We start from the raw sequence: 1153433 nt of genomic DNA on the forward strand, positions 1-1153433 counted from the left end.
CCATGACAGCTGCTGGACTTGAGTGTGAAACGGTCAATGAATGTGCTCTGCTTCTATTTCTGAGCAGAATGCTTCAGAAAGCCTGCTGTTCTGTGAGCTTCGTTTACGGAAAGTAACAGTTTTCACTACTTTGTTCCGCCCTGCCGTACAATCAAGGGAAATACCCTTGGACACCAAAGCTTCAATGCGAATGAAACAGTGATTTCAAACATCATTACCAGCTGCCTCAGGTAATTTTTTCACAACTCTGCTATTTCCACCTTGCTGCACCATCACTTGTAATTCCTTTGCAATTTGCCTAGTCCAATTTGTATTTTCAGACTACGCAGTCATGCAGTGCTTCAGATATCTGTGTTCCTGTTGTATATGTTGGTAAACACAGCAAATCTTCCATAAAGTCACCTTGACGGCTATATCATCCATAAACGAATAGTATTGCACAATTTGGATAGCAAAATCCACAGCTGATTGTAACCGAGTAATATGCTGGGCTTCCAAATGCTCTGCAGTATCCCATATTGGCCGAGAAGTTGTGTTATTACACACACACAAAAACCACCATTTGGAAAATCAAGCCTTGGAGATCCTAAAATCGGGTGCGCTCCCTGCAGCATCCTTGACCAAAGGTCCCCCATTCTCCTCTCTCCTGCAGCCAGAAGTGTGGTTATATTGGGGGCAACCCAGTCTCCTCCCCAGAGCTGACTGCACTGGGCAGTGCTGGATGGATGTATCTTGCAAACACTGTAGGATGAAAGGAGCTATACAGGCCCTCAGGTTGCATGGCAATGGGCCCAGTACTAAACATGAATAGCAGTGTAAAATAATTACTGTTATTATACCGGCTGAGCAAGAAGCAAAGTTCGCCAAATCCGATAGAGGCTGCGCTGGCATTAATCTAAACCACCATTTAGTCATTCCCAAAAGTACCCTGCTGACTGGTCATGACCCCAGGCTCACCTGGATATAACCAAGGCAGCCTTGACTGACCTCTGTGGCTGGGCCAGCTGCCAATCCATTTTGATTTCAAGACAAGCATAGGCATGAAACATGGTGGAAAGCCAAGCAGAGGAAGCATTAAAGCATCCTTGCAGGGCATTAAGTGGGAAGCTCTCTGACAGCAAACAGGGAGCATTGTCTCCAACAGATTGCTTCATAACAAGCCCCAGGGTAATAGCATTCAGAGGCAATCAATGCAGAACGAGGGAGAGCACAGCGGGCAACAAATGAAAAGATAAACCATACCACCTTAACACAGACCCTGCTTAACATCTCCAAGAGGAACTAGCTTCTGTCACGCCTGGGCACCCAGAAACTGGTAGGCGATGATAATTAATGTGCAACTGACCTCTGAGGTTCGCTGGCATGTTTGTCTATTTGTCACCTTTCCCACTTAGTCAGAGCTGTTCTCTTTTCCTGCAAGCATCCCCTCCAGTATACTGCTCTGCCATTCTTCCCTAGCAGGACGCCTTGTTCCTCCACACCAGTCAGGTTGCAGTGCAATCACCCCTGGCTCCTTGGCTGGATCTCCACAAGCTAACCTCGTATGTGGCCTCGGGAGGCAACAGACTTTGTCCTGATAGAAGGAACTATTACTTCAGAGAGTGGAACTTACCACCACAAGAGCATGTTGGGGGATATGGGCTTTGAAGGATTTGAACGTTTAGATGGGTAATGCGAACATCCCAAGTGACAATAGGTTTGGAAGGTGTGTAAATCCTGCTGCTTCAGGAAATGATCAAAGCTCTGACTAATTAAGGGGGCTGAAGGAACTCCCCTTGGAGCAGGTTTCCACAATGATGCTATTCTACAGTCGCTCTTTGGAGTAGAACTGCAGGTTGAGTTGGATACTATAGAACATAAGGATGCAACTAGCAAATTACTCCAGTGTCATCTTTTTAGGCTTTCCCAAGCATCTGCCAACAGGATTTAAGCTCCTAAGGGCAGGGAACGGGTATTGCTGTCTGCTTGTAAAGTGCTGTTCACATTACTACACGATTGACTTTTTTCTTTATGTATATGAAGCCCCATAGTCGTCGTTCTGAACTGGCATTTCCAGTCTCAAAATTAAAAGCATCAGATTCCACTCTTGGTGACATTAACACGATTTGGGCCATGGCTTATCTGATGCATTCATGGATCGCTGTTGCTTATATTGCCACAGTTACTTTACACTGTATCATATCTGCAAATTGGATTATTCCAGGGGAGAAGGACAAAATATCTGACCAAGAATTAGCATTAGCATATGAGATTAACCTAGATATCCTGATCTGCTCAGAATCACCCTTGCAGGCTGCACTGTCTGCTTCCATTGTTGCTTGGACTTTGGTGGCTGTTTTCTGTGTCCCCAATAAGTCAAAATCTCACAATATTTGTGTAGAATTCCCTCAATGCTTCTGGATCCATGAAGGACTCTTTGCCACATCTCCCCTGCCTGGAATTTCTTTTAATCTTTTGCCAATTCTCTCTCCCTGGCATGTTTCTGCACTGAGTTCAAAGGACAAGGGTGAGGGGGTTTTTAATCTCCTCAGATGTCAGCTTGATGAGTTGACTTGCGGCTTCCCTTAGAGCAGGGGGTCTCAAACTGGGGGGTCGGGACCCCTCAGGGAGTTGCGAGGTTATTACATATGGCGTCGCGAGCTGTCAACCTCCACCCCAAATCCCACTTTGCCGCCAACATTTATAATGGTGTTAAATATATAAAAAAGTGTTTTTAATTTATAAGGTCGCACTCAGAGACTTGCTATGAGAAAGGGGTCACCAGTACAAAAGTTTGAGAGCCACTGTCTTAGAGTGCACGTCGTGTGGTCTCATGGCAGATGTCAACGCCATAGACAAATGGCTGTTTCCAGGGCTCACTCCAGTGAGAATCAGGTGTGTCAGGGACTCTGGGGAGACTTGAATCATCAGATACAACACTCCTTCCATCTGAGGATCTTTCCCCAAATTTCTTAATTTAACTTTAGACTGCCCCATGAGGTAGGGCGGAGATAGCAGAACTCTGCGCAACAGTTCAGAGCAGGAAAAGAAGAATCCTGTGTCCAGATTAAACTGCAGAGCTTTGTTACCTCCTCAGAGCTAACTAGCAATCCAGAGCGGTTACAGTTTATCCTCCTCACAAGAGTTGGCAGCTAGGATGCTGAATAGACAGGGGGAGACTGGTCTGTTGGGTAAGAGCCATGGAGCTGTGGTTCTGGGATGGGTTCAAGATCCCTGCACAGAGCAGGGTGAGGGAGAATAACAGCAACACCTGGCACTTTTCACCAGTAGATCTCAAAGCACTTAATAAATTAGGTCAACATCATTTTACAGATGGGGAAACTGAGGCACAGAGCAGGGCCATGACTTCCCCAGGGTCACCCAGGAGCAGAGCCAGGCATAGAATCCAGGACTCCTGGGTCCTAGTCTGGTGTGCTATCCACTAGGCCATGCTACCTCCCAACCAATCAGCAGCTGCTGCTGCTAATGCAGCCAGCTTTGGCTCTGAGAGCAGCTGCTGGCAGAGCTGTGAGGGTGGCATTGAGCATTAGCATTGTACTCCTACAGTAGCAACAGACTGAGCACTTTCACTCTGGGCTTAGCCATGGTGATGGTGTCCATATATAGTCCAGTGCTGGCCTTCTGTATGGGGGCCAATTGCACCCTGAATGAGCCAGAACTGCAAAAATAACGGTACATGCTCATGTCATTTAAAAATGGCGGTGCCCCGCAGACACGGGTGGGGCAGAGCTAAAGTTATCTGGGCTCTGGAACTTCCTGGAGTTGTTCGAGTGTGTTTTGTTTTCACGGGCTCACTTTTTTGCAAGCTGACTGCTCCTTTGAGCTAGTATTTTTGCATGGAGAGGAAGTGTCCTGATTACAATTGTATGTAATGTTGTTATTGTTTTCAGGCACCACAAAACTTGCCAGTGAGGAATCCAAGCAACTAAATACTTGGCTCTGGGCACCGTTCAGGCAGGTCCTAGCTCCCTGTGTGGGTTTGGGGCCCCACTTATTTCCACTGCATCTTCTTGTCACAGCCTGACCTTCTGGGGTCCCTTCCAACCCTTATATTCTATGATTCTATGAAGATAATAAGGTGATACGTAACAGTCAGCATGGATTTGTCAAGAATAAATCATGCCAAACCAACCTAATGGCTTTCTTTGACAGGGCAATAAACCTTGTGGATATGGGGAAGTGGTAGACATGGTATATCTTGACTTTAGTAAAGCTTTTGATACTGTCCTGCATGACCTTCTCATAAACAAACTAGCGGTCTACAACCTAGATGGAGCTACTAAAAGGTGGGTGCATAACTGATTGGAAAATTGTTCCCAGAGAGCAGTTATCAGTGGTTCACAGTCAAGCTGGAAGGGCATAACGAGTGGGGCCCTGCAGGACCCTGCTTTGTCAAGCCTGACCTTAAAAACCTCTAAGGAAGGAGATTCTACCACCTCCCTAGGTAACGCATTCCAGTGTTTCACCACCCTCTTAGTGAAAAAGTTTTTCCTAATATCCAATCTAAACCTCCCCCACTGCAGCTTGAGACCATTACTCCTCGTTCTGTCATCTGCTACCATTGAGAACAGTCTAGAGCCATCCTCTTTGGAACCCCCTTTCAGGTAGTTGAAAGCAGCTATCAAATCCCCCCTCATTCTCTTCTGCAGGCTAAACAATCCCAGCTCCCTCAGCCTCTCCTCATAAGTCATGTATTCCAGACCCCTAATCATTTTTGTTGCCCTTCGCTGGACTCTCTCCAATTTATCCACATCCTTCTTGTAGTGTGGGGCCCAAAACTGGACACAGTACTCCAGATGAGGCCTCACCAATGTCGAATAGAGGGGAACGATCACGTCCCTCGATCTGCTCGCTATGCCCCTACTTATACATCCCAAGATGCCATTGGCCTTCTTGGCAACAAGGGCACACTGCTGACTCATATCCAGCTTCTCGTCCACTGTCACCCCTAGGTCCTTTTCCGCAGAACTGCTGCCCAGCCATTCGGTCCCTAGTTTGTAGCTGTGCATTGGGTTCTTCCGTCCTAAGTGCAGGACCCTGCACTTATCCTTATTGAACCTCATCAGATTTCTTTTGGCCCAATCCTCCAATTTGTCTAGGTCCTTCTGTATCCTATCCCTCCCCTCCAGCATATCTACCACTCCTCCCAGTTTAGTATCATCCGCAAATTTGCTGAGAGTGCAATCCACACCATCCTCCAAATCATTTATGAAGATATTGAACAAAACCGGCCCCAGGACCGACCTTTGGGGCACTCCACTTGATACCGGCTGCCAACTAGACATGGAGCCATTGATAACTGCCCGTTGAGCCCGACAATCTAGCCAGCTTTCTACCCACCTTATAGTGCATTCTTCCAGCCCATACATCTTCTAGGTGTTTGCAAATTGGTTGCTTGATTATTTGCTCCATTATCTTTCTAAAGGACTGATAAGATCATTTTTGTTTTATTAACACTGCTAATCCTAACCATTTCAGTGACTGTTGATAGGTTTGTCAATGAATCTGGTTGTCATTGGACACATAGGCACCGACTCCGTGGGTGCTCCGGGGCTAGAGCACCCAGGGGGGAAAATTAGCAGGTGCTCTGCACCCACCAGCAGCCAAGCTCTCCCTCCTGCTCCCCCACCAAGCGTGCTGCATCCCCAATCCTCCCCCTCCCTCCCGGCGCTTCCTGCCCGCTACCTAACAGCTGTTTGGTGGCTCTTAGGACTTTCCAGGAGGGAGGGGGAAGAGTGGGGACGCAGCATGCTCAGGAGAGGAGGTGGAGAAGAGGCAGGGCAGGGGAGGGGACTTGGGGGAAGGAGGTGGAATCGGGGCGGGGCAGGGGTGAGAAAAGGTGGGGCAAGGGTGGGGCAGGGGCTGGAAGAGGCAGGGCAGGGGCGGGGCCAGGAGGGTCGAGCACCCACCGGGCAGAGGGGAAGTCGGCACCTATGATTGGACATATCTGTCATCAAATGAATGCCTCAGCATGTGAGCTTCTATTCACATAGCCCATTTTCCAGCCCTCATGAATTTGTAGAACAACTCGATAATGGGAACCAAGTGTAAACAGATTCAATGTTCTGTTCTGCAAACAGCCTGGTACAACTGCTTTGAGAGACCTGTGGACAGCCCCGCTCCTCTCAATTAGATTGCTAACATTCTACATCAGAGCCAGCGCTAGGCATAGCAGACTAAGCAATGGCATAGGGCCCCAAGCAGTTCTAGGGGGCCCCATTACTTATTAGTATGTGTTGTGTATGGCGCCTCCCAAAATATTCCTGCTTAGGGCCCTCAACGGGCTCGCACTGGCACTGTTTTATGTTGTCATCATTAGGTTTCAGCATCAACATTGTTAGCTGTGTCACCGCTGATTTCGGCAGAAAGATCCAGATGATGAGGAACTTCAGATGGCAAAGTGCTAGAATGACAAATTATTTAATGTAGATGTTCAAAGATTGTCAAGGGCCTGCAGAACATGGGATGGTCACTTTTTCAAAAGAAAAAACGATACTTTGTAAAAATCCAAGTAAGTAAATAAATATCACGGAGGCACCAAAGTTGTCCTGCAGGGAAAGCTGCACTGATGTTTGCCTTTACAGCAATGTCTAAATCTTGGGGGGCGGAGGGGAGGTGTTAATATTGGCAATATAGTGCCAAACTCCCATCTTTTCTCTTTTGAATATATAATCCATTTTCTGAGAGACAACAGGTAAATCTGCTAATTAGGTTATTGATCCATAGTATTTTAAGGCCAAAGGGACCACTATGACTATCTAGCCCCCAGGAATCTCAAGCTGGGGGTCACCAGCAGGCTGAGGGTGGTTGTGAGCACCATTCCTCACTTTATGGTTGGGGGGATAGAGGCCATTTTCTATTTCAGCAGGCGGTCACAGTTTGGAAAAAGTTGAGAACCAACAATTTAGTCGGACCTCCTGTATAACAGAGCCCCAGAATAGCACCATTAATTCCTGCAGTGGAGGGAATTGTTTTTTGCTACTTTGTTATCCAGCGCTCAAGCCCAATAAGCCCATAATAAGCTGCATTTTAAAATTACTCCTTTTCTGGGAGCAGGGAGGAAGTGGGAGAGAATGGAGTCTAATATAATAGATTATTCCAAAACCTAAGGCTAGTTGAAATGTTTATTCACAGACATGTTTTTGACGAGTGACACCTGTAGCCAGAACCACGTCCATTTCTGCTGCTGGGTTTGTCAGAGAATCATTGTTCCATGTAATGGATTTGGGGTTTTTTTTTGAAATTGCATCTACATAGACGTTCAAGTCAAGCATGTTAGTCTGAGTCTTGGCCATCGAGTTGCGGAGGGAAGAGCACTGTGCAAGCCCATGCGGGGAACCAGGCACTCCAGCCCAATGAGTGCAGCCTGCGAGTAGGTGGCCTGCATCTTCTGACTGGCCACAGCAGCAAAAGGGAGAGTCATGAAAGTCCCACTTATAGTCATTTGCAGCACATCTGATCACTCTACATTTCAATTGATTAAGCTTGGCCCACAGATGGGGCAGAAGTTAAAACCAGGGGGCTGGACTGTTGGATCTGTCATACGATAGGCATTGGCTCCTATGGCACCTGGAGATGACATCGAGTTCGTTAAAGGAATTGTCCAAACGGGCACGGCTTGGGCTAAAATGGTAGATTGGTGTGTTAGGCACATATTTAACCATAAGGAGCAGACTCTGCATGAGGACTTGTCAGAAGGGGGGGATGTTGGACAGGACTGGAAGCCAGACCAGGTTGGTTGGTTGGTGTCATGATACCAGTTATTATACCCACGGTTTCATTCGTCAATGGCGAACGGGTCGTGGAGAATGTCACTGCAGGATAAATCCCTAATAAAGAATGCTTTCTCTGCCAGCTTCCCATCAGGGCTGCCTTAGAACGCAGCCAGTTCTCTGCGTCACTGCCTAGCTGGCTGGGCTCCATGCAAGGACCCCTGCCTGGAACTTGTTCCTTGGACATTGAGAAATCTCTCGGAAAGGAGCTGCTCCCCGATATCTCTAAGGTACCTATCTAGCCCCTGTGAGCATAGTATCTGAGCACCTCACCATACCCTTGTGCTATTATTCTCATTGTACGGATGGGGAACAGGCACAGATCCTCATGCGTCTAACTCCCATTGGTTTCCCTGAAGTTAGGAACTTAAATACTTTTGTGAATCTGAGCCAAAGAGACTTGCCCAAGCTCATGGAGGGAAAGCTGTGGTGTAGCAGAGAACTGTACCCAGGTCTTCCACCAATGGACCATCATTCCTCACTGAGATCTCCAGGAGAACTCCCCGCTTTAGGTGAGCGGCATGGGAGCTCCTCAAGTGCAGACATGGGGAAACCCCTTTAGCAAATACTACCCCCCAGCAGCTTTGCACTCACCTTGTGGCTTTGGCCAAGACCTTGTGCTTTTCTGTGCCTCAGTTTCTCCATCCATAAAATGGGGATGAAGACTCTCATTGTGGTGCTCATGAGGCGGTGAAGTGCACTGAGATCCTGGAGCCAGGAGGAGACCACCAGAGGTGCCCTTGAATTTTAGGCTCCTTGGGACGGGTGTGTGTGTGTGTTTTGTGATACAAGAGCAGCCCACAGAACTTCATAGAATCATAGAATATCAGGGTTGGAAGGGACCTCAGGAGATCATCTAGTCCAACCCCCTCTTCCTCTTCTGCTGCTTAGCCCTGTCTAATTTTAAGCTGCAAGCTGCCCAGCGTAGGGCCGATACTGTTGCATGTCGGGCCACTGCCAGAACCCCATGGACGCTGAGGGTCTTCCAGAACAGCAGCAGCGTTGCCAGAGGGGGCAGGAGCGCACCTGCGGGGTGGGGGAGGAGATGCTTTTCCCTGGTGAATTGCCCCCAGGCTGTGCTGCACTGGGAGGTTGCATGCAACCAGGGCTGTCTCCTCCGGAGGGGCCTGTATCTTGGGGGTAAGGGGAGAGTGGGGAGAAAGATGTAGGGAAACAAAGAGACAGGCCTTAGTGCAGGGGATTTCTGTTAGCCCCACACCCCTCTTCAGATTGGATGCATTTTAAAGATTTATCATTTTTCCAACCCTAAAGCAGGGAAACAAGATCAATAGCCCCCGGCTCCCTTGGGAGAGAGGTAAACGGAAACCTTGGGAAAGGGAGACAGCTATGAATGGGGCTATTCTTATCTTGGGAGCAGCCCTTTCCCTCCGCGCCTATTGTTCATCCATGCACCCAGCACGGCGGCGGGGGGGGGGGGGAAGGGGAGGGAACCCCTCTGTGCTCCAACCTCCCCAGGATCAACCCCCTCCTGGCATCTCCCTTCTGCTCCCCCCACCCCAACTCTCACACACACACAGCTGGCCTAGGCTGCCAGCTGCTCTGTGCGCAAGCGTGGTCAGCAGGGGCGGACCGACCTCAGCCGTTTGCCCCAGCCCACGCTCCTCGCTTCCCCGCTCGTGTTAACTTTATATCGTGCCATTATTTCGCATCCCTCCCTCCCTCCCTCCTTTGCAAAGCAGCCCCGTTCTGCAGCCCTTCCTCCGGGGAGCCCTGCAGCCCCCCGCACAATTCGGATTACAATCCTTTCTTCCCTTTGGAGACGCCTTTGGCCAGCAAATAGCGGATCGCAGCCCCCTCCTCTCCCTAGGCACCCGGATGGCTGCTTGAAGGTGAGTTTAAGCAGCTCAGCTGAGCAGACCGGGGGGGGGGGGGGTGCGTATAAGTCCCTGTACCCGAACCCACCCCAAGCGTTAGTCGTTTTACAGGGGGAAATTGGTCAATTGCATTCCTCTGGCTGCAGCACTGGGGTGGGTGGGTGTGTAATTGACATGCTGCCTGGGACAAACCCAGGAGGGGCGTGCGGGTCTGGTTTTTGTTTTGCCTTTGTTTTTGTTTACTCCTGAGCTAAAAATAAAACGAAACCGGATTTAAAGGCCGCAACAAAAGGCGCCCATAAACTGGGCTCTTGTCCACCGCTGATCCAGAATCCACCTTTAAAGCACTGCAGGGAGCAGCCTCTTGTGCCTGAAATGTTCTGGATGTGTTTGAACTTGGACCTCTGTTTCTGCTTTTCTGATTTTAAGACTAGAAGGATCTAGTGAGAAATACTGCAGGTCTTTTTGATAGGCTCGTTTGGGGTATCTGGTTATCTAGACTTCTTAAGGGGGTGGGGGGAAAATAAACAGCCACCACCAAACTTCAGGCTTGGAAAAGATGAGATTCAGGAAGGGTGATGTATTGACTTGTGTCTAATCTGTGCATCGCATCACTGGCTGCTTGGTGTAGGAAACAGCTTCTAGTGGTTCTGAAACTAATGTTAATGGGGGAGCTAGTAGAAGGCATGTGAGAACAACGAGGTGCATGCTGAGTTAGTGGAACTTACTGCTAAAAGGAAATCACAGGAATGGGATGGACAGACACACACATGAGTTTGGTTTTCATTAGGCTCTGGCACTCAAAAAACGTGATCTTGCTGGATTCGAATATTAGCAATAGATCAGTATTATTATTTAAGCGGGTTTTGCATTGATTTTGTAGATCAGTGCTTATTCGGGAAAAGGAGCCCTAAAACCAGGACAGAGATTATTTTGGGGGCCTCTAAATGTGACCTGAAGAAGAGCTCTGTGTAGCTTGAAAGCTTGTCTCTCTCACCAACAGAAATTGGTCCAGTAAAATATGTCACCTGCCCCACCTTGTCTTTCTAAATGTGTCACCCCTTTAAGTATATGGCTAATAGTCGCACTTGGATATTTGGACAGGGGCATTGCAGATCTGTGTGTCCGCAAATAACCCCTCAGATTTGTGCTCTGGGCGCTATTGCAAATACAATTTGGTTTTTGGTTTTCAGTTTCTTCCTGTTTACTTGTTGCTTTGTGAAAGGGTGTCTCTGCTGAGGGTTCAGGTCGCTGGCATGCACACATATGAATGAGCTCTAGATGCTCCACTGCAGGAGGAACTGTTAAGAGCCATTGGAAATTCAGAAATCTTGGGAGGTGGGTGGGGAAGAAAGAAAGTTGTCCATTGGGGTCTTGCATGGGATGGATTTGTCAGGAAGAGGGCATGGCAAATTAAGGGATCAGAGCATCTAGGAGGAGGTTTGTGAAGTGTTTGAATGGACTAGATTCAATGCAGGCACGCAGCTGTGTGTATAACTATGCAAATATTAACCCTGTGTATGTGCATTAGAATCCTCCTACACCACCAGAAACAGTCCAGCACAGCAACCTGCTGACTTGTTGGTGACATGAGCTAATTTGTGTTGCCTCCCTCCATGGCTCCATATTTTGGGAGCGCTGATGCGCGTGTGTTTGGAACGTACTGATAATCTAGTAGCAAACACTAAGCATGATTGATTTGTAAATCAAACCAGCTTTCTTTACAAGGCCCCAACCCTTCTCAGGACCTCCTCTGACTGTGGCTCCTGAGAGGTTTCCTTGCCTAATAAGCCACTGTGCTTCTATGGCACCTTTTTGCTTGACACAAGGGCATAAGGATCCCTTCCCCTATGGGGCATCTGGTGCAGTGATAAGTGGCTTGCTCAAAGCCAAAGAGCAAACCAGTACCAGCTGGGAACGGAGCCCAGGTGTCCTGAGTCCCCCTCTCCTGCTGAGTCTGCTCAGTCATGTGTGCAGCTCCTGGGACTGAGTTGATAAGGGAAGTCGTTTGTGGGTGTAGATAAAGAGAAATGAGAAGGAAAGGGAAGTGGGCTGCCTCCTTTTGAGGTTACTGTCCCATCGCTGGGGCGGTGCTAGTCAGGGGCAAGGTTTTGTGTTTGTTTTTAATTTAAACTGGTGGCTCTGCCCTGTGAGGTAGACAGCCCCCACATGGGACTGATGGATCGTAAATATCGGGCAGTTCCGGCCTCTCACCAAAGGCATATGCATCCTCCCCGTGGCCGCCAGGGAAGGCTTCCTCATTCAGGCTGCACACTCCAGCCTGCTCTTTCTTAGGAGCTGGTGCGGCCTTGCTGAGAATGGCTTGACCTGCTGGTATTGCTGATGGGGGAGTATCTTTCTGCTGCTCTACAGGCTTTTCCTCTAAGGAGCAATTGAAAACACACATGGCCTGTTGGAGCCCAGGCAATTAGCTGTTGCCTGCTATGTCCAGTGAGGCATTTTCCTCTCAACAAACACACTTAAAATTGGGTTGGGCAATGCAGTGTCCCTGGCAATAGTGAAGCGATAGAATCTGGCTGTAATGAATATAAAGGGGGTGTTTTACTGAGGCTGCTGGATGCAGACAGATCTTGTCATCCTCTCCAGCTCCCAGGCTGGCTGTACTACCTAGCATCACCACTCGGGCTCTCCCGAAGTCCTGGCCTGAATTATATAGTCATGGACCTGTTGACTGCACTACTAGCAAGTGCCCCTGTGAAATGGCTCCAATGCCTGCTGATGGGCTGGAAGCAAAGAATACCCAGGTAGTTACATGTGAAGTGCCCATCAGGGACCAGAGGAAATCACTTGCCTGGGAAGTCTGACTGATGTAGGGCCAATAGCTGATTTAGTTGGGGATTGGTCCTGCTTTGAGCAGAGGGTGGGACTAGATGACCTCCTGAGGTCCCTTCCACCCCTGAGATTCTAGGATTCTATGATCGTTTGGACGAAGCAGCAGGGAAAAGCTCGCTAATGGGTACTGTGGGGTAGAGCTGCTTAGTGAGTTGGTTTGGGATGAAAACAGTGAGAACTCCAAGCTAATATGTGGGGTGGATGCGGGGGTGAGAAGGAACGTGATGTGCAGGGAGGAAGATGCTTTGGAGGTGGTGAGGAGGAGAAGCGATCTTGAGGTGGTGGTGGGTGCAAACAAGATGGGAACTTTCAGTGTGGCAGGAAGGGCTGTCCCCAACACCAATGCGTGGGGAACAGTGCATAAAGATCTGGGTAACTCTTATGCCAGGAAAGTCCTGCCAAGGGAGAGGGGCTCCTGACAAAGGAGAGAGTCAAGCGTGTGTCACCTCAGTGGTGGATGGGGAGCAGAGTTTGCATGCTCAGAATACGGGCCACATCTAGTGCCTCTCGTCTGATGTTCCCAAAGCACCTCACTCAGATGGGGGTGATCTTGGGCATACTGAGAGCAAAGTGGCTTCCAAAGGTCACCCAGCAATAGAACCATGTCTGGAGCCCAGGTCTCCTGACCCTGTGCTCTAACCACTAGCTCATGCTGCCCCATGTGACAGGCTGCTGTTGCCTTCATGCCTTGCATCCTGCTGCTGTCCCTTCCTATAATGGTCCTGATTTCCTACTCTGACCCTCCTCAAAACCCCCTATGCCTCCCTTATCCACCTCTCCTTGCCCCCACTTCTCCTTGCCTACTGCTTTCTGTCTGGACCAGCCTACCAGCGTCTCCCTGCTCCAAGCCCCGCCCGCCTCTTGTTCTCTCTCCTGCTGTCTTGCATACAAGAAAACAAACTGCAAGCTACATGCCAGATCTCAACAATGCAGGTTTCCAGGGCCTTGGCTTGTCTCTGCTGTGCCCGTAGTGTGTTAGCCAGCTCGTAAAATTCTGCAAAGCGCCATGCACGCTGATTAAAGAGGGAAGGAGAGGGATCGCACAGGGTGCTTTGGAAAGGAAGAGCTTAGAGGAATAGGATGAGACTGAACAAAGCAAAACTCTGGCTGGGGTGAAGGAGAGGAACCATTTCCTCATGCCAAGGTCAGTCACACTGTGGGACTGGTGTCCCAGGGGTAAGTCGTGGAATCTGGGTTGCTAGATGTTAGTCATTCACTGCCCAAGGCTTTATTTAGTCTGTGATGTGTAGATCAGTGGCTCTCAACCTTTCCAGATGACAGAACTCCTTCCAGGAGTCTGATATGTCTTGCGTACCCCTGAGTTTTACCTCACTTAAAAACTAGTAGCTTACAAAATCAGACATCAAAATACAAAAGTGTCCCAGCACACTATTACTGAAAAAATACTTATTTTCTCATTTTTACCATATAACTGCAAAAGAAATCAATTTAATATAAATATTGTACTTATCTTTCAGTGTATAGTACATAAAGCAATACAAACACATCATTTCCTGTATGAAATTTTAGTTTGTACTGACTTTGCTAGTGCTTTTATGTAGCCTGTTGTAAAACTAGGCAAATATCTCGATGAGTAGACGTATGCCCGGAAGACCTCTGCATAGCCTCAGGGATACATGTACCCCTGGTTGAGAACCACTCCTGGTTGAGAACCACTGGTGTAGGGGACGATCCTGCTGCTCTAGCTGGGTGTGCCTGGATGGTGGAATGCTCTGTGGGGCCAAGCTGCTCAGCTGGGCCTTGCAGCCCTTTTCTGGGTGCTCTAATGAGGAGATCTGCGGAGGGCGTGCACAATGGGAGACCTGGCGAGGGGCGTTGGAAGGAGACGTGGAGGGAGCCAAAAGAAAATGGAGCAGACAGATTGGGTGACTATAGAGCTAACTGGAGGCAGGGGGCTTCTAAGGGCTTGGTGTGACACTGTATCTCAGGGGAACAACCTTCACCCCCATGTTCATCCTTATAATATGATTCTGTGGTATCCAATGCAAAGTTTGTCATGTTGGGTGTCTTCGGAAGGCTCATGATGACTGAGCATTGTTGTTATAGTAATGTTATAGGTTGTAATATCATGTATATAGTTATGAGGCTGAAAATGTGTCCTCGTGGCTTAAAACAAGCCCAGGCAAAACTCTCCAGGAACAGAGGGGCAGTTCGCAACTCATCAGGGCATGTATGGGACAAACCCAGCCCAGCCTCACAGGAACAAAGGACACTGGCCTAGGCAGCAACAAAGGATCTGTTGGACTCTCCAGTGAGTCACCCCCATTCCCTCGGTCAGTTTGGGGCTACAATGAGGTAATGCTCACCTGACCCTGAATGGGGAGCAAAACCAAGAGGGAAGAAAGAACATGGTAAAAGGGAGAGACATTTGCCATGCTCTTCCTCGCTCTTCCACCTCCATCTCCAGACACCACCACCCAGCTACTGAAGCGCTGATCAAAGGGGAGAGCCTGGCTGAAGGGCAACCAGCAAGCCTGTGGTGAGAAGCATCTAAATTTGTAAGGGCGCTGAAAGTGTTAAGATCAGCTTAGAATGCATTTTGCTTTTATTTCATTTGACCAAATCCGACTTGTTAATCTTTGACTTCTAATCACTTAAAATCTATCTTTTATCGTTAATAAATTTGTTTGTTTATTCTACCTGAAACAGTGCATTTGTTTTGAAGCATGTTAGAGACTCCCCTTGGGATAACAAGCCTGGTAAATATCAATTTCTCTGTTAAATTGATGAATTCATATAAGCTTGCTGCGTCCAGTGGTCATAACTGGATACTGCAAGACGGAGGTTCCTAGAGTTGTGTCCGGGACTGGAGATATTGGCTAGTGTCATTCGGTTGCACAATCCAAGCAGCCGCTGGCCAAAAGTCCTCACTCATACTGGGAGCATCTTGCATGCTAGAGGCTGTGTATGAACAGCCCAGGAGTGGGAGTTCTCACCACAGAGCAGGGTAAGGCTGGCTCCCAGAGTCGAGGATTGGCATGACCGGTCCAGATGACACCAGGGGAACGTCACACTTGGGATGTCAGATGTATCCCAGAAGGCCCAGCTGTGCATGTGGTGGTTTGAGCTGGTAGGGTCACAGGATCTGTAGTCTCTGCCTACACCTTGCAGTGCAGGTACGCTTAAACTCTCCCTACGTTCAGAACCCTATTGGTGCATTTAGCTGCATTAAAGGAGACCCCCACACTGACAACGGTGACTGGAAAGAGCATGGCCTCCAGACACCCTCCCCTCCAGGTGACCAGGGCCTTCCCCAAGCTCACAGGGCCCTCCACCCTCTGCGAGAGTTGGAGCAAACAGGCCTGGTGAAGGGACGCAAACTCTGGCTGTGCTGGACCAGTGGAGCTGGCTGAGGGGTGTGAGTTCCAGAGCTGAGAGCCCTGCTCCCTGGCAATCAGGTCTAGAAGCAGTCTGGGCTGGGGGGGTGGAATGTCCCCTTGTAGTATTGAGTAGCCTGGGGCACAGTGGCCTAATGCACCCCCCTCTCCCTTCCACACACACCACTGAACAAGTAGGCGGCCACCTTCTGCAACAGCCGGAGCTTCTGGGTTGGTTGCAAAACATTAGCAGCATCCCTGCTAACTTTGCTGCTGATTCTTTGTGGGGCTGGGCCAGAGTGTCTGGTTGTCAATTAAGCTGGTCATAGAATCACTGAATATCAGGAGGTCATCTAGTCAACCCCCCTGCTCAAAGCAGGACCAATCCCCAACTAAATCATCTTAATTCAGCAGCAGGAACTGTGGCAGTGTGATCTCATGCAGACTAGAACTTTAGTTTCTGATGCAATGAGCCCTGTGTCAGCCTCTTTCCGTTTGTGGCTTTGCAGCTTTGGCCGGGTATTTTCCTGATCATTGTCGCTGACAACATCATGCTTCACAGAACCAACCAATGCCCACCCCTTCCCTTCCTCCTGCTAAGTAACTCAAGTGACAAGCCTCTTATCACAGGCAGTGTGCAGTTACACTCCACCTCAGGCAGATCATTTGCTCTCAGGATGGGTATGGACTAGTGCTGTGGTCCCTCTGACCCGATCTTCCACTCCTAGATGGGAGCTGCTCCCAGCCAAGAGACATTTGCTTCTAAGTCAATAGAAAAATGAGTAAGTGCCATGACTTTTACCTACAGATCTTACAATTCTGTCCTGAGGTACATGGATGCAGATTCAATCAATTGCTGCATATGCCAGAGGTTCGAGCCGTGGTTCTCAACCCGCAGGCTGCTGGTGGCCTAATCAGCACAGAGCTGTGGGCCCTATGACATCTTCAGAGCCATACAGGTAATATTGGATGCGGCCCACATATGTGGCCCTCCGTGGTAAATACATTAAGAACCACTGGGTTAGAGCAAAGCATGGAGACGTCTTCAGTGCTGGGGGTCTCTTCTGAGCTCTGCCATGGGGCTGCTGTGCCAGCTCACTCACATGAATGGTATCCGGAATGGGAGGTAGAATGCCTAGCACAGTGGGGTCTTAGTCTCTGATTGGGTTTCCTCGGTACAGATAACTTAATTCTAAGTGTTTAATGGGTGCTGCTGGGTGTTCAGCATCTTGGAAAATCAGGTCACTTTTATTTAGAGCTAAATACAGATTTAGGAGACTAGGTTCAGGTGGCTAATTTTGGCAAACCCTGGCCTTAATCCCTCTGTTCCTCAGTTTCCCCACCTGGTTAGCCACTATGGTGGTAAAAATGCCCTTGTCCCAGCTGCTGTAACATTCCCGCTGTTGCTGCCACCAGGGGGAGGTTTCCTGGTTATGGCTACTATAGATGTGGCATGTGGTCAGGGGCGGAGCTGGGCTAATGTTCCTTGGCTTTCAATTCATGCCACTTTTGCACCTCCCTGAAACTTTTCCTCCATGTTTTGGGCTGGAATTAACTCAAATTGTCAAAGAAAACTCAAGCCTAAACTGAGGAGCTGCACCTGGCTCTGCCTTGGAACTGTGCAAAATCTGCACAATTTGCCTGGCTGCCCATGAGCAGGGTGAGACGATGAGGTGATTAAAAAAAGATCAAGGCCTTGTCTTCACTCGTGTCCCCACTGGTGGGGTGGCATTGCTTGCTACTTTGTATGCAATCCGCTGTTTAGTGTCTTTGCATGTGCCCCTTCTGTGACTATTCTGACCACTTGTTTCTGCCTGCCGCTAAAATGGACTTGTCCTGAGCTCAGTGGGGACAGCTCTGTGTGGAAAGCCCTGGGTTTGAACCCGGCCAGCTGCCTATGATAGTGATGGTTACAGAAATGGTGCCCAGTAGCCAGCAGGTGCCTGGGTCAGACTTCCTCTCCCTTGGCAGGGTAAGTGCATGTAGATACAGCTGTAGTGTTGAGGTGCTACTGTTCTCGAGAATATAGTGACCAGCATTTGCTACTTCTTCTGAATCTCAGCAAGGCGTTAGTTAACAGGGCTGCTGGGATTCTTGAAGCTGTTTGCATGAAAGGGTTGGTTTTATGAAACTTTTGAAGAAGTTTTGAAATTAGTGGCGCATCCTGTTTCCACGTTTTCAACATGAAAAGTGTTTTGGGGGTTCTTTTTTTTTTTTGGTTCCTACTGATACTTATTTATTTTTATATTTTAGTTACCTCTTACTAAAAAAAGGTTAAATATAAAAAGGTCAACGTCGACACAAAATATTGTGCAATTATTAAAATTAAAATGTCTTGACTGACCCAATCGAATACTTCTGTTGTTATTGGTTCATGAATATTTTTGAGATTATCCTGATTTGAGACAGAGAAAATGTTTTGAAATCTCAGACTCTCCTGAGATGGGGAAGTCATTCCCTGTCTAGCTCTAATAATTAAGAGGAGATGATTAATTTCTAGAAATTAGTTTCTTCTCTGATGGGCAGTGGTGGTGAGAGCTCTGCAGTGCCTCAGCACTTTTGAAAAGCCACTTGATTTAAAAAAAAAAAAAAAGGCAAATTACAGACTCTGTCAACTGCTCTGCCATTCACAGCGTAAACTGCAAGCAACTCTTCTGATTTAAGTCCTAGACTTTAAGGTCACAAGGGATCATCGTGATCATCCAGCAAGGGTGCTGGAACAATTTGTATAGTGAAGGGTGCTGTAAACCCAAACTGCAAACCCTGTATATGATGGAAATCACTTCAAAAGCCCGGGGGTGCAGCAGCACCCCTAGTTCCAGCGTCTATGTCATCTAGTCTGACCCCCTGCACGTTGTAGGCCATAGAACCTCACTCACCCACTCCTGAAATAGACCCCTAACCCCTGGCTGAGTGAGTGAAGTCCTCAACTCATGGTTTAAAGACTTCAGGCTACAGAGAATTCACCATTTACTCTAGTTTAAACCTGCTAGTGACCTGTGCCCCATGCTGTAGAGGAAACTCCAGGGTCTCTGCCAGTCTGACATGGGGGAAAACTCCTTCCTGACCCCAATTATGGCAATTGGTTAGACCCTGAGCATGTGAGCAAGATCCACCAGCCAGACACCGGTGAAAGAATTCTCTGTAATAACTCAGCGCCCTCCCCATCTTGTGTCCTATCTCCATGGTCCCTGTGCATGACAGTCAAAGGCTTTGAGCTCCCGTTACAGACTAAATTTTTGACTAATTTTTTCTGCATACGCAGTGGAGTGGATTATGTAACCACATCTAAGCAACTTTCTCTTTCTACATTTGTTTAAAGAACAAGTAAGCAGCTGATCAGAAACTTAAAAGCTGCCATTTTTTGCTAAATGGCTGATTGCTGAACTTTTAGAAACAGAGGCACTGATTCGCCTCTTGGGATGCCAGTATAAATTGGGAGTAACGCACTGAAACTGACTGTTAAAATGTTGTAAAATGGATCTCGACCCTGGCTCAGGATGTATTCCAAACAGACTTTAGCAGTAGTGTTCGAGTAAAGCTGCCCCTTGATATGTTGGGGAAAAGGGTCTCTTTTGGTTCAGTTTCTTGTTTAATTTTTTAATAGGGGTTGATCTAGGGTGACTAGATAGCAAGTGTGAAAAATCGGGACGGGGGCGGGGAGTAATAGGCAACTATAAAAAAAAAAAGCCCCAAATATCGGGACTGTCCCTATAAAATTGGGACATCAGGTCACCCTAGGTTGATCAGAGGCATGTGCTTGTCTTGAATGTTCCTCTTCGTCCTGACTGTAGTGATGCATTGCTTTGTCTCTGTCTCGATCTAGCGCTGGTTTTAACTCCTCTTGTAGTGTTTTGTTTTTCCTTTTTCTCTGTGTTCTGTGGGAGGCGGTTTCTGCTTGGTGCAGCGTTGCTGGCATGCGCTAGGTGTTTGAACTTTGATCAGAGAGAGGAGGGATCTGAATAGGAGACCTGGAGCTAGGAGCTGCTGGATTCCATCTCTAGCCCTACCACTGACTTTCTTGGAAGTGCAACCTTGGCGTCCTCCAGGCAGTTGTGGACGTCTGCACTACAGCTGGGAGCGAGTCTCCTGGCCTGGGTAGACACACTCGAGCAAGTGCACTAAAAACAGCAGTGTAGACGCTGCAGCTCGGGTGGCGGCTCCGGCTCACCCGACTCCCTGGGTCTGAGCTTGGCTGGCTATCCTGAGTCTCCGCCAGCGTCCACCCAGCTATGTTTAGCGTGCTAGCTTGAGTCTGTGTTCCCGGGCTGCTGTCATTCCCAGCAGCAGTGTAGACAAACCTCAGCAGGCCTCAGTTCTGTCTCAGAAGTGCCACCCTGAGGAGCAAGAGCATAGTGCAGTGTCTATGGCCCGTTCAATCCTCTGCCTCCGCTTAGCCTGCCCGCAGGGGGTGTCACTTGTGATTGGTGGCTTGAGCGATATATGGTAGATGGCCATGGGCAGTGTATGAGTGCCCCCTCCCTTCGGGGAGGCTAGCCACGCAGCCCCACCCCTTCCACCCAAGCCCCACTCACCAGAGCTCCCCCGACGCTCGCCGGAGCCCCGAGCCCTCCATACTGCTGGAGTAGCCCTGGCCAAACAGCTCTGGTCCACTCACGGGCCCCAGCACAGGGTCGCTCGCCAACCCCAGCTTGGGGGAGAGGGCGCAGCATGAATGGGGTCAGGGCTTGGTTTAGGGGGGCTTAGCCTCCCCTGTCCTATTATACCCGCCACCTGTGGTAGAGGCCTGTCTGCCAGGGACCTGACTGAGACCTGCCAGACTCATTTCAGGTAGGCTGCTGGTCAGCCATTAGCTGGGGATACTGCCAACCTGGACTGGCTTAGTGCCAGTGAAGCACAGGTCAGAGAACTTGCCCCTCTGATTCAGTGCTAGCCCTTTTTCTGGAGAATCCCATGCACTTCGGTGTCTAGCCCATCCTTGTGTGTTGCTCTTCTGCCGGCGGTGGCTTGCTCACGTACCTCACTGCTGCTTTCTACTTTGATTGCATCGAACGGTCCTCGTGCCTTTGGCCTCCAGCCCAGCCTTGGTGCTCTCCCTGCTGGCGGGTCCGGGGTGCTTACTATATTTGTCAATTACCGTGTGCCTCGGGAATTCAGATTCCTCCCTGTTGCTCTGGTCTCATTTCCATCATTGAAAGACAAAGCTTGGTACATTTCCCTGATAAGACTTTGCTCCAAGTGCCCCAGTTTGGGTTTCTTTAGACTGTCAGAGATCTACCTCTCACTGGGAACCTGCTGAGCAATCTTATTGTACTGGCATTGTTTTGCAATCTCTTATTTCCTAAAGTGAAAACAAATCTGTGACATAATCCAGTTTATCTGACCTCTGTGTAACTGAAGGTTGGTCTTATTTCCCAGAGTCCTGTGAATTCTTCCCCATTTATCCAAGTCCCAGGATATGCCTGAGAAAAAACAGGATTGTGCTATTTGTGGCTAAGATTGCTCCCTGACCACTGAATTTTTTTCGTTTGCGGGAATGAAAGAATTACATTCATGACTGGGTGCTTAAAAGTGGCATCTAGTGTGGAAGCTACAAAATATACATGTTGGTATGGAGGGCAATACAGTGGTGCCTGGTCTTCACCCCTGCCAAAAAGTTAACCTGGATGGCAGAGAGAAGGGGCAAGCATCAAGAGGGCATGAAGTAGAGGGCAGGTGTGAAAGGAACTACTGTTTTGCTGTCAGGTGTAAATGGCTGCCATCAAGCGGGTCTTTGATCTATAGACAATTGCAGATCTGGTTAGTGCCCATGGGTATGCTAAGAATACTGCTTTCAGGCTAAATAACAGGAGTAATTAAATCCCTTTAGGTAGTGATACCTGGAAATGACCACCCAAGGCCTCGTGACAAGGCCTGATCAGAAGCTATAGTTGTGTGGGCTGAGCAGTTCCCTGATTGCAAATGCAGGGGATAGGGGATTGTTTGGCAAGGTATGTGTGTGAGGCAGAAAGCCAGCAGACAGAGAAGCAGTTGTGAGCATGGCCTGAGACTTGCAGAGCTCCTTGGGCACAGAGCTCGATGCAAAGGCAGGCATGGGGATTTCTGAGCAAGGGAACTTCCTGCTGTTTGGTTCCACTGGAAACAGGAGTTTGTGGACATTTCTTATAAATAGGGTAGAGCTAAATAATGTCCCTGACTCACATCATCCAAGGAATGTGTGGGCCCCTTACTGAATGAGGGAGGCAAACTAGTGACAGAGGATGTGGAAAAAGCTAATGTACTCAATGCTTTTTTTGCCTCTGTTTTCACTAACAAGGTCAGCTCCCAGACTGCTACGCTGGGCATCACAAAATGGGGAAGAGATGGACAGCCCTCTGTGGAGATAGAGGTGGTTAGGGACTATTTAGAAAAGCTGGACGTGCACAAGTCCATGGGGCCGGACGAGTTACATCCGAGAGTGCTGAAGGAACTGGCGGCTGTGATTGCAGAGCCATTGGCCATTATCTTTGAAAACTCGTGGCGAACCGGGGAAGTCCCGGATGACTGGAAAAAGGCTAATGTAGTGCCAATCTTTAAAAAAGGGAAGAAGGAGGATCCTGGGAACTACAGGCCAGTCAGCCTCACTTCAGTCCCTGGAAAAATCATGGAGCAGGTCCTCAAAGAATCAATCCTGAAGCACTTGCATGAGAGGAAAGTGATCAGGAACAGCCAGCATGGATTCACCAAGGGAAGGTCATGCCTGACTAATCTAATCGCCTTCTATGATGAGATTACTGGTTCTGTGGATGAAGGGAAAGCAGTGGATGTATTGTTTCTTGACTTTAGCAAAGCTTTTGACACGGTCTCCCACAGTATTCTTGTCAGCAAGTTAAGGAAGTATGGGCTGGATGAATGCACTACAAGGTGGGTAGAAAGCTGGCTAGATTGTCGGGCTCAACGGGTAGTTATCAATGGCTCCATGTCTAGTTGGCAGCCGGTATCAAGTGGAGTGCCCCAAGGGTCGGTCCTGGGGCCGGTTTTGTTCAATATCTTCATAAATGATCTGGAGGATGGTGTGGATTGCACTCTCAGCAAATTTGCGGATGATACTAAACTGGGAGGAGTGGTAGATATGCTGGAGGGGAGGGATAGGATACAGAAGGACCTAGACAAATTGGAGGATTGGGCCAAAAGAAATCTGATGAGGTTCAATAAGGATAAGTGCAGGGTCCTGCACTTAGGACGGAAGAACCCAATGCACAGCTACAGACTAGGGACCGAATGGCTAGGCAGCAGTTCTGCGGAAAAGGACCTAGGGGTGACAGTGGACGAGAAGCTGGATATGAGTCAGCAGTGTGCCCTTGTTGCCAAGAAGGCCAATGGCATTTTGGGATGTATAAGTAGGGGCATAGCAAGCAGATCGAGGGACGTGATCGTTCCCCTCTATTCGACATTGGTGAGGCCTCATCTGGAGTACTGTGTCCAGTTTTGGGCCCCACACTTCAAGAAGGATGTGGATAAATTGGAGAGAGTCCAGCGAAGGGCAACAAAAATGATTAGGGGTCTGGAACACATGAGTTATGAGGAGAGACTGAGGAAGCTGGGATTGTTTAGCCTGCAGAAGAGAAGAATGAGGGGGGATTTGATAGCTGCTTTCAACTACCTGAAAGGGGGTTCCAAAGAGGATGGCTCTAGACTGTTCTCAATGGTATCAGATGACAGAACGAGGAGTAATGGTCTCAAGCTGCAGTGGGGGAGGTTTAGATTGGATATTAGGAAAAACTTTTTCACTAAGAGGGTGGTGAAACACTGGAATGCGTTACCTAGGGAGGTGGTAAATCTCCTTCCTTAGAGGTTTTTAAGGTCAGGCTTGACAAAGCCCTGGCTGGGATGATTTAACTGGGATTTGGTCCTGCTTCGAGCAGGGGGTTGGACTAGATGACCTTCTGGGGTCCCTTCCAACCCTTATATTCTATGATTCTATGATTTCTCCTCTTAAAAGAACTAATCTTGCAAGGCTCTGAATATTGCCTAAGCTCTCAGGCCAAAGGGGCAGTGCTACTAACCGTAGCAGCCTGTGTGGAACTTGGAAGGAGGTACACAGGTTGCCAAAGGGAAGAGGTTGGAAGAGGCACCGAGAAGTCCATCTCTGTGCACTTGGCTAGAATGCTAGCTGCAGTTGCATAATCTCTGTAACTAGCTCTCTTAATAAAGAGCCAGGTGAGTTCTAGAAATGTGGTGTCCTCTCAGGTTATTACCCAGGACCCGGTACGTGAACCACTGAAGAGTAGCAGAAATGTCAGTGTAAAGGTTGGGTGCATCAGGAGTGCCTGAAATGCATTAACCTAAATTCTGGACCATACTCCCAGTTACCACTTGCAGTCTACTCTTGGAGCAAGGAAGCGAGAAATGACAAGGGTACTTCAGCCCTTCAAACAGCCGGTGAGTGAGAGGCCATTTTACAGCGACAGTGCAGGAGGAGTTGGAGCCATTCAGTTTGTCTCCAGCCCCAAGTGAGGTTGCCAAGGTACTGGAGAAAGATGGCAAAAAACTAAGTCTTGAATATGCACTTTCTACCCTTCTCATCAGGCTGAGTCCCACTGGAGGTGTGCAGCCGCGTTCTCTGAAGCCATGCGAGATGAGCGTTTCTCTTTTTTCCTGCTGTACTGCTGTGAAAGGGCCCTGGCACCTGCTCATGGGGAAAGCGCTGAGGAGGGAGAAGAATTGTCCTTCTTAACCTCGGAGGATAGGACAAGAAGCAATGGGCTTCAATTGCAGCGAGGGAGGTTTAGGCTGGACATTAGGAAAAACTTTCTAATTGTCAGGGTGGTTAAGCACGGGAATAAATTGCCTAGGGAGGTGGTGGAATCTCCATCATTGGAGATTTTTAAGAGCAGGTTGGACAAACACCTGTCAGGGATGGTCTAGATAATACTTAGTCCTGCCTTGAGTGCAGAGGACAGGACTAGATGAACTCTTGAGGTCCCTTCCAGTCCTATGGTTCTGTGATCATGGGGCTGGGAATTTCCCTTAAACATCAGTAACGCTGGGATACAATAACTTCTCTTCAAACCTCCAGGCAACAGAGGGAAAGACCCCTAAGTTTCAGGGAGTCTGATTCATCCTATCCAGGCAGGGGCAGTACACACCCCCATGTGTGGGACAGGTTTCCCACGTGTTTAGGGCTTCGTCTTTCTACAGGGGACGGGAAAACTAAATGAGTCTCTGGTTCATACTGTGGAAAACGGCCTTCAAAATGGCCATGCTCATGGGACTAAATCCAGGAAAGTTGTGTCTCCACCTTTGAAATGACTCCCTCCCTCACACCGAAACAAATGCCTGTAGGGAAGGAAGCGGCTTAAGTGGCTCCGTGAGAGGCGGCTGAACTTTGTCTGGTTGAAGATTATTGGTGAATAAAGCTAATAAAGGTATTCGGAGCGGAAAGCAGAGTCGCTGTGCTCTGACTGCGCATTGGCATCTCCTCTTAGGTGGTTGGGTTCTGTGCTGTCAGTTCCTTGAGTGTTTTCTGGCTCTCCCAGCATTTACTGTAGGCAGGACTCTCTAGCTGCCGACAAAGAAGACAGGGAACTGATTCTGGTGTGACCTAGGTTTACTTGTCATTCCTCTTTTCTCTGCCACTCCCCCGCTGCAGCAAGCTGGCTGCCCCGGCATGTGGCTCAGAGGTGCTGGTTCTGACATAAAAGCCTCATTTGCAGAGAGATTCCACAGTCTGTTTTTAGTGGAATTACTAATTTTTTTTTTCTGAGCAGCATCAGCATCTCTGATGCCACCCTCAGCATGGAATCAAAACAGCTCCTGCCGTGAAGAGCTGAGCAATGGGCACAAGGAGAGGATGCAGTGGGAAGCCCAAAGGAGAGGAGTTAAGTTCATGTAATCCACCGCTCAGCGTGCCACTCTCTGAGTCTGATCCATAGAGGCTATAAATCTGTTACAGCTCCTAGATTAGGTAAATCGCTCCTTCAGCCCAAACTGTAACGTGTTGTGAGCCCCGGACGTCCCCGGCTCAGTCCCCAGCCACGACAAAGGTGCCAGTTTTCACATTAGCCTTTTTCTTTTTAAAATGATTGACTCCCTCACGTGACCTCTCATCGCCTGGCTGGGTTAGGGCATCCCAGGAGGGCCGATGTCTGCAGCCGTCTGGGTTCTCCTCCAACTCTCTCCCTCTTGGTATGATCACTTTCACCCCTTGGGCCCAATTCTGCCCTTGGAGATGTGCGCACACCCTGCTCATCCAGGTCACGTGTCTGTGTCTCTGAAGGCTGGATTCCCCTGGGGAAAGTCTTATCTTCCTGCTCTGTGACCTACTGAGGACCTGAACTGTGAACGCTCTGCTACAGAATGTATCACTTACTCTGGAGTTCCACCCACAGGGACTAAGCACTATGCCTGGTAGTGTTTACAGGGTCGGGCCCTTAGTCACAGCTTTCCTGGTTAGGTACAAGTGCACACCTAAAGGCTGTGAGGGATGCATTGTTTTGCCCAGTCTCTCCCCATAGGAGATGGGGGTGGGGAAACCTAGACTATGCACAGGACTGGAAGGGACTCCCTAGGTTATCAAGTCCAGTCCCCTGCTATCACAGGCAACCCTGTTGTATCATCTCCTTCATAAATATATCCCGCTCCACCTTAAAACCAGTGAGGTTTGTTGCCTCCACTGCTCCTCTTGGGAGACTGTTCCAGAGGCTGCTTCCCGGCTTCCAGTTTCCAGCCTAAATTTACATATGGTCAGTTTGCCCCATCTGTTCTTGAGCCCGCATTATCCTTCAGCTTAAATAGCTCCTCACCTTCTCTGAAATTGACACTTCTGATGTATTACACAAAACCACCGGATCCCTCTGAGCCTTCTTTGTGCTAGGCTAAACAAGCCAAGCTCCGAGTGGTATTCTCTCTGCTTTTGTTTCTTGTGTCTGGCTTTTACACTAGTGCTCTTGCCTTTGAGTTGTGCTCTGCCCGGGCCTCATGCGCCGGTTCTCTGCAGTGTCATATCTGTCGTGCTGCGGTGGAGTGGTTTGTTCTGTAGTCTCTTATCTTACAGGATACACTTGCCCTCTGGGGCTGAGGTGTCATTCATTAGCGTTTGTGACGTCTCCTTGAGCGTCTCCCATGAAAGATGCTAGTGAAGGGCAAGTTATTTTTAAAAGTGTCTTGGCCAAAGTCCCAGGAGGGAGAGCCAGGAATGGAACCCAGGAGTCCTGCCATGCATTTTTGCTCCCTCTATGTACTCCTCTCTGAGAACCGCATTCCCTGAGATTGTTTGTTTTTAAATGAGCTCTCTGTTAATGAACACTTCTTCACTGCTTGCCAGTTTAACTTGTTGCAATCCTGGAGATAGTTTTGAAAGAAGAAATCCATTTACTCCCCCCAAACTTATCTTTCTAGTGTCTGAGCAATATCATTGGTCCGGTATCACCCAATTACAGTGCACCGCACTTCTATCTTTTGAGTTGCAATTGTGCAATAAAAACATCACACATTCTCCTAACAGCTGTTTGGAAAATGCCTGCAATCAAAGAGTTAAACAGCTTTGTTTTCCCTTTACAAAGATAACTCATGTATTTTTCCTCTGGTAAAATACATTCCTGCTGTGAGGTTTGAAGGTACAGTTGGCTCGGAAACCCCTGCAATGGTTTTCAGTGACTGACTAAGAATAAATAATGTCTTTAAAATGTTTGAAATTTTTCTCCCCTTTCCTGACTCCTGGCTCCTAGATGAACTGAGCATGGCCTAAATGCACCTGTACCAAGGACTGGCTGCACGGCCGTCTCCTGTGTAACATGGTCCTCTCTTGGTGAGCCACCGCAGTGCACCCTGGGAGTCCCTGCTGTGTTGCCTCATGGGAGATGCCGTCCAGCTGGGGACAAGAATGGGACTGTGACGAGGCCTCGTGGCAGCCCGCACACCAAAATAACAACTTCTTTCCCCTTATCAGGTGCTTGGGTTTTTGGATGGAAAGTTGGCATTTGCCTGCGGAAAGCGCACTTTGCAGTAAAAATTTAATTGAGTCAAAAACTCGATTTGCCTTCAGAAACCTGTTTTGGATGGAAAACTTTTCAACCAGTCCTAGTTTTAATCATGGTGTGGTGGACGCTAACGCTGTTTCGAGCTAGCCAGGCCAGTAACGAATCACAGCCTCGGTCGTAGCATGGACAGGGCCTGGGCAGGCACAGTGGACTCTTACTACCCAGGCACTTGATAATCAACACCATAAAATGGTTCAAGTGAGACTTAATAGCGGATGCTGTTGTCGGGTCTTGCATGGAATTCCGTACACTACATTTGCAGCTACATATGAGGCACCATAATATTTAAACTGTTGTCTAGCAAAAGCACATTTTAAGTTGATAATGATTTCCATTTATTTGGATAGTAATGACTGCAATAAATAAGCCCTTAAATTCTAACAAATTAGTTCTTCTGGTCCCTGTATTCTTTTTTTTTTTAGTACTGCCTGTGTTACTGTATAACAAAACCTAGACCGCTGTGTAACAACCAAGAAAACCAGCCAGGGCTGTAGGTGACCTGTGAAAATAGGAAATGATCTGTGGTCCCCAATAAGATAGTTGAGAATATAAGCAATGATTAAATCACTCCCTGTTACCCAATCTGGTGTGCCCAGTGGGATTGTTCTCTGCTCTGTCTGCAAACTCCTTGTGGCAGGGCTAACTTTGATGTTTCTTGGGGCTTAACCAATAAGAACCTCGGTGCTATTGCCACACTATAAAACAAGCGGAAGGAGTTGAACGTGACTTGAGGCATTACCTTGCCTTTCTAAATTATTGTGTGTCTGTTCTGTGCCTCAGTTTCCCCATTGGAAAAATGGGGCTAATGGTACTGACCTCCTTGGAAATGTGCCTTTTGAGATCTGTGGACGAAAGGGTGTAAAAGACCTAGAGAATATTATTTATTATTTTATTACTTGCTACCTTGAAGTGGCTCACACTACGGACTGGGAGAACTAGTGAGGTTCTGCTTCACGTCCCAGGTGGGTCAAATCTAGTTCCCACTGGGGTCAAAGGCAATCCCCTTTTTGACTGAATCAGAACCTGGCTCAGGCCCTAGTGTACTGTAGGATCTATAATATGTGCACCTGAATTCCTCACAGGAGTAGGATTCATTCACGTTTACCTGACCATGTGGCATTTTCTCCTTTATCAGGTCACTTCCTTTCCTTGGATGGACCCTGCTTACACCCTTAAGTCTACCTGTCAGAAACGTGGCTCCATGTGAAAATGGACCCAGAAGCCACCTTTCCGCTTCCTATGCAGCTGAATCCCACCTCCTGAAATGAGTGATAGAGAGAAGATGTTATCTTGTTAGCCCTGTAAAATTGATACAGCTACAGGAAGGGAAGGTGGATTCTCTTCTGCCTCACACGCCGTTTAATAAATTGGCAATACAGCTCTCATCGCAGGATCTTTATGGCAAGGGAGGGTGCTAAAAGTGGAAAGATCCCACTGGGTTTTCTACTCCTCACTGAAGATTTTGTGCTACGTATTCTGTTTTCGGTTATTGCAGTCCTTAGAATTAAAGGTATAGTTGTCTGTAGAGTCAAGCTGCCATTTTGTATTCTGTTCAGTGCAGACTGTTCACAGAGGAGACGCACTGTGAGCTCTTAAAGAGATCTCCTTTTCTCTCATTTTATTATTCTAAACCAAAAGGCGCTTATCTGGACTTTAGTAAGGCTTTTGATACTGTTTTGCATGACCTTCTCATAAACAAACTAGGGAAATACAACCTAGATGGAGCTACTATAAGGTGGGTGCATAACTGATTGGAAAATCGTTCCCAGAGAGTAGTTATCGGTGGTTCACAGTCATGTTGAAAGGGCATAATGAGTGGGGTCCCGGAGGGATCAGTTCTGGGTCTGGTTCTGTTCAATATCTTCATCAGTGATGTAGATAATGGCATAGAGAATACACCTATGAAGTTTGCAGACGATACCAAGCTGGGAGGGGTTGCAAGTGCTTTGGAGGATAGAATTAAAATTCCAAATCCATCTGGACAAACTGGAGAAATGGTCTGAAGTAAATAGGATGAAATTCAATCAGGACAAATGCAAAGTACTCCACTTAGGACGGAACAATCAGTTGCACACATACAAAGTGGGAAATGACCGCCTAGGAAGGAGTACTGCGGAAAGGGGTCTGGGGGTCCTAGTGTATCACAAGCTAAATATGAGTCAACATTGTAAAGCTGTTGCAAAAAAAGTGAACATCATTCTGGGGTGTATTAGCAGGAGTATTGTAAGCAAGACACGAGAAGTAATTCTTCCGCTCTACTCCGCGCTGATTCGGCCTCAACTGGAGTATTGTGTCCAGTTCTGAGCGCCACATTTCAGGAAAGATGTGGAGAAATTGGAAAAAGTCCAGAAAAGAGCAACAAAAATGATTAAAGGTCTAGAAAACATGACCTATGAGGGAATATTGAAGAAATTTATTTAGTTCGGAGAAGAGAAGACTGAGAGGGGACACAGCCGTTTTAAAGTACTTAAAATGTTGTTACAACAAGGAGGGATAGAAATTGTTCTTCTTAACCTCTGAGGATAGGACAAGAAGTAATGGGCTTAAATTGCAGCGAGGGCGGTGTAGGTTAGACATTAGGAAAAACTTCCTAATTGTCAGAGTGGTTAAGCACTGGAATAAATTACCCAGGGAGGTGGTGGAATCTCCATCATTGGGGATTTTTAAGAGCAGGTTGGACAAACACCTGTCAGGGATGGTCTGTATAATACTTAGCTCTGCCTTGAGTGCAGGGGACTGGACTAGATGACCTCTCGAGGTCCCTTCCAGTTCTATGATTCTATTTCTGTGGAGATGTATCCTGTTGATCTCTGTGTATGCGAGAAGATGAGTTTACACTCATGAAGACTGCTGAATCTCACAGAATAACCCAACTTTCCCTTTCATGTACACAAATTTCCCTTCTGAAAGCTGGAACCACTGCTTTCCATATCCTTCCTACCAGTGAGTTGAGTACAGTGACCTTTTGTTCCTCTTTGTTCCTCTTCCATTACCTGAGGAGATCACGCTCTGTTGTGTGACACCTTCAGATATGAATATTTTAATCTGTATGAAAATTCTGAATTTATTCTGGGAGCAGCGTTGCATAGAGGACTGAGCCCAGGGCTGGGGGACAGGATGTTCTGGCTCTGCCACTGACTAGCTCTGTGGACTTGGGGAAACTGAGGCACAGAGGGTCAGTAGGCTTCTATATCTGTAAAATGGGGGTAGTACTTTGTTAAAACAAATCTTACTGTTTGAAAATTATTTTTTTAGAGCATTCCCCCCCATTTTACAGATGGGCAAGTCAGTGACTTGCCTCATGCCTCAGTTTCCCCGAGGTCACACAGGAGGTTCAACTCCTGCTTGTTTTATAGTGTGGCAATAGCACAGAGGTTCTTATTGGTTAAGCCCCAAGAAACGTTAAAGTTAGCCCTGCCACAAGGAGTTTGCAGACAGAGCAGAGAACAATCCCACTGGGCACACCAGATTGGGTAACAGGGAGTGATTTAGTCATTGCTTATATTCTCAGCTATCTTATTGGGCACCACAGATCATTTCTTACTTTCACGCAGGAGGTGATAGCACTAGGAATAGAATCTGGGTCTCCTCATTCTGCCCACAGCGCGCTCACTGGCCCACACTGTCTCTCTAGGGGCAACCCATATCCTGGGGCCTGGAACCTTTCTGCTCTTGTCCCCTCCAGTTACTGGATGAGTGAGTCCAGAACCACGATGTGTTGGAGGATTTGTCAGAGATGCTGAGTTTGTGAGAACAACTCTTACTGATGGGATGAGATGAGTCTCCTAATGCATTCTGTAGCTGTGCGGGGGGGGGGGGGGGAGTGTTTCTGCAGCTCATTAAGCTATGGAGAGAGGAATACATATAAATTTGGGATTAGACCTAGGTCACAGAGGGGTTTGAAGATTAATTAGGTGATATCTGTAAAGCTCAGTGCAACTGACAAGTATTTTAATTGTTTATCGCCTACAGCCTGCTCCTAATCCCCAGTAATTAATATCTAATTTAGACTGTCAGTGCCCTGGGCCAGGAACATTGTCTTCCTACATGGTTGTGAAATGTCATCTACACCTATGGAGCAAGACACATACAGTAAACGATCAGTTTGGCTGGATCCTGCGAGATGCAGCGTGTCCTTGGCTGCTCCTAATGCCCATTGACTATGGGGATGCTCGTCACCCATGAATCCGGACTGGGCCTCAGCCATACCTCACTGCAAGGCAGTGCCAGTGGTGAATGATTTGCTTCCAAGTCTCAGTGCAATAGTGTCAGGGAAACAACATATAAAGCGGCAGGGGAACATGATGAATCCACAGATTGGCCGAGCCGCTAGAAGGGGGTTTGTCAACCCAAGAGCTCCCTCTGTCTAATAGCCCTGTCCCTGATCCTGGGAGCCTTATGCAGGGGTGTGGTCGGATCCTTTCACATTGTAGCGAGGATCCTGGTCAGACCCACAATTGTAAAAACGAAATGCTGGGAAGAACCCACCCCTCCTTTAAGATTCCTGAGTGACTAGATTTTCTTTATCCACTAGAGCAGTGTTTCTCAGTGTTTTGAGACCAGGGACTTGCTTTCTCAACTTGTTGATGGTTGAGAAACACTGCTCTAGAAGACTATCCCCTCTTCCTCTTCCCCAGCCCCCCCCAAAACAGTGCGGTCATGTCCTCATTAGGGAACAATAGACACGTGCGGGAAGCTGGGGTGTGTGTTTCATGCTCTTAAAGAGAGAGACACCGCAAGAAGTGTGCACCTAACAGATTACTTTGGTTTGCTTTGGGACAGGCAGGTTCTGACATCTCTAGGACTAAGAATTAACTTAGAAACTTAGTCCATTTGTTTGGTGAAATGCAGCACCCCAGGCATGGGGAAAACTGGAAGTGGAAGGGGCTCCGCGACTGGGTCTGTTCTGCTGCTCTTGCCACTGTTGAGGGTGGGATTTGGAAGGTGAGACTGGCCAGGTTAAACCATCCAGAGATGGATCCTTACTTGGCTGATCTGAGAATGTGTCCAGGATCGATTGATTGCAACCTGGGGCTCTGAATAACAAACTGTGGCTAGGGAGAGAGGAGGGGAGGTTGGGGTGCAGCCTGAGCAGTGTGAGATGGGTTCCTAGAGCATCCCATGCAAGTGGGGATGGAGGTTGGGCTGCTGGGGGATGGGGCAGGGAGAGATCTTTTGGGAGGGCCTTCGTTTAGGATGCGAACATGCCAGTTGTGAAGCGCCTCCTGCAGGCTGCTGCGGGGGGGACGGGGACGGAGCCACTTCGCAGAATCGGACCCTTAGAGCGTGAGGTGTCTTTCTATGTCGACCAATCTACCAGACCCCCCTCACGGTCCCCCTTTGTAAGGAAGGGAGATAGCGATGCCAACCCTCCAGGATTGTCCTGGAATCTTCTGTCATGTGATGAAACCTCCAGGAATATGGCCAACCACAACTGGCATCCCTGCGGGAGAGCATATTTCTTCAGCTGCTGTGGTCATGTGTGCCTTTCAGTTCCTGCCCTGGAGGGGGAGGGTGGCTCCTGGCACATGGGTAACCTCTTAAAGCCAGTGCTGAGAGGTCGAGGCCTGAGGGACAGATCATCCCAGGCTAGGGTAGCTCTGCAGCAAATTGTCACATGCCTTAAACTCAATCCAGGGAAGAGAAGTGGAGAAGTAATTATCTGCTTCCTGTAGTCCCTGCTCCCAGCCATTCCTCATCCTCGCTGACAGCTTTGACTGCCCCTCCTTTCTTCCCAGGATTGTATAATCCCAGGATTGTGTAACAATTAGCCATCTCTTTTGCTGATTGTGGAAACTGCACCTCTTTGTTTTCTCTGATTAGGAGCATTTGGTTCCTGCCTCAGGACTTTTTCAGGTGGCTCCATGAACCCTTTGAGGCTTTCCAGTTGGAGACATGCTTGGGGGCATCACTTTTCACGGCTCCTGGAGCTATGAGATGAGTTTGGCAGGTCTCAGTTCTGTTGGTGGTGGAGAGGAGGATCTTAAGTCACTAGTGCACTTTAGCGGAGTTACCTGGCTCAGCTGCTCCTTGGGAGTGAAACTCTGTGAGCTGCTTGCAGTGTGCTCACTATGTGCCAGTGGGAGGCGCTGTTTGCCCCGCAAATATGAGGTGTGTTTAACCCTTGTTCTAGCAGAGGATGCTACACACCTGGCAGACAGTGAGAGCTCATACACAGTGGGTATTAAACATGGCTTATCCTGTCCACACCAGCAAGGCAACAGTCTTGAGCAGTGTGTGGTTGGAGACAGGGAATGTGTGTAGACGCTCTTTGATTTTTACAGTGGAGGGACAACCACATGGAGTTGCTCACACTTTGCCTATCCAGCCTGACTAGTTTGCTGGAGGGGGCTGCTGGCTAGCTAACTTTTACAGGTACCTGGCTTTTGTTAACTGGCCCTGGGGCCCTTCCCAGCCCCAAAGTTGCAGGAAGAGGGGGAATGCCACATGCTTGATGACACTCTGGAATCCCCTGCTGGGATCCCCTTAGCTCCTACATACAAGACAGGTCACTTCCATTTTGTTGTTCATATGGAAAAGTATCCTGACTTTTGCATGGAAGTTTGGAGCCCTGGGAATGTCCCGATCAGAAGGTGCGAGTGGAGGTAGACAGCACACATAGAAGCAGGAAGGTCTGATGATGGCTGTGTGGGAGGACATGGTGGCAGGGAGCTGAAGAAGACCTCCCAGCGAAGGTGAGAGTGGGCCACTTGCCCATTTTCCTGCCCATCCCGTGATGCAGAGGCAGTCCTGTGGGGAAGTTGTTTATACCCAGGGTTACTGAAAAGGGATCACGTCAGACTGACTAAAGCCCTCGACTTGCCTCCAGAGCTGCAAATTCTGGAGGGAGCGGGAATCCTGAAAGCCTGGTGGGCAGTGAGGGGGAGGGAATGTTCGATCTCAGGTGGGAAATGGCTGACAACACCAAGATCTTGAACTGTTGCCACCCCAGACAGTCAGGCTGACAGAAGGAACAGAAGAATCTAAACCAAACAAAGGAAGGCACCAGCTCTCTTGACACCCAGAATGGCACTCACAGTCTTGTGTGTGCTGATGGAAATCACACATGCCCACCCAGTCATGGCCAGTGGAGGACCAGGCTCAGCAAGCAGACACTAGGTGGCTCCAGGCCACCCCAGTGGCTGACCAGGCCGCAGCAGAAGGAACTGTACAGAGGACGAGCAGCCATGTGATCACGAAGCCGTTGATGTTCAGAGCTAGTAGCTACTGACAGACATCCAATGAGAGGCACAGTAATCCTCTCGTTTGTCAGGTGTTCAGGTCATCTACTCACCTGTCTCCTAAGTCTCCCCGTGTCTTGTCTAATTGGCCATATTTGTGGCTGGTTGTGGTTAAGAAGATAAGAACGGCCATACAGGGTCAGACCGGTGGTCCACCTAGCCCAGGATCCTGTCTTCCAACAGTGGCAAGTGCCAGATGCTTCAGAGGAAATGAGCAGGAACACGGCAATTTTTGAGTGATCCGTCCCCGTCATCCTGTCTCAGCTTCTGGCAGTCAGAGGTTTAGGGACACCCAGAGCATGGGGTTGCATCCCTGCCCATCTTGGCTAATAGCCATTGATGGACCTTCGCCTCCATGAACTTATCTAATTCTTTTTTCACCCAGTTGTACTTTTGGCCTTCAGAACAACCCGTGGTAGCAAGCTTCACAGGTTCACTGTGCACTATGAAGAAGTACATTGAGCAGATGTTTTCAGAGAACTATCTACAATGACTCCGAGATCTTTCTTAAGTGCTAATTTAGACCCCGTCATTTTGGATGGATAGGTGGGATTATGTTTTCCATCGGGCATTATCCATTCTTTGCATTTATCAACACTGAATTTCATCTGCCAGTTTGTTGCCCAGTCACCCCGTTTTGTGAGATCCCTTTGTAACCCTTCACAGTCTGCTTTGAACTTAACTATCTTGATCAGTTTTGTATGACCTGCGAACATTGCCAATACACAGTTTTCCTGTTTTCCCAGATCATTTGTGCAATATTATGTTGCTGTTTTTTCCCCCAAAAGGAGGGGGAGATGTAATTGTAAGCCCCGCCTACCAAGTGTGGTGCTTTTCCCCCCACTAGCGGTGGCTGGGTTAGAGACATTGATGAGCCAGCTACAGCTTTGGCTAGGAGACCTGGTCTTCTAGCATAAGCAGCAGAGACTCTGACATTAATATCCAGATGTCCCAGATTCAAGCCCTGTAGCTGATGACCCATGCAGACTGTGGTATTACACAACCCCAGCCCCTGAAGCAAAGGGATACTGTGTTCAGTGCGTGCCTTCTCATTGCCTCACAAGTCCTCCCTGAATTACCTGCCACACTTCTTGTCAGACTTGTTTTCCTGGAGCCAGACACTAATCCCAAAAAAAGGGACGTTTTGAAGGGCCTCCCATGGCTGCTGGTTGGTTATTTTTTTTGCAACAACATACAACTGATGCTATTGTACAGTTAGTTATTTTAAGGATTAAGTTACAGGATATGGCAAATAACTTGGCCAAATCTCATATACACTTTGTTTTGTTTTTCTTCTTCTCTAAAGGAGACTCTGAAATACTCGAAATGTTAGCTTACAGCCAGATCTCCTGCGTGTTGGTGGTAGCTTTTGTATCAAAGCAGGGACTCTTTCAGATGGGGAACAATTTAAGCCTGATTTTGCTAGCCTAAGGTTCTTGCAGTAATTTTTTATGTTGGTATAGCATCTTCCATCCAGCAGGATCTCAGTGGGGTGGTTGTTTTTGAAATGCAGAATGGGACCTTGAGGGGAAGCGCTGTTCTAAAACTGGTTTCAGAGTAACAACCGTGTTAGTCTGTCTTTGCAAAAAGAAAAGGAGTACTTGTGGCACCTTAGAGACTAACCAATTTATTTGAGCATGAGCTTTCGTGAGCTACCAAATAAATTGGTTAGTCTCTAAGGTGCCACAAGTACTCCTTTTCTTTTTGTTCTAAAACTAACTTGCCAATGCTGAGTTCTTTGTCACTTTCAAGCCCTCCATTATAAGGAATGTCCCAACTTTTCAGTCCCACTCCCGTATTCTAACCACCAAACCAGCCTTTGTCTCGCTTAATTTTTTATTGACTTCCTAAAAAGGACTCATGTCATTTTTAAAAATTTCTTTCTTCTCCAATGCCACATAGGTTCTACTCAGCGCTTTGAAGCCCAAGCACTAATAGTAAAATAACTTGATTGTTTCAGAAACTGCTGACTCAGAGAGGAATGTGTGACGTTGCGTTCCATATATTTTATGGAAATATGCTTATGAGTGTAAATATGATGTAACTGAAATATTCTTTATGCAAAAGGTCTCTTGTAAGGTATCATAACAAAGGTTTCAGAGGAACAGCCATGTTAGTCTGTATTCGCAAAAAGAAAAGGAGTACTTGTGGCACCTTAGAGACTAACCAATTTATTTGAGCATGAGCTTTCGTGAGCTACAGCTCACTTCATCAGATGTTTACCGTGGAAACTGCAGCAGACTTTATATACACACAGAAATCATGAAACAATACCTCCTCCCACCCCACTGTCCTGCTGGTAATAGCTTATCTAAAGTGATCAACAGGTGGGCCATTTCCAGCACAAATCCAGGTTTTCTCACCCTCCACCCCCCCACACAAATTCACTCTCCTGCTGGTGCTAGCCCATCCAAAGTGACAACTCTTTACATAATCAAGTCGGGCTATTTCCTGCATAGATCAAGGTTTTCTCAAATCCCCCCCACCCCCATACACACACAAACTCACTCTCCTGCTGGTAATAGCTCATCTAAACTGACCACTCTCCAGGTTTAAATCCAAGTTAAACCAGAACATCTGGGGGGGGGGGGTAGGAAAAAACAAGAGGAAACAGGCTACCTTGCATAATGACTTAGCCACTCCCAGTCTCTATTTAAGCCTAAATTAATAGTATCCAATTTGCAAATGAATTCCAATTCAGCAGTTTCTCGCTGGAGTCTGGATTTGAAGTTTTTTTGTTTTAAGATAGCGACCTTCATGTCTGTGATTGCGTGACCAGAGAGATTGAAGTGTTCTCCGACTGGTTTATGAATGTTATAATTCTTGACATCTGATTTGTGTCCATTTATTCTTTTACGTAGAGACTGTCCAGTTTGACCAATGTACATGGCAGAGGGGCATTGCTGGCACATGATGGCATATATCACATTGGTGGATGTGCAGGTGAACGAGCCTCTGATAGTGTGGCTGATGTTATTAGGCCCTGTGATGGTGTCCCCTGAATAGATATGTGGGCACAATTGGCAACGGGCTTTGTTGCAAGGATAAGTTCCTGGGTTAGTGGTTCTGTTGTGTGGTATGTGGTTGTTGGTGAGTATTTGCTTCAGGTTGCGGGGCTGTCTGTAGGCAAGGACTGGCCTGTCTCCCAAGACTTGTGAGAGTGTTGGGTCATCCTTTAGGATAGGTTGTAGATCCTTAATAATGCGTTGGAGGGGTTTTAGTTGGGGGCTGAAGGTGACCGCTAGTGGCGTTCTGTTATTTTCTTTGTTAGGCCTGTCCTGTAGTAGGTAACTTCTGGGAACTCTTCTGGCTCTATCAATCTGTTTCTTTACTTCTGCAGGTGGGTATTGTAGTTGTAAGAAAGCTTGACAGAGATCTTGTAGGTGTTTGTCTCTGTCTGAGGGGTTGGAGCAAATGCGGTTGTATCGCAGAGCTTGGCTGTAGACGATGGATCGAGTGGTGTGGTCAGGGTGAAAGCTGGAGGCATGCAGGTAGGAATAGCGGTCAGTAGGTTTCCGGTATAGGGTGGTGTTTATGTGGCCATTGTTTATTAGCACTGTAGTGTCCAGGAAGTGGATCTCTTGTGTGGACTGGACCAGGCTGAGGTTGGTGGTGGGATGGAAATTGTTGAAATCATGGTGGAATTCCTCAAGGGCTTCTTTTCCATGGGTCCAGATGATGAAGATGTCATCAATATAGCGCAAGTAGAGTAGGGGCTTTAGGGGACGAGAGCTGAGGAAGCGTTGTTCTAAATCAGCCATAAAAATGTTGGCATACTGTGGGGCCATGCGGGTACCCATAGCAGTGCCGCTGATCTGAAGGTATACATTGTCCCCAAATGTGAAATAGTTATGGGTAAGGACAAAGTCACAAAGTTCAGCCACCAGGTTAGCCGTGACATTATCGGGGATAGTGTTCTTGACGGCCTGTAGTCCATCTTTGTGTGGAATGTTGGTGTAGAGGGCTTCCACATCCATAGTAGCCAGGATGGTGTTATCAGGAAGATCACCGATGGATTGAAGTTTCCTCAGGAAGTCAGTGGTGTCTCGAAGGTAGCTGGGAGTGCTGGTAGCGTAGGGCCTGAGGAGGGAGTCTACATAGCCAGACAATCCTGCTGTCAGGGTGCCAATGCCTGAGATGATGGGGCGCCCAGGATTTCCAGGTTTATGGATCTTGGGTAGTAGATAGAATATCCCAGGTCGGGGTTCCAGGGGTGTGTCTGTGCGGATTTGATCTTGTGCTTTTTCAGGAAGTTTCTTGAGCAAATGCTGTAGTTGCTTTTGGTAACTTTTTTTTTTTTTTGCTTTTTTTGCTTTTGTAGTTTGCTTTTGGTAACTCGTTGCCAATTGTGCCCACATATCTATTCAGGGGACACCATCACAGGGCCTAATAACATCAGCCACACTATCAGAGGCTCGTTCACCTGCACATCCACCAATGTGATATATGCCATCATGTGCCAGCAATGCCCCTCTGCCATGTACATTGGTCAAACTGGACAGTCTCTACGTAAAAGAATAAATGGACACAAATCAGATGTCAAGAATTATAACATTCATAAACCAGTCGGAGAACACTTCAATCTCTCTGGTCACGCAATCACAGACATGAAGGTCGCTATCTTAAAACAAAAAAACTTCAAATCCAGACTCCAGCGAGAAACTGCTGAATTGGAATTCATTTGCAAATTGGATACTATTAATTTAGGCTTAAATAGAGACTGGGAGTGGCTAAGTCATTATGCAAGGTAGCCTGTTTCCTCTTGTTTTTTCCTACCCCCCCCCCCCCCCCAGATGTTCTGGTTTAACTTGGATTTAAACCTGGAGAGTGGTCAGTTTAGATGAGCTATTACCAGCAGGAGAGTGAGTTTGTGTGTGTATGGGGGTGGGGGGGATTTGAGAAAACCTTGATCTATGCAGGAAATAGCCCGACTTGATTATGTAAAGAGTTGTCACTTTGGATGGGCTAGCACCAGCAGGAGAGTGAATTTGTGTGGGGGGGTGGAGGGTGAGAAAACCTGGATTTGTGCTGGAAATGGCCCACCTGTTGATCACTTTAGATAAGCTATTACCAGCAGGACAGTGGGGTGGGAGGAGGTATTGTTTCATGATTTCTGTGTGTATATAAAGTCTGCTGCAGTTTCCACGGTAAACATCTGATGAAGTGAGCTGTAGCTCACGAAAGCTCATGCTCAAATAAATTGGTTAGTCTCTAAGGTGCCACAAGTACTCCTTTTCTTATAACAAAGGTTATAACCTATTGAATATATTTCTCCTACTTGTATGCATGTATCATTCTTGTATCTGAAGCTAGAAATGTGAAGTATATCTCTGAGGTCCTATTGTAATTAGGCAAAGTGTGGGCCATTAATGGTGGTTTAGAATCTTGATGGCTCCCACTGACTAGGACAATTTGGTTGTAAATGGTTTATTTACCTGCAAACCTTCCTGTATACGCGTGGGCCAACCCAGGAAGAATGGAGACTAGGGGGGGTCTTACAGTGACATGTGATCATGTCACATGATACTGGAATCCATCTTAATCCTTGTTCTTTTCCATTGATGAGGCAGGGGTCGGGATAAGCACAGACAAAAGATTCCCACCTTGTGCCACAGCTATAAAAGAGGGTGGGGCAGGACAATGGGGAATGCCAGTCATGAGAAAACCCCTGCCTACCACCTGAGATGTCTGCTGGATCTAACAAAGACTGTACCAGGGGAAAGGATTGGGCCCAGACTAAGAAGGAGTCTAGTCTGTGAAAGAAGCTTATTGAGGGTGAGATATTACCTGTAATCAGTTTCTTAATGTATTAGGCTTAGACTTGCGTGTTTTGTTTTGTTTTGCTCTGTGACTTACTTTGTTCTGGCTGTTATTACTTGATACCACTTAAATCCTACTTTTTATACTTAATAAAATCACTTTTGTTTATTAATAAACCCAGAATGAGTGATTAATACCTGGGGGAGCAAACAGCTGTGCATATCTCTCTATCAGTGATATAGAGGGCGAACAATTTAAAAATTTATCCTGTATAAGCTTTATACAGAGTAAAGCGGATTTATTTGGGGTTTGGATCCAATTGGGAGCTGGGTGTCTGAGTGCTGGAGACAGGTAACCTGCTGAGCTGTTTTTAGTTAAAGTCTGCAGCTTTGGGGGTGTGGCCCAGACCTTGGTTCTGTGTGGAAAGCAGGCTAGCAGGTCTGGCTCAACAAAGCAGGGTTCTGGAGTCCCAAGCTGGCAGGGAAAACGGGCTCAGAGGTAATTTCAGCACGTCAGGTGACCGTCCCAAGGGGATCTCTGTGGCCGACCCCTTCACAGAATGAAACTCACTTTTGGAAGTTGCTGTGTCTTTGCTGGGTTCAGAGGTGGACCCGCTGGTCTGAGTTTTGCACGGTGCTTTGCTGCTCAGATGTCGGCTCCACAAAGCTGCTGCATGGACAACAGCACCAAGGAAGGGCCGTCTCAGAAATGGAGTGAAATGCAACCTAACCTGGGCACAGGATGTTCCGCTTCTTTGGGAGTTCCTTAACCATTATTTTCTTTGCAAACACTGAAGCTGACCCTGATGAATTTTGAACTTTTGGTCCTAGGAAGACAGTGGTTTTGGTGGTGGTAATTATTTGTATTGCAGTAGCGCCAAGGTGCTCCAGTCAAAGACCAGGGCCGCGCTGTTCTAGGATCTTTACAAACACAGACGTGTGGTTAAGTCTTTAAGCCATACCCTCTGCGACATGGATTTCTAATTTTCATGTTTTTTTATAGAGAAGATTAAAATAAATATTATACCTATAAATAAAAGCACAGATTTTTTTAAAGAAAATACGCTAAAATCAAGAAAACAGTATTCTCTTCCCCCTCCCTAAAGTTATATACAGAAATGGTGGTAAAGAAGGGTCACTTACTAAATCTTTGTAACTGAAAACTTGTGTCTGGAATGAGAGGATCATTTACTTTCTTTAGGGGCAAATTTTGTTTTGTATGTTTAAAAAAATTTTTTTTGGTAAATATTTTTTTGTTTGCCTTCTAAACGAGTCCTTAACCTGAGCTCACAGTGTTGGAATTCACTTCTGTGGATGGGTGTGGCTCCTTGGCCACAATTATTTCCATCTGTAACTCTCACTTCTGTTGTTCCTCTTGCAACATTTCTCCAAAGCCTCTCCCACCCCCCAAATCTAGCAAAATCCATCCGTTATAGTTAATCTCTCCAGCTGTAAATGACCCAGTGGCTACCACTGGGATTAAACTGTTGAGAATCATCCATGTGGCTTGTGTTGACCGCAATTGTAGCAAAAAATGTATGTGTTTTGGTTGTGGACTTGTATGGCTCTATTTCTGTGTGTTTTGTTCTCCCCTGAGGCCCTCCAAGCTGTATACAATACTGATTTTTCCATAGGGATATGGCACATGAAGCCAGTTCATCCCTGATCTAACTTCGCTGAAGTCAATGGAGTAATATTGGGGATGAATTTGACCCTTTATGTTGCTAGAGAGAGGTCAGAACTAGAGCCTTGAATCTTAAAACCAGGGAGAAGCGGAGGTCTGATTTGCATCCCTGGTTCTGAACCCGCCCCTCTGGCTCTGCTTAGTTTGATTCAGAGAATTTTCTATTCCCAGTTTCAGTTTGGTTTTGGTTGAACTATAAGCACAGCTGATCTCACAAGTCTTGTGCCAAAGTTCTGGTGAGAATTTCGCACAGTTGAACGCTAACCCTCCGTCTGATTCTGCTTCAATCCCTAGATCAAGCCCAATTCTGAACAGAGCCAAACCCCACCTCCAGTGAACATAAGCTATTTGGCGTCTTCCCAGAGTGAAGAAAAGCTAATGCAGGCAGGTCCTTAGAGTAGCAGCCGTGTTAGTCTGTATTCGCAAAAAGAAAAGGAGGGCTTGTGGCACCTTAGAGACTAAGGCGGGTCCTGTAACTTCAGACATTCCTGGGCCCTTTCCGTACCAAAGTACCAGTGGGGCATATTTTAAATTTCCTTTTACAAATAAAATCATTGATGAGCTTAAGGCTGAACTGTAGCAGCAGTCAGTCTGGCACAGATGGATGGGCCTGTAACCATAGGCCCTGATTAGCGAAGCACTTGATCATGGTGTTAACTTTTAAGCACTTGAAGTCAATGGGACTTAAGCACATGCTTAATGTTAAACGTATGCTGAAGTACTTTGCTCTGTTGGGACCAGAACAGGGATCTCACAGGCAGCTGCTCTGCAAGCTTCCCTCACTTTGCCTGCTGGAAGTGCCCTCTCCTTGACTTGGAGGGACTGCTCTAGGAATGAGGGGACTTCAGTCTCCATGGCCCATTCAAACTTTGTTGTCTCTCAGCTGGCAAAGAAGATAGCCCATTAGTGATGGTGACTTTGTGACTTGGATGCTTAGCCAATGCTGACTGGACTGAGTCTTCTGAGTCATGCAGAAACAATAATTTACTTGCCAAATTGTGCCTTTTTCCCTGCTCATGAATTGTCTATGAACTGATTTGCAAAATTCCTGATTTCATTTCTCATTCAAAATTACTTCTGATTTTTGTCAGCAGACATTCCTATGATGAAATGTTGTGGGTTGGGTGGTCCCATAACTCATGCAATCAAGGGAACAGAAACAGACCAGTGTAACTAGCCAATGTCCCATGGCTTGGGAATTTTAGTCTCACAATTTGACGTTAATTTCTGGCAAATATTCAAGTTTAAAATTAGCTCTGAGTGTTCGCACCAGTAAAGGAGAAACACTCATCTTTGTGGAAAGAACCAAGAATACAATGAATCTGATTTGGCTTTCAAATTCATGAATAAATGTGTATTCCCATAACATGTTTCACCTCTCTGCCCAATTCATTTCATGCAGAGGTCAATCCCTGCAACACCTTCAACTCACTAGTGTCCTGATATGAGATTTAAACTGATAAACTACTGCCACTTAGCTCATTACTAGTCCTCTTAGCCATCCACTACCTCCTTGTGTAGGTACCTTAAATACCACAGCACTTCTGACCGGGTGAAAGAAGCAAGCTTTCCTCTTAACTGGTGCAAATTCTTTGGCTGCAGTAATAGTAGTCAACTCAAAATGAGTGCTGATGTGGAGATGCCGGCAAATTCCTGTGGAACCTCCCTGGAACGTATCCTCATAGTCTGGGAGACTAAAGCAACCTGACGTTCCCAATTTAATGCTCCTGATTTCTCACAGGTGCAACCGAGTGAATGCAGCTACTGAAATACTGTTGGCTTGATTCTCAGCATTTCAGGCTTTGACAATGTTGTCAGCTAATCTCTGGCTCTTAGTTCAACGCGTTCAATTGTTGCACTTGTTGGTGGAGTCAGAATTGGCAGGAAACGAGATCTTAACTGGGTCACGTCTTCTAGAAGGAATTATCTTTCTGGTGCCACCTGATCGTAGAATTCTGATGGTTCACTTCTCTCTAGCCATTAGTATGGCATTCATCATGGTAGTATGTGAATCTGTGCTGGGCTTCTGTCCTCACTGCTGGGAGCATGGTGCTGCTGTGATAACAGGCTGTAGCTCTTCTTTTGATGCTGGGATCATTTAGACAACCTGGCAGTGCAGGGTGCTTCCTAGATAACTGAGCCATCTAGAGCAATGCTTTTCATTCTCTCCACAACTCCCCTTTACAGGGAAAAGGGAGGACATGCAGCTGGTGAAATATGGACTAATGCATCCTAAGTGATAAGACGTTCACATGGCATGCTCTGGATTTAGTACCATCTGCTGCCTGTCAGGTTATCAGGACCATTCTCTTGGCCAATATGTACTGTTCTGGAGGTTGGCATAAGCCTTGGCTGCTGATGAGAAGACTATTGTTCGTGTTGTAGCAACTAGCTCCTGGGATCTTCTCTGCCCCACCAAAAAATAAGTGTAGCTCTTCCCCATTTTATTCTTCTTTGAGATGTTTGCAAGTGAGCTTAGGCCAGGATATCCTGGGCTTTGATCCAGGGTTTTCGCTCTCTTTGGGACACGGGCAAGTGAGTTCTCTTCCAATCTGCTTCTGTTCCCCTCTGTCGGACAAACAACCTTGTGTCCAACTGCTGTTAGTGTCTCCTGGCATCTGTTTGCCTTTCCCCGGGCCTCTACATTGCTGAAATAATTCATTGCTCCCTTCCAGTCCCTAAGCTTCCCCTTCCGAACTATGGAGCCTCTTCCAGGTCCTGGGAAGTTGTTGGGGCTGTGTATGTTGGGCAGAGGAACCCAGGTGGCTTGTGCATGATGTAAGTATTGCTTTGACATCAGGTTTTCTGCAGTCTCTGCCCAACCAGAATCTTCCCTGTGTGCATTTCGTGGAAGGAGCTGGGAGACTAGCAGTGTGGGGGCTGATGGACAGGCCAGCGTGGGGCTGTTCAGTGAAGGCTCAACCTCCACTACCGTTTTCCCCAGAGTATACGGTAATGGAGCTGTGGAATTTAGATTCACAAAGGGCTTTAGTGCCCAGGAAATCATTGGGATTCACACAGCCTGAGTTAGGTGCTCGCGCTGCCGATCCGGTGAATGGAGGGAGATTGGCACCTCAGAATGGGATTCACAGAAGCCAGCACGCTGAGCAGAGAGCCGCCTAGGCTAGCCAATGGAAGATGCCAAAGAGAAGGGTATGACCTAAGCTCCATCCCCTCTCAAGTAGTTCAGTGGCTAAATTAAGCTATAGCTGCCTTCTGCTTCAGCTGTGAACCCTCTCCTGGCCTCAGGTGCCTAAAGCATTTCTTGTAGCTCAGGAGTTAGGGGACTTACCCAGGATGGGGGAGACCCCCTGTTTGAGTCCCCCCTCCGAGATGGGATTTGAACTGGGCTCAGGTGAACAGGTGAGGGTCCTACCCACAGAGCTATGGGACAGTCAGATATGGGGCTTCTTCTGTATCTCCTGTTGATGCTGTTCAACTGTGGCTAAACAAATAAATAGCCATTGGAGCCTGGGTCTCCCCCAGGCACGCCCGCCCTACCAGGCTACAGAGTCATTCCCTCATGGCCCAATGACTCTTTAATTATCCGAATTATTAACAGCTTCCACAGGAGAGATTTAGCCGCATCAGACTCTCCAATAGCCTAGTGGTTAGAGCGCTCACCCAACAGGTGGTAGATCCCTGTCAAATCCCTTCTCCTCATCAGGCAGGGTGGGACTTGAGGATGTCTCCAACATCCTGGGTGAATATCCTCACCACCGGGCTAAAGTTACAAGGGAGGTCCCCCCTCACCTCCGGTTTTGTGTGGAGCTAGATGTGCTCTATTGGACTGGGCCCCGCAGGCAGGTTAAGCAGAGGAACACCCTGTCTCCCCCAGTTGGTGAATTGCTCTGGGACGAGGGGTCTGGGTGGCTGGAGTGAGTGCCCGGGCCCAGAGGCAGAAACATAGGCACCGAGGGAACTTTTATTGCAAAGCGTAGGTGCCTGCAGTGTTCGGCAGCGGCCGAGCGGGAGTTCTGGGAAAACCATGGCGCCTAAATCTGGGACTTAGGCACCTAACTGCCGCTTTAGGCACCTAAGCCCCTTTGTGAATCTAACCCTCACCGTCCCTGGGCTCCACGCTGCGGCCAATGGAAGCATCACGCTTACAACCACAATCAAATCCAGATTTTCTTCAAACAGCATGGGTTACTGCCACAGGAGCTCAAGGGACTAGCCCTTAGCCGTGCAGGGCCGGAGACACACAGCTAAAAGCTCTGGTTCCCTTCCGTAGAGGGCAGTGGCCTGCTAAGTCATTCCAATCCTGGGCATTTCAGCAGTGCAGATCACTTGGTAAGGATTTGGATCGGGGCATATCCCAGCTGCGTCCCGGTCGTGACTGACTGCACAGTCTCGAGTGACAAATGGAGCAGAAATTGGCTCGCGGGACAGTGCCAGATCTCTCAGTTCATGCATCTTAGCATTGCGTACGGTAGGGAATTTGGCCAATGCTGATCAGTGTCGTAATTACTAAACCCTGTGCTTCTGTAAACACCAAGCCCTTTAGAAGAAGGCTGTGTGGCAGCACTCTGGTGAGGATCATTTCAGCTGGGTTGTGGGTTAAGGAGGGGAACTCAAGTGGAAAATATTGGGGTGTTTTGGGGAGTTCCCCTCTTACCTTTCTCCTTCTTCCCAACCCTTGCTAGTGCTTAGATTGGTGAAAGGGAGGAGTGTAGAGCAGAGAACTGGGAGTCTGGACTCCCAGCTCCACCTCTGACTAGCTGGCTGACCCTGGGAAACTTCTATCGGTAGGTTTCAGAGTAGCAGCTGTGTTAGTCTGTATCTGCAAAAAGAAAAGGAGGACTTGTGGCACCTTAGAGACTAACAAATTTATTTGAGCATAAGCTTTCGTGAGCTCCAGCTCACTTCATCGGATGCATTCAGTGGAAAATACAGTGGGGAGATTTATATACACAGAGAACATGAAACAATGGGTGTTACCATACACACTGTAAGGAGAGTGATCAGGTATGGTAACACCCATTGTTTCATGTTCTCTAAATCTCCCCACTGTGTTTTCCACTGAATACATCCAACGAAGTGAGCTGTAGTTCACGAAAGCTTATGCTCAAATAAATTCGTTAGTCTCTAAGGTACCACAAGTACTCCTTTTCTTTTTTCTATACTGTAGTTTCCTTCTCTGTACAGTGGTTTTCCCTTCCCAGCACCTCCCATCCCCAGCCATGGGCCAGGAACCCATTGGTCTAGGCGTTGTACAAGCAGAGAACAAAAAGATGGTCCCTAGCATTCTGTATGATACACACCCCTCTTGTGTGTGGATTTAGGATGCACTTCATTTCCATTCTGTGGGATCTAGCTGGTGTCTGTCTCTGTGAACACCTTTCCCAGCCCCCATGCTCCTGATCCCCTGCGGCTGACCCATGGACCGGGATGTTTCAATGTCTGGCTCCTTTAATGGCAATCCTGATTGTGTGCCGCTCGCATTCCCCTTGCTGCACAGATGGGCCCTAGATTTACTGTGCTGTTCTCTCCATTCACATCTGTGCGGAGCTGAAATCTGAGAGTGCTGGGCCCCGTCTCCTAAGCTTGTTTTGGCTATCTCGATGGCTGGATTGCTGCTGGCCTCCTGCTTCCACCCAGGTGACGTTTGTCACACGAATGTGCCCTTTATCTATGCTAATTAGATTCTTCCTCATCAGCTCATCCCCATCTCAGGCAAGCCAATTTTTGCTAACATGTTAAAGTAAGCATCCCTTCTCCTTGACACATTTCACTCCCTGTTTAGTTCTGGCTTAGGGCATTTATGTCAAATACCGATGGGTTGTCTCGAGCATGGTAGCTTGAGGCATGCACTTTATTTATTGTAGCATCAGTGCGTGGCTTTTCAGAGTGGCTGGTGACAACCCCAGGGGCCGACAGCCGTTCTCTAGCCACAGAGCCAGCAGAGTGTGGGCAGTGGCAGGGCACTGAAAATGGGCCTTTTCCCCAGCTCTAATGAACCGCCTTCGGGGAGCTGTCTGTGTAGCTCAAGTGGCCTTGGCCTGTCTCTTGATAGCAATTGTGATGTGGATGCGCCCGCTAGGCACTGGACTGGGGGAGTCCTCTCATTCCACTTGCACTATATTTGGCCCCAGCTGATCAGATGGAACATGCTCATTCTGCAGGCGCATGGACAGATGAGAAAACCCATAAAAACCCCCCAGAAAAATCCGTAGGGAGCCCCCAAGCTCGACCCCTGGTCCTTAATCTTCAGAGCCACGGGCCCCCTCCCCTTGAGCTGAAGGAGATCACCTTTAGCTGACTGTAGGAGCGGGGCCTTTTAGTCTCTCTAGGCCCAGTTGCTAAAGGTCTGCTCCAAAAACACCCACGCATCCAGAACATTATCCTGATACTTGCCCGCCAGCAGCCTAGAAGGGGCAGGTGCCATGTCCGAGCCATCCAGTCAATTGTCAGCCATTCTGAAGCCAGTGTCCCCTTTCTGCCACGTAGTAGCAGGTGTCTCTGGCCTTGCAGCTGGTGGAGGAGAAATCAGTGACGTGGAATCGGGGAGTATATATAGATGTAGCTTGTATGTGTGTGAATAAAGCACCAGTCCCGGAATGAGGTGGTCAACCAACATGCAGGGCAGACCCTGCTGCCAGGAATCTCTGCGCCAGGGCCCACTTCCCAGGGGGCAGCTGTGGCTCAGGGTTTGACTCTAATCAGAGCCCCAGACAGCGAGTGAACTCTCCTGCTGCTCACACAGCTTCTCCTCTCCCCAAGCTGCCTCTACACCAAGACCTTGCAAAAGTCAGAACTACCATAGCACGTCTTCCCAAGAGTCAAAACTTGCTTGTAGGCTAAGAAAATGACCTTGGAACGGGAGGAGCACTGTCTGCCGTAACAACAGGCTGTGACTAGTTGCTCCTTAGTGGACCTAAATCTAACCCCGACCCCCACTCTATCCCCTGGTGTCCAGTGCTTCATTTTAAATGGGACTGGGTTTCCCTTTTCTGTTCAGGGTTTCAGGTACAGAGACCTTGGCCTGCTTAGTCCCATGACAAACAATCGCCGTTAAAAATCTCTTCAGCCTTTCATAAAGATAAAGAAAAAGGAGGAAGAGGTAAAGCATTTGCCATGTGAAGTATTCAGCAAGGCGCCCTTTCCCTCGACCCAGAGGGAGCTGTAATAACCGTCCTGTTGGGGGGAAAGAAAAGAGGGGAGTTGAGACAGTCTGGAGGTCTTCTTGAAGTCCAGTCCTGCTTCCTTGAAGACAAAGCAAGACACAGACAAAAGGGGACAGATAAGGGCAGTGAAGATAGAAACTGCAGCTTCTGGGGCTGCCTCTCAAGGGGTGAGGGCAGGGCGTGGCGGCATGCCCACGCTAGCTTTGAGCAAGCTCACTGAAGGGAGCAATGCAGACGTGGTGGCCTAAGCTCGCTACCAGAGTACAGTCCTGCCCGGGACGCTAGGTGTGCACTCAGCTGGCTCACCTGGGCTGCCACGGCTACCCTGCTATTTTTACTGAGCTAGCCCAGCTGAGCCTACATGGGTTGTCCTGGCTGGATTTATGGCTCAGTGCAGCAATCTATAACCCACTAACCCTCCTTTGTCCTACCACTGCAGTGGTGCTAACTGCCCCTTTCACCTTGATTAGTCTCTTACAACATGTCAACTCCTTATGCTAAACCAGAGGTCGGCACACGTGCCGAAGGTGGTACCCGAGCTGATTTTAGTGGCACTGTGCTGCCAGCCGGGGTCCCGGCTGCCGGCCCCACTCAGCCCGCTGCTGGCCTGGATGGACGGAACCCCGGGCTGAGCGGGGCTGGCGGCCGGGACCCCGGCTGGCAGGGGCCGGCGGCCGGGACCCCAGACCGGCAGCGGGCTGAGCGGCTCAGCCTGCTGCCCGTCTGGGGTTGTGTCTGCCGCCCCTGTAAATGTAAAATATATTACTGGCAAGCGAAACCTTAAATTACAGTAAATAAATGAAGACTTGGCACGCCACTTCTCGAAGATTGCCGACTCCTGTGCGAAACAATCTGTTCCAAACTTCCACCTTGTAGTTAGCATGGCCTGGTCTACACTACGGACCTAGCGCGGTATAACTACATCGCTCAGGGGTGTGAAAATCCACACCCAGGAGCAACGTAGTAATACCAACCTAACCCCGCTGTGTAGACAGCGCCGGGTCATAGCTACTGGTTTTCAGGGAGGTGGATTAATTATGCTGACGGGAGAAGCTCTGCAGTTGGCATAGGAACATCTCTAGTTAAGTGCGACAGCGTTTTAAGTGTAGACCTGCTCTACTTCTCCTAGACCTGGAGATGAGCTCTGTGCAAGCTCAAAAGCTTGTCTCGCTCCCCAGCAGAAGTTATTACCTCGCTTTCCTTGTTTCGCCTGTGCCCTTTAACAGTTACTCTTGGAAGGAAGTATATACTGAGGGGAAGCTGCTGCAGCCTCTGTAGTGCAGCCCTGTTCCACTTGTGCTTCTCCATCAGCCGGGCGAGTCCCTGGGCTTTATGCCTGCATACAGCCTGGAATGGCCTCTTCAGCCAAAGTCACAGGGACTGTGCCCAGAACTGTCTTATCCGCCCACTTGGTGAGCTTTGGCAGGTGGATGAGGTGAGGTGAGAGGCAGCCCCGAGGCCTAATCCCAGCGTTGACATAAGCTCTCTGTGTGGTGTCGGGGAAGTTGTGGCGCTCCCCTGGCTTGGATTTCCTCCTCTGTGGAATGGGGGAGCGCTCCTTGACTCTGCAGCCCACGCCCCGGGAGCCCTGCTCAGCTGATCTGAACCAGCCGTGGCGGTGCAGTGGGGTTTTTTTATCACACAGACTTGGGACCAGCGGGCAGAGCATGCCTGTCAGCTCCTTTGATTTAGGAGAGACTTTTGCTGGTCCCCAAAAAAGGTGGGACAAACAAATCCAGGAGTGGAAGTCGAGGCTGGGTCCCCTCCCAAACAAAATCAGTTGGGGTTTATGGGCTATCCTAGGGCACCCCCGATGCTTCCGTACTGTGAATTTATTGCTGTGTTTCTGTTCAGGAGAGACCTGGTTTTGTGCCATTGATGCTGGCAGGCCAGTCAAAAGAAATTTGGTGCCCGATAAATCCATGTTCACTGGGGCTCCACCTCCTGCCATTTCACCCCAGTTATAGATGTTTTGGGGGGTCCTGAGTTCAGGGCCCAAGTACTGTTGTCCCCTCCTTTCTCCCACTTCTGTCTGCCCTGGCTGTGACTGCCTGCAAGCAGAGTACTGGCCCTTTAACTGTAAGCCAGGAGCCTCTCTGTCAGAGCATCACTGTGGGAAGACATTAAACCTTTTAAAAAGGAATAAATAAATGGAGGAAACGCACTGCCGTCCCCGGGGCTGGGAGTGAAAGCTGCCGTGTCTGCTGGATTGAAGAGCTATGGCAAATCCTCCCAGCACTGGAGAGCGAGTACCACAGTGGTTCAGCAGGGCCTGCTAGGGAAGCAGTATCCCCTGTGCTTTAAATAAAGGCTAATTCTGTAGCTCTCAATGCTGGGCTTTTCTCTTCACCCGTGCAGGGGATATTTGAAGCTGCTGTTGCAAATCTCGGTTTTCTTGCTGCTGGGTGTCTTTGGCAATGTGTCTGCTGCATGCCTGCTTAGCTGTGCATGGTTCAGTTGAGTGTTGTCTGCACACCTGCTCTGTGAAATCCCAAAGGCTTGGTATTTTGAGGTTGCAGACCTCTGCCGGGCCATTCTGGCCTGTCATCTTGCAGGTTTGCCTCATCCAAAGCCATAACTGCTTTTTGTACGGTGTTGCTCAAATCTGGAGGTCGTGCCAGATGTCAGATGGGAGAGCTTGGGTTCTCCTAGACCTCTTGTCTTCAGTCAGGTGGATGGTAGAGGATGGGGAGAGGGAAGGAGCGAAGCAGGGCAGGGAAAGATAGCCAGGGGAAGTCAGAAAAGGAATGAACCCCAAGTCAGGAGATTTTTAAAACCTCTGTTTTTTTTAGCCCTTAAGCATCACATTTTAAGCTGTTCTCTGCAGCCACGTGGGGTAGATTTTATTTATTTATTAAATGAAAACTGCAATTTCGCCATCTTTGCTTGTCTCCAGCAGGGGGCTTTAAGCAGCGGAACACCAAATATCGCGAGATTCATGATAAAATCATGGGATTGTCAAGACTGGGTCTGCAGCATCCAAAAGGGATTGGAGTGGGAGGGGAGGGATGGCCCTTTCCCTGTCTGTTTGGGAAATCAAATCCTTGTGAAAACAGAGTGGAAGTGCTGGAGGAAACCATCTGTCTGTAAAATTCCAAACCACCCTTCCTGCTGCTGGCTCTATTCTGTATCTCAATGCATGTTGTCTTTGGTAATACTCTTGGCATGTTTCACTTGGTTTAATTTCCCTGAGACCTTTCCTCTTGGCTTTCCCCTCCTCCTGCTAAAACCCTCTGTCTAAGGCACTTTGCTGACCTATCCTGTCTCGATTTGCCTGCCCTCTATATGCCTTTTTGTCTCCCCCTGCTCTTCTCCTTCTCCTTCTCTGTTCCCTCCCTTTCTAGCTTCCCCATGCCCGATCCTCTTAGGATCAGGACAAAGTGTGTGTCCTGCTCACCCTCCCAATCAGGCTGATGGTGAATTAACCGGTGTTACACTCAAGTGAGTTGACTGCCCTGCTTTTACAGTACAATGTTGCTTAGGGGATAGAGCAGTGGACTGGGACTCAGGCAATCTAGGTGCGATTCCCAGCTCTGCCACTATCTTGCTGGTTGACCTTGGGCATATCACTTTACTCCCCGTACCTCAGTTTCCCCTTCTGTAAATGAGGATAACACTGCCTGCCTCCTTTGTAAAGTGCGGAGGCCAGCCCACTGGAGGGATTGCCTCTCTCTCTCTCTCTTCCATACTACCAGCCTGCTGGGGCGCTCAATTCGATCCCCCTCGTTATAAAAGAAGGGGTGGCTGGCAAAGTGTTCTCTGTGAGGGCTTGGGACTCTGGACTTTGCTCTTCCCTTTGGGTCGAAGTTTGCTGACCTTCCAGGCTGCAAACGACAGCTGTTTGCCAGGGATCTGGGAGAGGGCTGAGGGTGTGTTCCCGCAGCCATGAAGGGGAGAAAGGAGTAATTGTAGGCAGCTAGTGCCCAGGGTCTAACTCCAGGCCACAAGAGGGAAAGGGCCTCTTGCTGTGGGTGTCAGCTGCTGCATTATAACTATCGGTGGGGGATGGGCATGGACACGAACCCCCATGTGCACCGCTGCTGACCACGTGCATGCAGCACTGGAGAATGCAGCTTGTGATCTTAACCGTTAGTAGGCTATTTACGCAGCCCTCCCCCGTCAGATGTCAGTAATCTTCGGACTTATGCTCGGTTCAGGCCGCTGAAGGGGGAGAGAGACTGGTGGAGGTCAGTGATGTACGTGTAAGCACCCAAGCGTCCCATGGCCTGGCGAAGAAGAGGCTGGGCGTTCTCTGTCTGTGAAGGCCCTGTACGATGAGGGTCTGCCCAGAGCTAGGTTCCTGCACTTCCCAGTCCCAACCAACTGCTGGGCCTGTGGGTCCTCAGTGGGATTTAGAAAGAAATCACTCCAGCTGTGAGTACTTGCAAGCAAAGGCTGGAAGAGGCCGATACTTGGTGGAGGTGCCGCACGTGAAGTGAGGTGTGAATGCTCACTGTATGTTCCCACAGCTTCAAGTCCCAGCTCCAGGCCTGTAGCTTATACTGAGCGTGATGCCTTCGAGCCTCTGGATTGGTGCAGTATTTCTGCACCAGTTTGTCTACACTGCAGTCAGGGCATCTGACTACCTGACATGCCCGAGCTAGCTTTACATTGGGTCCCCAAGCAGCGAAGCCGTGGTACAAACCTGCCTGGATCCCTGGGTAACATTCGCGGAGCTAGCCCTCTCTGCTGTGACTTCACTGCTCCAAGACCCGAGCTAGCTAGACTGAAGCTAACCCAGGGATGTCTGCACGAGCTGCAGTCACATCCCGTAACTGCAGTAAAGCCAGCCCCTGGAACTACGTCAGGATAAACTGGACCATTGCATACACTGCATGGCAAACCTCTGAGCCAGTCACCAGCCTCAATCTCTCATAGCCTGGTGTCCATGCCCCACAAGCCACCATCCCCATTGGTACTGATGGAGTCTCAGCAAAGGCTCCCTCCAGGAATGAATGGGCCATGGAGGCTGAACTCCTTCTGGTGCAGGGATCTCACTTTAAAAGAAGACCGAGGTGCATTGGTAGGGAGCTGTGGTGGGAACTTCCCCTGCTGCCGTACCCGTCCTGAGGCTAAGGAGAGGAGTTCAAGGCCAGGTCTGTCAATGGAACACCTTTCACCAGCACTAAATTCACCTTAAAAATAAAATATCGGGGGGCAGCTTTATTTATTTATTTATTTATTTATTTTGGTCATTGTTCTACTAACCTGGGCTCGCGTTGCCTGAAGAACTTCTGTAAGGTGCTTTTGAGGTGGAGAAGCATCTGTGCCTGCATTTGACAGCTGGGGAAACTGAGGAGACACGTGCATGGCCTGCTTTCCAGGGACATTGAGCACCCACAGCTCCTGTCGGAAGGCTGCTTTGGGTAGTCAGCACTTCTGGAAATCAGGCCCAAGGTCACACAATGAGCCACTGGGATGGCCAGGAAAAGAACCCAGGTGTCCTGCTGTAATAGCCAGGCTGTAGCATTCTGCTCGGCCTGGCCTGCTTTCTCCCCAGTAAGGTGGAAGCACCTGGGGAAAGAGAGTAAATGTCCCTTGGCATCTGGTCTCTTTTCTCATGCATGCAGCCTCCCTGAGCTCTGTGGTGTGGTATCTAGATGCTGTGGGCACAGGATCGGTGGCACATACCCCTCCTGTGCACGTGTGCTCACAGCCATTCCTGGAACCCAATCCCTTCGCCAGAGAGGCTGGTGACTCTTGATGTGTCCGTACTGTTCTCTGTAGAGCCCCAGCATCCCCTGAGGGCAGAGTGCAGTGTGAACGTAGGAGGAATGCTGGGGTGTGAATGACGGAGATCAGAGAGGCACAGATGAGACAACCTCAGCAGAGCAGCCGGTGTGGCGCTTTGAGGGGACTGGCAGAGAATCAGGGAAGGTGAACCAGGGCTGTGAAAGTGAGTTGTGCTGAGATTCCCACCCCGTGGCACCAGCTGGAGAAGTACCTTCTGTCCACACGCTGGGGCTTTGGCTCCTGATCTGACTGCATCAGTCAGCCCTCTTCGGTGCAGCAAACAAGGTGGGACAGACAGTAGGCAGGAAGGAAACTAGGATAAACCTACTGGAGGTGCTGTTTCTCCTCTGTTTTTTTTTACCTCCCCTGCTGGGGCGGGGAGGAGCTGTGGTGAAGGGGTTAGAGGCAGTGCCTTTACACTCCTTGTGCAGAACCCCCTAAGGAATCTGCTGGTTTATTTATTTTTGGAGGTTCCTTCCAAAGCCATAAAACAGGAGTCTTGGCCACACATGGGATCTTTAAAGTCCAGGCCAGGGTAGCCTCAGTGCCCTGGCCTTCTTGTGGAACAAAAAATTCTGAGTTCGGCAATGTCAGAATGTCAATTTGAACGGAAATGTTTTGGTTTGAATCAACACTTGGACATGGAATGTTTCATTTTGTTTCAAAATGTTAACATGAGAAACTTAATTGAAAGTGACATTTTTTCCTCTGGAAAATTTCAGTGAACTCATTTTCTGTTGTTTATTTTTTATTCTGGTTGCTGGGCACTGTTTAACGAGCTGCTGTGCTCCACCCCAGAGGAGGCTGCATTCCAGTGGTGGCAGATATCCCTCCTCTAAAGTGCCCCTGAAATCCTTGGGGAGGAAAAGTGCTCAAAATTGCAAACTCTTATGACTGGATTACTCCTTACCCAGCTCACATTGCACTTTGTGGGAAACTGTCCTACGCGCTAATCATGGCAGCCTTCCCCCAGGGTGAGAGAGGTGGTGTTAAGAGACCAGAAAGCTCTTATTTATTTTTGCATTATGCCCCCTCCTCCAGCTCTGACTGAGGAACCAGGAATGCTACGGCTTTGTCTCCCCAGATCCTTTTGGGGAAAATCTCCCACTATTGCTGTAGCATCCATGCCCCTCCACTGAGGAGAATAATAGGGGGAGCTGTAGAGTAGACAGACAACTAGTGACTGCTGGCATTCCAAACCTTGTGTGATTTGGACCTGACCAGAGCAGAGCTCAATGATACAGTGAGCATTAAAGTGTGGCTCTGCTAAAGGTGGCATTGTGGCTTTGTAGTGGTTGTATCTCCAGATGCAGCTGTGCTCAGTTTACAAGTGAAGAACTTTCCACTGTCAGTCCTGCAGCGCTCTCAGGGACTCTCAAGCAGCCCTCTGTTTTTAACTTCTTCCGTTGACTTCAGTGATTCTGGTGCCACCCTCGGTGCCTTCAGTGGGTTTTCATGGGTGTGATGGGTCGGAACTCTTCTGATAATGTTCAAGAAGGAGTAGATTCTGGCTCCCTCACCCTGGATCTAAGGGTATTCTACACTGGAGGTGTTATTTCTAGCTCGGATAGACATACCCACACTAGTGGTGGGACAGGTGGGAGGTAAGTCAGGCTAGCTGCTCTGAGTACAATGCCGTAGGTAGCATTTAAGATTTTAAAAAGGTCTAATCGGTGTGGCCAGTAAGAACTACCCAACTGCTCTGGCTGCCATGCGCCATTCTGTGTTTGTACAAATATAAGGTCCCTTAACATCTTTGCGAAGGGCGTGACTAGATCCGAACACTGTAGGCTTAGGTCTGTGCTTCCAAAATTTGTTTAGGATGGCAGCTCTGCCAGGGATTCAGCAATCTGGATTCAGCAATCTGCTGTCTGGGTATTTAGCACCAATAAACTGAATTCGGTTTGCGGGTAGAATACTTCTCCTGTCTGCTTCCTCGAAAAGATCTGAAAGCGCTTCATAGGCGAGCATGAATTAAGCCGCTCAGTAGCTATGTGTGGAAGGCAAATATTATCTGTGTGGAGAAACTGAGGTACAGAGGGAGCCTGGACCTGTCTGCAGTCTACTGGCCTGCTCTACCCCCGTGTCTCACAAATCACTCCTCTGCACTGTATAGCCTCTGTCACCGTTTCACATGCTGACCTCCCAAGTGGCCTATGCTAGCACCACAAGGGAGTTAATGCGGTGCCGTGCCGTGAAATCGATTTCATTGCGAGAGCTCTCATGAATGTAATCAGCAGGGGGTGTTACTCTGTCTCTTATTTCACATAAACGAGATTAAGCAATTTAACAGCCTGTGCAGAGGTTTGTTTGGGGGTGAGGAGGAGACTGGAGATTGAGACACACATGCTTTGAAGCTTTGGTGTGATCTAATTGGGGTGGGGATGGGTATTCCACCAGCGAGGATGGGAAAATACCATGAAGAGTCTAGGGCCTAGAAATCTAGTTTACGCTTTTATGTCGAGTTGGTCGAGTTCAGGATCCTGACACAAGGAAGAAAGGGAAGCAGCAGAATACGGACCCTAGACTTCAGAAAAGCAGACTTTGACACCCTCAGGGAACTGATGGGCAAGATCCCCTAGGAGAATAACATGAGGGGGAAAGGAGTCCAGGAGAGCTGGCTGTATTTTAAAGAATCCTTATTGAGGTTACAGGGACAAACCATCCCGAAGTGTAGAAAGAATAGTAAATATGGCAGGCGACCAGCTTGGCTTAACAGTGAAATCCTTGCTGATCTTAACCACAAAAAAGAAGCTTACAAGAAGTGGAAGATTGGACAAATGACCAGGGATGAGTATAAAAATATTGCTCGGGCATGCAGGAGTGATATCAGGAAGGCCAAATCACACCTGGAGTTGCAGCTAGCAAGAGATGTTAAGAGTAACAAGAAGGGTTTCTTCAGGTATGTTAGCAACAAGAAGAAAGTCAAGGAAAGTGTGGGCCCCTTACTGAATGAGGGAGGCAACCTAGTGACAGAGGATGTGGAAAAAGCTAATGTACTCAATGCTTTTTTTGCCTCTGTCTTCACGAACAAGGTCAGCTCCCAGACTACTGCACTGGGCAGCACAGCATGGGGAGGAGGTGAGCAGCCCTCTGTGGAGAAAGAAGTGGTTCGGGACTATTCAGAAAAGCTGGACATGCACAAGTCCATGGGGCCGGATGCGTTCCATCAGAGAGTGCTAAAGGAGTTGGCGGATGTGATTGCAGAGCCATTGGCCATTATCTTTGAAAACTCATGGCAATCGGGGGAAGCCCCGGACGACTGGAAAAAGGCTAATGTAGTGCCCATCTTTAAAAAAGGGAAGAAGGAGGATCCTGGGAACTACAGGCCAGTCAGCCTCACCTCAGTCCCTGGAAAAATCATGGAGCGGGTCCTCAAGGAATCAATTCTGAAGCACTTGGAGGAGTGGAAAGTGATCAGGAACAGTCAGCATGGATTCACCAAGGGCAAGTCATGCCTGACTAATCTAATTGCCTTCTATGACGAGATAACAGGTTCCGTGGATGAAGGGAAAGCAGTGGACGTGTTGTTCCTTGACTTTAGCAAAGCTTTTGACACTGTCTCCCACAGTATTCTTGTCAGCAAGTTAAAGAAGTATGGGCTGGATGAACGGACTATAAGGTGGATAGAAAGTTGGCTAGATCGTCGGGCTCAGCGGGTAGTAATCAATGGCTCCATGTCTAGTTGGCAGCTGGTATCAAGTGGAGTGCCCCAAGGGTCGGTCCTGGGGTTGGTTTTGTTCAATATCTTCATAAATGATCTGGAGGATGGAGGACGGAAGAATCCAATGCACCACTACAGACTAGGGACCGAATGGCTAGGCAGCAGTTCTGTAGAAAAAGACCTAGGGGTTGCAGTGGACGAGAAGCTGGATATGAGTCAACAGTGTGCCCTTGTTGCCAAGAGGGCCAATGGCATTTTGGGATGTATAAGTAGGGGCATTGCCAGCAGATCGAGGGACGTGATCGTTCCCCTCTATTCAACACTGGTGAGGCCTCATCCTGGAGTTTTGGGCCCCACACTACAAGAAGGATGTGGAAAAATTGGAAAGAGGCCAGTGGAGGGCAACAAAAATGATTAGGGGACTGGAACACATGACTTATGAGGAGAGGCTGAGGGAGCTGGGGATGTTTAGTCTGCAGAAGAGAAGAATGAGGGGGGATTTGATAGCTGCTTTCAACTACCTGAAAGGGGGTTCCAAAGAGGATGGCTCTAGACTGTTCTCAGTGGTGGCAGATGACAGAACAAGGAGTAATGGTCTCAAGTTGCGGTGGGGGAGATTTAGGTTGGATATTAGGAAAAACTTTTTCACTAGGAGGGTGGTGAAACACTGGAATGCCTTATCTAGGGAGGTGGTGGAATCTCCTTCCTTAGAAGTTTTTAAGGTCAGGCTTGAGAAAGCCTTGGCTGGGATGATTTAATTGGGGATCGGTCCTGCTTTGAGCAGGGGGTTGGACTAGATGACCTCCTGAGGTCCCTTCCAACCCTGATATTCTATGATTCTATGTACAATTAGGCAGAAACCTGCGTTACAGTCCTGCAACATTTGACATTTTGAAACAATTCCTGTTTTGCATCAGGAGAGAGAGAGCGAGCGAGCAAGAGAGAGACAGATTCACTCCCAGGAAACCTAGTGGTTGGGCTACTCACCTACTACATAGGAGACCCAGGTTAGGTCCCTGCTCCAAATTGGGCAGAGTAGGGATCTGAACCTGGATATCCCACGTGAATGCCCAAACCACCAGGCTATTGGCTATTCTGAGGTGGTCTCTCTGGTTTAGACCTTAATTCCTTACTGGATTTGAGAAACCTCGCTGAAGAAAGTGTTGTCAAAACTGCAAAAAGTTCTGTTTTCAACAAGTCAGTCCTTTTCTGACAGACTGTTTTGTTGAGGAATTCCTGAATTCCAAGTCAACCCAACGGCCCTCATCCTAGTAGCATTTTACATAATCTTTACTGTATTTATCTTCACAAGATCCCTGGGAGGTAGGGCCGGGCTGTTGTCCCTATTGTACAGATAGGGAACAGAGAGATTCGGTGACTTGTCTAAAGTCACACAGGGAGTCATTGACAGAACAAGGAACTGAACCTGCATCTTCCAATTTGTAGGCTAGTGCCCTAACCAGTGGAACAGTGTCCTCCTCTGAATGTCACAATGGGAACAGCTAAATGGCCGTTGGAAAGTGGAATTTCACATATTATGTAGTGAGACAGGAGGGTCTTGTGGTTAAGGCACTGGACTGGGAGCCAGGGGATCTGGATTTAGTTTCCAGCTCTGCTACAGATTATTCATGTGACACTCGGCAGGCAGGAGGCCTAGCTGTTCCAAGTGCAAGTTGTCCTCCCGACAGTTTTCTGAATGAATTCAGCATAAAACACTGAATGCCTCCAGCATTGACTCCCGGCAAAAGAACAGCTTTGACTGTGCCTATGCTGGAGCTGGCTGAAAACTGTCCATCAAAACTTTTATTGATGGAAAATTGGGTTTTTGACTAAATGCATTTCTGTTGTGACAAACGTCTGCTTTCTAAAGGGAACTTTTGCGGGGGTCAAAAATGGAATGTCTGAAAGCCAAAAAATTCTCAATTTTCATCCCAAAGCCCAAATATTTAGTTTCTGAAACACTGCTGTGGTGCTTCATGGGAGTTGCAGTTCAGATGCCTCATGCTCCCGTTCTCTTCTGTGGGCTGGGCCCCAGCTGGACTTCTTTTCCCAGGATGCACCTTGGCCAAGTGACTGCCATGATGCCCTGCCTAGAGGGTAGGCTGTGGTGCATCATGGGAGATGTAATTCAAGCAGGCTGCCCAGTCTCTAGAGGAGACTCCCATGAGGACGGGGACGACATTTCTGAATTGAATATTTTAGTTATTACTTTTTTCCTCCCTAAAACCTCAAAATTTTCAATGGAGGAAAAGCCCGTTTTCCAACCAGCTCTAATCTTTGTTCATTTGCTTAGTCTCTTCTCTCTAAATACTGTTCTCCTACTGAACCGTCATGGCATTGGACTGTTTGCTCCTGGTAAGCACAGAAAGCTTTTTGTTAGGCATAGCAGTGCGTCTTGAAAGAATGTTGCTTGAAATGAAAAACAGGACTTCTCAGGTGCCCTGAAAATTTCCTGGAACATGGGTCATGGTGTGGAAAACCAGGATGCTTTGTGTGTGTGTTTAGTTCATTGTTGCCAGCTCTCACAATTTGAGAGTGAGTTTCACACTAGTTGAAGGCTTTTTTTCTTTTATTTTCTTGGAATGCTCCTGCTTCTGGAGTCGTGTGATCGTGAGTTTGCTTTTTAAAAGAAAAGGAAAACAATCTCTAACCCTTGTGGTTGCAGAGAAAAGCTTGAGAAATGTGACCCACAAAGGCTCAAAAAGCAGCAGGCAAATGAAACCCTCAAATGTATAAATACACTTTAAAATCTCATGATCTTTAAGCCAATGTCAAGGTTTGTGCGGGAGGACCCTTGATTCATGATTTATCAACGCGTAGGGCTGGCAGTAGAGTCATATGGGGCCTGACCTAAGCAGTATGGAGTGTCTGAGCTCTCTTGACTCCCTCTGAGTGCAGCCAGATTCCCTTCCCTGGGCCTACCTACTCGGCCTGACGAACGGAGCGTGGGGCTTCCTGCCTGTGGAGCTAAGGTTACTGCAGCCTCTGTGCCAGCTGCTCCCTCCAGCTCCATGGCACGCAAGGCCAGAATGACAGGTTTCAGAGCAGCAGCCGTGTTAGTCTGTATCCGCAAAAAGAACAGGAGGACTTGTGGCACCTTAGAGACTAACCCATAAGCTTTCGTGAGCTACAGCTCACTTCATGGGATGCATTCAGGCCAGAACGTTGCTGGCACCTGCCCAGCTCTTCATGCTCTCCCGCTGGTGTTGGTCTCGTTCATAATGTCCGTGGGGCTCTGGCACCAGGCCCAGTACCTGCCGTGGCAGGAGAGGAAGGGAGGTCATGGGGGGGGGGGCAGGCGGGGGCCGCTGTTGCTGCCAGTGGCACATCCACTCCCTCACACCCTCATTACGACCTGCTGGTGAAGCCCGCAGATGAGACCCTGCCTGAGCCCCAGTCTGGGGTAGTCTTCTGACCCCTACTGCAGGCTAGGGGTTCAAATCTAGCTCAGGCTAGTGGTGAGCAGATGCCCTCAAGCATCTCATAGCTGGGATTCTGGCTCCCTGAGGACAGGTATCTGTGGCACTAATGGGGACCTCTCAGCAGGGAGACCAAGGGGGAAATGGCATCTGAATCCTCTCTCCCCCTACGGACGGTCCCTCCAGGGCAATGACTTATGGCACTAGGGAGCAGTGAGTGGGGGAAGTGAGCCGTGCTGTGCCTGTTCTCTGGATGCCATGGGGGCATCAGTCCCTGCAGGTGAAAATACCCTCTGAGCCCGCTTCTCGTGTTCTGTTCATTCTGCTGTCCAGGCAGCAGCTGGTGGAAGTGCTACCTAGTGGCTAGAGCAAGAGGGATTGGGAGCCAGGGATCCTGCCACTGCTCTGCTGTGTGACCTTGGGCCAGTCTCTATGTAGAGATCGCTGGAAAGGCGGTGTTATATGGGAGGACAAAGAAGTCTTGTTGGTGGGGGAAGAGAACTCAATAGATGGTCCCTCTGGTTCAGGGGGCACAAGGCAACAGAGATCCCAGCTTAGGTTCTCCTCTCCTGTGTTGCTAGGCCAGGAAGCAGCCTCTTCCTCCGCCCAGCTCTCTCCCCCCAGATACTCACTGGCTTCCCCTTTTGGGTCAGTCTCTGTTTCACTTCTCATTCCACCAGTTCTAGACTGCGAAGACCCCACATGATTCTAATCTGTGCAAGCTCCTCCCCTCCACCCCACCTCTTGAGAAGATTTATCATCTTCATTCAGGTTTGTTCTGTGCAGCTGGCAAATCCCGTCCATGGAGCAGAGCCCTTTAGCTCACATACTCCTTCCTTTGGAGCTGTGAACTGGCCTTGCTTGCATGGAGGTCAAAGCATCCTGTGTTGTTTTATCTGCACTAAGGTGAGGGGTGTGAAATGAGGCTTTTTGGCTGTGTTGAATGCACATAGTTGTGTGACTATGGGTTAGGCTGCAGGGTCCGCTAGATCCTTAAGAAAAACACCAAGCACAAGAGTGCCTCCTGTAGGTTGAACCTGGGAAAACATGTCAGGCTTCGGGAGAAAGGTGCAGGTGGAAGAGGGGTGTGCAGCATCTTCTCATGTCACCTCCGGTTGCAGAGCAGCGTCGCACACTGGAGACCTGGCAAGGCTTTGCGTTATCACAAATGCCCAACCTACTTCTCCAACCCTCCCATCTCTCTCCCTCACCCTCACCTTTTTATGCCACCTCCCAGCACGAGTGGTGTTGGTGCAAATGTCACTTGCAGGGCACCCAGAGTTTACAGGCTGTAAATCAGATTTCTGTATTCTGGAGAAACTCTTCTACTGGGGTTACGGCCCTACCGCAGGCTGCTTCTCAGTTCCTCTAAGTGAATTTTGTGCTGGCCACGGCGTGTGGGCTCAGAAGCCCTGAATGTAGAGTGGTGAGTGGAACTGGGAAGAGAAAAGGTCAGGTTTTGGGAGAGCTTCCGCATGTAACACTGGCCTCTTGGCATACCTAATAAAGATCTCTCTCCTACAACTCTGCCTGCCAGCTTGCATCGTTCATTGCTAAAGAAGCACTGAGGATCCAAAGTCCTCTGTATAGCCAGAGGAGTGGTACAGCCCGGGCAGTGGCAGGACAAGCTTCCCCCCGGCTGCAGTGCGCCTCACCCACTTCTGCAGCTCCTAATGAAGCCCTCCAGCCTGGGGGAGTTTACTCCTCATAACTTGGCCTCCCTGTTGAGCCTGCCAGCTAGGGCGTGGATACCCAGCCACTAGGTGCCAGGGCTGCTTGATGTGCTTTGCTCAAATATTTTTCAACATAATGCCGCCTCTTTCCGAAGAAAGGAAACGTTCTGGTTTTTCCCTGAAAAACTAAGTTTTTTTACACATATATATATATATATATATATATATATATATATATATATATAAACCTGAAAAGTGTTTGTGTTTTCTTCTCCCTTTTCTCCATTGTGCCACTGGAAAAGATGGGGAGAAAAGAGTGAGAACGGGGAGAGGGGAAGGAACCCCTAAAGCCAAAAATGGAAATGTTCATGGTTTGGTTTTTCAGCGGAAAATGAAAACTTTTGCAGAAATTTAAAAAGAAACAACTGCAAAAAAAAATCATATTTTTTTCCCAGCTCTCCTAGGGAGCCCTCCTAAGCTCATTTGACATAGACACCTCAAATAGTGCATCAGATGGTGGGAATCTTCGTTCACCACTAAAATATTATGGGTATAAACTCCCTAGAGCGTTGTCTCCAGCTACTGTTGACTGCTCTCCAAATCAGAGGCTTTTAATCCCTAAATGTGCAAGCTCCTTGTTATCCGTGAGCTCTGTGGCTTAGACCCCCAGCTAGTATAAACTGGTATAGCTCAGTTGAATTACGAAAGAGGGAAGTCGGTCCAATGGCTAAGGCACTAACTGATCATTCAGGAGACCTGGGTTCTGTCACATACTCTCTGTGTGACCTTGGGCAAGCCACTTAGAGTATGTCTATGCAGCAAAGAAAAACCCACGTCTGGCTGATGCTAGCTGACTTAGGCTTGCAGGGCTGGTGCTGCCAGGCTGTTTAATTCCTCTGTAGACTTCGGGGATTGGGCTGGAGCCCGAGCTCTGGGACCCTCCCACCCTGCAGTGTCCTAGAGCCTGGACGCCAGTCTGAGCCTAGAAGTCTACACAGCAATGAAACAGCCCCGCGAGCCTGAGTCGGCTAGCGGAGGCCAGCCCCACGGTTGTCTAGCTGCTGTGTAGACATACCCTTAGTCTCTCCATGCCTGAGTTCTCCAGCTGTAAAAAGGGGTTAATAGCCAGGACCTACCTTGCAGGGGTGTTGTGAGGCTAAATACAGTAAAGATTGAGGGGCCACAGTTCCTGGCCAATGGGAGCTGCTGAGATGGCGCTGGGGGTAGGGGCAGCGGGCAGAGCCCCCATGGCTGTCCCTCCACCTAGGAGCCAGAGGGAGTTGCCAGCAGCTTCCCGGGCGTCGCACAGGGCCGGATAGGGAACCTATCTGCACCACCAACCGGACTTTTGACAGCCTGGTCAGCGGTGCTGACCGGAGTCACCAGGGTCCCTTTTCAACTGGCAACCCTATGGTAATGGGGGCTGTGTAAGTACCAAAGCTCACCAGACTTCAGTGCAGCTGCTCCTGTTTACAGCAGCTGGGCATTTGCCCTTACATTCTCTCGTGGTCTGCGAGCAGAACCCCGCGATATACATTTTTTGCTGACTGAAGACCTGGAACGAAGTGCTCAGCTCTTCCAGGCCCTGATCTTGCACGCCATGTGTGGTTCCCCTAATCCTGGGGTTCCCTTGGAATCCCGACAGGCCACAGAGAATGTACGTACCAGCTTGAAATACGTGCGCTGTCAGCGGTGTCATGTCTCCTCCAGAGCGGGGATCCAGTCCAGGCCCTGTGGTTACCAGCTGGGTTTTGCATGTAATGCAGTGGACGATAAATTTCTCCATCCACAGCTCTCTGTCTGCTCCTTGTCAGAGTGGTGGTGGAGCTGGGTTCCTGGAGCCTGGTAGAACTCTCATCCCGCTTCCTTCAACCCACTTTATTTTACTCTTCTCTATGTGAAATGTCACCAATTCTTAGTTTGTTTTGGGCCTTGGCCTACAAATCTCTCTCTCCCTTTTTCAGAGCCAAACTTAACAGCCTAAAGCCCCGGCAGGGACAGTTAAGCTGCTCATAAAACAACGGTTAATTGTGGCAGTGGTAAGGAGATTATTTCCCTGAGCCATGTTCAGTTCAGTCGCATTTCCTGCTTTTGTTTTGTGTGCATCTGGGTTTTCCCTGCCCAGGACTCCAGGCCCCTCTCTTCCTTCCTGCTTGGAAAGGATTGGGCCTCGATCCAGCCGATGGCTGAGGGAGGGCCAGATGCTGGCCGGGACTGTATTCTTCAGCGGTGAGATTTGAGGCTGTGCTGTTTCCTTCCCCTGCAGAGGGGGCTGCGAGGCATGAAGCACAACGTCAAGGGTCTGTGCAAGGAGTCTCCCCTGGAGAGTTCTCAGTCCCTGGCCTGCCCTGAGCTGGGCACGGTGTGATTTTAGCGCAGGGTGACTAGACAGCAAAGCGTGAAAAATCGGGACCGGGGGGGGGTGGGGGGGGTGGGTAATAGGAGCCAATATAAGTAAAAGACCCAAAAATCGGGACTGTCCCTATAAAATCAGGACATCTGGTTGCTCTGTTTTAGCCGTTGCTGTAAAATGGCTTCAAGCACCAGGTTGTGAGGGTTGCTGCAGTTAGGTGTTGCCAGTGATGCCCCCCGCACTCACTAGTTCTGTGTATCTCCCTTGGCTCTGTGCCAGGGCGGCCAATAATGGCTGAGTTATCTGTGTGGGTTTTTTTAATGTGTCTGGATGCCATGGGACTGCAGAGGAGACATCCTGGGGATGTCAGGGCCTGACCCGGGGGTCTAATTCTGGTACTTTCAGTGTCCTGAGCCCCCTTAATTTGTGTCTCAGGCCAGAGACCTGCTGTGGGAGAGAGCAGTGGTAGTATTACGTGTATTACAACACAGAATCACAGAAGATCAGGGTGGGAAGAGACCTCAGGAGGCTCTAGTCCAACCCCCAGCTCAAAGCAGGACTAACCCCAACTAAATCGTCCCAGCCAGGGCTTTGTCAACAGTGGTTAGGAGCCTGAGTCCTGGACCAAGCTGCCCTTGTGCCCGGCACTAAACAAAGCCAGTCCTGGGCTGGGTTTTGTTGGAGTTGGTAGCCCATTGCCGACCCGTGGTGCCCCCCCTTCCCCTGGCTGCTCTTTGGAGAGGTTTGTATGTCCCACACACCCAGGCCCTGCTCCCCTGTCTGTGGAGAGGAGGGTGGGAGTCTGCGGAGCAGTGGAGTTCCTGGGTGACTGCTCCTCTGGGCGCTTGCCACGTAAAAGTGGTGGCTTCACATTATTCCCATTCTGTGGTTTTGTTGTAGGTTTTGCTTTTCTTCCCTCTCCATCCCCCCTGCCTGCTGTGCGGAGGGGCAGGGGAGAGGGAGGGTTATGGCATTACGGCGCTAGTGGGTCCCTCGGCACACGCTCCTTGTTCCACATGGTGGTTTTCCCTGCCTGCCGACTGTACAGGGACAGTATGAGCCTGTGGCATAGGCTGCTGAGGGAAAGGCCTGTCTTTTGGGGCCTTGAAAACCTAGCTGGGCAAAGCCCTGGAAAATGCCCAGTCCACTAAAGAACCATCCAGCGTTGGCCCATAGGGGGCACGCTGCGTGTCCAAATAGGTCTTTGCCATCTCTCCAGGCTGTGTGATGGGGTGTCTCACTTAACAGAGTTGAGTGGTGCCAATAGTCAGGCTGATGTTGCTTCAGTGTCTGTCCCCCTGAAGACTAATTCTCTTGGGACTGACGGTTCCTCTCAAATGCTTTATGGCAAGATGCTGCCGCGGATCTGAACCCCAAACACCCCCGCCCTTCCTTCCCCTAGAGTTCCCCTGCCTCCCATCAGGCATTTTAATCCCGGATGGCTAGAGTTGGGGTTACGTTACCCTACAGCCTCCTTGCTGGCCACAACTGTGCAGGTGACCAGCGGCTCAGTACCAGCGCGATAGCCCATGTGTTTCTTGCCAGGGTATGGCAACGCAGGCTGGTGTTCTCGGAATACGGCTTTGACTGGAGACCCTCAAGGGATACGCTGCTGAATTCAAGCCTTAAGGTGGCATGATGCAGCAGTGGGAGGAGACGACTGGGGAGAGATGGAAGACAGGGGTTCCTTTACCTGGCTCCCTGTGTTACTTTGAGGCACAGAAGTGAAAGGACTTAGGCCAGATTCCCCATTTTAAAAACAAAGATCATAGTGCTGCACTAACTTGCAGTGGTTGTTGTAGAGCTAAACCAGCTCGTGTTTATAAGCTGCCTTGAATGCTGGGGAGGGAAGGAGCTTTGCAATGTTAAGTATTGCTGTGCAAATTGGATTGGGGACTGGGCTATTTGGTGAAATTTCTAGGAGTCCGGTGGCACCTTAAAGACTAACAGATTTATTTGGACAGAAGCTTTGTGGGTAAAAAACCCACTTCTTCAGATGCAGATTTCTGCATTTCTGCTTCCTACCCTAGCAGGAAATGCTGAGGCATCCAGGTGGGGTTATTTTAAGGCTGGAGATATCCATGGCGCATGTTGCCCGGGAATGTCTCTTAGAGTGGCTTCTTTTCACCATATAGGGCAGGTGGGTGCTACTCACTCATAGAAGAGGGCAGCTTGACGCTTGGTCTCACAGAGCATGAAATGGGGTGGGGTTCCTAAATAGAGTCTATAACCAAGACTTTCCCTGGGCAGCACTTGTACCTGCTGTGAGCTGATAAGTGTAGACTAATCCCATTACGCACTGCAGACAAAGGCTCTCCCCCCCCAATTAATTTCTTAATTAATTAATTTCTAACTAATTTCGTAGTGTAGACCAGGCCTTAGTCTGTGCTTTCATTCCTAAACAGGGTGGAATACATTGATCCAACACCTTCTCTAATAATAATGATGATGATGATACCTAGCTCTTATCCATGGATCTCAGAGGGCTTTGCAAAGAAAGTAAACATCATTATCCCTGAAATACAGTTGGGGAAACTGAGGAACACGGTGACAACGAGACTTGCGCAAGATCACCCAGAAAGCCCGTGGCGCAGTTGTGAATCTCCAGACTTAAAGCCCAAGGCTCTGGCCACTAGGCAGCACTGATGTTTGAGAGAGAGGTTTTGACTGTCTCGCTTAGTTTTTGGATGTAATAAAAATATGCTAAAAGAATGTTTAGGTTGCAAAGTCAACCTCTGAAAAGTCACATACCAGAATAAAAGTGGTCTGTGCTGCCTTAATTTGACCCACTTGTGTGTATGCATTGTGATCGGTTTTAATTACATGATTGCACACTGTTTTTCCGCTCCACAGGTCCTCTGCCTCCTTCACTGAACAGGATGGACAGTGCTCACTGACTGGGTAGCTATTTATATTTCTTTTTATCCTCCTCATTCACTGTGTGGCCCTATGCATTATTTACTGTCTACCATCCAAACCCTGCCTTGAATACAGAATTATTAATTTCCTCATGGGCTTTTCCATGGTGCTCTCCTTAATGTATTGAAGCCAGTTCAGTGTTTGTACGGAACTATCTTCACAATACCCTTTGAGAGGGAAAGTGGTGTGTTATCTGCATTTTAAAGATGGACACCGAGACCCAGTGATTGAAGCCAAAATTGTCACTTGTTATCTAATCTTGGGTGTCCAGTGTGAGAAGCGAGTCCTTAGCATTTTATAGCACATCAGAGCAGAGCTCCTGTCTACCACAGGTTTGAGTGCTCAGCACGTCTGCAGCTCAGACCACAGGCGACTCACTTTGTGCCCCCAGCAGATGAGGACCACACGGTGGCCTGTGAAAACTTTGGTTCATGTTACTTGCGCAGCATCGCACAGGATCTCTACAGCAGAGTCACTTTCCTTTAGCCAAGAGACCGTCCTTTCTTTCCTCCCAACCCCGCCTTATTCATTGTGCACCTTCCAACTTCTGCAACAAATGAGACAAGGGGCCTATAGACAGTGTTCTCCTTCACTGCTCAACCCTGGTTTATCCCCAGGGCGAGTCCATCCTGTGCACTGAATGAGGCAGGTGTCATGTGGAAAAATTGTCTGTGATCGTGTAATTAAAGACTGTCATAATGGACAGCCTCACTTCTGATCTCTCCTAGCTTTTGAGGACTTGACTTTGCAAGCCTGATTGTGTTCTTTGAATGTAGATTTTTGAAGGTAACATAAGTATATAGATTTTCTTGTAAGAACAGTTATCAATGACATGTGTCAACTCTTCTCACCTGGCCCTCAGCTGAGCCATCATGAATGGACCGATCTCTCAAAGATGTTGATGCAGAGTTGGATCTGGAGGGCGGATCTGAAGGGGGCTTTGCGGAACGGCTCAGGGCGGGTGTTCCGGGAGGGAGGGTCAGTGTGGGAGAGTACGTGAGAAGCTGATGAAACTGGCATCCAGAGGAGAAGAGAGGCAGAGCTGTGTAAGGTGTTGCAGGCCAGGAGCCTGAAGTCGGGAGGTGTTAGGGGTGGGGATGATGTGGCTGGAGCCAGGGCAAGGGAGATAATGAAAAAAGGCAGCTGCTAATAAGGCACAATTACAGTAAAACTTTTAACATACTATATCATACATGACTTATTCAGGATCAGGTTAATATTCAAAGAATCCAGGTAAGGTTCTGGCTTGCTGGCTGGGGAGCCCTCCCCTTCTGCATATGTTAAAAAGGGTAACCAAACTTCTAACTATTTATCATCTTTTTGGCGCTTCTATTGCGTGTACTCACTTGGTGTGAAAGCTTCTCCATCACAAGGACAGTCCATATTTGACTATACCACAAGTTCAAGTGTTGAGGAAAAGAGTGTTTCCATATGGGGAACTGAGGTGCAGAGGGAGAAGGTGACTTGCCCAAGGTCACACATGAAATCAGGGGCAGAGCTGGATGTTTGAGTCCAAATCTCCTGTGTCCCAGTCTAGTGCCTTGACCCCAGAGTCATCCTTCCTCTCACCCCTCCCTGTAGCATCTCTGAAACTATTCTTTGTGGCTCTTAATTTCTTAGAGATTGAAATTTACTGAGTGTGTGTTACTTAAACCTTTTTGCTATAGCAGCAACTGCCAATGGAAAAACTTTTAACATTTGCTGCTGCTACAGAATTGCTCTTGGGTTGGGGACTTATCCCAAGATAAGTTTGTTTGTTTGCTTTTTAGAGTTTTTTGCCTAAGTGAATTGACTAGAATACAAAAAAACCCAACCGAAGACTGCCCTACTTGTAAATGTAAAGAAAGCGTTAACATTTAAGACACAGTATGAACCCCACAATTAATGGCTTTTGCAATAAAGAGAATAAAAAATTTAAACGAGACAATCCATAGCTTTGTGACAGCTGAAGTTCAGAGATGAGTCTGTAGCCTCTGCATTAGCAGTGCCAAGTTCACTCCCTCCCCATTCTGCCCACCTCCTTCCTGACTTTCTTTTCTCAGTGTAAAACTGTCATTTTTGTCATGTTCTTTTGCTACACACACAGTTTTTCGTCATATGAAATAAACTTTTTAAAAGTTTAACATGTAAACCAGGACATGGGGATTGGAGAACTGCCCTGGATTTTAGGGGAATAGCAATAACTGACTGAAATCTTTTTTTTTTCTTCTTCAGTGAAACGGGTTTGTAGGTAGCCATTCTTTATTAGGTGTCATGGGCAAGCGCGTTTGTCATCCAGAAACACTTTTTCCCACTTTGAGGAATTATTTCTTCCGTACAGTGGGCTTCAGAAATGATCAACAAGATTAACAAAAACATTGGGGAGGGGGGGTTACCTGTTTGGCGATATTTTGTAGCTGTCCCTCCAAAAGCAGAGTTACATTTGTTTGGTTTTTGGTTTTGTTTCTCATTACATTCGAGGGGACCTGAAGAATTATTTGTGTTTTTATTTAACACTTTTTACATTTACTTTTACACCAGCTGTAACCCGAGATGCTTTACAACATTAAATAACGAGAAATTACTGAAGTTACGGTGATTAAAGCCCTAATGCAGAGGGCCTGGGGAGAAACTTAAAGGCCCAGCTGAAGTGGAAGAGGGAATGATTGAAGAGGGATTCAAGGGCTACTTTTGGATGGCCTAGATCAGTGGTTCTCAACCAGGGGTATATATACCCCCAGGGATACATAAAGGTGTGCTGGTCGTCTGGGAATTAGGATTTCCAGTCTCTGAGCGCCTCCTGCCGGCCGGTGTCTCTCCTGCCTGAGGCCCCCATGTCGCTCCTGGACCCTGGTGCCCTTTACCTTGAGGTTCTGCCCCCAGCAGTACCCCCACATTCTGGGTCTCCCCTCCCAGGGGAACCCCCAACCCCTATGCCCAACTTGCCTCAGTGGCTACTGCCAGTCGTCATAGAATCATAGAATCATAGAATATAAGGGTTGGAAGGGACCCCAGAAGGTCATCTAGTCCAACCCCCTGCTCGAAGCAGGACCAATTCCCAGTTAAATCATCCCAGCCAGGGCTTTGTCAAGCCTGACCTTAAAAACCGCTAAGGAAGGAGATTCTACCACCTCCCTAGGTAACGCATTCCAGTGTTTCACCACCCTCTTAGTGAAAAAGTTTTTCCTAATATCCAATCTAAACCTCCCCCACTGCAGCTTGAGACCATTACTCCTCGTTCTGTCATCTGATACCATTGAGAACAGTCTAGAGCCATCCTCTTTGGAACCCCCTTTCAGGTAGTTGAAAGCAGCTATCAAATCCCCCCTCATTCTTCTCTTCTGCAGGCTAAACAATCCCAGCTCCCTCAGCCTCTCCTCATAAGTCATGTGTTCCAGACCCCTAATCATTTTTGTTGCCCTTCGCTGGACTCTCTCCAATTTATCCACATCCTTCTTGAAGTGTGGGGCCCAAAACTGAATCGTGCAGTGAGAGACATCCTATTTCATCTCCATGGAGGCCGTTGGGGTCTCCTCTCTTCCTGGAGACATCAGCCAAGGTCGAGGAGGAAAACCTGTCTGGGTAAAATCAGAACCAGCCGGAACATTTATCAGAGTTTTGAACCAAAGTTGGAATTAATTCCATGGCTCAAGAGTGGAGTTTAGGACTCAGCAAGGATCTTTATTCATCTCAGCTGCTATTTAATGTGATCTGATCTCCTATGTATCTAATGTCTCCATTACCATCATAGAATCATAGAATATCAGGGTTGGAAGGGACCCCAGAAGGTCATCTAGTCCAACCCCCTGCTCGAAGCAGGACCAATTCCCAGTTAAATCATCCCAGCCAGGGCTTTGTCAAGCCTGACCTTAAAAACCTCTAAGGAAGGAGATTCTACCACCTCCCTAGGTAACGCATTCCAGTGTTTCACCACCCTCTTAGTGAAAAAGTTTTTCCTAATATCCAATCTAAACCTCCCCCACTGCAGCTTGAGACCATTACTCCTCGTTCTGTCATCTGCTACCATTGAGAACAGTCTAGAGCCATCCTCTTTGGAACCCCCTTTCAGGTAGTTGAAAGCAGCTGTCTATCCAGGCATGAAGGTAATCAGAATGATGTGACTCTTATACCTCATGACATGCTAGGGCTGGAGAGCTCTTTGTCAGACCATGGGCAAAAGCTTTCAGTATCAGCCAACATTTCCCAAGCACTGGGATCTGATACTTTCAAAAAACAAAAAAACCCTACTTTAAAAAAAAAAAGAAAAAGGAAAAAAAAAAGTCCCTGTCCTGGGTTGAAGTATTTTGCCATTTGTTCCAGCCAGGTGTTGAAAATCTCGCTCATCACGTCTTCTTAAAAGAGCTCCATCTTTCAAACTGTCACTGCTCAGCAGCTCTGCGGAGGTCTCTTTCCATAATGACAGTCCTTTTGAGGATATTTTTATGCTAGAAAGGGTTGTGAATGAAGTTGTGTGAGGCCAGAACCTTCCTGTGACTTACATGCTGATTTTGCTGAATCCATAGTTGCTGATTTGTGCTCTGAGGAAGGGCAGCAGGAACTGGCCTGACTGTTGGTCTCTAATCGATAACACATGAACGGCCAGACTGGGTCAGACCAATGGTCCATCTAGCCCAGGATCCTGTCTTCTGACAGTGGCCAATGCCAGGTGCTTTAGGGAATGAACAGAACAGGTAACCATCAAGTGATCCATCCCCTGTAGATATTGCATCTTCTAGTAGCAATGTGGCCTCTGATGTTTTATCATCTGAATGTTACCAACACAGCCCTGCTCCCATTGCCATCTCTGGAAGTTTTGCCGTTGGCTTCTCTGGAAGTAGAAATTAGCCTTTGATCTTGGTTGATTGGGTGGATTTCATGACTGTGGTTGGGAGACAGGGAATGCTGATGTCTGTCTCTCCTACATCCCAAGGCCGAAGGGTGTCAGGCGCCAACCTCCTCAGGAGGATGCCGGCTGATCCAGGGGTCTGTCACTGAGTTCCTTTTAAAATAGCACCGCCCCTGCCCCTTGCTGTGGGACCATCTATGTGACAGCCTCAATCATGTTTGTTAGTGCTCGTCCCCTGACAGCTTGGAGAGTAGATTGGACCTGCCAGTGACCCTTTTCAAAGAGAGGAATAGGCCATCGAGCAGGCAGGCCTCCTGGGTGTGCAAGGAGAGAGTAGGGAGCCCCCCACCCCACGCAGCACCAGAGCTGCCCTCCTGTGGGAAGGGCTATCCTAGGCCTCGCGTGGACGAAGAACAAACCCACCCTCCTTCCCCTAGCACCCACCCCCTGGGTGCCCGGCAGTGTTCTACGTGGCTGTGTGCAGAGCAGCTGGAGCCATTGGCTGGGAGTGATGCCCTCGCTGTCCTGGGTCTGCAGGAATAGCCACGCTTCAGCCCTCCACCTGGCAGCCTGCTGACGCTTGCTTACCTAGGACCCATGAAGCCCAGTTTGAGGCTCTGCCCCTGCAGTTCTATTGGTGGAGTCCCGGACCAGCTGATCCGCTGCTGGCTTAAGTTGGGCTAGCCATCAGCACAGGAACTAGTCTGAACAACTGTGCGCTTTGTGCTTTCTGCTCCCACGGCTTGAATTCCTGGCATTCTGACCCGGCCTGGCTCCTGGCATCGGATTGGTGGTTCTGACCTCCAGTTTGTCTCCTGATCCTGCCCCAGCTGACTCCTGTCTTGTGACTGAGGACTCTGGCTCTGACTACTGGGTCTGGCTGTCCACCACCCAGCTGTGACACTTGCTGCGTTGCGGAATCGTGACTAAGTGGGGGGCTTTGATCACGACGCACCTGGATGTGTGGGGATTTCATAGATTCCAAGGCCATCGGTATCCTCTGGTCAGACCTCCTGAATAACTAGGGCCCGACCACATTCACGGCCCATTTTGGTCAATTTCATAGTCACGGGATTTTTAAAATGTCATGGTTTCCAATATTTAAATCTGAAATTTCCCGGTGGTGTAACCATGGGACTGCCAGCCCAAAGGGAGGTGGTGGTGGGGTTGCAAGGCTGTTGTCGGGTGGTTGCAGTATCACCATCCTCACTTCTGTGCTGCTGCTGCTGGCGGCCGCGCTGCCTTCAGAGCTGGGCTCCTGGCCAGCAGCCGCCGCGCTCCACCCGCCCAGCTCTGAAGCAGTGCAGAAGTAAGGGGGGCAGCATTGCTACCCCCTTACCATAGCCAGATTTCCCGGGAAACGCCAGATTTCATGGTCCGTGCTGTGTTTTTCACAGCTGTGAATTTGCTAGGGCCCCCTCTATCATAGAGGACTCCCCTGAATTCATACCTGTTGAACTTGAGCAGATCTCTTTGAAAAACATCTAATCTTGATTTATCAGGTGCCAGTGATGAAGAATCCTTCCCAAGCCTGGATGAGTTGTTCCCAGGGGGTGGCTGCATCATGGCCCAGCCATGTCAGTGCTGTGACGGATTCCTTTTGCTGGACGGTAGCGTGAGGCCATCAGTAAACGAGAGGACTTATTGCTCAATGAGCCAGATTAGCTGGAGAGCGTGGGCGGGGGGGAGCCCGGTGGAAATGGGGTGCTGTGTCCTGCTTTTCACGGTGCTCTTTCTGGCTTCCCTGGATCCTGTAGCCTTTTCCCTTCTCTCTGGTATGAAAGATCTTGGTGAACAAGGCGTTAAAGATCCTGGCGCGTCTCCTGGCATGTCACCTAGAACCCAGGGTCTAACTTGGGTAGGAGGCAGCGCTTAATTTGTAATGAAAGGTGCTGGGGCTCAAACAATTTTGTTACATTCATAACGGATGCAGCAAGCCCAGAGGTGCCTGACAAGCCTTGGCAAAAATTAAACACTGGTAGGAGGCAGACGTAGTGTGTCTGTCCACCCCAGCTCTGAGGGGGCGCCCGGCTGCAGCCCAGGCTGTGTTGGCTCTGCGCTTGAGAACCCTGCCTTTTGGCAGGCAGCCGAGTGAAGCCCAGGGGGGCGGAGGAAGCCCCACTTCTTGCTCCGCTTGCAGACAGATTCCGTGGGAGAGGTTTGCTCTTTTGGCGGCATATTGTAGCTTGCCAGCTCTCTGAGGGCTGTGACGGGCAGGCCGCGCGCTCCGACTCCGTGGTGATTCTCCCCCCTGAAGCAGCACAGGGAGGGCCGAGTGCTGGGCTTGGCAGCGTCTGAGCAGAGAGCCTCAGCCAGGCTTGGTTTCCTCAGGGTTTGACCTGGGTCCTGTCAGCCTTGAAGCAAAACTGTAGCTCGGTGCTGTCATCATCTCAGAGGGGGTGGGGGTCCTAACGCAGTTGGTGGGGCAGAGAGGAGGAGAGGGGAGTGAATAATGGATTTTTTCAGTCCACTGGCCAGTCTGACAAAATGAAGAAGAAAAATATGGAGGGTTGGGGGAGGGGAGGGTGTGAATGAAACATTTCATTTGGATTTCAAGTGGGTTTCACTTTTTTCAAAAACCATCTTTTGGTAAAATTGCCAAACAAATAGTGGATTCAGGAACTCCAAACCTTATGGTTTGAAAATGTCGGAAAAAAACGTTGTCACTCTTTTTTGGAATTTTTGTCCTTTTTTGACCATGCACGATTTGGTGAAACTGGCACGAATTCGAGAAAGGGGATTGGGGTCACTGAATCTGCATTTTTTTGCCGGATGGGGGGCGGGTGTCAAGAAAAGAAGGTTTTGGATGAAATATTTCGCTCAGCTCTAGGGGCGTCTCGCATCTCTCTCCTCCTTTTCCCTCCTGTTGAGGTGTTTGTCGTTCGCTGACTCTGGAGCTGCCTTTACCCATCTCTCTGGCTTCCCCTGGATGGGACATGGAGAATTGGGGATGGTAAAAGATTGGCCTGCTCAGGACGTTTGCTGTGCAGAGGAGACTGTGTGTGGTGGTGAGTGTACACACCCTTTGGAAGGAGCTCCTGTGGGCTGGGAGCATTTGGGATGGCAGAGGAATCCGTCTCTTGGAAACGCTCTGGTCAGATTGGGAGGAATCCAATGGCTTCTGCCTATTGAGCATACGCCCCCTCTTGTGTTAATTATTTTGCAGCTGCTGAATGCACTGGGTGCATCTGGGAAATGCCTAGGCAGCCCGCATGCCATGCGACGTACCTGGCATGGTCTTTTAGTATGGTCAACTGGAATGGTCTTTTAGCAGAACACCAGAGTTGTCTATGTGGAGATGATGAGGGGATGGAGGCAGGGTCAGTTCTAGGGTCCCATTATTGTGAGGCAAGTGGGTATTTTGGGGCCCTGGATGTTGCTATTTAAAAAACCAACAACCTTCCAGCAGTCCAGCAGCTAGTAGGATCCCTGGCAAATCTTGGATTTTGAGTTTAAAAAGGCCAAATTTGGTTACTGTGCCAGGACTATGTCATTGTCACTTCCACTGCTTAACATTGGATAACTTGGCACATACTTGGCCCTTTCGAACAATAATTTGGAGCCCTTGAAAATCATCTGCAGGGGTGAGTGTGAATGTCCCCTTAGTCCCGGTAACACCAGGCCTGGATGGAGGGGTGTGGGGCACCATGCATGGTCTGCTTCCTTTATGAAATGCTTTATCCCATTCAGGCTTTCCAAGAAGTTCCTACTGGTCTTTCAGAGAGTTGTTACGTGTGAATTTATTTTCCAGGCCTTTGATCGGTCTCTGATGTAATTATCCTCTCAGCTTGTGGGTTTCTTGAGATTGCTGTATGATGCCAGGGCTATTCTACTTCTAATGTCTCCCACATGGCAGACTTGTGCATCCAGGGGGGAAAAACATAGCAATTCCAGAGCACCTTTTTATTAGAGGATCTCAAAGCACTCTGCAAATCTGTAATTAAAGCTCTCCACGCTCCCCAGGTGGTAGATGTGTGGTGTTCCCATTTTAATTGGTGGGAAAACCCAGGCACAGAGGTTGAGTTTCTTGCTTTGCAGAAGCTGAAGTGCCCCTGCTGGCTCTTCTAGTTAAACGGGTTCATAGCCAGGGCAATGAGCAGGGGAGAGGTCTGAGAAACACTTGCATGATAAAGAACTGAGCAGCATTGCTTCAGTGATGGGGATGCATTCCAGGGTGGATGGTTGTGGCTCTCTGAGGAGGGGAGGGGAATTCCTGTTGGGAGCTAGGGAGGGGCTGGCCCTTCCAGTCTTTGGGCAGTGGGGCACGGCTAGGTACAGTGAGAGGAGCTGGGAAGCAGGTTAGTGAGATGGGGGAAGTTATTCATTCTCCGTCTCATGCACTTACTGGTGCAAGTGGAGAGGGGTTCCAGCTTTCCAGTGTGGTGACTCGTCCTTGGACCTGGCCTTCCGCTGCTTGGCTCTGGGGATGCATATACAGGTAAGCTGTGCAAGTCCACAGCATGAGCATCAGAGCCTTCTACTGCTGCTCACTTGCAATGTTACTTATTAGCCGTAGGGACCTGTTTTTCGGCGTGATAATACCCTATTTGTGAGTTCCGGCCCTCGTTCGGTGATGGCTCAGTCACAGATGGTCAGCAAGGATTGAACTCTGGTCCTTTGGCAGGAAAATCATGCTGGCACTTGAGTGAAAAGAGTAACTCCATTAGCTGGTAACTGTAGCAGGCTCTGACTATATGGTGTGGATCACCGGCCGGAGGAAGACATGGCCTACTTACCATAGCACACTTGAACATGCTGTTGGCCTGCTCAAAAATATTCTTCTGGGCGAGGTGATGAGCAATAACCATGATGTTCCCTCTTCTTCCCCTCCCCCAAATTTCAAATGCCTCCCGCTGCACCCTGGGCTACGCTCTCCACATGCTCAGTGAGTGCATTCAGGTACAGAGTGCATGGGCTTCTGTAATGCTGACAGACCCTGGTCGTCAGCTGGTGGGATCGAACCTGGGGCCTCTGGAGCTTAGTGCAGTCTCTCTCTCTCTGTCTCTCTTGCTCGTCTGGGTGCAACTAGATGGGACAGAACATCATACCCAGGAGGTGTGTGGGTTACACTTCCAGCATAGCGTCCTCAATGCATGTTTGTTTTCGAGTGCTCCTGCTTTCCCTCCTTGCATAAAAATTGAGAACATTTGCCTTGAAACAGAGAAAAGAAACTAATCCATTCCTCAGTTCAGCTCATGCCTTTCGGCGCAGGTACCTTTGGTGCACGGGCCTGGGGCTTATATCAGGCTAAAGTGTGACATTTACAGGGAGACCCTTGTTAAAATACAGCAGCATATCACTCTTCTGTAGCAAGTCCTGGATTGTTACTAGTCCTATGGTGGGAGCACCGGCCCTGAATGGCTGCAGTGCTAGAAACGGCAATTAATCTCTACGCTATACGCTATAAAAACAGCCTCTCTTCCTGAAAGCCCAGAACCCATAATCCTGCCTTAACAAGGACGATGCAAGCTCTGCTTTTTAGTGAAATGCTTTATCCCATTCAGATTTTCTTCCAGGAACTTCCTGTTGGTCTTTCAGAGAGTTGCTACTTGTATATTTATTTTCCAGGCTTTTGCTCTGTCTCTAATGTTAATTTCCTCTCAGCTTGTTCAATTGTATTTTATTTTATTTTTAGTATTATCCTAATGTCTCCCATATGGCAAACTTGTGCATTCGGATGGAAAAACTGTATTGCACTTCCAGAGCACCCTTTTATTACAGGATCTCAAAGCACATTGTAAATCTGTAATTAAATCTCTCAACACTCTCCAAATGGCAGATGAATAGTGTTTCTATTCTAATTGGTGGGGAAACTGAGGCACCGTGGTTGAGTTGCTGACCCAAGGCTGCAGTGAGGCAGGAATAGACCCAGAGAGCCCTGCTCATTTGTCGGTTCAAACATTAGACGCTGCTGCCCGGAGAGGAGGACTCCAGGTTCCAATCACTTCATCGCTGCAACTTTCATTTTTGGATAGAATTCTCTGACAGCGTGGTGGAGTTCTAATTTGTTTAAATCAAAGGCAGGGGGAGCCCTTTGGAATCTAAAGGACCTTCATTTCCTGTCTAGATTAGAACAATGGCAATATGGGTTGAATTTTAAGCCTACAGTATATCCTGCTGGTAGTGCCCATTTATGAGTGTGACATTGCTGATGACTGGCAGCAGTGTTCATTCTTTGTTTCTTTCTCTGGTGTATGCATTGCCATGTACTGTCTCTCCCTTGCTCCTTCTGGTAGTTTGCAGTTACCCAGAGCTGAATTGCTGACTGAACAATGCTTGCTTTCAGTGATTAGGAAAAACTCTAGAGGGACTTTTGGGTTAAATTTATCTCCATATCTAGGGCTCAGTCCTGGAAATCCTTATTCAAGTGGGCCCCGATTCAGCAAGGCACTTAAGTTAAAATAACAAGGAGTCCTTGTGGCATCTTAGAGACGAACAAATTTATCTGGGCATAAGCTTTCGTGGGTTAGAACCCACTTCATCAGATGCATGGCGTGAAAATACAGGAGCAGATATAAATACATGAAAGGATGGGGGTTGGTTTGCCAAATGTGAGGTAAGTTTAAGGAGATAAATCAATTAACAGCAGGATAGCAAGGGAGGAAAAATAACTTTTGAAGTGGTGAGAGTAGCCCATTACAGACAGTTGACAAGAAGGTGTGAGTAACAGTAGGGAGAAATTAGTACTGGGGAAATTAAGTTTAGGTTTTGTAATGACCCAACCACTCCCAGTCTTTATTCAGGCCTAATTTGATGGTGTCCAGTTTGCAAATTAATTCCAGTTCTGCAGCTTCACGTTGGAGTCTGTTTTTGAAGTTTTTGTTGTTGAAGAATTGCCACTTTTAGGTGTGTTACTGAGTGACCAGAGAGACTGAAATGTTCTTCTACTGGTTTTTGAATGTTATGAATCCTGATGTCAGATTTGCGTCCATTTATTCTTTTGCATAGAGACTGTCTGGTTTGGCCAATGTACATGGCAGAGGGGCATTGCTGGCACATGATGGCATATATCACATTGGTAGATGTGCAGGTGAACGAGCCTCTGATAGTGTGGCTGATATGATTAGGCCCTGTGATGGTGTCCCTTGAATAGACATGTGGACAGAGTTGGCACTAGGGTTTGTAGCAGGGTTTGGTTCCTGGGTTGGTGTTTTTGTTGTGTGGTGTGTAGTTGCTGGTGAGTATTTGCTTCAAGTTGGGGGGCTGTCTGTAAGCGAGGACTGACCTGTCTCCCAAAGTTTAAAATGTAAGCTTCTGCTTAAATTCCATTGATTGTGATGAATGCTTAAGTGCTGGTTTGAATGAGAGCCATGGGTAATCGCGCTGATTAGCTAGCTACATGAGGAATGCTCATGTACATGAGTAAGAGTTTCCTTAGATTTTTAATTTGTTGACCAATCCCTCTGTTTTACTCCAGCTCAGACAACTAGAACTGTATCTCTGAATCATTTATGTGTTCTTCTCCTTTAAAATTCCAGTGAAGGTACTGAAGTAAAGAAGCATTCCCCTGCAGTGCTTGCAACCCAAACTTTCCATGCTCATGTAGGAAAACTACAATGTGAAACTGACTTGAACAATAAAACAGGGAGCAGAAGGGAAGCCAACCAGCCTACTTGTCATGTTCATGCAAAAAGTAAATGACAGAGACAGGAAAAATAAACCGTACCTAGAAATTCTTTTGGTTTCACACTCCTTAGGGTGATATTAACAGATCTTTTGAAATATTTTTAAATGGTCCTAGAGTGATCACAGAAAAGAAAAATAAAAAGCATTAATGGTCTAATAGCTACCGTAGTAGACTCCGAAGCAGGACTCTTGTTTGTATTCCTTGCTTTGCTGCAGAGTTTATTACTACTTATTTTCATAGTGCGTAGAAGCTCTATGATAGACCAGGACCCCATTATCCTGGGTGCTGTGCAAACACAAAACAAAAAGATAGCCCCTTCTTTCTCCAAGGATCTTACAATCTAAGTCACTGTGAGACCTCGGGCAAGTCCCTTGACTTTCCTACAAGTCAGTTTCCCCATCTGTAAATACAGAGAACTACTCCAGAGGGGTGTTGAGGCTTAATTATCTGTAGAGTTTGGAGTGTTGCATGTGAACCCCTAAACAAGTCTCCCTCCTACTGGTCTGTAGCACCCTCTAGCCTGCGTGTGGTTCTGGTTTCCGTCTGCATGTGGTTGGTGGTGTGGGAGTGATGATCTGTGTTGTCTGATGCTCCACATGGTGTTCCCCTGAGTGGTCTGTGTCATGCTGAGCTGCAGTCTGAGCTGTTGAAAATTCAAATACAGAGTCCAGTAAATACTATTTGACTCAAGTAGCTTTTGTTATCGCCTTGATGTCGCCTGTTTGGAGACTCCTGGTGGGAAACCCACTAGTACAGGCTGAACTGTTGTGCTTCTGCTGGCTTTTTGTCGATGGTGCGTGGCCTCCTGCATCGTAAACGTTAACCCGCGAGTGGCAGATGCTGGCCCCATCTTGCTCGGTTTGAAGCTTGCTCCCAACAGTGCGCGTGGACTCTGGGAGTGCAGAGCCCCAGCCGCAAGGGATCTCTCTTTAGAGCTGGCTTTTGTCCCGTCTTTTAATAAGTCGCTGATCTCTGAAGGTGAAGTGTTTCTGTGCTGCCGTTTATCCCCTCTCCCATGCCGGCTTGTTTGTAGGACCACATGTGGGCTTCGGCAGTGCCCACGGTTCGTAGGCTCACTCGTAAGGGCTGACTCTCTGGAAAAGATCCTGGAAGCATTTTTGTGGGTCTCTTGGAGGATGTGCATAGCTACACAGAGAAACCTGGGGAAATGAGTGGGCAACATTTGGCTCTTCTGATTGTTCTAGTAACTTCTGTCTGCTCCTTGCAGGTGTGCAGACTCCCTGGGAGCCCTGCTCTCGTGACTGGGTACATTAGAGGGTGATGAACGAACCTTGAGAGGGCAACATACAGCTGTATGTAACATCTGGTCACCAAACCATGCCCAGTGACCAAGGGCCACTTCCTCTTGCTTGTGCGTGATCTGTGGTAACTCTCAGAGCAGGGGTGGTAGCCCCTTGACATGCCCTTTCCACTGACAAAGGGTGGGAGAGAGAGGCAGTCACACGGCGCGTCAATGGCAGAGCAGGGATAGAACATACATCTCCTTCCTCCCAGTCTGGTGCCCTCTCCGCTGCCTAGTCAAGTCACGAGCACCTGGCGGCAATGCTGATCCCTACAAGCAGGGGAGATGCTGTGCTGGACAGGGCAGCTAATCCTCGCAGTGGAAGAACAATGTTAGCACTAGCAGGGCAGCCCTCTGTGGCTCATACCCTTTTGCGCTACATACCAGAGCGGAGCTGCGAGAGAGCCCTACATGCAGAAGCTGCTGCTGGAAACGCATTTGCTTGGGGCCCCTGATCCAGGTCTTAGTCCTCCTCTGCCTCTGTGAGGGCATGTGATATTAACCACATGCACTAATCTGCTGAGCTCAGGGAACCGGCTGCCCAGTGCAGCCCAGCTCCTGGAAAGCTGGCAGTGCCTTGTACGCCAGTGGAAACAAAGACTGAATTCTGCGTCTGAGCCGGTCAACAGATGGCAGGAATTAGGAGTGAGACGGTGACAGTTTCTTTGGGTAGCAGCAGCTCAGGCTGCTGGGTAAGGGCAAGCAAAGCCAGTCCAGACCGCGGGAAGAGCGTGGAGGGGACTGCAGCTGGGGTGGATGGCCAGAGAAATTCTGCATCTTTGCCCAACCAGCCCACTCTGAGCTAACACCCATCAGCACTGCCCCGGAGGGTCCCACCCTGCCCTCCATGTGGCATCCTTCCCAAGCTCTCATGATGGGGTGGAGCTGGTTGCATTGGACTTAGGCGCTCGGCACTCTGCTGTGCTGTCTGGTCCTGCAGAGTAAAGCCAGCACTGTGCTGCCCAGACAGCGACCTGCGTGCGCTTCCTCCCTCTGGGCTGGATTGAGGTGCTGCCGAGCGGCAGGAATCCACAACCCTCAGACAATCTGGTTGCTCTTGGTGCCCGTGCAAGGTGGGAACCGGCTGGGCCTGTGGGATCTCCCATGGTGATGACAGCCTGATGATTCGGTATGCTAGGTCCCACATGCCATATGGAGCAGTTGGGTGGGGGGTAGCCGTGGGCACAGGAACAGGCATGCGGGGGAGAGGTGTTGGAGGACCAATGGGAAGTGCCTATGCCAGCAAATGAAGCTATTGGGGCTGCCTGGACTGACTGTGGTGCCATGTGACTGCTGGGGATGGCCTGGGATCCCGTGTGCAGTAGGAAGCGCTAGCCTCCGGACCACCGAACTCTGCTCGTGTTCCATCTCTGTGGACCCCTGGAGCAGGTTCTGGTGGTTGTGGGCGGTGACAAGGAGTCCGACCCCCTGGGTTCTGTTCCCACTGACCCGGTGGGCGGGACGCTCGCCTGCCTTCCAGGGAAGCTGTGGTGCTCCGGGCGACGTGGCCCTGAGGCGGAAGGGAAGGAGGAGAAGAGCTGTCACGGAGTCACCGGGCGATGCTCTGGAACTACTCCATACGAAGCCAGTCAGGACTCTGAGGAAGCCTCCTCTCCCCAGGGCAAGAAGCTTACACAGCGTCGACCTTCCAGGGGCTGACCTCGGAGCATTCAGCATCCCGGTCCACACTGTGCGCTTCCCACAGCGAGTCCGCACAGGCGGGGCTCCTGGGGAAGCCAGTGGGTCCTGCACCCCAATTCCACAGTCAGACGTGACTCTCAGCCAGCCAGTAAAACAGAAGGTTTCTTAGACCACAGGAACATGGTCTAAAACAGAGCTTGTAGGTACAGAGAACAGGATCCCTCAGTCAGGTCCATCTTGGGGGGGCAAGGAGGCCAAAGCCCCATCTGAGCCTCCCCCCATTTCCCCAGCCAGCTCCAAACTGTAACTGTCCAGCCCCTCCTCTGGCCTTTGTCTCTTTCCCCGGCCAGGAGGCCACCCGATCTCTTTGTTCTCCAACACCTTCAGTTGGCACCTTTGCAGAGGAGCAGCCCAGGCCATCAGTTGCCAGGAGACAGGGTGTCGGCCATTCTTTGTGCAGACACCATCACACTGGCCCCCAAGGGCTCTGCCACAATCACACCCCCTTATCCCACCCCTGGTATACTTAAGAACTGCATAGGGGAAACTGAGGCACTCACACAGTATTCAGAGAAAACATTAAGAACATTCCCACTTTGTCACAAGCGCGTGGCAGCCTGGCAGCAGAAGTGCTTTGTGCATGGAATGGGTGCAGCACGGATGTCAGCAATTTCTGCCTCTGGCAGGTGGGGAGCGCTCCAGCAGCTAGAGGGGCCGGCTGTGGGGGTCTTTGATATGGGCGCTTGTCCACTACCAGTGGGAGTGAGACCACTCGTGCTGGCCAGTCATCAGTCTGGGCAAGGTGGGCTCTAGATCAGTGCTGGACTTGTACTGGTGCCAGGGAGGGGAAAGGTAACCCAAATCCCTTCCCTGATGGGAGACTTTCAGTAATGCTCCATTTACACACCAGAATTCTGTCTCCTGCCCCCCTCTCCCTCAACCTGGCAAACAAGCGAGTGACCCGTCTGTCTCGGCCGGGATAGGCAGAGAGCTGGTGGTTCTTCTAACCCTGGCAGCTCTGGGCCAGGGAGGGTCAGGAGGGAATCTCTCTCCCTGCTAGACTCCAATTTTGCTTCCTGCCACGCTCTAGTCTCTCGCTGTCTGTGCTCATTACTTATCCCCTGATTGCTGCATGAGCCGCCCTCAGGGCTCCCCCTTCGGCAGGAACTTGTGGTGCTCAGAAATGTAGGAGAACTTTTCAGCAAGAGAAGCGCGGCCTGTTTTTCTCTTAACCCTTCGGGGCTGGCCTTTCCTATGGAGGCACTGAACAGGGGGCTAGGAGGCCAGGGTATTGACTATGGGTTACTTCCCAATCAGGGTAGCATCCCATTGCGCTAGGCGCTGGACGCAGGGAACGGAAGACGGCCCTGCCCCAAAGAGCTGGTAAGGCGGCTATGGTAAACGGGGGCAGGGTAGGAGGGGCTGGCGGCAGTGCATTGGGCATGCAGGCACCCATTGGGAACAGACTTACTGAGCTGTTGTCTGCTGTGTTAGCTGCGGGGTTCTGCATTCAGCGGGGTTGCAAGCAGGTGACCCATCACTCACTGCCAGGCTGTCGTCCTCTTTCTTAGAGCCCTTTTCCCCCCGGTCCAGGATTCTTGGTGTCTCTGGCCAGCAGCATGAGGCTGTATTCCCCTCCTCCTGCCCTGCAGCGAGCCAGGGACAGCCAGGTGTGCTGGCTCCCGCTCCCAGAACTGCCCTTCCGCTGGGATTCCCAGAGAGGCCTCAGCAGTGCTCAGGGGAGCGCCTCATGGGCTTCAGACCTTCGGCTCTTGCCGTTCCAGATGTTCCCAGCTTCTCCTACTCGGGGTTGTGTAACAATTGAGTCAACTTGAATCCTTTCCCACTGGAGAGTGGAGTAGTGGGGCCCTCCCTCCGTCTGCCTCACTTAACCCCTTGCTGGTGGGACGTCAGATTTTGGCAAGATGGGTATATAGGGCAGCAGCAGTGACCCAGCTGGGGAGGGGGGTGCCACCAGTCCAGGTTTTCCCAGGATCGTCCCCTTTTTTAAGGTAGCTGTCCCAGGAAATCTATAAGGGTGCTCAGTGCGGGGCTGGGGTGGGGTGCGTGTGCTCTGAGACTGGCTGAGGAAGGAGAAAGCATCGATCTTCCCCTAAGAGAACATACCCGATTTCCATTAAGCCGCCCAGAAGAAGCCTTGCCTCATTGAACGCAGCCGCTGGCGGCCTGGTACTTATACGGCACAAGTGAGAGCGGGTTTGGAGTGACCCATCAGGCAGTGGCCCTGGGAGGGGAGGCTGGAATGGATAGAAGATAACAAGAGACGGTGCCCTCTGCTCTGTGTGTGGGTTGTTTCTGAAATGAGCAATGGTACCAAGTAAAGGGTGGGAAACGCGGACTTTCCGCGCTGGTGGCAGGGATTTTTCCTGTGCACAAGATGAATGCTCTGCTCTTTAATGAAAGCAAGAGTCACAGCAGTGCAATAATTCCTAGGCTGGTAATGCCTAGCAGGTAGATATTCAGTATTCTCTTTTCTCATAAAGTGCTCCGTAACCCTGAGGACGGTCTTTGCAGCCTGCCTCTGTCTGTCTCTATCTAAAACACAGGCTCTGGCTCCTTCCCTCTGCAGCCCATGGGAGAATTCCCACAGGGCGGGGGCAGAGTAGGATGGCCATGAACAAGCTCCATTGTCAGTGGTGTGCTGGGAGTAGGGCCACAGTGGGCACCACAAAGACAGGTCTGTGTGGTGCTGCCACCCATTGGCAGCCTGGTGTGGGCTACATGAGAGCAGTTTCAGCCGCTGAGCAGGCCAGACTTGGCTCAAAGCCACCTGAGCATCCCCTGTGCCTGGGATGCCAGGTTTGTGCTGCATTTCCGAGAGGCACCCACGGAAATTACTTCATCCAACAATGAAATGTGGCTGTTTCTGGAGTGGGATGTCACAGCTGTTCAACAGCACTCAGCTCTGCACAACAGCTCAGGAGAGGAACTGATGAAAAGAGCCTTAACTGCAGGAGGCATGTACATAAGAACGACTATACTGGGTCAGCCCAAAGGTCCATCTAGCCCAGTATCCTGTCTTCCCACAGTGGCCAATGCCAGGTGCCCCAGAGGGAATGAACAGAACAGGGAATCATCAAGTGATCCATCCCCTGTCACCCATTCCTAGCTTCTGACAAATAGAGGTTAGGGACACCATTCCTGCCCATCCTAGCTAATAGCCATTGATGGACCTGTCTTCCATGAATTTATCTAGTTCTTTTTTGAACCCTGTTATAGTCTTGGCCTTCACAACATCCTCTGGCAAAGAGTTCCACTGGTTGACTGTGTGTTGTATGAAGAAATACTTCCTTTTATTTGTTTTAAACCTGCTACCTATTCATTTCATTTGGTGACCCCTAGTTCTTGTGTTATGAGAAGGAGTAAATAACACTTCCTTATTTACTTTCTTCTTACCAATCGTGATTCTATAGACCTCTACCATATCGCCCTTAGTCATCTCTTTTCCAAGCTGAAAAGTCCCGGTCTTATTAATCTCTTATTAATCATATGGCAGCCATTCCATACCCCTAATAATTTTTGTTGCCCTTTTCTGAACCTTTCCCAATTCCAATATATCTTTTTTGAGATGGGGCGACCACATCTGCATGCAGTATTCAAGATGTGGGCATACCATGGATTTATATGGAGGCAACATATTTTCTGTCTTATTATCTATCCCTTTCCTAATGATTCCCAACATTCTGTTCACTTTTTTAACTGCCGCTGCACATTGAGTGGATGTTTTCAGAGAACGATGCACAATGACTCCAAGATCTCTTTCTTGAGTGGTAACAGCTAATTTAGACCGCATCATTTTATATGTATAGTTGGGATTATGTTTTCCAATGTGCATTACTTTTCATTTACCAACATTGAATTTCATCTGCCATTTTGTCGCCCAGTCACCCAGTTTTGAGAGATCCTTTTGTAGCTCTTCGCAGTCTGCCTGGGACTTAACTATCTTGAGCAATTTTGTATCATCTGTATATTTTGCCACCTCACTGTTTACCCCTTTTTCCAGATCATTTATCAATATATTGAATAGGACTGGGCCCAGTACATCCTTGGGGGGACACCACTATTTACCTCTCTCCATTCTGAAAATTGACCATTTATACCTACCCTTCGTTTTCTATCTTTTAACCAGTTACCAATCCACGAGAGCACCTTCCCTCTTATCCCATGACAGCTTACTTCACTTAAGAGCCTTTGGTGAGGAACCTTGTCAAAGGCTTTCTGAAAATATAAGTACACTGTATCCACTGGATCCCCCTTGTCCACATGCTTGTTGACCCTCTCAAAGAATTCTAGTAGATTGGTGAGGTGTGATTTCCCTTTACAAAAACCATGTTGACTCTTCCCCAACAAATTATGTTCATCTATGTGTCTGACAATTCTGTTCTTTACTACAGTTTCAACCAGTTTTCCTGGTACTGAAGTCAGGCTTACAGGCCTCTAATTGCCGGGATCACCTCTGGAGCCCTTTTTAAAAATTGGCGTTATGTTAGCTATCCTCCAGTCATTTGGTACAGAAGCTGATTTAAATGATAGGTTCAAACTACAGTTAGTCATTCTGCAATTTCATATTTGAGTTCCTTCAGAACTCTTGGGTGAATACCTTCCGGTCCTGATGGCTTCTTATTGTTTAGTTTATCAATCTGTTCCAAAACCTCCTCTAATGACACCTCAATCTGGGACAGTTCCTCAGATTTGTCACCTAAAAAGAATGGCTCAGGTTTGGGAATCTCCCGAACACATTTCCCTAATCACATCCTCAGCCGTGAAGACCAATGCAAAGAATTTATTTAGTTTCTCCACAATGGCCTTATCGTTCTTGAGTGCTTCTTTAGCCTCTCGATCGTCCAGTGCCCCCACTGGTTGTTTAGCAGGCTTCCTGCTTCTGTTGTACTTAAAAATTTTTTACTATTACTTTGAGTCTTTGGCTAGCTGTTCTTCACATTCTTTTTTGGCTTTCCTAATTATATTTTTGTACTTCACTTGCCAGAGTTAATGCCCCTTTCTATTTTCTTCACTAGGATTTCACTTCCACGATTAATTACTCACCCCAGCACGAGCTGTCGGGACCTTTGTGGCCTGGGTCATCAGAAAGCTGGGTGCTCAGCGTCCTCTGGCACTGGGGCACTGGCTTGGTGGGAAGAGCACCACCGCCTGAAACCTGAGCGTCACTTTCCGCAGCACCTGCCTGTTCCTACTGGTCTAAGGTGTCTTCAGGGTAGCGCTGCCCAACAGTTTAGCTCTTAGATTTCAAGGAAACCTCCTAGTCAAAGCCTAGCCAGGCCCCTCTCATGTGATCTCGGCTGGGGGTAGCATGGCGACAGGCTGTAGGACCACAGTTGCTGGTTTAGCCGTGGTCACCAGCAAGTTCTGTTGCCCCCATGCAGGACCATGAAGAGAACTTGCAGCTTTCAGCTCCCCAAACCCGCATTGTACCCAGTCCCTAGAGGGGCTGCTCCGCCAGAACATACAGCTGGTCCCCGGTATACATCAGGGTTGTGTTCTTGAAAAGGGCGACGGACACCAAAACGGCGGATACCGGGGACCCACCAGTACAGTATTCCTCTGCGCGAGCCCCGTCCCTGCTCCTCCCTCTCCTGTAGGCGCGGTGTGAGGGTTCCTTCCCCACTCTGAACTCTGGGGTACAGATGTGGGGACCCGCATGAAAGACCCCTTAAGCTTATTTTTACCAGCTTAGGTAAAAAATTTCCCAAAGGCACAAATTCTACCTTGTCCTTGAACAGTATGCTGCCACCACCAAGTGATTTAGACAAAGAAAAAGGGAAAGGACCACTTGGAGTTCCTGTTCCTTAAAATATCCCCCCAAGCCCCTTCACCCCCTTTCCTGGGGAGGCTTGAGAATAATATACCCTAAATGGCCCCCTCAAGGATTGAACTCACAAGCCTGGGTTTAGCAGGCCAATGCTCAAACCACAGAGCTCTCCCTCCCCGAAAAGGGACAGCAATCTGTTTCCACCCGGTTTCGAACCAGGGACCTTTCGCGTGTTTGGTGAATTGATTACCACTACACTACGGAAACCCAACTTGACACCTGAGTAGAATAGATTCCAATGCCCTAGAGGCTGCTTACTCCAGATGCTTACTCCAGATGCACTTACCAGTTGCTAGTGACAGATTAAAGAAGCTTGCTGGGTGGGATGTATTGAGTCCAACTGGTTCAACCACCCCAGTTTCCTTTCTGTGGCCCTTTAAGATGAAATGTAACATTCAGGCCTTGACCACCTGTGACATTAAGGATCCAATGGCATGTTTCGTGAGTGATGGGGGGCTTGCCCTGGGGTCCTGGCCAAATCCCCACTTGCTCCCTCTTAGCTTCCCCCTGCAGTTTCAAGTGGAACTGGTTTTCTTCTTCATTCCCTGCCCTAAACTCCCATATCGTGTACCTGAGAGCGGCTGCAATTCCCTGCAGAGGTGACTGTGTTTCCATGTGAGGTGAAGCTGGGGTGGTATCATAAATCCATGTCACTGAGTGGGGTAGAATAAAGTTTATACTGGCATGCCCTTTGGGTGGATCTTCATAACTCAACGGTGGCTCCACCAGTGTCCCCACCCTCTCGGATCCCTCTCATTTGATGTGTTTATTGCATTGATGTACATGAGGTTTACAAGGGGTGTGTGTGTGTGTGTGTGTGAGAACTAGTTGTGGTGCTGTTTTCAGCTGGCACACGCTTATTGGATCTGTTGAAGCTTCCAAGCCACGCTTTTCAGGACACATTTCATTTATGCAGCAGTGCCAATCCCTGCTAAGTAAATTGTCCCGTGGCTGTTTGTTTGAGCATGCTGACGTTACCATGTGAAAATGCGTCGATTACATAGTTACGTAGGCCGGGTAAACTGCTCTTCAGTCTGTTTATGGAACACATGCACCAACTGATTGACCAATAAATGGAGCCGTGCTGTGTGAGCTTTGCATTGCTTGGGATGAAAGCTACCGTGTGCATGCTAAGCGATGGTCTACAGCAGCCGTCTGAGACGTAATTCCAGACCTGCTACGTAGCACCAGAGCATGGAGCTGGAGCTGCTGGATCACAGACCTCAGTCTCAGGGCAGTGTTGCTATGGGGGTGGTCCAACACTGAGGAGGCTTTGTATCCCTCAGTGACCAAGCACGGTGAGGAGCACGCTGTACCCCCAGCCTGCTGGAGAGGAGCAGCACAGAGCAGGGTCTACTTCATTGGGCAATTTTACATCTGAATTCATGAGCCATGAGTTGGGATCTGTATCTCCTACCTAAGGTCACGTTGGGAGGGTCCGGTTCTAGATAGGGCCTGTCTCTCCGACGAATATCTGTAAACTGCTTTGGGGGGCTTACATGGCATAAAGATGTTTGAAATACTGTCATCCGTAGTTATAGAAGACATCACCAGGTGGTGCTGTTAGTCATTCAGGTTCTTTCTTAGCATGAGAGCAAATGTTCATCCCTGGGAAGACATGTTTTTTTAGTTTTTAGTTCGGTCCGTTTCTGTGTAGAAAGAGCTGTGTGAGCCGCGGGAGAGTTTGCGCTCTGTATTAGGATGTAACTAGAGTAAATTCTTGGGGCAGAGCTGCTTCCTGGGAACAAGGCATTGGTGTGGGGCTGTGATTCCCAGTAGAGGGGATTGCCCTGTATGCTGTTTGACCATCTCCTTCCAGGGCTGTTGGATGGGTGTAAAGAAGACAAGTTACGCTTAGAATAAGCCCAGATTCCACACTGCTGATTTCTTTTCCACCAGGAAGCTGACTTAGCAGGTAGGTGACTGTGGCCTTGTATTGCTCAGCACAAGGAACAGACACTGGTGTCAGAAGGGCCAACACGAGCAAATGGGATAACCCAGAGAAGCTATGTGGCTAGGGATTGTGTGCCCTACAAGCTGCAGTGTCACGGCTTTCAGGGTCGAGCCCAGTGGTGTTTTGTCTTAATTTTAGCCAGTCCCTGCTGAGAGAGCTGGCCTCCAACAGAGCAGGTGAAATCAACAGCAAGCTGGTGCCCCCAAGGCCGAACTCCCACGGGTGTGTCATGTTGCTAGCCTGCCCTTTTCCCTCCTGGCCTTCCAAGGAGTTCTCCCCATCTGTACTAGTCCTTGAGCCAGCTCTTTCCCTGGCATGGAGTTGAGGGTCAGTGAGTGGAAGGAGTCCTGCGAGAGTGGAGGTTGCAGGCTGCCCAGCGCCCACGCTTCTCCTCACCTCCCTGCCCCCTGGAATTTGGCAGAGGAGAGGGGTGATTCTGCGCATGTCTCTGTTTCTCTGTGCCTCAGTTTCTCCATGCACAAACTGTGGATAAGACCTAACTTTGTAAGCCAGGCTTAGGGAGGGTGTTTTAGACACAGCCTGTTTCTGAATGTGGAACATGCCCATGGCTGAGTGGTTAAAAAAAAGCCCTCCTGTGAGCTCTTAGTTTCTGATCTGTGGGTGTAATGACTTCATTACATGCTGCTGCTAGTAAAGACATAGTCCCAATGTTGTCTAGTAAAATAGAAATAAACTAGGCTCCAGAAACAGTAACTTTATTTTCCTTTTACACCATTTTCACCAATTAGGGTTTAAGGATTTTTTTGCATTGCTGGGGTGACTACAAAGTCTGGCCTCTCTTTCCCTGGTGGGAGTGGATTACTCCCAGGGTCTGCATTACTGAAAACACAGAGCTCTGATTGCCTTTTCCCTTGCAGGATCTGCCAGGGGGAGGCTGCATTCACAGTACTGTCTGCAGTCACTGGAGATTTCCTGGAAGACATGAAATTGACCATCTGTTGTGCAAAGCCTAAAATCTCCCTTACCAATGTGAAATTCTAATTTTCTGCCAGTGTTGAGCTTTGTGCAAACATGGCTTGGAATCCAGGGGCCACACTCTCAGCTGATGTAAATTGGTGTAGTTTCGTCGGCTTCACAAACCTGAAGACGTTGCCCAGCGATGGGCTTGGTCTGACAGAGTGAAGGGAATGTGGTGATTGTCCCGCAGGCAAGCATGGAACACAGTCCAGATTGGAGGAGTGTTGCGGGCAAGGCTCGAGTGATTCCTTTCTCACGCTCTGCAGGAATGCTAAATGCAGGTGTATAAAACTGGTGAAACTGCATCTACGCAGCAAAATGAAATCAGATGAACAAAACCTTTTTGATAGTAAAAATTCCAGAATGTGTGCTTTTTGTATCATCTTTTTTTAATTCCTTTTTCCCGACAACTTAAAGCACTTCAGGGCAAGAAAGATACGTTTGTTCTATTTATAGCTAGCACCACAGCTGAGCAATGTAGTTTGCAGCACAGCTTAGCGATGCACAAACTTGGAGTGCTAGGCAATGTTTATAAAGAAATATTTCAGAATTGGTGAGGAAGGCAGGGCATTACATTTGGGGCTGGGAATCACAGCCCCCGTTCCAACTGTAGACATACCCAAAGGGTATGGCAGTGTAACAGATCTTTGTGTGGGTGGAAACAATATGGTAGAGACCTTGCAGATTCTCGGAGAATTCAGGATGTTCTAGGCATGCTCAAAAAGAACAGGAGGACTTGTGGCACCTTAGCGACTAACACATTTATTTATCTAGGCATGTTCAGAAGCTTGTGTGCATGTGTATGTTTAGATTTGTCACCTGTGTACAAAGCCCAGGCTGTGGGATGAGAGACGATCCAGTCTGGACCTCAAGGTTGAATGTCTGTGGAAGTGATCCACCTTGCTGCCGATTTTTTTGGAGGTTGTCCTTGTAGATAAGAAGCGAGCTTACCAAGTCTGAGATAACTAGTTCAAGTTTCCAGGTATCAGCGGTGGGATTTGTGTTGGCACCACATTTCGGTTTTATGTATCTTATTCTTTTCCTATTGGTGCAGATGTGGATTTTTTGTAACATCAGTTTCACACCCGCTGACGGAGCGACTGTTCCTGCTCCCTAGCATGCTAAAGCTGCAGTGGAAATGGTGGAGGGGCTGTCCTATTACATTGATTTTATTGAAACTTTCTGGACAAGATCTTCCCCTTCTTCATTGTTGCAATTTTCCATAGCACAAAGTCTAACAAACCAAAAAGTAAGTGGAAATTTTTCTTAAGGTATGTGCTGTAACCTTTCGACCCTCTCGTATGGAACATGGTTGATCATAAACACATTTCACTGGGTCAGTTTTGGTGCTGACCTAAAAAATTTCCTTTTTTTTTTTTTTTTGCTTTGAGCAAAGGAATTTCCCCCCCAAGGGAAAAAACAAAGTTATGCAGGTCTCTGGTCTCCTCCCAACCCCTGTGGGGCTCTTATGTGGCCTCTGTCACTTTGGTATTTGCACATTGCGCTCCTTACTGTGTGTGATTGTTTCCAAGAACCCGGTGAAGTAGGACTGGCTTGTTATTCTGGTTTAACAGATGTGTCACACCGATTAAGAGATGTCTCTTCAAAAGAGATGATGGGTGCTGAACCGTTCTGAAAACCTGTCCCCAAGTGCAGGTGCTGAGCACCTGGAATGTGGCCTTGTGTGGCTCCCTCAAGCTTTCAGAAGGATTGTCTGACTGGGCTGTGAACCCCACCCAGTTCAAAGCCTCAGCCACAGACCCTCCTTTCTGAGGCTGCCGCAGGCCCCTCCTTGGGGCAAACAGCATGTGTGTAATGCCAGTCCCTGATCTCTCCTTCCATCCCAGATCCTCCCACAGGATCCGGGAGCTTGCTGTTTGGGCACCCAATGAGCTTATTTTTGTTTTGGGATCTGCTATGCAAATCTCCTTCCCGCATGTCCAATCCCAGGAACCCACCCTGCAGGTAATTCCAATATGCAACAGCCTCCAACTAAAAGAAGAGTCCAGTTGGAAACCCGTTACCGAAGAGCCAGTATATTTCCTTCGTAGTCAGACCAAGTATAAAGGGTGGGTTTAACATCTCTTTCCCTCTGGAGACTCAGGCCCAGTGGATCCTCAAAGGTATTTAAGTGTCCAACTCCAATGGGAGTTAGGTACCTTAAAACCTTTGAGGATCTGGGCCTCGCTCTCCCATGGGGAAGTTTGGATGTCGCATGTGGCTTTCTCCTTGGCAAAGTAGCAAACCTGCCGGAGTTCTAAACTCTCTCTCCTTCCTTGGCTGCCCTTTTGCAGCTGGCACTGATGAGCTCCAAATCATAGAATCATAGAATATAAGGGTTGGAAGGGACCCCAGAAGGTCATCTAGTCCAACCCCCTGCTCGAAGCAGGACCAATTCCCAGTTAAATCATCCCAGCCAGGGCTTTGTCAAGCCTGACCTTAAAAACCTCTAAGGAAGGAGATTCTACCACCTCCCTAGGTAACGCATTCCAGTGTTTCACCACCCTCTTAGTGAAAAAGTTTTTCCTAATATCCAATCTAAACCTCCCCCACTGCAACTTGAGACCATTACTCCTCGTTCTGTCATCTGATACCATTGAGAACAGTCTAGAGCCATCCTCTTTGGAACCTCCTTTCAGGTAGTTGAAAGCAGCTATCAAATCCCCCCTCATTCTTCTCTTCTGCAGGCTAAACAATCCCAGCTCCCTCAGCCTCTCCTCATAAGTCATGTGTTCCAGACCCCTAATCATTTTTGTTGCCCTTCGCTGGACTCTCTCCAATTTATCCACATCCTTCTTGAAGTGTGGGGCCCAAAACTGGACACAGTACTCCAGATGAGGCCTCACCAATGTCGAATAGAGTGGAACGATCACGTCCCTCGATCTGCTCGCTATGCCCCTACTTATACATCCCAAAATGCCATTGGCCTTCTTGGCAACAAGGGCACACTGCTGACTCATATCCAGCTTCTCGTCCACTGTCACCCCTAGGTCCTTTTCCGCAGAACTGCTGCCTAGCCATTCGGTCCCTAGTCTGTAGCTGTGCATTGGGTTCTTCCGTCCTAAGTGCAGGACCCTGCACTTATCCTTATTGAACCTCATCAGATTTCTTTTGGCCCAATCCTCCAATTTGTCTAGGTCCTTCTGTATCCTTTCCCTCCCCTCCAGCGTATCTACCACTCCTCCCAGTTTAGTATCATCCGCAAATTTGCTGAGAGTGCAATCCACACCATCCTCCAGATCATTTATGAAGATATTGAACAAAACCGGCCCCAGGACCGACCCTTGGGGCACTCCACTTGATACTGGCTGCCAACTAGACATGGAGCCATTGATCACTACCCGTTGAGCCCGACAATCTAGCCAGCTTTCTACCCACCTTATAGTGCATTCATCCCTCTGCTGTTCTAGTCCCCTGCTCTTTGGTACAGCTCTGAATCCGGTCATGAGCTCCCCCACAGCTCTGCTGATGTCCCACAATCTTGACCTGCAACACCCCTGCTAGTCCAATCCTGACCCGTCCCTTCCACACAGCTCTGCTCGTGTGCGTCAGTCCGGCCGTGCAGTGTTGACTCCACGTCAGATGGATCCTGCCTGTTTCATCCCATTGTGTCCTGTTACAAATGAACCCCGCCTCTGTTGTGGGAGGCCTGAACAAATTACTTGCACTCTTGTACCTTGCCACTAGCCTCGTTGTTCCCTCATAGATGAATGTGTCACTATGTCTATTCTCCATCACTGGCCATTTTAAAATCTAGATTGGAGGTTAGGCTAAAAGCTCTGCTCTAGGAATTATTTCGGGGCCGTTCTCTGGCCTGCGTCATACAGGAGGTAGGACAGATGGTCACCATGGTCCCTGCTGGCCTTGGAATCCATGACTATTTAAAAACCATTTTCGAATGTTTAACAATGAGCTGGTGAAGCTTGTACTTGTGAAATCGCCTCCCGCGCAGATCCCAGCTCTCAAACCTGAGGGGCTGAAACTGAAAAACTCCTTCCGGAGTGTCTCTGAACTCTTTAAATATTGAACCAAGTCTCTCCTCTCTTTTCCAGCGTTGAATGTTTCTATTTTTTCTCCACTTAGGCTGTGGGAGAGAGAAATTCATTCAAACTTCATGCTTTAATTCCCCGCCCCTCCCCACCTTCTCCCCTGCAGCAGCTGTACAAATATAAAAGGAGTACTAGTGGCACCTTAGAGACTAACCAATTTAGTCCTCCTTTTCTTTTTGCGAATACGGACTAACACGGCTGCTTCTCTGAAAGCTGTACAAATATAGTTCTTAACCAGCTGAACAAAGGTCAGACATAAAATAAAATACACCCCCCCCCCCAACCCCTCTCTGATAGCTCAGCCTGGATTCTGTAATGTTACTTAGAATCCTAGACTATCAGGGTTGGAAGAGACCTCAGGAGGTCATCTAGTCCAACCCCCTGCTCAAAGCAGGACCAACACCCACTAAAAATCAACATCCCCACTAAAACTACATCCCCCAGCCTGCCTGCCAGCTCCTTTCAGCTGGGGCTGGGTGAGTGGAGCTCCTCTTAGACCAGGGGTCGGCAACCTTTCAGAAGTGGTGTGCCGAGTCTTCATTCATTCATTCTAATTTAACGTTTCACGTGCCAGTAATACATTTTCACGTTTTTAGAAGGTCTCTTTCTATAAGTCTTTAATATATAACTGAACTATCGTTGTATGTAAAGTAAATAAGGTTTTTAAAAATGTTTCGGAAGCTTCATTTAAAATGAAATGAAAATGCAGAGCCCCCGGACCGGTGGCCAGGACCTGGGCGGTGTGAGTGTCACTGAAAATCCGCCTTTGGCGCCCGTGCCGTAGGTTGCCTACCCCGTCTTAGACACTGCAGAGTCCAACACCCCGCCACCCCCAAAACCAAACACATCTCTTCAGCCAGGTGACCACCGCGGTGGAGCAGAGTGACTGCACTGGCTTGGTGGCTGTTGGCACCCGGCATAGGCAGCCCCTAACCAGCGTGGCTCCTCCCGGATTGCGGGGAGGGGAGATCCTTGTCTCAGGAAGCTATTCTGCAAGGATGTGCATGGTAGGGAGATGCTTCCTACTGGGGCGGGGTAGAAACTGCTGTACAGCCACTCCAGCAGCAGGAGGGCAGGTGCCGTTGTGCCCTCTGCCAGGGATAAACAACTGTGATTCTACTTCCGGAGCCCCGCCTGCCTCGTTCTTCCAGGGCCTGGGCCTGGCTGAGACACAGACTGTGAGGTCACGTAACAACATCCAGGACTCAGCCCTTCAGCTGCCTGGTACAAAGCAGTGGCTATGGGGCAGAACGCACCCGTCACGCTGCCGTTCGAGGAGTGCTGGGTATGTCAGAATGCAGCTGCTGGACTGAAAGCGTTGAGGTTAGGGCATGCCTGGGTGTGTGGCTGAATGGGCTATATTGAGCTCTGCCGTGAGCAAGCCTGCCTTGGTAAACCTTAGAGGGGATCAGGGTCTTGCATGAGAGAAACCTTCTGTCCCTGCTGAATGATGTGACTCACACAGTACTTGTCCTTTCCAGGCATGCGTTCAGCCTCTGTGTGCCCTTCCTCAGAACTGCTTGTTTTGGATACTGATCTCCCACCTGTGTTCCAGGTAAAGGTGGACTTCTGGGATGATCTCTGTGCTCTGCAATATTTCAGATGTCTAGCAATTTGTGTACACAGTCAGTAATTGGGGTATGACCATGGGGTGATGTCAAGGCTGATTCCCCACTCTGGCACTTTGACTGCAGAAGGTGGGGGCCCGCAAGGATTCTAAAAATTAATACTGGCCACTCATAGAATCATAGAATATCAGGGTTGGAAGGGACCCCTGAAGGTCATCTAGTCCAACCCCCTGCTCAAAGCAGGACCAATCCCCAATTAAATCATCCCAGCCAGGGCTTTGTCAAGCCTGACCTTAAAAACCTCTAAGGAAGGAGATTCTACCACCTCCCTAGGTAACGCATTCCAGTGTTTCACCACCCTCCTAGTGAAAAAGTTTTTCCTAATATCCAACCTAAATCTCCCCCACTGCAACTTGAGACCATTACTCCTTGTTCTGTCCTCTTCTACCATTGAGAATAGTCTAGAACCATCCTCTCTGGAACCACCTCTTAGGTAGTTGAAAGCAGCTATCAAATCCCCCCTCATTCTTCTCTTCTGCAGACTGAACAATCCCAGTTCCCTCAGCCTCTCCTCATAAGTCATGTGTTCCAGACCCCTAATCATTTTTGTTGCCCTTCGCTGGACTCTCTCCAATTTATCCACATCCTTCTTGTAGTGTGGGGCCCAAAACTGGACACAGTACTCCAGATGAGGCCTCACCAATGCCGAATAGAGGGGAACGATCACGTCCCTCGATCTGCTCGCTATGCCCCTACTTATACATCCCAAAATGCCATTGGCCTTCTTGGCAACAAGGGCACACTGCTGACTCATATCCAGCTTCTCGTCCACTGTAACCCCTAGGTCCTTTTCCGCAGAACTGCTGCCTAGCCATTCGGTCCCTAGTCTGTAGCGGTGCATTGGGTTCCTCCGTCCTAAGTGCAGGACCCTGCACTTATCCTTACTGAACCTCATCAGATTTCTTTTGGCCCAATCCTCCAATTTGTCTAGGTCCCTCTGTATCCTATCCCTGCCCTCCAGTGTATCTACCACTCCTCCTAGTTTAGTATCATCCGCAAATTTGCTGAGAGTGCAATCCACACCATCCTCCAGATCATTTATGAAGATATTGAACTCCATACTTGTATTCAACTTCCAAGGTTAGAGCTTTTTTTAGATGCTGCCACCACCCAATTGCAAAAACCCCTTTGAGAGCCCAAGAAGGCGCACTTGGGAATTCCTTCCTGGGGTGTTCCCTCAAGCCCTTTCACCACCTCTGTGGGGAAGAGCTGAGAAGGAAATCAATTGTTGCCACCAGCTAATTAAACTGCATAAGAGGTGCATAAACCTCTTAGGGACACACAGATCCAGTCCTGTTCTTAAAAAAAGGTAAATTTTATTAAAAACAAAAAGAAAGAAAAGACATCTGGAGCTTAGGCTTTTTGATAGGTTTAAAAAACAACAATTACAAGGATTAAGCATCAAGATTGCTTCTTGAGCTCCAGTTTAAAGGTTACACGCAAAACAAAAGCACCTGGGGTGACCACAGAAGAGTCTACAAGCCATAAAGAAATAAAAGGAGGTAACCTGATCGCGTCTTCCTAGACATTCCCTGATCTACTGACATATCGGGGGTTTCAGATGAGTAGTTTCTAGGTAGGATCTGATGATTTTCATACCTCGTCCTTCCTGCTCTCCGGAAGAACAACACAGACCAACAAAGGGGAAGTTTTTTCCCAATTTTAAAAAGTTCTAGCCTTCCCATTGGCTCTTTTGGTCAGGTGCCCACTGCCTCCCTTTTACCTATGGACTTTTAAACCCTTTACAGGTAAAGCAAGTAGAGAGCAGCCACTAACAGGGATTTTATCGCTCGCTGGCTGGCTGGGTGCCCATAAAAGGGAGCTCCTCTCCCCCCCCCGCCCCTTATTTATCACAGGTGGTTACCCATAAGGGTTGGAGACTCCCACCCTATCTGCTGTCTGAATAATGTGTGTGCGTTGGAACAAGGCAAAGGTCAGCCAGCCCCCGAGGCAGGACCTCTGTGATTATCAATGCAAGAGACTCAGTGACTGCCCATGGGATGCTGGGCACCATGTGTTACTTTAGCCTGGTTTTTAAGGGGAACGCTCCCTAAGCAAGTCTCTCGTGACACCATAGACGTTTCAGTAGCATTAACTCAACCTATATGCCAGGTGCAGTCTGAAATTTCTAGTTATTTCTGTCTAAAAATACTGGCCTTGTAATTTAGTTCCAAAAACCTTTTCTGCAGCCCACAGCAGGGCTTTTTCCCTTGAAAAGGCAAATCTGTTTTAGTCAAGTGATGAACTGAAATTAACCAGAATTAATGCAGAGTAAAATGTGAGAACGTTAACCTCCCTTTACATTTGTGTTGCATTCTCTGGAAAATGCCTATATATTGTCTTTGCATACAGACTAACACGGCTGTTCCTCTGAAGCCTGTTTTTGGATTTCCTTTTTCACTTCTCCTCTAGAAATGCATGAAAGCAAAGGCTTTAGAACAGTGGTTCGCAACCAGGGGTATGCACACAGGTCTTCCGGGGGTACATCAACTCATCTAGAGATTTGCCTCGTTGTACAACAGGCTACATAAAAAGCACTAGTGAAGTCAGTACAAACTCAAATGTCCTACAGACAATGACTTGTTTGTCCTGCTCTATATACTATACTATACACTGAAATGTAAGTACAATATTTATATTCCAGATGATTTATTTTATAATTATATGGTAAAAATGAGAAAGTCTGTGCTTTTTCTGTCATAGTGAACTGTGACGCTTTTTTGCATTTTTATGTCTGATTCTGTAGGCAAGTAGTTTTTAAGTGAGGTGAAACTTGGGGGTATGCGAGACAAATCAGACTCCAGAAAGGGGTACAGTCATCTGGCAAGGTGGAGAGCCACTGGTTTAGAAGAGTCAGAGAGGACCCCAGGTTTGCACTTGCAATGGAAATGCACAAGTAGGAGATTTTTCTCCGCACAGCGACTTTAATTTATGCTTCACAGCATGCCCGAGACAGTCTGCACTCCCTATCCGGCCACCATGCACTGGCGGTGTGTGTATGTGTGAGCACTGGTGACCTCTGCTGGAGCAGGACAAATTAGTGGTGGTTCTAAGGGAGCTGCTCCTTTCTGCTTGCCAAGCGAGCACGGCTGGTGCTGGGTAGAGATGGGGCATTGATTAGGGCTGAGCTGTATTTCAGACAGTAAATCCATTATGCTAAGCTGATTTGTTTTCCTCGCTCGTCTAGCTGTATCCGTGTAGCCAATAAAGATGCCAGGCCACGTTCTGCTTGCGACAGGAGCACCTGTACCCTGACCCTAATTCCCACCGAGGCTGGGCACTTGCGGAGGGTTAGTAACTGGAGCAGCATTAACATCAAGGAGAACAACACTTGGCGGGGCTAGAGTGCCTCAGTTTCCCTCAGCGGGAAGCCCAAGGGCACAGAGTGAGTCCGTGCAGAGCCAGGAATAGGACCCAGGAGTTCTGACTCCAGTGCTCTGCTTTGACCGTTAGACGGTGTGTTTGCCATGCGTAACCATGGGATACCGCAAAACCTGTCTTCTCTGTGGGACTTGCCCATTCGCAATCATGGGCCATGACCTCAACAGCCAGTTGTTACCCTCCATCCCCTGGCCCTCTGACAGATTTCAACTTCTCTGAGACAAGCATTGCAAGCAGAAGCTAAGAGGGCGGGCAGGCTGCTGCAGCATGCAGCGGAAGAGCGAGTGTTAACTCGCTCTCCAAAGTGTAATGGGAGCTAGTTTGGCCCTTGTATCCATAGCCTCTTCCCCCTCCTTTATAAAATAGTTCTGGAGTAAGAGACCAGAGTGTGCTCAAGAGGAACTGTTAGCAATCAGCTACAGTATGGTATATCCTTGCTAATGGGGCCACTGGCCGGACTGAGACCTTAATGTTGATGGTGTTGACCAGCTGTTGTATCATGGAATCTTGTTACTTCAGTATTCCAGATGTGTAACCTGTTTGGGGACTGTTTTCACTGCAGTCCAGTCCAAGAAGTCCTCATAGCGGATCTCACATGTGCGTGCATGTGTTGTGAACGTATTAATGGGCTGTATTTATTAATGCCACGCTGAGGTTGAGATTGGAGCTTCCTGGAAGTCATATGAGGTTCCCAGAGCAGCTGTAACTCGGTGCGCCAGGGTGTTACAATGGGAGCTTTCATTGCATGACCGTCATAAGACACTGCGTAATGTGCAAGAGAAAGTTGGGTCTGAATACAAGTTAGCTCCCCTTGGGCTCTTGTTTTATCAGCTCCTCCCAAGGTAAGCAGAGTCCAGCTTGGTCATTGCTGCAGTGGGAACCTTGAGGGAACATGTCTAGCCTTCTAGGAAGAGCCGGCTGGTACCTGTTAAGTGGCACTCTTTCCTTCTGAGCCTGTACTGCACGCAGGGACCCTATGACGTGGCAGGGAGGGGTCGTCTTGGCAGATATGTAAAACCAAAGGCTGGAACTAAAGGTCCCAGGAGATTCAGAGGAACAGCTGAACAATAATGTTGTGCTGAAAATTACCCTAGGATGATTATTGGTGCCATTGTGGTGTGCAATAAAAGGTTTTATTGGCTCTTCCTTGACAATATTTGCATAACAGTTATGTGAGTAATACATTTCTGTGATTCCTGCTGACACGCTCCACTGACCAATGAAATGCAGCCGCTTCTGTGATGGATTCTGTGTCAGCTGATTGCCAGCTTGCAGCTGTGATAAACGGGTTCTTGGATGGGGCACCAGGTTGAGGAGGGCTTGGGTTCTATTCCTGGCTCTGCTAGTGATTTGCTATCACCTTGGTCACGTTGCTCACGTTTCTCTGTCTTGGTTTCCCTCTCTGTAAAATGGGGATAATGCTACCTTCACTTTGAGATCTAAGGATGAAAAATGCCACAAGTGCTTATTCAACCTCCTCCACATCTATCTTCCTCATCCTCGCCCTCCCGTTCTTTGGATTCTCTTGTCATTTACCCCCCTGCCTCTCTAATGTTAGCAAATCCCAGTGCTACAGGGATGAGGTCATATTCTGCATTTTCCCATGTGGTGTGTGCAGGCCGGCTATTTGTTCTTTGATGTGTGTGCCCAGACGGGGTCCTCTTTGCATTCCACACATGCTGCTGCCTCAGGGGCACCACACATCTTGCAGCCTGTCACTCAGGTAACAAATGCAGGCAGGAGCTGGAGTTGACTAGCAGCTGGCTCTAGGAACAACGTGTGATCAGAGTTTATGGAGCAGCCTCTGGGCTTGAGGGTTTGAATCCTGTTTTGAGTGGGTAAAAAGCAGAGCCCAGTTGGAATGAAGCTCAGGGTATGTTCCCCCTGCCTGGTTACAGTACATTGACTATATACAACACAGGAGGTGTTATAAGCTATTCGGTAACATCTCCTGTCCTTCACTGCTGCGGTGGGGACTTGAGCCAAACCTGCCCTGGGCTGCTCTGATGGAACCTCTGCTATCTGCTTCCTCTGGTGTTCTAAGCGTTCATGTTTGTCAGAGTGAACCTGGGATTTGCTAGGGGGAACTTCTGCTGTACTCTGAGGACTACGGAAAGGAGGCCGGCTTAGGTGGCTTTGCTTACGTTGTATTTTGCCTGGAATCCTTGCAAACCGTGCTCTATCCATACGTACCTTCCACATGTGTGTTGCACTCCTGAGTTGTTTGCCACTGAGACCTGGATAGCTGCATGTTTCCCTTAAGGGCTTACTGGTGATCTGGTCACCCCCTTGTTATAGACTCTTTACTTTGATGGCTGTTTGGTGTTCATGTGAAACAATCTGGGTTTCTTTCTTCTAGTGGCACAGGTCCACGTTCTTCTCCTATGCCTCCCTTAACTCCAGTCTTGGCAGGAAGACCAGAAGGAATGAGTTGAGTGTTTGGAACTCCTCTAGACGGGGTCCCTCCCAGGCTGTTCGAGCAGGGCTTTGTGGGGTGGGGTGTGTGTGTGTCTGTGTGTATGGAAAGCTGGCACTGTTGCGGTTCTCTGGCTTTCATTGCTCTCTGTCCATCCACAGGACAATTAAACTCCAGTGATGTCACTCTGAAACATTCCAGCAGCACTAAATGAGTTTCTCTGCTGTGGGCAAGCAACTGGAGAAGAGCTAAGCTGTGCGGTAATGGCTAGTGTGGGCAGGGGGCCTGGTTAATAAGATCATGCTCTCTTTGAGCTACTAATCGAATGGGCAGCTGATGGCAATGCGACAGATCTAATTCTAATCATGACTGTCGCAAAGGTACTGGATTGTAGAACGGGGGAGGCTTGCTGAGCGATCCGAGGAGCACTGCCTGGCAGGGTGGATAAATGGCTGGCTCACAAACGGGTTGTTGGATTGGGAGGACGTCAGGTGGCTCAGGATGTGATACGGAGACAGGATTCACACACTTGTCTAATGACCTTGAAGGCTAACTCTGCGCTGCCTACGTTTCTGGCCCTCTCCAAGCGGGGCGGTCTAGTAAACATAGATGATCTATTTAAAAATACGGGGAGGGGAGACACTGAAGTGGCACCCCATTCAGAGCAGGGAGATGAGGTTTGATGGGGTGGAGCGAGCCAGGGAAAGAACAACTCTCAGTGGAGACATAGAATTAGAGTCATCCAAAGCTCCACTCCCAAGGAGAATGAGGATGATGGTGGGCAACAAACTCACTGCATCCCACCACTTCTTTTCTGGAAATCCCGGATACCGCTGTGAGAAGCTGGCCTCATTTCATGCTGCACCATGGCTGCTGGGCCTTCCCTGCAGGGAAGACACTTGCTGGTCCTTCTTTGACTCTTACCTGTGTTTCTAAACTGGCTCTTGCAGTAACAGCTGTGATGAACGTGACCTCTAGATTAGCATCTGACAAGCTTTGCGTGACTCAGACTCATCGAGTCATGCAACACCCTGTGAAGTAGGTACATGATGATGATGATGTTTGTTGGATCCGTTTTACAGATGGGGAACCAGAGGCAGAGAGAGGTTAAAAGAGTAGTCCAAAGTGATTCAGTGGCCAGCTGGGCGCAGGAGTCCTGCTCTAACTACTAGGTGCTACTGCCTTCCATTGCTGACAAGGACAGCATGCAATAGCATGTAAGTGGGGCTGCAGTTCTCACTAAAACCTAAAAGTGGGAAGCGATGTTGCATGTCCCATTAGACTCCAAGAGGAGGAAGCAGAGCAATAGGAGTTAGGAACCCCCCCTGGAGGTCAGCTAAAGTTGGGATGGCTCACAAGGTAGTTATAGCAACCCCAGCAGAGGTGAGGAAAGTGAGAGAAGATGGTTGTTGATCGTAGTTAGGGAAGTCTTGGCCTACTGAAAGATGCTTTCTCCTTCACTGGTTTGTAATGTCCAGAGCAACTCTGCTTCCATTGTTTCCCTTAGCAGGCTAAATTCCAGTCCAAATAGATCCTGCCGCACCTTTGCCAGGACTCGCAATGGATGCCTATGGACCACAAGGTCAATCAACGGAGGCCAACATACCAGAGAGGTCCCCGTCCTCTCTAGTGCCGTGGGTATTAGCTGATTGCCCTGGGGGGATCTTAGCATCAGGATCCCCACAGCATCTCTAATGCTCCATGCACTGAGATGCTGATACATTACCAGAGACGCTGCACCGGGACTGTGCCTGCGGCTCTCCACAAGAGCAGCCTGCGGGTGCAGGGAAAGGAGGGTGTGTGTGCATAAAACTTTATGCCTAGGATCTGGTTCTTTTAATTCCTCTCTTAAACGTCCCAGAGTAGCAGAGGTCTGGGTCAGCAAGAGGGAACCCCTTGGGCCAAGACACAAAACTTACCAGAAGAAGCCAGGCAATTCAGCTCAGTTTGTTTTCCCTTGGGGCTCTTAAGTGTGCCATGCCCCTTTGATGAACTAGGTATAGCAGAGCATCTGACCTGTTTGTTGGAATCTAAGCAGAATCTAATTAAAATCTAAGCAGCCAGGAGGCAAGCAGGGCGTGTCGTTATTGCTATGGTAGATTAATATATGTAAACATCCTCTCGACAAGACTAGGCTAAGCCACCCTGGGCTGGGCAGTTTCAGGGTGACTCAAAATCAGCCAAAGAGTCTTTCAGCCTGCTGCTTACAGGTGGGGATGCAGCTTCTCACCAGCAGCACAGATGGCTCTGAGTTTCAGGCACCAGACGCCCCCTGATGATCTCCGGTAGCAGCTTCTGTTTCTGCTCAAGAGCTGGGATTGGTAGCATCTTCCAAGGTGAAATAACAAGCCCTGCATGGGGGCTCTGATTGGATTGCCCCTAATTGCACACGACTAGATCAAGGTAGCAGGAGCAATGGAAGAGATGGGGGGGGGGAATTGTCTGTTCAGAGGTTGAATTCACAGCTCAGCCGGTGTGTGGTGAGATGCATGGTGACATTCGTGTCCTCTAACTCCTCAGCCCCAGCACAGTGGGTTCTAGTGGCCCTGAATACAAGAAGCAATTAAGTGATGCACAATTTACTCCTGAGGGAATTCTGCGCCTAAAAATTTTGTGCACAATATTTTAAAATTCTGCAAGTTTTATTTGTCAATAAATAAATGCAGAGGCCACTGGCTGCATGAAAGTGGGAGATCACCCTGCAGCCCCACCACCACCACCCACCCCTGGGACACAGACTCAGCAGTGAGGCTGCACCCGACCCTGACACAGCACAAGACCTGGCCCTGCTCCTCTGTGCCAAGTGCACCAGGTGTGGGGCAGGCAGGCTCAACCAGGCAGGATCTAAATGTGAAGGGGCTCAGTGTGGGGTGAGAGGGTTCTGTGTGGGACAGTCTGGGTGCAGGCACCTCAGTGGGGGGATCTGGATGCACAGAGGCTCATTGGGAGTGGGGTTCCAGGTGCAGGGGCAATGAGACCCTGCATGGTTTTCAGGTGAAGGTGGTTGGGGCTCAGCGGAGGGGTCTGGGTGTAGGGGGTCTCAGCTGGGAGGTCTGGGTGCTGGGGGAGTGGGGTTGGGTGGGGGGCTGGGTGCAGCTTGTTAGAGGTCAGTGGCATGGGGGTCTGGATGTGGGGGCTCAGGGTGGTGCAGGGGGGTGGGGCTCATCAGGGTGGGGGTGTGAGTACAGGGAGCTCGGGGAGGGGCGGGGTAGTCTGGGTGAAAAGGCGGAGGTCTGGAGACAGGGGGTCTGGGTTCAGGGGGGCTCCACATGCAGTGGTTGAGGTTCAGTGGGGTAGGGTTTTGGGTATGGAGGGCTCGGGGGGTACGGGGTGAGGCTTGGTGGGTGTGTCTAGGTATGGGAGGTCTGGATGGACGGGGGAGCAGCTCCGGTACAGTGATCTCTCCCCCTGCAGGTGAGGAGCGATGGGGGCAGGAAGCAGGGGAGGATGCTGAGCTTCCTGCAGCTGGGGGAGGTTTCTGAGTGTGGGTCTGACGCAGCCCCAGCCACTCCTTTCAGGGGAAGAGGAAGTCCAGTCCTCTCCTGCCTCCAGCTCAGCCGGAACTAGCAGCTGATCCTGGCTCAGGATAGGAGCCACTGGCTAGGGTGTCCCCAGCTCCACAGTGATTTACCTCTCCGCCGGCTGCTCCGGGTGCCTGAAACGATGTATCTGCTCTGCTAGAGAGTGGTGCGTGACTGCTCTTGCAGCTTCCCTTTCCTTCCCTGCCAGAAAGTCATTTTTCTGCGGGGAAGCAAAGAAATCTGCAGGGGACATGAATTCTGCGCATGCACAGTGGGACGGAATTCCCCCGGCAGTAACAATTCCCTGTATGCCACTGCACTGAGTACTCCTCCTGTCTCTTGTCTTCCTTTGATAGGGGACGGAAGAGTGGGATTGTAAAGCCCCACCCTGCGGAGGCGCTGCCATCTCGGCTTTGGAATGAGGGGACGGACGTAAGTAGCCTCCTTTTCTCCCTCCCAGCTGTTACTTTTATTCTTTAACTTTCCTCCAAAGGAAAGGAGGGCAGAGCGGTGCAGATGTCGCTTTTGGCAGCACGAGAACGAAGCCACTGTGTGCTCTGAGTGCTAGGGCCGTGGTTCCATAAGTGACCCTGCTCCCCCTTAGTGCGATGGGAAGGGCCAGGTGGTCATGACCCCTGTGCATGAACCCCTGGGGTTGAGAACCCCTGCACTGGGGAATAACCAGTAATTGTGTTGCCTGGAAAGAAGGCCCCAACCACACGCTTTTCTTCCAGTAACTTTTCATCCTCTTCTTTTTTGATAATGGTTCTTCAGAACCTGTGACCCCATGGAAACGCCAGCCTTCTGTTTACTATTAGCATCTGGAAGGCACCCATCACCAGCAAAAAAACAACCATGGGCTCTGGGTCTGTGGGGTGTGAAAGCCAGCCTTGCCCTCCCTCCGAACTCCAGACTGATCGAACCTGGATTTGATCCTATTCTGTATTGTTTAGCGGCCCATGCATTGACCTGCTGGAGCAGGGACATCTACGTTCACATATGACAGCAAGGATGCAGAGAGACACCTCTCCCCCCGCCCCACCCCCCGACCCGTTCCACGTGAAAGTGATTTTACATATTTCGCTCTGTGTGAGGGGCAGTCAGACTGTGCAGGCTGCATGGTCCGTTTCTGAATAACAGGATCACAGAGCTGTCACTTGGCCCCTTGAGGATGCTTGCATGAGTGTTCTATGCAATTTCAGGTCAGATTAGTGACTTGCTGGGAAATTTAAATCATGAATCTAGTGCAGTCATTAAGGTGTGATTAATGCGTGCGCGTGCATGACCTTGGCGAACTCCCCGACAGCAAAGTAGCTGAGCAAAATGTTATCTGCTACCTCTGGCCAGTGAATTACTGAGTATCACGGTGAAATGCTTCCTTATTTCTGGTTTCAGAGTAGCAGCCGTGTTAGTCTGTATCCGTAAAAAGAAAAGGAGGACTTGTGGCACTTTAGAGACTAACCAATTTATTAGAGCATAAGCTTTTGTGAGCTACAGCTCACTTCATCGGATGCGTGCAGTGATAGCTCACCTTTCCTGGTCACTCTTGTTACAGCCTGTATGGTAATACCCATTGTTTCATGTTCTCTGTGTATATAAAATCTCCCCACTGTATTTTCCACTGCATGCATCCGATGAAGTGATCTGTAGCTCACGAAAGCTTATGCGCTAATAAATTTGTGCATCTCTAAGGTGCCACAAGACCTCCTGTTCTTTTTCCTTATTTCTGTTATTCATTAACAGAAATCATATGCAAATTCTTCCCTGGAAACAGGGTTTTACCGAATAGAACGGGTTGCGTCTGGCAAAAGATCTCCAGGTACAATCCCCTTGAGAGAAGCAGCAAGCGGCAGGGGGCACTCGCAAGGATGCATGGGCGTGGGTGGCTGTAGCAAGACTGGTTTTCTAGGGTAGTGGCAATTTCTCCCCTCTGCTCAGTGAGAGCAGAAGGTGGGCAGAACGCAATATTGAGCATCTGCGAGTGAGGTAGAATCCCGCTCCGGCTGAGCGAAAGGTGCCTGGAGAGGCAGTGCAGTTTCACTGCTGAACGGCGCAGAAGCGATGCTCATGTCACTTTGCTGTCGGGGAGTTCGCCAGGGTCACTACTGTGGAGTTTCACTGTGTGCAGTAATTAAAGTGAGCTAGACGGTGCAGTGACATTGGGGCGGGGTGGAAATGAGCTGCCATGTGGGGTACTGGTGAGCTGGCCTGAGTTCTGCGTCTCAGTGTGCAGTCTGAGAATCAGTTCAGCGATATACGGCGCCCTTGGTCTCTTTTCTCTGCTCCACCCCCGTTGGTCTGTGCTCTCTCCAGCTGCCCACTGTGCACAGGCTGCCCCCTTGGGGTTTGTCCTGTGGTGTCCTCTGAACACAACACGCAATGGTTATTGCATTTCCTTCCCAGCTTTCCTGCTGCTTGGGCTAACGCCAGCCGGTGTGCTCTGATCAGCGCCGATCACAGTCCACCTGCCTTGGCTCTGAGTCAGAGAAGTCCTTACCTATTTAGCAAACCACTTAAACTCACATCTGACTTTAGGAATGTGCCTAAGTCCCTTTGAAGTCAATGGGATTTAAGCAAATGCTTCAGAGCTTTGCTGAACTGGGTCTGCTGGGAGTGGAGGACTGATTCTTAAGCTGGCCCTGTTGGCTTTCAAACTGGGCAGAGACCTGTCCCTGTGAGGCCTCCTTATCACGCCTCATCCTTATCTGTGCTCTGATCCATCTGCGGTGTCAGGGCCCTATCTCTGTGCCATAGGTTGGCAACTGTCTAAGGGCCCCACCCGTGGACCAGGAGCCCATGGTGCTAGGCTCTGTACAAGAGAGGCAGACCCATTGTTTTGTAATCGCAGTGCCAAATCTAGTGTCAAAAGTGAGATGCTGTGACTGAGCCGAGGCTGCAGTTCTCCCTTCCCCTCCCTCAAATCACTGGCCTCTTCTAGACTAGTGTGCACTGTTGTAATGTCAGCCCAGCACACGGTACGCCCAAGGGAATCCACATTGTGGTGCCAAAAGGAACAATCCCAAGCTGTCACTCGTGCTGCTCTGACAATCGGTGGAACCAAAGGCAGGGAGCATTACATCCCTCAGAAATCTCTTCTGCTCCCTGCCCTTGGATGCTAACAGCAGCCGTAGTGTTACCTAGTGGTTAGAGCAGCATACTGCAACTCAGCACTCCTGGGTTCTGCTCTTTCCCTGCTATGTTATCATGAGCAAGTCACTGAAATCACTGCACAGCAGAAGTTACCCACCTGTAAAATGAGTGGAGCAGCCTGTTCCTGCTTCGCAGGGGTGTTAATGAATAAATGAATGTAAATTGCTTTAAGATGCCCAGATGGAGGTCTCTCTGGAATGGCAAAGTGTTATTGCTATGGCTCCCTTCAGTGCCGCAAACAGCTTGGAAGTGTCAGGAACATAAAAGTACGTCTCCAATAACTCAAACTGCGCCTAAGCCAGATCCAGCTGCAGCCTGCACCGGGGAAACTTCCACCTCTGGAACTATTCTGATATAGCTACAGGGGCTAGGGGTGGGGAACCCCTACAGCTATACAGGGTGGGAGGGAGCCTTTAATGTAGACCCCCCCTGGAGCACTGCAAAACGGACCTACCCTAGCAACTTCCATCGCAGTTTGCACTTGTCACCTTCTGGGTGTAAAACAACCCAGTGTAGATAGAGCTTTCCTGTATAGATCAGGGTGTTGGGGCCAGGAGAGCCACTGATCATCTTGCTGCTAGCCAGTCTCTGCCACTCTAGAGGAGAGCGAAGAGACCCCTTAATTCTCATGTTTCTTGTGTGGAGGTAGGGGAAGACTCAATGGCAAACATCAATTCAGCTCTAGTTTGTAGTGGAGCGATTAATGTGCCAGAGGAGAGGACTGATTTCAGGTGGCAACGAGGCTACAGGACTAGGTGAGCCCTTAACCAAGAACCTGTTCTCCTGCAAATTTCATAGATAATAAAGACCAAGGGTTTTATTAATGTTGTCTTTGTATTAATGAAGACCAAAAGCTTCAAGTACATGGAGCATAGCAACAGGATGATGCAGTGCACTCGGCACTCCCAGACAAGAAAATCAGGGCTCTTCCCCGACTTTGTCCTTTTCCCTGAGGTGTAGTATGTCTCTTAAAGCAACACAAAACAAAAATAAAGCAAAACTGTGATTATTCATAGAGACCTGGGAGGGAAGCTCAAATGCATTGTTGGGCCATTGATCTGCTCAGCCAATAGGGATTTAGGCTGAATTCCAGTTCAGAGGCTCTGAAACCTGCTCTTGACAAACCCTTTTCCTTCCCATTGGGTGGATTTTAGAGGTGTGAATGTTTTTGTTTCCAGTGACAGCTGAACAGAAACGTGACCTACTTTTACGCACTGCCACTGTGCTTAACTATACAGACTGAGTTTCTGCTGGATCTCTTTGGGGGCCAAACCACAAGAAGGGGTGAAATGCACCATGTCTGTGGTTATGCAATTGTGTTAGCTGGTGCCTGCACCACCACCCAAGTGGAGTTGGTTTACAGGAGTGCTCTCGCTATTTTGGGGAAGCTCCCCAGCTTTGACGTGACGTAATGCACTGAGAACTGTGAGCACAGAGTGGAATCTAAAGGGTGGGTGAAGGTGACTTGAGTATTCCTCTGTCTCCTTAAACGAGAATGAATGTAAGGTCTGGGTGTGTTGGGCTTGGAGAGGAGGGATGTGATCCGTGAAGGGTCTCAGCATTTATCTCTGCTTTGGAAAGCTGTGATCTTCTGGAAATTAACTTATCAATGAAATACAATGAAGCATGTTTTGACTGCCTGACACTTGTAAGCAGCATCATGTACTCTTGACTCAAACCTGTACAAGGTTGGGAGGAGTGGAGGAGATGAGTGTTCTTGCCAGATCAGTTTAATTAAATAACTGGTATCTGCATAGCCATTAATGTGCATGACAGGAGGTGGGACAGTAGAAATATATTTTAAGGTGACTTGTTCTCTTTAAACGGTAAGTTTGCATTTATTAAAACTGCTGCTTGCTCATATAAATTACTCTGGGATGCTTCTCTGGAAGACGTTACCTTTGAAAGCCCAACCTTAGGGTGTTGCTGATTCCCTCCCCACCGAAATCTCCTAGGTTCCACCCAGTGATCATCCTTGTTACCCTCACGTAACAGCAGGGAGCAGGGCTGGGCCTCCTGGTGCTTTTGCCACGAGCCCTCTCCCTCTGAATTGAAGCCCCTGAATTGAGGTGAGTTCAGCTCAGTCCCAGGGTCTCAACTTGCTCGGGGGTCAGGCTCCCACCTAGCTATCTCCTGCCATCCCATGGAGAGAAACAGACCTGGATTGTGTGTCTCTGATCCCTGGGGCATGCCGTGTTAAGTCTAAAACTTTTTCTGTCGGGGCTTAAACCCAGCTCAGTAACGATCTCTCTCGCTGCCATCCTGAGTATTCTGTTGCATTACAATATGGAGAATGCCAGCATTGTAAGGGTTAACCACCAGCTGTTCCCTCTTTGGGGAGAGGATAAAAGTTTGGCACCCTCGGTCCACTGATCCGGAACCGGAGGGTCGTGTCTGCCCCTCTGTTACAGACAACCTGCTGCAGCCAATCGAAACTCAGGCCTGTTCAAATCGCTGTGTGTGTGTGTCTGTCTCTGCTGTGAAATATCCCCAGTGGGTGACTCCCAAAGCCATACAGGCCAGCCCGTAAACAGGGCAACGAGGCAACGGTGATAAACACAGAGGGAGTATCCAGGGGCAGGTGGAGAGACGAGGTAACTGGAGTCCCTGAGTAAACACCTGCCTGGCTGGAGGCGTGCGGAGATTAAGAGGACAGCCCTTGGAATTAGTGGAGTTTGATGTGCAGGTGGTGAAAGCCGCAGGTAGGAGAAACCACACATCTGTCTGGGAGTGCTGCAGGGGGTCGCTGTGGGGAGATGGGATGGTGATCGTGAAGGTCAGATCTTTAGGAAATCCAGGTAGTTACAAAACCCCAGGTAGTGAGGGAGGGGAGGCTTAATAGTAGGGATCCCCTTGATCAGCTTTTCATCAGGTGGCTAGGTCTCTGTATGTGCTCTGTAGAGCCCCCCCAATCCAAGGGCTAAATTAGTATGTTCCTTCTCTAACCTAGTCCTTGAGTATGACCCGTGTGCCAAGGTCTGTTAGCCCATGACCCTACCCCCAAAGAGCTTTCGCCTGGCAAGGACTAATCAGCCACACTTCTAAAAGTGGCCTCTGATTAGGGGAGCCCAGCTTGAGGCCCCTTTGTGAGGTGCTGAGCACCTGCATTTCCCATTGACGTCAGCTGGAGCGCCCTGAAAATCACATTCCACATGCCTCCCACTCATTGCTTAACGTTCCCTGGCTGGAGTCCTAATAGCCGCTCCAAATCCACTCGCGTTACTCAGGGTGGAGCCCCTCCACGGTCAATAGCAGGTATGTAAAGGCTGGCAGAGCTGGAATGAGAAACAGCCTGAGTACCCTGCCCCAGAGATCAGGGTTGGTCTGGCCAATAGACGGGAGTGCCTCCCATGCCGTATCCTACCTCATCCCGCCCCTGTGAGCAGGGAAGTATTAACTCCCCATTTGATACAGAACGAGGCAGAGAGAGACGTAAGAGCCAGATTTTCAAAGGCCCCTAAAGAGGCAGATAGGCACTGTTGAAAATCACCCAAGGCCCCTAAATACCTTTGAAAATCTGGCCCAAGGTCAGGGCAGGGAATTGGGGTCCCACGCTGGCTACCACACTATAGCATCACCGCTCCTGTAACGCTCAGAGAACCACGGTGGGGGAGATAACATCTTCTATTGGACCAACTTCTGTTGATGAGAGAGACATGCTTTCGAGCCACACGATTCCCTCCCTCACCTTGTCTCTCTAATATCTGGGAACCAACACGGCTACACCACCACATATTACCTCAAATGGGGTGAATGGGAAACAGAATCGTGGTTTGTTTGGGGAGCACTGGATGTCCGTCCTTACTAAATAACTAAATTTAACAGTCCCGCGTGTGTGCAACGGGAATATATATACCCTACCAGGAATATATTTTTATAGCAGAGGGAGAACAGCAACGAAATCCAAAAGATGTCCTAATAACAAGGTCCAATTATCGTGCAAAGAAATAAGTGGGTACATTCCAATCTCTGAAACATAATAACAGACTAATTAATCAAACAGGAACTGCCACCTTGCCGTTCTGCAGAGCTAGTTTAAGACCTGGGAAATTGAGCTCAGCATTTGAACGCATGGCAGACTCGGGAAATGCTCACGATTCGTGTGAGGTAAGCTCCGATGGCTTTTTATTATTAGAACTACTTGGTTTTGTTATAAAGGAGCTGTGATTATTGACAGTGGTTTTGTAGACTTTGACTTTAGAAGGTGGCCAGTGATTTGGGGAGTCTTGGTAACTGGGTGTCTGACTTGGGACATGGTAAATATCAAGTCACACTTGAGCAGCTTGATCTGCCTGCACCTAAGATGAATTTGTCAGGAAAGGTAAATGGGATGTTAGCTCCCACCACCTGCTCAGGTACTTTTACAACTGGCAGTAGGCGTGAACACCTTTGGGAGATCCAAGTATTCTGCAGTGCCCGCACCCTGTGCAGGAGTTCTCGAATCACAGAGACTGGAGAGACCGGATCCCATTCCAGTAGGATCATCTGTGTCCTTCACCCTGCAGTGCAGGGTTAGCCTCAGCACTCCAGCATGGTGTGTTTCTCAAGTTCTCTGCCCATGTAACTTCAAATGTTACCACCACTTCCCTTAGGATACTGTGGCAAAGCCTGCTAGATCTCACACTCAGGATGTTTTTCATGATCATTCAGTCTATATTTTCTTTTAGCTGACCTTTGCATAGACTGGCCTGTGTGCTTGGAGATGGTCAAATGCAGCTCTGTCTGATGGGCCGTTCACAGAGTGAAACAGTTATGGGCATTCCTAGAAAGGCTTTGTGATGTTGCTGGCTAATACAGTGCGCTCCGCTCCATCCGGATACACTTATAGGGAGATCTCAGGGAATCCAAGCAGCCTGATAACGAATGGTGGTGGCTGGGGCTTAATTAGAACAGGTACAAAATCAGGATTTTAAAAATAAATCTAAACAAACTTTAAAAACCTGGTTGTTGCCTTATTTGAAAACTTGCCTTACCTCTAACTACTCGGACTTTCTAGCCCCACCCTCTTGTTCTCCTTCTACATCCATACCTGCCTGCAGTTCACCAATAGCATTGATGTCTGTGCAGTGACGTATCTGACCAATAGGGGGCAATACTATCTGCTAGGCCTAACACTGAATATCGTTATCAGTCCCTGCTCGGGGATAGGAAATAATCGGGCCCTTCATGTGCCTTATATTCAGTTGACAGTCTCTGGCTCTAGAAGAAATCATGCACTTTTCCTTTAAGAAGCCTAATGCAGCAGCATTGGCATTTATGGCACATAAGAAGACCCCCAATGCAGCCTGGTACTTCGTGTGGCTGGCGAAAGGTTTGGACTAGTGATGGGTCTGCACCAAACCTGAGATCCAAAAATCTTGCAAACTTTCGTGGTTTCATAGCGTGTAATGCCAGATGGGACCATTAGATCATCTAATCTGGCCTCCTGTATATCACAGGCTATTAAATTCCACCCTGTTACTCCTGTGTTGAGCCCAATAGCTGCAGTTAGACCAAAGCATTTAAGTCCTCAGAAAACTGAACTGTTGTGAGTGCCCAGTCCCCAAAGTCCCTGCAATGGCAGGGAATTGGTTAGGTGAGACTTGCTCAGGTGATCCCAGCGTGCTGCAGAAGAAGGTGGAAAACCCCCCACGGTCCCATACAAGCTGAGCTGGGGAAAAATTCCTTCCTTATCCCAGATCTGGTGATCGGCTTGACCAGGAGCATGTGAGCAAGGCTCACCAGCCAGGCATCTAAGACAGGATTGTCCATGTCACTTTGGAGCACTTGTCCTCCCATAGGTGCCGACTCCGTGAGTGCTCCGGGGAGTTTGTACTTTATGGCAGGTGGCATCTAGTTCTGGGACTTGGGCCCAGCTCTCCCTGGATACTGGGTGCTCTTCAGGGTAGGCTTTTCATGCTCTATTTCAAAGGCAGTGGAATGGTGGCTCTGTTCAGATTGGCGTGTAGAGACCTCCAAGAAGCTTTGGCTAAGCTCAGTGAAGTGAGTCCAAGTGCCGTTGAGCTCCAAATAGGTTGTGAATCTCACATGATTGAACTGACTCTACCCCTGCTTCTAGCCAGGTTGGACTCCTGCACCAGAGGCCCTTCTCTCTGGGACTGCTTTTGCTGGAGTGATGCATTGCTGAAAGAAGGCAAAGAAAAAACTGACCTCTCTCTCTCTCTCTGCAGTGTGAGAGATGGCAGAGTTCTTGGAGCTACTGTGAGCCAGTTCTTTGCTATTATCCACTCTGGGTTTTCCTGTCCCTTAAGTTTCCTTTACTCAGCACTTTACATTTTTCAGAGCACTGTCTGAATATGAATCTGCCTATCACCCCATGAAGAAGTAATAGTGTCCCTGTTCTGCAGCTGGAGAACTGACGTAGGGAGGTTAAGTGACTTGCTAAAGTCTACGTGGTGACTCAGTGGCAGAACCAGGGTTTGAATTTGGGAGTGCCTGGCTCTCAGCTAAATATTGGGACACAAAGAGTCTGTGCGGTTCAGCTGGGAAGTGAAAGGCCAAGCACCTGAAGTGTGTTTTAATATATTCAAAGGACCATGCTGCATGGTCTCCCATGGCCACTTACTTCTTGTAATGAAACAGCACATTGGAAAGTTCCAGTGGATTAAACTACTTTGTTCATCCTCCGATCCCCCTCTGTGTGTATCTGCCCCTTGCTGTTATACAGCAGTGAATTCCACTCACCAACTCCTTTCACTTGTGAGAGTGGCTGTTCGGGAATTAGGGAGAAATCCACTAGCCTGAATGTGTTGTATGTATGCAGCCCTGGAACTGTTAGGAGCTTGTTTTCTCGGTATTGCAGCTCTTAGCTCCTAGGAGCCTGTTTTCTTAAGAGGCAGCTCAGGTTATGTGAGGCAGAGTTGATGCAGCATGTTGCAGAGGGGAGACTTGCCCGCTGTGTGTGTGCTCGCTTGTTCTGATTCTGTTATTTTCCTGAATCTGAAAGATTTGAACAGAAAAGTGTAGAGTGATGGTTGCTTTTTGAGTAGTGAAAATATACAAGTGAGTTCAATACTTGAGGGCTGTGTGTCCACACTGTGAAAAGGATTTTGACAAAGTGGAAAGGGATCAGAAAAGAGCTACAAGAATGATCCGAGGTCTGGGAAACCTGCCCTACAGTGAAAGACTAAAGGAACTCAATCTATTTAGCTTAATAAAGACGTTTAAGAGGTAATTTAATCTCTAAACACCTGGATGGGGAGATGATATCAGAGGATGCTTTAATCTATCAAATGCAGAGTGAGATCCAATGGCTGGAGCTGGATAAAATCAGACTAGAAATAAGGTGCAGATTTTTAACAGCAAAGATAATTAACCCAGGGATGTGATGGATCCTCCATTGCTTGAAGTCTTCAAAAAGCTACACTCCAATTCAGCCAGAAGTTATGGGCGTCATGCAGGAATCACTGGGTGAAAAGCTAGGACGACTGACTAAATAAAGGGTCAGAATGGTCTCTTCTGGTCTTAAAATCTGAGTCTTTGAAAACAACAGTGAAGAAGGTGGTGGTTTTATTAGCAGGTGTTATGAAAATTGGGCATATAGATTATCATCTCTTTCCTGATTTGGAAACCAGTTCATTGAGACTTTGTAGGAGGGTAGTAAATTACAACAGCAGAATAATGCAGTTTACTTCTCTATGTACCATTTGCTATAGACATGATCACTGGCACGTAGCCCTTTGTGAAGATATAAACAGCGCACATTTATTTAATGCATGCGATAACATACAGAAGTGAAAATAATCTCTGAGAATGTTGCACCAATAACTAAACATAGTGATTCACCTCTCCTGCCAGTTGGGGTCACTTCTCAGTGAAAACTGGCTGTGAAAGGTCCTCAGAGCATGACTAAGCCTTCCAGTCATCTTTACTCAAGATGAATGTGCAGGCTTTTTACTTGGACCCTAAATCACTTCCTCTAAATCCTTGGATGGTGATATATTGGTTAGACAATAAATGTTCTCCCATGTGCCCCAGTTCAGACCCCAGGAAATCACATAATGAGCCTGAGTACACAGCCCGTTTGTCTGAGGATCTCAAAGCATTCCGCAAACAATCATTCTCACTCCTCTTCCCTCTGCCCGGTGATGTAGGTATTAGCCTCAATTTAGAGACTGGTAATCTGAAGCAGAGAGGGCTTGCGGCCCGCAGTGCCCACTGATTCTGGATGCCCAACCTGGGACATCTGGAGCCTGATTTCTAGCGGTGCTGAGTACTCTCAGCTCTTGCTGACTTTGGTCAGAATTGTGAGTGCTCAAAATCTCTGCAAATTAGCCCCTGGATGCCTCCAGTTGTGCACCCAAAATGAGTGGGCACTTCTGGAAGCATGATCCAAAACGTGGGGCCTGACATCAGAGAGGTGAAGGGTATAGCTGGGATTAGAAGTTGCTAGGGGGTGTGGCGGCTCCTGCTGTAATAAGTAGACTGTTCTCATGCTCTATCTGTGGAAAAGCACAGTTCATCCCCCTCCTGTAATATGAGCCTATAGGGAGAGACCGGGAATTCACACACCCCTTTGGCTGAGTATAAGATTAGAAAAGGTGTTTGTTTTCTAAGAAGGGGAAAAAGAACCCCCTCTTCTCCCTCCTCGCCCTCCCCAACGCTCTTGGCAAATATAAAATGCTTCCTACAGACCTTCCCTGATGTAATCTTCCATGCCTCCTCCTCAGCAATGGCATTAAACTTGGCAAAGCTGTTGCTAGTGTACTAGGCACTAAATATGTCCGTAAATATATTTTAGCTACTACAAATCCATTTTAATTTAGTACAAAATAAGACGCAAGCTAAAACCTGAGAAGTGTGGGTCCACCAAACAAGGGACATAGACGTTATGATATTGACAAGCTAAAGTCCCTTGAAATACAGAAAGCTTTTGTTATGCAGTTAAAGAACAGGTTTCAAGCACTTGTAGACCTTGATGAAGAAGAGGGGAATGCAGATGAGGAGATCAACAAGAAGTGGGACAAAGTAACAGCACTTTATAAACAGAGCAGTGAAGCCTGTCTAGGCTATAGGAAGAAGAGAAGGAAGGAGTGGATTACACCCAGCTCATGGAACGCCATAGAAACCAGACGAGCTCTGACGAAAGAAGTGTTAGACACAAACTCCCAGAAGCTAAAGGACAAATATCACAAGCAGTATAGCAAGGCATACCGGGAGGTCAAACGCCTTGTGAGAGCGGACAAACGACATTATATTGATAATCTGGCAACACAAGCTGATGGTGCAGCTGCTGATGGTGAACAAGGAACCTTCTACAAAATGATGCAGCTTATCAGTGGTAAATGACAGACACCAACAAACACTCTCATCAGGAACAAATAAGAACACCTACTAACAACTGACAAAGAACAAGAAATGCACTGAATAGAGCATTTCAAAGAATTGCTCAACAGGGAGCAACCGAAAGAGGAAGCAAACATCCAGGAGGCAGAAGAAAATCTTGATTTCAACACAGACACCCCAACTCAGGAAGAGATCATTCAAGCCATCAAATCCTTAAAAAATGGGAAAGCTCCTGGCAAGGATAACTTGAATGCAGAATTGTTCATGGTAAATCCTAAATTACCAGTATCTATCCTTGCCCCTCTATTTATATCAGTCTGGGAAAGGGGAAAAGTGCCAGGTGAGTGGACCAATGGGGTTACAGTGAAGATATGAAAGAAAGGAACTCTCAGTGATTGTAATAACTGGCAAGGTATCACACTTTTATCTGTGTCAAGCAAAGTATTGTGTAAAATCATAGTCCGGCATATATCAGAGGCAGTTTATAGCATTCTCAGAAAAGAGCAAGCTGGTTTTCAGAAAGGACATGGATGCACAGACCAGATCTTCGCTGTACAAAACATAATAGAACAGTGCTTAGAATGGCAACGGCAACTCTACATACATTTGATAGACTTTGAGAAGTCTTTTGATAGCATTCACAGGACCAGCCTAGGGCACATTCTACAGGCATATGGAACCCCTCTCCGTATGATCAATGTCATTAAAAGCTTCTATTTCAACTTTGCGTGCCGTGTTGATCACGGTGAGCTCAGTTTTGAAGTAAAAAAAGGAGTATGTCAGGGATGTGTCGTGTCTGCAATCCCCTTCAGCATTGCCTTCGACTGGGTAATGCAGCGTACAACGGAAGACATGCCAAAAGGCATTAAATGGGACACCCTTCTCGTCCCTTGAAGACCTGGACTTTGCAGATGATGTCACTCTCCTATCACATACCCAATACCATATACAAGAAAAAAGAATTTGACTCAGCTCATTCAGCTAGCAAATTGGACTGAAAATCACCTGCAATAAGACAGAGATCATGACCTTTAATATTGCCTCACCCTCACCAGTACAGATAGAGGATTATGTTCTCACCAGTGTAGAAACATTCCTATGCTTGGGCAGCACCATCAGCCAGGATGGTGGAACAAGCCAGGACATCCGGAACAAAATCAGTAAAGCCAGGAACGCCTTCAGGAGCTTAAATACGGTCTGGAAATCATCAAAATACAACACCAAAACCAAACTCAAGATTTATCAGCGCTGCCTACTTTCAACACTACTTTATAGTGCAGAATGCTGGGGAATGAGGAAGTCTGACATGTCCAAACTGTCTTCATTCCATACAACCTGCCTCAGAAAAATTCTCTGTAACTTTTGGCCCAGAACAATCTCAAACCAAGATCTGAGCACCATCGTTGCCAGGAGGCGTTGGAGATGGATCAGTCGTGTGCTTCGGATGGAATCTGATTCTGTCACCAGAGTAGCAATAAGATGGACACCTGAAGGCAAGCAAAAACGAGGCTGCCCGAAAACAACCTGGTGAAGAGCTGTGGAAGCGGAGCTGGAAAATCTGGGGCACAGCTGGGGAACCATTGAAAGACTTGCCAGAAACAGACCGCAGTGGAGGAGTTTCGTCGCTGCCCTAAATGCCAAAGGTGTCATAGGAACATGATGATGAAGACAAATACGTTTTAATTGAGTACAAAATAACATCATAAATTAAAGTGTTGTGTCCAAAATGTCAAAACCAAAAAATGGTAACCAAGAAACGTCATGAAATACGTAAGGTGGGGTGTAAGTTGTGTATTCCAGTTGTTTGTCTTCGCCTATAAAGGTCAGGGTACTTCACCATAATCTTTTGGGTGGCCTCGAGGACAGCAGAAATTCCTGCTGCGGAAGGTGCCAATCATTGCCACCAAACACACACGGAGCCAGGCACTAAACCTGTGCCGAGGGGCCAATAAACCTGGCCGAGTGGATTTGCCACCGAACTGCACCTGTTGTCTATCTTTATGAGTCGCTTCAAGGCTGCCTTATCTGCTGTTAATAGTGATAAAATGGAAGCTCAAAGGACAGAGGCACTGGGCAGCCTAAACAGTGTTACTGTGGCAACAATAGTCCATCCTTCATCACTTAACACTGGGCAGTACAATCACAGTCTGCTGAGCCAGCTACCTGCTGGGACAACACATGAAAAGAACACACACACATACACAAGCCAACTGACGTCAACCTCGACCTGCTACTAGGTATGGAAAACCACACACTGCCTGGTGTTCACTAGGGTTTTACCTCTTGTTACCGTGCATTAGCTCCCATGCAGTAAGAAAGCACCTTTGTTCCTAGTGATGACACACCCTAAATCTTTTCTCACCCCCTAGGGTTGAATGTCCTGTCGCGTGTGCCCTGTCCTCTCTCTCGGCTGTTTGTCTACACGCCCATGTGCTAATTTCTTGGATGGACTATGCCCGAGCGATTAGTATGAGGATCGCTAGGGCTGCTGCATTTCACCCCCAGGCTGTGGCTCTGTCTGGGCTGGCTCTTTGTAGCCAAATGAGGCTGTAATGAGCGTTGGGAGTTCTCTCTAGTCAGGAACTTTTATGTTTGTTCCGTCCCCAATCCCTTTTGTATAAATTGTTCCCGGCAATGGATTCCTGTGCAGACGTATGCTAATAGTGCTTTGTTCTTGGGTTCAGTCCTTGCCTGCTTATTGACTTTTATTTATTTTTTTTAAATAGCTAGCAAGTATCAATTCAAAGGTCAGGGAGATAAAACAGCAACATCATTTAGTGCTACAGCCTGAATCAATACAACAGATGTGTGGCGAGCAGGAGCCGTGGGCACATTAGTGGAGTCTTTCCCCCCTGGGTGTACAAGTAAAGCTCTGAGCTTCTCTTAGTGGCGTTAAACCCTTCCTGGTGCATTTTGGTATTGAAGCTTGAACGGTAGCAGGACCCGACCGTTTCACAGATCGCACCGTCCTCCTCCCGGTGTGTCTCTCCCAGATGGTTTGAACCCTGAGCACGCTTCCTTTCCTTGCAAGATACTGGAGAGGAGTTGTACTTTCAGAGACACCAGCCCTCCTTCCCATGCAATAGGGGCTGGAACATGGCCTTCTCCACTTGAAGCCAGACTCTCAGCTGACCTTGCTGGTCACGCACATGCGTAACCCCTCCAGGCTTCCCATTACGCTCCCAGCTCCTTCATGAACGCTTTCCCCAGGGCACTAACTGGCCCTCTGCTTCTGTCACCGGGGCTGGCCCGATCTGCGGAAGGAAATGAATTGCATTGGTTTCCAAGACTGCTGGCGTCGAATGCACCTGCTGCGAGGCTGGGGCACCGTTTCTGGGACCAAAGCCAGTGCTGCGGGCAGGGGCGGCTCTACCGATTTTGCCGCCCCAAGCCGCCGCCGCCGCAATAAAAAGCTGCCACCAAAAGCCGCCACGGCGGGAAGAGCGGCGGAGCGGCCGCCGAATGGCCGCTGCGGGACACAGCCGGCCGCCCCATTCTAGATGCCGCTCCAAGAAAGCTGGTGCCTGGAGCCAGCCCTGGCTGCAGGCCTTGAATAACTGGTGGACGCTGGGGTGAAAAGTGCGCTTGGCCGGCAGGGCGAGCGAAGCAGGAGTGAGTGCTGTGGCTCTGAATGAGGACTGCACATCGCTGGAGCGCTGGGTCCTGGTGGGAGTTGGACTCAGGTGTGAAATTCAACTGCGTTGAATGTTTTGAAAAGTAAATAGTCCTTGGGATACAGAATGTTCAGCCACGCATTTGTTTCATGTAATGAATTCCCTATAATTGCCCCCATCCCACCTACAAATTAGCTAATTATCTTTAATTAGCTCTTTGATCACACTTGCGCCCTGGTTGTGTTTGGATTGCACAGTTTCCGCTTGGCCATTAGAATCTACTTTGTGACGGTGGTGTCTCCTGGTTCCTGTAGGAGTCCCCTCCCCTGCCGGATGCATCTCGCTCTTGTGCTGAGTGTAAAATTCTCCTTTGCTCCATTGCCCCATGTCACTCCTTACTGCCTCGGAGCCTGCAGTGTCCATTCTTGTTTCTTTCTGCTGTTGAGAGATTAAAACAATTTGATTCTCGTTCCCAGAACACACTGCTCGGCACAGTTTGGCTAAAAGATCGCGGTCAGACAGAACTGGCTGGTGAATCTTGTCCATATGCTCAGGTTTTAGCTGATTGCCATATTTGGGGTCGGGAAGGAATTTTCCTCCAGGGCAGATTGGAAGAGGCCCTGGGGGCTTTTTGCCTTCCTCTGTAGCATGGGGCACGGGTCACTTGCTGGAGGATTCTCTGCTCCTTGAAGTCTTTAAACCATGATTTGAGGACTTCAATAGCTCAGACATAGGTGAGAGGCTTTTCGCAGGAGTGGGTGGGTGAAATTCTGTGGTCTGCGTTGTGCAGGAGGTCAGACTAGATGATCATAATGGTCCCTTCTGACCTTAGTATCTATGAATCTATGAACTACTAGGCTGAGCTAGTATGAAAGGAAAGTGCTGCATTTAAGGACAGGCTGTTGAATTGGTCTGTGGCTTGTCTCCGGAAACCTGGGGGGAAGCAGCTGAAATGCAGAAACCTATTGCATAGAAATGGCTTTTGCTTGCACCTGTAGAGTTTAGTCTTGTATGCAGAAAATCTGTTGTTTTGACGGTTCAAGATGGTTGCTGATGTTTCTCTGCTTTCATGTCTAGTGATGGAGACGGTCAAAAACCACAGCAAGAACAGTGAGAAACTATTGTAATTTCTATTTGCATATGTTCCCAGTCCTTCTGCACCCCATCTGACAGGTGACTCCTTTTATAGTTTATGGGTGCTCCGACTACTGAACAGATAGCCATGTAAATCCGCATTTAGCCAACTTTAGACACTTCGCTTGTGTGTGGGTAATATACAAACCCTCAGATGATGTAAATTGGCCTGGAGTGATGCTGGTTTACTCCAGCTGAGTATCTGGTCCATGATTAGGCTTGTCGGAATTCAATTTTTATTTATGATCTTGACAGATAATATTGATTTTTATTTTTAAGCATTTATTTTTATTTTGATCGATTTTAAAAGTGTCACAGTTGCACAAAATGATGGGTTTTAAGCCCCCCCCCCCTTTTTTAAGATTTGTATTGATTTTAAATTCTCACAGTTGTGGGGAATTATGGAGCATCGGCCAATGGAGGGGTCAGACAATAATTATTGAACGACAGTAGATGCTGAGATTCAAAAAGTTAAAGCTTTATAATGGTTCAAACCCAACTGTCATCATCACATGTCAGAATTTTAGCCTTAAATCGAACTCTCATACGTTCTCAAGCAGCGTTTTTCTTACTTTGCCTCTTTTTAAATAATGATTCTCATCAGTGGAAATATTCTTTTCATTGGTTTGTGTGCATATAGTGATATTGATGTTTACTGATAAATCTAATCCCCCGGGCCTACCCATTATGTATATTATTGGTATATTTTCAGGCTGTCTGATTATATAGCTTTTACTTGATCTTGGATTTTTTGGCATGTCTCTAATCTAACAATAACACTGTATCAGAGTCTGGCAAAGCAACAGTGTATTTTCTGTCTCTGTCATATTTCAGCCATATCTGAGAGTGAAGTGACGGACTCTCAGGCAGGACTGCAATTGAATATAATGCGAGAGCACCTGGCTTGAGCATAGGTGAAAGAGGATGCATTGCCTTTTCATTTAGAATTGGTCTAACAGGTACCTAATTGCGTTATGGAAGCTCATTAATTGCCTTTTTAGACATGTCTTACCCAGTGTTCCCTCTTCTGTTGAGGCCTCAGCTGCACTGTAAAGGTCTCTTCCAATTTCTTGTAAACTGGAAACACTACAGGGGCGCTGAATGCCTCCGACTGCTCACTAAATGAAAAACAACATTGAAGGGTAGCTCTGACACTGGAGTTAACTTGAGAGAGTTTCCACGGGTGAAGATGGGCTCGGCCGGAACTTCTCCCTTCCCTTTGTGATTGCTGTAGACTTTGCCTGAGTCTGCCAGCAATACTCATGTTTGGTAGACCTGCAAGAGGTTCTATTGAAATCCATGGGACTACACAAGTGAGTGCTATTCAGCATGAGTAAGGGTGGCAGAATCAGGCCCTTTGTGTGAGTGGCTGTGTGTGGAGGGGTTGGTCCGTCACTGCTAACTTTCCCATTATGCTTGGTCTTGCAGTGAAGTTATAATGAAGAAAGATGGTGTGAGGTAAGGTCTGGCTCTGGGAGTCAGGTCTCCTGGGTAGCCTGGTAACATTTCTGGTTCTGCCACAAACTCATTGTATGTGATATTTTAACGCATGCACGGCCTTGGTGACCGTCCTCAATGAAGGTGGCCAAATAAAACAAAACGAGGCATTGAGAATAGTGACTGAGCTTCTGTTGCATTGGGGCTGTTTGTGATGGCCTGGGTATGAGTCCTTCAGTGGCAAAGCTCTAAATCCATATTGAAAACTGGTTGCTGTGGGTTCGCAACGAAATTCATTGTGCACTTAAACTATGCACGTGCTCTCTTGATTTTGGGGGCTAAGCGCCAACTGGTTCTCAAAGCAGTTCCTCCTTGGCACACCTGCCCGCCCCTGGAGGACAGGAGTCTGCATTTCCTTTAAAAAGCAAAGGAGGACTTGTGGCACCTTAGAGAATAACAAATTTATTTGAGCATAAGCTTTTGTTAGTCTCTAAGGTGCCACAAGAACTCCTTTTCCTTTTGCAGATACAGACTCACACGGCTGCTACTCTGAAACCTGCATTTCCTTTGACACAGTTAATCAGAGGCAGGTAAAGCCGAGCAGGGAGTGCCAGCAAACGGCTGGAAATGTCTCCATCAACTGCTGCCGGAGGAATGGGGGTAGCTGGGCAGGGAAGTGAATGTGGAATTAATTCCTTCCCTTGATTAAAAAATTGTTCTCTCTTGCCACAGAGGGCAGGACAAGTGGCAGTGGGTGCAAACGACAGCACAGCAGATTTAGATTAAATCTCAGGAAAACCTTCCTAACTGTAAGCCCAGTAGGACTGTGGAACAGATGCCTTGAGAGGACATGAGACTTCACTGGAAGTTTTCAAAAGGAGGCTGGATAGCCATCTGCCTTGGAGGGTTTAGACACCTCGCTCCCCTGGCATGGGCACAATTGCGTCTTACTCTGTCTGGCTCTCTCTTGGCTTTGAGATGCTAGCAGTATTTTTTAACGGCCCTTGTCGGTTTCTCGTGGTGGGAAGGGAAATGCAATGAAGGGTTTAATCAGCGCCATCTCCCCACACAACTGTCCCTTTCCACGCACCCTCAGTGGAACAGCTTGTTTCCTTCAGTGGACAGGGTGGGAAATGGGGGCACGAAGTCTCTCACTCCTAAATCTGAACCTGGAAGCTGTTCCCAGGGAAGCTTTGCCTGCCCTGCTCTGGGTTGGATGCATTTTATCTTCACATGCTGCTGTCACCTGTGACGGCTTTCCATGTCAGGTGTCTCCAGATCCACTGCTGGTGACCACTTGATGCCTGTTGTCAGTAGGCGTGTGTGTGTGTGTGTGTGTTCTTTCCGTGTGCCTTCCCAGCTCTATGCAGACGGCTGGTTCAGCAGACCTCGAGAGTACTACCCAGTGTGGTCAAGTCTTGGCGGCTGGAAAGTCGTTGCCTTGGTAGCACTGTTTAGACTGCTCGGTGAGTCTGTCCTTGAAGCTTCAATGTTGTTAGCAGACAGGACAGCGAGTTAGTTCTGCAGGCTTCGATGTTACTCGTAAAGCGCGGTTCAGTGACAATGGCCCCAGGCCAGGTTTGTTGCCCCAAAGACACAGTCCTAGCGCTCTGGCTCCATGGTTACAGGTACGCTTACACCTGAGTGCCCTGTGGCAAGGAACGGCTCAGTCAGCAGCAGGACTCCCCACAAAGAACTATGGGGAAGAACCCAGACATTACAGGCCAAAGCAAACAGGTTTCATGTGCCTGGCTAGCTATCTCATGACATCTGGTTATTACCTCCCTTGATCCTGATAGCTTGAATAAACATCCCTCTTCATTGTGTTGTCAAACCATTTTGTACAAATACATCCCAATCTAGTACTAGCTGGAATATATTTATGTAAATATCTAGCGCCTAGTACACTACCAGCAGCTTTGCCAAGTTCATCTGCTGGACAGTGATCTTGTGAGCATCTGCTTTAATACATGGTCCGACTGGTTCACAGCCTCTGGTTCAGGCCTCAATTCTTGCACCAGGCCCAATGCTCCAGGCTCTCTTCATGAAATAATGTCTTTGTCCAGTTTCCAGTCAGATGTTTACATCGCAGCCCCCCTCCCTGCACCCCACAGCTGGTACTGACAGTACCCCCTCCTTGGCGATTTCCATAGATAAGCCAAGAACTGACTAGGGCGTGAAGAGCTAGCAGTGGCCTTGTGGTGTGAAGGGAAGCGCCAGTCCGGGGCTGAGGCATGTTGCTGGGTTAGCTAGCACTGCTGCCCATGTGGGACCTGCCCTAGAGAGAGAACCATGGTCACCATAGCTGTCTTCAGGACAAGTCAGGGACACGAGTGTGCGCTGGCATCCCAGGGTGTTTGTTCCTGTTCCTTCATCAGTCGGACAGGCAATGACCGATCCGGAGAGAGGAGCAACATCTGAGGATGAACGTTCCTGGTTCCTCCTCAATGCAATCTGAGCTGGTTCGCGCCTCATCCGGTCTCCTTGGCTGTTCTTGTTATACCAATAAAATAAAAACCAGCAGGATCTTATTGAAGGGAAAAAGGCAAAATACCACATTTATTGTGAATACAGAAAGAATCATAGTAAGCAGTTAGTTATAGCTATAACATTCCATTCAATCTCATATTTATTCACACACACACAGAGGTTCTGCAAGGTTGTTATCATAGTTACCAGCCTTAGAGTTGCTCGTGCCAAGCCACTGGCCAGGTGGCCTGGACATGAGGAGGGAGCAGGGCCTTGTCAGATGCTCATCTGACGCTCCTGGAAGTTGGTTTGCAGAATCAGACCCCAAAGTTCTCACTTTCTAGAGTCTATTTTTATAGGAATTTCTTCCTATGTCAGTCTATGGGAATTGCTTCATCATGCTGTTGCTGAATCAGTCGGCAGATAGCACATTCCTGACGGCTCCGTGCTGCTAGATGTTATCTTGTTCTTTGGTTCTCCCATTCTTGAGGCTGTTGAGTGGATTCCAGTCTGCCCTCCGGGGGTCCTCTGGTTATTTCCACTTGACGCCTTCTTCAGCCGATGGACACTGGATTCTTAGGCTGGCACCTTCCTGATCATTCAGTTATTATCCACACCAAGCATCCATCCACGTACATCCTCGATCTCTAATTTTAATCACAATTGTTAATACAACAAAAGGGTGGGGAGTCTCTGGGTGCTGTTTCTGTTGTTACAGAGTATTGCTTTGAGTCTCTCTGTGTGTGAATTGCTTTGAGAACAGACTCTGTCTTAGAATGTACTAACGCAATTAGCAACTTGCAAGTTTCACACATAGAGGGAGAGAAACAGTACCAAAAATCAAGAGACCTCTTAATTAGTAATACACTGGAATTTAAACTATGGAGAATCAAACTCATTTGTGATTTTAATACAGAACTTCTTTAATATGATCCAACATTCTGAGGCTTCCAAGATGAGGGAAGTTCTGTTTCTCTCTTGGCTTTCCATAAAACCAGTACAGTGGTATGAGCACAAACAGGGGGACGAGCTGTAACAGGCTGGGAAGTGGAGCAGATCCTGGGTGGAGTGTAGATACCACAGTTGCTAACACAGGAACAGAATTGAGAAGAGTAAAACTAACCCGATGAAAGGGAATCGAGAGAGAATAATGTAGAATACTTGACTCTTCAAAGCATTGGTTAATCTGTGCAGCCTTCTGTGAGGGAGAGAAGTATCATCAACCCCAGTTTTACAGAAGGGGAAAACTGGGACGGGGGGATTGAACCTGGAAGTCAGATTGGGGGTGGGGAGGAAGGTGGTGGTTCTCCAAGCTCCGTCCGCATAATAAGCTTCACCCCGTGATTTGCCAAATGGAGATGCTGCTCACTGTAGATTGTGCAGGTGTTCCAAGGATGATCATGTGTACTCGGAGCTCCACTGCTCTCCTTGAGCTTGGCTCCCCCACTTCAGTATGCCCATGGCCCCTGCTAGGCTCCTTGGGCTTGGATCAGAAGGGAGGACGTGCCCTTCCCCTCTGATTTGCTGCTTGGCTTGTACTGAGCATGCTCAGTCACGCGGCTGAAGTCAGCTGTTCTCACTCTGCCCTGCCCCTACACACGCACTGTCAGCAGGCCTGGGTCATCTCTGGCTGGGATCCTTTGTGGTTGGAAGGGAAAAATTCAGTAGTGCCCTCTTCCAAATGCCACTCGCTTGTGGCACGAAAATGAGACACCACTTGCAGTAAATTGTGCAGATCAGTGCCTCTTTCTCTGCCTTCGTGCTGGAGGAGGGAGAGAATGAGCTCGCATGGGCTATCAGAGGTAACCCCACGCTGCTGCGAGGAATGGGGTAGGTCACGCCTCTGAGCTGCTATTCTAGGCTGGCTGCAGAGTCATGACAAAGCCCTGGCTGGGATGATTTAACTGGGAATTGGTCCTGCTTCGAGCAGGGGGTTGGACTAGATGACCTTCTGGGGTCCCTTCCAACCCTGATATTCTATTCTATGATCTCTCCATTGGTTCTGCTCTGCTTATATTTTTGAGGGCTTGATGCAGCCATTAGTGCTGCGGAGATGTTTATATGAACGTGGAGATTCTGGAGAACAAGGAGGTCACTTCAGAGCAGCGCCAGTGTGGCGGATGGGCGTGCACTGGCTTAGCCAGGAGCACACGGGCTCAGACTGGTGGAGGGGATGAGTACCTCCGCCGAAGTCACTGAAAATCCGGCCCATTGTGAGCAAGGGGACACTAAAAATAGAACATAGCTACTGCAGCGTGAGAGGCGGGAGGAGCTGACCATGCTGAGTAGGTACTTAGTGTCCTGGACAGCACCAGCCTCAGGACAGTTAGCCCCTCATGCCGCTATGGCCAGGTTCTGTTAGCACACTAGCTGGACCAGAGCTGGCACAGGTTTGACTCCTCGAGCTGAAAAAGTTGTATCTTCCCGCTCTAGTGTAGACATACCCTACGTGGCAGAACCAGGGATGGCACTCGGGACTTCCCGGCTCCCAGTCCCTTGCTCAGCAGGTCCCTTCGTCCCTTGTCTAACAACAACACGCAGCACGTTCTAGAGCAAGAAAGCCCAAGTCTTTGCCCTGCCGTTATCATCTGATGCCCTGGGTTTGTGTCTAAAGGCCACCTCAAACATGACAGACTCCCGCTCCACGCCCTTTTCCAGGTAACTGTATTCATCTGGCACCTCTCCAGCCACTGCAGCGAGAGAAGCATGTTGATATGTGCATGTAACTGCATAGTAGAAACCTTTATTAGTCAGACGTGCCCATCCCTAGCAAGCCGATCAGATCTATGCCCTCCCCCCTGCGCCACCACCACCCAAACCAGCTTATAAAAGAACAGAAGCAGGGACACAGTCCCAGAATGTGATTGAAAACGACAGCCCGCTTCTCCCCTCTCTGGGCCAACAGTGCTCTGGGCCCGGAGCTGCAGACCCGGAGAATACAGAAAGGGAGCCGTGCACTGACCGCCATAGCTTTGGGAGAGGAGGGCTGAAGCTGTGGGAACCTTTCCAGTGATTATGGTAAGAGGGATGACAATTTTCAGGCAATTCTTACCATGCCAGGTACAGAAGGGCTTTTTGTTTATTAGAAGAAAACTAGGCTTGGCTTTAATATTGGAGTGATCCTCTTACCCAGGGGAACACCGTGCCGTCACTGGCAGGCAGAAACTTCAATAGGACGCTTGCATTTCTGGCTGCTGCAATCTTCTCTCTCTGAGGCACTTTTCGGGCCACGTTACCGTGGCATCTGAGCGCCTCCCGCACCCCCAGTCCTCTGATCCCCAGGATACAGATGGGGAAACGAAGCCAGAGAGAGACTAAGGCTATGTCTACACTGCAGATTTCTGCTGGCGTGGCTCTGTCAGGCAGGGGCGGGAAGAAGTGTGAGGCCTGTGCGAGCAAAGCGCCTAGCAGAGATGCGGCCGTACCAGCAGGAGGGCACTTTTGCTGGTATTGCTTACTTTTTTTGCGGGGGGAAGGGAACTGGTGAAAGTGCAGCTTTCTTAGTATAAGCTACATCCGTACTAGGAGCACTTTGCCGGTGTAGCATACTATCTCTTTGTTGTGTGTGTGTGTGTGTACATGTCACCGGGCACAATGGGGTCCTGCTCTGTGACTGGACGACGGTGCTGCTGGAATCCCAATGTACCCATATCGGTAGGGTAAAGTTCTCCTAGTGCAGATGCGGCCTATGTCCATGCTTCTCAAGCTCTCTGATGTGGGGGACCGGCAAATTTTTTTCCTAATGTGCGTGCAGATCGGCAGCCGATGACTCACAGACCAGCACCGGTCCGCAGACCACCATTTTGAGTAGCACTCGCCTACACGACGTACACAAGATTGGACAGAACGCCTTCTTTGGAGCTGAGAATTGAACCGTGGTCTCTCAAATTTTAGTCTAGCACCCTACTCCTGGATTGTCCTCCCTCTTAAGAGGGATCTAATCCATCAGGCATACCATAATGTCCGGGGCACCTATGTAAATAATGGTATCTCGCATTTGCTATTTTGACATTTTGAAATTCACTGCTTCGGACTTTCAGCTACTCCAGAAAGGGAGAAGATAGAAAGCCAATTCTTATGCTTGGTTTGAACTTAGGGCTGATTTCCCAAAGGACAGGGCCTGAGTTGCAGCCACAAATTAATGCCAGAGTCTGTTGCCCCTGCATATCTGCATTTATACACCCACGTGTGGGTTTTGGAGAGGCAGGCACAATATGGCTCCTTTGATGCTTTGGCCTGTGTCAGTCCATGGAGTACTGGGTTTGTCCGCACACAAATTGTTTGGGAAGAGCTATTCTGAAATAACCCCATGTCTGGATACCTTTATCCCAGAATAAGAATGTCTTGTTCCTGTTTAGCTTAGCCCACTTTCAAAGTAGACAAGTGCTTAGATTAATCCACTGATGTTTTTCTAGTGCCTTTCATTCCCGAGAGTCCCAAGCTGGAATGATTTCATCCACCGATGAACTGCAGCTACTTCTAGGGTGGAACACAGTAGCTGTTTAACAGCACATAGCAACATTTTGCAGGAGTGTAGGATTCAAAGTGAAGAACAACTCTGTATCCAGTTGAAACTGTAAGGGGAACTTAAAAGGGACAAATGTAACCACCTAAACTGAAACTTGGGTGGGATACCTGGGGTTAGCATGAGGGTGGCTGAGACAAGTAGTCGACCATGGGAGTTGTCATTCTGCTGGGTCAAGTGTGTCTATCAACTTGTTTCCTGCATTGGGTAGCAATAAATAATCAGATGGCCTGGCTGGACTGCTTTGAGTGCTGACTGTTAACGCTATCTTATCCTCCGGTTCCTGCCTCAGAGCTCTCCTTTGCCATGTTGCCTACAAAAACTTTAAATTGGTGAGGCCCGTGGTGTGCTGTGGCCACTGCCCATCATGCTGGCCAGTATTGCCTCACGGTTGCCTTATTCTCCTTGTCTGTTTCCATCTGCTGTCTCTTGCTTTACACTTAGATTGTAAGCTTCTTCGGGCGGGGACTGTCTTTTGCTTCTGTGTTTGTACATCGCCTTGCCCGGTGGAGTCCTGATCCAGGTCTCGGGCTCTGAGGTGCTACGGTCATCCAAACAGTGATGTTACCCCTTTTTACCCAAGTTTTAGCCAAAAAATTTGGTTCCAGAGTAGCAGCCGTGTTAAGCTGTATCCGCAAAAAGAAAAGGAGGACTTGTGGCACCTTAGAGACTAACACATTTATCTGAGCATAAGCTTTCGTGAGCTACAGCTCACTTCATCAGATGCATGCAGTGGAAAATACAGTGGGGAGATTTTATATACACAGAGAATATGAAACAATGGATACAGACTGTAACAAGAGTGATCAGGTAAGGTGAGCTATTACCAAAGATTGGGACACATCCACTCCCAGTCCACCCCTGGTCTTTGGACTGGGAGTGGATGTGTCATTACACAAAGTAAAACTATTTCCCTATGTTTATTCCCCCGCATCCTCCCCCGCCCCGCAACTGTTTCTCACAGGTTCTTGTCAACTGCTGGAAATGACCCACCTTGATTATCACTACAAAAGGTTTTTTTTTTCTTTCTCTCTCTCCTGCTGGTAATAGCTCACCTTACCTGATCACTCTTGTTACAGTGTGTATGGTAACACCCATTGTTTCGTGTTCTCTGTGTATATAAAATCTCCCCACTGTATTTTCCACTGCATGCATCCGATGAAGTGAGCTGTAGCTCACGAAAGCTTATGCTTTAATAAATTGGTTAGTCTCTAAGGTGCCACAAGTCCTCCTGTTCTTTTTCCAAAAAATTTGGAGCCTGATAGGCTATAGGTTGCTATAAAGTATACTATAAAGTACCCTGCACTTTGGAGGGGCTGGAGATCCAGGTACCTGCAGCAGCTTGCTAGGTTCTTTTCCTTCCTCTCAAGCTGCCTGTGGGGAAGGGGTTTCTCTAGCCAAGGGGATGCTCTGTGTCCTGTCTGCTGGTTGGAAGGTGAATCTCATTTGCAATAACCCTGTTTGGTTCATACACAGGCAGCTTGTAGGATTCCTGCTCTTTGGAGTTTGATCCTGACTTTGCTCTGTGCACAGTGCTCTTTAGGTCTGCATCCCACCTGTCTCTCACTCTGTGTACAAGCACTCAGCGGTAGTAGGGTGACCAGATGTCCCAAGTTTATAGGGAGAGTCCTGTTTGTTGGGATTTTTTCTTATATAGGCACCTATTACCACCTACCCTCTGTCCCATTTTTTTCACAGTTACTATCTGATCACCCTACTCAGTGGGGGTGCATCAGTTATGTGTACCGCAGCGTTGTTCTGTGCTTACGCACCCCAAAGTCTGCACTCTCTGCTCTCAGTCCTGCTGCATGCTGCACCCCACAGCTGCTTTCTATGTTCCCCTCGCTCTCCTTCTTCTCTACCTTTGCCACATGCCCAAGCCTTACCCCTGTCACTTCAAGCTTTTAACTTTGCTAAAGTTTAAAAGCAGCACACTCCCTTAAGTTTGGCATAGAAACATATTTTTGTAGGTCCTACTAAAATAGCAGCTGTTGCTTTTGTGGTTTGTGTGATGAGTGATATATTATTGAGTGGGCAGGGACAACTCCAGTCCTTTGCAATCTGGAGGGCTTTTGCCGTCCCATCATTCTGATCTGAAATTAGATCGCAATCTGGCCCCGGAAACTTGTGTTGTTTAATTAAAAGTGACGTGCGGGAGTCGCCTTCCTCCAGGCAGATTTCAGAGCCACTGCCAACCCCAGCTTGCATTTCTGATAGCTGATCTGCTCTTAATCACTCCAGCATTCCCAAGAATGAATCCCTAATTTAAAGCAGATGAGAGATAATGTGAGAATTTCCAGATTATAGAAAGCAGAGGTTTGGGCTGATGTATAGAAAGCAGACGAGCTCTGCGTCCCACATCCGCTCTCCTGCAGCACACCGTCTCTTACAAGGGATGGTGGGGAAAGGACTTCTGCAGGCACCCTTTGCTGCCCGGGGTCCCCAGAGCATTGCAGGCCCTGTCGTTTTAATGTTAAATCTTCCCCTCATCTATTTCTCCTCCCCCTCGCCCCCCAACTGAGAGACACGTCCTGAGGAGAGGGAAACAAGCACCAGCTCCCCGGAGACAGCTGCGCTGCATGAAGTTGCCATGTTATTTTGAGGGTTCTTTGGACTTTCCCCAGTGCAGGTGAAGAGGTGATTTTAGTCTGTGACCCTGTGCCGGGGGTGTGTGGGAAGCAACTGCCCAAACCGGTCGGCTGGGTGGGTGAGGAGTGCGGGATCCCGTATGCCGATCCCGCTGGGGTTTAATGTCTAACCCTGTCTGCGATGCTTGCTCCCCTGCCTGCTACTGTGTGGCTAAGGACTTCCCTTGGCCCCTGGGGAAGACCGAATGGCTGAGATTCCTCAGGTGCAAGGAGGTAAAAAAGCCTATTGGCTCTACAGGCATGTGATGCAAAACACTGCGTGTGCTGGGGGTATAAAATCTCAGCTCCCATCCTGTCTAAACTCTTCCAAATGTTCCATTCCCAGCACACCCCTGCTGCAGTGGATTTGGGAGACTGGTCGCCAATTAGGTCTGCCCCCATCTGGGTGGTACATCTTGCTCAGGGGTGGGGAGAGGGAGACTGGGAGTGGGATGAGGGGGACTCTGAAGGAAAGCACTTTGAGTCACATTGTGAGATGTGCTCTCTGTAGCCCTCTCCTTGTGGTGAGAAGTTTGTGTTTTTCCAGACTAGATGGGGGGGGGGATCCTCTCCTTAATATAAGGCTCTGACTGCGGCATTAACAGTCTGGGCTGGGGTGAGTGGTTGTGAAGTAGCTACTGCTTCAGAAGGTCATTTCGTGCCCCAGGGTATCCCAGGCTGCACTGAAAGGTGGTAATCTCTGGCTAAATTACCTTTCCCAGGAAAATCTGTTAACTCTCTTGATTTGGGTAGCTCCAGATTTAAACCCCAGCACATGACTCCATGGGATGAGCCCCAAAGGGTGCTATTGAAATACTCCTTTCCTTGACTGTGGGGGATGACCACACTGTAGTTATGGGGGTGGGGAAGGGCCCCATTGTTACACTTTGCCCTGGTCCACACTAGGAGTTTAGGTCGAATTTAGCAGCATTAAATCGATGTAAACCTGCACCCGTCCACACGATGAAGCCCTTTTTTTCGACTTAAAGGGCTCTTAAAATCGATTTCCTTAATCCACCTCTGACAAGTGGATTAGCGCTTAAATCGGCCTTGCCGGGTCGAATTTGGGGTACTGTGGATGCAATTAGGCGGTATTGGCCTCCGGGAGCTATCCCAGAGTGCTCTATTGTGACCGCTGTGGACAGCACTCTCAACTCAGATGTACTGGCCAAGTAGACAGGAAAAGGCCCACGAACTTTTGAATTTCAGTTTCCTGTTTGCATGGTCACCTGCAGCTTGCCACGCTGGCCAGAGCTCATCAACAGAGGTGACCATGATGGAGTCCCAGAATCTCAAAATCCAGCATGGACCGAACGGGAGGTACGGGATCTGATCGCTGTATGGGGAGAGGAATCTGTGCTATCAGAACTCCGTTCCAGTTTTCGAAATGCCAAAACATTGTCAAAATCTCCCAGGGCATGAAGGACAGAGGCCATAACAGGGACCCGAAGCAATGCCGCATGAAGCTTAAGGAGCTGAGGCAAGCCTACCAGAAAACCAGAGAGGCAAACGGCCGCTCCGGGTCAAAGCCCCAAACATGCCGCTTCTATGATGAGCTGCATGCCATTTTAGGGGGTTCAGCCACCACTACCCCAGCCGTGTTGTTTGACTCCTTCAATGGAGATGGAGGCAGCACAGAGGCAGGTTTGGGGGACGAGGAAGATGATGATGATGAAGTTGTAGATAGCTCACAGCAAGCAAGCGGAGAAACCGGTTTTCCTGACAGCCAGGAACTGCTTCTCACCCTGGACCTGGAGGCAGTGTCCCCCCCCCCCCCCCCCCCCAGACCCACCCGAGGCTGCCTCCCGGACCCATCAGGCGGAGAAGAGATCTCCGGTGAGTGTACCTTTTAAAATACCATACATGGTTTAAAAGCAAGCATGTTTAATGATTAATTTGCCCTGGCATTTGCAGTTCTCCTGGATGTATTCCCAAAGCCTTTGCAAAAGGTTTCTGGGGAGGGCAGCCTTATTGCGTCCTCTATGGTAGGACACTTTACCACACCAAGCCAGTAGCACGTACTCAGGAATCATTGTAGAACAAAGCATTGCAGTGTATGTTTGCTGGCATTCAAACAACATCCCTTCTTTATCTCTCTGTGTTATTCTCAGGAGAGTGAGATATCATTCATGGTCACCTGGTTGAAATAGGGTGCTTTTCTTAAGAGGACATGCAAAGGTACCCGTTCCTGCTGGGCTGTTTGCCTGTGGCTGAACAGAAATGTTCCCCGCTGTTAGGCGGGGGGTGAGGGGCTAGCCACGTGGTGGGGGGAGGCAAAATGTGACCTTGGAACGAAAGCACATGTGCTGTGTCTGTAATGTTAACAGCAAGGTTTACCGTGAAAGAGTGTAGCCATTGTTCTAGAAAATGTGTTTTTTTAAATTCCACTGCCTCTTTTTTTTTTTTCCCCACCAGCTGCATGTGTTTCAATGATCACAGGATCTTCTCCTTCCCAGAGGCTAGTGAAGATTAGAAGGCGAAAAAAATGCACTCGCGATGAAATGTTCTCCGAGCTCATGCCGTCCTCCCACACTGACAGAGCACAGACGAATGCGTGGAGGCAGACAATGTCAGAGTGCAGGAAAGCACAAAATGACCGGGAGGAGAGGTGGCGGGCTGAAGAGAGTAAGTGGCGGGCTGAAGACAAGGCTGAAGCTGAAAGGTGGTGGCAGGGTGATGAGAGGAGGCAGGATTCAATGCTGAGGCTGCTGGAGGATCAAACCAGTGTGCTCCAGTGTATGGCTGACCCGCAGGAAAGGCAGCAGGAGCACAGACCGCCACTACAGCCCCTGTGTAACCAACCGCCCTCCTCCCCAAGTTCCATAGCCTCCACACCCAGACGCCCAAGAACGCGGTGGGGGGGGCCTCTGGCCCCCCAGCCACTCCACCCCAGAGGATTGCCCAAGCAACAGAAGGCTGGCATTCAATAAGTTTTAAAGTTTTAAACTTTTAAAGTGCTGTGTGGCCTTGTCCTTCCCTCCTCCACCATCCCTCCTGGTGCTTCTCTCCTCCACCACCCCTCCTGGGCTACCTTGGTAGTTATCCCCCTATTTGTGTGATGAATGAATAAAGAATGCATGAATGTGAAGCAACAATGACTTTATTGCCTCTGCAAGCGGTGATCGAAGGGAGGAGGGGAGGTTGCTTAGCTTACAGGGAAGTAGAGTGAACCCAGGAGCGGTGGGTTTCATCAAGGAGAAACAACCAGAACTTTCACACTGTAGCCTGTCCAGTCATGAAACTGGTTTTCAAAGCTTCTCTGATGCGCACCGCACCCTCCTGTGCTCTTCTAACCGCCCTGGTGTCTGGCTGTGCGAAACCAGCAGCCAGGCGATTTGCCTCAACCTCCCACCCCGCCATAAATGTCTCCCGCTAACTCTCGCAGATATTGTGGAGCACACAGCAAGCAGTAATAACAGTGGGAATATTGGTTTCGCTGAGGTCTAAGCTAGTCAGTAAATTGCGCCAGTGCGCTTTTAAACGTCCAAATGCACATTCTACCACCATTCTGCACTTGCTCAGCCTGTAGTTGAACAGCTCCTGACCACTGTCCAGGCTGCCTGTGTACGGCTTCATGAGCCATGGCATTAAGGGTTAGACCGGGTCCTCAAGGATAACTATAGGCATTTCAACGTCCCCAACGGTTATTTTCTGGTCTGGGAATAAAGTCCCTTCTTGCAGCTTTTGAAACAGACCAGAGTTCCTGAAGATGCGAGCATCATGCACCTTTCCCGGCCATCCCACGTTAATGTTGGTGAAACGTCCCTTGTGATCCACCAGAGCTTGCAGCACTATCGAAAAGTACCCCTTGCGGTTTATGTACTCGGCGGCTTGGTGCTCCGGTGCCAAGATAGGGATATGGGTTCCGTCTACGGCCCCACCACAGTTAGGGAATCCCATTGCAGCAAAGCCATCCACTATGACCTGCACATTTCCCAGGGTCACTACCCTTGATATCAGCAGATCTTTGATTGCGTTGGCTACTTGGATCACAGCAGCCCCCACAGTAGATTTGCCCACTCCAAATTGATTCCCGACTGACCGGTAGCTGTCTGGCGTTGCAAGCTTCCACAGGGCTATCGCCACTCGCTTCTCAACTGTGAGGGCTGCTCTCATCTCGGTATTCTTGCGCCTCAGGGCAGGGGAAAGCAAGTCACAAAGTTCCATGAAAGTGCCCTTACACATGCGAAAGTTTTGCAGCCACTGGGAATCGTCCCAGACCTGCAACACTATGCGGTCCCACCAGTCTGTGCTTGTTTCCCGAGCCCAGAATCGGCGTTCCACAGCATGAACCTGCCCCATTAGCACCATGATGCCCACATTGCCAGGGCCCGTGCTTTGAGATAAGTCTGTGTCCATGTCCTCATCGCTCACGTTACCGCGCTGACGTCGCCTACTCGCCCGGTATCGCTTTGCCAGGTTCCGGTGCTGCATATACTGCTGGATAATGCGCGTGGTGTTTAATGTGCTCCTAATTGCCAAAGTGAGCTGAGCGGCCTCCATGCTTGCCTTGGTATGGTGTCCGCACAGAAAAAAGGCGCGGAACGATTGTCTGCTGTTGCCCTGACGGAGGGAGGGGCGACTGACGACATGGCTTACAGGGTTGGCTTACAGGGAATTAAAATCAACAAAGGGGGTGGCTTTGCGAGAAACTGAATGGCCCCCTCAAGGATAGAACTCAAAACCTCAAGGATAGAACTCAAAACTGGGTTTGGCAGGCCGTTGATTTCACAGAGGGAAGGAAGAGAAAATGAATACAAAACAAATCTGGTCTATTTCTTGTTTTGAGCCACTTCATCTATCTTTATACATCTTGTTGGCAGCAGACTGTGCAGTACGACCGCTAGCTGTCATCATCTCCTGGGTGCTCGGCAGAAGACGGTGCAGTATGACAACTAAGGTGAAACTTAAAAGGGAAATGACCAGGCTGAGTCACTCCCATGTTTGCCCAGGTGCCCGATTAAAAGAGCACCCAGGACTACGTTGATGACTGCTACCAGTCATACTGCACCGTCTGCTGCCACAAGGCAATTAACTGCTGCTGTGTAGCAATGCAGTACCGCGTCTGCCAGCATCCAGGAGACATACGGTGACAGTTTGCTGAGTGGGCTCCATGCTTGCTGTGGTATGGTGTCTGCACGGGTAACTCAAGAAAAAAGGCACGAAACGATTGTCTGCCCTTGCTTTCACGGAGGGAAGGAGGGAGGGAACGGGGGCCTGACGATATGTACCCAGAACCGCCCGCAACAATGTTTTAGCCCCATCAGGCACTGGGATTTCTACCCAGAATTCAGATGGGCAGTGGAGACTGCGGGAACTGTGGGATAGCCACCCACAGTGCAACGCTCCAGAAGTCGACGGTTGCCTCGGTACTGTGGATGCACTCCGCCGACTACATGCACTTAGAGCACTTGTGTGGGGACACACACAATCAACTGTATAAAACCGCTTTCTACAAAACCGACTTCTATAAAGTCGACCTAATTTCGTAATGTAGACATACCCTTAGTCTCTGATCCCTTTCCATCTGCTCTTCCTTAACCCACTGAAGCTCTTCAGGAGCTGACACTGCTATGGGAGTGTAAACTGGATTCTACTCTGCCTAATGCTTCCCATTATTTCTTATCCAAATCCGTTCTGTGACCAGTAGAGCTGTCAGCTCAAGTTCTGAGAGCAGAATGCTTAATAATTGTGACCAGAGCTGGATGAATAACTAATTTATAGCTTCAGTGGCCATTCTGAAGAATCAGCAAAACAGTTCAATTCAACCTGAACCCAATCCCAACATTCTGAAGTTTTCTAGTGAATTGAAAATGTTTTCTTTGAGCCCAAACTCATATATTGTTTGATCAGAAATCCTGTGTTTCCGGGCACGTTTAAAAAGCTAGATTCACAGAAGGGCCAGTGGTGGCTCAGGACTTTTAGCCAAGTGGTTAGAGCACTCACCTGGGATGTGGGAGACCCTGATTCAATTCCCCTCTCCGCCTGAGGAAGAGCAGCGATTTCAGCTGAGGTCTCCCACATCGCCCTGACTCCTGTTAAAAGGGGGTGAACCTGGCCCCGGATGGGGAAAGGGATACGTCATACGCACCACAGGAATAGAGCACTACCCTGGGGATGGGTGTTAGTATCTCAGTGCATGACCTTCTGCCGGGATGAAACCGGCGTGGTTTTGGACGGTAAGGAACAGCACCAAGCTGATTGTTCCCTCTGCGTGTGCGAGAGACTTAAAATGTGAGTTTAAAGCTCATTACCCGTCTGGTTGTTCTGCAGGCTGAGGTGGGGCTTTGATTTTTAATGCTAATAAAAGCAAACACTTTTTTTTTTTTAATCAGCTGGGAAAGAGTATTTTAAATGAGAGTGGTGCAAACAGAGGATGAAAAGATACAGCACACTGTCACGTCGTGGCCATAGCATTGCATTTCCCAGAACTCTGTTTCCCTCTGTACCTAGGGCTCCACCCCGGAGGATGGCCAGAGTCCCACGAGAGGCACTCCGCACCTTGCAGGGTCAAGCCCAGCATGGTGCCGGCACTGAAGGAGATGGGAGTCTTTAGAGTGGGCCTGATCCATAACTCATTGACATCAATGGAAAAGCTCCCATTGATTGGCTGACTCTTGGCCTTCGACATGCCCTTTAAAATGGGGACTGTGGAATGGACTGCTGCTGGCTAAACCCCAAGTGGCTAAGAGGAGGCAGCTAATAACTGCAGGAGCCTAAAAGTTAAATGCCGTACATGGGCCCCTTGTGAGATCACTACAGAATGGGAGGGTGTCGTGGAAGGATCCATGGGAGATAGGAATCCTAGTGCTGTGGGCTGCCCAGAATCACCTGGGTGTTAGAGAAGGTGCAAGAGGTGGTAGCTGACATGTCTATATGCTCCCTTCCTGTGTGAGGGCATGAATTAGAAGCTGGACCCTGTGCTTGCGCTCCCATTGCTGACTAGTGCCTGCTTCGTCTGGTGGCCCTTCCCCTCCCCATTGCAGGAGACCACAGCACAGAGCCAGGGTGATGCTGGCAGTAAAATATATTTGCTTTTTGCATACCTGCCCCTAACAGCTCTCTTCAGGGTGTCGCTTAGTCAACAAACTCAGCATTCCTCTGACAACTTTGCTTCCTGGCTTGGTGGGAACTTACAGGAAGGAAACGGTGGGACTGAAAAGTCCCTTAGGTATGTTGTGTCCTTATGCTGACCTTGTGATGCACAGGCTCTGCCCTTTCTGTGTAGCCATAACTAGACATTTAAATGCTTCCTTATTTTACTGTGAAAATCAGCCATGGTAAACGTCTCCGCAGACAGGCTGGCACGTCGTAGGTACCACTGCGCCACATGCCCTGCCCACTCAGCACTGCAGGGGCTCAGATCCCCTTTCCCTCTCCACAAAGCAGAGGACTGTCTCACTGAGGAGACTCTCCATGAGCTCCTAACAGTATGGGGTCTACAAATAGAACTGGTCAAACAAAGAAGTTTGATGAGGATTTGGCAAACAGGTCTTTTTGTTTTTGTTTTTATTTTCAAGCTAGACTGATTTTTCCCCTCCTTCCCAAGTTTTAATTTTTTCCTTTTGAAATCACTAATTTGCTGTATTTTTGCGAGTTTCAGGGAGCAGAGTTAAGGTTGGATGGGGTTGGAAATGAGTGATGAGAGTCCCAGGACATTAGAGACACAAGGCAGGTGAGGTAATAGCTTTTATGAGACCAATTTCTGTTGGTGAGAGAGAGAAGCTTTTGAGCTTACACAGAGCTCTTCTTCAGGGCTGGGAAAGGTTCCCGAGTGTCACAGATAAAGGGACCATCAAGATGAAGTGGCCTGTTCACACCCCTGTAGTCATAGGACCAAAGGGTGGGGGTGAGTGGGTTTCAGATTGTCCTAGTGAGCCATAAATCCAGAAGGATTCCCTTGCAGTAGGAATTGGCTGGCTCTCTTCTGTTTAATTCCAGGCATTTTAATGTTAGGTGGGGTTTTTTTCCTTGAAGCTGTCGAATTTTATTGGTGTCATACCATGTTCTGGGTGCTAGCTGGACACATTCTCAAACATAACTCTCTTCCTTTTTACCAAAGTACTTTTGTTTAGACATTGGATGAAATTCTTACAAGTGCAAGAGGCCTTGTGACGCCTAGCTAGTCCTTGTGCTCGTCTGCAAAGAGGGGGATTTCACCGTTTACTCTGCTCCAGGGTCCTAATTCTACCCCTTTATCCCACCTGAAACAATTCTCCTCTTCCTCCTTTGCACTTCCAGACTTCGGATGCCTGCTCCGAGCGCCACCCTCCCTGAACCTGTGCTGACTAGCTTTGCCTTCAGCTGCCTGGTGACTGTTGTGCTACCTTGCTCAGGTGAAATTTGCTTTGCTTTGTCAAAGTCACGCTTGTTGGCAGGTCAGTGAAGCCCTTAACAGCTCAGCCGCCGGTGCATCTGAAAGAAAACAGTCCTGCAGGGACCTATAGTAAAGAACAGACTTGTCAGACACATAGATGAACATAATTTGTTGGGAAAGAGTCAACATGGTTTTTGTAAAGGGAAATCACGCCTCACCAATCTACTAGAATTCTTTGAGGGGGGTCAACAAGCATGTGGACAAGAGGGATCCAGTGGATATAGTGTATTTAGATTTTCAGAAAGCCTTTGAAAAGGTCCCTCACCAAAGGCTCTTAAGCAAAGTAAGCAGTCATGGGATAAGAGGGAAGGTCCTCTCAGGGATTGGTAACTGGTTAAAAGATAGGAAACAAAGGGCAGGAATAAATGGTCAGTTTTCAGAATGGAGAGAGGTAAATAGTGGTGTCCCCCAGGAGTCTGTACTGGGCCAGTCCTATTCAACGTATTCATAAATGATCTGGAAAAAGGGATAAACAGTGAGGTGGCAAAATTTGCAGATGATACAAAATTGCTGAAGATAGTTAAGTCCAAAGCAGACTGCGAAGAGCTACAAAGGGGTCTCATAAAACTGGGTGAGTGGGCAACAAAATGGCAGATGAAATTCAGTGTTGATAAATGCTAAGTAATGCACAGTGGAAAACATAATCCCAACTATACATATAAAATGATGGGGTCTGAATTAGCTGTTACCACTCAAGAAAAAGATCTTGGAGTCATTGTGGATAGTTCCCTGGAAACATCCACTCAGTGTGCAGCGGCAGTCAAAAAAGTGAACAGAATGTTGGGCATCATTAAGAAAAGGATCGATAATAAGACAGAAAATATCCTATTGCCTCAATATAAATCTGTGGTACACCCACACCTCGAATACTGAGGGCAGATGTGGTCACCCCTTCTCAAAAAAGATGTACTGGAATTGCAAAAGGTACTGAAAAGGGCAACAAAAATGATTAGGGGGATGGAACAGCTGCTCTATGAGGAGAGATTAATAAGACTGGGACTTTTCAGCTTGGAAAAGAGTCGACTAAGGGGGGATATGATAGAGGTCTATAAAATCATGACTGGTGAGGAGAAAGTAAAGAAGGAAGTGTTATTTACTCCTTCTCATAACACAAGAACTAGGGGTCACCCAATTAAATTAATAGGCAGCATGTTTAAAACAAACAAAAGGAAGTATTTCTTCACATAACACACAGTCAACCAGTGGAACTCCTTGCCAGAGGATTTTGTGAAGGCCAAGACTATAACAGGGTTCAAAAAAGAACTAGATAAATTCATGGAGCATAGGTCCATCAATGGCTATTAGCTAGGATGGGCAGGAATGGTGTCCCTAACCTCTGTTTGCCAGAAGCTAGGAATGGGTGACAGGGGATGGATCGCTGGATGATTACCTGTTCTGTTCATTCCCTCTGGGGCACCTGGCATTGGCCACTGTGGGAAGACAGGATACGGGGCTAGATGGACCTTTGGTCTGACCCAGTTGGGCTGTTCTTAAGTTCTTATGACCTCTGTGTTCAGTCAGGAGACTGCTGCAAGGCATGGCTTGTTACATTGCCTGGTCATGTGATGGCTGAGCTCAGTTTCACGCTGCCAGCTCTTCCTGCCACAGCTGTGTTGGGGCAACAACGCCCACTGTGATTTGCACCTGTGACTGGGCCAGTACATGCAGGGACTCTGGAAGCATCTGTCTCATCGTTCCCAACACTGTGGGTGGGTTGCAGGAGCTATGGGGTACCTTCCCAATCTGAGGCACTGCAGTGTGGGATGCAGGAGGACAGGTTGAATCAATGCAGCTGCAGAGCTCATGGCTTCTGTGCCACAAGAAGGGAAATGGTTATACATTGTCATAGGTTTTAAGGCCAGATCACCATGGTGATCCTCTACTCAATTGTGGTCACCAGGGCAGATCTTCAGAAAGGCATCCAGTTTTGAACTTAGCCCCACTGATGCAGGAGTCTGAGCCACCAACAGAGCTACGTCGAACGATGCCAACTGCAGATCTGGGCCTGTAGGTTTAACCCGCTGGTTGCATGCTGTTGGTCTGGTGGGTTGCCAGACTGAGTGCATGGCACCAAGGCTTTTGTTGGGGTCAGTTGTATTGAGGAATGTAATGGGCATATTTCTGACAGAAGTAGTAGCGGGGGTTGTTCATATGCCTAGGCAGACTTCTTACAGACTGGGAAAATAAGAGACACTTTTAATTCAGAGATGCCCAAGAAGACAATAAAGAAAAGTGCCCTGACAGTACGATGTGATTTTAGATTGACAGCTCTTTGGGGCGGGGACTACCTTTTTGCTCTGTGTTTGTACAGCACCTAGCACCCTGGGGTGCTGGTCCATGAATAGGGTAGGTGCTACCACAATACAGAAAAGAATCATCATTGACCTCCCGGTGATCTTTGGATATGCACATGGGCTAGTTTCCAGAGTCCACCAGGCCATGTGAAGCCTGAGCTGTGCTCTTCTGCATTGATTCGATTACCCTTGCTGCCCAGTCGCTTGATGACTTTTTTGTTTTGAGGATTGACTTTTGGGGTTTTTTTTCCCCTTCAGAAGTGACCGAGAGTTGCACCCACAGGATTTTAGCGTGTGGCAAACAAGCGATTGTTTGCCCATGCACACTGGGTTACTGTTATCCTACATCGGATTACTCAAGGCGCTCTTCAAACAAATCCAAATAAACAGCTGTAGGCGCTCATGCGCGTACTTGTACGTGGGCCCAGTTTACCTGTCTCCCATGCGTAACTGGGCGGAGTCTCCTCTGGAACTGGTCCCCCATGTAGAGGATCAGCTCCAGGCCTGTGCATCAATTAAGTCCCACTTAGCGGGCTTTTGTTGGCCTTCTGCATCCTTTTCTGGGGCACAATCCAGGCCCTGCTTTGTAGAATCCTTCCCATGGAAGATGCTATCCAACATAAGTGCTAGCTGGCCATCTTAATTGGGGATTAGAGGGTGTGTTCGGGGAGGGGAAGTCACTGAATAGATGCTCTGGGTTTTTTTGGCTTATTTATTTCTTGAAATATTAATATATCTAACCGGGTGATTTGCGCTAACAGGATTATCTGTGGCTCTGCATGCCTGTTACAAACACGTTAAACTGCTTTATGGCAAGGAGAGCAGTCAGGGCTGGTAACCAAGGTTTTATACCATACAAAACCTCTTTTGTTTCAAACCGTGGACAGGCTGGATCTCCCCCTTTCCTCGAGGAGGAGTGGCGTCAAAATCAGGAAGAAAAGCAGCAGGGTGGGAAGTGTAAGAGAGAGGCCAGGTTCTGTCACAGTGAATCCCCAGGGTTCTTAAAGAAGGGGCAGTGTTGTTGTGGTGTTTGTACCAGGGTGGTGCTGGAGGCCCCCCCCCATCAGGAAGCAGTGCTGGATCTTGTTGGGAAATTTTCGTAAGAACGTTAGAACGGCCACACTGGGTCAGACCCGTTCATCTATCCCAGCATCTTGTCTTCCAACAGTGACTGGTGCCAGGTGCATCAGAGGGAATGAACAGAACAGGGCAGTCATCAAGTGATCCATCCCCTGTGCCACCCATTCCCAGCTTCAAGCAATCAGAGGTTTAGGGCCACCCAGAGCATGGGGCTGCATCTCTCACCGTCTTGGCTAATAGCCATTGATGGATCTATCTGCCTAATTCTTTTCTGAACCCAGTTATTTTTATGGCCTTCACATCATCCCCTGGCAACAAATTCCACAGGTCGACTGTGTGTTGTGGGTCCTTATGTTTGTTTTAAGCCTTCTACCTATTAATTTCATTGGGTGACTCCTGGTTCTTGGGTTATGAGAAGGGTAATCAATACTTCCCTATTCATTTCTCCTCACCAGTCATGATTTTCTAGACTTCTGTCATATCCTCTTTAGTCATCTCTTTTGTAAGCTGAACAGTCCCAGTCTTATTAAGCTCTCCTCATATGGAAGCCGTTCCATACCCCCAATCATTTTTGGTGCCCTTCTCTGCACCTTTTCCATTTCTAATCTATCTTTTTTGAAATGGGCCACCAGAACGGCACACAGTATTCAAGGTGTGGGCTTACCACTGATTTATATAATGACATTATGATAATATGGCAGTAAGTATCTATTCCTTTTCTAATGGTTCCTAACATTCTGTTCACTTTTTTGACTGATGCTTCATGTTGGGCAGATCTTTTCAGAGAACTATCCAGGATGACTCCAAGATCTCCTTCTGGAGTGGTAACAGTTCATTTAGACCCTCCTTATTTTGTATGCATAGTGGGATTATGTTTTCCAATGTGCATTACTTTCATTTATCAAATTGAATTTCATCTGCCATTTTGTTACCCAGACACCCAGCTATGTGAGATGCCTTTGTAACTCTTCACAGTCAGCTTTGGACTTAACCATCTTGAGTAATTTTATATCATCTGCAAATTTGCCAACTCACTGTTTACCTCCTTTTCTGGATCATTTATGAATATGTTGAACAGCACAGATCCCAGTACAGATCCTTGGGTGACCCTGCTATTTACTGCTTTTTCCACTGTGAAAACTGACCATTTATTCTTACCCTTTGTTTCTTAACTTTTAACCAGTTACTGATCCATGAGAAAAAATAATGAGGAGTACTTGTGGCACCAAAAGGACTGAAGGTAAATAGTCTCTAAGGTGCCACAAGTACTCCTTTTCTTTTTGTGGCACCTTAGAGACTAACAAATTTATTTGAGCATAAGCTTTCGTGGGCTAAAACTCACTTCAGAGGATGCATGCAGTGGAAAGTACAGTAGGAAGATATATATATATATATATATATGTATGCACAGAGAACATGAAACAATGGGTTTTGCCATACCCACTATAATGAGAATGATCAGGTAAGGTGAGCTATTACCAGCAGGAGGAAAAAAAACTTTTATAGTGATAATCAGGATGGCCCATTTCCAACAGTTGACAAGAAGGTGTGAGTAATAGTAAGGGGGAAAATAAGCATGGGGAAGTAGTTTTACTTTGTGTAATGAGTCATCCGCTCCCAGTCTTTATTCAAGCCTCATTTCATGGTGTCCAGTTTGCAAATTAATTCCAATTCAGCAGTCTCTCGATGGAGTCTGTTTTTGAAGTTTTTTTGTTGAAGTATTGCAACTTTCATGACTGCCCGCTTTGCTTAAGAGCTTTTGGTGTGGGACCTTCAGAACTCTTGGGTGAATACCACTAGGTCCTGGTGATGTATTACTGTTTAATTTATCAGTTTGTTCCAAAACCTCCTCTACTGACACCTCAATCTGGGACAGTTCCTCAGATTTGTCACCTAACAAGAATGGTTTAGGCGTTGGAATCCCTCTCAGCCTCTGCAGTGAAGACCAACGCAAAGAATTCATTTAATTTCTCAGCCACAGCCTTGTCTTCCTTGAGTGCTCCTTTTGTACCCCGATCATCCAGTGGCCCCACTGAATATTTGGCAGGTTTTCTGCTTCTGATGTACTTTTTTTTTGCTGTTAGTTTTTGTGTCTTTTGTGTCTAGTTGCACTGCAAATTCTTTTTTGGCCTGCCTCATTATACTTTTACAGTTTTAACTTGCCGGAGTTTATGCTCCTTTCCATTTTCCTCAGTAGGATTTGACTTCCAATTTTTAAAAAGATTCCTTTTTGCCTCTAACTGCCTCTTTTACTCTATTGTTTAGCAATGGTGACATTTTGTTGATCCTATCACTGTTTTTTTTAAATTTGGGATATACATTTAATGTGAGCCTCTATTATGGTGTTTTTAAATAGTTTCCATGGAGCTTGCAGGTATTACACTCTTGTGAGCGTTCCGTTTAATTTCCATTTAACTAGCTTCCTCATATTTGCATAGTTCTTCTTGAAGTTAAATGCTACGGTGGTTCTTTGGTATTGTTCCTCTTACAAGGATGTTAAACTTAATTACATTGTGGTCGCTATTACTGAGCAGTTCAGCTATATTCACCTCTTGGACCAGAACTTCTGCTCCATTTAGGACTAAATCAAGAATTGCCTCTGCCCTTGTGGGATCCAGGACTAGCTGCTCCAAGAAGCAGTCATTAGTGGTGTGTGGAAATTTTATTTTTGCATCCTGTCCTGAGGTGACATGTTCCCAATAAATATGCTAATAGTTGAAAACCCCTATTATCACTGAGTTTTCTGTTTCTGTAGCCCCTCTGGTGTCCCTGAGCATTTCATAACCTTGGTCACCATCCCGGTTAGGTGTTTGGTAGTATATTCTGATTGCTATACTCTTATTATTCAAGCGTGGAATTTCAATTCCATAGAAATTCTGTTTCAACTAATCATTTTCTGTCAAAAGATCCTAGTGCATCAAAACCGAAGCTGTTCTCCAAATGGCTGGATATGAATCTCCCAACTTGAAAAAATTTTGAAATTATTGAAATGTATCTTTGATATTTTTGAAATGAAAAATTCTGGTTTTCTGATCTGAAACTCTGTCTCATTCAGAAGTTTCAGTGAATCAGACACACACACACAAAAATGGCAACACCAAAACACAACATTTTGAAATGAAGTATTTCATTGGACACAAACCAAAATTTTGTTTGGGTTTTTGGTTCCCAAATAATTGAGGTTTTGACTTTGTCCCAGTTTGAGAGGGGGGGAAAAAAAAATTGAACTCTTGACTAAGGGACGGGAAAACCATTTTCACCCAGCTTTACACAGGACCCCAGTGTGCTAGGCACTGTGTGTGTCTGCATGCATGCAGTATCGGCGTTAGGAGACATCGCCTGCCCCGAAGAGTTCACAGCGGAAGGTCCTGATCCTGCACTCTAATCCTCATGTGCAGACCCTGATACCTGTATAGTCCCAGTAAAGTCATTGGGGCAAAGTACAGGGGCAGGGGACTGCCCATGTGGATCAGTTTGTGGGTGTAGCAAGCTGGGGGAGGAGGGCGGACAGCTGTTACATGTACTGCATCCAGCGTCCTCCGTGAACAGAGATCACAGACTGACTCAAAGCCATTTGATTGCCCAATTGATGGGACCAAATGTCTCTCAATCAAAAGGGTCTGGCTGTGAAACTAGCTTCCAGTGGAGTTCAGACTAACCCTGATGCTGGCTGTATTGAGATGCTCTGCAAAGCTGTCCCACTAAGAGAAGGACAGACCCCCCACTCCTTCATAAGAATGACCATACTGGGTCAGACCAAAGGTCCATCAAGCCCAGTATCCTGTCCTCTGACAGTGGCCAATGGTAGGTGCCCCAAAGGGAATGAACAAAACAGGTAATCATCCAGCGATCCATGCCCTGTCACCCAATCCCAGCTTCTGGCAAACAGAGGGTAGGGACACCCTCCAAACGTGTATACCCCAATCCTAGCCCTCTCCTTCCACAGGACAGGGAGAAGAGCAGAAGACTTAAAGTCCACTTGGGACCTCGAGATGTAGCCATTAGTTATCTTGGAAGAGCTTGGATCCTGCAGGGATGGGTACTGAGATGCAGTATGTTGCTCTACCGACTCCTAGTCTACTTGTGCCCCTCCTCCTTGTTTGTTATGAATACTTTGCTCTTCTCACCCATGGATGTCAAAGCACTTTACAGAAGCAAGTCAGAATACCATCTCCATTTTACAGATGGGGGATGTGACTTCCCTAAGGTCCCCCAGTGAGCCGGGAATAGAATTCAGGTCTCCAGATTCACTGTCCAGAGCCCACTCTGATGTATTAGGCCATGACAAGGTGGCAATGAGCTACCAATGCAATGTGGCCATGACAAAGGCAAATGTGGTCCGAGGATGCATCTGGTGAGGTATTTCCAGTAGAAATGGGGATGTATTAATGCCATTGTAAGAGACACTGGTGAGACCTCATCTGGAATACTGGCTACAGTTCTGGTCACCCATGTTCAAGAAAGACGAATGCAAACTAGAACAGGCTCAGAGGAGGGCTACTAAGTTGGTCAGGGGAATGGAGAGCCTAAGAGTTGGGCTTGTTTAGCCTAGCAAAGCAGAGGCTCAGAGGGGATCTGATTGTTCTCCATAAATGCATTGGGGGTACGCGCCAGGGAGGCGGAAGAGCTACTGAAGCTAAAGGACAATGTTGGCACAAGAACAAATGGGGCTAAAGTGGCCATGAGTAAATTTATGCCGGAAATTAGAGGCAGGTTTCTAACAGTCAGAGGAGAGAGGCTCTGGCACAGCTTCCCACTAGGAGCAGTGGGGGCAACAAACCGGACTGGATTTAAGGTGAAGCATGCTATGTTTATGAAGGGAATTATTTGATGGGGTAGCCTGGGATAGCAGGGGACTGGACTTGATGATCCAAGAGGCCCCTTCCAGTCCTATGTTTGCATGATTCTAGTAGGTGAAGTGATCTCTTTTATTGGCCCAAGTTCTGTTGGCAGAGATGCGTTTTGCAGCTCCACAGAGCTCTTCTTCAGGTCAAACGGAAGCTTACCGGCTGAAGTTGGTCTGTAGCGAGGAGATGCTTCACCAGTGCGGCGCCTCCTGCTGGTCGTCTCGGGAATTAGCTCTTTCCCGCCCGGAGCGCCCTCTGCAGACAGGTGTCTCGCCTGCCGCTGGCGCCCATGTCCCTCCTGGACCCCGGTGCCCCTTTACCTCAGGGTTCTGCCCCAGCAGTACCCCCATGCTCTGGGTCTCCCCTCCCAGGGGAACCCCCAACCCTCTAAACCCACCTTGCCTCAGTGGCTCCTGCCAGTCGTCCTCTAGCCCCCGCTCACTGGGGCAGACTGCAGTGTAATGGCCACTCATCACTGGCAAGGGGGCAGGACCTGCTGCCTTTGCCTAGGCCCGGGCTGCTTTTACTCCTTTTCTGCAGGAGCGGGGCAGCCACCCCACTGCATGGCCCAACCAAAGCCATTGCCTCACCCACCTGCAGCGGTACAACCAAGTGACTAATTGTCGCTCCTTATTGCATGCTCTGTGTGTGTTCTTCAGATTCCTTTCATCCAGGGCTCCGGTTCTGTTGTTCGTTCGCCTTACAGTTCAGTTGTGTTTATTCTGTATTTGATGGGCTATCAACGTTCTCTCTTATTAAACGTTTCCTTGATTCATGACTGTGGGTTTGCTTTTAAAGAGCCAATCACATTTATATGACATGACTAAACAAAGGCAGAGGTTGGGGGCCCGGAAAGAACACAGGAATCCTTCACAGGCGTGTTGCTAACCACAATAATTCTTGACATTGCTACTCTGTAGCGCTTCTCACCTTCAAATCGCTGTCGAGCCCGCAAGCTATGAATTGCTTCCTCCCCCTGGCAGGCAGGTAGTATGCTAATCCTACAGCTGGGGAAACTCGACAAAACAATGAAGTTACGAGTGTGCCTTCTTCAATAAATTGGCCTGGTTTTGCTCTTGTTTCGACCAGTGTCACTGCGGTGATGTCCGTGGAATTGCTTATGATTTTCACCCATGGCAGCCCCGGTATTGTCACCTATAGACACAGGTATTTGTGTACACCACAAGTCTATGTGTGGTGTGGGTCCAACTCGAGTGCTGATTTTCTCTTGGTTACTCTTTTTCTTACTTCGTGAAGGGTTTCCAATGAGATGAGAGCTGGTGAAGGGGCCAGATGGACCACCCAGGAGACCAAAGTGTTCTGTTTACCCACAGCACAGCTGCTGTGCAGACACTGCAAAGGTGCTAACTGCCCCTCCAGGATGCTTCTGTGCTGCTCTAGGGACCAGCCCTAGGTGTCAGACCCCCGATACAGCCAGCCCTCGACCTATCTGTAGAGATGGCCGGCTGCTGCCAATTGTGCGTGTGGGAAATGTGGACAAGACTGAGACCCAGCAAACTCATTTCACGTAGACCACTGAACGGCCATGCTGGACATTCAGAGCTATAGCCCAGGTTTCAGTCCTATTTACTGGTGTGTGAGGTCTGGTTAGGACGGCCCCAGAGTGCATGGATCTCCAACCTGCTACAGTGCAACAGAGCTGGATGCTATCTTTATGTTCTTGTCTCTCGGGAGCTGCTCTTATCCCATCCAGTGGAGGAAGCATTGGGCTGGGAACAAACCAGGCTGGGACAATAAGAACCCAACTCTTCTGGGTCTTTTTGGGAGTGGGAAAGGGGACGTTTGAGACAGCTTCATGAACTCAGTTTTCTTAGGATGGGGGAATCCCATGGAAAGGTTTGTGCCTGGTGACGTCTCCAGCCTCTGCAAGAGGAGGGGATATTTTGCAAGCTGAACCTTGCTCTTGAGAACCTTCCATCCCAGGTGGGTGTGGGAAGCAGGAATGTCGTGCAAAGCAGCTGAATGTGTAGAGGTTCGGTTGAACCCAGTGTCCTAGGTGGTGAGGTTCAGCGATCATTGGTTATTGTGTAGCACAACGACTTACAAAACAAACCTCACGCGTTCCTCCATCTTTTTTGATGCCATTCTTCATTTTGAAGCATTTTTTGCCATGGCTGTAGATTAGTAGGTGCAGCGTGTGGGTGGTTGGGATTACAGAGGAAGACTCTGGTCTAGTGACCAAAGAATGGAGCTGGAAGGCAAGGATCCAGGTTCTGTCTCTAGATCTCCCACTGACTTGGGGCTAGGTATTTGACTTCTATACCTCACTTTCCCTGACTGTAAAATGGGGACACTCTTGCTGACCTACTGTTGAGGATGGGCTGAGGCAGAATTAGGGTTTGGTTAGCACTGTGAGTTCCCAGCAAAGAAATGTGGCAGAAAAGTGCCAATGTTCTATATTAAGATCTCCTCACCTGGTGAGCGTTTTAGGTGGATGATCCACCCTGGTGCTCAGGGTGCATCCAACCCAGCTGCAAAGACTCCCTTCAGCTGTGTGGCTTCACTGGGCAATGAGACAGATGGGCAGTGATGTTGTGGGTAATTAGAGCACACCCTTTTGGGTGGGGTCCAGAGGCACACAGCTGAATGCCCGGTGAGTATAATCAGCTGAGATTAAACTCACTGGCAGTGAACCCTGCCCCTCCAGAAACGCACTTCCTGCATTGTTTTGCATTTGCAGTGACACAATACATGGGGTAAAAGGCAGACGCCCACTGTCCGTGGTGGCCTAGCTGTAATGTCAGCCAGAGGGCTCAGCTCTGAACTTCCACTCTGAACATCTTTGTTGGCAAATGCCCATGTGTTGATCCCCAAATGGCCTGTGAAAATGGTTTTGGTCTATCAGAAACCTGCCTGCCAAGCAAGATTCTATCCTTTGCTGCCAGCTTGCATAGCGGGCTGCTGGGGAACCAGCACTTCCTGGGTCCACAGCTCCAGGGCAGCCTAGCCTTGTGGACAGTGCCAGGCTGGGGACCCCAGACCTTCCTAGAGTCCAGAGCTGCAAGGCAGTCCTGCCATGCCAGGGTTTCCAGGCTCACTGCTGTGGATCTGGGTTCCTGAAAGCCCCAGCTCTAATCAGGATTGACTCCCAGATCTGCAGCAGGGAACCTGCGGACAATGAGGACTTTCAGACTCCCTGCCCTAGAGTTGCAGACCCCAGGAGCCCCAACAGCTGCTGACTGAAATTTTCTTGTCAGGTTTACAGCCCTAGTGAAACTGACAAGACTGTCAGTCAGCAGCTGCCCTGGTTCTGGGGAGCAGGTCTTGTTTGGGGTCGGTATTTCCAAAACCTTTTTTTTTTTTTTTTTTTTTTAAGATTTGTGGTTCATGGGAAATTTTGAAAAAAAAAAACCAGTTTACATTCAAAGTGTGGAACGAAAACAATCAAAATATTGACATGTCCCAGGAACCAGAAATCCCTGGTTTTGGGCAGCTCCTTGGTGAAGTATCACATTGCTCAGCAATGCCCCCTCCAGTTGATCTGTAGAATGGCGTGTATGGGCTATGAGAAGAGTCGAATCTTCTCCGCCTGGGCAGGACAGAAGGTAGGCATGCACCCTGTTGACCTGCAAAATGGCCTTGCAGCGCAGGTGTAGGTGAAATGGTGGCAAAGGGGTAAGGCTGTAGCCTTTGATACTGGAGGGCGTGGGTTCCAATCCTAGCGCTGCTGTGGAGCAGCGTGGCCTTTTATCAGACTTAGATGGCTATAATGGTCCTTTTTGGCCTTGGAATCCATGTAGGTAAGGAGTGGGGAAGAGTCGGACGGAGACAATTGCTGGAGTTAAACTCCTGTCCAAGGTGGGTGTGAAGAGGAAATCTTATTCCAGGGCATATTTATCAGCAGAGACTTTCTGGGGCTGTTCTCTGGAGCATTAAGCAGGTATTATTATCTGCTAGGATGGAGTAGGTGAGTCCTGCACACTCAATCCCCTGCAGTTGGTAAGGTCACCCTTGGTCCTTTGTTACTTCTCGGGTGTCTTATCGATGGCCTGGGCAGCCCTGCTGGTGGTCAGATAGCAGAAGGCTCAAGAGATTGCTCATAAGAGGTGGCTGTTGCAGATGGGCCGAGGCTGGAAGGGACTGTGAGTTACCCCTCTCTGCCACTGATGGGGCCTCGGGCATTGGTGCACCTCGGTCCCGTCTCTTCTCTGCACACAATAGCTTAGTCTCCTGAGGTTAGCCATACTGGGGTGTCATTTCACCTGTTGGGTTTAGTGCGTGGGTGCTGGCTGATGGTGGCCTGTGATATATAGGAGGTCAGACTAGATGATCGAGTGATCACTTCAGCTCTTAAAACGCTGCGATTCTTGAACACAGGGCAAAGAGCCAGGCCCAGACCCAGAAAGATTATGATGTAAGTACAAGGCAGGAGAGAATGGCTGGCTACAGCCAGACAGGGGAGAACAAGGAAACAATGAGGCCATATTGGTGACAGGCAATGGTCACAGCACCCCAGCTGATTGGGTCCTGGCAAGTGAAGTATCCTCTTCCCCTGCATGTGGTGGTTCTAGATCCAAGATAAGGCACGTTGACGGGGCAGTGCAGGGGTAAAGAGAAGAACAAAGCCTCTCTAAGCCTGTCCTTTTGGCACCTGTTCCCCAGCACTTACATTCACTTAGCGAGGGAATAAATTCCAGGGCGTGTTGAGGCTCTGAGGAGCCGCATGGTTATGAAATTAATTTGTTCCGTCCTGTAATGATTCGTGGCATATCCCCAGCAACTTAGGATGGGAATTGCTCGTAACAAGCGGTGCCTCCCCCCCCCGAATAAAGGTGGCTTTAGATTAGTTTTGTTTGGCTTTTGCTGGCCAAGATGGTGACTGCTGAGTGCAGGTGGGAAGGGGGGTGAAATGAGGATTGTGTGGCAAAGTAAACATTGACCTTAGAGTGGTCAGGGAGTGGGGAGAGCTTAACCACTGGCTCCCACTGCCCTGGAAGAGTTTTAGACTGCTCAGGGATGTGAGAACGCTCAGCTTTGTCCTGCCAGTGACTAAGGATCAGCAAGACGGATGCATGGAGCCAAGGTCATTTTGGAAGAATGTCCTGGCCTGGTTTGCTGGCACCCTTCCCTGCTTCTCCAGAGGGGTGTCTGCCTCTGCGGAGATCCACGGCAGCCTAAAGATTTCAAGGAAACATGACTTAATTATGGAATCATTCAGGAACCCAAGTAATAAATCAAGCGACTGAGCTGTTGAAAATCACTCGGCTTGTAGACACCTGCTCTGAAAAAAGTAAACATGCTGTACATGGGTGGGGAAGGCCTGCTCATTATATTTCCTTAATTAACCACAAAGAGATCATTAGGAAGGTGGTTTCAAACCTTTTCCACTGAGCTCTTCCACCCTGGTGCAGTCACCCGATGCGTCGCAGGGCGGCTTTCCGAAGAACTCAGAGTGAGTGCACAAGTCTTTAGAAAACACACAGCACCAGCCAAGCCTCTTTCCAAGTGGATGGCTGGATCAAAGGAATCTGGTTCTTTCCGAGTACGTGGAATCCGACGTGATGTGTGCTGCTTTAATGCCTGCCTGTTCGGTCTGATCTGCTTGGCTCCTTGGTGATGCATCAGCTCTGCAGCTGTCTGCTTGGTTCAGGAGCTGCAAAGCCCATCTGGTGCGTGGTGCAGACCCAGAGTCTGTCAGTCTGGGTGGTCGCTGTCTCTCACTTTGTGTGTGTGTGTGGAATTATTTTTTAAAAATGTGAATTGAAAATGAAGGTGGCTTACCCCCATGCTGCAAAGTTAGGACGAGGGAAAGTATTCCCATCTAATTTATTTTGATAACAACATGGAGAGAACTCTTCAATGGGGAAAACTTTCTCTGTGCAGCCTTGAGCTTCTAACTCTTCATGTTTTAACTCAGAACCTCATAAATAATCTATGTTTAGCTGTACTGTGCATCAGGGATTCCATGGGAAGTGAAGTACAGTTGTTAGCCTCTATCTACAATACCCTGTGGAATAATATGCAGCTGCATCAATATAATGTTATGTGAATATGGATTAGAAGCGCATATGTATAGTTAGGTGGGTTTTTTTTAGTAAGTGCTTAACAGTTGACCTACAGCATTTCATGGCATATAACATTTGTGAACTACCCCTAAGCTCATCTGTAGGACATCTGAAGTCCTGTTTCTGTAACATTAATACATTTTGTTCATATGGAACAAAACACATTTTTTCAAAGAGAAATTTCAACGGTTTTGATTTTTTTCGTGCTGAAGGGCATGTATAATTTAAACACCCATCTGTAATCTCTCTGCATAGAAATCTTCCAAAGTCTCATTTTCAACCGTGACTTACGCTCCTAATTCACAGAGGCACTTTTGAATCCCTGAGTGTGTGACCAGATGATATATATGATCAGCATCTGCCTGCCTCTGTGTGTGTGTGTGTGTGTGATTGCTAACATAAAATCTTAACTGCTATCATCACTATGACACAGGCCACACTAATGCAAGTGCTTCCGTGGCACTGAATACCTGTAGGCAGGACTTTCAGTGCCACATAGCATGGAGGGGGAGGGATGTGTGCAGGGTGACCAGATGTTCTGCCTGGCAGGTACGACTCAAAGCGTCTTCCTCTTCCCACTCTAGGTGACCAGCAGTGGCCGCGATGAGAGCAATAGCCACCGGGTGGCGCCTCACCTGCTGATAAAAATGATCAACAAGTCCCGTAAGTCCTTGTCGCTTTGCGTTCTTTCCCTGAGACGGGTTTGCAGGGTCATGGATGATTCATATACAGAATGGTATTTAATACTGACTGGTAGCACTATGGCAACCCCCCAAACTGGGGAAGGGACAAGGTGGGTGTCAGAAACCAAGGCAAGGATGGCTGGGCCCAACAGTCAGAGCCAGAATCAGGAGTCAAGAGCAGGATCGGCACAAGGCAGGAGTAGGGCTGGGAGCCAGGCTGGACCCAGAGAGGGCTGGAGCAGGCTGAGGCCTGTGGTCTGTCCCCACTGTCAGGCAGGGGAGGGTTCCAAGCTATGAAGTGAGCTGGGCGTGTCTCCAGAGTAGTTTATATACCTGCCCTGAGAGTCACCAGACCGGCTCCTGGCTCCTGGATTGGCTGGAGCCTAGCGTGTGGTTGAACCAGGCTCAACCAGGGGGTTGGAGAAGGGGAAATAAAAAAAGCACCCCCCTGTGAATCTACAGCCCATATGAGACTGGACTAGGATGTAATTCCCAGAGGTCCCTGCTGGAGCTTCTACTCCCTGTACTTGGTAGCTACATGTTATAGTGATGGGCAAATATAAACAGGTAGTAGGTGGGTGATGGGGGGCGGGGGGAATGCTGTAAATCCTCCCATCTTACGTGGACACCAGCTGCTACTAGGTTAGTGGGCAGAGACGTGAGGAGACTCTTGTGGCTGGCCAGTGGCAGGCAGGGTACACTGAGCCAGGGAAGGGGTTATGACAGGCTGGGGCAGGGTGTGTCGGCCGGGATCAGTTTGTGATTGGTTAGATGACTCTGGATGAGCGAACGCAAGGGCTGAGTAGGGCAGGCAGATCAGGTCTAGTTTGGTTGTAAAAACCAATAAAGCTAGATTAAACAGCCCAGCCTGAGGTGAACATATCACTAGCTGCACCCGGATATAAGAGTCTGGGCCAGCTAAGGGGCTTGGCAGATTGCTCTGTTTCACAGCGTGTGAGCATGAGCCTCTGAGCAGGAAGTGTCTGTTCCACAGAAACGATAAATTTCTCTCAGATGCATATTTCTTTGGCTGAGCTTATTCAGTGGGTGGGACTCGTGACTCAGATAGCCACACTTCACCAGCTGCTTTATCTTTCATAACCCAGCTGTGTGCTCCTGTCGCCAGCCTTACCTGGTCAGGTGTGCCATTTCTGGGCCTCCCTGCTGATGGGTGCTAATGGCGTCCGCGCTTCATCGTTATACCAATGAGCACAGCTTCCTCTCTGTCATCTTCTTGTGTGACACACACTTCTCTAGTGTGTTTCTCGTGCTGGCTGCTGCTTGAGCAGACGTTTCTTTTCACATCATGTGTCACTGCAAACTCTGGGCTCCATGCTGTTGTTCCCCTTTAGCTGCTTTCTGTGCATGTGGCTTCCTTTTCTTCTCCTGTTGCACCAACCCAAGTCTGGTCTCTGGTCTGGCAACCAGACACCCCGTCAGAGTAATTTACATTGAAGTTATCTCAGTAGCCTGATGAAGCATAACAAGTTTCTCCAATGTAAGCTCTGATGCTCTTAATGACAGTTCCGTGTCTTTGACCTGTATTCTGGCTACAGGTTGACCTCAAATCATGGAGGAGTTCAGTCTCCTAAATTGCAGAATTGGACCTTCAGTCTCCCACCAGTCACTGATGGAGCAGATACGTTGGTCTATTGCTGCACCTTGCACTGAAATACGGACTTGTCAAACTTTATTTTTCCCCAAGTGATCGAATATGCGTTGTGGGGGGAGGATAGCTCAGTGGTTTGAGCATTGGCCTGCTAAACCCAGGGTTGTGAGTTCAATCCTTGAGGGGGCCATTTAGGGATCTGGGGCAAAAATTGGGGATTGGTCCTGCTTTGAGCAGGGGGTTGGACTAGATACCTCCTGAGGTCCCTTCCAATCCTGATATTCTATGATTATAAATGTTACTTTTCCACACACCCTGCAAACAGGCACTTTGAGCCTGAATGACTTTTATTCTAGTTTGAGAAAAGTCAGAACAAAAGGAAACTAAAGGTAAAATCTCTATATGAGAGAGAGGGAGAGAGCTCAGCATGGGCCACCCTCTGTAACGTGCTGCAGGAGTTGCACATCCTACAATGGCAACTTCTCCCTGCAGAAGGGCAGGCTCCTTAGATGTTTAATGGTGCCAGCAGAAGGAGGGAGGTGCTGAGTTTCATAGATTCATAGATATTTAGGTCAGAAGGGACCATTATGATCATCTAGTCTGACCTCCTGCACAACGCAAGGCACAAAATTTCACCCACCACTCCTGGGTGGGCTGATTGGCCAGACCCATTGGAACCAAAAGTTCAAATCCCAGTAGCATCACCTCAGGCAATTCCCCATTGTGGGGAGAAAAATTCTGCTAATAGAGAGCTCTTTAATCTAGCAGACATAACAAGACCTGTTGTGGGCTGTGAGCTGAAACAAGATAAATTCAGGCTCGAAATTAGATGCAAACTTTTAAGTGGAAAGCAATTAACCATGGGAGCAACTTATCTAGGGTTGTGGTGGGTTTGCCATAATCCTGAAGTCTTTAAACGAAGATTGGATGTCTTTTTCTGAAATCCTGCTCCAGCTCAACGACTAGAACTGAGCTTGTTGCAATAATGAGGGAGAGAAATTTCAGGCCTGTGTTGTGCAGGAGAAGGATCATAATGGTCCCTTCTGGCCCAAAAAAATCTATGAAATGAAAGAAAGAGTTAGTTGCATTCTCCATACAGGCACAGCAAAAAAAATGGAACAGCTGCTGCTCTGGAGAAAGCAGGGTTAATGAGAAATCACTGCCAGAGGGCCAAATTCCCTGCTAGTGTAAATGGGCAAAACTCCACTGAAGTCAGCGAAGAAGAGAATTTGATCCAGAAATTGCATCTCCTCTTCCATTGGAATATGTCTGCATTTTCTTCACATTTTAATTTTTGGGAAGGGTTAGTTAGGACTGGCGTGAATCTGGCCCTGTAATTTCCAGCGGTTTACTTTGGAACTGGCATTATACCATAGACACCAGGGGAAGGAGGAGAACTGATCTGCACACCACTAAAGCATTTGACACGCTGCCCCATGAAACCTTATTCAAAAAATGAATTCAAATTGGCTTTGCCTGTGAATTGAGATCTGGCTAAAAGGATGTAAACCAAGGTCCATGTATTGAGCTGATGGGAGGGTTGCATGTTGTGTGGTCCCAGCCCCGTGGTCCCAGCATTACAGCGTGTCCTCTGTCTCTCATAGGATGGAAGATGATCTTAGGGCTGGCGTTCTTTCTGGTGATGGCGTGGTACTCTATATCCCGCGAAGAAAGGTACATACATCTGTGAGTGTCTTTTTAAAAGTTTTAGTGGGGGCAAGAGGCTTTTCTCTTCTGCCCTTTCCTGATGGTTTCAGGCTGCCTCACTCTGAGACTAAGACACAGTGCGTGGAAGAGACACACTCTCGATCTCAGGAACAGTGTGGAGCTGGAGTTGGGGATAGCTAAATGACCCTGCTTCCAGCCAGATAAAAGGGAGGCCTATCTAGTCTGGATCAGCTGGTGAGATTCACCTCCTCAGTTCATCCTACAGGATAAAGACGATTATAATTCACCAGTAAGTGCTGTCTTGTTGTGATGACATTGCATAACCATGCATTGGGGGTTCCCCTTCCCAAGCTATCATGATTTCTGGGGGACAGCTCAGTGCTTGTCCAAGGTGAATTTGGGATGACCCTGAAAAACCTGGGCTGTAGATCATGGTGAGTGAGCCCACCTGTTGATCACTTTAGATAAGCTATTACCAGCAGGACAGTGGGGTGGGAGGAGGTATTGTTTCATATTCTCTGTGTATATATAAAGTCTGCTGCAGTTTCCACGGTATGCATCTGATGAAGTGAGCTGTAGCTCACGAAAGCTCATGCTCAAATAAATTGGTTAGTCTCTAAGGTGCCACAAGTCCTCCTTTTCTTTTCGTCTCAGCCTTGTCTTCACTAAAAGGTGCATTCTTACCATGTTAGCTAAGACTGATAACTTACATGAGGTAGACTCCCAGAGAAGGCTGTTTGTAGTTTTAAATGCGTGTTAGGAGGTTGAGTTAAACGACGGGGTTAGTTCACAGGATATGAGAATGCACCTTTTCCTGTACTCGACGACGCACCCAAAGGGTTAAAGAAGAAGTATAGAGGATAAGCAGTCAAAAAAGATGTCAGGCAGTTTTCTTTGGTGCTTCTGCCTAGAGCTGAAGACGTGAGTGACGTCTCTGCATGCTGCTATCTCTCTATAGGGTGGGCTTAAGAGCCTAGTATTTGAGCATGTAGCAGTCAGTAGAGAGAGGGGTGCTATTACCCACAAAGCATATTCTTAATTTAGTATACTTGGAGATTCCCTCAGGCTCTGCCATAGCTCCTCTGGCAACTTGTCACGAGGATGACCTGCAATAAGGTCTGCTAGTAGCACATGGCCTGGAGCTGACTTGGGACCCGAGCCCTCGGTTACTGTCTGGCAGTGACATGCTCTGCCCTCGCGTGGACTCGCGCCTGCTTGCCGGACGTGGAAAGGACGGCTCGTCATGCGGGCGGAGCCCGGGCTGGGGAAATCACCATCTCCACTGCTTGCCTTACAGTTTTTCTTTCCCCGTGCAAGATGTGGGAATGACGTGTCCCCGAGGAGAGATGGAAAAGAAAGCCACGCTGCTCATAGGAAAGTGAGTAGCTGTCCTGAGCAGGAGCTGGGCCTTTGCAGGGCTGCTCTTTGCTCCCAGAGGATGGGTGGCATGTGGGAACTGGGGGAGGATTGGCACTGCGGGCTCTGGGGGTGAGGCAAGGGCGGAGAATAGACTGTGAAGTCAGCTGAAGATGCCAGTTCAGTTCAGGTTTGCATGTCCCTCTGGCTAATCCCGCTCTGTGTTCCTTGCAGTTACACGCGGGACCATCCCATGTTTTTACACCTAAACGATTACTTTTGGGTGAAGAACCGGTCGCCGTATGAGCTGCCGTATGGGACTAAAGGAAGCGGTAAGCAAACCTGATTTCTCTGCTCTGCAGCACCAATCCCTGGGGTTTGGCTAATTGCAGCATGGCACATAATAAAGGAAATGTGTTCCCCTTCACACCTGCTTTTTCTGTCTCTTCTGCTGCCTCCTATTTCTTACTTGCAATCTAACCAATGTGGCTTGATCTGCTCTCTCCCGTGGCCTCTTGGCTCTGCCCTGGACTTGCTTATGGTTTGCATGGCCCTTCTGTGAGCGTGTTGCAAATAACTTCTTGTCAGCTGACCCCTGTTTTCGTCTAGGAAATTACCCCCAAACAGATGAATTCTTACAAAGGTGTTGGTGATTGCTTGCCCAGGTTGTGAGAAAAACTTTCAGCCAGTCGGGCGTTCACAAACGGTTTGCAGCAACTTGTTGGTTGCCCATGATCCGTGAGTGGTTGTCAGTCACACGATACTGTTTCTGCTCCCTAACTGGATGACTAAGTCTCTTTTTAAAAAGGTGAATAAAGTCTATTTTATGTCGATTAAAAATAGTAAAAAGGTGCCTGTCCCAATCTGTAGGAGCCTTAACATCATTTATAACCCCGCAAAGTCTGGCAACGTGGAAGTAATAGTGACTGCTTTTGGTCATGTATATGCCTCCGGTTCCTGTGTGCAATGTGTCCCTCTCTGTGCCCAAGCAACACCGGATGTGGATCTCTTTTATCCCCTAGCAACTGCTCCTGGGAGATGGCAGCAGTCCTCTCCTTCCCCTCCCTCCCGGCTTTTGGCTCCCCTCCAGGAGGGAGAGATAGGGTCATAGAAACATGGGTCTAGAAGGGGCCTCGAGAGGTCATCAAGTCCAGCCCCCCTGTGTTGTGGCAGGGCCAAGTAAAGCTACGCCATCCCTGACAGGCGTTTGTCGAACCTGGCTTTAAAAACCTTCAATGATGGGGATTCCTTGGATGCCTTCCTTGGATGCCTATCCTGGAGCTTAACTGGCCTTAGAGTTAGAAAGAAAGTTTTTCCTGTTATCTAACCTAAATCTCCCTTGCGGCAGATTAAGCCCATTGCTACTTTTCCATGTCCACTGGCGGTAGGACAACATTTGACCACGGTCCTCTTTATAACATCCCTTAACATAGCTGAACTCCGTTATCAGGTCCCCTCTGTCTTCTTTTCTCAAGACTAAACATGCCCAGATTTTTAGCTTTTCCTCCTAGGTCAGGTTTTCTAAACCTTTAATCATTCTTGTTGCTCTCCTCTGGACTCTCTTCAGTTTGTCCACTTCGCTTCTAGTGTGGCACCCAGACTTGGACACAGTACTGCAGCCGAGCCTCACCAGTGCCGACTGGAGTGGGACAGTTACCTTCTGTGTCTTACATACAACGCTTCTGTTAACACACCCCAGAATGTCGTTAGCCTTTTTTGCAACTGCATCACATTGTTGACTCCTATTCAATTTGTGATCCACTGTAGCCCCCAGATCCTTTTCAGCAGTACGACCACCTAGCCGCTGATTTCCCATTTTTGTGGTTGTGCATTTGATTTTTCCTTCCTAAGTGAAGTACTTTGCACTTGTCTGCACTGAATTTCATCTTGTTAAATTCAGACCAGTTCTCCAGTTTGTCAAAGTCCGTTTCAATTCTAAACCTGTCCTCCAAAGTGCTTGCAACCCCTCCCAGCTTGGTGTCATCTGCATATACTCTCTACTCCATTAGCCAAGTCATTAAAAAAAATACCAGACCCAGGACTGACCCCTGCGGGACCCCGCTAGATACACCCTCCCAGTTGGACAGTGAACCATTGATAACAACTTTCTGAGTCCGGTCTTTCAACCAGTTGTGCACCCACCTTATAGTAATTTCATCAAGACCACATTTCCCTAGTTTGCTTATGAAAGTCTCATGTGGGTCTGTGTCAAAAGCCTTACTAAAATCAAGATGTATCACATCCACTGCTACCCCCATTCATTAGGCCAGAAACTCTTTCAAAGAAGGATATCAGGTTGGTTTGGCATGATTTGTTCTTGACCGATCCATGCTGGCTAGTCCTTATTATCCTTTTATCCTCTAGGTGCTTACAAATTGATTGTTTAATCATTTGTTCCCGAATTTTTCAGATACTGAAGTTAGTCTGCCCAGTCTGTGGTTCCCCATGTTCTCCTGATCCCCCTTTTTAAAAACAGGAACTATGTTTATCCTTCTCCAGCCTTCTGGGACTCACCCATCTTCCATGGATTCTGGAAGATAATTGCTAATGGTTCCAAGATTGCTTCAGCTCGTTCCTTAAGTACCTAGGATGAATTTCATCAGGCCCTGCTGACTTGGATACATCTAACTTATCAAAATAGTCCTTAATCTGTTCTTTCCCTATTTTGGCTTGCGTTCCTTCCCTCTTGTGAATATTAATTGTTTTGAGTGTCTGGTCACCATTAATCTTTTTAGTGAAGACTGAAGCAAAATAGGCATTCAACACCTCAGCCTTCTTCATGTCGTCAGTTATTAGCTCTCTTTCCCTGCCAAGTAGAGGACCTACGCTTGCCACTGACTTTCTCTTGCTCCTAATGTATTTAAAGAACCTCTTCTTATTGCCTTTCATGTCCCTGGCTAGGTGTTACTCATTTTGTGCCTTAGCCTTTCTGATTTTGTCCCTACATGTCTGTGCTGTTCTTTTGTACTCCTCCTTAGCAATTTGGCCATGTTTCCACTTTTTGTAGGATTCTTTTTTGATTTTCAGGTCATCAAAGGGCTCCTGATGGAGCCATATTGGTCTCTCTTAATTTTTCCTGTCTTTCCTTCGCACTGGCATAGTTTGCAGTTGCGCATTCAGTTGAGAACCTGCCAGCTCTCTTGAACATCTACCCAAGTCCTCACTCCTGGCAGGAGCAGTTCACTTCGGGGTGTGGATGGCAGGGAGGGGTCCGACGGTGGAGATGTGAGAGACTTCAGCCATCATCTGCCAATGAACATGGTTGCTCCCAGCTCCTCCTTGCCTGCCTGCCCCATGGGTGCTGATGTGTGTGGTGAACCCCACTGCAGCTGGGAGGTGTATAGCCTCTGGGGGAAGCTCTGGGCAGCGCTGTGTGTTAATAGTTGGTAGAGATCTGCTGGTGCAGATGCAGGCTCCTCTGGAGAGAGCGAGAGTCTTCTGTCGTTGCTGTCATTATTTATTTGTAGCACTTAGGGGCCCCAGTCATGGCCCAACACCCCGTTGTGCCGGGTACTGTGCAAACTGCCCCAAAACACTTGCAATCTAAGTCTAAGACAAGAAACAACAGGTGGATGCAGACAGAAGAGGGTGCCCAAGAAAGCAGGAACAGAGTGCATTTGGGAGCAGCCCTGGGGCTCGTGAGTGCTGACGCTAGAGGGCAGGTTAACAGGACAGCTGCTAAGGAAGGCTCTATCCAGTCTTTCTCAGTGCTCCTGCTTCGAGGCACCTAAGTGCATCGTGTTGTTTATTCCCACCGCTGCCTGATCTATAAGTACATAGAATCATAGAATATCAGGGTTGGAAGGGACCTCAGGAGGTTATCTAGTCCAACCCCCTGCTCAAAGCAGGACCGATCCCCAATTAAATCATCCTAGCCAGGGCTTTGTCAAGCCTGACCTTAAAAACTTCTAAGGAAGGAGATTCCACCACCTCCCTAGGTAACGCATTCCAGTGTTTCACCACCCTCCTAGTGAAAATGTTTTTCCTAATATCCAACCTAAATCTCCCCCACTGCAACTTGAGACCATTACTCCTTGTTCTGTCATTTGCTACCACTGAGAACAGTCTAGATCCATCCTCTTTGGAACCCCCTTTCAGGTAGCTGAAAGCAGCTGTCAAATCCCCCCTCATTCTTCTCTTCCATAGACTAAACATCCCCAGTTCCCTCAGCCTTTCCTCATAACTCACGTGTTCCAGTCCCCTAATCATTTTTGTTGCCCTAAGCTGGACTCTTTCCAATTTTTCCACATCCTTCTTGTAGTGCGGGGCCCAAAACTGGACACAGTACTCCAGATGAGGCCTCACCAGTGTCGAATAGAGGGGAACGATCACGTCCCTCAATCTGCTGGCAGTGCCCCTACTTATACATCCCAAAATGCCATTGGCCTTCTTGGCAACAAGGGCACACTGTTGACTCATATCCAGCTTCTCGTCCACTGTAACCCCTAGGTCCTTTTCTGCAGAACTGCTGCCGAGCCATTCAGTCCCTAGTCTGTAGCTGTGCATTGGATTCTTCCGTCCTAAGTGCAAGACTCTGCACTTGTCCTTGTTGAACCTCATCAGATTTCTTTTGGCCCAATCCTCCAATCTGTCTAGGTCCCTCTGTATCCTTTCCCTACCCTCCAGCGTATCTACCACTCCTCCCAGTTTAGTGTCACCTGCAAACTTGCTGAGAGTGCAATCCACACCATCCTCCAGATCATTTATGAAGATATTGAACAAAACCGGCCCCAGGACCGACCCTTGGGGCACTCCACTTGATACCGGCTGCCAACTAGACATGGAGCCATTGATCACTACCCGTTGAGCCCGACAATCTAGCCAGCTTTCTATCCACCTTATAGTCCATTCATCCAGCCCATACTTCATGGCTGCCTCTGTCTCCCTTGCCAGCCTCAGAGGCACTGAACCGTTCTTGTTAAGTTGTTACACTCTTTCCTTCCTGCTGTACAGCTCATGAGCCATCTTGCGTGGCTGCCACGGCCTCGAGGAGAAAGCTCCGGTATGTGCTGCAGGGTCCGTCTACTGGGAAAGACGTGAGGGCGCTCAGAGCATCTTTGCTACTTGCACTGACCTCTCTCTCTACCTGACCTCCCCAGCCCTGCCAGTCAGCACATGGCAGAGGGGACTGCGTGTGGAAGGTGGCCAGGCCCAATTGCTTTTGTCCAGAGGGAGGATGGGGGTGGAGACTTTGATGGTGGGAAAGGGGATGATCCCAGGGAAACAGCCCTTCAAAAGAAGAATTCCCTCTCTGGTTGCCATGTGGTGCATGGGGGTAGCCTGGGGTCTTGTGCCTAACATGGGGATTTCATGGCTTCTGGGGAGGACTGATCTCACTAACTGCCCCCTCGCATTCCTTTGCAGAAGACATTCTCCTTCGGGTGTTAGCGATCACCAGCTACTCGGTGCCCGAAAGCATCCAAAGGTAATTCCAGTGCATCTAATGTTTCTTCCCGTGCTGCCATTGTCAGGTGAATGATCATCACAGAGCTGTGGAAGGGGCTGGACTGAGAGCTCTGGAGACTCAAGTCTACTCTTTACCTACCAGTCAGGCACAGGGCACAGTGGCAGGGCTAGCTCCTTTCTGCCCCCCATGTGTTGTCTAATACCAGTGTGCCCTTGTGAGGGGTTCAAGCCCCACAGCCCATCCGGCCCTTGGCTTCTCTGCTGGGCCACTTAGAGCAATCTGTGAGTCGAGGGATTTGGTGTCTGGATCTCCAGGCTAGGGCCTTGAGTTTTCAGAGTCACTTCATGTAGGTCACCGGTGCTCAGGTGGCATTTGGAGACATTCAGTTACTGCCAGCCTGGACTCACGCTAGATGAGAAGATCCCTAGCAAAGATTTTGATGAACCAAAAATTGGATTTAAACCCAGCAGAGCCCCCTCTCCGAGTGAACACAGGAAGCTCTTGGCCTGAATACCAAGGAGGCTGAAGTCCATTTATATTGGCCTATGTGTGTCTCTTTTTCCTTCTTGGTCCCCTTGTGGATGTTGATAAATCATCTGACCAGGCTCTGCATCAAGACAAAGAGACAATGGAGTCATCTTCTCCATCAGGTGGGGTTGGGTTGTCATGCAAACATCCACCATCTGTGTCTGTCCGAGGCAGCGCGAAGGTCCACATGTTTATCATCTTCTTGGGTACAATCCGTCTCTTCCTCCTCTTTCCTGGGAGTCTCTTTCCTATCACCCTCTCCCCCCATGCCCATCGTCACCAGGTACTTTTCATTCATCCTAAATTGACCGCCAGCCCCTAGCCCTCTGGAGGACAGCTCAGGTGCTGGCTGCCAGAAAATCCAGCAGCCAAGTGGGTGAACTCCTGCCCTAGGGCTGAGATGTCCTCCCATCCTTAGTTCCTGGTGGAGAAGCATTCAGGTCGCTCTCACCTCTCCTTAGAACCAACATCTACTACTGCCCTTTGGAAACTTGCCAAAAGGAAGAAACTGCTTGCACAGACTTAGTCCCCTTGCACCAGAGACTCAGCGTATCAGTCGGTGTCCCTGATGTACACCGCAGTGAGAGGGCCTCTCCCCCTTGAACTAAGCGCATGCCCACTGTCTCCCCACCGTCTTGCTGTAGATCTGGTGGACCGCCAGCACGTGGCACGGAGTGTTGCCACTGCCCAGCGCCGGGCTTTAACCCATGGAGGGGGGTTTGAGGTCTGAGTTTTCCGTCTCCTACGTAGGCTGCCCTGCCCACCCGACGAGCTGCCATTGCCCTGAGCTGCGCCCTTTCACAAATACCTCTGGCGTGAGTGCGTCCGCTGGGGTGTTGGACTGTTGGAGACCCTGGCCTTCCGTGTGTGTTGGGAGCGCAGAGCCAATCCCCACCCCGGTGCCCTCTTGATCACTAACATCCCCGAACTGCCCCATTCTCCTTCCCTTGGTGTGTATGGGGGGCTTTGCCCAGATCTCTTCCCCATCTGTACCCCTGCCTCATCTCTCCTCCCCTCCCTGGCGTTGTCCCACATACGCCCCCTCTCCTGCTGCTTCCTCTCCCCATGTGAACTGTGAGACGAGAGGGAGAGAGGGGTGGGCAGAGTCAAGCCCAACACAGGCAAGTTTCTCCATGTGGCTCGGCCCCCCTGCCTTGCCAGTCCTTGGGTCTCTGCTGACGCCCCTCAATCCTGCCCTGCAGCCCCGCTGCTATTCCAGTCCTTGGGCCCCTTGTGAGCCGAGGTTGCCAAACTGCATGCCAGGCTGATGAGCAGATTTATGACGTGCACCAGGGAGTGGGTTGGATGAGACCCCTCCTCCCCCCAGTGTGCCGCTTCCTGGCAGCCAATGGCAGGATTGGGTTTCCGAGCCCCTGGTAGACTTGCGATCTGTAGCCCAGCCCCGCGCTGACAGACGTGCTCCAGGACATGATGTCATGGTGCTGCAGCCCCAGCCAGCGGCCTGGCTGTTTGTTTGCACTAAAATGAAGTACATTGCTGGACTCTCTCTGGGGACGTACGGCAAAACAAGCCATTGATTTCTGGCAGGCGGGTAACGAGCTGCAGGGTCAGTCTGCTGTGGAATGGTGACTCGCTGCAGCGCCCGTGATTCTGTCTGACAGCCGAGCTCTGGCTCTCTCTTGCTCTGGTCTGTCTGCTTGTCTGAGCTAGTCAAGCGCGGACCATGCGAGGCGTGGGTCATAAATACAGTGTGAGTGACCCCTCCCACCCCCTTCCTACAACCCCAGCAGATCTGGGGCACTGTTGTAGCAGAGCAAAGGAACAGGATCCACGCATCCAGCCCACCTAGAATCAGGAACGAGAACCAGATCTCAGGAGTCCCAACAAAACTCCAGTGCAGGGCTGAACAGTGTAACCAGATACTTCCTCGTGTGGCTGTCATCTCCAGCAGCTGGGCCGTTGGGGCAGAGGCTGCTGTCCCTAGGACAGAAGGGAAAACCAAACCTGGGGTCAAGCCAGGACTTACGGAACATGCTGCAGAGGCAGCCGCTGGGCCAGTTAGAGGCCTGTCTCTGACACAATAAAATACTAACGCCTAGCTCATCTCTTCCGTAGATCTCCATGAGCTCTACAAAGGAGGTCCGTATCACTCGCCCCATTGTGCAGACGGGGAAACTGAGGCACAGAGAGATGTGACTTGCCCAAGGTCACCCAGCAGCTGAGCTGGGAATAGAACCAAGGATCCCTGCGACTCTGTGGGGTGTTCGAGTCGCTAGGCCACGCTGCCGGCTTTAGAGCAGCAGCAGCCACCTCCCTGTTGCACCCTGGCGAGCTGGAGCGTGGGGCTGTTTGCGCCATCCAGGCCTGTTTGTGGTTTGCTAGGGGAGGTGCAGTGTGCAGGCTCAGCCCCTATGTTTGCCTGCGTTTCAGTGCACTATCTATGAGCTCTGGGATGAAATCCAACCTCTCATCCCATTTTATGAGGGTATCTAACGGCTTGGCGTTTGCCTCGCAGCTCTCCAGGTAGCCGGAGGCAGCAGTGGAAGGGAAGAAACTGGTCCAAACAAGCTGCTGCCACAGAGTCATCTCTCTGAAGTGGCTTGAACTGGTGGAAGAATTGGGTTGACTGGGTGAAGCAGCTTCCACCAGTTGCCTAGAGATCTTTCTGACAGTGGTCCAATTGCAGAGCTGGCTTATCACATGGATGCTTCTTTCCACCCCAGCTTCTGGAACCAGCAGGTTTCTTTTCCTCATCAGGCAGGTTGGCACTTTGTTTTCACCTGCCGACCTCAGCCGTTACCGCCGGAATGGTGCCTGGGGCCTGCGGGAGGATGCTGCCTCTGCACTTCCGTAGTATCACCCGTCTGACGGGCTCGGGAACTTCTTTAGACCTCACAGCCTCCCTGTGCTGCTGGGGTGGCATCCCCAGCTCACACATGAGAAAACTGGGGCACAGAGAGGCAGAGACTTACCCAGGATCACACATGGAGTCTGTGTCACACCAGGGAACAGAATCCCAGGCCAGTGTCTTTCCTGTGGAACGATATGTAACTCATGCTAAGGGTGTAGTTCACCTAAGAGGATAAGAGCCTACTTCTGTGCCACTTTAGAGGAGGTACTCCTGTAGCTCAAGTGGTGAGGGCTCTTGCTTTTAGTGATGAAAGTCTCAAGTTCAGTCCCTGCTGTCCACTGAGCAGAGGGCTTATTATACGCACCTGCCACCTTCTTTGGGTGTTAACATGTGTTGTTTGCAGTCTAATGTGCTGATAAAGGGTCTCTCTTGTCTCTGGGTCTCCACTTGGAATCTAGCTGTGTTGGTAGTGACTGGGTGTCATTGCTACTCAGGGGTCTGTGTGAAATGGGTTTGTGATTTCAGTTTAGTTCCTAGTGGGTGGCGGGGGGGCAAGTGTCTACATCAGACAAATGGCCCTACTGACTAGGCCAAGGGAGAGCGGCAATGGGAATTCACCCCTGCATTTCCCCTGGAATCCATCGGTAAAAATGCTGTGCTCGCAGATTCATAGATCTTAAGGCAGAAGGGTCCATTGCCATCTTGTCTGACCTCTTGCATCGCAAAGCCATAGAATTACGTGCAAAACTTCACCCCCCGGGGCAGCAAGAAGCTCGACCCTAGAGGGTGCCAAGGAGTCGAGGCTGTTTTGTTGCCTCTAAAAATGTGTAAAGAACTAAACTGTTCTATGTAAAGTGGGAGAGAATCCCCCAGAGATGAAAAGGGCAGTGAGGGCGTTTGGTTGAGATTATCTTTTCTTTTGCAGCATGACGTGCCGAAGATGTGCAGTGGTGGGGAACGGACACCGGCTCCGAAACAGCTCCATGGGGGAAGCAATCAACAAATATGACGTAGTAATCAGGTAAGGCACTAAGGAGATTCAGTACAATGGGGGTTAGTCTTCCTCCCCACAAGGACCCATCACATCTGTTTGGACACAGTGGAATATGTTTGCAGATACCTGGGGACAGACTGAGATAAACGCTCTGGGATCCATGCTACGTTAATGGGATGGAGGAAAACGGAATGCATTCTTTTCGTGTTGAGAGATCAGAATTGATGCGGCATGTGAGCCTCGTATCTTTCCCTTTTCCTTTGACTTCACGTTGGAGTGCGTGAAAGGAGGCAGAGCCAGGGAGCAGGGCTAGCCCGGACGAGAGCTGGCCAAGACATTTTGCCATTTGATTGAATTCTGAATCGGAATCAAATGTTATCAGAATGGCTGGCGAATGGGAAATCCTGAACAAAGATTCAGTGCAGAAGCATGGACCCATGGCATTTCCCAAATGTTCATACCAGTTTCACTGTGGCTGTTAGCAGCTGGCCCGGGACTCTGAGAGCTCTGGGGTCCCTGGCCCTGGGGCTACCCTTTGAGCTGCAGAACCTGGAAATCCAGGGTCCCTGGGCAGCTCATATGGGGCAGCCTGTTCCAGGACCTCCAGGCTATCAGCTTGATGGCAGTGACCCTGAGAGACCCCAGCATTTCCAGACTCCAGGCTGAGGATCTCGGAGCCAAGCTCCAGTTAGAGTCAGGGCTTTCAAGAGTGCCAGGTTCCTGGCACCACAGCAGAGAGCTTGGAAGCCTGGAGAGCCCGCAGGGTCCTGGCTCCATGGGAGGCAGCCTGGAAGCTCTGACATAACAGGGCTGCCTTTGAGACACTGGCCCTGGAAATCTGGGGTCCCTGGGGCAGCCCATGTAGTGGGGATGCTCTGGAGATGTGGACCCAGGCAGACCATGTGGTAGGGATGCCTTGGCAATTTGGACCCTGGAAGTCTGCGGTCCCCGGTGCCAGAGCAGTCCAGATGGCAGGGCTCCCCAGTAGCCCATGTGGCAAGCTGACAGAGAAGCAGGCTGCTGGGCTTTCCTGGGAGCTGGAATTGCCAGCACCAGTGAGAAGCAAGTACTCAGACTCCTTAGGCCAGTTCCTCAGCTCTGATCTGAACGGAAATGCACAGATTTACACAAGGGATGTGGGAGATCCAGGTTAGTCCAACCTGGAAATTCTACTTTATTCAGGCCCTTCTGCCATGCTTGTCACTGTAGTGTGTGAGCACCTTGCAATCATGCATTAAGCAACGTGACTAACATCTATCCTGTGTTTGCTCTCTCATCCTGTCCCAGGGAGAGATGTGTTGGCAGGAGAGGGGTTGGGTTTGGGTGGTTTTATGGAAATATACACTCACGTTCAGCAGGATCTGTTAGGGAAGGCAGGTCAAAGCAATGCGTCTGGCACCCAAGTGGGAGGTGGGGGCTTTGGGATGGGCCTTACTTCCCAGGGGAGTTCATTCCTGAAGGATCCTGTCCCCTAACCTAACATCTATCATGTCAAAGTGTGGCGAGCAGGTGGCTCGAATCCCTGAAGGGGTCTCTGCTGGGGACAGGAAGCCAGGTGCTAATGGGACAGGTCATGGGGAAAGTGGGACGCGTGTGAAATATCCCCTTCCTCATCTTGCGCTCCCTCCCCACAGGTTGAACAACGCGCCGGTTCATGGGTACGAGGCGGACGTGGGCTCCAAAACCACCATGCGGCTGTTTTACCCAGAGTCCGCACACTTCAACCCCAGGCGGGAAAACAACCCGGATACTCTGCTGGTGCTGGTGCCCTTTAAACCCATGGATTTCCAGTGGCTGGAGACGATCCTCAATGACAAGAAGCGAGTAAGTGCCGCAGGGAGAGCAGGGGGCCACGTCTGGCCTCTCCTCTGCCTTGTTTCGCTCTCGCCGCTGGGTGGAAGGCTGGGGCAGCCCTAGTGGGGAAAGAATAGCCCCTGACTTTCCTGTTGTCCTTTTCCAGGTTCGCAAGGGGTTCTGGAAGCAGCCCCCTTTAATCTGGGATGCCAATCCTGAGCAAGTGCGCATTCTGAACCCTTACTTTATGGAAATTACTGCTGCCAAATTGCTTAATCTTTCCATGAAGCAGCCGCGGAAGATTAAACAGGTAAGGGAGCCGGTGTGCTGGGGGCAGAGAGAGCAAGGCAGACTTGTGGTGCCCTGGATCTAAATCACAGGGCAGACCCGACTGGAACTCGCTAAGGGGGCATGGTGCCATTCCGCTGCACTGCCCCCCCTCCTTTTTCCCCATTGTGCCCCATCAACTTGTTGAGTAGCCCAGGGCTGGGTCCACATGGCTTGGAAAATTACTGCTCTTTCCAAGGCAGGAGGAGACCAAGGTGAAGGCCACTTGGGTGATTCTTACGGTGCTTTGTAGATAAAATGCTAGGTGATCCATCCACCCGCAGTACAGGGCCTCCCGGGTCGGGGGAGATGCTGGCAACCCACTCACCTCTGTTTCCCTGCATCCTTGAGATTATATGCACACTGCTTTGTTGGGGGGAAAGTTGGCCACGGTTGGGAACTGATTGTGGCTGGAGTCTAAAGCAGAGGAGCTGCTCTTCTGGAGGGAGAAGCTAGCAAGTGGCTTCTGCACAAGGATGAAGATCTTTCTGCACTGAATCCTTCTATTGTTTGTTTGGCCAGTGCAGCCTAATTATTAGGGTATGTGTGTGTGTGTTAGCTGAAAAGATTTTCCTTGTTGTCCATCACTTGTGAGAAATCAGACAAACCCATGACGTTTGGCGGAAGTTGCGAAGGTCTGCGGAGTTCAGAGTGGAATTCTCTTCTCATCCTTTCCCGTAGTGGCACTGTGATGCCGTACATTTTGCATCTCCAAAACACTTGGGAATGATTGACTAGCAAATGCCCCCCCAGACCTGCAAGAAATCTGATGGGGTCCTCGTTTATAGCTCGAGAAACTGAGGTTCAGAGGGTTAAATGTCCCAGAGCCAGTCAGTGTTTCACAAATAATCGTATAGCTTCATAGACTGTAAGGCTAGAAAGGTTCCACTGTGATCATCGAGTCTGACCTCCTGCATAGGCCGGGACAAAGAACTGCCCTAAATTCATTGCTGTTTGAACTACAGCAGATTGTCTAGAAAAACATCCAGTCTTGATTTAAAAATGTACCCTGATGGAGACTCCACCACAGTTGTTCCAATGCTTAATTACCTTTAGTGTGAAAAACCTCTGCCTTATTTCTAGCCTTCATTTGTCTAACTTCAACTTCCAGCCACTGGAGACCTTTGTCTGCTAGAGTGAAGAGCCTGCTCTTCTCAAATTTCTGTTTCCCACGTAGGTAGTTGCAGACCGTGCTCGAGTCACCTTTTAACCTTATCTTTGATAAACGAAAGCATTTGAGCTGCTTGAGTGTTTCACTAGAAGGCAGGTTTTCCAATCTTTGAATCCTTCCCATGGCTCTTCTCAGACCCCTCTCCAATTTATCAGCATCCTTGTTGAACGGTGGACACCAGAACTGGACCCAGTATTCCAGTAGCAGTCGCACCAATGCCAAACAGAGAGGTAATAGAACCCCTCCTATTCAATATGCCCCCGTTTATATTTCCAAAGATCGCATTAGGCCTTTGGGCCACAGCATCACACAGGGAGCTCGTGTTCATTGACTATCCCCCACAGCCCCCACGCCCTTTTCAAAATAGCTGCTTCCAAGGAGCAAATCTTTGGCATACATTGACCTCGTGTTGATGTTGCTGAATTCTACGTGTGGAAGAGCGTATAACCGAGGCGTGAGTAAACCTGTGCAGAGCTGCAGGGACTCTAAATCTAGCGATGAGGGGGGATCGGGGTAAGCAGATGTCCAAATGGAACAGCGTCATTCGGGGATGGGGGGCTGCCACAGCCAGAGAGGAATATCTTCCTCTCCCTGGAAGCGAATAGAAGTTGGCTGAGGGGGCAATAAGTTGTTCTTCTGTTCTCTGGTCTCTCTCCATCAAGGCTCACATCCTCCCAGCCATGTCAAGCAGAGGGAAATGTCCCAAGCATGGAAATCTTATAGGTCAGGGTAGAAGTAACTTACTAAAGGATCTGCAAAGAGAGATCCCCAGACTAGCTTGGCTAGGGGAAGATCATTTCCAGCTGAGACCAGCTCAGCATGGCTCCGACCAACTTAGCCGGGGGAGAAGCTCCTTCCAGAGCAGCTGGCTGTTTGAAGGAAGGTGTGCGCTCTACTTTAGTGTTGCCACGCCCAGAGAAACTGTTTGTATGACTTTCTCCTTGTTCCCATAAATGGATTTCCATGCAAGCGTCTCCATTGTCCTCCACATTTCGTCCAGCATGTGCTACTTTGGGAGGGGAGGGTATAATGTCCCAGGCTTCACCCCTCCAGGTTCCTTATTGGGGCTTTGGATCAGCTAAAGAAGAGAATTTTTGTCCCAGATTCACACTGAGCCTGGTGCATGCTGGGACAGGACTTTGGGAGTTTAAGCAGTGCTGTTTGGATATCTGTGCATTGCAGTCATGGGCAATAAGCTTTCCTTCAACTATCCATTCTCAGTGCCTTGATCTATGGCAGATCCTAACAACCTGGCACACCGTCATGGGGGCTCTCCCCATTGGGAGATTTTTCAAGGAGCTACTTGGAAAATCCATGTGTGTCTTGGAGTTCACGACCCAATATTCCCTCTCTTGTCTAGTCCAGATGTTTTATACCCTGTCAAGGCTGAATCCCCACTCTGTCACACTGAGTGCAAAAGTGGGGGCCTGCAAGGATTTTAAAAATGAATACTGGCCACTCCAGGCTTGTATTACACTCCCAAGGTTACAGCTTCTCTCTGACCTTGGCTTGGGTAAACGCTGTCGCCACCCAAATGCAAAAAAAAACCCAAAACCCCTTTGAACCCAGGAAGGAGCTCTTGGGAATTCCCCCCTGTGGGGTACCCTCAAGCCCTTTCACCCCTCCGGGGAGAGCTGAAAAAGAAAACCAAGGAAATTAGCTGTGGCTACCAGCTAATCAAACATGTGCGCAAACCTCTCAGGACACCAAAAATTCAATTCTGTTCTTAAAAAAGGTAAATTGTATTAAAAACAAAAAGAAAGACAATACATCTGGAACGTAGACTCTTGCTAGATTTTAAAAGAGCAATTCCAAAAATCAAGCACCCAAAATAGCTTTCTTGGGGCTTCAGCTTAAAGGTTATAAGCAAACAAAAGCATCAGAGGGGATCCACAAGCCAATAAGAAATAAAATAAATAACCCTAATTGCGTCTTCCTAGACATTCCCTTAATTTACTTCCATATCTGAGGCTCCAGATAAGTAGGTTTGAGGTATGAATTGATAATCTATAATCATACCTGGCTTAAAGCTGGTTGCAGCATTACTGCTCCCTGTCCCTGCAGCCCAGAGAACAACAGACAAAGGGAAAGTTTCTTTCCCAATTTTCAAAAGTTCTACCTTCCCATGGGCTCTTTTGGTCAGGTACCTGCTCCCTTTTCTTTACCTGAGGGACCTTTTAACCCTTTACGGGTAAAGCAAGCAGAGAACTGACCAAGAGGGATTTTACAGATAACTGGCTGGCTGGGTGTCCATCAAAGGGAGCTAGTCTCCCCCCCTTCATGTATCATGTACCCCATGAGGCAGGTGGTGATTATATGCAGGACAAAACTGAGTCCCACTTTGTAATGGCGGCAGCCCTATAGCTAGAAGCTGCCCTTCCTAAGGGGGGAACCTTCATTCTAAGTCACGCGTATATGACAAATTGCGTCCATGTATCACAAGGCACCATGGTCATCGGTGAGCCTAGACCCAGTGTTCACACGGCTCTGATGATCGCGCGTACTAAGCCTCGGTGTTATACACAGGACCTGACCCCAAAGAGAGAAGGGAGGAGAAAACCACTCTGAACTGAACCCAGCATGTATGGGTTTTTTTATCACCCTGAGCCCTTCTGACTCTCTCTTTCATCTCTCTCCCTCTAGAAACCAACAACAGGATTATTAGCCATCACCTTGGCATTGCACTTCTGTGACCTGGTACATATCGCAGGCTTTGGGTACCCCAATTCTGCCAATAAGAAACAGACTATACACTACTACGAGCAAATCACACTTAAATCAATGGCCGTAAGTGACCGCACTCTTTCCCCTCTGGTGGTGATCATGGTTTGCTGTTACTTTCCTGTGTGAATCTCTGGGCTTTACAAACGTACAAACGTCACCAGAGGAAACTGTGTTATTAACGTATAAGCGGTAAGCTGTCTGGATTCGGTATGTAATAGAACTAGGGGTTACACAGTCCCTTCATGTGCTGTGGGCACTATCCATGATCATACCCATAAATAGCTTTGATGCATTCCATCCAGAAGAGAGCAGTGGTGCATATGACAGTGATGATCCATAAAAACTCTTCCATTCCCTTGGCATTTGGAGTATTCCCCAGAGTAAGTAGAGGGGATACCTAGGAAATACTCTAGGTAGTAGCACTATCTGTATTATGCTAGTGTCTAGGAACAGTAAGCAAAGATCAGGGCCTGCCATGTGTTAGGCCCTGTACAGACAGCAGAACACCTAGCTTGCCATATCCTTGGGACAAGAACCATCTTTTCATTCTGTCTGTACAGCACCTTGCACACTGGGGTCTAGGTCCATGACTGGTGCTCTGAGATGCTACTGCAATACAATTAATAAATTGCCAGTGACACCAGAGAGATGGTGTCATCTAAAGCAGGGTTTCTCAACCCATGGGTCAGGACCCAAAATTGGGTCACCAGAATGTTTCAAAGGATCACATGGCAGCTCCTGCGGCTCCTGTCCCACGGGGCTGGCTGGTCTCACCTCTTCACTCCAGGCACTGCAGCCTCTGGGGTCCCAGCACCACTCAGGTTTGGCCCAGCCGTCTTGATTCAATCCTTGAGGGGACCATTTAGGGGTCTGGGGCAAAAACTGGGGATTGGTCCTGCTTTGAGCAGGGGGTTGGACTAGATGACCTCCTGAGGTCCCTTCCAACCCTAACCTTCTATGATTCTATGATTCTATGATGGGAGCCCAGGTAGGCCAAAACTGAGTGAGTGGCACTGCGACCCCTTGAACCGGGTCACAACTCCACTTGCACAAATTTGGTCCAGTCAGGGAGATGGGGCCAAACCAGAGCGGCGTTGCAACCCCACAGGTTGCAGCACCCAGAGGGGAGAGCCAAGCCCAGCCAGCCCCATAGCACAGGAGATGCAGGAGCTGCCACTGTGGGGTGAGTGCGGGGCAGGACCTGACCAAAACCAGCTCAGGGCCTCCACCCCCAGACTATTTACTGGCTCGTGACAGGCCATAAACATTTACAGATGGGTCTTGAGCCCATAAAGGTTGAGAACCACTGATCTAAAGCACAAGTGCAACGTGAAGCCAGGCTGAATCTCAGTGGTGAGTTATTGGACGTGAGTTTCCTGTGGCACAGACAAGAAAGCCCACATCGTTCCCCAGCTGGCACGTGTTACATAAAACACAAATTCTCAGAACAAGTCTGTGTAAAAGCCTCGGAGCAAGTGTTTTTGCACACAGTCCCTGTGCTGCGTAAAGTGCAAACTTGCCTCCTTCCTTTGGCTTGATGAGCACAGACATTAGCAATGACCTAATACACAGCTCAGCTCAAAACATCTCTCCACACTGGGCTGCTCCTAGGGCTCCTCCTTCAGGGCTGCTCAGCTCACACCCTAGATCCTTCATCCTGAGAGAGCTCCCTTACTACCCCCTCTAGATAGGAGTTATCTGCCTCAGGGAGTCAGCCAAATCCACTTACCCCTTTCCCGGTGGGACTAACCTCTGCAAACACTGCCAACCTGATAGAATTCGTGGGGTTGTAAATACAACAGCAAAGATTTCCCCAGCCCAGAATTTAGTCTGTGAGCAGCTTAGTAGATAAAGGAGGAGACACCGGCCTGTTTCACTGTTGAATCAATGCAAAATGAACAATCCCTTTTCTTGCTGACCAAGCTTCCAAGCTTTCTTATCTCCAAGGTGGCTAATTACCAACGGACCCATTTTATCAGTGGGTTCAGTGAGGCCGAGTGGTTTATTCTGTGGATTCCTGAAATGCTACTTTGCGGTTGTAGGCATTAAATACTAAACTCTTAAAACAATGACAGTCCCTTTTTAAAGCTGCAGCTCCCCCCACCCCCCTGAGTATCACAAAGGGCGAACCGCAACAGGGCTGGGTGGAGCGGCATCTGATGAGCTCTCTTTTGTCTGTTTCGCAGGCATCGGAGCACAATGTCTCGCACGAGGCATTAGCAATAAAAAGGATGCTTGAATTAGGCATCGTCAAGAACCTTACGCACTTCTGATGGGATGTGGACTGGAATTTCCCCGCATTGCCTTGGCCTTCGCCTTGGCTGCCTGTCGCCCAGCGTGTCTCAACATCCACCGGGCCGGAGATACCGCTGCTTCGCCACAGGGCCCCGAATGGGCCCCTTGCTCGTGGTGAGGGCTGGCTGCTGGGGACAGCGCTGGTCCTGGAGAAAGTGGGCAGAGGGGGAGAGGGCTGCAGAGTCCCCCTTGGCCAGGCTGACTTGGCTTTCGGCCACGTCGTGTCAAGGCTCAGAAGCAGAGCATCCGAAATCCTTACAGTTGTGGGGTGGCTGGATCCCTTTGCGGCCAAGCCATCGCTGACTTGCCGACTTTTAGGGCAGCGCAGAGGGTGCCCCCGTGGGATGGGCCCTCATGGCTTGCTGCTGCACCCCCCTCTTCAGCCTGCCCGCTCTGTGTAGGGGACCGGGGCTGTTTGCCGCTCTGTTGAACTGAACGCTGGACAGGTGAAGAATTGTCAACTGCTCGCCAGATCAGTTTGCTCTCAGTCCGAATGAGGCAGCTGGGCTGGTTTGACCCCCCCCACACCAGCCCTCCTCCCAGGGTGGGGGGCTGTCTCTGGGGGTGCAGTGCGTGGGAATGCTGCTGTAGGTGAAAGTTGTAATGGTGTCCTTTTTTAAACGTTTATTTGGGGGGGAGGGGAACCGTGCAGTATTTTGCTGATGGGGTTTTAGTCTGACCCTCCTTCCCCCCCAATGCTGCTTCCCAGTGGGAATGGGGAGGTGGCGATCAAAGTGGGGGCAGAGTGGTGGGAGCATTAAATTATTCTTTGCTGACAGAGCACAGCTGCCTGCTTCACCCCCAGCAGCCCTCGGGCAGTGAAGGAGAGGAGTTTGAATTCTGTTCTGTAAGGGGGCCTAGCATGGGGAGCTAAGGTGACCCCTGGTTTGGAGGAGGAATCGTGGCTGCTCCAGGAATGAGCTGTCCCCAGGGCCGCCTCCACTGTGGGGCTGAGATCGGATGGGGGACGCCCTCCGCTCGGCCGCACTCGAGGATGTGAAGTAGGAATAAATAGGGTTTCCTTTTCCTTTTGAAAAGGGGCCAGACCGACAGCCTGGGGAATGCAGCACTCAGTTTATCCACAAAACAGGTACCACCATGGACGGTGGGTGAACGCCCCCTTCAGGGAGGCTATGCCTCCCCCTGCTCCCCTCCTAGCCCACTGGAGCCCCAAGCGTGCCCCCCCACCAACCACAGCCGGAGGAGCCTCAGCCGACCCGCCCTGACTCACCGGCCCGAGCTGAGCCCCCGTCGGCTTCGGGGAGAGGGGGAGCACCGTCCATGGGGCAGAGCGTGGGCAGGGCCATGGCCTGGGTTAGGGGAGGCTTAGCTTCCGTTGGCCTATGACACCCACCACCCATTGGGTACCACACAGGCTGTTGGACTGCACCCTGCTCCCAGCCAACGTGTCTTAGCCCTAAACTTGCAGGGCTCAGACAGGAGGTGAGTCTCCATAGCCCGCCCTCCAAGCTGTCTCCTCTCTGCCGAGATTGCCAACTATCGGGCTCTGGGCACACGTTTCCTGGGAGCTGGTCTTTTAGATCCTGAGGCGGGGTTGGGGGCAGGCATGCTGCGAAAGCCCAGATCTCTCTTTGGGGTGAGTGAGAATAGGGGGAAATGTTCTTCTTCAAGGTGTTGACCCAAAGGGTCTTGGACTTGGTGGGACAGAGCAGAAATGAGTCTCCTGAGCAGGCAGTGCTGTGGCTCAATGCTAGTTAATTTAACGAACTAATTTAAATGATTATTTATCCGAGAAGTAATGTTGTTTTCATTGAACTGCCCTGTGGGGTGGGTAAGGAGCCGTGGGGTTGAAACTGTATCATCCTTCTGCTTTGCCTGAAGGGGGAGTGACCTTTGGGGATACTCCCTCCTAACCCAGCTCCAATACAGAGCAAGTACCCAGCCCCCTCTTATCCTCCATAGTGGCACAGGCTTGGGGTAGCAGCTTTGTCCCTCGGGTGTCTGTAGGGTTTTGACTTCATCACTAACCATCTAACCGCACTCATGGACTCCCGTTGATTTAGCAAGTGCTGGATTAGGGCCCAAAGCTCTTCCTGCCACTGCACCCCTTCTCCCTTGTAGCACAGTTGGGCACGTGTCAGATGGCTTGTACCACTAGGGGGCATGGCTAGGGAAGGAGCGTGTGTGTGTGTTGTGTCCATCCCTGCTGCCCCCTGCTGGAGGGTGTGTGTGTGTGTGTGTGTGTCCGTCCCAGTTGCCCCTGCTGTAGGGGGGTGTGTATGTATACATACATGTCCCAGGGCTGCTTGGTTCTCAGTACTCGCAGCAGCCGGCTATCGCCTGCTGAGAGAAGCCATGAAATCCCTGCCTGGAAGCCCAGCCTGTCCAATGGGCGCAGTGCTGGATGCCCAGGGTATTGTGTGTGTCCTGCCCCCGCCTCGTCCGGAACCCCACCCATGGGCTCCTGCTCCAAGAGCCCCTGTCCAGGGGGCCAACTCAGAGGAGGTGGCTGAGCACTGGGTGTACTGGGGACAAGAAGGGGTAGGTGGGGGCTGATGCAGGGACCAGGGTGAAAATGGGGCTGGGCGCTGGGTATTGCTAGGTGGGGAGAAGAGCTCCGCCCTCCCTTCACCGTGGAATGGCTGCAGGGTGACTACGGTAGCCCAATGGCTGTAGCTGCCCTCTGCAGGGCCCGTACCCCTCCAGCACAGCGGGCGCTGTGTGGACACGTATGAGAATGGTCCCCGTTCCACAGGGCTTGTGGTCTCAGCAGAACATCCCCACTCTCCTTCCTACAGTACACCCACTGCTGGGTACTGCACAGTGCTGCTGAATGCCATGCTCAGGCAGGCAAGGAATGGGAGCCCCGCCAGCTCCCTCTGTCAAGCTCTGAAGGGTGGCGGGAGATTTCTCAGCTGCCTCTTTGGACTTGTCCCTGGTGTCTCGGTGCCCCGCACCATGGCTGCTTGGTACCTCGTGGTGATGGCAGTGGTGGAACCCATGTGCCCCTGCTCCGAAAGCGCAGGCCCCTGCTGCTGGGTTTCCAAAGCTTTTGGCATTTCATAGGTTTTTTAGGTGGAGGGAGGTGTGGAAGGGGAGAGGGAGATGTAGAAGGAAATCATGATAGACGACTTCTGCCCCTGCTCTCCGAGCCCCATGTACCATACCCCATGTACCACAGTGTGGTCCTCCCTGGGTCTGGTAGAGCTGTTCCCGAACTTGGGATGGGTGATGCCTGTGTGTCTAGACCTGACCCCCTGGGGGCGGAACATTGAAATATTTACTGTACAGTATCGGTCAACTCTAAACTCTGTCATGCTCACTGGTCTTTGGAGCGCGAGCGATCTCAGAATCCCAGTTGCCTCCGAAGATGACTGATGTATTGCACCATGGTTCTATTGTAAAGACTTTTTGAAAAGAGTTTTTTTAATAAAAGAATTCTTGCTCCAAAGACTGTACATAGGTAAATCTGCAAGATGTGCTGATTATCCCTTACTGTCTAGATTGTATGTATTGTAAATCTAGATTGCAGTTTAAAAAAAAAAATCTGGTCTGAAGAAGGAAACATATGCTTGAAAAAGGCAAAACAAAGAACTTCATTTGTGGATAAAACCCTAAAAAAGGCGTTTGGTGGCTAAGTTTCATTTTTCTTTTACACTGTGTGTTTGAGTGTGTGTGTGAGCGAGAGAGACTGCAGTGTCAGTGAAAGAAGCCAGGCCAGCAGCCCAGTACTTATCCATACGTCAACTTTCAAAGCGGTTCAAAGGTCACATTTAGCACTGCCTTCTGGATAATAGGAACATCTGTAGCCAATGTGGCTTTGGAAACAGTCAAACCACTGCTGAGAAAATTAGAATTTGTCAATTCAAAAATAGAATCAAATAATAAAAGTACAAACTAATCAATCTGTAAAGAACGATAGACGTGTTTACCAGGCTCTTAATCCTCAAAATGTTTTGCAGCTAGCCTCAGATGTGTGCGTATTATCCCTCATTGTACAGGTGGGCAAACTGCGGCAGAGAGAGGCAGCGATATGCCAAGCTGGTTGGAAAAATGGCAAAAGATCCATCATTTTTTTCCTATAAAACAAATGTCATAGTAATATTAAATCCTTGCAAACCACTGCCTAGCGGTAGTGCTATGCGGAAGGGGAGCAGCACTTAACGCTGCCCGCTCTGTGTGTTGGTGGGATGGTGGTACCCGACGCAGGCTATGCGTGGGTTAAATGTGGCTGTGAGGCCAATTCTGTTAGCGGGCTGCACCTGGCGGCAGATCCAGGCTCAATTGATCATGAGGCCCAGCTGGGCAGAAACAGCCTGGCTTGTCCAAGGAGAAGTTTGTAGCTGAAGGGAGCTATGAAGGGGGGTGTCTGCAGCTACTATCTGGGAACAGAGAAGTGGTGAGGAGGAAACCCAGGGGTGAGGAAACTCTGAATCTAGCCCTGGAAGAAGGGCCAACCCCGAGAAGTTGTGAGGAAGGGAGGCTGGGTAGGAAGGAGCCCAGGGAAACAGCAGCAAGGACAGGGATGGGGCAGACGGTGGCTGTTGGTTATAGGCTCCCTGGGCTGGAAGCCTGCGTAGAGGGAGGGCCTGGCTTCCCTACCAGCCACTGCCCAAAGAGGCGTGAGCCCAGAGTGCGGGCCGGAGACCAGACATGACGCCTAGGAATTACTTGTCGGACTTTTGTTTGTTGAACTTGGTTACCCCGAAAGGGGCAGACCAATGTCGTCACCTGGCCGGCGGGAAGAGAGGCCACCACGGTACCGGAACGACCGTCGTCGGGGGGGACACCCTACAGGGAGGGAGCCTTGACGCCGCCCCCCGCTCCTGCGGTGAGTGAGCCCTTTGCAGTCAGGGTCTGTCGCTCTGTTGTCGGTTTGTGCAGTGCCCAGCACAACTGGTGCCCAGTCAGCCCAGTATCCCGGCTGGTGTAGAGCGCGGCAGTGACTGGTGCCGGGGAGCGCAGGCTTTTGGGGGGGGCCTCTCGCCGCCTTCCCAGCTGCGCAACGAAGCGTGAAAGCCGGGCCCGGGCTGAACTTAAAACGGGACTTGCAGGGGTTAAATTGAGAGGGGCAGTTCCCCCCACCCTTTTCCCTCTGGCTTGGCGAAGCAGCACCCCTAGAGGACTGCACCCCGCATTGACTGGTGGCATGAGAGCACCCCCTGCTGTTTAACTGCGGCTGGCGTGCCGTGGTCTAGCCGTGGCGCCCTGTGCACCTGGTTCCCGGCCAGGGTGGAGGGAGCGGGCGGGCGTGGGGAACTGCCGTTGTGTGTCTTTGGTGACTGGCCTTTGCCGCACGAAATGGGGAAAGATCCAAATGGAACAGAGCCGGGTGTGAACGCTGCCTTGTTAGAACTACCCGGGGACTTCACACGCTGACCCCCACCTCAAACCGCAGGCCTAAGCCTGCCCCCCCGTTCCAGGCCATGTGAGCGTGTGACTGTCGCTTTAACGGGGGGGCGGGGTGCCAACACTGGCGTGGGGCACCAGATAAACTCTGTTGCTAGGGCAGGAAAAGGCCGGTTCACCCTCCTGCTGGGGTTCTCAGCCTCTTTCTTTCGGAGCCCCCCTCTACATGCTATGAAAAACTCCAGGGCCCGGGCGGGGGGGGGACCCTTGGGCACAGGCGTCGGGTCAGCTCCGCGTGGCAGGGACCAGGAAGGGAGCACCACCCCTGCCCCCCGACTCAGCTCAGCAGGTCACCCAGCCTCTCTGGGTTGTGGGGGGACTCAGCTCAAAGAGTTTGAAAACAGGTCAGGGTGCGGGGGGGGGGGGGGGGAGAACTCCATGCAGGCAGGAGGGAGCTGAGGGTATGGGGGGGCTAGGGGCTGAGTGAAGGCAGGGGGGAGCTCAGGGTGCAGGGAGTGGGGAGCTAGGGGCTGTGTGCGGGCAGGGGGGTAGCTCAGAGTGCAGGGAGGGGGTAGCTAGGGGCTGTGTGCGGGCGGGGGGGTAGCTCAGAGTGCAGGGAGGGGGTAGCTAGGGGCTGTGTGCGGGCGGGGGGGTAGCTCAGAGTGCAGGGAGGGGGTAGCTAGGGGCTGTGTGCGGGCGGGGGGGTAGCTCAGAGTGCAGGGAGGGGGTAGCGAGGGGCTGTGTGCGGGCGGGGGGGTAGCTCAGAGTGCAGGGAGGGGGTAGCGAGGGGCTGTGTGCGGGCGGGGGGGGGTAGCTCAGAGTGCAGGGAGGGGGTAGCTAGGGGCTGAGTGAAGGCAGGGGGGTAGCTCAGGGTGCAGGGAGGGGGTAGCTAGGGGCTGTGTGCGGGCGGGGGGATAGCTCAGGGTGCAGGGAGGGGGTAACTAGGGGCTGTGTGAGGGCGGGGGGTAGCTCAGGGTGCAGGGAGGGGGTAACTAGGGGCTGTGTGAGGGCGGGGGGTAGCTCAGGGTGCAGGGAGGGGGTAGCGAGGGGCTGTGTGTGGGTAGGGGGGGTAGCTCAGAGTGCAGGGAGGGGGTAGCTAGGGGCTGTGTGCGGGCGGGGGGGGTAGCTCAGGGTGCAGGGAGGGGGTTGGTAGGGGCTGTGTGCGGGAGGGGGGTAGCTCAGGGTGCAGGGAGGGGGTAGCTAGGGGCTGAGTGAAGGCGGGGGGGGTAGCTCAGGGTGCAGACGGGGTAGCGAGGGGCTGTGTGCGGGCGGGGGGGGGTAGCTCAGGGTGCAGGGAGGGGGTAGCGAGGGGCTGTGTGCGGGCGGGGGGGTAGCTCAGGGTGCAGGGAGGGGGTAGCTAGGGGCTGAGTGAAGGCGGGGGGGTAGCTCAGGGTGCAGACGGGGTAGCTGGGGGCTGTGTGCCAGGAGGGCTCCCCCTGCGATGGCTGCTCCCCAAGGGCTCCGCTGGCACCGGAGCTGGGTCTCTCACCCGGGCGGCTCTTACTGGTTGCGTGAGCAAAGGGGGCTGGGAGCTGAGGAGCAGCCGCTACCCTGGGTACCAGCAGCAGAGGGAGGAATGCTGTGGCTGCCCGCTCCATGGCACCACCAAGCAGAGGAGCAGCTGCCCCACATTGCCCGGCTCTGGCTTCCCACCTACCACCTGGCCAGAGGGCTGGGCCTGGGGGAGAGGAGGAGGCGGGGGCGGAGCTGACCCTGGACTGCCCCCCTCTGGGGAAGGCACGGCAGTTTCGGGAGCTACAGCCTCGTGCCCCCTGCAACTCTACCCATGGGGTTCACAGCTTCTGGCTGTGGGGAGTGCCGGAGCTGGGGGCTCCGGGTTTCAGCCGTGGGGCTCCACAGCCCCCCTGAAAGGGCTCATGGACCCCCCGCTCCCAGGGGGCTGCAGACCCCTGGCTGAGAATCACTGCGCTGGATGGGGACAGTGGGGAGTGTGGGACACTGTGGGAGATCTGTCTGCGCCCGCCCTGGCAGCCTCAGGGAGGTTGATCTTAGCCCATGTGCCAATAGTTTCCTTCCAAAACGGCTCTTTGGAATCTTCCTCTGGTAAACTGAGGCACGCAGCCTTTCTAGCCAGATGGCTGGCCACCGTTGTGCATATTGCATAGCTCCTAGGAGCCCCAGGCCTGGGCCCCACTGCGCTTGGCACTGTACAGAAATACAATGAAAAGACGCGCCCTGCCCTGAAGAGTTTGCAGTCTAAGCCTAAGGTGGGGGAAGCACAAGGTAATTGAATATGATCTGTCTAAGGATGACTCCTAGACTGGGGGCGGGGTATAGTTCTGCAGGTGTCTGTGGGACTGTGAAATTCTAGAATAGGTCTCTGTGGTATATGGGGAGCAGGGGCTGGTCTACGCACGGTTTAGCTGCAGTTGGTTGGGAATCAATCCACTTCACTTAAATTGATGTAACACACGGTCTGTTGCAAATCAACTTTTAGCTAAACTTATTGCAGCCCAAAAGCCTGATACAAACTGACAAACTGCAGGGAGTGGTTTTGCTTTGAGCAGGGGGTTGGACTAGATGACCTCCTGAGGTCCCTTCCAACCCTGATGGTCTATGATTCTATGGTATGACTTCAACGAAACCAATGTAATCGACTCTTCACCCAGTATGACTGTCCATTCGTGGCTGAACCCAACTAACTAAATCAATGCGTGCCTTTAGTTAAACTGATGCAATGTTATGCAGAAGGGAAGTTTGACCATACAGGAGAGCGGAGACATCTATTCTTTACCAAACTGCACAGAGAAACCCGATTCTTTCTCTTTTTGATGTGTGTATTTCCTGATGCCTTGTGATGTGCAAATCCATTCTCTGCCGGGGGAAATTCCAGCTAGGGGCACATTTCTCTCGCTGTGTGGACATCTCTCGGCTGTAACCACAGCATCTGTTTCACTTATCTGGATATAGGCAGCCCGCTGACCAGATTGCAAGGCTTGTCTAGACCTCCTGCAGTGGAAAATATTTGTGGATATAACTATTATCCAGAAAACTATCTTTGGTTCAGAAATTGGGGTCATTTTTTCCATAGTGCATTCCTCTGTAAGGGCCCGTTGAACTCAGGAACCAAGTTCCCATTGATCGAAATGTTGGAGCCCTAATGAGGCTTGGCCAATTCATCACATGAAATTTACCAGCCAAGGGACAAGACTAATTAGCCTGCCTTTCTCATGATGAGCAACTTACTCGCTTGTCAAACAAACTCTGGCTCTTTGAGGGAGTAGACTTTTGCAAGGCTGCTTTCGAAGGCCAGCTGTGGGGGACAGGCCCAGAGCTTGCTGTGAAAGGGCATAACAAACAGAAGCCACTTGTTGCCCTGCTGCCTGCGAATCCTTTCTCATTCCCATGTATTTTTAAATTATTGTTGCCTATTCTAGGAAAGCGCTGCCCTGGAATTATGGCTCTTTAGCTCTTCACGGGGTCTATTCTCTTCCAGCCCGTCTAGTCCACTAAAAATACATTCAACCCCAAGGGAAGGGGTTGGGGCAACAGGCCCATTTCCTGCCCCCCCTCCCCGAGTTCAGCTCTCCCATAGAAGCACAGAGCTGCCAATCTGTGATCCCAAAAGGGAAGAGCCCGTGTTCTCACTCCTTCCACACGGCATTAGATCAGTACACAGAGCATGTGCCAGTTTTCCAATGGTTGGTAGGTTTTTGGTTTTTTTACTCTTTCACTTCTCTGCTTTCAAAATAAATCAATGGGAAGTGACAGATCTGTGGCTGCTTTTCTCTGGGAGGGAGCAAAGCTTAGCCCCATTGGCACTGGGATTGGAGCTGTCTGCCTTCTGCTCCAACTCGGCTGTCTGTCTGCGTGTGAGAGAGGGTGCGCCTTTCCCCCTCCCTCAATGCCGCAAAGTACCTCCCCCCAGGGAATAAAAAGTTTAACGAGAGAAAGCCCTGAGACAGCTGGTTGGGATTTTGTCACTAAAACTGCCTGCCCCCCGCCAACAGAAAACACAGATTCATCTAAACCAAAACTTTTCACAGGAAAATGTGTTGGGAATTCGGGGAGGGGAGAGACAGGCAGACATACACCCTAGAACAGCCCGGTGGTTAGGGCCCAGACTGCGAATGTAGGAGATCTGGCATTTGTCCAGCCTCTGCCTGATCTCAAGCAGCATCTTGCGCCCCGGTGTGTGGAGGTGTGCAACTTGTTTCTCGGTGTCATGGCGGCAATTTGAAGAAAAAATTGGGTTTGGGTCGCCCTGAAATGAAAACTTTTTCAGCTGTAACCCCCCCCCCTTTTTTTGTAAACAAATGAAGGTAAAATTCAAACCACGGTGGCCTTTCCGATCGACAAAACGTTTTAAAAAAATCAGCGTGAACCGTTTTGACTTTTCTGCAATTTTTTTTCCGACCGAAACAATTCAGCAAAATCAGCACAGATTTGCAGAACGTTTTGGTCGGCCCAAAGCTGCATTCTTTCGATTGAAATAAGGGGTAGTCCAAAAAACATTCGCCCTGCTCCACCAGTGAGGGCCCTGAGCAGCAGGTGATTGGTCTCCAAATAGCCCTGTCCCGTTCGTTCCCTCTGAAGCACCTGGCACTGGCTGCTGTCAGTAGACAGGACACTGGGCTCGATGGTCTGAGCCAGTGAGGCCGTTCTTACGGCGACTCTGGGCTCACTCTGTGTGTGATGTTTAGTGATGCACCTCGTAAGGGCTCAGGCTCATCCTGGTGAGGCCAAACCCTAACATCTGCCCTTTGTGTGATTGAAGCTCCTCCTCCTAGAGCCTTGACTCCTCCCCCCTGTTCTGGGCAGAGCGGCTCCCTTGGGAGCTTCCTCCTCAGCAATCCCAGCCCTATGAGCTGCTCAGCACCAGCTCTCTGCCTGCCGGGCTGCCACCATCCTTCTTCCTTTGTCAAATGCATGGCAGGGGGATGACTGGCACAGGGGCAATGGGTCTATGGCGCCCTCCTCTCTAGGTCCCACGTTCAAAGCCACGGGCGGCTGGTTGTCTAGCAGCTTTGGCCTCTGTCCGGGCACAGGTGTCCACGCCTGACAAGGAGCAACGTGATCAGAGTGGGGCTGCGAGGAAAGAGCTGGGGCCAGCCCGGTCGCCTTGAAGCTCTGACAAAGGGCCCAACTCCTTCCCCTCCCCACAGCTCTTCCTCCTGGGTTCTCATGGGCAGCTCCGGCGGGGACCCCGTCTGCAGCAGAGGTGGCCCTGAGACACAGACCCGAGTCTCTGTGGAGAGCTGGAGCAGAACTGAGCAGTGGGAGGCTATTTCTAACATCCTCCATGACCAGAGACTGATGCCAGGGGAGGGGTGGGGGGGATCTGTCTTGTGGCCTCTGACTCGGGAGACTCTGGGTTCAAGGCTTGGCCCTGTCACACTTAAATCTCCCTGCCTCAGTTTCCCAGCTGGGTCAGAGGGGTAATGAGCCTCCCTTTGTCTGTTCTGGGCACTGGCTCTACAGGGTGGGGGCTGTCTCTGTACTGCACCGAGCACACCCCTTCAGTTAGAGCCACTAGGTGCTACCACCCTGCTGTTGTACCAACAGTGTAAGGTATTCATCTGGCCCCCATCACCACCACACCTGAGTGCCGCACAGTCTTTACTGCATTTAACCGCCAGCACCCCGGGAAGCAGGGCAGGGCTACTCTCCCACATTGTACAGCGGGGAAACCGAGGCACAGAGAGGCCAAGTGACTTGCCCATGGACATTTGAGTGATCTGTGGCAGAGCAGGGTCTCCCAGGTTTGAGGCTAGTGCCCTAACCACTCTAAGCAACAGGGTTAAGGAGAACCCATGAGGGACTGACAGTCTTATTCACAGTACGTGAAACAAGAACAAACCCAACACTACTCCAGTCCGCTGCTGTATACAGGCTTGCTCTGCTTCCCAGCACAGGCCTCCCTGGCTTGGAGGGAGGTGAAATTTTGACTGTCCATGAAGCATGATGATTGTATTAGATTAAGTGGACACAATCATTTCCTCACTGTTGTTTTGTGCATGGGATGATTTAGTTGGTGTTGGTCCTGCTTTGAGCAGGGGGTTGGACTAGAGTCTATGTGTGCGTGAATTCCAGCCAGGACATTTTTGTTTTAAACTGGGTGCTTATGTTACAAGCACGTGTATCAAACACCCAGTTCTTTTGGCTGATTCTCCCTGGAGGGACCCATTAGTTGTGTTTTGTCAGGAGTATCACACTGCCCAGTACTCTCTCTCATTTCCTTGTGCTACAGTGTCTCTATCCACCGAAAGTCCCTTGTCTTACGCTTAGACTGTAAGTTCTTTGGGGGCAGGGACTGCATCATTGTACAACATCTAGAGTAGTGAAGTGGTCATGGCAGGGTTAACTGGGTTAGCCAGAGTGTTATACTGTTTTTTCCGGGTGAGATGCCACCTCTAGCCAGGCTGTGAGCTGCCAGGGCAGGGCCCAGCTTCCGAGTGCCACGCCTGGAGTCACGTTTCTTCGGGGTCCTGAAGAATTTAAGGTTTAATGAAACAAACAAGCGCTCAAAAGGCAGCTCCCCAAGCAAATTGGTTAATTTGCAGCCAGTTTAATTGCCCATCACTGTTGCTTGTTGCATATTAATGAACAGATGGTTGGAAAAGCTCCTGCCATAGACGGAGGCCTCCGAAATATCTGGCAGGCAGCTGGGCCTCTGAACAAATCATTAACTGCTCGCGAGGGGCAATCGGCTGCCACGTATTAGCATATTAATCAAACTTCATGAATTATGTGTGGGGGCTGAGGTGGGGTCCTCCCCAGGCAGCAGCTGTGCGGACAGGGGGTGGGAAAGGGGTGTAACTGCAGTTACAGCACAGGGCCAGCAGGTGGCAGCAACACCTTGGAAAAGCGAGCGGCATTTAATGGTTTGTTTGCCACTGTGCCAGGGTGAAAAAGAAAATCTCCCGCTCTGCATGTTAAATCCCAGCCTGCGGCTTGGGCCGCTGCAGGAGAATGGCCTACGCCCCTGCCAAGCTGTGCGAGGGAGGCGCCCGCGTTTCCTGCCGGCGGCTGCTAATTTTGCAAAGGTGGTATTGCAAATACTCCTCGAAGATGGGGCCCTAGGCAGAGCTTATTGACGCCCACGCCCTCCCGATTCTTGGCTGGCCCAGGGACTAGGCTCTTCCGTTTCCCAGAGCAGGACATGAGACTTGGACTCCGGTCAGGTCTCGTGTAACCCCTCCTGTGCCATCGGGCCAGGGACCCACCCAGGCTCTCCCCTTTCCCGCAAGCCTGGTTAATTTTCACCCAGCCGGTTGGAAAGATGGAAAGAGCAGACCGGGGGAGCAGGCGGATGTGACCGGAGCCTGAGAGTGTCTGCGGGAGGGGGAGACAGTGACACGTCGAGGGTGTGGACTTGAAGAGAGGGGTGAAATTAAGAAAGCGGGAGGGGGGGTGTTAATGTGGATCTCAGGAACAGTATCCTGGGAGGCCAGTGTACTGGGGAGTCCATGGGATGGAAATGGGGAAGCCCCATTGCTGGGGGATCTGATTAGACAAAAGCGCTGGCAATGACCTCGTGCTGACCCAGGGGCTGGGCTAGATGGGCTGGGGTTGGGCTCCTGCCCCATCTCTTGTTCAGGGCAGTAGAGATTTCGAGTGCTAGAGAAATGCTCAGGAGCATTGTTCTTCCCTGACCTGTGAGCGGGCAGCCCCCGGCCAGCGTTGGAAGGGCTAGTGTCTCTGGTGGGGTATATCTGGGTCAGCTCAATGGCCCAGGTAAACGGGGGGTGGGGGGGATATAGGGGTAAGAGGGGCAAAGCCTGTTTCGACCTTCAGATGGGTCCCTGGGGCTCAGAGGAGGTTGGGTTGGCCCATTGCTCTGTGAGGTCTGATACTGGGCAGTGTCTGAAAACCCGCCCTCCATCCCCCCACACTCCCCGTGTGCTGCACCAGGGGAGGGGGCATGATTCCTTCAGCACCTTGGTGATGTTTAGCTTATGCCCCATAGCGTGAGAACATAAGCACGGCCATACTGGTCAGACCAAAGGTCCATGTAGGCCAGGATCCTGTCTTCCAACAGTGGCCAGTGCCAGGTGTCCCAGAAGGAATGAACAGAGCAGGGCGATTATCGAGTGATCCCTCCCCTGTAGTCCAGTCCCTGCATCTGCCAGTCAGAGGCTTAGGGACTGGGGTTGTGTCCCTGCCCATTCTGGCTAATAGCCACTGGTGGACCTATCCTCTATGCACTTCTCTAGTTCTTCTTTGAAACCTGTTATAGTCTTGGCCTTCTCAACATCCTCTGGCAAGGAGTTCCACAGATTGATTGTGTGAAGAAATACTTCCTTTTGTTTGTTTTAAACCTGTTGCCTATTAGTTTATTTGGGTGACCCCTCGTTCTTGTGTTATGGGAAGGAGTAAATAACACTTCCTTCTTTACTTTCTCCACACGTCATGATTTTATAGACCTCTATCATATCCCCCCTACTTAGTCATCTCTTTTCCAAGATGAGCACTCCCAGACGTTTTAATCTCTCCTCATTTGGAAGCTGTTCCCTCTCCCTGATCGCTTTTGTTGCCCTTCTCTGTACTTTTCAAATTCTAATATATCTTTCCTGAGATGGGGCGACCAGAACTGTGCACAGTATTCAAGGTGTGGGCGTACCATGGATTTATATCGTGGCATTATATTTACTGTCTCATTATCTGTTCCTTTCCTAATGGTCCCTAACATTGTTAGCTTGTATTATGACTGTTGCTGTTCATGAGCAGATGTTTTCAGAGAACTAGGAACGCCAAAAATCTTTCTTGAGTGGTAACAGCTAATTTAGACCCCCATCGTTTTGTATGCGTAGTTGGGCTTATGTTTCCCAATGTGCATTATTTTGAATTTATCAACATTCAATTTCATCTGCCATTTTGTTGACCAGTCGCCCAGTTTTGTGACATCCCTGTGTAACTCTTCACAGTCAGCTCTGGACTTAAAAAAATCATTCAAGATAGTTATCATTTACAAACTTCAACACCTCACTGTTTACCCCCTTTTCCAGATCATTTATGACTATGTTGAACAGCACTGGTCCCAGTACAGACTCTTGGAGGACCCTGCTATTTGCCATTCTCCATTGTGAAAAAAGACCATTTATTCCTACCCTTTGTCTCCTATCTTTTAACTAGTTATTGATTCATGAAAAAACCTTTCCCTCTTATCCCATGACAGCTTACTTGGCTTAAGAGTCTGGGGTGAGGGACCTTGGCAATGGCTTTCTGAAAGTCCAAGTACACTATATCCACTGGATCGCCTTGTCCACATGCTTGTTGATCCGCTCAAAGAACTCCAGTAGATTGGGGAGGCGTGATTTCCCTTTACAAAAGCCATGTTGACTCTTTCCTAGCACGTTATCATCTATGTGTCTGATAATTCTGTTCTTTACAATAGTTTCAACCAATTTGCCTGGTACTGAAGTCAGGCTTCCTCGCCTGTGATTGCCGGGATCCCCTTAGGACCCTTTTTAAAAAACCAGCTGTATGTTAGCTACTCTCCAGTCATAGAATCCTAGAATATCAGGGTGGGAAGGGACCTCAGGAGGTCATCTAGTCCCACCCCCTGCTCAAAGCAGGACCAATCCCCAACTAAATCATCCCAGCCAGGGCTTTGTCAAGCCTGACCTTAAAAACTAAGGAATGAGATTCTACCGCCTCCCTAGGTAACGCATTCCAGTGTTTCACCACCCTCCTCGTGAAAAAGTTTTTCCTAATATCCAACCTAAACCTCCCCCACTGCAACTTGAGACCATTACTTCTTGTCCTGTCATCTTCTACCACTGAGAATAGTCTAGAACCATCCTCTCTGGAACCACCTCTCAGGTAGTTGAAAGCAGCTATCAAATCCCCCCTCATTCTTCTCTTCTGCAGACTAAACAATCCCAGCTCCCTCAGCCTCTCCTCATAAGTCATGTGTTCCAGACCCCTAATCATTTTTGTTGCCCTAAGCTGGACTCTCTCCAATTTATCCACATCCTTCTTGTAGTGCGGGGCCCAAAACTGGACACAGTACTCCAGGTGAGGCCTCACCAATGTCGAATAGAGGGGAATGATCACATCCCTCGATCTGCTCGCTATGCCCCTACTTATACATCCCAAAATGCCATTGGCCTTCTTGGCAACAAGGACACATTGTTGACTCATATCCAGCTTCTCGTCCACTGTCACCCCTAGGTCTTTTTCCGCAGAACTGCTGCCTAGCCATTCGGTCCCTAGTCTGTAGCGGTGCATTGGGTTCTTCCGTCCTAAGTGCAGGACTCTGCACTTATCCTTGTTGAACCTCATCAGATTTCTTTTGGCCCAATCCTCCAATTTGTCTAGGTCCCTCTGTATCCTATCCCTGCCCTCCAGCATATCTACCACTCCTCCTAGTTTAGTATCATCCACAAATTTGCTGAGAGTGCAATCCACACCATCCTCCAGATCATTTATGAAAATATTGAACAAAACCGGCCCCAGGACCGACCCTTGGGGCACTCCACTTGATACCAGCTGCCAACTAGACATGGAGCCATTGATCACTACCCATTGAGCCTGACAATCTAGCCAACTTTCTACCCACCTTATAGTGCATTCATCCAGCCCATACTACTTTAACTCGCTGACAAGAATACTGTGGGAGACCGCGTCAAAAGCTTTGCTAAAGTCAAGAAACAATACGTCCACTGCTTTCCCTTCATCCACAGAACCAGTAATCTCATCATAGTCATCTGATACAGAGGCTCATTTAAGTGGTAGGTTACATACCACAGTTACTAGTTCTGTAATTTCATATTTGAGTTCCTTCAGGAACTTTTGGGTGAATACCGTCTGGTCCTGCTGATGTATTACTGTTTAATTTATCAGTTTGTTGCAAAATCTCCTCCATTGACACCTCAACCTGGGACAGTTCCTCAGATCTGTCACCTAAAAAGAACAACTCAGGTGTGGGAATCTCCCTCTCAACCTCTGCAGTGAAGACCGACACAAATAATTCCTTTAGTTTGTCAGCAACAGCCTTGTCTTCCTTGAGTGCTCCTTTAACACCTCGATTGTCCAGGAGCCCCATTGATTGTTTGGCAGGCTTCCTGCTTCTGATGTTCTTCTTCTTCTTCTTTTTTTTTTTACTAGTTGCTCTGCAAATTCTTTTTTGGTCTTCCTCATTATACTTTTAGCCTTGACTTGCCAGAGTTTATGCTCCTTTCTATTTTCTCAGTAGGATTTGACTTCCGATTTTTAAAAGATGTCTTTTTGTCTCTCACTATCTATTTTACTCTTGTTTATCCAGGGTGGCATTTTTTTGGTCCTCTTGTTTGTTTGTTTGGGGTGGGGGGAGTATACATTTAACTTGAAGCACTATTATGGTGTTTTTAAATAGTTTCCATGCAGTTTGCAGGCATTTCATTCTGGTGACTGTTCCTTTTAATTTCTATTTAACTAGCCTTCTCATATTTGTGGTGTTCCCATTTTTATTATCCAAGCATGGAACTTCCATAGAGATTCTAGGGTACAGTTTGATTCATTTAAGATTTTTACTATATTTGTCTCTATGGGTTCTTTCACATCTAGTGCCACTAGATGCCACATCCCCCACAGCCACATGCCACATCCCCCACCAGCATGACCTACTTGGTCATTCCTGTATATTTTATACCCTGGTAATACTGTGTCCCATTGATTATCGTCATTCTGCCAAGTTTCTGTGATGCCTATTATATCAATATCCTCATCTAATACCAGGCACTCAGGTTTGCCCATATTCATATTTAGACTTCTTGTGTTTGTCGTACACAAGCACTTACTGAAATGTGTCAATATTTAGCTGTCTGCATTTGTGTGATGTAACTGGATGGGATTCTTTTCTTCATCTGTTTCTTTTCACTTTCAACCTGGACTTCATCAACTTCTGTCCTCTCCTCTTTACCAGCATATAGAGAATCCCTGGTAATAGATCCTCCCCTAAGGGAGCAAATGGCTTGATTTTTCCCTTGTCACGTTTGGCCCCACTTCTCCTTTGCTGGGAGGCCTGCAAGGTTGTCACCTGGGCCTTTTCCTCCACAGCCAGCTTCCATCCATCCCCACGGCTCTGCCCTGGAGCTGCACTGATGGCGTTTGGCCTGTGTGGTGTTGGGTGTGATTGGAGGTGGGGTGATCTCAGAAGCAGCAGGATGCAGCAGCCGTGGGCTCCGGCCAGTGATGGATTTCACCCCCCCCTCCAGTGTCGGAGGCAGAGCTGACAAACACACCAAGGCCCTAGTTCCACAGTCAGGCTCCGAACCTCAGCAGAAATAATGTGGCTTCTGATTCCTAGAGGCAGGGAGATTTGCAGGGCCCTTGGGCCGTGAGCATCCTCTGGCACCCCTTGAGGGTACGTGTCTGTTACAACATGGGGTACGTGCTAGAGAAACAATACTAATGCTGAGCTCTTGTCAGCTGTAGACCTCAGAGCACTTTACAGAGGAGGTCACTCAGTCTCATTAGCCCCATTGTACAGACAGGGATACTGAGGCCTGGAGCCTGGGAAGTGATTTCATAGAATCATAGAATATAAGGGTTGGAAGGGACCCCAGAAGGTCATCTAGTCCAACCCCCTGCTCAAAGCAGGACCAATTCCCAGTTAAATCATCCCAGCCAGGGCTTTGTCAAGCCTGACCTTAAAAACCTCTAAGGAAGGAGATTCTACCACCTCCCTAGGTAACGCATTCCAGTGTTTCACCACCCTCATAGTGAAAAAGTTTTTCCTAATATCCAATCTAAACCTCCCCCACTGCAGCTTGAGACCATTACTCCTCGTTCTGTCATCTGATACCATTGAGAACAGTCTAGAGCCATCCTCTTTGGAACCCCCTTTCAGGTAGTTGAAAACAGCTATCAAATCCCCCCTCATTCTTCTCTTCTGCAGGCTAAACAATCCCAGCTCCCTCAGCCTCTCCTCATAACTCATGTGTTCCAGACCCCTAATCATTTTTGTTGCCCTTCGCTGGACTCTCTCCAATTTATCCACATCCTTCTTGAAGTGTGGGGCCCAAAACTGGACACAGTACTCCAGATGAGGCCTCACCAATGTCGAATAGAGGGGAACGATCACGTCCCTCGATCTGCTCGCTATGCCCCTACTTATACATCCCAAAATGCCATTGGCCTTCTTGGCAACAAGGGCACACTGCTGGCTCATATCCAGCTTCTCGTCCACTGTCACCCCTAGGTCCTTTTCCGCAGAACTGCTGCCTAGCCATTCGGTCCCTAGTCTGTAGCTGTGCATTGGGTTCTTCCGTCCTAAGTGCAGGACCCTGCACTTATCCTTATTGAACCTCATCAGATTTCTTTTGGCCCAATCCTCCAATTTGTCTAGGTCCTTCTGTATCCTATCCCTCCCCTCCAGCGTATCTACCACTCCTCCCAGTTTAGTATCATCCGCAAATTTGCTGAGAGTGCAATCCACACCATCCTCCAGATCATTTATGAAGATATTGAACAAAACCGGCCCCAGGACCGACCCTTGGGGCACTCCACTTGATACCGGCTGCCAACTAGACATGGAGCCATTGATCACTACCCGTTGAGCCCGACAATCTAGCCAGCTTTCTACCCACCTTGTAGTGCATTCATCCAGCCCATACTTCCTTAACTTGCTGACAAGAATACTGTGGGAGACCGTGTCAAAAGCTTTGCTAAAGTCAAGAAACAATACATCCACTGCTTTCCCTTCATCCACAGAACCAGTAATCTCATCATAAAAGGCAATTAGATTAGTCAGGCATGACCTTCCCTTGGTGAATCCATGCTGGCTGTTCCTGATCACTTTCCTCTCATGCAAGTGCTTCAGGATTGATTCTTTGAGGACCTGCTCCATGATTTTTCCAGGGACTGAAGTGAGGCTGACTGGCCTGTAGTTCCCAGGATCCTCCTTCTTCCCTTTTTTAAAGATTGGCACTACATTAGCCTTTTTCCAGTCATCCGGGACTTCCCCCGTTCGCCACGAGTTTTCAAAGATAATGGCCAATGGCTCTGCAATCACAGCCGCCAGTTCCTTCAGCACTCTCGGATGCAACTCGTCCGGCCCCATGGACTTGTGCACGTCCAGCTTTTCTAAAAAGTCCCTAACCACCTCTATCTCCACAGAGGGCTGGCCATCTCTTCCCCATTTTGTGATGCCCAGCGTAGCAGTCTGGGAGCTGACCTTATTAGTGAAGACAGAGGCAAAAAAAGCATTGAGTACATTAGCTTTTTCCACATCCTCTGTCACTAGTTTGCCTCCCTCATTCAGTAAGGGGCCCACACATTCCTTGGCTTTCTTCTTGTTGCCAACATACCTGAAGAAACCCTTCTTGTTACTCTTGACATCTCTGGCTAGCTGCAGCTCCAGGTGCGATTTGGCCCTCCTGATAACATTCCTACATGCCCTAGCAATATTTTTATACTCTTCCCTGGTCATATGTCCAACCTTCCACTTCTTGTAAGCTTCTTTTTTATGTTTAAGATCCGCTAAGATTTCACCATTAAGCCAAGCTGGTCGCCTGCCATATTTACTATTCTTTCGACTCATCGGGATGGTTTGTCCCTGTAACCTCAACAGGGATTCCTTGAAATACAGCCAGCTCTCCTGGACTCCTTTCCCCTTCAAGTTAGTCCCCCAGGGGATCCTGGCCATCCGTTCCCTGAGGGAGTCGAAGTCTGCTTTCCTGAAGTCCAGGGTCCGTATCCTACTGCTTACCTTTCTTCCCTGTGTCAGGATCCTGAACTCAACCAACTCATGGTCACTGCCTCCCAGATTCCCATCCACTTTTGCTTCCCCCACTAATTCTACCCGGTTTGTGAGCAGCAGGTCAAGAAAAGCGCCCCCCCTAGTTGGCTCCTCGAGCACTTGCGCCAGGAAATTGTCCCCTACGCTTTCCAAAAACTTCCTGGATTGTCTATGCACCGCTGTATTGCTCTGATTTAACCAAGGTCACCCAGCAACAGGCCGTTGCTCTATCCACTAGCTCATACTGCCTAGTGGATAGTAAGAGACTGATGGTTATTTCCTTGTCCCAACCACAGAGTTCCCTTTGCTGGCCCTGCGGGGTTAGAAGCAGCTGCACATTGACGCTCTCAGCAGCCAGCGCTGACATATCACTGCAAACCCAGGGCCCTCCCCAAGGGCTGGTAGCGTGGAGGGGGGCAGTGTGGCAGGGAAGGGGAAATAACCCTGCGGTCTTCAGCATTCTGCATCTGTTTTCCCCTGCTAAGGTGTGGGATCCTAGCACAGGAATGAAGGGATCGCCAGGCAGGAGCAGGCCCCGGCTCCGTCTAGCCCGGTATCCTGACAATGGCCAGCACTGCCCTTCCTGCCGGTGCCTGGTTCGCAAAGCCCCTGGGGAAGGAAGGTGCTGCTGTGGCAGGGTGCGATTATTTTAGTGAGGCGCCTGAAGCAGAGCACCTGCTTTGAACCCCCCATGTCTGCTGGATTTGGGGCCGTTTTGCAAATAACCCCTCACTCTGTAACCAGTTGATGCAAAGCCCTGGATCCAAGAAGCCCTCCTGGGCCAGATTTAGGCTTTCAGTGTGAGTTAGGCACCTACATCCTTTAATGACAGGTTTCAGAGGAGCAGCCGTGTTAGTCTGTATCCGCAAAAAGAAAAGGAGGACTTGTGGCACCTTAGAGACCGTCTCTAAGGTGCCACAAGTCCTCCTTTTCTTTTTACATCCTTTAAAAAGATCTTGGGCCCAGAGCCTTTTGGCATTTGCAGTCTGGATCCTGAGCCCCATGCTGCAGCTTGAGCTTATCCCAGTTAATAAACAACTGCCCCCCTCAGGCTGAGGCTGCAGGGATCAGGCTAATGAATGTGGGGGGCAGGCTGCTGGGAAGTTGATGCACCATGGGTCCTGACTGCCCCCTTGTGGCCAAATATTAGAGTACAGCTACCTCCTTGGAATCCCCCATCGGTCGGTGTATCGCCCAGCCGAGACCCCTGCAGTTCAGGGCAGGTGGGTCTGGCTGTAGGAGCCCAGCAGGGTTGGGACCTGGAGGTCAGCGGCCAGGAACTTCCAATAGCTGGAGCTGCCCTTCTTTGTCATTCAAACACCTTCTCCATGGGCCTGTGGGGCAAGTGTCACCCATCCCCACCCGTGTGGTGTCCCGTCTCCCTCTAGTGGTGGCTGGATCACACACGGCATTTGGGGAGCCTGGCTAACAGAGCCACCCGGGTCCCCTCGCTCAGGCAGTCGGAGCGCCTGCTTTAAGAGCTGGAGGTGCCTGGTTCAGTCCCTGCTGCCTATGACACATGCCTCTAATGCTGTGAGAGTGCCTGTCCCCTCATCCCGCCATCGGCCCCTCATGGTCCTGCTTCTGCCCCCTTTCACTCCCATGCACTTCCTGCAATTCGGGGCCTCTCTGCAGCATGTTTAACCAAGTGGATTTAGGGCCTGACCCTGCAGTCGCTGGAAACACAAGTGCCGGTGATTTCGGAGCAGAGAGGCACGGCACAGACACGGGGAGGTAGCCTGGCCCAGTGGATAGTGCGCCCATGGAGGATTCCAGAGACCAGGGCTCTGTTCCTGGCAGTGTCGGTGATGGGCTGTGTGGTCTCTGGGAAGTCATTGCCCCTCTCTGTGTTGGATCCTTGGTCTATTTTGATTGCGAGCTCTTTGGGTGGAGGCTGGTGTATGCCCATGGCCCAGATCTTAGTTGGGTTCCTGGGGTCGCTGTGATACTAGAACATGACCCTACCTCAGGCCCCATGTCATGTGCAGCCCCCTGCTCTGGAGGGACCAGGTCCAGGCAGGAGGTCAGTTGCTGTGGCCCATTTGATCCTTGCCTCTCTGCTGAGATGGTCAGGGACAGTGCTGCCCTGTGTGATGTGGCCACTGGCCCACTGGGAACGGGCCTGAAACTCCACAGGCTTTCGGCAGTGAAGTCTCTAGAGGGTGGAAGACCCACGATCCATTGCCAAGCCCCTGAGATATCCAGGACCTGGGGTGTGCTGTGTGGTCAGAGCTTGCTGGGTCTGACTCGCAAGGGGTCTCGCTCAGCAGTGCCTGCCTTCGCTGGTGATAAGGAGATGAGGGATGCAGAGGAAGCAGCAGGACTGATCTGTTTCAGTGGAGATTGCTGCATTACCATCTCTCCCACTGGGTCCTGATTGCCCGGGGAAGAGACTCTCCCATCACCTCTTGCTGCGCGGTTTAATTACTCTCCAGCTAATGACCCAGACCGTTGCTGTTGTGGACCGAAGGCCCCATCCTGGAGGTAGCTGGAGGGCCCCTTTGCACCGCAATGCGGACAGCTGCCTCGTTCTCCAGTCTGTGTCATCGTCGCCTGCCAGCTCTCCCGTCACCCACCCTGGGCCTCAGGGCTCAGCTCTGGATCCACGCAGGAGCTGCTGGGAGCTAAACCTGGGTCTGAGTGACCCATGCTGGCTCCTCGTGGAGGACTGGGGGACTTGGCTACTAGGGAAACTGGTCAAGAGACCCCAAGGGCTAGAGCCAGGGACACCAGACTGGTCTCTCACTCCTAGTATGCCTGCATTGTATGCCTTGCCTGAGCAGCGGCTTTACAGAGAGAATGCGGGAGAGAGGACTGATTTTATATTTGGTTTGTTTGTTTTTAACTCTGTCCCCCTCTGCCTGCTCTGGGTGTGGAGGTGGTACCCTGCTGCCGAAATTCTCCCATGCACACCGTATTGCCAACATCAGGCATTCGAAAAATCAGATCAGTTTAAACACCAGGAGGCTTTTAAAAAAGGATACCTTTTGGGCTCGTTTTCTGGTTTCTGAGCCTTTTGGGTTGTGTTTTCCAGCTTTTCCCTTTAACCACCAGGGCTCGCAACGTACATTTTTAACAAAAGGAAAGCTGAGATTCTCAGTCCATCACTCCAGCAGTTGGAGTTTTGGGACAAATCTCAGACAAAATCATGAGAATTAGCCACCCCGTGTACCCAGGAAACCAGCAGGAATGAGCCCAGGGCCTCTTATTCCAGGAACCGGGGAACAAGGATATTGCCCATGCGCTTCACATGAATGAAATATCTGAATAGAAGAATTGCCCAGCTCTCCCACATGGAAGCACTCCGAGGATGTTCCTTGACACATGAGTCGTCCAGGGAAGCAGGACCGATACATACGCTTGGGGGTGGGCTGCGCCTGTGCATTGCTTTGGGTGGTATCCGTATTAGCCATCACTGTCCTCTGGGCAAACTTCCTGCAGCTACTCTTCATGCACGAGTCCCATCAGGCCCAAAGCCAGAACCCCCACCCCCAGCACCCAGCCACGCCCCGAGCAGAATGCTGCCTGCCAGCTGTCTCCGTAACAGAACTTCTATCAATGGAGTTTTGGCCTGCAGCTCCCAAATTCACAAGCCAGGCTGGATTCAGGAGCGGTTTCCAGGGCTGCTCAAAGGGGGGCTGGGATTGGGCCAGCTCTAGTGGAAGTCAGGGCAGAACATGCCTGTTTGAGCAGGAAACCGGGACAAACATTTGACCGACCGAGGCCACAAAGACCCAGGAGTCTGGTTTTCAAGCAATTAGCCTCCTATCAGCTTCAAAATTGCCAGCATCCACCAGAGCCCTGACTCTCCTGGGGCCTAGCCAGGTTCTTCCCATCGAGGCTTACTGGCATTCTCTTCTCTAGACATGGCCCATTCTCACCTGCCTTTGCCTCCTGTCATCTGGGATGCGGCTGAGTTCCAGCTGTGGAACCCAGAAAGACTTCTTTAGAGCATAGCTCAGGGGAGGTCGTGGAAGTTCCTTCCCTGGAGGTTGTCAAAAGGAGGCTAGATAGCCGTCTCCTTGGATGGGTTAGACACAGCAAATCCTGCATCGTGGCAGGGGGTTAGAGTAGATGACTCTTGTGGTCCCTAACCCTAATGATGCACTGTCTGTGAATTCTTCTCTCGGTGGGCTGGCTAACTCTAGAGCTTGACGCCGAGCTGAGCAGGTGGCTGGGGTGACGCTGCGGTGTGGGGTGGTGGAAGGGAGACTCGGAAAAGTGGAGGCCATCTCAGTACTCTTAGAAAGGGCCAGGGGTGTAAGGTCCCTGCCTCTGCATGTGAGAAGAAAGTGAGTTTCCCCAGTGATCCCAGAGCTTGTCCGCTGGCTGGCTGGAGAGATGCTGAGAGCCTGGTGACAAAACGGAGGCTACCAGAAGGGTCTGTCGGGGTGACCGAGTGCTTTTCTGGTCTGGCAGGGGTGTGGAGACACTAGGTCCTCTCCAGCTGCCTCGCCCCAGTGCTGTCCAGGCGTGGTTTGTAGCCTAAGGGTTAGATCTGGGACGGCACTGTGCATACTGGGGGATAATACTGACTCGCCTCCTTAGGGGCCTGGTACAGCTGAACTCACTAGTAGCTGTTTGTAAAGCTGCAAACACACCAGGGCCGTGTGAAGTGTTTCAAACTCCACAGTCGATTGGGCCAGCGGTTCCTGGACGTTCCAGCCCAGAGTGTGGTCTACCAGCCGATCGCCGCAGGCCCTTCTCCACTGCAGGTGGGAGCTAACCTTCCCAGCTCGAGGAGGCGTACCCGCACGAGCTGTGGTCGAGCGAGCAGGTGGGGTTAGCCGCGCCCATCCAAGGTGCTAGGGACTTTCAGTGCACTAGCTTGATCACAGTTAGCATGGGTATTTCCACGTCCCGCTTGACGTGTAAATGGCCTCTGTCTGGCAGGCCTCCCCCCTCAGCTACAGGGGAAAGTGTGTGTGTGTTGGGGGGGGTAACCCCTTCTAATAGGGTGTAGTAGTTGGATATATGGGATGACGTCTCCACAGACCACCAGCAAATGCTCCACAGGTCGCAGTTTAGGAACCATTACTCTATTCCCTCTGCTTCTCAGGCCTGTATTTTCCCGTTAATCCTTTAAATCTTCACCCGTTGCATGCCTCAACCCTCACAGCTGGGACTGGGACAGCAGCGAGGCCTGAGCAGAGACCGTCCCAAAGACGTTTACACTTAGTACAAGAAACTGGAGGTGGCCAGACGACTCCTTCAGCCCCATGCTGCCGACCTGGCTCCGGGGAGCTGGAGGCAACGGACTCCGTCCCATCGCCCGGTCGCCAGCCACCCAAAAGTCACACGTGTCGTGTCTTATAGCAGGGGGCAGCTGTGTGGTGGGGTGCGGTGATCCCTAGCTATTGAGAGCTGGTGTCCGTTCCAGAACCCTGGGAATGCTCCCTGGTTTCTTTATGCCTGAGAGTATTGCACATAAAGCCAAATTCTCCCCTCGACACTTGAGTAAATCAGGACTAACTCCTCTGAAGCTAAGGGAGTTATTTTGGAGTTACACGGCAGGAATGGAGAGCAGAATCTGGCCCTTTTTACAATTAAAGGGAAACTCTCCTGGGATGGTTTAATCCCAAATATAAATTTCCTTGTTTTTTACAAATCCTTTAACACCCCCTAGGGTCAACTGAACTGTTCTTATGACTTGTATTTATTTATTTCCCAATTCCAGCTAACACAGGCTTGTGAGGGTTTGGTTTTTAATGGTGGTTTAGATTTAAAGAGTGGCATTTGCAACCCAGCAATGAGAGGCAGAAAGAACTGAGGATAAATTTTTTTTAAAGATGCCTAAGTGACTTAGGTGCTTAAATGGCATTTACAGAAGTAACTTAGGCACTTAGGGGCAAATTTATGAAGGCAGTAAGGTGCCTAAAGACGCAGATAGGTGACTGGATGCTTTTGCAAATCTTACTAGGCACTTAAGTCCCATTGACTTTCAATAACATTTAGGTTCTAAAGTGACTTAGGGGCTTTTGAAAAATTTACCCTTAGTCAGTTCAGTTTGACTTGAGTGATGAAGTACAGGAACCAAAAGCAAACAGATGGTGAAAAGTAAAGTTGAATTTTTTTTCCCACAGGCTGCCTCAGTTTTAATAAACGGGAGCAAGGGAGGATTTTTCATCTAGAATTCATTTTTAATTTTGAATGCAAGATTTTAGGGGCAGGGCTGGTCTCCTTCCGTTTGGGCGGTGCCCTGTCCAATGGGGGCCCTAGATCCTACCATAATAAACATGGCTCAATAGGATAAATGGATCAAGTTCTGCCCTGTTACTTCTCATGAGAAGCAGGGCAGCGCCCCTAGATGTGTCCGCTGTAGCAATAAACCTCTGACCCTTCTGAAGTGTCCCATGGCATCTGATGTGTTTAATGTGAGTCCACAGCTAGGGCAGGCCTGAATCTCCCTCCCAGCCCGCTCCCAAATGCTGCCCAGGAGCCTCTGTGTTCATATAGTGCCTAGCACAATGGGGCCAAAGCCCTGTAATATGAAAGTTAAATGAGAACAATGGGCCAGGCCAGATCCCCACAGCTAAATCAACCTCACACTCTGGCCTATTGGCATGAGATTGTCAAACTGATTCCCATCTTTGCCAAGGGAATGACTGTATCAAATCTGACCCAGCCGGGATCAGCAAGGCCTGGCCTGCCCTAAGGAGCCTCCATTTTGAAAGCACAGAAGCAGAGTGAAATTGGGGGTACGTGCCCTCCCGGAATGGACATGTTTATTTCATAGCTTCCAAATAACCTGAAAGGGACCAGAAGCAGAGGAGCTTGTTACATCTCTTGTATTAATCTTCCAGTTGTGCTACTGGGGTGACACACAAGCGACAGTAAGAGATTGCTCTCTGCTGGCATGCCCCCCCGCTTTGGGAGGGTCTGCTCTGTGACTGTCATACCTAACTCAGATACAGACAGTCCTCCGTTGTGCTGTGTCCAACAACAGTTCCTGGCTCGTGGCAGAGTCCCCTGGTGCATGAGATCCGCTGTGGAGCAGCGGGGCGGGCCCCCACGCACTGGGTCAGTCCCAAGACACCCTGTAATATGATGGACACTGAACACCGAACGAAATAAGAAAACCCGATTTAACAGCGTCGGTGCGCCTATGTTACACCACCGCCCGTTACGCTTCTGATGCGCTGTCTTAAATGAAGCCACACCCTCTCGTGGTCAGAAAACACGGCTCCGAGTCATGGGATCGCGAGTGGCGGGATGGGCGTGTCGGTGGGTCTGAGATGCAAGCTCCCTGGAGCGTCCCACTGCTGCAATACAGCGGAAGTCGGAGGAAGGGCGCTGGGAGAAGGTCTCTGAGCCGACTCCCTCATCGGCTTCCAGAGGGAAAGCAGCCCCCGTGGGAGGGCTTGCAGAGGAGAGGAAAGGCGAGGTGTTGGGGAGGGGAAACCAATGGGGTGTAGCCGGTGTGGCCCCGTCATCGAGTGTGGGGAGGCCACCGTGCTGCTAGCCCCTGGGCCGGTGGGAAGCTTCCCCTGTGGCCTGACAGGTGAGGAGAGTTCTTGTTAAGTGAAGTAAGTGCTGAAAGGCCGGAAGGCTCACGTGAGGAGGGGCCATGGGCACAGGGTGGTTCTCGGCCCAAACGAAAAACTCGAGAGGGGCGCACTGAGTGCCACAGGGCTCCCGGCACTCTTCGGGGCACGCGTGGCAGGCGTCTCTCTCCCCAAAGGGGGCACCGAGGAAAATGCCCCGGAAGAGGCTTCCGGTCCCGGGGGGGTGGGGATGCTGGGTGGCAAGGCGCGCCCCTTCCCCTCCCCACAGCCCCAGCCTCCAGGTCCAACCTTCCTTGTGGTTTGTGCTTGAATCGGTTTGGTCTCGGCTGCCGTAGTCTCCCACCCCGCAATGGTCCCGCGTTTGACATTGCCCCACGGGGCTAGGAAGGAGACTGCAAGTCTTCGGTGGGGGGGGGGAACAGAGCTGCCCAAGACACCCCTCCCTGCCCCAGGCACCCCACAGGAGCCATGGGGTGTCATTTTACTGTGGACAAAAGTGCTTTGGAAAATAAACTCACTAGAACCAGAATAAAGCCTGGGCCAAGATCATTTCTGCAGCTCCCAGCTGCTGGGGGCTCCCCAGCATCCAATGCCTCGGCTCCTGGCCATCCGCCCCCGCCCAGCCCCCACTGTCGGCCACGTCCCAGCCGCTCACACGTGCGTCTGCATTCTCCTCTGCAGGGGCCGGCTGGGGTCTGAGTTCTGGGACGAGGACTGTGAGTGGTGGGAGGAGGAGGCCGAGGCCTTGCTGGCCTTGTCGAACTGGACGTAGCCGTCCTGCTTGCCGCTGCTGCTGACGCTGCTGTCGCACTGCGTGTCGAGGAAGGAGCTGCTGTCGCTCATGGAGCCCCGCTGGAACTCCCGCTCGCACAGCTCGATGGAGCTGCTGCCCATGCCCAGCACGAAGCGCTGGCTGTAGTCGTAGAGCCGGTTCTGCCCGCTCAGGGTGGTGTAGATGTTGGTGAAGGACATGCCCGTGGGCACCCGCTGCTTGTTGGCGGGCCTCAGGTCGGGCTGGCAGCCCGAGAGAGAGATGGTGGGGGTGGAGTGGTGGTCCTTGAAGGTGTTCACGCTGTAGTAGCCATTGGTGGGGTCCTTAAGGGAGAGACAAATTACTGTGACACAGCAGCCCTTTGGGGGTCTGTCAGCAACGCGTGTCAGGCCTGACATGCTCGCTACACCTAACACTGAAATATAAACCCAGAAGGTGGCATTCAGTGTAGCACTGGGAAACTAATAACTCACTGCTCATTAGCATTCTTGTGTGCTGTGTGTAGAGAGGTATGGATATGTGCTAGAATTATGTCCTTAAAATGTGTTTGGCAAACAAGGCATAAGCCCAGTCTGCCCTAGACAAAGGAGTGGATATTTGCTTCTTTGACCAGGTTGGTTGTTGGGCAGGGACAACGAAGGTACATTTACATAAAAGGTAAACAAAGCCACCAACCCAGTGAGTGGGGCAGATACCCTCTTACCTATAAAGATAGGGGGTCTGCGCCTCAAGTGATAAGCAACTGACGCAGCTGATTGAATGCAATATTACTGTGCCATACAAGTGTATCGAGTAAGGTCTTTTATGAAAACCTGTAATGCAATAGTGATTCAGATCAGTGGCTCTCAACCTTTCCAGACTTCTGTACCCCTTTCAGGAGTCTGATTTGTCTTGTGTACCCCAAGTTTCACCTCACTTAAAAATTACTTGCTTAAAACTCAGACATAAAAATACAAACTTGTCACAGCACACAACTGAAAAATTGCTGACTTTCTCATTTTTACCATATAATTCAGTTGGAATATAAATATTGTACTGACATTTCAGTGTATAGTATATAGAGCAGTATAAACACATCATTGTATGACATTCTAGTTTGTACTAATTTTGCTAGTGCTTTTCATGTAGCCTGTTGTAAAACTAGGCAAATATCTAGATGAGTTGTTGTACCCCCTGGAAGACCACTACATAACCCTGGTTGAGACCCACTGCTTCAGATCATTGTGAATTGTCCATATTAACACAGTGTGAGGAATTATGGATGATCACTGCTATTCTTTAAAGTCTGTGACCAAACACAAGGAGAAGCAGGTTTTCTCCAGGCAGGAGGGAAGGCAGCTATCTACCTGTCTGCAATGAAATTAAGCAGTGTGGAATCAAAACAATGGAAGCCCCATTTACATAGGAATCAACGGTGGGATGGGAAGTCAACAGGAAGGGAAGAACAGCCGAGTCAATGAACTTTGGGAAGACAGCCTGGTGTCTATAGCCCTGCAGGAGAGATGCTTGGTCTGGGTTTATTTTTCAAAGGTTACTGGACTATAAAGAGAAAGGGGAGCGAACCCCATAGCTGTCCATCACATGGGGGATTAAAGGGACTGGAGCTCTTGAAATCACAGAATGTTGGGTCCTTCAGCCAGGAAGGTTGATATCTCTGGGAAATGAAGATAGGTGAGAGGCTGCTCAAGCATAGATTGTCACTTGCTAAAGTGAAGTTTTAGAAGTGTATTTTTACTTTTGTTTGTGTGTAAGCCTTTCTATCTTTACTCTTTCTATTTGATAGCACTTACGCTGATGGCTTCTTGTTCATTTTACTTTTACTATATAGCAATTCAGGGCTGTGATTGAAATAAGAGTGTCTGTCAACCCCCTGGGAACTTAATGAGCTGTCATGTAGTCTCTTTACAGGAGCAAAGAAGTTAATAAGGTTCTGTGAGTGCTATAGTCAGGTGGCCTGGACGCTGCAGGGCAGATGGTTTGGGGGAAATTTGGGAGCAAGTGGGTGTTAGGCTGCAAAAAGTAACTGGCTGGTGGAAGCCAGGGTGTGACCTCCATGCTTGTGGGCTGGCTGTTGATGTCAGCGCTGTGCATAACATTGAAGGCACCCAGAATTGTAGGGCAGGCGTGACACAATCCCTTACTGGTCTCGGCTGACTAGTTCCCAATGTATAACTGGGACACGGAGCACTGGGGAACCTCATGATCACTGACCCCCGCTGTCCTGGGCCCCTTCCATCCAATGACCTTTTGGCTTGAGATTTCCTCTGGAATCGAGTATCCGCTCCATTTCCTCCCCTGCGTATTTCAGTACCTAACTCCTATTGAAACCAAAGGGAGTGAGGCACCTAAATACGTTTGAGGATCTGGCCCTACCTTACTTGATTTATACTGTTTCAAAATGAAGCGTTTCTAGGGCTGCGTCTGATAGATTTATGGAAAGACCAATCACAGAGGACACGGGCTGTGAGCTGGAATCTTGTGACCAGTCACTGCTCTTGGTGCTTTGGGGGAGCATGGCAAAGGTCCAGTGTGCACTACACCATGGCCCCAGGTCAGGGACAACTGTTCTGTACCTGGGCCCCCAGGCAGGTTCTGACTTGTGGGCCCTTGGCAGGCTCATCCTGCTGCTCTAGGACCTGCAGTCTGTTTTGACGGTGCCACCATTCCACTGAGACCTGCCAAACTCACGGCACACCAGCCAGGGAACAGCTGGCAGACACTGCTGACCTGGATCAGCTGTAGCTGGGGAACTGGAGGCAATGGGGTTCCACATCCCATTCCCTGTTCCCTGAGCCATCCAGAAGTCCCAAAGGAATCCAGTGCTTGTGAGGATGGGGGTGGGAGGGAGCGTTTGGTAGCTTTGCTGCTCGTATCCTTCAGATGACTTCCCTCCAAGAAGCTGCAGCTGGCCTGGCCCCAAGCTCATGCAGGTGCAGGTTCTGCTCCCGCTGCCTTGTGATGCAAGGGTCTCTGCCGTAAGTCGCCACTGGCTTTTGCTGCTGCCTCTGTCCTTATGGAGCCATGTTCCCCTTCAGCAGCCAGATAGAGAGGGCTCAGGGAACCAACAAGGGCTGAGACAGCTGCGTGCTGGAGAGATGAAGACTACTTCTCTGTTGCTATGGAAACAGCTCGGCTAAATATGATACCTTACTTAGTTATTTCCCCACTCCCAGAAGACAAGGGCAATGAGCCCCTTCCCTGGGGGGTGCTGTCACGCCAAGAGGGTATCAGGCCAAGGGCCTGGGAGTTGAAAGGCCCAAGCTGGTTTTCAGAGGTGCCGCGCCCCTGTGGCTCTCACGTGCGGCACCAGGCTGTGGGAGCCTCTTCGTGTCTTGGAGAGACCAGTGCATTGTGACCAGCATGGGACAGGGAGGCTGGGGAAGGGGCGACCAGGGGACACATTACCCATTCTCGCCCTCAAATAAACAGTGGGACCAGCATGTGAGAGAGCTTCTCACCCACTTTGCAGACCCCAGGCCTGTTCCTGGGTTACAATGAGTTTTGGGGACATTGGAATACCCCTCCCTTCCCCCCCATCCCCGCACCTCCAAAAGTCACTGCAAATAGTGTTTCTAACTAAACTGCCTCTGGTTGCTCCCCTCCCACTGGGCCTCTCTCTCCTTTGCCCTGAGGCTGCATTAGACTGTTCTGCCAGAGGGGCCTGAACACCTACTTTAAGTCCGCTTCGTGCTGCCAGAGCGGTGCAAAGGGATCTTAGTATAAATGAGACTCAGGCCCTAATTCTCCAGCCTCAACTCCCATGCCTCCTGGCTTGGGTCTCTGACTGTATTTACACCCCCTGCGCTGAAGACCTGGGGGACAAGAGGAGGGAGAAGTTTCTTGGAGGCCATGCCACGATCAGGTGTGAATCAAGGAGGGGAACGGGACTAACCCATCTTCCCAGCCCGGGGGGAGTGTGTGTGTGTGGGGGGGAGGAGAGGCGGGAGGGGGTTGGCTGCAGCCTGACGCTGCTGCAGAAGAGAGTCATGGCCTCTGCTTTGGGAGGCCGAGTCGGCGGGCAGGTGTGCGAAGGCGAAAGCTCTTCCACAGCCGGCCTTGCAAAGAGAACGGCTGGGGCACCTCCCGCAGAACACCCGCTGGGAGGCTGGGGTTTGTCCACGCTGACGGGCAGCAGCCCGATCTGCTGCAGCCTGGCGTGGCTGCATGTGGAGGGGAAGGTGGCAGTACACATGACTGATGTCACCCCGGGGTGTGGGTAAGCCGCCTCCCTAAGCGCCGGTGTGGACAGCACTGTGTCAGCAGGAGAGCTGCTTCTGCCACGGTAGCTACTGCCCTGGGTGGAGGCGGTCTCATTGTGCCGATGGGAGAACGCTCTCCCGCCGTCGGTACAGAACGTCTTCACCAGCCGTGCTACAGCAGGGTCGCTTCTCGTGTAGCCTAGCCCCGGGGCGCGTCTGGTGGAGGTGGCTGCTTCCAGCCGATGGGGCCAGGTTCGCAAGTGTTCCGCACTCCCAGCTGGGGCCCGACTTCCAAAGGAGCGCTCCTCCCAGTGCGCCAAGCTCTTTGGATAATCTGGCGGTGCGTGCCTGGGAGGTGTGCAGCGCACAACCCTCTGTGCATGCGGTGAGTGCTGAGAGGCTTGTGCGACGTGTGGGTGAGCCCAGAGGAACGACCGGATGCTATCACACCTGCCTATTGTGTCTCGTATTGCAGCTGCTTCCTGGGAGCTGGGCTCTGAAATGTTGCTTCTCGTGGCTGCTGCCTGAAGCAGTAGGGCCCAGTGGGCAGGGTACTGGGTTGGCCGTCAGCAAACATCCGTTCTATTTCTGGCTGTGCCTGGGAGCTTGGAGAAGTGTCTGCCTGTCCTTGTTTCCCTTCTCTCTTGTCTGTTCACACTGTAAGCTCTTCGGGTCAGAGACTACCTCCGCCTAGGTGTGTGTGTGGCACCTGATATCAGTTGGCATGTCTAGGGGCTACTGCAAGTCACGCATGATACTAAGGGGTTTAGGTGCCTGAGGCTGGAGCCAGGCCGCTGCTCACCTTCAGGTTCTGGAACTCCTTCTCCTCCTCCTTGAGCACCTCCAGCTGCTTGAGGACAGAATCCTGCTGGAACTCACCTCTGTCCATCTGCAAAACAAGACCAAGTCCCAGTGAGTTTGAGGGTGGGGCCTCAGTGGATCTAGCCCTGTCAGTGCAGTGCCCAGAGGGCTGAGTTACACCACAAACCTTCCCAGCTCTGGGCACATGCTCCCTCACCTGCAGGTGGAGCAATATCACCTGCACCCTGGGCTGTTCCCTCTCTCACCCCCCAGGAAGTCCTTAATCACCCCACTTCAGGTAGGGAGCTTCCCCAAATGTCCCCCAACCTCCTAGATGAGGCAGCACTGGCTGCAAGAGATCAGAGCATACTCACCTGCGTGACACTCCCTTCTGTGCTACCAGCAGGGGAGGTTTTGCTGCTCATCCCATCCAGGGTCTGCTCCCCTCGGGGGAAGGGCACAAGTATCTGCTGTGCCTCCACCCAGCCTTTCCTCCCGCTCTTTGGGCAAGGTCTTAGAGTGACCAGATGTCCCAATTTTATAGGGACAGTCCCGATTTTTGGGTCTTTTTCTCACATAGGCTCCTATTATCCCCCACCCCCGTCCTGATTTTTTGCATTTGCTGTCTGGTCACCCTACCAGGTCTCCAAGCAGGCTGCTGGCAGAACCAGGACTAGGACCCAGAGCCTCACAGTTCCAATGCAGTGCTCCAGCCAGCAGGCCCCACTGGCTTCCGCACGTGTGTGCGAGGGAGGGAGGTGTCACCCCCAGTTTGCAAGCTGGGAGCCGAGGCACAGGCTAGATGACAGGACTTGTACAGCGCCACACAGTATCTGAACCAGGAACTGAATCGAGGTGGCTTGAGCCAATCCAACCTCTCGCCACTCGCGCACCCCCTGCTACCCACTCTGGGCTGCAGCGACACAGGCAGGCAGCTGGGCAGTGGCTGAGCGTGTCCACCTTGCAGTGCCAAATGCAGCGGGATCTGGTAGCTGAGCTGGGAGAGCAGTTCCAGTTGCTGAGTGAGCGGGTGGGACGCTTATACCCTGTTCAGGTCTCTAGCAAGACCACCTCAAACCCAGGAGCAGGTATAATTCCAGCCAGAGGGGGCAGGTGCACATTTGTGCACACGCAAGTGTGTGCTGATTCCTACTGACACCAGCAAGAGCGTCGTTCCCAGTACCACAACTGTGGTTCATTATTCATCTTGAATGACTCATGAGTAAGGATCCGATTCGGTCATGGATTCTGTGACTTTAATGGGCCTCCGTGACTTCTTTGGCTTCAGCCCGAGGCAGCGGCAGGGCTGGAGCAGCAGTCAGCCCCTGCTCAGGAGCAGCTCCTGGGGTCGGGTCAGCCCCCGGGGCCGCCGGAGCAGTGGCCATGGGGGCTGGCGGCCAGCCCCCGCTGCAGGAGCCGTGGTGGAGCTGGAGCAGTGGCCAGCAGTCAGCCCCTGTCAGGGCTCCAACTGTTAGCCCCATCCCCAGGGTATTTTTAGTAAAAGTCAAGGACAGGTCACGGGCTTCCGTGGATTTTTGTTTATTGCCCACGACCTGTCTCTGACTTTTACTAAAAATACCAGTGACAAAAATCTTAACCTTACTCATGAGTCTTCATGACTCAGTCTATGCATTGCTCCAGGCACAGAGGAGTGAGGAATTCTCCTGACTTTGAACCTCATTAATAACAGATAGTGGGGTAAGCAGCAAATGCCTTTGGCATAGAGCCCAGTAGGGCTGAGCTTAGGAAGAGAGAGAGGCTGATTTATCTGAAAGCACCAAGTTATCAGACAGCTGATAATTCCCCCCTCCCCACCCACCCCCGTTGTTTCTGTGCTCTTGAGAAAGGCCATGGAGGAGGCCTCTAAATGGCACAGGCAGGGCAGGAGATTTCTAATGGCCGGACATGGCTCCTTGCATGGCTTAGTCCAAAACAATGATGGTCAGGGATTGCAGATGGCTGGCGGCACTGTCCCAATCTGACCCAGCAATGCAGCCCCAAGACTGGGTGGTCTTTGGTTGAGTAGCTAAGGGGTCCCTGCCCAGACTGATGGGCCTGGAATTTGATCTGCTCCTGTCGACCCCATCACTCAGCTCAAGATCTAACTTCAAAACATAGGCTTCAACACAAGTCTTTTAAAAGGAGAGAAAACTCTGGGTGCCCCGGTGCTAACAAAGCAGCACATACAACCTGGAAGTCAAAACAGACCCTACAAAAACAAACCGCTGTGTGCAGCCCTGACGAAGGCCCAGAGAGGGGAATTGATGTCCCCAAGGTCACCCAGCAGGTCAGCGGCTGAGCTGGGGACTCAAACCCAGCTCCTCTGGGCGTAAGTCAGCGCCCCTGCAAGCAGACCATGCTGCTTCCCCTGAGTGACAGGGAAATGGCTCTTTGCTTCCCACTCTTTTCCCACCCAGGGGCTAACGGTTAAACTAATGACAGTGGCCTGTGGCTGGCTTTGCTTTTGCAAAGATTGGAAGGCAGCGTACCTCCTCGCTAATCTGAATTTGGCTGCCAACAGCGTTTCAAAATCCCAGGTCGGTTTTGGTCTTTTCTTAGTGCTGTAATTAACTCCAAAGCCTGTGATTTTTCTGACTCCGGCTCCTCTCGAAGGTTGGAATCCCGGAGGCTTTACTGAGCCCGTCTTTGACAGCTTACGGCTGACTTTCCAAAGTACCATGGGGGGAAGGTCGATGGGACAGATTTTTTTTTAAAAAAAAACATCCCCCTTGCTTGCTCCAAGATTTCCTGACCCTCTCCACCCCGTCCCAAGACAGGCACCCCTGTCAGAGAGAGACATGAGGAATCTGAGTCTCTTCTCCCAGCCTCACTTGGTTTTCTTTGAAGACTGGCTGGGGCAAGGTATGCATTAATTAGAATATGGCTCTAATTACCCTTCCCTCAGAAAGGTGGGTCTGAATAATTATCCACCACTTTCCCGGCTGCCTTTTATCTTCAGAGAAATTGATTTAGTCTCTAGTCTTCACATTTTCTCTTTGCGGCTGTAGCCCAGACCTTCTGTTGGACTTACTGCCACTCAGTGCCTAATCTAATCACAATTGGAAATCTACATTAAAGTGCTGATTATTACCTGACTTCTTCTGCTTCTTTTGCTGGTAAGTGGTAGTGGAAATTTACCCTGCAGCACTTTCTGCTGATCTCTGAAAAGCCTTTGATATGGCCATTTAATGCAATAAATTAAGGTACTTGAGTTTTGCTGGAAAAAAGCCTATAACCTCCATTGATTTACCAGGGTAAATACATGTGTCACAAAGGATTAAATTCAGGGCAGATAAAATACCAAAAGGAGGAATGCTCGCTCTATGGGCTGCATGGCGGTTTTAGTGCCATCTTAAATTCTTACGTTAAATTGAAGGGATGCTGTTAGGACTGTTAGATTCCACATTCAGAGCCTGTTTGTGTGTACAGCTTTATAAACCTCCTCGAAATGTTTCATGTTTTTCTGCCACTTCAGAAAGTGCAGGGTTTAGTTTTCTTTCATTTGTGAGGCTTAGCCATTCTCCTGCAGTGTCTGTAACCAAAGACTGCTAGTGTAGGAGAGACATGCAAATGCAACTGATGATACGATGAAACTTCCTAGTCAAGCTACACTGGCCCACCTGCAAACAAACCGCATAGGTGGTGAATTGCAAACCAGACTGAAAACAACAAGAAACTTTTCCATATTAAGAAGCGGAGGCACCATTCGTAACACACGTTTGGGGGTTCTTTTAAATAAATGGCAGTAGTTCTCAAACTGGTTTCTGGACTGTTGCAATGCACTTTGTGTATGATTTTACCCTGCAGTGGCTGCTCAAAGAGAGGGTAAGGGACCTTCTAGTGCTACCAGTTATGGGAGCGTTTCTTCGGCTCATGTGGTAGGGGAACAGAAGGACCAGCGAGCTGCTCTTATGCGTGTGTAAGTAATGTAATAACGGCGCTGCCTGCATGCCTGCAGTGTATTGACTCTTCACCCTCCATGGAGCCCTTTCATTCTGAGACTCAGTGGCTGCGAGAGGAACAGGGGTGTTGTCTGATGATCTCTCCCCTGTGAAGTGGCTGGCAAACTGAACAGGCTGGAGACCTCCTGATATAGAAGAGCTACCTTGAACAGAGGACTGGGTGGGACCTCTGGGTCAATGAGTCCCGTCCCCTGCTATCACAGGCAGCCCAATCATGGGATCCCGTTCAGATACTCATCAAGTGCCATCTTAAAACTAGTAGGGTGTTTGACCCTCACTGCCCCCATTGGGAGGCTGTTCTAGAACCAAAGTCCTCTGATGGTTAGTGATTGTCTAATTTCCAGCTTGCATTGGCGTTTGCTTGCACGTGATGGTGTTAAGGTGCCATGTGGAATGTGGACTGCAGCATCTTGCCCAGTGGCTTCGAGGCAGCTGTGGATGGTGCTGGGCAGGAATTCATGCTGCCCTGCTCAGCCTGGCCTGGAGGAGCTTGGCGGCACGGGCATCCGCCCAGGGCAAGGAGGAAGGCGATGGGTGTTGCATTGCTATGTGAGTACCTCCTGCAGGCCGATTGGAGAGGGAGTGCGGCCATCGGACATGGCTCTCCTGAGGTGTAGCACTGTTCTGAGCCAGGCAGGGGGTGTCCCAGAGTTGTGAATATAAAGAATACAGTCACTTGGCTGAAGAGTGATGCTGGGGCAGGAATCAGCATTATTTCCTGCAGATCCATACGCACAGCCGACTCGGCCCCAGGTGGAGACTGTGGTCTGCAATGTGCAGGAGTTAGACTAGATGATCATGATGGTCCCTTCTGGCCTTAACTTCTAGGAGACTCTTGGCTTCACTGGTGTGAAACCTGCTTACGCCAATGCTTAGGCTGAGGCAGGGTTTTGTCTGCCCCCTTGCTGCCGCCTGCAGACACACTGTGGAGGGAATCGTAGCTGAGCTGGCTAACCAGGGAAGGGAAAGTGATGAGACAAACTAATATTCATGCAGGCTCCTCAGAGAGGACTTAGAATATCAGGGTTGGAAGGGACCTCAGGAGGTATCTAGTCCAACCCCCTGCTCAAAGCAGGACCAATCCCCAATTTTTGCCCCAGATCCTAAATGGCCCCCTCAAGGATTGAACTCCCAATCCTGGGTTTAGCAGGCCAATGCTCAAACCACTGAGCTATCCCTCCCCCAAGCAACAGACTGTGAAATCTCCAACCCTAGCCCAAATGATGATAACGCTTTGTCATTCTCTGCTGCTTTCCATCTGACCTGCTTCTTCTCCTGGATTCCCTGTTCTTCCCTGGGGGCTGCGCTGTGCCGTGGCGGGAGGGCGTGTGAGTTCCATTGACCCTCAGAGCTGTGCTGTGGGGAGCTCGAACTCCTTGTAGGGCTACCTGCGTTGGACAGCCCAAAGGGCAGGGGCCAGACGGAGTACCGTCCACTGGCCCTCCAGGGTGGGGGTTGAGAGCTAGAACAACTACCTATCCTGGTGAAACCGTGACCTTTATTGAAACACAACAAGGGAGCCATTCTGGCAAAGAGCACAGTTGTCCGGGAGGGTGGAGCCTTGTTCATACGCTGAGTGATGTCTGACCGTACGGGAAGGATTTAGAAACAGATTTATTACCTGTACTGAGGTAGCATCTCGGAGCCCACATCATGGACTAGGACCCCACTGGGCAAGGCGCTGTACAAACGGAGCAAAAAGACATGCCCTGCCCCGAAGTCGTGCTTTACTGATTGGGTAAGCCATACCACCCTGGGAGGGAGTGGGTGAATATTATCAACCAGAGGGGTAAACTGAGGCACCGAGTTGAGTGACTTCCCAAGTTCACTGTGATTTCATGACAGGACTGGGGGTACACATAGGCATCCTAGTGTCCAGTTCCCCTCATTTCCTTCTTATGAAACAGTCCCCTTTACTCTTCTTCCAGGGGTTGATGTGGTCTTGGGGCCAGAGTCCTAACAGTGAGGCTTAGTCAGCTGACAAAATGCTCAAAGTCCGATTCTGTGCCATGTCGTCCACATTAATTACAGAGAGGTGGCTCTTCACTCTAGTCTGGTAATATTACCTGTTAGCTGCTGTGACTTCCTAGTGCTGCGAGGGGGCAGTGCATCCCCATTAGCTGAGAGCCGCTTGGGGGTGGGTGTGTGTGAGACCGAGTGAGAGCCCCATGACCGAGATGAGGGTTGGCACCATAAAGGAGCAGTTCATAAAGCAAATTCACATCAGCTAATTTATAATTCCTGAATTAAGCCAGTCATTAACATGACCTTTATTAACGTTTACACTGTGGCTCAGTTCGGTATAATCTCACTTCATCATTAGCAGGCGGGGGAAATTCATTTGCTTTCCTTTCTCTCTCTCTCTCATCCGACGGCAAATAGGTGGTTCTGTGATTCCTGCCTGGGCCCTGGTGCAAAGCGATGCCCTGCCCCAGACCAGAAGCACAGCCGGGCTAGCTCCCAATGTTGTAAGGTGCTGAATTGACAGCCCTGGAGCAAGGAGTCCTCCGTTTAGCCACAGAGCAAACCTGGGGTGGGCAGGGAATGCATGGATGGAATGGGCCAAGGAGACAGAACTCGGGCCCCTAGATTCCTATCCCCTCCCTGGGCAGGGCTGGCAGCTGTTGGGGGCTGCAGGAAGGAAGCTTGCCAGGCTATACTTCGATGGCAGGAATTAATGACGCCCGTCCCCCTCTTTTAACTGAACCGTTCTGATTTCTTTTCCGTCTGCTACTGCACAGACTGGAGAAGGACAGAGCCAGTGTGAACAGCCCCCGGATTGCTGCATGCATATCAAACACCATCCAGAGCGACGGTGTATAAATAGCATGTTAACGAGGAGGCGCTTAGTTTAAACAGGTGGGTACATGTATCAATACATGGAGTGGGGCTAGACGTTGACTTCATTCCTACGATTCATGGGAATTATTCATGCACGTATGGGGGGTGGGGTGAGGGATGGAGGTGTGGTGAAGGGGAATGAGAGAGAGAGATGGTCTGAGCACAGGCTTGGGAGCCAGGAACTCCTCAATTCCAGTTTTAGCTTTGGCACTGAGGACTAGCTGTTCAGATTTGGGATTTACCGTCTCTTCCTTGGTTTCCTCACCTGTAAAATGGCGATCACACTGCTCACCTACCTACTTGGCCCAAAGATGCTGGAAGCATTAAGGCTTGTAAAGCACATGGAAGGAGTGTGGTGTAGTGGTGAAAGCATAGGACTGGCGGTGAGTGACGTGTCCTCTCTGTGTCCCTGTTTGCCCATCTGTCAATGAGGGGCTAATATTTCCTATCCCAGGGGTGGGGGTGGGGGTTGGTTAATGGGCTGATATTTGGAAAGCCCCTGGGATCCTCAGATGAAAGGAGCTATCTGAGCAGTATGTTAGTCTTATGAGGCTGGAAAGTGCTAGCTTACTTGACTTACTGCGTCGTCAAGGAGAGACGAGACATGGGGCCAAGGACAGAAATATCTGCATTAAGTGCTGGCAAAAACATTGATGTTACCATTTATATCGAAGAAATGTCATGAAAAGCATAGAAAGGAATAAAGCTGGAGCAGTGCCCATGGGCAGAGGCTTTCTACTGGCACATTAAGGCACCAACCTCATCCCTGGCATGACTCCACTGAGTCTGGTGGCGTTACCTCTTGGGGGCACTTGGGCAGAGAGGTTTTGTGCTGAACGCCAGGTGCGTCAAATGGAGAGGTGACCTAGGTAGTTCATCGTCCGCATCCATGAGCGGGTGGAATGCAGGCCTGGCTTATGCTCAGAGATAGCCCTGAGACATATTTGGTAGGGTTCTCTCCCCCTCCCCCCGAACGGAATTATTTGACAAATTTCAGAGTAACAGCCGTGTTCATGCATCCGATGAAGTGAGCTGTAGCTCACGAAAGCTCATGCTCAAATAAATTGGTTAGTCTCTAAGGTGCCACAAGTACTCCTTCCCTATTTGACAAATGTGGATTTTAATTATTTGCTCCGCTTTTTTAGAGATCCCACAGTCCTTTTCATTGTGAAGAGATGGGAATCAAGTGTACCAGGTTCTGCACCAACCACCCTGGATTGTGCAGGATGTTGGGGTAGTAGGGGACAGGTCGTGGGCATGTGGTTTCCTTGGGAATTATAGGAACCCCCAAGGCTGCTCTAGCTTACACTGGGGTTGAGAATGGTATAGATCAGGCCACAGAATTGGGTAGCCAGAACTGGTTCTCTGACAGGCCTCTGATCTCCTGCATCAAGTGGATCTCAGTGCAGGGCAGAATCTGGGCCAGAATATTATGGCCTCTCAATGCCTCTCTTTCTGCATTGGGAGACACTAGCCAAGCCAGTGGGAGTCCACAGGGTCCATGCTGTGGTATTGAGGCCTATGCCTTTAAGGGCTGAGCTCCCAGACAGAGTGTCTGGGCTGAGTGCTGTGAAGTTTTTGTCATGCACAGCTAGTTGAAAGCAGATACAGAATAAAGCAGATAATACTTAGCCATGCCTTGAGTGCGGGAGACTGGCCTAGAAGACCTCTTGAGGTCCCTTCCAGTCCTACACTTCTATGATACTCACCCCCAAGCGTAGACTGGGGCAAGCCAGGATTTGCAGTGTTTCCAGGCATGCATTGTTCCAATGGGCTGACTCAACCAAGGACAGCGTAGGCCGGGAAGACCGAGCCCCCTTCCAAACCCTAATGATGACCCCTGCGAGTCGAGGGTGGGGGCACAGCTCTGGCTGCAGTGCTAGCCCTGGGAGGTGGGTAAAAACAGGGCTTCAGCTTGCAGGGCTGGCAGGCTGGAAATCACACTCAGGACGGACTCCTTTGTCTGTAGCTGTCTCACTCCCGCACCGACCATGTGCTGGGACCCGAGAGAGCTCATGATCTAAGCAAGCCCAGCCCAGCCGAGATAGGTCCACGGGACAGAAGGAGCTAGGATGTGCTTTTTAATAGCTAATATTTTATCCTTGGCGCTCTCCTGGGTGGCAGCGAGGGAAAGCTTTGATGAGCAGCGCTACGGGGCGCTAATGCCCTAGCTGGACTCACAGCCCTCTGTTGCTCCCAGGACCAGGAGAAGAGCTTTCTCTGCGAGCCGACGAGGGGGAGTTTTGCGCTGTTAGTTAAATACACACTTTCTGTGTGTTCCAGCTCTCTGCCAGTGTCTGGCCCTGGGTTCCTGGCCACCATATGGACTAAGACACCAATATGCTTTTGTCCTTTGGTCATGCTGTTGTCACGCAGATGGCTGGTGATAAAGCTACCCACAGACCTGTTAAAGCTGAGTGGCTGCCATGAACTTATTGCCTGGACTGCTGAATTCAAGGACATATCCGGATCTTGGGAACACTAAGACAGTCCCTAATTCTGCCTGGCAGCACTGTCTGCCAGCATCCATTGTCTGTCGTTCTCAGGACTAGTTATGGCTGCACAGGGAGCCAGCCGGAGACCCTTCCCACGGCCAAGGGAACAGTTGCAGTTTGAGGCGGCTGTTGATTTTCCCCTTCCAGCTTGGATGCCTCTGCTGTTGGTTGGCTCTGTTTTGGTAGAGAAATTTACAGCTTTTGGCTGAACCAAGCCTAGTCCTTCAGGGTGTCAGCTCAGAGAGAGAGGATTTAGCCAGGTGCATTGTGGGAGAGATTTTGGACTGGCTGCTGCTGGAAGCAGAATATCCCATGAAATGGCTGGTGCTCCTCTGAGAGGGAGGGAGGCAGGCATGTCATTGCCACCAAGACAACCACTGAGAGGAGCCAGTGTAGGTCCAAACGGAGCCTGGGCAGGAGTAGGAGGAGAAGGGGCAAAGAGCCATCCCCTCCCATTGGGTCCCTGTGCTGATGCCAGGTGGGTAGCACGGACACTGTTCCAGGGGTGGGGAGGGACAGGGTATGGGTGGCGACGCCCTCCGGTTGAGTTAGCACCTGATGAGCATTCACCTAAGGAGCTGTACGCCGGAAGCCATTTGCAGAGCACCATCATTCACAGGCTCCTCCTACCAAAGCCAGACACCAGGTTCCATGTTTTCCATTTGTTAACCGTTTACACACATTGTACACAAACAACGTTAAAAGAACATTTTTAAGGCTGCAAAGCCAAGCGCTCAGAAGTTAGAAAAGGCTAGAATTAAGGTGGCCTGGGTGACTTTCATTTGGCCCCCTTGCGCCTATGCACCATCATGATAGGACACAGCCTCATACTATTTCCCACACTTCCCACTCTCACTCACAGGCTTCCACTCCCCCTCATTTCCCACGCCTGCTTCCAGTCCCAGTCTCTCCCCAGCCGAACTCTCTGGCTCTGCCTCCAGTCCCATTCTTCCCATTCTCCCCAGGTCCAGCTCTTGTCTCTCTGCATTCAAATCCGGCAGCTTTCTTGGCTCAGTTGGGGGGATCACTGAGTGCACAGGTTCCCCGCTCTCCGTTCTGGTGTCTGGATCCAGCCTGTAGCACCCCAGAGCTACAATTGTATGGAACATCCTGCTTAGCACCAGGATGGAGCATTCTCAGTGCAAAGGGAAACATCAGTAATTTTAACTCTGAAGCTCGAGCAAGTATCTATGGAGCATGTGTGAACTGCACTATTTCAAAGGCTTATAATTTGGGTGGATTTTCACAGTGATGGCAAAAGGCCCATCCCTGACCCCAAGGCCACCCCCTTCTGCCAAATTTCCAGTCCCTGCTCCAAAGCATGAGGGCAATAGCACTGCCCAAAGGAAAGGTTGCCAGAATTTTTTTAACATGGGCCAAACAACATATGGCTTGGGAAACGTCAGGCCAAATGGTAAAGTTTGGAAAAGTTTTTGCCACTAAAAATAGCATCTTATAATGGGAAGTGTCAGCAACTTTAATAAGCACTTGTGCTGGGGCTGTTCACTGCACACCTGCCCTGAAGGGGTTAAAGTTGCTCAGAAGGGGCCAATTAACTTTACAGGCTGCACCTGGGGGAGAGCCAGGGCCTGATGAAGGTTAATTGATGATGAAGCCCAGCTGGGCAGGAAGCCAGGAAGATGAGAGCAGAAGGGGGCTGCAGGGAGAGACTAGGCACAGAGAAGTGGGAAGCGAAAGCCCTGGGATCCTGTTTTTGATGGAAAAGGTTTATCCAGAGGAGTTTCAGGGAAGGAATCCCCAGGAGAGATCAGTAAGGGTTGAGACAGTGTAGACTTTGGCTACTGATTATAGTGTCCCTGGGCTGGAACCCGGAGCGGGTGCAGGGCCCGGGTTCCCCTAGCAGCCGCTGGGAAGTGGCTCAGGACTGTTGAAGGCGACAGCTGGTCTGGCAAGATATTGATACCCTGGAAGGGGAAAACCATATAGTGACCTGCCTGGAGGGCTGAGTCCTGAAGTCCTGGAGAGCGCAAGGGGCCACAGCCCCTGAGACTTGAAAGCCACAGCCCTGCTTCCTGTCTATTAATCTGACATATCATTACTATTGTATCAGCTCACCTCGCAATACCTCTGTGGGGCAGGGCTGTGTCGTTATTCCCCCTTTCACAGGTGATGCTGTGTGACTTGCCCAAAGTCACGCATGCAGCATGGGCTGGAACAGGAAGCTGAACCCAGGTTTCCATGGTAGTGCCTTAACCACTGGGCCTTCCTGCCTCTTTCCTAGCCTGCCTGACTTGTGCAGTCTAATCCTGTGCATGCTGAAGGATTCATTCATTTAATGCTGCAAAATGAAGCCGCTTTCATCTGGGGTGTTAAATTCAACCGACCGGATATTAAATTCTTTGGCTTCATTATTGAAGACAATATGTTTTTAAGAGTTCTCCCTGCAGATTTCCATGTCAGGTCCCTAGCCGATAGGCAGTGATGAATTTGTCCAGATTGGCACATTCAAAGTTACACACCTGCCGAGACCTGATAGGTATTTTTTTCTCCTGGAATTTAATTATAATGTTTCCTGCTTGTAGTATAATTGGATGACACTTCTTGGTGGCTTTAAACTTGTGCAGGTCAAAACCTAACAGAGCGGCTGGATGTCGGTTAATAGATTCCAAAGGCTGCAGCTTTGTCTGATTCCCTGACGAGGGCTCACTTTGGGACTGGCTGCGGTAAAAACAAACCAACAAAAACCCCAGTGGAGATTTTCAAAGCCGGCTAGAGCTTTATCTGGACAGTTGGATGGTTAACAAGGATATGCAAAGTTAGAGTAGTAAACAGTAAAACCAAGCCTTAGACGGGATATAAAAAACCCTCCTTCCGCGTTGAACCAGTCCCTAACTCTTAAGGTTTAGGGGGGGTTATCCCACATTTTTTTACTAGATGGATCATGGGGCTGATCCCGGCGTTTCTGATGTTGAATGCAGGAACAGCAGAGCAACATACAGACGTGACAAATTAAGTCCTGCAATAAGCTGATTTTATTTATTTATTTATTTTTAGGTGAGCCCTTTTCTTCCTTGTGGAACCAGGGAATAAAGTTCTTTCTATAAACAATTAAATGTGCCTTTGGCCAGAGAGAGAGCCAGAATGGCACTATAGCCCAGGGGATGGGACACTCAGCTTGGGCCACCCACATGCCAGGTGAGTTCCCTCTATTTAATTTATACCAGGTGGAATCTCTTCAACAGGGAGGCTAATCTCAGAATTCCCAAGTCCTGTGGTTAGGATGCATTTTTTAGAGACAATAAATGAGAGTTCAGATTCCTCCTCTAAATCTGGCAGAGAAGGGCTGTGAACCTGGGTCTCCTACAGCTTGGGTTAGTGCTCTGATCACTTGGCCATAGGGGGCTTCCAACTCCTCACTTTTTGGGAGAAGTGGCTTAGGCCCGTAACCCCAGGAGAAAGTCCATGGCTGAAAGAGTGATACTGTCACCTCCTGTGACTTGCACGCTATGCCTCTGTTAATGCAACCTAAAACTGGATTTGCTTTTTTTGCAACAGCATCACATTGCTGACTCCTGTTGCGGTTGTGATCCACCACAACTCCCAGATCCTTCTCAGTCAGTTATCCCCCATGCTGTATTTCTGCATTTGTTTTTTCTTCCTTAAGTGTAGCACCTTACATTTGTCTTTGCTGAATTTCATTTTGTCATATCTAGCCCCGTTCTCTCTTTGAATTTTAGCTCTATCCTTTGAAGTATTGGCAACCCCACCCAGCTTTGTGCCACTTGCAAATCCGATTAGCGTCAGCCGCTTTCTTGGTAACAGAAGGGACAATCTTTAACAGGGCAGAATGGCCAGTATCCTCAGTGTGCCAAACATTGAGGCCCCTGCGAGACTGAGGCATCAAGTGAATAGGACCGACTCTTGCACTGAAAAGCAAAGCTGGTGAAGCGGAGTCACAGAGGCCCGGGGAGGACACTGCCTCAGTGCCAGAGGTGGGAACAGAACTAAGGTCTCGTGCCTCTACCCACTAGATTATGCTGCTCCCTGTATTAGAGCTGGAAGAGATCTACTAGGTAATTCAGTCTATGCCCCTAACCCAGTGCATGATGACTGACGGCAGTGCCTTGTCCAGTCTGGATTTAAAATGTTGATGCGGTTTCACCTCTTCCCTTGGGAGACAATTCCATAGCCTGATACACTTCACCATCTGGAAATGTTTCCTGATACTTCAGAAAGGGAAAATTGACACTGATTTCATCCCTTTGCCCCTGGTTCTACCCCTGTAGCCACACTAACGAATCCCTCTGGTCTCGGTGGCCTGCCAGCCTCCCTGCTGTGATGTCCCAATGTACGATGCCTCTTTTATTCTCTCCTCTTAAATCTGTGCTCCGCCATGCTGAGTGGCCCTTCTCTAAACACCCTCTGAGCATTCTCAATGCTCTCTGGTCGTGGACATCCTATCCCCCATGACCTCTCCCCAGAGCAGTGTACGGGGTGACCATCATCTCCCTGATTTATGGCCCAAAGCCTCTGGAATTATGCTCAGGATGGCACTGACCTTTTCTCCTACCGTCTCCCACTGCAAACTCCTTTCCCCAAGGTCTGGCTTGTTCTTCCTGCTTCCAAAATTTCACCCTCCCATGGAGGCCCTAGAGCCCGAATTATTCCCCCACCTCCCCCAGCTGAGTCTTATGGTATTTCCCACCCACAGGCCTAACCTCTGTGTGTCCCTTTGAATGATCGCTCTGCCCTCTCTGATGTTCACACCTCACAAGCTAATATCAGCTGTGAATTTCTTCAACCTGGTGAGTACTCTACATGGAGCTCATTAAAGCAGATGTTAAATAAAATCGCTCTCACTGCATCATCAACAACAGAGCGCCCCACATCTCATCTCCCCTCCACCCCAAACTCGATATAGTGCTGTTTATCATTAGCCTTCTTACTGGCCTTCAATCCACATGCCAGCCAGGGTGCATGTCCACACCTGTCTGAATTACTTCTATGAAACTTCAGGAGATGTTGTGTCAAATGCTCTCCTCAAATCCAATGTATTCCAGCCAGCGTCACCCCTCTATCTGCTCAGTTGTAATTCTGTCCGCAAAGCAATCGTGTTTGCCTGGTACGAGCTGCTCCTTATAGCACCAGGCTAAGGAGTTTGCCCTCTCTGAGTTTTCTCTTGCTATGGATTCCCTGACTGGCTAGCAATTGCCAGGATTATGCTTTTTCCTTTGCCTGAAAGTTGGTATCATTTGTAATTCTCCAGCTGTCTATGACCTCCACATCTCTCCCTTGGTGTTTCACAAACAATTACTCATGTGTCTATAAGTTCATTACCATCTTAGGCTATACATCATGCTGTCTGGCCGTCTGAGTTGCATCCGTGCATCTTGTCTAAGCCCTGCCTCCCCTGCATTGTTATGTTACCCATTTTCCAGTATCACCTACGATGGGTCAGAGAGCCCCCTTAAAGAAGACAGGCACCATATGAAGGGTGGGGGAGGAGGACATCTGAGCCAGAAAAACACTGTCAGCATCAGTAATGTTTCACATGTTCAAGTGATACAGACGCAGGATCAGTACAATTTGCGTCAACGTGTAATACGTGCGCACACACTTTTCCTATCCCTATGACACACACCTGCACTAAGAGGCTGCATTACTTCTCCATTACCCCACTTACTCTCTTTCATTGCTCTTGTCAAAGACAGATTTATTTATTTTTAAGTCTGGAGTTCAGGACCTCATTGATTTTTAGAGGCATAATTGATTTCATCCTTTGCCTCATTTACCAATGTGCCTCCTCTAATATGCCTTTTGCCTTGATAGACTTGTAAAAGCAGTTTTAGTGCCCTTGCCCTGTTTGACTTGCTCTTACTGGTTTGGATGGGGGCACGGTCTCTCTTTTCCCTTCACAGCGTTATGGGCCGGATTTTACAAAGTTGCTCAGCACAGTATGTGGGTGCTGACTCAGCCCTTTTGAAAATCTGGTCCTTACTTCGGGGTCTTAATGGAAGCTAAGCTCTTCTGAAGATTGGCACCCAGTTGCAGGTGCCGAACACCTGAAAAATCAGACCCCACATGAGCCCTTTTCCACATCTGGGAGGTTCTTTTACCCTTAGATTTTGAGCCAGTGATTCCCTCCCAAAACTGATCTCAGCAACTTTGTCTAAGCATGATCTAAATAGAATGGAGGCTTATGGGAAGATTCTGGGTGAGAAATAAGAGTAAGTGTCTCCTGTCCTACATTGTCTCCAGGTTTCCCCTAGAGGGCTCCATAGCACATCCACACAACTTTTTATTTTTTCATGACCATCCCTTTCTCACCTCTGCCATCCACAATGACCTCACTAGGCGTGAGCACCGTGGTTAGTTTCCCTCTTATTTCCCACCTCATTGCAACTTGCATCTCTGCCAGCGGGCTGTCATGGCTGCTCCTTAGCAAGGATGAATTTTATCTGTCATTCCGCTGACAAACTTGGAGTCTCTTGCTAGGAACCTCTTTAGCAGCTGGAGACTGGCCATGCAATAGTCTGAGCATGGAGCTGTTGCCGGAAAGCACAGGGCATCAGGGGAATCTGCGGGGGTGAACCAGGGGCTCTGCTCGCTCCCCTCCTACTGCAGCAGAGTTAAAGGAAACATTTGCTAACAGCAAGAGGCAGTTGGCTGGGGAATAGTCTCCCCAAGGGCCAAAGCATCAGAAAATGGCCTGCTATAAACAATGCTGGACAATCAGTGAGGAATATACAGCAGGAGAGTGACTGTACTTTGCACTGTCCAGAGGTGAAGAATGTTACCTTAACTCTGTACCTGCTCCCTCTGTCTGAGTCATGGGGCTGCAGCATGGTCTAGTGCAGGGAATGGCAACCTGCGGCCCGCCAGGGCAAGCCCCCTGGCAGGCCTCTTTGTTTACCTGCTGCGTCTGCAGGTTCAGCCGATCGTGGCTCCCACTGGCTGCGATTCGTCGCTACAGGCCAATGAGGCCTGCAGGAAGTGGTGGCCAGCATGTCTCTCGGCCTGCACCGCTTCCCGCCCCCCCCTTGCCCCCCCACATTGGCCTGGAGCGGTGAACCACAGCCAGTGGGAGCCGCGATCGGCCGAACCGGTGGACTTGGCAGGTAAACAAACCAGCCCGGCCTGCCAGGGGGCTTACCAAAGGTTGCTGATCCCTGGTCTAGCAACTGGACAGGGACTTGGGAAACCTCGATTCAACTCCTGGCTCTCTGTGACCTGGAGTGAATCACCTCGTCTAGTTAGCTTGAGGTCTTTCGAGCAGGAACTGTCCCTTACGATGTATAGTGCCCAAGGCACTGTAAGCCCGAGCTCAGCTGAGGCCTCCGTAATGCTACTAGCAATAATAGCTACTGAAACAGTTAGCTCTGGGCAGCTGTGGGAGAGTCAGCAAGACTTGTTATGCTTTATGCAGTCTTCACTGATGCTGATTTAACAGGCAGGATGTACCCAGCTAGGGTTTCAGAGCCCACAATGGATTTGAGACTCCGATAGTTAAGAAAAATGACCAATCTAGCACTGTTATAGCATTTTCCATACACAGGCCTTAAAATATTTTATAAAGGAGGGTCTCTATCATATAGAGATTTTTTTTTTTTTTAAGGCCAGAAGGGACTTAAATCCTCTAGCCTGGCCTCTTGCGTAGCATACACCATTACATTTCACCCCGTTACTCAAGCCCAATAACGTGTCTTTGACTAAAGCACCTCCCAGAAAGGCCTCCGGTGTTAATTCGAAAACTTCAAGAGCTGGAGAAACCGCCACTTCTCCTTCTCGTTTGTTCCAAATGGTTAATCACCCTCACGTAAAAGCTTGTGCCTTCTGTCTGGCTTTAATCTAGTGGAGAAAGGCAAAACAAGAACTAATGGCTGGAAGTTAAAGAACACTTTCATACTTGGTATGTTCTCCTAAAGAAGGTGCAGAAACCTGGTAATAAGAACTGCCATACTGGGTCACACGAATGGTCCATCTAGCCCACTATCTGTCATCTGACAGTGGCTGGTGCCAGATACTTTTGGAAGGAATGAACAGAACAGGGTAATTATTGTGATCTGTCTTCCAGTCCCAGCTCTGGCAGTCAGAGGTTTAGGGATACCCAGAACATGGGGTCCCATCCCTGACCATCTTGGCTAATAGCCATTGATGGATCTATTCTCCCTGAATGTATCTAATTTTTTTTTTTTTAAATCCAGGTGTAGTTTTGGCCTTCAACATTCGCAGACAGTGAGTTCCACAGTTGGGGTTGGTCCTGCTTTGAGCAGGGGATTGGACTAGATGACCTCCTGAGGTCTCTTCCAACACTAATATTCTATGATGCTGTGACTGCTGTGTGAAGCTGACCATCAAGCTGCCTCTGTCTTTTTGATAAACTAACAAATTGAGCTCTTTAACTCTCTCCTGTAAGGCATTTTTTTCCAGGGCTCAATTTTTGTGGCTCTATTCTGCACCCTCTCCAATTTTTCAACATCATTTTAAAAATGTGGACACCAGACCTGGTCACAGTATTCCAGCATGGGAGCAGGATTTTATAATTGTACTATAAGAATAGAGGTACTAATGTATGTCTTGATTTCATTTTAAGACTGACCCTCTGGGACATTGGTAGGAATGCATCTGATAGACTGCCAGTGTCTGTACTGATAAGGCAGGGACAGACCAGAACAATCCTTATGACTGATTATGGTCACCCTTTTGTTTTAGGATAAGTTATAATGTCTACTATGGTTTCCTCTCTGGATTACAAATTAGTTACTCTAGTTAAATATACATTTCTTTGATTTAAGGTTTAGTGAGTAAAAGACAGGATCTTGTATTGTGTCTATGTTAATTAGATTAAAGGAATGTTAAAGGCCTGAGCCACAATGTAAACTGTTTTGACCACAAGATTTAGTGAAGTTTAATGTATTTTGCTGAATATAAAATACTGCTGTCTTCTCTGTGAGAGATTGATTGTGTAAATGAGGAATGCATGCATCAGGAAAAGAGAAGGTGTGAAAGCCACCACAGACATCCAAGAAAAAGTGAGAGACTTGGAAACACAAGGAGACAATCAGAAAACATCCATTGTATCTGATGCTAAACATGTTAGCAGCATTAACAACTTCAGAGGTGAGGCAGGCACCCCTGGAAGGCAAGACAACAAATAGGAGATAACGATGGGAAGCCTGACAACAACCATCAAATGATAACAGCAGAAAACCCCAAGATTACCACCACTTAAGGAGGACATTGCAAAATGCATGGACTCAAATGGGAATTTACAAGTATAAAGCTGGGGTGTTTTGCCATGAAACTCTGGGTTCAGTCCTGCAAAACCTCGGAGCATCGGATTGTGAGCGACAGAACCGAGCTCCTCACTCGTGTTCAGTCTAACTGGCCATTAGATTGACTTGAGCTACAACAGACCGGTGACTATAAAAACATCAGGTTTCAGAGTAACAGCCGTGTTAGTCTGTATTTGCAAAAAGAAAAGGAGGACTTGTGGCACCTTAGAGACTAACCAATTTATCTGAGCATGAGCTTTCGTGAGGGCATAAACAGGGCAGGGATTTTCCCTCTCTATACATGCCCAAGGACTGTATTAGCCCTTTTTGCTACAGCATTAGCCCTTGGAACTCATGTTCAGTTGGGTGACCTTTAAAACATTTTTTTAGAATCACTTTTTCCAGGATATAGTCTCCCATTCCTTGTTCCTAGCTGGATGACCTTGTATTTGGCAGGAATGGGCCTAGCTTACAAAGCAATCTCTGACTGCTCCCCTCATTCTTTACCACTCGGCAATTCTCTATGTGATCCATAATCTTATTAGCAGTGATTTTATATTTACCTCCAGAGAGCGGATAAAAAGCATTGGGGCCCAGCACCAATCTCTGGAATTCTACTGTGATTCCTCAATAACAGCGACTTTTTGAGAGCTGTTGGTTATTTAAAGTGGGCTTTATTGTTCATTAGTTCCACTTCAAAGGCAGGGATAACAGAATCATTCAGCAGGGACATACCTTTCCCCACATCACATCAACAGAGCCCAGCGCAGACCCCTGGCCTCCCTGTCCTATGGTTGTGCCCTCAGAGGAAGCTGTTTCTCTTAGAATCCTCCTCTTTGACTTGTAAAGTCCTTGGGGATAGTGCATCTGCATCCTTTGCTGTTTGCATAGCTCCTGGCATTCCCAGGGCACTGCTAGAAATATTTATATACTGAATAATCTAATCGGACATCACACAGGAGAGCCCTGCAATCACATCTCACGTTCCTAGGTGCCCCCTTTAAAATCTGGATCAGCTGCTGGGTATCTTCCATTTTATATATTTGATCTTAGCTCCTGTGCACGGGGAAGTGTGTTAGCACCTTGGAAAATTAAGGCCTAAACATAAAATTCCCCATTCAGTTAGTGGCCATTCTAGCACAGTGTCAGAATAATGAGGAATAGCTGATCTCTGCACTCTTCCAGCTTTCGGACTGATTTTAAGGCTTCCTAGGCGTACATATGTATAGTCTAAAATCAATTCTACCCATCCCACAAAGCTCTGTCTCAATCTGGTGCTTCCACTGATAATTCAGAGAGAAGCCTTCTGCACAGGGAGAGTGAATGCACTGTGATAAGCCCTGGCTGGTAATTTAAAGCAGTAGGAGAGGTGTGAAAGCCATCACAGACATCAGGAGGGTTTCAGGGTGTGTGTGTGTGGGGGGGAATACCCCACCAAACAACTGTGCAAACATGCAACAAACTGTCTGTTTGCATTTCCCTTTAACTTCTGCTTTTATGGCTGGATGGCTTGTTACGCTTCAGTTTTCTTTCCCGGTACGTTTTGCTTGTTAGTCATTTACAACACGACACTAGCAAGTGACCGCAAGGGCAGAGCTGCTCTTGGACATGGAGAACGGCAGAGGCATGAGCTCATCCTTGCCCTTGCATAGCAAGAGATAGGTTGAGCCCAGGAGGCTCCTCTGGGTTTTTCCATTGGCAGTGGGGTGACCCATCCTGCAGGAGAAATCTTAGATCAGGCCCACAAATGCCCAGAGTCTCCTGTGTTCACAGGGTGCCCCCCGCATCCTATTCAGCTCCGTGCCTGTGGCTGCCTCTCTCCAACTTTTTCACAGGGTGGGTGGGCTCCCCACTGTGGATGATGCATCTGAAGAAAATGTAGCACAGATTCAAGCTAGGGTAACTTCCCCCGCAATCCCCATGGAGCATGATGTATGTATCCCCAGCTTGCTTCCTCAATCACATGGATCTCTAACCCTGGGCAAATGGAGAGGAAGTGGATGCAGCCCTAAACCCTACTATCCCCCATTTCTGTACAAGCAGGGGAAGATCTGTGGATGGAGGTTTCGTCTCCACATGCTGGCCACTGGCCTCCAGTTATAAAGACCTGTAATAGCAATAATTCTCCCTAAGCAGGTGCTGATTGCTGTGCAGGCACCTTGGCTTAGGGAATCTTGATTTGAGGAGGTTGAACTAGCAGACCCAGCAAGTCCCTGGGGCACAGACCATGCCAGTCAGTGCAAGTTTATGCCAGTCAATATACTCTAGCCATGACCCACCTGGGGGAGGAAAGGAAGAGTCATGTCTCCGTAACCAACCCAAAACGGGCAAGTGGGGTGCAGAACCCTTTTCTTCCTCAGCTGGACTAAGATGCCCGCTCCCACCAGCTCATTTCACAAGGCTCCCCAACAGCCTTCTGGGGGTAAGGACGTTCCATCACAAATGACTCAGGCTAGTTTTGAACCAATGACTGCACACAAAAAAACCAACCTCCATGGCAGGGAGACTCAGAGCCCAGGTCTACTGCCTCAGGCTTGTGCTAGGGTACTTAAAAATAGCCATTCCTCCTTGGAGTGAAGCTCGGGCTCTGAAACCCAACTCCCCTCGCCGTGTCTTTGTTGCAGGTTAGACATACCCTTCGAGGTCAGAGCCCCCGCCCCTCGTCTGAGCCACTCTGTCCACTGGACAAAGATGCAGGCTGTATTAACCCCCATTGGTAACAGGCCAGGGTCTCCTGGAGGTCTTTATTAACCCAGAAAGACAGCACCTCCAGGTGCCTAAGGCTGCCTAGCATCATGGTGGGGCATTGGCTCACTCCTGTCTGAGAGGAGTGCGCCGCCTTCTGGCTCACCCATGCCACTTCCTGCAGTTCTCCCAACTCTCTCGGGAACTCTGATGGCTCAGCTAATGCCCCCTAAGCGGTGAGAGCCTGAGGCTACTGCAGCTGCAAGTTATGACATTGGCATGGTGGGAGGGCAGGACACGAGCAAAAATTAACCACCTCTACCTACAAATGACTACATGCAAATCTATTTCTTGTGCACATATAAATCTCCAAGGATTTTTTTCAGCCTAGCACAGTTGTTCCCCACTAATTAGTTTATTATTCTATATTGTTTGACCTACTGTGCCTCCACGTTTGCAGCAATTTCCTTCTTGCGGTGGCAAACTTTCCTTGCAATTAGCCCTGGGGGCTGCTGAGTTACGCTAATAAACCTCTCCTGGCTCTTCCTCTTCATTAGCAAAGTTGCACGTGAGGAGTTTTTATGGCAGTGAAACTTACAAGTCGGTGTGAGATCTTGGCAGAGCAGCCATTGCCTTCGGCAGGCATTAGTGCACCGACCTGCACGTGCCTGCCCTCATTATTGTCAAAGGTTACACGGAGTAACACATGAAAGGCAATGAATCCTTACCATGAGCTGCTTGATAGTTGGGTGTTCCTCTGTCTCCCTGCCTGAGGCAGGCTCCTTATGTACAATCTCTACACGGATGTCGTTCTTGGCTGAAACCACGCCTTTCAGATCTGAGCAAAGAGAGAGCGAAGCTGTTATTTGCAGGCAGTCATGACAGCCGAGCAAACCCCCTCCCAACATATGTGATTGCCGATAACGACTGTCAACATAAATAGATCCTACAGTAAAGAAATTGACTCTCTCTCAATGACATGTTTGCTGTTTGCAACTGGCGAACCGCAATGTGTTCTGCAAACATTAATTGAGCTTTGCAACACTCGACCAGGTACTTAAGTAATACGTAGCGGATGATTAGTACACCACTGAAATGCAGCCACCTCTGAGATGGAGCAGAGCAGCTATTTAACAGCGCACAGCAACACTGCACAGCTTCTTGATCACAGGAAGTGAGGAATTATAGTGTGTCCAGTTGAATATAATCCTTTAGATCAGCGTTTCCCAAACCTTTTTTGGCCACGGAACACCTGGTATACGGAACACTTCGAATATTATTTTGTAGTCGTTTGGTTTTCAAATAAAAAATTGCGTTATTTATGCTCAAATATATTTTATTTTATAAAACAAAGCAAAATACAAATTTAAAATAACTGGAACACGCGTATAAAGGAGTACAACCCCCTTTTTTTTAATTACGATTCTGTCACGGAACACCTACTCCCATGGGGCGTAACTCCAGTGTTCCACGGAACACAGTCTGGGAAACGCTGCTTTAGATCAAGTGTTAGAGGCCTGCAGCCTAGAATTAGTACTGCAGTCTCTGTTCATGAGCGAGGGGGAGGGGTGATCACGGTACCAGCTTTGAAATGCGGGAAAGTTCAGAATGATGATTATAAAAAGGTTAGAGCATTTGGGAGCTAGGCAGTCTGTGTGCGCTTCCATGTTGACCTGAAGGATCAAAATGTGACCTCTACAACACCAGCAGGAAGCAGAATGCAGATAGGCCACTGAAACCTCCCTGTGTGTGATCACGCTGGAAGAAGGTGAGCAGGGAGATAAAGTAATCTCTAGGGGTTGCAAAAGGACAAGCTTCAGTTTTTACTTTCTCTAGTACCATATTTTCATTTACTGTCTGTCTAATACATCTTAAGTATTATCAACTGGGAGGGCTGCTGCTCTCAATCCATTAAGCCCAAGGTTTTGTACAGCACCAGTGACTGGGTACAGCAGGCTAAGAAGTTTGGTTCAGTTAAGTACCCAAATGGTGGAAGCCTCATCCAAACCTCTGACATCTATAACACTGGACTGGGAGTATAACTGGGCAGGAATTTTTCAATGGAAAATGCTGGTTTGTCAAAATCAAAACATGTTGCTGTGAAGGAATTGCTGGTCAAAGCCAGCGAAAGCGAAGCAATAGCTGAATGGTTACACACCCCGCTCCCCCATCCAGCCCCACTCCATTCCCCCAACTGCAGAAGATCGTTATGTTCTGATGCAGAACAAAATCAAATTTCAAAACCCCCAGTGTTTCGCAAAACGTAATTCTTGTTTCCCAGCCGGTCCGAACTGAGAGTTAAAAGAAACATTTTCATGCTACTTCTGGCACATCCTCCTTTTGCTTGGGTTGGGAAGCCCACAAGAAAAGCCTTCCCGATGTGCTTCAGGGCCTGGATGACACTAGAGCATGCAGAGGCCTTTGCAACAAGGGGCTAAGTAATGAACAAGGCGTTAGCCACTGTTTTGGGACCCCAACTGAGGCCTGTGCAATTGCCATACAGCCCCACATGCATTAGTACAGCATGCAGAAGGGAAATGGGATTTAGAGGCAGGGTTGTTTCGGGAACAACGACTTCCTTTTGGTTCCCAAAGGATGGCAGTAGCTCTTTGAAAAATAAAACCAAAGCCCCAAACAGCAGGCCTTACAGGAGGCTGAGGCTGAGATGACAAGCAGAGATGGACGTGAATCTAAACAGCCCAATCCAAACAGCCCTAAACTTTGAAGTTTGGCTCCAGACTGAGAGCTGGATCTGCATAACAGGACTGGCTCTTGTCTCTCCAATGGGTTGAACCAAACCCCTAGATTCAAACACCACCTAACCTTTGGCCCCTTCAGATCTGCACCCAAACGTGCTCAGGCCTCCTCCAACAATGATACACTTAGAACCAACTAGATTTTGCAGGCGTTCCAAACAGATTGGTTTAGTTAAATGTCCTTTGCAGCTGGCTCTCAAACTGTTAGCCAGTGGGCTGAATCCCATTTGAAAGCTAAAAATACATCCCCTGCTTTCCCATGAAAGCAGCTACTGTAACTGGCCACAGGAGGGTGTGCAGCTGGGAGGGCAGGTGTGTGCGCATGATCAGAAAGGGGTCGGGAAATGACCCTAGGGCACAGTTGTTCTCCCTTGGAGTGGACCAGATGATAAAGTCTCATGGTTCCATAATACTACACCTCTTGGTTCCTCACTGATCCCCTCAGGAGCTCAGAGAGACAAGTGCTGGGGGGGTCTGATGCTGTGCAGCAGTGACAAAGCTAAGCGCCCTCAGTGGCTCACAGGATTTGGCCCTGTTCAGTCAGAAAAGCCAGAAGGAAAACTGCAGTTAATTATCATAATTAGAGCTGGGTGAAATTGTTTAGACAAACCTTTTTTCAGGTGACAAAGGCAGATTTGGGCCAACTGAAACACTTTGCGAATTCATGTTGAATTTGTTTGGTTTTTTGTTTTTTAACAGAAAGAACCTCACCCCAATTGAAATGCTTCATTTTGACATTTTTGAAATGGAAGTTTTCAGGTTTTCGATTCGCACTTTTTGTTTGAATTTTACTTTGATTTGAGAGAGGAATCCCGTGGCACCTTAAAGACTAACAGATTTATTTGGGCATAAGCTTTCATGGGTAAAAAACCCACTTCTTCAGATGCATGGAGTGAAAATTACAGATGTAGGCATAAATATAGTGGCAACATGAAGAGACGGGGAGTTACCTCACAAGTGGAGAACCAGTGTTGGCAAGGCCATTCAGTCAGGGTGGATGTGGGCCACTCCCAATAACTGATGAAGAGGTGTTAATACCAAGAGAGGGAAAATTGCTTTTGTACAGAGCCAACCACTCCCAGTCCCTATTCAAGCCCAAATTCATGGTGTTAAATTTGCAAATGAATTGTAGCTCTGCAGTTTCTCTTTGAAGTCTGTTTTTGAAGTTATTTTGTTGAAGGATGGCTACTTTTAAATCTGCTATAGAGTGTCGAGGGAGATTGAAGTGTTCTCCTACTGGCTTTTGTATGTTATCATTCCTGATGTCTGATTTGTGTCCATTTATTCTTTTGCATAGAGACTGTCCGGTTTGGCCAATCTACATGGCAGAGGGGCATTGCTGGCACATGATGGCATATATCACATTGATATATGTGCAGGTGAATGATGTGCAGGTGAATGAGCCCCTGATGGTGTGGCTCATGTGGTTGTGTCCTCTGATGGTGTCACTAGAGTAGATATGGGGACAGAGTAGGCAACAGGGTTTGTTACAGGGATTGGTTCCTGGGTTAGTGTTTCTGTGGTGTGGTGTGTGGTTGCTGGTGAGTATTCACTTCAGGGTGGGGGGCTGTCTGTAAGCGAGGACTGGCCTGTCTCCCAAGATCTGTGAGAATTATGCCACACACTCTGAAAGAAACTGAGGAACCACCTGATCAGCATCCTTTACAGCAGACAGGAGAAGATTAAGAATGAGCTCTCAAAACTGGAGACTCTCATATAAAACCAACCTTCCACACAAACTTCCACATGGCTTGACTTTACAAAAACGGGACAAGCCATTTACAACGCACACTTTACTTCTCTTCAGAGGAAAAAGGACCGTAAACTATCTAAACTCCTACATTCCACAGGGGGCTACAACCGTGGTACCCTTAACTCACCCAACAATATTGTTAATCTATCCAGCCACACACTTAGCCCTATCTTGGGGACTCTCTTTCCCCCCATGAACATGATACAATTCTGCAGTGATCTGGAAGCTTACTTTCACCATGTCTGACTCAAGGAATATTTTCAACACACCACTGAACAGCGCACCGATCCACAGGAACCCTCCTACCAACACTACAAAAAGAAGAATTCTGTGTGGACTCCTCCTAATGGTCAAAATGACAGACTGGACTTCTACATAGAGTGCTTCCACAGACATGCACAGGCTGAAATTGTGAACAAACAGCATCACTTGCCCCATAACCTCAGCTATACAGAACGCAACGCCATCCGCAGCTTCAGAAACAACTCTGACATTATAATCAAAGGGGCTGACAAAGGAGGTGCTGTCGTCATAATGAACAGGACGGATTATGAACAGAGGCTGCCAGGCAACTCTCCAACACCACATTCTACAGGCCACTATTCTCTGATCCCACTGAGGAGAACCTATGCCATAGCTCAAGAAACTCCCTGCTACACAGCACAGGAACAAATCTACACAGACACATCCCTAAAGACCCGACCAGGGGTCTTCTATCTGCTACCCAAGATCCATAAACCTAGAGACCCTGGACGCCCCATCATCTCAGGCATTGGCACTCTTACAACAGGATTATCTGGCTATTTGGACTCTCTCCTCAGACCCTATGTTACCAGCGCTCCTAGCTATCTTCGAGACACCATGACTTCCTGAGGAACCTGCAATGCATTGGTGATCTTCCTGAAAACACCATCCTGGCCACCATGGATGAAGAAGCTCTTTACACCAATATTCCACATGAGGATGGACTACAAGATGTCAGGAACAGTATCCCTGATGAGGCTACAGCACACCTGGTGGAGTGAGTGTGTCCTCACCCACAACCACTTCAGATTTGGGGACAATTTATACCTTCAAGTCAGCGGTACTGCTATGGGTACCCACATGGCCCCACGGTATGCAAACATTTTTATGGCTGACTTAGAACAACGCTAACACTTCCAGCTCTACATTTCTATGATTAATCCTGAAACAGGGCAGGTCCCATCACTGCACAGGCCAGTCCCTCCATGTTTCTTCACTGCTCATTTAATTTCCGCAATGGCAAAATGTGCTGGATTGATAGGTGTGGGGTCGGAAATCTTCAGACCACACAACAAAGGCAGCACAGTGCAGCCATCCTCCATATGGCCCTGGAGGGGGTCTTCACTAGGCAACAGAGGGCATTTACACCTGCTTGGCCCATCCCCCCTTTGGCTGTCCTTCTGAGGCTGCCAAAGGCAGCTTGTTATGGGCACTGTCGTGTCTATCAGTAGCCGAGACCCACTTGATGCAGGGAGCTCAGCAGTTCTCAGAACTTTTTTGGGACCTACTGAATTGGGCTGGATTTGAACCTATTATAGCTGAAAGATTCCTTAGCTCGTTATCTCCTCCTTTGTGTCACTCCATCACTCTAGTTATATACTTTCCTTTAACCCTCTCCTGATAATGTATTCCTCTAAATCCAAACCTCACCCTCTACCCCCCAATCCCACTCAGGCTGGCACCCAGGTAAACCCCTGAAAGCAGCAGCATGAATGTTCCAAGTCTTGGGATGCCAGAAGAATGATTTTGCTCTGTTTTTTCTGTTGCTGTTTCTTACAGTTCCTTTTTGCTGTCCTAGAGTAAGAAAAATGTTCGTCGGGCCGAGGCCACAGCATTTAATCACAAGGAAAAGCCAATTATTACCTTGTAGAGCCCTTTCTCAGGGGCTTATCCTTAAATAACTTGTGGCCTGGTCTTGTCATAAAAGAAACAATAACAGAGGTGTATTAAACTAGTTCAAAAGAATCGGCCCCCCGGGTAACGCTGCTTCCTGTATCTTTAATTTGTTGGTGATGTGCTTCTGCGTAAAGCAGTAACAGGCACTGCCTGCCCCAGTCCCCGCTGTACAGGCCATAGCTGCGTCAGGCTTTTCCTGCTCTCTTGAGAGGAAATGGGGTCCCACTAGGAGATTGCAAGAGCATCTCAGCTCCGCGATGGAGAAACTGTGACTTTATTACTGGGTCACCTAGCGCCCGCCGTGAGGAGCAGCGCAGGATTGTTTGCTGCTGAAATTCTACTATTGTTTTAAAAGATTCAACCGCTGATCCCTTCATTAGCCTCCTGGAGAGGCTAATAGACCATTTTAGTCCTGGTCTACACTAAAAAGTGAGGTTGGTGCAGCTACATAGCTTGGGTCTGAGAAATCAATGGGAGAATTCTTCTGTCAACCACCGCTACCACCTCTTTGGGCGGTGAGGTACCTATGCTAACAGGAGATCCCCTCCTGTCGCTGTAGTGAAGGTCAACACCGAAGTGCTATGGGATGCCACTGTATCATTTCAACCGTAGACAAGCCCTTACCGTTAGGGAATTACTGCTGCTATTCAGCCCAAATCGGTCTGTCTAGCCCATGGTATCTTTGCTAATTTCATCCCGTTATCCAAAGTTATAACTAAGGCTCCATGTTTGTAATGGAGGTCACGGATTCAGTCCTCCAGATGCAAATGCCCTCAACTGGGCATCTGCAAAGTACATGCAAGATTTGTTGAAATGACTATAACTATCAGATCTGCTCTGTAAAAATGACATGCTAAAACGAGGGAGATTCCACGTTTAATGTCTCTCATTGACTCCAGTTTAACAATATCCAGTTTACAAGATTAATTGTTGCCATTCTTATAAATTACCCCTGGGATCTGAGAGTCAAGCTGGGTTGTTTTTTTGTTTGTTTCATCACCAGTACTGAAGGTTCTACAGGCCAACTCCTTCCCTCAGCGACACCCATGAAACACCAGAGCCTTCAAATTATGTCACCTGTGGGACCCCCCACTGCCTGCAGGTGTAACTGATTGGAACTTGCTAAACCATTCTGTTGTTAATGCACAAAAAGAAACAGACTCCTAGTGACCTCTCCCAGAGCTGAGCTTGCTCTGCTGGGCTAACAGCAGCACAGCACAATAAAAGGTACCTATGTCACTAAAGGCAGCAGCTTTGATGCTGAATACAAGCAGAGTAGCTCTGTTGAGTAGGAAGGTGCCATTTTTGCACACTAGAACCACTTTGTTCCAATACCTCTCCCGCAGAGAAGCTCTATTCTGCAGCTCCAAGCACAGCTTTAGGGGATATGGCGCGGGGGGGAGGGATAGCTCAGTGGTTTGAGCATTGGCCTGCTAAACCCAGGATTGTGAGTTCAATCCTTGAGGGGGCCATTTAGGGATCTAGGGCAAAAATTAGGGATTGGTCCTGCTTTGAGCAGGGGGTTGGACTAGATGACCTCCTGAGGTCCCTTCCAACCCTGATAGTCTATGATTCTATGATATATACTGGACCACCTTTTCCCTTAGCAACCACTATCAGGTACAGGTTATCCAGTGCCCTGCACCCAGGAGCTCCCATCATGACACATTGGGCCAGATTTTCTGAAGATGTGCACCCAAGTCTTTTAAAAATCTGCCCATAGGGATCTTTTGAAAATCCGGTCCTGTACGCTCCGGAGTTTCACAGCTCTAAACCACCCCTCTCTGCCATTTTGTCAATGAGGGAAGCCAGCCTAGTCAACCATCAGCCACATCACTGCTACCCCAAGCATGGCCGCGAAGCACAAAGGTTACACGCAGCCTTTCTCTGGCATTCTGAGCAGCTCGTTTCATTAGCACAACTGCCTCCCGCAGGTGTTGTTTAGCAAGCGCCAGCCCAGCTGAGTGACTGCACAGCTGTGTCCCTGCGACAGCATCTGCTGCCCAAGCAGGCTTTAACCCCACAAAGCTGGAGAGCTCCCTTCTGTTTGAGCGGGGAACAGAACTGTTGGAGCAGGTTCCCAGATGGAAGGCAGGCTGTGTGACAGATGGCTGCACAGGAACAAATGCCCTGCACTGAGCTTGGGCGTTTGAGCTGTTTTTCTCATTTATTTATTGATATTGGACCATGATCTGAACATCTTTTGGCTTCGGCCTGTTAAAACTGAAGTTATTCAAAGGAAATCTTGCTTTTTGGCTAAGGTCAATTACATCTCTGATGTGGCCTCCACCAGGGGACTCTCTCCTAGCTTTGTAGGGGGACAGGCTCTGTGATCTAACTGGCATGCACCAATCCTAAAACCAAGGCGTACCAGAGTCCCAGTTAAGCATGTGGGAGGTCCAGGTTGGGCGCCAATCCTGCCCAGATGTTTGTCTCGAGTTGAGCAAAGTATCTATTGACACATGGCCCCTGTATCTATTGACACATGGCCCCATGGCACATGTAGTACCTGTATACCTCTAACATCAGTGGCTTTATCCTCCACACCCGTATGAGATGGAGAAATATTATCACCTTCATTTACAGATTGGGAAACTGAGGAATGGCAAGGGGAAGTGACTTGCCCCAGGTCACACAGAGAGTTCAGTGGCAGAGCCAGGAGCTGAACCCAGCTCTCCTGAGTGTAGCGCTTTAATCGCAACTGCCTATTCTTCTTGGTTTCATGTGGGCAATGCGTTTGATGGCAGGAATCAGGCCCTGCATACAGACCCTACAACTCAGCACTTGGTCTGCTGGGCTAAGAACAAGATCTGCCCTGCTGTGAAGGGCTCCCATCTGTTAATAAGTGAGGTGGATATTTATTCATCTGCTTTTCCCTTGCTGTATATTTCCTAGGCCCTACACCCCTGTATTCACACACTACTGCAGTGCTATTTGGACAAAATATGCCTTGTGAGGTCTCACTTAAAACTGATAGCACACTGGTCATTAATATCATCGTAAAATACATGCGTTAGCCTTGTATGTGAAGTTATGAATTCCCGCCGTATAACATAACTAGACTAAGTTTAGGAAGACAGCCTAGCCTCAGTAAAGGTGATAAGAAGGGCTGTCCTAGACAAAGGACCATTTACACTTTAGCCATAAACAAAGCTAGCAAGCAAACTAGTGGGGTTTGCTTTGAGCCGGAACTCAAGCGCCAGAAAATTAACATGGCTCCGCAGAGAGGCCCAGGAGACTGAGCTCCCAGGAGGCCTCCCTGTCTTTGAGAACAAAGGCAATTCTTTGCAAGTATGTGGGACAGAGAGATGCCTGCTTTAATCTTCTTATGAAGACAAGGGAAACCAGCACCTCATACTTCTGTGGAAGTCCTGACAGAGAGACAGTCAGCCATGCTGGGCCAAAAGTAATTGGTGAGCGAAACCATCTTAAACTAAGACTGTAGCTTCCTCTATTAGCAAAAAGAACAGGAGTACTTGTGGCAACTTAGAGACTAACAAAAGTACTCCTGTTCTTTTTGTGAATACAGACTAACACGGCTGCTACTCTGAAACCTTCCTCCATTAGATGTGTTTTCACTTCTATTTGCTGATAACCATCTCTGCCATTATTTATTGTACTTGGCATCACTTAACCTATGTCCTGTTGTGAATAAACTTTAATCTAAACCAACCCAAGACTGTGTTTGAAATGAAGGAATTGTTAAATCCCGTTAAGGTGGCAAACTGCTGGGTATGGTCTCTTAAAGGTGCAAGCAAAGCTTATTATTTGTTAGCACGCTCCAGGACGGGGGCTGGCCACTTCCACACAGGGATTTTGGGGACAGTCAGAACTGGAGGCGTGACCAAAGCTGGTGGACTGCAGGGTGGGGCTGTTGTTTGGTAGGCAGGCTGCTGAGGCCCGAAGCACTGCCCCACGGCTGCGCAGCACACAGACATGCAGGATTCAGCATGCTTGTCTGTTGGCTGGCTGTGGCAGAGCAGCGGAGCATTTAAGGCACTCAGGGTTACAGGCAGGTAGTGACACAGCCCTCACTGCTCTGGACTGCACCCCAAAAGGCGACAGCCATACATTTCACGTGTAGCTTGCTTCATGCTCACGCGGTGGGGCCAAGATCTGTTCTCGGTTATTGCCATGCAACACCACTGAAATCCTTGGAAGCTCTGTATGTTCAGACTGGGTCATTTCTTGAGGTGCCTACCCCTGAAGCACCCAAGTTTAAAATTGCTTAAGCACAGCAGCAGTGCAAGCCTCCCCCTCCCACCACCACCCCATTTTCCCATACCCCACTGGGTATGGAGGTCAGAGTAACCGTTGTCACTGATCGCACATCTGGGCTAGGCAGGGTAACAGCTGTTATCTCCATTATACAGGAGTGCTGAGGCACAAAGAGACGAAAGCCCAGATCCTCAGAGGTGCCATTGAAACCAATGGGCGGAAGGTGCCTAAACTCCTTTGAGGATGTAGGAAAAAGTGGATATGTTCCTTTGCTGAAGGGCACAAGGAATCTTTGAGAGCTAAGGCTGACGAGGCCAAGCAGACCTACCAACGCACAGAGAGCCAGACAGCAGGCAACCGCTGAATTCTACTCCAAAGGTTGGCGAGAGCAGGCAGTGGCATGCCAGTTGCTATTCCAACTGTCGTAGCCTTTGAGTAACTGACACGTTCAGTCTCTGGCGTTGCTTCCCACTCTAAGCCCTGGCACCTCCATTGCATATCTGATCTATCATCACCGCATTAATGTGAGAGTGTATGTCCCGTAAAGAACCCAGCACCATCTGGTTCCATCAAAGAAGCAGCCTATAATGAGCCACATGCATTCCCTCCTTGGAATGGTGCAGTGTGTGGCTATCTACAAGCGATGGGGAAAAGCATGGCTGATTATGTCTGACCATTGACATGGTAACAGCAATTTGGCCCATTTTCTGTCAGGCTGCTTGAATCACACATTGTCGCTGAATGAGTCCAGCGAAACTGAACTGGCTCATCCCTGGTCCATCAGAAATACTTACAAAAATGCAACATGAATGACTGCCCAAGATTTAATTTGCTAATATCTGCAAGAGCTGCTAATGGGGTTGGGAGAGTTCAAAACCAGACGTCATTATTGCTCTTAAAAGTGCACACGTTTCTGCTGTACGAGGCCAGCCATTTGTTACCCAAGTCCAGGAGGAATTGGGGCTCTTTGATTTCTTTGCAAACAATCAAAAAGGAAAACCAACTGTGTTTCACTGGCAACTAAACAAAGAGCTTATGAACAGCTCTGGCGGGGCTGTTTTTATTGCAGAGTCCCTATAGTGGGAAGCACTGGCAAGGATTGCTTGTTCTCTACTGCTGTCTTAGATGCTCAAAACAATCACGCTCCTTTCCCTGATGGTTTGATCCTTTTTCATTTAGCCAACCATCATGCTTTAATTTCTCTGTTTTTTTTAATGAAGCAACATGATCCTGAGCTGTTTACCCCTTCATTCCTTTACCTGTGCCTTTTATGTCATTTTAATTTATATTCCCATTGCAGCAAAGCACATAACAACCTAGGCCCAACATAAACACTAGAGACTGGAATTTCTTATTATGAACATGCATATTTTATAATGACAAAGTGGACTAAAAAAATAGAATCTGGAACACACTTTGCACCCGTTCCAAGTTCGGAGGCCGAAACTACTTCAGTATTTGTATCCTGCCTGTATGACATAAACTTTACATGAGGGAGTATCATCCAGTGATTAGAGTAGGGTGCTGGGGCTCCTAGATTCCATTCCCAGCTCTGTCACTGATTCTTTGTATGATGTTGAAAGGCACTCAGCTGCCCCATGCCTCAGTTTCCCCCTCACTAAAGCAGAGGTGTTTTGTTGCTTAACAAATGACAGCCAGAATGACTCTATAATTTAAATCAACACAACGGAGATCAGAATTTGGCCCATCTGGTTTTTAAAGTGCATTCAAATCCTCTCCTGGAAGGTGCCTTGGGAGTGAAAAGTAGTGTTGAATGTTCTGTACCCACGTGATAGACAGATTGCCTCGGTGTCAGGCTGGTGAATTCAGTATGGAATTCCTTTGTGAATTACCCTGTTCGTCTGCATTCCCTGCAGAGTAGACAAGCCTCAGACCCCCAGGAGTGCACCAGCCAGTGGCCTGCAGACCCTTCGCTGGATGAAGCCACCTCAGTGTTGCTCTAGGAACAGATTAGCCAGCCGTTAGGCTGCTGATGGATTGTAGGTCAGGTTGCCGCCACCTCTGCACAACATCTCTCTGAGAGAAGAGTTTAGCCCAGCCTGTTAGCTCAGGGGGCTGGCCCTGGGATAGGTGACTTGTTGCTGCTACAGACTCAACCCAGAGCTGAGGGACCCAAAGAATTTGTTACCATTGATTGATTGTTTGGCTTGGTTGATCTCAGACAAGTTCTTAGCAGGCAGGTGTCCCCATCAGCCTACAGACATACACCTGGCAGGGCCATGGATTTGCACTCCCCTTTCATCCTGAGATCAAGGGAAGGACAGCACCTGGGAAGCTGTGTATACACAGGTGAGCTCGGTTTCCAGGACTCTCAGTCCAACCCCAGCGGTTGTGTTTAAAATGAAAGAAAGGGAAGGCACTTACTTCTCTGCGAGCGTGCACAGCAGAAGGCTACGATGGTGGCCATCAGCACCAGGAATGCCACGCCGGCTCCCACAGCGACGCCTATGATCACCGCCATCGGCACTGACTCTGCAAGAGGAACGAGGGAGCCAATGAAGTGCAGAAGTGTCTGAGTACCACCTTCCCCTGCCCTACTGCCTAACCGCCCTGGCTGCCATAACTCCGCTCCTGGAGAGTGTTGGGTTTGCGCACTGGCTTCTTAGGCTCTCCTGCCCAATAACTATGCTGGTCTTGAACCGGGTTGATGATGCCTAGTGCACACAAATGAGCTTGACTGTAACTTGACTGTCCTCGGGAGGACACAGGGTGTCGGAGAGGAGACATGTACAAGTATGACTCGCTTAGCTGGCCCTTGGATAGCTCCGTTGCTCTGCTCTAAATGGGGAAGGGGGTGGGATTCCAAAGACTCCTCCGAAACATACAGGTCAGCTGCATTGGCTGAGCTGTGTTGGGAGGCTAAGATTAGAAGAGCAGGGTGCTGCAACTCGAGATGAAGGTGCCTCGGCTGGGCTCCAGATTGGAACGGCGGAGCTGGTGGAGTGATCAGGGAGAGGGTGCTCCATGCTCGCGTATTTATGCCCATGATGAATTTGTTTTTTAGATCCCCGTTGGGATTTTCAGCCTGCAAAGCTGATTTTTGGAAGTCGTGCCAGACCACATTTTGCAACAGAAAAAAAAAATCATTTTTAGGGAAGTTTGTAAGTCGGTCCCAACAATCTTGTGATCCCCTGGCAAATCTCACCCAATCACTTCTACTGACTAGCCCCTGTTAATATTGCCATTATTTAACACAATTATTTCTAGTTGTCTACATTTAATGCTGCCCAGGTCTGACCCAAACCTCACTGAAGGCAGAGGAAAGACTCCCACTGACGTCAATGGGTTTTGGGTAAGGGCTCATTTAAATAGCGGGTAAATGGCAGAGTCCACAGCCTTGCAGTGAGATCCATTTCTTCAGGAGTTGCATCATGCTGCACCATCAAAGCGCCTTTCTAAATGACGACTGATCCGTCTCATTCTGGGGACTGCACCGCCAGAGATCTCTCTGCCCTCATGGCAAAAGACGCTGTGCGTGCTGCTAACTTAACTGGGCTTGTTCCATTTTAGATACTAGCTACCCATTACTGCCAAAGAGCAGTAGAAGGCAAGCAGAGGGGACTAAGACAAGGAAGGCAGCCCAGGAATTACTGCAGGAATGAAACAGTGAAGCCGGAATCAGATTTATGTCACTTTCTTCTTGTTATTTTTAGAGATGGGATCAACCAAACTATGGCTTCAGCACATCCTTCCCTACGTTTATTAGGAACTGGGGAAACTTTTGGGAAAGAGAGATCTATACAGGAAGGATGGGTTCCACCTAAACCAAAATGGAACCAGATTGCTGGTACTTAAAATTAAAAAGGTCGTAGAGCAGTTTTTAAACTAAGGGCTGGGGGAAAGCCGACAGGTGCGGAGGAGCACATGGTTCAGACAGAGACATCCCTTAGAGGAGGATCTATTAATGGAGATTCTCTACGTCCTAGTAAGGAGGAGAGGATGGAAGATGATAAAATACAGGTAGGATCTGATGAGAAACAGTCAAACGAAGAAGAGTCCCATTCAATTACATCATGTAATGGCAGACAGCTAAAAAGTGACAAGTTTTTAAAGTGCTTATATACAAATGCTAGAAGTCTAAATAATAAGATGGGTGAACTAAAGTGCCTCGTGTTAAATGAGCATATTGATATAATAGGCATCATGGAAACTTGGTAGAATGAGGAAAATCAATGAGACACAGTAATACCAGGGTACAAAATATATCGGAAGGTCAGTAAAGGTCATGCTGGTAGGGGACTGGCACTATATGTGAAAGAAAGAGTAGAATCACATGAAGTAAAAATCTTAAATGAACCAAATTATACCATAGACTCTCTATGATAGTAATTCCATGCTTGAATAATAAGAATATAGCAGTAGGGATATATTACTGACCACCTGAGCAGGATGGGGATAGCGACTGTGAAATGCTTAGGGAGATTAGAGAGGTTATAAAAATAAAAAACTCAATAATAATGTGGGATTTCAACTATCCCCATATTGACTGGGTACCTGTCACTTCAGGATGGGATGCAGAGATAAAGTTTCTTAACACCTTAAATAACTGCTTCTTGGAGCAGCTAGTCCTGGAACCCACCAGAGGAGAGGCAATTCTTGATTTGAACGTAAGTGGAGCTCAGGATCTGGTCCAAGAGGTGAATGTAGCTGGACCGCTTGGTACTAGTGACCGTAATATAATGAAATTTAACATCCCTGTGGTGGTGAAAGCATCACAGCAGCCCAACACTGTAGCATTTAATTTCAGAAAGGGGAACGACACAAAAGTGAGGGGGTAGGTTAAACGGAAATTAAAAGGTGCAGCACCAAAAGTGAAATCCCTGTGCGCTGCATGGAAACTTTTTAAAGACACCCTAATAGAGGCTCAATTTAAATGTATACCCCAAATAAAAAACATAGTAAGAGAACCAAAAATGTGCCACCGTGGCTAATCAACAAAGTAAAAGAAGCAGTGACAGGCACAAAAGGCATCTTTTAAAAAGTGGAAGTTAAATCCCAATGAGGTAAATAGAAAGGAGGATAAACTCTGGCAAATGTAGTGTAAAAATATAATTAGGAAGGCCAAAAAAGAATGTGAAGAACAGCTAGCCAAAGACTCAAAAAGTAATAGCAAATTTGTTTTTAAGTACATCAGAAGCAAGAAGCCTGCTAAACAACCAGTAGGGGCACTGGACGATTGAGACGCTAAAGAAGCACTCAAGGATGATAAGGCCATTGCGGAGAAACTAAACGAATTATTTGCATTGGTCTTCATGGCTGAGGATGTGAGAGGGATTCCAAAACATGAGCCATTCTTTTTAGATGATAAATCTGAGGAACTGTCCCAGATTGAAGTGTAATTAGAGGTGGTTTTGGAACAAATTAATAAACTAAACAGTAATAAGTTACCAGGACCAGATGGTATTCACCCAAGAGTTCTGAAGTAATTCAAATGTGAAATTGCAGAACGACTAACTGTAGTCTGTAACCTATCATTTAAATCAGCTTCTGTACCAAATGACTGGAGGATAGCTAATGTGATGCCAATTTTTAAAAAGGGTTCCAGAAGTGATCCCAGCAATTACAGGCTAGTAAGCCTGACTTCAGTACCGGGCAAATTGGTTGAAACTATAGTAAAGAACAGAATTGTCAGACATATAGATGAACATAATTTGTTGGGGAAGAGTCAATGTGGTTTTTGTAAAAGGAAATCACGCCTCACCAATCTACTAGAATTCTTTGAGAGGGTCAACAAGCATGTGGACTAGGGGGAATCCAGCGGATACAGTGTACTTAGATTTTCAAAAAGCCTTTGCCAAGGTCCCTCACCAAAGGCTCTTAAGCAAAGTAAGCTGTCCTGGGATAAGAGGGAAGGTGCTCTCATGGATTGGTAACTGGTTAAAAGATAGGAAACAAAGGGCAGGAATAAATGGTCAGTCTTCAGAATGGAGAGAGGTAAATAGTGGGTCCCGCCAGGGGTCTGTACTGGGCCAGTCCTATTCAACATATTCATAAATTATCTGGAAAAATAGGTAAACAGTGAGGTGGCAAAATTTGCAGATGATACAAAATTACTCAAGATAGTTAAGTCCAAAGCAGACTGCGAAGAGCTACAAAAGGATCTCATAAAACGGCAGATTAAATTCAATGTTGATAAATGAAAAGTAATGCCCACTGGAAAACATAATCCCAACTATACATATAAAATGATTGGGTCTAAATTAGCTGTTACCACCCAAGAAAGAGATCTTGGAGTCACTTGTGGATAGTTCCCTGAAAACATCCACTCAATGTGCAGCGGCAGTCAAAAAGGCGAACAGAATGTTGGGAATAATTAGGAAAGGGATAGATAATAAGACAGAAAATAGCACATTGCCTCTCTGTAAATCCATGGTACGCCCACATCTTGAATACTGCTTGCAGATGTGGTCACCCCATCTCAAAAAAGATATATTGGAATTGGAAAAGGTTCAGAAAAGGGCAACAGAAATGATTAGGGGTATGGAACAGCTTCCATATGAGGCGAGATTAATAAGACTAGGACTTTTCAGCTTGGACAAGAGACAACTAAGGGGGGATATGATAGAGGTCTAAAAATTATGACTGGTGTGGAGAAAGTAAATAAGGAAGTGTTATTTTCTCATAACACAAGAACTAGAGGGCACCAAATGAAGTTAATAGGCAGCAGGTTTAAAACAAACAAAAGGAAGTATTTCTTCACACAACGCACTGTCAACCTGTGGAACTCTTGGTCTTCACAACATCCTCTGGCAAAGACTATAACAGGGTTCAAAAAAGAACTAGATACATTCATGGAGGATAGGTCCATCAACGGCTATTAACCAGGATTGGCAGGGAAGGTGTCCCTAGCCTCTCTTTGCCAGAAGCTGGGAATGGGTAACAGGGGATGGATCACTTGATGATTCCCTGTTCTGTTCATTCCCTCTGGGGCACCTGGCATCGGCCACTGTCGGAAGACAGGATACTAGGCTAGAAGAATCTTTAGTCTGACCCAGTATGGCCATTCTTATGTTCTTATGTATGCCCCTCACAAACCTAGGGGGGATCTGGGTCTAACGTTTGCAAATGAACCCCAGATCCGACCGGTGCCCTCACCAAATGCTGAGGATTTGAGACAGGCATTCAAAACCCCAGCTGGAGCCCTGAGGGTCTCAATGGTGTGCAATAGCCAACAGCATCAGGCACCACAGCCTGGTGACAGAGGGCAAAGCAGGGCCACGTTTACAGGGTGTTGTGAATGCCACATATGCATCCACTGTAAGAAGCTTGTGAAAGCCGGAGGGCTGGTTCCCAGGATTCCCTGTTCTATTAGTGACTTACAGAGCCCCCCACTTCTGTGGTAGCTGAGCTACTGTACTTCACCCCATTGTACAGACGGGGTGCTGATGCTCAGAGAAACTACGGAACTTGCCCAAGGAAATAATAAGCCTGTGGCCGAGCAAGGTCTTGAAGCCAGGTCTATTCGTCCTAGCTTAGCAACTTAACCACTGGGCCATCCTTCCTCCCTATTGGCTGGCCTGGGAGGATCGATGGGGCCCCTTGGGATCCAGGTGACTTTAAGACTGACCCTTTCTACTCTGTAGCTGCTCCCAGCTGCCTTTACTAGCACAGAGATGGTTACATTTGTTAACTGCACAGGAGCCGAATCAGCTACGGGGCAGTGAGCTGGGTTCTCTTCTGCCTTGGGCATCAGCAGCCGAATGCTCAGCTCCGCTCCAGCCGTGGGGTTAGTTTTCCTTGCTGCTGATGTGAGGAGCGGTTAGGGAAACAAGGCCCTTCGACTTGGCAAATGAGCCAATTTGATCTGGAATCACGGAGAGAGAATGAATATATGAAATGCCACAGTGCCACCGGGAACGATTCCTTCTCGCTGAACCTTGACTCTTTTGTGCGTGCCCTCCTGGGGGCTTTCCCCAGTCACCGCTGTCTGCCGTTATTACAGGAACACAGTGACGATCACCCACTGGAAAGCCTTAGTGGTCCCTGCATAAATCAGCTGCTGCGTCGAGGCTGAGGGTTTGAGACACTCGCAGGTGCCGTTTGGGTTTGGAGAACGTGGCCTGGGCTCACAAAACACCTTCTCCTCTAATCTAAACCTAGCGCTCTCATTGCCTCCAGAAGTGAGTCAAACTGTAGCTAAGGGGAGGGCTGAGCTCTGTTTGAGGACTGGTCAAATCTCCCCAAGCTTATGGTGGTGACATGAGAGAGTTGCATGGGGTAAACAGTAATATGGTAAATTGACCCAGGGTAGCTCCATCCGTAAATGCACCACCATGCTGTTCTACTGTCTCAAACACAGGAGATGGGGGGGAACCTGGAGAAACTGCAAGCACGAAGCTTAGCAGGGCCAGATTGATAGTCCACTTCCGACCAGGAGTTTATGGGATGGGAGTGGTGGACCATCGTGTCTCAATTTTTAGGGCTACTCATGGCTGCGTGTCTCCACTGCAATACATGTTATCAGCAACCCTGGGCTCTGCTCTGAAGCTCAGCGCAGCTTCCTCATGGGGCAATGACAGAGGCGTGGGGCTGTATGAATGGGGAGCATGGCAAGGGGAAAAATCTGTAGTTCAGACCGAGCTGAATTTGTAGTGAAGACAATCTAAACTGTGCACACCTCCTCCCCTCTGAGTTCGGTTTAGGAATAATTCATTTTGGTTTGGAAAAAACCGATTTGCAATAGACAATCTAAATCAATACACGCCACTTTTAAACCCAAATCAGTGCCCACCTAGTAGTTTGCATGACTTTGGTTTAAATAACTGCAAGCTAAATCGGTTTCAATACACACCTGAAGTCCAGTTAGTGCCACTTTCTCATGTGGACACATTCTATTGGCCTGTTTACTCTGTCCTGGGCTATGGTGCCATCACAACGGGTGTGCAATCCATTGATATCATGAGGATCTGTCTCTTTCCCTCTCTACTCCTTTGCTCAGGCCAGATCTACACTACGGGTATGACTTTGGTATAATTATGTTGCTCAGGGCTGTGAAAAATCCACACCCCTTAGTGACAGTTATCCTGACCTTAACACCCCAGGCAGGCAGCCCCTCTCATGCAAGTGAATTAGCTAAGCCAACGGGAGACGCTCTCCCCTCAGCACAGTGTCTTCACTAAAGCACCGCAGCCGTGCCAATGCAGCATTTTAAGGGTAGACCTGCCCTCAGTCTCATCCAAAGGGATCAACACCCAATACCATGGCCCCAGTGCCACTAACCCAAGTTCAGGCTGAACTTTCAAACCCACGGCATTCCAGTGGGCTCAGAGTTAGGCAAAAAGATCTTTGCCCATCCCTAGTTCATCTTGAACTTCTGGTGGCGGCATAGAGTGGAAGCTAATTCTCACAGCCCTCCCTTCTCAAGAAGCGGAGGGATTAGTCAGTGAAAATAAGTTACTTTCTAGATGCAAATTGGTTCTGCTCATGTGGGTCTGCCTTGTAAATGAACACTTTTCTAGGAAGTCTAGAGAAAAAAAAATGTCCCCATGCTTCACTCGTCTGTGCAAATGGAGATTGTTAATACTGGTGGACACAGATCCATAGATTATAAAACCAGAATGGACCACTGTGATCACCTAGTCTGACCTCCTGTGTAACAGAGGCCAGAGGTCTTCCCTGAATTAATTCCTGTTTGAACTAGAGCAGATCTTTTAGGAAAACATCCAATCTTGATGTAAAAATCGATATACACAGTGAGGACATGAGATTGAACAACAGACCTTCCTGGAAACCCAAGGGAAGTGACTTAGGGCAAGAGCAAGCATCCACTAAGAGTGTCGGAGGGGTTCTCCTCTGACTGATCTGGGTCAAAGGTCAAAGCCGAGACCTTATTGCAAGTTTAGCAGGGAAATGATCTTTCCAGTGGCCCACGCAGTTACTACTAGTCTAGGAGTGGATCAAGGTCAAGCCTCCATCTGTTCCGAATCCTTGGACACCTTTGTATATTTCACTCTCCTCCCTGTAGAAGTAAAGAGGGCAGAAGGAGATTTCCAGGCGGGGTTGTCCTGTCTCACTGATGTATACTTGTATTTACTGGCTGCCGCAGGCATTTGTTGTAGTTCTCAGACCACATGAGGGCGGATAGTTCCCTCCAACTTCCAGTCTAGGCTGGCCCTGGCAGGGCCATGGGGGTGCATAATACAAGAGGCCATTCAGGGCAGCCAAGGGATTAGGGGAGAGACATGCACTATTCACCATGGACACTGGTTTCTATAGATTGCTCCCGCATGTCTTTGAGTGATAAGGCGGTAGGGCAATACTGTTATAGAAATGCCCATGAGAAAAAACCTAGCAGTTACTGATCCCATCTACATTTTTAAGGACAACTAGTTGTGGCTACTTCAAGGGTCCTTTGCTCATTCAGTGTTTTAGAGCATACACCAGCTATCACAGGTGTATTCCCCTGTTTTCTTTTGCCCTCAGTAGGGCTGGACAAGCAATTTACTTGGTGGATTTAGCCTGTTTCTTCTGTTTGTGGATTATCCGCAGACAGATTTAATCTTCGTTATTTAGGTGGTTGTTTGAAATGAGTCAGTGCATGGTTTATGACAATGCATTTCAGCCCCTGGCTTGCTCGCAAGGTGTCTGCTGAGTGTTAATGCGTGTATATGTAATTTGCTATTCATGCCATGTGACTGGCCACTTCATTCACATGGTACTGTTTCTGCTCCCTGCCTGGATGACTGCCAAACCTGCAAAGAGCTTCCCCAATGACCGTGTGAACATTGCCAGCAACACTCCTTGTGCAGATGCATATTCACATGAGCCCCCAGGACACTTCTGGCAAATATTTTTGCCTATAAAACCTTTCTCAAAGCTCATAGAAAGGACTACAAAGGGGTGGCGAGGCCCATCCATGAGTGCATGTTTACAGTCACTATTTGAATGGATGTTTGCAAACATTTTCAGCCAGCTCTACACCACAAAATTGTATCTGAGATCATCTCTGAGGGCTTTGAATGAATACAGTGTTAAGGTCAAGGACTAGCAACTTTACTGAATGTGTCCAGCTGGGCTCAATGCTTGCAGCTGAAGTCACTGAATGTAACCATCCCGTTGCAGGTGTCAGCGTTACAGGTTGAACCAGGCCCTTCAGCATCAAAGCACAGTCCTCTACCACTCGAGCTAAAGCAGTAAAGCTCCATTTGTCAGTAGCAGTAGTAGGCTGTCATCCTCTGGTGGATCAGCCACAAGAGAAGGCCATGACACTCTTTGCCAGGAAAGAACACCCCTAATATCATATCCCAGCATGCATCAAAATTTGGTGTACAACTTCCCTGCTGGTTGTTCTAACATCCTGTCCAAGAATGCTGAGAGGGACCTGCCCCAGAGAACATTACACCCAGCTTGCCCCCATCTACAGCAGATCCCTACCTTGACTTGGATCAGTCAGATTTACTCCCAGACTTCTAGCCTTCCAAACTGTATTGCAAGCATATTGGAGAGGAGCGCTCCTCTTAACCCTAGTTTACCTTTGGCATCGCTAACATGCCCCTTGCTGGACAGTCACAGTGTCTGCAAATCTCACCACTTTGCTAGACACTGTTCCTTCTGGGTAACTTGCTGTGTCAAGGGCTCCAGATGGCTCCCAACACAGCCACCGGTGGCGCTCTATACCCTCCGTGCCTCCTGTGTAGAATCGGAGATGGCTACTTTAAGCTGCTGAAGCCAACTTAATGGGCAGGTAGCATCTGTGAGCCTTCCTCATATGCCCTACGCTCAATTTCCCAAGCCCTGCTTCCTTCTTTAGAGTGAGTCCCTAAATATGGCTGCTGGAGCCTTCACCCTCTCTTTTGCCACTTCTCTACCATTCTGCTTCCAGACAACTCTGCCTGCTGGTGGTCAGTGCAGAGATAACCTATTAGCCCAGTCACCTATCGCTCACCAGATCTGCTGTGCATGCAGCCCGCACTTCGCTATCCCCAATATCCAACGGGCACCCTTGCATTCTGCGTGCAGCAGTTTTACCAAATGAGGTTTCAAATATGAGCAAACTCTTAAGAGTTATTACAAACTCGTCTCCCTAAAGCCAGTCTTTGGAACATTGCACCAAGCCACCTTTGAATGGATCCTGCTAATACCACAGACACATCTCGCCATGTTCTACTGCATACACCGTGTCCTTCTTTGTACCTTCACTGAGAAGGCTTGTGCCCTCGCTTAGATGGACGGCGTCCATTAGAGCTTGTGAGTGGGTTGATATAAGCCACAATGCACAGGAAGGTCAACTGATTAGAAAGATGAGAGGGTAAGGGGTGAGCCATGGACATCCAGGGAGAATCAGAAGAGAGGTTTGGTCACCCACTTCTTTGAGCAACCTGAATGGGAAATCTTGTGCTAGGCAAAGCTCAAGCAGACGATGAAAACTCATCGTGAAGAGCAGACATCACAGAGCTTCTGCAATTACTTGTTCGTCTTAGAGAAACAAGCAACGCCAGGTGAGTGGAGAGATGGGAGCCTGGAGACACTGTCAATGCCTGCTAGTTCATCATCAAGGGAGCAGGGAGTGAGATCCAGAGGCAAGTGAGGGACTCTTAATGATAGGGTTTGGTCCTGGACAAGTGATGTGGCCAGCAGCGGATGGAGCATGACACAGGGAATGGGAAAAGCTGGCTCCTGGCAGAGATAACGCCAAGGGCTCTCCTGGGATGGAAGACACAGTCACTTACAATGGAAAGGCACAATGAGATGGTCAGGTGGCCAGGGATGGTAATGGGTGGGCCAGAGTAACAGTGAACAGAGCTGACAAAGAGCCCAGTGCTGCAATTTGCTGACTCATCAGCTCCAGTCCCCTGGGAAGCCTAATCCAGGCTTCATGGAGGGTGCTGTGGTTCAGGGAGATGAGAAATACAGCTAACAACAGTTTGTGACAAAGGCAATGCATCCTGCATCTGCCCCATTTCAGGTCCATTCCTGTCCCACCTAATGCTGACAGTGGCTAACTCCCTCCGACTAAGGTGGGGAAAGATGGCTGGAAGTTCATTGCCCCTCTTGAAATTCACTGGTTTGTCTGTGTGTTTCCCCATAATAATACTTAGCATTTATACAGAGCATCTAGTCTGTAAACTCCACAGCACTTTACAAAAGGGTCTAAGTATTAACAGATGGGGAAACCGAGGCACCAAGAGGTCACATGCAGAGCTGGGATTAGAATCCAGGGCTCCTGTTCACTGGTGCATGCCGTCTCTCAGAGCCTTTGAGAGATCTCTTCCTGCCCTCCCGCTGTCTGTCTCAGGAAAGGTAAAGCTAGAAGGAGGCTGCTGAATGCTAAGGTGTGAAAAACGCAGCTGGGGGCAAGTCACATATTCACCTTCAGCTCATGATTCCATACCTGCTTCCATACCAGCTCCTGATTTCATTTCCGTACCTGTTTGAAAATAAAGCAAGCGTCTACAGCCTTGCCAAGCCCAAGTGCACACGTCAGTATCTCTGAGCAGGCAGGCTCTTTGCTGCTGGAGGATGGAATGGTGCATGGACGTTCCCCTGAAATAGATATTCTCTACCACCCTAGTCTGAGGTTCCACTGCATGGGGACCGGGAGCTACCATCTGGGACTACACTGCAGATTGCTGGGATATGACTTCAGAGTAGTGTAGAGACCCCACCTCATGGATTCGGCACCGTTGTACAGCAGGGACAACCACTAGGATTCAGTTCTGCTTTCCTATAGGTTCAACCATTGGGAATCACTCCCCTGGGCAGGGATCTAACTCCACTGCCATGTCACCTGCTAGGCCCCTTCTCCATCTCCAGCAGAGTCAACAGTGCCCTTGCAGGACCCAACTAAAGAGTCCTGCATGGTTGCCCACACCCACTGGTGTCCAGCTCCACCCCATGCAGTGGCATGGGCTGGGACCCAGACCCATTGCCCTGCAGAGCTGCCCACTGGGACCCAGTTTGTTGGTTCTGTCCACTAGGAACTCACCTCATTGCCATGCACAGGCTCTGATTGGCAGACGATCGGAAAAAACACGGTCTGTTTGCATTGGAAGAAGTGCGAGGCCAATTTTGAGGGGTTCATTTAGCTCTGATTTAATCTGGATGGCAGCCTTGCCCATATAAATCAGAGCTTAATGAGAACAATCCACCTGCCTGCCTGGGCATTTAATAACATAGACTAGAACTGGAGTCCCTCCAGGAGCAAAACATTCTCTACAAAGGCAGAGCCCCCAGCGTGGAAGCCCCCACACTGCCCCAGAATTACTCAGAGAGCTGCTTAACCCTTTCTAGGAGCTGCCCTTCCCTTCCACTCTGACTGCCATGGGTTCCATCTGTCCAGCCCTCCCAAAACTTGCATCTCCGATGGGCACTCTGCTTGAAGCTTCGAACACCAAGCTGGCCCACTTGGGTCTGTGTCCTGCTTCGCAGAGCAACGAGATGCTGTCAGCTTGCATCGCATGGACTCAGTGAGAATTGCTGACCAGGTTTCATTAGCAGGCTCTGCCACTGCAACAGATTTGTGCTTTGGGCCCTCTTACGTGGACGGTCACTGGAGCATGTAGCCTCCTCCAGTCCTCAGCAACAGCACTGCAGTGTGTGGTGGAACAGGGGCTTCTGAGCAGCGCACACGTCAATTAACTCCCAATGGCCTTTACCCTTCCACTTCTGCTTCACTTGAGAGGGCTCAGCCCTGAGCCAACACCCCTTGACTTCAATGAGTGGCAAGGGCGTTTACAGACTACTCAGACCGAGTGAGCCACACAAAAAGCTAGTGACACCTCCCAGCCGTCACACTGTGCAGCTGGCATCGGCTCTGCAGAGCGTTTCCCATCTCCCAGAGACATAAAGCTTTGGGAGCTAGGGCCATCCAACAAGCCTTCCCAGTGTCTTCCTAAAAAACATCCCAGTTGCCCTTTGACATGTCTCCTGGATATCATAGCACCTCCCTGGTCTTCTGGAGCAGCCAGCTGCTAATTCGCAACGCCCAGGAGCCGCTGCTGGTTTCTAAGCACCGTGTCTGTGGCTCCCACCTTGTTCTTTCAGCCGGATGATCTCAGTGTCTGAGCCGAAGCTGTTCCAGGCAGTACAGTTGTAAATGGTCTGGAAATCAGCTCGGACGATGTTGCTGATGGTCAGTGTCGAGATGACGCCTTCCTCTGTGCTGACCGTCTCCACTGTATAGCGCCCTGAGGTCCCAGACTCCAGCACGTTCTCCTTCCAGGACCAGGCCTGCAAATCAACAAGAGGGGTTAGTTTTGTTCATTTAGGGCCTAATTCTTTTAGAAGAGCCTCAACTTGGCCTGGGGTGTGCACCCCTACATAACGGTGGGCACAGACTGTAGCCTGAGGATGTCTAATGTGCAAGGGGAGTCAGTTAGGGGGGGACTTTCAAAAGCATTTATGAGATTTAGGAGCATGAGTCCCACTGAAAGACACAGGAACCTGTGCTCCTAAGTCACTTAGGTGCTTTGGAAAATTCCACTCTGGACGTTGACGTGCCAGTGGCTAAACTGCAGCCACTAAATTTCAAATGCAGTTGTTTCTAGGTGCAAACTGAGGCACAAATTCAGAAGCCAATCAGCAAGATACCCAGATCGGGCACTTCTTGTCCAGTTCTAAGGGTAAGTGGTGTAGAGGATTACAACAGGCCCTGTGTTTGCTATACTGGGGAAACTGAACAGACAGCTTGGCTTGAGACTGGAATGATTAAAATGCTGTAAAAATGCATTCATGTTCAATGTGGGGGACATGGCAGGATTCTATTCTGCTCCATGCATCATCAACCCAGCTGCCAGCTCACTCCAGCCTTCAGACTCTTTCCTGGGCCGGGACAGAAGGATCCCTTGGGAGCTGGATTTTCTGATCCCAGGTGCAGTTTGTAGCACTGGCCCTGAATATTAGCAAATATTCCTGACTTGTAACCTGTGTCTCTCTGTCTGGGCTCAACGAGCGGGGACGAATATGGAGCCCCACAGCCTAGATCTTTACAATTGCTGCAGTGGCAGCTTCATGCTGGTGCTTTAGGAGCTGTGGAGGCATTCTGTGCTGGGGTGGGTGTGAATGCGATCAAAGACCTGGTCAAACTGTTCACTGCAAGTAAGTTAGCTACACTCGGTGCTTCGATGACCCCCAGAACTACAGCATCGGAGCATCCACAGCGCCCCTGTGCAGCAGGGCTGTATGATTATCCCCATTGTGTGGATGGGGAACTGAGCCCCAGAGAGACTAAAGGCTAGATTCACAAAGGGATTTAGATACCCTGCTGCCCAGTGGAACTCTCAGCTCTGAGTCAGATGGCCAGGCTCCCCATGCATTGTGAGGGGTGTGTGTGTCGGGGGGCAAGTTAGGTGTCTAAGAAAAGGATTCTCAGAAGCCAGCACGCTGAGCGGGGAGCTAACCAGGAGTGAAAATGCAGAGGAAAAGGGTGGGGCTTACGGTCCAGATTCACAATGACATTTAGGTGCCTAACTCCCTGGTCTGGGCCTTAGGTGCCTGAATGAGAGGCTGGAAGCAAGCACCTGTCTCCACTTGGCATTCTCAGCCATGAGCCCCATCCTGGAGCTGGGCAAAGTCCCTTTGTGACTCTAGCTGTCTCACCACTGCACCAGCCTCCCTTCTCTGGCTAGTTTACACTGTTTGGTCACAAATCGTATGTGATGCCATCCTGATTTCTGCCAACCAGTTTATGTGAGCAAATGCCAGCCGCTGGGGGGCTTCAGGAATGAGGTCTGGCAGCAGCGCTGGCCCGGTCTCCAGCCTATGAGCGCAGCAGCTGGACCACCTGATTGTCTGAGGAAGTCAGACAGCCTGCTCTTAAACCCAACAGCAACCACTGATCACTGGCTGCTCAGTGGACATGCCCGCATCTGCAACCTCTCCTGTGCTTGCCCTTTTCCTAGCCTTGCTCCAGCCCTGATCCTGCCTTGCTCCCAGCCTTGCTCCTCCTGGCCTGCCCAGTCCTGCTCCCCTGCTTGTTCCCGCCTCTGCTCTGATTCCTAGTCCCTACCTCCGGCTCTGACCCTTGGCTCTGATTCCTGGTCCCTGCCTCCGGCTCTGACCCTTGGCTCTGATTCCTGGTCTCTGCCTCCGGATGTTTAAGGTCAGGCTTGGTAAAGCCCTGGCTGGGATGATTTAGTTGGGATTGGTACTGCTATGGGCAGGGGATTGGACTAGATGGCCTCCAGAGGTCCCTTCCAACTCTGTTATTCTATGATTCTATATTCATGCATCAATTCCTTTGAGCACATGTGACCGGGGGTGTTTATGTGAAGCACAGCCTTCATCCCAACAACCACCCACGGCCACAAATGCCCTGCACAGAAAACTGCAAGGATGTGGTTGAACCGAACAGCCATTTGAGGTTCCAACTGTGCTGCTCGCCTTTGACCAGCTCTGGGGAACAGCCTGAAAGCATGCAGCTAGGTTGTTCCATGCTTGGGTGCAGGTGTGCGAGTTATTCCATGTTTGAAGGCGTGTACATGTGAGGGAGGCTGGGCTGTTCCGTGCCCAGATGCTGTGATTTAAAGGCTGGAGGAAGGTGTTTTCCTTTCACAACACTGGGTTTAGTATTAGAGAGACAAAGTGGGCTGTAGCCCACGAAAGCTTATGCTCTAATAAATTTGTTAGTCTCTAAGGTGCCACAAGTCCTCCTGTTCTTTTTAAGCTGGGGGAGGGAATCTCTTTTATTGGATCAGCTCCTGTTGGGGAGAGAGACAAGCTCTGGAGCTACACGGAGCTCTTCCTCAGGTCTTGAACCTGGGTACAGTATACTCAAAGAAGGAGCAGCCCAGTTTCCCAGTGTATGGGATGCAGGGCTCCGCCAGAACCTTTTTCCATAAGCAGCCAAGGGCTTTTTCATCCCCTGGTTACAGAACATGCTCCATTTCTGGCTTTGCAAAACCTTGTGAATTTCCCAGCCAGTCAAAAGTGCAGAACCACTGCCTGGGGCTCCAAAGCGCTTTGCTTATTACCAAGGTGATTAAATGCCACCAGGACTTCTCCTTTAATGAATTCACACAGGATTAGAGTGTGGCCCACAAACCGAACCTCATTATCTAGCACAGGGCTGGCCAGGAGCTATGACAGGAGGGGCAGCAGCCTCTCTCCCGCTGTACGAGCCCATTCAGTATGGGGATAGGGATGGGCCTACTCACGATTCTGTCTGGCGGAGGGGTGCTGCGGATGAAACACTTGATCTGTCCCTTTTCCCCATGCAGGGCGTGCTGCGTCTGAGTGCTCGAAATTATGGGAGGGCCTGAAAGAGAGAAGAAGGGGTGAAACCTGGCTGACTTCCCCCTACCTTCTTCCACATGCAGGGGGACTCCACAGCAGGAAATATTGTGTGACGCTAATGAAGAGCAACCAGCACAGTATCCCCCACAGGGAAGGTTTTTTTTTGGGGGGGGGAGGACGGCTATCAGAGATGCTATGTTACAGATGCACTCTTCTCCAGAGAGAGAGAGAGAGATCTCAGATCAAACCTTCAGGGCAGCAGAGATCTGCATCACGGACACAGTGCAGACCAAAGATCCTGTATGGGGACCAAAAGCTCTGCTTTCAGGCCAGACTGTTTCCTTTCAGTGGGGCTTGTAGGGATACACATCAGGGCTGTGCTGCTTCTGCTGAGCGGTGTGACACAAATCCTGGGGATCTGCACGGTGGATACAGCGCTCCCCAGCTCTCTCCAAGCCCACAGTGGCATCATTGACACAAACTGTAAGAGACCCTCACTTTCCCTCTCTAAGGCAGTTCCCGCACGGTGCTAAGCTGTCCTTCCCGTTCCGTTCCGAATTCTCTCCCATCTCAGGCGCCCTGTGGGCGGCCAGCAGAGAGAGCTCTTGCACAATGCAAGAGGCACCCTGTCTCTTGCTCGCCCTAGAGGCGAAAGCCCCACAGGCTGTTCGCAGCCCTCGTTATTTCTCGCTTTCGGTAATAAGGCCCTGTGATGGGGTCGTGCAGGGAGTGCAGTGGCAGCCTTGCTTGAGCAGCTATTCCCATTCCTCATCGCCTGCTTTCATTAGGGGACGATTTACACTAATTCCTCCCCGTTGGCTTGTGGGGCGGAGACTGAACGAGCCAGATGCAAAGAAAGCTGGCAAGGGCTGCGAGCGCCAATGGCCAGGGGTGTCTGTGTCCCGCAGACCGTACGATCCACCCCAGGCTCGGCGACTGCCCGCACGCGGCTCTCCATGCCTCCTTCGCGAGCCTGGGCGCATCAGTTCCAGTCACACAGAGCGAATGTGCCATGCAGGCAGCCTAGGAGCAGAACCCGTCCCCGGGACGTGCCTCCTGTGTCACTTGGGAACAGAGGGCCAGATTTACAAAGGGCCTTAGGTGCCTAAAAATGCAGCGAGGCGCCTAGTGGAGCTTTCAAAATGTCTAAACACGTTACGTGCCTAACTCCCACGGTTAGAATGGTCAACGGGAGTTAGGCTTGTACCCTGCTTAGGTGTCTTTGAAAATCCCATGAGGGATTATAGTGGCATCACTACGATGTAGTAGGTCTGCCGGCTTAACCCCAGAGCCTACAGCCAAGTTTTTTAACTGGGGAAGGAAAACCACCTGCCTTAAGCGCTGGTTGCTAGGTCATAAGGACATAAGAACAGCCATACTGGGTCAGACCAAAGATCCATCTAGCCCAGGATCCTGTCTTCCGATGGTGGCCAATGCCAGGTGCCCCAGAGGGAATGACCAGAACAGGGAATCATCAAGTGATCCGTCCCCTGTCACCCGTTCCCAGCTTCTCATCGACGGAACAATGCTTCTGCACCTGGGGCTAGGCTGGCATAGCTATGTGCCAGAGGGTGTGGATTTTTCACACCCCTGAGCACCTTCACTATGCCAACCTAAAGCTTTAAGTGTAGGCCTGTCCCTAGTCTAAGCCTTGGGAGACCAGGGTTCAAGTCACTGTACTGGTACAGACTTCCTGTGTGACCTGGGGCAAATCACTTTGCCTCTGTGCCTCAGTTCCCCATCTGTACAATGGGGAATAGCACTGCCCTGCCTCTCAGAAGTGTTGAGGATAAACACAGTAATTTTGTGGAGATCCTCATACTCATATACTACAGTAACAGGGGCCATGTAAGTACCATAGATGGCTGTTATCACTGCACTCAGTCACTATGATTTCCAGGGTTCTTAAAAGGGCTTATAAACTCATCAGGTTGGAAATAAAACTGACCCATTCTGACCCAGCCCTTAGCCACAAAGTGAGGTCCCAGATCCCCTGTTTCCACCGAGCCGCATGCTACCATCTGCAAGTAGTGGCTTCAATTTGATTTTAGCCACTTGGAGATAGATGGAAGATCTTGTAACTAAAGCACAGGTCTGGGTGTGGGGATCTGGGTTCTGATTCTGACTCTAAATCACTTCCCTTCCATGCCTCATTTGCCCATATGGAAAATGGGCATGGTAATACAATAAGAATTGTTGGCACTGTGTTTTGAGATCCTCCAGCAGAAAGGGTTACAGAAGCACAGAGTATTATTTAATGGCGCCACATGATTATTATACAAACAGAGCTGAGGTCATCTAGTCCATCCCCAGCCAGTGCAGAATTGCTCTCCAGAGCACATTTTTCTAGCACACATATATATAGTGTATTGTCTCTTGCGTGCGACAGAGCTTGTTGGATACAGCCAGGTTCTTCTCGGCCCATTTGTTCGATGGAGCTCAGAGTCAGCGGCAAAGGGAGCTCAAGGGGCAAACATCAGCACTGACATCTTTCACAGGAAGCGGGTTGTTTTTGTGCTTTTGATCAGAACGAGGGAGATTTCAACCTCGGGACTGCAAAACATTTTATTTAATTCTTTACATTAAAAATATACAGGGCTTGTGGGGCAAGCGAGCCATTCCGTGGGGACGCGGGGGGCCAGGCTGCTTACTCGGTGGCTTGTTTTTCATTTTCTGCCTGCTTCGGGGGTGGATCAGGGCCCCTTCATGTGTGCAGCCACCTCTGGAAGGGTGTGGGAGGTGGGGATGGAGCTGAGCTACAAAACGGTTGCAGGGCAGGTGGGCTCAGTATCATCCCGGTGGGGTGTGTCAGAGCGGCGTGCTCTCTGGCTCTCCAAGCACGGAATGGTTAGAACTTCACCCTCTCCTGCTCCACTGCTCCCCGTGTCTGTGCCATGTAAGAACTGCTGCTGTCTGGCAGGCCAAGAACATGGGAATCCAGCAGCGCTTGGTCTGCTGGGTGGCATGGAGAGGAGGGGAAGGTTAGGCTTCCTGCCACTCTCACAGCACTCCCGTGCCAGTGTGGGGGAAGCGAATGCAAATGAGGGAATGGCTACCAGCTATGCTCTGGAGCTGCCACTGCATAATTAACTTTCTGTGGTGCGGCTTAGAAAGAAAGGGGCTCACTCTTTGATGGTGCATGGTTTGCCTTTGGAGCATTTAACCTTCAAGGTGGGAGAGGTCAGGCCCCTAGGTCTTCCAGTGAGGACCTGGAAATGAACGGGGATTGAGGGAGAATGATTCCAGGGGAACAGAAAAAGTGCTGGCATCATAATTACTGTTTATTAGCCCCTTAATTAAAATAGATTTACATTTCTGTGAGCTGCTGCTGCGGCTGCTGGCAGACGGGGAAACAGCAACAAGCCAGGATCCAGGCACGGTCTGTGCATCAGGGTGAAGGCAATTAGCTCCTCTGACGGGGGCTGCAGTTGGCAGGATGCAGGTTGTCCCTGAATTAAACATTCTGCACGCTCGCGTCTTGCTCAGCTGAGCCGGAACGTGCTCTGAACGCCTATGGCATGGCGGGGCCTCTCTGCCAAGCACAGCAAGGCAAAATGGACTGGCAGAGGCAAGAGCGGTGAGTCATACTTTGCTCCTAATGACCTACCGGGCTGCTGAGCCTTGTTTTGAATTCACATCTGTGGATTACGTTGGAAGACTTCTCCTCCCCCCAACCCATAAACACACACGCACGCACACACACACACAACTTTTCATGCGTAGACACACACGAACACAAATATTCATGCACATTCACACTTTCTTCATGAATAAACACATATGCATGCATATATATATATATACACATATTCATACACACATTCACAGATAGATTTGTGCACACATACACACACACACAGGTGTAATGCATGCAGAAAACACACCTACACTCTCACTCAAACATATATATTTGCACATACACACACATACTTATTCTCCATCTGCCACTCTCACACACTCACCACACAGAAATCCTCACTCCCACAACATGCTTTTGAACAGAGCTAGTTGCAGTCTGTAAAGAAAAGTCGATATGTGCATTTGGATTTTCAGAAGATTGCGCTTTGGCTGACTTAGCACCATTTTAGGATTCCCTTTCCTCACACATTCTAATGAAGGAATGGTTGTTTAAAAGGAGACTTTTAAGCAAATACTGTAGAATATTTGCAACAAGCACATTTTGAATTTGCAAACATGAACACGTCTCGTATGGAAAAGTCCTGCAGAATTTAATAAAAAATTCTTAATAAATTCTATAGAACCTGTAAAACTGAAGAGTGAAATTTACCCCTCTATTGAATTCTCAACCAGAGAACAGGAATACATGATGTGACGACATTGTCCAGTCAAAACAGCTCACCTATTCAAGACTCAGGAGAAAATGCATGCAAACAAGCCCCAGCCTAAGAATTAGTCACAGAAATTATTTGATGAATAATTCTGAATACAGAATACACTGGAGAAAGTCAAGATTTGTTGATGGCTAATTCCCAAGCAGAGGTGAAAGTCACGGAATGACTCATAAGAGAAAATGGAAAACATTATTTTGCAACACTTTCCAGAGAAGTAATTTTCACTGACATCTTCTGCCCAGGTCTGGTTCCAAATTAGTCTCCCCGCTCTGCTCTTACTTAAGCAGTCCTTTGCATTCACCTATATACCTATGCCATTGCGCCTCCCTACACATTCACACCCACTCTCGCACATATGCTTTCACAGATACATACTGGCTCCTTAAAAGCAGGCAAAGGATAGTCTTTTCACAGCACTGGCCTGCGCCTCTGCCACAGGTTTAGGCCAAGATTTTCAAAAATAATGACTAGTCATTTGGGATACCTCCATTTTTGGATGTATGACTTGATTTTCAGGCAGTGACGAACATGCAGCCTCTGGGATTCAGGCCCCTGAAAGCTGTCTGGAGCTGGGCACCTGAACATCATTGGTCAATTTTGAAGAACCTTGACCTTAAATCTCTCTGTGCTTCAGTTTCCCTATCAGTAAAAGGGGGACAAAGATAATCCGGCTTAGGGGGCTGTGAGGATAAATTCCTCAATGTCTGTTAGGTGCTCACACCCTACAGTGCTGGGAGCCCTAGAAAGGCACGTTAATAAATAAGCTTGATGTGATTAGAATATAAGGAAGCATTCCTTCGCTTATTCAGAAACTATGAGTGTGAGGGACCCAATGATGAGAGGGGTTTGTCGCTCCTAACAGAACACAGCTTTATCCAAACAGAGTAGCCATCTCTAACGGAGGCTTTGGCTACAGTAGAAAGGGTTTGGCGGTACATCTCTTTGGAGTTTCTGTTGGGAACTCTATAATGTTGTTTTGCTTGTACAGATTATAGTGTTTCTCTAGCTTTTTGATACCTGGAACCAGCTTGCTGCCTTCCTAAACTGTCTCGGGGAGATCTCCGGGACCGGCGCTGGTCCACAGACCAATCATAGAGAAACCAGTCCCGTGAACAAAATATACCAGCAAAAGCACTTTCCCCCAAGTACAACAGCACCTAAGTCAGGGCTTTTGCCAACATAACTATGTTGGTTGGGTTGGGGAAAAAAAAATCACACCCCTGACCGACCGCACGTTTTCAGTTAGGGGTGGGTGAACTCCAATGGCTCAAGCAGCTTCATGAGCATTGAGAAATAGCCCTATTTGGGATCATTATTCAAACTGTGAGGCCTGGAAGCTGGGCAGGAAAATATCACCAGAGCAAGTCCCTCTCCTAAGGCTTCCCTTCCTGTCGAAGGTGAAACCAGGATGGATTGAACTCATTGTGATCATCTGTGTTGGTTTTATCAGAGAGTTCACCCAGCTCAGCCAACATTCACTTATGCTTCATGCCCCCATCTCTCTCTCCCCCTCTCCTTTCCCTTTCTGTGTGTGGGCAAACTGATACATGTTGGTTTTATTTTTTAACCCTCCCAGTTAAAAACTCTGTTATCCTGAGTGTGTTCTACTTTCTATATGCTACCTTTTGGCACCCTGAGGAGAATTAGGACCTGAGGGTGAAGCAGAAGTAGGACAGAGAACCCTGGATTCCCTACACAGGTCCGCACTCTGCTTGACTGCCTTCCTGTGCAACATTCATTTTTAAATTGGCCATGTATGAGTGTGCGTGTGTTTGTGTGAATTTAGTGCTGGAGAAGAAGGCTACTAGTTTGACCCCAATGAAAGGAGGGATGAGCCTACTGGACCTCTGGCAAAAGGTGTGCGGGTCCCCAGAAGGGCTTTCCTACAGGAATGACAATGGCTGCCCTCTCAGAAGAGGAGAGGGCCCCAAAAGAAACCAAGAGTCACCTGTGTGGGAGCAATGGAAAGAGCAGGGATGGGGCCACAAGTGTAATGGAAGACAGAAAACCCCAGACACCCACTTCTAGGTGCTGGACGGAGAGCCCTAAAGACTGAGGCTTTTTGGTTTGACTTATAACTGGTACAGCCTTGCTTCCGCACTCCCCTTCCCAGAGACCCATCTAGTGGGGAGCCCAGGAACCCAGTTCTTGACCCCTTTGCTGAGATTACCAACCTGTAGTCATCTAACTGATTGCCATATTTGGGCTCGGGAAGGAATTTCCCTCCGGGTCAGCTTGGCAGAAACCTGGGGTGGGGTGGGGTGGTGGTGTTCTCTTTTCTCTGCAGTATGGGGTATGGCTCACTTGCAGGTTTAAACTAGTGTAAACGGTGGATTCTCTGTAACTTGAAGTCGTTAAACCATTATTTGAGGACTTCAGTGACTCAGCCAGAGGTTACAGGCTTATCCAGCCAGCATCTTTCACCTGGGCTCCCATCCACGCATGTGCATTTATACAAAACAAATCCAAGTTTAAAAAGGCGGGAGGGGAAGGTCATTTCAGCCTCCGAAAGAAGAAGGGAGATATTTTCAGTGGGAGTGAAAAAATGTTTTAGGTGCTTTTCAAAATGTCTCCTGCCCTAGCTATGCAAACGGCTCCTGAGGCTCCCCTCCGCACACATCAAAGACAGAGCAAACGCAGCACCCCTGAAAATCAGGTCCTAGGCATCTCCGGTTTGGATCTGGACAATGGAGACACGCAACTCAGAGGCCACTTTTGCAAACATGGCTGTAAGTGACTTGCCCAGCATAGTGCGATGATTGGAACCGGAGAAAGAAGCTCAACTCCGAGGGACGTAGCTGGGTGTGACTTCCGAAATGCAAGGGCTAGGCTGCTTTGCACATTGTCACGCTGGCCTCCTGGCATGATTGCTTCCCTGCAGCTCCGCTTGCCTGCCTGCATCACTCGTTGCTCATGAAACACCCAAGGTCAGCCAGCAGAACCAAGAACAGAGCTCAGCTTTTCAGGCTGGGCTTTCGCTACAGGACTTAGCCTGCCCATACATGTCAGCAGTTAAATGCTAGTTCCAAGTTCTGGGAACACTGCAAGGCTGGGTGACATCAAAGAAAGAAAAAAAGCCTAAGTTGAGAAAAATGGCTTAAATGATAATAAAATAATAAATAATAATAATAAAAGGGTCATTTTCCCCATGGATAATGGATTTTAAATGGCACAAACGCCAGCAGCTTTGGGTCTGATTATTGCCTCAGGAGTTCGGAGTCAGAGGCTTAGCATCATGCTAACAGCATACGACTAAAGACCATTTCGTGAAATAATAGTGTAAAGTTGAAGCCTGTTTGCATCTGGGACTGGAGTTTGAGTCTCCAACAGGAGGTGACTGCTCATGAAGGCTGCCAATCTCCTGGCTTGGGATTCAGTGCTAAGTGTCAGACAGCCCACAGGCAGTAAAAGGCTTTAAACAGGGTTGCTATGGATATAAATGGCGGTGCTATCGGTTGCGGTTATTTTTAGCCTCGCAGTGCCAATTGATTTGTGCAGCCCCAGAGGGTCACACAAAAGAGAAGGCAGGTTGCTGACTCTGGAGCCTTTAAGGAATCAAAGGAAGGTCCGAACTTCCCCGGGGCACCCGAGTCAATATCCGCCTTTCCTTTGAGGTCTTTGCAGCACTAAAATCTCTTGGTGGGGGAGGTTTCATTTTAACTCCTTCCGTTCAGCAGAAGTTCTAGACGATGAGCAGATAGCGGGTCCCGTTCCAGTGGGTTGCGCTGGTCACTGGTATGCCCAGCAATAAGCATCGGCAATGCAAGGTTCATTTTGATGCAGTAAGGCAGGTAGATAGACCACACCGTAATTCCTTGACCGTGCCAGGACTTCCAGTTCTCCCTGCTTGTTTCCCAGGCTTCTTGCCTTTGTGTATAAGCACTTGAGATAACTCGCTGATCGTCCCTCTTTCTCAGCATGAGGCAGGAGCCCTCAGTCTCTCACAGCACACTGCCTCACCTTGAACTCAGGCCCTGGGATGAAAAGGCAGAGAGGTTACAAAGTGAGCTATCAAGTTATAATACAGCAGCCTCTTCCATTAACTAGCTCTCTGTTGTCGATCCATCCACACTAGGCTGATGGGGTTCCTTGGGTCTCTGACCCAGTGAGTCCAGGGTAATGAGAGGGAACCCTCATTGCAGGTGCTGTGGTCTGTCGTTCCCCACGCTGAGCTCAGGTAATACAGGCCCCCAGTTCTGCCGCACTGCAACAAATGGCAGATGTTCGCTCCAGGGGCTCAGCCAGCTTGGACTAGCTGATGAATCAATAGCTGCCCTGCTGCTCCACAAGGAGATTTTGTCTCCTGCTCCTACGCCATCAAGGTGGAAGGGAGCTCCAGATGCCTGCTCGTGCCACGGGGGCAGTCACAGAACCTTGTGTTAACGTTACTATCTGGCGCCCTCAATATAATGAAGAGAAGAAGGGATCTAGATAGACGGGGATGCCTGTCAAGGTCGCCAGCTGGTCGCCCCTGCTGCAGATTGGTTTGCACCGTGTCTCGCCTTCCAGCCGATCGCTCATTTATCCTTATTATTGCAATGGCCCGTTCCCTGATCAGACTGCCCCATCAGAAGGCAGCAGACACGCTCTATCAGAGGCTGGCAGCAGCCGAAGCACAAATTGTTGTCTGAGCTGTGAATTGTTTTTCAGAGAGAGAGGATTTATTGCATGTGCTTCCTCCCTGTGAGGAACGGGTTTGTGCTGAGCAGCTAGGACAATGCCCCCGTTCCTGGCCTTTAATACCCTCAGCCCCTGCCCTTCCAGGCACAGAATAGTATCATTATTTATTCCCTGTGGTCAAGGTAGTGCCTAGAAGCCTCAGTCATGGACCAGACCCCACTGCGCTAGGCGCTGTACGAACACGGAGCAAAAAGTCAGTCCCTGTCCCAAAGAGCACTTGTCCATCTGTAGCACCTCTCAGAGTCTGTCCTGACTAGGCTGAAAGGTGTGGTGAAGATGTCAGTTAGCCCGTTCCAGCTCTCTAGTGTAGACGAGGCAGTGTTGGTTTTACCATGTGTGAACTGGCTGAACTGGAGCTTGGAAGGGCTTCAGGGGCACTTTAGCACATGTTTAAAATGAAACACATGGTTAATTTCTCTCCTGAAGAGCGACAGTTTCCTGGTTCAGGGCCACCATGCTTATAAATAGACATTATGCTTCGTAACACTGCTGGTAGGTAGGCGGGCTTTCCATTTTACAGATGGGGAAACCGAGGTATGGACTGGTTCGGAGATGTACCCTAGGCTGCCCAATGAGCCCTGAATTTGGCCCCATGACTAGAGTCTTTCCATGTCACTGTACTGTCTTCCTAGCTTGTTTTTGATACAGAAGGGTCACAACCCACTGAGCACCTATTTCTTTAATGGTGGGCGCAGGCAAAGGCAACCCGAAAAGAGCTGGGGGAGGAAGAACTAGGAGAGTCTGTTGTGATGGTGGCACAGCCATTAAGGGTGGTCAGAAAGCTCAATAGGCGTTTGGCTGGGTCTGGTTGCTGCTGATTCCTGGCACCCTTTTTGTCTCTGCAGAATGCCGCTAATCTGCATAATCCTCCCTTCTGTTAGCAGAGGCTCTGAATCCTACCTGTCTTTGGTCTGAGACTCCAGCTTCTGGAGGATTCCACGCTGGCCTCCAAACTCAGTGAAATGCTGACCAGGCCATGGTCACAGGATAGTGACATGGAATGGGAGGGAGGGGAGGAAAGGCGAGCTGGAATGGCAAGGTGCAAAGCAGGGCTCCATCGCTGTTCCTCAAAGGTCTCATAGACAGGGCACCTGGACTGGGAGTCAGGAGACCTGACTTGGCCAGTGGATTGCTGGGTGATCTTTGACAAGTCACTTCCCCTGGCAAGTCACTTCCCCTCCCTGAGCCTATCCCCATCTGTAAAATGGAGAAAATGAACCTGACCTCCTTTGTAAAGAGCTTTGAGATCTATGTAAAATGTGCTAGATAAGAGTTAGGTGTTTATGAATAGTCGTATAGCTCCTAGAAGCCCCAACCCCACTGTGCGAGGTGCAGTCCAAACACACAACAAAGAGACAGGGCTAGATCCACAAAGGGATTCATGCATCTAGCTGCCACTTTGGGCACCTAAGTCCATAAGTCAGAGCCTCAAAACACCTCCTCAGCTGATGCCTAAACTTCCATCCGTAACGTTCCCTGAATGTCTGCTGGTGCACAAAGCTGCCAAGCTCATGCTTAGGCCCCCGCAAGATTCCCTAGAATTCAGGCTGCACTGTCATTCACAGAACCCCTGCTCAGCGGTGAGAGCACTCAGCCCTGCCCAGTGATGAGAGCACTCAGCCAGATTCAGCCTCAACCCTCTGCTTTGCTGGATTTGGAGCAGGGACTTGTACTCCTGTCTCCCCAGCGAGTGCCCGGACTGCGCTCTCTGCCCCAGTGCATACAAAGGGGACAGCTTCAACGTGGTAGCTGCTAGCCTGGGGGTTAGGGTGCTGCATTAGGGGATTTGGGTTCACGTGCTTGTTTTGAATCAGGCAGAGAAGGGATTTGACCACACGCCACTCATGTAGCAGGTGAATGCACTAACCACTAGCCACCTCTTCCTTGGCTTGTTGTGAGACAGGGCTGGCCGGGGGTATGTGCCTCTCTCCAGGAGAGGGTTCGCAGCTCAGAACCCCAAGCAAAGGGAGGTACCTCCCACCAGCTCGGACTTAGGTGATTTCACTACGTTTGAATGGCAGGGCTTAGGCCCCATCCCTTTCATGGCATTTCTGTTCCAATAGCCCAGGCAGCTCCTGGCTCAGCATGCTGCCTTCAGTGAATCCCTTTCTCAGGTGCCTAACTCTGCCCTGGCATTATCTAGGGAGCCTGGGTAACTAACTTGCGGCTGTGGATTCTGCTGGGCAGCAGGGCACCTAAATGTTAGGCATTGCAGTGCTGAGCCGAAGTCCCTATTGTGGATCTAGCCCACAGTCTCTGCCCCAAGGAGTTTACAATCTAAGGATAAGACAACAGGTAGGAAGGCAGGAGAGCCCAAGGTAACGAGAGGATTGTATTATAATCCCGATTTGGATCCAATTAAAAATATGAGATGCCAATTTTCTGTCTAAAATAACAGTGGGCCAGATTTTCCGAAGAGCTCAGAAGAGTGAGAGATTATATGAACGCAGCGAGATAGAGATAGAAGGGATGTATGGCAATTGATAGATAGATAGGCAGGCTCAAGCTGCCAAATTCAGATGTGGACACAGATTTCAAATAGCCCAACACTCGTGGGTTCTTGGGTCTGGGATTTTGATTTGGGACATAATCTGTTTAGTTTCTTTCGTGGCTCTTACTGTGGCATCTGGGTACCTTGTACGGAGAGGGGCCACTTGCAGACATCAGAGCCAGATTCAGGTCAGGAACACCTGTAAAGTTCAGGGGCATTCTGATCAGAAGTTTTGCTTCAGGACCATCTTTCCCTGAGATACAACCGCATTTGCTCCAACCCCTCAGACAAACACCTACAGGATCTCTATCAAGCATTCTTACAACTACAATACCTACCTGCTGAAGTGAAGAAACAAATTGACAGAGCCAGAAGAGTACCCAGAAGTTACCTCCTACAGGACAGGCCCAACAAAGAAAATAACAGAACGCCACTAGCCATCACCTTCAGCCCCCAACTAAAACCTCTCCAACGCATCATCAAGGATCTACAACCTATCCTGAAGGACGACCCATCACTCTCACAGATCTTGGGAGACAGGCCAGTCCTTGCCTACAGACAGCCTCCCAATCTGAAGCAAATACTCACCAGCAACCACACACCACAACCACTAACCCAGGAACCTATCCTTGCAACAAAGCCCGTTGCCAACTGTGTCCACATATCTATTCAGGGGACACCATCATAGGGCCTAATCACATCAGCCACACTATCAGAGGCTCGTTCACCTGCACATCTACCAATGTGATATATGCCATCATGTGCCAGCAATGCCCCTCTGCCATGTACATTGGTCAAACTGGACAGTCTCTACGTAAAAGAATAAATGGACACAAATCAGGCGTCAAGAATTAGAACATTCAAAAACCAGCCGGAGAACCCTTCAATCTCTCTGGTCACTCGATTACAGACCTAAAAGTGGCAATTCTTCAACAAAAAACTTCAAAAACAGACTCCAACGATAGACTGCTGAATTGGAATTAATTTGCAAACTGGATACAATTAACTTAGGCTTGAATGAAGACTGGGAGTGGACGGGTCATTACACAAAGTAAAACTATTTCCCCTTGTTTATTTCCCCTCCTACTGTTCTTGTAAAGTGCTGGAAATGGCCCACCTTGATTATCACTACAAAAGGTCCGTCCGTCCGTCCGTCCGTCCCCCCGGCCCCGCTCTCCTGGTGGTAATAGCTCACCTTTCCTGATCACTCTTGTTACAGTCTGTATGGTAATACCCATTGTTTCATGTTCTCTGTGTATATAAAATCTCCCCACTATATTTTCCACTGAATGCATCCGATGAAGTGAGCTGTAGCTCACGAAAGCTTATGCTCTAATAAATTTGTTAGTCTCTAAGGTACCACAAGTCCTCCTTTTCTTTCCCTGTGACACACATCTGCCTCCAGTGGCATCTTCTCCTTATTCTGTCAAACCCAGTTACTCTCAAAGACCAGCTGTCAAAAATATAAAGGGAAGGGTAACCACCTTTCTGTTTTCAGAACTATAAAATCCCTCCTGGCCAGAGGCAAAACCCTTTCACCTGTAAAGGGTTAAGAAGCTAAGATAACCTCGCTGGCACCTGACCAAAATGACCAATGAGGAGACAAGATACTTTCAAAGCTGGCGGGGGAACAAAGGGTCGGTCGGTCTCTCTGTCTGTCTGTGTGATGCTTTTGCCGGGAACAGAACAGGAATGGAGTATTAGAACTTATTAGTAAGTAACCTAGCTAGAAATGCGTTAGATTTCCTTTTGTTTAATGGCTGGTAGAATAGCTGTGCTCAATGGAACGTATATTCCTGTTTTTGTGTCTTTTTGTAACTTAAGGTTTTGCCGAGAGGGATTCTCTATGTTTTGAATCTGATTACCCTGTAAGGTATATACCAGCCTGATTTTACAGAGGTGATTCTTTTACTTTTTCTTTAATTTACATTCTTCTTTTAAGAACCTGATTGCATTTTCATTGCTCTTAAGATCCAAGGGTTTGGGTCTGTGTTCACCTATGCAAATTGGTGAGGATTTTTATCAAGCCTTCCCCAGGAAAGGGGGTGTAGGGCTTGCGGGGATATTTTGGGGGGCAGACGTCTCCAAGTGGGCTCTTTCCCTGTTCTTTGTTTAACACGCTTGGTGGTGGCAGCATAGGGTTCAAGGACAAGGCAAAGTTTGTACCTTGAAGAAGTTTTTAACCTAAGCTGGTAACAATAAGCTTAGGGGGTCTTTCATGCAGATCCCCACATCTGTACCCTAGAGTTCAGAGTGGGGAAGGAACCTTGACACCAGCTCACAAAGAGGTAAAACACAGCAGATTTGCTGCTACGTACACCCCTAATTTTGTGTGCATATGCTAAGAAGCGCATAGGGAATCGAGTCCCAGCAGGTCTGCAAAGTCAAGAAGCTGAGGTGGGATAATTCCTGAGTGGCACCAACTTTATTTGCTCCCCTGACAGCACTGTAATGTAAAAATCAAAGCTTGTTTCAGCTCCAGAGGACATGGGGGAAGCATTTCCCATCCCGCTCCCCACACACATGGCTTTGGTACATTACTCACTTGATCTGAATTCTGGGGGTGTATGTGACTGGTGGCAGGAGGCGAGCAGGTTCTTTGCCATTTTTTAATTTGCTGCTTTGTGTCCTTCAAGCGATTTTAATTGTAATTAAAATCCAGCCGCCAAATGGAATGGAGCGTGCGAGAGCCTGTGGGCAGGGTGGAAGTCAAGGGAGTGGTTGGCTTTCCACGGCCCTGCAGTCTTGCCCTGCAGTTTTCTTCTTAGCATTATCTGCATTGCAAATTAAACTCTGCTGCTGCGTGTGCTGCTTCCCCTCTAGCTCTCTTTTCTTCATGACAGTGAATTGGGCCTGAAGCCTGTTGTTTTGCCAGACAGGTGACAGACTATGCAAATTTCACACTCTCTTTACATAGTTCCCAGTTAACCCAGCACTGATCCTCCATGCAGCATAGTTCAGTGGACGGGGCATGAAGCTGGGAGTCAGGAGACCCAGCTTGTCATGGATATGTGGGGTGACCTTGGTCAAGTCACGGCCTCTCCATGTGCCTCAGTTTCTCCATCTATGAAATGCTGCTGAGACTTACCTTTCCTTTGTAAAGCACTTTGAGACACATGAGTTACAAAGGGCTGTATAAGAGCTAGGGATTATTACGTTCTCTTCGGGACTGTCGTCAGTTACATCAAGGGCTAGATTCACAAGGGGTGCCGTGGGTGCCTAACTACCACTTTAGGCACCACTGGCATTCACAAAACTCCTGCTCAGCTGACTCCTAACCCTGGAGGCACCCATGGTGCTGCAGTTTCCAATGGTAAAGTCCCGGAGGTGCCTCGGTTTGAGCAGAGCCACCAAAGTCCTGGCACCGTCCAACAGCTCAGTCCCTATGGCATGCCTAAGCCCTGGAGGAATTTACGAAGTAGGCGTTCCCCTGTCTATTTCACTTTCGGGGCCTGATTTGGTAGTTACCTGAGTCCCCCCTGCAACTCTAGCTATCCCCCAAATACTTCGGGGTGAGGAAAAGTGAAGAAGAGCCAGAGAATGGTCTAGACAGGGATCCAGGTTCGATTCCCTGCTCTGCAGGCCATGACTCAGCCACTTTTTCCTACTGGACCATGGGCAAGCCATTTCAGCCCAGAAGCCTCACTGATTACTATGGCGCCTAAATACCTTTGAGGATCTGAGCCTCAGTGTTTAAGTTTCCCACTTACAATACAGATTACAACAGAGATTACACTGTCCTACCTCCTAGGATAACAGTTATCCTCACAGTGAGGATAAATACATTAAAGATTGCGAGGTGCTCAGATATCTTGGTGATGGGGACCAGATAAGTAACGTAGATAGAAAAAAAAATAACCTCCCACAGCTAATAGATACATATACCTCTTTTAGCTAAAAGTATATTTTGCAATTCGGAAGAGACTTTTACCCAAGGATCTCCAGTTATTTTACAGAGGCTAAATTAATTCAATCTCACCCCATTATCATCATCAGTATTATTGCCAATGGGATAGGTGCCTTTCACTCCCAGGCCACTGGCTGAAACCCATTCCTAGATGGTAGCGACAGAAAGCTGTTGCCATCTGATAGCAGTTTGGTGGCCTATGGGAAATGCATTTAAAGGATCCAGCTTAGATGCTAGTGTCCACACTGTAAGAACGTTGCTGGAAGGCTCAGAAAGGCCATGGAATCTGAGTTCTTCCACTCCTCGAGTGAGGGCAGGTTGAGGTGCCTTGACAGTATAATGGGGTGGGGGAATCCTGTGTTCCTTCAGTTTGAAGGATAAATACAGACTGGGATTCTCAAAAAAGCCTAAGTGGGTTAGATGTCCAAATACCATTTGATTTCAGGTCTCCACATCTCAAGTCAGCACCTTTCACCAGCACTGAATTCCCAGGATAGCTGTTGTGCGTTTTGAAAGTTCAGTGATTGGCTAAGCATCATTGGCTGATCCCAACTTCTCTGGGCTTGAAACAGAACTAGGTTTCTCGTGTGATATTCTCTACCCTCCTGCACGGGTTTGTGCCAGGAACACCCACCCCCTAAACAACTAAATTAGCCGTTACCGCTCTAGAACGAGATCTTGGAGTTACCATGGATAGTTCTCTGAAAACTTCAGCTCAATGCACAGCAGCGGTCAAAAAGGCGAGCAGAATGTTTAGGAACTATTACGAAAGGAATAGGAAATAAGACAGAAAATATCACTATGCCACTATATAAATCCATGGTGCACCCACACCTTGAATACTGTGTCCAGTTCCAGTCGCTCCATCTCAAAAAGGAGAGAGTGGAACTGGAGACCATTCAGAGAAGGGTAACAAAGCTGATGAAGAGTATGGAACGACTTCCGCATGAGGAGAGACTGAAAAGATTAGGGTGATTCAGGCTAGAAAAGAGATGATGAAGGCGAAATATGAGAACGGTCTATAAAATCATGACTGGTGTGGAAACAGTGAATAGGGAAGTGTTATCTACCCTGCCCCACAAAACCAAACGCAAGGGTCATGCGATGAAATTAATAGGCAGCAAACAAGAGGAAGCATTTTTTTCACATAACACACAATTAACTGGTGGAACTCATTGCCATGGGATGGTGCGATGGCCAAAGTAGAACTCGGTTCAAAAAAGAACTAGATACGTTCATAGAGGATAGGCCCATCAATGACTATTCGCCAAGATGGTCAGGGATACAACCCCTCGCTCAGGTGATCCTAAATCTCTGAATGCCAGAAGAGGAAGACAGGGGTGGATCACTCCAACTGGCTTGTTCTGTAAACTCCCCCTGAAGCTCTGGTACTGGCCACTAGTGGAGAAAGAATACTGGGCTAGATGGAGCATTGGTCTGACCCAGTATGGCCGTTTTTATGTGCTTAAACAGGCTGCATTTCCAAACTAGGTAGCATGAGGGGGTGAAGATTCACAGAAAAAAAGTGAATCATATTGTTTCAATCTTCAGGAAAAATATAGTTTGCCCTCGGGGCAAACTTCCAGCCTGGACGTTTATCTTACGTACACTGGGTCAGCCCATCCCTAGACAAGAACTCAACAATGTTTCCACAATGCCATGAATCGATTTGTCCCTCTGAGGTACAACCAACACAGTGTCCATAGAAAGTGGAGCAATTGTAATACGTCTGGTTAGGAACCTTGCAGGTGTATCTGAGGGTGGCATTTGCCCTCAGAATGACTGTCCAATTGGACAGACCAAACCTGCTCACCCATGAGCTATTAATTTAACAGGGACAAAACAGCGAGGCTATCATCACTTTCCGACAGAATAATGATAAAGAGATGACAGGTACCATTGACAGTCAGAGACACCTCCCGTTCGCCGGCGCCCACCCGCGGAACCACTGCTCGGCAGACGTATTTCCCCGCATCCTCCTGGCGGACACCTTTTAATGTTAAAGTGTTCTCGTTGCTCAGGACCTGAAAGAGAGGAAAGGCATATTTTAAAGAAGGGCAATGCAAATTTGTCCAGAAACGTTAATGTGTTCTGAAAAACCAGAGAAACATTTACAGTTCAGTGCTCAGGGTTTCAGCCCCAATGCTACAGGTATGCTATAAATGTAATCCTGTTCATTAGAGCTGGGTGGGAAATGGCTTTCCCATCCTATGTATATTTTTGAGAGTTCAAAATTTGTTCTTATCCCAAATCAGGACAAAAAGTTGAAGTCTCAAAACTTTTCATGAACCAAAGAACTGAATTTTTCTTCAGATCAAGTCAATCAAAATGTTTTGTTTAGATCATTTCAAAATATTTTCTTTCGATTAACACCTCCCCCCCCACCTTTTTTCAGTCTAATTAGCTTAAATTTTGAAATAAAAAGTCATTTCCAGACTTGAATTTTTTCTTTAGAAAATGTCAAAACAAAATGTTTTGACAATTTTGAAACTCTTTGTCCAAAAATGTTTTGTCAGGAGATTCATTGAAATTGACCCTGTTTCACAAACAGCTTTGGTTTCAAAGTGCTGGCATTTTTCAATGAACAAATGTTTTGTTGAAACATTTGGGATCAGCACTAATGCTAATATAATGTAACTCTCTGTCCCACTCTCGTGACTGGGCCATATCCAGCATATATACATATACAGACTCTGTTACTGCCTCCCAGCAAAGAGACTAGTCATTGGTTCATTCAAAGAATAATTCTAAAAAGAACGTTATTTTTTAAAAGTTTTCAAGCCCAAAGGCTTGGGTCCTGCACAGAAAAGATAACTAGAACCAGTTGCCAGAAAAAGAGAAAAATAATACAATTTCTTAATGGTGTGGGAAATGTCTTCCCATTTTTCAAAATTAGATTTTTTTTTTGAAGTTTGAAATTTCAAAATTTGAAACTTTCCATTAGCTCTAGGGTTGGTGAAGACATGGGGGGATGGGGGGAATGATATGCACATATTCTGTTTAATCTGTTCCCCATTTTATCCTAAAATTTAATCATTCAAAACCGTCACCGTTTCGAAATCTGAAACAGGTCCACTAATTTTCAGAATGACTAAATCTAGGAAAATTTGCAAAGAGCTAATCACCCAATAATTAGTGTGAGACTCAGAAAGTCTTGCAACCCACCTATATTATGTGATCCCTACAAAACACAAATTGACAAAGAAATCAGGTCTGCAATGTCAAATAGAAAGATGCCACACGTGAACTTTGGGGAGCATTAGAGCGGAGTGCACTCCTGAATGGCAGGCCCTTGGCTGTGAACAGCCAACCTCCCATCCCTTTGAGAGTAAAGTCAGCCCTGTTGCCTTGAAGCAGTTGGCCTTACAGGTATTTTGCCACAATACCATTCAAAGCTTGATATAAATGTAACCCATGATAACAGTGTGTGGCTCCTTGTCCCCCTCTACTGGCTGGGCCATGGATAGCAGACCACTAGTTGCATCCGATGAAGTGAGCTGGAGCTCACGAAAGCTCATGCTCAAATAAATTGGTTAGTCTCTAAGGTGCCACAAGTCCTCCTTTTCTTTTAGTCTGCCACTGTCTCTCAACTCAGACACTAATGTTTCAGCTCATGCTTTTAGATCTTGCACTCCTGCGTTCCACTCCACAAATGACCGGCGCGTGAGTGTCATCACATAAGGATGACTTCACGAGTCTGGCAGAGGCTTGTTGTTCATCCATTGCTATCCTAGTGCTTTGTCATTGGCTGACCAACAAGCACAGGTGACAGCTGGCAGGTACAGCCTCAGTGAGCTCCAACAAACCAAGGGCCAGGCCTTCTAACAGTAGGCTCACTGACTGCAACATAGTGCCAACGAGAGCCACCAGACATAAGAGATGGCTTAGCTGTGTCAAAGGCATGCCAGCCGGAGGACTTCATGCAACCAGCGTGTGCTTGGCCTGTGGCAAGGCACGTGCACAAAGCATGCAGCGCCACACCCCTGTGCCTGCCCAGACTCGGAGCTGGTAGGAGCAGCACGTATGAGCACACTAGGCATTAGCTGTTCAGATAATCTGCACTCTCAGCACTCGATTAGAAACGTTTGCTGCTTGAGGTGGAAATGTTAGTGCATGAACTGCACTCTCGGGAAGTGGAGGTCCCACATGTGTGGAGAGGGGTCTAGACCCCTGATGATGTGAGCGCAAACAAGTAGATGTAATTATGTTTTATATTCTCTGTACGATCTGTACAATGCAAAGTGAGGCCAGTGTGCCGAGGAGAGAGCAGACCCCAGCGTGCATTGTGCATGCTTTGCTGGCCAAGCTAATGACCTTAGAACGTGCCCCTTTCTGTCACATCATAGGGACACTTTAATACTCTGGAAGCTAGGAAGGAGGGAAATCAAATGAGTTCATTGATGCATTTGCCGAGATGCAGTCACAGAACTTTTCACCCAAGGATCTCAAAGCACGTTCCAAACACTGACTCAGCCTGATGGCATGCTATAACGAGGGATTATTACCCCTATTTTGCAAATCATGGAACTGGGACGCCGTGAGATAACGTCAATGGCAGAGCTTGGAAAAGAACGCAGGAGCCTTGATTCTCAGGCCCTGTTCTAATCGCTAGCTTGCACTGTCTCCCTAACTAAACAGGGCCACACACTCAGATCTTGGGGGCAGAGTGGGGCTGCCAATGAGCCCCCTATTCCAAACCCCAAGGTCAGAGGAAGAGCAGAATCACATGCTATCAGTTACGTGCAAGCTGTTGTTTTGAGATCCTCTTTCCTGGCAACTTGGGGTTTGCATCAACCTGCTGTCTTTGACTCTTCCCCAGAAACATGCTGAAAGCTGGAACTTTCGACGCACTGCCCTACTGCCCCATCGGTGCAATTAGCAGGTTTATTAAAACTGGAAAAGTGCTGAAGCAAAGCGGGCTGATGCAGGCAGTCAGCAAAATCTCAGCCCTTGCAGCATTTAGAAATGTGATGAGTCTAAACCAAATAGTGGCTTTTGGAGTCAAGTATTTCTAATTACCTGTGGAGGCAGCTCATGCCAATGGCTAATTTCCCACCTATACAACCGAATCTGTCAGGGTGGGCAGGTTGCCAAAGGGGACTGGAGACAATTTTTCTCAGTAGCTGGGCGGGACCTCCCCAGATGGGCCAGAGAGATGCGGTACCTGTTCTGCTCTCCCTGCCGACAGTCAGCTCTTAGAGTTGCCAACTGTGTCCACATATCTATTCAGGGGACACCATCATAGGGCCTAATCACATCAGCCACACTATAAGAGGCTCGTTCACCTGCACATCTACCAATGTGATATATGCCATCATGTGCCAGCAATGCCCCTCTGCCATGTACATTGGCCAAACTGGACAGTCTCTATGTAAAAGAATAAATGGAAGCAAATCAGACGTCACGAATTATAACATTCAAAAACCAGTCGGAGAACACTTCAATGTCTCTGGTCACTCCATTACAGACCTAAAAGTGGCAATTCTTCAACAAAAAAACTTGTGGACTCTGCACCTGGGAAAGGTGTCATGGTCCAGCAGCGACCCGAGTTACTGCAAAGGGACATCCCAATCCATCTGCCCTCGTCCTAAAATGGCACTAGCTACTCCCCCACAAGGAGGAAGATTCATAGACTTATAGAAGGGTGGGGACAGGAGAATGGAGGGCAGAGGGGAAATGGGGATTTCCCTGGAGGGACTGAGCAGAGGAATCCTCAGGACCACTTGGAGGACGGTGAGGAAGAACCCATGCTTCACAGGTTGCACCATGCTTTGCCTATGTTTTGCAGTGCATGCATCCCACTCTTCACACTGCTCCAAAGCAGCCAGAGGTGACTCTCAGCATGGTGAGATGTCAGTGGCCAAGGGAGCATTGAAGCAGGGCCAGGAGGAGCAGAAGAGCATTGGAGATAGCTGGGAATTTAGCCAGGTGGGCTAGAGGAATACGTATGTACCCCACATACGCACTCTCATATGGAAAGGGCTGAGAGAGCAGCCAGAAGGTTTGGTGAAGCACAAGAGCAGGATCAGGAGGTCCAATATCGAGCCAAGTTCAGGGTCTTGATCCTTATCTTCAAGGTGCTCAATGGCCTGGGTCCAGTGTGTATTTCAGATTGTCTGTAGCTCCAGCATGAAGTCTGTGGTCAACAATTCTAATCGCATGTCACAGTGGAACTTTTTACAATAAAGGTAAAACTCGTCTGTGCAGGAGACAGAGCTTTTTGAGGGGTGGTCTGAGACTGGCATGATGTCCCATAGGAACTAAGGACCATCACAAACCTCATTACCCTTCATTGCAAGGGCAAAGTGCACTTCTCTGACCTGCCTTATTCTCACAGGTCCAGAGAGCAGCATGGACATTTATTCAGACAAATACGTAAATAAACCCCTACCAAAATAACAAACCCCATAGCACACACAATCCTCCCCCTGGGGAGGTGATGAGAGAAAGAATGAACCGTACGGTGACAAATGTTAATGCACAGCCGGAGCTCAGATACTCTGGTGATGAGGGCGGTATAAGAACCTATATAGAATAGGATAGCCCCCAATTCACCACCATTTATTATTGTATTATTCAACTAGAACAGTCACTGCTGTAGGGACAGTTGCATCATGGGCATGTTCCTAGAGGGCTGCTTATATCAGTACAGATACAAATGAATCTACACAGGTATTTTGTCGGTAAAACTACACTGGCAGAGGGCTTGTGCCATTTGGGGAACTGGTCAACTTCGCTGGCAAAAGTTGAGGGTTTTGTTGGATGGACTCAAAATTGAGTATGGATGGCACTGGTATATATTTCAGATGTCCTAAGTTTGTGGATCTCTGCTCCACAGCTGAGATGGATGTTTGCCTACGACACCTGTTTCACGAAGGGATAATTCCTTACGGAGCCAGAGACAGCAGGGTCTCCTGGACTCTTCAGGGGACCAGGGTGGTTATACAGGAGCCAGAGGACAGTTTGACCCTGTGAACCCTGCACTCTCATTGAGGTCAATGGAAACAACATGCAGGACTGGGCCATAACTAAGCTATTCTAGGTGCTGAGTTCCATAACTCTGCCTGATTTTGGTGCTGCTCACCATGGAACTGTGGTTTATCATTTGTTTTACAGTAAGCACCAATCTCCACTGGAGCCCCTGCACTTGGCAAGAGACAGTCCATCCCCCAAAGAGGTTATGATGGAAATAGACTCTCAGAAGGCATGTGATTTGCCCACGGTCACACACTAGGTTAGTGGCAGAGACTGGCACAGAACCCAATTCTCCCGAATCCCAGTCCAACGACATGTCCATTTGCCTAGCATGGCCCTCCAGGGCTCACCCCTGATTCAGAACATAGTGCAGCAAGACCCGGGTGACTGAGATTCTTACCACGCCTGAGCCCCGCTTCATCCAGACGATGGTCAGTGATGGGTTCCCAGTCCAAGCACAGCTGAACACTGCATCTGACCCCAGGTCGACAAGGAGGGACTGCGGTTCTGTTGCCATCCTGGGACCAACTGTGCATAGGAGACAAGCAGAGAAGGTGACTGTGTGGAGAAACAGAGTCAGATCCACTGACCAGCACTATCCCCAGCCTGATGAATGACAGGCCAAAGGTTCAACCAATCAGAAGCTCCTGGGCCAAAGTGGCTATCAGGATGATGCAGACCCCTGAGCTTCCACCATCTCCCCCCTCCTTGAAGCATGCTCTGTTTTCACAGGAATGTAGGGCTGTAAAGAATCTCAAGAGGTCCCCAGGTCCAGCCCCCTGTGCAGAAACAGGACCAAGTAAACCTAGACTGCCCTGTGCAACCTGTTCTTAAACACCTCCAATGATGGGGATTCCACAACCTTCCCTGGAAGCCTGTTCCAAAGCTTAACTACAGTTATAATTAGAAAGCTTTCCCTTGTTTCTAACCTAAATCTCCCTTGCTGCACATTACACCCCTTACTTCTTTTCCTACCTTCAGCAGACCCAAAGAACAATTGATCCCCGTCCTCTTTATAGCAGCCCTTCCCAGACTTGAAGACTTATCGAGTCCCGCCCTCAGTCATCTTTTCTTCTGACGAAACGTGCCCTGTTTTTTAACCTTTCCTCCTAGGTCAGGTTTTCAAAACCTTTGATGAGTTTTCTTGCTCTCCTCTGGACTCTCCCCAGTTTATCCACATTTTACTGAAAAGCGTGGGGCCCAGAGCTGGACCCAGTACTCCAGCTGAGGCCTCGCCAGTGCCAAGCAGAGGACGACAATTACCTCCCGTGTCTTACACACGACACTCCTGCTAATACACCCTACTAGCCTTTTTTGCAACCGTACCACAGCTTCCCTGCTATTCACCAGGCCAATAACCCTGTCAAAGAATGAAGTTAGGTTAGTTTGGCAGGATTTGATCTTGACTGGCTATTCCTTATAAACCCCTGAAGGTGATGACAAATGGATGCTCACTAGTTTTTCTTAGGCTACATCTACACGAGAGACCTTAAGCGGCATAGCTTTACTGATGCAGCTGCGCTGCTGCCAGATCTCTCGTGTAGCTGCTCCGTGCCAATGGGAGAAAGCTCTCCCGTCATCATGATTAAACCATCCCCACAGAGATGCTCTCCCACTGACATAGCACCGTGCACACTACCGCTTATGCCAGCGAAACCTATGTTGCTCAGGGGTGTGTTTTGTTCAGGGATGTGTTTTTTTCACCCCCCCCGAGCAACGTAAGTTTTGTCAACATGAGAGGTAGTGCATGCATGGCCTAAGTAGATTTCCAGGTATCAAAGTTAAGCTGATTGGGCTAAAATTCTCTGAGCATGATCGATAAATACATCTCTCTGACAAGCCAGGAGAGCCAGGACTAGAAACCTGATTCTACAGCCCCAGGAAAGAGGCCTCTGCCTGTACCCCATGGAACAGAACCCCACTGGGTCCATTAATTTAGAGGTAAGAAAATAATCTGCACGGTCAACAATTCAGTGCAGTGTTAACAAAACCCTTAATAGCTAAATCACCAGGAAGCCCCGTTTTCTCTGACTCCAGGCTGCGATTGCCAAGGCCGTCTAGCAGATTGGGATTTCCGTTTCCCATTATTTTTAGGCAACTTTGAAAGTCCCAGAACTGATTGCAAAATTAACCTATGCGGAGGTGCGCTTTGGAGCCGATTTTAAGCTGTTCCTTTGGGGCTGGTCTGTGTTCCTGAGGATGCAGAAGCAGAGAAGAACTTACAGTAGACATCCACCGTCCTGCTGATGTTGGTACTTCCCAAAGCATTGGTCACCTCACAGGATACTGGCTCAAAGAAGAAGGTGTGGTCCACAATGGTCTCATAGGAGTCGCCCGATGCTTCCTTTATAACTTGACCTTTTTTTGCCCATCTGTAGAATAAAAAAATAGCAAGGTTGTCTTATTCTGGCAGATCTCATAGAGAGACAAGGTGGGTGAGGTGAGATCTTTTATTGGACCAACTTCTGTTGAGGAGAGAGAGAGACAAGCATTGGAACTGCACGGAACTCGTCTTCAGGTCTCCTGAGTTCTGTGTACCTAGTAAGCTTGTCTCTTTCACCAACAGAAGCTGGTCCAATAAAAGATTTTACCTCACCCACCTTGTCTCTCATACTAGAGACCAACATGGCTACAACAACACTGCAAACACTCATAAAGAAAGTATCAATTCCTCTACCCCAGTCATGGCTTCTGATAAATAAGAAGAGCTGACCTTTATAGGACATTTTTCATGTCACAAGATCCCAAAAGCCGGTACAACAGCATGCTTCTCTCAGCACTTAAATGCAACTGTCCCAAAGACTACAGCAGCTGTTGCATTATGTAACAATTTAGGAGAGGAAGGTGTGAAGAATTTGGTATCCAGTTTAAATGGCTGGAGGGATTTTAGGTAGCAGAATAGGCCATGCTTTCTGTGGTGAAAACCAGAGGAACGACACCAGGGATGGAACTGGGATTCTAATTTCCTGAGTCAGGATATCAGGGTTAACACACACAAAGGTCCACAGAATCTTGAATGCTCACAAATGGTCAGGACATTGGTTGTATTTAGACTTGAAGGATTCAATCTTTTATCAGTAAATGTTGGTGAACATATCGTTCACCGCACGCACACAGATCGACAGAGAAATATTTCCATCGATAATACTCGAAATGTACAGACAAGCAAAGAAAGAAACATGCTGCATGATAACCTATTTGAGTTGGATTTAAGGATATTTACTTTGCATGTTTTCACGTAACGTTGCCAGTTGTGTTTTAATGGTCTTAGAACTTTAACTTTTTGAATCTCAACGTCTACTGTCGTTAAATAATTAGCCTGACCCCTCTATCGTCTGACTTCTCACAATTCTCCTCAGCTATGAACATTTAAAATGGACAGAAATGAATAAAGATGCTTAAAGTTAAACACTGACATTATCCATCAAAATGATAAACAATGTAAATGGAATTCTGCCAAGCCTCATTGTATTTTACATCTGGGAGGGGGCACCCCTGAGACCCCATTGTCCCCTAGCACCAGGCTGGGGTATTGAATCTAGACTGACAGAGAGGGATAAGAGATCCCAACCTCTGCTCCCTGCTGAGACACCAACTCACATCCTGGGATTTCCTTGGAAGTGTCGCATGCAGTTACTGCTCTGGATAAACCCGTATAACATGTGAAAGCCAATAGCAATGACAGACACAATCTGCATCTGACTATCCAAAGGGCTGCTCATTCAGGGCCTAGGCCAAAACCCACTGAAGTGAGTGGAAAGACTCTGACTGACTGCAACGGCCTTGGGATCGCTCTGCTATTGACAAAGCCAGGCTGGATTTGGGTGCCATACAGATAATACAGGTGGGGCCCAAGAGGACACGCACTAGGCCTTATTGTTTAACCGCCTGGCTACCGTTAAGCCTTCGCGCTCCAGCCACGCCGCTGAGTACCACAGCCCCTACGTTTCCGCTAATGACAACGGGCTGCCAACAGGTGCAATGGAAAACCCGGCAGCAATGGATACGATTGATGGAGAATCCCTCCTCCCAAGCACAGAACAGTCCGAGTCCAACAAAGGTGTTCAGGAGTTCGCATCCTCAGCTGAGTCTGTGTCTGTGACCAGGCCTGCAGGCTGCGGCAGGGGACAACAGCCCTGGCCGCTGCTTGTTCTCATAGCAATTCCAGCAGGCAGGAGTGGCCAGCCCACACCTCCCTCCCCTCTCTGGGTTCACGGGGCTCCCCTGCATTTTCAGCTATGGAGCTGAGGGCCTGTCTGCAGTCGGGGTTTTTGCACCAACATGGTTACAACCCCCCTCACCCCTCCCAACATAAATATGTTGCACTGGTGCAAAGCAGGACTTGCACTACTGTGATTTTCCCTAAAAATCAGCGCTGTGCACCAAGTCCTAAGGTGGACATGTCTGAGCAGGATGTAGACTGGTGTGTCGGGAGAAAAATCCAGATCAGTGGCTAGTGACTGAAGACCTTAGCTGTTGGTTGCTTGCTGCTTGGGTCTCACTATTGCAACACAGAATGCCCTTTTGCAGAAGAACATCCTGTGTTTGGACATGATCATACTCAGCATGTAAGGCACCCTAAGGGCTCAGTAGTGCAGATGTTAAAACATCAGCCTTGCTTTGGGGACCTGGGCTGAAGCCCTGATGAGGTCATGACTGAGATCATGAATTTGAGGATTTCATCCTAGTCCTTAACAAGACATTTTTCTGTATCACAAAACTGCAACACAAGTGATCACCTCTGTTTAAAGGGACTGACTATAACAAGGAGGCTGCAGATCAGGCCTGAGGGGGTGCAGGACAGGAATAGCAGGGGAGATCCAGGCCAGGATTGAGATATCTTGGCAGATCTGGGGGACAGGGAGGAAACTTGTTCAGAGCTGCACCTGCTTCCAGGAAGAGCCATTAGTCTCTAGCTTTCATCAGCACCACACTGGCCCTTCATTCCTTGCCAAAAGGAATGCATCCCGGTCTATCGTCTGCTGTCCCATACTCGCTGTGCAGCTCACTCATTACTGCCTGCCACAGGCGCTGATTTAAACCATTCGCGAGTTGCTCTGCGTCCCAGTAAACATCTCAGCGCTCCTTTATTGGGGCAGACTCCTCCGGGGAAGGTTTGCAGTGAGAAACACCTTTCACTTGGATGCAAACAGCTTCAAATTTGCAAACACTGAAGAGTCAGCGGTGGAGGAAGCTGCAAACCAATCTCTGGGGGATTGGACCATCTGTACCACGGGCTCCTGCAAAGTCAGCCTGTAAGGTTCATCCCTCTGTTAACTGAATCCAGGCTGCGTTAGCTGAACCTTTCTGTCTCCAAAGTTAATTTAAGATAGCAAAGGTTTTCAAGGCACCCAGCACTATGGCATAGATGCACCTATTTAATTTGTTAGAAAAGTGGGTGTGTGTGCAGCAGGATGTGTGCTTTTGGCATACTGTAATGCACAAACCATCAGAACCACAGGTGAACTGAGTTTGGTGGTCTCAGTTTTGTAATCTCTAGTAAATATTTGCCCATAGGGCATTACCGCAGCAGAGTTGGCAGTCTGCAGGCATGAGATGCACCAGCATGTTTCAGAGTAGGACTGGGGGGCACTGGAAGAGATTTGTGCCAGAGCTGGAGCAGCAGAGGCTGGTATGCAGGTCAGGAACGCGGTGCATTGGCAGAGCTGGACTGGAATAGGGAGGGACGTGGCACATCAGGAACACGGTGCATTAGCAGAGCTCGGGGAGTTGGGGGGATGTTTGTGCAATGCCTGCCAATCAATGCAATCAGTCTTTCACTATCAAAAACACTAACCCCCCAGCTCACCCCTCCCTTTTTTTTGATTAAAGGGAACTTTATCCCTTTAAGGCAGCTGAAATAACATTACACTGAAAAGCCAAGCTGGCATTTGCTACACTGCAACGTGCAAATTGTCTTTGCGGACAAGCTGTCAACTCAGCACTTGAATTAAGCTGCTGTTTGCCAAACAATGAGCAACTGTGACCTAACAGGGCACCATCTGGCAACCTGCCACTCTGGGGCTGTTGGGAGAGTGAGTGGAGGAAGGGGGCGGGGGAGCCTATCAGGGTGTCTGAAACTCCAGCTGCTCTTCAGTGGCAGGGAAAGTAGTAAACACCTCAAAACAAAAAGTTAAATCAAAGGCAGTGACAATCCTCTGATGAGTCTCAATTCTCATTATCTCTGGGGGACCCACATCTCATCCACTCAGACAGGGGAGGGAGGATCAGGTCCTGCTGCCCCGTGGATGAAGTAAAGATGCCTTCTCCCTGTGTCCCAACCCAGGTGCCGGTAAATAGCAGTACCATGACCAGCCCCACCCTCCTCGAACAGCTGAGTGTGCGATCACCTGAAGTTCTGCAACAGCTTCTGTACTAGGAGCCCGTGCTTGGGGCAGGGCAGTTTTTCTTCCCTCCCAAGTCCTCTCCCTTTCCACCTCTCTGCTGTCCCCCCCGCCACTCCATTCGAGTCCTTCTCTTGGGGGTTGTTGTCTTTGCCTCCTCTCTTTCTTTCTGTCCTCCCAGCCAGGCTGGCCAAAGCTTGTCCCTTCTTCCTCACTGGCATTTCTAGCATCTGCAGCTCCCTGTCCCCACAGCTCAGACCCAGACAGCGACATTATAACAACAGCAACAATGGATCATACAGCAAGTCGAGGGCAGACGTAGAACCGGACTCTGGTCTGAGCACTAGCAGCATCCCCGATATTCCAGACCACATCGCTGTCATGGCCAGGCAGCTCAGATAGACAGCCGCGCCCTCCCACCGCGGTGCTCTCTGGGAGCTGCAATGGAGTGCCCGCAGCTCCAGTGGAAGTCAGTGGGAGCCACAGGGTGTCAGCACCTTGGACAGCCCGGCCTGAGTGGGAATGAAACGAGAACCTGAGAAGAATTTCTGAGTGTTACAGCCCTGGAGGAGCTCCCCTCCAGGATGCTCACCAGGCTGCTGAACTGGACTCAAGTGTTGGGTCCCAAGTAGTCTTGGCTTAGAATCATAGAATCATATCAGGGTTGGAAGGGACCCCAGAAGGTCATCTAGTCCAACCCCCTGCTCGAAGCAGGACCAATTCCCAGTTAAATCATCCCAGCCAGGGCTTTGTCAAGCCTGACCTTAAAAACCTCAAAGGAAGGAGATTCTACCACCTCCCTAGGTAACGCATTCCAGTGTTTCACCACCCTCCTAGTGAAAAAGTTTTTCCTAATATCCAATCTAAACATCCCCCACTGCAGCTTGAGACCATTACTCCTTGTCCTGTCCTCTTCCACCACTGAGAATAGTCTAGAACCATCCTCTTTGGAACCCCCTTTCAGGTAGTTGAAAGCAGCTATCAAATCCCCCCTCATTCTTCTCTTCTGCAGGCTAAACAATCCCAGCTCCCTCAGCCTCTCCTCATAAGTCATGTGTTCCAGACCCCTAATCATTTTTGTTGCCCTTCGCTGGACTCTCTCCAATTTATCCACATCCTTCTTGTAGTGTGGGGCCCAAAACTGGACACAGTACTCCAGATGAGGCCTCACCAATGTCGAATAGAGGGGAACGATCACGTCCCTCGATCTGCTCGCTATGCCCCTATTTATACATCCCAAAATGCCATTGGCCTTCTTGGCAACAAGGGCACACTGCTGACTCATATCCAGCTTCTCGTCCACTGTCACCCCTAGGTCCTTTTCCGCAGAACTGCTGCCTAGCCATTCGGTCCCTAGTCTGTAGCTGTGCATTGGGTTCTTCCGTCCTAAGTGCAGGACCCTGCACTTATCCTTATTGAACCTCATCAGATTTCTTTTGGCCCAATCCTCCAATTTGTCTAGGTCCTTCTGTATCCTATCCCTCCCCTCCAGCGTATCTACCACTCCTCCCAGTTTAGTATCATCCGCAAATTTGCTGAGAGTGCAATCCACACCATCCTCCAAATCATTTATGAAGATATTGAACAAAACCGGCCCCAGGACCGACCCTTGGGGCACTCCACTTGATACCGGCTGCCAACTAGACATGGAGCCATTGATCACTACCCGTTGAGCCCGACAATCTAGCCAGCTTTCTACCCACCTTATAGTGCATTCATCCAGCCCATACTTCCTTAACTTGCTGACAAGAATACCGTGGGAGACCGTGTCAAAAGCTTTGCTAAAGTCAAGAAACAATACATCCACTGCTTTCCCTTCATCCACAGAACCAGTAATCTCATCATAAAAGGCGATTAGATTAGTCAGGCATGACCTTCCCTTGGTGAATCCATGCTGGCTGTTCCTGATCACTTTCCTCTCATGCAAGTGCTTCAGGATTGATTCTTTGAGGACCTGCTCCATGATTTTTCCAGGGACTGAGGTGAGGCTGACTGGCCTGTAGTTCCCAGGATCCTCCTTCTTCCCTTTTTTAAAGATTGGCACTACATTAGCCTTTTTCCAGTCATCCGGGACTTCCCCCGTTCGCCACGAGTTTTCAAAGATAATGGCCAATGGCTCTGCAATCACAGTCGCCAACTCCTTCAGCACTCTCGGATGCAACTCGTCCGGCCCCATGGACTTGTGCACGTCCAGCTTTTCTAAATAGTCCCTAACCACCTCTATCTCCACAGAGGGCTGGCCATCTCTTCCCCATTTTGTGATGCCCAGCGCAGCAGTCTGGGAGCTGACCTTGTTAGTGAAAACAGAGGCAAAAAAAGCATTGAGTACATTAGCTTTTTCCACATCCTCTGTCACTAGGTTGCCTCCCTCATTCAGTAAGGGGCCCACACTTTCCCTGGCTTTCTTCTTGTTGCCAACATACCTGAAGAAACCCTTCTTGTTACTCTTAACATCTCTTGCTAGCTGCAGCTCCAGGTGCGATTTGGCCCTCCTGATATCATTCCTACATGCCCGAGCAATATTTTTATACTCTTCCCTGGTCATATGTCCAACCTTCCACTTCTTGTAAGCTTCTTTTTTATGTTTTATGCTTGCGGGGGCTGCGCACGGTTTAGGCCCTGTCTGTGGGCCTCCAGGTGCAGACCCTTTGTCTGACACCCCTCCTGGCAGTGGAGGCCCCCTAGTGCTGACTCCCCAGCTGCTCTGGCATGCTCCAGAGTTCCAGTGAAGCTGGGGACCCTCTGGTTTGCTGTTTCCCTCTTTGGGGGCTTTGTGACAGTGTAAGAGAGTAACACACACTCTGCGAAGGAATTTCGAAACACACACACTTTACACACAGAGAAAGCACAAGAGAGATACAGCTCTCTGGAAAAATAAACGCCTGCATGTGAGACTGCCTCAGTTTCCTCCCTCCTCCTGAACGCCCTGTGGAGCTTAGTGTCTTCCAGAGTCCTGGCCTCTTGTGCGCACCCCTCTCCTCTTTCCCAGTCTTGTTTTCTGGTTCTGCTCAAGCACACACAGATGCCCTCTTGCTTATAAGCAGAGTTTTGGTCATGAGTCCCAGTGGCAGACCTCATCCCCCAGCCATGCTGCAGTCATTTGCACAACCTGCTTAGTTTGTGGGGAAGGGGTGGAGCCAAAAAGAGAAACTACCAGTTAATATCCTTCCAGGGAGTCCCCACTGTCCTGAAGAGGCAAGATTCTTCAACTGTTAATGTCTGTCCCATCCAGGGCCACACATCCTGGGGCCTGACCCTGTCCCCTTAACACAAGATGTATGATGCAAGGAGGCAGTGGAAGACAACCACAGGAGCATGAATGTACAGAATTCATACAATCCAGGTAGAATTCACAAGTTCATATGGACGGATCCCGGAGCGTCACATTGGGATTGGGTGTATCTTGCACTGGCAGCCCGCTCAGCAGAGAGGGGGTCACGTGGCCTTCACTCCTGTGCGGGCTTTTACTGGGTGGGGACGGGAGATGTTTTGGCAGAATTGCTGTAGGAGTGTCCACGGACCACCTGTGCATGGTTAAGTGAAGCTCACTGAACCAGGATGGATGACCTAGGAGGTTTCACACACCATCTGATGACACAAGAATTTTGAAAGAGTTATTAGCAGTACAAATGTGAGCCTATTTGTATGCACTTGCTTGCTCTCCTACCTCATTTATCTTCGTGCCTCTAACAGATGCTGACTGGCCACTTGAGTTTCTCTGCCCTGCTGGGTTAGGGGTTTTTCAAATCAACTTCCCCCCTCCCTCCTTCACTAATTAATCAAGTGACTTTGCTTTTATTTCTGCGGCTGTGTTTAGGGTGTTAATGAGCAAAGCCCCTCATCTCTTTAGGATGAAATCAGCTCCTCGCTAGATAAGGAAGAAGAATACCAGCCTTTCACCGTACTAGAGACTCACCATCTTCCTCAAAATCTCAACATGCTGGAGAATCATTAATTAATTAACACAAGTCGCTATTATCTTCAATGCTCTACCGCGGGGGAAACTGCAGCTGGAGAAGACAAGTGGCTTACCAAAGGTCATACAGCAAGTCACTGCCAGCACTGGGAATAGAGCCCACAAGGCCTGACTCTCATTCCCCTGTGCTAACCATTATACTACACCCCCACTTGATACCAGCTAGGGGTTCAGAGGAGTCACAGATCAGGCCTCCCTGCCTCCCACCTCTCCAGATGTTGCCCACCTCTCTCTTGTCAAAGCTCCTGGAGCACCCCATCCATTCTTGTTGCCTTGACTCCCTTTCCCTTCTCCTGGATTCTCTGCAACCACAGCTTCTGCTTTGTCCACTCCACTGAGCCTGCCCTTACCAAGGTCACTAAAGTCATCCCCAAGGGTCTCTTTTCCCTTCTCATCCTCCTTGGCCTCTACAACGTGTTCAGAACAGCCAGTTACTCCATCCTTCCTGAGCCCTGGTCTACACTAGGACTTTAGATCGAATTTAGCAGCGTTAAATCGATTTAAACCTGCACCCGTCCACACAATGAAGCCCTTTATTTCGACTTAAAGGGCTCTTAAAATCGATTTCCTTACTCCACCCCTGACAAGTGGATTAGCGCTTAAATCGACGTTGCCGGCTCGAATTTGGGGTACTGTGGACACAATTCGATGGTATTGGCCTCCGGGAGCTATCCCAGAGTGCTCCATTCTGACCGCTCTGGACAGCGCTCGCAACTCAGATGCACTGGCCAGGTAGACAGGAAAAGAACCGCGAACTTTTGAATCTCATTTCCTGTTTGGCCAGCGTGGCAAGCTGCAGGTGACCATGCAGAGCTCATCAGCAGAGGTGACCATGATGGAGTCCCAGAATCGCAAAAGAGCTCCAGCATGGACTGAACGGGAGGTACGGGATCTGATCGCTGTTTGGGGAGAGGAATCCGTGCTATCAGAACTCCGTTCCAGTTTTCGAAATGCCAAAACCTTTCTGAAAATCTCCCAGGGCATGAAGGACAGAGGCCATAACAGGGACCCGAAGCAGTGCCGCGTGAAACTGAAGGAGCTGAGGCAAGCCTACCAGAAAACCAGAGAGGCGAACGGCCGCTCTGGGTCAGAGCCCCAAACATGCCGCTTCTATGATGAGCTGCATGCCATTTTAGGGGGTTCAGCCACCACTACCCCAGCCGTGTTGTTTGACTCCTTCAATGGAGATGGAGGCAATACAGAAGTAGGTTTTGGGGACGAAGAAGATGATGATGAGGAGGTTGTAGATAGCTCACAGCAAGCAAGCGGAGAAACCGGTTTTCCCGACAGCCAGGAACTGTTTCTCACCCTAGACCTGGAGCCAGTACCCCCCGAACCCACCCAAGGCTGCCTCCTGGACTCAGCAGGCGGAGAAGGGACCTCTGGTGAGTGTACCTTTTAAAATGCTATACATGGTTTAAAAGCAAGCATGTGAAAGGATTACTTTGCCCTGGCATTTGCGGTTCTGCCTTTGCAAAAGGTTTCTGGGGAGGGCAGCCTTATTTCGTCCTTCATGGTAGGACACTTTACCACTCCAGGCCAGCAACACGTACTGGGGAATCACTGTAGAACAAAGCATTGCAGTGTATGTTTGCTGGCATTCAACCAAAATCCGTTCACGCGGTGGGAGGAGGCAAAATGCGACCTTGTAACGAAAGCACATGTGCTATGTATGTAATGTTAACTTTCAAGGTTTACCCTGAAAGAGTGTAGCCACTGTTTTATAAAATGTGTCTTTTTAAATACCGCTGTCCCTTTTTTTTTCTCCACCAGCTGCATGTGTTTCAATGATCACAGGATCTTCTCCTTCCCAGAGGCTAGTGAAGCTTAGAAAGAAAAAAAAACGCACTCGCGATGAAATGTTCTCCGAGCTCATGCTGTCCTCCCACACTGACAGAGCACAGACGAATGCGTGGAGGCAAATAATGTCAGAGTGCAGGAAAGCACAAAATGACCGGGAGGAGAGGTGGAGGGCTGAAGAGAGTAAGTGGCGGGCTGAAGAGAGTAAGTGGCGGGCTGAAGACAGGGCTGAAGCTCAAAGGTGGCGGCAGCGTGATGAGAGGAGGCAGGATTCAATGCTGAGGCTGCTGCAGGACCAAACCAGTATGCTCCAGTGTATGGTTGAGCTGCAGCAAAGGCAGCTGGAGCACAGACTGCCACTGCAGCCCCTCTGTAACCAACCGCCCTCCTCCCCAAGTTCCATAGCCTCCACACCCAGACGCCCAAGAACACGGTGGGGAGGCCTCCGGCCAACCAGCCACTCCCCCACAGAGGATTGCCCAAAAAAAAGAAGGCTGTCATTCAATAAATTTTAAAGTTGTAAACTTTTAAAGTGCTGTGCTTAAAGTGCTGTGTGGCATTTTCCTTCCCTCCTCCACCACCCCTCCTGGGATACCTTGGTAGTCATCCCCCTATTTGTGTGATGAATGAATAACGAATGCATGACTGTGAAGCAGCAATGACTTTATTGGCTCTGCAAGCAATGATTAAAGGGAGGAGGGGAGGGTGGTTAGCTTACAGGGAAGTAGAGTGAACCAAGGGGCGGGGGGGTTCATCAAGGAGAAACAAACAGAACTTTTACACCGTAGCCTGGCCAGTCATGAAACTGTTTTTCAAAGCTTCTCTGATGCGTACCGCGCCCTCCTGTGCTCTTCTAACCGCCCTGGTGTCTGGCTGCGCGTAACCAGCAGCCAGGCGATTTGCCTCAACCTCCCACCCCGCCATAAACGTCTCCCCCTTACTCTCACAGATATTGTGGAGCACACAGCAAGCAGTAATAACAGTGGGAATATTGGTTTCGCTGAGGTCTAAGCGAGTCAATAAACTGCGCCAGCGCGCCTTTAAACGTCCAAATGCACATTCTACCACCATTCTGCACTTGCTCAGCCTGTAGTTGAACAGCTCCTGACCACTGTCCAGGCTGCCTGTGTACGGCTTCATGAGCCATGGCATTAAGGGGTAGGCTGGGTCCCCAAGGATACATATAGGCATTTCAACATCCCCAACAGTTATTTTCTGGTCTGGGAATAAAGTCCCTTCCTGCAGCTTTTGAAACAGACCAGAGTTCCTGAAGATGCGAGCATCATGCACCTTTCCCGGCCATCCCACGTTGATGTTGGTGAAACGTCCCTTGTGATCCACCAGAGCTTGCAGCACTATTGAAAAGTACCCCTTGCGGTTTATGTACTCGGCGGCTTGGTGCTCCGGTGCCAAGATAGGGATATGGGTTCCATCTATAGCCCCACCACAGTTAGGGAATCCCATTGCAGCAAAGCCATCCACTATGACCTGCACATTTCCCAGGGTCACTACCCTTGATATCAGCAGATCTTTGATTGCGTGGGCTACTTGCATCACAGCAGCCCCCACAGTAGATTTGCCCACTCCAAATTGATTCCCAACTGACCGGTAGCTGTCTGGCGTTGCAAGCTTCCACAGGGCTATCGCCACTCGCTTCTCAACTGTGAGGGCTGCTCTCATCTTGGTATTCATGCGCTTCAGGACAGGGGAAAGCAAGTCACAAAGTTCCATGAAAGTGCCCTTACGCATGCGAAAGTTTCGTAGCCACTGGGAATCGTCCCAGACCTGCAACACTATGCGGTCCCACCAGTCTGTGCTTGTTTCCCGAGCCCAGAATCGGCGTTCCACAGCATGAACCTGCCCCATTAGCACCATGATGCATGCATTGTCAGGGCCCATGCTTTCAGAGAAATCTGTGTCCATGTCCTGATCACTCACGGGACCGCGCTGACGTCGCCTCCTCGCCCGGTATCGCGTTGCCATGTTCTGGTGCTGCATATACTGCTGAATAATGCGTGTGGTGGTTAATGTGCTCCTAATTGCCAAAGTGAGCTGAGCGGGCTCCATGCTTGCCGTGGTATGGCGTCCGCACAGAAAAAAGGCGCGGAACGATTGTCTGCCGTTGCTCTGACGGAGGGAGGGGCGACTGACGACACGGCTTACAGGGTTGGCTTCAGGGAGCTAAAATCAACAAAGGGGGTGCCTGTACATCAAGGAGTATTTCAGGCAGGACTGCACGGAGGGTTCCAATAAGAAATGGTGCACCTAAGTTATCGTTGTTATTGGAACAAGGAGGTTAGCCTGGCCTCTGATTGATACATGGCTAGATTTACCTCGCTGCACCTTCTCTGTGAGTGACTGCAGTGTGACCTAGAGGAATGAGTCCCCTAGACAGGGGAGGAGGCAAATGAGTACAAAACAAATCTGGTCTATTTCTTGTTTTGACCCACTCCATCTATCTTTTACATCTTTGGCTGGCAGCAGACGGACTGCATGCCATCCACATCTCATGACTGCTCGGCAGAAGATGGTACAGCACGACTGCTAGCAGTCCGTATCGCCTGCCCGCTCACCATAAGACGGTTCAATAGGACTGACTGCAGGACTAAAGAGAATGACCTGGTCAAGTCACTCCAAATTTAGTCCCTGTGCCCATGTCTGCCCAGGCGCTCCTGATCGACCTCACAGAGGCGACCAGGAGCACCTCAGACATGACGATGACGGCTACCAGTCGTACTGTACCGTCTGCTGCCACAAGGCAAGGGGTTGCTGCTACTGTGTAGCAATGCCGTACCGCGTCTGCCAGCACCCAGGAGACATAGGGTGACGGTTACCTGAGCGGGCTCCATGCTTGCCATGGTATGGCGTCTGCACAGGTAACTCAGGAAAAAAGGCGCGAAATGATTGTCTGCCCTTGCTTTCACGGGGGGAGGGAGGGAACGGGAGGCTGACGATATGTACCCAGAACCACCCGCGACAATGTTTTAGCCCCATCAGGCATTGGGATCTCAACCCAGAATTCCAATGGGCAGCGGAGACTGCGGGAACTGTGGGATAGCTACCCACAGTGCAACGCTCCGGAAGTCGACGCTTGCCTCGGTACTGTGGAAGCGCTCCGCCGAGTTAATGCACTTAATGCACTTAGAGCATTTACTGTGGGGACACACACACTCGAATTTATAAAACCGATTTCTAAAAAACCGACTTCTATAAATTCGACCTTATTCCGTAGTGTAGACATACCCTGAGCCCTGGTCTACACTAGGACTTTAGATCGAATTTAGCAGCGTTAAATCGATTTAAACCTGCACCCGTCCACACAATGAAGCCCTTTATTTCGACTTAAAGGGCTCTTAAAATCGATTTCCTTACTCCACCCCTGACAAGTGGATTAGCGCTTAAATCGACGTTGCCGGCTCGAATTTGGGGTACTGTGGACACAATTCGATGGTATTGGCCTCCGGGAGCTATCCCAGAGTGCTCCATTCTGACCGCTCTGGACAGCGCTCGCAACTCAGATGCACTGGCCAGGTAGACAGGAAAAGAACCGCGAACTTTTGAATCTCATTTCCTGTTTGGCCAGCGTGGCAAGCTGCAGGTGACCATGCAGAGCTCATCAGCAGAGGTGACCATGATGGAGTCCCAGAATCGCAAAAGAGCTCCAGCATGGACTGAACGGGAGGTACGGGATCTGATCGCTGTTTGGGGAGAGGAATCCGTGCTATCAGAACTCCGTTCCAGTTTTCGAAATGCCAAAACCTTTCTGAAAATCTCCCAGGGCATGAAGGACAGAGGCCATAACAGGGACCCGAAGCAGTGCCGCGTGAAACTGAAGGAGCTGAGGCAAGCCTACCAGAAAACCAGAGAGGCGAACGGCCGCTCTGGGTCAGAGCCCCAAACATGCCGCTTCTATGATGAGCTGCATGCCATTTTAGGGGGTTCAGCCACCACTACCCCAGCCGTGTTGTTTGACTCCTTCAATGGAGATGGAGGCAATACAGAAGTAGGTTTTGGGGACGAAGAAGATGATGATGAGGAGGTTGTAGATAGCTCACAGCAAGCAAGCGGAGAAACCGGTTTTCCCGACAGCCAGGAACTGTTTCTCACCCTAGACCTGGAGCCAGTACCCCCCGAACCCACCCAAGGCTGCCTCCTGGACTCAGCAGGCGGAGAAGGGACCTCTGGTGAGTGTACCTTTTAAAATGCTATACATGGTTTAAAAGCAAGCATGTGAAAGGATTACTTTGCCCTGGCATTTGCGGTTCTGCCTTTGCAAAAGGTTTCTGGGGAGGGCAGCCTTATTTCGTCCTTCATGGTAGGACACTTTACCACTCCAGGCCAGCAACACGTACTGGGGAATCACTGTAGAACAAAGCATTGCAGTGTATGTTTGCTGGCATTCAACCAAAATCCGTTCACGCGGTGGGAGGAGGCAAAATGCGACCTTGTAACGAAAGCACATGTGCTATGTATGTAATGTTAACTTTCAAGGTTTACCCTGAAAGAGTGTAGCCACTGTTTTATAAAATGTGTCTTTTTAAATACCGCTGTCCCTTTTTTTTTCTCCACCAGCTGCATGTGTTTCAATGATCACAGGATCTTCTCCTTCCCAGAGGCTAGTGAAGCTTAGAAAGAAAAAAAAACGCACTCGCGATGAAATGTTCTCCGAGCTCATGCTGTCCTCCCACACTGACAGAGCACAGACGAATGCGTGGAGGCAAATAATGTCAGAGTGCAGGAAAGCACAAAATGACCGGGAGGAGAGGTGGAGGGCTGAAGAGAGTAAGTGGCGGGCTGAAGAGAGTAAGTGGCGGGCTGAAGACAGGGCTGAAGCTCAAAGGTGGCGGCAGCGTGATGAGAGGAGGCAGGATTCAATGCTGAGGCTGCTGCAGGACCAAACCAGTATGCTCCAGTGTATGGTTGAGCTGCAGCAAAGGCAGCTGGAGCACAGACTGCCACTGCAGCCCCTCTGTAACCAACCGCCCTCCTCCCCAAGTTCCATAGCCTCCACACCCAGACGCCCAAGAACACGGTGGGGAGGCCTCCGGCCAACCAGCCACTCCCCCACAGAGGATTGCCCAAAAAAAAGAAGGCTGTCATTCAATAAATTTTAAAGTTGTAAACTTTTAAAGTGCTGTGCTTAAAGTGCTGTGTGGCATTTTCCTTCCCTCCTCCACCACCCCTCCTGGGATACCTTGGTAGTCATCCCCCTATTTGTGTGATGAATGAATAACGAATGCATGACTGTGAAGCAGCAATGACTTTATTGGCTCTGCAAGCAATGATTAAAGGGAGGAGGGGAGGGTGGTTAGCTTACAGGGAAGTAGAGTGAACCAAGGGGCGGGGGGGTTCATCAAGGAGAAACAAACAGAACTTTTACACCGTAGCCTGGCCAGTCATGAAACTGTTTTTCAAAGCTTCTCTGATGCGTACCGCGCCCTCCTGTGCTCTTCTAACCGCCCTGGTGTCTGGCTGCGCGTAACCAGCAGCCAGGCGATTTGCCTCAACCTCCCACCCCGCCATAAACGTCTCCCCCTTACTCTCACAGATATTGTGGAGCACACAGCAAGCAGTAATAACAGTGGGAATATTGGTTTCGCTGAGGTCTAAGCGAGTCAATAAACTGCGCCAGCGCGCCTTTAAACGTCCAAATGCACATTCTACCACCATTCTGCACTTGCTCAGCCTGTAGTTGAACAGCTCCTGACCACTGTCCAGGCTGCCTGTGTACGGCTTCATGAGCCATGGCATTAAGGGGTAGGCTGGGTCCCCAAGGATACATATAGGCATTTCAACATCCCCAACAGTTATTTTCTGGTCTGGGAATAAAGTCCCTTCCTGCAGCTTTTGAAACAGACCAGAGTTCCTGAAGATGCGAGCATCATGCACCTTTCCCGGCCATCCCACGTTGATGTTGGTGAAACGTCCCTTGTGATCCACCAGAGCTTGCAGCACTATTGAAAAGTACCCCTTGCGGTTTATGTACTCGGCGGCTTGGTGCTCCGGTGCCAAGATAGGGATATGGGTTCCATCTATAGCCCCACCACAGTTAGGGAATCCCATTGCAGCAAAGCCATCCACTATGACCTGCACATTTCCCAGGGTCACTACCCTTGATATCAGCAGATCTTTGATTGCGTGGGCTACTTGCATCACAGCAGCCCCCACAGTAGATTTGCCCACTCCAAATTGATTCCCAACTGACCGGTAGCTGTCTGGCGTTGCAAGCTTCCACAGGGCTATCGCCACTCGCTTCTCAACTGTGAGGGCTGCTCTCATCTTGGTATTCATGCGCTTCAGGACAGGGGAAAGCAAGTCACAAAGTTCCATGAAAGTGCCCTTACGCATGCGAAAGTTTCGTAGCCACTGGGAATCGTCCCAGACCTGCAACACTATGCGGTCCCACCAGTCTGTGCTTGTTTCCCGAGCCCAGAATCGGCGTTCCACAGCATGAACCTGCCCCATTAGCACCATGATGCATGCATTGTCAGGGCCCATGCTTTCAGAGAAATCTGTGTCCATGTCCTGATCACTCACGGGACCGCGCTGACGTCGCCTCCTCGCCCGGTATCGCGTTGCCATGTTCTGGTGCTGCATATACTGCTGAATAATGCGTGTGGTGGTTAATGTGCTCCTAATTGCCAAAGTGAGCTGAGCGGGCTCCATGCTTGCCGTGGTATGGCGTCCGCACAGAAAAAAGGCGCGGAACGATTGTCTGCCGTTGCTCTGACGGAGGGAGGGGCGACTGACGACACGGCTTACAGGGTTGGCTTCAGGGAGCTAAAATCAACAAAGGGGGTGCCTGTACATCAAGGAGTATTTCAGGCAGGACTGCACGGAGGGTTCCAATAAGAAATGGTGCACCTAAGTTATCGTTGTTATTGGAACAAGGAGGTTAGCCTGGCCTCTGATTGATACATGGCTAGATTTACCTCGCTGCACCTTCTCTGTGAGTGACTGCAGTGTGACCTAGAGGAATGAGTCCCCTAGACAGGGGAGGAGGCAAATGAGTACAAAACAAATCTGGTCTATTTCTTGTTTTGACCCACTCCATCTATCTTTTACATCTTTGGCTGGCAGCAGACGGTGCAGAAGGACTGCATGCCATCCACATCTCATGGCTGCTTGGCAGAAGATGGTACAGTACGCCTGCTAGCCATCCCCATCTCTTGCCTGCCTGGCAGAAGATGGTGCAATACGACTGCTAGCAATCCTCATCTCTTGCCTGCCTGGCAGAAGATGGTACAGTACGACTGCTAGCAGTCCGTATCGCCTGCCTGCTCACCATAAGACGGTTCAATAGGACTGACTGCAGGACTAAAGAGAATGACCTGGTCAAGTCACTCCAAATTTAGTCCCTGCGCCCATGTCTGCCCAGGCGCTCCCAGCCGACGCGGCCAGGAGCACCTCGGACACGATGAGGACGACTACCAATCGTATTGCACCGTCTGCTGCCAGAAGGCAAGGGGTTGCTGCTACTGTGCAGCAAAGCCGTACCGCGTCTGCCAGCACCCAGGAGACATAGGGTGACGGTTACCTGAGCGGGCTCCATGCTTGCTGTGGTATGGCGTCTGCACAGGTAACTCAGGAAAAAAGGCGCGAAATGATTGTCTGCCCTTGCTTTCACGGAGGGAGGGAGGGAACGGGGGCCTGACGACACGTACCCAGAACCACCCGCGACAATGTTTTAGCCCCATCAGAGCGCTCCATTGTGACTGCTCTGGACAGCACTCTCAGATGCCCGATTGTTTGCCATTGCTCTGACGCTGGGAGGGGCGCTTACAGGGTTGGCTTCAGGGAGCTAAAATCAACAAAGGGGGTGGCTTTACATCAAGGAGTATTTCAGGCAGGACTTCACAGAGGGTTCCAATAAGAAATGGTGCACCTAAGTTATTGTCCTTATTGGAGCAAGAAGGTTAGCCTGGCCTCTGATTGATACATGGCTAGATTTACCTCGCTGCATCTTGACTGCAGTGTGATCTAGAAGAATGAGTCCCCTAGACAGGGGAGGGGGGGGAAGCAAATGAGTACAAAACAAATCTGGTCTATTTCTTGTTTTGACCCACTCCATCTATCTTTTACATCTTTGGCTGGCAGCAGACGGACTGCATGCCATCCACATCTCATGACTGCTCGGCAGAAGATGGTACAGCACGACTGCTAGCAGTCCGTATCGCCTGCCCGCTCACCATAAGACGGTTCAATAGGACTGACTGCAGGACTAAAGAGAATGACCTGGTCAAGTCACTCCAAATTTAGTCCCTGTGCCCATGTCTGCCCAGGCGCTCCTGATCGACCTCACAGAGGCGACCAGGAGCACCTCAGACATGACGATGACGGCTACCAGTCGTACTGTACCGTCTGCTGCCACAAGGCAAGGGGTTGCTGCTACTGTGTAGCAATGCCGTACCGCGTCTGCCAGCACCCAGGAGACATAGGGTGACGGTTACCTGAGCGGGCTCCATGCTTGCCATGGTATGGCGTCTGCACAGGTAACTCAGGAAAAAAGGCGCGAAATGATTGTCTGCCCTTGCTTTCACGGGGGGAGGGAGGGAACGGGAGGCTGACGATATGTACCCAGAACCACCCGCGACAATGTTTTAGCCCCATCAGGCATTGGGATCTCAACCCAGAATTCCAATGGGCAGCGGAGACTGCGGGAACTGTGGGATAGCTACCCACAGTGCAACGCTCCGGAAGTCGACGCTTGCCTCGGTACTGTGGAAGCGCTCCGCCGAGTTAATGCACTTAATGCACTTAGAGCATTTACTGTGGGGACACACACACTCGAATTTATAAAACCGATTTCTAAAAAACCGACTTCTATAAATTCGACCTTATTCCGTAGTGTAGACATACCCTGAGTCTCTCCCCCTGGGTGTCTCCATCTCTATGCTGGACTGCCTCTCCAGTGGCTCCTCAGGGGCTGCTGTTCCATGTCCCATTGGACACAGCTCAAGGTCCACCTAACAGCTCAGGGTCCCAGAAAGAGATGCCACACGTCCCAGACTGGTTTTCCTATTAGCCAAAGTTCCTCCACCCCCTACTGATCTGTGTGTGGGGACCCTTACCCATGCAGAGCCTCAGGGAGGTCAGTGTGGCTGAGGAATTGAATCTTTCTATCGGTTTTATACTGCTGCCCACCACTGTAGTGTGTGAGCACCTTTCATGTAAAATCAATAGCAACAGTCCCTAGTGGGCTGCCTATATGGATTGGCTTGCGGGACTGAGGCATTAGTCACCACCCATGCCCCAGCTCTCACTGGCTCACAGTCTTTTCCTTCCCCCAAAAGATGTACAACCGTAAGGCTATTGTCTCTTTAAGTGCCCTCCTCCTTGGCATAAATGTTCTTGGACTCCTCTGAGGCTGGCCTTTGTCGGCATGTCCTCCCCAACTCTGTTACACCAGATCTGTGCATACATTTCACGTTGCTTACTCGTTTTCTGGTGTGGTCCTGAAGCTACACAAGAGCTTATTCTGAGAGAGCATTTCTGACCCAGACATAAACAGGAGACATTGGAATTCTCACAAGCATGGTGGTTCTTGAGGCCAAGCAAGTCCAGACAAATTCAGATAAGAATCTGATCTATAGGACACTTGCCTGAACAAAAGTGAGGTTTTTCCAACTCTGATCTGCTCCCACATTCATTTTGGGCTCCTCATGTCACCAATACTGCTCTATTCCTTGTAACTCTTCTGCAAGCTTAGCAGTGTCCCTTGCAGAGCTGTCAGAATAACTCTTCAGTTGTCTGCTGGATGCTATCTCTTTCTTGCTATAATTACTGGTTCATCATTGTCCATAAAGGAGAACATCTGCTGGCACTCCCACTGCAGCTGTCTCCTGAGGGCTTTTCTCCCTCCAGCGACTGCTCCAGGAGAGGCTGGTATATATTTGTGATGTCCTCTGATTGTAATTCACCAAGGCTTTGTGTAGCTCTCTGTGTTCAGTTGACGTAAGTCCTCATTTCCCCCGCATTTATCCTGTTGTTCAAAAACCACAAATCCTCACCACAGCAGAAATCACCCACATCCACACACACAGAATACCAGTGTTGGCAAACTGGAAATATTTTGTAGTTTTGCCTTAAATATTTCTGTTCTATTCAGGTACCTTTAGTGCCCTCATCATGACACCATCTCACAACCATTAATGGATTTTTAACCAGATGAAATTCAATGCTGATAAATGCAAAGTAATGCCCATTGGAAAACATCCCAACTATACATATAAAATGATTGCGTCTAAATTAGCTGTTACCACTCAAGAAATAGATCTTGAATAGATCATACAATAGATCATTAGATCAACAGATCAAAATAGATCATTGTGGATAGTTCTCTGAAAACATCCACTCAATGTGCGGTGGTGTAGCCAGACAGCCGCCCCCCCCCCCTCCTCAGACCAGCATTGCTGGAAACACAGGAGGAAGCCAGAACAGGGCACTTAACATATATTCCAGCACAGCCTTTGATGCTGTGAAAGCACAGGTGTGCTGCTACAATGTGCCTCTGGGAACAGATACAACGATTAAGCTCACAGCAGGCAGAGGCCCTGTGACAGACATGGCTCTTAGCCCCTACTGAATAGCGTGATGCACACACACCAACATCCTAGGTGGTAAAATATTTACCCTGATAAAAGAAATGTCCAGTAGTCGACACTTATTGTTTCTCTCCCTTGCAAAAGTAAACTACTCTTGCGAAAGCTGGCGTCACCCAGACAGACCAGCCTCAATTTGGCATAAGAAAGGAGAAAGAGAATAAAGGAGTACAGAGGTATAAGTAGGGGACCTACAGCACCATGATTTTTGAGTGCTTTTCACTATCTATCTGCTGGTCAGATAAGTGACAGCCTCCCAAGGCTTCTGCAGCTAAGAGGGTCCCTACGCCTTGTCCCTTATTCGTCTTTCTGCGGAATTGAGTGACCGATCCTGGCTTGGCACCGCTGGAATCGAGAGATGCAAGGAGGGTAAGAAGCACCCACACCTGATCTCCTACCTTTAGTATACACATATTTTGAAATAGAGCTCTATACTTTGTTTTCTTTCTTTGGGATTGTGGCTTCAGTTTTGTAACTTGTTTGTGTGTGTTACATCTCTACATTTAAATAAGTAGGCACTAGCAATTTTGTAACCACATGATTAGAATCTAGCTTAATAAATTTTGGTAACCATTTGTGCATAAGCCTGACTTGTTTTCTCTGGTTTACTATAAAGCAGCCAACACAATTAAAGAACCTCAGCCGTTTTGGCTCTAAAGCCTGGCCATTAGGTGAGAGTACTAAGAGCCTAGCGTTGAGTTGTGCCGCCTCCACGGGGCAAACTCTTGGGGCACCTGTCAGTCAATCCTGGCTGCCCGCTGCGAAGGAGCTCTGAGCTCTAGCAGTTAAAGTCACGGGTGTGGAGAGGCTCTTAGTGCTGCCATTGGGGCACCTGTCAGTCAGTATTGACTGCCCGCTGCGAAGGAGCTCTGAGCTCTAGCAGTTAAAGTCACGGGTGGTTAGGACCTTGGGGCATCCGTCAGCCTAGCCCGGGCTGCCCGCCGCGAAGGGACAGTGCGTCCTAGCGGTTAAAGTCACGGATGGTATAAACGGGCATAGCTGGCACCTCACCAAACATCCTTGGCCGTCGGCTAACAGGTGGCAGCCAAAAAAGCAAACAGAATGTTGGGAATCATTAGGAAAGGGATAGATAATAAGACAGAAAATATCATGTTGCCTCTATATAAATCCATGGTATGCCCACATCTTGAATACTGCGTACAGATGTGGTCGCCCCATCTAAAAAACAAAGAAAAAGATATATTGGAATTAGAAAAAGTAGAGAAAAGGGCAAAAAATGATTAGGGGTATGGAACGGCTTCCATAAGAGGAGAGATGAATAAGACTGGGACTTTTCAGTTTGGAAAAGAGACAACCAAAGGGGGATATGATAAAGGTCTATAAAATTAAGACTGGTGTGGCGAATGTAAATAAGGAAGTGTTATTTACTCCTTCTCATAACACAAGAACTAGGGGTCACCAAATGAAATGAATAGGCAGCAGGTTTAAAACAAACAAAAGGAAGTATTTCTTCACACAACGTACAGTCAACCTGTGGAATTCTTTGCCAGAGGATGTTGTGAAGGCCAAGACTATAACTGCGTTCAAGAAAGAACTAGAGAAGTTCCTTGAGAATAGGTCCATCAGTGGTTATTAGCGTGGATGGGAAGGGATGCAAAACCACGGTCTGAAGTATCCCCTAGTCTTTGTTTGCCAGAAGCTGGGAATGGGCAACAGGAGATTGATCACTCGATTACCTGTTCTGTTCATTCTCTCTGAAGCATCTGGTGTTGACCACTGTCAGAAGACAGGATACCAGGCTAGATGGACCATTGGTCTGACCCATTATGGCTGTTCTTATGTTCTGTGACCTCTGTGAGGGAGTGAAATATTATCTTGATTTAATAGGTGCAGACTGAGGCCTCACTTCCATACTTGCCAATGAACAGCAACAGAAACACAGGACGAGAGGCATATCTAATAGAAACTGCAGAGATTGGCAGAAAATGATAGGTCAAGATGGAATTTGTCCAGGACACCAGAGTTCATACCCCATCTCCTGGGAAAAATAAAATGGGTCGCTAGTGCACACAAGTAGTCTTGATCTTGGTTTGATGAGCAGGAAAAACCACAAGAAACTGCCCCTCCAATAACCCATGCTATCCTGCTAGGGCCCCCAAACACCCACTACTGAATCACCAATCTGTTACTTTATACTGGCTTCCCTCATCCAGCTACTGGAGCCTGTCTGTCCCTGCTAAGCTTGGCTGTCTAACTGGCTCACAGCACAAATGGGTTCAGCAGGAGGCTATGTACACGGTTATTTTACATTTTTGTGAATAATGGCTTATTTATATCTAGTTATATCTACAAGATAGAGCCAAAACCCCAATCCTGAGAACTCAAGAGACACAAAGTCTGTGAGCAATCTATTTCCATTATGAAAAGCAAGAAGCTGGGGTGTGATATGATGCAGGTCCTCTCTGTTGAGTGATCCCCCAGGGGTCGTATGGCTGACCGTCTGGACTAGACTCTGGATAGTGCTACAGCAGGGCAGAAATTGTTACAAAAACATGTCTACCATTCCATTCAAGATGGGAAACTTCAGCAGGGTATTCAAGAAGCCCTATCTCCTAGCCCCATCTTGTGGTGGGGTTTCATGTGGGTGGTAAGGGCCAGAATGCACTGATGGAGGTGAGAGAGATTGCATAAGTCTGATCCACACATTAAACTAGAGAGACAAAAGCACCTCTGAAGAGCACAGAGCCCTGTTGCTACTGCACATGGAATATTACTGAGTTTCAGAAGGATGTAGAAAAGTGAGCTGCAGAAATGACACACAGATTAGAGGATAAATCATATGAGGAGAGACTAAGGGGAGGTAAATTTATATAGTCTAGAAAAGACCCTGGGCAACATGATCGCAATCTATAAATACCTTCAACGTAACACTAGAAATGAAAGGAGGGAATGGTCTATAATCTCAGAAGATGGTAGAACGAGGAGTATTGGCCTGAAGCCAAGGGAGGAAATAATGAGGCTTGCTAGATATTAGGCAAAAGTTCTTAACCGCAAGAGCAATTGTGACAGTGGAATAGACTCCCCAGGGAGACGGCTGAGGTACCATCACTGCAGATGCTCACTAGCAGGTTAGAGGAGATGCTGGCATGAATGATGGAAGGAGATAGTCTTGCAGAAAAGCAGGGAGTTGGGTTGGAGAGCTCAGACAACTTTTTCTGACCCAGATTAGGTAGGTGGGTAGGTAGGGGAAAGGAAAGGAAAGACCTGAAGTTACAGATTGGTTCTCTCTTCTGCTCTGGAGGATGTAACCAAAAGCAGCACTTGAGGGATAAGGGAGAAAGAATTTGCCCTCGGTCAAAATGTTTCTGAAGAGGGAACAAGTGATCAAAAATCAGGTGAGGTGCTTGCAGGTATAGTTCCATATAAGGCTTCAAGACTGGAGGCCTTTCTGGAAGATGCTTTAGTCAAACACAAGTTATTGGGCTCGATACAGGCGTAACTGGGTGAAATGCTCTGGTCTGTGGTACGCTGGAGGACAGACGAGATGATCTAATGACATTTTTGAATCTGTTGGTAACCACTGATGTGAGGGAGGATAAGGGCTTTGCAAAGAACTAAATCAGTTCCCAAGAGGTGGCTGACTCACCTGTGTAATATCCTCATCCCAGGACATCTGTTCATGCAAAGCAGACTGAATAAAGGTGAGGAAGGGAGCAGGTTTGGTAACCTCTGAGCAAAACTTGAACTAAACCCAATCATCATCTCAGCCACACTTTGTTACATTTTATCATTTATAATAGTTAATAAAAAGTCAATAATCTGTGGCAGCTGACTAACCATTTATTAACATATACTAATAATGTACTAATCATCTATAAACTATTTATAAATGGAACCTTAATGGAAAGTGTGACTGTAATTTTTCTGGAAGTTCAAAACAATTTGACCAACTTTTTCATGCACTTTTACACACCAGGATTCTGGGTTTGTAGACCCAGAGGTTTTGAACAAGCCTCTAAAGCAGATCTTTCATAGATCATCTGTTATTAATAATATGCCATTCAGGAGCAGGACTGGGGCATTGAAGGATTATGGACAATCTCTGAAAAGAAGGCTGTATCTGGAAGGTGGAAACACGAGCAGAGCTAAATGAACAGAATGTATTTCTGTGTCATGATGCAAAACATACCAGCTAATGTTCACACATTTTGGGAGCAGTGATTAATTTAGCATTAGTTTTCACATTTCCCCCCAAATTCACAGTCATTTCCATGATGTTTTCCAAGTTCCCAAGAAATTTAATAAAATCACACACAAATTTTGCCTTTTTGTTACGAGACAATGAGGCTGATCGAGAGTCCAACAAACAGAAATTGATTTCAGTGGGCTTTGGATTAGGCCCTATGTAAATGTATGCCAATGAAAACAGCTTTTTGCTGTTGCAAAAAAGGGGGTCATTAGGTAAGATGACAGTGTGGTTTTAACCTGAGTGAAAGAAACCCAGCCCCCATCTCTGGTGAAAATGGCCAGAGCAAGGGTGGGAAGAATAGTCTGGGTCAATTAAGTCATTTGCTTAGGGTCCCGCAGAAAGTCTGCAATTGAACCCAATCCACTAGATGTGCATTTCCCCATCCTCCAGGTTGAATTTCATTTTGTTATTTTCCTGCCCATATTTCTAACCTCTCTCAGTCCCTCCACAGTTATTTGCTCTGTCCTCCCTGGGGCATGCGGCATCTCCCAATTCAGTATCTTCTGCAAATTTAATTGGCGCGCATGATGGAGGAAAACAAGTTCCAACCAGGAAACAGATTTTCAGTTCCAAGCTTCAAAGGGGTTATTACAGACAGCAAGGAGGAAACAATGATTAAAAAACTATGAAAAATACCTTTGCTGGGTCCTTTTAAGCATTAAACACTTATAAATAAGGAGAAAAAAGAACTCCTACACGCAGATATTCCCTGGAGAAGCAGCATTTTTCTGGGTGAACTGATTACTTTCCAGCTAAAAGTGCAAGTTAACAATGCCCTCACTCCCCCCACTCTGGGAGATGTTTGCTTGTGAATGAAGGGGTTTTAAAACATGTCACTTCTGTTTTCTGCAGACTGGCCTGATATTTAAAGGGAATGTAACGTGGAGCATGACATCCCAAAGGACTGAACTCCGGGCTCACAGGAAGAGCACATTCCAAATCCAGCATTAGGAGTCTTTGCTTTCTTCCGTGTGTTTTAATGCTAAGATCATTGGAGACTCAAGAGGTCTGCACGCACAGAACCGGCATAGCCCAGGTAGAAGCAATGCATGGTCACCTGCCAGTGTGCCTCAAACCAAGGGTGACCAGATGTCCCTATTTTATAGGGACACTCCTGATATCTGGGGTTTTGTCTTATTACCCCCTACCCAATTTTTCACACTTGCTCTCTGTTCACCCTACTCAAGCCTGACCTGGAAGGTCTACTTGTAAGGGCAGAAGAGGCATGCGAGCTCCATGACTTAACGAGTCCTCGGCCTCTTTGGCAACAAAAGGAGAAATCAACATGATTATGGTGGTGGTTTTCTTAACTGTGGGCCCTGGCCCTGGACTGAGAGCCAACAAACAACTTCACAGTAGTCCCCGAACAGCTGCTGAAAGGTGCCAGTGTTTGTCTAGGACTAACCAGTGCAGGAATCTGGTGTGCTAATTGCAAGGGTGTGCCATTAACAATTGCCCTGAACACAGCCACAAGAAATCCCAGAGCAGGTGCTTAGCAGAAACATCTGTGCAGCACGGTTACAAATGCACATGGCGAAAGGGCAGGATGAAATCCAGGATCTTCTCCTCCCAAAACACATGTGTAATCCAGCATGCCAGACCTTGCCCTCTACCAGTAGAGAACAGTGAGACAAACACAAGAGATGCTCTGTTGTCTGTCTCGCCAGCACTGAGCTCAAGACTGAATTCTGAGTTACATACAGAAGGCTAAGGAGTACTTGTGGCACCTTAGAGACTAACAAATTTATTTTGAAGCATAAGCTTACAGAAGGCTGTCAGACCTTGCATCTGTCACAAGGTGACAGCACTTTGACCGTCCCTGGTGATTACTACACCACCACATCACACATTGCTAGGGAGCCTGCTAACAGTGGGTAGGGGAGCAATGAGGTTTTTGGACTGGTGAGTCTTGGGGGGCAGGGCCAGTTCCGATCCTCTCATTCCTCATTGGAAGGGCCAGAGGAGAGGGTGGAGCTGGGGAATATCTCCTGAACACGGCCATCTTTGCCTGCTCCAGTGGCTGGGTTTGGAGCGCCCAGGCTGCGGGGGTTCTCCTGAGCTGGGGAGTGGACTGGTGCCTTCCCCTCTGACCTCCCCGAACCCAGTGACCGCTTGTGGCTCCTCTTTGCTTCTGGGCACCCACAGCCCTGCCCATCCCAAAGATCAGGAGCCCACCCCCACCATGATGAGGCCTGTTTTAGGGCTTCAGCGAGTGCTGGCAATGGGGCCATTGCAAGGCAGAGGTCACAGAGCGCCCCACAGATCCAGGCACCCTACGCATGCAGGAAACAGCTGGCTGCTGCCATCTCTTAGCTGGAAGCCAAGCTGCTTCGGTGGAGTTTACACCCCATCCAGTGGCGTCTTCCCTTTGCTACCCAAACTTTTTATCTTTTCCTTTCATACATAGAGAAAAACCTGTAGGGCCGGACCCTCAGCGGGGATAAATGGGCACAGATCTACTGATTTCAATGGAACGACATAGATTTACCCCAGCCGGCCCTAGCGTTTTTTGGTTTAAGAGACTTTAATTTCAGACTCAGGAAAATAAGAAGGAAAAAAGAACAAATACAATGTCTATCACCCCCCCACCCCCCCAATTCATTCTGCCCCTGAGACACAAACTGGTAGCCCTCCCGTGTAGCAGGGAGGGAGACAGCGCACAGAAACAGAACGGTGTCTCTCCTTCCCATTACATAGCTACATATGCCACAGACCTTGGGCCAGGCTCTTCTCTCACCTACACCAGTTTGGCACCCGTGTAAACCTACTGAGTTAAATGGAGTCACTCTGGATTTACACCAGTGCCAGTGAGAAAAGAATCAGGCCCCCTAAGCTTCACATGAATCAGCATCCTACCAGCAAAAACTGCATCAATCTTTACCAACCCTGGAGTGGGGCAGGCCCTTAATATTGGAAAAGTCTAAACAAATGTTTCTAGTAAAAAAATGAAGCATTCATCCTGATATGTGGAAGATAGAGTGACTGATCTGCATCATCACAGACAGACAGATAGATAGCACCTCATTCATACTTCAGATGCCTTTGGCATAAGCTATACATACCATCACATTACAAAAAAGTTAAACAAGACCATTTTGTTCCTCCTAGCTACTGCAGCATTAACATCTGCTTCCCCCTGGTGAGCCTTCAGGGCTGGAAGAGCCTAGAACTGCTTCCAAAGATGGAGTTATACAGCAATTTGAGTCCACCACTTCAAGTCAGCAATGCAATGTCCATTTAAAGCACTGCCATTCAGAACCCGTGACCCCAATCCCTCAGGAAAGCTGTTTACAATGACCTAAGTCTGTCCGGCCTAAACTTATTTGTGTGTATCAACAATCTTTAAATTTTTCATTGTTGCATCCATTATTCAGCACCACAGATTTTAGTCAGATGATTGTTTTTAGCTTGGGAAGCCACAATCAATACACCTTGTAGACTGAGCGGCTGAGATCACACGACATGGGCATATCACCACATGTCACTAGAGCTGGGTGCTTTCCTAACTCGAATCAGGGTCAAAAGTCAAAATCTCAAAAATTGGCATGAACTGAAAATCCAAAACCAATTTCAGTTGGGTCAATCAAACATTTCCTTTGGATTACTTCAAAGCATTTCTTTACAATTTTGGCCTTATTTATCTATTTATTTCAGGGCAGGTGGAAGGTCCAGGGCTCCATGGGTGGCTCTTACCATGGCCAGCTCTTACCATGGCCCAGCTCCAGCTTCTGGCCTCGCCAGGGGGTGGGATTTAGGGGAAAGAGGAGGAGCAGGGGGTGGGCCCCCAGGAAAGACGAAGGGCAGGACCACAGAGGAGGGCGGGGCTCCTGCATGTGTCTTGCCTTTGCCTTTTGAAAAGGTGATCACCCTAAACCTCATGTGCATCACAGCCATTCCCTGAATATTTGTGAGAACAAAAACCTGCATGAATGTTCACAGGCGAGTGAACAAAAAGGGCCATAACCAGGTTTGCAAGTCAAATGTAGTGAACATGTTCGTAAATCTATCTATTGCCCAATATAAAAGCAGGCCAGATACCTGAAGATGCTAAGTATTATTATTAGGTTATTCTATATATTGCAAGGATACTATGGGGTTTTTAGTAATTCTCTGTGCCTGGCAACTTCTCACTGATGCAACTCCCATTATTTCCAAGTATCTGAAGTCATGTTAAGCCATTCCCTTTTCCCCTGCTTTAAACCTACAAGCTTCTGCTTCACCTCTTAATTTATCGGCATTTGGGAGCTCATCCTGGATAACTCGAAACCAGATGCTTTAATACACTGGCTTTATTTTTAAAAAATCTAGGAAAGATTTGTTTTCAAGGACAGTTCTTCAGGAGGCTCGGTTTTTTGTTCCCTACTTGTACCACCAAAGCTCGGCTTCTGTCCAACTTCATCCCAGCTCCCTCCTCCAGTCAGCGATCCCTTAACGAAAATGAGTTCTAATTGGTACAGTTTTGTAATTGCTCTTTCCAGAGGCGCCCGCTCCATCAACTACTAGCTGGCAATTACATCAATTATATTGATTTCAGTTTGTTGTCATCAATACTGCGCTGCAGAGAAATGCAAAACTAGTCCAGGCCTGTCTCTCTGATCGGCTGACATTGCTTAAGCAGGAGCTAAAGTCACTTTAAAGCTGTCTCCTTGTTCAGGCCCCAAAGGTTACTTTTGGAGTTTGAGGCTGGGCAGACTAGACAATAATTGATCAATGTACAATTTCTGAAACCAAAATAAAGGGCACTACGCACTCATGCAGGCATATAAAGACTAAAATTACCTAGGGCCTGATCTGAAGCTCATAGATTTTAAGGCCACAGAACCTCGCCCGCCCACTCCTTCAATAGATCCTTAACCTCTGGCTGAGTTACTGAAAGACTCAAATCATGGTTTAAAGACTTCAAGCTACAGAGAATCCACCATTTACTCTACTTCAAACCAGCAAGTGACCCGTGTCCCACACTGAAACGGAAGGTGAAAACGGTCCTGGGTCTCTGCCAATCTGACCTGGGGGAAAATTCCTTCCTGACCCCAAATATGGTGATCAGTTAGACCCTGAGCATGTGGGCAAGACCCACCAGCCAGACACCTGGGAAAGAATTCTCTGTAATAACTCGGAGCCCTCCCCATCTAGTGCCCCATCTCTGGCCACTGGAGATATTGGCTAATATGCCATTGTAGGCAACCTCATCATACCATCTCCTCCATGAATTTATCAAGCTCAGTCTTAAAGCAAATGGAAGTCAGTGGAAAATCTGCTAATCTGGAGACAGTTAGTGAGCACTTATCATCCTATGAAGTGACTCGCCTGAGTAAGGATCACAGCAGGCAACTGGGTGTCAGGATCCTGGGTTCTAGTCCCAGTTCTGTCCTGTCTCACTGTGGGTGAAATTCACCCCTGTGCAAAGGTAGGGCTACCTGGGCCTCTGCATGGGGGTGAATTCACCCCAATGGCTCAGCTAGGGCAGTTCACTGAATGTCTCCCTGCCTCAGTGTAGTCCTCTGTAAAATGGGGCAATAGCATTTCCCAGCTTGAACAACTAATGCGTGTGAGGCACTGAAGTCATTGGGTGAGAGGGGACATTAGTAGAGTTAATTATTTTTACCGAGGCAGAGCCTGTGGCTTGCATTGTGCAGCAAGCTGTAAACACACACTTGCTGCCCTGCACCACACAGCCCGCATACTCCATAGGTACAATCGCTGCAGTGAAGGGTGGGCATGACCGCTCTAACTCCTCACTTCCCTGCTGTGCGGCTGATTCCTCCACAAGTTACTGCCAGCCTTTTACCATGTGGCTGCTAGCTTGGCCAACCCAGCAAGGATTGAACCAGGGACCTCTCGAGCTAAACGCATACACTGCTACAGCTTGAGTTAGACCTCCGAGGCTAGGGAGCTGTAACAACACACATCCTCTGTGGATCGGGTGCAGAATGGCACCTAACCTATACCATACACATACCAGTAGGCTGCATACTTCCTCCGGAGAAAGGAAGCTCATCCTGAACCTTTGAAGCCTCTAGACGTTCCCGTCCTGGATGAGCCCCCACGTACGTCACAGCCTCTTTTTTGGCCAACACACCCAAGACAGGCATCCTACTAGAATGGCCATTCTGATTAAGCATTTTCCAGCTACATGGATTGCGCTGTGATTTGTAATTAACAATACAAAATAAAACATAGGCTTGCTGCATAAATTGTGTTTGCTCAGAAGGATGGAAAATGAATAAATATTTTGTTTGGCCACATTTTAATGGCTAAATGAAAGTACAGAGAACACCCCAAATACCTTAAATAAATGCCTGACTCAGGAAATGAATTAATTAGCACTTAATTCCTAGGAATGGCTGTTGATTGCTACAAATTGAGTGCAGAATGGATTTGTTGATTTATTACCAGCAACAGTTTCAATTACTAGCATTGGGATGTGAAAGTCCTTCCTCCCCAGATGAAGAAGTGAGCGCTTCATCTAAATGTAATAACTCCCAGCACCTGCCATCAGCAGGACTTGAACATGGGACATTCTGTTGCACAGTATAGCCCTCTGCTAGTACAGCTGAAGGACGGCTAGACCTATAAAGGGATGTCAGCACTGTGCTGTCTAATGCATAGGCACCTTGCCGCCTAGTGGGATTCACAGCCCCGAGGTAGGCGCCCTTGCTCCCAGAGCATTGCATGGGGAGAGTTAGGTACCTAAGCAAGGGATCTCCAGATGCCAAGCGAGCAGGGAGCTGCCTATGCTAAACAGGAATGAAATGCAAAGGAAAGGGGTGGGACTTAGTGTTCAGTTCCACAAGGTTCTTGGGCCTCTAACTCGCACTGGTCTAGGCCTTTGGCCAGAGGGAGAAATACTTTTGTGGATCTAGCCCTAACTCTTTACATTGACAGTAACAGTAAAAAATTATCCTCTATGTCGACTAGTCACTGGAGGGAGACATGACACACCCACACACACTCACTTTACAAGCACTGCTTCCAAAACACCTAGGCTTCCTAGAGTGACTGGTTCTAATCCACATGGAAGAGTTCAACCCTGGAGCCTTCCCAGGGTCCCCCCAGGATCATGCAGTTTATATCACTGTGGTCTTTCATTTTTGGCCTTAGAAACCTCACAGTGCAAGAAATGGTGATAGGCTGGGTTTGAACCAGCCCCCCAATCCCACCGCAGCAGCTCAGCTCTTTGAACTAAAGGCATATTATTATTAGTCAGTCACAGCAGAGATGCTGATAACTCTCTAGGGGTAACAACCTGAACCACAGAGTATCAGCAGGGTTTGGAACCCAGCACCAAAAGCACTGACCTCTCTCATATGAGACAAAGGAGCAACTCCATTAGCAGGTAGCAGTATTAGGCAGTTATCCTCTGTGTGGACTAGACGCTTGAGGGGAACTGAACACACATATTACAAGAGTTTTACACTGGGCACTGCAGGGCAAGGCCTTGGTCTGCTAATGGCTGCATGGAGAGGTGATCAGTTACTGGGAACTGAGCATCGAATCTATAATAACAATAGTAATCACCCAAATACCCTGAGAGAACCTGCTTCAATACAGAAATAAATACACCTCTGACTGCACAACGCCAGCTGTCACCTATCACCCCACACTGGAACCCATACAGGGTATCCTGAAACAACTACAACCCATACTTGATTGGGACCCCATCTTGAAAGAAATTATTCCTGAATTCCCTCTTCCGGCCTTCAAACAACCCTCTTCAAGCTCATCATCAGAAGCAAGCTCCCCACAGACCAGGACACACCAACTCAAAATGGCACCAGAGCCTTCCAGACCAACAGCTGAAAAACCTGCAAACACAACCCCCCCCCACAACCCCACCTTTCGAGATCCCTGGGTCCTACACATGCCTATCACAACATGTGGCGTACCTTGTCCAGTGCAGTAAATGCACCAATAGTAACGATGTGAGTGAAACCAATCAATCACTGCACTCTCAGATGAACTCACGCAAGAAAATGATAAAATACAAAAACACCATGTCGTCTCTGGGCGAACACTTTTCACAGAGTGATCGCTCTATAGCTGACCTCTCAGTCCTCATCCTCAAAGGAAACCTGCACAACTCTTTCAAAAGACAAGCCTGGGGGATTAAATTCATTACTCTGCTAGACAATAAAAATCACAGACTGAACAAGACACTGGATTGATGGCTTATTTTGCAACAATCTGTAACCCAGTGGGTCTCAGTCAGGGGTTTATGTACCTCTGGGGGCATGCAGAGGTCTTCCAGGGGGTACGTCAACTCATCTAGATATTTGCTTAGTTTTACAAAAGGCTACATAATAAGCACTATTGAAGTCAGTACAAACGAAAATGTCATACAGACAAAGACTTGTTTGTCCTGCTCTATATACTATACTCTGAAAGGTAAGTACAGTAGTTATATTCCAATTGATTTATTTTATAATTATATGGTAAAATGAGAAAGGAAGGAATTTTTTCAGTACTAGTGTGGCTGTGACACTTTTCTATTTTGATGTCTGATTTTGTAAGCGAGCAGTTTATAAGTGAGGTGAAATTTGGGGTATGCAAGACAAATCAGCCTCCTGAAAAGGGTACAGTCGTCTGGGAAGGTTGAGAGCCACTGCTGTAACCCATTAACAACTCTCCCCCATCTCCTTTCCCCAGCACCCTTCCTTTCCTCCCTATGACTGGAGGGGTAGTAAGGGGCCACTTTGCCTTGAATGGTCCCCTAAAATATGTGTTTGCTACTTGTGTTAAACCATCTGTTCCACCTTGTATTTAGCTGTAACACTCTGAGTTAGGCTATATTTATGCTAGAGACCTTACGTCAGGACACCTGTATTGATGCAGCTGCAAGACCTCTTGTGTAGCCGCTCTCTGCCGATGGGAGAGGGCTCTCTTGTGGACACAATTAAACCACCCCCAAAGAGCAGCGGGAGAAGCTCTCCTGCTGACATAGCACTGTGCACGCTACCATTTATGCCAGTGAAATTTATGCCGCTCCAGGGTGTGGTTTTTTCACACTCCTGAGTGACAAATTCTGCCGATGTAAGTGGTAGTGTAGACATGGCCTTAGTTTCCCAGACCTGAAGAAGAGCTCTGTGTAGCTTAAAAGCTTGTCCCACTTCCCAACAGAAGCTGGGCCAGTAAAAGATATTACCTCACCTATCTCGTCTCTCTAATAGGAATCACTGACATTTCTATTGTGTCTTTTATAACTAGGATCCCAAAGCCTTTCGTAACTGTAATGTAATAGAGACGGTGCAGCCATTTCTGGGGTGGAGGACAGCAGTCAAATCAGACATGGCAAATTGCCCAACAGTGGGGCAGGGGGCATTTCAGTGAAGAGGACCTGTACAAACCCCACCGCTCATAAGATGAGCAACTCAACAGTGTTTAATATCCCCACAGAGCACCAGTGCAGGAATGTCTCCCTAGAAAGGCTTGTACATCATGTAAACAGCTGATCTCCATCAGGAGGACCAAGAGCTGAGGTGAGCCAGCTATGATTCAAACTCTGCTCCTTGTGTGACCCCTTACACCGTTACTCAGTGCACAGTGGGTGCAAAACACTTCCTGAGGAGACTTTTTCACTCCCGTACTCCCATGATAGCATTCACTCTGCCCTTGGGCAAACGGCGATCCCAGGTGCCCGGCGGTGGTGGGGATCAGTCCAAGGTTGGAAGAGGGCAGCAGGCTATTCTGGCAGTCAGCACAGATGAGGGATAAAGCTTGCCTACTTGTGGGGCTGCTTCCCTGGCAGAGGGCATCACGGGCTGCAAACAAAGCGGTGTGCAGCACCAGGACATCAGCCAGGTCTGCACAGCCACACTACAGTATCAGCTTTCAGACCATCCGCTGCAGCATGCCGAGGGGCTGTCTAGTGTGGAAGTCACAAAGCCACTGTTCCATTGGAGCTAGAATTGTCAATTCATTGTCCCCTTCCTCCTAGAGCCATTTGCCTTGTGACGTTCTTCCTTTCTTCCCTTCACCAGAGACCCCTGTGCTCTGAGCTTCACTTGCACAGCCCCCATGTCAGCTGGTGACAGGCCCCGGTGTGCTAAGCCAGTTGGATATGTTCTTGCCGAGCACCTCCTGTGAGTGACAGGCTATCGGGAGATGATTGACGAGGCATCTGGGGCCAAGTGTGCGTCACACTTCCCCCGAATGGATCCGGGGTGATGCATTGCCCAAATTATTTCTTTATTAAGAGTAAATTTCCATAATGGTGATATATTGTGTCACTCCTCTTCTCCTGCCTGCTGCCTGCCTCCCTCCTAATGAAGACATGTGGTTCCTGCAAAGCCCTCTATTGTTCCTTAGCCATATGTTAGACTCGTTCCCTCAATGCCAGTGCAGCTGGGCTCATTTATCAGCTGGTACAGGCTTTAAGTAATCTCCACGCCATCTAAATTACACAGCTGGGCCTTCCAGATCAGATCATCGGAGCGTTAATCAAGTCCAGGAGGGCGAGGCCCTGAGTAAAGCACTTATGTTCCCAGCCACCAACTTGCTTCCCCAGGGAATGTGGGTATGGAAGCAGGATTCAATGGGGGAGAAGGGGGTTTAAGAGCTTAGTTTCCATGCACAGAGCAGATCAGCATTGCTGCTGCATACACCCCTGTCCTCAGCTGGCCCGGATGTTATAGTTCAGAAGAGACACTCCTGAGCCTCTAATAGAAGGATCCAGCTGGGTGGCAGTGGCTCTTGTCCTTCCTATCCTCAGCATGGGCTGGAGGTTCAGAAGGTGCTCAGCACTGGCCCACCTCTACTCCCACTGAAGTCAGTGAAGCATTGGCCCAACTCTGCTCCCATTTGAGTCAAGGCTAAAATCTCTGTTGACATCACTGGGAGCAAACAGGCCAAGGTTAAGCTTTCTGCACAATTCAAGGGTGGAAAAAACAGTTTCATAGATTCATAGATATTAAGGTCAGAAGGGACAATTATGATCATCTAGTCTGACCTCCTGCACAACACAGGCCACAGAATCTCACACACCCACTCCTGTGAAAAACCTCTCACCTATGTCAGAGCTATTGAGGTCCTCAAATCGTGGTTTAAAGACTTCAAAGAGCAGAGAATCCTCCAGCAAGTGACACATGCCCCATGCTACAGAGGAAGGCGAAAAACCTCCAGGGCATCTTCCAATTTGCCCTGGAGGAAAATTCCTTCCTGACCCCAAATATGGCGATCAGCTAAACCCTGAGCATATGGGCAAGATTCACCAGCCAGATACTACAGAAAATTCTTTCCTGGGTAACTCAGATCCCACCCCATCTAATATCCCATCACAGGCCGTGGGGCCTATTTACCATGAATATTTACCTTCTCGTAACTGCTGTTCTTCAAGATGTGGTGTTCATGTCCAACGACTGGAAAAAGGCTAATGTAGTGCCCATTTTTAAAAAAGGGAAGAAGGAGGATCCTGGGAACTACAGGCCAGTCAGCCTCACCTCAGTCCCTGGAAAAATCATGGAGCAGGTCCTCAAGGAATCAATTCTGAAGCACTTAGAGGAGAGGAAAGTGATCAGGAACAGTCAGCATGGATTCACCAAGGGCAAGTCATGCCTGACTAATCTAATTGTCTTCTATGATGAGATAACTGGCTCTGTGGATGAGGGGAAAGCGGTGGACCTGTAGTTCCTTGACTTTAGCAAAGCTTTTGACACGGTCTCCCACAGTATTCTTGCCAGCAAGTTAAAGAAATATGGGCTGGATGAATGGACTATAAGGTGGGTAGAAAGTTGGCTAGATTGTTAGGCTCAACGGGTAGTGATCAATGGCTCCATGTCTAGTTGGCAGCCGGTATCTAGCAGAGTGCCCCAAGGGTCGGTCCTGGGGCCGGTTTTGTTCAACATCTTCATTAATGATCTGGAGGATGGTGTGGATTGCACCCTCAGCAAGTTTGCAGATGACACTAAACTGGGAGGAGAGGTAGATATGCTGGAGGGTAGGAAAAGGATACAGAGGGCCCTAGACAAATTGGAGGATTGGGCCAAAAGAAATCTGATGAGGTTCAACAAGGACAAGTGCAGAGTCCTGCACTTAGGACGGAAGAATCCCATGCACTGCTACAGACTAGGGACCGAATGGCTCGGCAGCAGTTCTGCAGAACAGGACCTAGGGGTTACAGTGGATGAGAAGCTGGATATGTCAACAGTGTGCCCTTGTTGCCAAGAAGGCCAACTGCATTTTGGGAGGTATATGTAGGGGCATTGCCAGCACATCGAGGGACGTGATCGTTCCCCTCTATTCGACATTGGTGAGGCCTCATCTGGAGTACTGTGTCCAGTTTTGGGCCCCACACTACAAGAAGGATGTGGAAAAATTGGGAAGAGTCCAGCGGAAGGCAACAAAAATGATTAGGGGTCTGGAACACATGAGTTATGAGGAGAGGCTGAGGGAACTGGGATTGTTTAGTCTGCGGAAGAGAATGAGGGGGGATTTGATAGCTGCTTTCAACTACCTGAAAGGGGGTTCCAAAGAGGATGGCTCTAGACTGTTCTCAGTGGTGGCAGATGACAGAACAAGGAGTAATGGTCTCAAGTTGCAGTGGGGGAGATTTAGGTTGGATATTAGGAAAAACTTTTTTCACTAGGAGGGTGTTGAAGCACTGTAATGGGTTACCTAGGGAGGTGGTGGAATCTCCTTCCTTTGAGGTTTTCAAGGTCAGGCTTGACAAAGCCCTGGCTGGGATGATTTAGTTGGGGATTGGTCCTGCTTTGAGCAGGGGGTTGGACTAGATGACCTCCTGAGGTCCCTTCCAACCCTGATATTCTATGATTCTATGATTCCAATCAGGTATGTGCGCGCTGCATGCACAGTCGTCAGAAAGTTTTCCCTTAGCAGCTCCCATCTGTGGAGCCCCCTGGAGTGGCGCCTTCATGGGGCTCAATATATGACCCTGCTGACCCGGCTCCTCCTCAGTTCCTTCTTGCTGGCTACTCTGACAGAGGGGTCGGGGCGGGGGTATTGGAATGGACATGAACACCACATCTCATAGAATACAGTCACGAGAAGGTGAGTAACCGTTTTTTTTCCGTCAAGTGCTTGCTCATGTCAATTCCAATCAGGTGACTCCCAAGCTCCACCCCGGAGGTGGGGTCGGAGTTTAGGAAACGCCGATTGGAGCACCGCTCTGCTGAATGCTGCATCGTCTCTGGTGTGCTGGGTAACAGCATGAGAGGTGAACGTATGCACCGAGGACCACATTGCTGCCCTGCAAATTTCTTGTACTGGGACCTGGGCCAGGAACACCACTGACAAGGCCTGTGCCCTAGTGGAATGTGCCGTAAGTGCCAGGGCTGTGACCTTGACCAGCTCATAGCATATGCAGATGCAGGACATGATCCAGGAAGATATTCTTTGAGATGAGACCAGGAGTCCTTTCACCTGGTCTGCTACAGCTACAAACAGCTGGTTTGACTTACTGAACAGCTTACTGCGCTTGATGTAGAAGGCTAGCGCCCGCCAAACATCCAATGAGTGTAGCTCTGCTCACGGCTACTGGCATGAGGCTTAGGATAGAAGATAGGTAGAAAAATGTCTTGGCTAGTATGAAAGTGTGACGCTACCTTGGGAAGAAAGACTGGGTGAGGCCTGAGTTGCACCGTATCCTTGTGGAAGTCTGTGTAGGATGGACTGGAAATAAGGGCCTTTAGCTCTGACACACTCCTGGCTGATGTGATGGCGACCAGGAAGGCTACCTTCCATGATACATAGAGAAGGGAGCAAGTTGCTAACGGTTCAAAAGGGGGCCCCATTAATTTGGAGAGGACCAGATTGAGGTCCCATGATGGGACAGACTGTCTGGTCTGAGGATGTAGGCATTCCAGACCCTTGAGGAAACAGCCTACCATGGGTTAGCAAATACGGATCTGCCAGACATTCCCAGCTAGAAGGCTGAGATAGCAGCAAGATGTACCTTGATGGATGCTGCTGCGAGCCCTTGATCTTTCAAGTACAGAAGTTACTCGAGAATGACTGGTATAGATGCCTGTAGTGGAGATGTATGCTGCTGGGCACACTAACATATGAATCTTTTCCACTTAGCTAGATATGTGGCCGCAGTGGATGGTTTCCTACTGCAAAGTAGGACCACTCTTACTGGTTCTGAGCACAGAAGCTCCATGGGGTTTAACCATGAAGCTTCCAGGCCATGAGATTATAGAATCATAGAATATCAGGGTTGGAACGGACCTCAGGAGGTCATCTAGTCCAACCCCCTGCTCAAAGCAGGACCAATCCTGTTGTGGGTGCTTGGCAGCTCCGAAATTCAGGCCACTAGTCTCCCAGTGGGCTCCTCTTGCACACTGCTGGGGAATCTCACTGTGGTTTTCAAGCCAGCTGAGGTTCTTCTGTGTTTTGCCAAGGTCTAGTGAGCCAGCTGCATCCCAGGGCTGATTAGCAGTTCGCATCCTTTTGCAACAACAGGGCTGGGGCGACGGAACGGGGATGTTGCAAATCATGATGCAGGCGCATGGGGATTTTGCATATCGGGCTTGAGGCCCACTGGCAGAATTGTGAAGGGGAGCCCAGAGGTGCTGCATCCCCTGACTGCTTTCGCACTGGCAGAGCTGCGTGTGAGGAAGTTTGCCTAGAAACTGGCTGGAGCCAGCCCTGTCAATCTTTCCCTTTCCAAGTTCCCTGCCATGAAAACAAAGAAAAACGGCAATTTCCCCTAAATTTCAGGAGATGCAAGAACTGCAGACACGTTTGGGGTTTGATGGGCTGCTGTGCAACATGTCGGTTCCCTTCAGTGCTCGATTGTTTTTAAACATGCTCAGGCTTTGATGATGATGATGATAATAACTCCTTGCTGTACAGAAGAGCCCTCCGTCTTGATTTCCCATGCAATCTAAACTTGATCATTCCTCCTCCTATGAGTCCCAGGGAGCTCGCACGGCTTGATTGCTCATCAGCCGGCAAGTCTTAAAGGGGTAAATGCACTAAATATACAGGCCCTGACTCATTTCCACAACATCCTCTCAGCACTTGGGGGGAGTGGGAGGCAGTGGGGGGACTCCGGATTCTCAAGTAGAACGGGTTGGGAATTTTCTGATGAAATATGGTTTTGTTTGAAGATGCTGACTGGTTGAACCCAAACCATTTTGTGGAAACGTATCAGGTTGGGTGAACTTTCAATGAACCACAGGCTGGTTCTAATGGAAACCTGCCGAGTTTCTTGCCAGCTCACCAGGCCACTGCTAAGGACCATGAGCTTCGACGGTCCGTGGCACTGGGGCATCCCCACTAGTTTCAGGGAAGCGTATTTAATGAGTCAGTGTTTCCAAGTCAAATATTTGACAGAATTTCCAGTTCATGGGAAATTGAGAGAGTTCCTGCAAACCGGAAATTCCAAGTTTCGGCAAGCTCTGCTCTCCAACTGTCCCAGCGTAATTCGGAGCAGCGTAGGGGCAGCTCTTATTTACACCTGCTGGCTCAAGTCCCCAAGAGCCTGTATGCTAGTTGAATACTGACGGAGAACAATTGCACTCTGCTCTGCCATCAGCACATGTGCCGGGGGTGGGGGGAGGGAGGAGTAGAGGGCAGCCGGTGTAGGAGTCATTTACTAGGTGTGGTTGGGAAATTATTTTTCCCCTATGAAAATTGTCAATGACAATGAAAAAGATCATTGTTGACAAAATTATCTCTTTGATTTTTTTTTTTAATGAAACTCATTTTTTTTGGTAGAAATGTCATTTATTGAAAAAAAAGCTTTGATGGGAATTTCAATCACTTTGCTACTTTGTGCCAGTTGAGAGCCGCTAGGCCAGGAGAAGTCTCAGAGGGCCAACCAGGACCCAATTCTGCCACTTTGCATCAGCCACGTGGCTGGACCAGAGAGAAAGAAGCTGGTCTGTTGGGTGCGTGTGCATTTCTATATACACAACCTCCCACTAGCCCACTACAAAACTGTGCCAGCTGCATCCCTGCCACCGTGAACTGTGGGCTGGACCCATCTCACAAGCTGAGCAAGGTCTCCAGTTAGATGGATAGTTCCCAGGACAACTCCATGACAGCAACTGGTGCTGGCTGCTGCCCCCCGATGCCAACACTCCAGCATGTTCCAAGGTGGTCAGTGATCCTGGTTTTACCAACGAGGTGTAAGGTCCTAATCGCTGCTAGGAATTAGAGATTTCACGCTGTTTTTTCACAGGTGTTGGGGTGTTAGCCCTGGTGTTCTAGGCAGAATCCATTGTGGGTGTTTAATTTCAAAGCATATGTCCTCCATCTGAGGATCTATTAGCTAGATGTGTGTCACAGCACTCTTGTGAGTTGCACCAGTATTACCCCCATTATACAGATGGGGAAATTGAGGCAGAGAGTGGGGAAGTGACATGCCCAATGCAGAGCTTTGAACAGAACCAAAAACACCTGGGCGTTAGACACAAGGACACTCTTCCTCCTTTCCTGACCAAACTGATGAGAAACACAGTGGATGAGGTTCATGACCTTTAAGTTGCAGGTTCCATTTGGCCACAAATTCAGCATGAAACAGTCCAAACACCTGTGTTTTCCACTTGGTTTCACAGCAAAAAGCTGCGAGGTGTAATTCTCACCTGGTTTCAGAGACACACCATGAGTCATGGTAGGTTTGCTCCAAACTCTGCACCTAACACAAAATGCAAAGGGCCCATGAGATCCCTGGTCTGTCTCTGAGCACCAGGTTGCCTTCAAATCATCTTTGTGCTTGACATTCACCCCAGTCCACAGGCTGCACCTCTTACAACCAGCTTTGTGCTGTCACCCTGGCCGGGGTGAATTTCAACCAGAGACAACTATGTTGCAGGCCTTCTCACCGCACAGTACACGGAAGTAGGCCCTGAGATGCGATTTCATTCTTCCTGCCTACATCCTATCGCCTTAATGCACCATACAATAGACTTCTCTAATAGGTTTATTTTCTTTTCTTTAAACAGATTGGGTAATCCAATTTAATCACATGGTGCATGTGTTTTAAAATCCATATAACAGGATTACTCTTTAGTTAGTTTCCCCACCCCACCCTTAACTGAATTTGTTTAGTCAGATTTATTGTGACTGGCATGTAAATCCACTAATTTGTCTAACGTGTTTATTCTTGTGCTTAATGTGTAGTTAAGTGAACTTCCGTGTGCTGAGTATCTAATCCAAGACTCCTAAGGGGAATTAAAGCAGATGGGATGTTCTCACGTTCCTTCTGATAGCAGAATTAGCCTTAGCAGTTTCAGCTGCTTCTCTCCTCCATTTCCAGGAAGATAAGAATTGACTTAGTGGATCAGTCCCATGATTCATGTTGCCCAATATCCTGTCTTTAACAGTGGTTAATACCAGCTCCACAGATGCATAGATTCCAAGGCCAGAAGGGAACATTGTGATCTTCTAGTCTGACCTCCTGTGTAACACGGGCCAGAGACCTGCCCCTTAATAATTCCTAGAGCACAGCTTTTAGAAAAACAGCCAATCTTGACTTGAAAATTGTCAGAGATGGAGAATCCACCGTGACTCTCAGTAAATTATTACAATGGTTAATTACTCTCACAGTTAAAAATGTATGTCTTATTTCCAGTCTAAATTTGTCTAGCTTCAACTTCCAGCCATTGAATCGTGTTAGACTTTCCTCTGCTACATTGAAGAGTCCATTATTAAATATTTGTTCCCCATGTAGATACTTATAGACTGTAATCAAGTTACCCCTTAGTCTTCTCTTTGTTGAGCTAAATAGACAGAGCTCTTTCAGTCCATCTCTATAAAGCAGATTCTCTAATCCTTAATTATTCTGTGGCTCTTCTCTGAACCCTCTGCAACTGATCAACATCCCTCTCGAATTGTGGACACCAGAACTGGACACAGGATTCCAGCACTGGTCATACCAGTGCCAAATACAGAAGCAAAATAACCTCTCTATTCATACTCCCGGTTTATGCATCCCATGATCGCATTCGCTCTTTTTGCCACAGTGTCACATTGGGAGCTCATGTTCAGCTGCTTATCCACCGTGACCCTCAATTCTTTTTCAGAGTCACTGCTTTCCAGGACAGGGTTCCCATTCTGTACGTATGGCCTACCTTTTTTGTTCCCAGATGTATACATTTAGCCGTATTAAAACACATATTGTTTGCTTGCACTCAGTTTACCAAGCGATCTAAATCACTCTGAATCAGTGACGTGTCTCCTTCATTATTTACTACTACTCCAATTTCTGTCTTATCTGCAAACTTTATCAGTGATGATTTTATGTTAAATAGCGTAAGGCCAAAAACCAATCCCTGTGGGACCCCACTTGAAACACACCCACACAATGACAATTCCCTGCTTACAATTACATTTTGAGAACTATCAGTTATAAAATTGATTAAAAAATTGGCTATGTGCCACATTCATTTTACATCGTTCTAGGTTTTTTTTTTTAACTCAAAATGGCATATAGTACCAAGAACAATGCCTTACAGACGTCTAACTATATTATGTCAACACCATTACCTTTAACCACCAACCTTGTAATCTCATCAAAACTATATCTAGTTAGTTTGACAGGATCTATTTTCCATAAACCATGTCAATTTTCATTAATTACATTACCCTCCTTTAATTCTTAATTAATCAAATCCCGTATCAACAGCACCATTATCTTGCCCAGGATTGAGGTCGGGCTGACAGACTTACAAAAAGTGGTCATCCGGTTTACCTTTTTAAAAATTGGCATAGCATTTGCTTTCTTCCAGTTTTCTGGAACTTCCACAGTACTCCAAGACTTATTGAACATTAACACTAACGGTCCAGTGGGCTTCTCAGCCAGCTCTTTAAAAACTCTTGGAGGCAAGTTATTTGGACCTGGCCGATTTAAAAATGTCTGACTTTATTAGCTTCTGTTTAACATCCTTCAGAGATACTAGTGGAATGGAAAGAGAGTCTTATCATCACCACATAAGACTATATCATCTGTTTTTTCCCCAAATACAGAACAGAAATATTTATTGAACACTTTCATCTTTTCTGCATTATTATTGATAATTCTACCATTTCCATCTAGTAATGGACCAATACCAGTGTCAAGATTATTTTTGTTACTAATATATTTTAAAAACTCTTTATTGTCCTGAACTCTGCTGGCCATAAATTTCTCCTTTTGTCCTTTGCTTCCCATATCAATTTTCTACAATTCCTAGCTTCTGATTTATATTCATTACTATCAACTTCACTTTTTTTCCAGCTGTTATGTATTAATTTTATAGCTATTTTTATACAGTTTTCCCATCTAAAATAGGTTTTTCAACCAGGACTACCTTCTTCATTTATTGTACCATTCTGAGCACCTAATACGGTGTCCCAATGATCACACACATTTTTCTGTTAAATTCTTCCTCTCAGCTAATTTGGCTCATAATTGTTTTCAGCTTTGTAAAATTGGCCCTACTGAAGCACCAAACATTAGATATAGATATATATTTTACTGGTCTGCACTTTATTCTGCTTGCACAGTGTAATCATGATCACTTGTAAGCTAAGCTACCGTATATTTTTAGTTCTGTGATCAGTTCCTCTTTATCTGTTAAGACAAGGTCAAATAATGTATTCCCCCATGTTGGCTGCAACACTTTTTGAGCTAGGAAATTGACATTTATATGGTAGAGAAGACAGAACTTGGGGGTCACATTTAATATTAATGGTGCATACATAAATTCTTTATAAAGGGTTAATAAATGAGTAATAGGTATTACAACCCATAAACAATCTGTTATAGACGATCATAAGGACATCATTAGAAAGTGTCAGAGATAGTTACAAGCCAAGCAAACTAAATAAGAGACCTGTTGGACTCTCCAACAATCTATAACAACAGATTAACAATTTATTACAGCATCTATTAATCATTTATTGACACTTTATAAAGTATTTATCAATTGATCCTTACAGTGAAGTATGAACAGACTTGGAAATGAACAATACAGAGGTTTTATTTTACTTATCTTCTTGAGGTTGCCTGACTAACACAAACCCTGTGGTTCTCTCTGGCTCTCTAGCTCCCAGCTATAGAAGGGGCTGCTGTCTACACTGAATAGTATATATAGTTGCTGGGCCCCTTAAGCCCCCATTTTGGCTTCTATCTGTTTTGCCTGGACTTTGGCTAGTCCCCACCTAGGTGAGACAGAGCTTCATCTTTGGCAGATCATCAGTCAAGCCCTTCAAGAACAGTAATTATTCAGAGTATAATCACGCCTACATCAAGTTATTCAAATTATGAATCTCAGCATATGCAACTGTATTACAGAGCCCTCTGCCCAGTGGTGAATACCAGTCACTACTAATTATTTGGGAATCTTCTTTTAAAATAATGCCAAGAGCAGAGATTTATGGGTAATCTAAGAGGTCATCCTGTTTGTTGAGTAGGCAGCAGCTTGGGGGAGGAGGGGCTCACAACTCATGGGCTGTAGTTATGACCTTATATCCACACAATAGCTTCCCCAGCACTCTTCAGGCAAAATAAGGAGAGATAAATATGAGTTCACTGGAGGCTGTCTTCACTGAAAAATTCTCAGGAATTTTTAAACTTAAAATATTGACATCTCCGTTTTTGCAGACACACTTTTGATATTTATCAGGTGTTTACTATCGATCTGTCTTACACTCCAAAGCCCAGGGCTGTTTTCAAACTGGAGTTTGGTTACATTAAGAATCCGACTCCCCCAAACACAGCTTGCACAAGCTCCAATGGGGCAGCATCTTCCAGAGCGCACCAAACCCTCCTGGGACCACACACTGCTTGCCAGGGCTGTATCCCCTCTCATCTCTTCAGCACTGCTCAAATCTTGAAAGAGATGGGATGCAGGAGAACTACCCTGGCATTCCAGCTTGTATTTAACCATAACATTCACACTCACATGAAAATGCTCCAGCTTCCACACACATTCACTTCTCAGTACGACGCTGTCACCTATACATAGGCTTCAAGAGAAAGTGAAAAGGGCCAACATTTCCAAAAATAGGAGCCTAAAGAAAGGCTCCTAAATCCTTAGACCCTAAATAAATAACCAGATTTAAAAAGTGTTGAGCACGCAACAGCTCCTCTCAAAGTCAAGGGGAGCCAAATTAGGCCACTTATTTAGGAGCCTAAATATGGACTTAGGGGCCTAACTTTAGTCTTCTAGCTTTGAAAATCTTGGCCAAAACTTCTGCAAACGATTTTTTGAACCATCCTATGGAGAATCTCTGTAGAATGCGCTTTAATGTCTACAGAAGCCTGTTGGCTTCTTCCTGTTAAATTCCACAGGCCATTGCCATCGGGATCCCGCATTAAGTCGGGGCCCCTGTGCTGATGTGCGAACACCCAGCATGCATGGGAACGCCTCTGTGGGACATGAGGCCATGGAGGGGCTGGGGAGAGGCTTCCTGAGGCAAGGTTTCCGGATAGAATACTAACCACCAAGTAACAGTGTGAACGAAGCAGAAACTAACCCATCCCGACTGGACACATGCCTAGCGCATGTGAGCTGTAAGGGACTGACAGCCCTGGACACTGCGGCTCCCTGTCTAGCCGCAGAACAGGCACAACACATGTAGCGGCAACATGAGATTTCTCTATGTACCACCCTGTAGACGTGCCTCAACTCCAACCCGTCGGGGATCCTCAGGGTGAGGAGCTCCACATCCTTGGACCCATTCATCTCATGTCCTCTCTAGTGGAACTGCCAACAAGGGACTATTTGTGCCAGTCACTGGGGTATTTTTTTTAAATTATGGAGACTTTTATACTAGACACAGGACCAGGGCCACCCATCTCATTTCACATAGGCCGCCAAGCAGCCATCCCACAATCACTAATTTCCATCGCTACTGATCCAATCAAGATGTAGCTCCAACAACCACGGAAAGGGCATGGCAAGAGCTTCCTTGCTGTCTTGGCCCAGCTTCTCCAGAGCCTTCTACTACTGACTGAGGCTTAGATCCCCCAGGAGCAGCACACTGGAAGCTTGTACCTTTTAAACGTTCCCCGTGGCAGTGGGTTTGGTGACGTTCTTGGCTGTAGATTCCTCATGTCTCCCCCGGCTCCTCAGAACACATGTGGGTCTCTCACTTGTCACTTTCTTTTGTCATCTCCTTGGTTTGTGGATCTCCAGGGCTCATCCCATGGAATCTAGTTGAAACTAGTCTCTCTCCGTTGTCACAGGCTCTAAGCAAGTACTTTTTCTAGGAGACTGCTGTGAGCTCTGAGACCTTTCTATGCTGAACATGCTCAGTCTGACACCACAAGCCTGAAATGCCATAGATTGCGGCAGAACAACCTCCTCCCACCTCCGGGGTCGGAAAGCTTTACCTCTGTGTTATGTCTGGCCCCCACCAGCCTAAGGAGGCCTTAAAATCAAACATGGATCTGGTGAATTAATTAATTTGGATCCAGTTAGAGATGCTGCTTCTCAGATGACATGCTTAGCCTTCGTCCTTAACAGGGACAAGTGAAGCAATTTGGATAAAATAATCAGACCTGGGACATTTAACTATGACCTTAGGTTCTGCTTCTTAGCAACCCCTCAGGCTGCCAGCAAAAATTTGCCCTTCTCCGGCAGTTGCCAGTAAGCAAAAGGCTGGTCTGTGAGGCTGCCACTGGGGAAGGAAGTGCTGGGACATGCCTTCCCTGGCTGCAGCCATGCAAACCTGCTGGGCTGCAGCCCCACGAGGATGCACTGAGCACTGACCACTGGCAGAGTTGAGGGGCTGCAGCCAGGGAAGTCATGTCACAGTGCTTCCTTCTGGAGCTGCAGCCTCGCAAACCTGCCTGCAGCTGGGGCCTGTCTTCCAAAAGACATTGCTAATAAGCAGCATGCCGTGGCCCATTTCTGAAACCCATTAAAGTCAACGGGAAGTGATTGGTTCCCGGCTAAATGTTGCTATTATCCGGAAGTTGTCAATATCTGGGGTGCTAGTCTGTTTTTCTCATTCCTGCAGGGGAGCCTGGTGCTTTACAGACGAATGTGGGGCCCGTGCCCAGATGCCCTTGTAATCCAAGGTCAAAATCTTGAGTTTGTGGCTTGTTTTTCTGGTCGCCCAGGAGTTCTCTAGGAGTTTGCCTAAGCACTGACGAGGGTGGAAGGCAATTGAGTTCCTATGAGCTCAGAATCTGACTCATTGACTTTTTAAGCATCAGGCAAGTGGGGCCAAAGCCTCATCTGGTATAAAGTGATGTAGTGGAGTTAAGTTGTTTATGCTAGCTGAGCATCTGGTCCAGTACGTTCTTCCTTCTTTGTCAAACATCCCTAAGGGAAGCTACCGCCCTGACCCCACTCCTGCCCCCCCTTTAAAGCCCAGCTGGTGCAGCGATGCCCTGGATGTTTGCAAACTGCAGGGCCATCTGCTGCTCAAGCCTTTTTCCTGCCCTCCCACCCCCGGATTCATTATTTATAAAGCGTTTCCAAGCTGACCCCAACAGACAAACCAGTTACAGCGCGCCTGTGTGATATTTGCCCAAGCAGAGAGCGACAGACACAAGTCAACAGCGTGCATATGGCAAACTGAACTCGGCTTTCTGCCTCTGGCCAACGCAAAGTCACATGCAGAGAGAAAATGGTCAATGCCCATGTGTTCCACCTAGCAACAGGGGCATGCAAACCCAACAGAGTTACTCCAGGCTGCCCGTCGTGTCCCTGAGATCCAAATCCAGCTCAGAGCACTTGCTCACCCCTGCTCTGTCGGGCTTTGCAGCAGCCCGCAGGAATTCATTCAGCTTATATTACATCCCACCCGGAGGGTGCATTTTAAAGGGTGGGCTGGGGCAATGGTTCTGCAGAAGGGACAATATTGATGTTTATTTTTAAGCTTTTATTTTTCTTTATCAATTTAAATGTTCACAGTTGCAGGAAATTGTGTGTGTGAGAGAGAGGGCTGGTCTACACTAAAAAATTAGATCGGTCCAGCTACGCTGCTCAGGGGTGTGAAAAATCCACCCCCCTAAGCAAGTAGTTGAGCCGTCCTAAGTCCCTGTGTAGGTCAATGGAAGAATTCTTCTGTCGAACTAGCTACCGCCTTTCAGGGAGGTGGATCTACTACAGTGACAGCAGAGCCCCTCCCTACACTGACGTGTAGACACAGCCTCAGACAATGCGGGGTTAAGACAATAATTATTAAACGACAGTAGATGATGAGATTCAAAGTTAAAGCTTTCTAGCTGCTAAAACACAAATCGTCAAACACTTCAATCAGACTCTAAGAAGTTCTCAAGCAGCATATTTCTTACTTTGCTCTCTGCGCATTTCCATCTTCACTGATGGAAATACTTTGCATGTCCGCTAACGTTGACATTCGCTAACGTTGACATTTACCAATAAAAACTGAAACCCCCCCCCCCATGCCAACTCACAGCTCTTCTGTACCTTCTCCAGTGCTGGGGTGGGTGTTTTGCAACTAGCTGGGTTCTGGGAGAGCCTCTCCAATAATACCCCCTCCTGGATCGCGCCCATTCTCAGCCATCTCCATGTCCCCCTCTTTCCTCCACGCACTCCAGGAAGCACCCCCCATCCCTTTTGCACAAAAAGGACTGGCGCTGAAGCCATGCCAAATCAATGTCTGATTTCAGCTCAGCAGCTGTAAGGGGATGAATTATTTATATTGCAGTAACAAAAAGCTTAGCATATTTTAAGTTGTCTGAAACAATTTCAATGCAACCTTGTTCGCTCTTCTTTAAGAAACACGCTGAGATGTCTCAGAAGCGAGTTAAGGAGGAAACCATTCAGAAATGGCAAACAAAATGGAATGAATGAGTGAGCAAGAATTCTGTTTATTGTAGGATTTTACATAGCTGCCCATCATGGTAGTATCTGGGCACCTTCCATGTAAAATCAGTGGTGACTTGATTTCTTCCCACTTTGCTCGGCATATCAGTCCCTACTTCTTTCCTTCCCTGGTACTTCCTCTCTGACCAAGAGCATCAGAGCACACGGGTCACCGCTATGCCACTACGGAGACTTCACCCTGTCATGTCCACATCGGCAGTAGATACACCTGGGCTATGTAGTGGAAATACAATGGATGTGGACAGGAGGAGGTATGCAAGTAGCCATGGTGCCAGTGATGGCTGGAGGTCATGGACTTTACCACCTATTTCGAGGATTTACAGCGTGGACCTGATTTTGAGAGGCTGTTCCTGCATGTAGGTTTGCTAGGCATGCCTTCGGGACGCTGCAGGGTAACGTTCCACGGCAACCTGGTGATCTCTGTGTCACAATGTGGTGGCGTTGCATGGCATGGTGACTGTGCAGTGTTTGGTCGTCTTGGTGCAAATGTCGTGATGTTACGGCTTTGTCTTACAGTAGGAACTTTCACAGGTACCAGAGCAGCTTATGGAGAAGACCCTCCAAGGCAAATGATGTTTGACCTCATTCTGAAACTTACTCAGGCTGAGCAACACTTACTCGGGGGGTTGGACTAGATGACCTCCTGAGGTCCCTTCCAACCCTGATATTCTATGATTCTAAACTCATGGGAGTAATTCCACTGAGCTTAATAGGACTGATCTCCGCTCATCCTGAGCAACAGTTACACGGGCCCCATATGGAGTCTGCTATTTCAAATGGTCTTGGCCTGCACATCTTCACAAACTCATTGCAAGCAGAGTGGGAAAGAACGGGCTACTAAAAATGCAGATATTGTACCCTTCTGTTGAGCACATTCTTGTTCCAGTGGCATAGACAGCCTTGGCCTTATTTTTGAAGGTGCTCTTCATTATTACTATGATGGTAGTGCCTAGAGACCCCAACCATTAAGTTAGGTGCTGGAGAAGCACAAGGGAAGAGACAGGCCCTGCCCTGAAGAACAAGAATGTTAATAGACAAGATGGATGAAGGGTGGATTTGCCCAAAGTGATGCAGCAGGTCAGTGGCCAAGCTAAGAATAGAACCCAGGTGCCTTGGGTGCCCATCTAGAGTGCTAGCCGCTGCATCTCACTGCTTCTCCTATTGCCATCAATGGAAGTGTGCGCAGAACGCTGGAACTCAGACTGCTCTGGAATTCGGGGACAGCTCCTGGCCCTGCATCCCTGGCTTGGATGTGCCAGCAGGAGAGCTGAAGGAGCTAAGCGTGATCCAAAGTACAAAGGTACAGGGCTGCGTCATGCAGAGACAGGCAGGCGAGAGGAGCGGAGGGACTCAACGGTGGGTGCTTTTGCTTTCACATTTTCAATTTAGCCGCAGCAGCTCTAATTTCGTAGATCTAAGGACGCCTCGTGAGACTGTGAGGGAACGAGATATAAGAAACATGAGGAAAAAAAACCCAGTAATCTTGTAAAAGTCAGTTTTGAAAAATCAATTTTCTTGTGTGACAAGATTTGCTTAAGGCTTTTCCTTCTGTGAAATCAGTCCATCATCCTTCGGGAGCACATGAAGGAAGTGCCAAGTGCAGTCTGGAATAATTTAGATTAAAGGCTGATAAATTAGGCTTTAGGACCCCAGTTGTCCCCTTCCTACAGAAAGAAAAACCACAAAGACAATCAAGAACTCTCCCCTTCAACCACCTACTGAGCATAGTTGAGGGTCGCCCCGACCATGTGGTGTGTCTCTTGCCCAAAGGAGATGGTGACTGAAGGGCCTGAGAAGAAGAAGGAAAGTGCCACCCCATTACCCTTTTTAAAAGTGAAATTGGCCACGTCACATCTTTTCAGATCTCTCCTATTTCTAAGGGAGCTTCAAAGGAACGTTAGAAGTTTTCTGTTCAGTGGCCACAAAGGCATCATTTACAGCCATTGTTTGGTCAATGTTACAAAGCATTGACGGACATGCTCTGGAAAGCTTTGGAAGTGGGGTTCTGTTAAGCCTAGGAAAATTCAGCTGCTGAATCCGAACTCCTTTGTTTCAGAAAGGTGGGTGGAAATCTTGTGAGGTTCCTGATTTCAGTCCGTTCGGAGGTCCAACCTGTCAGGATTTGCAGCCTGTCATGGAGCAATCAGCTCTTTAATGGGAATAAGAGCTTGGCTTGCCCACAATAACCCGCTGAACCCCACCCGGAAGCAACTGGATACTCCACTCAGCTGGGGTGGAGTACCCGATCCCTGCAAGGAGGCTACTTGAGCAGTCTAAATGGGGCTTCACCAGCCTGCAAGGAAGGAAGGACCGCAAGAGTAGGTAGAGGCCTGTAATGAAAAGGTAGCTCCAAAGGCTGGAGCAGGGGATTGAGGACACTCAGAGACAGTATCCTTCCAGGGTGGGAGTAGTCACTTGAGAGACAACCCTAAAGAAGAGATTGGTAACCCTCTGCTTGGACAGAGGAGAACAAGTGGGGCTGGCAGGCAAGGGGCTTGGGACTGCTTCTGAGGAGAGAAGAGCAGAGCGAGACGCGCACACTAGGGACTATTTCTAAAAGTAAGATTTACTTGTGTTGATTTCCATGGCCAATGAAGGAAGTCCTCAGGTCGAGGTGTTTCTTTAAGGAAAGTTTGTTTGGACTAGTTTATCGCGGGTGAAGGGGAAACTGAGGCACAACCCCAGGAGAGGCTCGTGGACAAACCGGAAAATCTATCTGGACATGCCACGCAGCGCCCGAAAGCTGTATCTTACCAGCCCACCAGTGAAACTCCATTGCCACCAGTGGAGTGACTCCTGGTTTGAAGCCGTGCAACCGAGATGAGAGTCAGGCCGAAGCTGTGCAGCTGTAAGTGAATTTGTTTCGTTGGGTTGATCAGCTGTGGCCCAGTTGACCTGATTATGTGGATTCTTTACAGGAAAGGCCCTTGGCTTCCTTCAGACTCTCCTGAGCACCAGTATCCTTAGCAAAGCCTCAGATGGAAGAGCAGGGACGTGGGAAGGTATTTAGCACATGGAGTTTCCCGTCAATTCCTACTCGTTCCTTCTTTTGCTGGAAACAAATGGCTTTGGGCTCCCCCCCAGCTGCGCTGTTGTTTCGTTTGTCTGCCTGTATGCCTGGTGTGTCACAGTCCTGCGTCCTTCCTCTGACCGCTGCATCAAGGACCATCCGCTGCTGGTTTCATTGGCCTGACGGGAGGCAGAGGGAACCCATGCAAGTACTCCACAAGCTCCACATGGCTTAGCATGCCGAGCCACCCCAAACGGCCCACGTTTCAGTGAGACGGGCACTCTGCTAGTGTTACAGTAAGGACACGCAGGGGGAAGTGGAGAAGGAGCCATAGGTTTAAGCCCAGAAGGGACCATTATAATCCTTCAGGCTGATATTCTGCAGAACACAGGTCAGAAATCCTCCCCCCGCAATTCCTGCATCCAGCCCGTAACCTGTGATGAGTGAGGGCTGGTCTTTCAGGAAGACAAGAGACCTTAGAGGCCGGAGGCGATGGGATCACTGAGAACTTGTAGAGGGACTGCACCGCTTCGTTGCAGGAGCCACACAAGATGTGGGGGCTGAGGTGCACAGCAGAGGGACATGTTGCAGACAACAAGGAAGTGGGGATCACAGAGAGACAAGCGATCACAGATGTGATGGGGCATGGCCAGATTGGCATAGTAGCCCCTTGAAAGCCCCCTTTGCACCTGGTACTCTGAATGCTCTCCATGCACTGACACATACTGGCTTTAGCAAGGACTCAGGCTGTAGCTTGGCTCTCCAGCTGTGTCCAATGAGCTCTGTTGTTTCCCATCTGTGGGAGGGACTCCATCATGTTGCTGGCTCGTTTGACAGCAGGTTCATTTTGTACCGTTAATCATTTTTGCAGTAGGAAACGGTGATCACAAGAAGAAAGCACTTTCCCTTTTTCAGTCTCTTCCCAGGAACCAAATTCGCTCTCCTGTACACTCTCTCCTAATTAGTTTGAACCACATCTGAATGTCTCCTGCGTGCTTGTTCCCATTACCCTGACAAGCTGGGTAAGAAGGAGACAAATCCCTAACACCTCTCTTCTCCAAGCACAGAGAGCGGCACTGCTCTTCAAACTCCATCCTCCTGGACTGCCGCTGGAGCCAGCCGTGCCGGCAGATTCCCTGCAGCAGCCTGGCCTCATTTCCCAGTGCAAAGAGACTCGCTTCTTTTGGTTTTTTTATAGCTCGTCTCAACCTCGCTTCTGCCAGCCACCCACCCACACTCCGCTCCCCATCCTAGGGAACTGGCAGGTGGGGCTGACGCATCACAAAGGAGATCAGATGAATTCAGTTCCACTTATTTTTTTATTTCCCCGGCTTTCATTTTCACTTCAGAGCAGAGGTCCAGTTGCCTGGGATGAAGCTACAAAGACAAAACTGGGCTGGGAAATAGCAAAACAGCCATGGAAATGTTGCCATGCCTGTAACTGGAGACCTCAGACAGTTTTGCATTTATTTCAACTCCTACTTTAGCTGCATTGGCCTGTGTCGATAAATTTGATTTCTTCTGTGGCTGCCGTGAAATGTTCTGTGCTAGTTGTTGGCTGTGGCTGGCCAGAGATGTAGCAGGAAAGGTGACACAGCCATGCAGGTGGAGTGCCAACGTAGCTTCCTGGCACCATATGAAGACAGATTCAGCCTTCAGAGGAGGCGGAACCAGACGGGACCGTTGCTATTCTGTGGGAACTGGGGAGGCAGCAAGGATGTGGCTCATAGGGGCCGGGTCTGAGCTCTGGTACTCTGATGTAAGCTGAGAAGCCAGGGGAGCTGTTCCAGGTTGACACTGGGATCTGGGTCTGGGGGCTTGCTGCCTCTCAGGAAGGGCACAACAAGACGGGCTGAATACCACCCTGCAGACTGAGAGCTCCCCTTTCAGATTGCTGGGGAGAAGGAGGGACTTGAGATTCTGTCATGTGTTGTTCCAGGAAAATCCAGCAGACGATGTGCTTCTGGGTGCTGCTGGGCCCCAGCACTGGGAGTCCCATTGTACCGCCATGCACCCGGCACCAATCCCCTCCCTACACAGCCACTTACTGAAACACATTGTTCTACCCACCACCCAGGAAGCACAAAGCAAATGTCTCTGCAGCCTCCAGTGACCAGCGCAGACACTAGCAAATATCTATAAAGAGGATGGAAGGCAGACATACAGAGCTTGTCTGCCAGGATGCCCCAAAGCTACTGCTTCCCTGCCCAGGCCTTACTTCTAGGTATAATGGGCTTGATTCTCATTTACCTGGGTGCCCCTAATCACTGCTCTGGCAATGTAAAGGGCTCTCTAAGTGAGGTAAGTCACCAGTGCAATAGGGAGGCAGTGTGGCCTAGTGGATGAAACACTGGCCTGTCACTCGGGAGACCTTGGCTATATCCTGCTTTGCTGCTGTGTGATCTTGGGCAAGTCTCCGTGCCTCAGTTTCCCCATCTGTCAAATGGGGCTAGCAATGACCTCCCTTTCTAAAATGCTTTATGAGAGCAGTGGAAAGAGGCTGTAAATAAAAACAACCCCCCGACAGCTGCTCTGTCCTCTGAGCAATGCCCATACCATGGCATTTCCTAACCCACAGTAGGGTTCTGGTCTGGAGCAGTGGCTAAGGAATTTCTTGTCTGGGGTTCCCTAACTAGCTGGCCTGGGGCGGGGCACACCCTGCTGGCCAAGTTGGGAACAGTAGGGAAAACTTCATGTTTTCATGAGCTGTAGAGGAAGGCAAAACTGCAGCCTCTCTCTCGAGAAGTAAGTCACTCGCTCAGTCTCTTGCAGGGTGGGTTTTAGGCACCTCCACTGGCCGTGAGCGCCCCCTCTGCCTTGCTGGTGCCGGGGCCTCGGTTGGCACACTGTATTTGGGTGTCCTGGCGTGATGGCATCGAGCCTTCATCTTCTGCTGAGATGTGCTCAGCTCTATGTCTCTGGGCATTTCTACAGTGCAATCGGAGGTGTGACTGCAGTGTGGGCAGGGAGACCTGAGCTAGCTTTAAAAACAGCAGCGAAGATTCAGCTGCACAGACGTCGACTCGGGCTAGCAATGCACGTACGTACACAGGGGGCCTTGTGCCATCAGAGTACAGAGATGTCTGTCTCGCCCTCTTCAGAACAGACAAAGAAACCCACACCCAGTGGGTCCAGTTTTCCTCTTATGCTGGCGTGAATCAGGAATAACTCCTGCAAAGCCACTGGCAGAAACACAGGTGTGGAAATGGCATAATCAGGTCCAGCCACTCCCAGAGCTCTTCCTTTAGATCTGCGCAGGTCAGGATCAGAAGCCAGGTCCATCTAACTAAGAGATGACATCAGTTAGACAGGGCAGTCCCCCAGTGGCAGCCCTGGGACTGGAATCTGCAGCACTGGCAGCCACAGCCGGGTGCTGCCTTCCCCTGCATTTCCATGCGGCCTGGGCTAGGTTTGCGTATTTTCTCTTTGTGTTTCATGCAGATGCCCTGATCTGCAAACCAGCTGTTCTGGTGATTACATTTTAATGTCTCAAGCTGGGAGTTTGCATTTCGGCTCCATGATCAAACGCGTTAGCCGTTAAACAGATACAACCGGCTTTGAAGTTAACACACTACTAATGCAAATGGGGGTGCATGTGTAGTTCACACCTCCCCAGTGCTGTTGTCTCAGTCTGCTTTGCTCCATGTTCCAAACCCTGGACAGCCCCTTTTAAACATTAATATAGATGTGATTGTTATTTAATAAGAGCCTAATATAGCAGGTCCCTCTTAATTAGCCCAGCTTGCTGGGGGAAACAAAAAAAATGGTGCCCATTAAGTAACGGTCCCAGCAATTAGGGGATCTGGAGCAACACAAATGTTTGCTTTTATTTTGTGAATTGCTTGGGCGGAGGGGAGGGGGAAAGGTAAGCAACATATAGAAGAGTCAACCCCTTTGACTGAGGTGTTCTTTCCCACCAGGCTCCAAAAAGAACTCTGCAAAAAGTTTCAGAGTGGAAAAAAGGCAAAGCTTTGGAGTTTGAGCTTTCCTGTGGAGCCACAAAAACAAAAACTGGAAGCAGAACCCAGCAGCAGGAGCACGTTTTATATGGTATACAGTGCAATCACTTGTGTCAAAACCCAACCCATGTATGTTTTTACTTTATATTTTTGTGCAAAGCTCCTAAATTCTTTGTGCGATTTTTCTCCCAGTCTAGTTCCCACCCGCCCCAACACCACAGTTCAGGATTTAGCTACAATTCTACAATAAAGAGTCAGTGCTCATGAATGACACTACAATAACCATAACCTGAAGAAGAGCTCTGTGTAAGCTCAAAGTTGTCTCTCTCACCAACAGAATTTGGTTCAATAAAAGATATTACCTTCCCCACCGTGTCTCTCTAGTACCATAACAAAGCAGCACACCCAGTCCAGAACTTGTAAGCCATCTGACAATAAGAAAATAGACACAGTTCCAAAGCTGGCCTCTGATATTGGGTGCCTCGATCTGGCTTTCCGAGGTGCTGAGCACCTGCATTTCCATTGAAGTCAATGGGAGAGCTGAATATTCTGCACTTCTGAAAATCAGGCTCAGGGCATCTTGACATGGGCATCGAAAATTTGAAATACCCCGAGTCAGAGTCCACTTTTGAAAACTTGGGTCCAAAGGCCAGATTTCCAGAGGATTTCCAGAGTGCCCAGAGCTGCCACTGACGTCATCGGAGATTGCTTGGTCTTCGCAAGGGTGAAAATCAGGCAAACTCACCCAGGAATGGAGGCACCCAAAATTAGAGTCAATTTTTTTGAAAATTTGGGTTATAATGTGTCCAGCCCATCTCACAGGAACACCTGTGTGACACCAAGACAAATGGATGAACGAATGGATACAGGAAAGGAAGAGAAATTCTGATAAGGAACCATAGTCCAGATCCAAGCAACTTTTTAAAATAAACAACCGTGCAAGGGAAGCATTAAATCAATAACTCTCCAGTGGTTTAGCAATGCCCCGGGCTGGGCAGTCTACAAGGATTGAATCCAGGATCTCTGGCTTCAGCTGAAGGAAGAGTGACTTAGCGACTGTGACAGACTCATAAACCTCCATACGTAGCCTGACCACTAGCCTTGTGGTGCTTCTCCCTAGCAGGTTCTCTAGAGGCTCCCATCCCAACCCACCGTAGTGGTAGGCACTGTTCAGTGAGAACGTCCCTGAGACAGAGATGTCAAATGTGCCAGCCCTTTGCTTTTGGGTTGTTTGTCCCAGACATGTTCCTTCAGAGGCAGCTGGGGAGTGACCGCCAGTCCTGCATCCTAGGCTGGGTGATGTGCACAGGAAAAAGGTGGGACCACGCCTGTTCCTTTTGCTAACAGCCGCCAATTGTGGGTTTTTTTTGTTTTCCTCTAAGCAAATTGGAAGAGGAGGGGGGCAGGGGAATCATCTCCTGTCAGAGGTGTATTCAGGCCCCACTGACTTTAAAGGAAACCTCTTAAGAAGCAGTTGAGTTTTTATTAATATTCGATGAGCCAACCATTCTGTTGGTTCAGAGATAAAACAGCGTTTTCTAGACAGTGTCTTGGAAGAAGGTCCTGTGCAGAATGTAGCTCCCTAAGCAAACAAACAAATGGAGCCCCTTGCACCCCACCCCCTCCTGCTGCCAGCTGGGAAGTGCAATGAATCATGGACATACAATGTGGTGGACATTTTGTGGATGAAAGTGAGGGCTGAGGGGAGCTATCACAGGAGGGCTATGAGCCTTTGGTTCACTCCTCTACAGCTCTAGCATTTAGTCTGGTCATCCAATCAGGCGCCATCTGGGGTCTGGTGAGACCCATTAGTGGGGTTTTCTTGCCGGAGATGAACCCCAGCTGCTGCATTTTGCGGGAGCAGCCCCGGTGTCTCCCCTGATGCGACTATGCAAAAGGAAAGTCCCTTCTTTGCCAGCTCAGGAAGCTGGGTTCCAACCCAGTGAGGATCCCCTCTGACCTCACCCCACCGACGTCCTGTGGAGTTGCAATCTGCAGGAGCTCAAGGCCCTAGTAGACATGCATGGCCTGTAGCCATATGGCTTGGGCTTTGATAGGACAAACTAAGCCAGGCTGGAGGAGACCATCAAAGTCTCTAGGCACTGCAGGGAGTGGTGCTGTCACTAGGAACATCCATCCCTGTGAGTCAATAATGAATCAATGCCTCATAGGTTGCTGCAGATAGAAGAGGGAGAATTTTCGTACTATTACTGGGATCATGTCCGATCCCCATGTGGCCACTAAAGAACCCATCACACTTTCTGGGTTCTTCCAGTTTTGGTTATGTCATTCCGCTGACCTAAACCCCTGCTGCAGTTTCCACTGGAACTGCTTCATCACTTCCTCTCCTAAACTGCTACCTAGCGTTGTAATGTGCTGTTGGGCAACTGCTGTACTCCACTGCAGAGACAGCTGCCTTTCAGCAATAGGTGAAATCTCTCTCCATTCAGTGCCTTATTTTCAGAGATGCTATTCACCCAGAACTCCAGCTGAAGTTGATGGGAGCAGTGGGTGCTTGCTGCTGGTCCCCAATGTATAAAGAGCAAATGTCGTTTTTAAAGGTCTCGGGTAGCCTTGGGGATGGGAAACACTATATCAGTGTGAGAGAGCGAGATATTTATTATTGCCCTGTCGGTACCAACTCCCCATCCCTTCACAAAAATAATAAAAATCCTAACAAGCCAAAAGGCTTTGCCTCTTGCAATATTAAACCTGCTCATTTTATTCTGCCACTTTAATGCTTCTCCTTCTCACTGTGAGTGATAAATAATAACAGCAAAAAAACACCCCACAGACACACAACTGACATCAAAAGCCAAGAGAAGATTGGTAAACAGAAAGATCTGAAGAGAGCAAAGAGGAGGCTCGGTTGAGAGTCAGTTCACGTAGCTCTGACTTCTGTTGTTTCCCATTAATTTTACCCACTATCACAGGTGGTGGAACAACGAGGGCAGCTAATTACTCCCTCTCTCTCTTCTCTTGTTTGCTTGGAGCAAAATAAACTAGCTAAATTCCAAATCCTCCTCCAGCCCCCAATCCCAGAATTGTCCATTGAGGGAATGGAGCACTTGGGGGAGTGTATTGGAGGATGATTGGTTTTGTAATTTATGCACTCATATACTTCCTGCTTGGACTCGCTGGAGTAGCCATTTCCCATTGCTTCTCCACGCCGCTCCTCCCACGGCTTCTCAGTATTCGATCCCAGGCCCAGAAGCTGATCTCTCAAAACCCACTCTTCCACACTGCTTCCTCCTGGGACTTTATCCTCCAACACGTCAGCTTATAAGGGAACCAACACTGGAGACAAAGGGAAGGGGATGGCGAGGCCCCATGCCACCAAAGCAACGCAGCCCATATGGGAATAAGGGCTTGATTCAACTTCCCCTGAGGTCAGTGGAAAGACTCCTATGGCTTTCAATGGGAGCCGGAGTCTACCCTAAATGGTGCAGTACTAAAGCCGGACGAGAGGTGATCTTGCATTGGCTGGCACCAGCATGGTATTCACGGGCACCCAAAAGAGTCCCGTCTCCTCCTCAGTCTGAAAGAAGGGCACTCCACTAGCAATGCAGGACATTGAAGGGTCGCCAGAGGGGTGGGGAAGACAGTGAAATGGGGGGGGGGAATGTGTATGTGGGGGGGAGTTGGGAGGTATGTCACAATTTCTTGGGACCATGAGATTCAATTAGAACCCCCTCCCCCCACCTCAACGAGAATTAATTACAATAGAAGAACTATTCAGAACAAAGCGTCTGAAGCAGCACCCACAGGCACTGTCCAACTCCCACGGACAGGGAGCTGGGATTCGAATGCTGCTCCAAGAGCACAAGCCTCGATGAGGGGAACGAAAGGGCAGCCTGCAGAGATCTGACTAGCCACAGTGCCCATGGCCCCTGTGTGAGCCTAGCCCCGGGGAACAAGCCAGACCCACCTCTCTGGAAGGGGGATTGCAGCCAGCTTTGATTTCGACTAGCCTCTTGAGTGCAGCCCACCCAGGCCCCTGGCTACCTGCCCGGGCAGCTTTGTGACTCCAGCTAGCTTTGACTGAGTTAGATCAGCGCTAACTCGGGGGCGTCTACATGTGCAGCAATCACACCTTCCAAATGCAATGGAGACGCACCCTGTTGGGTACATCCACATGGCAGCTGGCAGCGTGCTGCCCAGCCCAAGCAGACACACAGATGCTAGCGCTGCTCGAGCTGGCATGCTGAAAGTAGCGGTTTGGCCCTGGTGGCCACCCACCTATATCCCCGGGGGGCTGGGCAGATTTGTCCTGGGGTGGCTAGCCCAAGCCGCCATCTCTGAGACTCCCAGCTCCACTGCTATTTTATCTGCTCTCTCCAGGAAGCCCACTCCCAGCTGCAGTGTAGACATACCCTGTGCATGACGGCTAACACCAGGGATGGATCCGGGGACCTCTAGCAGTAAAGAGCAAGCTTGACAGCTCCAGCACCCGGCACTGGCCTCCCGTTCTCCCTGCATCTGGCCCAGAGGGGGATACACAGCACACACTGACCAGCAGGTTATCTAGAGACCAGGTAACCTAGGCCACTTCCATTCCCCATTCTCTCATCGTCCTGCTCTCATGTGAGTAAAGGAGAAGGGGCCAATGGGGCGGGTGGCTTAACACCTGTAGCTTCCACTCCCACTGGTGCTGACGTGCAGCAGCCTCACCCAGCCTACTGCGCCCAGCCAAGCTTTGCAGAATCCGGCCCCTTGCGTTAAGAGTTGATCGCATTCCTTCGGGAGCCTGGCTTCTCTCCCTGGACTGTGAGGTTAGGGGAGGGGGTGAAGAGCTTTTGTTCCACTTCTCCAGCTTCAGGAACAGAGAGCCAACCTTTCCTGCTTGTCAGCTCCTTCCCCTTTGCAGAGGGCATTTGTCTCTGTTAGCTGAGCAGGGTTTTCCATAAAGCTGTAATGGGCATTCTGCAAGCCAGGGCAGAGCCAGCGCCTTCCAGAGAGTCCCTCCTCATCGGTGCAAGATGACACCAAGTAAGATGCATGAAGCTATTAAACACTCAGGCCCGTTTGCTTTGCTCAAACTAAATGGGTTGAAAGGCCCAGACTGGTTCAATTTGGCCTCTTTTTCTGGGCTCATGCCACTGCACTACATCACTGCGTACAAGCACAGGACGTGCTCTGGGGGCTGCCGGCTGCAGGGAGCGCCTGCCCTAGGCAGGCCCCAGGGAATGTTCAGGAACAAGCCCAGCAATCCCACCCACGCAGTATAGTTCCTCTTTAACCCTTCTGGCAGGCTAGCAGTGTCAGGAGGAGAGTGACAGCCTTTACTTGTGCACAGAACAGCTTCCCCATGCAGCCCCTGATTAGGGTCCAGGCCTCACCTCCAGAGGTACGAAGGCTCCAGGTTAAGGCACTGGGCCTTGGTTCAAGGCCCAGCTCTGCTACAAACTTCTTGGGAGACCTTGGCCAAGTCACTTTGTCAGTCCCTCTGACACTTTGTCAGTCCCCTGTAAATGTGGCCGATAAGGCTTCCGGTCCCGTTAGCGTATAAGATCTCCAGGCTAGAGACTGCTTTGTGCTACAGCGTGGCCCTGATCTCCAGTTGAACGTATCCAGCTTCAGTACTTACCTGCTCCTTGTTACCGTAGTGCCCGAGCACCTCACAGCCTTTAAACATATTCATCCTCACACACCTGCTGTGCAGTCGGGCAGTGCTGTCAGCCCCAGGACGCAGCTGGGGAATTTAGGCACAGACAGGCTAAGACCCAGACCCTCAGAGGTATTTAGGCGCCTAACGCCCATTGAAATCACTGGGAGGATCTGGGCCTAAGTGTCTGGCTCAAGGTCATACAGGGAATCAGTGGCAGGCCAGGGCACTGAAGCCAAGACCCAGGCTAGCATCCCAACCACTGAGCCGTCCTTCTGTCACGTGCTACGCTGCCCTTCAGGAACCGCCGTGATACACAGAAGGGTATAAAGTGGAGAAAACTGGGCCACTGTCAGGGATGCTTTGGCCCCTCCCTCCAGACCAAACCAAAATGACACCTCAACCTCCACCCCAATCACAGGAATTGCAATAGTCACTAAAGCCAACATTGCTTTCAGCCTCATCTTCCAGCTCCGTGCCTGACCTGGTATAAACTGAGACTGGGGAGAGCAGCGTCAACACGGAGGCTGCCTTCGGTGAACGACTTTCTCTGAAGTGGGTGTATCCTTGGGATTTAAGCTCAGGTAGGACCGCCAGTTGACTGGGATCCTCAAGTGGGAAAACAAGCGGAGTAGTACCATCTTCAGAGAGAACCAGCCCCACTCTCACCCCACCACCCCGGCAGAGAAAACGCACTCACCGGGAAAGCCAGTTGGAAGGTTTCCGATGGAAAGTTTTTCCTTCGGAAAAGGAGGTTTTTGTCAGAATCAAAACATTTTGTGGCAACATTGATTGCGATAATGTTTTTGTTGAATAAGAGATCAGATCATAGAGCTCTGATGACCTCTTCAGGATGGCGAGTTTTGATTGCCCAGTCTGAAACAAATTTTCCTTTCCATTTTTAAAAATTGCATATTGGAGAAAATAATGTAAAAGATTTAAAAATTGAAATAGGAAAAAAGTTCTCATTTTAGCCAAACAAAATGTTTCCATCAACCTGAAATGGCTTTTCCCCCTCAAATTTTGTTTCATGGGAAACGTCAGAATGTTTCATTTTGGAACAGAATTTTTTTTTGCAGTCATGAAGTTTCCGATGAAATCATAGAATCATAGAATATCAGGGTTGGAAGGGACCTCAGGAGGTCATCTAGTCCAACCCCCTGCTCAAAGCAGGACCAATCCCCAATTTTTGCCCCAGATCCCAAATGGCCCCCTCAAGGATTGAACTCACAACCCTGGGTTTAGCAAGCCAATGCTCAAACCACTGAGCTATCCCTCCCTTTCCCGGAGGAAACTCCGGGTCCTGCACAGCTCTACTCACCGGCCTTCAGAATAACTGAATAGTCCTGCTGCCTTGTACAAGGCAGGGGGCAAGTTTACTGGTTTATTATTTACAATATACCCACTTCATGGATGCCTTCCATCTGAGGACCTCAAAGCACTTAACGAAGAAGGCAAGCATGCCAGCTGGGATAGCAGGGCTGAAAACGCAGTAACGGGCATAGAACAGCCTCCCTGTGGCCCAGTGGGAGGATTCTATCTCACACCAGTCCACAAGGGGAGAAAATGACAGAACTTGGCAATGCCCCGTTTCCCATCATCCTCATCACTAAAGGACACTCACCCCAGCTTGTCCACACTTGAAGCTGAGCTTTGCCCTGCCAATGCACGTGTCTGAGCAGATTTCAGAGCACTTTCTGTAACCCATGGGATGTAGATGTGTGTTAACCCTCCATGTGGGTCCAAACCTATACCTCTCAACACTGTGACACAGACCTCCATAACTTGAGCTAAAGCAGCAACTTTGTCAACAGGCAGCATTAGTAGGCTGTTATCTTCTATTAGGACTAGCTTCTGGAGGGAGAAACACCACCTTCTTTACAAACACATTACATGTGTATGTGCCCGTGTGTCCCCATGAGGGTGCACACAATAGCCAATGCGTGTATGCAGAATAGGGTTGCCAACCCCCCAGGATTGTCCTGGAGTCTCCCAGAATTAAAGGTTAGTTTTTAATTAAAGATTATGTCATGTGTTGAAACTTCCAGGAACACGTCCAACCAAAATTGGCAACTCCAATGCAGAAAGTACTGTAGAATGCCTGTGTTTGGAAGGATGCATGTGTATGCAACAACAGGAGCATGTATGAGGATGCATGTGTCCCCTTTTCTGTACAAGAGTGTGTGCGCGTGTGTGTGTGCAAGGAAAGGGGTGCCTGAGTGGGCATGTGGCAGGGGCTTGCTCACAAGAGCGTGCCAATGTTTGTTAGTGCAGGTATGTGTGCAGGGTGAGGCTCCATGTCACATGCACAGCGCGTTGCAAGGCTTGTGCAGGTGACGCGGCGTGGCATGCACTCAGGTGCAAACGCCTTTTTGTGACCTCGTCGTGCTTAGAGAATGGAGACACTGGTTTTGCAAAACAGAGTCCCGGTGCGGAGCCAAGACAGGCGACAGCTTGCACAGGTTATTCATGGCAAAGATGACAGTGCCGAGTCTGCAGTGGATCCCTGCCCAGAAAAAGGCATTTGTATTGTTTAGACATTTCCCTCTGTGTTTAAAGTTGTTTACCGACGAACATATTGGGAGGTATAAAAAAAGAAATGTTGGCCGGAGACCAAGACCTGACATTTCTATCAGAGGATGAGAGAAGCCCCACAACATAAATCAGAGCAGCTCAGTCTCCTGGAGAAAAAAATAACTCTTCTTCCATCTGATCCTAGTTTGATTTTATTAATTAATTTATTTATTTCAAAGAACAGGATGCTCGTTGTTTCCGGTCTTGCATGACACCTAAGGAGTCTTTCACCTCCTCTGCAGGCCAGGTCTATTCTTTCTCGGGGGGATTGAATTACCCAGACCACATGGCCCTGGGGCCTTCGGGATTTCACCCAAGCGCTGATTTCGTATTCACCTATTTTCTGATGACTCCGTGGGCTCTGTCTGCATCTAAGACTTTACACATGTTCCACTCCTTAATATGGTTTCCCTTCAAAAGCAGAGGCAAGGTTCAGAAAGTTGGTTGGTTTGTACTTTCCAGGCTCACAGCTCTGAGTCCATGAACTGCTCGGATAAAGTCTGCTGATTTTTGTAATAAGAAAATGCGACTCTCTCCCCTCTTTTTCAGAGCCCTGGAGAGCCACCACATCTTTTATCCCTGTGCTTGGCTGATGGTCATGCGGCTTGTCCCCATTTGAATGCCTGCAGATGACATCTAGAACTGTGCAAAGGGATGTTTTCACCCACTGCTGTGAACTGGAGCCAAGGCCAGATGTTACCATGGTGTTGGGGCCGTGGTGTGGGAAGTGCCACGTGACTAGGGATTTTGGTTGTACAACCCGAGGCACCTTAAAGTGACCCAGTACTAGGCACTTTCTGAAAATTTAGGCCCCTTTAAGGAGTCTCAGGTTGGACACCCAAAATACGCAAGCGCTTTGAAAATCTTGGCCACTGAGGTTTGGATGAGATATATAGTCAAAGTCCTGACTGCTTACCATCATTAATGATCCCTATAATGCCATCAACCCCAAGGTCCTGGTCATATTCCAGTTTTGGAACGCATTTCTTGCCTGTTCACTTCTCCGTACAGTTTCAAATGGATATATTATTGGGGTTTTTCTTCTTCTTCTTCTTCATCATATCCTCTCCTAAACAGCTGTGTCCTGTCCTGACAGCTGCTGTGTTCCCCTACAGAGACAGCTGCATTTCAGCGGTGGGAGAACTGACTCTTTTGCATAGTCTGTCAAGTGCTTTGGGATTCTTTGGCATGAAACCGAAAGGCCCTAAATCAATCATAGCTGTTAGATGAAAGAAAGCCCTGGAATGGTGGCAAAATCCCCTTAGCTTGTAATTGTGGTGAGAAAAAAGCTTCGAGTGATGTTAATCCGTTAAGGGAGCTTAAGAAACCCAAACAAATGAAGTGCTCACATTTTTCAGGCTCCTTTTCTTTGAAAAACAAACCAACAACAAAACAATTTTCTATGCAAAAAATACAACCCATCAAATGACCAATTAATTTGTATAGAAAGTCCATCACGCATTGGATCATAAAATGCTTTGGACTGAGTGAGAGAGAGAGAGCTTTATAGAGCTGCAAATGCTGACACCAAGACAACTAGGGAGGGTGAGAGGATGAATGGCGCTGAGGTGGGGGGGAAGGGAAGGGAAGGGAAAGCAGGGGAGCTAGGAAACCAGTGCTACAGCTGCAGGGAGGATGACTGGAAGGAGACAGGAATGGGGCAGAGGAGTGTGATATTTAGACTCAACGTGGTGATTAAAGAACAGAGGGACAGCTCTTTGTGCTGTTACAAGGGAGCAAAGCTGTCCTAAAACCTGTTTGAGCCCCTGCCCTGGGAGAGTCCCTAATGGAATGAAGCTCCTATGCCACACACCGCATGCTGTGGCCAGAGCAGTGGGCCTGGCCAGAGGAAAGGGGGCATGGCTGGGCATCCCTTGCACCCTGGTGATACCACAGGCTGGGGCATTGGGAGACAATGCAAATTAGAGCAGCCCTCAAACTGCTCTAACATGCACCAGTGGTGAGTGGAATCTAGCCCAGCACTGAGTGCCCCAGGGCCACTGAGATGCAAAGGTGTCATAAAGCCATTTCAGCAACCCCTCCGTAGCTGCACTAAGCTGAAGCTGAGGAAAAGGCTAGTTCAAGCAGTCTTGAACTCTGGGGTTGTGTCAGGCTGCGGCCAATGTCTTGTCCCTCAGCTAAGGTGGGTTGTTCTCCCTTTGACTGTGCGAGTGAATCCATCATGGTGTAACGTCTCCTGGGAAAGTTCACCAAAGCTATTTTCCCAGCTTGGCATGTGCTTCATCTTTTTTTTTTTTACCATACATAAGAAAACTAAGCTACTTGTATCTTTGACATTAACTGACTTCTCAAATGAATAACTCTTCTTTGTAACTAGGAATGCAATTATTGCTTTATTGCGCTGATGGCAAGATTTCCAGCCAACAGGAATAGCTGCTACCAGCACACTCGATTGTGCTAATTAAGCTGTAAAAGTCTAACAGGAGGTAAAAAGAACAGGAGTACTCGTGGCACCTTAGAGACTAAGAAATTGATTTGAGCATAAGCTTTCGTGAGCTACAGCTCACTTCATCGGATGCATTTTTTTTGTCAGTTTTTTTCCCCCACTGGATGCATCTGATGAAGTGAGCTGTAGCTCACGAAAGCTTATGCTCAAATCAATTTCTTAGTCTCTAAGGTGCCACAAGTCCTCCTGTTCTTTTTGCGGATGCAGCCTAACACGGCTGCTCCTCTGAAACCTGACAGGAGGCAGGTCATGATAACCTGTCCCCGGAGGTGCTGCTCAGTTAACTTGACCTGGTTTTGTTGTAAAAGTATAAATGATGGGGTGTGTGTGTGTAACACCCAGTGAGGAGCGATGAGCAGCTGAGTACAGGTGTGAACATGAAAGCCGCTGCAATGCTGAAGGAAGCCAACAAGAGAAGCGATGTTGGCTGGTGCACTGGCTCTCAATCTTTTTTCATTTGTGGACCCCTTGGGAATCTATTGTCTGTGTATATAGTTGAATTCTGTACAGTCAGTTTTCAATCTAAGTCATTCATCGACCCCTTAGGCATAATCCCCAGATTATGTCCACGGAGCACAGGTTGAGACCCACTGATCTATAGGTAGGGCACTGGAGTGGTGGTCAGGAGACCTGGGTTTTGTTCCTGGTCCTGCTGTGCGACTTTGTCGCTTCCTCTCTGTGTGCCTGTGCTTCCATTCCCACCCTTTGTCTACTGAGACTGTAAACTCTTTGTGGCAGAGATGTTTCACTATGTATCTTTCCTTCCAGAGTCTGGTGGTGTCACTGAGCCATACTCAGCAGCCCCTTCCATGACTTGAGGCTGTGTCCAGCAGCCTCAATGAAGAAATCCTTTGGATTCACTACAACTGAGTCTTATCTCTTCTATACCACTGTCATTCCCTGCACCGGCCAGAGGGGACACTAGGTGTTTCTGTCCTTCTTCCACTGTTCGCCTAGTGTTATCTCAGGAGCAAGAGCTCCAAACTCTCCTTGAGAGAGTTGAGAGACATTGCTAGGCTTGGCTGATCCCCGTTGGTTTGTTTGGGAAGCCCTGATGTTTGGTTGGTGCAGACTTTGTTGGGGGGGGGGTTGGGGGTTAAAACAGAGGCTCCCCAACTTCCCTCCTCTGAACCTGCACGTGGCCCATCAGAGCACCCCTCAGAACTGACCGCCCTGTATTTTCCACGGCAAAGCTAGATCCACCAGCAGCTCAAGATAGCAGGTGTGTATACAACAGCTTTGCTCTGAGGGAAGCAGTTCAAAGCATGTGCAATCAGATTCCACTGTCTTCATTTTCCTCGCCCTTGTCTATCCAGTCACAGTCCCTACTGCCGGAGCACAGAGCACCATGTGCCAGGGATGGGGCTGTCACAGGATTTCCAGGCACATGAGGTGTGTTCTGGCCACTGTCTAGACAGCTCTTCCTACTCTCTCCTCACATGTTGGCTTGTGGCAACTAGAACAGATGCATGCAACCCAACAGTAGAGTTCTCAGATTCCAGGACTGTGAGTTTTATTGACCAGGTCTACACTCATGGATACACACACCACCCTGACTACACTCCCAAAGTCCTGTCCCAGCCGGCACTGGGCTCAATATAAAATCTGGGAGGGATTCTCTGGATGGGCAGCCATGCCCTGGTTGTTCCAACGTCTTGCTCAGGAAACTAGAAGAGAGATCCTGCTGGACATTGTGTGTCTTGCAAGATACTGGAGTCAAGACTCCAACTGAGAGCTCTCTGTCGTCTATAAGCATCAGCTCTGCTAGGGGACCAAAAAGGATTCAAATGCATGACACATGTAATGTCCAGGGGGATCTCTGAGATTAAATTTGACTCAACTGGAAGTTTATCTTTATAGTTCTTATACGTCTGATCAGCTTAAGGGTACACAAGAGTCAAACCACAAGGTCCAGCATGTGGACTGATCCAAAATGCAGCTTCCCTAGGGAGGAGCCAGTCCAGCCTCGGTATCCTGGGTTGGTTTGGGGAAGCACATAGAATCATAGAATATCAGGGTTGGAAGGGACTTCAGGAGGTCATCTAGTCCAACCCCCTGCTCAAAGCAGGACCAATCCCCAACTAGATCATCCATTCTCACATGTAGAGAATGGATGATGAGGTAATTAATAGGCAGGTCTACAGCACCCTTTGATGATCTCAAAACGTTTGACACAGGGACCAGATTGGGGGGAAAAAATTGATAGTACTGTCCCAGGCTCCACCCCTAACCCTTGCTTACGTAACGATGCCAAAATGAGTTACCAATGGGAGCAGATTGTGCAGATCTTGATAATATGATTGGCCCTCTCCTTTCTCATACGCTTTGATCATCAATGAAGTGGTTAATGACACCACAAATACGTAACATTTATATACTAACACCTCAGAGTTACAAACACCAGAGTTACAAACTGACCAGTCCAGACCTCATTTGGAACTGGAAGTACACAATCAGGCAGCAGCAGAGACAAAAAAGCAGTGCAACACAGTACAGTACTGTGTTAAACGTAAGCTACTAAAAGAAAATAAAGGCAAAGCAGCATTTTTCTTCTGCACAGTAAAGTTTCAAAGCTCTATTAAGTGAATGTTCAGTTGTAAACTTTTGAAAGAACCACCATAATGTTTTGTTCAGAGTTACGAACAACCTCCATTCTGAGGTGTTTGTAACTCAAAGGTTCTATGGTATACCGCTTCACAGGTGGAAAACACTGTACCGTAATTAGTCATTGGCTAATTAAGTCACACGTTATATGCAAGAGGTAGGCAGGGAAGTATTATTCTACGGAAGAGGAAATTGAGACAGGAAGGTGAAATGACTTGCTCGTCATCACACTGTGAAAGGCTGGGTTAGAACTCAGAGCCTCTTGATTCCCTAACCCGTGCACATTCCACAGTTCATGCTGCACCACTCTGGCCATTTAAATCAGTGCCCCTGGGATTCAGCGTTAACACTCCTAGGATAAATGGGTCTGCTCACACCTCTTCCAGAGCTATTGTAGCAGGCTGTCCATAGATTCAGGCAGACACCACAGCACCGCTATGCAATCAGTCACATTCTGAGCATTTTCTACCCAGTCATAAGGGCTAGAAGGTTTTGATTTTTTTAAACTCATAAGCTTAGATGCTGGGGGGCAAGATGGACCCTCAAGAAAAGTGACCCCTGGTGTTGAACCAGTCTGACCCTGACTCTTGAAATCATTAATTAATTTACCACTAAGAGACCCCCTGGGAGGAAGGTATCATTTCTGAGGCACAGACAGATTCAATGACTTTCTCCAAGGTAATTGGCAAATTTAAGACTGGAACACAGAAGCCCTGGCTCCCAAGCCTCCTCTCTAACCTCTTGTCCAGATATTAGCAACTTTTTCTGGCCTGTGATCCCAGACTCTGCGACCTTCTCCATCTAGCTGGATCTGGCCAAGATCCTCCCCATATTTGGAGCAGGGCGGTTGTGAGTTGTGCTGGTTGGGAAATTGTTGAGGAAACTTTTTTTTGACCAAAAAATGCCAATTTTTCTAAAACTGGTCATGAAACAGGGTCAAACTTGATGAATCCCCTGAAATGAAAATTTTTTGGAAAAGAAAAGTTTGGAAATTGTCAAAATGTTTCGTTTTGACATCTTTTGGTTGTTTGAGTTGAAGTGACTTTCCAATTCTAAATTTTAGTCCATTTAAATTTTAAAAAGGTTTTTAAAAGTAAAAATAAAAATGAAACGTGTTGAAACTGACTTGATCAAAACAAAAGGTTTTGATTGACTTCACATAATTTTTTTTTTCCAGTTTGTTGGTTTGCAAAAATATTTGAGATTTTTGAATTTTTGGAATGCAAAAAAATGTTGAAATCTCAGAAATTCTGTCAGGAGAGGAAAAACATTGCCTGCCCACCCCCAGTCTTGAGTGAACCCCTGGCCCCATTCTTGACCCCCAGTTTGAGCACCCCTACTCTACGCCAGTGGCTCTCAACCTTTCCAGATGACTGTACCCCTTTCAGGAGGCTGATTTGCCTTGCGTACCCCCAAGTTTCACCAAACTTAAAAACTACTTGCTTACAAAATCAGACATAAAAATACAAAAGTGTCACAGCACACTAGTACTGAAAAATTGCTTTCTTTCACATTTTTACCATATAATTATAAAATAAATCAATTGGAATATAAATATTGTACTTACATTTCAGTGTATAGTACATACAGTGGTGTAAACAAGTCATTGTCTGTATGAAATTTTAGTTTGTATGGTCTTCACTAGTGCTTTTTATGTAGCCTGTTGTAAAACTAGGCAAATATCTAGATGAGCTGTTGTACCCCCTAGAAGACCTCTCTGTGTACCCTAAGGGGACACGTATCCCTGGTTGAGAACCACTGCTCTACGCTATGCAGCCGTCAATGATCCTGCATTTTGCCTTATACTGTTCCTATTAAACAGCCTTTGCCCATGGGTACCAAGAGTGCAATAGAAGCCCAGAGATGCTAATGAAGTTATATCTTTCAAAAAGACTGTAAAAAACATACAAGCCCCAAATTCTCCCATAATAAACTGTTCATTCAGTGTGTGTTTTGATAGTTATGTCCTCAACCATATGGTTACACCACCGTGCTGCCAGGGCTCTAATCCCCTCTAAAGTGCCAGTGAATCTCTGACCAAGGATTTTGGTGTGTGCAGCAAAATGCATCCGGCGGCCGATGCAGAGATGGAGTCCATTAACATACAACATCACTATCAATGGGAGAGATTGTGGCTGGAGCACCAGACAGCCTCTCTGGCTGCAGCAGCCCTGCTCAGCCAGGAGAGGGAATGGGTATGCAGGAGCAGGTCCATTCCATTCCAGGAGGGAGTAGTGGTAGCTCTATACCCCAGCTAATGCATCGCATGGTCAGTGCAGCTGGGGCAAAGCCCAGCTTATCCAATCCACAAGAGCAGCTGCCAGTGTGTAGCCACCCATGGTAATAAACACAGCAATACACAACAGCTCCAAAACCACTGGTTGCACTCAGGCAAGCTACAGGAAGCAGCTCCATACGGCCAGCCAGTACAGCACACCAACATGAGCATGACTCCAGTAGGGGCAGTGTTAAACAGACTCCATAATGAACAGAGGCCAGCTCCTTGCGGGCAATCTTACCTGTACTGGGTTGCTGCTGGGTTGGCCTTGGCAGAGCAGTGAAACTTCACCGTGTTGTCCTCAAGCACTGGCTGGGGCTCTACGGACAAGTTGACGAGAGGCGGGTCTGCAAGGAGACATCGACAATCCATCAGCTGTCACATGGATAAGTGTATTTCGCTGCCAGGGAACGTGAATCGCTCAGCCCCTGCCATGCCTTCTGCTGCAGTGGGTGAACGCTAACTGGCAGGTATGTGACCCAAGTGATTGATTTAACCCTTTCACACCAGAAGTCCAGAGTCCCCAAAGCGTTTGGCGAAGCCATGTGCTCTTTGGGATACAGCAGAAATTGGGGAGTTGGGGCTTACGGGCTCTGTTCCCAACTCTGCCATTTATTTGCTGCATGAGTCTCAGGGTCTCTTTCCCAAATCTGTGCAGGGCCTTTCCACCCCCAGTGCGGCTCAAGGGGCGTCTTTCTTCGCTCCAAGAGACAGAAGGACTAAGAGGCCTTTACCAGGTTCAGAGCCTGCTGTTCCGGAGATCAGCTCAGCGATGGGCTGAAGAGGATGCTTTGGATGGAGCAAGTGCCAGCAAACACTGGGGCATCTGCTGAGTTCAGCAAGGATGGTGTGAAAGGCAGCACAGGGGGGCATTTGCAGCATTGGGGTTAGTTCACAAGTACACTCTGCTCTCCTCAGAGCTTCATGTGTTATTTATATTGCAGGATTATTTGTATAGCAGCAGGAGCTCAGGCCCCATTGTGAAAGGGGCTGTACACATGCATTGTTCAAGACAGTTCTTACCCTAAACTGCTTAGTCTAAATAGACGAGGCAGAGAAAGGAAACAGAACAGAGCAGGGACTAACTTATCCAAGGTCACACAGCAGAACGGCAAAGACAACCCAGGTCTCGGCAGCCCCCAGCTTAGCCACTGGATCACACTGCGGCCCTAGTTTTGGCCACACACCCATCAGGAGCTGCTTGTCTATGGCTGGACTTCTCCTAATTCTGGCTGCGGAGGATGTACCTCAGGGATCCTAACAAAACAGGTCAGCTTTTAGCGTATCACCCCCATGTGTTTCCTACATTTCTCTCTCCTCTCTAAGGAGACTATTAGCAAAAGAACCCAGACAGTTAGGCCTCTTACATATAGGTACTCAGACTACATCACCAATCTATCTATCTGCAGCACTCACGGATCACTCAGTAGCTCATCATCATTTGCACTCTCCCTGGGAGGTGAGGCATGATGCTCACTGGATCCTCCAGCCAGTCAAAATCCAGTTCAGGCCTGACATTTTTCTCTTTCCCCCGTCTCTTCTCCTGCCTGGTTTTTGGCCCTGTCTGTTATCTGGGCAAACACTGGGGCAGAGGCATTGGCTGACCCCTGGCTTCGGAGGCTAATAATTCAGAGATCATCCCAGCTGGAGACAACTCAAGATAAAGAGCTGAAAGACAGATAAAGAAACTAGAACCATCCCCTGCTAAATGACACAGCACAGCAATTATCCTAATGCACACACACATCACGCACAGCCACACACACACAGATATGCACACACTGCACACATCACAGCTCACACAGACACACAAAAACTAGCGTACACACCTCTCTCTCTCATACACAAACGCACAACCTGGGCATGTATACACAGGGGCCCACACAAAGACACGTGTCGCACCCTAACATACAGCCACACAATATTCACTCCTAGGCACACTGTGCATAGACACACCCACCCACCCACCCACAAGGCAGCAAGCCAGACTTGTGCAACGTATGCTGAGAATGTGTTTCTCTTCTAGAGCTGCTGAGCCCTCTTGCAATCACAGAACTCAGGCAACAAGCAGCCAGGATGCATTCCTGTCGGCCCAGAGTCCACATGCTGATCTGCTGCTTACATGTTTGCCCACTACCACACCACACGGACCATCCGCTCCTGCTCTACGGCACTCTGCTCTATCCAAGGCCTCGGAGGCGGATGGCTGATTTACAGAGGTGTTGAGCAACTGCTGCTCCCATCAGTTTTACTTGGAGTTCTGCACCTCTGCAAACCAGGCCCTGGGGTTTCAGTGGGGTCCATCTAAGCCATGTGGGATGGGGACTTTTCCAAGGGAGACTTTCAGTGGTCTGTTTAATGGCCTGGGGCGAGATCCGATGCTCCCACATTGTTCATGTTAATAACTTATGCACTGAACCAAAAATCAGCTAAGGGTCCAGCACGGGGACTTGCTAGCTTGCTTTCATTTCTAAAGCGAATGGCTCAGGACTTTTACAGCCCATAAGCTCGGAGCACTTCAGGATCCTGCTGGGATGCAGGCTTTGTGATCCCCATTTTACTCACAGGGAAACTCGGCCACAGTATTGGAAACGTGACTTGTGCAAGTACCCACAGATGTGGGCACAGAACCCAGGAGGCCTGGGGCTCACTGGGACCATCCTGTTGCCACCATCATTCCCAGGATTAGAGCCATCAAGAGTGAAGGCCTCTGTTTATCCCCCACATGTGCCCTGCACACTTCAGCAGCTGGCCAGCTCTCCCTTCATTCTCTCACTAATGGGTCCCACCCTTGACCTGGGAGAATTAGCTCTTGGGGAATTCTGTTTTCAAGGCCCATTTAGATCTCAGCCTCTGTGTAAAGGCCAGCAGAAGCACCAGTGATTGCCAATGGGGATGGTGATCTTATAATCTAGACACTTGTTCACTGGCAATGGGTTGGAGGCAACCAAGCCACCCAACAGTGGACAGAAAGTAACAACAGAAAGTGATCACTAGTGACCTGAGCCCCTCTATCTTGAGGGCCTTCACTGTTGGAGAAGAGAGAATTTCAAGCCTTTGTTGGCGGAAGAAAGTAAAGCCCTGAGACAGAGTGTGCTTGGGGGTTGGCCCATGACTTTTGGAATGAACTCGCTTAGGAATGAAGACCCATCACAAATCTTCCCACCTTCCATGCCAAAGGCAAAGTGTATTTCTTTGATCTGCAATTCTCTAACATCAGCTTAGAGTAACAGCTATATATCCGCCCCCTCCAAAACAAAGCACTCCCCTGAACACGCTTCTCCCCCTAGGGAGAGGATGAGAAGACAAACACATGACACACATGTGGACACGTCACTTATTTCACTACTGGAAGGCACTCAGCCCCAGATAGGCACCTAAATACCTTTGCCTAACTCCCACTGATTTCTATGGGAGTTGGGCACCTAAATATCTTTGAGGATCTGGGCCTCAGATGCTGCAGAGATGAGCATGGGATAAGAACCTATTTAGTTTAGAATAGAAGAACCATCCTATTAGTTAGATGGGCCTCCTCTAACAGTGACATCACTTTGCATTTCTTTAGTGCCTCTCCTCCCAAAGGATCAAGAAGCACTTTCCAAGCCAGCTGTGCCCATCACATTCCTACACTGCATGGTACTTGATAATATTCCCCTGCTGGCTAGGAGTTCTTAAATCTACCACGATGTAATCCACATACGAGCTCAGACATGACATTTCACATAAAAAAAAAAAATGGAGGCTTGTGACTCCCATTTAAGGGAATAAACTGTCTTGCTTTGAAATGTTCCTGTCTCACACTGCACTCTGTAATGATGATTTTTTGTGCATCTATTACCTTGAAAGTGGCATTTACTCTCTTTCATCAGCCTAATCATCCCTGCCAAGTCCTAACTGGTGTCACAGACCTTTCTTTAGACTGATACTCTGTATTTTGCCTTTTATATGATAAGAGTCTAAAATACTTACTACCCAACATTTAGAAGAGAGGTAAAGAAAAAGAAAAGAAAAGAAAAGAAAAGAAAAGAAAGCTTCAACAAGGGTTGGACATTTATATGGCTATGAAGACTACCCAGACTTAGTTAATGACAGGGTTATTACACCCCAAGCTTCAGGGTTTAAGCTGATCTCTAATGAACTGAGACCGGGATTGGGGAAGATGATCCCACATCTACTACTGTGGGGTTCTTACATCTTCTACTGAAGCATCTGGCCACTGTACGAGACAGGATATTGGACTACAAGGACCCTGGGTCTGATCCACTTTCACATGTCTTATATTGCTTAGCAAAAGCTCTATAGAGCTTGGCTTTATCAACAAGTCTTCTAGGAAGCCAAGGCATTTCCCAATGTGATGTCCTAGCTTTCTCTGTGTCTGTGTCGCTGCCTGCTAGTGTCTGGACCACAGAGAGGATAAGGGATCTACTCCTAGTTCCAATGAAAGGTTTTTGTTTCGTTCACGTGAAGCAGCAGGGATCCAGGCCGTGGTCCAAGGTTGGTGTAGAGACTTTGTTTATAGAACATGGATTCCTTACACTGTGATCTAAGTACCCAGAAATACAAAAGGAGCTCACGACTCAGAGCTCAGTAAGGGTGAGGTTCAATCAGGCCTAGGAGGGTACAGCTGCCTTTGTGAAGAGGCAGGTCCGCAGGGGGACATCCATCCGGGATAGATCTGGATGCTGGGATAGGCATGGCCAGAAAGTCAGTTCTTTTGTATGCTTTGGAGCCTCCACTGGGGTTAGAAATCAGCCCTCTGCAAGCCAATTTCATGTGCCGCAATCACAGAGGGGAAGTCAGCTGACCACTGCCACCACCTGCACAGATTCCTCATCCTCCACTAGCAGCTTGTTTTCCTATGGGACCTACTACTAAAAGCAGGGGGATCCTCCCACTGCCCTCTTGGAGACCAGTACAAGCGCTCTAGGATTGCACCTGTGCTTGTGTGGGAAATATCAGTGATGCTGCCCCAGGGGAGGCCACCTTTGGTCTGAAGGCACGGCTGAGAGAGACCTCAGCTGGGATTCTCAACGCTGCCTGTGGGATTTGGATGCCAAGAGCCTATTAAAATGAATGGGAATTGGGTGCTGAAATCCCCTAGGCAGCTTTGAGAATCCCAGCTGTGGTCTCTCTCAGCCATGGTCTCAGCCTTCACACCAATCTCATTCAGCTGCCCTCCTGGCCGACATACTGGGGGCTGAATAGGGGACTTCCGGAGCTATGGGCATGAGCTGCTGCAGCTTGAGCTAACGAGCCAAGGCTCCACAGCTGGGGCTATAACAGACTGGCATTGGCCCAGAGAACGACCTGGAACACACGCTCACCAGTGGCTGACACCAGCATGCGTGGCTCCACTATTCACCAGGGTGGCACCTAAAAGTGGGATGAGTTTCAGAGCTCCCACAGCTCCTGTTGACTTGAGTGGGGACATGGGAACCCTGGGTCATGAGGCTGCTTTTATTTTAGGTGCCTAAATGTGGGGATTTAGGAGCCTAGCTTTAGTCACTCAGAGGGCAAGGTTCTGGCCTTTGTGTATCACACTGGAACCAGGCAGCAGGGCATGAAAAGTAACAAAGGGAGAAGCAGTTGACTAAATTCTTCTGAACCTAGGAAACTGGCTTCCTTTGAATGCTGATTGGAACACATTGCAATGATGCAGCTTCCATCCAAGGAGCTTCTTAACTGTACCCGCCTAGGGGCCCACTGACGTAGGTGAGCATAGCTAGCCCGTTGTATGGAGGGAGGCACTGCTATTAACCCCACATTTCACCCCAGGCATGGAGAGAGTAAAGCCTGGATTGCTCCTCGCCCTGTAGGGATATGCAGGGCATAAGGAGCTTCCCCCTTGTAGAGGGGGATAGACATCATCGCCGTCCTTGTGCTCCCACACACAAGGGCCAGAGGAGCCTAGAGTCCCCAAAGGTCCTCCCATATAGCTCAAGCCATGACCCTGCTGCTTCTTGCATGATCGTCAGTGGAAGAGCCAGGAACAGAATGCCAGGGTCCTGGCTGCAGGCCCATTGGCTTAGCCAAACTGGACATTAGTCACAAATCTGTGACGGTGATTTAACCATTTGAACACTCCACCAAGGGAAGCGGGGGATTCCCCATCTCTTGTTGTTTTCAAATCAAGCCTGGAGGCCTTCCTGGAAGAAGCTTTAACCAAGCACAAGATATGGGGCTGGGTATAGGAGTAAGTGCATGAAATTCTATCGCTGGTGATAGACAGGAAGATCTAATGGTCCCTTTTGGCTTTAAACTCTACACATCCTTGTATCTACGAACCGAAACGTCCTTCCTCCCTCCCAAGGGTGTCCAATGGTCCTGACTGTATCACAAAGGTATTATGATCCAGGTGGCTAGCACATCCACTGTGTTTGCTTCCCCTTAGCTCACGTTTCACTAGCTCTCTCTAGCCTCCTTCTGTCATACTTCTTTCAAACAGGGCTCAGAGAGAGACAGAGAGAGAGCAGTTCAGCACTCCACTGGACGTATGCAGGCAGAGTCTTTTTGGTGACAAACTTGACAGCTGCCTCTCATTAATGCTAAGCAGCAGAGTGGGCAGAGCTAGTGGTGGTGGTCAGGGGCATCAGTCCCCAAAGAAGTGGCAGGTCTCCAGGAGATGGGAGCAGAGTCTCATTGCTCGGAGCTCACCAGCTTGTCATCCAACGGGGTGTCATTTGTTCATGAGATACCTGCCTCGCTTGTGAAGAGGAAAACACAAAACCCCTTTAGAGTGGCGCAGAATGGGGCTCGTTTGCATGGTGTGTTCTGCAGTGGGTGTCCGTGCTGAATTTGGTTTGTGCTCACCCTTTCCCTGCTAGATATCTGTGGGACTTCCATGAGGAACATTGGTAGGGGGAACCTGTCATTGACAATGTACCATCTCTGCATTCCCAGGGATGCCAGTCGGGCACTTTTTCCGGGCAGATGTACACTGGAGGGTGCGCTGGTCCTGTAGGCTGAGCAGAGAAGCCGTAAAGTGGTTTGTTGAAAACTCCCAGAGCAGCCAGTTCCCCTCCGCCTTGTGAAAGAACAGGCTCCTGCATCTATAGAGATGCTGAGTTATGGGCGTTCCTCACATGTGCAATAACCCAAGTGCTCGTCTCATATGATAGAGTCAGGCTAGCTGAACCAGACAGCACAGAACAGATGGTGGTGAGATGGATATCCAGGCAAGACAACACAAGAAAGATGCTCCCCAGCTTGGCATTCCCATCAGAAATTTGGAGATGAAGAATGAGACATCTTTAAGGATCCAACAAGCTGCTTTCCCTAGCTTCTCTCTTTAAATTTAGCTTTTTCAGTTAACTTCATGGTGGTGGAAACGTTAACAGCCTTGAAGAATGATATCCTCCTATGATCGACTATTCCCCTGTGTTCACACCCTAAAAGCCACTATTGTAATAATGTTTGTCCAAGGTATGCCTTCTGAAGTATCATTTAAAAACTCCTAATTTGCTGATCGGTAATGTCATGGCAAAATGCACATAGCAGTGTTGTGTGTGAAATTATAAACATAAACTGAGATCACGACTAAAAGTATGTTTTCCAGAGAAGTCTAGGGAGTGGCTAAACCAGTTCCTTGGAGACAGAGGGGAAGCTGATGCCTCAGCCAAGTGTAAACAAGGCTAATAGATCATTACCTGCTAGTGGCTATTCTTTGGCAGGGAAGGGACTGGGGCAAAACATCTTAGCAAAGAATCAGCATGGAGTTCCTGCTTGTTGCCTTGCTCCCAGCTGGAAATGCTTCTCAGCGGGGGGACTGGCACCCCAAGATACCCCTTTCTCTCTGCCTATGGCATTCACTGCACCTAAAGAGAAAAAGGTAGTAAGCGTTGGACTATGGGGGAGGGGTTCAGCCAGGAAGACTGCTGAAAACATGTGGTGAGAAACTTTGCTTGAATCTGATACAGTTTGTTAAGCTAGGTATTAGTAAATGCCTTATCTTTATTTTTCTTGTAACCATTTCTGACTGTTATGCCTCATTACTTGTATTCATTGAAAATCTCTCTTTATAGTTAATAAACTTGTTTTACTGTTTTATCTAATCCAGTGTGCGTAAATTGAAGTGTCTGAATAACTATTTGAATTAATGAGCTGGCTTATTGTTCCCGTAAAGGAATAATGAACTTAAAATATTTTGCACGGTCCAGGAGAGGGCTGGGCAGCACAGGACATACAATGCTGGGGGGAAATCTGGGACTGGGGTGTGTTGGGGTCACCCTGTAGTATAACCCAGGCTGGTGACAGCCAGAGTGTAACCCAAGTGTGGTTAACAGGCTGCAGTTATACCCAGATACTCAGGGTAGGGCTTGTATGCTGAGAGGCTGTGAATGTTCCAGGTGGGAGCTACTTCAGCCACACATTGAAAGGCACCCAAGGTTGCAGGGCAGGGGTGATATGTTAGTCTAGATTGTACCTTGGTATGTCACACCTCCATCTACCCACACACAGGTACAGAATGAGTATGTTTCACCCCCACCCCACTGTACTGTCTTGCCTTGGCCCTGAGCTGGGAGGACCCTCCCCCCCAGGGGGATTCATAGATTATGAGGCTAGAAGGGACCATTTGGCTCATCTTAATGTGAGCTTCTGTGTGACCCCAGGCTATAGAACCTCAGAGATTCCTGGCTAACATGCACTTTCCGTGCTCCTCTTGGGGTGGTGCTCTGTCTCCTACTGGTGGCTAGGTCACACCTAGCAGGCAATGAGCTACTAGCTCAGACAACCGAGGTTTATACTCTTAGAAACATAGATCCCAGGTCCAATTCCTGCTGCTGCTGCCTCATCCAGGAGGGCGGTATTACCAGAACAATCCATTTCACCTAAGCCACTGAGCCCCCATCCGACAGCACTTTCCAGTGATAAGAGCTGCAGCCGAGGCTAGTGCACCCACAATGGGCTGAACGCCAGAGAAGAGGCTGGGGAGGAAGAAAGCTCTCCTGCAAAAATAGGCATTGTTGGTCCTTGGTGCCTTCAGGATTGGGTCCAAAGTAAGACAGATGCTGCTCCAGGCTCTCCCTGGTGGTTCCTTAGGGCACACCAAGCGAATCAGAGCTGTGCGGAGCTCACCTCAGACGGAAGACATCCTTTCTGCAGGACCTCACTGGGCTGAGCTCGCTGAGAAGCAAAACAAGGGAGCGGCAGAGTTAGCCCCTGTGAGTGAGCTTGGCAGGATTCATAGGAGTGGGGAGGTCATGCAGAGAGGTGGTCATCTCAGAGGGACAGAAGACAGTAAGACAGAAGAATAAATATCTGGACAGCAAAGCAGGATGCTGAGCTACCTTCTCCTTCACCGGGCTCCCACCTCATTAGGTGGGCAGAATTTACGCTGCCAGCTCCCTGCTTTGTTGTGAGCACAGCCACCTGCCTCCTTGATGGGAAATTACAAGTATTTTCAATTTACCCTAATCTCATTTAAAAATGTGCAATTCAAATGGCAATAAAGGCAGAGCAGTTGGGAATATAAATGAGATGTGCTAACACAACAGCTCAGAGATATATAGCGCGCTCCTAATTCATTTGCAGGTGTCCTGACACTTCCCCATTGTTATACAACAACAGCTAATCACCTTCCTTTGTTAAATATGAATCACACTTCTCTTTAGTAGCTTCCCCATTGTTTGATGGTTTAGTAGCTGTGTTTAGGATTTATAGAGGAGCCTCTTTGTATAAAAAGGAGCAGGGCTCCCTTCTGCACTTAAAAAATGTAGATAAAAAGAAGAAGGAGAAAATGAATTAAAAAGTCTTTGATCTTTCCTGTCCCAAATGGGATTGTGCTTTCTAATGCTCTGGTAATGTTCCAGAGATTCCCCGTAACAAAGGGAGACACCTGCAAATATTTTTAAAAAGACATTTACATAAATGATAACTCACCATAATGTAATGCTACTCAGTTACAATTATAATTCCTTCCTGGCTGCTTGCAATTAATTCGAATGATTGAATTGACTTGACCCAGCCGGCAGCCAGCTGGGAGGAGTGCATACATGCATGTCCACGTATACACATATATTGCATAATCTCATTCACCAAACATTATTTGGTATGAACAGGATCAAGACTACTGGCTTGGGCCCCGATTCAGGAAGGCAAATGCCTATCTTTGAGCCCCTGAGTACTCATTGGCTTCAGTGACTTGGAGGTATGTTTCACTGCGGAGTTAGCAAGGGCTCTTACTTGGGTGTTGTCCCTAATCCCGCTCCTGTCCACACACAGAACCCTCTCACCTGAGTTCAGTGCTGCTAAACCCAGGCCAGCTGGCCGGGTGAGGGGTAAAGGCTAAAGCCCAGGTGCTGCTTCCTCTAGGGCTAGTAGTGAGGACACAGGCTACATGCCTTGCCTGCCAGTAGTCCTCCAATTGCCCCCTTGTGCCCGAAAGGACAGACACATTCTCTCACAATTCTTTGGGAAAAAAGCTAAGCTGCTCAGCTTCTTGGAAAGTTAGAGACTAACAAATTTATTTGAGCAGAAGCTTTTGTGAGCTACAGCTCACTTCATCGGATGCATACAGGGGAACATACAGTGGGGAGATTTTACATATACAGAGAACATGACACAATGGGTGTTACCATACCCAGTGTTACGAGAGTGATCAGGTAAGATGAGCTGTTACCAGCAGGAGAGCGGGGGGGGGGGGGGGGAAGGGGGGGTGAGAAACCTTTTGTAGTGATAATCAAGGTGGGCCATTTCCAGCAGTTGACAAGAACCTGGGAGGAACAGTCGGGGGTGGGGTGGGGGTGGGAGGGAGGAGACTAAACATGGGGAAATAGTTTTACTTTGTGTAATGACACATCCACTGCCAGTCTTTATTCAAGCCTAAGTTAATTGTATCCAGTTTGCAAATTAATTCCAATTCAGCAGTCTCTCGTTGGAGTATGTTTTTGAAGTTTTTTTGTTAAAGAATTGCCACTTTTAGGTCTAACCAATTTATTTGAGCATAAGCTTTCGTGAGCTACAGCTCAAGTGAGCAGTAGCTCACGAAAGCTTATGCTCAAATAAATTGGTTAGTCTCTAAGGTGCCACAAGTCCTCCTGTTCTTTTTGCAAATACAGACTAACATGGCTGTTACTCTGAAACTTTTAGGTCTGTAATAGAGTGACCAAAGAGATTGAAGTGTTCTCCAACTGGTTTTTGAATGTTATCATTCTTGACGTCTGATTTGTGTCCATTTATTCTTTTACGTAGACTGGAAATAGCCCACCTTGATTATCACTAGAAAAGGTTTCACCCCCGCCCCGCTCTCCTGCTGGTAATAGCTCACCTTACCTGTTCACTCTTGTTACAGTCTGTACAGTAACACCCATTGTTTCATGTTCTCTGTGTATATAAAATCTCCCCACTATATTTTCCACTGAATGCATCCGATGAAGTGAGCTGCAGCTCATGAAAGCTTATGCTCAAATAAATTGATTAGTCTCTAAGGTGCCACAAGTACTCCTGTTCTTTTTGCAGATACAGACTAACACGGCTGCTACTCTGAAACCTGTCAGCTTCTTTGGCAGCTTTAAGATCCATGCGATATGTCCGCAGAAGTCCTAGCACCCCAAGAGGGGAAGAGCAGCACCAACGAAGATGCAGCCATGCGGGGTAGGGTGACGCAGTGTGGCTGCTCACATTCGGGCTAGGCTAGCCTAGGTGCTGGTCACCTGAGTTAACGCTGCAGTGAAGGCAGACTCTTAGATACGTGCTTAAGAAGTTTGCTGGATCTCCATTGACTCTATTACTCTGTTTGCGGGGAGAGTCAAAGCTTACACATGCAGGGCATGTGTGGAGCTGGAAGCAGGGGAAAGAACATATATGCTGCCTCCAGGGACCCAAGGAGCAAGGCAAGTACAAGCAGAGGGGCAGACTCTCATGCCCTTGCTCATGTTGACCAGTACCTTGTAAGGTGCTGTGAAACAAAAGGATATCAGAGAGTCTGACCAAAGCTGGAGTCCTCTGCAGTGCCATGCAACTAGCCCACCAGCCACCTGCATCAGAAGTTTGGTGTATGACCTCCTTGCTCTAAACAGCCATGTCAGTGGGTGGGAAGTGTGTGCGCGCGGAAGCTGTTAGTGACGTGTGTGTTTGTGGCGCATGGATGGAGGTTCCCTGTTAATCAGGAGGAGGAAGGAATCTGTGCTGTTCCCCGGTGTAGCTCAGGAGCAAAGAAAGCCGTCACGATTCCCTGTGGGATGGATGATTTCACCAGAGAGCATGGTGCAGCTCTTATTGCACCCTACTGCACCACTGACATCTTGAGCCGTCTTGTTGAGAGTGAGGCCCCCTTCAAGGGGGCCCCCAGGATTAGCAGCATCATTTGAAAGAGCACTGATTCTAACACTTGCACTGAGCGGAGGGGGAGGAAGAGCAGCAAGGCAGCACCTTCTGCCCATCTAGGGGAGAAACCGCCATGACAAATGGGAGACGCACAGCCCCTTCAGTACCCGCTTGCTGTTACAACGTCCTACAATGCTCCAGCTTACGTGTGGAAAGCAGCGATCCGGTTAGAGACGCAGCGAACTGGGAACAGTTACGAGGCAAAGGCGCTGGGAGGGCTCTCGCACGAATGTCCATGAAATGCTTACAGATCCCTGCATGAAAGGTGACTCATAGCTACCTTTATCCCCTTCACCCTCACTACCACTTTGAGCCTCTGCTCATGCCAGGACCAGTTTTCATCTCCACCCGCTCTTGCCTAGAGAGGAAGGATGGTCTGGCGGCCTAGGTGCTAGTGTGGGACTCAGGAGACCAAGTTAAATTCTTTGCTTGAACATCTGTGATCTTGGCCAAGTCACTTAGTCTCTCTGTGAGTCAGTTCCCCCACTATACAGTGGGGAACGCAGCCCAGCCCTGCCCTGCCTCCCAGGCATGTTGCGAGTATAAATACGATCTGAAGTTCTCAGATACTTTGGTACCAGGAACTGTCGTTACATCGGTTAGAATCCCACGCCCCTGACCTTGCTGTCACTGACTTCCCCTGAATTCTCATTCCTTTACCTCCATCTCACTTAAAGAAAAGCACAAACCTACAGGCCCATTAAAAAAGGCATTGAAATGAGCAACCACATGGTGCGCAGAGGCGCTGAGCTTCCACAAACGGGTCTGGCGAAGCAGCGAGCCAGCCCGTCTCCATCCTGGCACACAGGATGTGAATTTCAATACAGCCACTAGGCTCCGGCAGTATAAATAGTTTATGGCATATCAAACTATTCAACATGATTTTAATCCCACTTGTGATGTTCAGCGCATAACTCACAGGAGTCTGGCTTTGATGTGGCTGGTGGAATGGAAATCACATTGAACAGACGTTCCAGCTGGAGTCACTTAGTGTTTCCATTACAAACCCTGGTGGGGTTTTAGGTTGGTTTTTTGGAAGGGGGAGGTGGGCTCATGACTCAGCTATTTTATTTGGAAGGCAGATCCTGAATCCAGATGTGTGGTATTTAAAGCAAACTTTCGCTACCATCAGATAGACTAGGGGTCCCCCCCATCACTGGATGGGGTGAACAGTCTTGTTATGGCATAAGAACCTTTTTTGATGCTCTTTTAAGTGAAAAAAAATAAGAAGTTGATTTGCTATCAAGTGATTTATTAGGCTGTTGGTTCATGGGATGGACTCGTTCCTTGGAGTGCTTATTGTTAAAGGAAATGTCTTTCAACCCGGGACAGTAACTACTGTGCAGCTATATCAAAGCTAACATGCAGCATAGCGTGTGCAGTGGAAACTGGACGACACAGACTCCAGGCCAAATGCCCTGGGAGACATATGGGCCATGCAAGGTCTGGGTTTCAGTGGAATTGGTATGACTGTCTCTGAGGAGGGAAGCCAGGAGTTTCAAAGTGCTGTGTGCTATGGAGATGTTCTCTTCCCCAGCCATAGCATGCATTGAGCAAGTAGGAGTAGGGCTAGGCCAGGGGACCGTAGGGCTGTAGCTCTGCAGCTCGGTGGATGTATTGGCCAAATCCGCTGTGCAGGGGCCATGCAGCAGGGAAGGGTGCTTGCCAGGCCTGGGCCGTCAGCAAGGAGGCTCTGAGCCCCCACGCTGACTTCTGCTATCTCTAGCTCCACCATGAGAGCACAGCTCTTCCTGAAGCTGTGATGCCAGGGAATTGCTCCCTGCACACCAGTAGTGGGGTTTGGGGGGAGGCGGGGAAATTCTACCAGGCAGAGGGGAAAGCCAGGGTATTAATGCTGATGGGGTCTGGCATGTTTAGGGGAAGGAGAGATGCTGCTGCCCATTCTCACCCCAACCCCATGGGGTTCCCACACAGGCTTTTGCGGAGTCACTAGGGAATGTTACAGCACTGGGAGGAGCATCAAACTTCCCCCACTGCTCAGGCATAGGATAGCCAGGTTCTCAGCATCTCCACCCATGGCATGTTTAGATTTTAAAAACCAGGCATTTTCAGAGCATTAAAGCAAATCTTTCTGGAGTACACATCCACCAATCCATGAGTAGTGGCTTCTACTGAGTTAGCCCAGCCTATTATGCAAATAAGGAGGCAGATCTATGTAGACCTCTTCTTGGGTGCCTAAACTAGCCCCTTTAAGAGTAAGACAAGGGCCAGTGGCTCCAGTCTTTCTGCCTTCTGTCTTCTCCAACTACCATGACCTGGCTATATTCTGCTTTCTCCTTGGTCTCCTCCATGCATGCAAGTGTGGTGTAGATATTTAAAGCTGGGTGAACACTGGATTTTCCACGTTGTGGGAAATTCCAAGATTTTGAATTTTTTTCTGTTCCAAAACAGGAATGAAAAACAAAACAAAATACAAAATTTGCCATGAAACAAAAAATTTCAGGGGAAAAAAAATCATTTCATGGCAATCGAAAGGTGGTGTTCAAATTCTCTTTTTAAAAAACAATTTTATATTATTGTCTGTGTGGATGGTGGTGCCAGGAGGGCTTTGGCTTTCTCATCCATGGGATGCTGTTGCGAGAAGGACTGATGAGCAGAGATGGGGACCACCTAGCAAGGAACTGGAAGAGTATCTTTGGATACAGACTGGCTAACTTAGTGAGGGCAGCTTTAAACTAGGTTCAACAGGGGCAGGAGACACAAGCTCACAGGTAAGTCCAAAACATGGAGACCTAGGTGAAGGTTCAGAAGCTGGGGGAACATGGACAATCACAGCAGGGACAAAGGAGCAAGGAGGAACTATAGAGGGGAAATATAATGTACATCGTAGATGTCGGTACACTAATGCAAGAAGCATGGGGAATAAACAAGAAGAACTACAAATTCTAGTGAACAACCACAATTATGCCATAATTGGCATCACGGAGACTTCATGGGATAATTCATATGACTGGAATATTGCTATAGAAGGGTACAGCTTTTTAAGGAAGGACAGGCAGGGGAAAAGGGAAGAGTTGTGGTTTTGGGTAGCAAAGATACACTTGGTTGAGACAGAAGTGGGAGGCATACCTCTTGAGAGTCTTAGGGTAAAGATAAAAGAGGCAAAAAAAATAAGGGTGATGTCACGGTAGGGTCTACTTAGACCACCTAACTAGGAAGAAGTCATGGATGAGGCTGTTTTTAAACAACTAACAAAATCATCCAAAGCACAGGATTCGACAGTGATGGAGGATTTCAACTACCCAGACACCTGTTGGGAAAATATAGCGGGGCTCAGATTATCCAACAAGTTCTTAAAAAGTTATCTCCAATGCATTGCATTACTGAAGGTGGAGAAAGTGACTAGGGGAGAGGCTGTTCTAGATTTGATTCTGACAAACAGGGAGGAACTGGTTGAGAATTTGAAGGTGGAAGGCAGCATGGGTAAAAGTGATCATGAAATGATGAGTTCATTATTCTAAGGAATGGTAGGAGGGAAAACAGCTGAATATAGACAATAGACTTCAAGGTGGCAGACTTTAGAAAACTCAGAATTGGTAGGCAAGATCCCGTGGGAAGCAAGTCTAAGGGAAAAAAGAATTCAGGCGAGTTGGCAGTTTTTTTGTTTTACAGAGACATTATTAAGGGCACAACAGCAAACTATCCCAATGCATAGGAAAGAGATTAAGTGTGGTAAGAGACCATCCTGGCTTAATCAGGAGACCTTCAATTACCTGAAACTCAAAAGAGTCATACAAAAAGTGGAAACTAGGTCAAATTATGAGGGATGAATATATAAAAAAAAAATGAACACAAGCAGCTAAGGACAACATTAGAAATGCGAAGGCAAATAACGACATTAAACTAGCTAGGGACAAAGAACAACAAGAAAACATTTTAAAAATACATGACAGGAAGACCAAGTACAGGGTAGGCCCATTTCTCAATGAGGAGGAAAGACAATAACAGAAAACAAAGCAATGGTCAAAGTGTTAAATGTCTTTTTTGTTTCAGTTTTCACACACACAAAAAAGTTAGTGAATGGATGACTAACACAGTGAACATCACTGTAAACGGGGTAGGATCTGAGGCTAAAATAGGAAAAGAAAAAATTAAGACAAGTTTCTTAGACAAGTTAGATGTCTTCAAGTCAGTAGATCCTGATGAAATACATCCTAGAATACTTTAAGAATGGTCTGAAGAGATTTCTGAGCCTATGAGTGATTATCTTTGAGAACTCATGGACGACAGGATAGATCCCAGAGAACTGATAAAAGGGCAAATATAGGCCCTATCCATAAAAAGGGGAATAAAGACAATCCAGGGAATTATAGACCAGTCAGCTTAACTTTGGTATCTGGAAAGATAATGGAGCAAATAACCAAACCATTTGTAAGCAAGCACCTAGAAGAAAATAAGGGAACAGTCAATAATGGATCTGTCAAGAACAAACCATGTCAAACCAACCTAATATCCTTCTTTGACAGGGTAACAAGCCTGGTGGATAGAGGGAAGCAGTACATGTGATCTATCTTGATTTGAATAAGGCTTTTGATACTGTCAACATGACCTTCTCATAAACAAACTAGAGAAATATAGCCTAACGAACCTACTATAAGGTGGGTGCACAATAGGTTGGAAAAGTGTACTCAGAGAGCAGTTATAAGTGGCTCACAATCAAGCTGGAAGGGCATACTGAGTGTGGCCCTGCAGGGATCTGTCCCGGTTTTGGTGCTATTCAATATCTTCATAAATGATTTGGATAATCATACTTAGAGCATACTTAGAGAGTAAAGTTTCAGAGGATACCAAGATGGGATGGGTTGCAAGTGCTTAGGAGGACAGGATTAGAATTTGAAATGATCTTGACAAACTGGAGATATGGTTCGAAGCAAATAGGATGAAATTCAATAAGAACAAATGCAAAGTACTAAACTTAGGAAGGAACAATCAATTACACAAATACAAAATGGGAAATGACTTCGTAGGAAGGAGTACTGCAGAAAGGGATTGGGGGTCATAGTGGATCACAAACTAAATAGGAGTCAACAATGTAATACTGTTGCAAAAAAAGCAAATATCATTCTGGGAATATATTAGATGAAGTGTTGTAAGCAAGACAAGAAGTAATTCTTCCACTCTACTTAGCACTGATAAGGCCTCAACTGGAGTATTGTGTCCAGTTCTGGGCACCACACTTTGGGAAATATGTGGACCAATTCAAGAAAGTCCTGAGGAGAGCAACAGAAATGATTAAAGGTCTAGAAAAAATGACCTACAAGGAAAGAAAATTGGATTTGTTTAGACTGGTGAAGAGAAGACAGAGGGGGGAACATGGTAATAGTCTTCAAGTACCTAAAAGACTGTTATAAAGAGGAGGGTGATAAATTGTTCTCCTTAACCACTGAGAAGTAGTAATGGGCTTAAATTGTACCAAGGCAGATTTAAGTTGGACATTAGAAAAAACTTCCTACATGTCAGGGTAGCTAAGCACTAGAATAAATTGCCTAGGGAGGTGGTGGAATCTCCATCATTGGAGTTTTTTAAGAGCAGGTTAGACAAACACCTGTCAGAGATGGTCTGGATAATACTTAGTTCTGCCTCACACCTGTCGAGGTCCCTTCCAGTCCTATATTTCTAGGATTTAAAAAAGTTGAAATGAAGAGTCATTTTTAAACGGAAAATCAAAATGCTCCATTCCGCCCCGCCCCCACAAACAAAATGTTGTCAAAATTAACATTACCGCAAAACGTTTCCCTTTTGACAAATCCAAAGGAAAAGCATTCCATCTGGAAATCTCCAGCCAGCTCCATTGCTGTCACATGGTACTATCTGAGAAGCTGATGCGGCCATGCAAACAGACAGTCACATAATGGCGTACACACAAGGCAGCAGAGTGGGGGGAGGGTGCAAGCAATAGGTGCTTAGCCCTGATATTCTGCAACTGTGATATTCTTTTAATGTAGTTTCTTAACGGAATTGTCTAGGTTAAAACAGTTCTATAAACTGGGTTTATTCCTCTAGACACCCCAGGATAGTCCGCGGAGATCCTCCCCTCTGGGACCCTTTACATCTTGTAAAAAGAGCTGGAGTAGCATGAAGAGGCCCTAAAAGCCCCATAACTGGCCAGGGGAGGATTTCTCCAGTGTAGGCACTGTGGAAGACCACCATCAGATTGCCCTTCGACTGGAGGAACCCCTTGCAAGCCCACGTGGAGGGGACATGCTGGGGGTAGGACTAGGGATGGGAAAATGTGTTGTAGGTAGGTCTGCAGCACACGGTGTGGATTCTAGGCAGTACTGTGTGGACAGGTTGTGGCAATGCAGCTAGGCTCCCAGAGCGGTTTTAGGTTATGCCAGGGGGCCCTCCAGCCCTCAGAGCAGCCCAAGCTGGGGAGGGTGCATCAAGCCATCTTAGCCCTCCCTTGCCCCATGGAAAACAGGCACAGCACAGAATCTCACGCAAGGTGCACAGTGAACCCAAGGACTTCTGCTTGCAAGGATGCTAAAAACTTTCTGCGGGGATGCACTACATTTTCAACGGCACAGGTCAATGCCCATTACATTAGACAGCAAAGGCTCAGTTCTTCCAGGGCAGACCGCACAGACCCCGAAATCATCAAAATCCATGGGATTACTCAGGTGCTTCTGGGAAGAGCACTCAGCACCTTGCAGGACGGACCTCAGAGTGGGCAGGAAATGCTGCCTAGCTCGTTAGGCCACGCATGCATGGTCTGGGCTACAGACTACAGACTGCTTCTCAGTCACACTAAGACCCCTTTACACTGCTGTGGCAGCCCAAAGGCTCAGTAAGGAAGGTGAACATTTCACTCACATTAAGGCTTCTTTACTTTGGTGGTGTGTGTGTGTAAAAGAGCCTTGCTGCAATTGAGAATCGGGCCCACAGCACCACCTGTATGTGAAATTTGATTTCCAAACCCTCGTAAGCTCACTCAAATCAAACCCAATTTTCCCAGCAACACTTTTCTTCAACGTGGGCTATTTCCAAGCTGAACTTCAATGCTCAGACCCCTGACATGTTGATGCTGGAGCTGTTCAAATAAAGGGATCCAAGCACTTTTTTGTTTCTATAACGGGGACTGGGAATGTTTCCCTCTGTCCTCTCATTCAAAAAGGGTCAGACATTTTTTGCTCAAACCGCCGGGGGGGGAATCAGGTAGAGACGGGACCTGGAAAGCTTCAGCCTGGGAGATGAAAGGTTTGGAACATTGCGGAGGATTGAAAACAAGGAGTTAAAATGGAAACATTTGTGCTACTTTAGCTATAGCTGCCATTAGCACACCAGCTGCGGCACACGCCTCCGTGCACGTCGGACAAAACTGACCAGGGAACACAAGGCCCATGCGCCATCCAAGTCCTAGCTCTGCACAGGGGGATTTGACACCACCTCCCCATTGCAGAGATCCCTTCCAGAGCCTTATGCACTATGTATCTGCCCGCTTTAACTCCTAGAGCTTGCTTCTGCACTGCCATGCACCATGCAAAGCCATTGACACCAGTGCCGAGCAGCGGTATACAACACTCCCCTTCTAACTGGGCAGCATTTCACATCTGCCTTGCACAGGTATCACAGTGATGAGGGCCATATAAAGTACCTGGGTGCACAGCTAGCTAGGTAGACAGAATGAAAAGGGAGAGCTAGTGAGTGCCTGCCTGCAAGTAGCTTGATAGCTAGATGGACTTAAATGATGGCACAGGACCCGCTACATCTGAGTGGCCAGTGGTGGCTGCAAGTAGCCAGCTGTGGTTCCTTGGTCCCTGGCCGCTTGGTCCTGGCCGACATTAGAGCAGCAGGAGGACTACTCTAAATTCCACCGCTGATGTCAGCTCCAGAAGGGAGCTAGTCGAGGCCCAAGCTTAGTAGAGTTTGGCTCCCTCTTGTCCCGCCCCATCTTGCCCCCACTTTGTCTACTGGCATGCCCCATCCTCCTGCTTACCCCAGTAAAGGAGCTGGTGTAGGAGGCAGTTAAGCTGCCTCCAGCAGCTTAACACCTACATAGGGACAATTCCCCAGGGGGATCTCCAGCCAATTTAAGTTCAGTGGAAAGTGAATGTAGCCAAGTGGAAAATCCATCTCTCAGGGTGTAAGGCAGTGGGGAACCAGGCTGTGTATGCTGAAGGGATGCAGAGAGGCTGGAGTACATTCTGTCTTCAGGGGTGAAATTCACCCCAGCGCAGGCTGATTAATCTGTCTTGCTGTTATTGTACCCCTCCATCTTCCATCCAGCGCTGTTAAATTGATATCCTCATTAGAGCCCATTAAAAGCAACATTCTTTTAATGGCTGGATGGGATTATTATTATTACTTTCACAGCATGGTGTATTTAATGGTTTGGAGTAGAAATTGGTCTTCTTTATTGGGTCTCTCCCTTTTGAAATGGATTCCACCATGCTTGGAGATTCAGATCACGTTGCCTGCCCCGTTCTATACAGCGCAGTCTAATGATGTCTCTGGCTTTCTGTTGTTATTATTGTGTGTGTGGGGATGCATGTGCAACTGTTGTAGCCAATTGCTATCTGTGAAATAACCCGTGCCATTATCTCATCTGATCTCACCGATTCTGTCAGGACATACCACAGAGCCACCCAAGAACCTGTTAATCTTCCAGCAGAAAAGCTGGGAGTCTTAAATGGAGACTTTTCTGCTGCACTCGACTTTGCTAAGCTATGTTTTAATTGGACTCTGGAAAGCAGCTGCCAGCCCAATATTTAACACCCTGCAATTGCAAATTGTTGGCAAATGCAGCTGCAAGAATTGTGTGTGCAGATGAAGCGGGGCTAGGGGAAGGGCCAGCCTGAGCCTGACAGCAGCAGATATTGAAAGGGAGTTAGGGTGGGTGCATCTCAGATAGATGCTGTGGCCTAGACTGAAATCTATACTTAGGGGAGCTATATAAAGTTTGGCCTGTCTTGTTCTCTGCACGTGCCTGTCCGCATCAGCTGGAGTTTTAAACTGGTCATATTAGACTGGGACTGAATGAGACTAGGATATTTATGCAAGCCTTTAAAAAGCTGTAGGTGGGGGAATCACAGACATGGCTACAGAAATTCTGTGTTGTGGGCTAGGCCACTCCATCATGGGGATGGGTATTAAACGTATTTAAAAAAAGCTGTCCCAGCCTTGAAATTTTTTAACAAACTAATGAAATTCCCTCTCAGATTAATAGATTCTAAGGCCAGAAGGTAGCTCTGTGAGCATCTAATCTGAACACCTATCTAACACATGCCAGAGAACTGCCCCTAAATAATTCCTAGAGCAGAGCTTTTAGAAAACCCTCCAATCTGGATTTAAAATTGGTCAGTGATGAAGAATCTACTGTGACTCTTAGTAAACTGTACCAATGGTTGATCACTCTCACTCTTGAATATTTACACCTTATTTCCAGTCTGAATTGGTCAAGCTTCAACTTCCAGCCATTGGATAGTGTTAGACCTTCCTCTGCTAGATTGAAGAGCCCATTATTAAATATTTGTTCCCCATGTAGGTACTTACAGACTGTGATCAAGTCACCCCTTAACCTTCTCTTTGTTAAGCTAAATAAGTTGAGCTCCTAGAGTCTGTCATTATAAGGCAGGTTTTCTAACCTTTTAAACTATGAGCAATGATGGACCTGATGCTTCTTTGAGGCCTCTTTAAATCCAGGTACAGAGCCCTCAGCCTCTAAGTCATGGGTGCAAATCCAGATCATGCATCACTGGTGAATGAACCTGCTCATATCACCTGTGCTTTATATGGAATAGTTTGGTGGTCTCAGACAGGTGCCCGGTCAACAAAACGACCATCATAATTGGCATGGTTGCTGGCGACACTAGGAACATAGACTATACGGAGGGCATAAGCATGGAGACCCTAGGTACTCCCACAGCTAGGGACAGGCTGAGCAGTTTGTGTAGAATCAGAATCTTTGCTCCCAAGCTGAATCTCAGCAAGTCAAGGTACTCTCCCATCCCCACCATGTTATTTGGTTCATTTTCTCACTGCTTCTGTGGTTGTTGGTTCTGTGGAAATTCCAGGATACCCTGAGAATGGCCCTTCTGATGGGATCTGGCCTGGGATCCCCCACCCTCAGGAGATAGCCTGTCTACATGGAACATTCAGATCAGTTTTGCAGCTCCAAGAACGTTCAAGAGACTGGAGAAGTTCTGGGGAGATGTCCAGACTTCTGAATGCTGTGTCAGATCAGTGCCCTGAACTGATCACCATTGGCTACTCGTAAGACTGCAAATACAGAGATACACTGGAGCCAAACGCCAAACTCAGAGCCTGATCTGGTTTGGAACTTTGCACTTAGGGCCCCACTCTAGCCAAACTCAGTCATTCAGGCACCAGGGAATCCCCAGGGCAGGGCGGCATTACAAAACACACATGGCTGGTCTGGCCGGTCACACACTCACGCTGTATGTCGATGGTCACGGACGTCTCCTTCCCGCTGGGAACGGCTTTGTTGGTGGCCCGGCAGACGATGTTCTGCCCGTTCTCAATGTTGGAGGGGCCGATAAAAAGGGTGCTCACGATGCTCTCCCTCTTGCCATCTCGGAGAAGTGTCTGCAGGGGGAGAAGCAGGGATGAAAGTTGGTTACTCTTGAAAGGGGCAATACATTCTTTACTCTTAGCTGTGTTTATTATGTTAGAGCTTAGGGACCAACAAGCATGAAGCCAGGTTATGGTAGTGGTAGGCACTGTACAGACAGAGCGGTAGACGGTCCTTGCATGAAGATCTTACAATCTAAATGACTGCAATTCCTATGGGGTTTGCAAAGGAGTTGATGGTGGTTAGGTGCACAAACTCCAATGAGTTTCAATGGGAGTTGGGTGCCTAACTCCAATAGGCTCCTTTAAAACCGTGCAGTGCCTTTCACCCAAGGATGACAGCTCTGGTGAGATTCATCCCACTCGCCATCCCAGGCAGGGAGATGTTTGTATTGTCAACTGAACAGACCTTGCAGCCATCAGGGGTTTCACAGCCAGTGGCCTGCTTCTTGCTCCTTGGGTCACCTCACACACCTGTGCCAAGCAAGTGTGAAACACTGCCATGCCAATCCAGTAGCATTTCACACCCACTTTGCACAACAGGAAATGAACAAGTATGCTGCCAGGCAGCGCGGGAATCAGGGCCTGAAGACTACAAGGGACCATAAGATTCCTAGAGAAGCAGCATAAAGTCACCAATTGCTGCAATGCATGGCACTGTGCAAACTGCAATTTTGCCTCCCGTGCAGTTTGCTTAGAGTGAAGGAAAGAAGCAAGCTGTGTGATCTTGGGCTTGGAGTAGAGAGTGGAGTGCCAGCGGCCAAACCCAGCCCAGGCAAAACATCACTCAAGTCAGAATCAGGCCCGAGGACTCCTAGGTTCTATTTTTGGGTCTTCCTGGGGCTCATTCTGTAGCCTTTGGAGAATCAGCCCTTTGTGAATCCATCTCTGAATTTCCACAGGGGGGGAAAAAAAAAAATCACACCACCTCACTAGCCATCAAGAGAACGAATGCTTGCATTAATTAATTCTTATTATTGAGGTTTCTTTCGTTCTGGACCTCTAATGTAGGCTAATCAGACAGGTAATGCATGCCATGAGAGAGAATATTAAAAGGCCATTAACGAGCTGCCTTGCAAGCTCTGCAGTGGACGATGTGTTCAGAAAGGGTTGATGCCACCAGCAGCGGTGGCATTCCTGTGCCACGCCCCGGGTGTAAATCGTAACCACTCTGATTTGCTAGTGTTACACACCCACTTTGCAGCGGTGCAAATGGTGACCCAAGGTGCAGGGCAATGGAGCATCACGCCCTGTATCTAGCTCTACGCCCCGCCCTGGCACAAGGCAAATCTGCGGTTTTCCTTTCTCCTTGCCCTCCTATGGCACTGTATAAGGAGTGATAATGTATAACCCTCATCTTGATCAGCCCCAAGAAGCAGGGGAGGCCATCAGAGGCGCTAGCGAGGCAGCTGAGGACGCTCCACTCCAATGCTGCAGTTATCCCCCGTCGCACACAGGCTCAACCTTCGGATCTGCCTGTTCATGGGCAGGGAGGAAGGTCTTTGTGAAAGGCCTGGCGTAGCGAGTAGAAATCTTCTGCTGGGCGGATCTGATTTATGGCCCTCCGGCAGCATGGCCGACCAAAACGTTCAAAAAACCACCCATCAGGCCTCCAGAAAACCATGCGATGGGTGTAAAAATCAGGAGGTTTTTAAAAGAAATAATAAACGTTCAGTTCTTTTATTTGCCTTTAGGATTCTGAACGTTTAGGATACACTTACGTCACGGTTTCAAGTCTCTGCAACCAGGAATGCTAGAAACCTGACTCCAGGAGCTGGGGCTTTAAGAAAAACACCAATTATTGCGAGACTTGTAATAAAATCATGAGAGCTGACGACATTGCCACAGGGCTGTAGGCACAACCTGGCCCCATCTGGCATGGAAAGTCTCTTGCATGATGCCTCCCCAGTATGACAGCCCTTTTCCTCCAAGCCCTTCCATGCCAGCTGCTTAAGATGCACTGGGAGTCTCGGCTTCTCATTTGAGATGGGGCCACACTTTGTATGCAGCGAGTGCGCTTAGGCTTTGGAATTAATGCAAACACAAACACAGATATATTTGAAAAAGGGCTGATATTCCTTCACTGCCACGGCAATTGGCAGGTCTGAAACGAAGAGGGCTTAACTCTCTCTTCCCCAGCGCTGGGACTGACCCAGCCCTCAGCGGAGAAGAAGATTTGGAGCGATTGCAATTAGTTACAAACGATTACATGTTAATGGCCTAGATTTTAATTAATTTCACCCAAATTGGTGCAGAGAGGGGTCAGTTCTTTCAGGTTTTAATTAGCGCCATCTGCCGCGTGGCATCCTGGGAAGTGGGGGCAGGAAGGGGCAGCTGTGGATTTGATTTTGTTTTTTGCTCGGTCCCCGTTTCAGGGTGCAAGAGGGAGAGTGAGGCAATGCTAATCAGGGGAGTAATATTATCATGGGGGCTGGACGAGCAGGGTTTGTAGGGGGCTATGGGGATTGCAGATTTGTCCTTGCTCAGATGCACATGCTGCAGGCAGGTTACCCTTTCACAGCTGTGGTGCTCAACAGCCTGCTTGTTCCTTGCTGGAGACTGCTGCCGGCAGGGGAAATGAAATGTCTCAGGATTTGGGTGCAATAAAGCAGGAATCCTTCTGTGACACTGCAGGCAAATCAGATAGCAGCTAGGGACAGAAAGGTCATAATCCCTATGCAAATGAGATGCTCCCTTCTCCAGTAGCCTCCAGATGGCCTGTGGGGCCAGGCTGGCTCATCTGGGGGGAGCTATAGGCAGGGATGGAGGCAGCTGGGCACAGGGGAGATGGATCTCCCCAGGGGCTGCAATCGGATGATGATTCGTGGGTCTCACAAATTTGTTTTCCATCCGGCCAACACTTCCTGGAGCTGCCCAAGAGCTTCCAAACAGCCCCTGTCTGTCACACCCAGCCCTCCCAGTGCCCTTCCAGGCAGGTACATCTCTCCCCCCCACGCCAGGGCTAGTCGGTTTAGGCTGTGGTTGGTTTCTTAAGGAAATACCCCCCACCCCACACACACACACACACTTACTTCTCTTCATCGCTCTCAGGTTTACATGGGGAATCTCCTTGTGGTATCTAAGCCCTGCTTTCACCACCAGCATTGGACGCCTCTCCCCGCCTCATCTAGATCTCTGTAGCATCCCCGCTACCTCAGCTTGCGTGGCAGGCTGTGAACCCTGACAGCATCGCCTGACACTGCTGCCTTCCTGCTCGTCTGAGATTCTCTGCTTGTGTCAGTTTGAGGTCCACCGCTACCATCCTGACAGGCCGGGCCCCAGCGCTCACTCCAGAACTGGGCCTCTGGTGCCTGTCCTCACTATCCCTGCTGAGATCTCAAGAGTCATTCCCCTCATCTGGTTTCTCCTGGCCTCCGTTCGGTAGCTCTGCAGGACAGTTGGGCTCCAGGACCCAAGGGAGTTCATCCCCCCATGGCCCAGGAAACTCCTTGCTGCTGACACCACCCTCTGTGATGGAATTTAATGGAACATGGACCCCTCTGCCTTTGGCTCCTCATTACCTGTTGCAAGAACCAGTGTCTTGTATTGGTCTGGGAGCCATCACTTTGGGCAAGATGGTGACTAGGGTGGTGATGGAGAGAAGGAAGCAGCAGAGCCAGCCTCTCGGGGGACCCCAGACGCTGTGGCATGTGCTACATCCCAGCTGTTTTCCAGGAAGAACAGCAGTGACAGCTCTCTGCCCGGGCTCTAAGATCCATTCTGGAACAGCTCCTGCTCTAGGCCACCCTGTCAGTTGATGTCGCAGTAGCACTGACTCTGCAGCAGAGCTGGGTGAAATGTTTTCAGCAAATAGTAAATTCACTGAAAAATGCATTTTGAGGTACTGAAACAACCTGCAAATTCAGGTTGAATTGGGCAACTCGTTTCGGCCAAAAACAAAAATATTTTTTCCCCTAAGGAAAAGTCATAACAGTTCATTTCAACCATTTTGAAACAAAACATTTGGACTTTTCATTTAGAAATGTAGCAATACTTATTTTTTCACCTTGGACTTGCCCCAACCAACCAAGGAGGCATGTGTGTCTATCTACTCCCCTCATCAAGATGGAGGAAGGCTACAGGAGGGGCGTCAACAATCAACCTGCAGCTTCTGTATGTCCAAACCATCAGTGCCATCTACCAAGCTTCCTGCCTTAAAGCTCTGGCCGCTGCAAAAAAGCCGACAACTATTCCTCGGGGATTTCATCAACAATTCTTTCCTGGATGGTCATCTGATGCAACCAGACTATACCAGGAATTTAAATCCACCAACAACGAGCAGGTTATTGAAAAAACTAGAGCTCTTCTAGATCAAACCAGGCAAGAGTGATGGAAAGAAACTGTTTCCAAATTGTATTTCACAAAGCCCAGTCTCAAAGCCTAACAAACTATTACGAGATTGAGGGGAGATTCTCGTTGGGACAAGAGAGTTATACCCAGTTATTGCATCCCAGCTGGTGGTCAATGGCAGAGCTCATAATCAAGACAAAGCCTTCAGACATGCAGTTGAAATGGTGGCTGCTGTGAGATGGCAGGTTTGAGCATGGACGTGAACCTGATGACTCCTTTTACCGATCAAGAGCATCACAACTTCAGGTCAGATCCCACTGAAATCTATGGACAGAGCCCTAAAACCCAGCCTTGTCCTTCCACACAATCTCACCACTTGGATGCAAAAGTCTTCTCCTGGAGAACAGGCATGAGCAAATTCAGCTGGAAACCAGCTTTGTACAGTGAGCTAGGATTTAAAAACAGGCTTATAATGGAAAAAGAATGGTTTTGTAGGCGTAACTGTGGAGTCATTACTGGAGCTCCACAATGCAGTGAAATAGTAAAAATAAATAGTAAAATAATTTGGTCTTGGGAGAAGAGATACCTATACACATAGGCAGCACTGTGATCCCTGAGGTGACTCCTGAATTGCACCAGGGATGAGTTTGTCTCTGTACCTTTCCACCTTTCCAATGCAGAGGAAATATAAGAGCCACAGGAGGCCAATGCAGCTGCACAAGGAGCTTTTTGGCTATCTAAAGCCCAAAAGGGATACATACAGGAAATGGGAGGAGGGGCATGTCACCAAGGAAGCATACATGGGAATAGCGCAAGAATGTGGGGACAAAAAAAACAGGAAAGCCAAGGCAAAGAACTGTCAAGGAATGTACAGCCCCTTCCTGTTGTCTCTAACAAATATCAGACAAAAAGAGAAAGATCAAGGATGGCGTGTGTCCACTGCTCAATGGAGAAGGTGAGCTGGGGACAGAAGGCAGAGCTGCTCAGTGCCTACTTTGCTTCAGTCTTCTCTCAAAAGATAATGTGACTGGATGACTAGCAAAGTTACCAAAGACCACAGCCTTGGATGGGTTAGACACAACAAATCCTGCGTCTTGGCAGGGGGTTAGACTAGATGATCCCTGCAGTCCCCTCTGACCCCATGTTTCTATATTAGTGCAGTAAAAGCTGTTCAAACATGAGCCACGTTTCAGAACCAAGTTTCACTATCACAGTTATAACACTGAGCACTTTCCTACATCTTCAACTAATACAACCCATCCACCCATGGCACTGTAGGTATTTATGGTCACCCCATTTTAGAGATCAGGAACCTGGGGTTAGGTGCCACAAACTACCCAGTGGCACAAAGGTCAGAGGTGAAACTTGGCTCCTAGAGCTGCATTCAGCCCCCTGGAACCAGCCTCTCTCTGTTTTACTTCTTAGTGAAATCTTATCAGTCCAAGCCTACAATAATTGCAAGCCAGCAGTTCAGCCTCTGGCTCACAGTGTCACCAGCATAATTGGGATGGAAACTGCTAAAACAGGAACCATTTGTTCTCTGCTTGCCAAAGGTTGCTGCTGAACTCGTTCAATTTGATGTGCTATTCAGGCACGAGAGAGACAATCCCCTTCCCTCCCAAGAGACTCATTTCCTCCAAATTGCCCAGCCAACCAGCTTCTTAGCATCACAGAGAGCAATCTGTTCTAGCCGGTTTGGACCCAGAGCCTGCCATGCTGTGGCCAGTTCTGGCCTCAGGGCTGCACCGGAGAGCTGTTGTGTTCTGTTAGGTGGCAACCATCCACTGGTGCATTTACACTTCCCTGAGGACAACTCAGGCTGAAGTCAATGGGAGTTAGGCACCTGTATACCTTTGAGTATTGGGCCACTGTGCTTTTAGATACGTGGTGAGGAGCACATCAAATAGATGACTTGCTCAGCACTGCTGAGAGGCAGAGCACTGAGCTCTCTGGGCTGGAGGTAACCAATAAGTCAAATTCACAGCTGAGTCTGCCCTTGACTGCAACTCACAGCTGCTTACACCCTTCCGGCAGCTGCTTTTCTTGCCCCACTCCTCCCCTTGGCAGGGCAGCTGCGTTCACTCCAGTAGGCCATGTTCAGAGATGACACGTAAGGTCGCACGTTAATAAGTAGGTAAGTCTAAGTCAGCCTAAGTTGGTGTAAATCATTTACTGAAGGGCTTGGAGAAGCTTTGAGTCCGCTCTGAATATGCCCTTCTGGCTCCCCACTGATCTCTGCTCCCCCAGCAGCCAGGGGTATGGAAGCTGAGGGAGCAGCACCGAGAAACTTGGGGCCAGAACATCCGCTGGTGTAAGTCAACAGAGTACCACTGAGTCACTGGGGTTATGCCAAGTGACACCAGTTGAGGAGGACATTGCTCCTGATGCGTAAGAGCCACAGTTCTGCTCTGGCCAGTACTGAGTGAAGAACACCTCTGCGAGGCGAGCGGAAGAGCAATTCCACACCCCCATCCCAAACTCCAGCCCACCTGACCTTGGAGTAGGTGGCTCCATTGATCACTTCTCCATTCCGCATCCAGACGATGGAGGCTGCTGGTTTGGCGTTGTCAGCATGGCAGGTCAGGTTCAGGGGATCCCCAGCTCTCAGGCTAATGACCGGGCCCCCAGTAATTACTGGGTCATCTGGAGGAACTGCAAAGAAATCAGACAAGAGAAAGAATGTAGTTTATAAGTTTCAGCCAAGCTACCCTTTGCTTGCAAAGTCTGTGCCTGCAGTGGTAGTTAGCAGGGCACACGTGGTGAAAATGGCAATCATGGGCTAAATTACGCTCTGGTACAGTCATGGAACCCCAAGGCAGTCAGCTTCAGTCAGGCTGTGGCTGATGGCAGAATATAGCCCAATCTTTGTACCATTCAACTTGATTTTCTTTTGTTGCCTGCATCTTAGCTGCGTCCCAGAGTCAAAAATATGGCAGCAATGGCACACTGATACTTAAGAGGCATAGACAAAGGAGACAAGGGATAAGTTTTCAGCAGAGGTTTGAAATGAGATGAAGAATTGATTGCTTGGTGAGATGTAGGAAAGCGTGAGCTGGTAGAGGAGAAGGCTCTCATACAAAACAGGGGCCAGAAGGAAAGAGGCTGGGATAAAGGCAACACAGGAAGGAGAGAGACAGATTAAACAAGAAAGAATGACAAAGGCCTAGGAGGTTGCTTGGATAAGTCCATGACCTTATGCTACAAAACAAAAGAGCAGCACGTGCACTTTCAGCCTAACAGGAAAGGAGAGAGCACAGCGTGTGCATCCCCTCTGTAACAGTCTGCAACAGCTCTGAAAACAAAATGGCTGCTAAGCTCTGCATGCAGAAAGAGTTCTTAGAAATTGAAAGGGCAGCACCCAGAAAACAAAGACATACCACACTCAGGTGACTTCTAAACACATGAAGGGCAGTTTAGAAGCGCGACCTAGAAAGAACAAGATGTGAAACCCGAAGGACTGGCCACCGAAAACCCAGCGCTGTGCTGGCAAATGTACAGTCTTTCCCCCCTTAACTTATCTTTAAAAGCCTGATTAATGCCCAGCCTGCAGAAAGGTGGCGGAGGTGGGGGGGGAAGGAGGGGTTTGCAGAGCACCTGATGCTGTGAGGATCTGGGGTTTGTTGAGTGTATGCGGTAACAGTGTCTGTTTTTTATAAACACAAATATTTAAACTTCTCAGAGAGTTCGATCCTGGAAGCTTGAGGTCTCCACAGCCAGACAGAGAGGGATGTGGGTGCTTGTAAATGGTTAACATGTTAACTGTTAAAGGTTTATGGAAGTTCATCCACTTGAAATTTGGAACAACAACAGCTGTGTGATCTCAGGGAAGAGATGGCTATTTGCAACGGAGATTGGTATGCTAGATCACAGTGAGTCTGGGGTATTTGCAGGAGTTTAAGCAGTCGCGAGGGGATTCGGCAGAGAAGAGAGGCTCCGTGTTGAAACCTTTATTAACAACTGTGCCTGAAATGGCTCAAAATGCTGGAACCAACACCAACATGTTTCCCCCATTTATTTATTTATAATGTTGCTGACTGCACTCACCTAGTGAAACATACACTGCTCATTTTATGAGGGCCCCAGGGAGAAAACTGTCATGCAATCTAGTGTACTCCATTCAAGAGCGAAGCAATGCAAGGTGCTCGGTCTAACAGAACAGAAAAGAGCAGCGAGCAGACACAATTTCAGTCCATTTTACACACTGACAGGGAGAAATGATTTCTTATAATCAGACTATGGGCCAAATTCATCCCTAGCTGCAAATTCACTGCAGTCAGCGGAGACACACCAGAAATTCATCTGGCCCAACATTTCTGTCTGTGACCAGAGACAAGATCCTCAGTTGATAGGATATGAATCAATGTTACTTTGTCGAACTCAATGGAACTACACCAATTTACACCCATTGAGGATCAAGTCCACAGGAGTTTATACCAGCTGTCTAAGCCTGCGCCCCCCTACCCCTAAATACCAGGTACCCAGAATAACTTTTCTCATGGCACAAAACTAAGATTGCTTCACACTTCTGGGTGTTTATACTTCACCCAGCATCATGGTATCTAGTAGCCAGGGGCTGATCTGGATGTGGATTTTAAGCACTGCAAAGTGTGTGGTGAGTGTTCAGAACTGGTGTTTTGGTTCAGCCCATTAGAGCGATGGACAGGTGTTTGGAAAAGTCATCTCTACATTCAGATTTCAACGCTCCAAAGACCGAGAGGGCTGGAATATGGGAGTTTGGATATAGACTAGTTACATCAAGTACGTTCTATCTAAAGCACCCGAAGGCCTCCATTAACCTAGTACTTAAGTACCTCACAGTCTTCTATGTCTCCTCACATGCCCCGGTCAGACAGGGAAGTGCTGTTATCCCTGTTTTACAGATGGAAAACTGAGGCACAGAGTGACTAAGTGACTTGACTAAGGTCAAACAGGAAGTTTGCACCAGAGCAGGAATTTGAACGCAGCTTGCCAAGTTCTAGGCTGCTGCCCTAACTCCTAAAGCATCTTTCCTCTCTGCAAATTAGCATGCTGCACTGGGATGGCAGGGGTGTATAAAGTGATTTGCACTCGCTCCTCCTCAACCAGAAGCTTGCCAAATAACTTCCACGCAGATTGCCAGACATCGTGGTCCCAATCTGACAGTGGTGTGAGTGGGCACAATTCCCATAGACATCAACAAGGGGCACACCCATTTGTGCCAGGGCTGAGGAGGGTCCTGCGCCATCCTAAAGACATTTCCCTACATGCAGAGAGTTTCTAGGAGAGTAGGGTTTATAGCATAAGCAGCTGTAGGTCACACAGCTCGGCTGGACTAGTCAAAACATTTACATCATGCTGGCAAATGAATTTGAGGCGAGGAATTGGATGCAGGCAGCCCTGTGCAGAGTCCAGTCATGGGGAAGGGGAGTGGCACTGTATTTATGGTTTCTCTGTTGCTTTAACGTGACAAAGTTACTGTCGCCTCTTCTCTGCCTCTTGTTACGCGTAGGGTTGCCAGGTCCCACGCAGACGGATGGAGACGCCCTCATTTGGCATTCGTTTGAAGGGAGGTTTTCAAGCATCTCCCTCTGAAGAAAGATTTTGCTGTGAGTGATGAGGAGACGTTTCAGATCTCAGCCTTCCTTTGAAATTCCCATCAATCAAGCTGTCATAGCCTGACAGCCTGCTACGAGGGGTGCCTCTCATTAGGGGCCCCAGCCTAGCTCTATCACATACAGCAGGGATTCGTCCATTTCTGGAGCTGTGAATCCTTTCTGAGCAGAGATGTGGCGTGATGGAAACTGGGCAGAGGCAGCCAGAGGTTGTTCCCATCCGCTGGCCACAGTGACACGAGCGTCATGGGGCTCAGCCCAGCTCTGCATCTCCAAACACCACCAGCACATTGGCACGAATTGGAGATTTCAGCCCAGAGGCCAAGAACTGAATGGGTCATCAACCCTGAACTTCCCTCTCTCTCTCTCGCATGTGTGTGTGGGGGGTGGTGTTTCACGGCTCTCAGCTCAGGTATTGGGTGCATCAACTAGGTGTTCCATGCTCTGGACCTGCTCTGGGGCGATAACCAGAGGGCTTTGCTCTCCATGGCTGCTAATCCAGCACCTTTGTCCAGCTCCAAACCGACATCTAGCAGGGCTTATTGAAAAGGTGGCTTATGCCACAAAGAGCACTGAATGCCCTCTCATTGCAAACAGACCTCACCATATTTCAGATGGTGCTTGGATTTGGCTTGAAGTCCCTTATGACAGGTAGAGCTGGAGCTGAAGATGAGAGCGAGTGCGTGGTGGGGGTGGGAAGGGTTGTGCTGTTCCCTGGGCCCAAGTAGAAGATTTATTTAGAACAAGACAGAAAGGTGCTCAGATGGCTGATCTGTCAACAGACGGACAGGAAAGGGAGTCATTGCCTCGTCCAGGCAGATGACTGGAGGGAAGGTGGGACATAAGATTCCTTCTCCACTGGACAGGCAGGGTGGACAGCCGCCCACCTCCCTGCCTTGGGGAGCAGATGCTGCTGCAGAGAAGCTACTCAGTTACACAGGGAGCTCACTGTGCTGGGATGGGGCCCAGCTATGACCCACTCTGGGAGCTCGCGGGCACCAGCTGAACAACGTGACCGCGAACGTTTGAAACGGACCGAGCCCTGTCTGGCACCCACATGTGCGTCTCTGTTTCAGCACCTGGGGTTCCTGTATTTTGGGCTGAGAAGAAGGTACTCGGCAGGCTTTGCTGGCTTCTCTACCCCTGAGCTAAGCTCAGGAGATGGGGAGGGAGCATGCTCCCCAACACCTCAGAACTGGTTACGGCGGCCAAGTTGCTCCCCCTGCCCCCAACACGCCCCTCCTGTCTGGCTGTGGCACTGCAGCAACTTTTGCTTCAGCCTCTCATTCTACAGGGATCCATATTCTCCACCTATTCGTAGGACAGATTCCAAGAGTGTGCAGAGACATATAGTACCATAGGAACGGGACAGCATGGGAATGAGACTGTACATGAACAATCCATGTGTGAAAAGAAAAGGGGGACTTGTGGCACCTTAGAGACTAACCAATTTATTTGAGCATAAGCTTTCATGAGCTACAGCTCACTTCATCAGTTGCACCGGTTGCATCCGATGAAGTGAGCTGTAGCTCACGAAAGCTTATGCTCAAATAAATTGGTTAGTCTCTAAGGTGCCACAAGTCCTCCTTTTCTTTTTGCGAATACAGACTAACACGGCTGTTACTCTAAAATCCATGTGTGGTTACTTGCTCTCGCTGTGGATCATAGAGGGAACGTGCTCAGATCTCGTTGAGGTTCATGGAACACACAAGCAGCCCAAAGAGGGGGAGGAAACAAGGACTTACAAATCACCAGCAATAATTACAGCAACAATCCTCTTCCCTAACTGGAACAATAATCAACATCATCATCATTTAGCTCTTCTGTAGCATCTTTCAGGTGAGGATTTCAAAGGGTCTGACATGCTGTAATGAATTTAAGCTTACAAAAGTTACAAAATGTTTATAAAAGTATTATTCCTCCTTTTACAGATGGGAAAGGAGACGCCTAACCTAGAGTGGGCAGCAGGGTTCATTGCTTATATTTTAGCCCTCAGCCGTGAGGAAACTTTTGCAGTGGAAAGGCAGATGGCAAGTGAATTTAGGCACCTAGAGGGTGGTGAAGCCAGGCAGGAGTTTTGTGGATCATGGTGGTGCCATGCACAGGGACTTAGATGCCTAAATCTGGAGTTTAGGCACCCAAATTGCTTTGTGGATCACATCCTTAATTCCTCACCTGTACGGGTCAGGGGCTGCTTTTTATCTAGCTGTCTATCTGAATAGCTTTTCTGTGGCTCCCATCATCCTAAAAAGCTGTACAGTGAGGGCATTTTTAGGCAAGGAGGTTTCCTCTAGTCTGTTCTTCTGGAACAGAAAAAAATCCCTCTTTCCTACAGGAAGCTTGCAGGGCAAAATGGGGGACCTGTCACATGCAGACACTTAATATTCCCCATTGATGTCTGTACAAGGCCAATCCTGGGAAATGAAATTGAAAACTTTTTAGCAGCCGTGTGTTCTAATCATATTCTCTCCACATGGCCCATCCTGTCTCTGAGGTGTCTGACAAAAGGACATAGGTCATTGGTGGGGAGGGAAGGAGAAAAACACACCTAAGCACAGAACTGTTTTTCTCCCACATACTGTAAGTAACTTGTTTTCTAACCTATTGTTCTACTCCTGTTTCAGTCTATTGGATTAGCAGTGAGTCACAGAGAGCTGATAAGGAGATAAGAAGCACAGTGAGAGAGAGAGAGAGAGAGAGAGAGAATGGGTCCTGATTACATCTTCCCAAATAAGCAGTTATCATCCCCCGGTTATTCATGTAGCCATGAATTATTGATTGGCTCCCAGCTCATTAACCAGGAGATCTGGTTGGGGAGGGGCGGACCTGATGAATAGAAATCAGCAGTGGCTCTCAACATCTGTAACTTTTATGAAATGAGGAAGGACTCATTACTTTGCCATTCAAACTCTGGCACAGAAAAGAGAGTGAGAAGCCTTTAAGACAGAGCCGTGATCCATTATTCATCCATTGCACTCCCAAGATTTGGTTATTATTATAAGACACCACTATAGAATTTGGTCTCCTAATTTTTAATCATGGAGAGGGTGGAAGTATGAGCCTTTTGTGATGAACTCAAAGATAGAACCAACCCCTTTCTATTTTATTGGCAGCAAGGGGAATGGAATTAACTATTAAGGGTCTGAAAAAATTAAAGAACGAAAATGGAAGAGACTTATCACAGGATGACTTTGTGACCTACTGCTGGCAGAGCTGGAATGCTCGGCATCTGCACAAATGCGGCTGTTTATGTTTACACATGCAGTCACACACATGCACCTTCTGACACCCCTATGCACAGATACATGTGTGCACCTGCACAGACATACACCCGCACACATAGACACATGCTCCTGCATACACAGAAGCACATGCACAACATACACGCAAACCCATGTGCACACACAATACCCTCACAGAAATGCACAATCATGGAGTGAGTGTGGCATTCCATTGAGCTCCTGTAAAGAGACATGCCCTTTGTGCAGGACACATGGCCTTTTAGGGCTTCAGGAGTGTAAAGGGCCCAGCCCTGGGTGGCACCGTACTGTACTCTGGAGCTTAGCCTGCATCGCTGCCCCGATGCTGCAGCTACACTGCACGGATTCTCAAGCTAGCACTGATCTAGCCGTAGCAATGCTAATTCAAGTATATCTACACATTCTGCAATCACATATCCTGAATGGAACGTCCTAAGAGCCCTTAGCTCTTGCTCAGTATCCTCCCTCTTCTTTGGTATATTTGAGGTAACTGTGCAGAGAAACAACATGGCTATTGTTACTCACATTAGCTTTGTAGCTAGCTCCGGTATGTCTATAAAGCTGCAATCACACTCCTTGCCTGTAATGTAGGCAGACTGTCAGTGTGAATCACCACAATATGCCCTTGACCGAAAGGGACAGGGGCAACTTGTGAAAACAGCCAAGGATCTCCATGGTCTGCAGAGCCAGGGAGAAGTAAGAAAGAGCTTTTGGAAAGGCACATTTTAAGACACATCTGAAGAAATGACTAAAAAAGAAATGCATATTGTACAGGTACCATGCTTTTGGCACCATCATAAATTAACTGATTAGTTAGAGGTCTTCCTGCCTGGACCCAAGCCCTGCAAACTCTAACACATGTGAGTTGGCAATGGGGCTACATGCATGTGTACAGTTCCTCAGACCCATAAATGTTTGCCATATCAGGACTGAATTAGTATCCCATGTGTAACAGGGCTGGCCACCACCCAAGCATCTGCTAGTGGCCAGGGGTGTTTCTGCTGTGCCCTGGGCCTGTTTTCCCCTTCACTAAACTCCACTGTCCCTTTGGGGCTGGCTTTTTATTAAATTAATAAACTTCTCAAGCAAACACAAACATAACCTTCCACCCCAGCTTCAGTTAGACTGAATCCCTCCTACCTGAAAGACTGTTCCTTCCTCAGAGACCAGTGCAGGAGACTCCATTCTCCTACAGCTTCACTGCCCCAGCCCCTAGCTTCCTGCTGCTGCCTGGGAGCACCTGATTCAACCCAGGTGCAGCTCATCCTGTACTCAGGGCTGACTCAGCTCCCCTTCACCCCGTTACACCCAGCCCAGTGCTAGGACACAGGGCTGCTAGAGAAGCCATCCTTTGAACAAGACATAAAAAGGACGTCCCTGAACATTCTTGGCCACTAACTAGCAAGTTGGTGCTGCAATCAGAGATGTCTTTAATTATTATCAATATTTCTCCGAATAGCAGAGTTCCCTGGGGAGAAGCCAGCTCCTGAAAGTGGAGAGAGAAAAACAACCACCTCCCTCTAATTAATTCTGATTGCTTTTTTTTTCCCCCTGCATCGCATTATTTATCAATTTGTGCAACATGCCTTTTCTTTTGAAAAAAGTATTAACAGAATCATCCCAGATGCTCACTAATGGGAAGAGGCCGCATGGTTGCTGGAGTGGAAATGTATAAATATATCGGCCTCTGTGGATTTCAAGGAGTAAATATATATATATCTAAACAGATGAAGTGAGACTTTGAACAAGCATCTCTGGAGGCCCTATTGGCATGGAAAGGGCTGAAGATACACTCCCAGGGCACAGATTCATTGGTAGGTGGGGATGGTTCTGAAGGGGAGTGGGATGTTCAGTGCTCTGAGACTTACGAGGTCAGAATATTAGAAATTTGTGGGAATTATTATTGCTAGCACAATGACAACGGCTCCTAGAGACCTCAACTGAGATCGGAGCCCCAGACACCGAGTAAAAGACAGCCCCTGTCCCATAGAGCTTGCTATCTAAATAGACGAGACAGGCAAAAAGTAGGAGGGGAAACAGAGGCACAAAGACTTGCCCAAGGTCCAACTAGACAATACACGGTCTCCTGGAGAATACAGTTGGTCTCTGGCTACACATGGAAACATCCACAAATCCTGATGGCTCTCTGCTCTTTAGCACAGACAATTCTCTGGCCAAAATGGGGAAGCGAGCTGGCTGCAAGGCTCCTGTTTACACACAGTCTGGGAGCAGAACCTTGTGAATTAGGTGCCCACCATGCACCAGGAGCATGGAAAAGCAAACAGTCCAGGTCAAAGTCCTGGTACAACCCATATGCTGAAAATTACCCAGCTAAACTCTTCCTAAAACCTTATGAGCAACACATGCATCAGGATGGATCTGAAAATTATGTGCTAACCTAGGTCCAGGTTTGATACCATGCTTCAATTGTCAGCTCTTTGGGGGCAGGGACCATCTTTGTGTTGTGTGTTTGTACAACGCCTGGCATAGTGGGGTCCTGAGCCACAACTGGGCTCCTATGTGCTATCACAATACAGGTAATCAATAATCACATTGCCCCTGTGGTATAGCTCCTTTCTGATTGATTTCTATGATACTGCTCGTGCAGTGGGGTGCTACTGAGTGTGAGTACAAGTATCATCACCTGCTCCTTGGGAACTGCCAGGCTGGATCAGACCCGAGGTCCATCTCATCTAGTGTCTTGTCTCCAAAGGGGGGGCAGTCCCGGATTCTTCAGAGAAAGTGCAAGAAACCCCATAGTGCTAACTAAAAATGGGCTAATTTTGAATAAATCTTGCCAGCTCCACCCTCTCTCCCCGAGTATCTCAAGTATTGCTTGGCAGAATTAGGATTTGGGAGCTCTGCTCAGGCCCCGGCAATGTGCTTGTGTATTCATGTAGTGCGCTGTGGGCTTGTCAACGAGGCATGTTTGTCTCCTGAAGACAAGGCAAGTTTATGAAGGCATCCTAGTACACTTGCTCTGGGTGATTGTTTTCACATGCCCCCCCTGATCTGCATACAATCGCTTGCTGTGTTAAAGTCTTTGCAATGCCGTGTCTCTGCAAGGAGCATTCTCCAGTATGAACCAATCTAATCTATTGCATGTGAATCCTGGTGCATTTTGGGACCAGGCTTGCCTGACGTCAAATTACTTTTGTGAAGTTGGGATTTTAAACCGCAGGCTGTACTGTCTCCTCCTCCCCTCCGTCGGAAGGTGCTGCATAGCTTGGAAGGAAGCAGCCACTTGTTCTCTGCTTGGGATCAAGCGTAAACATGAGTGTTGGGGTGAATTCAACAATAAGCTCAGTGTTAATGACAACTTTAACGGAACAAAGAATTAATGAGCTACTGTACCTTTTTTCTGTGATCCACGCACACATAACACAGCATGGGGCTGGCACGTCCTATTCACCGCCTAGCAATTGTACAGGTCTGCCTTTGCTTTGAAGCTAACAGTTGTTACTCCCATTAGCATAACGAGGGGCTAGGCAAGTGCATTAAAAGAGGAGGAGGGGATGCTCATGTTGATCCATCTCTGGAAACCACAACCACAGCATACAGGTTATAGTTATGTGTGACCTAAAGGAATTTTAGCTCCTGAGCTGAAGTCTGAGGTCAGGTGATCCATTCAAATAGCACAAAATAGGGAAAGGGGAATGCAAGCAGGTACTGACCAGGAACAGGACCAGCATGTCTCCTGTCAGCTCGGACAGGAGACAGCTCCCTTTTGACTCCATCCGGGAGAGCTGACTTCTATAAACTATGAGGGTCTGGTTTGAAACTCGCAGCACTGGTCAACACCCAGTGTTCAAAACTCAAGAGTCAGGACACCCAAAAAGACAAGAATGTAAAAATACTGCACTGGGAATTCTTTTTGACATCTGGGTTCTGCACCTTTAGGATTCGTGGTTTCCAGCATTTCTCCAGAACCCCGAGGGATAGAAGCAGCTCGCTTTTCTGTGTAACAAAAGCTGAGATTCTGATGTACCCGAACAACGCCAGGGTCAAGAGCTTTATGAACAGCACGAAATATTGCAAGACTCACAGTAAAACTGTGGGAGTTTGCAACCCTGAATTCTCATCTGAGGCTAACTATCGGTTGCACTTCTACAGAACCTTCTCTCTGAGTGTCTCAATAAACAGACAGTCCCCCCCACGGCCCCCTGTCCCCCTCAGCAGCAGGAATCCAGGATGACAATGAGGGTGAGTGTATCACCCCAGGCAGGCCACACAGGGAGTCAGTTGCCCCAGGAGTCCTGATTTCCAGGCCCCTGCTAAAGCCAATAACTTTCCCCACAGTCACATGGTAGGTTCAGTGCTGTTTGGGGAATTTTGCTCATTGGACAGGTCCACTCCAGCGTCTGGCTCTGCGTCCGCACACACAGTAAGAAGCAGCAAATCTTCTGCAGGTGCTTACAAGACAGTTCCTTTAAGGTCAAGTGATCCCATGCATATACTGAAGTTAACCCTTCTCAGCTCAGATTGAAGAGACCCTTTGCACTGACATATCAGAATGGCTCACAGAAAACAGAGAGGCAGCTCCCTTTCCAGACCTCCCAACAATCCCGGGTTTCATGGGACTGTCCCCCTTTGACCACACAACGCCCTGTCCTGCTTGAAGCGGCTCCTGTCCCATGGGGCTGGCTAGGCTCGGATCCCCACTCCAGGCGTTGCAACCTGGCCCCCTGGTTGCAACACAACTCACTCAAATTTGACCTAACTGCCTGCTCATTAGGGAGCATGGAGCGGAGCCCAGCCAGCCCTGCAGGTCAGTGAGTGAGGGGTGGGCTCGCTCTGCATCCCCCCAGGCCTCCTAGCCTATGGGTGCAGGACTCAGCCTGCTTAAGCCACTTGAAATGTTGGGAGGTGTGCCCTCCTCACAAGCACAGGCTCCTACTGCTTCAGATGGAGGAGAAAGGCAGTTAGCAGTGTAAGGCCTAAGACCCACCGCTGTGTGGTTTCTATTCCCTCCAGCAGAGGCCAGCAGCACACAGTACTCCCATCATTACGATGCCTGGTTCCAGTAGAGCTGAAGGCCAGCAAGAAGCAGTTCATAAACTAACAGGCTGATTTTCATCTGCCTTCCGTCTTGGTGAACCATTGCTCTGCAGGAGACCCTGAGCAGAGCTTGTCAGAAATCAAAAGACGAATTTAAGGAGCCTCCTGTGCCCCTCCCTCTCATGTAATACAGATGGTAACAAATGCCAGCCCACCTTGGGCGCTGCACATCTCCATTGGCCACTGTGGTTTCAAAGCAAATATTGGCACCACTTAACTCTGTGCAGTCCCCATCTTTGCACTGCTAATCCCACCCAGCCCTTCCCCAATGGATGTCAGACTCACTGCTGCGTGGTGGGAGCTCGCTGTGACAGCTGCCTTGCAGGTCGTGCATTGGGAAGATTATAAAACATAGCACACGAAGACTAAAACAATATATTATTCCTCTCCAGGCTCTCCCCTGCAGCAAACCAGTCCTGCTCTTTGTATCAGATCCCATTGCAACGCCACATTATGTAAATGAAACCTGGACTGCCCAATGAATTAGACCAGCTGCACTGCCTTTGCCCTGTTTCTTAATGCTAAGGACTGGGTGAGTTTGAACTATGCAGTGTTCGTTGTTGGGAGCTCTGAGTTTTACAAGCTTAGCAACGTGGTAAAGAACTAAAAGGACAACAGGTTATTTTGTAGGCCAAAAGTAGTATGGAAGCACTTCCTATTTACATAGGCAGTGCATTGGGGTTCACTTAACTGATGTGTAACTGCACAGGAACTGCATGGTCCTTGCAACCTACACAATATCAACAGGTGAACAAGCTGGACTCTTGCTGATAAGTAGTGCGGTCCATGGGCCTCGTCAGTCAATGTCAATGTGCGTTTTGATTGAATAGGAGCAGCAGGATTGGACCTACCACCAGCCCTCTGCCATCACAGGGCATTCCCCTCGCCAGACCCATTTGATTCTCCTCTGCATGAAGAGTTGTTGCAGCTGGATGCTCCACAGCTGCATCTGCTAAGTTCTGCAACCTACCCCGAAGGAACAGGGATTGACGCTGGCCACAGCCTGAGAAGTGCAGGGCAGCTGTTGATGCCCTCAGAAAGCCGTGTGGCTGCTGTCGACTGGAGAAGGGAGATGAAACAGATGTGAGCAAACAGCACAGCCTGGGGGAGACACGCTAAAAAAGAAACCAAAAGGAATGAGGAGAGAGCAGAGAAAAATAGCGCTGACAGATTACATAGTGCTTCTCTTTCTTGGCCCTATTTCCAGTCTTTCTGTGAGGGCGAGTGTGTGTAGGTGGGTCAGTAAGAATGATGCCTCACGTCCACCACTAGAGGGAGGAAGGAAACGTCTCTCAGCACCGAGAATGGGGCTTGCAGAGATGGTGTTGGAAAGAGAATTCTTTCCTGCCTGCCTGTCGGAAGAGGGACAGCACTGGATCAATTCAGAACCCAATATGAAAATCTTGATAGAGCCATCTATCTAGCCAGCGAGAGAGACAGAGAGAGGGAGAGGAGCTGGTTGGGAAGTGATTTTTTTCCCCACATAACATTTTTAACAAAAACTACATTTTTCATCTTTCTCAAAAATGTCTTCATGTTTTTTTTGTTTGTTTTAACCAAAAAAATGGAATAAAGCCACCGAATTTTTTTTTTACAAGGAGGGGAGGGGATTTTTTTGTTTTTTTGAACATTTCCATTTCATCAAAAAGCCAGTTATTGTTGAAAAAAGGTCTGGGGAAAAAATGTCTAGTATTCCCCATAGATAGATAGATGGTACACATGCTGATGGCTAGCTAATGATTTCTTATTTGGAATATTATCTCTGCTCACAAAAGAGCAAGAACCTTAACCCCAGAAAATTTCTGGAGCTGCCAGATACTAGCTCAGTCAAGCCCTGAGCTGATCTCTGTCAGATGGATCAGAAAAAAATTACCCCAACCCCTGTCTTAGGTCTTGTGAGAACCTTCTGAAGAAGCCCTTGGCCTGTTAAACTCTCCCTGCAGCATGAGGCTTAGTGCCTGGCCGCATTCTGTTTTGTTTGTGTCTGGGATGCCCTCAGAGTGGGTCTCTTTAAACTGCAAGGTACTGGCAGCTATTAATGAGAGAGGTCAGCGTCTGACTCTTGGTGACTGCACTGATGGCTCCAGTTCTGGCTGTCAAGAAGGTCAGGAGAGAACTAACCAGATCTGGCAGGGATGGGGAGAGAGTAAACAAGAAAAAGCTGTGGGCTCTGTCCACCTATGTATGTATATAGCCCCATCCCCATAGCCACTGAGCACCCACAAGCGTTAATGAATGTAGTCGCATTAATAGCCCCATTTTACAGAGGAGAAACTGAGGCACAGAGAAACTAAGTGATAGCCCAGGGTCACATAGGGAGTCTGTGGCAGAGCTGGGAATTGAACAGAAATCCCCCGAAGCCCTGTCCAGTGCCTTGACTGCAAGACCACATGTGCCCCGAAGCTGCACTGCTCCGATTACTGAGATACTACCTCCAAAAACTACTGTGCTCCTGAGCCAGCGAAGCAGGACTCCCTTAGAACTGATGGGTAGGGCTGACTTATAGCTTGGGCCCATCTAGGTTGCATATGGTTGGACTTGAACTATTGACCAAGTAGGGAAAAAGGCGCCCTGTAGCCACCATCAACACCTGGAGCCACCCACTCCCAGCCTTATCCTTGAGCAGGAGGGAACAATTTGTGATAACAGCGATATCTATATAAAATAGAGTGACAGCCCCTCCTGGTAAGCAGGGCTCCTGGTTGCAGACTGACAGATCAGAGAATGCAAAAGGAAAAGAAAAATGGAATTCGTTATTTTTTCCATATGTCAAACATTTTCAAACTGTTCTAAAAATAAAAAGAAGAAAGGAAAAGGTTTATTATTTTTCACCGGAACAAAAAGGAAGATCTCAAATGAATCCTGCTTTCCAGCCCTCGCTCCAACAGGCTGCTGCTCCTGGGAGTCACTTTTAGATCTCCTCTCTTGCTGGCAGGTTGGGAGAGCTTCTGCATATTCTAATGAGACTGGAAGGACAAAGAGTCCCATCAGTGCCACTTAGCCCATCCCTCCCTGCTCACATATTGTTGCTTCAAGGTCTCATTTGCTGCTTGCTGGGATGCAACTAATTAGCTTGCACATCCACGGAACTAAATAAAATAGAAAATAAATGAACACATGCAATAATTTTTCCACGCACTTTTGGTGGAGCTGATGTCACCACTGTGGGGCTTGGCATTATAGACCAATGGTCATTCTCCAGTTTGCACTGAAGGGACACCTCAGTCTGTGGTAGGCTGCAGCCTGTCTCAAGCTCTTGTTGCTTTAATGCAAAGCACATCACACATTTCTGTCCGCAGGAATGGGGCAGAGGTGGGAGCGTGGTTGAGTGGATAGGGAGGGCTTAGCAGTCAGCTAGAATTAAGTTCCAGTACTGATTCTTATATTGTTGCGCTGAGTGACCGTGTCCAAGTCATTCAAGATGAGAAGGAGGAGAGCCCCGGTGTGCACTGATGGATATTGGGTACTCTGTCACTTTCGGAGATTGAGAAATCACAGGCACACTTTGTCAAGCCTAGACTTCAGTTCAAAGATAAGTTTCTCCTATTCTGAGTCAGGAAGGATTGATTTTTTTTAAAGGTGAAAGGATGCTTTTCTTTTTCTCTCCTCTCTCTTTCTTAAAGGCCAAACCTTTATCTGAAAAACCAGGCGCCGCACGCTCTCCTCTAAATCACCCTCACCCCCCTGGAGTGGCTAGTTATTATTGCTCTTCTCTCTCAGCTGGACTCTGGAAAAAAGTCAGAAAGTCTGGCTCTGGCTGTAGGGACATCGGAAGAGTTGGAGGGCCATGGGAACAGGCTAGGCAGTGTTAAAACCAGTCTGGGGAATGATTCACCAGGCCAGTGCTCATTCCAAGAATGTGGGCTCTTGGTCCATAAAGAAAACCTGGTTTTCTCACATTTATTCCTTATAAAAGATTATGTGCTGAATCATCTCTCCTTGACCCATACCCTGAGTTTCTTCTGCCTTCCCCAGTTCCTCCTGCTCAAGGGCAACTAGAGTGAAAGGAAGTGACAAGCTTTGGTGATCAAGTCTTTTCCTACTGTGGTTCCGGCAGTGCCCCACATGGACTCACAGGGGCACAAGCCCGGCAGAGGCTAGACAGATTCCCATCCCTCAAGGAGGTTGTTTTCTGTGTGGTGGTAAAGCATGAAGGTTCTTTATTCAGGGATGGGCCTGAACTGGAACCCTAGCATCCCTTGCTAATTTTTGATCCATACAATCAAAAGACTCACTGAACTTTGGGAAGGTTCCAATTTGAACTTTACAGCTTGGCCTCACCTCTATGGCCAGAGCAATCACAAAAGTATTGGCCTGAAGTCCCACTGATTTATGCAACTGCCCTCAGTAGGGTGGTTTCGGGTCACTTAGCAGTAGGTGGGAAAGTTCACCACCTGGCATCAGCGAGCCCCAGATGCCTGCAGCCCCAGATGCCTGCTTGTGCCACAATATTTGGATTCAGCTCAAGACAGCTGTGCATTTCTGGAGCGTTTGGACTTGGGGGTTTGATTAAGGTGCATTGTTAGTTTACAGCTGCTGGAAACTGGATATAGACACTTCAGATCTGTCATCCTACAGCTTCTGTCTACCTAGCCATCTGTTCATCCATCTAGACATGGCCGATGCTCCTGTCTGCAGTTCATTGGTTATAAGCCTTTGGAGAATCTCAGCTAGGGGCATCTGGACTGAATGTCAATGGATATTTTTCCAGTCTTTCTCATGATGCAAGTGACATTTTTACATCTAACATGGATTTAAATCACTGATGAACCAACCATAAATCACCTTCCTTCTTCCCATCCCATCTGAAAATTTTTCTTTTCGCTTTAGTGTTTGATTGAGTCTCTTGGAAAAACCCTGTCTATGAAGGAAGCTTTAAAAAATCAGTTGCATTGTGTTGCACTGGATTCAGGTGCCCATGTGTTAGTTTGGGTAGGGAGATGTAGGTTCCAGCTTGATATATGTCTTTATCACTGCTCACAAATCCAAGGCACAAATGCTGTATGGATTGGTTAAATTGAAAATGTTGTTCACAGTGGAGTTATAGCTATGTTGGTCCCAGGATATGAGAGAGACAAAGTGAGTGAGGTAATATCTTTCGTTGGACCAACTTCTGTTGGTGAAAGAGACAAGCTTTTGAGCTACACAGAGCTCTTCTTCTGGCCTGGAAAAGGTATTAGGGTATCACAGCTAAATGCAAGGTGGAACAGATTGTTTAACATGAGTAGTTAACACATATTCTAAGGGACCATTCAAGATGAAGTGGCCCATTAACAACACTGCAGTCATAGGACAAAAAGGGGGTCAGTGGGTTACAGATTGTTGTAGTAAACCATAAGTCCAGTGTCTTTATTAAGACCATAATTTTTAGTGTCTAGCAAAGTTATGAATTTAAGCTCCCAGGCTCATCTTTGGAAGGTGTTGTGCAGTTTCCTTTGAGGATGAGGACTGAGAGGTCAGATATTGAGTGATCGTTTTGTGAAAAGTGTTAGCCTATGGGTTTTTGACTTAATGAGTTTTCTGTGTGAGTTCATCTGTGAGTGTAGTGATTGTCTGGTTTCACCCGTATAGTTGTTATTGGGGCATTTAATGCACTGGATGAGGTACACCACGTGTTGTGATAGGCATGTGTAGGACCAATGGAACTTGAAAGCTGTGTTGTGGGGGGTTACTGATCATCATAGCAGTGGATATATGTCTGCGGGTTTTGCATCAGTTGAATATCCCATACTTTCTCTTTGGAGTATATTCTGTGGTATCTGAGTGCCTGGCTGTAGACAGCAGATTTCTTGGTGTGTTTGGGCTGGCATTGGACAAAGGTCCAGCTTGCTCCAGGACACAACCAACTTCCTCCAGAAACTCTGCAACTTCTAACAGCCTCCCTCAGAACATCATCCTTGCCACCATGTTTGTCACCTTCCTAGACACCAACATGCCTCACGACAGCATCGATACTTGAGATACATGGATGATATTTTCATTCTCTGACCAGATGACTTAAACTTCCCCATAAATATCCACCACAGCTTCAACAACCACCACCCATCAATCAAAGATTAGAACACTCTAGAACACTCCCACACTAGCAGCAACTTCCTGGACACCACGATCAGCTTCAGCAATGAAACCCCACAGAGAGAAACCCACGGATCATCACACTTACCATCACAGATCCAGTAACCAACCCAAGCACACCAAGAAATCTGTTATCTACAGCCAAGCACTCAGATACCACAGAATATGTTCCGAGAAGAAATTCCAGGCTACACACTTTAACACATTTAAAACTTCCTTTCCCAAACAAGGATACTACACCAGAGAATGAGATCACACCATAGATTGGGCTACCCGAATACCCCATGAAAACCTGCTTCAATACAGAAAAATAACCCTCAGCTGCACACCCCTAATTGTCACCTACCACCCCACACTGGAACCCATATGGGGTATCATTAAACAATTATAACCCATACTTGATGGGGACCATATCCTGAAAGAAATCTTTCCCAAGCCCCCTCTTCTGGCCTTCAAATAAACCCCCAAACTCACCAAGCTCAGCAGAAGAAGAAGCTCCCCACAGACCAGGACCCCCCATCTCAAAACGGCATCAGCCCTGCCATAACAACAGATGCAAAACCTGCAGACATATCTCCATTGTTACAATGACCAACACCCCCCCCAACAGACGTTTCACGATCCGTGGGTCCTACACATGCCTATCACAACATGCGGTGCAGCTTATGCAATGTGCTAAATGCTGCAATAACAACTATGTGGGTGAAACCAGACAATCACTAAGCTCACAAACGAACTCACACAGAAAAATTATAAAAGACAAAATCTCCGTATCACCCCAGGGTGAACATTTTTCACAAAACAATCACTTGATATCTGGCCTCTCAGGCCTTATCCTCAACGGAATAAAAGGTTCTGCACACCTTTCAAAGATGAGCCTGGGAGCTTAAATTCATAACTTTGCTAGATACTAAAAATCATGGTTTTAATAAAGACACTGGGGGGATGGCTACACTTGCGAGTTAGAGAGCATTAAAGCAGCCCCTTGCGCTCTAACTCAAGATGCGTCCACACCGGCAAGGCACGTAGAGCGCACTGACTCCGTGGCTGGAGTGCTCCTGGTACTCCACCTCTGCAAGACGCATAACACTTGGTGTACCCTGGCTGGATGCCCTGGCCTGTTAATGCATTCTGATCGGCCTCCAGAAGTGTCCCACAATGCCTGTTCTAGCCACTCTGGTCATCACTTTGAACTCTACTGCCCTGCCCTCATTATTTTGGGAAGGAAATTATTCAGTGTGGGATCATGGGGCAAGGAGGGTTAGGGCTGCATGCATGCCTAGATGCGGAACAGAGCAATGATGTGCTCTCTCACATTGTGGTAATCGGCCTCAGTGATCTCTTCAAAGGTCTCATCCAGAACTTGGGCAATGCGCTTGCGCAGGTTTCTTGGAAGTGCTACTGTACTCCTTGTCTCGGTCAGGCTAACATGTCCGCACCACTGTGCCGTGAGGGGCAGGGAGACCATTGCTGCACACAGGCAAGCTGCATATGGGCCAGGGCGGAAGCCACATTGCAGTAGAAGACCCTCCCTTGCTTCCCAGGTCACCCTCAGCAGCGAGATATCTTCGAGGACGAACTCCTGTGGAAAATGTGGGGACAATGTTCAGTATAGGGGCCGCCTGCCGCTGTTGGCTCTCCCCAAGGCACAGAACCCCGGAGGACTGTTCGGCCGTGAAACAATCAGTCCCCCTTGACCCTGTGCTTACTCACCATTTTGGGGCTCCTGTGGGTTATATGTGCTCACTTTGGGATGGGCGAATCCTGCTATCGTTAGACTGTGCTTGTCTTTTTGTACGGGCGAATCACTGCTCTGTCTGGTATGAACAATGCTGCCTCTGTTAAGTGTTGCATTTTGCCTTTACAGGTGCAACTTTGAGATCTCAGCTATCCATGTTATCACCGGCCGAAAGACTCCAAAGAATTAGGAAGAGGCCACATAAAAGCAAAGAAGACATGCTGCATGAAGTCATGCAGCAGTCCCTTAATGTAAATCAAAAAGTGCAGGAGTGGAGGGAGAGTGAAAGGAGGATCCGCCAACAGAATGCAGATCACTGGCACCAAAGCACGGAGTGCCGGCAACAAAGCACGGAGTGGCTGATAATCATTATGGAGCACCAAGCAGACTCGATCCGGGCGCTTGTAGCCATGCAGGCAGAGCACACCACGCCCATCGCTCCCTGCAGCCCTTGTCCCAAAACTCTTTCCCTTGTGCCCCCCATGTCACCTCCAACCCACTTTCCCCAACATCCGGGTTCTTATCGCCACCAGCTGCCTCCAACACCTGTAGCTTCACCACCCAGCCCTGCAAACTATGACCCTTACCCACTGCACTCAACCCCCATCACCATGCAGTGTAGCCATCCTGAAGTGCAGACAGGAAGGCTGAGTATGAGAACAGGACATATGCAAATCTGTGATTGAACCGTTCCCCACCTCATTGCCTTTTCTGTTTCCAAAGCAGTTGTGTTTCTTTTCAATACTTGAATTTTATTTTAAATAAATGGCTTTTTTGGCTTTGAAAACATTCTTTATTATTGCATTAAGTAAAAGATACCTTAGCCCAGGAAAACAACCGGCACTGCAAGCCAGTGTAGCAAGCACAGATTCCTACTAACACTGGAACCACTGCACTTCACTCCCGTGCAGGACACCAAACATTACTGGTGGCTTTCAGCCTCAAATTGCTCCCTCAAGGCATCCCTAATCCTTGCATCCCCGCGCTGGGCCCCTCTAATAGCCTTGCTCCCTGGCTGTTCAAATTCATCCTCCAGGTGTTGAACCTCCGAGTTCCATGCCTGAGTGAATCTTTCACCCTTCCTTTCACAAATGTTACGGCGGGTACAGCACGCGGATATAACCGTGGGGATATTGTCATCGGCCAGGTCCAGTTTCCCATACAGAGAGCGCCAGCGGCCCTTTAAATGGCCAAAAGCACACTCCACAGTCATTCTGCACCAACTCAGCCTGTTGTTGAACCGCTTCTTGCTGCTGTCAAGGCTCCTGGTGTATGGTTTCATGAGCCACGGCATTAAAGGGTAAGCAGGGTCTCCAAGGATCACAATGGGCATTTCAACTTCCCCTACGGTGATCTTCTGGTCTGGGAAAAAAGTCCCGGCTTGCAGCTTCCTGAACAGGCCAGTGTTCCGAAAGATGCGTGTGTCATGTACCTTTCTGGGCTAGCCTGCCTTAATGTCAATGAAATGTCTACGGTGATCCACAAGTGCCTGGAGAACCATAGAGAAATACCCTTTCCGCTTAATGTACTCGGAGGCTAGGCGGGCTGGTGCCAGAATTGGAATATGCGTCTCATCTATCGCCCCTCCGCAGTTAGGGAAACCCATTTGTGCAAAGCCAGCCACAATGTCATGCACATTACCCAGAGTCACGGCTCTTCTGAGCAGGATGCGGTTAATGGCCCTGCAAACTTGCATGCTCAGTGGTTTGAGCATTGGCCTGCTAAACCCAGGGTTGTGAGTTCAATCCTTGAGGGGGCCATTTAGGGATTGGGGCAAAAATTGGGGATTGGTCCTGCTTTGAGCAGGGGTTTGGACTAGATGACCTCCTGAGATCCCTTCCAACCCTGATATTCTGTGATTCTGTGATTCCAATGGTCGACTTTCCCACTCCAAACTGGTTAGTGACCGATCGCTAGCTGTCTAGAGTTGCCAGCTTCCAGACTGCAATAGCCACCTGCTTCTCCACTGTCAGGGCAGCTCTCAATCTTGTGTCCCTGAGCTGCAGGATGGGGGCGAGCTCCTCACACAATCCCATGGAAGTGGCTTTTCTCATCCGAAAGTTCTGCAGCCACTTCTTGTCATCCCAGACTTTCAGGAAGATGTGATCCCACCACTCAGTGCTTGTTTCCCGAGCCCAAAAGCAGCGTTACACAGTGGTGAGCATGTCCGTGAATGCCACGAGCAATCTCGTGTCATATGTGTTACATGAGTTGATATCTTCGTCGGACTCCTCACTGTCAGTTTGTATCTCAAGGAGTAGCTTGGCTGCCAAACGTGACGTGCTGGCGAGACCCATCAGCATATTCCTCAGCACTTCGGGATCCATTCCCACAGATCGAAAGGGAAGACAGAGTGCACAGTACAACAAATGGTGAAAGATGGCGCCAAATGTGGACGGAAGCACAGGGATTGCTGGGTTGCGAAGCAATGCATCATGGGGCATTGGGACAGGACCCAGAATGCCCAGCACCCTCCGCCCCCTTCCCACAAGCCACAGCGCCAGAATGGGAAGAGGTGCTCTGTGGGATAGCTGCCCATAATGCACCGCTCCCAATGCCGCTGCAAGTACCGCAAATGTGGCCACCCCAGTGTGCTTACAGCTGACAGTGTGGACACACTGCAGCGCTTTCCCTACTGCACTCTCCGAGGGCTGGTTTAACTCACAGCACTCTACATCTGCAAGTGTAGCCATACCCTGGGTTTATGGCTTATAACAGCAACCTGTAACCCTCTAACCCCCCTTTTTTGTCCTATGAGGTGTCCAGAGGTGTTAATGGACCACTTCATCGTGAATGGTCCCTTAGAATATGTGTTAACTACTTATGCTAAACAATCTGTCCCACCTTGTATTGAGCTGTGACACTCTGAGTACCTTCCCCAGACCTGAAGAAGGGCTCTGTGTAGCTCAAAAGCTTGTCTCTTTCATCAACAGAAGTTGGTTGAACAAACAATATTACCTCACCCACCTTGGCTCTCTAAAATGAAAATGTATCACCTTGTGCTTATCTGTTGGCTGCACTGAGAAAATGCATACTGGCTGGTTGGAAGTGAAATGCATTGATCTTGGCTCCAGCTGCACCCTCACAGGTTAATATGCCATCACAATAACATGAAGGTTCTACCTCTGGGGTTAGCTACTATCTGGGCACAGTGCAAGTATTCAGAAGTACAATAATCCTCCCACACCCGTAACTGCTAGCCATCCAAGCAAATCTGATGGAACTGGAGATAATTGGCCAAACCAGACAGTCTCTACACAAAAAGAATAAATGGACACAAATCCGACATTCAAAAACCAGTACGAGAACACTTCAATCTCCCTGGACACTCAATAACAGATGTAAAAGTGGCAATTCTTCAACAAAAAAACTTCAAAAACAGACTCCAATGTGAAGCTGCAGAACTGGAATTAATTTGCAAACTGGACACCATCACATTAGGTCTGAATAAAGACTGGGAGTGGTTGGGTCATTACAAAACCTAAACCTATTTTTCCCCATACTAATTTCCCCCTACTGTTACTCACACCTTCTTGTCAACTGTTTGAAATGGGCCACTCTCATTACCACTACAAATGTTATTTTTCCTCCCTTGGTATCCTACTGTTAATTGAATTGTCTCATTAGACCGACCTCACACTTGGTAAGGCAATTCCCATCTTTAAATGAATTTATAGCTGCTCCTGTATTTTCCACTCCATGCATCTGATGAAGTGGGTTCTAGGCCATGAAAGCTTATGCCCAAATAAATGTATTAGTCTCTAAGGTGCCACAAGGACGCCTCGTTATTATGGCTGAAGTTGATAATTTGATTGACTGTATCCTTAACCAGCATCACTCTTTTACTGTGGCCACACAAACCATCTGGGCTCAAGTTCCCAGCTGCCTCCAATACCCACCGGGCACAGCCAAGGGAGGCAGTGTGTTGCAGAGAAGCTGGTGGCAACTCCCTGATCCTAGAACTGGTTGTATGCTGGCTCTGGTGTATTACAGAGCATTTTCAAAGCACCTCTAAATGATGCCAGCTGGCTATTGCCCCCAAAAACTGATACAGCAACTGGGAATAGTCAGTGGGCAGTTGGTGCTCCAGCCATGTCTTTTTTCCATACACACCATCGATATGACTGCTGTCCTGGAATCTAGGGGTAGGGCTCTCCTGGCTGGTTGCCTGTCTAGGGACTCCTTTACACTGGGGAATCCTTAGCTGGGGAGATCTGCTGAGTTTATGGCAGATCAGATTCTAGCCCTTCGTCTACTCTGATTATAATTTACTTGGCTACTCCGATGTATTGCACTTGAACATCTGCAGCACAGAAAGAATTCTTAAGTCGTCCATATGCTGTTATGTCAACCCAATTGGGATTTTATTCGGCACAAGTGTGACGGCAACCTGACAAAATGCTACAAAAAAAGGAAAAAATGCAACATTTTAAGTGCCATGCCTAGATTCCCATTTTAAGACAAAACAAGAGAAACATGATTTTATTCTCATGATGGAACCCAAATGGAACCTCAGATTCAAATCCTCCTAGATTTTAGGGACTGGAATCCTGGAGTCACAGACTTCCCGGAGTTCCAAACCTTTCCAAAGTCTTACTCAACTCTCCAGAACCAAACCTAACTCTTTGGTTTTGGCCTAGGTTGGATAGAAAAATGAAAAGAACTGTTTTATGGATCTGGTTCAGATACTTCCCAAGATGGTGGAAATCCCATGGGACCAGCTGATCTTGTGACATTTCCACCATGTTCAATCAAAATCTCATGGCATGGGAACAGCTCAGCATTATTTAACAGCTGTTGTACCTGAACCCACCCCTTAGCCATGACTTAGCCTGAAACCCAAACTCATTCCCCAGCCTAAACCTTGAGATCCAACTCCATCTCCAGGCTCCAGCTTCACAGAGTTTAAGGCCAGATGGGACCAGTATGATAGGAAGTTAGGCACTGCCAGGCTACAGCAGTGGTACATCCATAGAATCATAGAATCATAGAATATCAAGGTTGGAAGGGACCTCAGGAGGTCATCTTGTCCAACCCCTGCTCAGAGCAGGACCAATCCTCAATTTTTGCCCCAGATCCCTAAATGGCCCCCTCAAGGATTGAACTCACAACCCTGGGTTTAGCAGGCCAATGCTCCAACCACTGAGCTATCCCTCCCCCCCATATATCCAGTCCAATATCCTGCCTCTGACATGGCCAACACCAGGTAAAAGACCCCCTTCCCCCACAGTAATACTTGTGGAGTAATCTACCTCCAAATTAGAGCTCATCCTGATCCCTAATAGTTAGAGATTGGCTTTAAGCCCTGAAGCAAGAGATTTAATATGCCTTCCAAAAATTGTCATTAATTATAACTCTCGATGTTCTTGTTATTCACAGCAATGTCCAATGCCTTTTTGAATTTTGTCCTCAATGGTTTCCTGTGGCAGTGAGTTCCACAATCTAATCACATGCTGAGTGAAAAAAGTGTTTCCTTTTACTGATTTTGAATTTCCTAAATTTTAATTTCAGTGAATATCCTGTTGCTTTTGTGTGATAAGACAGGGAGAACAGAAGGTCCCGATCTCCTTTCCTTGTACCATTAATTATTTATAGATTTTTATCATGTCCCCTCTTATTTGTTTCCTTTCTAAGGTAAACAATCCCAATCTTTTCAATCTTGTTTCATGGGGAGGTTTTCCAGGCCTTTGCTCACAGTGGTCTCTAAATCCCGCTAGGACACACCTCTGCTGCCAGGCCCACCTCATTCTAAGCTCGTGATGAATCTTATTACAAAACTGCATGATGTAAAAAGGGTCACAATGGCAGGATTTCTTTCCAAATTCTGAGAGAAGAAGAAAAAGAAAGCTGGGAAGCTGCTGGAAGCCAGGCCTGTTTGTACAGGGCCTAGCACAACGAAGCCCTGGTCTATGACAAGGGCTCCCAGGAGCTATGATGATAACAATACATAATAACTAAATACGAAGAGGAAAGGGTGGTGGTGGGGAGAAAAAGTGGCAGACACAGAGAGAGAGAGTGAGAGAGAGATGGGAAGAAGGGCAGAGTGTGAGTGATAAAGCGAACAAGTGAGATAAAGCAACCCAAGGAGAGAGAATGGTTGTGCTAATTGCAGATGCTCAGCAGCACACAATCTCCTCTCAGCAGATCGCTGCCAGACAGACCCTGACACTCACAGGAGAAAATAGCATGTTGTGGTTTCCTATCAAGCTCTGATAAATAGATTCTGAAAGGTGCTTTCTTTACAAGTGGTTTACAGCTCAACAACTGTTAACAGTAAAATATCAAGATGCTAAAGGTGCTCCTAGTCTCGCTGCGGAGAGACCTATAATTCATTAACCACGGGAGTCCTCTGCCAGCCTAAGGAGATGACATTTCTATTGGTTGCAATTTCACTTTGAGTGGTTTGAATATACATGGATGTTCCACAGGCTTTGCCCATCTGGCCACACACAGAAGGTTAGGTGCCAACCAACTGCGGTTAGCCTCTTCTCTCCTAAACTTCCGCTCACCAAAGTTCTGCCTAGGGCTGGTCAAAACTTTTCAATTGAACCTGATTTTTGACAGAAAATTGAGGTTTTGACCAAACTCATTTTTTAGCTAAACTAAACTTGTTTATTTTCTGTGGCAAATTTGGATTTTTCATCAAAAAAACAGACACCCGAGAACCAAAATATTTGGATTTGGAAATAGCAAGGCTAAGGACTCCCATGAAGCAGTACCTCTCCCCTGCAAGAAGGGAGACCATGATGCATCATGGGAGATGTAGTCTGACCAGGAAGCTCAGCCATTTGAGAAGAATAGAAGCTTGAACTACAATTCCCATGAGGCACTGCGAGGCATTTCAGAATTAAAATGATTCTATCACCTGAAATTTTTCAGTATTCAAATTTCTGCTGAAAATTGCAATTTTTTATAAAAAAATCCTTTTTTTTACTGGCTCCAGTACTGTATCTCTGAATCCTTTCTGTGCCCCAAAGCAACACCTCTGAAAATGCCATCACCCTGCTAGAACATAGGGATTGGCTGATCCTGTGATATCACTGTTCGTTCTACGGTACCAGCTTTCACAAACATTGTCCCCCAAAACAACTGCAAAACAAAATACCCTCCCTACCACAGCACCTGGAGATTGGGGTATTCCAGCAATCTGCAGCTGTAATATTCCAAAGTGCTAGGGATTTGATCTCCAGCTCCTCTCCAGCTCAGGGCCACATAGGAGTGACCCAGCTAGGCCTGGCCATTCAGGTCTCACAAGAACCAGAACAAGCTTGAATATGACGCTATTTGTGTTTATGGTTTATTGGCTTTTCGTTCCCTTGGGAAGTCATTTTGAGGGCCAAAATAAGCCCAGAGCTGATCTTTTCACACTATTCCCACCATTCAGAAACAGAAAGTGCTGGAGGAAAGCTGCTCTCAATTAATTTGGCCCATCACTGGCTCCCTGAGGCATTAAAACATGAACAGAGAAATAAAGAAAAATACTCGATCCCCAGCCCTTGCCTGCGTCCTTACAGCCTGGAGGTGACACGCTCAGAATGCTGAGATGCTCAGGGAGCTTGTGACAGCAGCATTTGCTTTGAACGCTCCCTCTTCATCTCCAAGCCTATTTGGCACGTTTCCCACTATGGCGGAACATGGCAATGAAACGCTGTGAGTGTTGCCTGGGGAATCTCCAGAGGGTCCATTTGTTCTGCCAGGAAAGTGGTGAACGAGGCACAGTTTGTTCTCGGTGACGGATGCCAGCCAGGGCCTCAGGATTCCTTTGAATTTCCCACCAAGGCCTCTGTTTTTGGAAGCCCAATTTGAAGCACCTCAAGCCTGGTGTTCAGAGGTGCCTGCCATCCAGTTGGGCTCGTGGAAGCCGCAGTGCCTTTGAAATCCAGGCCCGTGTGCCTCACAATGGGAACCCAAAACTGAAGACACTGACAATCAGGGGCCGCTCCTGGAGTTTGGCTGATGGCACTTGTGGGACTCTGAGAGGAGTTATGGGAGGGCGGCCTCAGAACAGTACAGGGAGGGAAGGGCATGTTGTGGGTTTGGAACGTGAAACATCAGGGGTGCTTAGCACGGCACATGGGTACGTGAAAGCCTGCCGGGGGCTCAGAATTCATCAACATTGAATTTCATCTGCTGTTTTGTTGCCCAGTCACCCAGCTTTGTGAGATCCCTTTGTAACTCTTCGCAGTCACTTTGGATTTAACTCTCTTGGGTAACTTTTATTACCTGCAAGCTTTGCCACCTCGCTGTTTATCCCTTTTTCCAGATCATTTATGAATATGTTAAACAGCACTGGTAGCAATGCAGATCCCTGGGGGACCCTGCTATTTACTTTTCTCCACTGTGAGAACTGACCATTTATTCCTACTCTTTGTTTCCTATCTTTTAACCAGTTACCAGTCCATGAGAGGACCTGCCTTCTTATCCCTGTCTAATTATACCTTTACACTTGACTTGCCAGAGTTTATGCTCCTTTCTATTTTCCTCAGTAGGATCTGACTTCCAATTTTTAAAGGATGATCTTTTTGCCTCTAACTACTTCTTCTACTCTGTTGTTTAGCCAATAGGATCATTTTTGGTCCTCTTACTGTTTTTTTTTTTTTTTTGGCATACATATAATTTGAACCGTTGTTATGGTGTTTTTAAAAAGTTTCCATGCAGTTGCAGGCATTCCACTTTCATGGCTCTTCCTTTTAATGTCTATTTAACTTGCCTCCTCATTTTTGTGTAGTTCCCCTTTTTGAAGTTAAATGCTACTGTGATAGTTTACTGAGCAGTTCAGCTATATTCACTTTTTGGACTAGACCCTGTGTTCCACTTATTACTCAGTCAAGAATTGCCTCTCTCCCTTGTGGGTTCCAGGACCAGCTGCTCCTAGAAGTAGTCATTAGTGGTGTCTAGAAATTTTATCTCTGCATCCCATCCTGAAGCGATGTGATCCCAGTCAATATGGGGATAGTTGAATCCCCCCCCCCCCGTTATTATTGAATTTTCTATTTTTGCAGCCTCTCTAATCTCCCTGAGCATTTCACAACCCCTGTCACCATGCTGGTCAGGTGGCAAACAGTATATTCCTACTGCTGTACTCTTATTATTTAAGCATGGGATTTCTATCCATAGATATTCTATGGCACTGTTTGATTCATTTAAGATTTTTACTATATTTCATTCTATGCTTTCTTTCACATCTAGTGCCATTCCCCTACTAGTGCAACCCGCTCCGTCAGCCCTATATGTTTTGTACCCTGATATTACTGGTTCCCATTGAGTATCACTGTTCCAGAAAGTTTCTGTGATGCCTATTATATCAATATCCTCATTTAATACCAGGCACTAGATTCATCCATCTTAGTATTTAGACTTCTTGTATTTGTACACAAGCACTTATAAAATGTGTTAATATTTAGTTGTCTGCCTTCATATGATATAACTGAATAGGATTCTTTTTCATTTGACTGTTTCTCTTCAGTTCCTACCTGTACTATATCAACTTCTATCCTCTCCTCTTTACTAGGATATAAAGTATTCTCCTTAATAAATCCTCCCCTAAGGGATGTGTCTCTCTGAACTGTGTGCTCCTCTGAACCTGTTGGCTTTCCCTCACATCTTAGTTTAAAAACTCCTCTACTACCTCTTTAATTTTACACACAGCAATCTGGTTCTGGTTTGGTGCAGGTGAAGCCCATCCTTCCTGAATATACTCCTCCTTTACCAAAAGGCTCCCCACTTCCTAATAATCCTAACCCCTCCTCCCTACACCATCATCTCATCCACACATTGAGACCCCGCAATTCTGCCTGTCTAGTTCCAAACTGCCTGGAGCGTGGAATTAGAAGCATTTCAGAGAATGCTACCATGGAGGTCCTGGACTTTAATCTCTTACTTAGTAGCCTAAATTTAGCCTCCAGGATCTCTCTTCTACCTTTCTCTATGTCATTTGTTCCTACATGTACGCCAACAACCGGCTTCTTCCCAGCACTGCACATACATCTGTCTAGATGTCTCAAGCTATCTGCAACCTTTGCTCCTTCCTGGTAATTCACCATGAGGGTCTCCCGGTCATAACAAACCCAACTATCTATATTTCTAATAGTCAAATCCCCTATTACTATTGCCTGTCTCTTCCTAATAACTGGGGTCCCTTCCCCTGTCAGGGAATCCTCAGTGTGAGAGGAAACCATGACATCATACGGAAGGAGGGTCCCAACTTTGGGACTGTTTCTCTCTGCTCCTGCTATGCACTTATCTTTATTGAATTTCATCTTGTTGAATTCAGACCAATTCTTCAATTTGTCAAGATAATTTTGGATTCTAATCCTGTCCTCCAAAGTGTTGAAACCCATCCCAACTTTGGTTTGTCTGCAAATTTTGTAAGTATACTCTCCACTCTATTAGCCAAGCCATTAATGAAAACATTGACCCAGGACTGACCCCGTGGGACCCAACTTGATACACCATCCCACTTCGACAGGAAACCACTGATAATTACTCGCTGAGTATGGTCTTTCAATAAGATGTGCACCCACCTTATAGTAATTTCATCTAGACCACATTTCCCTGGTTTGCTTATAAGAAGGTCACGTGGGACTGTGCCAAAAGCCTTACTAAAATCAAGATATACAAGTCTACTGTTCCCCCTCACCCACCAGTCCAGAAACCTTGTCAAAGAAGGAAGTTAGGTTGGTTTAGCATGATTTATTCTTGACAAATCCATGTGGCTACTCCTTATAACCATATTATCCTCTGAGCGTTTACAAATTGATTGTGTAATAATTTGTTCCAGTTTATCTTTCCAGGTATCGAAGTTGGGCTGACTGGGCTATAATTCCCTGGGTCCTCTTTGTTCCTCTTTTTAAAGACAGGTGCTATGTTTGCCGTTCTCTAGTCTTTTAGGGCCTCACCTGTCGTCCATGAGTTCTCAAAGGTAATTGCTAACGATTCCGAGATTGCTTCAGCTAGTTCCTTACGTACCCTAGGATGAATTTCATCAGGCCCCACTGACCTGAATGCACCTAACTTATCTAAATATTCTTTAACCTGTTCTTTCCATATTTTGACTGGAGATCCTTCCCCCTTGTTGTTAACATTAATTGTGTTGAGTATCTGGTCACCATTAACCTTTTTTAGTGAAGACTGAAGCAAAATGGGCATTCAATACCTCAGCCTTCTTGATGTCATCAGTTATTAGCGCTCCTTCCCTGCTCAGTAGAGGAACTACACTTTCCTTCATCTTTCTCTTGTCCTAATGTATTCAAAGAACCCCTTATTGCCTTTTATGTCCCTTGCTGTGAGTAACTCATTTTGTGCCTTAGCCTTTCAGATTTTGTCTCTATAGGCTTGTGCTATTCTTTTGTATTCCTCCTTAGCAATTCATTCATGTTTCCACTTTTTGTAGGATTTCTTTTTCATGTCTAGGTCATGATTCTTCCTATATTTCCTTTGAATCGGGATAGTTTGCAGTTGTGCCTTTAATATTGTCTCCTTGAGAAACTGCCAGCTCTCCTGAACTCCTTTACCCCTTAGATTTTGTTCCCATGGACCATTACCTACCAGTTCTCTATGTTTATTGAAGTTTGCTTTTTCAAGTCCACTGTCCTTATTCTGCTGCTCTCACTCCTTCCTTTCCTTAGAATTATGAAAACTATCATTTCATGATGACTTTCACCCAACTTGCCATCTACCTTCAGATTCACTACCAATTCCTCCCAGGCGGTTAAAATGAAGTCTAAAATGGCTTCCCCCCTGCTTATTTCCTCCATTTTCTGAAACAAAAAGTTGTCCCTTATACTTTCCAAGAACTTATTGGAAATTTTGTGTTTTGCTGTAATAATTCATAGGTGCACTAAAACACACAGTCATAGTAAAACATGTACAGTAAGCACTACACAATTCCTAATGGCATCCAAAGCTTCGGGCCCAGAGAACAATCCAGTACAGAACACTACTGTGGCTGACCATTAAAATGCTCTTTCAAAGCCTCCCTCAAGCACATAGCTCCACGTTGAGCTCTTGTAATGGCCCTTGTGTCTGACTATTCCAAGTCAGCAGAGAGCCGCTCCACCTCCTCCCTGGCAGCAGACTTTGCCTCACCAATATTATTATGCAGACCACAACATGCTGGTATAACCACTGGGATATTTTTCTCACTGAGATCCAATCAAGTGTTTAAACACCATCAGCATCCCTTCAGTCTACCAAAAGCACATTCAACTGTCATTTTGCACCTGCTGAGCTGGTAGTTGAATCTTTCCTTGGTGGCCAGTGTCCAGCTTCATGAGCCATGGGAACAAGAGGTAGGCTGGGTCCCCTAGATTCACTATTAGCATTTCAATATTGCCAGTGGTAACCCACTGGCAAGGAAAGAAAGTCCCTGCTTGCAGCTTTATGAACATGCCTGTCTTCTTAAAGATGTGAGTGTCATGCACCTTCTCTGATCAGGTCATACTGATATTGGTGAAGCATCCCCAGTGATCCACCAACACTTGCATAGCCATAGAAAAATAGCCCTTTCTGTTGATGAACTCTATGGCAAGGTGAGCTGGTGCCAAAATAGGAATATGCCTGCTGTCTATCGCTCCACCACAGTTCAGGAACCTTATTGCTCTATCTCCATCCATTATGTCCTGCACATTGGCGAGAATCACAGTCATGCGTAGCATGAGATGATTAATGGCCCTACACACTTATGTGGCAATGTCCCCCACTGTGGATTTTCCAACTCCAAAATGACTTCCTACTGACTTGTAGCAATCTGGCTTTGCAAGCTTCCAGAGTGTGATCACCACTCACTTCTCCACTGTCAATGCAGCTCTCATTCTGGGGTCCCTGTGCTGGAGGGCTGGGGTGAGCTCGGCACACAGATGCAGGCATGTGGCCTTGTGCATCCAAAAGTTCTGCAGCCACTGATCATCACCCAAATCTGCATTAGGATGTGATCCCACCAGTTGATGCTCATTTCTTGGGCCCAGAACCAGCACTCTACCATATGCAGCTGCTCCATGAACACCATCACCAATCTTGAATTGTTTTTTGCTATGTCTTTCAGCAATCTGTCCTTAAAGAAATCATCATGACTCCCATTGGTGTGATACTTCCTGCAGGCCTGCAAATACAGATGAACCGGGCTCCTGTATTCGCAACGTTCATGAGAACAGTGCAGAACTCTGCGGGCTCCATGCTTCTGTTGGAGATGGAGGACAGCGACAAGTGCTGCACGGATTTGTGAGATTTTTTTTTAAAAAGGTGCAAAAATTATGGGCTATGGATGGCATTTTGGGATGGAGAACATTGCATTCTGGGAACTTGACCCCTAAATCTCTGAGTGAATCCTTTCTATCTCACAACACATCGTGAAAATTTCCCAAAAAGCATTGTGTTGGATGGTGGTTCATGGCACACTGGGATACGTACCCATTGTGCACTGTACTTTGCATGGACCCAAACACTCCTGGTGAGTATGCACAGCACCGTATGCTGACATAACTTAGGTCAACCAAAGTTTGTAGTGTAGACGTGGTCTCAGAGCCACACTAGTTCTCAGCCTGCCTCTCCAGAAAGTTTTTCTTTCTCTCTTTCTCTCTCAAAGACATGGGGGAATAAGATAGCATTTCAACGTGAAGCTCATAGTCTGCCAGTCATTGCTGAGATGCTCTGGCTAATTATTTTTATTCTTAGCGAGCCGTATGGCACGCAGGAGGCGCAGAAAATGGAACATTCTCTCTCTGTCTCTATCTCCAGCGTGGGCTAATGATGCCTGTAAATTACAGCAGTGTGTCGGGGATCAGCATTACTAATGAGGCTGAGTGTCAGAGAGGCTGTGATTTCTGATGGGATGTACAACTTTTATGATTCTTCCTTCTACTCCCTACCCTGCTGGGAATTTTGGGATATTTTTCCAGAAAATTATGATTTCCTTCACCGCCCCCCTATTATTTTCATGGTAAGGAAGATAAAGTGGCAGCTCCAGAATATGAGTGGCAAGTGTGACATGAGAAAGGAACAGTGCTCTTGAATGCATGTTGGAGGCATGGTCTCACTGGAGAAATTGCGTTCCTAAGAGCAGTCTCTTTCTATAAAGAAAAGGAGGACTTGTGGCACCTTAGAGACTAACCAATTTATTTGAGCATACGCTTTCGTGAGCGACAGCTCACTTCATCGGATGCATACTGTGGAAAGTATTGCAGCAAAGGTGGGGCAAGAAGATTAGGGGGTGGTCTAGATGGTTTGGAGGAGAAGTTCTCAACCAGTGCCAGAGCCTGACCCCTATGTGACAGAACAAAGGTTCTGGTCCCCTCTCACATCTATCCACACAAAAGGGACAATGGTCAGAACGCAGTGAAACCCATTTGGGACCTTATACCCCATGTCCCCCCGTTTGAGAATCCATGGTTCAGAGGTCTGGTGATGGACTACAGAATGTGCCACCTCTGGGCTGCCAACAGAAACCTGACCCAAGCTGGTGGGCAGTAATTTACTTTTGATGACCATTCAGTGGCCTATGTGAAATGAGATCCTTTCTGATCTAAGTGTCCATTATGTAACCGAGGCTAAGACAGAGTACATCTTTATCCCGCTTTAGAGGCTAGATCCTGTGCAGAGGTTGATGACTTGGCTACCTTCTCTGAACTAACAGATGTGCTCCTTTAGCCCAAACAATAGAGATACCAAATCCGTGAACCTCTATGCTCAGTCTAACCACTAGAGGGGGACAAGACACAGTGGTAGTGTGGGTGGCACTTGCAATGCTGGGCTCATGTCCTTCAGTTCTGAGCACCTTCTCAAACGATATTAATCCAATTGGTACACTTGGGTATTCAAGCCTTTGTGGGAACGGAAGGATTCCTGGCAAAAATGCTGGAGCCAATCCAGTGACGCAATGAGAAAAACACCATTGTCTTGTCCGACCAGTCATAAATGAAACAGCATAGCTCCACTTCTGATTATTTGCAACCCCACGCATAGAATAAAGAATGCCAAAAATGGTTTTTTTTTGATCCATTCAAATAAGAAATAAGGTCAAGACTCACTGCTATGCTACAGGCAAAACATGAAGCTAAATCTGCCAGATGAATTATTTATTTCTAATTCTTCACTTTTTCAATAATTATTCCTTTCTGCTGAAATTGCAAAATTGTAAAAATTTCAGGCAGCTCTAAAAATTATGTTGTAGAAACAGATTGAGGGCCCTAGAGATGAAACAAACTGCTTCTTCTCCATCACTTTCCCACCTCCCAGACCAGGGCAGGACTGTTTGCAGTAGTATTCACCATTACTTGGTCTGATCTAGTTTTAAATGAGTCAGGTAATGGGGCCTCCACTGCTTCCCTTAGGAGACTGTCCCAGAGCCTGACAGAAATGCTTGCTAGAACAATTTCCACCTGGGAACCTCCAAGTGGTTTATAACGGTGACAGCATTATCCCTATTTTACCAGAGGGGAAAGTGTAATCACAGAGAGGTGGAGTGACTCACCCAAGGTCACCCAGTGAATGTCAGTAGCAGAGCTGAGAACAGAATCTACGAGTCCTGACTTTCAATCCCACAGCCTTGACACTGCACCTGTGCAATATTTCCCAATACTCATCTTCCATTTCCCTTTGCTCAGTCTCCTACTACTACTCCTAGCCATCTCCCCTACACGATTCCTCTTCCCTCTGACTGTTTACACCCTTCAGATATTTGTAGATGGTGCTCCAGTTCCCGGATACTTTGATCCTTTTATTTTTAAACAAGGAGGAGCTCAGGATTAGGACAACTAGAATGTGCATACATTCAGAGCCAGGCTGTGAGTCACGCCTAGGACTTCAGAGCAGCAGTAACCTGATTTCATCTAAACTCAGCTGTTCATTGCTGAAACTCTTTCAGTGTCCTGGAGAAGCTGGAGGGACTTGGGCAATATTCCACCCCAGGGCTGTTTCCTAACCCCTAATGCAGCTGTGCGTGTGTTCGATAGCATTTGTCTCCGCACAGCTGGATGTAAAATACCATTTGCATTAGATTAAAGTCTCGAGTAAATTGAAATCAAAGGAACAGCTGCTGCTTTTTCATTAAGCTCCTGCCGACTGGGAGGTGGGTGGGTGGGGAAGGGTGATGGTAGGGAAGCGGCTGGGGAGGGAAGGGCTGGATTACACCTGCATGAGAGCTCAACACAACATTGCTGGCTCTCAGTTTGTGTGCTAGCATAAGGCATTGTGCTAACCCTTGTGACTGGTGGCCAGGAACTCACAGAGGTTGGCATTCTGACTGTATAGGAGCATCTGAATGCCTGATGCTGGGCTGTTGTCAAACAGCAGCATCTGTCTGATCAGCCCCTCCAAGCTGGGTTCTGCTTTCCAAAGCCCCAGGGGTGGGTTAGTGCCAGGGATATCTGTGCCTTTTGCTTAGCTCTTAAGGGCACTGGGGTATCCAGCCTTTTCCTTTCCGAGGAGTGGATTGTAACAGGCCTGGCCAGGAAAGCCCAAGTCTCACCTCTACTTGTCAGGCTACCAGCCGTCTATCTAGTGTGACGGGGCAAGGCCAGATGGCTATAGAAAAGTAGTGGGAGATAGATTTATTAGCTTCAGGCTAAACAAATCCCTGGTACCAGGATAAGTGAAATGGCAGCTGCTCCAGATCAATTAAGACACCTGGGGCCAATTAAGAACTTTCCAGAAGGCAGGGAGAATGCTAGGTTGATTGGGACACCTGAAGCCAATCAGGGGCTGACTGAAACTAGTTAAAAGCCTCCCAGTCAGTCAGGTGGGTGGACATGTCAGGAGCTGTGGGAGGAAGTTGCGTTGTTGGAGAGGCTGAGTAGTACACACCATATCAGGCACAAGGAAGGAGGCCCTGAGGTAAGGGTGAAGTGGAGCTTGAGGAAGTGAGGGCTGCTGTGGGGGAAGTAGCCCAGGGAATTCTATATGTCATGTTTCTAAAAGGTCAGCTACCATAGCTGATACTAATAGGGTCCCTGGGCTGGAGCCTGGAGTAAAGGGTGGGCCCAGGCTCCCCCAACAACCTTTGCCCCCTGATTAATCACTGAGACTGAGAGACAACAGAGACTGTGCAAGGAAGGATAACTTCTCCTCACCTCCCTCACTGGCTTATGATGAAAATGGCTCAGTAGACTGTGATCCTTGTCTCTGGAGAGAGATGGGTTACATGGAGGGTCACAGTGAGCCTCTGAGGCTAGCAAAATCCGCCAGGAAACGTGGGACCCACGGAGGCAAGGACAGAACTTTGTCACACTAGGTTATTACATGGCCCTCATCACTCCAGCATCGGAGCAATTCATCCTAGACACAGCAGGACCACCCTGATCAACAGCATGAGTCTGCCCCTAGGGCCCAGAGACTACAGCAGACTGGAGCACCTCGGCTCCCATCCAGGGCCCCATCACTGTTCAGTGCACATCCTGCAGCTGGGGATCTCCTGGTCTTCAGGAAGCAGCATCACCGGGGAAGCCAAAATGCTGCATCTCCCTGCTGCAGCTGTGCTGAGGTTACTTTTCACTGGCTGAGCTAGCAGGAGCTACAATGAGCTTGTCTCGACTCCCCTTGCTGAGCCAGTAGAAGCTGCATTACAGTGGCTTTAGACTGGCTTAGGCAGAGGAAACATCCAGCTCAAACCAAGTTAGCTCAGCTTCCAGTGGGTCATGCAGGTGGAGAGGCTGAGATACTACACAGAGGAGTGTGGTATAAATGCTCAGACACGCAGGCGAACAGATCAAATAGAGGCAGCTTTTAGCAATAAGTGTTGTTTTTCTTAAAGCCCCAGAGCCTGAATTTAGTGGCTACGTGACCATCTCAGCTTCCATTGAAAATACAAAGGAAGTTTCTGGCCCCCATGGCTCATGGCTGGGGAGAAAAGCTTGAGAAAGTGGCCCCATAAAGCTCCAACACTGGTAGACAAATAACAAGAACCTTAAAACGGTTATTTGGCCTGTGTTCTGCAGGAGGCCAGATTAGATGATCACATGATCTTTGATCACTTGGGGTTGTCACTCCACCGTTGATATGCCTCTCCACTGTGCTCATTATTGCTGTACATCAGAAGCTGCTGCTCTAAACTGCTCTGAGCTGGAAGTGTGTTTGTAGAAAGGTTCGCACTGGATATGCATAGGTGGCCATCTTGGAATCCCTTGTATTTCCCTCCTCTTGTTTATACAAGTCTCAATCATCCAACCAGGAACAACAACACGTGACTTGGGTCTGCGTTAGGGTGACCAGACAGCAAGTGTGAAAAATCAGGACAAAGGATGGGGGATAATAGAAGCCTATATAAGAAAAAGACCCCAAAATCGGGACTGTCCCTATAAAATCAGGACATCTGGTCACCCTAGTCTGCGTTCACCCCTGTGCAAAGGGCCTATGAGCAATTTAAGTCTTAAGAAACATAAGTGTTGTGTCAGCCTCGCACAGAGGTGAATTTCACTCTAGGCAGATAGTTCGTGAATGAACCCGAGGCTGAAATATGTGCACAGATTGTGTGGGAGAATTCCATGAATGCGCACTTTCATGTCAAACACCAGAGTCTGGTCCTGGATTGTCTGCACATAGAAAAACACAGGAGAGTTATTCACCATGGAGAGTTGTCCCCTGGAGCTCTCTCTCTACTTATATATGGCATGTCCATGCAGTCACACTGCAGAATAGCGGAGGGCTGTACTGTATGCATGCAGCCATAGATTCATTATACTAGCTCACCTTTGTCCCCTCACCAGCGTCTCTGACACTATATGATTCAAAATAAACACGTTATTCTGAGCCTAGTGCCTGAGCCGGAGATCTATTAATGCAGCTCTAGGTCTCGTGAGGAGAGAAGCACAACTCAGTGAGTCAAATCTAACTGTGAAAAATCATTCCTAAGCCAATTTCTGCCAGGGATGAAAATTCCTAGAAAAAAAGTCTTCTAACCTTTTACCTTTTTCCCCACTGCCTTACACACACACACACACACACACACACTTCCTTTAAACAGACCCCCTCAACCTGCAAAAGCCCAAAACCACGGTGCGTGACAAAGAGGCCAAGTTAACAAAATTATTCACACAGGAAACTGAAAAAGCCCCAGGATTCATTCCTTTAATGTAAATGGCTCTTTCGGTAGCTTCAGTGTCATGATTCGTTTTTGCTAATGGAGCTCTCAGGGCCACATCGGCATCTCTCTGTAAGGCCTCAGAGACATCAATCTGCTCAGAATGGAGCAGAACCCCCTTGATTGTGAGCCGCCACCTCCATACAAGTCAATACTTGGCTCGGAACTATTCCTCTCCTCGGTCAGCTCAGCCTTAACCATCAGCTCAGCTCCTGAATAGAAAGGGCCCAACACAACCATTGGGTACTCAGCATTTCCTCCATTCTGGCTGCTAAGCCATTCCATAGGGAAGCAGACAAACGTCATTGAACTCTGCTGGAGTGCCGGGCACTGTGTGTATTGTAAAGAGACCAGGATTAATACACTGATTTCTCTGCCCTTCTGTTCTCTACTCACCCTGCTTTGCTGAATGATACACTTTATACAGCAATGCAGAAAGCAATTAAGGCTGACAATGTGCCACGAAGACCTGCTGGGGACCCTAACTGGGAGCAGGATGTTGAGCAAGTCTGAGGGGTCAGCGCAGTGGCAGAAGGAACAGGACTGCATGATGAAAACATGTGACTTGTTACAATGGCAAAAGGAGCATGCTGCTTCCCACTTGTGCTTATTTACTCTAGCTCAGTTAACTCTTTAATGCCTGCCAATTGCAACATGCTCATGTGGGAGCTGGCTGAAACATGGGAAACTGGTTTCATGAAAATATTCCAAGTTGTTTCTGTATCACAAGCTTTGAAACGGCCCCATTTCCCACCAATTTTCTGTTTGTTTTCAAAATGATCAGAATTGTTTTAGCAATTCAGATTGAAAGAGTTTTCATTCGCCAAAAATTCACATTTACAGATTGAAAATTGTGTTTTTGATAAACGAAAAATTCGGAGAATGATTTCTATAGAAAACATTAATGAAAACGGTCGCCAAAACAGAAAATAGTGACAATTTGCCACTGATTTCAATGTGACTACTTGAGGGGTAAGGTACTACTCAATGTGAGTAAAGAAGGCACAGCTTGGCTCTATGTAAGTGCAACGTATTTCTACTATTACTCGTATCAAATCCAACATGTCCCTTTTCCAGATCTCATTCATTCTTCTCCTAGAACCGGCTCTGCACATGCCAGGAGCTGGTTCTGGAATTACCAAATGCCTTCAACAACTACTACACAGGATAAGCCATTCCTTTGAAAGATGGTTAACTTCCTTTTGGCTCTGGGATTTTGGACCCTGGTCTTTTAAGTTATTTCACATTAGTCAGGCGAAACTCCTTGCATAAGGGAGCCGGGATAGATAGATAGATAGATAGATATAGATGAGCTCCTATGGCATCAGACAGAGAGGTATGTGTGGCAACAGACAGACAGGTAGATGCAGCTGGGGAAAAGAGAAGAGGAAAAAAACCCTCTAAAGGTAAAGGGAAAAAAAGCAGAGGAGAACAACTCAGGAAAGAAAATATCTGTGAGGAAAAGTGGGGTATAAAAAATGCAAAAGGTAAGAAGGATTGAAAGCAAGACAGACAGCTGGAGGTTTCTCTGCTTCAGACAGTGTGGCTGTCCTGGGGATTTGGCTATTTCTGGCAACAAAAATGGGTAAATTACTACAACTTTGAGGGGTAGAGAGACACCTTCCCTCTGGAAGTGATGGGGTACTCTAGTGTGATTATGAAAGGCTGACAGATGTGGTTTTCTGAGAAAGGGAAAGCTGGTAACCATGATTTGCAGTCCTCTTGGAGGTCTGCCTCTTTAATTGGTCTTGCCAGGGGTCTGCCAGCTAAGAAAGAAACTGGGATGTGGGGCACAGCAAATGGTGCATTGGGCTAAATAAGTGACCAGGTCACTTCACTGCTGCATTAACCCTTTTGATGCCACTGTAAATGCAGCGGGGATTCATTTCAAAGGGCATTTCAGTCTGGTGCTTAGTATGGGTCATTATTTAACCACCTAGCTGTTCCTTTGTGTATGCTCCCCTCTGATTTGCCCATATTTAGAATGGATGTAATCCTGGCCCCATTGAAGTCAATATGGAGTTTTGCCATGGACTTCAAAGGGGCCAGGATTTCAGCCACTGTACCCAGATGAGAAATCCGTGGTATTCAGTGTTCAGAGGAACAGCCGTGTTAGTCTGTATTCGCAAAAAGAAAAGGAAAAGGAGTACTTGTGGCACCTTAGAGACTAAGAAAACCTGGATCTATGCAGGAAATAGCCCGACTTGATTATGTAAAGAGTTGTCACTTTGGATGGGCTAGCACCAGCAGGAGAGTGAATTTGTGTGGGGGGGTGGAGGGTGAGAAAACCTGGATTTGTGCTGGAAATGGCCCACCTGTTGATCACTTTAGATAAGCTGTTACCAGCAGGACAGTGGGGTGGGAGGAGGTATTGTTTCATATTCTCTGTGTGTATATAAAGTCTGCTGCAGTTTCCACGGTATGCATCTGATGAAGTGAGCTGTAGCTCACGAAAGCTCATGCTCAAATAAATTGGTTAGTCTCTAAGGTGCCACAAGTACTCCTTTTCTTTTTGTGGTATTCAGTGATCACTCAGTGCTTAAGTGCTTGCAAGTGATGTACTTTGTTCTGGGTCCAATTCCAACTGGTTGTGTGAAACAACAAGAGCTTCACAGAGCCCTGTCCAGACTCTCCCTCTGGTATGCTCAGCCCTTAAAGGCACAGTCCCCAATACCAATTTTAGCTTGGCGGGAAGATGTGGTATTGGGGTTTGTGCCTTTAAGGACTCTACATCCCAGACAGAGAGAGAGAGAGTGTGTGGATGAGGTGTGGTGAATCTCTGCCCTTAAAGGCACCCTCCCAATAACCCAAGGTCTGCTAAGATTAGTCTCATTTAAGTTTTACCTGACTATTGTGGAATCACTTAAAGCACCAGTTCAGAAGAGCTAGTCAACAGAATGCTACATGTTTTCCACAGGAAAAATTTAAAGTAAACAAAACAAAATCATTTTGTTCAAACATTTTTATGGAATTTTTCTGTTTTCGATTAAACAAAAACTTCAAATTTGGAGGGTTTTATTTATTCCTCCCGCCTCATCCATTTCTATACCCCGCTCTTTTTTTCTCCACTGGAAAAGGGGAAGGAAAGGGAAAAAAAGAAGAGAAAGAAGGGAGAAAAGATCAACTACAAAGTTTTCAAAAATTTTCAGTTGTTCATCAAAAAGAAAAAAAAACATAAAATTTTGACCGAAACAAACATTTTCTGCAAAAAATTTTAATTTTAGTCAAAAAGTTTTTTCCTCACTGGACCCAAAAATGTCTTGGCAAAAATAATGTGCGAGACAGCCAGATAAATGCCATTATCTGTTCCGTCTGCCTCAAGCATTGGTGACACCTAGTGGCCAATTAGTCTAATCCTAGGGGACTAGTACTACCAACCCTGGACACCATAAGGACTTGATCAGTTATTTGGTAGTGAAATCTGTTTTGTTAGTTTGTTGTCCATGCACTCTAGGTATTAAAATACAGTAGTTCAGGAAGGTTAGGCTGCACATACAGGTTTGTTATTGTAGGGTTGCTAATTAATGAACTGCTAGAAAGGGTTGTGCGGGTTTCAGCAAAACAAACCTGAAAAGACTGTACATCAAATTATTCTACATGATTCTCTAATTGACACATCAGACAGTGATCTGCTTGTAGAGCCACCAATAACCCCCAGATCTCACTGCCTACATGCTCTAACCACTAGACAATGCCGCCTTCCCTTAAATCTCTTTGCAAACCATTGTGTGAGAGTAACTAAACACCCTTTCGCTCTTTGGGAGTTGATTTTCTTTGGGCACCAAGGAATGGAAGTTGATTTGGGTGTGAAAACTAGTGTAAAACCTCCACATTGCACCTCATTATGTTAATTCTAGCTCCGGAGTGGGAAATTTCTTCCTAGCCCTGCACTGGTAATCAGTTTATACCCTGATGCATTAGGATTGATTGCCCTTCTAACTTATCCTAAACTGCTGTGATTGTAGTTGTTATTGCGAGAAATTCACTCCTGTGCAGAGTGCGAACACGAGTCCTATGCACTAAGTTTTAAATAGGAATTAAGTGGTGCATAAACCTTGAGCTTGCCCTTTGCACAGGGATGAATTGCAGTCAGAGTCTTTGAGAGGCTAATTAAAGCTGCGGCTCACCAGAAAGGGGGGGTTTATGAAGGCTCAGGACAGAATAAGGGTGTTCATGGTGGATATTGTCCTATAGCTTTGTGGCTCTGGACCTTAACAGCTAGTGAGTTAGCTGAGGAAAGCCAATCAGGGAGCTGACTGGGAGTGAAAGATGAATGTTGATTAGGCTAGCTAAACAGAAGTGAATCAAAGCTGAGAAACCATTTGCCATTGCTTCCGTAGGTCTTGTCCAGTAAACCAAGGCAACCAGTAGAAAGTATTCGGAATAAACTCAGAGGCAAGAAAAGAAAGAGAAATAGATGGGGAAAGGGGGGGCGGGAATGCTGTTCTTAATTTACTCTAGTTAATTTTTGCTTAATTTGATCACAACTTTCTTCCGTAAATATCAGCCCTTCTTTAATAAGTCAGAATTTTCCACAGAGGCTGAAACTGCAATCTAATCACCCAGTGTATCATAAAAGACTTTTGCTGTTAATTGTTAGGAGGAACCAGAGCTATTCTGTGTGTCAGGTATGGGATTGCAAAGAGAGATCATTATAATCAGATGTAATTAGTAATTATAACCAATCTCGTCTAGAAATTGTTTTTAGTTAACTATTCCTATAGTTCTTCTAATAGTCTTTCATTGCCATTGTCATGAGGGGGCTAGATTGTGTACTGGGGCCGTGATGTGTCTCATTAAGGTGATTGTGTCTGCAGGGCTACAGCTCAGGTCTGCCAATGCCACTCGTGTAAGTCTGAGTTACTGTTACTGGGTTTTCACATTTCACTTGCGCTCAAGGCCTGAGCTGAAGGACCTGGAGACAATGGAAAGAATCTCCCTGACTTCAATGTGCTTTGGCTCATAGAATCATAGAATATTAGGGTTGGAAGAGACCTCAGGAGGTCATCTAGTCCAATCCCCTGCTCAAAGCAGGACCAACCCCAACTAAATGATTCCAGCCAAGGCTTTGTCAAGCCGGGCCTTAAAAACCTTTAAGGATGGAGATTCCACCACCTCCCTAGGTAACCCATTCCAGTGCTTCACCACCCTCAGGTTTATACCAAGCCGTAGGCAGCAGGGAACAAGGGAGTCCCTCCCAATGCAAGCAGAATAAGGGCTGTGTGGAGGAGAGTAGGAAGTCAGACCATGCCCAGGTGGCTGGGTGGAGGAGAGTATGGTGGGCTTTTTGGGAGAAGCTGGAGAATCACTGAACATCCTCTCTAAGGGACCTTCTGCTGTGCATGAAGCTTCCGGGGACGGCAGTGGAAGCTAAGTCAGGGAACTGAGGCCAGAATATGGCCTGAAGTGTTAAGAAGGAGGAGGAGTTTGGACCTACGGGTCAATTTTCACTGCTCACGCAAACCTGACATCTCAGTTGGACAGGGCAGGTCCGCTGGCCTATTGCTCTACACAGATTTTTTTTTTTTTTGCACTGTCTCTGAAACTAACCAGCAAGATATTGACAAATGCAGGAGAGTTCAGACAAGAGCAAGAAAATATTATCCGGGGGCTGCAGGTATTGACTGATGAGGAAAGATGAAAAAGAGCTAAATACAGCTAGCCTGGCTAAGGGGAGGTTTGGGAGCACAGGATAACAGCCTGCAGACATCTGAAGGGTGGCAGCACCAAAGCAAAGGGATTCTTTAGTGTGAAACAGGGGGTCAGACTAGGTGAGGAATGGGTTGAACTTGAAAAAAGGGAGAATTTAAAATGAGCATCTGGGAAAACTGGCTGACTTTGACATGGATCAAGCTGAGGAGTTGTCTCTCCAGGGAAGTGGTGGAGTCCCGATCCCTTAGAATATTTAAAATGGGACAAAAGACCAGGATATGGACATGATGGAATAATCACGTACCAGCTGGAGGATGGACTAAATGACCTAAAAGCTCTTTTCCCCCTCTGATTTCTAGGGGTCCCCCCACCAGGTCCACAGAACACCCTACTTTCAGCTGGATACACCCACATTCTTATTTCATCTAAACTTCCACTGTCTCTTGCTGCACTCGGATTACTGCCCTGCAGACAGTGCCCATGATGTTCACATGGGTGTCACAGACACGTCCTAGCTAGTCACTGTCTAGACAGGCAAATCTAGTTAGTGGAGGTTAAGGTCTAGTCCTGCACAGGGAGCGTCTGTAGAGGGTGGTTCAGGAGAGGCGTGGGGAGGGTACAAAGTAGAGTAGAATGAATGAGTGCAGGGAAAGTGGGCATATAAGGGAGCAGGGTTTGAATGCTCTATTAGAGAGAAGACAAGGAGTCATGCCGCCAGGGCTGCTGCAAACCTTAGCTGCCTTCACTGTGGTCCACTGTGCGGTTTGGCATGGCCTCGGCTCTAGTGATGGCTAAAGCATGCACAGGTGCAAGGGTGGTCAGGAGTGGAAGTGCCCATGAGTTCGCTGGGGGAAAAGGGCTGTATGGTAAAGCACAGAGGAGGGGAGCGTGACCAGCAGCAAAATAGTACGATAACTGCTTTGAAAACTGTACAACAGGATCATTTCACCTACCAACGCAGCCATCTCTGGGGAGAAACAAAGCAGCAGTTCATCAGCACAGGGCAATATCAGACAACACTGTAGGAACAGGAAGTGAAGAAGCTACATGGGGCAGTTTTACCAGATGAAGGTAATTACTTGTCCTGTCCCAGGGCATGGGTTTAACACCAGGACTGTTTCGGGAAGTTCCATGTTGTCTTTGGAGACCACAGGGGGTCAGGGACTCACCTTTATTACTGATTTGAAAGATAGCACATAGCGCCCATTCATACATGGCTACTGCCAACTCAGGGAAGAGCGTTCTCTACAGACACAACCCCATTGCTCTCTGCAGCACCATGGAGGTTTCCTATCCAACTACCGACCTAGCCTTGAGTGACCATGTGTCTGTCCTGTGATGGGAACTAATTTAGTCCTGATTCCCTTTGCAGTGGCTGGGAAGCCCTGCCTTGGATGATCCTGCTGGGAAGGGTCCTCCTAAAGTACACTTGTCTTTCCTCTTGTTGTGGCATAAACGTTTCTCGTGCAATGGAGAGGTTCAGTTACTATGGCGATGAGCTCCAATATAAGAACATATATAGACAGACAGACATGTACCATGCTTACAGAATACAACTATTTGTCCCCCCCCCCCACCCCCTCCCCGGTGGTGAGACCATGTATAGAGGCTTAGAAGTCTGCTGCTGCCTCCAAGCTAGAGGGCCAGAGTCTTTCAGCTCGAGCACTGAAGACAGGGCTTTTTTACTCAGCTGCCCAGGGGGCAGTCTGCACAGAGAAGCGTGTGTCATTGCAATTGGATCGATAGGTTTAACTTCACATTGCTACAGAGCAATCAGTGAGAGAGGATCTGCACACAAACAAGCAAGCTGAGGCCCGCCAAATTCATTTCAGTTGTGGCCTGGGTTTAAATGCACTTTCTCAAGGTGAAGCAACTTCCAGTGCATCATCGCTGCAGCTCCCCCTGTTTTGATAAGAGCCTCTATCACTTAGATGGTGCCATCTTTAACACCCTCCAGTTCAAGGCCCCTCCAAGGTAAAGTGATTCAATTAAACCCTGGTTCATATAGAGTGCTAAAAACCAGGGGAGAAAAATAAAATCCTCTTGAGGATAATTTTCTTCTATGGATTTTTACGACCAGCGGCTGGAGAATCACTTTCTCGTTTTTGTGCTGTCTCTCCAGTCAATAAATAAGAGAGAAATAAAGGATTTTAGAGAAAATAGAATGCAGTCAAAAGGTAAATTGTGGTCTTAAAAGCCCCTAAGAGACTGTCGCTGACTTTGAAATGTTTCCTAGTTTGAGACTATTTCTTCCTGACTACATGGTTTCCGTTTCCCAATTTGCATCTCTGGGAGGTAATCTTTAAAACTGATTTCCCCCCGGTTGCATTTCATCGGCAGAGAACCTAAACAGGCTGTTGCATTACAGTAATAACATCAACATTTCAACCATCTTTACCTTAATTATTTCTCTGTCTTGCCAATGGAACCAGTTAAACAAGATTTATTTTGGTGAGATGAAAAGACTCAGGGTTGTGTGTGCATGTTGAAGATAATCTGTGAAAGCTGATTTCCCTCTTGTTATGTGTCACCGGCATTAAAAATATATACAAAAGGTTCAGGACATTTAAGTAATAATAATTTCAGCATTTCACCTGTCTCTTCCTTAATTAATTCTCTCTTACAGCCTTGCCACCTGAACCTGTGTAGATAAGATTTTAGTGTGGATAAGGAGCAGTGGCCTCTATTCTCGTAAGCAGCTTTTTCCAATGTAACAGAAAAGAATTCGGCACTTAAGCTGTTCTCATATTTACTCTGGATTTGCCCACAGCCTCTCAGCAGTGGACTTGGGACTTCAGAACTTGTAAAGTTTTGCAAAATACTAATGAATACGAAAACAAAACAATTTTAAAAATAGGCAGCAAAATTTGTGCCCAAAGCAATTAGAGGAATGCTGAGCGCTGTAGCGCTTGGCCCAAGTATCCTTATTTCAGTGCCAACAAGTACTGCAAGCGGAAAATGGGGACTTTGCCTTATTTTTTCAGATTTATACTAAAGCAGCACCTCCAGGCCACAAATGAGATCTGGGCTCCGCCGTGCTGGCCAGTCGATTCCTTTCTGACTTATGCTACGTGGATATAAGAGAGACAAAGTGGGTGCTATAATATCTGATTTTGGACCAACTTCTGTTGGAGAGAGACAAGCTTTAGAGTCACACAAAGTTCTTTTTCAGTTTGGGGAAAGGTCCTCCGAGCATCCCAGCTAAATGCAAGGTAGAACAGATTGTTTAGCTTAAAGTAGTTAGCACATTTTCTAAGGGACCGTTGTCTCCAATAAGAGCTGTTTCCTCCCACTTGCTCTCTCTAACATCCTGGGATTGACACAGCTACACCTACACTGCGTACATTGGTAAGGCGATTTACTTGTGTCCATATGAGAGGGTTCCACTGATTTAATTAATCGGGTTTCTAAAAGTGATGTAACTTTTCAGTGCAGAAAACCCTAAGGCAGGGCTGTCCCTGCTAACATGAGATGTCCAAGCTCTTTCTTGAATTGCTGTTAGAGGGACCTGAGAATGGGAGTCACAAAAGCCAGCATGGTGAGCTGGAAGCCACCTAAGCTTGTGAGTAGGAAATGCCACAGAGCGGGTTATGTCCTAAGCCCCCCATTTCCCTTCAAAGGTTAGACACCTAACTCCAGGCTGCTTCCACTCAGGAATCAGAGCTATGAACCTTCTCCTAGATTTAGGTGCCTAAGCCGAGACAGCACTTTCTCAAGACAAAGCAAGAAGTGGTTCCCAATGATTAAAGCACTCACCCAGGATGTGGGAAGACCAGGTTTAAATCTACACTCTGTCTGCTGTGCAGCAAGCATTTGTAGGTGGGTCTCCCGCCTCCCAGGTGAATTCCCCAATTGCTGGGTTATCCCAGAGCCAGCTCCAGAATGCCCCAGCTGTTCCACTCAGTATGAATAATTACCTGCAAGAGTGGGTCTCCACCTCCCAGGTGAGTTTTGTGACCACTGGGCTATAGAGGCCCTCTCTGTCCCCCCGGTTATTTCATTATTTGCACACAGGAGAACAGCTTCAACAGGAGAGATTCAGAGAGCTCTGACCCAGAATACCCCATAGGAAAGTGCCCTGGCTAGGAGGTGGGAGACCCAAAATCAAATTTCTTCACCATATAAGTCAAAGTGAGGATTTGCACCTGTATTTCCCACAGCCTGCATCAGTGCACTAGCCACTGGGCTGGAGGTCACAAGGCGGCAGAATGTTCTTTTCCTCAGGTGCTAGTTTAGGCATGCTCAGAGCACACCTACTAGATCAGGCCCCAAAGGCAAGACAGGCAGGGGAATGCCTAGCAGGGGAATCCCTCCAGGGCTTAAGTGTAGTTCAATGCTGAGCTGCTGGGCAGCCAGTGTCAGGACTTAGGCAGCTGAGTGCATGCCCAGGTGCGAAAATGTAGGTACCTTGGGGACTTTACCAGTGGAAGGTGTTAAAATGTAGGTGCTGAGCAATTTCAGCCATCCACAGGGTTAGGTGGCAGTGAGCAAGGGCATTGTGAATGCCAGTGGCACCTAAATATTGGACTTAAGCCCCTGAAGTGGCAGCTAGATGAGACCCATCTGTTCTGGTTACCAGGTAGAGTCAGCAGAAGAGCTCTGCAGCTCCACATAGTGCCCTTGGGTTTGATGCCTTATCACAGACCATTTACAAAGACAGGGGCTGCATGTTAAATTCCAGTCCAGCCTTCCTCAAAGGTGGAGGTGGGAGTTTGTATTTTGGGGTGTGTTTTGTGGCCTGTTAAAGATAAAGGGGGCATTTGTAGCATTGATAACCAGGTGCAAATGTCAACAGAGGCCAAGAGCACTTTGATATGGGGCCCTGGTTGCTGCAAGAGTGCCTGCAGAATCCCTGCCAAGCAGCGTGTTCTCAGCTGCCCACGCTCGCCCCACATGCCTGCATATGGGAAGCCTGCTTGTGTACAAACATTTGCAAACACCTTGATCGACTTGTGAAAGCACAACAGGTTTTTGGAAGCCGGCTGCAGTGGGGGCTCACTTCCTTATTTGTTCTTTTTTTGCTTCTAAGAGTTTCCCATTAAAAAATAAAACCACAAACAGATTCAGTCAGAATAATGCACCAAGCCCAAAGCGGACAAGAGTAAAACAACTGGTCAATCCCCAGGATAATGAGACTTCATATGATGGAAAATGGATCTGTTTAGGCTGGGGATGCTGGTGTGAGGGACAGAAGAGAGGCAGAGCTGCTACTGGATTGGCTGATGCCTTGCAATCCTGCCCTGTGCAATGCAACATAGTCTATGTCAATATTTCAAAAACAAATTAGAAAGCTCTTTGAATTAGATGCTCGGATGTTTCTCTCTCTCTAAATGCATGTGTTGCACAGAGTCTATTTGTATGATAAGATTTCCCTTCTTCCCTAGCTCAGGCAGTTTGCAAGAATAAGAACCATGAAGGTACTTAGGCACCTAAATCCTGGTTTTGGGCACCACTGTGATTCACAAAACTCCCTCTCGGCTGCTGACAAACCCTGTAGAGGCCCCTAAACTCACTCTGTGGCTACGTTTTTGCAGTAATGGATCCCTAGGTGCCTATGTTTTGCCTCTGGGCATGCATACTGCTGCTTCCCTCTAGGCACCCGGACACCCATCTCCCGCCTAAGCCCCAGTGTGAGTCACAAGCCAGGAAAGACAGGCATTCAACTACCTAAGTGGTGTGCGGGGATCGATCTGGCAGGCGTGCTCAGAGGCTACCTACTGGATCGGTCCCTCAGGCGAGTCCACACAAAACAGCTGTGGGGATAAGGCGAACCTCACTCAAATCTTTAGTCGTTAGGGTGATCGCCTGGGCTGTGGGAGACCCCAAGTTCAATTCCCCCCTCCTCCTGAAAGGGAAAAGGGGAATTAAACAAGCTTCTGCTGCCTCTCAGCTGAGTGCTCTAACCACTGTGCTATGCAATAGTCTGATGGAGGGTGCCCTTAACCTTCCCTACTGAAGCTGTTCCACTTTAATTAAACGATGGAATACTCAGATATTATTTGACCAGAGCACTAGTTAGTGGTTAGGGTGATCCCTTGAGCGGTGGTAGATCTCTGCTCACACTCCTTCTGTTCTCAGGCAGAGAGGGGACTTGAACTGGGGTTCCCCCATCTCCTAGCTGAATGCACTAAGGGAGGGCCTGCTAGCTGTTTTGCTTCAGCTCTCACACACAATTTGGGCAGCTGAATGCCCATCTTCCACCAGAGCGAGGTGCCTCCCTGCAGCCCGGACTTGGGTGCCTATCTCTGTGAGACGTTCAGGGTTTAGCACATCTGCCTCTGGTTGGCATCTGCCATTAGCTAGCTTAGGCAGCTCCCTGCCTAGCTCACTGTCTGGGTGGATCACAGTCTAAGATGTCTGTGTCTCCCCATTTGTCGCTTAGGAGCCTAGACGCAACATTTGAGTTGTGCTGGGATGCCAAGGGAACGGGAACGGCGTCTCATGGTACTTCCAGTTCTGATATTCTGGCACTTCTTGAGCGCTGCACTCACCCACTGCCATGGGGCTTAGCACAAGCTTTGTGGATCAGAGTTGTTCTTGGGCTCTTTCTAGGGGCCTACAATTTAGGCACTGTGACACACAGCATTGCAACACGTAAGTCCCTCAGTGGATCCCACCCCAAATGTCTCACTGCTAACTCCTAGGCCAGCACTCTGAAAAACATTTCCTCATTTGCTCTTGCTTTTTACAAATTCAGGAAGAATCTTCCCTGCCTTTCTTTCTTTCTGGCAAAAAGAACAGGAGGACTTGTGGCACCTGAGAGACTAACCAATTTATCTGAGCATAAGCTTTCGTGAGCTACAGCATCCGATGAAGTGAGCTGTAGCTCACGAAAGCTTAGGCTCAAATAAATTGGTTAGTCTCTCAGGTGCCACAAGTCCTCCTTTTCTTTTTGCGAATACAGACTAACACGGCTGTTACTCTGAAACCTTTCTTTCTGACATAATTGGTATGAGGACATGTAATACTCCATGGACTGCATGATGATAATGGCAATGTGTTTCAGTGCGTGGTTCTCGCCCGTGTGTGATGGAGTGAGGGGTACAGGAGCATGTGTGTGTAGGAAAAAGAAAAGGAGGACTTGTGGCACCTTAGAGACTAACCAATTGCTGCCACAAGTCCTCCTTTTCTTTTTGCGAATACAGACTAACACGGCTGTTACTCTGAAACCTGTGTGTAGGAAGATGAGGTTGTGTGTGTTAGGGGGAGATAAGTGGATTTGTGTGAAGGGAGACGAGTGTGTGTGTTGGTTTGTGTGTCCATGGCATGAATGCACAAATTCCTCTAAGATCCTCCTACACGCGAGGAGATTTTGGGGGCTGAGCGCACCTGAGAGTGTGAAAAAGGAGAAACAAAGCCTTCCCAGAGAACGCTTCTCCTCCATATGGTACTGAACTACATCGCCCCTTCTGCTGTCTGTGCCCTTCCACCCAGCCTTACAGCCGGAGGGGAGTTAATAGAAGAAACCCAGCTGTGTCTGCAAGAATGGTGCTGGACTCAACCCCTTTGCCTCTTCAGTCAGAGCTGTCCTGCCAAGTCGTTTCACTTACTGATGCTTCTCCAGCTCTCTCTTTTCAGGGCCTCACCTCCCTGTTTCAGAACGAGTCTAGTTATATTGGGGCTGCATGTGTAAGTACAGCCTCCCGCAAGCCTAATCATCTAAAGTGGCTCTTTGAATAACAGTTCTCGGTGACTGTAGTTTCCTGTAATTTCCGAAAGGAAACAAATCCATGCAGACTGCAATTTTGTGCCTATGAATTTTGAATGAATATTGCTAAGTGCCTTTTGTGAGGACTCAATTTCCTTCTCTCTTCCTTCCTTGCTTCTCTTCTCCAGCCTAGCAGATCCCGGTGGAAAAAAAGACACCAACCCATTCAGGGCCCAGCAGGAAACGTCATTCTGTCAGGCTAGTTAGACACTGGATTTAGAATAAAATCTGGGGCCTTGTGTGATTCCACAGAATTTATCTCATGGGTCCTTCAGTGCAGGTGGACGGGCCCTCTAGGAACTGCAGAAGAGTGGGACACTTTAAAGAGTCCTCAGGACCTTTTCATGGCAAGGCTTTGCAGCAGACAGGGGTGTGGAGGAAAGCAGACACATTTTTAACCCACTATAGGGAATGATCCTGCATTGCTAGGGGATGGAGGACTTGAGCAGAGGTCCTTTAGTATGTGTAGGGTGCTGGGGCTGCCCTCCTCATATGTACCACATTGTGCCCCTTCCTCAAACATCAGTGCTGGCTCCCAATTCGGTCAAGTTGCAGCTCAGATTGGAGTCCATACAGCTGGACCCCCCCTTCCCACCTTCATCACTGGAGTCTCTCCACAGCATCTGCCCACTGAATCATGGGCATGAGAACCTTCTCTTCTGCAGCTTTTGCTATCCTGCACTTCAGCCACTCTCCAGCTCAATTCAATTCAATTCTCACTGGTGAGTGAGGGAAAGAAACAAGTTTCTGACTCCCAGGCTAACTAGCAAGGCCTGAAGACCTCCTTCATGGGCTTCATCCCAAGGGGGCACTTGGGCTCTGACCCTACCATTGACCCTGAGGTTGGCTTTGTTATAGTGGGCCCTAGGCTGCGGAGCTGTCTTCTCTGCTATCCAGCTCATTCCCTTCCTACTCCTAAACAACACAAGCTAAAGGACTTCCATCCTCCAATGTTGTTTTTCTGTAACTACAATCCCCCTTATATTTAATACCTTCCTCCTTTCAATTCCCTCCCCCAACCCCGCATTGTATCGTTTTACCACTGTGCAGTTATCTTTATGACATTTTTGTTTTTAAAGTGTTTTTACCATCTGATTTGATGACAAAATTACTGTACAGCACCCAAAGTGCCCCGGCAGCGAGGAGGAAAGGGTACTTTATAAATGCAGTTATGATGTACTCTGGAACATCTTGCTGTCTGGCTCGAGAGGTGGCTGCCGTGGGTGTATTTGTACACAAAGCACTTTGTGATCCTGGTGGATAAAAAGCGCTATATAAATGTAAATCATTATCATTATCATTAAATACCTTCTGCAGCTTTAAAATCTACCAGACGGAATAAAATGCAAGCAGGGCAGCTGGTATCCGGTATTTAGTCACTGAACCAAATTAAGGAGGTGGATTTGGTCTCTTCTTTTTTTTTCTAAGCAAATAAATGTGATAGCATAAAATACTTTATTTTCCCTCTGCAATTTCTCCTGCTGCTGCAGGTTTGAATGCTACTCTTTGCTTACCTCCAGAACTCCAGGCAGAGCTCCCTGAAGGCAAACTGAGCTGATAGGTGTAGGAATATCGATATACGGTACCAGAGTGTCTCACAATAACTCTGTGCAGTAGGAAAGTACTGTTATTCCACACACAAACAAAGTGACTTGTCCAAGGTCACCCAGGAAGTCTGGGGAAGAGCAGAGAATGAAACCCAGCTCTTCCAGGCCTCAAGCTGGAGTGCTAACCACTAGATCATCCTTCTTTTCCTGCAATCAAATGGGCAGGGGATGCTGACAGCTTGCAGAGTACATGGTTACATTTCCTGGTTTTCCCTTTCAGTTGAATCAGTAAGTCTGATTTTCCTTTTTACCACTCCAAACAGGTGGCTTCTGCCAGCAGCTGCTCTCAACCCTGCCGTGTCACCTCAGCGGGGAGGTGTTTCTACCATTGCAGCCCAAACTGCAGGCCACAACATGCCAAGCATTAGGGTTTTGCTTGGGGCGCCGCTTCCCCTTCCAGCGTACAGTTCAATAGCAGCCTTAGAAATAGCGACAGGTTCTCCAGTCACCGCTGGGGAGCCAGCTGCAGTGACTAGCAGTGAAAAGAATTAACCTCGTTGAGGGCTGCACCTTCCCAGCCACCAAACCGGAATGTGGACAGCACAAGCAGGGGAAGGACAAGCACACAGCAGCAGGTGAGTGGAGGAGTCAGGGGACTGGCACCTTTTACCTGAGTCACTCCAGGGTTGGCTGGTAGCCACTAGGAGGCGCTGTTACCCTAGGATGCCTGAGCAGTGTGAAATGAGTTCGATGGGTGGCGAGCGTCTCAGTCCAATGTCTACTGAACAGGTGTCTGCATCACAAAAGCGACATCTGCAAATGAAATCAATTGGCATTGCCTCATGGAGGAAGGATGAGCTTATGGTTGCGGAACAGGCCCTGTGCAGCTGGATTCAACTCCCAGCCCCACCACACATTTCTATGTGATTCCAGGCAAGTCGCCCCAGTTCCCCGTCTGTGAATTGGGGATAACAGCTCGGGCTAGATGATCACAATGGTCCCTTCTGACCTTCCAGCATCTGAGTCTGTGACACTCTCCCCATCTGGGTCAAAGAATGAACGGGCCCGGAAGAACAAACAACCCCCTCGCCCGAAAGCATGAAGGCTGATAAGGCCCAACGGCAAAGCAGCACAAAGAGGCTTGTCAGTGGCACTGTGTTACCTTGCCCTTGCAACTCACGGGCAGTACATGGTCCAGGAGCACATCACACAAGCATATGGGCTATTGCACAAATGCATCTGCTTGAACGTCCTACAGTCATTGCCAGCGGTGATGCTGCACTGAGCTTAAGAGCAGTCAAAGATGAGGGAGGTGAGTAGGGTGGGACTCAGGACACCTGGGTTCTATATCTGGCCTCTGGTAAGTCACTTCCTGTCTCTGTTCCCCTTCTCCCCCCTTAGGCTGCAGGGAGTGCCTCTTATGGGTCTGTACAGCACCGAGCACAATGGACCCCCAATCTCAGCTGGGATCTCTAAGTGCTGCTCTAATACAAATGCCACTGCTGCTCAGTGGTGTGGGGATGGGAAGGGTTTGGAGATCCCACTCCTTATTCCATGGTAGCAGGCAGACTAAACAAGGCCCAAACACCCACTTCAGAACCACCCCCCTGAGCCTAGTAAAACTGGTAGAAAGGTTTATGAACTAAACCTGACGAATGCCATGCAGCTCCAGGCATGGCCTCACCTATCAGCAAGCCCACACTATGCCAGCTAATGCTTCTGATCCCAGGTAACAGCCATGGTGCATTACCACGAGACCTGCATTGAAGGCAAGTCCCAGACAAACAGCTCAGGATACCTCAACCTCAGAGCTCCAGCTGTCGGGGATGGGCAGCCCCTGGTACATGGCCCAGGAAGATCACAGCAGTTCAAAAACGTCTAACAAACCATGTTCTATTTCCCTTCGCTCATGCGAGGGGGGCGTTGGCAATCTAAGAGCTCTGGCAGAGCGGTGGGGCTTGCTGCAGGCTCCCTGTGGTATGCCCCACCTGATGGTAATGGAACCTGCCCCGTTAATCTGTGTTGCTGTTAAAATGAGCAGCATACCCTGCCTGCGCCTCCTACACTGCAGCAATATTTAGTTAAACAAAACAACCCTTTCCTGCTTTTCCCCCCAGACTCTGGTAAGTTGCAGCCTCCTGTTGCCCAGGGGAGGTCTTCCATTCAGCTGCGTTTGCCTTTCTTATTTCATGCTGTAATGGAGATTCATCACAGCTTTTAAATCCATAATTTGCCATGAATCACTTGTCTCTCTCTCTCTCTCTCTGCGGAGGTCAGCGTTGAGTGTGTTAAGGAAGTCTGATTTTCTAAATGAAACATTCCGGCTTTTCAGTTCAAAACGACTTTTCATTTTGAAATTCAAGCTAATTAGACCGATTTTTTTTTTTATTTTAAGCGGAGAAAAAGGTCTATCGCAGGAGTGGGTGAGGGAGGTCCTGTGGCCTGAAATGTGCAGGAGGTCAGATTGGATGGTCCCTTCTGGCCTTCACATCTGGAGGTTGAGATCAAAATGAAACAGTTCAAAATAATTGAAACAAAACATTTGTGTTTTTCAGTTCACAAATATTTTTGAGATTTCAACTTTTCGTCCCAAGTCAAGAAGAGAAAATAATTTCAAGCTCTCAAAAATATCCCTGGGATAGGCCAAATGTTTCCTGCTCAGCTCTACCCCCCTCACCTTTTGCAGACTGGAGGGCCAAGTTAGACTCTAAACCTGCTTACAGGGAGGCAGCATATCCCAGGGGAGACAGCACTGGCTTGGGAGACCGTGATTCTATTCCTTGCTCTGCTGGTGACCTGCTAGGTGAATCATTTCCCCCTTGTTTCCTCTCCCACCCTTGGTTTGTCTTGCCTATGTAGACTGTAAGCTCTTCATGGCAGGGGCCCTGGCTTATTATGTGTATGTACAGCACCTAGCACAAAGTGGTCTTAATCTCACTAGGGTACGTCTACACTGCTCACGGCTGTGAGCCTCCCAACCTGGGTCGATAGACTTTGGTTTGTGGGGCTCACACTAGCGCTCTGAAAACAGCTGTGCTTTGAAGCTGAGGCTGGAGTTCAGGTTCTGAAGGGGGCCCCCTCTCGGGAGGGGTGGGCTTCAGAGCCCACGCTCCAGCCCAAGCTGCAACTTCGAACCACTACACAGCTATTTTCAGTCGATCGATCCAGGCTGGGAGGCTCAGTGCCACAGGCTGTGTAGATGGATTTCTAGGTGCTACTGTAATAGAAATCATTATTAATAACTAGGGTCAGGCCTACACTAGAAGAGATTAGTCAGTACAGCTATACCAGCAAACTCTTCCAGTGTAGATGCAGCTTGTATGGGCAAGAGTGCTTTTGCTGGTATAGCTTATATTGGTTCCCTGAGTGAAATAATTTCTATCGGTGTAACTGGATCTACAGTAAGGATTTGGCTGGTATAAAAATATGCAAAAAAAAAAAAATCACATTCCTAAGTGACATTACTATACGGGTGGAAGTTTCTAATGTAGACTTGGCTTTAGGCTTTACACACACACACACACACACACCCTGATCCTGCTCTGCAAGTGCAAGATGCTCCCAGATCAGAATGGTCATGTTTCACATGCACTCTGCACTCCCTTTGCACATGGGGCAGGGCAGTAGGGAGTTTGGAGCAGTAGCTCTTGCCCCTGCAGGCCTATTGTCCAAACCATGGGAGGCTGGGACTGCCTTGAGATTTGTGCTTTGTATAATGCAGACTTGAGTGAATGGTTCGACACAGACGCTGGCCTCAAACAAGGATGCATTCTCTCGCCTCTCCTGCTTGGCATGACCATTGACTTTGTGATGAGAAAAAGCACAGATGGATACAACACAGGCATTGTATGGCTCAGCAGCAGTAGCATACTAGAAGATCTAGCTTTTGCTGACTCCAGAGCTCTTCTAAGTGACAACTGAACCATCCTGCAAAGACTGGAAGTCTGTCCAGCATCACAGAAAAGGCAGGGTTAATAATCAGGTAGGAAAAAACAAACCTAATGAGAGCCCCAGCAAATCCCAACTCAGGTATTATGTGAGAAGGCAAAGGAATACAAGAGGTGATCCAATTCACATAACCCTGGCAGCAGTGTGCAAGCCAATGGGGATACCCAGAAGGAAATAATGCCCTAATCTGGCAAGACAGCAACTTCATGCACCAGCTTAAACACCATTTGGTTGTTGAAACTCTACAACTTAAAGACCCAACTATGAATCTTCATTGCAAATATTATTTCCACCTTAACTTATGGATGTGAAAGCTGGAAACCCACCCTAGATGCAGACAGACAGCTGAGTGCCTTCAAAACCAAACACTCTAAAGTTCTCCAGAAAAGAGGAGGGAAGTATCTGGCATGTGTGTTCAGAATGAAGTCAGGCTGGCGTGCCATGGCAGGGCTGCCATGGGGCAGCTGGAGAAACATGCAAAAGGAGTGACTGAAAGAACACAACTCAGAGACGGGACAGGTAAAGGACTTAACAACATAGAGGATGTACGAAGAATGGTCCATGATACACAGGGGTGGCGAAGCCTTGTTTGTGCCCTAAGCAATGTCAGAGGGCAAGGGAAGGATTCAGATAAAATACAGACCCCCCCAAAACATCGGCGTATGAGTCCTTTGCTTCAGGGAGTTAGTCCTAGTGATGTCAAGGGGATGGCGGCCATGACCGTAGAATACCGTAGTAGCTTCATTCCTAGGTTAGAATAGGAAGGGGGCCAGGGCTGAGGTGCATTGGTGGAGCTGTGTGTGTATGTAGGGCCTCGGACTGGACCAGCAAGCAGGTTACAGGTCAGGGTAGCACAGAATGGGAGGCCCCAGGCTATGGAGCTTGACTGAGCGGCACTGTCCAAAGCCAGCCCTCACTGCGTCTGACTGAAACGAGTTTGCTGCTAGTTTGTTAGTTTCACAGTCACTAGATTCAATCCCACAAAAGGTCAAGAGCTGAGATCAGGAGCAGGAGGCCTCTGCAAAGAGGCTTCCAGGGAGAAAAGCCAGAGTGACGGCCCCTCGTAGTCCCCCCCTTCCCATTTACTTTTCTTTTTTCATGGCTGCTCCTGCCCCTTTTGAGCCTTTGTTTCATTTTTCATTAGGCAGGATCAATAGGAAAGCGGGGGCTGTCACTCAGGTGATGTCACACTTCAAGGGCTTCATTCTTCTCTGTCACCTGACAAGGGTAGAGGGAGTCAATACTTCTGTCAGGTCACTAACAACCCACCAAGTTCTTAACAGTGACTGATCCCTGGCTACGGCCTCTGCAGATCTCAGGGATGCACGGACATGTTATGCTGTAGTCCAGAGCGAAAAGGGGAGGCTCGCCCTGTGTGCGCATGTGTGAGTGCAGGTGGTTACTGAGTGAGCAATACAGAAGGGATTTGGGGATTTCCACAGACAGCTAGAAGCCCCTGCTTCCTTCCTTCTTGCTTTTCTGTGCAAGATGGTAAATGATTCTCTCTTGCTAAAGCTGTATGAATTTGGAAGTGCTGGAGCCCTTACTTATGTTTGCAAATGCTCCCCCATCTGAGCCTTCAATCACCCTCCCCTCTAGCTATGCAGTGTAGCTGGGCTCAGGCTTTCTAAAATGTCAGCATCGGTCATGGGCATTTTTAAAAAAAACAACCTCATTAAAGATTTTCCAGCCCCTCCAGAGCAAAGTGGGTAAGAGGTGAGCGGGTCCCCCACCGCCACTTGCAGATAGCTCAGGATCTGTGCACCAGCGGCAGCCACACTGATTGCTCTCCCCTCTCAACCACGCTCAACTCCTCCCAACGTGGCGAAACAGCGCTCTTTTTAAGGGCCAACGTGGACGTATCTAGATACACACTTGGCGCACAGGGCGACACGTGTTAATTGCACAGCTACCACATCCATCACCACTAGGAAGAATTGCCCTGCAGCCCCTCTTTGAGTGATGCCAGGGTGTGCACAGGAGCTAGATGTCTGCCACCTGGGTGGATGGATGAATAGTAGGCACTGAAGAGGTTAATGAGATATGAGCTGCTGCTCCCACTGTGTCCTAAGGTACTATTTAAATAAGAATCAGAAAGGCTCTTTATTCTGCTTATAACTGAGCTGAGAGTTTCATGTCATCACATGACTCCAGAGGCTGGGGCTTAAAGAAGAGCACCAAATATCACAAGACTCGCAATTAAATCACAAGAGTCGGCAATATTGAATCTGAGTTCAAGGACTCCAGCAGCTTGGCACCTATAAACTTTCCAGCACCACTGCTTTCAAGATATCCTCCTTCTCTGGTGGTGCAGCCATTTGAACATCCCGCTGAAGGATCAGCTGGCTTGGTGCATGTTAGGTACCACCCTAACATCCTTGCAAGGAATTTATTATTTTTTTAATATGCTCAATAAAGGTCTTGGGAGCCATTTTTTAGTTTTGAGTCACAACACAGCAGATTAATTGTGCCTGTTTCACTCTCTGTCAGACGAGGGCAATCTTTATCTCCCATCACGGTGCGGTAGGAAGCAACCCGGAGGCTGGTCTGTATCTGCAAAGGCTCCAGATTGCCCTATCTCATGCTGGAAAAGCCCCTCTGGCGTTCTCCAAGTAAGTCTTTTTGCATTCTCATGGCAATTGGACATGCCATGCTAATTGCTGTCACCTCAGCTCTGGAACTGCATGTGCAATAAGTAAAATGGTACAAGGAACAGCCCTGAGAATGAAGGGTGGATTTTTTATGTTAAACAAAAAGGGATCTAAGCCGGAGCAGAGCTGGGAAATGGCCCATCTTTGTCATTTATTCCTTACTCCTTTACATTCCTTCTTTCCAGTTTATTTACTACACACTTGTTGTGCACAGTAATGAATTTGGCAGGGAACAGGGCCGCCGGATAAATGAAATACAGCACTTCATGCTTGTACTGTGTGGCCGGCTAAGATGCACTTAATAGGGATATAAGTAAATCAATTTCATCTCTCTTCTCCCAAAGAAGAAAAGCAGACCATGTGCATGTGCTGACTTCACTTCTCATCCTCTTCTCAGGGAACAAGCCTTTGAAGCACAGAAATGAACGCCCTGGCTGCGAGATGCCCTTGTTCAGAGTGAACTGGGCAGCACAGAAAGCAAAGCTACCATCCGTAGATGTAAGGAATGGAGAACACTCACTGCCACAGGTAATCCCCTGCCAATGGAGAGTTATTCCCTACAGTGTATTCTCCAGTGCTTTGAACATGCTGACCAGTATTGTCTCACTGCTACTTCACTGTTGACGGGACATCAAATATTGAAGTTATTTGGGTTTGGCCTTTATGTTGCTTGATATTTTAGTTTCATTGTGAATAAACCTGCTTGACATTTTTCCACTGAAGAACTGTCCCATTGGAAAATGTGGTTTGTCAAAACTGAATTTTTTTGGTGGGAAAAATGTCAATTTCAATGCAAAGTTTTGATTTTCCAGCTGGAAAATCAAAATGAAAATGTTTGCTTTGAATTACTATTTCCAAGTACACTGGCATTTTTCAGTCACAATTTTCATTCAAAATGTTTCATTTCAGTCAAAAATGTTCATTTGGACATATCCAAATAGAATTTTTTCTGACTTTTTCATTCTGTGAAAATATTTGATAGGTTGACTTTTTGTCCTAATTCGGGACAAAAACAAATGTTGAAACTTTGCCATGGGATAGAAATTCCATTTTCCGATCCATTCTAGTTTCACATTCAGTTGAATAGATAGGAAACGGACGTATTAAAAAGTAAAAAGGCAGAAGTCTAACGTCACCATATATGGTTATGATCAATCTAATAATGCTTAGTAACAGCATACTTTGTGCATGGTACACTGTTAAGGCTTCAATAAAAAGCTACATTCAAATGACACAGTTTAACTTGAAACCACTTGACCACCCATGCAGTCCTCGCTTTCTTCGCCTGCTTCTGGTTAGATGTCATATTAAAAGACAGCAGCTCTGTGTTTGAATTGACTTAATCTGTCGCATTAAATAATTCATGTTGATTTAGGAAAGCTTTATTTCTAGTGGGACTTGCAAGAACGCAGAGTTAATATTAGAAGAGCCCTTGGAGTGGGAGGCAGGGGAATGGATGAGAAAAGGTGAATGTAAAAATTAATTGTATATCAATTATTAAGACTATATTTCTGAAACGGACTCTTTCCCCTCCTTATCAGACCTCTTCAGCCCCTGCAGCAGCCCCTGCCTCGGTCTTAGCCAAGTCCCTTAGCAACATCTCACCCAGAGGAAACCTCTCCCTGTTCCAAGCTGCAGAAATAACATTGCAAACAGGGCTGTGTCTTCTGCTGAGCATTAGTTACAAGGCAGAGCTGGAGGCACCAAGTCCCAGCACTGGGATCCCTGCAAGCGGTCTTTCCATCACTGACAGTGCAGATCCTTTGGTGCTCATGTGGATCTCACATGTGCTATCCGAGCTACTGAGGAGACTGTGATTTTACTCCTTGCCTCCTAGTCGCTGTCGGATCACTGATCAAGGGCAATTGGCAGCTGGGGACCAAGGGAATGTGTGCCTTAGACCTTACTCAATACACGTGGCTCTCATTAGTTATAGTACTGCAGCTGAACATGGGCTGATGGGCACCAGATGCTGATATCCTGCACTACTGGCTGGCAGAGGGATCCAGCTCTGGCTCGTCTCCTCCTTAACCCTCTCGCAAAATGTGCATCACACCCACCTAGTTCCAGTGTTCTCCCCTATTGCCTTCTGCAAATACAGACTTCCCATGGCCCCCCAGCCCATTCAGACAGGATGTAAACAAGACAGTAATAGAATCTAGCGCAGATACCCCATATTCAGCTACTTCTACAGGCCAACCTGCCGCCTTCTTGCTCTAGCTTGGAGTGGGCAGGATTTGGCACAGCTTACATAGTGGCTAGAGCAGAGCGAGAGAGAAGACTGGAGTGTGCTCCTTTCAGTCCCACTTCCCAGTGGCCAGAGGTCATTCACGGGGCCCACAAACACACATCCTTCAGCAGCCAGACTCCAGCTGACCTCTACCTGGGGGTCAGCTAGCTAGCAAAGCTTTCGTTCCTGTGAATGCCTGGACCAAGGCAGCATTCTCCCTGCCTGATGCTCTCCTGAGGTACCCACGCTGGCAATGGAGGGCCAGGGAATGAAACAGGGACCTAAACAAACAAGGGCTACAGAATAGGTAAGATCCCTGCTTGTCCACTAGGCCAGCAGCCAATGGCAGAGGCAGGGCGTGGGGTCAGTTTGGAATGCAGGTTACCAGCACCGTCTGGCTGTTTCTCCTTCTTCAGGGAATCCCGGGGATGCCCGCCCTTTCCCTTTGGCATCAGGGCTCTTTGTAGGGTGCCACCCACAGGGCAGAGAGTGTTCCTAAGAAATTATTGAGTGATCCATCCAAGAAAGAGGACACTTCCCACCCTGTAGCAGCAGAGGAATACCCAGTCATTTCCTGAAAGCCCCGTGAAACACATGGCTTGTTTGCCTGCCCCCACGTGTACATGCGTGTGTGATGGCACCTTCCAGAGGGTAAGGGACCTACTACTATCATTCACTAGGGGAGTTTCCATTCAGCGAAATAACCAAGGCTGGTGTAATGGGACCTGAAGGGACAGGGTTCATTTCTAGTGTCAGCTCTGTGTGTGGTTTATACACTGGTGTCTATAGTTTGTAGGACATAGATTCATTACAGGGACCAGGTTTAAATTCAGCTGGAGCTGTCCAAATCAGCACTCCAGTAAATATTTTCAAACGTGCGGGGCAGAAGCCCCGAGCCCCGGCACCTCCCGCGGGGCAGAAGCCCCGAGCTCTGGGGCTCCAGGAACTGCTCTATGAGAATTTAAGCCATGACAGGGACTCACTGCCATGGGGAAGGGCAGTTGTGTGATGGCTGGCTGGGTGATGGTGGCCTCAATGGAGGCCTTAATTGAACTTTCTGAACTTCAAAAAAGTTGGGCAAAACTTTTTTTTGGGAAGGGGCCAGATCGCTGGCCCACTACTAGTTTTTTTGTCAATTAAAAGAGCCCACTGGCTCGCAAAAGAGACCCAGGGAGGGCAGTAGAGTGGCAGAGAATGGGGGCTCACGTGCCCAGGAACAAAGCCAGTAGATCTACTTTCAGGCCTACCAGTGTCAGCTGGGGCCTTTTACGAGAGTTTCTCCTAATGCCCAGGCTAATGCAGTGAAGCTGAGCCATGCTCCCTGCAGCAGTCACAATGGGGCAACGTTCTAGTTCAATGCAATTTGGCTCTCACAGTCTGAGGCTGTCAAATATCATCTGCTGTCAGAAGGGAAAGAAAGCTGTTGTCTGGGGCAGCGTGATTCTCCTCAGACTTTGGTCAGAGTCTGGATTCTACTCCTGGATTGTCAGTGAGTTGTGATATGACCAAGGACAAGTCACTTCCTCTCACTCTATGCCTCAGTTTACCTCTCTGTAAAACAGGGATGATAATACTCATTATGAGGCCTCATTAAGAGACAGGAGCTCCTGAAAGGACTGGGCACCGGGGGCTTACTGCTGCCACCATCCATTCTGTGCTCCCTTTTCTAATGGCCTCGTCCTTGGTTCTCCCACGCCGTGAGGGACTTGGAGGTGATGTCTGGATGTATCATGGGTAGCGCCTCAAATTCATGTAAGGCAGGGATAATAAAAACCCCTCCCAGCCTGCCACGTCCCTTTGATGAGGCCTGCCAAGAAAGTCAGCAGCACTAACACCAGGGCTCCCCGCAGTCTAGTCACTCGTTTGGAAACATGGCTTGCCTGACCTGGATTCCTCCACCCTCTTGCCACAGGCTCTGGGTACGCCCCTGGCCAGCATGGGCGAATGCTTCACAACTCCTTTGCCAGATCAGTGAAGCAAACTGAGGTTTGCCTCTTCCACCCCCACTCCTCTCCCTCCTGGGGCAGCAACTGCTCTGTTCAAAGTTTCTCCTCGCTCGGCTGCATTCAAGATCTGGAAACTCAACACTAATTAATGTGTCTGCAAATCCCAGTTGGGCTGGCAGGGACTGGAATTCATTCATGGTCCCCTGAGTGCAGCAGGATCTACAAGCTAGCCCTCTGGCTCCTTAAATCGCACAGCTGGCAGATGCATATTTTAACAACACACATCTGTTGGCTATATAATCTCTTGTATTTGCCCTCCCTGCTTTGCGCTTTGATGGAAGACTGGAGGGAACTCTCCAGCGGTTACAGCCAAAGTGTTTGCTTTGCAATTTTGCCCGATTGCCGTCTGATTTTATTTTTAAATTTCTCCGAGTCCTAATCAGGCTCTTACTTTATTTAATTAATACCCTATCTTAGTTAAATAGATCATGAATTACGAAGATCTTACATTAAAGATGTGCCAGGTAGCAAATAGCCCTCCAGTGGCTTGCAGGAGTCTGCTTTGCTCAGTTCTCTTACCAAATGTACAGATTTGTACATGCAGCCTACAGGGATGTTTTATGAGCAGCGAATCAAGCTGCCTTTTACCCTCATTTTGTGTAACCTGCCCCCTTCCCTCCCCGCCTGTGCCTGTTCCAGTCTGTTTCAGATGTAGGGCATGGGTCACTGAGGCTTGAAGAGAGGAGCGGGGGAAAGGAGAGCACCACAGCCGTCCTGTGTGGGAGCAGAGGGGCAGGCTGAGATTCTGAGGAAGCACAGGGCAGGAGGAGGGGGAACTAAAAGGATTTTATACCACCTATGCACTGCTGCAGGGTGGGGTGTGGCCACCAGCATAAATTACAGCAGCTCTCATATAGGACAGGGTCCAGAAGGCTGCCTAGAGGCCATGGTTCAGCTCAGAACTCCCTGTAGTGCTATGCCTACGGGCCCACCCTGTCCCAGCACGTCCCCTAGGTCAGGGCTCACACCATCTACAGCTGCCCTGTGTTGTTCCTGCACCAGGGAAATTCACTCCCACCCCTTATACATGCTCCAGCTGCACACAGGACCCACCACAAGGCCCAAATCAGCACCACGTGCTCCCAATGCAATCTTCTGGGCTGGATCCGGTTTTTGGCCCATTAGATCAGCCGGTCTGATCTCTTGTATAGAACAGGCTGTTAAATTGCACCCAGGTACCTCTATCTTGACCCCAAAGACTCTAGTTAGACTGAAGCATTTCAGGCTTCAGGGGACTAAAGGGTAAGCCACAGCCAGCGACCAGGAGAGACCAAGATGCCATGACAGCCTGAGCCCCTGCAATGATCCAGCAGGGTTCTAGGAGGATTGGTCAGCTGGAAGTGGCTACCTTCAGATGAGAGCAATAACCAAATTGATTAGGTGAGATGTGCCCAAATGATACCAGCAGGCTGCAAGGGAAAGTAAAAAAAAAAAAATCATCCACAGTGCCTTTGAAATAATGCAAAACAGAGAATTTCCCTCCAACATTCACTCCCCTTGGAACTTATAGGTATTGGTTTCCACCATGCAAGTGTAACCCACGTTAACTCAGTGGAGGGCTCTGGCCCTGTCTAATGGGTGGATAACATACTGGGATTAATAAGTTTGCTGCTTCCAAATTTCCATTAAGAGCTGATCCTTTGGCTCAGCCTGTAACCGGCTGGTGCTTTCAGATCCATGGGTTCCAAATTCAAACCCCTGAGATGATCCAACTGGGGATACTTTCCCTGAATGTCTGCAGGATCCCACTTTACTGGCACAGCTGTTTAAATCACGTGTGCACATATCTGTGGGCTCATCCATTCAGGGAAGAGAAAAATACCATGTGATTTATCTGACCTATTGCAAATTCCTGATACAGCTCAAGGAGCACAGAACTAGCCATGCGTAATCTATAGAATTAATAGAAGACAGTGCCAGAATGTTTGAGTGGTTATGATTTTCAAATCAAGCTGCAGAAATAACAACCCACTCATGGATATTCCAAAAGCAAAACGAAAACAATAGAAGCTGCCGGATCCCTGTTTGGATAAATGTCTCACGTTCTCAAAGGTGCCAGAGCCCTGTGCATGGATTTGTGACTCAGCTGGAGGCATTCTTCTAGGCCGTTAATATGGTCCTAATAATCCAGCACAGGTCGAGAAAGACTGATCAGTGGGAAGTGGCTAGCTTCAGATGAGAGCTAAAATGAAAGTCCTGACCATTAGTACTCAGGAAGGATCTTGAGGCATCTCTTGCTAGATTAGTGTCCTGGCCAGGGTCCTATTAGAGTTGTTATGTCCCACTATCATACATTCCACTATGTGGCTTCTGCTGGATATGAGAGACTTAACTTCCTGTCCTAAACTCTGTGTTGTGTAATGTGCACTGTTAAACAGCTGCTGCGTCCCCATCTCCCCTCCCCACCCCCTGCAGAGGTGGCTGCTTCTCAGCGTGATAAGATGTATAAAGCCCACACTGGAACTGAAGGGGTTAAGAAGCAGTTCTGTGCCCAGGTGACTACACCTGCAGAGTCTGCTTCAGGCACAGCTTAAAAGGGAGCCAGACCATTCAGAAGGGGGCAGACAGGGGAGGACAGATTTACCCTGAGAGCTCCTGAACCAGGATGCTGCAGAAGCCTTCGCTGCCAGGAAGGGGCTAGCAGCTAAGCCCAGCCAGGCTGGAGGTTGAGTTGTTTTTTCTTTTCTATCTTACGTGGGCCTTAAAGATTTTGGGGGAGGTGGATGATAGGAAGTGGCCCAGGCAGGCAGCTTTGAAGAACTCCAAGGTGCTTAAAGTTGTTGCCTCTCATGGGGTACTAGGCTGGAGCCTGGTGGAATGCAAGGGCCCTGGTTCCCCTACCAACCGCTGTTGTTACAGAGGGGGCATAAATCTCAGTAAGAAGAGGGCAGAGATGCTGGAAGCCCCAGGGCCGGGGTGAGCCACCAACAGGGACCAGGAGGTGTACTAAAGGCCCTCCCTGTTGTGAGGACATGAGATTTTATATAAGAACATAAGAACAGCCATACTGGGTCAGACCAAAGATCCACCTAGCCCAGTATCCTGTCTTCTGACAGTGGCCAATGCCAGGTGCCCCAGAGGGAATGAACAGAACAGGAGATCATCAAGTGATCCATCCCCTGTCGCCCATTCCCTGCTTCTGGCAAACAGAGGCTAAGGCCACCATCCCTGCCCATCCTGGCTAATAGCCATTGATGGACCTATGCTCCACGAATTTATCTTGTTCTTTTTGAACTCCGTTATAGTCTTGACCCTCACAACATCCTCTGGCAAGGAGTTCCACAGGTTGACTGTGTGTTGGGTGAAAAATACTTCCTTTTGTTGGTTTCAAACCTGCTGCCTGTATTTCCTTGAACTCTGTTACTCTAGAAGGGGACAAACTAAACTGGTGACCCGGTCAGAGGGCCAAGTCACTGGCTAACACAAACTGGGCGCTCACAGTGCCGGAGTGCTTGCTAGCAAGACCCACCAGAGACGGGAGAAAGTGGAGGCCCAGAGACCTAACCACAAGGTGATACCCCCAGTAAGCCCACCATCCCCCCATCATTATCAGCATCATGACTCTTGATTGTGTAAAGCAGGTGTGGCTAACCTGGGGCTCCGGAGCCACATGCAGCTCTTCAAAAGTTAATATGCGGCTCCTTGTATAGGCACTGACTCCAGGATTGGAGCTGCAGGTGCCAACTTTCCAATGTGCCTCATTGCTCAACATCTGGCTTTGCCACAGGCCCTGCTCCCACTCCACTCCTTCCTGCCCCCTCCCCTGAGCCTGCCATGCCCTTGGTCCTCCCTCCTCAACCCCAGAGCCTCCTGCATGCCACAAAACAGCTGATCAGGAGGTGTGGCTCCTTCTGGCTCCTTCTCAGGCTCATGTTGGCCACCCCGGTGTAAAGTTTGGAAAAAGCCATGGGGTGAAATGTGCTGTAAAAGTGTTTCCTATTGTTCCAGGTAAGGCTGCAGAAACCCTGTGCTAGGCATCCATCATTAACACAGGTATATGGGGCTGAGAGATATTTGAATGGAGGCAGAAGTGGGAATAGTAGGGAAAATTTTCTTTTTCGTTCTCTGGGAGCGAAACTCTTATCCCAAAAGCAAGCGGCGGTAAGTGATACTAACAGGCTCATCTGTTTGAGTGTTTGGACTTCCAAGGTTTATGGAATGATCCGTTCCACTACATTTAACAGTGTAGATTTGAAAACAACGTGACAAAATCTTAAATATTTAATTAAAATATGGTGTAAGCTTGTCAGCGGAGCTGGGAAAGTAGGAGGCACCAGACCCGTAAAGCTGTTGTCAGACATGAGTGACAGGAGTTAAAAAATGAGTTAGACAGCATTTGGGAATTTCCTGGTAGCAACCGTGCATAAAGTTAATGCCCCTAAGTGTGGAATTAGACAGCACAGACTCATGCGAGCAGGAAATACAAGGCTGAGCTATGGGAGGGGGTGAGCAGGAGTACTTTCTGAGGGCAGAATGGCTCATGAAGCAGAAGATGGAGGGAGACTGGAGTTTAGAAAAGCCAGGCGATGGTGGAGGCAATAAACTGATGACAATTATTGCAAACCCCATCCCCAACCAACTAGCACATAGAGGCAAACGTAAGGGTTTGCAAGGAAACCCAGCACTATGTGATACATGTCCAAGTCAGTACAGACTCAAAGCCCAGATGGGGCTCTGGCAAACAAACAGGTTCCCCGTCTCCTACACAAGTCTGGGAAGGGTTTAGGGTTCTGCCTCCTGGCTGCGTAGAACCTGCAGTCTCAGCCCAAGACCAGGTGAAACTGGGAAGCTTGGGTGGAGTATCACACTGGGCTTTGTCGGAACCTCAGAACTCAGCCCAGGGTTAATGGCAGCCAAAGAACACTTTAGAAAAAGACCAGCCCCCTGACATGAAGCCAGAGAGATCCCAGGAGTGTGGGCACAAACCATCTTGGAAAAGTCTATTCCCTTCCAAGGGTTTTATTGTTTCCATTGACTTGTGTAGGTAATCCAGTCTACGAGCAAGGGGCACACAGTACATCACAGAACAAGGCCACACAGCTTTAAGGAAAATCCTCACCTTATTTGCATGGGCTAATCAAAGGGAGACTGGGGACACATGGTGGAGTCTGACTGACGAGCCTAAGGGGCCTTCAGCGAAAGATTAATCTCTATTAGCTGCACCAGTAGAGGGCCTATGACACACAGTTTGAGCAGCTTGGATTCTATCCCATGGAGGACACCACTACACACATGCAGGAGCCAGTTGACCACAACTTAATGAGCCAGGCCCTCAACTGGTGTATATTAGCTCAATGGAGCTATGCTGATTTCTAGCAGCTGAGGATCTGGCCTGCTACCCTGCATTTGGAACAGCTGCAGATCTCTCAGGCGCACTTCCAGGTGGGATGCAGCAACACACTCCCAGTTAGGAAGGAACTTGAAGCACCTTTCCTTCCAGCAGTGTGTGGAAACCCACCACCCCTGGCATAATGGAACAGTTCTCTAGAAGGAGATACAGCTGTGTAAAACCCAGGGGTGAGGAGGATTCAGAGGCAAACTCGCTGCAAGGAAGGGTCACCATGGTACAGGGAAACTATTTAGAAGAGTGTTCCAGCCAGCCCCAAGTCCTTTGTCTTTGTACAGAGCTGTACATAGTTTGTGGACTCAGAGCTGCTGGTTATTTGTACAGTGGTATGGTTTTATAGTGGCCGTGTACACAGTTTTATTAGATTGTAGGCCTAAAAAACAGCTGCAATAGCTTTGCCTCCCTCTATAAATGCAGCGAGCGCCCCTGTAAATAAAGAGAAATCACTGCCACTGAAGGGAATGGCTTGGTCTCATTACCAGTCCCCACATGGTGCCTGTGTCCATATCACCACCACCAGCAGAGAGAAAGACAATTAGTTCTCGGGCATTGCCGTCCTCACTCTCAATGCTCCACCTGTGGAGCTCCACCCGGACCCTGTTGCTTTAATGTGACTGTGTTAATGGTTCTTTCCTTGGGCAAGCCCCAGCAATAAATCTCTTGGAGTGCATCATGGACTCCGATAAACAGTAATAAAACTTCCAAGGCAACCACCTCCTATAAGCCTCAGGGTAACTTTCTTCCAACTTTTAGAGATTGCCTGCTTGCTATTAATACACTTGAAAGGCTCCAGCTTCTGTGTTTTATAAAGTCATTACACTTATGTACCTCTTGGATCAATGAGAAAGAAGTCTGAAGGGAAATACAGGCCTGGAAGCTGGTGGAGTGGATCTGCTGGGTCAGCAGTGGGGGGAAGAAACAGGCCTGGCAGAATTCCAAGTTTGTTTTGTTTTATAATTTTGACAGATATTGATGTTTGTTTTTAAGCATTTTTTTCTACTTTTATCAATTTCAACTCTCAAAACTGGGTGAAATTGTGGGGAAGGTCAGTGAGTGGGGAGAATCAGACAATTTTTGATGACTGTAGTAGATGTCGAGATTAAAAAAGTTAAAACTTAACCATTAAAACAAATTGCAACATCACATGCCCAAATAGATAAAGTAAATATCCTTAAATCAAACTCCACTAAGCTCTCAAGCAGCATGTTTCTTACTGGGCCTGTCTGTACATTTCTATTATCATCGATGGAAATAATTTTGTGGTTGGTTTGTGTGTGTACAGTGAAATCAATGTCAGCAAATGTTGATTTCACTGTACACCCACAAACCAGCCACAAAAGATTTCCAGCGATAATAGTAGGAATATACAGACAGACAGGCAGGCACAGTAAGAAAAATGCTTATTGGAGTTTGATTTAAGGATAATTACTTTGTATATTTTGGCATGTGATGTTGCAATTTGGGAGGTACAGGGGAGGCACAACCAATCCCAAATAAGGATCTACCTGCGCTGAAATATGTCAAGGGTTTGGGAATGTAGGAGGGATCTACTAAAGAAACAGCACCAAATTTGCTTCTCTAGTCTCATGTACTGTAGGAACTGTAACCTCTGTGTTACAGTATATGGAATCACAGATCTTCTTAAATCAAAGACATTAAACAAAACAACTGAAAATAATAGACACCAACAAACAGGCTTCCACATAGCTCAAGTCTCAGCTGTGCTTCCTTTGTTTACCAGAGACCATACCCTGTCTGGAATGCTATATAGCACACACAGACATCTAGTGTCTGAATAATATACTGCAAGTAAACATACTGTAACACTAGGATGTCAGTGGTATTCCTATCCCCGCTACATGTCTGGTAGGGTGTTTTGTGTACCATAGGCTGGAGGCATGTGCTGTAGATGGCTCTTGCCCTTGGTGGGCCCCCAGCCACGCTCCCAGACTTTGAGTATGAGTACTTTTCAACCAAAAAATGGCTTTTCAATTTTCATGGAAAAAACATTCATTTTGGTAGAAATTTTCCAGTTCTTTGATTTGGGGGGGGGGGAGGGAAGCGAACAAAAACGTAAGTGTAAAAAAATGGGGAAAAGAGAAGGAAGGGGGTGGACAAAAATGGTTTCCATTTAACTGAAAAAACAAAAGCAAAAAAATTCAAATGCTTTTTTCCCCCTTTTCATTGGTATTTTTCTGTGGAAAAATAAAGAATATCTTCCCATTAACTCTACCAAAAAATGATCAAATCAGCAGTTCCCAACCCTTAGGGGCAGCGCAGTACAAGGAATATGGTAACAGCACCCCATGAGTTCCTGCAGCTGTTGACCTTTAAATTCCTGCCACTGATACTGTTGGTCTCCTGCTAGAAAGCACAACAGACAGCTAGCTATAGGGCTGAAAGCCAGGCAGGGAAGCAGCCAAGGGCCCAGCCTTCTCTCTGCAGCCAGTGCCCAAGTTGCTGCCTCCAGGCTACTGCTCCTGTTCGCGTGCAGCCTCTGGCTCTGCCCACAACCCAGGATCCTCCAAGCTCAGGATGCTACTTTCGTTTTGTCTCCTTTGGCCCTTATGGGGCCCTCTACAGGCAGGATGTTAAGCTGGGTAATACAGTGACCAGGAAAGAGCTAGCGGAAGTGATTTTACATCCTGACTCCACTTGGCCAGTCAAATCAGCAGTCTTCACTGCCAGCTGTGATACTTGGCATTTCCATATGTCTGCCACGTAAGGATCCCAAAGCACACACAAACATGGGCAGCTATTATTACACGTATTTTACAGAGGGGTATAATCAGACTCCTCAGATTTTGCCCTGACTTACAGCCATTGTGCAACCCCACTGAATTTGTCTCAGAGAAGTTATGGCCAACATTCTCAAATTAAAATGAGGTGCGTTAGTCCATATTTAGACACTTAAGTAAGGGATCTGATCGTCAGAGATGACGCTTGCCTACCTGGTAATGGCACCCAATTTGAAATCTCTGTCCTTAGTGACAGGTTTCAGAGGAACAGCCGTGTTAGTCTGTATTCGCAAAAAGAAAAGGAGTACTTGTGGCACCTTAGAGACTAACCAATTTATTTGAGCATGAGCTTTTGTGAGCTACAGCTCACTTCATCAGATGCATACCGTGGAAACTGCAGCAGACTTTATATATACACAGAGAATATGAAACAATACCTCCTCCCACCCCACTGTCCTGCTGGTAATAGCTTATCTAAAGTGATCAACAGGTGGGCCATTTCCAGCACAAATCCAGGTTTTCTCACCCTCCACCCCCCCACACAAATTCACTCTCCTGCTGGTGCTAGCCCATCCAAAGTGACAACTCTTTACATAATCAAGTCGGGCTATTTCCTGCATAAATCCAGGTTTTCTCACATCCCCCCCACCCCCATACACACACAAACTCACTCTCCTGCTGGTAATAGCTCACCTAAACTGACCACTCTCCAAGTTTAAATCCAAGTTAAACCAGAACATCTGGGGGGGTGGGGTAGGAAAAAACAAGAGGAAACAGGCTACCTTGCATGGTACCTTGCATGGTAGCCTGTTTCCTCTTGTTTTTTCCTACCCCACCCCACCCCCCCAGATGTTCTGGTTTAACTTGGATTTAAACTTGGAGAGTGGTCAGTTTAGGTGAGCTATTACCAGCAGGAGAGTGAGTTTGTGTGTGTATGGGGGTGGGGGGGATGTGAGAACCTGGATTTATGCAGGAAATAGCCCGACTTGATTATGTAAAGAGTTGTCACTTTGGATGGGCTAGCACCAGCAGGAGAGTGAATTTGTGTGGGGGAGTGGAGGGTGAGAAAACCTGGATTTGTGCTGGAAATGGCCCACCTGTTGATCACTTTAGATAAGCTATTACCAGCAGGACAGTGGGGTGGGAGGAGGTATTGTTTCATATTCTCTGTGTATATATAAAGTCTGCTGCAGTTTCCACGGTATGCATCTGATGAAGTGAGCTGTAGCTCACGAAAGCTCATGCTCAAATAAATTGGTTAGTCTCTAAGGTGCCACAAGTATTCCTTTTCTTTTTGTCCTTAGTGACTTAGCCAAGATCATGCTATTTGTCTGAGCAAGACTCGACTCCCTGATCTACACTCAATGCAGCAGAGCCAGTGACTCAGGACAAGTCTCAGAGCGCTCTCCCATCAGCATAATTACTCCACCTCTGAGAGAGATGGAAACTATGTCGGTGGAAGAGGGTCTTCCGCAGACATAGTGCCAGTGTGGACAGCGCTTATGTTGATGTAACTTACGTCACTTCGGGGGGTGTCTTTTTCACACCCCTGAACAATTTAAATTACATTGACTTAAGTGATAACTAGACCAGCCGCTCAATGTGCAGCGGCAGTCAAAAAAAGCTAACAAAACGTTGGGAATCATTAAGAAAAGGATAGATAAGATAGAAAATATATTGCTTCTATATAAATCCATGGTACGCCCACAACTTGAATACTGTGTGCAGATGAGGTGCCCCATCTCAAAAAAGATATATTGGAATTGGAAAAGGTTCAGAAAAAGGGAACAAAAAGATTAGAGGTATGGAACAGCTTCCACATGAGGAGAGAGGAATAAGACTCGGACTTTTCAGCTTGGAAAAGAGATGACTAAGGGGGGATATGGTAGAGGTCTATAAAATCATGACTGGTGTGGAGAAAGTAAATAAGGAAGTGTTATTTACTCCTACTCAAAACATAAGAACTAGGGGTCACCAAATGAAATAAATAGGCAGCAGGTTTAAAACAAATAAAAGGAAGTACTTCTTCACACAACACACAGTCAACCTGTGGAACTCTTTGCCAGAGGAAGTTGTGAAGGCCAAGACCATAACAGGGTTCAAAAAAGAACTGGATAATTCATGGAACATAGGTCCATCAATGGCTATTAGCCAAGATGGGCAGGGATGGTGTCCCCCTGTTGCCCATTCCCAGCTTCTGGCCAACAGAGGCTAGGATGGATCACATAATGATTACCTGTTCTGTTCATTCCCTCTGGGGAACCTGGCATTGGCCACTGTCAGAAGACAGGATACTGGGCTAGGTGGACCTTTGGTCTGACCCAATATGGCTGTTCTTATGTAGCCTGTCACATTCCCCTCACCCAGTGCACTGTAACTGAGGAATACTCTACCCATCTCATCATGGAGATGCTTGTGGAGCTCACTTAACTCAGAAATAAAGCAGGCCAGTTGAATCCGCATGAACAAGATTTGAATTAAAGAGAAATATCTGCACTGGTGGCATTATACTCTGGTAACTACCTGAAATTTCTCTCCATTTTCCTGTATAAATATGCCCTTTGCTTCCCTAATGCACAGTAAATTGTACCTGTAGCTCAATGCACCAAATGTTATCAACCGATTGTTAGGCAGCAGACCTCTCTCTCAGTACACAGGGCTCCTGCTCATTACATACCCACTGAATTTCCCTACTGAGGGCCGGCCAGAGTCACTAAATGTAGTCTGTGGCTAGCTTCATCTTCATTCCTGATGACAGACAGATGGACAAGGTGTCCTAATACAAAGGTACTCAAACTTTTGTCAATGGACCGCTAATGATTCATCGGATTTACTACAGACACCTCCTTAGCCAATCTTAAATTTCCCCTGACCACCTGCATAAATACATGTAAAGTTAAGAGGAACACATTGCCAGGAGTTTGCAAATCTCATATTCCAGTGTGCTATAACTTTAATATACTTAAAAGAAGAAAGATACTACAAATGTGAGCCGCTGAACAGCCTAGGTAAATGTGCCAATTAGCAAGTACCATGTATATTCACTTGAACATCTATCTAACACGTTCCATAACCCCACAGATAATAATGATTTCCCTTTGATCCATAAAAACGTCTTACTGCTCAAATCGACATGTTGCAATAGCTCTCAGTTCTGACGTATGCTTATGCACCCTGGGACTAAATTCATTTTGGAATCTTTAGTTCTAATTAAAGAACATTATTTCTTTTGTATGTCTTCTGTAACATATTATTATTACACAACACAAGAAGGAGACACAGATTAGGGAAGATGCAGAGAAGTAGCTAGCATGGGGTGATTTAAGTGGAGAAGGAGTATAGGGCATGAATAATAGGACTGTGTTACTTTCCTGTTCACTTCCAGATTTCTTTCATGCTTTAGAGGCTGTTTGAGTTCAAAGAATTATTCTTTGGAAATTATATCTATAAATTAGAAGTAATTTTCTCTGGTAGATATACTCCATTGATGCACAATTTAAATGTTATTAATGAAGTGGGTTTTTTTGCTCACTAATAATTAGAACTGATCAAAACATTTCCATCAAAGTGGTTTTTTTTAAAAAAAAGAAATTATCTTTTTTCCACAAAAATAAAGGAAAATTTCCACAGGAATTCCACCCAAATCCCAAAAGCATTTGCTTTTTAAAAACTGAAAATTTTTACCAAAAAATTGGGAATGTTTTGGTTTTTCATTGGGAAAAAAAAAATCAGAAAAATTCTGGGTTTTTTTGTGAAGCAAAACATTTCTTTTGAAATTTCAAGCAAAATACTTACATTTCCTCAGCAGCTTCACTAAGGCCTAGTCTGCACTAGAAAGTTTTACTAGCAAACCTCCTGCCGACACATATCCACATTTAATTTTGTGTCCTTATAACAACACCCACCACTTTTACCAGCATAGTTATTCCCCTTCCCACAGGGACACAAGCCCCTCACCAGCACAGTATATTGGCACAGTGCCAGTAAACCTGTACAGAAAGTCCTTCCATTACAATCCCACAATGCACATTCCCTTCAGCAGTGGGCTGTGCATTAGGGAGGGGGAGAGAGAGAGAGAGATCGACCTCTTGTGAATGGCCTGAGGGTAAAGAACCTACTACTACTACCAGCCTTGAGAAATCTGTCTCTTGAAGTGGTAGACTCTTATGGCCCAATCCAGCCAAGCAGGTAAGCATGATGTATGTAACTTTAAGCAGGTGACTGAGCCCTGAGTCAGAGTGCTGGGAATCAGCAGCTGAGCCAGCACTCTGATCACTTAAACAGCAATTAATTCCTCTGGGAGTGGACCTAATTAGCAGATTAGAATGGGCTGCAGAGGACTAAAAGCTAATTAGTACATTAACGCAGAGGGTAGGAGGCAGCACAGGAAAGATGTGCTGGGCAGAGAGGCAAGCTAGTGAAGCCAGAACCAAGAAGGATCTCTGGGTGGGGAGATCTCTTCCCTTTCCTCTCCTGGACAGAAGACTGAGGAAGGGCAGATGTGGTGTATGGATGAGTAATGGTGGTGGGAAGAACAATGTAAATAGACAACTGAATACTCTGTATAGACAGAGCAGAAGATAGGATGGGACCTCGTGCTGTCACAATCCCACTGAAGTCACGGACTGCTTATGTGCTTAACGTTATGTGTGTGCTTAGTGCTTTGCTGAATTGGCACCTATACTTGCAGAGCTGAAGTACCAGGGTTCTAGCTCTGTATGTGTGATTTATCCTAAGATTACTTCAGCTGTGTATGGGTCATGGGCTCCTTATACATTCCCTCTTCAGATCAATATGCTGCGCAGATAGCTCGGACCATGAGTTCCTTTCTGAACCAGCTGGTTTACCAAAGAAATACATTTTGAAAAAGCCACTCATTGCAATCCCAAGGAAGAAAACAAAATAACTCCCCCAGCGTGCCCATGCCAGAGGGAGACAGGACTTACCAAGAACAGTCAGCCGGGCTGGTCTGGATCGGATGGCCGCCTGAATGGCCTGGCACTCATAAATGGCATCATCTTGGAGATCTGCCCTCAGGATTTTCAGGTGATGTTCTCCCGACAAATGGTCCCCCACAACCAAATAGCGCGGATAGCCTGCAAAATACAAGTAAGGCTGTAGCCAGGCAGTAATAGCTAGATAATTAAGAGTTTGTAATGTAAATCAAGATTCCCAGACTTTCCCCAGCACAGGGCCTGTGACCAGCTATCAGGTTCTAGGCACCTTAACAGAGGTGCAGAGCCATTCTGCTGACTCATCATGGTAGCCAGATCGCGTGGGTCTCATTGTAGGATACTGAGAATTCCTTTAAGATGAAGGAGAGCTAGATGTGGGGATAGCAGGTGCTGCAGGGACACCCCTAGGAGTTCAGGAAGGGATTCAAGCTAAGGAATAAAAAGGAACACCCCAGAAAGGGGGTGAGCTTTAAGCAACAACTGAGCTATGTTGCTAGTGTGGCTGTTTACAGGGCCACACTGGCAGTTTATCAGGAGTTCAAGGGTCACACTTAATGTGTATCTGAGAAGGAGGGTCTCAGCAGAAAGTGAAGCGAATTCATGCTTATCAGCTCATTGAAACCTGAAAGGAAACCAAACATGGGAATGAATCAGACCTGGGGCCTGCCGCATCTGTAACAGGCAGTCCTTTCCCAGGATCTCTGCCTCTTGCTGTCATTGCCCTGATATTTGCATTGGTTAGAAATATCATGCTGCAAAAGGCTTCCAAGGTGAGCAACTCCACTAATCCCACTATTCGTGGTTCTGCCACTGCCCTGCCGGGTGACCTAGTTCATTAACGTCTCCAAAGCGCTCAGACTGAAGGTGCTAAAAGCAGCAAGTTTGAGGGCCCTGATCCAATACACAGGATACAGCTGTTGAACTTGAAGCAAGTACTTCCATTATTTTCAATGAGCTTAAAGTGCAGCATGTGCTTAACGAGCTTCTGGAGCAAGGCCTAATGAGGAATTGAGAGTCATAACCATCACCAACTTCATTTTGCTGGTAGCCTGAACTATGTTGGAGCAAAGGATTCTATTGCCCAGGTCTTCCCTAGCTGATGATGATTAATGCACCGTGTGGTGCAGGCATCTTGGCACTCTCGTGTTTTTGTTGTGTTGCAAGCTCTCAAAAGCAGGATTTGCTCTCCTGAACTGTAAGAAATACAAATGATGGGTTTGTTTGTAGTTAGCTAATTAGGTGACTAGCTGAGCTGGTATCATGCAAGCTGGCAATTTCTCTTGCTAAAGCAGACCCAGATTTGCTAATTGTCCAAGTTGTTTGCACGAGCCAGGAGCTTCAGTGGAGTTGTTACCCGCTCACCATGCAATGTCTTGCAGGGAAAGTTCAGATCTCTAACGTACATGGAAATGTACTGCATCAAGCTTTGAAATGGCTTTAAAGAAGGGATTGCACATGCAGGCAAGTCTGAGACAAGAGCAGTGACTAAGGAAAGAAGGAAGCATGCGTTAGACCTTAGTCTAAAGTCACCGAAAATGATAATGTGGGTTCGCTTCTCACCTCTTCCACTAACTTGCGCTCAGAAATGATTGTCCACTATCAGAAGCGGCCAGTGCTTTTGTGCACTCTGGGGCCCCATTTTCACAGGTGCTGAGCACCCACAGCTTCCATGAAGCTCAATAGGAACTGTTGGTGCTCAGCCCTTCTGTAAATCAGGCCCTATGGGTTTCAGATTTGGCATGCAAAAATGGAGACACGTTGCTTTTGTTTATGGTGTTCTCTGGTATGAAAAGTTTTCAGTATTATCACATGGGTCAGTGTTTGCAATACACACAGATGGAAAAACACAAGACATTTAAATAGGCAGCATCTGAAATTGCCATGCAGATATCATGAATGACAGCCTGTTTTGCAACATTTGCATACATATTTCCCAAACACTATGTGCCACAGGCAACACCTGGATAAACATTCATTTTTCTTCAGGAGCAGCTTGTAAAGATGCAATGGTTTGCACCTGCACTTCAGACATTGTTTCCTTTCCATGCCCCAGCCAGATGAGTTTACTTGGAGGGCAGGAGGGATGGGGAAAAGTTGTCAGCACTATCTACTATAGTAGATCCATAATTAACAAAGCATTTAAGCACATGCTTAACTTTAAGCTCATGCGTCATTTCTATCTGTCACTGGGATTTAAGCACATGCTTAAAGTTAACCACTTGGGCTCAGATCTTCAAAGGTACTTAGGCACCTAAGTCTTGAGTTTAGGTGCCAAAATCTCAGTTTTGGCTCTACTGCAATCAACAAAACTTCTGCTGAACCCGGTAGGCACCTAAACACGGCGCCTGCATTTTCAGGGTAAAAGTTCTCTTGGCACCTGTAGTAGGAAGAGAGCCTGAGACATAAGCCCTTGTATCAGAGGGCTGCTATGAGGCAGGACCTACTCACAGAATTTGGCAAAAACAGGTCTGATACTGCAGAAATACACATTCCTAAGAAGTGCGAAGTACAGAGAACTCACCCAAACACATCCCAATATTAAGGATGGCACAAAAACATTCGCCAGGGATAACAGAAACACACTGACCCCTCCTAAAAGATAAGGTCAGGATAACAGTATGTAACTTGTTTATATCAGGGTACAAATATGTATCTCAGAAGGAGTATCTTTGGCCAATCTAGGGGACTGTGGAAAGTCCCACCACTGATTGAGCTGTGTCCATTGTCATGGGCATACATGTCTTAGTATCCTCATAGAGCCTTCCAGGTGCTATTACTGTGTTTCGTCGACAATAAAACTGGCTGGGTGCCTTCATACCTTAATGGAGCTTTGTGGTCATTGGACGGTTTGCTCAAGGTCTCCTGTGCCAAATGGCTGCACAGAGCTGGGACAACACACAGGGAGAACACACCCATGCAACCAAATATCTAACCACATTTCTTTCTCTAGGCATGCACACTGCTGCCTCCTGCTAGGCCTCCAGACACTTATCTCCTATGCTGCAGAGCGATACACAAAGTGGAGGAAGGCAGGTGTTCGGCAGCCTGAATTCCATGGGTGATCCAGTAGGTGTGCTCATAGGCTACCTACCAGACTGGGTCAGATTCAAAATCCGGAGAGGGGCGGGGGAAGAGGTCATGGTGGCCACCTTACCTTTTGCAGCACCGTCTCCTTCTCTGGAGACTGTGTGTGGGACAAGGCAGGTGCTTAACTCAATCCCTCAAGAAACAGCATAAGCACCCTGACTTCAGGCATTTGTGGTTCACAGAGCTAGACACCTCCCAGCAGCTGGATTTAGGCATGGAACTCCAATGGGAGGGGGCAGGGCTTAGCACACGCCTCTCTCGTCAGCATCTCCCATTGGCTAGTTTAGGTGGCTCCCTGTTGTCTTTTGTGGATCCTGGCACCTATATCTTCCCATTCATTGTACAGGGAGCCTAGGTGCCTAAGTTGGCTTTGTGGATTGGAGTGTTGTTCCTGTGCTTTTCTAGGCACCTAAAAGTTCCTCGGTGGCTCCCACCCTTGGTTCAGTGCTTTGCTCAGAGTCTCATTTACCAGGTGACAGGGGGAGTAGAACTCAGGAATAGAACTGGTGGAAAAAATTTGTCCCAAAACTACAAACGATTTTCCTCTGAAAAGTAGCATTTGCGTTGAAATTTTGGGTGGGGGCTGTTGAACTTTTTTCCCCCCCAGTTTGAGAGTGTTAGATGCAACCCCCCCAAATCCCATGAAATGGTTCACCAGAAATGAACATTGTTCATGGGAAATAAAAGAGATTTCTTGACCAGCTTTATTTAGGAGTCTTGTCCATCTGCATTAACCTTTCAACTGCCATGTGCCTTGTGTGTGATTAAATAATTCCAGCCTGTGGGTAACCAAGTGGCAAAGTAAAGATCTTGGGTAATATTTTCAAAGGTACCTAAGTGACTTAGGAGCCAAAGACCAATTTTAAAAAGGGATTTAGGCACAGAGGAGCCCAAGTTCCATCGATTTTCAGTGAGGCTCAGGGTATATCTACAATGCAATTAGACACCCGCAGCTGGCCTGTGCCAGACGAGGGGCTCAGTGGGCTGTTTAATTGTGGTGTAGACATTCGGGCTCAGGCTGGAGCCCAGGCTCTAGGACCCTGCAAGGTGGGAGGGTCCCAGAGCTCAGGCTGCAGCCCAAGTATCTACACCACAATTAAACATCCCCTTAGCCCAAGTCAGCTGGCATGGGCCTTCTGTGGGTGTCTAACTGCAGCGCAGCCATACCTTAGGCTAATAGGCCCAGTTCCTTAAAAGGATTCTTAAATGGGAGTTAGGTGGCTAAATACCTCTGGGCATCGGGGCTTTAATACCACTTAACAGTCTTTGAAATTTTTACCCCTTCTTTAAATAGTGCACATTTCGCCCTTGCATCAGTCTCAGTCTGTCTGCCTCGCAGACCTGCCCATTGCTGACAGCTCATCTGTTGAGTGGAAGAGGACAGAGGAATCTTGCAAGGCTTACTTGAGAGATCCCGGCCTACTCCTAGGGCGAGTCCATCTTTAATCCACAGCACAATGCCATTGTACTCAGGGATTGCACACAGCAGAGTCACGGGCTGTCCGGCTATTACCACCTGATCTTGAGGCTGCTGCGTAAAGGAAGATGCTTGGCCTGGAGAAAGACAAAAAACAGCAAGAAGGTCAAATGCTGCACCCAAAAGCCTGCAAAGATGTATTGTGTTTAAAATGCAATTCAGAGGCTTGGGGTGCAAGATCATGTATCCCCTTCATTAGCAACCCAGGACTAAATTCTGTGACCCTTATTGCTGTGATTATGAACAAGCCACTTATAATCCCAGGCAGAGTTCAGCATGGATTGGCTCCTAACTGGGAGAGAAATTCATGACATGGTGTTTTCTCCTGGTCTGTTTTATTCAGTGTTTGCACACATTCTGTTCACTTTCAACAGAGCTGGCAAACCCAGCAGCAAAGAGTTCCCCAGGTAATTCCATTCACTGAACCCCAGCTATGATGCCCATTCTCCAGCCTCTTCACCAGCTGCTTCCAGCTCACCCTGTTCACTGCTTGTAGAACCTCTGACCCCTAAATCCTTAGCCCAAAGACACACTACCTCCCACACAGCCTATGCCCCACTTGAATCCCATTTTAGCTTTCCATTGAGGATTTAATGGCACTGGGCACAGAGAAGAATTTCATCCAGTCTGAGACAGTTTGGCCCATGTGGAGTGTGTCTGGATTTGGCACCCAGGAAAAAAGATGTTCAGACCTACTGAAGCACTCAGAGCTCCTTCTGAAAGTGCTATTGACTGCTAGCTCAGGGTAGACACTCTGAAAGGTGTATGTGTTGGGCAGGGGAGAGGGGGTTGACCACAGCTCAATGCATTTAGATTTATGTTTTAAGAGGTGCCTGTTAATTCTGAGTTTCTACCTTGAGACACCTTGGGTCTGATGTTCTGAGCTGCTGGGCACCCATGCTTCAATGGGATCTGTGACTGAGTGCTGCCCAAGGTGACTCAACTGGGCACCTGGAAATGGAGGCACCTGAAATTAATTGGCAGTTTAAAAAAAATCTGGGGCCCACTGCTGTTTACTGTGCTCTTCTCCCATTGATTCAGCACCTGGCATTTCATTATTCATATAATCATTTGGGGGCAGATCTCTGGCCTGCACTATGCAGGAGATCAGACTAGATGGTCACAATGGTCCCTTCTGGCTTTGGAATCTATAAATTAGCACCGTCGCCATAACAATCCAAGGGCTTTCCCAACAGCAAAAACTGTCCTTATTCTGTTGCTACATCCATTTGAATAACACCTCTTTCCACTTGCTTGGATCCATCGCCAAACTGCTTTCAATGGGCGTGAACAATTCGTGCTCAGCCGCAGCATACAATGGAGGGTATTTTTTAATTGCCCAAAGTTGAAGGAAAATCCCTGTAGCTCTTTTTGTGTTAAAGGAGAGAAAAAAATTGAGTTAAGGGGGGGGATCCCAACCAGACGAACACATTTTTTTCAGCTTCAGAAATAAGTCCAACTTTATTTTTGCTCAAATGGCTGAATGAAACAAGCCACTCGGCACTGCACACATCACTAGCCTTCCTGGAGGCACAACCCCATAGGTAAAGTGTGTGTGTGTGTGTGGGGAGGGGGAGCAATGGAGAGAGACAAAGAATCATTACACATCCCAAAGTTAAAAGCGATTGAAATGTTTCCTCTGAACATGCTCTGTTGGGGTCTGCTAAGATTTCAGCAGCCTAATGAGGCCTCACCCCCACTCTATGGCATCACCAGGGGGCAGAGAAAATGGCGCACATTGCTGACACGCACTGGGACTGCTGGGATAACATGCATGAGGGAGATTGTAAGTGCCTCATTAACAACTAGACAGCATCCCTTTGTATCCAGAGATAAATGCAAAAACTGCTCAATTATCAGAGGCAGCTACCTTGATACCTAATATTAGAGGACCCTGGTCCTCTTTGCTGCAGATACTGGCTCCCACTTCTCTCTTGTTTTCTAATTCAGGACGCATAATTGAGAATCTATTATGGAATAAAGCTATCGAGAGCCCTAATTTACCACTAGTGTTTAAGCAATGATCCTCTCTTTTCCACTGGCTTCAGATTGGAACCTCTCAGCATCTGCTGGCGTCTTTGCATACACCGGAAATCAGACAGAAATAATGGTCCCCATTCAACAAAGCAGTTAAGCAAGTGCTTAAATTTAAAATTTGTGAACAATCCTCTCCCTATTTAGCAGAGCACTTTAGCGCATGTGACAGCCACCGTGTTGAACGGGGCAGCTCTAGAGCGAATAGCACAAGCTGCTCTAGTTTGAGTTAAGCGCTATAACTGGGGCTGTAGCGGACTCGTATCCTCTGTGGAATGGGCACAGAAGAGACAGGAACTGACACACCCACCATTGAGTCACACGTGTTTAGCTTCAGGTGCTTTGATTTCAGTGGAACGTAAGCATGTGCTAATAGCTGAGCACCCACTTAAGTGCTTTGCTGAATCAGGGCCATCAATATAACATTGAGCCCTATTAGCAAAACCCGCTTTAGTATTAGACATTTCCAGAAGATTATTATGGAGGCACCCGAATGTTGCATGGCTTGATTCTAAGGATGGTCCTTTGGTGATAAGCTCAGGTCCAGATTAGAACACCCATTTGGTGTTTTGGATCAGACCACATCTTGCTTCCAGATATGAGCTAGAAAAAACATGTATTAGAAAAGTGAAAATAAAAACATGTTCTGACAAAGTAGACCTGAATAGAATCTATATTTGGGACCCCATACTGATAGGGTTTGTGGTGTGGTGGTTAGTGTGTTTATGTATCATTCTGCACTGGTGGAGGGGAAATTTACAAAGAAAAAAGCTTTCGGCATGATTGTCAAACGTTCTGGACACTTGCACCTCCCACTGACTTTAACAGGAGATGCAAGTGCATCTCTGAAACTCAGGCCAGCAAATTCCAGTGAAATCAATGATGATCAAACAAACCACATGTGACACATGTTGGCTACTGCACTTCTGGAAGGTCTCCAGCTATTACAGTGAGGAGGACAGTATAAAAACACAGCTAAAACTCCCATCCAGGCTCTCATCTCACATCTTGATCACTGCAACATCCTGCTCTCTGGCTTTGGTAGATGCAGTCTTATCCCACTCAAACTGCTGCTGCAAAGATCATCACCTGGACTGCCACTTTGACCGCATTATCCCTCTTTGCATACCTCCACTGGCTCCCTCCTCCCTGTCACATCAAACAAACTGCTCGGCTTCACTTTCAAGGCCCTTCATGGGCAATTCCCCCAACCCATCAGCTCTCGTTTGCTTCCAAGCTATCGATGCTCACCTCCAATTGGCTCATGATGCCAGCCTTCACCACCCATGTTACATTTTCAAACAGATCCTCAGAGCTTCCTCCCATGCTACCCTTCACACCTGGGTGGAGCCCCACCACCCCCATAAACATTTGCAAAGCTACCTCATTATCCTCTTCCAAATTCCTCCTCCCAACTCTCCTTTGCTGTGATGCCTCCAAAAATCCTGACGCCGGTTAGGCTGCTGCTTTGCTAGTCCACTGCCTATCATGGTGACCAGTGTTGTCTCTGTTTACTGGTGTTCCTCCATCAGTCTCTATCCATCTCCGGTCTTCTATTTAGATTGTTAGCTCTTTGGTTTGCGCCAGTGCAAAATGTGTTCAGTGTGGGTATAAATTGCTACCAGATCAGAAAACAGCCTGTAAATGACTGTACAAGGTAGAAGACCAGGGAGAATCAGGCCCCTCTATGTAGCAGCACAATTAGGAACTATCATCTGATGGCTGGACCATACTCTTGTGAACTCTATATGCTTGAGGATTAACTTGGCCTACCATTATGCTTCTTTCTATAGTGAAGAAGGTTCGCCAGGTGCTCTACAGACATGTAAATGCAAGGTCTCTGCTCTGAGCAGTTTACAACTCTCAGCAGGCAATAGCTTAGGGGTGATATACTGAGTCAATGTATTTTAAAATATTTGTCAGAGGTGCCAAGAGGCCAGACAGGTGCCACTTGTCATGTCAGAAATCTAAATAGATAGGAAGCAGCAGCGAGTGGTGATGTCCAGCACGCAACCCCTTAGGGTCACAGTTTTAGTTTAGAGCACTTTTCCCCCTCATCTATTTGTAAATCCCAGCAGCAGACCTAGCTTTGCCACAAAATCTACACATTGCTACTAGCTGGCATTCACTGGACTAGTAACTGCCAGTTTATTCCAATGCACCTGTCTCTGCTGTTACCTTGTCCTGCCATTCCCCACTCCTCTTGGTTGTGTTTATTCACCTGGGACCATGTCTAGTTGGCAGCCGGTGTCAAGTGGAGTGCCCCAGGGGTCGATCCTGGGGCCGGTTTTGTTCAATATCTTCATAAATGATCTGGAGGATGGTGTAGATTGCACTCTCAGCAAATTTGCGGATGATACTAAACTGGGAGGAGTGGTAGATACACTGGAGGGGAGGGATAGGATACAGAAGGACCTAGACAAATTGGAGGATTGGGCCAAAAGAAATCTGATGAGGTTCAATAAGGATAAGTGCAGGGTCCTGCACTTAGGACGGAAGAATCCAATGCACCGCTACAGACTAGGGGCCGAATGGCTAGGCAGCAGTTCTGCGGAAAAGGACCTAGGGGTGACAGTGGACGAGAAGCTGGATATGAGTCAGCAGTGTGCCCTTGTTGCCAAGAAGGCCAATGGCATTTTGGGATGTATAAGTAGGGGCATAGCGAGCAGATCGAGGGACGTGATCGTTCCCCTCTATTCGACATTGGTGAGGCCTCATCTGGAGTACTGTGTCCAGTTTTGGGCCCCACACTACAAGAAGGATGTGGATAAATTGGAGAGAGTCCAGCGAAGGGCAACAAAAATGATTAGGGGTCTAGAACACATGACTTATGAGGAGAGGCTGAGGGAGCTGGGATTGTTTAGTCTGCAGAAGAGAAGAATGAGGGGGGATTTGATAGCTGCTTTCAACTACCTGAAAAGGGGTTCCAAAGAGGATGGCTCTAGACTGTTCTCAATGGTAGCAGATGACAGAACGAGGAGTAATGGTCTCAAGTTGCAGTGGGGGAGGTTTAGATTGGATATTAGGAAAAACTTTTTCACTAAGAGGGTGGTGAAACACTGGAATGCGTTACTTAGGGAGGTGGTAGAATCTCCTTCCTTAGAGGTTTTTAAGGTCAGGCTTGACAAAGCCCTGGCTGGGATGATTTAACTGGGAATTGGTCCTGCTTCGAGCAGGGGGTTGGACTAGATGACCTTCTGGGGTCCCTTCCAACCCTGATATTCTATGATTCTATGACCTAAACCTGCATTATGGGAATCAATGGGAGATTCTGGTCTGTTTCCTCTATTGTGAAGTTTGTCTTGTGTTATTTGTACAGCAATAAGGGCCCTAGCCCCCATGTGGGGTCCTTCAGCACAACCATATTAAAAACAATCCAGAATAATAATTTATAATAATATACTTTGTCAAGTACGTAAAAGGTTGTTACAAGGAGGTAGGAGAAAAATTGTTTTTCTTAACCTCGGAGGATAGGACAAGCAGCAATGGGCTTAAATTGCAGCAAGGGAGGTTTAGGTTGAACACTAGGAAAAACTTTGTCAGGGTGGTTAAGCACTGGAATAAATTGCCTAGGGAGGTGGTGGAATCTCCATCATTGGGGATTTTTAAGAGCAGGTTGGACAAACACCTGTCAGGGATGGTCTGGAGAATACTTAGTCCTGTCATGAGTGCAGGGGTCTTGACTAGATGACCTCTCGAGGTCCCTTCCAGTCCTATGATTTTTTGCTAATGCTGGTGTGCAGGGTGGACTGAAGTTGCCTGGATAACCTGAAGGACGATTGATTGGAAGCAAGGGGAACCAGGTTACGGAGTGGATTGCATGTCTACTTGGAGGTTAAATGGAGCAGGACTAGAGGAAATATACAACACTACCCTCTATGGACTGGAAGCCATAGGGCAAAGCACACACAAATCCTAATTGGAGGCCTTGTGTGCACCAGGGTAACAAAAGATTTTTTTTTCTTAATTTAGTTAAACCAAGGTAAACCTCTTTGTGGACACTTATAAATCAGGTTTTAATTGATTTAAATCAATTTAGCTTAATTCAATCAGGATTTAAGGTAAATCTATATAAACCAGATTTAAGTGGGATGACAGAAGGGTTTTGCAGCTAAGCTGGTTTTCAACCAGCTTTTAGTCCTTGTCTATAAGGGAAAGTTGCATCAGTTAATTAAAATCAGTTTTTAAAATAGATATAGTTAAGCCCGTGACAGCCAGAGTGTGGCTGCTCATATTTCAATTTAAGAACAGCTTACTTTAATTTAACTTAAACATGTTCCCAATGGACTCAGGAAAAAATAAAAGCCACCATCAAGATGAAAATCAGACCATCCACACAGGAGTTTGTACCAGTGTCACTCGATTTATTTTCACACCTTAGGTTATACTGGTGCAACTTTTCCATGTAGACAAGGCTTCAGCTACACCAGTGCAACTTTGTGTGTAGACAAGATCCTGGTAACATCTTTTCCAAGGTATTTCTAGGGCATGTAGCACCTTGGTACCTGCACGCCTAACAGAGACTCTTATTCTGCTCATGCTGCAGAAGCCTGAGTTTTTAAAGGCAAAGGTCTTGGGTTCTAACCTTGATGCTGCACTGCATGTGTTTGGGCTGCTGACCATGTGTCTGTACAGGTAGGCAGAGGCTCCTTACGGTCTCACTTTCTAATGAGGCTGCTGCAGGCCAATCAGCTGAGGTTTTTCCCTAGGAGTTCATGAGGTGGTTAGTCTCCTTTACAAGAGGAAGTCAGAGTCCTAAGGGACAGAGAGACTTGGCTGATCTGTAGTGCTGGCAGCACGGGGACAAGGGAATTCTTTAATCCAAGCATACCTTAGAGCACAGGGATGAGATTTGGGGCCTTGGAAACAAACCTCTGACTACTTCTGAGCCTCCCATCATAGGAAGCGGAAGATTTGTTGCACAACAGTATCACATTTCCTTGACCTGATGAGATTCCAGTTCAGTCTCCGAGGAGTCTCATTAACAATCAGATTGGCCTTGAATCCTGCTAGTAACACTTTTTTATTCTGATTTAAGCTTTACAAATTTGATTTCATAGGAAATTCTAATCAGCTCTGGGTTTTGTTCCCCCCCTTATTCCCGGGGTTTTTGAGTCAGAATGGAAAAAGCGCTGTGGGCACCAAAGGAAAAAAAAGGGGGAAGGAGGTAAACGAGAAAGCAAGAGGGAGGAGGCAAGTGAGTTTTGCAATTTTTTCTTCTTTCCCCACTGCTAACTGCGATTTCATGGCTTGCTCCTTAATCTCAACAATTCTCCAGGCAACTCAGTTGACTGGGGATAGGCTGGAGCGTGGCAATAACCAAAAAAGATTGTTTTATCAGCAAGAATGATCAGGTTGTCAGCTGGGAGCTGCCAGAGTTGTAATGAGAAGGCAGAGACACAAAGTGGTGTTCATGCCCTCTGAAAATGTCCATTAAGCAGAGACTTCATTTGGTAATTGCTATCAAAAATGAAGCCTTTCCCCCCCCCTCTTTGTTTCTTGATTTGTTTCAGAGGACAGCTGACGTCCATGGAAAATTAGAGAGAAAATTCAGCATATGGCTCCTGTCTTTTCCCTCCTTCTGTTTTGTTTGATGCAGATAACTGTTACATGAAACCAATTTTCACCCAAGGTCCCATCAACACTACAAATATCACCAACTCAGGGATTCAGTTACAAACTGGATGAAGGGTGGAGGGTAGATGGGACTTAACTGTATCTCTCTAAGCAGGCTAAAGTGTAGGGGTCAGTCCAGAGTTATCTCAGGTTATGAGGCCAGTCCATAGAACAGCTTTTAACTATCTTGTAATAAAGTCAAGGTGACAAGTGTTCTGTAAATGAATTTCCTGATTCCGAGTCCTTCAGTGGATGGAGTCTAAGTCAAGGTTGCCTCCAGTAAAGCCACTGAACAAGTGTGCAGAATCCTCACATGAGATGCGCTTTCCCACTTAGTGCAACTTGGGGATAAGACGGATTATTTTCATTGCTAGTGAACTCCAGAATCACACAAAGGCAGTGTGTGATGTGTGCAAGGAAGAGACATGCTCCTACTGTCCTCAATCTCCAGGACCTCACTTTAGCAGAATGTTTCTGTTCAAGCCATCAGCAGTGGAAGAACTTTTAACGGTGTTGCCATCTATACTGCCAACACTAGGCTCCACAGTTATTGCCCCGAAACAAATGGGGCAGCTCACACCTCTGGGCTGTTGCTTCAGGCTGGCTGCGTGCAGACTCACAGGCCTGGGCTACACTCTGCACCAGTGGAAGCTACAGTGTAGACAGTGTTCTGGGAGCAAAGAGAGGACAGACCGAGGCCATGGGCTTCTGAAGACAGCTAGAAAGTGGCTCATGTTTGGAAGTCCCTCTTTTTGTTAAGTCCCTCATACAACACACCCTAATCCTCTCTCGGAAATGGAGGACCAAGCACTCTATAGGCCCAGTTCGGTGCTACCCTGTACTTTGGATTTGGACCATTTACAATGGTGCAAAGTGGATATAAAATGCTGTGCCTGTGGTCCTAATTTGATGTAGGGACCTTTAGCATGCGCCAGCAGGATCTACACAGGGCAGTTAGACCACAACATGTAGACAAGCCCTAAAAAACGGACACTTTTTCCAGCCCAGTGCTATAGAGGGAGATTGTCAAAAGTCACAAAGGGCAGTTGGAAAAATCAGTGGAATGTTCAACAATAGTTCAATGTAAAATTCCAATTTCAGCTTGAACTAATTCTTTCAAAACTACTTACATTGCCACAGATTCTTAAACTGACAGAGTCCCCTCTGTTTGCAGGCCAGGATCTCAACTGGTGTAAATCAGGGTAGCTCTTCTGCACTCAAGACACTTATGCCCTTTCTATATGGGATACCTCATTGAAGCTACCCTGATTTACAACTGATTTACAACTGGTGTAAATCAGGGTAGCTCTTCTGCACTCAAGACACTTATGCCCTTTCTATATGGGATACCTCATTGAAGCTACCCTGATTTACATCTGCTGAGGATCCAGTCCCAGGTCTTTCAGGAGTGCCAATCAGTCTTGCAGACCACATTGTCACTGCTAAAGCATTTTGCTTCCTTATGCAGGGGTTCCAAGAGTGTTTCTCCGCACCCAGGGAAGCAACCACGGAAGACATACTGTATTTATCATTATAGCCTGGAAAGGCAGTTTCATAATGTCCTAGAGTTTGTTACAAGAAAGCATTAGATCAGCTAGTTCGACCTCCTGTATATCACCAGCCATTTAAATTTCACTCAGATACCCCTACACTGAGCCCCAAGACTTTAGTTAGACTACAGTATTTCAGTCCCCAAGAGATTAAACAGTTGTGTGCCCCAGGCAGAGGACAGGAGAGACTAAACCACCAAAGCCCCTGCAATGGTAGGAAACCGATAAGCAGTTCTGCTCCAGTTCCACATTCAGAAGTTTTTCCTTCACAACCCAAAAGGCTGGGAAACTTAAACAAACAGAAACTTAAATTTGGTCGGCACAGTGGGGAGTCAACCTGACCCCAGGGACAATTTGAACCACCATCCATTTCTATTCATCTAGCAGAAAAGATACAAGTAGAAACCAATATTATGATTTTGTGCATTTGTTTATGATTTAAAATATGCAAATCAACATGCAAATGCAATGCTAACTATGCTGCTTGGCAATTTTCCAACACAGTACCCATGTGGAATCTGCACTCAGAAGCTGCCCTTTTGATGAGTGCAGTTGTCAGGAATGGGTCAATTTGCTATTGCAGGAAGCGTTTTGATGTCAGAGTTGGAGAGGCTCTTGATCCAAGAGTTTCATCTTATTCTGTTTGTAGGCTTTGCACACTACTCAGCAGAGCTATTTATACAGCCATGTCATTCTAAAAACTGCTTCCTCTGTTGGTATTCTTCCACCTTCTTAAGGAAAGTAGTCTCCCTAAACCCAAAATCAGCAGAAATTTCTACTACTGTTGAAATCCCAAATGCCTGTCCTACCCTAAAGTTTTTGACACCCTGACATGAAAACGGAGCTGCAGAATGGCTGGGAAGCCCCAGCTGCAGAGATCAGCAGCAGTGCTGAGAAGGATGGCCCTTCTCCCAAGCCCTGATCAAGACATGAAAGGCCTCTCCACTCTTCCTCTAGGAGAGCAGGCAGGAAATCCCATCCCTACCTCTGCTGCCAGCTGTACCCCAGCTAGAGGATGGGGATGCCATGAGGACTGCATGGGTTCCAGAAGGCAGGGACACAGGCCCTGAAGAGTCTGAGCTCCAGGCTCAGGGACAGGCCTAGGGAGCCGAAGTGTGTGTGGCCCCTTTGAGACCATACAACGCTTGAGGATTGGCCAGAGCCCAGAGGGAAGGAGGCATCTGATCAGAGATGGAGGGGCTGATGCTGCGGGCACGGTGTTTGCACCACAAGGGGATTGCTGCTGCCGAAGCAGATTGTGTATGATGAGAGCACCGTTGGGGTGATTTCTGGGTGAACTTCTGCCTCCCCAAAGGCTGTCATCCAAATCGAGGGGTTGGAGTTTGGAACTAGCAAGGGGGCCCCCTCCCCATGTGGGACCTCTTCTTTCTGGAGAGCAGGAAGAGTGGCATTACTGGGGACCAGTATGAGCTGTTGGCTTCTGCTGTGCGGTCGTGCACGGCTAACGTAAACAGCCAACAAGGGCTACTGGCACTACAAAGCCGAGGAACTAAGCTGAGCACCACCCATTGGTAACTTATCAACTCTTTTCAAAGGGTACATCTACACTGCACACTCCTTTGGGGGGCATGGGGAGCACATCCAGTACAGGGATAACTAGCAGTGTAGACCGTGAGGCACGGTGATGAATAAGGACATGCCTAAACCCTGTGCCTGCTGCATGGGAGCAGAATCTGGCCCTACATGAGGGAATGAGATGGTAGAAATGCCCCAACTGAAGTAAACGGGTGGGAGTAGCCCAGTGATGCTTTGTCTGTGGGCCACTCTGGCAGGTGCAAGGATGGACTGCACTGTGTGCTCAGAGCAAACTGCATGGCAGGCAAAAGCAGGGCTGATGTCCTCCAGGCCGCTATCTGAGCGAGTCGACTGAAAGTGGGGGGCAGAGGGGGATCCTAGATGCAAGACCCAGGAGAAACACAAGTAGCTTCATGAGGCTGGGCATGCTATGCAAACTCTATCTCCTTTCTCCTCTGGCAGAGGCTAAGCACCCTTGACTCCCACTGAGTTTCAGCTGCTCTACACCTCCCAGGATCAGAACCCATCAGATGGACCAGGGGAGGAAAGAGTTCACTACTGGACTCATCTCTCCTCCAGCAATAGGACTGGGGAAAGAAGGAACTCATGGCTGGGTTTCCAGGTGTGCCTTTTTCTATGGACCCGATACATGAATGGGCTCATTCTCTAGAGACAATCAGATCAGCCCTTTTCTTAGAGCCAAGGACAATGAGCTCCCCAAATAAGGTCTGTTGCACTTTAAAAAAACATATGCCTGCGTCAATTTTTCAGATGGCTCAAAGACAAGCAGACAAAAATGCTATGTTATTTACGACACTCCATGGAATCGTCAGAGAAAAGTATGGTGCAAACAGGGAGAAAACAGAGCAGAGCAGGTAATAGCTGGGTGGATGGCAATAGCATACTCCCCCTCTCATTATCCTCCTGCCTGCCTCTGTCTGTCAATTACCTCGCACGGTAACCAGGAACCACCAAATGCAACTTTGATTGTGCACTACATTGTAAGCTGCAGCAGCAGCCATCACCACTATGCCTGGTTATCTCAGATACCCAAGGCATGGTGCACCATAGGAACAGAGGGCTGGGAGAGGTCAGTAGGCTAGGAAAACCTTCTTATAAAGCAAGGATTAACACTACAAATACCGGGAAGAAAAGGTTTCTAGCACCTTATGACAAGAGAAGCAAGAATGCTAACTTTCCAGCAAGAGCAGGCGAGACACAGGTGAGAGGGGGAGAGCTGGTAGCTGAAGAGCCAGGAGCTTGAATGGGGCTATTGAGTGGCCCAGCTGATGAAGAGGATGAACTGAGTAAGACTTGAGAAGTCAAGCTGGTTGAAAAATTTTGCTTCCTTTTTTGCCAAAAATTTAGAATGAAAGGATCTTGTTCACCCCCAGATCCCTTTCTGCACTACTTCTTCCTTGGTAGTCATTTCTCATTTTGTAAGTGTGCAATTGATTGTTCCTTCCTAAGTGGAGTACTCTGCATTTGTCCTTATTGAATTTCATCCTATATTTTAGACCATTTTTCCAGTTTGTCCAGATCATTTTGAACTCTAATCCTGTCCTCCAAAGCGCTTGCAACCCCTCCCAACTTGGTAGCATCTGCAAACTTTATGAGTAATTACCAGCAGGAGAGCGGGTGAGGGGTAGGGGGGGAACCTTTTGTAGTGATAATCAAGGTGGGCCATTTCCAGCAGTTGACAAGAACGTCTGAGGAACAGTGGGCCGGGGGAGGGGAGATAAACAAGGGGAAATAAGAAAAGGAGTACTTGTGGCACCTTAGAGACTAACCAATTTGAGCATGAGCTTTCGTGAGCTACAGCTCACTTCATCAGATGTATACCGTGGAAACTGCAGCAGACTTTATATATACACAGAGAATATGAAACAATACCTCCTCCCACCCCACTGTCCTGCTGGTAATAGCTTATCTAAAGTGATCATCAGGTGGGCCATTTCCAGCACAAATCCAGGTTCTCACCCTCCACCCCCCCACACAAATTCACTCTCCTGCTGGTGCTAGCCCATCCAAAGTGACAACTCTTTACATAATCAAGTCGGGCTATTTCCTGCATAAATCCAGGTTCTCACACCCCCACCCCCACCCCCATACACACACAAACTCACTCTCCTGCTGGTAACAGCTCATCTAAACTGACCACTCTCCAAGTTTAAATCCAAGTTAAACCAGAACATCGGGGGGGGGGGGGGTAGGAAAAAGCAAGAGGAAACAGGCTACCTTGCATAATGACTTAGCCACTCCCAGTCTCTATTTAAGCCTAAATTAATAGTATCCAATTTGCAAATGAATTCCAATTCAGCAGTTTCTCGCTGGAGTCTGGATTTGAAGTTTTTTTGTTTTAAGATAGCGACCTTCATGTCTGTGATTGCGTGACCAGAGAGATTGAAGTGTTCTCCGACTGGTTTATGAATGTTATAATTCTTGACATCTGATTTGTGTCCATTTATTCTTTTACGTAGAGACTGTCCAGTTTGACCAATGTACATGGCAGAGGGGCATTGCTGGCACATGATGGCATATATCACATTGGTGGATGTGCAGGTGAACGAGCCTCTGATAGTGTGGCTGATGTTATTAGGCCCTATGATGGTGTCCCCTGAATAGATATGTGGACACAGTTGACAACGGGCTTTGTTGCAAGGATAGGCTCCTGGGTTAGTGGTTCTGTTGTGTGGTGTGTGGTTGCTGGTGAGTATTTGCTTCAGGTTGGGGGGCTGTCTGTAGGCAAGGACTGGCCTGTCTCCCAAGATTTGTGAGAGTGTTGGGTCGTCCTTCAGGATAGGTTGTAGATCCTTGATAATGCGTTGGAGGGGTTTTAGTTGGGGGCTGAAGGTGACCGCTAGTGGCGTTCTGTTATTTTCTTTGTTAGGCCTGTCCTGTAGTAGGTAACTTCTGGGAACTCTTCTGGCTCTATCAATCTGTTTCTTTACTTCTGCAGGTGGGTATTGTAGTTGTAAGGAAGCTTGACAGAGATCTTGTAGGTGTTTGTCTCTGTCTGAGGGGTTGGAGTAAATGCGGTTGTATCGCAGAGCTTGGCTGTAGACAATGGATCATGTGGTGTGGTCAGGGTGAAAGCTGGAGGCATGCAGGTAGGAATAACGGTCAGTAGGTTTCCGGTATAGGGTGGTGTTTATGTGGCCATTATTTATTAGCACTGTAGTGTCCAGGAAGTGGATCTCTTGTGTGGACTGGACCAGGCTGAGGTTGGTGGTGGGATGGAAATTGTTGAAATCATGGTGGAATTCCTCAAGGGCTTCTTTTCCATGGGTCCAGATGATGAAGATGTCATCAATATAGCGCAAGTAGAGTAGGGGCTTTAGGGGACGAGAGCTGAGGAAGCGTTGTTCTAAATCAGCCATAAAAATGTTGGCATACTGTGGGGCCATGCGGGTACCCATAGCAGTGCCGCTGATCTGAAGGTATACATTGTCCCCAAATGTGAAATAGTTATGGGTAAGGACAAAGTCAAAGTTCAGCCACCAGGTTAGCCGTGACATTATCGGGGATAGTGTTCTTGACGGCTTGTAGTCCATCTTTGTGTGGAATGTTGGTGTAGAGGGCTTCTACATCCATAGTAGCCAGGATGGTGTTATCAGGAAGATCACCGATGGATTGAAGTTTCCTCAGGAAGTCAGTGGTGTCTCGAAGGTAGCTGGGAGTGCTGGTAGCGTAGGGCCTGAGGAGGGAGTCTACATAGCCAGACAATCCTGCTGTCAGGGTGCCAATGCCTGAGATGATGGGGCGCCCAGGATTTCCAGGTTTATGGATCTTGGGTAGTAGATAGAATATCCCAGGTCGGGGTTCCAGGGGTGTGTCTGTGCAGATTTGATCTTGTGCTTTTTCAGGAAGTTTCTTGAGCAAATGCTGTAGTTGCTTTTGGTAACTCTCAGTGGGATCATAGGGTAATGGCTTGTAGAAACTCGTGTTGGAGAGCTGCCGAGCAGCCTCTTCTTCATATTCCGACCTATTCATGATGACAACAGCACCTCCTTTGTCAGCCTCACTCCCATTCTTTATTCAAGCCTAAGTTAATGGTATCCAGTTTGCAAATTAATTCCAATTCAGCAGTCTCTCCTTGGAGTCTGTTTTTGAAGTTTTTTTGTTGAAGTATTGCCACTTTTAGGTTTGTAATCGCGTGACCAGAGATCGAAGTGTTCTCCAACTGGTTTTTGAATGTTATAATTCTTGACGTCCAAATTTGTGTCCATTTATTCTTGATGGTAGCTATTTGCATAACAGTGCTTACAGAAGAAACATCAGTATCCCACTGTCTGTTAAGTTGCTTCAAAGATGAGAAAGGGAAATTCTGAATAAGGCATTAGACCTTTTAGAAATATTTTTGTCTATTAGTCACATAGGCAAGAGATCTGAACTATTGAGTCTTCCACTTGCTTTGATACCTGCATGGAATCCCAGCACTGCTTTCAAAGTAACTGAGTAGTTTGATCATCCACTCTGGTATTAGCTACCAATTGGGAAAGGTATAGGAGTACACTTACCATGGGATATTTATTGCCAGCATCTTTGCAGCACAGGCCTAGAGAATTACCTCTTGTGAAATTAAATGCCTGTTCCCCTTGTTTTCTAGCAGAGCAGATACAAGCTAATGTGTTGCACAGGAGGAGGAAAAATAAAACAGTCCCCAAAAGCAACGTTAAAGTGACGCTGAAGTGAGCTGTAGCTCACAAAAGCTTATGCTCAAATAAATTGGTTAGTCTCTAAGGTTCCACAAGTCCTCCTTTTCTTTTTGCGAATACAGACGAACACGGCTGCTACTCTGAAAAGTGACCTTAGGGACTGGACTAACGGAAAAAAACCCACTGGAAATTCATGGGGGTTGGGGGGTGAAAAACCGTTGTGCCCTGCTATCTAAGCCTATACTTCTTTTATATGCATTTGGTGACAGTCTGCTCTCAGAGTCAGCACTGAGCCAGTACCCCAGCCCTACAGTTATGGCCTGCTGGTCATGGTCTTTCCATAGCTTTGCTCTCCCACTGCTATGCTGTCTGTATGATGCCCTGAACGTGCTACAGTTTTAATTGGAGGAATAGGCTGTCTGTTGTGAAGTCGGGAGTAAGGCCGAAGGACAGGAAGGGTAGTTTTGTGGTGGAGTGGGACTCTGAAGAAATAGTTCATGGTTCCCTCGTGAAAGTTGCTTAACATCTGTGTGTCTCACTTTCCGATTTCTAAAATGGGGATGGGGATAATACTACTTCTTTTGCTCCATCTTGGCTATTTAGACTTCAAGCTCTTTGGGACACTATCTGTGTATGTACAATGGGCCCTGATCTCACCTGGTGGTCCTCTAGGTGCTCCTATAATACAGATGTTGTAGAAGTGGGAGATACACAGTGAGCGGACATGGGGAGCAGGGAAGGGGCTGCATTTGCAGTGAACAGCTTTCATGGCCAGTTTCACTTTGACTCTTCCCTAAGCTAGGGATCATGGCTAATGCGGGCTTTCAAGGATGAAGCACCACCGGGAGGAGCTCACAAACTGCGGCAATCCCATCAAGGCTCCCTGGTCATTGCAGGAAGGCAGTGAGAAGATATTTTTCCAGGGAGAGACAAGCATCTGAGCTCTGCACGCCTAGCAGGCTATGATCCTTCTTCCAAGGTTGCCTGGAGAACATGGGTCACACCTGTTGTGCCGATAATGAAAAGCAATGGTGCTGCAGGTACCCAAGGTGACTTCAAAAGCACTATAAATCCTGTGCATCATGATTACCTGAAAGAGGAGATGCTTCGTCTCATCAGCACAAGGGAAGAGATTTTCTCACATCGATTCAGTCAACAGCCCTATCTCCAGCTGGAAATTGACAATGACTGTAAAAAATATTTGCCATCAGCACTCATAAGGAACCTCTCCCAGACCAATACATTACCATTTGCTATTCTGTTAAAGTGCAGCCATTCTGGCAGGATGCCACAATGCCCAGGCTGTAGGGCTCACTTGGGAGCTTAGGGTTAAAACAGATGCTGTTTCCATAATTCCAGTTAAGTTGGTCTTCTGCATTTCTGCTACAGATACTTTCCTGATCTTAAGGGTTTCTGGCTTATGGGTCAGTATCTGGAAGCTCTGGGTAAGGTCTTCTCAGCTCAAGGACATTCATAGACATCTGGGAGTGGAAACATCCATATGCCAACCCCTATTCTCCCCCACAAGAGAATAGCCAGAGGCTTTTTTAAAAAAAAAGCCCTGGTGAAATAGGCATGCTTGACATTCACAAGATAAAAACAGCTGTGATGCAAGCTTCCCAGAGAACAGTCTCCTAGGACTTCCCAGCCAATATGCCTCCATCCTGACCCGGAGTGCCCACCTCTTTGGGTGACTTTTCTGAGTACCTCTTTCTTCAGACGCCATTCAATGCCTCTGTTGAGCCTGAAACAAAGGCTCAGCTAAGGGTCATGCCGATCAGTCCGCTAGAAATTGGGCTGAGACCCCTTCCTAACTCATTGCACGCAGGTGTCCAACAACTGGGACTGCATTTGAAAGGATGCTCTCTGGAATCGTTAGCCCATTCCTAGTCCTTTGAGAAGCAGTGCTCATCCAAGAGACGTTAGTCCTTTAACTCTCAGAGACCTTGGCTTTAAGCTGGAAGGTTTGTCAGTAGTATAGGCTGCCCCAAATCCATCTGGCTGCTGTTATAAGAACGGCCAGACTGGGTCAGACCAAAGGTCCATCTAGCCCAGTATCCTGTCTCCCGAAAGTGGCCAAAGCCAGGTTCTTCAGAGGGAATGAACAGCACAAGCAATCATTGAGTGATCCATCCCCCATCAGCCATTCCCAGCTTCTGGAATTCAGAGGCTAGGGACACCCAGAGCATGGAGTTGTATCCCTGAACATCTTGGCTAACAGCCAGTTCTGGGGGCCTGAGCCTGGATGAGATGCGGAATGCAAACTGCTAGCAAAGGATGTGGTCCCTGGGAGTCAGGCTGGTGTAGCCACTCTGGCATGGCATCATAGCTGAAGGACTCCATTTATGGAAGAGCAGGAAGTGCTAGGTACAAGACAAGGCTGAAGATGACAAGCTCCAGATTTGGGACATTTTTATGCCCCCATCACCACCATAGGATCTGAGCCTCCCCTGAATGTACCCTCCCGGTGCTCCTGAGTGGGAGGGTAGGGCTCTTATCACCATTGTACAGGAGAGGAACTGAGGCACAGAGAGACTAAGTGGCTTGATGGAAGTCTGTGGCAGAGCTGAAAGAGAACCCAGCTCTCCTAAGACTCTTGATTCATGCTCCAGTGTCTTAACTCACTCTAAGGCCACAAGACCCTGGTTGAACCAGTGCCCTCTGCAGGATGGAATCAGAAGTTACTGAAACGTACATCGTAAGTCCTATCCCGCTAACAGTGATTCTCTCCTAGCTCAAGAGGTAGGCACCTAGATGTCTGACACAGGAGGATCCAACATCTAACCTGGCTGATATATTTACATTTTGAGAGACCATAGTTCGCAAAAGTGTTAAGCATGTTTCTAGTGGAACCTTAAAGGGATTAGTTATATCACAGCATAAAGGCAATGGAATTTTACCATCAGAGACGTCATTACAGTATGCTGCTGCTTAACCATGCTGAGGAGTAGGGTGAGATTGCTACAAGTTGTGTGTGTGTGTGACAGACAATCAGGTTTGAGGGTTAAGCGACGTGAAAATCAGCAATTTATTATTTTGTTTTTTCCAAATGGAAATGACAGTAAATAGGTGTTTTGTTTTTTTTAAATGTAGGGCTTCATGCTTAGGCTGTTCTTTGGAATAATGCATTTTTAACTCTAAACTTAAGTCACCAGTAGGGGTGTGCACAAGGGGGGGACAAGCAGGGATAATCAGCAGGGGATGCAGAATTCCTCCAGCCCCTGGGCCCCAGTGAGGGGTGCAAAACTCCTCCTGCCCCAGTGCTGCAGTGGGGAGAGCGGACTGCTTCAGCCCCAGAGCTGCGAGCTCCGCCCTCCCCGCCACAGCCCCAGGGCTGAAGGCGCACTCTTGCCCTCGCCCTCTCCACCACGGCCCTGGCGCAGGGGAAGTGCTGCGCCCTCTACTGGTGCCGCCCCAAAAACGTGGTAAAATTTAAATTCCTGCGCACACCCCTTGTCACCACAACGCATCAGGCACCTGGAAAAACAGAGATGCGTAAGAGAAGTTTGGGTGAGTAGCAACCTAAGGTGAATCAACAAGATAGCATTATCCAAAGCCCAATTAGTGGTAAAGAATGGGAATGGCCTAAAACATTAGAGTAGGACTCAGAAGATTGGAGGTCAGTTCCCATGTCTCCTGTTTCCCCATGGGGAAGTGAGTTCACCTGTTTCTCATCTGTATTAGTGATAGCAATATTTGTTTTGGCCACTTGGCATACAAGTTCTTTGGGGCAGAGACAGTCTCTTACTCATTGCGTATGCAGCACCCAGCATAATGGAGCCCTGATCTCAGTTGGGGCCTCTAGGGGCAACTGAAATACAAATAGGTAGCAGGCAAGCACAGTGCAAAGTCCATCAATGGAGCTACACAAGTGGAGAGTATGGCCCCAAATCCTTGAGAGAAGCAGCACCCCTACCCTTATATCCCAGCTTGTAAGCAAGAAAAGCTCAGCTCTGTTTCTCTTCCCCCTTCCTGCTGCGGTTCCAAACCCTGTTATCAGCTCTGGGAGACAAGCCCCTGCCATGAGAAACGGACTGATTCTGCTAGGTCTGAGCGAGATAAGTGGATTTTGCTCACCCACCCACACTTTATACGGTGAGTGCTTTGCAGCTCCAAATGCCCCTGGAGCCTCTCTCCAGAGGCTGAGCCATGTCTCACCTTGGTCTTACTTTCCAGCTTTCCCTCCTGAACCTTTACAAATGCACAAAACCACTGAAGCCATCCCTGTGCAGTAGATGGGATGGGGATGATGATATGATGTGCGGCTTTTCTGTGGTTGAGCAGATACTCGCATGGCACCTATACAGGGAGAGACGTGTGCGGCAGAACTGTCCCTTCTGCCTGCTGGGTCTGTACCTCCAGGACAGCTGTCTGTGATCACTTACTGTTCAAGAAAGAGACCAATAATTTCCCTGACAAGAGTTACAGATGGCTGCACTAGAGAAAGATTGCTGAGCAGCCATGCTTAATGTACCAATCTTGGGTAATGCTAGAAGTTGCAAGGTGAGGAGGGGGGCCTGGCTCTCCTCTTTCTCTACCATACCAGTGTCACTCAAGAGTGAGCTCTCTCAAGTCAGCAGGCCTGATTCTGCCTTCACTTGTGCTTAACATCAAAGCAGGTTTTGCCTGGGGAAAAGCAGCAGGGTCTGGCTTGTCTAAGGATGCTGAAATCACAGCACATGTCAACTCCAGCTCTGAACTGCCCAGAGTGAAGTTCAGAGATCCTCTCTAAGGATCACTAAAGTTTATGGAACAAAAAGTATGTCCCTATGTTGCTCTCATCCCGCGCACACCTCTCAGTCATTAATGGGTGTTATCCTTACACCCGGCCTCAGATATAGAGGTATCAACTCCATTTGGACCCAAAGGACAGGGCACTTTTTCTAAAAGCTCTGCTCTAGGAATTATTATGGGGCAGGTCTCTGGCCTGTGTTTTGTGGGAGGTCAGACTAGATGATCACAGTGGTCCCTTCTAACCGTGGAACCTACGACACATGAAAGGACTTGCTTAAGGCCACACCAGGAGTCTGGCCCAGGTCTCCGGAGTTCCAGTCCAGTGTGCCTCCCTCTTCTCAGAGGAGTAGAATGGGGCATTCAGCCAGTGGCCTGAATAGTAGGGAAGGGATTGCACTTCCAGGAGACAGGATCCCTTCCTGAGGCTACCTCTATACTGCAGGAGCTACTGCAGCTCCGCTGCAAGAGCACATGCCGACTACTCTGTAAAAGAAAAGTCCATCCCAGATTGGATTTAAATCTGTTTAACCGTAGAATTTTTGCTGGTTTCTTTTCAGTGGTCTGGTTCTGAGAAACCCCAACTCAGGGGGAGATTAGTGGATTCTAGCCTGCTGGGTTAAAGAGTGACATGTATAAATAAAACTAATTGCTACTGAACCCCTACTGGGCCTGGATACATGCCTGCACAGGGTGCCAAGCCTTCCTTCCCTTGAGGAATGGGGTATTGTTGGGTATCATAGAATATCAGCGTGGGAAGGGACCTCAGGAGGTCATCTTGTCCAACCCCCTGCTCAAAGCAGGACCAATCCCCAATTTTTGCCCCAAATCCCTAAATGGGCCCCTCAAGGATTGAACTCACAACCCTGGGTTTAGCAGGCCAATGCTCAAACCACTGAGCTATCCCTCCCCCCAAGGGGTAGATGGGCTCTCCCCCAGAAACCTGATGGAGAAGTTTCCTCTGACTCCAGAGCTTAGGGGGGAAATTCATGAGAATTTACAGAACAGAGAAAATTATACAAAATAAATCTATTCATGGAAAACCATTGTAATTCATCTTTTTCCACTTGTTTCCTATTCCAGTTCCCCCTGGGAATTCTCTCCTGGGCAGAGGACCCAGGGGTTCCGATCAGAGTTTGAGTTGGAGGCTAGGTCAGGACTGGGTTGCAGAAGCAAATGAATCAAATTCTTGTGAGATTTCAGTCTCAAATGGCAGAAATCCCCTAGGATCATTTCCAGCATACTGAAACCTTCTCAAGGCCTAATGGTCTCTGACAGCTGGGAAAAAAAAAATCTCCAGAAAAACACTGGTTTCAGAGTAACAGCCGTGTTAGTCTGTATTCGCAAAAAGAAAAGGAGGACTTGTGGCACCTTAGAGACTAACCAATTTATTTGAGCATAAGCTTTCGTGAGCTACAGCTCACTTCATCGGATGCATCGGTTGCATCCGATGAAGTGAGCTGTAGCTCACGAAAGCTTATGCTCAAATAAATTGGTTAGTCTCTAAGGTGCCACAAGTCCTCCTTTTCTTTTTGCAGAAAAACACTGGGTGTTTGTGGGACATTTCAGCCATGGCTGAATCTGAATAGAGGCCCCTTTTGGGACGAGAACTACTGGGAAAGTCTCAGATGTTAGCAACAAGAAGGTGGTCAGGGAAAGTGTGGGACCCTTACTGAATGGGGGAGGCAACAGAGTGACAGATGACGTGGAAAAAAGCTGAAGTACTCAATGCCTTTTTTGCCCTCTGTCTTCAAAGACAAGGTCACCTCCCGGACTGCTACACTGGGCATCACAGTATGGGGAGGAGGTTAGCAGCCCTCAGTGGTGAAAGAACAGGTTAATGACTATTTAGAAAAGCTGGACATGCACAAGTCAATGGATCCAGATCTAATGCATCCAAGGGTGCTGAGGGAGTTCGCTGATGTGATTGCAGAGCCATTGGCCATTATCTTTGAAAATTTGTGGCGATCCGGGGAGGTCCCGGATGATTGGAAAGGCAAATATAGTGCCCATATTTTAAAAAGAGAAGAACGAACCTGGGGAACTACAGCCTCACTTCAGTCCCCAGCAAAATCATGGAGCAGGTGCTCAAGGAATCCATTTTGAAGCACTTGGAGGAGAGGAAGGTGATCAAGAACATGGATTTACCAAGGGCAAGTCATGCCTGACCAACCTGATTGCCTTCTATGATGAGATAACTGGCTCTGTGGATATGGGGAAAGTGGTGGATGTGATACATCTTGACTTTAGCAAAGCTTTTGATAAGGTCTCCCACAGTATTCTTGCCAGCAAGTTAAAAAAGTATGGACTGGAGGAATGGACTACAAGGTGGATAGAAAGCTGACTAGATTGTCAGGCTTAATGGGTAGTGATCAACGGCTCAATGTCTAGCTGGCAGCTGGTATCAAGCAGAGTGCCCCAGGGGTCGGTCCTGGGGCTGGTTTTGTTCAATATCTTCATTAATGATCTGGATGATGGGGATGAATTGCACCCTCAGCAAGTTTGCACATGACACTAAGCTGGAGAGAGAGGTAGATATGCTGGAGGGTAGGGATAGGGTCCAGACTGACCTAGACAAATTGGAGGATTGGGCCAAAAGAAATCTGATGAGGTTCAACAAGGACAAGTGCAGAGTCCTGCACTTAGGACGGAAGAATCCCATGCACCGCTACAGGCGGGGGACCGACTGGCTAAGCAGCAGTTCTGCAGAAAAGGACCTGGGGATTACAGTGGATGAGAAGCTGGATACGAGTCAACAGTGTGCCCTTGTTGCCAAGAAGGCCAACGGCATATTGGGCTATATTAATAGGAGCATTGCCAGCATATCAAGGAAAGTGATTATTCCCCTCTATTTGGCACTGGTGAAGCCTCACCTCATAGAATATCAGGGTTGGAAGGGACCTCAGGAGGTCATCTAGTCCAACCCCCTGCTCAAAGCAGGACCAATCATAGCAGCCTTCAACTGCCTGAAGGGGGGGTTCCAAAGAGGTTGGAGTTAGGCTGTTTTCAGTGGTGGCAAATGACAGAACAAGGAGCAATGGTCGCAAGTTGCAGTGGGGGAGTCTAGGTTGGATATTAGGAAACACTTTCATGAGGAGGGTGGTGAAGCACAGGAATGGGTTATCTAGGGAGGTTGTGGAAACTCCATCCTTAGAGGTTTTTAAGGCCCAGCTTGACAAAGCCCTCGCTGGGATGATTTAGTTAGTGTTGGTCCTGCTTTGAGCAGGGGGTTGGACCAGATGACCTCTGGAGGTCTCTTTCAACCCTAATATTCTATGATTCTATGATGCAAGGAACCAAATCCTCCTCGGAAAGCAGAAGGGAGTGGGGCTATGAATTCCCAGTTTTGGCCCATCACTAGTTATTAGTAGTATTTTCAGACGGAGCTGCCACTGCTTTTGGCTTCAGCAAAGAAGGTTTTCTGCCTTCAGCAAGGTGCTAACCTAACCTATTTTGGCCTCAGAGGAAAGACACAACCATCATAATAATTTTTTAAAAGCAATGTGCACTACTTTTGCCTTATGCAATCCTATAAATTACTCGGCACCCAGCTGCCAGCTCTGACTAAGCTCAACATTGCCTGCAGTAATTTTGATCAGATGCACTTTATCTGCTTCATATTTGTGTTTCTGGGCTCTTCGGTAACTTATAAATGTCATTGCAGTGTTTATTTGTTATAATGAAACTTAATGGCATTTGAAACCAATGACTATGCTTGGGGGCTGCAGGTTTGAAGTGATCTCTTCATCTCAGGAGCAGGATGCCCAAAGATAACATTAAATTACCCCGTAGGAATGGAAGATGTATGCACAGAGATATTCCTGTCTCTGTATTATTCATTGGAGAGAGGACTAGCAATAAGCTCCAGAGCCTAAGGCTATGAGCTCAAAGCATTGTCACCCACTGAAAGTGAATATTTCCATCCAAGGGGAACTAGTTGTCAAGCTATAAGCCCAAATTCCACCCCATCTGTTTTATTAAGCCTTCTGAGGAATTCTAGGTCTGTTTCATATGAAAGGCATGCTGGGACCAGCTGGGAGGGACAGAACCAGACAAAGAAATCAAGTCTTGAGCTACCTGTGTGGAGGAAAGAGTGGATTTGGTGTGGTACAGAGAAGGGGCCAGTTGAACATGCTGAGCTTACTGTAAAGGGCATTATTGTAATTGATATTACATTAGCACAAACGAGGACAAGACCTCATTGTGCTAGGGGCTGTATATACACAAATAAGAGACCGTCCCTGCCCCAAAGAGTTTACAGTCTAAACAGACCTGGCAGAGGAGAGACACTCACTCAAGGTTACATAGCAAGTCAATAGCACAACCAGGGCTTTAACGCAAGTGCAGTGCATTATCCACTGGGCCACACTCCTCTGTGTAGGTACCATACAAACTGTATATAAAACAGCTGGACAGGAAAGCGATTTTGCAATCTGTGAAAAATGTCAAGATTCTAAATTTTTGCCCCCATCCTGAATCAGGATGAAAAAATCTCAAACATTTTTCACTAAATGAAAAATCCAGAAAAAAAAAGTGTCAGGCTGATCAAAACATTTTGTTTTGATAAATTCAAGATGTTTCATTCAGATTTTGATCTTTATTTTCATTTTTGTAAATAAAAATCTAAATGAAAAGTCAAAACATTTCAATCCAAAGACGTTGAAATGGGACATTTTTGAAATTCTCTTTTCCCCAGTTTTTTTTTCTAAACAAAAAATTCATCAAAACCAACACTTCCCGCGATCCATGTGACAAACTCAACACCACGCTTCATGCTAATTGGCCTACTCAGAACAGAGGCCGAAATCTGCACAGGCCTTAGATTCTAACCTACAGCACTTACCCCTAGAGGAAATTCCCCCGGTATGGGTGTGAGCAACACTTGCAGGGCAGTGTGCGTGGGAAGTGTGCGTGCCCTTCTAGAGAGGCTTGGAAAAAAGGTTTTTCTGCTGAAAATTGACAAAAAAAGCAAAACAAATTAAAAAAATTGTGCATGAAAAATTTCCAGTGAAAGTGTCAAGTAAAAACTGAAAACTTCTGGCCAAAAGCTGAAAAATTCATTTCAGAAATGCCACTGCAATATCTTGTGGGCGCTGGCATTGGGTGTTCATATCCCCATTCTCCTCTCTGGATCTGGTGCATAGCCAGCTTACGTCTCTCAGTGTCCATCATGGCCTTCCCACTAGCTGAGTCAGCATGGTGCATCATAGCAGTCCCTGGCTGAGGTACATTATGGGTTATGTAGTCTGGCTGGAGAACACAGCCCATAAAAGAGATTGGGTCCAAGAGACGCCCAAACTACAACTCCCATCAGGCATTGTAGTGCCATCATCAAATTGAAATTTTTAGTTTATGCTCTGAAAACCAAAATCATCTCACTTTTTGGGAATCCTGTGTTTTGACAAAGTCGAAGTTATCCAAGGAAAACAAATACATTTTTTTAAAATACACAAAAAAGGCCATTTTTCATTGAAAAACAATGTAGACGGACCAGCCCTATGCCCTATCAATAAACAGACAACTTAATTTACCGTAGCTCTGTGGCCCATTGCCTTTCACCACTTAGCCCACACAAGCTGAGGTTTATGATCACATGCAAATTATTCACAAACATGCAAATTATCCCATTAAATAATTTGCATAAACAATCTTACAAAAAGTTGTACAAAAGCTGGTAGCAGTGCCACACTACAGGTTCGCTAGGGCGGGGACTGGCTTCTTTAATCACACACTTCCACAGCATTGTGTACAAATTAGTGTTTATTACACACACACGCCCCCACAACAGCTGAGCCACCAGATGTATTATGCTTACAGGTTCAGTTCACCCCTATGTGGAGGTTCAACACGAGGTTTAGGAGCCCCTAAGTCCAACATCCACTCTGGCTCTCGGTGCTGGGGTGCATTTCACCCCTGCTGCCAACCTGCCCCATTTAGCCCTGGCTGCAGCCAGTCTGACAATGACTGAGAAGCTCCAGCCCTAATTTTTTTTCCATCCCTGCCCAGAGGAAAATCCCCTCTGATTGGCTGATTTCCCCACCTCCAGGGGAAGAGCAGCCAGTCAGAGCTGCTGTGGGAGGCAAGTAGAGCTCTCCCCAAAAGCTCTTTGGAGGGAGTGGGGGTAAGAAAGGGAGCAGTCAACACCATTCTCACTGGAGGAGAGGTGGGCAGAGGGGCAGAAAAAGCCCAGAATCTTAGGGCACCTTCTCTCCCTTCTCACCAGCTTCCCTCCTGTAAGCAACAGGCCAGGCTACATATGGCCTGGGAAGGGGAAGTGAAGTGTGAAAAACTCCTGGAGCTGCAGAAGGAGCAGAGGTGGCATAACTGATTAATTGAGGCTTGTGGGGAAGTTAATGTGAGCACTGGGGGTGCATAATGAATTGCTGGGTTGGAGAATGGGCATATGTGAGTGGGTTGGGAGGCAGAATTAATTAGAAATTTGGGGTTTACGGAGAAGCTGGGCACTCTGGGCCATCAGGAAGCATGTTTACACAAGCCTATGTAATCTGTCTTTGCAGCGAGAGCTGCAGCAATGAGGGCTACAATCGGAGAGCTGGCGACACTAATTGCCACACACATGCTGTGGAGGGAAGCAGGAGGTCAAAAAAAAAATAATTAAAGGCTGTCCTATAATTCTTAAGGAAAAAACTCATGGTTTTTGGACCAATCTCAGGATTTTGGGGGGCCGACTCTTGATTTCTGGGGTTGGCAATGCTGTCTCTCTCCAAACGAATCACCGGGTAATTACATTTCTGAAAGCCATGTCCTTCTCGATGGATTTAATAGGATGCCCCTGCAGATAGACAGGTCCAGTGCAGACCAACTGGGTCACTTAGCCTGACCCACTGCACCCTGCAGGGCTGTTCACGAACATCAGATCCGGAGTCTCCGCACCCCCAGCAGTATTGTGTCATGGGGCGGGGGGGTCTGAGCTCCATGAGCTTTGGCTCTTCCAAACTCTCCCCTCCTCATTACACTCCACCTAAATGTCTCCTTCCTTCATTTCAGGCCATGGTTCCTTGCCCTCCCTTCTTCTGAGACCGTGAATAATTTCTTCCCTTCATTTCTACTGCTGCAGGTATTTATAGACTTGCAGAGAGTCTCCCCTTGAGCCGTCCCCAGACTGTACATATTCACCTCCCTCAGCCTCTCCTCGTATGACTTACCCTCTAATCCTCGTGTCACGGCTGCTGCCATTGTTAGTACTACATCTTCCCTGCACTGTGGGGACCCGTGCTGTGCATACCGCTCCAGGAGCGGCTGCACCAGAGCTCATGTAGAGCAGCAAAATTCCTGATGCCTTATTGCCTCAGAATCCGTTGAAGCGAAACGCTCACAGCAACAAAATAGGAACATCTTTCCCTGGGCATCCCTTTGCCACCAGAAACACTGTCACCTGGGATGTTCAGAACCCCAACGTGTAAGAGCTCGTTTGTCTTGACTACCTCAGGCTATTGAGCTGCCTCTCCACCTTCAGCCTGCGTACATACATACCTAGCTGCCGTGGCCGTACCGTCTGGGCACCTCAGACATGAGTGACATTCTCTTCTCACCCTGAGCGTTAGGAACGTGTCACTATCCTCCTTTTACAGATGGGGAACAGTTACAGGTAGACTATGGGCTCGATTTTTAAGAGATCGGGAAATCTGGCCCCGATGGCAGGTGCTGACATCTCTTTAAAATCTGGACCTTCCTCTCACCGTGTTTCTCCTGCCCAAGGTCAGACAGAACCTCTGTGGGAGAACTCAATCTCCTGTACCCCAATCTAACACCAACCACACAATCATCTCCTCTCAGAGCCATATCCTTGCTCCTTCCATACTCCCCACTCCCCTCGGCTCCCTAGCCGCACTTCTTAGCGCCAGAATGTCTTTGTCCCGCCCCTCCTTAGCTCAGAGCAGGCACAGAGCCTCACACAGTCACCAGCCCTGCGTGCCCATCCTTCCCCCACTCACTGCTTCCATATCCTATTCCCCCAGCCTGGACTTGTGACGTGCCCTGGCTGTGAGGCAGGTTGCGAACCCAAAGGGAGGAGGATTTGGTCATGTCTAGACAGTAGGCAAAGGAGAGGGAGGGGGCTTGAGGCAGGGTGGGGTATGTTTCTCCCACATAGCCCTGTACTGCCCAGCCTTCCATGGTCACCAACCCTCCCCATCCGGTACAGCACTCCTGCACAGTGGGCCACCTCTATTCCAAGCTATCAGATTGCATCTGGGGATCAGCTAGTTTCCTAGGGTTTAAATTGCTTCACCCAACTTCAGAAGGCAGGTGATATTTCCACAATCCCCAGCACGACATTTTACAGCGACAATGTGCAGGGCATCTGCAAGCCACAGGCTCTCCTGCATCACAACACAAACCCCGGTCCTAACCCTGCCAGAATAGCATCTCCAGGGACATTGTATGGGGAGTTTATACAGGTGGAAGGTGACTGCTAAAGTGGGTCAAAAAATGGAACCAAATGTTTGTCCAAATGTATTCACTAACCAAAGAGGGAAAGGAATTGGAGGTAGCTTATTTGATTCATGCTATTGGACTATCTGAACAAAAAGTGGAAACAGTAATTGGCAGATAAGGTATCTGCTAACTGACAGGATTTGATTAGTCTTCCATTATTTGGGATTCTTATTTGACCAGCTCTAAGACATGTATCATACTGGGGCATTAGCTCAGTGCTGAATGTGATGGACAAGCATCTCATGTTAAAATACCAGGATCTGGACTTTCCTTTGAGATCTCTAAGTCAACAATTTACAGGCTCTAGTCTTGCCTAACCAGCCGTGACACTGATTAATGACATGGAAAGGGGACCAGAGAAGGTCACCTGCATGACCTTGCCTGAAAAGCCAAATGGGGATCCAGCAATGTGCATGGCATTTTACTGACCTACAACTTTTGAATCACCCTTGGCAAAATGGGGTTCTAGTTGCCGAGGGGATTAATGGAGCAGAAAGAGTTTTATGGAAAGAGGGTAGTGGAAGAGGCAGCATAGGCTAGAGGGTAAACATCATAGGCTGGGCTTCTCCTCAGCTGCCAGGCCCAGTCACTTTCTTAACAAAACCAACCAAAGTCTTTACTCACTCCTTATTTTCAGGTTCCAGCTCCACCCTCCTCAGGAACCTCTGGCCGGTGCCCACTTCTAGTCAGTTCAGCTTCCTCTCTGGGACAGCAGCCCCAGGGCAGTCTCCCTGAGCTCTTGGCCCACTTGCTTGAGGGGAAACCACCACAGGAATTAGCACCACATCAATGTAGTTTTCCCTCCCCAGGCCCAGTCTGTCTCAATCAATTCCTCCTCCAGCTGCCCAGCAGCAGCCCTTTATAGGCCCGGGTGTAGCCCTGCCACTTTAATTGGCTGGACCGGGCTCACCTGTATTGGTTCAGGGGCACTAAATGTAATCTAGCCACAGGGACCAGCTACCCTGTGATTGCAAGAAACTCAATGGGGAATTAGGCTATCCCAGTTCTAATCCTGGCTCTGCTGGTGACCTGGGACAAATCACTTTGCCTCTGGTTTGCATTTCCGATCTTGGCTGTTCTTTGGTAGCAGGGGAGCTATGTGTTTTGACAGTGTCCAGCAGCACAATGGGGGTTGGGGAAACTAGACACAACTGTAATACAATTAGCAACAACAGTGGTCTGCCCAACCCCTCCAGCAAAGCAGTCCCAGCTCTACCAGGACACCCTGTCCTAACTAAAACCCCCTCTCTGCTTCCACGTAGAATTTCGAACTCTGCTGTGGCTGTTTCAAAGTTCCTCTTCATGTCCTGGTCTGAACTGAAGGTGAGGAAGTCCGGGGACGTTTCTTTCCATTTCACCCTAAATATTTCATTTAGCACTTGCTTCTAAAAATATCAATTTCTTCCTTTTCTTTTTTTTTTAAGCTAGAGGCTCATACACCACACAGCTCATCCTTTATGAATATTGATGAGAATTATTAGTCATGGAATATTTCATTTCCCTCCTCCTCCCCCAATCTCTATAAAACCCAGGTCTTTGCAAAGGGGAAAAGTCATCAAAAGTTATGAATCTCGATATGCTTCAGGATTAGATTCATTAATATATTTATAGAATTATTGTATACCTACATGATCAAATACTATACATAGAAGCACCCCCACATATAGGGCATTAGAGGCAGGATTGCTACACTATAGTTAAATGCTACTGTCTGTGGGTTAAATTCACCTGTATGCACAGGACTTAACTACTGCACAAGCCATGTGTTGATCCTCTGAACAGGGGTGAAGTTCACTCCGTCTATCCCCATACGTACCAGCTCCCTATCATTTATATTTCTTACACGTCTGCCCCCTTGCCAGCTAAGTGCTCATGTGGCCTTCTCCAACCTAATCTCGGAGCACCTCCAGATATATGGATTTTTATCCTGATTATTAGAGCTGGGCAGTTTTTGGACAAACATTTTATCTGATGAAAAATGTAGTTTCAGTCAATCCAAAACTCTTCTTGAATTTGACAGGAATAGTTTTGGCCAGAAGAGGAGGAGGAAGAGGTGCGGCTGCTGCTGTTCCTCCAGCTTTGGCTGACCCCTACTCTATTAGTGTATATGTGTGAATTCTGCAGTGAGTTTCTGGCCACAACTGCAAGGTAGATTTGCTTAAGTTGGCCCATGATCCACCTGCTGTTTATCACAAGAAAGGGGGCGTCTCTGAACACAACTCTCAAGCTGGTATTGCTCCAGTGACTTCAATCCCATCTGCTCTGTATGTCTCTACGTGTGTGTGAGAGAGAACATACATGCACCCATTGACTTCAATGACACCGATTTACACCAGAGGAGGATATGGGCCATAATGAATATACATAAGACGTAGGCAGACATAAGCTAGAAATTTGTTTGCTGTGGTGGGAAGGTTAGCAGGTGCTGTTGTACCCTGTGGAAATCTCCATTGCAATGCAATTGCTGGACCCCACTGGGACCTGCAAAACTCTGGAGAAATCAGTGTGTCCGTTCCCAATGTCTCATAGGGTCCATGCACCCACTCACACATGCATATATAAGCTTTATGAACCAGAGTCCGGAGTTTCCTTCTTGGGAGCAATGTCTTCAAGGTAAATTAAGAAGCTGAAGTGGGAGCTTGAGCACAGTAATGTCCTATCACTGATGCTTGGAGGACTTGCTAGAGGATTTATGGCATCATTTGAAGCTGGCTTAATGGTATAAACAGACCGGCATGTCCAGGTTCTGGTCTAGCGGAGACTGTGTCAATGAAGTGACCTGCATTGCTTATGATATATTAGCCACTGGCAAATGTTTTGTCCTGGTACCCATAAAAACACAGGAGGGAAAGTAAAATCCCCCCACTTGTCAAAAGGATGCTAAGGGCCATCGCAACAGCTCTCTTCAGGGAGAGGAGAAATCCATAAACATGTGCTCTTGGGGATAATTCTGAAGGTAGGTTAGGAGCAGGGTATTGGTGATAAACCTACAGTGCCAGGAGTAGCTATTCTGACAAAGGGCTCACGCTTTTCTTTTCCCTTTCCCATACATTTTTTTAAACTAGGAAATTAAATGCCCAAAGCTACAAGAATACAATATTAAGGACGGTTAAACACTCAAAAGTCAGGAATTGTCAATGTTAAGGTGGAACACATAACCTTAACTCTGCCTCCGTTTTGTATGCATTATGATACAGGGTAAAGTTTTCAAAATAACCTAAGTGACTCAGGACCCTAACTCCCATTTTACGAAGTGACTAGGGGCTAGATTTAAAAAGGTATTTAGGCACCTCAAGATGCAGATAGGCGTGAAGGAAGTTTCATTCTTAAACACTTTGGAAAATCCCACTTTAAAAAACTGGCCCTAAGTGATTTAGACGCCTAAGTCCCATTACAGTAAATAGTACGTAGCTTCCGAAATCACTTTTAAAAATTTTACCTGCAACCTTTAACTAGATGATCACAGGTTATCTTATACTTGTGGATCTAAGATTATGGGGAAATGTTCAAATTCTATTACATTATTTGAGAGAGAGTTCACTATCTTTTTCTGTATTTTCAGAGGAACCTAAACTCAAATCAATGTATACAATTCATAAATATTGTAACAATTCTGAAGCCTCCACGACTTCACAGGTGTCACTATACTGCACACCATGTCCACTCTTCAGGAGCATCAGGGATAAAATTCAGATCCTTCTGCTCCAAAAAGCACAGGTCCCTACTGCTTTACCTACCTTGCTAATAACATTATAGGCACTATGAAACAAAATGGAGCAGTTCCAATTCTATCCAGTAGATGGCAGTCGTGCCCACATACATTCCTCCCACATCAGCACATTTATTGCAAGTGCACATGGGTAAGTTGTGTGTGTAATTGGTTTAAGCGCAGCTCAGAAGCAGCATCTGTTTTTTCAGTGAGGTGCCTGCTTTTTACCCAGCTTTCCAGCTGGCCTGACAGAGGCAAAATGTCTGCCTGACACTTGACAAAGCACAGGCTTGTTTGTTTGTTCTCAGATTTAACTTCCATCATTGCCTTGTTTGCCTAACATGCAAGGGATGCATCAGGGATGTTTCAGTGCGGCCCCCACTGATGAGGATGCACCTTAAGCAACTTCTCTGGCGCTTACTGCTTCTTCTCCTCCTGCAGATGCCTTTGTTAGATAAACAACAAAAGCCTCAGCACCGTTTATACAGCAGATGCCTTTCCTAATCACTTGCAATTGCATCTTCTCGGCAAGATGAAAGCGACAATGCTTGGGGTAAAGCGAGCTCTCCCATCACGCAGCTGCCAAGCTGCAGAGAAGGCAGACCTTTTATGGCTGATATAGTGGCAAGGTTTATAGACAAAGCTCGCACTGTGCCCTGCTGCTGGCTTTGGAGATCAGCTAATGAAGGGATCATGAACAATATGGCTCCAAGCAGATTGCATGCTCGGGTTCCCATTGCTTTTGTGGGGAATCCCATCCCCCAGCAGCAAACAGAGCGCCACGGGTCCTGCTCCTTCACAAATGGATGAAGAATGTTCTGAGTGACTAACCTGCTTAGGTATGAGACCAGACCAACTCCTGTGGGGCCCCTTCTTTGTCAGGCACCGTAGGTTCCATTAGATCTAAAAGCAGGTCAAGCACGATGGATCCTGGTAGCTCTTAATGCGGGAATGCACAAAAGTTCTGGTTCCTTCAACAGGCAGGTTACTAGTGAAGAATGGCAACTCTTCCCTGTTGTGCCCAAAGGCTGGACTGAACTGAGGTTCCTGCAGCTGTGAGGCACGTGTCTAGGGGCCAGCAGCCCAACCGTTAGAGCTGGGAGGGTTCGTATTGCAGAGGCTGTGGGTTTGATTGTCTGGGGGATGCCCCCCAACAAGGTTTGGGCTGGGACTCCCGCCCAGACTACCTCTCTTCAGGGTGGAATTCTGCTCAGAAGGCTCCGGTTCAGGCCAATGCTCCCTCTGAAGCCCTGTAATTCCCTGAGGTGAGTAGCTGCCTTCCAGTGCCAGTGCTGATGGCCGGTATAAATTGTGGCACATTGGGTGGAGGGGAGGGTCTCAGAGCAGTTATCAGAGCAGGATGTTTCCCTGTGAGAGGCTCATCTGCTGAACACTGAAGGGTTTGTGTCCCCCCACCCAACCAGGGCTGTGGTGAGCTAGTGTAAGCCCCTTCCCCTGGGGTAGATCCAGTTGCTTTGGGACCTAATGTGTGGGTTGGTGTGTAACAGCAGCCAGCTCCTTCTGGATGAACCAGCTACTTTCTCCAATAGTGGAAGTTACTTTCCTGACTCCTCAGAAACCCAGTGTCATGGGGCAGCCGGACAGGACGTGGCTGAGACATGTGAGACCAGAGACAGACTGGCCAAGCCACAGAAGGGACCTTCTAGCCCTCACAAAGGAACACTGTGATTGTACAACGCTGAGAATTCCTCAACATCATCCGCCTCCCCCAACCGCTCACTTCCCCAGAGCGACTTATGCCTTACCTTACAGAACACAACTTGATTGTCCTTCTAGCTGCAGAGCTCCCGGCCGAGAGTCAGGGGTACATGGCAGCATCAAGGGAAGCAGAATGGGATGGAATCAAACACTGGGAAACACTTATTGTAATTATTGTATAGTGCGAGTCCGAGCGGTAACAATCAATCCAGCCACTGATGGGCTGAGCCACACCCTGGATCAGAGTGCCTTCAGAACCCAAATGTAGATCCAAGTTTTCCAGGTTCCTTTTTCACAATGGGCCAAACCAAATGCCTTTGGAGCCAACTCCCTTTGGACTTTGGTCTGTTGGATTCTGGATCAGAATCTTGTCACTTGATCTCACTTCTCCTTCCTATCCCTGACAGTGGAGCATCCCAGCTTCAACTGGCACAAACATACCTCTCCCTGCACAGAGTGGAGCTGCAAAGCTATCTGCAACCTTCATTCCTGCAAGAGCTGCAGATTGTGTTTGAGAAGCTATTAAGCACCAGTCCAATAGAGCAACCTTTCATTGACAAGCCACTTGGCCCTTTAAATGATCTCTGAATAGCGTTTTCCTTTTATTGCTTTGTGCAGTTGAGCAGCCTTGGCTTCAGGTTATTTTGGCTTATGATAAACTCTGGATCTATAAAGCTCCCATTCGCTTTGGTCTCTCTTTTGATCTCTCTTGTCCATTTGCTTCCTTTACAAGTTTTAAATTAAAAAAAAAAAAGCACACAGAGAAAAAGATACCAAATTAACAGGAAAACAAATGAAAATGAGTATGTTGTATCTCTCTTTGATGACAGCCACCGTTATTAGCTACCCTTACACCGGACAGACAGTCTGCTCAGCAGCACAAGTGGGCTTTTATATTTATTCTAAATTAGAAACAAAATAATGGAAGCCTCAAATGGAAGCATCAACTAATTGCACTAATATCTCACTAATTCCAGCATCAGGGAGGGGGAATAATGACTTTTTGCTATTTTACCAATTGTTCAATTTAGACCAAGGTGCATTATGAGCTTTCTTTCTGTTCTGTGATCTATGGTGCAGGCTGAGATTCCAGTTCAATTATTAATATGCAGGAGTTATAATTATTCTGATGACTGGTATGAGATAATTATAAACCATAAAAACAGCTTTCATCTGCATGCACAATTCAGTTTTTTTCCTTCTTTTTCTTTGCGCTGTGAATCTGAATCTTATCTGTAAACTGGGGACACGCAAGAGTTCAGAATGATGCACTTAAAAAAAAAAAAAAAGCAAACCTAGACACACTGTGTTGATTTGGTGCTCATGAAAGTGTGGAGCAGATAACACCAGCCAGAAACAGGAGCAGCGGGGCAGCCGCACATTCTGCCAGGCAATCTCCGTTCTCATCTGTAACAGCTCTGCTACTCCCAGGCACTTGCATATCCGTGTCTATGCATGTCCATCTTGAACTGAAGCAGTCTTGTTATTCCTATCCTGAGCAGCTTGGCCAATGTTCCTTTCATTCTGAGCAGTACTATCCCCTGCTGTTCCAGTCCTGAGAAATGTCAGTCCACCTCAGTCCTGACCTACAATCCCCACTGCTATCTAAGTCCTGGGTGCTCACTCAGCTCTGCCCAACGTATCTCATTCCTGATCTGCCATCCCCTCTGCTATTCCAATTCTGGACCAGCATGCAATAGTGCGAATGCATCACAGTCCTGATCCGCAGGTCCTTTGCTATTCCCGTCCCAGGCCCTCCCTCAGTTCTGCCACTGTACCTCAACTCTGCTCTGTAGTCACATCTACTATTTGAGCCCTGCACTGGCTCTGACTAGAGAGCCAAAATTAGAATCATCAAATCGTAGGACTGGAAGGGACCTCAGGAGGTCTTCTAGTCTAGTCCCTTGCACGCATGGCAGGACTACGTATTATCATAAATTCTATGATGCTTTCCCATTGTAGGTAGATATTTAATGAAGATGAATATGTGAGACCACAAAATGAATTTGTATGTGGGGTCCCGATTTCTAGCTATTCTCCTGGGTTAGCAGGGGTGGAAATATACCTCATGTATAGCAGTACAGTACACCTCCCCAGGAACTCAAATGTCTAAGGATTTGTCTCTCTTTTTTTTCTTTCACAGGCCTTCTTTTGCCATGGTTGGGAGCTTCCAGTGGGAATGTTTGAAACGATAAAGTATGGTCTTCTCACGGCACATCATCCAGGCACTGAAATGCCACGAAGTGAGGTTATCTCCAGAAAGGGCTCGAGGAGGCATTTAATTTGTCTATTTCCATGGCACTCCCTATCCTAGTTATCTGAACCCCTTATACAAGCTCCCAGAAAACATCGGAGACAGATTGAAAAGACACACGTGCAAACATCAGATTGCTCCCCACCACTCTCTTCATTGTCCTCAGAGAACAGAGGGCAAGAGATTGTTTTTAAAGAAATGTCATTCACCTCTCAAAGCATTGCTCTAGAACATCAGTGTGCATTCAGCTGGTGGGAGAGGGGGACTCACTGGGGACCCCCACCCCTCACTGAAGCTTCACCCAAAACTCTAGATGAGCCTGAAGTTGCCCCTCTTTCCATGTCGAAAATCACATACTCTGCAGTCTGCTAACTGCTTTTCCCAATCGGTTTTCATTTTCATTCTGGCAGAAATGCCAGTAGATGCCATTACAAACCTTCAACAGGTTTCTGCCAGTTTCTCTATTGGTTTCTCATGGGGGACCAATAACCCCAGAAATCTGTACGCCAGTAAATCAGTTGCTCCATTCCTAAACGTAGTTGGCCAACTGGAACCAACTGCAAATGCTAATGTGGGATTTCCAGCTCTGTACTTCACAGGGCCTGCTGAAAGAACTCCAGATCTCATGAGCCAGGCGATATGGGTTGGGTATGTACCCCATCTTGGCAAACTGAGAGTTGTATTGACTTCAGGTAATGAGCTAAACCTTTTGGGTGCTTGACACCCCACAATCTTTGGAGATTTTCCCACTACTGGTTACCCACTTGTAGATCTGACCGGTAGCCCCATGATATCTGAGTGGTCTTTAGTGATAATCCCTTCTGTTAGACTATGACACCCTCAGTAGGAGAGCTTGCTTTACATGTTTGCCAGTGGGTAATATCTGACAGGCCTCATTCTCTCAGTAAAACAGGGTGCAGTGTACATTGCTACATGGGAACCATTGGTCAGCACATAATGGCTGCCTCTGGCTGCAATGCCACCGTTTAACTCAGTGCTCTGTATAGTGCATTCAGATACCTTAAGTCAGCGGTTCTCAAACTTTTATACTAGTGACCCCTTTCACACAGCAAGCCCCTGAGTGCGACCCCCCCTTATAAATTAAATATACTTTTAAAATATATTTAACCCATTATACATTCTGGAGGCAAAGCGGGGTTGGGGTGGAGGTTGACCGCTCGTGACCCCCCATGTAATAACCTCACCACCCCCTGAAGCAGGGTTTTGGAGCCGTGCTCTGGCTCTGCTTCAGCTCCAGGCAAAAACCTGCAGCTCCACTGCTCTGGAACCGTTCTGCGCTCCAGCTCCGGGCTCCGCTCCAAAGCCCTGTCCTGAAGGGTCCCGACCCCTAGTTTGAGAACCCCTGCCTTAAGTGTAGAAGATGCTATTTAAACCAAGTTCTACATAGCTATCATGTAGGGGGAAGAATGCTGCCGGAGACCTGTGCACCGAACTTAAATATCTCTGCTGTGGGATCACCAGTGACGTGCTAGTGGATATTCTAACGAGAAGTCACTGATTCATAGGGAACTGTACAGCAACATGGCAAAGCCGTGGCATAGGGTCCAGAGACCTGGATTCTAGTCTGCTTCTGCCCCTGACTTGCTGTGTGACCCTTGGCAAAACAGTTAGGTTTTGCCTTGACTAGAGATGGGGCTAGCAAGGCATGGAGGAGGAGTTCACGCTTCTCTGAGCAGCAGTGTTTCATCCTACTGTGTGCACCTTTGTTTCATGGAAATCAATCTGCACAGGCGGGAGAACATGCTGCACTGACCAGCTCTTCCTTGACTTACCAGCAGCCTCTCTCCCCACCAGGCCTGTCAGCTGCAAAGAGTGTTCTGCCGAGTGGGTGCTGGCAGATTCACAGCATAAGCTATTACCAGCAGGACAGTGGGGTGGGAGGAGGTATTTTTTCATATTCTCTGTGTATAAATAAAGTCTGCTGCAGTTTCCACGGCATGCATCCGATGAAGTGAGCTGTAGCTCACGAAAGCTCATGCTCAAATAAATTGGTTAGTCTCTCAGGTGCCACAAGTACTCCTTTTCTTTTTGCGAATACAGACTAACACGGCTGTTACTCTGAAGCATGGGGAGGGTTCCACACAGCTGCCATTGCCCTCCGCAGGGGGCTGGCCTGCCTTTCTGCAGCTGTGTTTCCCTCCCCACCACGGAAGGGAGCATACAAGCCTCCCTCTGCAGAAGGCTTGAGCAGAGCATGAGAAAGGAAAGCTGGGAGAGCGAGCATGGCATGTGCATTCTCCTGCAAATGGGAAGCAGTCAGGGGCACCGTCTAGCAGCCGGCGGCTTGCCGGAACAGGTGGTGGAGGAGTAGGCTGACACCTCCTAGCTTAATAGTTCCCGCTAGTCACTTTGTGAATGGCAGCCAAAAAATGCCATGATTGCAGCAGCGACGGCCGCTAATGACTCGGTATAGATCTGGCAAGACAACAAAGGCAGGAGAAGAGAGAGAGGGAGCAGAAAAGACTCCTGAATTTCTACTTTTGGCCGGTGAGAAGTAAATGGAAGGAAAGTACAGGAAGGGGGCAGGTGGGAGCCAGTTGGGAATAATGCCAGCCTGACGTGGGGATGAGTTGCTGGTGTAACCAAGGAGGGGGTTTCACGTACCAGCCATTGGGTTGAAGGGAGCCCTCATTGCCGGAACTGGGGATTTACTGTAGACCTTTGGCTTTGGAAGATGGTTGGACTGAACAGAGCGAGAGGATTCAGTTCTTATAATTTTAGAGCAGATCTGGAGCTTATTACCTAAGCCAAAATTTTGAAACTTGGGGACGTAACATCAGCCATCTGTGTCCGTATCATGGCTCCTAAGTAAGTGGCCGGAAGTCAATACAAGCTGCAAGAGCACAGAACCTCTGAGCCGCAGGGCATTCAGTTGGATGCCATACAATGGCTTAGGTGCCTGGCTTTATGCGCTCAAGATTGGAAATGCTGCCCCTAGTCCGTGCTCGGACAGAACCTCCGCTGAAGCCAACGGGGAGTTCTGCCGGAGAAAGGATCCGGCCCTTAATGACTAAATGGCACATTCCTCTTGATTATGTATCTGTTTCTGAATGTTAACAAACAGTCTGCAGTGTTTGACTGAGTGGGTTATTAACAGAATGAAGACAGATGGTAAAGGATTAACTCTAACGCTTCTTTATTGCAAGGCTGTCACTACAGAGAGCTCAGCGCTCTCCCTCTGACTACAACCGTCACCAGCTTAATTCCCCACTACAACTCAGAGCCACACGCCACCTAGTGATCCAGGCACAAAGAACACCCGATCGTTAATCAGAGTGTGGGGACAATCAGAAAGTGACTGTGTCAGAATGGCACCTTCTCGTGCTCCCCATGCACCCTTGAGTTGTATCCAACCAGGCTTTTACTGCCATAAGCTTTGCAGAGCTGACATAGCCGGAGGCAGAGAGCTAGATTCTCTTCTGCCCTGTGCATCAGAGCCCATATAGCTGGATTTGATTCTTCCGTGTGCATCATCACCAGTGTTAGGGGCACTGAAACTTGATTCTGTAATGCCAGATGTTGGGTTGCAGCTCCCAGCTTTTCCTGCGGGACACCAAGACTTTGTCTAGACTTAAGCTTTTGTAACATGTGTTAACTGATTGCCAGTTAACACATGCTAACTAACACAATTGGAAATGCTAATGTAGACACTCCACAAATGTGTGTTCATGGACACTCTAGAGTGTCAGATCGGAACAAATATCTCAGAAGTATCTACATTCATATTTACAATCATGTTAATTAACATGTGTTAACTGACAATCAATTAACATGTGCTATAACACTATTAATACTCTAGTCCAGACAAGTCCATAGAATACTCATTCTAGAGCTGACACAGGGGGATAAAGAGTAAGACCCGATCTACCTGCAGATTTCATACTGGTATAACTATGTCAGTTAGAGTTGTAATTTTTGACTGGTTTAGTTATGTCGGTACAACCCCTAGTGTAGACGCACTTGTTCTAGTATAAAAGTATCTATACCAGTAGCACTTATACCCATCCTGCACAGGACTAGCTACACTAATATAAGCACTTCTATAACTGTGAGCACACGAGGGGGCATTGTACCCCTCTGAGCACAGTTAAAGTGATACAACTGTTGTGTGTAGGCAAGGCTACATTTCTCTGACTACAGCTGCACTACACTTTAAAAGCATTACCGTTAGGCGCCAGCATGGTTCTAGTGATGGATGTAATTACCCATTTCCACGATGATGGAGACCCCATGATGCATAATTAGCAGATTGCTCCATTGTCTGCGTCTGTTTTTAATTCCTTCGGACACCCCATAATTATTAATAGGACTATTCATTAGCGTTCTAATGCAATAAAGAGGAAAATCTTTTATTTGGCAAAATTCAAAAGGCAAAGCATCTCTCTTTGTATCCCTGTGGTGTATTTGGTCCAAAGAGTCTGGCTCAAGCTATCAGAATCGTAGACCAGTGAAGTAAGTACCAAGGGTTCTTAGCTGCTCTAGTAAGGATGACCAGATCTCAGAAGTCCACACTGGTTCAGATTAGCTGCAAAGTTTGGATCTGGAACTCAACAAAGTTTAGGGGTGTTTGGGTCTGGAATTTTCATCCAGGACCATTTTCAGTACAAATAGATCAATGGTGGAGTACGTAGCTATGGAAAGCCTATGACTTTGTTTTTATTTTACTGCATCTTTAAATCTAAGGAGCCTACTGTCTGCAAACATTGGTAGCTATTTGCTTGTGCAGAATGAGACAAATACACTGTGTTCATTCTCTCCCCCTCACAAAGACTTTATTTTTGTTCTTTCAGATTTCTCTTTTCTTAGTCTAACATAAAACCACATTGACGCTGAAATTAGCTAGCTGATTAGGGAGAAACATAACTGGAATTCTCTAGAGGTTGGATGCTTATCCAGAGGAAGGTTGATTCTGCAGGATCGGGTTCTCCCAGGAGATTCCCGAGTGTTGCCACAATCCCGCTGTACCTCAAATACCTCTCAGAATGTTTCTACACTGCTGATTCTGGTTCCAGACACTAGTAGGAAGGCCAAGGGGCATGAAAATATTGCAGAAATCAGGCAAACTAAGCTCTGGATTCTGCCACCCTTACTCCGATAGAGTATGCCCTTAGTGTGAGTCTTCACTATGGGAAAAGGTGTTAGCTAACACACGGTAACTAACACGAGGTAAAATCCTAGTGAAGACAAGGCAATTTGTCGTTTTCACACGAGTTAGCAGGTTGAGGATTTGGGTCAGTTCTTGTTCAACCCAACCCGTTCCATCCCTTCCCTAGCAGTAATCCTACTATGGCCAAACTCTCCTCACTGTGCATTTGACACGAATCTCCCGTTTAGTGCTGCTTTAGGAACACTTTAGGAATCCCTCTCTGTTGATTCTCTGACCTGGCATAAAACACAGAGGTGCTGCAGTGCGGCTGCCCCTGTCCTGGGGTTTGCTTCACAAACAACTCAAGCGTGGAAGTTGCCAGAAATTGGGATGTTCACTCTTCTGAGTGTAAATATTTTTTACTATTTAATTATTTTGACTCATAATTATTCATCATTTTTGGATGGATTACCCATTGATAGTACAGCACTTTGGAGATGGATGGAATATATAACAACACTTTACATGTCTCTCTGGGTTCTTGCAGTGTGCAAACACCTCGCACGCATTAAAGAAGCCATCCTCACTGGGAGGCAATATTAGCCCCAATTTAAGATGGGGAACTGAGGCACAGAGGATCAGATTTTCAAAGGTATTTAGATACCTACATATGTGGATGGATGGGGTTTTCTAAAGCACCAGAGCAGGTTTGGTGCCTAACTCCCCTATGATCTCCATGGGAGTTAGGCACTTATATACCTTTGAAGATACGGACCTTAGGATCCTAAATTTCATTGACTTTCAATGAAACTTAGCCTGTTGCTTTTGAAAGTTGGACTTAGGCACTTTTGAAAATTGCATCCGAAATGATTTGCCCATTTGAACCCAGCTCTCCTAAGTCAGAAGTCCTTATGCTACCCCGAAGAGCAGCCATCTTATGGACAGGCTTTCACGTGTATGAATAAAATAAAAAATACTAAGCACACTTACTGTCTTTTCCACAAGGGAAGTACTTTTTACACACACTGATTAATCACTACAGCATCTCTTGGCAAGGGAAAGTGTCCCATTTTATACATAGGAAACTGAGGCATAGAGAGGTAAAGTGACATGTCCAAGGTTACAGTGAGTAAGTGGTCGAGTTGGGACTAGAATTCATATCACCCCTCTCACGCTTTTCTAGTCTCACTCCTAGACTGGATTGCCACATCAGAAAAGAAATCTTGATCCATGGAAATCTGTAGAAGCTTTGTCATTGTCAGCACTGGATCAGGCCCTTGATGGACTCAAAACACATGTAAGCCCCGGTAAGGGCTAAAGATTGTCACAGTTTGGGTTTCAGGAGACACAGTGTAATGAATCCTGATGCCAGTGTGTAGCCAAAAAAAAAAAAAAATTTTCAATGAAGAATGCAGATTCGGCAACACCAAAACATTTCACGAATTCATGTTGGTTTGCCAAATTGTTTCAATAAGGAAAAACCCTAAAAAAATTCCAAAAAAGTCAAAACATTCTGATTCAACATATTTAAAATGAAACGTTTTAATTCTTCTGTTCCAAGTGACTTTCTTTAATTTTATTTTTAAAAGGAATGAAAAACGGTCAAAATTGAAATGAAACATTTCATTTGACCTGAAAAAATATTTTGTTTGATTTTTGTTTTGCCACAAAAAAAAAAAAAAAAAAAAAGGTTCCATCCAAAATGATTTCCCCCTCCCCTGATTATTTGGAATTGCCAGGGGACTGAAAAATCCATTATTCACAAGCTCTATGTGGAACAGCAGCAAACCATCTGGTGGCTGCTTCTGCAGTCTCAGAACTCCACCAGCCCACGTGGCACCTGCATGTCCTCTCCATGGGGCAGAGAGCGCAATCGGTGGATCTGTGGAGTGCTTCTCTACTGGTCCTCCCTCCGCTCTCCTGTACTGGGTCATGCAGGGGCTCTGGTTTTGCTGCTGTCAGGAATCTTTGTTCTTATTGAGGAGGGGACAAGGATTTTCCCCTTATTCATAGCAACACACATGGTAGAAAGCATTTGTATCCTTCATCTAGAGACTTGCTCTGGGAAGGGTTGATAGAAGAAGGGGTTGGGGGAGAGAAGACGTGTGGGGGAAAGGGGAATAAAAGGAGAGGAGGGGATAATAATGGGGGGCAGGGGGAAAGAGATGGGGAGAAGTAGAAGCTGTCAAAGAAAGTTGGCAGAGGTGGGAAGTACAAGAAGTGAGGGGTTGTGGGGAGAGCCCGGTGGCATGTGGGGCAGTCACTTACCTTCAGTCATTCTCCGATACTTCTCCTTGTACATGAACCCCAGCACGAGGCAGCATCCTCTTCTCGGGAGACCCAGTTCTAAAAGTGAAAGAGCGACAACCACATTAGTTGGCAGGCCAGCCAGGAGAGAGCCAAAGGTGCCCACGGTGGGTGGGATAGGGTAAAGGGGGTGTCGCCTGCCGACCCCGCCATCAGTGCAATGCAAAGGGGTTGTCAAGGCGGAGGTCTCCTCTGCAAGAAGGGAGTGGCCAGCGAAAGCAGATTGAACAGTTTCTCCAGAGAAGGGTCTGAGCGTCCCATCCCCAATGGGAAAGCCATTCCCTCCGCATCCCATCTCTCAGGTGCTTGCCTCTCCTGCCGCTTCTATGCTGGGTGCAATGTACTGTGTGTCTCTGCCCTTCCATAACGTGCAGCAGTGACGAGGACTCAGCTTCTTAATCCCTTTCGCTCCGCAGACTGTGTGATAAAATATAATGTAGGGTCGTGAAGGAGAGATAAACCTGACTTGAGGCTTCTTGCCCTTTCAAAACAAACAGCTGGCCCTCACAGTGGCACAATGCCAAGGCCCCAGGCAGCCTGTTGCTTTGATCCCTCAATTTCTTACAGGGGGTGACTGACTATCAGTAAAAAGCAGAGAAGCAGTTCTCAGCATGGATTTTCCAGAAGTGCGTTGTGTGTGTGTGTGTGCATTTCTCCCCACGTGTCTATCTCGCCACACAACAAAAAGCCCTCGTTCTTCAAAGAAATTCTCCTGTACCACGGTAGAGAAAATTAAGATACCATGTCCCAGCCGCAGCTTGCCTTTGGGGGCCTCCCCCATTCTACAGAACCATGCAGATCAAAGCCCCTTTGATGTTTACTTAGTGCCTCTGTGGTCCCTTAATACAGCTCCCATTTGTCACCAGAAGAGCACTTCTGATGTCACAAAGCAGTGTAGGTATGAGAAAGGGGAAGACAGCAAAGTGCAATGGCTTAAAGTGCTGGGAGCTTTACAGCAGAGAGCACTATACACAGCAATCTATCTACGGTACTCACGAGACCCCCTCTTCTGTAGTATTGGAGCACCTCACAATCTTTAATGCACTATGCTCACATCGCCCCCCTGAGGTTGGGAAGCGATATTATCCCCCTTTTACAGTCAACCTTTGCTCTTGCTGAGCAGCACTTACTTCTGTGCATAAACCTATTGGACTTGTGCAACCTGGGTAAGGATCACAGAGTCAGCCCATGAGGGGTACAGTGGGATTGCCTTTCTCATTTACGTGTGGTACATAGTGATAGAGAGCACTTATGCAGCACCAACCACCCAAGTATCCAAAGGCCTTCCCAGGCACTAACTGATTGGCCTTCACAGTGCCCTGGGCAGGCAGGCATTAGTGTCCTCAGATGATAAGGGGGAAACCAAGTCACGGATTCTCAGAGATATTGAGATGCCTAATTGCAAGTGATTTGATAGGGAGTTTGCCATCTAAATACGTTGAGGATCTGGACCAGAGCACAATGAAACCAATAGAAAGACGCCCATTGACGTCAATGGACTTTGGATCAGGCCCAGAAGCAATTTGTCCAATGTCACATAGAACCTCATCCTGAGGCTGAGAATCTTCACTTCTCGCTACCTTCGGCCCCACTTCAGGAAGGTACTTAACCAACTGCCCATCTTTAAGCATGTAAATAATCCCATTGAAATCAATGCTTAGAGTTCGGCACGCTCTTGGATGGTTTCCTGAATTGGGGTCTTTCCTGGCAGTTGAGAGCAGGATCGGCTCCACAGTAAATCAGCAGCACAGTGAGGCTTAGACACTGGGACTCCTGTCTCCCAGTCCCAGGCTCAAACCACAAGACCAAGGCCATGCTGGTCATTGCTATCTTCGTATTCAGCAAATATAATTCATATATATAGTTCAAAATATATATATTCAAATATAGTTCATTTGGGCTATTCCAGTTAAATAAAAAATAGACGGGGTGGTTATTAGTGGAATAATAGATGCCTTCTGCTAACTTCTGTTGGTCACCCCTAGTGCCTGGTGACTTCAAATGGAGGATGGCCCCAGGAGCTGTAAACTCAATAGCTCAGCGCTCCTTTCCAAATACAAGGTGCCAACTAGAAAAAGTAGCACCTAGCTGAAAACACACACACACACACACACACACACACACACACACACACACACACACTCACTCTTTCTCTCTCTCTCCCCCAAAATAAGACAGAGCTATTTATCTGATGGAATTATCTAAAAGCTCTAACACTGTTTAAATATATAAAACCCATAGAAGTAAGCAAGATGCATTTAAGCCTTTATTGATAGGAAAGCAAAATACTATTGATACCTATCGAGCCTGCAATGAACATCATGCTATCAAAGTGTAATGAAAGTAACAGAATTAGGTTAATCACAAAAGCAGTCAGTTCCACTGTGGAGTCAAACAAATCAGTGTTTTTCTGTTACTGAGTCTGAAGTGCAATTGCATATTTCTTTTCTGCAAACACCTCCCACACACACACATTTGCTGCTGTTGAATGTGTTTTCACTAGCACAAGGTGAACTTCAAAAGAGGTCAGAAAGGTGGATGCTTCCAACCTGTGAGGTTTAGGTCTGGACCAGAACTTGTCCAGAGTTTGGATCAATTTGTTCCAGTCTGGGCTCCATCTCCAGCTTGCCCCATAGTGGGGCTATGATAATGAATGCTTATTAAGCCATTTGAGATCCTAAAATGAAAGGAGCACAGCATTCTAATAATTTATGCTGCAAATTTGTGAGACCTCGATAAAGTTTTTATAGCTAACGGCACCTTTAAATACTTAAGAGCACCTTTAAAGATAAAGTGCTTTGAGGTGGCTCTGTGCGACCTCTAAGCTCTCAGTTGCCTAAAGATTGCTTGCCACTTCAAACCCTTCAGGGTATGTCTACACTGCACACTAAGCCCGGGCTCTGACTCAGGTTTGAGCCCAAGCCCCACTTCTGTCCACACACAGATCTGTCTGACTCAGGTCAGCAAGCATTCAGGACCTGGATCCTGGCACCTTGCTGGGGGGGGGGTCAGCGCCGAGTCCCAATGTGACTCGGGTCCAAGCCGTGTCATTTTGCAGTGTGGACGCAGGTCAAGCCCAAACCGGAGTTAGAAGGTCTGTGTAGTGCAGTATGGGAGCACTAGCATGGCTGTGAGACCCGAGTCCGGCAACTGCAGTAGGTGCTCAAGTTCAGGCTTGGAAGCATTGTGTCCACAGCCAGTTTACAATGCAGCGTAGACTCCCTTCTAGTGGCTAATGGCAAAGGACGGCTAAGACAGTTAAGCACACATCCAACATCTGAAATCCTCTGGCATCAGGGCACTGCAACAATCCCACTGGAAAAAGGTTGTAACGCACCTGTGTCCATATCCCCTAACTTTGAAACTATCCAACAATCCACATTTTCTTCCCATGTGGCTTAATTTCTCTCCCTCTGTGAGAACTATAAAAGAAGTCTCGTCTGACATTTCCCATCTCGGTCATTTGTGTTGGGTGAAACAAAATAGTTCATTTGGAATATATCTTGAGGCGTGTCGATTTTTTCCACATTTTGATGAACTCAAAAGCAACTACACCGATTCATCACAGACCTTCTTATAAAAATGGAGACAAAGAACAGAAAAGGTCAGATCAAAGACTGGCACGGAGGGGGTTGCTAGAGTGGAAATTAGAATGCGACCACAACTCTAACACTCACTCCTCACTTATGCAATAACGAAGATTATTTGAACGAGCACCAAAATGCAGCTGCCTCTGGGGTGGGGATGGCCATCTTTGTAATGGCCCCAACATTGCCACGCAGCAGTTTTAGGGTTAGGAAATGAAGAATAAGTTACTAACTGAAAGCCAGAAGGGGAATTCAGGTGGGAAAAATATATGGTGTTGACTGAAGTTGGAATCTACAGGGAATAACGTGAGAGGCAGGAGATGACACATGTGATTTAGAAGAGGAGCTGTCGCTTTGCTGTGCCAAATTACAGAAGCCTCCTGCTTTTCCTCATCAGATTTTTTTCTCACTTTCATTTGCAATTTAATTACCTCCTTTCAAGGCAATTACAATACCCATAAATCATGCAGGGAGCAAGGTTTCTGATCAACTAGCATACTAAAGGCTGGAGCAAAGGAGTAGTAAAGGGTTATTAGCACGATCATCCTATGTACTATTGTGTAGCTGTATCCCACCAGGAATGATAATAAATGTTTAATAGCCCAATAATACCTGTTTAATAATTTTTCCAGCTCATCCTGACTAATTGCAAGTTTATTAAAGAACAATAAACTTTATAATCAGTGTAAAGGCATAATTGCAATTCCATTGCTTATTTAATACTGAGTTAATTATATTACAACTAAGTTATTTTTTCCCATACATATTAAATATCAATTAGTTGTTTTAAACTATTGATTTGTATTTAATTAACTATGCTATTATATACCAATTAAGGTCTTATAAGAGAAGCTGAAACAGCTGGTCTCTTAAATTAAATTTTAAAATACATGGTATTAAAATAAGTATCACGTTTTCATTTTCTCACGTTTTCGCTCTGCAGAGATGGTAATTTATTCTCTGCCAATGGTTTTACATTACCGTGTTGTATGCATGAGTTTCATTCAAGGGCTTCATCTTCCATTCATTGGGAGAGCGGGACAGCGATCTCTAGGGTAGTGAGGTCCTAGTGGCCAGCACCTGTGACACTGTAATATGATGGCTGGGTCCAATCACAAGACCAGAGTAGGCCTCCATACAATCTTGCTTTGTGATCTCAGAGGCAAAGCAGGGTTAGACCCAGTCAGTACTTGTTTGGGAGAATGCCAAAGGACATGAAGGTCTTAGAGGAAGTGGTGGTGATGAGTCACTGGATCATGTTCTTCCTTTCTTCTGGGGGCACAACGTTGACTGCGGTTAATGATTTTGTGTTTTTTTTCCAGGTAATTGATAAAGATGTTAAATAGCATAGGGCCAAGAAATCATCCCTGCCGGATGCCACTAGAAATACATCCATTCAATGATAATTCCCCATTTACAATTACATTGAGACTGTCAGTTAGCCAGTCTTTAATACATGTAATATGTGCCACATTGAATTTGTATCATTCTCATTTTTTAATCAAAAAGGCATGTGGTGCCAAGTCAAACACCTTGCAGAAGTCTAAGTATAGTACAACAACACTATTACTTTTATTAACCAAACTTGTAATCTCATAAAGAATATATGAAGCTAGGCTGGCAGGATTTATTTTCCATAAAACCATGGTCATTGGCATTAATTATATTGCCCTCATTTAATTCTTTATTAATCCTTATTATTTATTTCCTTCTATCAGTATTAAATGGGCTGCATTTCAATTTCACTGAACTTTGCTTTTAGCTCGTATGGAGTTAAATAAATATCCCACTGCACTTTTTTCTGAGGCATTAGCCCGCCCGGCGGACCTGGCCGAATTCCAAAGTAGTTAATTACATTCTTCCTCACCACGTCCTCCGTGTACTTTCTGTGAACCCGCCACAGAATTCTTCATGTCCTGCCCTTAACACTTGGCAAAGTTGCCGTGTAGCTCTTAAACAGCTGCTCCATTTGAACAGCAGGTGAATGGATCCTTCCACGTATTATTTGTATGTTGCTTTGCTAAGTCTGCAAAGTGACTGGAGATCTTTGGAGATGAAAAGAAGCTACGTTCATGTTATTATTATTAAATCTGCTCCTGCTTAATTTATAAAAACATATTAAAAAAAGAAAGCCTCCCACATGAGAAAATGGGCACATTACAATTTGAAATGAGAATGAGGCGGCGACAAGAGTAAAATGCTTTAGCGATACTGTATTTTACTTTATAGTGCACTGCAGAAAGGTTGCATTTATAAATGTATTTATTGTATTATCCACTTGCAAACCACCTTGTCATCCATTTATTGCACAAATAAAATCTTAAAAGCAGAGGATTAGTTGAGTGTGTCCCTATGGGACCACAATCTGACTTTAAAGAATCCATAGCTGGAGATAAACAGGCAGTGCAAAGGTTTTTGCCGGCTGATTGCCCTGTCCTAAAGTGCTGCTGGGGGGAGGGATTATTCTTCACCTGTCCATGGATGTGGAAGTCCTGTTCATGTTCATAAGCGTTGATGTACACAGCGGATCTTCAGGGGAGAAATCTACCCCTGGGCAGAGGCCTATGTGCCCATTAAAAGTCCTACTAAAGCAAAGTCCTTGGAGTAGCCTTCTGCACAGGGGTGAGTTTCACCCTTGAGTGGCACAGCTGAACTTCATATTCTGAAGGGGCATTTCTAAGGAAGGGACACCTCAGAGCGGCCTGGATCAAGATCCAAACTTCCCTTATCTTCAGGAGTGTGTGGACCTGGCATTTCTATTTGGTCCCATCTCAGATTTCAGTGCCTGTGCAATTCCCTGCATCCCCAGGCTGGTCCAGTCCCAATACTATTGACAGTAAAGGATGGAAATTTTGGAACCAGTCCATGGATAGATTTCTTTAAGGTGTACCCTTTGTGCCCTCCCAATCCTGGGCCGCTTCGGGGCTGAAGAGGCCTGTAGAAGAATGACTCACTGACCGGCATGCCCCCTCATGGCTGGGTGTGGCAGACGCTACTCCTCTGGCGCTCCCTGCTGACAACCACTCCGGCTCTGTGATGGTCAATGTCTTCTCGTGACTCAGCCCTCCAGCCAGGCCACATTCCGTCCCGGGGCAACGAGTCCCGCAAAACAGTAGTCCATTGCCCTTACACCTGATCTTCAGCCCCGACTCTGGACTCAGTAGTCCTTACACCCCTGATATCTGGGGCCTTTCACTCCACCTTCCTCAGTGGCTGCTGTTATGGACCGGGATGTAGGCAGTCTGGCCTAACAGACCAGGTGTCAGGTCTAGTGGGCAGAGCAGGCGTCCAGGTCAGGGAACGAAGCCGAGGGTCAGCATCAGAGTCAACTGCCAGGTATCAGAGCCAGGGGTCAAGCCAGAGTCAGAGCCAGGGATCGAAGCTGCCCCTGCTATCCCTGATAGCTTTAATTTAGCTAGTGTGGGTAATAGCCATTCCCGTACAAGTCCATGGGGGACTTTTGTATGTGCTCTCGTTTCTGGCCCATGCCGGGATCCGTGCTGCTGCATCTTCACTGCTATTTTAGCCATGCTACCTCAATTAAGCTCATGTGGGCCTGTCCACCCATGCTACACCTTAATTTGAGGTGTAGACTCACGCTTTGATGGCCTTGGAGGGGTCTGTCTAAACCATGGCAGCCTCCCTGGGCTCTGCAGACTGTGGCTCTGCCTCAGACTTGCCCCTCCCACCTCTGGCATATGAGAAAGTCCTCAAAGGACAGCCTTATGGCTGTCTCTCGGCAATGCCTGCACTGGGAGAATCCTGCCTGGCCAGAACTGGTGCTTTTAGGGCTCCTTAGTGCCATTCAGGCCCTTCTACCCAGTGTAAAGGGAAAAGAGGACCTCTCCCCACCCTTCTGCAATCTCTCTGCATGCGGCAGTCTCTCCACTTCTCGAATCATTTTCATCACCTCTCCCTGGACCCCTTCTATTTCTGCTGTATCTTTTCCCAGACGCTTTCTTAGAACTGAAAATCAGCACTCAAGTTGATGGCATGCCACTGATTTCCATAATGGCATGATATCACAGTGGTATTATTTTCTATCCTATTTATTCATCCTAACATTTTTGTTTGTTTGCTTTTGGACTACACTGAGTGGAGTTTTTCACTGAATTGTGCCCAGTGACGCTTCCGTCTTTTTCCTGAGTGGTTAAAATTCAGTTACAACCTAGCAATGTGGAGGAATAGTCCAAATTATTCCTCTTGAACGGCATTATTTTCACAGCATTTTTCAATGCTGAATCTCATCTGCCAGTGGAAGATTGGACAAATGACCAGGGAGGAGTACAAAAATATTGCTCAGGCATGCAGGAGTGAAATCAGGAAGGCCAAATCACACTTGGAGTTACAGCTAGCAAGAGATGTTAAGAGAACAAGAAGGATTTCTTCAGGTATGTTAGCAACAAGAAGAAAGTCAAGGAAAGTGTGGGCCCCTTACTGAATGAGGGAGGCAACCTAGTGACTGAGGATGTGGAAAAAGCTAATGTACTCAATGCTTTTTTTGCCTCTGTCTTCACGAACGAGGTCAGCTCCCAGACTACTGCACTGGCGATCAGGGGAGGTCCCGTATGACTGGAAAAAGGCTAATGTAGTGCCCATCTTTAAAAAAGGGAAGAAAGAGGATCCGGGGAACTACAGGCCAGTCAGCCTCACCTCAGTCCCTGGAAAAAATCATGGAGCAAGTCCTCAAGGAATCAATTCTGAAGCACTTAGAGGAGAGGAAAGTGATCAGGAACAGTCAGCATGGATTCACCAAGGGCAAGTCATGCCTGACTAATCTAATTGCCTTCTATCACCAGATAACTGGCTCTGTGGATGAGGGGAAAGCAGTGGACATGTTATTCTTTGACTTTAGCAAAGCTTCTGGTACGGTCTCCCACAGTATTCTTGCCAGCAACTTAAAGAAGTATGGGATGGATGAATGGACTGTAAGGTGGATAGAAAACTGGCTAGATTGTCAGGCTCAATGGGTAGTTATCAATGGCTCCATGTCTAGTTGGCAGCCGGTTATCAAGCGGAGTGCCCCAAGGGTCGGTCCTGGGGCCGGTTTTGTTCAACATCTTCATTAATGATCTGGATGATGGGGATGAATTGCACCCTCAGCAAGTTCGCACATGACACTAAGCTGGAGAGAGAGGTAATAAGCTAGAGAGTAGGGATAGGGTCCAGACTGACCTAGACAAATTGGAGGATTGGGCCAAAAGAAATCTGATGAGGTTCAACAAGGACAAGTGCAGAGTCCTGCACTTAGGATGGAAGACTCCCATGCACTGCTACAGGCTGGGGACCGACTGGCTAAGCGGCAGTTCTGCAGAAAAGGACAGGGGGATTACAGGGGATGAGAAGCTGGATATGAGTCAGCAGTGTGCCCTTGTTGCCAAGAAGGCCAATGGCATTTTGGGATGTATAAGTAGGGGCATAGCCAGAACATAGAGGGATGTGATCGTTCCCCTCTATTTGACATTGGTGAGGCCTCATCTGGAGCACTGTGTCCAGTTTTGGGCCCCACACTACAAGAAGGATGTGGAAAAATTGGAAAGCATCCAGCAGAGGGCAACAAAAATGATTAGGGGACTGGAACACATGACTTATGAGGAGAGGCTGAGGGAACTGGGATTGTTTAGTCTGCAGAAGAGAAGAATGAGGGGGGATTTGATAGCTGCTTTCAACTACCTGAGAGGTGGTTCCAGAGAGGATGGTTCTAGACTATTCTCAGTGGTAGAAGAGGACAGGACAAGGAGTAATGGTCTCAAGTTGCAGTGGGGGAGGTTTAGGTTGGATATTAGGAAAATCTTTTTCACAAGGAGGGTGGTGAAGCCCTGGCATGCGTTACCTAGGGAGGTGGTGGAATCTCCTTCCTTTGAGGTTTTTAAGGTGAGGCTTGACAAAGCCCTGGCTGGGATGATTTAGTTGCAGACTAGACAACCTTCTGAGGTCCCTTCCAACCCTGGTATTCTATGATTCTATGATTGTGTTGTCCATTCATATAGCTTAGCTAGGGCCCTCTAAAGTTCCTCATGGTCTTCCTGCTTCAAATGCAGGCCCAGATCTTCATCAAGAGCCAAGTGTGGGTAGTTCCATTAACTTCTATAAAACTACACGAACAGATGATTTGGCCTGCATTTAAAGACTTTCCTGTGGATTTGTTGCATCTGTTTCTACAGTCAGCCCCCAAATCAAGCCTCATGCTTCAAGGCATTGTCTCACTGCCTGGAGGACAGGAGAAGGCCTCTGATTCCCAAGCCCAGGATAAAATGCTGAAGCGTTAAGCATTGGCCACTGTGGTTAGATGGACCGGTGGCCCCTTTCCTTCTTCAGTGGCCTCTTGACTCTTCCAGTCCATGATTAAGAGAAATTCAAGGCAATATGAGACCTTTCCTTCCACCCCACCTGCCCCTCCCTGGCACTTTGCAGGGACCACCTCAGACACCTTTCAGTCCCCCTCCCTCTAGGTGCCATCCACACCCTGCTGGAGTGGACGCAGGTTGCTGAGGGTTCACTGTCTCTTTAAAGAGGAGCCTGTGTCAGGTCAGACAGGGTCAGCCGGGGGAGGCCAGTGGATAGTCACATCTGTTTCATTCACACTTCAGTGGCGGTGCTTTGCCAGCCAACAGGGCTGTGTCCACCGCAAGAACCTTTTTGACTCCTCCAGGGCAGAAAGAACAAGGACAGGACAGGCTGTGCAGACAGCTCACTCAGCATCTCTTTGCTCCGTCCATCTGCTCTGCCTCCCGCAGGCATTCCTCTTGCGCGTCCAGAGTCTCACCGAGCTGTCTATCTCCTGCCTCCTCATCTGCTTGGCAGCTCAGTCCCGAACTCCTGGTTGCTTGGGGAGTAGCCTGACAAGGGCTGCAGCAGCACTGATGTCTCCCTAGCTGCTTCCCTCCCTGCCTCAGCTTCTGATATGGAGGACCAAGAACTTCCACCAAAGAAAGGGGTGTGTGTGTGTGTGCCCAGGAAACTGGTGTCATCCTACTGGAGAGGGCTACAAAACAGGGTGTGTGTCAAACACACTGAACCTATTAGAACAGCAGTATGCATTTCTCTAGTGCCCTCCAACCTGAAGGATCCGCAAAGCACTTTGTAAACAATGTTCCTATCGCAGTCAAAGGTCAAATCCCTATGATCAGGTTCTGTGCACTGGGAAAACCTCACCTGCCACTTGAAATGCAGCCACCTCTGGCACGGAACACAGCAGCTGTTTAACAACAGGCAGCAACTCTCTGCCGCAGCTTAGGATGACGCAACATGAAAAAGCAAACCTGTATCCAATTGGGACTGCAGGGGGAAAGTTACGGGGGATAAAATGGAATGGCCCAAACTGGGGATTGGCCAGGATGTCAAGGGTAACCTTCCTATTCTTGTGAAAAGTGTGCTGGCTCTTTAATGGCCACAACGGCAGCAGCACGGGCTCCCAACTCTGGGGAGGAATTTCCAGGGGCCTGCTCTGATAGTGTTTGAATAGGTCCCTTTTACTCCCAGGGATGGAAGGAAGAAATTTAAAGCCAACCTTCCTCTCTTTTCTTTTGTGGAACATATGAAAACTGGCTCAGGAAAACCTAGTGCAAAAATCAGAAAGGAAGGAAAACTATTTTGGAAACAAAAAAAGATTTCGTTTGAATCCAGGTGTAAAATCAGGCAGTGGCATGGGGTTCTCATTTCCTCCAAAGTCACCAGTGTCAGTTTCAGATGCCCTGAATATTGTATTCTCACTGAATTTGTGCCATCAGTTATGCAAACAACACTGTATTATCTAGACCCCCAGTGAGACAGACTAGTATCCAGGGATTGCAGAGTCATTTATTTATTTATTTCAGTGGATATGAAAATGTGCCCAAATGCAGCTCTAGGCACCTGTACAAAGATAGGAAATATGTTCCCATTACACTCCTCCCAGAGCACTAGCCTAAAACTCTGCCCACCCAGGCCACTACCTCCCTGCTAGGAAAAGCCTGGGTGACAGAGAGACTTTGCAGCATGCCTGAAAGTCAGCAGATTCAGACCAAAGTGGGAAGAGTCCAGCTCCAGAGTCTCAGATCCCTTACTGAAAACCTGGGAAAGGACCATGAAATATGCCCTTTGCTTGACTGGCATGGAGAACTGCCCTGGTTACTGGTCTCTTCAAGCCCAGCTGTTCTGGAGCCTTCAAACTCAGGTGTCCTGAGTCCTTCAAACCCAATTGACACGGGCCCTTTAAGCCCATCCCAAAACAGAGTAAGCATCAAAATGCATTCAGTCTATCATTTGAAGATGACACGGCACAGCAGTCTGAGGCAGGGAACCCTGTGGTCCTTCTATTACAGAGAAATCATGCTCCAGCCTCGCAAATGACATTACTACTCTATATCTTATAATTAAATTGTATTTGCCGGTTACCTCACAGCATGTCTGCAATTCTTGTTCATCCGAGGTCTTTTTTTTCAATCTTCAACTTCTATTTTGTTTTTTTCTAAGATCTTTTTCCCCCCTTCCCAACTCTCAGCAATTTCACAAAACTCCCTAAGTCGGGTTTCTCTCAGAGAGATAAAAGAGACACACAGAGATTGCGTGTGCTATGAAAAATCAGAGGAAGGCACTGGAATATCTCTTGTTTTTCTCTCAGATTTCATGAGATTTGGAGTCTGGAGGTTTTCAGATAGGACTTTGGTTGTCGGATGTCCTGATGAAAGGACAGCTGGGGTGATGGTCTGATGGTGTAAATGAAGTTACCCATGACCCCTTGAAAGTATCACAGAATCATGGCACAGTTTAGCAAGAGTGGATATCTTTGATCGGGAGAGACCACTGACTGGCGTAGCAGTGGGTGGGGTGGATCGGGATCTAAGTGCATCTGCCGAACTGTGTTGTGGGACATCGGACTGAAGAGCAAGTGGTGCTCAAGAACAGAGGTGCACCCAGAGCTGTGTTGGTGGGGCACTGCTTTTGAGAAGCATGGCTGCTACAGGTCAGGATTGGCAGAGTGGCTCAGCGGTGTTGAGGGCATAGATCTGGGGATAGGGAGGAGGATGCAATCCACGTTCCTTTTCTTTGGCTTCCACTAAAATTCACTCAAACTGTAGAAATAAATTGGAAAGGGCAGCTGGAAAGCACAGCCCCACCCACTGGGAATGAATAAGGCACTGATTACATGTAAGGGGCGAAAGCTGCACGAATGAAGGGATTTTCTGCTCATTCCAGCTCCATCCCTTTCCTGCAGACATGCTGCTTTGATTGGGGTACTGAAGCATTACAGCGTGCCAGCAGGGAGGGTCATTCCGATGTTGGGCAGTGATAGAAAAAGAAAGTGAATGGTCGGTGAACATTTAAGTTCCACACTGCTGGATGCTGATTGTTAAGATGCATAGCATGGGTTCCCCAAACACCAAACAGTGGAAGACCCCACCTGGCCAAAGGAAATGACACTATCATTATGGTGATCAGGCCATAGTTATTCTGCTACAGTACAGGAAGAGAGACTCACAGTTGGTGCTAGACTTTCTGCTTCAGTTCAGATAAGCACTCAGAAGACCCCATGCTTGGTTTGCAAAGGTACTGAGCATCCACAATGCCAGATGAAGTTGATGGGAGCTGCTCTGGGAATCAGGTCCAGTGTGCTTAAGTAAAATTCTCTGCAAAATTGGGCCCATAAATATTCCAGCATTTCCCCTGGGAGCCCTGGGTTGTCAGCTTCCAGGTGGACCTAAAATTTCCCAAGAGCAGCCATTCTGCAGGAGCTTCGGCCCAGATTCTCAACAGTATTTAGGTGCCTAACTCCCACTGCTTTCAGTTGAAGTTCGGTGCCTAAAAACCTTTTAGTATTTGCCTCTTTGACACTCGTGCTTTCAGACCCCACAAGCATAAAATTTTATCCAGACATCAGAAGGGTTTAGGGTTCAGTGCAAGGGATGGACGGAGGTTTGGATTAGTTCACATTCTTTCAAAACTTGTTTGGCCCACCCTAGCTAGGACATGACCAAGCACAATGTTATCCCAACTGTGCATTGTCCACTCTGCTATGGTCGAATAGCAGGCCTGTTTCTGCACCCATCAAAGTCAATATCATAGTGCCAGATCAAAGCTTAGCTGTAGGGTTCTCCACTGGGAGGTAGGGTACAACACTGAGGCTTAGACCTCCGTTCTAGGCCTCACTTGGCTTGCTGCATAATTTTGGACAAGTTGCTGTGCCTCATTTTCTCCCTCTCTACAATGTTCTTAATGACTCTGACCACCTTTGGCCTCAAAAGCCTGTCTCATTAGCCAGATCCTATACGTCAGCCTCCTGCTGTTCACTAACAGTACGTCTGGCTGGGGAGTGGAGGTGAGCAATGGACAAACTGCTAGTGGTACAGAGGTTCCGTTTCGCAAAGTAACCTAGCAGAGAAACTCTTCCCGCTGGCTGGGGAAGTGGGGCAGGGCAGCTGGACAGGGGGCATCTCACACTCCATTTGAGAATGCTGTGATTTCACAGGTTCATGCTGCCTTAGGCTGAGGGTGTCAGCACTCACATGCTAAGCAGTGGGTGGCTGAGTCCAGACTTGGCGAGGAGACCTCCAAGGAAAATTCAAGTGCTGCAGGGAGAGGTGTGGAACTAGGAAGTCTCTCTGGGCTACCAGTCCCAGAGGGGAGCCCAAATGCTGTCCACTGGTTGAGACACGAAACTGGGGTCTTGAGCTGGCTGTCAGCCCATGGTGCTTTTCACAAAGACTGGGGTGTTAGTTCCATTGTCTTAAGTAAACTTCTGTTGGGGTAATTACATCAAGCCTTCCTGCAGTGTCCCTGCAATTTCAGCTGGAGACAGGACTCCTCTTCACTTCCTTTCCTAAGCAGCAGTGCAGCAATGCTGATAAGTAGCTGCCACATCGCACCCCAGAGGTGGCTGCATTTCAGTAGCAGGGCAAAGAGATTCCCGTAGACACAAAGAGCCAGATCCCATTGGAGCTATGTGGATTTACACCAGCTAAGGATCTGGCATGATGTTCGCCAAACATTTTGGGCTGAAAGGAGGCTAATACCACAGCATCAGTCTATCACACAGCACTGCAGCAATCAGAGTGGGGGAGACAGGTATAAAAGCAACCTGGGAAACTCAAAATCAGCACAAGGGCTGGGAGCTCAGAGGCTGAAGCGTTGATCATCACTCTCCTTGATGGCTGCAGTGCAGACCGAGGCATGCAACACACAGCGGGAGTGGGGAGCAGTGGATGTCTCTTTTATAGACTACACTGTCTCAGCACGTTACGGGCCTTGACTAAGTTAAACTCCCGGCTTGAAGCTGGTGCCTTTATGTACCTTTTACTTGCAGCCGCTCCTCACATCTGCTGCCAGCCCGTGTAACTTATTGCAGGTACTTTGGCTTCCATTGCCAGGGGGCCATTTTCCCAGTGTTGGCTGTAATGTGAATGATATGTGACAATAGCTCCCCTGCTTCTCTCGGTGTCAGTGTGCTTCTACTGAGCACACACAGTCTCAGTGCCATTAAAAGTAATGGAGTGAGATTGTCCAGGCCATTACTTTCAATGGCTCCGTTTCAGACAGACAGCCTAAAGCACTGGTATCCTCAAAATAGCAAGCTGGGTGGCTCCAACCTTCTCTGCTTCATTATCACAGTCACGCACTCCAAATCACCAGAGCTTGATTGGAAAGACCGCCAGGTTTGTGTCTGATTGACCTAAATGCTCCAGGAAAAGTACAAATATTCTTTGCACCTTTGACAAACATTTCTTTGCCCAGCAATTATTTTTTTTTTGCATGAAAAGAAATTTCAGGATAATGGGTTCTTCAAAACCAAGCCTAAATCCTTTTAAGAGAGAGAGACGGAAAACACACACATACACTACCTGACGGAAACACGTTGTGAGGCCATTGTATGTTCAGGAGGTGATGGCCCTATTTGGAGATTAAGAACATAAAAACGGCCAGACTGGGTCAGACCAACGGTCCATCTAGCCCAGGATCCTGTCTTCCAACAGTGGCTGTTGCCAGATGCTTCAGAGGGAATGAACAGAACAGGGCAATTATGGAGTGATCCATCCCTTCATCAACTCCTAGCATGTGGCAGTCAGAGATTCAGGGATAACCAGAGCATGGGGTTGCATACCTGACCGTCTTGATTAATAGCCATTGATGGACTTATCCTCTGTGAACTTATCTAATTATTTTTAACCCAGTTATACTTTTGGCCTTTACAACATCCCCTGGCAATGAGTTCCACAGGTTGACTGTGCACAGGGGAGGCAAGTTTGTATAATTTTTGGTGGTGCCCAGAACAGGTCCAAGTTCTGCCTGCCCCACACACCTGCCTAAGGCTCTGGAAGGGAGTTTGGGTGCGGGAGGGGAGGGGGCTCTGGGAGGGAGTTTGGGTGCAGGCTCTCGGCTGAGGCAGGGGTTGCAAGAGGGGGTGTGGGGGCCAGGCTCTGGGAGGGAGTTTGGGTGCGGGAGGGGTACGGGCTCTGGGATGAGGCAGAGGGTTGGAGTACAGGAGAGGGTGTGGGGGGTGGGCTCTGGCAGGGAGTTTGCATGTGGGGTGCAGGCTCTGGGCTGGGGCAGGGGGTTGGGGTGCGGGAGAGGGTGAGGAGAGTGGCGCTTACCTAGGGTGGCTCCCGAAAGTGACCTGCACAGTCCTCTGGCAGCAGCTTCTAGGCGGGGGACTGGAGGCTCTCCACGTGCCACTGCCCACAGGCACCGCCCCTGCATCTCCCACTGGCCACAGTTCCCAGCCAATGGGAGCTGCGGAGTCGGCACTCAGGGCAGGGGCAGCATGCAGAGACACCCCCCAGGACGCAGGGATGTGCCAGCCACTTCCAGGAGTGGAACAGAGCAAGGGCGGGCAGGAAGCCACCTTAGCCGCACTGCGCTGCTGGTTGTGGTGGCGGCTGGGGGCCTTTGGGCCCTTTTAAATCGCCATGGGGTGGCAGGTGGGGCCAGGGGACACTGCGGGGGAGGTAAGCGGGGGCGGTAGGCGGGGGACAGACTCGACCCCAAACATTGGTGGAACCGGGCCCCCGGGCCCTGAATATTCCTGGAGCAGGGCACCACAGGCCCATATAACTCGCTGCCCCGACTGTGCGTTCTGTGAAGAAGTACTTCTTTATGATTGTTTTAAAATTGCTGCCCATTAATTTCATTGGGCGACCCCTGGTTCTTGTGTGATGGGAAGGGGTAACTAACACGTTCCTATTCAGTTTCTCCATGCGGGTCATGATTTTATAGACCTCTGTCATATCCCCCCTCAGACTCTTCTCTAAGCTGAACAGCCCCAGCATTTTTAATCTCTCTTTAGACGGAAGCTGTTCCGTACCCCTCATCATTTGCGTTGCCCTTCTCTGTACTTTTTCCTAATGTATCTTTTCAGCTGGCCTCGATACTACTGCAAATATAGTTCTTGGTAGAGCTGGTCAGGAATATTTTTATCAAAAATTCATTTAGACAGAAAATGCAGTTTCCACAAAATCAAAATTTCTGACCAAGCTGCATGGTGCATCTGGTTTGGTGCATCATGGGAAATGTAGTCCACAGGCACCCAAACTGCAACTCCCATCAGGCAGATGCAATTTAACTGACTGGAAACAAAACATTTTAACATCTTTCAGAACTTTTCGTTCCACCAAAAATTGATATTTCAATGTTTTTTTCTAAATTTTTCAAAAAATGTGAACATACCAATATTTCCTGCAGGACACACATTCTGAGTTCTGGTGATTTCCAGCTCTGGAGTTGCCATTTGCATCAGGGGGTCAGAAAGGTATGGCATAGTTAGGTCTTTGCTCGAACCATGTGTCCACATGCAGCCTCAGTGGCCCTGTGGCATGGTGTGGTGGTGGGCTGCAGGTGGCCTGTGGTGTGTTAATAGGGTGGTCAGGTGTCCAGTTTTCAGCCAGAAAGTCCGGTTGAAAAGGGGACCTGACAGTCAGATATACTGACTGGACACCCAAAGTCCTGTTACTGAAGGTGGGGGAGGCAGGGAGGTGCCAGGTTATCACCCACACCAGCCCCTACTTGGCTGGTGCCGCCTCCTACCTGCGTCAGGTAGCTGCAGCTCCCAGCCCCGGCTCTGCAGGCGAGTCCCTCCCAAGCTGGACGGACGGCGGGGGGGAGGGAAAAGCAGTGAGTGATGGGGGAAGGGAGGAAGAGGAGCGAATGGGGGGTGGGGAACTGGGGGAAGAGGCGGGGCCTCAGGGAAGGGTCAGGGCAGGGGCGGGGTCTCAGGGGAAGGGGCGGGGCCGGGGAGGTTCTGGCACTCCTGCTGGAGTGTTCAATTTTTAAATATTACCGAGTTGGCAACCCTCTGCGTTAATGCACTAGCCTTTCGCCTATGGGACCTTCATTGAAATCCTGGCTTATGCCACGCAGGTGAAAATGAGTCTGGGGGAATCTCATCCCAAACTCATATTTGAATGACAGGCAAATCCCCAGACAATTGGGTAAGAGCGATCAGCCAACGTCAGCCAAGGTGGAGGCCAAGAAGTGAAGCAGCTGCAGGGGGTGCTATGGGATAGGATTGAGGGGCATTGGCAAAGCTGTGTGGTGATCCTACGACTGGACTAGCAAGGGGAGCTGCAGGGCAGAACTGAGGGGCACTGGGAAAATTAGGGGTCAGTAGGGAGCCCCGGAATGGAAGAGCAGAAAATGCTGCAGGCCCTGGTTGTACTGGCAGTGGTGTGGGAAGCCCGGACTGGAGTAGCAGGATGCAGTGGGGGAAACCAGCAATGGGGATGATTTAGTAGGGGGTGGTTATGCATTCTAGGCTCTGTTCTTGTGGGCACAGCGGGTGGCATGGTTTTTAGGGACTCACATGAAGACCAGGAGATGGGCTGGTAGCCTGGGATGGTGGGTGGAGAGCCTGGAAAAGGATGTGGAAATAGGCGTGGGAAGGAAGAAGCCAACAGGGGCACTGAGACTGCATTACAGCTGGGGCACAGGGGAACTCAGTGATTGTGCTGCGTGGGCAGAGGTCCCCAAGGGCGACCCCAACCAGATGGCCACGGCTCGGAGATAAAAAGCAAAGCGGCCATTTGTAGGAAGTGCCAGTCCCTGCCCTTGCTGAGGGAATGAAGATGTCTGTGTGATTCTGCTAGCTCCTTAGCAAGCAGTGAAATCCCACCTGGCAGGCAGTGCTGCTCAGTGACAGGCTGAATTACATTATATCTGGGCAGTTTCACACATCTGGCTATTGTGCTGTGGAGCACTGCTGCAGAAGAAGTAAAGAGGCCTGAGTGGGGTGTTGTTTTCCCTCCCTAGGACTTAACACTTTGCCGGTCAGTGAGTGGGTTGTCAGTGAGTGGCAGCATGTGTCCTGGATCCAGATGTTAGCCAGGATACAGGGCCTGATGGATGGATGAGTAGATGCAGAATGGCAGATCTGTATTCCCGTTGCAAAGGGAAGGCGATGCAGGACCCAATCCAGAGGCCACTGAAGCTGGGGATGTCTTTGTGCTGACTTTAATGGGCTCTGGAGCAAGCCCCTCGTCAGCAGGTATTTGGGGTGAGGGATGAAAGAGGGGAAACCCTGCTAACTTGTTGGGCCTGTTCCCCACCTCTATAGACTGGCCCCTGTCTTCTTTGGAGGGAAAGAGGACAATTCTGCTCAAGCAAACTCTCCAGTTGTATAGGCACTAACTAGAGCAGTCACTGTCTTTATATGAGTGTGAGTGCGTGCATGTCTGAGTGAGTGTGCATATGTGTGTGTGAGTATGCACAGGGCAAGTGAGTGTTTGTGTACAGCTGCATGTTGGAAGGTGGGTGTGTGCCTGTGTGTGAGGGTGGCCCGCACCTGTTTGTGTCTGTGAGCATGTGTATGTGTGCATGGCTGTGTATCTCTGGGTGTGCACATGGGTCTCTGAGTGTGGCACACACAAGTGTGTGTGTGTGAGAGAGAGAGAGAGAGAGAAAGTTAGTGTACGTGTGTGTGCATGGGATGCATTGGTGCAGCTCAGTGGAGGTCCACGCAGTGACACTTCCATCCCCTTTCTGCTGAGCTCAAAGGCCTGCTGAAGGGAGCAGTGGTCCCCAGAGGACACAGCCGTTACTCACCCTGCTATTCATGGCATTCACCCTGCACATGGCATCAAAGCAAACAGCCACTACCTCAGCACAGAGCCCCCAGCAGGTGTGCACAGGGACAGTGGGGGTGCCTGCGGCCCCAGCCCACTAAGAGACTCAGGCAGAAAGAGAACAACTGTCCCCGCCACTCACACACAGGACAAAAGTGAGATGACTCCGCTCCAATTGTAATTTAATATCATGGAAGGTACTTTTCCGAAGCTGAACGGCTGCAGCTGACTTCTCTCAGCCTGAGGCTTAGCTATAAAGCATCACCTTCCTGCTGTAGCAGACCAGGGAGGCTGCCTGCACAACCCTGGTTGGACCTGTCACGCAGGCAAGTCCCTCCATGGCTTGCCCCCATCACGATGCCCAGTTTACTCAAAGATGCCGAGGTCCTGAAGCTCTCACCTCTGTCCAGTCCAGGACAGGAGGTAATATATTTTTCAGCTGCTGGAGCAGAGTGCAGTAACGGTGGGATTAGCATCTTTTTCTCCACTGCACATTTCATCTGTAAACTAAGATTAAATACCTAGAGGAGAAAGCCACAGGAACAGGGAACTTTAATATTTTTCACTGCCGAGTTCACACGAATGAACAAACAGCTCAGATCTGAAGTCAGAGGTCGGAGGTGGCTTGTGGAAAGAGCTTTCCGCGTGTGCCAGTTCAAGGGACCTGACTTGGAAAAGTTTCCCTCCCGCTTTGACAGGCAAGACACCTTCAACCTCTTGCACGCCAGATGGTTGGTGTCTCTGCCCTGGAAGGAAACACCTACCATCCCTGCCAAAGGGAGACAAGGAGGGAGGGTGTGGAAACACCATATGGTGAAATACAAGGTGAAATAAATCAGGAAGAAGCAGAGTTGGGCTGATGAATCAGACCATTGGTCTGCCTGCTCTTGAGTGCCAACAACTTCAGAGGAAGTCGGGACTGCTCCATAAAGTGCCTTTAGTACACAACTGTGGTACTCAGGAAAGGGTCAGGGCATCCTGACTGCTGAGGGACAGCCACTTATGCCCTGAAGCCTGTGACTTGATTGACCTTATCCTGGCATGAAAATCTACTAATATTCATGAAATTATCCAGCCTATTTAAAAATCCAGATGCCCCACCCGGACCGCTATGTATCATGCAAGGAAATGCTCAGACGTGCCCAGGGCCCTCGTTCGGAGCTCCTGGACTTGTGCACATTGTGCCCTATCTGGCTGAGGTGTGAACTCTACTCCATTTTCCGGGATGTTTGAGACATGGTGGTCACCTTACGGTTCTAGGTGCCTCCCATGAAGTAACTGAGAGCCATCAGCTGTAGAGCTTGTCTAAAGGACTGCATTGACTAAGCTAGTTATTATGGTGCCCCACAATCCATCCATCCGCCCCTACTATACCACCCACCACGGCCCCTATTTATTTTGATTTCATCATGGAAACATAGGTGGCGCTAGAGCTCCTGGAGGCTCAGCCCCCGCCCCTCGCAATCTACCAGCTCACCGTCTTTTCTCCGGTTTTGGCTGTGCCACCCCACGCGCATGCCCAGCTTGGCGGGCGAAGTTCCACATCCAGTGGCACAAGGGCCAGAAAGGGAGCAGGGCGGGGCAACACAGGGGGCAGGATCCTGCCTGCACGCAAAGGTGTCCATCAAGTGATGCTGTGGCGGGCTCCTCCAAAGTCTGCAAGGAGCAAGAGCTGACGGGCCAGGGTGAGGAGCCGGGCCCAGGCCAGCAGGAAAGCAGCTGCCATGATGGGATGAGTGTGAGGCGGGTCACTCTCCAAGCACACCCTGCCTGGGGATTAATAGCACAGTAGCTGTTCAGTTTCACTCAGCTTCCCCAAAGAACATTGTCACCCACTGCCTACACACATAAATATCAGAGGATGTCAACCCCCGGTCATGGCGCCCAGATGCATTATAAAAATACCACTATGTGGAGGCTAAACCAGTGGTAGCAAACCAACTAGTCCTTTCTCTGCACAAAAGCAGCCGGTCAGCATGAATGTCCCTTGGCTGACCTCCTGCAAAACCCACCATCACCACCACCAAAAGGTGCCAAGTCGGTCAATGCCATAGGGTCACCAGCCGCTCCTCATTCGTGGAAAGAGTCACCCCGCCCCCACAAGCATAATGGGATTTGCAGAGGAGTCACCGCAGCGGAAGTCAGTGCTGAGTAGCTGGTGCCACAGTGTCTTATCCAGCCATAAGCGTCTCCTGCCTCGTCACTGGTCTTGCACATAGGCTGGTCATGCTTGTTCTATCTGCATGGAAAATCTGGCGTGTTTTTACCACCGTTGCAGGAGGGAGAATAATTTATGCCCCAGCCACACTGGCAATGAAAGGGTGTGAGCTGAAACCATTTCAGAGATCTGGGTCTGCATCTAATTTTTTAAAAAATAACAGTTTCTCAGAATTCACGGGTCTGTGGAAACCCCAAGCACCCTCGTCTGCAAATCTCCTAGCTGCAATAACCTTCAAACAAAAGAAAATGAGCATATTGTACAAGCAAAAACCACTCTCTTAAAGGTTCGGTTCAAGAGTGTGTTTTAGCAGCCGTCACACTGACCCAGTGCAGAGTGCTTGGATTAAGAACCTAGGCAGGTGGCATTGAAGGGATAATGATGTTATCTATAAGACATATCTTATCTATGAGACACAGGAAGTCTGACTTAGGACCTTTCCCTGAGATATCTTCAAAAGAACACCGACAAAAATAAACTCCTGTGTGAGAGCTGTGATTATTCCCAAACAGATTCTGTTGGAACGACCCAACTTTCCAAGCAGGCAAGATGATTTGGGGCAAATCAGGGGTACTTCAGAACTAGCAGAGAGCGTATCTCAGCAGGGTTTGGGGTTCAGCCTTCGGGAGTTCCTCTGGGCCATCTGGAACTTGTGAATCAGCAACAAGCAGCCCGGGATGAGTTTCCCTAGCTGCATTTCACCATGTCTAGTCCTGCCTGGAGCCCCAGAATTGACTAAGTGGTGGAAACTCTCCAAAAAGGAACTGATCTGGGCATTCCTGTGTGTCTTGACTTCTAAAAATAAGCAAAACCTGGGACACGGGATGATGTGTATTGTTTAGAACTGGTTTGCCCATTACTCCTCTGCACACAATGGGGAAGCGGGGGGGGGGGAAAGGGGGGAGAGGCCAGATGAATGCCTTGCATATACATAGGCTTGGCAGAATTTAATTTGAATTATTTTGCCATTTTGATGATTAATATTTATTTTTATTTTAAATTCCCTCCTCATTTTTAACTGTTTTAATTCTTACAGTTGCAGGAAATTAACAGGGGAGGAGTTAGGGTTGGGGTGAGGCCCGTGCTGACAGTGGGTTTGCAGGGGGCTTCCTGCGTGTCCGAGGGGCCCAAGACACCTGGGCACAAGATTCAGGGAAGGCTGTGGTTCTGATTGAGCAGAGCAAAGACTCCTGGCCAGGGATGAAAGAAGGAGTATGAGTCCCTGGCTGTGGGGCTGCAAAGGGCTCCACACCCGATCCCTGCAAGCACAAGGTCTAGGGGGGTGGGCGGGGAGGAACGAGGCTGCACTACGCCCCGACCATTACGGGTGGATATTTCTTTTGTCGATTTCAGTAGGTCAGCAGAAATTGACATTTGTCGACATCTATCAATTGAAATCAAATCCTGCCAAGCCTACACATAAATATTTTGCTACCTCCAGCCTCTTCCAAGCACAGGAAAAGCTAGGATTTTTGTCACCATTCAACAACAGGACCCGGACATCGGTGCTTCCAGGAATAAGGATGTAGGACCTTCCATGGGAGAAAGGAGAGATCTCCCAGAGAGAGTTCCCTTCCCCATGCGATCCCAGCGGGCAAGCCCATTGTTAACTCTTCTGCACATCGTCGGTGGGGGGGAGGGGGGAGAGGGGATGATGTTGCCCATGTAAAGACTGAGAAAGAACTGAATAAGATGCGAAGGACTGAGACCATAGTTACTGAAAAATGCTCCTAACTATTCCACTGAAACGAGGCGGTCAATATTACTTAGTTCTGAAGTAGACCACAAAGCACACTGTAGAGAAGGGTCAGTAGCATTATCATTATTTTATAGATGGAAGAACTGAGAAGAATTAAGTTGTCTAAGATCACACAGCAGGGAATAGATCCCAAGTTTTGCAGCATTCTATTCTATTCCGAAGTTCTTAAACTGCACTTACTGATAACCATTGAACTTCTCTGCTTCCTCTATATAACATTTCAGGAAACTAGCACATACTTTCTATAACTTTATGACTCATTTTAAAATAAATCTCTCCTTCCCGTACCTGCCTGGACCTGAGTGCAGGACCTCACCTTTCTGTGTTTTCTCAGACCATCACTCACCTCTCAAACAGCACAATGGACTGAATCTCACATGCTGCACTGGGAGTTGGGGATGCTGAAAGGGAAAACCAGAGTTTCTGAGCTGTGGTCTTGGAGGGTTAACGCAAGCCTCTCTGTACACTTTTAGAATATATTTATTTGTCATTTTTGGGTCGACATTTGTATTGTGCTGAGCTGGTACCTCAAATGCTCTAGTTTAAAATTACCTAGTCAATCCTTGGTTTAAAAATAAACATCAGGTCACCTTTAACAAAATAAACACAGGATTTTCCATTCCGGATTATATACTGTATTTACCCATGTACCTGGTATGGCTTTATTTTTTGTGCGCTACACCTTTAAATCACTAAGGACTCTGTCTGCAGAGACAGACAGCTATTTGTGTTCAGTTCAGTGCAGACTGCTGCAGAGGGGACACACGCACTGTGCACTCTCTCTGACCATTTACTTTTGTTCTTTTTGAGGCATCTGAACTAGGCAGGTTGCTGGTTGAGTGTTGGGACAACAAAAAGGGTTAGATATCCAAAAACACAAAGGACCATTAGGGGCCTGATCCACACTGAAAGTCAACGGGAATTGAGTGCCTCATTCCCATTTGTGGGAAATATTTTCCCCGAAGTCTTTGGTTGCTGAATGGAAAAAAACCCAAACAAACAACACATTGGACCATTGGTCCCTCCATTGGGACGGTAGCTAACAGAGATGCTTTAGGAGATGGAGTAATGCCACCGCATAACCCATCCTGCATCAGGTAACTAGAGCCCTCCTTTCTTCTTTCTCATGTTGGCCTCTAAATCTCCTATAGAAAGCGAGGGGTTTCCATTGCATTTCCAAGGAGCAAAGGAAGATGCACTGGGAATGCTGATCGACCGGCAGGTGCTATCTGCCTTTCAAAGGACGTTGCATGCCATTGTTTTAATCAATAATGTATTATTTCCTCCATGTTTTATATCCTCCTGTTTATGATGTGTACATAGGGATTTCCCGTGATCTGAATGTGTTCATTAAATGTAGCTGACACACGGCATGTGAAAGCTGCTGCCTGGCTCTGCAGTCCCTTTGGGAAATGGAACTGCTGCTTCCGTCACAAAGACATTTTCACGAGCAAATGTGGAAAGAGAAAGGAAAGGAAAAAAAGCACACAATGGCGCAGAGGTCAAAGCGGGACTCCATGCACAGAAAACAGGGGGCGCCCTAATGCTAGGATCTCGTGGATATCATTGTGAAGGGAATATTAAATATTGTTATAACCTTACATGGAGACGCTGCTCACACAGAACAGAGGAAAGAGCTCTTCCCCCTTCTTTGAAAGGCATTCATGGACCTCTCTGAGGCTCTCTCTGCTTTATCTCTGAGACAGGGCGGTGTAACAAGAACTCCCATCCTTTGCAGTTAAAAAGCCTTTTGTCCCGTTCCTGTCTATTTGAGGAGATGGAAATCGAGGTCTTGACCCACTGTGGCCATGAAATATCTCATGGCACTGTTCACAGGAGGAATAATAACGATGCTACTTCACCCTTCTATCCTCATCCCCACTCGGGGTTACTGAGGTATAGAGCAGTGACGTGCCCTGGTTAAGACAGTGGAGGATCTAGGAACAGAACACAGAGCTCTCAGTCCCTGTAAACTTAGGGTCTGTCTACATTGCTGTCACAGGGCGTGACTGCAGCTTGTGTAGACACACCCAAGCTAGCTTTAATCTAGCTATCTTGGGTCCATGGCAGGGAAGCCCCGGTAGCACGGGCTTCAGTGTGGGCTGTTCAAGCCTGCCCAGAGCCCTCGGTTATTACTTGGGCAGCTAGCCCATGCCGAAGTCTGTGCTGCTGTGAGTTCACTGCTCTGGTACCTAAGCGAGCTAGATTGAAGCTAGCTGGGGTACATCCACACAAACTGCAGTCATGCCCTGTGATTGCAGCACAGCCATTCCCTAGGGGGTTTACACTGCCACGTATCGCTAGAGTATCTAAGGCTACGTCTACCCTTGGAGCTGGGGGTGTGATTGCCAGCTTGAGGAGACATATCTGTGCTCGCGCTCCTCGAGCCAGCATGCTAGAAATAACAGCGTAGCTGCAGTAGCTAGATGTCCTGAGTACAAATCCGCCCGGGGCCCACGGATGGGTGTGTGGGGCGGCTAGCCCATAATGCCGCTCCCTGCTGCCGGTGCTACCCTGGCACTGCTCTGATTTTTACCATGCTACCTCTGAGACGTGAGCTTTTCTCCTCTCTCTGCCATTGACTCTTTCTACATCAGTGGGCAAGTAACCTCACTTCTCCACGCCTCTCTGGAAAAACACTCTTCATCTCCTCTCAAAGAGGCCTAGACATTCCATTCCAAGTGCTTGTCAAACACTTTGAAATGATATCAACACACAAGGGATTGTTATTCCTCGCCTCCCCTTAGCTGTTGTGTGGCGTTATTGTGCTGCGTCAAACAGCTGTTGCGTTCCAGCTCGGAGCTGCCTGCTCCTCGGCCATGAATTGAGTCCTCAAACAGAAATGGATAAATATCTCAATAAATAAAGCAGATAGACAGCTGCATCAGCCTAATCAGTTGCGTAATGTCTGGGAAACGCTTGGAAGTCCTTCTGTAGTAAAGGCACCATGTTAATGTAAATGGTGATGATAATCATTAAATGCCTTCTGCATCTTTGAAACCTACTGATGGAACATTATACAAGTTGGGCATCTGGTTTTCAGCCTTTATAGGCTGAAAAAAAAATCAGGAAGGTGTATTTTTGGCAAATAAATGTGATCCCATAAAGCCTGGCCTGATTCCAACTTGCCTAATAGCATTTCTCCTCTCCAAACTCCCTGTCACTTCAAGTGCACAATCCCTCTCCTCAGCGCCCTGTGGCACAGTGGGTTTCTCTTCGCTATCGCCCATATGGGTGCATGGATAACTCAGGGAGGCAGCATGGCCTAGAAGGCAGGATGCTGAACTGGGAGTCAGAAGAGCTTGGTTCCATCAGCCCCGTTGCACAGAGGAGGAAAAGCGAACCAGGGGGATATGACTTGTTCAGGGTCACCAAGTGCATCAGGCCTGGTCTCCAGATAGGTGAAAAATTCACACCCCTGGGAGCCACACCATAGCTAGGCTGACCTCACCCCGGTGTAGATGCGGATAGGTAAATGGAAGAATTCTTCTGCCATCAACTGCTACAGCCGCTCGGGGAGGTGGATTAACTACGTCAATGGAAAACCCTCCTTCCCCGTGGTGGGAAGCGTCTACCCTACGGCCCTGTAGCTGTAGTGCCTGGAGCATAGTCATGGCCTCAGTGGCAGAAGACTAGAACCCTGGTGTCCTGATTCCCAGAGCTCTGTTCTAAGCACCAGAGCTTCAGATGTACTGTGCCTCCCAGGAATTGCAGCTCATGCTGGGGGAGGGCAGGTTCTGAGTTCTGCTCCTTGTCCCTGGAGCAACTTACACCAATCCCTGGGACTGCTCCAGGTTACATGCGCTGTGCATGCCCCTCGGGGACTGCTCTGGGGCCCAGCATAGCTGCAGTGTGCTGTGCTCTGGCCACACCAGAACTGCCCAACAGCCCAGGTCAGCCCTGTGCTAGGGCCTGCACCCATGGGTGGAATTAGTCACCTGTGGCCCTCCCTCCACCGCTGACTTCACAGCGTGCAGGGCTGGGGAACGTAGCACCAATGGGAGCAGCCGGCACAAGCCACTGAATCAAAAATATTGGTGCTCCTTTATCTATCTGAAGGGGGCACCATCTAGGAGATGCTAATTTAACATATCTCTGCCCTCCGAATGGCTTTTCCTTTTCACTAAATTGAAGGCACAGCACAATATATGTGGCTGATTAGGCTGTGTAATACAGTCCCTGCAAATTTAGATTAGGCATAATTATAACTTAAATAAAATAGTCTGAACACAGTTCTTATAGCCATCTATCTTTCCTCCCCTTCGTACTGCAAGATGGAAAATGAGTGGGAGGAACAGAGGGCTTTGTCAGCAGAACCAGTCTGGAGGAAGACCATAGGCATGAGGCTTTCCCTTGCCCACTGCAGGACACAGACCCATTGAAATTCAGGGCGGGAAGGGACTCAAGAGGTCATCTAGTCCAGCCCCCTGCACTGAGGCAGGACCAAGTAAACCTAGACCAGCCATGACAGGTGTTTGCCCAACGTGTTCTTAAAATCTCCAGTGACAGGGATTCCACAACCTCCCTGAGTAACCTATTCCAGTGCTTAACTATCCTTATAGTTAGAAAGTTCTTCCTAATATCTAACCAAAACCTCCCTTGCTGCAGACTAAGCCGGATATGTCTTGTCCTACCTTCAGTGGCCATGAAGAACAACTGATCATCAGTCTCTTTCAGACAGCCCTTAACGTATTTGAAGTCTGTTATCAGGTTCGCCCCTCAGTCTCTCTCCAATTTACCCACATCTTTCCTAACGTGTGGCACCCAGAACTGGACCCAGTGCTCCAGCTGAGGCCTCGCCCGTGCCGAGTAGAGTGGGACAATCATCTCCCATGTCTTATATACTACACTCGTCTCAATACACATCAGAATTACATTTGCCTTTTTTGCCCCTGCACCACACTTTTGGTTCATATTCAATTTGTGATGCACTGTAGCCCTGAGATACTTTCCCGCAGTATTACCACCTCCCCAGTTATTCCCAAATTTGTAGTTGTACATTTGATTTTTCCTTCCTAAGTGTAGTACTTTGCACTTGTCTGTACTGAATTTCATCTTGTTGATTTCATAACAATTCTGCAATTTTTCAAGGTCATTCTAATCCTGTCCTCCAAGGTGCTTGCAACCCCTCCCAGCTTGGTGTCATCTGAAAATTTTATAAGCATACTCTCTGCTCCATTAGCCAAGTCATTAATGAAAATATCAAATGGACTGGGACTCAGGACTGACCCTTGCGGTATCCCATTACATATGACCACCCAGTTTGACAGTGAGCCATTAGTAATTACTCTTTGAGTATGGATTTTCAACCATTTTGGGACCCCATCTTACAGTTCATCATGAACAACTTCCATTAGGAGAACAGTGCCCCTGTAATGCTGGGATGGAATTGTACATGGAATAGGAATGCTCCTTCCACCTCTCCTGCCTTTGGAAATGGATGGTGCCAGCAGGGTCACTTGATGCAGCCATGGCTCATGGGGCTAAAATCTTACCAGCTCTTACAAGCTAAGCAAGGTTGATTCTAGTCAGCACCTGGACAGGAGACCTTCAGTAAAAGCCCAAAGTTCTGCAAGAAGTTCAGATTTGCAGTAAACTTTTCGCAACCTGGGCTGAGCTTTGACTAGATAACAAACCATGAACCCAGATGAGCCGGCTAGCAAACAATCCCCAAATCAGCCCCCTGAGCACCACATGTGGACCACTTTATGTGCCCCAGTGGCTGTTCCATCAGCCATAAGCATGCTCAAAAACCAGCTGGTGTCTTTGCTAAGCTCGTAAACCTGGAGATCTTGGAGGAGATTATTTAAATCCCAAGCAATGTTGACCACCTGAGGAACAATGAGTTTGCCCAACCCCAGGTCCCAGCCATTTATGAGAACTACATGTTGCGTTAATTTTTCCCGTTGCTAGAGATACATTTTACATTTTTGGATGCCTTGGTCATTACCTTCATGGAACCATACAAATTAGAGATGGAGAAGGCCTATGAGGCTATGAATGTCTACACAGGGGCCCCAGGCCAGTGAAGATGGATGCCTACAGCATATATTTTTGAGTGCCTTTCTCAATCTAGTTTTAAAAGACTCAAATGATGGGGTGAGGAATCAATTACCCAGTTAGGGGACAAGGTGGGTTGTGTTACAGAAACGCTCAATAGCTGTATATAGATAATACGTAACATAACTCTTGGGTTTTTTAGAACCACTGAAACTTGTTGCTGAGCCCTGCCAAGAGCTTCCTTTGTGCTGTTCTTTACATCACCTCTTAAGAGTTTAGATGTGTTAGTGGCAAGTAGCTGAATAGATCTTCCATCTCTTCCCACGCACAGATTATTCACACCATGGTAGCTCTCATCATTAGGAAATTTCACTCATTAGGGGTTTTTTCCTTTCCATGGTTCCATGTAAGCACACCTCCCTTTAAAGCACAGCCAAGCGCGGCACCTTAGGGAACATCTTACAAAGAGATGTAGAACCACATAGGGCAAAGATGACATTTCAGGGGAAAACGGGCAATGAGAGAGCTTCACTAGGCTGCAAAAAGAGAACACACAGACTTAATGAACTGTAAATGGCTGACCTCTGGGGGGCCCCAATAATTTACCACTTACTAAACCATTAACACCTCCTAAGCAGGAGAGCAGATCAAACTGAAGGTGATTACAGCTCTTGCAATCGAGGGGCATTAGACAATGGCTACAGATGGGCTCACAGTGTGTTAGTTAGAAATGCACTAAGCTGATCAGCAGAAAGGTGCATGGGGCCAGCAGCAGCCTCCTGGAAGGGCTGAAGGGGCCTCCCCGATGCGGGCCCTGAATACTGAAGACAAAGGCAAAAGCAAAGTGGGAGCGGCTCCAGTGCTGGCTGTCATGGGCTGGTGCAGATGGAAAGGATTTGCAGTACTTTTCCAGAGGATCGGGTTATCCAAATCCATCTTGCTGCTTAGAAACCAGCACTGGGTGTTATTACCTCTGATGTACAGCCCTCTCTCTGGGAATGTGCAGAGAGGATCTTTGACTCAGCTTGTGTTACGCGCACCGTTGTACATCCCATCTGGCATGTTGGCAGCGAGAATTTGTTTCCCCACAATACACCCCCCCACCACATGCACACCCAGCACAGACCTCCTCTCCCCCCTCCACAGAGTACCCTTCCATATACACACACACACAACCACACATACTACCCCCTCACACACGAAGTACCACACACATACACAACTTCGCACACAGAGTACTAGTCACATACAAACACACCAGCTACCTCCTGCCCCCAGTGCGACTCTCCACAGCCCCAAACACACCCATACCCATGCACACACACCCAGGACTCTCCACAAACCTGGCGATCCACTCACGCACACGCACAGCTCTCCACAAACCTAGTGTACCACTCACACATACACACAGCTTTGCATACACCCACACAGAGTAACACACCCACACATGCATACACACACAGGGTACTACACACACACGACTCTCCACACACTCAGAGTACCATACACACAGATATGGATATTCCCACATCCACACAAAGTACCGCGCACATGTGCACATACACACACACACAGAGTACCACAGTCCCTCAGCGTACACACAGAGTACCATGTGCATGCACAATACCACACACACACTCTTTTTACGGTCACAAACCCACTCTCCTGCTGGTAATAGCTTATCTAAAGTGATCACTCTCCTTACATTGTGTATGATAATCAAGGTGGGCCATTTCCAGCACAAATCCATGTCTGAGGAAGGGGGTGGGGGGTAAATGTAGGGCTGGATTAAGGCTAAACTGACTGCGACTGCAACCTTCGGAAATGAAGGTCAGCACTGGTGCTTTGGGGTGTGATTTGCAGTCATTTCTGCCTTGATGGGAAAGTACTGGAGGGGAAAATTACTCACAAGTCACCAGTGTCCTGGCTCCAAGCAGCTGAAGCCTGAGATTTAGGCATGGCAGGGGGAGGCGTCTCCAATGGACGGTCTCCGCCCAGTCCTGCTCTAGTGGTGGTGGGGAGGACAGAGAAAGAGGCTACCTGGCTTCAGTCCTCAGTGCACTTTCAGCAGACATCCGAGGAGTTACATGGCAGCCTGAGCATGGCACATCCGGCTGGCTAAAGGACACTAGGATATGGACCTGATCGTATGACTCCCCTGACTCTGGGAGGAACAGCTGTGTCACTCAGAGCAGAACTCAGACGAGCATTTTATGTTCTGGGATGGACAGCAGCACCAAGGAAGGAACATTAGTATTGGCTAGAGTTAGGCATCACGGTAATTCCTGTGTAAGCCCCACAGCTCCACCAAAGCACCTCACAGACCAGGACCCGTGCCCCCCAATTCCGACTCGCTGGACCCCTTGCTATTGCAGTCCTGAGTTCACTCCACTGCAGCTCAGCCAATGCACCTAACTCAGAGCCTGCGACACGCCCTGCTATCCCAGCCCTGGCTTCCCGCACAGAGCTCGGCCAAGGCACCTCACTCTCCGGCCCCCTGTTCAGCCCAGGCAAAACACCTCATTTCATGATCAGCAGAGCCCTCTGCTATTGTACTTCTGGGTGCCCATGCTAACTGGGGCAAACGCTGTGACAATTTACCGTCACAGACTCCTCCGTCCATTCCCAGGGAGACAGCAATGAAAGGGGCTACTTGGAAAGGAAAGAAGTTTAGTTAGCGAGAGCTCACTCCAGTTAAGGTAGGAATGTGCCCTCACACTCTCCTTCCATTGACAATGGTGCTGTGGTCTTGCATCTGTGGCTGGATAATTGAGACCCATGGAGCAAGAAAAGCTGAACCTGACCTCACTGAGTGCCTCTGACATCCCAACATGTGCCTTTTGGGCTGCACATATTATGGCTTCCCATTGTGCAATGTTAGAAATGAGCATAAGCATGGCCACACTGGGTCAGATCAACAGTACATCTAGCCCAGGATCCTGTCTCCTGACATTGGCTGGTGACAGATACTTCACGGGGAATGAACAGAACAGGGCGATTATTGAATGATCCATCCCCTGTCATCCAGTCCCAGCTACTGGCAGTCAGAGGGTTAAGGACCCCCAGAGAATGACCCAAAATGCACCTCTCTGCTATTACATGGTGCGTCTAATCCATGTGTAGCAAACAAAGGACACAAATTCCAGGCAAATCACTTTACCATACACACACAGGTAAAGTGAACACATGCACACACCATCTAACAATAGCACTTAGGGATTTACAACATCTTTTCTTTGGTTTCCCATTTGCAAGGATAAATTCTCTGCTAGTGTAAATGGCAAAAATCCATAGAAGTCAATGGAGCTGGGCCCATTTTACCCCCAAAGAGAATTTGGTCCATGATTTCCGGCCACACAATAGTGCCAGGTGAGCTGTGCATGAAGGACTCAAAAATGCTAGGGACTAATTTGCAAAAGATCTTTTTTGCAGGGAGAAAGGCTGAGGAGCTTGTGCAGGCCGGGCTTGGAGTCATCGTATTACAGGTTCCCCATTGTGTCCAGGGATTCTCATCACAGCGTCTCCCCACCAGTTCACTAGGTAATTTCCTGACTCATCAGTCACCACCTGCCTTATTCAGCCATAGTGAACTAGTGACTCGAAAATTGTCTTTATTTAGTTCTGTTATCAGGAGCTCGCAGAGCCTTTCTGCTTTCCACTCCAGTTGCTTTCAGTCCAGCCGTGGGACGCAGGAACATCACAACAGCCTGCAAGGCTGACAAACCCCCGCATGCCTCCCGAGAAAAACCAGGGATGTCATGAGAATGTGCCAACACTGAAGTGGAGCACACACAGCCAGCCAAGCGTGCAAACACTTACGCTGGGAACGTGCTTCTTTATTATAGTTTTGCACCAACAGCAAGAGCTCTCCTCAGTCTAGTCTGGCAGTAAGGTGACCAGGGTTTTCCTGAATACATTCAGGCCCAGATCCTCAGTGGGTGCAAACAGATGTAGCTCCTTTGACTTCAGAGGAGCTACACAGATTTACACCCACTGAGCATCTGGCCCTTAGATTTGTGGAACTAAATAGATTACATGGCTTGTATGTTCCAGTCTTTGACTGTCCTGCTACAGAGACTAATTCTGGTCCCAATGCACAATTAATGACTAATTCGGCCTCAGGATCTGTAGGATCAGTCACAAGGGTAACACAATGCAACTAGCTTACAATGCACCAAATTCACCGGTAACATAATGCAACTAGTTTACAATGCACCGAATTACAATGCACCAACTTCACAAGTCACACAGTGTGTTCCCAGTGCAATACGTGTGCAGTGTAATGCAAGTTGTTCGCAAAACAAATCAAGGTGCTTACTCCCATGGACTCATTGCATCCCATTTTCAACACAACGCAACACAACAGGATTTGCAACGGAAGGCATAATGTACACAGTGCAACATGTTTGCCACTCCTCTGTGTCCGAGGAGAATGAGAATGGGCTGAGTCCCTAAATCCTCAGTAGACCCTGCATCAATGCCCAGACACATTCTCACCTCCGCCACAAGCTGGCTGGCACTAAATGGACCCACCTATCAATAAAACACAGCAGTTATTAGCTGGAATTTTAGTGCAGGGCTTTCACAGTAGAGACTGCATTGACTCAGCAGATAGGTGACAGCAAGCTGTACATAGCAGCAAAGATCCCACTGGCGCCTGAGTTTGGATGAGTCATTGGAGTTCAAGGTCCACTCTCCCTCAGCCCAAGAGTGAGTCTGAAGCATCCCATCAGGAGGTGTCAGGGCAGAGGACTCCCTTCTCTCCCCAGCACATCTGCCAGCTTTCCTGACCCCCATCCAGCATTGGGCCCTCCCTCAGGCACCTTCCTGCAGGCAAGGAAGGCTGGATGGGACTCTGCCTCAAGCTAAGCAAACATGGCTTCTCCGGGAAGCAGCATTGTTAAGAGGATGGGGAGGGACTCGGAATGAGGAGACCTGGGTTCTCCTTCCATTTCTGCTGCTCACTCTGGATAAGTCACAATCCCTCACTGAAGGTCAGTTTCCTCATCTATGCAATGGAGACAATGATTCCCACCTGCCTACATCAAGTGCTTCTTTGAGATTGATGGATGAGAAGTGCACTTGGAGTGTTAAATATTATTATTTCTAACCTAACTCAGATTGGTGCCCAGATGCCACAGAGATGGGCACAGTATAAAAACCTACCCACGCTTAACACTACGGTATCAGAGCCACAAAGCAACACAATGCCAATCCCTCCCCAATGCTCCGGAGTCAGGGGCACAGCTTCCCTAGCCCACCCAGTCCTGGGGCCCCCGGTAGGTCTACACTGCCCAGGTCAATTGATTCAGGCTCACAGGGCTTGGGCTGCAGGGCTAAAATAGCAGTGTAGACTGTCCCATTTGGGCTGTAGCCAGACTCCAAGACCTTCCCGCCCTCGCTGGGTTTCAGAGCCAGGGCTCCAGCTCGAGTGGGAACATCTACACTGCTATTTTTAGCCCTGCAGCCCTTGCCCCGCGAGCCCAAGTCAATTGACCAGGGCTCTGAGCCTCGGTGCTGTGGGGTTGGTTTTTTCATTTGGTTTTCTTTTTGCAGTGTAGCCCTACCCTGAGAGGCCAGCAACCAACCTTGGGGCTCCTGCATGGCAGCACTCTGCTACTCATGCATGAACAACAGAATTTATGGATGTGCAAATAAACGACGATGTAATGCCATTAATTTACACCCCCTCCTTGTCCATGTAATGTTTCCCAAACTACAGGGCATGGGCGACTTCCACTAATCTCCCCTGCCTCAGCCGGTGACATTGTGCAAACCCCTGGTAACGGCAGGCTCCTGTTAATATTTGCATTAAGAAGCCCGCTGACAGACGAGCTTGGATGTAACCGGCTTTACTGTCTTGGTTTACAGCACACGTTTGCAAAGTGCTTACTGATTAAGAAACAAGACACTTGCAAACAAGGGGAAAACCGCTAGATTAAATGCACAGTGCAGAATTTCTAATGTCCACTGAGCCTGTGTATCAATCAGGTTTCCTCCATTATGGTATTACTCAAAAGGGCCCATCAACTTATACAGAAATGAAACTTCCATTAACCCCTCACCCCACAACACGGAGACAACTTTCTTCATACTTGCTAGCTTATGTTTATGACAAAACCCTTCTGAATGCCAGTTGTCTCTCCGAGTCTGCAGGGCAGACACATCATGGCTGTGAATTAGTCCACTCCTCCCGGTGCTGTGTTTACTTGGAAGCCTGACCAGGACAGAAAATCAAAATCTCAAAAACCTTCACAAACTGGAAAGTCTGAAAAAAAATTGGTTCAGGTCAGTGAAAACATTTCACTGCCTAATTTTAAAATGTTTACTTTCCATTTCTACCATTTGCAAATTTGCAATTCTTTTTTTTAATATCATCAGCTTAAATTATTTTCAAGTCGAAAAGTACGTGACTTTTTCCCACCAAAAGTTTGTGTTTTGATGAACTGGCCTTTTCCTGCCAAAAAAAAGCGTTGTCAAAAATTTTCCAACCAGGTCTAGTTGTGTGAATAAATCAGTTGAAGATTGTGAGGTGCTCAGATGCCATGGTGACGCAGGTGGGCAGTGTAAGTCCCTTAGACAGAGTTATGCTGCTAAAACCCTTGGTCATGCAGAAAGGTTTAGCACAGCCTGGGGATTTGGTTAAAACCCAGGCAGTCCTCATCTTCAGCGTGGGTTGTAACTAGGGTGACCAGACAGCAAGTGTGAAAAATCGGGACAGGGGGTGGGGGTAATAGGAGCCTATATAAGAAAGAGACCCAAAAATTGGGACTGTCCCTATAAAATCAGGACATCTGGTCACCCTAGTTGTAACATAGATGGAAGAGAGCTGTCTGGTAACCTGATCCCCTGGCATAGTTGAACATGTATGGCAAACAGGACTGATCTGAGATGGGCATTTCTCTGTAGGCGGCTTTCTGCAGGTCATGAGGTGGTGTGAAGCAGCGAAGAGAGCAGGGGGGCATTTTATTCTAAATACATATTTAAAAAGCAGCTTTTGGGATCCAGACATGGCTATCAATCACCCAGCGTTTTACAGCCCAGGGCTGAGAACATCAGACTCGAAAAAGGACATAAGGGGATCTAGGGAAAGCAAATTGCGAGGCAGTAGCAGCAGGAAGGCGTCTTGCTCATGCAGGGAGTGTGTGAATTGTGAAGACGGCCCACTGGGCTAGGCCACAGAGGCAAACACATGAATAATACAGCAGGCGAGTAAAGGCCTTTCCCAGGAGGGGTAGGAATGAGGGGAACGCATAGGGCTCTCGCTCCTTCACACACTTGGCATGTCAGGACCTGCGCATGCCCGTATCTCCTCAGCGCCAGGCGGGTAGACAGAGCTCTAGAGAAAAGCAGGAAATGGACCCCGGCACTGGTATACGCTGCGTGTCCCCCATCCATGGCGCATGTAAGTTTGGTACAGTCGCACAGTGTAGAGCTTTCTGCTCTGGAGTACCCTGGTTCAATCCTCAGCCCCCATCACCACCGGATCTGCTCCTCAGGTCTAATAACAGCCATGCAAGGCCTGAGCCAAATCCCACCTAAATCCATGGGAGTCATTTCAATGGGCTCTGGATCAGACCTGCAGCAAGCTGATCTCAGAGGCGCTTGTAGCTGGGTGGCAGCATTCTCTGTATCTTCACCCCTTTCTGATTCCCTCAACACTCCCTGCAGTGACATCCGCCCCTCTAAAGCACTCCCTCAGATTTGGCCTGGCTGTTGCCCCATCATGATGATGGAACCACAACTGTGGGTGAGTGCAAATTATAGAACTTAAAAAGACATTCACAGGGCTCTACCTATCAGCACCTCTCCATCTGTTGGCTTGAGAGCCTTGCAAGGTTGCCCTCTTCCTACAGCTGCCTACCTATGTCTTCACATCTTGTCCAGCTCTGTGGTACCTCAGAACATATCCCCAGTCCTGAGTGTGTGCCCATACTCACTGAGGGGGAATTTAATGCCAGCCATAGAGTGGCAATGAAACTTCCCCCACACTGGGCCTTGCCACTAGCGTGAACGTGTGCCCTCTAGAGGTCCATCAATCGATGGCCCCTTCCATCCACGGCATCTTGACTGAGACTGTCCACCAGTGTGATCTGTCTGTTGATGTGGCCAAGAAGAACCTGAGCTGAAGCCTCCATCACTGGCCACCAAACAACCATCAGATGCTTTCCGTTACTTCCCTGGGCCAGATCTGAATGGGTGACCTAGACTCTGAAGGCCCAATCCTCTGAGCCACCATGCTCCCTAGCACACAGTGCTCCTAGACTCAGAGACTTTAAGGCCAGAAAGGACCATCATTATCATTTAGTCTGACCTCCTGCACATTGCAGGCCACAGAACCTCACCCATCCACTCCGAAATAGACCCCTAACCTGAATGGAAGCTGACAGGCTCTTAACTACTACGATGCCCATAGGCCCCACTGAAATGAATGCTGGAGCGGCTGCCATTTTACTGCCACTTCTATTAGCTGGAATATGGCTTTAATGTGGCAGAAGAGAAGTCTGCGGTACTTGTGCCAGGGAACAAGGACGCATCTTCCCACCAAAGTTTTTTTTTTGATTTCACTGCCGTGGAGATTGTCAGGAGGTTTCTAGTCATGCTTGTTTCCGGGTGGCTGCTGAATATGCATGAGTTTGCAGACGCTTTGTGCATTGCTATGCTGTAACTGGAAGGGTTGGTGCCAAGTTCTCTGGGATGTGGAGAGAGTGGAGGGGTATCAGGGCTAGCACACACTTCAAAAACACTTGAAGCGTGATCTCCTCAGTTGGTGTGGGAGGCATCCCTTTGGACATGACCAGAAGATCTGGCTTTTGATTTGCAGATGACTTGGCTTCCTGTTCAAAGGGTGAGATTCCTGTGTCCACCCCCAGAGCAGCAGACATTTCTACCGGAGTCTGTCCCCCGCTACACAACCACTCTGGCATTCTACAGCAACATCACAATGAGAGCACAATATTCAGATGGGGTTTGCTACTCAGCTCTGGGCTGCCCCTTTCCTGCACCTCTTTAGCCAGGCCACCCCACATGTCTCTTGAAACCCAGGCCATCCTCTCCTTGCTCTCCTCACTGAAATGCCACTGGTGTCTTTGCCCCTTCTCCTTACTTTTCCTTCCCATGATCAGCTGCTCCAGCCCCTACCCTCAACCCCTGCACCCCTGTCACAACACTGGGTCCATGGCACAAATGCTCTAAGCATGGAGAAGGCAGCAGAGTTTGCCTTTCTCCATGGGGCTGGCTGGCTGGCTGCCTGCCTGCCTGGGGTAGATCTGGTGGTTTCTACAGGCTTGTTGAGGGAATGTTTGGAGGGGAATTTGTATAAGAGCCAAAAGTTGTTTTCTGCAGCATGTGAGACCAGACTGTTTAACGTGGGAAATGTGGCTTGTTCCTGATGCTGGTCTCATTCAGTAGGAGGCTGCTGTTGGCTCTTTAAGAAGGAAGCAGGACCTGTTTGCTTTCAGCAGGGAGCCTGTCAGAGGCACAATGTCATTTCATCATGATCATTTGCAGGACTCTAGCCCCTAGCGGCCCCACTGCACTAGGCATTACATGCACTTAGGGAGAGGCAGTCCCTGCTCCAGAGGACTCACTGCCTAACAGAAAAGAAGTAATTTACTGATGGGGAAATGAGACAGAGATGAAGCAGCTTCTCTACGGTCAGGCAGGGAGTCTGTGACAAACCCAGGAATTGAACGCGGCTCTCCTGAGACCTTGGCCAGTGCTCACTCAGGCACAACACGACCCTAGTCAACACAATGACACTGGACATCAGGGTTGCTGTCCCCACATCCTCTAGAGCAATGGGATTCTCCCCACGCCATTTCTGAATGCTGCCAGATACCTTGTCAAAGGAGCCTGTTGATGGAGACACAAGTCAAAGGGAAATTGGAAAAAGCCTGCCCCACACCTCCAGTCACAATTACAGCCAAGACGGGAAGCAGGGCTTGGGGTCATTTTTCTAAGTCTCCTTGAACAATGCAGCAGGACTAACCCGCCACGTTCAGCAGAGACCAGCCTCATTTGCTTCCAAGGAGGATTTTCCGTCCATCTCGCTTGTATAAAAAGAAAGGGATGAATAAATTGAGATTTATGGGATGCCAGGACAGCTGACTTTTTTTGCACCAGAACTCAATATTTTTTCACAGCAACTGTTTGAAGGCTGCAGATGGAGTGTTAAGAGCAGCTGGGATCTCCTCAGAGAGAGGAGTAATAAACGGCAGGCTGAAGTGGGGGGCGGAGGGGTAGGGTGGGGGTTCATCGCTCCAAGACGGCAGCAGACTGTGATGGGACCATGTTCATAGCCTTGGACTCCAGTCAGCTATTATCACTGTGGTGCTCACAACCTCAAAAGGATCAGATTGGTTTTTTGGCTTGGAGAGACCTACCGGGACATGTCCCTTTGGGGAGCACTCCAGTCTGGATACATATTCTACAGCTCAAGCAGAAGAATCAGTCTGCTTCTTTTGGTAATCCCTGGAAGTGGGTCAGACCTTTCCTTGGTATTTTAAAGCAGGAGGAAGGCAACACATATTTCCTGGCAGGCAGCTTCCGGAGGCTTCCCTAGCTGATGAGCAGCGGATGTGACAAATGACCTCATATAGGGATCACCATTAAAGATGCAGGGACAAATTCTCAGCCGGTGTAAATGAGCCACATTGAGTTCTATAGAGCTAGGATGATTTTCAGCCACTTAGGATCTGGCCTATAACATTTGCCATGGCACAAAGTTGGACTTCATCACTGCATCACACCTTTTGGAACAGGAAATAACTGCTCCCTGAAATCAAATAATTCCATGCCACAGGGAAGGCTGCAATGAGCTCTGTAGATCTCTCCCACGTCTGGTTCCTGGGAGGCAAATGCTCTCACCTAGCCATTCTCAGCCTGTGCTCTGTGCACCACTGCTGGTCCATGGAAAGCTGGCTGTCAGATCATGCTGGCTCCTCCCACTTGTTTCTAGCTATCAAACCATAAAACAAGAAGCTAAGAACACACAAAACTCTTCCCCAGTGCTAATTCTCCATGCCAATGGTAGCAGTGATCGATTGCCACAAAAACGTATGTGATGGGAAATGGGGCTGAGTCCCAGTGACTGCAATGGGTGCTGTCCCTGGTACTGACGGCCCGACCAGACCAGTGGGAGAACAGCTTTCACGGCACCTGCTACCCAACCCGGCAGGTTCCAGATGGGCCACTCAAGAGTGTGTGTCTCTCTAGCCTGCGCCCCGACTACAAAACTCCTGTGAATTGTCCCTCCCCCGCACCGCTTTCCCAGCCCAAGGAAAATGGTATAAACCTCTCATTGTATGGAGACACCATTAACCCTCTCCCAGCCTTAGCAGGGAATTAACACATTGCCTTGCCATCGACAAGGCAACGCTCCCCAAGCTGCTGCTTTGTCAGCACTTCCAGCGCTGATTAATTCTAGATCAAGTTTGCCAATTCTGGGTCCCCTCACGTCTGAGGACATTTCTCACAAGCCCTTCCCAATTTCCTGCCTCCCTGACGTCCTTGTCAGCGACAGATGGTTCCAGCCCAGCTGGCTTGTGCCATCAGTTCCCCTCTTCACGGTGCTGCCCAGGTGCCTCGATGCAGCAAGGGGCTCTGGGTACCCAGTGCTGCAGTGGCTCTGTGTCACAGGGCACAAACTAATAAAGGAAGGGCCAAACTGGGCTCGGGTTACAGGCTGGCCTCTTCACCCACTGGCTGGGAGAAGACAGAGATTGTCTGTCTCGGAAATGCTGACAGAGAACAAAGCCAGCTTTGAGCAGGGAGCTTTGCTGCACAAAAGCCTCAGCCTCTTCAAAGACAAAATGAAACTGTTTCTTACTCACTTCTTCTCTGCCTTGCTATTCTCTTCCCCTCCCTTCCTGTCTTTCTTGTTCTCACTCTCCTGCATCCTCTGCCTCTAGCCCTCCTTTTCTATCTCTGTCTTGTGCCCAGCTCTCCTACCTCACCCTACTTCTACACACTCTCTCTCTCTAAGGATGAGGATTCTTTCACTAGGGGTTTTTTTTTAGCACCCCTCCTCTTCTTCCCTGATAGACTAAATTTAGCTGCTTCTTGTCACTTGGTGCAGTGACTTTTGCCTGCTCCCCTCTAGGCTTTGGTGTTTGCAAACAAAAGCCCCACGACACAAGGAGCATCGCCCACCTCCTCTCTAGAGCAAGGATCAGGCTCTGGAAAGCACTGCTCTGTTGCAGACAGTGCTCAGAGAGGCCAACACCCCTTCCCCACCACTATTGCTGGACAGGGAGCATGGAGACGTCTCCCTCTACATGCTCTCAATGTGGCCAGCCAATATGGACAGGAGGAGCGATTTGAATATTGATCTGTCTCTTCTGTACCAGACTGCAGAGTGAGAGCAATTCCTCGGCCTCTGGCTTGGACTGCAGGCATGACAAATGGACATAAATGCTAGAATTCGATGCCAAGGTCAGGGAAGATGAGTCCAAAGTGCTGACAAAGCACTTACCTGCTGGAAGGCTACTGCTATAGCTGGATGGTCCTGGTGCAAACAGGGACCGATCTGTGGCAATGCCTGGGAAGGCACTGCTCAGGAATGAGAGCAGAGATCTCTCTCCCTTTAACTCCACAGCCGGCCTGAAGGGAAGCATCACCACTGCAAACTGATGGCTGAATTTAAAAGATAGTGGGCATGATCTACTCCTGTCCAGAAGGTCAGTACAAGGACTAGAGTGTGACTTAATTGGCACCTAGGCCTTGTTCTGGGTATTTGCACGGGGGTGAATTTCTCCCTTGGGTGCCTTGGATGTGGGAGACAAACAGGGACATTTGCTAGTGGGCTATTCTGCAGCTGAGGTTTGTGGATGGATGGACATCACAGGATCATGGGGCGAGGCTGCTGGGAACTGCTCACCCTCTTTCAGAAGGCAGAAGCATCTCCCGGCTAGTCACAGTCATCCCCCCAGGCTCTAGATGTACAAATGCCCACACCATACAGGTATGCACACCTAGACATAAACACAACCGATAAATGTTTGCACACACACAATTAACATATGCACATATACAAGCCCAGCATGTAAGCAGTACACACACGTGTACAAACTGTGTGCCTACACACACGCACACACAGATACTTAGAAATACAATAAAACCTCATGCATGAGCCATAGGTCCATCCTCCCAATGCATGCCCTTCGCACAGCTACAGATGCATGTGCATCAACATAGAGAACACACAAATGCATAAACACCCATCGGCTTGATTTTCAGTTCCCAGTTTGCATCTTAGCTGGGACTCAGAAGCTATTACTAAGTTAACATCCTGCATTCTCTGTGTCACCTTTGAACAACCCCCTCCCATGTCCCCTTTCAACTCCATGGTCCTTCAGATTTGCATGATCATCTCCTCTGCCCTACCAATTTCCATGGATGCATCCCTGTTGTGTGTGTAGGGGGGACAGGGGGAGGCAGGAGTCCTTCTTTATATCTCCACTAAATCTCAAGTGGGGGGAGGCAGCGATAACTATTTAATTGTCTGCTTCAGAACTCATGAATGTCCACACTGACTCAGCAGCAGGCGACTTCTGACCAAAGCAGCTTGATTAGCAAATGCAGATTTCTCTCTCCCTGAGGTATGAGCTGTTGAAGTCAGGTCCCTGTCACCTCCATAGACCTGCTCCGTCAAGCAGCTGTCCTCAACGCTTGTTTTAATGAAGTCCCATTGATTGATTGCTCTCTGCCCTTCCAGCAGTGTAGCTGTCACCCTAACCGGCCCTCCCCTGCCTGTAGCATTATCACAGGGGTCTCAGCTTGCACTGGCCCAAGGCCTGTGTCTCAGCTGCAGATACCTTCACAGCAGCATGGAACTGCAGAAGCACCAGCGAGCTGACAAGCCTGAGCTCCCGTCAATGCAGGGGAGCTGACTGTCTCATCTGAATTAAGTGCCCATGTTTAGTTTTTAATTAAGCCCCCACCGTCTTTTTGAAAGGTCACGGATGACACAGTCCCCTTGAACGCTCATTTGCAGAGTTATTCCAAGTCAAGAGTTCCAAGGTGGGAGGCCTATCACTCAAACTGTCATGGGAATGGAGCCCTCAAAAGTGATGGATCCAAAAGAACAGTGAGGATGGACTTTTGAGAGTCCAAATTCAATCGGTGTAGAAGTGAGGGCCCCACTCAACTTTAACAAACGCCTTCTTGGCACCAGGGAAGGGCCAGGTGGTGGGTGGAGTTTGCCCTTTGTTTGTTCCCCAGTAAGATGATATAATATTCTTTTCCTCATACTGGGCTATATTATCCCTTCAGGGCTAGATACCAGAGTGATGGGCATTTCGCTTAACTCTGAGACTCGTACTTAGTTGCACAGATATTGGTGTGGGGCTATATTCCCATGCACTTACAACTGGCAGTATAGGAGCCCTGCTTAAAGTGGGTGGAGTTGTGAGGGGGAGGTCACAGACCCAGCAAAATTTTAAGCTCTGTTTTACCAAGTGCATGAAAATTTATTTCGGCTGGGATTATGATACACCGCCCGCCACCATATGCTTTTTACTGACTACTTTAAGGACCGTATAAGACCCAATCGCGGGTAGGTCTCCTGAATAGTAATATCACTGCCATTTAATATTTATGTAACTGCTACAACGGGTGAGACACTGACAGAGACACAGCCCCTGCCTCGAAGAATTTACATTTAGAGCTGGGGGAAAAATTTTCATCAAAACGTTTTTTGCAACAGAATTGGCCTTTCAAACTAGATTTTCATGGGAAAAATGTCTGTCTTAGTCTAAATGTTCTGATGAGACGATTCACAAGGAAAATTTTTCATTTCAGTTCAAATCGAATGGAATTTTTCATTTTGTTAGAAATTTTTCCTGGAAAAGAATTTCCATTTTTCAACCTGTCCAATTTACATTCAAATGAGATGATCGACCTGTGAGGGATGGCGGGTGGAAAAGAATAGAAGTTGCTGCTCTATTTATCTCAGGCAGACCCTGGAACAAAGAGACTTTCCCAAGGTCACTGATGGAGCAGTGACAGAACAGGAAATTGAAACGGAGAGGTGCACTCCCTAACCAGTAGACCATCCTACCCTGCCCAGCTCCTAGCCTGCCCCCCTCACTCATCCACCCAACCATACCACTACCCCTAGTGAGTTAACAACTCCTGGAGAGGAAGAGTAGGCTGTGAAGGCCTCACAGGAGAGGACTTGGAGGAAGTAGGGTGCAGGGAGAAGGAAGGGGGAGAGCAGTGCTTAATTTGTAAAGAAAGAAGAGCTGGGGCTCAAGCAATAATGATAATATCATTCCTAGAACAAAACAGGGTCCTCTGTGCAGCGTGACCTCACATGCATCATACATATGAGATCACACTTTGCACACCACTGACAGAAGACGTGCCCGGGTTGAGTCATGTTGTGTTAATTCAGATGGAATATATGGACTAAAGGTGTTAACATACCTAAGTCACTGTCCAACATTAAACAGTGTTCAACAAGGGTCAGGGTTTGGTATACAGAGACCTCTGCGTGCTTAGTACCCTGCTTAGCAAACCCACCATTACAAATTCTCTTAATCTTTTATAAAAGATACAGAAAAGAAGGAAAACCAGTTAAAACCTTTGAAATGTGAAGTATTAAGTATTGCTTTTATTTTAATGGCACTTTTTGTTCCTTTTCCCTGGAGAGGGATTTAGAGGGAAAACTCCCTTGTTTGACAGTCTTTTAGAGGGCATTGAAGACGGTATTAGCTGTCTATTGGGGTAAAAGAGAAGAAGCAAGTTGAGATGAGCTGGAACTGTTGTTGTTAAAGTCTGATCCTGTTTTATCTCAGCTGGAGCTGATGGGGTGATGTCCTCTGGGTCTCTCTCTCTGGCCCAGTCTGGTAAGGACATCCCTCAGGATTAAGATGATGAAGGTCTCGGGACCCAGGAGAGGATGGGGGTGGCAGCCATGAAGGTGAAGCTCTCTCCAGTAGCCTCCGTTCTTCCATATTTTCAATCCAAAGTCTCTTGTTTAAGTGCCCAAAAGGGAGTGGTGAGCGGAATGGCCCATTCCCTCATTATTTTGTCCACCAACTAGGCCTTATATTTGATTTGTAGTGCCAATCTTTAAAAAAGGGAAGAAGGAGGATCTTGGGAACTACAGACCAGTCAGCCTCACCTCAGTCCCCGGAAAAATCATGGAGCATGTCCTCAAGGAATCAATCCTGAAGCACTTACACGAGAGGAAAGTGATCAGGAACAGTCAGCATGGATTCACCAAGGGAAGGTCATGCCTGACTAATCTAATCACCTTCTATGATGAGATTACTGGTTTGTGGATGAAGGGAAAGCAGTGGATGTACTGTTTCTTGACTTTAGCAAAGCTTTTGACACGGTCTCCCACAGTATTCTTGTCAGCAAATTAAAGAAGTATGGGCTGGATGAATGCACTATAAGGTGGGTAGAAAGTTGGCTAGATTGTCGGGCTCAACGGGTAGTGATCAATGGCTCCATGTCTAGCTGGCAGCCGGTATCAAGTGGAGTGCCCCAAGGGTCGGTCCTGGGGCCAGTTTTGTTCAATATCTTCATAAATGATCTGGAGGATGGTGTAGATTGCACTCTCAGCAAATTTGCGGATGATACTAAACTAGGAGGAGTGGTAGATACGCTGGAGGGCAGGGATAGGATACAGAGGGACCTAGACAAATTGGAGGATTGGGCCAAAAGAAATCTGATGAGGTTCAATAAGGATAAGTGCAGGGTCCTGCACTTAGGATGGAAGAATCCAATGCACAGCTACAGACTAGGGACCGAATGGCTAGGCAGCAGTTCTGATTGTTCCCCTCTATTCGACATTGGTGAGGCCTCATCTGGAGTACTGTGTCCAGTTTTGGGCCCCACACTACAAGAAGGATGTGGATAAATTGGAAAGAGTCCAGTGAAGGGCAACAAAAATGATTAGGGGTCTGGAACACATGACTTATGAGGAGAGGCTGAGGGAACTGGGATTGTTCAGTCTGCAGAAGAGAAGAATGAGGGGGGATTTGATAGCTGCTTTCGACTACCTGAGAGGTGGTTCCAAAGAGGATGGTTCTAGACTATTCTCAGTGGTAGAAGAGGACAGGACAAGGAGTAATGGTCTCAAGTTGCAGTGGGGGAGGTTTAGGTTGGATATTAGGAAAAACTTTTTCACTAGGAGGGTGGTGAAACACTGGAATGGGTTACCTAGGGAGGTGGAAGAATCTCCTTCCTTAGAAGTTTTTAAGGTCCGGCTTGACAAAGCCCTGGCTGGGATGATTTAATTGGGGATGGGTCCTGCTTTGAGCAGGGGGTTGGACTAGATGACCTCTTGAGGTCCCTTCCAACCCTGATGTTCTATGATTCCATGATTCTATATGCCAGTTCTGGTTTATTAATTTCCAGTTCCACATCTTCTGTTTTTGCCAATCATGATTTTAACACAGTCTGAGTTATATCAGCAGGCCTTTTTGTTTAGACTAATTCTGTTCCTCTGGCTCCTTTTTGTATCTTTTCCCACTAACATTTGCTATTGCATGTTACTGTGACGTCTTATGAACTTTCACATCCTTTTTCCTGTTGAGCTCATAATTAGACTAAATCTGTAGGCCCGATTCTCACAACAAGGCAAGCCCCGGCACAAACTGAGCTCTGGGGAAGAGGCATGGCAGAGCAGGGCTGGGAGGCAATTCCTGGCACATGGGCACCATTGAGGAAAGCCTGGAGACAGGACATGGAGGGAGAGGTTGGTGATGCAGTTTGCACGTGCAAAGGGTATGGAAGAGGGAGTGAAAGCAGAGGCAGGTAGGAGTAGGGAGGAGGGGTAAAGCTGGGGAGGGGATGCTTACATTGTATTAAGAAGGAAAAGCATTCCCCCCTGGGCAGAAGGCCAGCCTGAGCCCTAGACACTGCTCAAATCCCACTTCGGCCCTTGAGGCAGCCGGGATTGCTGGGTTTTCAGTTGTAATGGCATCCCGTACCCTCTCCAGGGTGACACATTGCACCGGTCAGGCTCTACCTTGTCCAGGAGGTGTGACTGCAACTCAGGTAGGCATGCTCGCACTGGCTTTAATCTAGCTAGCTCCGGTACCAACAGCAATGAAGAGGCAGCAGTGCAGGCTCCCATGCAGGCTGTACAAGTCTGCCTGGTATCCTGAGTACTTACGCGCATTCCTGGCCAATGCTGAGATTCGTGCCACCACATCTCTGCTGCTATTTTTAGCTGTGCTGGCTAGAAGAAAGCTAGCATGGGGCTGCCTATGCCAGCTGCAATCACACCTCCAACTGCACCGTAGACGTACTCGCAGCGGCTGGCTTGCAAAGCTGCTCTGAAAAGCCTTGACAATCTGATAGGGCCCCCATGGAGAGGGAATTGACACTTGAAAATATTTCTAGAGCCTCCAAACTGCTTCAGCTGTCTCTCTAGTATCCCTCCACCCCTGTACTATTTCCTGCCACTGAAGAGAGCTCTTCTTCAGCTACAAAGATTCAGTTCAAGCATTCTCAGTTTGCTTCTATCCCCTTCATTTCTAGGAGAGTCCTGGTGCTCATCTTTTTCTCTCAGACGTTCCTTCAGATCCCCGGGCATCCTGTTTCAGCCTTGTCTTGGAGTGGCTTTGAGACCATCACCAAAGACTGGGGGCCTGATTCACCCTGTGCTTTGTACAGTCATTACCAACCCCAAACATTCAAAAATCATGATTCAGGCCCCCTGAAATCATGAGATTGGTTTAAAAGTCCACAAGAACTTTAAAAAAAATCACACTGTTTGTCTTCCAGCCTTGCAAAATTTAAGGCTCATGTTTTCTGGCTTTTCTCCACAACCATGGGGGCTAGAAACTGTTTTTTTTTTAAATGAAAGCTGAGATTCTTGCCTGATCACATGATTCCAGGAGCTGGGACTTGGAGAAAAACACCAAATATTGAGAGACCTGTGATAAAATCTCAAGAGGAGACACCAGTAAAGCAAATATTAAAGTATACAGACCTTAATCTCATTTACATTGTGGCCCTTTGATAGAAAGATAAATAGGTAGATTTGCCCTTATATTAAAATAAGAAGCTAGAACCTCATCTGACATAAATTGGCATAGCTTCACTGAAGTGAACAGATCTATGCCAATTTATGGTAGTTGAGGCTATGGCCCAAGATTTTCAGTGTTCTACAGTGGAGACTCCAAACACAGAAGTATCATTATGGTAACGCTGTGGTGTTTGGAACAATTACCGTAGAACCCTGTATTGCTTTTTTATATAGGTCTCTCCCAATTTTCCATATCCCGGAGAGTTCAGATAAATTCCCAACAGGTGTCCAAAGTGATCACAGACCCCAATGACCATCTCTACAACCACATCGACCTCTTACTAACCACAAAGCCATTTTTTTTGTCCACCGTTCTGTCTCCTTTCCATTGCATAAGAACATCAGAACGGCCAGACTGGGTCAGACCAAAGGTCCATCTAGCCCAGGATCCTATCTTCTGACAGTGGCCAATGCCAGGTGCTTCAGAGGGAATGAACAGAACAGGGAATCATCAAGTGATCTGTCCCCTGTCGCCCATTCCCAGCTTCTGGCAACAGAGGCTAGGGACACCATTCCTGCCCTTCAGAAGGGAGAGATTTAGTTTCTGTTCCCTTGTTTAGTAACATCCATTTGTGACACTGGATTCACAGGGGAGCATTCAGTAAGCACTTCTACGCTGGACCCTCCCTTGTAGCATTGTAGCTGTTAGCACAGAATCTGAGATATACATGGCTGCCTTCACCTAATCTAAAACTGTATCAAATGGCTTTTAACCTTGCCCAAGTGAATTCAATTTGGCCACTGGATGAGGATCCAATTCCCTGGGCTAGAACAGAAAAACCACTTACTAAAGCGATGCTCCCAGGGGACTAGCTTCTGAAAGAAAACTCAGAGAAGATTTCCAGACCACTAATCTTGTGATAGCTCATGCAAGACAAATCTGGAATGATGAGGTCATTTTGTAAAACATAAGCACACCCAAGGAAACACGGGAGTAGCATCACAAGTACTTTTGAAGGGGTTTCATTAGCAAGGCTCAGGAGATAGGTAATTCTGGGGGGAAAATAGTCTCAGAAGGGAGCTGTAAGCTTTGAGGATCTTTGTATGTTTCATAAGGTTTGACAAGTAAAGTAGGTATATAAAAAGAGAATGATAAGTACTTACAACGGAGATGGACAACATGATCAGAGCCTAAGTGTGCAGGATGACTGGGGAGTTCAGTAATGAGAGATGGAGAATTTTCACTAACTTACCCATTCAAATCAAGCCCAGCTTAGTAGTTCTGATCATTTATCTATCTATCTATCATCTACCTATCTATCTATCTATTACTCCTAGGGGAATTTTGTGCCACTGCGTGTGCGCAGAATTCATGTCCCCTGCAGATTTATTTGCTTTCCCACAGAAAAATGACTTTCTGACAGGGAAGCAAAAGGAAGCTGCAAGAGCAGTCACGCACCACTCCTTAGCAGAGCAGAAACATCGTTTCAGACACCCAGAGCAGCGGGTGGAGAGGTAAATCACCGGGGGGCTGGGGATAACTGAGCCAGGATCAGCTGCTAGTCCCGGCTGAGCTGGAGGCAGGAGAGGACAGGACTTCTCTTCCCCTGCAAGCAGTGTCTGGGGCTGTGTCAGACCCATCCCCAGAAACCTCCCCCAGCTGCAGGAAACTCAGCATCCTCTCCTGCTTTCCCCCCTCACTCCTCAACTGTGGGAGGAGGGGTCACTGTATGGGGAGTTGCTCCCCCATCCACCCAACCCCCATGCATCTGGACCTCCCATACCCAGACATCCCTGCCAAGCCTCACCGGGTACATCCAGAACCCCCCTAGCCCTTCATACCTGAACTTCACCCCACTGAACCTCAGTCCCTGCATCTGGAGACCCCTGCCTCTGGACCCCCTGCCTCCGGACCCCTCCAGACCCCCACCTCTGCACCCAGACCAGCTCCCACTGAGCTCTCTACACTCAAACCCCCACCCTGCACCATCCAGATCCCCACACCACTGACCCACAACTAACTGCGCCCAGACCCTACCCCACCAACCCCCACTTCCCCAACACCCAGACCCCCCCACTGAGACCCCCACATCCCTCCGCTGAGCCCCAACCACCCTCACCTGGAAACCCCTGCAGAGTCCCATTGCCCCTCCACCTGGAACCCCCAACGAGCCCCTGTGCATCCACACAACCCTCCATGTAGATCCCCCACTGAGCTGCCTGCACCCAGATTGTCCCACACAGAATCCTCTCACCCCACACCTGGATCCCCCACACTGAGCCCCTCCACTCTTGGATCCTGCCTGGTTGAGCCTGCCTGCTCCACACCTGGTGCACAGAGGGGCAGGGCTCCAAGGTGTTTCTGGGGCAGGCCCAGGCCTTGTGCTGTCTCACTGTCGGGTGCAACCTCACCATTGAGCCCATGTCCGAGGGGTGGGGGGACTGCAGGGTGATCTCCCATCTTCAGCAAGCCAGTGGCCTGTGCTCCCCACTACCATGCTGGAGCCTCTGCATTTATATATTGACAAATAAAACTTGCAGAATTTTGCAGAATTTTAAAATATTGTGCACAGAATGTTAATTTTTTTGGTGCAGAATGCCCTCAGGAGTAATCTATCCACCCTCCACGATATATTCTTTCCTTCCTATCTATCCACCATGCATACTGTCTCTCTATCTATGTTTTGGGAATGTATGACCATTCTGAGCTTTAGATCAATAATATCCGCAAAGATATTATCAGAGCATACAGCATCCCCCTGCCCTGCACAAGCATCACTGACAGGAAGACCCCGCCTCTCATGAAAACTCTACTCCTCCCCTACATCTCGCCATCCCTACCTTGGCTGGCCGTCTCTTTGCACCTTTAGTCACACACAAAGGTGTCTCTGTTGTGGGCTACAGGGAAATCGCCAATAGCTGTCACTTGGATTAGGGCTTTGGCACGCTTTCCAGCCTTCCCACTAGCAGAGGTGGAAGTGGTCACTAACTATTACACAGCTTGGTGTAGTCAGTAGAGTCACAGAGCTGAAGACCAGATCACCTGGACTGACCTCTTGCATATCACAGGCCACCAGCACCACCCAGCATCTGCATGCTCAACCCAGCAACCAAAATGAGACCAAAGTATTACAGCCCATAGGAGACTAGACAACAGGCAGAGCCCCTCTTCCATCAGAGGCAGGGGCAACCCAGGTTGCGTGAGTCAGTCTGTCAGATAGAAAGCTGGAGAGAACCACAGCAGACTTAATGAAGAAGCCCCTTTACATTTATTATAGCCAGGTCCGGTCTCTTCTCTACCACAAGGGAGACTACAGGGACCAGGGCAATGGAATGGACACACACAGCAGCTAAGACCTCTCCGTGTTTTCTTCCCCTGAACTGGGCTCTGACGCCGCTCTTGGCAGACAGCCTCGTCCGGGTGTGCTGACGGGTTAACAGAACAGAGTCTTCCCTGACAGGCAGGCGCCCGTGCAGTGGCTGGATTCCTCTGGCTCAGCCACGGCAGGGAAAGCAGCGTGCGGACCCCGCTGCACTACTGACTCCCATCCGCAGTTCATTGAATCGCCCGCTATTAGACTTTGTTTAAGCCGATAAGCGATGGCTGCCACGCGAGTATCTAGTACGGTGACAGCTAACACGCTTCCTGCCGAGCAGTTTTGCCCCGGAGGCTGCGGTGCAGCCCTGCTCCCTGCGCAGACTCCCCCTGGAGTGGTTTTTGGGTCGGGCCCGAGTGGTGCCTAATTTCCCGACTGCTCAGGGCACATCAGTTTGCACACACGGGGTGTGCGGGAAGGGATGCTACTTTCATCTGCCTGCCAACATGTCTCCTTTCCACTACGAGACTAGATGCTACCCTTTGACCCTACAATCCCCTCAGCTCTCATCCACCCCTTCCCCAGTCTGGCTCCCCCCTTTCACCTCAGGCCAGCTCACCATCTCCCGCCCCATCCAACCTTCCTCCCCCTAGGCTGGCCACGCTCTCCCCGTTGTATCAGGACCACAGTCACGGCGCCCCCTGCCTGTGCTCTAGGGACACTCCCCCTTGTAGAGCTGCCACTACAGCAGAGTGGGGCAGACCCTCCCTTCATGAGGAGGCTGAGGATGGTTCTGCCTTGTGATGGGGGCGGGGAAGGCACTTGTTTCACTATAAAGTTGACTGCATTGAAACAAAATGGGCCTCGCCACTGCAGTTCCCTCCGCACAGCTCTCTGCCTGCCCCATGCAGAGTCAGGGCTAGAGTGAGCGCAAAGCCTGGGGCTCTGCACCGTGCCCATATAGAGGAGCCACGTCCGCCTCCCAGAGAGAGACATGGCTTGTCTTTGTATGGCAGGATCATTATTAGTGGCAGTTAAGGGACAGATGCTGACAGAGATGTAGGGAAAAGGCTGGCTTGCCTCACTCAGGATGGGTTGGTTGTGAGAGGGCCTGATGTCTGGATTGCACTGCAAACGTTACACAGGGATTGTCGGTGTTCATAGAATCATAGAATATCGGGGTTGGAAGAGACCTCAGGAGGTCATCTAGTCCAGTCTCCTGCTTGAAGCAGGACCAACCCCCACTAAATCATCCCAGCCAGGGCTTTGTCAAGCCGGGCCTTAAAAACCTCTAAGGATGGAGATTCCACCCCCTTCCTAGGTAACCCATTCCAGTGCTTCACCACCCTCTAGTGAAATAGTGTTTCCTAATATCCAACCTAGACCTCCCCCACTGCAACTTGAGACCATTGCTTCTTGTTCTGTCATCTGCCACCACTGAGAAGAGCCCAGATCCATCCTCTTTGGAACCTCCCTTCAGGTAGCTGAAGGCTGCTATCAGATCGCCCCTCACTCTTCTCTTCTGTAGACTAAATAACCCCAGTTCCCTCAGCCTCTCCTCGTAAATCATGTGCCCCAGCCCCCTAAAAATTTTTGTTGTGTGAACTGGGTGCAGAGAGACAAACAGAGAGGGAAAGAAAGTTAAGTGAGACAGACAGAGGGAAAGAAAATCAGACAGCTAGAGAAAGAAAGAAAGAAAGAAAGAAAGAAAGAAAGAGTGAGACAGGCCAGCTGACAGAGAGAGACAAAGAAAGCGAGCCTGAGCACTCAACAACTTCATTTTGCAAATGAGTCTAAACTGGGGCTGCAGGCCGCTCCCCTCCCCTGAGCTGTGTTGTTGCTGTGCGGCAGCGTGGCTAATGAGGCATCTGCTCTGTTTGACAGCCCGCATCTGCTGCCACTTGCCTGCTTCTGCCAACCTCCCAGCAGCCCCCGCTGCACCAGGCCCAGCCGCTTGCACAGAAGCAGCTCTCCCTTCCAGTCAGGTGTGTGCCCTGTGCAGCCACCTGCCGCCTCCCAGGGATCCCTCCAGTGGCCTCGTGCCAGGTGAGGGACCAATGCTGATGCCACGGTGGGAGTGGGGGCAATGAAGGGATGCGGGGGTTGGGGGGTGTGGAGAATGTGGCTAAATGAGGGAGATCCCTCCTGAGACACCCTGAAAATGAAGCAGCTCCTTTAAAAAGAGAAAGACACAGAACGTGTTGCAGTGATTCAAGGGCCTTTGCTCCAAAACACGCCTGAGTCTGTCTCTAATTATCAGTATCAGAGCATAAAATTTTATGTTTTCCCGTCTTCTCCCTGCTCTCCTTTTGTATTTAATGTAATCTTCCCGATTTTACAATGAGATGCCAGGCCCGGCATTAAAATATAATATTCAATTAATGCCGAACCACATGAAAGGGCAGCGTGGGGATGAGGGAGGGGAGCCAAACTGCTCTTTCTCAGCAGGGAGATGGGAAATAGACTGATTGGGAGAGGCTTTAAAGGAGGTAAAACTGCACAGTAAAATCAGGGATGGAGCTGAAGCAAAATCCCAGATTGGAACAACCTGGATGTTAGGGGAAAATCTGGCTCCATGTACAGCCAATCTCTAGCCAAGTTGGGAGTGAAGAAGGGGATGCTCTGCCTGGTGAGAAGCAGAGGCTTCCTTCTGCTTTGCTTGACAGGCATGTGTTTGGGCTTGGTCAGATTTCAGCAGCCAAGCTGAGTCCAGTGGTGGTCCATTCTGAATGGCTGGAAATGGTATTAGATTCACTAACTGCTGCTCTTCCCTCTGAGGGAGGGATGAACTCGGGTGCTAGCCAGGGGGTGCTGTGTTTCCGAAGGGACTCATTTTCGGAGGAGATTTTAAAGCAAGGTCCTGACCAGTATTGGTCACTGGAGATCCCATGACACTTTTGTAAAAATAGGCATCTTAAATGTGGTGTCTTTGCAAAACTGTAGTTAATTTAATTCTCTAACAGTTTTAACTAAATATGTTAATCTGACCTACATGGGAGTGTAGAACTGCAGTATGCCATTATGCAATTGACGTGTTCCGCCCCAGAGACGGCTGCATTTCAGCAGTGGAAAAGTATATAAAAAAAGACTATTGTAAAATCAGTTCAAGATGCTTATGAAGCACTGAGTGATTCATCAAAAATGACTAATGAAATGTGCTCAATAAACGGCACAAAATCTGACAGCAATTTGTACATTTCATCCAAACTGAAATGCTCTTCGTTCATTTTTGCCATCTTTAATATTAGACAATGAAAAAAAAAGTGGTACAGGGAGATATTGACATGCTATCATTAGTGATAAACTGCATAACATTGAAGTAACTGGGTCAGACAAGCAATGGCTACAAATCCAAGAAAGACTGATTCTAGTTTTGTGACTAACTTCAAGGTAGGGACTCAGGACACCTTGGTTCTATTCCTAGCTCTACTATTGACTCATGTGGCCTTGGGCAAGTCACTGTCTCGCCTGGTGCCTCAGTTTCCCCAGTGGTAAAATGGGAATAATACTGCATCCCTACTTCACAGTTTGGTTCATTCATTCTGGTAAAGCACTCTCAGAGGGGAGGAGCTACATAATAATACTTAGGGTTCCCATAGAGTTTTTCATTCACAGATCTCAATAGGTGTTTAAAAAAAGAAAATCTTTATCATTATCCCCATTCTATAGATGGAGAGAATGAGGTACAGAGAGGGAAGTGACATACCCAAGGTCACCCTAAGCATAAGTGGCAGAAAAAGTCTCATGAAAGACAGTCCTGTCCTCTAGGTCTACTAGCATGGTAGTGTCTCAGGACCAACCAAGATTTAGGCCCGATTGTGCCGGGAACTGTTACAGACAGTCCTCTTCTAGCAATGTCTAATGTCACCGCATATACCTACTGTGATCATTGTCAATGTACAGCTGGATATGGCATGAGTCCTGATTTGTATTGTGTTAGATCCAGTCTTGCTCTTCTGCTTTTCATAGCCCCATACAGCTTCCCCTCTAACCCTGGCCCCATGTGACTCTCCTCAGTTCACCCTCGCCCGAGCCATCTCTCCCTGGCCCTAACCCAATACTACTTATATCAATTAGACTAATCCAGTACGGTCTGAAAGAGTCTTAAATCCTCCCTAGATATTTCCATATTTCTGAGGTTTAATGCATCACATTTAATGTGGTCCATTTGGAAGCCAGCAGGAAAAGTCATTTCTAGGTACAGGGAACGTGAGCAGTGAAGCTCCCTCGTTCCCCATATCTCAATCCACCTGAGTCCCTGGAACCATACTGAACATGGGAGAGAGAAGCACTGTCCAATTGAAACTCACCAGCTGGAGGATTATGGGCAGGAAAAAATGAGCTTGCACGAGTCCAGGGCTGATGGATGGAATTTGGGAGTCCCAGTCCAAGCTAAGGGAGAACGTACTGTGCTAAACACACATTCTGCACTGGGCACTTCATCTTCGGGAGACAACTCAGGGGCTTTAATAATGTTGACTGTTGTTAATGAAAATGGTCTGTTTCACTTAATAAACACAATGCATTCTCAAGCCATCAATCTCAGTTTTCTTCTTCAGGTAATGCCAGACAGGCTTAGTCAAGAGCATCAGAGACAAGAACACTTGTTAGTGTGAAGGTAGCCAAGGTTGCAGGTGGAGTGAAGTCTGGTAACAGCTTCTCCTGCCTTTATTGGGGTGTCCTGGGGCTAGCTCATTGGGCATCACTTTGATAAGGAGCCCCAGCATCTAAAAAGTATTCATCAAAGTCAGCCTATGCAATTATTGTTATTATTTATGAGTATGCCAATTGCTTTTTGTTCATATCGGTTGTTCATACATGTACAGAAGACACCCAGAGAATGACATCCTGCTGCCTGCCTTTTGCAGTAGATGTCTTGCTCATGGGGGAGAGCAAAGAGGAAGTGAAAGAAAATTTAGAGAGATGGAAGTGTGTACTTGAAAGAAATGGCATGAAAATGAGCAGAAATAAAACAGAGTAGATGGGCTGTAGATTCAATGAGATCTTGCAGGAAGACAATGAGACTGTACATCTGGAGGGGCCAGCCACTACCAAAGCTACAGAAGTTCAAGTACCTAGGTTTCGACAGTACAGGATAATAGTAAACTCAGCAATGAACTTATAAGCCGAACAGGAAAGGCCTGGACTAAATGGAGAGAAGTGAGCAGAGTGACCTGCGCCAGGACAATGCCTATCAAATTGAAAAGTCAGATCTACAAGAATTTCCAGTTTCCTTTGCCTCTTCAATCCTTAGCATAACAAAGGGGCTAGTTTTAGGCAGATATCAAATGGGCTAAGAACGCTAACTCCATTGTAACTCAATGGAACAATTCAGCGCAGTCACCGGCAGGTAACTGAAAGCAATTGTGGCCCACTATCAGGGTAGAAGCCTCAGACACCCCACACCCTGGAAGGAGAAAAAAAGCAAGAGGTCTTGCCCAACGAATGATTGTGCTAAAATGAATTGTAAACAGTCATACCGCAGAGATATGCGGTCTGAGAGGAGGAGATGGGGCACGGGAGAGGTGTGGGAGGACAGACGTTTGAGACAGGGACCATCTTTTTATCTGGGTTTTATACAGCACCTGGCACATGGGGTTCTGTTTTTTTGTCTGGGTTTTAAACAGCATCTGGCAGACTGGGGCTTCTATACCCCAATAATAATAAGAATATACATAATAAACAGGGCAATTCACTATTCTAAATGTCTGCTTAGACCAGGACCTTACAGAGCAGGTCCATCCGGAGCAAGATATGGGCTAGCAAAGTACTTTGTGAGACCTGGGTAGCTTCAACCCTAAACCTGCTCTCCTTTTGTGCCACATCCTCAGCTCCTCCCATGCACCCATGGCTATCAACACGCAAGTGAGCTCATTAAAGCCAGCAATGCCTGATGCAGCTTTGGTCTCAGAATAGCCATTTGCACCTCTGTCTGATAACAAGAAGGAGCCAGCACATTCGCTGGATGTGTCATTGCAAGCAGGTGCAAGTAACATTCCACTGGCTCAACAGCTTTGTTAATTACTGCATCCCTTCATGATGCCCAGTAATTACAGCACTATGTTGGTGCTATGATGGCATGCAGCTACAGATAAAGGCCTGTTTGGTATTTTCTACTATAAAGCCTCTTTCTTCAAGGGATTCATTATAATTCAGCTATTTCAAGACGCCGAGAGACAAACAAACAAGTTCTGTCTGCCCAGATGGGATTTTGTTGCTGTTTCGTTTTAATTTGGAATGGTTACAAATGGGGGATTGGATCACCTAGGAACAGGATACACAGCTTCTCCCCGTAAATCACGGGTTCAACGTGGGGCCAGGAGGCACCGACTGACCGTCCCTGCTTAGAGCAAAATGGCTTATAGCAAAATGGCTTATGTGAAAAGAGTTTGAGGGCTTTCTAGGGGAAAAGTCTAGATTGTATACACTGAAATTCTATCTGCAGTTATGCCTCTGGTTGGCAGTCAGGCCAAGGTCTGAGCCAGTATGGAAGCTCCATCTGTCCAGCTCAGGGCTGGTGTACAAAGAGGGAGGGGTGTAATGGAGGGAGGAGAGAACTTTAACTTGCCGCTGCTCAGATGGTATCGGACCATATCTGAGATACAGTGAAGAAGTTCAGACAACATTAAGCATTTCAGGCTGCTGTGAGACAGCCTAGCTATAGAGAGACAGGATGGTCTAGTGGATAGGGCACATGCCAGGGATTTAAGAGACATGGGTTCGATCACCTGCTTTTCAATAGACTCCTGTGTGATAGTAGGTCGGTCACTTAGTCTCTCTGTAACACAGATAAAAGCCTTTTCCTGCCTCCCAGGAGTGTTGTAAGGATAAACACACCATATGTTTTGAGGCACTGAGATATCACAGTGATGGGCATAGAGGTAGAGGTATGGACCGAATGCTTATCTATCTATTACTGTTTTTTCTAAGGTGCCAATCACTTCAGGGGCATACAATAAGTAAAGACTGTGCCCTAAAAGATCTAAAATGATTTAATTCTCAGAGCTAGATCTTTACAGCAGCTTAGAATCTGGCCCTCCATGTCTCACTCTTTTAGTGTGCACAGTCCTATTCATTTTAGTACATTCATTTTTCTTTCTTTGGTCACTCTCGAAGAGCAAAGTCACATGAACTGTAAAATTGGCACTTTCAGAACCATTTCCGAGCGTTAGGCTCATGTAGGGACCCCAGCTCATCCCCTAGTCACACGCCTTTGGAAAACAGATGAAAAGCTATCTGAATCAGTAATTTCTCTTTTAGTTCTTACCAAAGTCCATTCATGGCACATAACAGTAATTCTGAATTTTCAGTTTGCAGCCTGCACCTGATTTTCGATGGTGTTTTCCATCCCTAGTATTTGCCAGATAGTTCAGATGAAGAATTTTCAAACTATAAGCTGTTCGTGGCTGTGGTCAGCTAAGTCACATGGTATCATTGATGCTCCCTGACTGGATAACTGAAACATTTCAAACAGGAGATAACAAAGAGCAAATAACTGAGTTCCTGGGATTTTTTGGCTGGCTCACTGGGAATCATGAGCAATGCAATGGATATCCTTTGGTTAGCCAAATACTCCTGAACAAGGAATAATGCGATGCCATGGTTCATGGCGAACCCAGCTTGCTGCTTTTGATCACGACACTACTCATGAATTAGCTTGTTTATTCGTCAGCTCTGTTTCTTACTGTCTGCTTTGGTCATGCTTACTCACCCTGAGTAACACTGATTTTAATGGAGCTTTACAGTATTCAAGAAAACTACTCACAGAGCAGTATACTACTCAGTGTGGTGGCAGAACCCAGCCTTGGATTTCCCGGCTTTCCTAAGGTATGTCTACAGGTAATTTCTAGCTCAGCTAGACATACCTGCATTAGCTTTGATTGAGCAGCCCTGAATACATATCTAGGGCTTCAGGGACAGCTTGTCCCTCCTGCCGCTGCAGCTACACTGCTATTGTGAGCGGCCTAGCGGGATCAGAGCTAGCGCAGGTATGTCTACTCAAACAAAAAATTACCCCTTCCAGCTCCACTGCAGGCATGCCTATTGTCTACACTCGCAGTGCTGAACTGATGGCAGCACTGGTGGGGATTATTTTACACGAACAAAGGCCCTCAAAATCTCTCCTCAGTGCTCATTCCAGCAAGCCCTATTGAGTCCAGCGGGTGTTGTATGACAGAAGGAAGTCTGCTGAATTTGGCTGAGTGCTTTGATCATCCAAACATGAGGACAGAGCACTCATCAGACAATCAGCCCTCTTAAGTTTTTTCTACACACTTCACAATCATCCAATTGATGTGCAATTATCTCCAAAATACTTTGCTGTCCATTACTCCCCTCTTGTTATTTTAGATTTTCTTTTGCCGTTCTGTGCCAGATAATCTCAATTTCCCCCCCAATTTATTTCAGCGGATAGTTGTTTGCAATCATCTCCCATTAAATGGAAGAACTCTGCAAAGAAACAAGCAAAACAAACAAACATCTCTCCCCCCTCACAATGTGCTCTTGACAAGCTGCCATACATTATCTGGTCAAATAAGCCCCACCACAACACAGGAGTTATATTATTCCCTTCAAAAATATGCACTTATTAAAATGTAAAACAGTCTGATCACATTGAGGAAATACATATTACATAGATAGGTTTTCTTTCATTATCCTGGCCTGTAAAATATACCACTTATTTATTTCAGATTACTTTTTAAAGGAATGTGTTCAGGGCTTTAATTTCGTTTTAGGAATTGCTTTTCGGCTCTTGATTTGCGACAGTGTTCCTTTTACAGAATAATTTCCAGGTAGTAAACAGAGCTTATCTTTCCATTGGAAACAGAGCCCTGACACTCGGGGGGCGGGGGGCTGGGGCATTTCCCAGGGGAGAGGCAGAAAATGATGAGTACATCAGCCCTACATGTGACACTTGAATATGGAGTGTTTCAGATTCATTGGCCTAGGCCAGGAAGTAAATTTTAAGATGGTTTAGAAGATTTGCAGCACACAATTCTTTTCAGCTATGAGGAGAAAGATGAAGCATTGCCAAGCCCAGGTGTTAAAAAACCATGAGTTTGCCCTGCCCCTAAAAATTGTGAGACTGGCTTAAAAATCATGAGGAGGTTTTTAATAGTAAATGCAGGGGCTCTTTTTATTTGGGGGTTCTGGGTTTTGAGCTTTTAGGGATCATGTTTTCAAGCTTTTCTCTGGAATCACAAGGGCTCAAAACTTACTTTTTAAAAGAAATGAAAGCTCAGTTAATCACATAGCTTCAGGACCTGGGGCTATAAGAAAACCACCAACTATTGCAAAGCTCAGACTAAAATCACATGAGCTGTCAACACCATAGAAGAGAGGTAATAAGTGTGGATAAAGGTCATACTAGCTATCTTAGGTACCTATCTGGCTATATATATATTGCTGTGGTGTCTGAACACCTTACAGCTAGGTCTGGGCAGAAAATGGTTCTCCTGTCCCATGAGAATTTTCGAGATTTCAAAAATTTTTCCCTTCCAGAATAGAGATGAAAAGTTGGAATCTCAAAAATTCAGGAACAGAATAATGAAAGAACCGACAAACTGAATAAAACTTCGGTTTTGGTCAACCATAATTTTAATTTTAGGAATAGGGAGACACTGGGGCTAGGATACTGCTGGGAGGATGTAGGGGTCTCTGCCCAGGTCCCCCCCAAGACATAACTCTTGGTCCTGTCTGGTACCCGCATGGCAGTGGCCAGGGCCTCAGCATTTGGGATTTGATAGCTGCTTTCAACTACCTGAGAGGTGGTTCCAGAGAGGATGGTTCTAGACTATTCTCAGTGGTGGAAGAGGACAGGACAAGGAGGAATGGTCTCAAGTTGCAGTGGGGGAGGTTTAGATTGGATATTAGGAAAAACTTTTTCACGAGGAGGGTGGTGAAACACTGGAATGCGTTGCCTAGGGAGGTGGTGGAATCTCCTTCCTTAGAAGTTTTTAAGGTCAGGCTTGACAAAGCCCTGGCTGGGATGATTTAATTGGAGATTGGTCCTGCTTTTGAGCAGGGGGTTGGACTAGATGACCTCCTGAGGTCCCTTCCAACCCTGATATTCTATGATTCTATGATTCTCCAAGGTGCCCCTTGACCTGGAGGCAGTGGTGCAGGGCTGCCAGGCAGTGCTGGGGGGCCAGATGTGGAGCCTGTGCTGGAGGCCGGCAGATGGAGTGGAACATCTGGCAGCAGCTGGCTGGGCTGGTGAATTACATGGGGGGCAGGTGACCTCTGCTGACATCCCACCAGTCCTGGACACTGACCTATAACAGCTGGCAGCCAGTGCCTGGCTCTGGACTATGTGCAGGGGGAGCTGGTGACTGGGATGCCAGGGACAGCAGCAGCAGCTGCTCTAACTGCAGTCAGAGGTGGGGAGACTGACACGGAGAGCCCAGAGCAGCCAGTGAAGAGGAGCTGGAGTAAAAGTGCCCCGCACTGGCCTCTGCAGCGTGAATAATGGGGCCTGCATTGAATGACTTGCCAGACATGAAGCAAACCATGTGAAGCAAAAGGAAGGAGAAGGTGTGACAATTGCAGTGAGGCGAATGACGCCGCCGCTTGAACCGCAAACGGCAGAGCCGAACTCCACACCTCCCCCGAAACCTACATTACCAACTTCTCTTCTGTCATCTCCCTGCCACTCAAATGCGGAACAACGAGGTTGTAGACACCTCCATTAAACTCTTTTGGTGTCAAACCTGCACATTCCTACTACTCGTAACTTCCTTATTGATACCACGCTCAGAGCATGGATCCTGGCCACATCTGCTCCCATGGATGGAAAAATAAATGCTCTGAGTTTGTGAAATTTTCCCCTAAGTATGTGATCCATATTTTGAGTTTTAAGTATAAATTCCCAAGCACATGATTATTTTTGTACAATTATTTCAGTATCATAACTAATGTAAAAGTCTTGGCTGGGTTCTCTGAATGTCTAGGGTATATAAGTTAGTTAACATCTTCTTATCTACTTAATACGTTTTTCAGAACCCCTGGGTTTTCCATGGTAAATCAGAACTCCTGATGTTCCAGGGCGCAGCCAGTCTGGAGTCTTCTGACCAGCTTAATTGTTCTCTTGAAGGCTAAAAACAGCCCGTGCGCAATTACAAAGGAAAAATCTTCTAATCCTGACTTCCATTTTCTGAAACATCGCCCCCATAATTTCCCACAACTGTGAAAATGTAAATAGATAAAAATGCTTAAAAATAAACATCGACATTATCCCCTGAAATGATAAACAAAAAAAAAAAATCAAATTCTGCCAAGTCTACCCATCATGCATTTCAAAACTGTCGTTCTCTGTCCCTCCAGTGTCCTCTTCCCCCTTCCTTCAGCAGTGACATTATGTTTTATTTGCATATTGCAATGAACAGGTTTGTGTGAATATGATTGCTACTGCCCTCTGTTGGGTGGAATCAAAACTGCTCACTGTGCGTCACCTGCCCTATACGGCTTGCAGCTAACTGAGGTGAAATGAAAGGGGCCTGGGAGCAGGAGGATCTGAGCTCTATCCCCACTGTTGCCATGGTGCTCTGAGTGACCATAATATGCAGCAGGATCAGAGGGAGTTGGCAGGGATTGGTTACAACACACTCAATACAGGCTATGTCTATGAGCTCGGGGTATGACTTCCCTGTTCGTGTGCACACAGGTTAGCTCTCACTGAGCTAGTGCAAGTGAATATGAACACCAGTGTAGCCGTGGTCGCATGGGCAGAAGCAAGCGAGGCACGGTTCAGCTGTGCCGAGTACATACCCACCGGTTTACAATGAGAGCTAGCGTGAGCGTGTGCACACGAGCAGGGGAACTGCCCCCCTCGCTCACAGCATAGGCTCCACCTCCCCTTAGATTCCATGGGTGAGTGTGTCTGGACAGAAATCTCTCATTGGGGGATTCCAGATTCCAGATCAGATCAAAGCACAAACAAGGCCTATTTTCCACTTCTGCTTCAGAGGCAGCACAAACCTCACACAAACAGTCCGGCTCACAAGATTTCCACCAGGAGGGCTCACGGCCGTGCCTGAGTGGCTAGTGAGATTTCTGAGCCATCAAACCTGGAGCCTCCAACCCAAACTCCAGCCTACATCCAGTGTAAACACAGCCTCTTTCAGCCCTTCTCTGGTACACATACCAACACCTAGCTCTCACATAGTGTTTTTCATCCAGTGATCTCGAAGCACTTTACAGAGGAGGGCAGTATCATTACCCTCATTTTGCAGATGCATAAACTGAGGTATCGGGAGAGTAACAACTTGCTCAAGGTCACACCGTTTTGCAGAGGCAGGAATTTAACCCATATCGCCTGAGAGCAAATCCTGGGCGCAGTCCACTAGACTACACTGTTTCCCCTAAGCCCTACGCTCTCAAAGCACTGTGACAGGATACCAGATAGGTACAGGAACAAAATATTCCCAAAGCATCAAGAAGGACTATAAAGAAGTCAAATAACCGGAGGGCCCAAGGGCGAGTGAAATATTGGATTTGCAAGACGAGGAAGAGAAGAGGCATAAAAGTGAAGAGTATTAAGAAGAGGAAAAGGATCCCCCCCCCCACTTGCCAGCTCTCTCTTGTAATACCTGGGTTCTGAATGAATTGTGTCAGGACCACAGTCTCTGCGGTTGTGTCTACATCTCCAAAGGCATTCTTCACCCTATTAGTGCAGCACCATTTCCCTATTTTGGATCTCAGCTGCTCTCCTATAACATTTCTACAGCCCATTTATACGGCAGTGTAGGGAAAGCATCCTATGCAAAATTTGTACTGTAGCACTTTACTCACCACTAAAACACAACCACCTCTGGGGCAGAAAGCAAGAGCTGTTTAACAGCACTCAGCAACGCTACACTAAACATACGTGATGTGAGAAAGCTTCCTGTATCCAAACTGGAAATGCTGAAGGAATTTAGCAAAGCAGCATGCAATTAGGTCAGGATTCCGGGGACCCCACCACTAGTCTTGTGGGAAATTCCATAGGATCCCTAGCGAGCGCCAGTCCTCAGGTCTGCGGCATCCCAAAGAGACACTGCACCCAAGTGGCAGCACTTCCAGCAGCACAGCACCCATTCGACTACTACAGCTGCTGGAGTGCTCACTCCGGTCCTAGCTCAGCAAAGTATTTAAGCACCTGCTTAATGATAAACACCGGGGTAGTCCCCTCCTTGGGCCTTAAAGTTGGGTGGGAGCTTAAGTACATGGCCTTAGGGGGAACAGTGCCACTGATTGAACCAGCCCCACTTCCTACACTACCAGGGCTTTCCTCGGCTGTCTCCCCTCCCAGTATGAATAATCCCCAATTCGATTTAGCTTCTGAGCTCTTACAAAGTCACGCAGCCTGGGACGACATGGGGGCAGGCAAATGACTCACTGATTAACACTAAATAATAATTCTTCATACAGTACAAGAGGAATTTGAGGGGGCGGGGGCTGACTTTCTAGTTGATTTATTGACGTCTGTTCTCCCTTCCAAGAGCTCCCCTACTGGATTCCCCATAATTGCTAATGGAAGCTGTGTGCAAGAGTTGAAAGGATATTTTCATTGTCTGGCAGAGGGAATTAAAAACACAACAAAGGAGCCTACTCACATGAGATGTTAAATGAGTAAGCGGGATTAAAATGGTTGGTTTTCTGGAGGAACATGGTTTCCTCTCACTACGCCCCATCACATACTTATTGCATTAACAGTGCTGTTTAGCGAACGTAGCATAGGGTGTGGGGAGGGTGTGTGTGATCAGAACTTTCATTCCCGTGATGAAGTATTGCAGGGACTATGAAATGGATGATGTCAAGTAATCTAGGCCAAGAATGTCGATCTTGGAGGAGGGAAGGGACACTACCCAGTGCACAGTCCCCTCTGGAGCTGGAGACCCAAGCAAAAGAGTGTAACCCACCCCAGTGCAGGCTGTGGCTGCAAGAGCCATGGTGCACCCGCCCTTGCCAGATGTCTGGTAGGGTGCTCTGTGCACCGCAAGCTGGGAGATTATGCTCTGTAGCTGCTCCAGGCGCTCGGCTCTGTTGGCTCTAGCCATGGTGGGCCCCAGAAACATTCCCAGATTTGGGGGATAAATGAGGCTTCATTTACGATGGCTGCCAGAAACTAAAAGGTGCAAATACCCCCGGCAAAACTATTGTAATGGTTATAGATCAACTGAACAGTTCCTAAACCAGCCCCTAGGGGCAGCCCATTCCAAAGCATAAGAGTAACTTTTTTCAGAGTAGCAGCTGTGTTAGTCTGTATTCGCAAAAAGAAGAGGAGGACTTGTGGCACCTTAGAGACCAACCAATTTATCTGAGCATAGGCTTTCATGAGCTACGGCTCACAAAAGCTTATGCTCAAATAAATTGGTTAGTCTCTAAGGTGCCACAAGTCCTCCTTTTCTTTATAAGGGTAACTGTGTCTCATTGTAACCTCTCCACACTATCCTGCTCCCTGCAGCGTGCTTCTCCGTATCTTTCTGCTGCAGCTACGGTCACCTCCTGTCAATAACTAGATGTGTCTCTGCCCAGTTCTCAACCTTCCCATCCCAGCTGTCCGGCTACACCGCTTCCCCTCTGCAGCCAGCTCCCAGGCTGCTGCCGCCAGCTGGCTGTACTAGCTCAGATGTCTGCGTAGAGCAGTGGGGGGAAGATACCCACGAGCGAGCCAGCTGTCTCTTTACAGGAGCATTGGAGGAGTGCACGAGAACCAGGAAGTGAAAGTGACCATGCCTGTTTAACTTGCCCCCCAGAGTGGAAGTGGGAAAGGTCAAGCAGCAGCACCAGGGATGGAAAGTAAATTAGAGGCCAGATCAGAGGGAAAAATCTCTATGTAAAGCAGAGAGGAACTCCCCCTCTCTCCCAGCATCCCTATAGCTCCACCCTTCTCCTTGGCTGGTGCAGTGATCCTGTCGCAAACTACTGTAACAACTGACCCAGAACATGTCTTCTGTGGATTGTCCCCACAAAGGGGATAGGAAATCCCACAACTTTGCACTGGAAATAATTATTCAGTAGAGGCGAAGGGAGGAGCTGAACTAGAAGGAGTTTCAGACTATGAAAGCCAGGACTCTCAGGAGGAGATGTGCCTGAGGACCAACATGCAGATTCCCCATGCCCCTGATTTTCCTCCTGGTCCTGTGACAAGATGGCTCCAGCAGGCCACTGACTCTACAGCTATGCCTCTCCCCATGGGGAAGGGCTTTCAGCACCCTTTTCAGAGGGTGAGTGTATGTGGTTCAGTATTAATTTGTCTGCTTCCTTGTCGATTATGGAGTCATCACCCCATGACCTACCCATGCCACACCTGCAGCACATGGCCCCCAGGAAACATCCTGCAGGGTTAGGAGAAGATTGCTACTACTTACTAAAAACACATGTTAGCAAAGACTGGTGTAGGGGGACCTTGTGTGAGGACCCATCTGCATAGGTCATCAGCAGGGTTTGAACTCAGGAACCTTAGCATAAACCTCTGCCACTGGAGCTTAGCTGGCAGCAGTAGTAGGCTACTATCTTCTACTGACACAGCCACAAGAGCAGGACAGGTCACACTCTACATTAGGCTACACCATACTTGGAGTGAGGCTAAACATATGAATTCAGTCTCGAGAGTTCTCTGTTTGGTCCCTCCCACAAACTCTTACACCACCTCCTTAAAAATTAAATCCAGATCTGTGCTGCATTCAGTTGCACAAGATCAATTCAGAATGAGGGGCTGTTTATTAAATTAAGACACTTTATCTTAACATGCACCTTACTGGACCATCCTCTAGTTTTAAAGACAACATCCACCCTTTTGATTTGAGCTATTAAATAGGTGATGAGATGGTCACATAAAATGTGGTTTTTTTTCCAAACCATCTTTCTAAACTCTCACTTTAGGATCCAAGCTTATGAAAAATCATTATTAAAATCGAGACCCCCCCAGGAGTTTTGCTAAGTGTTTGCTTTTTGATGCAGTGGCAAAGATTGCCCAGAATATCATTTTGTGTGTTCAAAGACTCAAGAATGTGCTAAGTGGGAAAAGTGTGTATGGTGGGGGGAACAGCTAATGGTAAGCGATATCTTAAAAGCACAGGAGAGGCTGAAAATGTGAATCCATGTAGAAAATAATATACTATTATTTAAAAGAGTAAATTGCCAAAATGACAGTATTTTGCGATTCTTTCTCTACAAGACTCATCCCAGCTGAACCCCTGATGTGCAAGGTGGGTTGTTTTTTAAAAATTTTTATAGAGATACTATTAAACCTACAGAAATATCCTAGTTATTTACCAAGTGATTAAACCACAGTCATTTATTATCGTTTTACTAGAACATTGTTTTCTTGGGTCTCCAGGGTTTTATTGCTTCCAGTATAACACTCACCCCTCCTTCAATAATAATCCCCTTTGCTTTGACTATATTGCCTTATATTTTTAGATTTCTTTTAACGTTTTGCATAAAATTCAAACTCTAATGGGCTTTATGAGATGCACTGTCATGGATCCAAACCCTTATGAAGATAATTATCTTGTTCATTTGTGTTTTCATTACACTGAGAAATACTTCCCCTCCACCACCTCCACATTTTCCTCCCAAACCAAATGGCAGGGGTCTAATTTATTTTTTTCCCTTTTCCAATGAAAGAATGATGCACAGACTAGCACTATCCTCCTCTTTTGTTTAATAGAAAACAGTTGATTAATCTCTTGGGGTGGGGGGCAGACGAGCAGAGAAGATAGTACATTTTCAGCATAGTGTGCAATACAGCTGGCATGAAAACACCTGGGCCTGGTGGAGAGGGGGGTAAACCAGGAGTTGCTTTGCCCATGGAGTTACACGGGAGCTGAACTCACTGGGAGAGAGAGAAGAAGAAGCCTCTGTGTCCCCTGCAGCAAAACCTGGGCAAATGTTTCAAAACAACATTTTCATAAGCCCACATAAAAGCAAAACATGGCACGTCCCAGCATGAGTTCAGTGCTGCGAAAAGGGACCGGCCTATCTAAATCCTGGATTGGCGGGTGGAGCCCAACAGAACAAGAAAAGGCCCCTCCCCTTCAGAGAATGTTTGGGTGCAGATCAGTGGATTCAAATGAGGGCTTTAGAAGGGGGACACTGAGCAAAGAGCCCCAAAGAACACCCAGTGCCCCAAGGAGTCTAAGGTGCCACAAATGGATCCACCCAGAGGAGCTCTGCCCAGATGTGTTAATGGACAAAGGCCCAGCAAAAGTTCCCACAGCCACAGAGACCTTCCCCCGCCAATCCTGCTTCCTTCTCCTGGCCCAGATTGAGAATTCGGGGGCTCCTTCACCTTCCATAAACTAGATAGCAAAGCACCCTGCCCCACTCACAGATCCCCAAATGCCCCTCTCACCTCTCTCCACACATACCCCACCCCCAACAGATCCCTGGATGTCCCTCCCATCCCATATATACCCCAAAAGCCCTCCACCCTCCATTTATGCTGACAGCCCCTCTACACCTGTCTTCCACCTCATCCCACTCACTGCAGCCCCCAACGCCTTGGCGCGAGTGGCGTTGCAACCAGGGCACTGCAAATTGGTTGGGTGTTTTGTTTGTTGTTTTTCCCAGTCATGGAGGTCCCCAGAGATGGGGGCCCAGCGCAAGTGCACCCAGTGCACATTGGTTAAGCTGGGCCTGTGGTGGCCATCTTGACTAGTGCCAGGAGGGGGCGAACAGGGAGGTCTCCGGACTTTTGGGAGGCAAGGACAGGGAGCCCTGGAGACTGTTTAGCCATGAAATAGTGGCAGGATGAGCAACAGCAGGGCATATATTACCCACACTGCCCCCACAAGGTGCCTCGACCCTGACACGGAGGGATCCCCTCTCAAGGCGAGAGATGAGTTGAGTCTCAATGAGCCATTCAGTCTTTGGTCTTTCTCCTGTGACTGCCAAGAAAGAAGCCACTTGTGGGGAGGAAGTTGCATTGTGGATATAATGTACTGATTTATGTGCGTTGTCGCCCTCTCGTAGTTGGTCCAAAGAAAGGCTCAGGGACTTCAGTACGTCCACATATCATGGCCCTTCATTCGCACAAATGGTAGCGACCCGCCAGCTGGAACGGCGTGTGCAGGACTCTAGTCCCACCTCCCCGTGTGCGTGTTACTTACATAACCATGGCAATAGCTGCTCTTTGCACAGATAGATTCATGCCGTACACAACTTTCTTCTGGTCCCAGGGCTGGTACTGGCAAACCCCTACGACGCCGGAGAGCTGTTCATTCCCAAACTGAGCTGAAACCGAACCAGCTCCCATCACACAGCCATGAGATGATTTTACCCTCCCTGGAGACAAATTCACTATTGTCCCCACCACGAGGCCACAGCGGCTGGCGGAAGTGGGGATGCCTGACTGCGTATTGAATTTTTTTGATGCTTTTGAGAGGCAAGCTAGTATTAGCACAGCAGAAATAAGGAGTCTGTGCACGGCCTGGTGCTGCCTGCCTAACTCTCCGCACACTGCCGCCAAGGTCTGACGGTTAGCAATGAAGGTGCAGACTCAAGCTGTCTTTTATTGCTGGGCTTCCAGTGCACCTTCTCCAGTGGGAAAGAAGAGAAAGCCAGAGAAGAAACAGCGGGGAAGTCAGATAGACTTGTGCTACAGCCTGTGGGCAGCCAGGCACGATTACTTGTATAAGTAGGGGCATAGCGAGCAGATCGAGGGACGTGATCGTCCCCCTCTGTTCGACATTGGTGAGGCCTCATCTGGAGTACTGTGTCCAGTTTTGGGCCCCACACTTCAAGAAGGATGTGGATAAATTGGAGAGAGTCCAGCGAAGGGCAACAAAAATGATTAGGGGTCTGGAACACATGACTTATGAGGAGAGGCTGAGGGAGCTGGGATTGTTTAGCCTGCAGAAGAGAAGAATGAGGGGGGATTTGATAGCTGCTTTCAACTACCTGAGAGGTGGTTCCAGAGAGGATGGCTCTAGACTATTCTCAGTGGTGGAAGAGGACAGGACAAGGAGGAATGGTCTCAAGTTGCAGTGGGGGAGGTTTAGATTGGATATTAGGAAAAACTTTTTCACGAGGAGGGTGGTGAAACACTGGAATGCGTTGCCTAGGGAGGTGGTGGAATCTCCTTCCTTAGAAGTTTTTAAGGTCAGGCTTGACAAAGCCCTGGCTGGGATGATTTAATTGGGGATGGGTCCTGCTTTTGAGCAGGGGGTTGGACTAGATGACCTCCTGAGGTCCCTTCCAACCCTGATATTCTATGATTGTATGATTAGGGTGAAGGGAAGTGAGTATAAGAAGCAGGGTATGGAATCAGCATCCAAGCTTTTACTTTCCTTTGTTTTTGTTATGGATAGCAGAACGGAGAAGCCAGTCTGGGCAGCATTAGGGACCGGGTGCTGAATACGTCTGACTAGCCATGGACTTGGACCCAAATCCAGGATCTCTAAGGAGGACGCAAACCCAGACCTACTTCTGAATTTCACAGCTGCGCCCTCTGATGTCCCTGGCTACTCTTTAAATTAAGTCACTGAGATTTGAAAGCATGTTGCACTAACTATGATCTTCACTGATCATGTCTGCACTGCATGGGTATCCACATAGCACTGACTAAATTCCTAAGCTCCTATGCCTCCACGGATTGGGTTCAGTGCAAAACCTGGGATGGATTCTCTAGGGAGAAATCTCTGGTCTGGAATCTGGGGAGGTGGGTGCCTGCTCCCTGCGGCGAGGTACAGGGGCGCCAAGCGACACCAGGTTAATCCGCCCCGGGGCCGGGGGCGCCTCCTGCGATTTGGGGGGCCGCGGACACCTGACGTCCAGTGTGGACTGTGAAGCCCCTTTCAGATCCCAGGCATAATTTCCCCCCTCTCTTAAACCCAGGAAACCCTACCAAAGCCAATGGAGTTGTATGGGGTTAACTGAGAGGAGAATTTGCTTGCTTATACATATAAAGGGCTGAATCCAAAACAGCACGTCTCTGATCACTGGACTCCAGGTCTGGATCAGGATCTAAATTTTCCACTCTGGACCCAGAGAAAGATTGTTCTTGTGGTTAAGGTATGAGTCAAAACTCACAATAGCTGGCTTCATTTCCTGCCTCTACCGCTACCTTCCTGTGTGATCTTAGGCAAGTCACTTAGGCTCTCTCTGTGCAGCAGTTCCCTATCTATAAGATGGGGCAGTGGCATTGTTTTTTCCTCCCACTGTCTATCTTGTCTATTTAAATGATTAACTCTTTAGAGCTGGGATTATCTTTTATAATGTGTATGTACAGCTCCTAGCACACTGCAATATTAAACCTCAGCTGGAGCCTCCAGATACTTCTGTAACACAAATAATAAATAGAGCACAGAATCAGTTGCCCAGCCCTGGTATCTTTGGCCAAGCTTTTCCCAAGTGACTAGTGGTCTGGAGGGCCTAATCTGAGACACTTTAAAGAGGACTGATTTTCACCCGGTGAAAACCAGGGCTCTTTAAAGGATCTCAGGTCAGGCACCCAGAATCAGAGGGTTATCCCCTCCTACGTTTTACTGGCCATAAGGGCGAGTGACATGGGGGAGGGGGCAGAGAGGAGTGAATGGGGGGGCAGGGTCTTGGGGGGAAGAGGCAGCGTGGGGGCAGGGCCTCGGGGGAAGGGGTGGCACAGGGTGTGGGGCCACGGTTCGGGTGCTGGTGGCCCTCCCACTTTCTGGGAGCTTCCACCACTCCTGTGACTCCTGAATATCTTGCCCCTTCCTTCTTGATTTCTTTCACTTTCAGGAGAAAAAATCCCCAAATCTTTCCCAGAAAAATGTAAATATGTATCATTTGCTTGGGAAACACGCCCTCAGAATCTGAAGGAGTAATTGTGTAACCAGTAGATGGAGCAGGCTATTCTTCCATGGGAAAAAATACATATGTATACATTTATAAACGCCATAAAGGAGGGGTATTATTTCCACCTGCTGTACACACAAAACTCCTTGTAGAACAATGGCAGTTATAGGCACAGATCAACAACCTGCATCCTATTACACTCATGTCTCTCGCTGAGCCCCTGTAGTCTAGTGTATCGGGTATCGGTAAATAAATCTCCTATTGATTCATAGCAGTATTGCAGCAGGAAGTCGTGGAGACAAATACTGTGTCTGGATTATAAAACGGGTTGGGGGAAATTATGCCCATTAATCATATTTCAGAACTCTACAGACGAAGGGCCAAATTCTTCCCTTGAGTTCCACGGCAGCAATTCTGTTCAAGTCAGTGGAGTAGCACTGATGTAACTGAGATCAGAATTTAGTCAGAAGACTATAAGGGTAATTGAACCTCATGCTTCAGAGTACCAGCTGATTGCCTGAAAAGGTTAGAGGCTCTCTATCACACGCACACACATGGTACTGCACAACAGGGTGCGTGTGTGTGTGTGTGTGTGAGAGAGAGAGAGAGAGAGATGGATAGATTCACTAACCCTCCCACTGTTTGAGATCATCCCACCTTTACCAGAGCAGGTCTCCATACCACAAAAATTGCTTGCAAGATGTCCACAGCTCCCTGAATCTGTTCCGGGCTCTTCCAAATGCCTTACATTGCAATGCAATGCTATATGACACAGCACAATGCTGTTTCAATGCAGTGTGATGCTATTGACATGCGACCCGATGACATTTTGACGCAGCAGTATTGGGCTGCCAGAGAGGAGGGTGACAATTCTGATACAAGGCAACAAAGTTGCATCGAAAGATGATCACGCTGTCTCTCGTCGCACCAATGCAGGAAAAGAGTTTGCCCTGCTGGACAAACTTACAAAAGGGCTACTCTAATAGAGAGCTTCCATATTGCCTTGAAACATCAGACACTGGCTACACCTCATGGCAAGCTTCCAAGCTATATGGACCAATGGTCTGAGGCAGCATGGGTAGCATGGATCATTAGGATGAACACTTACTACAGCACATTCCAGCAGTAGCTGATAATCAGCTGCTTTACTTGGAAATATACAGTGAAAGGGCTGAAACCAGTCTGTGAACTCAAGAAGATCTAACTAAGCCACCAGAGTACCCTGGGAACGATCCTCAGTACCCCGAAATTTGGAAATGCCAGGCGATGTGACAGTGAGCTTCCCTCGTTTGCACAGCCTAGAGTTTGTCATGTAGAGGCGTGTGGCAGGGAAGGGAGGGATTCTTTCCTCTGAAATCAGGGACCATGCACAGAAAAGGAGGCAGTACCACCTCGTCAGTAGATGGGATGGGAGAAAGTCCAAGGCTCTCAGAGCACTGACACGGGTCTGGCCTCGGCCTGTCAGAAGAACAGCTCTGGGTTTTGGAGGTGAACATCTGTCCTCAGCAAACCCCACAGTATTCTGTGCCATACAAAGTGAGGGCTGTGTTTTAGAAGATCTTTGTTCCAGGTCCAGGCCATTTCTTATGTCATCAATAATGAAAAATATGGGCTTGACAGAACACAGACGCGTATCATTGCCTCCTGTTCCTCATTAATAAGCTGCTAGGAGGCTGGCTCAGGAATGGGAATGGAGCCTTTGACATCTAGCTTGCTGGGTTAAACCCAGCCCACGCTGGCAGTGGTTGAAAGTCACTGGCAGCAACCTGGCGGTCTGCCTGAAATGAGTTGGTGGGTCTCAGCCCAACTCCCAGAGGACAGGTGCCAATGGCACAAAACCAAGGCCATACAACTGGCAGTCTCAGAGTTGGACAGAGCGGTCACAGCAGAAAGTCCCATTTTGCACCTCTGTCTGGGCACAGCTGAGCCATGTGATGGAGGAAGGGTGGGGGGGGGGGGAAGAGATGGGAAGACTGCACTGAGGAGAGAGGGCAGGGTAGCCCAACAGAGAGGAAGGGTGGTCCAGTGGTTAGGGCACAAATCTAGCATTTGGCAAACCCACATTCAGTTCCCTCCCCTGCCACAGATTTCCTGTGTTACCTTGACACTTAGCGTCTCTATGCTTCCATTCCACATGGGAATGATGGCACTGCCCTACTTCCTGGGGTGGTCTGAGAATAAAACCCACTTAATTGTGAAAAGTGCTATACTCTACAGCTCTCAATTCATCAGCATCTGCGATCACTGCATTCATTCCAGAAAGGTCTGCCTTGCTGGCAGGTTGCTATGAACTTTTCATGCACCGCAAGGGGACATCCTTCAGTTCAAGCTAATGTCTCTTTCCTTCCATAGTGGATGTTTCTTATCCCAGACTAAAATTAATAATAGTGGTCTGTGAATTTCAGATTCTCATGCCAGGCTGCAATGCCTCTCTGCTGTTGCTCTCTGAAGTAGCAGCCTGCCTTCTGATCAACTCACTCATAATATGCCCATGCCCCCAGCACACAGCACCACAACGATTCTCACCACTGTGTGCAAGTTGATGCAATGGGACTTTATTGCCAGAGGTGACTAGATCCCCCTGAAGAAGGGTTCCAGTCCTAGGACCCAATTCTGTGAGGTGCAGAGCACCTCTTTGCCAAGGGCCCTCAACTCACACTAACTTTGGAGAGAGTCATGGGTGCTTGGCATGTTGTAGGATCAGGTCCATACTTTCTAGAAGTCCTTACACTTAATGTAGCCTGCGCTACAGCAGACATTAGCTGGCAGAGAACTCAGTACAAGTCTGCCGCGATGAATCATGGGTTTTCCAGATTGCAGGAGCCCACAGGCAGTGTTAGCAAACAGGAAAACTGGAAAGAATGGAACAAATAAACAAACAGGTGCCACAACTTAAACAGACTCTCTATACTCATTGAGCAAGCATCCAGATTCCAGCTTGCAGTTCAGTGAAGGTGCCCTGTTCTGATGCAGCATCTTTCATCTAGGGATCACAAAGCACCTTACAAACAATAATTGCATCACTTTGGAGGTGGGTCTGTATCATTATCCCCATTTTATAGATGGGGAAACTGAGATACAGGGGAGTGGAATGACTTGCCCAAGATCATAGGATGCATCAGTGACAGAGCTGAGAACAGAACCTAGCGATCCTGATTGCAACATCACCTGGTCTAACCACTAGACCATACTTCCTGTTTCAATGCAGTATTAACATTTGGGCTTGGGCTGGGTGTATATGGGGGCTAGATCTTCAGTTGGCGCAAACTGGTCCAGCTCCATGGAAGTCCATGGAGCTATACTGATTTACACCAGCTGAGGATCTAGCCCCCCACTGATCTCCATCCCATCCACGCAAGTCAGCCCATCAGTGCATGATTAAGCATGTCTGGTACGAAATACACTACTCAAGGTCCTTGCGTGCATGGAGTATCCCTAGCTTAGGAGCCATCCCTAACTGTATCAGTGATGAGGAAGGGGATGAAGAAAGAATCCTGACCAGCAGCGAATGACTTTGGGTCAGGCATCCTGAGCCTGCAACGTCTTTCAGTGCCAAAGGCACTTGACCTTCACAGTGAAATGCTGAAGGCCAGAAGGTGAAGATAGGTTTCTTCCAGAAGGCAGCGTCCTGTCTTTGTCCTTTCTTCAGGGGAGCTAGAAGGCGGAAACCTCATGTCTGGATTTTCTCCCAGACAGCAAAAGCCCGTTTGGACCAGCTTGGGGACATCAGAAATAGACCTTGAACCATTCAGGAGAGTGGAGCAGAGATATTGGCACCAACACCTCACCGTCAAAACACGTTTCTCTTTAATCAAAAATGTCATGTGTGCCCCTCTCCCTGCGCTGTGACTGATGTTGCCAATTCTGCTGTGCTTAAATGTGTCACAGCGAAGCACATCACATCCTAATTAACACATCTTGTCAGGTCCAGCAGTTGGCTGCACTAACATGTTTATAGCAGCTGCCACTGGGACCCAGCACAGGAGCTGAGGCCGCCCTGCTCGGTGATGAGGCGCTATGGTGGTGAGTTTATTTAAGGGAGCAGGGATGGAGCATTGTCATAATAAGGGAAACTAAGGCAGCCGCTGGGCTGACCCCTGCGGTCATGCTCGCGTCTAGAGTGAGGACACAGTGACAGAACAAAGCAGGCTTTGCTCTGTTCTATAATAATGAGATAAAGGAGGCGCACTCTATTCCGTGCTCAGCGGGGTTTCATAATAACACTTTGCACTTTTACAGCACCACCGTCTGCAAAACACTTCACAAGAGAAGAATGAATTTACCTCCCCATCATCCCTGGGAGATGGGGACTGCAGACCGAGGAAGGGAAGTACAGAGGGCGAGCAGGGTGGGTGCCAGAGCCTGGGCTCCAGCCCGAGCAAGAATGTCTACAATTCTAGTTGTAGTCCTGTAGTGCGAGCTCCATAAGCCCGAGTCAGTTGACCTGGGCCCTGAGACTCGCTGCTGTAGGGTTTTTTTGCAGCGTGGAAATACCCAGAGAGGTTAAGTAACTAGCCCAAGGTCACACAAACACTAGGTGTCTTTCAGTTCTCACTATTAGGCAGAACTGCCTGACAAATTCAGGAAGAGAACACGGCTGTCCTGACTCATAGCCCTCTGCTAATTATCAGACAATACAGCCTGCCATATTTAGGAATAGAACCCAGACATCCTTGCTCCTTATCCCCTATTTTAATTATTAAACAACACTGCTTGCCTGGGACTGCGGAATAGAAGTCAGGCATCCTGATTGCTGGCCCTCTGCTCTAACTATTAAAGAACACTGCTTCTCCCAGCCAGGCACACAACTCAGGATTGAGACTTCCAAGCCTCTGTTCTAGTGATCAGGCAATGCTACAGCTAGAGCTGTGCAAAATATTCACAACCACAAGAGATACACATGGCTCGCTCCATCAATTGTGGAAATACAGACACCTCTGGGGTGGAACATAGAGGCTTTATAACAGTGCACAGTAACACTGGACAACAGTTTAAGTCCATGTTTAGGTACTACCGTGATGATAATTATAGAATAGATAGGTAGTGGAAGAGTGGTAGTGAAGAGTATCAGATGGGTAGCCATGTTAGTCTGTAGCCACAAAAACAACAAGGAGTCTGGTGGCACCTTAAAGACTAACAGATTTATTTGGGCATAAGCTTTCATGGGGAGACTCCATGCATCTGAAGAAGTGGGGTTTTTTACCCACAAAAGCTTATGCCCAAATAAATCTGTTAGTCTTTAAGGTGCCACCAGATTCCACGTTGTTTTTAGGTAGTGAAGAATGCCATATCCAACTGAAAATGCATGAGGAATCAATGGAGGCAGAATGTAATAATCAGAGCTGCTCAGAAAATGGCCCACAACAGATGTCGATTTTTTGGCGAAAAATTGAAATCCAAAATATTTCAACTAAAAATGAAAATATTTTAATTTTGAAATGCTACCGTGGTGCCTCATGCCCTCCTATAGGCCAGGCTGGACTGAATCTCCCATGATACACCCCGGTCCCCCTCTTGGTGAGAAGATGCCTTACATTATGGCAGATGCATGGCCATAGTGCATCATGGGAGATAAAGTCTGGCTGAGGAGCCTGACCCAAAAAAGAGAATGAGAGCATAAGACATTTGACTACAACTCCCAGGAGGCACTGTGGGAGCGTTACCAAGTCAAAATATTTCAGTTTTCAGCCTATATATAAGTATTTTGCTGAGAAATTGAATTTTTCCACAGAAAGCCAACACTTTTTGTGAAAAAATTGCCAGAATCCGAATTTTCCATCACAAAAACAATACAGATGGAAATTTTTCAACCAGCCCTAGTAATAACCTGGAGTTGTAATTTGCCTGGAATGACTGAGTTTACCCCCTCTCTCCTACAAAGGATGCAGTGGGGTACTTAGTGACCATCTGCCATCAAGATCTTTGTTTTCTGCTTCCTTGGAAAGAGCACACCTCCAGCAGCACGTGACCCTTCTTGGCACCATATTGGTGCATAGGCGCAGTAGCAACTCTGAGTACAGCGTGCCTCACCAGACTTTGCTCAGTCCTAGTACAGTTTGTAAAGCCCAATGGGATCTAGCTATTTGGATGAAAAGCCCCATGTAAATGTAAGGTGAATAAGACAAATTCACCACTGAAGTTAATGGACGGAAGAGTGGACTTGTGGGTGAATTCTTAGCTTGGCACGCTAGCGAGCTGAGTGTGCTTCCTGTGGGACCATGGGAAAATCACTTAGTCTCTCTCGGCATTATTTCCCCATCTGTGAAATCAGAAGGATGAGAACGCTCCAGTTCTTCCACCCTGGGTCTATCTTGTCTATGTACATTGTAAGCAATTTGGGGTGTAGATTTTCTGTCACTATGCACAGAGTCGCTAGAACAAGGGGGCCCCAAACTGAAATAGATCATAATCTACCAGAAGTGGATTTAGTCCATCCTCATACAGCACTATCCACATTGTCAGAAACCAATTACTGTTACCATCCCACCACTTTCCCTTTCCATTTCTCTCTTGCCCAAATGGGGGTTGCTTGGCATGCTAGAAAATAATCAAACAAACAGCTGCTGAAGTGGAGACTGTGACGTTGCACTCCATACGTTTTATGGAAATATGCTAATGAGTGTGAATATAATGTAATTGGAATACGCTTCATGCAAAAGGTCTCTTAGAATCATAGAATATCAGGGTTGGAAGGGACCTCAGAAGGTCATCTAGTCCAACCCCCTGCTCAAAGCAGGACCAATCCCCAACTAAATCATCCCAGCCAGGGCTTTGTCAAGCCTGACCTTAAAAAATCTAAGGAAGGAGATTCCACCACCTCCCTAGGTAACGCATTCCAGTGTTTCACCACCCTCCTAGTGAAAAAGTTTTCCTAATATCCAACCTAAACGTCCCCCACTGCAACTTGAGACCTCTTGTAAGGTATCATTACAAAGCTTATAATCTACTCAGTGTGTTCATCCTATTTGTATGAATGTATCATTCTTGTACCTAAAACTAGAAATATGAAGTATAACTTTAAGGTCCTATTGTAATTATGCAAAGCATGGGCCATTAATGGTGGTTTAGAATCTTGATGGCTCTCATTGACTAGGACAATTGCCTGTAAATGGCTCTGTTTACCTGCAAGCCTCCACTGCATATGTGTGGGCCAGTCCTGAAAGAATGGAGGGGGGCTCACAGGACATGTGAACATGTCACATGACACCGAAAACCATCTTTAACCTGGTGCTTTTCCATTTAGAAGGAGGGGTGGGAACCCAAAGAGAGACAAAGGATTTCTGCCTTGTGCCAAAACTACAAAAGGGTGTGGAAGAGAACCAAAGGGGGGGCCAGTCATGAGAAATACCGCCTGAGCTGAAACCAACGAGAACTGTACTGGAGAAAGGATTGGGCCCAGGCTAAGAAGGAGTCTAGTCTCTGAAAAAAACTTACTGGAACATCTCTAAGGGTGAGATTTACCTGTATTCAGTTTCTTAATGTATTAGGCTTACACTTGCATGTTTTGTTTTATTTTGCTTGGTAACTTACTTTGTTCTGTCTGCTATTACTTAAAACCACTTAAATCCTACTTTTTATACTTAATAAAATCACTTTTGTTTCTTAATTAACCCAGAGTAAGTGATTAATACCTCGGGAAGCAACCAGCGGTGCATATCTCTCTATCAGTGTTATAGAGGGCAGACAATTTATGAGTTTACCCTGTATAAGCTTTATAAAGAGTAAAACAGATTTATTTGGGGTTTGGATCCCATTGGGAGCTGGGAGTCTGGGTGCTGGAGATAGGTGACCTGCTGAGCACTTTTGGTTTAAATCTGCAGCTTTGAGGGCATGTGGGTCTGTGTTGCAGCAGGCTTGCATTTCTGGCTCAACAAGGCAGGGTTCTGGAGGCCCAAACTGGCAGAGAAAACGGGCTCAGAGGTAAATTCAGCATGTCAGGTGACAGTCCCAAGGGGGTTTCTGTGACCGAACCCATCACAAAGACTTTTCAAGTGATTCCATGTGCCAAATCAGTGGAATTTGTAAATCTTTGATAATAAACATTTAAGAGTGAAGTCTAATGAAGGATTCTAGGAGCTGCAAATGAAGGCAAGATGTGCTTTTTAAGTAAAACTCTAATGTATTTTTGTCTCTCTCCCCTCACAAAGTGGGAAAGTGGGGGTTTCTCATTCTGAGATCCGCGCTGTCCAGCTGTAATGTTCCCTTTGATTAAGTGCGGTTTTAATTCTTGTTCCTTTGGGTGCTGCCATTGTAACCTTTGTTTAGGATCTAAAGTAGGGGACCCCTGCCCATTGTCCGGCAGTGTGTGTGAATAGGGAGATGGATGGAATGCACAGCTTCAAGAGTGATGGCTGGAAAACCAAAAGACCAAGGCAATGCCACTTGCTACAGAGCCCTGAGCTCCACGTTCCAACACTGGGCTTTCCTTGAATTGGTGCAGATGGGGAGTCAATCAGGAGAGGAGAGGGAAGAGTCAAGTTTGGTCATGGTAACCATTTCCTTTGCTGTGTGCCTCTCTCATTGGCTATCAGGATCCCAAATTCTTAACTCAAAGGGTTACATGGATGGAACAAGGCGCAGTCAGACTCATGCAAGGGGACAGCGAGAAGATATAATTTGATTGATTTTTAATAAATTAATGGCATTTCCCATTTGCTGTTTCTGTACTCTCAATTAGCCAATGCTTGTAGCAATCATATTCGATTCCTGTTAATTATTTTTTACAATAAAGAAGTCCTACCACTTTCAGAGCAGAAGAGGGCACGGTATGGCTTTGGCTTAGGAGACTGGTCAAGGAGAGACTTCCACCTCTCACTTCAAACCTAGAGCTGGTTGGAAAACAGATTTTTCCATTCCTGTGAAAAATATTGAGATTTACAGAAAAAAATCACCCCAAATTGGGATGATAAGCCAAAATTTTGCAAAACAAAGATTGGGTTTTGGTTTTTTTTCATTTCTGGTCAATTGAAACATTTTGTTGTGATAAATTTGAAACATTTCATTTACATTTTGACTATTATAATTTTTAAAGTTTTCCCATAAAGTACACTTTGAAACAAAAAGTCATCTTGAAATGAAAACAATCAAAGCTTTCCATTCCGAAAGGCCAAAACCGGACATTTGGCCAATTTTTTGAGGTTTTTTTTTTTTTTGAAAAGGGTTTTGTCGAAATTGCATTATGTGATGGAAAACCAGTTAGACATCAATATTTTGACTAACTCTAGTTAAACCTGGGCCAGGTCAGTAGTGACCAAATGTCACTCTCCTCCCACAGCTTCGGGGTAGTTCCTATGAAACGAGTAGAGCTCACAGCTTCCTCCGCAATAGGCAAAAATCCAAAAGGCCCAATCCACCACTGCTACCTGGCACCCTAGTTGGCATTCTGAGCAGAGAGAGCAAAGACTGAAAGGAAATGGTGTCTGAGCTGCCCTTTCACCCACGGTTCCTCATGCTCAGGGAGAGACAAATCCATATACAGCAGTGGACAGAACTTGCCCTGCCCTGGTATCTCCCTAACTCTTCTTCTCTCCCCTGGCCTTCTGCCACACATGCACATTCCAGCCCAGGCCTCCTCCCACCGTGGGGTACAGAGTTGGGTATCTAGATTCAGGATGGGCTCTGGCTGCATGCAGATTGCTGTATTCTGTTCTCTCTGCCCCTCTTGGAGATTTTTGTCATATTAAGGTCTGATCCAAAGCCTACTGAAATCAATGGTAGACTTTCCACTGACTTCATGCCTTGAACTTCATGGGGAAAAAATGACTTTACTGTCACAGGAGTCAACAATCAAACCACCCATCCTCACAGGTAGAGACATGCACAGTGATTCCATATTCAGAGGTCTCCAACCATGCTAAGTCCAGATCTACAGCAACTTGTGGCTACAACTGCAGCAAAGGGATGAGGGTAAAATGTCTTTTTAAATTAAAAAAAAAACAACAACCCAAAACTCTATGAAACAGATTATTAATTCATTGTGCAATTAAATTAAATTCTCTAGAACAGTCACAATATTTGGCACGGAGTGACTCGTAACAAGCAAGGCATTAACAATGTGGTGTTATCTTTCCCGAGTGAGGAGTTACTGGGACAGATACGCTGGCAATTGTACAAATTGTATTTCTCTCTCTTCCTTTTCTCTGTCATTGCTGAATGTTCCCTTCTGAGTGCTTGTCTTTGGCATGTTTATCTGTGTTTTGACCTTTCTGCTGAAGTGTTTCTAAAGATCTGCCCCTGTGTCAGCAGAAATGGGCCAACTTTAGTTGGGGGAAATCTCAAACATTTCAGAAGTTTGATTCAGAGAAATACAGATTCAAAGCTCCACTGAAGCCATAAGGAAGACCCCCATTGACTTCAATGGCCTTTGACTCAAGCTCCATACGTCATCCTAATTTTGTGGGCTGGAAATCAGGAAAGTCACTCCTATTCTCTGTCTGGGACACACAATAGTTCAATCTCCTGAGGACTGAAATGCCTCAGTTTATCCAAAGTCATTGGGCTCAATATAGGGCAATTTGGGTGAAACTGACAGGAGGTCAGAGGATGGTTTAAAGGTCCCTTTGCCCTTAAACTCCTCTATGAAACTATGAAAGATCAGGGTTTCCCAAGGGGTTTCCCTGTGCTTCTTGTTCTGACAGAGCCTGAAACATTGTGAACTCGGCATTTCCTGTGAATTTCATTGCAAGCGGTCGTCAACTGGTTAATGACACCCCTATTCTAGTCTATTCCAGTTCTTACACTACACCTATCACAGTATTGGCTGCACCTCGGTTACTGACTATTGGATTTAGTGGGAGCTGCAAGTGGGCACTCAGCACCTCTAAAGATCAGGCCATGCACATTTTGTGTCCTTCCCCTCCCCACAACACCACACTGGGGAACTGGATTCAGAATGGAATCAGAGGGAAGGGCATTCCCCTTCCTGAGTCTCCACTCCCCAATTCCTGCAGCCCCCTGGGTCTCCCATCAAATGCTGACCACTCCCCACCCCGCTTAGCGAGGAGCGCTTCCAAGATCAGAGCACTCTCCAGGATGAAAGGAGAGCCTCTGCCGTTTGCCTGCAGCAAGCAGTGATCTCCTTTGGCACACCAATACAGCTTAAACGAGGTGCGAATGCAAGGAGTGCATGGCGCCCTCACCCACAGACACACAGTCAATACGGCGCAAAATGCCTCCGCATCGTAGGTGCCTTCTGATACACTTCCGCCAGCTGCCTGGCACGTGGGCAGGTGATGCTGCCAGCCCAAATATGTGCAGCATTCAGGCTCTTGCATGATGTATCAGTAGCCACCAGACAGCTGGCTATCTCTTCCCGAGTATAAAATAGCAGCCATCTCTCTCTCTCTCTCATCCACGCCAAGAGCAGTCTCCTTGTATTAGACTACTGGAAGGCCATCAGAAGGATCTTGCTTGAAAGTGGTGGGAGTTGGAACATCCCGAGGCAATGTTATGATTGTTCTATAAGGTCAGGAGGATGCTTAATACTGCAGACTTGGAACAGCAAGTATCTAGCAGATTATTTATCACCCCTGGAGTCCATTTGTTATGGTCTGCAATGCTGGAATGGGAAACAAGGCAGGGGTACTTAGGGAGAGAAGCACCCCTGGCTTGAAGTGGTTTCCATCATATACAGGGTTTTCTGTTTCAATCAATGGCTCTCAGCACCCCCACTATACAAATTGTTCCGATGCCACTGAAACAAGGTGGAAATTGCAAGAGGATGAAAGCCAACAGAACTGGCTTCTAATCCCAGTTCTGCCACGGACCCACCATGTGACCTCAGGCATGTCAATTAACATTACTGTGCCTTGGTTTACCCTTCTGTACAGTGGGTATAGAGGAGAGTAACCTGTCATCCATGTGACAACCCCAACAGGCTTGCTGCTTATTTGTGGCACTATGAAAGGAACAAGCATTTGCAAAGGAGCACCCTCCAGATGCGTGATAGGATGAACCAATCAGAGGGTGCATAGATGGGGCTGAGGCACAGGATAGGCAGTCAGGGCCCAAGGGTTCTACTCTCTGTTGTTGTATTATGCCTACTCTACACCATGGTAGATGAGCGGATATTTATGGATCAGTAGCTCACTTCCAGTGAAACCTCACCCCTGTACAGAAAGGCATGCACCATCCATGTTCCACCACAGCCCTACTTTGAGGCTTAGGTGGGACTCAGGTGGTGCCGAGACCTTGTGTCAGTGAACTTCCCCCTTCCTGTGTGACTTTGTGTGAGTCAATTTATTCCTCTGACTCAGGCTATTCAGGGAAAGTGGCATGGTTTGGTGTTAGAACAGCTGCCTAGGAACCTTGGTTCTCTCCTTGGGTCTGCTACTCATTCACCCTGTGAGTGTGTTGGGGAGTCGCTTCTCGGCTGATTGTCATCTCCTTTTGAAAAACAAGCCAGGAGTGTCTCTAGACTCTCTTGCCCCTCTGGAGAGTTTGTCTTCACTGTGGTGTTAACCTGAACTACTCCTCTTGAGTTAGCCCAGCTCGAGTAAGCACAGCTATGCTGTGCTATAACGCTGGGGTGGCTGTGTGCCCACTGGTGCTGTACTTGCTTGCGCAGGGCACTGAGATGCCTGCGGGCACATCCCCCAGACTTTAGTGCTCCAGGAAGCTGAGCTGCTCTAAAAATTCTTTGCCAGTGAATTGTGGGAGAACTTGTCTGTCCTCCCTGGGCCCATGGGGGTGGGGAATTGTGGGAAGGCACAGGAGGACTAGCAGCCCTCGAGTGCCACTAGCCTGTGTCCACATTACAGAATGAGCATGTTAGCAGCTGATGAATTGTGCACACTCGAGATTTAGTCCATCCCCCCGGATGGGTCAGCTGACTTGAGTTAAAGCACCAGCTTGCTTGAGTGAAGGGGCTGTGTGTGTGGATGGGAACTGAGTTAGGGGCAACACTCGTTATAACCGGTGTTCCCCTTGCAGTGAAGACAAGCCCTCTGTTAAATGGGGATCAGAGGGATCTTTGTGATTCTCACTTAATTGTCTGGAAAGCTCTTTCAGATCTGGAGATGAAACAGGCTATGGAGATGCACCGGGTCACTATTATTATGGCTTTCCATCGGAATCACCAGGATTCCCCCGTGGGAGCGTAATGTATTCTGTCAATTATAAGAAAGTGGCGCTAAGCTGAATGGGACCCTGATAATGAGGGCTCCTTTCATTTCCATGTGCCCATGCACAGGCCAGTTCAGAGGCAGATAAATGAAGGTCTCCCACTCCACAGATGGCATTTGAGAATTCTTTAAGCAGAATAATTTTATGGTTCTTGACTCAGGAAGTCGGTTTGAACTTTGGTTTCAGAGATAAAAGGGCTGACAAAGCATCCCCACAGGACACCCAGCCTCGTTTGCATTCATAAATGTGCAGCAACCCACTTCTTCACACTAGGAATTACCTTCGCTCAAAGGTTTTTCTATCGTCACTTATCATCTAATGAGCAGTGTAAGAAACTTCATTTCAAGGGAAGGGGGGAAAATCCCCGCTCAGTGGCTGCCTCTGAATGGGATTCAATTTCTGTGGCTTTTTCATATCATGGTGCTGAATAGAAAAGATATAAGAGCAAAGAGCTGAAAGCAGCGCCTGGCCCTTTAGGTGGAGATGGGAGTGGACCGTCTGCAAACTATGCGGCCCACCTGAGAGGGCAGAGGTGGTGGCACAGGCAGGCAGCACCCATACTGAGCCGAGAGGCAGCAGGAGACGGGAAATGCCATCTGTATCCATAACGGTAATTATCCCCTGGGAAGGTCAGCTTCCATTCTTGCCAACCTGTACAGCCCATCATCATAATAATCGTTTACGTTTGGCGCCTCTCATTCCAAAGTACTTTGCAAGACATGTGCAAGGGATTTCTTCCCCTGCTCTCTGCTAAAACATAGGCACTTCTTGGAGGGTGGTACACAGTGGCTATTTAACTGGGATCAGCAACGCTACACAGCTGCCTGAGGCTGATAGGCGGCGGTGTCCAATCCAAGCTGCATTATTATTATTAATTTGTATTGTAGTGGTCAAAGAAGCCAGCCAGGCATGGCTCCATGTTGTGCTCAGCACTGAACAAACCTGCCCCAAAGAGCTTAGAATCTCAGACTGAAACAAGAGGCAGTAAGTAACCAGGGAAAAGAGCAGGCGGGAAGGAGAGGGGCAAGAGAGGGCGAGGCCAGCGGAAGTGAGGCCACGTGATGCTTACGGAAGCTAACAACTCTGAGGCTCCAACGCACCTGGAAGTTTAACAACAAACAAACGGAATCAGCCACCCAGACAGCATTACCACTAAGCTATCCCTCACTTCCTGGATGGGACGGTCCAGCGGCTAGGGCATGGGACCAGGAGTCAGCAGACCTGGGATCCATTCTCCGACTGAGCACTGACCCGCTGGGTGTCCTGGTCTGTCTCTTTTGTACACTTAGGGTGACAATTTCGAAATGCGCCTGCATGCCACTGACTTTCAATGAGACCATGCTCCTGAATGACTAGCCACTTGGGAAAAAAATCTCCCCCTTTGAGGGCAGGGACTGTCTCTCATACTGCCTTTGCTCAGAGCAGGAAAAGTGGTGGGGCTCAGCCAGCCTGTGGTAGCGAAGCCCGACATTAACGCAGCCTCGCTCCTAGCCTACACTAAGCCCCAGGTGTTTCTATAGCACCTGGGACAACAGGGCCCAGATCTTGGCTGAGCATGCTAGGTGCTACCGTAATACAAACAATAGAGAGTAACAATAACTCATGCAGCCGCTGCTGCAGAGGTGGATCTTGAGGAGGGATCTGAAGGAGGAGAGGAGCTTGGCTTTACAGATCAGCTCAGGAAGGAGGCACCAGCCGGGAGGGCCAGCATGAAGGAAAGACGCCACCTTCTTTGCTTTAGACCCTGGATACCATTTTCTGCCTGCTGACAGTCTGCTTACTGCCCTCTCTCCTTCCACCCCTCTGCCACTCCATTGCTAGCTTCACAGCTCCTGCCCTCCATGCAGCTCACCTGCCCCTCAACACTCCTCTTCTCCCACTCCGCTCCTATTACCTCTCAATCTTTCGGCCACCTCCCTATGTTTCCAGTTTGTTTGTGTAGTGCCCTTGGCAGCACCTAGGTTGAGGGCATTAGATGCCCAGCTCCTGCTGAAACCCAGTGTGACTTGGGCACCAAACTCCCTTTGAAAAATCGCAGCTTTTCTGCATTGTCCCTTTCACGTTTCCCCTGTTGAATGCACACATCCTTACCTCTAGGGGGCCCCCTCATGCCTGGACATGGCATTGCAGGGAACTTTGCTTCTCACTCCCCCGCTGGTGGCCACTTTCTCAGCCGTGGGGACCACACCCAGCCCATCTCTTCCCTGGACTCCCTCACTGGGGTCTTCTGTGGCTCAACCCTCCAGCCGAGTCATACAACGGTCCAGTCCCCTTTCCGCATTCAGCTCTAAACTAAAGATCCTTCGCCCCTTCTGGGCTTGACTTCAATTTCCTTCCCCTTGTAGGCCCCAACTCAGGTCTCGACTCCATCAATGATATCTGTCCCCTCCATAATCTCTCCCCAGCTGAATTCCCTCAGTCTATTATATAGCTTAGCTCTGCCTTCTCTATTCAGGAGGTAGTTAGGTACTCTCCCCGTCCCAGTGCAGAGCATGACTAATTGGATCTTTTCCCTTGCCTTGCAGGTGATGGGGGTGAAGACCCATCACACCCACCATATAGTCAATCAGCACCCGATCCTGCTCCAATGGGACTTTTACCACTGATTCCAATGGGGTACTGTCACTTTCCCCTGTTGTTTGTGCGGTTCTTTCACATGGCAAGGAAGGAGAGAAAAAAGAATGATTGAAAAAGCCACAAAAGTTGTCATGGGCACTCAGCTGCTGATTCATTTTTGGACACTGCCTAGATTCCAGGTTATCATTGTCTCTCTACGCAGAACAGACCTGTGCTGAAGCCTGGGTTGCACCAGGTGCCAGTTACCGAACTTCTGTATTTGTCGTAAAAAATGGCACGTTGCAAATCTCAGATTGAACTCTACTCTCCATAGGCACCACCTTTCTCGGAACTCAGACATCCAGGACTTGTACTGGTTATGTTCAAAACTGGATAAGGATAGAGGTTCAGCTTTTCAAAGCAGCGCAGAGGATTTAGCCACATAACTCTCATCAATTTGAAAGGCAGCTGAGTAGTTAAATCCCCTGCACTGCATTTGAAGATCTCTGCCCCATACTATAGAAACTGCCGCTTATTAAAAGTAGAAAAACAAACGGCTCTCTCCACAGAAGGCAGGAGACCACAAATGAGAATGCAAGGTGCTGCAGAGAGTGGGGCGGATGATCCAGTAGGGAGCACTTTTGCTCTCTATTCAGTGTTGAACTGCTAGTGTAGCAGTAGACTGGTCATCCGTTTGTCGTCATGCCGTTTTGATGAAACTGGGAAAAACAATTGTCAACTCATATCGATTTTGACCAAATTTTGTTTTGAAAAAAACTGGAAACAATCTTTTGAAAATGTCAACAGGGAACTCTCGTTTCAACATTGGCAGAGCAGAAAGTTTCAATTTTTTTGACTTTTCATTTTGAAATGTATTTTAGATTTTTTAACCAGTTGAAATTGAAACCAAATGTGTAGAATTTATCAACTTGAAATTTGGGTTATTTTGTTCTTTTTTTCATGAAAATTTTTGAAACTTCTACTTAAAAAAAGCTGTCTCCAATTTGGGACAATTTTCACAGGACACAAAAATACATTTTCCAACCATCTCTCCCCAGCAGGATGATAAAGGACTTTGCTGTTAGACATGCTGTGTTTTAGGAAACTCATAACATCTAGGTTTCAGAGTAACAGCCGTGTTAGTCTGCATTCGCAAAAAGAAAAAGGAGTACTTGTGGCACCTTAGAGACTAACCAATTTATTTGAGCATGAGCTTTCGTGAGCTACAGCTCACTTCATCGGATGCATACCGTGGAAACTGCAGCAGACTTTATATACACACAGAGAATATGAAACAATACCTCCTCCCACCCCACTGTCCTGCTGGTAATAGCTTATCTAAAGTGATCATCAAGTTGGGCCATTTCCAGCACAAATCCAGGTTTTCTCACCCCCCCCCCCCCACAAATTCACTCTCCTGCTGGTGATAGCCCATCCAAAGTGACAACTCTCTACACAATGTGCATGATAATCAAGTTGGGCCATTTCCTGCACAAATCCAGGTTCTTTCACCCCCCCCCCCCCCCATACACACACAAACTCACTCTCCTGCTGGTAATAGCTCATCCAAACTGACCACTCTCCAAGTTTAAATCCAAGTTAAACCAGAACATCGGGGGGGGGGGGGAGGGGAGGAAAAAACAAGGGGAAATAGGCTACCTTGCATAATGACTTAGCCACTCCCAGTCTCTATTTAAGCCTAAATTAATAGTATCCAATTTGCAAATGAATTCCAATTCAGCAGTTTCTTGCTGGAGTCTGGATTTGAAGTTTTTTTGTTTTAAGATAGCGACCTTCATGTCTGTGATTGCGTGACCAGAGAGATTGAAGTGTTCTCCGACTGGTTTATGAATGTTATAATTCTTGACATCTGATTTGTGTCCATTTATTCTTTTAACATCTAAGTACTGACCACCCCTGGTCTTTAAAGACCTCATGGCATTTTCCACAACATTAAGGGAATTAATTCTTGTTTTCTGGCCAAATGCCCACTCTGGCAATTACACCTAGATCTATGTAAATTGCACGAGCAATTTCATCTTGAACCCAGACCATGTGTATTCATACGGTACAGCAAGCAACATAAGACTGCAAGTTCAACCCATCGGAAATTTTGTGGGAGTACCCCATTTGCAACAGGCCACACCTAACCCTTTCACTGAAGTGTCACGAAGAAATATAATGTGCCAGTGCAACATCATGGCGCTGGGATATTGCATTTTGATTTGATGGCATTACAGCAAGATGATGGTGTCTCTTGGGAACATTGTTGCAACCCAGTGATGTTTTGCCACAGCCTCATTGTACTGCCCCATGAGACTTTGGTGCATGCGCGCCAAGTAGCAGCTCAACCAAGTTTTCTTCTGTAGGTGAACATCTTTAGGAGACGCTCCTAGAAACTCTGCATCTTTTAGCCAGAACTTCAGTGATCTTAGCCACTACAACCAGATCTGGACAGAAACTATATAACTGCATAGTTCACCCCCCCATACACACACACGTCTCTGAGGACATTATCTGCTAGAGAAATGAATTACAGTGAACTAAAATGGCCTTAATACATTAAAGCACACCCAGAGTATATCATTAATCTAATTATTGAGAAAATGTACGGGGAGAAGACTCCTTTGGAGCGCTCCTCAAGGTGAAGAGCCACCAGCCCTTAATTTTGGTCTTGCAGCAAAGCAACAAAAACACTATTTTGTCTGAAGTACAATCAAGGTCGTGGAAAGTGCAGGAGCAGTGAGACATGGAGTTTCCCATTTATCCATTCGATGGATCTCAGTCACCCCCCTTCCAGACTCAGAGCAGTTCAAGGAGATGGTTTCATTGACCTAGTTTGATTTATTTTGACACTTTTCAAGCCTGGAGTGGATGCTACAACCCAGTAGCCCATCAAGAGTGACACTTCACTGATAATTGAATGGGAGGCTTAGGACCTGCAGTTCAGATGCTGCAGACAGAGCTCCAGTAGGATGTTACTTCAGTACCAAATGGTTACTACTCAGAATCTCACTTTATAAGGTGCATTGACAACCTGTCTTCTGCTGCTGATAATGATAAAATCCTTAGGTTTGTCTCTCCATCATTGAAATGTGTGGCTTTAAAAAAGACTTTTGTTTGACAAAACACACTGAAAGCTGTTTACTTTTTAAAATGCATCTAAATATGTTAATATGCTAGGCCCCAATTCAGCAAAGGCCTTAAGCATGTGCTTAACTTTCAGAGCATAAATCCACCACTATTCAGCAAAGCACTTATACACGTGCTTAATGTTATGCATTTTATTAGTTTTAACATAAAAAAAACCCACTCGTGCTTAAAGTTAAACACATATTTAAGTATTTTGGTGAATTAGGGATTTAAAAACAGATCTCAGCTCTTCTCTAATGTCCAACTCCGCAACTTCTGATCCTGCAGTGCTACAGAGGGCACTAAGAAGTATAAATCCAGGGCAATATTTTGAATATATCAGGGTCTTAGAAACTGGAGATTTGATCTACTAATCCAAAGTGTATTTTAGCAATAGATGTGTCAACTGAAGTGGTCTGTGTAATTAGTATTCTCGCCAGCATTGATTCTGTTCAAATATATTGCACACATCAATCACCCACTTCCTCGACTCATCTGTCTAGGTCAGTCAATTACAAACTTATTTTCCAGTCATGAGTGTTCTTGCGAAACAGACACAAGGAAGAAGCGAAACTCATTTCGGGGTTTGACCTCTCTGGCTAGCTATTTAGTAGACTAGTTTACTTATTTTTCATAGCCATCCATTCAAATCTGACCCATAGAATTGAAAGATCACTTCTTTAATTGCAAATGGTTGAATACAGATGTCCATTAATTTATGTTAAATTACAGTAAAACATCTATGGCAGGAACATGATGTGACATCCACATGAATACTAAATAAATTCATTGTGATCAGCGCTACAACAATGAATATGAAATGAATTCATAATGATAAGACAATTAATCCTCTACCTTTCTATGCCTTTAGATGATACACTACATGGTCTTATTTCCTTCACAATGCCGTGTAAAATAAATGAAGGAATTTTTCAGCCAGCCAGTTTGTTCAAATGGCCTTTTTTTTCATGCAGTCAGACTGTTCCAATTCTTCTTTTAAAGAAGTTGATTAATGCAACCAGTGGCGTGGCTTTGGTTCATGTGCTGCTTCCCACCAATCAATCAATCAATCAATCAATCAATCAATCAATGAATAATAGTCAGCACTTATCAAATATTAATGAATTGATCTTATTATAGAAGACGAGTGGAACACTTTTAGATTTGGATCTTTGATGGAACTTTTTGTTAAAGGGCCATGATAAAAATCTTTTAAAAACATTATTTCTTACCAATGTTACTAATGATAATGTCATAAATTCAAAGATTGTAAGGTTTGAAAGGAATATTATAATCTTGTCTGACACAGAACATAGACTTTTACCCAGTGAAGTTAACTTCATACAACTGAAAAGATTTTTAAAATAGAAACTGACTTTGCACAAACTACCTTTTGCTGTACAATTCATCAAAGGCCTCATCTATATTGAGGAAAAGCATCATGTTAAAAGACATGTTAGCCAACATAACATTAATTGTGAGTTTGCCCTTTGTATGGACAAGGAGAAGTTGGGTTTACAATTGTGTTATCTCATCATGGTTAACCCTGGAGAGGACCTTAGGTTCAACTCTCACCAGCTAGCATGTTTGGAAACTCAACTTGTCCTTGTCGACACTAGATGCTAAGGGTGAAATCCCGGCCCCATTGAAGTCAATGAGAGTCTTCTCACACTTTCATTGAAATTAAGAGAAATACCAAAATGGAAATATTTCTGTTCATACGGCCATGTGTCCCTGAACACTGGGAATGACTGTGAATAGTCAGAGCACCATGTTTATACTGTTCGAAAGACAACACCAGCCCACATGAACTTCTGATCAACATGGTGTGCAAAACAGGTGCCGTAGCAAGACTTGTCCACACCAGTGCTTCCAATGTTGTCAGCACTGGTGTAGCTGAACCAGAGTTAGCCCCAATGAGAAAATGAAAAATAGAGAAGACACCCCTACCAGCCAGCAATAATGACTATGTTTGGCACAGGAGCCTAGCAGAAAGGGGTCCTGCTCTTAGTTGGGGACTTTAGGCCTCACCTCAGTATAAATAAAACTAATCATCACTAAAGCTACGTCTACCCTTGGAGTTGGGGGTGTGATTCCCAGCTGAAGCAGACATACTCATGCTAGCGCTCATTAAGCTAGCACAGTAAAAACAGTCGTGTAGCTGGGGTAGCATAAGCAGAGGTGAGCGGCGGCATGGACTAGTGGCCCCAAGTACAAACTCACCTGGACCCTGTGGGTGCTCATGTGGGGCAGCCAGCGTGTGCTGCTGCCCACCGCTGCCCACGCTGCCATGGCTACACTACTATTTTAGCAGGCCAACCCAATGACAGCTAGCCTGAGTATGTCTATGAGAGCTGGGAATCACACCCTTAGCTCCAAGTGCAGACATATCCTAAAAACCAGCAATCAGCTAGGGAGCTGGGCTTTCGGTGATGCTTTCCAAGTTGATGAAGTCTTGACCCTACCTGATCATGAAAGACTATGATCCTTTTTGCAATAGTAGGGGTGTTGACCTCAGTCTCCTGGCTAGATGCTAGCTGATGGCCACCATTTGTCAATTAAAAAAAATCCATCAAAATATTATATATTTTTTTAATTTCAAAAGTTCAGAAAAAACAGTCAAATTAAATTATTACTGTGTGTGTTGGGGAGAGGGATGGAGGAGGAGTTAAACCAGCTCTTGTGAGATCCAGTTGAGATGCTTTTGATTTAGAAGAAAAAATTATGACATTTCAAATTTTCAATTTTTAAAAAAAATCAGGGTTAAAAAAACAAAACAATTTTTTTTAAAATACATTTTCCCCCAACCAGCTTTACTCATTTCTATTCTGCCTTCATGAATTCCACCTACAGATTGAACTGGACACAGGCTCCTTCTCTCCCTCCCCTCAAACTGCTGGGCAGAGTTGCTGGGCAGCGTTAAGCAGCGGCTGGTGGAAGAAGTGATGATCCCTATATGTTGTTTGTAAAGTACTCTGGGATTATTTGAGGTGAAAAGGCCTGTTTGAAATGCAAACTATTGTTATCATTACAGCTCTGGTCCTTTAAAATTCTACCCGCCTCTTGCTGAAATAATCGCAACTCAACAGTGCCCTCTGTTGACTATACCGTGGGTTGTGGCAGGCAACCCACCACAGACTTTGATTCACTGAATGATGGTCAAGTCCTAAACTGCTACACAATGTGTGGCAACACTGTATTAGGGACCTGATCCAGAACCTACTGAAGTTAATGGAAGGCTTTCCATTGACTGGAATGAGCATTTGATCAAATCCTTGATAACCACTACTACTGAAGGCTCTACTTGCTTGAGTGAAGTGTTTTCTCCAGAAGCCATTGTACAGGCTACAAGATGTCCTCTTGAACTGTGCTAACAGAGGTGCTGAGAACCAGCCACTCCCATCAGCTCCTGGCCTAAAGAGTCAGAGTCCTGACTCTTGACATTTATCTCCAGGATTACGTTTCTTGGCCAAGCAACTACCCCAACTGTCATTCATATTTAATCACAGAACAAACTTGAAATTGGGTGTTCAGTAATCAGGGTTTTCTCAATTACAGGGGAACAGCCAAATTCTCCAAGGCTGGTTGGCTGAGCAGGACTCATGTGCATATTAGTAAGTGCTCTTATTAGCCCTGCTGAGTTGCTCTTTTCCTCCCTACGGCTCTGCTCTGTTGGAGCTACTAAAAGGTTCAGTCTTTCAGAGCACAGGGACTCTATAGAGCTGAGTTCCTGCTCCTGCATGGCTAAGGAGCTGCAGCAGCATCAGTGCCCCTCAGGGTACATAGCGAACGAGTTTAACAGGGACTTTGGGGTTAACTGGTACTTGGTGCCTCGAAGCTGTACTGTGGGTGGTCTGTGGAACTCAGAACCACATGATATCACTGAATCAAATAATTTAGGACCCAATGCTGCAAGCTGCCGTGCACCTTGATTGCCGTGCACCTTTGATTTCAGGGGACTGGCAAACTATTGTTTAAGTAAATTAGACCAGCACTATACTCCCTAAGGGAAAAAAATGCTGAGGGTGATGATGGGATCAAGTTGAAATATCCTTCTCTGTAGTCGTAGTATTGCAGAGTAAAATAGACAATGCAAGGCAGGGAATGGAGTCTGGCCTTTTCTGCTATGGGAGTTCTAATGCACGGGTATGTGTATACAGTAATTAGGGCATTCTGAACGTATGAAGGGTGAAGTGTGAATTCCTTCTAGTCTAGCAGGAATTGAAGGTCATGCCATATGCTACTGAAGAGGCAATTTACCCTAGATTTGTAATAAGGTCTCACATTTGACCTATTAGCTGAGTGTTACATGGCATTAATAATCTCTCTACAGATAATATAGAGACAAACAAAAGTAGAGTATGGAGGCTGATCTTCTAGAAGTGAATTAATTTGCAAGGTCTAGTCTATTGGAAAAGTTCTAATTTTTAAAGTAAAACTAACTATATTTAAACTGAATGCCCATCCCTTGGATGGATGGCTGAAAGTGGGTGGGTGTGTATAGGGATTCACATGTAATAGGGATTAATTAAATTATTCATTTCACATGTAATTTGTGATTAATTTAGCCCTTTCTTCTATTAAAGCACCAAGCCAAAGGTTCCATAAAAGTGTTAACTATTCATAAGTATTCGCTGAGCAGTTTAGATGAATAATTTCTAGTGGTTGGTTTGTTTCCCAATTTGTTTCAGAGGTCATTCACATGCCATATCCGTGGTGTGCAGTTGGTCCTAAGTCTCATGGTATTATGCTTCCTCATTGGATGAGTGGAACTTTTTTAAACAGAAGAACAACCAATAGCCAACAATTAATCATGTACTTCCTGGTATGAATTACGAAACAAATAATCATGTTAGAATTCGTAAAACTTATGGGATTCATGGATGTTTTCATGAGAACATAGTGCTGGCCTGTAGACTTACAAATAATGAATTATTTGACTTCAAAGACAGGGGCTCAGCAAAATCAGCCCACTTCTTCACATATATGTTATGTGTATTCACTATTTGGCCAGCTGCTGGGGCAAGGTTTTCAAAGGCACGAATGGCAGTGCCTGAGGGTATGTCTACACTTGGAGCCGGAAGGTAAATACCAGCTCCAGGAGGCATGCCTGCACTAGCTCTGATTGACTTAGCATGCTAAAAATAGAAGTGTAGCCAGGAAAGTGAGAACCCCTTCCACTGCTACGCACTGATTTTAGCACACTAACTCAATCAGAGATAGTGCAGGTATGTCTCCTTGAGCTGGAATTTACACCTGTAGCTCAAAGAGTAGGCATACCCTGACACTCTTTGGCTTTCAATGGAAGCTAGATGCTTAACTTCTATCTGCAACTCTAAAAACTTGAATGTGTAACATAGACACATGCCTGTTCCATTGAAATCCTCGCATGTTAAGCATTAGGTCAGGTCTTTTTTTGTTGGCATAGCTATATGGTTAGGAGGGTGATTTTTTTGTGACACAGACATGCTGGCAAAACTCACCTAGCGTAGACTCATTATACTGGCATTAAAGTGCTTTTTGCACGTATAGCTTATTTCCCCAGCCAAACCAGAATAAACTGTACTGGCAAAAGCACTGGTATATTGATAAAACTGCATCTAAAAAGGTTTTGCTGGTATAGCTATACTGTCAGTAATTTTAAGTGTGGACCTGGCTTTAGAGAATGGACATTTCAAACACTCTGCCATGCTTTACCATCACATTGTGTCTGTAAATAGTGCTGGTTGAAAATGTTCTGATACAGCAGCTTTTCTGTCAAAAATGCTGAGTCAGTGAAACCAAAATGTTTCACTGAAATGTATCAATTTTGTCAATATTGTCAACAAAATATTATCAGAATGCTTGGTTTTGATAAGATCAAAATGCTTCATTTACATTTTAATAATACAATATGGGCATTCGTTGAAATGAAACATATGGATAAGGTCATTTTAATATTCCCCAAATGAAATTTTTTAAGTTTTATTTTGCAGAAAACTTTGACTTTTTGTTCCAGTTTTGTTCCAGTTTCGACCAGCTCTAGCTGTAAACCAAGACCTCTGTGCTAAGCTAACCACTGAAGAGGTAAATCTTTAAAGCAATGGGTGGGAGGAATGCACAAGTAAAGAAAAAAGAAAAGGAGGACTTGTGGCACCTTAGAGACTAACCAATTTATTTGCGCATAAGCTTTCGTGAGCTACAGTTCACTTCATCGGATGCATACTGTGGAAAATACAGAAGATGTTCTTATACATACAAACCATGAAAAAATGGGTGTTTACCACTACAAAAGGTTTTCTCTCCTCCCACCCCACTCTCCTGCTGGTAATAGCTTATCTAAAGTGATCACTGTGCTTACAATGTGTATGATAATCAAGGTGGACCATTTCCAGCACAAATCTAGGGTTTAACAAGAATGTCTGAGGTACGGGGGTGGGGGGGGCCCTGTTTCCCAAGATTTGTGAGAGTGTTGGGTCATCCTTTAGGATAGGTTGTAGAGCCTTAATAATCATGGTGGATTTCAACAATTTCCATCCCACCATCAACCTCAGCCTGGTCCAGTCCACACAAGAGATCCGCTTCCTGGACACTACAGTGCTAATAAACGATGGTCACATAAACACCACCCTATACCGGAAACCTACTGACCGCTATTCCTACCTACATGCCTCCAGCTTTCACCCTGACCACACCATATGGGTTTGTTGGGGCGGGTGGGGAGAAAACCTGGATTTGTGCTGGAAATGGCCCAACTTGATTATCATACACATTGTAAGTACAGTGATCACTTTAGATAAGCTATTACCAGCAGGAGAGTGGGGTGGGAGGAGAGAAAACCTTTTGTAGTGGTAAACACCCATTTTTTCATGGTTTGTATGTATAAGAACATCTTCTGTATTTTCCACAGTATGCATCCGATGAAGTGAGCTGTAGCTCACGAAAGCTTATGCTCAAATAAATTGGTTAGTCTCTAAGGTGCCACAAGTCCTCCTTTGCTTTTTGCGAATACAGACTAACACGGCTGTTACTCTGAAACAAGTAAAGAAATCTTCTTAGCATGCAAAGTAACAGCACTTTATGTGAGCTTTGCCTCACCCCGTGCAATGCTCAAGCTAACTAACCCATAATCCATGGGGATTATTATAATAATGGATTATTCCATTATCAACTCCCACTGCCCCATCACATACTAGGCCCAGAGGTAGACAGGTCAGCAGGGACTCAACTTGTGACTGCTGCTTGAGCTAGGAGACCGTCTTCCCTTTGACAAGGATATGGCAAGCTCATGAACCTCTATATGTGTGCAAGCCACCAGGAGGAGAGTGCCACACTCGATGAGTGTGGATTACACAGGTCTCACTGGAGAAGACTGGTATACAGTGGTGAAACTCTCTTCTGCATGGTCAGCTCTATAGTCTTTATTACTGGTATGTTTTTAACTTGCTTAACTATTGTTCTTGCAGTGGGTGAGGAGTTACCAATCTATGGCAGAGGTTGTTCCAATAAGCCTGGGAATTCAGTTTGGAAAGGACCGTGCTTTGATGTAATCTGACCCCTTGTCACTAAAGGCTCTGGGGTGTTCAGATCTGGCACAGTCCCACTTGTGTCTTCTATTAAGCTATCTCATGTTACTGAAACAGTCTGATAAGAGAGAACATGTTCCCATCTTCCTAGCGCATTTTATTTCATTCCTCACTGGAAAATGTCACTTTTGCTTTGAAAGGACATTTCCAGTTGAAACATGGAAGAAAAATTCTGACCACAACAAAAAAACACTCTGCACTTTTCTGTGCTATTTTTCCAGGAGTAACAAAGAAAAGCAATAATTTGTATGCGATGGATGACAAAGGGCTCTTCTGCTAATGCATGCTTTCTGTATTACGGGGAGTGCTTGCTGGCTTGCCTTCGTCTTCTATGACAAAGTTGAAGACTGGATGGCAACAGGCTATGCCTCTTCTAAGACATTTGCTTAGGAGGAGTGATGGCCTTGATGGTGATTGCATAGGAGCTGTATTAGTGGGGAGACTATTCTTGGCCTTGCATGGGATTTATGGGTGAACTTGGGCAATTCACTTCACCTCCCCAGGCCAAATTCATCCTTGGCATGAAATCACTAGAGTTACATCAGGGACAACTCCGTTTAGGGGCTATGAGCACCTCCCAATTGTCTGTCATTTTACCCTCACAACTGTCTGTCAGCTAGGGAAGTCCTTACCCCCATTTTACAGATGGGAGCAGAAGCAGAGAGATTAACAACCAGGCCAAGGTCCCCAGTTAGTGTGTCAGTTCTTTAGGGCAGTGACTAGCCTTGTTACAGGTGTGTACGATGCTCAGCACAGTGGGGGCCTGAGTCTGGACTAGGGCCTCAAGGGGCTACCACAATACACATAACAAGTCCCTGAGCCTGTCTGTGGAAATGCCAGGAACTGGACCTGACTATCCTAAGTCATGAGACAATCCTGAGCAGGTGACTCATTTCATGACGTAGGTGACCACCCTCTTCTAGAGCTGGGATAACTCCTACCAGCTCCACGGGAGCGCTGGGTGGTGGCTCAATTCCTTACACTTTGAGATCCTCGGAAGACAAAGTATGACAATGACTCTGAGCCGTTCACTGAATAAAGAATTCCGTGCTAGCGTTACACAGAATAACACTGCTTAGAAAACAAACCAACCTTTTTGAATGCAAGCTCAAAGGAGGTGGGGGATCTTGCTATCACCCCTGCTGGAAAATTATGGCCCCTAAAGGGCACAATCAGCTAGCCGGGGTTCCAGCCATGCTAATGCCTATGTGGCAATCAGAAGCAAGTTCTAGTCGGGGTGTACTTTACTCTTTAGCAATAAGTGCTCCCGATCACCACTAGCCATCATGCATTGTACTGTAATGATTGTTTCTCGTGCCCTACCATGGCTGGCAGTGTCTGTGCCCATCCCCAGCTCAGAGACCGGATTTTGCTCTGTCTAGAGAGCAGTCAGCCCCAAATCCCAAAACAAAAGTCATCTTCTTCTCTCTACGCACTTTGCCTAGATCTAGTTAATTGTGCTTGAAGAAAACCTAACGGACTATAAAGTGGATAATGCGTTCAGTTCAGTATAATAAAGCTAAGCAGGCAAGATGGGGTCAGGCCAGGGGCCTTTCTTTCTATTTGTAACTATGCTCTGTGTTCTCAGCCGGTGCAGAATAACCATTGAGCTCCCAAGAAAGCACCTCTGACATGCCTGTGAATACAAATTCAATTCATCCGCATCATTCCCACTTTAGTACACAGCAGATTTAATTCACAGTGATAGGACATGTCATTGTCACCGAGACAGGTCTCACTCCAGATCAGCAATAATGGAAGCGGAAAATGCTAGGGAGGTAAGTAAATCTTGACATTCATGGCTCGGGCTAGGGATTCAGTGGGTTTTAGCCTCTTGGGGCCCACCCACCTTTTCCCTTTTCAAATAGCTCCTTGGCTCCCCAATACTAGCTACCCCTAGATTCACCATGAGAGGGAAGCAAATAGATAGTCCCAGGAACATTCAACCCCCAAGCCAAAGGCAATCTACCATGACTAACCAGGAATGCTTAGTGGCACAGCAGGTGGTTTCTGCCCATACGTACCTGGGATGGTTGGCAGAACTGGAGGCACCTGGCACGTGTCATGCAGCAATAAAGTGGTGAATGCATCATGGCTCACTGCGCAATCAATGTTTTCGATGCCTATACGTTCCCTGATCATTCTAACAGGAGACACAGCAAAAGGGCAGGCATTTGGTGCTAAAGAGCAGAAGTAATTTTCTTTAAAATGAGATTTGAAAACCTAGGATTGCTTAAAGCAATTCTTCCACAACCATCCCCTCTCGGTCACTACCACATCTTGGAGCGCAATAAACTCACCAGTTGTGACTCATCATAAGAAAGGAAGCCACGAATTAGAAAGAAACAAACCCTGATTCCATTCTTTAAGAATACAACAGAACCATAAGACACATGTGCCCTCTTTCTCTGAGCTCTGCCAAGGGCAGGAGAGCTTGTTTCCAAAGCAAAGAGAGCTCAGAGAGAATCTGCTGAAAATCCACAGGGCAGCCCCAGAAACGTGCATCAGATGGTTGGGGCCGTGAGGACTTCTAAAGAGCTTCTATGAGTCACCGAGCAAAGGATATTTACATGAAAATGAGAACTTTAATAAAATAAGGACATTGCTAATTGTTCCCCAGCTCAAATCATAATCGTCTCCCTGGGACGCCATTAAAATAGTTTCACGGAAACTAGAGATGGGAAAATCCTATCTCAGTCATCTGCTTCTGCCCAAGGTCGCTGCAGGATTCTTCCAGACAGTAGGTCTCATTCTCCTCTGACACTGGTGTAAGTCAGGGGCAACTCCGCTGAAGCCTTGGAGCATAGCTAGTAAGAACGAGAGGAGAACTAGGCTCAATATACTGCCTAGCACTTCATTCTGTTTGGGTTCAGATGCCTTGTCTCCCTGACATTGGGACTTCCATTCCCTTGGGAAACCATCCCATAACTTAACAGATCTCACCCAAGAGAAGCATTTCCACCCAGCCACCAGCTTTTAACCATCAGTCCTTATTAACGACCCTAGGAAATGTACAAGGACTGTCATGCATTGGCTGGGAGGTGGCTGGGATAATCTCTGACTCCTATGATCCCTGCTGCACCACGCTTGTGGGCGTTTAGCCTATGGCCTTGAATGCAGGAGCTCTGGGAGCAGCCACAGTATAAACTGCCACAGCCCGTGCCTTCTCACAAGGTGCTGACAGGCGGGACTCTGCACACACGGACTCAGTAGCAGTGAGTGGTGCAGCAGGCAGGCAGAGCTGTAGGAATGAGATATTTATTAAGCGTGCTGAGAGGCCAGTGTTGCATGCAGAGGCATTAGAGGTAGAGGAGCCAGCAGCCTGAGTGCCGCTTGCATTTCAGAGACCCCGGCGACACAGCGAACTAGGTCCTTCCAGAACCCTGACTCTTTTTCCTCCAGTTCCACTCATCATACTACATGCCTGATTCTCCAGTGCATGCACCTGGCATCAGGATGCTCTGCTGGCACTGAATAGCCTTAAACCCAGCAGCTCCAGCCACAGAAGGACTCCTCCTGTGTAGCAGAATCCTCAGGTAGCTTAGAGCTGGGGTAGCAGCTGCTCTGCTGTTTCTGGGGAAAGAGGGCTGGGCTCCCTTACTGCCAGGCTGATCCCCAGCTCCAGGAGTGACAGACCAGTACCCAGACAGCCCAAAGCCATAACAGTGCAAACCAACCTTTACAACCCACCTTCAGCTAGGCTGAGCGCTCCTTGGCTGTATCCCAGGGTCTGGTCCCCTGCCTTCTAGAAGAGGGGATCTCCCCAAGTCCCATAGAACTTGGGGGTTGTATTTTGTAACAGTGTAACAGTGTATTGATTGGGGGTTGTATTTTGTAACAGTGTATCGATTAGGCAGTTATTCCAAATTTTAGAACCGTGTCTACAAGATAATTTAATTGTCTGCCTTTCTTTAAACTGTGTGTGGTGGGAGAGCACATGAAAGCTCTACCCCTTCAGCTGTTCTCCACTGACTTGTACATCTGCCCAGGGCCCAGCAATTTGAGACCAGGTTCTGGGTTTAGATTTGGCTCATAGTGAAGCAGAATGAAAGCCCCAAATGGAATCATTGCCTGGCAACACCAGAATCGCAATCATGTCTAGAATAAGCTTCTACTGCGACCTGTGTTAGTCATTGAAATCCCGTAATGTCTCTATAAGAGGGTTTCTATGCGCATACAATGTCGGGCATGGAAATAAATACAAAATATTGCATCCTCTGGGGCTCAGCTGTGCAACCTTGATTCACAGAGGTGAGCACTTGCATGATTCCAGTGAGTTACATGCGTTTATTGCTATTTACCTATGGGTGAAATACATCCCTGGGACTTAATTGGTGCATAGGCTGTGTACTGGCTCCCTGCACCGGGGGGTCATACGAACTGGACAACTGAACCCTGAATGTTTGAATTTTGAGTCTTTTCTGCTTTAAAACTTTGTTACATTAAGTTTATTGTAATTAATAAGGCTATCAATGAGCTATGCCAGCGGGATCTTTAACTCCTGACTGTCAAAAGGGTAGAGACCATAAAAGCAGTCCACTAGCTGCTCAGGCTAAGGGTTCAGCAATAGGCCAATAACCTATCCTCAAAAACCAATGAAATGACAGAAACACAACAAAAGAGCCATTCTGGCAAACAGCATAATACTCAAGGATGGCAAAGCCATGTTTGTGCCCGAAGTGACGTCTGACAGAGCAGGAAGGATTCAGTTTCAGATCGATTTTGCATGGAAGGCATTCAGATATTACAGTGATGAGCAGCTGTATAAAACTCAAAGATAATTGTAATGCTATTGACTGATCTATGTCTATTCAAAAAGGGATGACTAAGCTAAAGGAACACTTACTCACGTGGATGAGCACTTATGTGAGTATCTCCACAGGAGCCTCACACGAGCAGTTCATGGGTGTGAGTAGGTTTCCACAACCAACCGTTCTCTTATGCCATCGCCCAACATAGCAATGGTCAGCCATGCTGGAGCACGTTTGGAGACTGGAAATGGAATTCATCTCTGATCTAATAAAAGTCACAAATCACAGAGGCTCTTATTAAAGTCACCAGAGCTTGGTTTCACAGTGGCCAATTTCACAAGACATACAATAGTGCTTCCTGGAGCCTTGGAGACCATAATTGAGTCTTTAGGATAAATCCTACTGCTTTGGTCGCACTTTAAAAATGAGTGTTGGTAGTTCATGCCTAATTACTCCTGAATTAGCTAGGTAATTCATCAGGTCTGATTATGGGTGCATAATGAATTTACCAAATCCATGTGTATTAGAGAGATATTAATTCCATACAAAATCCCACAATTCATTCATGTGCCATTTGTTTTCATTCCCCCTTTCCTTTAAAAAAAATAAGCTAATTAGTTCAAATTATTTGTACTTGACTAAGGGCTTGAAACACACATGCAGAATGATTAGCTTATAACTCAGTAGACGGGAAAGCGCAGAGCCGACATTAATTGTGACGGAAGGTTCATAAAGAATTAATATCTCTCAACCATCTCTGTTTTCAGTAATAATAGTAAGTCTAATCGTGATGAGTGGATAGAACAATGTGAAGCCCCTAACTAATGCAGCTGTACATGAATTACTAAAACGAATATCTTAAAGGCTCAGCACTTGCTTTGAAGTTGAATGCAGCAGAAAGTTCTGTCTCCTTCCTATGGAACATCAGGCCCCTTCCTTCAGATTTCACCAACTTTTATTTCTTACATGGTCTTCCCTCCATCACCAGAAAGGGAGATAATGGATAGAAGTGGATTATATAGGAAACAGTAGTAGAAAAATAAATGTGTGCTTTATTCTTGAAGACAGGACTATAAGGTGGTCCATTGTAGACCTGTTGTCTATAACATTTGATTGGGATACATCTGGCCATAGGACGTACTAGACCAACGGTCCATCAAGTCCTCTATCATTCCCCAGTGCCCGATGCTTCAGAGAGAGATGAACCCGTTCCCTTGATAGTGCCCCCAGCCAACTGGACAATACTGCAAGTTGAGTATAAAATCCTTCCCACAATCAGCTGATGACCTGAATCACGAGCTCTGCCTCCCCTGATCGTAGATTACTATTCACTGGGGGTGAAAGTGACCCTTGCCCAGAGGCACAGCACAAGGACTAGGCACTACTTTAAATTTCAGTGCCAGCACCCTGCATAGGAAGGAATTTCACCCTTAGGTGTAACTGAGCAGAAAAAGGTTTGTTTGTTTGCTTTCTCACTGCCCATCCCCTGAACTCAGCTAGCAATTACTTTCTTCCAACACCCCCACCTTCAACATGTATTTCCACGTCCTTAGGCTTTGTCACAACCGGACATGGGCATGACTCAGGCTGGGTCAGGAGACCAGAGTCTGAGACAGGCCAGAGGGCAACCAAGAGTCTGGGGGTCAGGAGCCAGGCACGGTCAGATTATCAGGAGATCAGTCAGGCAGTAGGAACAGGTAGCACAGAGAAAGCAATCCTAAGTAGAGGAAACCCAGCTATATGGACATCTTCCTGTTTCTGTGCTTGATTTAAGTACAAGCAGGAAACCAATCAGGACCCCCAGAGTGTTGCCAATCAGATCCCAGGACTGGCGTCCTCTGTTGGACTTCAGTTTCTAGTTCTGGCGTTACATATGCATGTAAGTGTGTGAGGGAACACACAACTTTTGCAACACAAAATTGGTTTCAGGTTCAAATCAAGCTATGGCCAACATCCTCCACTGAGAGAAGGCCAGATTTTTCCCCAGTGGTTCATGCCCTCGCTGTGCTGGTCTGGTGTATCCTATCTTACCCAGAGAGAATGCATGTCCATTGGGGAGAAAGTGGTTTTTCCTTGGAGGGCACAAAACCCCAGCCCAGTCCCTTGCTCAGTATGTTTTCCATACTCAATCATCACACTTTAATAACAAACCCTTGGCATAATTTGATGACTGAGTTGCATAATTTAGCAAGCAAGGAGTACAACTAACTGGTCAATCGGCCTGTATTTCAGGGCATGGGTCTCCCAGTGCTCGTCTAATTGGAGCCAGAGTTGACCAAGCCCTTCCTTGTTCCCCCAGTCTGGCACCCCAACCTGGCAACCTACATCCCTTCCCCCACCTCTTCTTTCACACACACACACACACACACACACACACACCCCTACCTCTTCCTGGCAGACTTGCCTTCTTCCCTGATCAGGGTGGATGTGGAACACTTGATTTTGTGCTTTTTACCCACGAAAGCTTATGCCCAAATAAATCTGTTAGTCGTTAAGGTGCCACCGGACTCCTTGTTGTTTTTGTGGATACAGACTAACACGGCTACCCCCTGATACTTGATTCTGTGCTGAGTATCTGATTGAGTGACATCCAGTACTTAACCTATTGATCCCTCACACTTTACCAGGCTCTTTCTCCCCCTCCTCCCAGTTGACTTTAATTACCAGGCAATGCACCTTCCTAACAGGCATTTACATTTTGTTTGGTTTGCTGATTCCTGAGGCATTCACATTGACAGAAAATGGAGCTCACTTCACAGCCTCTCCCATGCTCTGCTCAGGGTGTGGGTGTGGGTGTGAGTGAGAGAGAGAGAATTTTGCACTATTACACACTGTGTTAAGCATAGCAATCTGGATAGCGTGCCCTTACACTGGATACCAGTGTCTGCTCCAAAGCCCATTGAAGCCAATGGAAGAACTCTGATTGACCTCAGTGGGGTCTGGATCAGACCCACATTGTCTGCCTGTGTAGATACATAAAGGCATATACAGTGTACTTCTCTGCTCAATCCTTCAACTTACTCCATGAGTGTAGGTGGAATTTGGCGCCATGCTCTCTTTTAAACAAAACAGCACCCCAACCCCGTGTAATTCCATCCCTCAAAAGGCCACACCTCCATTTCTGCTCAGCTATCTGTAGCTGGTGCCTTTCGTTATCAAACACACCCCAGAACTCTTGACATCAGCTGCATCAGGGCTTCCAAAGAGGAGCTGCTGCAGCAGCTGGTGCAAAAAGATGACAGGGTACACCGAAGAGCCAAGAGGGCCAGCTGAACAGGAAAATGGGATGGGGTGCGGGGCACTGTTTTGCAGGAAAGGCAGAATTTCTGCCTCCAGAGAAGAGGCATGTTGAGAGCACTGTGTTGTCTGAGAGACCCCAACAGTCTATTCTGTTAAGGACCCCTTCGGTGGAGAGCCCTAGGCAACGTAGATGTAAAGCGTTAGATGTGTGGATGATTTAGTCGGGGACCAACCCTGATATTCTATGATTCTATGATTCTACCTGCTTTGCCTAAGGCTGCCCCCCATAGACAGGATGTCTGGAATACGTCCAGCTCCACCCAAAGAGAAGGGAAATGTTTGGCTGTGCTGGTATATAGAAGACAACTAAACCCAAAGCTCCATGTTGCCAGGTAAGGGGCTTCAATTCTGTAACTCTGCAAAGGATAAGTGACAAAATGAGATTTTTAACCCAGTTCCGAGAGGAAAGGTGCCTCTCTCTGTCACGTCCGCATTCAGTAACATACTCTACGTGGCACAAACATCTATACAAGTGGGCCTGCAGAATGTGTGAAATCCCAGCAACCCAGTCACACAGCCCAAGGGGGGAGCTGATGTGCCATGAATTGTTAAGGGCATAAAAGGCTCAGAGCATGATAAGTGAAGTGGGAAGGAGGCAGCAGCCCTGGCAAAGAACACAGCCTGATTGAAAAGCCAAGCAGTGCTGTCCTTAAAGCACAAATCACCATTAGCCAGCCAGCCATTGGGCCTGATTCCCTTCCGACATCTGTGCATATCAGGAACAAGTCAGTGGGAGTCAATGGAGTTACACTGGTATAAAAGTGGAGGGAGATCACAACTGGAACCACTGATTTCAGTGGAATTTCTCCTCATTTACACCAGCAAGAGAAAGAAAAGAATCAGGCCCGGAGTATCTAACAACTCATCTACTGGGGCATGAGACTTGGATCATCAAAATGTGCAGCTTGTCCATTAACACCTCTGTGATTAGTCAGCCATGAGCACAGCTCAGAACTGAGCCTCTAAGGGACAGAGGACTCAGTTAGGGTCTGCTTCAACTCACAGCAAAGTCAGTGGGATCCATTCCTTCGCACTGGGAGTTGGACCCTATCCTTAACATGGCACATAAAGTTCTTGGGTGGAATCCTAGCCCCGCTGAAGTCATTGGCAAAATTCCTGTTGCCTCCCATGCGGCCAGGATGTCACCTGTCATAACTAGAACATACAGCTGACTTGGGAAAAAGCTAAGCATCCCCAAGATTCATCACAGATTCAGCCCAGATCCTACATGTATTGAAAAGGAACTAGTCACATGTGCAGCACAAAAAGGAAAGGTGCAGTAAACAAGCACAGACTGTGTGTGTGTGAGAGAGAGAGAGAGAGACCTTTGACTTCAATGGCACCCCAAAGGGAGATTTGTATATCTTCATTCAGGGCTCTGCTCTCTTCTCCCAGATCCACACCACATTGTGTAGCTATGTTCCTTGAGCAATCTGCCATATAGTATGCAAATACACACACAGGAGTAGAATTTTCAGGCACCTCACCCATGGCAGATTAGAACCAATTGCTACACTCGAAAATACAGAAATTAAGGGCTGGATTTCTGCACCGGCCTGCACCTGGCACAGCCATCTTCAGCTGTGCAAAATGAATGTAAAACAGTAGCAGACCAGAATGGCTGCATTTCACACCCACTTTGCATGGGGGCAAAGGACCATACAAGGAAGGAGGCAATGGGGAATCAAGCTCCAAGGTTCTGGTTTGTTGAGAACACCACTCATTTGCCTTTAGACACAGGTTTATGGTGGCTCTCTCTTCCTGTGTGATTTGTGCTAGGCTAGTTCACTTGCCCCATGTGACATAGAACCATCTCTCTCCTGGCCTATATCCATTCAACTTCTATACAATAAAATGTTTTGGAACCAAAAATGTATATTTTATTCATTTACACTATAAAACTGGAACCCAAAGCCTTGGAAGAGGAGAGAATGAAAGACAAATGTATATGGGGAAAGAGAGAGTGATTGATTGACTTTCCAGGTACTTTGATCTATAGCTCCTGGAGGTGAAAGCCTCACTCAGACTCAAAGCCATTGATTTTCTCTTAAAATTGCTCACCTATGCTATGCATATAAATAAAGAATACCAGGTGTGATGAAAGATGTACATCATAAAATGATCAAAAAGAACATGTCTGTTTATGACAGAGAAAAAACATTAACTCAATGGAGAGGGGTAAGTGATGAGTGTTTCACATGGGCAAATCTCACTGTTCAGCATGAAAGAGGCATTAAACAAGGGTAGAACCCCTTCCCGAACAGAGATGGCTGGAGAAACGTGTGTGTCTGCATGCTAAGAAGGAAAACGAAGATGGGATCTGAGAGATCATTCAAGACTGGACTAACCAGTTCTGACAAGAAGAAGAATAGACCTCAAACTCAAACCAAATCCTGAAATAAACTTTTGCACTTTTGTGGGACAAGAATTTGCAAAATATAATTTCAAGCTCAGCTGGAAGAAGGAACCCTCATCTCTTCCCAATCCAGTTTTGCAGGCTCAAGAAGTTGGAATTAGCATCTGAACATTTAGGTGCTTATACAAACAAATGCTTGTTGAACTTTGAAGGTCATGTATCATGGGCCATAATGGGATCCTTACGCCCAAGAGTTGGTGGATAACGCCACAGGTAAATCCTAACATGAGATACAATATACAGTGTACCAGTATATAGCATGTAAATATATAGGAAAAGCATTAGAAATTTAGGATAAAAAAAGCTATTCATTTCTGGAATAGGTTGCAAGGCATACCTGAGGCTTAATAAATAATCATCATAATAAACACATTCCAGTTACATAGCGGGGTTCACTTTCACCTCAGATCTTAACTAAGCACAGAGAGATGTGAGGCAAGATTTTCAGGAGTTCAGTACCCACAGTTGGGGCCCAGTTTTCAAGATAATTCAGCCTCTGGATTTTTGACAGTGCTCAGCACCCACTTGTTCCCATTACAGTGCTTATAGCCAGATTCTTCTGAAGAATTCAGCACCCAATGTGCCTTACAAACAGTCAGTGGCAGAACTGAGACTAGAGTTCAGGTTTTCTGCCCCTCAAACTTGCTCAAAACTTCTCAAACACAACAAGGACTGTCCTGCAATACGACGTTTTACAATGACTAACCTGTGACCATAATGTCTAAGTATTTAAGAGAGACATGGTGGGGGAGGTAATATCTTTTATTGGACCAACTTCTGTTGGCGAGAGAGACAAGTTTTCGAGCTACACAGAGCTCTTCTTCAGGGCTGGGAAAGGTACACCCAGCATCCCAGTAAAATACAAAGTGGAACTGATTGTTTAGCATAGGTAGTTAACACATTATATTTGGCTCAAAAGCTTGTCTCTCTCACCAACAGAAGTTGGTCCAATAAAAGACATTCCCTTACCCACCTAGTCTCTCTCATATCCTGGGACCAACATGGCCACAACTACACTGCATACATAAGTATCAAAGAGACATTACTGTGGAAGGGGTCAGGATTAAATGGAAGACCATGTGTGGCAATGGGTAACACAAAGGGCTGGAACGCATGTATCTTTAACAACTCCTCTCGGCACTGAGCCCTACACGAAAAGTGCCTTGTGATGACAAGTGGGGCAGGGAATCTGGGATTTCAGCTCAAAGCCTCTATGCAAATGCCATTTTATATATATATGTGTGCACGAGAAGGTGACTGGGGAATACCCTGGGAATTCCAAAGCCAGCCTGCAGTGAAATCAAATCACAGCTCAGTTTCTTTGTTACATTTCCCATTAATATCCAAGTTGTTAGCTCAGCACATCACACAGTCTTTGCTGGAGAGCCACCATTTCGCTGCTCTGCTTTCAGAACTGGCTGTAATTTCAGCGTTGATTTGCACCCCAGCAATGGCTGACACAACTTTGGCCTAATTAATTCCTTTGGAGCCCTTTCTTAGGCCTTTTCATGGCAGCGATAAAGAGACTGAGTGCCTGTGTGAGACTAAAGTGTCTCTCAGCGCTCAATGAGACAAGCTTCAGAGCCACAAAGCTTTGCCAATATCACTGAGTGAGGCACAAACAACAGCGTGACATGCTCCATTCACAGTGCAGCTATCAACCATGGAAATCAGTCCACATTGGCTGCGAGCCACATCCATGGTGTCACGCAGGTCTGGCTCACAGGCAACACAAGGCCTGGTGTTTGATTCACCACCCTGATTCACTCAGGTGCGGAGGGAACATTAGATATGAGGTGATGGGGGACATACAGGTGTAGAGGTGAACATGGGATACCACAGATTTCATCTCCATGTTATGGACTACTTAGGCCCAGATTCATAGCATGGAGTTGCCTCACCTTCTGGATTGTATATCCTCCTTCATCCTGTATTCCAAGGCCAGCTCTGTGGACTGGGGGGGCCCTGACTCCTTTGGGGCTATAAGAGGAACCAGTCCCTCTACATAGCTCTTCCGTGGGAGGCACAAATGGGGAAGGTTATTGGTACCCCCAACAGTCATAGCTACTTATATGGTCTCCATCACCTATTATCTGAGCCCCTCACAGTCTCCACAGCTATCCCTATGAGGTAGAGACGTGTTGGTGTCCCCAGTTTATAGATGGAGAACTAGGGCACAGACTGGTTAAGTGACTTACCCAAGATCACACAAGGGGTCTGCGGTACAGCTGTGACTTGAACCTAGATTTCCTGAGTTCTAGACTAGCCCCTTAGCCATTGGACCATCCTTCCTTACACCCAGCCATTCCACAGCTGGGCATGTTATTACCCTACAGAAAAGGACAAGTGCACACAGCCTGGAAGATACACTTTGGCCATCCCGAAAAAAACCTTTTCAAAGTCCAAATTTTCTGGCGACTAAGGAGTGAATTACATACTTCATGCTGCCTAGTGTTACACCCTCCACTGGCTTTGTTACGCCTCAATGGACAGCATTAACACTCGAGGTAGGCAACAGTCTGCACCAGTATCCCATTTCATTGTATTTTACAGCACAGACTTTCAATAGGTGAATAAAGGGGGGATAGATGGCATTTCATGTGAGAGACACGCCAAGAAAAGCTGTTTTCAGGGAGGTTTTTTTCTGCATCTGTTAAATAGCAGCCGAGTGATTCCTTGAAGGCCTGGTTCTCTCAACAAAAGGCACGATTGACAGCCCTTGGGTACCACGTTTCAAAGCAAACATGACTCACAACCTTTAGGTGGATACCAGGGGTGCATAGACAAGCAAAGGATAATGGTTTCTCTATGAACATTTGGAGCAGACTCAGAGGAGATAAACAAGATTATTTAATTTGTCAATATTGTCTCCTTTTATCTCCCCCGCCCCGCATTCCAATTCGAACAAAAACAGTACATGGGGTATAAAAAGGCAGCAGCAGGGCTGGGTTCTTGATTTCATGCACACTGATGTAATTCTGCTTGCTTCCAATGGAACAGTGCCTGATTTACACAAATGTAACTGAGAGCAGAATCAACCCAACATGAAACCGGCAGCCAAGCAAATGAAACAGAGAACAGAAAGTTGAAGGGAATAAAAGCAATCAGGTAGTTTGCTGCTAATGAATTCAATGGCAGTAAAGCCCATTTCCTTCTGCTGGTTTTTCTATAAACAATTTACAGTGTAAATGTGTTTTCAGGGTATACAAATTGTCCTGTATTAAGATACTTGACAAACAGTTTCTAGATAAAGACGGGCTATGAAGTCTTCAAATAGTCTCGTTGTGTGTGTTTTATTTCAAGGAAACAAACTGTGTGTGTTGTGAGTGGGTCAAAATCCTAAGCGAGGTTTGCAGGAGGGAATTATTATGTAGTTAGAACAAATCTGAAAAGACTGTACATAATTAAAGGCACACCTCTCAACAGACAGTACTACCTGGTTGAATGGTACCTTATACTTGTGGCATATAAATATACAGTATTGTTGTGCAATAAGGTATTCATACAAAGAGTGAGATCTTTGGGCGAGATGTTCAACTGGTGTAAACTGGCTACGCTCCACCAGTTTCACTGGAGCTATGCCAATTTTCATCAGTTGAGTATCTGATACAGCATTTTAAAAATGCTTTGTACTACATGCTCAAGCATGGACTTGATGTATGCTTATGCGGGGTGATTGTGGAGTGGAAGGAGCACCCGCCTCCTTACTCCCCGTCTAGGTTACTCACATCACTGGAGCTTGTGTGGGGAGGATGATTGCTCCCACACAGGTAGGTGAGGAGTGGGCAGCCTGGACTTTATCCCCTTCCCCACAGCCCAGAGCCAATGCAAAGAGGGAAGCAATTTGGGACAGCAAAAGGGCTGGGATGGAATCCACCCCATGGAACAGGAACTGACTGTGATTCTCAGTCACCCTCTGGTTCCTGTCCCGTTACTGGGACAGCACAGCTACATGCTACCCCTTATTCAGGTGGGACTCCAGGGCTGAGCTGCTAGCGAACTTTTCAAAAAAACATTTTATTGCTGTAAAAAAAAAACAATTTGTCACAACTGACACTATTGGCAAAACAGGGTCAGTTTCGATGAATCACTCAAAAAATGTGCCAACGCTGACATTTTTGAACTGGCGTGTTTCAGTTTTTTGAGTCAAAATGAATTTTTGTTTTGAAATTTAAGTAAATTTAGACTAAAAAAAAGGTTAAAAAAATAAAAAATGGTTGAAAACTAAATAAAACATTTAGAAATGATCAAAACAAGGCTTTTCCATTGACCTGATATATTTTTTCAAACTTTTGGATCAGAAAAATTTCAGAGATTTTGACTTTTCCACCTAATTTGGGTTGGGACATTGTTTTAACATGTCAAAAAATTTTATGGGCTGGGAAAACTCTTTTGCGCTGTTTCCCTACCCATTGTGGGATTGTGGGATTACAATCCAGCCCATAACATAAAAGATACACCTAGCTGAAATAAAATGTATTTTTATGGCAATCTTATGATTATTAAACACTGGGGGCTGCCAATACTGGGTCCGGCTCGCTTCCCGTCAGCTAAAGGCGGATCTGGGGCATGAGGGTTTATATGAAGGTTTTGTTCACACAAAGAGCAGCCATATACTCATGAGAGTTTTTTAAATCTTATCTTAAGGGAAAGCAAGCAAACAAAAGAGAAGGAAATTGAAGTCTCCATGACTTTAAGGCAGAGAGGCCCTGGAAATGGTGGGAATGGCTGGTTTGACAAAGCATAATTCATTTGTAGGGGTAATTAAAATTTTTCCAAGGAAATGTTTTTTCAGCAGAAAACAGCCATTTCATCAAAATCAGCAGGAAATGTTCATTTCCAGGTTCGGGGGGGTGGGGGGTGGAATTGAAAATAAATGAAAAATTTCAGCTGATTCAGCAAAACATTTTGATGCCAAAAATGATCAGCTGACTGGCCAGACATTTTTCTGGTTTTGGATACTAAAAACTCAATTGTGTGTCTGTGTTTTCAATGAAAAGTCCAACCATTATGTAGTAAAATTTCAAGGGAAAAAGACAATTTTTTACTTTCTTCAAAAGTTTCTATGGGGAAGCCCCCCTTCCCCACTTCCCAACCAGCCACACTCATGTGTATAGTCGGCAAAGGGGAACTCAGGAGGGCAGGGAAGGGCTGGGGGAAAGTGTGATGTTCCATGGTGTGGGAGCTCTCAAAGGAAGATTACAGGGTGGGCCTTCTGTTCAGGCCTTGATTCAGGAAAGCACTGAAGTTAAGCATGTGCTTAAGTGCTATCCTGAATTGGGTCCTTAAACTGTACTGGCTAGAAGAGATGACTGGGGATGCTGGACTGTTGGTGCACCTTATGCATGTAGCACAGCGATACATCTCTCAAGAAGCGATACATCTCATCTTTCAAGGAATCCCTGTTGAGGTTACAGGGACAAACCATCCCAATGTGTCGAAAGAATAGTAAATATGGCAGGCAACCAGCTTGGCTTAACGGTGAAATCCTAGCGGATCTTAAACATAAAAAAGAAGCTTACAAGAAGTGGAAGTTTGGACATATGACCAGGGAAGAGTATAAAAATATTGCTCGGGCATGTAGGAATGAAATCAGGAGGGCCAAATCGCACCTGGAGCTGCAGCTAGCCAGAGATGTCAAGAGTAACAAGAAGAAAGCCAAGGAAAGTGTGGGCCCCTTAATGAATGAGGGAGGCAACCTAGTGACAGAGGATGTGGAAAAAGCTAATGTACTCAATGCTTTTTTTGCTTCTGTCTTCACTAACAAGGTCAGCTCCCAGACTGCTGCGCTGGGCATCACAACATGGGGAATAGATGGCCAGCCCTCTGTGGAGAAAGAGGTGGTTAGGGACTATTTAGAAAAGCTGGACATGCACAAGTCCATGGGGCCGGACGAGTTGCATCCGAGAGTGCTAAAGGAATTGGCGGCTGTGATTGCAGAGCCATTGGCCATTATCTTTGAAAACTCGTGGCGAACGGGGGAAGTCCCAGATGACTGGAAAAAGGCTAATGTAGTGCCAATCTTTAAAAAAGAGAAGAAGGAGGATCCTGGGAACTACAGGCCAGTCAGCCTCACCTCAGTCCCCGGAAAAATCATGGAGCAGGTCCTCAAAGAATCAATCCTGAAGCACTTACATGAGAGGAAAGTGATCAGGAACAGCCAGCATGGATTCACCAAGGGAAGGTCATGCCTGACTAATCTAATCGCCTTCTATGATGAGATTACTGGTTCTGTGGATGAAGGGAAAGCAGTGGATGTATTGCTTCTTGACTTTAGCAAAGCTTTTGACACGGTCTCCCACAGTATTCTTGTCAGCAAGTTAAAGAAGTATGGGCTGGATGAATGCACTATAAGGTGGGTAGAAAGTTGGCTAGATTGTCGGGCTTAACGGGTAGTGATCAATGGCTCCATGTTTAGTTGGCAGACGGTGTCAAGTGGAGTGCCCCAGGGGTCGGTCCTGGGGCCGGTTTTGTTCAATATCTTCATAAATGATCTGGAGGATGGTGTGGATTGCACTCTCAGCAAATTTGCGGATGATACTAAACTGGGAGGAGTGGTAGATACGCTGGAGGGCAGGGATAGGATACAGAGGGACCTAGACAAATTGGAGGATTGGGCCAAAAGAAATCTGATGAGGTTCAATAAGGATAAGTGCAGGGTCCTGCACTTAGGACGGAAGAACCCAATGCACAGCTACAGACTTGGGACCGAATGGCTAGGCAGCAGTTCTGCGGAAAAGGACCTAGGGGTGACAGTGGACGAGAAGCTGGATATGAGTCAGCAGTGTGCCCTTGTTGTCAAGAAGGCCAATGGCATTTTGGGATGTATAAGTAGGGACATAGCGAGCAGATCGAGGGACGTGATCGTCCCCCTCTATTCGACATTGGTGAGGCCTCATCTGGAGTACTGTGTCCAGTTTTGGGCCCCACACTACAAGAAGGATGTGGATAAATTGGAAAGAGTCCAGTGAAGGGCAACAAAAATGATTAGGGGTCTGGAACACATGACTTATGAGGAGAGGCTGAGGGAACTGGGATTGTTTAGTCTGCGGAAGAGAAGAATGAGGGGGGATTTGATAGCTGCTTTCAACTACCTGAGAGGTGGTTCCAGAGAGGATGGTTCTAGACTATTCTCAGTGGTAGAAGAAGACAGGACAAGGAGGAATGGTCTCCCCCTTCTCAAGGGGAGGTTTAGGTTGGATATTAGGAAAAACTTTTTCACTAGGAGGGTGGTGAAACACTGGAATGCGTTACCTAGGGAGGTCGTAGAATCTCCTTCCTTAGAAGTTTTTAAGGTCAGGCTTGACAAAGCCCTGGCTGGGATGATTTAATTGGGGATTGGTCCTGCTTTTGAGCAGGGGGTTGGACTAGATGACCTCCTGAGGTCTCTTCCAACCCTGATATTCTATGATTCTATGAAGACTTCACAGTGTGTGTGTTTGTGGGAGAGAAGACTCCTTAGAAATTAATGCTCTGCATTTAGTTGTGGGGAAGTTAATAGCAATACATCTATATCGGGGTCTCAAACACGCAGCCCGCGGGGTTATTTCCTGCGGCCTGCCAAGCTCCCCACACCCCCCTGCCCTCCCAGAGTTATTTCCTGCCACCAAGCTCCCCTCCCCCCAGCGCGCTGCATCTCCGCTTCTCTGCCTACCTCCAGGCGCTTCCTGCCGCCAAACAGCTGTTTGATGGCACTTAGAGCTTTCCAGGAGGGAGGAGCGGGGAGCCACGCACTGAGGGCAGGAGGTGGAGAAGAGGCGGGGTGGGGATTTGGGGAAGGGGTTGGAATAGGGGCAGGGCAGGGGTGGGAAGAGGCGGGGCAGGGCCTCATGGAAGGGATGGAGTGGGGGTAGGAGGGGGGGGGCTTTTGTACCTTTATATGAAAAGGTGTCAGTGATGCGGCCCTCAGGCCAATGTACTAGTTCTCATGTGGCCCTCGTGGTGATTCGAGTTTGAGATCCCTGATCTACATGTAACATGTCAGTAAACGATTTGACGCTAGCCAGCAGGATTTGACTCACAAGCAGAAGAAAGGGAATCTCTGCAGCTGATCTTCCTTTGAGGGTGGGCAGATGAGGCAACAGCATCCCATGCTCCAAGTCTGATCCTTAGAAAGGACCATAGTAGTCAGTTCCTTTCATAGTTAGTTTGTTCGGGCGGTTCACTTGAGCGTTAATAGCTTCCAAAGTCCTTTCATGACTCCAGCCCCTGAATGCTGCAGGACTGGCCTGCTGCACCCACCTGACCTAACCTATTTTGTTTCCAGTGCTTCACCACCCTCCTAGTGAAAAAGTGTTTTCTAATATCCAACCTAAACCTCCCCCACTGCAACTTGAGACCATTACTCCTTGTTCTGTCATCTGCCACCACTGAGAACAGTCTAGATCCATCCTCTTTGGAACCCCCTTTCAGGTAGTTGAAAGCAGCTATCAAATCCCCCCTCATTCTTCTCTTCTGCAGGCTAAACAATCCCAGCTCCCTCAGCCTCTCCTCATAAGTCATGTGTTCCAGACCCCTAATCATTTTTGTTGCCCTTCGCTAGACGCTTTCCAATTTTTCCACATCCTTCTTGTAGTGTGGGGCCCAAAACTGGACAAAGTACTCCAGATGAGGCCTCACCAATGTTGAATAGAGGGGAACGATCACATCCCTCGATGTGCTGGCAATGCCCCTACTTATACATCCCAAAATGCCATTGGCCTTCTTGGCAACAAGGGCACACTGTTGACTCATATCCAGCTTCTCGTCCACTGTAACCCCTAGGTCCTTTTATGCAGAACTGCTGCTGAGCCATTCGGTCCCTAGTCTGTAGCGGTGCATGGGATTCTTCCATCCTAAGTGCAGGACTCTGCACTTGTCCTTGTTGAACCTCATCAGATTCCTTTTGGCCCAATCCTCCAATTTGCCTAGGGCCCTCTGTATCCTATCCCTACCCTCCAGCGTATCTACCTCTCCTCCCAGTTTAGTGTCATCTGCAAACTTGCAGAGGGTGCAATCCACACCATCCTCCAGATCATTTTTGAAGATATTGAACAAAACCGGCCCCAGGACCGACCCTTGGGGCACTCCACTTGATACCGGCTGCCAACTAGACATGGAGCCATTGATCACTACCCGTTGAGCCCGACAATCTAGCCAACTTTCTATCCACCTTATAGTCCATTCATCCAGCCCATATTTCTTTAACTTGCTAGCAAGAATACTGTGAGGTTATGATCACCCTGCCCCTGGCCTGGCCTAATGACTATTCCCCTGTGGATAAATACTTAAACAGACATTGGAACTGAGCAAGAGAGTGGGAATGACTCTGCAGCCCAGCAGTTAGGACACCCCGCCCCCACACCGGCCCGGGAGGTGGGAGACCCTGGGTCCAGTCCCCCTGCTCCAACCACTCTTCCATTATGGGTCCAAAGTGAAACAGCTTCATTCAACAGGAGAGATGAGGGAGCAGAGAAGGGGGAAACTGAACCTGAGTCTCCCATATCCCACGTGAGTACTCTACCCACTGGGCTAAATGTTATAAGGTGGGTGGCACAACCACTACCATCTCCTCTAGCTAGATGTTGAATGGAACCTGATCTGCCAGGTGACCTCTGAACACTCCTACTGGATCGAGCCCCATATGCAACGAAGGCAGCTGAAGAGCTGTCTTTCCTTGGTTTGTGAATTGCCCTGGGGCTTTGGCAGGAGACAGGCATTTGGATGCCTCGTGAGGGGCAGCAGTGCACACGCTCAGAAGCAGAAATATAGATGCCTGGGGAACTTAGGCATTTAAACCCAAGCATGGGGTTTAGGCACCAAAGTACCCTCGTGGATCCCCCCAAAATGATCCAATGGGTCTTTTCCAACTTGAATTCATATGATCCCTTCGTGGTGGTGGTGGTGGTGCTATCAGAAACCACTACACATATGTTAACACATGCAGAGCCTACAGGGAAGCCTACTTGTCAGGCTAAGTCTAGAATTACACAGATACGCTCTGTGTCCATCTCTCTCACACACTAACAGAATACTGTGGCTACTATCTCCTGCGTTACTAATCAACGGAAAAATCAAACATCTGGCCAAACCCTAAAGACATGTGTCCAGCAGCTGGATCCCACAGAAACCAATCATAATTGAACAAGTAGGGGCAGGGAGAGATATCAGACATTAAGGGCCAAATCCAGTGTTCAGTCGTATTCTTTCTCTTGACTTCAGTAGACACTGTAACAGGCTCTAAGGTAAAGAAAAATTCAGAATCACATAAGAAATTGCTCTCTCTCTCTCTCTCTCTCTCTCTCTGAGTTCTCTTCCTTTCCACTAAGAGGTTTATAGCAGTCTATAAACCAGAATATGATAGTTAAAATAGTCCTTGCACATAATCAAATTCTAATAAAGCATATGCAGTGGGAAGAGCAAAGGAAGTGGCTTAATGAAAGAAACCCACCCGGCGTCAGCATCTTTTGGGCTGCCACCACCGATTGTGTGGCTTATGACAGGATGATTTTAGTGAAAGGCATAATTGACGATACAGACAAGTTGCATGGAAGGTGGGGGGAAAAGTCACAAGGAACTTTGGCATTTTGTAACTTATAAATCTGTCAGCTCTGAAAGTTAGATACAGACTGATCATGTTTTGATAACTCCTCAAGAGCCTGTAGATATTATGCTAATTCAGAGGGTGAGCTGTGAAGAATGAGGCTAGGACAATAAAGGCAAGGAGTTTACAATTGCTTTTTAATATATTTCCAGAATTCATTCTGAATGTGCTGTCTATCCCATAGGCTGAGCTGGCAGAGGGGACAATGTTGGGTGGAATAAATAGGACCTCATAACTTTAGCCCTCCTGTATTAAATTGTATTGAGCAGCACAATAAACACCAAGCCGGAGAAGCACATGCAATAAGGTAATAATTCAGGCTCTTGCCTGCAAATCTTCCTCTCTCCAAGCATGCTCATTAATCACCGCCATGCTTATTTATACACTTAAAGAAGCTATAAACAAAGGGAGAAATGGTTTCTCTCATTACTATGTTTTTTTTATTGAGTTAACTTCCAGAATACTTTATAATAGTCTTGGCTGGTGATAGAGTCTCCTGCTCTAACTTGATCATAAAGTTTTTCCTGCTTTTCTTGTCCTTCTGGAAATAGGAAGTCATTACAATGAGGATGTGAAACCTGTTGGGTAGAACAGGGAGGAGGAGGAGGACAGGCCTACAGCTGTGTAAAAACTGAGTGGGGGGGGGGGGAATAACTTTGAAATGAGATTCAGGCAAACATTTAGTGTGCTTTCAATCTGTGTCCTTTGCACCTTTCAACATATGGGGGATTAGTTTTGCATTAGCGACAAACCATGAAAGCAAACAAGTTTTCATATGGGTCTCTTCAGAACTCCTGGGTCCTATTCCTGTCTCAATCTATGAACTTAGCTAAGACACTTCACTTGTCTTTGTCTCTGATTGAGCCTCTGGAAAATGTTATGGTCCAAATTTTCCATTAAATAACCAAGAAGGGAAGAAAATGGTCCTTGAAAAGAGAACATTTTCCAGTCTTCAGTAAAAGCTGGTTTTCTTTTTGTCAGGAACTTGACAAATTTGGAGAGAAAAAAATTCAACTGACACACAACTTTTTTGTTTTGATTTTTTTTTCTAAAAATGTGCAGCATTTTTCAAAGAACTGTACCCTGATCTGAGTGCTTGGGCCAGGTGTTATGCTGGCAGACCAGATGCCAGCTCATGCCAAATTCCCCATGCCTCAACTGAACACTGACAAAATATATAGCTAAAGTCAGTCTGGCTCGCCTGTGTGTTAGTATTATTAAAATAGGTATAAGAATTATAAGAATGTGCATAGACTTTATTGAATGCTTGTGAACTGTTCCATGCCTTAATCTCACTTATAACATCTGTATCCAATATTGTAAGGGGATATTTAAGCACCTTTATTGTGAGCCCTCTGTAACTGCGTAAATCGCCAGACGGAAGACAAACATTACCTAGTGTAAAGTATGGCCAACAAGGAAGGTCCACTGACATCAGATGGAGATGAGGAACAGATGATTATTGTGGAACATTAAAGGGGACAAAAGATATTGGTGCTCTGCTCTTTCTCCCTCCCCATGAAGATGAGCCATGCAAGTGGATTCCTCCCATCAGTTGAGTTTGCAGCTCAGAGCACATGCAGGGGAAGGGAATAAAAACCTCTAACAAGAAGGAACTGGATCTTTGTGCTACTTGGACTCTGAGGCAATGTTTCTAAGCATAAGAAAGGGATTCCCAGCTGCTTAGCCTGGGATAACTCTAAAGGACATACAGAGTTTCTTATCATAGAAGCTTCTATTACTCTGGAAATTTAAGATTGAAACTTACATGTATGTACTGTTTACCTGTTTTAACCTTGTAAAAACTGTCTTATTTCCTTTCCCTTATAATAAATCTATAGATAGTTTATTATAGGACTGGCTGTAACTGTTGCCTTTGGTGTCAGATCTAAGATGCAATTGTCCTGGGCTAAGTGACTTGTCCTTTGGGACAGCAAAGTAACCTGAATGTTGCTCTGATTCTTGGTATAAGGGACCATCTATCACAAAGGTAGGCTCACCTGGGTGGCAAGACAGATTGGTGTACCCAAGAGGACGGTCTGTGACTCCATGTTTAGGCTGTTATAGTGTCTGAGGAGTTTACACTTGATAACCGGTGGGTGCAATCTAAGTATAGATCTTACAACCAATTTAGGGTTTGTGCTCTGGTTCTTAATCTGCCCTGAGGTTGGTACTCATGCTCTTGAGCCACTGCAGGCCAGCTTGACACCAGGACAGAACATGCCACATTTGACAGGGCCACAATCCAGACTGGCTTCAGAGGGGAGGTAATGTTAGGACAGTTGTCTGATCTATCAGGCTCTGGCTCTTGGAGTTCATCAGAGGAAAGTATTTCTTGCCGTCCGTGACATTCTGCCTGTGTTGAATAATGTTCTGGGTTCTCCTCTCGCTCTGAAGAGGTCATGGTTGTTTTTTTAATTATTAATTGCTGCTGTTATCTGTATTAAGCAAGGCAATCCCAGACTGTAGTTGTAGTAAAAACACATTAATCAGTGAGAACACCCAGACTGCACTCCTGTCAACGGAGTTAGGAAGAACCAGTTCTCTCCTTTCTGTCACTCGTTTCCTCTTCTCTCTCTCATAGCAGAATCTTGTCCCGCTCAATGGCTTGCATATGTTTGCTCTATAAATACCACTTCAGCACTCCATGCTACCCACCTGAGCAATTTGGTCCCTTTGATCTAGGAGAATTTCTCTCTCTTTCCCATCTCTAATTTCTCTGATCCTGTGCTGGGTTTAGGAACCCATGGTAAAGACTGATGACGATATGGGAGATAGGGTCAGAGTGGGGAGGGGCTAGAGAACCTCCAGAAAAAATTCTGGACCCTTGTGAAGTCAGTAGTAGTAGGGAGACAATGTGGCCTGGTAGGTAGAGCACAGGACAGTAGCCTAGGAGGCCTGAATTCTCTAACCAACTCTACCATGGAATCTTAGGCAAGCTGTTACATCCCTCTTGGTCTGTTTCCCCTCAGACCCTTTGCCTGTCCTGTCTATTTAGACTGGGGCATGGAATATCTCCTTCTATGCATCTGTTCCCAGTTCCCAGCATAACAGAGCCCTGATCTCGGTTGCTGCTGCAATGCCAATAACAACAGCACACAATCACCCATCAGACTGTACCTCTGGAAGCAAGATCCCACCTAAGCACCGTGGCATGGCTCACTCTCCTTATAGTCCCTAAATTCAGGACATACACACCCCTGCCAAGTAAGATGATCAAATGATGTTAACTTAGCCTAATATGAAGCTCTGTAATAAATTTTATCAGAAGCTACTGGAGAGTGGAGCTGCTGAGCCGCTGAGGAGTGTCAGGCGCCTGGCAGTGCTAACGTATATCTTAGAGAACTTATCATCTAATTATAAAGGATAAAGCATATTTTTTCCAGTGTGGTTACATGTGGTAATGAAGCATGCAGAAAGCCACACAAGATGGATGGGCGCTTTCACTGCTGATGCTGAAAACTTGCTTAACTTAATAGTCTATTTATTACATTTATTCCCTGAGCGTCCAGGGCCCGCTTAATATCTTCTAGCTCATTTCATGCTGTACAATTAAAACTAGGGAATGTACTTGTGTAAGCAGGCCTTGGCATGAAAGGGAACAGGACTTAATATGGGGGAAGGAGGCAGAGGCTACATGGCCTGGTTCAAGACAGAAGAGAAGCTGCAAATGATGTAGATAATCAATGGCCCAACAGTGTTCTTGGATCCCACTTAGCACCGCAAGTCAGAGGAGGGCCCTGAAGAAATAGAGGTGTTAGTAAAACAGATAGACAGGGCACTGGAATCAGATACCAGAGGCCTAGTTCTATTCAGTGCTCTGACTCTAAACTGCTGTGCATTCTCCTCTCTGTGGCTCAGTTTCCCCATCTGTGAAATGGGGGTCACAATATTTATTCTTCTTGGTAAAGTGCTTTATGATTTATGGATGAAAGGTGCCAGGTAATAGCTGAGTATTGTCATCGTTTTCCATTGTGCTACCTGCTACAGAGAGGATGGATGATCCAGGGGTTACAGTGCTACCTGAAGACCAACATTCAATTTTCTGCCTGCCCAAGACTTCCCTCTGTGACCTTGAGCTTCTGTGTGCTAGTCCCCTCTCTGTACAATGGGGATACCTGGACTCACAGGGGTGTTGTGAGGCCAAATACATTAGAGATGGAGGTGCTCAGATACTATGGTAACCAGGACCATATGGGTACCACAGATCGTGATCTATCAAGGTGGTAGTAAATTGCTGTAATTGATGGGACTTTGCTGTATGATATAAGGACTGAGAGATTTTCCACTTTTAATGGAAGAAAATATAGCTAAGGGAAGGAGGTTACAGTATTGTGAGTAGTTTGGCAGCTGATGTAAACTTGAAAAAGCAGAAGGGTTTTGCTGCAAAAATCAAGTTTTAGAGCCACAGATGCACCTCTAAAGAGAGAGTTTGTGCCTTCCACTTGCGGGAACAGGCTGCAGCAGTGACTCAGTAACTGAGCCATATCAGACTCATTCTGTACTTGGTACTGCAAAGACAGCTCCCGCCCCAGACACGGGGAAAGCCAGGCTAGTTTGGGCGAGAGCCTACAGACCCTGACGGGTGCCCGGCTTTGTCACTGACATGCACAGCAGAGCACAACACATTATTAGGCCTGCACCAGGGGAGGTGTTGTGGTCCAGTGGACACAGCAATTGCACATGAGCCAGCTACCCTAGGATCCAGTCCTGACTGGCTGTGTGACCTTGGGGAAGCACAGCACCAAGATCAGAGTCCATTACACTTGGTGCTGTACAAACGCACAGTAAGATGGCTGTCCCTGCCCCAAAGAGCTTGCAATTAAAAAGACAAATAGTGGGAGAATGGAAGGGCTATTTTCCCTACTTTACAGATGGAGAGCTGAGGCAGTGACCTGGCTGAAGGCACACAGGAAATGTGAAGCAAACAGGTATGCTGTATGGTTTAGACCCTCCCAAGTAAACACTGGAACTGAACTAAGATCTCTTGATCTTATCACAGAACCAGTCATCCACCATTTCTCTGACTGTGCTCCCTCTGCTGTAAACTGGGAATACTGGTACTCACCCATATTTACAATGGGCTTTGGGATCCATGAATGAAAGGCACCGGCTGAGTGCTAAATATTAAGCTTATAATATGAAGATAATAATAAATTACAATATGCTTATATGATCACATCATTCTCCTTTCCCCATTAGTGCTAGCTGGAAATTTTTTTTCCCCTACAGAAAATTCAGTTTTCATTAAAAAGCAAAAAGTGAAGTATTTTGATTTTCAAAGGCTGTCAACGTACCTCCTGGGAATTGCAGTTCAGGTGTCTAGAGGCCAGGTTACGTAGTCAGACTACATCTTCCATGATGCATAATGGCCTCCCTTCTTGGGGATGGAAGGCCAAGCACCATAGTGGCTGCTTGGGCATGGACATGATGGGAGATGTAGTCCAGCTCGGGAGTCCGGCCGGTACAGGAGAATGGGACCATGAGGCACTCAAACTATGATTCCCATGAGGCACCATGGCCGCATTTCAGAATTGAAACATTTTGATTTTTTCAGGCATTCAATTTTTTGGCCCCCTCCCCCGCCCCCCACAAAGAAATTCCAATAGAAAGCAGACCTTGTTCTATGAAAAAAAATGGCTTTAGTCAACCCCCCAATTTTTCCATTGAAAAACAATTCTGATGGAAAATTTTCAACCTGCCACACTTCCCATCTATTCTTTACCCTTCTGCATAATGAATTCTAGGAGAAGTTGTCTCTCCTGCCCATCTGGAGCTGAAGCCAGTTTGACAATTTGAGAGAGAGAGAGAGAGAGAGAGAGAGAGAGGAGAAAAATGTAAGCATACGCAAGGATAGGGGTTTAAACATCCCGTTAAGATTAATGTATCTCAGTAATTGACTTAAACTACGGGATTTTTAATGTTTTTCAAAGTTTCCTGGAAGAAGGTTTTGCAGTAGCTAGCATTAAAGATTTTCTCCAAAAAATATGTATTTAGCAAGAGCAGCCCATAGCTAAGACTTTTTAAGGCACTGATTCCAGGGGATTTAATAAGAATGTAATTTGTATAATTAAACATTCATCAATGTCACTTTTATTAAATGAATGCCAGAAATATTACCTCCACCAGTATCACCTAACAGGATTGGAATATATTATATGAAAAATGAACACTTGGTAGTTTCTCTCTCTCTCTCTCTGGCTTTGTCTATCATAAGGAGATTTGCAAGGCTGCAAAATAATTTAGAAGAGTAGTAAATGAAAATGAATAAGGAAAATGTGTGGATTTTGGTAACTAACCCATATTATGTATGAAATTTCATATCAAAATGTTTTCACTTGGAAAAAAGCGACTAAAGGAGTTTTCTGTCTCCCAGATGCTGATGTTGGTGAGCCATCTGCCAGGATCTGTAAGAAATCTCCTGTAACAGGGAGAAATCTGACAAAATTCTGTGAGCAGCCAAGAAAGGGGATGGAGGTCTGGTTGGGGGAGGAGGGGGGCAATGATGATATGATATAGGGGAAAATAAGAGAGGGGAATTAGATACTCAGTGTGTGATAGTCATGTGCTACAGATACAACAGATAAGTCACTCACACCTATATGGAACAAGGGCTGGGAACCTTTAGCTTCCAAACCCCAGGCCTCTGCCACATGTAGTAAGAGAGGATTCCCTTACCAATAATGGTAGCTATGTTTCATACATGTTCTGTGAGTCAGCCACTACAGAACATCATCACACATCCATTCAAAACAACGTTCGAAGTCAGACAAGCAGAGCTGGTCATTTTTTTAAAAAAGTGAAAATGTCATGGAAAACTTCCATGCCTTTTTTGGGGGTAGGAGATGGGGAGGGGGAAGCTGAGATTTTGAAATTTGAAAAAAAATTAGTAATCTCTAAATTTTGTTTTAAAATGGTCCAGGTTCCTAGCAGGACTATATCTTCCATCATGCACCACAACCTCCCCCCAACTGCAGCCTCCACATGCATCATGGGACTCCCACATGCAATGAACAATTTTTGTTTGATCGCAGTTCAAAATGATATTTTGCTGCTGTTTTCCAGTTTAAAAAAACCACCCAAACAAAACTTTTGAGGTCAATATGTCGATTTGAAACAAAATTTTGTTTCATTTCTACTTACAATGTTGTTGACGCTTTTTGAAACTGAAAAACTGAAGAGGAACATTTTAAATTAGCTCAGTGGTTTGTGCATTGGCCTGCTAAACCCAGGGTTGTGAGTTCAATCCTTGAGGGAGCCATTTGGGATCTGGGGCAAAAATTGGGGATTGGTCCTGCTTTGAGGAGGGGGTTGGACTAGATGACCTCCTGAGGTCCCTTCCAACCCTGATATTGTATGATATTAGGAAATTGAGCCAAAATGAAACAAAAAATGCTTAATTTTGAAAGAAAGCGTCTATTTCAATGCTAAATGTTCAGTCTGAAGCAGTTCAAAACTTCCAAACTTTTACTAAAAAATCTGAACCAAGATTTTTCATTAGAAATTTTGAGAGAAAATTTTTGTTTTTTCAGCCAGTTCTAATTCAGTCCATTAAGCATCAGGGAGCAGCTACAGAGTGTGACTCTGGGTTCCCCCAAAGTTTGGGGGAGTTCTGAAGGGACATTTCAGTTCAGGGCCCCTCTATAGTCACTTCATGCGTCTTTCATCTCAGCTGCTGTCAGAGCTCAGAGCACAGCACTTCTGAATTCTACATGGAAATGTCTTGAATGGCAGCACAGTCAAAGTCTGGGCTCAGCTGGGGGAGGCGCTGTGCTCCAGACCGGTGGGGCTGGGTTTTACATCTACAAGGAATGATATTATCAGCTAGGCCTTAATCTACAAGGAATGATATAATCAGCTAGGCCTCCTCAGACTACTGGGGCCAAACAGGGAAGGATCTAAACTCTGGCGGCACTTCAGCCTGTTTACACACAGCAAAGAGTTTGCCATTTATTCCATTTCTTATGCATAAATACACACACAATCTTAATGACTCTAGAAAGGTTTTGCCCAGGAGAGATCAATAAAGCAGACACAGTTCGAGACCTAGGGGTTGTGGCTAGAGCTGGGCGAATAACTGATATTTTGGTTTGCTGGCAGTTCTGGAGGAGAAATGGTTCTGGTTGGAATAAAAAGAATTTTTTTGGATTTTAGACAAAATGGAAAAGATTTGGTTTGTTTCAGTTTGTTTGTTTTTTTAAATAAAGACGAAGGAAATGAAGGGCTAGATTCACAAAACCATGGGGTAGGAGGGGGAAGGTGCACCTTCTATGCTCTGCAGTCCAGTGGTTAGAGCACTTACGTATGATGTGGGAGACCGAAACTGTTCCACTTCGCATAAAAGGCAGACACCATTGTGTCCTCAATTTTGTGATTGGCACCTAAATCCTATGTTAATTTAGTTGTGCTGCTGGGGGCGGGGGGGGGGAAGGGTTTGAGGAGCGAACTCCCCCCTCCCCCTGTTAGGTTTTTGTACTTGCTCAAAGTTCTATAGGCCACAGAGCCGGTGCGGGGGGCTATGGCCTGACCACTTTTAAGCAGAGGTCCCATCGTAAATCAGCATGGCTGCTGCCAGAGCAGTCCACAGCATTGCTCCAGCTGCGAAGTCACCACGCCACTGAATTTTGACCGAGCCACCCCTCCATCCAGACCAAATGGTGTCATGACCTGGCACAAGGGGAGTTGGTTTCTGTATGGTGCAGTGCAGGGTAGTCCGGCAAGAATTTGACTCCTGGAGGCATCAGTTAATGCATTGTGTGGATAAGAGGGAGGGGGGACACCCTGGCCGAGGGAGACCCGGGGTCCCTGCAAGGGGAATGAGTGGGGAGGGAGAGGACCGTGCACCAGAATTTGGCCCCCTAAAAATATATTAATTGGCAGCACTGGAATCTGCCCCCCCATCAAAACATTTTAATTTTTTTACTTTTGAATGTTTTTAATTTTTTTTTTTCATTTTGACCAAAAGAATTTGCTGAAATCGATACAAATTCACTACGTTTCAGTAAACCGGAATTGGTGATTTTTGGAAGAGAAGAGTTTCGCCTGAAAAATTTCACCCAGCCCCTGCTGAGGCACTTAAAAGTCACAGAGAGGGAGGGAGAAGCAAAACTGCCTAACAAAGAGGCCTACGCACATATCGCAAACAATACAGCATCCAGCGATGTGGTCACTCTGAGCCTGCTGCCCGCTGAGGCTGAAGGCAGAACTCCAGTTGGCTCTTCCTGGGAACAAGGCAGCAGCCACAGTTCTGTGATAAGGCCCCGACGCACCTAGTCTATTAAGCACATAAGGAGTCCAGTGGGATTGCACCAATGCTTAAAATTAGGAGTCTGCTTACGTAACTTGCTGAATCGGAGCCCCTAAGTGATTGTTATGGTGACGATCACGGTAATAATAATGCAGTTTTAAGAAAAGACCCTCCAGCGAACACAGAACATTTGTGGGTGAGATTTTCCAAGTGGATTAAGGGAATTAGGCACCCAGCTCCCATTGACTTCCAATGGGGCCCAAATCCCCTTGGCACTGTGGTACTTTTCTGGCTCCCATTACCATCTCATCTGTCCACCTCTCACTCTTTAAAGGACTTGCCCTCACTCACAGCCTGTCAGGTACAGCAGTGCCATTATTCCTGTTTCACCGATGGGGAACTGAGGCACAGAGAGACTTGTCCAAGGTCACGCAAGGAGACTGTGGCAGATCAGAGAACTGAAAATGTTGCCTGAGTAGCAGGCTGGCACTCTAACCCCTAGACCATGCTCCCCTGTTATGTGCCTGCACAGCATGTCACGCACTGGTGGCTTCTAGACTCTGCTCTGCTCACACAGCAGGAATTCGGTTTCACAGAATTTTTTTTCGCCAAGTCCCAACCTAGTGACTAGACCAGCTACCCTCTTGCAACAGGAAGGATGCTAATAATAGTCACACTAATTCACAGCCCTACACTAAAGAGGGGGTGATTGCAACCCCCTCCTAGACAATGGTCACCATTAAAATCTTTATGATTGTGCCTAGGCAGGGAAATAAATTGACTGGCAGGATTTTTTTAAATCCAGGAGAGAACTCAAAGGGGGAAAGCTGATAACATCTGAAAACCAAGAAGCGCCAAGGAGAGAGAAAGGCAGATTGGATGCAATGCTTGTGAGGCCTTTTTTTGGTCCCTGTGTTCTATTCCTGTCCTCTGTCAGCCCAAGTGATCCAACAATCCTTTTGATTGCAGACATCAAGGAAGAGAAAAGTGCTGACGGCAGACCAGACCCATCCATTGCCGCCACATCAACATGAGGGCTTCCCCGATCGGGCAGCACGCGCCATCAGCTGCCATCTCGAGCAGCAATTAATACACAAATGATAAAATGTCACGGATCACCTGGAGCATGGGGAAGTCACCAATCCTGTCATTCCACATTTCAGAGAGACGGGGCTCACAGATGTCAGAGAGTGGAGGCTGAGACACCACAGGAGGGAGTGAGTGGCTGAACTAGGCCTCTCCTCTTGGAAAGTGGGAGAGAAAGGAAAGAGATGTGTTGTTTGGGGTGAAGGATCTTTGACAATGCAATTCTACGTCTGATCAGTCTGGCAAAGGGTGAGAGACAAGAATGCTGTCAAAAAGCCATTGCTGGCCTGTAACATCTTTCATCCCAGGATTGCAAAGCACTTTGAAACCGTTAATTAGGCCCTGCAACACCCTTGTGAAATAGCGGCATTAGAAAGCGCAGATTCACCAGCTATTACTGCACAGTTTACCAGATACCAAGATGACAGGCTCCATTGAAATGCCTTAGGTCTTAAATGGACAGAAGAATAATCCCCAGTATAGGGATGGGGAAAACAGTGATCATCTCTGATGCCAATGTGCAGTAATTGTTGGAATATGCCAACCTTTTACTGGCCATTGAATTATTATTATGAAGTATTATTCTGGCCTGAATTTTATAGTATGGTTTGTTTGGGAGTCATGTGTTGATCCTAGCGGCCTGCTAGGCAACACTGAGAGCTTCCTAATGAGGCTCCAGCCTGTCATCCTTTGATTCCTAACCCCGTTAGCATCCCTTGACAAGGGGCCAGGTCTAACTCAGGTAGAACAGGGGGTTAAAAAGCCTGCTCGTAAGCGACCAGAGGAGCTGTTGAACAGGAGCAGCAAACAGGGGAGTTTAGAGATGAAGCATGAGAGCCAAATACACCTAACAAACATTCTCTAAACTCGCCCCATTATGGAAACACCACACTTGAGACAGGCAGAGAGAGAGACGTAATGTCACTTGTGCATGGTTATACAGAGGGGAAACATCCCCTGACAGTGAGTTCAGCAGGTTGACTGTGCGTTGGGTGAAGAAGTACTTCCCTTTGTTTTAAACCTGCTGCCTATTCATTTCATTTGGTGACTCCTCGTTCATGTGTTATGTGAAGGGGTAATGAAGATTAATGCTATGAAGATTAATTAATGTACTTGCAATACGTGAAAGTGCTATGGGTTAAAAAATGGTCTAGGCCCAATTCAAGTTCCAGGTAAAGATCTGGTTATTACTTCATCCAAACTGAAAATTGTCCCCTAATGATTTGCGTCAAATGTTCATCCTCTTAAGCCCAGACAGGAAATCACTGGTGTCTTTGCGTGTCTATGGTTGTGTTAAACAGATTTCCAGATGCATTGTAATTACATGGTCAAATCAAGGGATGTTCACAGGAGACCCACCGGGCAAGTGGCCAGTCCCACTCGAAAGAAAGTACTTTAGTTTGGAATCATGTCAAACCAGAGAGGAAACCCTGATGGAGAATAGAGGATAAAACCTTCCCCCTTCAAAGCTGCTTAGATAATATTTTTCAGACAAACATTTGGAGAGCTAAGCCACGATCACACCAAGGTGTGCTGGGGGTCTGTGTGCGCTACAGGAAACTTCACTTCGACGTGTGCTGCTAGCCCTTGAAATACTCCATTCAGCAAGCAAAGTTTTTGCTCTCGTTCTTCGCTATCTATCCCTAACCACCTAGGCTGGGAGCAGAGCAAGTCCAGCAAATACTGTTTATTTTAGAACACCACCTAGAGACCCCCAACTGAGATCAAGATCCCATTGCACTGGGTGCTGCATGTATACATGGTAAGAGACGGCCCCTGCCCCAAAGAGCTTACAAACTAGACAGACAGGTCAAGGCAAATCATGGGATGAGAAACAGATTTGCTCAAGGTCACACAGCAGATCAGTAGCTGAGCCAGGATGAGAACCCAGCTTCCCGACACCCAGTACACTACCCCACTCTGTCTCTCAAGCGGTTGCTCAGCAACAGAAATTTGCTAACAGCAAAAGAAAGGCATACAGGAGCAGACACCCTGCCGATGCCCAAATCCCAGCCTTTGAAAAAGCCTTTACTGGAGAGTGTAATGGGGGGCACTCACCTCTTGAGCACCTCCTAGCAGCTGGATGCAGTACCGCAGTCCCATTCTCACCCTTGGGGCCCCCTGTAGGTTGCCAACCTCACTTGGTGGGTCTTCAGTGGCTCTGCCATCCAGCCGGGTCACACAGTCACAATGAACCACTTTGGGGGTGGCAGAGTCCAACAAAACTGTCTGTCTGCCCTCACCAGGGTTTTCTGCCCCAGCTCTGGCCTCTTTAAATGTAGCTCTTTGCTCAGGCCTCCAAACGAGCCTTGTCCCCTTCTCAGTGGCTTGTGGCAGAACCTGGGCCTGCCTCCTACTCCGGTTCCAATGCGGGAAGCCCATTCACAGCAGCCATATACTGCTCACTATGGTTCTTTCCTGCTGCTGCTTCCCTGGGCCTCTTCCCACCTGACCCTTTTGTCTTCACCCCTTAGCTCAGGATTAAAGTTCTCAGATCCCCTCTCTCCTAGTTTAAGCAAATGCAGACAGGAACAAACTCTCGTTATCCCTCCAGTTCCTGTAGCCAGAGAAAAACACCGCATTGCATTGGACTGGACTGGACTGCATCACACCCCTCTGGTCACAGCCAGGAACTGAGCTGCTAAGGCCCTGCAGCTCTTTTTATCTGAACCTACTGGGCTCTGATTGGCTGCTTTTGGGATGCCCAGGCCTGGAGAAACCACCTTCACTGCTCTTTTCCTGGGGCGGGGTGTAGTAGGACAGTAGGGCCTCCAGCAGGTAGCCACAAAGGCTAGGTACGCCCCCTCAGATAGAGCACTGTGGTCCTTTATGAAACATGCGTTTTCTTTGCTTCACATATAACCTATGGATTGGACAGACCTATCTACCTACCTACCTGTTTATTAGAGTCAGGTTCCCAGATGTTTTCCTACAAGAAACAGTTTGTTTATCTTTAAGCAGCGTCTTTGTAACTAGAGCCCAATTTGGTGCAATGAGAAGTCAGTCCCAAATCAAAGAATCCCAAATACTTTGGGAAACATTTGCATCCGAACCTGAAATTCTATAGTCGAGCTCCCTAAATCCTAATCTTGGTAAAGAACCAGCTACCTTTTGCAGTTCAGCCCTCTTGTCCCAACATGACTTTAGTTGAAATTAACAAACCCATCCTATCCAAGCTGATCACAACAGTGCTTTTGGGCCTTATCTATCAATCCTACTGCTTCTGAGTTCTGTGCATGGGGAGAGGGGAAGGGAAAGGGGCTGGATTTTGTCACTTTCATACAGACCAAGCTATTCATTTTCGGCCACGCACACAACAGTAAATAAATAAATACAGGAAAGGAAGCGAAGGATTTACTGTGTACTAAAGGTACAGTGCATTTAAATTGGAGAGATAAATAATTGTATTTATGGTGATGCCAAGGTAAAGAAGATGCATTACTTTCTTAAGAATAACTCTTGTCTCCCCGGGCTGGTCAATGCTGAAAGGCTCGTAATGATTTTTTAAAAAACTTTAAGATGGATGTGCCCTAAAGGCATCATATTGTCAGTGTTGTAAATTAGTTGCGCAAGAAGGGATAATTTTATATCTTTCTCTGCCCCCCATTCCTGTGCCCTGAGGCTGTCTTGTCAAACTTCTCCCACACTCATGTTGCAATCATGCACTGTTTGTCCCCCTTTCCTTTTCACGTGGCCGCTTTCAATAAATCCTCCCTTTTCCCATTTCTAACATGATCATGCATGCATCATAACATAAAGGGTATTGATTGCTAATATGTATCTGACTGGCAGACAAGCCTCTGTGGTAATGTAAGGAAAAGATTGGTGGGGGAAAGAGAAAATATAAATAAAGAAATACAGCCTCATGGATTGAACCAACTGGCACGAGAAATGTTGTGGGGATTTTCTTACCCCTTGGGGTGCTAAATGTCAATACCACATTTACTGCCGAGCAAAGGAAAATAACAAGAAACAAAACATAAACAGGAAAAAAAATTCTGACTTTCCTAGCAGGAGCGATTGGTGCTGGGAGCATGCCCTTGACTGGTTATAAACTGTCATGCAGTAGCCAGTAGTACTTCTCTTGCATTTGACCCTAATTAAATTGCACCGATATAGTGTTCTCTGCCCCTGAAATAAACAAACAAAAACCAGAAAAGAGGTGGGACGGGGCGAGCGGGGAGGGGGGAGAAGAAGACCGTCTCCCACAATGGGGGCATAAACAACAGGATCATTTATTGGAGCTGCAGTTGGCTTTTCCATCTGGAGCAAATGTCATAGGTGACAGCAGAAGGAAATTTCTGTTGAAGAAATTGAATACAGTACTACCTAAAATGCCCCTGGCCCCAAGAAAGAAAGAATGTAAGAAACGAAAGAAAGAACGAAACAAAGCAAAAGCATGAAACAAAGAATGAAAGAGTAAGGGCTAGCAAAGTTATTTGTTTCCATTTGTCAGCTTCTGAGTCAAGGAGTACCGGGGGAGGGTCGGGGGTGGGGGGGGTGAGAGAGAGCGAGAGACGTATGTGCAAGACATTCTTTCTTTCTTGGAAAATGGCAGTGGACTCCAGACATCCATTTATAACATAATGTATAAATAAATAAATAATACCGCCTACGTTCCCTCTATACATCTTGGATTTGAAAGAAAACTGAATGTTGCCAGACCAAATCATACCAAAATGAGTCTGTCCTGAAATAACATTCAGGTCTCAGCTCTCCTTCTATTTAAGCTCCCTCTCTTTCAGGAAAAGGAGACATGTATTTCTTTGCAGGCTCTGAAAGTCAGCGGAGCCCATGCTAGCGCTGCGATTCCAGAAATGTCATCCCCACAGTCAGATCTATCAGTGTATGTTTGTCACGGCCTCAAAGTGATGTAAATACGTCTAATCATTCCATCAAGACTCAGCATCAAGACTGGAAGAGATGGCTTGCGAGGCAGTGACTCTGTTGGAAGCGTCCATTGCTTCTAGCTAGCTGAGCTATGAATCAGTGCAACTATCTACCTATCTGCCTGTCATTTTTGCAATCACCCAGGCCTGTGCACAGGATATCCTGGGACTGACAGTTAAGCACCAAAGGCATAATCTGGTAGTCAGATTTCACACCACTGCGTTTGGAATACATCCCCCCCCATGACAGGTAAAATGAATAAATACAGAAAGACATCTGCTGTTAACTGAAAATGGCAAGTAGTACCTCAGAAAGCTAGTTAGAGAGACAGAAGAGACGGGGAGGCAGGAGATGGGCTTTCTAAATCCTTCTCTGCATTTTTCTGGCTTCTGTCCACCTGTAAGGAAGGGGAAGGCCATGACCCAGTCACCGTGCCACATTCGGGGTATCTCCCAGCTGCGGTGGATAGAGCCAGAACAGTTTTGCATTGGCAGGGTGACTTGGAATGCAAGGGGAATGTCCTGTACATCAGAGGTGCTCCCAGGGTATTTGGGTTCCAGGACTCCATGAGGGACTGCCCAGGCTGGCCTTGTGCAAAAGCAACACAAGCAGCTGCCCATCTCTGTTGAAAGGCCCAGCATCCCATGCATGTTGGGTAGCTCCCAGGCCAGCCTCTGTCGCAGAGAGTGGGGAAAGAAAGGATTGGCATACAGACCCCCAGCAGAGGCGCCCACAGTTGGCTGAGTCCCAGGGTTATGCAGTCATGTGTCAAAGCGTTGAGTTACAAGAGCAAAGTTCTGAGCTGATGAGACTTAAGTCAGGGCTGCACTAGCCATGTTTGCTGACACAGCAATGTTGGTTAGGGGTGTGCTTTTACTGGTGTCATTTCTATACCAGCAAAAGCCCTAGTGCAGATGAGAGAGGAAAGCTCCCTGCTCCTGATACAGGATGTGGGTTAGAGCCCTTAATCCCAGCTCAAATCTTAAAAGGTTAGCTAATGTGTGAGTAAATTTCATTGCCAGGGCAAAACCTGCCCTAAGCAACATGCCTGCAACCACACTGTCTTCAGTGGGGTCACCTAATAGTGTCACAAGGGCAGGAGCTGAGGGCAATAGGGATGCTCAGGTGCCATCTAGGGAAGATTCTGGCCTGCAGTATCTTTATAAGTGATGATGGCACACAAGCCAGGGAGGACCCCACAGTATTCTTGTCAGCAAGTTAAGGAAGTATGGGCTGGATGAATGCACTACAAGGTGGGTAGAAAGCTGGCTAGATTGTCGGGCTCAACGGGTAGTTATCAATGGCTCCATGTCTAGTTGGCAGCCGGTATCAAGTGGAGTGCCCCAAGGGTCGGTCCTGGGGCCGGTTTTGTTCAATATCTTCATAAATGATCTGGAGGATGGTGTGGATTGCACTCTCAGCAAATTTGCGGATGATACTAAACTGGGAGGAGTGGTAGATACGCTGGAGGGGAGGGATAGGATACAGAAGGACCTAGACAAATTGGAGGATTGGGCCAAAAGAAATCTGATGAGGTTCAATAAGGATAAGTGCAGGGTCCTGCACTTAGGATGGAAGAACCCAATGCACAGCTACAGACTAGGGACCGAATGGCTAGGCAGCAGTTCTGCGGAAAAGGACCTAGGGGTGACAGTGGACGAGAAGCTGGATATGAGTCAGCAGTGTGCCCTTGTTGCCAAGAAGGCCAATGGCATTTTGGGATGTATAAGTAGGGGCATAGCGAGCAGATCGAGGGACGTGATCGTTCCCCTCTATTCGACATTGGTGAGGCCTCATCTGGAGTACTGTGTCCAGTTTTGGACCCCACACTTCAAGAAGGATGTGGATAAATTGGAGAGAGTCCAGCGAAGGGCAACAAAAATGATTAGGGGTCTGGAACACATGACTTATGAGGAGAGGCTGAGGGAGCTGGGATTGTTTAGCCTGCAGAAGAGAAGAATGAGGGGGGATTTGATAGCTGCTTTCAACTACCTGAAAGGGGGTTCCAAAGAGGATGGCTCTAGACTGTTCTCAATGGTAGCAGATGACAGAACGAGGAGTAATGGTCTCAAGCTGCAGTGGGGGAGGTTTAGATTGGATATTAGGAAAAACTTTTTCACTAAGAGGGTGGTGAAACACTGGAATGCGTTACCTAGGGAGGTGGTAGAATCTCCTTCCTTAGAGGTTTTTAAGGTCAGGCTTGACAAAGCCCTGGCTGGGATGATTTAACTGGGAATTGGTCCTGCTTCGAGCAGGGGGTTGGACTAGATGACCTTCTGGGGTCCCTTCCAACCCTTATATTCTATGATTCTATGATTCTATGACTGGCAGATCCCATGCTGAGTCGGCAGAGCAAGTGGTTAGAAAGAAAACAACCGTATTTCTTAAACTGATGCTATTAGCTGTGGAGATGCTGAGAGGCTCATAGGAAGCCCTAGGATGTCATTTTTATAGTGCCACTTTTCAGAGTAGAGACGCAATTTAAACATCCTATTTGGGGCTTTTTTTCCCCATGAAATATTCAGGAGAGTTGCTGGCTCTGACTTTCAGACGAGGAATCTGCTGATAAACAGATCATCGGAGCTGATAAAAATATACATGCTCGGCAAAGCCTGTGGTGAAAGGTAAAAGGTCACCCTTACCCTGTAAACAGACTGTACCTAAAGGCGACTTCATCAAAAGATCTTCATAAATTCCCCCCCACCCACTTCCTAGATTATTTATTGCTCCTGCATTCCAGAACTTTGCTGCCAGCATATTTTGATGTCAACTTAAACCATGCAATTTATTGAATTTGTATTTTATTTATACATCCCCCCATGTATATATTTTTATGGACAGAAACGAGCCCTTGGAGTTTGGATTGCCTCTTAGGCTTGGGTGGCTGTGAAGCAAAGGAATTTGACAGGGTTGTGAAGGAGAAGAAGAAGAAGAAGAGGAATGGGTTCATATATCAAAAGACCTTTTTATGTAGGGTATGAATGAGTGTGAGAGTTTTCCTGAAAGCCAGAGACAGATACAAGAGAAAGGGGCAAAGGATGTCTTAGATTAACAGATTCAGAGATTATCAAATCAGAAGAGACCACTGATCATTTTAAGAGATGACTAAGGAGTCTTTCATTGGTCACTGGTTCCAATTCAGCAACCCATACTTATCTAAGTGCATATAATATGTGACATATATGAATGTATCAATCATTGTAACACTGCTGCGCGGTAGGAATGTATTACTACCTCTGTTTTACGGATGGAGAAACTGAGACTCAAAGAAATCAAGTGATTTGCTCAAAGTAATAGAAGAATTTTCTGTGGCTAAGACAAAAATCCTTATAGATTCCAAGGCCAGATGGGACCATGGTGATCATCTGGTCTGACCTCCTGCATAGCATAGGCTATAGAATTAACTTCCCTGTTAATTCTTCTGAATCACAAGGCAGTGCCTTTACCACAGGGCTGCCCTTCCTCCTCCTAAATGCCCCTCCACTCATGGCTGGTCAGCAGCATATGTGAAATGCACCAGGTTGGATCTCTGACCAGTTCCTAGTGGAGTGTCGTCCATGCCACAGAAACTGCCATCACAACTGGTAAAAGTCAGAGTCATCCCTCATCAGATGTACATGAGAGACTAATGATCAGCAGGGGGATGGGAGATGATTTCTGCTCTCCACCCAAAGATGGCATTTGTAGGGCAAGCCGAAAGCCTGTGAAAGAGCCTTGCACCACCACTGACCATGCTTCTTTGGCTACACAGAAGACTTCCGGATGTCAGTCCAGTACTGGGGATTACCCGAGGCTCTCTGCTTGGTGTCCCCTTCTCTCTCCTTGTGTTTGGACCTGATCACCCCCCACTCCTGACTGTTCATTTTTTTCTCCCCTCTTCTCAGCTGCAGTCTGGTTTCTGTGACCCTGCCCTCACCTGAAGAGGCAGGCCTTTCCTTCTGGTAAGCTCCGCCCACCATTTCCAGATAGGCTGTCACCTACATACATTTCTGACGCGCCCTCAGGAGACCAGACAGTCCTAGCAATCCCCAGGCCAAAGCAAGGATCAGTCCAGGGAGGGTACGTTTCCCCAGACAGGCGCCGACAGTGTCCACCTAGTCCTTTATTTTTAGCCCATGTGTTGTAGCCAGGCAGGGTTCTGTAACAAACACGGAACAAAGCAGTCGGGGAGGGTGTCACCTGTGGTGGGAAGCAGGGGCACAGAAATCCATACCGGGTGGTGGAGGCTTGTCTAAGGTGAAAAAAAGTCTCAACTTCACAGCGATCTTTCCTGGGTTCATGTCAGGCAAACAAAGTCTTCAGAACAGAACCTGTGTGGCCTCCCTTGGCTGTTTAACTGTTTATATGGGAGGGTTTTCTGAATGGATTGCTCCTTTCTAGTGGGCCTATCCTGTTCATGTCACCTGGCTGGGGGACTGGGCATTGTGTCAATATGAAACTATATGACAGGGGAACAGAAAAGGCCATGCTGCCTAGGGAAAAAAAGCAGAAGGTTTAAGAGAACCCAGGAATTTCTTTAATTTGTGCGTGCATGCTCGGTGTTAATAGAAATACCTCGTGTTTTACAAAGGAGGTCACTATCATTGCCCGTTCTACAGATGGGGAAACTGAGGCACGGAGCAGGGAAGTGACTTTCCATGGTTGCCCAGCAGAATAGTGGCACCTCAGGCCCATGCTAGGCTCTCCCCCCTAGGCAATACTGCTGCCCACATGGTTATATAAGCATTTGTGTATGTGCCTAATATAGGTCAGTGTAGATGTGCGTCTAAACCTGTGTGTGAGAGCATTCATGGCTGTACGTGAGAGGCTGCTTTGTGGGTGTGCAAGCGGATGAAACTCTGCCTGTGAGAGACCGTGCATAACATCAGTGTGTGCGACTGGGTGTGCATGAAGATGTGACGAGCTGCGTGAGTGAGCGAGCATCCCTGCGTGGGAGCACGCATCGTGTAAAGGTGCATCTACGTGACCACGAGAAGGCAAGCGTGGCTGTTTGTGACAGGCTGGCAACTCCGTGGGCGTGTTGGGGGAGCAGTGTGCTCAATGCAGCTGTCTTTCCAAAGGTGTGACTGCAGCCCTACAACTGGTGAGACTTGTATGTGCGCCAGTGTGGGTGTGACAGTCTGTCCGAGGGAGTGATGGTGAGGAGAGGACACCGTTCCACTGAGTGTGAGTGTGGGACAGACTGCTTGCAAACACGCATGCCTTTGGCTCGCCGGGGCACTGGTGGATCCTGGAGCTGAAGAACAGCCCCCTCCATCCCCATCAAACCCTTCACCAAGGGCTCCAGTCCAGAAGAGTAAATAACAGCTCCTCTCTTGCCAGGAGAAAATCACTCGTTATTCCAAACATAGGCACAGGCAGGGCCCTTCCTCCAGCCTTTCCAGCCCTGGGTAACCGGCAGAGCTTCTGCTCTCACATTGTCTGGATTCAGATAAAGTCTGCAGCCTCATTTGTCTCACTCTCTCTGGTGAGAAAAATGAAACCCAGAAAAAGCCTGGCCAAGCTGGCTTCCCTGAGAACATTGCCTCAGACTCCATCTTTCCTGCGGCTCCCACAGGCAGAGAGCAGAGCTACCAATTAAATTTATCTCCTTCCACTTGCTTCGTATTAGATTATGTCCAGCTCAGGCAGAGAAAGGACTGGGATGGGGGTGGGGACAAGGGTTGTAAAAAAACCCACCAGGCAGATGTAAAACCTGACAGACATGTTAGAGGGTTTGTTGGAAAGAAAGGGGTGGGGGACACATGGGGGTGGGAATGCAGGTAAAGTTTGAACAAACGCAAAGTCAAACACAATAATAATTTGGGCAAAATGGCAAATGGCTCAGCTGAGAAAGGAAATAGCATCGCGAGCGTAAAAACTCCTAAATGGAGCGCAGATGGGAGGGAGAAGGGTAATCTTCTGGAAAAGCCTCTAATTGTCTGCCCACAGTAATAATTTCAGAGAATGCTCCCCTCTCCCCCTCCTGCGTATAATTACACCATTCCATCTGTCTATCAGCAGGTTTTTTAGAGCTCCTTAAGGCTGCCGCACTCTCCTCCTCGCAGCAAGACGAGGTTTTTTGAAGATTTAAGAATCCTTCTGAAACATATCCCAAAGACAAGGCTCTCAGGAGAGGCAAATCCCTCTTCTAGGCCTGCTAAGACTCTATTAAAAAAAGTCATAGAATCTCTCTGAGCTCCATTATGGTGTCAAAACAGGAGATAGGTGGAAGAGGAAGGGGCTATTTTTTCCCATCCTTTCTTTTCATAGAATCATAGAATCATAGAATATAAGGGTTGGAAGGGACCCCAGAAGGTCATCTAGTCCAACCCCCTGCTCGAAGCAGGACCAAATCCCAGTTAAATCATCCCAGCCAGGGCTTTGTCAAGCCTGACCTTAAAAACCTCTAAGGAAGGAGATTCTACCACCTCCCTAGGTAACGCATTCCAGTGTTTCACCACCCTCTTAGTGAAAAAGTTTTTCCTAATATCCAATCTAAACCTCCCCCACTGCAACTTGAGACCATTACTCCTCGTTCTGTCATCTGCTACCATTGAGAACAGTCTAGAGCCATCCTCTTTGGAACCCCCTTTCAGGTAGTTGAAAGCAGCTATCAAATCCCCCCTCATTCTTCTCTTCTGCAGGCTAAACAATCCCAGCTCCCTCAGCCTCTCCTCATAAGTCATGTGTTCCAGACCCCTAATCATTTTTGTTGCCCTTCGCTGGACTCTCTCCAATTTATCCACATCCTTCTTGAAGTGTGGGGTCCAAAACTGGACACAGTACTCCAGATGAGGCCTCACCAATGTCGAATAGAGGGGAACGATCACGTCCCTCGATCTGCTCGCTATGCCCCTACTTATACATCCCAAAATGCCATTGGCCTTCTTGGCAACAAGGGCACACTGCTGACTCATATCCAGCTTCTCGTCCACTGTCACCCCTAGGTCCTTTTCCGCAGAACTGCTGCCTAGCCATTCGGTCCCTAGTCTGTAGCTGTGCATTGGGTTCTTCCATCCTAAGTGCAGGACCCTGCACTTATCCTTATTGAACCTCATCAGATTTCTTTTGGCCCAATCCTCCAATTTGTCTAGGTCCTTCTGTATCCTATCCCTCCCCTCCAGCGTATCTACCACTCCTCCCAGTTTAGTATCATCCGCAAATTTGCTGAGAGTGCAATCCACACCATCCTCCAGATCATTTATGAAGATATTGAACAAAACCGGCCCCAGGACCGACCCTTGGGGCACTCCACTTGATACCGGCTGCCAACTAGACATGGAACCATTGATCACTACCCGTTGAGCCCGACAATCTAGCCAGCTTTCTACCCACCTTATAGTGCATTCTTCCAGCCCATACTTCCTTAACTTGCTGACAAGAATACTGTGGGAGACCGTGTCAAAAGCTTTGCTAAAGTCAAGAAACAATACATCCACTGCTTTCCCTTCATCCACAGAACCAGTAATCTCATCATAAAAGGCAATTAGATTGGTCAGGCATGACCTTCCCTTGGTGAATCCATGCTGGCTGTTCCTGATCACTTTCCTCTCATGCAAGTGCTTCAGGATTGATTCTTTGAGGACCTGCTCCATGATTTTTCCAGGGACTGAGGTGAGGCTGACTGGCCTGTAGTTCCCAGGATCCTCCTTCTTCCCTTTTTTAAAGATTGGCACTACATTAGCCTTTTTCCAGTCATCCGGGACTTCCCCCGTTCACCACGAGTTTTCAAAGATAATGGCCAATGGCTCTGCAATCACAGCCGCCAATTCCTTCAGCACTCTCGGATGCAACTCGTCCGGCCCCATGGACTTGTGCACGTCCAGCTTTTCTAAATAGTCCCTAACCACCTCTATCTCCACAGAGGGCTGGCCATCTCTTCCCCATTTTGCGATGCCCAGCGCAGCAGTCTGGGAGCTGACCTTGTTAGTGAAAACAGAGGCAAAAAAAGCATTGAGTACATTAGCTTTTTCCACATCCTCTGTCACTAGGTTGCCTCCCTCATTCAGTAAGGGGCCCACACTTTCCTTGGCTTTCTTCTTGTTGCCAACATACCTGAAGAAACCCTTCTCGTTACTCTTGACATCTCTGGCTAGCTGCAGCTCCAGGTGCGATTTGGCCCTCCTGATATCATTCCTACATGCCCGAGGAATATTTTTATACTCTTCCCTGGTCATATGTCCAATCTTCCACTTCTTGTAAGCCTCTTTTTTATGTTTAAGATCCGCTAGGATTTCACCATTAAGCCAAGCTGGTCGCCTGCCATATTTACTATTCTTTCGACTCATCGGGATGGTTTGTCCCTGTAACCTCAACAGGGATTCCTTGAAATACAGCCAGCTCTCCTGGACTCCTTTCCCCTTCAAGTTAGTCCCCCAGGGGATCCTGGCCATCCGTTCCCTGAGGGAGTCGAAGTCTGCTTTCCTGAAGTCCAGGGTTCGTATCCTGCTGCTTACCTTTCTTCCCTGCGTCAGGATCCTGAACTCAACCAACTCATGGTCACTGCCTCCCAGATTCCCATCCACTTTTGCTTCCCCCACTAATTCTAATTTTCTCCCCGTTCTTCTCCTTTCTTACCATTACTGTGGCTCTTCCTCCCCAGTCTGGCAAAATTGGCTGATCAATAGTAGCCTGAAGTGCCACGTGCCTTTTGCTGTCTCCCATGCATATATATATATATATATATATATATATATACACACACACAATGGAAGCCACTGGCAGGACAAGTGTTTTCAAACAGCCCAGGAGCTGGGAGGGGTCTTTCTTTAGACACAAGTTCAGTTCACTGAACACGCACACGTCTTGCAAATGATGTCTCACCGATATGCAAATCAGGTCATGATTGGCTGAATAGAGCAGAGGTGGGCATGTCAACAGCTGGCATAGCAGTGCTATGAGTTGTGTGTGCAAGAAGTGGTCCTGGTCTAGAGGGTGCCTTTCACTGATGGCAACCTGCTCCTTTTCCTAGGCCAGGCTGAAATTGCTCCAGTTTGTCCTTCTCTTGCCCTGACTACTCTGGGTCACAGCCAGGCTGCCCTGGAGAAAGCACATGCAGCTAACAGTGCCTAGGCTTCGCTGGTGTTTACCCCATACAACAGGGAAGAGAAGGGATAATGGTGAGAACTGGATTCAGAAGAGTGGTGGGGCAATCCTGCACTGGGTGTTTCCATGCACAGGGGGGCTAGAGCTGTTCATGGGAAAGGAGCGAGACCTGAAAATGAGAAATCAAGGAAAAGAGGAACAGAAAGAGAATGAACGTACAGTCAGTGTACTTCACCACCAGCCCTTCTGACTAGATGTGGGAGAAATGTTTCAGCCAGAACTTTTTCCCCCCCTTGAAACATGCAGATTCAGCGACACCAAAACTTTTGGTGAATTTGTGTTGGTTTTGCTACATTGTTCATTTTGGGGGGAAAAAACTGCAAGTTTTCAAAACATTTCATTCCGACATTGTTTCAAAATTTCCTTTATCTTTAAAAACGTTCAAAACTGTTTTCAAATGCTCAGAACTGAAACTAAACATTTTAATTTTGCAGAAACAAACCATTTCCTTCGACCCACAATCATTTTTTCCCAACATTTCAATTGGCTGAAAATTTCCAATATTTTCATTTTGGGTCCGACCTAAAACAAGCTTTCCTCCCAACTTTTTAAAATTTCCAATGAACTGAAAAAACACTTTTCTCCCAGCTATGCTTATGCCAAAACCCTGGGAGCTTACAGGGTTGAAGTGCAGGGTAGAGAGGTTGAGTGGAATTTATTAGCCCTTCCTAAAATACAAGTAAACAAATAAAAGGCTGGTGAGCATGGATTTGGGGGATAACTGCCCAGCAGGAGAATTAATTGATTGGCTGGGGTCCTGAAGTCAGAAGATTTAGGCTAGGATTTGCAAAGCAGCCTAAGGGAGTAAGCTTCCCAAATCCTACCATCCCACCATCAACCTCAGCCTGGACCAGTCCACACAAGAGATCCACTTCCTGGACACTACGGTGCTAATAAGCGATGGTCACATAAACACCACCCTATACCAGAAACCTACTGACCGCTATTCCTACCTGCATGCCTCCAGCTTTCATCCAGACCACACCACACGATCCATTGTCTACAGCCAAGCTCTATGATACAACCGCATTTGCTCCAACCCCTCAGACAGAGACAAACACCTACAAGATCTCTATCAAGCGTTCTTACAACTACAATACCCACCTGATGAAGTGAAGAAACAGATTGACAAAGCCAGAAGAGTACCCAGAAGTTACCTACTACAGGACAGGCCCAACAAAGAAAATAACAGAACGCCACTAGCCATCACCTGCAGCCCCCAACTAAAACCTCTCCAACGCATCATCAAGGATCTACAACCTATCCTGAAGGACGACCCATCACTCTCACAGATCTTGGGAGACAGGCCAGTCCTTGATTACAGACAGCCCCCCAACCTGAAGCAAATACTCACCAGCAACCATACACCACACAACAGAATCACTAACCCAGGAACCTATCCTTGCAACAAAGCCCGTTGCCAACTGTGTCCACATATCTATTCAGGGGACACCATCATAGGGTCTAATCACATCAGCCACACTACCAGAGGCTCGTTCACCTGCGCATCTACCAATGTGATATATGCCATCATGTGCCAGCAATGCCCCTCTGCCATGTACATTGGCCAAACTGGACAGTCTCTACATAAAAGAATCAATGGACACAAATCAGATGTCAAGAATTATAACATTCAAAAACCAGTCAGAGAACACTTCAATCTCTTTGGTCACTCGATTACAGACCTAAAAGTGGCAATTCTTCAACAAAAAAACTTCAAAAACAGACTCCAACGAGAGACTGCTGAATTGGAATTAATTTTCAAACTGGATACAATGAGCTTAGGCTTGAATAAAGACTGGGAGTGGATGGATCATTACACAAAGTAAAACTTTGTTTATTCCTCTCCCCCCCCCCGCCTCCACTGTTCCTCAGATGTTCTTGTCAACTGCTGGAAATGGCCCACCTTGATTATCACTACAAAAGGGTTTTCCCCCCCCGGCTCTCCTGCTAGTAATAGCTCACCTTACCTGATCACTCTGGTTACAGTGTGTATGGTAACACCCATTGTTTCATGTTCTCTGTGTATGTTCTCTCCCCACTGTATTTTCCACTGAATGCATCCGATGAAGTGAGCTGTAGCTCACGAAAGCTTATGCTCAAATAAATTTGTTAGTCTCTAAGGTGCCACAAATCCTCCTTTTCTTTTTGTGGATACAGACTAACACGGCTGCTACTCTGAAACCAAATCCTACTGGAATTCTAGGAAGTTCAGTGCCTAATTTGATGAGGGTGCTTTGAAAATCTACGCCTTAATTAGCATACTCCGCATTTAAATTTATAATGTTTGGCATTTCCAAAGGTCTTTACCAATAGTAACTTATCCTTCTGCCCTGTGCGGCATGGGGAAACAGAGGTATGGCAAGGTGGCATGATTGCCAAGGAGCACGGCAAGTATGTTGGCAGAGCGGAGAATTCATGATTCCCAACTCCCAGGGCTAACCAGCTGTGAGTCTCCTCTCACATCTCTTTTGCCCCAGTGGAAGCCAGTTTGGGCCAGACCCTCAGCTGGTGCAAATCAAAGTAACTCCACTGACTTTGCTGGAACTGTATGGGTTTACACCAAGGATCCATCCCAGCTACTCTGTGACACTTACACAGGAGTTATATGTGGGTGAGTGGGAAATGAATCACGCCTTTTCCCACCCCTACAAAGTGCTGGGCCACAACTGAGCAAGGCGTGCAAGAACCCGTCAGTATCTCCTCTACTGCAGTGTAATGTGAGGACTTCTCTGTTTGGTCCCTTTAAGCTTTGTTCTACAACCCTCGCCCACAAACTTCAGATGAAACACAGAGGAGAGGACTCCAGGTTCATTTCATTTTAAAGATAACCCACAAAAGCCACATTCATCCCGAAATAGCCTTTGAAAATGTCGCCATGTGTGACAGTGTCTCTTTGCAAAAAAAAAAGTCACATTGCATTGGGCATAAAAGGACTGTTTGAACAAGGTAGCTATAGTTAAATTATCTCGATGCATTTCAATCATTTCTCAACATCAAGGCTAATTTTTCAATATCATGGTCCTTTTGACAATAAATGAATTGCATGATTTGGTTTTTTAAAAACCCCCTTTCATGATGAATTTCTCAGTGAGGCATGTCAAAAGCGATCCATCTATCTATCTGCATAAACCAAAAATATCAAGATGTCATGTCAAAAAACACTGACCTCCTGATTTTCTTGCATACTGCAGGAGAAGCCACGTGGGGAGGAGATGAGGAACTTTTTTCATGCTGGGAAGGACACATATTGATGGAAGTCAATATCTGCCTGAAGGCTGCCATCATTCTGAGTCAATGGTCCAAACTCAGAGGTGGCGTGTTAGACGGGGTTAGACTCCCTAGTAGTCTTAGATCTATTTTAACCCGGTGCTACTGATGTGTATGGGAATTGAGAGCTTTGTCTATACTGCAGGCATGGGGTGTGATTGCAGCTCCAGTAGATATACTCAAGCTAGCTTTAATCTAGCTAGCTCGGGCCCCAGAGCAATGAAGCTATGGCAACATGTGCTTCAGAGCAGACTGCACAAGTCCATAGAACTATATCAGTATAACTGGCAAAACTTTCCCATATACACAAGGCCCTAGATGCATTTTTTACTAGTCTTCTGGCCCATTGGTGTGTGACTTCTACCGTCTTGGATCCTGTTACATGTCAATTCCTTGGGCCAAACTCAAAAGTCATGTGTAAGCAAGGGGTGTAAGGATTTGTCTACACACAGCAAGGATACCATGACACAAAAAACCTATATTAACACTTTGAAATCAACACAGGTGTCCACACCGGTGGGGGTGGGGGAGGAGAAGAGATTGCCTGATGGAATTAAGTCAGTGTTTAGACTGATTTAGTTAAAAGGATGGAAAAACTGGGAGTCAACAAGCTCTCAATTACACATTAGTGCGTGTGAGTGCCAGTCCCTCAAAGGGAGTCCATATGGTGTCAAGTTGGGGCAAATTTGGGGACACATTGAGGGGAACTGGAAGAAAGTGTAATTTTCTTCAACTTCTGGTCCCTAGAGCCTCTCCTAGACACCTAGGCTGTGGTCCATTGGCTTTTCAGCGTAAGGATTGTTTTATGGAGGCAACGCTTAACAGCCCGACACAACCACAGTCTCTCTCTCACTCTCTCTCTGAGTTTTTGTTTGTTCAAGCCTTTTCCTAGTACAACAGAAAGTGGAGTTGACTGTCCTCCTTACACCAATTATAGATCAGTGTGATGCCCGCTAGGCCTGAATCTCCTCACCTCCCAGCTCATGTTGTCATTTACACAGGCCCAGAGAGGTGTACATAACTGGGCAGGGCACTGTTCACTCCCTCCTGACTGACAGCAGTGGGGGAGCAGAATCAGGCCCAAGGAAAAACCAGAAACATGGATAGTGCTAGATTCATTGCACATCCTACTAGATTTGTCACCTTGCCTCCCCTGCTCCCCCAAATAAAGATTGCTTTATTTGTCTCATCCACCTGCTGTCTTGTCTTTCAGGGCCCAATCCAAAATACGATGAAGTCAATGGAAGTTCTTCCATGGATTTCAATACCCTTTGGATCAAGTCCATAGACGATAAGCTCTCTGGGGCAAGGAGGATCATTTATCATGTATCTGTACAGCATCTAGCACAGTGGGGCCCAACTGGGTTTTGATGTTTAGATATTACGTCAATCTGTATGTAATAAAAAACAATACTATGAGGAGAAGCGGAAGAGCAAACCACATTTGATTAGATGTTAATTACATCACTTAACGCACTCCTGGGAGGTGCTCAGACTCCCTGGTGATGAGGGTACCGTAGGAACCGATACAGAACTCAATAGAAATATGACGAAGAACATGATGATGCTAAAGATAGGGCACATTCAGCAGTGACCTAAAGGGTGGAGCAAATTGGTCAGAATTCAAATACCAAATGGTGCTAAGGCAACTGGATGTTCTCATTGTCCATATAGACAGCTGTCACAGGGGTCACTCACGGCTAGGGCACCTCCTCTTGATCGCTCTGGAGTTTAGCTCCTTCCAGGTGCTGTGCTCTTCTCTCGTGCTGTGCTCTCCGCCCGTCATTCTCTCTCACCCTCTCTCACTCCAGAAGCAGCAGCTTCCTCTTTGTGATTCCTCCCGGCCAGGTCACTATGCATGTTACCCCCTTTTGGGCTATCAAAGTCTCTCTCCACACCAGCTGTCTCACGTAGTCTCCCCATTCACTGCCCCATGGTGCCACTCCCTTAGTGGCTGGCAAGGGAACCCAGGCCTGCCCTTTACTCCAAGTTCTGGCTCAAGGACCCTCTAAGTCAGCAGCCAAGGTCTGCTCCCTCCTTGTCGTTACTGCCTTTCTCTGAGCCCTCTCCTACCTTTCTGGCTCCCCACAACTCTCTGGGTTTGCCAGACCAAACTCCCTCCTCCCAGGGAGTAACTGTGGACCACTTGGCTTCAGACACATCTCCCCTCTCCCAGGAATGACGGCAGCCTACTTCCCTGCATCCCCACAGCTGCTCTCAGCTACCTGCCTTTATAACCCTGTCCAGCTTTTTCCTCCTCACCTGGCTTCCCTCATTCCATCAGGGGATTACTTAAGCCACCCGATACCCCTCGCTGTGGCCTGCCTGGTTAATTGGCCCCCTTGGGGGCCTACGTTAACCCCTTTGGAGTGACTGTGGGGTGAACGCCCCGTCAGAATGTCTCATCACTTTTAAGATCCTGACTGCCGGTGCATTTCATGCACAGTCAGGCAAGACAACCCCGCTCCCAGAGACCAGCGTGGAGACTCTACAGAGTTCACCTCAGTCCTTTTCTTCTCACACTCTCGGAGTAGAATTCAGCAGCTAGTGGCTGCAAGCTTCAGGGAAGGCACCTTGCTGTGTGGGGACATTGCAAAGCATCCTGTCATCAGATTACAGGTGTTTCATAAAGCGACAAGGTTCCCAAGACACGCCACAAAAGTGTCACGCTAGCTGTGTGGAGACAAGGGGCCTGAGCTTGCACTGAGGATGGCTTGGGACACAAGCCATCTCTGTTTCTCTCTTTGGCAACTTTTCACTTTGTGTTTCAGAAGGTTAAGAAAAGCAAAGAAATCTCACTATTCACATTTGTATAGAAAGAGGCAAGGGAAGGGGGTTGATGGAAAGAAAGCAGCAGAACAGCATGCAAGCATTGGAGAGCAGGAATGGATCAATAGGATGAATTTCCTCCCACCTCACCCAGCAAGTCCAGCACACTTAAATCCCACTTACAGCCTGTTCTGAGACCAGAAGTGGTGTGTATGTAACTCATGCTAACACAGTGAGGCTCTCTGTCTCCCTCTCGTGGCTAGACCATGTACAAAGGTGGATGAGCCTGCTATTGCTGCTGAGGGACTAGAGCCTGTCTTTAGCTCAAGCAGTAGCAGCTTGTGATTTTTTTAGATCCAGAGACCAAGGGTTCAAGCCCCACTGATGACAACCCCTGCTCGGATGTGGTTTAACACGGACCTTGTGATGGCCCTCTGCAGAGGGGAAAGTTTCACCCTTGCAGAAAATCTAGGCTCTCATCATCATCTCTTGCTTTGACTATTGCATCGCCCTTATCTCCAACCTTCCTGCCACCCACCTTGCTCCCGGTGGGTCCGTTAAAAGGTTGCTCCCTGGTCTGTCTCTCTCATTGTGTCATCCCCTTTTTGAGCCACTCCCCCACATCACAGCAAAGGAGGATACTTCTCACCTATGCTATGGTACCCTGACACTGCTGTGGCCTCTAAGTGGGTGTGAATTATATTGGGTACAGTTAAGGCTCCGTTTCACTGCCAGAGTGGTCTCCAGTAGCCTTGCTGAACAAAAGAATTAGACCCCACTAGTTTTTCCTCTCTGCGCTTATTCCCACTGTCTTGCACCTTGCACAGTCATTTACAACAGTGCAATGTGAAAATTAAATGCCACCATTCTTTGCACAGTTTCACACCCACTTGGCACAGGTGTAAATGACCTCACAGAGTGCGAAGCCAAGGGATTCAGGCACTCTCGCTGCATACCCATGCACTGAAAAACAGTCAGTCGGAAGATAGAAAAATCTGACCCACTCCCTGAAATCCAAACACACAAACACACACTCCAGATTTGAATTTTGCAGCATCTCTGTTACACCCCACCTTTTCTGAAATAATTCCTGTGTGAACTACAGCCTCATTTCTAGAAAATACACACATTACGGTCTGAGGCCTGATCTACACTAAAAAGTTAGGTTGAAGGAAGCTGCCTTAAATCGACCTGTTAATGTACATGTCTACACTACCAGGTCCTTTACACCGACCTAAGTTGCCTCTAATGTCAACTTCTGTAATCCACCTCTGCGAGAGGCGTAGCGCTTAATTCAATTTTCAAGGGTCGACTGCGAGATAGTGTAGATGCAGCATTGTGTAATTAGACTTAATTGGCCTCCAGGTGGTGTGGATGCTCATCTGTGACCGCTCTGGAGATCATTCTCAACTCTGCCGCACTGCAACCAGGTCCACAGGAAACAGCCCGTCCCCTGCTAAAGCCCCAGGATATTTTGATTTCTCATTTCCTGTTTGATCAGCATTGGGAGCATGCCAGCTTGAGCACAGCTAATCATGGAGACTACATGCCCCAAACGTGCTCCAGCCTGGTCTGCACAGGAGGTGGTGGATCTCAATGCTGTTTGGGGAGAAGAATCTGTGCAGGCAGAGCTCCAATCCAGCAGAAGAAATGCTGACATCTGTGCAAAGATAGCTCGTGGACTGGGGGAGAAGGGCTACACAAGGGACACACAGCAGTGCCATGTGAAAATAAAAGAACTTCGCCAAGCATACTAGAAGGCAAGGGAGGAGAACAGTCATTCTGGTGCTGAACCCCACACTTGCCTGTTCTACAATGAGCTGCATGCGATTCTGGGGGGTGACCCTACCAGCACCCTCACAAGCAATGTGGACACCTCACAGTTGTGTGAGTCTAGGGACAACAAGGAGGACAATATGGTGGATGAGGAAAAGGAGAAGGAGGAGAATGGGAGACAGGCAGGCAGTGGATCCATTCTCCCCGAGAGCTAGGAAATATTCTTAACCCTGGAGTCCTGTGGGTTGCAGGACATCACGGTGTCCGACCATGACGCCAGGGAAGGCACCTCTGGTGAGTCTACAGTTACAATCAAAGTCCAGTTAAACTTTAGCTGGCACACACATTCGGTGGTATTGCATGTTTACTGTGAAGAAAAAAGCGAGGTGCTGTGGTTCTCTGCTTAAAAGAGGCCGCTCCAGCTACACAGAGGGTGGCCCCCGGAAAAGACTGTTTATGTGGACTGGGATAGCCCGGGAGTCCTCCCTGGATATCTCTAGGAAACCTTCATGGAGCTACTCTGCAATCCTTTGCAGAAAGTTTCTGGGCAGGGCAGTCTTATTTCTTCCACCATGGAAGGACACTTTCCCATTCAACTCCTGAATTAATTCTGCTGGCATCTTTACGGTACACAGCATAGCAGCATAAGGACCGGGTCTATACCCAGATGCTTGCAGCATCTCCTTCCTTTCTGCCTCTGTTACCCTCAGGAGACTGATATCACGTAGGGTCGCCAAGGAGAAACGGGGGAAGTTCTCATTAAAAGTGCTCTTACAAGAAAAAAAAGGGCACCCCACTCTCCCACATTCCAGATCGCCAGACCATGCGGCCTTTGATGTGCCTTTACTGTGCTCGGAATGGGTCGGCAAGTAGTTTAAAGTGGCTGATAGAGGACTGGGGCCCCACATGAGCGATTCCAGAATTTGGGAGTGAAAGCGTTACCCCCCACCGCCCCGTTCATAAACAGCTTCCCATGGTGCTATGGTGAAGGGCCATTGTTTGAATAGCTACCTCTGCTCCCGACAGGAGCCTGCCATAAACTTCATTAAAAATGCGGTCACCCATGACTTGGGGGGGCCTACTCACCATGGCTGGAGCAGCAAAACGGCGCAGTGAACAGTTATGGATTCTGATTATGTTATGACTTGCACCTAGTGTAATAAGGTTTTTTTTTTAATGAAAACAGCCTTGCTATGGAAACATTTTATTCATGTACAATGGCTCCTTTATTGTTTCCCATCACTGACAGCTGGAAATGTGTCCTTCAGCATGTCATCAACACCTGAAAGCAGACTTTCGCTGATTAGAAGGAGGAGAAAGAGAACACAGGAGGACATGTTCACCAAGATAATGAACGCCTCCAGGACAGCTGACACAGAGCTGAGAGCATGGATGATTTCACTGTCCGAGAAGTTAGACATGGACATGGAGAGCAGGAAAGCTTTCAATAAGCAAGAGCGTGCGGTGCAGGATGAGATGCTTCCGATTATGAGGGACCAAGCAGACATGTTGAGGCGTCTTGTTGAACTGCAGGAACAGAAGCAGTAGGGTAGAGTCCCTCTGCAGACTCTGGTGAACAGCCAGACAGCATCGTCTGGTACAGAATCACCCTCCCACAAGTGTTCCCTGAGGCGTGGGCAAAAAGTCCATTATCCCTTTCACTTAACTCAGTGGGAGGGTACAAGGAACAGAAGGGGCCCATACACAGACCTTTGATGGTCTGGAATAAGGTCTTATGTTACACATCTGAAAATGTTTCTCCCGTTCCAACTTTACAACCCCTTTTCCGCAAGGCTACCTTTTTTCCCCCCTGTTCTTCCTCTTACTTATGTTTGTTAAATAAAGTAAATGGATTTGAGAAATAAATGTTCTTTATTGAGAAGAAGCAGTGGGCTTGGGTGGGAGGTTGGCTTTACAGGGATAGTGATACAAGGCAGGTGAAGGTTTGGGAAAGCACAGTGAAGACAAGCAGCTCACATTACTATGACTCATTATTGAAACATCTTTTCAAAGCCTCGCAGATACGCAGGGCCCCTTGCTGTGCTCTTCTTTTTGCCCTGGTGTCTAACTGCTCAAAAATGGCTGCCATGCAATCTGCCTCAATTGCCCACCCCTGCGGAAAATTTTCCCCCTTTTTTCCCACAGATATTATGGAGCACACAGCAGGCAGCTATAACCATGGGGATGGTCTCTTCACTAAGGTCCAACCTTGTTAGTAAACTTCTGCAGCGCCATTTCGAACAACCAAAGGCACATTCAACCACCATTCTGCACTTGCTGAGCTTACAGTTGAACTGTTCCTTACTGCTGTCCAGATGGCCGGTGTATGGCTTCATGAGCCATGGGAGTAAAGGGTAGGCTGTGTCCCCCAGGATAAATACAGGCACCTCAACGTCATCAATGTTCATTTTGTGGTCTGGAAAGTCCGGGATTGCAGCTTTTTGAACAGACCCGAGTTCCTAAAGATGCGCGCATCGTGAAACTTTCCTGGCCATCCTACGTTGCTATCAGTGAAACATCCCCTGTGATCCACCGGCACTTGCAACACCATTGAAAAGTATCTCTTTTGTTTTATGTATTCTTTGGCAAGGTGCTCTGGTGCCAAGATGGGGCTATGCGGGCCATCTATCACCCCACCGCAATTAGGAAACCCCATCGCGGTAAAACCATCCACCATGTCCTGCACATTTCCCAGACTCACTGCCCTTCATAGCAGAAGTTGATTAATGGCCCTGCACACTTGGAGCACAGTAGCTCCCACGGTTAATATACCTACTCCAAATTGATTCCCCACTGACCGGTAACTGTCTGGCGTTGCAAGCTTCCAAATAGCGATTGCCACATGCTTCTCCACTGTCAGAGCAGATCTCATTTTTGTGTTGCTGAACTGCAGGGTAGGGGAAAGCTCTGCACAAAGTTCCTGGAAGGTGGCCTTCCGCATTCGAAAGTTCTGCAGGCACTGCTCGTCATCCCAAACCTGCAAGATGATGCGGTCCCACTAGTCAGTGCTTGTTTCACGGGACCAGAAACAGCACTCAGAATGCAGCTGTTCTGTGACTGCCAGCAGCAACTGAGAATTGCAGGGCTGCTTGCAGGACATCGCTATGTTCCGCGCGGCAGACCCTACCTCGGCTCTGGAAATACTGCAGAAGAAGGCACGAAGTGTTTGAGATGCTCACAGAAAGAGTGACAACTGAGCAGGCTCCAGGCTTCTGGGGTTATGGCATATGCGCGGCGGTTTTAAGGCACGAAAACCACGGGATTGTTTGCGTTGAGCACAGTGCATCATGGGATGCCGACACAATGTTCCCATTCTCCCCTGCAACAATGTTTTGGTCCCATGAGGCATTGCAAAAACTTCCCAAAACACGCTGCGGCAAGTTGCACTTTGGGATGGCTACTCACAATGCACTGCTTTATGCATCGATGCAGGCACTGCTCGTGAGGACGCATTCCATCGAGACAATGAGCATGGTGTGGCCACGCACAATCGACTTAATTAATTCTGTGGCTCGAGGTCAAATTAGATAAAGTCAACTTAATTTTGTAGTGTAGACAAGCCCTCATTCTTTCCTGCAGTCATACACCAGTGTACCTCCCTGAGGATCCCCTGCACTGTGTGTTGGCATTTACAACCCTGCACAGTGAATGTAAAATGCTACCAAATCAGACCTGTCCACTCGCTTAACTGGTGGTACCAGTTTACATCTGCTTTGCACTAGGGTTTGGAGTAACGGGGAGCGAGAGAGCGTGAGGAGAGTTCCCCTTTCCTCAGGGGCTGGTGCAGAGATAACTCTCCCATTCTTCAATCTACTTTTCTCCCTGCTTGGTACAAGTATGAACAATGACAGAAGAAGCAGGATGGAGGAGAATCAAGCTCAATGACTCCAGTGGAGTCACTCAAGATTCACATCGGTGCAGGAGAGAATTGGGACCACAGCTTGTTCCCTGGGAATGATGTTTGGTTGCACTAAGCGATCCAAGATGCAGTTTGAAGACTAACTACAACATGTTTGACAAGCTTTCCTGAAATGAGAGACCTGGAGACCTCTGTGTCTCCAGAGTCCCCAGACAAGTGATGCTAAAGGATATAATTGGGCATGTGGTTTAAGAGCTTTCATCTCAGGATTCTTGTCCTCAATCCAGGCTGATAATGGGTTGTTTTGTTTAGAAAAAATAGCTACTAATGTTTTTGGCCTTTGTCTCCAGAATTGTCACTTTAACCTCCTGATCCATTGCCCCAGATTGCATGGCAGTAGCCTGCAGCTATGAAACCATAAAACAGACGCTAGACACTCAGCCAGAAAAAAAAAAAATATATATATATATATATATATATTTTTTTTTTTTTCTCCTCGCTAATGTTTATCACATTTTCTCCCTGACAAATTGCAGTGCTGCGTCACGTCTGAAAGGAACTAAATGAGCATGTGAAGTCAAGCATTGGAGAATATCGCAAAGTCTGAAATAAATAATATCAGAATAATGATTTGCTAATAGTGGAGATCATTTGTTGTCGTTGATTTTGTGTGTGTGTGCGCACTAAAAAGAGTGCCCTGTTGGGATTCTTATTTCCCTTTGTAAAAAATGTATAAACAGGGAAGTGATTAAATCTATCACTCTGCAATATATTTTTAAAAATCAGCATTTTAAAGGACAAAGATGACCCTGGAGGAACTGAACAGCCCGGAGGCCTTGGGAACAGGATATGGAGCCCTTTATCTCTGGATTTCTGGAACAAACCCAGCCCATATCAGTCGCTATGGCAATTTAGTTACTCATCTAAACAGATGTAGTAGACCTGAATCCAGGTGTGAGCATCTCCACAATACATCCTCATCATTACAGACACTAATCGGCCCCCAGACCGGCACGGACAGCAGAGAAGACACTGATCTCAAGGGCCATGGATACTGAAGCGGCCTTGGTTCTTTACAGACATTCCCGCCACGTGAAAGGGGACAGCCACATCGGCACTGGTAGCAGAGTTGTTTAGTGTATACCTGCTCCATGAATCTTGGGGACTGCAGAGCAACTAAATCTGAGTTTAAAAAGTTTCTAAGGAATACTTCCAACAGAGGGAAAGCTGGTGATTCTTCTCCTAACTCAGAGAAGCAGGTACCTAAGTGACAGTACCTGCTTCTGAACAAAAAGGACTGAGATGGAGGTCTCAGGGATAGTCCACTATCAATAAAGTTACTCTCCATAGAATGCCAACTCTCCTAATGAAATGAGAATGAGTCCTTAAAGCTCCAGTTAACATGAGTGCATATGAGAGCTTGGGGAAATAGCTCTGTAAGTGGCACTCCCCATGAATAACCATCACCTTGCAGATGTATTAAGGGGGAGACCCCCCCTTCTGTGTCCTGGGCCATGAAATGCTTCACTCCTGGCATGAGCCCTGAACTCCCAATGCACCAAGAGAGGGAGGGGGGGAAATAACCCTCTTATAATTAAGTGTCTTGAGTAAAGATTTGATTCAGATTTAATAAGAAATTTATTCTAAGTCAAACAAATACCAATTGATTATTAAGAACCTAATTACTGATGTGCAACCCCTGTCATGGCCAGGTTTTTCTTCAACGGCAGAGTTGTTAAAGCTCAATAAATACCCTTTTAATAATTGATTGGCATGGAATTAATAGTGAATAACTGCTGCACCTTGATGTATCTCCACACACTGAATATGACTCTCACTATGTGACTGCTACATGGAACAGAGCGCAGCTCACATACTGCCTCTGAGTCAGAGACGTTCCATTAAGGGGCCTGAGCCTGCCAGCTACTGAGCACCCTCCACTTCCACTGAAGGCAACAGGGAATGATGGTGCTCAGCACCTGTTGGATCAGACCCCCATAGCAGCAAGTCAGGATGCCTCAGTACTATTGCTGGCTCTGCTACAGAGCAACCAGGTGCCCTTGGGTGAATCATTTAACCATCCCGTGTCTCAGTTTCCCAGAGCCAAATTCCTTTTTGGTGCAACTCCACACAAGTCACTGCGGTTACATCAGGAATATGCCCCCCACCCCATCTGTAATATTAGCATATTACTACTCACCTCCCTAAGGGGTTCTAGAGCTGATGAAGTTTTCTGAGATAGCAGATGAAAGGGCTCATTATTAAATAGCATTTCTGTATTATTTGTATTGTAACTAGAGGCCTCAGTGGGAGAGACAGGTGCTCAGTATCTCTGGGAATCAGACCCTAGGTCACACGGGGAGTTTCTGGAAAAGGCATAAAGAAAACTCACATCTGCTGAGCACCAAAATAGTACCTTAATCAAAACGCCTTCCACTGGCTGCTTCTGCAGCAACATATCTCAAAATATTGTAGGTCCTACCTAAAGAGACTACATTAAAAAAACGGTGGAGACAACTGGTGGGTTTTCAGTTTGGAACCTGGATGGTGTTCCCCAGCAGATGCCAACAAGCTTAGGGCAGGAAAGGTTTGGAGCTTAGTCTACTTGAGACAGAATCCCTGTAGCTCCATCCCAGCTTTGAAGCTAGCCCCGGGACTGAGCGCCATTGCTGTCTCAGAGCTGGCCCATGTTCTCTGGGAGTTGATTCAGTCAATCCATTTACAGTTCCTAGTGGACAGGTGTCTGGATCGCATCCCATATGCCAATCTTGTATCTCCACAGAAGCCCAGGATTGACTGGCACAGGTTCCACCCTTCTGGGTTAGGTTTTGGTTTGCCAGCTCATATCCCAGAGTGAAGCTTTGGGGTCCTCAGTCGGAAAACTCAGATACAGACTCAGAAACTGCTGCAGAATTCAGAGTTCCTGGGTTTTGGTTCCAACTATTCTGAGTTATATTCTGCCCGCCGTACGCCCACAGAGGGGCACCTTCCTCTGAAAGCAGCCCCCATTAATTCTTCGCAGAGTAAGACACTGCCCAATGGAAGAGCTGTTCAGGAATTTTTTTATGAAACATTTTTTCATCAGAAAATGCCGATTCATCAAAACCAAACCTGTTTGCGGGCAAGACTTGGTTTGCGCAAAACTCTTGTTTCAAAATATTTTTGGAAAAGAACAGTTAACCACATCTTGAAATGCCCTGTTTCACGATTTTTGAAATGGCAAGTTTTCGGGTATTTTTTAGTTTGAAACAGCTTTGCCTTTCAAAATGTAATTTATAATAAAAAATATTAAAAAACACTGTTCTTAAAAGGTTAAAATCAAAAGAAAACATTTTGAAATGATCAAAACAAAACCCTTTGATTGACCTAATCTGAAACATTCTCCAGGTTTTCGGTTCATGAACATTTCTGAGATTTTCACTTTTTGTTCTGATTTGGGATGGGAATTTTTGTTTTTTAAGTCTGGAAAATTCTTGCGGGATGGAAAATCAATTTTCTACCCAGCTCTCTTCGATGGATACATGCACAACAGAAACCTGGCGCTGCAGCCCTGAAAACTGGATCCACACCAGAGGCAGATTCCAAACCCCACTGAGTTTGGAGAGAGAGGAGGGTCGGCTCTGGGCTGAGGAAGGCTCGAGGCAGATCGCTAAACTGCTGATCACAGGAGCCTGACCATGTGTACACTTTAGCTCCCAGTGTGAAGGGAAGACAGTGTCAAAAAAAGAAAATCCCAACCTGAATGTCTCAGATGCTGGTGCTGCCATGCCACCAGTCATCCTGGAGATGGCTGTGCTAATGGCATGGGAAATACTGTGCTTTCCTCATCCCAGTCCCTTAATGCGGCGACATCACAAACCTTCAACTTCAATCAGGCCCACCTAATCTGATTAGCCACTGAGCTTCCTCCTATACCGAACGGATAGCAGAGAAGGGCCGTGGCTGGTGGGAATGCAGCGTATGCATAAGGAGTGCCAAGCAAGCCATGTCTCCAGGATGGAAGCAATCTATCACTTTCCATGTGACGACATCGGGGGGAGCAGGAGGTGGGACGAGGGACAGCACTTGGACTGATCTCCCTTGTCTGTCATCAGCATGAGGCTGAGCTTCCCACAACAGTTCCTAGGTTGAGAGGGAGAGAGAGTGCTACGCTTTGCTGGGACACTTAAGATAGATCGAGAGTGACGGTGGCACTTGGACAGCTGAAATGGCTGACAATATTCATGGAGAAGAAGCTTCTACCCTGTCATTCTCTGCTGTGTGCATGCCTCACGCTCCCACCAGGAGGGGAGGGGGCCACTGTCAGCCGTCACTCGGGCAGTTTTTATTGTTGGAAGCTGGTGCCCGAATCTGGCAGATGGTAATGCAAATGGAGCTCCTGAATCAAGGAACAAATTGCAAGGCATTTGTTTTAAGTGGAAAGCTGTAACGAGTCTGTTAATTAGTAATTAAGCCAAGCTGAAGGCGCAGTGCGGATGTGGGTGCAAGGACTGGAAGCTGGGTGCAGGCAAGAGCCTGGGTGTGAACTGGCTAGCAGTTTTGGCTGTGGGTGCAGGATAGGCTATGGGGTCTCACTGCGGCAGGGTGGCACTGGGGTGCTGGCACAGATTTGGTGTGAAAGGTGATGTGAGTGCAAGTGTATGTGGCAGGCTGCACATGGTGCAGAAGAAGAGTCAGAGCCCCATGCAGCACAAGGAGCGGGGGTCATGCAATGCAGGTGCAGTGCCATGTGCAGGGCAGCTGCATGTTCAGTGTGGGCACGGTTACAGGTGGGGGGAGCAGTGGCATGTGCAGTACATAATGTGGATGCAGGTATAGGTGTGGGTGCAGCACGAGGGCAGAGAAACATGGGCAGCCCAAGTAGCAGAGTAGCTATGCATGCAGTACAGCAGCGGAGGCTGGGGCATGTGCAGTGTGGGTGCTGTGTGGACTTGGGTGCAGTGCAGGTGTTGGCCTGGGGTGGATGCAGTGTAGTGTGTAGTGGGAGAGATGAGGTGCCTTGAGGGGGTAGGTTCGGGGTTGGGGTGGGTGCAGTGCAGCGTGGGTTCGGAGCTGAGGTGGGTGCAGAACAGTATAGGTGTAGGGCTGGGATAGGAGCAGTGCATTGTGGGCATAGGACTGGGATAGGAGCAGTGCAGTGCAGATCCAGGGCTGGGATAGGAGCAGTGCAGAGTGGATTCGGAGCCAGGGTGGGTGCAGAACAGTGTAGGTGTAGGGCTGGGCTATGTGCAGTGTAGGTATAGGGCTGGGCTATGAGCAGTGCAGTGTGGGTGTAGGGCTGGGACAGGAGCAGTGCAGTGTGGGTGTAGGGCTGGGACAGGAGCAGTGCAGTGTGGGTATAGGGCTGGGCTATGAGCAGTGCAGTGTGGGTGTAGGGCTGGGACAGGAGCAGTGCAGTGTGGGTGTAGGGCAGGGATAGGTGCAGTGCGGTGTAGGTGTAGGGCTGGGCTATGAGCAGTGCAGTGTGGGTGTAGGGCAGGGATAGGTGCAGTGCAGTGTGGGTGTAGGGCTGGGCTATGAGCAGTGCAGTGTGGGTGTAGGGCAGGGATAGGTGCAGTGCAGTGTGGGTATAAGGCTAAGATGGGCACAGCACAGGGTAGGTGTAGGGCTGGGCTATGTGCAGTGTAGGTATAGGGCTGGGCTATGAGCAGTGCAGTGTGGGTGTAGGGCTGGGACAGGAGCAGTGCAGTGTGGGTATAAGGCTAAGATGGGCACAGCACAGGGTAGGTGTAGGGCTGGGCGGCGGTCAGTACCATGTGAGGCTAGGACAGGCGCAGTGTGGGTGTAGGGCTGGGACAGGAGCAGTGCAGTGTGGGTGTAGGGCAGGGATAGGTGCAGTGTAGGTATAGGGCTGGGCTATGAGCAGTGCAGTGTGGGTGTAGGGCTGGGACAGGAGCAGTGCAGTGTGGGTGTAGGGCAGGGATAGGTGCAGTGCAGTGTGGGTGTAGGGCTGGGCTATGAGCAGTGAAGTGTGGGTGTAGGGCAGGGATAGGTGCAGTGCAGTGTGGGTGTAGGGCTGGGCTATGAGCAGTACAATGTGGGTGTAGGGCTGGGACAGGAGCAGTGCAGTGTGGGTGTAGGGCTGGGACAGGAGCAGTGCAGTGTGGGTGTAGGGCAGGGATAGGTGCAGTGCAGTATGGGTGTAGGGCTGGGCTATGAGCAGTGCAGTGTGGGTGTAGGGCAGGGATAGGTGCAGTGCAGTGTGGGTGTAGGGCTGGGCTATGAGCAGTACAGTGTGGGTGTAGGGCTGGGACAGGAGCAGTGCAGTGTGGGTGTAGGGCTGGGACAGGAGCAGTGCAGTGTGGGTATCAGGCTAAGATGGGCACAGCACAGGGTAGGTGTAGGGCTGGGCGGCGGTCAGTACCATGTGAGGCTAGGACAGGCGCAGTGTGGGTGTAGGGCTGCGGTAGGCGCAACGCAGTGTGGGCTCAGAGCTGGGGTGCATGCAGAGCCATGTGGATGTGGGTACAGGTGTAGGGTTGGGATGGGCACAGTGCAGGGCATGCAGTGCAGATTTGAGGTGTGTTGTGAGTGTGTTCATTGCTGCAGCTATTCAGTTGTTTCCTCTCCATTTGGACCCCAGAAGCTCATAGCCATTTGAACCTTGGCCCCTCTCCACTTCTTTCCATCTCTGGTGAAGGGCCAACCAGAGACAATTCACTGCAGCTCCATGGCCTTGTCTGGGGCCTAGGGCTGCTAACCCAGGGCCTGCCCCTCTCACCCAGTTGCTGGATGGCTGGGAGAAGCACAAGGTGACTTTCTGGAGCAAACCTTGGTCCTGTTGGAGCTACTGAGCCAGATCCTGAAGCTGCTGTTCAAACCTCCAGTGATGGCAAAGGACCAGCACTGGACTCTGGATGCGACTAATAGTCGTTGTCTCTAACTTGGGCACATGAAGGCCAAAGAAATAGCTACAAATCTATTTATTGCCGAACAAGCCAGCCCTTTCACCAGCTTGCGAGGAGATGACAGAGGGGAGAAGGCCACCTGTGGGTTCCCACTGGAATCAGAACATAAGAATGGCTATATGGGGTCAGACCAAAGGTCCATGTAGCCCAGTGTCCTGTCTTCCCACAGTGGCCAATGCCAGGTGCCCCAGAGGGAATGAACAGAACAGGGAATCATCAAGTGATCCATCCCCTGTCGCCCATTCCCAGCTTCTGGGTATGGGCGACAGGTTCCAAGATGGCAGCACTTGGGGGCCCCTGGGGCTCAGCCCAGGCCTGCGCAGCTGGCCTTTGGCCCCTTGCTGACATTTCCAGCAGCAAAGTGGATTCCTGCCAGTGGCTCAGGGGGGCCGGCTGACAGCGAACGACCAGACAGAGTCACCTGGAAGGGACAAATGGCTGTGAATGGAGATGAAAAGGCTCTTAATGGTGACAGGGAAGAGGAATCACAGCTGCACAGGAAGCAAATGCAGGGAAAGGCCAGCTGCTCTGCCAGTCAGTAAGGGGGAGAGAGACACACCGTCAGTCAAGGAGACAGACAGGGATCTCACAGCTGGCACAGAGAGAGGGCAGAGAAAGAGCTTTCCAACCCAGCAGGATCAATCCCATAGGAGAACACTGAACTCCTGTTCCTCCCTGCACATGAGGCAGGATTTCCTGCCCCCTGCCCCATACCAGTCAGAGACTGATGACGGAAACCGTGTGAAGGAGAGAGAGACACTGCACTTGCCAGACAGAGAGAGCTATCTCCTGCAGCTGTCCCAGAGGAGACCCGGCAAGGGCTCACTGCTCAGAGTGGGCAGGGAAAGTCCCCTTCCTATAACTATAACTGTATTTTGCAATGAGGAGTAAGTCCTGCAGTCCTTCCACTCCCTGCTCTTTTAAGAGGGCGCAGCATCCTCAATACCCAGTATCACAGAGACCTTCCCCAAGAGAGCCAGCTGGAAGGCAAAGGGCAGTGGAGCAGTTTAAAGGAGACGTGGCGAGGGACTCAGTGGGACAGTTCCTGGGAGCTGTGGGTGCTCCTGTGGCAATGATTCTCTAGCCACATCTGAAGTGGAGGGCGCAGGGAACCCATGGCATGCTGTTCACACACTGGGCTTCAGAGCAGGCTCTGGTGGAGCCAAAGCCTCAAAGCTTTGGGGGTGTGGCGATCAGACAGAGGAAGGATGATCAGAGTGCTCCTGAGGCCTGGGTTCAATTCCTACCTCTACCACTGACTCCCTATCTGACTCTGGCCAAGTCACTTGGTTTCTCTGTGTCTCAGGACCCAGTCTGTAGAAAGGGGGGTAACAACCTGCCCTATGCCCCAAGGGCCTTTGGAGCTGCTCAGATACTATGGTAACAGCATGTGTACTTTCGGTGTCATCACAGGCCTCATTGGTCAGGCTTTGCAAAACCAAAGCCAGGGCTGTTTTGGAGCGAAGTCCCATTTTATCCAAACCCTGGACCAAGGGCCCCTCTCCTAACCCATCTCTGCACCCCAAGGCTTCAAGGGTGCGCTGGGACCTCTGCATGAACCCTTGCTCATCACCATGCAACACTCATCCATTGCCCTGCCCCAATCCCAGAGACAACAAGGGAAGCCGGCCAGCCAAGGGTTACATTCTGATTTCCTTTCTGATTTATGTAAACTCCTGAACGGCATCCCAATAAGAAATCAGTTCCTGTCATCAGCTTTATTTCTTATTCTGAGCCACAACACTAAAACACTTCACGGTGATTACAAATAGCAAAGTTATTTTTTGCCAAGCCTCCGCATCAGAACTTAATAGCATGGTGTAATGCCACCCCACGCTGATGTGTGGCATATTTAATATCCATCTTTCTCAGAAATAACAGTGTTCTGAAATTAGAAGGGACTTTAGCAGCGGAATAATTAATGTGGATAACCGTCATAAATGGAACAAATACAGATGGCAGTGAACCATGATTGCTAATACTCTAACCTGTTGTGACAGAACTTTAAAAATTGAAACCCTTTTCCCCAGAGGCCAGTGAGTGGAAATAAATAAAAATTAAACAAAAAACAAAAAACCCAGAGCTCTTCTCTAATTGCATCGTCCCCTCTCATTACCAGTCTCCCAGTCGGTTATGCGCATGGTCTACCGGAGCTTCCAAACCTGTTCTCCCTATCAGTATTGTGTTCTCTTTACAGCAAGGTTTACAAGAGGGAGAACGTGTTTGTGCTAAAGGCACTGGCATGGATACAGCAGATGTGGGTTCAATTTACAGCATTTACTGTGGGATATTGGATAAATCACCCAATCTCTCTGTGCTTCACTTCACCACCAACTAAATAGGTAAAACAGGCTTTTCTTTGTCTGTCTTATCCATTTAAGGTATGTCTACACTGGAGCTGGAGGTGTAATTTCCAGCTCAGTTAGACATATATGTGCTAACTTTGACCAAGCCAGTGCACTAAAAATCCAAGTGTAGCTGTGGGTGTGCTGGCAGTGGGAGGGGTAAGTGCCAGAGTAAGTACTTTGGGTGCAAGGCAGGACTGTACTTGGGACAGCTAGCCCCCCCTCCTCCCCCCCCGGCACCTGCGCTGCCAGGGTTCGCATGCACATGTCTCCTCAAGCTGAAAATTACACCCCCGCAGCTTCAATGTAGATGTCCCCTTGGAGTGTGAGCTCTCTGGGGCAGGGACAGTTTCTCATGATGTGTTTGTACAGCACCTAGCACAGCAGGGCCTGCTCTCACTTCAGCACCACTGACATACCAATGATATGAACACAGCACACAGCCTTGCTGGCAGCTGTTCGCAATGTGGTAGGCTCTGTCAGGAGCGGGAGCTGGCGCACCTGATTTGTCAGTGGAAAGGTCCAGGTCTGGCAGGTGGGTGGCGTGTGCTGAATCCTTGCCCTAGTTACAACAGCTCAGTCCCACCCGACTTCACCAGGGGCTGCCCTGGTGTAGCTAAGAAGAGAATTTGGCTCACTGTGGGCACATCTATCTCTCCTATGAAGTGATGATGTCCTAGGAGGAAAAGGAGGAGGATGAGTACGCTCCCAGAAGGGGTGCCTGGAAACACTAGGTCTGGTAAGAGAGCAACAAATGGGCTGCGAAGCATCTCAGAAGAGATGTAGCCAGCGCTTCTCTCAGTTGCATATACAGACCTGCCAAAAGAAATTTGAAGCCCTGGTACATCATGTTCACTGGGGCCCCATCCCCTCCCATGTCACCCCCCTTTCACCCAGTTACAGACCTCTCATCTGCAGGGCCATGGTCCCACAGCCTAGATGTTCCTCCTCGCCCAGCTGACAGCACTGCTACCTGCTCTCCCAACACAACAATCCCCTGAACAGCCAGCTGAAAGCCATGCAGGTGCACCAACAAAGGAGCGCTCTCCGTGCCCTCCCCCATGAATCCCTGGGCATTAACTGCCAAAGGGGCTTCAATCTGGGATGGGGAAGGCCTGAATAGGTCATCAACTCAGTCCACCTGCCAAAGCAGGCTTGTTCTCCACAGAACAATGCCTAGACACTAGCCTAGGTTAATTTGAAAAGGCCCAAGTACTGGGATTTTCATTCTTTCTTCTTTCAATTACCACAGTGAAATAAGTAGCAACCGAGTTCGGGGATTCTCTCCCCAGTTCCTCCATGTCCGGCAGAAATGATAAACTTCCCACTCCCAGGATGAATATCTGCCTAAACCCATCAGGCTGGAAAACAAGGACATTCCGCAGTTCAGTCCCTCCATGCGTTCTGTTATGCAGGGTGACACATTGGATGTGGTGTAATGCTGCATCACACAAGCTACACTCCGAGGCAAATCCATTAACACAATACTCTGACAGGGTCATTTCCCCCTCACCAGACACACTGGGCACTTGTGTGGGTGTGAGTTAATGGGGGAGATTTCTCCCACAGTGATATTCCCTTTGCATTTGCAGAGCACCTTTCGTCCAGAAGAACCAGACCCTACGATGCTTTGCAGACTATGCATGGGTCACTTCCCCACCACTGAAACAGTCACCTCTCGAGTGACACACGGCACTTTTCTTTTTGTTGTGGCACCAATATCACCACATCAGAGTTTAGGCCAGGAAGTGAAGAATCAGGGATTCACTCAAATTAGAGTGGAAAAAGAATAATGAACCATAATGCCATCACCTCCACCCTGACACAGACCATACTGGAATGTTTCCTGTGCTATATTTTCTAGAGCTTAGTTTCAAATATCTCAAATCGAAGGCCTTCCACTGCTCCTCCTGGGAAACTCTCCCCCACCCTAAAAGATGTTGCCATTGGTAAGTTTCTCTGTTGTTCTGTCTAAACAATCCCTTAAATTCCATCGTGTTTGACTATGCCTCTTCTCCCCTCTGTAACAAATCCTTCTTGGCACTTACATTTACAGCTGGGCATTGTTTTTCAGATGAATTGTTTATTCGCTAAATAATGCAGTTTAGGGTTGACCAAAACTATTGGCAAATTCAGTTAATAGTTTCAGCTTCCAAAGATGGGAATTTTTTTCAAAGTTGAAACATTTTGTTTCGACATTTTGTTTCGAAACAACCTTTTGTTTCGATATTCAAAGTGACCTTTTGCTTCCATATTCAAAACGACCTTTTGTTTCGACATTTTGCTTCAAAACTATCGTTGGTTTCTAACATTAGCTGGATTTAATGTGTTTTAAAGGGTAAAAAACAGCCAACAATTAAATAATGTTTGACCCAAAACAATTTTTTTTGTTGATTTCACTTTGACACAAAATGATTTGTTTGGTTTGGCCACTGAACCAAAAAATCGGTTATTCACCCAGTTCTATTTACATCCTTCAAATATCTGAAATTAAAAGAGGAAAAGTAGGCAGCACTGAATTTATGTGATTTGGAATTTACCTAGGATTTTAAAGGCACCATCCAATACTACACTGGGTTAATATAAACACAGAAGGCTTCAAAGCAGCACCGATCTAGGGCTGGATCTGAAGTTTATTGAAATCCACGGAGAGGCTCCCACTGATTCCAATGGGACTTTGGCTCAAGCCTTCAGATTCCATTTCACTTCCTGCAACACTCTGTCTTGTTTTTTTTCTTTTCTTGGAGGTCTCCCATCCAAGTCACAAACTTCATTAGTTTAGGAAATCCAACTAGATCACTCTGTGAGTTTGGCATAGTTGGAGGTACAACTGCAGGAAGTTAAAGAGATCTGGCACTGCACCTTTAATTTTCCAAGAGACTGAATTGAAGGATTACCTCTATTGTATCCCAGTGTTCTGTCCTCCAGCCAGATAGCGGGGAGGGAAGAGAGAGATGTGCATCTGTGCACCATGGCAGCCAGAATTCCTTTTAAGGAGATGCTCAGTGTGCGGTTATTTACTCTTTTTACATGGATGCAGCACAGTGGTTTGACAGAGACTCCAACCTGCCGAAACAAAGTCTACCTAACCCACCCTCCTAAATAACAAGGAAGATGTTTCTAAGCCCAGCCAATCTTGCAAAGGAAACAGCTGATTGGCGGCCCTTTGGAAAATAAACAAAGAAAGGCGAGCCAAACTAAAAGCCAAAGCGGAAAGTGATTTTCATAACTCATTCACCTAATGGATGAGATATGAAATGAGTTAGTTGGCAGATGGGCACCCTAGAGGTACATCGGTTTGTCACTCCCTATAAGGCATCTCGGAGAAACCACTGCATGACTTCACCTCTCCTGCCTGAGAAGGGGAAAAAAATAAAGCTTTGCAAATTTCCATTAGCAGTTAAATATTCTCTGTGCTTAAAGACAGAAGCAAGCCTGGGAATGCAAGATGGTTCTAACCATCACTTTCCACATCGGTCTGTTCATTGTTGCACCACTGAAGAAACTTCCCTTTCTCTTTTCTTATGGGGAGTTTCTGTGTTCCCTGTTAAACTATTTGTACACAACAAAGAAGGAAGAATGGAGCCGGCCGAGGGTTATTTATTGCGCCAGCATGAAGTCATTGAGGCAGGAGGCTAGCGCTAGGCATGGCATCTTGTGATGTATGGCTTAGGACAGCTTGGTGCTGAGAATGCCATGAAGTATTAATCTCAAGGAGATGCTATTGAACTCAAGAAAGACTTAACATCAGTGCTGAGAGATCAAAGATATGATATCTCTGGCAGAGTGCGCTATCAGAAATGATCATAAGAAAAACAAAGGGGTCATTTTAGTGCCTTGTGCATTAATGGAGTGACTCGTTGCCTCAGGGCAGAGGCAAACAGCAATTTTTCCTGAACCGTACCAACATACACATGGGATTTTTTGACATTTCTTTACATCTTATTGTGGGCTGCCAATAAATGAAGGCATAATAATGTCAAATCAGTTCTCCTGTCTAAGTTATGAGCTGCCCTCTATTGTTTTTCCCCTTTCAGTGCTTTCCAGTCAGCCAAAGATAGAAACTCTGAGTTCTAAATGCAAAACTGCAGCAGTAAATGAACACCTAAGTGGCTGGCTCAAACCAACACACATGCTGGGACTGCCAATGGAAGGTTCTCTGACCAACATGGTGCAAGGAAGAAATAGGATAATTCTGTCCTTCCTTAACATGTGATCATTTCTAGAACACATGCTTTGCATGGTGTTGCATTTATTCTAGCCACAGAAGGGTTGGCTAGGGCTACAGTTTTTGTTTTCCACCGACTTTTTTTGATTTTTCATCAAAAAACAAAACCTGAACATTTTGGGGTTCACATTGAATTTTTTTTGGTTTTTACTCAAAATAAAACCTAGAATTATTTTTTTAAAAATGAAAAGTAGAAATTGTCCACAGAAAGCAGATACTTAACACAAAAAAATGGTGGTTTTGTCAAAAATCCAACTTTCCATTGAAAAACAGTTTTGATGGAAAATTTTCAACCAACCCTAAATAGTTCTCATGGGATATGCTTGGTCTAAACTGCAGTTCATGTGAGCTCCTAAGGTCCTATATGCAAGAGGTGCCTGGAGTCATTAGAAGAGGAAAGCTGTTTGGTTACTGTGCACCTGGGGAATGTAGTCTAAGCTAGAGTTGTATCATCCTATACCAAAGTGTAACAAACTCATGGCCAATTAACATTTTCATCATTATTCTGCACACTACAGACACTCAAAATTTCACAGTAGCAGTGGAGATAGAATCCAAGTCCTCCAGCTTCTGCCAATTGAGTAAAAGACAAAGAGCAGCAGAGGGAATAAGAGTGAACGGCGGTGCGGCTTCCCAACCATGTGATGTATCTTTCAGGGCACATATAAAACAATACTTCAGAATACCACGCAAACTGGCCCCAGCCAATTACTGTCAGACACAGTGATATTTGGAATCATGGCATGGCCAGAAATAAAATAATACCATGCACTATTTTACTGCATAGCTTGCTGGGAAATATTTGATCTTCCTATGCTAATTGTAATTTTAACACTTGTCCTTTGGTAAAAGGACTAACATCCCCAGAAGGCCACGCATCCTACCACGATCCTAATGAATGGCTAATTGTATGCTTGCAAGTGATGGTCTGTAGGGACTCAATCAATCAATGAGTGCTTATCCACCTTTGCATGGGGGAGTAATTAATGCTCATTTGCAGAAGGGACTGTTTATGTAAATAACAAGTTCATGGCTGTCGCATTTGATAGATAGCTGAAGGGGCAGGGAGGTGGAATGTGTGACAGTCCGTGGCGCCTGCATGGGAAGGACAAAGAGATGTGGAGAATGGAGAGTGCCTGTGCGACTCTGTTTGCCACCAGTAAAGCTGTGTTGTTTGTGCTGCTTGGTGATGCAACCGATCTGAAGGAGCAGCCTGGGCCCTGCCTTGCTGGCTCTGGATTTGCATGCTGGCATTAACCCTCTGACAGAGACAAACCCCTGTTCTGCTGCCCGGTCTGCAACTTGTCCAGAAGTGACAAGAATATTTTGTACTTGGAAATGGTGAGGACGTCCATCCAGTGTGAAAAGAAAAGGAGGACTTGTGGCACCTTAGAGACTAACAAATTTATTTGAGCATAAGCTTTCGTGAGCTACAGCTCACTTCACCTGATGCATTCAGTGGAAAATACAGTGGGGAGATTTATATACATAGAGAACATGAAACAATGGGTGCTACCATACACACTGTAACCAGAGTGATCACTTAAGGTGAGCTATTACCAGCAGGAGAGCGGGGTGGGGGAGAAAACCCTTTTGTAGTGATAATCAAGGTGGGCCATTTCCAGCAATTGACAAGAACGTCTGAGGAACAGTGTGGGGGATAAACACGGGGAAATAGTTTTACTTTGTGTAATGACCCATCCACTCCCAATCTCTATTCAAGCCGAAGTTAATTGTATCCAGTTTGCAAATTAATTCCAATTCAGCAGTCTCTCGTTGGAGTCTGTTTTTGACGTAAAAGAATAAATGGACGCAAATCAGACGTCAAGAATTATAACATTCAAAAACCAGTTGGAGAACACTTCAATCTCTCTGATCACGCGATTACAGACCTAAAAGTGGCAATACTTCAACAAAAAAACTTCAAAAACAGACTCCAACGAGAGACTGCTGAATTGGAACTAATTTGCAAACTGGATACAATTAACTTCGGCTTGAATAGAGACTGGGAGTGGATGGGTCATTACACAAAGTAAAACTATTTCCCCATGTTTATTCCCCCCCCCGCCCCCACTGTTCCTCAGACGTTCTTGTCAACTGCTGGAAATGGCCCACCTTGATTATCACTACAAAAGGGTCCCCCCCACCCCCGCTCTCCTGCTGGTAATAGCTCACCTTAAGTGATCACTCTGGTTACAGTGTGTATGGTAACACCCATTGTTTCATGTTCTCGATGTATATAAATCTCCCCACTGTATTTTCCACTGAATGCATCCGATGAAGTGAGCTGTAGCTCACAAAAGTTTATGTTTAAATAAATGTGTTAGTCTCTAAGGTGCCACAAGTCCTCCTTTTCTTTTTGCGAATACAGACTAACACGGCTGCTACTCTGAAACCTGTCATCCAGTGTGAGAGAGTGGCTTGGGATTGCAGGAGGCTGTATTACTGCTCCTGGCCTATGAACATGCTTCTTTGGAAGGAGGAGCTGATAAGGATAGTCATTCAGTGCAGCCTTAATAAGAACAGCCCTTTCTCTCAGGGCTACAGATAAAGGCCTTTTTCATTACCCCCAAAAGAACCTGACCAGCTCTCTGGTGAATCTAACATGGGGCTTGTGGGTCCTGAGCTGGCGAGGGAGTGAGCACGTGTGGCTCAAAGGTGCAACCACCTGAAGATGGCATGGCATGAAAATGCATGAGTTAAAGGGTACCGCAGATGAACAGCACAGAGTCAGGGAAGGTGGGTATCTCCCTTCCTGGAGCTTGTGTATGTGGTTGCTGGGAAATGGAGCTGAGATGGGACTTCTGCCATTCCTAGAGGAATCCCAACCTTCGTTTCAGAAGAGAGGAGAGCCAGAGACTCCATGAAGTCCAGTAGGGACTTTGCTATTGCTATCGAATTTACATGGAAAGCTCTCAGATACTGTGGTGATGGGCAGCCTTATAAACCCAAAGGATATGTCTACACTGCAGTAAAAAAACCCACGGCATGGCTGTGGCTAGCCCAGGTCAGCTGTTTGGGCTCATGGGGCTTGGGATGCAGGGCTATAAAATTGCAGTGTGGATGTTCAGTCTCAGGCTGGAGCCTGGGCTCTGAAACCCCATAAGCGGGGAGGGTCCTAGAGCCTGGGCTCCAGCCCAAGCCAGAGTGTCTACACTGCTAATTTTAGCCCTATAAGCCCCAGTCAGTTGACCCAGGCTCTGACACTTGGTGTCACATGTTTTTATTGCAGTGTAGACATACAATCAGAGTTCTGGTGTCTCACTGTAGATGCCTAACTCAAGGTAGTGTGGCCTATGGGATTGATCACTGTCCTGGATGCAGGGAAGTTGGGTTCCATTCCTGGCTCTGCCATGGGCTTGCTGGGTGACCTTGAGCAAGTTTGTGCCTCAGTTTCCCCATACATAAAATAATGAAAACAATATTGCAGAATAGACCTCCTTTATAAAGAGCTTTGAGATCTACACATAAAATGTGCTATGCAAGAGCTAGGTCTTGTTATTAATAATAATAGAAGGGGCCTGCTGTGCAGAAAGTGCCCACCCTTTGAAAATCAGGCCCTATTTAAGAAAGCCCAAGAGGAACACACCAAAAACGAGGCACTCTGAATCACTAGTCCTGCTTGAAAATGTATATCCCAGGAGGGGCAATGGGTGGCTGTATTTCATTTAGATATTCCCATTCTCAGACCCTCACACTATACCCTATCTCCAGTGCCCCACAGCTAGCACTCCCAGGCTGATTATATGTGTGTGTGTATATATATATATATGATGCTATGTATATATATCTTGCATACATATCAGAGTGCAAAAGAGGATTAGTAACATGCACAGAGCTCTTTCAGTCTTCTCATTTCTACTCCCTTATTTCCCTTCTATGCATCTACATGTTGAGGGTTGTTTTTAAGTGTTTTTATTAGGTTGTGCTTGCTTGGGGAAGTCCATTATAAATTAGAATACTATTAGGACCAAGGATAATTTGTCCTCCTCCCTGTGAGGAAAATATTGTTACTCCCAATATTTAGGGGAAACTGAGGCAGACAGTGGCTAAGAAATTTGTTCCACATTCCAAAGGGGATCAGTGTCAGACTCAAGATAAACCTTGAGCGTTGCTGGAGCCTGGTGCTTTGCTCAGACCAGGCTGTTCTCCCAGCAGCATGCAGCAGAAGGTGATAAGGGTGCTGTGTTGCTCCCTGAGATGGAGAAGGTGCAGGACAAAAGGGAGGCCACCAGTCTGACACACACATTAGCATCCCATGACTCTAGTTCCCAGAATAACTAGCAGTTTCCACTACATTTCCTGCCTGGATCCTGGCCTGGATGAACCAGTCCTGGAAAGGACTGCCCACTACACTCCAGGTACTAGTGAGCAGATAAACATGTGTTACATGGGAGATATGCAGGGACAAGTGGGTATAACTATCAGCAACAGGATAATATAAAATAATACGCTAACAGAAAAGCCGTCCTGGTAGTGAAATGCATTTGACTGTTGAACCAGTTGAAATTCCAACACTTGAATCATTTGAAATTCAATTGGGCAAAACCCTTGAAAATGGCCTGCAGAAGACAATCTGGTACTGGTTGTGGAAAATAGACTAAATCACCTGTTTCATCTCTGATTTCTATGACTAATTCTCAAACAACAGGCACATGTTATCAGGCAGACTTTTCAAATAACTAAAGCTATCTAAGAGTTGAGACACTATTGTAGGAAGGTCAAAAGCAGCTGTGTATGAACCTGAGATGAAGTCTGGGTTCGGTGATGAGAAGCACCCACAATTTCAGATGCTTCCTAGGGACTGGGAAGAGCTTCTCATGTAGTCGCGTCCATCTCCAACCCTAGCTGGGACCACAGTCAAGCAGAATTGAGACACGACACAGGGCAGGAAAGCTAAGAGGGAATTTCAGAGCCACTGGGAAAGTTCGCTGTGAGGTTTGGTCCATAGTTTCTGGGATGGAAACCTAGTGTTCCTAAAGTCCCTTGTTCAAAACCCAACCAGAGCCCACCCAAATGGTGAAGAGAACTACACAGGCCCAGAGCCCACCCAAATGGTGAAGAGAACTACACAGGCCCAGAGCCTGCAATGAGTTCTATGTGCCCAGAGTCCCATTGATTAATTCTCATATGGGCTAACCTGAACCCATGCAGACCCCGGCAAAAGAACAGACTTGTTCATCTACCCTTGCTCACTCCAAGATCCCAGCCTCTTTAATTCTCCTCCAAAGAAGGCTTTATCCTCTGGCAAGATCCATTCTCCCTGTCAGCTTCTGCATGCCAACAGCCAAGTGAGGGTTCAGTCCCCTCTCAAACTGTCACACTCCATAAAGACTAAATCATTGCTATTCAGCCATTCTGCTTCCATCATCATTAATATTCTTAAAAGGATCTTGGAAACACATTTATACAAGGCTACATGAGCAGCTTCTACATTTACTTTCAATTTAAATAATGGTTTTAGCCAAGCTTTTGATGTGCTGTTTACTTTAATTACTGTTTTACCCCTATCTGTGTCTTGACACGGTGTCACTGAATATTTTATGACTTTCCTTGACTCCTCTTTCTCTTCCCAACGTGCATGAGTCCACATCTCCCCCCCCACCTCTCCTCCACCCTGCAAATTGCATTTCTAACTTTTTCCGGGGCTTGTTGTAAACGAGATATGGCATGTCACCGAGATTATCCTCCCCTGGTGATTGCAAAGGGGATAAATAAACCAGTAAACAGCTGTTTACCAACCTGGCATGGAGAGCTGGTACTGACTAATGCAGGGGCTCACTGGCATGCAGGCAACACCTTACACTGAGGCTCTCTGGGCCACCTGCCTATCCACGATGGCCGAATGAATTGCAGACTAAGCCTAAAAAGAGGACAACTGAAAAATGGGCAGCTTCAAAGTATCCTCAAAGAAAGAGCAATGGGAAAACTTACTCTTATATCTTTATTACTTGATGACGCTAGAGCCTAAGTATTACAGGAGGGCTCTCTACTTAAGTAGTTCATAGATAAAGTGCCAGTGGATGGTGCTCAAAAATATATAGTGTAATTCCTGGATTCATTCCTGGCACCTTCAGAAAGCAATATCCAGGAGATCTCATGCACTCTTCGCATGTCTAGGTGTTCCCTGACACAGGCAGTGCTTCACTGAAACCCTGAAACGCTGCACGGCAGAGATAATAATTAGTTTACGGTGTTTTTATTCCCCTGCTCCCAAACCCCTTGAAAACAATCTAGGCGCCAGATCCATAGCTCTATGGCAGTCACAAGACCTACACTGGTATTGCGCCACCTGAAAATCTGGCCCTTACTCTCCTGGATTCCTGTTTCTGGGCTGGGTAGGAAGCCTATTCTCAACATTTCACTAAGATGTTACACTCCATGTCTCACCTTTCCAAGTGGTGTACCATCCTATCTAGGCTATATCTAGAGCTAACATGGGGCTATGGGTTGTTAAATGCTCCAAAGGCCCTTGAGAAATTTTCACGAGTGCTCAAGGGAGAAGAGAAATTGTTCCCAGGAAAACCCTGGATTTTCATGGGTCTATAACTAGATAACAACAGGTTTTTTTTAAAGTAGCCTGTTTATTGGTTTTTCTATGATGTTTAACTACATAGAAACTTGTGGTAAAAGCCATTAGCTATAGCTAGAAGAAGCCACAGAAAAAAGGGAGCTAGTTTGGTCAAAATTTCAAATTAAACTTTAATTTCAGTAATTTCCTCTCTAACATGGCAGACACTCTTCTCTGGACAGAGGAAAAAAGATACCCTCTTTTACATGATTTTTTTTGACAATATTTCAGGGCAGCTTACAATACCCGGCTTATATCGGAACTGAGATTGCCATCTGAACTATGGAATAGCTCCTAATAAGGACAGCAAAACAGTTTTAGTACCAGAGCCTCAGTTGGTTTCACTAGGTCGCTCAAAACCTTGGTCTGGGTTTTGTATATGTCTAGTATTAAGCTAATTTTTATTGTTCTTTTTTTGTTCTTTAATGGTCAATCTAGAGGTCTATTGTTCTTGGGTCAATGCAGATTATTATTATTCAAATCCCAGGAGCACCTAGAAGTCCCAACCAAGTTCAGGGGCCTATTGTTCTATGCAAACACATGGGAAGAGACAGACCCTACCTCAAAGAGGCTATATCTAATTAGACACGACAGACAAAGGAGGGATGGAAACAAAGAGAGAGAGATGTAGTGAGTTGAACACCATCAGATGTCAGGGGCAGCACCAGCAACAGATTACAGGTCTCCTCACTCCCTGCCCAGGGCTCTATCCACTGGCTGAACTGGTACTGGGGTGACACACTGGTAAGTATGCCCTTTGTAACAGGGGCACAGCATCTGACTGACAGAATAGTTCCTGACCACTTCTCTGCATTGGATGACTTAGCAATGTAAATTCACCAGACCCAAATACAAAGAACCTTTGATCTTGTGGGGAAAATGCCAAGCCAACGTGCAGCAAAGAACGGCCAAAATACCCTAAAAGTAAATTTCACTAGCACAATAAAGGCCAGAGGAGGCAGAAAAATGACAGTGCAGAGAAGAGATAAAGAGAAAGATGACAAGAGCACTTCAATGAGTCACTAAATGTACCTGCCCTAATATCTCAGACCTGTCATGGTTGACTCTTTGTTCACACTTAATATAGGCACTGGGCCTATAGCTGGGTAAGAGATCAATAATTCTGCAAAGAAACTGAAAGCTAAAAAGTCTCATGGGACTGACAAAATCAAGCTGAACTCCAGGTAATACGTACTAAAGGGAATTGCAGAGACTCTACTCAGGGAGATTAAAAGTGCTGTCAGATGCCAGAAGAGAGGGAATGTGTAACTCTAAAGTTATTCAGAGAAACTGAACCCTTAGAACGAAGAGCTCTGGGCAGATAACCCTTCCCCGCCTCTCCTTCCTGGAGAAATTGCTTCCAAGGCATAATGAAAGCTGACACAGAGGAGGTGGTCCGTTCGCTGACAGAACCCACTTCCATGCAAATGGGAAAGCTTGAGAACTGCAACAGCATCCACATCAATTGAGAGACAGCATCTGCTCCTTCATATGAAGGCAGTTTTTATGATGCGAAGGCAATCCCCTGCTACAATTCCTAGGGGGCTTCCAATCACAGTAGCTCCACTCTGGGAGATTTCACTCCCAGATTTCCAAACCAGACCCACCCCACCAACCCAAGCTCACAACCCTTTAGATTCATTTATTTAAATGTCTTTGGTACTGGTGAAAGGTGCTGGGCAATTTAAATCCTGGGGCAGTGGGTGAGCCAACAAGAACAACAGACCCTGCCTGCTGAGAAGGGAAGGGCTACTGAAACCAGAATTTAGGTGATTATGGGAGACAAAGAATGAAAAACAAGGTGAGCTGTGCAGGGAAATTGAGAGGCATTTGGACCTGTGCCTTCATATGGAGACTAGCACATGTAGTATAGTGGGAGACAAAGCCATGGATCTGAGATGACTTGGCCATCCTGACACTGGTGTAAGACTGACAGCTTGGGAGAATGGAACCTCCTTTCTTCCTGCGCAACAAAGACATCACGGGCAGTGGATTCTCCCATGGGCAAACTTCCCCCACCCCGCTGCCCCCTCTCTGCTCTTTAAGGCTCCCACCCGGAAGGCTGTGAGAAGATTTCAGTCTCCAGGCCCCCTGACTCTCTGTGCCGAGATGGGGCTGCCATTCCAGTGAGAGCCACTGGCACTCAGGGCACCTGCTGTGGATCCCTGTCCCCATCCGTCACATGGCGGGGGGCGGGTGAGATTTCCTTTCCAAAGGCCAGTGAGACTTACAGATGCAAAGTACTACAGGGGCCTGAATCCAAAACCCAATGAAGTCAATGGAAAGCCTCTTGTAGATTTCAGTAGGCTTTGGATCAGGCCCTGGAAGAGCTAAGGGCTCTTGTTATAAGGGTAGTAGGTACCTAGGAATTGGCAGATCACATCAGAGGTCCATCTAGACTAGTATCCTGTCTGTCACAATGGCCAAGCACCACATGCTTCAGGGGAAGGTGTCAGAACCTCTCAGTAGCACATGGGGGATAATCTGCCACCCCACATATTTTCATAGCAGTTAAGGTCAGAAGGGATGATCAGACTATCTAGTCGGACCTCCTTGATAGCACAAGCCAATATGTTTCACCCAGTTAACCCGGTACTGAGCTTTCGTTAGACTAAAGCACTTCAGTCCTCAGCAGACTGAACTCTTGTGTGTGTCCCCAATGCCTGAGGCCTCTGCAATGGCAGGGAACGGGTTAGCTGCCGTGCCGGGAAGATTCCAGCAGGTGATTCGTGCCCCATGCTGCAGAGGAAGATGAACAATCCTCACATCTCTGTAACCTTCCAGCTCAGGCGGAGAAGCTTCTAGCGTCTTTCTTCCTGTACTTTACAGGATCCTCTGAAATAAACCCAACTGCCTTATTTTATTATTTTTAAAAAATAAAGATCTGCTCCCTCCTCACCCATCCTCCTGGGCGCATTGTTCACACAATATCTGGCGCCCATGCGGCCTGCCCAGCAAAGTGGCTTTCTGTCATTGAGACATTTGCCCAACATTCCATTCAGTAATTCTTTGCGCGTCAGGCAAATTAATTTATCACTCAATGGAATTGCACCGAGCATTAATGAAGCCATTTAGTATTCAGGCAGAAGTCCTCTCTATTTTCCACAAGTGCTCCATTGTAGTTCAGCATTTGTTGGGCAGTAATTAATGGTACTTAATCCTTAAATCCTTAAATTGTTTCTAATTTGGTAAGCAGTAAAGTTGTAGTAATCCGTTTCTTTAATGCTTTCCTTCCCTCTGTCCTCAGTACAGCCTATTTTTGATATACTTTTGTAGACCTTTCTCCAGTTTAACCACAGAGGGGCCAAATGGTCTATTGGGTAAGGCACAAGCTAGGGAACCAGGATTCCTGGGTTCTCTTGGTGATTCTGTCATTGACTTGCTGACAAGTCACTCATCTCTCTCCACCCGCTTCCCCATTGTGTAATTAAGAGGATGTTTACCTCTCTCACATAGGTCTTGTGAGTGTTAGCTAATTAATGTAAATCATTTTGAGCTCTTAAGAAAGAATCATCCAAAGACAAAATCTCTACAAATGGCGGATTTTACAAAAGGGGAAACTGAGGCATGAAGTGATTCAGTAAGAGAATACGGGTTTCTCAACTCTTAACCCTGTGCCTACAAAGCACTGTGTTCAGGAGAGAAATGAGACCAAACTAACCTTCCCCCTTAAACTTCAGGAAAGTTCAGATCCTGAGCTGAACTCTGCAGCTAGTATATTTTTATTGTTAATTTGCTCTAGCACTTCGTTATTAATAATAAACAGCTAATAAACACTACATACATAGAGTCATGCAAATGCAGGGCTGGATGGGACCTCAAGAAATCAAGTCGCTGCAGCTCCCTGCACTGAGGCAGAACAAGTAAACTTAGACCACCCTGACAGGTGTTTGTTTAACCTGTCCTTAAAAACTTCCAGTGATGGGGATTCCACAACCTCCCTTGGAAGTCTATTCCAGAGCTTAAATACTGTATAATTAGAAAGTTTCCCCTAATATCTAACCTAAATTTCCCTTGCAGCAGACTAAACCCATTATTTCTTGTCCTACCTTCAGTGCATATGGAGAACAATTAATCTCAGTCTGCTTTGTAACAGCACTTAACGTATTTGCAGACTGTTATCAAGTCCCTCCTCAATCTTCTTTTCTCAAGACTAAACATGCCCAATTTTTTACCCTTTCCTCATAGGTCAGGTTTTCTAAATCTTTTATAAGTTTTGCTGCTCTCTTCTTGACTCTCTCCCATCTTTCCGAAAGTGTGGCTCCCAGAACTGGACACAGTACTGCAGCTTATGCCTCATCAGTGCCAAGCGGAGCAGAACAATTACCTCCTGTATCTTACATATGACACTCCCATTAATACACCCCAGAATTATACTGGCCTTTTTAAAAACTCCATCACATTGTTGACTCATAGATTTTAAGGTCAACCATCATGATCATCTAGTCTGACCTCCTGCACATTGCAGGCCACAGAACCGCACCACCCATGTAATAGACCCATAACCTCTGGCTGAGTTACTGAAGTCCTCAAATCTTGATGTGAAGTCTTCAAGTTACAGAGAATCCACCATTTACACTAGTTCAAACCAGCAAGTGACCAATGTCCCACTCAGGATCTCTGCTGATATGACCTAGGGGAAAATTCCTTCCAGATCTCAAATATTTAATTTGTGATCTGCTATAGCCCCCAGCTCCTTTTCGGCAATACTATCACCTAGCTAGTTATTCCTCGTTTTGCAGTTGTGCATTTGATTTTTCCTTCTAACTATAGTATTTTGCACTTTTCTTTATTGAATTTCAACTTGCTGATTTCAGACCCATTCTCCAATTTGACAAGGTAGCTTTGAATTCTAATCCTGTCCCCCAAAGTGCTTGCAACCCCTCCTAACTTGGTGTCACTTGCAAATGTTATAAGCTTACGCTGCACTCCATTATCCATGTCATTAAAAAAATAATAGTACCAGACCAAGGACTGACCCCTGCAGGACTCCACTAGATACACCTTCCCAGTTGGACAGCGAATCATTGATAACAGCTTTTTTAATACAGTCTTTCAAACAGTTGTGCACCCACCTTATAATAATTTTAGCTAGATCACATTTTCCTAGTTTGCTTATGAGGATGCCATGTGGGACTGTGTCAAAAGCCTTACTAAAATCAAGATATATTATGTCTACAGCTTCCCCCTATCCTGTAGGCCTGTAACCCTGTCAAAGAAGGAAATCACATTGATCTGACATTATTTGTTTTTGACAAATCCATGCTGGCTATTTCTAATCATTCTATTAATTTCTAGCTGTTTACAGATAGATAGTTTAATAATTTGTTCTAGTATCTTTCCAGGCATTGAAGTTAGGCTGAGTGGTCTGTTATTCCCTGGGCCCTCTTTTTAAATATAGCTACTACAGTTGCCCTTCTCCAGTCCTTTGGGATCTCAACCATACTCCATGAGTTCTTGAAGATAATTGCTAACAGTTCTGAGATTGCTTCAGGTAGTTCCTTAAGTACTCTAAGGTGAATTTCATGTGGTCCTGCTGACTTAATTACATCTAAATATTCTTTAACCTGTTCTTTCCTTATTTTGGCTTGCATTCCTTCTGCCCTGTTTTTAATTTTAATTGTGTTTAGTGTCTGATTACCATTAACCTTTTTAGTGAAGACTAAAGCAAAACAGGCATTAAACACTTCAGCCTTCTTGATGTCACTAGTTTTTAGCTCTCCTTCCTCACTAAGTAGAGGACCTACACTTGCCTTCATCTTTCTCTTGCTCCTAATATATTTAAAGAACCACTTCTTATTGCCTTTCATGTCCCTTGCTAGGTGTAATTCATTTTGTGCCTTAGCTTTTCTGATTCTGTCCCTCCATGCTTAAACTATTCTTTTGCACTCCTCCTTAGCAATTTGTCCATGTTTCCTCGTTTTGTAGGATTCCTTTTTGATTTTCAGGTCATTAGAGAGTTCCTGATGGAGCCATATTGGCTTCTTACTATTCTTCCTATCTTTCCTTTGCATCATGATAGTTTGCAGTTGTACCTTTAGTATTGAGAACAAGCCAGCTTTCCTGAACTCCTTTATCCCTTAGATTTTCTTCCCATGGGACCTTACCAGTTCTCTGAGTTTGTTGAAATCTGCTCTTTTTGAAGTCATATTGTCCTTAATCTGTTGCATATCCATACCCAAATAGACACAAGCTTAAAGCACATATGTCCTTTCAGACAGAAGACTCTCCTCTCACCAGTGTCTACACTGCATCCTTCTTTCGGTGACGTGTAGTGTACCTACACATGTAGTCCCCCTGCCATGGGTATAAAAAGCAGTGGAGATGGTGAGGCAAGGCTTAGGCAAATAAAGACACACCTGAAGGTTGTATGTATTCACGTTGATAACCTACATGGCTCTCTGCTTGCCCAAGCCATGCCGCCCTATCTACATCACTATTTCTAGCAATGTAGTGTCCCACTGCTGCAGCCTTTCCCCGCCTCCTCCCCCCTGCCAGAGCCTTTCATGTACACATGGAGCTACACACTGCAGAAGTGTAGCTTTTCACTGCATTATGTAGCAACACATACATTACACGCTGCCACTAGTGGTTTGTAACATAGCCAAAAAGTGTGCTTCCTCAAACCTATTCCTTTGAATCCTTGTGCCCTCATTTGAAGGCAAAAGGAGTTCCATGCATGTAGAAAGAGCAGGAGTTGAGAGTTATGATCCAGATCTGAGACGAGAATTTGTCCCTAAATATGGTGGCCATTTAGGGATATATAATACCTTTTTATAAAAAAAAAGCTGGTTTTGTAAGAAATCTGAATGATGAGACAGGCTTTGTGGGATTAATTTAGAACATATGAAAGAATGGCCCATGCTCAGTGAGTAGGATGAACCTGCTGCTGACTCTGCCCCACATGGAATTTTCCCCATATCAAGCCATTCTTGTACAGAAGTTTCAAATGTAACCAATGTGCATGGTCAATGTTATTCGCTTGAATAAAACCTGGGACTGCTGATTCTGAAGTTTTGAGTGTCTCCTGCCTGAGCTAGAGCAGCAAACCCAGGAGTCCACATGCAGTAGCAAGCTCATCAATCTCTATATTTGAGCTAGTTGGTTTTTTCCCCCATCCAAACATTTTTTTTCAAAGAAAAATGGCTTTTTGACCAAAATGAATATTTTTGTGGCAAATTTACATTTTAGGAGAATTTTCTGGTTTTTCAGGAAAAATCGTACAAGCCAAAGAAGTGTTGGTTTTTTGGTTTTTTTGTGACTTTCCCCCCCTTTTTTTATCTCCTCCCTCCATTTCTAGTGAAAGAAAATCAGGTCAGGGTTAGGGAGGAAAGTGAGAAGGACAAAAAAAGGAGAGGAAAAAATGAAAGTCAAAACCGATTTTATTTCAGTTTTCATTTAGTACAAACCCCACAAACATATACCAAATAAATTTCAAGCTAAATGTACATTTTTCGTTTTGTGAATTTTTTTCCATGGAAAATGTATAGATTTTTTTTGACCAAATCTACTCTATAGAGGATATAGTCACTGGGGGGAGACAAAGAGATGCACTGTGCTAGCGTTGGTTACACAAACATACTCACACCCACATTTCTAACACTAAGTTCCATCCTTCTCCTAAGCAAAGGTTACCTATTGAACCAGATTGCAACACACTTCGGGACACTAGCTTGGGAATTGGGCTGAGAATGTGAGACTCATTTCACATGCAGCTTCACTTAGCAGACAAAATCTCCAGCCATTTCTTGAGAGGGACATAAAGAGGTCTCTGATTTGCAAGCACCAAGGGGATTGGATGAGAAGAAGCAATTACAATGTTTTTTGACACTGCACTTTGATCAATTTGATGGATTTAATATTATAGAAATATTTCATTTTTCAGTGTGGATGGAACAGAATCTAATCATCCATCCAGCTGAACTCTAGATTTCTCATGATTCACTGGAAAGGGGATGGGGGGGCGGGAGCAACAACAACAAAAAGAACCAACAACAACCCATACTCTTGATTTAAAATCCAACTTGACCCGAGGTAATTTGTTCATTAGTTCAAACTGTGAGGTTTTCATTCTCGCCTTATATTTTAAGTCATTGCTCTGTTTTTCAAGGTATTATTTAACCAAAGTGGAATCTAATGATGTTTTCTCTCCACATTCATTTTTAAGCTGGGAATGAAGGCGACAGAGGGAAGTTGTACAATTGATTAATGCAGGGCAATGCAGATGGGGTGGAATCGGAGCAACAGTGTAAAATATGGTTTTATAAATATGAATGAAAAAGAAGCAGCAGCCACCTAGTGAGCTCCATGCTGAGCGCCTCAGCTGCCATCTAGCCAGGGGTGACCTTGAGCCATTCCTGAAGGAGGCACCTTCTCAATAACACCAGACAATTAAGAAATTAATGGGATGATACTCGATTCTTCAGGAAGTGAACTAGGTCATGTAGACTCGAACACAGTCGGCACTAATGAACTCAACGCATTCTCCAAGCAGTGGGAGTTATACTGGGATAGACTGACTGAGCTTTATATCATTAATAGCACAAGTCACCTTCTCTTTTTGAAGGGGAATTGGCAACAACAGGTTTCTTTCGGTATCCAAACTTTGATACAGCAAAATGTCTTCAGGATGGTAGGCTTCATAATGCATTCTCGGACAGATCCCCTACTGATGCTAATGAGTTTAGCTGCACTGAAGTCAACTGAGTTACACCAATTTACAGATCAAGGCCTATGTCTGCACAGAGCCATTCAGTCCAGGAAAGTGAGTCATAAAACCAAGGTTCTGTCCATTTCTGGTTATTAAAGACCCCAAGGCGTTTTTTCTATGGATTAGAATGCTAACACTGGTCTCCTAGCTACATGGCAACCTTTCTACCCTTTTTAAGTTTTAAGTTCCTCGCTGCAGTTTTAACTGGATGTATTCACTTCCCATCCTGAGATACAGTAGAGGTTGTGTCTGCTGTCTTGTCCCATCCCAGAGGTGGCTGCATTTCATCGGTGCATGGAGTGGTCTCTGCGAACTACGCCATTCATTGTAATGTAGCCATGGTGGCCTGATGGCTGTTTGGTGGGACAAGCTGGTGGCCGCCAGCTTGTTCTAGTAGAATAGAGACACCACATCACAAAGAAGAGCCACTGCCATTGTCCTGCTTGTTGGCAGCCTCAGCAAAAGAAGGGAGGACTGATCATAGCATGGCCTCAGCTCTCAGCCTAGAGTTGATCACATATTTCCAGGGCAGAGTTGAGTGGTGCTGGGTTCTGATCCCACCAGTGCTGTACTTGCCCTGTGACTAAAACAGGGGCTGCATTCTGTAGTGCTGTCAATCCAGTGCCTCTTAAAAAACACTACACTCAGTCCCTGACATTGCTCTTCCCATCTGCAAGTGATTATTGCCCTGATGACACACCTGTACCATGCCACACCCAGGATTAAAACATTTCACAATTTGCTTAAAGTCCACCGGGCCATCCCTATCAGACTCCCCAGGAGCCTTACCAAATGCTTCATCCAAGCAGACTATTACTGTACGTAATTTATTGTAACAGAGCCTAGCCACTGCTGGGGTGTGAGTGCTCTTCTCTGCGGGTTTGCCCCCTACACATCCTGCCCTCATCATTTTATATCTCCTCTTTCACCCTTTTCCATCCCTCGAGTTTTCTCTCCCTCTGCAATTGTCCCCGTGAGCCAGGTATTATCATCACATACTTCCATTTAGTCAGTTACAACATTTTCTGTAACTAAACTGCTTACCATCTTGCATGATTAAGCACCCTACAATATGCATGACATTTGCTATAACTGCACCAAAGGGGCTATAATAAATCCAGGGTTGGGTTGCACCAAACTTGATCACCAAGATATTTGACCCTGCAGTTCCTACTCAAACTCCATCAGTGTCAAAGTTTTACCCAGTGCCAGGGTTACATTCCTGACCATTATGGGTATGAATTTAATTCTGCACAAGTTTTGAGAGTCTCTTGAGAAGGGCTGGAAAATGTCAACGGCTACTGACTTCTGCACAAGTTGAGAACGCTCAGGGCCTTGCAGGAGTCAGTCTTCAATGCACATATTGTTTTGCATCTTAGATTTGTTTTTTCAATTGGTTATTACAACAGCACCGGAGGGCCCAAACTGAGATTAGGGGTCCACTTTGCAAGGCCCTGGACATACATACATGAGAGGAAACAGTGCCTACCCTGAGAACAAACAGTCTGAACATTTGCAGATGGGAACCCGAGGCAGAGAAAGAGTAAGTGATTTGCCCAACATCACACAGGATTTTGTGGCAGAGCTAAGAATCAAACCACAGTCTAGTGGAGCCCAAGCAAGGGCCTCAACCATAAAACCAGTCTTAATTCCTTAAGATGCAGCTTCTTGGTAGGTCTTATTCTGGCTATTAATGGCACCTCCTGGTGAAGATCAGCAGGATCAGCCTGTGAAATGAGATCAGCTGTGGAAACAGAAGTATGAGTGGTGTCCTACGCCTTGGTGCCAGGTGCCAGCTGGAGTTTCAGCAATATCTGCTGTGACTGCGCTTTAAAGACAGAAGAGGAGTTGAAAATAATGGCACCTTGCACTCAGCTAGCATTTTACATTTTCACTGTGCTGCATGAAACTTAATTAATTAGTGAATCAAAGCACTGCAGGCAGGAGTCGATATTCACGCAACATGATTGGTGCCAAGGGCTGAAACACGAGCAAATCTTGGTTCTTACAGGTTTATAAAACTGGATGCCTCCGATTTCACAAAACCGCAGAGCAGAATTCAGCCCTCTGGTTACATACTCAGGGCTGTATTCATCACCTCCATTGCCTTGTCTCATGGGCTGACGGGCAGCATGGCTCCCTTTTGCAGAGGAGATTTGGAAAAAGTAGAAACTTGCATTAAGCAGAACTAGATAACCTGCCACTTTCAGGTCAAACACTCAGGGGAAAACTCCTGGCGCAGCGACAGATCTGCTGTAAAAGCTTTCAAATGGCCAGTCTTCAATTCAGCTCAGTGGCTAAACCCCTAGTCAGCTTTGCTAGCTTGAGATCAGGCCACAGAACAGGGCCTGAAAGGTCCACCCACTGGGGGGGAGTAAAAACAAACATATAGGGCTTTATTAATGCCCTCAATGGGGATAAATTGAGTGGGAATTCTCTCCATCGCCCAGAGAATATCAATGCTCAGATTGCAGCTAGAATTACACCTCTTGAGCTCCCGCCATGTCAGTCTGACTGCTCAGACGTATAGCAACACATCAGGAATGGTGTTTCATGGCAACGTTTAAGCATGACCTCGAATCTGTATGAGGCCTGTGAAGAAAAGAAAAGAACTGCCACAAAACAAGAAGTGAGAGGCCCAGTGCTGTTTACTGCAGGACAGAATAAGATACTGTCTAAGGGTCCAGGCTGCTAGAGCCCTGGGTACATTAAAATTTTGCCATTATGTGCTTATTTGCTTGCTTCTCCAATAACTGCCCAGCTTTTCTTTACAGGAGACAGGTTTAGCCTCGGGAAGTTATGAAAAGCAATAAAAACTAAACGGTTTCTGGGTCACCAGGAGAGCCAGTCCCCATGGGTTCTTTAAACAATAATTGCTCCCTCACCTTGGAGACAGGCAGGACTCAGTCCCGAAAGGTTAGTCCATCAACAATTCCTAAACTGTCTGAAGGGCAGTAGCCTCACTCCTAAAGGGCTTTTGAGGCAATTTTTAAACAGCTTCCATAGCTCACAGGGCTTTTGTTCCACTGACATAACTAAGCAAGAATAGCTACTGCTGTCAGGGTCAGGGGAGTCAGCTCCTTTCTATTCTATTTAGGTTCTTATACTGCCCTCATCACCGTCTGTCTGAGTGTCTTCACCATTGGCTTTACTCTCACTTAAAAATATTCAAGGGCAAATGCTCTCTCTGAGTCTTCAGGGGTCATTAACCTCAGAGGCAAACAGCTTATTCTGAAGCAAGGCAGGTAGTTTTGTAAAACTCGTGGGGGCGGGTAAGAGGAGGGATGGAACTGGATCACCTCACAATGAGCAAAAGGGGTTCGCAGCTGCTTTGGCCCTGACAGAAATGCTCGCTAATATTCAATGGACGGCAGGGCTGGGGGAATCGGGTTGGAGAAAAAAGAAAGCAACTTGAATCGTGACCCAAACCTGAACTTCTTACGAAGTTAGGAAAAGTTGGTCTGTTGTTTGTTTTACTTTAAAATTGTTCACGCTGCCTCTGGATGTCCTGGCTGGGACCCCAAGAAGGGCAATACATATGCTTAAATTGTAAACTCATTGGAGTGGGGACCACCTTTTAGTTTTGTCTGTATAGCGCCTCGCACAATAGGGTCTGGTCCACGGCTGGGGCTCCTTACCACAATAGAAATAATAAATAATAACAACATTAGCTTAGGGTCTGTGATTATGTCGCCTGCTAGTAGCTGCTCCCATGCACTGTAACAGCCTGCTACTGACTCAGTTCAAGAACTTCACTTTTAGCTCAAGGGGTAGAAACCTGCAGTCTTGGTGCTCACGGTCCCATGGTTCAGCTCAAGCCAGTGACAATATCTGCATACCTCCAGCCACAGAAACCACCAAAGAGACCCAGAAAAGTCTGTCAATATAGTATTTCCAGAGAGGATGAAACCAGGAGACCCTGGAAATGTTGCAAGAAATCCTGACCATGTGAGGTTTTTTTTTTTTATTGCATCCCTATCTGCTCTAGTATTCCAGAAGCAAGGGCATGGCTGGGATGCTGCTATGGAAGAAGTTCCAGAGGAAGAGGATTTGGATATGCCTTTACTTCAAGAACAAAGAGCTAGGGATACATTTGGAAAAGTATCTAAATATGTGGATAATTATCCAAGAAGATCCTTTTGAGGGCCTCATGTTGCTCTAAAAAGATCATCTGGTTGCTTAAAGAACTCTCTGCCATTAGTACAATCAATAACATTGTGCTCGGTGAGGTAACTCACATCAGATATATATAAACCTCATGGCTGTAACTTTCAAAGGACTCAATGCTCATATGCTGTAGGAAGACTCTGGGAAAAGCCCATATGACACACTGGGGGACTTCCAAAGGTCTAGCCTCTACATTATGGATCAGCCTTCAAAGGTTTGAGGAACATCCAAACCTTGTAGGAACTTTCTGAAGTTCCTCGGTTTAGGGAAATTGGCCTTGAAAGGTTTCGGCAGCCAGGTGGGCTAAAAACAATGATTGGGGCTTCCAAAGCAGGGGAATCACTTAAATGGATGATGTGCAGCTGAATCTCCTATCCTGCTTCAAATATGTCAACCGACATGTCCAGGGTGTCTGTCACAGGGTCAGCTGACCCTTTAGAGGGCTGGGGCTCAGCAGACTCTTCTCACCAGACTCTTCCCACCGCCGCAGGTGGAGATGAGTGCTGAAGTCAGGTTACAAGGGTCATCTGACTAAAGCAGGTCTGCTTGGGGAGGGGATAAGAGCAGCCTGGAAGGAGCTGTATAGGGGGAGGAATTCTGGAGTAGAGAAAGTCTAACAGAGGAGGACTCCAGGGGAGCAGCCCTAGGAGTCAATGCTCTATAGAAGAGTGGGAGAACATCCCAGATGGCTGGAGTAGGAGAGACAGGGAACTTGTCTACAGGCAAGCACAGTTGTTTAGCACAGCCCTGGGAACTCATAGAAGAGGAAGGTGTGGGTTCCACCTATATTGCCTCCTAGTGAGGTGATGCAATGACCCCTGTGAATGAGGGGAGAATGCAGAGACTGAGCTGAATCCAGAGGACAGATTGAAGAACCCTGAAAGAGGAGACAGAGACTTGTCAAGGAAGGGCCAAGCCCATTTAAGGCTGAGGTGGAAGACTCTTCCTTTTGTCTGAACTCTGATACCCTCAAAGGGATGGACTTTTGCAACTTTGTCGGAGGGCCAAGTTGCCTTAGTAACCAAACCATGCTGGAAGGTTGAGAGAACCAACCTGCATGAGGGGAAACTGAGGAAGAGGATGGGCCTGGAGGCAGACTGAGCAGGTCCCTGTTAGTGTGCCCTCCTGAGCAGGAATCAGGGGATTAAAAGTGTGTGCTGGGAGAATGGACAGTGATTGGGCGCAAAGATTCATCTGGGTGGGTTTGCCTCTCCCTAGCACTGATAGAAATATGTGTTTTTGGGTTCTGCAGCAACAACTCTAAATTCCAGGGGCACTAAGAGAATGAAAGACTGGGTTTTTGGGTTTTTTTGCACTTCAAAGGTAACTGTGGAACATATAATTACATGGCAGTTGTCATATGTCATTGGGGAGTTCCAACATAAGCATCATTTCCACAGAGAGCAAATATAGCACACGCTTATCTCTGCCCTCTGGACCACATGGCAAGATACATGGCATTTACTTGGGGATTTACTAGGAGTATTTACCAAGACCTGTGCAAGAAGCAATAATTACTACAGATCCCAGAATGAGCAGGCCATAACCTGCAGGACTCGTGTCCCAAAGAACTTCTAGTGTGTGACTACTGTACCCTAAAGGAATAACCCCTCCCCCATGTCCCACTGACATCTCCTCTAACCCCAGTTTCAGCAGTGCTGCTTCCTCTTGGGAGCCCACGTCACTCTCCCATTTCCACTGGCTCCAAGAAGCCACTCTCCCCACCTCCTGCCCTCTGCCCCCGGCTCTCCGCAGTGCCTAATCTAACTCTTTCCTTTCTTCATGTCAGACCATTGCTCCCTGTCTCCCTGTTGTCTTAGATCAGGAATAATTGGGGCCAGTTGAAAAAAACCTGATAGTTTGGTTTTCTGCCAGAAAACGCTGCTTTGTGGAAATTGAAATGTTTTGTGGGAACAAGTCAGTCTGGATGGAAAAGTTTAGAAACAATTTGAAATTGAAATGGAATATTTTGTTTTTAATCCATTGTTGCATTTTCTCTTTCATTTGAGGTGTCATAATTTAATATTATGTAAATAGAAAATATTGAATGCATTTAATATTATAATGTTGCAACATTATTGAAACGTTCAATGTTTATGAACTGAAATAATTTAGAATAGTTTGTTCTATGAAATATTTTCACTTCTTGTCCCAATTTGGGACAAGTTTTTTCCCAAAATATTGGACTTTCCAGAAGGATGGAAATTCCATTTTCTGACCAGCTCTAATAGTTACTAATGAGAACAAGGATGGTCCTGTGTTTCACACCTGAAGTGAGTCTCAAGGACAACTAGGTTTAAATCCTGGCTCTGCCACTGATTCCCTGTGTGACTTTGGGAAAGTCACTGAATCTCTCTGTGTTTTGGGTCCCTCTCTGTGAAATGGGGATAACGGTATTTCTCCCATTGGTAGGGGCTGTCTATGCTGCAGCTGGAGGTGTGACTGCTAGTGAAGCCAAAAATATCAGTGATGCTGCAGTACTGTGGATGTTAGCCAGGGCCGCAGAAGCCTGCCTGGGAGCCTGGGCACATACTTGGATTCCTATCCCACACTGAACCCACGCTACCATGGCTATTTTTCAGCTGTGCTAGGTAAATTAAAGCTAGCACAGCTATTATGTCTCCCCAAGCTGCAACCATACCTCTGATTCCAGTATAGACAGACTCCTTTCTCTTGTCCATTTCGAATGTCAGCTCTTTAGAGCAAGGTCTGTCTCATGGTAAGTGTAAGTACAGCACCTAGCACAACAGGACTACAATTTCAGCTGGAGTTCCTAGGGGATGCTACTGGAATGCAGACAATTCAATAAAGAAAACAGTCAAGTTCAGTCAATCTCTGTTTAAACACAACAAGCTTTGCTAATAGGCTAAAAGCTCCTTTAGCAAACGTGTACCATAGAGCATTAAATGCTATAAAGGACCAGGGCCACTACTGCAGAAGAGGCTATAGGGGACAGTGTGAACAAATCAGTACCAGGAACAAGGCTAGCTCAGAGAGGCCCATCACTGTGGGCTTGTGAATTTTTTTAAAATGTCAAGTGCATTTCTCTGGCGGCTGGCAGGAGATGGACACATCTGTTCACAGAGTCAGTGGGACATTCATGGAATCATAGAATCATAGAATATAAGGGTTGGAAGGGACCCCAGAAGGTCATCTAGTCCAACCCCCTGCTCGAAGCAGGACCAATTCCCAGTTAAATCATCCCAGCCAGGGCTTTGTCAAGCCTGACCTTAAAAACCTCTAAGGAAGGAGATTCTACCACCTCCCTAGGTAACGCATTCCAGTGTTTCACCACCCTCTTAGTGAAAAAGTTTTTCCTAATATCCAATCTAAACCTCCCCCACTGCAGCTTGAGACCATTACTCCTCGTTCTGTCATCTGCTACCATTGAGAACAGTCTAGAGCCATCCTCTTTGGAACCCCCTTTCAGGTAGTTGAAAGCAGCTATCAAATCCCCCCTCATTCTTCTCTTCTGCAGGCTAAACAATCCCAGCTCCCTCAGCCTCTCCTCATAACTCATGTGTTCCAGACCCCTAATCATTTTTGTTGCCCTTCGCTGGACTCTCTCCAATTTATCCACATCCTTCTTGAAGTGTGGGACCACTTAAAGCACTTACTTTTCAGAGGCCTGACCCTGCCAGTGCTGAGTTGGTGAGGGGCCTCAGCGTGGCCTGACCGCATGAGAAAGGGTTTGCAGGAAAAATCCCCTGAGCGAGAGCTCTTTCCCAAAACGCCTCCCCCTTCCTCTCCGCACATGCCAGTGTGCCGGCGGGGCTGTGCCTTGACTTCTAGCCATGCTGTCATGCCCATCACTAGCAAGGGAGAAGCTTCAATGGGAAAGGGGGTGTAATTCCCGGTAAATCACTATGGCCAAGTAAAGAAGAAGTGGCTGCTTTGGAAGGCAGTTTTGGTAGCTGGGTCTGAAACATCAGTGGTATCAAAGCATCAGAAGCTTGGGGAAATTCCAGACTCCATTAAATTGACACTAATTCACAGGCCCAAGCTGGTTTCCTTGATAATGTCCAGAGAGCCACCTTAGCCTTACCAAGGTTTCTGCATTGGAACCACTGGGAGTACACAATCAAAACCACAGCACTGAAGCTTCAAGATTAAGATTTTCTGGCTGCCTTCCTTGCATCTTGTGAAGGGCTGAAGGGGAAATTGCATAAAAAAGCAGACAAACAAACCAAACCCCACCACAACATACCATCCCAAGGCTTGGCACCCACGGTCAGACATGACAGTGGCCAGGGAAACCAGGAACCTGAGACTCAACCCTGTTTCCAGGAGCTTGGTCAGAATTTGGAGAGATTTCCCTACTATCTAGTGAGTGAGATTCTGGATGGCTAGAAGAGAAGTCTGCCTGGGCAGAAGGAAACACAGTGGAAAATAATTAGAGGACGCTTTGATCCTGCTTAGTGTGTGAGGTGTATGCACTGATTGAATTGCATTGAGAGGCAGCATGGTCTAGTAGATAGAGCCCTGGCCTGGGAGCATGGCCACTGATCAGGTGGATGACTTTTGGGCAAGTTATTTCGGGTGGGATTCACAATGGGGACATAGGCATCTAAGTCCACCATTTAGACAGCACTGGCATTCACAGAACCCCCACTCAGCTGCCACAAAACACTCTAGGCAGTTGCCTAAAGTCGCCAGGCACCTACATTTCAGTGTCTGGGTGTCGTGCACAGCCACCTTGGTTCTGATATTGCCCAGCACCTAAAGAATGCCTAAGCTCCTGTATGATTCACAAACTAGGCGCTCGCCCACCTTTCTTGGCTTTGGGGCCTGATCTGGTAGGCCTGCTTAGAGAACACCTTAACAGGACGATTCTATTGCATGGTTGGGGCAGTCACCACGGAGGTGGAAGACCCAGGCAGAAGTCCCTGCTCCAAATCAGATAGAGCAGGGATTTGAACCTCGGTCTCACATATCCTAAGTGAGTCACCTACCCACAGGGTTATTGACTATTCCAGCCAAGGGGAGGATGGTCTGCCTCTCTCTGGTTTTGACCAGAAATTCCATCCTGCCTCTGAGAAACTTTCCCAACACCGTTTTCATTGAAACAGACACATTTTGGGTTTGACGAACAGGTATTTTCCAATGAAAAAGTGATTCTTTGAACGATCCTCAGCCAACTCTAGACACACATCTGTACAACGCCTGGCACGCTGGGGCCCTGATCCCTGACCGGCTTCATAGGTGCTCCAGCTACACAAATAATAAATAATAATAGTAGCTGGCAAGATGATGACGCTTTCTTTGTACCAGGACTGAGCCTGCTTGTCCATCATATTCATCCCTGTCTGAATCTGTATGCCTTAGTGAAGCCTCAACTCCATTCTCTTTAGATTCTATTTATATTTCTCTCATCTACTGTCTGAGAGGTATGTGAGAGAGAATTCATCCCCCAAAGTCCTTCACAACTGAAAGAAAACAGAAGTCAAATATCAATGTATTTATTTATTTTGCTTCATACAAATATCTAAACCTCTTGCCTAGTAAATAATCGATCTCAGCTGACTGGAAAATGAAATCAGTTTTATGTACTCTTCCAAAGCCTCTGTGATATTACTAATATATCTTTTCCCTGTCGAGAGTAATGACTTTTCTACAGGCCAGCAGATAAGAAAGCGCTTACACATATTTTCGGATACAAACACTCCCCTGAATTATCCTGTCTTAATGTACTTCAGAGTTTGGTGTAAGTTACCTGATGACTATGGATAGTAAAAGCTCGTGGAGAAGAACCATGTTAACAGATAGCAAACTTCAGTGGGAATCCAAAAGGGTTTTTAGAAGCATTTGTTTTATGACCATCTATGCTTGGTCTGTTAGAAAACCAATGACTCACTAAAGGTGAGGCATGCTACAATAGGAAGCCCCAAAAAGGGGAAGGAAGAGAGGAAGAATAGGCTAATGGTTAGAGATGTGGCCTAGGACTCAAAAGACCTGGTTTCAATTACCACTTGTCAATTCCATGGGTGTGACTTTAGGCAAGTGGCTTGCTCTGTGCCTCAGTTCTGTTGAATGGCACTTCCCTATGCCGTACCACTATCATGAACTTTTTCACACCTAAGAGAACTGTCAAAATCCTGAGAGTTTGCTTTAAAAAAAGTGATTCTTTTTTGTTCTCTCTTTTCACCCTTAATTTTTCACCAAAACGAAAGGGCTGTTTTCCCAGATGGGGGAGTGCTATTTTAATTTGGAAACATTGGGTTTTGTCAGGGAAGGCCATGACATGCCATGAAAATCCCTGAACTTCCAGCTGGCCCAAATTCATAATGATTCAGTATCTATCTGGAGGCAGGCAGGGGCCTGCATTTAGCCATCTTTGCTGTACATATATAGGGTGAAATCCTGGCCCTGCTGAAATCAACCGTCAAGCTCCCACTGTCCTCAATAAAACCAGGATTTCACCCATCACTGCCATCAGAAATGGTCACCAGCCTGAACATCCATGGGGATGTGTCTTTCCAGCGGTGAATTCAACAGCATTGGTCCCCATACACACAGGAAACAAAGGGGAGTCGCTCTAAATCTAGGACAGCCATCTAAATTCCAGATGTGCACAGACTTAGAGCTGGGTGGCAAATGTGTCTGCCACCAGGAAAAATTTTGAGTTTTTCTTAAAAAACAGAAAACTCCAAAATTGAAAATTTTCACTATTCCAACCTATCAAAATCTGAAAATCCCTCCTAAAAAACCTGCCAAAACCTCCACATTTTTCATTCATAAACTGAATTTTTTGGTTTTTAGGAAAAAAATTAAAATATTTCAAGGAAAGCAGACACTTTCCACAAATAATTTTGTTGTGTCATATACCCAATTTTCCACTGGAAAAAAGTTTTAATGGAATATTTTTGACCAGCCCTACAGAGAAGTCTCAGCACAAGGGTTCTTACGTGTCCTATGTAGGGCAGAAGCTGTAAAACAAGAGACATGAACAGCCCTACTCTGTCACTATTTATCATTCCTGCTTAACAATATAAGATATATGATAGGAGCAAAACAATTTGGTGGCAGAACATCATAAATGAAGTCTATTTTCCCTAGAAACTGCATAACCATTTGAATTAATTTAATTCAAAATATCAAATTAAATTAAACTGTAGAATAATCCCCATGGGAAAGCATATTTCATTTGCAATGTCTTCTCATGGAGTATTCTCTGCCAAAAGTTTTGCTATGCATCTGGCTTTGGATCTAAATTTATTGCATTAGCTCTGGGAAGACTTTTAATAGAAAGTGAGATTAAAAGAAAGAAAAAACTTGTGTTGGGAAAAAAAAAAACCTATAAAGACAGAATGCAGTTTTGAAATGGGTGAAGCTGTACCCTTACCTGACTCTGCCAGCAGTGAATCCAATCTCAGATCAAATGAGAATGAGAGCCGTCATTAAAGAAGGCCAGCACGGATTCTAGGTAAGTGTGTGCATCACAGACACAAGAGCATGCTGCCTACCTGGCTAACTAGGACATCCTCAGGTGGCCTAATAGCAATCAGTGATGGAAAAAAGAGACCAGCAAGTGATGAATGGAGAATGATGATATGCTTTCTAAATCAGCTTTGGAGGAAAGAGATACCAGAAAAGGTTCTTTCTTGTTCAGGTGGAGCTAGAGGCTATGGTTTCCTTTCCAAAGGAGGAGGGGAGGAAAGTACTGCCTTCTTATTACTAACATCAACCATGTCTTTTAAATAATCTCCCAAATAAATACAAGTCAGTGCAGATCTCAGATGCTCTTCGGTTCAACAGGTTGGGAACAGGGAGGTGCTGACCCCATCCGTTTTCAAAATATAGGTCACGCACAAAAGCACCACTTACAAAATGAACAGGCTTGCTCTTCACGGCAAGAAATTGAAGAAAATTGCAGCCAGCGGCAGCCTGTAGGTTGATGCAGTGGGAATAATCTATTTCTTCCCCACCCCGTGAGCAAATACAGAACAGCAGATGTTGATATGGGAGAAGGGATTTCTCTAAACAAACAACCTGCTCCCTTTAAGAGAACTTTTGCACTGAAATAAAAATCTATCCTTCCCACCCCCCAGAATCCAACAAAAAAACACCTAAGCCAAAAGGTAAGAAGTATCTTAATCAAATCAAAATGCATTAGGACTTTAATCTCCAGCACTTTAGTAACCTCCCAGTTTGTTTTAAATCTTGATTGGAAGAATTATCCTGACAAGAAAATTAGTGGTAAGTCAATAAACCTGTAGCCTGCGGATAGAGCCGTGAGTAACCAGTGAGAGAATTCATTTGATCACTCACACAAATAAGCTCAAGATGATGGACTGACTTGGCTGGCAAAGTTCATTATGATTTTAACCATGAAACCATGAAGAGCAGGTAATCATATTTAAAGAGATAAGAAATACAACTAGCACAGGCCTTGGCTTCAACAGAGAAATTCTCATTTACAGCAGTCACGGGTGGAAAATCAATACCCACTTTTGGATGCAAAGGGAGTCTGAGTCTTGATGAAGCTGCTAGGTTTGGGAGGGGTTTTTTTGCTTCCAACTGAAAAACCCAGGAGAATTTGCATTCTAGCTGCATTCAGGGCTCCCCTCAACCTGGCACAACAACGTCATTCCATCTATCCTTGTCAAAGTGCATCTTTCTCCTGATTTCAAACAACCTGTCTTCATGTCACTTACTTGCAGTTCTCCTCTGAGTCCCTTCCTCTCTCGCTCCACACACACACACACACACACACACACACACACACACAGACAGAGACAGTGCATCATGCATCCCTAGAAGAGAGCTCATATCTGCCCTGGAAATGGGGAAGTCTGCTCCTGAAATGTATCTTGCAAAGAGAACAATAGATTATTCTCAGGCTTTTTAGAATTGATTGGGAAGGTAATAGGAAAGTTCTTCCACATTCTCCTGGAACTCTGGGAATTCTCAGTGTTTAAACAGGAGTAATTCATAAAAGGAAACAGCTACAACAACAGACACAAACAAACAAGCTTTCGCACAGCTTGAGTTCCGGTTTTGTCTGCTATGTTTACCAAGGACAGTACTCTGCCTGGAACTCTGTATAGCAGAGACACATAATGTCTGACTAATATACTGCAGGTGAACATATCCTTACAAGTCTCAAGAACTGCATGGTGCTGTTTCTGCTCCCCAAGTGGATGACTTCCCATCCCAAGAAAGACGCTTCCAAATACCCAGACAAACACTGCTGATATGCAATATGTAAATGTGAACACTGAGAGGAAGCAAATGAAAGGGGGCTCCAATCAATTCAAAGCCGACCCACGGATTCTGTTCACAGTTAGCGAATGCTGTCATGTGATATTTGCCCTTACATATCCTAGTCCTTCCAATCTTCGTGACAGAGGTGGTTCAGGAGGTTAAAATAAATGGGCATGAAGGAGATACTTGCTTTCCTGGGTTCTGGACTGACTCCAGCCAAGATTAGTCTTAACCAAAATGTGTGATGTCTTTTCAGTGGCCTCCATTTAGTCCCTCGAGGGAAGGAAGTCACATCGCACTTGCTCCATCACCTGCAGGCAGTCCTGCTCCTGCGAGGTCCATAGCAGGGCTGGCCAGAAAACAAGAATTATATTTCATGAACATTTCTGAGCTTTCAAAATTTTCACACAAAAATGAAGAGCAAGACCTATTCCAGAGTAGGCCAGTGGTTAGGGCTCTCACCCAGGATGCGGAAAATCCAGGTTTGTGTCCCTCAGCAGACTAAACCAAAGCAGAGAGAGCTTGTGTGCTCAGTGGATTAGGGGACTTTAATTTCTAGGCCTCTCTGTCCAGTGCCTTCCGTGAACACTACATGCACTGAAAACTGAGAAAAAAATAAACTGTCCTACCGGCACCACGTTGGAAGCCTCTGGCAGCCCAACAGGACAGCTCTGAACCCGAGTCATTCCCAGGTGCCCCTCACCCAGAGGATGCACACAGTGCTTCATTAATGCTCCCAGCCCAAGGAAATGGCTATGTATAAAATTGACAAGGATTTAGTGGTGATGAATGTGGATTAGGTATTTAAGTAAAGCATGGCTGTAATGCAAGGCCTACAGGCTGTGGCCTGTAAGAGTTTAGCTTAGCCAAGCTAGATCGCAGGCTTTAGAACATGTGATATGGGTGGGTGACCTAGGAATAACCCCATGCCAGTAAGGTTACAAAAGAGAGATCCAATTAAGGCCAAGCAATACTCACAAGCCATTCAGGGCCCGATTCCCCACCACCTTGCCTGCCTTCTACACTGGTACAAAGGGCATGAAAAAGGCTACCAGGCTGGTTTGGTAATACTCTGCCCTGGTGTGAATGATAACTCTGGAGAAACAAGTACAGAGAGGGGAAGTGACTTATCTATGGACACATGCGAAAGCAAAGACAAGAACCCACATTGCCTGACTCCTCATCCTTTGCCTTTGCCACAGAAGCAGCCTGCGGCATGTGCCAGGTTTCATGGGTTGTTTTTTTTTAAATTGATTAAATGGGTTTCACTGCTACTGCTCCTCTCTGGCACCTACTGTATCTTGGCAAAACATCCAGTCTGGTTAAAACCATCCGTGCTGCTCATCCTCCTCCCAATCATTTGCTCCTGCCATTCAACCAAGCTCACGATGGCACCAGCTTGGCAAAGGTCACTGAGTCAGAGGCGTGTGATGTCACTTGATTGGATTCAGCCAGGAGCTGAAGGTGCTTTGGCTTATTCCACTTCAGGTCAAAGTAGCAGGGTAGAAACAGAATCTCGAAGTGCAGCGGAAGGGGCAGAATTAAATCAAGATCTGCAGCCCAGAATAAAGGCCAACAAACTCATTCACCCCTTGACCTTCCTGCTAATGGAAAAATGAGCCAGGCAAGCTCAGGTGATGACCTGGAGCTGAACTACAGGTTCCCAAAAGTGAGCAAGTTGCCAAAGCACAAAACATAAGCTATTTCCGATGCTTGGCAGAGAACATCTAACCAAGACACAGTGGTCCATCTTCTAACTGGTTCAGCTAGGAATCTCACATTTTTATATGCCAAGTTACATAGATCATTTCTGAACCTTTCAGAGCCCTGTGCATTTCTGAGCATCAGCAATCAAGCGGAAAATTCTGGGGCAAGCTGTGAAATGAAAATCAATTCCATCTCCATTTCACGGCGACTAATGTGGCATTTACAATATAAACAATCGTTTCTGTTAGGGAGGAAAATTAAAAGCTGCACTACATAAAAAGGAACAATGTTTAAAGTTCTGATGGAAATGAGCACTTGGACTGGAGATGATTGCAAAAGGCGGATGGGTGGGGGGAACTTGCTGCTCAGAAGGGCAGAGATTTCAGAACAGCATGGCTTTGCTGCCATTTGAGTGGTTGACTGTGAGTTCAAAGGAAACCTTCTCTTGACAACAAAAGAAGGGATGAGGGAAATCAGGAGGCAGAGGGATGGGAGGGAATTTCATGGCTTGGCAAAGTTGCAAAAATAGTAGGTCCTTTAAGAGATTGTCCAAATCCTTCATTTTGTAATAATGAGACCAGGCCATTCACTGCTGGAGTTAATCTAACTCAAAATCTGGGCATGTCTGGATCCAGCCCAACGACAGGGCCACACCCCTGCAGTTGGGAGCATATTCAGTTGCAGGTTCAGGATAATAGTCATTCCTGTGCTCCAGTCAGCACTGAGGCACCAAATGTCTGTTTTTACATTTCTGTGTGTGAAGGCAATCATCCAGCTAAGTGATCCAAATGTCCTAATACAAAGCACCCATATTTAACAATCGGACCCACCACTTTTTCCCAAACATTGCAGAATCCAGTAACTGTAGTTATAATCCTACCCTCAGAAGCCCTAAGCTGTTGTATGACTCAGTTTTCTATATACTGCACCTTTAAATGCCTGCTGGGAAGGGGATTCAGGATAGAGGATGATTGATTTCTCATTGATTTCAATGAGAGTTAGGTGCCTAAATACCTTTAAGCATCTGGGCTGGCATTACAATGCAAGAGACACTCTACCCTCTCTTGCTCATGGTGACTTTATATTTGTTCTTTCTCCATTTGTTGTTTTCCTTAATATGAAGTAAGAGCCACCTAGAGGGGATGTGCATGTATTACTCTGTGTGTAGAAAACTCAACATGAGCCAGTGCACTGTAGCTAGGCAATATGCTCTAGAGATTAAAGCAAAGGCCTATGCACCAGGACTCCTAAATGCTATGCCCCCGCTCTGCCAGTGATTTTATTGTGCAAACCTGGGGAAAGTCACTTCTCTTCTGTACCTTCATTTGATCAATGCACAGCATGGGTATAATTATGCTTCTGTGCCAGGAGTGTTGCGGGGCTTCATTAACCTAACATGCTTTGAGATCTCCTGATGAAAGGACCTAAGCATTGTTTTTCTTGGATTAGGATGGTACGCGGTGGCGAAGAGAGGCATTTCCATGGAAGAAGAAAAAGAAAACACCATTTTCCTATGAACACAGAATAGCTCCAGGCATGACTGGCTCGCAGATGACACCAGATCATTATACCTGATGGCTTGATTTACCTTGATCAGAACGGCAATTTACTAGACACTTTTTTCCCCAAAGAGCGCTAATCACTTTTTTCCCCCTCTGTGTGCATAAAATAAGATTGAAATGCACCATACAAATCGCTTGCCACAGTCCAAAAAAACACTAATCAGCTGCAAACATCTAAATCATGGCTCGAGACTTAGCATGATAAGGTAAAAAAACAGTGTTAGTGCATACAGAACTATTATTTACCAGTGTCAGAAATAACTATCACATTTACATAACTGGGAGGCTGCGTGACAGCTTTTTTCCAGGAAACTGCTTTAGCTGCAAAAAAATCTGTGACTTGAATGAACTGGATATTTTTTAAACTGTGTATGTGTGTATACATACATATATATATGAACTGGGATGCAAGCTTTTAACCTTTCAAGGTCTCCACTTAGTTATTAATCCATGTGAAAGTGATGAAAAATGGGATATTTAAAAAACAAACAAAAGTACACTGCAATGCCCTCCCTGCTGCCTGTACTAATTTCCGCTATATTATTAACTCAAAATACGGACAGTGCCACTAGCTAATTGAGCTGGTCTTGCCCATTGTAGCTTTTATGATAGCAGCAAGGCACTGGATATACCAACTAGGGACAGGTCAGGGTCCTTTCCCCCTCCTAGTGTAGAGAAAGAACCTTTTGGCTTCATTTATGGCACAGCACTTACCTTTGGAGGAAAGTTACATTAGACAGCAAAGATTGATTTGGTTTTTTATGTAGATCTCAGTGGGTGCAATTCACCCCTGCACAGAGGGGGCTGGCACAAGGTCTATGCAGCACTGACACTGCAAGAACTATGTAAGATTTAGATGCTCTACTGCTCAGAATTAAATCCCCAAGCCCAGTCCTCCTTTTTTACAATGGATTTGGTGACTTGGGAAAGGCATCGTGAAGACTGGAGGACTCCACAGAACAGCCAATGTAGAGAGAGAGAGAGCAGGACTGCAGGCTTCCCTTGTGTTTCAACCCCCTTTGACAAGGGACAACCTGCCCCTGTGACCCACTGGTGAGCATGTGTGTTACAAGCCCCTGCTCCACAAAGGATGTGACTCTATTACAGCCCCAGCAAACAAGGGCAGGTTCTTTAGCTCACGCTGTAGCAGCTCGTGACTTTTAGCTCTGGAGGTCCCCACTTCAAGCCCTGGTGGGCTGGCCAAGATGGTGGCCACTGCACCAGCACGAGGCCTAGCTACCATTAAAGCCCTTTTAAAAAAATGTAAGCAAGACGATAGGGGTGCCTTGGCCTTGTGCTATCTGCGCACATGGGACGGTATTTTATCTGGAGGGGATAGCACCTGTAACACATTGTTCAGTGTGTGTTATGCATACCCCCTCTGGAGTATTAATCTGTTACAGCTCCCTAGCTATTGTACTCTTGAACTCATAGGTTCCAAGGCCAAAAGGGATCATTGAGATCATCTCGTCTGGCCTCCTGTATAACACAGGCCAGACAGCGTTCCCCAAGTAATTCCTAGAGCAGAGCTTTTCTAAAAACTTCCAATCTGGATTTGAAAATGGTCAGTGAGGGAGAATCCACCATGACCCTTGGTGAATTGTTCCAACGGTTATTTATTCTCACCATTAAAAATGTGTGCCCTATTTCCAGTCTGAATTTATCTAGCTTCAACTTCCAGCCATTGGATCATGTTAGCCCTTCCTCTGCTAAATTGCAGAGCCCATTATTAAGTATTCGTGCCCAATGTAGATACTTATGGACTATGATCAAGTCAGCCCTTCACCTTCTCTTTGTTAAGCCAAACAGAGTGAACTCCCTGAGTCTATCACCATAAGACATGTTTTCCAGTCCTTTAGTTGTTCTCAAACCCTCGCTAATTTATCAACTTCCCTCTGGAATCGTGGGCACCAGAACTGGACACAGGATTCTACCCGCAGTCGCACCAGTGCCAAAAACAGGTAAAATAACCTCTCTACTCTGATTGAAGATTCCGTTGTTTACGCCTCCCAGCATCGTGTGAGCTCTTTTGGCCACAGTGTCCCATTGGAGCTCACGTTCAGTGTATTATCCATCACAACCCCCAAATCTTTTACCAAGTCACTGCTTCCCAGGATAGAGTCCCCCAGCCTGTATGCATGGACTATGTGCTTTGTTCCTAGATGTAGATGCTTACATTGTTTCTAGTTCTGGAGGTCCCGAAGGCATCAGCCAAGATGGCGCCTGTCTCTCACACACTGCATGTCTCTTTTGATGGTCTGGCTGGGCATCTCAGTGGGCCAGGCTGGGGATGGCTGCCTCTCCTCCCTACCCCACTGTGGGGTGACATGCAATCCCTGCGGGTACTAGGAAGGAATAGAGGGACTCTGTTGTGTCTTTCCTGTGTGGGCTGCTCCTGGGAACCCCTTCTCCTTGTGCTCCCACACTAGGAATAGAAACACTGGCTCTCGCTTTCTCTCCCATCTCTGAACCCACATAGCCTGAGCAATGCTACCCTTGCTGGTTCTTCTGTCCCCAAGGGGCAGTGTGGCCTGGATAGGCTCTGGAAAGTTTGGATGCTCACTTTAGCTGAGGCTTTCAAGTAGAGCGTGGGCATGATGTAGCAGCTTGGGGCCAAAGGAGTTTGTCAGGACCTTTATGATGTTATTGTGTATAAGTTATGCATTATTATTACTGTGTATTATGGGAGTGTCTAGAGGTTTTGGCCGAGATCAGGACCCTATTGTGCTAGGTGCTCTACAAACATATAGTGCCTATTATCTAAACAGACAAGACAAAGGGTTGGAGGGGAAACTGAGGCATAGAGAAGGGAAGTAATGTGCCCAAGGTCACACAGCAAGTCAGTAGCAGGCAGCTACTGATGAACTTTGAATTTAAATAGAGGTGGACCCAAAGGAACTCCCTAAATTGTACAACACTAAGGGGCAGGTCTGGACTCATCACCAGATCTCAACTTGGTAGAAGGGTTAAATCAAGCACCATCCCCAATCTTCTGGGAACTAAAGTCTGGATCCAAACGTTGCAGCTTGGATCCATCTCTAATTTGGGGTTCAAACTGATCTAAGTCTCCGAATTTACCAGGGCTGGTGTCCTGGTGAAATTCCAGCACTTGCTTTCCCCTTAAGGGCGTCATGCACATGTGCTGGGTGCAGCAGAGAACAACAGCAGCAGGTCCCAGCATAGTAACGCCAGCAGGCACTTCAGGAGTTTGTCCCTGGCACTCCAGGCTCCCCATGCTTTCCTCAACCACGAGCCTGTGTCCTGGGCTCCCAGGCTCCCTGCTGAGACGCAGCCTGCCTGTCTCAGGCACTTATCCCGTCGCTATAGCATCTGTGCGCCTCACAGCCTGGAATGTGTTTACATTCCTGACCCCCACGCGTGGGGCAGGGCAGGGCAGGGGTGTTACCCACACTGGACAGGCAGGGAACTTGAGCACAGAAGCTATGTCTGCACCGTCTGGTGGGGTGAGCCTCCCAGGCCAGGGCCACAGACTCAGACTCGCACGGCTCACGCTAACACTCTAACAATAAACGTGCAAACAGCACTTTGAGCTTGCAACTTGGGGGCTGCCTCCCTCGAGGCGTCCAGCTCCTGCTGCCTGATCCTGAGGATCCATGAACTGGGGGAAGATAGACGCTCCCCCACTTCAGTCACCTGCAGGGTCCGATCTGGTAGGTGTGCTCACAGGACCCCAAACTCCACCAAACAGCTGTGAGGGGCAGGAGGCAGGCAGCCTCTGTTATAATCTTCAGCCCAGTGGCTTTATAGCACGTGCACACAGGACGAGAGCGACCTCTGGTCCAGCAGTTCTCAAACTTCATTACGCAGTGACCCTCTTCTGACAACAAAAATTAGTACGTGACCCCTGGAGGGGTACCAAAGCCTGAGCCCCCCCAAGCAGGGGGGCCAAAGCCTGAGCCCCATCACCCTGGCTGGGTGAGCCGGCCAAAGCTGAAGCCCAAGGGGGGCCTGTAACCTGAGCCCAGCTGCCCAGGACTGAAGATCTCAGGCTTCCGCTTCAGCCCCAAATGGTGGGGCTTGGGCTTCAGCCCCGGGACCCAGCAAATCTAAAGCCAGCCCTGGTGACCCTATTAAAACAGGGTCCTGACCCCCAGTTTGAGAACTGCTGCCTTAGTCCAAGTCCCCCTCTGCCAGATGGATCACAGTGTTGTTCCTGTGATTTTCTAGGCATCTATAAGTAAGGCACCGTGACACTCAGTGTTGTAATGCCTAAATCCCTGTGTGGAGCTGAACCTAAGTGACATAGGATGGCTGTGGCAGAGTGAGGAATTAAAACTAGATAGCCCAAGCCCTAGGCTAGTGCCCTATTCACTGGATCATCCTTCCTCTCAAGTTCTGACCAAACTGGGCCTCCAGCTCCTTGTGATTTGGAGGAGTCCAAGTTACATCATGCTCTGCTGACATGGCGACGGTATTGGCCATCTCTGGCTAAACCAGCATCATAATTGTCCCTCTGCTGACACACCAGCCAGGTACACTAGCCCTGGAGGCTCACAGAGGAGTCCTAGCCGTGGGCAGAAAGGTAGAACAAGGGGTGACATTCTAGCAGACTGAGCCTCCTTAGCATCTCTGTGTTTCTGTCCTTATCACAGCGCCTAGCTGCTTCACCCTCCTCCCTTCTTATGAGCATCTTTGAGGTAACACTCACTCTTACAGGACATGGTGCGGCCATTATCCAGAACTTTATGACATGACGAGGACTGGCAGCTCCAGCTAACACACAGATTTCTATTGTCCTGAGATAACTGTATTGATGGGGGGAAAAGAACACCATATTGATTTACATTGTTCTGCGGGAATGCTGGTCAAATCCCTTTATAGATTGATGAGGCTAGGAGTATATTAACTCAGGGACTCTGAAGGACTAGGCTAATAGGTAAGGGATGCGACAGGAGAGGGATTCTCATTTCAGTTACACTCATATAGAACTCCACTGAAGTCAATGGCGGATTTATGCCCATAGCTATCAGTGAGATTAAAATCTGGCCCTAACTCCAGTGAGATCACATCTACCCCCTATAAATGACAGAGGAATTCAGGCCCTAATTCAAGTGAAGCCAGTAGTGCTACCCATGTTCCTACCAGCGTGACCGAGTGCACAATCCCAGTACGGAGTGTGAAAAACATTTTATTTCAATTTAAAAAGGAAAAGGGCTTTGGAGAAGAAAGTAAAAAACATAATCACTGGATTCTTTTATCCCCATTGAGACTCACAACTCTCAGGGCCTGTTTTCATTCATCACCACACCCAGATAGTTTCCAAGGCGAGCAGCAGGTGATCTGAGCATCTCTTTTGCTCTCTCCTCAGGATGAAACAGCCTTGATAAGATTAGAACATACCGAGCTGCCAAAAGGAAAGTGCCGGGGATGAGCGAGCATCAGGTGATAAAGCAGGAGATGCAGGGAAGGGCATAATAAAGCCCATAGAAAGGACCAAAGAGGTCCTTTGTGTCACAAGAATAACATCATGTTGGGCCATGCAAAGATTAGATGAGAACAAGCCCCCAACTGAATGCCAATAGAGAAGGAGTGCCAGTCCATGTGCTGGAGACGTCAGGACAAACGTCTCTCAAGATTTTTCTCTTGTGGATTGGCAATATTTCTAGCACCATTCAACCTGCTGCCAGCAAGACAGTCATGCAGGCAGCTACAGTCTCCTCAAACATCAAAGGGAGACTGGATCAGGGGATTATATCTGCTAAAATATAGTTGTGGGACACAAACCGTGTGTATGAAAACTATTGAGTGCAGTCCAGTACTCAGACCTGAGGAGTAGGAGTCAGGACTGCTGGGTTCTGATCCCAAGTCTGGAAAGGGAGTGTAGTATAGTGGTTAGAGCTGGGGTTTGTGGAATCAAGATACCTGGTTTTAAACATGGCTCTGCAATTCTACAGATCCCAGCACAGATTGTGAGCTTGGGCAAGTCACATGAACTCTGCCTCTATCCCCAACACATAAAACAGAGCTGGCAGAGTGAAACCTGTCTCAAATGGCCATTCAAGGGCCTGGCAAAAGTCAGTTGCTTAAAGGTGAAAGAGACAGAGCACAATCATACTCAGTTTGGAGTCACTGGGAAGCAGTCTCTTAAGATAAGATGTTGCCTAATTACAGTGACTTTCTGTACAGGTTTCACTATATTTTCAAGGGTATTGTGAAGACTGACTAACTGTTAGTGCAGTACAATGAATATGTAAAGCACGGAAAGTGCTCAGCCTCCATCACCATCCTTACTGTCACAGGGAGACCATTAAGGGATGGCATCATGGCAACATGAAGCATGCCTGTCCCAGAGCAACCAAGTATACTATGGGTAACTTTTTAAAACTGCCGAAAGACCCTAAGCCCCATTTTCAAAAGTGATTTGGGGGAAATTTTCAAAAATCCCTAAGTGACTTAGGCACCTAAGCCCCAGATCTGAGGAATCTAGGCACCTAACTCCCAGTAAAATCAACAGGACTTAGATGCCTAAATACCCTTTGAGGATCTGGGTCTAAATCCTTTCGAGAATCTGGTCCTAAGTGCCTGAGTTACTTTTGAAACTGGGACTTAGGTGCTTTTGAAAATGTATGTTTGTGTGTGGGCATGTGCATTTATGTTTAGCCTAACCAAAAGAAGGCTGAGGGGAGATATGATTGCTCTCTATAAATATATCAGAGGGATAAATACCAGGGAGGGAGAGGAATTATTTAAGCTCAGTACCAATGTGGAAACAAGAACAAATGGATATAAACTGGCCATCAGGAAGTTTAGACTTGAAATTAGATGAAGGTTTCTAACTATCAGAGGAGTTCTGGAACATCCTTCCAAGGGGAGCAGCGGGGGCAAAAGACATATCTGGCTTCAACACTAAGCTTGATAAGTTTATGGAGGGGATGGTATGATGGGATAGCCTAATTTTGGCAATTAATTGATCTTTGACTATTAGCGGTAAATATGCCCAATGGCCTGTGATGGGATGTTAGATGAGGTGGGATCTGAGTTACTACAGAGAATTCTTTCCTGGGTGTCTGGCTGGTGAGTCTTGCCCACATGCTCAGGGTTTAGCTCATCGCCATATTTGGGGTCAGGAAGGAATTTTCCTCCAGGCAGATTGGCAGAGGCCCTGGGGTTTTTTCGCATTCCTCTGCAGCGTGGGGCATAGGTCACTTCCTGGAGGATTCGCTGCACCTTTAAGCCACAATTTGAGGACTTCAATAGCTCAGACATAGGTTAGGGGTTTGTTAAAGGAGTGGGCGGGTGAGATTCTGTGGCCTGTGTTGTGCAGGAGGTCAGACTAGACGATCATAACGGTCCCTTCTGACCTTAAAGTCTATGACTGTGATTCATGCACAGGGGAGAGACAGAAACAAGGATCATATTTATAAAGGGCTTGGGGATCCCTGAGGTGCCACATAAATTCAGTAACACAAATCTTCCTGTTTCAGGAGCATAAATTGTTCTCTAACTAATAGGGGTTAGGAGGAAACACCTGTCCATGGTTTTGTGCACCTCCCACTCCCTCTAGAGAGGCTGGTATTGGACACTGACGGAGACAAGCTACGAGTTACTGGTCCTCTGGCCTGATGCAGTTTGTGTCCTTATTTTAGTGTAATTTTGCTCTAAGGCCTTGGGTATGTACTGCTCAAACGCATTCTCACGTTAAAGCAGGCCCATGGTGTTCACTGTTCACCCATGTACTTTTGTATCAACTAATCCTATTAACAACCATGGCAGGATACTATGATTCTTCTGCAACCTTTGAGTCTTTGCTGCAGCTGTTCTGGAGGTCAGACAGGGCTAGCCAAGAGGTGTTTGGCTGACTGAGAGGCACAGCATGTGACCCCAAGAAGCATCGGGCAGGCTCGCCCGATGCATCACAGCTGCCTATTTAGACATTTGTCTAAGAGAGATTTTATTCTCTTCCAGACAGTGCATGGCCTCAGCTCTACACCTTAGGCCTTGAGATCAGAATTTGCCATTAAGCAACAATGCTCCATTTCCAGTTGACATTCTGAGCATCAGGAGGAGAACTGGGCCTGTTTGTCTCTGTTCCCAGTTCCGTCATCTCATCTGAAATGCCTCTTGCCTTTACTCTTTTCTTGGGGCCAAGAGAGGTGGGGCTGTGCATATGCTCACTGATATTTCAGAGACTCTAATTAATGGTGAGATTATTCATGCATTTAATCATTAAAAAGGTATTCAAGTCAGAGTAAATACAATTTCCAATTAGTTATTTTCCAATAACCATCCCCTTCCCCCATGGCAAAACATAAAAAATAGATGCAACCTACAAAGTCCTTATCCTTAGTCAATCTTCACTGTGCCTCATTCTCAGGTCACCAGAAGCCAACTGTCCAACAGCCCCGCTGGGAATTCATCCAGCCTCAGTGTCACCTTGAATTTGTCCATGTAACTGGTTGCTTTGTAATGCTGGCTGAAGAGTAAACTTATTTTCACCTTGGTTTTGACCATATGTTACAATAATCAACCCAGGTCTTGAGAGTAGGGCTGGCCAGAAAGCAAGAATTCTGTGTCATGACAAATTTGGAGGTTTCGACTTTTGTTTCCATTCTGAATCAGAGAAAAACTGAAGCCTTTAAAAATATACTCAAACAGAAGACAGAAAGATCACCCCAGACTATCTGAGAGCCTAGAATACTATCTTGGGATGTGGGAAAGCCAGGTTCAACTCCTTGCTCCAAATTAGTCAGTGCAGTGACTTGAACCTGTCTCTTCCACATTGACGGCGAGTGACCTAAGCACTGGGATATTGTCTAAAGTGGAGTCTCTCTTGCACTCTACCAGAAAACAGTTTAATCGAAAAATTCCCAACCAGCTGTAGTCTTGTGTACAGCTGGGTCTCCACCCTTGATGGGTGAAGGGAACGTGTAGGCTAATAATAATGCTCATTACTTACACAGTACTTTACAGACATTCACTCATCCATCCTATCAACTCCCAGTACCAAATTCACCACTGTCTTACTCCAGTTTTACATTGATGCCATTTCAATGCAATCAGTTGAGTTACCTAGGTATCAAACTGGAATATTGCACTAGAGAATCAAGCCGCTGAACCATGTTTACATCTAGGGAAACAGACACAGAAAGGACAAGGCCAAACATTTCTCGGCCTCTTTTTTTTATTAGCCCCACTTGAGACATCATGGGCCTGATTTTCAGAGTTGGCAATCACCCAAAGCTCCAGATCACTGGGATATACAGGAGCTCAGCCTCTCTGAAGATCAGGCCATTATTGTGTCCTATTTTGGGCTCTATAAAATTTAGGCACCCAAAATTGGTGGCTTTTGAAAATCAGGCTGTTGAAAATGTTGGCCCTAGTGCCCTGGGTCTGATTCAGATTTCAGAGGCATGGGTGCAAAACGGGAGCAAGTCCCTCCATGTCAATGTTTGTATAATGCTTTGAGATCACTGGAAAAGAAAGAAAGCACAAAAACTCAAAATACATATCCTTATCTGGCTAAATGACTTATTTGCATAAGGTCCTGCAGCAATCAGTTTCACAGGTCAGCCTCACCTTTCAGTCCAGATTATTGCAGTCTGTTTCAACTAAATACAAAACACAATGGCGTAGAGAGCAAGGTGAACTTTAGAAAGGTAGAACAGACAATCTTGTGTGTCAGCTTAAAGAAAAAAAGTCTTATGTTGGCTAGTTGCTTTTAATCTTCCTTATAATAGGGTTCCATATTGCTACAGCTTAACAGGTTTGTGGCTTCAGCATTTAGCACTGGTATAAACAATGCTCGGATAATTGCTGGGTCACTGTTATTTACTACTTCTGCTTTTTAACAAAGCTTTCCATATAACTGCCTTGAGAGGGTAATACTGTAATTTTCGTTACTGCCTCGCGCTATTGAAGGCAAAAGGGCAGGAATGCTGAGTTAGGCAGAGGAAAGAAGCAGAACAACATGGTGGATTTTGGACGCAGTGTTAAAAATAACTCCCATCTAACAGGGTTTAATTGCCTTGCGCTTCTGCAGACCAGCGAGAGGGTAAAGAGTGACACGAGGAAAGCCTTGGGCTATCAGTTGGTTGTGTCATCACCCCAATTAAAGCTGTTCTTCTCAGTTGCCTGTGGAGAGGAGTATTGTCCCACCTGTCCAGATCCTGTGCAATTTCTAGCTAGCCTGATTATAAGGATGGTAATGGTATCAGTGCAACGGGGCGAGAAGTTTGAAGAACTACTGTTGGACTAATGGCGACTCCTTTCTCTGCATCTGCCTTCCCAGAATCCATTGCTTCATCAGGCCCCTTAGGTAATTAGAGCAGAAGCAGCCAAAGCAGGGGCCTCTGAACATTCAGAACTTTCTACAGTTTTGATTGGGTTTTCTCTGTCCTATGATGATGCCCTGTTTGCTCCAATGCTCCCCCTCCCACAGCCTCTTCACCTCGGCTTCACTCCACACCTGCCCCTCTTGCCCTTTTCTACCTGCCCGGCCCCCCTCACTCCATTTCCTTTACTTCCCATTATAGTTTATCCCCACCTAAATACCACACCCCTGCCACCCCCCTGGGTCACTCTGCAGTGTGCTACCCTATGTCTATTTAGACTGTAAGCTCTCCAAGGCAGGGACCATCTACTGCTCTGTTTGGGCCTAGCACAATGGGGCCCCAGCCTTGGCAGGCCCCCAGGCACTATCTTACCAAACATGATTCATAATAATTGTCGGGCTCAACGGGTAGTGATCAATGGCTCCATGTCTAGTTGGCAGCCGGTGTCAAGTGGAGTGCCCCAGGGGTCGGTCCTGGGGCCGGTTTTGTTCAATATCTTCACAAATGATCTGGAGGATGGTGTGGATTGCACTCTCAGCAAATTTGCGGATGATACTAAACTGGGAGGAGTGGTAGATACGCTGGAGGGCAGGGATAGGATAGAGAGGGACCTAGACAAATTGGAGGATTGGGCCAAAAGAAATTTGATGAGGTTCAGTAAAGATAAGTGCAGGGTCCTGCACTTAGGACGGAAGAACCCAAAGCACAGCTACAGACTAGGGACCGAATGGCTAGGCAGCAGTTCTGCGGAAAAGGACCTAGGGGTGACAGTGGACGAGAAGCTGGATATGAGTCAGCAGTGTGCCCTTGTTGCCAAGAAGGCCAATGGCATTTTGGGATGTATAAGTAGGGGCATAGCGAGCAGATCGAGGGACGTGATCGTCCCCCTCTATTCGACATTGGTGAGGCCTCATCTGGAGTCCTGTGTCCAGTTTTGGGCCCCACACTACAAGAAGGATGTGGATAAATTGGAGAGAGTCCAGCGAAGGGCAACAAAAGCGATAAGGGGTCTGGAACACATGAGTTATGACGAGAGGCTGAGGGAACTGGGATTGTTTAGTCTGCGGAAGAGAAGAATGAGGGGGGATTTGATAGCTGCTTTCAACTACCTGAGAGGTGGTTCCAGAGAGGATGGTTCTAGACTATTCTCAGTGGTGGAAGAGGACAGGACCAGGAGTAATGGTCTCAAGTTGCAGTGGGGGAGGTTTAGGTTGGATATTAGGAAAAACTTTTTCACTAAGAGGGTGGTGAAACACTGGAATACGTTACCTAGGGAGGTGGTGGAATCTCCTTCCTTAGAAGTTTTTAAGGTCAGGCTTGACAAAGCCCTGGCTGGGATGATTTAATTGGGGATTGGTCCTGCTTTTGAGCAGGGGGTTGGACTTAGATGACCTCCTGAGGTCCCTTCCAACCCTGATATTCTATGATTCTAATAGGCAGCTGATGTGCTGAGTTTCTCATGCTGACCAGCATGGTCTCCTTTGCTCCCTCTGTTTGTTGGCTGTATCGCACTGGTGTCTAAACTCTTACACTCTTTGGAAGAGGGACTGGCTCTTTGTTGTGTTTGTACAGCACCTAGCGCAATGAGGCCCTCGCCTCTAAGCACTACTGCAATATTATTATTTCATCTCTGTTATTATGAAAAATGTGGCACTGAAGCAGCAGAAATATGTCCATAGCTGGCCTTTCTCACTGTCTACCCTAATCTCATTCCCTCTTCTTTCATCTTTCTCTCCTCTCTATGCTCTGCAGGGGTCAGATTTTTCTTAATTATATTAAAGCCCCACCCGCAATCCCTGTCTCTGCCCATGATCCCAGAGTATATTCTGAAATGATCAGTCGTGAAACAACAACATGCAATTGAGATGAAAGGGGGCAGCTTCCAGCGGATCAAATGCTGAACTCCAGCACAAAGCTTCAACACCAAGGCTCTGTGCAGAGAATGTAGGCAAGGCTGGCGGAAGGGAAACTTTCTGCGCAACCCAATATACTCATTCCATTGCAATAACTAAATCCTGTGGACTTTGCTAACAGCTGAGGTCCCTTTGCAGCCGGGTCAATCCTAGGAATCCAGATAGCGGGAGAAGTCCTGCTCACTTCATTGCACTGCTCCCACAACCCCGCCAGCCTCTTCCACACCACAGAACCAGAAGGCAACCACCTTGCCCTGAGGTTTTCCTTTCCCGCGGAGACAGTGGGAGTGAGTGGAAGAGAATCAAGGCTTGTCTACACTTAAAATGCCGTGGTGGCGCAACAGCAACGGGAGAGGTTCTCCCATTGGCATAGGCAATCCTCCTCCCCGGGAGACAGCAGGTAGGTCGGTGGAAGGATTCTCCTGTCGACCTAGCGCTGTCTACACCAGGGGTTAGGTTGGTTTAACTGCGTCGCTCAGGGCTGTGGATTTTTCACTCCCCTAAGCAACAGAGTTATACCAACCTCATTGCCATGTTTAGCCCTCCTATGGCTCTTAACTCCTTTTGTCGGTCTGCAGATTCAGCCTGGCATCATCAGCTCACATGCAGACTAAGAACAGGCTCCCCAACTTTGAGGGCTGTCACAAGATGGCAGGATCTACCACCCCGCACAGGGATACTGGAGATCTTCAGCTGACCCACGTTGCTAACAGGAGTCAGAAGCTGGCACAAAGGTGTTGCGTAAATACTGCTGACCCACTGTCTCAGGTGTAGCTCGATATATCCACCAGGCTGGCAGGGAGGTGGGTGATATCCTCTGGTCACTGGGAACTAAAGGGATGGGAGAGGAAGGTCTTGCAGGGAACCCTAAGAAAAGCCAGGCTTGGGGAGAAAGCTGAGGAGCCTGAGATATATGTCCTATTATTATGTGAGATACCAACAAAACCAAACCCCAGGATGGACTGAACCTCACACAGGGAGAGGAGCCTTTATATGGAGCAGGGTGAGGATGCCAGATGCTCAGAAGCTGCAAAGAAATGCTGACACACACATCACCATGAACTGGATCAGACCTTCCTCTGCCCGTTCACTCCCTCTCTCCCTCCACTCCCCCCCCTTTGTATCTTTCACTCTCCCTCTCCTCACACCTTCTTCCACTCTCTCACTCACATTCTCCATCTTGCAGTCTCCCTGGATAGCTGCAAACAGTGGGAGACCACAACAGACAGCGCATCAGCAGCTCCTGACAGCTCTGGTGCTATAATATGGAACTGCCAAAGCTGCTGCAGTGAGTGATCATAGCTCCCTCCTATGTAAATGGAACGTGGGCAGGGGAGAAGAAAAACCCACTTGAGATTTTTTTTTCCAACAGGGAAGCCATGCGTGTTAATCTCAATTTCCTTTTCCAAAAAAACCCCAAAACCAAACAAATAACTTCACCCACGCTCTCAGTCAGTGCATGTGACATCACTCAAGTGCTCAGAGTTTTCCGACTAACCATTAAAATCAGATTATGAGATTTCGTGGTGCAGCAAATAGCTCTCGCTCCATACCAACATTAGGGAAACGGGACATTTTCAAACATCCCCCTTCCGACTGGGCTCATTACTCCCAATAGGCTGCTGGAGGGATTGAGCAATAGGAGGGATTTCTGCAGTGGCTGGGAGAGGCGGTGGGCTTGTGTTTTTAAAGTGAGGTGAGTGACATGTTTGCTGAGAGAACGGAGAGGTAGGTGAAAAGCTGTGTGTCCCACTCCCCAGTCCTGCAAGAGTGATCCAGTAGCCCTGGCATGGGCTGGACTGAAGCCAGGCCCTCGAAAGAAAGACTCCGTACTAGAGCTGTGCAAATAACTGACTGTCCAGGTTGCTGGCCATTCCCCTCCTCCCACCCTCCCCCAAAGCCCAGCCTTTTGTGGGTCAACCCAAATTCATCATTTTTTGAAATTTTTGGTGAATCAAAAAGCAAAAACCAAAACCTGGATCAAGCAAAATATTTTGATGTTTTGGGATTTTTTTTTAATTGAAACAAATTGGCAGGAATTAGTGAAATGTTTCAGGCAACCCCCATATCTGCATTTTTCACCAGCAAAAAGTTTTGATCAAACACTTCATCCAGCTTTACTCTGGATCCCATTTCCTGAACCATCTAGTCACCTGTGTCTAGAGCCAGATTGGAATTAACTCCCTAGAAGAGAAAGGTTCTGTATTCTTTTGCCTAGCTATCTTCTCACTCGTGAACAAGGACATTTGCATGTGTGTATAAGTATTCACTATTTGCTTTTCAGATGTTTGCATCATTTGTCATCCATGCAGTGAGCAGAAGCAATACCATGTGCTCTAGGTGACCAATCAGACACCATGAATGAAGATGAGTCAAGAGTCAAAGCCACAGGCAAAGTGAATTAGACTAAAGGTATTTGCTGGAGTTTTGAATTGTAAAATCTTTGAGACAGTGGCTATCTCTTTTATTATGTTTATGAAGTGCCTAACTAGATGGTGCCTAGAACCTGATCAGGACCACAGGGCACCACCACCGTGCATCATAATAACAGTGGATAATATGTGAACAGAGGAAGGAGCTAGGATTGAGAGCTGGTCAGGACATCTTTTTTGTTTCCATTAAAATGTTCAACAAAGACGAAAAAAAGTTATGTCGGCATTTTTCTTCAAACATTTTTGGGGGTTTGTCAAAAAACCAGAAACCTGAACACCAAAGAACGTGTGGTTTTTGGCAACTGAAAACTACAAAATTTCGGCCAAAACTCAGAGTTTTCTTTACTTTTCAACAACACTCCCTCCCCCCAAGTTTCATAAAAAATAGACATTTGCAAGGGACATTTCTATTTTGACAAGAAAGCCATTTTCTTAGGTCAGGGGAAGGTGAAGGAAGGGAGGGAATGCTGGGGACAAGGGACTTTGATGGAAAATTTTCTTCCGGCTCTACTAACTTTATCAATAAACTATATCCATGCAGGCGTGCGCACACACACACACACACACACACACAGAGTGACTGTAGAGAATAGAGATCTGGACTTGTTACCAACACCTTTGCTTTCGATAATGGAAATGTTTTGAAGCGAGTAGAACACATGGGTGCTTGGAGAATAAGAGGTGTTTAACAGACTGTTAATAGCACTCAGCAATGGTGCCATGCTGTCATGTGAAAGGGACACTAGGAAAATACATTCTAAAGTGCTGTTGCCTATTTAGTCATATACATGTGATCGCGTTGACCCATTATCCTCCAACAGCTCCACTGGCTCCCCATTCATTTCAAAATCAAGCTCAGAATTACCCTCTCTGAGACCCCAAGGTTCACCTCACAGACCTAATCTCTTTTTACTCCCGTTCTCAGCCTCTGTTCTTGGCCTCCTTTTTTGTCTCTTGACAGTCTGGCTGCAAAGAGTTTTGAGGTCCCTGGGGAAAGGTACCTATGGAAGAGCGTAACATTATTGTTCTAAATCTCCAAGGCTTTTAAGGCTAGTACTGTTTCCTTCAAATCATGATGTGACAACTTGGTGTCATGGAGTGGAACTAGCTCAGAGAGCCATATGCACGACTCATCGTTGTGGGGGAATCTGACTAGTTGTACTTTTCTGAAAGCTGCAGGTAAAGAGGCCTTTAAGAAACACGCTCAGTGATAATTAAAAAACATTGTGCATCATGTTGCTGGCAGGTAGCTGCTTAGCTGGTTCATTACAGACAGCTATGTACAACCTGACATCTTCAATTTCTGCTAACAGTGGTGGTGAACATGAAGGCACCTGCAATTTGCCACCTGTGACCAATTTGTTACCTGCAAAAAAGGTGCCATTTTTTTAAAGGCAGATTTTAAAATGTGCACACATTTAGAATGTGCTTCTGGGTGTTAATATGCAGCCATGGGACCTCAGGCTGCAATCATCTTGGAGCTTGCATGCTACACTGATCAATGTTAGTACTGCAGACCTACACAGAATGACTAAGTGCTGTAGGAAACAGTGCTTCTTTAGGGGTCTGTTCTGACTCCAAGGCCCCAGTGCATTGATAGGGGTGCTGTACTGGCAGATGTGCCATGTTTCAGATGAAAGGCAAAACCACTAGGGTTATCCAAGAGCTTTTGATCTTTATGCTCAACTGTAATGCAGTTCCCTATTTGAGAGAGTCGAGGTATTAAGCTGAATCTAACTCCAAACTGGTTAATTACATTCTACCTCCCAACATTCTTTTTTCATGATCAGTTGGCCACTGAATTCTTTTCCACTTTCTGCCTGTGCCATTGGGTATTGTTGCTGTGCCCCAGAGGTGGCTGCATTTGGTGGTGGGCAACCCATTCACCGTACCTCCAGTTTGTTCCAGTTTTACATAGTAAAATTTGCAAAGCACTTTGGGATCCTTTCACACAAAAAGCAACAGTGGAAATGTCAAATTGTCTTGAAACCATGGCAACACGGGAAGCCATCCATCAGGAATATAAACTGAGGCTGAGATGTGTAAACGTGACTAGGGGACGTAGCCACACAGTTCCCATTAATTTCAATCAGAATCGCAGGGACGCAAACTGTCGTGATTTTATTGCAATTCATGTGATATTTGTTGTTTTTCTTAAAGCCCCAGCTGCTGGAGTCAGGTGATAAGACACTCTCAGCTTTCACTGGGAAAAAAAAGAGTAAATCTAGTCCTCATTGTTGCAAAGAAAAACTTAGAAATGTGACCTGAGTGCACCTAAACCAGCAGACAAAACAGAACTTCAGTCAGCGCTGGGCCTCTGAGCATGAAGTGACCCGAAGATCAGAGATCAATCTGGGGCCAGGCTAGGTCAAAACTGAAAAGTCAGAGTCTGTTACCAAATTGGGAGTGTGAGGCGAGATTCAGGGTTGGGCCAGGCCAGAGTCTTTCACTGGGGTGAGCAATGATCTTAAGCCAGAGACAGTAAGTAAACCAGGATTGGGGTCAGGAGCTGAGCCTAGGTCGAGAGCCAGGAATCTGGAATCACGGCACGGCAAGCAGGGTCTAAGGCAGAAGCACACCAGGAGTCTGCATTGCTCAGACAACTCCCAAAACTGCCCTCCCGGTTTATATGGGGAGAGCCAGCCAATCAGAGAAACATGGACAGCTGTCACTCATCCCCTTAGGGCAGAACTTTCTGCAGGGCTAAGCCTCTCAGTTCTTCTTCATGGCAACTCTGCTGGGGCCCCTGGTGGCGATGGGGGAGCGATGGCTCCCTCAAATCCCATAGACCCCAGCTCTACACCCATCATATAACTTCACATATATTACTTTAAAAGACAAATCTCATTATTTTTAAGCCACTCTCGTGATTTTGGGGGGGGCCTGACTCCTACATATGAACACGTGCGGTTGGTAACACAGGAGCTATGTGGCTAAATCCCACCAGGCAGCTTGGAAAATCCTAACCACGAATTGCTCAATGCATCCTCTCTCTGCTGGGAGAACTGTGCAAATGGGAAGTTCCATCTCCAATATGTCTAGAGCGGGGGTAGGCAACTTATGGCACGTGTGCCAAAGGCAGCACGCGAGCTGATTTTCAGTCCCACTCAAACTGCCCGGGTCCTGGCCACCAGTCCGGGGGACTCTGCATTTTAATTTAATTTTAAATGAAGCTTCTTATACATTTTTAAAACCTTATTTACTTTACATACAAGAATAGTTTAGTTATATATTATAGACTTATAGAAAGAGACCTTCTAAAAATGTTAAAACGTACTACTGGCACGTGAAACCTTAAATTAGAGTGAATAAATGAAGACTCGGCACACCACTTCTGAAAGGTTGCTAACCCCTGATCTAGAGAGAGGGAGGGCACAGAGACTCAGTCCTTGTTTGCTCAGATTAAATAAGAGCCAAGGCCAGATATATATTTTTACAACTGAGTTCTCTTCCTAGCAGATTTTCTCTTGATAAGAATGGCAAGCTTTCATTAAAGTGGGATAGATAGATAGAGTATTCTGCTATAAAGACATAACCTGATTCTAGGCTGTGCTGTCATTCAAGAGAGATTGGAGAGGAGGAAAGAAGGTTTTCAAGAACTTGCTTTTCAAATAATTTTGACAATTAAGCTGAGCATCTGGTGGAAGCTTTTCAATAGCAGTGAGTATCTATATCTATTGGTATTTCTAAGGGACTTTTCATCTTGGTATCTAAATGCCAAGATAACTGCTTGCATTTATACAGCTTCTTTTCATCCAAAAGCATCCCAAAGTGCATTGTAAACTATCTACAGGAATCATGTTACCCCAACTGCAATGCATTGGCCTCTGGCGTAGAGCACAGCAGCTCTTTAACAGCACATAGCAACAACGCACAAGAATTTAGGGCCAGAACTGAAGAATAGCACAACCATCTGAAATTGCAAGAGGAATTTAGGGGAAAACACTGCAGTTATAAGCAGAACACTATGGCTACTGCCTCTAATCTTGTGCAATGGGATCTTTAAATAACCACAAGCAGGTAGGCCATTGTTTTTACATGCCACCGCTACCTGCAGGTATTTTGAATGAAGGGTGCTTTCTGTTGAATCACCAGAACTATTCTACTGCACCTTAGGTTTTCACTGATCTCCCAGCCAAGCGCTGACCTTGCATGACCCTATTTAGCTAGTGAAATATGACAGGAATGCAAACTAGCTTCCAGGTAGGCAGCGTCTTGCCTGCATGGAAAGGATGGAGGGAGCAGGGTGCAGAAAGTGCTTTGGATGGCCCTACATATCCATATTAGAAAACACCAATAGGAAGCAAGCAACCTGTCCGATCAGTTCCTGGTGACTTGCATTAAGCTAATCTACATATTAACCCACTCATTTACTTTACCCAGCACCTAGACACTGAAGTGCCCAGGACAATATTAGGGCAGGATCAAAAGCCCAGCAAAGTCAATGGAAGACACCTTCGGGCCTGAATAAGCCTGGGGCACCCTGAACTTATCATATGGTTCCTTGATCAGACCAGGAGACCTTTAAAATTAGAAGTCCTATTTGCTGTGTCTGAGCAGTAACGATCCTACGACTCTTTTCATAGCTCTAGGGGTTTAACGCAATGGTCATGATTAAAATCTCCCTTCTCCCTACTGTTGGAGAGGGTATTCTGTGTACCAGATGGCTATTGACATCCACCCCAGAGGTGGCTGCACCTCATTTTGCAGATATACATACAGATTCGCATGAATATGGTTTTTGAAGTGTTTTAGCCTCCTTTGAAATAGAGGATACCCTTACTGAAGTCATCCCATGCTGTTTGGGCGATTAGTGCAACCTCTGCTGATCTAAAAAGATTAAAGTGAAATTAAGCTTCCAGCAAGGTCAGACTTCTCTCAGCCTCGGGGTTTAAGCACCTATGGCTAGAATCTAAGCACGTATCATAATTATATTGGAAATAAGATTGATACTTTTGCTTCTGCTGCTTTTCACTCCTTTATGTTCTTTTTTAAAACATTAGTAGAGCCCTGATGCTGATCTGACTTTAAAGCAGTCACTGCTGATTTGAGAGCACAATCATGGCCTGCCTCCTTTCTGCACCAATTGCAGATCTCAGTTTGGATCTGTAGGTTTCTCAGTTCGTTCCTATCATGTCATATTTATCCTCAGGACCTACTCGCTGACTCACCACTACAGAGAGGGTAGCAGGGCCTCACTGTTACCAGCTCTCATTTCCTCCTAATTTATCACCTTTGTGAGTTTCTTAAACAGCTGAAGAAAGAGGTACCTTCCACTGTTAGTTATTCTATTAAGGAACATCCAAATCTTTGGAGGAGAGGTTCCCTAGCAGATATGGTCATGTACCCCTTACACGGAAGACCATTTTCAAAGATGCATGTAAAATGGAATTCTCTCTGCTCCCAAAGACTTAAGCACCATGCTAGATAGCAGATCTTTCCTAGAAATACGTAAGCTCTCTTTAAAGAGAATTTAGTGTTGGTGCAAGATTGATGGCCCTAGAGACAAAGGGCCTGATTCTCAAGGCATCTGTTGTCCTCTGTTTATGCACATGACATGTTGGGTAGCAGCAAGTTTCCTATGATCCTCAGCCCTGCGCTCAAAAGATGGTCTCTAGACCAGTGAAAAGAGCTCGATACTCTGTGATCTATTCAGTCTTCAGATTCCTTTGTGAGGCTGCCAGCAAGGGGACCAACCAGTGCCAATCCCAATGTGCAGACATACCCAATGGGCTGAGATAATCAACCCACATGTAGGCTACTAACAAGCTCAGTGGCTCTGAGTGACTTGCTCAGATCTGAACCAGGCACCTAGCATTGAAAGGCTCTACAGAATGACTAGTTAGCAATCAGCTAATATAGGCAGCGAGATTTCAACGCAATAAAGAGAAGAGCAGGCCATGCTAATGCAAGAAACTCAAAAAGGATTTGGAGGTGCAGTTCAATTGAGCGCTCCAAAAGTTGGACCCTCGCTTGAAATTCTATAGTCTGGAAAATGAGGCTGAAAATTCTCCTGAGTACAGGCTGTCTCAGGAGGGCTGCGCACTCCTGTAACAAACCCCTAACCTATGTCTGAGCTATGGAAGTCCTCAAATTGTGGTTTAAAGACTTAAGGGTGCAGAGAATCCTTCAGCAAGTGACCTGTGCTCCACGCTGCAGAGGAAAGTGAAAAACCCCCAGGGCCTCTGCCAATCTGCCCTGGAGGAAAATTCCTTCCCGACCCCAAATATGGCGATCAGCTAAACCCTGAGCATGTGGGCAAGACTCACCAGCCAGACACCCAGGAAAGAATTCTCTATAGTAACTCAGATCCCAACCCAAAAACCTCTTCGCTAGCCCTGTCTGACCTCCAGAACGGCTGCAGCAAAGACTCAAAGGTTGCAGAAGAATCATAGTATCCTGCCATGGTTGTTAATAGGATTAGTTGATACAAAAGTACATGGGTGAACAGTGAACACCATGGGCCTGCTTTAACATGAGAATATGTTTGAGCAGTACATACCCAAGGCCTTAGAGCAAAATTACACTAAAATAAGGACACAAACTGCATCAGGCCAGAGGACCAGTAACTCGTAACTTGTCTCCGTCAGTGTCCAATACCAGCCTCTCCAGAGGGAACGGGAGGTGCACAAAACCATGGACAGGTGTTTCTTCCTAACCCCTATTAGTTAGAGAACGATTTATGCTCCTGAAACAGGAAGATTTGTGTTACTGAATTTATGTGGCACCTCAGGGATTCCCAAGCCCTTTACAAACATGATCCTTATTTCTGTGTTTCCCCTGTGCATGAATCACAGAGTCATGGACTTTAAGGTTAGAAGGGACCATTATGATCGTCTAGTCTGACCTCCTGCACAACGCAGGCCACAGAAACTCACCTGTCCACTCCTGTAACAAACCCCTAACCTATGTCTGAGCTACTGAAGTCCTCAGATTGTGGTTTAAAGACTTAAAGGTACAGAGAATCCTCCAGGAAGTGACGCGTGCCCCACGCTGCAGAGGAAAGCGAAAACTCTCAGGGCCTCTGCCAATCTGCCTGGAGGAAAATTCCTTCCTGACCCCAAATATGGCGATGAGCTAAACCCTGAGCATGTGGGCAAGACTCACCAGCCAGACACCCAGGAAAGAATTCTCTGTAGTAACTCAGATCCCACCCCATCTAACATCCCATCACAGGCCACTGGGCATATTTACTGCAGTACAGCGGAATGGAATGTCTGCCCTCCACTCCCACCAGTTCCATGCAAGCTCATTTCGAGATCTGGACTAAGGTTTGTGGACGTTGCAGGAAGTTCTCACTTTAGTCAGACTGATCTGTCCATCCTTACTCAGGATTGAAGGTTGCAGACCCATTACTGTTGGTAAGTGGAAGCACAGAAGTATATTGTACTATGGCCTGTGTTGTGCAGAGCGTCAGCCTAGAAGATCGTAATGGTGAGTGAAAGCTCATGTGGGAGCATGTGAGGACAACAGATAGGAAAGATCACTAATAAGCGTAAGAGACGTAGTATGGGAAAAAAGCTCAGTTTTTTTAACTCGGTGCAATTAATTACTTTTGTTGCTCAAAATAAAAAGTTGTTCTTGGTGGGGAAACCTGACAGGGTTTCTTTATGCTTAATGTTCGCTGAGCCATCTTTTCTATTTCACTTACCTGATGTGGAACATATACCGGAATCGGAGTGACAGTGAATAAATCACCAGCTTTGCTTGGCTTCTTTGAAAAATTAATTTAGGTACCCAAAATTTCTCATAGTGTATCTTTTCTCATTGCTGCCTTCTCGCCAGCCTGAGAGGGCTGTGGGCTATTCTAAATGGAAAGCTGTAACAAATCCATGGTTGCATTCATATAGGCAGCATGGGAGAGAACTCATGGCTTTTGATGTCAAAGCAAACGGCCCCACCACTTGAGCTAAAGCAAAAGTATCTGACTTAGGAGCCCAAGTCAGGTAGGTGCTTTGGAAAATGTACCCATTCTCCCTGAGTTATCAAATCTATCAGGCCTGATTATTTCTGTTGTCCTCCAGCCACTAGATGGCAGCACTGTCACAAACACTTAAGCTGGTACGATATTTCATTCCACAGAGGTAACCATCATTATCAGTCAATGGATGAGAATTTCACATTGTCTAGATCTGTTTATTTGAATGCACATGGGTTAGGCCACAGAGGAATGCTCATTATTAGCAGTGGTGCAATTCCTTTTAACGGCTGAGCCGACCTTTCTGACTAAGAACCATTCTTAGGTGTAGAACTGCTGCTTACACATCACTCCCATATAAGCAAGTCAAACACCTATGAAAGCCCATAGGCACATACATGCAGACTCTTCAGTCATCAGTTGGGATCGAATTTAGCACCAAAAGCACATGCCCTTTACCACTTGAGCTAAAGGGTAGCTTGTTTTAGGTATAAAAGTCACAGGCTGTTATAGCCACTAGAGCCACCAGCTACCTGGTGATATGATCACATGCACTATACCAGAACATTACGCCTTCCAACATATACACAGGAACTAGCCAGCGCATCCCACACTAGACAAACCTAATTGTGGGGTTTCCTAAGAGCTATCACTCAATGATACTCCTGAGGGCATTCTGCACCAAAAAATTAAAAATTCTGCGCACAATATTTTAAAATTCTGCAAAATTCTGCCAATTTTATTTGTCAAATAAATGTGAGGCTCCAGCATGGCACTGGAGAGCACAGGCCACTGGCTGCACACAGCTGGGAGATCACTGTGCAGCTACTCCTGGGACACGGACTCAGTGGTGAGGCTGCACCCAACCCTGACAAAGTGCAAGGACCGGGCCTGCCCCAGAAACACCCCAGAGCCCTGCCCCTCTATGCCAGGTGCACCAGTTGTGGGCAGAAAGGTTCAGCAAGGCAGGATCCAAGTGTGAAGGGGCTTAGTGTGGGGGGATCCAGGTGTGGGTTGAAAGTGTTCTGTGTGGGGCAATCTGGGTGCGGGCAGCTCAGTAGGGATCTGGGTGCAGGGGGGGGGGTTCTGGATGCACAGGGGCTTTTGGGGGGTTCTGGGTGCAATGGTAATGGAACTCTGCAGGGGAGTCCAGGTGCAGATGGTTGGGACTCAGCGGTGGGGTCTGGGTGTGGGGGGAATAGAGCTCGACAGGGGCGTCTGGGTGTGTGGGGGATCAGTGGGCGGTCCAGATGCTGGGGTAGTGGGGCTCGGTGGGGTGGGGATCTATGTGCAGCTGGTTCAGGGTCACTAGGGTGGGGATTTGGGTGTGGGTGGCTCATCGGGGTGGTCCAGTTGCAGGGGTAGTCAGGCTCATGTGGGGGGGTGAGGCTTGGTGGGGAGGGTCTGGATATGCGGGGGTCTGGATGCATGGGGGTTGGGTGGATGGGGGAGCAGCTCCCTATACAGTGATCCCTCCCCCTGCAGCTGAGGAGTGATGGGTGCAGGAAGCGTGTGTGTGGTGGGGGAGTTTGCAGAGCTTCCTACAGCCAGGGAAGAAATCTGGGGGTGGGTCTGACACAGCCCCGGATGCCGTGCAGGTGTAAGGGGACTGTTGCCCCCTTACTAACATTCAGTGGGGGTGTTTTGGTTGGCTAGCTCCCAGTACTAAAAGGGGAAGGGTCTATGGGAAACCAGGACCCTGAGACTGATAGTCCCCAGGAACAATGGGGAGAGGCCAATGCTCCAGGTCAGCCTGAATGCCAGGGCGAGCAGGCTAATCAGGAGGCCAGGGAGGTCCCGTCCTCTGTGTGAGCTGGATTTGCCTGGGTCAGACAGACAGAGTGGGGCCGAGCTAAGGAGAAAGCAGGGCCCAAGCTGAGCTGGGGAGCAGAGCTGGGCCAGATCCAGAGGGACCAGAAAAGCAGCCCAGAGAGAGCAGACCCTGTCCTGGGAGCAGAGCTGCAGCCCCAAAGCCAGAGGCACAGCCCAGAGAGAGCAGACCTGCCCTGGGAGCAGAGCTGCAGCAACCAGAGCCAGAGGGGCCAGAAAAGCAGCCCAGGAAGCAGGTCAGTGCTGGGAGCAGAGTCACAGAAGCAGCCTGCAGAGCAGACCTGTCCTGGGAGCAGAGCTGCAGCAACCAGAGCCAGAGGGGCCAGAGAAGCAGCCCAGGGAGCTGGGGGCAGAGCAGCAGCAGCAGGGCAGACGCCTCAGCCCAGAGGCTCTGCAGGCCAGGCTTGGATCATAACCCCGACAGGGTGGGGGCGGCACTGGGAAGAAGGGTCCTACCACTTAGAGCCTGAGAGCGTGTGGCCACCACCAGAGCAAGTGTCCAACCCACACATCCCTGCAGCAAAGCCAGGGCCTGGGAAGAAGGCCTGGGACTTAACAAGGAACAGACTGTGAAGTGCCCTGACATTCCAGAGACACCGTTTGTGATAAGAAAAGGAGGACCTGTGGCACCTTAGAGACTAACACATTTATTTGAGCATAAGCTTTTGTGAGCTACAGCTCACTTCATCGGATGCATTCCCATCCGATGAAGTGAGCTGTAGCTCACGAAAGTTTATGCTCATATAAATGTGTTGGCCTCTAAGGTGCCACAAGTTCTCCTGTTCTTTTTGCGAATACAGACTAACACGGCTGCAACTCTGAAACTGTTTGTGATGTTCCCTGCCTCAGAGCAGGTTGATGTGTTTCCTTTAACCTTTCGTATTTTTCCTTATTCTTTTTAAAATTAATTGTTGATTAAATAACTTGCATTTGCTTTAACTTGTATGTAATGGTCAGTGGGTCAGAGAAGTGCCCAGTGCAGAGAGAGTACCTCGGAATGGGGACCCTAGCCCCTGTCTTAGGTGACCACAGCAGGGTTGGGGGTCGAGCCCCCCAGGAATCCTGGGCCCAGCCTTGTTGGGGTTACGAGGACTCTGCCAGACAGGAGAGTGGAAGGGGAGTCCTCAAGGGCAGGGAGGCCACTGGGTAAAGGAAGAGGGAGCGAGGACTCAGATCCTTTCGCTAGCCCACTTCACCGGGGTAGTAGAGAAGCCAGGAAAGTTCCCCACAATAGCGGGACTATTCCCCCGCTTACACAGGGAAAGAGGAAGTCCCACCCTCCCCAACCCAGCCGGGACTAGCAGCTGAGCCCAGCGCAGGGTAGGAGCCACCAGACAGGTCTTCCCCAGTCCCGCCTCCTGCTCCATAGTGATTTACCTCTCTGCCGGCTGCCCTGGGCACCCAAAACATACTGCTGGGGAGGGTCACATGACCACTCTTGTGGCTTCCCTTTGCTTCTCAATCAGAGTGTCATTTTTCTGCAGGGAAGCAAAGAAATCTGTGGGAGATATAAATTTTGCACATGCGCAGTAGCGCAGAATTCCCCCATGACTAAAGTGAGTAGTCCCAGTCTATATCCTCAAAGATATTTAGATGCCTATATCCCTTAGCTGTAATAGTTGTACTGGGGTTCACATTCTTCTTGTGGGTCTCTCTTCACCAGAAAGTGATACAATCCTATATTTCAGCAGGCCTGATCCCATCCAAACAGAGGTAACGGCCTCACACCAGCTCATACCGTTACAAGATTTGTCTGACAATCTATGTCTCTTGAGCTGCAGTTTGATTATGAATCCGCTCCCCACCCCCAGTCAAACTAGCTGCAATAAATGGGCTGGATCTGTTGGCTATGCTACAGCCAGGTGTTTGAAACAAAGGCGAGAGAGAACAAAATTAGGTCAAATTTGCTGATGAGAGATGAGTAAATAACAACCGCTATTCCAGGGAGCTTTTGTTCTCTACAAAGGAAAAGCTGGTACCTTTGCAGAATTGTCGCCTCTCAATCCAGATGAAGCTTTGCCTGTACTGCATTTTTCGATGTTTCAGAGATTAATACAACAGGAGACAGGGCAGGGAAGTGGAGTTTAAAAGAACAGCAGCAGCAGCACAAGCTCATGGAAATATGCAGCCGAGGGAATGAATGCCTGATTAATGGAACCAATCAACAAACAATGGAGTGTGTTTTATTGAAAAGGCTCCCCTTGCTAGTGTCGGCATTGGATGGATTGACAATGTGGTACTGCTTTATATTGGGCCTTTTTCTTTTTTTTTTTTTGCAAGTACAATATGAAAGTGGCTAATAATAGGATAGAGAACATTTTCAAGGTGTGTTTTATTACCCACTTAGATCTGATGCTTGCCAAAAAAGAAAATCTGACTATTTGGAAGCCCATTTTACGCTAGTGGCAGGGAATAGGAATTATGCCTGCTAATATGCTATACAGTGGGGATATACTGTAAGTTACTGTATTTAAATACAATACAAGGGTTTGACAGAATGTTTGCCCACAAAGCAGCAATGTTTATTTCAGTAGATAAGTTACTTAATGTCTCTGTGCCCCCATTTGTGAAACAAGCATAATGCTTATTTATGGGTTTTATTAACTATGTAATTGCTATGTGTTTGTTTTCTGTGTCATGCCTTTAAATAATATCACCCAGCTCTTTCATAGCACTTTTCAACAGTAGATCTCAAAGCACTTTTACAAAACATCATTATCCCCATTTTACATGTGGGGAAACTGAGGCACAGGGCAGTGAAGTGCCTCGCCCCAAGTCAGGATAGTGGCAGACCTAGGAATATAACCCTTGGTCTCCCAAGTCCCAGTCTAGGGTGCTAAGCACTGGGTCACAGTATCTCCACTAAATGAATGGAAACTTAGCAGAAACTGTCCATTGCTAGTGCTAATGTGATGACCTCTAACCACAGCAGCTGTGTGGTATGTGTTTGTGAGAAAGACAGACAGACAAACAGAGGACAGTGAGACACACATAGTCTGGGTTTGCTCTCAGCCCCAACCAGCGCCCCTTGTGTTGGTACAGGCTTTTCCATAGAATGCAAGGCAGCTCTGGTATCTAACAATCCTTTTATTGCCTCATTGGAATGTAAGGGTTACCTCTGTATCATGCTGAGCTACAGCTTACCACCTCTTCTCAAAGGTTGCCAATCTCCTAAGAAATATTAAAATGCAAACATGAGAATTACAAGAAAGATAACCCCAAAATTGGAACCTGCCCCGATAATGGAAAATCCAACCTGTCTTCACTGCAGCTGGGATGATGCAAGATACAGAGAGAATGGGCATTGCCCGGCAGTGGCTCTGCCAAATGCAGGAAACTGAGCACATAAAATGTGGGGAACATGAAAAAGAACGATAGCAGGTAGTATACTGAGACATGTGATGGTCCAGATTCTGATCTTGCTTACTCCAGTGCAAGTCAGGGGGAGTGCCGCTGAAGTCAATAGTGTTAACTGGTATGAAAAAAGAATCGGGGGTGTGGAGTGCACAGGAGCTTTCCCAGCCTCCCAAGCATCATTCTGGTAATGTGCACAATAGGCAGTGTGGCCCAGTGGATAGAGCACTGGACTGGGGCTCTATTCCCGGCTCTACCACTGGCCTGCTGCGTGACCATGAGCAAGTCACACTGCTGCTCTGTGCCTCAGTTTCCCAGCCTGCAAAATGTGGACAGTGACACTGACCTCCTTGATAAAGTGCGTTGAGATTTACTGATAAAAAGTGCTTTACAAAAGCTGTGTGTTATTAATGCAGTCCTTGAGCTACCACAATCCCCTGGCCCAGTCAGTGACCTTCCCACCGAACTCCACCAATGGTCCTCAGTACTTACCTACAACATCCCCTGCTATTCCAGTCCTGTCCCCTCCCCTCTCAAACTCCACCAATGCCCCTCAATCCTGCCCTGCAGCACCACCTGCTATTCCAGTCCTGGACCCCGACACTGCAATGCCATTAAATCCTCTTCTAACCTGCATCACCCGCTGTGCCGGATCTCCCATTAGCAGAGATTGCCAACCATGATGAGTTGTACACATGCAGGTAACAATCCAGCCCTCTCATATACTATGCCTCCTAGACACACACAAGCCCATTAAGACTAATGAAACTGGGGAAGCCCAATTCCCCATGCAGATGAATTTGGGGGAGAGGGGAATAAATTTCTCAACACACAGAAAGTTGAGACTCTTGCATCAACAATTCTGCTGGAAAAGCCAACCTCATTCCTGCCCTGTAAACAAGCTTGAAAGTATACATAATAATAAAAAAGCCACCTCGTTTTTCTTGCAGAACCATTATATTGTTTTATTATTTTTCTATTCACACTGCCAATAATAAATTACATTAGCCAAGATGTTGCCATTTATTATACTATTTAGACAGACGCGTCGCTGTGCTGGTTTTGCATTAGTGCTGCATAACCCGAGGCTGGCTTTTGCTGATCACTTTGGAATCATGAACATGTATCTTACATATGGTGAAAAATAAACGCCAGCCCTGAAACATTACGGCCATCCAAACTCATGGGGTGCTCGAAGGGTGGACTCGCTGTCTAGCATCTGTCTGCCAGGCTACACAGTGGCATTATTAGAGGAACAGGAATAAATGATCATTGGGGAACAGTCTTGAGGTTCCAGACTGCATATTTCGCCTCCAACAGCCAACTCAGTCAGGAAATAGTCCAGGGACTTGCATTCTTCCTGCTGATCTATCCACATAGATATATGGCCCCCAACTTCTCTAATATCTGAACATCTTATAACCATTCATGTGTTTATCATCCCAACACCCTTGTGAGGTAGGGAAGGAGTATCCTCCCCATTTTACTGAGGGAGAACAGAGATAAAACCAGCTGCAGAAGGTCACACAGGCAGGAAACTCAGAGCTCTGGAGTCATAATGCTGTGCCTTAATCACAAAGTCAACCTTCAGACCACAAAGAGCCTAAGCAACAAAGCCCAAAGCCCAACACAGATCTGCCTGCTTGACTGGAACTCAGACTGGGTCCTTTGCAAGGCTGACAGTACTCTTGAGCCTGGATGACAAGCCTGCCATGCAGCATCAAACTGGGGAGATGTATCTAGTGGGGTCTGGCAGGGGTCAGTCCTGGCTCTCATACGATTCAATCTTTTCATTAATGACTTGGATAATGGAGTGGAAAGTACAGTGATAAAATCTGCAGATGACACCAAACTGGGAGGTGCTACAAGCACTTTGCAGGACAGGATTTGAATTCAAAACAACTTTGACAAATTGGAGAACTGGTCTGAATTCAACAAGATGAAATTCAATAAAGACAAGTGCAGGCTGGGGACCGACTGGCTAAGCAACAGTTCTGCAGAAAAGGACCTGGGGATTACAGTGGATGAGAAGCTGGATATGAGTCAACAGTGTGTCCTTGTTGCCAAGAAGGCTAACAGCATATTGGGCTGCATTAGTAGGAGCGTTGCCAGCAGATCGAGGGAAGTGATTATTCTCCTCTATTTGGCATTGGTGAGGCCACACCTGGGAGTACTCCATCCAGTTTTGGTCCCCCCACTACAGAAGGGATGTGGACAAATTGGAGAGAGTCCAGCAGAGGCCAACAAAAATGATTAGGGGGCTGGGGCACCAGACTTATGAGGAGAGGCTGAGGGAACTGGGCTTATTTAGTCTACAGAAGAGAAGAATGAGGAGGGATATGACAGCAGCCTTCAAGTACCTGAAAGTGAGTTCCAAAGAAGATGGAGCTAGGCTGTTCTCAGTGGTGGCAGATGACAGAACAAGGAGCAATCTCGAGTTGCAGTGGGGGAGGTGTAGCTTGGATATTAGGAAAAACTATTTCACTAGGAAGGTGGTGAACCACTGGAATGGGTTACATAGGGAGGTGGTAGAATCTCCATCGTTAGAGGTTTTTAAGGCCCGGCTTGACAAAGCCCTGGCTGGGATGATTTAGTTGGGGTTCGTCCTGCTTTGAGCAGGGGGTTGGACTAGATACCTCCTGAGGTCTCTTCCAACCCTAATCATCTATGATTTTATGAAAGTACTTCACTTAGGAAGGAAAAATCAAACGCACAACTGTAAAATGGGGAATAACTGGCTAGGTGGTGGTGGTGGTATCTGCGAGTTATAGTGGATCACAAATTGAATATGTGTCAACAACATGATACAGTTTCAAAAAAGGCTAGTATCATTCTGCGGTGTGTTAACGGGAGTGTCATATGTAAGACACAGAGAGGAAGTTGTCCCTCTCTACTTTGCATAAGTGAGGCCTCAGCTGGAGTACAGTGTCTATTCTGGACACCATACTTTAGGAAAGGTTAGGGTTAAGTTAAGGATAGTTAAACTCTGGAACAGGCTTGCAAGGGAGGTTGTGGAATTCTCGTCACTGGAGGTTTTTAAGAGAAGGTTGGACAAACACCTGTCTGGGCTGATCTAGGTTGACTTGGTGCTGCCTCAGTGCAGGGGGCTGGACTCTATGACCTCGGTCCCTTCCAGCCCGATATTGCTATAATTCTATGAGGTAGGTAGGTATTATCCACATTTTACAGATGGGCAAAGTGAGGATCAAAAGGGGAAGAAGCTTGCCCAAGGGCACATACCCTGCAGCAAAACTGAGTAAAAATCGGGGGGGGGGGGGGAAACACTCCTGCTCTAACCACTAGGCCCCAGAGCACTGGTCTCATTGGGGATCCTTCTTTTAACGTGCTGCGATTTTATTAACCACGTCGAGTTCACTTTTCCCCCTCTATGCCCAGCCCCGGCCAGGCTGTACTGCAAGAGGAAGGTGCTGATGCTGAGATAGAGGCAATAGTAAATGGCAGGTAGCAAGAGTGCACCCGGGGCCTGGTAGCTGCGTCTGAGGGAAAGAGAATCCTATGGTTGAAGAGAAGAGTAATTGCAGTGGAAATTCAAAAATCCCCTCCCTGAGCCTGGCTCATTCAGCTTCTCAGGTTCTTGTAAATCAGCAGCCGTGGCAGCACCTCATTCTGAAACGACGACGGTTCGGAACAGGGAGGAAAATGAAATAATTGCGTTTTGACCAGCTTGAGACAATTCCTCTGTACGTAGATACATATTTATAAACACAGGTGTTGAGTGTAAAGCCATTTGATCAAATTCATTATCTCCCTCCACATACTCATCAGAATCAATAGCTAGTGGAGGCGAGGAGGAGTTTTTCCTTCAAAACTTTGGCAGGAATTTGACATTCCCATATATTACTCAGAGAACCGAAAATGATATGCCAGTGTTGCAGAGAAGTAGCTAGGTAAAATCCCTCTGCAACTCTCCACCAGTGCACCCCAGTGCCGGACCCCTGCTATTCCAGTCACAGTCCTCTGAATGTACCCCTCAATCCTGGCCTATAAGAACCCCTGCTATTGCAGTCTGTCCACTCCACCTCATCACTGCTGCCAAGGCCCCTGCTCGTCCAGTCCTGGCCCCATGCAGACATGCGCCCTACCTGCCGCTACCATTGCTACTGCACATACACTGCTAATTGTACTCATGCTAGGTCAGTGAGAGCGAGCGTGCCTATGTGTACATGAGCAGGGGAACCATACCGCGAGCTCATAGCGAAGACGTAATCTGTGAGTGCACCTTTCGGAACCTCACTCTATGAATCTATGGAGTGGAGGTTTGATTTGCTGGGTTTTCCCAATCCATGCTTCAACCGGCCTTGTGTACCACCTTGCCTCATCAAGGGGAGAGACCATGGTGCATTGTAGGAGATGTAGTCTGATCACGCACCAAGGGTATATTATGTGCCTTAGCTACATAACATGCTCTGCTCAGTCACTTCATTCTTTATCTGCAATAACCCGCCTACCTCTACCCCGCCCTGCCCCCCGGCTCTATGAATGTTAATCAATCCTGATCTGCAGCACTTCTTCCTATTAAGTAATAGCTCTGGCCTTAACCTAGAATTTCCAAGTGAATTAACTAAATGCAGACCTTTAACATTAGCCCAACAGTTTGTCTGTATTTATTAAGTAATCAGAGCAATGAAAATCATTCTGTATGGGAACTGAGGATGGAGAATGCTTTCCCGAAGATCTCCCCTCTCGATTCCTGAGCAAGGCTGTGGAACAGCTGAAGAAGAGACTGCCCATAGAGACTAGTGCATAGAGCCCAGTGCATGCTGGGAGAGGCCTTTGGAATTCAGTCCTGTTGTACAGATGTGACCAGTAAAGCTCACAGTTTGCATATCTCACTGTACAGTCTGAGACTTCATTTTCACAACATTAGAAACTGCCAGAGTGAAAGCAACGACTGTGTAATGGGAGTGTGCTGTGGTGGGAGGTAAATACCCTGCACTGTACAAAGTACAGGCAACACCACTTAAGCCTTTCTTCTGCAGGCTTGAGCGGTGCACTGGCCCTGTACTGCCCATCTGCAAAGGGGTGAATTCCCCCCGTGGAGTAGTGATGGGGCTGGAAGGGAGTATCGATGAGGGTAGCGAGTGGAGCGTTGCTGTGAGTGTCCTTTTGAGGTTCACTGGCATGAGAGGAAGACCAAGAAAAGCCAGGAGTCACTGGCCGACATTCTCTACCTGCGTTCTGCAGAAGGTCAGACCAAATGACCATAACAGTCAGGGATTTGAATCATAGAATCATAGAATCATAGAATATCAGGGTTGGAAGGGACCCCTGAAGGTCATCTAGTCCAACCCCCTGCTCGAAGCAGGACCAATTCCCAGTTAAATCATCCCAGCCAGGGCTTTGTCAAGCCTGACCTTAAAAACCTCTAAGGAAGGAGATTCTACCACCTCCCTAGGTAACGCATTCCAGTGTTTCACCACCCTCTTAGTGAAAAAGTTTTTCCTAATATCCAACCTAAACCTCCCCCGCTGCAACTTGAGACCATTACTCCTCTTTCTGTCATCTGCTACCATTGAGAACAGTCTAGAGCCATCCTCTTTGGAACCCCCTTTCAGGTAGTTGAAAGCAGCTATCAAATCCCCCCTCATTCTTCTCTTCTGCAGGCTAAACAATCCCAGCTCCCTCAGCCTCTCCTCATAAGTCATGTGTTCCAGACCCCTAATCATTTTTGTTGCCCTTCGCTGGACTCTCTCCAATTTATCCACATCCTTCTTGTAGTGTGGGGCCCAGAACTGGACACAGTACTCCAGATGAGGCCTCACCAATGTCGAATAGAGGGGAACGATCACGTCCCTCAATCTGCTCGCTATGCCCCTACTTATACATCCCAAAATGCCATTGGCCTTCTTGGCAACAAGGGCACACTGCTGACTCATATCCAGCTTCTCGTCCACTGTCACCCCTAAGTCCTTTTCCGCAGAACTGCTGCCTAGCCATTCGGTCCCTAGTCTGTAGCGGTGCATTGGATTCTTCCATCCTAAGTGCAGGACCCTGCACTTATCCTTATTGAACCTCATCAGATTTCTTTTGGCCCAATCCTCCAATTTGTCTAGGTCCCTCTGTATCCTATCCCTGCCCTCCAGCGTATCTACCACTCCTCCTAGTTTAGTATCATCCGCAAATTTGCTGAGAGTGCAATCCACACCATCCTCCAGATCATTTATGAAGATATTGAACAAAACCGGCCCCAGGACCGACCCTTGGGGCACTCCACTTGACACCGGCTGCCAACTAGACATGGAGCCATTGATCACTACCCGTTGAGCCCGACAATCTAGCCAGCTTTCTACCCACCTTATAGTGCATTCATCCAGCCCATACTTCCTTAACTTGCTGACAAGAATACTGTGGGAGACTGTGTCAAAAGCTTTGCTAAAGTCAAGAAACACTATGCTATGGGCCTGTTTGCTGTAAATCTGGCTGGAAGGGAATTCCTCCAGCACAAGGACTGCATAAACCTGGCACAGGCTGCCTTCCACAGACCTTAATGTAGGTGTGACAGGCTGCATGGCTGCCACAACATGCAGTATCTCCTGGGCTGCCTTTGTTACCCCCAGGGCCATTTCAGCCCTTGACCACACCATAACTGAGAGGGTACAACACTGGCTTAAAGCCAGTTCATCTAGTCCAGTTCCCTGCACTCAGAGCAGGACTAAGGAATAACTAGACGAGAGGTTCTCAAACTTCATTGCACCATGACCCTCTTCTGACAACAAAGTTACTAGACAACCCTGGGGGAGGCGGCTGGGCCCAAGATCCACCACCTTGGGTTGGGGGAGAGGGAGCCTCAGTCTGAGCCCTGCCACCCCTGGTGGGGGTGGACCTTGGGCTTCAGCTCCAGCCCCGGGTCCCAGCAAGTTTAATGCTGGCCCTGGTGACCCCATTAAAATGGGGTCGCAACCCACTTTGGGGTCCTGACCCACCATTTGAGAACCACTGAAATAGACCATTCCTGACAGGTGTTTTTCTAACCTCTTTTTAAAAACGCTCAGTGATGTAAAATTCCACACCCTCCCAATGTCAGCACCATGTCAATATTTTAGAAATTAATTATTTGGGGTTAAGGCTGAAATGTTTTGTATTTAGATCTTTCACCGAAAACTCAAAATTTTCCATGGAAAGCTTAAAGGAAAATATCTTCCTTAAAAATGCTGTGGAAAATGCCCATTTTCCAACCAGCTCTGCACAGAATGCCCCACCTCCCCTTTCTAGACCCCCATGAATAGCCATCCCCTACAGCCCCTAGGCCCAGCAGCCTCCGCTCTAGGAGCTGGAAAGCCCTCCATCACCCTTTGTTCTCATTTTTTGACCATTTATTATCTTTATTTTTTCCTCTTTTTCCACATTAGCTTGTGTTTCTTATTTCAGCCCCAGGGGAGTATGGGGAGGAGAGTTGTTTTCATAGCGAAAACATGCAGTTACAACAGGGCTCCTCAGGTGAAAAGGAATCCATAATTGAAACAAAACCAAACCAAATCTCATTAGGATATTTTTGCGAGAAGTACAGTGCAGCTATGGAAGGTCTGCCAGGGAAACAGCTCAGCCTTGATTAAGATTCAACTGCAGTGGAATATCAGAAATGTTATTCCTTTTGTAGGTCCTGAAAAGTTCGGCCTCCAATCTGCTGTGCCAGGAATCTCAGAATATTCAGGGCTTTTTAATTGTATTTTATTCCCGCTTCTCTAAACCTGAAAACATCATTTTGTGGCATTTTGACCTTCCAGTTTTACCTCCAGAATAACGAGCCCCATGCATCTTTTTCAGCCAGGTCCATTTGCAAATCTTTGGCGTGACACTGGCTGTCTCTGGCCCACCAACAAGGGCATCTCTGGGGGCTTTTCAGGGAGCATCCACAGAGTGCTTGAGTTTATTCAGCTCTCGGCCGTGTGCTGAACTATTCAGACTATGTCGAGGTTTAGTGATGCAGTGGGTGGCAGCCAATGAAGATTCCTTCGGCACACTGAGGATGACAGAGCTGCTGGCAACTGCAGTTTGGGGTTAATGTAATTAACAAAGGGTTTGCCAGCTCCTGTGTTAGATTGGGATGGCCAAGAAGATAACAACTAGAGACCCAATCGTGGATTGAGGCCCCCATTATGCTATACGTTGTAGACAGATATATGGCAAAGAAAGCCCCTGCCTCAAAGAGCGCACAGTTTAAGTTTATGAGGAGGGACAGCAAGTGCATACAGCAAATAGCTGGGATGAGAGCAAGAGACAACAGCAAGAAGATGATGGAAGTGTAATACATAGCAGTCACAGCACTTGTCTATATGGAGAGATAGTGCACGCCCAGCTGGGTGTAAATCTACAGTGCTTTAGCCCAGTGCATGCAACCGGTCACGTGGACTGAGCTACTGTGCACTAAAATGTCCGTCATGTGCTTCGATGGACTGCTGTATGAAACAGCGCCGGCTGCCTAGCCATTGCCATTTGTTTTGCTTCGCAAACTCCATGACAGTGGTGAGTTTTTAGGATGCTGGCCCTCTAAACAGAAGCAAATGTAACGCTTTGCACATATTTTGAAAATAGTATGTGGCGCAAGAGAGGGATCCCAACATTTGGGGCTGTTTAGATCAGGAAGTCTAGTTCAGGCTGATCTCTTCTTTGCACCTTAGATAGCACTTTTCATGCAGGAATCTCAAAGAACTTTGGTGTGATGTGCGTATTATCTCTACCTAATAGGTGGGGAAACTGAGCAATATGACTTGCCCAACATCACAAAATGAGTCGGAGGCAGGAACAGAATTTCGTACTGAGTCCCAGAATATCATCCTAGCTACAGAGCCACATTACTAAATATGCCAGTGTGTTAACACTTGATCACCACACATGGACACAAAGGCTTTGAAATATTTTTTTCTATCAAGTTCGTAGCATGTGTAACTTATGATTTCAGTTTCCGTGGGACTTTTAAATGCCAGACTCTGTTGTTTGCCATTTTCTGCTCAGATGCGGCATGTTGCAGAGACACACCCACTGTACTCTCTCTCTCTCTCTATCATGGAGACCCAGGCCTTTGGCCTAGACCACCCTGGTTCACCCTTATCAATAAATGGTTATATTATTAATTATTATTTTATTAAGATATTAACACAGTTGTTTCTCCAGTTTCCCCACAACAGCAGTTTGCACCAACTGATGCTGCAGGATGTTACATGGTACATATAAGTGCGTGACATTCATCTAGGAGAAACCACTAATGTAATTACCCAGACTGGGCTGGTAATTTGCCACCAGCTGCACTTCTGCAGCCTGGATGGAGGAAGACAGCCCACTGCCTCTTTTCTAACCTGCTTGTTTTATGTTCACTTTGTTTTGGCTATCAACTGAATACACTCAAGGGTAAGGACCCCTCAGGGACCTGTGATAGTTACTGCTGCAAACATAACATCTATATTTGTTGCCACGGCGATGGCTAATAACATTATAATGGAACACAGGGTCCTTTGCAGCAGCACATGGCACCTGATGCAACTGCAAAGGTATACAAGCTGGAGGGAGAAAAATAAGCCCACCTTTCCCAGCTGATACAGAGGTTATGGGGTTTTCATGTGTGTGTGTCCAGAGACAAGTAAGGAGACACAATGAGCAAATTTTATATTCCAGCCCGACTGCTGGCAGCAATAATGGCAGATAAACCCAGTAAGACTGAAACGTGGGATTTCTGAGGTCTTCATACATGGAGAAAATTACAGTTCGGGACAATACGATTTCTCTCCTTGCTGTCAAGATCATCTAAGTTCTGTGAAGTGCAAAAGTCTTCAAGATGACCTTTCCCAAACAGAAGCGAGAGTTGCGAAGCCTATTACTGAGCATAAGCCAATTTGCTTTGTAAGTGTAAGTGGCAATTTTCCTCCTAAATACATTATAGTGGAAGGTAAATGGCTATAAACAGAAAGTAGCGCTTTCTCTCCCTTATAAGAGCTCTCAGAGTGCTGTTTGTGAGATATGATCTTAAAAAACACCCTCGTGGGACATCAGTAGCACAGAATATTGATTTGTTGTCATGTGGTGATTTTCATGCACACTTTTTATAGAAAAAAGAATAAGGTGGGATACAAGGGGAAGATACTTTTAAAACACCTTTAACAGCGGCTTTAATAGGCACTGAAAAATGAGGATCGGTATATTTTGTTATTAGGTGCGTTGGTAGAACCAAGGTAACTTATAAAGCATCTGGCAAAAGTTCCAATGGCCAGATCCTGTGACTAGCCAGAGACACTGATACTCAGCTCAGCTGCTACACTTGACAATGAAACATGATCCGTGCTCCAGGCTGGATAGCAGGCAGGGTGAAGACAGCACTTTGGCCCCCTCGCTCCATGCCAACCAACAGAGCTGGGCCAATGCAAGGTGGAGTGGGAAGAGAGCGACCCAGACCTGCATCCCTCCAGCTAGTCACAGAATCACAGAAATGTCAAGCTGGAAGGGACCTTGAGAAGTCATCCAGTCCAGCCCCTGCACTGAGGCAGGACCAAGTGAACCAAGACCATCCCTGGCAGATGTTTGTCTTAGGCACAATGTGGGCCGTAACAACAACTGAGATGCTTGTGGCCCACCCCGCCTACCCACCAACCCTTGCAGGAAATGGTTCAAAATCACATGCTTGCTCTAGGAGAGGTTATTCAACTGTCACAGGCTGGGAATGATGGCAGCAATGAAGGATTCTCTCATTACAACCCACACCTAATATTCCCATGCATTGTCTAATGAGCAGAAACTGGAAGACAATGTGGACTCTCCCCTTTCTGATTAAAATCGCTTAATTACACCATCTTTATAATAAGCATAAGATTTTCTGTGCTGATCTTCCCAATGGTCCATCTAGTCCAGCATACTGCCTCCAGCACATTGACTCCAGATAACCCAACAAAAGGCATAGTAATAGAATACACCTCAGAGGATCTAATCCTGTTTATGTACAATTTTGGATTGGCATTTCTGTTCATTAGGAACATACGGTGTACAAGGACAGTCTGTCTTCATTTGGAACCCACACTTTCTATTATATGTAATTATTTCTCACTGCGGCTTGCATGCTAGAAGTGGTTACTAAAAAGCAAGTGCGTCTACAGGAAGATATACCAGGTCTCTTGCTTATTATTATTTGCATTACTGTACAAGACACTCAGCTCAGGACTATTGTGCTAGTCATTGTCCAAACACAGAGCCAGGAATAGAAGCTAGGTCTTTGGGACTTGGGAGTGAAAAGGACCTCCTGGGTCACTGAGTCAAGTCCTCCAGTATTCCAGGAAACCCAGTCATATAATCTTGAGCTGGTCAAAAATAATTCATTGAAAGTTTTCTCTCAGAAAATACAGTTCACTAAACCAAAATATTCATTAAGTCATTTTGACAAAATTTAATTGAAAAACATTTTGAAAAAACATCAATGTGTCCTTTTCTGACATTTTCAGAATGAAAAGTTTTGATTTTTCATTTTGAAATTACTTTTCATTTCAGAATTGACTTTATATATATATAAAGCATTTTGAAATGGAAACTAAATGTTTCATGCAACTGATCTAAATGATTTTTTTTCAGAATTTTGCTTTCAAAATTTTTTTCAAAATTGAGGCTTTTCATTGCGATTTGAGAGGACTTTTTTCACAAATTCGTGAAATGTTTGACAAGACGGAAAATCTGTTTTCAACTCTACCTAAGTCTTCTGTCCTGCATCCCACTCCAGTGCCTCACCCCCTCGCCCACACTGCTTTGCTACAGAGAGGAATATCTGCAGACCCAGATTCTCAGCTGGAGTAGCTCCACTGAAGTCAACAGAGCTGCACTGATATACACCAGCTGAGAATCTGTCCCATAGTGAACAACCAAGGTACACCTAGATATTAGAGTTGGTCAGATACTGGTCAGTTCAGATCTCCCTTGTCAGACCCCTTAAAAATCCCGAACTTCCCAAGGCTTCAAAGCTGGTCCGTCTTGATTTGGTTTAATAGGTTTGTTCACTAGCAAGTGTATGTAATCAGCATCAAACCGACGTAACAGTGACTTGGGGACTAGTTGGAACTGGAGACTTCATGGATATTCCATAGACTGGCATTTTCTAATACTGAATAAAGTTGCAAACCACGAAGCGAGCTCATGAATTCTTTGCAGAGTCAGGATTCCCTAGATGTCGTACATGGGGAATGCTCCTTGCTAGGACACAGATATTTCCATTTCTTGGCCCTTTCCAATTTTCGACAGCAGGGCCTGTTGTAATAATTGGGACTACAAATCCACTCTAATTGTGAGCTCAACTGTACAGAGTATGCAAAAGTTCATAAAATGTCACAATAACCTATAACAACAAATGTTGATGGGAAAAGGTATGAAAGGGAGACAGAAAAATGGAATTAGAACAAAAGGGCCTCCTGATATAAATCAAAGACTGTGTTAAATCATGTTTGGAAAAAAGAGAAGATATGGAACCAGAAATTAATGAACTAAAACTGGTCTGTCAGATATTAGGCAGTATTGGCAGACAAAATAAGAAGGGAATGGGCTATTCCACCTACTATTCCCTTTGTGGGTCCTTAAAGAAACAGACTTCAGGGGTGGGGGAGGAATATGAGAGAACAGATGAGAGAAAAAAGAACAGAGAGACAGCGAACTTCACCATCAAGGCTGCCGCTCCCACCATTGCCTGGGACCCCAGACCTTCTTCATCGTAATCTTGAGGGCTGTCATGACCAGACCGGGTCAGTTAGGGGATCCAGTTCACATCAGTACCCCTACCAGCTCCAGCTGAATCCCAGCCCCCCACAAGATGAAACAGGACTGGATGTTAGCAGCAGCAGCAACTCCAGCCCATCTCAACTCACTTCTCCCTTCCCCCAAAGGGCAGTCTGATGCCATCTAAGAGACTGCCAAACTAGGGGGGTTTCCTTCGAAAATCTCTCTCCAGCTAAAGGGAAAGGGAAAAGTGTTGCTAAAATAAAAGCCTTGCTTAATACTTTACTTTTAAAAGGCTTTAACTGATTTTCCTTCTTTTCTGTATCTTTAATAAAAGGTTAGAGGATTTTTTTAATGGTGTGTTCACCATGGGACTGAGCAGGCTGAGGTCTCTGTATACCAAACCCCAGACCTTGTTTAATCCTGTTTAATGCTGGACAGTGACTTGGTTATGTTAACACCTTTGGCGTACTTATTTCATCTAAATTAATATAACAGGCCTCCCTGAATCCCTTCCCCCATTCAGCCTGGACCCTCTTCCATTTAGCAACATATCAAGAGCAAGGTGGCCATGATACGCTGACAATTATTCATTACGTCCCGGGGAGTCACAACCCCAACACTGAGAACCCCGGATCTACTATATGTATGGTCATTAAGAAGCCACTCTTTTGTTTTTAGCATTCAGATCCTCAGCTGGTCTAAATGGGATCACTCCACTGAAGTCAATTTGCATAAGTTAAGTACCTGGCTCACAATTTTTAACAGAGTCAAGGAATGAAATATATTGTTAACCTGTGCCATCATTAGCTCCATCATTAATTAACCCCTTCTCCCACTCAAACAAAAATATCCAACCAGAACAAAAACATATCATGAAGGAAAAAGCAAACAAACCCCCACAAACACACTTGTTAATTAGCTCAGCATCTCACAGGGCTAAGAGCCAACGCACCTATGGAGAAGGGGCTGGATTCTCTGGTCCACTTTGGTCATTTTGTGTAATTTAGGTGGTGCAAAGTAGCCAGATTCTCACTGTGGCTACCAGAGAACTCCGCTGGTGGAGTGGAGCTATCCTTATTAATTACTATTATTACAAATTATTATTATAATTTGTGTTGCCATAGTACCTAACAGCCCCAGCCATGGACAAGGACCCCACTGTACAAGGTGCTGTACAAGCAAACTTGCACTAGCCCCAACCCCAAACCTTTGCATACAGTGTATGAGGGTAGCATGAATTGGGGGTGGGCCAATTTTCCAGGTCACTTACAGACCTTATGCCAGTGAGTTAAGTTAAGGCAGTCCCGCAGCTGCTTTAACTTACACTAGGGCTTGGCAGTGTAGGGACAGGGTGCCTGATAGCCCCTTGTTCTCCTGTGCTGAGCCAAGCCGTGGCATGGAACAGAGTTCAGCACAAGGTTTGTTAGATGAGATCTGGTGTTCATATTGCAATAACGGTCTGTCTACACTGCAATCAGAGGCATGACGGCTGCATATGGAGATGCATCCGAGCTAACTTGGATTAGTTAGATCAAAATAATAATAGCAGGGAAGCTGCAGCAGCCCAGGTTGTACAACCCTGCCTTGGACCCTGGCTATGTGCACACAAGCAGCTGGCCGGAGCTGTGACAGCTTCACAGTTTTCAGAGTAGCAGCCGTGTTAGTCTGTATCCGCAAAAGGAAAAGGAGGACTCGTGGCACCTTAGAGACTAACACATTTATTTGAGCATAAGCTTTCGTGAGCTACAGCATCCGATGAAGTGAGCTGTAGCTCACGAAAGCTCATGCTCAAATAAATTGGTTAGTCTCTAAGGTGCCACAAGTCCTCCTTTTCTTTATTCAGAAAATGTGGCTTCTGTGTGACAGAAATAAATTTTGTGAACTGGCCTCAAAAATATTTTGCTTTGTGCATTTTCTCCTTTATCTTTGTTGTGATAAACATCACCTGAAAAAACAATATTTTTTAATCCATAGCAACAGCTGTATTTAAACACAGGAAGGAAAAGATAATCACTTATCAGGGAAGCATATTCACACTTGAGGGAAAAGATAATTCACACTTCCTCTAGCTTGTCTTCAATGACACAGGTTTGCTAGAGACTGACACGCCATATGTTTTCCAACCTTGGCCCATGTTTGTGGAACAAAATTGATATTCACTGTTAAATGTTTTCCTTTGACCTTTTAATCTTTCTGGCCTTATTTACTCCTTTATTCAGTCTGATGATTGCAATCTACTGTTAATATTTCCTTGTGCTAAAGGAAAAGTGCATGGATTAGTCTTAAAATCTTTGTTAGTTAATAGATTAATATTTTAAAAATTAAGGGTGGAATATTCAAAAGCATTTTGCATTGGCCTATCTCTGCACCCATTGAAGTCAATGGGTGTCTCTGAAAATGAATGAAACTGTTGTTTGAAACACTTGTCATGGTCTCACCAGCTCCATAACTGTGACTTTGTATCTCAATGGAAGCTGCCATTTTCTTATCAATAGTTCCCAGCAAAAAACCTACTCTAGTGATGTACAATAGGGTGCAGGAAATTCAGCTCCGATTGAAATGCACAAAAAAAGGCAGAAGAGTGTCAAAGTTGTTTGAAGGATAAAAAATATTTAAACCACTAGTTAATTACACTGCTAAATTAAGCAAAGCACTGACAAATAAATTTAGAATTTACCTTACAACAGACTTGACTTCCATGTTTTCCCATGCACTAAGGGCCATTCCAACAAAGCACTTATTAAACATGTGCTTGAATTTAAGCATGTGCTTAAATGCTTTGCTGGATGGGACCACAAACTGGAGCTGACTTCCCCAAATCCTATTCTGTACCATGAAACAATCAAGAAAGTAGCTTCCTATCTGATTGCAATTCTTTTTTTCCATTGTATTGTACACAATACTTTTATAGAGATTTACTCCCTTTGTACTTGGCTGAAATTATTAGCATCCCTTTTACAGTACTTTACAGTCAGTCTTTAATAAAGAGAAATAAAGACACAGGGTATGATCTCTATTATGGAAAGTACCTTGCTTTCCCTAATGTTCAGGAGCATGGCACTCATCTTATGACCTGAGTAGTCTGCTGACAACAATAGCCAGCATTAAACCCTCTAATGTCCTTGGTCAATTATAAAATGCAACAGTATGGGAATAAATTTCCCTCCAGCCATCCACACAGATTCCTTGTGCAGCCTGAAGCATGACTGGTTTGCGTTAGAACACTATCTTACCCTGCACAATCGCGGATAACACTTCACAATTATACAGCAATTGCATCTGCAACACTTAATCCTCACAACATCCCTGCAAAGTATGTCACTTAGCATGACCCCTATCTGAGAGATGGGGGACACTGAGGCACAGCGGTTACAGGTCACCGAGTATCCTCAATTCCCATTGATAATATCGTTGCCAACATGAGAACTGTCCATACCTTTGTCGCGATAGAACCAGCACTCAGCACCCTGCAGGGGGCAGTGGCACACTGCAGGATCAGGACATTAGTGACCTAAGCAGTGTCATCCACTGAGCTACTGGTGGAGTTAAGAGCTTGCCTATACACAAAAGCTGTACTGCTTCAACTAGACTGGCAAGGTTACATTTGTAAACCCTTCCAAACCCCCATCCCCGGAGTGGGCACAGCTACATCAGTATAAAGGTGCTTTATACCAGTAGAACGTATTCCCCAAGCTATACTGGTATAAAGCACCTCCATAGCAGTATAACTGCATCCATATTTGGAGTTGTATCAATAGAACTATTTTGGTTAAAAAATATCCCATCCTTAACCAAAACAGCTAGTCCCGTACAATATCTGCATGTAGACCAATCTTAGGACACCACACCAGATCCTCAGCTGGTGTCATTGAGATCAGCTCTGCCAAAGCCAACGGAACTGCCACAAATCACACCAGCGGAGGCTCTGGTGCTATCATACTGAAGATCCTGACTCCAAGTCTTGTGGTTAATCTACTAGGCTAGCTGCTGCTCTGAGATGTTAGGATTGTTAAAGCCTCAGACCCATAGTTATTACTCAGCAAACTCCCCCTGGGCTCTTCACTAGATTTGTCTGCACTCTGTGACCTTGGGCACCTTATTCCACAGGCTGACAATCTGCTGAACACACAGGTATTTCAGGTTTCTTTGCCTTTACTTATAAAGCAGTTTTAACTCTAACAAGGACATCAGTAACAAAACTGAGCCAAACTGCATGGCCCATTCTTCTCACCCACTAACTACCGCAAATTAAACAGTGAATTGTATTGCAGTCGGGGTATTGTCATGCAAACGAAGGAAAACAACTTGCTTTCCAATTTCCTCATGCAAATATAAACTGAATTGTTGAGACAGAGAATATATTTTGCCATCTCAGTGGTTCGGCAGAAGATAAGAGGCATTGCAAAAGTTCTGCATTTTGTAAGCTGGCAGGTTATTGAATGAATGAATGAATAAATAAATAAATAAAACACCCAGCAAAACCAAATGTTTAAATAACATTCAAAGGAAACCGCCAAGATCAGCAGGTCCAGAATTTAAGCAGTCCTGATGCCTTTTTGCATATGCCATACACTTTGTGGTTTACTTCCCTTCAAAACAAATGCTTCAACACTAATATTATTCTAAGGAAGGAAAAAAACTGTAAACAACTCAGCTTTCATGAGCAACCCTACCATAATAAGCCTTTGTGCTTATATGAAACAAATAAGAACCAAGAATCTTTCCCCCCACATAACTACCCTAAGAGCTTATCTATGCATAAATATTGTACTGCTTTAACCATACCAGCATAATTAAAGAGGTCCCACCCCTTCTAGTTATTCTGGTATAAAGGTGACTTATATTGGTATTTCTGCTATTCCCATATTAGAAGGCGAGGCACCTTTATAACTGGGTCAATATTAGGGGTTGAACCAGTCGAGCTCTTTCTGTTAAAAAATATAAATAAAAATATCACACCTCTAACCTTATACAGGTACAAGGAGTGTGTGTAGACGAGGCCTACCTGTGCTGCACTCATAAAAAAACTTATGCAGAGATTCACACGGGCCAGAAGAAGTGTCATCCAGTAACACTTTGCTTATCCTATGCATTCATTTCAGGACTAAATCAAAGCTCAGGGCACAAAAGGTTGGACTCTCCTCCCAATCTTCCTAAGTGCTTCATCTCCACATCTTTACTTCTCAATCTTTCCCTTTTAGTCCAGATCCAATTATGACTGATCTTAGCTGAGTCACCTCTATGACCACATGGCTAAAGTATGAAGGCTGCACTATCTGGCCCACTATAGAACATCTTCACTTTGTACCTTTCAGCACTGTGCTGCTGAAGACTGCAGGCTCCTTCCAAGGGGGACAGTTGAAAACCACTAAGAGTCTATAGCTTCTGTCTGTTTTTGGTCTTGCACAGGCTCTGCTTGTACTAGGTGCTCTTCACCCAGAAGCTAGCATTGTGACCTCCTTGTAATGGCATCTGTGGAGCAGGAGATATGCATCTAAGTGTCATCATCAGCCTGTTGTTGACAGCATAGCTGTGTCATCACTGCACCTCTCCAAGCAACCTCATGTTCACACTGAAGAGCACAGAGGATGGGATAGAGTCCAGTAGATTTCCACGGGTGACAGTGATTAGGAAAAAATAAGCAGGTCCTTTCTGGGTCCTGCTGAAGAGGAATGACTGGAGTCATTACAGAGCTGCATTGTTTACTCCAGCTATGATGTGGCAGTGGATGAACAAAACTCCACAGCTGACCATGTCAAAGACTGCAGAGGAGTTGGGTAGTATGAACACTGAGATTTGATCTACATCCATTGCCACATCTCTTAATGCTACTAGGTCTGTCTCTGGACTGTGCCCTGGGCTGGAGCCTGATTGTGAAGCATCCAATATGTTGGCAGGTGTCACATGTTTGAGTTTAGTTGTCACTATGACTTTTCTCAATGATTTAGCCTAGGAATTAGGTGGTTAGAGGTCAGCTGCTAGCTGGAGACAGGTTCTGCAGAGTAAAGGAATGAAATGGAACAAAGGAAAAAAATTAAGACTAAATACGAGGAAAAAATTCCTAAAATTGAGATGTATTAACCTAGAAAGGTAAGCCCCATCGCTGGACACACTGTCAACTAAATTGGCCAAAGCCCTGCAGAATACAGCATGTGATTAATCCATTCTGGTAGTAGTATGTTGGAAACTCCAGCAGTGGTCCCCAAGAGGTGGACCAGACGGGAGCTAATAGGGCTGTGTGCCCCAGCTTCAAAGTTCAGCCCTAGCTCTCAAGTTTCTCAAAGCTTGAGGATGTCCAGATCCAGGGGTTTAAGGCCCTGATCCCTAAATTCCCATCTCTGACTTCTTGGCATCTCTCAGTAGTATAGAAATGGATTCAGAGCTATTAGAAAGGGTCTCTTTTCCTACCAGGTTGCCATCAAATTTGCTCCTTCCTTTCTACTGCTGTTCTCATTCAAGCACCTCACAAATGAATTCAATCAACTCCAATTTACCCAGCGTGGCTGGCAGGAGTCATAATGCTCATCTCCTGTCTCTTGTCAGGGGCTAGGTGCATGAGTGTCTCCCTTCCTTCACTGTACGCTCAGATGCTTTGGTGTGTTCTGTCTCTAGAAATAGAGTCCTGTCACTCTTAATAATAGCTCACTCCCAACAAATCTAATAGGGCTAACAGAGTCACTGACCATACCAGGCTGGCAGAGAAATGGAGTGGAAGGAAGATTTCTGGAGCAGCTGTCAGCGCCATTCGTTTGCCAGGGACTAGAAGCATGTAATTCACAACTTCAGTAAGCTGGTGAAGTTATCATTTGAAAGTTGTTGCTCTGCAGTGGCTTGACAGTCTAACAATACAAAATAAATCTCCTATTCACACCACTCTGGCAAGACTGAATCCTTGGAATGTGCAGCAGCAGCCGAAAGCAGCGATAAGTTCTTGTTACAATGCTGTAACTTACAGCAGCTGAGCGCTGCTCTCATTACCATACATTATCTTACTGCACACACAGGAAACCTTTCCAGTGGACTTCGCTGTCGCTGAGCCTTTATTCCCCTTCAGTGTTACAGCTGAACATACTTTGTGTAAGCCCGAAGCCTGAGCTGCCCCTCTGATATCTCTGGTTTTGAAGTGTCTGGGAGCTGCAGCATTTTTGCCAGCTCTTTGGCCGGTGGATTGCAGTCCGAAGCATTTGTCAAAGCTTTGTAAATGGTATTTGGAGTTGAGAATGAACAACGCCTTCCTGTCTCGTAACAGACAGGACAGAGCACTACGGCATCTGGCCAGCCAACGTGGCTTCATAACAGAAAGACAGCTCCTGGGAAAGGAGGAGTCTTACCAGCTGAGAAAATGAACAGCTGCGTCAGGGGAAGAACAGCAATAATAAGACAATTCATAGGCTCTGGATGATAGACACCAAATTAATCAAAGGGGATGGGTGGGGGAACAGCACTCCATGCATCAGCGTGATCTTGGATGTGCCACTGCGAATGAGAGAGGACAGCAAGACATCTTCATTTTGGCTGCTCATCCGCCATGGGAGATATGAAGCGTGTATGTGTGTGTGTGCGACCCGCACGTGCACTTACACACAAATAAACAAGGACACAAATAATCATCCTGTTAGACAAGCCTTATTTACTGCCTTTTACTGGCTGCCCCACGCTCCTCAAGAGTTGGGACAGGCCTGAGTAACCAACAATCAAGGCACTGTGGCCCAGGGGATGGGGAGCAATGGACTTGGACCCCCCTAAATCTGAGGTCAAGCCTTTGTTGAGTGACCTCAGATGAGCCACTTAGCCTCCCTGTGCCTCAGTCTCCTCATCTATAGGATGGGGGTGATACTGACCCTCCTTTGTAAAGTGCTTTGAGATCTTGGGAAGAGAGGCACTTGGTTAAGAGCCAAGTAGTACCATAACTGATTCCTTGATGCATTTTTAGCCTACTGTTCATTTTGGGAAGGTACTATAGACTTTGGAAGGGGTGAGGGAAGTCCTCAGCACTGCTCTACTGATGTCAGTGGAGCTAATCCTGCTTTGCATCAGCCGAGGATCTGACCTGGGGTCTAATACAGACATTTGCAACAGTCTGTTTTAGATACATAAGTTTCGCCACAGGGGAAAAGATGTTGCCTTCTAAAAACTGGCTCTGGCTCCCTTAGCTGAGTAAGTCGCTCCTGCCAAGGATGTTATCCATAAGCCCCCAAGTGAACACATCCACTTTTGCCAAACAAATGAGCTCCATTTGTTATGGGAGCGGTGTGCGTCTTCTCTCGGCGGAGACAGCAACCAGCGTGAAGGGTACAGGAGTGATTGCCATGCAAACCAGAGGATTTGATTGTAAAAGACTGAAAGCATTAGATTCAGCAGCCTGATAAAGCAACTCTGCATCTTCCACTGTGCAGCATATTTTAGCATTATTTTCCCCTAGGTGAAATTCATTGCAGGTAAAAGGTCTGACATTCACAGACACCCCTGGAGACCAAAGTCCTCTATTTATCACCATGCAGGTACAACTTGGGCAGTGCACTGCCAGTTTCCCCCACAGTGCCCTACTGATGTGCCCCAATTCCCATGCACGGGAATCAATCATAGAAATTAGATGGAAAAGATCTACTCAGTCCCCAAGTCCATCCCCAGCCCAGCCCCAGCCCGTGCAGGATTGCTCCCTACCATACTTTGCCCAGGCTAATTTTGAATGTCCCAAACAGTGAAGCTAGCGGGTGCACGTCAAAGATTAATGAAGCAGTTTTAAGGCTGCTGAAGCACAAGGGGTGTTGTGAAGGGTGAAACTGCAAGTTAGCAAATCGCCAGGAAAAAGGATGGATTGTGGTTTGTGTGTGCGCAAAATCCGCCATTAACCTTGGCAGTCTTTTGAGCAACCCCAGCTGGTCTTCATGTCCAGCTCAGAGCTTGACTTCTCTGCTAAACAAACCTGGACACCAGTAGTTACTGTGGCTTTGTGATGCTGACACTTACCCATCATGACCTGTAAAGAAACTTTTAGCTTATTCCCACAAGCCATCAACCAACTATCTGACGGTGGCTACTTTCAGTTAAGCCAGTGGGACCTGTTGTATTAATTAGATGGAATGAATGGGCCAAAGGTGTTAACATAACCCAATCACTGTCTAATAGTAAACAGTGTTATACGAGGTTGGGGGTTTGCTATACAGAGACCTCAGCCTGCTTAGTACCATGTTAAATCCTTTTAACATTTTATTAAAGGGACCGGAAGAAAGGAAAAACAGTTAAAGCCTTTGCAATGTAAAGTATTAAGTAAGGCTTTTGTGGTAACAACATTTTGACTTATTAGGAGAGACTGAGGGAACTGGGGTTATTTAGTCTGCAGAAGAGAAGAGTGAGGGGGGATTTGATAGCAGCCTTCAACTACCTGAAAGGAGCTTCCAAAGAGGATGGAGCTCGGCTGTTCTCAGTGGTGACAGATGACAGAACAAGGAGCAATGGTCTCAAGTTGCAGTGGAGGTGGTCTAGGTTGGATATTTGGGAACACTATTTCACTAGGAGGGTGGTGAAGCACTGGAATGGGTTACCTAGGGAGGTGGTGGAATCTCCATCCTTAGAGATTTTTAAGGCCCGGCTTGACAAAGCCCTGGCTGGGATGATTTAATTGGGGTTGGTCCTGCTTTGAGCAGGGAGTTGGACTAGATGACCTCCTGAGGTCTCTTCCAACCCTAATCTTCTACGATTCTTGTTCCCTTTCCCTTTAGCTGGAGAGAATTTCAAAAGGAAATAAAACCGTTTGTTTGACAGTCCCTTAGGCCTGGTCTACATTACGAATTTATGTAGGATTTAGCAGGGTTAAATGGAATTAACCCTGCACCCGTCCACACAACCAAGCCATTTTTTTCGACATAAAGGGCTCTTAAAACCGATTTCTGTAATCCTCCCCAATGAGGGGATTAGCACTGAAATCGACATCACCGTTTTGAATTAGAGTTAGTGTGGATGCAAGTCGAAGGTATTGGCCTCCAGGAGCTATCCCACAGTGCACCATTGTGACCGCTCTGGACAGCACTCTGAACTCGGATGCACTGGCGAGGTGTACAGGAAAAGCCCCGGGAAGTTTTGAATCTCATTTCCTGTTTGGGCAGGTGAGCTCATCAGCACAGGTGACCATGCAGTCCCAGAATAGAAAGAGAGCTCCAGCATGGACCGAATGGGCGGTACTGGATCTGATCACTATGTGAGGAGAGGAATCCGTGCTATCAGAACTACGTTCCAAAAGACAAAATGCCAAAACATTTCAAAAAATCTCCGAGGCCATGAGAGACAGAGGCTATAGCAGGGACGGAACACAGTGCCGCGCGAAACTTAAGGAGCTCAGACAAGCATACAAGAAAACCAAAGAATCAAACGGACACTCTGGGACAGAGCCCCAGACATGCCGCTTCTACGCTGAGCTGCATGCAGTTCTAGGGGGGGTCGCCACCACTACCCCACCCCTGTTTGTGGACTCCGATGATGGGGTACTCTCCACCATGCCTGAGGATTTTTCAGACAGGGAAGATGAGGAGGAGGATGATGAGCTTGAGGAGAGCACACTGCACACCATTCTCCCCGGCAGCCAGGATCTTTTTATCACCCTGACTGAAATACCCTCCCAACCCAACGAAGCTGGAGAAGGGACCACTGGTGAGTGTACCTTTTTAAACATAATACATGTTATAAAAGCAAGCATTTTTTAATGATTAAGTAGCCCTGAGGATTTGAGATGCATTCGTGGCCAGTACAGCTACTGGAAAAGTTTGTTAACATGTCTGGGGATGGAGCGGAAATCCTCCAGGGACATCTCCATGAAGCTCTCCTGGAGGTACTCTAAAAGCCTTTGCAGAAGGTTTGTGGAGAGAGCAGCCTTATTCCATCCTCCATGGTAGGACACTTTACCAGGCCATGCTAGTAGCAAGTAATCTGGTATCATTGCATGACAAAGCCTGGCAGCGTATGGTCCCAGTGTTTGCTGGCATTCAAGCAACATCCGTTCTTTATCTCTCTGTGTTATCCTCAGGAGACTGATATTGTTCATGGTAATCTGGTTGAAATAGGGGAATTTAATTAAGGGGACATTCAGAGGTAGCTGTTCCTACTGGGCTGTTTGCCTGTGGCTGAAAAGAAATCCTCCCCGCAGTTAGCCACGCAGTGGGGGGAGGGGGCATTGGCGCTGAGCTGTTCGCATTTGGCTAGCAGGGATCTTCCCAGATACCAGCCACACAGTGGGGTGAGGGGTAAAGCAATCATCCCAGAGAATTGGATGTGGAGGTGGGGTTAGTTTGGTTTCTGCTGCTGCACGTTAACAGGAAAACCGCAGCACTAAATGGCCAGCTCAATGTGCTTGGCTTGGTATGGGAGAGGAGGGCGCTGCTGTTATGAAGGTTGCAGAAGCCAAAAGACTATGGCTTACCATGGCCGCCTGCAAGCCGAATTCTGTTGCCCGGCACTGCGTGTGTGATCTCTAACACCGAAGCCGCAGGCACTCAATATAAGATGCAAAATGCGACCTTGTACCAAAATCACATGTGCTATGTAATGTGAATAGTGTTGTTCACCATGAAAGAGTATAGCCATTGTTCTGTAAAATGTATCTTTTTAAATACCTCACTCCCTTTTTTTCCTCCAGCAGCTTCAAATGTTTCAAACCTCCCTCCTCCATCCCAAAGGCTATCTCAGATAAGGTGGCGAAAAAACACATGCGTGATGAAATGTTCTCTGAGCTCATGCAGTCGTCCAGCACTGACAGAGCTCAGCAGAATGTGTGGAGGGACACAATAGCAGAGTACAGGAAAGTGGCCAATGAACATGAGGAGAGGTGGCGGCAGGAAGATCAGAGGAGGCATGAGGCAATGCTGGGGCTACTGCGGGATCAAATGGACATGCTCCAGCATCTGGTGGAGGTTCATGAATGGCAGCAGGATCACAGACTGCCGCTGCAGCCCCTGTGTAACCACCGTCCCTCCTCCCCAAGTTCCATAGCCTCCTCATCCAGATGCCCAAGAACGCGGGTGGGGAGCCTCCGGGCACCCAACCACTCCACCCCAGTGGACAGCCCAAGCAACAGAAAGCTGTCATTCAAGAAGTTTTAAAGTGGCCTTTTCCTTCCCTCCTACCCTCCTCCCACACCCCACCCAGGCTACCTTGTGAGTTATCTCCCTATTTTTATAATCAGTTAATAAAGAATACATGTTTTTAAACGATAGTGACTTTATTTCCTTTGCAAGCAAGCTGTGATCGAAGGGGGGAGGACGGGTGGCTCACAGGGAATTTAGAGGCAACCAAGGAGGCGGGTTTTCATCAAGGAGAAACAAACTGAAGTGTCACACAGTACCCTGGCCAGTCATGAAACTGGTTTTCAAGGCTTCTCTGATGCGCAGCGCTTCCTGCTGTGCTCTTCTAACCGCCCTGGTGTCTGATTGCGCGTATTCAGTGGCCAGGCAATTTGCCTCAATCTCCCACCCCGCCTAAATGTCTCCCTCTTACTCTCACAGAGATTGTGGAGTACACAGCAAGCAGCCATAACCATGGGAATATTGGTTTCGCTGAGGTCTGAGTGAGTCAGTAAACTGCGCCAGCGACCCTTTAAACATCCAAATCCACACTCAACCACCATTCTGCACTTGCTCAGCCTGTAGTTGAACAGCTCCTTACTACTGTCCAGGGTGCCTGTGTACAGCATCATGAGCCAGGGGATTAAGGGGTAGGCTGGGTCCCCAAGGATAACTACAGGCATTTCAACATCCCCAACAGTTATTTTCTGGTCTGGGAAGTAAATCCCTTCCTGCAGCCGTTTAAACAGACCAGAGTTCCTGAAGACACAAGCATCATGAACCTTTCCCGGCCATCCCACACTGATGTTGGTGAAAGGTCCCTTGTGATCCACCAGTGCTTGCAGCACCATTGAAAAGTACCCTTTGCACTTTATGTACTGGCTGCCCTGGTGGTCCGGTCCCAAGATAGGGATATGCGTTCTGTCTATAGCCCCACCACAGTTAGGGAATCTCATTGCAGCAAAGCCATCTAGTATGACCTGCACATTTCCCAGAGTTATTACCTTTGATAGCAGCAGCTCAATGATTGCGTTGTCTATTTGCATAACAGCAATCCCCACAGTGGATTTGCCCACTCCAAATTGATTACCGACTGCAATGCCTGGTAGCTGTCTGGCATTGCAAGCTTCCACAGGGCTATTGCCACTCACTTGTGAACTGTGAGGGCTGCTCTCATCTTGGTATTCTTGCGCTTCAGGGCAGGGGAAAGCAAGTCACAAAGTTCCATGAAAGTGCCCTTACGCATCCGAAAGTTTCAGAGACACTGAGAATCATCCCAAACCTGCAACACTATGCTATCCCAGCACTCTGTGCTTGTTTTCTGGGCCCAGAATTGGGGTTCCATGGCATGAGCCTGCCGCAGTAACATCATGATTTCCAAATTGCCGGGGACCGCGGTTTTAAAGAAATTTGTGTTCATGTCCTCCTCACCCGCCGTCGCCTCCTCGCCTGGTTTTTCAGGTGCTGGTTCTGCATAAACTACACGATAATGTGTGAGGTGTTTACAATGGTCATAACTTCTGCGGTGAGTTGAACGGGCTCCATGCTTGGTGTGCTATGGCGTTTGCTCGGGCAATCCAGGGAAAAGGGCGCAAAATGATTATCTGCCGTTGCTTTCATGGAGGGAGGGAGGGTTGACTGACGACATTTACCCATAACCACCTGCGACAAATTTTTGGCCCCATCTGGCACTGGGAGCTCAGCCCAGAATTCCAGTGGGCAGCAGGGACTGCGGGAACTGTGGGATAGCTACCCACAGTGCACCGCTCGGAATGTCGACGCTTACCACGGTACTGTGGACGCACAGCGCCAAATTAATGTGCTTAGTGTGGACGCATGCACTCGACTTTATACACTCTGTTCCCAAAAATCAACTTCTGTAAAATTGGAGTACTTTCGTAGTGTAGACATGGCCTTAGAGGGTATAAAAGATACTAATATCTGTCCTTTTGGGGGAAAAGAGAAGTGAGCTGAGATGATTTTGGTAATTAAATATTCATGGTAAATAGGCCTGTGATGGGATGTTAGATGGGGTGGGATCTGAGTTACCCAGGAAAGAATTTTCTGTAGTATCTGGCAGGTGATATGCTCAGATTGCCCATATGCTCAGGGTTTAGCTGATCACCATATTTGGGGTCGGGAAGGAATTTTCCTCCAGGGCAGATTGGAAGAGGCCCTGGAGGTTTTTTGCCTTCCTCTTAAGCATGGGGCATGGGTCACTTGCTGGAGGATTCTCTGCTCCTTGAAGTCTTTAAACCACGATTTGAGGACTTCAATAGCTCAGACATAGGTGAGAGGTTTTTCGCAGGAGTGGGTGGCCTGCATTGTGCAGGAGGTCAGACTAGATTATCATAATGGTCCCTTCTGACCTTAGTATCTATAAATCTATGAATCTATATCCCACCCCCAGTCTCTTACTTTAAGGTATAGCTGCGTCTCTCGGGGATGTGGATTTTTCACACCTAGTGAAACTCCTGGTGTAGACCAGACCTAATTCAATCTTTCTCCCTTTCGTACCTTTTCCCATCACCATTTGTTATTATTAGGTGTTGTGACTTTTTATGAACTTTCACATATTTTTTACAGCTGAGCTCACAATTAGGGTAACCAGACATAAACATGTGCTTAAATTTAAACATGTACTTAACAGACTTTTCCTGAGCCATAGTGGCAGAGTCTTGAGCTTGGGCAGGATTGGAAACACCATGAGATGATATCATCAAACTCTTGTGTGATTCCAACCCAGCCTAAAACCAAGGTGTGGTTGAGTGAGGAAGCTGTAGAAGGGAATGTGCACACAACAACTTCACCAACTTTTACAGACCAAAACAAAAGTACAAAGTTTCCAGTTATAATTTGGTGCAAGTGTTGGAGGAAAAGACTCAGGTTGGCTGTTATTTCACTTGAACTGAGTTTCTCATCCCTTAGTTAGGGGAGCAGCACATGGATTGTAAGTCTGAATATATTCCTACAATTGGATGCTTTTAAGCAGGTGTCATCCTTAAGCATTTCTTGACAGGAGCTTGGAAACATAATGGGATGTGGGTTCTATTTCCTTTCTCTTACTGAAAGGCAAAGCTCTGTTTTCAAAGAATATGCTAGTGTTTAAAGTTGTTTTGTTCATATGAATGATAATGTAGGCAACACAAGGGCCTCATCTCCCCTTGAAGTATGCATGTGTTTAATTCCCATGCGTGACACATACGTGTCAAGCTGGTAAATAAACCTTACACATGTCTTGCTTGAATGTGTCTTTCTGGAGATTTTGGTCCCAGAGAGAAGCCAGGGAAGAAGTGAATGATATTCCCCTCTACTGGTTAACCACACGGTGGACATGAGACCTACCACTAGACTAGAGTTAACTAATTGAACTCCTATTTAACTGAAGTGCTAGAGGCTTTGGGAGCTGAAATACCAGCTTTCTAGTTCAATCCCTGAAATGGATTCTGTTCACGAAATCTGTGCTCAGTTCCTTGGTCTGCCACAGGCTTCCTGTATGACTGTAAAGCTTCAGAGGGGTAGCCGTGTTAGTCTGGATCTGTAAAAGCGGCAAAGAATCCTGTGGCACCTTATAGACTAACAGACGTATTGGAGCATGAGCTTTTGTGGGTGAATGCGTATTCACCCACGAAAGCTCATGCTCCAATATGTCTGTTAGTCTATAAGGTGCCACAGGACTCTTTGCCGCTTGTATGACTGTAGTAAGTCACAGTCTCTCCATGCCTCAGTTTCCCATCTGTAAAATGGTAAGATAAATGGATTAAGAATGTGTAAGATGCTCAGGGGCCACAGAAGTACCTTAGATAGATTCTTCTCTCTGTGAGATTGTGACTGAATGAATCCCTGTATTCACACCCTACACACTGTAGTAATAATCTTTGTACAAAATATGCCCTGTGAGGTATCATTTGAACACTAATAACCCACTAGTGAATAATATTATGGTGAAATGTAAATACCAATATTAAATGTAAAGTTATGAACATATACTGAAATGATTACTGAAGTGTGTTTACCAAACAGGTCTGGGGAGTTGGTAAACCAGTTTTTCAAAGACAAGAGAAGCTGGCACCTGGCCAGGTGTCATAGAATCATAGAATCATAGAATATCAGGGTTGGAAGGGACCCCAGAAGGTCATCTAGTCCAACCCCCTGCTCAAAGCAGGACCAATTCCCAGTTAAATCATCCCAGCCAGGGCTTTGTCAAGCCTGACCTTAAAAACCTCTAAGGAAGGAGATTCTACCACCTCCCTAGGTAACGCATTCCAGTGTTTCACCACCCTCTTAGTGAAAAAGTTTTTCCTAATATCCAATCTAAACCTCCCCCACTGCAACTTGAGACCATTACTCCTCGTTCTGTCATCTGCTACCATTGAGAACAGTCTAGAGCCATCCTCTTTGGAACCCCCTTTCAGGTAGTTGAAAGCAGCTATCAAATCCCCCCTCATTCTTCTCTTCTGCAGGCTAAACAATCCCAGCTCCCTCAGCCTCTCCTCATAACTCATGTGTTCCAGTCCCCTAATCATTTTTGTTGCCCTTCGCTGGACTCTCTCCAATTTATCCACATCCGTCTTGAAGTGTGGGGCCCAAAACTGGACACAGTACTCCAGATGAGGCCTCACCAATGTCGAATAGAGGGGAACGATCACGTGTCATCAAAGCTGATGGTCATTGCCTTTCAAGTGGCCATTCTTTGGCAAGGAAAGGGGCAGGAGCAAACACATCTGAATCTTAACAAATAATTTAGCAAACCTCCCTCCTCCCAGGGTCCATGTCTCCTTGCTCTCAGCTGGAAATAACTTTATCAAGAGATCACTCTCAGGAAGAGGGGTTTCAAAGTGTGTCTGAACTATAAAAGTGCGAGGAAAAAAAAACACACCAAATTAGCTCTCCCTATCCATCTCTCCTGAATTTAACAAGATAAAATAATCCATCTTATTGACTATAAGGATGGATTCTGACCTGAAGATTGGCCAATAACACTGTGGAAAACATGTAGTAAGAATTTCACCTTGAGCCAAACCTAGTTTGTATAGTTTTAGTACAAGGAAGCATTTTATCTTTATTTTTCTTGTAACCGTTTCTGACTTTAATGCCTTGATACTTGCACTCACTTACCATCTCTCTCTTTATAAACTTTTTTGTTGTTTAATTAAAATTAATCCAGTATTAATTTTACTGTGTGAACTGTGTGGGTAACTCCCTTTAAGTTGCCAAATTGTTGTATATTGTTCCTTTACAGAGGTAACAGACCTTGTTATCTGAGCTGTCCAGGAAAGGGCTGGGCAGTGCAGTACAGAATACACATGGTGGGGGGCTCCCCCATGGGAATCCAGGACTGGGAGTATGTTGGGCTCACCCTGAATGTGGTAACCACGGCTGGTGGAAGCCGGAGTGTGACTGGAGTGTGCTAGCAGCCTGCAGTCAGACACACACACACTCTGGGTGTGACTTGCATGCTGGCAGTTTGTTTGTGAGCAGCCCACATGGGAGCTACAGCAGCAAGGTATTGCAAGGCACCCAAGGTTACAGAGCCAGGGTGACAGTCCCCCTACTCATAGAATATTAGGGTTGGAAGAGACCTCAGGAGGTATCTAGTCCAACCCCCTGCTCAAAGCAGGACGAACCCCAACTAAATCATCCCAGCCAGGGCTTTGTCAAGCTGGGCCTTAAGAACCTCTAACGATGGAGATTCCACCACCACCCGAGGTAACCCGTTCCAGTGCTTCACCACCCTCCTAGTGAAATAGTTTTTCCTAATATCCAAGCTACACCTCCCCCACTGCAACTCGAGATTGCTCCTTGTTCTGTCATCTGCCACCACTGAGAATAACCTAGCTCCACCTTCTTTGGAACCCACTTTCAGGTACTTGAAGGCTGCTGTCAAATCCCTCCTCATTCTTCTCTTCTGTCGACTAAATAAGCTCAGTTCCCTCAACCTCTCCTCATAAGTCTGGAGCCCCAGCCCCCTAATCATTTTCGTAGGCCTCTGCTGGACTTTCTCCAACTTGTCCACATCCCTTCTGTAGTGGGGGGCCCAAAGCTGGACGCAATACTTCAGATGTGGCCTCGCCAGTGCCAAATAGAAGGGAATAATCACTTCCCTCGATCTGCTGGCAAATCTCCTACTAATGCAGCCCAATATGCTGTTAGCCTTCTTGGCAACAAGGGCACACTGTTGATTCATATCCAGCTTGTCGCTCACTGTAATCCCCAGGTCCTTTTCCGCAGAACTGCCGCTTAGCCAGTCGGTCCCCAGGCTGTAGCAGTGCATGGGATTCTTCCGTCCTAAGTGCAGGAATCTGCACTTGTCCTTGTTGAACCTCATCTGATTTCTTTTGGCCCAATCCTCCAATTTGTCTAGATCACTCTGGAACCTTTCCCTACCCTCCAGCGTACCTACCTCTCCCCCCAGATTAGTGTCATCCGCGAACTTGTTGAGGGTGCAATCCATCCCATCATCCAGATAATTAATGAAGAGGTTGAACATATCCGGCCCCAGGACCGACCCCTGTGGCACTTTGCTTGATACCAGCTGCCAGCTAGACATCGAGCCATTGATCACTACCAGTTGAGCCTGATGATCTAACCAGTTTCTATCCACTGGTCAGGAATGCACCCCGAAATGTCATAGAGATGTGTATAATAATTGTGCCTCTTGCACATGGATTCCTTATAGCATCTGGGCCATACCTAACATACAACCCACTGACAGATTGAGAAACAAGTATGTCTCATGGTTAAGAGATTATAACGGGATCAATTCCGTTGTTTCAGTTTCTCCATTTCATTAGCTACGGATCAAGATGTGTCAAGCCCCATTTTCCAAGAGCCAGACTTGTAAACAACTTGTCATTACCGAAGCAGAACTGCAAGCGGTCAGAAATAGCTGTGGGATTGGAACTTGATTAATACATTTCAAAATAATTCAGCTACTCATGTTAGCTGGACAAAGGCTTTTGAAAAGCCCTGTGGAGGAGGCATGGATCTTCCAAATTCCTAGGGCTCTGCAGTCCTGTCTGACAAGCAACAGGTAGGACATTATTATGGGTCTGTGCCTAATTTTAACATACATACATATATATAACTATTTAATATATTTTATATACAGAGAGAGATTCACCAGAATTGATGCTCAACAGTTTTTCAAATTTTTTAAAATTTCGATGGAAAATGACAATTTTTAACAAAATGTTCAAAAAAATTTCCTTTTAACCCTGACCCACCAGTAAGTCAGCGGCAGAGTCAGGAAAAGAAGCCAGGAGTCCTGGCTCCAACATCTGAGCTCTGACCTCTAGATACACTTCCTAAGAAAATCAATGATGGCATGTGGACCCTTCCACGTCTAGGTCACCAGTTTACATCCAGCCAGGTCAGAAAGGACTTAAAATCATTGCCAGCTGATGGCTCTTTCACTGCTTATGTCAGCTATTCAAGTTGCCCAATGTCGTCTCAGTGAACAAATGTCCACATCACAAAACATATAACTGACAGGCAATACAGAACATGGGATCTTGACTCTGGGGTTATGATCCCGATGCAGGTCAAGAAGTCAGCATAACCCTTCCTTTCTTTATGGCAGTGGTTTTTAACCTATTTCTCATTGTGGGCCACATATGCAGCTCTCTATGTATTAGGAGGCCCACATCCACACAATATATATACTACCTGTATGGCCCTGAGGATGTTACATGGGCCATAGATGCATGCTGATTGGGTCGCAAGATGCCCTTGGGCCACAAATTGAGATACGCTGCTTTATGGCTAGATAGAAAGAGGGGACCCTGAAATTTTGTCTTGTAACAGGGAGACATGATATGGCAAAGATTGAGAACAACTGATCTACACATAAACACATCTTCGCCTCCTCAGAGCAGCAGGGAAGCGAAGGGTTGAATGAGTCAGTGGAGCAAACAGCCAAAACTGAAATATGATCCAAATACTAGACCAGCACCTCAAACCCCACTGGACAATTCACTGGGAAGAACAAACCACAGCCAGCTACAAGCTGGACTGTTACAGTTCTGCACACAGAACATCTGCCCCAGCAGGTACGGCATCACTCTGACATGTGCAAAACCACGGCAGACAGACCCTCTCCAAATACAGCACCTGTAACCCCAAACTAGAGCTGGAAATTGACATTAAGCCATTTAAACTCTGAGAGGAGTGACTGTGCCCTTAGTGTGACAGAGGAGAGACTGAGACAGGGAGATCTTTCTGCTCCATTGTCCCAAGTAGGAGGGAGTCTGAGGAAGACGTGTTCTCATATTATCAGGAACCATAAAGACATCTCATCACAAAGTGACAAGGAAAAACTGAGCCCAACCCTGGAAGAAAGGAGAGAGATGGCATCGCTCTGGAGAGCAACTTGTCAAGGAGTTAAGAACAGTCACTAATGGCAAATGGACAGAGAGGATCAAACTCCAAATGCATCCTGTAACCGTATCCTGGTGGGTCATGCCTCATCCTGATAGTCACCTGAGGGTTCATCTGGCAACATCTGTACAGCTTTCTATGTCACGGAAGTCTCATTGGCTGAAATGGAATTAAAGTCTCATTGAGCCATGGAGATTGACCTGCCCTCTGACCATTTGAAATGGCCTCTCAAGGACCATTGGCTGGATGGCTTAGGAGGAGCTAAAATTTGCACATACTGTTTTGAATATCAAGGAAGGCTGCCAGTCCAGCTTCTTTCATGGGCACTAAAATTAATCTGGAAAAGGGGAAAAAAAGAGGTATTTTAATTGGCAACTACAACATTCCTTGTAAAACAGAGAGACAGATTCATGTGAAGGGGAATGGAGAGAGCTGTTTTGATATCTGAATGCTAATGACTCCGTGGCATCCCCATTTGTTATGTATCTGCTTTCGAAATGTCATGGTTGACTCTAGTGGTAATTACTGAATTTCAACATTTATAGAAAACAGCACATACAGTACAGCGATAATTGCCCAGTTGGATATTTATGAAGGATCCTGGGTTTTTTCCTGTCGATAAATACAAAAAAATTGGTAATTATCACTAGAGCTACTTGTTAAAAAATCAGAACGCAGGTAAATAACAAATACCAATGTAGATTTTTCATTATAATTCAAAAAACACATGATCACGTAGATCTTAAAATGACAAACTACTGCCTCTTGCGGAAAAGCACAATCACAAAGCAGTGGCAACATTTAGCATTACTGCACACCACAATACAATAGGTTTCCACAGTGTGATTGCTGTGCAATGAACACTGCTGCACGGCATTTACAGGTAAATCAATACATAACCCAGGTTTTTCCAGTTGTGATGATGAGACCACAAAGATTCATGAGGTTTGGTCTGGTTCAGATACTAACTCCAAAGTGGGGACAGCTGTTCATACTATCTGAATCTACTGAGTCTCTGGATTTTGAGGAACAAGCTGTCTTGGAAGACTTTGGATATTTCCTGCTTGTTTCCCTCTCAGAAATATTATAGGAATAGCCTCTCTCACAGCTTTTCTGCACACTTTCAGGACAAAGGGTCTAGATGAATGGAACAGGGTTACAAACTGGAGGTCTCTGGAGCTCTGCTTTCATCTCTGCCACATTGTCAATTCACCCCTTCTGTAAGGAGATGGAGAAACTGAGGCACAGAGAGGTGATGGGACTTGCCCACAGTCACCCAGCAGGCCAGTATCATGGCAGGGACGCATTAATACTATCTTTTTGCTTGGCATGTATATCTCCTGCAGTCAGAGGCTGGCATCCAAAGCAGATATGTAGACCAACATCACAAAATTAATATCCATCTTTCAAACAGCCCAAGGTTCAGAGGGTTTCAGAGCTGGGATTTTGGTTCTTCTCCATCTCCAATCAAAAGCACATATAAAGAAAACATATTTGCTTAATGGGAGAGCAGGTTGTATTAGAAGAGGGGGAGAAGGTAAATACGGTGGCATATAATTAAAGGAGCAAAGAAAGAAGGCCAGCAAGGAAGAATCACCCAGCATTTAAACAAACAGTAAAGAAAAAGTCCATTATATATGCACAGCAGATAAGTGGATACAGTGAGTTAGCCTACATAGGAACGACATAGGGAAACTGGAGGTAGAGGAGGATAAGGAGCTGAAACTGACACTACTAACAACATTTACTTTTGCATCTGTCTTTGCAAATGAGGAGGATGAGGATTTGCCCTAAGTCAGGGATCTGATCTCCAGGGAGAACAAATGAGGAATTAAGGAGTGTGCAGATAAATGAGAAATGGTCCATAAAAGCTTAGAGGAACTTAAAAGTGACACAAAGCATTAGGGTCCAGGCGACAACCTGCACACATGGGACTTAAAGTACCAGGGGTAGTAGTGACAAGGCAGGAAGCTCTGTTCAGTCTCAGATATGCCCCTTAAAATGGTCTGGGGAGAGAACACTGAGGGATGAGGATGGGTGGACTGGGAGGAACACGCAGGAGGCACCAGACATCTCATAAGGAAGCTGGCTGGTGTGGACTGCCCATCCTAGTTTCACAGGCTAAAGAGATCTGGGTGGTTTGGCAAAGTCACCAAAGACTAAGTTTTCACAAATGTCCACGAATTTGGCGTGCCCGGTTATCTGGGTGCTCATGGGCTGAAATTCCTTGCTCCTGATTTTCAGCAGAGCTGAGCACCAACTGCTCCCATTGGCTTCATCTCTGAAACATCAGGCACTAGGTGGGGCTAGGGTTGCCAATTTTGGTTGGACTTATTCATGGGTGTTTCATCACATGACATAATCTTTAATTAAAGATTAACCTTTAATTGCTGGAGAATCCAGGGCAATCCTGGAGGGTTGGCAACCCTAGCTGGGGCCCCAAACACAGAAGCACTCAAAATTAGAGGATGCTTTGAGAAACAGGGGCCCACACCTGCTTTTTGAAACTTAAGCCCTGGTTCAGGGTCAATCTCGATTCAGGATTGAATTTAGTTTAAGTCCTAAGTCTCATTGGAATTATAGGGATGCCTTACCGAATCGAGGTCTTGATGCATATCTGGGATGACGCAGCAGGTGAATCAGCTGCCCGTCAGCTGTGAGAAGAGTATTTATTTGGAAGCCAATTTTTAAGGGGAAGAAAAGGCTTGAAAGTGTCTAGTTTGATTAAGGACAGTCCACATGATCTCAGGGAAGGGAGATCAATCCTTATTAACTTGTTAGAATTCTTTGGAGAGATTACTAGCTTGGTAGACAAGTGAGATGCAATTGGCATGAGTATCTCAGACGGGCAGGGAGCATTTGACAAAGTTCAGCATGTGTGGATAATATTAACAGCGAGGACTGGAAGTCACTGACAGAGAAGAAGATGAGCCAGTTAGTTACACAGTGCATGTGGGGTGGGGGAAAGGATAGTGGAAATATGTTGCATGGAAAAGGGATCTGTCCAAGAATGGCATATAAGGATCCAAAGCAGAGCGACAGGCCAGGCTAGTGGACTGGGTAATCGAAGGAAAAAGATTATATTATATTCCCAGTTCTGCTACTGATTTGGGTAAATCCTCTTTGCCTCAGATTTAATCTCTCTGTGCCTTGTTTTCTCCCATCCATTCAACTGGGACCATACTGGGCTTAGATTTTCAAAAAGGACCAGTGATTTAGGGGGCTTTAATTTTGGGGTTCCCAACTTGGGACATTTTTAAGTGTCCTGAAAGTGCTGAACAATCAAATGCTGTGAAAATCAGGCACCTGTAATTTGTTTCATGTTGGGCACCCAAAAAATCACTGGTCACTTTTTGAAGAGTCCACCATGGTACTAACGTCCCTTTTAAAAAAGTGTTTTGAAATCTATAGCTGGAGATTGAGCACAGCAGAAATGCAAAGTAGAGGCTTATTGATAAAAATAGGTGAAAGTGAAATATAATTTACTGAATTTTCTTTTCTATACAAGTAATACCATACTATCATTACTATAGTGTTTAGGGCTTGCATTGTAGGATATTGTAGCAATTTTTAATGAGCCTATGCTAACAAACAATAAGTAAGGTAAAGCTCTGGTTAAGCTATGACTAGACAGGCTCAGAAAGCCTTTGAGAGTTTTAAGAAAGAGCAGGAGAATCAATCACAGAAGCACATGGTCAAATCTCAATGTCCTTATTTGAATGGGACTCTTGTTAAAACTCTCTCTGAAGTCACTGGACCTGAGGAAGGACAGATGGATTTGGCCCATAGGTAATAGTTGTGGTGAAGAGCAATTCTCCATCCCCATTAAGGTCTGGTTTTAGGTGGTTGGGCTGCCTCAGACCAGATTGCAAATGGCCATCACTTATCAGCCCCACGACCTACAACCAAAACTGTTGCTGGCCTTTTTGCTGCCCAGCATGGCCACCCTGTTCTGTTTGTATAGTAGAACTAGCCCTCCTCCAGCTAATGCAGTATTGTTCCCTTTATTACATTTTCCAGGTGTTTGTCTTACCCAGATCTTAGGCAATGGGATACCCTCATGAGACTGGTCAATCTTCTTCCCGTTATCCCCACATCATCAGGGGTTGAGCTGTCATGCAAGCACCTGCCATCTTTGTCTGTACAAGGTGACAGTAAGGTCTACCTGCTAACCATCCACTGCTTCCTTGGCTTTCCTCAGGATCTCTTTCCCACCACCCTCTCCTGCCATGCTATCTTTACCAGGACCTCTTCATTCATCCTGGTCAGCTTGAGCACCAAGTCCTGTTCCCACTGAACAATGGTAAAATGGTAAAATGTCCAGTGGATTAATGGGATCCACTGGCCCTAACACAATCTATCTCGCTGTTGGGAAGAGAGTAGCTAGGGTACTATGTGGGGAGGAGAAGATTCTTGCTGCCGATGCCTCCTGTCTTGGTATCACCAGTTTGTCTCAGTGACCTCATGGCGGAAAATGGAAATGTGTTCTGTTGTTACTACAGGAGAGGGAGGCAAAGAGAATATTTGGAAAGATGATAATCAAATAACATTGCAGAAAGTTAATATCACTTAACTGTCATTAAGAACGGACACTATCCATATTCAGCAGTGTAATAGGATAATGAGGTGTGCAGAGAAGGAGTCTGGGAGCCTGCCAGCCTGTGGGAGGATGCCATTTCCTCTAATTTTTCATTGGCTGAATTGATAGATGGTGTTTCCAGGCTCTCTCCCAATGAAACAGGGTTGTATCAATCCCGGTTAAAAGAAACGTCACTAATCTCCTCAAGTAACCCAAGCGGCACATGCTCTGATTGCGATAAATAGCTTGGACTCAAAGCCCTCCCCACCCATAGCTAATACACAACACTATCAGACTCGGTGGCATTGCCCAGATGCACCGAGATCCATGTGTGTAACTCTCCATGCCATGAGAAAAGAGCCTGTCCTCTGAGAGTCACATCCCTGCGTAGACCACTGCAGAGAGTGTGCACGTCTTGCCTCCTTTGGAGATCTGTGTTACCAGAGACCTTTCCTCAGTCGAAGGGGTGATATTCCAGCCAGAGCCCCTCATCAGATATCTCCCAAATGAAAGAGACACTTTACAGACAATCCCACTGAGGATAGAATATATGTTCCTACCAGGACTATGCTGAAGCTTACATTTCTTGTACGTTGGTGTCTAGATACCACAATGATAGCCTCTAGATTAGCCAACCCTGTGGCAGAGACTCACCATCCCAGAAGCATCTCCTCATGACGAGACCCACCACTGCAGCCCCTCTGCCTCACCCTTGTTCTCTGGTGGTCTAGGCAGTGATGTGGCTTTCTGGCCAGATCATACTAAGAGCCCCACCCCTTTCAGGGCAACAACATGCAACTCAAAAGAACAAACTCTCCCAACCCTGCCCAGCTCAATCCTCTGCAAGTGTTTCACCCCTTTCCCAGGCTCTGCAGAGTTCTTCCTCACTCCATTACAGAGCGCGGCCTCCCAGGACTTTCTCCCTGGAGACCTGGTGCCTTCTGAGCAGCTGACCCTCAGGGCTTCTTCCCTGGAGTCTCTTCTCCCAGGCCTGCTTTAGGATCCTGCAGTCCTTCCTTTATAGGAACCACACAGTCTGGCTCGCCCCAGCTGGGTCTAATCCTTAATTATCTGCCTGCTTGCCAGGTGCCACAGAATGGGCTCTCTGTACACCCCATCACAAGCTCTCACACTCTAATGTTCCTTGGGATAAATGATGCCAATATATTGGAACAACCTAGAACATTATTTTAACCCCTTATGCATTTCACCAGTCAGTCCATCCCTTCCGGGGTAATGAAGTCCAACAGGACCCCGTCCAAATGCCATCTCCAGACAGTTTCAGCCCCAACTCAGGCCTCTGTGCCACTAAAGTAGTGGTTGCCAGGGGAACCTGGGCCTGCCCACTACACTGGGTTCCAGGCGAGGGCCCGTACAACCAGCAACCCAGGTCTGCTGTTTCCCTGGGCTCCTTCCTGCCCAGCCTCTCTTTTGTCTGTTTATGGGTTAACCACTGGAGCTTTCTCTATTCCCCGTGGCTACTTCACCCCTTTCTCCAAGGCAGGATCCCATACCTTATTCTCCCCCAGGACTTATTCCTTGTCCCTGATGGCTTCCCTCTCCCCAGAGACTGACTGCAGCCTCCTTCCCCTGCATCCCCCTCCTACTCTCAGCTTCTTGGCTTTATAGCTCTGGCCAGGCTTCACTCTCAATGAACCCTGGCCCTCCTCTCAGATGAGGCCAGGTGACCTAATTGGCCTCTCAGGCCCTTGTTAACCCTGTCCAGGCTGGTGTGGCTGCACACCTCATCACATGCCACCTTTCACTCAGAAGCACAGGAAAGTGGTGGGAAATCTTAGGAAGACTCTTGTTTTCATATTCTCTGGTGTAAGGCAGAAAAACAAACCGTTTTCACCAGACTTTTTGGCTGGAGTGATTCTGATTATAAAACTGTTCTGGGTATTAACAGGAAAGAACTCAGGCTCTAGTGTGAAGGGAACAGGACTAGGCAATATTTCAAGAGAAAGGAGTTACTTGGCACTCACAGGACCTATCTCCTGCTTGGAGGCGCAGAAAACTTGTTTGAAGGCCAATGAGACATTCATTTGGTGGTGTCTCAGTCCAGTTCCTACAGGAATGAGTGTCTACCTCCCTAAAATATCATGAAATCTAGCACCACCACATGTCTCTATGGCCAAGAGTTTAGGAAGATTCCAAGAGGAATTGGACATTTGCATAGATTATAAGAAAATCTGGAGTCAGAAGAGTTGATGCTAAGAATAAAAAAGTTTGGAAGGAAGATAAAACCTCAGATTTGGGGCCTTAAATTGATCTCTAGTAAGGATCAAGAAGAGACCTTCACGGGTGGGGTGGGGGATGGTCAGATTATCTCACCTCTGCTAAAGGGGAGGGGGGGTTCTTGCACCTTTCTTTGAAGCATCTGACGCTGGCCACTATCAGTATTGGACTACATGGACCTTAAGTCTGAGCCAGTCTGGCACTGCCTATGTAGCATCACAGCTGATAACTGACATTGTTGCTGGTAATCTCAGCAGAGAAGGATAAGGATTGAACAGACCATGGAGTCTGAACACCAGGCTGCACCCCTGCTAGGGCTCCCAGCCTGGACAAGGAGTATGTGGGCAGTATCCCAGGATATATTTACACTGGAGTCAAGGCCAGTCTCAGCATGAAATTATTCTTTTTTAAAGGAAGAAATTTGCTTTGAAATTAAAAGAAAATATCTTCCTGCCTTGCTTGTTAATACATGAAGGTAGAATGTTTGTCCCATGTTATAAAACTCCACGTCATCCCCCTTTGTGCAGTTAGCTTTGAGAAAGATTTGGCCAGGATGCGCAGCACTGAATAGCTGGTGGGGGCCTCCTCTGGGAATACCTGCAGGTAATGTTTTTTGTTTAATATCTGCACTTCTCTAAAAATAAAATCAACTTGACATTGATTAAAGCTGAAAAACCCCACCAGCCCAGTTCTCCATGTGCCTGGCTCCAGGGCCCCTTGATCAAATTGTTTTCCTTTTCCATGCTGATCCTCATGAACTCCTCTGCTCAGCTTGCTTCACCCGTGGGCGACAGGGCTGGAAATGGAAGCACAGGTTTCCCCTCGGCACCAAACTGTCAGAACCTACTCCACGAGCATTGTTTCTGCTCCTGCCCCTCATGTGTCGAGACAGAGCTCTGGAGAGGGAAACACAAAAGACATATTTCCCCTTTGTGAGCCAAATTTCTTGTGCTTCATTTAAATGGGAAGAAGGGAGAAAACCCTAAATACAATAAGAATGGGATGACTGTCTGACTGGATCAGACCCGTGATCCAGCTAGACCACTATCCATTCTCTGGGACACCCAGTACCAGATATTTCAAAGGAAGATGCAAGGAACCCTGAACTGGACAATCATGGAATAACCTGCCCATCAGGGATACTGCTACATGACCCTCCATCAGTTAGCAGGTGGTTGAAACATGAAGGTTTCTATCCACCTGAAATACATTGTTTGGCCTATCTAGTGTAACTGCCAGTATTCTCTTTAACCATAAAAGGCTTTGTTTAACCCTAGGACTTCTACCCCCTAAACAACTTTCCAACCATTGTTAGCATGGTGGGAGCACTAGAAAGGGCACTAGGGTATAAATATGCCCAACGCAGGTTCACAGAACACTTAATTACTATGACAAAAGCACAACTCCCCCCTTCACCCCCCGCAGTTATACTGGACATTATGCAAACATGAAAGCCACCCTCTTGGCTGACACTGCAGGAACTGAACCAGGGAGGTCTAGAGCTAGAAAACTGAACTCCTACAGCATGAACTAAAGAGTCCAGGTCTGTAGCATAGGGCAGAAAGGGACCTGTCACACACTCACTTGTGGGCTAGACAACCACATAGAAACAGTTCCTTCCCCAGACAGCTTGCAGTTTAAACAGGAACAGAAAATAGGAAGGATCGTCTAGTGGTTAGGATACTGCTCTGCCATAGATTCCATGTGGGGGCAAGTCACTTCACCACTCTGTATCTGTTTCCTACCTGTTGCATGGGGCTACGGGCACCACACAATCTTACAGGGTATTAGGAGGATAAATACACTAAAATACTGGTAGGTGCCCAGATACAAAAGTAATAGGTCTCAGCTGAGTACCATAGAAAGGAAGATTTATTAGCCTACTTTGCACATAGCAGAACTGATACACAGGAGTTTAAGTGATTTGCCTAAGGTCTCACAGGGAATCAGTGGCAGAGCAATGAACTGAGTCCCAAATCCAGCGCCTTCCTCACTTCTTCTCAGCCACTGCAGGGTGGTAAAGCTTTTTATTTTATATTTTTATTATTAATGCTGCATAAAGTCTATTACCCTCCAAAATTCCCAGATCCCCACACTCTCCCAGTAAAAATCCAGGAGGGACGCATCAGCTTTCACAGTGTCCTTCATAAATGGAAAAACTCCATCAAGTACTTCATTAAGTTCTTTTTCCTTCTAGGCTGAACAGCCTTTGGTTGTAAAAGAGGTGAGTAGCTGCAACAGTTGCTGTTTTATGAGCTCAGGCTTCCAGTTTTCCTTTCAGGGGGGAGAGGAGAAGAAATAATGCATTTTGCAGCCCCTGGAAATCAAATTACTCTGTGGCTTGTGTGCAAATCCCGTTCATGAATTAACAACCTCTTGCTAATCACTCCTAGTTGATATTTATCACAGGTACATTTTACAAGATGAAGCCTGTCACGGTGCTGGCAGACGGTCACCAAGTCCCACCAGCAGCTGCAAATATCCATTACTAATCTTCTGTTGTTGTTTTGTTTTGGCTCTGGACTGCCACTTCCCATCCTCCCGCTTGGTAAGTCTGGGACAGGATCATTATTGAGTGGTGTGCGCAAAAGGCAGCTAAGAAATTTTAAATGAAACCAGATGTTGAGAAATGCCATTATCCAGTGTGCGCTACAATAAAGAGCATTAACATTTCTAAGTGACAGGCCCTGGAAAATTGGACGACGAGAGCAACGCATTTACAACTAAGCTGAGGGACTTCTCTGTGGGCAGCCTGGGATTCTACAAGTGGCTGGGTGATGGTCTAGGGCAGTTTCGACCCAAGGTACCAGTAGGGGGTGAGTAACCAGACACACTGCTGCCAGCCGCATTCAGTGTCCACCAGCTGCCTGGATGCCAAGCTAACTAAGTGCAGAAGCTGAAGTTTGAGAGCCCTTGGAATTATTATTTCCTATGATGCCTGCAGTGCTTTGTGCCAACACACAGCCACCATGGAGCTCCCTGCAGGCAGACTAAGTCCTCCAAACTAGATCCTCAACTCCAACCCCTGAAGTGAAGGGTTGGGATTGAATTCCTCAGATCTGATCTCAGCCCCTTATGTACCAGGACAGATCTATGGAGGAGGAGAGAGCCCACAGGGAAAAGCTATTAAAGGGTTAACCCAGAAGGGGATCCCATTTATATCAAACATCTCCCCTGAAATATTACAGGAAGCCCCAAGGCAGAAGGGGGGAAAAACGACCAAGAGTGCACATTCCTTCTGCCTCCATATTCGAATCTGCAATACAACGTTAGGAGGCACACAGCACATACGTATGCTAGCCAGATGGACCATCTGAGCACACAGGAGCTGAGAAGAATGGGGTGCCAACAGCAGATGTGACAGCCATCCTCATGGCTGAACCCAGGGATTGAAACAGGGACCCCCATAGCTAAAAGGATGAGTTACTAGATCTAGAAGAGGCAGCTCTGGTGTGAAGGGCTGTAACAGAGCATAGCCTCAGTGGATGAGGCAAGTCTTACATGTACTGACCAGTGGGTGACCCAATGAGCTGTGCGATCCAAGGCTATGCACACCCAGTCAAGCTTTCCAACTAATGAAGATGAAACATTCATGATTTGGGCTGGCATCTATTAAGGAGCCACGATTTCAGATGCTTCTCTAGGCTACCTGTCTAGGCACTTATCTAGCCATAAGCACCATTGTATGTGAGTGCTGCACAATTGCTAATGGATTTTCTCCTCTGTAAGACCATAAACTAGGATCCCCATTCTACAGATCAGAATCTGAGGAACGGGGTAGATTAAGCAACTTGCCCAAGAAAAATCTCTGACTGAGCTGAAAACTGAACCAGCTCTACTGAATTACAAGCCACTGCTCTAGCCACCAGCCCATCCTCCCTCCCAGCTCCTTGGAGGCTGCAAAATTTGGCTTGAGACTAGACTCTCCTGTTCGATTTCTGATAGATCCATTAATTCTGTGGGCCCAGATTATCACCTGGTGTAAACTGGCATTGGTCCACTATGAAATGATATTGATTTTCCTCACTTGAGGAACTGGTGCAACCGGAATGGTTCTCAGTGTGTTTTGGCATCACTGGGTTTTATTCCTGGCTGGAATATGCATGAAAATAATAATAAAAATACTGTAGGGAAAGGGAAGCTAAGGCCCCCCATGTCCATTCACAATGGTTTGGCAGATTTTGGTGGATATTGGATCTGTATACAAAGGCTTTTCTCTAGTAAAGGGCTGAATCAAATGGTCTTTGGGGAAAGTCTGGATCTGAGTTTGGTGGCTCAGACTCCTCCTAACCCTGTCAGCAGGTCTCCATTGCTGAAGGCTTTTCCTGTTTGCTACAAGAGAGAGCCTTCATGCAATGGATCAATTCTTTTATCAGGTCAACTCTCTATTCTCCCCTCAGTGCTCTGGAAGTTCGTGCTTTCAATAGGTTGCGTTCCTTTACTGTGTGTTTTATTATTAAGGCCTTCAGTGTATTTCTTGTGTGTGTTTTGTAGCTAGTGGATGGAGCAGCATCACTTTTAACGGGGATTTGTTCGAGTGGCCTCTACTGCAATACCCTGAACAAGCTCTGTTAAGAGTCTAAATTAAACCAAGCAAAGCCTGGAAATTCAGAGTTTAAAGCCACCACACCACCTTTAAATCAAATTAATGTTTCTGTGTGCAGCCAGGTACAGTCTCTTCCCACTGCTGTTATTCCGATAATAGGATCATTCAAAAGGGCTCTTATCAAGTCTCCTGGATGCTCTGTTCTGATGATTTCAAACAGGAACAATTTGTCACACCGCACTCTTCCCTTCAAAACAGTGCCAAGAAAGTACTTGTGAGGCTCTGTACCTTCCCTTTCCCCTCCACGAGCACTTGTTCTGGGGACCTGTGTTTTTGCAATCGGCGTGATGAGTGCACATCAGAGGGGGCAGCTGTATTCTATAGAAATAAATGCATCTCTGAAACTGCTGTCTGGGCCCTTGGGAGGTGTATTCCCCAAGACACATAACTGTTAACTCAGTTTAGAGCTCCCCACAGTGCAATGCTGGAGTAAACAGACCTCGACTGATGCAGGAAGGAATGGAATCTTCCCCACAACTGACAGGTAAGGTGCAGCCCAACAGTGCAGCTGCTCTGCAGCCCAGCTTTGGGCTTTTAGCTAGTGAACCCAGGATTTTGTGGGCCTACCTCCCATGCCCTGCCCCTCACCCTTGTCACTTTTCATCCCTCTCTGCCATGATGGCTTCCAACATTCCACACCTCTCCGGAGCACCCCATTTGATCAGTTTGGCAGTAGCACCTTACAGGCCCTAACTGAAATCAGGTGGCCCCTCTGCTAGGCACTGGACAAACACATAGTGAGAGAGAGTCCTTGCCCAGGGAGAGCTTGCAATGTAAACAGACAAGAGATGCTATAGCGCAAACAGAAGTTATGTGATGCAGAAACTATTGGGTGAGGCTCTCTGCCCTGTAGGTCAGACTAGATTATCAGAATGGCCCCGTCTTACCTTAAAATCGATGAATCTATGAAAAGAAGTGACGGGTGAGAGGCAAAAAAGAGTCACAGAAAGAGGAAGTGACTTGCCAAGGACACACAGCAAAGCATCAGAGTCCAGGTGTTCTGGGTCTTAGTCTGGTGCCCTACCCTCTAAACCAAGGTACTCCCCCCCCCCTTTTTTTTCATATCAGCCAGCCACCAAACCATTTCCTCTCCACTCACATTTTAAAGATGGTGAAACTGTGGCAGAGACAGAGGTGACTGGCCTTAGGTCACAACAGGTGATCAGTGGTAGAGATGGGACCAGAACTCAGGTCTCCTGAGTCCCATGCTTGTGCCTTCACCACTCTATTCTAAGCTAGCTTGTGCACTTGTGCTCATCGTTAGAAGGGCTGGTTGGAGCGGGTTTGGTTGACATTCCAATCACATTTCAAATTCTGCAATTCAACAAAATAATCAGGAACTTTTTGTGCGTGTGAGAAATGACCCCCACCCAGTTTTTCAGTCAGGTAAAGAGCTGGCTGAAATTCCTTGTCTTCTGAATGTCTACAGGCAGGGGGAGAAGTGTGGGGGGGGGAAGGAGGGGGCGTCACAACATATTTTCCCTTTGTCTTCCAATAGCCCTATCAAGTGCTTTGTGCTGCTCAGATGGCAGGTACTGCAGAAGTGTTATGAAACAGGCTCTCCAAGGAGCTCTCCGTTGTGCTAAACCAGAATTTGTGTTTCCTACTATCCTACTATAAGAATACCCTACTCAGCTCATACAGGGCTTGGACCCTGCTGAGGCATAGACCACCCTGGACTCCAGGTGAACTCCTTGCTGAATCCGTGCTGTAGTTCTCCTCATGCTAATTCATCTTCAGGCCCCTGTTATATATAGTAAATGTTAACAACCCCATTTTACAGATGGGGAACCAGGCAGGAAGGTTAATTACTTTCCCCAAGGCCACACATGGACTCAAGTGTCAACTTAGGTGGCCCCAACTCCTAGTCTTGGGCACACACCCCAGGAAGGGCAGAGCACTTGAAAGAGATAGTGAGTTTCCTGCTCTCTAAAGTCTTGATTTCTGGAAGACTGGAAGTAGAGATGTAACACACACATGGACACACACAGATTATATTCAACTTAGATTGGATGCTCTTTGGAATCATCTTTTTGCTCTATCTGTGTGCAGCACCTAGCACAGTAGGGTGGTGGTTCATGACTGGAGCTCTCAGGTGCTACAGCAACACAAATAACCAATAATTATAATAGCCATGTTTTAGAGAGAGAGAGGAAAGCTCAGTCTTTTTGTCTTTGGTCCTGTTTGATGATTTTTCTAAGAAGGGGACCAGTTGGTTACAAGTGTGATCGTGAGTTTTGCAAGGTGCATATGTGTCACCTGGGGATAAGTCTGAGACTTGTCAAACTCATGTCACCCATCATCAGTCACTAAAAGTGAAATACACCTCTATGCAGAGAGCCAGCATAAGGCCTTTACACCACTTCACTCTCATGGATGAATTTTATCCTAGGTCACTACTAACCACTTAGCTGGGGCAACCATTTTGTTGTTGCAAAGCATGCACGGGTATGCACACACACACACACTCCACAACCAATGATTGACATAAACACCCAACACTAAAGCTGATCACTCAAAATTGTTTGTGTCATGCAGAATTTAAACTGTTTATGTCAATATCCCCGCACACCCTCTCACACTACCTCCTTCCCCAAATTGTCTCCTACTATTTCTCTATACAGATGGTAATAATAAAAATAACCATATGGACAATCATGAGGGTGAAAAGCAATAAGAGACAAAGACTCCAATGACTAGAACGAAGGAGAAAGATGGTTAATGAAATAGAAGTCCCCACCAACATGTTTCAAATTAATCCACAGAAGCAATTTAAAGAGCCGATCCTGTCATCATTTAAAAAATACATCTATTTCGTCTTCATTTTTTGTTTTAGTTTCTAGGTTTAAAACACACACACACGCGCGCACAAAACACCCACCTTCTTGGGTTCCGAGCAGGAATTTGTAGAAAGAAAAATCTATTGAGACACAGAACTGAAGTAACTCCAATGACAGAGTGCCCCATTTAGAAAATTCCTAATAAATCATCAAAAACAACTGCTGCCCCAATATCGCATCTGACAAATGGAAAATAAATTGTGCCAACTCCATGGGAGCCAGAATGGCCCAGTTCAATATTTTCTCCCTAATACATTCATAGGTGGGGAGGAAATCTTAAAAACAAACAAACACACACACACATCTGATTAACTGTCTGTTCCTTCCAAATATATCTATAAATAAAGCAAAGACTGAATTCAGTGATCCTATATAAGCACATAAAGAAAAGGAGTACTTGTGGCACCTTAGAGACTAACAAATTTATTTGAGCATAAGCTTTCGTGAGCTACAGCTCAGCATCCGATGAAGTGAGCTGTAGCTCATGAAAGCTTATGCTCAAATAAATTGGTTAGTCTCTAAGGTGCCACAAGTCCTCCTTTTCTTTTTGCGGATACAGACTAACACGGCTGCTACTATGAAACCTATATAAGCACATGCATCTTTATATTTTATATATTTGTGTGTATACGATCCCTGCTGGCATCTGTGCCTCTCCTATTGTTCAAAAACACAATTAGAAATTCTATTTTCAAGTAAAATACTTTGAGACAATCATTTAGAAACTCTCCCATTTTATATATTAAATTTGGAGGATGGATGGATAGATAGAGATAGAGATAGATAGATAGATTCGGATTTCAATTAAAGATTAAGCTAACTTGTTATTACAAGCACATCTCTTATTGTGTGCGTGCATATACATAATTGTGTAACATTATTGGTATATAGTTCTATAGTCGTCTGTCATTACTATTTATCATTTGTAGGACTGTAGCATTTAGAGGCCCCATTTGAGATCACAGCCCAACTGTGCTAAGCACTGTTCACACATATAACAAGAATAAAGTCCTCCAGTCAACGCTTCCACCCACAGCCCCTATTCCCACTGGCTTCCAGTCCCAGTCTCCTGCCTGGGCTCCTTGTCCAACGCAGTGTCATCCCCCTCGCTCCAGCTCCCTGTCTCTTTGCCCAGCCAGTCCCAGTCTCCCAACCCCCAGGCTCCTCATCCAATCTCAGTCTCTCCCACACCTATTGGCTTCCAATCCCCACTTCCATTTCCCTCCTGAGTCCTAGTATTATCTTCCAGCCAGTTGAACTTCCCCCTCCAGTTCCCAGACTCAGTTTCCTTGTCCACCCAGGGCTCCATTTCCAACTCCCCATCTCTTTGCCTAACCAGCTTCAACCTTCACCCTACCCCAATTCCCAGTCCCATCTATCCCTTTTCTTAGTTCTTCTGACCAGACCCAGACAGCTCCACAGCATTCCCGAGCTGCAATGCTGGGAACATCTGCTTCAACCCCATATTGAAGCATGCCCAGTGCAGAGAAAACTTTTGGAAAATTTGGCTGCTAAAACCTAAGATGTCTCAACTGAGCATGTGTGAAATGTCATCTGTCGAAGCTTACAACCTGGCCAAATTTGAGCAGATTTTCACAAGGATGGCAAAAGGCCCATTCCTGGCACAAAAACTACCCCCTGCCAAATTTCAAGCCCCTGCACCAAACCAAGGAGCACTAGAACTTTTCAAAGAAAAGGTCTCCAGAATTTTGAGAGAGACAAGGTGAGTGAGGTAACATCTTTCATTTTATTTAATATTTTTGCATCTGTTGATTTTTAATGTGGACAAAACAACATGTAGTTCCCTAGCCTTGTTCTCAGAAAGAGACGAGCCATTTTGACTGAAATGTACCAAAATAATTGAGCCTGGCATTGAAAATTCTAGCCCTGACAGTTAAAATTTGGCAAAGGTATAAGCAGCTGAAAACAAGGTTTATGGTGGAAAGTATCAGAAAACCTTAATAATAAGGGGTGCTACCAACTCCACCTATAAAACAGGCCTGGATACAAAGAGATGCACACTATTTTATGCATGCAGGAATAGTCCAGGTGTGCATATTTACTACATGCTTTATATGCATGCTATAATACAGACAAATTCTAACTTGAACCAGATAACAGGCAAGCAATCTCCTACTGCCTAACAGTGCAAATGTTACTGCATTCTGGCCAAGACTAGTCCTATTGCATATTTCATCCCTTAGGAATAACTGCTGCAAGGAGCTCTGCATAAGGTCATTTGCCTGCACAAGGCACCACAAGGGCCACTGTGTTTTGCAAGTCATGCCTCCCTTAGCCTTTGTCCATACCACACTATGTCCCTCATGGAGGGCCAGTGGTTTATCCCAGGAGGTAGAATCTGGGCTGACAGCTCCTTCCTTGTGCCCAGAGCCCCTTGGAGAATCCATCCCCTTAGCTCTGTTTAATTCTGAGAATTATTATCTGGGAGCGAGTGGTAAATGGGATTTTTGTAGGCAGTGAATTTTCTGTCTTATCAGCTGTCAAGGTGGGGAGAAGAATATACAGCTGCAATAAGAGGAGAGAGGGGGGCTATGCCATCCATAAATAAAGAGAAACTGAGCTGGTTTGACATTATAAAGTTTGAAGGCCCTCAGGCAACCCAGGTTCGACAAATTCCCCTCCTCTGATCCATCCCCATGCTGATCCCTGCCTCTCTCCTGCTCTCCTCTGCCACTAAGTGCATCCAGCCAGCACTGCTGCTGTGCACGAAGCAGAGGTTTTCCTGCTTTATTTCTTTGTCATCCTGGCATGGCGGAGAGCAGGGCTGACAGCGGGAGGTGAGAGCAACTCGGGGACTGTTATATTTTTCAGTTGTCATTGCTCTGAACAGTGCCAAGCCAGCCCAGGCTGCAGGAGGAGAGATCATGCAAAGTTGCAAGATGGTGTCTATAAATACTGTCTGGTTGTTTATCTATGGCTCTGTGAACAGAGCTACGGCATCAATGCCACTGACAAAGCCAGGAGAGGGCTGCAAGGCAAACACTTAAGAGAGGGAAGGAAAACTTGGGACGCCTGATTCTCCTCTCCCTTATGCTGCGAGAACTCCACTTATTTCAGCAGAGTGACTCCCAATATACAGCAGCATAAGTGAGGGCTGTGTCAGGTCCTGGGAGTCCTCAGCTACTTGTGAAATATGCCAGCAATGCCAACCCTTTTGGGAGGGCTAAGAAATCAGAAGACAAGGCCTGATTCTGAAATCCCCTGTGCGGGTGTAAGGGCTCAGTCCTGCAAGGTGCTGAGCACTTGGGCCCAATTCAACAACAGCACTTCAGCACATGCTTAACTTAAAGCATGCGTACCCGCTGACTTCCATGGGGTTATATCAGGGCTAGGGTGCTCAGCCAGGATGGAGCACGACAGACCAAGTAACTTTATTCAAATCAGTGGAATTACACTGGTATAAGGGAAATCAGAATCCAGCCTGCAGGGGAGTTGACATTCAGGATCAGACCCCTGCTTCATCTAGTCCTTTGCCAACCAATTGCCAACACCAGAGGCTTCAGAGAAAGATATAATGCAGCTGGCCAGATGTGCAATGCTGCAGATATGAGGGTCTGGGCCAGGAAAGTCTTTTCTAATGTACTAAGCATGAGATTTGATTACCCCTCGCAACCACTGTTACTTCTGGGGTTTGAAATTCGGGAGCCCTTTCTATACCTAGGTACAATATACACCATTAGATCTCTCGCAGGTCCTTATCAGTGGAAGGAACAGAACCCAGGAGCCCTAACTCTGTCCCTGCTCTGTTTTTTAGATCACATCTCTTCCATAAATGCCAAGATTAAGCAGCTGTGAAAGATTCTGTGATGCATCGGAATGGATGTTGCTATGCCATGAGATGCGAGTATGCATTTTCTAATTGATCACATAGAGGAGAGAGGTCTGTTCCAGGAGCTCCTGTATGGAACCAGTCCAGATCCAAGCAAAACCAGTGGTAAAACTCCCACTGACTTCAGTAAAACAAGATCAAGCCCTTAGAAGAGGATCGTGAATGAGCACTGCAAATATTGCCAGCCAAGGACTTCGAATAACGATGGCTCGCACACTAAGAAACTGGGCTCCATGGTGACCTTGTTAAAAAGATGTGCCACTTCCATTACGGGAACCATAATTCTGAATCAGTGCATCCCAAGCAACAATCCTTTGCAATTGTGCTTGTCTCTCTACTCAGGGTAAGAAATTAGTTATCTCCCTAAAACAAGCAGGCAGCTTCAAATGCAGTATTTGTGTAATTTGCATGCCTCAGTAATGTTTTATGTATTATGCTGCTTATAAGCTAAAATGTACATGCACGCTCCTGCAAATGTAGGTAAATTATGAATAAATTAAATCTTATCTAAATAAACAAGTGTCTTTTTGAACAGAAATGCAAGCTGTCATGAATATTTAAGTGGACATAACATTTAAGTGGACATCCTCTTCATACAGTGTTACTTCAAAGAGGATTTTCTAGCTTCCTGATTTTTAGTTATAGGAAAAGACTAAGGGGGGAAAATTTAGGCCCCACTATTCTCTGGGGAAAACTATGACTGAGAAATCTGGCACTGCAGAACTGGGAGGCAAGAACACTTTTCTGGGTATCTGTCAAAGTAATTTTCTACAAACTAGGAGGAATCTGTGCAAGCTCCCAGGTGAGTTTTGTGGGAAGGGAGCTTGGTTAAAAGATAGGGAGAGTTGGGACAGACACCATGTGTGGGCGGGTGAGGCGGAAGCCAGGAGAGTCAGAGATGGAAACTTTCAGGGTAGGCTTGCAATGAATGTAATATTTATTTATGTATTTTTGCGACAAGTGTGTTCAGCGGCTAGATGGAGGCACTGATGGGCTTTGTTCATGGCTCTCCACTGGGTTGGCTTGTAACACTGGGCAAGTTGCTGAACTTCTGAGCCTCGCTTTCCACATCTGAGAAGTGGAGATAACCATGAAAATTAGAGTTTGGAGAAGCCCTGTTAGATTATCTAGCCCATCACCTTGGCAGAGCACCACTGTTCCTTATAGCACATCTATAAGTGGTTAGTCTAGCACTTACCTCTAACACCAAGGCATGGTAAGGGTTAATTAACTGAATGTTAGTAAAGGGCTCTGAGATCCTTGGAGAAAAGGAGCTATAGAAGGGCAAAGTATTGTTATCAGCAGGAAATAAACCCTAGATTATCTCTCATCTGGAATTGGATGTTTCTTAAGAATATCCCTTCAGTACTGCAGTAGGCCTGATTAAACCCTGTCTGGTGTGTCAATGAAGCAACATAAGTTGTCCGAAGAAAAGGAGACATGAGGCATAGCGGTAGCTTTGGTTTAATAATTTCTAGCCCATCTCTCAGCACTCACTGTCTTTGGTGTGAGAAATCCAGCTCCTCCCACCACAACCTCCAAAATCTCCATGCGGAAAAGGAGGGAATGTTGAGGTGGGAAAAATGATTTCCAAAATTCAGACAGTGAGCAAAACGTCATTAGGTAATTGTGATTATCAGCCTATAAATCAATGGATATAGTGAAATGAAGTCATCACTCACCCCTGCTACAGGGGCATATTCTGTTAGCAGCGCTCAGGGGTTGGCTGGGCAACCCCAATTACTTTATTTAGGAGAACAAGCTAGCTAATTACCACATACATTAATTGGACTGTATAGACCCCTTTAATCAGAAGGAGGACTTGATCACTCAGGTGATTGTCATAGGATGAAGAGCCTTTTATCCCTAGGGTCAAATCCATTCTGGATCAGTAATGACCAGAAGCGGTTAGCCTTCTGGTTGCTGTGCATTGGCCCCTATGAAAGATTTTTGGTGGTCTCAGTCCAATTCCCAGCCAAAATGGTTTCCACATAAAAACAAGTCCCTCAGTGGATGCCACGTTCACAGGCACCTGTGAAGGACCTAAGGTGGGTAAAATGGAGAGAACTGACATCCTACTTGCCATTCTCAACAAAGGCAACAAGGACTGAAAGGAAACCTTCCATTTGCAGATGCCCACTTAGGTCAAGGTTGAGGCCTGGTAAGGGCAGGATGGGAGCCACTGGCATTGTTACTGTGCACAGAATGTTGTTTTGTTTTGAAACATTTCAAAATTTTGGCTTTTTGTTCCGATTTGGGAGGGGTTTTTTTAAATCTCAAATGTTTTCATTGGATGGAAAATCCATTTTCTGACCAGATCTACTTAAATCTTCTATCCTGAGTCCCATTCCAATGCCCTACTCACACACCCCCCCCCCCCCAATGCCTTGCTATATGATAGATAAACTAGATCCGTCACAGGTATAAGTCAGAAGAACTGCACTGATGTTAATGGAGCTCTTCTGATTCACACAGATCTGACCTTGCGGCTCCTTTGAAGTCAATGGAGAAAGGCCAATCTGCACAAGATGAATAGTCGCAATCAGGCTCCAGTCCTCGAAATCCAGTACTTCCTTTAATTCACGTCTACCAACGAAGTGCTTCTGGGCACTTGTCAGTTTCTCCCATTAGTGTTATGAGTATCTCATTTTTGTGTGTCTACAAGTGTCCTTGTGTTTGTGTCATGGAAGTCTACGGGGGTTAACCAAATGGGTCCCAGTGAGTCACTGGTGTCACTCAGGAGTTCTGTGTACTGAGCAACTGTGTATTGCAGACGTATCATTTAAACGTGTAGAACATGCACTGTTATAATTAATGCATGTGTTATTAGGAGATAATGTCTGCACCGCATGAGTATACGGCACAGCAACAAGTGCCATTTGGGGATGGTGAAACGCCCATGCAACACTGAGCCACTTAATGAATCGCAAAAGCCATTTGCTGGAAGTGTACCCTGGTGCCAAAGACATTAGTGCTGTGCGCTGCTGACAGAACAGCTCCTACCAAGGACAACCAATGTGGGAAAGCTTCCTGTCTGGGACGATTTGGAACTGTCATCGCCCTCCCAGCAGGAGGCGATGTAGGGGTAGACATTCAGGGTTGCAGTCTATGCTGTGGCTAAACATCAGGGCTGTCAGTCTGGGGCTTTTCTCCATTACCAAATTCACTAAACATACATAAATATTTATAAAGTGTGTTTTTTGGTATCTGTAAAGCAGTGATACTCAGACCTCAGTGGCTCAGGAGCCAAATTAGCGATCAACATTACCCAAAAGAACCACAGGTAGTGTAAATTCATTGTTTTATTTACTATAGTACTATATAGTCATATTTACACAGTCTGATGGGCAATATTTAGTTTTTATATATTTATATATTATTCTCACAACAAATAAGTTCATAACTTAGTGCAACTTGATAGCTTAATTGGTTAATAACATAGTAAAAGCATCCTGATTGGTTAATAACATAGACTGGTTAATAATTAAATCACACAGTGCTTTAATATCACATGCTGCAAAGAGTCACAGGAGACAACGGAGCAATGTTCTGGAGCCAGTCCTCTGACTTAAGTGGAGCCACTCCAGATTTACAACCCAGGCCTGACTCAGAACTATAAAGTCAATGTGCTTGATGTTCTTATGAGATGGTATCTGAAAAAGTGTAAAGCAAAAACCCATTCGCCTGTTACTTACATTTCAGAACTGACCTGGCCCCATTTGCTAATTGCCAGAGTGAGCCCAATCCAGAAAGTTTGGTTCCAAACTTTCTCAAAGTTTGGGAGAGTTTGGCTCTCAGGGGTTGGTCTGGGCCTGTCTCTGTTGTTTACCAGAGACATTCTATTTGTATGAGGGAATAGCTTTTTCTTTCTCTTTATTTAAATAATTCCACAATGCCCAGTGGTGAGTGCTTCAGCAACAGTAAGGAATTTATCCTTCCAACAGCACTAGAAGGCCGGGAATTGTCCACATTTTACAGATGGCAAACCAAGACACAGTGGGACAGATTGTCAAAGGGATTCATGCACCTAAAGATACAAATAGGCACCTAGTAGGATTTGCAAAAACACCTAAGAGGGTTGTGAACTCTGCACCACCTAACTCCCATTAAAATCAATGTGATTTGAGTGCCTAACCTGTTGAAAATTCCACCAGTTGTCTGAATGGTTTTGAAAAGCATATAGTGTGGGAGTTGGATACTGCGAGGAAACACAAGGAGGAGGGTACAAGAAAGGGAAGCCTCCTGATTCATACTGAGAAAATAAGGCAATCAGCTAGTTATCTTAGGTGCATGTACATGAATGCAAGAACCCTGGGAAACACGCAGGAAGAACTGGAAGTCCTGGCACAATCAAGGAACTATGATGTGATTGAAATAACAGAAACTTGGTGGGGCAGCTCACAAGACTGGAGCACGGTCATGGATGGGTATAAACCGTTCAGGAAGGACAGGTATGGGAAGAAAGGTGGAGGAGTTGCATTATGATTGCTCAGAGCTCCCGTTTGAAACTGGAGAAAAGCCTGTTGAGAATCTTTGGGTTAAATTTAGAGGTGAGAGCAACAAGGGTGACATTGTGGTAGGTGTGTGCTATAGACCACCGGATCAGAAATATGAGGTAGACGAGGCTTTCTTCGGACAACTAACTGAAGTATCCAGATCACACGCCCTGGTACTAATGGGGGACTTCAATCACCCTGAAATCTGCTGGGAGAACAATACAGCAGTGCACAGACAATCCAGGAAGTTTTTGGAGAGTGTTGGGAACAACTTCCTGGTACAAGTGCTGGAGCAACCAACTAGGGGCCGTGCTTCTCTTGACCTGTTGCTTACAAACAGGGAAGAATTAGTAGGGGAAGTAGAAGTGGGTGGCAATTTAGGCAGCAGTGACCATGAGATGGTTGAGTTCAGGATCCTCACAAAAGGAAGAAAGGAGAGTAGCAAAATACGGACCCTGGACAGAAAAGTAGACTTAGGTGCCCTTAGGAAACTGATGGGCAGGATCCCCTAGGAAGCTAATATGAGGGGGCAAGGACTCCAGGAAAGCTGGCTGTATTTTAAAGAAGCCTTATTGAGGACGCAGGAACAAATCATCCCGGTGTGCAGAAAGAATAGCAAATATGGCAGGCAACCAGCTTGGATTAACAATGAAATCTTCGGTGAGCTTAAACTCAAAAAGAAAGCTTACAAGAAGTGGAAATTCGGACAGACGACTAGGGAGGAGTATAAAAATATTGCTCGAGTATGCAGGGGTGTAACCAGGAAGGTGAAGGCACAATTGGAGTTGTAGCTAACAAGGGATGTGAAGGGTAACAAGAAGGGTTTCTACAGGTATGTTAGCAACAAGAAGAATGTCAGGGAAAGTATGGGACCCTTACTGAATGGGGGAGGCAACAGAGTGACAGATGACTTGGAAAAAGCTGAAGTACTCAATGCTTTTTTTTCCTTAGTCTTCACAGATAAGGTCAGCTCCTAGACTGCTGCAGTGGGCAACACGGTATGGGGAGGAGGTGAGCAGCCCTCAGTGGCGAAAGAACAGGTTAAGAACTATTTAGAAAAGCTGGACGTGCACAAATCCATGGATCCAGATCTAATGCATCCAAGGGTGCTGAGGGAGTTGGCTGATGTGATTGCAGAGCCATTGGGCATTATCTTTGAAAATTTGTGGCTATCAGGGGAGGTCCCGGACGATTGGAAAAAGGCAAATACAGTGCCCATATTTTAAAAAGGGAACTACAGACCTGTCAGCCTCTCTTCAGTCTCCTGCAAAATCATGGAGCAGATCCTCAAGAAATCCATTTTGAAGCACTTGGAGGAGAGGAAGGTGATCAGGAACAGGCTACATGGATTCACCAAGGGCAAGTCATGCCTGACCAACCTGATTGCCTTCTATGAAGCGATAATTGGCTCTGTGGATATGGAGAAAGCGGTGGACATGATATATATTGACTTTAGCAAAGCTTTTGACACTATCTCCCACAGTATTCTTGCCAGCAAGTTTAAAAAGTTTGGATCGGAGGAATGGACTATAAGGTGGATAGAAAGCCGGCTAGATTGTCGGGCTCAACAGAATGATCAAAGGCTTGATGTCTAGTTGGCAGCCGGTATCAAGCGGAGTGCCACAGAGGTCGGTCCTGGGGTCGGTTTTGTTCAATATCTTTATCAATGATCTGGATGATGGGATTAATTGCACCCTCAGCAAATGTGCAGATGACACTAAACTGGGGGAAGAGGTAGATACACTGGAGGGTAGGGATAGGGTCCAGACTGACCTAGACAAATTGGAGGATTGGGGCCAAAAGAAATCTGATGAGGTTCAGCAAGGACAAGTGCAGAGTCCTGCACTTAGGAAGGAAGAATCCCATGCACCGCTACAGGCTAGGGACCGACTGGCTAAGCAGCAGTTCTGCAGAAAAGGACCTCAGGATTACAGTGGGCAAGAAGCTGGATATGAGTCAGCAGTGTGCCCTTGTTGCCAAGAAGGATAACGGCATATTGGGCTGTATCCGTAGGAGCATTGCCAGCAGATTGACGGAAGTAATTATTCCCCTCTATTTGGCACTGGTGAGGCCACACCTGGAGTACTGCATCCAGTTTTGGTCCCCCCACTACAGAAGGGATGTGGACAAATTGGAGGGCAATGAAAATGATTGGGGGCTGGGGCACATGACTTACGAGGAGAGGCTGAGGGAAATGGGGTTATTTAGTCTGCAGAAGAGAAGAGCGAGAAGAGTGATAGCAACCTTCAACTACCTGAAGGGGGGTTCCAAAGAGGATGGAGCTCGGCTGTTCTCAGTGGTGGCAGGTGACAGAACAAGAAGCAATGGTCTCAAGTTGCAGTGTGGGAGGTGTAGGTTCGATATTAGGAAACACTATTTCACTAGGAGGGTGGTGAAGCGCTGGAATAGGTTACCTAGGGAGGTGGTGGAATCTCCATTCTTAGAAGTTTTTAAGGCCCAGCTTGACAAAGCCCTCGCTGGGATGATTTAGCTGGTGCTGGTCCTGCTTTGAGCAGGGGATTGGAGTAGATGACCTCCTGAGGTCTCTTCCAAACCCAATCTTCTATGATTCTTTGAAAATCTGGCCCAGAGAGAAAAAGCTCTAGATTGCATATCCCTTAATCATGCTGACGAGTGACTAGTCCCATAAATAGCCCCCCTGAAGCCAAGAGGTCTGATCAGAAGAATAGAAATGTGCCCATCAATGCTTTGCCTGACATCACACAGAAAACCAGTTGTAGAGCTGATAACTGAAGCCAGATCTCCTCAGCTACTTGTCCAGCACTTAGGCCACTAACCAACCCTCCCTTCCACTTCTCCAGCCTATCTCAGCTACTTTTCCTACTAGGTCCTGTAATAAGACAGCATATTCGTTCCCTTGTCAACTTCCTTTGTTATTACACACCCAGGCAGCTGACTTTGCTGCAGGACGGAGCGGGAGAAGGCAACGGGTGACAGGAGTTGAAAAAGCAAAAAAAAAAAAAAAATCCTATTCAAACCAGTGTTCTGAAAGAACAGCCAAGACAGAAAGCACCTGGCTGAATGAATTGCTGCTTTTTTGCTTGCCTTTTTTATTTTTTAAACAAATGTTCTCTTCTTTCAAGTTTGTTCCAATGTGAAAGTAAAAGAGGAGGGAGGGGGGGAAAAAGAGATATCTTTCTTTAAGGTCTATTGGCTTGTCAGATTTTAGCCTTTAAATCAAAGCGATTTTTGGAGTCATGCTAGAGCAAAGAGGCTTATGAATTTGGTGCAATTGGAATTTTTTCCCCCTTTTGGTGCATTTATGTAACTTACAAAATGTGGAATCCACTTTTTCTCAGGTTGAGACATGGGGTACCAAGACCAGAGCCACTCAGTCGACTCCACTGAAGTTAATGGAGCTTTAACTCTGAGTAGGAACTCAGTTGAACTATTCACACAAGGGATTCTATAGCTCCCCCCCCCCCCCCCCCACAGAATCTGGGCACCCGGCATAACGAATGTCTCTCCAAAGAGCCCTCGGGTGGTTGGGAAGCATCATTATCCCCATTTGACAGATTAAGAAACTGAGCTGGTCTCTGGGAACGCTCAGGGCACGTCTAGACTTAAAATGCGGCAGTGATGCAGCTGCGCCGCTGTGGCACTTTAATGAAGATGCTCTAAGCCGACGGGAGAGCGCTCTCCAATGGGCGTGGTTAATCCATCTCCCCGAAAGGCAGTAGCTATGTTGACAGGAGATGCTCTCCTGCCACCTCATGCTGTCTACATACGGGGTTATGGCCGTATCACTGTATTGCTCAAGGGTGTGGATTTTTCACACCCCTGCAGGATAGAGTTATTCCAATACATGTCTGTAGCGTAGACCAGACTTGAGGAATGTTAATCTAAATTAAAGATGTGAATTTGAAATGCATTAGTTAAACTGCATTAAACTCCTGTGCGAACATGCTTATTGAGGTACGCCTACACTACAAGTGCTGCAGCTACACTGCTATAGCTCTGCAGTGTAGACACTTACTACAGGGACAGAAGGGCTTTTTCCTTCACTCTAATAAATTCCCCCCTCCCCAAGGAGTAGTAGCTAGGCCAACAGGAGAATTCTTCTGTTGACCTAGCCGCATCTCCAATGGGAGCTTTTGGAGAGCCCAGGCCTAAGTGACTAATCCCTAGGCCACATAAACTCAAGGGGGTGAACTCACATTCCCAGACCTGAAGCACAAGAACACCCAGCCACAGAAGCACCCCAGAGGCTGAGCTGATAATAGGTGTCTAAACTGAGAATGCCACATGTGCCTATGGGAGGGCACAAAAAGGGCAAGGCACCGGGCTGTGCTTGCAGGGAGTGTGACTGTATGCAAAACTGTCTGTACGTGCACAATTGCTCATCTCATGCGCACAGTCACAAATGGTGCAGGTGTGTGATTCATGAACATGGTTAACTCTTTGCAACCTTCTGAATGCATATTCTGCAGTCACACAATGTAAGGTGCCAACACTGGAAGAAGTAGCCCCATCTACCCACTTTCAGCCTGGAGGAGATTTTTTTTTTAAATCAGTTGGCAATTTCCATCCATAAGCCCCAAGGAAATGAAGTCTGATAATCAAAGTGCTGACACAACCATAGCAATAGAGTGGTACTGTGACGAGCGGTGGAATGGGTCTCTCAGGAAAGTAGTTTAGATCGTTCCTTCTTATCCGTTTTTGTCCCCCGTGACATTTAATCAATCAAGCTAAGTTGGGAGCGGGCTCTGAGAAAATTCTTAAAGATGCCTTCCATTTACTCACTGCTGTCATGAAAAACAAATTTAAACAGTGGGGAGGGAGGGCAAGGGAAAATGAATGAAATAGGTTAAGAGGGGGGAATGAGCAACCCAAATAAGAGTAGCCCTTATTTAAAAATATCTAGTTGAGAAGTCTAATCACAGAGCACTCAGCTGTGAGGTCTATCCATTATCAAGAGACTGACAACACATACTAGTAGCCAGTCTGGGAACTTTACTTAATAAATCAAAGCTGACAAGCTCTCCCAAACTGATATAAAAGGCTCTTTTAATGTCTGTGACCTGCATAAGTGTTATTCATTTTACTTTCTGAAATAATAGATGAATAGCAATCGAAAACAATCTACTCTCCTCAAGTGGGAGCCATATGTCTTTATTTTTCAAGAGGGGTAGAGAGGTTGGGGCTGAAGGAGAAATTCCCTGAGTGTGGGTGCACATGGAAGACAGGGGTATATGCAGATTACAGATGTGAGGAGGGCTAGTGCTGTAAATCCTCCTGGGTGGGCAGGTGCAAATTGATGCGTTTATCAGCAAGCAGGGCTGTACCCAGTGCAGCCGTGAGAAAGAATGGCTTGGTGGTAAAGGAACTGGGCTCAGGAGACTCAGGTTCAAATCTTGGCTCATCCAGACTCCATCTGGCTAAATTAGCTAGTCTCTCTACTTTCCCAGGGATGGTTAGACTACCCTACCACAGAGGGACATTGTGATGTGCTCCCATGGAGGGATGAGAGCCATGTAGCTTGTCTTTTTCACCAACAGAAGTTGGTTCAATAGAAGATATTATCTCACCCACCTTCTCTCTCTCTCATGCTATCTAGGTAGATTGATAGAAAGCCACCACCTTTGAGTAGTTCATTGCCTTGGGAAATCTCTCTCTCCCCAATCATCTATTGGATGAACTTCTACCTGGCAGCCACCATATTTTACATCTCTACATAACCTAAACTGCACTAAAGATGTCATTCCTCCCCAAAGAGAAGAATCTTGGGTTTTTTTCCTCACTCAGTTCAGGGTGTGTGTGTGTGAAGAATAGGCTAGGAATGTTAATTTTAGCTTCCTAAATATCATCAAATGTGCACCCTTAACTTCTACATGTGAACCCTTAACTTTCCCAATCTGGTCTACACAGTCCCTACACCATGTAGTCTCCAAACTCACCCCTTCTGATGGTTTGCTTTAACAAACAAAAATAAGATCACAAAGTTTCATTAAACCCATCTCCCTTGATGTGGCTGCTCCTAGGGCTCCTCCCTCAACCCTGCTTAGCACACACCCTAGATCCTCTTCCCAGAGACCCACTTACCCCTACCTTATATCCAGGTGAGGTAATGAACTACCTGCCTCAGTGAATCACTTAACCCTTGCTTAGCATGATAAGCAGATACTAACAGGGTAGGTTGTTCCCTGTTCCAGGGTCTAAATTACACCCATAGATCTGCACATTGTAGAGCTTTATAGATGTTTGGTTTCAGAGTTGAACTTCACTGATGCTCTTCTGTGCGTTCAGCTCAGAATCAAAACCCTGGATTCCAACATGCTCATAGATTTTGGATGTGGTCCAAATCTGCAACTCCACTTGCTCTTTGGTAACCAGCCTTTGCTGATTTCACATGGAAATTCATTACCTGCACTAACACAGTCTGTTAATGTGACAGAATGTACCCATGTCTACATCCTATGCACTACTGTAATAATTTTTGAACAAATTATGCCTGTGAGATATTATTTGAAAACTCATAATTTGCTGGTCATTTTTGTCCTGGTTAAATGTGCGTGGCAACATTGTATGTGAAGTTATAAAATACCCCTGTATAGTGTTATTAACACATTCTAAAACCTACAGCCTTGACCAAACAGAAGAGGGGAAACAGGTCTGTCCTAAACAAAGGAATGTGTGCTCTGCTTAATTTTCACGGAAGCAATAAACAGAGTCATTAAGTGGTAAGGGAAACTAAGAAAGCTCAAACAGGTGAGGAAAAAACAGCAGGGCATATTCTTCCACACAGATTGTGTGTCTTCTGGTGCCCAGCTAGACATGTTTTTTAAGAAGGGGACTGAAACTATAAAAAGGAGGGACAAACACGCCAACGCACCCTCTCCCTCTCCCTGCCGATCGCCTTCCCTGCACCTGAAGCAACAAAGGAAGCCTTCATTTGATTCTGGGGGAGGAGTCCTGACATACAGAGTTTGGCCAGGAAGATTGCTGAAAGCATGTGGTGAGAAACTTTGCTTGAATCTGACACAGTTTGTTTGTTAAGCTAGATATTAGTAAATGTCTTATATTTATTTTTCTTATAATCATTTCTGATTTTATGTCTCATTACTTGTACTCACTTAAAATCTCTCTCTTTGTAGTTAATAATCTTGTTTTATTGTTTTATCTAATCCAGTGTGTATAAATTGAAGAGTCTGGGAAATTCCATTTGGGGTGACAAGTTGTATGCATATTATTCTTTTAAAGACATAATGGACTTAATATAATTTGTATTGTCCAGGAGAGGGCTGGGCAGTACAGGACATACATTTCTAAGGAAAAATCTAAGACTGGGAGTGTGTTGGGGTCACTCTGCAGTGTAACCAAGGCTAGTGATAGCCAGAGTGTAACGCAAGTGTGGCTGGCAGGCTCAGGTTAGGGCTTGCATGCTGGGAGGCTGTTTGTAAGTGGTCCAGATGGGAGCTACTTCAGCAAGGCATTGTAAGACACCCAAGGTTACAGGGCAGGGGTGATGCAGCTGCTCATTAGTCTGAATTGTACTTTGGTATGTCACAGTTAACCACTCATTTTGTGAAAAGAAAGCTCTCTCCCACTTGAATTTGGCAATGATTCCAAGTGGCCTTGGGGAACTGTCAGGCTCTGCTCAGGAATCCCTGCCAACGGGCATCTCTCACTCTCTTTGGAAAGGAGCTTTTACATTCAGCTTTTTCATGGGGGATTCTACAAAGTTTCTACGAAAGGGGAACTGAACTTTAGCTAAATTGATGAGAATTTCCAGGGCACAGAAAATTCCAGATTCACCCCAAAAGGCCTGCATTGTAAATGAAGACACTCCATCTAATTAGGGGCATTATTCTTAGGAGAGACTTAGCAAGCACTGCTTTAGAGTTAGTAGAAACCCCTTGGCAACACAAACTAACAGCATCCCTGGTGCTGTTAGTTTAAAAAAAAATGTTTTTCAACTGCTATCATTTCTGATCAAATTATGTATATTGCACAATGGCAAAAGGAGGCTTAAACTGCTCCGTATGCGTCTCTGCTCCTACCTCAGCTCTCAGCTTTCAGGAAAAATAAGGTTTGATCTTTTCAAGTGTAAATTAAGCAATTTGCAAAATATGTATTTTGGCATGTAGGCAAGTTGGCATTAAAAACAAACGGGGGGGTTATTGGATTCCATGAACCACCATCTAACAGAGTTATCCGAGGCCCATAATTTTCAGCTTTAATGAGAAGGGACGCTTTTCACTTACGATAATAGTGGCCGCTCTCCTATGGTTTGAGCCAGGCACCCTTCTCCCATCACTTCCTGGCAGGCTGGGATCAGCAGGAATGGACAGGCAGAGGCTTGATTCCAAAGGCCTGACCCACCAAATCCCATTGAAATGAACGGAAGCTTTTCAGTTGATTTCAGTTTGTCTTGGATCAGTTCATGGATGCAGGAGGTTGGGGAGGCTGTTTTGCACTAAATAGGAATCGTCACCAAAAACTCTAATTGAGTCAAAACTGAACCTTCTTTTGAGGTTCGAAAAGAAAATAGTGGATAATTTTATATTCCACATTATTTTTCTATGGCCTTCTGCAGGCTTTAGCTCTGGGAGCAACAGCGCTAAAATGCTGACAGCAGCACTTTTCACCTGAATAGCACCTATAAGCATTAATCCATCCCCCTCCTCTAAACCTCGGAGAGATAGGGGAATGCTGCCATACCTGTTTAACAGTCAGGAAAGCAGAGACAGACAGGTTAAGTAATTTGTCCAGGGCTAGGGTACATCTACACTGCAATAAAACACTTGCAGTGTCAGCTGACTCAGGCTAGCAGGGTTGGGGGCTATAAAATTGCAAGTGTAGACATCCAGGCTCAGGCTGAAGCCCAGGCTGTGAACTGTCCTATCATGGGGTCCCAGAGCCCTGATATCTCCCCTGCAATTTTATAGCCCCACAGCCCAAGTCCATGTCAGATGATACAGGCCAACCACGGGTGTTTGACTGCAGTGTAGACATACCCTCACTGAACATCTGAGGATCTCAGTACCTAATGAACTGACTCTCACAGAACCTCTCCTAGGTAGGTGTCGTTCCCTTCATGTTACAGGTGGCACAGAGAAGTCCCAGGACTTGCTCAAGGCAGTAGCATGGCCAGGAAAAGACACTAGGAGTCCTGACTTTCGGCCCCTTGCTGCAACCAGTGGATGTAATGGTCACATAGAGAGAAATGTTCAAATGACTCCTCATTGCTCTTGACAATGAGTTTTGATGTCCCCTGTTCCAACCCGGCCACCCCACCCTGATTTGCCAAGGGCGGAATCCTTGCCTCATCACTAGAGAGTCACTGCACTTAATTCTTTACAGAAACTCCTACTGGAAATTTAAGGAGATTGTCATAGGCTCAAAAGGGAATCCTGCCTAGTCTTTGGATGCAAATATGGCAGCTGTGCAACACAAGATGCTCTGAGGGAAAGAGTCTCAGTGTCAGAGCCTTGTGATTAAGGCACTGGGCTGGGAGACAGCAGATGTTGGTTCAACTGCTGAGTCTTCCACAGACTCTGTCTGACCTTGGCCAAGCCACCTTCAATCTTCCGATGCTTCATGTAAAATGGAGACAGCGCTGCTGCCTTCCCTCAAAAGGGTGCTGCAGATGAATTCATTAATGACTGCGGGACGCTCACATGCTACAGTGATGGGACAATCATAGCAGGCAGAAAGCTTAGTGCTTGGAAGTGGACTGAGCCTCAGGGCAAGGCACCAGAGACCTTAGAGTTTTAAAAGAAGCTGATCTAGACTGCATGTGCAGAGCCTTATCCCAATGGGTCTTTCCATTGATTTCTATGGGCACTGGATCCAGCCCATGGGCAAAACTGGTATGCAGGCAAAGCGCTACTTACTAGCAACAGACACTGCAAACACACCCGGCTTAGATACAGTACCCAAGGCAGATTAGACAGCATCCTTAGCCCCTCCACCCCCCGAGAAGTGGTACACGGCCATTTCTGCTACAGCAGCGATGTATACAAGGGTAACTCAGAGGAATCCAAAGGTGTTTCCCCACCGCTAGCCCTTGTGGAGGGAGGGGAGTTATACTTTTCCTCCCCACGAGTGCTACGAGGACAGGTGGTAGGGGATGACGAGTCAGGCATGACAGGGTGGCTTGGTTTAAACAGTTGTATGCTGTTACCGATGAGACACAGGTGAGGTAAAATCTTGTATTGGACCAAGCTCCGCAAACAAGCTTTTGAGCTTTCACAGAGCTCTTCTTCAGGTCTGGGAAAGGTCTGAGAGCTAGACTGTGGAGCTCAAAAACTTGTCTCTTTCACCTACAGAAGTTGGTCTAATAAAAGACATTCCATCCCCTACCTTGTCTCTCTCTAATATCCTGGGACCGACATGGCTACAACAACACTGCAAATTGCTAACAGAGGCACTTTCCATCTCATCACAAGAGGGATGCATTTTAGCAGCTGCAATTGGGGTTCTAGGGTTCTGCTGTTCAGCGACTCTACCAGCTCCATCCTGCTTCCTGGGTCATTTGATCTCTTGGCTCTGACCTCAAATGAGATCAACGTAATCAGGGGAAGAAAAGCAAAGGCAGGGGGGTTATGCATGGGTGGGCCTGCTAGATGGATATGGCGCACTGCCTGAGTTTCAGGGATAGACTGCCTCCCCACTGAACTGCAGACAGGAAATTGGGCTGCCTGATGACAGCTGAGATGCAGAGCTTTATTAAACACTATACCAGGAGGCATTGTATCTCCTAAACCATCTCAATTACTGAGTTATTTATAGGAGCAGATTGCAGCCTTCCTCCGGCGACACACTGCTAAGATGCAAGGCACTGGCTTTCCCTCTGGTGACTGCTCCAGGCACTCGCAGCTGTACAGCACACAGTGACGCTGCTGACTGCAAAATTAGCTGCAGCTGCAGACTTTAATGGGCTGGCTGGGAGTCTCTGAATAGCTTACGCATCCCATGGGGACCTAGGGTGAAAAATCAAAGCCAGGAACCCTCTACCCCACACTGCATTTAGCAGGGACCATCAACATTGCCAGCACCAGACTCTCCATAGGGGGACGGAGAGAAGCCATGCCACTGTTTCTCCAGTGCCAGCCAGCAGAGGGCATCACACCTCCTCTGGGGCAGAGTGGCAACTCCCAACGTCTGCACTCACAACATCTGCAGGAGGCACCAGCTTTCCCAGGAGCTTCATCCGGATGGTGCAGCTCTGCCCGTTCCCATCTCGGAGTTGCAGCTGTAGGCCCCAGTCCAGTCCTTCCCCAGCAATTGGCTTAAAAGGAAACAGAGCCATGCAAGGGGTTTGCTAACCAGCTTGAGGCACCAGGTTGCTTCACACTGTCTGCTCACACCTGGTGGAATTGCCTTCTCCTCTGCACCCCACACTACCTGGCACAGTCTCTGTAATCTCTCCATGTCATGGATGCCACAACAGCCCTTTCACAATCAGATCTGTAAACCCATCCTCCTTTCCCTTCCGCCCTTTGCTGCCTGTATAAGAGCTAAGGGGCAAGAAGCATTTGAACACGCACTGCAAAGCTCAACTGCAACCTGGTGCTTCTATTGCACCTTCCATCCAAAGATCCCAAGGCACCCCCGAGAAAGGCACCATTGTCCCCATTAAATGCATGGGGAACCCAAGGCACAGAGAGGCTGAGTGCCAAGTCCAGGGTCACACAGGAACTCAGATACAGCTGGTATAAAAGAGGTTATGCTAAAAAGTGCATTTGGTGCTTTTGTAGCTCATTGGTGACACGTGGCTTTGTAAAACATGCCGTGGAGAGAACCAGGCAGACGTGGCCGGGGAGGGAAGGAGATTAGCAGGTAAGGTTTTGAGAGATAGAGATTCAGTGGCTCAGCCGCGGGGAGGATTTCTAGATAAGGAAGCCGAGCAAAAATGGAAGAGCTCCTGACACCATCTTCCCTTGCAAGGCAGAATCTCGGAGAGGGGCAGGGATGATGCCAAGATTAGAGGAGAAAAGCAGAAGGGCTGGGGGGTATGGAGACAGGAAAGGAGAGGACCCAAACATCTACGTAATGCCATAACTTTGTTCCAATGAACTTAGAGCTAAATCACGTATAGAAGGAATGGGAAGGGGAGAGGCCCAGGAGCTAAACTCTGGGGTGACGTCAGGGGATATAAGAGACCCTCAAACTCCCTTAGGCTTACATACACCCACTGACTCATGTGAAAAGGGGAATAAGATGAGGGAACGTTGGCTATGTCCATTCTACGAACTCTACAGCAGCACAGTTTCAGTGCTGTCAGCCTCTGTAAGCCTTGTAGCGTAGAGGATTCCTAAGGTGACGGAAGGGGTTTTTTGGTCAGGATAGGTAACCCACCTCCCTGAGCAATGGTAGCTAGGTCAACAGAAGAATTCTTCCATCGATCCAGCTATGTCTAGACAGGAGTTGGCTTAACTATGGCGCTCAGGGATGTGAATTTTTTCACATAACCGAATGGTATGGCTATGATGACCTAAATTTTAAGAGGCTTTATGCCCTGAGGAGCCAGAAAGAGGTGCAAGGAGCTGCAGGTTGCGAAAGAGAGGGGAGGCTAATTTATTGGAAATAGTCTTATACCCTCCTGTCAGATGCTTTCCTTGCTGCCCTCCTTCCACTTACCCCAACCTGGGTTCCATTAGACTCATCGGATGACATTGAGAAGGGATGTGTGAGGGGTGTGTATGTACAGTTCCCAACAGAGTGTGACTGATGAGACATACTAGGAGGGGAGGGGAAAAGGAACGCGCGACACAGACTCAGACACATGGATTTTGGCTCTGTGTCTATGGCACAATTGAGAGAGGCTATGGAAAGTCCAGACCCCAGGAGAGCAGGTTTAGATGGGTAGAGAGCCAGTCAGAGATGGGTGGAGAGCCAGGCTTAACTCCATACCACGAAGATCCTTAAGGTCAGATGTGAACCATCAGGACTATGGAGAACTGCTGGCACTGTGAACCTACACACACGGGAAGCTATTTTAAGCCAGGCCCCATTAGCATGGTCATAGATGCTCCCAGATCTCTTCAATAGTAAAATGAATATCAATAAAGCATTAATGAGTGATTTTCCCAGCTCCGTGGTGTCTTTCTTACTGGAAATAAAACCTGACATCTCTTATGGCATTGACGACCTCTCATTTACCAGCTCACGCACGCTGGCAGATAACCAATAGTGTCTGACTTCCACTCGCCTCCCAAAATAGAAGGATAGCTCCAGGGTTGTTAAGCCATGTCTGGGTTTCAGCTCACATTTTAGACAGTCTCCAAAGGCTTTCAAGCCCTTTCCATTTTTGCTATCTAGAGAGATGGCTAATGCTTGCTGATTGAAGTCCTGGAACGCAAGAGCAGAAGTCAGACCAAGGCAGTGCTGTCACGGGTGGAAAGAGGACTGTCGATAAACAAGTATTGTGGCCTACTGAACTCCACCACCTTGGAGGTCTAATATTGCTCACTGCATGTTGTTACAGTCTGTGCCGCCTATGGCTTCTGCACTGGCAGTGAACAATGGTTACTTCAGCTCACAGTGCTGGGGGGCAAAAGCCATCTGCATAGCCAGAGAGTAGCCTGCTATGATCTCCCAAATCTGTGTAGAACTCTACATCTCAATACATGCAAGTCACAGCACACTTAGTCTGAGTCTGCTCCCCAAATTCTCCCCCACCCACCTCACTCTCTTCCTTTAACCCTCCCCATGTTGCTCTCTGATAATAGCAAAGCGTGGCTCTAGTGGTCCCCTGGTGTACAATATACTGGCATTAGAAAAGGTTCAGAAAAGGGCAACTAAAATGATTAGGGGTTTGGAATGGGTCCCTATGAGGAGAGATTAAAGAGGCTAGGACTTTTCATCTTGGAAAAGAGGAGACTAATGGGGGATATGATAGAGGTCTATAAAATCATGAGTGGTGTGGAGAAAGTGAATAAGGAAAAGTTATTTACTTGTTCCCATCATATAAGAACTAGGGGCCACCAAATGAAATTAATAGGTGGCAGGTTTAAAACAAATAAAAGGAAGTTCTTCTTCACTCAGCGCAGTCAACCTGTGGAATCATAGAATATCAGGGTTGGAAGGCACCTCAGGAGATCATTTAGTCCAACCCCCTGCTCAAAGCAAGATCAATCCCCAATTTTTGCCCCAGATCCCTAAATGGCCAGCTCAAGGATTGAACTCACAACCCTGGGTTTAGCAGGCCAATGCTCAAACCACTGAGCTATCCCTCCTTGCCTGAGGAGGTTGTGAAGGCTAGGACTATAACAGGGTTTAAAAGAGAACTGGACAAATTCGTGGAGGTTAAGTCCATTAATGGTTATTAGCCAGGATGGGTAAGGAATGGCGTCCCTAGCCTCTGTTTGTCAGAAGATGGAGATGGATGGCAGGAGACAGATCAATAGATGATTACCTGTTAGGTTCACTCCCTCTGGGGCACCTGGCATTGGCCACTGTTGGTAGACAGGATACTGGGCTGGATGGACCTTTGGTCTGACCCAGTATGGCCATTCTTATATTCTTATGTTAATAAAGCACAGGAAAAACAACAGGTGAAACCCTTGTCTACCAAAGTCAATGGGAGTTTTGCTGTTGGCTTCAATGGGACCTGGATTTCACCCCATGCACCAAAGCTGAGCCAACACCAGGGAGAGGCTGTTACCCCAAACATGCATGTAGAATGGAAGAGCTGGGAGCAAGCTCCCAAGCGTCATGCTGAATATAGAACAAGTGATGCAACAGACAAAAAGTGATGGAACTTCGAGGGCAGACTACAAGTCCCAAGAGCATGGATAATTATCTCATTGCCAAGATCAAAGACCCATCTGCTAAATGCATTTGAAGACTAAGCAAGCATTCAGGGTATGGGCGACCCAAGCCCATAATAATCAGGACTTCACCAAGAAGTGTAGAACATGCAGGTTATTTTCTCTCTGCACATTGCTAAACTCCAGGCATTTCCAGTTACCGATACTTCTTGTGAAAACTTTAGCTTTCCTCTGGCCCACAGCACCACCATCTACTTGTGCGGGGGTGATGTTGTGAAGGGAAAAAAGTCCTTCTCCAACAGGTCAGGGTAGTAACTTCTGGTGGTTATGGAAGTAAGGCTGATCTCATGGCTATGGTACAGCTGGCAGTCAAGGCATAACCCAGGCTGGCTGTGCAGGTCAAGCTTTCCTGACTGGGGGTGGGGAAGGCACGTGTAACCCATACCAACTCACTGTGCCTGTTTTACCGCTCTAGTGGTTCGATCACAGACAGAAGTTTTTGATGCTGGTAGTAGATTTAGCTCTGCAGGTCACAGGTTCAATCCCTCTTCTAGGGGTGTCACAACAAAGAGATCTGGGCTTTGCTCCTGCCTCTGTCACACGCTTCCTCTGTGACCTGGGGCAAGTCACCTTAGCCCCTCTGTATATTAGTTTGTCCTTCTGTAAAATGGGGACAACGACAGATCTCAGGCCTCAGCAATTGACAGGAGAGTCATTTACTCAGCGTTTGTGTGTTCTCAGCTGAAAGACTGTACAAGAGTGCATTTTATTATGATGAACTTGCAGGCTCAGAACTGATATTCAGAATAAGGCATTTGTACTTAGAAGATTCCTTTCATCTTTCCAATTTTCACTCCCCTAGCTCCTTCTACCCAGCAATCTCAAAACTCTGATACATAAGAGACATGTAAAAATCATTTCCCCAGCCACTGACATGGAGTCAGCTCTGGGGAAAAACTCAGCAGCAGTTTAAGAGTGTACAGAAACACCAAAACAGCTGAAGACAAGAAGCGAGGAAGATTATTTTTTTCTCATTGGAAATGCATGGAGATAGAATGTAATTGCATTCTGAGTTGGAATTGGCCCAAAACATTGCTTCATTCCAAACTCAGGAACAAGTACCTCAACCACCCTTCCTACTGCAGAGGAATTCATGAAGGTCTCCAATCCAAACATAAATGCTTAGCTTGGGAGTTAGGAAATGATCACAGGGCAAGGTGTTATACGCACAAAAGTGACATGGGTGTCCTAAAAACAACAGGGAAAAGACCTTAGGCTTTGATGGAATGCTTGATTATGGGGTTTTTATTTAGAACCATTGACTGTGTATGAAATGTTTCCCTGACCCAAATGTGTCAGCTTAAGTTGAGGAGGGAGGGGAGCAGGTTAAAGGGGAACCCTAGGGAAGTCAGAAAGGAACAAATGAGATGATGGTGATTTTCATCTTTGGGAGTCAAAGGTTTCTGACCTCTGAGCTTTCCAGGCTGTATCATTAGAGTCCAGGAGAGAGACTTCCCAGTGCACCGTAGAGCCTCTCCCTGCACCAAGGGATTTTTCATTTCATACATCATTTACAACCTGCTGCATCAATTTGCCAGTGTCAGTTCATCTCCTTCTAAACAAAGCAAAGGCAACAACTACATCTGCATGTGGTGTTGTTTCCTGAAGAGTCAGGCATCTTGGGCCTGGATTTCCCAGCCACATCCCAACCTGAAGTGACAATACAGAAGTTGCAGATCTTCAGCACTAAACAGGGAAGAGGAAAACCATGGACTGGATCCTTAACTAGTGTAAACTGGAGCAGTTCTACCAGGGTCAATAGAACTGCACCAACTTATACCAGATGATGATGTGGCCCGATATCTTTTGTTGTTCTTTGAAGGCTCTATCTACCATTCCTAAACTTTCCTGATGACCCCACTTGAATTATTAATACATAGGCCTGGCTTACACAGAGAGGTATGCCAGTTTAGCCAGTGCAACTTTGCACTTGGATCCTCTTATATTATCGTAAACCTGCCTTGCACTGGTGAATGTAAACTAAATGAGAGTCAAGTTTAAATTGATGTCGAGTGGCCACACCCAAAATGGCACCGATTTAACCAACTTGGTGCAACCTGACACCTGTAGTGAAAATGGGGCAACTGTGATCAGACCAGCCCTTCATCCAAATATTGTTCTTCATTAAAGGTGGGTCAGTACCATTATCACCATTTTATAGATGGGGAAACTAAGGCACAGAGAGGGGAAGAGGTGCATTTTCAAAAGTGGCCTCTAATTTTGTTTGCCTCCATTTCTTGTTGTCCAGGTGTAGGCACGGAGAGGCGCTGAGAACCCACAACTTCAAAGGAAGTCAACTTCTGCAGATAAAGTCCAAGGTTTCTCAGGCTGGGCACCCAAAGTTGGGGGTCGCTTCTCAAAATGCGACCTGACACAATTTGCTCATTACCCCACACTGAGTCAACAGCAGAGCCAGGAGTAGGAACCTCATCTCCAATGTCCCAGTGAACTGCACCACCCTGTGTCCCAAAACTATTCCACTAACCAAGCAATCAGAGTTAAACTACTCCAATGGCTCACACACCATGTCCCTTCTACCAATATCCTACACCTAAATCAGAGCAGCAAACAAGGTGCTGGGGAAAATTTTCAAAAGCACCTAAATGAGGAATCAAAGTCCCATTTTCAAAAAAAAGCTGGGGCACTATGGCCTGACTTTCAGAAGAGCTCACAACACAACATGCTTAGCTTTTTTGAAAATTGGGCCACTTATTAGGGCGCCTAACTGAGTGATAAGCCCTCTTGAAGATCTTGCTCTTAGAAGCCTCAGTGAGTTTCAATGAGACATAGGCTCCTAAGTGCCTAAATCACTTTGGAAAGGTACTTAAGCTCCCAAACATCTGTCTAAACAGGGACACTCAGGAAAATTAATCTGAATTAACAGACAATGTGTGAATTCAAAGTGGATCAATTGAACTGCATTAAACCCCTGTGTGGGCAAGTTCATTCAGAATTAAATTAGCTTAGTTCACTTTGGGCTTGTCTACAAGAGCTAGTGGACTAGATCAAAGCAGTCTAACAAACAGCTAATACATGTCAGCAGGGTGCACAGGGAGAGTTAGATTGCAGCAGGCTAGTGTGGGACAGATTCACACCCAGTTTGTGGTCTAATTGTCTAGACCAGTGGTTCCCAAACTTGTTCCGCTGCTTGTGCAGGGGAAGCCCCTGGCGGGCTGGGCCGGTTTGTTTACCTGCCGCGTCCACAGGTTCGGCCTATCGCCGTGCCGCTTCCAGCAGCTCCCATTGGCCTGGAGCAGCGAACCACGGCCACTGGGAGCCACTATTGGCTGAACCTGTGGATGCAGCAGGTAAACAAATCAGCCCGGCCCGCCAGGGGCTTTCCCTGCACAAGTGGCGGAACAAGTTTGGGAACCACTGGTGTAGACTATCCCAAACTAAATTAAACTAAACTGGATTAAGGACACTTAAATTCTGAATGAGGGAGTCCCAACAGGGTTTTAATGCAGATCAACTAATCCACTTTTAAATTCACCATTTTTGTTAATTCAGATTCATTTTCCTGAGTGTCCCTGTGTTGACCTTAGGCACTTTTGAAAGTGTCACCCACTGTAACTATACTTTGAGAACTGCCTTCAGTCACTGCCAACCCAGAAGCAAAAATTTCCTCCTCCTGGTCTCAATTCCCCATTAATTCCCCCATCTATAGGCTTCCTTCATCCTAGGAGAGCCATAACACTGTTGACTCTTTTACAGGAAGAAAACAACTTGCTGGAAATGCTAGCTGAGGTGGGAGGTTCATATGAAACAGCTCCAGCTCATTGCAACTCTGGGTCCTATATGCTGGACCTCTTCTGGAACCCCGAAGAGCCATACATGCCAGCATGGGCAAGCCAACAATCAAACAGACAGATGTTTGCTTCACCTTACTGCCAATTTAGCAACAGCCTCCCATCTATCGGAACCCATCATCCAGGAAGCTGCCGGCAATTTAATGAGCATATAAGCTGTTGCTTATCCATACATCTCTTGCTGTTAAACAGGAGGAAAAGGGCTGGGCAAATCCTAGGAGACACTGCTGTAGCCAACATTGGCACAAAACCCTGGCTTCAGAGCTGCCTTCCATTTCCAGAGTCCATGGAAAGTTCGAAAGGGAAGAACAAATAAGACTTTTACTTCCAGGTCATTGGTTCAAACCCAGCACTGGCCAGTAGGGACTAAGCATCATTAACATCTGATGGCTATTTAATAGCAAAACATTATGGGAAATGGGTCTTCACTCTTCTTCTTAGGGTCTGTATGCTGGGGTGTTCACCCCACACTATCCTGGGAAGGATTAATGAGGCTGAGAAGAGGTCAATTAAGAACACTGAACAAAAGAACAGAACGCGTAAGAATAACCATACTGGGTCAGACCAATGGTCCATCTAGCCCAGTATTCTGTCTTCCGACGGTGGCCAATACCAGGTGCTTCAGAGGGAATGAACAGAACAGGTAATCATCAAGTGATCCAACAGGTAATCATCAAGATGGGTCACCCTTAAGGGGAATTAGGCAGCTGAAATAACCCCAGATTGATGATGGAGCCCAGCAGAGAAGGAACAGGCAGGGCTAGTATAAGACAAGGACTGCAGTGAGGGAGTCTGTAGCCACTCTCTGAATGTTAGAGAAAGAGAGAGAGAGAGAGAGAGAGACAAGGAAGGAAGGAAACCCCGTGAGAGAGTAGAAACCCCAGGGGATCCAAGCCCTGAAGGAAGGGCTTGTCCTGAAAGCCTGAGAGAGGTGGAGTAGGAAGAGGCTCAGGGAAACAGAAGCAAGATGGGACATTGTAGACCTTGGCTGCTGAGCTGAGGGTCCCTAAGCTGGAATCTGGAGGAGATGGCAGGCCCAGGTTTCCCTACTAGCCACTGGGAAAGTGGCACAGTCTGAGCAGTGAATGGGAAGACTGTTGGAAACAGTTTGTATGGAGAGCCTTTGATACTCCCAGAAGAGGAAAACACATTGTGACCTGTTCAGAGGCCTAAGCCATGAAGAGAGAGCACCTGAGTTGCAGAGAGAGAGGTAGCAGGGTCCACGAACAAGCGACAGAAGGGGGTGCTAGACCTGGAATTGCTGATCCCCAGAGCAGACAGAAGGAGATGACCTAGCGTTGAGCGGTACCCCATTACAGTCTGGCTTCAGTGCAGAGTTAATTTGGGCTCTTACACAACAACCTGTGAGGCAGGGCAGTGTTATTAATCCCACTGTACAGATGGGGAAGTGAGGCACAGAGAGGCCAAGTGACTTGCCCCAGGTCCCAAACTAACTTCAACAACTAAACAAGCTTTGTTTTAGCATGTGCTTAAAAGTAAGCATGTGCTTAAGTGCTGTTCTAATTGAGACCTCCCTGATTGTAGGATAAAGCTCCACTGGGTGATCTTAAGTGATCTTAACACAGAGGATGTGTTAGTAGAAATGAGATGAATACTGCAAAATATAAAAAATAAAAGGTGAACTTCCTGCATATCAGCATAACAGTCTTCATCACCCTGCATATAAAAGTAGTCACCCCTCTTCAGCTGTTCTCAACTGCAACTCAAATCAGATCAGGAATGCCTGCTTTCAGTGCATGTAAGCATCCTGCCTAATAATCACCTGGCTAGAAAATTAAAGCTAGAAAGCTTTGTCAATGAATATGCATTCCAAAACAGTAAATTAATACATTCCCCCTGAATCCACAATAGATACATCTTTGTTAAGCCACACAACTTTGAGATAAATTGTAGCTTTTTAGAACTGCACTGTCAAAAGGAAAATATATCACTAACGAGCGGATACGGAGTTCAAAAGTACATATAATAATATAATTAAGATAGCTTGACAAGAATGTATTTTATAAGAGTAAAATACCTACAGGTATAATGGCTTCATAAAGTCTGTCAGATTTACTTCTGCTGTGAAGAAATTTAAAATGTTTTACTTTAATGCAATGCAAATTAAGCCAAGGATATTCATATAACACAGCCCTTAAATAAAAAAGGTGGAAAGAGAGAAAAGAATAAGAAGTCAAGAGCAGCCAAACAAGACATTTAACTTTCCAGGTGACTTGGCTGATAGATCAAACAAACAGATTTTGGAGGGATGTTTACTGAACAAGCCAATTTCAGATGGGTTTCTTTCCGAAGGCTGCAGGAAGGTAAGCTAAATTAATGTCACTCGCTATATATTTTTCTTCTTATTCAAAAGCTCCTGATACAATATTTAAGTGAGAGCAATTTTTATGTAATTATGTGTGTGTGTAAAACGGTTTTCTCTTTCCCAGTATGCGAAAATGTTAGAAAGAAAGGGATGGGGGAAAAAAGGTGAATCAGAACTTGCAGAAGTTTAATCAGTTCCTTCTCCTCCCAACCAGTGTTCAAGCAGCACCATCACAGGCCCTAATCTGAGCCTGCTATAGGTCATTAGCAGCGTTTCAACCCAGAACCTTCAGCACCACAGCACAGGATGCTACCACTTAAATGTCTAAGGAGTCCCAGTAAGGGTAAAGCTACAACATTGAAAGGCAGAACTAATGGAGCATGTTACAGAAGAGGCACACACACTGTGCTCTCTTGCTCACACGTACACATGACAACATGGATTTTGTTCTTTCCCTTAACTGAAAGTTTCTCATTCTCAGAGTACAGGATGGTTCTTTGAGTACAGAAAATACATCATTACCTGATTGCCACATTCAAGTCAATGATTTTATTTTTGAAGTCTGAAAAAAGTGTAATAAAACCTTTCTCCGGTTTATTAATTATTATTATTTTATTCTCTGTATTGTGGAAATGCCTAGGAGCCCTTGTCTTGGACCAGGACTTCATTGTTTTAAGCACTGTACAAACAAAACAAAAAGACAGGTCCCTGAACCCATTTAAATCAATGTTTTCCTAGCCTCTGGAAGGGACAGGAGTCAAAGTATTAATAATAAATAATGAAATACTTTTCAAGTTTTAAAATCCCTTCCTTCCAATGGCTGCCTCAATAATTTAAGCTCTTCAGTACTCCTGTGAGGTAGGGAAGTATTATCCCCATTTAATAGAAAGGGAAACAGAGGCACAGAGCGACAAGGTGCGTTGCCCAAAATCACACAGTAAATCTGTAGCAAAGCCAAGGATAGAAGCAGATCTCCTGCCTCTTTTGGTTTAACCTTAGGTCCAAAGTTAGTATCCGAATCAGGGAACCATCCTTCCTTTCTCTCATGGTTCACCCTGATTACATGCATCAGAACTTAGTGGCTGATCTGTATTCTTGCCTCTATCTTGCTTCCCACCATCCAACACAGTATGAGATGTGAAGCTGTTTGCAACAGACAGGGAGGGAATGCATGTGTCCCTGCAACAGGTGTTAGCATCCATAGTAAGGAGGCATTCTAAGTCACAAGAAACAAAGATGTCAACAGTCTATGGGGAAAAGTGGGACAGAAATCAAGACACATTTCCCAGAGTCTATGCCAGGTGGAAAACAAAACTGAGCTGATGAAATCTGCTCTCACATCAGGTGTGGAGAGGGCTCCCTCCATCTGTTAGTTCACCAAAGAATCCCTCAGTTGGTATTCCAACCTGGCTTAGCTTTGCCAGTTACAGGTTAATACTGATTGTTCCGGAGATGTGTGTGTGTGTGTGTGTGTGTGTGCGCGCACGCATGTCTTCTCTGTCTTCAGAAACAACTCCCTTAACTGGGAACCTTGGCAAATCCAAGGGTTGAAGAATGGGAGAGAGCGTTGAGCGAACCACTGGGTGTTAACATCCTGGGGTCCTATTCCCAGGATCAAGTGGGTGAGGTCTCTGGTCTGTGTTAAGCAGCAGACAGACCAGATGACCATAGTGGTCCCTTTTGGCCTTAAAATCTAGAGATTTATGTTGTCTCGCTTGAATCCCTTCTGTGCTTCAATTTTTCATGTGCAAAGTGGGTGGAATAATAGTTGCCTTCCTCCCAGGGCTGCAGAGGATACATTAATGGCTTGCGGGGTGCTCTAAAGTTCTTTGGAGAGATACTTTTCTGCAAGCAAACTGTGCTGAACTTCATCTACAGAAAGCCAGGTAGCTGTCTAAACTCTGGCATCTATGAAGCGAGCACAGTCCTGGAAAGGTAAAATCCCACCAGGTGACAGAGGGGGAGCACCATCGAATAGGATAACACTAAGTTCCATCACAAGAACATTCCTGCTAAACACACCAGTAGGAATGTTAAGTGCTATACTATCCAGTGCATGCTATACTCCACCTCTGCCTTTGTCTTTTTCTTACCACTGGCGTGCAATTCACAGTAAGATATTAGATGTGAATCTTTTCTTTTATCAGATGATTAAGATGCTACCAAAGGCTTTATCAAGAACAGACCAGAAATATACTATTTATGTCCCAGGGTCTTTTCTGCTGAGCGCTCGGTCTGACAGCACTTTCTATGAGGGTTAATGCTAAGAAATGCTTTCCTGAATTTCAGCCTTTATTGGCAATCCATTCTCATTAAACCAAATGCATTTGTCTTCATAATATGTACTTCACAATTACAATATCAGAGGGTTTGTACATAATAAAAATGATCTATAGAATGTTACAAGGGGAAAACATTATAATGTAATGTGGTTATTAATGAAGTGCCTGGGATGCGGTGGAATGCAATTTTCATGGGGCACTCTGCACCCTACACTGCAGGCCATTATAAAGACGGGGAGGGCTAGGAGGCCATGGTACACAGGGAAGGGATAGGAGGTGATACTGAAATTAAATTGACAGTTGCCCCAGTGACAGGTGGAAGGAGATTCACATGACAATGGTAATCATGTCTCTGCTGGGGCTGTCTGCGGGCATTGAACCTGTGTCATCTGGGTCTAACACAGTGAGTTGCTAGTGCTTTAGTGAAAGGACCAGGTGTGGTAGCTTAGCTGCCATATAACACTACAAACAGATGAACACTGTACTGTAGGCTGCATGCTCCCTCTGGGCTGGGAAGCTGATCTGGATCTTCAGGCATTCCAATCCTATACAGACCACCACTTGCAACAAACACCCTTAGCTGGGTTACCTGTGGGGATTGAACCCTAGAACCTCTACAGCTCATGAGTTTCTACTACTGGTGTTAGAAGACCAGGTCCATTAGCTCACAGCCAGTAGCAAACTCATAAATCTCCATCCATGGTGCAGCTGCTAGAAGGTGACAAGAGCCACCCCGTCAGCATGGGTAACACTGGCTGAATTTAGGGGAGGGACTTTGCAAACATGATGTTCTGCGTCTGAGACTGCACAATGGATGTTAAAGTGGAATAAGCCATGTCTTCTGCTCAGCTCTTCAGATAAAATTTACCTGTCACCCAGTTCCTCTGGGAGAGACACACCTCCCATCCCATCCAACAGAGCAGGTAAAATGAGCAGATGGGCTCCTCCAGCCTCCCTTTGCCCCAGGTTCGGTGTGCATAGTAGATGGGTGCCTGCCCTACCACGTGATGTGTGAGGTGTATCCTTGAAGGGTCACACTGTCTGGTGTACTAAGTATATCTGACAGGTTTCAGAGTAGCAGCCGTGTTAGTCTGTATTCGCAAAAAGAAAAGGAGGACTAGTGGCACCTTAGAGACTAACCAATTTATTTGAGCATGAGCTTTCGTGAGCTACAGCTCACTTCATCGAAAGCTTATGCTCAAATAAATTGGTTAGTCTCTAAGGTGCCACAAGTACTCCTTTTCTTTTTAAGTATATCTGGAACACAGACATCTTCTGCAATACCGGAGGGCCCTAAAAAGTCCCGATTGTTCCCTTGGGGATGCACGGGAGTCTCTGCTCTGCCATACCAATGTTTGAAATACAACCAACAAGTTGAATTAAAAATATCAGGTAGATCCCCACAGCAGAAGAGGCAATGCAGGGAGGTGACGTGGTATGCCCAAGGTCACACAGAACATCAGTGGCAGATAAGGACAGAAACCAGGAAGACAATGTGTCCCCTGCAGGATGCATGCAACATGAAATGGATTAACAAGAACATAGGCTACCTGAGCTCTTTTGCTTTGGACCGCCAGGGAAGCTATTCCCAGCTCAAGCTAGAAGAGACTGCTCTGTCCATCAAACATTGACTCCTTGCTGCAACAGGAACTGCTCATCATGCATCAACTGCAGAGGCAGGGTAAAGCCTTTAAACATCTGTCTGCTTTAATTCTTTTGTGTCTCACATAGGCAGGATTCAGAGGATCACCAAGGGGTTGATTAAGCTGGTACTGGGAAAGATTACAAGGTGTGAGGATAAATAAAAGGGAGAGGTTACCATGACCAATAAGGACATTTTGGTCCACAGAGGGGGAGGGAAAAAAACATTAGCAAAAAACTAAAAAGAGTAGAACTAGTGCTAGGAACTAGGAAGCTGCTGCAGATGTTCAGAACAAGAGACAGACCAGAGGTACACCAAGCAAGCACAAGAATGTGTGCACTTTAAAAAAAAAAAAAGACCTCAACAAAACTGATGTGAAGAGACTGAAGTTAAACCTGAGTGAGCATGCTAGGGTGCAATGAAACTCTGTCCTTGAGTCTTCACCCCAAACTCAGAACAAATCAGGGGCCTTCTGGGGAGTTGTGTGTATTCACGAGTCTCTATGATTCTGCATCCCTCGCTTGGGATGTGAAAGAGGCATCGATACCATGTCAATCATTCTGACCTGATGAGGAATCTCATGAAAAAGCCTGCACTTGAGAGCACTTCAGCACAACTTTGCAAACCAAAAAGGACAGGCTGAACCTTTGGGGGATGTGTGAAACAAGGCAGAACCACCTGCCTTCACCCGACATACTCACCTGAAATGGCCGCTTTCCGCAGCCTTCACAGATAGAATATACACCGGATTCCTGTTGGCATCTGACCCACGCCCTCTAAGAGCTTTACCAAGGCAGGTGAGTATCAATAAACTTCTTTTACAGATGGAGAAACAAACATAGAGAAGAGTAGTGAACTGTCCAGTTAGTGGCAGAGTCAGGAACAGAATCCAGGAGGCCTGAACCCACCATAAGGGCTTTTTTATTCTAGCAGGTTTCAGGGTAGCAGCCGTGTTAGTCTGTATCCACAAAAAGAACAGGCGTACTTGTGGCACCTTAGAGACTCACAAATTTATTTGAGCATAAGCTTTCGTGGGCCATATCCCACTTCATCGGATGCATAGAATGGAACATGTAGTAAGTGTATATATATATATATATATATATATATATATATATACACATACACACACACACACACACACACATACAGAGAAGGTGGAAATTGCCATACAAACTGTAAGAGGCTAATTAATTAAGATGAGCTACTGTCAGCAGGAGAAAAAAAACTTTTGTAGTGATAATCAAGATGGCCCATTTAGACAGTTGACAAGAAGGTGTGAGGATACTTAACATAGGGAAATAGATTCAATATATGTAATGACCCAGACACTCCCAGTCTCTATTCAAACCCAAGTTAATGGTATCTAGTTTGCATATTAATTCAAGGGCCATCTTGATCATCAATACAAAAGTTTTTTTCTCCTGCTGATAATAGCTCATCTTAATTAATTAGCCTCCTACAGTTTGTATGGCAACTTCCACCTTCTCTGTATGTACATATATATCTTCTTACTATATGTTCCATTCTATGCATCTGATGAAGTGAGCTGTAGCTCACGAAAGCTTATGCTCTAATAAATTTGTTAGTCTCTAAGGTGCCACAAGTACTCCTGTTCTTTTATTCTACCAGGTAGCTACTTCCCCTCCACCACTCACTTCCCTGCAAAAAATGAAATCTCCCTTATAAATTCTGTTGCTAATCTAGGCGCGTTACTATTTCTCCAGGAGGGGAGAACTGCTCACTCTTTTATTACTGAAAAATGTGTTTAAAAAAGCCAAAAAAATTTCTTTTGTAAGAAAATGAAAAAAAAATCGAAAGAGGATGAAAGAGCATGACAAATGCATTTTAAACCATTTATGTCTGTCCAGTGTTGCGACTCTATAAAGCTTTCACAGAAACCCATATTTAAATGTAAATTCCCTGCAAAAGAAGGATGAGATGCTGAAAAGACAAAGGGGAAGCTTGACCCAGTAATGGCTGGGGTGGGATAAATGATGTCAGGGGCTGTGCAGGTATGTGCGATCCTGCAAGTAGCTATATGCCATTTGAAGTTTGAACCCAGGTGCAGAGGTATTCTGCATGGAGCCAGTTACAGGACTGGGACCTTGCTAAAATGCAGCCTAAAACTCTATGTTCCCAGGTAGGACACATCACATCATTTCTAGGAGGAGGCATGGAAGCTTTGCTGCAAAGCACCCTGGCATGGAGATGTTTTCACTCACTGCTCTTAAACCAAGGCAGATGGAGTTTGTTCTCTCTTTCTCAGATGGACGTAAACAGCTAAAGTCCAGAAAGTTGTCCTCCGCGAAAGAAAAGAAAGCAGAAGGTTAAATGAGACACTGGAAAAAAATCTATGTATCATAATTACCGCGCCTTTATTTCCCCACCCAGAACTAATGACCTTTTTCAGTGACAGAGCCAGATCAGCTTTGTCCCAAATGGCAATCATAAGAGAGGGTCCAACACAGGGCACTGCTTGGTGTCCCTGGACAGTGTTCTCCCCTTCATCAACTCTCTTCAGCTCAGCCTCATGCAGGATTGGCCCTGGAGTCCTTCTCTTTGTCATTGGTGCATGTCTGGGGGAATTAACCTATCCCAGCTGCTCTAAAGGTAGAATACCAGATCTAATTTCTGTATATAGGGCACAAGCCTATAATCATAATAATACAGATGTTGGATACAGATGTTCTGTGTATGAGGCAGAGTACATCCTGTTAATATATTTGTTCAGTCTAGTGTTAAAGCTGAGCTAATACCAATCTCTTTAGAGGATTAATATACACTAACATCGCATTATCAAACCATTAAACACACTTGGATATACATGCCACCCTGTCCATCTTTAATTCTTCTTATTACTGAAGTCACAATCTGAACAAGGTCAGCAGCATTCATCTCCCCCCACTCATAACAGTATCACACATGGGGCTGCTTAATCCAGCCAGTGCTGATCCCATGATAAACCAGTGAAATGACCCCAGCATGGCAAGCAAGTGCAGGGCTTTGTACAAAGGGGGCTGGCCATCTGGGACAGGGAAAGTGAATGGATGTGCTTGGGACAATTGAAAGGCACTGGAACTGGTGTGATTCTGCAATGCAGGAATGGGAGTCTCAGGCAGACAGCCCATAACCCCAGCTCTGTGGGGGCTGCCAGCATCTCTCTGCAGCTAGGCTTGTGGGGCTGGACAGAGGAATGAATGGGGACAGTGGATTTACCAGCTATTTCACCTCGTGGAGCACAGCAGGCTAGCATGTTAGCACCTCTACTACCACGGACCAACACTGGGCTGGGGGTAGGGGCTGGGAAGATTTCCCATCATTCCCCATGCAACTCTTTTGCACCAAGCCATTCTGTAAGATGGGGGAGAGGATATATCCTGGGGAATTTGGCAGAAGCTTGCCCTTCTGAAGAACAAAATCCTGTTGAAAGGCAGGAAATGGAAGATGGGAAGCGATGGCCATTAACACTGGCCTAGTCCATCTGTACTGTAAGCTCTGCCTTTACAAAAGAAAGAGGACACCCACCTCATAGCAATGGAGGCTGCAGGCTTTATGCTCCAAGTCCCTACTGACAAGCCCTGGGAAACAGAGCTGTTGTGAGTCATGTGAAAACCAGCCCTGAACATTTTCCCATACACAAGGATACATTAAATAGTCTGGTGGCACCTTGAAGACTAACAGATTTACTTGACCATAAGCTTTCGTGGGTAAAAACCCCACTTCTTCAGATTGCCTGAAGAAGTGGGGTTTTTACCCATGAAAGCTTCTGCTCAAATAAATCCGTTAGTCTTTAAGATGCCACCGGACTCCTTGTTGTTTTTGTGGATACGGACAAACACGGCTACCCCCTGATACTTGTCATTGAATAATCTGGATCAATGGGTGAGCACCATGCTGCAGACGTGCCAGAGCGCAAGTACCGGAAGTGCCGTAGGATGCTGTTCCAGATCCCCAGAAAAGTTTCAGCACAGCATCCTGGAGTGTTCTGGCAGGACTCGAGCAATGGTTTGGATGGAACAATTTTCAGCCTATAAGCGTGTGGACAAACCCTTCCTTTCAGCTTTTTGTGGCATGCGACTGCTCATCTAAAGTCATATAGTATGGCTTTCTGATCCCAGATTGGACGTCTGACATTTTCAAAAAGGACATTTATGACTACTGAATGCTACGCTTTGGGGTCTGAATTTACAGATGATGAATGATTTCTCACACCCCACGCTGGGATGCTTCACGTGATTCGTGCACATTTCCACCACCTATTCCCCGACCAGGCAGATGACAGATGAACTCTAAATATCACAGCCATGCAGATACTACATTTACTGGTGAAAAATGTTCACAAGTTGTTTTTTGCAACATTCAGCCAGTTCTAATGGGATAAAAGCTTTTCCACTCTGGATTTGGTGTCCCATTCAATTCTATGCATGCTAGCAAAAACCACCACCATTAAACACCTCCTCTTGTCAGTGCCCACTAGTGGGGACAGAATCTGTACCCCACAATTCCAAAGCGTGGGCACCTACCACATAAGCTAAAATGATAATTCCATTAGTTGGTAGCAGTAGCAGGTTCTTACTCTCCAGTTGAGCCAGCCAGGGATGTGGCATGCTTGGCTGGCATCTTTAATAACCTGAGAGACCAGCACTGATAATATTAAAGCAATTGTTTAATTGACCACTTGTATCCATCCTTACCATTTATATATATATATATATATATATATATATTCTACCTCTCATTCAAGTCTTTCAAGACCTGTCTTGCAAGGCTTATTGACTGATGATCAGTGAAATTTCCCCCCTCCATACTTGGCTCTGAAGAAAAAAAAAACACTTGGAATTATTTGTATTCTGCTGTATAATACCTCTTTCAGTGTTACATCTGAAGAGTCCTTTACAAGCGAGGAAATAGCCAATACACTGCAGTGAGGCGCTTCAGCTCAGCTCTCTTTATTGTAAAATTAGATGTCATTATGAAAAGCATTGATATCAATATAAGTGCAAAAGGGCCCTTCTGTTAAAGCAGAAACCCGACTTAACAATATCCTATTTTTTCTAGTCATCAGAAACATTGCTTGATAGCTTAGCCAATATAATGCACAGCATATTTACACCGAGCATTAAATAACGATTATGCAAAACGTACTTCACTCCAATATCCAAGCATATTTATGGAAAGCTAAATTACATTGCCAAGTTTATTTCAGCCCAAGAAAGCCCCATGGGGAAAGGATCTTGTGCACCTTTAAGAGCAAGTGTAAACTTTTCAAGAGAGAAAGAAACCATTGGTCTAGAGACGTGCATTGTACCTGGGTAAATCACGATGCAATTACACAGTAAAGTTTTCCTTGATGAGGCAGCGATGTGATGACATGTCATTACTTTTTCAGTGCTGCACTGTGTGTTTATTAAAATGTTAATGCAAGCATAATAACAGGCTGTATGTTTGTGCCAAGAATGTCAGAGCCTTCCAGATGTCAATCACAGCTGAAAATAAAACAGCAAATAAGCAGTCAGGCTTGATGGCGCAACTGACAGCCAATACGCGGGCAACTGACAAGCAGGTGGCTTCCCTCTCCCCGGGCGCTTTATCGCTGTAATGTACCTAATAGGAGGGATGTTTCTTTCATTAACCCAAATGGAATCGGCTGGCAACAAGCAGAATAAACCAGACATATCAGTGTACAGAGGGATTCTGTTAATGGGCAGGTGAGTAGGCAAAGTTGGATGGGCTATTAATTTCTCCTTGGCCCACTGACTCTCTGCAGACCATGTGGGATACCTCACCAATCTGCTGCCATTAGGGAGCCCAGCTGTGCCCTGAACTTTTCAGGCAATTGGAGCCAGGGCCTGATTTTGATCTTGCTACTGTTGGTGTAAAACTGAAGTAACTGCACCGAGGTCAATGGAATGACACTGGTTTAAATATGGATCTCAGGAGCAGAATCAGGTTACACTCCCAGGATTGTGCTAGCTTGCACCTTCCCAAGCAATGGGTGAGCTCTAACCCACCAGTGATTTTGCATTGCTCTGACCCCCTGAGGCTGGTATGCAGCTGTGAGACTAGGGTTTGGAGCAGCCTGGTCTCTGACATGTTTGAGAGAATACTATTGAATGGCAGGTCAACAGGATTTGACCACCAGTGCCTGCTATAGAGGCTCCTTGTTTGGCCTAGTGGTTAGCACACTACAATGGGACTATGGACAGCTGGGTTCTATCCATAGCTCTTCCACTAGGCGAACTTGGTAAATCAATGCCCTGCCCCTGCCTCAGTTTCCCCATCCATATAATGGGGATAATCATCCTGACCTTCTCGGTAAAGACCTTTGAGAACTACTGGGGACATGCACTATTTAAGAGCATGGGATTATTATTAATGGCAAAAGGGAGTGCTTGGAATAGCAGACAGCATTGGGACACACTGCTCTAACTCACACTTGTAGGCAAACAAAGGCACAGGCACACATGAACCAATAACTACGCAGTGAGTCACTGAGAACCTACAAAAAGTCAAAGGCTGCCCTTTACAAAAAGGCAAAGGCAAAGGCTGGCCCTTCGAAATTCTTCATGCTCTTCCAGCGGATTTCTATGAAAGGGCATCAGGGATACGTTCAATAGTTTGGATCAGTGGGTGAGTGCTGTGCTGGAGAAGAACTGGTAAAATGATTCCACATTTATGTGACAGCAAGAAATTCAAAGAGCCAGGTCTCACCAATAGTGTACAGAGGCAAGAAGATGCTAATATATAGTCTCAATTTACCGTGTTACCCAGTGTGTAGGGTATAGCATGTGCCTTTCTGTTGCCACTGCCCTGTCCAACACTTTGCCATTAGAGAATGAGTGCTAAAGGTCAGGTTACTAGGGCTGGCCAAACATTGTCTATGAAAACTGCTTTTGGATAGAAAATTGGGTTTCTGGCTAAACTAATTTTTTTTTTTTGAAAAACAAAGAGTCTCCTTTCTGCAGAAAATTAATTTTTCATCAAAAAAACAAACTACCAAACTCTAAAATAGTTTGATTACAGACTATGTCTTGGTTCTTCATGGAAACTGTACTTCACTTCTCTTTTGTCCCCATTCTCCTGTAGGGACTGGGCTCCCTGACTGGACTACATCTCCTATGATGCACCATCTCTCATCGCCAAGAGTGGAGACAGTGGTGCATCAAGGGAAATACAGACTGACCAGGGCCCAGCTGATAGAAGATAAAGACCAACTACATCTCCCATGAGGCACCAAAGCAATATTCCCAAATTGAAATCTTTCAGGCAAAATTTTTGGCATTTGAATTTTTGCTGAAAAAAAATCAACATCATCTGTGGAAAAGAAAACATTTTTGACCAGCTTGTCTGACTACAAAATGGAGGGAGTGGCGTGGCAGTGTGGATGTAAAGTGCACAGATGTTCATATACAAAAATAATCATTTCCATTCAATATATTGGTTCAGGTACTGGGTGGACTAATAAAGAAATCCATAAAGTTTCCAGAAGCCTAAACCAGTGAGCTAATTAACTGGGCAAGTGGACAGTGGATTTTGAGGAGACGTAGCAAAGGTAGAGATAGTGACAAAATAGAAAGGGAGTTGTCTGGGCTTAGCAAAGCCCTCTGCAGTGTGAGAAGGTAATCCAAAAAAATGTAACAATTGCATTGGGCACCAACATATCGGAGACAGTAAGAATCTTAGAAAAAACAGCTGATGGTTGCTTGGCAACTGGCATTCCAAAAGATTTTCAAAGTAAGCAATAGGCTCAGGCTGGCATATGGAAAGTTTAACATTACAAGTTGTTTATAATCCTAGCCTGGTCTCCAATGTAAGAGAAATAGAGAGAGATTTAAAAAACATATATTAAATGCCGTGGGCCCAAAGCTGCCCTCAGATCCATGTGTGCAGCTTTGACCAAAGACACCAGGAGTGGAACATGCATATCAGAGGTGGGAATGGGGTTCTTGTCAGTACATCGTGCACGGTCTTCAAGATTCAGACTGAAAATATTCTGCACAAAGTAGGCAGCATGGCCCAGTGGGTAATGCACTGGCCTCAGAGCTACAAAACTGGAGTTCTAAGCCCAGCTCTGCCGTTGGACCTCGGGCAAACTACTGTGTCTCTACTTCCCAATTGGTAAAACAGGGATAAGAATACTCTTTTGTAAAGTGCTTTAAGATATACAGATGAATGGCTCATGGTAAGTATTATTATTATTCTTGTAAATACATGAGTCTGCCAGGAAGAGAGGCCTGTACTGTGTAAAATTCAAAACCACATCTATAATTTCATGAAAAAATGTGTTTTATAGAAAACAAATGAGCTACACAGTGCTCAATACAACATCTCCTGAAATAATCCATTTTGTTACCTCCCCTGAGGTGAAATGATGGGGATAACCTGGAACCCTTAGCGTGAGCCAGAATACTATGGCCCTAATTGTGGGAAGTCAGCACGGGGGGATGGGGGAATGAGGTAGGAAAAGCCACCTAAATTGCAGTGGTTGCTGAGGCGGAGTCCCACTAAGCCAAAATGAAGACACACTGGCTCAGACCCTCAAAGGTATTTAGGGAGTTTGGTATCTAAATGCCTTTTTGGATCTGGGCCACCATCTAAACACAGGTTCTATCAGGGTTTGCACAGGTTTGTGGATGGGGCAAAAGCATAGCAGAATCTAACACACCTAGGCTTTTCTCATCCCACTGGGGCCAATGTCAACAGTGTTCTTTAGCTCTGTCCCCAAGGTGGATGTAGAGACTTGAACCTCCGTGAGCTGCGCTCCCAGGGGACATCATAGCAGTTGCATTCAGCAGTGGTGCTAGAGACCAAAGATTCTGGATTAGGAAAAGGTGTCCAGTGCTGTCAGAACCAAAGCCACTTCTTCAGGAGCTGGGCCCTCTAGTTAGGGTACATGGTTCTGATGTGTGGCTGATCTGGGAAAGGTTCATAACAAAACCACAAATGCATCTGGGCTTGGTTTGCTCCCTGCATTCTACAAACCTATTGGAGAAATAGGTTCTGGGCAGTGCTCATTTATTATTTTTGGGTGTAACCTGGAGATTGGGTGTGTAGTTTTAGCCTGCAATGGAGACAAAAAATTGTTTGGGCTGACTTGTGCTGTTGGGTCTCATTCAGTTTCCAAGAGAACTCAGGGGGTGCAAGCCCTGTGAGAGGAGGGGATATTCTGAGGTTTTTCTGCAAATCAGGGAATCAGAGCGTGGATCGGGTTGCCCCATTTATGTTTGCAAACTGGAATATTTATATTAAGCTAATCAAAAAAGTTTAGGTCCCTAGAGGAGGAACACTGAAAATGAACAGGATCAAACGTACACACACAAGAGACAAAAAGCAGGAACAGCATGGGCTGCAAAGAAAAGCGAAGCATGAAGTTATGGAAACCTGGCAGAAAGGGGAGAGCAGACACAAAGGTTTGTTTAATCAGATGCATTCAGGAGCTTTGAAGACATCTAAGGCAACAGTAACACTCTGCACTTCAGCAATGCTTTTCATCCAAGCATTTCAAAGGGCTTAGCAAAAATGGGGATTGTGATCCCCAGTTTGCAAATAGGGAAACTAAGTCACAAAGAGGGGGAAGGATTTCCCCAAGGTCTCCTAGATGCTGATCCAGCATTAGGCTTAAGCACATTGCTGAATCAGTCCCACATGGACTTAGTGGCAGAGCCTAAACTAGACCTCAGGACTCCCGCTACCTTGCAAAAATGAGTACGAGACACTGCCTTAGCTTATTCATAGACTTTACGGTCAGAAGGGACCATTATGATCGTTTAGTCTGACCTCCTGCAAAACGCAGGCCACAGAATCTCACCCGCCCACTCCTGTAACAAACCCCTAACCTATGTCTGAGCTACTAAAGTCCTCAAATCACAATTTAAAGACTTCAAGGTGCAGAGAATCCTCCAGCAAGTGACCCGTGCCCCATGCTGCAGAGGAAGGCGAAAAACCCCCAGAGCCTCTGCCAATCTGCCCTGGATGAAAATTCCTTCCCGACCCCAAATATGGTGATCAGCTAAACCTTGAGCATGTGGGCAAGACTCACCAGCCAGACCCCCAGAAAAGAATTCTCTGTAGTAACTCAGATCCCACCCTATCTAGTGTCCCATCACAGGCCATTTGGCCATATTTACCGCTAATAGTCAAAGATTAATTAATTGCTCAAATTAGGCTATCCCATCATACCATCCCCTCCATAAATTTATCGAGCTTAGTCTTGAAGCCAGATATGTCTTTTGCCTCCATTGCTCCCGTTGGAAGGTTATTCCAGAACTTCACTCCTCTGATGGTTAGAAACCTTCGTCTAATTTCAAGTCTAAACTTCCTGATGGCCAGTTTATATCCATGTGTTCTTGTGTTCACATTGGAACTGAGCTTAAATTATTCCTCTCCCTCCCTGGTATTTATCCCTCTGATATATTAATAGAGAGCAATCATATGTCCCCTCAGCCTTCTTTTGGTTAGGCTAAACAAGCCAAGCTCTGAGTCTCCTTTCATAAGACAGGTTTTCCATTCCTCGAATTATCCTAGTATCCCCTCTCTGTACCTGTTCCAGTTTGAATTCTTCCCTCTTAAACATGGGAGACCAGAACTGCACACACTATTCCAGATGAGGTCTCACCAGTGCCTTGTATAATGGTACTAACACCTCCCCGATGCATCCCAAGACTGCGCGAGATTTTTTCATGGCCATATCACATTGGCAGCTCATAGTCATCCTGTGATCAATCAATACTCTGAGGTCCTTCTCCTCCTCTGTTACTTTCAAGTGATGCGTCCCCAGTTTATAACAAAAATTCTTGTCATTAATCCCTAAATGCATGACCTTGCACTTTTCACTCTTAAATTTCATCCTATTACTATTACTCCAGTTTACAAGGTCATCCAGATTTTCCTGTATGATATCCCTCTCTGTACTGGCAATACCTCTCAGCTTCGTGTCATCCGTAAACTTTATTAGCACATTCCCACTTTTTGTGCCAAGGTCAGTAATAAAAAGATTAAATAAGATTGGTCCCAAAACCGATCCTGAGGAACTCCACTGGTAACCTCCTTCCAGCCTGACAGTTCACCTTTCAGTGTGACCCGTTGTAGTCTCCCCTTTAACCAGTTCCTTATCCACCTTTCAATTTTCATATTGATCCCCATCTTTTCCATTTAGCTAATAATTCCCCATGTGGAACCATATCAAATACCTTACTGAAATCAAGGTAAATTAGATCCACTGTGTTTCCTTTGTCTAAAAAATCTGTTACCTTCTCAAACAAGGAGATCAGGTTGGTTTGGCATGATCTGCCTTTTGTAAAACCATGTTGTATTTTGTCCCAATTACCATTGACCTCAATGTCCTTAACTACTTTCTCCTTCAAATTTTTTTTCCCAAGACCTTGCATACTACAGATGTAAAACTAACAGGCCTGTATTTACCCAGATCACTTTTTTTCCCCTTCTTAAAAATATGAACTATGTTAGCAATTCTCCAGTCATACGGTACAACCCCTGAGTTGTAGGCGGGAAGTCAGCTAGATAAGGATGGGGATAAGGGGAGACAAGAGCTCAGACAAGGAGAAGATACAAAGAAAGCATGTTAGAGTTCAATGGGAAAATCAGCAATGGAGGACACTCACTGATGTATTATTATTGATTCTCTGTATTGTGGTAGCACCTAGGAGCTTCAGCCATGGACCAGGACTCCTTAATGCTTGATGCTTTACAAACACAGAGCAAACAGGTGGTCCAAGCCCCAAAGAGCTCACAAGAGATGGAGACAACAGACTGACAGGGAGTCCAGTGAGAAAATATTGGTCAAAATGACAGGCAGGGCCCTCTGCATACCAGCGGCCTCATCACTGTCAAGTTTGCTGCAGACATAACTGCAAAGGAGAGTGGAGGTGGATGAGGAAGTAGGTTTGCAGACCTTTCCAGGGACCTCCACCCAAACACAACAGGCAGCGTTGGAGAAAGCACCCAGGGACTTCTCTGAAAACATCACTAGTGGGCGACAGAGGCTGGCATCACGAGCTTCTAGGAGGAGGGAGTCTCCATCTCAACAGCGAGTCAGAGTGAGTAGTTCAGGTGGGGACAGGTCCTGAAGGGAAATTAGATCAGTTCAGCAACTGGTAGCTATGAGAGGAAAGGGATGCTGGGAGAATGAACATTGGTTTAACCCCCCCCCTGCATAAAGCTACTGACAGAAAGGGTGGGACAAGCATATAAATAAGGGCCTCACAATGGTAAGACCAGTGATAATGTTTCAGAAATTTCCACCCTCAGAATGCTGGAGTTAAACCTAAAAGAAAAGGAGTACTTGTGGCACCTTAGAGACTAACCAATTTATTTGAGCATGAGCTTTCGTGAGCCACAGCTCACTTCATCAGATGTGTACCGTGGAAACTGCAGCAGACTTTATATACACACAGAGAATATCAAACAATACCTCCTCCCACCCCACTGTCCTGCTGGTAATAGCTTATCTAAAGTGATCAACAGGTGGGCCATTTCCAGCACAAATCCAGGTTTTCTCACCCTCCACCCCCCCACCCAAATTCACTCTCCTGCTGGTGCTAGCCCATCCAAAGTGACAACTCTTTACATAATCAAGTCGGGCTATTTCCTGCATAGATCCAGGTTTTCTCACTTCCCCCCCACCCCCATACACACACAAACTCACTCTCCTGCTGGTAATAGCTCATCTAAACTGACCACTCTCCAAGTTTAAATCCAAGTTAAACCAGAATATCTGGGGGGGGGGGTAGGAAAAAACAAGAGGAAACAGGCTACCTTGCATAATGACTTAGCCACTCCCAGTCTCTATTTAAGCCTAAATTAATAGTATCCAATTTGCAAATGAATTCCAATTCCACACAACAGACACATACCACACAACAGAACCACTAACCCAGGAACTTATCCTTGCAACAAAGCCCGTTGCCAATTGTGCCCACATATCTATTCAGGGGACACCATCACAGGGCCTAATAACATCAGCCACACTATCAGAGGCTCGTTCACCTGCACATACACCAATGTGATATATGCCATCATGTGCCAACAATGCCCCTCTGCCATGTACATTGGTCAAACTGGACAGTCTCTACGTAAAAGAATAAATGGACACAAATCAGATGTCAAGAATTCTAACATTCATAAACCAGTCGGAGAACACTTCAATCTCTCTGGTCACGCAATCACAGACATGAAGGTCGCTATCTTAAAACAAAAAAACTTCAAATCCAGACTCCAGCGAGAAACTGCTGAATTGGAATTCATTTGCAAATTGGATACTATTAATTTAGGCTTAAATAGAGACTGGGAGTGGCTAAGTCATTATGCAAGGTAGCCTGTTTCCTCTTGTTTTTTCCTACCCCCCCCCCTCCAGATATTCTGCTTTAACTTGGATTTAAACTTGGAGAGTGGTCAGTTTAGATGAGCTATTACCAGCAGGAGAGTGAGTTTGTGTGTGTATGGGGGTGGGGGGGAAGTGAGAAAACCTGGATCTATGCAGGAAATAGCCCGACTTGATTATGTAAAGAGTTGTCACTTTGGATGGGCTAGCACCAGCAGGAGAGTGAATTTGGGTGGGGGGGTGGAGGGTGAGAAAACCTGGATTTGTGCTGGAAATGGCCCACCTGTTGATCACTTTAGATAAGCTATTACCAGCAGGACAGTGGGGTGGGAGGAGGTATTGTTTCATATTCTCTGTGTGTATATAAAGTCTGCTGCAGTTTCCACGGTACACATCTGATGAAGTGAGCTGTGGCTCACGAAAGCTCATGCTCAAATAAATTGGTTAGTCTCTAAGGTGCCACAAGTACTCCTTTTCTTTTTGCGAATACAGACTAACACGGCTGTTCCTCTGAAACCGGAGTTAAACCTGACTCCCTTACCCCAAAGCCCCTGCGAGGCAGGTAGATTGGGAAGTATCATTATCCCCAGTTATGTGACTGGGTGGGGAAACCGAGGCTGAAAGGTTAAAGGCCACAATGTGAAGCCTTTACTCCTATCAGCATGCAATTACTAAGGCATGTATGCCCCTTGGTTGCCAGAGACCGGTAAGGGTGAGTAAAGACTCCACAACCTGGGCATAGATGTCTTGAGATGGACTAGCCAGTAGGTCAGCGGCAGCACTGCAATCAGTCCACTAAGCTTCCTCCAATAGTCTGGGTGGGCAGAGGGCAAGGAAATCGCTTTAGATACTGTTTAAAACCATAATTTCAAAAGGAAGAGCCCTCCAATTCCTGCACATCACAAGGAAGAGAGAATTTCCCAACAGTCAAAGGTCCCATCCCAATTAGGTGCTGTTAAATAGAATAATCTCCCTAAAAACATAACCCACTTGAGATCCTCAAAACAGCTATCAATTTCTGTGGCACTTAGGCAAGTACAGTACTTAAAACAATAAGAAAAATGGCAGCGCTTAAGTACCTTCCATGGTATGTGGCTTAATCTGTAGGAAGGAGAACAAAGAAATGGCCACCGACACATCTGGCTTGGGTTGAATGCTGCCACACTACGCTTTCTACTTCCAGCTAGGGGAAAGTTTTGAAAAGATGTTTTTATTTTTCTTAGTCCAATGAGAAAACTGCTTCACAAAAAAATGGTTGACCTCCAAGGACCGATGATGATGGCTGATTTCACTGATGATGGGTAACTGCAACTCAAAGCAGTGCAAAGGAGACAGATCGAAAATACAAAAAGCTCACCCTTTCCCCCTCTGCCAATTATTTGACTACTGGCCTACATAATCTTTTGCCCTGATTTCTCCTACACTTAGCACCCATGCTCGTCCCTGTAGCAGCTACAAAATGAATCTTAATATTTTTCCCTGAAAAGCTTCAGAGCAGGCAGCAAATTGAGTGTCATTTGGACATTGACATGGAACTTACAAGGCTGGAAGAATACACTGTAAGCTGCCAAAGTACGCTATTGTCATCACTACCATGGGAGCACCCGATTTAATGTGTGGAATGCTTCTTAACTGGTTTCTTGCAGGCTCAGCCTGGTTGCCATGGGTCAAAATAAAGGATACGAGTTCATCAGATGAGTCCTTACATCAACTTCTGAAAGGTTACAGGAGCAAACATCTCGGTCTTACCACTTGCTCCCCCTCCAAAAGGATCTCACGTGTACAAGACTGACTCGGGTTCCTTATGGTGCAAAACGTATTTATTTTTTATTTTTCGGTGCGGCTCTCAAGAGCAGGTGTTAGATAATTCAGTAATTAGTATGCACATCTAACTCCACTGCAGCCTCTGTTGATCTCTCAATTACAGTTAGCTGGGTCCTCTGAAGTTTGCAGTAGTTAATTAGAGCATTATTGAACAGCCGGGCTTTGCAGCCAAGCTTCATAATCAGATGACAGCTCAGTCCCATATACTTAGAATTGGGTTAGTCCTTGGCTTGTGCATATCAGGCTTGAATTGGTGATGCCAGGAGCCAATCCTGATGCCTCTTACACCACTGTAAATCAGGAACATCTCCCATCGAGGTCACTAGCGTAAAACCCGTGTGTGAGACAATAAGCAGGACAGCGCCATTTACTGTTCTGCTGAGTATGGTCTGTAACAGGACGATATTTGGAGCATTAAAGGCACTGATGGAGAAGTTCCTCGGGTTAGTACGAGGCCTGTGAAATGCACGCCGAATACAATTCAGCATTGCGTACATCACTGCAAGTGAATCGTAGTTCCTCCCGAATGCAGACTTCTATCCCCCTGCGTCAAGATAAGGGTGACGTCTTTGTAATAGCCAGAAGTCCTCTCCCACCCTTCAGCCCTGTGGCTGTCATGTTTTGTGTTCTTCACTCAGTCTGTGCTCAACTATCCCATTGACAGATGTGGGAGAACGAGAACTGAATATACAGTAGGGTTCTGCCTTGTGACTACAGAATCCAGCGTGTGGATCTGAGAGAAGGATTTCACCCCTGGCATAGCCAAAACTGGTGAGGACACTGAATGGAAACGATCAAATCCTTTGTACTGATTCACTTGGTTTGAGTGGCGTCTGACTCACCTGGCCAACAGCACTCACCATTGTAGCTCCGCTCTTGCTAGAGAAGTTACAGGACTCTGTTATGATGCATCTAAAGGGGATTCCTTTTTGAGGCTTCTGGACACAGACCCTGAAGTTGGCTGCACCTTTCCAGCTCCCAGATTAGCTAGCTACGACCTGTGCTGGCTAGAGTCTTGGGACATGTCAAGAACAGTATGGAATTGCAGCTGATTAACTGGAGAGGACTTAAACCCCTTTACTGTGTGTGGAGAGCAACAGGCCCTGAGTTGGGAAGGTTTCACGCAGGAGGTAAATGCACCTCACAACATGCAGGGTCTGGTTATTGACACAAAGTTTAGCCACCATGAACCTCAACTGTGTCACGCACAAGTGTTATGCTGCAGTATTCTCTGCAGCATTGGGCTCCTGACCGTGGGTTCAACCGGACTGACGTGAACAGTGTCAGGACAGGAGGCAGCCTAAGCTCTCCTCCAAGCTTTCATGTTAAGTGTAAACATGGAGAGAAACACACAAAACTAAGGAAGACAGTTACAGAGGAGCGAGAGGAAAATAAAGACGCTCCGGGCCAGGGAGTCCAAGGACTGTCTTTTTGTTAGGTGTTTGTACAGCACCTACCACAGTGGGGTTCCAGTCTACACGTCAGATCCATAGGCACTTCTTTAACAATAGACAACAGGGAGCACACGGCTGGGAAAAAGAACAGATGCTTCTTTTCTACCTAGCGACTGACCTTCTTTGGGATGGGAAATCCCTACGTCTTTCAGAGGCAAGTGTGGGCTCTTTGGCCCAGAGACAAAAACCATGATGAAAGAGTGAATTTAACATGGTGGAAGGAGGGTGGGGTGATGCTAATCATACTTCCCTATCCACTAGTTAGGAATACACAGATGGACACTATGGAGACAAGTGGATAGGGCATCGCACTGGGAGCCAGGAGATGTGGGGACTAGTCCCAGCTCTACCACTGACTTGCTGAGTGGCCTCAGGCAAGTTGCTTCATGTCTCTAAGCCTCTAGTCTGCATAATAAGATGTCAGGACAGTCACCTGGAGCCTAGGATGTCTGCTGAGTCAGTGAGTCACAATGGAAACAGCTACAAGCATGGTTGCGAGCTCTTTTTGTTCAGTGTCACCAGGCTGAATCGTCACTGGGATTTGCCATCTGTTACCATCCAGTTTTTAACTTCTCTGCCATTTTGACTTTACAGATTACACCCATATAGTGCACAGCTATAGTAAGGCATTTGTGGGCTGTATTACTTTGGCCTAACTTAGAGTTGCTCGGTTAGTGTTGTGGCCTGTGGACATACAGGAGGTCACACTCATTGATCCAGTGGTCCCTTCCAGCCTTGCACTCTATGATACTATTTATGCCATATCAAGAGTGCTAGAACACTATGACATCAAAGGTCACTCAACCAATCACCACGCTTACTCTACACATAATTTGCGTACACCAATTTCATTGTAGGAGTAAGTCTGCACAGATGGTGAATTACTTAGTCCAAGTGCCACTCGTACAAACAAACACAACCCACATGCACAATAACCACACATACACGCAGCCCCCCATTACAGCACCCTTCCCTCATTTACCACCTGGGCAAACCACCACAAATTTTCCAGGACTGTCACTCTGTGTATCACTTGGAAGCCTAGAATGTCTGGTGAGTCAGTGTGACATGACAGAAACAGCTAAAAGCAGGGTATAGAGCTTTTTGTTCAGACTATTACCAGGTTCACTCATCACTGGGATTGGCCATCTGTTACCCTCTAATTTTTAAATTCTCAGCCATTTGTTTGGTTTTTTACATTTTACAAATTACACCGTACGGCAGTATGGGCTTTCGCCAAGTTAGATTGTAAGCAAAGGACCCTGTCTTTGTTTGGGCGCTAGGCACTGTGGGAACACAACTCAGACTAAACACAGCCAAGGTAGAGAAGACCACCAGCAACAAGAGTCCTCATTGTTTTCTGCACAAAGACCCTTTGCTAGTCACACCCCCAGGCAGGGTGGAGCAAAGGGTGGGGGTGCATTCGGAGCTAAGACAGGATGCAATGCTGGGGATGCTAAATATAGGAGAGAACACACCAGGGAAAACAAAGGTATGGACAACAATGCTGAGCTAGTTCGGATTCCTCTGCATGTCTCACACTGACAAATTGCACCCGGCAGCTCAAAAACAGTTACCACTAAATAATTGAGGGTGTCATGTCATCTCCAATGTTTGAAATCTGATTTTCAGAAACTCATGATGATTATTGAAGTACAACTTAGCATTTATTCTATATATATTAGAGAGAGTGTGCACACACATCATTTGAAGTCCAGAAGACACGCCTGTCTTGTTAGCTGAATTTTGGGGAAGCGCGTTGAAGAATGTATGAGGCAGGGAAGGAGGCACAATGGAATATGCTCAAAACCAGAAGACACAGGCACGTGTCCTTGCTGCAGCTTTGGCTGCTAGCTTTCCCCAAAGCCTTATGCAGGTCTATTTGGTTTCAGCTCCAGTGGTGGGAGAGTAAGTTTGGGTGTAGTGCGAATACCCCAGAAACTTTTGTTGCCCAAAGGCCGTTTCTTTTTGCGACTCTATGCGTCTAAGTGGCGTGGCTACAGTGGTGCAAATGCTGCATTTGCGCCAGGACTTCTGAGGTTACAGAGCCCAACCAGACGGCGCAGTGCTCCAGCCCTTCGTGCGGTGCCCTGGCTCGCAATGCTGCTCTTTCCAATTTGGCCCCTCCGTCAGAAACATGGGCCAAATAGGAGCGATGAGTGGCGCTGCAACCGGGCACGTGGGGGTTGCTATGCCAGTCGGGTTTGGCCTAGCTACCCCTCTGTCAAGATGGGGGCATGGCCACACCAAACTTGAGTGAGTAGCACTGCAACTTGGCATATGGAGTCACAGCACCAACGATCACTCAAATTTGGCCTGTGCTGTGTGAGTTCAGGGCTGGCGATGGGATTGGCGAAGGCACTAGGCAGCCAGGGTTGGGAGAAGCTGCCCTAGTTTGGGCCAGGAACAGAGTGCTGAGCGGGGGGTGGGGGTTCAGTGAGTGGCTAGGAATGTCCCCAGGCTGCAGGGGCAAGTAGTTGGGGGACCATCGGGTGAGCAGGGAGTGTTGGGTTTGGCAGGGTGAGGGGCTGGGGTGAATAGGAAATGCTGGGGGAGGGTGGGGTGCGCTGTGGGTGCTGTGGAGGGAATGGGGGATGTTAGGGCATGGTGAGGTAGATGGGGAATCGGCATGTTGGGACTAAGCAAAATTTTAGATTTTGGAATTGGGCCCCTAACCTATTTTTGCACCACAGTCCTATGGGGCCTTGTTATGCCACGGAATCTCTTTTGAGATTCTGAGAGTCTGTTGACACAGCAATTAGGAGGTGTGATTGCAGCATGTGTAGACTTTCCTCTACCTAGTTTGCTAAAAGTAGTCGTGAAGCTAGAGCTGCTGGAGTGTGTATCAAGGGTCCCGGCTGTGCTAGCGTTCAGGAGCGCTACTCAGTGCTGCCTCGGCTTCGTTGCTGTTTTTAGTGAGCTAGGTAGATCCAGGCTAATTTGGGAATGTCTACACATGCTGCAATTGCACCTCTGAACTACTATGGAGACAGACCCTACACCAGTTCCTTTATGGAGGCTTACTGTTCTTTGTCAGTTTCAGGGCCTGTCTTGAAAAGAGCCAGTTTACCCTGAATGGAACCTAAAAATGCAGCAAAGGAGAAAAAATAAAGTAGGGAGGTAAACAAACTCTTCCAAACCTCATCAGACATTCTGTGTGAGTTTGATTTGAGTTCAGGGTTGCTTCTTCATGTATCAACATGGCTCTGCCTTCCCTGCGATCAAGTGGAGAGCGTACTCAGCCCACGGTTACGCTCTCAGCCGCGCTTGGCTAGGGAGTGCTATTAGAATGGACAAAAGAGCCACGCAGCAAATTAAGGGCTTTAACACCAGATATCAGAAAGGAGCATGTTCCTAAGTGGCTTCATTGCTGACCTGCATATGAAGGTGGATTCCATTGAAGCCCGCAAGCGGGGCTCAGGAAAAGGAACAAACAAACAGGCACTTTTTGAGAAATTAAGAAAGCAATTTAAAAGTGGGTAATTAGATCTCCCTTTTGTGCTGCACTGGGAAAATTAAATTACTTTTTTATGAAGGTGTGTGCATCAGCTCAGAGAAGTATTGTAGCGACAGATTATTTTTCAAATAATTCTTTTTTTTCCCTTCATCTCCCCCTCTCTATTCCCTTGCTCTCTGTTCCCTGTGCATCCAAGGAAGTGGCACTTTTAGCCTTCAGCTGTGGCAGGCGTTCATCTCCAATAATTGCATTTGCTGCATAAATTGCGGCGACGTGAGGAATAAAATTAGTTTAAAATGAACCCAAATGGCAATCTCAAGCAAATATCAGATGGATTAACCAATTTGTCCTCGTTTTAGGAACAGGCCAGGAGCAGGAACAAGCCAGCTCGGCATTTAAAACGACAGTGTTAAAAAAGAGGGGTAATTAAAAAGAGGGATGGGGGTTCATTTGGGAGAATGGAGTGGTCTAGAGCTGCTCTGAGCTGGGGTCTCCATTGCTATGTCTTAAAGCCGGGGCAGATGGGAACACTACAGAGGCACAGCATTCAGCGCACAGGGCAGCCAGACAAGGCAGCACCACAGTTACACCAGGACAGCTGTTTAGGAAGACAGTGATGGGTTCCAGAAAGAATCCCATCTAGTGTGCCTTTGCTGGTGGAGCTACTAATGTACCACTGGACAAAGGAGTGCCGGATTCCAGAGCATCTAGACACCAGCACCATATTGGGCACTGGATGGGATCTGTAGGGCTTTGGGGATATGGTTATACAGCATGTTGGAGCGAGCAGGTGTAAGCCTCCCAGCCGGAGTCAACAGACTTGGGCTAACAGTGCTTGCACCAGCGATCTAAGAATATCTGTACGGAAGCACTCTGAAGTTGTGGTTCGAACTGGAGTTCAGACGCTGACATCTAGGGAGAGGGGTGCACTGAGAGGCTCCCTCCCGCTCGCTTCAAAATGCTGCATAGACATACCCTGAGGGACTGAGCTAGAGGGCAGGGTCCTCAGAGTTCACTTGGCAATGCAGAGGGCAAACCTACAATGTGGCTTTGCTGGTGGGTCGGGAACGCATGCTCAGCATCAAACAGATCACCTAATTTGGGGTTGGAAAGGAATTTTCCCTCAGGCCAGTTTGGCGGGTTCCTTGGGTTTTTTCACCTTCCTCTGCAATGTGGGCTGTGGATCACTTGCTAGGATCAGCTGGGAATATCTCACCTAACCCTTTCCCGGCCATTTGTATTGTTCTCTTCCTGTGGCATGTCCTGAGGGCTTTAATACTTCAGTCTAATGCTGGTTATTGGGCTCAATCCAGGGGTAAGAGGGTGCAGTTAGTGGCCTGTGATATGCAGGAGATCAGCCTGGAAGATCTGATGGTCTCTTCTGGCCTCGCTATGACTCTGTGGGCATGGGGAAGCATCATTGTGGACATCCGCACAGGACTTGGGGTGCTCAGACAGGTCCCTAAGGGAGAGGGAGTGCACTCATAGCCTTGTGGTTAGAAATCATGAGAACTAGATTCTACTCCCAGCTCCTCATGTGGTCCACACACATTTCCTCACCCTGCCTCCCTTGGAACCTGTTAAAAATCCCACAGCTGGCAAGCCTGTATGTCCATTTCTGCCTTTATAATCATCTTTTACCTCTAACTCCTCCCTATTGGATTTTCGAGTTGCTTTTGCTGACTTTATTTAATGAGGTTTATTGTTTGCTCTGCATAATTTTCAAAAGCATGTCACCCACTTGGAGACTGCCGTCAGATCTCCGGCTTAAGGAAGGGGGGAGGGTCCTTTGAAGCTACTTTCATTAATTCAGCATCTAGTTTCCGCATTTAACAGTGCACGTGTTTGAAGCGCACAGAAGCCACTGTGGAAACATCTACGATGATTCCCACGATACTGCATATTAGAACAAACCATTATAAAATCACTGTGCTTGCCGTCCTTCCTTGCTTTGTAACTTCTCTCCAGATATCAAAAAAATGTAATCTTTTATATCAAAATATCAACACCCAGCTCTGATAATGACTTCCTAGGGCTTGAGACAGCATAAAACAAAATTTAATTTTAATTATTAGCAGTTCAATTTTTCCCATCCCTGGTTATTGCAATAGACAAAACAGTTGGGAAGGGGAGGGTGCAACAAGTAGACAAGTAAAAGCATTTATTTATCACTGCTTGCCATATTTATAGCCTGAGTGTTTGTTGCTTCTGATAGGGAGCTATTGTCTTGGATTGTATTCATTTTTGCTTTTGCCATTACTTGTTTGTAATTGCCTTACCTTTACTTGAATATTCAGTACAGGGAGGCATGGTGCCCAGTATATTACGTACACCTTTCCAGTAGCCCTGTCATGCATCTAGCTCCCTTCCCATCATGCCTGTTCTCTCACTTTTTCTCCATCTCAAGCCTCTGCTGGTGTTATATTTAGAACATTGTTCACTTGCAAGGTGAGGTGAAGACAAAATTGTTCTCTGTGTAAAACCAGTTATCAATTATCCACACACACAAAACAGTGGCTCCGTTATCTCCTGTCAGCATAGCTGCCAACAAAACAAATACCTGGCACCCCATCAAACTTGTTCTCTGCTGGTTCATACAGGAAGTTTATCAGGATCCTTAGCTCTGAATGATCTTTTGGCATCAGAGACAGGATACTGGGCATCTTGAAGAATTCCATGGCCAATGCCCAAATATTCCCAGATCTTGATGTTTTGCTCTCATTTACGTTTTTGCGAGACAATCGATCATTGGTGATAAGAGCAAGTGGACAATTTGATGCCAAATCAATAACTAGAGCCTCATTCCAAGCTATACTTGTGTGTGAATTAGTCCTTTGGTAATTCTGCTAATTGTTACTATTTTGGTGTTTTGCTCCATCCTATCACAGCTGTTTTTAGCCAGTCAATGGACTTTAATACTCTGCTAATTTCCCTTCAATGTCTAATATACATGAAGGACACTGGGGAACCTTACGGACACAGAAAATATCTTTAAGAGTCAGGTGCACACAAACAGATGCATTAAAATAAAATCCCAACAAGGTAAGTAAATTCCCACCACCCATTATCCTAATAAATTTCAATTCTTTTTAAAAATGGAAGCAAGGGTTAGTCTTGATGGTACCTGGTATCAATCATGCATTTATTTTATACACCTCAGCAATACATAGCAATTAGCAGAGGTAACTCTAATTAGGTTTTCCATTGGAATGAGAGTCCCTCTCAACTTAAGTCATAACATTTCAGGCTTCTAATGATTGCAAGGTCATTTTGGTATTCTGCGTAACAGCCTTGATGCTAATGAATACATTTGATATGCATGGGAACATCACATGTTTTCCCTTCGTGGTTATTAGCTCTTATCAGTGGACACTTTGCTTCAATTGCTACTGAATGCAGTGTGGCCTAAGAGAGCAACCTAAACATCCAGATTAATTGCACCGAGGTGCAGTCTCCAGTGAAGTGAGGCCAGGTGATAAGCCCTTGCTGATAAGCCACGGGTGGACAGTGTGCTTGTCTAAAAGGTTTAGTTTTAGATTAGAACAGCATGAACCTCCAGAAGGCTGAAAACTTAAATTTCCTTTGTGTTCTAGATGGGAAAAGTGGGAAAACAACTGGCTTATCACCAGCTTAGTGCAGCTCCTGTGTCTATACATCGCATGTGACATAATCTCCTCACAAGACAGTGCAGCATCATACTAGACATGGAACTTTTTACACCACGTCAGAAACAGACATTTCATTTCCCTCCAGTTTCCCTGCCTGTGAATGAGGAGCTGGATAAATGGGGATGATGGGATTCAGTGAAGACAACTGATTTTAAAAGTCAAACCAATATACATGGAATTCTCACATTTTATTTTTGCTATTCAGTCATATTAATTTCTAAGGACCCTGATTCTGCCAGCCTTGCTTACATTCAAATCCTAAAAGCAGTCCCATTGGCATGAGTGGCACTGCCTACAGAGGAAGCTATCGCTTGTGTGTAAATGCCTTTTTTTTTTTTTTTTTTTTTAGGAGGTAGCATGGCCTAGTTGATATGGACACTGGACAGACTCAGGTGGCCCAAGTTCTGACTCTGTTGTTGGGTGATCTTGAGCTCTTTCTCAGCTCCTTTGAAGTGCTTTAAGATCTCCCGATGAAAAGAGCTAGCTATTATTATTACCCAACATGAGTAGTGCTGGCAGCACTGGACCCTATGTGAATAAATTTTCTCATTGTTCCCTAGAACTCTAATCCTCCTTGGTAATTTAACCAGGGAAACACAGTCTTTGGGGAGAGGGCATTACAGAGGATTTGCCATATTGCCTCAGGCCATTCGTCAACCAAGCCCAGTATCCTCCCTCCAGTAGCCAATGAAGCAGCCAACTGTGCAATGTTTTACATGGGAGCTGGAAGATGTTGGAAGTTCCCTCATTTATGTCTCCAGAAATGCGAGAACTGTACCCTTCCATTGGCATTACATGGAGAGAGGAATGGAAGCAGACGAATTAAAACTGGAAGAGCTGGCTGAAGGTATGAGCAGCAGCTGGTAATATTTATGTTTCAGCATCCCACAATATGATACTGAAATCAGGTTTGCTGCTCAAGAGCAAGAGGAATCCATCCTACAAGTCCTATATATCAATATTTGCAACAACTAGGGAGCTTTGCATTTGCTGGCAGTAACCACTATTTCCCTTCTCACACTGGGCAATGCTTAATCTCCAACTCCTAAATGGTGCACAGAATGACCCCTAGCCCTTCTTTTTCCATAAACTGGCTTAGTGCATATGATCATTTCTAGTTCCAACAACTGTAACAGCCTGCCACTTACATAGCTCAAGTGGCAGAGGCCTTTGGTTTTGGTGCTGAATGCCCTGGCTTTGATCTCTGTGCTTCTACGGTGGGTTACACAGAAAAAACAGCACATCAGAGGCTTTGTGAATCATAGGTGGCAGCTGGTCACATGCCTCATGGAGAGGTCCACGAACTGCAAAATTTGAGCGTGTGTATCTGGAGCTCTAACATGGATTTCCTTGGATAGATCATTGGTCTGTCCATACACAGTTTGCCAACAACAGAAACCCAAAAGAGCTAAATGTGAGGAATAAAATGGTCCACTACCAACTAGTCTGCCCAGTTCTGACTGTAAGCTTCTTGGGGCAGGGATTGTGGAGGGGATTTTCAAAGCAGCCTAGGGGGTTTACCCACACGTTTTTCCATAAAAATCAATAGAAGGTTGGTGTCTTAATTCCCTAGACTGCTTTGAACAACCTCAACCTGAGCATTTCCATCAGGTCTCACACCACACAGCATGCACTGGAATACCACCACCAGTGGGATTTTGAGAATCAAAGAGAGCCCTTTGCAAGCCACTGACCAATGGGGAGTTCAGAGGCTGTAGCACTGCCTGCCACTCGGGCTGAATGGTTTGAGGGGAGGATACTGTGCTGGATTTGTTGGCTGAGCGAACAGTGCATTCTCATGCTCAGATAATGCAGAAATAAAGTGCATTTGTAACAGACAACAAAAGGATTATCCCCCATCCATTTCAAAGCACCCTTCATTCCACTCAGGGATTACATTTTCCTTTACTTATCTTGCAAATGGTTTTTCATAAAAGCGCATGGCTTATGGCATATACCAAAATGTGACTGGGACAATGAAAGCATGTATCCCCAGAGAGAGATTCCATTCACTGGTATACACTCACTACTATAATCTAGTCTGACTCGGAGGTGGCGCAGACTTCTGAATATCAGAGACCCGGAACATATCAACTTTAAAATCACAGCTGAATAAAAAAATAAATAAAATTGGCGGTGGGAGCAACGTTAGCAGTGGCAGACCTTCAGCATTCACATTTACTCATCAGCTGATGACAATATCTGTTTTTCTATAGCATCTATCTGCCGAGAACCTCTAAGTGCTTCAGAAACATCAGTTCCATCCAGCTTCACAATGCTGTGTGAATCCTGGAAAGAAACAGCTCCACCATCTACACATAGGGAAAATGACACACAACTGGTTCCTATGCACTATGATAATACAAATAATAAAATAACACTACTACCAACAGAGAAGGTCAAGAGCTGCATTCAAAGCTAAACACTGAAGCTGATGGCAAAGGGCAAAGCTGGGAATGGAATCCAGGAAGCTTGGCTCCAGCTCTAACCACTACACTACACCATGCTCCTCCCTACCACGCAGAAGGGATGGCAAGTATTGCCATGTGAACACACTGCAGCAGGGCTGGGAAGTGTGGTGACACTGCAACTGGCTCAGTTACGCATGGGTGTTTTGCAGATGTCTATATAGAGCTCCACTTGGTCTCAGAACACAAGGTGTTCTTTGGACAATGGGATGGAATTGAAGGAGGAGATTTCAGCTGAACAGCAGGAGTGAGAGATCTCGGAGGCCTTGTCTACATGGGAAAGGGGTGGGTTCTTTCCTCAGTACAACCAAAGGTGTGCATATCACCCAGGATTGTTACACTGGGATGACCCCCATGTGGCCCACTCATTCCAGTATAAAAGGTGGCTTTCTTCAGCTTAGTTTATGTCACTTATGAAGGGGGTTAAGAAACTGAAAAAAGCCATTCTTACACCAGAATAAGTGTCAATCCCAGGGCTCACACTGGTATGAGTGTGACCACAGTGGTATAACTGGTCAAACTTTCCAGCACAGAGAAGGCTGAGGCAGCGGGATAGTCGCCCAGGGGACGTGATGAGTCATGCTTGCATTACTTAACACTAGACTGGATGCCACAGGATAACCGCCCAGGCCAGCCCCTCTGAGTCCGTAGTTTCAATCTGAAAATGATTATCTTCTGACAGGCCCATGTGAAACAACTTTGATGGGTCTCGGTTCGGTTCCCAGTGGTGAGATGTTTTCATTTGGGGGAACGATTGGCATTAACTGGCATCCACCCCACAGCCACACACAGAGAATTTAAAATAAACAGAAAATAAAGTGGAAATGGGGAGGGAGGGAGCAGCCTACCTGTGGCAGGAGGGGGTGTAGCAGATGATAGCCATCCTGTGGGCGTCTGCCATCTGCAATGCCTGTGATTCTCAGAGGGCTGCGAGTGATTCAGAGGTCTCTGGAAAAACAGCTCACAGGCCCAGGAGAAAGAACCCCTTGTGTGGCTTTGAAGGGGCTAGACAGCAAACAGAAAACACTTCCCCATGACCCCACATTGCTGCTCGGGGGTGTTTTACAGGCAGTGACCATAATATTCAGCCCAGATGTCATTTTGCAATAATGGCCCTCAGCATTTATTTTAGTTGCGGGAGGGCAGGGGAGGAATAAACCAGCACAACAGTGAAGGAAAATAATACTGTCTAGTTGGGTGATAGAAGGAAGGAAGGGTGAGTACGTCTTCTTGGACCCTGAATAGAAAGGGTCTCTATACTGCAGCAATGCATCTCACTAAATGTAATGGATGGGCTTATGTTCCAGAATTCATAGTTGGGCCCTAGAAATTTGGTAGCCTGCAGCCACACTGCTGGAACCTTTCTGATTCTGCTGACAAGCCAGATTTCACAGGGGGTGGGGGGAGGGGAGAGAACAGGGCCTATCAGATTGCTGGGTTCTTACTGCTCCCTCCTTCCCGACCCTTCTTGTAAAAATGGGATTGGCTGCTCTCACTCCCCATTGCCCTATCCAAAAACTTCTCAAGGTGGCTCAGGGGAGAGAGCGCACTGCCCGCCTCCTGCAGCAGCTTTGATTTGCTGCCTTCTGCAGAAGGCAGGGAAGAGGGGAAGGCAGCCAATGAGAGGGGGATTTCCCCAAGGCAGTCTGAAAATTGTATGAAGGCTGGGTCTTCTCCTGTCATCGAGATCCTGGCTCCAACGGGGCCCAAATCAAATTTTATCATGAGAGATGAAAACATTGTTGCTTTTCCTAACTGAATCATCAGTGTGTAACCCCCTATTGCCTACACAGCTTAGTAGAGAAGGTCCCTGTACCCAGCCATAACTGTAATGTGATGGTGTTGCTGTAAGTAGTAGTGTGAACACATGATCATTGCTAGTTGCAGAACGACACTCTTGTCTATGGAAAATGTGGACGAATTACAATAATTTCATTTCCTTTGAAATTTTCAGTTGAAAATATTTTGACTTTTCATCCAATACCCAACACATTTCAGGAAAAATTGGATATTTTTGGTTTTCAGGTCTCCAATGAAAATTTTAAATGTTTTGTGGAAAGCAGCTGCTTTTTATTAAAAAAAGAAAAAGGAGTATTTGTGGCACCTTAGAGACTAACCAAGCTTTCGTGAGCTACAGCTCACTTCATCGGATGCATTCAGTGGAAAATACAGTGGGGAGATTTATATACACAGAGAACATGAAACAATGGGTGTTACCACACACACTGTAACGAGAGTGATCACTTAAGGTAAGATATGACCAGCAGGAGAGCGGGGGGGGGGGGAACCTTTTGTAGTGATAATCAAGGTGGGCCATTTCCAGCAGTTGACAAGAACGTCTGAGGAACGGTGGGGGGGTGGAATAAACATGGTGAAATAGTTTTACTTTGTGTAATGACCCATCAACTCCCAATCTCTATTCAAGCCTAAATTAATTGTATCCAGTTTGCAAATTAATTCCAATTCAGCAGTCTATCGTTGGAGTCTGTTTTTGAAGTTTTTTTGTTGAAGAATTGCCACTTTTAGGTCTGTAATCGAGTGACCAAAGAGATTGAAGTGTTCTCCGACTGGTTTTTGAATGTTCTAATTCTTGACGTCTCATTTGTGTCCATTTATTCTTTTACGTAGAGACTGTCCAGTTTGGCCAATGTACATGGCAGAGAAGCATTGCTGGCACATGATGGCATGTATCACATTGGCAGATGTGCAGGTGAATGAGCCTGATAGCATGGCTGATGTGATTAGGCCCTATGATGGTGTCCCCTGAATAGATATGTGGACACAGTTGGCAACAGGCTTTGTTGCAAGGATAGGTTCCTGGGTTAGTGGCTCTGTTGTGTGGTTGCTGGTATTTGCTTCAGGTTGGGGGGCTGTCTGTAAGCAAGGACTGGCCTGTGAGAGTGATGGGTCGTCCTTCAGGATAGGTTGTAGATCCTTGATGATGCGTTGGAGAGGTTTTAGTTGGGGGCTGAAGGTGATGGCTAGTGGTGTTCTGTTATTTTCTTTGTTGGGCCTGTCCTGTTGTAAGTAAATTCTGGGTACTCTTCTGGCTCTGTCAATCTGTTTCTTCACTTCATCAGGTGGGTATTGTAGTTGTAAGAATGCTTGATAGAGATCTTGTAGGTGTTTGTCTCTGTCTGAGGGGTTGGAGCAAATGCGGTTGTATCGTAGAGCTTGGCTGTAGACCATGGATCGTGTGTTGTGGTCTGGATGAAAGCTGGAGGCATGTAGGTAGGTATAGCGGTCAGTAGGTTTCCGGTATAGGGTGGTGTTTATGTGACCATCGCTTATTAGCACCGTAGTGTCCAGAAAGTGTATCTCTTGTGTGGACTGGTCCAGGCTTTTTATTAAAATTTTTAAAATTTTTATTAAAATTTCCATTTAGTCAAAAACCCAATGTTCCTTCAAAAAAAAGTTTTGATACAAAATACTCGACCAGCCCTACTCTCTACTGCTTTTCATAATAGGGAAAAGTACAACTTCACCAAGAACTGTCCTGACAATTAACACCAATTCCTAATTGTTTATTCACCTATGCTGCCAAATTTGATTTCAGTGGGGAGCTACTTACCTATTTAACTATGCTTCATATTGCAACATGCTGGGTTGTATACATGTGCAACTCTACTCTTTGGCTGAAGGAAGATACAGTCTATTTAACTTGTCCAGATGTTTATTAGCTCCCTTTAATGCCACGCAGCTAGAGCAAAGGGCCAAAGTCTTTATACAACGGCTGAACTTTGAGAGTTCAATTCCCCATGCCACATGCATCTGGTCAGCTATTATGCGTTTCTGAGGCCAAAAATCATTACCATTAATCACTGCATTGACACTCAGCATTGTCATTGTTTATAACAAGTCTGAATCTTTAGTGGATCACGTGAGAATCATAAATGCAGCCCTCAGCTGGCATGCGATTGGCCCCATTTGACTTGGCATTGATTATTCATGTTGATCTGGGTTCTTCTGTTTTGTTTATGCAACTCCTTGGATTGGTATAAATAGTAACCCATTTTTTAATGGATTGAAAAGTTTGGAGAAAAAAAATCAAGGCAATATGACCAGAATCTGCCAAATTGATGCGTCTTGAGGATAACGATACTGGGCATTTATATATCGCTTTCATTAATACCTGTAGAGTGCTTTGGAAACATAATTAGCATTCAGAACTCCAAAGAGGTAGGTATATATCATTAACTGTGTTTTACAGAAGGGGAAGGAAACTGAGGCAGAGAGATTATGTAACAGAGCCCTAGACCTGATGGTCATGTGGACTAGTAGAATAGTGAAATCATAATAGTCATACATAGGTTCCAAGGGCTGCTATGGGGCTATCGTCCTGTGTCACTTAAGGAAACCATGGTTTGAATCAATCTTGGGATTAAAACTATAAAATAAGTCTAAAGAAACCTGAAACCAGGCAAAACTCACCTTGATTCTGGTACAAGCCCAAAGTCAGGTCACATTTACGAGCCTTTTAACAAACTTGGCCTGAGTTTCACTCAGTTCTAGGTCAAGTGACAGTTTGGGTCAAAACCACACAGAACTCGGTGATTTAGGTTTCTAACCTAAACTGAGCTTTGCTTTGGATTGCAGAGGTCTCTGGGCGGAGTTGGGTGCAAACCCATAGGCAGCTTCGGAAACCAGTGAAAAGGATCATTCAAGTCCCCTGAGAAGATCGATCCAGAACTATAGTTGAGAGACATAGGTAACGAGAGCAGACACTTAGCCCTGTTCCAAGTGGATGCTGTTCCCCACTGTCAGAAAGCTCCTGAAGAACTGAGAATGAGTGGCTGGCTCTGGGGAAAGGGTAACCAGATGGCAAGTGTGAAAAATCGGGAAGGGGGTGGGGGAGTAACAGGCACCTATATAAGACAAAGCCCTGACTATTGGGACTGTCCCTATAAAATCAGAACATCTGGTCACCCTCTCTGGGGAGTCCCAGCACTGGCATGGCAGGAGCATTTGAGAGAGCAGCAGTGGCAACTTGCTCAGCACCAGCATCAGCATCATGCCCAGCTCCATTCCATAACAAGCCTCCTTGCTTTCATGTGCATTGGACATTCATGGGGAATGATTGCCCTCCCCCTGCAGGATGTAAACATTGGATACCCACTTCAGTGGAAGCTACCAGGACCCTGGGGCTCTAAAGGGGAGAATAGGACCTTAATAGGATCATTAAGTCTATGGTCCGCTAGGTCACTAGAATCAGTTATGTGCAGGGCCAGGCCTAGGTACCAATAAACCCTGCCATCAGAGTGGATCTCAGTATTCACTAGAAGGGAGGTTTTCGAGTGCATGCAGTTTTCATAACCGGGAGGACGTTGCAAGCACCCCTTTCTCACCTGCAAGTCTGGGGTTTACCCTGGTTTTCTTGTTAGGTCAATTTGGATTGATTAGCACAGCTCTGACTGTAATTAAATCAGACTCATTTAAGGAATGATGGGGTGGTAATCATGGAATCTTCCTACTTATAAACAATAGAAATGGGGCCAAAAGGCAGCCTGTGTGTCTCACACCATGCTCCTGCATTGCTCAAAGCCACATCAAAAGACATTTGCCGTACATGTTCTTTTCGGAAAGTGGATAATTTGTGCAGATCTCGGTGTTCTTTGGAGCCACTGCAAGTTCCAGCTGCAGCACAACATGCGCCAGCAAAAACCCATTTAATCCCCATCAAGAGACACTTATTGGACCTCTGCTGAAAATTGATCCTGTGCTCAGATGATAGTTCTGGCTCTGACAGCTCTGCTACAGGGCATGGGGGGAGACTGCCCCAACTCACAAGGGGAAATGCAATTCAAATAAAATGGGAGGACCCTAGATTAAAATGCAGGAGATTTTGGTTCAGTTAATCTACTGTCGCCTCCCAGTGTTATCTTGGGCAAGCCATATAGTCTCTGTGCCTCAGTTTCTCATCAATTTCTTGTTAAATCCATTAATGTTTGTGAGGAACTCAGAGGCTCTGGGGGTGGGGACTTATATCTTAAGATTTTATACGGCCACCCAGTGCTGTAGCATCTGAGCCCCTTCCATAGGCATGTAAAGTGTCAACGTAATTAAAAAAAAAGTTTACCTTAATCCTGATTTTAGGCTTAACCCACTAGGGAGCTCTGCAAAGCAGGATTCATCCAAGGATGGACTGCATTGTATATTGAGCTGTCTAACAGGAAGTCCTGTTGAAAGCCAGTGGCAAACTTCCCCCGAATTCAATGGAGCAGGATCACCCCTAATTGAGGGAAGCATTAAACAACCCCTGGGCATATAGGAAAGATGATGGTGCCCCGTCAAACATCTTAGCCTGCAGCTACCACTGCATAGCAGGATATCTAGATAGGAAACCTCATTTTTATGTACATATGAGGAATTTAGTAGGAGTAGCCAGAGTGACATCATCAAAGCCCTTGGAAATTATTGACTACCAGTCATGCATTGTACTCATAATGCTATTGGCCAGCAGGGGAAGTCACAGGGCCCAGGAGTCAAAGGACTGGAAGGGTGCATGGAAACCAGATTCTAACTGAAGAAATGCCATGGACTCAGTGCGTGACCCTGATTGAGTCCCTTAAAGAGGGGCTTCTATCAGCCCAACTGAAGTTTTGGGTGGGAACAAAAATCAGCACTTCACTGACAATCACCCAGTATTGTAATGCACAGAGGTCCAGCCAGCCCGTACAGTCTGAGCGCACCAGAAAGTTAAGCAGCCAGGTATCCAGTTGCTAGGGAGTAGCAGTACAGTAATTCTGCCAGCAGGGCTGAGGCAGACTGCAGTGGGCAGGGCACAAGAGCCATGTATTTTTAGAAAATATATTGCAGACTCCCATGTTTCTTGCAATCCCAACACACTGTGAGGTGAATGTTGTGTGAACCCACAACCCCAAAGAATATCAATTTGTGGGTAGCCGGGACAAAATTTAATCCCAGAGCACTGCAGATTTCATAGAATCATAGAATAACAGAGTTGGAAGGGACCTCTGGAGGCCATCTAGTCCAACCCCCTGCCCAGAGCAGGACCAATCCCAACTAAACCATCCCAGCCAGGGCTTTGTCAAGACTGACCTTAAAAACTTCTAAGGAAGGGGATTCCACCACCTCCCTAGGTAACGCATTCCAGTGTTTCACCACCCTCTTAGTGGAAAAGTTTTTCCTAATATCCAATCTAAACCTCCCCCACTACAACTTGAAACCATTACTCCTTGTCCTGTCATCTGCTATCACTGAGAATAGTCTAGATCCATCCTCTTTGGATCCACCTTTCAGGTAGTTAAAAGCAGTTATCAAATCCCCTCTCATTCTTCTCTTCTGTAGACTAAACAATCCCAGTTCCCTCAGCCTCTCCTCATAACTCATGTGTTCCAGTCCCCGAATCATTTTTGTTGTCCTTCGCTGGACTCTCTCCAATTTCTCCACATCCTTCTTGTAGTGTAGGGCCCAAAACTGGACACAGTACTCCAGATGAGGCCTCACCAATGTTGAATAGAGGGGAACGATCACATCCCTCGATCTGCTGGCAATGCCCCTACTTATACATCCCAAAATGCCATTGGCCTTCTTGGCAACAAGGGCACACTGTTGACTCATACCCAGCTTCTCATCCACTGTCACCCCTAGGTCCTTCTCTGCAGACCTGCTGCCTAGCCATTTGGTCCCTAGTGCATTGGAGTCTTCCGTCCTAAGTGCAGGACTCTGCACTTGTCCTTGTTGAACCTCATCAGATTTCTTTTGGTCCAATCCTCCAATTTGTCTAGGGCCCTCTGTATCCTATCCCTACCCTCCAGCGTATCTACCACTCCTCCCAGTTTAGTGTCATCCGCAAACTTGCTGAGGGTGCAATCCACACCATCCTCCAGATCATTAATGAAGATTTTGAACAAAACCAGCCCCAGGACCGACCCTTGGGGCACTCCGCTAAATACCGGCTGCCAACTAGACATGGATCCATTGATCACTACCCATTGAGCCCGACAATCTAGCCAACTTTCTACCCACCTTGTAGTGCATCCATCCAGCCCATGCTTCTTTAACTTGCTGACAAGAATACTGTGGGAGACCGTGTCAAAAGCTTTGCTAAAGTCGAGGAATAACACGTCCACTGCTTTCCCTTCATCCACAGAACCAGTTATCTCATCATAACTGAGATTTGGAGCAGTGGGCCTCAGGAATGGCTGCTGTTGACACAGCCTCTCTAGGAAACAAGGTATACTAGCTGAAAGGGAATGCTCTGGTTCTTATGCACAGTGTTTAAGGCCACAATGGATCATATGGTCTGACCCAATTTGGGTGCATGTGTAGTGCTGCCATCCACTAGTGGCAAGAGGCCTGTAGGAAAGCTGGAAGGAAACACATGAAGGCAGGTCCTGACTCCAGAGCTCTGGTCCCTGCACTCAACAGGCACCATTAACAGTGCCATACAGAGCCAGGGCATAATCCCCCTAGAGCAGGCACTGCATAGGGTAACAGGCAACAGCCCTGTGCTGCCCCCCCCCTCGCAAGACCTTTTGTAGGAGGCATGCTGTGGCCGGGAGGTGGGCTCCCAGCACAGAGCAGAGTCTGAAGTCTGTATTTTAGCAGGTCCCCACCTCTGTCACAGTTGCCATGGGTGTGTGTGTGTAGTTAGGCAGGCAACAGTGAGTTGGCCTGCACACAGCCCACCAATTAGAATCATAGAATATCAGGGTTGGAAGGGAGCTCAGGAGGTCATCTAGTCCAACCCCCTGCTCAAAGCAGGACCAATCCCCAATTTTTGCCCCAGATCCCTAAATGGCCCCCTCAAGGATTGAACTCACAACCCTGGGTTTAGCAGGCCAATGCTCAAACCACTGAGCTATTCCTCCCCACCCAATTCATCACACCTTAGCGACTTTCGTTACTGCGAGGAGTCATTCGTGGAGATCATAGAATATTAGGGTTGGAAGAGACCTCAGGAGATCATCTAGTCCAATCCCCTGCTCAAAGCAGGACCAACCCCAACTAAATCATCCCAGCCAGGGCTTTGTCAAGCCGGGCCTTAAAAACCTCTAAGGAAGGAGATTCCACCACCTCCCTAGGTAACGCATTCCAGTGGGTGAATGGGGAGATGAAGGGCGGGGGGGTGGGGGGGAGGAAGGAGGAATGGCACACGCCACCAAAAGCAGCGTTGCCAACATATTAGCAAAAAGAACAGGAGGACTTGTGTCACCTTAGAGACTAACCAATTTATTTGAGCATGAGCTTTCACGAAAGCCTATGCTCAAATAAATTGGTTAGTCTCTAAGGTGCCACAAGTCCTCCTTTTCTTTTTGCGAATACCGACTAACACGGCTGTTACTCTGAAACATATTAGCAGGGGACATGAATACAAAGCCAGCTTTCAGCTCCAAACTACCCCTCCCTTCTCCAAAGGGTTAAAAAAAGTAATTAAATGATGATTTCTTTATAAGTGCTGGACTTCTGAGGCCTGTTTTGTTTTTCCTTCCCCCCTCGTTTGGGGGGGAGAGGGGGAAGAAGATTTAAGATAATGGCCCTATTCTCTTCAGAATAAATTAAGCTCAGAGATAGAGAATCCCATTACTAATGCCTTTCAGCAAAGCCCAGGCAGTCTTTTAAAGTCAAACTTTAAAGCATAATGTGCACTGATCTTGCTGAAATCTTTCCTGTAATGATATTTAAGTGATGGGCAAGTGTATCAATGGGTTCAGGCGAAGTATTGATTGTGTATCTTCAGGGGGATGGAGCCACTGCAGAGTGCTTTGGCAGACGGAACGCATGACACTTATTTAAAGGATACTTTGGTTGCAGGGAGGAGCAAAATCCCAACCATAGATGCAAGTAACTAATTATTCTAGAGAGTCATGGGAGAAAGAAAAAAGAAAGAAAGAAAAGAGGAAGGAGAAGGGAGAGAAACAATGCAAAGGATGTGCCTCAAGGAGCAGAATATGGGGCACAAGGCACCCACGTGTGCTGGGAAGAAAGTTTTGTCCTCACACATTCTGCACATGCTTCCCAAATGCAATTTAATATTCTTTTCAAATTCCCCTTTTTTCTTTTATTGCAAGAGGAAAGCTGACAAAGGAGTGATCTTCACATTCCCTTGAAAAAAAGGGATGTCTTGCCTGCACTGATGGCGAAGGGGGGCTGCTTTTGAAAGCCGCCACAGCTCGTTTGTCTGTTTCAAAAAAACCTTTTTTCATTCACTTGTCGACAAGAGGAATGGCTGCTAGGGGCTAGGCAGTACTGCATACATCTGCCCTGCTGTGGGCTATATACCTGCTTCCCTTCCCATGCACTATCTATGCTGGAACATAGAAGTATATGGCTTGTTAGCTTATCCAGCTCTCTCGAAGACATGAACTGAATCCAAGATACCTAGAGCCTTGAGCTGTCAAGCCAGTTCAGGAACAGTCCTCCTGTCAACGGAGGATGTGCAGAGAACACCTGGGGATGCTAGCGGGACAAATGGTGATAGAGCAATATCAGATGCAGTCTGCATTAGCACGGCTGAGGATCTAAATGCCACGCACAGGGCTCAGTGAATCTTCTGAGCAGAGCTGTGCATTGTGTTAGCATCTAAGAGCACGGGGAATTTATGGAAAAGGCCCTAGCTATTGGGGTAGCCCATCAATCTGCTGTATCATCAGGGTAGCAGTCAAATCAGAGTCCTTGGGGAATGGAGAGGGAAGAAAGATCCCCTCTGTCTTCCAGAATGGAACTCCTGCCTCTGAGTCTAGACCAGGACTATTAAAAGTCCACCCACCAATCCTGAAAATGCAACACCATCCGCCACCCCACAACTAAACACAAGGTGAGGATGGGGTAGGAGAGGAGAACAGAGCCTTGCTCTGGGGAATTTGTCACCGCTTCTTCTGCTCCAGGCTGGAGCATGCCACTGAAAATTAATGGCGGGGCGGGGAAATGGGTGGGTAATTATTTCAGAGCTACTAGAAGGCAGAACTATAGAGCAAAGGGTTTGGGACTTGTGGTGAAGGGGCAACACCACTTTTTAAAAAAGCTCTCTCGTTTTTACTGCAAACTAGATGCAAGCCTGGGATGTGGATTTTAAACCAAGCAACAGGTCCAGCCTTCAAACCTCTTGCCCTCTCAAATTTCACAGGGGCTGGGATTTGGAGTTCTAGATTAGCCTATTATAGACATAGCCTCTAATTTAGAAATTCTGATTTAGTTTGACATCCAGATTCTGGGGGCAGTATTCAGAGCCGGGACTTCCAGTTCTGGGTGATCATTACTAAACACGAGGGTCCAAATGTGCAAAACTCTTCCGTACAAACTTGAGTTATTAGGGTGTGCAACACCAGTGCACACAGTTGGGGTGTTTCCATGCACTCATTGCTTTGTATGTATGCAACTTTAACTTGTGCATAATGACCAATGCACATGCATGTATCACTTATTTCCCCCCATATATATTAATCATGCTCACAAGTGCAAACCCTTAAGACAAAGAGTAAAGTGGTTGGGAAATTTTCAATGAAACCTTTTTCATTGGAAAATGCCAGTTTGTCACAACTAGGACTTTTTGTGGAAATGTCCCAACAAAAAATTCATTGGGAAGGCTTCTTGGGATGTAACTTCTGGTCAAAAGCAGAAACAAAAAGAGAGACCCTAGAACAGACCAAAAGCCCAGTGGTTAGGGTACCTTTCTGGGACCCAAATCACAGCAGGGACTTCAATCTGATTCTGCCCTTGTGACGAGTTCCCAATGCAAGGTAAGTAAAATAAACCCTACCCCAGGACTATTTCCACAGGAATGCAAAACAGTTAGCCATCAGGCTGTGAAGTCTCATCTTGATTAGAGATTTTGGTTTTATTATTACCCTTGTTAATTGATTGTCAATTAACACAGGGTTTTAGCATTTACAACTGTTTTAGTTACGACAAGACCACAGACAAGATCTAGTCCGATTTGAATGAGACCAAAAAATGAAACAAACTCCACCAAAATATTTGCGTATCATGTGGTCTCCAGGGGAACACTACAAATTGATTCAGTTTGATTTCAAACCGGAACTTGCCTTGCTCAGAAAACTTCCATGCACAGTAGCAAATCCTGTGGAGGAAGTCGGGCTATGCTGTGAATTGGGAATGAAAGCCTGGCACGTGGTTTCACGTTTGGTAATGAAAGTTCCACAGAGCTCCATTCTCTAGCCAGAGTAATTATCCCCAAGCAGACTAAAGTGTCCCATAGAGCCCCCCAGTCCCCTTCTATAAATATGCTTTTGATTTAAGGAATTATTATAAAAAAATCTGGAAGCCTTACAGTCATCTACTGGGCATTTAAAGGGAAAACAAAGTCCCTTTTGCAATTACCATTCCCTAAGAACTTTAGACTCCACATTTTTTCGGTTTACAATGTGGGGATCATAGTTACACATTTATTAAGAAGAGGCCACTTACATTCATCTCGGCACAGATACAGTGTCTGTGGCTGTGTTTAATTAGAGATTAAAGCAGAGGAATTGAATAACCGGGGCTGCTAATGAATTAGGAAGCTCAGCAAAGCAAAGAGAGCTGAAGATTTCTCAGCTTTGTTTGGCTCTTCCCCCACCACTTCTCCATTGCTACATCCCACCTCTTTGCTCAATGGTTGGTTGACTTGCTAGAGCAGAATAGCACCAGCCATTTATTACCCCCTGTGTCTAAGTGAAAACAGAAAGCTTTAACAGACTTCATTCGTGGCAGGCAGATTCTTTAGAGTCCTCCTGCATCTGAAGACGACTTGTCAATGGGATTTACAGGGTGCTTAGTACTTCAGAGTCTTTTGAAGTTATAAATGGCAAGACTGAGATTGGTCAAGCCACCAAAAGCCTCTATGCTTGCTTCAGTGGTGAAAACCTAGCTCACGAATATCACTTACCCACAGCGATAAGCAAACTAAGTTTGGGTGATGTGACATGCCCCCCACCTCCAGAACTCAACAAGCTTTGAAGGTTTTGACAAGTTCATTCAGCTTTCACACACCTTGGGAGACAGGCCAGTCCTTGCCTACAGACAGCCCCGCAACCTGAAGCAAATACTCACCAACAACCACATACCACACAACAGAACCACTAACCCAGGAACTTATCCTTGCAACAAAGCCCGTTGCCAATTGTGCCCACATATCTATTCAGGGGACACCATCACAGGGCCTAATAACATCAGCCACACTATCAGAGGCTCGTATACCTGCACATCCACCAATGTGATATATGCCATCATGTGCCAGCAATGCCCCTCTGCCATGTACATTGGTCAAACTGGACAGTCTCTACGTAAAAGAATAAATGGACACAAATCAGATGTCAAGAATTCTAACATTCATAAACCAGTCGGAGAACACTTCAATCTCTCTGGTCACGCAATCACAGACATGAAGGTCGCTATCTTAAAACAAAAAAACTTCAAATCCAGACTCCAGCGAGAAACTGCTGAATTGGAATTCATTTGCAAATTGGATACTATTAATTTAGGCTTAAATAGAGACTGGGAGTGGCTAAGTCATTATGCAAGGTAGCCTATTTCCTCTTGTTTTTTCCTACCCCCCCCCCCAGATGTTCTGGTTTAACTTGGATTTAAACTTGGAGAGTGGTCAGTTTGGATGAGCTATTACCAGCAGGAGAGTGAGTTTGTGTGTGTATGGGGGTGGGGTGGATGTGAGAGAACCTGGATTTGTGCAGGAAATGGCCCAACTTTATTATCATGCACATTGTGTAAAGAGTTGTCACTTTGGATGGGCTATCACCAGCAGGAGAGTGAATTTGTGTGGGGGGGTGGAGGGTGAGAAAACCTGGATTTGTGCTGGAAATGGCCCACCTGATGATCACTTTAGATCAGCTATTACCAGCAGGACAGTGGGGTGGAAGGAGGTATTTTTTCATATTCTCTGTGTGTATATAAAGTCTGCTGCAGTTTCCACGGTATGCATCTGATGAAGTGAGCTGTAGCTCACGAAAGCTCATGCTCAAATAAATTGGTTAGTCTCTAAGGTGCCACAAGTACTCCTTTTCTTTTTACACACCCCACTGTTATTCACACTTTGGACTGTCCATTCTTCTGGCTGGGATTGGAAGCTTGAGGATCAGGATGCCACAGCAAAGGTTGCCTTTGGAGCTTTTATAAAGGAAAGATAGGTACAGTGATTTGGGCGCTAGCCTGGGACCTGGGTTCAATTCCCTGCTCTGCCACAGACTCCCTGTATGACCTTTCATGAGTCAGTTAGGCCTTGTCACCACTAGGAAACAAGGTCTGTTCTTACCTCCACTTAGTTAACAAGATGAAACCCTCATGAAAACAAAGCTGTTGTAGTTTTAACAAGAGTTAGCAGGTCAAGGTAAATCTTAAGCTCTTGCATAGTCCTTTCCTCACCTACTTTCACGTGTAAGAACTACAAACTGCCTTGTCTTCAATAGGATTTTACCTCAAGTTAGTTAGCATGAGATAAGAACACACCTTTTCGCATAGGGAAGAAGACATGCTTAGCTGCTCTGTGCCTCAGTTTCCCCATCTGTATAATGGGTATAAAAGCACTACCCTACCTCACAGCAGTATTGAGAAGATAATTACATTGAAGATTGAGAGGTGCTCAGACATGACGTAATAATGGAAGCCGCCTAACTATCTAAAAAAGATACAGAAGCAAGCAGCGCTGGAAATCTCACCGGGAAACTCCTTCCCCAAGGACAAGGCAGGGAATTAACAAACATAGCCTCTATCTACCAGGATTCTTGGCTATTCATCTAAATCTGTCAATGCTACATCACAGACACAGATAAGTGCTATTTCTCTGTACTCATCTCAGTGGGCTAGCTTCCTACCCAAAGTCAACCTGGGTTTTTTCAGAACGACTCCACAAGCTAACCCTGGAGAATATTAGAAAAGCGGCCACTGATAAATGCATTGTGTGACAGCTGGTATGGTGCAACCGCCACAAAAGAATTTAATCTCTTAATAAAACTCCATTATTGTTATTGTTATGTTTCTGGACACTTGCTGTTCTCCTGAAGAGCCACTCATAACAAGCTCTGCTTGAACTTACGGCTTCCGTGTGGCCAGAATTCTCCTCGCGAATGCATGTATGATTAGCTTCTATGGGAGCCATGCACAAGCCTCTGTTGGAATAATTTTGCCCTTGGGCTACAGAAAAATAATTAGGGACTTATTACCATGATGATGTGCAGACCTATGCCCTAGAAAGCCAACTTTCCATGGGTTTACCCCCATCATTAATAGTAAAATTACATAAATTATAATATAATTGGAAAAGTTTCCTCCATCTTGGAGTTCTGAGAATCAAATGTAGACTGTCCACAATGGCTATATGACGGAAATCAATCTTCGATCCATCCCACTTTGTCTCTTCTGATTAGCACATGAGACTACAAACCAGGAAACCTGGATTCTAATCCCTACAGACTTCCTGCATGACACTGGACAGATGACCCCACCTCTTTGTGCTTGAGTTTCATCAAGTGTACAGTGGGTTTAATGCATAACCTCACAGCAGTGCCACGAGGCTTAATCCAAGAGTGTTATGAAACACTTTCTAATCCTTGAATACAAAGTGCTATGTGAAATTATTTATAAGCAAGGGCAGGAATACTAGTAAAAAGAACCAGTCTCCTTTCTTTTCACTGTAACTCCCATTGCTAGCACTGGGTCAACACTATTGTGGTGGGATTTAATGGGAGGAAACATTATCTAATTGTTAAAGTAGGGCCTTCGACTCAGGACTTCTGGGTTCCACTTGCTTTCGCTGGCTTGCTGCTCTTCTGCTGGCTTGTCGCATTACCTTGGGCAGATTGTAATGTCCCTGTGTACCTGCCTGTAAAATGGCTGTCCGCGCAAGCTAATCTTGTGGAACAAATAAGTTTAGGTCCTCAGCGCTCAGCATAGTGAACGTTCATAGAGTACTTTGAGATCTTGGGATTGACAGTGCTATGTTAGGGCACTGCACTATTTATGCCGCTCCCTGATAGCGGAGGAGAGCTTTACCTTTTTCAGAATGCTACTAGGAGAGAGATAAAATATTTAAGGCGATTTTTATCGGTTGGCCACTGTTCGTTGGCTGATACATTTCAAGCCTCATTTGGTACAAAATTGAAATGGTTTAAGTCAACATTCAAGGTAAATGTCTGCATTTTTATATCCAAAGGCCCCAACTTGTTATTATTTGCTTCTGTGCAGTTGGTTAAATTGAGCTTTCGTATATTTACTGCACCATCCTAATGTCTAATCAGACTGATTGCTGGTGGGGATAACATGGCTGGAAAAATAGTTCTTTTGCTGAGACAATAACAGGGTAACAGACTTTTGGTCACAAAGTCTTTCATAAATAAGAGGTTATATCTAATAACGTTTGCTTAAAACTTCTTAGCGGAGCTGCTGTTCTCAGATGCTGCTGGCTGTTTAGTCTCAGCTTTAAATAAAAATGTGTGTGTGTGTATGTGTGTGTATTTGCTGTGGGGGAAGGAAAATAATCCCCCCTTTTAAACCATCATCTGCTCCACCACAGAACACATCACACCCCCTCCACACATGCGGAGAGATTGGTGGATACTGAAAGGATAATGAGTTCTGAACATCTGGGGGGGAGGGAGAGGAAGATGGAATTTATTCCAGAAAGCGACAAGGAAAATCTCATCATGCAAAGCCTTGTACTGTTGGAACTGCCCTACCAGACTGCAATCCCAGGAGAGGGGAAAAACAGGTTTATTCTAGGGGGTTTGCTGGAAAACAACCATCAGCTGTAATGAGTCAGAGATAACTTTGGTAACACAGGCCGGAGGCTGATGTTCCATTGCGTGGCTGGGAGCTCTCTTGTGTTATGGATGAACTGTAAACAACAGGAACTTAGATTTAGAGGCCCGTCTTTCTCGGAAATGCAGAGTAACATGAAATAAAATGGAAAAAAATCATTATAAAGCAAAGATTTTCCCATCAGACTTGGGAGATTCAGTAGCCAACGGCGCACACAGGACCACTTGTGCCGTGCAGAGCGCACCAGTCAATGGCAGGTGCTTTGTGGGTCACGTGCACACATGGCATAAGCAGAGTGGGCATACTGGTGGGGTGGGGCTGGGCAGGGGTCAGCAGGAGGGTTTGGCAAATGTCCTGATTTTATAGGGACAGTCCCCATTTTGGGGTCTTTTTCTTCTATAGGCTCCTATTACCCTCCACCCCCTGTTCTGATTTTTCACATTTGCTGTCTGGCAACCCTAGTTTGGCAGCAACACAGAGTGCGGGACAGACGCATGCAACACAAGCCGAGGCCTGATGAGGGGCCTATGGGAGTGAGGGGGCTGGAGGGTGGGGGCACTCGGCCTCCCTGAACTTGCCCAGCAAGAGGGCTCCAGCACTGCGTTTCTCCCGCCTCCCATGGAAGGGAGGGTAGTGAGGGGGCCTGGGCTGCTCCCAACAGGAGAAGAGTGAAGGTGAGCCTTGGATATTAAGGTGGGGTGCTGGCCCTTGGGTAGAGGTGGGGTATGTCTAGGGCTCTGAGGGCCAAGGCTTGCCGGGGGAGGAGGGAGAGACACAGGGGCTGAGTGGGGCAGCGTGGATAAAACAAAACCCAAAATTCCTGCAAAACAAAGAAAAATATTAAAAAGTAAGAAGAATGTCACAAGGCTCTAGTTATGTTTCTCTAGCATCTCCCCCATCTACTTTAGGCTCAGTGTTTCTATAGTGGGATTATGACAGCCTTGCAACAGAGGCAGCATAATTCTATCCAAATGGGAAGGGCTTCTCCCACCCCATCTCTGTCTCCTCACCTCCCAGCCTTTCCCCTTCATCATCCTCCTTCCTGGGGAGAGCTGCTGGGACAGGGGTGTGGCATGGATGGGTCACACCAGCCTATTGGTGGATTTGTCTAGCAGCACAATCCCTGCGGACCATAGCTATCTTGGTGGTTGCAGATGGATAAGCAGTCTCCGCAATAACCTGTTCCTAAAGCATTGAAGGGCTCTGTGCAATGCCCATAGAAGTCAATGTGAGTCTACTGACTTCAGTAGCAGTTAGATCAGGACCCTCTAAACTTTGTAGACTAACACTAGGATTTGGAATTCAATGCAGGAAGCCACTGGAGATCATGGAGCACTGCTGTGATGTCTTCATTGCTCAGTAAACAGGCTCCTGCATGCTCCATGGGATAATTGCCTTCAGCACCAGGCAGGGGGAATTGTAGTAACCTGGTCAGAAGCTGACTAAAGTATGGATCCCAGTAGCAAGGCCCTTCCCTAAGAGAAAGAGAATTGGGTTCCTAGCCAGCCAAAGCCCAGAACCATCACTTGTTCCAGAGTGTGCCAAGGCTCAGCAGGGAGTCTAAGGTGATGCCAAGGCCCACAGCTGAGGGTGAGACCATGCCCAAAATTCAATGAAGAGGAATCAGCACTCAGCACTGGAATGAAGCCACCTCTGGGGTGGGAGGCACATTAAAAGATATTTAAAAAGCACAGAGCAACAGTTTAGGTTGAGAAGTGACTAGGACTATGGCCTGCAGTTTGAAACTGGACAGGGTGGGAAATTTTAAGGAAACAAAATGTCATGACTTGACATAGAATCAGTGCAGATATCCAGTGTTAATTGCCCTAGTACTTGTCATAAAAATAAAATATCCCTGGTTAGAAGACTGCCTCTAGGAGACATGACTTGCTTGGCCCCTTAGACAAAGATCAAGCTTTTTAATATCACATGAAAAGCATGAACCCACATACTGGCCTCTAGAGGGAGTGGAGGATGCTTTATGCAGGCACTGATGGAGCTCCCAGCCAATGGCTATTAACAAGAGAGAAGGGAGTGGAGGTAGTGAAGTGTTAACAGTCTTAACACTAGGTCATATATAAAATTTATCAAAGTGCATTATCCTCATTTCACAGATCGGGAAACTGAGGCACAGAGAGAAGCAACTTGTGTGAGGTCACCCAGAAGGCCAGCAGCAGACCTGGGAACAGGGTGTCCTCAGTCCCAGTGCAGTGCTCGATCAACTAGGAAACACTGCCTCCTTTACAAACAGAGAGCCCTAGCCAGCCATCAAACCACAACAGGCTGGATGCAATGGCTCACAGTGGTATGGGGGAGGCAAGAGAGCTGAGTCAATCTCCCAATGCAAGCGTGTAAATGTCAGTAAGCAGCATGAAGATGAAATGGGCCTGACAGACGGAGCCATCCTGGTTTTTGTTTGTCTTCAGAGTTGTCAGTTCAGGTCTCCAGGTCAGAAATCATTTTATCTGCTAAACCATATGCTTTGTAGAACAAAACACCTGGCAGACTTCAAGACACATGTATTTTAAGGTGCACAATAACATGATGAACATCTCTAGACACTTGCTTCCTATTTATTACCACCACATAGTGGGAAAGGTTTCACTTTTCTATGTCTGGCCTGTAGTTTGTGAATCACCTTCAAAAAGAATCCCAGAGGTTTCCTCTCTAATTTTACCATTTTTACATATTTTGCTAAAAATCCAATATATAAAAAAGGAAGTAATCTTCCCTTCCACAATAAAGGTATTTATTACATGCATAAACAGCCATTGAGAAATAACTATGCTGGACTTTCAGTTACAACTCTGGCACACAGGTTTCTGTAAGTGCCATCCTGGCTGATGATAGTTATAAAGCTTTACAATTGCTAGCTAGTTAACCCTCGCCACACACAAAGAAGATGGATGAGGAATAGAATGAATAATGCTTTGCCAGAGAAATGTGGTTGAACACAGCACATGTTTAACAGCACAGCAGCAACATGACATAACAGTGTAGAACGAGGACTCAGGAATTGCCCAGCTACAATGCAGAAGGAATTCATGTTAGAGCTGGAATTTGGCCCAAATATCTGGATTTAACATCCCTACGCTTACTCAGCTGCCATTGAGTCTTCAACACAGACAAGGGGTCAGGTACCAAAGAGAGTACACCATGCTGAGGCATTAGTTCCCGACTGATTTAAGAAAGAAGGCCTCCACCTTTTCCTGCAGCACGAACGTGGTCCTTGGTGCTGTCCCACTTGTGTTCTATCATTTGCTTCCTTGCGGTCTTTGGCAGGATGAACCACAGCAGCCTCATACGGCCCTAGCTGGACCAGATTTTCTGAAGAGTTTAGCCCGCTGGGTGCTGATCTCCCTTGAAAATCTGGCCCCAGTTGTGGGCGCTGAGCACTTGACAAGCTGACCCTTGCAGTGAAAATAAAATGTTGCGCAAGGAAGGAGAGAGATAGAGAGGACAGAAGGGAGCCAAGAGCATGGCCAAGAGGGGTACGTAGGCTCCCCTTTGCACCTCAGGGGATGATTCATCCATTTCTAAACTAGGTGATCTTTTGTGCTCACTAGAGGATATTAACAAACACACGCACACACCCTCAGCTGCACAGATCGAGCATGGGTCACCGGCATGGTACAAGGGAGCATATTTTGTGCAGGCTCCCTAAAACCAGGAAGGGGGCATCCAAAGCTGGGCTGTTTGCTTTGCAAATATTTCAGGGATCACAGGAAGGAGAGTCACGTTTCTGGCGGGAGGAAGGGAGCAAGGGGAGTTCTCAGCCTAGGTTATGCAACAAATTTAAGCATTACATCAAAGCCAAATGCTGACCTTTCTTCACACCAAGTTATCACTGGGTTCAACTGGTTTTATACTAAGCAGGGCAGGGAGAGAATCATGTTAACTGTGGAAGACTCCACCTGAATATGCCCGGGGAAATTTAGGGCAGGCTTCATTTATACATGGTCCTGTGTGGAACACACAGCAGAGATAGGTAGCAGCAAGGGGGGGGAGGAGAGGGGGGAAAGCGTTCTAAGCTGCCCACGCAACCCTTTGGTGTCTTATTTTGTTCCAAGCCTACAAGGCCTAAGAGTCTGATGTTGCTTCGTGCCCCTGCGGGCAGCTGATAGTCATTATCAGCATCTCATAATTTTGTCCCTCCGAAGTAAAAAACATGAAAAGCAATCCATCACTCTCAATAGCCCGACATGCAAGTAGCAGCTTCCAGACGTCATGTTAACAGTCATTTATTATAGTGCTCCAAATAATGCCAGGGTGGATCAGCCTATGTAACTCATCGCCAAGCTTCAGGGTCATGGGCTCAAAGCACAGCAAGTTTGGGCCAGCATAAGCAGGTGCTGTTGAGATGAGGTCGCCTGAGAAAGTGTGATGTTGTGCAGTGTGTGCCACTCTGATTTACTGAGATGTAAATGGAGATCCCTAATCCCAGAGAAAGCCACTGTGCACAAACCCATTTGAGGTCATTTTCCCCTCTCCCTGCCAGAGTCTAGGCTCAGGCACAGAGCCCTGACTAGATCATGTTCAATAAAACACCTCTTCTTTTGAAGTGAAAACACCGGACCCATCTGGAAGCTGAGTCTCTGAATCACATATTCAGCAGCCTGTGATATTCAGTTGACTGCTGCAAAATGTCCTGTAGACTTTCAAAATGCACTCGGTGCGTGTGTATGTCATGTGGACCGAGAGCACCCCAGGCTACAACTGCTGCTGCCGCTCCTTGGGCTCGACGCGGGTTGCCAGCACAGCAGCGAACGCGACACTGCCATGGCCTGCTGCTTATTAGCGATCGTTGAATGCACACATCTTTGAAGCAAGTTGTGCCGAGGCCTCGCACAGAAGCAAAGGAATTTCTGCGCACACACACCCTGCTGTGTGACACATCTCCCACTCTCGTGGTGCCCCTACACCCAGTTTTAATTGATAGCTACCCATAAACACTTCTTGCCCGTGACAAGGACAATGTGACCAGCAGAGTGGCTATGTGCTCCCAAGTCCGTTGGTGAGCAGAGATATCCTCAGAACTCTGACAGCAGAAGGCCACTCAAAGCAATACCTGCAGTTATTATGGGCAGAGCTGTTTTTATTCTTCTTAGCTGGAAGGACACAGGCGTTGTGGTCAGCTATTAATTTCTCTCCACTTAAAGTATGCAAGGTCTCCCTCTCTCTGAAGAGGGCTCTGGGAAGAGGGGACAACTAGCGCTTGCCTCAGATTGGAGGTTGGGTGGCTGATTGAGGAGTCAAGGCAGGTCCTCAGTAGGATGGATCGAAAATTTTCCATTGAAATTGGTTTTTGATAGAAAATTGGGGTTTTGATTAAGTTTTTGTTGTTGTTGTTGCAAACAGTATCTGTTTTCTGGAAAAAAGTCAATTGTGTGTCAAAAAAGCGATCACTTGAAAACCAAAAAGATTTTGGTCAAAAATGTGAAATGGTTTGGATATGCCACCTCAATGCCTCATGGGAGTTGCAGTCAGGGTGGATTTGATTTAAATCACTAGTCAGGAAGACTCGATTTAATCATGGATTTCTACACAAAAGTGCATTCTTGTTGGTTGTTATTACCTTAATACATATTCTTCACAACTCAGAGATAGATGTAGGCTTCATTTGTGAAAGGTACACACTATACATTTTTAAAGTGATTTATTTTGAAAACTTTTCAGATTAGTTTTACAGCTATATCAGAAAATGAATGATTGTTTGGTTATTTAATTTACGAAAGGTAATTGAAGAAGATATTTATGAAGTCATTGGGAGGTGAACTATCTCCAATTCAACAGGTTAATCATTAATATTTGGAGGATTTTCTTGCCATGCTGTATTAGGAGGAGAACATCACCAGACAGACATTTAAATTGCTTTATTTAACTATTTTTCACCTCTATATATTATTTATTTTAAAACATTTTTGCTGTTAACAAGCATGTTATCTCTGGAGACAAATCCACAGTTTGAGAACTGCAAAACTAAACTTCTCTGATGGTATCTTCTAGATTGAGCACTGGGTCCCATTGGGTAGATAGAAAGATTAACCTAAATAATCTACACAGAAGCCCCTGGAACTCCATAATATTGGGTCCCTAAACCATGAACTATTGGAACTCTTTTATAAAACTTTTCTTAAGCATTACACGAATACATTGGTCTCATACTATAGAATTAGAATTTATAATCCCTGTTCCATGATGAGATATCTTTGAGCCATAATATGTCTATTTTTAGATAAAATGCTTTTTGAGGAAAAAAAAATCAAAAAAATCTGATTTAAATAAAAAAATCTGATTTAAAAAAATATCACTGATTTTTTATCCACCCTGGTTTCAGTGTGGTTGCTTCATGTCCCAGTTCTTCTCTATGGGCTGGACTCATAGCTGGACCACATCTCCTATGATGCTCCACAGACATGGACTCCCAGCATGTACCACCTCCCCTGACAAAGACTAGAGACTGGTGCATCATGAAAGATGTAGTCTGACTAGGGAGCCCAGCCTGTAAAGGAGAATGGGAGCACAAGGCGTCCAAACTACAACTCCCGTGAAGCACCTCAGAAACATATCATAATTGAAATATTTTGATTTTGGGGTGATTTAGGTTTTTTGCCTAGAACTAAATGTTTTCAGTGGAAAAAAAACTTGATTAAAACTTTTCCCATTTTCATCTAAATTTCTAAAGGAAGAAAGTTCATTTTCTGGCCATCTCTACTCCTCACAGTGAGGCATTTAAGACTGCATAACTTTTTCCAGTCTAAGCCTGTTTTAAGTGCTTTCAGATTTGGAGCTGAAATTTTCCAAACATGGTTTTTTGCTCAGAGATGCCTTTTTTCCTCCCATGGGGAAGAGTCTGTACATAAATGGATCAGCCAATTTTGAGTTAGGGGGGAGAGGTACATTTCCTCCTCCTTATAAAACAATCCTTGCAACCATTTTATTTTTATTTTTTGCAAGAGGCTTTGACAGTTGAAATGAAACACAGAGCGAGCCCTGAGGATGAGCAGCACATGGAGCCAATTTCCTCCAGAAGCAGGCTAAGTGGACTAAGCTCACTTTAAAGTTACACACAGAACCTGCCCAATGTTAAGTGCATGCTAAACTCATTAAGGGTCATTAGAGTTGAAACCTGTTCACACCGGCCATTTCAAATGTGGTTGATTTTAAACAATGTTCATGCTCTTGTGACTCCCTGGAGCTTCCTGACCTACTTGCCCCAAGTCTGCCCTGGAGTGCACAGGAATTGGGCTCCTTCCAACAGACCCCCTAAGGAGTACTGGAAGAAACCTTTAATTCCTAGATTAGCTCTGACTAGCCTGAACGTTACCACAGCTGAAACTCCAACAGGGATTCATAGGCAGCAGCTAGGTCTCAGTTGGGAGCTTCTCCTTGTAGATGTGAGAGTCCATCTGAGCTAATGATAAGAGGAGAATTAGTCAAGATGGCAAATGGCCATTGGCATACAGGCACCACGCTCCATTTCCATGCAGGAGAAGCAATTCTGGGCAACAGCTTATAGATCCACTGCTCCTGAAGTCACCAGTTTGTTCTTGGGTTGCCATAGATTCAGGGTAGTTTTAAGGATGCTATATTTTTGCCTCTTTACAGCCCCTATGTGCTGACATCACTTTAACTAATTACCAGCTTCCCTTCCCTCTACTGTTGTCATACCCTCCTAATGGATGGCCCTTTAGGACCTGGGATACTTATTAGTGTAATAAAACAATGCGACCCATCAATCTCACCGGCTGTATATCTGGATCTTGTAGCATATCTGCAGTGGCATACAGCTGCATTTAATTTGACATTTTATCTTGGGGGCATCTGAATCTAGTGGCTGCAGAATTTCACTTTCAGATCCTGCAGCAGACAAAGAGCAAAACAATTTTGCAGATGTCAGGATGCTGCTCCCTGGCCAGAGTTCTTGCAGTGCATAGAGTACAAAGGCCTGTGAAATTCCCCTGGTGTACAGTTTTGTTACCAACTCAAACCTTTGGCCAAATCAATGGTCAAAATTTCTTCCGCCTTGTGAGGAAGCTGAGGCTTGAGCTATGGTTATGACTCCAGGCAAACTGACTCTCCGGGAGAAAGAATCGGCTTGTGGTTAAGGTATGAGATGGAGTGCAAAAGAGCTTGATTCAATCCCCAGCTTGGCCATGGATTTGCTTTGTGATCCTGCGCAAGTCACTTGAGTCTCCCTGAACCTTATTTTCTGCTCAGCAAAAAAAAAAAAAAAGGGTGGTGGGAGGCCAAGGCTTCAGTCCTACCTCACATGAAGTGCCATGAAGGTAAATTTGAGAGGCACCCTATTACTACAGTGGCAGGGACCCCAGACGTATCTGGATGGAGACTTTTAATTTGAGATTTTGGATTCATTTGAACTTGAAACTCAAGAGGATGTTACCCCATTTGAACCAGCATTCTACCTTATCCCTCAAAACCATCTATCCCTCCCCGCCGCCTCATCCTTCCTGAAGAGGCACTGATGGGATGGGAAAGAAACTACATTTTCCCCTGTGGAAGAGAAGATCTGTAACAGAGAGACCCAAATCCACAGAGGCACTGGGGTGCTGCAATGCGTACCTTTTAGGCACCTCACCTCCCAGTAGATTCCACAATCCCTATTCAATGCATGGGGAGAGATAGGCAGCTAAGAACGGGATCTATGAAAGCCAGCACGTGAAGCAGGGAGCTGGCTAATAGCAGATGCCAAAGAGAGGAGCGTGTCCTAAGCCCAGCCATATTCGTGGAGTTAAGGTGCCTACCTGAGAACTCTTTCCTGGAGTCGGGTGCCTGAGCCGATTTCTACAAGAACTGCAGGGGCACACGCCTAATTCCACACAAGATCGCTAGCAGGCAGGAAGTTATGGGGTCCTTTTGTAGGTCTGGGCCAGATGGCTTTGATAGGAGAGGTGCAGAGCCATCTCCTCTTACTTTCCACAGAGCGAAAGAAAGAGAAACAAAATAATCCACCAGCTCCAGGCAGAGTCCACGTGAAAACAGGAATGGAAGGATGCAGTGACATGGTCTAATTAAAAAGACCTAATGGAGATTTTTAATTCCATCCTGAGAGAAATAGCCCATTCATCTGCTGTTGAAAGCTCCATATGGCCTTCTCTGGTTTTATGCCATTTAGATGGAACAAGCACCCTGGTATTAAAATTCCCCACGCATTAAATTGCCTCAGTGGCGTCTCCAGCCATCAGTGTAAATGGCAAGGATGATGCGTCAAAATTGCCATTTCTCCAGAAGAGGAACTGTTCCGACTTGGACAGAGGGGAAGGAGCAGAGTCACCAGGGAAAAGGAGGGGAATATCCCCTAGAGAGACACCCTTCAGAAATATCTGACCCCCCCTTCTCTGAGGGGAAGAGACTGAAAGCATTTGGCTGGCTTTGCCTACCAAAACAAAGGCTGAGAGGGGGGGTCTGATGGTTTTCTAACTACATCTAACTAAGCACTAAGAACAGAGAAGAGCTATTGAAGCTCAAGGACAATACTGGCACAAGAACAAATGGGTATGAACTGGCCCTGAATAAATTTAGGCTGGAAATCAGAAGATTTCCACCCACCAGTGGAGTGAGGTTCTGAAACAGCCTCCCAAAAAGTTTCTTGCCCTATTCTAAGTAGTTTTAAGATGGAGCTTGACAAGTTTATGAATGGGATTCCGTAGTGGGGTTGCCTATGATAACAAGGGACAGAAGGTCCCTTCCAGTGCTATGATTTATGTCCATATGTTGATCTGAAAGGCAACTATGAGAATGCTAAAGCAAGACCATCCTGAGGAGAACCGAGTAAATGAAAACAATGGCCAAATGGAGACCAAGGATCTGGAGCTGCCCAAACCCAGGTAAGAAGCTCAATGAATGCAAAACCCAGCTTGCCCAGTTGTCTACACTAGCATTTGTTGTCTTGTTGTAAATTCAGTTAATAGACTGTGTCTGTTAACTAAAGCTAATTGGCATTGTCTGTGCTATTCTGCAAAAAGAACAGGAGTACTTGTAGTACCTTAGAGACTAACAAATTTATTTGAGCATAAGCTTTCGTGGGCTACAGCCCACTTCATCGGATGCATAGAATGGAACAAATAGTAAGAAGATATCTATATATAGATAGATAGATATACACATATATATACATACATACATACAGAGAACATGAAAAGGTGGAAGTAGCCATACCAACTGTAAGAGGCTAATTAAGTAAGATGAGCTATTATCAGCAGGAGAAAAAAATGTTTGTAGTGATAATCAAGATGCCCCATTTAGACAGTTGACAAGAAGGTGTGAGGATACTTAACTTAGGGAAATAGATTCAATATGTGTAATGAGCCAGCCACTCCCAGTCTCTATTCAAACCCAAGTTAATGATATCTAGTTTACATATTAATTCAAGTCAGCAGTTTCTTGTTGGAGTCTGTTTTTGAAGCTTTTCTGTTGCAAAATTGCCACCTTTAAGTCTGTTACTGAGTAACCAGAGAGGTTGAAGTGTTCTCCTACCGGTTTTTGAATGTTATGATTCCTGATGTCAGATTTGTGTCCATTTATTCTTTTGCATAGAGACTGTCCGGTTTGGCCAATGTACATGGCAGAGGGGCATTGCTGGCACATGATGGCATATATGACATTGGTAGATGTGCAGGTGAACGAGCCCCTGATGGCGTGGCTAATGTGATTAGGTCCTATGATTGTGTCACTTGAATAAATATGTGGACAGAGTTGGCATCGGGCTTTGTTGCAAGGATAGATTCCTGGGTTAGAGTTTTTTTTGTGTGGTGTGTGGTTGCTGGAGAGTATTTGCTTCAGGTTGGGGGGGTTATCTGTAAGTGAGGACTGGTCTGTCTCCCAAGATCTGAGAGTGAGGGATCATTTTTCAGGATAGGTTGTAGATCTTTGATGATGCGCTGGAGAGGTTTTAGTTGGGGGCTGAAAGTGACAGCTAGTGGCGTTCTGTTATTTTCTTTGTTGAGCCTGTCCTGTAGTAGGTGACTTCTGGGTACTCTTCTGGCTCTGTCAATCTGTTTTTAGTCTCTAAGGTGCCACAAGTACTCCTGTTCTTTTTGCGGATACAGACTAACATGGCTGCTACTCTGAAACCTGTGCTATTCTGGATGCTCTTCCACAGTGGGCCAAGCCCTTTGGTATGTTACCAGATTAGGCAGCACTGGTGCACTAATGCAATGGGCCTACATTAGGTGGCAGAGAAATGTTTTTGATACAACAGATTTCCCATCAGAAAATGCAAAAATTGTGAAATCGAAACATTTTTCAGGAATGAAATTTCCACCTGGAGAAGTCAAAATAATTCATGTTAGCTTTCCCATTTCATTTTGATAAGGTTAAAACATTTCTTTACAGCTTGCATATTATAATATTAAGTTAATTGTGTGTAATGTTAAAACATTTTATATTATAATGTTTGGTCATTATCAAAACAAAAACACATCAATGTTTCTGAATTGATTTTTTTCAGAAATTTCTGTGGTGAATTTTGACATTTTGACTTTCTGTTCTGATTCTGAACAAAAGCAAATTTCAAAATGTCAGGATTTCCCAAACAGAAATTCTGCTTCCTAACTGGCTCTATTTGGAGGTTTGCACTGCTGTAGCTACACTGATGTCATTACACCAATTTTCCTAATCAAGACAAGGCCAGAGATACCAGGGTGAGGGATGCCCTCTTTAAAACCTAGATAGCCAGAGAGCTGCCATGTCTGACAGAAGTTTGTCTAGTCACTGCATCCCACAGAGTGGATCCCAAACCACCAGTGGATTGAGGGAAGCTTCTACGTGGATTAGAGGGTTTTAGGCAAACTCTTCCTGTCTGGTGCAGAGGAAAGGACCGAGCCCAGCTCCCCAATCTCCCCATAGAGCTAGCCCTGCCTGCCTGCTCTGGGCATTGAGACCTGGCGCATGGGGTCACAGCATCACTGCGGTTTGTCCCACACACATTGCTGTCATGATGGAGGAGTGGCTAGGCCAAACCTGAGAGGCACTGCAACCCCACACACTAGGTCACAGTACCACTTCCAGCAATTCAGCCTGGCTGCCCCTCAGTATGACGGAGGGGTGGCTGGGCCAAACCTGGGTGGCAGTTGGACATTATGCACTAGGTTGCAATTCCCAGAATGGGAAGCTGGGCCCAGCCTCATGGGACAGGAGCCACCTCTGTGGGGCATATGGGGAGGCTCGCTCCCTAACCCCGCTTTCACCCCCAAAGTAGGCCTCCCATCCATACCAGGCCAGATTAGGGTTGCAGTGCCAGAGCAAAGGATGCATCTATGTAATGGTGGGTAGCAGAAAAAGAAAAAATGGTGGGTTGCCACCATTTAGGAACCACTGGTCTAAGTCCATCCTCTAATGCCTCAGTCCCAGGTAGTCCTTAGCACCCTGCACACAAAAGCCTCCTGCAAAATGGTTCAGTGGTTAGTGCAGCACCCTAGTACTTGGGAGACCTGGGCTCAAGGCCATGCTCTGCCACAAACTTCCTGTGTGACCTTGTGTGAGACACATAGCCGTTCTGTGTCTTAGCTGCACACCTGTACAGTGGGTCTAATGCAACAGCCTTGTGTGGCAGGACAGTGCTGAAGACAAATACATTACAGACTGGGAGATGCTCAGATATTACAGTCATTGGGGCCAGATAAGTACCGTAGACAGACAGAGGAGAGAAAGAAATGGCCACTTTATTAATTTGTTTATAACAGAAAAAGACTTGGAACAATAAACTAAAAGCTGATAAAATTTCAGTTTCTATTCCCTGCCAAATTGCTCGGATCCAGGGTTCCCTTCCGCACCGCTCATCTATTTTTCACCATCCCTGTTTAAAAAGGATATGTAAAGCATCCACTCCTCCCCCGCCCCCACTCGCATCCTAATTATCACCCTCTCCTTTCGCTCCACTTGTCACTGCGGCATGAGGAAGAGTCCGTGGGGACTTGTGCAATAACAGATCCCAGTGATAACAACTGCCACAGGCTGTTAGTTATAATTGCACATGCTGTTCTATCATGATAACTAACCAGGGCCAGTCACTGGAGCATAGGGCACCAGGGGGTCGATTCACAGAAGATGGGGAGAGAAGAGTTTCACACCCTTTCCACCTTCTGGGCATTTCAGGAAGAGATTCAGGTTTAGCCTGGGCTGTGTGCACCTTGGTCCCTTGGTGGGGGACCACAGGCAATTTTGCCTGACATCAGTAATATGTATGGGTGTATGCACCATTGCTGTCTTCTGGATGGAATCAGACCTGCTCTGGGGTTAGCAATTGTCAACCGCAAGCAAGCAAATAATAAAAATAAATAAAGCCTAGCTCTCAATTAGCGTTTTTCATCAGTAGATCTCAAAGTGCCCTACCAGGCAGGTCAATATCATTATCCCCATTGTACAGATGGGGGAATTGAGGCACAGAGAGGGGAAATGACTTGCTCAAGGTCATGCAACACCAGAGATGGGAATCAAAACTTCTGTCTTCCAGTCCAGTGCTCTAGCCACTAGACCGTACTGTCTCTGGAAGCTAAAGGACTAGCAAACACTATGATGCTGCTGGTAACAGTTGGAGATTCTTCTTTGCCTTATCTGGTAGAAGCCAGTGTTTCTGAGCCAAAAAATGCTGAGTTATAGTCCCAAATGCCACATCACTGCTGTCTGGCTACTGACGTGTTGTCTCAATGCAAGCAGCAGCATCCCCTCCACATCCCTACCCAAGCCCTGGAAAAAGGCCAGAGAACTCTGTCCTGGGATAGGAACTGGGCTCAGTGCAGGCTAGGACAGTAGTGTGGGAGTTGAGTCAGGGGTATGTGCAGACCCCTATAGTGGCACCTGATCAGCAAAGCTCAGAGTTTATGCAAGCGACTTCAGAGGATCAGCTCTTTGGACTGAAGGAGCTCCTGGGTATAGATTTCTTACAATAGCCCCTCCTTTTGGTTTCATTTCTCCAGCCTGGCAGAGGTACCCTCTCCAGCTACTGAAGCTGGACAGCTTAGCCAGACAGAGGCTTCCCTTTATCGCACCTTGCGGAGATGCTGCCTGCACTGGCCTCAATAGGAGCCACATACGCTGCTGATTCAGGGTACCCCAAGGGAGTGTGTCAGGAGAGACTGCAAACTGGGCTTTGCCCTCCAGCTGCACACGCATAGCATCCGGCCTGTAAATTCGGTTGAGGCTGGACTAAGATTCTGCCCGACAGACAGGCCTACTGCAAGCCTTTTCCATCCCTCTCTTGCCTGAGGCTGTTACGACTCAGAGTCTCTCACTTTCATGTTGGAATGAAAATATCATAATGTACAAATTATCACTTTATAATTAATTATGCAGAATAACTAAAGTGAACATGACTTTGGTGTTATGACAGCTTTGAAATCTACCACTTTTTAAGTTAATAAGTAATGAGTCCCACCTCGCTGGGTGCCTGTTTAAAACAGTCTAAGGTTACCGAAACAAAAAAGAAGATTTAAACAAATTCATCTATGTTAGAGCTGTAGGGATCTCTGTAATTTGGGCTGTTGGGGGGCAGTGGGGGGGAAGGGGAAGGAGGGACTGACTAGAATGAATTAAAAATAAAAGAACGAGAAAGATTGCTGAAACCATCTTGTTTAGAACCAGCACCTACCAAATCCACCCAATTTAACCCAGCCAAGGTCACCCTGAGCCCCACAGCTCAGCCCATGGCACTCAAGGGTATGTCTACACTGCAATTAAAAACCCACAGCTGGCCTGTGCCACCCCTCCCACCTCACAGGATCCTAGAGCCTGGGCTCCAGCCTGAGCCCAAATATCTACACTGCAATTAAATAGCCCCCCTTAGCCTGAGCCCCACGAGCCCGAGTCAGCTGCATGTAACTAACTGCAATGTAGACATACCCTAAGGCGTTTTAGTGCAGGATTTTGGAGCAGGCCGTTTCCAACATATATCTCCATGCAATGTAAAAGCTGCCCAAATGTGACTATGTACCATTCTGCAGCCAATCGACAGAGGACAGCCACCTGTTTCCACTCCACCTACTAGGCTGAGAGCCCTGTAGCTCAAGTGGTAGAGGGCAGTGGGCTAGAACAAGGGGCCCTGGGTTCAGCCCCTGGCGATGACCCACCCAGAGGGTTATCATAGTACCACCTTTGACAGGAGTGAAGGTTGATGAAGGTAACAGCTAATGTACTTACATGGCCCCATTACAGATTTTGAGGGGTTCAGATATTACAGTAATGTAGTGTGACAAAGTTCCTCCTCTACCTTGGTGGGTCCTGCGCTTATTGGTGGATTTCCTCACTTCAGAGGTTCACGGCAGCCCTCAGTTTGGCCACTTTCGTGGCTCAAATCTGCCGTTCACTCAGTTAGCCTCATCGCTGGCCAGCATGGGAAAAAGAAGAAGAACAATCCCTGCAGTCTCTGCTGATCCACCTAGTGGATCGGGGAACAGGCCAGAGACCTTCCCCTCTGGTGGAATCCACAGTCCACTTCAACTCCTCCAGTATCAAGTAGGGAGTTGAGGGGATGGAGGAATGGGGGGAACCCAGGCTCGCCCTCTACTCCGGGTTCCAGCCCAGGGCCCTGTGGATTGCAGCGGTCTACAGTGGCTCCTGTAACAGCTGCGTGACAGTTACAACTCCCTGGGCTACTTCCCCATGGCCTCCGCTCAAAACCTTCTTTATTCTCGCCACAGGACCTTCCTCCTGATGTCTGATAATGCTTGTACTTCTCAGTCTTCCAGTAGTATGCCTTCTCACTCTCAGCTTCTTGCACCTCTTGCTCCCAGCTCCTCGCATGCATACCACAAACTGAAGTGAGCTCCTTTTTAAACCCAGGTACCCTGATTAGCCTGCCTGTCTTAATTGATTCTGGCCACTTCTTGATTGGCTGCAGGTGTTCTAATCAGCCTGTCTGCCTTAATTGTTTCCAGAAAGTTCCTGATTGTTCTGGAACCTTCCCTGTTACCTTACCCAGGGAAAAGGGACCTACTTAACTTGGGGCTAATATATCTGCCTTCAATCACTCTGGAGCTTGGAGGTGTGCTGTGAGACTTGGAAAATCACAGAACTGAAGTAAGGGGGACCCTGCCCAGTAGGGGAGGGAGACTCCCTTCCCCAGCATCTAAGGACTGCAGGTACCCCATCCAAGGGGGAAGAGGGTAAGAACCCACGGGAGTTGAGAGGGGCTGGGGCTCAGAGTGAGGAGCAAACCCAGACCCTCCCCCGCTTCCCTCCTTTACCATCTTCCTGGGCCACTAAGATGCCCCAAGAACATGGGCAAGGGGTGGCATCTTAGCTCCTCGCCAAGAAAAGCGCAGGACCCACCAGACTAACATCGGCCATCTTGTCATTATCTATTTATCTATCTCTCTCTCTTACTATATGTTCCATTCTGTGCATCCGATGAAGTGGGCTGTAGCCCACAAAAGCTTATGCTCTACTAAATTTGTTAGTCTCTAAGGTACCACAAGTACTCCTGTTCTTTTTGCAGATACAGACTAACATGGTTGCTACTCTGAAACCTGGGAGTCACGTGATATATGACAACCTATGGCAGCTTCCATATCACCTTATGTATTAATACCATGGTGTCAGGATGGTTATTTTCAGTTCCTCTTGGTTCCTGGTGGCCATGAGCCAGGTGGGATGGACTGTCACCACCACTGTCATGCCACACTGAGCAGGAAGGAAAGGCTGTCAGAGAACATAGCTGGACAGTCAAAGCCAGGGTCCGTGAGGCATTCACTTCTCAGTGTGTAACAATCTCCTAGGGCCTCATTTTCCAGGGAGGGAGGAGGCAAGACTTGCCCTGCCTCCCAGGGAAGTGCTTTGAGATCCTCCGATGAACATCTTTCTAGATGCGCCAAGTTTTGTTATTACTATATCACTGGTCCAAGGACTTACCACCAGATGCAGCTACCTCCCAGTTCATCACCTGGATCAATCATTTAAATCACTCCTGCTAAGATGGCATGGCTGGCCCTGAAAGCAAAAGCCTAGTTTACAAATCTGCACTTCAGGGTTTATTTTGGCAGCCTGAGCTATGATGGGGAACAACAATTAGAGTAATTAGCAACAAGTTCCTCAATGTCAATCTGCCAGGGAAGGCAGGCAGGAGAGCTGCAGAACACCTGTGCCACAGGCTGCCCTGAGTTAGTGACTGTCAGCTCCAGGACTGTGTTTTCCCCAGCTGTTCTCACTGCAATATGCCACCCACTGTAATAAGTCTGACAAGCATTCCTGTTGGCCTTGTTCTCAGATAGAAGGTGGATCCCTCTCCTAGTGAATGATACATAGAGCCAAGAGCATTTTCCTGCTCCATCTGATGGGTTGGTCTAAAGGACCAATTCAGAATGCTCCGCATGTTGCGATGTGCGGTCCTGATACAAAGCCCAACTAAGTCAATTGGCTTTGGATCGGACCCTACAAGGAAGGAAGCCATGGTGCCTCAGTGAGTTTCTTGTCTAATACAGGACCACAGCCCACCTCAAACACCAGGGAAATGTCCTCGGACAATATTTCAACCACGTGGGAAATCAGTCACTCTCATTCCTAGAGACGGCTAGTGACATATTCCTATCCGCCCCAGAAGTTATTCAGATCTAGGGGAAATATCTGAATGGAGAAACTGAACCTACCAAGATTCGCCTATCACTGGTTCTGGTACCTAGTAGTGCAAAGCTAATTTTAGGTCATTCAGCCCTGGGGAAAAAATTCCCTTGGAAAACAAACAACATGCTTGGACATTTCATGCTACCAAATAACAGTCAGACTGGTGATGTAGTGCCTCAGGTATCCACAAGGTGCTAAATGGCTGATGTGTGGAATTCTAGCACCCTTTACAAAGGGACAGGATCCAACAGAAAGACTGGTTTCAGAGTAACAGCCGTGTTAGTCTGTATTCGCAAAAAGAAAAGGAGTACTTGTGGCACCTTAGAGACTAACCAATTTATTTGAGCATGAGCTTTCGTGAGCTACAGCTCACTTCATCGGATGCATGCCGTGGAAACTGCAGCAGACTTTATTTATACACAGAGAATATGAAAAAATACCTCCTCCCACCCCACTGTCCTGCTGGTAATAGCTTCTCTGAAGCTTATCTAAAGTGATCATCAGGTGGGCCATTTCCAGCACAAATCCAGGTTTTCTCACCCTCCACCCCCCCACACAAATTCACTCTCCTGCTGGTGCTAGCCCATCCAAAGTGACAACTCTTTACATAATCAAGTCGGGCTATTTCCTGCATAAATCCAGGTTTTCTCACATCCCCCCCACCCCCATACACACACAAACTCACTCTCCTGCTGGTAATAGCTCATCTAAACTGACCACTCTCCAAGTTTAAATCCAAGTTAAACCAGAACATCTTGGGGGGGGGGGGTAGGAAAAAACAAGAGGAAACAGGCTACCTTGCATAATGACTTAGCCACTCCCAGTCTCTATTTAAGCCTAAATTAATAGTATCCAATTTGCAAATGAATTCCAATTCAGCAGTTTCTCGCTGGAGTCTGGATTTGAAGTTTTTTTGTTTTAAGATAGCGACCTTCATGTCTGTGATTGCGTGACCAGAGAGATTGAAGTGTTCTCCGACTGGTTTATGAATGTTAGAATTCTTGACATCTGATTTGTGTCCATTTATTCTTTTACGTAGAGACTGTCCAGTTTGACCAATGTACATGGCAGAGGGGCATTGCTGGCACATGATGGCATATATCACATTGGTGGATGTGCAGGTGAACGAGCCTCTGATAGTGTGGCTGATGTTATTAGGCCCTGTGATGGTGTCCCCTGAATAGATATGTGGGCACAATTGGCAACGGGCTTTGTTGCAAGGATAAGTTCCTGGGTTAGTGGTTCTGTTGTGTGGTATGTGGTTGTTGGTGAGTATTTGCTTCAGGTTGCGGGGCTGTCTGTAGGCAAGGACTGGCCTGTCTCCCAAGACTTGTGAGAGTGTTAATTGAGCTCTCTCTCTCGCAAACATCTCTTGCCTTCTTTACAGGAAGGGGAAAAAAATCCAATCATTTTCCAGAAGCTGTCTGGGCCAGGCTCTAGTGTGTTAAATGGGCTTCTGCCAAGGCCACCTGGCACAAACCAATCTCCAACTACCTAAGTCCACAAAGCCAGTGAGCATCCTGAATTTCTGAGAGCAAAAGATGCTGGACTTTCAATGGGACTGAGGATGCTAAGTCACTTTAGCATCTAAACACCTTTGAGGCTCTAGGCCATGGGCACGCTAAAACTTTTTGCCCATTCACTCACACACACAGACACACACATATTACAGGAGCACCAAGAGGACCCAATCAAGGATCAGAGGTCCAGATCAGGGCCTCACTGCACTTGGTCCTGTACAGATATTTAAGTTCCAAAGAGTCTGCCATCACACATCAGAGCACATGTTCACAGCATGAGCTCTTGGGCGCAGGTAGCAACTCTATGACACGTTTCTGCAGAACCTACAGTAGGGGGGCTTAGGACTCTAGTGCTACCACAATGAAAACAGATACTAGTTACAAGATACAACAGGAGGGCCAGACAAACAAAACTGGGAGGGACGGGTATGGATGACATAATAACGGTGAAATAAGCAAGTGCTGTGCAGTAAGCATTGGCCAAAGGCTGACTTCGGTCAGCTGCCTATGGTCAGCTGGCAGGGCTATACAGACATCTGGGCATACACATCATATATAAACACACAATATACATGCACATTTTTAATACAGAATACATATAGATCAGGAACTAGTCCACAGAAAAATCATTGACTCTTCTTGCCCTTGGATGCCACCTCTTCTTTCCATTACCCATCACACAGCCTCCTGCCCCTTCCCCTTACTGCACCATAGCACCAACAGGGCAATCTCAGCCATGACCCCTATGGTGAAGTAGCACCAACAAAGTACCCCAAGCATAGCTAGCTTCTTACAGTGCAACATAGCTGCTTGAAACAAGGCGAGGAGACAGCACAATGTGAGCAGTCAGTACTCCATGGTGCAGAAGCCAGCGCTCTACAGGCCACGATCTGAGAACCATTGCTTTGATGGGAGCACCTGGCTATCATATAGATAGGGCCCTACCAAATTCATGGCCACGAAAAACATGTCACGGACTGTGAAATCTGCCCCCGCCCCCATCCCCACCCCCACCCGGTGAAATCTGGTCTCTTGTGTGCTTTTACCCTATACTATAGAGCTTTCACGGGGGGAGACCAGCGTTTCTCAAATTGAGGGTCCTGACCCAAAAGGGAGTTGCAGGGGGGTCACAAGGTTATTTCAGGGGGGTCACGGTATTGCCACCCTTACTTCTGCACTGCCTTCAGAGCTGGCAGCTGGAGAGCAGCGGCTGCTGACTGAGGGCCCAGCTCTGCAGGCAGCAGCGTAGAAGTAAGGGTGGCGATACCATACCAGGCCATCCTTACTCCTGCGCTGCTGTTGCTGGCGGCAGCTCTGTCTTCAGAGCTGGGATCCCGGCCAGCAGCCGCCGCTTTCCAGATACCCAGCTCTGAAAGCAGCGCTGCTGCCAGCAGCACCACAACCCCCCTACAATAACCTTGCGACGCCCCCATTCCTTTTTTAGGTCAGGACCCCTACAGTTACAACACTGTGAAATGTCAGATTTAAAAATCTGAAATCATGAAATTTATGACTTTAAAAATCCTATGACTGTGAAATTGACCAAAATGGACTGTGAATTTGGCAAGGCCTTTCATCTAGATATAGCTTTCCAGCCACAGGTCTCAGCATCACTCGCTATTATTTTAGGGATAAGGAAACTCAAGTGCAGGGAGATGAAGTGATTTGACCCCCAATCACCCAGAAATCCAGCAGCAGAGCTGGGAGTAGAACCCAGCTCTCCTGAGCCCTAGTCCAGTGCTCTGTCTACTAGGCCACCATGCTCTCAGCCAAGTCTTTATTACATAAAGACTTCTTTCCCCTTCTTCTGCCCATGTGCCTGCTTTGCAGCAGTAAACATCCTTGCTGGGGGCTATGGACGCTCCTTCGGAAGGCCCAGCTCACAAACGTATTAGCTACCACCCTGCAACCCAGTTAAACAGATCACAATTCAGGCAAGTAATTGAAAGTTCCTCGCTACTGGTCTTTTCTTGCAGGGTTTGATGCTTGTGTGATTAACGCGCATGTGTGTCTGTATCAGATGGGTAAGGAAAGGCATCTGCATTGGTGTGCAAGGCCGCAGTCTCTCATTCGGGCTGTATCGTGCTGGGCATCTGCTAGTCTCTGTCCTGCCTGGAGTGAGACGGCCCATTAGCCGAGGCTAGGGGGAAGCTTTGGCGGGTAGGCAGATTATATGGATATGAAGTTTTAGAGTGCCTGACTACAGCAGATTGGTGGGATTTAGGGATTAAGAGGAGAGGATTGTCAGATTCGAGCAGGGATCAGTGTGAAGATTGAAGTTGAGAGCAGATGTCGCTGATTTTCTGGCTCCCCCATCTGCTCCCTCCCCCTCAAATGTTATCCACTCGCAAAGTCAATGATCTCCCATCGTCCTTTTTTTCCATCTGCTGGCTTGGCTGCACAGGTGCCAGCCACATCCAAATCCACAGCCAGAAACTCAGTTCATGTGAAAGATTAAAGGCACCTATCTGGTTGCCTTTGCCCATTGCTTTCTCTTTTGCTCTCTGTCACAGACGCTGTCCATCACTGCCCACCTGCTCCAACCCTTCACTTTCAACTGCACTTTGGTTTCCCTTGGCAGTGTCATCTTCCCCTTCCACCGCCTCTCCTTCCTCCCTCTGAGTCCGTGTTCTAAATGACACCCTATGACTCTGCATGTGTCTACGCTGCAATCCAAGGTGTGACTCTAATCTAGCTAGCATGTCTAAAAACAGCTGTGAAGATGCTGCGGCGTAGACTCCAGCCTGCGCTTGGAATGGGTTGCCTGCCCTTGGTGCAATCATACGATGGCAGGGTGGAGAGACCCTCTGCTGGTCCCCACTGGGCTCTCCTGCCATCAGCGGATAGCTCTGGATGGGATCTGGTCAGACTTTTAGCTAGGGGAAGAGGTCTTTATCCAGGCCAATATCATCTTTAGATCAATAGGTATAATAATGCTTTGTTCATGTTACCATTTAAGTCTAAGTATGTCAGAGCACTCTTTACATACATTAGTTAAGCTTCTGTCTGCTCAGGGCAGGAGTAATCATCAGCATTTTTCAGATGGGGAAACTGGGGTACCTGTCAAGTGACTTATGCAGAGTTACATAAAGCCAGGAACAGAACAGGACTCCTGTCCCCCTGCGCTAACTAACTTACTGACTCTCGGCTAGGAAGTATTACACATTAAACTGAGAGACCATGTAGCCCAGTCAAGAGGACATAGCTGGAACTCATGAGACCTGGGCTCGATGCTTAGTTCTGTGGCATGACCTTTTAGACACTGTCCTCCTCGCCTCCCCTTCCTCTCCCACCCTCTCTTTGTCTTGTCTGTTGAGATGGTGAGCTCTTTGGTGCAACGGCTCACTACATATTTGCACCGTCTAGTGCAATGTGGCCCTGGTCATGGTAGAGCCCTCTGGGGGCTACAGTAACAGAAATGCTAAAAATGCATATTATGTTGTTTAATGTGTGTGTTTATTTTGAAGTTACCAACTGGCAAAGGCCTCGTGAGGGACTTCACCAAAGTCCCGTATCTGGAATAACGGCCTCTAATGCAAACCACCCTAGTGACTTTCATAACCTGGCATGGCTAGTTCAGCCTGCAGAGTTGGGCCTAATTAGTGGTGAACTGAAAGGATTTTGAAAGGAACAGGGGCTGCCACTTTCAGGGCAGGACTGAGCTAGCAGGCACACATGGGGTTAAGATACTAGCCTTTACCATCTGGGTTCAAAGCCCATTTAGAACGTAAACAAAAGCACCTTCACACAAATACAAGTATTTGTCAACATCTCAGAAAAAGTTCAGCACATTCTGCAGGAAGGTCAGGACTGGAAGAGTACAGGGGGAGGAGGGAGAATTTCAGTGCTGAGGGGCATTGTCAGAGCAGCGGAGAGGACTGGGATAGTGGGGAGATATGGGTCACTATTGAGGGGTACTGGCAGGGGGACAGGACTGGAATAGCAGGGGATACTACCTGGCCTTAATCCAGCACTATATGCTGAGACATTTCTTGCCCTTTTTTGGATCAAAGTTTTGAAAATTTTCACATATCCCCCCCACTCCCAAAAATCAGATGCAGAACATTTCAACTAGCTACTCACACTACACTATGAAGTGCTGAGCACCTTAGGTCGGACTGTCAAAGGAGCTTAAGAGAAGCTGGCACCTAACTCCCCTAGCTTCTTTTGAAACTCCTAGCTCTCGACTCCATGGGAGAGAGGAATGCTGAGCACCCTACCAGAACACCCTAATATTTGACTGCATCACATAACAATTGACATGCAAAATGACAATGTCACATGAAGAGTTAAAAATCCCTGGCAGCCAATGATTCCCTACCACCACCCTGCTTTAAAAAGACAATTCAAGGGAGAGAAGGGGAAAAAAAAATCTGTGCGTGTGTTGCTTATACAGTAGACAAGATTTAATAGACTGAAGATACAGAGTCTTATCAGCACAACTCATGCTTGATAGTGCAATGGAGGGCATCATACATTAGCTTGCTTTGACCTGCAGGGCCCTCAGCTGGAATTTTCTCTACCACACTGACATTATGTTGTTTACATGCTATGCACATCGTGCCTGCATGGAAACATGCTGACACTTTGGAGGCTTCTGAATACAGACAGGAGAATGAGTGGAGAAAAAGATGTTGGGATCGAAATGTTTCTCTAATTGCTATAGATGTAATTCTGTGGGTTGGGGGAGGGGGGTTCCCTTCCTCTTTTTAAAGGAAAATAATAAACCAAAAAGCAGTTTACCACACTGGGCTGCTTTCCTTTTCCATTCTGTGCTGCTGTTTCCCTTGCCCTCCGACCCCTTTCTCCACATAAAGGGCTAAGAGAGGATCTAGCTAAAACCATAGACAATTTAGCCTAGATTGGGTTCCAAGGTTCTTGCAAGAAGGAATCAATTAAAATAGGAGCTTTCAAGGCACCGTGTGAATTATCTTCCCATCCTCCCAAGTGTCCAAAACATTCTAAATGCTGCAGGGATGGGACTGAAATATCTGTTGCTTATAGCCAAAAGATAAGGGAGTTTACATTTTATGATTCCTTGGCTTATTTTGGGTTCCCTAAATTTCATACTTTCCAGTTGTATTTGGGGTTAGGAAGACATTTCCCTCCTCCATCCCACCACCCATGAGTGTGTGGATTGCCATTCCTGGGAAGTTGGAGGGTTCTTGCACCTTCCACCGCTTCTGGTTTTTGTTGGAGATAGGCCATCGGACTGATCCAAAGGACTTTCAAATACAGTTAAGTGAAAATCAGGATTCCCAGCTCCCAAGAAATTCCAATATTTCAACACTTGTTTCAGCTGTAATTGGGACCAAAAAAAACCCAAAACATTAACGTCTGAACTTCTTGTACCACCAAAAAATTCAGTTTGGAAATGTTGAAATGATTCATTTAGAGTCAGTTCAACATTTAACTGCATCTGCTTAAGATGCTTCCTGGGAGTTGCAATTCCAGTGCCTCATGCTTCCTTTCTCCCTGATGAGCTGATCTCCTCAGCCAGACAACATCTCCTATGATGCAGCACACTTATGAACTTTTGGTATACACCTTGTGGCTCTTTCTGCAGGGAAACATGGGAGATGCAGTCCGGGCAAGGAGCTTGGCCCATAGGAGAAAACGGGTTTGAAGCACCCGAACTACAGTTCCCACGAAGTGCTGTGGTGCCCTAGAGAGATGCACTTTAATGTCAAACTAAGGAAATATTTATTAAAAATTGACAAATTCCTGACCAGCTCTACTTTCAAATGGTAACTAAGTCTCGTATCACCCCAGTGAGGTAGATAGTGTCACCTGTGAAACACAGGTCAATGCTCACAGCAACCTTGCAGTAGTAGAGGGGTTCTCAAACTGGGGGTCGGGACCAGTCAGGGGTTGCGAAGTTATTATATGGGGGGGTCATGAGCTGTTAGCCTGCACCCTAAACCCCGCTTTGCACCCAGCATCTATAATGGTGTTAAATATATAAAAATGTGTTTTTTAATTTATAAGGGGCGAAATCGCACTCAGAGGCTTGCTATGTGAAAGGTGTCACCATTACAAAAGTTTGAGAACCACTGCAGTAGTAGGTGATTTTGTAAGGCCCTCCCATGCTACTGCGATGAGATAAATGAAGCTGATGTGGCCAGCCCAAGCGATAGGAGCAACAGTAGAACCCAAGAGTCCAGAGACTCCGTGTTTCTGTGATTATCAGGCAACATTTCTTCCCCTTAATCCCCCCACTTTATGTACTGCCAGTCCCAAGCACTCTCAAACCATGAGCCAGGTCCCAAACAATCTTGAAATTTTGGCCAAAAAAACCTGTGTGATTTTATGAAATAAAGTTACAGTTCCTTTTTGCTTTAGGGGTTACATTTTCAAGCTTTTCCTTGCAAATACGAGTGCTAGACACGGTTATTTAATAAAAGCTGAGGTTTACACAGTCACATGACTCCAGGAGTGGGGCTTTATTGAAAACAGCAAATATCACAAGCGTTGGCAATGCTGCATCTCTCATCCTCCTCTAGCTCTCCTCTGGGCTTATCATGGGGAGGGAGGCCTTTCTGTCCATATTCCACACTGCCACATGCTCACATAAACTAAATCCAGACTCTAGATCACTGGTTCTTAACCTTTACTGCAGTCGGAACCCCTTTGGTTCTCTAAATATGTTCTTGCACCCCTTATCAAAAAACCATTGAAGTAGGTCGGTTCTTTAAACCTAGATATATTTTTCATTTGTACATTACAGTAATTGTTAAAAAATGTATAATGTTAATAAATACATAGGTTTGATGAAACAAAGTAGTTGTACTTACGTACCTTTGCTTAATTTGTGTTTTCGATGATTTACCTTCTAAAAAAATCTGGCATGTCTCGCACCCCCAGAAAGGGCATCTCGCACCCCCAGGGGCTGTGTGCACCCCAGGTTAAGAACCACTACACTAGATACTGCCCTTTCCTTGTGTGCATGGAACAACCTCTAATCTGTGCTGTGAAGCAAAGGTGCAGAGAGCCCAATGCACTGTGGAATTCTGTGGCAACTTCCCTAGACATCTTCAAACTGCACTGTAGTGCCCTGGGAGAGGTGATGGAGTGTTTGCACAGCCGGCTGGATTCCTTAAATCCCCTTCGCAAACTCATCTGTAATAAAGCTGACCCACACCCAAGTTAGCGCACTACTCTGAGACTTGCGAGATCCAGGGTCAAGTCCCTGGTCCGCCCAAGCCTTCCTTTGTATCCAATCTCCACAATGGGGATAATGCCACTGCCCTACCTTCGTGGGGTGTGTGAGGATAAATACATCAAAGACTGTGAGGCACTCGGATACTGTGAGTTGGGCCACAGATAGCTAGATCTTGCATACAGACCCCACAGTTATCAGCAGGGATTGAGACTTGCACCTTCATCACCAAAAAACAGCAGCCTTCACCCTATGAGCTAGGGAGGAACTCTGCACATGACGGATAATTACTAGGCTCTATGGGCCACTGGGTTCAACCACTAAAGGCAGATAGTGAGCTATTGTATAGGTTCCTGGATTTTAAAGCCAGTAGGGACTAGACTACTGGATCATAATGCAGAACATTAAACAGTTATTTTGCCTTTGGGCAAACAGATATGGTGTAGGTGGAAAATTTGGTCTTTTAGATGTTCAACTAGAGGAAGATGAGCTTGAGGGAGTAGTGTTATGCTGAGGGTGGTTCCACTTTTAATTATTTTAATAGGAAATGTTGACATTTCAATGCACTTCTTAAACAATGATTTTTCAGCCATTTAGTGTTTGCAGAAAGAAGTTAGAAAGCAGTTGCTAACTGTTCTCTCTTTAAAACTTTATTCATTACAAGTCTCACCTTTTGTAATCATAAAGAAAGAAAAGGAACAAACCATGTTTCCTATTAATTTCTTATTGATTGATTGCTGGGCAGAATTGACAGCTTGTGCACATACCAGTCTCCTACAGTTGCAACATAAATTAAGCTTCCGCATCTGCAATTTTTATTAACGATGAAATGAGATTAGCTTCCCCTACCCCACAACCACCAGTTTGTAAGTTAAGGGAAAAGACATCAGTGACTGAGGCTGACAGAGGACAAGCTTGATCCTGTGAGGTGCTGAGCAGAACTGTCCCATGAGAATTTGAGAGATTCTGAAAGCTTTTCCTATCCTGAATTGGGACAAAAAGTCAAAATCTTGAAAATGTTCACAAACTGAAATTTTAAAAAAATCAATTCATTTGGTAACTGCGAAGTGTTCTGTTTTTATTTCCACCTTTTATGCTTTTAATTTTTTTAGTCTAAATTTAGAAACAAAAAGCCATTTCAACTAAAAAAAAACAAAAAAATTGACATTTCAACTATTTTGAAACTTTTATTTCCACATATTTGTCCAATCAGGAGATTTGTAGAAACGTACCACTTTGTGAAGTTTCGGTTTCAACGAAGCAGCACTTTTGGTGATTCGCGACCAGTTCTAGTGCTTAGTGCGCTGGAGTCTCACCAATTTCATCGAGTATTACGGGTGCTCAGTCACCTACAGGACTAGACCCTAGACATGGAATCCTTCCAAAACATTATGAGACCCTGAACTGTTGGAGCATGGGCAGTACTACCATACTACACAAGCAGAGATCAGGCAGCATGGTCTAGTTTCCAGTGAGCATGGCAATGGAATGGGAGTCCGGTCACCTGTCATTTGCTCTCTATTTCCTCTTCCACCTCTTGTGGCAGGGACTGTATATTATAGAAGTCTGTATATGGCATTTAGCACTGTGGGCCTCTGATTTTGTTTGGGGCCTCTTGTTGCTACTGTAACACAAACAGCAGCAGCAAAGCCTTCTTTAAAATAAAAATATGCTGTGCATTCCCTCTATATATGAAGAAAAAAAAATCTATTCAGTTGCTTTTTTTCTTCCCCACTAATCATTCCTTACATTTATCTAAAAGCAGTTTCATGCTGTAAAACTGCTGCCTCTGAAACTTGGGTTGTTTTTTCTTTCCTTTTCTCTTCACACATCTCAGTCTTTTTATTTATTTATTTACACAACCACTGAAAAAAAACAAATTTCCCCATTAAGAATTTTTTTTTGGAATTTCAGCATCACTTTAAGGAACGCCATCTGACATTTACACAAGCTGCAAAACAGGGGTTTCTAATTGCATTGCAAGGCGTGTAGATCACTGGCTGCTCCTCCTCCATCACCCTCTCTACCTTATCATACCCCGGGGGCAGCAAGTGGGGAGGAATAAATTTGTCCATTTCTTCCACTTTCTTTCAGCATCAGTTATTGTATTCTCACCACTTCCTGGTTTATTTAAGGCATCTCTCTTCTGTCCCCCCATCCCGGCTCCTGCAGGCCAATTAATCATTTGGAACCTCCACTCAATTTGCTCTCTGGATAGATTTTGAGTTTGGTTTTTATTCCTGATCTTACAAAACTCTGGATGTGTTACTGTGGCAACTGGGAAAAGCCTAGCAAGCTCATGAATGAAACTCATTGTGACTATTCCAGAGATGTTACCCCACCCACCACTGCAAACTCTTAGTGTTCAGCTGTTTGCCAGCCACTTGATTGCTGCACTTACACACACCCCTATCCTGTGCCTTTCCTATATTATCCGTAATTCCAGTGGTAAAGGCCATTAGGGAGACCCCATCTAGCAATCTAATCTAATCTATCATCTATACTGAAGTAATGCCTAGGAGTTCTAGTCATGGACCAGAACCCCATTGCATTAAACACTGTACAAACCCAGAACAAAAACAACAACATCAAGCTTGTATAGAGCACTTTTCATCAGTGGATCTCAAAGCTACTTACAAAGACAGAATCACCGACCCCATCTTATGCATGGGGAAACTGCGGCACAAAGTGGGGAAGTGACTTGTCCAATGTCACCCAACAGCCAAGCTAGAGCCCATCTCTCCTGAGTGGCAGTCCACTGCTCTATCTACCAGACCACACGCTAGGGCACAGCCCCAAAGAGCTTACCATAAGTGTAAGACAAGACCCAACAGGTGGCTACAGACAAAGGAACACAAGGAATCAGTGAGACAGTCTTGGTCAGCATGACAGTCTGAGCACACCAGCGGTCTCACCAGTGTCAAGCTTTATAATTATAACATTATGTTTCTCTCTCACACAGATAAAAAGGTCAACCCTGCACTTTCCCTCTGAAGGGACTTATTTCAAGTTCAGGAAAACAAAGAGAAGCAACGTCCCCAGGGGTGGACACAGGGTGAGTGACTCATTTAAGAGTCTGTACCAACCAAGAACAAAATGGCTGCCACATACCCCATGCCAGGAGAGTTCTTAGAAAGTTGGTGTGATAAACATCCTTGAACTACACCAGCCACCTGGCAAAAGCTCACAGCACTGCCCTCTGCCGCCAGATAGGCAAGGAGGCACCTTCCATTTAAAGGTGCAATACACCAAACTACAGAGAACCATATCATGTCCCTTCCTAGTACATTTCACCAATACCCCCCAGTACTTTGGACAGTGGTAGTTAGGGTGACCAGATGTTCCGATTTTATAGGGACAGTCCCGATATTTGGGGCTTTGTCTTATATAGGTACCTATTACCCCCCACTCCATCCCGATTTTTCACCCTTGCTATCTGGTCACCCTAGTCGTAGTCAGAACTACAGAAATGTAGAAACTAAGAGTGGGCATTAACTAAGAAAGAGATGATTTTCCAAAGCTCACAAAGGTTGGGTGTGAGGCAGATGCACTTCTTGTTATCCAACCCCCTTCCCCCAGCCCTAAACTTGACAAGTGATATATTAGTCAATATTAGGCCAGCTGCACTGTAATTATGCCCCTCTTAACAAGCACGAGTGGACTTGGGTCTTATAGTCAACACATAACCAAAGGGACCGCATTGAGGAGAGCTGGCTGGAAAACTTAAGATGAAAACAAAATCTGGATGTGAAATGGCAACTTAAATTTTCATGAATTTTTCTCTAGTTTCAACAATTTTAAAACTTATTTCAATTGGAATAATAGCTAAAAAGATGTCTATCTGAGGCTCTAAGCATCCTAGCAGAGCATTAACAATACAAGTAAATCTAAGCATCATTACAATAAGTTCAATAAGATGAATGATCAACTCAGCTCAGCCAGACATCTTCAAAAAGTCCTTTCTACCTCTTCATAATTTAGGAAGCATACCCCTAAGGATTCTCCAAAAGCCCTATCAAACAGATGCCTATTGAAGATTCTGTTTGAGCTAGGACTAGATTCATTGACTAGATGTCTAGGATTAATGGCACATGCCCTCAGGGCTAGTAAATGAAGCTTCTGAGAAGATCTCTTGTGGTTCCTGGAAGATGTTGCAGATCTAGGACACGTAGCTTTGGCAGGCATGAAACCAGCAGACCTGTGCAAAGGACGGAATTTCTGTTTTGGGAAGGGTTTTGACATCTGGCTTCATCCCAAATCAGAACAAAAACTGAACGTTTCATAATTCTTCACAAAAGAATATTCCCGAAAGCATTAGTTTTAGGTCAATCAAAACATTCTGATGCCAGACTTCTTTAAAATTGTGCTCAATTTTTAAAATTTCTAAACAAAAAAAGTCATTTCAAATTGAAAATTCAAAATGGTTCATTCTGAAAGTGTTGCAATTGGATGTTTTGACATTGTCAGAAACCCCCGGGTTTTCTTCCAAAATAATCCTGCAAAATCACCATTAAGATTTTGCCAGAATCACATATCCTGAAAGATTAGGTTTCTACTGAAATTTCTCTGACCAGCACTGTGTACAACCCATATTAACCCAGGGTGGAGTTCGGTCTCACTTTAGAGTAGCTGGATCATGTAAGGGATATACGAGTTTATTTCGGCCTCCCACCTCTTTTAGTTCAGGCAGTAGAGACTCCCTCTTTTAAATCTGGAGATCTAAAAGTTCAATTATCGGAAGCAACCAATGGTGGGGTGTCAATACACAGTTGGCATGGAGACAATGCATGTTGAATTATTGGTGCCGTTTGCTGTAAGGAAATCACAGTATAAGGAAACTGTCCAGTTTAAGAAGGTATTTGCGCCTATTTTCTCAATGGCTTACTTCACAACATCACAATGGTTGCTGACTGGCAGATGAAGCAGAGACTCTATGGACTAAGTGGGCCAAGGGTCCTTCCAGGTCAGGATTAAGGCACATTCAACGGGAAAGCTTGCACCACTACTTACTTTGCTGTATTATGCACCAGATAAACTAGGGAATTCATCCTCCAGGGTGGCTAACGAACCACCTTTTTGCCATCACTAAACATTTCCTTTTTTAATTGGGCCAGTGATCTCTATAACTTTTCCCCGAATGAGTGGCCACTGATTTTGCATGAAGTGCTGTACATCCCTGGAATGCAGAGGAATCTCTGTATATCAGCTACATGGGGAAAGCCCAACATGTAACAGTCTGTTAGCAACCAATAAAGAGAGGCCTGCTCATGTGACAGTCTATGAAAAGTTTTATGAATTGCAAGCATTGGGTGTCCCTCCTGCAGGTGGAACAGGCCTTCCTGGCCATCATGCTGCAGATGTGCGCCTCAGGGAGGATTTATGAGGATGCCATGGGGACTGCAGCTCAGGCTACAGCATTAATCAGCCAGGTGGGCGCCAGACTTGTCACATCCAATCCTGACCCACAGTTTTGTGAAAAGAGGCAGCAGGAGGGAGATGTCTGGCATTCCCAGGGCTTGGAGTGAGCCATTAATTGAAAACTGTACAAAAGAATAAAGCCATGCACTAAGAACCAAAGAGGTAGCATCGTTCATCTCCATCAGGCACAAATGGGCTGCTCAACCTTTAACAGCTTAATTAGTTTCTTTGTTTTTGGAAAGAACTATTGGGTGATGCCCTCACTTAGGGAAGGGGGAGCCGGACCATGATGGATGGGCTGTTTCTATGGGCCTAGGATTCCAATCCTTCAGTCTCATCCTCTTGGCATCTCCTCATGCACAGCTGTATTAGTGCAGGCCTGCTGGCACAGTCTGTTTCCAACTTCTTTCGGTTTTACCGCTTCTGTAAGCACTGCCAGCCTCTGACTTCACAGTTCTGCGGATGACATCATCATCTGAACGGCTGTGATAAGGACTACTGGCCAACACCTTGCTATGGGCCATAATCAACCCTCCCTCTTGCCACAGAACTCGTGCTGATGTTAGCAAGAATGAGGGCCTAATGCTGCCCCCATTGAGTAGTGGTATGAAGAGAACAGCTAGCGAGGTACTTGTGGGTAAGGGTTGGGATAAGAAGAGAGCTTGTGGGTATACACAAAGGCACAATGCAGGGGGCACACAGGAGGTAAGTCAACATTTGTTCCCACAGTTATCACAGAGGAATCCTGTTCTACATAGTGGGAATAACCTAGCATAACTCTTGGCAAACATTACCCATCTCAGGAATTCCTAAGATGTTTATCATCCCAGTATACATGCCCTGATACTGACTTTTTAAATGGTAACCTATCTCTGATTGTCTCTCGCTTTGCACTCAAATTTGACCTCCTAGAGCAAAGACAGTTTTCAAAACTAGATCATCTAAGTCAGGGCCTTTCTAAAGTACTCAGATCTATTGATGAAAAGAGCTAAATAAGAGCTAGGTGTTTATTACAGAAGAGCAGATATTACCCATATACTCAATGAAAGACTAAGGAAAGAAACACACTTATGGGAATACTATTACTTCGTACTTCCATGGTTCTTTACACCTAAGATCTCATAGAACTTTACAAACACTGATATGGAAATGGAAGTACTGAGTGGTTAAAAGGATTTGCTCCCGGTCAAACAGCAAGTCTGTGGCAGAAGCAGGAACAGAAGTTAGGAAACCTGGCTCCCAGCCCCTTCCTCTCTTCACTAGCGCACACATCTAAAAAAAGGAATCTGTCACCATGAGGTTCACTGCACTTCTTGGGCCAGATCGTCAGCAGGTCTAAATGGGCACAGCCCTACAGAAGTGAACGGAGCTGCCGCAATTTACACCAGCTAAGAATATGCCCTTTTACCCTTGTATCCTTCATTCTCACCTCTTTGTTGCTCACTGGCATGCTATGAGAGATGTATGTAGCATGGTGCATTTGGTCACAATTTTTCCTCCCTGCCCATCTATGCCTCTAATTAGCTTTCTGGTATTAATGGCAAAGTTTTCATAGATTCCAAAGCCTGAAGGCATCATTTTGCTCCCTACATTTTTGCTCCTGTATAACACAAGCAAGAGAACTTCCCCAAAATAATTCCTAATTTTCTTTTTGAAAAACATCCAATCTTGATTGAAAAATGGTCAGTGATGGAGAATCCACCACAGAGCCTTGGAGGCACCCAAATGGCTGAACAAAGCATTTGCAACAAAAGCTCCCTCTCCCTACACAAACACACACGTTTCCTTACAAACTCAAACCTCAGATAAGCCTTTACTTAGGTTTGCAAACCTGTCCAACAGTCTTGGGCCACAAAGGACAGTAGGACAAAATCATGCAAAATTCCTGGTTTTGAGAGGATGCTGAGTTAGTTTCATTTTGGTCTTCTGCTTTAGTTCAAACACACACAAAAAACTCAGGAAAGGTGCAGGGATCAAAACGGACAGATGTGCTCGTGAAACCCTGATAGCCAAGTTCCTATTTCTCAAGACCTGAGTTCCTTAAATTGTTTTGTCTCTTATCTAATTCCTCATAACTTGTTTAACACCAAGACCCCTTTTTCCTCTTAAATAAAAATATGGAGCTCTTTTTATTCCAGCAGGGTTCCAGATAATAAAAAGATTTATAATTAAGCCAATAGATTTCCTTTTGCTACGCTGTGCTGGATTATGAGAGAGTATATTTATATGCAATTATGAAATGAACAGTATTTCTTACCCGAGTGAAGCTTTAAAAGTCATTATGAATCCATTAACTCAGCAGACCTTACAAAAGGCCTTCTCTGCTCTGGATTTATTTTAATTTAAAGCAGATAGGAGACTTTTCCCCTCCCTGTTTTTTAACCCTCCTTTGCTGCAGTAAGATGTGGGGAGGAAAAAAAAGAAGTATACATCAAAGTTGGCTCTGCAGTGTAGACCAAACTCTTTGCTAGTGTACATGGGCGAACTGAAGTCAATGGAGCTTTGACCATTTACACCAGTAGAGAATTTGGCTCATATCTTCTGCATGCCTGCACTGCAGTACTGGATTTGCAACCACATACTTGGATCTGGGAAATTCACAAAATTTGGAATCTTCCTTGAACTCCATCGTAGGGAGACTCTTGACTTGCTCAAATCTTGCCTAGGAACAAGTCCTCAGTGCTTTAACATTCCACCAATGCTGTGGGAAGGGAGTGTTACCCGCATAGGAACTCAATGTTATTCAATGGAATCCACAGTTGAAGGTTTCAGGACTGTAAAGATAGGCGACCCAGTTTACACAGGATAAAATATTCATCCCCAAATCCAAGCATCTTTAAGAAGTCTCAAAAAGTTTCAATAACTTAGCTGGAGCCCCACAGATAAGGAGTATTGAGGGAGATGAAGCGCAGTTTATAAGTGGAAAACTGCAGGAGGGTAGAAACTAGAGGCATGCAGGAGCCAAGAGTATTTGGAGGTTATGCCTCACTTTAGTGAATTGCAGAACTTGAGGAAAATATCCTCTTGGGTATTAAATAGGGCACCCACTTCTGTGGTATGAGTGGCTAGATCCATCCTTCCCTTTTTACATACACCAATGATGTCACCTATCAGGGAAATGCACCCACCTCTGAGGTGGAACTTGGCAGCTGTTTAATGGCTCACAGCAACACCGCATCTCTCTATTTTTATTGTGGTAATACCTAAAAGCCCCAGTCACGGATTAGGCCACCACTGTGCTAGACGCTGCACATACATATAACAGAGACAGTACCAGCACTGGAAGTGAAGAATACCATTGAAACTGCAGGGGAATTTTAGGGAGCTAGAATGCAATAAGGTACATTTGGCCAGGATGCCACTCTGCCTCCTCTAATCAGGTGAGATTTTTAATCAGTGCATGTGATCATGACTGTCACTTGTGAAAGACAACATCTCCAGAAACCCGGTGTCCACTAACACCAGACCAGGACAATTACTCAGTGCCCAAAGTCTCCCTGCTCTATTCACTGCTTCTTGAAATGCATTTAGAAGTGAGCACTAGGGACATGAAGGGTCAAGTGCTAGCCAGGCCCAACCTTGCTTAGCTTACAAGTTCTCACACAGCTACACTGTGAGCAGATACAGACGCACAGGCCGCCACTGAGATTGTGGTGGCAAAAACAAACTCCAAGAGCCATGTGCACTGATCACACAAATGGCTTATTTTGAAGTGCCAGGCCTGTGGAAAAGAGAGTCTTCCTCCCCACCCACTTCTTTAGAGTTGTAAAATCACAAAGGACTTACTGGGCTGACATTCCAGCCTTGCTCCATCTGTATTACAGCTCGACAAGAAGGAACTCTCTTAGTGGCCTTAACGTCGAGTCATAAGGCAGAAGGAATGACAGTCGCCCAACGAAGTCTGCTGCGGCACTGGCAATCCTTCACAGTTTCTTCGCTCTGCACTGAGTGAGAATGGTTCGTTCTGCTCATCTTAAGAGGAAAATCCATCTTCAAATCACAGAAAGCTCTTCAGAGAGAAGAGCCTGGCTTTCATTAACTTGTCAGCAGTGAAGTGCAGCAGCATCCCGTTGGTCACGTTAAAAGGGGTCGGGAGGAACAGGGAGTTACTTCTCCCCTGTTGCTTGCTAGCTAAAAGAATACCACTGGCCAGGATCCCTCTTTCCTTCTCCCAGCTTGGATCAACTCCAGAGGAAGACATGAATCGGCCTCTCACAGGCTGCATCTGTCACTCCCCTCCTTTCTGATCCCATTCCATCCAACTCCCACTAATGTCAATGGAAAGGATACAAGCGGAGCTGGACTGGGCCCCCAGAGAAAGAGTCCTTTGAATTTCACCCCTCCATCAGTTCCCCACAGCGTTCTTGGTCTCGGGTTTGTTGTCAAGAAAGAGAAAATTCTAAGCAGTCCCTTTGCTTGTTCTCCCTCATCTGCCCTTGTTTCATGCAGAGGCAAGTTAGCAGCTGCTCAAATAGGGATGACGCAAAGCAGTCCGGCAAATAACAGCCATTCCATTGCTTGCTTCTAGATTGCAACCTGCACTGAACATTGCTGAAGCCGAGGTAATTCCAGCACAGACCAACCCAGAGGTGACCAAATGGGGCTGCTCTTATGTTAGGCTTCTGGTACATTCAGACCTCTCCTGAGGAATCATGTTCTAATACAGTATTATGCCCAGTTTTGTAGACTCCAGAGGGTTGGACAAAGCCTGATGGTTTAGAGAAGCAATCAGATTTTTGGGTGCCCACCCATATGGGAAGCCCAACTCCAAACCCATTTGAGAATCACCCATCACAACCTTCAATGGTCCATTTAAAGTCAACTTGGGGTCTTCTTCTTACTCCAGACACACCATGCAACTGACGGAGAACTCTGTGAATCAGTCACAGATGCCAACCACACTCAGCCAACACGACTGCCTCCAGAAGACTCAGATTCATCCTACACAAGATTCATTCTTTGTATTACAGTAGTGATCAGAGGCCCCAACAGAGATCAAGGCCCTTTTGCGCCGGATAGCATACAGACACATGGTAAGGGTGTGTCTACACTGGAGCTAGCTTTGACCAGCAAGTGCACTAAAAATAGTGGCATAGCCACAGCAGCCCAGGTGGCAGGAAAGGGCCACCCCAAGTATAATCCTGTCTGAAATCCTAAGTACAACCTCAGGTGGCTAGCCCCTCCCCCCAGCCAGGTTACACTGCTATTTTTAACACTCTACCTCAATCAAAACTGGCACACGCATGTCTACCCGAGCTGAAAATTTCAGCTGCCCACTCCAGTGCATCCTAAGAGATGCCCTCTACCACAGACCTCAATACACAAAAGAGAAAGGGTGGGGAAGAAAGGGATATTTTCCCCATTTTTGCACATCTGATTAAGTGACTTGCTTCAGCTCACAGGTAACACCTGTATCGGAGGCAAGAATTGAGCTCAGATGTTCCAAGATGCAGTCCACACCCTTAACCCAAGAGCCATTGCTCTCTTGAGGGAGAGGGGCAAAAATCCATCTGGCTGCCCTCTCCCAAACACCTCCCCCAAGTGGCCAGGACTCCACACAGCTTCCTTACTTGACATACCTAACTGTGCACTTATAGGGAGCAGTTCCTTCCCTCACAGGCTCTCAGAGCACTTTGCCAACACAAAGGAATTAAGCCAACTCATCCCTGTGAGGTGGGATATCACTACCCACTATTTGCCGGAAGGGATGAGACGTACCCATGGCCAGATAGAAAGTCACTGGCAGAACTGTGAACAGAACCCAGGTCTCCTGCTTTCCAGTCACACGCTTTAATCACTAGGCAACACTCCCTTGGCCAGGGTCTGCATGTGGGAACGAGGCCTTGGCTCGTCAGCATTGTTACAGGGTTAGTGTTTCCACTAGTGATGACAAATTAGGATGGTGGCTGCTGGTGCAGAGCTGGGTAGGGAGACAACCTTTGGGCACTCACCTCCCTACTGTTTAAAGGCACCTGCTGATGGAACAGCTCATCCTCTTGCACCCGCCTGCATGAATCAGACTCCTTTCAACTGTGCTGGTATTTCCCCTTCAGCACATGCCTCCACAGCTTTTAATCCATGACTACCATTCATTTAGCAGAACAAAGCTTGCATGCAGGAGAGGGATGTCAGATAGGGTGACCAGACAAAGTGTTAACAAATCAGGACAGGGTGTGGGGTAATAGGCACCTTTATTTAAAAAAAAAAAGCAAGCAAGCCCTGAATATCAGGACTGTCCCTATAAAATCAGGACATCTGGTCACCCTAATGTCAGATACTAGCTCAGAGGCTGTTTAAACTGCCCCACTTCTCCCCAGCCCTCTTACTGCTCTTCCCCAGTGATTCATACCCCCTCTCACTCTCCCCCGGTATCCTACCTGGGGGGCGTCACTCTGGCATTCTCAGGCACCCATCTCCCTGCTGTCTACTCCAATCAGAGGCCTGTGAGTGCTTTCAATTCTCAGACAAATTAAATCTCCCTGACAGACTCTATCTGCCTCGAGTTCTCCATTATGCTTTTGCTTTCCATTGGGCCTGCTAGTGACAAACTTACTTTGACACCTTCACTGTTTCTCAGTCTCATTTTCTGTACGATCTCTCGCTCTTTGTCATGCCATGTGATTTTTGCTCTGACAAACCCATTTTGATCCCCTCCTTGATTCCCGCTCTCTCTGCAATTCACGAGCCTTTTGGGACTAGACAACTGGTTGATTAACTAATAGGAAAAAAAGAATTGGGGCAAGGTGGCTGTTTGACACATTCTGGCTCATTGTCTTCACCAGAAGAGAATCTGTCCTGTTTTGCAGGATCAGGTATTGAGCCTTGGGCTTTTGCTACTATTTTAATCTCCGCTTGCAATTTACAAAAGCTTTGGCTAAGGGTAAAAGGTTCTGCATTTCATTAAGGTGCCTCACAGGGACCCCAGCTAACCTGCGTCACTAGGCACTGCCTTGACACAGTACAATGGTTGCACTTTAGAAAAGTTCACTCCATTTCTAAAATATTACCAGTTCCAACAGTTTTCCCCCCGTACTAGCTACAGGGAGCAGCATTCAAACCTGTACTATCCCTATGTCTGCAACAAACTTTAAATGCAGCCACAGGAATTCATTCAATAGTCATCACCACAAATGGGCAAACAGCAGGTTTGGGGGGGGAGGGTTTTCGATTTTTGTATTAAGGCAAAGTTACAATAAAATGTTAACATACTACATCATGTGTTACTTATTCAGGGTCAGGTTAATATCCAAGAACCTGGCTATAGATTTTGAAAAAAAAAATGGTTTGGGTTTGAACAAAACTTTCTTTTGACCACACACACACACAAATACAAATATTTTGTTTCAATTCCATCATTTTAAAATGTTTTTGATTTTTGAATGATAAAATTAAAGATAACTTTCAAACAAAAATTTGTTTTGAATTGAAATGTTTCAGTTCAAAAAATGTGGAAACAAAGTTCAAAGTTTTTTCCCCCTTGACCAAAACAGTTTGGTGAAACAGACATGAATTCATCTTCTGCCCATCCCAGTTGTTTTAACATCCCGTCTACATCCCTTAATCACTTCAGTTTTAGAAGTAACGTGGATAGGAACCGATTAGAAATGGATAAGTACTGCATTTAGCTCTTTCATAGCACTTTTCACCCATTAATCTCTCAGCACTTTTTCAAGGAAAAGCAAGCAACGCTCTCCCCATTTCACAGAAGGGGAAAAGTGATGCAGAGATGGGAAGTCACAGTAGGTCAGTGGTAAGGCTGGGAATAAAACCCACATCCCCTGATTCCCAGCCCTGTGCACTATCCACTACACCACCCTGCCTCGCAAATAGCATTGAATAACTGTTTGCATGAATACTCAACGATTGGCTATTTTCACGCATGGCTGCACTGGCATGTCAATAAAGGTCTTTGTGTGCAAACTATAGTGTCTCTTATTCATGGCTCTCTCATTTTAAACAAGTTTCACTCATCCAATCAGGGTGCAGAATCAATTCTATGTGACTTACAATCACACACCACGAACAGTCAATGTTAAAAAAAGTGATCTGTCTGCCAACAACCCACAGAGCCATGATAAATCATGTTGCAGCTCCCCACACCTTGCCCTGTGCCAAAGAAAAAAACTGATTCCCTACTGGCTTCCTTCTTAAGTTGCATTCCATATATGCAAAGGTTGGGACTTCAGTGACTGACCCCAATAATTTGCCTTCCCAAAGTCCAGGACAATTGGTCCTCACCTCCGAACACTCAATACAACAATTTCCAATTCTCATCTCCCTATCAAAAGCAGTACAGAGTCCTACAGGTTAAAAATAATTAAAGACCACTGTGCAATTGACTTTATGTCTATTACATTATACTTAAAACTCAGTACCATCACAGATATTTTACTAGTCAATTTGAACAAAACACAATAATCACTGCAAATAGATCTATAAGGCAACAAATCTATTAATGAAACATCATTTGGTTGTCAAAAGCATATGTAAGTTTTCACAGTGATACAGTACAATCTGCGAAAAGAAAAGGAGTATTTGTGGCACCTTAGAGACTAACCAATTTATTTGAGCATAAGCTTTCGTGAGGTACAGCTCACTTCATCGGATGCATTCAGTGGAAAATACAGTGGGGAGATTTATATACATAGAGAACATGAAACAATGGGTGTTACCATACACACTGTAAGGAGAGTGATCAGGTAAGGTGAGCTATTACCAGCAGGAGAGCCGGGGGGGGGGGGGGGGAGGACCTTTTGTACTGATAATCAAGGTGGGCCATTTCCAGCAGTTGACAAGAACATCTGAGGAACAGCCTTGCTAATTAGAACATCTCTTATTGAGTAGAAACACTATCCTGTAGACAATATTGTAGATAATTAAGCAATATTTTCATTTTACCCAGGAATATCCAAGCCTTTACAAAGATTTAATTCCACATTACCTCTGTGAGAAAAACACTATCCACATTTTATATAAAAAGAAAAGGAGTACTTGTGGCACCTTAGATAAGCTATTACCAGCAGGACAGGGGGGTGGGAGGAGGTATTTTTTCATGATCTCTGTGTGTATATAATGTCTGCTGCAGTTTCCATAGTATGCATCCGATGAAGTGAGCTGTAGCTCACGAAAGCTCATGCTCAAATAAATTGGTCAGTCTCTAAGGTGCCACATACCACACATTTTATATAGAGATACAGGAAGGCACAAAGATTAAGTGACATGCCCAACATAACCTAGAAAATCAGTGGCAGAACCAGGAACAGAGTCTAGGTCCTGGGATCTAGCCTCACGATAAATAGTGGCTTTGGGGCTACATATGTTATGTAGGACCTACCGTATCTTAACGTCTGCCAAGCTAGCCAGACATGGAACCACTAATTCATGTTTACAAAGCAGTATTTTTTTTGTAAATTACAGGAAAAGAAATGTGGTTTCTAGGCTCTTAAGAAGGTTTTAAAAAGAAGGGAGAATACAACTAAAAGAAACCTAAAATATTTTAAAAAGCATCTTATCTAGTATTTATCTACTGCACGACAGTCTTCCTAAATCTAAATGCAATGGGATGGTAACGTGTATTTTAGACACATAATTTAAAGTGTTACTTTACACACAGAAGATCAGCCTCCGAGATCAAAGGCTGATGTATCTAGCGACTGTCTACGACAAAAGAGGGAGATTTCTAACAGTGAATTACAGTGTTAGACAAATTGAGCTCATCTTCCCTCAAGAAGACTCTCCTTACCACTTTGAGTGGAAAGTTTGTTCTATATAGACCACTTTCCAACCAAAATGCTATCTATGGAGTGACTCGTGGTAAGAAATATCACTTTCAGGAGAGAGTGTTGCTTTAAAGAACTAAAGGAGGAGGAGGGTTATATATGCAAGGAGCAGGCACAATGGAACAACTCCACCCTCTTTTGCAGTCAGCAGTCCATTCCATGGCTGAAGAGTTCAGGCCACCATTTAGGGAGACCCTGTGCGGAGACATTAGGCAGACCAGGTTGCACTACTCAGGGCTTGTCTACACTTGAAATGCCACAGTGGCAAAGCTGCGCCGCTGTAACACTTCAGTGTAGACACCACTTTGCCAACAGGAGGGGATTTCCCATCGGTGGAGTTAATCCACCTCCTCAAGAGGCAGCAGCAGCTAGGGTGATAGAAGAATTCTTCTGTTGATCTAAAGCTGTCTACACAGGGTCTTAGGTCAGTTTAACTACACTACTCAGAGGTGAGAATTATGCACACCCCTGACCAATGTAGTTCAACCAACCTAATTTTCTAGCGTTGACCAGACCTCAATCTGGGTGCTAGACAGAATCACATGGTCTGTCCTTGCCCAATGGTCTCAACAAACAATCAAATCTCCTTGCTATTCATTACAGCCAAGTACTGTCTCTTCTCTCCCACAAGAGACCTTCCCACCGTGTTGTGTGTGTCTATGACTAGCCCTTACTTTCATCTTATTAGCATCTTCCCCAGACGAGTTCAGTTTGCCTCAGGGTGACTCCCCATTAGGGTTCCCAGTTTTGCTTGGACATATTTCTGGAGGTTTCATCACACCACAGTCTTTCATTAAAGATTAATCTAATTCCTGGAGTCTCCAGGACAATCCTAGAGGGTTGGGAACCCTAGTCCCCATCAGCGAGAAGGAATTCTGCAGAGGGTCATTTGCAGGTAAGAGACTTGCAATCCCCAGGGCAGGCGGTGGCATATTCAGACCTCCATTGCTGGTCTGAAATATGCCAAACAGCACCACCCTGCATCCTTTATGAGACAACATGACATGTTGGAGGCATCCCTTCTCATGGAGGGAAACAGGTTGCTTGGGAAGCTCAGCAGCTTTGCAGCAGCATCCAATTCACCCTGTCCTGGAGGGAAAGTCACTCCAAGGCCCCACAATGGAGACACACAGGAACCTTTGGTGGCACAGAGATTCTCCCCCACCACCACCCGATCTGCTGCTGGGCAATTGCAAGATTGCTGTACTTGCTGTCCCTGTCCCACCAGGCCACCATGGAGCAACCAGACCACAAGGATATCAGCTTGGAACACTGACACCAACATGGGCAATTTTAACTCACTCGCTATTGAGCGGCAAACTTCACCAAGGGACGACAACGCAGGGAACTGCAATCCCCTGGCCATCCAAGTCGCCTGCATTATGCGGGGAGCTTCAACCACACATTGCACTGCCAGACCATCTTTCGTGGCCTCCGGGGGAGGCAGTTCATCCTACCTCCCTACAGATGTCTCAGTCACTTTGGCTGCTTGCCAAGGAAGTGCCAGTGAGTGCAATTCTCATCCCTACAGTGCTGGGGAGAGACATCTGGGGCCTGACATGCGTCACAATGGGACTGTGTGTAAGGGGAGAGACGCACTGAATTCAGTGGCAGTATTTCAGCAGCTGCCTCTGACACAGCCAAGGGAAAGCTGCTTGCCCCCCCTCCCCTTTCCTGGAGATCTTACAGCTGTCCAGTGGTTTTTAATTAATACCCTCTGCCTCAGAATGGGGGGTAGGGGGGCTGGATAACATTAACAGATTTATTTCACACTGGGAGAGGGCGCTGAGGAGGGAAAGAGCTCAGCTATCCTAAGAAACTCCTCACTCACTAATACAGATGCCAGGTTGCCTGAGAAATACTGTTTGCTAGTTTCAGAGCAAAATCATCCAAAGTTTCAAGAGATGCCAAGGCCACAGAGAGGCCCCCGCCCGGCCCAGAGCATCAAGGCATCAGCTGCATCCCGCCCTCTCACTCCGCTGCCTTTCACTTTAATTTGCCTTTGGAAATGACTTCGTGCCCCCCTTCACTGACACCCCTCACTCGCAATGCCTGCCTTCATTCCTCTGTCAGTTCATGTCTACCTACCCATTCATCCCCTTCCCATCGCTGTATCTTTCTCTTTGGGTTGGCGTTCCTAATATCAGAATCATTCCATCCGACAAAGTCTCCGCTCGTCCGTATCTTCCTGTCTCCTTCTATGTCTGTCAGGCTCTTTTCTACATGTCTAAGCATTTTAATGACATATGGTTCTGGGGAGAGCGAAAGGAGATCTTCACTCAAACGAGGAAGATGACAAAAAACATTACTAGCGACAGGGCTAAATTCAGTGCACAAAGGGAGGGCACCATGAAGAAGATTGGCCATGAAGGACCATCCCATCGTTACACTAATGATGACTTTTAGTGGCGGCAGAGATAACATTCCCTTTGTGAGGGCCAACCTCCTCCTCCAGCCCCACCCTTCGCAGCACCATTAATTTGTCTAATTTCATTTTCAGCACTTCCCCACTGTGCTGGCTCAATCGGCTGCCTGTCTGTCCAGCAGAGCAAGTTGAACCTTCAGAGCATATTCGACTGCTTCAAGCCTCCACTGAATGGGGGACCTTTTTCTTTTAGAATCATTGATTCCAAGGCCGGAAGGGACCATTGTGATCATTTAGTCTGGCCTCCTGAACACAGGCCAGAGAACGTCCCTACTATGAATTTAGCTACCATTTGCATTTGTGAAAATCTTATTCATAGTAGCTGCACACACGTTTGTGTGTGTTGACTTGGGCCTCCAGTTTAAAAAGAACTTGGTCCAAAGTGTCTCAGATTTTATGGGCTGAAATCAATCCTTTGGAGTAATGTTTTCAAGTCATACAGCTACCTGTGATGTTAACTGGCACCTCAAACCTAACGTCCTGCATTCTCCTTCCTTTCTTTCTTTCGGCTGCCACTCTGCCCAAATCAATCAGTCGCTACATTTCAGAGCCTTGGCCTAGGAACATGGTAATTGATTATAACATTTCATATGCAGGATGTTATTTTATTGGCATGGATTGGAGCAAGTCGTAATACATACGGCACGTGTGTATCGCCCAGGCTGGAGATTAATGGACAATTCTTTTATGATTCAAGCCCATAGGAAGTGCATTTCGCGCATGGATCAAGCTTGCTGGGCAGACTGTTTTCTGTAGCCAAGCCCTGGCTGCTGGGTAGTTACTCATGTGGCATCATCTTCTCTCCAATCTACAAAGCCATGCAATGCCAGGCTATAATCATGTCAGATCTTGCTAGATAAGGAAGCGGTACCCAGCTCATTACTTGGGTGGGGAATACAGTGGTGATCTCGGAGTCATTTTATTGATCACTTATATGGCACGTTTCGTCAGCAGATCTCAGAGCACTTACAAAGAAGCCTTGTGCTGTACTGAACCCCAGGTGACCTTCAAATGCAGGTGCTCCCTCAAAAGCCTGTTTGTCCCTAGTGCTCAGACTGCAGCTGTCCATTTAAGTCACAGAAGGGTAGTGCCCAATCCCCTCACAACCACGAATGAAATGTCTGCTCTCATGGGGTAGAAGAGCATTATCATATCCATTTTACAAATGTACAGAGAGATCTAGAGGCCTGATGTTCCAAGAGGTCTATGGGATCTGTAGAGATTCAGCATCAGTTGGGGTTGTGGCTGCTCATCCCTTCAGGGAAAAAAAAAAAAAATCAGGATTTTAAGTGACTTGCCCAAGATCACACAGGGAGTCTGTGGCAGAGCTGGCAACTGAGCCCTCAACTCCTGAATCCCAGTCCAGTGCCTTAATCACAAGACCAGTTTTTCCTTCCTGTAAGATCATTCTGGGTATTGATCTGCAAAACAGCACACCTCAAACATCGCACTCCTAGAGTACTGTTGACCCACACGGTGCTTTGGAAATGGAATTCAGGTGCGCAACTATAGATAAGAGGTCAGGGGTTAGCTTCTGATGCTTTATCAGGCCTGATGAAGTGAGAGCAGATGAGTGTATAGATACCCCCATCACCACCCAAACACAGTCAGGAGACCAGAGGTTTGGTGCAAAGAGTTGACAGCTAAGAAATGCATTAAGACAAATCCTACAGATTTGGCCTTCTACTACTAGTCTGCAATCATACAACAATCTCTCCATCAAAACTAGCCCCGGCTCAGTAAAGAAGCCCAGATTGAACGGAGATGGAATTATCCTCCCATGGCTAGAAGGAAGACAGGATGGAGTGGGAGCATGGGTGGAGGAGGGAGATCTTTGCACTACCACTGCCCAGCCTGTAACTGTTAGGTGCATGGGCAGGAAAATGTTGGTCCATCCAGGACCTCTCACAAATACCAAAGTCACTAAATAAGAGACAGTGATGGGAAAAAAAGGACAAAAGTTATAAACATAAAAATCAACCACAAACAAGATGCCCTTGCAGTCTGAGTTCTCCACCTCCTGGAACACAGTAATCGTGAAAACAAATAAATCAATAAGAAATGCCTTAAAATAAAAGAAGCCTCATTTGTCAGATGAAAAGAGAGAAGCTGTCAAGAGAGTGTTATGCGAATTTATCAGGGAAATCTGTTGAGCTGTGCAACATTTTTTTTGAGCAGGATGCTTCAGATGGAATGGTTTCCCATCTGAACCTGTACACTGATCAAAGAAACACGAAGCAAAAATAACCCCTCCCTTTAAACCCAAAACATACGGTCTATGGGCAATTTATTGCACAGAGCCAAGGCCAGGAGACTGAAAGATGGCCAGCACTCTCTGCCCTCGGCTCCTCCAGCAGCAACACATCACACACTCCTTCCAGTCCTCTGAGTATTAAAGCAATACAGCAACTGCCGAGCTCTCTGCTCAGTCAGAGCTACCCACTTTTCCCCCTTTCCGGATGGGATTTTCCAAAGGGTCTGGTGTTGGGCTAACTCTGATTGTACTAATGTACAATCGACGTCAGAGGGAGCGGAGTTAAGCCAGTGCTGAGCGATTCTGCAAATCCCACCCTTACTTGTGGGTGTTTTTCAAACTTTAATGCTGGGTGAAAGTCCAAAAAGCTTCTGCATGTCACCGGGGAGGAGAACCCAACAGCTCATTTCCTGATCTAAATTATAAACTGCTTTGAGCTGGTCAAGTCGAGCTGGAGGTCTTGCAAGGACTCTCACAGTCCAAAAATTTCAGCACTAGCGTTGGCTTGGATGCAAGCCCCAGGCTTCTGGGCATAAGCCTCTTACAGATATGGTCTGGAAGTTTTTCCTATTGGTGAGTTAATTTCCTAATTGTCCACTCTGGGGTTTCTTGCCTCTTCCTCTAAAGCACCTGGTGCCAGCCACTGTCAGAGACAGGTCACAAGCATAGAGGGACCTCTGGGCCGAAGCGGGCAAGCATTTTGTATGTGCCATGCTCAGAGAAGTCACATAACCATAGGACTCACACAAGTGATGACCATGAATGATAGTTCAATGCAGTATATAAATATGGCTCACATGAAGGTGTATTTACTCACTAGGACTGAATGATTGCTTCTTCAAGGCTGCAGGTCAAGGTCTGCTATGAAAATAATAATAGTAAATACTGTGCATTTCTAGAGCAACTCCAACCTTCACCTGAGCGACTCAAAGTGCACTGCAGATATAAACTACAGCCTCACAAAAGGAAAGGAGAGCACAATGTTCACTCCACCCACTGCAGAAGGGCGGGTAGAATGTGACAGGTGTTTCACAGCACAGAGTTAACAATGACAGGATAAGGAGGAAAACAGTAGGTCCAGGTGAAATTTGATTAACACCTTTGATCTACCAGATAGTGCCATTCAATTTCAATTTCACCTCGGGCAGAGCTCCCTAAGTGCTTCAGTACTGATTCAGAGGGAAGCACACCAGCTACTGAGTTCCCACCCAGGTACAACCAGACCAAAATGTGCTTAGCTTGGGAGAACAACATCTATTACAGGAGTGAGCTCATTAGCCTAGAGCAGCAGTTCTCAAACTGTGAGAGGGGACCCCAAAGTGGGTAGCAACCCCATTTTAATGGGGTCGCCAGGGTGGCTTAGACTTGTGGGGGTCCAGGGTTGAAGCCTGAGCCCCCACCACCCAGGGCCAAAGCTGAAGCCTCAGGGCTTTAGCCCTGGGTGGCAAGGCTCAGGTTATAGGCCCCCTGCCTGGGGCTGAAGCCCTTGGTCTTCAGCTTTGGGGCCCGCAGGGCAGCAGAGCTCAAATGGGCTTAGGCTTCAGTCCCCTCTCCTGGGGTCATGTAGTAATTTTTGTTGCACTGCTTCCGAGGCCACGAGCAAAGTGTGGCGTGGCAGCCAGGCTCAGGAAACCAAGAACCCAACAGTCACCCTTCACCAGCATTGGATGGCAGATGGAACAGTGAAGAAGTCTTAGTATAGCACTACGAATGGGGAGGGGAAGATAGCAATAGTGCCCCAGAGGCTGTGGGCAGCGAAAGGCAAGATCACAGAAGGGGGAACTTAGGAGGATGCCTCACAGGTCTCATACTCCCACCCTCTAGAGTCCTTAGCCTGTTTGGTTAGGTGCAGATTTCACAGGGCACGTTGCAGAACACTCCTATCCCAAAGAGCTTGCAGTCTGCCAGCTGCATTGTTTGTACGGCAGCAGAGGCTCTGGGGTTGGGATGTACCTCAGGTAGCAGTGGCTATAGGGGGACATTACAGTTGCTGTACCATAGTGAGTGTTTCTATATGGCTACAGGGTGAGAGTGCAGGAGAAGGAGGCAACACAGATGGCGTACTGCTGCAGGCGGTGGCCCTGGGGGTTGTATGCAAAGAAGAGTTCTCACATGGCATCAGCATGAGGCAGCATAGATGGGTCTAGTGCCAGCTATGTGTGGCTTTTCACTTAGCAAACAGACTCCAATTCCCCCTTTGGATGGAGTGATTGGGTTTCAGATAAGGCATGAAATCCCCCAGGCTTTCCTTGGAAGAGGCCCATTAACAGTCACAGATAAACTGCAGGAAAAAGGCATTTCTAACGGAAATAGAGATGGAGTTCTAACCAAGACGTCACAGTCAGACTATGTGCTTCTAAAGAGCTACTGACTTGTATCGAGGTGATCAGCATGATTTATGGAGCAGAAAAGGGAATATTGACTGACGTGAAGGCTTGGTCAATACTGAACCCAAGGGATAATAAATCTAAATAGCGACCAGAAACAGTCTCTCTATATCTGGATTTTATTCAATGTGCCAAGCACGTATGATACAATTTGGGTATATTCCCACAATCCAGTGGTCAGGTAGGGACTGCACAGCAATCATAAAATCAAAGCATCATAGAAATGTGAGGCTGGAAGAGACCTCGAGAGGTCATGAAGTCCAGCCCTCTGCACTGAGGCAGGACCAAATAAACCTAGACCATCCCTGACAGGTTTTTTTCCAACCTGTCCTTAAAAGCCTCCAATGATGGGGATTCCACAACCTCCTTTGGACACCTATTCCAGAGCTTAACTACCCTTATAGTGAGAAAGTTTTTTCTTACTATCTAACCTAAATCTCCCTTGCTGCAGATTAAACCCATTGCCTCTTGTTCTAGCTTCAGTGGCCTTGAAGATCAATTGATCAAATCCTCTTTCTAACAGCCCTTAACACAGAGGTGGGCAAACTACGGCCTATGGGACCATTCTGCCCGGCCCCTGAGCTTCTGGCCCAGGAGGCTAGCGCCCAGCCCCTCCTCCACAGCCTCAGCTCACTGTGCCATTGGCACAATGCTCTAGGCAGCAGGGCTGCAGAGCCCGGCCTGACCTGGTGCTCTGTGCTGTGCAGTGCGTGTCTGGCTCCTGTCCTGGTGCAGTCGCGCAGCCAGCCAGCAGTGCTCCAGGCAGCGCAGTAAGGGGGCAAGGAGGAGGGTTAGATAGAGGGCAGGGGAGGTCAGGGGCCGGGAGTGTGGATGGGAGCAGGGGTTCTAGGGTGGCTGTCAAGGGGCAAGAAGCGGGGGGGGAGGGGAGGGGTTGGGTTGGATAGGGGCCACTGGCCGGACCATGCCTGGCTGTTTGGGGAGGCAGCACCTCCCGTAACCGGCCCTCCATACAATTTCTGAAACCCAATGCGGCCCTCAGGCCTAAAAGTTTGCCTGCCCCGCCTTAACATATTTCAAGACTATTATCAGGTCCCCTCTCAAGTCTTCTTGTCTCCAGACTCAACATGCCAGACTTTTTAACCTTTACTCATAGGTCAGGTTTGCTAAACTATCGTTTTTCTTGCTCTCCTCTGGACTGTCTCCAATTTATTCACATCTTTCCTAAAAAGTGTGGCATCCAGAACTGGACACAGTACCCAAGCTGAGGCCTCACCAGTGCCGAGCAGAGGATGACAATTGCCTCCTATGTCTTACATGCAACACACCTATTAATGCACCCCAGAATATTAGCTTTTTTCACAACTGCATCACATTGTGCCCTCACATTCAATTTGTGATCCATTATAATCCCCAGCTCCTTTTCAGCAGTACTACCCACATAGCCAGTTAGTACCCATTTTGTAGTTGTGCATTTGATTTTTGCTTCCCAAGTATAATACTTTGCACATCTTTATTCGCAAAAAGAAAAGGAGTACTTGTGGCACCTTAGAGACTAACCAATTTATTTGAGCATGAGCTTTCGTGAGCTACAGCTCACTTCATCTGATGAAGTGAGCTGTAGCTCACGAAAGCTCATGCTCAAATAAATTGGTTAGTCTCTAAGGTGCCACAAGTACTCCTTTTCTTTTTGCGAATACAGACTAACACGGCTGTTCCTCTGAAACACATCTTTATTGAATTTCATCTTGTTGATTTCAGGCCAATTCTCTAATTTGTCAATTTTGAATTCTAATCCTGTCCTCCAAAGTGCTTGCCACTGCTCAGAGCTTGGTGGCATCCACAAATTTTATAAGCATACCCTCCACTCCATTATCCAAGTAATTAATGAAAATATTGAATAGTACTGGACCCAGGATTGAGCCCTGAGGGACCCCAATGTATACACCTTCCCAGCTGGACAGCGAACCATTGATTACTACTCTTCAAGCAGTGTTTCAACCAGCCGTGCATCCATCTAACAGTAATTTCACCCAGACCACATTTCCCTAGTTTGCTTGTGAGACTGTCAGAAGCCGTACTAAAAATCAAGATACATCATGTCTACTGATTTCCCCAAAAACTGCGATGCGGCACAGCATGGCTATTCGGGAATTCATAGTGACGGATTTCAGAGCCTGCTGTTCCACAAGCACAAGCCCCCCCCTGCGTGAGAATCGCCATTAGCTACTAACAGAATAGAGCATGTAACACCCAGCTAATCAATGCCAATTTCCTCCGGTGGAGGACAGGCCACTAATACACTGTAGCAACTTGATTACAGCACAAAATTCAGCTGACCCAGCGATCGTCGTCATAATCACCATTCCATCCCATCGCCTTTGGAAGAGGGCTTGAGGAATATAATGGCATTGCAGCGTGACCTGAAGGCCAAACTGTGGCTATGATGGGTCAGGACATGCATGGGGTAGGTTTATTTTAATAGAGTGCCCTCTCTCCTTTACCTTGAGAACACTCTTTACACAGCCCAGAGAAACACCAGAGAAACACACCTAAGTAGTAAGTTCTGCTGTCCCCAGTGGGATCTCAAACATCAAATTAAGCCTAATAAAAGATTCAGGATAATATTTTCAAAAGCTAGTAAGTCCCAAGACATTTCTGAAAATAGGGCTGGAATGCTTCTGAAAATTCTGCCCTCAATCTCCAGACACATTCCATGTGGCACGCCTTAGGTGTTTTGCATTGAAGACAGGAGGCCACTCCAAGGCTGGCAGGGCCCTGCAACGGACTGGACCAGATCATCCTTTCCTGCTTACTTTATCAACCGCTGGCTGCACAATGCAGCTCGTTCCACGTGACTTGCAAGCTGATGTGTGACTGCTCTAACTCAGGTTTCAGAGTAACAGCCGTGTTAGTCTGTATTCGCAAAAAGAAAAGGAGGACTTGTGGCACCTTAGAGACTAACCAATTTATTTGAGCATGAGCTTTCGTGAGCTACAGCTCACTTCATCGGATGCATACCGGTTTCCACGGTATGCATCCGATGAAGTGAGCTGTAGCTCACGAAAGCTCATGCTCAAATAAATTGGTTAGTCTCTAAGGTGCCACAAGTACTCCTTTTCTTTTTGCTCTAACTCAGTCAGCACAGGAGGTCACAGATCAATTGGGCCAGCCCAGGTTTGTGGGATCAAAGCCGCAACCTGTATAGCAGAGGCCAGCACCCGGCCATGCAATTGCTTTCAGCCAACAAGGAACAGTTTATGAAGACAGCACAGCAAACAATAGGGCTGATCTTACACTTAGCAGGCACATGTAGTGCCAATCCAATTCCCACCATACCCCCTTCGGATTACTCATGAGATGCAACTGAGGAAAGGAGCCATCTCCTACCTGCCTGCAACCCCTTCCCCGTTCATGAAGATCCAGAGATTCTGTTGCCCACAGGGTATATGATCACTAAGCAGGATGCAGGGGATGGAAATTGAAGTGTTTATTACCTGCCATGTCCCCCTTCTGCTGGTGGCACAGCCAGGTGGGACCATGAGCAGGATGCACAGTATGGGGCTCACATGGGGCTGTGTTGGGGGCATAGGCCAAAGGCTGCCATGCTGTGGGAAGCAAGTGGCACAATTTGACAGGATTGCAGAAGGGTAATTTGACTGATAATACAGCACAGACAAATGAAAGTGTTCAGGCTTTAATATTTAATCATGCAAAATGAAAAGTGAGTGAGCGAGTGAGACTGAGGATCTAGGATGCAGATGAAAAGATCTATCTTGCATAAGATGCTCTGCAAACAGGGCCGGCTCTAGGTTTTTTGCTGCCCCAAGCTCCGAGAGCACAACTGCCCAAGCAAAAAGGATGGCCGGAACACCGCCCCTGAATTGTGCCGCCCCAAGCACCTGCTTGTTTTGCTGGTGCCTGGAGCCGGTCCTATCTGCAGATCATCACAGGCTCCTGGCCCCCACGGACCTTGACAAGCCAGGCGCTCCTCTGCAGCAAGCCATCATCTTTGGGTACATCAACTGTGTGTTGTGCATTGTGCACCCAGGTTCCCTTCGCCCCTGCACCCCACTTTCCCTCTGTAAAAATGTGCTATAGGCACCTGACACTTAGCTTGATCTTGGAAGAAGAAATGGTGGAGCAAGGAACTCCCCGATATGTAGCATGGGGCAGAAGAAGAGTGGATCATCAGCCCACATGCCCTTGCTAGAGCCACTCTGAATCATGCATATTGTTTTGAGGGGGAAGTGTGGTCTAGTGGGTAAAGTGAGGACAACAAGTCAAGGCTCACAGTTCTGCGCTGAGCCCGTATGGTTGTGGGTGAGCTAATGAATCTGTTTCTGCTTCCCCCCCACCATCTCTGAAAGGCAGGGCTAATAACCACCCCAGGGTAAAAATGCACGTAAGTGTAACATACTTGTGAAATGTGTGCCTCGTGTCCCCGCTGAGGACTAATCCACACAGAAGAAAGCCTACTACAGCTGGCCGTTGGTGGGACTGCTTCTCTAGATGTTTTGGGTTGGACAGTACTAGGCTGAAACCCAGCTGAGAACCTCTGGTGGGAGGGATTACATATAGAGGAGAGAGACACCTCCTAAGAAACAGTGGTTTGAATTTGGGCTCCTCTTTATTCTGTCCAAGCTAGTTTGTCCATTGCTGACAGGAACATACCTGTTTGGAGGCAGCCTGGGAGAACACAATTACCACCACCAGTTACACTCAAACCCTTTTTGTCCACTTCTGAAAGATTATGCAATTGCAGACTAAGCCTATAAAAGGAGCCACTGTTCCAGCTAGGGAATAGCCTGAACTATTGTGCATAAATGCTGCAATTTGTATTACATCCTTGCATAGCCCTGGCTGGGATGATTTAGTCGGGGATCGGTCCTGCTTTGAGCAGGGGGTTGGACTAGATGACCTCCTGAGGTCCCTTCCAACCCTGATATTCTATGATTCGGTCCACTGTCATATGGAAAATTAAAGGGAGGCCAGCTCCATCAATATCACACTGTGAACAATGCCGATGTCTCTGCTGGATTATCACAGCTAGCAAGAATGGTTAAACATCCAGCTAGAACAAACGAAAGGTGTTAATGGAATAGCCATAACAGACAGGCCTGTTGCATATTAAAAGGATTCTGTTTTACAAGAATAGGGAAACTGATCCATAGAAATAAAGATTCACCAAGACCCAAAGATAGGTTCCCCCATATGATGCATGTGTAATGACGAGATTCAATTAGGCTAAGCGAGGCTCTAGACCAGCACATCTGTTTAGTAAAGCTACAAATCAGCAATACCCTTTAAATACCAGTGAGGACTAAAGAGGATTTTCTCCCATTCCCTTAATTAAGTCATTAGTCTTTCTCCCTTACCTACACAGAAAAAAAAAAAAAAGAGAGAGAGAAGTACAGTTGCAAGGATGAGAAGAGACCCATCTGCACAGGAGCAGATATGGTGACCTTACTGCTGTGGTTTCCCTAGAGAATGAGAACACACAGAAGTCATCCATTTCCACATTAGGGTGAGTAGCACTTGTTTCCCACTGCAGGTTTATAGCACCAGGACACCCCCTCACAGCAGCCTGTTCAGGAACCCTGACTGGGAGCAGAACTAGATCTCTGCAGTAGGTAAGGAAAAGGCATACTAACTCATCTTACCACCTTCCCTGCAGTGGGTTTCCCAGTGCTTTGAGCATCCCAGTTTTAAAGGAGTGCAGCAATGTGGCTTATCTTGGGAAACGAGGCTACAATGTACATGCTTTTATGGTAGTAGCCCAGGATCTGGGAATTTTGTCATGTGAGGCAGGGTGTTTTAAACACTGTAGTGGGGATACACTGGAGAACTTCACTGTTCAGGCTTGGGTAACCCCACTTAATGAGTACACGGCCCCCTTCCCAAGGTGGAGGAGGAGTCTATTACAACTGCAAGCTGATGGTTTGGCTTTTAGCCCAAGCAGTAGCAACGCATGCTTTTAGCTCTGGGAGGTCCCTGGTTCAGTTCCTAGTGATGACAGAGAACGGCACTCATTTGACTTATTCCAGCATTGAGTGCTATGTCTTTGCTCTCATGCAGCCATGTTTTCTTTATTTCACACTCCGGGCATAGTTAACTTTATGAGTTTTCCTTCTTGTAGCAAGTCCTCAAGCTCTTTGGCTAATCGGTAAAATGTGACTCACCTACATCTTTCTCAGCTGTCCAGTCAAGGTGACCCAACTCACATCCTCCCAGGATGATTAAAAATAAAGTTTCTTAGGCCATCTAGCTAGGTCCCTATTATTCTTTTCTTTATTTCTGCCATTCCTCATCTACACTGCTACCCATTAATGAGATAACTCCTTAAATCTCTTCCCAGCTTTCTTTGCGGGATGCAATCAAATGGGAAACCCTCTCCATCTATGGTCTCAGCTAGGGGGAGACATGCCCATATTAGAAAAGGAAGATGCGAACACATAACACAACCCCTCTCAGTGGGTCATCAACAACAGGAACCAAACGTGGGACCTCAATCTTAGCGCACAAGCTGGTACGGCCTGAGCCATCAACTCGTCAGCCTGTGAATGACCCAGCCACCTCTACAGGGGGACAGAGCACCACACTGACTGGGTGTGGGTTACAGATACCTACAGTGCATTGTACTGTAGTTGTCCACTTGTGCTAATATTCAGTACTGATCTAGCAATTTACAAATATGAGCTAGCTAGCTGAAGGCAAAAACTGACACAAAGGTGAGGCAAGTTACCCAAAATACTGTGCTTTGATCATCTCTCTCTTTTATTTAAATAATTTTGAAGTTGGTAAAGATTTGAACTAAAATAATGAATAAGGAAAAAGGAAGATATATAGTTATATAAAGTTATGGTTGTTTCCATTGGAAGTTTTGCCATGTCTCAGTATAAAAGGTATAGGTATCCTTTCTACTACTTCACTTTTTCCATAAAATAAACCCTAGGCTGTTAACAAGCTGTTTGTTAAACAGGATTATTGTGTGAAGATTTCTACTCTGGGAAGAGGTACCACTCCAGCTAAAAGTAATCTCTGTTTTTGTTTTATTTATTTTATTTTTCAAAGAAGAAAAATTGACATTACCTTTGTTGTATTCTGGACTGCATAGGGCTGTAGCAGAGGAGTACTGCAGACTTGTCTGAAAAGCACTTTTATATAACCTTTTCCCATCCAGAATACAAACTCAGAGAACGGTGCTTACAGAAGTTCTGTGCGCTGGAGAGACAGCCTGTTATATCCCGACTGGTCCAATGGGTTGGGTGCTAAGTAGAGACCTAGGCTGAAGTCCCTACTCTGACAGAATCTCCGTGTGAGAGCATGGGCAAATCTCAGTCTCTGTGCCTCAGTTTCCCCATTTGTAAAAGAGAATAATAGCAGTGCCCTATCCTCCATGGGAGTTGAGGATAAATACATTAAAGACCAAGGTGCTCAGATACTATGGCAATCGGGGCTATTTAAGATCCTAAGATAGATACTGACTTGCACCCAACTAGACCCAGTTGTTTGCAGATGTACGAGAATTACCCAAGACAACAAAGTTGGGAGTAGGTGTCACACCACAGTCTTAACTTCTGCAAATAGTTAGTGTCAGTGCTGTGTATGGCTCATGCTTCAGTTAGATGCAAACTAGCCATCTCGGCTTTCACATATGACAATTGCCGTGTGATTTCTGTCTCATTAAGCTATAAAATGTAAAGCAAATGGGGCTTATGCAGCTGCTGCTCGATGTTCACTTGCACAGTGTCAAGACTTGTGACTTTTTAATGGCCCTGCACTCTCATCAGTGTCTAAAGAGGCCTGTCTTCATTTGCTTTTTGAGGGTGAGCACAGAATGCTTGACTATTGGCATTCCCAGCATCAGACACTGCACAGGGAAGAGACAATGTTGTCTCGAGCAGTGGTTTTCAACCTTTTCTCAATTTGCAGAACCTTAAAAAATTTCATCTGGAGGTATTAACCCCTTTGGAAATCTTAGACACAGTCTGTGGACCCCAAGGGTCCACGGACACAGATTGTAAGCCACTGGTCTAGAGGTCAGAAAAGGAGATAAATGCAGTGCTCCTGGATCCCTCTTCTCCAGGTTCTGCCACTGACTGCTGTGGCATCTTGCATACGGCATTTCTGTGCCTCAGTTTAGCCAGCTGTCAGGAGTGGCTAATACGTACAATTTTGTGTAAACACACGCAGTTTCCCTCTTTGAACTAGCACAGTGGTTTTCAAACTTTAGCAATCAAAGGCTCCCCATTTTGATTTTAAAATATTTGCGGACCCCCCCCCAAGCACTCTGCTCAGCACCAGACCCTGCCACCACTACACCCCTTCCCCCCAACGCCCTGCTCCACCCCTGCCCCTCTTCTTCCATGTCTCTTTCTGCCCCCTCCCCACTCTTCCCCATCCCTCCCAGTGCCTCCTTCACGCCAGGGAACAGCTGTTCTGCAGTGTGCAGGAGGAGTTGATGGAGGGACAGGGAGGAGTTGATCAGTGGGGCCCATGGACCCCTAGACCCCAGTCTGAGAAACGCTGATCTAGCACACTTGGACATGCACAATACAGTGTATTTGTATTGCCAAGTGTAGAAAGCTACATGGAGAGAACTTTAGGGTGGTCAAAACTGTGGCCAGATATTTTGGGGACATTTTTGAGAGCATGGCCATTAGCACTGAAGTTCTGGAATTTTTGTCCAATACATGACACAGGGATATAAAGGAAAAAAGTGGTTACTATACACGTGATTTAATAATACTTTAATGTAGTACAGACAGTAGCTCAAATACAGCACACTGTGAAGTTAATGCATAACTTCTGGTACAGGAAGCTAGTAAGGAGCACAGGTATTTAGGCTGGCCAACATGAGAACATTAGCTGCACAAAGGTCAAGTTTGGTGAAGCTTGGATTCAAATCTGGTTCCAATGTTGTGTGGATCCAAGGTTTGGACCCACCACTCATAATAGAGACAAAATACCCTCTGATCTTCTAATTTACTTCAGGGATTCTTCCAAGAGCAAGCGGTGCAGAGAAGGTTGCCATTAGACCAACAACAGCTAAAGCCATGCCACTGCTCACTGAACTTCTTAAAGCTGAATAAAAGGAAGGAAGGCACTTAAAGACCAGTGTTTGCATTTCAAGCTATGCTGGGTGTGGTTTTGCCATCTGCTGGGCTCTCAAGTTTTTCTCTCATAAGAACAGATTTAATAATTTTATTAAGATAATGTTGAAATAAAAAGAAAATGGTACAGAGTTCAAGCATAGGAGTTTCTGGTTATCAGGGAATAAGGTACAGATTATCAAGGGGCGCGAAATTCGCTTTAGGAGCGGGTGGCGTAAGGAATACATAATCTGCAGTCTCCCTGATTGGGGGTAAAAGTTTAACCAGTCAAAGTACAGACATTGAGATATGGGGGTATGTTGTCCATATAATGGCTATGTTCAGGTGTGGAGTATAATGAGCGGATACGATGATGGGGATGGATCTACCCTCATTTGGTGGGATTTAATGTTCAGTGAGTTTCTGGTTCTAGTTCATACGGTCCAGTGGGAAAAGCCTCTCAGTCCCTTTCCCATAGTGGATGCATGACGTCGTACCGGCTCACACCTTCTGGTACTGTCGGTGATGTGTTCGATGTAGATGTCCCTGGACCATCGGATGGTGTCCGAGACCATGAGGCACCGCATGAGCCGTGCGTACCACAGGTCTGCAGCACACGCTCGTTGCAGGGGTCCCAAGAGCCCAGGGCTCCGACAATCAGGGCATCCATCTGCACCTCATAGCCCTTCGCTCTCAGGGTGTCGGCCAGAGGGGCATATTTTTCCAGCTTACGAGCTCGGGCTTTGTGGAAGGCTAAGGTCCTGTTCTCGAAGGAGACCGTGATGTCGACGAGGATGATCTTTTTCTGGGCCTCGTCGGAGACTACCATGTCGGGTCGCAGCTGGCTGTCAGTACCGGGGACGGCGCAGTTCACGGCGACCTCCCCCAGGCGCGGTGCGATGGCTTTCACCAGGCGGTTCTTGGTTGCGTTGTGGCGCAGCTGCCAGGCTCTGGAGTGGGGCCTGCAGCTGCACAGGACGTGGGGCAGGGTCTCGTTGGAGTAGCCGCACTTCCTGCTTGTCTCGGTTCCCGTGGCGGACGGCCCCGTTGAGCGGGACGCAGTTGAGCCGGGCGCGGTGGATGAACTGCCAGTCGGCGAAACGGGTGAAGCCGCCCCCGGCGAGGAAGTGGTTGCTGGCGTCCCACTTGCTGGTCAGTTCGAAGGCTTTACCCCGGTCCAGTTTACGCTTCAGGGCTTCCATGTACAGCGAGTGGATGGCCGCCTTCAGGGTCCTCTCCAGCATGCCCCTGGTGCTCGGGGTGACGATGGTGTTGTCCTCAGACCTGGAAACAGCCCGTGTGTTGGCCTAGGAGAACACCTCCCTTTACTATGCTGCAAAGACAATTTAGCCTCACCTCAAGCAAACACCCCTGTAGAGTGCAGCAAAGATGAACCGTTGAAGCCCAAAGGAATGCAGGGGCAGAAGTATTTACAGAGCTCTGCTGCTCCACAGACGAGCACGGCTATCCCCATGCTGCCCCAGCAGCCATGGTGGGTGTGTTCACCTCCCCAGTCCAGACATAATTACAGTAATTAAGCCTCACTCTGCAGCTGCATGAGCCAGGAAGTTTGCTGAGCTGAAGCCACTCACCTGTGTAAGTCCCGGACATTTGCTTGCTGTTCAAGAGCATGGCACAGTGATGCTCAGCAGCTTTGCCATGCTGGTCAGGTGCAGACAACATGCTGGTTGTGTGGCGTACAGAAATCTCATTAAAACTGAGTAGAGCACAATGACAACACAGCATTGACTGCCAGGTGTCCCCTCTCCTCCTCCCACCCCCCACTCACACACACCTGTGATGGTCGTTCTTTATCTTGAGTCCCATTTGCGACTGGGAACCCATTCTGCTGGGTGCTGTACAAACACTGAGTGACAGCCTGTGCTCCCTATTAACAATCGGCATCAACCGTAGACTAGAGGTGGGAGAAAAGTATCCTCCTCATTGTACAGATAAAACAACAAGGCCTAAAAATTCCGATCTCAGTTCAAAGTGACTAGTGATTTCAAGTGCCCACTTGGATCACCATAAAGGGGCCTGATTTACCAAGAGTGATAAGCAGCCACCATCTGAAAAACTGGCTTATTTAAGATGCCTTGAAGTGGGCACCCAAAATCTGAGTCACCCCAAATCACTAGCCACTTTTGAAAACTCAAGCCTAACTGCCTTGCCCAAGGTTGTGCAAGAGATCAGGAGCAGTGCTGTGGATAGACCTCAGATCTTCCAGTGCCTAGTCCAGTGCCTTAACCATGAGATCCTCCTTCCCAGAAAACAACATAAGAAAGTGTAGGTTGATGAGTGGTGCAAAATGTGCAGCGAGCATGTGCAGCCTAACAATTTTGTACTGCAAGCAGTTGTTAATGCAAGAGCATGTTGGGTGTCGTAAGACTGGCGAGTGTTATGAAAAGCTTCTGACACTAACAGCAGAGGGAAAAGCAGAAGTAGAAAACGCGATTTCTCTGGGAAGGATAAAGCAGGACATTATTCAACAAAGCCCAGCTCCGGGAGCAGAGGCAGAGAATCTCACACAAAGTAGCAAACTCCCACTGATGCCATTGTTAAGCCTGCAGAGTAGAAATTTCTCTGGAATAAAAGCAGCATCTGCAACAGTTATTTATCACCATGCAAACATTTTTCCTTCTCCTTTCATTGTTAGTGCAATACAGACCACATGCATCTCTGACAAGGAGAGGAAAAAAGACACAGACGGGATTAAGAAAGGCCAAGATTAATTTGGTTTCATATAGATAAAAACCAAGTAATCATTTTTTAAATTTAATATTAAAGTTATAAGTCACTTTTGACAACACTGAAATGTAAACTAGTGCATATAATAAGCCCTAGCAACATTACATTAGCTGTTAACGCAAAACAGTTCCCTTATCAACTTACAATGCTCTTAAAGAGCTAATAACTGCATTCAGGACTGATTCGATGGTAACTTGTTCTCCTGGAGCAATGAGGTCTGCCCCACCTCCTGCTGCCACTTTGGAAGTCCCCATTTCTGAGCTGTTTTTCAACTATGCCAGTGACAAACTCAGACATAGCAAAAGGGAGGACGGCAGGGGAAACTGGCATGGAAAGACTGAAAGCTAGCCACGTCTCAAGTGCATGCAATGCACTGGTGCATGCGCGCACACCAGACTCCTGCATTGGGCAGCTGGGATTTGATGCATTATTCTCTCTCTCAATAATAAAAGAGATGACTTCCAGGAACCAGCACTCAACAGGACCTAGACTCCAGCCACTCTTCTCAACCTAGGGTTTAAATACAATTTTCAGGATATCGGCTATGGAAGTTTAACTTCTTTCCAGGCCAACAGTAGAGGGAAAAACAAGACACCTATCTAGAGATATTAACAGGAGATGTACCACATTGGCATAAATACAGAACCCTACCCTGCCATGGCAGCACTCACAGAAAGCCCACTGAAGCAAATGGAAGTCAAGGTGTATGCAATATCAAGGCCCAGGTTCAAGACCCCTCCCAGTGGGTCACTGGAAGGTAGCCACTGGAAATAGTGGCCACGTGGCCCCAGCTGGGACATGGCATATAATACATCTGTAGAAAGAGGAACAAGGTAATAGAGGCTGAGCAGGTACCATATGGACCAGTAACAAACTGACTTCAGCTAAATTGACGTTACCCCTTGCACAGTGAATTAAGCATGTCTGAACATTTCCTTGCACCAAGTAACATGTTTTTCAGAATCCAAACATGGATCCAGGTCAGAATTTCACTGCCAACCCCATCACTATCATGGGCTAGATTGAAAACCTGAATCCGTAGGCCTGCACTTGGATCTAGTTTTCTTCTGCAGCCCAGGCTCATCTCAATATTCTTTGTGAAATATTTTTTCTTCTATCAAGGGAGTGGGAAGGAAGGGAACGTCCCAGATCTGTCCACAGCCCAACCTGACCCCAGCATGCTCCTCCCACATTGAAGTTTCCAATGTGCAGCAGGGGGAGAAAGCATGCAAGGGCCGCCATCTTGGTCAGCACACTGGGGATTGAACCAGTAACCTCCAGAGCTAACAGCATGAGCTGCTACAGTCTGACGTAAAGAGCCCAGGCTCCCAAACTAGGGCTCTAACAGACTCGCATCCACAGTGTATCAGACACCTGGGTGACCAATAACTCACATTCACCAGTGGGATACACGTGCTCCTTTCCAGGGCATCACCACCAGCCTGGGATGGCTTGAAATAAATAACTAAAAGGCATACCTTGTAAATATTCAAATCTACTCAACCCCCCAATTTCAATTTGACTTCTGTGCATATGATCAGACAGTAAAATGCAAATGTATACAAATGCCCCCATAGGAAGAAACAAACGGGAGCTCTGCATAATGGGATTAGGATCAGATTGCTTCCAGTCAAGGAGGACGGTATCACGGGCTTTTGTTTGAGTGCATTGGACAGTGCACCCTTTATTCGATGCCGGTCACACAGCAGTGAGCTTTTGCTACAGACCGCCTTGAAGGGGCAGTTATCTCCTGCAGGATGCTGCTGGGAGTGGGGAGAGGGGATCTGACAGCCTGGCACTGACAGCTCCCGGGGAAGGACAGCTTGACATAGTCGGGATGGGTACAAGATGACTCTGCATAGGCCACGTAAGCTGCTATTGGCGGCTGGGGTGGGTGGGTAAGTGGTGAGAGATGGGGCAGAGGTCACAGCAATAGCCTTATGGGGTTGGGATCCTCTGGGACACGAGTCAGTGAGGTTCATTTAGCCAGCCTCTGCACGTTTGGGGTTGGGTCTGGACTTCAAGAGATGCCTTTGTCCCACAACCGGTCTCCCAACAGCCTCCCTCCCACTCACATTTGTAAGATCTTCACAATGCCTCCACATTCACTGCTGTTCGGGCCCCCTGCACCCTCCTCTTCATCCTCAGTGGCTGGCAAGGGTTACTGCCCCCCCTCAATCCAGAAGAGGGTGTCTGAGCAGAATAAGGAAGCACCTGACCCTAATACAGCCCCACAGCACAGCAGGATCTAGGAAGGAGACAATAGTATGCATTAGAGCTAGGACCCTCCCAACAGCCCATGGGGCGAGGAGCCACCAAGCGATGCCCCACTTCTCCCTCCAAACCACAAGCGGTGTGGGGAGATGCACCTGGTCCCATAAAGTGCTGAAATGGAACAGGCAACTTCACACACACACCCCCGCACACTCCTAATCTCCGCAGACAGGCCAGGGACCCCAAGGCCTGGAGAAGAGAGGATGGAAGCGGTGCAAGGGAACAGCGTCATCTCCAGTTGGAGGAGGTTCCACAGCATGCATGCCTAGGCTCAAGTCACCAGTACCCAGATTCATGGTCTGGGATCTGAGCTCTAGCTCTGTGTCAGCCTGACAGCTCGTCAGGACCCCAGGGTTCTCTTCTCAACTTTGCGACCAACTCCCCACCGGTCCTCGAGGCACCCCTGCCTCAGCTTCCCCACCTCTATGGTGGAGATAAGACTTGCCTCCCTCTTGGATCAAGAGATCTGTGGCCAAATCTCTACAAGACCTCAGCAGCCACAATAGGGCACTTCCCAGTTAGGTCCAAAAGCAAGAGGCCAGCTCCTCTGAAGGGCTTCGTCTGCTGAATGCTGGGCTGTATCGACACCCTGACCAGAACCATGGGCACAGAGCACTTGAACGGCTGGGCCCGCACATCTGTGAAGCGCTCAGAGCGTATCTGAGAGGCACTGTGTCCTACTGCTGGGTGTGTGAAATTCTCTACCCATCATTTATTGTATTCGTTTTCATTTTAAGTGAATATCTATTTTCAATGACTGCTTCCCGCAAGGGGCATGCCTCGCTCAGAGTACTCGTTTCGCTTCCCTTCATTATTAGATTAGGAGCCACTGAAGTTTAACTAACAGTATTTAAGAGATACTGATACAGAACTGTTCTGCAACTGCTAATCCACCTCAGCCCCTGACAAGTTCTTAAGTCTGAGGATCTCTTAGACATTGTGACCCACCATCACTTGTCTCCTATCCCACCACTGATGTACTCCAAGCGAAGGAACGTTTGGAGACCCCTTACATGCCCAGCAGATGTAGTCTCCTTACACATCTTCCCTGCGTAGCATCTCTCTTAGGTACTGATAAGGTCACTCTTCACTGCAAAATCTGAGCACCTCACAATCTTTAATACATGCCTCCTCATGCACCTCTAAGGAAGGACCCATTGTACTGATGGGAAAATGAGACACGAAGAGGCTAAGACGGGGTGGGCAACCAGCCATTTTAAGCCAGCCCTCATGCTCCCGCTGGGGAGTGGCATCTGGGACTTGCCTCGCTCCTGCACTCCAGCCGGGGCGCATGGTCGGGGGCTGCTCCATGCGGCTCCAAGAAGCAGTGGCATGGCCCCACTCTGGCGCTTCAGCAGGGGAGCAGGGTCGGGGGCCGCTCCACGTGGCTCCCAGAAGCAGCGGCATGGCCCCCCTCGGGCTCCTATGCACTCCAATGGGAGCTGCAGGGATGGTGCCTGTGGACAGGGCAGCATGCAGAGCTGCCTGGCCATGCCTCCGCATACGAGGGACATGCCGCTGCTTCCGGGAGCCACTTGAGGTAAGTGCCGCCCAGAGCCTGCACCCCTGAGCCTCTCCCCACGCCCCAACCCCCTGCCCCAAGCCCTGATCCCCCTCCCACCTTCTGAATCCCTTGATCCCAGCCCGGAGCATCCTCCTGCACCCCAAACCCCTCATCCCCAGCCCCACCCCAGAGCCTGCACCCCTTCTCACACCCCACTCCCCCGGCCCCACCCAGAGCTGCTGCCCCACCCCCCTACACACTCTGAACTCTTCATTTCTGGCCCCATCCCAGAGCCCACACCCCCAACTAGAGCCCTCACCCCCTTCCGCACCCCAACCCCAATTATATGAGCATTCATGGCCCACCATACAATTTCTATTCCCAGATGTGGCCCTCGGGCCAAAAAGTTTGCCCACCCCTGAGCTAAGGAACTTGCCCAAGATCATACAGGAAATCTGTAGCAAAGCAGAGAATTCAACCCAGGCCTCCAGAGCATCAGACAAGTGCCCTAACTGCTGGGGCACCTTTCCCGGGCCATTCAATGGTAAAGTGTACTTGCAGATTTGCTTCGCTAGGGAATCTTCCCAGCTGTATCCTAAAAGAAATCCTCCTCGGGCACCAATGTCACTCCTCCTGGTGAGCTCTCTCCCCAGCATGCTCACTTGCTGCCTGCTCAGCCTTCCGCCAACGCAGTGAAGTCATAACTATAATGATACTATTATATTTTGCTCATTATGCCTCATTTTTATTGCATGGCCTCATTAAGTTAAGAAGCCGCCGTGTTTAACTGCATCTCTTGGCCTCTACCCGGGGACTCCGGCCCACATCCATCATCAATCACTTTATTAAAAACACAGGACAAAAATTACTATAAAGCACATTACTGTCCATCAATCTGGTCAACTGCCTCTCAGGACCTTTCTCTACCTGCTCAATGCACTGGGGCCAGATGAATGTCACTGGCACTTTTTTAATCTTTTGAATTTTCTAATATTTATGAGTGGATTAAGGGTTGTTTTAGAGAAGAGCAAATGAGAGAGACACATGCTGGATTTCTCTCCCTGACGATGCATGCAAGAAAGAAAACCATATACAAACAGAAAGAGAGAAACTGTCAAAGAATAAAGCCTTATGATATTGGATCAATGGCAAGATAGAACTCTAGAACAGGTACAGAATTCAATTGATACAGCTGCAGAATTATTATATTGTAACAAATCTGTGGCCTGCTATAAACATTATGATCATCTCTACGCTGCAGACCATGCCTATTTAAAAGTTCATGGCAGCAGCAGGGATAGAGCTCATCTTATCTCTTGAACTAAGGAGAATCTACTTTAGTTAGCAGAGTAGAGTGTATGACACACAGTTTATCAGCTCCAATTCCATCCACTAGACTAGAGGGCAACAATGCACATTAGTCAATTAATTCCAATATAATTCTGTATTGCACATGACAATCTCTACAATAGAGAAACATGAAGATTGCGAAGTCAGAATGAAACAGGGTTCCAGTAGGGTTTCCACATCAAAATATTTCTTAATTTCTGAAAGAAATTGCAGAAAACTGCAGAAATTGCAGAAAAACCTGAGAGTCTCTGGATTAAGTTTAGAAGTGTGAGCACCAAGGGTGATGTCGTGGTGGGAGTCTGCTATAGACCACCGGACCGGGGGATGAGGTGGACGAGGCTTTCTTCCAGCAACTCACAGAAGCTACTAGATCGCACGCCCTGGTTCTCATGGGAGACTTCAATCACCCTGATATCTGCTGGGAGAGCAATACAGCGGTGCACAGACAATCCAGGAAGTTTCTGGAAAATGTAGGGGACAATTTCCTGGTGCAAGTGCTGGAGGAACCAACTAGGGGCAGAGCTCTTCTTGACCTGCTGCTCACAAACCGGGAAGAATTAGTAGGGGAAGCAAAAGTGGATGGGAACCTGGGAGGCAGTGACAATGAGATGGTCGAGTTCAGGATCCTGACACAAGGAGGAAAGGAAAGCAGCAGAATACGGACCCTGGACTTCAGAAAAGCAGACTTTGACTCCCTCAGGGAACTGATAGGCAAGATCCCCTGGGAGAATAACATGAGGGGGAAAGGAGTCCAGGAGAGCTGGCTTTATTTTAAAGAATCCTTATTGAGGTTACAGGGACAAACCATCCCAATGTGTAGAAAGAATAGTAAATATGGCAGGTGACCAGCTTGGCTTAACAGTGAAATCCTTGTTGATCTTAAACACAAAAAAGAAGCTTACAAGAAGTGGAAGATTGGACAAATGACCAAGGATGAGTATAAAAATATTGCTCGGGCATGCAGGAGTGAAATCAGGAAGGCCAAATCACATCTGGAGTTGCAGCTAGCAAGAGATGTTAAGAGTAACAAGAAGGGTTTCTTCAGGTATGTTGGCAACAAGAAGTCAGTCAAGGAAAGTGTGGGCCCCTTACTGAATGAGGGAGGCAACCTAGTGACAGAGGATTTGGAAAAAGCTAATGTACTCAATGCTTTTTTTGCCTCTGTCTTCACTAACAAGGTCAGCTCCCAGACTACTGCACTGGGCAGCACAGCACGGGGAGGAGGTGACCAGCCCTCTGTGGAGAAAGAAGTGATTCGGAACTATTTAGAAAAGCTGGACATGCACAAGTCCATGGGGCCAGATGCGTTGCATCCGAGAATGCTAAAGGAGTTGGTGAATGTGATTGCAGGAGCCATTGTCCATTATCTTTGAAAACTCATGGCGATCTGGGGAAGTCCTGGACGACTGGAAAAAGGCTAATGTAGTGCCCATCTTTAAAAAAGGGAAGGAGGAGGATCCTGGGAACTACAGGCCAGTCAGCCTCACCTCAGTCCCTGGAAAAATCATGGAGCAGGTCCTCAAGGAATCAATTCTGAAGTACTTAAATGAGAGGAAAGTGATCAGGAACAGTCAGCATGGACTCACCAAGGGCAAGTCATGCCTGACTAATCTAATTGCCTTCTATGATGAGATAACTGGAAAGCAGTGGACGTGTTGTTCCTTGACTTTAGCAAAGCTTTTGACACTGTCTCCCACAGTATTCTTGCCAGCAAGTTAAAGAAGTACGGGCTGGATGAATGCACTATAAGGTGGGTAGAAAGTTGGCTAGATTGTCGGGCTCAACGGGTAGTGATCAATGGCTCCATGTCTAGTTGGCAGCCAGTATCAAGCGGAGTGCCCCAAGGGTCGGTCCTGGAGCCGGTTTTGTTCAGTATCTTCATAAATGATCTGGAGGATGGTTTGGATTGCACCCTCAGCAAGTTTGCAGACGACACTAAACTGGGAGGAGTGGTAGATACGCTGGAGGGAAAGGATAGGATACAGAGGGCCCCAGACAAATTGGAGGATTGGACCAAAAGAAATCTGATGAGGTTCAACAAGGACAAGTGCAGAGTCCTGCACTTAGGACGGAAGAATCCCATGCACCGCTACAGACTAGGGACCGAATGGCTAGGCAGCAGTTCTGCAGAAAAGGACCTAGGGGTTATAGTGGATAAGAAGCTAGATATGAGTCAACAGTGTGCCCTTGTTGCCAAGAAGGCCAATGGCATTTTGGGGTGTATAAGTAGGGGCATTGCCAGCAGATCAAGGGACGTGATCGTTCCCCTCTATTCGACATTGGTGAGGCCTCATCTGGAGTACTGTGTCCAGTTTTGGGCCCCACACTACAAGAAGGATGTGGAAAAATTGGAGAGAGTCCAGCGGAGGGCAACAAAAATGATTAGGGGACTGGAACACATGAGTTATGAGGAGAGGCTGAGGGAACTGGGATTGTTTAGTCTACAGAAAAGAAGAATGAGGGGGGATTTGATAGCTGCTTTCAACTACCTGAAAGGGGGTTCCAAAGAGGATGGATCTAGACTATTCTCAGTGGTAGCGGATGACAGGACAAGGAGTAATGGTCTCAAGTTGCAATGGGGGAGATTTAGGTTGGATATTAGGAAAAACTTTTTCACTAGGAGGGTGGTGAAACACTGGAATGCATTATCTAGGGAAGTGGTGGAATCTCCTTCTGTAGAAGTTTTTAAGGTCAGGCTTGACAAAGCCCTGGCTGGGATGATTTAATTGGGGATCTGTCCTGCTTTGAGCAGGGGGTTGGACTAGATGACTTCCTGAGGTCCCTTCCAACCCTGATATTCTATGATTCTGGTCCATTTCAAACTGCTGAAATTTCCCCTGGAAGGAAATTCATTTTCCCCACCAGGTGTGGTCACAAGTCACTTGTCCAAGGTCACAGTACAATGGGATTTGGCCTTATTTCCATTTTGGGAAGTTTCCAATGAGCTTGGAAAAAACTCAAGCCACAGGGATGAATAAGCTGCCTGTGGAAATCCATTTCCCAGCTGAAAGGCTGAAAGGCTGAAAGGATCTCCATTGCAAAGGCAAGAACAAAGGCGTCCAGCTATTTGGTAGATGTATGCAGACTCTCATTTTTCCTATCCGTAGTATAAGTTTATCTTGCTTTTTCCCCCTTTTCCAAATCCATTTTGTTTGGGTGAGATTTTCCCTCTGGTCTGATTCCATTATGGAGGGGGGGAGAACCCAAAGCATGAGCATTCGGGAGGTCAAAAATGGTACGGAGATACGGCAAAGAGAGAGAGCAAACATAGCAAGTGCCTCCCACCTTCTTATGGTCCGAGCCTCCTGCTGAAATAGGAGAAGATGGTGAATTTACAAGGGACGGTATTTAGGAAGAACTGTATGTCTTAAATTCCGAGACCTAAACGCCTAGCTATTTTCCTTTCTAGCTGACCGATCTGATCGAACAGGGCTCTGAAGATTTCAAAGGACCCCAAGGTTCCTAGTTTATCATAAGTGTATATCTTAAACCAATGTTATCATTTTAAGCATGACCAGAAAGAGAGAGGAATCTGCAGACACGATTTCTGGCATGGAAGATAGATGCTCAAACAAGAGGAAAAAGCATGCAGGTTAACACAACCCATCCCCACCTCGCATCCAGCCTAGAGTTAATCATCACAGAACTGTGGCATCTCATGACATTTTTACGATCAAAGCAGTGACAGAAACGATGTTTCTGATCTCCGGGAAAGCTTCCTCCCAGGAACGCAGAATATCTACATCCCTGACACAGATCTGCCAATAACAGCTCAACCTCTCTCTAAGGGGAGAGGAACGTACATCCTTCGAGGGATCTACTGCCGCAGCCCCAGCCATTGATGTATTCTTGTTAGAGATTCACATTTGGTATTTGCAGCACAAGGAATGATAGATCAACCACTGATGACCAGCTGGGTTGAAATTTGTCCCTGTGCATTGGGACAGGAGCACCAGGCCTCCGCGCTACTTGAGCCTACAAGGGAGCGCACGTATGTATCTACCATCTTGATTAGCCCCCTTTGGGGGACATTTCTTCAAAGAGGCCAAGGCCCCAATCCTGCAAAGACTTATGCTCATGTTTAACTGTATGCACCATCAGCATTTGAAGTCACTGGGTTGGCAACATGAATGTCTGCAGAAAAAGGGCCCGAGGACAGAGTGAGCCATAGAGACAGTTTCCCTTCCATTGTAGGGAGCATTTCCCCATAGGTCCCTGCTGAGGCACACTGGCAGGGGAAGCCAATTCCCCAGTTGTGGATCAAGGAATTCCACGTTTAAGGCTGTCTGGCGCTTTTCACTATTAAAAAAATATTAAATATAAAAGGAAGGGTGCTCCCTCTACCCCCGCAAGAAAGTCACCAAAAGCACCTGATCTACCAAATGGAAAAAACGGTTACTCACCTTTGTAACTGTTGTTATTCGAGATGTGTTGCTCATATCCATTCCAATTAGGTGTGCGCGCGCGCCGCATGCATGATTGTCGGAGAATTTTTACCCTAGCAACACCCGGTGGGTCAGCTGAGGAGCCCCCTGGAGTGGCGCCTTCATGGAGCTAGATATATACCCCAGCCGACCCAGCACCCCCTCAGTTCCTTCTTGCTGGCTACTCCGAAAGAGGGGAAGGAGGGCGGGTTTGGAATGGATATAAGCAGCACATATCAAAAACAACAGTTACAAAGGTGAGTAACCGTCTTTTCTTCGAGTGCTTGCTCATATCGATTCCAATTAGGTAACTCCCAAGACTTACCTAGGCGGTGGGGTCAGAGTGAAATATCGCTGAGTGCAGCACCACTGAACCAAATGCCGCATCGTCTCCGGATTGCTGGACTATTGCATAGTGAGAGGCAAAAGTATGCACTGAAGACCAAGTGGCAGCTCTACAGATCTCCTGTATTGGAACCTGCACCAGGAAAGCTGCCAACAAGGCTTAAGCCCTTGTGGAATGGGCAGTGAGGGGCTTGGCTGGGATGCCGGCCAGGTCGTAGCAAACATGGATACAGGACATGATCCGAGCAGAGATGCGCTGTGAAGAGACCGGGAGGCCTTTCATCCGGTTGGCCACGGCGACGAAGAGCTGGGTTGTTTTCCTGAATGGCTTTGTATGCTCAATATAGGAGGCAAGGGCCCTATGAACATTAAGAGAGTGCAGTCATTGCTCTCATCAAGTAGCATGTGGCTTCAGATAAAAGACCGGGAGGAAAATGGCCTGGTTGACAGGAAAAGTTGATACCACCTTGGGAAGGAAAGCTGGGTGAGGGTGTAGCTGCACCTTGTCCTTATGGAAGACCGTGTAAGGTGGTTCTGAAGTGAGGGCTCTGATCTCAGATATGTGCCTTGCTGAAGTGATAGCCACGAGGAAGGCTGTCTTCCAAGAGAGGTACAGAAGTGAGCAGGTGGCCATCGGCTCAAATGGGGCCCCCGTAAGTCTGAAGAGGACCAGGTTTAGGTCCTACATGGGGACCAGTTGCCGCATCTGTGGATAGAGACGGTCCAGGCCCTTAAGAAATCTACCGACCATAGGGTTGGAGAAGACAGTGTGTCCATTTTCTCCTGGGCGAAAAGGCGAGATGGCTGCCAGGTGCACTCAGATGATATTGCCAGACCTTGCTGTTTTAGGGATAGGAGATCGTGCCTCTCATCTTGGACTGACACTTGCAGAGGGGGTGTGCCGCGTTGAGCACACCAGCAGGAGAAACGCTTCCATTTGGCCAGGTACGTGGCTCGAGTGGAGAGCTTCCTGTTACCTAGCAGAACCTGCTGCACCGAATGGGAGCAGAGAAGATCCGAGTGACTTAGCCACGCAGCATCCATGCCATGAGGTGGAGGGATTGCAGGTCAGGGTGACAGAGGTGGCCATGGTCTTGGGAGATCAGGTCCGGCCAAAGCAGGAGTGGAATCGGGGCATCTACCGATATCTCCAATAGTGTGGTGTACCAGGGGGCGACCAGGATCAGACATGTTCTGTCCCTGCGCACCTTGAGTAGGACTTTGTGAACCAGCGAGAATGGAGGGAAGGCATAGAACAACTGGCCCTTGTAGGAAGGGATCTGTGAGAGAACCCGGGGAGCGTCCCTGGAGAGAGCAAAATATCTGGCACTTCCGATTGTTGCGCGAGACAAACAGGTCAACCTGGGGAAACCCCCCACCTCTGGAAAATGGAGTGGATGACATCGGGACGGATCGACCACTCGTGGGACTGGAAGGAACTGCTGAGGTGGTCTGCCAGTGTGTTCTGGACCCCTGGGAGAAAGGACGCCACCAGGTGGATGGAGTGGGTAATACAAAACTCCCACAGGTGAATAGCTTCCCAACAAAGTGGGGACGAGCGAGCTCCCACTTGCTTGTTGATGTAGAACATGGCTGTGGTGTTGTCTGTGAGGACCGCCACGTAACGGCCATGTAGATGCTCCCGGAATGCTTGACACGCCAGGTGCACCGCCATCAGCTCCCGTATGATGTATAGAGAGAGTTAGGCTGTGGTCCACAGACTCGGCGTCCCATCCTAGGGATGATGTGTCTGTGACTAGAGACAATGAGGGTTGAGGAGTGTGACGAAGTGGGCCTGTTCTTAATGTTTCCTCCGAATATTGTGGGGGTGCCTCAGTTCCCCCCTATGCAGTTCTTAAGTATCTAGGTGGTGGGGTAAGGGTGTATGATCATTGCAGAGCCCTAGAGGGCAGGTGTGTGCAGGGGTCTGGACACAGAGAATGGCCAACACCCTGTTTCCTGGCAACTGATGGCCTGGGCCCTTCCCACCCTGCTGACTGGACACAGACATCAGATCACAAGGCTGCCTAGGCTCATCCAGACTTTCCTTACCAAGCACCTTGCCACTCCCCACAGATCCCCTGCCCTGCCTGTGTCTCCCCCCACTCAGGGGAGTCTCAGCTCCCACTGTGCTCAGCACTGCCCTTGCTGTCCCAGTGGGGGCAGGCAGCGAGCTCGCTGCTTTCCTCAGTGCATCAGAGCCAGCGAGAGTCCCCGCTCTGGTGTGCAAGGGGGCAGGGAGCATCTCTCTGTCCCACCCAGCCCCAGGGGTCTGGTTACAGGCAGGCAGGTAGCCTGAGCCTAGCGGCTCCTCCCTGCTGCCAGCCAGGTCATCTGCATTTTCACTGACCATTTCCCTCTCCACCAATTGGTTCCCTGGATTCAAATTCAAACCCTTGGCAGTTACAGGAACAGGGCCTGGATCCTGTCCCAAAGAGACACAGTCACCCCACAACAGGGTCTAGCAGCTGGTGTCCTGGGGCACCCCAACAACCAGCCAGCCCCACTCCTCCTGGGTCTGCACAGGGATCTGGGCCATAGGGAAGGCGAGGGGCTTCGTCCCTGGGACCCTCACCCAGCTCACACAGGCCCTCAGCCTCTGAGGCTGCACCACCCAGGGTCTGACACCAGTTCTCTCTGTCCCAGGGTCTGGCCACCCCAGGAATGTCTCCCCATCGACCATCACCTTCCGCTCCCACTGGGGGTCCGAGGGGCCTGGCCCCAGGAAACTCCACACAGATATATAGGTTGGGGTCAGGAGTGGGAGCGTGTCCACCTCCCCACCCATCTGGCTGATGGAGTCTATGGCCTTGGGACCCAGCAAGGGAGCTAGACACCGGGGCTTTTCTGCAGGGTCCCCTTGGTTCAAATCGCCAGCCTGCTCAAAGGCAGTGAGGTGGCATCCACACCCCCCCCCCCCTTAACTAGGGGCAGCAATTTAGTCTCGAGGTTCCCTGCGGAACTGGCCCCCCCGGGATCTATCCCCACTCACCCTGGGGAGGTCCCCTAGGCCTCTCCGCCCCACCACCGCCAGTTCATGCTGCTGCTGCTTCTGCAGCTCTTTCTCGGGCTCTCGCTGTCTCCCATGGTCCTCTTGCTCTCTCGGACTCAGCTCCAATCCCGTCCGTCTCGATCCCCCGATGGGGAACCCGATCGTGAAGACCCCCATCTGGTCGGGGACAGGAGTCTTGGCGATGCCTGGCTCCCACTCCAGCTGCTCCCAGATCCTGCTATAGCCCCAGTTGGGGTCAGGAATCTGTTCCTTAGAGCGGTCATCCTCCTCCAGCTGCACGATTAACTCTGCTTTGGTGAACTTTCCAACGCTCAACCCTCTCTTTTTGCACAGGGTTACAATGTCCTTCTTAAGGAGACGGGGACAGGCCATCACTCCGCTCCTCCCAAGTTGTTGTGGACTCACAGGCCCGTGTGTTCTCAGCTCCCCACGGTTTCCAGGGAGAACCCCTAGTGTGCCAGCCCTTCTCGAGGTCACCACCTCTTTGCCAGGGTCGAGCTGCAGACTCCTCCGCCCCTTGGACTGCTCGCTGCAATCCCCAGGGGAACCCTGTTACTGCAAAAGTCCTTCTCTCTCCCCGGGCCAAGCTGCAGGCTCCTCCGCCCCTGAGACTGCTCACTGCAGTCCCCAGGGGGACCCCATTACTGCACAGTCCTTCTCGCTGGTCACACACTCCCAGGGGTTAACCGCCCCCCGAAACCGCTCCTCTCTGAGCCTTCAGCAGGCCTGGTCCTCGGCAATCCCCCTTCGTGTTACTGCTCCCCAGTCACTTACTGCAGGAAGCGCCATCCACGGGGTGCAGTACATCCCACCGCTGCCACCAGTTGTCATGGAGTCCCTGGGCGATGCTCTGGAACTGCTCCCCATGAAGCCAGTCAGGACTCTGGGGCAGTCGCCTTTCTCTGAGCAGCCTGTCTTCAGGACACACAGCTCACACCTTCCTGGGTCTGACCTCGGAGCATTCAGCATCCTCTGCCCCTCTGTGCGCTTCCCCCAGCGAGTCCGCTCAGGCGGGGCTCCTGGGGAAGCCAGAGGGTCCGGCACCCCAACTTCGCAGTCAGACGTGACTCTCAGCCAGCCAGTAAAACAGAAGGTTTATTAGACGACAGGAACATGGTCTAAAACAGAGCTTGCAGGTGCAGAGAACGGGACCCCTCAGCTGGGTCCATTTTGGGGGCAGTGAGCCAGACAACCACGTCTGCACTTCACTCCATGTCCCAGCCAGCCCCAAACTGAAACTCCCTCCAGCCCCTCCTCCTCTGGGCTTTGTTCCTTTCCCGGGCCAGGAGGGCACCTGATTCCTTTGTTCTCCAACCCTTCAGCTTTCACCTTGCAGGGGGGGAAGGGCCCAGGCCATCAGTTGCCAGGAAACAGGGTGTTGGCCATTCTCTGTGTCCAGACCCCTGCACACACCTGCCCTCTAGGGCTCTGCAATGATCATACACCCTTACCCCACCACCTAGATACTTAAGAACTGCATAGGGGGGAACTGAGGCACCCCCACAATATTCGGAGGAAACATTAAGAACAGGCCCACTTCGTCACAAGGAGTATGGAATGGGACTCCTTCGCATACTGCCCTGGGGTCTAACCACCAGCGGAGAGAGGCTAAGACCATTTCTGGGACCACCATGTTTAGGCTGTCTCAACTTGGGCGATAGACGGTTGTCAGCCAGGTCTGAAATGGGCGGTGCTGCAGTCTGGCATGCCTGGTCACGTACTTGCAGGAGGTCATGTGCCCCAGAAGGCTTAAGTACATCCTTGCCGTTGAGGTAGGAAAACTTTGGAGGCTCCGGATGAGACTCGCGAAAGACTGGAAGTGGGCATCCAGTAAAAGAACTTGGGCAAGCCTGGAATCTAAGACTGCCCCAATGAACTCTATTCTCTGGTTTGGATCCAGAGCCGACTTTTCCACGTTGAGGAGGAGGCCTAATCGACGAAACATGGCCATGGTCGCTTGGATGTGGGACTGCACCTGTTCCCTGGTGCGACCTCGGATAAGCCAATCACTGAGATACGGGAATACTTGGATTAGCTGCCGACGGAGGAAGGCTGCCATGACAGCCATACATTTGGTAAATACCCGGGGGGCCATAAAAAGACCGAAAGGAAGGATCGTGAACTGATAGTGTTCACGGTTGACCACAAAGCGAAGGAAACATCTGTGCGCCGGATGAATCGTTATGTGGAAATACGCGTCCTTCGTGTCAAGGGCAGCATACCAGTCTCCAGGATAGGTATGATGGTCCCCAAGGACACCATGCGAAACTTCAGCTTTACCACGAATTTGTTAAGTCCACCTTTTGCTTTGGGGACTAGAAAGTAACGGGAGTAAAAACCCCTGCCCCTTAATTCCCTTGGAACCTCCTTGATCGCTCCCATGGTTAGGAGCGTCTGCACTTCCTGCATAAGGAGTTGCTCGTTAAAAGGGTCCCTGAAGAGGGAGGGTGGGGAGAAAGAAAATGGGAGAGAATATCCCTTTTCCACTGTGTGAAGAACGCAACGGTCCGTAGTTATGAGTGACCACACACGGTGGAAACGGGATAAACGATTCCAGATTGGTGGGGAAGGATCCTGACTGATGTCTGGTATGCTGTCCTCAGGCGCACCTTCAAAAGTTCTGTTTGCTCCTCGCCGGAGGTTTAGCTGGGCCTTGGTTCTGCCCTGGCTGGTGGACTTCTTCCTGCCACCTCGCCCATGTCTCCTATAAAAGTCCTGCCTTGGCCGAGGAGGGGAAAAGGATCGTTGAAGCTGGGGTTTGAAGGTCCTCAGTTGCATGACCGGTGTGTGCATCCCCAGGGAGCAAATTATGGCCCTAGAATCTTTAAGGCTTTGGAGCCTGGAATCAGTCTTATCCGAAAACAGGACTTGTCCTTCAAAGGGAAGGTCCTGTACGGTTTGCTGCAGTTCTGACAGCAGGCCGGACACCTGCAGCCAAGATATGCGCCTCACAGCTATTCCCAATGCAAGGGTCCGGGCAGCGGAGTCCGCAGCATCTAATGAGGCCTGTAAGGAGGTCCTGGCCGCCTTTTCTCCCTCCTCTACCAGGGCCCAAACTCATCTCTGGACTCCGGAGGTACTAGCTCCTTGAATTTTAACATGGAGTTCCATGAGTTCTAGTCATAGCGGCTCAGGAGCTCCTGCTGGTTCATGATTCTGAGCTGCAGCCCCACTGAGGAATAGATCTTGCACCCGAACAAATTGAGACACCTGGCATCTTTCAACTTGGACGCCGGAGCCTGTTGCCCATGCCGCTCCCTCTCGATCACCGAGGCCACCACTAGTGAACGTGGCTGAGGGTGAGTATAGAGGTACTCAATCTTTGGAGGGGACAATATATTTCCTCTCCACCCCTTTAGCAGTTGGAGGGATGGATACAGGTGTTTGCCAGAGATTGTTCTGACCGTGGTCTGTATGGTGCGAATGAGTGGTAAAGCCACTTGAGACGGGGCCTCCGCTGACAAGATGTCCACCACCTCCTCCACTTGGAGGTTCATGTTCTGTGCCACCCTACGCAGGAGGTCCTGGTGGGCATGGAGGTCTATTGGAGAGGAACCCGAGACCGTTGTCCCAGCCACTGCCTCGTCTGGGGAGAATGAGGACGACACCACAGGGTCCAGTTGTATTTCCTGCTGGACCGGGTCTTGTCATCCGGGGTCCACGACTCTGGAGTCTGGACCCTGCCCCGGAGTTGGGGCTGTGGTTTCCATGCCCCCCAGAGCAGAACGGCTTATGGTGGCCTCTGGCACCTGAGGCTCTGAGTGGGTTGAGCAGGAGGCCTCAGATGGGGCACCCTGGGCTTGGTGGTAAGCCCACGGTGTCCAAAAGGGCCATTGGACAGACGCTTGGACGGGATCATGGCCTTCCTCTTGATAGTGGGCAGCATCATCCTCGCCGTGGCTATGAGCTGTGTGGCTGGGTCATGAGCCTGCGTTGGACTGTGACAAATGCAAGGCAGATCACGAAGGCCAAGGCGGTGCTGACCGTGTCTGCGTCGAGTCACCCGGACGCGGTGGAGACCGGTACCGGGCCGCCGGGGATTGGTGATGTGACTACGGGGAGCAGCACCACAACGCTGGGGTGCGGCGCCGGGACCAAGACCGGTGTTGAGGTCTGGACTGGAACCGCGATCCGGATCTTGACCGCGATGATGACCGTCTCCAAGAGCGGCACTGAGATCTGCTCCGGGACAGTGACCGACGTGTAGAGCAGTGCCGTGAGCAGTGCCGGGAGTCTGACTGGCCCCAAGAGTCGGAACGGCGCCATGAGTACGACCGGCGCCAGGACTGTGAATGGCATTGGGAGCGCGAACAGATCAGAGAACAGGACCGGTGCCGTGGTTCCAACTCAGGAGCCGACGGCCGGATCAGGGATGGTTTGCCCCGGAACGGTACCACACGAACAGAAGCCAGTGCCACAGTTTGTGGTGATGTCGACTATGTCATCGCAGTGAGGTCCCTTGCCACCAGAAAGCTATCCAGCATTGATGGGAGCCGGGGCTGGACCATGCTACGAGTCAGGGAGCCCATGCACGCTGGACTCAACCACTCTTCCCTCGGTGCCAGAGTCAGTGGTGCCGATGTCGGCGCTTGAACCCCTGGTTGCTCCGCTACTGGACACAACTCCAAGGGTGGCCCTAGGGGCGCTGGAGACAGCTGCTCCGCCTCAGCAATCTCTGGCCCATGGGGCCGCTTTTGGCCAGGCGAATGAGAACAGTGCCGGTGAACTTCGGTGCTGTGGGTCTCTGCCGGAGTCCAATCACGGTGCAGTACCTACTGCTGCCGCCAGGGCACCGTGCACCAAGACGCTCTGCGCCGGGTCTTGGCGTGCCGCTGGGGGAATCCGGGCTAAGAGCCGACTCCATCAGGAGCTGTTTTAATCTAAAGTCCCGCTCCTTCTTGGTCCGGGGCCGAAATCCCTTGCAAATTTTGCACTTGTCCGCCTGGTGGGTTTCCCCCAGACACTTCAGGCAGAAGTCGTGGGGGTCGCCCGTTGGCATGGGCTTAGCACAGGACGAACAAGGTTTAAAGCCCGGAGCCTTGGGCATGAGCCCAAGCAGCAGGCGGGGAGGAGACCCCTTCTAACCCACTACTATAACTATATACACTACTACAGCAACTACAACAATTAAACTACGAAGACAGTATCGCTACGGAGAGTGGAGAGCAGCAAAGCCGAGCTCCACAGTTCCAATGACCATCATGGGCAGTAAGAAGGATCTGAGGGGGCGCTGGGTCGGCTTGGGTATATATCTAGCACCCTGAAAGCGCCACTCCAGGGGGCTCCACAGCCGACCCACCAGGTGTTGCTAGGGTAAAAGTTCTCCAATGATCGTGCACGCAGCAAGTGCAAACCTAATTGGAATCGATATGAGCAAGCACTCGAAGAAGAAGCGGGCATTTCAGTTCAAAATTTAATGTGCTAATTTCAGACACACCCACAGCTGTATAATTCCCCAAACTCTCCCTGCACACAGACCGAAGCATGCCCAGGCAGCAACAGACTTTGCTATCAGGAGGACAAAGTGCTGTGAACAACAGAGCCTAATTTTAGCATCTGTTTATTCTGCTTCTTCAACACATAAAGGCGGGTGGGGGGGAGGGGGGGAGAATGGACTGGACTGGCTGCTCCCAGCTTATTAAAGACACAGCCAGGAGCAGGGCAGAAAAGCGTTAAATCACACTCTGGGATTAGCACATGAAGGAGGAAGAAAAACAAGAAAAACAACAACCCACCAGGCACTGCTGGCCCGCGATGCCAGCTTGTTTTGTGAGCTGCTGAAGGTTACTGTGCTCCCCTCAGACACATGCTGCTCGCTCTCTACCTCCCTCCCCTTCACCAGGAGACTCAGGCATGTTCATCACTAGTCACCAGGAATTCGTAGTCTAGGAACAGCATGGACTGTGTTCCCCCACCTTCCCCAGCTCCTTATTCAGCAAGGCCATGACTCATCTGCTGCACAGCAACCCCCTGACCCAGCCAGGTCTTGCTTCCCCTTTGCTCCGCCAATAGGGGTTACACTGGAGTCTGCCCCTCTCCACCCCTCCGTTGGGAACAGCACTGGACCTTGCTGACCTTGACTCAGGGTGGGAAATCTAGCCAAAAGTACCCTGCATACAATTCACAAATGAATTCCCAGCATGCAGCAGCTCCTTTATAAACATGGGGGAGCTCAGATTCCTCCCTCCCCAATATCCTGTCTAAGATCACCTCTCTCTACAGCACAGAGCCGCACATGGGGTTAAGCACCAACATCTCCCCCCTCCTCCTAACCCCCCGCAAGACTCCAGCTATGTTCTCAGCCTTCAGGAGAGTCAGAACCCTAGCACGCCAGCTGTGAGCCCAAAGGGACCACAGTGAGCCTGCTCCTGCCTCTCCCAAGGAGCCCTGTACCGGCAGGATGGCTCTCCTCCATGCAAGCGCTGCTGCTGCCACCACCAGGCTGAATTTAAAAGCGAGGAGGAGCTGCAGCTCTCAGCCTCTGCCAGATGACCTGGTTTAATATTCGAAATACCTGGGTATTTTTACCCACACACATGCCTCTGTCTGTGGTTTTAATTTTTAAACCCTCCTCCCAAAATCTACAGGCTCTTTCCTTAGCATCGCAAATGCATTAGCTCAGCCAGGTGAGATAAGTCAGATAGAATCTTTCACTGTCTGAATCGGCGACAAATGCCCTGACAGTGACCGATGGGACCCCAATCAGGATACGCTGCTGGAGTCAGCTAGGACTGGAGAGGACAGTCACTAGACTGGCACTGCAGGGGAACAACCTCAGAGGTAGGAGAAGAGGGGAGTTAGCTATCCTGACAGGGCTCTCTCATCTGACATCTGTGGATTTTGTCTGTAGCAATTTCTGTGCCGCTGGGAGGATGCAGGCGAAGCCAAGACTACAGGCAGCTCCTTTCCAGTTAGGGAGAGAGAGAGAAGCGGTTTTGCAACTTTGGGAATGCAAAGATGTCAAGACCAATCCCACACCTTGCTCTGTGATTTTTCTCCAGCTCACGGCTGAGACACGGCCTGCCACATACTGACCAAGATGCAGCGGCCGGTGACATTGCTGGGTGACTGACGGAGATGCAAAGTGAGCCGCAGCAAGCAGCTGTGATGGGTTCTTCCTGCACAGGCAGCCTAGGAGTGGGGATTGGGCTCTAGGTGTCTGTCAAATGTCATCTTAATTTATTGGCCTGGTTTTAGAACCTCCCCCTCAAAGGAGACATATATGGGATCTCCTAGCCCCATACCTGCTTGGTACAGAGAAGCTTCTATTCAAGCAGCTGAAAGCCAGCTCAGGGATACAGTCTCCCCTCCAGCATCTGTCTGTATGTACACTTTATCACTGCAGGCCCATCTCATTCATATTGCACAACAGCAGAGAGAAGCCAGGGGAAAGCCCTACATCTCAGCTGCTTTTGGGGAGCCTGGATCCAGAGCCAGATTTTTGGATCTTTCGACTGGACTCTGCCACCAACTATATGTTCAACACAAAGCAACAAACAACTTGATTCGGATATCTGTGAATCACTTTCATGTCACAACTGGATTTGGTGGTCCGACTCCTGATTTACAACGCTGAAAGACAGGGATCCCCCATAAGTTCTAGTATCCTAGGCAAAGCTTCAGGAGGATTTATGTTCATTAACGAACGGTTGTAACTACTAAAGCTAATACAGGATCATCAGACTTTGTACTATGGGGTATAAGTCTGGAGGGCCAAGGGGAAAGGCCCCACATGCGTCACACCTTTCTCTGAAGGATTGGGATGACAGATTTCAAGGACCTCTGGGCTGCTCTGGACTTGGTTCGGTTCCTCTGCTCCTCCACTGACTCAGCCTGGCACTATCAGCAGCAGCTGCCAAATCACCACATAAGAGGACAGCAGCCGATGAGCTTTCAATGCAAACAGGAAGCCTCCAAGATGTATGCCACCTGGCCACTCTAAGAGCAGCCAGGGCATCTGGCTTCTGCCCCAAAGCAATCAATGGTTCGTAACCTTCTCAGCCGTCCCTTTCACCTACATCTAAGGACATCGGCTCTCCTTGTACCAGATCACTCTACACCAGGCAGGCCACCTGCTCCCCCACCCTCAATACAGCTCTGTTCTCAATTTGCACTATAGTTTCCTAGCCGCTATGCAGCTGCATCTTTAGAGTTATCCTTAGAGAAACCTGGAATCTCCTGAACACCAATCCTTCCTTTGGTGCTTCACTCCATGCCTTTCCCTCCCTTATTGCCTCCCCTTAGAGATATCTGCTCAAATGCTCTCTCCGATGCATTTTTATCCCCTACCCTCCTTTCTCTGCAGCCCAAAAGCAGGACAGCCATATGCCTAAAGGAATCAGACTCTCACGAGACAGCCTAGCTCTTTGTACCTCACCCTTCCCCCCACCCATCCTCCCATCCAGTGAATGTAACCCAACCCCTAAGATAAGGAAATAGCTCCTTACAATAGGGGGCTGCAAAGGCAACCCCCGAGGAGCCCAAAGGCCGCTCCTGTCTTGCACACTGTTATCCAGAAGTAAGTGCTGCCCAAGCCTTGCTCACTTGGACCTGGTAAAGAACAGGAATTGCTCACTTGAGTTCACCAGCAGGTCCTGGTGCAGGCTAGCACTCTGCGAGCCTTGTACATCAGTGTTCACAGCGCAATGGGCTTTTCACCTGGTCTCCTATCCAAACTATAATAGCTTGGTCCGGTGACATCTGCTGTGCTAGCGACCACACTATAGGCCTCAGCCCATCCTCCTTGGAAGACTAGATTTATAATCCACCAGCCAGCCTGTGGCGAAATCACTAGCCACAGCCCAGCTAGCAATATAAGGCTGGAGTGGATCAGCCTGTAGCACCACCTACAAAGAGATGGCACCAACTGGTCATATTTTAGGCCAGTGCAGGTCACACCAACTCTTAGTCCCTCTCAACTAAGTGGGGGACAGGAACGTCCCAAGAGGCAGCATTTTGGCAGCATATTTATGACCAGGGTGAAAGCTTTGTCCTTGCTGGTGTAGAACTGAATGTGTATGTCAAGAATACTCCCACAGGGGAAAGAGCAAATCCTTGAGTTTCATCCACTTGGCAATTTGGGGGGGGGGGGAGGAGGGGAGAAGAAAAGTGCCATTTTCACAGCAAAATCTAGCTGCTTTTCTTTGGCCACCTCCTGAAATGACTTACAGCCTGCCAGACTGGTGAGTGATCAGCCTCCCAGCGCAATTTTGAGTCCCCATCACCTTTTGTTGCACCCTTCTGAAAAGCCGGATGGCTCCCCCCCACTCCCCAAAAATGGCTACTTCCAGCTGCCCTCTTGCTGCAGGAAATCACAAGTAGCGAAGTAATCCCACCACTGCAATACCCAGGCTGGCCATTATGCGAGTTCAGCTGTCTTAACTTCTTACTGAGTATACAAGTGGTGCTGACATTTATTTAATCCTCATAGTACTGTTGACTGTGTACTTACGGAAACATCGCATGCTTATGGGAGACATTTGTTTCCAAGCAGCTTATGCTAAATTGCAGTGATATAAAGGAAACACTTACCCAATATTGACATTTACTGACTCCTGGCAGCATACTGCCTGAATACTCATTTATACCACTGGAGAGAAAAAAAGAAATGGAAAGAATCCAGGCCCTTCACTTCTGATCTCTTTTCAGGAGTTAAGCAATGTTGAGTTAATGATGAAAATGGAAGGGTATGTGCCCAGAACAGCAGGGGTGGACAGAAGAGCCTCACAACTTTTCACCAGTTCACACTCACTTTCTTCTTCATGGAAGAATCATCATCTTGGTTCCATGGCACAAAGCTTTGATCCCCTCCCACCTGAGAGTACCCATGAGAAAGGCCACCAGTTAGGAAAGAATTTTTTAGTCTGTATTTTTAGACTGTAGTTATTAAGATCCCTCATGCCCTTCTGTATGAATTCCAGACCCTGAACACTCCATTCCTGCAGGATATTTGTATATCCTCAAACAGGACCACAGCGTTATTTAATGGAATTCACCCCACACAATAAGTGGAATTTTCAGCCACTAAGGCATCAGGCCAAATCAATCCTTAGTGTGGTTCCATTAACTTCAATGCAGTGATGCAAGGGATGAATCTTCCCTTTACTGTATAGAAAAATACTGCAATAAACCCAGCCTACCAAAGTTTTCCTTGCATGCAGTGCTTAATTATCCATTATGTGAGCATACTCCACGGAACACAGTTCCCAGTTACTCCATACACTGAGGCATCTACTATTCTCAGCTGAAGACCTGATTGGGTCACATTAGTGTTAATGAATGGCAGTTATGTGAATGCCCTTTTGAAAGCAAGTACTACAATATTCTACAGCTACAGCAGGCTTTGGGGTTACTGCTGTAGTTTTCTTCTTATGTGGGGGTGCTGAATGAACAAATTAAGATGAGATCTTATCGTAGAGCTGGTGGCTGAATCTAACTATACAAATCTTCTACCTCCCACTAATACCGTGACATTTAAAGAGAGCCAGCAAGTGCACAATCAGCTGCTAAACGGTGTATAGAAAGCATGTTTTAAATTTTGACTAATGCTGTACAGTAAGAGGCAGATCCATCCCTCACATAACTATGGAACCAGGAGTTCTTTAGACAGCTCTCCCTGCTCTGCTTTTGGGGTTGGTAATGTCACTTTGCTGATCATCTTTAAATGGACACTGTTGGATCAAACTGGAAACAGCGTAGGTCTGGTAAAGCCTACATCCAACAGAGATGATCTCATAGCCGTTCCCCTGCAGACTTTTCAATCCAAACACTGCAGCATCAGGCAAGCGCATGATAAGCCAAATGTAAGAGACAATAAAACAAAAAGTGAAACTGACTAACTTGTTTTCTATTTGTGCAAGCAGAGACAAACAAGGAAACCTGCGCCATCAATGATGAAAAGTGTATTGGATATTAAAAAAATATTTGTGATTTAATAATGTACAACATGGGCTCTCCACCTGTGGGCAGGTTTCAAGGTCCCAACCAAACTCCTCCCGACTTTACAGGAGAGAGAAAAACCCAGATCATATTTTATGCTGCAATATGGGAAAAGATTGGGAGCTACTAATCTAAGGTGTTAGTACCACAGGTCAGGATTTTCTATCTATACTAATTTTACCTGACTGATGTCCCTTTAAAGTAACAGTGAGGCATCCAGGAAACACAAGACAAAAGTAATGACACCTGCCTGAGATGTACTGCACCATGTAAGATGTACTGTGCCATGTACAGTGCCCTGAGACCTCTGCATAACCGTAGCACAGGGAGACCAGTTACAAATGGAGCATTCGCCTCAAGACATGAGCCATTACTTGGAATTCCCTTGCTCTGTGAAAGTAATGAGGGTCTCAATGAAAGGCCAGTGACCCTTTTTTATGACGGAATGCAGCTGGTGGTACAGATCTAGCTTAAAAAAAGGCATCTTTGGTCCTCTAGTGAATCTCACTGCAGGCCCTACTGATGAATTTCTACCACCTACCCATTTGTTTGTGCAAACCCAGTCATCAGAATCATGCAGAAGCGGATTGGACAAAGCACAGGAGAGCAATGATGCTGCAGCCCTTTTACATTTCTAATAGAGTTGATTCTCGTTTCCCCCCCAATGTAGTCTTGCCTTGCACTCCCAGGGGAAGTACCTTATCAGCAGGATTTCCCATCCTCTGTCATTGTAAGCAGTTACTTCTTGTTTCACTGTTAATGACTGAAAAATAATCCCCTCCTCATTTGGTGTTGGTGACAGGCTATGAGGTCACCCCTTTCTCCAAGACCTGATGCATTAATTTCTCTTTACTTCTCCATAAACATCTCTGGAGCATGGAAATTCTCTGCCCTGCATGGGGAATACCACCGAATATACCAGCAAGCCCCCGAGAAAGGCTCTCCCAACTCCCTACAGGGCAAGACGACCATGAATAGAGTCCAGAACTTGTGTTATCAGAACTTTTCAGCAAAGGATCCTTCTCTGGATCTTCTCCCATTTGTGGCATCAAGGTTCATGCTGCATGCACCACCCCAGATGTCCTGTCCCCCCCAGACAATGTACAGAGAGGAATGGTTAAGTCACCAGCCCTACATGAAAATCTATTTATACAACCCTGTCAAAAGTTCACCTTTCTTTTGTATCAGCACCATTCTGCAAGCTTCTGGTCCATTCACCATCACCCATCAACTCTGTTCTCTTCTATCATAGCATTACAGGTAGAGGATTGGATAAGTGCCTCAGCTGGGTATTCCCAGCCCCTTGCTGTACCTGGATTTGGCTTGATTTCCCTTCTCAGCTTAACCTCACAATTGCATTGCCCTTGTCACCTGTGGTCTGACGACTAGTCACGCTAATGTTCACACACTGCAAATAATAAAATGACCTGTGGCAAAGGGTCCTGGTTTGATTTTAACGAGTCCTTTGCAAGGACTGCAATCTCTTCAAAGCAAGGCAGAGGGGGAAAAGCTATGTACAGCTCCTACAGAGCCTGGACTTTACCGTCCCAAGAACAGATAGCCAGAGATCCATAGGCAAATAGGGCACTTCAGATCCTTGAGGGCAAGGGCTATTTTCTGATCTGAAAACACCCAGATAGACACTTCATTGGCAGCTGTCTAGTCACTCTAGATTTACACCAGGGTAACTGAGATCAGAACCTGGCCAAAGGACATGCCCCACAGAGCTTACAGTAAAACAGACGCAAGACGCTGGCACAAGAGTTCCAACCAAGTGGCACCTATGCCAGATCACTTCTGCAGAGGAAAGTTTCCTGACAGGGGCATGGGTTAAGGAGGCACTCGAGAGATGGAAGAGAAGCAGACATCTGTTCTATGTGGACTGGGATGACATCAAAGGAGGCACTAAGCCAAGGGGGGGGGGGAACCAAGGCAATAATGGGAAAAGGTGGCTAAGGAGCACTCCCGTGCCAGCGCCTAGACTGGTCTCCAGGGAGAGGGGGTGATTTGCCATAGCCCCTCCTTGGAAGTTGGTTAGATCATAATTAGATTGTAGGGCTCACACTGCTGGTTCCCATGCATTTATAAATGCTCTTCTACAATGACTGAGCCACTTCATGGTGTCTGGCTCTGAGAGCCCACACAACCCAACCCAAGCCTTGTTTTAAAGCTAAGTTGCAGACTTCCACCTGTTTGTTGATGTTTTGTTGCACCAGGCCATGATTCCTGGCACACACCCTGGGTGGATTTAACACAGAAGATTCATCGGCTCTCACTGTGAAATTCCACTTGAGTGCAGAGCATGTTTGGGATTTGGCTATGAAGACACCTTCACTGGACCTTCCCCATGGCTCTGGATCTGACAGATGGCAAGGGGCTTCCATGTTGCTATTTGTTTCTTCCAACCTCACCTCCTTTGGGTGAAGGGGAAAATAACTGGACATGATAAAAAGAAAAAAGATAGTGAGTTTCATGTTTTAGGATGACAGCGTCAATTCTCTTCTCACCAAAGGGCATAACACATCTCCCCCCACCAGGAGGTGAATTTCACAGTGACTTTATCCTGAGTTGCACCAGGCATTATGGTACTGACGACTTAGAAAAAGCAGCAACACCAGGAAAAATAAATAAACCAACCAACCACCACACCAAAAAACAACCTAAAGAGACTCTACACACAAAACATTGGCAGTTGTCAACTTTCAGAGCAAGAAGACAGGGGTTTGGGGCCATTTGCTGGGGAATCAGAGAATAAAAAACACGGGAAGGAGATTTGTTCTCCCCATACCTTAAGAAAAGTTCACTCTGACACTTTAAAGGCATAGGAATGAGTTACAGGAGAGACCATCCTCCTTCATTATTCTGTAATACCTCTCAATGCAGAAAGGGGATGGGTGGGGTGGGGGCCCAGTGGATTAAATACTGGACATTTACATGTGGAGCTCTACTTGAGATCTGGCTTTGTAGAGCTAGTCTCAAAATTATTCCGTTAAGAGGCTTTAAAAGGGTCTACAGGGAAGCAAAAGTGTGTAAAGGAGAGAGACACTTCACACTGTGAAATCCTAGCACAGGCAGGGAATGGGGAGGTCAAACTGATCTCTGGTCAGCGAAGCCATAATGGGAATCCGTATCAGCCCAAGGCAATGCGCTCAACCCCCAGGATGTGAAACCCATGGGAAGTATGGTCACTGGTTAGAGCACATTGTATGGTCATCCCAGAAGCCCAATGTTGTTCGGCATCATTTCCTGGGACAGCATCAAACCAGCCTGCCACAAATATGCACGGGCCAACTGAGGACAAATCCTTGGGCTGAAATCCAGTGACCTTAACTGATTCTTCTCCAGGTATCTGAGATTCTCATGTAAGGCCCATGCCTAAGTTAAATGTTCCATGCATGATTCTTGGATCATACATATGTGATCCTTGCCAATCTGCTGTTACTGACTTGAAGAAGTAGGAGTGTGTTATTCCTGTGTGTGCTATTCACACTGATCCATTTGGGCCAAATTCACTCTTAGTGTAAGTGAATGCAACTCCACTGACTTCCCTGGAGTGGCAGCTGCATATATCATGGGTAGGTCTGGCTCACTGACTTCACTGGGTCTACTTGTGTGAGTAAGGCAAGTGGGATTTGCCTGCGAGCTCCCTCCAGCACAAGGGGTCACTGCCCTATGGGTGCACACCACCTGCATCAGTCAATAAGGTAACTGTATGGCCCTACAGCCCGAGTGGCACTCTTAAGACCATGGGTGCATGTGCTACTGAAATCAGCGGCACCACAATGGGCACTGTGCCTAGGCGTGCATAAGCACTACCAGCCCAGCCCTGCAGTCAGAATGGGGAATTCCAAGTGGGGGAAGCACCAATGTGTCCTGGAAATACACTTCGGCTCCTGGATCTGCGCTACCCCTTCCTCAGCAGCCACACAGATTGGAGAGGGGATAGAACAAGACACACACCAGTGGGCTAGCTGCCCGGCTGCTGACTGTCACATTTCTCAAGCACTGCAAGCAACAGCTAGCTCCATGGCAATGAATTTATCCTTCTTACAGTAGGAACCAGCCCATGTGCGATGTTAGCTGTGCTGCCATGTAACCCAACAGGAATACGCAAGGTACCAGAGGCGCATTCCCAACAGGTTGCCACAGAGAGGCAGATCAGCTAGACCACACAGCAAAGAGACAAGATGCGGATCTACACAGCAGCTTTCAAACAGCAAGGCTCATTAAAAAGTCCTAATTAAAAACAATGCCTGGGAAGTCGGGGGGGGGGGGGGGGGGAAGCAAGGCCCTTCTGGACCCGAAAGGCAAACTTCTGCAGCTCTGCTAACAAACTGCCATTTGATCTGCAGGGATTGGAGAGGCTCAGGGGGCCGGGGAAGAGACACTACAAGGAAAAGCCAGGCTGCCAAACTGCTCATATACCTGAACCTGCCACTGCCCCAGTGTGCCAGGAGAGCTCAGATTTGTTCTGCCTGAAATTGTCACGGCAGACACAGTGTGTTTCTTTTGTGCAGAATGAAGCACCTTTGATTGCAAACATGGCTCTCCCCTTTAGCACTGTCAGTGTTAACAGGGTGTTGGGGGCACCCAGCGACAGGTCTGGCCCACAGCTCAGAAGAAAAAGCAACAAGTGGACAGCTGTAGAGCGTCATGCCTCCAACCAGGGGCTGACCACAACGAGCCTGTGTTTGGCTGGGGAGGGGGAGAAACAGCCACCCCTTACAAGCTACACTCTCGCCCCCCCCCCCAAAGTTTCACCCTTCATGTAATCAACAGATGAACTCGTGGGTGGTTTCTTTTAACCACCTCACGCCCTGTCCTGCATGAACGCCTTCATGTGACCCAGCTAACACTTGGCGTTGGCATTCCGAGAGGGCACAAGCAGCTCCAATTCTTTACGCAAAACCCTCCGTATTCCACAGGTAACTGCCAACAGCTTTGCCCCAGCAACACAGCTCTGAAATAACACCCCTCCCCGACGCCTGCTCAATATCAAAGTTGTGTGGGAAATTCCTCCAGACTGCCCGGCTCTCTCCAGCGTTGGAGGCATACGGCCAAAAGGGAGCGCCGAATCCCCCCTACACCTACCACGGGGACCCACACGCTCTCATCGGAGACACCTCTTTCCATCACAAAACACGCTTGCAATTGTAACCCCCCACCCCGTCAAGGCGCTCTGCCCCAACCGAAACAAGGCAAAACCACCAATCTAAGGTGAACGAACCTTGCAAAACAAGCAAACCCCTCACTGGGGTCTAATGGGGAAGTGGGGGGAAAGCGGAGTTCAGAGCCGTGTTTACACACAAACAGGAGCTAATTAACTTAGCTGGAGCAGAAAGAACTCATTTGCATGGTAAACATTTTTTAAGGCGAGCTGTCTTGAGAGAGAGCAGAACTCCGGAATGCACTTGCCAGCGAAGGACCTTTTCCCAAATACGATCGCACCCTCCTGGTCAAACCCAGGGGCTCACCTGGCTGATCTCCCCAACAGGAGAGCCAGCACCCCTGCCTTGCCACCATCCCCGACCTGCCCGCACACCCTACTTTGAAACTCAGGAACCGCCGTGTCCTACCTTGGCTGAGCAGCAAGAAGCAGAGGAGCAGCAGGTCTGCCTGGAAAGCTTTCATTCCTTAGACTTCGCCAGCGGGGAGCGAGCAGGAATCGGGGGGCTGCAGCTTCTCCGGCGCCTGCAATCCTTTCTCTCCCTCTCTTCAGTCTCAGCAGCCGGTTGCGATGGAGTTGTTCTGAGCCGCCTCTGCTTGTCTGGCTCCTCGCAGCTCCATCCTCAGTCTCAGCATCCCAGCCTCCTCTACAGGAGCTCCTCCCACAGCAGTCAGGGACTTGACTGACAGAGCAAATCTTTTCTACACGGGCTGGGGGGGGGGAGTAACAATGAAAGAGGGAATACTTGTTAAAAATGAAAAAGGCGGGTTATTTTTTCTTCTCCCCCCTCCCAAGAATGGGCTGCTTTCATCCGACACAAGCCCAGGCGGCCGGGCTCCATGTCTTCTCATGGGAGAAGATTTCTGATTTTACAGGAGCAAACTTGATTAATAATTTTCGCTCCTGCTAAATGAACGCAGGGAACTCTGTGCGCTTGCAAAGCAGCTGGGGGAGGGATTTTGTGCAGGGAGAGAGCATCACAGGTAGAACTTAGGCTGCGAGAAACATGTGCAACTCTCCATGTGCCAATTGCAATGGAGCAGAGGAGATTTTTTTTTTCCTTTGCTCTAGAAAGGTTTCCCACATCACCTCAGGGTTACAGCCCATGGCTGCTACTTTCTGCGAAGAGGCAGAGCCGGTGGCAAACAGCAATGCAACTAAGTGACTTTCCTATTTTGCAGCCCCTCTAACTTTTTTGTGCATGGGGAGAGCTTGCACCAGTAGCATTTGGAAAGACTTGCAGGTGAACATCCCACTGTTTGCTTAGGCAAATGAGCTCATCTGCATTTTCTACACTCTATAGTCCTGTTGCTCCCACTAAAGTATTCCATCCTTTAGCTTCCAGCCTCTGGGCAGCTGTCATCCATGGGGAAATGGATGGCTCTGTCCAGGCAGGGGATTATACAGTACAACTCAAGAACAGTTATCCTCATGGTCCATGCAACCTGCCTGAAGGACTTTGCTTAGATTCAGGGCTAACTCTGGGCTCCAATGAATGGCTACAGCATAGCTGGTTTGGAAACAATGTCTCACTTGCACTCAGAGCTCCACCTAATTTTCACAGAAGCCAGCTGGTGTCTTTCCCCATAGGCTTCCTTGGGAGTTAAGTTGAGCTGTACAGTGCCTAACCATGCTAGCTTGCACCAGGTTGGAACGTCGTTCGAACCAGCATAGCAGGTGCAAAGAATACAAACCTTCCTGCTTCAGGGCATGACAGCCAGTAATTGTCAGTGGTTAGGAAAGAACTTCCCCTACAAATTGGCTATTTCAGAAGCGTCCACTTCAGGCTTTTTGCAGCTGGCCAGGCAGAGGCAGGACTCCAGTATAGACGGGCCTCTGACGTGCTACAGCAATTGCTGTGTGTCCTGGCACAGAAGTAGATTCTGTCTGTGTGGAATTTAGCTCACCAGAAGGTAATTAAATCCCATCCAGAAAGAATCCTATCCTAAACTCTTGCTTCGCACAATTAAACTGCCTGCGGTGTTCCACCCCAGAGGTGTGGCTGTCTCTCAGATGCCGCTGAGTGATTGTTGTGCATTGGAATCCTTCAGCACAAGAGGTGCTAAGGTAATGTAACGTTCTCTGCTGCAGACTCATTCCACATAGAGATTTCATTCGCTGGTAACAATTGCCCTGTTTCCCCTTGCTATATTTACCTGCAGGGTGCAAGATAGTCAATCCATACCCGAACTGTATTATGTAGTTCTAGGGAGCTGTGTGACAGTTCGTATAAAAGATGCTGCACAAAGTGACGCTAGTGAATCACCACCACTCTTTGCTAACAGAATACAGTCGCAAATCTAAAGCTATTGGCTACCTTACGTAACAGATGTGCACCATGACCCTCAGGTCAAAGAAAATAGAGCTTACAACCTCCTATCCTGAAGCACAGGCCTCTCATACTTGACAGATTCTCCACTACCTCAGCACTATAGGGCTTATGACATACAGTTAAGCTGCTCTTTAATTTTATCCAGTAGAGGGCATTGGTGTACCCAGTGGCCAAGTCAGTAGGGATGGCAGATGACACTTGCTTTGAGCAACCAGACGCTTTTGCACAATTGCACCTGCCCAATGGCATCTCACCTCCTCTGCAATATTCTACATATTTATACACTTTGTGGGGCCAAGGATGTTGGGCTTTTCTGCAGAGCAAACATTGTTCCAAGGGGTTTATTCAGAATTTGCAGATTTTTTGGTGCCATTTTCCTTAGATTTCATTACACTGCAGGTGGTGGCCACTGCTTTGCTGTTCAAAGCAGAGAAACATGATTTGCCCCAGCTACATTTGTGATGGTCATAGCTGGGCAGATTTAACTTCCCCAGAGTTAGGGGCAAGGGCTCTGAGCAAAGTTTTCCATACAAACCCACCTCTAGGGGACACAGGAATCATACATGAGGCAGGAGGAGTTTTATTTTCCCCAGGTTGGTTCCCTCCACTCCAGGAGGTACTGCAAAGCAGAAATGCAGCAGCAGTTTCGCTTTCAGGGTGAAACGTTGCTCTCACGAAAGCTCATGCTCAAATAAATTGGTTAGTCTCTAAGGTGCCACAAGTCCTCCTTTTCTTTTTGCATCTCTGCATTGCAAATGGTGGTGCCGACGGAGGAGATGCCGGGCAGCTAGAGAGGGACAACACACACCTGTCTAATCCAGGGGCAGGGGCTTTCAGGGCTGACCACTCACAACTGCTAGAGAAGCTACACAGAGGTGACAGCACAGCTAAAATGCTTAGTCCCACAGCCTCACTTCCTCCCCACACACTCAGGACCCCCATCCCCACAGAGAAGCCAGGGGAAAGGCTCGGGGGAGGGGCTGTATTGTATAGATCACACTCTCCCTCTCCCAGAAAAAAAAATCCCTTCCATCCACAGAAGCAATTTGGGCCACCAGCCACCCACAGGGGTGAGCATCAAAGCCCCTTTGAGCCAGGCATCAAGAGCAGGTGAGCTAGGGGAAAGAACCATTCTAGCCTTCTTAAAAGGTAAAGAGCCTCTGGGCTACACAAAGCCCAATAAAGATACCTATGCTCAGCACCCACACCAAGCACTTGCTTTTAGCAAAGGGAAGACAAAGCAAACAAAGAAACAAGTCATACTGGAGTATCAGCCTTCATGCTACTAGACAAACAAATAATGCCTTGCCCCAGCACTCCCCTAGATAGACTAGGTTAGGGACAGGACAAAACAAAACAAAACAAAACAAAACACTCCTCTCCTTCCCCAGGGACACAGCAGCACTTCACTCCCAGCCTTGCAGGCACTCTGCTTCCTTTTCATGACTTCCCCCAATTAGATGACATGGCTCCAAACCCTAGCAGCCCAACAAGCCACAGCTGCCAGCCCTTCTGTTCAGCCAGGCAGTCTTTGATGGCTAGTTCCCTACTTTCTGCCCACTGAATGGGCTGAACCCCTTTCCTGGTTCACATGAGGACTGCACCCCATCACAGACCCCTGTAATTCATAATGAGCCTGAAAATATTATCTAACATTTCTATAGCATTTATTGTCTGGAAAGGGGGTGGCATCTTAATCACCTGTGCAATAGTAACTAAAAGGAAACACAAACCCTGCCCAGGGATCTCATCCCCTACTACTGACCATTGGCCACCTCTGGGGTGGAACGCAGCAGCTTTTAGGCAGCACACAGCTACGCTGTACAATGATTAAAGACAGGAAGTGAGGAAGAATTCTGTATCCATTTGAAACTGCAAGGGGGCACTTGGGGGCACTGAATGTAATTATAAAATGAGCATTATACAGTAATTATGGCTTTGCAATCTAATTACTTACAGCTGTGCCTTTGTGCTTAAAGGTGAACTTCAAAAGGAAATGGCAGAGTTCTCCTAGGGTTTATACTTATATCTGCAGAAAGTCACCAACAGCCAGGCAACAGGGTCTGTCTATGTGCAAATCTCTCTGGGGATGCACTGACATTGATTTAGCTGGCACCTCTCTGTTTACAAGCTAAGCTGACAGAAGCCAGTTTAAATTGATTTATGAACTATTGATTTATCCACACACAAAGTGGCACAAATTTAACTAAATCAGTTTAGAATCATACTTTTAGTTAAATTGGCATAGAGCTGTATTTATGTATAGGCCTGGCCTAAAACAGGCATCAGTATGTTATCATCTAACAAGGACAACCCACTGTTTTCTTCTTAAGCCCTGTGACTACCAGACCTGCTGAGACTGTGCCAATGCCATGCACATATACATATCCCTGATGGCATCACAGTAACCATGGTTCCTTGTGACACGCAGTCACCCTGTAGAAGGTTGCGATTTTCTTTTCACTTGAGTTCATGATTTGCAACATTCTCCACCTTCCTCCTCCCAAAAGCATGACTTTATTTTCTAGCAGAACTGTTACTTTTGTGTCTGTTGTCAGGTGCAGCAGGGGTCACAAAGCACTGGGCTAGGAATCAGGAGATGTGGGACCTAATTATCCATTGTATGCATACAACCCTGACTAGAGTTTGTGTGAGACCAGCTAATGGGATAATCAGGTCTTGGGGTTCTGTTCCTGTTTCTGCCATTGGCCTGCTGGGAGATCACAGGCACGTCACTTAACTTCCCTGCATCTCTGTCTCTTCTGTACAGTTCACCACCTGTAAAACAGGAATAAGTACACTGACTGGAACTGCCTGGAAAATAGCATTTTCTGTGACAAATTTCAAAATAAAATTTAAAAGGTTTCATTTTTCAATTTTTGTGTGTGGAAATTTTCTATTTTTGACAAACTGAAAACTTTTTTTTCCTTCATTTTCTCATCTGAAAACCAGGAAAACATCAAATTCCAGAAAAAGGCCATGCACTGGGTTGTTTTTTGTAAAATTCCACATCTTGAGACCATCAGTTCACCACCTCCACTGGTGTGAGAGGTGGGAGCCCTAGTGAAGACAGGACACAAACTTCTGTAGGCATTTTAACCACTGTGTCATCTAGCCCTGCAAAGTGCAAAGGGGATGTAGAGATTAATTAAACTTGCACAGGTTTGAAATGTCAAACAAAACCTGAGCAGCATTGAACCACATGGAGTAAAATGTCTGAATGACTTGGACACAATTCTTGCAAGTGGAAGTCAGGAAGTTCTAAATGGTGCTAGTTACTGGTAGAAGGCAGAAAGCCAAAAGATGAGTGACTTTAACCAGCTGAGAGGCGCCATAATCACCTGGAAATGAGCTGCCAGGAGTCGTATTGCTCTTACTAAATGGAACAAAACCACATAAACACAAGGAATCTGAGGAGCCCATTAGAGCCGTAGAGACAAATTTTGCTTTCAGTTATGATGGTGTGAAGCAGCACAACTTGGTGGAGTTCCCCCAGATTTAAATGGGCAAATGAGAGTGGAATTTGGCCCATGACTGTGAAATTATCTAGGGTCAATCAGAAAACTCCAGTGGGTCCAGAATTCTAAAGCTGCTTTTGGCCCATTTCTTTGCTCACAAAAGATTGGGCTAGCAAAGTTGGTGCAGGACGGAGGGCCACTGGCAAAACAATGTGGGAAGGGCATCAGGATTACAGGGCTCCAGGACACCATGGAATGCAAGACTCTCTTTACTTCTTTATCAGACTCTTATGTCCTTGCTGTACACCTGCTAGGGGCCATTCTGAGCAGTGACTCTAAATGTTTGCGGCTAGCACCGCATTCCCCCCAAACATGAGTGGACAGTCAGGTCTTTGGAGGCTCAGGATTGGAACAGCACAGAGTGTGGCGGCCCCAAGTCCAATCGGGGTTGTGGGGGGGCAGGAGGGCCATTTGACCTGGGCCTCAAGCTCAAAGGGGGCCTCACATTTAGACACTTGTTAATTTTTTGGCATTTGATAAGTTTCGCAACTTGTTTTTATGCACATCCCTATCGGACCAAAATATGACACATTCTCTCATCTTAGAGCTGCAAATTTAAGCAAATAAGAGATGTGATCTGGTAAAAGACATAATTTTTTTGTTAACTGATATAAATTTTGTCATATTAAAGAGTTAAAAATGTTCATAAATATTAATAAAAATATATTGGTTCTGATGGCACAAGATTAGATGGTGATGAACTTGTCCTCTCAGATCAGCTGATTATATAAACAAACCACTACGAGTGGCTGGTGGTGGATCAAATGCGTGTTGAAAGATAGAGAATTGTTACATTTTAGTGTCTTTATAGTTTTATGTCTAGTTGACCCAGGAATTATTTATGTGTGAGAATTCCTCATTATTATTTTCATATGGTAGCTAAAAGAGGTGATTGGTTAGTTTGTTGGTTGGTTGGTTGAGTCCTACTTGGTAGCTTGGCCATCATCATAGGCTTTCATAGTCTATAGGCCCAGATTCAAGGTGAAAATTTGCGAGGAGAATCTTGTACAATAAGTTTCATGAGGACACACATTTGAAATTTTTGGACATTATCCCTCTGTCTGTATCCGTGTCTGTGTTTACTATACATATATATGTCATCCCTTTGTCTTCAGCTCAGCCTGTTATATTATAAATTGCATGCTTGAGTTTTGATTCAATGACAAGGATAATAACCTGACTGTTTCATTTTGTGTTCTTAATTAGTATTCCTTCGTTTTAAGTCTTTTCAGCATTTGCGTACATGTTTACAGTAGAAGATTTCAAGTGTAGATAAGCTACTTATTTACAACAGAATATTTCAAGTGTGGATAGGCTACATATTGACCAGATAGATCACTATGAAGGGGAGATTTGAAAGTGGTGCAAGCAAGAGATGGCGAAAACAACTGAGTGAAGCAGCAGCTAAGAGCTCAAAGCCAATAACTTCATTTCTCAAACCACTGGAAAACACACCTTACCCAACAAACAATGCTACAGACAATGAAAACTCTGCAACTGCAACAGGTAATATTTCAATGCCAATACCTGAACATGAGGACACGAGTCAAGAAGGAGATGTGCCAACAGTAACAGATGCAGCAGAAGATCCTGTGTATGATCAAGAAACTCAACAGCAACAGGAAGATGTAGATCTTACGCACCAAGAGCAATTCATGAGTACTACAGGTTTGACTGTGACTGACACTGGAATTATTGACAAGAGCAATGCTGCCCAAATGCAATCTTTTCTTCAAATTAGTTGTTTTGAAATTCCAGGTAACAATCCACGAGATGCTGATAATCAAGCTTTCCCTACTTGTCTGCTGACAAAAACTCTTCCAAATGGTGAGACCTGCACAAAAGACTGGTTATGCGGGAGTACAGAAAAACAATCTCTGTATTGTGAACTCTGCTCCATTTTGAACAAAAGTGCTGCAAATGCATCAGTTCTCTCTGATCAATCAGGATGGAACATCAACAGAGTTTGGAGAAAGTTGAAAGACCGAATACCATCACATGAGAGTTCAATCTCACACAAAGAAAACTATGTTGCATGGAAATCAGCCAGTAGGGCAGCATCAGCTGAAAGTTCAGCTGAGAATTTACTCTTGACTGAACTCTCTACGGAAACTAATAACTGGAAAACTTCTTGAGTGCATCCTGAATGTCATCCTTTTCCTTTCTGAGCGGGGATTGGCTTTCTTTGGTTCAAGTCAACGTACTGGTGATCGTGCAAATAGAAACTTTCTAGGCATAGTTGAGCTTCTCAGCAAATATGACCCACTTTTATCAGAGCATGTTAAACGTGTTCAAGAATCGCAAGAGAGTCAAAAGCGCTTGCCAGGCTTAATATCTACTTAATATCAACTGTGACATTGCACGAAAGATAGCTTTTTCCTCAATAATTAGTGCATTTGCACAAAAAAAGGCTAGAAAAGCATTTGTTAAATCAAAAATATTCAAATTATGTCTCATTCTTTTTTTGGTGCCTTATTTTGTTTTTATGTATCATCATTTTTTATTTTTATTATGGTTAGGGGCCTCAAAAGCTGGAAGTGGCCAGGGCCTCTCTGGACCTCTGAGAGGGCCTGGGTGGCCCAGGACTGCAGAGCTGTGTAGAGGGAGGGGTAGGGATCGTGTGGGGCACGGGCTGACCTGCAATGATACACCTGTGATGGTGGGGAGCCCTGCACACCTGTAGAGTCCCATCGCCTTCCATCAATGCAATTCTCCTTGCAGAACTGGAGCCTAATGGTGCAATTTCACCAATTAATGCAACAGGGAGATTTTGCATTAAATCCGGGCCAGGATGAAGTGAATTGGAGTTTTGCTATTGACTTCAATGAGACCAAGATGTCATCCTATATCATCTCCTGGACAAGCAATGGACACATTATAATGTCCATCTCCACCTCCATGTGCTCTCAAACAGCTGGAATGGTCACACAGGGGTGCCAGATGGCAAAGCCCTCCTTTCAGCGAATAGTTCTTTATAGTCCTTTTTGGTCATGTGTCTAATCTGTCTCCTTGGCTGCTGATGGCCAGAGGGGAGAATTCTGCCTTTTTTTTTTTTTTTTTTGATCCTACAATGACAAGTGCAATAGATGCAAAACATCAGAAGATGGCAAAAGCAGGCACTTTTCTGATGCAGCTGACTAATGTTAGCCTGTTTACTGGAGAGGGCAGGAAACAGAATGCTGTAAAATGCTGTGGCTAAAAAAATAAAGCAGCATGACAAAATTTAAAAAAATATATATAGGAGTGAGATTGACAGGAAATGGGTCCTGAACAGCAGGACAGCTTAAGCCAAGGTAGATTTTGTTGGTGTCTCTTTTTAAGCACATGGAAGGGGTAAATCACACATTTCCCTGCTATGGTTTGTAAAATGTTTTTCTCACCTTTTAAAAATGTGTTGGCCAAGTGATGGTGTTCAAAGGAGGCAGGGTAGTCTAGTGGTTAAGGCACTAAACTGGGGCTCAAGAGATCTGGCTTCAATTCTCTGCAACAGGCTTCCTGCCTGACCATGGACAAATCAATTAGGCCCAGATCTCCTGGAAGTGAGGAGCCTAAATACCTTTCAGAATCTGTGCCTCAGTCTCCTCATCTGTCAAATGTGGATAATGATGCTTGTCAAGTTAGAATAAAGTTCTCCAGAGCAGCAGCTGTCTCTTCCTGTGCATGTGAGCAGTGCAGAAAGAGACACCCCATGGCACTGTGGGGCCCAGCCACTGCTGTAATGTTCAGAAGAGGAATGCAGCTGGGACACTTTGCCCTCTCCTGAAAGTTGGCGAACTTTCATAGTATGAAAAAAAATGTATCTGTGTTTCCTTGAGAGTTTGTGGGAAACAATAACAAATTCCATTCAAATAAACACCCATTGCTGTGATCAAAGGTTACAATAGTGAGGTTTTAAAATCAATCAATCAAGGACATGAAATGCATAGAGAATAGAAGTACTAAAAGTGATTGGTGCTTTGGGTGCGCTGAGGTGAAACTTACAATCTATGAGGTGCATTCTGGCAGGAACATATCACAACACCCTCAACCAGCATGGGGGTGGTGATAGGGTATGGACAGCATAATGGGCTGGGTGGAGTACTGAATAATAAATAAATGCTTGTCATCCAAAGGTCTCAAAGCACTTTATGAAGGTGGGTCAGTGGCATTACCTTAATGGTATAGATGAGGAAACTGAGTAACAAAGTGACTTGTGCAAGGCCATCCAGCAGACCAGTGGTAGAGGCAGGAATAAGAATCCAAGTCACCTAGCTCCTCATCTGGGACCCCATCCACCAGGCCATTCTACTGGCCATAGTAACTAAATTCAGCTCTCAGGGAATATAGGGAACAGCCCAAGAAGAGCTAAGTCTCAGCAGAAGGGAGATCTGCACAGAGCTGGGCTGGGTTTGTTTCTGTTTATTGTCTAGTGAGGATGTAACCACTGCACCCTAAATCCTCATGCAGGAAAAGCTGCGAGGAAAATCCCACTAAGTAAAAGACGTGTGTTCCTCGCCACGAATCCACCAACTCCAAAGCCAGGCTCTGAGCTATTCCATTGCTAGGCCAGCCCACCTTCCTAAAATCCATGGAGAAGCTGCTCCAATGGGACCTTAGAGACCATTCCAAGGCAGGGGCAAGCAGCTAAAGGCTTGGGGGGGGGGGGTGTCAGATTTTCAAAGGGATTTAGACACCTGGAAATACAGATAGGCGCCTTGTGGGATTTTCAGAAGTGGCAAAGGCACCTTTCTGTACATACAACCATCTAAATACCTTTGCAAATCTGGCCCTTTGTCCTCATAAATATGTGCAGATATCGCGACCCCAGTGATAGCCCTGTCTTCATCCTTCTGGTCCGAGCAGGAACCATCTGCAGATGGAATGCTGCCAAGACTGTCTGCATTACTGCCACTTTGGCAGCATATGCTACAGCCCATTTTAGGGCACATGTGGAGCAAACCTACATTTGGCCCTATATGAAAGGTTGTCCTTTCTAACACACTTGGGGCAAATCCTGACCCGATCACAGGGCAGAAGTCAGTTTGCAATTGACTTTCAAATGCTGCCAGCCTCCCGGTGCCCTGATTGAGTCGTGAAGATGCATAGAGCCAGGATGATACTGACGCTGTGTCTTGACCGTATTCCCTTGCTTGTAACATGGGAGTTGTATTTCACCTGGAGGGACTTTCCCTTAATATGCACCATTTGTTCCTGAATCCTGTGCTGTCTGGGCTTCGGAAGTGTATTGGTTTTGTAGCTGGTACCCTCTGTAGGTCCTGCACCTATGGGTGCTATGGACTGGTACTGGTTCTCTTTCCTCTGCACTGCAATGATCTTGTCAACTTTGTCCAACCTTCCTCTTTCTCGCCAGTAGATGGACACAATCTATTTTGATTGCTGATATTTCCAGGAGGCTGAGTCATGCCCTAGCCCAGTGAATTGGATATCAGGGCTTTCCATGAACTAGAAGCAGCCCCAGAAGCGTGCAGGGAGGCAGACAGGGAGAGAGCAGAAGAGAGCAGGTCACACAATGGAGCCTCTGGTTCAGCAGGGGTGCGGGGATATTTCTTGCTTGACAGGATGCTTGAATGCTCTGCCTGGCTCATTTGCATGGCAGCGCCCAGCTTGCTTTTCCCCGCTAAGAGCTGTTTCAGAGCAGTGCTGGGCATGCTCTGGGAGGCCCCAGATGTGTGGGGGGAGCTCTGGGCACATCCTGAATGTTTCTAGGTTCTGGAGGGTGCTTTGAGTTCTGAGGACCTGTTAAAAGGATTCCTAGGTGCTAGGATTGTGTGAACAGCCCTGGGATGGAGGGATAGAGATGCATTGGCTCTCAGGACCCACTGAAAGGGGTGGCTCAGGCCAATGGGCACACTGAGTTCTGAGGATATCATATGCTGGGACGTCTGAGCCTGCTAGCGAGTGCAAGGAGGTTCAGCTGGCGCAGTGGCTAGTCTGGGCTGTGCATATGGGTACACAGAACTCCACGCATGCACGGCAGGAGCCTGTGCCATACTCATGAGCCCATGGGATTTGGGGCAGGCACTCAACTTTCAATGGTGCAATGTTCCAGGAGGCCCAGGCAGGGTGGGAGCACACCGAGAGTTATCTGTGTCCCTTGCGTGATTATGTCCGGATGCTGCTGACAATGCCTATTTTTGATGTATCCGTTTCAGTTCAACGATGTTGCCTAATCTGGTGTAGGCACCTTTCCCAACGCATTGTTCCAGCAGCTCTTCCAAACAGGCAGATAACTAATGTGATAAAGTGGCCACACTCATCTAAGCAAAAAATGCCTTGTATGTTCCTGGAATCTTCACATTGCCCAGCAGTCACCAAAGGGACCCTGCTGGCCTTCCCTGCTGCATATGAGAGTCCAAGAGCAAGGTAGGGACACTTCCACGTTTGCCAACAGGTAGGCACAGCAGTCGTTGATACCATACGCAAAACCATACCATAACAGCCTTTTGAAAAGCCTGGAGGCTAAACAGAACTCCCAGTAGCCTGGGTACCCACAGCATGAGATGCATTTTCAGAACTTCTGCCCCGCTTGATGTCTGCTTTGAAAATGTTCCTGGTCTGAAGAGCATCCTGCACAGAATGCTCCAATTCCCTGCTACATGTCCCAGTAGATCCCCCCTTTGAAAATCACCCTGACAAAGGCCAGTAAACCAGATAACAGGGTGCAACTGAGCTCTCTCTACTGCATGGACAGCTGCCAAAAAATCTCTGCTTGTGGCACCTGATAAACTCTCCTACAGGAGGTCTTGGAACAATACAAGGAGAGATACGCAGGCCCTAGAAACACAGTCACCATGAGAGAAATGCTTTGAGACTTACAGGGTTAAATACACTAAAAGAGCTTTGATGACATTTTGTTTCAGGCAAGCAAGGCAAGAACGCTTAGCGTCCCACTCCTGGCTGTGAGCTCATCCTGTCTCAGAAACGAAGCAACATTGGGCCAGGCCATTTCTTGGATGGATAGCCTCCAGGGACAGTTCAAGGTGCTGGTGATGCGCATGATATAAAAATGGAGGTAGGCAAGAAGTGCAATTCAGCATGTGTCACTCTTCCCTATGCATCACTATCAGAATCAATGCTCCGGGATAGTATTGGAGGATAGCCCCACCCCATTGTTGTCATTTAACTCCCTGCAGCAGTTTCTCTCTGCAAAATAAAGGTATTAAACATGCTGTCCTGGACACATTTCTAGTGTAAATGTAAGATGGTTCTAGGTGAGGAGTTGCCACAGTTTCACATACATGAGCATCTCTAGAGATATAACACTACATCAGTAGCACCTGTGAATCCCATGATATGCTGCTCCATGAGTCTAGCTCTCTTCAACCCCTTCACTATCTGACCTTTGTGAAAAAGATCCAGTCTGTGACTAGGGCTCCTAGCTGCTATGGCTATGCAAATAATAAATAATAAGAATGCTTACAGACCGCAACTGAAACCAGGGCTCCATTGTGTGGGGGCACTGTAAAACCACATATTTAAAGAGAATCCCTGCCCCAATGAGCTTCCAATCTAAATAGATAAAACAGATAAAGAATGGGTGAAAGGAATGATCACTACCCCCCTCCCCGCTGAGGCACGGGAATTAAGTGACTTGCCCAAGGTCACACAAAAAACCTGTGGCAGAGCTCAGAAATAAACATAGATCTCTCTTCTTTCAGTCCAATGCCTCTCCCCACAAAACCAGCCCCTCTGACATAAAAGGAAGCAAAGTTCTGTGATCTCAGCCATTGCCAGGATGTCCTGAGTTGTTGAGTAACCAGGGCAGAGGTTCTCGGGGTAGGGGTATAGGGCCCATAAGAGATCCATGAATATAGGCACACATATGTAAGGGAATCGGGAAGGTTCACTCAATGTGTTTAGATAGGCCCTGTAAAACTCATGTATGGTGGCACTAGATTATGAGCCAGTGCAGGGAGTGGGGAATGAACAATCTCCTGCATAGCTGGTCTGCGTGCACACTTGCACTGGTTATACTTAGGCCTTGTCCACAAGCCTCATTGGTTTAACTTGAACTGGTTTTATACCATTTTAGTTAAACAGGCGCAACCCGCGCTTATTGCGGTTTTAAGGGTGACTTACTTCAGGTTAGTTTAAATCTGTTGCTAATTGACATTAGCTAAATCAAAATACGCCTGGTTTAAACCAAAATAAGTATGTCCATGAAGACTTTTGCTCCAGTTTAACTAAATCAGCTTAAAAATCACACCTTTAGTTCAAGTGGTGCAACATCCGTGTGTCAACAAACCCTTAAAGTGTAATGTTAAGCCACTGCAGCTTTGTTCACAGACACTCCTGTGTGTTTAAACCTGTCTTGCATCAGATTGCACCTGTAAATTGCTGTCTGTGCTCATCAAGCAGAATTTGGCCACTGTTTTTGTAATAAATCTGTGTTTTCCTAGGGAATGTGCCATTATCATTATTCTCTACACTCAGACACTCATGGCAATTGCAGGGGTAGGATTTACAAGACTCTTGTTTCCCTGCCACTTGAATTGCCAGGTAATCTCTATTAACTATAGCAATGTGGGGCCTATGACACTCAGCTGAGAAGTTTTAGTTCTATCCACCAAAGGGCAGTGCCTCCCAGTCCATACTCCCTGGTACACGTACGCACACGCACACAAGCTCAACGTATTGCATGTCCTGCATCTGTCTGTGACTCAAAGTATAAGTGCCAAAATATTAAGAGAACAGCTTTTCTCAGGGTTATCCCCGGTCTATCTGGGAGCAGAAAGTACAAGCAATGCTGTAAGAGAGCCTGTTCTTATAAGATTTCCAGCTCCAGTTCTGCGGACCCAGGAGGTCCTGGTAGATCTGGCTATGTTATGGATAAGCATCTGAACTTCCAGTGGTGACTCAAGGGTCCAGGAATTGTGTTTACCAACGTGTCTGTCCTGCACCTAACACAGTAGGGGCCTGATCCTGTTTTTGGGCACCACCACAATATATATAATTAGTAATAAATGTATTTGCCTCTTGTAAAAATTCAGATGTAGATTTTAAATGTCCCAGTGGTTGGATCTGCAATTCTTTTAATTGCAACAGAATTAGATCTCTGAACGTTTAGAGATTCACCCATCACTGAAAAACAATAACAAAAGAAAAATCGTTACTGTCCCTCATGGTAGACAAGAGTCAGGATTCACCTGGACAGAATATAAAGGAGAATTCTCGTTAAGGGTGCTGAATGCAGACAGACCCTGTGGTTCTCTCTAGTTAAGTAGCCCTTAACTAAAGCTGAGCCAAGATTGGATTTTTTTGGTTTGTTGGCAATTTTGAAAAGACAGAAAAGAATTTGTTTGAGGTCAGGCTGAAAATGAAAAATTTTGAAATTTTCAGTGAATTCAAAAGTAAAAAGAAGATCATTTCAGGTTGAATGAAACTTTTTGTTTTGACAAAATCAAAGCATTTTATTGTGATTTTGACCCTTTTAAAATGTTCCTGAATGTTTTAAATTAACACTAAAGGAATCTGGAAATAAAGTTGTTTCAAACAAAAAACAAAATCAAAATGTTTTGTTTCAAAAATGTCAAAATGAAATATTTAGATTTTTGGGGAATGTTTTTGTTTACTTTTTGTTATGAAACAATTAGACAAAACCAACATAAATTCCCCAAATTTTCAGTGTTGCCAAATCTGCAATTTTCAACAAAAACATTTTTGGCTGATAAATTACTCCCAGCTCTACATTGAACCCAGTGTCATCCGGTGGGTCTCCATAAATCCTGGTCTGGATTTGGCAGTCAAGGAAGGGACTGCTGGCTGTATTGCTGCTGGAATATCAGTGAGTCTGGAATGGTTGAAAAAAAGCATTTGTATAAAAACAACAAATCTCAATTCTACTTGATTGGCACTTTAATTAGGCCCATGTCCTTTGGCTACCACTGCAATCAGATTGGAGAAAAATGGAAAGATTATACACGGTTATATTTATCTCAAGATTACAAGATTTTTTAAAATTATTTTAAAAAATCCTTGTAAACATGGTGAAGGGTGCGATAATGTCTAGGCTTGGAGAAAGCACTGCTTTTTGATTAAAAAAACCTGAGCAGTCCTTGTGGCACCTTAGAGACTAACAAATTTATTTGGGCATAAGCTTTCATGGGCTAGAACCCACTTTATCAGATGTATGATAGCGGGTTCTAGCCCATGAAAGCTTATGCCCAAATAAATTTTAGTCTCTAAGGTGCCACAAGGACTCGTTTTTGTTTTTTTTTGCTGGTACAGACTAACATGGCTACCACTGAAACCTGCTTTTTGATTGTGGCACAAGACTTAATCTTATTATGTTAACAAGGAATTGCTATGTTAGAAAAATAGAGAAAAGTCCTCTCTCCCAAAAGTCTTGTCAATACCATGGCAAGGGTTCTGCAGCATGCAAGTTAGCCTTGAATGTAAGCGTTCCCGTGAAAAAGAAAGCAAATGTCCATGCTATTTTTATAAGGCGATTACCCTCTTTTCTTTCTTTTAGTACATTAATTTGTACGGAGGCCGTAACTCTGGCTAACAGTTACCAGCCGTGGGTGAATCGCAAGAGGTCTGATTCAGAAAAGCATTACTAGTAAATAATAAGACCAACGTACAATTGTTGGGATCTAGATCTAGTTATAGACTCACATTTAAAATGCTGAATGGAGGATTCTGATCAGGCAGAAATTTACACTCAGGTGGACATGATGATAAAAGGCCCAGTGTGAACATGACTAAGACCATGTCTGTACTACAGACTTCTGCCAGCTATGTCAGTCAGTGATCATACAGCTGTCTTATGCACCCATTCTGCTTTTTGGCCAGACTGCATCTGCCATGATGCACCAAACCCAGGGAGTCCTATAGTGTACCGCTTTATCAAGAGGAGTGAAAGTGTTGCATCATGGGAGAAGTAGTCTACCCAGAGAGCCTGGCCCATAGTGGAGAATGAGCACACAAAAACCTCTTTTCTGACCAGTTCTAATCATGGCTTTTTGAAGGGGAAGAAGCTGGCTCTCTTTTCTCCACACATTATGTGGGTCCTGGAGAACAGGGCATAAGAGCAAGACTTGGATAAATTGATAAGAACCATACTGGAGCAGTCACTCAGCATCAACAAAACCCAGAACCCAGTTTCTATAAAGCTGGGTTAATTGATTCCCTCTCCATTCATTTTCAATTTGCAGTTGCCTCTGGCCTGACCCCAGAAATGCAATAAGACAGTCTATTCTGGCAAGATTTCTAGCTCAGGGTTGGCAGTCCCAAGAAGTTGGGAGGAGCTTCCAAGCTCCTAGATACTTAGCTGAACTCCCAGTCCCCCTGAGACTCACCACACAGTTGTTCAGAAGTTTACTAGAGCATTTACTCTGAACGTTAGTGGTTGGGACATTTCACCTTGCCAACAGGATTTCATGGAAGAATTCTGGCACTTCCTGACTTGGACCTAGTTGGAAACATGGTGAAAGCAGCTTCCTAGTAATATTTCAGTACTTCTGTTCCAGGCTAGAACCAGGAAGGGTTTTGGTGTGCACGGATGTTCCCACAGCACATACGTACATACATGTGTGTGCATGCGCACGTGGGTGTACGTGCGCCCATGCATGACTGCGACCAATAATGATTCTTTACTATCTGTATGTAACAGTGACTAGGGGCACCAGTCAAAGATCAGGGCCACATTATGCTAGGTGCTGTACACATATATAGTAAAGAGACTGTCCCTTACAATCACCATTGGTAGGTCTTAAGGAGGAAAAGTCGCATGTGGAAGGAAAAAGAGGTGCCTGGAATCAGTCCCTAATATAGGGTGACCAGATAGCAAGTGTAAAAAATTGGGACTGGAATGGGGGGATTATTGGATCCTATATAAGACAAAATCCCTAATATTGGAATGTCTGGTCACCCTACCCTAGTCCCACCCCCCAATCTTGAAGGCTCTGGAGAGTTTTGGAAAGTTGGAGCATCTGAGGAAATAAAGAGGAACCTTCTTGTGAGTAGTGAGTGAATTTCTAGCTCTTAACTAAGAGTTGTTTAATCAGGCCCAGGGAGAAGCAGTTTCTAAAATCATCCAATCAGGAAACAGAGGAAATACCCTGTAACCATGGTGGAGAATCATACAGTTCAAGTGGTGAATTCTAAGTATGGACTAATCGAATGAACATTCGCTTTCAGCTGGATTGTGGCTTGTCCAGACTCAGAGGCTGAAGTCTGCTCTGTGAACTATTCGTTCCAGATAGTGAACAAACTAAAGACAATTCGTGAGCAAGAACTTAGGGACGTAGAATTGCCAGACTGGGTCAGGTCACTGGGCCATCTAGTCCAGTAACTTGTCTTCAGCAATGGCCAATACCAGCTGCTTCAGAGGAAGATGCTTCTTCTAGAAGTATGTGTGGGATTTGTCTGTTTGTGGCATGGCCTCCATGGCAAGTGGTAACCAGTTTCTGGGTGGTTGGATCCTTTGGGTTTTATAAGGGGACCATTTTCCCAGTTTGGATCCTGATCCAGGTTTGGCTTGGAAGTGCCTGCAAAGTATGAGACTGGATCTGGGCACGGATCCAACACTATGATTTTATCATGAGTCACACAATGTCTAGTGTTTATTTCAAAGCCCCAGTTCCTGGAGTCATGGGAATGTGTTACTAAACATAAGATAAGATTCTAAGAAAACGTCTAGCCCTGGTGTTGGTGGTAAAAAGTTTGAAAACCTGACCCAGCTGCCCCCTCAAGGCTCAGAAACTAGAAGAAAGATAAAAATAAGACAAAATGTATTATTTAAAAATCTTATGATTTCGTGCCAGTCTTGTGATTTTGGGGGGGCCTCCCCGATACCTGATTTGTAAATGCTCAGGGTAAGCAATGTGGGGATCTCCTTTCTTGTTTATAAACCAAACCAAACTCCGCTCGTAGTGGAGTCCTTCGCCGTTCTTACTGGAATTCATTATGTGTGATCATGGAGGATTATTGGCTCCAAGGGGAATGCACAGTTGATACATTGCTCTGCCTCCCTAAGGGTCACAGACTGCTACCTTCAGCTCAGGGACTGTTTTAATGCCTGCAAAGGCAAACTGTAACTACTGTCATCTGGGGCTGATCAGTCACTGTCCCCCTCCCTCCCCAAAAGCCAGCAGTGCTGACTCAGCATTGCTGGTGTTGACAATGAGTTCCAAGGGGACAAATCAATGCAAAAAAGGTAGGCACAGGGATATGGAGTTTGGAAATATAGACAAAGCAGGGTCTTGCCGCTGCACCTACCCATGTGGTTGCTTTTAATGGGGAAGCAGTGTAGACTAGTGGTTAGAGTGAAGGTATGGAGTCTGAACTCTGCCACAGACTCAATATTTAACCACAAGTAACTCCCTTCATTTCTTGGTGCCTCAGTTTACCCATCTGCACAACAGTGCAATCTAACATGCCTCCCCGGAGTGGTTTGATACCTGATTGGTTAGTGTTTCTGAAGTGTTATGAAGCTCTCCAGAGGGTGAGAATCTGTAATAATTATACTGTATTTGGACGCTTAGGAGCCTCTGTGCATTGCGTTCAGTCTTTTTTTGTGTGATGAAAGGCAAGCATTTGAGTATCTGAAAATTGCTGTGGCCTGAGAGGAAAAAGCTCCATCCCCTGCCGGCACACCCTCTCCTCTGCCCCTCAGAATAGAAGCCCAGGCACAGGGAAGTCCTGCTTCTTGCATGTATAATTGTCAGCAATGGAGTCTTCCCCATGGCAAGAGAGCACCATTACCCAATACTCCTTGGGTAGGCTTGGCATCTCTTAATTTACTACAAAACACCTCTCGTCTCAGGAGAGTCAAGGCGGTGTTTTATTATGTGCAATTAAACCATGCCCGTGATCCTACCTGGCCTTGTTATCTTTCCCCAGGACAATTATAGGCCATCCTCCAGGAGGCGAAGTACTGGTGGTGCAGGTGAGGCGGGGGATAAGATGCTCAGGGGCATGTTTCTCTGCAAAGCTCCCACAGCACAGAGGAACCTGGTCACTTGGGTAAGTTCTCGGGCTACAACTACAAAGACGAATGTGATGCCAGGGAGGTTAACAGGTCTGGCTGCATGGGCAAAGCAGGTTCAATGAGGTAGATCAGGGGCCAGAGCCAGGACTTTTCCGAGCATGACTCTCTCGAGTTAGGCTCCTACCTCACTGGACCAGTTTTCAGGGAGTCAGCTGCTCCCATTGAAATCACCACCTTTGTAAATCAGGCTATTTTGGCTTAGGCTCCAAATTCTGGAGTTAGGGGCTGTGAGCAAGCACCTGTCCCAGCCTGCTCTACAAATGCACCCCAACTCTGCAAGGAGGCCCTCACAGCTTCAGACAAGGGAGCTAGGATCTGGGACCATACAAAAATCAGGACCTCCTCCCCTTCCCCCCCCACCCCCCGCAGTGTCAGGCCCACTATGCTTTTAAGATGACAACACACTCCAACTCAACACCAAGCATGCCCAGTGCACGAAACCATTGGGCTAAACTGGTAGAGCATGCTCAGCAGGTTGTGCCACCTTCATCTTGCCCAATCTGTCCCGCAAGGTGTAAATTTTTTCCTATGCATGATAGATTTTGTCCTAGCCTAGGTCACGTTAAGCAGAGCACCGATGGGTTTTAGTTAGTTTCAGTTACAGTCATTAAAACTTTTGCTCACACCAGCCGAGCCTTTCCAAAAGCCACGCCTGACAGCGCATTAGAGCTCGGTTATTTATAGGAGGGCATGTTAATTTTATGGGATCACAGACCAAATGATTCAATGCTTGGCTTTACTGAAAGGAATAATTCAGGGGACTGAGTGCTCACTGACACAACAAGCACCTACTCTGTAACCTCCAGAAGAAAAAGCTCTTGAGTCACTCATGAGTACATATAGGTACAAAGATAGCAATAGAGAGACAGAGAATCCTGAGATGACTGGCTGGTCCATAGCCCATGACCCTTTGCATGACCGATGATCCTTTTTTCCTGGACAGTGCTATAAAAGGAGGTCAGACTAGATGATCAAATGGTCCCTTAAACTCTATGAAACTCTAAGACAAGGTATACTCTCTGCCACTGAGGAGCTGACTGGAAAGGACATTTCTGGACTCTGAAATAGCTTAAGTCTCACAATGAGAGCTGAGAAGCAGCGGCTGGGGCTCCAGAGTGCTGGTGCTCTGTGGCCTCCTGGGAGATGGCGACAGTAGTAGCTAAGGGAGTGTCTAAGGGTCTCAAGGTCCATTGAAGCACGCTGCAGCGGGGAAGGGGTTGTGCTTCTGAGTGCCCTGCCCATACCAGGCAACCAGGAAGCTGTATACCTCTGCAAGTGGTTGGGGCCTTGGTTCTCAATCACATCAGGAAGACAGCATCTCGGGCAGTATAGCCCCCCACTTAACTCAGAGAGGAAGGATGGGCTAGTGGTTAGGACACTAACATAGGACCTGGAAGACATGGGTCAGACATTGATTTCAATGGAAGTTAGGAGCCTAAATACCTCTGTGGATCTGGGCCTTAGTTTCCATCTGTAAAATGGGGATAACACCACTACCCTGCCTCACTGGGGTTCTGGGACGATTAATACATTAATAGATGGTGAGGTGCTCAGATACATAAGAACATAAGAACGGCCATACTGGGTCAGACCAAAGGTCCATCTAGCCCAGTATCCTGTCTTCAAGCAGTTGTCAATGCCAGGTGCCCCAGAGGGAATGAACAGAACAGGTAATCATCAAATAATCCATCCCCTGTTGTCCATTCCCAGCTTCTGTCAAACAGAGGCTAGGGACACCATTCCTCTTGGCTAATAGCCATTGATCGTCCTATCCTTCAGGAACTTATCTTGTTTTTTTTCGAACCCTGTTATAGTCTTGGCCTTCACAACATCCTCTGGCAAGGAGTTCCACAGGTTGACTGTGTGTTGTGTGAAAAAATACTTCCTTTTGTTTGTTTAAAACCGCTGCCTATTAATTTCATTTGGTGACCCCTAGTTCTTGTGTTATGAGGAGTAAATAACACTTCCTTCTTTACTTTCTCCACACCAGTCATGATTTTATAGACCTCTATCATATCACAGAATCATAGAATATCAGGGTTGGAAGGGACCTCAGGAGGTCATCTAGTCCAACCCCCTGCTCAAAGCCCCCTTAGTCGTCTCTTTTCATAGCTGAAAAGTACCAGTCTTATTAATCTCTCCTCAAATGGCAGCTGTTCCATGCCCCTAATCATTTTTGTTGCCCTTTCCTGAACCTTTTCCAATTCAATATATCTTTTTTGAGATGTGGCGACCACATCTGCATGCAGTATTCAAGATGTGGGCATACCATGGATTTATATAGAGGCATTAAGCTATTTTCTGTCTTATTATCTATCCCTTTCTTAATGATTCCCAACATTTCTGTTTGCCTTTTTGACTGCCGCTGCACATTGAGTGGATGTTTTCAGAGAACTATCCACAATGACTCCAAGATCTCTTGCTTGAGTGGTAACAGCAAATTTAGACTCCATCATTTTATATGTAGTGTTGGGATTATGTTTTCCAATGTGCATTACTTTGCATTTATCAACATTGAATTTCATCTGTCATTTTGTTGCCCAGTCACCCAGTTTTGTGAGATCCTTTTGTAGCTCTTCACGGTCTGCCTAAGTCTTAACTATTTTGAGCAATTTTGTATCATCTGCAAATTTTACCACCTTACTATTTACCCCCTTTTCCAGATCATTTATGAATATATTGAAAAGGATCGGTCCCAGTACAGACCCCTGGGGGACACCACTATTTACCTCTCTCCATTCTGAAAACTGGCCATTTATTCCTACCCTTTGTTTCCTATCTTTTAACCAGTTACCAATCCACGAGAGGACCTTCCTGCTTATCCCAGGACAGCTTACTTTGCTTAAGAGCCTTTGGTGAGGGACCTTGTTAATAGCTTTCTGAAAATCTAAGTACACTATATCCACTGGATCCCCCTTGTCCACATGCTTGTTGACCCCCCTCAAAGAATTGTAGTAGATTGCTGAGGCATGATTTCCCTTCACAAAAACCATGTTGACTCTTCCACAACAAATTATGTTCATCTATGTGTCTGACAATTTTGTTCTTTACTATAGTTTCAACCAGTTTGCCCAGTACTGAAGTCAGGCTTATCAGCCTCTAATTGCCGGGATCACCTCTGGAGCCCTTTTAAAAATTTGGTGTCACATTAGCTATCCTCCAGTCATTTGGTACAGAAGCTGATTTAAATTATAGGTTATAGACTACAATTAGCAATTCTGCAATTTCACATTTGAATTCCTTCAGACCTCTTTGGTGAATTCCATCTGGTCCTTGTGATTTATTTCTGTTTAGTTTATCAATTTGTTACAAAACCTCTTCTAATGACACCTCGATCTGGGACAGTTCCTCAGATTTATCACCTAAAAAGAATGGCTCAGGTTTGGGAATCTCCATCATACTCTCAGCCGTGAAGACCGATGCAAAGAATTCATTTAGTTTCTCCGCAATGGCCTTATCGTCCTTGAGTGCTCCTTTAGCATCTCGATCATCCAGTGGCCCCTCTGATTGTTTAGCAGGCTTCCTGCTTCTGATGTACTTAAAACATTTTTTTATTACTTTTTGAGTCTTTGGCTAGCTGTTCTTCAAATTCTTTTTTGGCCTTCCTAATTAAATTTTTACACTTCACTTGCCAGAGTTTATGCTCCTTTCTATTTTCCTCACTAGGATTTAACTTCCACTTTTAAAGGATGCCTTTTGGCTTCTCACTGGTTCTTTTACTTTGTTGTTTAGCCACGGTAGCACTCTTTTGGTTCTCTTACTATGTTTTTTAATTTGGGGTATACATTTTGCTCACATTGCAGAGGTACAAATGAGGGCACACAGTGCAAGGCAGTTAATATTCAGGCCCAGTTGTGCCAATTCTTAGTTCCCCCATCCCTTTCCTTGTGGCAGTGTTAGGGAGTGGAACATAGGCAGTGAGGTCTAGTGGTCAGAGCAGGAGTCAGTTAGCCACCTGCCAGAGCCAAAGGTCACAGCTGGAGTCAGAGGCAGATCAGAGCCAAGGGTCAAAACCAGGTTACCTGCAGTGAGGCAAGGAAGGAGCCGAGGTCAGTCAAGAGCTGGGGCTGAGGACAAGCTAGCAAAGACACTATCACAGCCATGGGCAAATGCTTTGAGCACTTACTGAATGACTGCTGCTGCTGATCTTAAGAGCAGGTCTGCTAATCCCCTCAGCCAACTGGACAGCTTGGTCTATCAGTTAGATTGCCTGGGCTTAGGTTAGCTGCTGGGCCCTTACTCCTGACAGGCAGCCCTGGACCTGCCTGGCATAAATTAGAGCAGCCTGAGGACGACCCTAACATATGCTTTGCAGAGCATTCCAGCTGCACTCCTCCCTCCCACCCCCACCTCATGACATGTCCCCCACATCAGAGGATGGGGGCATGGCCAGTTTAGAATGCTAATGCCAGATCTACCCCAGCCAGCAGGGCCTCCTGCACAGGGGTGATCTCTGGACCTCCTTTCACTATCTCCAAGACTCCTTTGTACTCCCAGAGCTGTGAGAAGGGGCCTCAGCATAACTGAGGATCAGGGCCCAGATCCTCAAAGCACTTTCCAAACCGGAACTAAGTTTTGCATTCTACAGTCCTTCTCCCTGGATCATTGCCCTCCCATCCTTTCTCCTGGAATCAATGCAGCATTGTGGGATTTTTCTAAGACCTGATTTCCTGGCAAATGTGACCCATCCATACTGAAGTCATCAGGGTGATACAAAAGGGATAAGACTTAAAGAAAGCTCAGAGATTGGCGCAACTCTTTTTGCAGCAGTGGCAAAACTCAGAAGTGGTTCGCATGTAGCGTATTGGTTCCTTCTCCGAGATCACTGGTGTGTCCTCGGGGAAGGGGAGTTTGTCCTTTAGTGCCATCCCTCTGTCTTTGCTTCTGGCCTTCCCTGCATCTTTTTCTCTGTCCCCTTCTCTGCACCCATCTCCCTTTCCCATCACTTAGCTAAGCCAGACAGCAACACCGAACAGCAACAGTGCTGAACAGATCTGTCCTCAGCCAGGGAATGCTGCTGGCTTTGCGTTCTCTTGAAACTGAAGATGGTAAAGGACAAGACAAATGCAAAAGGGCATTCTATTAATAACTCACGTGGATGAGAGCTCATTTAACATAAAGGTGAGCTACAATACATTGCAGATTGACACTGGCCTTGCGTCACCATCTAATGAACCTCACTTCAATGGCCTCCTGCCTCCACCAAATGGCAAGTGCAGCAGGGAGAGAGCTGAGCTCAGAATAACCCAGGGGGAAATGATTCCAGGAGTTTTCAAAAGGATGAGTTGGCATTTGGCCAGGACCGGAGTGGGGTCTATAGTAAAACCAAATGCTTCCCAGCTGTCATGGATGATGGGGGTAATATCTCCACTCTGGTAAAACCAACTAAGCCCTCTGGTCAATGTCTCATCCAACAGAGAGCACCACCTAGCATCAAGTTGAGGCTTTGCTTTGATACTGACACTTACAGAATGGCCAATGGCTCTTTTCCTGCAGTACCTGGGTTTCCTGTGGGCTCTTCCAGGCTTAGACAAGCTGCTTGGCTCGTGAGACAGGCTGAGATCCCAGCCCAAGGTGGTGTTGCTGTGGGCATTTAAATAACTGTTTCCTGTGCTTTCCCTCTGGTTCAAGTTGTTTTTTTGAGCTGTCTGGGTGCCTGGTTGTGTGAAGGGTTTACTCATTATTTATTTCCCTGTAAAGTACTTTGAGACCCTTTGTATGAAAGATGCTATAGAAAAAAGGAATTGAATTGGAATTGTGAAGTTCTGAGTGTGAAGCCCTCTTGGCAAAAGAACATGAAGGAGAGACAGAATGAGAGAGGGTAAAGCGAATGTCACATATGCAAAGCAAGGATCACACACCAGCTTCTCTGTCTCAGTTTAGGGCCTGATCCAAAGACCCATTGAAATCAAAGGGACTCTTTGTGTTGACTTTCATGTCCTTAATTGTTTTCAAATTCCCAGTGGCACTGCTGTCAGGGTGGGTATGTTTGCTAGGGGTAATCAGAAACTCTCCAATCTATTTTCTGTTTCTAGAGAACAGCATGTTCTCTGACTGGTCCCTAGTCCTCTCTGTCATGCCACTGGCTAGGGGAAGTCCAATACTGGCATAGTAGGTGTAGGTTGCAGGTTAGAATGTAGGTTTATCGGTGGAGACCCAGGACTGGAATAGCGGGGGTATGTCAAGTTTGGATCAAGGTGCATTAGCAGAGCTGGGGGTGGAGGGTCAGGATTGGTCAGTGTGGGGAGCCCCACCGGGAAACAGAGGGTTGACCTGCCTTAGCTGCATTATTGGGGCTTTGGGGGACATAACCTGCCTACTTGATCACTGTGACAGCAGGGTCCAGTACCCAGGGCTGCCCGTTTTTTGGCATCAGGAATGAGAGACACTTCAGGTTTGTTTTGAATGAGCCCAGGTTCCCCGGGTGGTTCAGCAGCTCTTCAGCCTTTTGATGGCTCCCTGGGAGTGGAGTTTCTATGTGCCTCAGGGGTGGGGGCCTGAAAGCTTTCCCTTTCCTTCCCCAGCTACTTCCGGGTGGCTGCAGGCGGCCCTGTACAGTGCAGCTTCCCCACCCAGCTCTCTCCAATGCAGTGACTCTCCTCTCTCGCCTGCCAGCAGCCTGATCTGACAGTCGGCGGTGGGGTAGGAATAGCAGCATGGGTGGGGCAGGGGGGAAGCAGGAGCCATTTAATACACTTGGGAAAACAGCCCATGGAAATTAGCCCACCAGCTGATGCTTGGCTGGTGTCTGATGGTCCTGTTACAGCTGCAATTCTGGTGGGCAATGTGCATGGCCACAGAGGAGAACTCTGCAAATTCAACTCTGAACTGTTGGCCAGCCCTCTTTCTTTCCATCAGAATCCAGGCAACAGGGGCCCAGACCTATGGAGCCCTGGCACACAGCTAGGAAATCAGGTGCAATTCATTCCACCCTGCTCCCTGTGGGCTCACAGGGAAAGGCAATTACCAGCCCTTTATCACTCATTTCATTTCTCCCCCCGCCCCCTCCCCGGGCAAGGCTGTTTCTGGGCTATTTTCTCCACTGCAGGCTGTGGCTGAGCGCTGCCGGGAGCAGCATTTAGCAGAACCAGGCAGCAGGCCCAGTGTTAACTCCAAAGACGGCTCTGAAATAGACTTATTATGCCAGGAGAATGTGTGTGCTCAGGGTTAATTGTAACCGAGGCCAGGAGCAGCCATTCCTTTTCATACACAATCAGGCCTCAGAGAGGGGATGAGGAGCTGCTGGGCTATTGCATGTCATTATCCTAGGGCTGGGGGAGGGGGGAGGAAGGAGCCAGACTCTAGGAAGCTGCTGTTTGTTATTTTCTGTTTTTAGAAAGATTCCATGGCTGAAATCAGCAAAAACTAGGGTAGCAGCTGGGAGGCATGGGGCTGCTGTCCTTCCTGCCCCCCTGATGCTTTCTCAGCCAATCTCCCCCTTTTCCCAGCCTCCCACTGTCCTGCTGAGTAAAGGTGGAAGACAGTAGAGGGGTCCAGACAGGCACCAGAGATTCTGGATGCCTCTCTGAGCATCTTGGGCTGGAAACCAGGCTCCCTCATTAGATGTAGGGCTGGATTGTGCCCATTAACAATAGTAATACCTAGCTGCTATTTAGTGCTTTTCATCCCGTCTTCAACATGCTTTACAAAGGAGGTCAGTGTCATTATCCCTGTTTTACAGATGGGGAAACTGAGGCACAGAGGAAGTGGTTTGCCAAAAGTCACCCAGCAAAATAAATAGCACAGGTGGGAATTGAACCCATGTATTCTGAGTTCCAGGCCAATGCCCTAGTCCATACTGACTCAATTATGCACTTGCCCCTCTGGGAGGGCAAGTCCTGTCCCTAGGGAGAACAGCCCTCTCCCCAACTCCATACATAGGAGCAGCATGTCCTCACTTCCGTTGTTAGGCAGCTCTGCTGGTCAGTGTGTGTGAGGGGGCAGGATTGTAGGTTCCCCATTTCCCTTGGGAGTGGCCCATACACTAAGGAGCCCTAACCAGGAGTAATCTGAGTGCTCAGGACTGCAGCATGTTTATCTCCTGCACAGGAGTGCAAATAGGTAGGGTGGAATGCGCTGCTGTACCTCTCCCAAGTCACTGTAAGTCTGCCCAGTGCAGCGCCTGATCCACACGCACAAACCCCATTGACAGAGGATGTGTGTAAGTCCATTGGTCCTATTAACATTTTCACACTGGCTTCTCTAAGGCCTCAGGGAATCACCTGACCATGATATACATGGATGATAGAGGTGTGAAGGTCTGATTGCCCCATAAATGAGTCTCTGAGGCAAAACCAAGGATCTCACAGGAAATGGAAATGCAAATCCCACTATCAGTGGGTTTATCCAGGCTGTCCCAGATTCTGAGACACTTGGCTTTATCTGGGACTCCGTGCAATCCCTGTACAATGTTATCACCTGCTAAAAGCCAGCAATATGTTCAGCACAGCAAAAGTGGATGGGAGCTGGACTCATGGATCCAGCACAGCAGATGGCCAGTGGTGTTTAGCAGCTATACAGAGTCATATTCATCATGTTTTCAGGTGTCAGCTGTTCCTTGTCACCTACTGCTTCTTGCACTGGTGACAAGTGAACTGTCTAGCGCGGGTCAGATTCAATTTTGCTTCTGTAAAATGCTTACAAGACAGTTATCTATCCATCCCCATACACACTCCTCTATTTATCCATCTGTCCATCCAAGCTGGCTGAATAGCAAAATAAACTTTAATTCACAAATATTTTTGTGAATAAACATACAAATGTGGGTTTGCTCTGATTTGGAGGTCAGTCTAGATGATTTAATGAACCATTTGATCTTAAAATCTGTGAATCTATCAATGATGAGGTTTTATTATTCCTTATTGGGAATATTTGGACAGTCATTGGGCATTAAAGTGATCACAACCTCTGCAAGTTTAATGAATTTTTTAGCACAAAATCAAGACCAGAAAGTGCATTAGTCCCTATTTGTTCTCCTGTTTATATTTCCTCAGCCAATTAGGGAGCAGAAATAACACCATGTGAATGTAGGTGACCAATCACATAATCCCATTAGTGACTAGCAAATAGTCATAGTGAACAGCAACAATGTGGGGCTGTAACTGTTGGTTGAGTGCAACCCCGTAATGGGCCCAGCCACTGAAACCAGAACTGGCTCATAAGCCAAATTCACACTGAGTATTCTGTTAAAAAAATAGTTTGACTCTCTCTAGTTACTGCCAACTGAAATAATAGTGTATGGGCCTGGTTCCCGCCTAGTGCCTTGCACCTGTGCAAAGTAAGCATGAAACTACTTTTGTGATTTGGCAATTCACTTCAGAGAATAGCCATGAGAATGGTCAGAGGAATGGGAACCGTGACATCGCGAATGACTCCAGGAGCTCCATCACCTTAGCTTAACAAACAGAAGGTTAGGGGTTATGTGGTCACAGTGTATAAGTACATACATGGGGAACAGAAATTTGACATAGGGCTCTTCAGTCTATGCTACGCTTAGAAAAGCATAGCAAAGATCCAATGGTTAGAAAACTGAGACTAATTAAGACACAATTTTTAACAATGAGGGTAATTAACAAGTGAAACAATTTACCAAGGGACTCTCCATCACTTCCAGTTTTTATATCAAAACTGGATGTGCTCTCATTCAAACAGGAATTAACTCAAGGATGTTCTCTTGCTTGTGTTATATAGGTGGTCAGATTAGATGATCACAATGGTCCCTTCCAGATTTATAATGAATGAATTCGCCTCCATGGGCCTCAGTTTGCCCATCTGTAAAGCGGGGATAATGCTATTTAGTTAATCTCCTTTACAAAGCACTTTGAGATTTATGGATGAAACTTGCTTTTTATTATTACTATTATTATTATTGGACCCTAAGGTTCTTTGGCTTTAGCAGGGGATTTGCAGGAGTACAGATGGAAGAAACTAAAAAAAGGACCTGGGGACAGATTTTCAAAGGTATTTAGGTGTCTAAAGATGCAGATAGGCACCTACTTGGATTTTTGAAAGCACCTAGGCACCTAACTCCTATTTGTTTCAATGGGAGTTAGGCACATTTGAAAACCCCAGTAAGTTGCCTGTCTGCATCTTTAGGTGCATAAATACCTTTGAAAAATCTTGCCCTTGACCCATTAATATTGAACAACGAGGTTTTCCCTTATAATAGAAAAGGGAATGCAATGAAAAAGAAGGATCAGGTTAGAAGTGCAAATTCCCAACCAGTCCTACCCCCTTGCTGGTTTTCCCTGTTGTTCTTTTAAAGGCTTTGTCCACATTAAACTGGCAGCATAATTCCATTGGCATGGGCCACTTCACCTCTTCCACTGTACCTGCTACTATACCCCTTTCCTGCTATTCCCTTTGATGACTTCTCTTCAGCTGTTGCAGAGAAGAAATGCTGGTATCAGCAAACAGATGGCGGCTGAGGCATGTAGCATAAAATATATTTATCAAGGCAAACAGCTGTAGCCCATTTCATTCTGAAGATTTCTATTAAAAGTTCTCTGGAGCTACAAGCTGCTCCGACTTTGCAGTTGGAATAAAGCTGAGGGACAAATGGCTTTTTTCCGACCATTTCTTTCCTCTCCCGTAGCTCCTTTTTTGAAGGCACAAGGAAAGAACAGACTGGCTCTGTTCACAATGCTGAGGCTGACTCTGATGTAGTTGAGGAAGGGGGAGTATGGCATTTGAAATGCTGGTGGTAACACAGTATCGGCCAGTGGCCCACTAGTATGCATGATGGTATTCTGACTGGCTGATTTTCAATGGGCATGGATAACCTTGCTCTTATGGTGGGATCATTCCCACCTATGCCTGCTACATCCCTTATCACACATGCTGTCCAACCACATTCAGTCTTAGGTTAAAGATGGCTTCCACCCAGTGCTTAATTTGTGCCAGGGCTTGCCAAGGTTAAGCCCTTGCACCTCTAGGCTTGGCAATTCATAGCCCTCGCATTTCTGGGCTTGCTGCATCAGTTAACAATGTAAAAAACTGCTTGAGCCCCTAATTGGTTGAGCCCTGACATCTCTTTCATTACAAATTAAGCACTGCTTCCACCAAGGAAATCTTCCACGATGGAGATTGCAGAGGTAGAGAGCAGCCCAATATCTCATCTGATGTGGTGGACCCACAGGCGGCCAGGGCTAGCTGATGGGAAAACTTTTCAACAGAATCATTTGCTATCAGAGATTCTAGTTCCATCAAAGCTGAAATGCTTTGCAAAATCATGTCAACTTCCCTGAAATTTCATGTAGGAGGAAAAAAGGAAGGGAAATGTACCAGAAATAAATAAATGACATTTTTGGAATGAAATGTTTTGATTTTTCCTTTCAAAATGACTTTGTTTCAATTTGGTTTTGCATTTTATATAATAGCATATATCAAAATGTTTCAATTTTGTCAAAACAAAATGTTTCAATTGACCTAAAACTTTTTTTTTCAGCATTTTTTTAATCTCAAATTTGTCGTCTCCCCCCGCCACTCCCCCGCGCGAATTGTAACAAAAAGAAATTTAAAAATCCTCTGCAAAACTGACTATCCATTCTCTGCCCCGCTGAAATCAGGACGATTGAAAAAGTGGGTGCTGCTGGCTGAAAAGGAGCAGTGGCCAGGGAAGCCAAAGAACTCATCCACAGCTTCAGCCAGAGGCAGCTGCTATGGATACTCCTGGCCACAAACTAAAGCTGCCCTGCAGGCCGGGGGCAACACGAGCTGCACTCTCTCAGGATGAGCCCTCCCCCACGAAGACACAGGGGTAGGTGTAATTTACATCTGTGTGAATGTGGCCCAGGAACTATAAGAGGCTGCTGGAGCTGGAATAGTCATGATTCTTAGCACTCACATAGTGACTTTCATCCATAGATTTCAAAGCACTTTACAGTGCCAGGTAAGTCTCATTATCCCCATGTTATGGGGAAACTGAGGCAGAAAGGAGGGACATGACTCATTCATGGTCCCATAATGAGTATGTGGATGAGTTAGGAATGGAATGGAACCCAAGAGTCCTGCCTCCTACCTTGTGCTTTAACCACTGAACAGTGGAATTGTCAGCTATCAAGGGCTGTGATGGTAAAGTCACAAACCCATAATTTGACAGTGGAACTCATTGCCACAGGATTTCATTGAGGCCAAAAACTTAGCAAGATTCAAAGAGGGACTGGACATCTATATGGATAAGATGATCCAAAGTTATCTTAGTCAATGCTAATATACAATTTGGAAGAGAGATTAAACCTCATGATTCAGGGCTTAAACTGTTCTCTAACTGCTAGAGGTCTAGAGGTTTCTTGCACCTCCCTCTGAAGCATCTGGTGCTGGCCACTGTCAGAGAGAGGATACTGGACTGGATAGACCTTGGCTCTGATCGAGTCTGGCAATTCCTGTGTTGCTGTGATAAGGTTTAAATGCTCAGCCTTGGAAAATGACATTTATCTTCGATGCAGAGAACATCAGAGATCTCAGATTTTGTCTGAATCCAGTCAAAGTGCCTCTGCCTGAAATAGTCAGCTCAAAGACCCCAAGCTAGTAATGGTTTTGTTCTATGGGATGAGTAAGTTCTTCAAACAGGATCATATGGGGAATGTTTTGTGCACCCAAAGGGGAAGACCTGAGTCTGTGACTGCTTAGATACCACATCTAATCATGCACTGGGATCATAGTGGAGGTTCTGTCCTGAGCCTCCATGACTATAGAATATATGCTAACCCAGTCCCCTGAAAAAAGGGATCTCTGTTTCTGTCTTTTCATGTGTGGATGGTGCTTAGCTCAACTACTGTCTGCCAAGACACCTCCCGGAAGCACCCTGCTGTCAGTGAAAGGTGTTGTGGGGCATGTCTGGGAACAGCATGGGAGCAGTCAGTAACAGAAACACCCCTTACACAGAGCAGAATTCTATGATTCAGAGGGGGAGGAAAGGTATAGGACAAGCTGGCGGTTTGCATTGCCATGCACCCCAAACTTTCCCCTCCATCCAGATCCACTAGCTTTCCTCCCCAAGGCAGTATGCCCTGGTTTTTCCACACAGGCTATGGCTACCATCCAAAGCCCGAGAGGCCAAATCCACCGCTGGCTCGTTGAGGCAGGAGGCTGTGGAATTTCAGTCTGGGTTTTCTGAAATGGCCATTAAAAATTTACAGTGTGTGCAACTTTTTCCTCTCTCTAAAAAAAAGAAAAAAAAATAATAATCCTCTTATTACACAGGATCACAGGCAGCATATGCAGTGAATAAAATATTCCTGGCAGCCTCTCCTTTTTAATTGAATGCAGTTTCCCTAGCCAACTCCTGTACCTTGCCTCCCAAATTCAGGCTTCTATTTTGAGCCCAGTGAGGATGAGAAGTTTGCCCTAAAAATGTGCTCAGTAGACTGGGGACGCCATATGTTCACCACGCTATGAGGAGCTTGTCGCCAGCCCACTGACAAGGAAGCTGCTGGTGAGCTTTAACTTTGGGGATGGGGGTTTGCATTAATGAGGCGCCGCAGAGCTGAGCCTTGGAGTCACTGGTGGCATGAATCCCAGCAGTGGGTCTGCACGGTGAGCTAGCTCACTAAGCAGGCAGGGTGGCCTACTGGATGGAAGGCAAGGCTAGCGCTCAGGAGCTCTGGGTGTCATGCCGAACCCTGCTGCAGCATGACTTTGGGCAAGTCATTTCTCTTTCTGAACAATGAGGGCATAGCTACTGCCCTCCTTTGTAAAGCGAGTGAAAAGCACTACAGCAGAGCTCAGTTCTATTGGGAGGGCTAGATCGTCACTAGCCCTCGGCTTCTGTGTAAGCAGATATGGGGGGTGCCAGGTGTCCCCCTCATGCCATAGATTGCAGCATCAAAGGAGAAACAGGGTCTGCACAACTGCTGTGTCAGCCCACCCCATGCAGCTGGGTGGGATGGGAACTCGCTAGGGCTGTGGTTTCTCCCACCAGCCAGCAGAGCTGCACCTGAGTGCTGGGTTATGTAGAGGGCATTGGCTGTAGCAGTTTTCTTCCTCTTCACACATGGAGCAGGGGGGAAGATAGGGAGGCAGATCTGGACTTTCCCTATTACACTCTGCTGCTCCTGGGAGGCAGCTACCCCTTGCCCAGGGAAGAGGACAAAGCTTGGGCCTAGGCATATGTACACCCTACCCCAGCACCTCCTAGGCATCCATTGATGTATGGTCACAACCTCCCGGGAAGCATCTTGTATCTTCCCCACCCCATATAGGTGGGGAAGCAGGCACAGAGACAGTGAGGGATTTGCTGAAGGGCACCCATGGGAGGGTTGCACCAAGCATAGATAAGGCCTGAGTCCCTGCTGCCTAGCACCCAGGTGGTGTAAAATAGTCTCACACCAGTTTGGCAGCATTTGACAATAGCTTTGCCCTCTCTTTGAGCTGGTGTAACTGACGACATGTGGGGCAAGGCAGCGGACAATTAGAACTGGAGTGTTCATGAACCCCCTGCCCGCGTTCTTGTAACTGGAGACTCTCACCATGATTTACCCATTTTCACTGGTTGCTTGATGCAGGAGGTGCAGCTTGTGTACAACCTTCCCCCCCAGGCCTTAGGGTACATCTGCACTGCAATTATGGGGTGCGACTGCAGCTGGAATGGGCATACCCAGGCCAGCTTTAATCTAGCTAGCATGGGTACCAGACCAGTGAAGCGGTGGCACTGAGACCTGCAGAGCTGGCTGTACAAGCCTGCCTGGAACCCCAAGGCAAACCCGTGCTGACGGTCATGGTGCCACAGCACCGTTGCTCTCGAGCTGGCTAGATTAAAGCTAGGTCAGGTATATCTGTTTACTAGATTCAGAGGAGCAGCCGTGTTAGTCTGTATCTGCAAAAAGAACAGGAGGACTTGTGGCACCTTAGAGACGAACCAATTTATTTGAGCATAAGCTTCCGTGAGCTACAGCTCACTTCATCGGATGCTGAGCTGTAGCTCATGAAAGCTTATGCTCAAATAAATTTGTTCATCTCTATGGTGCCACAAGTCCTCCTTTTCTGTTTGCTGGAATCACACTTGTGACTGAAGTGCAGACATATCCTGCATGTGATACTTAGACCCTCCCTTGACCTGGGATATGACATGCTAACACAGCAGCCAGAAAAAGTTTACTACAGGTATTAATCCTTCTCCCTAGGAGTCTAAATAGCTCTCAGTCTCCCTATTATCTCATTACTTCTCCTGTAAACAGCTCTGTTCCTTGAAAGATGCAGCCCAGTGCGCTACTGTGGTGTGTGCCTGCCGGAGCCCAGGAGACATTAGGTCACCCCAGACACTTGAGGAAAACAAGGCTGCTACTCCCTTTGGAACATGGTCTCTTAGCAGCAGTCACTGGGCTTTTTCATTCCCTTCCTGCAGAGGACAACAGCTCTACTCTGCAAGTGTCCTCCCAGTGCTTGGATGATGATAGTGTAATTAGGCTGATGAGTTTCAATTTGCCACCTCCACAGAGCATGGGTCTGGAGAAAGAGAGAGAGATCCTCCATTCCCTGGGAATCCAACCAGTGTATTCCCAGCCAAACTCACTTTACCAGTTACCAGCCCTGATTCATCATTATATACACACACACACACACACACACACACACACACACTAAAAACAAACACAAACTACACCTGAGCTCATGGTGGGAAGAAATACCTCACCTTCATTCCATCTTTCTCACTACAGGATCATTTACCTCTAACTCAAGGAGTGAGTGTTATTCGCTGCACTTGGGTTGGGGCATGGCCAGAGTTTCCAGTTATGCAGTGCGCAATAGGACCCCGTGTGCTCATTGTTGCGGCTTGTTTGCCCTGGAAATGGTGGGCTGTGAAAAGGAGGCAACTGGCAAACATGGTTTATGGTGAGGAAATGACTCTAGGACATAGCATTGCATAGCCCGTAACATCAGATGGCCAAATCTTGATTGGCACAAAACAAACAGGAGCTGCAGATGCGGAGCACCAATACAGATTAGACCAAAAGAGATTAGGCAGGGAAAGTGTTCAGCTGGGGACATCTGGAGAAGCCTACACAATGCATTATGGGATATTAAGATGCATAGCAGGATGGGAGCTGATGAATGGTCAGCCTTCTAGACTCTGAAGCCTTCTAGACTCGTGTTTAAGGGTCTCGAGACAAATGCTTTTGTACAGTGCCTCTTACGTGAGGCTCTCAGAGCATTGTACACATGTTAACATCTTCACAGGAGGCTTAATTTTCTAAATCTTGTTATCCCCATTCTAGAGATGAGAAAAATACAGATGAAGACCTAAATGTTCATGTATCCACTAAATTTGGACCAACTTGGGCTAATGAGGGCCCAAATTTCAAAGGTGCTGAGCACCCACACCACCACATGAAGTCAGTGGGAATGCAGGCACTCAGCACCATGCAGAAGCAGCCCTCAGATATTTCAGGGGGGAGACCCAAAAATGGACACATCAGATTTAGCAGATGCTTTTACCCAAAACCACCCAGCTCATCAGAGAGAGTGCTGGGTCCAGAACCCAGAACTTCAGCTTCGGGGGAGAAGGGGACAGATTGTTGGGTCTGTTGGAGCAAGCCCCACTGGGACTATTTGTTGCGCTGAGTGGAAGAAGTGGGAGGAAACCTCATGAGTAGAAATTCCCAGTCCCATACAGGAGTAACCCCAGGTTGCATTTGACTGAGCAGACTGGGCACAAGGATAGCTGCGCAGAGAAGAGTCATGTTAGCCACCTCCCAAGAAGCAGGAAGGAAAAAGAAGACAAAGGGGGAGGGAGAGAAATAGGAAAGGGAAGTAGCAGCTGGAGACAGAAAGAAGAAATGAGGCAGGGTAACAGGAAAGGTCCCAAGAACTCTCTCCCTCCCCTTTGCTTCTGTAAAAACACAAAAAGAACTTAATCACAGAAGAGAGCAGCAGCGTCTCAGTGGACACTTTGAAGGCTGTTTGCCAGGGAAAAGAGCTCTGAGTTTTGGTTTACATATGGCCTTTAAATCTGATGAAATCTGGGAGTCCTACTCCCCACGGCCACACTGGGAGAGATTCTGGGTGGTTCCTCCTGAGATACTGGCCCCAGGTGCAAATCAGAGCAGGCTCTGGGCTGCTCTAACTGACAGCAATCTTCCTTGGGCTGCCTATGTGTGAAATCTCTTTATCACCAAGTGCTACAATTACTCCCCCTCCTGTCCTGGTTCCAGCCCCAGCACTCCCCCAACTCTGACACTAACAAAGACAAGCAATATGTGCCTCCTTGTGTTGCCCCCATGCCGTTCTTGAGATTCTTCCATTGTCTTGTGGCTCATATACAGCCCCTAAATACATCTGGAGCAGAGTAGAGGGACCATGCTTTTAAGCCATGATCCCTCTAAAGGTTCTTCTTATGTTGTGCTGATCTGATCCCAGGAAGGACTGGTCTGGGCCCATCCTCTGCACATGGATGTGAGGTAGAGGGCCCAAGATGCCTTCCTCACACCCAGTACAGATCTCTACTGACAGAGAAGAGAGGATTTCAGCTGTACTGAATACAAAAAGGGATTATTTACAGAGGATACTGGACACAGACAGACCCTGTGGGTCTCTCTGGGTCCCAGGCTGAAGGTATGTCTACATTGCACACTACTGGTTGTGGCATATAGGGTATATGTAGCTACACGCCATGGTGAAAAGTCAGCAACATCCATACTGCAGTATATAGCTACACAGGGCAGTGAAAGGCTCTGGCAGTTTCCTCATTGCTGGAGTCTTTCCCTGCAGTGGGCTGGACACAATCCACCTAGGAAATGGCAGCTGTGCTGGGGGCTGTTGAAGCTATCAGGCCCTTCTCTGCTCCATTTGGGGAAGCTAGCAAGGCCATGGCCCTGCCAGCCCTCCACCCTAGACTGTAGAGCAATCCGTGCAGAGAATGGAGCTGAAATTCCTTCAGGGCTCCTTCTGCAGCATGGCCCCAGTGCCCCTGAACCCAATGCTGGCCACAACCTGGCTGTAAAATGAGCCCTTCAAGCAGCAAAATGACCCAGTACAAGTCACACCCTGACACCAAATTCCTGTGCTCCTATCGGGAAATAAAGTGATCAAGGAATCCATGTAGCCATCCAGCTTTGAGTAGAAACAGCCAAGTGGGCTCTCAACTGGAGCAAACAAATGGATCTAAGGGACCCTAACCACAGAGCAACTGCTCACTCCTGAATAGCAGTACAGATCCCAGCAAGGAGTGACGCTTGCATTGGGCTGAGGAGGGCCTGCGAATGGTTCAGAGACGGCACCACAGAGGAGTTGCTGGGTTTTGAATAATGATTTCTGGGAGTGAGAGGAGTGCCCCTGCAGCCTTGCCCTAGGCCCTCCATTTCAGCGTTCGCCTCAAGCAACATTTCAGATGAGCCAACCTGGGACGTATTGCTCACCCCGTGGGAGAAGCAGGTGGAAAAGGAGCAGTGATCAGCAAGCGGCTGCCCTCAGGGCCTGCCACCCACAGCACCTCACAGGGTGCTTACAACAGCTCTCAGCACCTGGCCTCCTTAGCTGGCAGCTTACAGACTCCCAGCTCCTTGGAGCAAATGCTATGCATAAAAGCCTCTTCAGACATGTGAAGGTTTTTGTCCTGGTCAGTTGTGAACTAACACGTTCACAATCAAGATGACTCTAGCCCTTAAGGAGCACCTCAGGAGCCTAGCTCAGGAGCCCAGGTCGCATATTAGGGATAGGACTTGTTTGCAAGGCAATGAATGCAGTGAGGCCTTAAGGTCCAGGAAGGTTTCTTTGAAGTGATGAGCCTATAAGACATCGATCATGATCCAAGCTGGGGATTTGGTGAGAGTCCCTACAACTAAGTGGCTTTTGCCCTCAAATGAAGTACAACCTGGTGCTTTCAGCTGAGTTTTATTTATGTATATTGATTTCTAAAACACTAAGAAGCCTCCGCCTGAGCCCTCTAGGTGCCTTAGAGACAGTGGTTCACAACCAGCACCCCCCTCACCATGTCATACCATGAAATAGCCAGGCAGCAGAGAGGCCAACTCCAATTCCCCTCCCTGCCCCCCTGACATCACCCCAATGGCATTTGCTTCTTCAGATGCTCGGGAGCTCTGCTGCATGCCCTGGAGGCTACAGATTCAGGCTGAGTGTGTTTCAAAGGAAAGGGGTGCTCACAGGGGATACTCTGCCAACCCTCCCCTCCATCTTTTATACTCAGGGGGTCCAGTTCAAGAATCTCAGGGGAGGAAGGTCCTAAGTGATTCTCAAGCTTCCCAGAAGACTGTACCCCTTTCAGGAGTCTGATTTGTCTTGCATCCCCCAAGTTTCACCTCACTTTTGTTTACAAAATCAGGCATAACAATACAAAAGTGTCACAGTGCACTGTTACTGAAAAATTGCTTACTTTCTCATTTTTACTATGTAATTATAAAATCAACAAATATAAATATTGTACTTACATTTCAGGGTATTGTATATAGAGCAGTATAAACAAATCATTATCTGTATGAAATTTTAGTTTGTACTGACTTCACTAGTGCTTTTTATGTAGCCTGTTGTAAAACTACACAAATATCTAGATGAGTTGATGTAACCCCTGGAAGACCTGTGTACCCCCCAGGGATACACCTACCCCCATTTGAGAACCATTCTCCTAAGCCAGTTTGGGCTTTTTGGACAGATGGAACAGAACCAAATCCCCGCTGCAAATCTGGAGATCTCGGTTCCAGATCTGATCTCTTTCTTCAAGCTGACAGAACCTCGGGCCCGGCCTACCCCAAGGAAATTCTCAGCAGTGTGACTACTTCATTGTAGTTTTCTTGGTGCAAACCTTCAATGGAGTTGCACTGCATGGGGCAGGGCAGGTTTTCTACCAGTGCTGTTTACTTCAACATGTTACTGGGTCAGCGAGCATTGGTATTAGAGATTTTGTTTTCTCCTGTGGAAAATTTTGACTTTTTGCCCCAAACCCCCAAACTCAAAAACCAAAAAGTGTTTGTGGCCAGCAACAAACCCCACCAAAAACCAACCAAAAAAAATATTCAGTTGGGAGAGGAGGGTGTTGATTTTTCTGTGAAAAACAATTAAAATTTCCTGCAGAGAGCAGATACTTTATGTGGAAAATTTTGCTTTGTTGAAAACCCAAATTTTCCATTGAAAAATATTTTGCACAGAAGATTTTCAATGTGCCCAGATCAGAGCCACCCCTACTCTGCACTGAGGTAACCTATCTGCATTTGGAATTTACACCAGGGTAACAGCATGGGTGGAGATAGCTGTACTCATGATAATTCCTTCTGTGTAGATAGCACCCTAGTTCTAACCTATACGACTAAACACGAAAAAAGCAGGGTAGCCCGAATCTCTGCAGCCCACGCAGCTCTTCCTAGCAATACATTAGCCACCCCACAAACGACTCAGTATCTCTTGTGCCCTGAGAACCTGTCACAGATTCACTGGGCGATGCTCTGGAACTACTCTGTACGAAGCCAGTCAGGACTCAGAGACAGGAGGCATGCTCCCCCAGAGCATACCGTTCCCAGGTCAAGAAGCTTACACAGCTTTGACTTTCCTGGATCTGACTTCAGAGCATTCAGCATCCCCTTCCACACTGTGCGCTTCCCACTGCGAGTCCACCCTGGCAGGGTTCCTGGGGTGCAGGGCCCTTTGGCTTCCCCAACTCTGCAGCCAGATGTGACTCTCAGTCAGCATGTAGAACAGAAGGTTTATTACTTGACAGGAACACAGCATAGAATAGAACTTGTTAGCGCAGAAATTGGTGACTTTCAGCCAAGTCCATCTTGGGGAGCCCTGGGCCAGAAGCCCTGGACTCCCCCCCTTCCATTCCCCCCTGCACCCCAAAGCAGACTGCTAGCTTCCAGCGACCTGACCTCCGACACCCCCATTGCTCTTCCTCCTTGTCTGGTTGCATCCCCCTCCTGGGTCTCAGGTTTCTAAGGGTACCAGTCATAGCCTACATGCAGGCAGCAGAAGCAGCCTCACCTGCCCCAAAGGTCTCAGCCAAAGTCACATACCCCTATTGCCACCACCGAGGTATTGATGCAGCACACAGGGAAACTGAGGCACACAGTATTCATGCAAAACAGTAAAACTCACATAGGCTCAGTAGCAAGACTCACATACAACATAACAAGGAAAAATCCCCACTTCATCACAGAGCCACATATAAATAACCGTATTCTGGGACAAATTCCATGCCGTGGGTGAAGGAGATGAAGCATAGAAGACAAAGCACAAGGGGAAGAGGGACCATCCCAATGTTGAGATTCTGTGGGGGCTGTAATGACTCCCAGCATAATTTAGAACAGCCCGATGGCTTTTTAAGTTATGGCAACCTCCCTGGCATCATCTAAGACTGTGGCACTGGGCAGAATTGCTACAGCTCCAACCCCTCCCACCTCCATCATGCCTCCAACTAGAGCAGTGTATTGCGGCGGGAACAGGGGCAGCACCCCTCTTAATTCTTTTGGGAGTAATTCCATGGCTCAGCAAAACAAACCAGCAATAAAATACTACAGCATTCGTGAAAGTCTCCAGCCTTTGTCATTCAAAAGGGAGATGCAATTTAGAGCTGTCTGGAGGACAACAATTTCATTTCCCAACCATTTTTGAGGTTTCACAATTTGTTTTAGTTTTTGTTTGTATAAAAAAAATTGCATATTGGAATGAAAACCAAAGCTTCTGAATGGTTTCAGAGTAACAGCCGTGTTAGTCTTATTCGCAAAAAGAAGAGGAGGACTTGTGGCACCTTAGAGACTAATCAATTTATTTGAGCATAAGCTTTCGTGAGCTACAGCTCACTTCATCGGATGCATACTGTGGAAAATACAGAAGATGTTTGTTTTTATACACACAAAACCATGAAAAAATGGGTGATTATCACTACAAAAGGTTTTCTCTCCCCCCACCCCACTCTCCTGCTGGTAATAGCTTATGTAAAGTGATCACTCTCCTTACAATGTGTATGATAATCAAGGTGGGCCATTTCCAGCACAAATCCAGGTTCTCCCCCCCAAACAAACCCACTCTCCTGTTGGTAATAGCTTATCTAAAGTGATCATTCTCCCCACCCCCCAACCCCACACACACAAACCCACTCTCCTGTTGGAGGGGAGGGGGGGAGAAAACCTGGATTTGTGCTGGAGAGCGATCACTTTAGATAAGCTATTACCAACAGGAGAGTGGGTTTGTTTGGGGGCGGGGGTGTGGGGGAGGTGAGTGTGTGGGGGGGAGAAAACCTGGATTTGTGATGGAAATGGCCCACCTTGATTATCATACACATTGTAAGGAAAGTGATCACTTTACATAAGCTATTACCAGCAGGAGAGTGGGGTGGGGGGGAGAGAAAACCTTTTGTAGTGATAAACACTCATTTTTTCATGATTTGTGTGTATAAAAACAAACATTTTCTGTCTTTTCCACAGTATGCATCCGATGAAGTGAGCTGTAGCTCATGAACGCTTATGCTCAAATAAATTGGTTAGTCTCTAAGGTGCCACAAGTCCTCCTTTTCTTAAAGCTTCTGAATGTTTTTGTGAAACAGAATTTAGCCAAAACTGATGTTTCTAGATTAAAAACTTGAACTTTTTAATTCAGGTCTCTCTCTCTGGTTAGAAGTGGCCAGAGAAAGAAGGACCTCAAAAAAAAAAAAAACAAACAAAAAAAAAAAAACAACCAAAAATCAGGCAGGGTGGAAAATGTTTTTTCCCTCTTGGGAATATTTTTGAGAGTTTGAAAATTTTTCCCCCTCCCAAACCAGGACAAAAAGTTGAATTCTCTAAATATTTTGCACACCACAAAAAACCTCAAAATATTTTTGGTTTGGGTCAATCCAAGTGTTTGGTTTCATTTATGTTCAAAGGTTTCATTTTTATTTTGATCTTTAATTTCATTTTTAATCTAAATGACCTTACCTTTCTTAGTGAAAAATCCTCTTGAATCAGAAAACTGGAATTTTTTGTTTTGAAAATGTTCAAATTAAATATTTCAATAATTTCAAAGCCTTCCCCCCTCCTCCCCAGTTTAAGTCGGGAGATTCATCAAAACTGACCCTGTTTCATGAACAGTTTTGGTTTCAATGTTGAAAAATTCCCCATCCAACTCTACTCAAAATTCTTCCGGATGAATTCTTCCTTGAAACAGATATATCTCCACAAAGCCACAGACTAAATGAAAATTTAGACTAAATTAGACTAAATGAAATTTTGTCTAAAATGTTCTGACCAGCCCTTCTGCAATTCTTTGAGTCCTATCTCCACTCTCAGACTCCCCATCTTCCCATGTTGGGGTATATTGGGAGAAGTACTCTGGGCATATATTGGTTTAAAAAAAAAAAGTGATTCATAAAGATATTTGGAAAAGTACAAAATCCATCTATACTCACATTTTTTGCCTACCTCTGACAGAAGTGGGGGGAAAAATCCACATTTACTGTGAAAACTCTTGTGAAACCTCACTTGGTGAAATGAAAGCTATCAAAATCCCTCTAATGAGTGCATCCTTGACTAGGGCACTAGATGGGAACTTGGGAGTCCTGGGTCCTGTTCTTGGCTCTGTGCTGACTGGCTCAGTAACCTAGCACAAACACTTCTCCTTGGTTTCCCCTTCCATTTTGTCTATTTTGATTGTAAGCTCTTTGAGGAAGAGACTGTCTCTTACCATGGGTTTGTACAGCACCTAGTGCAACAGGGCCTGATCTCAATGGAGCTTTTGCCATACAAACAAGAATACATCTGGTGACTGTGTGTTTTCACTCTGAGTTTCGTGCACAGGAAACAAACCCAGATGATAGTGAAGCTGCTTCTCCTTCAGTTACACCTGGCTGTTTCTTACCCAAATGACCCTTAAAGAATGAAGATCAACATGTATAAACAGTTTAACCTGAGACTCTGTCACTGGACTACAAATAGCTCCCAGCTGAACTAGAAGTACAATTGTATGGTGCCCTCTGCTCAGAGAGGACCTGCCCTGCTCCGTCATCTCATGCCACAGCTCTGCTATGGCATGCACCTCCATGGCAGGCAGACATTAGGGCAAAGGTTGCCAGTCATCAGCATCTCCCACGCAATCTTTGTGGAGTGTGCGTCCAGCATGGGCTATGGAGTAAGGTTGTCAAAGCCTTCCCAAAAGTGGGAGGGCGTGGGGGCCCCCCACTCCTGAGGCTCCGGCCCAGCCCCTCCTCTTCCTCTGGAGATCTCACCCCTGGCCAAGCCAGAGCGGGGCAGGGGAACATGCCCTCTTTCCCCACCCAAAATAGGTTGGGGCTGAAAGCAGCCCCCTGCCCGTGTCCTAACCCCTCAACCCCTCGCCCAGGGCAGGTAGAAGGACCCAGGCTCCCCACAGCTGCTCACATGGCTCTCCCCGACACAGCTCCAGCTTGGGGTGGGGTCTCGGAGCTGTAGCCCAGCCATGGTAAGAGCCATGCAGGCAGCTGTGGCGGATCCTCCACCTGCCCGTGGTGCGGGGGGCCTGCAAAGAGCAGCCCCCAGCCCAGGTCCCCACCCCCTGGGGCCCCTGCCCAGGGCAGGTGGAGTATCCATGGCTCCCCACAGCTGCCCACGTGACTCTTACCATGGTGGGCTGCGATTCTGAGCCCCGACTCCCCTCTCCCCGACCCAGGTCCAGTCAGCCGTGCAGACAGCTGTGGTGAGCCAGCATGAAGACACGGACCCTCCACCTGTTCTGGGCTAGGAGCCTGCAGGGAGACACAGGCCAGGGGTTGCTCTCAGCCTCCCAACACCGCAGGCAGGTGGAGGGTCCACATGGCTCCCCAGCCAGGCTCCACACTGGCCTGGCCAGGGTGTGGGGGGCGGGGGGAAGAAGGAAGGGTCCGCCCTGGCAAAAAAAAAAAAAAAAAAAAGGGAGGGCTACGGCCCCCCTGGTTACAGCACCACTGTTATAGAGGGGAAGGATGGTCCATCATTCAGCGCCCTTGCCTAAGACTTGGCAGAACTGCGTTCGAGCCGCTTCTTTTCCACAGCCTGTGTGGGAGATCCTGGCCAAGCCATGTAGTCTTTCTGCATCTAGGGCAGTTGTTCCCAAACTTTAACAACCTGTGAACCCCTTTCACTAAAGTGAAAAGTCTCGTGAACCCCCTCCTAAAAATGAATATTTCCAGGGATTTTCTCCTTTACCTGAGTATAAATTATAAAAGCAGTGATCTTGGAAATATAAAATTTGTTTTTATGACAAGCTTATTACATACTATTTATTATTTATCATTACAGTATTTTTATTACATTAAGAAAACGGCAACACTCCTCCAAGAGCTCGCTTTCATAGCTTGTATCACTTTGAATAAGCCTGTTATAAAACAAGGCTCCTGTGTTTTGTCAAGGAGTATCAGGGGTGAAACAGCAGGAAGGTATTTAAGAAGCCAACTCACAGAGTTTCTCCTACACAAGCATTCAGGTCTTGAGCAGTCCAGGCAAACAACACACGTTACAACAAAGCTTAAACTTGTTCTTCATAATAATTTTAAAAACAATACTAGCTGCCTATTTAATTTTAAAAACAGCAAAAAAATATCCACCTCCCTTTCCATTTCTTATAAGGAGTCTTGAAGTTTAAATCTCCTCAGTGTGATAGATAGGCTTGCTTTGATCTGCTTAGCTCGGGAAGTCCAGGGGCTCCAGGCCCAGGCTGCCCGGGGTCCCTAGGGACACCTCTGTCTGCCATTAGGGAATTTTTTCCTGAGAATCCCCTGTAACATTTCGTGAACCCCCAGGGGTTCACAAACCCCAGTTTGGGAACCACTGATCTAGGGTGACCAGATGTCCCGATGTTATAGGGACAGTCCCGATTATTGGGTCTTTTTCTTATATAGGCTCCTATTGCCCCCCACCCCGTCCCGATTTTTCACATTTGCTGTCTGGTTACCCTATCTGCATCTCAGTTTCCCTAGTAGTAATAGCAGGTCCCTGCCATAAAGGGGAGTTATAAGGGTAAATGCATTGAAAATTATGAGGGGCTCCGATACTATGGTAGCGTAAGAGTAATTGACAGTCTCCTACCGTAACCCATCCTGGGCCCCGTAGGCAGCAGTCCTGGCCGGGAATCCCGAAAGGGGCATTCCCCTGGCCTAGCTGCCGGAGCCAGGCCTCAGCTGGTAGGTGGTATCAGCAGTGCCGGGCTCCTGCGAGCGTCTCTCCGGGCGGGCCAATGTCAGCGCGCGGGAGCCCGCCCTGGAGACCCGCGCGTCTGCTCTCGGTGCCGGCCTTTCAGCCGTTACGGGGAGCGGACTTCGTGTGGGCAGCGGGAGCCCGCCGAGGAGGCGCGTCCCTCACGCGCTTCCGGCACGTTCCGCTTCAGAATGCTGGGGAGGCCTCAAGGGCCCGCAGGCAGGCACAGTGCCAGGACCCTCGGCCGCATGGCCTCTCCTAGATGGGACCCTTCCGTCTCGCTCACACGCGCTGCGACGTCGAGCCCCTCTAGCTCACAGCTCGGCTGACAATCTGTCACAACAGGGTGGCTGTCGGTTCAATCAAAGATATTACCTCATCCCCCCCCCTCCCTGCCCCCCCGTTGTCTCTGCACTAAGACTGGTTCATGGGAGGCAGACTTATCAAGACAATGACCTGGGATACCACTCGGTCAGTGTAGTTTTTCTGAATGGTGACTAAATATTTCCTGTCTAAGATGCTTAGGAGCTGTTCTGTGAGCAAAGAGACTCATTTCCGCTGCTGCCCAAAGGAGCTTTTCTTTAGAAGAGAGCTGTGATTTTGGAGCGAAGGTCCAAGGTTCAAATCCCTGCTCCCCAGGTGCTTGTGCTGCATAATGGTGGCTGTAGAACGTGGGGAGTTTACAGACTATGCACTCAAGCTCGTTATAGATGGCGGTGTAGATTCTGACAACAGCACCAACGAGTCGCTGCTGCTTTTTAGTCTCATAAGAGTGAGACACTCCGAAGTTTAACAGGGGAAATCCCTGAGTCACTGAGCTAAGAGGATCTCTTTGAATGGGTAATTCTCCTCCCAGAAATGTACTCCCATCACCCTGCTTCCTGTCCACCTTGCCAGATGTGACAAGCAGGTTAATGAAACAGTGGCAGAGACACTCAGTCACTATTAACTCAGGGAAAGGGGCAATTCATCAAGTGCTGGGCTGTGCCCTTGGCCCTGATCCTGCAGTCCTTTTACACATGTGAGCAGTCTTGCTGACTTCAGGGACTTTGTTGGGTACAAGAGGCAGGATGAGCCCTGAAATGTCCTATTGTTCTCCACTGGTGTCTAACACATGATCCCCTCTCTCATGGACTTGGTCTCTCTGTCCCAGACCCATACAATTGCTCAGACACCTAACTCCCACTTTAGTTACTTCAATCCAAAATTTAGGCATTACTGAAATCCTCAAAACCCCCCTCTCTGCCACTACCTAGCTCTGGGAGGTGCCCAAAATCTCTTGGCACCTACGTTTCTGCTGTTTGTATCTCTGGGCATGCACACTGCTGCCTTGGTCCTGGTGTCCCAGGTCTGTGTCAACCCTGCACCTGAGTGGGATCCTCAAACCACATGAAACTAGGTGTTCCCTGGCCTAGCTCACCTGCTATGTCTGATCACACCTCACTCCCCACAGACCCTTCTTGACTTCAGGCAGAGGGGGGGGAGGCTAAACATGGGCTTTCCACCTATCAAGTGAGTACCCTAACCACTAGGCACGGGGGGGGGGGGTCTCTCAACCTCTCCTGTTAGAGCCATTCCACTGTGCATAAATAATTAAACATGCATTGGGGTCCAGCAAGCACGTGAATAACTCTACCGTCTTGTGGTCAGGGCACTCGCCTGGAAGGCAGGAAACCACTCTTCAAATGCCTTTTCTTCATCACACGGGGGGGGGGGGGAATTGAACAAGGGTCTGCCATATGCAGGGTGAGGGTGCTAAAGATTATAATGGAAGTCCCCCCTAGCCCCTGCCATTTGTGTGGAATTAGAAGTGCGCTGGCATTATTCTTGGCGCTTCCTCTCCAGGAGACTTTTCCTGGCTGTGAATCCCAAGTAGAGATAGGCACCTCACTGCATGAGAGGGGCAGGACTTGGACACTCTTCAGCATCTGCTTTTGGCTAGCTTATTTGGCTCCCCCTCTAGCGTGCTGGCATTTGTGGATCCCGTTCTTAGGCACCACTCTCTCCCTAGTGCATTATATAGGTGAGCGTGGGTGCCTACCTCCAGGTTTGTGGATTCCACTGGGTGGTTAGGCACCTTAAGTGTTCCAGCAACTAACTTTTGAGTGGCAATCCCTTTGTGGATTTGGGCCTCTGCTCCTCTTTGCCTCCAGCCCTCCCGTCTCATCGAGCTCTGCCTTTTCCCTTTCCCTTCATGCAGTCACACCACTGGTAGTGAGAACCTTCTCCTCTCCAACCACTGCCACCAGGAACCTCTTGCATCCTTCTTCTCCTCCCCCTCGACTCTCCATCCTATTTCAGGACACAGTTGAAAATGCCATTTATTCTCCTTCACCAAAATGCTTTCTTTGCTCATCTTAGCTTTCATCCTGCAGTTGTGTCATTTACTTTTTAATTGCATTCTCAACCGATATGAGGATGCTTTATATCAAATACACTTATAAAAAAATACAGACTCTTTCATTGGGTTGACTAGAAGGACAATTAATTTCCATGTTCTCACTGAGCTAGACTCTTGAAATTTGACACACTAAGTCATTAAGAGTTATTGTGCTCAAAGATTTTCCTCATTCCCCAAATTTGACCTTTTCACCAGCACAGTCATAATTTTTTCCTACCAGTTTTGGAGTTCAAATCTTGACATTTGGGTCACTCATTCACAATGGGCCAGAAAAAAAAAATCCCAAAATTTGTGAGAAGACATTCCAATCAAAGTTTAGGGGAAAAAAATGACATGAATTTCTTTGGCATGGTAGCACTCACTGAGGTCTCCAACCTGAAGAGATTAAAGCCATCAGTTCTGTTCAGTCCATTTTAGCCAAACAAATTGTCAAACGCAAGCAAGAGCCACAGTCACAGACAACAATAGCCATGTACATCTGCTTGATAAGCATGCAGATGTCAGCTAGTTCCAAACAACATTGTATAGTATCTTATAACTAGGCATGGCAGAATTCATTTTTTCTAGAATTTCAATGGATAATAATGTTTATTTTAAGCTCCCCCCCCCCAATTTCTATTGTTTGTATTTTTCACAGTTGTGCATAATTATGGAGCAGGGCAGACAATTAGGTCATGACAGTAGATATTGTGATTAAAGGTTAAGACTTTATAACCTTAAAACATGGATTGTCAACATCAGACGTCAAAGCAAATATCCTTAAATCAAACTAAGTTCTCAAGGATCATTTTTCTTACTTTGTCTATCTGTACATTTCACTTATTACCACTGGAAATGTTTTTTCACTGGTATGTGTTTGTCTGGTGGAATTGACATTTCATGGCCTTCATCAGTACAAATCTAAACCTTCCAAGCCTATGTATAACAGCTCTGTCTCCGGGTGAACTGCAAGGCCTGCTTCCTTAACTTACTGGATAGAAAGTGCTTCTTGTAGCCAACTAAGACCCTGCATTTGAATGAAGCAGAGAAGGCTGATGCCTCTACTAAAGTGTTCCGAGTGTGTGTATAAACACCCGGATCATTACGGGGTCATGTCTGGAGAGACTCAGGGTATGCGCAGTGTGCCCCAGCTGGCTCGTGACCAGGATTCATCACTGAATCTGGTCCGCTGGTTGAATCATTAGCTTCCCTGGCCCAGGCTGGGTACTGACGGGGAGCGAGCCAGGAACGCTGGTATGAAGTTAAAGGCTTTCACTTACCCTAAAGTGTAAGAATGTGCGTGCGTGAGCGCATGCAGCAAACCAGCCTTTTGGAGTGCGCAGGGTAACTCGGTTTTCTTTCTATGTCTAATTAGGTCAATTGGATGCTTAGCTGGTTCCTTCAGCACAGTTGAGTTAGGAGCGCCCTCCTACCTGAGCTGTCAGCACTTCTATGCCAATCACCTGGACTTTGGGACAGAAAAGCTCACTCAATCCATGCACAACTTCTCAGAGCTACAGATGGCTTGTCAGGCCTAGCCTCATGCTCCTTTGCCAGATCCGGGACTGATTTAAACCTGGTGTTTAATAAAAGTTATCCAAAACCAAATACACCCATCTTAAATAAGCCCCACTGAGGCTGAGTCGGGGCACACCAAACAGCTGCTGCAACCACCCCATTTCCCCAGAGCAGTCCTTCGACATCCTTGCCAGACAGGGCAGAGGAAAATAACCCGGATTTGCTCTTAAAAAAGTGCTACATATACTTTGGATTGGCCCAGATCAGCCTCTATATTCAGCAACCAGCATCGCAGCACCAGGGCAAACCCCAAGGCAAGCCATAATTCAGTCACCAAGCAGAAATGAGCTGAACTGGTATAAACTGCAGCTTTCCTTGTTTCCCTATGGGGAAACATCTGAGCTGCTATACCAGTGGCTGGCTGCTGATGGCTGAATCCCAAGAATAGACAAAACCCTACATAACCACCAGTGTCCTGAACATACCTCTTCTTGGATTTATGGGGCAGCTGGGTAACTTCCATGCTCCCGGCTGAGAAATAGGGATGTTTCTAGATGGAGAGGACAGCCCCATGGAATACCACCCCCCCCACTCCCACCCCCGAGGCTTGCAGCCCCCATTGCTGTGCTACACAAGTGTTGTTATAATTATTCTGTGTTGTGCAGCGGTTTCCTATTCCTTTCTTCAACACTGCCCTCGGCACTGGCTATTCTGAATTTCTTTCTCCAGCTCACTGACGTTCCAGCATAACTGAAATCAGTGAACCTGCAGCTGTAACTTAGCACACCCCTTGTTTTCCCCAGGAAGACAAAAACAGCACCTGTGTAATTATGACATTTTGCAGATAATTTTAACCGTAAGTCATAATTCGGAAACAACCACCCCCCACGCACCCCACCTCGGCACAGAGAGCTGATTCTCGGCACCTTGAACTCGCTGTCAAACACGCTAGCGGAAATAAAGAGGTGCTAATACAATAGAGCCTAGGAAGAGAAAATAAGATTAAAGGCGACATTTGAGATTTTTTTTCAGGCTTCTAGGGAGGAGAAAAAAGTAGAACAAGGTTTAGTTGCCAGCAAAAGCTGACAGACAGGAGCTCGGAGGTTGTTAAAATAAGAGCCCTTGTTATTTCATGCTGGTATAATGAAAGCAAGCTTGGCGGGATCTTTCATTTGGCCTTGAAATTGAATTTTATTTTTTGCTATTGGAGGAAAAATATTGGCAGGCACTGGCCACGTATTTGGTGCCTTGCAGTCATTACTCTCTGGGAGGAGTGAGTGGGTCATGAATTTCCTGAAGCAGGATAAGCAACATTTTATATGGACTAGTAGGTCTTGTATGGACTTGGATAGATTTTAGCACCAGAAGGGACAATCAGGTCATCTTGTCTGACCTCCTGAATAACACGGGTCACAGAACTCCACCCAGTGACATCTCTGTTGAGGCCACTAACGTGTGTTTGATTCAAGCATATCTTGCAGAAAAGGCCTCTAGTCTGGATCTGAAGACTTAAGCCAGGGAAATGGTGGGTTCTCCATGTCTTGGTTTGGTCTGGTGGTTAGTCACTCTCCCTATTAAAAACCTGGGCCCAATTTCTAACTTGAATTAGTCTGACTTTAACTTCCAGACATCAGTTCTTGGCACGTCTTTCTCTGCTAGATTAAAGAGCCCTGTAGCACCCAATGTTTCCTCCTCATGAAGATACGTAGCCAAGTCACCTCTGCTTCTTCATTTTGGTACACTACACACATTGAGCTCAATAAGTATCTTACCGTACAGCATTTTTTCCAGCCTTGAATCGTTCTTGTGACTCTTCTCTGCACCCTCTCCAATTGTTCAACAACCAGCAGGTTGGAGCCATCTGGAATCCTGGGATGTATCGCACAGTAAGCCAGAAGGTAAAAGTTCTCCTCTGAATGACCACGGATTGCACAGTGAAGCTCTGGCTCAGTGGTTAAGCACAAAGCACTCTGAGTAGGGGTGTTGAGAGACAAACATGGAGCTGCAGGAGGACATTGTCACTGGTGCTTTTCAGAGTGGCAGCAGGCTCTCCTGCCTTGGAAACCCTTGATGACACTAGTGGTAAAAGGCAGGATCTTGAATCAGGGGTTGCCTGTGATGGCGGGGAGGGGGGGAGGGAGGGGCCGGACTTCATGATCCAGGAACTGCCTTCCACTCCTAAGTTCCTATATCTGGGGATGGATTCAGACTTTGGGCCCAGCCACATCAGGAGAGGGGTGTGCACTGCACTAGCCACGAATATCTTGGATGCCTGTAACTCAGACATACCCCTCTGGGGCACAATCCCTCCCCTGCTTCTGCCTCACTCCTGGGAGTTAGTGATGTCACTGCTGGCCTACACCAGGAGTAAATAAATGCCTACCTCACCTGCATCATCCCCATACTGACTGCTCTTGGGTGCTGGCTCTGTGGCACTGGCCAGAGTGCTAAGGGGAGGTCAGGGTCAAGGCCCATCAGGGGATTCAACCCACTCTCCCCATTCCCCGTGGGAGGTGGATTGGCAGAAGAGGGAGGCTGCTCTCCTATCCACGCTTCTGCCAGCAACTGGGGAGCTCACGCAGGGTAGTACAGGGACATTTTACACTCCCGGCCTCCTTTTGGTGGGCACATAGCCACAATTGTGCCCACCAGACCTGATTTCCAGAGGTGCTGAGCACTGGCAGCTCCTATTGTTTTCGAATGGAGCTGTGGGCCATCAGCACTTTGGAGGCGTGGGGTGGTGGCATTTGCAGAGCAGTCGGGAGACCCTCAGATGAAGGCTGCTGCAGCATTGCATTAGCCACAAGTGAACACAAAGGGGCAGAAGGGCCTTTGGACTGAGAAACTGCAGAGGCAGAAGGGAAAGTAAGGCGCCCCTCCTGCCCCCACCTGGGCTACCTGGCTGCTGGACCTGGCCACACAGGAATATGGAGCCATTGGGTGTCTGCTGCAGCAGGAAGGTGGCGTTTGGCTCCACCTCCCTTTATAGGTAGGTCAGCTCAGCTGAGCCGCAGGGTGTTGTAATTTGCTGGAACAAGGGGAAAGCATAGCAGGAGCTATGGCTTGGAGGGTCACCCATGAGGCATAGCAGCTCTGGGGTTGCTCCTGGAGTCCTGGATCTTGCACCCATTTGCTCTCGGCTGGGCCTAAGGGAACAAACTAGCCCATGCTTCCTTAACTAGCAAAGTTAAGGAAGTACGGGCTGGATGAATGCACTATAAGGTGGGTAGAAAGCTGGCTAGATTGTCGGGCTCCACGGGTAGTGATCAATGGCTCCGTGTCTAGGTGGCAGCCGGTGTCAAGTGGAGTGCCCCAAGGGTCGGTCCTGGGGCCGGTTTTGTTCAATATCTTCATAAATGATCTGGAGGATGGTGTGGATTGCACCCTCAGCAAATTTGCGGATGATACTAAACTGGGAGGAGAGGTAGATACGCTGGAGGGCAGGGATAGGATACAGAGGGACCTAGACAAATTGGAGGATTGGGCCAAAAGAAATCTGATGAGGTTCAATAAGGATAAGTGCAGGGTCCTGCACTTAGGACGGAAGAACCCAATGCACCGCTACAGACTAGGGACCGAATGGCTAGGCAGCAGTTCTGCGGAAAAGGACCTAGGGGTGACAGTAGACGAGAAGCTGGATATGAGTCAGCAGTGTGCCCTTGTTGCCAAGAAGGCCAATGGCATTTTGGGATGTATAAGTAGGGGCATAGCGAGCAGATCGAGGGACGTGATCGTTCCCCTCTATTCGACATTGGTGAGGCCTCATCTGGAGTACTGTGTCCAGTTTTGGGCCCCACACTTCAAGAAGGATGTGGATAAATTGGAGAGAGTCCAGCGAAGGGCAACAAAAATGATTAGGGGTCTGGAACACATGACTTATGAGGAGAGGCTGAGGGAGCTGGTATTGTTTAGCCTGCAGAAGAGAAGAATGAGAGGGGATTTGATAGCTGCTTTCAACTACCTGAAAGGGGGTTCCAGAGAGAATGGCTCTAGACTGTTCTCAATGGTAGCAGATGACAGAACGAGGAGTAATGGTCTCAAGTTGCAGTGGGGGAGGTTTAGATTGGATATTAGGAAAAACTTTTTCACTAAGAGGGTGGTGAAACACTGGAATGCGTTACCTAGGGAGGTGGTAGAATCTCCTTCCTTAGAGGTTTTTAAGGTCAGGCTTGACAAAGCCCTGGCTGGGATGATTTAACTGGGAATTGGTCCTGCTTCGAGCAGGGGGTTGGACTAGATGACCTTCTGGGGTCCCTTCCAACCCTTATATTCTATGATTCTATGATTCTAGCCCATGCTGCATCCTTTAATTACTCCAGGGATCCAGCCAAGAACCCCTCTTCCTTTGCACAGGACCAAAGGAGTTCACATTCCCCACCCCAGGAGCTTCCTGGCAGGACCCGCCCTTTGCTTCATCTCATCCCAACCCCCTGCTGCAAAGTGTTGCTTGCTAAAGGACACACTTCATAGTGGTTAGGAAGCATTTCTTCCCCGTGCTGGCTGGAGCAGTTTTTCACTCGAGCTGCTAAGAATATTTACAGTCCCATCATTGCTGCCGGTAAGGCATGCCCCCCCCCCCCCCCCGTCTGTCTCGCTCTCTCTTTTTCTTTCTCTGACACTTTTGTCGTGGTGATGGGCCCCGGTCCATGCAGAGATTAACACAGTGTTCAGCCAATGTCCATGCCTCGGAGGAGAAGAGCTAGCTGTTTATCTCTTGAAAGCAGACGCTTTGGATTTGATCCCTAGGGGGATTTATTGGGGTGTCCTGAATCTGCCTCTGTCTCTTTTGGCCTCTCTCTTCATACACATTCACTCCTCTGTGCAGTGTACTATGGACGCAGGGACAGATGCCAGGGGCTGGGGATTTTGTATTTCTCCTCCAAACCAGAGCAATCCAGAAAAGCCTGCAAGTGTGTCAGCATGGTTGAGGCTCAGTGCCCAGTAATCCCACAACTTGTAATCATTTCTGTTGGTCAGAGCAACTGGGCTCACTTCACCGGGCCTCATGAGAGCATCCCCCTGGGTTCTGACCTGCACCCCTGTGATTTGTCACAATTGAACCCAAATGCTCAGAACTATACTGAGCCAAAGTGGCCAGTCCCCCACCAATTTTCACCATAAATCAAGCTCCTAGATGGCAAGATATTTGGGGCAGGGATTGTCTTTGTGCACATAGCACAATGGGGTCCTGGGCCGTGCCTGGAGCTCCTAGCCACTATGACAACACAGATGTGCACAAAGAGCTCAGCTTTGTATCTGCTTGGGAGGATCAGGAACCCCCAAGGACTCGCATGTGAGATATCCACACCTTAGGGTGTTACACATAGGGGTAAATCAGCCTTGCCCACCTGTTTACATTCTCCTGCGGCACCTGGGTGGGCAGGTGGACAGCAAGGAGTGTGGGCACAGCACCTGCTCCACCCATCGTGTGCCAGCCAGCCCCGCTGAGCTACCACTGGGAGTGTTGTGCCTTGCTGCTAGCATACTACAGTGTGTTGTTGGCCTATCTTAGGGATAGGAGGGAGGGAACCATGACTTCCACGAATGTCTGAGTCACAGTGTCTCTCTGGGTTGGCTTGCATATTTCCCTTCGCTTAGGGCTCAGGCTAAAAGGCACAATCTAGCCTGAAATAGAGTCACCAACCTGGCCGTTTCTAGCTGCCAATGAACCCCCAAACCATCCCTGGTGTGGCTTTGCAGTGAATGCTTAGTTCTGTTCTGCTCTGCCAGCAGCTTTGCCAGCTCCAAGAGCTGAAAAATCATGAGTCAGTCCCCCTGCCCCAATCATGAGATTGGCTCAAAGATTCATGAGCTTTTAAAATAAATAAATAAATAAATAAGTTACATGCTGGGTTCTTTTCATTCTCCTTCTGGTTTTTGAGCTTTAGAGTGCACTCCAGGTAGGATTGATGATTTTCTTTGCACTGTCTAGAAATTTACCTTAGAAAAAACAAAACAAAAAAACCCAGACATCTGAAAGTCTCACAAAACAACATGACTCCAGGAGCTGGGGCTTTAAGAATTACACCAAATATTGCCAGACATGCAAGCTGGCAACAATGCACCAGTCTGCTGATAGGATTGCTGGGTGGTTCTGTCCCATGTGCGATGAGAGTGGCTCTTTTTATCTTAAAATTTAAGGGCTTTGGGGCAGGGATTGTATTTTTGTTCTGCGTTTGCACAGCGCCTGGCACAGTCAGGTCCTGGCCCATGGCTGGGGCTCCTAGGTACTACTGCAATACAAACAATTAACAATTTTGCAGCCAGACATCTTAGGAAGTGCATCAAATAAAGTCATCCCCTCCAGTTCTCTCCCCCCCGCACCCTACGGATTGTTTTGAACTGAGGACACCAATTATTTCTCTTTTTCCAAAAGAAAAAGAAATTACGTGAATAATCATGTCAATGCGCACCAGTGTTTTCACAGCACCTTTCATGACCTTGCAATGCCGGGCCCTTTACAGCTCTAGTGAGTTACAGAATGAAAAAAAGTCAGCCAAAGCTGCAAGAGGGAATGCTCCTGCTCTGAAAAATGGTTGGACGGGAGAAAGGGGGAAATTCAGCTGCATTCAGAGCCATAAGGCCTGGACATCACTTAAGCTCTTTGCACAGGCAAATTTCACCATAACTTTGTACTACAGAAAAAAACAGCACCCTGAACAAAAGCCCTGCCTCTTAGCTCTTAATATTTACACTAATCTTTTAGTTCTTCCTCTTACTTTCATGGCTCCTGTCCAGAGCCCTTGACTGATAGGAGTGATAACAAGAGACTAACTGCTCATTAAAATGTGAGCCTGCAGGACACACGCAGGTTGTCCCAGTTATAATCTCGGGTCAATGGGACGGCTGAGCTTTTTGTAACAATGTCCCTCAAATTTCCACATCTTTTTGCTGCTCACAGGGCCCAGCATTTGCCGCTGATCTGACCTGTTCCTCATTAATCGAGGAGAGTCACTCTATAAAAGGTTTGGCTACCGAGGCCAGGGAAGTGGCTGGCTCTGGGGACGTGCAATTGGACTTTACCCTCCTTGCTACTTCAAGTAAAGGCTACTGTGGTGGTGACTGACAGTTGTTACTAGTGACATCTGCTGGGCAATAGTTTTTAGGTGATAATATTGTCAGTCTCATTAGCAGATTCAGCCGGAAAACAGCTACTTGTGTAAGCACTGGTGAGGTCCCCAGTTGCTTCATTATCTGAGGCACAGATAGCCAAAGGTATTTAGGTGCCTAAATCCCACTGAAATCAGTGGGATTTAGGCACCTAAATACCTTTGAGGATGTGGTTGTCAGTGCCTCCCATGTGTTTATGGATTTCTCCGGTAAGATGGGGAAGCTTCATTATCCCCATTTTACAGATGGGGATAAAGTCACAAAGTGATCAAGATTTTCAAAAAGTGACTAGTATTTTAGGGAGCTTTAATTTCTTGGTGTCTGTGATGGGGTATGCAGACCCTGCGCTGGTAACAAAGGGGTTTAGCAGCTGCTTCAGACCTAGGCAGCCCAACCCTGCCACGCCTGCATGCTTGGGAGGAGGAGCTCCAAAGGCCAGCAGAAGCGACTGACCTACACTGTGAGCTTCAACTGCCTGAGGCCTGGCTGTAGCAACGTTGCCCAACCCAAAGGGAAGAGACTTGGGATTATCAGAAGATCTGAGACACTGCTTCCAGTTATTTACTGATTTACTGATTCTGAGAAGAGGGGACTGGCAGGAAGTGGCCCAGGGAGGCAGCAGTATAACACTTTGGGATCAGGGCTTAGCTCCCTACCACTGGGCTCTGCATTGGAGCCCGGTGGAGAGGATGGGCCCCAAGTCCCTCACTGATCCCTGGGGCACCAAAAAGGCAGAATTCCAATCTAGATGAAAGACGGCTCTGAAGAGAGAAGGGTGAAGATCCCAAAATCCCAGCCTGGGGTGGGGAGCCATTTGCTTTAATCGAGAAGGCTAGTCCAACAATGGGGTCTCTCTATACCCCAGAAAGAGTGGACCTCAAATGTGTGACCCCCCTGGGACATGGTCACAGAAGGAAGGACAGACCACTATAGGACCAGAGCAGCTGGCAACAGGGGTGCCAGGAACGAAAAGAAAAGAACCTGTCCTGCTCTGCCTGACCAATGAGTGGCATCTGAGCTCCTTAGCAGTGCCTGACTGGAACACCCTAAAGAAGGGGTTTTCAGCAGATAGTGGGTGCTCAGCATTTTCTGTAAATCAACCTTTTCTGGGGTCTCCCGCCAGGTACTCAAACACAGTAGTCACTTCTGAAAAAAATCTTGGCATAAGGTGCTTGCCCAAGGCCCCACAGGAACATTACAACACAGCTAGATCAGCAGCCGTACTGACCAGAAGTCAGATTCTGGCCCAGAGATAATAATAAATTTCTAGCTCGTATGCCTTTATTAGATCTCAAAGTGCATAACAAAGGAGGTTGCTATCATGATCCCCATTTTATAGATGGGGAAACCGAGGCACAGAGCGCAGAGGAGAAGCGGATTTACTTCTAGACATAGTACATTGCAGTCTAATAGTTGTTCCTGTTTGGTTGTGTTTCCCTGTGCTACAAATACTTCCTTGGTTCAGGCCCGACACTCCTCTCACCCCCATTGTGACGGTTTCATCTCGGCTGCGATCTATTCTATATATCGTGTCATTCTTACATTGCGGCTGTAGGGTTTTAGCTGGGGTTTTCCTGGCTGAGTCGCAAGGTGATGCTGCTCTGGGTAACTTCCAGAAGGTACATGTATTTCTGTGCTGCTTTGTGGATTCGTGGCAGCATTTCCTAGAAGATAATGGGTGGCTGATGTTCTTTAATCACCATGGGAGAGTTCTGGGTTTATGTATGAGTGACCACACTCTTTGGATCCATGGACATGCCCCACAAATGGGCATGTAGTGACATCCTGGCCCACATCCTTCCCAGCCGAGGTGCAGGCTGGTGGAGCTCATTTGGTTTCTGCTTACCAAGCTCTGAAAGAAGTGTGACCTTGATTCCCATTGGGAAGAGGTGGTGGCATGTGCATTCTGGAGGTGTCCACATCGGTGGTACTATCAAACCCTGCTTCTCATTTTCCCTTAATTGGGTGTGACTTATCTATTCCGACGCTCTTCAGAGATGCGGAGGGAATGGCAGTTGGGGCTGCCTTTTTCTGCTGAGTTGTATTCTGCTTTCACAGCCCAGTGTCAGCAACCTTCTTCGTCCCGTCCCAGCTGCTGGCAAGCCCGAGCACTCCACTCACGCTTGCACATGCCTCCAGGAGAGATCAGGGTTAGAAGACGGTCGGCAAGTTTCACTTGAAGCTGCAGTTCTCATAGGTGCCATGAAAGGGGCTGCGTGCAAAGATTCAAGCTCTGGTGACTGCAATGTGCTATGCTGGCAGGCAACTCAGCTGCCCCTTCAGGGGTATAAATTTGGTTTGTTGGCTGAGTCTGCCCCAACTCCCACGGCACAAAGATCTATAGCCTCTTTTGCATGGGAAGAGGCGGCTGAGCATTTGAAGCGTGGAGCACAGGTACTGTATTTCACAGCCGGCTGACTTGTAATGGGATTCTTTTATCCAAAGTTACTTTCCTGGATCCAGTTCTGATTAGCAGATGCAAATCCTGCCCTGCATGCTGATGTATCAGTGCTGTACAGGTCATCCCTCTCTCCATCTGCCAGCCCAGAACAGCGGAGATGCTCCTGCTTTACAGCCCCAAAAGACTAGGGGTTGGGAGTGGGATATTCTCAGGGAGAGCTCTCAGCTCTGGCATTTGCTTCCTTCGCTGCCCTGAGTCAGCCTGAGGCTGTTGGCCTTCCAGACATGATGTATGGCTCTTTGGATCTCTAAGGGTATGTCTACACTGCAATTAGACATGTGAGGCACAGGCCTTGGGCTGTTTAATTGTGGTGTAAACATTCCAGCATGGACTGCAGCCAGAGCTCTGGGACCTTCCCACCTCATAGGGTCCTAGAGCTCGAGCTCCAGCCTGAGCCTGAACATCTACACCACATTTGAACAGCCCCTTAGTCCAAGCCTTTGAGCCAAGTCAGCTGGCACAGGCCAGCCGCAGGTGTCTAATTGCAGTGTAGACAGACCCTAAGGCAGGAGTTCTCAAAGGTTTTTGTAGAGTGGGCCAGTAATAGAGAGTTTTGCTGGTACCTTCCTGCCCTTCCCCCTCTCCCAGCCCCACCTCCCATCTCATTCCTCATTGCCCAGCCTCTGGATTTGCCCCAGTACCATCGACCAAAGTGTCCCTCCCTACCCTTTGTGCAGCATGGTCTGCACCCACTGCTTATCTGGTCACACCACCCCAGATGCAACTGCTTGATTCCTGAGTTGTACCCTCTCCTCCCCCGTGATGCTCTGGGGGTGGGGAGGTGGGGGTTCTTAGGGATGAGAAGGACAATGGAAAGGTAAATCCTATATCATGGTAAATTTTAACTGGTGCGCTGATGTCCGATCCTGCCTCCCCAGCTGGGCCAGCGTGGAGTTATCAAGTTTGACTGTCTATGCAGCAGTTTCTGTAAGATCAGTGCCTTTGGGTTTTCTCAGCAGCCATGGATCTGAATAGCGCAACTACGGCTCCCAGGAGCAAAGAATCAGGCCCTCATTGCCATATCCCCCTTGCTGCTAGGACAGGGCTTGGCAGCATGGCTGTCTGGATTGGGGAACTCTGCTCCAGACTTCCACGTAAATCTGCATCCAGCTGACCTAGGGTCACCAGAGAACATCAGCACAGGGGCCTGTCAGACACTCAGCATTTCCCTACAGCTTAGATCAGGGCAACTGATGTCTCAGATCTTACAGCTCCTCCACAGGAAATCAGAGTGGCCTAGTTATTTGGCACAATGGGCTAATGGGCTTTGAAGGGAATGGCTGCTCTTGGACCACAGTGAGGCTGGGACTAGATCCTCAGCTGGTGGGAATTGGTGTAGCACTTTTGAAGTCAATGGACCTAGACTGATTTCATTCATCCAGTGATAGATTTGAGCCCTGAGGGGACCACTGTGATCATCTAGTCGGACCTCCTGTACAACTTGGGCCATAGAATCGTAGCCAGTGCTTCCTGGATCTAGCCCAATCACCTGGCCCCTGAGTTCTTCTGGATCACCAGAGCTTTTCACCAGTGTGTCTTCACTGGCGTTCCTCCTAATTTGCACTGGTGTAGTGCCAGCAGAATTAGGTCCCTTCAGTAAATCTCCACTGATCTTTCCTCTGACTGGAATCCTGGAAACCTCCTGGACTAGCCACTGTGGTGTTGTCAGCCATAGCAAGCAGACTTAGGCCATCTGAGACCCAGAACTGTGCTGAGTATTTCTGGGCTCATCTGGAGTGCACCACACTAATCCTTTGCCCCGCAAAATGTGGTGGGCTGATAGTCATAGCACATGATATTCCCATGCATGTTTTCACATCCCATGATGGGAGACACTGGCTTGCAGTGCAGTGACACACTGATGCCAAGTCATTATGGATCTTATTGATTTTATAGCAGTGCCTGGGGGCCGCAACCAAGGTCAAGGGCCCATTCTAGGCAATATACCAACACAGTGAGACAGTCCCTACCCAATCTAAATGGGTAAGACAGACAGCAGGAGAAGGACAGTGCTGTTAACCCCATTTTACAGATCAGAAACTGAGGCACAGAAATGGCAGGCCAGATTTTTAAAGGTTTTCAGGCACCTACCTCCCATTGAAGTCAGTAAGTTGTATCAGCTGATGACCCAGTATCACTTATGACATCACAAAGGCTAAGTTTGTCCATCTGAAAAGTGCCACGAGCTGGGCGGAGCTTGGACGCAGTCTGCTGCCTGTACCCCAGGAATTTAAAGTGGTTGATTAGGGAGGGGTACAGATAGGTTCAGAGCACAGTGAGTGAGTCTATCGAAGGTTAACCCCCTTCATTTCACAGCAACACTCAGGATTCAGGTTAGCACTCATTTTTAATCCTTGTAATCCACTTCCACTCTGCTTGGTGCTCTTCTGTCCCCCTCGAGCGGTGTGCATGCCACGTACAGGGGCTGGTAAGTCAGCTACAATTCATGCTGACAGAGCTGGCTGGGTTAGCTCAGACAGCGGACGCTCATGCTTTTAGATCTAAAAGTCCCAGGTCTGATGTCTGCTGCCGATGACCCGGTCAGGGCCAGGAGATCAGGGGCATTCTCCGAAACTGTTCTAGGGTTGCAGTGGAGGCAAGGCAGTGCAAAGGGAAGACCAGAGCTGAGTTCAAACCAAAACCTGGGAGCTGGACCCCAATGAAGTTCAGATTTGGGTCAAGTTTTGCTGCTCGGACCCATCTCACTTCAAAGTTGGTCTGATTCAACATCACAGTAACTCCACTTGGCACAATTCTCCTTTCAGTCATACAGCAATAACCTCACTGACGTCTTTGGGTGCAATTCCCCACTTGGGGCAATTAGTTAAGCTCCACTGAAGTCAGGGGGATAGAGCAGTATCCAAGTCAGTCATGGGGATCATGCCTATGGTATTGCTCACTCTGGAGATTTTATTGCATGTCTAGTGATATTTGATGTTTTTCTTCAATCTCTATCTTCTGGAGTCATGTGATTATGCAAGATTTCAGTGCTCATTTGGAAATGAAAAAAAACAAAAAAAAAAAACCCATGACCAAAAAGTTTCTAGTCCTCCTAATTGAGAAGAAAAGCCCAGAAAGCTGAACCAGGGCACCCGCAGGGTTCAGAAAGATGACAAAATTACACTGCTCCTTCCAATTTATCACTTTAAAGAAATATCATTCTTTTTATGTGGCTCTCATAATTTTGGGGGCCTTGATTCATGCTTTTTGAATACTTGGAGGTTGGTGAGACTACACTGATTTACACCAGCTGAGGATCTGGACCAATGGAGTCATGCCTCTGTACCCTGGTGTCTATCAGAGGCTGATCAGGCTTCAGTGGCATTACTTCCACACTGACACCAGTTTCCGGAAGATCGGAATCCTGCCCAATGTGTTTACACAGAGGGCTGAGTAGGTGGTGGGGTGAATTAGCACAGGCAGGGCAGATTCATGCTTAAACAAATCATCCGTTTGCTAAAAGACAACAGTGACTTAGTACTTCCTAATTACCAGACCAAAGTAAAGCAATTACTCCTTATTTGCACATGATTATTAAGAATGGTTTAAAATGAGTAAACATTTAAAAAAAAAAACTACTTAGCAAATTTTCATTATCCAAATGAGGAATAAAGATATTTGTAAGTAAAGGCAGCCCCTATATATAATGAAAGACATTACTCAGGAAATGAACGAATTAGTACTGTTCTTAATTGCAAGAAATTACTATCAGGTTACTACAAATTACTGGCAGGATGAACAGTTTGTGTTTTTTTTTTTTAAGTAAAAAACCCACTGGCACATTTTATGCAACTGTAAATAATTAATCGTTTCCTTTGTTCCTTAGCAGAGTTAAGAAACAAAAGAAAAATACCAACTGATCCTGTCGGCCAGAGCCATTATTTTTTAAAATTACTTCTTAATATCAGAATGCTTCCATGCAGCCATTTGTTGCAATCAGCAGCATGCATTCAGACAGTCACTCATACACTGAGACTAGCTCAGAAGTCATGAGATTTTAAACAAATATACCTATTGGGTTCTTTTTATTTGCCTCTGGGATGTGAGCCTTTAGGGTGCACTTGCTTCACATTTTCAAGATCTTCTTCCCATCCTCAAGGGTTAGATATTTAATTTAAGACAAAAAAGGCAGGGGGGGCACTATGATTCTCATGCATGCACCTGACTCCAGCAGCTGGGACTTTAAGAAAAGATACCACATATTCTGAGGCTCTTGATGAAATCACAAGACTTGGCAACATTGTCAGTGTATGATACTCAGACAGCCCCTTCCCTGTAAAGCTGATCAAAGCACATAAAGAACATGTGTGTGATTGTCATAGGGTGTTCCCCTCCAGGGCACCCTCTCATGGCATGAGGTCACTTTACAGGGCCTCTGCCATCAATCTCCCCCCTCTTCAGGACTCCCCACAGGGCTTTACTTATTTCCGCACAGTCTCACAGGGCTTTACTTATTTCCCCAAAACAACCAAAATGCAACTAAGAACATTAGATAATTGCTGTGCTGGCATTAATCTCAGCTCTTACCTTAAAGTATTTCCTTCACAACCTCCTGTCTAACAATCAGTGCAATGCTTTCCTTTTTCTACACTTCCTACAACTCTTTCTCAACCCCAGTGTTCCGCTTCCTGCTAGTCATTATAGGGAATCAGCTGATCCCTGCTCAGGTGTAACTAAGGTTGGTTAGGTCCAAGCCTCTGGTCCTTAAAGGAGCAAATCACTCAGTTACAGTGATCAAATGTACATCAGCTTGACAGAATTCAATTTGTTTAACAGTTTTGACAGATAATGTCCAGGTTTATTTTAAAGCTTTTTTCAGTTTTTATCAATTTAAATGTTCACAGTTGTGCCACATTAGGGGGGAGGGTGTCAGACAGTAATTCTTTAATGACAGTGGAGACTGAGATTCAAAAAGTTAAAGCTCTATAATCATTAAAACACACACTCTCAACATCACCTGTCATAATGCACAAATATTCTTCAGTCAAACTGAATAGGTTCTCAAGCAGCATTTGTTTTCATTTGTCACTTGTAAATGTTGATTATTATCAATGGAGATTTTTGGTCAGTTTGTGTGCATGGATAGTGAAATCAACCTTTGCCGCCATATACAATAACAATCTAATGCTCCCAAGCTGAAATATACACAACATGGGAAATTTCACCAGTGTTCTGCTACATGAACATGTGCAACCCCTGCTCACTGTCTCTTACTTTCTGCCAGATTTGATTTTCAGCATCTCAAGTAAAATGGAGAAGGTGGACAGCCCAAATAAGGAGGGTGGGCAGCTGACAGACTCCACAAATAAATCAGATTCCCCGGTGGTGCGTCTCACCCTGGCTTTGGGCTCATTAGCACTATATTCCCTAGATATTAGGACAGTAATAATTGCTGTTACTTTTTTTTTTCTTTGCATTGCATCTGCATTTTATCACTTTTGGATGCTTGACTCTAAACCAGATAGCAAGTTTCCCAAATCATGAATGCAGGGACCTTGGAGCAGCGTTCTTAAATCTTGAAATTTCATGCGATCATGATGATTTTGTACAATTCCCAATAATTCCTGATTTCAACCATGCTGAGAAAACCCTTTCTCAGCATGTGCTCGTATTTTTGTTTCTAAGTGGGGTGGGAAGAAGCATGTGGGACGCTGGGAAAATCCAAAAGAGCTGGCCAACCTAGTTCAGCCCTAATAAGAACTGACCAAACAGAGAACAACGTTGAATACAATGAATTATTGTTTTCATTTCTGTCATTCAAATTAGGGTAGACGCTCGCCAGAACGGTCAGTCTATCTAATCTAATACACTGCTTACCCATCCAATGAATACACTACTACTGTAATTACTTTGCAGCTATTTGGCCTTGCCCTCCCAGCCCTCAAACTCTCTCTTATGCCCACAATGTCCAGGATAAAACACAGATGAAGATCAGCAAATTCCAGAGTCGAGGGCCCCTCGCGGAGGATGGCCTGCTGGCAGCCCCATCCCATTTAAACCAAATTCCTCCCCAGTCGCATCTGCAACACTATGGCACAGAGAGAGAGGCAGTGCTCAGGTAGCAACGTGCCAGAAACTTGCACTGCAGCCTCAGGGCACCCCCTATCTGCCTGCCACTTGCACTGAAGGCATGAGGGAGGCCCCTACCTGCCTGGCACCAGTGCAGACTTTGCTAGTGTCATAAATATAAAGGGAAGGGTAACCACCTTTCTGTATACAGAACTATAAAATCCCTCCTGGCCAGAGGCAAAACCCTTTCACCTGTAACGGGTTAAGAAGCTAAGATAACCTCGCTGGCACCTGACCAAAATGACCAATGAGGAGACAAGATACTTTCAAAGCTGGAGGGGGGCAGGCGGGGGGGAACAAAGGGTGGGTCGTTTGGTCTGTGTGATGCTTTTGCTGGGAACAGAACAGGAATGGAGTATTAGAACTTGTTAGTAAGTAATCTAGCTAGAAATACGTTAGATTTCCTTTTGTTTAAATGGCTGGTAAATAAGCTGTGCTGAATGGAATGTATATTCCTGTTTTTGTGTCTTTTTGTAACTTAAGGTTTTGCCTAGAGGGATTCTCTATGTTTTGAATCTGATTACCCTGTAAGGTATTTACCATCCTGATTTTACCGGGGTGATTGTTTTACTTTTTCTTTAATTAAAATTCTTCTTTTAAGAACCTGATTGCTTTTCATTGTTTTTAAGATCCAAGGGTTTGGGTCTGTGTTCATCTATGCAAATTGGTGAGGATTTTTATCAAGCCTTCCCCAGGAAAGGAGTGTAGGGCTTGGGGGGATATTCTGGGGGGAAGACTTCTCCAGGTGGGCTCTTTCCCTGTTCTTTGTTTAATACGCTTGGTGGTGGCAGCATAGGATCCAAGGACAAGGAAAAGTTTGTACCTTGGGGAAGTTTTTAACCTAAGCTGGTAAGAAAAAGCTTAGGGGGTCTTTCATGCAGGTCCCCACATCTGTACCCTAGAGTTCAGAGTGGGGAAGGAACCTTGACAGCTAGCTTGCTATTTTCATCTTTAAATGGGACTCCCTCAAGCTGAGTTTACTCAGCTTACTCCCAAAACAACTTGCTACATCTGCCCTGGGTTGTGGAACCTTCATTGGTGTCCCTGGCCATGTCAGGCAAAAGACAGAAATGCTTCCCTCTGTGATGGACACAGACAAGCAGCAGGCTCCAGTCAGACTGAGACACATTATTCCTCTTAGAGGTGTGGGTAGTTACCAGCATGGATGAAAGTTAGTTTGACCCGTCCCCCTGGAGACGACATGGCTTTGTTGACTTAGCACAGGGCTAAGAGCTGAGAGGTTTTGGAGTTGGGGCTGACAGTGTGACCTTAGGCAAACGCCTCTGGAGCTGCAGGTGCTTTTGTGTTATCTAGGACCGGGAGTAGAAGTTAGCATGAAGGTGACTTGATGAGATATTTAGCTGCCTGTGTGCAGAGCTAGGCATCTCATCTTGGGCAACTGTGTCTGCAAAACTGATCCCTAAATCCTGCCAGTTGCATCCACTGTAAAACAGGAATCATAATGCAAGGTTGTTGAGAGGCTCCACCAGCTATTGGGTGTAAAGTCTGTTGGGACTCAGTTGGAAAAGGGCTACAAAAGCACACAGTAATTATTATTATTTGTATAATTTATTATAGACATTTAATAGAAACAATCTAAATTTCCATGACGCTCCTGGAGTTAGAACTCTCTGTAAATTGTGGTAGTTGCACATGGTTATTTATTACTTTTTGTCATTTAAAATATACATTGTAAGAACCACATAATGTACAGGGCGTGCTAACCCTGGGTCAGGGTGGGAATCTGGATTGCTCTCTTGACTGCATGAATCCAGCTTCTGGGGTCCCTCCTCTGGGAGAAGAGTGTGAGCTGTGCCCACGGTGTGGGTGGCCAGAGTCAGTCAGATTTGTTCAAGCATCCTGTCACCCATCCATCACTCACCAGCAGGCACTCTCCTGCCCTGTATGAAACATGCCCTGTGGGCATTTCTTAATTCATGCTCCCAAGTATTGAGAGCTTTCGTAAAGGTTAAGAGAGTCTAACACCCACCCACACACTAGCACGGAGTCTATCTCGCTCTCTCAGATCCGCTAGTTCTCTCCAGCTCTCTGGGCCTGCTGCCCAGGTGGTGTGCAAGGGGATATCAGTTAGGTCCCATCATGCTCAGTTACGGCTACACATCAGCTGGGAGGATGCTTCCCAGTATGGATAGACAGACGCATGCTAGCTCTGCTCTGCTCTGCTCAGGCTAGCGCGCTAGCTGCCTGAGTACAAATCCACCACCTCTTGGGTAGGTGCTGGGGTGGCTAGCCTGAGCTGCTGTCACTGCTGGTATGGACACACTGCTAGTTTTAGGAGGCTAGCACATCTGTCTACCCATGCTGGGAATAACCCTTCCAGCTGCTGTGCAGACATACCCTTAGATACCCCTTAGACCTATTTACTCCTGAATGATGAGGAAGGGACCCTATACTGACATAACTTACATAGTAAGGTAGCATTGCTAACCCCGAGCATTTAAAAGTCATGAATCAAGCCCCATAAAATTGTGAGTTTTTTTTTTTTTTAAACAGAATACATCTTCTGTTCTTTTCATTTGCCCTCTGGCTGCTGAGCCTTTTGAGCCTTGGTTGCATGTGGGTCACAGTTTCAAGCTTTCCTTTGCAACCATGAGGGTGAGAAACTTACTTTTTCTTCCCACTGGCAACTGAGATTCACACCTGATCACTTGACTCCAGGATCTGGAGCTTTAAGAAGAACTATCATGAGACTCACGATAAAATCACAAGAGTTTGCAACACTGCTAAGATGCCAGAACAAAGTATAAATTACACCATTGTAAAGACTCCTCCTAGATTTGCTTACACTCAGCTCTGAATTTGCTCACTAACCCTCTAGCAAGTTGAACAGAAGTAGAGAATGACACTTAAGTTTGGGGAAGGATCTAGTTAGGTGTGACACCAATGGCTCAGGAATACAAGTTCTGGCCCGGCTGCTCCCAGATCAACTCCAGAGGAATATTTCAGTGGAATAAAATATACCCTTTGTGTCCTTCAAGAAAGGAGATCTGCTTCCTGAACACATACCATTTAAGTGCAGATTGGGAACCTTGGTTCCATTAAGTGGCCTTGGAGAAGGGACAGCAAAGTTGAAGAGAGAATTTTCTGCAGAAGGAGGGAGTTTTCTTTGCTAATTTTGAAGTGTGGGGTGTCATTCCTCTCCCTGTACAATGACCCATTTCTACCCTCTCACACTTTCTCTGTCTCTCCCTGTTTTTTTTTTTTGTAGGGCACAGGCAAATATCCTACTCTTTTAATTATGCAAATCTATGGAGCAGGCCAGGTCATGATCATCTTTTAAATGGAAATAGCGCAAGCCCCTGAAGCTATCTGCTTCCTTGTATCTTCTGGCCAGATTCAGGCTTGATCATAATGAATCCAAGCCAGGATGAAAGGCCAAGGAGCCCGGAAATTAACAGGAGGAGCTGAAAACATTACACAAAAATAAAGGCAGGGAAAGAGATTTAAAGGGCCAGTGTCAAAACTTGCGGCTGGAAAATCCACCCTGTTTCTCAATCTGCTCAAGGTTTGAATCTGGACCAGCCCGTTGCCCAGCCCTCAAGATCAGCAGCACTGCACTGAACTCTGCCATGCTGTCAGGATTTGTTTCAGACAGCCCTGGTCTTGGAAAGAAGCCAATGGCTTGCAGGGTCATCCCCACTACCTGCTTTACAGTGAAGGTCTGATCCTGCAAAACCCTTGCTCATAGGAATGACCCCAGTGTCTTCAATGGGGTTAAATTACAAGTGCAAGGATAATCCCTGGGGTAAAGGTTTACAGAATCGGGTTCTGCTGTAGTAAATTAACAAGAGACAATTCCTAGGGAGGCTGAGATTTTTACTGATTACAAAGTGCTCTTCTCTCCTAGTTCAGCAATTCCACAGGGATCAGTCATTCCACTGGCGGATACAGTCCTGTGAGTCAGGCTTAGCTTACCCCATCCATGCAACGTGCACCTCGATGCCAAGGGTCGGAGGGAACATCGGCTGAGTAAAATCTGCAAGCATCGAGCCCCTTGGTAGGATTGTTTGTACCTCGCCAAGAGAAGAAGTGCTCCTTTGGGGCAGCGGCTGCTCTTTGAGATGCAACCCCCTCTGTGCCCATCCTACAGGCAAATGGGCAAGAGCCTGCTTTCCAGAAGCTATCCCCATTTGTCCTACATCATAAAAAGCAAGGCCCTGCTGTGCTTCTCATCGCATGACAACAAACTTTCGATGCTATGAGCTGTGAAGACAGCAGATTTCTGAAAGAGCTTAGCTCCTGTCGGGGAAGCTGGCTGGAAGTGAAGTGGCTAGATTTTAGTACACAGCATCTGCCACTGTCTTAATACAGAGAGGCTTTTCCATTGTTCCCACTAGGAGCTGCTGGGTGCTGAGGCCTTTTGAAAATCTGGCCCACCATCATTCCATGTCTTCCTCTTTCGGTAGATCTATGTGAAATCGCTTCACGGGGCTTGTCTGGACATTTCCTTAGCTTTCGCCTTAAAGCAAAACTCAGCTGAAACTGACAAGTTTCACTTGTTGTTTTTGTCCTGAACCACCTGGATCCATTAATTTAGTGTGGTTTTGATGCAAAACCATAATGTGGTCTCTGGTTTACAAGAAACTTCTCAACCGTCCGTATACCTGTCAATGAACGGGATCTGCAGTACAAATCTGCAACAAAACCCCAAAGCTGGTGAGTTTGGGAACACAGGAAGATAGGGACTATCAAACAGAATCAGACCTGAAGTCCATCTAGCGCAATATCCTGTGTCTGATAGTTGCCAGCATGAGTCAAGAGGCTGTGTGGTCCAGAGGATAGGGTAAGGGAGTCGGAATCAGGCAACTCTGTCACTAACCTGCTGTGTGTGACTTTAGGCATATTGCCTCCTCTCCCATCCTTTGTCTGTTTTATCTAATTAGCGCTTTGAGCGCTTTGTGGTAGGAAGTGTTTTTGTTATGGATGTATACAGCACCTAGCACAGTGACTCCCTGAGTTTGGTTGGGGCCTCTAGGCCTGCCATAATAATAATAAAGCAGGTGCTTTAAAGGAAGGTACAGGAGCTTCCTGCAGTACGTAGCTATGGCATAACCTGCCCATGTGGAATATGTCTTCCTAATTCCCACTGATTTTTTTTTTTGGAGCGGGGGGGGAGGGGTTCACATTTTTCAAACTTTTCTCTGCTAGGGCTAGAAACTTGTTTTTACATGAAAGCCGAGATTCTCACATCAACACATGACTCCTGGAGCTGGGGCCTTAAGAACGTCACCAAATAGCCTAAGGCATGTGATAAAATTGTGACACTTGGCAGTACTGCTTATACACCTACCCTGCATGGGTGGAAGTGGCTACATAACAAAACCCTAATAATACGCAGCACTTTGTATCAGTATCATAGAATCATAGAATCATAGAATATAAGGGTTGGAAGGGACCCCAGAAGGTCATCTAGTCCAACCCCCTGCTCGAAGCAGGACCAATTCCCAGTTAAATCATCCCAGCCAGGGCTTTGTCAAGCCTGACCTTAAAAACCTCTAAGGAAGGAGATTCTACCACCTCCCTAGGTAACGCATTCCAGTGTTTCACCACCCTCTTAGTGAAAAAGTTTTTCCTAATATCCAATCTAAACCTCCCCCACTGCAACTTGAGACCATTACTCCTCGTTCTGTCATCTGATACCATTGAGAACAGTCTAGAGCCATCCTCTTTGGAACCCCCTTTCAGGTAGTTGAAAACAGCTATCAAATCCCCTCTCATTCTTCTCTTCTGCAGGCTAAACAATCCCAGCTCCCTCAGCCTCTCCTCATAACTCATATGTTCCAGACCCCTAATCATTTTTGTTGCCCTTCGCTGGACTCTCTCCAATTTATCCACATCCTTCTTGAAGTGTGGGGCCCAAAACTGGACACAGTACTCCAGATGAGGCCTCACCAATGTCGAATAGAGGGGAACGATCACGTCCCTCGATCTGCTCGCTATGCCCCTACTTATACATCCCAAAATGCCATTGGCCTTCTTGGCAACAAGGGCACACTGCTGACTCATATCCAGCTTCTCGTCCACTGTCACCCCTAGGTCCTTTTCCGCAGAACTGCTGCCTAGCCATTCGGTCCCTAGTCTGTAGCTGTGCATTGGGTTCTTCCGTCCTAAGTGCAGGACCCTGCACTTATCCTTATTGAACCTCATCAGATTTCTTTTGGCCCAATCCTCCAATTTGTCTAGGTCCTTCTGTATCCTATCCCTCCCCTCCAGCGTATCTACCACTCCTCCCAGTTTAGTATCATCCGCAAATTTGCTGAGGGTGCAATCCACACCATCCTCCAGATCATTTATGAAGATATTGAACAAAACCGGCCCCAGGACCGACCCTTGGGGCACTCCACTTGACACCGGCTGCCACCTAGACACGGAGCCATTGATCACTACCCGTGGAGCCCGACAATCTAGCCAGCTTTCTACCCACCTTGTAGTGCATTCATCCAGCCCATACTTCAATCAGTAGATTGAAAGTGTCATTGTCTCCATTGTACAGAAGGGGAAACTGAGGCACAGAGTGGTGAAATGACTTGCCCAAGGTCACCCAGCCGGTCAGCAGCAAAGCTGGGAATAGAATCTAGGTCTTCTGTCCTGAATCCCACTTTAGTGCTCAATCCACTAGACCAGACTGTCTCCCCAGTGTGGATTGGGTTTAGTGTACATGGACCCTTTGGGGACTTTGATCCATAAAAGGCACTACAGTAACACAAGGTATCATGGGACTCAGGCGGCAGAGGTTGGCATGAGGTCAGTATGCTGCAGGTCCTAGACTTACCTAGCTGTTAGCGCAGCTGGGATTCAAAGACAAGCCAGAAAAGGGGTGTCCCATGGAGCCACACGTTGAGCTTGTGGTGCTTTGTAGGTTCTCCAGGCACATCCCTGCCTCGATTCCACCAGCCAGGAGAGATAAGGAAATACTAGACAGGAGAGCAGGGCACAGCAGTAGCCTCTCTCTTCCCTTCCTATGCATGAGTCAGTAGCATCCTTGTTTTGGAAGCAGGATCCTCTCAAAGAGCCATTTGCATTTCAGAGAGCTCCTGCTCTGTTCTGCCACTGAGAGTGCTGAGCTTTTGTTTGCAAGGAGGGCTTTAGCGCTAGATCGCAAAAGGGGGGCGAGTGGAGAAAAGAGGCGAGCACCTGGCTGGTTTGATCCTTCCTTCCCTTTGCTGTCAGCAGAATCCTTTGCCAGGAGCAGGCTCTTCAAAATCTGGCTCCCAGAAAACAGGGCTAAGGGAAAAGGATGGGGCTGGCTGTATGAGGATATGTGCGTGGCCTCATGTAGGTTACAGCAGGGCCCTGGGAGCAGGAATTCTGGCTTCTATTCCCAGCCAGGGCACTATTTCATCAACTGTGGTGATGGGGGTCATTAGCCTTACTAGATAGCTTCATTCTATGTCTGTGAGGTAGTTACTTCACCTCTAAGGGACTCCGTTTCCCCATTTGTGAAAAGGTTCTAAATCCCAGTGAGGGTTTGTAGTTCAGTCTATTTTAGGCACTTCTGCAACAGCACATGAGCACCTTACAGTCTTTAATATACTCCCACAAGTACTACTATCCACATTTTACAGAGGGGGGCACTGAGGTATAGAGAGAGTCAGTGGAAGACCAGGGACTTGAACTCAGAACTCTCAAGCTAGTGCCCTAACCAATGGGCCACCCTTTCTCTTCTATGGGAGTAGGGGGATCCAAACAGGGTCCTGTTATGTGTAGGGTGCTACACATGCTAACCCTTGCCTGCACTACAGAAAGCTTGTGTATGGTGCAACCCTCTGGGTCTTGCTCGCTACCAGAGGGTGCAGCATAAGCATCCAGTATAAACCAGCTACCCACTTGAGGAGCAAAGAGTCAAATCCCAAGGAGGCTGAGTCAGCTTTGCATCTTTTTGATGTTGATAAATTGCACGCAGATCTCGCAGATGAAACCTTAAAAACAGAGCTGGATGTTACAAATCCACGGCACTGTTTATAAGAGTAGGGGAGGTTTGCTCCAGTGCCCTGGGCTAAAATACACTCTAACTGTGCTATGCAATGGTTTCATCACACACTCCACCCCAGAGCTGGTTGCATGTCAGTGATGCTATATGTTGTCAAACCAGCAAGGCTCTAGCCTCTTTTATTCTCCACTCATCCCCCTTTGCAATCTCGAAAGAGAGACCTCATTTTAAAAAAAAGGCTGGACTGTTAATGTTGGGCACCTTTAGGATAAAAGATGCTATTTAAAGTAGGTTTCAGAGTAACAGCCATGTTAATCTGTATTCGCAAAAAGAAAAGGAGGACTTGTGGCACCTTAGAGACTAACCAGTTTATTTGAGCATAAGCTTTCGTGAGTTACAGCTCACTTCATCCGATGAAGTGAGCTGTAGCTCATGAAAGCTCATGCTCAAATAAATTGGTTAGTCTCTAAGGTGCCACAAGTCCTCCTTTTCTTTTATTTAAAGATAAATGATTATAATTCATTCACATTTATAAAATGCTTGTAGACCCCTCGGGACAATGGTATGATATGCTAAACACCAAGAGCATAGGATGCCTCAGGGTTATAGCCCTGAGGAGATTACAATTCTACTCCCAGCTCTGCTTTAGACTCTCTGGGTGATCATGTGCCAGTCACTCAATTTCTCTGTGCTATTTCCCCATCTGTAACATACTTCTTTATTCCCACCATTTGACCATCATGTCTGTTTAGATTATAGGATCTTCAGGAGAGGGTCATTTTCTGACTATATTTCTGCACACTGCTCAGCACAACAGGGTCCTGACCTCCGCTGAGGCCTTTTTGTGCAATTGTGGCACAAACTAGAAATAATAATGCAAGTTGCATTGGGTTGAATTTTGAGGTCCTTACTCAAGTTTTGGCTCAGTGAGAGCTCAGAATCTGGCCACTTGGCCCAGTGCCTTCAGAGAGAGTTAGCCTGAGGAAGAAACTCAGAAAATGGTCTTTGATTTCAATGGAATTCAATGGCACTTGCTGGAGATGCAATCCTCTAGCCCTCGGCCTCAGCCTTTAGCTGCATCAAAACCCTAAACTTATTGGGGTAACACTTACTCCCATGTGGAAGCTCTGTCCAGAGGACTAGAGCCAGTCAAGAATTTTTCAAGGAATGATAATTTTGCCCCCCAAAAAGGCTACTTCATCGACACTGAAACTGCTTGTGAAGCAGTGTCAGTTTCAATTAATCTCTTGGCTTGAACATTTTTGGAAACAAACCTTTTGAAATTGTCCCACTTTGACATTTTCCGATCAGAAGTTTCATTTTCCCCAAGTCAAAACCACTTTTTGTTTCAACATTTTAGTAAATTTGGACTAAAAAATGAGGGTGAAAAACGAAATAAAGAAAAAGTCAAAATCCAAACAAAATGTTTCAAAGTTATCCAAAAGAATCATTTCAATCGACTTGAACTGAATTTTATTTTGGTTTGTTGGTTGGTGAGAATTTTGGAGATTTCAACTTTTTCCTCCGATTCAAGACAAGGAAATTTTTCAAAATCTCAAACATTTTCACAGATTGGGGAAACCATTTCCCACCCAGCCCTCCACAGTACCTGCTTAACTGACGCGGAGGCCTGGTAGAGAGTGAATAGTACCCACAACGGTGGAGTGAGGGTAGCGTTTTCACAAAGCATAGCAGGAGCTGCATGGACTCTCCGGGCTTCTTTATTGACCACAATGTGCAACCCCATGCTCTAGGTGTCCCTAAGCCTCTGACTGCCAGGTGCTGGGACTGGATGATTGGGGATGGATCACTTGATAGTTGCCCTGTTCTGTTCATTCCTTCTGAAGCAACAAGCATGGGCCACTGTCGGTAGACAGGATCCTGGGCTAGATGGACCATTGGTCTGACTCACTATGGCCATTCTCGTTTTCTTAAGTCTTTTCTAATATCAGCTGCACTGAATAAATTACATTGCAAGGGTAAAAGAAAAAAAAAACGTTTGCCTTGCAGTGAAAACACCCACAAGACTCCTCTTCAAGATTTCTGATTCCATTAAGACAGCCCCCAAAACTCGCTTTTATGTGCTATTTATAGATATATTATTTTTAAATGTCTCATGATTAGGTCTGATCTGCTTAAAGGCTTTGATTAAATAGCCTTTGCTCTGCAGCTAGTGCAAGTTCATCATTTTCTATCACAAAATGTCTCGATGCCTGAGATAAACTCTAATGAAAATGTTATTTTAGCCTTAAGGACATAATGGCTCTTATTACTGGTATTTTTATTTTATGTTTTGACACACTCTGAGAGACAGAGAATGCCACTTTTCTGCCCTCACCAAGTCCGCTATGCTCCCCAGCCCATCCCCTCTCCTCCCCCGCCTCGCAAGATGGAAAGTGGAGGGCAGCTTGGAGAAATGATTCTCCTTTTAGTTGCTCATAAGTATATTTTTAAATACAAGGAAGGTCCTGAGAATGGTTGCTCCCAAGAAAATGGCACAAAATTCTTGATAGTGAAGATTTCAGAGGTGCTGTTTTCATTGCTGCAAGTCCAGGAATGGCTCAGAAATAATCATGGTTAGAGATGCTCAAATTATCTTTTTGTTCTCTGTTCGTACATTGCCTAGCACAACTGGGTCCTGGTCTGTGACTTGTGCTCCTAGACACCACTGCAATACAATAAATAATTATAACAGTAGGGCAGATTTTCTCCTGATGTACTCTGGTGTAGATTCATTGACTTCGGTTTGTTCCAGTAGAGAATTTGGGCCAAATTATTCATTTAATGTAGAATTCTTTTTCTTCCTTCCTTCCTTTCTCCAGTTTCATGAGGATTTGGTCCATTGAAAGTATCCATTGCATGGTTGATGCCACCAAATTTCGGCCTTTGGGGAGTTTCCAAATTGCTTACTTTGTCTAATTGTGAGATGGAACAACTAACTCACATGGTATTGTTTCTGTTCTGGCACTGGTTAGTTACATGGTATTGTTTCTGCTTCCTGATTGGTCACCTAAGTGACGTGGTAATTTTTTTGGCAGCTAACTGGATGATTGATTTTTTTTTTAAATAGGAGAATAAAGAATAGATGAACGATCCAAGGGAGAGTAAAGTCTGAACTCTGAATTACAAATATTTTGGAAGAATAATAATTTGTTTATACTAAAATTTATGCAAGCTTTGGGAGTCTTGAACATTTTCATGAATGAATGGGCAGTGGTTCAAATATTCCTGGACAGCAAATAATATGACTTCAAGATTAACAGCAGAGTGAATATGCTAAATTCATTCACAAAGCTCTTCTTGTTTTATTCAACCAGCACTAGTCATGTCCATGTTCTCTAATTTCCTTTCCCACCCCTGCAGCTCACACCAGGAATGAATCATTCTTAAGTTAATGTGACTGCAAGGAAGAATTTTCCTATGGCAGCAATGTCAATGGTGGTGGTGGATGAACCTCACAAATTGAGCTGGACCTGAATAAAATTGTCCAGATCAGAATCTGAATCTTCCATCAGTTTAAGCAATATTTGGAGTTAAAATGTATAGCAGAATCCCAAGCAGAAAAAAAATCACCGTTCTGAGTTGGTATCATTTTCACCCTCACTTTGCACTGGTGTAAATCAAGCACACGGGTTTTAGGGCAATGGAATCAGGCCCTTTGTTCAAAGGGAGGCAGTGTCGCTGAGCGGATAGAGCACTGTCGTGGGACTCTGGAGATGTGTTCTGTCTCTTCCCTGCTTGGTGATCTTTGGCAAGTTGTATCCCCGCTCTGTGCCTCAATTTCCCAATCTGCAAAATAGCGATAACCAGCCTCCTTTGTAAAGTGCTCTGAGATCTAACGATGAACCGGAGGCTTCTTTTGAACCTTTCAAAGGAGTTTGTTTCAAATTTAGGTTCAGTTTGAGATCTACCTGTTTTTCTGCCCAGGTATCCATCCATCTGTTGATCAGCATAAGGCATTTATATAGCACCAAACACTATCGCTTTGAGGCATGGAATTCTGGATGGTGGTTCATTGATCTTGGTCCATTTCCCTCACTGCTATTCCCTCAGTTCTGGACTGAGTGTTTTCTGGACTCCAGCTGCTTAGGCCATTCAGTGGAACATGCTGTGACTCATTCTTGTTTGGAAGGAAGGAGGTGATCGCTAGAGCAGTCTTGCTTGACAAGGGCTCATGGGAACATCTGTATTCCAGAGAGGTGTGTTCAAAGCCCTGTGAAACTCCCCTTTACATTTCCAGTTGATACTAACATCAAAAAGCTCAAAGCGAAGCTCAGAAAAGACATATTTTCACCTGCATAGGGCATATGCTGGTTCTCCATGGATTTGGGGCAAAACCACAAAGTGATCCCTGGTTCCTTTGGGTCTGAGCCCAGATTCGCAGTGATCCCCTCCATGTATCTGGTCCGAGTTGCATCTCTGTAACAACACTTGAAAGGTGGGGATGATAATTTCAGGTTTCTCTCTGCTCCAGTGACAATGTCACCCTCAATGGTCCCCCTCCAGGCTTGCACAGAGTCTGCATGTGCCTGTCCCCAAGCGCCTGGCAGGAAAGATGGTGCCCAGGGGTGTTAGCAGCAGCTGGGCCAAGCAAAGTGGAAGATTAGATGTTCCGAGAGGGAAGACAGCTTGGAATGAAGAGGTGGCAGGTAATAAAGAGACAAAAATACGGGCATTAGAGGCCTAATGGCTGAGTAATAATAATAATACATTATGTCAACAGCGGTGACACAAGCAACTCTGGAAGTATTTATAGCGCCAACTAAACGACAGAGCCAGGTGCCCCATTTTGACTCTGCACCACCTTCTCTGCTGGATTTTGTTTCTGCCCGAGGATTATTTTGGAAAGAGCTATTATTATCTGTGATTTATCACTCTGCACGAGGGGGAACTCTCACTTTCCACAGAGACAATCACTGAACTCCCACCGAGAGCCACTTAAAGGAGCAGCAGCCTGTTTTCAGGCCGAGATTCAAGGGAGGCGATTTAACATTGGCTAACGAACGGGCGCTGCTGGATGGGAACGTGACTTAATCTCCACTTTGCTTGTAGTCAGTAGTTTCATCTCTACTAAATGTGCAATTTAATCCTCCCTAATTACTGAAAAATGAGCTTGCAAATGGTGAGTTGTTTTTGTGGAGAACATTTCATGGAGGAAGCTTCTGAAACTTTTCTCTCTCTCTTTCTTTCATTCTTATCCAGTTTATTCTATTCCACACTCATACCATACCTATTGCCGTGGCATCACTACCCCACCAAGCCTGGTGCACAATATGCAGAGTATTATAATAAAGTACAGCAAGGACAAGAAGCTAGGTAAGAGGGAGGGGAGGATAGAAAAGCCTGGGACAAGGAGAAACTCATTCAGGGGCCTGGGAGATGGAGGCAGAATTCTTTTGTCCTCTTCCTTGCATTGCCCTGTCCTATTTCCTGAAGCCTCCAGGGAACAGAGCTGCATAACAGCGTTTAACCACAAGGATTGTGATTTCAACCTGTGGAACAAAACCCTAGCAGAAAACACAGACAAGGGATAATCTGGGTTCAGCAGCCTTCCTGCCAAGGACGGTCCAAGCTCCTGCTATTTGATCGGCTTTAATTGCTTGGGAAATGCTGTTCTCTGGGTTACAGGTTTTAATCTTCAATAATTAAGGAGGTGAAACATCTGCCATCCAGTGCATAGGGTGGAAATGCCCGTCTGTGACAGATGAAGCTAGCGGGGCTGTTGTGTCCTCTACAGAAGTCAGGTCAGGAGGCCTGAGGAATTCTGCTGCCCCAGAAGCTATGCACACCCAGTGTCCTGTACCTGGCTCAGTATGCCTGTAGAAAGAGCAAGGCCAGCATTCTGTGTCAAGGGTCTGTCCACGAACAGCCAGGGGACAGCTTCAAAGTTATTAAAGTCGGTGGGTTGCTGGGGGAAGGGACCAGCCTGCCTACTCCGGAAAGGGAAACGTTATTTTGCCCCTGAGGGAAGCAGCAGTGCATGATTTCCTGCTTCTCCAGAGCAGTTCAGCAATGACCCCTTGTGATGTTTTGAGGATCACTCCGACCAGTAAGGGTTCTGTCATCACCTGCCATGTGACTGTGGGGTCCTTTGTGCTGTACAGCTTTGGGTCAGAGCCCTGACACTAGTAGTCTGCCCACAAGTGCAACGTCTGACTCTGGCTTCCACCAGCCTTGTAGGATGACACCGATCACTCATCCAGTTTTGAGTCTCCACAAATCCATCCTCTTTGAGTTCTTAACCACCAGACACTTGGACTTTTCCTGTGGTTCGTTGCCCCCACAGGTGTGAAACCAGCTCCCCAGACACCAGCTCACTTTAGCACACACACTCTCCACAGTTTGCACAGGAGAGACCTGCTTGGGGGTAGAAATAAAGGAAAGGTTTATTTAATAGAAAAACCACAGATCCAGAGACTCACTAGCTGTATCTCAGCATCAGGAGAGCTGAGCAAACCGTTCCTAGCAAACAGTTTATCAGAGGATTTAGGCCCTTTCTTTCCCCAGTCAGTATCCATGAGCAGACTTTGGTTTTACTCATTTAGGCCCTAATTCAGCATTTAGGCACATGCCTAAACTCAAGCATAGGGTTAAGTGCTTTGATGAACCAGGACCTTGGTCTGCATTCCTGGTCATCTGATGAATGCCTCCAGCGAACAAGTGTCTGCTCACGTGTTGTCATCAGCTATTCATTTTGATGAGTGTTCATTATTCAGGATGTATTGCCTAAGTCATCTGGTGCTATTTCCTCTCCCTGATTGGATGACTGAAGTGCTATAAAGAGTGGTGAGTGTGTACAGGGCAAATAATGAGAGTATCATTCTTCACAAGTGAATGTGGACATTTGAACAAGTAATAACCCTTCCCTAAAGTCTGCATGAACAAAAACTTATTTGCATGGATGTTTGTGAAAAGCAGAGTTAGCAAGAAGAGAGGAAGGGATTTGCATTTCCATTTTTTCTTGATGTTTCATTTTTCTTGAAATTTTCCAACCAGCTGTAGTGAGAAGTGAATTGAAAGTTGTGGTCCACTGAAAATTGTTTTAAAATTGTGATGTATCACTTTAAATTCTCAGAGCATTTCCTCATCCTGCTTGCAGACAGGGAGTTCTGTCTGTAGGGAAGGGTGCAATCAGAGGCAGTCTGCAGCCAGCCTGCCTAGAGTTAGGTGGGATGAATTATGCTTCTGTTTTTAGGGAGCAGCCTGCTTTGTCTCTCTCTGTTTATGGGTTCTTAGCGTTACCGTTCTGAATTTTAAAAAAAATAAAGCAGTATTACATTGCAACCTTCCAGCAGAATGTCTTTATCTCACTTCTCTCTTTGAATGCCATGAAATATAACAAAAGGCAATGGAGTTAAGCACCTACCTCACATAGGCATGTTTGTAAATCCTGCTAGGCACCTGTCTGCATCTATAGGTAGCTAAGTAAATACCTTTGTAAATCTGTCCCTAAGAGCCAAGAGGTTCCAATCCCCATTATACAAACATATAACAGAAAGATAGACGCTGTCCCACAGAGTTTACAATCCAAGTACAAGACTAGAGACAACAGCTGGATACAGCAAGGAGACAGAAGAGTGCAAATTAACAGGGCAACAGTCATGATCAGTGTGATGAGAAGCAGTCGCAGCACATTGGCTGCCTAACCATTGTTGGGTTTTGTATATGCATCATGGCAAGAGGAGAGTTTTCATTTCAGAGAGAGAACGGAGCTAGCAGGAAGATCACAGGGGAGAACATCCATAGGTCCATGGCCTTCATGAACCTAGCACCCTAAGTGTGTGTCTTGCTAGTAGCTTGCTCACAGGTGCAATTTCTTTCTGTCTGATCAGCCTATCAATCATTTTAATGCATTTTCCCCTGTCAGTTTCTGAAGCCAAGGCTGAAACAGCGGTTTCTAGGGAGCTGGGTGTTTTACTTTTTTTCCCCCCCTAGCATGCAGTGCCATTTTTAGCTTTTCAACTTTAACCATGTTCCTTTTCTTTTCAAATCCAGTTCCCAGCTCATTCCTGTTGCTAACTGCCTCTTATCTGCTGTCCTTTCAGACTGCTGGGCTGAGTGAATTGGGAAGCTTCCTTTCAACTAAATCAGTGCGTGTGTCCCCTGTCCCCCCCACTTGCATTTTTTTTTTTTTTGTGCTTGGGATTCTGCTATACATTTCAAATCAGATTCTAGCTGTAATACCCATAAGGCTTTTCCTTGTGCCTATGCTTTCAGGCTTTTTGTTACCCTTTGGAGACTTCAGATAAAATGAGGTGACCTCTCCTCGTCTCTGATACGGGTCGGAAATGGGGGTTGGAAACATAATGCTTATCACTGTACTAAACATTTTGGAACAAACAAGTTGGTTTCTCTTTGCAGCTCCTTGTTTAATGCTTCAAATCTTGTATCCACAGCCGATAAACTTTTGTTTGATCCTTGATCCTTTAATACTTAATCCTCAATGGGGGTGCTTGCTGGGCCAGTTTCTGATCTTACCATTTCTTGGTGTGAGGAAATTGTTCTGGAATCAGGTAGGGTACATTTAGAGCACTGTAGCTATTCTGCAATAGCTGTTCCAGTCAATTTTCCTCTGTAGCCACGTCCTTAGCTCCGAAGGGGTAAATCTAGAATCGCTTTATTGGTGAACCCTGCTCCCTTTGAAGTCAGTGGAATTACTCCAGATTTACACTGTTGTAAGCAATGACTTTAGCTGTGTTACTTTATTATGGCTGCAGTTTGATTAGGTGGGGCTGAAATCCCATGGGTAGCACTTGTAAAATTTCAGCCCATATGGGAGGAAATCTCTCAAGATCTGATGTTCTGCCAAGATTTTGACTGTGCCCAAACGGGAAAGTTGGTCCTTCCCAAGTGTGACCCAGTGTCAGGAGTTTGGGTCGCAGGTGGTCTGGCCTAGCAGTCGGTGCTGGAGGTCAGAACCCGAGTCAGAGTCTAAATGCCAGAGCCAAGGGAGGAGACAGGAAATGGACTAGAGGATCAGAACCGGACGCAGAGAAAGTAGGAGCAGGGCTGGTTCAGAGACAGGAGAGAGGCTGGAGCAGGACTGCTGTGCCTCTCACAGTAGGGAAGAGGCTAGACTTGGATGTCAAGAATACGAAGAGGATTTTTCACTAAGGCTGCTGGATGCAGATAGAACCCGTGGTACATTCTGGCTTCTCCTGCTCCCAGGCTGCCTAATGTCAATGCTCACGATCGACTTGTATGAACTAAGCAGCCCTGAGAAGGACTGCTGCCTACATTGTAGGGAAGCTGACTGGTGAGTAAGTCAAGTTTAGCAGCTAGGGATGTCTGGACTTTGATGGACATCCAGTGTACAACATTAATGGGCCTTTAGCACAGGTTCTACTACAAATAATGAACTGACACAGCTAATAAAGTTACGGAAGTCTCTCATTTGAAACCAAACTCTTGTCACAGACCTGTGCCTTCTCTCAAAGATGGTATTTAGCTGCATGACAAGTTTGAACTTTTGGAACCCATCAGCCTTTGAGTTGAGGGAGAAGACAAAAAAAGAACAGGATGTCCTAATGTAACGGGGAAAATACCAACAACACAGAAACATGTTACTTATTCTCAGCCCTGTAATTTGAAAATGATTCATTTGATTCTTCTGAAAGTATCCAGAATAAATCACCTTTGTGTGGAGACTGATCGTGAGAAAATTCAGCCTGGAAGGAATTCATTTGAGAAAAATTGTAAGGGTATGAATACCAGGGCTTGGAAAGAAAATGCTCCTCCAACTTTGCCTAGAGAATCATTTACTATGATGACTCCATGGACCCTTGTTGAAAATGTTATAAATGGTCTGATCTGCAAAGGTGCTGAGCTCATGAATTTCTCATTGACTCCAACAGGATTTTAGGAGGCTCATGCTTCTGAAAATCAGGTCACAGGCTGTACGCTGCATGGATCTTCAGTTTGTTACAGTGTTCTTACTAGATGCGGTTGAAATTTCTTGAATGAAAAACAGCTCTTTTCACAAATGAATATTGTCCTAAAAAACATTTTGACTTTCTTGAAATTTTAAAACCCAATGAAAAATCTTATTGATCACTTTTTCAATTTGGTTTGTCCTTTTGCCTTTGAACTTTCTAGAGTTTGGAGATGTTTTTTTGTTTTTCTATTGCTGGGTTTGATTGGTTGGCTTCGTCACAGGGTATTTTTTTTTTCCAAAATCAAATATTTTTCATTTCATAATTGAAAATTTTCATTTCCAAAAAGTCATCTATGCTTTAATTGACAAAGTAACGTGCTAGAGCTTGTCTGCACCCCACTTGTTAGCTGATTAACCTTTAGAAACCAATTAATTCAATCAGTGAACCCCTCCCCCCCAGTGTGGACAGTTTTAATTCAATTTAGCTTATATAAGGCTGAAAAGAGCCATTTATCTGTCTGTGCATTCAATCTCTCTCCTCCTCTCTAGAATCTTGCACCGCTCACAGCAGAATGGTACATGACAAATTATAACCTGTACATATAATAATAATACCTACTTCTTACATAGTGCTTTGCATCAGTAGATCTCAAAGTGCCTTACAAAAAGGGTATCATTATTCCCATTTTACAGATGGGGAAACCGAGGCACAGAGTGAGGAAAAGTCTTGCCCAGGATCACCTAGCAGGCCACTGGCAGAGCCAGGAAGGGAACACAGTTGCATGGTGATCAGTGGAGATTTGTTAGTTTGGCAGCTAAATTCCCTGAATATTCCCTGAGGGGCTGAGGGAACTGGGATTGTTTAGTCTACAGAAGAGAAGAATGAGGGGGGATTTGATAGCTGCTTTCAACTACCTGAAAGGTGGTTCCAAAGAGGATGGATCTAGACTATTCTCAATGGTAGCGGATGACAGGACAAGGAGTAATGGTCTCAAGTTGCAGTGGGGGAGATTTAGGTTGGATATCAGGAAAAACTTTTTCACTAGGAGGGTGGTGAAACACTGGAATGCGTTACCTAGGGAGGCGGTGGAATCTCCTTCCTTAGATGTTTTTAAGGTCAGGCTTGACAAAGCCCTGGCTGGGATGATTTAATTGGGGATCGGTCCTGCTTTGAGCAGGGGGTTGGACTAGATGACCTCCTGAGGTCCCTTCCAACCCTGATATTCTATGATTCCATACTCCAGCCCCTCACAGCTCCTGCCTGCCAGCTGGCCAGTATGTGCCATCCCTGCAGAGTGGCTGAGCATGCTCCAGCCCAAGGCTGTGGGGCTGAGTACCACTTTCCCTGCAATTGCCCCTGCCAGCAGCCCAGCAGGCACTGTGAGCAGGGACCTGTCTCTCCTGTGCTCTCAATGCTCCCATTCCTGGTGCCCAAGGGACGGAGGAAGCAGCCTGGCTGGAATGCAGAGGGGGTGAGAAGTGGGGGTGGGAACTGTGCAGAGACAGGCTCTGGGGGGCTGGGTGGGGAGCAGGGGAGAAGACACAGGCTGTGGGAGGGGATATGGGTAGGGAGGCTGTGTGTGGGAGGGGTAGGATGAGGGAGGCGAAGGGAGGAGCAGAAACAGGCTGGGTGGTGGAGGATAGAGACAGGCTTGAAGGTGGGGAATGGGGCCAGAGGCACAGGGGGCAGGCAGGTTCTACAGGGAAAGAAGGGGCTGTCTGCATTAGGCTCTGGAATACAGTCCCTACCGGAACTTGAGTCTTGGGAAACTCTAGTACTGCATCTGATGAAGTGGGTTTTAGCCCATGAAAGCTTATGCCCAAATAAATTTGTTCGTCTCTAAGGTGCCACAAGGACTCCTTGTTGTTTTTGCTGATACAGACTAACACGGTTACCACTGAAATCTAGTACTGGCTTTTGAGAATTTGGCTTTGCAAACTGAACAATCTTTCAGTGTAGCTGCTTTTGTATGTCATATACATTTTTAATTAAGCAAAGACATTGGCTAAAATATCCAATCAGGAAGCTGAGCGGGAGCTGGCCCTGTCCCCATTGGGCAAATGCAATCAGGCATAGGCAGGATGCTCTGTAATCCTCAGAGAAGCTGAACTTCAAAAATCACACTCAAGTATCCAGGGCGGGAAGAAGAGTGTTGGGGAGCACGGGGCTTACAGGCTCAGTCTGCTCCGGCAGCCTGTGAAGTAGAACAGCATGTGGTAATTGATTTCTATCCTCTACCTAGGCTGTGCGGATAGATGATAGAAATCAATTAGAGGAATCAAACAGAGGAGGAGAACAAAACCTTCAGCATCCACTACAGAACTTCTCCAAGTCTCAATTAATGTGTCCCTACCTCCTTACAAGGCAACAGTCTATTTCTCTGTCAGCCAAACCTGGTTAACCTCTGGGGACGGGGAGGGAGAGGGGGAAGGATTCACCCTCTCCCAGACCTTTTGTGAGACGTGGCACAGTTATCCAATTTCCTTCTAATTGCGCTAACAAGGATGAATTAGGACTTCCATCAGCGGGGCAAGTGATCGGTTTGGAGTCAGCCATGGGCGACGGAGCCAGAGATTAAACAAAACTACCATGTTAACGTCTAATAATACAACAGAGAGTGGAAATTAACCACAAGACAAATATGCCGGGCCGGCGACACTGGAGAATTTGTTCTTGAAACACGATGTTATTTAAAAGCAATGCTATTATTAGGGCCATCTAACTTAATTTCAAAGGCATAATAGAAAAGTAAATGTGCTGCCATTGTGCTTTTTAGGCAATTTCAAAAAACCGGACGAGATCATTGTAGGCTATTGAAATAACCACCCTGGCTAAATTCCTCTTTGATATACTTTAATTACCCCAGAGCTTAGCTGGGCAATTCATTCCCAGCCTGAGCTGTGCTGTGCGCTCCTTCACAGATTGTCATACACTTTGGGCAATGGAAGTTAACACTCAGCCCACCCCTGCCATGTACGATGGATTTGTTGTGTGGGCTGGGGAGCCCCCAGATGCAGTGTGGGACCCAGCCTTGGTGCTTTATACCTGCCCCGAGAGATATTCGCTCAGCTTCCCAAGCCAATAAAATGCCACTGAACTGAGCTGAATTGAAGTGACGCTTCTTATGGACCTTGGTACAAACCTGGATCCTCAGCTGGTGTAAATCAGAGCTGTGCATTGGAGATCTGGCCCGGATATCCCTGTCCCTTGGGGACCGGCCGCTGTGCAGTCTCTGGGTCTGGAATTCCAGCAGAGATGCTTGCAGAGAGAGTGAGGCTTCTGGGAAATGGTGCATGTGTTATAGAAGGGCTGGTTCAGGCAAAGCTGCCGGGGCGAAAGTTTCAGGACCCCTGAGGTGATCGGAGCCCCCAACCCACCAGGGACAGGTGGTAGGGACAGCATTCTGCTTGCGCTCCCGTGACACTGGCTGCTTGGTGCCCCGTGAGAATGCCTCTTCCCCCAGGGATGGAGTAAGAGCCTGATCCAAGCGCATTTAAGGCTGCCCTGTTAGGCCTTGGCTCAGGTCCTAAACCAGAACCAATCCTGGCCCTGGGCTAGGAAGGGGGCTCGTGGGGAGAGGAGGAGGGAGTGCATCAAGCAACAGATATCCCAGTCTGCATGATCCTGAGCTGGGTCTGTCATCAGCCCCAACATAAGCCGAGTGTTGGCCTGTGCTTGCTGGTTCCGGATTTGTCTAGCCCTGTGGCACCTCAGCCAACCATCTGGCCACACGATACAGAAGCCACCACCAGCTGAAATGTGGGGGACACGGAATGAGGAGGCAGGGCCCTTGGTGCTCAGAGAAGTGGGGCGAGGCTGTCTTTATATATGTAAGTTGTCAGGGGCCAGGTAGACTGGGCCTTGAAGGCCCAAGTCCATAGAAGCTCACTCGGTAGGTGGCACTACAGACATGCCAACAGTCCTGGGTTTTGCAGGACTATCCTGCTTTGACCCACAAAACCCCTTTCCTGGTCGAAGCAAGTCCAGTCCTGGGGGTGGGAGGAATGGTGGGGGGGGGAAGGGATTGGGCTCGGCTCTCCACTCTGGGCATTGAGATCTCATCCCTGGTGCATGGGATCGCAGCAGGGGTGCTGGAACTATTTGTACAATGGGAGTGCTGAGAGCCATCGAACCAAACTGTAAACCCTGTTTATAATGGAAACCACGTCAAGCCAGGGGGTGCGGCAACATGCCCAGAACCCCTAGTTTCAGCACCTATCCATCGCAGCACTGCTGGAGTTTGCCCCGGCCCCCCTGACGGTGAGTGGTGTTGCAACCCTGCGTGCTAGGGGCCAGGTTACAACTCCTGGAATGGGGAGCTGAGCAGCTGCCACGGGGTGAGAGTGGGGTGGGCTCTCTCTGCAACTGCCCCCCTCCTGGGTCTCCTACCCTCTGGGGATAGCACCCAATCCTTCTGGGCAGCATCTGACCTGACCCCTCTCCCCCGGACCTCCTCCCCATCCTGCTTTAGCCACCTGAAATGTTGGGAGGCGTGGAACTGCGCTCCCTGTGCATACCCAGCCAGGGTCTAGTTGGTACAGAGAGGATTACAAGGCCAGGGTCCCTCCTCCTGGCCCCCTGAGGGTCCTGTGGAGAGCAGGAGGCCTGCATGGGAATCCATTGCCCTGCATCTCACGCCGTCAGTGGCATCAGTGCAAAGTGGACACAGGACGCAGAAAAGAATCGCTCCCAGCGTGTGCAAATTAACAGAGAGGAAATCAAGGGTCTACCCTCTGCATGGTGGGGAGAGGTTACATGTTCCCAATGTGAGGTTGTCTTCAAGTTGGCACAAACAGTGGGATTTTGTTCAGCTAAAACCTCCGTTTTGCTCACGAAATGCAATCTAATGATCGATACAAGCACTGAGCAGCAAAATCAAATTCCCCTTTATAGGGTGATGGGGTGTTTTTTTTTGCAATAGTGATATCCTTTTACCTTTTATTAAGTTGCATAATAATTGTATCTTTAGTGCTCTAACCTCTCTTCCTGCACTTAAGGGAGCATTTTAGACGAGCAACCATATTGAAAACCCTTTCTAGTGCTTTTCATCTGATGTTAGGCCTCTGGGAGTAGTGCCCTCCCCGTTTTGAAGGGAAAAGTAGGGTCAGGGAGGTGAAGTGACTTGCAGGTCACATAGGGATTCAATTCACTTTACATGGCAGGGACCTTCTCTTTGTTATGTGTCTGGAAAGCACCTAGCGCAAAAGAGCTGGGACTTCTGTGGGCTACTGCAGCACAAAGGACAGTAGTTAAGAATAGCAGCCAGGCTGGGAAGTTAGGCTTGAGATTGAGTTAGGCTTGGCAGAATTTAACTTTTTAAAACTAATATTAGCAATAATAGGATAATAGCAATGGCTGTTTTTAGGCCATTTTTTAGATTTTGATTTATTTAAATTTTCAAAGTTGCATGAAATTAGGGGGGAGTCAACATCGCATGCCCAAATATACACAAAAGGAAATACACTTAAACACTCATCAGTTCTCAGTCTCTCAGTGTCTTACTTTGCCTAGCTGCAAATTGAGATGATTATTGATGGAAATATTTTTTTGTCGGTTGCGTGCGTACAATGAAATTGACGTTTACTGGCAAAAATCAAAGCGACTTATGCTACACTGAGATCTGCCCCAGCTGGCACCAGGAGTTGCCTCTGCATAGGGAAGGAACAAGGTCTGGCCCTGCACCAGCGCTGGTTCTATCATAGGAATGAGGAGAGACAAGATTTCCTGACTGTGCTCTAAGCTGGGAATGGGCAACAGGGGATGGATCATTGATGGTTACCTGTTCTGTTCATTCCCACTGAAACACCTGGCATTGGCCACTGTCAGAAGACAGGATCCTGGGCTAGATGGACCTTTGGTCTGACCCAGTCTGGCCGTTCTGATCTCCATGGCCATCACTTTGGACTGCATCTCCTTTATCCACTTTAACTCCGCTAGTGTGTGTCTGCCCAGCTCCGTGAGTGTGCAACAGTCACTGCAGAGAGCTAGGCCTGTAGGTCTCCCCAAGTGGCAGTTTTTCAGAGCAATGCCAGGTATGGTACAGTTACAGATCTTACACAGTATGTCTCTGCTGCTCCAGCTTGTGGCGAGCTCCTTGCAACCTGCCACTCCAGCCTCGCTACACACCGAGAACCAGGGTCAGCGGTAATAACCAAGGAAAGAACTCATCTCCACCTAAAACACCATCTAGGCCGCCAAATCCAGCCTCTGTGTCACTCAAGCACCCTAATGGAATCCTTGAGGGTGGCATGTGCCCCTGATGCTGGAAGTTTTCAATGGGCTTAAGGTAACTAACATCATACCTGCCTCCTCACTTCAAGAGGAAGAGCCTTGATGCAAGATGGAGCCTTTGAAGGTTTGATTCAGACCTTGCTCTGCTTCCCTTGCTCCTTTTGGCTATTGCAGGTGGAAACCTGTTGTAACCCACATATGTACAGACACCAGAGTGCACCCTCCTTTTCGGTAGAGTGGCTACTTGTCAATAGGCCCTGGAGGAAGCTTGGGGAGAAGATGACCGTGAACTCAGGAGACCTGGGTTCTATTCTCAATTCAGCCATAAGCTTCCTGGATGTCCCAGGGCATTCTATGCTTCTATCTATTCTATTCCTGTGCTTTCAGAGCCTGAGCCCCTGGGGGTGACGAGCACCCTCAGTGCCTATTGAAACCCATGGAAGAAGCAGGTGCTCAGCATCTTTGGAGATTGAGCCTGCCTTTAAGCACCCAGATTTGAAAAATTTGGATTTATTCCATATTCCGAGGCCAAATGCCTCTCCCCCGCGGGTGTAAATCTGGAGTAAATCCATGGACATGGGTGGGAGTCTTGCTGTTTGTGGTCAGCTCTGTGAATGTGAGACTTAGGCTTCGGGGACTGGCCCAGCATGTGCTTGTGGCTGGCTTGCATGGCAGACGCAGGCTGTTTCTGATATGATGGCAGAGCATAAGTCATTTCATACTTTCTAACCAATCAACGAAAAATGTGGAACCATCTCCCACCCACCATCACCTTCCTGGATCCAGCCCATGAGGGTCTTGGAGGGCGTCTGACAGAAAAACAGGATGCTTTCAGAGCACTTCCTGTGTCCCATCCTTTGTGTCTCCTCAGCAATGAAATGCATTCTTCCCTTGATGCTCCATTCAGTGCATATTAAATGGAATATGAAATTCTGCCTCAGAAAACCCCAGAGATTGTTCTATTCACTGTCCTTTATATAGAATTAAAATCGATCCAAGACATATTTGCAAATCTATTGAATTAAATAGTCCACAAGTGAGGTAAGGCTGGCCTTACAGGAGGAAATAAAGCAGCCGAGAGCAGGAATGAGTTGGGTAGGATGGTATACAGAGTGGCGTGAATGCCTTGGGTCATGCTCTGTATCATGTCATAAAGATTCAACCTATTGCCTGAAGAATAAGTTCAGTTCATTTTTGATTAACCCTGTGTGTTAGAAAAAGAGAGATGGGAGCGTACATTATGTGTGTGTGTATGTCATGGTTGTGTACTATCCATATGGGTGACAGTATGAGAAAAGGTGTGGTGTGTTTTGTGTGTGATTCTGTAGATTTGTGTATGGAGTGTGTGAGCGACAATGTGTGTGTGTGTGTGTGTGTGTTTTAAGCCTGTGTGAGGGCCTAACGAGGGTGAGTGTCATTACACACCTGTACCTGTGTGTGACCATGTTTGTGTGAGAGCATATACAACACGTGAGATAGCATGATGAAAGTGTGCACAGGCTGTGAAGGTATCTGTTGTGAATGTATACGTGTGTATTAGTGATCTGTGTGTGTGTGTGTCCATGTGTATATGGGATGTAGACATGTGAGAGTGTTTTTATGTGAGAGCGTTGAGCATATGAAGTGTATAGAGTGTATGTGTATGACTGGTATATGTGAGTTTATTTGTCTGCATGCATGCCAGAGGAAGTTTGTGTGTGTATCTGGGTGGTGTATGTTAATATGTATGTGGATCAGGTAGGTGTATCCCTGTGAGAGTGTCTGACAGCATGGTGTGTATCAATATGTTTGTGAGACATAAATGTGTGTGAGTCTGTATGTGCACATGTGAGAGTGTATTATCTCTCTGAATTCGGGTGCTGTGTGCTAGGGTGTGTGTGTGTGTGTGTGTGTGTGTGTATGATGCATCCGTACAAGATCAGGTGAAACTGAAAACCGCAATCATTCCCCCACAAGCTTACTGCTAAAGAGTTTAGCTATTTTTTGTGCCATGCTAATCTACTGTGCTGGGCTGCAAATAGCCCCCCCATTAGTCTTGTTCTTGGAATGGAAAATGTATGTAATTGCTTAGTAATGCTTTTAAACTTTTGAATGGCACATATGCCTATTGTGTATGTGCATCCAGCTATCTATCTAATGGGTTCCGGTGGGATATCGTGTTGTATCCACAAATCGGGAAGCCTGGAAACTCATCAGTGCTTCAGGCATGACTGGCATTTTAAAAGACCTTCTTCATGAGTGGAATTAACATGATATATCCCAATGGAACCTGTTAGCTATTCTATTCATACCCCTATGGACAAAAAATAATATTCATCTGTTTTGTTTGAAAAAAAAAGTCTTTAGGGCATTTGTATTATTCAAGGCTTCGTGATGCCATGGGACAAAGAGAGACAGTTTATCAGCTTCGCTTGCTGGCTAAGGCCAAAAATATATAGGTCACTTGCCGGTGTAAAAATGAACTGTAATAACCGCTGCTAGCCTTTCTTGGTTGGGGAAGATGTGCTTGCTATGTCACTGGGTTATATTGTGATATTAACATTGCAAGCTGGTGGGCCCAGATCATTTTACCCAGATTGTAACAAAGTTTGACATGTGGTCAATATAGCCACACACAGCCTGCTTAATGCATCAAGCCAGCTTCCCTGCTAGTGGACTTCAGATGCACCGGGGATGAAGTTGACTCCTGAGGTACAGGCAGGACATGCTATAATGAGGATACCATGTTTGGACAGTGAGGGCTGAAAAATGATTGCCACCCTCTGAAACTATTCTCTGCCAGTGTTGATGGGGCCTCTTATCTGTGTCAGCCAGTCCTAGTATCTCTCAGGTTTCCATGCAGGAGAATATTGCAAAATGCACAACACATCACATGAAATACACTCATGACCCTTTGCTCCTGGCACCTGCAGCTGAGGCAGGATGGGATGGGCACTTTCCTCCCACAATGCACTGGTACAAATAATACAAAGATGTCTGTGCATGTTTTTGATGAGAATTGATTTTTTCGGGCCTTCCCAGCTATCCGCATTGCCAAGTTCAGGAGTTGAAACTAGTGCCCCAAAGCAGAGCTGGTTAAACGGACAAACGACAAAGAACATTTCCCAAACATCTCTTTCAAACATTTTCCACTTTTTTTCCCCAGTGTTTAGAAATTCAAAATTTGAAAAAAATGTCAATGAAAGAAAAATCCCAACTAATTCTAGAGTGGTTTGACAAACGGGGGTGGGGGTGGGGGGATGGGGGTGGGGATTCATGTTGACATTTAGCCAAAACAATCCCAATTTATTTTTTTTTCAAATTTGGTCAAGTTTTCCACATTTAAAAAATTTCAAGCCACTTCACTCAGACTTTGGATGACTCAGTCCCCGTCTCTTTCCAACCCTGTGGGGGAGAGGGGAGGAAGAAGAGAAATCCCCACAGCTCCCTTCCCTTATTATAAAAACAGCCCTTCAGTAGTCCCCAGTCATAGACCCACACCCTACAACTATACTGTGGGATTTGGGCCTAGTGCTGTAGGGTGGTAGAATGTTTCATTTATGGGATCCCTGGCTGTGGGTGACGGGAAAGAATCTCAGTGCTCCTTTAGAAGGGGCATGAAGAATTCCCCCTCCTCTTCAGCACTCTTCTTCTCTTTGCAGGAAGGAAGGAGCCTGAATTTCATCTCCGCTCCTCCTTCCTGGATTGAGGGGTAGTAACCCCCCTGCAGTCTGGCACTGCCCAATAAAACCTCTAGATTCTGGAGCTATGGAATGGCTGGGCTAAGGACACCTTGGTGGTTTAGCCCAGGGCACCCTGAGGCAACCCTTATTTCAAGGGAGTGGGGTGGACAGATTGCCCCAGAACGATGCAGATGGGAAAAATGGTCCAAGGGATCTCCCTCCAAGGAAGAGATCGGAGTCTACCCAACCCAGATGATAAGAGGGACAGTTGGGTCTGTGGATCAGAGTGGAGTCTGATAGAGAGGAAGAGCATTCCACTGGGATGCTGAGAAGGGGGCCTATTATGGGGCAGGGATGGGCTGGATCTGAATTCTGGTCTGGATGGGTATTCCCATTTGGGATCCAGTGGCTGTCAGAGATGGGGCTGAACCAGACTGGCAACTCTGACCACCACCAATAACAGGAACATTCCCAGTCAGCCATGCTTGTGGTCCAGTGTGAAAGGAACCAGCATGACTGTAAGGAGACCTGGGGTGTAGTCCCCTGGATACCCCAAACCAAGGGTAAAATCCTTTCCCACCCTAGGAACCTATTTCCCCTCCTATCTGTCATGTTTATTTTAATTATAACCTCTTTGGAGCAAGGCCCTTGTGTATATACAGCACCTGGCACAGTGGGGCCCTGACTGCTAATGGAATATAAATAATAATCTAGCAGCTGGACCCATTATGATGATGGACTGGACCAAACACCCCTGAAATGTGGGCCAGACAGATGTGGAGCCAAACAACGTCGACATCTCTTGTATCAATCTATAGACAGTGGACCTGGTTCTGTTCCCCATTGTGCTTGTGGAAGATGAGAGACAAGTCCATTGAAGTCAGTGGAACTGCACCCTTGTGAATTAGGCCCCACTGCATCTCAGACCAGGGGTACACTATAAATGTTCATTGGTATAACTATAGCGCCCAGGGGTATGAAAAATCCACCAGTGTAGACAGCATTAGGTCAACGGGAGAGCTTCTCCCATCAACATAGCTACTGCCTCTTGGCAAGGTGGGTTAACTATGCCAATGGGAGAAGCTCTCCTGACAGTGTAGGAGAAACTTCACTGAAGCGCTATAGTGGCATTTTAAGGGAAGACCTGCCCTTAGTCAGACACTGAGCTCAGAGGATTTTTATCCCTGTCTCTTTGGCACCAATATTTGTATGAAATTTCCCTCACCAGTTTCCAAATGGGAAGAAATGGGGATACACATCTAAAGCCCCATCCCTGATTTATATCCAAACACAAGACCAGCATAGTCGGAGCACGAATGAATCAGCCAGGGCTATTATTAGCTGACAGAATTTAGGAAAAACTGCATAAATCTCCCTTTGTGCCATAAATACATTTCTACCCTGGGAGACTAGAAAGAAACTCATTATGCCACATCCTGAGAGGCAGAGGCACACCTCGCCCAATGAAAGGTGACGCATCCTCCAGCTACATAAGATTGTGGGACAACTTAGTGTAGCTCTTATTTACGTTAATGTAAGATGGACTAGTCAGTGCATAGGAGGCAAAGTGGTCTGCAGCGAGAGGAGGGGACGGGGTTCTTTTCCTCGTTCTCGTAGGGAAGCGTAAGCTAGAGGTTAGAGCCAGGAAGACTGGGAGGCAGGATTCATGGGTTCGACTTCTGGATCTCCCACTGATTTTCTGGGTGCGCCACCTCTGTTTGCTCTTAGCATGATGCTGTGGCAAAAAGGGCTAATGAAATCCCTGGATGTATAAAGAGAGGAGCGGGGAGGCGATTTTACCTCTGGATGTAGTACTAGTGGGACCGACACTGGAACATTGCATACAATCCTGAGGTCCTCATTTTAAAAGGATGTTGAATGCTTCGAGGGCTGGAAAAAATGCTTCACCAAGAGACAGAAGGAGCTCAGTCTGTTTAGCTTACCAACAAGGAGACTGAAGGGTGACTCAGCGATGGTGTATCAGTACATGGGGAGAAAATACCAGACACTCAAGGGCTCTTTAATCTAGTGGAGAAAGGCATGACAAGAGCCCATGGCTGGAAGTTAAAGCCAGGCAAATTCCAGTTAGAGATAAGGCCCATACTTTTATCAGTAAGGTGATCAGCTATTGGGACAAACTCCTAAGGGAAGCGGTGGATTCTTCCACTTTTGAAGTCTTCAGATCAAGACCGGATGCCTTTGTGGAAGATGCGTTAGTCAAGCAGAAGTTGCTGGGCTCAATACGGGAGTAACTGGAGGAAACTCTGTGACCTATGTTATACAAGAGGCCAGGGTAGATGATCTAGATGAGTCATGTTTAAAATGGAGACAATGATGCTTTCACCCACTTTTGTAAATTACTTTAAGATTTACAGATGAAAAGCTCTATATAAATGCCTGGTAAAACCAGCTGCCCTCTTTGTTCCCCTGAGTTCATAGGGGCACGGGGCTGACTTAGTACATGAGGTTACAGGCCAAAGCACAGGGTGAGATGGACAAGCGCTCAACAGGTGAGTAGCATAGAGTGTTAGAAGTCATGCATGATTATTCCATGAATGTATGTACAGAGTAACATAGTGCTGTTTGTTTTTAAATATATATAATAAAATACATGGGATGTGCAACACAACTGAGTGAGGAATACCGCTGCAAACTTCTTTCTTGCTTGCTTTAAAAAGAATATAAAATATGCCAGAATAACCCCTGGCCACTGTGTGTTATGCATCCTGGTCTGTGTCCAACTCACGGAGGATTAAGAGCTGTTAATGCTCTTAGCTGGAGAACTTGCTAGTTAGCTTAAGCTGTAGAGACTCACACGTTTAGCTCCAGAGGGGCCCCAATTCAGTTCCTTCTGTGAGCCATGTAATGGCTGTTGCGCCAGCCCATGAACTCTTGGTTCTCTGTCTACATTTACAGTTAATTAAAATACCACCCAGCAGCCCAATGCAATAAAAACATTAACACACCGGCCGATAAACCCAGAAGCAAACTCTAGCCCATGCCCTCGATTCTCCCCAGAAGTCCTATCAAACAGATGGGCTTTTTGCAGCATGACCTGAAGGGCAAAAAACATGAGCTATTTTGGACCAACAGGGATTCTGTGTTTCCTTGATAGAATCATGGATCAAATATTTGTTTCTTTAATTTCACAGTGTTAACACTGCAGTCACTGAAGGCCAGATTCTGCAGAAGTTAGGAAGCTGGGAACTCAGGCGTTGCCTGCCTGGATCATAGCGATGGCCCAGCTACTCCAGCAGATTGTATCTGACACTGGGCAGTACCAGGTGCTTCAGAAAGCAGGTGTAAGACCCCCTGCAGTCAGCAATTCCAAAACACCTGCCCCCTGGACAAAATATACTTCCTAGACAAACTATTCAGAAGTTGGTTGTGCCCTAGATGCAAGAGGGCTCATTATCCTTTCAAAATGCTTGATTAATGTAATTATTTAATCCTTGCTATTGTAGCTAGTTATCCACAGAATGGTCTGATCCATTTTTGAATCCTTATGAAATCTTGGAGAGGAAGGATGACCCAGTGGGTAGGGTGCTAGCCCAGGACTTGCAAAACTTGGGCTCTGCTACGGACGCCGTGTGTGACCATCGGCAAGTAATTATTCCTCCCTGTGCCTCAGTTCCCCAGCTGTGAATGGGGGTCATAGCACTGCCCTACCCCGCAGGGGCGGCGTGAGGACAAATGCATTAAGGATTGTGAGGTGCTCATATACTGTGGGTGATGGGGATTGGATAAGTACGCTAGATAGGTGGATAGATACAGCTTGTGCAATGAGATTCCATAGGCAAACTACAGAGTAACACTCCAGCAACTTTAGATTTGTACTGACACAATTAAGACCAGAATCTGTCCCTAAGGGATGTTTAAATGTAGATATGTTTCAGCCTAACCCTTTCTTTGATTCCTTCTAGCACACGCAGAAACCGTTTGAGAAAAGAAGCCGCTCAGATCAATAATTAAAGCTAGGGCAAATTGCAATATATGGGCTCTTTAAAGAGGATTTGTACCATGATTTTTTAACATTACCAGATTCTTAAAAAAAAAATCTTTATGTTTTCATATACAATTCAGTGTAGAGCACTGATCTTTTTAGTACAAAACAGATCTTAACATTCAGAACTTGCCAACTGTTGGCTAAGCTGTAATAAAGTTGATTGTTGCAATGGTACCCCACTGACATAGACTGATCTAAAAGGAATGGGAGCGGAATTAAATTCCCTGCACTGAAGCCTGCACATTAGGCTGCAAGAGCCGGGAAAGCTACACGGGAAGCAAGTTCTAGGGTATCGTTTTTGGCAAAAGGAGAGTGAGAGCAAAGTACACAGGTTCCACTTATGCAGATTAAACATCTGATCTGTTCCCCAGCTGTTGCTGCTATCTGGTGCAAATGGGCGTTTAAGTGGATTGAGACTGGAGGGGATGCTCGTGCTGGGCCAGCCCAGGAGGAGGGGGAGTGGGCGCTCTGTCTACCCAAACCAAGGAGAAGACGAAGCTTTTAGCAAAGGAGAGGGGGCTGAACTCTCACTGCATCCTCTTGGTTTAACCCCTGGGTGCTCAAGTCTCTCACTTGAGAGACAGGACCTGGTTGTGATCTCAGCCATACTGAATAAATCTGGAGTCACGTCAGTGGAGTGGCCCCTGATTCCTGTGGTGCCTCGGCATGCCTTCTAAACTGAGGGCATGGCTGGGAGCCTGTCCGGCCCTGGATGTACATCAGAGCAGTCCACCAAGGGCTAGCGTAACCCACAGGAGCTCCCCAGTCACCTAGGGGCTGCTCCATGGCCCAGAATAGATAGAGTGTGGTTGCTCCAGCCACAGCCCTCTCCCCCAATATGCTCTTGGCTCACCCCTATGTTGGGGCTGCAACATGGGTGGCCCAGGGCCATTATGCCAGCCACAGTGCGTAAATGGGACTGAACTGTACCTAGTCCTTGTGCTAGGTCCTCTGCACAGGGGTGAGTTTCATCCTGTTTCAGCAAAATAGGATTATGATGTTTTAATGTCAGGGACCACTTCCTGGCTGACATCACAGGGACTTTGCAGGGCCAAGCCAAAAAGTTAAACACCCACCCAGCCCAGGCTGATAGGAGCTGTCTGAACCCAGTATACTGGCTTTAACAGGGGAAGCTAATGAGGAAAAACTCAATATGTGGAATCTTCTCTCTATGAAAGTTTTTGTTTTCACTTTCTTTCCAGTTTTGTTTTCACCCTCCAGAGAAAAGTGGCTGTTCATCTTCTCTCTGAGAAGGCTGAAATTTATGACTGGCTTGGGATCTAACAGCCAGGACAGGGTAGGATACCAGGGTGCAAATTACCCATCCATCAAGCTGTCAGACCTGAGAGGTAGCTTCTGAGCTTCCTTGGACTACTGGGCATCAAATGCATTTTAAGAAGAGGCAATTGGGTGCCCTTCTGCCCTTGACTGAATCCTCTGATGGGCAGAGCTGACCAAAATTCAGAAAGGCCATTGGGAGAGTGAAGGGATATCATAATGGAAGTTGTTGGAGCAGACACCCAATCTCCCAAATAAATCTTTCTGCAGCTCTCTCAGTACCCAGGTCCCACTCCAGTTTCCAGCTTTGCTAACCTTTACCTCTCCTGCCACCAATACTTTGCTCTACTTCGTGCATGTGACAGTTATGCCAATTTGTCCAGTTATGCCTGGACAAATCTTCCTGAATTAAGTATTTTAGGTGCTCACTGTATTACTGTGGGATTATATAGAACTTCTTTAGGAGAAAGACAGAATGAATGCAATCTGTGGGATGTACTATGAGTTTTAAAAGACTATGCTGAACAATGTAGCAGACTAATGATTTTTGGGTCAATACATGTGAAGTGGAATTCCTAGCATGTACGTGGGAGGAGGAGATTAAAAACTCCCACCCATGGACTCAGCCTTTGAAGCTTCACCCTGATCACCTGCTGATCCTCTGTTACATGAGGACAGTTCAAAGAAACTATATAAAGGAGTAAATGTCTTGCTCATTAGTGTTCTTGTTCCAAGCTGAAGCTGTGGTTAATCTTATGACCATAGAAAAACCCCTGCGTAGGTTTTGAAGGACTGGTCACAGGCCAGAGGCTTTGTTGAAGCATGGAGTTATCCCTCTGGTAAGCACGTTTTATTGTTTTTAACATGTTTTCTCAGCAATGCTTTTGCCTTAATAAACATACTTGCTTAGAAAGAGCTGTGTAGTAGCTTAACTGGCAGTTACACAGTTTACCATCTCTGAGGAGAAAAGTAAAGCAGGCTGGTTTAGGCAGCCTGACTTTGCTTTGGAGGTCAGAGTATACATGGGGAACTGTGGAGTTTGGAAATACCTAAGTCAGGAGGTAGAGAGAGAGAGACGGGTCTCCACTTTTGCGGGCACACTGCCCAAGAGAGGTAATGGCTGAGGAGCCTAGAGTGGCTGCCCTTGCTGGGGAATACAGCTGCAGCAGCCCTGAACTGTGAGAGTGCATAACGCTCCTTTCATCCAAGCACCATAAACAATTAAGCCTCCCGTATAGAGCTGGGTGAAGATTTTTTTCCACACGTTTGGTGTCTCCTGACACCAAAAATACAGAATTGGCAACATTAATATGTTTGGTGAATTTGTGCCATTGTTTTAGCTGACATGGCACAAATGCACTAAACATTTCAGTGTTGCCCAATCTGTATTTTTCCAACCTAAAAATAGATATTAAAAAAACCATCAAAACTTAATTTTTCAGTTCAAACAACTTTGTTTCAAAATTTATTATTTTGATTTTATTGAAACTTTTGCTTGACACAAAAATGTTTTAAAAAATCTTTTCAAATTGCCAAAACTTCAAAAAAATTTTTAAAAAAATTCACTTTTAGTTTGAGTGAAAATGAATTTGTTTTTGATTTTTCAGAATTTCCAGCAAACCAAAAAAAGTCTGTTATTTGCCAAGCTCTTAGGTAAATTATGGCAGAGTTGTAGCTAAAACAGAATGATATAGTCTTAGTCCTTCCTCATGTCTCATTATAATGGCCCCTCTTACTGAACCATTCCCAGTGGCTATTATCTGCTCGGGGAAGAGGGGCAGTATTAAGGTTGCTTTGTGTTTTCTGGTTTTCAGAGGTTTAAATTGAGTCACCTCCACATTCTGGAGGAGCACCAGGGAGCACTGGTCAAGTTTAACTGTGCATTAATGGAGTTTTGGGGTAGTTCATAAACATCATCACATAGGAGCCCGCGTCCCAGGCTGGTTTAATGTTTTGCATCAAAACTGTTTTTGGTGGATAATTAGGTATTAGACAAAACAATATTTTGTGTGGAAAGTTTCTGCTTTCTTTGAACATTTTTGACTGTTGAAAAACTGAAAAATTTGTCCAAATCTCAGGTTTTGGTTGAATATTTTTCTGTTTTCAGCACTGTTTGCACAGTTTTCATTTTGGGTCCATTTTTGACCAAAACTTTTCAGATTCTGGTTTTGATAAAAATTGAAACTTTCCATGGAAAAACACAAATTTCAGTCAGCTGAACCCGCACCTCTTTTATTAGATAGATAAATGTCACCACAGATGAGCCCATTTTCAGATCCCTGAATTTCAGGATAATGAAGATTTGGATCTGAACTTTGATCCTCTCTATTCACCCTGTGATGGGTTTGGGCCCTTTGGGGCGTATCCCGATGTTCTGAGACACCACTGAACCTGTCTATTATGCCAGTCAGGGTTCCCTTTACCTGGCCTTGCTGGGCTAAGCTCATAAGCCTCTTCTAGTCAAGCACACAGGCAGGGCCCCACACAGCTTCACAGAGAGACAAACATTTGCTCTGGAAAGATTCAGCCTTAGGGGCTTGCTCCAACACTCTGTTCAAGGGGTACAAACCCAAAGGTTTTATGAAATTCATCCCCTCCTCAACGTGGAGGGAGATATGCACAACTCCTTGCCCGCCCAGTTAGAATTTACATAAACTGGGTTATATTATAAACAAGCAATACATTTATTACAAAAGGTGAATTTTAAGTGAATATAAGATAACAGACAGAACAAAGCAGATTACTAACCAAATAAAGCAAGATATGCAAGCTAAGCTCAATATACTTAAGAAACAGGTTACAAAATGTAAATTCTCACCCTAAATGTTATTTTAGGCAGGCTGCAAAGTTTCTGTGGTTCAGAGTTCCAGTTATATTTCCTTTCAGACTGGAACCCATCTCATTCATATCATAAGCATATTTTCATAAGGAATATGGAATATAATGTCACACACCCTAGCTAAAACCCTGGATTGGGGCAGTCCTAAGATTTGGAAGAGTTCTGATCGAGATTCATCTATTATAAAGCCAGAAGGGATCACTATGATCATCTAGTTTGACCTCCTTTATAACACGGGCCATAGGATTGAATTAATCCTCTAGAGCAGAACTTTTAGAAAAGCATCCAATATCAATTTCAAAATTTCCAGTGATGGAGAATCCACCACAACTGTTGGTAAACTGTTCCAGTGGTGAATTACTCTTACTGTTAAACTTTTTCACCTTATTTGTAGCCTGAATGTCTACTTCCAGCCATTGATTCTTGGTATCCCTTTGTCTGCTAGATTGAAGAGCCTCCTGTTATGAAATTTCTGTTCCCCCTGTAGGTACTTACAGACTGTGATCAAATCACCCCTTAACCTTCTCTTTGTTTAGGCATACATGCTGAGCTCCTTGGGTCTATCACTCTAAAGCACAATTTACAATCCTCTATACCTTTGTGGCCTTTCTCTGAACCTGCTCCAATATATCATTCTTTTTGATGTGAGGACACCTGCATTGGATGCAGGATTCCAGTAGTGGTCACACCAATGCTAATATAAAGGTAATTTACCCTCTGTACTCCTACCTGATTTTCCTCTGTTTATGCATCTGTCAAGGCTGATTCCCCACTCTGGCACTTCAAGTGCAGAAGGTGGGGGCCTGCAAGGATTCTAAAAATTAATACTTGCCACTCCAGACTTGTATTAACTCCCAAGGTTACAGCTTTTCTCCGACCTTGGCTTGGTAAACGCTGCCGCCACCCAAATGCAAAAAACCCGCTTGGACCCAGAAAGGAGCACTTGGGGGAGGGAATTCCTCCCTGTGGGGTACCCTCAAGCCCTTTCAAACCCAACCCCCGCCGCCGCCCCCCCCGAAAGAGCTGAGAAAGGAAATTAGCTGTCACCACCAGCTAATTAAACATGCACAAACCTGTTAGGACACCAAAAATCTAATTCTGTTCTTAAAAAAAGGTAAATTTTATTTAAAACAAAAAGGAAGAAAATACATCTGGAACTTAGGCTTTTGCTAGATTTATACTGTAATTCCAAAAATTAAAGTACCAAGAATAGCTTTTTGAGGGCCAGCTTAAAAGTTACAAGCAAACAAAAGCACCTGGGGTTAGCATAGAGGAGATCCACAAGCCAAAAATAAAGAAATAAACCTGATCGTGTCTATTTAAACATTCCCTGTCCCAATGATTCCTTCTAGGTATGGAAGATGAATTTTCATACCTGGTTAAACCTTACACAGCATTCCTGCTTATAGCATTGCTGCTCTGTGTCCTTCTCCGGAGAACACCAGACAAAGGGAAAGTTTCTTTTTCAATTTTAAAAAGTTTGAGCCTTCCCATTGACTCTTTTGGTCAGGTGCCCACTTCCTTTTCTTTACAGACTTTTTAACCCTTTATAGGTAAAGCAAGCAGAGAACAGCTACCAAGAGGGATTTTACAGCTAGCTGTCTGGCTGGGTGTCCATAAAGGGGAGCTACCCCCCACTTCATTTGCCACAACATCCAAGAGTAGCAATGGGAGCTCATGTTGAGCTGATTATCTACCATAATCCCTCAAGTACTTTTCAGAGTCACCACAGTAAGTATGGCCTACATTCATAATTCCCAGATATAGAACTTTACACTGGCCATATTAAAATGCCTATTGTTTGCTTGCATCTAGCTTACAAGCAATCCAGATCTGTATCAGAGACTTGTCGTCTTCATTATTTACCACTCCTCCAATCATCTACAGACTGATTGATTTTGTTTTGAATTCCGTGTCATGGATAAAAAAGTCCAATAGAATAGGTCCAAGAACCAGTCCCTGGGGGATCATAATAGAAACACCTTCTCAATGATTTTCCATTTATGATTACATTCTGAGACCTGTCAGTTAGCCAGTTTTTAATCCATTTAATGGGTACCATGTTGATTTTTTTATCTAACTGTTGTGCTGTCCCAAGTCAAATGCCTCATATACACATCTATTACATCACGATTACCTTTATCAACCAAACTTGTAATCTCATCATCACTATACATCAATTATTTTGACAAGTTCTATTTTCCATAAACCCATGTTAACTGGCATTAATTATATTAGCCTCCTTTAATTCTTTACTAAAAGAGACCTGTATCAACCATTCCATTATTTTGCCCAGGATTGATGTCAGACTGACAGGCCAATAATTACCCAGCTCGTCCCATTTACCCTTTTAAAATATTGGCACAATATTAGCTTTCTTCCCGTACTCTGTAACTTCCCCTGTGCCCCAAGCCTTATTGAAACTCAACATCTAGATTTGACCTGTATTGAACTGTGTGTCTCAGGTCCATGTCTCAGTACTATACCCTATGTTATGGCTGTGTATTAAAAAAAAAAAAAAAAAAGGACAAAAGGCTGCCGATTGGCTTCCCAAATCCACACAGCAAGGCAGTGAAGGAGGCAGCTGTAGAAGCCAGGACCCTTTCTCCCCGCTCTATTTGTCTACATGTCTTTTCCAACCGATAGGAAAAAGACAAGCCCGGAGAGGAAGTCTTTGAATCTGAAGGGTCCAACAATAAGGGTTCTGAACTCATTCACAGCATTGTGATTCCACTGATTTCAATGGAGTTGAGTGCTGATTTACACCGTGCAAGTCAGAGGAGAATCAGGCCCCATGGGTTTAAAGAGAAGATCAGTAGGTGGCAGGTCCATAGGGCCTAGTGTGCCCTCCTGCTAACCTGGCTGTGACACCCACCAAAGCCCAAAGTCAGGACTAGCTCCACTGAAATCAATGGAGTTACACCTATGTTTCTGCATGAGTGGGAGCAGCTTCAAGTTCATGGCCCCTTATGGAGAGGTGACTAATGGGGTGAGGCAGGTGGGGGGCATGGGAGAGTGGACTCACCAGTAGGGCACCCTCTCATGGCTTGATGGGGTAGAGCAGCTCTTTCCACTCTCAGGCCGATGGTCACCCTGGCCCAGCGACGGTGTCTCCTCATGACTCAGCAGGTCACGGTTTACTCCTATCCCAGCTGGGGTGACCAAGGTACAACAGACAGGCCAAAAACACCGCAATACAAGGGATCTTTCTGCCCCCTCTTGGGCTATTCCACAGCCCCACCCTAGTCTCAATAGCACTTACGTCAGGCTTGTACACCCCTTTCCTCAGGGTGTGAGGGGGGTGAACCCAGGCCCACCCTCAGCTCTGGGTTCCAGTCCAGGGACCCTGGATTGGGCAGCTACGTCTGCTCCTTTGAACACACTGCTGTTTGCTTGGGTTTCTTCCCACCTCTGAGCTGCTTGTGCTGAACACAGCCCTTCCTCTCGTCCCCAGGGCTCTGGCGCCTCCCTAAGCCCTACCAGCTCCTTGCTCCCCCTGGAATGCCAATCCCTCAGGTCTGCCCCTCTGTGCCTTGGCCCTTCCCAGAGGACAAGAATGCCCAACCTCCTCTCTCCTACATCCCTCTCCTGAGCCTTCTCTGTAGCTTTCCCTTCCTTCTTTTATGAAGAAGATCCAGCTCCCCCTCAGCAGGGTCTAATAACAAATCAAGCCTGATACAGCCTCCAGCTGCAGCTTGGTGGTCTAATTGAGCAGACTTCTGGTAACCTTCTGTTCACCTGCATGGGGCAGACACCCCATCACAGAGGCACAGATACCTTTGCCCCTAAAGTATTGCAAACAGCCTGGGCAGTGCAGCAGTAGCAAGAGGGGCCCTGTTAGGTCAACATGAGCCCATGCGAGTGGATAGCTTCCCTGGTTAAGAAGAGACAATGTATAAACACAATCCTGGGGCTGCTGTGACCCAGCCTGGCTGCAGTCTCTGTCCCATGCCCTGGCACTGGCTTTTGAGTTAGGAAACCTTGGTTCTATCCCTACCTCTGCCATAGAGCAGCCATGTGACCTTGGGCAAGTCACTTCCTCTCCCTGTGCCTTTGTTTCTCCTCGCACCCTTTGACTGCATTGGCTGTTTAGACTGTAAGCTCTCTAGGGCAGGGAGTGTCTCCTATTTGTACATCACAAAGGAGTTCTGAGCTTTCATAGATTGTAAGTTCTGACCTCCTGTATATCACAGGCTGTCAAGGTTCCTCCCCCACTCTGAACTCTAGGGTACAGATGTGGGGACCTGCATGAAAAACCTCCTAAGCTTATCTTTACCAGCTTAGGTCAAAACTTCCCCAAGGTACAAAATATTACACCCGTTATCCTTGGAATGGCCGCTACCACCACCAAACTAATACTGGTTACTGGGGAAGAGCTGTTTGGACGCGTCTTTCCCCCCAAAATACTTCCCAAAACCTTGCACCCCACTTCCTGGACAAGGTTTGGTAAAAAGCCTCACCAATTTGCCTAGGTGACTACAGACCCAGACCCTTGGATCTTAAGAACAATGAACAATCCTCCCAACACTTGCACCCCCCCTTTCCTGGGAAATGTTGGATAAAAAGCCTCACCAATTTGCATAGGTGACCACAGACCCAAACCCTTGGATCTGAGAACAATGAAAAAGCATTCAGTTTTTACAAGAAGACTTTTAATAAAAAATAGAAGTAAATAGAAATAAAGAAATCCCCCCTGTAAAATCAGGATGGTAGATATCTTACAGGGTAATTAGATTCAAAAACATAGAGAACCCCTCTAGGCAAAACCTTAAGTTACAAAAAAGATGCACAGACAGAAATAGTTATTCTATTCAGCACAGTTCTTTTCTCAGCCATTTAAAGAAATCATAATCTAACACATACCTAGCTAGATTACTTACTAAAAGTTCTAAGACTCCATTCCTGTTCTGTCCCTGGCAAAGAGCAGCACACAGACAGACACAGACCCTCTGTTTCTCTCCCTCCTCCCAGCTTTTGAAAGTATCTTGTCTCCTCATTGGTCATTTTGGTCAGGTGCCAGCGAGGTTACCTTTAGCTTCTTAACCCTTTACAGGTGAGAGGAGCTTTCCCCTGGCCAGGAGGGATTTCAAAGGGGTTTACCCTTCCCTTTATATTTATGACACAGGCCATAGCATTTCTCTCAGTTAACCCTGAATTGGGCCCAGAAAATTGTGTCTGGCTAAAACGTATCCGCTAGAAAGGCATCCAGTCTTGATCTAAAGACATCAGGAGATGGAAGGTCTGCCACTTCCACTGATAGTTTGCTGCAATGGTTAATCACCCTCGCTGTTAAAAATGTGTGTTTTATTTCCAACTTTGTGTCTTCCTGAAACAAACCCTTGAGGGGGTCTCACCCTTGCATCACTGAAGGGAAGATTTGATAGCTGCTTTCAACTACCTGAAAGGGGGTTCCAAAGAGGATGGATCTAGACTGTTCTCAGTGGTACCAGATGACAGAACAAGGAGTAATGGTCTCAAGTTGCAGTGGGGGAGGTCTAGGTTGGATATTAGGAAAAACTTTTTCACTAGGAGGGTGGTGAAGCACTGGAATGCGTTACCTAGGGAGATGGTGAAATCTCCTTCCTCAGAGGTTTTAAGGCCCGGCTTGACAAAGCCCTGGCTGGGATGATTTAGTTGGGGATTGGTCCTGCTTTGAGCAGGGGTTTGAACCAGACGACCTCCTGAGGTCCCTGATAGTCTATGATTCTATCATTCTAAGGTAATGTGGTGTCTTCAGATACGAGCTGTTAAAAGAGGCCTTGTACTGTGTTTATCTCCAAAGATGTGCTCAGGGTCAGAGTAAGTCATAGCCACTGTAGGTCCATGCCCAGGGCCCAAGCTTCTGAGGTCACATCATTAGGACATAATCTTACCTTAGCTTTCATTTCATAAACAAACCAACACTTCCCAGGCCACATGGTTGTAAAGAAAAGCTTGAAAATGCTGCCTGGTATAGCCATGTCTGCACAATAGCCTGTGACAATAGCTCTCAGAAAGGGGAGCACTTTCATGCATCTCAATGGGGTGCTGCCTGTGTGCCCCACTACTCTGGTGGGCCCTGCCAATACCACCCAGCAGGGCTCTGTGTGGGGCAGGAGAGGGGTGCGGTGAGCTACCTCACCCATTACAGCAGATTCCCCCCAGATGCTGGGAAAGGGGCGGGGGGTCCTTGCTGAAAATCCTGCCTCTTCAGAAGTGAGAGGGTTCCACGGGGAGCTCCAGGAGCACTGTGTCCTGGTGTACCTAGGAGTTCAGACATATACTTTCAGGGATGGCTCCTCCTTGCAATAATGTTTTGCCTTTTTCCAGCACTATCCATCCAAGGATCACAGAAGGCTTTGTGAACATTGCTGAACTAGTCTTCACTGCCCCCTGTAAAGTATTTATCTTGCCAGGACATAGATGGGGAAACTGAGGCAGTCCATCCTCCAAGATCACACAGGAAGCATACAGCAGAGGCAGGACCAGAATTCAGGATCTTTGACACCCAGGCCACCCTCTTGGCCATCTTTCCCCCTACACAAGCAGAGAGTGCTGCGCCAGCTGGGTTCCTGAGCCTAGTCTTTGCCCTGAAGATCTCATTTCATGTCAGCTTTGCCTTATCCCCTTTCCGGCATCAATGCTGTCTTCTGGAAAAGCAGTCAACTCCCCACCACCCCGGAGGCCAAACTGGCAAAGGTCTAGCTTATCAGCCTTCCCTTTGTGAATATTTTCCTTCCTCATCCGTGGTGGGTGCTTTGGGATTTTTGATTCTCCCGGAGGGCAGAGAGAGGTGCCTGGAAGGGCCTTGGATCCTCATTATCATAGGATTGCACTCCAGCCGGGAGAGCTTGGCTCTGCTTCTGTGTTTGAAGGGGGCTTTACACACTAAGCAGATGGGATGGCACAGAATGGTTACATGTCTTTTGTCAGAACTGGAAGCGAGGAGGAAGTGAACCGAGTGACTGAAATCCCTTTTTGGAGCTCTTTTTTCCTCCCCCCACCCCTGCTGTGTCAGAGGGTGAAGCCAGGGGTTTGTGTGCAAAGCATCCATCCCAAGCCTCAGCTGGATACAACATAAAGGCTTGGCTGGGTTTTTTTTAAGCAATGGGGATTGGCTTCCTGGACTGCACAGACAGTTCTGTGGCCAGAAGTGGGACATAAACCTTCACTGGCCCTCTGCTGTACCGTGGATTTCATCCCACGGTACACAGCAGAGTCAAGCATTGCTTTTAGTTACTATTCCCTGCAACTTTTTTTGGTCTATATGATGATTTTTTAAGGTGGCAACACTCCCACATGAAGGGCTAGTTCAGGGGTTGTTTCTGCTCCATAGGTCAGATCTGCATGCATCCAATGAAGTGGGTTTTAGCCCACAAAAGCTTATGCTCAAATAAATTTGTTAGTCTCTAAGGTGCCACAAGTCCTCCTTTTCTTTTTGCCCTCACTAGGGTGACCCCAAAGGGAAAATGGGACACTGCACTGGGCCGGCCTGAGGCTCCCCTTCCTCCACGTGTGGCCCCCCAGTCCTCCCTGCCGCCTGTGTGGGGCTGGCCTGAACCCTCCAGCTGCTCCCGGGGCTGACCCGGCCTGAGCTGCTCTCCCGAGCCCTCCCTCCTGCACAGGGCTGGCATTGCTGCTTGTCCCTTCTTCTCTCCCACACATTCCGCTGTGCCCCACTAGGGGTCACACCCCACTTTTTTGGCCAAACTGCATTTGTCAATCAGTTGGCAAGAGCAAACGGGACAAATGCCCAGTTTTGCCAAAAAAGTCAAGACTGCTGGGATAGGGTTTAAAAAAGGGACTGTCCTGGCCAAAATAGGAAGTATGGCCACCCTAGCCCTCGCTTACACTGTCTTTACACACGTGTCCCCCTAAACTTAAGTGGATTTTTCTCCTGACTAACGCTGCTGTAAACAAAAGGTCCATCTAGCCCAGGATCCTGTCTTCTGACAGTGGCCAATGCCAGGTGCCCCAGAGGAAATGAACAGAACAGGTAATCATCAAGTGATCCATCCCCTGTCACCCATTCCCAGCTTATGGGAAACAGAGGCTAGGGGCACATTCGTGAGACACGTCTGTATATGTTTCTGGGCTATATACAGGATTTATCTAGCTATCTAAGGTCCTTAAATAGCCCCATCACTAGAGTATCGGAGTACCTCACAGTCTTTACCATATTTATCCTCACAACACCCCTGTGGGATATGGCAGTGCTGTTAGCCCCACTGTACAGATGAGGAGCTGAGACACAGAGAGACTAAGTGACGTGCCCAAGGGCACATGGGCAGTCTGTGACAGAGCAGGTCTCCCACGTCCCGAGCTAGTGCCCTGACCACGGAACCATTCTTTGTCTTAATAGCGGTCACTAGTAACAGCAGAACCTCCTGGCCAGTCAGTCAGGTTCCAGCCACAATCTGGGAGCTGCAGCTAGGGAGGCTCTTAGCAAGGTAAGATGTAATCAGGCTATTGGGGAAAGCTGGACAGTGAAGATGCTGTGTGTTCGATTCTGCAGTTATAAGGGTCATAGCTGGCAGGGATGATTCTGCTATTGGGGAGCCAGGGAACCCTGCCCTTTGTCTTAATTCTGTTCCTGTAGGGCACTGGGCACCTGCTTCCCCCATTGACCTCATGGGATCTTTGGCCTTAAATCTGCTGCTTAGCCTGTGAATTGAAGTGTGGTGCTTTCCTCTTCCAAAGCTTTTCAAAGACTTCTGGGCAAGCCAGCTGACTCCTGGGTGCCTGCTGGGGAGCTGGGGAGTCCCGCCACCCACCAACTGGACATCTCGGGGAGCTGACCAGCTAGGGGGATGGGGAACCTAGGGAGATGGGGTGCCTGGGCAGGCAAGCTGGCTGGCTGGTTTCCACTGAAAGTTTCGATGGAATCAATATGTTCCTGCATGATCATGTGGAATCAGCACTTTCTGCTGCAAAGCAGTGGCGTCCGAAAATTTTCAACCAGCTCCACACTCTCCTTTTGTTCCTTGCTTCTCTGTGCCTCAGTCCCCAACCTGTGCAATGGGGATAATATCACCGCCCCGCCTCGCAGGGGGTCTGTGGGGGCCAAGAGCCGAGATGCTCCGATACAGCAGTGAGGGATGCTCAGGTCAGACAGCCTTCCTTCGCAACGCGCTGTGAGATACACACATGAAAGTGCAGTGTGAGAGCTCGCTATTTACTGTGGTGCAATTCTTGTTTAAATGGGTGTCTGTGACGATTATGACAGCGTTTAGAGATAGATCATACGACGCCCAGGGGCCTGTGCACCTGTAACATCAAAGGTACAGGTAGCCTATTATTGTGGTCTATTTTAGCTGAGCACAGACGAGGCTGCAAAGTGTTTCCTGCCACTGCCTCAAGTGGGAGCTGGGCTATCTGCTAAACAGCTAATGATGTTTGGACTCTAGCATTAGAGGCAGAGGAGCGAACTCCTATCAAAGCCTCTAGATTTCTGTCTGTTTGAAAAGGCCCACGGCTAGGCCAAGACAGCCTGCCTTGTCTGTCTGTCTTTGGCCCAGAGATTGTCAAAGGAACCTCCGCTCTGATCTACATGCAATGCATCTCCTGGCCTTTCAGACGAGCTTCCTCAGCTGCTCTTGATAACATAAAACAGCTCAGTGGACACAGCAGAGAGTGATACAGTGCAAGTGGGAGGTATGAAAGGATTAAAAAAAGAATTGCTGGGGAGAGAAGATCTGATCAGAGCCAGCGCAGCACACACAGGAATGAGAATGACTTTAGGAAGGAGGGTTTTCTTTTCCCAATGAAATCTCTGCTCTGCCTTTAAAGGGCAGATTCGCAAGGGCTGGCCTCCATTTCTGTACCAACAGAGAATATGTAAAACAGAGCTTAGAAAGCATAATGTGTGTGGGGGGGACCAATTGGTACCTGTGGTTATTTGCAGGCAAAGCCAGTATCCCCAGGGTGTCTAAGAGCCAGACATTAACTGCACCTGCAAAACTGTACCCAAAAAACTGGGAGAGGGGGGCGGGGTGGGGGGAAAGGGGGCCAGCTGAGGAGCACCCCATAAAAACCTTCAAAGCCACCATATTGTCCTGCAAATCTCTTAAAACTCACCTTCTAAGCACTCAACAGTTATAGGCGGCAAGTTTTAAGCCACCAATCAGCTTTCTCGTGGTCCCCTTGTGCTCCCCGGGTCAGTTCGCTATATGCACCTGTTGTCACTCACCTTATACATAGATTATAAATTCTCTGTGGCAGGGACCATCTTTCTGTTCTGTGCTGCACAGCACATGGCACACTGGGGTCCTGGTTCATGACTGGGCCATCTAGTAAGTCAGAACATACCATTTTGACTAAACCAATTTTTTGTGAAATTGGATCGATTTTGGCAACGTTTTATTTGGGAAACAAACAGAAAAAAGTTTTGTTTTATGTTTTGCAATGACTTTTCATTTTGAAATGTACTATATAGGAAAAAATAGTCCAAATCTAAATGAAACTTGCAAATGGAGGCTACATTCATTGGACAAATTATCCCTAGTGAATTATTCCCTCTGCTCCATTTGTGAGGACAGACTTCAGTCCATTTTCATGGCTCATTGTCTGGTCTGTGTTTGATGCTGTGCTCTTTGAGAATGGACAGTCTCTTGACTAAGATACAGGGCAGGGCATGGGTGCGTAATTCCTGGCTCTGCCTCAACCTTCTTTACCTGTGGCTTTTGGGGCAAGTCACTGGAGCCTACACTTTGAAATGTGGTATCTGAATTTGGGTTTGTTAATTTTCAGGTGTCCAACTTCAGACCCCTTGGTCTTGATCTTCAAAAGTGCTAAGCAACCATGACTCCAGGTGAGGTCCCTGGGAGCTGTGGTGCTCAGCAGCTTTGAAAAATCAGGCCTGCGTATCTCAAGTCAAGAGCACTAATGGAGGCGTGCAAAATCAGATGCCACTTTTGAAAAATTTGAGCCTTAACCTTTCTGTGTCTCAATTTCCCCATTGATAAAGTGGGGATGATCATACTTACCTACCTATCAAGGTATTGTGAGGATGAATGATTTAATGTTTGTAAAGCATACAGAAGCCACTGGATAGAAGGTACGAAAAGAAACTATATTAATAATATTTATGCCATCACTGCCTTGTGCAGCATCTGCCCACCCAGCTTTCCCAGCACAGAAGTATCCTCTGCCATGCAGTCTCCTCATTTACACTACCTCTCAGTCTGGTAGCCAGCCTGTTCTTTTTCTCTCTTCCTTCTCTGATTGCCGGAGGTTTTGCAGGGCCGTCTTGTGTGTTGACTGCACAGCGCTTGGATACATCAGGAAAACACTTTGCAAATCGATAGGAACAACGGAGCCTTGTTCTGATGCCGATGCTCTGCTCTCTTTGATCTTCCCGGTGCTAGTGTGAGGAGAAAGAGGATGGTAACAATAACTGTCTGAATCCTTTGTTCTCACACAGCACCCTTCCTCTGAGCTGCTCAAAGCACTCGAATAATTTACTAGCTTCCACAGCACTCCTAGGAGTATTAGCCCCATTCTAGAAGTTGGGGAAACTGAGGCACAAAGGTGCTAAGGTTACACAGCAAGTGAGCATTGCACTCAGGAATTGAACCCAGGAATCCTAACTCCTCTTTTCCTGCTTTAATTGCTGGGTGATGTTTCTGCCCAGAGGTTCCATCTTGCAAAGCTCTTGGGCATGTGAGCAGTCCGGTTTATGTCAGTGGGGCTATTCACTTGATTAAAGTCTGGTGTGTCCCTGGCTGTCACCTTGTGACCCCCCTGCTCCCAATGCTACTCTCCTTCCTGGGATCCGCTTGGATGTGGTTCCCCTGGGTTTCACTGTCATCTGTCTGTCAGGCTCACAGGCGCTTGGTTTATCTGCCCCAATGACTTCCTCTCCAGCACCCTTTCCAACACACTCTCTAATATGGGCCCCTGGGAATGCCTCCCACCCCGAACAAACAGGGGACACTCCCAGGTCTTTCATCTGAAGCCATTTCCTCCTTTGCTTATGCCCCTAGGCCTGAGCTCTCCTCATCAATGACAGTAGGAGAGAGAGAGATCTCACAGTGCTCTTGGAACATAAGTGATTCAGGGCCCTGCATATCCGTGCAACTCATAGGCCAGTCCTGTCTCCCTCTCCCACAGGAGAACCAGAAGGCAGAGCAATTCTAAACCCGTTGCCCCCCTGCTGGCAATGTGGGGCCACTCACAACCCAATCCCCAACCCCTCCTGCACAGAACCCTGAATTTGGATTCTCACCTCCACAGCAGGGTGTCACTTTTACATCTCTCGCCCTCATTCTGGGAGCGTCACGTCTGCAAGTGGCATGCAGGGTGCTTCTCTCATTGGCCTCAGGCCTCCTTGGGGATATGACAAGCCAGAACATATTACAGAGGGAATTCAGCATTATCTGTCCCCAGCATCCACCTAATCCATCATGAGGGGAAAGGAAAAAGCTCTCCAGGCCCGCAGCAGCTCCGAATGCCGACATTTCTTATTCTGAGCCTGTGTTCCCGCTTGTCAGTTTGATTTCTCGATGCTTTAAAATCCTTGGTATTCTCAGTTAGGCTACGGTGTCACGTCCATCACCCGTTATCACCAGGTCCCTGCGCTTCCTTTCCTTCTTCCTCGGCCTCTGAAATCTTCAAAAAAGTAAAAAAGTAAAATTAAAATAAAATAACAATAATAAGAAGAAGCTTTACAGATTCTTATCTACTGTAACCTGGATTACATCCAGACCCTTTGTTACCTCTCAGTTCCTACTGCACGCACTCAGTATTGTTAAATCTACATCTCTGGGTGGTCATTAGTATTTCTAGGTACAAGGAAGCTGGTCTATCTGGAGAGAATGGGATTGTAACAGGTTATAATGTTTGAGGAGGCTGCATGAAGAGACAGAGCTGCTTTGCTGACTCACCCTGATGCCGATTTCTGGCACCCTGAAGAAAGCTGCAGAGCTATTCTGCTGGCTCATCCTTGCAGCCAGAACAGGTGTGACCTATTTGCTCCAACCAGGGTTTAAGTATCTCAGAGGCACAGGGAGCTAGGGGCAGGGATAGAGGATGACCTGAAGTAAATAACTCTTGAAACAGCCAAGCTTGGGAGAAAACTCAGGCTGAGATTATGTTTGTTGTTGTTCAGGTTAAGAATAAAAGAACTCCCAACCCAGGAAGGGGGTAAGTTTGGACTTTGCCCATTGTGTGTATCTTCTGTAAGGTGTAGGGTAGGTACACTACCTGCTTAGAGGCAGGTGTGCACTCCTCCAATCCTGGACCAGCTGTGCTCCATGCCAGTTTTTAGAATAAGTCTCTCATCTCAATAGTCCAAACTGCCTACTACTACCCCACACGACTAGCTTGGAAGCCTAGGGAAGTTGTGGATACCTAAAAGAGGCTGAAATTTGGCTCCACATCTTTCAGTTGTTGCAGAAGCAAAGTGAAAATGGGATCATGAACACTAATCTCTGCTCCCCAGTGCCTTCTCCACCTCGGTCCCACATGTTTGATAAACACTGACAGAAATAGGAGAGGCCCTGTCAAACCGCAGCTACTCTACAATATGTGACCTGAAAGTGTTTTTGGTGTAAATGAGGCTCTCAGACTGTACAAGCCTAATATAGTGTGAGATAAAGTGTCTAAGAAGCTATAATTTGATTTTTCAATCCTGTTACTAAGATATTAGGGAAGGTGATTAATAATCCAGCGTCCTATCACAGCACAGCAAGCTTCCGTAGGAGAAGATTGTTAATGCAATAAAACAAACCCCTAAATAGATACGAGGAGGAAAGATTTTTTTCTATCCTGTGCCAGGATTCATTCAATATAAGGGACCAGATCCTCAGCAAGTGTAAATCAGTAAAGCCCAATTGAGTTCAATAGAACTACACTAATTTCCATTAGCTGGGCATCTGGCCCATTGACTTCAGTGGTGATATATTGATTTGCACCAGCTGGGGTGCTGGCCCAGTAGCTCCAATGGAAGAATGTTGATTTACACCCTCTGGGGATTTGGCTCAGTGTTTTTTAAGATCATTTGACATATCACCATAAAAACTGGGGGATCTTGCTCAGTTCCCCTCCGGAGGATTCTCACTGTAAAGAAATCCTTAAGTGGTATAGCAATATTGTGAGACCCAGTCTAGACCTGGGATTGCTGGAAGAGTGTGGAATAACATCTCAAGGGTTGTGGATGACAAGTGGATGCCACTGAGACTAATATCCCAACTTTATAGAACAATGGTGTTCCTACAATGGTAGGGAAACATGGGTGATAGAGCTGGCAGGTTCGGTGCCTACAGGTGTTTGAGATGAGATGTCTTCGTGTCATAAGAAGAGTCACATGAAGAAACATAGAATGGGACTTTCTATAATAAGGATGACACTCATTTGTGCAGGGGACGGAGACTTCTTAGGGGCTGGGTTTGAGACTGTGGCCAACAACTGAAGGAATTACGGACCATCACAAACATGTCCACCTTCCATTTCAAGTACCAAGTGCATTTCTTTGACTTGCCTTTTCTAACAAAACTGTAGAGCCATGTGGGTTTATAAATCTAAAACAAAGCACTTCCCTGCACTCATTTCTTCCCCTGGGGAGAGGATGAGAGAACAAACACAAGATACATATTAGTCACATTGCTTAATGCAACTGGAAGGCGTGCAGATACTGTGGTGGCATGAGAACAAGAACAGAATAGAAAGCTATATATGGTTGTAACAGGCATAGCAAGGAAAGCCCAGGGCACTTCAGGACTGTGGCTTTGCTGCTCTTAGAAGCTCAGCAGGAGATGATGTGGTCCATATGTGAATGGGAGACCCAAAGTGCTTTGTAAATGCTACTGAGGGAAAAGTGGTCTTCTTTCAGAATTCATGGCAGAGGGGGCTGTCCTGTTGGAAGCTTAGACTCCTAAAAGAGTGTGCTGTGTAGCTGGGTGAATGTGAGAAGAAGTGGCTTGGGGACATTTGAAGGCTGTTTCAGCCCTAACAAAGCCCAACTGTTTTAGGAGCTGGCCAGAAAAAGCAGATGAGTGATCAGTCAAGACTATGGGATGTAGCCCCAGCAGAGGCAAGCAGGAGTGTATATGTTCTTTGCCTCAGAGAGGGGTAGTTGGACGGACCAATGCATACATAGAATGATCAGCCTTGCATCCAAATAACCTTAACTGTGCCCTGCGATAACACCATGCAATAACCATATGGTTGGCATTAAGGCATTTTAGGGTCCGAAGTCTCAGATTTGATTAACCTGATTTTTCTTCTTCTTTCTTTTTTTAGCATTTGGCATCACTGCAGAGCAGAGTTAAGGTTGTTTGGGTGCCTTAACTGTGTATTCCAAGACCTCAACGTATTTGTATTTCTCCTCAGTTCCACCTTAACTCTGAATTTCCTGGGTCTGTAGTTCTTGTTTTGGGGATAATTACAGCCCCCCACCCCTCCACAATGTTGTTTACCCTTACATTGCGGATCTGCCCTTTCAATCTTAACTCCATTTCCACCTAGGCTTTTGCCTGGGAATGTATGCTGTATTTATTTTTCCCTTTGTTTATTTTCACTCCCCCCCTTCCCTCGCCTCCTTTTTTCATATTCCTCTGTATTTATTTTTCTTGCCATGTGCTATTTCACTGGATTCCCCTCCCCCTTCTCACCTCTGCCTCGCCTTGTTGATCTTTTTTTTTTTTTAAATTTCTGCTGCACGTAACAAGAACCCAACAACACTTGAGTTCGAACTGAACCTTCGGTCCCACTTGTGTCACATTACTGGGTTCCACATGAGGCAAAGCAGGAAGCCCTAGTCTTCCTTTTGTTAGCAAAAATTCCTCCAGACCAAGGCACCACCTGCCCCAAAGGTCCTTGGAGCCGTTTCTATTACAGACTAGGAAATAAAAACGTGGTGTGGTTGTCACTGCTGATCTATCCCCCGTGCCGTGGTGAATAATGCAAGGAAACATATATGTATTTATACAGCAAATGGGAAAATACATTTCTTAAGATGAATGAGGCTGTTTTCAAGCTTGATGCACCCAATAAAATAACTGAGTATCAAGAGAGAGGTTTATTTTGAAGCCTGGATGTGTCATAACATCAGCTCCCAAGGAGGACTTCAAAATACATAAATCAGAAAGCAGAACAGAGGGGAATGGACAGGACAGCAGTAAACACTGGGCAAAGGTAGACACGGTACATTTATATAAAGCAAAGACAGAGTGTGCATCGGCTGTTTGGTGGGCATCATGCACCAGATTTAATTCAAAGACCATGCTTGTCCTATTAAAGTGCTTTGGTAAGGCAAGATTTTGATCATGGGTTTCAAGGCTAGAGCTGGGCAAAAAACTGATTTTTTTCATCACTGGCAATTTTGAAAATAAAATAAAATAAAAAAAAAACTAAAATTTTTGGTAAATTGAAAAGGCAAAAAAAATAATTTTTTTTGTGTTGAATAAAACATTTTGTTCCATTTTTCAAGCACTTTTTAACATTTTGGATTTTTGAAATAAATAAAATTACAGAAAATCTTTAAACAAAAAGTTTCTTTGAATTGAAACATTTAAACTTTTTTTGGTAATTTTTTTCAAAGTGAACAGTTTGGCAAAAGTGACAAAAGTCACACACACTGTTTTGGTGTTGCAGAATCTGCATCCTCTCAAACCCCCCTTCCCCCGCAAAAAAAAGTTTTGGGTGAAAAATTTCACCAAGCTGTATTGAAAAATCATTTTTGGGGGGTCAAATTACTGTTTTGTTTTTGGGTTTCTAGTTTTCCAGTGAAAACCAGAACATTTCTGAGAATAAAAACACTTTCTGAGAAAATTGTCATTATGCTGAAAACTTAATACTCCCTCCAAAAAATGTTGCGATGGAAAATAGTCAACGAGCCCTAGTTTTCAAACCTACATTTCGCCCAACTCTAAGGGATGTGCACTACTTTATATATTGCCTGGTGATAGATTTTTTTGCATGTAGTATAGTATACAAGGGTGTGTCTACACTACAGTGGCTACCATGCTACATCTATGCTGTTGTAGTGTGTAGAACAAGTGTAGATGTTTCCTACACTGATGGAAGGGGTTTTTCTGTTGATGAAGTTAACTCACCTCTCCATGAGTTGGCAGCTCCATTGACCTAGCTGTGCTTACACAAGGGGTTAGGGCCATCTGTGTTGCACAGGGTGTGAAATTTTTCACCACCCTGAGCGATGTAGCTAGCTTGACCTAAGTTTCAGGGATAGACCAGGCCTGTGTCTTTATGGCACTCTGAGATCCTAGTGCAGGATTGTTGCTATTATTTATCTGTCCTATCATCCAATTAAGAAGCTAGGATGAAGCTCAAAGTAAAAGGGCAGAGGGGATAGCTAGCTTCTAGGAATCTGAGAACTGGAAAGACCTGCTAGCTCCTGGTCAGTGCAGGATTGCTCTCCCCACTGTTCATTTACTAGTGCTTTGCCCAGTTTAACAATGGGGCTTCTACCACTTCCCTTGGTTAGGGGCAGCAGGTGTAGAGATCAAGCTGAAGGAAGCAGCTGAGCAAGAGTTTGAGAGAAACATAGGCAGAGAAGCACAAAGAGATTGTTCTGGGAGTGGACCTGGCAGCTTAAACCATACAAAGTGTGGAATGTGGTTTTATAAATCACACATGCTACAGAATCTCTGAGGCGTTGGGATTTATCTCCAGTTGATGGAGGTGCTGGGGGGATGATTCCTCACTCATTCCTTGCATTGCGAGTGAGTGATGGAACCCAATGGATCATCCCTATCTTCCATGCAGCTAACTTCCACATCTTTCATATTGCCAAGGCATGTTGGCCAAGCACGGTCCTAGAGGTGCCTGGTGCAGTAACTGCCATAGAAAATAAGGCAGAAACTGAAGTTCATGGGTGTGCTTCCGCAGCACACTGCACCTTATGTTGTTCGTTACACCTGTTCAAAGTGGATACATAATGCTACTGCTGGTAACATTTCACATGTACTTTGCATGGGTGTGAATGATGACACAAGTGTGAGGCAGATTGGGCCCAAGAGGAGGGGAGGGAAAAAGATCAAGGGAATAAAATGAAGAGATGTGAGAAAATAAGAAAAGGAGCAAGAAAGTGGGACTTGGGTAGGACGGGAAGAGGTGATCAAGGGAGGCCAGGAAAGAAAACCGGAAAGGAGGAGAAAGCTCAACAGACCCGCTAGGAATGTTTTCATTGAAATATTTCATTGCCAAAAAATTGCTTGTTGGCCCAAATGAATTTTTTGGGCAGAAAAAAAATTCATTTGGGTAGAAATGCTCTGTTTTTATCACGAAAAACAGGGAAATTGAAAAAATGTTTGGTATCTGTTGTTTCAGGAAGAGAATTGAACCATTTTCATGGGAAAATTTGAAAAAAAAATATTAAAAATATCAATGAAAAATCATCGGCATATTTTAGGCCAGCTCTACTAATGAGGGAGAAAGAAAGGGCGGGGGGACAGTGTGAGTCTTTCATCACCCGATCCGTGTCAGTAGTGAGGGAAATTCTTGCTGTTTGATGGCCTGTGTGAAGCTAAAATGAGCTGGTGATCTCGGTCCATGTACAGCAAATGCGTGTCCGCATCAGCAGAGACACTCAGACTTGACTAAGCCCAGGATGCTGGACTCCCCTCGCACCCTTAGAGTGGAGCCTCCAGGTCGGAGCTGATTAGCACTGGTTGGATGGTGCAGGAAGGAGGGAAGTTTGCCCTGCCTCTGACAGCGGTGTGCTTGTTCTGGGGATAGAGAGAGCAAGCCAGGGCTGAGACTCCAGCACCTTTGCATGGGAGGTTATCTTGGCTGTGGGGCTGTTTCCTCTGCCCTTGTCCAGTCATGCGTCTGGGCAGAGTTCCATGGGGCAGCAGCCGCTCTGGCTCCCTTGACATCTTCCAGAGCAGGGTGCCGCCTGGGTTCCTCCGTTTGAGGCCATCCCACTGGCGTTCATCTGCTGGGCCTCTGAGCTTGCCCCCTGCACTATATTTTTGCTTTGCCATTTTGTAGTTGACCTTGTCTCCCTTTTGGCCCTGTTCTTCTCTCTAGAGGGTGGCCATTGCGGTTGCAGTGGGTGGGCCTTGCGAGGGGTTTCCCTCCAGCTGAGGGCAGGTAGACACAACACCTTCCATCAGCAGAGAGGGGGAGAGAGGCAGGGAAAAGTGAAAAAACAAAAGCAGATGATCACCGGGTCTAATCCTGCCAGGTGCCAGTCTTGCGTGCTCTCAGTCCCCTCTGAAAACAGCAGGAGTTGAGGGTTTTCTGGGCGTTCATTTGTCTTGATGGCTTTGGCTATGAGTAGCAGCTCCTGATGAGCAGCCACACGCCACTCAGGAAACATGGGGCAAGCAAAGAGAGAAATCAGTCATCGCTGGATCCAGGGGTGGGAGTGTGGTGACGTGCACCCAAGCAGCTAACCAGCTGGCAGGGAGCTGGCAGGGCGTCGCAGAGTGTGAGAGAACAAAACAAGGCAAAGGAGACTGGGGAGCTGGGAGGGATAGAGCCTGGTGGAATTCCTTATGCCCATCAGCATCTAGCCGGCCCTCTCCCCGCCAGCCAGCCCTGGTGAACAAAGAGTACAGAGACCTCATTGTGACCTCAGGACCCTAGTACAGTTGTGCCCCCCCCCCATTTCCCCATTCCTCTCATCAGTCCTGAGGGGACGGGGCCGCGACCTGTTGGGGAGTGCAAGTGCGGGAGGGGCTGTTGCCTGTTTGGAGGTGGGGGCAGGAGAGGAGTCTTGACCTGTTGGGGGTGGGACGGCGGCACTAGGGTGACCAGACAGCAACTGTGAAAAATCGGGACGGGGGTTAATAGGCACCTATATAAGACAAAGCCCCAAATATTGGGGCTGTCCCTATAGAATCAGGACATGTGGTCACCCTAGGCGGCACTTACCTGTTGGCAGGACATCTCAGGCACCAGAGAGATGAAAAGGCAGGAGATGATCCTAAAGCAAAGAGGTCAGGAGCATTTAGGGAAATTAATGGAAATGTGCCCCCCGCGGGCAAACCAGAGCGGTCAATGTAATTCAGGGCATTCATCTTCTCTGCACTGGCTTTTATCTTTGTCACGGTATCTGGATTTGCTAGTCACAACAGATTTGTCTTCCTCCAGATGTCTCACTTACAGGGAAGGTTTTATTCCCAATAATTTTCGGATGTTCTCTCCTTATGATTTATCTCTCTTAGGTAGTTATCTCATTTCTCCCAATTGTACATTTGCCTCAAAGAAACCTCCTATATCTTAGAGCTCCCCCATCTCTCTCTAGCCCAAATTCATCTTCTTTTCATCTTGATTTCTGTATTTGTCTTCTTCTCCCCATGTAGATTTAACTCTCAGGATTTATCTCCCCTATTCCTGAGACCTGCCTCAGAAACCAGCGCTTTTGCTTTCCCCTGCTCGGTCTTTTTGTTTGTTTAATAGTTAACAGCATCTGTGTTTCTAGAATTTCTCTCCAAGATAGGCTTTGAGAGTTGTGGGGTGCAGGGTTAGAGCTGGCAAACCTGGATGCCTGGGTTCTTTTTGTGGCTCTGCCAACTAACTAACTCGTTGTGACACCCTGAGTAAGTCACATGGGGATAGATTTCCTGAAGGTCATTCCCCTCCCCATTTAGGGACCTCAATCAGGGGCCAGAGTCCCCTGCAGGCAAGCATTTTGGACTCCAGTTTCTTCTGAAAATCCAGCTCTAAGGGCCTGTGGATGCTCAGTGCTTCTGAAAATTGAGGCCTCTCTGTGCCTTCATTTCTGCCTTTTGGCCAACGGAGATAACAACACACCAGGGTGAGGAGCGTGGGGTAGGTACTGCAGCGAGGGTACTCCCCATAGCACAGGGGCATCTCAAGGTTTAATTCACTAACATCAGGGAGTGCTTTGACAGCTTTGGATAAAAGGCCTTAGAGAAAGGCAGAGTATGGGTCATATTTAGGCAGTGAAAGGGCCTTGCTAAGACGGGAGGTTCTGTCATGCCAGAGGACCCCACAAATGCTCACTTGCTGTTGTGTCTTGTCTACCCAGCTCAGACTCAGAGGCTGACGCTCTCCTAGGACTGCAATAAACGCGACCTGCCAAAACACTGGCTGGTGTCATTTGGTGAGGATGAAGGATGTGGCTAGGTCAGAATTTTTTGGTGGGGCCCTGGTCCTAGGTTTAAACTAAGGAGCTCATTGAAAGTTCTCCTCAGTCCTCCACAATGGCTGCTGGCCTGTGGGAGCTTCCTTAAAGTTGTGCTTTTTCTACTGCTGTAGTCTGGGGTACAGGAGCAGCAGCCCTGGCAAGGGTCTCTTCCCCCAAGAGCTCCTCTGTTAAATTAACAGCTGCCAGTGATTCACAGAAGTAGGATGAAGCTAAATGTATTTTGCTCTGATTTAACATTCTCATTCTTTGGAGCGGGACAGGTTGCCATGTCCCTCAGTGGAAGGAGCATGCTGAGTTTCATGCTGGATTGACAGTCATGGGATTAAACTCCTCTCATTATCCCCAGAACAGGGACAGCAGCAGTGTCAGGAGGGCAGACAACAATGTTCCAGCCAAACGTTTTTCTGAAGGAAAATTGGGGTTTTAAACTAAACAAGCATTTTCATAGAAAGCTGCTGCTTTCCTCAAAAATCTTTGATTTTTTGGGGGGTAGGAGTGGGGGGGAGATTGGAAAACTGAAAAATGTTGGTTGAAAACTGAAAATATTTCAATCCTCAGCAGTTTTAAGTCAAAACTTCTGGTTTCCGGCAGTTTGTGGCCAAAAATTGTTCTGAGTTTTGGTAGAAAATTTTCAGTTTGGGGGAAACCTCCACAAAAATAAAACAAATTTAATTGTTGGTGAAATTTTCCATGGATCCCCCCCCCCATACACAGACATTTGCCAGCCAGCTCTGAGTGCAAGTTTCCCTACTTCTAACCCATTAAGGTGTCCCAACATGGTCCTTGAAGGGCTACCTATGGCTGCTAAGAGCTGGACAGTCACCACACCCCATTCAGCAGCTACTCGGAGACAGCCAATCATGGTGATGGCCTGCGTGATGCGCACGCTTGTCTGACGCAATCTGCACTCCTTTATTTTTCTTCATTGATGATGGTGGAGCCTTGGAAGCAATATCTACCTGGAAGCCGTGGAGCAGCTGCTCCTTGTACGTGCAGCAGCTGGAGCAGCCCATCTGGCTGTGTCAGCCCCATCACTTACATGTCGTGACAGTGTCTTGGCCACAGTGACGTGACGTATTGTGCAATTTAAAGCGTGGTGTTTTTTCACGAAAGCGCACGGGGGCAGAAGGGGAGGGAGGGAGGAAATGTGTTGCAGGGAGAAAACAAAATCATCACCACATTTAATACACCCCAACCTGACCTGCCACAGACACTCAAGCTTTGTGTTTATCTTTTTAAGAGATTGCTTTGCTCTCTCGCTCCGGGAAATGATGCCACATCACTCCTCCTCCATCCTCCGTCACCTTCACTCATTTCCTATCCGTCTCGCAATGTAATTCAAAATTGCCCTCTGGGTAACTCTCCATAGACTCTGTCTGCTACATTTATCTGACCTTAAATCCCCCCCCTCCTCTCTACCTCCCACTTGAAATGTTCCTTCAAGTGTTTGCCACCCCTGCTGAGTTTTACTTGGCCAATCTTGGCTTAGAATCATAGACTATCAGGGTTGGAAGGGACCTCAGGAGGTCATCTAGTCCAACCCCCTGCTCAAAGTAGGACCAATCCCCAATTTTTGCCCCATATCCCTAAATGGCCCCCTCAAGGATTGAACTCACAACCCTGGGTTTAGCAGGCCAAAGCTCAAACCACTGAGCCATCCCTCGGCTTGGAGAGGACAGTTCTGGCACCCCACGAGTGGAACTTGCAAGACCACTGAAATGTCCCCCACATTATTCTGGGGCGAGTTAAATGCTTCAGCATGAGATCATTCCCAGAGGTGCCATGGGATGATGCTGTACTGTGTCGTGGGATGGGATGAAATTAAGCGGCTAAACGATGATGCATTAAGCAGCTAAAAATGGATGTTTTCCATTTGCAAAGAGCAAGTACCTGGCTCTCTACTTTATCTTGAGCTCTTTCCTCCCCCCGTCATTCCCCTTTACCCAAGCTACTGCAGCGCTTCTAGACCTGAGAGGGTACCAGACTTTCGATTTTGTGGGAAATTCTGTGATTTTGAAAAAAAAAATTCCACTTTGAAACAGAATGAGAACAAAACATTTTGAAATTTCCTGTGAAACAAAATTCCTAAGGAAAAAAAGCATCTGGGGTCATAGAATCATAGAAGATTAGGGTAGGAAGAGACCTCAGGAGGGCATCTAGTCCAACCCCCTGCTCAAAGCAGGACCAACCCCACCTAAATCATCAAATCATTTAATCACCATAAGAGCAAAACATGTCATTCCGATTTCGACCTTTAAAAAGTTTAACAATTTTTTTAAAATAAAAAACAATGGATTTCATTTTGAAAAGTCGTTTTGAAATAAAAAATCAAAAATGCGAATTAACTCCACTGGGTACAGCTAAACCCCGTGCAACCCCATGCTCTTAGTGTCCCTAGCCTCTGTTGCCAAAAGCTCAGAGTGGATGACAGGGGATGGATCACTTGGTGATGACCTGTTCTCTTCATTCCCTCTGGGGCACCTGGTGTTGGCCACTGTCAGAAGACAGGATACTGGGCTAGATGGACCTTTGGTCTGACCCAGTATGGCCGTTCTTATGTTCTTATCAAAATAGTCCATTCCCAAAATAAAAAAATGGGACATTAATATTATCAAAAAACTTCACTTCATTATTTTCTAACAAAATATTGTCAAATCGACATTTTTTCTAAATATTTTGATTTAACCAAAAATGGCATTTTTCACTGAAAAACCATTTTGACAAAACATTTCGGACCAGCTATCGCTTGATCCTGCAAGGTGCTTAACATCCTGGCCCTCATCCAGCAAAGCACTTACGTGCATGCTTAACTTTAAATCATTGGGACTACTCATATGCTTAGAGTTAGGCAGGTACTTTAGTACTCTGCTGGACCAAATCCAGAATGCTCAGCAGCAGCTTCCGGGATCAAGCCCTCAAGGATCAACCACAAGGGTGTCCTCAGAGTAGCCATGTGCATTGTCTATCCTGCATGATCACTACCTGCTGCTGAAAACTGTAACCTTCATAGCTCAGTTTTGTCTCCCTATGTTCCCAAGATAGCAGCCTCCACTGGTAACAGCTGAACCCCAAACAATGCAACATTCCTCGAGAGGCGGGGATGAAACTAGCTGTGTTTTACTAGAGGCTTTGTGGGTCCGGAGACCCTTGTGTTGAAATAAGAACAGTTTGCACTCGACCGAAGGTCTCAAAGGACTTTACAGGTGCTAACCCTACAAAACCCCTGGGAGATAACTATGGTTATCCCCATTCTACAGGTAGGGGAAACTGAGTAGTACAGCATTGAGGTGACTTGCCCAGGTTCATACAGCAAGGGCATTACTGAGCCGGGAACCCTGATCTCTTGGCCACTCCATTTTGGAGCTTTAACTCCGCTTTCCCATTTTAAAGCAAACCAGATTTTTTTCTGGCTGTGGTTACTCATGGGCTTTCAGAGGCTGAGTTGTTTTCCCTTCATCAGAAGGCAGGTCTTCTGGGCTGGAGGAGGCTTCACAGATCCATATCCCACGCACACAGTTTAGTGACTTTGGGCGGTTTCATGATGAGTTTTGCCTTTTTCTTCCTGGATTCCAACTTAAAATGAAATACAAGGGGCCCTATTCCCTGTTCTGCCCCGTTCCTTTCGGTGCAGGAAAAAGCTGAATGGGTTTCTGTGTGTGTGTGGGGAGGTGGGGGTGAATGTGGCTTTAAGGCACCCTTTCACTCTCCTCAATCTTTGCCCAGATAAGGACTGCCCTGTCTGGAGTGTAAATAAGAGCTTTCCTAATTAATGCAAACCTGACTATGGTTCCAGCCACACCTCTTTCTCCATAGCCCCCTCTGCTGGGTTGCTAGGTTTGATGCTGAAGACCTGTTCGGGAATTCCACCTGTGCCAGGTTATTCCCCAGTGTCTGGATCCTCTGGGTTTATGGTCTTTAAGCAGCATGGGAGGGGCCCAAAGGGGCCTTTATATAATGGACAATCATGGAAAAGTGGCTCCCAGCCCTTGTTCTGTTCCTCTGCACAGAGCAGAGTTCATAAGAACATAAGAACAGCCATACTAGGTCAGAACAAAGGTCCATCAAGCCCAGTATCCTGTCTTTGACAGTGGCAAATGGCAGGTGCCCCAAAGGGAATGAATAGACAGGTTATCATCAAGTGATCCATGCCCTGTCACCCAATCCCAGCTTCTTATAATATAACACAACACAAACACAATATATAATACTTATAACTTATAATATAACACTTATAATAACACTTCCTTATTTACTTTCTCTATACCACTCATGATTTTATAGACCTCTATCATAACCCTGCTCCATCCAAGTTCCATCCAAGTGAACGCCAAAGGCAAAACAAAATCTGTTTTTATCTTCATGGAGCCTCTTATGTGCTGTAATTTTTGACCAGCCCTAAAGACAAGGATGAGGAGAGGCTCAGCACCTCACAGTACAACGTCTATTCTGCTAGCTGCCTTGGGGGGATGTTGCCAGCTAGCTAGGCACAGATTCCTGTTCGTCACTGAGATCTCGAAGGCCTAATGGGCTAGTTCTAGATCTGTCCTTTTATTTTCATCCTTAATCCTTTCACCATCATTAAATTAAACTCTGGCTTGATTTTTTCTTTTTATCCTTTCCCCCCCCCCACCACCACTTTTTTGGCAAAACTCAGCTTCCTGGGAAACCTTTCAGAAGTTCCATGTAGAGATGAAATAAAATAAATGTCCCGGCTGCTGAGTGACCCCTCTGCATTATGGGAGATGGTCAGTGGAAATTAATGTGTACTGCAGATGCTGTGGTTCATGTCCTCTTTATCTAAACCCCGAGGGAGTCTGAGATTAGGGAAGGGGTGTTAATAGCTTTTATTCGCCCACCTGTGTTTTTTATTTTCAGGAAATGAGGCCATCTCTCCGGTTTGATGGTTGGATCTTTCTGAACTCCCTGATAATAAATTCACTCCTTTTCCAAGACAGATATATTTTTTAAAAAAAACCAAACTCTTCTGATATGTTAAGAAGCCATCCCTGTCATCATCTGAAACTCATCTCCGGTTGAAGTTTAGGCCTGTTTCACTGTTAATTTCACTGCAGCCACCTTAAAGGAATTCCTATTAAAGGAACCGACCCCCTGGAATAACAACCATCACCTCCTGCATGTACACCAGAACAAAAAGAGGGCAGAAAGAGAGGTGGTCTGATGGAAGAGGATCCCTGATGAGCTAACAGGCCTGTTAAAAGGATAAAGCAGTGATGGCACCCAGGAACATGCTTTCTACATTCAGCCAGGGGAACGGATGTGCAGAATCCGGGGTTTTTACCTTGCTGTGTCATTGCTACTATACATTTTAATACTGTAGCACCTGGTGCCCCAAACCACAATCATTCCCTCTGTCTGCTGAGTGCCATACAGACTTTATAAGAGACAGTCCCTGCTGCAAAGAGCTTAGAGTTCCAATACACAAAATGTAGGGGGGATAGGGGGAACAGAAACGGATGCACAGACAGATGGAGTGACTCGGCCAAGGCCACATGGTCCATCAGTGGCAGAGCCAGAAATAGACTCTAGGCTCCTGAGTACTATCACCAGTCTGAATTAATTCCTGTGTGCAAAATGCCTTGGGATCCTCTGATAGACAGTGCTGCACGAAAACTGCATTGTGCCTGAACTTTGCTCAGAGCACTGTGCTTCTGCTCCAACAGCCCTTTCCTGTAGGTGTCAAGGCCGCTTATTGGAGACGTGGGGTCTGCGATGGGATGTCCACCCCACACAGGACTGGAAGGTGTTAAGGTGGCCAGGTAGGCCTGTTAACTCCACAGGCTCTACCTGGAGGAAGAGGCAGGGAGCAGGGCTTGATTGCAAGCAGGCTCAGCTGGGAGCAATCACTCCCTGGGATCAGGGAGGTGTGTTTGGAGGCTATACAGAGAAGCTTCCCACAGTTGCTCCATGGGAGGAGGGAGCAGAGAGGCTGGCAAACCCCAGAGAGGGGGGAGTAGGTAGCAAGGTTGGGGACTGAGCAGAGCTGGGCTGTGTGTTGTAGGGTCCCTGGGCTGGAACCTGGAGTAGAGGGCAGGGCCGAGTTCCCCTCTCTGCCACTGGGGAAGTGGCACCGGTGGGGCAGTGAACTGGAGGACTGCCTGCATCACTGTAGTAGTTGACAGAGAATTGAAGCGCTGTACCTTGGAAAGAGGGAATGCTGAGTGACCTGGGTGGAGGGCTGTCTCAAAGAGGACATTGCAGTTCCTGGAGCAAGACAAGGGCTGCTGACCAGAGAGAGGGAGAGAGAGCAATGACGTGCAACTGTGGGAAGGGGCTTCGATGTGATGAACTAATGCCCAGAATGGGCAGGAGGAGGCGCCAGACTAGCTGTGAGTGGAGCACCCTGTCACAGGGTCACATTTCCAAAAGTGTCTGAGTAACTGTGACCCTAGGCACTTCTGTCTTCACACCCTGCACACCACTGCAACGATATTGGTGCCAAATGGGCCATGGGACGTATCAGTTGAAAGTATATAAATATCTTTGTGAAATGCTGATGTAAATGTTCTATGTGATGTGATGAATTCCCTCTGTGTGATGTCACTAGAATGTGTTTCAGAGCAGGTAGCCTAGTGTAAGTAAAGGTGATAAACAGATCTGCGGGTTTGCCTCCATTTACATATTAGGAGCAAACAAAGCCCTGGAGCTAAACCAGAGGGAGTTCTCCTGATCCTGAACTCCAAAGCCAGTGAATTATCATGGTTCCTGGACCCCAGAGAGACACAGGAGTCTGAAACCCCAGGAAGCCTTCCTGCCTTGTGAGACAAAGACATCCCTTTGAGGATATAAGGAACAGAGAGACTCCATCTTTCTCCTTCACCTTAGCAGACAAAAGAATTGAGCGATTTGATCTCTGTGATGCATCCTGGTTGGTAAAAGCTGGAAAGTGGGTGAGAAAAATTGTCTTGAACAAAGACTTTGTCTTGCTGGATTAAGTTTTAGGCCATGCCTACATTTACAAGCGTACATCGGCACAGCTGTACGGATACAGCTGTGGCTGACCCTTCCATAGCCCTGAGCCTTCAGAGCAGGAATCTGGAAACCTCTTTCTCAGAAGAACAGACAAAAGAAAAGGCATCCGAGCACTTGAAAGAACCTGACTTGCAGACACCGTGCTTCCTACTTATTACTACCGCAGAACCGGCGGTGATGCTAATGAAATGGCAATCGGAGGGAACACAATGGGCTATTTATGGAAATGCTGCTGGATGCGCTGTGGGGTGCACAGTAGAAACTGAAGCGTAAGGGAAGGGCCATTATATTGCTAACCGTGCTATTGTCCCGTCGTAATTATTAGCTCTGGGGGTGGTGGAGGAGAATACTTCTCGTTTGCCAGGCTGGGAGATAAAGGGGCTGGGAGCAGCTTTCATGGACCAGGAGAGATGAGGGCGGGGAGCTATTGGGCGGGCCACAAGCTTTGGGGCCTGAGGAGTTTTCTAGGCACTCCCAGGGAATAGGGAATGAGAAGAGCTTTAGAACCCCACCCGCTAAGAGAACAGAGTGTTGGAAAGTCCTGAGAGGTGGACACGAGAACAGGGGCTCCTCGGTGCATTCTCTGATCCAGCCCCTCAGGTTCGCTCTGGACCAGGAAACCCAAGTCTCATTGCCAACCTCAGCAAACCTTTTGTCCAGCCCCTGCTGAGTTTCTGGCTTCTAACCAAACTGGGATGCAGATGAATTTAATCAGGGCAACTCTGTGCAGCCCCTGCCAAAGCCTTGCTCCCTGTGCTGTGGTTCCCTCTGTATCTGGGCAGCCACATGGAATTACATCTTCAGTGCTAAGATGGACACAGAGTCTGCCGTAGTGGTGAGGCCTGGAACTGGAGCAGCAAAGATATGTGGAAACCAAACTGATTCAAGCCAGATCGGGGCTAATGAAAGCAAAGTGATGGGACAAAAAGACTTCTCAAAGGCAGAAGATGATTTGGACAAATGGTGAAGCTGATGACTTGAGAAGATCTACTAATTCACTTTGTTAAATATTTTTGTTTACATGTGGGGGGCTGGGAGGGGAGCCGAGGAGATGGGATTTGGGCACTGTGTCTTTAAATCTGTAACAGACAGGAGAGCTGGGCAGGGGAAGCTCGACCATGAAGCACAGGGCTGGCTGGAGCAGCTGTTTTCCTCATTCTAATAAGGTGCCTTGTTGAGTGTTCAAAGAAAGCAGCTCTTTCGGCACCGTCTACCCCCTTGCCACATGACACCCCCGCCTTCCCCTTCACAGGGCAAAGTGCTGAAATCTTCAAACCAGACCCCCGGACACCACAAACACTGGCCCTGTGCTGCCTGCCTGTCTCCCTTTTCAATAGTCCTGTGAGCAGAGGCCCTTCCTAAAGGAAAGTTAAAGGAGCTTAAGACACCGGTAGCATGGTGTGTATCAAAGGCTTTTCTCTGCTCTGCGGGGATCACAAGTCCAATCCCACTCCGGTCAGAATTAGCCACAGAAACCTCTTCTCATTAAATGCTTGTCAAAGCCTGAAATTTTAAAAAAAGAAAAGACAGAGGAGGGCTCCGATAGCGTATTGCTTCAGACAAAATTGGAATCGCTCCACTGCTGAGTGCCTGCCATGGAACCTGTGCTGCAAGGCAGCTGCCGGTCCAGGAAGAGGCATGGAGCATCCCAGCTGCTCTTCGTTTGGACCTGTCTTCCCCACCCATCTCTTGAGAGGGCTACATAATGCACTTCAATGGCCTCCATCACCTCATTCTTTAATGTATTTAGCTCAGTGAGGCAGGGCACTGCTCTTCGCCCCATTGCACAGATGGGGCTCTGTGGCCCAGGTAGATAAAGGTCCAGATCCTCAAAAGGTATTTAAACTGGGCCTAAAGGTGAGTTGCCCAAGGAGTCAGTGGCAGAGAAAGGAACTGAAGCGCAGTCTTCTGAGTCCCAAGTGAGTCCCTTAACCACTAGACCACCCTTCTTCTCAAGAGCATGGGATGGAGGAGGGATGTGGGTTTCTATGAGAACATTACACAGTACACATGCTATTGGCCAGAAGTGAATGATGACCCAATGATGAAGCAGGACAGGAACTTTGAGATAATAATTAATAATAATACTACTTTATTAATAATTGGAGTGGAGCAAATTTTGCACAACCAAGTTTTAAAGTGAATTTGCAATGGGCAGATCATTAACTATAGAGGTCCCATTCAGATATGGCTGCAGGGCTTGCTGTTGCATCCTAGATCAACGCCATAATGTTCTGTTAACACGGACAAGACTTTTTCAGGCTTTCATCCCTGCAGTGCAGTGATTGTATTTTTTAGTGTATTCCTATCACAAGCTACCTCTTTCTGTCCTCTTTTTTTAAATTTTTATTTCCCAAATGGATTTGAATTTTGGAAGATCTTCTAGGTTTATTTGATTAAATCCAGCTTTGGAGCTAAACCCAAAGCACTGACCCTTTGGTATAATTAACCAACGATTAACATGGCTTTATGTCTTATTCCAGTCTCAATCCATTTTGACCTAGTTAAAGCGTGATGCCTCAATTTCATCCCTCCAAAAGTGAAATGGCCCAGTCCATGCCAAGCAATGCAAAATATAAGCAATAGTCATTCCACCAGAATGCTTAGCTAAAAATCATGTAAAACCTGTCCTGAAGCAGGGATCATTTTTCTAGCTTCCCAGAACCATGGGGTCCCAATAGTAATGGGAAATAGATCCAAACCTTTCCTGATTCTCCTCTCACAAACCTGATGGAAATCAGCAGCAAATCCATGACGTTAATGTCATGACACTGCTGTAGAGAAGACTCAGGCCCCCTGTATTGAGCTTTCCAGAAACAAAATACCAAGCAACGAGTTGTTGCAAAACCAAAACCAGCTTCTTGGTTTTGCCCATCTCTTGATGGGCCAAGGTCTGAAACCATTATCTGAACACCTTTCTAACCCCTGCCAGACATTGGAAAACTTCGACATTCCAATTGGAGCTGGGCAAATTTATTTACCTTCTTCTGAGTCCCTTAACCACGGGGACCACCCTTCATCTCAAGAGCACGGGAAGGGGGAGGGATGTATGTTTCCATGAGTACCCAGGACCCAGTGATGGTTGGGTGACACAACGACCCAACCACTCTTCTTCTGTGAAAAAATGGAGATTCAACAACACCAATAATTATCCTGAATTTGTGTTGATTTCACTGAGTTGCTTGTTTTAAAAAAAAAAAATCTAAATTTGAAATGTTTTGTTTTAACATTTTCAGAATGAAGCGGTTTGGTTTTTTTCAATTCGAAATGACTTTTCATTTCAAAGTTTCTTTCCGTTTTTTTTTTTAAAAAGTTTAAAATGCTTGACATCAAAACTAAACTTTTGGTTGGAGTCAAACAAAACATTTCCTTCAACCCGAAATGGCTGGCTTTTTTTGTTGACTTTTTGCTTTGCGGACAATTTTGGGTTGTCCCGAAACAATTATTTGTTAATTTTTTTCAGAACTGCCAGTGAACTGAAAAATCAGTTATTTGGACAGCTCGAGTCCCAGTGTCTGGTGGGGAATGGTTGTAGTTTTGATTTTGCAAAACTCAAACCTACATGATAAGGGTTTGTTACAATCCAAACCCACTGCACCCCTTTTTTAGCCCTGTCTCTACATCAGAAGACCCTATCTGTCTTGCACATCCCCTGAAGTTCTCCCCAATACAACTTTGTTCAACCTTTACTTAAATGGCCACCTCTGCTATTAAGCAATTATTTTTGTCTGCTCCCAAGGGGGGTGACTCTAGTCAGCTTCTACCATCATTTAAAAAAAAAAACTGATTCTGTACTTGGCTCATGATTTGAATACAGCAGAGTATTAAAAATGGAAAAGCTCTGATAAGAGAAGTAGGTTTTTTCCCTTCCCTACCTCACCTTGAGGAAACCATCTCCTCCCATCGCATTTGATCTTGGATGTGTTTAGTGGGCTGGACAAGGAAAAGTCCCATTTTCTTGCAATGGCATCCATTGCTCAGCTGAACACAGGCCACGAGAGAAGACGGGAGGGGGGGAAAAAAAGGAAGCCTCAAAGAGAACACAAATTAAAATGACTGAGAAAAAACAAGGAGGAAATACAGTGAAGTCATCCCCCTGATACCCCACGGGGAAATCCATCTGATTACACATTCTGCACCACTCATTTTTGCCCCCAGTCTGGGGATGGAATATGGAGCCAGGATTGGGAAGCAGCGAGAAACTTTTTTCCTCCTCTCTTCTCTTGCCCCTATTTCTTCCCTGACCTCTGCAGTTATCTCCAGATTTATCAGCAATACTAGATGACTCTTTTCACATCAGTAAGCACCATCCAAAATACAACAATCAAAGAGAGTCAGAGAAAAATAAAATCAATGTCCACAAACACAAAGCGGCCAATTTTGGCAAGCACAATTTATTCATAAAAAATCCCAGCCCCTATAGTGCACAGGGGAATCTTGCCCCTTTCACATCCACAGTGCCCTTGACTGGAATGCCAATGCGTGCCAGCCAAAGGGTACATTGTTTGCCAGGCCTGCTATTGTTCCAACAATGCCTCTGCTCTCTCTCTTTTCCTTGCTCTTGGCTCCTTGTTTATTAATGAATTCCATGTGATCGCTATCCTAATTAATTTAAGATAGCAATTAGAATAGAGCTTTTGCCTGGTAGAAAAGGCGGGGTGGGGGTGGGTAGGTAGATAGAAGGTGCCTCCAAGTTATGTCTGCACAAGCCAGGCCACGGCAAACGCCTGATGCATCCTTCTGATTGTTCATATCATCGCTCCTCTGAGGTCGTAATCATGCTTCTGCAGAAGCCGTATTAGCAAAAAGACCTCGATACCATTGCTCTGAAGTCTTTCCAGTATTAATTGCTTATTTTCCCCTTGGGGAGATTATGTTTCCTATCTTGAACCAAAGACATTTTGTTTTGGTCTCTCTCTCTCTCTTTTTTTCCATTTTAAATGAGCTTTAATTTTAATAAGTGAGATCTTTCTTTCTTTTCTTTCATATCCAGTCACTTGCATTAGGAAAAGAAATGGAATGGAGCCCAGCTCCACACCAGTGTATGCTGCAGATGTTGTTTTAAGCCACTTTTTTGGTATGTTTTTGTTTTCACAATCCTGTTCCCTACTGGCTAAGTGAGAGCAGCCGGAAAGCTGTTGTGCCAGCCAGGACCTGGCAGGCCTCAAGGAAGCCTGGCCATGCCCTCTCTGCTGGCTGCAAGGAAAGGGATGGCTATGAGCAGCTACTCTGGCTCGATGCCACTGGGATTGCCTGTACCAAGGCTGGCTGCTCTAGCTTTAGGGTCTCTTTAGTGATGCAGTGGAAAGTGGCCAGGACACAGCCAGGGGGTAATAATGGGCTGGTTACTCCATTCTTTCCTCTAGGTTGCTTCAGGATGGAACAAAAAGAAAGAGAATGAGAACCAGGAAGGGAGAATGAGAAGGATGGACCAGAGAGGGGCAGGCAGGAGCAGAGAGACTCAGGGATGCTGGTCCCAGCAGTCAGTGGGAGTTTTGCCATTGATTGCATGGGGGCTGATATGCTGGGATACACCCTCCCAAACATGAGAAGGCTAATGGGCTCCTCTGGGCTCAACCAGTACTCAGTGGGCATACCTGCAGAGAGCTTGTCACAGGAAAGGGCAGCAACCAGGGGGAGGTTAGTGTTTCCCAGGGTTAGCTGACGCTCACAACAGAGCCAGTGGGAGGAAGACAGATTGCAGACTGCTGCTGCCCACAAGGTCCCACCAGACGAGGGGCAAGCTGATTGCAGCAGGGAGGGGTTAAGGATAAGCCCTGACCTTGGGTCTAGCCATCTTCGACTTTCATAAACTAACCGGACCTCTACAGACTCTTTTGAAAAACTTGCAGACCGAGCACCGCCATCATCTCCCGTGCAGATATTCACAGAGGAAACCACATTCCTAGGCCCTGAGATTACTGGTGAGATGATGAAACATACCCCAGGACCCCAAACATACCCCTCCTGGACCCCAAACCTCTCATCCCTGGCCCCACCCCCGAAACTGTACCCCCAGCCAGATACCTCACCCTCCTCCCACGCCCCAAACCCCTGAGCCAGCCTGGTGAAAATGAGTGAGTGAGGGTAGGGAGAGCAAGTGACGGGGGTGGGGCCTCAGAAGAGGGGCGGAGCAGGGGGCAGAGCACAGGTGTTTGGTTTTGTGCAAGTAGAAAGTTGGCAACCCTATGCCATAAACATCCACAAAGCTCCACAATCCTTCTTCACATCCTGCTTTAAAACTTTGCCATGATGCCTACGGAAAACTTGACAACAGTTGCTGGTGTGCTGAGACCGCTGACCTTGCTTCCTTGTAGTTCCCTGTTGACCTATATCCATGATATCCTATATCATAACCTTTCCCCTGATACCTTACAAGGCATGCTTTCTATGTAAGATCACGATTATATAAAAAATAAGGAATATGGGGGTTACAGGACACTCCCCCCAGGTATAGAATGTCACACCTATATATCAGGGTGGGGTGGCCAAACCTCGGCTCGTGAGCGCCATGCAGCTATTTTACAGTTAAAGTGTGGCTCAGAGAGCCCCCAACACCTTACCATTCTCCACCTACCAGACTGAGGGGTGGGAGAGCTTGGGAATTCTGTTCTGCAGTGGGGTGTTACGTCTAGGGGCTTCTGCCCAGTGTGTGTGAGTGTGTGTGTATAGATTGATTTATAATTGTGCAACCAGGAAGCCTTGGAAATGTCATGGCAGAGCCTGTTCTGGGGAGATATCCAGTCAAATTCTTTGCCTGAAGCAATGTGAGTACATTGGGATAAGTGTTGAATACAACCACTGAGCCTGTGGACATTTATCTGCTCCAGCCATAACGTACAAATCCTTTTGAGCTTTGCTCGCTGCCTTCTAAGACTGACTCTCTGTATTTACCAGGAAAAAAACGAAACAAACCGCAGTGCTTCACACATGTCGGATTGCTGCTAGCAACATGGGAATGAAATGAAAGAATCATTCCAGGCTTGATCCAGAGCCCAAGGGAGCTGAGGGGAAGCCATTTCAGTGGCTCAGATCCTATTTCCCTGCTCTGGGATGTGGAGGGCTGGAAATGCCATTGATTAGGTTTAAAAAAAAATCTCTAAGTCTTCTCTCTGATTAAACTGGCCTTTAGCTGTTCTCTAATGTCAAGTCTCTGCTTGTACATTCAGGGCAGCAGCACATGGAGAAGAACGAAAAAGAAGTTTCTCCAGCACCATGGTGATGAGGGCCAGATGCGTATCTAGATGGACTAATAGATAGATATAGCAGTAACACCTGGTTCTTTTTGTACCACAGTCTCCAGGTGCTTTACCAAGTCAGCAAGTACCATTAGCTCCATTTCAAAGATGGGGAAACTGAGGCACTCTGTGATCTCTCCAAGGCTAGTGGCAAAGTCCAGAATAAAATGCAGGTGTTCTGTGTTCTAGTCTCCACAGCTTTATCCACTAGACCACACTGCCTCCCAATCGTCCTAGGAAGAAGATGCTGATGATTGATGATGGGTGTGTGTGTGGGGTGGGGGCGTGATTCACCAGTGCTCGGGTGAGGTCTGGATTATGGGTAAACAGCAGAAAAGGTCCCCACAGTGATGGGGTGAAGGGCATAGAGCAGGTGGGATTAGATCACATGGAAATGGGCTTTGACATCTCAATGGAGATTACATGCTGAGGTGGAACACAGTAATGGAACAGAAGCAGGCCAGAGACAAGGTTAGGGAGCAGGACCAGGGAGCGATGCCCATGTGAAAATGCAGGAAGGCTGGCTGGATTGGGCAAAGTTTGATTTATCACCCAAGCTGCCCAGACACACAAACACCGTCACCCCAGTGGGAGGGATATCAGGAAGTCTATGAACCAGAGGCAAATTCCAGGACCCACAGCCTCAAAGGTATTTGAGAATCTGGCCATGGGGGCCCAGCTCTGAATATAGAGGATAAATAACAAGAGAACTCCAGGGGAAAGGAAGAGAGCATGAACACACACTTGAGGGGGCCAGTGTGATGGGCTGGGAGCCGTAGGCTGGCTGGCACCAGTGCTGACCATAGGTAACTTGGAGTGGGCTCAGTGTTCTGATCTCTTCCCCACTGTGTCTCATCCCTGAGGCCTCTCTCCTGGTCCTGTCTTGAGCCCGAAGAGCGTCCCCAGTCCCAGCCCCAAGCACGGTCCCTTTCCAGGTGCTCGCTGACCTCCTTGGTTAATTCCTCACTCCTATCCCCAGATGAATGATGGAGGATTTGGGAAAGGGGCAGGCAACGGGTTTTTGTTCCTTTGTGCCTTATTTTTGTTCCCCTTTGCTGCTCCTCTTTCCCCCTGGCCATGTCGCTCCACCTCTGGCTGAGCAGGTGAAGAGATTAGCCCTCCCAACAGCTGGTGCTGGGGCTGTGCCCTGGTTTAGCATTGTGCCTCTCCCAAGGTTGCTTGTTGAATCCAAGTGCTGCAGCATCTTTCCCTGGATTTGAGCGAAGAAGGAAAAAATTCTTAGTAAGAGAAACTGGGGGGAGGGGGGCAGATTTCCCTCTCATGTCTCCCGAAGCAGCCTGAAAAGTGCAGATATGGACCAAGGAGGGCTGTATAACTAGCCCAGGTCTTTAGGCAAAGCCTAGTATTGCAAGCCTGGGACTGGGAGGCTCATGATTGCTAGGTGCTCTTCTACCATACATTAGCTGAGCGATGTTAGCTGAGTTACTAAACTTCTCTGGGCCTCAGTTTACCTGTTTGTTAAGTGAGGGTTAATATAATAATTAATAGCACTTCTCTAGCACGTTCCACTGGAAGATCTCAGGATCCAAATCAAGCCCTGCACCTTAGGACTGGTTTTGCAAAACTCTCATTGACTTCAGAGGCAGGATTAGACTTTTTCTTGATCTAAGAAGTCAGACTGTGAGAAATACTCCCCACCAATCTTGAAGTCAATCTGTGCTATGGTAATATGACATGCTGGTTTAGTGGGAGGCTGTTACAGTAGCTAAGGAACTAACCTGAGATTCAAGAGAGAAAGGTTCAATTCCCAGTTCTGCTAGAAACATCCGAGGTCGGTCACTTCACCTATCTGTGCCTCAGTTCCACATCTGTACAATGGGGGAAATAGTGCTGCCCTACCTCACAGGGGTGCTGTGAGTTTAAGTACCTTAAAGAATGAGGTGCTCAGATGCGGTGGTAACCGCATGGATAGTGCCTTCCGACATGTCTCCCTCTAGTCACTGACCCCAGTGACTACAACTACCTGTCAGTGACTCTTTCAAGTGGTAGCAGCTTGTGTTTTGGGGGCTGATCCCAAGTCTCTCAATGGGACTCTGGCTTTAAAGGGCTTTGAGACAGGCCCGTGGTCTTGGGTTCTAACCCCTCTCAACATGGCTCTTGCACGTGTTTGGCCGTGAGCCATTACACGGGCGCTGCTAATAATTCCCCATCATTCTCCTGTCCACCGGTGAAACACAGAGTAGGCGCTGGCTGGGACAGGGTGCTGAAGGGATGAGAAGCAGTAGTGGAGAGACTGCAGGCCAGTGGTGGTGATGGTGGGAAACAGTTGCAAGGGATACCTGGCTGCTTTAATTAATACACAGAGTTCACAGATAAATCGAGGAGCAGCGTGTCCGGGATGATATGGCCAGGAAAGGAAAGGGCTTGTTTCTGGAGTTCACTCACAGGGCCTAGCTGTTTGGAGACAATCTATGCCCCAGTCACTTGATACAATTATTATTGTGTTGTGTGAGTATATATGGAAGGAGGACAGTCGGGGAAAGAAGCTGATAGGACATAAAATTGTAGAGACTTCAGGACTGAGTGCACATAATAGAAATCTCAAAAGATCTCATCAGGGTAGGGGTTAGAGTTCATGAACAAGGGAAGAAGTATCTGATTGTTACAGGTCCCTTACATTGCCTGACCTTAATGTACAGTGCAGATTGCAGGCCACACAAACTCCCCCCCCTTCTCCCGCCCCCAGACAAATAATCTGGAGAGAAATCAGACTCCCAGACCTGACAGTTAACCCGTTTCAGGCCACCCCTGTATAGATGCCCAGGGCAAGGCCATTACTGAGTAAAACAACTGGGCGAGAAGGTCTCCTCCCATACATAGTTCTGCTAATGTACCTCAATTCTGACCTACAGCACCCCCTACTGTTCCATTGGCATCCCCCCTCCTTCCAGCTCTGCTAATGCACTTCAGACCTGACCTGAAACAGCAGCTTGTTCACAGTTGGTGTTGATGCCATTTAGAGAATCATCCCAGGCAGAAATTCAGCCTTTTATTATCCCTCAAGGTGGGTTGCAGGGACTGCAAGTTTCTCACCCTGCTGAGGCACACATGCCAGGACAGAGACTCTGAATGAGGGATGGGGGGAGGGATAGCTCAGTGGTTTGAGCATTGGCCTGCTAAACCCAGGGTTGTGAGTTCAATCCTTGAGGGGGCCATTTGGGGATCGGGGTAAAAACTGGGGATTGGTCCTGCTTTGAGCAGGGGCTTGGACTGGATGATCTCCTGAGGTCCCTTCCAACCCTGATATTCTATGATTCTATGACTTAAGTAGAATAAGGATACAAGCAGCTTAAAAGGAACTGGACCAGAGCATGAACCACAATCAGGATGACTGGATTCTGTTCCTAGTTCAGTCACCAACTCTGTGCCTCAGTTTCTCCATTTGAAAACAAGAATATTAATACTCACCCACCTTCATAAAACTCTTTGGGATCACTGAGTGGAAAGTGCTATAGAATTGCTAAGCAACAGTAACTCCTCAGATTGGTGCCCCCACCAGACCCCCCTGAAAGCTTAGGCCTGGTCTACACTGGGGGGGGGGGCACACGAGCTAAGTCGGTCTAAGTTATGCAACTTCAGCTACGAAAATAGCGTCGCTGAAGTCGAAGTACTTAGAGCTACTCACCGCAGTGTCTTCACTGCGGTAGGTCGTCCGGTGCTGCTCCCCCGTCGACCCTGCCTACGCTCCTCGCTCCGGTGGAGTACCGGAGTCGACAAGAGAGTGCTCGGCGGTCGATTTATCACGTCTTCATTAGACGCGATAAATCGACTCCTGCTGGATCGATCTGTAGACAGGCCCTTAAAATCAGTCAATTTCCAAAGGGTTAAGTGGGGGGGAGGAGCTTCCAGCCAAAGTCCAGGGAGCACCAGGATGAGCCTCTACAGTCCTGATAGCAGGAGCTCATTTTGTCAGCATCTCCGGTTTTGCAAGAGAGAAGTGCTTGGCGGACATGAAAATGTGAGCAGCATGTATATGTAAAACAGGGAGCTATGTACACTAGGCCCCCCTCTACAAACCCAACCCAGCCTGGCTCTGATGAGTATCTGACATATCAATTGTATCCCCAAATGCCTTAGAGACTTAACTATGCAGCTACAGGGAACTTTAAGTATTACACCTGACATTCCCCCAAGCTCTCATCATCTCATGTCTTAATTAGTGCAACCACCTGCTCTCCGGCTTTCACAAATGCAACCTTGTCCTGCTCGTATCCCTTCTGAATGCTGCTGCAGAGATCATTTTCCTAGCCCGGCACTTTGACCATGTCACCCCTATCTTTGCATCCCTCCACTGGTGCCCTCTTCTCCATCGCCCCAAACATGAGCTGCTTGTCCTCATTTTCAAGTCCCTTCGTGGTTAATTCCCACCAATCTCTCACTCCCTACCAAGCTGTTGACTCTCGCCTCTCATCAGACCATGTTGCCAGCTTTCATTGCCCACCAGTTTCATGGCCCTTGTGTTTGGGAGGAGCTCACTGGATACATCCACAAAGCTACCTCATTATCCTCCTTCAAACTTTCCTTATCCAGGATTCCTACAAAACACCTGACAATGGCTAGCCTGCTGGTGTGGTGAGATTGCTGCCCATTGGGCTGGCCAGTACTGTCTCACTATTCACTTGGGCTCCCCCATCTGTTGTCTCTTGTCTTACACATAGGTTGTGAGCTCTGTGGGTCAGGGAGTGTTTTTTTGTTCTGTGTTTGTACGGCACCTAGCACAGTGGGGTCCTGGTCCATGATTAGAGCTCTTAGGTGCTGTGACAATACAAACAATAAATAGTAAAGACCAGACCAGGAAGTGAGGGAAATGAAGAGGCACATGCCAAAGAGGAAAATATCTGTCTCCAGAGGTGGTTTGAAATGAGGCGGCAAATTGAAGAGGTGGAGAGAGAACAGGGAGGCTGTAGAAGGTGGCGAGTGCTGCAGAGCAGAGGGCTCTTACACTGACAGTGGGGAGGGACAAAGAAGTGGCTGATAATGCAGATAATGGGGTCAGAGGAAGATCAGGCTGTGCTGTGCACCGATGCAAGTGCTTGTCTTATGACTAGAGCGGAGCGAAAACTGGAATTTCCTTCCTGCGGGAAATTTGGGTTTGTCATGAAATGGGACAAAAAGTTGAAATTTCCAAATTTGCTGCAGAACTGAATTTCCCCAGAATTTCAATTTGGAAATGTCAAAACATTTTTTTGATCAAAAACGTTTTCAATCAAAGCCGAAATATTCTGTTCTAGTTTGTTAAAACGTTGTTTCAAGTTATTTCAGCCTTAAACGGCCTTTCCTTATATTGACCCATTGCCCTATAGGAGTTGTAGTTCGAAAGCTTTCTGCCCCCTATTCTCCTCAATGGGTCAGACGCCCAGGCCAGACTACATTTCCCATAATGCACACTAAATAATGGCACTAAGGTGCCACAAGTACTCCTTGTTTTTTTACTAAATCAGGTGACTCCCATGGTGCACCACACATCGGTTGGCATGAAATCAAGTATAGTGGCTTAAGGGAGATGTAGTCCACCTGGGTGCTTGGCCCCCAGAAGAGAATGGGGACTAGAATTGCAACTCCCACAAGGCAAATGCGCCATGATAGGAAAATGCAATTTAATGTTGTGTTGAATGGATTAGAAACAAAATACTTCAGGTCAGTTCAAAACCCAGAATATTCCAATTCAGGTCACACTGGGCCAAAATGAATATTTCATTTCAATTTTCCCAGTAGAAATTAAGAAATTCTCATCAAAATAAGAGAATTTCAATTTTGTGGGAAAGTAGATTTTCCCCTGGAAAGTCGTTCTGATGGAATATTCCTGACCAGCTCTAGTTAACGGTCCTCCCTGGCCCAGCATAGGGTGCCAGTACTGTCCAAAACCTGGGATTTCAGTGCAGACGCACAAACCACTATCACTTGAGCTAAAGGGGTAACTCCATTAGATAACAGCAGTAGAAGGCTTTTATCCTCCATGTGGGCCAGCCACTAGAGAGAAACGGGAACACACTGCGGTAGTTCCAGACGGAGAGTCTGACTCTCAGTTACTCCATACCTGCACTTGGGGAGGGATCAAAGAGTCTTTAGCTCTTGTTCTCCCTGGAGCCTCAGGGCTTCTCTAATATGTGCTTAGCTTCCCATCATCCTCTGGGAACCACAGACCAGTCAGAGGGCAGTGCATTCCAGCCATGACCCCTCCCTTCCAGTCCCTGTCCCCAACATGCCCCTTCCTGTGGGCCTGGATCCAGGGCAGGCATAGAGTCTTATACCAACACTGTGCCTGGATGGGAGGTCCCCCGCACAGGGATTATTCCCTGTGGGGTCAACTCCGTAGGCTGCCTCAGAGGTGTAAAAGGCCCTGAGCGTAACTGAGAATCAGACCTGGAGTGTGCTAGAAACCAGAGTAAATGTGCCAGCCTTTCCCCTCCAGCCTCCGTTACTCCGCTCATCCAGTTTTTCTTTCCCCTATTCCCCCTTCTCTTCTCTCCTCCTTTTGAAGATGCATCAGGTCTGGAGTTCAGCTTAATCCAGCTGGTAGATGTATTATTCATTTCTATGCTTTAATGATGTGATAAGGTTTCTGGAAATAGGAAAAAGCTCATTAAACTGTCATTTGAATATAGATCATAACTAAATTCTAAGGGAGAAGGAGCCTTTGCCAGCAGAGCTACCTGGCCTTCCCTGCATACACGGGCCACATGAGCCTCACCAGAGGATAGAAATCGGAGAGGAGAAGCGCTTACACCCTATCTATTCATTCATTATCACTTATAAGTGGAATAGTCGCAGCGCGTGCGAGGGGGAATGGAAAGAAAAATAATGCATGAAGGAGGCTGTAGATAAACAGACGCTGCTCCCAGCGATCTGACTTCAGGAGTTTTGCAGAGATACCAATGGGACTTCTCTGTCTGGAGGGGCAGCTCATTGCCAGGGTATGGGAGCACCTCACGCTCACGAATAGCATTGGTTCTCTCCCTCACCCCTTGTTAAGTATTAGCCTCATTTTGCAAACATGGAGCTGAATTACCAGGTAGATTAAGGCTATGTCTACACTGCATTGTAAACCCAGGGCTGTGGGACCTGGGTTAGTGGACTCAGGCTATGCCAACAAAGTGAAAAAACCCAAACAAAAAACCTTGCAGCAGCAAAAGACCGGGTCAACTGACTCAGGCTTGCAGGGCTCGGGCTACAGGGCTAAAAATAGCCACATAGATGTTTGAGCTCGGGCTGGAGTCTAGGCTCTGAAACCCAGCGATGGGGGGAGGTTTTCGGAGCTCGGGTTCCAGCCTACGCTCAGTGTCTGCACTCTGATTTTTAGCCCCACAAGCCCAAGCCACGTGACCTGGGCTCTGAGACTCGGTGCCGTGGGATTAATTTGTTTTGCTGTGGAGACGTACCCTTAGTGTTTCCAGGCCTGCGCTTGAGCCTCCACGCTGTAGTGTAAACATGGCTTTACAGTTCATGTACAGTCTTATGGCCACACTGCGCTACAAGGGAGCATCAGCAGCCAATATGCCACAGGGGCTGCAATGATCTTCCACTACGGGAGCTATTAGGTATCTCATTGCCCAGCAGATATGGAAGCAGGAGATCTGGCTGCACAGGTGATGGAACAGAAGTGATTATAGGTGATGTATTGTTGAAGGGGAATCAGCCCAGGACTCCCCCCTTAATGGGGAGCTTTCTCCAGCTTAAAGCCCTCACTGGATTTTATTTTATTTTTGATCTCCCTTTATTTCGCTGCACCTTAAAGGAAGCTTTGCTCCGCTTTCCTGATCAGAGGTGAGCACGGATGGCTTTGATCTCCCCGAGCACAGCTTGCTCTACGGAGAAGCATGGCAGCCGTATGAGAATAATTGCACCTCTGCTCAGAGGACAAAAGAGAGGCCTTTGTTTCCTTTCCCATGGCTGGAGGTGGTGTGTTTAATACAGGGGTCCTGGCTGCTAGTGTGGTGTCCCCAGAGTCCCCGCTCACTTCCTTTCTGAAGTGTCAAGATGTATTATTCACGAGAAACTGCCTGGACTCTGCCGTGAAACATCCATCTTCTTGCTTATTTGTATTGTGAAAGCACCTAGGAACCCCACCAACAGGACCCCATCGGAGGCTGCTCAAGACAATCTGCTGCCCTAGGCAAAACTTCAGTGGTGCCCCCCCACCCCCGTCCTCCTAGCCCTAGAGTGGCAGATTTGTCCTGACTGCCCTCTGTCATGACAGGACAGGCGCACAAAGTTTCAGTTTTCAGAGGAACAGCCGTGTTAGTCTGTATTCGCAAAAAGAAAAGGAGTACTTGTGTCACTCAAATTTGGCCTGGCTGCCCCTCTGTCAAGATGGAGGGATGTCCGGGTCAAATCTGCCACCCCAGACAGCTGCCTAGTTCGCATATAGCTAGAGTGGCCTCTTGACACCATTATGTTAAGTGTTGTACAAGTACATCTTAATGAAGTGCCAGGGGACAGAGCATCTGATGATGGTGAAGAAGGCCCTATGATAGATTGAGAAGACCCCTGCAGCATCAGAGATCTCAGAGTGCCTTATGAAAGTAGGGCAGTGCCATTAACCCAATTCACATGGGAGAAATGGAGGCAGAGAACAGTGTAGTGATTCATCCATGGTCACCGAGAGTGTCAGTAGCAAAGCTAGGAACAGAACCTGTAATTGTGAATGCCAGATGCAATGTCCTGGTAAATGACTATGTCAAGGATTTGTAAAAGAGCTTGGAACCTACAACTGGGGCCAGACTTTCATAAGAGCTCTGCCCCCAGTTAGGCACCAAAATAAGCAGCTGCATCTTCAAAAGAGCTCGGCCTGTTGGTGCATGTTTTTTTTTTGCAAAACCCAGCCCCAGCTGCAAATGACTGTCAAAATGAGTCAAATTTCAGCAACGGGCAACCTTGGTCATGTTTTCTCCTTGTAGCCGTGCAACACAGCTGGCTCCGGTGTACAACGGAGTAACACCCTGATGTCACAGAATTACATTGGTGTAAGAGAGAGTCAGTCTCAAGTGCTCTTGCCAGGTGTAATGCATTTGCTATCTGCTCTTGGTGCTGTATTGGGCCTGGAATAAAGTGACTCCTAGCTCACGGAGTCGGTTGTATACTGGTTATTATTAAGGGAGCTGTAGGATCAGGAGAGGTGAAACTTTCACTATCTCATGGAGACATAGATTTAACAACATTGCTACCACTTTAATCAGCATGCTGTTCTATTCCAGTAGCTCTGGCTTCATTAAGGCACAAAGCCAGGTTGTTCCTTATCAGAGCATTTGGAGTTTTTTCATTTTGTGTTTGATTAACAGATTGATTTTGTTCTCACTTTGAGTTCTAATTTCTGTATTTTAAGTGCCACAGAAATTAGGAATAACAATAATGTGCAGAGTCTAACTGCAGCAGACCTGCCAGCCACCCACACTGCAGTGTGCCCGTTCCACTGGGCAGGGGGCTCACCTGCACTGCAGTGTGACTGTTCTGCTGAGCATTGGGTTCACCTGCACTTCAGTGTGCCCATTTCACTGGGCAGGGGGCATACCTGCACGGCCGTGAGCCCGTTCTGCTGGGCATTGGACTCACCTGTGCTGCAGTGTGCCCATTCCAGTGGTCAGGGGATTCACCCGTTGTCAAGGTTCCTCCCCCACTCTGAACTCTAGGGTACAGATGTGGGGACCTGCATGAAAATCTCCTAAGCTTACTTTTACCAGCTTAGGTTAAAACTTCCCCAAGGTACAAATTAATTTTATCCTTTGTCCTTGGAATAACCACTGCCACCACCAAACTCTAACTGGGTAATGCAGTTTGGACACATCTTTCCCCCCAAAATCCTCCCAACCCTTGCACCCCACTTCCTGGGAAAGGTTTGGTAAAAATCCTCACCAATTTGCATAGGTGACCACAGACCCAAACCCTTGGATCTGAGAACAATGAAAAAGCATTCAGTTTTCTTACAAGAAGAGTTAATAGAAATAGAAGTAAATAGGAGTAAAGGAATCGCCCCTGAAAAATCAGGATGGTAGATACCTTATAGGGTAATTAGATTCAAAACATAGAGAATCCCTCTAGGCAAAACCTTAAGTTACAAAATAGACACACAGACAGGGATAATCATTCTATTCATTACAATTCTTTTCTCAGCCATTTAAAGAAATCATAATCTAACACATACCTAGCTAGATTACTGACTAAAAGTTGTAAGACTCCATTCCTGGTCTATCCCCAGCAAAAGCAGCATACAGACAGACCCAGACCCTTTGTTTCTCTCCCTCCTCCCAGCTTTTGAAAGTATCTTGTCTCCTCGTTGGTCATTTTGGTCAGGTGCCAGCGAGGTTACCTTTAGCTTCTTAACCCTTTACAGGTGAGAGGATTTTTCCTCTGGCCAGGAGGGATTTTAAAGGGGTTTACCCTTCCCTGTATATTTATGACACCCGTGCTGCGGTGTGCCCATTGCACTGGGCGGGGGGCTCACCTGCACGGCAGTGTGTCTGTCCTACCAGCTTACTCGTACGTGGATTTGGTAAAAGTTCCAGAGGGTGCCAGCGAGGTGAGGATATTTAAGGGGGGGCAGTCCAGCCCATGTATCCACACTGGCGCATGTACCCTGGCTCTGCAGCGGACTATGATTCTGTTGTGTGAGAAGGGGCTAGACCTGGGGAAGCTCATAGCGCTGCGGAGTCCAGCTTTGCAGGGAGTTTCTCTGATGATGAATGAGGCAGTGCTGGGGAGGGTGAGGACAGGGGCAAGGCAAGGGATCCCCACCATGTGTGCTCCAGCACTCCCCCATATGGGGCCAGCCCCTGTGGAGTAGCTTTGGAGCCCCTGAGGATGGATTCACTCACCCCAGCACCCAGGGGAGGTGTCCAGCAAGCACCACGCTGCTCAGGCAAGTGCTAGATCACCTCACCAGCAATAGCGATGCCCCTGCAACTGGAGCTGGTCAAATTAGTCGCCAGGAGCAACCGATGCAGCCCTTTTTCCTGTTTGGGCACCGCATAAGAGCAGATCCCAAATTTTACAAATGTCTGTGTACTTTGATGAAAAGTTTATGGCAACAAACTTGGGCTGCTGGATGCATGGTAAATATCTCATCTGTTATTAATTAATTAATTAATTAATGGCAATATCACCTAGGAGCCCCAGCCATGGACCAGATCCCCACTATGTTAGATGCGGCACAAACCCAGACCAAAAAAGATGGTCCCTGCCCCAAAGAGCTGGCAAATTATTTGGAATTCCCCAGCTGATGTCTACTAGTGATCTCATGGTGTCGCTTTTGTTCTCTGATTGGATGCTACTTCCACGCAGACCATATTTCATTTTGTCGCTCCCCCCCCCATAAAAAACCCCAACAACAGACAAAAACACAAAAGAGTTTTGCTTCTTGATTACAAAAATTTCAGCAAAGCAAAGCTCAAAAATGGATCCAGGAAAGGGGGTGGACATGGCAAATCTTTCCCTTGACTGTGCTTGGCATCCGTGGGAGCTGGATCAAGTCCTGTTTGCACTTTTTCCCTTCAGCCCCCTTTGGCTGAAATGAGACCATGTGACGGTTATTGTTTCTGAGTGAATAGCTAGAAAATCCAGCAGGGGGTCACTGCACATGCTCAGTTGCTCTTGTGCTTTGCAAAAACAAACAACCAAATAAATAAAATGGCCGTTTCAGCATGTGATTTCTTATTGGAAGTTCCTTCTAATCAGAGAGTGGGATCTCTCTGTCCATTGTGATTATTGCAGTTAATTAATATAATACCTAGCTCTTATACAACCATTTTCATCAGTTGACCTTAAGGCACTTTGCAAAGGTCAGTATCATTAGCGCCATTTTACACATGGGGAAACTGAGGCACAAAGCGGCAAAGGCACTTGCCCAAGCTCACTCAGCTGGCCAGTAGCACAACTGAGACTACAACACAGGTCTCCTCAGTCCCAGTGTGGTGCTCCATTCACTAGGCTGACAACATGCTAGCCGCTGTACAGACAGTCCCAGCTCCAAAGGCTGCTCTGGGAGAGCATGGCTAGGGTATTGTTCTTGATGTTATTGTTGATTCCTGTCTCATGGGCATCTTGGGAGACATGAATCTTAAATGGACAAAGGGAAGAGACTAGCTATTTATTACATATTTACTTTGTTTTCCTAGCCATTTGCACCCTCCCATGGTATCTGACTGCTTTGAGGTGTAACTCGAGGTCTAACCCAAGGTCATGTTGCCAGTGTTCCATCATGCCTTCAGATACGCTTTCATAGATTCATAGCTGTTAAGGCCAAAAGGGATCATTAGGATATGACTTGTCTGACTTCCTCTGGAGCACAGAACCTCACCCAGTACTTTCTGGATGTAGCCCATACCATCTGTCTGAGTTACAGCATCTCTTCTAGACAGACACCTAGCCTTGTTTTAAAGAGTGCAAGGGATGGAGAACCCACCACGACCCTTGGTAGGTTGTCCCAGTGGTTAATTATTTATAGTTCGGTTTTATGTTATTTATTTTATTCGTTCTTTTTAGTTTAGTTGAATTGGTTTTCAGAAAACCCTCCCTGATGACTAAACAACCAACCAAGGAACGTACCAGGGACGCATCATTTGCTCAATCAAAACTACAATCCTCAAGAGAAAAACTTGATAAGAATTGGGGTGCTGGACCTCCTGTCCTGACCCCAAGCCATCACAGCTAGTTACATTCCATCTCCCTAAATTCCTTCTGCTGCTTCACCTAGATACAGGTCCCGAAAACTGCTGCAGTGTAGTTGTTAATCAGCTGTTTCACTTCAGTTCTCATACCTAAATAGGCTGCAGTTTGAACATCAGCTTAAGATTTTAAAGTGCCTTGGGACCCTTAGGAATGAAAGGAAGCATGGAAATATGCTTAAATTAATCGCTATTAATTAATATAAGCATATTATTATTAAGACATTGAGAAAACATGAGGAAAGGTTGAAAGAAGTGGGCCTGGTTAGTCTAGAGAAGAGAAGACTGAGGGGGCACCTGATAGTCTTCAAATATGTCAAGAGTTGTTATCAAGAAGACGGTGATCAATTGTTCTCCATGTCCACTAGGGATAGGACAAGAAGTAATCGGCTTAGTTTACAGCAAAGGAGATTTAGGTTAGCTATTCGGAAAAGCTTTCCAGTTAAGCAGGGACCAGGTTACCTAGGGAGGCTGTGGAATCCCCATTGTTGGAGGTTTATAAGAACATGTTGGACAAATACCTGTCAGGGAAGGTCTATGTTTACTTGGTCCTGCCTCAGCACAGCGAGCTGGACTCAATGACCTCTTGCGGTCCCTTCAAGTCCTACATTTCTATGATTATATTTATTATTATTATTTGTTATTTGTGATATAATGCCGCGGTGTCATTCCATGTGATATCTGACTATTTCAGGACCATTGCTGGCTCTCTCAGGTTGCATTACATCGCCATAAACCCAGACACTTACGATAAAATGTATATATAAAAACCTCTGTGTATGTGTGTGTATACATATATCATGTGGGCGTGATGGGGAAGCAAAATTCTATAAATAAATCCCATTATCTTATTACACTGTAATTTTCTATCATTATCTCCAGTGCAGATCAGATCAATCTGCAGGCTGCAATGAGAGAAAGAGAGAAAGTAGGAAATGGGAAACTCCTATTCCCACTGACTGCAGTTGAAGGCACTGAGCGAACTCTCAGGAAGTGCTCAGCACCATGCCCGGAATGGTCAGCCTATGTGCTAAGCCTGTGTCTTCTGCCACTGCCTATTTGCCATTTGCTTGTGCTCACTAAGCCACAGTATGATACAAGTGCTCCTGAGAAGGTCACTCTGAGGCTTGGAGCAGCTCTGTTTCTGTGGCGGGTTAGAACTAAGGCTGAACCTGAAGCAAAAAGCCCAGCCCAAACTGCCTGGATCTATTATGTGTGTTTCTGGGTGTATGTGTGTGTATTCAAAACCTAAAGCCAGATCTGGAAGTGAGCTTTGCAAATGGCTTCTCTTTTTTCCAAGGGATGGAACTAAAAACCCAGATCAAAACACCTCCCCAAGCTTTGGGGTGTTGGGATCCACATCAGCAAGTGATGGCTTGAGCCCACCTCTGGGCAGGAGTGTATTCAACTCAACAGGAGATGGTGAACATTGACAAGGTCTGAGCTTGCAAGTGGGTACCTAGGAAAGATGGCCTTATGGTTAAGGCACTGGACTGGGAGTCAGGTGATCCTTACGCTCACAGATTTTAAGGCCAGCAGGGATCATTTCATCACCTCATCTGATCTATTGTATAACACAAACCATGACAATTCACGCATGACCAGGGCTTCTAGGTGCTCTAAAAATAACAATAACAATTACCTTTGCACCGGGCCCACTGACTGGTGATTGGCTAAAGCATCTCTTCTAGAAAGGCATCCAGGCTCCATGTGATGACATCAAGAGATGAAGAATCCACCACTTTTCTTGGTAGTTGGTTCCAGTGGTTAATCACCTGCACTATTACAAAATTGTCCCTAATTTCTCATTTGAATTTGTCTGCCTTCATCTCCCAGTCACTGGTTCCTGCTACACCTCTCTTGCTACAGCCCTTTGGTAGCTGGCATGTCCTCCCCGTGATGGTACTTACACACTGTAATCAAGTCCCCTCTCAATCTTCTTTTTGATAAGCTAGACAGACCGAGCTCTTTAACTCTCTTGCTGAACAGCATTTTCTCCGGCCCTTGAATACATTTTTTGTGGGTTTTCTGCACTGTCTCCAATTTTTCAACATCCCTGCAAAATGTGGACACCAGAACTGGATGCAGCATTCCAGTATCAGTTACACCCATGCCATATAAAGAATTAGGGTCGCCTCCTTTTTCCCCTCAGGGGTCTCATCCTAGCTTTCCCACATGCTTCTTAGGTGACCGTGGATAAAATCAGTCTTGGTGCCTCAATTCCCTGTCTGAATAATGGGCATAATGCCGCTTCCCTGTTTCACCTGGGTGCTATGAGGGTAAATTAATTTGCCTTTGTGAAGTGCTTAGGTCGTATGGTGATGAGTGCAAGAGTAAAGCCTATGTGGGTTTTTATACCAGGTACCTCCTCACCATGGGATTTGTGTGCCTAAGGGAATGCTTGTGAACATTGGCTTGAACTCTGGGACCTGCAAGTGACAAAATGATGCTTTTGTACCTGAGCTGTCCAGTAGAAAGCTGCCAGGCTTGGAGCTGGTATCTGATGTTGGGCCCTATATAACTCAGAAAGAGGGTTTTAATTGTTTGCTTGACTCAATGCCCAGTGCAAAGATTAAGAAACAAAATAAAACAAAACAGACAAGAAAGACTCGGTCTCATCTGAAAACCAATAACTGGCTTTGGGATTTTGATGTAAAACATTTTTGGATAATCCTATTAGCTGGGAAGGGAAACAGGCCTGTTTTAATGACAGAATATTTTTTTTCTCTCTTTCCTTAACACTGGGTCTGAAACAGATTAAACGCATCAGCTGAAGTAGATCCTCTTTATTAAGATTGTCTGTAATGCAAGTTTTTACAGCCTGTGTGTGGGGGGGTGCTTATTATCAGCTTATCCTGCACTAAAGTGCCTAGCCCAAACTGGTCATCCCCAGCTGGGGGTATATGAGATTCCCTCCCATCACACCCAGTTCTTAGAGACAGGTTTAGAAAAGTGGTTTCACTTGGCCACAAGACCAAAGGAACAATTTATATATTATTTGTATTAAAGTAGCATCTGTAGGACACAACTGAGGTCGGGGCCTCATTGTGCTAGGTGCTGTATCTATACCTAGTGAAGAGCTTATGCTATACATAGGCAAGGCTTTGAAACAGAAAACAGAGAGTGGCTTGTGATTAGCAGCTCAGATCTAAGACTAGAACCCAGTTTCTACAGTCCAAAACTAGTGGCTTATTTAATTAACCACATTGCTACTGGTTTAGTGAGCCCTTTGAGAGAAATCTATCTATCTATCTATAGAGAGAGAGAATGCTGTAATTAGACTTGTGTGGGAACTGGGATTCCATGATTTCAAACATTTTTTGTTCTACTAAAATTTAGAAATTTCCCACAAAATGAAAAAAAAAAGAAAAAAGAAAAAAAAAAGATGAGTTTCAAGTCAATTAAAATGTTTCATTCTGAAAATGTTGGTATTGAACTTTTCCACTATTAAAACACTTCAGTTGGATTTCTTTTCCCCAAACCAAATTTTGTCAAAATCAATACATTTCCATGGAAAGTTTCGATTTCAATGAAGTGGCATTTTGCAATGGTAAAATGTTCCATTGGAAAACATTTGACCAGCTGTAACGCAATATCCCAGTCTCTGCCACTCTATGGGCATTATACCAGCATCTACATAAAGATCATGTGAGATCTGCTCCCCTGAACAGCTTCAAACACCTTCTGTCTGAAAACAAATCAACCTCTCTGAGAAATATTTTTCTGTTCCAGAATGTGGCATTTCCAACCCTCCTGCCTCAGAATTATCCGGGGCTCAGGATGGGTGAGATACAGTAATTATTAGTAATACATTTCTTGTACATACAAATGTAATTACTTTAAGATATGACTTCTCAGCCCCACACAATGAACTCAGACAATTAGACCCACAGAAATGAAAGTGTCTGGCTGTATAAGTGGAAGGATACAAACAATAGTCCCAACAGATCTTTTTAAGCACTCTTAAATATTCCTAAACTAGTTTTTCTGTAGCATTTGTTTTTTGCCATGTTGTTGTAGCCGTGTTGGGCCCAGGATACGACAGAGACAAGGTGGAGGAAGGAACATTTTTTATTGGACCAATTTCTTTTGGTGAAAGAGGCAAGTTTTCGAGCTCCACGGAGCTGAAGAAGAGCTCTGTGGAGTTGAAAGCTTGTCTCTTTCACCATGAGAAGTTGGCCCAATGAAAGATATTACCTCATCCACTTTGCCTGCAGCGTTTGTGGCATTTAGGACTGAACTAAGCCAACTGACATGGATGGGAGTTCTTTCATTGACTTCAATGGGCTGTGGGTCAGGCCTGTACAGAATACACGATGGGGTGGTAGAGTCTAAGGGTTTCACTGGAACTCGTTTGGGATGACCTGCATGACTCATGAATGGCAAAGCCACTGGTGGGGAATATGAGCACCCCATAACAATGCGGCGATAACCTTCATACCATTCCCCTTGCCACGTATTCCGTACACCGACACATACCATCTGAGATCTAGTTACCAAAAGTGCTATACAACAGCTAAGTATTTATTAATTATTATTATTATTTATTATATACATTGTATCTATGGCTCTGTGTGGTCTTGGCCCATCCAATGTATTATGAAGCAGTAGAGTTTTCTAACCAAGGAACAGGTCTATTCTATATAAAATTTATTCTGCTAATTCAACTTATTATTCTAAAATCATGCAATTCTAGAAAATCTACCCTAAAAATGTGATCTTTCTGGAGCTCGTTACTATGCAAAGTGGATGTCATCAGTCAAGTCTGGACCCTTACATGCTGAAATCTTGGCAAAGCTAACTTTTGAATGCCAAAATACCAAACCTTCATTTCTGAATAACCTTCAGAGCAGAGAGATTCAGGGGACAAGATTCTCAGCTGGAGGATCTGGCCCAGAATGAGTGCATTATATGTCAGAGCTCCTGATGATGTGTCATTTCATCCACAAGTGGCATGCGTGTACCCCTGAGGTGGAACATTTCACGTTTTAACCACCTGTGCCACCTCTTCTGAAGAGTTTAGGACAGGAAGTGAATGCTGTATCCGGCTGCAAGGGAGGGCAGTGAGGGGGATTTAAGTCAGCAAAATGGAGTCACTTTGTCAGAAATCTGGCCAGGGCTAACCCCATTACTCTTAAGAAAAGTGACAATGAATCTTTCATAACCACGCAGCAGCAGAGGGACCATCACTGGACTGGGAATCAAGCATCTGGCTTCTATCCCGGCTCTGCTGGTGACCCGATATGGAGCAAGTCACTTCCTCTCCTGCCATTTGTCTGTCCTGTTTATTTAGATTGCAAGCTCTTGGGGACAGGTACTGTCTGTGCAGAACTTAGCACAATGGCAGGTCTGATCTTGGCTGGGGCCTCCAGGTGCTGCAGGATTGTAGGTAATAAATGAAGGTCTCATTTTTTGTTTAGTTCTGCCCTGAAAATGCTCCCCTCCCATTGCTGGTGCATCAATTTAATACCAGCTGAAAAGGAAGAGGGCCAAGGGACTAGAGTTGTCCAGTGACTAGGGCACCTGATGGGGAGTCAAATAACCCGACCTGCTGCATGACCTTGGGTAAGTCACGTTCCTTTTCTGTGCCTCAGTTTCCCCATTTTAAAATAGGGACAATGATGCCCATGGTTGTAATGGGCCCTGTTCAGTACCATTACATACTTTATATAGAAAAGGACCTAGCTTCTGCAGAAAAGGACCTAGGGTTACAGTGGATGAGAAGCTGGATATGAGTCAACAGTGTGCCCTTGTTGCCAAGAAGGCCAATGGCATTTTGGGATGTATATGTAGGGACATTGCCAGCAGATCGAGGGACGTGATCGTTCCCCTCTATTCGACATTGGTGAGGCCTCATCTGGAGTACTGTGTCCAGTTTTGGGCCCCACACTACAAGATGGATGTGGAAAAATTGGAAAGAGTCCAGCGGAGGGCAACAAAAATGATTCGGGGACTGGAACACATGACTTATGAGGAGAGGCTGAGGGAACTGTGATTGTTTAGTCTGCGGAAGAGAAGAATGAGGGGGGATTTGATAGCTGCTTTCAACTACCTGAAAGGGGGTTCCAAAGAGGATGGATCTAGACTGTTCTCAGTGGTAGCAGATGACAGAACAAGGAGTAATGGTCTCAAGTTGCAGTGGGGGAGGTTTAGGTTGGATATTAGGAAAAACCATTTCACTAGGAGGGTCGTGAAACACTGGAATGCGTTACCTAGGGAGGTGGTGGAATCTCCTTCCTTTGAGGTTTTTAAGTCGGGCTTAACAAAGCCCTGGCTGGGATGATTTAGTTGGTGTTGGTCCTGCTTTGAGCAGGGGGTGGGACTAGATGACCTTCTGGGGTCCCTTCCAACCCTGATATTCTATGATTCTATGATTATGCCACTCTGGTTTTTCCTCTGTGTGTGTGTGTGTGTGTGTTTGTGTGTGTACTGGGGGCGCAGGGAGGGGAAGGCTCCCATACAACTGCTGACCCAGTCAAACTCTGCTTAGCAACAACACCTGATGGCATCACAGCCTAATTAAGAGGCTGTAACTATATATTTTTACAATAGAGCTGAACTTCTCCGTATTCCCCTCCCTTACACTGCCATCACTGATCAGTCTTCAGCATTCAGGAGTCGGCTTGCTGTGGTTAGGTTAAAAGAAAAAAAAACTTAAAGAAAAAGGAATATCTGTTATTTCCATCTCAAGCACAAAACAGACACAGCAGCAAAAGATGCAGTGTCAAAAGATCCTATGTTACCTACACGTATTGATTTGAAGCACTTGTCTTTCTTGATTTTCAGAAGTGTGTTTGATTGCTGGCAGGTTTATAGAATTATGGGTTTAATTGGATGCCTGTGTTTTACTGGATGTAAGTGAAATATACTGCTGGGCTGTGTGTGGTGTGAAGGGGAATTCTCTGCCACCCATCCGCCTCTTGTCGGGAGATCAGAGAGGGTGGAAGCCACCAGGAGTTGGCAAACCTGGTTAGAGTTATTTGGTTTTGGAGGTGTGCAAACTGTGTTAGGCATTTTCCAAGTCTGTGCAATGAATTTCTGCAGGAGCTAAAGGCCATCACAGACCTCCCCACCTCCCCCTCCAAGGTCAAGGTGAATGTCTCTGATCTGCCTTCTCAAACATAAAACCAGAGAAGTGTGCATATTAAAAAACCCAAAGCAAACCCTACTGAAACAAACCACTCCACTGCACACACATACAACTCTCCCCCTAGGGGGAGACTGAGAGAGAGAGAAAACCGTACATGACAGGTATTAGTCACATTGATTAACTCATGACTGGTACGTGCTCAGAGACTCCAGTAATGTAATCAAAGACTGTATCATAATTACAGCTGTACTGACAACTGATTTTTTGGTTTGAATGCCAAAACAAAAAAAATCCAAAAGAAAAATTGCTGGGGTTGACCCAAAACAAAAACATTTCAATATTTTTGGCAAACTGCAAAACTCAAAAATATTTTGTTTCAGGGCCAATGAACTGTTTTGTTCAACCCAAAATGTTTTGCTTCATGTTCAAGCTGTTGAAATTATTTTGAAATGGTTTTGAAAATAAAATGGAGTGAAATGCCGAAATGAAACATCTCTCAGGGGTGAAAAGTCAAAATGTTTCATCTCAGCAATGTTGAAAAGAGCTGTTCTGACGTTTCTGAATTTGTTTTTTCCCCCCAACCAAAAACAAGTGGTCAAAACAGACCCAAATATGCCAATTGTTTTGGTCAACCTCACTCTGCATTTTTCAACAAAAAATGTGTACAAATAATTTTGCCCATCTCTAATTATAATGCATATGCATGAGGGAGTCGAGTTAAGATTGCACAGACATTCTTAATTCTGGCATTTACTAGCTTTGCCGTGATGGACTTTGCAAATTAATAATGGTCTTTTAACTTAGCTTTTCTGAGCATAAGGTACATAAAGATGGCGCTGATAGTGACATTCACAGTTGCATGTCGAGTTACAAGACCCTGTTGTTAGTTGCTTGTAATTTGTCAAACTTCAACTATTTGGGCTGAAATTTCCCATGCAGGGTACCTGCCCCAGCTCTGATGGAGAGCAAGGTTAGGGGAAAATATGTCTTTTGCCCACGTTAAAAACATTCTTACAACCACGTAGTTGAGAGGTTCCAGTGCCTCTGTGGTTTGTAGCAGGGACTTTAGATTTGGCAGGGGTGGGGGCTGATCTGATGTCAGGGATATGCCGTTTACCATCCCTGTGAAAATCCTTTCAAATCTGACCAAGTGATAAGCCTCCAAAAAACCTGTATTTTGTACAGCTGAGTGATTTTTCACTTCGGGGACTGAACCAGAAGAGAACCAAACACCCAGTTAGGTCTGAACCAAAACCAATGTAATGTTTTGTGTGTGTTAAATCAAAAGAACTTGGCAAATATCATCTGGATTCAACCAGCTTGAGAGAACAGAAATCCTCTGCACCAATCCCTCCTGGACAAACTTCTTGACCCACTTAAAGCCCATCCTCTCTCTGATGTGTTCCCTGCCTGCCAAACTCCCTCAGATCCTCAAAGCCCCACTTTACCCTTAAAACCAGAGCAGACACAATGCTTGTCCGTTTCCTTTATAAGCCTTTATTGTTTTACTGGCCTCCAGATGAAAGTCAAAGAAAATTCCAGCCCTACCAAAATCTCAGGATTCATGGAGCTTGCAGATCTGGTCACATAGACTTCTCTGGGTTCCTCTTCTTTTCCTGCTATGTTCCCTGTTAAATCTCTTCTTTAGAGTGTTTCATTTCCCTTTTCTCTCTCTCCCTGTTTTGCCCCTAGGTGTCTCTTTGGCCAAGGGGCTCTGCACCCAGCCACTATGCTGAACTGCTGAGTTGGTTCTGGAAAGGCCGGCCAGACTCAGGTACTGTGCTGACCTCACAGTGCTGGGCTTTGTGCTGGCAGGATGACATCACAGTGCAGAAATGAGATGTTCCCCTGACTGTCTCTTTCCTTTCTCCCTGAGTTATAGGCTGCATTTTACTTGCTCCCATTTGCATGGAAAGTCTGAGTGACAGACAGCATGAGGAAATCAATCCCACCATCCCCTGCTTTCAACAAGGGAGCAGAAACTGTCTCTAGTTTTCTTGCTCTCTCCTTTGCCACCTTAGCTGAACAATCATTCATTCATCTCTGTGTTTCCACTGGGTTTTATGTCTCCATTTTCTTTTTCCAGATTGTGATCACTGGTGCTCTGTGTTGTACAGCTCGACTCTGCTTTCCATATCTTGCTGCAGAGAGAGTCTGTGAGCGGGAAGGCTCTGGCTAGGGACTCGTAGCGAGGTGGCTTCTTTAGTTTTCTGATATTTGCTTATTTTCCTTTTAGAGCTTCGACCAGCATTTTGTCATACCCGGCCGTTCCCCTTTAGGGATTCCCTCAGTCTAGTCCTTTCCATGCACAGACACACCTTTGCCCTCTAAGAATCCCATGTTAGTTGCACCACACAGGAAAGGACTCTTCCTATATCTCATCCCATTTGCCACCTGGGTTCCTGCCCCCCACATCTATCTCCCACCTCCTCTGACCCCCACGGTCTGCCCTCTTCTCCACCCCATCTACTCCCAGGCTTTGCCCCCTTCCCTAGACCTCCTACCTCCCAAGGTCCTGCCCCATTGTGTCTTGCTCCCCATCTGCCCCAGGTTATGCTCCCCTATGATCTGCTCCCTGTCCCCTATTTTCCTAGCCCCCCATCTGCCCTCTATGTCCTTGTCCTGCCCACCACATTGTCCCCCACTCTGGTCTGAACCTCACCCCATCTGTCCCCTCTGTCCTGCTCTCCCCGCAGGTCCTGGAACCCATCCTTACCCCATGTCCAGACTCCAGTTTCCCTGTATTATCCCCCCATTTGTTCCACCCATGTATTGCATTGCATCTCCTTTCCCCAGCCTCATGCTGGGACCCCCCCCACACACACTTGCACCCTAGGGTGCCTTTCAGATTGACACCCAGAGGGGTTTCCTTGGGATGGATGGCCAGAGCCCAGCTTGGGGATGTGGGAGTGGAGACAGATGGAACCACATTCCGTGATCCCAGCACACGGTGCTCTTGGGGAGAGAATCCCAATACAGGGCTGGGCAGGGCTGCTGGCTCCTCGGGGTGGGGCGCCCCAGGGGATACTCCCAGGGAAGAGCATACTGCTGTACTTGCTGCTCTGTCACCCAAACAGGGAACTGGTCCGGGAGGCGGCGGGGCAGGAGGGAGGTTAGGAAGCAATAGGAGGTCACTCCTGTCTGCATGGGGCACCCCTTGGAGATGTGGGTGGGAAATGTGGGTGCTGTTTTAAAGGAGTCAGGCTCCATACAACTTTACACCAGAACCTGGGCAGGAGAGGGGTTGCTTACTCACCAATCCATTCCAGGGCTAGAGTCAATTTTATCCAGTCTGCGTGGACCAGACTTTTCCTTGTGCCCTTATTTTCAATTTTGCCTCCTACCTGGGGGAGTCACCTTCCCTGGCCCCCAAATATAGAAGGCTCTGTTCTTTACATCCCCAGTGAGGGCTTCACCCCCTGATTCTGGGGCCCCACCTTGTACAAACCTGGCCCCTATCTTTAAGGAACTGTAAAAGTGGCAAAGAGTCCTGTGGCACCTGATAGACTAGCAGACGTATTGGAGCATGAGCTTTCTTGGGTGTTCGCCTATCAGGTGCCACAGGACTCTTTGCAGAATATAATATAATAATCAGAACCTTGATACTAGTCTTATGAATAACAACTTATAGAACCCATTTTTCCAGACGGGAAAAGAAATTCCCCTCAGGACAGTGATGTTAATGGGAATCATCCCTCGACATTCTGATACCTCAGTGCAGTAGAAATCGCTTCAGCATGGTCGGAAGGAGAAGAACAAAGTGATGCAGGTCACCATGCTGCAATGTATGCACCAGGCTTACCGTCATTTTGAGACGTTCAATTGTAGGAACGCCTCAATCCCCAATTAGTTTGTAATCGAGGGGTTGGACTGTATATTATAATATTTCGACATCATCAAAGCGAAAGCGACAAATCTCCCTTTTCTGGCTAACAGGGGAAATCAGTCCATGTGCTGCGGTATAACTGACAAGGCTAGGCCAAAGCATTTTGCGCGGCTGAAGTCAGCTTTAATCCTTATCAAACCCCAGTGTGCCCACCCAGGGTACCCCAGAAGCCTGGGACATGGAGCCTTTCGCCCATGATCAGAACCTGGATGCAGGTCGAGTAGCTGCTGAAGTTTCTTCCCGTCAGATGGCTTCTCGGAGTGGGTGTGAAGTGAATTACTAAGGTCCTTGATCGTCTTCCTCATGGACAAGCATCTGCCTCACTTCAGCTGCCAGCACGTTCGGCTGCTTCGAGGACAGCCATGGCAGAGGCCGATGATAAAATGAAGACCTTGATCTCTCGGGTCAGGGCTGCAGCAGGTTTTCTGGGCAGCATGAGAGCGGTTTGTGTAACTGCCAGCTGTGATCTTGTTCTGTGGGTAAACTTGCTGGGGCATCAATATGCCACAGGCATGGAAATTCCATTGAAATGTCATCCCTCCTTGCTCTGGTTTGTCCAGCCGGACATGAGGGGGAAGGGTCTGGCTTCAGCAGTGCCCAGCAGAAGCAGAAGGGAAGCCAGGAAGAGAACCCAGGTGTCCTGAATACAGCCAGCACTGGAAGCTGGAAAAGCAGGGACAATGGTGGGACAGTCCCTTATCCCAAAGTCAAGCTGGCCATGTGCTGGGGATAAACGGAAAACTCCAGACCATGTGTCTGTTGATTTCACACACTTTAACTGCACGCTCTGAGGGGCAAGGACGGGATCTTTGTTTGTATGTAGAACGCCTAGAAGTCTGGGGCCCCCATCCTCTTTGTGATCTCTGGGTGCTGCAGTAATATCAATATGAAATGGTAATAAATCTTCAAAAGCATTAAATCTGCCTAACAGGAGTTTTAAACATTTAAAAAACCCAAGTGACCAGACTACCCTCCAGGGAGTGTAGCCATCCGGTGTCTATCTATTTTAGACATTAAGGGATTGCCTCACAATCTCTAATGCATTTATCCTCATAACACCCATGCCGCACAGAGAGGTGCTGTCAGACCCATTTTACAGATGGTGAGATGAGGCCCAGATTCAAAAAGATATTAGATGCTGAACTTCACTAGGAGGAAGAGGGCATTGAAGCCATATCTACTGAGATCTACATAACCACTGGATCATCCTTCCTCCTTGCCTGTTCCTAAGTGGGGCTAGAATTAAGCCACGCAGACCAGATACTCAGGGAAGATGTGGCTGTTTTAATCTGGCTCAGAGATTTCAGGGCAGGAGGAAGTTTTGTACACCCATTTCAAACGTGCCAGCCAAGGAACCAAACTATCTGGCTCTGCTACAGCGACATGGCTGGCGATGCCTCTTACTATGCGGGGTGGGAAAGCTCTTTGTTTAAAGGTCCCCATCAAGTTCTGAATCTGTGAAGTTGGGCTGCTGATGTTCTCTCACAGCTGCTTCTCTGCATGTTTCAGCCAGGGCACCCTAGGAAAGCAATAAGCCCAGTCTCATTTGCATGAGTCTCTGCAGTGGTTTTTCTGACTCTGGGGCTCTTTGAAGCATTCATTAGATCTCTTTAATTAAATATGTAACACACACACACACACAATGCCATCTAGCATATATACAAATCTTCCCAACGGCCGCCTCTGCCCCTAATTAAAAGCAGCCGTCTCCTGCATCCGCGAATGATTCGAGAAAGATGCTTTCATCTCCAGGAGACGGCATCACCCAGTAAAGTGGAGCTTCCAACCAGTGAGCCCCCGTATGTAAAACTGTCCTGCTCCAGCATGTCTGGAGGCTGCCTGCAAAGGCCAGTAAGTGCTAGAGATGTCTACACTATGTGGTGGTAAATCTCCAGCACGCTTGCTGTCTGACGCTCAAGGGGATGAAAAGGGGCGGGGCCTGGGTGGAAAATGGGCGTCTCCTCCCTTGCAGCTGAGCAAAGCTGGTCTCAAATCAGAATCCTTCAGTTGCTTCCCCCAGTGGCAGCGTTCTACACCCATTTTGCCACGGTGTAAATGACAATACAAGGTGCAAAGCGGTGACCGGCCCAGCACCCGTGCAATAGCAGAAGCAGCACGTGGGCCAGCTGCTGAGCTGATGTAAATTGGCATTGCTCCATTGACTTCAGTGTCCCATTGACTCCAAAGGAGTTGTGTTGATTTACCCAGGGAGGGCATGACCCCTTGTCTTCAGGTGAGATCCCTGATTGCTCATAGCAAGAAAAGTAAAAGGGCTGGTGACAGCAGCCAGCTAGCCACTTGTCGGACAAAACCCCTTAAAGATGGGTTGTGGACTTTAGCTCAGTTTTAAAACATTCAGGTTTGGCATATAATTCATGGTGGTGGTGGTGATTTTTTTTTTTACATTTACCTCACCTCATCTGGGTTTTATCTGTATTTTCTTTTCTCTTAAAGAATGGATCTAAAACAATCTGTAACTACCATCCAAAACCAGTAAGAAATGAAATCAGTAACATTCAACTCAGTTTTATACCTCTTATCTAAATGCCTTTGTCTTAGAATAATTATTGTAAAATTCTATGGTTGAAGATTCTCCAATTCAATTTTGGTCAGGTCCAGAGTGGTATAAATTGGTAGCTTCAGAGTGGAACTAAACTGATTTACACTAGCTGAGGATCTCGCCTGACATCTTTCTCAGCACATGTGATGCCAGGAATAATAACAATACTAATGATTAATAATACTGAACTCTTATATAGCTCTTTGTTCATAAGTAGATCTCAAAGCAAACAAAATCAAGCAGAAAGACAGAAGAGGCAGACATGAAGATAAGGGGCTTGATTCTCTTTTCACACTAATGTAGATCAGGAATAACCAGTCAAAAGACTTACTGGCATAAGTGGGCCAAATCTACAATTGTCCTGCACCTTATGCAGTCATGTACACCAGAACTAAGGACTACCAACTGGGTGCAAAAAGTTACCATTTGGATACTATACTATTTTACAGTCATTTTGTTCTGCTGTAGACAATGACATAAAGTGCAGAGCTGCAGCGACCTCTGGGCTCAATGAGAAGAGAATCAGGCCCAGAAATGCAGGACGAGATGTAGAAACAAACAAATGCGTTTTGCCCTCAGTTAAACTGGCATTAATCCAGTGTAACTCCACCGAAGTCAGTGGAGTCACTCTGGTTTGACTCCAGTATAACTGAGAAGGGGATCAAGCCCATAGTATTCGTCTAAGGCTAAATCAATGCTGCCTCCACCTGGGGTATAGAGGCAATTATAGACTCACACACATTCGTTAGGAGGTCTAAAATTCAGAATTAGAGTGCACTAATTATTGCATTCTTCCACCATGGAGGGCTACAACTTAGAAGCAGGCTATAGTTATAAAACTGTAGCTCCCTGATGTTTTGTTACCTGGTCAATATTTTGGTAGCCTTAGGGCTTCATCATCTGGACTATATTGGTAAATTTGATTCATGCTATTGATCACTTCGAAGAGACAGCTCTGAGATCCCCAGATGGTGTAAATTCACATGCCTCCCTTGGCTTCAGTGGGATACCCTGATTTACACCAGCTGAGGCTCTAGCCTGTAGCTCTGCATTGTAGCTGCTAGGCCCAGTGGACACAGAATGGCTTCCTAAGATGTAAACAACTTGTGTTGTTTATTGGATTCTACAGTACTTCTATTTTCCACTCCTGCCTGGTTTAATTGAATGGAAATGGACATGTACTTGAGTGACGGCATAGTTGCTGTAGAGGGGTCCATCTGTTATACCCAGTTTGCGGGGAGACGCTTCACTTTGAAAATCAAAGTTTCCCTCCCTAGCTGCTGAACATTGCCAGAGTTAAAGGGCTTGATTCACCTCTCATTCGTGTGTAAATCAGGGCACACATGAATGAACTCGATGCAGTTACATGATGCGGAGGAGAACCAGCCCAATGTCAATGTCAGTAGTATAACGTGATCAAACAGTGCTTAAGGTGCTCACAAGAGCTCTGCTTTATTGTATTTAGTTCCAGCTGGCTGTGCATAACAACAACAAAAGTGCCACAGTGCCCAACCCAGATTTGGTGTCTGGAAAGTTCAGCCCTTAAAGGCATAGTCCCTAATACCACAGGTGGTACCTATATACTTTGAGATCAAGGTGGAAGTGACATACTTTTCAACAAAAAATACCCACTCTATCTTGGGATTCCTCCATTTGGAGGTAAAGCACCCAGTTATTTTTGTGGATTGCTATGGCAGGTGTCACCAGTGTCACTGTTACACATGGTCTTCCAAGTTCTTTTTCTTGGTGTGCAAGTGAGTTTTGATTCTTGGGAAGACATGCTACCTGGCTGTTCATGTGGGGTGATGCAAGGCTGTGATGTAGAGGCAGCTTGTGGAAAGAGAGAGAGAGCTGTGCGAGCAGCAGAAGGCCTTGCTCTCTGCCTGGGGCTGAGATTAGAGTCAATCCTGCTGCTCCCTGGGACAGAGCTGCTCCCTGGGAACTGGCCATTCGTGTTGAGTACAGATTCCTGGCAGATGGAATTGCCCTGCATGCTGTTTGACCACCTCATTCCAGGACTGCAGTCGGCTTGTAAATAAAGCAAGTTACACTTACATATATGAAGACTCCACATTACTGATTTCTCCTCCATGGGGAAACTGACAGACAAGGCCCTGAATACCTGCTCACTCTCTGCAAAGGGGAGATACTGATGTCAAAGAAGAGGCACCAGGAGTACTGGGGAATCATGGACAGAAACTGCTTAATTCTCTGTAATTTGATAGCTCCTTCCATTTACAGATTTCAATATGCTATACAGACACTAAAGAATTTAGCCTAGTTGCTCCCCTGTGAGGACCGTATTACCACCCCCATCGGACAGATGGGGGAAACCGAGGCAAAGAGAAATTAAAGTGACTTGCCCATGGGCACCCAATGAGTCAGGCACAGAATCCAGATCTCTCCACTCCCATTCCTTGATCGCAAGACCACATCCTTTTTCCTCTGTGCCATTTACTGCATCCCAGTGAAACCTGACAGGATGGTGGGTTCTTCTCAGTATTGCCCTTCAGCTCTAGCCTTGTCTAGATACAAAGTGTAGTTAGTTTGTTCAGCCCCTCCTTGGCGCGAAACAGAACATAACCTACAGTCGAAATGAGTGGCTCTCAGCTACCAAGCACACTGGGAATGCGAACATCACTGCATGCAAAATGAAGCAGAAACATGGCCACTGTTTATTGTTTTGTGAAGGTCAAGTGACCATAGTTGACACCTGAAGTGTGATTGTGGTTGGTGTGTGCTCCCTACACTGGCCCTGCCACAGCTGAATTAGGTCAAGTGGGCCCAATCAGCCAATTAGGCTGCAAAAGGAGGTGGTGAAGTGAACTAGAAGGAAGCTCCCTTGTGAAGGAACAGGTGGGGAAGGGAGTGTAGGGAGGAGGCCTGCAGTCCCACTCCCTGAGGTGGGGGAGAAGGAGAACGGTGGGAAGGAGTCCGGGGTGAGAAGAGCTAAACTCACGGCGCTCACCCCTGGACTCTTTCCTATAGAAGCCCCACCTGTTCCCTCACAGGTGAGTTTCCTTCTAATCAGCTTTCTACACCTCCCCCTTTTGCAGCCTAATTGGTTGAGTGGGCCCACCTAGCCTACATCAGCTCTTGCAGGGCCAGTGTGAGGCGCACACCCCCACCACAGTGATGTAGGCATCCAGGATGTAGGAGGATCCTGGGAACTACAGGCCAGTCAGCCTCACTTCAGTCCCTGGAAAAATCATGGAGCAGCTCCTCAAAGAATCAATCCTGAAGCACTTGCATGAGAGGAAAGTGATCAGGAACAGTCAGCATGGATTCACCAAGGGAAGGTCATGTCTGACTAATCTAATCGCCTTCTATGATGAGATTACTGGTTCTGTGGATGAAGGGAAAGCAGTGGATGTATTGTTTCTTGACTTTAGCAAAGCTTTTGACACAGTCTCCCACAGTATTCTTGTCAGCAAGTTAAGGAAGTATGGGCTGGATGAATGCACTACAAGGTGGGTAGAAAGCTGGCTAGATTGTCGGGCTCAACGGGTAGTGATCAATGGCTCCATGTCTAGTTGGCAGCCGGTATCAAGTGGAGTGCCCCAAGGGTCGGTCCTGGGGCCGGTTTTGTTCAATATCTTCATAAATGATCTGGAGGATGGTGTGGATTGCACTCTCAGCAAATTTGCGGATGATACTAAACTGGGAGGAGTGGTAGATACGCTGGAGGGGAGGGATAGGATACAGAAGGACCTAGACAAATTGGAGGATTGGGCCAAAAGAAATCTGATGAGGTTCAATAAGGATAAGTGCAGGGTCCTGCACTTAGGACGGAAGAACCCAATGCACAGCTACAGACTAGGGACCGAATGACTAGGCAGCAGTTCTGCGGAAAAGGACCTAGGGGTGACAGTGGACGAGAAGCTGGATATGAGTCAGCAGTGTGCCCTTGTTGCCAAGAAGGCCAATGGCATTTTGGGATGTATAAGTAGGGGCATAGCGAGCAGATCGAGGGACGTGATCGTTCCCCTCTATTCGACATTGGTGAGGCCTCATCTGGAGTACTGTGTCCAGTTTTGGGCCCCACACTTCAAGAAGGATGTGGATAAATTGGAGAGAGTCCAGCGAAGGGCAACAAAAATGATTAGGGGTCTGGAACACATGAGTTATGAGGAGAGGCTGAGGGAGCTGGGATTGTTTAGCCTGCAGAAGAGAAGAATGAGGGGGGATTTGATAGCTGCTTTCAACTACCTGAAAGGGGGTTCCAAAGAGGATGGCTCTAGACTGTTCTCAATGGTATCAGATGACAGAACGAGGAGTAATGGTCTCAAGCTGCAGTGGGGGAGGTTTAGATTGGATATTAGGAAAAACTTTTTCACTAAGAGGGTGGTGAAACACTGGAATGCGTTACCTAGGGAGGTGGTAGAATCTCCTTCCTTAGAGGTTTTTAAGGTCAGGCTTGACAAAGCCCTGGCTGGGATGATTTAACTGGGAATTGGTCCTGCTTCGAGCAGGGGGTTGGACTAGATGACCTTCTGGGGTCCCTTCCAACCCTTATATTCTATGATTCTATGATTCTAAACTGATCAGCTGGGCTGAGGGTGTCCTTCAGATTCTAAATACTGATTCATATATATATAGTGCCAGAACGTCAGCACAAAGGTAGGCCCTCGAAAAGAATGTGTGAGGTGTCTGCTGCTGTAAGTTGACATTGCTCCATTGACTCAGAAGAGCTGCAGTGGGCTGGTCTGAGGCGCTGGCTGAGAATGTTCTGTGCTCTTCTATTTCTGTTCTAACCGATGCTATGAGCTGAATCTACCCCCCACCCGCACCCAGCAGCCCAGTGTACCAAGGGAACATACAGGGGCATGTGACCTACCTCTTGGGTGCTGTATTGAGCGAGCTGAAGAACCAGGTCCTTGGCCTCAGTTACATCATGTGGGGGTGTGTTCCACAGGTGAACATAGCGGTATTCAAAATGAGCCCACCTCACTGATCCCTACAGCTGAACTATGTATTTTCTGTTAGATCCTCTGTCCACATTTTAATGCTTCCAGTTCACTTGTTCTTTTTCTTAATTGCTGCTACGCATGGAGCAAACGCGTCCATCAAGTTGTCCAGAATGATGCCTGGGTGTTTTCCTGAGAGGCGATGATTAATTCAAAAACCATCAGGGTGCGTGAGTCGTTTAATTGTTCCTCCCAATACAAATTACCTTGCACTTGTCTATGCTGAACAACATCTTCCATCTCGTTGCCCAATTTTTGTATCTAACTTTATCAGATCCTCCTGGGTTTCTCTCACGCCTCCTGTGACTTGACTAACCTAAATACTTTGCCTCATCCAAAAAACGCACTGCTTCTGTTCGTTCGTTCTTTCTTTCTTGCACCATGGCATCTGCTCAAGCTAGATATTTCTACGACATCGCTAACTTTGAGGTCAAGGCATGGTGGTATCTATCCATTACCTCCTCCAGGTTATTGTATATATATGAATATGTTCCTAATTATCCTAGGTGGATAAGCCAGTTCCAAGAGCGTAGAAGTTGGAACCTTCACTTAGGTTGAAACAGTCACAAAGCAAACCTTTACTGGGAGCAATAACCGAAATGCCAAGGATCTGCCCTGAAGCCAGTTAAAGTCAATGGGCAATCCTTCCATTGACTTCAGTGGGTTAGGATCAGGACCTAAAATATTGTGATAACGGCTGTTCTCCTGTGTCTCCAGTCCTCCTAGAAACAGGAGGTGCCAGGAATCTCAAGGGAAGCACTTTCCAGGGTTGTTTAATATAGAGGTTTGATCCTTTGGAGACACATTCAGGCTTTTGGGTGCTCACATGAGTTGAACCCTTGAACATTGTGTCTATAGCAAGGCCCAAGCCACATAATTCAGAGCAGGATTTCAAACCCTCCTTCTCCTCCAGAGTTACGGGGAGCTAAGCCTAGGACATATTTCAATGCATTGCGGAGCAAGAGCTCAGCCATGAAATGTGGATCCCTATATGTATTTGCATTCTAAAGTTCCCCTCAGAAATGTAGGGCCAGCTGGATCGGAGGTTTTGTTTCATCTTGTCTTGAAGGGTTTGCCCGCTGATGCCCAGAGCTCTGTTATTAGCCACGTTCCTCATGGAGACCTGGCCATTTATTCCTCTTACCTCCGCTCCCTGTCTTTGTCTTGTCGCTAGCTGTTATCCTACACAGGCCAAAGCAAAACAGGCATACAAAAAAACCTCCTATGTGTTTAGATGAAAGCACCAAGATCCTTCCCTCAGTCTGAATGCTTGGCACCTGTTTTCAAATGCTGCCTTCCCTGCTGGATAATGAGCTAGTGACTCTGGACAGGCCAAGTGTTCCCTTTCCCCGGGAGGGAAAGAGAAATGGAGACATCACAGATCAGCCACTTTCTCTTGTGCAAGGCACAAGCAATGACGCGATGCTAAGCGCTGCTCTTCAAATGAACATCAGTAGCTCAAAGTAAACAGGGAGGACAAGCAGCAGGGGCCTCCTGGGATATGGAGCTTCCCCAGCCCCTGCTCTGCCTGAGGAGAAAGCTGAAGATCAGCAAGTGCAGAGGGGAAGACAAAGCACGTGAAACACGACTGAACAATGAGGCTTGGGCCACCTACAGGCCATGTACCGATTTAACTGTTGAGGTTGGGAGTGTGATTTTCTACCCAATGCGCACAACCCATAGCATGGACGCAGTTAAACTGATTTAAAGGGAGTAAGCCATGCTGTTATTACATCCAACAGAACTACATTAAAAGAATGCTAAGGTTACAAAGTTAAGCACTCAGATGTTAGGAAATGCCAGAATTAAGGTAGCCTTAATTCAGTTCTTTTCTGTGTATGCATTTTGATACAATTTATAATTACTTGCTTACTATAATTATGTTAATAATGTAATAGAGTTGATAATGATGCTAGGTCTTACATAGAACTTTTCATCAGTAGGGATTTAAAAGGGAGATCAGTATCTGTCACGGAGCACAGACTTCCCTGCTGGTCGTCTCAGGGAATTAGCGTTCCAGCCTCCAGAGCGCCCTCTTCAGGCCGGTGTCTTGCCTTGCTGCTGGCTCCCATGTCCCTCCCAGGACCCCAGTGCCCCTTTCACTGGGTGCTGCCCCTGGCAGTACCCCACAGTTCTGGGTCTCCCCCTCCCAGGGGAACCCCCAACCTACTATCCCCACCTTGCCTCAGTCTGGGCTACTGCCAGTCATCACAAAGCCCCCGCTCCCTGGGGCAGACTGCCGTGTAAAGGCCACTCATCATAGGCAAGGGGGTTCGGACCTGTTGCCTTCCTCTGCCTCCCAGTACCTCTATGGGCCTTGGACCAGGCCCTATAGCCTGGGGAGTTGCCAGCCTGGAGCACCCCCGCTCAGCCTGCTCCTTCCCCAGCACGGCACCACCCTCAGTACCCTGTCAGGCAGGCAGCCAGGCCCTGCTCTCTCCCGGCCTGGAGAGAGACTCTTGGGCCTCTGGCTCACAGTCTTTTTATACAGGCCAGCTGGGGCCTGATTGGGTGTGGCCCAGCTGCGGCTGCTTCCCCAATCAGCCATCCCCAGCCACAGCCCTCTCCAGGGCTGCTTTTAACCCCTTCTATTTTAGGAGTGGGGTAGCCACCCCGCTACAGTATCATTACCCCATTTTACAGATGGGGGAAACTGAGTCATGGAACAGTGAAGTGACTTGCCCATGTCACCCAGCAAACAGAATCCAGGTCTCCTGAATCCTGGTTCAGTTCTATCCAGGAGGCCAGAAAGCCAATACAGCCACACCCAACTGTGAATGCAATTATAGTGGTATAAAGACGTTTATTACGGGCAGTTCAGTTCATAGATAAGGATGCCCAATAGTTTCCATTGAAGACCCTGTTTTCAGTTACTTATAACTTTGCCAAACTGAAGCCGGTTGGGATTAAATTTTCCATGAGGGTTTATCTGCCTCAGGCTGAACTTTTTGGGAAAGTTTCAGCTAAAATGTTGCCACCATTTCCAAGAACGATTTTAGGGGAAAATACACGTTAAAAATTGCTGCTCATTTATTGTTTATATTACAGTAACAATGAAAGGGCCCAGCCAGGACTGGGGTTCCATTGCAGTAGGTGCTATGCCCTGAAAATGCAGCCCCTGCCCCAAAGAGCTTACATTCTAAACTGGCTGGTAGAACATACCCTGTATCTTCAAAGGGATTGGGAGAAGCGTTGCAACACTCTGAGTGGAACTTGGAAGGAGAAGCGCTGGCTGCGGGATGGAAGAGTTTGGAGGATGCACCGGGAAGTCAGTCTGTGTGCACATGGCTAGGTTGCTAAGCTGAGGTTGTAGCAGCTCTGTAGATTGTTGCTTTAATAACGAGCCAGTTTTGTGTAATATGAATGGAGTCATAGAGTTTAAGGCCTGACAGGACTATCAAACCATTTAGTCTGACTTCCTGTATATCACAGGCCACCAATACGCCCCACCACCCACACACTAAACCCAACAACCCAAATTAGACAAAGCATCACAGTCCACCAGAGACTAGACTACCACACACAGAGAATAGGAGGGACTGAGATGCACCAATGCCCGAGACCCCCGCAATGGCAAGGAAATAAGTGAGATATACCCAGATCATCCTGGCAAATGTCACCTTCTGTTAAAGCACATGGTATGTGAAACAGGCAATTCTGGATGTTTGCTTTGCATCAGCAGTATTGACAGCCCCAAGCAGTCAAACATCAGCCACCCCTGCACCCAAAAAACCCCTTGAGATTGGTTTAAAAATCATGAGAGTTTTCAAAAATAAAATAGAAGCTGGATTATTTTTATTTGCCTTCTGAACCCTTAGTCACTCAAGTCACATTTTCAAACTTTCCTCTGCAGTCCTGAGATCTAGCTTTCTTAGGTTCTTCTCTGTCCACCATCACTGTAATACCTGAGCACCTCACAGTCTTTAATGTATTCATCCTCACACAATCTGGGAGGTAAAATGGTGCCACTATGCTCATTTTACAGATGTGGAACTGAGACATAGAGAGGATAAGTGAATTGCCCACACAGGAAGACTGTGGTGCACCAGGGGCTTGAATACAATTCTCCCATACTCTAGATTAGTGCTCTGACCACTGGATTGTAATGAAATGAAAGTTGATTTCTTGCATAATCACAAGACTCCAGGAGCTGGAGCGTCAAGAAAACCAGCAAATCCCACAACACTCACGGTAAAATCTGAGAGCTAGCAACAGTGCATTGAGGCCCCATCTACATGGATCTCAGTCATCATGCTTGAGCACAGTCTAAATCCATGTTAATTAAGTTTTGACAAAGTAGAGGGTGGTCAAACTATGCAACTGAAACTGGGCTTACCTATCTGGGGACCTATGATTCCCATGCCAAGATTTATACTCTGTTCATCCCCATCCTATCAAAGTGCTTTAGATAATTTGCTGATAGGACAAATGTTGGGTTTAAAATCACTTGTGCCTAGTGCTTAATTTGTATCAGGGCTTACCGGGGCTGAGCTCCGGCACCTCGGGGCTTGGCAGTTCATAGGCCCGGCACCTCGGGGCTTGGCAGTTCATAGGCCTGGCACCTCTAGGCTTGGCAGTTCATAGGCCTGGCACCTCGGGGCTTGGCAGTTCATAGGCCCAGCACCTCGGGGCTTGCTGCATGAGTTATGAAAGTAAAAAACTTGCTCGAGTCCCGGAACTGAATTGCTTGATGCCTGGCACCTCTTTCATTACAAATTAAGTGCTACTTGTGCCATTTTAGAACTCTTTAAAAATACTTAATTGCACGTCTAAAAGGGACTCGTGGCAGGTGAATTGTGAGCTGTCTGCCTGAATGACTGACAGCTCTTGCCAATTGAAGCAGCGTTGATTATGCACAGTTCTGTGAAGTCCTCTTTGCGGGAATGCTGCAGAGAATCTCTCAAAGAAGCAAACTGTTAGTCAGTGTGTGGGAATATTATATTAAGGCCAGAGACCCTGCATATTGTTCCAGATTAGAGATTAACTTGTTTCTAATTAATTTCTGTGATGTGTAATAAAATAACATTGTGGCTTTTTTTTTTTTGTGGTGCTGGGGTAACTCATAATCCAATCTTTAATTATTATCTCTCATTTAAAAACAATAAAGGGTCTATGATGTTATAACGCCAGTTGGACAGAGGCTTTCGGAAAGGCAAGAGGGTTGTAAATATATAGAGGGAGTAAATGTAGAGGGTTTCTTTTTCTTAATGAGCTGCAATGTCTAAAGCATTAGAACAGCTGGGGGCTTGAAAATAAAAACTCCTCTGAGCTAGTCACAAAGCCTAACAGCACTCCTGCTCCAAGGTCCTATTTGGCTTCAAGGGACATTTGAAACAAAGTGGGATGTGTAGGGGGATGGAGGCAAAAAGGCCTTTGGAGCGGAAAATGAAATAGATTGTGAAGTAGTCGGCAAAGTTTTCATCCCCTTGTGTCAGAGTAGCAGCCATGTTAGTCTGTATCCGCAAAAAGAAAAGGAGGACTTGTGGCACCTTAGAGACGAACAAATTTATTTGAGCATAAGCTCTCGTGAGCTACAGCTCACTTCATCGGATGGATGCAGTGGAAAATACAGTGGGGAAATTTTATATACACAGAGAATATGAAACAATGGGTGTTACCATACACAGTGTAACGAGAGTGATAGGTAAGCTGAGCTATTACCAGCAGGAGAGAAAAAAAACCTTTTGTAGTGATAATCAAGGTGGTTCATTTCCAGCAGTTGACAAGAACGTGTGAGAATCAGTAGGGGGGGAAATAAACGTGGGGAAATAGTTTTACTTTGTGTAACGACACATCCACTCCCAGTCTTTATTCAAGCCCAAGTTAATAGTGTCCAGTTTGCAAATTAATTCCAATTCAGCAGTCTCTCGTTGGAGTCTGTTTCTGAAGTTTTTTTGTTGAAGAATTGCCACTTTTAGGTCTGTAATCGAGTGACCAGAGAGATTGAAGTGTTCTCCGACTGGTTTTTGAATGTTCTAATTCTTGACGTCTGATTTGTGTCCATTTATTCTTTTACGTAGAGACTGTCCAGTTTGGCCAATGTACATGGCAGAGGGGCATTGCTGGCACATGATGGCATATATCACATTGGTAGATGCGCAGGTGAACGAGCCTCTGATAGTGTGGCTGATGTGATTAGGCCCTATGATGGTGTCCCCTGAATAGATATGTGGACACAGTTGGCAACGGGCTTTGTTGCAAGGATAGGTTCCTGGGTTAGTGGTTCTGTTGTGTGGTGTGTGGTTGCTGGTGAGTATTTGCTTCAGGTTGGGGGGGCTGTCTTTAAGCAAGGACTGGCCTGTCTCCCAAGATCTGTGAGAGTGATGGGTCATCCTTCAGGATAGGTTGTAGATCCTTGATGATGTGCAGGAGAGGTTTCAGTTGGGGGCTGAAGGTGATGGCTAGCGGTGTTCTGTTATTTTCTTTGTTGGGCCTGTCCTGTAGTAGGTAACTTCTGGGTACTCTTCTGGCTCTGTCAATCTGTTTCTTCACTTCAGCAGGTGGGTACTGTAGTTGTACAAGATCTCTATCAAGCGTTCTTACAAGAGACTGCTGAATTGGAATTAATTTGCAAACTGGACACCATTACATTAGGCTTGAATAAAGACTGGGAGCGGATGTGTCGTTAAACAAAGTAAACTATTTCCCCCTGTTTATTTCCCCCCCAACTGATTCTCACACGTTCTTGTCAACTGCTGGAAATGGCCCACCTTGATTATCACTACAAAAGGTTTTTTTTCTCTCCTGCTGGTAATAGCTCAGCTTACCTGATCACTCTCATTACACTGTGTATGGTAACACCCATTGTTTCATGTTCTCTCTGTATATAAAATCTCCCCACTGTATTTTCCACTGAATGTATCCGACGAAGTGAGCTGTATCTCATGAGAGCTTACACTTAAATAAATTTGTTAGTCTCCAAGGTGCCACGGCTATCCCCTGGTGTGTTTCACTGTCAAAAGCTCATAGAAACCACAGATGGAAAAGAGGGTGCAGAAAAGAACTACAAAAATTACTCAAAGGCTGGAGAAAATGCTTTTATGCGGGATTTAAAAAGCTTAATCTGTTTAGTTTATCAAAAAGATTGAGTGGTGCAGTGTATAAGTACCTTCACAGGGAAAAAAATACTGGATACTTAAAGGAAAAACCGAACCTGGGACAGGGAGGAAACCTGAAAGAAACCCAGAAAACTAATAATTTGTTTGTTTTCAGGTTTCACTAAACAAATAAACAGATTTTTTTTAAAAAAAGGGAGGATTATTTTTGCCAAAATTACCTTATTTTTTCCCAAATAGGATATTTTTGACACACATTCGCACAAACAAATTGAAAACACCGGGATCCAGCGTGTGCCGATACCACAGCCAAAGCGACAGCATCCTGCAGCTCACGAAAGCTCATGCTCAAATAAATTGGTTAGTCTCTAAGGTGCCACAAGTCCTCCTTTTCTTTTTGTGGATACTAAAGGGCTCTCTAATTTAGTGGAGAAAGGCAGAACAAAAGCCCTTGGTTGTGGCTGGTAGTTAAAGCCTGAGAAATTCGAACGAGAAATAAGGCACACATTTTTAACAGGGAGGGTGATTAACCACTGGAACAAACTACCAAGGAAAATGATGGGTTCTCCACCTCTGGAGGTCTTCAGATCCAGACGGGAGCCTTTCTGGCAGAGATAATTTAGCCAATCACAAGTTCTTGGGCTCAAAACAGAGATATCTGGGTGAAAGTTTATGTCCTCCGATATACAGGAAGTCAGACTGGATGGTATAATGTTTCCCCTGGGCCTTAAAATCTGTGAATCTATGAAACTAGAATAAAATGTCCTTTGTCTGATTCATCAAGGGACCTGTCTGTCTCCAGAGCACTTGTGCCACAGTGGTGGATCAATTCAGAACTCAGCTGCAGGATTCTGCAGCTGTCGCTTTGGCTGTGGTATCGGCACACTCTGGATCCCGGTGTTTTCAATTTGTTTGTGCGAATGTGTGTCAAAAATATCCTATTTGGGAAAAAATAAGGTAATTTTGGCAAAAATAATCCTCCCTTTTTTTAAAAAAAATCTGTTTATTTGTTTAGTGAAACCTGAAAACAAACAAATTATTAGTTTTCTGGGTTTCTTTCAGGTTTCCTCCCTGTCCCAGGTTCAGTTTTTCCTTTTGGTTCCTCCCTTCTGCCCTTTTCAGTGGCAAAATGGGAAAAGAAAAAGAGAGGAAAAGGCAAAAGCTGAAAACATAAAATGTTTGAACTGCAAATTTTCAATTAAAATTTTGAATACATGAAATGTTCCCCCCCCCCCTTAAACTTGCAGAATGAAAGTGATTTGGAAAATTTTCAGCATCACACATTACCGTTTTTCAACCACTTCTAAATTCAGGGTCAAATTTTCAAAAGCACCTAAGCGACTTAGAAGCATAAGTCCCATTTTCAAAAGTGACTTAGGGCCAGATTTTTAAAGGGATTTCAGTAGGAGTTAGGTGCCTAAATACCTCTAAATATCTGGACTCCAGGCACTGAGAGTGGATTCACAAAGGGGACCTAGACTCAGCTTTACAGCATCTAATTTTTAGGCGCCCTACTACCTCGTGGAATCCACCGCCCAAAGTTAGGCACCCTACTACCTAGTGGAATCCACCGCCCAAAGTTAGGCACCCATGGGGAGAGTTAGGTACCTAAAACTGAGATTCACAAAAGCCAGTATGCTGAGCAGGGAGCTGCCTAAAGTAGCCAATAGGAAATGTCTAGGTGAGGGGTGTGGCCTAAACTCTGTCCCGCAAAATGAGTTAGGCACCTCCTTTCATCTGTGCTTGACAGCAGTGAGCCCTCCTACATAGTCACTGGGCCTGAGAGTGACAATGACTCTTCAGCCCCATGGTTTAGGCACTCAGCTGGGAAGTCAGGTTCCAGCTCCAGTGACTAATTATTTTGTACAAAGTGGAACAGCTGCAGTAGGAGAGATTGGGAGAAAGGCAGCTTGGGACACCCACTGGGGCAGGGCACTCATCTGGGTGGTGGGAGACCTAGTCCCTACACCACCTGCAGGCAGGGGGACGATTTGAATCCCGGTGCTCTGTTAACTACCACTGTCCGTGTTTTGTGGGCGGCCCAATCCAGTAGGCAGGATCCGGCCCCAGAGATGACATAGTTGGGACAATGCCTGGTTTCAGGGTTGAAATCAGCAGGAATTAGGCACCTAACCTGCTGGGACCTAAATACCTGCGAAAATGTGGCCCATAGGAGCATAATTCTCCCATGGAGACTTGGGTTCCCTAAGTGCCCAAATCACTTTTGCAAATGGGCCTTGGCCTTCTATGTCACTTCGATGCTTTCAAAAATTGTATCCCCCAGGCTTTGGCCCGTGCTGGCAAAACCAACCGTCAGAAAATATTTGATTAAATTTCCCCCAAGGCATCAGCAACGCTTTCCCGTTCTTGTCCCCCCAAGAGAAAAATTTTGCTTCTCCCAAAACATTTGAATAGGCATCAGGCACCCATGAGCTGCTCCAGATTGCGGCTGGACGGTCTAGCTCCTTTCCTCCAGTCCTTGCTCTTCTGAGAGTGCATTGGTGTGTTTGTTGGTGTTTTGCTCTCCAGTGAAGGTTGTGGCTTTGTTTGCTCTTTTCCAAACACCCGTAGTATTCAAAGTGAAAAGCATGGAGTAAGCGCTGCCTGCTCCAGTAATCCTAATGGGAACTCATGCTGATCCAGAATGAGATTCTAAGTGGTATTGTTATTTACCAACACCAGGGTCTTGCCTCCAAATGCTCCCAACTCCGGAACAAGCCTTGTCACCTTGCTACCTCCCTTGCCACACAGGAGCCTTGGTTTGCATAACTTGTGGTTTACTCTCTTCCCTGGATTAGCCCCGTTTTGTTCTGACAGATTAGGCAGGGATCCTCAGTAGATCTCTCTGCCTCACATTCTCGTCCTCCTGGGGGGTGAACTTTGTCCCTTGTGAGAGGCTGCCACATGGTGAAATCTATGAGGGAGAGCTGGAGGTGGCAAATGGAGAGAACAATAAACTATTCACATGGAATCATAAGCCCCATTCTGGTCTCCCTGTGTCACGCTGGTTTCGTGGGGCCAGATCCTTTTTTGTTTCTTATCAATAGCCCTGTGGAAGCCAATGGAGCCAGGTTGTTTTACACCAGCTGAGAATCTGGCCCACTTGACTTTAATGGAGTTATTGTTGATTACACCAATGAAATCAGAATCAAGCCTAGCGTGCAGTTCTCTTGCAGAGCCGCTCTCACGGCTTGTCTGCCCTGCATTGTAGCTCTAGCCAGCTAGCCCCTCAGGGGGGTGGGCTGACACTCCAGTTCTGCTGATGCTGGAGCTGGTAAGTCAGGGGGAATGCAGCAACTCAAGTGACAACAATTCATCAGCTTCTAAATCCAACCGCTCTGCTGATCCCATTACTCTGTGCAGTTCTGGTGTTGCTTTGCAATATGGTTATTCTCACTCCAGCTTGCCTAGTACTCACGTGTACTAACTTGTGCAAACCACTGCAGTGAAGACTAGCCCTCAGTGTTACAGGATGTCTTATAGAGGGACTATAACAACTAGGGTTGTCAGGGGGTTACTTAGGACACTGCAGGGTGCATTGTAGCACCTGCAAAATATTTAGAGTTGAGAAACTTGCGAGGTGGAGACAAAAGTTCAGCTATCCGGCCCTAGCTCAGATACCACAAAATATGCTCCGAGGAGAAAGTCCGAGAGATATACCTCAACACGCTTAAAATGACCTTCACCAAACACACACCGCCGGACAAGTAGATTGCATCATGGAACAGGCCACGCAAATACCTCATGGGAACCAGCTCCAGTATAGAAGAAGAAAAAAGCCCTCTGACCTCACACCGCAAATTGTTCCCTACCATTCCACACCAGGGTATCATTAAACAACTACAACTGATACTTGATGGGGACCACATCCTGAAGAAATCATTCCTGAACTCCCTCTTCTGATCTCAAACAACGCCCCAACCTTGGCAAGCTCATCATCAGAAGCAAGCTCCCCACACGTGAGGATTCATCAACTTAAAGCAGCATCAGATGCTGCCCTAACAACCGATGCAAAACCTGTGGACGTATCTCCACTGTTAAGATAATCCACAACAGATCTTTGGGGATCTGTGGGTCCTACACATGCATATTACAACATGTGGCATACCTCATCCAGTGCACTAAATGCCCCAGTAACAACTCTGTGGGTGAAATGAAACAATCATCACACTCTTAATGACCTCACGCAGACAAAGGATAAAAGACCTACACCCCTGGGTGAAGATTTTCACAGATTGATCACTCCATAACTGACCTCTCCAACCTCATCCTCAAAGGAAACCCGCACAACACCTTCAGAAGATGAGCCTGGGAGCTTAAAATCACAACTTTGTTAGACACTAAACTCATTGTCTTAATAATAACACTGGATTTACAGCTCATTACAACAATCTATAACCCACCAACTCTCCTCTGTTCTGTGACTGCAGAGGTGTTAGCTGCCCACTCCACTTTAAATAGTCTCTTACAACATATTAACACCTTATGCTAAACAGTCTGTTCTACCTTGTATTTAGCTGTGACACTCTGAGGACCTTTCCCAGACCTGCAGAAAACCGTGTGAGCACAGAAGCTTGTTTCTTTCACCAGCAGAAGTTGGTCTAATGAAAGATATTACCTTGCTCGCCTTGTTTCCCTTCCTTCCGAGGCAGCTGAGGGATGGCTTAGCAGCATGCAGCTGAGTGAGGCATGAACTGTATTAGCTTATTCTATATTTGTCCAAGATTTTGCATTTCCCTTGGAGCATCTGGCTCTGTTAGAGACAGGCTGCCAGGAGAGTTGGGCCCTTGTCTGAGACACTGCAGCACATTCCTGCCTGAGGGATTGTCTACATTACCTGCAGGATTGACAGGCAGCGATTGATCCAGCGGGGGTTGATTTATTGCATCTAGTCTAGACGCGATAAATCGACCGCCGAGCGTTCTCCTATCGACTCCGGTACTCCACCAGGTGGAGTCGACGGGGGAGTGTGGAGCAGGTGGAGTCAATGCGGGAGTCAATGTGGGAGTAGATCTAAGGACGTCAACTTCGGCTACGTTATTCACGGAGCTGAAGTTGCGTCACTTAGATCAAGCCTCCCCAGCCCTGAGAATCAGGCATTATACTAATAAATATGTACCCAGTGTGCCAGATCTTCAGCCTAGCTCCACTGACATCATTACCCCTGAGCCCTAACACCTCTGAAATTTGGGAGAAGTCCAACTCCAAGTCTTTGGACCTTCTTTAGTGATGCTTGACTATTAAAGTATCTTTCTGGTACTTTCTTAAGGGGAGGGATTTGCCTGGTGCCTTTGGTTAGAACATTTCCTCCTTGGTATGTGCTGAGCTTTTCTCTCCACCCCAGAGATAGCTGCATTTCAGCAATAATGTACCATATTACACTGGAACAATAGCATCACTAGAGTTCAAGGTTGAGACTAGTTTGCTGTTTAATGTCTATACACGGTTTGAAAAACACTGTGGAATTGAAATCAATGGAGCTGTGCCAACTTACACCAACCGAGGATCTGGTCCAACAGTGACTGCTTACTGCTCAGCTCCTGGTAGATGACCCCATCTCCTCTCACGCTGGTGTAAATCAGGAGTCATTCTATTGAAATCAGCGGAGTTGGAGTGTGAGTGGATAATCAGGCCCATAGGCTGAAATGTAAGGTGGGAGGGGTCTATTCTCATTAGAAACCTTTCAGGTAAATGACTTAACAAAATCAAAGATCATGTACTTTTTAATTTTACTTTTAACCTCTTTCTTTAATGTGGCACAAAACTCTAAAAGTAGTTCATATTGTTCATCGAAATTACAAAAGCTACTATAACTGTCAGTTTATGCACCTTAAAAAAATCCCCCAGTAATATATGCCTACTCACTACTCTATTGCTCCAGTTTTAAACTGAACAAACTCCAGTGAATTACCCCCGTGTTAACCAGGAGTAAAGCAATGGTGAATCATTCTCATTTTCCCATTTAGCCTGTGTGGGTTTGTCAGACCCATAAATATTCTTCAAACCTTTTTTTGGTGTGTGCGCTTTCACAATGAACTCATTTTTTTCCACCCTGACAATCTTGCAAATATTTTTAATGAACTGAAACGGTTTGAAACAGGGAACTCATAATTACCATTATTAATAAGAACAGGCCGCTGCCTTACCATAATGAGACATTTGGTGCCGTGTAGGACAGAACAACATATTGTAATATGCTATTTATTCAGGATGTACATGAGAGATTTGACACTGAATTACACCCACATTCTTACCAGCTATAATGATTCTGCACCATATACCCACATACTTAAAAATGCCACACTAGCTACTTCTGGCCCTGTCGCTGTATAACGTTGCAGCTTCAAGTTCCTGCTTATTTATTGTGTACAGAACAATATTATATGTGTTCTCATGTGTCCTTGCCTGTATATAAAAATACCACATTTAAAACCTAACCTGTGGACCTTACCTGTACATAACTCTTGTCTGTAAATATTTGTGTACTTTCAATACCAGTAATTGTCCTTTACCTATAAATACGAAACTGTATAATCACAAGTAAATATCTCTCGTAAATATTTCCCTGTGTATTCACTTGTCAATATTTCTTTGTGTACTTATCTGTAAATATTTCTCATGTATAAATATCAATCCGTTTAATCACTTGTACATATCACTTAGCTATAAATATTTCCACGTGTACTTACCTGTAGGTCTACCTTACCTGTAAAGAACACAACTGAAAAAGTTTAAATCAGAGAAATAATGAGTCCAATAAGAAAAGGAGGACTTGTGGCACCTTAGCGACTAACCAATTTATTTGAGCATAAGACTTCGTGAGCTACAGCTCACTTCATCAGATGCATTCAGAGTCCAATGTGAGTACAAAGACACTTGGTGCAAATACAGGATCAAGACAGAGTAGAGCTGTGAACCTCGGGAATGCATGCAGTGCAGAAAGGCTATACAGTGCAGGTACAATGTTAGACCTTGCTCTTGCGGTCCCCATCAATCCCCTTGGGAGGCTGGAGTCAATGCTAACTTTGTCAGTGGTTGACCTTAGACTTCAGTCCTATTCAATTTATCTTGTCCTCGGGCATAATTAGCCAGTGCAGCAATATTTGAGAGCTATTGAAAATGGTATTAATGAATAGCAGCTTTCATTCTGGAGGAGCTGCAGATGCTTTGCAAACCAGGCAAATATATGGTACTGCATCCCTGAAATGCAGCCCCCTCTGGGGTTGAGAGAGTAACCCAGCACAAGCAATGGAGGGGAATTTCTGGCCAAGGTCACTAGGCAACCCTGTGCACTTACACAAAGTACTCGGGTATCTTTAATGTCCACATATAACTAGAGAAAGCACAAGACATGGATCTGGACTTTCCCACAAGGTCTGGGGTGTTTAGATGCAGTAAGGACTTCAGTGGGGTGCTCCAATTTATATCAGCTTAGGATCTGCCCTAATGGGTACATATTTGCCAGCACAGGACCTGATTCTCATCACCACATGGGAATCTGCTGCAATGGGTGAGTCCACAGATCTACCTAGGCTGGCATCCCATCTCTAGCAGTGACCAGTACCAGAGGCTTCATGGAAGATGCAAGAACTCAGACAACAAACCGAGAGAGCTATCCTGGTGTTAAAACACGCCTGTTTTTGCAGTGAAGATAACTAGCAGTGACTGGTTTCTGACATGGTCATTCTGATCTGGCTGCTATAAAAGACAGGCTTCCTTTCTCGGGAAGAGAGGGCCACAGACATCTGTGATGGCGCAAACGTTGCTGATCTAGGGGCATCATGTGGTAACACAGTCAGGAGCTATGATATAAAGCTGGCAATGAGAAAGGTCCTTAGTCTGCTGCTCAGGCCGGAATTTCACAAGAGTCAGCAAGGAGGTGTTGGCTTCTCCACAGTGCACCTTGTGGCTCATACCATCTCTTCAGACCCTGTAGCTTAATTGATTAGCTTTTGATGCTCCCGATTGCAGCAGCTTTAGGGAACAGTAGCAGCAGGGGAGCAGGAGGTGAGAGGAGTGTTAGCACTTCATTTAGAGAGCCAGGCTAATGACTTGTGTGGTGCAATTAGAATTAATTTAAGGGACAAAATCCTGTTTTGACTAAAGTGAGACCCTGAATCTGCTAATGACTTGTCAAAACTGGGCTCCGGGAGGTCACCACCCAGGGTTTAACTGGTTTCATGCTTTAAAGACTAGAGTACAGCGAGTTCGGCTTGTGTGCGTGGGTTTGGTGTCAACCCTTGAATCCAGCTGCTTGCAAACAAATAACCTCCAAGGTGACTGCACCGCCCCTGGGTCAGATGCAGACATGTGCAAGGCTCCATGCAGGAAGGGTGGAAGATCCAGACATTTTTAGGTCCATGGTGGGGTTTATGCCCTGCAAATATTCGCAGGCTATTATTCTCTCTCTCTAATTGTCCCATTGGGAAGCACATCACATTTCTCCCTCTCTCTCTCTCCTTTCCATATCTGTACGCATCTGTGGCCATAGCTAAAGATTTAGTCATATTGCTTAGCCTCTTCCCACTTGTTGCCCTTGGATTTCACATTCCCAGTGCGGAAGGGAAGAAGTGGTTTGAATCAGCAGTATCGCTACACTGCATGTCCAACACCTTTAAGATTTAAGGCTAACCCAATAACTCTGCTGTAAAAACATTTCATGTTGTAGTGTTACTAAATCTCCTCTTTGCCAGGTCTCTCTAGAACCCAATGTCCGAATTTCCCAGATTAGCCATTGAGTGTTGCAAAATGTTTTTTTTTTTCCCCCTCTGGCAGTTTTATTTCTCGCTATTGGAATTCCAGCCAGGTTATTTTACTCAGCTGTCCTTTGAGAGGAGAGCAAATGTTCCTGTAAAAGACAGCTTTGAAATCCATTTGTATCTGAGATATCTCTTTTGCATCCCCTCAGACCTTTCATAGGGAAAAAAATGTAATATGCTCCTAACAGAAGCCACTTACAGTGATACTGCAGAGCTCAGAACCAGTGACCTACCGATGAGAATAACTGGCTCCTCTAGACTACTAATACACTAGTAATAGGAATGGTTTGTTTCAATACTATTTAACTACTATAGGCTCAGCAACCCCCAACGTGGTGTGATTAAATATTAATATTCTTCTAGCCTGAGATCTTGCTCTGTTTTTCTCTCCTGATCGCTGTATTCATACATTTCCTAGGAGTTTCCAACAGAGTGTTTTCTAAATGAAACTAACCGCTCTTGGCCTTCCTTGAAGTACCTTGGGAACTGGAGTTTTGTTCATCTTGGGGAATGGTGAACAATCGTTATCAGAAGCAATCATTTCATGGTGATGCACCAGGGAAATGTGCCGCTGGGATTCATTCTTGGGGACGGGCGATGGAGATATGACTTTGTCATAAATATAAAGGGAAGGGTAAACCCCTTTGAAATCCCTCCTGGCCAGGGGAAAGCTCCTCTCACCTGTAAAGGGTTAAGAAGGTAAAGGTAACCTCGCTGGCACCTGACCAAAATGACCAATGAGGAGACAAGATACTTTCAAAAGCTGGGAGGAGGGAGAGAAACAAAGGGTCTGTGTGTCTGTCTATATTCTGTCTTGGCCGGGGATAGACCAGGAATGGAGTCTTAGAACTTTTAGTAAGTAATCTAGCTAGGTACGTGTTAGATTATGATTTCTTTAAATGGCTGAGAAAAGAACTGTGCTGAATAGAATAACTATTTCTGTCTGTGTATCTTTTTTGTAACTTAAGGTTTTGCCTAGAGGGGTTCTCTAGGTTTTTGAATCTAATTACCCTGTAAGATATCTACCATCCTGATTTTACAGGGGGGATTTCTTTATTTCTATTTACTTCTATTTTTATTAAAAGTCTTCTTTTAAGAAAACTGAATGCTTTTTCATTGTTCTCAGATCCAAGGGTTTGGGTCTGTGGTCACCTATGCAAATTGGTGAGGCTTTTTTTATTTTGGTGCCCCCCAAAAATGCATTTTTGAGATAATTTATTATTTGCCAGAAAAAAAATCACCCAGTTCTAATGTTGCCACTCTGAGTGAGTAGCACTTTGCTCCTTGCATACTCCTCTTGAAATCAATATAGTAAAGTGCCACTCAGCCAGAGCTAGGAGATCAGAATCAAGATCTTAAGAATAGTGCGATTTTGTGATCTGGACTCCTCTTTGTTAGATCTAGGGGTGTGAGCACCAACTGATTTCACATAGGGTGCATCTACACAGCACAAAACAAAAATACTCCACAGCAGCAAGTCCCAGAGCCTGGATCACCTGACTTAGGTTTGCGGAGCTAAAAATACCAGTGTGGATGTTTGATCTCAGGCTGGAGCCCAGGCTCTGAAAGTCAGTAACGGGGAAGGGTCTCAGAGCCCAGGCTCCAGTCTAAGCCCGAATGTCTACACTGCTATGACCCAAGCTCTGAGACTTCCTGCCGCAGGTGTTTTTTTTTTTTTTGCTGTTTTGACGTTCCCATAGACAACCCAAGAGCTTTGACTTGCTATTGACCTGGATTGGATTCACATTGGTTGCGAAATTCCCTAGATCCCACTTCTGACCTCCTGAGTCACCCAAGCCTCCTGGTACCTATGTACTTGCTCCTACTATCATAGGAGAATAACTGGGTATGAAGTTGCTGAGCTCAGGGGAATTTAACACAGACAATCCCCAGCTAAGCGATTAAATGCCAGTCCCTAATTCCATAAATGCCTAGCTGACAGTTTAGCTGGGCTCCTCACAATACAATATAACTAATCTGCCATGCAGCTGCAATGTTAATGGGCCAAGTGTGTTATCACACATTTGCCTGTTAGAAACAGTAATGCCTAAATGAATTGCTATGATTTTTAATACAGATATAGGTGCCGGGGTAACATGGCCACAGGTGGGCAGCTGGCTGGTTGGGTGCAACGGTGGAGTATATCCCCATGGTTATCTTCCTCCTCACAGCTGCTGCAGACTGACAGCCTTGGATCGGATAACGAATGAGAGGAGGAGAGATGGCGCTGGAAGAGAAATGCTCCCAGTGGAAGAAGGAAGAAGGGGGTTATCTCTGGACTGTATTTTGGACACAGACTTCAAGACAATATCTCAAGGACAGTTGGATCTGAGGAAGCAGGAGTTTGGGGTGCAGGACTCCTGGGGTCAGTTTCTAGCTCTGGAAGGGGAGTGTGTGCCAATGATTAGAGTAGGCAGAGTGGAAGGCAGAACTCCTGTATTTTATTGCTGGATGTGTGGAGGGGCTGTAGCTTAGTGGTTAGAGCACACGGGGCGACGCACTAGGACTACCCGGTTCTCCGCCTAGCTCTGACACCATGGCATGTCAGGTGAGTCACTTAACCTTGCTGTGCCTCAGCTTCCCAATCCGTGGAGCAGTTGTGATCATCTGTGTCTTTCCCACAAAAGACTTCTGTGTGGAGCTGAGCAAGGAATTGACTTGCTGGTCACACCAAAAAATCTGGGGGGGCCGGGGAGGGAAGTCAGTTTGTTTGGCTTTTCCTGTTGAAATGAAAAAGTGGAGGAAAAAAAAAGTTTCGGGTGAAGTGAAAAGCCCAAGACAATATTTTTTTGTTTCACTTTGAGCCATTTTCAGGTGTTTTTCCCCCCATCCCCTTTTTCATAGAATCATAGAATAACAGAGTTGGAAGGGACCTCTGGAGGCCATCTAGTCCAACCCCCTGCCCAGAGCAGGACCAATCCCAACTAAATCATCCCAGCCAGGGCTTTGTCAAGCCTGACCTTAAAAACTTCTAAGGAAGGGGATTCCACCACCTCCCTAGGTAACGCATTGCAGTGTTTCACCACCCTCCTAGTGAAAAAGTTTTTCCTGATATCCAACCTAAACCTCCCCCACTGCAACTTGAAACTAATTAGCTAAATTTCTAAAAGACAGGCCACTTCTACCCGGAAACCCAAAGCGTTTCATTTGGAAATGGCCCTGATGAACCAGTATGGCTTTTCGGAAACATTTTCCACATTTTTTTTTCCAGATGAAACTATTCACCAAGGTTGAGCCACATTTGCCAATCATTTTGGTGCCCTGAAAAAATGCATTTATCAGCAAATGTTCTGTTCCCTCCAAAACCGTCACTGAGCAACCTTTGTGAGGGTGGGTCTTTGTAAAGGGCTTCGAGATCCTTAGAGGGTGATGCTGCACCTTTCACCAGCACTCATTCGGAGATTTCAAAGCACCCTAAGGGAGTTGACTCCTCGGAGAATCCCACCCTAAATGCAGACAAATATACTCAATGCTTTAACTAACTGGGGGACTTAGCTGGCAGCATGTATATATGCGGATAAAGAATAGCTTTAGCCAGAAAGGTCAGCAACTTCACACGCACAGAGTATGTAGCTGTCACAGAGGCTGTGAGTTACTGGCCGTTTTCAGACTGGGCCAGCCAGTCTGACCCACTAGGACGAAGATAAACTCCAGCGCTCATCATGAGTATCGTCGTCAGAATTCTCCCACCTCCAGAGAGTGAATTTTAGAGTGAAAGTGCTTAGCTGGGTCTGGAGCTCTCTGGTCAAGGGCTATCACATGACTATCGTCCATCATTTTAAGGTGCTTATCACCATGGTACCTACATGCATATTTAATTCCAGAGGTGCCCCTGGCTAGTGTGCTTCGGCAGGACAGGTTTTGCGCATGATCCACCAAGTCACAAGCCTGATCATATGGACATGCAGAACCAGAGAGTCCGGTGGAGCCGACGCCACTTTGAAGATGATCTTCATACAGCCAAGAAGCACTCCCTTGGATCTCTGCGATTGCCAGCTTTGCATTTGTCTACTCTCACCACCTAAGCAGCGAATAAGCTGTTCGACCTTTGGATGGATGACCTCCAAAAGCCATCTGGGCTGATACAGGATTTAAGAAGTCATGCTCCTCCATTGGAGTCACTCTTGCATAGTGACAGGTTTCAGAGTAACAGCCGTGTTAGTCTGTATTCGCAAAAAGAAAAGGAGTACTTGTGGCACCTTAGAGACTAACCAATTTATTTGAGCATGAGCTTTCGTGAGCTACAGCTCACTTCATCGGCTGCATACCGTGGAAACTGCAGCAGACTTTATATACACACAGAGAATATGAAACAATACCTCCTCCCACCCCACTGTCCTGCTGGTAATAGCTTATCTAAAGTGATCATCAAGTTGGGCCATTTCCAGCACAAATCCAGGTTTTCTCACCCTCCACCCCCCCACACAAATTCACTCTCCTGCTGGTGATAGCCCATCCAAAGTGACAACTCTCTACACAATGAGCATGATAATCAAGTTGGGCCATTTCCTGCACAAATCCAGGTTCTCTCACCCCCTCACCCCCCTCCCAAAAACCACACACACAAACTCACTATCCTGCTGGTAATAGCTCATCCAAAGTGACCACTCTCCCTACAATGTGCATGATAATCAAGGTGGGCCATTTCCAGCACAAATCCCCCAACCCCCATACACACACAAACTCACTCTCCTGCTGGTAATAGCTCATCCAAACTGTAGAGAGTTGTCACTTTGGATGGGCTATCACCAGCAGGAGAGTGAATTTGTGTGGGGGGGTGGAGGGTGAGAAAACCTGGATTTGTGCTGGAAATGGCCCAACTTGATGATCACTTTAGATAAGCTATTACCAGCAGGACAGTGGGGTGGGAGGAGGTATTGTTTCATATTCTCTGTGTGTATATAAAGTCTGCTGCAGTTTCCACGGTATGCATCCGATGAAGTGAGCTGTAGCTCACGAAAGCTCATGCTCAAATAAATTGGTTAGTCTCTAAGGTGCCACAAGTACTCCTTTTCTTTTTGCATAGTGCTAAGGGCTGCTGTGTTAATGGAGGAGCTGCCTTTCAACGGAGCTGTACAACGGAAGGCCTGAGCACTAAAGATATAGTGAGATAATTGTGTTAAGGCATTGGGATGTGTTAACCTTGGTATCTTGCACCAATATCTGTTTGGGTCATTAACATTCTGCTAACCTAATATTGCCCTGGTGGTTTCAATTGGGTATCGGATCCTTCTTCAATTCCTGTCCTAAACATTTTGTGGCATTTGTGTACTTGGTTAAAAAGCTGTTGCGTTCCACCCCAGAGGTGGTTGCATCTGGGTGATGGATGAAATGATTCCTGCTTTGGTAATCCTTAGGTAATAATATCCTTTTATCCTTAGGTAATAATAATAATACCTTGCATCCCCGTAGTCTCGTCCATCCAAAGGTCTCAAAGTGTTCTACACTCACCAATTAATTAAGCCCTGTAACATTAGGGGAGGATAATTGCTTCAGAGAGGGAAATTGAGGCACAGAACCATTAAGTGACTTTCCCAAAGCTACACAGCAAATCAGTGGCAGATGGAACACAAGGCTTAAATACTGTGCTGTGACCAAACTGAGCTCAGCAGGGGCTGGAGGGGCAAAGCTGTCCTCAGCCTCCTTTCCACTGGGCCCCCTCCTGCGGCTGGCTGCAGGGCAAACCAGTTCCCCAGCACAAATCAGAACTGCCCTTAGGCTGCTCTAACTTCTGCTGAGTTATTAGAACCCTCTGAGAGGCTTTTCCAATGGCAAGGATAACAGGAACACAGCCCTACCCTCTTTACATCCCCTGTGCCAGTGGGGAGAGCAGGGGGTGTTGAGTCTGGTTTACACCACCTGGGCAGTTCCCTTATGTTAAGAGACTCCCCACTAGTTGCTGAAGGGCAGCTTTGCATCCTCTGGCTCTCAGAATTTCTAGGTCTGACCACTAGGACCTAGCTCTTATCTAGCACCGTTCATCAATAGATTTCAAAGTGTTTGTACCGAGGTCAGTTTCATTACCCCATTTTACAGCTGGGGAAACTCAGGCAGAAAGAGGTGAAATGACTTACCCAAGGCCATTTGGCAGGCTAGTAACAGAGAAAGGACTAGAACCCAGGACATCTGTGTCCCAGTATGGTGCTCTATCCACTAGGCAACCCTGCCCAAAATCCCTGGCCCTCACTAGATGACAACCTGGTGGAAAGGAATTATTTAATAACCCCTGCTGCTTGTGTGCTGATTCACTGGGTTTTTAATAAAAAGAACAGGTAAGGCAGTGTGAGACCTGGAGTCTCTTTTGAACAACTGGCGCGTGTGTGTGTGTGTATGTGAGAGAGATGAGAATATTGACAAAACCCCCAAACAACAGCAACAAACGAGTGTAATTTAATGTAATCAGTCGTAATAAGGAAATAGAAGCCAACTGCAGAACTGCATATTTCTGTCTGGATTTGTTTCTTGCAGTGCTGACTGGTGAAAAACAGTGCATCCAACCAAACGCTTGGCTGGTAAACGGGCGCACCACCAGCCACGTCAATGTCGCTGGGTCAGTTTACATCAGCGGCTCCTTTGGCTCTAGTGTTTCTAATAGTGGGCTGGGTTTGGGGTTTGTTTTTTCCCTCTAGCTCAGGGGGATGCACCTGTGGGTAAAGCTCTGGCTCTCGGCATTAAAGTCACAACAAAAGGTGGTGATTTATAATTGGCTACCATTATGCCTTTCTTCACCCATCTATCATCCGGCAGCAGCCCTGGCATTACAGAGTTTGGATGTGGGGGAACGAATTGCCTTTTCTTATGTTCAGCTGATAAATAATAATAACCATCATTGTTAGAATGGCAATCATAATAAAATCCATCTGTTCCGTCCTCTCCCCCCCCCCCCATCCCCATCTCAGAGAAAGAGTGAGTTTCTGGGTCTATTTATTAATCGGTTGGATTTGGGAATGTGGCATAGTTAAGTTAAACTCAATCTGTTGCTGAACAAATAAACCCACAGCATATTACGTATTAAAACCATTTTTCATGGATTAAAATCTTCCCAATGGGGCCCTCTGTGCACTAATCGCTCAGGATCGGAGCAGCAAAGCACAGAACTCCCGGTCAAACTGGAAATTTTCCTTTCTCTCCCAGCCCCACTGGGACCTGATTCTGCCCCGATGTCATCAATTGCACCAACGCAAAATGGGTGTGGAAATGCTAGCAGATCTAAATGGCATATTGTTTCCCTGGTCTCCCTCCAGCTATCTGTCTGTACCCGCCTGCTGCTCTAGACTTGTATTTAGGTCAGGGACAGGGTATGTCTATACGGCAGGCGAAGGTATAACTGTACTGCAGTTTGGTGTACCCAAGGCAGCTTTCTTCTACCTAGCGTGGGCAAAGATCATAGTGTAGATGTGGCTGCGTGGGCTACAAGTGTACAAGCCTCTGGGTTCACACTTGGGATGCCAGTCCGTGCTGACGTCCATGCCACTGTCTACACTACAGTTGTTACCTGTGCTAGCTAGAGGAAAGCTAGCATGGGTATGTCTTCCCAAGCTACGTTCACACCTTCACTGGCAGTGCAGACATGCTGAGATTGTCAGCTCTTTGGGGCAGTGTGATGGGGTGTTCACCCCCACACAGGGCTTCACAGGGGTTAAGGTGGCTGGGGAGGCCAATTAACTCCACAGGCTGCACCTGGAGGTGGAGCCAGGGAGCAGGGAACTAATTGAGAGCAGGCTCAACTGGGCAGGAACAGGCAGGGCCTGTATAAAGCCAGGTAGCTGGTAACAAACAGCGGTTTCTGGGAAAGGTTGCAGGAAGGCAAGTAGCAGTCGCTCCCGGGGAAGAGGGAGGAGGATTTGGAGCTGGTACATGTAGAGAGAGAAGAGGAACCAGAGAGGAGGAAGCAGTCCGGGGAAGGAGCAGTGAGGGCTGGAAGAGGAAAGCCCAGAACTGCTGAGCTGAGGGTCCCTGGACTGGAACCTGGAGAACAGGGCAGGCCTGAGTTCCCCTACCCAGCCATTGAGGGAGTGGCACTGGGGCAGTGAATGGGACGACTGCTGATGGACTGTACCCCAGAAGTGAGTGATCTGGCCGGAGGGCTGAGTCACGAATAGGATGCTGTGGTTCCTGGAGCGGGAGAATGGGCTGCAGACCAGAGGGAGAGACAGAGAGACGGCATGCATATACAGAAGGGGGCGCCAGCCTCAAGAGCTAATCCCCAGAGTGACCAGAAGCAGGGGCCAGACCAGTGGTGAGTGGTGCACCCTGTGACAGGCAGGGAGCATCTTTTTGTTCTGTTTGTACAGTGCCTGGCACAATGGGGACCTGGTCCATGATTAGAGCTCCTAGGTGCTACAATAATACAAACAATAGAAACAATAACCGCCCATGAATAACACAATGGAAGAGTTTTCTACCCACTGCGTAAGCTGCAAGGTGAGGATAAATATTAGTTATACTACAGTAGCTGCTAGAGGCTGTACACGCATGGAATAAGAGGAAGTCCCTGCCCAGAAGAGCTGAAAATGCCAGCCAGTGCTGCCAATCTCAAGCATTCAGAAATCATGAGACCCCCTGAAATTGTGAGATAATTAGAAGATGATCCATTTTTTTTTATGAAAGGGGCCCCTGAAATTGCTTTGCCCCAGGCCCCCTGAATCCTCTGGGCAGCACTGTCCATTTGGGGTTCTTCTTATTTCTCTCCTCTTCTTTGATTCTTTGGGATGCACTTAGGTCATGTTTTCAAGATTTTCTTTGAAACCATGAGGGCTAGAAACTTACTTTATGCAACTACAACCAATACCTCTTCCCCCCTCCTGCCCCCCCCCAAGCAGAGATTCTCCCATTTTCACCTGACTCCAGGAGCTAGGGCAAAGAGGAAGAGGGTGCAGAGACACTTGTGCGAGGAGGTGATGGATGGGGCTGGCATGGTTGTCAGAGCTGGGGAGGTTGGGGCTAGGCTGGGGGATGTAATGAGAAGCGATGGTAGACGAGCAGAGAGGGGGGACAGATTGAAAGGGGAGTGCAAGAAGCTAGAACTTGATGTGAGGAAACTGTGGGAGCTGGTGGGGAGATTCTAAGCAATAGGCAAGGGAGATGGTCTTAGCAGCTGTATTTGGTATGGACGGAGCAGGGTTTCTGAGAACTGGGGAGGAGGCGGGCACATAGTTAAGACCGGCTCTGCATGAGAATTAGATGGCAAAAGATTCCTATTCTCCAAGGTCAGGGAGCTATTCTACAATCTCTGTGACTTCCTAGCTGCACCAACCTCCTCTGCGTGGGGAATACGCTTGTGTATAGACCCACCTGCTCTGTTCTGGTCTTTCCCCCATGCTGAGCCCAAACCCAGCATGTATAAGAGGATTCAAGCAGCCCCGCCAGATCATAGCTCCATGGAGTGCAGGGTGCAACAACCTCCTGGGATCTTTCCAAGCCCCCATACCACATCAGTCCCATTGTGGCTAGATCCCTGGTGGGGGAAGTGGATTCACCCGGGCTACAGGAATAATATGCAACAGGCATCAGCCATGGCACTTGGTCCTAAGTGGACACTGATGGATTCCAGGACACAGGGCCAGGGGGCGGGGGGGAAGGGGAAGAGATGAAGCAATGGCTACTTCAGCCATCTGAAGAGCAAAAGAACGCATCCTCATTAACGCTGCTGAGTCTGTTACGACACTCCATGTAACAGTGATCATGTCTGCACTGGACAATGGAGCCTGGCTGGGAAGCAAAGGAATAGTCAGACACCCGGAGGTTGGCGGCCGGGCTTCAGAGGTAACTCAAGGGATTTGCTGCTTCCTCCACTAGGCCCTGACGCAAAGCACCCTGGAGTCAGCCAGGGATTTGCAATGACCTCAGGAGACCTGGGGTCAGGTCTCTTAAACTCCGGCAGGGATACGGAGAAGCAGGGAGATCTCTGACCTGGGATAGAAGGATGACTTGCTCAATTTCAAACCCACTGCAAGCGAGGGCTTGCCTTAACCACAAGTGTTCTTGGCGTTTCATGCTGCTCAGGAGAGCTGTGCAATAAGGGAGGAAAGAGGGGAATCTCATGGCAGAACAGAGTGAGAGATGGAGAGAGAACCAAATTCATGGCAGGGCTTAGCTTAGAAAGACCCTGTCCAGCGACTCCGGGCTGTGAGTGTC

The 1153433-nt window shown here is 47.1% G+C and overlaps 2 protein-coding genes across 15 annotated transcripts; one reads left to right on the forward strand and one right to left on the reverse strand.

The window, feature by feature from the left end:
* Positions 1-9495: 9495 nt before the first annotated feature.
* On the forward strand, positions 9496-183504 carry ST3GAL4 (ST3 beta-galactoside alpha-2,3-sialyltransferase 4). 12 transcript variants are annotated; one of them, XM_048827644.2, is made up of 13 exons: positions 9496-9622; positions 108882-108957; positions 115679-115782; positions 159975-160053; positions 163287-163368; positions 164648-164728; positions 164941-165038; positions 170071-170131; positions 174379-174474; positions 176082-176271; positions 176408-176551; positions 180383-180526; positions 182650-183504. In XM_048827644.2, exons 3-13 carry the CDS (start codon positions 115747-115749, stop codon positions 182734-182736), a joined length of 1098 nt encoding a protein of 365 aa, XP_048683601.2. In that variant the 5' UTR covers positions 9496-9622; positions 108882-108957; positions 115679-115746; the 3' UTR covers positions 182737-183504. The 12 variants fall into 12 exon arrangements, with proteins under 12 accessions (XP_048683601.2, XP_048683598.2, XP_074978259.1 ...); XM_048827641.2 differs by lacking the exon at positions 115679-115782 and adding an exon at positions 139182-139391; XM_075122158.1 differs by lacking the exon at positions 115679-115782 and adding an exon at positions 145008-145144.
* A 25942-nt stretch (positions 183505-209446) lies between these two features.
* Positions 209447-960603, reverse strand: KIRREL3 (kirre like nephrin family adhesion molecule 3). Of its 3 annotated transcripts, XM_048827394.2 has the most exons (18): positions 960140-960603; positions 541590-541644; positions 517613-517690; positions 473901-474050; positions 469401-469550; positions 392331-392488; positions 385411-385561; positions 362913-363018; positions 290718-290866; positions 288895-289022; positions 283417-283543; positions 266011-266111; positions 262888-263086; positions 261249-261284; positions 250283-250390; positions 237979-238088; positions 216033-216119; positions 209447-211354 (listed from the first exon to the last, which is right to left on the reverse strand). In XM_048827394.2, exons 3-18 carry the CDS (start codon positions 517644-517646, stop codon positions 210911-210913), a joined length of 2238 nt encoding a protein of 745 aa, XP_048683351.1. In that variant the 5' UTR covers positions 517647-517690; positions 541590-541644; positions 960140-960603; the 3' UTR covers positions 209447-210910. The 3 variants fall into 3 exon arrangements, with proteins under 3 accessions (XP_048683351.1, XP_048683348.1, XP_048683349.1); XM_048827391.2 differs by lacking the exon at positions 541590-541644; XM_048827392.2 differs by lacking the exons at positions 261249-261284; positions 541590-541644 and having other exon boundaries at positions 960140-960602.
* Between the last annotated feature and the right edge of the window lie 192830 nt (positions 960604-1153433).

This window comes from Caretta caretta, chromosome 22 (genome assembly GCF_965140235.1).
Source record: "Caretta caretta isolate rCarCar2 chromosome 22, rCarCar1.hap1, whole genome shotgun sequence".
Classification (NCBI taxonomy): domain Eukaryota; kingdom Metazoa; phylum Chordata; order Testudines; family Cheloniidae; genus Caretta; species Caretta caretta.

Coding starts and splice junctions, on each gene's coding strand:
- ST3GAL4 (XM_048827641.2), top strand. CDS start 139,263: ATGAAATGTTCTCCGAGCTCATGCCGTCCTCCCACACTGACAGAGCAC. Junction 170,132..174,378: donor GTGCCCGAAAGCATCCAAAG/GTAATTCCAGTG, acceptor TTTCTTTTGCAG/CATGACGTGCCGAAGATGTG. Junction 180,527..182,649: donor TCACACTTAAATCAATGGCC/GTAAGTGACCGC, acceptor TCTGTTTCGCAG/GCATCGGAGCACAATGTCTC.
- KIRREL3 (XM_048827391.2), bottom strand. CDS start 960,194: ATGAAAGCTTTCCAGGCAGACCTGCTGCTCCTCTGCTTCTTGCTGCTC. Junction 517,691..960,139: donor CTTCTTGCTGCTCAGCCAAG/GTAGGACACGGC, acceptor TTTCACTTTTAG/AACTGGGTCTCCCGAGAAGA. Junction 290,867..362,912: donor CCAGCAGCAACCCAGTACAG/GTAAGATTGCCC, acceptor TTTATTCTACAG/ATGGGCAAAAAAAGGTCAAG.